At 44.5% G+C, this 1,153,433-nt stretch overlaps 3 protein-coding genes, 2 non-coding genes and 1 pseudogene across 6 annotated transcripts; 5 read left to right on the top strand and 1 right to left on the bottom strand.

The window, feature by feature from the left end:
* Positions 1 to 270,240: 270,240 nt before the first annotated feature.
* Positions 270,241 to 272,219, bottom strand: LOC133046463 (eukaryotic translation initiation factor 4B-like; annotated as a pseudogene).
* A 21,833-nt stretch (positions 272,220 to 294,052) lies between these two features.
* SLIT3 (slit guidance ligand 3) lies at positions 294,053 to 1,016,156 on the top strand. Of its 2 annotated transcripts, XM_061129412.1 has the most exons (36): positions 294,053 to 294,337; positions 347,770 to 347,841; positions 356,070 to 356,141; positions 419,339 to 419,410; positions 767,878 to 767,949; positions 813,606 to 813,677; positions 837,917 to 837,988; positions 846,643 to 846,806; positions 856,572 to 856,713; positions 869,961 to 870,032; positions 876,018 to 876,089; positions 879,717 to 879,788; positions 895,076 to 895,219; positions 896,633 to 896,796; positions 907,913 to 908,063; positions 909,259 to 909,333; positions 916,889 to 917,032; positions 917,443 to 917,586; positions 920,529 to 920,692; positions 921,854 to 921,986; positions 942,215 to 942,283; positions 944,162 to 944,233; positions 945,044 to 945,115; positions 955,016 to 955,087; positions 957,474 to 957,637; positions 959,647 to 959,771; positions 967,314 to 967,411; positions 973,996 to 974,135; positions 976,299 to 976,392; positions 983,494 to 983,631; positions 985,058 to 985,298; positions 987,290 to 987,420; positions 1,001,475 to 1,001,629; positions 1,002,262 to 1,002,547; positions 1,003,790 to 1,003,998; positions 1,015,558 to 1,016,156. In XM_061129412.1, the coding sequence occupies exons 1-36, from the start codon at positions 294,141 to 294,143 to the stop codon at positions 1,015,791 to 1,015,793; spliced, it is 4,572 nt and encodes a 1,523-aa protein (XP_060985395.1). In that variant the 5' UTR covers positions 294,053 to 294,140; the 3' UTR covers positions 1,015,794 to 1,016,156. The 2 variants fall into 2 exon arrangements, with proteins under 2 accessions (XP_060985395.1, XP_060985396.1); XM_061129413.1 differs by lacking the exons at positions 294,053 to 294,337; positions 347,770 to 347,841; positions 356,070 to 356,141; positions 419,339 to 419,410; positions 767,878 to 767,949 and adding an exon at positions 813,275 to 813,292.
* TRNAG-CCC (transfer RNA glycine (anticodon CCC)) lies at positions 352,822 to 352,894 on the top strand. The gene has a single exon. It is a non-coding gene; the product is annotated as a tRNA-Gly (tRNA).
* Positions 952,486 to 952,590, top strand: LOC133046895 (small nucleolar RNA U13). Its single transcript, XR_009690597.1, has one exon. It is a non-coding gene; the product is annotated as a small nucleolar RNA U13 (small nucleolar RNA).
* Positions 1,016,157 to 1,102,636: 86,480 nt separating the features above from the next.
* Positions 1,102,637 to 1,130,825, top strand: PANK3 (pantothenate kinase 3). Its single transcript, XM_061129335.1, has 7 exons — positions 1,102,637 to 1,102,792; positions 1,108,976 to 1,109,328; positions 1,113,416 to 1,113,669; positions 1,115,661 to 1,115,837; positions 1,116,792 to 1,116,915; positions 1,122,339 to 1,122,464; positions 1,123,798 to 1,130,825. The coding sequence occupies exons 1-7, from the start codon at positions 1,102,765 to 1,102,767 to the stop codon at positions 1,123,846 to 1,123,848; spliced, it is 1,113 nt and encodes a 370-aa protein (XP_060985318.1). The 5' UTR covers positions 1,102,637 to 1,102,764; the 3' UTR covers positions 1,123,849 to 1,130,825.
* An 18,854-nt stretch (positions 1,130,826 to 1,149,679) lies between these two features.
* Positions 1,149,680 to 1,150,801, top strand: SPZ1 (spermatogenic leucine zipper 1). The gene has a single exon (XM_061129481.1). The coding sequence runs from the start codon at positions 1,149,683 to 1,149,685 to the stop codon at positions 1,150,799 to 1,150,801; it is 1,119 nt and encodes a 372-aa protein (XP_060985464.1). The 5' UTR covers positions 1,149,680 to 1,149,682.
* The last annotated feature ends 2,632 nt before the right edge of the window (positions 1,150,802 to 1,153,433 follow it).

Below are 1,153,433 nucleotides of genomic sequence, written 5' to 3'. Positions count from 1 at the left end.
AGCATCAATTCTTCAGCGCTCAGCTTTCTTCACAGTCCAACTCTCACATCCATACATGACTACTGGGAAAACCATAGCTTTGACTAGATGGACCTTTGTTGGCAAAGTAAAGTTTCTGCTTTTTAATATGCTATCTAGGTTGATCATAACTTTCCTTCCAAGGAGTAAGTGTCTTTTAATTTCATGGCTGCAATCACAATCTGCAGTGATTTTGGAGCCCCAAAAAATAAAGTCTGACACTGTTTCCACTGTTTCCCCATCTATTTCCCATGAAGTGATGGGACCGGATGCCATGATCTTAGTTTTCTGAATGTTGAGCTTTAAGCCAACTTTTTCACTCTCCTCTTTCACTTTCATCAAGAGGCTTTTTAGTTCCTCCTCTTCACTTTCTTCCATAAGGGTGGTGTCATCTGCATATCTGAGGTTATTGGTATTTCTCCCGACAATCTTGATTCCAGCTTGTGCTTCTTCTAGCCCAGCATTTCTCATGATGTACTCTGCATATAAGTTAAATAAGCAGGGTGACAACATACGCCTTGACGTACTCCTTTTCCTGTTTGGAACCAGTCTGTTGTTCCATCCTAATAAATAGAGGTATTTAAGTTTCAAAGAGTGCCCCCCAAATTTTATTGTACATGTAAGCACCTGAGAAGCTTTTATAACACCTGGTGCCCAGTCTATACCCAGCACTAATTGAATTGGAATGCCTGGGGGTGTCTGTCAGGCATCAGTGATTTTTAAAGATCCCCAGGGAGAAGGCAATATATGGTAAAGTTTGGGACCCTGCGTTTAAACAGTCACACTCCCTACCTGCTCTTCAGCTTTTCTCCCTTGCTTCTTTATCTCAATAGTTCTCAGTCTGACTGCTCATTAGAATTAGGAGGCATCTTAAAATATTCCATCCTGATCCATTTGTTCTAGGGCTGGGTGTAAGCATCAGAAATGCTTTGCTGTTCCCCAGCTGACTCTAATGTACAGCCATGGTGAAAAAATCACTGGGCTAGCCATAAGGTGGGTCCTTTAGCTTTTTTCTTGCAGTAAGAACTTTATGCATATTAAAATTCCTATCCACTTGCTTTGTTGAATGAATTTTTTTCTTCAGTTCACCAGGCTCTAAAGTTCCAACCATTTTCCTAAAGCCATTGATAGTAGATTACCTGATGAAATACAGGACAGCCAGTTAAATTTTATTTCAGTTAAACAATAAATGCTGTCTTCTGAAATTTAAGTTTAACTAGTATCCTATATTGACTACATCTACCAGCGCTAACTGGTGGGAGAGCATGGCTCATTCTTAGAAAAATTAGCAGCTGAATTTGGGGAAAGTCCCGTCCTTTGAATCTTCAAGGTTTATGGCCTTTTAGTTCTTATCCTTTCTAGCTGCAGAAGTGGTAGATGAAAGACATGAGTGATTTGGGAATTAAAAACTACTTAAGATCTCCCAGTGAGCCAGGAAGACCCACATTTTCCTTTTACTTAGAGTGTCATTGGCTGACCAGCAGGTGAGGAGTATAGGAGAAGCTGGGTGTCATGTGCAAGAAGATAGAGCATAGAAAGAGGTGAAGATTTGAATATATGCTTTAGTTTCAGGAACCCTGCTTCTGTACTCTCAAAAGGATTGCCATTGTGAGCTTTTTCTATGACTTTCAAGTACTTCAGACTTGCTTTTTCTTTTCTTTTTTTCATGTTTTTCTTTTTAATCTATCTGAATATTAGATATTTGACTGGAGTTGAGATAGTTTCCAGGTGAAACTGTTCTCATAGCATACTGCGTCTGAGCTAATGGAAGGTTCAGGAGTCCCTGGAAATTTTGTAAGAACCCTCTAATTTCAAGAGGCTTCCAAAGCAGTCTGGATGCCTTTCAGCTTCATCCTCTGAGACTGTTCACCACTAGCTGATTCGTGAAATTTCCTTCCTCCTCACCATCCCCAAATAGGCCTTGAACTGTAAATAAAAGTCATAGGTGGGTCCATTTCTTGACCAGTAGAAGGCTCTATACAAAGAGAAAAGGAGTGAGATTTCACAAGAATTCCCAGAAAGCAGATATTATAATGACTTTACCAAATTTGAGTCTGACATTTTGATGAACAGCTCTTGAGCACCCTTCATGATATCCTCCATGGAAGAGATAGGCCGACAGGTAGTATGTCAAATCCCCCTTTGCTGGTCCAAGTTTACTAATGGAAGGAAGTGAAACAGGTGAAGCACATTAACTTTTAACCTGTTAACAATGATCTTTTTCACTAAGCATTAGATGTTTAAAAGGGAAATGCACACTGGCAGAAAGGAGACAAGACAAAGGGTGATAGGAAGGGGCTGAAAGCTGCATCATGGAACATATTTGCAAGCCAGCTGGGCGCACTTTGTGCAGATGTTTTTATAGGAGCAAGAGGGAGGGGCAAGTGTCCTGATGTTAAGCACATTAGCAAAGCAACAGACTATTTCTTTGCATAAGGCCCCTTTCTCCTGGCTCAAGAGAGGGGAGGGGGTGGGGCTCAGAGGCTTTGGAATAATTTTATTTTTCAAACTGAGTTCAAATAAATGACATACATTGATGGTAAGACTTTTTTCCAAGTTCATTTAAAAGAGATTAAAAATCATCTTAGGACTCTGAAAACCAAAGAACTGTATGTTTATCCACCTGTGAGTAAAGCAATCTAGTCATCATCAGCTATTTTATTCATAGGTGAGAAAACATGTAGCTGTTTGGAGAAAATACTTCCAAAATGAATCTCCTTGGTGGAGAGGAGAACTTCTTTAAGCTTTAAGGCAGTGTAAATAGATGAAACTCTCTTCCACAGATTGTTGGCTTGGCCTTCCACTTTTTGCCTGACTGCTTCTGTAGCATGTCTATGCAGCGTACATTCCAGAATATGCAGGGAATCAGGTTTTTTATACAGGTTGGAGGTTTGCAAATTGGTGGCCCACAGTTTTACTGTTTGACCCACGTAGTGCAGGGGAGAAAACAAAAAGCAAATTTGAGCCACAATTAGAAACTTGGAATTTTACACGCACACACGAATCTGGGTTGCCAGCTTCTCTTGAAAAATCAAAAGGTTTAACCATGTTATGCTCACATTCCTCCTGCCAGTAATCTGGTAGACCTTTGTCTTTTTCTGGACACACTTTTTCCAGTTTGCTACAGCCCCTGTCACTCTATCATTGGGTTTATTCATTCAGTGAAATGAGACAGATATAAGGAGACATTTATATTATCTGTTTATATGGTCCCTATATGCATTTGAGTTTGCAGTCCATGGTATAAGGCAAGACTAGATTATGTTGTTGCTCCAGTGTCTTCCAAGCTTCTTCTGTGGACTTTCTGTTTTGTACAAATGGAGTTCTTAATATTGTTATAGGTTATCTGATACTTTGCTTGAGGAAAGAACTTGACTATGGTACTGCAGTTCTAAAAGTTGTTTCTGCCTTATTTCAGTTTAGTCTTAGGGCACAAATGAATTTGAGACTAAAGAGTAACTCAAGTTGATTTTCTTTATTTGGCAGTGTTTTCATTGATGGAGAATTAAAGTGATCATCTGGATGAACTCATCTATAAGTAGAAAGCAGAAATTAGTAATCTGATTATCAGAGGTGGTTGCCTGTACAGGTCAAATCTAGCAAACAAATGCTCATCTGTTGATGTTAATCACCTATTAATATAAAAAAACCTTAACACAAGAAAGGACTTTAGGGATTAAAATTTGATCTCTTCATTTCACAGATGAAAAAACAGAATTTCAGAGAGGTTAAGCAATCTTTTCTTTTTTGCTGGGAGGAGGAGCCTCTGTTTATTGTCCAGAGTCTTGAATCACCCCTCCCCACTCCCCTCTATCTGGTGCATCTGAAACTAACATCTATCAACATGTGATCCTCAGAGTGTGGGTGGGAATGAAGAGGTACACTTCTTTGGGTCCTGTGCACCTCTTTCTTGCTTTTCCATTTAGCTAAGGCCTTGCTGGAGTTCTTGATGAGACGAATCTGCTGTGAGCCTTTTTCTCAAAGAGCGCCTTTGGTGCACTGGGTGCTCACCTTCCTATATGTAAGAAAGAAGAATAAGGTGATCTTTTACATCATCATTACAGAATCTCAGCTGGGCAATTAGAGGAAATTCAGTATTCCCAAGTAGAGTTATCACAGGTTTGGCTTAAAGCAACCTATTCTTAATTACACTACAGGTTAGTATCCAAGCTGAGACCTAAACCCATTTCTTTTGACTTTAACCAAGGCCTATGTTATTTATATTATCCTTGGTGGTGTTTTAGTCACTAAGTCATGTCCGACTCTTGTGACCCCATGGACTGAAGCCTGCCAGGCTCCCCCATCCATGGGATTCCCCAGACAAGAATACTGGAGTGGGTTGCCATTTCCTTCTCCAGGGGATCGTCCTGACCCAGGGATCAAACCCAAGTTTCCTGTATTGTGGGCAGCTTCTTTAACTACTGAGCCACCAGGGAATCCCTATATTATCCTTATTGCTTCTAAAATTATATAGATAGTTTCAGGTTTATTTCTTAGCTTTCATTGTTGCTTATTGTTTATTGCAATAGCATTATTTACAACAAAAATTGTATTAATGTTGCCATAACTATGTTTATAATTATCAGAATCATGTATAATGAAACTGTAACTCATTTCATAGATACGTTTTTTAAAAATGTGAAGATGACCCTTAGTAATGAAAAATTTATAATTCATATTTTAATTAAAAGGCTTCTGAACCACAGGAAATGTTACCAGTAGTTGTCTTGCATGACTTTAGATGGCTTCTCCCACTTCTTTCCTTTTCTTGTCTGTGTTCTGAATTTTCCATGAGTCTATATTACTTTTATAATTGCTAGAATTTTTAAACAGTTTTATATATATATAAATGTATGTATGTATAAAAAGGCAAATCCACTGTGATAAAGACATGAAGCATTTATGTGAAATTAGAATGTTCTCACACCTCATTCATTCCTAAGAATGGAATGTAAAGACCATTTCCTGTGACTTAAATATGCACACAAAGAAAAAGGATTTGACACTTTCCCACAGTGAAAGAAAAATGTCTGGTGGCTGTGATTGTACCCTTACATGCGCTGAGGGCTGAGACCTAGGATGCATTCCGGGCTGAATAACACCAATGTTAAAATTAAAAATCCATCAGTTCCAGCTTCCTCAGTGATGATCCCCTCACAGTATCTAACTAGTCGACTTAGGCCAATCTTCTGGGATGAACTTTTATTTTCTTAGAAATTCTGAAAGGTGAGAAGAATTCAAATTTTGATTTGCCTTTGTCTAGTGTTGGGGAGCTTAAAGAAAGGGAAGCACCCGACCACTCTCCCCAAGGCTGCTGCAGCAGCTGCGCAGGGGAAGAGTTTTCTTGGATGGAGAGAGAAAATACCTCTTTATAAATAATCTGCTTTTACTACTCCTGTTTCTGGGAAACTTGATCCACACAATGCACCTATGAGTGTTTGAGGTCAAGTTCCAATTGTTTTTATTAAATATTTGACTATTTTATGTGTTTGTAATTGAGTTTGAGGTACACGTAATTAAGGAGCCTGGTGTAAGGAGCTTGCCCCTCTGTCTTTCTTCTCTGTCCCACTCTCTATTTTGAAAACATTAAGTGTTTAAATATGGCTCACTCTGCTTTCTCGTATTCCTTAATCTCAGTATTTCAATTTCCTTAGAAGGTGAAGCATCAGAGAACATTGCATAGTGCAGTGCTGATCAGTCCTCAGTCCTTTGACATCCTCTCTGCAAAGCTGGGGTGCTTGAGGGAATACAGTGGACAAGCAGAGCCAATGTTTTGTGTCTGTGAGTCAGGCACTATTTTACTTACTTTCCCTTCATTCCGTTTTGGAAGGGACTCTACGCAGTGCAGTATTCTGTCCTGGAGAATTCCACAGACTGTATAGTCCATGGGGTCGCAAAGAGTCGCACATGACTGAGTGACCCTCACTCACTCACAAGCCTGTTTACAAAAGGATATTTTAGGATCTCAGAGAAACAAGTTAAATTGAAATCAGTAAAATACTGCATCAACTTTTTGTATCCGCAGTTAACTCTTAGAGGGACTGCTCCCTTTTAAAAAGTTTGCTATGTTTCTAGATAAGTCATGACCTCTTTTAACTTCTAATCAGCATGAACTAATGAGCATGAAATAAACACACACACACACCCTCCCTCTCCTTAATCTGCATCTATAAACGTTCCTGTTACAGTTGGGATGTGGCACTCCTGCTGCTGATGGAGCTGGAAGATCCCTTCAGACAATGCCTAGTGATACTTCAATACTTCACATGGCCTAGGTATGAAATCCCTCCTGCTGTTTGTCACTAAGTATTTTGGTAAATTATACTTTCTCACTTCCTCTGAGTCGGGAGTAATAAGCCATGCCTTCAGACTGAGTAGCTGAGGCTCTAACTCAAAAAAAGGGGAGTGCTTAGAAGTGGCAAAGAGCACCTCTGTTTAGAAGGGAGAATAATTGAAAACTCCCAACCAGCTCCCTGTGCTTCTTCTCAGGTCATTCCTGGAAACAAACGTTCATAGTCAACATCCCTCCTCACTCATGAGTCTTTTTGCTTCTCACCCTGAAATGGTACAGGTGTAAACTAAAGGACATTTCCAGTTGAGGAAGTTGGTGAGGAAAATTCCAAAGCGGAACTTTATTTTACCAGAAGTTGTGGCTTCTTTTGAAAATGACTTTACAAATGGTTGTCGGTTTAAAATGCTAGTTGGTGAATGAGTGAAATTGTCCTCTTTATAGTTTAAAGCACTCAGGGTACATTATATTTCTTAGTAGAAGAGTTGGAAAACCCAGTGGAAAATTGGTTGTGCAGTTTAGTCATATCCCTGGTAGAGTGTGGCATATTAATTGTCAATACAAGGTACATAAATTTGGGATAAAAAAAGTTGGACAGGCAATGGACTGAAAGATTATGACCAGGGAACCACCCAGCTCCCAAAGTCCCAGCCTGCCACTGTGGAATGGGTAAGTCCTGCCAATGGAGAAAGACAAACTTTGATTCTGATCTCAGCTTTACTTCTTTGTTAGGCAGTGGTCTAAGAGTGGAGTCTTTGGAACCACACTTTTTGAATCTATATTCTACTTTGTCTACTTATTATGTGACCCTGGGCAACCCTTTGGTGTTTCTCATCTCAGAATGGAGATTATAATACCACCTGGTGCATAGTGTTTGATGATTAAGGGGAAAAATGTTATGCAATGTAATTGCAAAGGTGCTGGCACATTGTATGTCTTTAGTAAATATTAGCCTTTATTTCTAAATGTGTCACCTTAGCAAAGGCCAGTGACTGGCCCCTCTCTCAGCGTCCCCATATATGAGTGGAAAAGCAAATTATATGGATTAATTTAGAGCATGGGTTTTGTTAATTTAATTTTAACCTTTTATTTGAAAAATTGCAAACACACACCAAAGTAGAGACTGCTGTGATTTCAATTTTCAATTGCAAATGTAAGGAGCTTAGAAGTTGTACTCTATCCTAACAGCAAGTAACAAGCCTAACAAACTGAAAAATTAACAGCTAATCTTGGATCTGTAAGAGAGGGAGGACACAGGACAAACTGTTGTCCCCAAGATTGGAGAGACAGAAGGTGAATACACAGAGGCATGGCTTCCTGGAGCAGAAACTTGCAGGTCTGTAACTGCTGAATTGCTGGAGGCTCAGTGGGGACAAGTCTCAGAGTTCAAAACTCCAGGGGGACCCTGGCTTGGGAGAGGGGACAGCATTGTGAGGTTTATCTCCAGGAACTCAAGCATGTTCCCATAGTAAATACCAAGGAAAATTCCCCTCATGCTTCCATCAGGGGAGCAGGAAAAAACATACTATGTAATGTGCCATAGCAGTTTTCTTCTTTAACAAGGCCTGTCCGCAGGAGAAACTAATTAACCAGAGCCTCACCTGTTGGGGTATTATCAGAGACTAACTCACCTGGGGCTGGGAAATACTCAACTCCAGCCTACTATGGCCACCTTGTCCCACCTAAGAGGGGAGGAAAACCTGCAGTCAGCTTTCCAGTCCAGAGACATAGGCTCACTAAAGACTGAGACCTGATCACAGGTCTGTCATGCACTTCCCCTCCTCCCACCACCATGTGACTGAAGGCCTGTTTACAGCGGTGTATTTTACCTGGTATATCGTGTTTGGCTATCCAGAAAATATACAAGGCGTACTAAAAGTAAAACAAAACAAAACACAAACCTCAGAATTTGAAGAGACAGAGCAAGCATCAGAACCAGACATGGTAGAGATGTTGAAATTATCAGACTGGGAATTTAAAACAACTGGTTAATATGCTAAGGGCGTTCATGGACAAAGTTAGATGGCATGTAAAAACAGATGGGCAATGTAAGCAGAGAGATGGAAATCCAAAGAAAGAACCAAAAAGAAATTTTAGAGAGACTAGTGTAAATACAGTGAGCCCTTGAACAACATGAGTCTGTAAGGGTTCACTTATACATGGAATTTTTAAAATAAATACATACTATAGTGTTATGTCTTCTGAGGTTAGTTGAATCCAAGGATGTGGAACCGTGGATACAGAAGGCTGGATACAGAAGGCTGACTGTAAAGTTTTACAGAGATTTTTAACTGCCCTTGGGGGTCAGTGCCTTAAGAACTGACTCTTTCAAGGGTAAACTCTAATCCCGGGTGCCCATCATCAAGTTTTAATGATGATCTTTTTTTTTTTTTTTTTTTTTGCCATTTTTGTTTCAACTATTGTCCCATCAGTTTTTTTTTTTTTCCTGAGACTTTTTGAGCAAATTACAAAAATGATATTACTTTAATCATAAATTCTTCAGCATGTAGGTGCAGTAGATTGTTTGCAAGATGACTGCAGTAATTCTGTGTGCAATTTCTTTGTAACATGACTTTCTGGCTCCTCCCATTAGGAGGTGATCTTGTGACATGCTGTGACTGATGAATGTGCAAAAGTGATGATGTGGGATTCTAAACCTACGTCTTATAATTCCTAGATAAAGGAATTGTTCAGCTGAGTCCAGTCCAAGTTGCTGACCTTAAAAAATTGTGAATAAACAACACTGTTAAGTTTGGGGCAGTTTATTATGCAGCAGTAGATAACCTAACACAATGACGTGGTTTTTAAAGTGCCTAATGCAGGTCTGCATACATAACAAACATGTTGCTTTTACCATCCTGACCAGGGGACTGAACTTACACGGCAGGAAGCATTTAAAACTCTGAAGGAGAGTGTCAGCATATTAAGGTCAGGGTGGAAATAGTATTTCAAGATATTCATTCAAACTGTGAGCCTTCTATGGCTGAATTGGCTATTCCAACTTAAGGCCCAAGGAATGTTGATACTTGAACAAGCTTTATTGGGCTGTGGTCTCTTTTGAGTAACTGATAGAACATTTTCATAGGAAAAAAATGCATAGGTATACAGCCCTCTTGTTTTACACACACGCACACACACACACAGACACACACACAAATAAGAGTTTGCTTACATCACGGGGCTCATGAACCAGTTAATGTGTGGATGCATGTGTAAGTTGCTCAGTTGTGTCTGACACCAGGCTTCTCTGTCCATGGAATTCTCCAGGCAAGAATAGTGGAGTGGGTAGCCATTCCCTTCTCCAGGGGATAATGTGTAGATACAGTTAATGAACTCTGACCTTGGGTGAGCAGACCCCTTACTTGAATCCCAGGGCTGATAATCAGCTCTAAATGCCAAAGAGTCTGTGTATGACTATTTGCCAAGTATCATTTCAATTTCTGTTATGTTGGAGCTACTGATGAATGAAGAGGAATTGTTGGTATGAGTTTCTGGCTTGATTTCAGGTTTAGAGTATGAAAGCTTCTCAACCAGTGCTTAGTTTAACCAGATTTGTTTCAAAGCCTTTCAAAGATTTAAGCACATTCTTCCCACTCCCAGTCCTGATCTTCCTTTAGCCTGAGTTCTGTGCAATAGAATGTTCCAGAACTTGGCAGCTCCTCAGCAGACCCTCAGCAGCTGCCCCTTAGCTTGCTGCTGGCACTGTCCAATGTGCTGGATGCTTCCACAGGCTTTGGCAGTGCTTTTCTTAAAGATTGTAGTTGGTAATTTTTTAGGCTTGTGCAGACTATAAATGTTTGCCTTGGTTCTTGTTTTACCACAGCCTGATTATTGTCTTTGCTATTTATCACACACTAGTTTGTTCATTATCTTATCATAGAAATGGCCAGTCCTTTGGGCTATTGAGTCTGTCCCTTACTGATACTCTATTAGGCCCAGCCTTCTCCAGGAATAGGCAAGGATAGAAGAAAGCAAGGAGATGTTGAAGGATAGAGAGTCAGCCCCAAACTCAGGAGAACTGAGAAATTGGAAGTCCTCTCAAACTGATATTAAAATAATTTTATTGATTATAAGAGAGAGAAAAGGGATTATTAATAAAAAGAAAGTAATACCCACTCTATATCACTCATCACCCTCTTTCTCCTTACTTTGCTTTATTTGTAATAGCACTTACCACCTTGCCTAATGATACATATTTGTTTATTATTTGCCTCCCTCTGTTTTAATGTAAACTCCATTAGAACATGTAATTTGCCATATCCCTAGGTCAGTGGCTGGTACATAGTAGGTGCTCAGTAGCTATTTTAATTACTTTTTAATGAATAGCTGAACAATTGAATGAAGTAATCTTAATAAACTGACATCTTCTGAAGTTTTTCCAACATTGATATTTTTAAGAATCCCCTCAGGAGAGCTTTTAAAAGAGTCAAGTATTCAGTCTATATCTTTAGAGACTCTCATCATTAGCATGGGAATTGAACTCCAGAATCAGGTATTTAAACTTTCCAAGTGATGCTGAGGCAAGTGGTCCTAGAAAAGGTCCTAAAAAAGCTGCCTTGTGTAACTTATATTCCCTCTAAAGATGTACAATAGGAAGACTTAGTAAAACAGTATAGTTCCATCCTTTGTCCCTGGCAATTTGGGACAAATCAAAATATAATCAAAATTTTTAAAATAATCAAATAGGTAATTCAGTAACTCATTCTCATTTAAAATAATTTCTTCCTGTTTTTTTCCTCATCTTTTCACTGTGTGCCTTCTTATAGGTTTTTCTGAGATATACATCTAAGTTGAAAATTTCTATTGAACAGATATTTCTTCCAAACTGAGAAAAATTTGGTAGCAGGCATTGACAATGTAAGAATAAATTTTTGGAGAATTGGGAGACTCATTTTTGCCCCTGGAGTCCTTAATTTAAAGAGCATATGGACAGTCAATACCTACAGCAAAAAATCAGTTAAGCCTTGAAGGATATAATCAAGTAAATTATTAAACAAACAAAAGGAACATAAATGGTTAAAAATATTTTTAAGTTTTAAACTTTTTTTTTAACTGATCAAATAAATGCAAATTTAAAGAGTAATAAAATTTTTCCCTGACCAGTTTTGCAAAAACTAACACCCAGTATTGGAGATCGTGTGGAGAAACGCTCACTTTTGTACCCAGAAATAAGCACTTCTGCATGGCCAGGAGCAAGTTTTCTGAAGGGCAGCTTGGAAATAAATGTAAAAATTTTGAATGTGGATATCATAAGGCCCAACAATTCTATTTGATAGAATGTATCCTTAGAAAATCACTGGACATGTGTCCGAAGATGTACCTCAAGGATATTCATGGATGGGCCATTTATAAAATAAAATATTTTAAAACAACTTCTTCACCAATTCAGAATGATAAAATTAGTTGACACATTTCCATACATTAAAAGTTACTGACATTTAACGAGCACTTACTATTACATATTATTATATATAATATAATTATAATATTTTTAACTTTTTAAAATAATTTGTAATATTGTAAATAATATGTAATAATTATCTATGCTTACTATTACAATTACTCTTACTATACTATTACTATATTGCATATAATAATATGTAATTATTATTATACTTACTATTACAATTATACTACACTTACTATTACATAGTAAGTGCATTATGCATAGCATTTGCTGTGTAATATCACATATTACATAGCCTGATGCTATGCTAAGTTTATTATAGGGGTTAACTCTTAATTTTCACAATGATCCTCTGTGTAGATAGTATTATTGTCTCATTTTAAAGTTGAGGAAAGTGAGACACAAAAAGGTTGAATTAGTTGCATGAGGCTGTGCAGCTGGTAAATAGTAGAGTTGGGAATGACACCCAGTCATTCTGGCCTGAGTCTGAACTCTTAACCCCTATGTGTGGAATGTAACTAAACAACTATGTGGAAAGGGGACAAGATATGTTCAGTAGAGGAAAGTAGATTTCAGAAGAAGCTGGCTTAGTTACAGGAAGAATAGAGTGAGGAAAGAAGAATATGTGTAGAATGCTTAGCAAAAACATTTGAAGGGGCGAATGCCAAATTTATTATATCGGGGTTACTTTCAGGTGACTTTCATTTTCTCCTTTACAATTCCTTACAACCTAAGATTCTTGTTCAATAAGCTTATATTTCTTTTACAGTCAGAAAAGATATTTTTAAAAAATTGGCCAACTTTAACCATAATTAGTTTTTATACATGTTGAGGCATTCCTATTTGACTCAAATGGTGTTGGTTTTCCCTGCTAATGTTTTCTACATGCCAGTTCCTTCCTAAATTTAATGTATTCAATAGTTTAATGTTTGTTTCATATCTTTATTTTAGTGGAACCATTGATATAACTATCCTGAGAGCTATGATTAAGGAGATACATAGGGAACTGAAGTTGTTAAATTGGAATGATTGTAATAGACGTGGGCACTTGGCTGGCCCGGGAGTCATTGAAGAGGTCTCCACCCTGCAGGCTGGAGATGCTGGAAACTCACTTTGCAGCCACTGTTGTACCTAGAGTTGGCCATGTGATCCATGAGACCAAAGGCACTGGCTGTGACGTGAGATTCTGTCAACTTCTTTGATTTCCTGGTAGAAAGATCCAGTCTAACTGGCAGTGCTCTCTTCTCACTTGAGCTGTTCCGCCAGCTGTGAGGATATGAGTTTTGCAGTTGGAGCAGCTGTTTTGCAAAGTTGAGGATACAAGTGAGGGGAAGATCGAGGAGAATCTGACCCTAACAGGTGGTGCTGCTGAACCAAATTCAGCTGAAGCCTACCTCCAGACTTCTTGTTTTGCTGGAAAGAGAATACCTTATTTGTTCAAGCCACTGTTGACTCTTGTTCTAGTTGCGCCAAGTGTATTTCCAAAGGACACAGTGCTCAAAATGCTCAGGTATTCTTTCTTGCATTTAAAAAGTGTTTTCTGTTTTGCCTTGCATAGAAATATTTGTGAGTCATTTTCATGGAATCCTAAAAGACACAAATTAGAACTAAAATTAGAATTTATTTAGAATTAGAGTTCATCTGGCTAAACTTTTTTCTTTTTACATACAAAAAGTTGATATTTATGGGAGGTAAATGATTAGCATAAGGTTATGTATGTGTGTGTGCTCAGTTGTGTCCAGCTCTTTGAGACCCCGTGGACTATAGCCTGCCAGGCTCCTCTGTCTGTGGGATTCTCCAGGCAAGAACACTGAAATGGGTTTCCATTTCCTCCTCCAGGGGATCTTCCTGATGCAGGGATCAAACCTGAGTCTCCTGTGTCTCCTGCATTAGCACATTAGCAGGTGGATTCTTTACTACTGAGCCACCTGGGAAGCCCCTTAAGGTTATGTGACTAGTGGTTAATTTTTTAGATCATTTTTAGAACTTTGCATGGTAGCACTTTCAGTTGGCTATTTCTGTTGCCCATATGTCATAAGTCATAAGGTATATGAAGTTCAAGAATAGACTATTAACACCCTACAGTATCTCAATAGATAAACTGCCTGACAAGAACTATGTCTGCTTTTTACCCTGAGCGTGAGAACTGCTGGCTGATGAATTTGCAGAAGATACGAATGGAAGAATGCTTGCCTGGGTGTGTTAGTAGCTGTTCTTCATCATAGACACTTAAAGAGTCATTTTGTTGGATGGTTTTGGTCACTGATACAGGCTGAGATGTGCAAGCCTATGGCAGCCAGCACAGCAGTGAACTCATTATTTTTGTCTGAAAGGCCAGCATAGCCTCTGCTGGAACATCTTTTGGGGATTTCTGCATCACTCACAGCTAATGGGTCTGGACTTGCCACTTATATTTCCAAAGTGGATTCCAGTGGTGTAATATCACTTTAGAATGAAGCTTAAAAAGGAAGAAGATGGACATCGAGGTCATAATATAGAACCCTAGCCATAAGATGTTTATTCTAATAACTGCATTTGAATGTGTACCAAGGATATCTTTTTCTCCTGGCCAAGTCATAAAATGACCCTGAAAACTGAAGACAGAGCCATATCCTAAACACTTGTGAACCAGCTCTCAGCTCAAAAGTTACCCCAAGGAAACATTCCCTGATCCCTCAACTGAGGCAGACCCACAGCCTCTCTAAGGTATCTCACTCCATTTTAACTTCTTCCAGGCACTTATCAACATCTGACGGTTATTTTATTAACTTTTCTCCTTCTTCGATTTCTCTCTCCCTTTTCTAACTAGGATGTTAGACTAGGGGCAGCGGGACCCGCTCTGTCTTGTTCACTGCAGCATACTCAGCCGAGATGCCAGGTCCCAGAGTAGGAGTTCAATAAATACTGGTTGAATGAGTGATGCTCTGACTATCAATACTTTGGCTACTTAGTCAATTCAGTAAATTGTCTTTTAAGGATGAGATGGAAGATGGATACTTTCTTTTCAATTTGGTGATGGTATTGATTTATGTGTTAGCCAAGCATGTGTGCACCTCAGCCCCAAGAGTTACAATGTAAATATGTGGAAAAAATATTGGAGCAGTTAGAGCTGGCACATGTGTCAGTCACAATAAAATGTGTATATGTGTGTGTGTGTGTGTGTGTGTGTGTGCACGTGTGTGCGCACATATAGGCCAGGCTTGTATAACTTGGCTTTGCCTAAGTAGCCAGTGATCTGGGTTAGCGAGGAAAAGCTGAATATTTTTTATGTTGTGCCAGGATTATACAGATGTTTTCACATTTCATGGCCTAGTGTGTTACACAGATATTTTCACGACCTTCCGTTGATCTGTGCTCTAGGCATACGTACACATTGTTCTGAGACCCCAGTATAAAAAGCACTGAAACCAGGCCAGCACTAGCCTTGCTCAGGAGACCTGCAGGGAGCTTGATTGAAAGGAAACCTAGGCATCTGCAAGCACTACATAACAAGAACAAGAGCTTGAGACTGTGTCTAAGAGAAAAGAGCCTGTAGAGAGCCCCGGAGCACCCCACCCACCCTCGGGATGGAAAGCGTGTGGGATGTGGTATATAGCAGGGGCATTATTCAGCTCCTAAGAGCAGCTGAGCTGCCAGCAAACTGAATTTTCAGAGTAAGATAAACGTTAATTACAGATGTCAAGATTAGAGTTTGCTTTTTCTGCAAATTCCATGGGGTCTCTAAGCAACTTGATCTTTGAATTCCCAAGGTACTAAAAATCTGCACAGAAGAGATTATTATCTTAATATTGCAAGAATCCTCACCTTGAGGGCTGCCAAGTAAAAATCTATCTTAATGACATAGACTACAGGGAATATTTCTGGGCATTTTTTAGAGGGCTGACATTTAAAACACAATTTAAGCTGATAATTATAACTATAAACTCTTCCAAAATTCTACAAGTATATAAGGTGCCATGCCTGAACTTAGAGAAACAACTGTGTGATCATTAAAATTGGAATTTGATTTTAGAAGCTTTCCCACATGCTCTGTTTAAAAGGTATTTGTCACTTTAAAAGTGTCATTTTAACAGAGAAGCACTTCCCAGATACATTGCTGACAAAGGTCTGCATAGTCAAAGCTATGTTTTTTCCAGTAGTCATATATGGATGTGAGAGTTGGACCATAAAGAAGGCTGAATACTGAAGAATTCATGCTTTAGAACTGTGGTGCTGGAGAAGACTCTTGAGAGTCCTTTGGACTGCAAGGAGATCAAACCAGTCAATCCTAAAGGAAATCAACCCTGACTGATTGGAAGGACTGATGCTGAAACTGAAGCTCCAGTACTTTGACTACCTGATGCCAACTCAATTAGCTGGCTTGTTGGAAGAGACTCTGATGCTGGGGAAGTTTGAGGGCAGGAGAAGGAATGAGATGGTTGGATGGCATCACCCGCTCAATGGACAAGAGTTTGAGCAAACTCTGGGAGATAGTGAAGAACAGGGAAGCCTGTCATGCTGCAGTCCATGGGGTCACAAAGAGTTGGACATGACTTAGCAACTGAACAGCAATGATGACTTCCCAGATAAGGAATTTGGCTAGTGGAAGGCAAAAAGCTGAGTCCTCATATATGATATTCATAAATGTGAAGTCACCTTCTCCTCCCTTCTTGCCCCAGTCCATTAATGCTGATGGCAAAGGATTCTTGGGAACAGGATCCAGATTAAATTACAAGTGTCCGTGGTTTGAAATATTATGAATATCCAGGCAATATCTGTTTGTTATGTTGCTGTTCTGGTATATAGAATCTCAGGCCACAGAAACACAGGTGTAGAAGAAATGTAACACTTTTTTTTTTTTAAAAAAAAACACTGATAATCATCTCAATGTTACCCTCACTCTATTTCTGTTGAGCAACATAAAATACAAAATTAGTCATTTGTGGGTAAACTCAGCTTTTCCAAGTTTAAAATCAGTAAGTTGAGTTTCTTTCTCCTTCCTTCTTCCTGGAGTAGCAGATCACATCGTGGCATCGGGGAGATGAGCCCACTGCTGGCTGTTTACAAATCCCCCTGAAGCACTGGCAATGAGGCGGACCTGGCTGCTTTGCTCTGCCATGGATAACGTGGTTAGCTCTGTCTTAGGTAACGTGATTAGCTGTGTCATATCCTCTTGGCCCTCAACACTCCACACAGCCCCATTTACCTTATTCCTCCAGGCAGAACTACTGCCTCCCAGGAATCCAGATGGAAAGAGGGGTACAGATCCCCTGTGCTACCACATCTGAGCATTATATCTTTTGTCCTTTTGCAATAAATACTCCTTTGCTGAAAACCTTTGATCAGCACCTCACTATTTTGCTCTCCTTTCTGATTCTTTCTCACAAAATTAACACAAAAGTGTGTTAATTTTGAAAACCTCAATCTTCAGGAAAGTTGTTAAGATTAATGTAATGAATATCTGTCCAAGTTTCTGTATAGACACATCAACGGTTACCTTTCTGTCTCACATTATCTGTCTACACTCACACTCACACACACACCCCCACATACGTTGTCTCTCTGCACACACACACACACACACACACACATATGTTGTCTCTCTGTCTACACACACACACACACACACACACACACACACACACACACACACACACACACACACGTACTCCCCCTACCTGAATCAGTGAAGAGTGAGTTGCCTACATCATGCCATTTAACCCTGAAATACCATGTATCTCTCAAGAACAAGGTGTTCAATCTTATCACATTTGGAAGTTTAATATTGTCGCATACCTTTACTAGTATTTCTACTTTCTGTGTCCAAAACTTTCCAGTCATCCCCTCAGTGTCCTTTACAAATGTTTTTCCCTCGCTAATCCAGGGTCCAATTCAGGATCACTAACTGCATTTAGTCATCAAGGATCTTTACTCGCCTTTGATTGAGATTATCAGCTCAGAGAATTGTTACCTTGTTCAAGTACATGAAAAGAGAGGAGGTTAAAGTGGGGAGGGAAAAATTCACTTTGCTCTTTAGCTTAGCCCTTGGTTTTTAAAGTTCAAAAGCCAAGAGATCAATTCTTTTGTCCCTCTTTTCATTTTTGCTTCTAGATGCCTATCCTGTGTGTTATGAGTGCCAGCAAAGGGAGGCTGAAGGAAGGATAAACCATACTTGTTAATATTACACTTCACATTATTATCTTACTTCAGTATTATTACAAAAATGAGTTTTTGTCTTCCGTTAAAGTGCATTTTCTCCTTGAGAATTTTTGATCATTCCTCCAGTGTCATCTTGTTCTTCCTTATGGAACTCAGTCGTAGAGAATGACATTCTTCCCTTTTGTCTCTCTCTTGCTGTCTCTTCTGATTCCTTTTTCAGTTCAGTTCAGTTGCTCAGTTGTGTCTGACTGTTTGCGACCCCATGGACTGCAGCATGCCAGGCCTCCCTGTCTATCACCAACTCCCAGAGTTTACTCAAACTCATGTCCATTGAGTCAATGATGCCATCCAATCATCTCATCCTCTGTCATCCCCTTCTCCTCCTGCCTCAATCTTTCCCAGCATTAGGGTCTTTTCAGATGAGTCAGTTCTTCACATCAGATGGCCAAAGTATTGGAGTTTCAGCTTCAGCATCAGTCCTTCCAATGAATATTCAGGACTGATTTCCTTTAGGATAGACTGGATCTCCTTGCAGTCCAAGGGACTCTTCAAGAGCCTTCTCCAACACCACAGTTCAAAAGCATCAATTCTTCGGTGCTCAGCTTTCTTTATAGTCCAACTCTCACATCCATACATGACTACTGGAAAAAGCATAGCCTTGACTAGATGGACCTTTGTTGACAAAGTAATGTCTCTGCTTTTTAATATGCCATCTAGGTTGGTTATAACTTTTCTTCCAAGGAGCAATCATCTTTTAATTTCATGGCAGAAATCACCATCTGCAGTGATTTTGGAGCCCAAAAAAATAAAGACTGTCACTGTTTCCTTTGTTTCCCCATCTTTTGCCATGAAGTGATGGGACCAGATGCCATGAATTAATTTTCTGAACGTTGAGTTTTAAGCCAATGTTTTCAGTCTCCTCTTTCACTTTCATCAAGAGGCTCTTCAGTTCCTCTTCACTTTCTGCCATAGGGTGGTGTTATCTGCATATCTGAGGTAATTGATATTTCTCCTGGCAATCTTGAGTCCAGCTTGTGCTTCATCCAGCCCAGCATTTCGCATGATGTACTCTGCATACAAGTTAAACAGGCAGGTTGACAACATACAGCCTTGACGTACTCCTTTCCCAATTTGGAACCAGTCTGTTGTTCCATGTCCAGTTCTAACCATTGCTTCCTGACCTGCGTACAGATTTCTCAGGAGGCAGGTCAGGTGGTCTGGTATTCCCATCTCTTTAAGAATTTTCCACAGTTTGTTGTGATCCACACAGTCAAAGGCTTTGTCATAGTCCGTAAAGCAGAAGTAGATGTTTTTCTGGAACTCTCTTGCTTTTTTGATGATCCAGTGGATGTTGGCAATTTGATCTCTGGTTTGTCCAGCTTGAACATCTGAAAGTTCACAGTTCATGTACTAGTGAAGCCTGGCTTGGAGAATTTTGAGCATTACTTTATACTGTTTTGCTATTGCAATTGATACCACAGAGAAAATATGTTCAGTTGGTGTCTTGAAGGTACATTTTGGACACTGACTAACTTTAGAAGGACAGTTGGTGGATCAGGTATGAAGTCACTGATGGAGATGAAAATCTACAGGACCCTGTACCAAAGGAAATTGCTAGCTAAAAGCATCAGTAGTAACCTCAAGTTTAGTGTAGCAAGTTAAGACAGCCTTTACATTCTGGTAGTCTCTGAGGCTGTCTTTTGGAGGATGAGCTCAGTTTATTCATTAGAGCTGATAACTTATGAACTTTAAATCAGTTGCAGATTTTCAACATGACAACCTTGCTTCTTTTGAGAGGCTGACATCATAAAGCCAAGAACTTTATGACAGTGAACTCAGGGCTTTTTGTGCTGTTCTAGGCAGTATTTTACTTGACATTAGGGAGATGTTGTGCAAATACTTCAGTGATAGAAATACAGAAGAGTAATTATTCTTGTTCAAATAATAGCATAAACAATTGAGCTCAGATTCTGGGATTTACTCAACTAACCCTCAGAACATGCTTGCTGCTGCTGGAAAGTGTGTGGAAGTTTCTCAGTCATGTCCAACTCTTTGCAGCCCCATAGATTGTAGCCTGCCAGGCTCCTTTGTCCATGGAATTCTCCAGATAATACTACTGGAGTGGGTAGCCATTCCCTTCTGTAGGGGATCTTCCCAACCGAGGGATTGAACCCAGGTCTCCCGCATTGCAGGCAAATTCTTCACCAGCTGAACTACCAGGGAAGCTGGGATATATAGAAAAAAGAAAAAAAGTCTTTTTTTTTTTGAAAGACAAGTCACAGACTGGGAAAAAAATATTCACTATGCATCTATATGATAAAGAAGTTGTATCAGAATATATAAAGAACTCTAACAGTTCAATAATAAGAAGGCAAGCAATCTGATTAAAAATGAGTAAAAGATACAAGCAGACACTTTGGTTAATGCAGACAAAAGGTGCTCAATAACACCAGTCATTAGTGAAATATAAACTATAATGAGGTACTACTACACAACCACTAGAATGAATAAAGTTTAAAAGACTGCTAACACCAAGTATGAGCAGCCCAAATGTCTATCAACATGCGAATACATTTGTATGTCTGTATAATGGGATACTACTCAGAAAAAAATAGAAAGTAATGAAGCAACAACATAGATAAATCTCAAAATAACTATACTGAGTGAAAAAGCCAGGCAAAGAAGAGTGTACGTATTGTATGATTCCTTTCATATAAAATTTTAGAAAATGCAAAGACAGAAAGCCATAATAGTAGGTGCCTGAAGATGGGACTGTGTTGCAGGAGAGTGGCATGAGGAACTTTGAGAGATGATGTATTTGTTCAGTATCTTGATTATGGTGATGGTTTCACAGGTGTATAGATATATCAGAACTCGTCAAATTGTACACATTCAGTATGTGCAGTTTATTGTATGTCAGTTATACCTCAATAAAGCTGTTTTATCAAAAAGAAATATAGATTGGGAGAAGATATTTGCAATATATTAAACTAAAAAAGGATTAATATCCACAGGGTTAAAATAAAAGTTTCCACAGATCAATAAGAACAAAAGCAACTCAACAGGCAAATGGGCAAATATTGCTAATGGGATACATATGTAAAACCACAGCAGCAGGAATGTAAGAAAGCAGGAAGAAAGTAAATGGTTTTACAATATTCTAACATCCTTGAGTTTCTTGGGAAGTGGAAAAGTTCTCATGATATTAGATTTAAACTCATTAAGAATGAATATTTGTAATTTCCAGGAAAATAACTATAATATTAAAATGTATGACTGACAAGAGAAAAGTGAAATGGAATAAATACCTTTTTTTTTTTAAAATGCTTCCCATCCCCAAAGCTCTGAGGTTAAATCTTTCCTATCTCTGTCTATCCCTGGTTCACTGTTCAAAACAAGACCAATTTGTGGACTGTTCAGGTCTCTTACTTTTTGTTTTTTTTCTTTTTTCTAGTTTGTGGTAAGAGGTGTGTGTATATGTAAACATAGCATTTTGTTTTTTATTTTTGCTGCTGATATTTATTACTACTGCTGTTCTTATTACTGTGACCAGTTATTTTCCCTATGTGAGAGAGAACATAGTGAAAGAAAATTTACTCTGCTGCTTACCCAAAACCAATGTAAAATGCTTAGCTGAGGAGTTTGAACTTGTAATTTAAAGGTACGGTACATTTCTCCTGTGCTTTATTTGTGCTGTCATGGTGTCCTTTACTAGTAGATAGCTGAGAGCTGGCTTTTAAATTTGTTACAGGCACAAAGATGGACTCCCATCCCACTTAGATGTCTTTGCTGCTTAATGCAGGCTCCTGCCCTTAGTGTACCTGGTCCTTTTCCTGCTCAGTCGAGCATCGGGACTGCCAGAGTCAGGTGAGAGACCTAGGTTTGCAGACCTAAATCTGCAGGATCTCCACAAAGTAAATGATTACTGTTCTATCAAGTTAATATTTATTCACATGTTTGCTTCTGCTATTTATTAATATTGCTTCTTGGCTCTCTGGTGCTTCAGTCTGGCATCACTCTCCTTCTACTTTTGAATAACTTTCTTTATTTTTTCTTTTATGATGAGTCTGCTGCTGACAAATTCTGTCAGTATTTATTTATATAAAATATCTTTATTTTGCCTTCATTTTTAAAGGATATTTTTGTTGGGAATTGAATTATTAATGATAAATGAACAGTTATTTCCCTTCAGTGTTTTCCAGAGATACTTTCATTGTCTTCTCACTTCCATCATTTATGTTGTCAGTATCATTTTTGTCTCTTTTGTTACTAATGCATCTTGTTTCTTTGTCTACTTTTCTTTTTATTTTGAAAAAATTCAAAACAATAGAAAACTTGAAAAAAATATAATGAAAATCTGTATTTTACCAATAGAGACCAATTTTTTTTTAACATAAATTTATTTATTTTAATTGGAGGCTAATTACTTTATAATATTGTATTGGCTTTGCCATACATTGACATGAATCTGCTACGGGTGTACATTGCCACATTTATCTTCTCTCTCTGTATATTTGTAGGGAGAAAGGGGGAAAAAAAAACACACATACACACTTACATGCATATGTGTGTGTGAGTTTGTATTAGATTTTTAGGAATATGTTGCAGATGACGTCATTGTTGAAGTTTGGTTTTGTAGGTTGGATTTCCTGGTAAACTGACTCTGAGGACTCTGAGACGGAATTTGTTATGCAGGATGTTTACTATAGGGTTCCTTTGTAATCAAGACCTGTGAAAGAGGAAAAAGAAGTAGGGGTAGGAAGAACAATGACCTGAAACACACTGTTTTGCCAGCACTGGAAAGTGCGAATCAAACACTTCGAGGCTGGGGATTCTGTCATAACTGTCAGCAAGGAGTCTTTATTTTCCAAGTGTCCCTTGCCTTACACAGTTGCTTGGGGAAGTAAAAATCATTGTAGAATTAAAGTCTTCAATTAGTATTCAGTAACGAGCAGACCATATTTATCATCACTCAAAAATCTGTTCTTCTTACAACTTCTTTAACAAGTGGTGCTGGGAAAACTGGTCAACCACTTGTAAAAGAATGAAACTAGAACACTTTCTAACACCATACACGAAAATAAACTCAAAATGGATTAAAGATCTAAATATAAGACCAGAAGCTATAAAACTCCTAGAGGAGAACATAGGCAAAACACTCTCCGACATAAATCACAGCAGGATCCTCTATGACCCACCTCCCAGAATATTGGAAATAAAAGCAAAAATAAACAAATGGGACCTAATGAAACTTAAAAGCTTTTGCACAACAAAGGAAACTATAAGCAAGGTGAAAAGACAGCCCTCAGACTGGGAGAAAATAATAGCAAACGAAGCAACAGACAAAGGATTAATCTCAAAAATATACGAGCAACTCCTGCTGCTCACCTCCAGAAAAATAAATGACCCAATCAAAAAATGGGCCAAAGAACTAAACAGACATTTCCCCAAAGAAGACATAGAGATGGCTAACAAACACATGAAAAGATGCTCAGCATCACTCATTATCAGAGAAATGCAAATCAAAACCACAATGAGGTACCATTACACGCCAGTCAGGATGGCTGCTATCCAAAAGTCTACAAGCAATAAATGCTGGAGAGGGTGTAGAGAAAAGGGAACCCTCTTACACTGTTGGTGGGAATGCAAACTAGTACAGCCACTATGGAAAACAGTGTGAAGATTCCTTAAAAAACTGGAAATAGAACTGCCATATGACCCAGCAATCCCACTTCTGGGCATACACACTGAGGAAACCAGATCTGAAAGAGACACGTGCACCCCAATGTTCATCGCAGCACTGTTTATAATAGCCAGGACATGGAAGCAACCTAGATGCCCATCAGCAGATGAATGGATAAGGAAGCTGTGGTACATATACACCATGGAATATTACTCAGCCATTAAAAAGAATTCATTTGAATCAGTTCTAATGAGATGGATGAAACTGGAGCCCATTATACAGAGTGAAGTAAGCCAGAAAGATAAAGACTGTTACAGTATACTAACACATATATATGGAATTTAGAAAGATGGTAACGATAACCCTATATGCAAAACAGAAAAAGAGACACAGATGTACGGAACAGACTTTGGGACTCTGTGGGAGAAGGCAAGGGTGGGATGTTTCGAGAAAACAGCATCGATACATGTATATTATCTATGGCGAAACAGATCACCAGCCCAGGTGGGATGCATGAGACAAGTGCTTGGGCCTGGTGCACCTGGAAGACCCAGAGGGATCGGGTAGAGAGGGAGGTGGGAGTGGGGATTGGGATGGGGAATACATGTAAATCCATGGCTGATTCAAGTCAATGTATGACAAAAACCACTACAATATTGTAAAGTAATTAGCCTCCAACTAATAAAAATAAATGGAAAAATAAATAAAAAGAATCTGTATGAATTTAAAAAAAGACATTCAAATTAAAAAAAAAAAGACATTCAAATAAAAAAAAAATAGAAAAATGGATTCATTTAAAAAATTTAATTTTGTAAAGTAAATCCCCCAGTCACATTTAGCCCTCGCCATTTACTGTGAAATTTTGGTCACAATTTTTAATTGATTTACTTTATGTGGGGTTTTTCTGAGCTCAATTTCCCTTGGGTAATGAAGGCCTGCACTTGAGAAAAGCATCAAGGCTGGGGAGATGATCAAATTTGGTGTGTGACACTCAGAGACTATTGCCATCTAATGGTTAGCTATCATTCAAAGATGCTGTGCAGTTATGGGACTACGCTATCATTTTAAATATCTACAGATATTAGCTCAGCTGGTTTGACTACTCATGAAAGTATTCATTGAGCCATAGTCTTAGTTTTTCCCAGGGATGATATTCAAAACTATTTATAATCAAGAAGGTATGGGCACTGACCAGTCAGAATGAATGTTTTCCGTAAACAAGTGGTAGGGCCATACTGGGGTATTTTATGCAGGTAAACAAATAGCACCGTGATTTGGATATTGCATTTCACCCTGGTTTAGTCGTTACTGCATTTCTAATCTCAGCTTACTTTATACGTGACTATGCTGATATCACACTAGCCAAAGGAAGAGGGTAAATTCCCATCAAACTGTATGAGGGTCTAAAGCTTAGTACTCAAGCATTTAAAAAGACTCATGAAAACTCTTTTCTTCCCCCTCACAAACAATCTCTCGTTTTTTGTTGTTTTTTGTTTTGTTTTGGTCAGGCCAACATTCCCAAATAGAAGAGTGATAGCTAGGAAAAGAGTGGGACTTTAGTTCGGTCTGCATTCTGGGAGACTGCACCTAGGATGCATTAGACTTAAATTCCAGGTGGTAAAAATCAGTGGTTTAAAATCAGTTAAGTTATCCATTCATCTGCTGATGGGCATCTAGGTTGCTTCCATGTCCTGGCTATTATAAACAGTGCTGCGATGAACATTGGGGTGCACGTGTCTCTTTCAGATCTGGTTTCCTCAGTGTGTATGCCCAGAAGTGGGATTGCTGGGTCATATGGCAGTTCTATGTCCAGTTTTTTAAGAAATCTCCACACTGTTTTCCATAGCGGCTGTACTAGTTTGCATTCCCACCAACAGTGTAAGAGGGTTCCCTTTTCTCCACACCCTCTCCAGCATTTATTGCTTGTAGACTTTTGGATAGCAGCCATCCTGGCTGGCGTGTAATGGTACCTCATTGTGGTTTTGATTTGCATTTCTCTAATAATGAGTGATTTTGAGCATCTTTTCATGTGTTTGTTAGCCATCTGTATGTCTTCTTTGGAGAAGTGTCTGTTTAGTTCTTTGGCCCATTTTTTGATTGGGTCATTTATTTTTCTGGAATTGAGCTGCAGGAGTTGCTTGTATATTTTTGAGATTAATCCTTTGTCTGTTTCTTCATTTGCTATTATTTTCTCCCAATCTGAGGGCTGTCTTTTCACCTTACTTATAGTTTCCTTTGTTGTGCAAAAGCTTTTAAGTTTCATTAGGTCCCATTTGTTTAGTTTTGCTTTTATTTCCAATATTCTGGGAGGTGGGTCATAGAGGATCTTGCTTTGATTTATGTCGGAGAGTGTTTTGCCTATGTTCTCCTCTAGGAGTTTTATAGTTTCTGGTCTTACATTTAGATCTTTAATCCATTTTGAGTTTATTTTTGTGTATGGTGTTAGAAAGTGTTCTAGTTTCATTCTTTTACAAGTGGTTGACCAGTTTTCCCAGCACCACTTGTTAAAGAGGTTGTCTTTTTTCCATTGTATATCCTTGCCTCCTTTGTCAAAGATAAGGTGTCCATAGGTTCGTGGATTTATCTCTGGGCTTTCTATTCTGTTCCATTGATCTATATTTCTGTCTTTGTGCCAGTACCATACTGTCTTGATGACTGTGGCTTTGTAGTAGAGTCTGAAGTCAGGCAGGTTGATTCCTCCAGTTCCATTCTTCTTTCTCAAGATTACTTTGGCTATTCGAGGTTTTTTGTATTTCCATACAAATTGTGAAATTCTTTGGTCTAGTTCTGTGAAAAATACCGTTGGTAGCTTGATAGGGATTGCATTGAATCTATAGACTGCTTTGGGTAGAATAGCCATTTTGACAATATTAATTCTTCCAATCCATGAACACGGTATGTTTCTCCATCTGTTTGTGTCCTCTTTGATTTCTTTCATCAGTGTTTTATAGTTTTCTATGTATAGGTCCTTTGTTTCTTTAGGTAGACATATACACCATGGAATATTACTCAGCCATTAAAAAGAATTCATTTGAACCAGTCCTAATGAGATGGATGAAGCTGGAGCCCATTATACAGAGTGAAGTAAGCCAGAAAGATAAAGAACATTACAGCATACTGACACATGTATATGGAATTTAGAAAGGTGATAACGATAACCCTATATGCAGAACAGAAAAAGAGACACAGAAATACAGAACAGACTTTTGAACTTTGTGGGAGAATGTGAGGGTAGGATATTTCAAAAGAACAGCATGTATACTATCTATGGTGAAACAGATCACCAGCCCAGGAGGGATGCACGAGACAAGTGCTCCGGCCTGGTGCACTGGGAAGACCCAGAGGAATCAGGTGGAGAGGGAGGTGGGAGGGGGGATCGGGATTGAGAATACATGTAAATCCATTGCTGATTCATATCAATGTATGACAAAACCCACTGGAAAAAAAATAATAATAATAATAATAAAAAAAATTAATAAAAAAAAAATAAAATAAAATCAGTTAAGTTATTACTATTTTTTTCCTTTAAAATGGAATGAAGAGAGAAAAAAGTCTATAGTATATAGTCCATGACACTGGCTTTGTGTAGTACTGGCTGCTAAGGAGCAGGCCCTGTGATGATGTTTTCAATGTAATGTTAGACCAAGGCCAGGCCTAAGGATTGTGCAAGTCGTGGCCTTAAAAGTGAACACCTCCTTCAGTTTTTGCACTAGCCACCTACTTATCTTAGTCTTGTCCTGTGCTAGGTCACTTCCCTTTTCCTTGGAAACTCGGATTTTTAAAACACTGCCAGCATTCACTTGTTCAAAGTCGTTTTCACTGTTCTTGTTGCTCCTTTACTTGCCTACTATATTTTCAGAAGTATATATTTTAAAAGTACATAAGAACACGTAATTTTGTGTTTGTAAAACAGCTTGTCAACTGCAGAATATAGAGGAAGAAAGTAAAGATCTCCTTTCAGGTCCTTCTTCCATTCAGTCCTATTCTTTCTCTAGAGATAGTTGTTGTTATTGTCTGGTCGTTTAATGCTTTCTTCTGTGCATTTATATGTACACAGATGTGTGTTTGCCTATATACACTAAAAATTAAGAATCACCCTTTACATATTGTTCTGCAGCCTTTTTTTTTAATCTCACAGTTTACTTTGCAGAGTTTTCTATGGCAGGAATTAAAGCTGTATTCTATTCTTTTTTTTTCTTTCTTTTTGTCTATTATTTTTTACATAAATTTCAAGTGTACACCATTATAGCTCAACATACAGAGTAATCAGCACCACAAGTCTAGTTACCACCCATCACCATACAGTTGGCCCCTTTCACGCATCTCACCCACCCCCACATCCCTCTTCCCCTCTGGTAACCACTAATCTGCTCTCTGTATCTGTGAGTTTGTTTTTATTTTATGAGTTTGTTGTTTGGTTTTGTGGTTGTTGTTGAGGCATTTTTTAGATTCCACATATGAATAAAATTATATAGTATTTGTATTTCTCCTTCTGATTTATTACACTTAGCATAATACCCTTCACAGATGGTAGGATTTTATTCATTTTATGACCGAGTAGTATTCCATTGTGTATGTATACTACATCTTTATCCATTCATGCATTGATGGACACTTAGGTTTTTTTTTCCATATCTTGGCTATTGTAAGTAATGCTTCAGTGAACACAGGGGTGCATATATTTTTTTGGCTTGGCATTTTTGTGTTCTTTGGGTAAATGCCCAGAAGTGGAATAGCTAGGCCATGTGGTAGTGCTAATCTTGAATTTTTGAGGAATCTCCATACTATTTTCCATAATATACACCAGTTTACAGACCTACTAATAGTGTTAGGAGGGTTCCCTTTTCTCCATATTCTTCTCAACATTTGTTATTCCTTATTTTTTCTATAATAGCCATTCTAACAGGTATAAGGTTATGGCTCATTGAAGTTTTGATTTGCTCCCTAATAGTGATGTTGGATATCTTTTCATATGCCTATTGGCCATCTGTATTTCTTCTTTGGAAAAATTTTTATTCAGATCATCTTCCTGTTTTCAATTTTTTTTACTTGTATGTATTTTTCTACATTTTGAGTATTAAAATACAGTGCCTTATTGGGTATGTGACGTGCAAATATCCCCTCCCAGTGTCTTTTCATTTTTGATTAGACTGTGATTGCTTCACAGTGTTAGTTCCCGCTGTGCAGCAACCTGAATCAGCCGCCCGGAGACACTTCCTGTCTCTCTTGAGCCTTCCTCCCCCCTCCCCAGCCCGCCCTTCTGGGTCTAACAGGGCACTGACCTGAGCTCCGAGTGGTATATACAGCAGGCTCCCACTGGCTATCCGCTTACTCATGAGAGTGTGTACATGTCAGTGCTACCGTCTCAGCTCATTCTACCCTCTCGTTCCCCTATTGTCTCCACAGGTCCGCTCTGTGCCTCTATTCCTGTCCTGCAGTTAGGTTCATCTGTACCACTTTTCTAGATTCCATATATATGGTATTTGTCTTTCTCTTTTAAAAAACCAGGGTATATGATACTGCCAGCCTTGTTCTTATGGATCACATTCTTTTTAAATGCTGCGTAATCATGTGTTCGAAATAAGAATCAGGATAACATGAATTGAATACCTGGTATGTGTCACACAATGTTCTGGCTTTTTGGAGTGGTATCACAGTTAATTCTAACAATAGCTCTACAAAAATGGAAATGTTCATCTTCTTTTTACCATTAGGGGAAACAATCACTGAGCAGCTAAGAAATTTGGCCAAGGTCACATAGCTGGAAAGCAACAGAGCTATGATCCCAAGTAGTCTGGGTTTGGAGACCATGTTCCAATCATTACACTTTGCTTTATTATGATTAGCATTGCCCTATTCGTGGACATTTAGGTTACTCCATTATTAGATTATTTTACGTGACACTGCATTCAAAACCCCCAGTTTAGGTGTCTTTGTGTGCCTGTGCAAATATGTCTGCAGATAGAGTCCTAAAAAGACATTTAAAAGTATGATAGTTCACATTTTTAAAGCACATTTTAAAGTGTAATAGTTCAAGTAAGAGGAGAGCAATGTATTTGGTTAATTATTGACCCTGATCATGATCAAATTCAGAGCAAGATATGACAGGTAAACCTTCAGGATTTGACAAACATCTGAACTCTCAAGCTATTTATCCTTTTATACCATGATCTCATCCTTTGCTTCAGAGCAAAGGATTCACAGACCCTCCAAAACTCCTCCCTGTATCTGTCTCACAGAGAAGCTGCCTCGTCCACATTATCACTCTGCCTCAAATTCCCGTTTACTTCATTTGCATTTGACTTGTCTCATAATAATGCAGTCAGCATGCAGAGGAAGTCCAGTTGCCTAGGGGACTGTAAGTAGGGAGCACACTTCCATGTCATTGGGATCTCCTTGGGTCATATTTGTTGTTTGGACGCTTAACAGAGCTCTTGATTATGCTTGTTGTTATGCTCACAAAAATATAAATATCTGCCTTTTAAAATTTAAAGGTCTCATCCGCCTATATTCCTTTTTTCCTAGTTCACTTTTTGCTTTTATTCACTCATCTTGTCACCTGTCTCTGCTGCACTATGACACATTCACTTTCTGAACAATATTGAACGCTCAACACAGATGTCGTTTGTTCAAGGTCCTATGTTTATGTTAAGTGTCTCATTTAGATGGGTGCCTTAACTGAGTCCAGAGAGGGGAATTTCTAAGTAGTCAGCTATCTTTGCCTTGATTTACAGACCTGCAAATGGAAGCAAGGGGTCACTTCTGAGTGCCTTGGACCCAGAGTAAGCAGAGGATATGATACAGAGAGGACAGGATCATATTTAACATGAAGCTTCTTTTTCTTGGGAACCACATGAGAGGTCCACACCCATATGAGCAGAGGACATTTTTACAAGGACTCTACTCTGATAATTTTCAGAGAAGACAGAATTTGTGCTTGTAGGTTGTGTTTGTTGGTAGAATTATATTCTGCTTTCTGGACAAATACTCTTTCTGTTTATACCTCAACACAGTCTATGCTCCATTAGGCTTTTAATAAATAGTAAATATTGCATTTTATTCCTTGTACCTCTGGTAAACTGATGGTGCATGCTTCAGTTGTGTCTGACTCTTTGCAACCCTATGGACTATAGCCCACCAGGCTCCTCTGTCTTTGAAATTCTCCAGGCAAGAATACTGGAGTGGGTTGCCATGCCCTCCTCCAGGGGAATCTTCCCAACCCAGGGATCAAACCTGTGTCTCTTATATCTCCTGCAGTGGATTCTTTACTGTCTGAACCACCTGGGAAGCCCAAACTGATGGTAGAAAATCTAAATCAAGTGTTTAAGAGAAATTCAGTTTACAAGCCTCCTTTTATTTTTATGTACACTATATAACTCCCTCAGTCAGATACACACATTTTTTTTTTCATTTTATCTCTCCATTAATGGCCTGTTTAAATCATGACCTTTCTCATTCTCCATGAAGACAGACATTGATAGAAAAGTCTTATCGCTGAGTTAAAGTCAATTCCTAAAAGATAACTCTGACCTCTTTCTAGATTCTTGTGAGACTCTCCCTTGAAATTCTCCCCCATGCATGTGAGCTGGGGGACCAGGAGGGCGAGTCTCCCCCACTGACGGGAGAATCTGCTGGTGAGCTGTGCAGTAAAGTACACTGCAGTCACACGTGAGCCTCCATGGTGATGGGGCTAATAGAATTGAAGGGTCTTCTGAAAACAGTGCCTTCTGTTATCACCAGTTCTGCCAAAGCAGAGTAAGCCACAAAAGCATTTAAGTTCTGGAGCATTTCCCAGATTTACTCCATCTCATGTGGTTTTTTTTCTTTTTTTCGATAAGCAAATGCCCAAGGTTAAATAAACAAAACGCAAAAGCAGACTTGCTATGGACAGTAAACTGGAGAGGGTAATCGACATTTTTCCATTTATTGATTATTAGATTTGAGACATGCAATCTGTTTCCTATTAAAAAAGCATTTTTTGAGAAAAAACTAGACAAAACACTAATATATATGTTTCCATCTTCATTGAAATATCTACCTTCTACTCTCTTGGCCATTGTTAGGCCAGATTAACTGAAAAAGGTGAAAGATGTACATCCCCTAGTTTCCTATTAAGTTTCAGACTTGGCCCTTTTCTCTGATAATTAAAACACTATCATTAAGAGGCTGGTCTTGAAATTATTTCCATTTGATTGCTGAGAGCTCCCATTTTTCAAAGGAATGAAAAAGAATCCTGATAAAAGGTAAGATCATCATTATCATCATCCTCTTTGTCATCATGACAGTGCATTTTCACTGAGAAAAAGACCCATTTTGAGGTTGCAAGCATCTGTGAATTTCTATAGTTCTGCCTTTCAGTTTCCATATATATATTTTTTAAATGCATAGAAGTCTCCATAGGAGAGGCTAACTCTGCTTATCTTTTTGATGTGAGAGGTGACCTGACTTTGTGGGAACAGATTTCTTTTATACTCCGTAATCATAAAAATATCATATCCCCATTTCCCTGTGGGATATGATTATATAGAAGGAAGCCACAGCAAATCTCTTACCATATGTTGATGTTATGAGCTATACTAATCATTTTCACGACTCGCTATTAGTATCCTGCTCCCAAGTCAGGCTGAATCAAAGAAGTGTCTGAATTAATTCTAACTACTGCCACCACTGAGATTTCCTTTGAACTCACTGCTATTTATTTATCAGTAAATACATTTTTTTGTTGCCTCTGGAAAATATTATTTAATAGGGAAGGAGCTTGTCTGAGCCAAGTTCCTTCAGGCCTGAGAACATAATCAATCACTGTGAATTCTGAATTGGTAGTATTTTTCAGGCTAAAATCCATCTAAACAGATGAAAAGATTTCTATTTCTGTTTTATTTGAGTGTGAGATTTTATGATGGAGTTATTGGTTTCTTTAACCATTCCATTGAAAGAAATAGGAGAATTTAAAGCATATGTGGAGTTACTGTTCTGTTTTTGTTTTTAAGATCATCTATCCTAGAATGAGGTTGACTTCCCAAGCCACAGATAGAAATCACCTTCAGCTTCCTGCAACATGTCACAGAGAATGCAGCTCCATTCTGATCTTGAGGAAGTTCAGTTGCTGCCCTGGCTTTTTGCTGATCCCAGGCTCCCTAAAGCAACTGTAAGCTGGGACTCCTCCTTAGGTAGCCTGATCCCCTTGGCCCCCAACTGAAGAGCCTGCCCAACTCTAAAATATTGCATCTGCCTGGAGCTCTGTGCAGACAGGCTCTACTACCCTCCTTGATACCTTTACATATTAACCTAGATCTAGGCTGAATTTTCCATACCCTTTGGAGCCCCAAATAATGAACTTCTGGCTTTGGGAGTCAGGTCTAGAACCGCTCAATATTTGATACACCCAGTCCCAGTCTTTTTGTTCCCAGTTTCCTTCCCGGCCCATCAGCTCATGCCATTAGCAGTTAGCACCAGCGTTGTGACAGGCAGTTCCTTTCCTCAGGAGAGAAAAATTGCAAACAACCTTAAATATGGAATCCCAACAACTAGATACACAAGTCTACATCTGTAATCTATCAAAGTATTAAGAAATGTAATGGTTCATTTTTTGTTTACAGTTTTATATATTTTATATATTATGCACCTTTCTGTCTATATTGATAATTGAGAACTGATTAGACTCCCAGATACATTATAATATGTGATTAAATTATAAGCCACTGGGTGTCACTCTTAAACTGTGCAAATGTGGCTTCAGTAGTGACTTTTCAATAGTGAATTGGAAATGGACAGTTAGAGATATAGCCAGGGATAGAAACCATTTGAACTGTTTGGGTAGGTACATTTGCAATGTCAGTGAACTGTGGCAGAGTTTGCCCTTAGGTTCCTATATATTTTCTCTGACTTATTTTTCATTGGCAGTTAAACAGGACTAATAATTGGAAAAAATCCTCTCAGCATTAAAAAGACAAAAAGACTTCCATTCAACATATGTATTAATCACACACTACAAGTAGGATATTGGACTAATGAACTCTGAGATTATAAGAAGAAGTGAATTTGCATCATGCATGAAAGTGAAAGTGGCTCAGTCATGTGCGACCCCGTGGACTGTACAGCCCATGGAATTCTCCAGGCCAGAACACTGGAGTGGGTAGCTGTTCCCTTCTCCAGGCGATCTTCCCAACCCAGGGATCGAACCCAGGTCTCCCACATTGCAGACAGATTCTTTACCAGCTGAGCCACCAGGAAAGCCCAAGAGTGCTGGAGTGGGTAGCCTATCCCTTCTCCAGTGGATCTTCTTGACCCAGGAATCTAACCGGGGTCTTCTGCAGTGCAGGCTGATTCTTAACTTATTGGAATGCTACTATGATAAAAGAAAATTCTTCCTGTTATTCCTCTCAATGAATTTGTGCCTCAAATTAATTTTCCTACTGCCCATCAACCTTAGGCCCAAGCTTTTACATTCTGCTCTGTGACACTGGAGCTGGGACTGTGCAAGCTACTATGCAAGCTGTTCCCCAGGCTTCTCTGATGGCTGGCTTCCGGTTAGGGTCTGCCCACTAGAGGTGTTGGCTGGAGGTTATAAGTTGATAAAAAAGCAGAAGGAATATTCTTCTTGTTTTCAGTTGTAATCAATTTCCCTTCATTTGTTGCATTCATAAAAGGTTCCAGCCTCCACCTAATCTCAGCATTTCTAGCATCAGTTCTACTGTCACTCCTTTAGTAGTGCCATACTTCCTCTTAGAACTCCTGTCAGAGGACGGGTAGCAGTCATGTGTTGTCTTCCTCAGATCAGCTGAGTAGTGGCACCTTGGGGGTCTGAGCATCTGCTCTGTGGAAACACTCCCCGCAAGCTCCCAGGTTTTGGTGGACCATTTCTGCTCTTTCACACTTCCAGCCCCAAGAGTGGTAGCGCTGCTTCCCAAGCTACTAATACCAGGGTTATCTTAGAAACCTTTCCCCCTCATTCAGCCTTCTAATCCTGTGCACCTGTTCCCCTGTTTTAAGTCATCTCTCTCTGAAACACCTAGCATGGCTCCTGACAGAGTTCAGACTACAGTGAGCATGAGATGAGACATACAAATGTTCTTTCTTCATTCACTGTCAGATTGTGTGTGCTTCTCATGGTTGAGAAATATCTTATAATACTGAGAGTCTAGTGTTCACTATTAATAATGTGTTTTTCAGTCAGTATGGGTCCTCATTACAAGCCAAATGGTCAACTGAAAAAAACTAGAAAAAAAGGCTTCACACAAATAAAAGATGTAGTGATACGCTGACTGTTCCAACACCAGGGGAAACCTGGCCATGTTGGACTTAATGAAAAATGATCTCCAAATTGCCCTTTTCTAGGAGATTTCCCAGGATGACTTGACCATATAATAGTTTTACCTTTCATGTTGACTTTATTTTTTATTTTTTTTATTTTTTTTTTTTTGTAGACTTGTCTGGACTTGGCGTAGCTCAGTCTTGAAATTTCAGATATTCACTGGAGAGAGCCACTGGATGGAAATTTTTTATGAGTGTTCATAGAGGAGGTTTGAAGTTGTTTATGCAAAGGCCTCTTTGCTATGGATTAAACATAGGGTGGTAATGCCACCTTCATTAGGGGCTGGTGTGGTATCTTAGAAAGGGCTTTGGAGCCGTCATGACCTGACTCCAGCAACTGATAGGTTTGTAAGCAGTTACTTAACCTCTGTGATCCTGTTTTCTTATTTGTGAGACTGGGATAATAACAATAAAACAATAATAACAATAAGCAGGGAACAGATACAGGTAAGAGAAATAAGACACCCAATGCAGAATGAAAGTGTGAAAGTGTTGGTCACTCAGTCATGTCCGACTCTTTGTGACCCCATGGACTGTAGCCCGTTAGGTTCCTCTATCCATGGGATTCTCCAGGCAAGAATACTGGAGTGGGTTGCCATTGCCTTCTCCATCATGTTGACTTTAAAACATGTCTCCATAGTATATAATCTTGCTAAGTTGAGTAGGACAATTGTTGTTGTCTTAAGGAAGTTACAAACTGGTAGAAGAAAGCATGTAAAAACAGAGAAAACCAAAATGTGCACTGTAGTGTTCACTGCAGCATTTACAATAGCCAGGACATGGAAGCACCCTAAATGTCCATCAACAGGAGAATGCATAAAGAAGTTGTGGTCCACATATACAATGCAATACTATTCAGCCATAAAAAAAGAATGAAATAATGCCATTTGCACCAACACGGGTGGATCTAGAGATTGTCATACTGAGTGAAGTAGACAGAGAAAGATAAATATCACATAATATCGCTTATATGTGTGGAGAAGGAAGTGGCAACCCATTCCAGTTTTCTTGGCTGAAAAATCCCATGGATGGAGGAGCCTGGTGGGCTACAGCCCATGGAGTTACAAAAGAGTTGGACAGAGCGACTAACACTTACATGCAGTATCTTTTTAAAAGGGTCCAAGTAAACTTATCTGTAAGATAGAAATTGAGTTACAGATGTAGCAAACAAACTTGTGAGGTTAAGAAGGGGGTGGATAAACTGGGAGATTGGGATTGATATATACGCACTACTATAACATAAAGTAGATAACTAATGAGGACCTACTGTAGCACACAGGGAACTCTGCTCAATACCCAGTAATGGCCTATATGGGAAGAGAGTCTATACAAGAGTGAATGTATGTATGTATAGAACTGATTCACCTGAAATTAGCAACATGGTAAATCAACTATAGTCCAATACAATTTTTTAAAAAACAGAGAGACAATACATGGCAGTGTTTGATAGGAGCAATATATAGAACAAACCCATTTGTCACCTGTTAGTAATGAGACTTCATGAAATAGGTTGAAAGATAGAGGGGAGAACAGAGAACATGATGCACAGATTCTGCTGGAAATTTCATTCACTCCCCTGCTTAGAGCAAGAAATTATTATGGTTATTGTTATTATGATTACTTCCAATAGCTTTAAAGACCTATTGGAAGAAGAGTCTTATCAGTCATGGAGTTTTGCTTAGTATATAATGTTTTCTTCTCTTGCTGTAATTTAGTGTTATTTTATTTTATTGTTCTCCGTGACAGTGGAGAACATCTGATTCCTTCTTTAAGCCCCCTCAGTAATACCCTCTTTAAAGGAGTAACAGACTAGTGTTAATTCTTTGTTTTATGCTGTCAGAGTTTCTTTTTTGGTTTGTTTGATTCCGCCCCCACCCCCCCCCCCCCCCCGCCCTAGAAAACACGTGATAATATTCCCTGGTTCCAATTTCTATTGGCCCCCATCCTTCATGCCTCAATTCTTGAGCTGATGAAATAATCATTGTCCTTTCAGCACAGAACACAGAGCTTAGTAAGACAGAAAAAGAAATCTCCCAGCTATAGTGCTGGGACCATCAATCCATGGGAGCTTTGAACCCCAATACATTTCATCCTCTTACCAGGTCATTTATCTTTGAAGGTGGTGACATACTAGGGTGAGAGATGACCTAATGATGAGGGACATCTTCACAAGTTATCATTTGAAGAAGTGGTTTTTGAAGAATAAGGAGGAAATGTGGGAGGGGGTCTAGCAGTGAACTCTTCAACTACTAAATCTTTTGGGATTCAGCACTGTTTCAAAATATATTTGCCTAAAATCCTTGAGGGATTCATTTGAAGGAGAGGAACAAGAGGAAAAGAGAGGGGTTTGAAGCTGAGGAGAGAATATTTGTTGCTTTTTTTCCTCATGATCTGAGTTTATTTGAACAGTTTTTGTCCTGCCAAGTGACTTAGTTTGAGGGATCTTCCCCTGGTTTTGAATAGTGATGGGAGTGTTGAAAAAATTTTTCCCTGAAAATGCCCCTGCTGTTATTTTGAGCTATATCAAAGCACACTCCATGCAGAATTCTTTGCATTTATTTCCTCTTTTTATGGCAGCTCATTCCAGATGAATGTGACAACCTGAGCTGTACTAAGACAATGGAAGTAATAAACTTATTTAAAATGGATTTTACTTTACCTTATAACAAAATATCTGCGTAACTATAGCTTGCTGAGTATAATATAAAGCTTTTTACAAATGAAGGCTCTAATGAGATACTGATATGTTTTGAAAATTGGCCCAGGAGATTGTTAGAAGAACTTGGCAGCCTTACAACCTTACAGTATAGACAAACTTCTGCATGGAATAACACAATTCATATACACCTTAATGGGAACCTCCTGGCTCTGACTCACAATAAGCCATGAAGCCAGACACTCTACTCTGTAGTGCTTGTTCAAGTTCCTGGACATTAATCTGGAGTCATATTTACTTTGTATTTATTTTCTGAAGTGAATGATGTCAGGGTGGCCAGGATTTCAGGTTAAGAAACACTAATGGATAGTTAGGAGATAGTTAACTTTCAAAAAAATCAATGTCAGAGATACTCAGAAGGTAAGCCGGAAGAGACTTTATTTTCAAACAAAAAATCAAATAGGTAAGAGGTCACAGAAAGAAAGCCAGTGGAGGAATTTAGCTTTATTTAGAAGTCAGCCAAACAGGTATGTGAAGAGAAATAAAGCTAGATTCTAGACAAGGAAAAAATAATTAAGGGAGCTAAATCTTAGCCTGTACCTGGATCATAAGAATATCTTAAAGAATTTCAAAATTGCAGTCAACTAATTAAGTAAAAATATCAAACCAACTGTTACTGTTATTATCATTTGTGTTAGACAGCTAATTGATTGACTAGTTATTTTGCTATCTTATGAAATTGAGAATCAGTATAATATTAGTCATATCTGTGTAACATGATTAAATTACTTCAGGACAATCAAATTAATATGTTTTACTATCCCCACAACTGATTGTGTTAAAGGTAATTTGATCCAGAGTGATGCAGCAAAATCTACTTTTGAGATGGGCTTCCAAGGCTGGTTCCACTGTGATTATTTTAGTTGTGAAAACAGTCTCAGTCTCCATGACCTAAGCAATACAGGTGGTTGGGGCAATTCTCCAAGTACTCTAATTCAGCGAAAACATTGGCTCTTCTGGAAATTACCTGGGTCATTTGACATGTGTTTTGCTTTAGCTAGTTCAATAATTTTCCCAATTGTCTACTTTGGTTTTGCCAGATAGAGACAGCCTTATGATGTCTGGACACAAATATAAGCTGGAGATGAAGAATTTTCTTTGCTATTGGACTTAAAGGATTTTTCTGAGTTGGCAAGTGCAGTCTCATCTAAAATTAGGGAAAATTTGTGGGTCTAGGTCTGTGCACTGGAAATGTGTGGAGTGAAATCACAGAAATCTATGGATGTTCCAGGTTAGGAGCCAGAATGCCACAACACTTAGCTTTACCATCAGACTTAGAGATACAGGATTTTCCATACCAGTGTTCCTCAAAATTTTTGTTAATCATTCTTTCCAGTAATCGGGATTCCACTAACCTAGAAAAAGTCAGTATTCTAAAGAAAGAAATTTGTAAGATTATAGTAGGAAATTACAAACTTAAAACGCTAGGACAAGATGTCATTTAAATGCCTGAGTGTGAGATGACATGGAGTGGTGGAGACTGGCAAGCTGGAACATTCATGCTCCTTCTAAAGGTGGCATCCATTACGCGACTTCATCCAGTGCATACAGTGTGCAAACATGGTCCCAGGCTTGCCAGATCTTCCATTTTTCAACAAAAGTCAGGAACCTAGATCTTTATATTAAACTCCCCAGTGTTCATATGTTAGCAACCTCTTGGACTTCGTTGGACCCAGTTAATAATACGTCCTCTCATCTCCTCTTGATTTCATTACCAATAGAGAAATGACACAGAAATAAGACAGCTGGAGATCAAGATGTCAACATTATTACTGACAAAGTTGATGGAAGAACATGGCTGAAATGTATTTTCTAATTACCACTCTTCTCAGAAGAAACCTTGGGTATGCAGAAGTGTTTTGTCAGGGAAGAAACGATGAAAAAAAGAGAAATGATAGTGCTCTCAGATTGTTAATAGAGTAACTCTATCCAATTAAGAAATAAGGACCAATGAATGTCAGGCCTAAGCTCCTACCCATCAGGATGAGAGATCAGAGAACTAGAATGGAAGTCCCCACTGCTGTCACTGCCACATGCACATTAAAATATAAAGTGGAAAGAAAGCCGGGGAAGGCAAGTCCTTCCCTGCGGTGCTGTGCTTAGCTCAGGTGTCCAACTCTTTGCAACCCCGAGAGCTGTAGCCCACCAGGCTGCTCTGTCCATGGGATTCTCCAGGCAAGAATACGGGAGTGGGTTGCCATGCCCTCCTCCAGGGGATCTTCCCAACCCAGGGAAGTCCACCATAGTAATGACTCATTCATTTTATAAAATATTGTGCAAGGCAAACACAACTTTACTCAGCCTGCAGACACCCAGTTTGCAACCTCTGGTTTGCACTTACTCTGTTTTTAAATTTGTCAGTTAATTGTACCTTTTAGGACTAAAAATTTGCAGTAATATTACTATAGGCATAAGTATTAAAAATAAAAATTTCTCTATTTTTATTGAAATTCAGCATATCAGTTAGAATACTTTTTGATGGTTTTATGCAATAATTTAATAGTTGTATCTTCTCCCATACATTTGATTTTCTTGAAAATGTGTGTTGGTAAATAAATTTCAGTTGATGTCTAGTCCTGTACTCTTTTCAGGCTTCCCAGGTGGTGCTAGTGGTAAAGAACAAGCCTGCCAATGCGGAAGGCATGAGATGTGGGTTTGATCCCTGGGTCTGGAAGATTCCCTGCAGGAGGGCTTGGCAGCCCACTGCAGTATTCTTGCCTGGAGAATCCCACGGACAGAGGAATCTAGCAGGCTACTGTCTATAGGGTCACAAAGAGTCAGACAAAGCTGAAGCGACCTGGCAGGCCTGCAGGCACGCCTGTACTCTTTTTATCTGTGTGACCCCACAAAGAAAGCCAGTATTTAAGGTTCACAGCCCCAGTTATGACTTCACATTTCTCTTTCACTTATGCTTTAGTTCCATATCTGCTAAAACTGTTACTTACTTTCAATTTCTGTCCTTGCCTCATCCTTCTGTTGATACTTTAACATCTGAGGTGGTTTTCCTGGTGACTGTTTTGACTTCTCTGTGATTCTGGTTCCTCCTCCTCTACCCATTTCCAGGCATGCTCCCTCGAGTTGCTTTGAGTAAACACTCCTCTAGTTCCAGCACCAGAGATCCCCCGCACTGTGTGGTTCTCCCATTAGGCTTGCTTCAGACCCTTCAACAGGAAATAGCATTCATAGTTTTTCCTTTCTTGGTGGTTCTGGAAATGTTTATTAAATACATTTTGCAATGAGTGGACCATTGGCTGGGGCAATGATATTTGTCATAACAGGATTGGTCTTGTTCTAATGGTTTGGCATTGTAAATGGGTTTCTAATTCAGCAGAGAAAGAAAACAAAGTCATCCTTGATGAAAATATCTTAAGAAAAAATATTTCCTCTCTGATGTGACTGAATCTCAAGAAGTATTTTTAAAATATAGCTTCATTTTTGTAAAATTCCCTTCTTAGAATCATAACTGACTAAAAATGTCTTTAATTTCATTGTAGCAATGGTCTGGGTGTTTTGGATATGTAGACCTAATTTACTGCTTACACTTTAGTGTGTTTTTGATTATTCAAAACCTTTGTTTTTTTTTTTAGGCAAATGACATCCACATATCAAAATGATGACCCTGTCCTTGCATAGTATCCTGGGAATTTCCTCCTCTGGAGCTTTGGGAGGTCTGGGGGGTCAGAGTGCTTTGAAGTGGGTGCTAAACAGGATACAGGAATCCATGCCTGGTATTGTCCTTTTTTTGTTCTAAGATGACCCTACTGGATAGATTTACTATCTATCTACGGGGGAATGGGGGAAAATCTTAGCTCTGGCTTCTCAACTTGTTCAGCTATGGGTCTTAAACCTCTGCTCCTGCAAGCACAATCCAGTAGTGAAGTTAGTCTGTATGAAGGCAGGCAAAAGTCCAGAAGACTTGGCCTTACCAGCCATGATCTATGCAGAGTCAGGCTGGAAGCCGCAGGTTCTAACTAGGGTGAAGCCTAGTCATGCAACATCCATAAAATCTTGACTACCCCATGACTTCCATTTATTGAGTGCTTGCAATGGCTTTGTAACTGTACTGTTTTTCATATTATTACTTCTTTTCATTTAATCCTTGACATATCCACAAGATAGGGATCCTCATGGATGAAGCAACTCAGGCTCAGAGTCCAACGAGGTCACATAGCTCGTTAGTAGCAGAGCTATGATTTTAAGCTGGGTATCTGATCCATTGCTCATCAAACATGGCCTGTTGGTCTGTCACTACTGTTTTGCTTTTACCTCGGCGTTCTGTTCAACATTCCAGTTCTCCATCTGGCTGGGAACTATGGCGTTTCCCCAGCTTTTAATAAACTCTACCCAGGTAGATATAAAGCTGCTATGCACAGGGTGTTCGAATGTATCTTTTACCCTGAACTCTCAGAGACTTAGTTTGCTAGAGTTCTCATAACGAAATACCATAGATTGGGCAACTTAAAAAAAAACAGAAATTTATTTTTCTCATGGTTCTGGAGACTAGAAGTCCAAGATCAAGGTGTTGCAGGTTTGGTTTCTTCTAAGGCTATGCAGAGTACATCATGAGAAATGCTGGGCTGGAAGAAGCACAAGCTGGAATCAAGATTGTCGGGAGAAATACCAATAACCTCAGCTATGCAGATGACACCACCCTTATGGAAGAAAGTGAAGAGGAACTAAAAAGCCTCTTGATGAAAGTGAAAGAGGAGAGTAAAAAAGTTGGCTTAAAGCTTAACATTCAGAAAACTAAGATCATGGCATCTGGTCTCATCACTTCATAGGAAATAGATGGGGAGACAGAGGAAACAGTGTAAGACTTTATTTTTTTTGGCTCCAAAATCACTGCAGATGGTGACTGCAGCCATGAAATTAAAAGACGCTTACTCTTTGGAAGGGAAGTTATGACCAACCTAGATAGCACATTAAAAAGCAGAGACATTACTTTGCCAACAACGGTCCATCTAGTCAAGGCTATGGTTTTTCCAGTGGTCATGTATGGATGTGAGAGTTGGACTGTGAAGAAAGCTAAGTGCCAAAGAATTGATGCTTTTGAACTATGGTGTTGGAGAAGACTCTTGAGAGTCCTTTGGACTGCAAGGAGATCCAACCAGTCCATCCTAAAGGAGATCAGTCCTGGGTGTTTATTGGAAGGACTGATGCTGAAGCTGAAACTCCAATACTTTGGCCACCTCATGCAAAGAGTTGACTCATTGGAAAAGACCCTGATGCTGGGAGGGATTGGGGACAGGAGGAGAAGGGGATGACAGAGGATGAGATGGCTGGATGGCGTCACCGACTCAATGGACATGAGTTTGAGTAAACTCCGGGAGTTGGTGATGGACAGGGAGGCCTGGCGTGCTGCGATTCATGGGGTCACAAAGAGTCAGACACGACTGAGCGACTGAACTGGACTGAAGGCCTCTCTCTTCACTTTGCAGATGCCTGTCTTCTTGCTGTGTCCTCTCACACAAGGTCCTCTTTCTCTGTGTGCGTATCCTTGGTGTCTGTTTGTCCTAATCTCTTCTAATTAGGACTCTAATCAGATTGGACTCAAGCCAACTCTAACAGCTTTATTTTAACTTAATAACCATTTTAAAGGTCCTGTCTCCAAATACAGTCATTTTCTGAAGTACTGGAGGTTAGGGCTTCAATACATAATTTTAGAGGGTGACACAATTTAGCCCATAATAGGGATCAAGAGCTATCACCCTTGCCCCTGCTAGGACACACTGCCATAGGAGGAGATCCCTGAGAATTGTCAAGCCAACTGGAGATTGAAACCATAGTTTTTGTACTCCATTGCCCCATACCCTGATTTCTGCCAGTTCCTCACTGGCCATTCCACAGAGAGAGAGAGAGAGAGAGAGAGACAGAGGGAGACTGACTTCAAAACGCCTGTTTCTGTGCCCATGACTGAAAAGACTGGTGTTTAAGGCTATGCTCTTAATATGGAAATTGCTCCTTGGGCTCCAATCTTATTGAAGATTCAGTTCAGTTCAGTTCAGTCACTCAGTCGTGTCCGACTCTTTGCGACCCCATGAATTGTAGCATGCCAGGCCTCCCTGTTTATCACCAACTCCCAGGGTTTATTCAAACTCATGTTCATTGAGTCGGTGATGCCATCCAGCCATCTCATCCTCTGTCATCCCCTTCTCCTCCTGCCCCCAATCCCTCCCAGCATCAGGGTCTTTTCCAATGAGTCAACTCTTCGCATGAGGTGGCCAAAGTGTTGGGAGCTTCAGCTTCAGCATCAGTCCTTCCAATGAACACCCAGGACTGATCTCTTTTAGGATGGACTGGTTGGATCTCCTTGCAGTCCAAGGGACTCTCAAGAGTCTTCTCCAACACCATAGTTCAAAAGCATCAATTCTTCAGTGCTCAGCTTTCTTCACAGTCCAACTCTCACATCCGTACATGACCACTGGAAAAACCATAGCCTTGACTAGACGGACCTTTGTTGGCAAAATAATGTCTCTGCTTTTTAATATGCTATGTAGGTTGGTCATAACTTTCCTTCCAAGGAGTAAGTGTCTTTTAATTTTATGGCTGCAATCACCATCTGCAGTGATTTTTGGAGCCAAAAAAAATAAAGTCTGACACTGCTTCCACTGTTTCCCCATCTATTTCCCATGAAATGATGAGACCAGATGCCATGATCTTAGTTTTCTGAATGTTGAGCTTTAAGCCAACTTTTTCACTCTCCTCTTTCACTTTCATCAAGAGGCTTTTTAGTTCCTCTTCACTTTCTTCCATAAGGGTGGTGTCATCTGCATAGCTGAGGTTATTGGTATTTCTCCCGACAATCTTGATTCCAGCTTGTGCTTCTTCCAGCCCAGCATTTCTCATGATGTACTCTGCATATAAGTTAAATAAGAAGGGTGACAATATACAGCCTTGAGGTACTCCTTTTCCTATTTGGAACCAGTCTGTTGTTCCATGTCCAGTTCTAACTGTTGCTTCCTGACCTGCATACAGGTTTCTCAAGAGGCAGGTCACGTGGTCTGGTATTCCCAATCTCTTTCAGAATTTTCCACAGTTTATTGTGATCCACACATTTGAAGGCTATTGAAGATTAAATACATGTATATCTTTATTTGAGGGTCTTCATATTCATCTTAAGGCTACTTTTTGATTGTTACATCATAAAATGACCCTCATCTCTCAAGTAGACACCTTTATAAGTGATGAGCATTGAAAGTATCTTTTTGGGAGGTCCTAGCAGTAGAATATGGAGAAGGCAATGGCACTCCACTCCAGTACTCTTGCCTGGAAAATCCCATGGATGGAGGAGCCTGGTGGGCTACAGTCCATGGGGTCTTGAGGAGTCGGACATGACTGAGCGACTTCACTTTCACTTTTCACTTTCATGCACTGGAGAAGGAAATGGCAACCCACTCCAGTATTCTTGCCTGGAGAATCCCAGGGACGGAGGAGCCTGGTGGGCTGCCGTCTATGGGGCCGCACAGAGTTGGACACGACTTAGCAGCAGCAGCAGTAGAATATAGTAGTTATGTATACAAGCTCTGGGTTTTGATTGCCTGGGTTAGTATTTGAGCTCCATCTTTCCTTAATTATGTCACATTTTCCATGTGTAAAGGGGAAAAATAACAGCATTCACTTAGTGGATTTTTTGTTAGAATTAAATGAGTTAAACATAGAATGAAGTTACAATAATGTCTGGCCTACATTAAGTACTCACACATTTTAGATCTAAATTTTATTATTAGTGTGTGAATTTATAGAAGTATCTTTATCCTCTAGTGTTATTTTATCTGGGGTAATGTTTATGAAATGCACATGTGTGTATCATTTATGGCTGTTTTTAAGTCCACAAAAGATAAAAATTCAACCCAAATTGTCTTACATATGGCAAATAATTTATTGGCTCTTGTAAATCAAGTATTTCGAAGACATACCAGCTTCAGATATGACTTGATCCAAGACTCAAAAGTTGTCTCCAGAATTTATTTTTTCTCTACACATTTCTCAGCTGTGTTGCTTTGGTGTTATCTCTATTCTTGTTGGCTCTCTTCTCCTGCTTGAAAGGTGACTGTTGTCAGCTCTTGGAGCTGCATGCTTCTGTGTTGAAATCGAGTGGGGAAAAAAGGGAGCATCTTTATCCTAGCATTTCCAGGGAATAGTCAGGGTCAACTCTGATTGGACTGGGTAAGTCCATGTGCTCATCTTTGATTGGATTACTGATGCCATCAGGATGCAGGACTTTGGCCAGGTCTGGGTCATTCATCCCATTCTTGAGTTAAAGTTAGAGTCAATTTCACTAGAAGCACATAGGTTGAAAGTGGAGGAAATTAGGATATAGCTACTAGAAAAAAGATACAAAAAGTATACACGGCACAATAATGAATGCTTTTAAATGTATTTGGAGGTCTTTGAGTATAACTATGAGTACTCTGAGGTTGTTGGTATTTCTCCCAGCAATCTTTATTCCAGTTTGTGATTCAACAAACCTCAGAAATATCATCAACCTCAGATAAGTGGATGATACCACTCTAATGAAAGAAAATGAAGAGGAACTAAAGAGCCTCTTGATTAGGGTGAAAGAGGAGAGTGAAAAAGCTGGCTTAAAACTCAGCATTCAAAAAACGAAGATCATGGCATATGGTCCCATCACTTCATGGCAAATAGAAGGGGAAAAAGTGGAAACAGTGACAGATTTTATTTTCTTGGACTCCAAAGTCACTGCAGATGGTGACTGCAGCCATGAAATTAAAAGACACTTACTCCTTGGAAGGAAAGTTATGACCAACCTAGACAGCATATTAAAAAGCAGAGACATCACTTTGCCGACAAACATCCAATTAGTCAAAGCTATGGTTTTTCCAGTAGTCATGTATGGATGTGAGAGTTGGACCTGAAAGAAGGCTAAGCACCGAAGGATTGATGCTTTCGAACTATGGAGTTGGAGAAGAGTCCCTTGGACAGCAAGGAAAGCAAACCAGTCAATCCTAAAAGAAATCAGTCCTGAATATTCATTGGAAGGACTCATGCTGAAGCTGAAGCTCCAGTACTTTGGCAACCTGATGAGAAGAGCCAACTCATTGGAAAAGACCCTGATTCTGGGAAAGATTGAGGGCAGGAGAACAGGGTTACAGAGGATGAGATGCACAGGAGGAGAATGGGGTGACAGAGGATGAGATAGTTGAATGGCATCATTGACTCAATGGACATGAGTTTGAGCAAACTCCAGGAGATAGTGAAGTACAAGAAGGCTGGTGTGCGGCAGTCCATGGGGTCACAAAGAGTTGGACATGACTTAGCGACTTGACAGCATTGAGAACTCTAGTACATACTGAAATTCAGATCAAGCTCGTTATGTTGGATGACTAATTATGTCTAGCATTATATAAAAGACAACACTAATGCTAATTAGAGAGAATTTCCTACATGAGTCAAGTCCGTATGTTAAAATATACAATGCTAAGGCATAAAAATTTTTCACTTTTTGTTTTCTAAAAATGGAGAAGGGGTTTTTGACTCCTCTTTTTCATTATAGCCACTTCCCTCCACCTGCAAAAAGGGACCATTTTGGGTGGATCACTACATGATTTAAGAATTCATCTTTTCTCCTTTGGGGTGATATTCTGGCCTGGTCCCACTACACTAGGGGAAAATATAGCTCTCTCTCTTTTGATGCTGCTTCATCGCCAGATCCTAAGAATTCCAGTTCAGGCTTTGGCACTGAAAACTTTGCAGAGATAAGCACTCAAATTTGCCAGGCTTTGTTAAGATAGAATAGCCTTTCTACTTGATTCTAGTCCATTCAAACCTACCTCACTTGGCTATAGGAGCTCTCTGTGGATTTCAGCCCAGCATGCTTAAATTCTGCTTTGGCATTTGGGGTCAAAGCCTCTGTGTTTTGCTTCCTTTGTTTAATATCTCCCTTGGAAGTGTTATAAAAGAAGTAGTAGTGTGCCCAAGGCAAGAATTCAGGGCCCCTGACTGAAATGCCGTCATAATATCTTTATACCAATACTTAACCGCACCTAATTGTACACTGCAAACAAAACTTTTGAGAACATTTAGATATATTATTGTCTCTGAATTCCAGAATTAAAGTTCCACAGAATGAATAAAAGAGAAATCAAAGACTCATTATATGGCTCACATGCTTGAAGAATATAGATCAGTAGTCTGAGCCGGGCTGTCAAAACCTCTCATTAAGAACAAAGGAATCTGGCTCAGAGAACCAAACTTGAGTAAAACATCTTAATGGAACCAACTGTTTACTAATATGATTTCCATGGGAGGAATCTGGCCCTAACTCAAAATTTTTTTAATACGAATTAATCTACTAAGGGGATTTGTTTTCTTAACCCAAAGCCTGAAAATCATTTTTGTGAAGTACACCACTGTATACAGGGTGACTGTTTGTGCATTCCTCCTTGTTAGGAAAAAGAATGGAAAACATCAAATCTTGTCAAATGAAGCAAAGGAAAAAAAATTAGTCTCTCATTTATAGGAGAGAAAATAACACTGTGGAGACTCAAATGCCTGCTTTGTATTACGAGGCAGTCTCTAACTTAGCCCTTCTTCAAAAATCCAACTTCACAACTTATTTCTTAGAAATTCCCTCTAATCTAAACTGCTCAACAGTTTAGCATCTGAGAATGTCCCCTTCTGAGCTGGAAGGACTAATGATCAAAAAGAAACATGTGAGATATAAAGATACTTAGCTTCTCTCAGGCAAGTTCAGTGATTTAGAAGAGATTGATATGCCAGTTTTTCCTTATTTTAATGACCTTTCCCGCATGTGGCCTCCCTGATTCCCGTAATAACACTTTGTTTATACAGATAATTTTCTCTACAGCAGGAGCTCTTACATGCTTTAATAACCTTTTCTCATAAATCAGCTCAGTACACTGTGAAGTTTGATGAGGTACAGGGGCCAGGAAGGGCTCCCTCAAGACTGCCCGCTGGGCCTCTGATGGCTCCACTGACTCTCCTGCCCTTCCAGGTGGGCTGATGTTGGTGTGGGGACATGGAGGTAGGATGTGACGAGGTGGGGAGGTCACCCATAGTAGCCCAGGAGTGAGTGCAAGCTCTGAAAAACAGCAGTGTTGGAGAAGTTCCCATGTGAAGGGTCACTAAGAGCTGGATATGATTTAGCAACTGAATAACAGCAGCATGTGAAGAAACAAAAATATGAATTTAAAAAAAGGAATTTATTTTTATTGATTGATTAATTTTGGAGAAGGAAATGGCAACCCACTCCAGTATTCTTGCCTGGGAAATGCCATGGATAGAGCAGCTGGCTGGCTACAGAACATGGGATCACAAAGAGTCTGACACAACACATACATACATTTGTTTATTTATTTGCTTGTTTAGTTATTATTTGTTTTGGCTGTGTTGGCCCTTCATTGTGGCACTTAGGCCCAGTAGTTGCAATGCTCGGGCCTAGGTGCAGCATGTAGGATCTTAATTCCCTGACTAGGGATCAAACCCAGGCCCCTGGCATTGTGAGTGTGGAGTCTTATCTATGGAACTGCCAGGGAAATCCCCCAAATCTGAATTTTTATCCAAATTGAGTGAGTCTTGGGTCAGAGATTCTAAGGTTGGACTTTCATTATCTCTGTGGAATTCCTTATGTTTTCCTGATCCAAGCCTCCATTTACTGGGTTGGCCAAAATGTTTGTTTGAGTTTTTCCATAGCATGTTACAGAAAAACCAGAATGAACTTTTTGGCCAACACAATAGAAATGAAAAAATATCTCCCCTGGATGATTTGGGTGAATTAGATGGTATCCATTTGGTAGCATTAGACAGAAATAGAACTCAAGTTGGCATTGACACAAAAGAAAAATTAATGGATGATATTGTTGAGATACCCAGCACCGAAATCAGATTGATTATATTCTTTGCAGCCAAAGATGGAGAAGCTCTATACAGTCAGCAAAAACAAGACCGGGAGCTGACTGTGGCTCAGATCATGAACTCCTTATTGCCAAATTCAGACTTAAATTGAAGAAAGGAGGGAAAACCACTAGACCATTCAGGTATGATGTAAATCAAATCCCTTATGACTATACAGTGGAAGTTAGGAATAGATTTAAGGGACTAGGTCTGATAGGCAGAGAGCCTGATGCACTGTGGATGGAGGTTCATGACATTGTACAGGAGACAGGGATCAAGACCATCCCCATGGAAAAGAAATGCAAAAAGGCAAAATGGCTGTCTGGGGAGGCCCTACAAATAGCTGTGAAAAGAAGAGAAGCAAAAAGCAAAGGAGAAAAGGAAAGATATTCCCATTTGAATGCAGAGTTCCAAAGAATAGCCGGGAGAGATAAGAAAGCCTTCCTCAGTGATCAATGCAAAGAAATAGAGGAAAACAACAGAATGGGAATGACTAGAGATCCCTTCAAGAAGATTAGAGATACCAAGGGAACATTTCATGCAAAGATGGGTTCGATAAAGGACAGAAATGGTATGGACCTAACAGATGGAGAAGATATTAAGAAGAGGTGGCAAGAATACACAGACAAACTGTACAAAAAAGATCTTCACGACCGAGATAATCACGATGGTGTGATCACTCACCTAGAGCCAGACATCCTGGAATGTGAAGTCAGGTGGGCCTTAGAAAGCATCACTGCAAACAAAGCTAGTGGAGATGATGGAATTCCAGTTGAGCTATTTCAAATCCTGAAAGATGATGCTGTGAAAGTGCTGCACTCAATATGCCAGCAAATTTGGAAAACTCAGCAATGGCCACAGGATTGGAAAAGGTCAGTTTTCATTCCAATCCCAAAGAAAGGCAATGCCAAAGAATGCTCAGACTACCGCACAATTGCACTCATCTCACACGCTAGTAAAGTAAAGCTAAAAATTCTCTAAGTCAGGCTTCCGCAATACGTGAACCGTGAACTTCCAAATGTTCAAGCTGGTTTTAGAAAAGGCAGAGGAAGCAGAGATCAAACTGCCAACATCTGCTGGATCATTGAAAAATCAGGAGAATTCCAGAAAAACATCTATTTCTGCTTTATTGACTATGCCAAAGCCTTTGACTGTGTGGATCACAATAAACTGTGGAAAATTCTGAAAGAGATGGGCATCCCAGACCATGTGACCCATCTCTTGAGAAACGTATATGCAGGTCAAGAAGCAATAGTTAGAACTGGACATGGACCAACAGACTGGTTCCAAATAGGAAAAGGAGTACCTCAAGGCTGTATATTGTCACCCTTCTTATTTAACTTATATGCAGAGTACATCATGAGAAACGCTGGGCTGGAAGAAGCACAAGCTGGAATCAAGATTGTCGGGAGAAATACCAATAACCTCAGATATGCAGATGACACCACCCTTATGGAAGAAAGTGAAGAGGAACTAAAAAGCCTCTTGATGAAAGTGAAAGAGGAGAGTGAAAAAGTTGGCTTAAAGCTCCACATTTAGAAAACTAAGATTATGGCATCTGGTCTCATCACTTCATGGGAAGTAGATGGGGAAACAGCAGAAGCAGTGTCAGACTTTATTTTTTGGGCTCCAAAATCACTGCAGATGGTGACTGCAGCCATGAAATTAAAAGACACTTACTCCTTGGAAGGAAAGTTATGACCAACCTAGATAGCATATTAAAAAGCAGAGACATTATTTTGCCAACAAAGGTCCATCTAGTCAAGGCTATGGTTTTTCCATTGGTCATGTATGGATGTGAGAGTTGGACTGTGAAGAAAGCTAAGTGCCAAAGAATTGATGCTTTTGAACTATGGTGTTGGAGAAGACTCTTGAGAGTCCTTTGGACTGCAAGGAGATCCAACCAGTCCATCCTGAAGGAGATCAGTCCTGGGTGTTCATTGGAAGGACTGATCCTGAAGCTGAAACTCCAGTACTTTGGCCACCTCATGCGAAGAGTTGACTCATTGGAAAAGACCCTGATGCTGGGAGGGATTGGGGGCAGGAGGAGAAGGGTACCCCACAGGATAAGATGGCTGGATGGCATCACTGACTCGATGGACATGAGTTTGAGTAAACTTCGGAAGTTGTTGATGGAAAGGGAGGCCTGGCATGGTGCAATTCATTGGGTCACAAAGAGTAGGACACGACTGAGTGACTGAACTGACTAACTGACTTATTTAGTGGCTCAGTGCAACAGTGTCTTGATTGACTCACAAGCATTTTCTGCCCACTTGGTGAATTGATAACGTGAGCCATCATGACCATGGAACAGCTATAATGACTCCAGAGGTCACGGGAAGCAATGAGGGAAAGTAGAACATATCTCCTGCATACCTTTTATTAGGGAATAAAATCTTCATGGAATCCCAGCAGATCCTGCTTAGGTCTTATGGACCAGAATTAGGACACACAAAAATGATCTAGCTAGGAGAGAGGTTGAAAGTCAGCACCTGTTATTTGTAACTTCTTACAGAAACAGCAGTCACTACCAGCTACCTTCACCCGACAGACCTTCTCAGTCTGAGCCTGTTTCCTCCTTGTTAAGTAGGGATAGTAACAAGTATTCTTGCAGAGGTTTTGCAACAGCTAAATGAGATAGGGGATAGAAGATGCCCAGCATGACGTGAGGCAGTTACTGCACATTCTCTAAAAGCAGGCTTGCCTTCCTGTTGTCTGGCTCGTTGTTTAAGGTGACTGCCTGCTTGACATAACAGGATGCTGCTCTTGGTTCATTGAGATGTATTTGGGACATCAGAACTCAGAACTCCTGCTCTAGCTCACAGATGATCCATTTACATGGCCCCTTTTATTTTGGAGCAGTGTCACTGATGGCATATTATTTAGTCACAAAAACTGTGAGGAAGTCATTTTCACCTTCTTCTGAATGTAGGAATTGAAGCACTGAGAATGAAAGGGTTGGGATCCCAGTCTTCAAGGCATTTATCAACATGGGTTGTAAGTCTAGAGCTGTGGGAGCTATCCCTTCTGAGAATGAACTTACACACCCAGAGCGATCTTGCCAGGACTAACACAGACACCCACTTCTGTGGCAGCAGAGCTTCCTTGCTCAAGTCTCAACCAGTGAGTTTTTCTTGACGGTTCCTGGAAGAAATGTTTCTGCAGATAGTTGCAAATGTGCTTCTCTATAGCCCAAGAACATCATTATTGCCATCTCTGCCTTTTGATATCCACTCCCAGCCTTTTCCCTCCACTCGAAGGACCAGCTTTGAATCCCTTTTGCTTCTTGTTAATTCACTAGCATGTTGGAAGCATTGAAGAGAAAAGGAGGCTGCTAGATCTGAGGCAACACGTAATGCAGGATATATGCTGAGATACAGCCCCGAGCAGCCCCCAGGACAGGTTTCTCAGCTTGTTTTGAGGGCCATCTGAGGGTGTGGTGCTACAGCCTGGTGGGGGTATTGAGAGAATTTCTCTTCTGAAGAACTAGGGTAGCAGCCTTCTCTTTCCTTGATTTTGCCCCATGTGTGATGCACACATCCCCCCTGGAATGGGTTGTTAAGTTCACAGGCTTCTTTACCCATAGTGTATCAGAATGCAACGAATATTCAAATTGGTTAAGTGAGAGGTAAATTACCAATTTGCCTTGACTTCAAAGCATCACTCTGAATTTTGCAGGAGTTCCCTAAGGTGCAGTTTCCTGTTCCTCCCTTTCCCACGATAGTGTAGCTTTGCCTTTTGGGAAATGTAGCTTTGCCTTTTGGGAAATGTTGTCTTTCTCTTTCAACCACAGAAACTGTTGGAATGCGGTATTTTCTCAAACCTGAGTAAAGGTATTAACATCTTGAAGAACTGTTTAGGTGCAGTCTGTGAGTGTGTGTGTGTGTGTGTGTGAGAGAGAGAGAGAGAGAGATGAGTTAGAGGAAAGGCAGTAAGTATCTTCTTCTCTAGGACAATGAGAGCTTCTCATTTATTTGCAAAAAGCTGAAGTCCTTCGACTGAGCAAAAGCATTCTCTTGCCATTTTTTATGAAGCCCCCCAGGTGCCTCTCCACAGTTGGTGCTTAAAGGACTGCTGCACGCCTCTGGCTGTGCTTGGATGGGGAAAAAGAGGGCAGGAGGCGGAGGGGCCCAAGTTAGTGAAAAGCTTCCCATATCCACTCTGTGGAACTTGGAACCCAGCCAGCTGCCTATAGAATCTTCAGGAAGTGTTATCAGGAAGGAAGTTATTGACAGGTGAATATGTAACTGGTATTAAGACTGGTAATTGGTATTCTCCTTGTACACGGCATGGTGGGATTATTGGGTGAGCTGTCCTGCTCCTCTTTTCACTTGATTAAAATGCAAACAGTATCACCCAAGAAGTCAAATCAAGAAGGGGTCTCAAAGCATTTTTATGAACAGTGGAGACAAAACAACAAATACAAACAAAGCATTTCCCATTCATAGAACTATATGTAAAAACTACTGGAAAAGCAGGAAACATTCTGACTAGGTGCAAAAATTTTCCTCAGAACTGGGTTCTTGTCCTTACCCTGATGCTCACCCAAAGATCATGGGCAGGTCACTTAACCTCTGACACTTAACAGGGTTAACTTTTCTGGTGGAATTACAGGATTGACTGCAGGGACTTCTTGTGCATGCTGGGGCAAGCTGGGGTTGAGGAAGGATGGGAGCTAGGTGTTCACTAATGACTTGAGCTTTTTATTTTGTTTTGCAAATTAGATCTTTTCTACTGTTAACACGTGATACATTTGTACATGTATTTTTCTCTGTGTTGCATTTTAACCACAGAGTAGTCACTCTGAAGAAGCAGCTGATTTTGGAATTCCGGGCTTATGTGGCTCATTTTAAAGAGTCTGAAAAGAAAACCTGTGGTGGGGAGGCAGGAAGAGTCTGTAAAAAATTATTCTTCTTTACAAAATAATCATTTTTGGAGGGAAAGGTGAAACCTCAAATATCTTTTAGTTCTTCTTCCAAGGAAGAAATCCTTCAAAGTTGAACATGAATTCAAAATTTCTATGCTTTTATATAGGTAATAAGTGCCAAAAATTTAATCTAATTGTTTCTCAGACTCAACAAACATGGGTCTCTGCACAGGAGATAAGCTTTGATGCTCAATAGATGGAAGCAGGTGGGGTTGGGTGTGGGCGATGATCAGGATTTTGAAACTCTGATAGAGGGGGAAAGCTGTGCATTTCCCCTCTATCTGTTTCTGACATCACTTCTCCCACCCCTTCCAACCTATTACAAAAGAATGCAGAGACCTTGCTATGAAATTATGATGACATCAACCCCATTGACTTCTAAGAGTTAGAAATTGGCTTTTTTAAAGTGTTTAGCCTAAGTATATGATACAATCACAAAAGCTATACTTTAGCCTAGAACAAATCCAAATTACTTTGCTATTAATGACAGATAAAAACCATTTTTTCATCTCTTTTCTACAACAAATAATATGTTGCCTAGTTCAGGACTACAGTGTATGAATAATCCCCAAGATCAAAATACTTCACCTTGAGTATTTGCTATTAAGAACAATGCTCTATAAACATTTTTGCATTTGCCTGTGTCTTCTGGTACAAATGTGTTGTACATTGGTTGGTGCATTGATGTAGAAGTAGTATGTGCATTTGTTCAAGATTACAAAATAGCATCCAGTTGTTTCCCAAAGTGTTTATAGTAATTTATACTACTACAAATAGTTCATGTTGCTCCAAATCCTCGTGGTTACTTGTGTTATCAGACCAGTCAGTCTCTGTCAAATAGCTGTTTACATACTGAAGCAATAATATGGTGAAAAAAGTCACAGAAGATGACATCAGGTATACATTTATATAAAGTTCATAAAAAAGACAAAATGAAACAACATATTGTTTAGGAACACATACATAAAACATTTTCTGTACAATGAATGATCAGTCTAAAACCCATAATGGATACTTTGGGGAGGCTTGTTCTTCCTACCATGTAGAGGCAACTAAAGTCACATTTGGGGGATCATCTTCCTCCTTTATGATTTGATACCTTTGCCACACTTGATATGCTGTAGACAATATACAGGTTGTATCCTTTGTTTTTAATCAACATAAATTGCATCATCTGTACATATTTTTCTGAAATTTCCTTGTCACAATTTTATTTTTGAAATCTATCTATGTTGATGCATGTAGGGATAGATAATGCATTACCACTGTAGCATAATAGGAATTCCACAATGTAAATATTCCATGCTACAACTATACAGTGTTTTATTTATCTGTTCTCCTACCAGTGGATATTTAGATATTTTTAATTTTTCACGGTTATAAACAAGGCTGTAACGAACATCCTTGTAAAGGGTATTCTTAGCATGTTCTATGTGCAGAGTACTTATATGCAGGATATATCAGGTGACATGCCAAGTTGAATGAAGTACAAGGTGGAATCAAGATTGCCGGGAGAAATATCAATAACCTCAGATATGCAGGTGACACCACCCTTATGGCAGAAAGCGAAGAAGAACTAAAGAGCCTCTTGATGAAAGAGAAAGAGGAGAGTGAAAAAGCTGGCTTAAAACTCAACATTCAAAAAACAAAGATCATGGCATCTGGTTCCATCACTTCATGGCAAATAAATGGGGAAACAATGGAAACAGTGATAGACTTTACTTTCTTGGGCTCCAGAATCACTGCAGATGGTGACTGCAGCCATGAAATTAAAAGACGCTTGCTCCTTGGAAGAAAAACGATGACCAACCTAGACAACATATTAAAAAGCAGAGACATCACTTTGCCAACAAAGGTCTGTATAGTCAAAGCTGTGGTTTCTCCAGTAGTCATGTATGAATGTGAGAGCTGGATCATAAAGAAAGCAGAGTGCCAAAGACTTGATGCTTTTGAACTGTGGTGTTGGAGAAGACTCTTGAGAGTCCCTTGGGCTGCAAGGAGATCCAACCAGACAATCTTAAAGGACATCAGTCCTGAATATTCATTGGAAGGACTGATCCTGAAGCTGAAACTCCAATACTTTGGCCACCTGATGCAAAGAACTGACTCATTGGAAAAGACCCTGATGTTAGGAAAGATTGAAGGTGGGAGGAGAAGGGGACAACAGAGGATGAGATGGTTGGATGACATCACTGACTCAATGGACATGAATTTGAGCAAGCTCTGGGAGTTGGTGATGGACAGGGAAGCCTGATGTGCTGCAGTCCATGGGGTCTCAAAGAGTCGGACACGACTGAGTGACTGAACTGAACTGAACTAGGATGTTCTGCTGGTTAGACCTGTTACTTTACAGGAGTATGTGGGTCACTGTGGCATCAACTTTAACATCATGGACAACCAGCTACTTCTGTGATCTCACTGTGGTTTGCTGGGGCCAGCTTGTTTTATTTTGCAAAAGGAATTTAAAGTTTCATGAATTTTGTGAGGCAGTTTTTAAAAAGCAATCATTATAAAAAGAAAAAAATTCTATAAATTTACAATGAAATAAAATTACCTTTTAATATGATAAATACTCAAAACTCATCCCTCCCTAATTATTTTACTGCACTTTCTGATTCTCAATGCTATTGAGATAATCTATGTTTATTATTGTTGTGTGGTGGAAATACTGTATGATGGTGCCTGACTGTACATCTCTCAACTTTGCCTTGTGTGTTAGCTTGAGATCAGTCACAGAGGGAATATTTGCACTAAAGAAATCAGCAATGTTACAAAATCAGGGCATGATTTATTGTTTTGTTGATTATATAGACCAAGAGTTGGCAAACTTTCTATAAAGACTCAGATAATAAATATTTTAGGCTTTGTTACTGTTGGCTTCTCTTCTTCCTTCTCCCTTTTCTCCGTCCTCCACTTCGTAACTTCCTCCTCCTCTTCTCCTTCCTCTTTCTTCTCTTTTCCCTCTTTCTTCCTTATAATCCTTTAAAAATGGAGCATGGGGGTGGGGGTGGGAAGCAATGAGCTAATGTACTTTACAAAAATGGACTGTAGTTTGCTAACCCCTGTTCTAGTTTTAAGAAAATGATAGAGAAAAGTCAGTAATTCAGGTTTAACTTGTGTGTTGTTTATGTGGTCTTTTTGCATTGTGAATAGCTGAATAAAATTGATGAAATGTTCTTCCAGTGTTTGAAAACTGTTATCTGATTTAACAAAGTTACTCATCCTTTACAGACAAATGAAGTTTTGACATATGTTCTTATTATTTATTTCAGTTTCATCTTACTCATTAATGTAAGTGAAAACATCAAACAACATTCATCAGAGACTACACTTGGAAATCTCATTGTTAAACATTCATCAACACCACTGTATCACACTCATTGAATTATGAAGAAAACAAATACACATGCATCTAATTCAGATGCCTTATTACACTTAATTTCATCTTCTCTCTTGCTTACACATATACACCCCACCCTATTCATATAGTTGACACACTTCTTTTTTCTTATGTATGGTCTTCCAATTTTCACTTAAAAGTATATTTAAGTTATGAGTATTATTAGTATTATGAATATTATCATCACCACCTTACATTCTGACTCCCCACCAGTCTGTGAACTACTTTAGGACAGGGACCCTGTTTCACTTATTCTCTCTGTGCTTCAGTGTTCTTGTCTGAGAAATAAGCTTAGTAATAACCACCTCCTAGTGATGCTGTGAGGATTAAATGAGATAATATAAAAATGCTTAAAGTGGTGCTTGACCTATTGTAATAAAAACTTAATAACTCTTAGCTATGATAACTATTGTTCATATTGGTGTTATTAGTTTTGTCCTCATTATCCACAACATCATGGCAGCTTCAAACCCCAGAATAGTTCCCAGCCTATGGCGGGAAAAGTGTAAATGTAAAATTCATGAATGTGACCTCTTTTTAGAAACCAAAAAATTCAAACTATTAAATTTGTTTCTAATGTATTTAGGACAAGATGCTAGATGCTTTGATAATATTAAGATGTGTAAGACATAAATGTAATTCCCTTCTTTAAAAAGTTGACAATCTAATTGGGGAGACTGACCACCCTAAACAGTACATGGAAAGTGCCAATAGAATGGAACAGATTGGGTCCCATGAGGGTAAGAGGTCAGGGAACCCACTACTTTCTGCAATAATCAGGCAAGGCTTAGGGGTGAAGTGGTTCATGGACTGAGCTGTTTCAGAGGGGTAGAATTTCCTTTTTTGTGGGCTCCCTAATACCACAAATTAATGTAGATCCTTTAAAAAAGAATATCCTTGCCTCTGTTTTAAAAATCACTTTCTTCTCTCTATGAAATATCCTCAGTCTCTCTCTTGTGTCTCTAAAGAAACATTTCACATCTGGAACAATAAAAGCAAACTCTTCTGTATGAACAGCTCTCTGCATCTTTGCAGACATGGATGGTATCCATACCTAAAAGCATTTGTAAATTCCTAACCACCAAAAACAGTATTCCCACATCCCATGAATTGCTGCAGCAAGCCACTGCAGGAACATTCCTCTTTTGTGTTAAAATTCTCAGAATCTGACAGGACATCTGCTGCGAGAGGGCCTGACCTCCATCTTAATGGGGGTCTCATCATATAAAGCCATCCTATGGAGAACCAGGCTCCCTCTGAAATGACCTCACCCAGCTCCATAGGCCTTTTCTCTCCATGTCTGTTATGTTTCTGATCTACTAGGTGTTGTAGGGCTCTTATTATAAGCTTAGAAAGAGTCTGAAGAGGAAGCATGATGCCAAGAGTGATCTTGGAACGTTTGTTAGCCTGCCAAAACAGGCTGCATGTTCTGCCAGCTAGGATTCTAATACTGCAAAGTCAAGCTGGTATCATGCGATATCTTTGTCTTTTCATATTAGGTTTTCTGAGGGGGTAATCGAATTCACTCTTCTCCCCTCTGAGTTATAAGTCTTTCAAGAAATAGATATCCAAGTTATACAGGGCTCAAAATATCCAAATCATACTTGGTAAAAATGTAGAATGATGTGACCTGACAGTGTCTAGTGAGTGTTCTATTTTTTTACCCCCAAGTTTAGACCTTGGGATGATCTTGGAGAAAGTGTATCTGCCCAGCAGACACTCCACCAGCCAGTCACATGAATGGACACAGCCATCCTTACATCCTGCTGAGGTCAGGGGGCCAAAAGAGAAGCATGGAGAATGAGCCCAAGCAAACAGAGACTTCGTATCATTACCCTGCACCATGGCAATTGGTAGACATTTGATGCTAGAGTCTGATCACCTCATCAGGCAGATAAATTACTTCTCCTCACAGGGGAGAACCAGAAAGAAGTAGAGAGGATGGCAGAAGTCTCCCACTCCTCCCCCACAGCCAGTACTTCTCAGAAGGGGATATTCCTATTTGAGAAGCAAGGTTTTGGGAAGAAGAAAAGGTAGCTTCACTGTATGACACACACAGAGGAATACCTCACTCACCAAATAAACTGGTGATCAATCATGTGCAACTACATATCACAGCAAATTGTCAGTGGCTTAGAACACTCTCTCTTCGCCCCTCCCCTCCTCTCCCACCTCCCCTTTTTTCTTTCTTTTCTCTTTCCTCCCTTTGCTTTACCATTTACCCTCTGTCACTTTTCCTTTCTATTTTTCTTTCAAGAAGTATTTACTGAGTGCTTAGTGTATGCTAGTGATAGAATGATGAATAAGACCAATATAACCCTTACTTTCAAGGAACTTACATTCCGGCAAGCAAGACTGTTAAAATAATAAGTGCTTAAACAAATAGTAATTATAAGTCATAGTAAATGATATAAAGGAATGAAATAAATATTTGATATAGAGAATGATGGGAGGCATTTAGGCGTTTATTTAGATCTCTTATTAGGTCTCTATGGAAAGGTGTTCTTGGAGACATGCATTTCAACTGAATCCTGAAGGGTAAGAAGAAAACATGGGAGAAAAGGTTGGTGAAGACCTTTTCCTATCACTTTATAGGACTGGCCCTTGTGGAGGCCAGAGAAAGCACCCTGAACCAAAAAGCTGGCCTGTGGTTTTCCTCTCTATAGTTGACAGTGGCTTCCTGGAGTGTTGTATTGGCAAGGATTTTAAAATTCTTAAGGGCTCAGTAGTAAGGAGACCCATGGAAAACTGGTTGTATCTATCATGGATGTGGGAGGGGCCCCTGGGCCACATTTATTCCTGTTCTAGAGTATTTTTCTTGTGATCTAATGTCTAGGACATGAGCTGGGAAGACTATGGGATGATGTACTTCCCCATTACTTCCCTTAAAATCAACTTACTCCACTCCAAGCCTTTCACAGCAGAAGTTTTGATAATTCATTCAGAAACCATGTAGCCAGTGAGCTGCAGGGTGGAAGGCACCTGACCCCACCTTAATTTATCTTTTCAAAATTATTCTGCAGCTCTCCTATGTGTCACTTGCAGCAGTCAAATTCCTAGAGAGAAGAAAGATGAGGAGTTGACCCCCCGATCCTGTTTTCCCATTTTAGAATTTTCTTGGAACTCTACCATACAGAAAATTAGATGGACTGTTTCTGTGAGGCTGGAAGATACCGAGAATTGATTTGGAGTTGCAGAACTACTGCCTCTTAAATGAAATTTGTCTTATTTAATAAATACCCACAAAACCTCAATTCACATGGAATATATGCAAACCCACTCACAAGCGATTTGGATTTGTGTTACTACAAGTATGATATGCCTACCAATGGTGGTATGTGAGAAAATGTTAAGTGCTATGCATGTGTGTGTGCTTAGTCACTGAGTCATGTCCAACTCTTGGTGACCCCATGGACTGAAGCCCACCAGGCAGGGTGGTATGAGGACTTTTTAATCATAATAATAGTTTTAATGTATAGTAGAGAAGCATTGGTTTGTTATTTATATAAGAGATCAAGTTACCTTTTACAGTAAATCTATTTTGCTAAGCTAGGTTGATTTTTAAATATTAAGGGGTTAATTGTATAGATGGTATATGAATATAGCAAAGGTACATGATGATACATACACAAATAATCAAAATTTGGGAAGCACTGATTTAGAGTTTGTTGTAGGTTCAGTTGTGTTCCCCCTTGAATTTACGCTGAAGTCTTAACCCCTAGTACCTCAGAATGGGACCCTATTTGGAGATAGGGTCTTTTACTAAGTGTGGCTCCTAATCCAGGATGACTGATGTCTTTATAAAATGGGACCATTTGGACACAGAGACATGCATGCATGGTGGGAAGATGATGTGAAGAGACATAGAAGAGAGCCATCTACTAAGAGAGGCCTGAAACAGATCCTTCCCTCACAGGCCCCAGAAAAAATCAGCCTTACCCAGATAATACCTTGAACTTCTAGCCTCCAGAACTATGAGATACTAAACTTGTGCTGTTTAAGCCATACAGGCTATGGTACTTTGCTACAGAAGCCCTCATTAACTAATAGAGTTTATTTTCATACTGTTGTTGTTCTGTCCCTAATTCGTGTTTGACTCTTTCTGACTCCATGGACTGCAGCATACCAGGCTCCTCTGTCCTCCACTATCTCTTAGAGTTGGCTCAAATTCATGTCCATTGAGCGAATGATGCTATCTAACCATCTTATCCTTTGTTGCCCCCTTCTCCTTTTGCCTTCAGTCTTTCCCAGCATTATTATTTTCCTATGCTTGAAGCTAATTGCCTCCTGAACAGTTGTTGACATTTTAAAAATATGTGCTTCTAAAGGGTAGAAACCTGTAAGTGCCTGTAATGCCCACTGGCAGATGCAGAAGTGAATTATTAAATTCTGTTTTCACAGACTTTGTTGAGTGTGAGAAAAAGGTAAGATATTTATCGATATTTATGTTATTTAGTGGGAACAGCACTGGTCTTAGTGGCCAAAGACTGAGGCTCAAGGTCTTATTCAGCCACAGACTGAGGGATTTGAAACAAGTTCCTTCACTAGTGGGATCCTGTGGTCCTCATTCAGTTTTCCCATTTCCTCACTTCAAGACTCCATGTTTAGAAAGTATATGTCTCTAAAAGTTCCAAAATGTCAATCATCTCCACAGCTGGAGCCAGAGAGAGTCAGGGCAGGGCTCTTGGGACCTGTGAAGAAGTTTGACTAGCTGTCTAGACAGACAACCTCAATGTTTAAACTTGAATGAACATCTGTTAATCATCTAAGATGCTCCTGATGATACGCCAGCCTGGAGGTGGTCACCTGGGTCCTGGCCACCAAAGTCTTTGTGTGATCATGGCAACTCAGGGGCTACAAGATAGTGAATTAGTGTGAACAGTAAAGAGTTTGTATGTCGCCTACCTGGAATCCAGGTCCTAAATGGTACTGGGAATTCAATCAGGGTACTAGCTCTGTTCTACTACAAATAATACTAAATTTTCCTTCTAATTGGCAGGAGTCCAGAACCAAAACCCCTCATCGCCAACTGTTTAGTCTGGATATAAGAAAGTGGATAAATTTTCTTCACAAGAAGTAAGTTATCTAAATTGAAAAAAAGCATTTCTTCTTTTAGTCTTTATTCCAGTAGAGTCGTCTTCTCCAGCCTCTTTCAACCAAGTAAATGCACTTACTCTAATATTAAAGTTTGTCTCCTAGTATGTGGTTGTTCTCTCTCCCGTGCATTTTGGTTAACTTGGAGTGAAACTAAGAAAGGAATTTGAAAATCAATCAAATTGAATAAAATTAATCAAATCAAATCATATCAGTCAAATAAAGGCAGTGTGTAGTATGCTGGCTTGTTGGCCCTATCTTGGGGAATGAGTCAGACCGAGACTTCAGCTAGGTTAGTTTAGGTTAGCTTCGATCTTCCTATACAGTGATGATTCCTGAAGTAGCAGGGGAAATTCATTGCTGTCCCTCCGCTATGTATTTAGCTTGCTTCAAATGAGGGGGAAAGTGATCTGGGGAGGATGAAGAGGGTACTAATGTTTCTTCCAGTCTCTTCTCCAATACCATAGTGTCAGCACCAGTAGTAAATATTCTCTGAGACACTGTGTTAGGCTTTGGGGATCCACCAATTAGCAAATGCAGTCATGGCCCCTGGCCTCTTGGAACCTACCATCTAGTGATAGGAGGGGACCATGATGTTTTCAGAGCACTAGGTGTGCTAGTAATTTACATGGATTATCTCATTAAGTGCTCCCAACAACCCTGTTGTTGCTACTGTATGTCTTCTGCTCTTTGAAAACCTGAGGGCATATATGGTTTAGCTTTGTCTGCAGTCTGGTGAGGGTGGCATTTGATTTCAGGCACTAGGGTCGATAGGCACCTGTCCATGCTGCTCTCCCACTTCCCAGAACAGCCCCATAAACAAAGTTATAGCTCTTACCCCAGTCTGCTTACTTGTGTATTGGTGCTCTGGGAACCAGAACACATCCCTGGCTGGACTTTGGTTTACTGACCCATATCTTGGTCTCTCCTGAGACCCCGGAGTTCAGTTTGGCATTTTTATTTTTAATTTAGCTCTCTTTCTCCCAAAGCTTAATTGCAGAATGTTGCTTCAGTTCTGCCATCCACTTTTCTCCCATCTCTTTTCTAATCCCTTCATTCTCTCATTTTCACACTAACAGTTTGATGAGGAGGTTACGCCTGGTCCTGGGCTGGTTTTTCTTCCAGATTTTGGTTCTGTATTTAAGGTTTTGGAATGCAGAATATCCTTTTTTTTTTTTAAAGCAGTGGCAATTAGACACAAGGAACTTGAGGAAGATCAAATTCCAGGATCAGCTTATGAACCCCCAGTTTGGCCCCACTGAAACTGCTGGAATATACAGACTGCTCTTGATGTTATAATGGGACATCATGCTCCTTCCTCTTCCCCACACCCCAGGTTTAAACTCTGGTGTCTGTTTAGCCAGCCGGTTACCTGGAGGGCTGTAGATGCTAACTGGCAGATGGAACATCTGTGTCTCTAGGTTTTCCCTTGGAGGCGGAGCTGCAGCCTGACCTGATATGCTTTCTGCCTGAGAGCAGGAGCACAAAGTGCAGCTCTGCCTCCTTGCTGGCAGGTGGGCTGCGGTGAGAGTTGGTGGTGCCTGCATACCACCTTTATAGCAGAGTATTTCCATGCACTAGACCCAGGATATGGCCTTTCTGGGAACTCGAGAGACAGGGAGGTGATGATTACAGGAGTTGGTGGAGAGAAGAACAGAATGGTTGGTGGAAGGTCCCCCTTTTTCTGAAAGAGTGAAGGTAAGAGGAATAAGCACTTCCTTCAGACATCTGACATACGATTTCTCCAGGTAGTAGACTGTGGAACTCTTCTTTCTGGGTAGAAAGAAAGAGTCAGAGAAACACTTAGTGCTGGAAGAGTCAAACTCTTTCATGTTGCATATGATAGAACTGGGCACCTGGGTGACTTGCCCAGGAGTACACATCTGCTCAGGAGCTGTATTAGGGAACCCAGGAGTCCTGACTCCCAGCCTAGCTTCCCTCTGTTCCTTGACTGAGGCTGGAATTTGAAAGCTTCTCCTTGAGAACACCCGCATGCCCGCAAGTTTTCAGCTTACTCTCAACAGCTTCATGTAATAGTTGAGGTCTCTTTGTTCAAGAGCTTTGATCAAGTGGCCTTAAGCAGTACATGGCTTATCCCATTCCCAATTCAATTGGCTTTGTCTGTTGATTGTCACCATCTTGCCAGCAGCGACTGTTCTATACCAGGAACCCTAAGGGCAAGCTTAGAAAATCAAAGAATGATTCTAGTAGGTGCCCCATCTCTCTAGATCAGTTTGGGACCAGGGAGAGATGTTTCCTAACCTGTCTTCCTTATCCTCACAACCTTTGGGAATTTTTAATTTGAATTTATACTTATTATTCAAATAATAATATGAGAACTATAAAGGAAGGATGTTCTTTCATCAAGAGAAGAAAATGGGTAGAGCACAGGCTTTGGAGTGAAAGAGGCCTGGATACAGATTCTAGCTCTGGTACTATCGACTTGACACTAAACTACTTAACTGAATAACTCTTAACCACCATTCCCCCATCTATATGCTGCGCTGTGCTTAGTCATTCATTTTTGTCCCACTCTTTGTGACCCCATGAACTGCAACCCATCAGGCTCTTCTGTCCCTGGGGATTCTCCAGGTAACAATACTGGAGTGGGTTGCCATGCCCTCCTCTAGGGGATCTTCCCAACACAGGGATCGAACGCAGGTCTCCCACATTGCAGGTGGATTCTTTACTGACTGAGCCACCAGGGAAGCCCAAAAATACTGGAGTGGGTAGCCTATCCTTTCTCCAGGGGAACTTTGTGACCCAGGAATTGAACTGAGGTGTTGTGATTACAGGAGGATTCTTTAGCAGGTGCGCTACCAGGGAAGCTCTTCCCCGTCTATAGATGGGAATAATAAAAGCTTCCTGTGTGTTTGTTAAAATAATATAGATAAGGTCCTACATATGTAAGTTTAATAAATTTTAGTTCTCTTCCACTCTGCTTCCTCAGTATAACCATTTTTAATTTGTTGTGCTTCTTTCAAGTTCTTATCCAAATGCAAGTATATTTTCACATACTATAGATGTAATTTTGCATGCGTGCTTAGTCACTCAGTCGTGTCTGACTCTTTGCAACCCTTTGGATTGTAGCCTACCAAGCTCCCCTGTCCATGGGATTTTCCAGGCAAGAATACTGGAGTGGGTTTCTGTTTCCTCCTCCAGGGGATCTTCCCTACCCAGGGATCGAATCTGCATCTCCTGTGTTTCCTGCATTGCAGTCAGATTCCATACCTACTGAGCCACCTGGGCTTTATTCATTTTTTAGCTGTTATACCATCATCTGTCTTTCTCTGTCAGTCTTAGTTTGGATCATGTGAAAGTACTGATATTCAACTACTTTGAGTTAGATAGAGCAATTTCACATATCCCATGTAATAAGGAGTTTTCAGAATCATCATTGTAAAAGAATGAATAATACTCTATTGAGTCAATATGCCGTGATTTATATAAGGATACCCATTGTTGACTATTTTGATTATTTTTCATATTTTCCTATTAAAACCGTTTTATAAGACTTCCCTGGTGGCACAGTGAATACAGTCTGCCTTCCAGTGCAGGGGACACGAGTTCAATTGCTAATCCAGGAAGATTCCACATGTTACCCATGGGGCAACAAAGCCCGTGCACCACAACTGCTGACCCAGTGTGCTGCAACTACCAAGCCCAGGTGCTGCAATTACTGAAGCCCACTCCACAGTAAGAGAAACCACCACAATTTGAAGCCCATGCACCCCAACAAGGAGTAGCCCCTACTTGCTGCAACTAGAGAAGGCCTGCGCAAAGCAACGAAGACCCAATACAACCAAAAATAAGTAAATAAATCTTAAAAACAGTTTTATAATGAAAATCTTCACGTGTATAGATGATTTTTCTTCTTTGAATTATTTTCTTGGTATAAATTTTCCAGAGGTAACTCCAATTTTATTTTGAGGCCCAGTGAACTGTATTAATTTTGTCCATAGTCATCACTTCTATAATCTGTTCCTTAGGTCTGGCTAGGACTGAAAACTGTTGGCAGAACCAACTCAGAAAACAATGAGAATTCTTGAAACCAGCACCTGGTATTTGTCAGGACTGAGAGAGAAGGGCAAAGAACAAAGATATAACAGGAATTCTTCTCTGGAGGCCTGGTCAATCTCAGCAAGAAATTTAAAAAAAAAAAAAAAGACCTTTCATTCATTTTGAGCTGTCAAGGAAGTCAGAAAAAAAATGCACAAAAAGGAGAACCTTGAAAACCACTTCAGTGTCCATCAGTAGAAGGACAAATAAATCAATTGTAACATGATTCTTTGATGAACTATCATAAGCAGTTAAAAATGAACTAAATCTGTATAAAGCGATATGAAAAAGTCTCAAAAAGAGTTAATGAAGAAGAGCAAAGTGTAGTGCAATACAGTATACCATTTATGTCAACTTGCAAATCATGCATGACAGTGTCTTGCACTCTCATGGATACTAACATATGCATTTAAAACTATTAAAAATGAGCTGGAAAGATACACATTAAAAAAATCATGATTTTGACTGTGTAAAGTAGCAAAAGAGATAATTTTGATTATACCTCTAACTTTTTTAATTAAAAAAAACACAGGAGAAAATATAACAAAAAGTTAACAGTAGTGAATTTTGGGATGTGGACACCTAAATGTTTATTTCATTATTCTTTTTTTTTTCCTGTATTTGTTAAATTTCTCATATCATCACCATCATTATCATCAATAACAAAAGATGTAAAAATGAGAAGTAGCAGTGTCAGAGGTGATGGATTGGAGGAAGGGCCACCCAAGTGAAAACCGTCAGCTCTTTGAGGTGGTCATGGATCAGCAAATTAGTGTAGACTGTCTCCTTGTTTCCCTGCCTTTGCTAAGCCAATTTTTCTCACACAAGTGCTTCCTTGTTGGCTTTGTGATATTTCCAAGTGTTTGGTCAGCTGCTGTTTCTGGGAAGGGCTAAAACTTCAGGCTCTCCTGTCAGTTTCAGCTAGAATAGATCCAGTGAAAGCTCAATCTCTAGAGAGGCCCTTCACTTTAGGTTCTAGAAAATGTCTGATGGAATAGTTACTTATTAACTCCAGAGCAAATGCTGATGATTTGGACACTGATTAGTTGCGGGGCCAGTAAATAAACAGTTTGGGATTGTTTCTTTCTGATAAGTGGAAGAAGAAACTGCCAGAAAGAGAGGACTTATTAAGGACTCGATTTTTGATCTGCAGATGAACATGGTTAATCAGGTCAGGCATGTAGGAAATAATAGCCAGAGAACAGAATAATCCCAGCCAGCGCTGAGTGTCAGGCACAGAGGTTGAAATGAGAAGGCCAACACCTCATGCTGTCATGTTACCCGACACAGCGGTGAATACTGTGGTAAACCACCACTCTGCCTTTAGAACCAAGCCAAGGAGTGTTGGCTCCTGAGACCTCACAACTGCATCCCTCCCTAGGAATTGCCAAGAACAGCCTTGCTCAAAGTTATGCTCTTCCCTCGGGTCCAGTACACATTCAAGAGTGGTCTAAGTGGATGTACCAAGACTTGGCCCTTTTGATTCAATGGCCATACCAGTCCAGAGCTCTCCATGAACTTGACTGCAGATCCACTTACCAGGTACAGCACAGTTCAGCCTCTCACTTTTTTCTCTGCCCAATCCTCATCCTTCACCCTTGTTCCTCATGTCCCAGAGGTGTTGATCCCAAGTGTAGTAACTTCATGAGTACAAGTCTCAGAACAAAAGCTACAACAACAAAAAAACAAAACACCAGCAGTAAAAACCTTGGCATCTCAAGGTATATTTCCCAGAGAACCTTATCTATAACCTACCAATCTTGAACTCTTATCTTTTTCCTTATGCTTTGCTTGTCCTCGTTTGGGTAGTTTAATAAATTAGTCTTATAAATTGACCTTCCAGGTTCTTGTCATCTCTAGTAGTTAATCAAAATTAACTATTGTGCTTGCAAGATGAGTCAGATACAAGTTGCAATTTGGAGGAACCTACTATGCAGATTACTTTACTAGCATGTGAGATGAATGCAATTGTGCGGTAGTTTGAGCATTCTTTGGATTTGCCTTTCTTTGGGATTGGATGGTCAATAAAGCAGAAGTAGATGTTTTTCTGGAACTCTCTTGCTTTTTCGATGATCCAGCAGTGTTGGCAATTTGATCTCTGGTTCCTCTGCCTTTTCTAAATCCAGCTAGAACATCTGGAAGTGCATGGTTCATGTACTGGTGAAGCCTGGCTTGGAGAATTTTGAGCTTTACTTTACTAGCACGTGAGATGAGTGCAACTGTGCTGTAGTCTGAGCATTCTTTGGCATTGCCTTTCTTTTGGATTGGAGTAAAAACTGACCTTTTCCAGTCCTGTGGCCACTGCTGAGATTTCCAAATTTGCTGGCATATTGAATGCAGCACTTTCAGAGCATCATCTTTTAGGATTTGAAATAGCTCAACTGGAATTCCATCACCTCCATTAACTTTGTTCGTCGTGATGCTTCCTAAGGCCCACTTGACTTCACATTCCAGGATGTCTGGCTCTAGGTGAATGATCACACTGTGATCATCTGGGTTGTGAAGATCTTTTTTGTAGAGTTCTTCTGTGTATTCTTGCCACCTCTTCTTAATATCTTCTCCATCTGTTAGGTCCATACCATTTCTGTCCTTTATCGAACTCATCTTTGCATGAAATGTTCCCTTGGTATCTCTAATCTTCTTGAAGGGATCTCTAGTCATTCCCATTCTGTTGTTTTCCTCTTTCTTTGCATTGATTGCTGAGGAAGGCTTTCTTATCTCTCCTGGTTTTTCTTTGGAACTCTGCATACAAATAGGAATATCTTTCCTTTTCTCCTTTCTTTTTTTCCTTCTCTTCTCTTCACAGCTATTTGTAGGGCCTCCTCAGACAACCATTTTGCCTTTTTGCATTTCTTTTCCATGGGGATGGTCTTGATCCCTGTCTCCTGTACAGTGTCACGAACCTCCATCCATAGTTCATCAGGAACTCTGTCTGTCAGATCTAGACAGGCTTCAGCAATACATGAACCTTGAACTTCCAGATGTTCAAGCTGGTTTTAGAAAAGGCAGAGGAACCAGAGATCAAACTGCCAACATCCGCTGGATCATCAAAAAAGCAAGAGCGTTCCAGAAAACCATCTATTTCTGCTTTATTGACTATGCCAAAGCCTTTGACTGTGTCGATCACAATAAACTGTGGAAAATTCCGAAAGAGATGGGCATACCAGACCACCTGACCCACCTCTTGAGAAACCGATATGCAGGAAACGAAGAGATGGTTAGAACTGGACATGGAACAACAGACTGGCTCCGAATAGGAGAAAGAGTATGTCAAGGCTGTATATAGTCACCTTGCTTATTTAACTTATATGCAGAGTACATCATGAGAAACGCTGGGCTGGAAGAAACACAAGCTGGAATCAAGATTGTGAGGAGAAATACCAATAACCTCAGATATGCAGGTGACACCATCCTTATGGAAGAAAGTGAAGAGGAACTAAAAAACCTCTTAATGAAAGTGAAAGATGAGAGTGAAAAAGTTGACTTAACGTTCAACATTCAGAAAACTAAGATCATGGCATCTGGCCCATCACTTCATGGCAAATAGATGGGGAAACAATGGAAACAGTGTCAGACTTTACTTTTTTGGGCTCCAAAATCACTGCAGATTGTGATTGCAGCCATGAAATTATAAGACGCTTACTCCTTGGAAGAAAAGTTATGACTAACCTAGACAGCATATTAAAAAGCAGAGACATTCCTTTGCCAACAAAGGTCCGTCTAGTCAAGGCTATGGTTTTCCCAGTAGTCATATATGGATGTGAGAGTTGGACTGTGAAGAAAGCTGAGCCCCAAAAAATTGATGCTTTTGAACTGTGGTATTGGAGATGACTCTTGAGAGTCCCTTGGACTGCAAGGAGATCCAACCAGTCCATCCTAAAGGAGATCAGTCCTGGGTGTTCATTGGAAGGACTGATGCTGAAGCTGAAACTTTGGCCACCTCATGCAAAGAGTTGACTCACTGGAAAAGACCCTGATGCTGGGAGGGATTGGGGGCAGGAGGAGAAGGGGACGACAGAGGATGAGATGGCTGGATGGCATCACCGACTCGATGGACATGAGTTTGAGTAAACTGTGGGAGTTGGTGAGGGACAGGGAGGCCTGGCAAGCTGCGATTCATGGGGTCGCAAAGAGTAGGACATGACTGAGTGACTGAACTGAACTGACTACCCAGATTGGAAGCTAAGACTTCAATTTAAAAATTAGCTCACCTCCCTCCGACTGAAATGTTGTTGCTCAGTAAAACTAAATGTTCTCCAACTCTTTGGAGCCCCATGGACTGCAGCAAACTGGTTCCAAATCGGGACAGAAGTACGTCAAAGCTGTATATTGTCACCCTGCTTATTTAACTTATATGCAGAGTTGCTGCTGCTGCTGCTAAGTCGCTTCAGTCGTGTCCGACTCTGTGCGATCCCATAGACGGCAGCCCACCAGGCTCCCCCATCCCTGGGATTCTCCAGGCCAGAACACTGGAGTGGGTTGCCATTTCCTTCTCCAATGCATGAAAGTCAAAAGTGAAAGTGAAGTCACTCAGTCATGTCCGACTCTTAGCAACCCCTTGGATCACAGCCTGCCAGGCTCCTCTGTCCATGGGATTTTCCAGGCAAGAGTATTGGAGTGGGGTGCAATTGCCTTCTCCGTATATGCAGAGTACATCATGCATAATGCCAGACTGGATGAAGCACAAGTGGGTATCAAGATTGCTGGGAGAAATATCAATAATCTCAGATATGCAGATGACACCACCAGAAAGTGAAGAAGATCTAAAGAGCCTCTTGATGAAAGTGAAAGAGGAGAGTGAAAAGATTGGCTTAAAACTCAGCATTCACAAAACTAAGATCATGGCATTTCGTCCCATCACTTCATGGCAGATAGATGGGAAAATAATGGAAACAGTGATAGACTTTATTTTTTTGGACTCCAAAATCACTGCAGATGGTGACTGTTGCCATGAAATTAAAAGATGCTTGCTCCTTGGAAGAAAATCTATGACCAACCTAGACAGTGTTTTAAAAAGCTGAGACATTACTTTGCCAACAAAAGTCCATCTATTCAAAGCTATGGTTTTTCCAGTAGTCATGTATGGATGTGAGAGTTGGACTATAAAGAAAGCTGAGCGCCTGAGAATTGATACTTTTGAACTGTGGTGTTGGAGATGACTCTTGAGAGTCCCTTGGACTGCAAGGGGATCCAACCAGTCCATCCTAAAGGAAATCAGTCCTGAATATTCATTGAAAGGACTGATCCTGAAGCTGAAACTCCAATACTTTGGCCACCTGATGGGAGGAACTGACTCATTGGAAAAGACCCTAATGCTGGGAAAGATTGAAGGCAGGAGGAGATTGGATGACAGAGGATGAGATGGTTGGATGGCATCACGGACCAAGTGGACATGAGTTTGAGTAAGCTTCAGGAGTTGGTGATGGACAGGGATGCCTGGTGTGCTGCAGTCCATGGGGTTGCAAAGAACCTGACACGACTGAGCGACTGAACTGAACTGAACTGCAGCATGCCAAGCTTCCCTGTCCTTCACTATCTCCTAGAGTTTGCTCAAACTCATGTCCATTGAGTCAGTGATTCTATCTCAGTTGGTAAAGAATCCACTTGAAATGTAGGAGACCATCTGCAATGCAGGAGACCCGGGTTTGACCCCTGGGTTGGGAAGATCCCTGTGTCAGGAAGATCCCCTAGAGAAGGAAATGGCAACCCACTCCAGTATTCTTGCCTGGGAAGTCTCATGGCCAGAGGAGCCTGGTGGGCTATAGTCCTCAGGGTCACAAGAGTTGGACACAACTTAGCGAGTAACCCACCAACACCAATTTAAATAATAATATAAAATTCTAGCTGAAAGAATACTGCAGATTTGCTTGCTTGGTAAATGGAACAGATGTGGTCTCTGAGCATGAGAAAGAGAAAATTTGGTGGTTAAGGAAGTTAGTGAAGAGATTAGAAAGTCAACAAAAAATGTAACTGAATTAGAAAATTGGCAAAGATCCAAAAAGTTCACAAATTATGCACAAATATAATAATTATAAGATGGTTAGGAAGAGAATGGAGGTAAATTCATATCAGAGTTTGACAGAAGCGTGAAAGAAAGACTAGATGGAAGAATTGTGAGAAAAAGAAGGGGGACGGTATACAGTTGGCCCTTGAAAAACTCTGGGCTTAGGGGCAAGCAGCCATCTCTGTGTAGTCAGAAATCTACATATAACTTATAGTTGGCCCTCTATATATGCACTTCCTCTGTATCCCTAGTTCCTCTGTATCCATAGTTCTGCATTCTCAGATTCAACCAACCCAAGGTTGTGTAGTACTATAGTATTTACTGTTGAAAAACCCCACACATTAAGTGGACCCACGGAGTTCACACTATACTGGGAGATGCAACCAAAGGCAATTTAGAGTCAGATTGTGAAGGGCATTGAGTATTGGACTAAGAAATTTGATTTTATCCTGAAAAGAATGGGGATATAGTTGAGATTGAGATGGACACTCAGTTGAGTGTCCATTGACATTGAGATGGTTAGGAAAAGGGTAGAGACAAGAAGGCAGTAGTATTGAAAGCAGGTTGAGTTGGGGTAGACTGTATAAGATCTACTGCAGAGGGAGAACTCAGAGGCAGCCTGGACCTTGTGCCCAGCTCTGCCTTTAAGCTGTAAGGCAGAGAGTAAGGGTGATGGCAGGCCTTCTTCCTAGACTGACTGATGAAAAAATAATACAGCGCACCTGTGTCACAGTGCTTCCCACTTCTCTCATTTTAATGCTGTTCCCTCAGTAAACTCCTCCATCTGCTCATCCATATCCTGCTTATTCAACATGGCCCAGGAAAAGTCATGCCTCCTCCATGAAATCTTGTCTGACCCCTTCAGTCCATAGTGACCTCTCTTTTCTTTGGACTACTACCATCCTTCAAACCAAATTATTTCATTATTTGTTCTATGTTTTACCTAAGTTAATATTGTGCAAGTTACTGTTGAAGCTTATTATAATTATATTAATACCTAGATAAGTCCTAGAAGTAAACTATGTACCACTGTGTTTTCTGATTTCTTAAATTATTAAGTGGTTGGTGAATTTCTCTTCTTTGCCATCATCCCTACAAAATTATTTTCATGTATCTTTTCCTCTTTTGATTAAAGAGTGCTATTTTGCACTTAAAATAGTGATAATTAAAATTCATTACTATATGCTGAATGCTATCCTAAGTGTTTTGCAACTATAACTCTCTAACCCTCACAGCCGGAGAAGGCAATGGCACCCCACTCCAGTACTCTTGCCTGGAAAATCCCATGGACAGAGGAGCCTGGTAGGCTGCAGTCCATGGAGTTGCTAAGAGTCGAACATAACTGAGCATCTTCACTTCCACTTTTCATTTTCATGCATTGGAGAAGGAAATGGCAACCCACTCCAGTGTTCTGGCCTGGAGAATCCCAGGGACGGGGGAGCCTGGTGGGCTGCCATCTATGGGATCGCATGGAGTCGGACACGACTGAAGCGACTTAGTCGCAGCAGCAGCAACCCTCACAGCAATCCTGAGAGATAAGACTTGTCAGTAGCCCTATTTTACATATAGGGAAATTGAGGCAGAAGAGGCTAAATAACTTGCTTAGAATCACATAGCCAGTGAATAGTAGAGTCACAGAGTTCTAAACTAGGGTGGGTAGTGGAGTCATTATTTGCTCTAAGTTTTATCTAAGTAAAAACTTCACTTAGTTTTTACTCCACTACCCACCCACTTAATGCCTACCTTATTCAGGAAGACACCCAAGGAAGCAGTTGATGAATGTATGATTGAATGAGGATTGGGTTGGACCATTATATGTTCATGTAGCACAGTCAAAGATTGGGTCCTTAGGGAAGGTATTCTCTGAATATTTCCAAGAGAAGAAACTTTTCTACTGATCTCAGATATTCTCACAGTGAATTTAATATATGTGTATAGTATGTTCCTGACTTCTTAGGTCATGCCCAGTTCTTAAAGATTAAGTGAAAGTGAAGTCGCTTAGTCGTGTCCGACTCTTCGTGAACCTGTGGACTGTAGCCTACCAGGCTTCTCCGTCCATGGGACTCTCCAGGCAAGAATACTGGAGTGGTTTACCATTTCCTTCTCCAGGGGATCTTCCCAACCCGGGTCTCCCACATTGGAGGCAGACGCTTTAACCTCTGAGCCACCAGGGAGACTGTAAAACCTTGTTTCACAATTCTGTGAAGCATGTTTCATTGACTTAGAGGTATATTTAAAATTAAGGTGCTAAACAAGTCATAAACCCTTTAAAGTATTGTTCATCTTAATCTGTAGCTTCAAATGCTCATAAACCTCTCCAGATACCAGATAGACCTGTAGGGTTTGGGATTCCTCTGAAGTTCTGTTAACTGTAAAATACCGAGGAAAATGCATGGCCAGGGGTGTTTATCATTAACGCTCATCATTGTTTCCCACTTTCCTCTTTCTTATCAGAAGTCAAAGGCAACAGGGAAGATAATGTGGCTATCAGGGTTATCACTTGTTGCCAAGTGAAAAAGCACAGCTGAGTTGGATTTAGCTTGATGGCCCTCTGTTGAAATTCAGGATTTCTTATCTTTGCTTCCACTTCTCCTGTCTAGACACTTAACAATGATTTGCAGGAAATTAAGGCACTTACCCCTGCAGAGAAGTCAGGGCTAAAACATTTCTAAATATAAAGTGTGTGTGTGTGTGCGTGCACGCGTGCAGTGTAAGTTAATGTTAATTCAAAAGGAAAACAGCAATGTTTTTTCTGTCTCTGGGCATGGGATTAGCTGACCCTTAGGCGCAGCTGTGTGATTTTGCTTATTTTCGTTTTCTAAGCTTGTCCTTGTTATTTAGCCCACAAAACACAAGCCTCTTTCTTCTCTGACACAAGGAAATTGGAGTATCTTGTATTCAGCTACATTTTCTTTCTTTTATTTGCTTTCTTTTTATTTTTTTATGAATAAAGATAGGAAAATAATTTTATTATCTCAACAGCTGGTATCAGAACTTCTTATAATGAAACATTGGCTTTTTTTGAGAAAATGCACTGGTAAATTCACTTCGGAGTCTCAGGGCCTTGGTATTATCATCCGGCATCCAGGTTTTCAGAGGAAGAGAGAAAAGTTTTGCTGCTAAGTAGGGAAGAGGGAATTGGGGATTTGGCTTTTCTGGGGGCATCCAGAGTAGGTGAACCTTCAGCATGAATGGTGTTAGGGAAGCAAAAGAAAGATGACTGCCAAATTTGTCAATCTTTAGAAAAGATGTGAGGAAGAATAGAAAGGCTAAAAGCAAGTTTTAATATATTCTCTGCAGAGAAATTAAATTAGTTCTCACCTCACCTCTCATCTCTCCAGTGAAATCTTCTAATTTCTTTGCGGGAGGAGGAGGTAAGTTTTAAGTCCTTTTTGGTGACCGAAATGTTTTCATAGATTCAAGAGTCAGAGCTTAGGAGGAAAGATATTGTCTGGGTCACAAATTAGGGCTGTTTAAAATATTAGTTTTTGCACAACACTCCCAGTTGGGTTCAGAGTTGATCTGATTCAGTTAAAATAGCTAAACCAGTCAAACGGCTATTACTTAACTACATTATCTTTCATTCTGCAATATATTTAGGAGGAAAGATTTAAGGAAGAAGCAGTCATTTGTAAAAAGCCAACTTTCCATATATGATGCATTTTGTATAAGCTTTTATCTTGTTCAAACTGGTAGGTGTCTTAGTTTGCTAGGGCTGCCCTCACAAATATCACAGACTAAATGGCTTAAGCAGTAGAAATTTATCTTCTCACAGTTCTGTAGGCTAGTCTAATATCAAGATGTTGGCAAGGGGGATTTCATTCTGAGGTTCCTCTCCTTGGCTTGTGGATGGGTGTCTACTCCCGCTTCTTCACAGCATCTTTTCTCAGTCACTGTTTCTGTGTTCCGTTCTCTTCCTCTTGTAAGAAGTCTGGCCTCCTTTTATCTTAATTACCTCTTTAGAGGCCTATCTCTAGATAGAATCGCATTCTGAGGTACTGGGTGTTAGTGTTTGAACATACAAACTTTGAGGGGATACGATTCAGTCAACAGTAAGGCGCCTGCAGTTTTGGGGAAGTTTCTACACACATTTACCCACATACCCACTATCTCTGAAGATGCACCTATTTTTAGCTGCCACACAAAAACACACATGCATCTTAGTGCAGATTGAGGGAGTTCTGCCGTTGCTGGAGACATAGTGGCAGGGATATGCAGTAAATCTACCTAATACAGCATGATGTCGCCCACCAGGAATGTTTCCTGCTCTGCAGTACTCTTTACGATCACAATGGGGCTTCTTCCCTCACCTCTGTAAACTCCAAATGGTATTACTTCAAGTCATGCTGTACTTGTGAAACTCAGACCTTGACTTTTGTCTCCTGAAAGAGCTCATACCTCTTTGTTAAAACTCAGATCCTGACTTTCTTTAGAACTTCAACAATTGCTCAAGCAGAATACTTCTAGTATTTACCAAGGAACAGGACCACTAAATATATCCAGTGTGCTCATCTTTTACGAGAAACCTGTCAGCTTTGAAGGTGTCTAAGGATATTCCCTACCCAGTGGGGATGGAGAAGTTAGTTGTAGCATCTGAGTCCAGCTTTTGTTTGGGTGTCACCTCCCTTGGTGGCGGTGTGCTTGAAAAAATGGGGTGGGGGGTGGCCTCCACTCCAGAGGAACTTATGTGAGTCATGATTTGTTCAAGATAATTGTGATAATTTCCATTCCTCTTGCTGGTGATTAGTTTGAGCATGGAACCTTGGAGAAAGTCTGTTCAGTGGCTTCTGGAAAAAAGAGCGTGTGGGAGACAACATCCTTCTTTATTCCTGGTTGTCATTTTGTCCACTATGATATTTGGCATTGTTGCAGCTATCTTATGTCCATAAAGGGCCTTTATCTATTTCAATACAGTGGTATCTTATAGGAGTGCTGAGAGAATCAACTGAGTTGAAATGTTTGTATAACATTTAGAACTGTCTAGATTATAAATGTGATAAGCATATTATCAACCATGCTGAAGATGTCAGAACCCCTGCCATGATGATATTGCTGAGATGCTGAATTAACTCTAACCCCAACTCTGTAGTTATCTACCATTGGGCATCTTCTTTTGTGAGATAGTCCATACCCTCCTTATTATTGAGGATACTTTTAGTTGGGACTTACATTACTTGCAACAAAAATCATCCTTACTGGTGCATATCAATAGGCTCTTCTAAGTGGGGACAGGGCACACATCACTAGAAATTTCATTGTTTTCCAGCACTACTAAATGTGCTTGGAAAGTTAGTCATTTGTTAAAGGGTTAACTATGCTTCAAAGTCAAAAGCAGTATTTTTCGTCTTCCAAGTTATTCATGCCAGGTACTCAGGGATTTCAAAATCAATAGACCTTGTATTTCTTAGAGGCATTAATTTTATAGCAAAAAAGGCTTAGCATTTGTATTTTCAAATAGTTGGACTTGAAAGTACTAATGTCACTTACTGGTTCTGTGACCCTGGGCAGTTTGCTTAGTATGCATGTGTCTGAGTTTATCTGTACGGTAGAAATAATCTTCATGTCCCATGGTTATAGAAAGGACTGAATAAAATTACACATGCAGTAATAATATTGAAGTTTTCCTCTGTGCTACACGTACTGTATTAAAACTAACATGTTTTCTACCATTCATGAATCTACCTAAAACTGCATTAAACAATTCATCAAAGCAGAGTTCCATTTTACTCACAGCTGCTTAAACTACCCTGAATGAAGATCTTGATAGTAGGGCCCTTGAGCACTGGAGTGATTCTAGTTATGGATGAGCCTATTCATAGTTACTGCCATTTGTGAAACATTTGAAAATGGACATTTGCTTTTCAATAATGTGCTGAGAGAAATGATGAAAATTTCCTCTGACTTGACACAAAAGCCTTAAAATGTTCTCTCTCATTTCACAGAAAAGCACTTAACTTGATTTCAGCATCCTTGAGACTATTCCCAACCAAAAGGCCATGGATCAAGGTGATTTGCATTGAACAGAGCCCTAAACAGGCTAAAGAAATGCTTGCCAAACACAACTCACCTGGGAAAAATGTGTGTCAAGTTGGGCTCTCTGTTGGATGCCCAAGTAACTGGTGTGCTCTGCATTCAGAGGAAGTGAGTGAAGATGTTTCCATTATGTTGGTTGTTATTCCTCAAGATACTTATAAAAAGAGTCCTGGTTTCATGCTCTTCTCTTTAGGCAGAGAACAGTATGCTTCTTTTATATGGTCGTGTTTACTTTTTATAACTTAATTGCCAGATATCCCAGAGTTAAAATTTTGTGTTTAATAGCAGTAAGTATCTTTAGGCACGTGTTCTGGTCAAATTATAGTCCCCTTCTCCACCATCACAAGGCTGTGGATCCAGTGTCGTCCTTAAAATGGTCAGCATATACGTTACAGTGAGCCAGCTCAGATCTTTTTCTGAAAGTAGGTGTATTCTGCTCACTGACTTATTCACTCAATGATGTAACAGACGTCTGTGGGTGTTCATTGTGTACGTGACCCTGTGCTGTTTGCAGGGAAACCAGAGGCTCATAAGGCCCTGTACCTCTGTTCTCATGGCTCGCATAACCCACTGAGAGTGATAGACATTAAATACCTTTACCAGTGAGTTTTTTAAATTACCAGAAAGGAGAAACAAATGGTCTTATGAGAACATGAAATAAAAAGTGCAGGAATAATGATCCTCACATGCATATTCTGTAGAAAGCCTTCCTAACACTCAATGAATCTAAATTGCAGATCTCACAGACTTTTTGGCTGATATGTATAGACAGACTGAAAGAGATGCTTTAGATGTAAATAATTGGGCCGTCATTATTGTTTGTCATTTTAAAAAATTTTATCCATATTTAGCTCATGATTATCATCAATAAATAATAATCTTCAAAATCCCCAAACCATAATATATGCTCTAAAAAATTTACTTGGCATACATTTTTTTCAACATCTGGGTTCTCTTGTCATTACTGCCCTTCCCTCTATCTCTGCTGATAACAGAGAGTGAATTGTAAGTTCCCAGAGGAAGGTTCTACATTTCTCTATATTGTTTTGCAACATATAATGCAGCCAATATGCACGCCTGTTTTAAATAGACATTTTGATTATTTTATTTTGAGATAACTTTGCTTGACCACTAAATCTTTGGAAACTTTGTGGGCAGAATTCACAGCCAAGTGTGTCTGTTGACAGATTCCTATGGGAAATGGTCCAAGAATTTAGAAATGTAAAATATCAGAACTGAAAGGACTGAAGACATTATCAAGGCCTACTCCTTCATTTGTAGATGGGGAAAATAGTGACCAGATAGCAAAAGGAATATATCTAAATGCCATATCTCTCAAGATACTCCTTATATATTTTACTCTTGGTAGGTTCATCATCACTTGTGATCATTTTTACTCTAATTGCTGAACTGACAAAAGGGCAGCTGGGAGTGGGGAAATGGAATGAAGGGCAAAGGCATTCAAATAATATTAGGCTATCTAAGAAAGCTGCATTTGACTGCAATATTTAACTTCTTTTCAGAGCAGTTTCTTCCTCTTTATCCATATAGAAGCCAGCATGCAATAGACTGAGTACAAATGTAAAAGACGGAGGCTTGTACCAAGAAATATATATCTAGGAAAAGTCCAGGAAATCACTTTATTCATGTTTTGGTTTCATCTGGATGCACATGGTTAGAGCACAATTTATGTGGAGAAAATAAAATGTGACACTGTTCATTTTGAGCAAGGATGTGCCCTCCAAATCCAAGGCAGTGAACTGATTATTCTTTTTCAAACAAAACCTATTTAGTCCAGCTGAGGAACCTGCTGTTTCTCCCTACCCTTTGTAAAATTGCTGTTTAAATGTAACCTAATGGAAAATTGTATTGTTTTGCATCAAGAACTTCTGCCGCCTTTTCACTAACAGGAAGTCAAGGTCATGAAATGTTTGTATCTTCCAGAAATACTGGAAGATTCTGAAATACTACTCTGAAATAACTTAAACTTTTGAAGCACAGTGGCTCTCAAGATGTCCATTTAGGTAGTTTTGTTATTTTCTTAGTTGCAAGGAAAAAAAAAAATTAAATTAGGCCACCATGATACGACATTTGCTCCAGGAAGTTTGTTTTGATAGATGCTTTAGAGCAATGGTTCTCAGTGCTGGCTGAATATTCGAATAACCAAGGGAGACTTTAAAATAATATAAGTCTACAGACATTCTGATTTTCTAAGTCATAAGTAGGGTTAGGAGGCTCAGATGGTTAAGAATCTGCCTGCAGTGCAAGAGACGTGAATTTGATTCCCTGGATGGACATAGCAACCCACTCCAATATTCTTGCCTGGAGAATTCCATGGACAGGGCAGCCTGGCGGGCTATAGTTCATAGGGTTGCTACAGTTCATAGCCCTATGTACATAGCGCTATGTAGTTCATAGGGCTGTAGTTCATAGGGTTGTAATTCACAGATTGTAATTCTATGTAGTTCATAGAATTACAGTGGACAGACGACCTAGAGCGCCAGGCTGCAACGGTGCAGGAGTGGTCGAGAGGAGCTACCGCAGGTCTGAGGTCAGGGGCGGTGGCCGAGAGGAGCTACCCCGCGGGCGCAGGAGGGCGGAGAGGAGCTACTCCACGTTCAAGGTCAGGAGGGGCAGCCGTGAGGAGATACTCCTCATCCAAGGTAAAGAGCAGTGGCTGCGCTTTGCTGGAGCAGCCGTGAAGAGATACCCCACGTCCAAGGTAAGAGAATCCCAAGTAAGATGGTAGGTGTTGCGAGAGGGCATCAGAGGGCAGACACACTAAAACCATAATCACAGAAAACTAGCCAATCTGATCAGAGGACCACAGTCGTGTCTAACTCAATGAAACTAAGCCATGCCGTGTGGGGCCACCCAAGATGGTCAGGTCATTGTGGAGAGGTCTGACAGAATGTGGTCCACTGGAGAAGGGAATGGCAAGCCACTTCAGTATTCTTGCCTTGAGAACCCCATAAACAGTATGAAAAGGCAAAATGATAGGATACTGAAAGAGGAACTCCCCAGATCGGTAGGTGCCCAATATGCTGCTGGAGTTCAGTGGAGAAATAACTCCAGAAAGAATGAAGGGATGGAGCCAAAGCAAAAACAATACCTGGTTGCAGATGTGACTGGTGATAGAAGCAAGGTCCGATGCTGTAAAGAGCAATATTGCATAGGAACCTGGAATGTTAGGTCCATGAATCAAGGCAAACTGAAAGTGGCCAAACAGGAGATGGCAAGAGTGAATGTCGACATTCTAGGAATCAGCGAACTAAAATGGACTGGACAATATTGATTCTTCCAATCCATGAACATGGTATGTTTCTCCATCTGTTTGTGTCCTCTTTGATTTCTTTCATCAGTGTTTTATAGTTTTCTATGTATAGGTCTTTTGTTTCTTTAGGTAGATATACTCCTAAGTATTTTATTCTTTTTGTTGCAATGGTGAATGGTATTGTTTCCTTAATTTCTCTTTCTGTTTTTTCATTGTTAGTATATAGGAATGCAAGGGATTTCTGTGTGTTAATTTTATATCCTGCAACTTTACTATATTCGTTGATTAGCTCTAGTAATTTTCTGGTAGAGTCTTTAGGGTTTTCTATGTAGAGGATCATGTCATCTGCAAACAGTGAGAGTTTCACTTCTTCTTTTCCTATCTGGATTCCTTTTACTTCTTTTTCTGCTCTGATTGCTGTGGCCAGAACTTCCAACACTATGTTGAATAGTAGTGGTGAGAGTGGGCACCCTTGTCTTGTTCCTGATTTCAGGGGAAATGCTTTCAATTTTTCACCATTGAGGGTGATGCTTGCTGTGGGTTTGTCATATATAGCTTTTATTATGTTGAGGTATGTTCCTTCTATTCCTGCTTTTTGGAGAGTTTTAATCATAAATGAGTGTTGAATTTTGTCAAAGGCTTTCTCTGCATCTATTGAGATAATCATATGGTTTTTATCTTTGAATTTGTTAATGTGGTGTATTACATTGATTGATTTGCGGATATTAAAGAATCCTTGCATTCCTGGGATAAAGCCCACTTGGTCATGGTGTATGATTTTTTTAATATGTTGTTGGATTCTGTTTGCTAGAATTTTGTTAAGGATTTTTGCATCTATGTTCATCAGTGATATTGGCCTGTAGTTTTATTTTTTTGTGGCATCTTTGTCTGGTTTTGGAATTAGGGTGGTGGTGGCCTCATAGAATGAGTTTGGAAGCTTACCTTCATCTGCAATTTTCTGGAAGAGTTTGAGTAAGATAGGTGTTAGCTCTTCTCTAAATTTTTGGTAGAATTCAGCTGTGAAGCCATCTGGTCCTGGGCTTTTGTTTGCTGGAAGATTTTTGATGACAGTTTTGATTTCCTTGCTTGTGATGGGTCTGTTAAGATCTTCTATTTCTTTCTGGTTCAGTTTTGGAAAGTTATACTTTTCTAAGAATTTGTCCATTTCATCCAAGTTGTCCATTTTATTGGCATAGAGCTGCTGGTAGTAGTCTCTTATGATCCTTTGTATTTCAGTGTTGTCTGTTGTGATCTCTCCATTTTCATTTCTAATTTTGTTAATTTGGTTTTTCTCTCTTTGTTTCTTAATGAGTCTTGCTAATGGTTTGTCAATTTTGTTTATTTTTTCAAAAAACCAGCTTTTAGCTTTGTTGATTTTTGCTATGGTCTCTTTAGTTTCTTTTGCATTTATTTCTGCCCTAATTTTTAAGATTTCTTTCCTTCTACTAACCCTGGGGTTCTTCATTTCTTCCTTCTCTAATTGCTTTAGGTGTAGAGTTAGGTTATTTAATTGGTTTTTTTCTTGTTTCTTGATGTAAGCCTGTAATGCTATGAACCTTCCCCTTAGCACTGCTTTTACAGTGTCCCATAGGTTTTGGGTTGTTGTGTTTTCATTTTCATTCATTTCTATGCATTTTTTGATTTCTTCTATGATTTGTTGGTTATTCAGAAGCGTGTTATTTAGCCTCCATATGTTTGAAGTTTTAACAATTTTTTTCCTGTAATTGAGATCTAATCTTACTGCACTGTGGTCAGAAAAGATGACTGGAATGATTTCAATTTTTTTGAATTTTCCAAGACCAGATTTATGGCCCAGGATGTGATCTATTCTGGAGAATGTTCCGTGTGCACTTGAGAAAAAGGTGAAGTTGAATGGGTGACTTTAACTCAGGTGACCATTATATCTACTACTGTGGGCAGGAATCCCTTAGAAGAAATGGAGTAGCCATCATGGTCAACAAAAGAGTCCAAAATGCAGCACTTGGATGCAGTCTCAAAAATGACAGAATGATTTCTGTTCATTCCCAAAGCAAACCATTCAATATCATGGTAATCCAAGCCTATGCCCCAACCAGTAACTCTGAAGAAGCTGAAGTTGAACGGTTCTATGAAAACCTACAAGACCTTTTGGAACTAACACCCAAAAAAGACGTCCTTTTCATTATAGGGGACTGGAATGCAAAAGTAGGAAGTCAAGAAACACCTGGAGTAACAGGCAAATTTGGCCTTGGAGTACGGAATGAAGCAGGGCAAAGGCTAACAGAGTTTTGCCAAGAGAATGCACTGGTCACAGCAAACACCCTCTTCCATCAACACAAGAGAACCTCTACACATGGACATCACCAGATGGTCAACAATGAAATCAGATTGATTATATTCTTTGCAGCCAAAGATGGAGAAGCTCTATACAGTAAGCAAAAACAAGACCGGGAGCTGACTGTGGCTCAGATCATGAACTCCTTATTGCCAAATTCAGACTTAAATTGAAGAAAGGAGGGAAAACCACTAGACCATTCAGGTATGATGTAAATCAAATCCCTTATGACTATACAGTGGAAGTTAGAAATAGATTTAAGGGACTAGATCTGATAGAGAGCCTGATGAACTATGGATGGAGGTTCGTGACATTGTACAGGAGACAGGGATAAAGACCATCCCCATGGAAAAGAAATGCAAAAAGGCAAAATGGCTGTCTGAGGAGGCCCTACAAATAGCTGTGAAAAGAAGAGAAGCAAAAAGCAAAGGAGAAAAGGAAAGATATTCCCATTTGAATGCAGAGTTCCAAAGAATAGCCGGGAGAGATAAGAAAGCCTTCCTCAGTGATCAATGCAAAGAAATAGAGGAAAACAACAGAATGGGAATGACTAGAGATCCCTTCAAGAAGATTAGAGATACCAAGGGAACATTTCATGCAAAGATGGGTTCGATAAAGGACAGAAATGGTATGGACCTAACAGATGGAGAAGATATTAAGAAGAGGTGGCAAGAATACACAGACAAACTGTACAAAAAAGATCTTCACGACCGAGATAATCACGATGGTGTGATCACTCACCTAGAGCCAGACATCCTGGAATGTGAAGTCAGGTGGGCCTTAGAAAGCATCACTGCAAACAAAGCTAGTGGAGATGATGGAATTCCAGTTGAGCTGTTTCAAATCCTGAAAGATGATGCTGTGAAAGTGCTGCACTCAATATGCCAGCAAATTTGGAAAACTCAGCAATGGCCACAGGATTGGAAAAGGTCAGTTTTCATTCCAATCCCAAAGAAAGGCAGTGCCAAAGAATGCTCAGACTACCGCACAATTGCACTCATCTCACACGCTAGTAAAATAATGCTCAAAATTCTCTAAGCCAGGCTTCAGCAATACGTGAACTGTGAACTTCCAGATATCCAAGCTGGTTTTAGAAAAGGCAGAGGAACCAGAGATCAAATTGCCAACATCCGCTGGATCATAGAAAAAGCAAGAGAGTTCCAGAAAAACATCTATTTCTGCTTTATTGACTATGCCAAAGCTTTTGACTGTGTGGATCACAATAAACTGTGGAAAATTCTGAAAGAGATGGGCATCCCAGACCATGTGACCCATCTCTTGAGAAACCGATATGCAGGAAAGGAAGCAACAGTTAGTACTGGACATGGACTAACAGACTGGTTCCAAATAGGAAAAGGAGTACGTCAGGCTGTAAATTGTCACCCTGCTTGTTTAATTTATATGCAGAGTACATCATGAGAAATGCTGGGCTGGAAGAAGCACAAGCTGGAATCAAGATTGTCGTGAGAAATACCAGTAACCTCAGATATGCAGGTGACACCCCCCTTATGGCAGAAAGTGAAGAGGAACTAAAAAGCCTCTTGATGAAAGTGAAAGAGGAGAGTGAAAAAGTTGGCTTAAAGCTCAACATTGGGAAAACTAAGATTATGGCATTTGGTCCTATCAATTCATGGGAAATAGATGGGGAAACAATAGAAACAGTGTCAGACTTTATTTTGGGGGGCTCCAAAATCACTGCAGATGGTGACTGCAGCCACAAAATGAAAAGATGATTACTACTTGGAAGGAAAGTTATGACCAAGCTAGATAGCATATTAAAAAGCAGAGACATTACTTTGCCAACAAAGGTCCGTCTAGTCAAGGCTATGGTTTTTCCAGTGGTTATGTATGGATGTGAGAGTTGGACTGTGAAAAAGGCTGACTGCCAAAGAATTGATGCTCTTGAACGGTGGTGTTGGAGAAGACTCTTGAGAGTCCCTTGGACTCCAAGGAGATCCAACCAGTCCATCCTAAAGGAGATCAGTCCTGGGTGTTCATTGGAAGGACTGATGCTGAAGCTGAAACTCCAATACTTTGGCCACCTCATACGAAGAGTTAACTCATTGGAAAAGACCTAATGCTGGGATGGATTGGGGGCAGGATGAGAAGTGTACGACGGAGGATGAGATGGCTGGATGGCATCACCAACTCGATGGACATGAGTTTGAGTAAACTCCGGGAGTTGGTAATGGACAGGGAGGCCTGGCATTCTGTGATTCATGCGATCGCAAAGAGTTGGACACAACTGAGCGACTGAACTGAACTGAAGCTTTATGTACCGTCTTAGTTTCTCTTAATCTCCTTCAACTTTCTGGAGTCTCTTGCCTCTCTGACCTAGTTCTACCACTTTTATCTTTACTAGGTCCTTTTTGAACACCCCACCCTTACCACCTCCATCTCTTCAACACCCGCCTCCCCTGCCCTGGCTGGCACTCAAGATAAAATCCCAAGAGGGAAGAATCTCATGACCCATATGCTGAGTTCCAGCTATTGCAAGTCTCTTCTCTTTATATGTAGATTTGGATAAAATGCCAAACCTCAGGGCACAGGATGTAACTTCTTGAAGTAGCCATGGACTGGATGGTTGTTGTTATTCAATCGCTCAGTCATGTCAACTCTGCAACCCCATGGACTGCAGCACGCCAGGCTTCCTTATTATTCATCATCTCCCAGAGCTTGCTCAAATTCATATCCATTGAATCAGTGAATCCATCCAACTATCTCATTGTCTGTCATCCCCTTCTCCTCCCGCCTTCAATCTTTCCCAGCTTTAGGGTCTTTTCTAATGAGTTGGCTCTTCACATCAGGTGGTCAAAGTATTGGAGCTTCAGCCTTGCCCGTCAGTCCTTCCAATGAATATTCAGGACTGATTTCTTTTAGGTTTGACTGGTTTGATCTCCTTGCAGTCGAAGGCACTCTCAAAAGTCTTCTCCAACACCGAATTTCAAGAGCATCAATTCTTCAGTGCTCAGCTTTCTTTGTGGTCCAACTCTCACATCCATACATGACTAGTGAAAAAACCATAGCTTTGACTAGACGGACCTTTGTTAGCAAAGTAATGTCTCTGTTTCTTAATATGCTGTCTAGGCTGGTCATAGCTTTTCTTGCAAGGAGTGAGCGTCTTTTAATTTTGTGGCTGCAGTCACCATCTGCAGTGATTTTGGAGCCCAAGAAAATAAAGTCTGTCACAGTTTCCATTGTTTCCCTATCTATTTGCCATGAAGTAATGGGACTGGATGCCATGATCTTCATTATTTGAATGTTGTTTTAAACCAGCTTTTTCTCTCTTGTCTTTCACCTTCATCAAGAAGCTCTTTAATTTTTCTTCGCTTTCTGCCATAAAGGTGGTATCATCTGCGTATCTCAGGTTATTGATATTTCTCCCAGAAATCTGGGGCTTGATGGTAAGGGGAGGCGCCTAACCATGAGGCAAATCTTGGCTAGTGGAGGGGTCTGGGTTCCCCCTCTTTCTCTCTTTTGTCAACTGTTCTGCAGTGTAGCTGCTCCTTACATATCTGGAGAAATCCTGTTGAGCAACTGCTCTGCATTGTCAGTAATTTATGTGAAGTGTGAGCATCAGAAAGAAATACTGTATAACAGTAATTTGTATCTCTTTGCCCACTTTTCTTATCGCTTCACCTTCACTGTCCTATGATTGTACCACCCAAATGAAGTCTCAGCATTCTACTTCCTACAGAGACTGAGTTGAGACAATTTTTTTTTTAATTCCTCAAGTAATTCTACCCCATAGACAGACTAGAAAAACACTTCCTCTGAGAAAGATCTGAACTCTCATCTCTTCTAGATTTGATGTATATAGACATGGAGTTTTCATTAATGTTCCTTTTTATTAAATTTTAAAGCAAGTATAGAATAAAATTTAAAATTCTGTCTTTGCCTTTTTTCTCACTGTTCCCTCTTCACTCACTTTCTTGGAGTCCCAGCATTAATATTGTGAATAGTTTGATGTGCTGCCTTGTGAAGTGTATTTTGTATATAGACATAGAGTTCCAAGGTTCTTTTACTTTTTGCATGAATGTAATCATCTATCCATATTATCTTGTAATAGTTTTTGTTATTTAACAGCATTTCTCAGAAAATGTCATAATACAGAGAGGCTCTTTTTAGTTGTGGTAAAGTATTTCTTAATGTAGATGTATGGCATAATTTTCCCTTACTCTTACTAATGAGGATTTAGATTATTTTTGAATATTAAAAAATTATGCTGAAGTTTTGTGTATGGAATTTAGAAAGATGGTAACGATGACACTATATGCAAGACAGCAAAAGAGACACAGATATAAAGAACAGACTTTCGGACTCTGTGGGAGAAGGTGAGGGTGGGATGATTTGAAAGAATAGCATTGATACATGTATATTACTATATGTGAAATAGATCAGCAGTCCAAGTTTGATGCATGAAACAGGGCACTCAGAGCCAGTGCACTGGGACAACCCTGAGGGATGGGATGGGGAGGGGGTGGGAGGGGGGATCAGGATGGGGTACATGTGTACACCCATGCCTGATTCATGTCAATGTATAGCAAAAACCACTACAATCTTGTAAAGTAATTAGCCTCCAATTAAAATAAATAATTTTTTTTAAAAGGAAAAAAAAATTATGTTGAATTGAGCATCCTTGAGTATGTATCTTTGTATACATGTGAATGTAATTCTCAAGAACAGATAATTGAAATTGGAGTTGCTGAGTTGAAAGGCATAGTTACAGTAAATTTTGATAGATACTTCCAAAATGCCCTTTAAAATTTTCTACCAAAAGTATAGGAGAATTACTGTTTTTTTGCATACTTTTGCCAATAACTGACTATTATCAGTTTAAAAAAATTGTTAATTTAGGCAAGTAATGATATCCTATGTTTGTTTTAGTTTACTAAACATCATTTTTTAATCTTTATTTTAAACCTCTTTTGGCCTTGTATCTTCAGTTTGGAAATTTTTATTAAACTTTATTAGAACAGAATGTGAGTTAAGTGTGGTTGCTGAGAAGTTGGACTGTTTTTATAACAATCATCTTCTAAGGCAGGTCTAATTACTTTACACTCTCTGTAACATTGGGTCTTGGAATTTGGAGGGCTGGGCTATCCCATCCTCCTTTCTGAGAGGAACCAGACATGGGCACCAGACAAAATGATTGAAAAGACTATTATTTGGATGGCTGGAAGAGGCCTTCACACCTGCCTGGCCTACTCTTCAAATCTCCTGTTAATTTTAACTCCAACCAGCCAGTTTGAACAGAGGCAGAACATGCTGAGAACTTTCCCGAAAGACAGAAAACCATGCCAGGAAGTCTGCATCCAGAAAAGCTGTGCCAGGATTTCCCTGGAAAACAAGCTTTAGGCAGAGCTGAAATTGGTTTGCCAATGTGAAATAGCCTAGCCTCTCAGCCATGGTATGACTGGACCATGGCTGTAGCATGGATAGGGAATGTGTGAAAATGAGGTTTACGACCAGATGTGGACTTCAGACCCCAAAGTAGTCTTGTATCTCTACTTTTTGTATAGATAAACAATATTTTTATGCATTATCTTTCTCCTGGGGGAAATGGAGTCATGGTCCTTATTATTGAGATGCATTTATTATGATAAATAGGCATGGTCCTTGTTCTTAAAGTCTCCCAAAGTTACTGGGGAAACAAGTGTTTTTTATGTCTAGTTGAAATTTATAATATGGTTGGTGAGAAGAAGCATCTTCACATAAAGTGACTCAAGAACACTTTAAAAAGCAATGTATAATGAATTTGGTATAAGTCCTTCAGCACAGAAGGGAGCAATATGAGTAGTTAACTTGGACACAGTTCCTAAGAGGCAGTGTTTAGCATTTAGGAGCCTAGGAAGTTGGCTTCCTTCCATTCTTTCCTCTTTATTTTCCATCCTTGCTTATCCCAGTTATCTCCTTCACAGTTACCAGAGATGGAAAGTCAGCCAGCACCCCAGACTGGCTCTGGTTCCCAATCCATTGTTTCAGAGAGAAGGACCAGACCCTGTTCCGTGTGATAGATTTTAGCTTAGACTATTTATCTTCACTGCCTCTGACAGATCCCCTTATCTGTGGGATTCAATTTAATTCAGCATATTTATTGAGAAGCTTTTTAGTGTCAAGGAGCTATATGATGAATGGTACAGAGAGATTTAAATAAGAATTCATAGGAGCATGTAGGAGGGGGCTGTTTATTTTGTATATGTTGAGCTCATGGAACTTATGGGACAGCTAGAAAAAGATAACCAGTAAGCCATTCGGTAGTTAGATCTAGAAATTAGGCGAATGGACTGAGATGATAACAGAAATTTGGGATTCATTAAAGTCTGTTTACTTGAAACTTTGGGATGAGATTCCCCTAGAGAAAGAAGGATGAGGGTGAAGAACAATTGTATGGAAAATATCCAGTTTTAAAGAGAGAAAAAGGGAAGCTAGTGAAAAATCACGGAAGTCTTATCAAAATGTTATAAATCGGGGTCTTCTATGTTTACTTAATGTAGAGTAAAAGGGACCAGATTCACTCTTCTACATTAAAAAAAAACCAACAACAAAATAAAAAATTGTTGTAAAACAACAATTTTCAAGATACTGGACATTGAGCAAAAAATAACAGTGATCCACATAGGATAGGAATAATTGAGGTAAGCCCTAAAATTGCCCCAGCTACTACCTTGAGGGAATTTCTAGGCTGTGGCACAGAGGCAGCACTGCCAGTGCCTGGTAGACTCCATGAGTTGAAGAGATGAAATGGAGAGTAGAGCCCAAGGTAGCTAGTGTTCATAGGACAGAATACAGGAGAAAGAAACTGCACAGAAAGAGAACTTAGAAATCTGAAGAGGACAATCTTCAATAACAACAGTAGACAGAGATATTAAAACATTATTATGACTGTATTCCATATACTCACAAATTTAGAGGAAAGATTGAACATATGATTAGAGTCATGAAAAAGAGCCAACTCAAATTTTTAGAGCTGAAAAGTGCGGTGTTTGAGATGAAACTACACTGGGTGGGATTAATGCCAGATAAGACATTGCAAAAGAAAATACTGGTTAAGTTGAATATGTAGGAATGCTCCAAAATGAAACACAGCAAAAAAAAAAAAAAAAAAAAGACTATCAGTGTGTTATAAGAAAAGTACATCTGTTTGTGTCCTCTTTGATTTCTTTCATCAGTGTTTTATAGTTTTCTATGTATAGGTCCTTTGTTTCTTTAGGTAGATATACTCCTAAGTATTTTATTCTTTTTGTTGCAATGGTGAATGGTATTGTTTCCTTAATTTCTCTGTCTGTTTTTTCATTGTTAGTATATAGGAATGCAAGGGATTTCTGTGTGTTAATTTTATATCCTGCAACTTTACTATATTCATTGATTAGCTCTAGTAATTTTCTGGTAGAGTCTTTAGGGTTTTCTATGTAGAGGATCATGTCATCTGCAAACAGTGAGAGTTTTACTTCTTCTTTTCCTATCTGGATTCCTTTTACTTCTTTTTCTGCTCTGATTGCTGTGGCCAGAACTTCCAACACTATGTTGAATAGTAGTGGTGAGAGTGGGCACCCTTGTCTTGTTCCTGTTTTCAGGGGAAATGCCTTCAATTTTTCACCATTGAGGGTGATGCTTGCTGTGGGTTTGTCATATATAGCTTTTATTATGTTGAGGTATGTTCCTTCTATTCCTGCTTTTTGGAGAGTTTATTGTCAAAATGGCTATTCTACCCAAAGCAGTCTATAGATTCAATGCAATCCCTATCAAGCTACCAACGGTATTTTTCACAGAACTAGACCAAAGAATTTCACAATTTGTATGGAAATACAAAAAACCTCGAATAGCCAAAGTAATCTTGAGAAAGAAGAATGGAGCTGGAGGAATCAACCTGCCTGACTTCAGACTCTACTACAAAGCCACAGTCATCAAGACAGTATGGTACTGGCACAAAGACAGAAATATAGATCAATGGAACAGAATAGAAAGCCCAGAGATAAATCCACGAACCTATGGACACCTTATCTTTGACAAAGGAGGCAAGGATATACAATGGAAAAAAGACAACCTCTTTAACAAGTGGTGCTGGGAAAACTGGTCAACCACTTGTAAAAGAATGAAACTAGAACACTTTCTAACACCATACACAAAAATAAACTCAAAATGGATTAAAGATCTAAATGTAAGACCAGAAACTATAAAACTCCTAGAGGAGAACATAGGCAAAACACTCTCCGACATAAATCAAAGCAAGATCCTCTATGACCCACCTCCCAGAATATTGGAAATGAAAGCAAAACTAAACAAATGGGACCTAATGAAACTTAAAAGCTTTTGCACTACAAAGGAAACTATAAGTAAGGTGAAAAGACAGCCCTCAGATTGGGAGAAAATAATAGCAAATGAAGAAACAGACAAAGGATTAATCTCAAAAATATACAAGCAACTCCTGCAGCTCACCTCCAGAAAAATAAATGACCCAATCAAAAAATGGGCCAAAGAACTAAACAGACATTTCTCCAAAGAAGACATACAGATGGCTAACAAACACATGAAAAGATGCTCAACATCACTCATTATTAGAGAAATGCAAATCAAAACCACAATGAGGTACCATTACACGCCAGTCAGGATGGCTGCTATCCAAAAGTCTACAAGCAATAAATGCTGGAGAGGGTGTGGAGAAAAGGGAACCCTCTTACACTGTTGGTGGGAATGCAAACTAGTACAGCCGCTATGGAAAACAGTGTGGAGATTTCTTAAAAAACTGGAAATAGAACTGCCATATGACCCAGCAATCCCACTTCTGGGCATACACACTGAGGAAACCAGATCTGAAAGAGACACGTGCACCCCAATGTTCATCGCAGCACTGTTTATAATAGCCAGGACATGGAAGCAACCTAGATGCCCATCAGCAGATGAATGGATAAGGAAGCTGTGGTACATATACACCATGGAATATTACTCAGCCATTAAAAAGAATTCATTTGAACCAGTCCTAATGAGATGGATGAAGCTGGAGCCCCTTATACAGAGTGAAGTAAGCCAGAAAGATAAAGAACATTACAGCATACTGACACATGTATATGGAATTTAGAAAGGTGATAACGATAACCCTATATGCAGAACAGAAAAAGAGACACAGAAATACAGAACAGACTTTTGAACTTTGTGGGAGAATGTGAGGTTGGGATATTTCAAAGGAACAGCATGTATACTATCTATGGTGAAACAGATCACCAGCCCAGGTGGGATGCACGAGACAAGTGCTCCGGCCTGGTGCACTGGGAAGACCCAGAGGAATCGGGTGGAGAGGGAGGTGGGAGGGGGGATCGGGATTGGGAATACATGTAAATCCATGGCTGATTCATATCAATGTATGACAAAACCCACTGGAAAAAAAAAATTAAAAAAAAAAAAAAAAAGATAAAAAAAAAAAAAGAAAAGTACAAGCAACCTAACATATAAGTACTTTTAAGTCCTCAAGAGTTTGAGGGAATAATTTTTAAAATATTTAATGGCTGAAAATGTTCCAATTTTGATAAAAACCCACGTATCACAAACTTTCATGAACCCCAAGCACAAAAAATATTCAGAAAACTACCTTATGGCACACCATAATGAAATTGCTCAAAACTAATGATGAAATATCAAAAGTAGGTAGAGAAAAGCACATTCCATACAAAGAAACAAAGATATGGATGACATCAGATTTCTCTAATGGAAATAATTTAATCATAAAGGCAATGGAACAATGTCTCTCACCACTAAAAGGGAAAAATAAATAACCTATAAAACCAGAACTGTATGTCCAATGAAAATATTTTTCAAACTAAAGATGAGATAAAGACAGTTTCACTTATGAAAGAAAAACAGCAAGAACTCATCACCAGAACACTTGTGCCACAAAAAAGTTAACTTAATACTAAAGGAAATTCTTTAGACATAATGAAAATGATTCTGAATGGAAATTTCTACACAAAGGCATGAAAAGCACTAGATATGGTACTATGTATAAATTTTTTCTTATAAAGTAATTGTTTCTAAAAGAAAAATTATTTAACAATGATAATATTAATGTGTCCTGGACTTTATTTCATAGGTGTAGGTAAAAATGTATGACAACAATGGCAAAAATCCTGAAAGGACAGAAATGAAGTATAGTATTTTAAGGTCTTATACATAAAGTGTTATAAAAATCACTTGAAGCTAGAGTTTAATAAGTTACAGCTGTATATTACAAACCTAAAGCAACCAATAAAATGAAAAGAGAGCTAATAAGCCAGTAAAAAGATGAAATAATAAAAGTTATTAATTCAAAATAACACAGAAAAAGAGGCAAAAGAGAGTGAAGAACAAAGGAGACTGATATGAAACAAGTAGCAAAATGATAGACTTAAGCCTAGCCATATCAATAATTACATTAGATGTAAATGGTCTAAAAACCCCATTTGAAAGTCAGAGATTTTCAGGTTCAATAAAAAAACAACCAGATGTTGTCTAAAAAAAACACAGTTTAAATGTATCGATGCATGAGACAGGGTGCTCAGGGCTGTTGCACTGGGATGACCCAGAGGGATGGGAGGGGGAGGGAGGCGGGAGGGGGGTTCAGGAAGGGGAACACATGTACACCCACGGCTGATTCATGTCAGTGTATGGCAAAAACCACCACAATATTGTAAAGTAGTTAGCCTACAGTTAAATAAATTTTTTAAAAAAACTAAAAAAATAAGTAAATATAAAGGCAAAAACAGGTTACAGGTAAAAGGCTGGGGAAAATATGCTGATTCTAATCAAAAGCTAATCACAGGACTTCTCTGGTGATTTAGTGGTGAAGAATTCACCTTGCAATGCAGGGGATGCAGGTTTGATCCCTGATCAGGGAACTAAGATCCCACATGTCGTGGAGCAACTAAGCCCACTTGCCACAGCTGAAAGCCTGCATGCTGCAATTATTGAGCCTGTGTGCTCTGGAGACTGTGCACCAAACCCAAAATCTGCATGCTACAACAAAAGTTCCCACATGACGCAATGAAGATCCCATGTTCTAACTAAGACCCGAGACAGTCAAATAAATAAATATTTTTTTAAAAAGCTAACTGAGTGACTATATTAACTTCAGGCAAAGAAGCATTCAGAGAAAATAGTTCTACCAGAGATAAAATGATCATTTCCTGGTGATAAAGGGTCCAATTTATTAAGAGGACATTACAACCCTAGATAAATAAAGCCTCTAATAAGAGGGCTTTATAATACATAAAGAAAAACTGATAGAACTAAGAAGAGAAATAGAAAGAAAAACAATTATACTGAGAGAAATGAGTCTATCTCAATGAGCAGACAGAAAGTCATCAACAATGTAGTAGACTTGGACAATCCTACTAACCAACTTGTCCTAACTGACATTTGTAAAATATTCCACCCACGCCACCACCCCTGCAACAGTAAAATGTACATGTTTTTCAAATGTATCCAGCACATTTATCAAGATATACCATATTCTAGGTCTTAAAACAAGTTTCAGTAAATTTAAAAGGATTAAAGTCATGCAAAGTATGTTCTCTAACTACAGTGAAATAAAATTATAAATCCATCCTGGAAAGACGTATAGAAAGTCTCCAAATATTTAGAAACTAAATAATACTCTTCTGAATAAAAAGAGAAATTAGAAAGTGTTTTGAACAGTGTGAAAATGAAAACACACCATATCAACATTTGTGGAATGATGCTGGAGAGGTACTTAGGAGAAATATTATAGCAAGAGATGACTTTTTAGAAAAGAAAAAGGTCTCAAATCAATTCTTTCACTTTTTCCATAAGTAATGTGAAAAAGAAGAGTAAATTAAAAGCAAACTCAGTATAGAAAGGAAATAATAAAGACTAAAGCAAAAATCAATGAGATATAAAACCAAAAAATGGAGAAAACCAATGAAATAAGAGCCAGTTCTTTTAGATAATTAAAATTGATCAAGTATATCCAAACCGCTGAGGACAAAAAGAAAGAACACACACATTACCAAAATCAGGAACCACTGGGATAATAGCATTACAGATACTACAGATATTAAAAGAATAATAAGGGGGAGATTATGAACAACTTTATGCCTATAAATTGAACAACCTATATACACTGGACAAATTTTCTTGAAAGATAGAAACTACCAAAGCTCATTCAAGAAGAAATAGATAAGCTGAATAGCTTACGTCCGTTTAAGAAATTGAATTTGTAATTAAAAGTCTATCCACAAAGAAGCTATCAAGACCCAGATGGTTTCACTGGTGAATTTCACCTAATATTTGAGGAAGAAATAATGCCAATTCTATATAAACTCTTCTAGAAAAATGAAGAAGAGGAAATACTTTCCTACTCATTCTTTGGTGCCAACATTACCCTAATTCCAAAGCATGACAAAGACACTATAAAAAAAGAAAGCTACTACTTGATAAATTTGACTTCATCAACATTAAAAAAAATCTTCTGTGTTTTGAAATATACTGCTAAGAGAATGAAAACAAGTCACAAACTTGTAGAAAATATTTGCAAAGCATATATTTGATAAGCTATAGGTATGCAGAGTATATAAAGAGTTCTTCTAGCTCAATTATAAGAAAAAAAATCACCCATTTAAAAAATACGTGAAGATTTGAAATATTTCATCAAAGAAAGCACTCAAATCCTAAGTATATGAAAATGTGTTCAATATTATTAGTAATTGAAGAAATGAAAATTAAATTAATAATTATTGCCTCAAAATACTTATTAGAATGACTGAAATTAGTAAGAGTAACTTTACCCTGTGCTGGTGAAGATGTGGAGGAATTAGAATTCTCACACACTCCTGTTGGGTGCATAAAATGGTACTGTCACTTTAGGAAAAAGATGTGGCACGTTGTTGGTATGTTAGGTGGTGCTTTAAATATACCCCTAACATGTTATCCAGTCATTCAATTCTTAGGTTTTTACCCAAGGGAAAAGAAAGTATATGCCCATATGAAGTTTTGTAAATGAATGTTCATAATTGCATTATTTGTAATAGTCCCAAACTGGAAGTAGCCCAAAAGTTCATTCATCAATAGATGACTGGATAAACAAATTGTGATATATACATATAGTGGAATACCACTTAGCAATAAATGGGAATAAACAACTGATGCCAGCAACAGTATGGATATAATTCAGAATAATTATGCCAAGTAAAAGAAGCCAAATCAAAACTGAAGTAGTTTGTATGTTTCCATTTATATAAAATTGCTGAAAATGCAAACCAATCTGTAGTGATAGAAAACAGGTCAGTGGTTGCTGGGGTGGGGGGGGGGGGAGTGGAAGCAGGAGGCAAGAAAGCAGGATGACAGTGGGGCATGAAGGAATATTTGGGGGTAATGGATGTGTGTGTGATAAGTCATTCAGTCATGTCCAGTTCTTTGCAGCCCTATGGACTGTAGCCCATCAGACTTCTCTGTCCATGGGATTATCCTGGCAAAAATACTGGAGTGGGTTGTCATTTCCTCTCCAGGGGATCTTCCCAAGTTAGGGATTGAACCCAAGTCTCCTGCATCTCCTGCGTCGGCAGGTAGATTCTTTATCACTGTGATAAGAGTTTCATGGGTGAAAACTTATCAAACTGTAAGTGTGTAGTTTATTAATTATGTTTAGTTTCTTGTATGTCAGTTAAACCTCAACAAAGCAGTTTTCAAATATCCGGTAATCATTTTCTGTATTACCATAGATGAAATTCTTGTCCCATGTGTAATGAAGAAACCATTAAGGGGCATTACAGTTCTACATGCCTGTTGTCTCACCACATTCACAAACCAAAATACCCAAGTCATATTGATTGTAATGTCTAAAGTATCTTTAAGAGGTAAAAAGCTATTACACCAACTTACATAAGGCTTACAGTATCCAGGGGTAATTTGTGATCTCCATCAGATCTGATTCATGAGGTGTGCCTCTTTTCTATGTGTGGTAGAGGTAACTTGAAGGTAAAATAGTGAGTAAGGTGGTACACTGCAAAGAGATTTCCATCTTTGCCATTAACTAGCTATGTGACTTAAGACAAATCACTTGCCCTTTCTGTTCCTTTATTCAGTTTCAAAATAAAGTTGTGCTTCCTAGATGGTCTCTCGGGCTCTCTCTGGCTCCCTGATTAGTTTTTTTACGTTGTCTATCATCATACAGAATTTTGTGTTTTTTTGGCTCCATTGAGTCTTGGTTGTGACACACAGAATCTCCATCAAGGCATGCAGGATCTTTCTCTGAGGGATGTGGGCTTCTCTCTAATTGTGGCACGGGGCCTTATGTGCTCCAAGGCATGTGGAATCTTATTTCCTTGATCAGGTATTGAACCCTTTTCTTCTCTTTGCAAGTGGATTTTTAACCACTGGGTCACCAGGGAAGTCCCATATGGAAATGTTTTGATGCTGTTTCCAACACATCAGTTGGATTTTATCCAACTAATTTTATCAGTTATCTTTCAGTAACATGATTCAACATTTAGACGGATTAACTGCTTACTATAGCCACCTCCTGGAGCATTGTGGTGTACATAATAGCACATTATGCTCATTATAGCATTAAGGGCTGTGGGGTGTCCTGCAGAGGAAAAAAAAAAAAAAAGAATTTTATTTTGTTTTTGCCCTGTTTTCCTGTGTTTTGACCACTGAGTGATATGTTTCACTGAACACCTGATAAATATCTCATCATATGGGGAGTGCTGATGTCACAGATTGTCTTCTGGAGAGCAAGAATTAATGGATAGAGGATGCTCTTAAAGAAGCAGTGTTCTAACCCTCTGAGACGAGGAAGTGGAGAAGTTGAAAGAGGTGTGTGTGAGAGTGACCCAGGATATGGAAAGAGACAGCTGGAGGGTGATGAAAATGAACAAACATTTTGCAGTGGGCTGAAGCAGAAGGAGGGGCAAGTGACTTCCTTTGAGATGTATATTCTAAGACCCCCAGAGTTGCCTTCATACTCCCCCTACCATCCCCTGCTCCTGTGGAGCCACTGAAAGTTGGTTTCTGCACATCCATCAGTCTGCATAGTCTGCTTGGCTTTGGATCACTCTGGTTGGATTATTACAATACCAGATGGGAGTCCTACTATTTCCTTGGCTCAGTATCTCCTATTGTGTACAGAAGAAGGAGGTTTGATAGGGGAGTTTCAATGGGTACAAAGTTCCTCTGAGGCTGGACCTCCCCATCCAGGGCCCAGCTCTATGGTATTTGAGGGAGTTCAGATCATTTTGATCATTTTCACCAATGAAACTAGCTTTTTTGCTTTTTTCTGTACATAAATTTATAAATATTTAAAAGATAAGACAGTTTAAAATTTGAGGAAAAAAAGAAAGAGAACTGACTTTTACTGCCTGATATAACCACTGTCATCTTGATGACCACCTACCATTTGTTGTTTTATATCTATCTATATTTGCATAAATGGGATCATAATTTGTGGTAGGTAGAGCCCTCAAAGATGTCCACATCTTAATCTCCAAAACCTGTGAAGATGTTAGATTACGTGACAAATGGAAATGAAAGAAGCAGATAGAACTAAGGTTATTAATCAGCTGACCTTAAAATAGGAAGATAATTTTAAATTATTCAAGTGGGCCCAGTGTAGTCACCAGCACCCTTCAATCACTGAAGGCAGAAGAGTCAGTGTCAAAGTGATATGATGTGAAAAAGACTCCACGGAGTCATGGCTGGCTTTGGAGATAGAGAAGGGGGCCACCAGCCAAGGAATGTGGGTAGCCCCTAAAAATGGAAAAGCATATAAGCAAAAGTTATTATGCAAAAACATTATTATACAAAAAGCAAAAGTTATTATGAAAGATACTTTCCTCCCTTCTTTGTCTCTATCTCCTCGCCCCACATAAACAATTTTAATGACCTGATATGTATTTTTTCATGCACTTTCATGCTTATTCAGTCACACACACACAAATGATTTTTAAGTTATTTTGTAAAAATGGAAGCACAATTCCCATTTAAGAGCATCACACTTAAACTTCTCAAATTTTTTTTACAATTAAATGTGGCTTCAGGTGACACAATTGGGACAGGAGTCTGCCTGCCTTACCAGGACTTTCTTGGTTGTCTGAATGAAGCCTGTGGATGAAACTGACACCATAGACAGTAGAAAGGAGAGAGACACCAGAGGCCTGAGCTATTGGGGCGAGTGTTTGAGCTCTTGCATTGAGAATGCTGTCTATACTTGAGAGTCACTTCTGGATTTTTTAGCTGCGTAGGGTCAGTACATTCCCTTTATATTTAAATCTTTTTTAACGGATTTTTTCAAAACTTAGCCACAGACTGTCCTAACTGAGATAATAAACTCTAAAAAGTCTGTTCATCTTTGGCTACCATATTATTACAAGGTTTGGAGGCTAAACGGCTTATCAACTCCTTCCTCCACCCTACCACCTTTCAGACCTGATTACTGTTTTAGTCAAAAGACAGAAACCTAGTGAAACAGCCTGGCACATACCAAAAACAAAACAAAAAGGTTTAGCAAATGAAACAGGAAGTAGAGAACCAGGAAATACCACAGACGTTGCCCTCTCATCTTAATTACCTTTGCATTTTCCCTGAGCAGTTCTCTTCAGTGGACTGAAACTGTTAATGCAGGCAGTGCTCAGCTCCTGTCCTCAGAGTGCTGCAACCAAACAAGAAGGAGCTCTTCTCAGTCCCAGCTTTGGTTTGGAAAATCTAGGGCAAGGATTCTGACTGGCTGGTTTGGGTCATGTGTCACCTCTTGGACTAACCTCTGTGCACAGGTGATGAGAAACTATGATTGGTCCAGCCTGGTCACTGATCCACCTCCATGGCTATAGTACACACATTCCCACAGGATTATCGTAAATACATTATAGACAGAATTGACGGTGAGAGAGGAATCTGAATCCAAGAAAAGTAAATCAGAGAGCTCTCAGATTTTCAGAGTCTTTCCCCCTTGAGTTTCTGAGGTTTCTTGCTAAAATAGGAGTGAAATTTAGGACAAAGTGAGGTACCTACGATGCACCATTAAGAGAGGAAAAACAGGATACAGACAAGTAACATGAATTGCTTGATTTGTCTCATACATTTAACTTTTAACATAGGTTGAGGCCAGAAGCTTATACTAAAGACTCTTTTGTCCCATGGCATACTCATTGATAGGCTAGTAATCTTCAGAGGTTGCAGGGCGACCTTTGGGCAGAAATGCCCTGCAGGTGCTCATGTTCTTACAGTTCTACTGGGACGGTGGTTCTGGCTGTTGTCTTTTCTGTCCCTTCCTGCTGGACAAGTCTTAGTCCTCCCCCTGGCATTAAGACTGGACGGCATTTTGAGTCAGGCTGTCTCTTGGAAGCTTAAGCTCTTATGAGAGACTAGGGGTAGGGGTGGGAGTGGGACAGCTGGCATTCACCTGAGTGGGAAAATGAGGAACAGCTTGCCAGCTGCAAGGAGAGTGTTTGCAAAGTATGTGAAAGATAAAAGAAACATTGTGAAAAGTGTGTGTGTTTGTATAACTATGTCTATATAGCCTTCAGTTTATTTATTTAAAATGTTTTGTTCTTTAACAATCAGACTCTTCTGTCTTCTAAATGTTTCTAAAACCCACGCTCCCTTCCTTGAGATCATCCTCCTACCCAAGCCCAGAGAAGAGACAAGGCCTGGGAGCCCCAAACCTTCCAGAGATGAGGTGGGACCCTGTGTGTGCTAGGAGGTGGAGTGGGTGACCTCTTTCTCTCTGAGGCCTCCGTCAAGTAATTTAAAACCTGTCAATGCTTACATTACCTCTGTGTCCGTGAAGGATTCCTTGACTCTTTCCCATTTATGCACCTTAGGTGGGTAATTTAAGCTATTGTGTAGGTTGGTCCCAGTGACTCGCTCATTTCACACTCACATCAACTATCAGTACTAATGATGAAACAGACACTGTTTATTGAGCTCTTATTATGTCTTAGACTGTGGAATCAGACTCCTTGACTTAAAATACTAGCCCTTCCACCTCCTAACTTGGAGGTATCCCTTAAATGATTTAGGCTTCAGATTTCTCACCTGGAGAACAGGGCTAAAAAGTAGTACACAATCCCATAGAGATGTTCAGAACAGTTGATGGAGATAATAAATGGAAAGAGCATAAAATAGCACCTAGCATGCAGCAAACACTCAACACATGTTAGCTATTGCTATTAATCCTCTTAACCTTCTTGAGAAGAGGGTATATTACCTGCAGTATTTAGAAATGAAGAAGCAATTTCAGGGAAAAAGGTAATAACTGGTTCTGGATCACACAGAGTCTGAGAAATGGAACCAGAATTCACACTTGCCGGGGTCAGCCTCAGCAGGATCCAGGGGTACCCTCAGGATGAATGGCGTCGGCGAGAGAGAGAGAGAGAGAGAGAGAGAGAGAGAGAGAGAGAGAGAGACGAGACTGGGGGTGTGCAGCAGAGTCTGGCAAATCTTTATTTTTTACCATAGCTTTTATATTCTAAGTTAGTACATTTTTTAAGGGGAAGATAGTTTAATATTACATCGGCTCATACTTCACAAAACCAGGGTGTTTTCTGCATACTTCTTTGTGAGAGTCTTGTACATTATCTTCTGGCCTTGGGGCCTATTGACATTTTATGACCTAGCTGAATGCAAAGCTGTTTTCTGTAATCTGTTCTTTAATGAACACAAAGGTCAGTCCTTTTGCAGAAGTTATCAGTTAAATTTATCTAAAAGGTTTACCACACAAAGACTCTGCAGCTCGGGTGAGGCAGCCCCTGTTTAGCATTCCTGGTTAAAATTAACAATTCTAAACTCTTATTTTTCTAAATCTTTAACTGTAACCACTTTTAGAATAATATTTTTGTGTTCTCTAATAGAGCTTCCTCACCCCCCGAAGGGCTCTGTGCCTATTAGGGCCTTTATGTGATAAATGCTGTTTTATGATTAGGGTATTATGAGCAGTCATGCATATTAGTACCGAGGGCATAAACGCATTTGCCAAACAAACTAAAATGCCAGCAAAGGAGTTTAAATTGAAATACTTCTTTCATCCTGGATAATCTTATAGGATACCACCGTCCGGGGGACATATTGATTAAAATTCTAAGTTGATTCTGTTTGGAAAGAGATCGGGGAAGGCCTTCTATCCATGTCACAGAAATTAGGGAGTAGTCTAATATAGCAAGCATCAGAAAGACAGATACCACCTTTAAGTTGAGCGCCGGGGCAGCTTTTCGAAATCCCTGAGGTCCTGATCTGCCTTGCTTGTCAGGTCTTCTCCTCTGGCTCCCAGCACACACTCTTCCTTTCTAATGGCAAAGCTGGATCTTGTTAAAGGGACACTTCCTTACAAAGTTCATGAGTGTTTGGGAAGGCAAATTCTCGCCTGTACGACTGAACAAATGCCTCAGAACCTGTTTCCTCATTCATGTGAAGTGGATAGAAGTGGATGATAGTATTCTTGCATAACAGTTGTTATGATAGTTAGATAAGATAATGTAGTGGAAGCAGTAAGCATTCATTTTTTTAGCCTCCTTTCTTAATTTTCATTGGAAGCAGAACACAGCATAATGGAAGAGGTAGATTTCCTACCTAAGAGCATGTTCTTAAGTGATAAATTCTTCTTGGTTATTTCATGTTGTAGATCATCTGTGTTCCCATGATGCTGGAGAATCAGTGGCTGATCATTTAGTATTTTCTTTATCCAAACTGTCTCCTCTTTTGTTTGGAAGGACATGAGATGTGTATACAGCAGTAGATGGTACAGGGTGATGATGAGCACTGGAGAAGGATTCAGAATGTTGACATCCTAGCCTGGCTGTGCTGTCACCCACCGTGTGTGTGACCTTGTCAATCACTGAATGTCATTGGGATCCCATTTCCTCATTTTAAAATGTAGGCAGCGTTGTGTTATCTGATGTCCTCACAGGGTTATCATTAAGGACACAGGAACAATGAGGGAAAAGTAGAATCAAGCTGAGTAAACGTGCTTATAAAAACCCAGAGATTTTTACTGATGTCAGACTCAACTTGATTGCTCTTTTTGGGTACTTCCCTGCTTGTCACTAAGAAGGCACCATGGAGGGCTGGACTTGGCATCTACACACTACAGTTCAAAACTTAGCTCTAGGACCTTCGCATGTCACATCAGGTCTCTGGATTTATATCTCCTTTTCTGTGAAACTGGAACCATTACTCCTGTCCCACGTACTGAAAGATTTGTCATGATGATCAGGTGAGATCATGGATGTGAAAGCATTTTACAAACTGTGGAATATCATGTGAACTGTCCAGCACCCCGAACAGGGAATCATTGTATGCATTTATGTTATTTGAACTAGAAAGCCTCTGGTTTTTCTTCTTAACCTGAGAACTTTACAGACCCATTTCCATTTCCTGCTCTCTGAGTTTCTAAATGACTTCCATCCCCAGCTTCAAGATGGCACACCATTTGTCTGGCTTTTTTGTCTTGAGCAGAGGGCCAAAAGCAAGTTGACTGGTGACATCCAGATTGACCAGGTTACTGGAGGTCTCAGACCGTTGGATGCTCAGCCAGGGACAGTCAAAGGTGAACAAAGCAAGGAAAACTTAAGATAATGATAGCCTGATTCCAAGGCTGCAGGATAGGTATTTCTGTCCAGAAATGATAGCTAAAATATTTAACAAACTGTAGGCAGGAAGAGGCTTCCCTGGTGACTTAGACGGTAAAGAATCTACCTGCAGTGGAGGAGACATGGGTTCTATCCCTGGGTTGGGAACATCCCCTGGAGAAGGGATTGCTACCCATTCTAGTATTCTTGCCTGGAGAATTTCATGGACAGAAGAGCTGGTGGGCTAAGTTCATGGGGTCACAAAGAGTCAGACACAACTCTGCAACTAACACTAATAGGCAGGAAGATCGGGCAGTGCCACCTCAGTAATGGAGCAGGTCGCAAGAGCCCTCTGCAGCATCAGGTTTGCTGGGTGGTGTGGAGGTCTTCATCATAGGAAGTGTGACGGTGGAGCACTCAGGAGGCTGGGAGCAATGGATATTAACGAACTAGTTTGCAAGTCTTTCAGTAACTTCAGTGTAATATGAATATTTCAGCGCTGCCTTAACTATCAGCTTCTTCCCCAAGTATAACAAACATGAACCGTATATTTAGAATCTCTAAAGAGTTGGGTGTTGTGTCTGGAACTGCTTCCTTCTTTTCCTCCTCCTTCACTTTTCTCCCTCTCCCTTCCTATTCATCTCCATCTCCTCCTCTACCTCTCTCCCTCCTCCCCTTCTTCATAGCTACTTTTAATACAGTATGAAAGAAAAACCAAAACATATGGAAAAAAGATGAACACATTCCTGCAGATTTGGAATCCCGGTCAGACTTTAGCTCTCTTCCTTCTAAGTCATTACATTGAACCAATTTAACTCTCCTTAGCCTTAAAAAAAAAAAAAATGTTTACAATTCAGCCACAGGGTTAAGTAAACAATTGATTCAAACAGGAACAAGACTCCTCCTTTTCTCCCCTGGCTTTCCTCTTAGGGCAGGACTTGAAGGTTTTCTGTCTAGAAAGGGATTGTAGCTGCCACAAAGAATAAGGGGACCCAAAGAGATGATTAATTAGGTCTAGTGTCTAGGCCAGGATGCAGTCAAGAACAGTCGTGGAGAAATTCAAACACATTTACATGAAAAAAGTTGCATTTAAAACTACTTTTGTTAACACAAGCTGTCTGTTGTTGTTTTTCCTAAGATGAAAGTATCTGAGATTTAAAAGGCCACCTAAAGAAATTCCAGAGAGTGTGGCACCTGAACTGATCTGTTTGAACCCCTGCTCTACTACTTAACTAGCTTTGTGAACTTGGCAAATAGCTTAACCCCTGTGTCTCAGTTTTCTCATGTGTAAAATGTGAAAGAGAAAATAATTTCTATCTCCAGTTGGGTGTGAGATTATTTCTGTTTTTTTTTTTGGTCGCACCTCACAGCATATGGAATCTTAGTTCTCCAACCAGGGATCGAACACATGTCCCTATGTTGAAAGTATGTAGTCTTCACCACTGGAAAGCCAGGGAAGTCCCTGGTATGAAGATTAAATGAGATCATTCATGCTTAGAGCATTGGATTTACATTTAGTAATTGCTCAATAAATACTTGTGTTAGTAAGATTCTCCAGGTAAATAGAACAAAAAGGATGTATGCATGTGCATGTGTGTGTATGTTTGTGTGTAGTGAGAGAGGGAAAGAGATGATGGAGACTGAGAAGTCCCATAAGCTTCCATCTCAGGCTGGAGACCCAGAAAACCAGTAGTGTAATTCCAGTCTGAGCCTGAAGCCCTAAGAACCAGGGGAGCTGATGGTGTAAATCCCAGTCCAAGGACAAGGCAAGACTAATGTCACAGCTCAGTCACATGGTGTCACTTCCACTGCATTATATTTATCAAATTATCCATAACATCTTGCCCAACTCAAGGGGAGGGAAAATAGATTCCACTTCTTGATGGGGAGTGGCAAGGTTCTGGGAGAACATGTGGGACCTTAGATTGCTGAAGCCATGTTTGGAACTCATGACCTTCCATGGTTTATAAGCTCTGAAGTTCCTGGGATGGGAGAGACCATCACATACTTAACAGCTTCTAGATAAGTTACTAATTGAAGTGGCTCTGGGGGCTGTTGGGTTGATGGTTCGAGTGTGGCCCTAGTCTTTGAATGTTTCTCCCAATTGTTTTTCTCTGGCAAGAAAGTGAAGACCTATAGCAGAGAATCTTTTCTTATGTTCCCTGTCTTGCTTCAGGCTACAAACTTTCCACAATAAATTCTGACCTTAAAAGTTAAAGGATTCAACTGAGCACATCTGCCTTTTTGATTAAAGTGCATTGATCCCCCTGACTCCCAACATTTAGATCCCAAGGGCCTGCCAAGTTGCTGACATGGAGCAACTTGTTTCCTGAGGATTTCTTACAGGGAAGGAGCTCAAACTTGGGACCTGAACTAATATCCCAAGTTCAAAAGCAGTTGACCTTCTTGCAAGAGAGTTGCATATAAGAAATATTCATCTCTACCCATTTAAGTGCTCAGGTCTCTATCCAGAGACATTCTATATAAATATTTTAACCTGTGACGATGAAGACATGTTCTATTTTTCTCTGCCACAATGATAAAAGATTCTGTCATAGAGGTCAGTTCATGGATGTATTTTACTATCTTTGGTAACTAGACAGATTAGATTGGAAACTAAAAATTATTTTAAGTATATTTGAATGAGATATTTCACTCTTTCTTTCTTGTTCTTTAATCGCTTTCCTCTGGGTTCACTCCATCTTTAGAGAAGTCAGGAAATATAATGTAGTCATGGCTGTGGTTGTGGTGGCAGATCATGTTGTGAGTAGGGGTGGAGAGGATGCTTTCCCCTTCTCAGGGTTGTACATCTTGTCTAGAATATTGGACTGTGGCTTCCTGTCTTCAGTCCATTATTTTTGCCATTTATGTGCTCACTGTCCATGCTGAAGGATCAACAGCTACCCAGGGGAAACTCTTCCCAAGGCAAGAGCCCCAGTGTAAGAGGTTGAGTGGAAACCTCAGAGCCCTCCTAGGGCCTTAGACCAGAGCTTTCACTGTCACTTTCACTGAATTCTTTTATTTAAGCACTTCTCAATGCCAAACTTAGATTCAAGGGCAGAGAGGTGCTCTCTTCCCACAGTAAGGCATGGCTTAGGTGTGAATGTAGAAAGGGATGAATAACAGGCCGAGATTTCAATCAGTCACAGTTTCCCTTCCCCCTTTTTTTCTCTCGCTATAATTTATTTGTTGAAGAAGCCAAATAATTTGTCCTGTGGAATTTCCCGCATTCTGGATTTTTCTGATTGCATACCCATAGTAGCATTTGACATGTTTCTCTGTTCTTTGCATTTCCTTAAATTGGTATTTAGCTCTAGAAGTTTGATCTAGTGTGACTTTTTACAAGGATCTTTTACAGGTAGTGATGTGTTCTTTTATCAGGAGGAATAAACATCCCTTTGTCTCTCTTTTTATGTTGTTGCATATGTGCATGCCCAGTTGTGTCTTGACTCTTTGCAACCCCATGAACTGTAGCCTGGCTTCTCCGTCCATGGAATTTTCCAGCCGAGAATCCTGGAGGGGATTGAACCCATGTCTCTTGTGTCTCCTGCATTGCCAGGCATGTTCTTTGCCACTGTGCCACTTGGGAAGCCATTTGTGTCACTAGTGACCACCATTGAGCATTGTCTGGATTCATTTAGTTAGGGATTTGCAAAAAGGTATCTATTACTGGGAATCTTTCCATAAAAAAAAAAAAAACTTTCCTTCATCAACTCTGCTATTTGAGGTACAGGTCCTATAGGAAATCCAGCCAACTGCTTGATTCTATTTATTTACTAGTTTCCAGAGTATATTGTATTTCTCTAGCAAGCTCCAAAGAAGACACTGGGTATTGTTTTTAGTATCTTACAAGCTCATGGAATTTAATATCTTTGAAGTGTTTAATTCCTTGGTATAATATTATTCATGTCAAGCCTCAACTTGCCTCATTTTAGCCAATAGTAGTAGCCTCTTTGAGCTGACTCTTGACCTCCTGACTTGACTCTCATAGTCTTTGACAGTGCCCTTGCTTTCAGGCATGCGAAGACATTCTAGGGTCATCTTGTATATTTTCTGCCTATATTTTGTAGTTGTTATTCTGTAGGTTCCCAAGTAACTCAACTGCATTTGGGTGCTAAATTGAAGATAGGTCTCAGACTGTTTGGAATAGTGCTTACACTAATCTACTGAGAGGTAGGCAGAGGGAAATGAGGAAATGGGCATTTGATGGATAAGATTGTGTTTGTTCACTGGGCTGTCATGAAGAAGGTTGGAGGTCCATATTGAGAATAGTCTCTGGATTTCAAGTATCTGACATTCCTGTTTTCCCCTTTACTGGTCGAATTCCCCACAGGTCTATGACCCAGTGTTCTCTGGGAGCCTTTGGTCAGGCCATTAAGTTTGCATTAACAGTAATTGATAAGCATAGTGGATTCATCTCAGGACAAGCTTTCTCTGGAGAACAAAACACAGCCTTTCAGACCTGGGGCACAGCTTCATTTTTTAGCTGTCTCCCTGCTTATTCAGATAACAATTTACAGATCAGTCCCTCAGTCTTGGGTTTTGAACAGCTGGTAGCAATTTTCCTGCACTAAATGACTGCTAATTATCCTATACACCACACTTAATTCATGCCTTGTTGGCTGAGTTGTGAGTTCACCTACTCATTGTAATTACTCTTTACCCTCATCCTTTTCTTTTTTTAATTTTTTTACCACTCCCTTCTCTCTTCCCTGCATTGCAGTTCCAGCACCACAGGACAGAGAGGTAGATCCAGTGGAACAGACGTTTCATAATACTACAAGTTTCAGTTGATCAGTAATGAACTCTGGTTCTCTGTAGTAGGCTACCCAATGTTGAGAAAATGAAAGCTCCCAGGAGGAATTGTCATCCTAGCATTATGCTGAGCTAAAAAGTATCACAACCAGGAGACTGACACCCTGACATCTAGTAGCAGATCTTTTGCTGTCAGACCGTGTGCCTTTGATTATATCATTTTATTTAATGTCTCAGTTTTTTCACCTCTAGAATGGGGATAGTAGTGGCCACTTCACAGTCTAAAGTGGAGTATGTGTGTTAGTGGTGGTGGTGGTTTAGTCACTAGGTCATGTCCAACTCTTGTGACCCCATGGACTGTGGCCTACCAGGATCCTCTGTCCATGGGATTTCCCAGGTAAGAATACTGGAGTGGATTGCCATTTCCTACTCTAGGGGATCTTCCTGACCCAGGGATCAAACTCATGTCTCCTGCATTGCAGGTGATCATACTGGTGATGACCTATGAAGTATTAAAGCTGACAATTTAAGTTTCATGTAATATTACTGCATCATCACAGTAAATAGTAAGGGGAAGAAACTCTTCCAGGTATGTGAATAATAATTTGTAATTTTAAAGACTTTTCCCATGCATTATCCTACTGAGTCTTCATAACAAATGCTGAGATGGATTAGACAACATGAATTATCCCTGTAATGAGTTGAATTGTGTCCCTGCAGAAGATATGGTGAAGTCCTAACCAGCAGCATCTCAGAGTGTGAACTTCTTTGGAAATAGGATTGTTGCAGATGTAATTAGTTAAGATGAGCTTATACGATAGTGAGAGGATCCTTAATCCATGACTGGTGTCCTTACAAAAAGAGGAAAAAGAAAACACAGAGAGAATGCCACATAACAATAGAGCCAGAGATTGGAGTGATGCAGCTATAAGCCAAGCCAAGAAATAGCCAGATCTGACAGCCACCACCAGAAGCTAGGAAGAGGCAAGGACGAATTCTGCCCTACAGACTTCAGTTGGAACATGGACCTACTGTTACCCTGGTATTGGACTTCTGTCTTCCAGAACTGAGAGAGAATACATTTCTGTCATTTTCAGCCACCTAGTTTGTCGTATTTTGTTATGGAAGCCTTGGAAAACTAGTGTAGCCCCATATTGCTGGTTAGTACTCTGAGATTAAAAAAAAAACAAAACATCTAAACAGCGTGTATCTGCCAAGTGCCTACTAAGTACCAGGTAATCTTTTAGGTCCTGGTTGTATAGTTATAAACAAACAAAGTTAAAATTATGCTCTGGGGTGCATAGCTTGTAAAAGGTAAATACTATGATGAGACTCAGGTTTCCAGGCTTCCAGATCAGTGTTCCTCTTCTGGTTTGTTTCAGTTACGTTCTCCAGAGTAACGAGTGACTCTAACACTGGCAATGCTTATACTGCCCGTGAATGTGCCTGGACAGTTTACTTATTCTCTAGGGAGCTTAAGGTTGCCTCTTTACTAGCAAACCTATACTTCCTAAGAATACATTGCATGTATTACTGCAATCCTTTGTAGCCCTGATGCTGGATACTTTTCTTTTTTACTTGGCTCTGAATTTGAAAATAATCTGATGAAAGAATAGCTGCTTATGATCGAGTATTTCTGAAGAGAGGAGGAAAGGGGGAATTCCAGATTACCACAACATTTCTAGTTGTAGAATTGGGTTTTTAAAACTCTATGAATGGTTAAGAGTCACTGGTTAAAGGACTTGTACAGAAAAGTTGCTCTGGGGCACCTGAGCTCCATATTCTGTGTATAGGGAGGAACAGAAGGAAACAGATTGGACCTGACTATAGCCCTGCTGCAAAGAGAACAAAAGTTTCAACTCCTCAGCTCCCTGGTGATAGGGCTAAGGGACTTGGTGCTTTCATCACTTAAGGGAAAGAAAAGGTAAAATAAGTGTGTAAGGGAACCTTACTCTTTAAATAAAATCAACCATGGCAAGAGCCTTGAAAGACTCTTTTTAAGACCTTGTTTCCCTCCCACCTTGACATTTTAATGGGGTCGGCAGCTTGAGCTTCATTGTAATGGAAACCAGAAGACAGTCTCCAAAAGTATGAAAGGCTACAATGGAGGCCCAGCAGCCTTTGTGTCTAAAAGTATCAGCTCTGTCCTCAGCAAATGGCAATGTTGCCTGACAGGCAATTACTGCTGTTCCTAATTGCTTCCATCAAACCCGGCTGTTCAAAATACCTAGAGCCCCATACCAAGCCATGCCTCAGCCAACACTGTTTTTTTGGCTTTGGTTAATGCTTTATTTTTGGCATGCTGGTTTCTGTCTGGCAATCAAGTTCATTCTGACTTGTTAAACTTTCCAAAGACCCTCTTTGATCAAAGCCAGGAGACAATTAGGTTCTGTCTTAAGTTGAAGGCTGGCAAAGCAAAGTGTCTCCTGTTCAACTTGTCAGTACAAGGGGGAGAAGATGAAAACTCAACTTAGGACTCTGCCCGCAGATATACAGGAAATGGTAGACCTGCCTGATGGTGGCATTGTGTTGAACATGTAGAAATCAACATTTGTGTGGGAAACTCTGAGCACCCATGAGAAAGGATGAATAAGTTTACATTTTGAAGTGTGTTAGTTCTGATAGTTTGCTATATAGGAAACACAATTCTCCTTAACCTAAAAGGTTTCCAACATGATGAAATTAGAATTCTTGATATTCCTCTCCACCTAAGTAAGCATAGTAACTTACTTGGTAAGTAAGTAACATCTCCAGCTAAGTAAAGGCCATAGCACACAGAGAACTAGGCATTCTCTTTTGGGGTTTCCATGTTCCTCATCCCTTTTTACTTTGAGTCTTCTCAGCATCCCATTCCTGAACATTTAGCAGGAGAGAACTCAAATTCAAAGAGATACAAGTACGTGTATATATGTGTGTGTGTGTGTGCACACGTGCGTTGCTTTAGTCATGTCTGACTCTTTGCAACCCTATGGACTGTAGCCCACCAGGCTCCTCTTTCCATGGGATTCTCCAGGCAAGAATACTGGAGTGGGTTACCAAGACCTCCTCCACAGGATACTCCTGACCCAGGGATTGAACCCTTGCCTCCTGCATCTCCTGCGTTGCATGCAGGTTCTTTACCACTGAGCCACCGGGGAAGCCCATGTACATACGTGTCTGTCTGAATCACTTTGCTGCACCCCTGAGACTAACACGACTTCGTGTGTCAGCTATTCTTCAACATGAAACAAAGGGAATGCATTTTACTGTATGTGACTGTATCACAGTAAGCCTGGATTGTTTTAAGCTGTCCAAAAATTACAAGAAATGCTCCAATCTTAGTGATGATATTTATCTGATGCAGAGCTCCGCTTTCTGTGAGCAACTCTGTCCCTAGGGAATTTGTCAGAAGCAGTCACTGGCACGTGTTTAAAACCACAGTTGCCTGTGGTGGCTCTATCAGCTGAAGCTAACAAGGGATTGGCAACCAAAAGTCTTTAAAGAAAAGCTGTGAAAGGAGACGTCAAAGGGGAATTTTAAAAGCTATGACATGTTCCTGGAAATCTGGAAGGCCGTGCATATATATAGCACAATGTACATGCCCAGGAGAGGCATGAGAAGATCCCAGTAGCACCTTTGTCTCACCTTGATGATCTGCACACAATCAGTAAGTGAAGGCTAAGGTAGAGTTGTCAGCTGCCTGTTGGAGTGTTAACAGAAAGCCCCAACAAACACACAGAAACTCTGATGAAGGCTGAGAGACATTATTGTTTTAAGGCATTTAAGGAACTCTCTGTCCATTCATTAGTTGAATACTAAGCTAATCAAGCAGAGACTTCAGCAGTCCTGCACAATAAAGAATACAGACCTCACACAATTAGTCCTGAAATGTTACTAAATGAAGAGCAACAGGGACAAACTCTGGGAGGAGAGTAGGATCTGATTTTCAATTGTAACATATATTATTTTAAATGTTCAGTTTTACACAAAGTCATAATATATGCAAAGAAATGGGAAAGTACAGCTCAAACAAGAAAAAAAAGAAGTCAATACAAACTATCCCCAAGGAATCTCAGACATTAGGCTTATTAAATCAGCTAATGTAAAAAGTTCAAATAAATAAACTCATGTAAAAAGTATGAAAATGATATTTCCAAAATTATTAGCAATATAGAGACAGAAATTATTATAAAAATAAAAATTCTGAAATTAAGAAAATACAATCACGTAATGAAAAATTCACTAAAGGAACTCAAGAGTAAATTTCAATTATCAAAAGAAAGAATCAGCAGACTTGAAGATACATCGATTAACTATTTTGAGAAAAAAGAAAGGAAAAAGAATTTAAAAAATGAGCAGAGCCTCAGAATCTTGTGGGAAACATCAAGTCTACCAATATACACATAATGGGAATCCTAGAAGGAAAGGAGAAAGAACTAACGATGTTAATTAAGAGGCACAGATTGACGAATGGATTTTAAAAAACATTATCCAATTGTATTCTGTGTAAAGAGACACATTTAGCTTCACATAAACAGATTGCAAAAATGATATAAAAAGAGATACCATGGAAAGAATAACCAAAGATAACTGGGTGTGGAGAGCTATACTAAAATCAGACAAAATAGACTTTAAGACAAAAAAATGTCACAGATACAAAGAGATTTTGTAATGACAAAAGTATCAATCCATTAGGAAGAAGACATAAAAATTATAAAGGGATCACCAAATAACAGAGCTGAAAACACATGAAGCAAAAACTGACAGAAGTGGAAGGAGATATACACAATTAAACAGTAATAATTGGATACTTCAATACCCTACATTCAATAATATAACTACTACATAAAAAATCCAACCAGTCCATCCTAAAGGAGATAGGTCCTGAGTGTTCATTGGAAGGACTGATGTTGAAGCTGAAACTCTGATACTTTGGCCACCTGATGCAAAGAGCTGACTCATTTGAAAAGACCCTGATGCTGGGAAAGATTGAGGGCAGGAGGAGAAGGGGACGACAGAGGATGAGGTGGTTGGATGGCATCACCAACATAATGGGTGTGAGTTTGAGTAAACTCTGGGAGTTGGTGATAGACAGGGAGGCCTGGCTTGCTGCGGTTCATGGCGTCACAAAGAGTCGGACACGACTGAGCTGAACTGAACTGAACTAAACATAGAAAATCAAAGGAAATAAAACATTTGAATAATACTGAAAACTAATGAGATGTAACAAATATCTCTAGAGCACTCAACAATTGTAAAATAGATATTCTTCTCAAGCACACATGAAGCATCTTCTAGGATAAACCATACTTTAAAGCCACAAAACAAGCCACAGAGGGTTAGAAGGATTCAACACATGCAAAATATGTTCTCAGACTATGGTGGAATAAAGTTAGAAATCATTAACAGAAATTTGGATAATTCACAAATATGTGGAAATAACAAACTGGTCAGAGAAGAAATCACAAGAGAAATAAGAAAAGGCTTTGAGGTTAATGAAAATGAAAACTAAGCATTCTAAAATTTATGGGATAAAGTGAAAGGGCTTAGATAGAAATTTACCTGTAATCTCTTATATTTAAAAAGATTTATTAAATCGATATACTAAACTGCCACTCAAAATTCTTCAAGCTAGGCTTCAACAGCACGTGAACCAAGAACTTCCAGATGTTCAAGCTGGATTTAGAAAAGATAGACGAGCCAGAGATCAAATTGCCAACATCCATTGAATCATACAAAAAGCAAGAGAGTTCCAGAAAAACATCTATTTCTGCTTTATTGACTATGCCAAAGCCTTTGACTGTGTGAATCACAACAAACTGTGGAAAATTCTTCAAGAGATGGGAATACCAGACCATCTTACCTGCCTCCTGAGAAATCTGCATGCAGGTCAAGAAGCAGCAATTAGACCTGGACGTGGAACAACAGACTGGTTCCAAATTGGGAAAGGAGTATGTCAAGGCTGTATATTATCACCCTGCTTATTTAACTTATATGCAGAGTACATCATGAGAAATGCAGGACTGGATGAAGCACATGCTGGAATCAAGATTGCTGGGAGAAATATCAATAACCTCAGATACACATATGACATTGCTTTCTGATAGCAGAAAGTGAAGAGGAACTAGAGAGCCTCTCAAAGTGAAAGAAGAGAATTTAAAAAGCTGGCTTGAAACTCAGTATTTAAAAAATGAAGATCATGGCATCCAGTCCCATCACTTCATGGCAAATAGATGGGGAAACAATGAAAACAGTGACAGTCCTTATTTTCCTGGGCTCCAAAATCACTGTGGATGGTGACTACAGTCAAGAAATTAAAAGATGCTTGCTCCTTGGAAGGAAAGCTGTGACAAACCTAGATAGTGTATTAAAAAGCAGAGAGATTACTTTGCTGACAAAGGGCTGTCTAGTCAAAGCTATGGTTTTTCCGGTAGTCATGTATGGATGTGAGAGTTGGTCCATAAAGAAGGCTGAGCGCCAAAGAAATTGATGCTTTTGAACTGTGGTGTTGGAGAAGACTCTTGAGAGTCCCTTGGACTGCAAGGAGATCCAACTAGTCCATCCAAGAGGAAATAAGTCCTGAATATTCATTGGAAGGACTGATGCTGAAGCTCCAATACTTTGGCCACCTGATGAGAAGAGCCGACTCACTGGAAAAGACCTTGTTGCTGGGAAAAGTTGAAGGCAGGAGGAGAAGGGAATGACAGAGGGTGAGATGGTTAGATGGCATCACCGACTCAATAGACATGAGTTTGAGCAAGCTTCAGGAGATGGTGAAGGACAGGGAAGCCTGGTGTGTTGCAGTCCACGAGGTTGCAAAGAGTTGGACACAACTAAGAGACTAAACAACAAAAACTGTCACTTCAAGCAACTACAAAAAGAAGACCAAACTAAATCTAAAGTTAGAAGAAGAAAGAAAATAATTCGGATGAATGTGGAAGATAATGAAAAAATTAAAAACAGAGAAAACTTTCTGAAACCAAAAGTTTATTCTCAAAGATCAATAAAATTGACAAACTTTTAGCCAGACGAAACAAGGAAAAAAAAAAGACTCAAATTACTCAATACAGGAGAGAAAGAAAGGCTATTACTACTGAACTTACAGAAATAAAAAAGCATTGTAAGCCAACAGTGTGAACTGCTGTATGCTTAGAAATTAAATAACATAAGAAAAATGGACAAATTCCTTAAAGACACAAGCTACCAAAACTGACTCAAGAAGAAATAGACAATCTGAACAGACCTATAATAAATAAATAGAATGAATTACTAATATAAAAACAATCTTGCCACAAAGAGAAGTTCAGGCTCAAATGACTTCACTGTTGAAACCTATCAGATGTCTAAGAAAAAACAGTAATCCTTTGCAAAAACTCTTCTAAGAAAACAGAAGAGGGAACACTGCCTGATATATTCTATGAAACCAGTATTACTCTGATACCAAAATCAAAGGCATCACAAGAAAACCATAGACCAATATCCCTTATGAATATAAATGCAAAGATCCTTAACAAAATGCTAGCACACTGACTGTAGCAACATATTTAAAGGATTATACACTGTGACCAAGTGGGACTTGTCCCAAGAATGCAAAAACAAAGTTGAATCAACATATTAAAATCAGTCAATGTGATACATCATATTAATGGGATAAATAACAAAAAAATATGGTAATACAATTGATTCCAAAAGGCCATGATAAAAATAACTGACAAAGTAGGAATCGAAGGTAACTCCTTCAGCCTGATAAAGGACATCTGTAAAATACACACCTCTAAATCACACCTAATAGTGAAAGACTTAAAACTTTACCCCTAAGGTCATGCACAAGAGAAATATGTCTGCTCTTTTCACTCCTGTTGAGCACTCTCTCCTGTTACAGAGACTCTAACCAAGGCAGTCAGAAGAAAAAAAAGGGGAGGGCACACACACATCTATCAGAACTAATAAATGCACTCAGCAAGGTTGTAGGTGTGAGATCATGTATGACAAGCCGTCGTATTTCTGTACACTACGAACAATCCAAAATGAAATGCTTAAAGTTCCACTTGCAACAGCATCAGAAAGAACAAAATACAGTACTTTAGAATAATCTTAACAAAAGAATTGCAAGATGTGCATACTGAAAAGCACAAAACATTGTTGAAAGAAATGAAAACATAAAGAAATGGGAACTCATCCTGTTTTCTTGGTTTAAAAGACTTATGATGAGACTATTCTACAAATTAATCTTCAGATTCAACACTATTTCTATTAAAATTCTGGTTGGCTTCTTTTCAGAAATTGAAAAGCTGATCCTAAAATTCTTGTGGAAATATAAGAGAACAAGGATAGCCAAAATTATCTTGAAAAGGAGGAACAAAAGTGGGGGACTCACATTTCTCAATTTCAAAACTTGACTACAAGTCTACAGTAATCTAGACCATGTGGTACTGGAATAAGATTGACATAGGGAAACAATTGAAAATCCATAAATAAACCCTCACATTTATTGTCAACTGATTCTTGACAATGGTGCCAAACCCATTCAATGGGAAAAGAATAATCCTTTCTACAAATGGTGTCGACCAGTAGATATCTATATGCAAAAGATGAAGTGGTACCCCCTTTCTCACATCACATACAGAAATTAATTTAAGTGGATCATAGGCCTAAATGTAAGAGCTAGAACAATGAAACTCTTGGAAGAAAATATAGGAGTAAATATTTATGATCTTGGGTTAGACAAAGCCTTATTAGATATAACAACAAAAGCACAAGGGACAAAAGAAAAATAGGTAAATAGATTTCATCAAAATTTAAAACTTTTGTGCTTCAAAGGATACCATCAAGAAAGTGAAAAGGCAGCTTCAATGATGAGGAGAAATACTTGCAAATTATATATCCAGTAAAGGATTTGTATTTAGAAAATATAAAGAACTCTTCTAACTCAAAAAAAAAAAAACAACCAACACCTAGAAAACCCAATTACAAATGGGCAAAGTATTTGAATGGACATTTTTCTCAAAGAGGATATAAAAATGGCCAATAAATACATGGAATGATGCTCAAATCATTAGTCATTATGAAATGCAAATCAAAATCACAATACAATACTCCGTTATCCCACTCAAATGGCTTAAAAAAAAACAATGACAGGTGTTGGCGAGGATGTGGAGGCAAACCATGTATTGCTGGTGGGATTGAAAAATTGTGTAGCCATTTGGAAAAATGCAATAGATGAAGTGGGATCATAGGCAATTTCTTAAAAAGTTAAACATAGAGTTACCAGAGGGCTCAATAATTCCATTCTTAGTTATATGTTCAAGAAAACAGACAGTTATATCCACACAAAAACTTTTGTATGAAGGTTTACAGTAGCATTTTTCATAATAACAAAAAGGTTTAAACAACCCAAATATCCATCAACAGATGAATGGATAAATAAAAGTAGTATATCCATAGAATGCATTATTATTCAGCCATACAAAAAAAATAATGAAGTCCTGGTACTTCCCTGAATGGTCCCGTGGTTTAAGAGTATGCCTTCCGATGCAGGGATGCACTTTTGATCTGTGGTCGGGGAACTAAGATCCCACATGCTGGGGGGCAGCTAAGCCACGACTACTGCTCTGCAACAAGAGAATCCCACACACTGCAACTAGAGAGAAGCCCCCGTGTACCACAACTAAGACCCAGCACAGCCAAATAAATAAAATAAGTCTTTAAAAAACTTTTTGAAAAGGAATGAAGTACTGATACATGCCATACATAACCTGAATGAACTCTGAAAACTGTATGCTAAGTGAAAGAAACCAACACAAAAGGCCACATATTGTGTTTTCATTTACATGAAATATACAGAATAAGCAAATACACAGAGAAGGTAGATCAGTAGTTGTCAGGATCTGGGGGTAGGAGAGAATGGGGAGTGGGGTTTCTTTTATGAAGTAATGAAAATGTTCTAAAATCAGACAGTGGTGATGATTGCACAGTGCTGTGAGCATACTGAAAACTGCTAAACTGTACACTTCAAAAAGGATGAATTTTACAGTATGTGGATTATATCTCAGTAAAGCTATTTTTAAAATGTAAATTATATAATTTCATGTCTATTTTTAAGCTATTTAGTACCTTCTTGTTTTAAGAATAAAGTCCGAAACTTGGCCATAGCCTTCACTCTGCCCATGCTTCTGAATTGCCTTGTTCCACATGTTCCTTTCAACATGCTCCAGTAACCCTGACCTGCAATCTATTATTTGAGCTCATCTAGCTCTTTTCTATTGCAGAGTCCTGGCATTTGCTCTTTTTTCTACCTGGAATGCCCTTCCTTGTTTTGCTCGTGACTTTCTCTATCTCATTGTTCTCTGTCTAAAAGTAGTTGCTCCCCCCCCCGTACTCTTTATCATATAATGTTGTTTATTTTCTTTATATATTTATAATTCCAAATTGAGATTATCATGTTTTTCTGTGTATTTATTTGTTGATAGTACACAACAAATGTGTTGTTGATTGCTGGGATCTTAGTTCCCCAACCAGGGATCAAATCCACAGCCCCTGCAGTGGAAACTCAGAGTCTTAACACTGGATTGCCAGAGAAGTCCCTATTTATGTATTTGTTTATTAAATCTCCAGGCACATACCTCTACCATTAGAGGGTAGAGAAGAACTTTTTTGGCTTGTTCTTCACATATCTCAAATTTTGAGAAAAAATGTCTGTTCAATGGTTGGTGCTCAGTATGTTTCTTGAACAAATGAGTAAATTCTCGATTATAATGGCAGGCCTGACTCCATGCTTCTTTTCACAAACAGTACATTTGACACAAGGGCCTTCTAATAGGCAAACTTCAGATCTGGTTCCTGAGCAATCAGACCAGCAGTCACACTTTTCTTTTTAATGGAATCAGGGAACTTGGAGGTTCGTGCCTCTTGCTTTTACTTGGTATTTTATCCATTGAGCCCCACATTCAGACATTTTTTGGATAGTCGGAACACAAAGGTTTGAAGATTGCCCTGAGGAGCTTACATTCTACAGAAAGAAAGAGACCCAAACAATTGTAAAATAATGCAGTAAATGCTTCCAGATAGCCACAGAGTGCTAGGGAAATACAGAGTTGAAGGTGTTGCTTTTGGGTTATAGGAAGATAGCGTTATGGGAAGGCTTCACTGAAAAAGTTGAATTTGTGTTTGGTCCAACTGAGATAAGGGCTCTAGACCAGAGATTTTAAATCAGAGGTGACGGTGGGATGGTAGGGCAGGTGATTTTGCCCCGTAGGGAACATTTGGCAGTGTCTTTGGCACCACTGGAGGCAGGAGAGATGCTAGTAGGCAGGGCCTGGGGATGCTGCTGTCCATCCTACGATGCACAGGACAGCCCCAACCAAGAATTATCCTGCCTGAAGTGCCACTAGTGCTGAGAGGAAAAACCTTGATTAAGACAATAGTTATCAATTGCTGCTAAAACTGTTAGGTGAGGGGCTGATAGGCAATTTTAGAATGGATGGGTCAGGCCAACTATACTGATCAATTTTACCACAAAAAATGAGGTAACCAGTCTTTCTGTGTACCTTGCTGTAGTGTACGGAATATTCTCACTGAAAGAGCAAATCTGAATTTGACCAAGTCTCTAGCACAACATTGACTATGTGAAATTTGTAAGCCACATATGTAATTAAATTTTCTCTCATTGACGCATTAATAAATAAAAAGGAACAGGTAGAAATTAATTTTAATAATATATTTTATTCAGCCCTAATATAAACAAATGCTGTTGTTTCAACATATAAACATTATTAATGAATTATTTTACCTTTTCTGTACTGTCTTGAAATCTGGTGCACATTTACACTTAGAGAACCTCTCCATTCAGACTACTACATTTCAGGTACTCAACAGGCACATGAAGGGTGGCTGCTGTTTTGGACAGAACAGCTGTGGAGTTAAACACCAATTTGTGGAACAGTCGGAGGACAGAAAAGTGTGTTACACACAGTCCAAGGATGCAATTATAAAAGATCCAGAATGCGAGAAATTCTTTAGGACGATGATCTGGTTTCTTTCACTGGAAAAAAGTTGCAAAAAAAAAAAGCTGGGGGAAGTAAGTTGGGGGGAAGTGTTACTGATTTTAAATGACTTATGAACTATACCGATCAGATGGATTGTGTAGATCTTGTTTGGATCCTAATTTGAACAAAACAACTATACAAAATTATGTTTTCAGCACTAGCCATTTTTTTGATATTGAGATAATTGCTAATTTTGCTGTATAATTACTAGTATTGTGATTATAGTCAAAATCAGATTCTTTTTAAAGGCACATACTGAAATATTTTCAGATAAAGTAAATTTTTTTCTTTTAGAAAAGGCAGAGGAACCAGAGATTAAATTGTCAACATATGCGGGATCATAGAAAAAGCAAGGGAATTCCGGAAAAATGTCTACTTCTGCTTCATTGACTATGCTAAAAGCCTTTGACTATGTGGATCACAACAAACTATGGAATATTCTTAAAAAGATGGGAATACCAGACCACCTTACTTGCCTCCTGAGAAACCTGTATGTAGGACAAGAAGCAACAGTTAGAAACAGACTTGGAACAAAGGACTGGTTCAAAATTGGGAAAGGAGTACGTCAAGGCTGTATACTGTCACCCTGCTTATTTAACCTATATGCAGAGTACATCATGTGAAACACCAGACTAGATGAATCACAAGCTGGAATCAAGATTGCAGGGAGGAATATCAGCAACCTCAGATATGCAGATGATACCACTTTAATGGCAGAAAGTGAAGAGAAAATAAAGACCCTCTTGATGAAGGTGAAAGAGGAGAGTGAAAAAGCTGGCTTAAAAAAAGTATTCAAAAAAACTAAGATTGTGGCATCTGGTCCTATCACTTCTGGCAAATAGAGAGGGAAAATGTGGGAACAGTGTCAAATTTTATTTTCTTAGGCTCCAAAATCAATGCAGATGGTGACTACAGCCATGAAATTAAAAGATGCTTGCTCCTTGGAAGAATAACTATGTCAAACCTAGACAGTAAAAGCAGAGACGTCACTTTGCTGACAAAGGTCCATCTAGTCAAAGCTATGGTTTTCCTGGTAGTCATGTATGGATGTGAGAGTTGTACCATGAAGAATGGTGAACATGGAAGAATTGATGCTTTTGAACTGTGGTGCTGGAGAAGACTCTTGAAGAGTCCCTTGGCCAGCAAGGAGTTCAAACCAGTCAATCCTAAAGAAAATCAATCCTGAATATTCATTGGAAGGACTGATGCTGAAGCTGAAGCTCCAATACTTTGGCCACCTGATGCGAACAGCTGACTGGGAATGGGAAATGGGAATGGGAAAAATTGAGGGCAAGAGGAGAAGGGGGTGACAGAAGATGAGATGGTTGGATGGTATCACTGACTCAATGGACATGAATTTGAGCAAACTCTGGGAGATAGTAATGGACAGAGAAGCCTGGTGCACTGCAGTCCGTAGGGTCTCAAAGAGTCGGACACAATTTAGCTGCTGAACAACAAAAACAAAAGTAAATCAGTGTCTGTGACTTGCCTCACCATAATTCACTGGACAGGAAACAATATGAGTATAGGGTGTGAGTAAAGAGTTTCCTCTTTACTCAGGGTTAGCCGTGAATTGATGATTTTTGAAAGTAGGTGATGGGTGCAGGAGTGATCACTATATTATTTTCTTTACTTATGTAAATATTTTTAAAGATTTTTAATAAGTAAAGATTTTAAAAATGTGCTTGGTTTTGGCAAATATTGCCTGTGGATATGTTTTGCTGTCTTGGGTCCATGGCATGCCTGTGCCTCTGCCACTTGAAAGGGGCTTCCCGGAGGGGGATTGCTGTCTTCCCCCCATCCTACTTTCCAAGAGAGTTGAAAAGAGCTGATTGTTGTATTCCTTATTGTCATTTAGAAATCCTAAGGTTTTCAGAAATAAGACATTCTGGAGATTTTGTGTATTCCACCGCTGAGAAAAGACCAGCAGCTGGAAGCTGGCATAAATGTTTATGTTAGGAACAAAAATAAAAGATAGAAACAGAAAGGGAATGCTTATATCACTAACCTTCTGAGACAGCATGCCCTTATTGTATACAGAAAATGGGTGTTTTTTACTAAAAATTTTACCCATAGGGGATGATTTTAGGTGGTACAAAAGTCAGAACTCTTAAACTTTAAAAATGAAATTATTTTATGTGTAATAAAATAAAAAAAACTAGCTAGCATATCAAACTTGTAATTTTATGGATGTTATCAATTGGAGCAGGAGGAGAAAGTATAGAATAGTAAGTCAGTTTAAACAAGATTATTAAATAGAAAATAGTAAAGATGGGACACAGATATGGCATGAGCTCCAAAGATGATTCACAAATTGGCGGATTTTGAGAAATGTGGAAATGGAGATTTTCTTCTCAAAAAAGCATGTGAAGAAACAAGCACATAAAACAACTCAGGCTGAGAAATCATTTTTATCAAGAGTGATTTTCATTATGAGAATGACATATTTATTCCTGGATTAATCTCTCTGTCTTGTGCCAAGACACATTTTCCCATATCTTGTGACTCCTAGAGCACATATCTTGTGGGAAAATATGAGAGAAAGGATGGTGGCTTTTGGTTTAGGGACATGTGTTGGGTAAAGAAGTTCTGAATGGCGTGGAGAGATCTGTACTCTGTGATGGACATGCAGCCAGTTCCTTTACTCCTCCTCCTCCTCCTCCTCATCTCCAGAGCCCCACACAGCCTGGTCCCTGCTCCTCTCTGACCTTACCTGCTAAGTTCCATAGCATGGCCAACTTTCTGTTCTCCAACACACAAAACCTGTTCTCTCCCAGAGACTCTGCTTTTACACTTTCCTCTGCCTTCCCAAAGATCTTTGCTTGACCAGTTTCTTCTCACTTAATCTCAGCTCCAATATTGTCTCCTCTCCAGCTCTGCCTATTGAAAGAACCACTTCTTCAATCACTCTTTATTACTTTATCCTATTTTTGTCTTCTGCACAGAAACTAAGACTCCCAGCAATTATGCTGTTTGTTTACTTGCTCCATGAAAGAGGAGCCTTGTCTGTTTTGTTCACAGTGCTTCCCCATCAAGTTGAATGGTGCCTGGCATGTGGAAGGAGCTTGGCAAATACTTGTTGAATGAATATGTGAATTAGATAAGCTGGGTTTTGGACTAGATCATCTCTGAGGGTCTCCTTCCAGCTATGAAGTACTATGATTTTCAAAATCCATCACAAAAAGCATTTATCTTTCCAATGGAGAGCTTTTCTCCACAAATCAGCCAAGATAGGATTTCCCAGGGCTTAACTGAAATGGTGGGTAAGCAAGCCGAGTGAAACAGATGCCTTCGGGTGCCGACATGTCTTCCTCTGAGTTTAGCAACAGAGCAAAGAGCAATCATCATAATCAGTGCAGAGGTGGATGAGAGAGTAACCCCGTCTTTTGCCAAATTGCCTTTGTGGATGTCAGAGCCAGCTTCTCTGAAAACAGCCCTTTATTTAGAACATTACTCCAAGCAGAGCTTGCCCCCCCCCGCCCACCACCCCTTTTCTCTTACTAGGCTCTCCAATTTGTCACATATGTGTTCAATTGCTCTCTTAATATCAGTTTGGGTAACCCTGATGCGAGGGAGATGTGAGAGTCAGCCATTAGGTGTGTGAAGGTCTGATGAAAGTAACTTTAACACATCACCATTTACTTTGGCAGGGGCTTGGGCCAAGAGCAAAAGTCCTCTTGATGTGTCAAATTATAGATAAACACAAGTTTCAGAAACATTTGTGATATAACTGCAAATAAATGCTGGTAACTGGCAGGGTGCTCCGTTTACAAATAGTTCCTGTCAAACAAACAGTAAGAGGATAAACTTGAACGCAACTGACTTCCCAAACATTTGAAAGCACTTTAATAGCAAGGCTCTGAGGCTGCAAGTATAAAACAGAATAATAATTAAGGTTTAAAATACCACCCAGCCAAGAGCAAAGCTGTGCAGGCTGTGCCTTGGGATCTGGGGTTTATCATGATGACTCAGCATCAGATTCCTTGGGCCCCAACCATCTTTTGAAGACTCTCTGAGTTTTCCACACCCCTGCTTTGGGTTTGGGTTGGTTGTCCTCTTCAGGTCCCCAACCTGAGAAGCATGACCCTGGCAACTGACTAGAACAGTTGATACTTAAGAAGAAGAGGTGGTGTATTTCTTCCATAAGTAGGGAGCTTCAGGCCTTGTAAAGTATTAATAGTTGCATCTGGCAGATCCTTTCTAAAGGGGCAAAGTCAACAGGGCCACTTGCCTGTGTATGAGGCTGTTTGGTGATGGCAGTAGTGATAGGAGGAGAAATAGGGTATACCTCCTCCTCGTTGGCCACTATGAGCTTTCATCCATCCATCTGTTCATGACTCAAGAAGTATGTGTTGAGTTCTTCTGATGTGCCAAACATCAGAACACATTGGAAAGAAAAGCTTTGTGCTGGACTCTGATCTCCATGATAGAGTGAAACCCTGGAAGGGGAAGTCGAGGTTTGAATCCAAGTCCGTGTTGAACCACATTCTGTTGTTTGTGTGCTCTTGGAGCTACAGACACAGCACTTCATCAGGTAGTAAATGGACGAAGCGGGCAGAAAGTTTCATGTCACTATGGAAATTTCTTGCCCCAAGCACAAGACTAGTGAGCCCCAGCTATGGTGAAGTGTTGTTCTGCTGAAAGACAGCACAGTTTTTTCAAGATTTTCAAGACAAGCAGGAAATCCTGACCTGCCTATAAGACGCAAAATTTCCTGCTTGTTTTGAAAATCTGGAAAGCTGTGCTGTCTTCCACCAGAACAAGACGAAATACTGACCTGTAAGATGCAAAATCACTGGAGAAGGGAACACCAAATCACTTCAGCATTCTTACCTTGAGAACCCCATGAACAGTGTGAAAAGGCAAAAAATATGACACTGAAGGATGAACTCACCAGGTCGGTAGGTACCCAATATGCCACTGGAGAAGAGCAGAGAAATATGTCCAAAAGGAATGAAGAGTCTGAGCCAAAGCAGAAACTCCCAGTTGTGGATATGTCTGGTGGTGAAAGTAAAGTCCAGTGCTGTAATGAACAATATTGCATAGAAATCTGGCATGTTAGGTCCGTGAATCAAGGTAAGCTGGAAGTAGTCAAACAGGAGATGGCAAGGGTGAACATCGACATTTTAGGAATCAGTGAACTAAAATGGATGGGAATGGGAGAATTTAATTCAGATGACCATTATATGTACTACTGTGTGCAAGAGTCCCTTAGAAGAAATGGAGTAGCCATCATAGTCAACAAAAGAGTCCGAAATTCAGTTCTTGGGTGCAGCCTCAAAAATGACAGAATGATCTCAGTTTGTTTACAAGGCAAACCATTTAGTGATCCAAGTCTATGCCCCAGCCAATAAGACTGAAGAAGCTGAAGTTGAACAGTTCTATGAAGACCTACAAGACCTTCTAGAAATAGCAACAAAAAAGATGTCCTTTTCATTATAGGGGACTGAAATGCAAAAGTAGGAAGTCAAGAGATACCTGGAGTACCAGCCAAGTATGGCCTTGGAGTACAAAATGAACCGGGGCAAAGGCTAACAGAGTTTTGCCAAGAGAACGCACTGATCGTAGCAAACACCCTCTTCCAACAACACAAGAGACGACACTACACATGGACATCACCAGATGGTCAACACCAAAATCAGACTGATTACATTCTTTGCAGCCAAAGATGGAGAAGCTCTATACAGTCAGCAAAGACAAGACCGGGAGCTGACTGTGGCTCAGATCATGAACTCCTTATTGCCAAATTCAAACTGTAATTGAATAATGTAGGGAAAACCACTAGTCATTCTCATATGACCTTAATAAAATCCCTTACAATTATACAGTGAAAATAACAAAATACATCCAAGGGATTAGATCTGATAGAGTGACTGAGGAACTATATCATCTGCATATCTGAATTTATTAATATTTCTCCCAGCAATCTTGATTCCAGCTGTGCTTCATCCAGTCTGGCATTTTGCATGATGTACTCTGCATATAAGTTAAATAAGCAGGGTGACAATATACAGCCTTGATGTATTCCTTTCCCAATTTGGAACCAGTCCATTGTTATGCAGATGACATAACATTGTACAGGAAGCAGTGATCAAAACCATCCCCAAGAAAAAGAAATGCAAAAGACAAAATGGTTGTCTGAGGAGGCCTTACAAATAGCTGAGAAAAGAGAAGCAAAAGGCAAAGGAGTAAAGGAAAGTTATTCCCATTTGAATGCAGAGTTCCAAAGAACAGCAAGGAGAGATGAGAAACCCTTCCTAAGTGAACAATGCAAAGAAATAGAGGAAAACAATAGAAAGGGAAAGACTAGAGATCTCGTCAAGAAAATTAGAGATACCAAGGGAATATTTCATGCAAAGATGAGCTCGATAAAGGACAGAAATGGTAGGGACTAACAGAAACAGAAGATATTAAGAAGAGGTGGCAAGAATACACAGAAGAACAGTACAAAAAGAGGTCTTAATGACCCAGATAACCACGATGGTGTGATCACTCACCTCGAGCCAGACATTCTGGAATGCGAAGTCAAGTGGGCCTTAGGAAGTATCATTACGAATAAAGCTAGTGAAGGTATCAATTCCAGCTGAGCTATTTCAGATCCTAAAAGAGGATGCAGTTAAAGTGTTGCACTCAATATGCCAGCAAATTTGGAAAACTCAGCAGTGGCCACAGGACTGGAAAAGGTCAATTTTCAATTCTAATCCCAAAGGAAGACAATGCTAAAGAATGCTCAGACTACCGCACAGTTATACTCATTTCACATGCTAGCAAGGTAATGCTCAAAATCCTTCAAGCTAGGCTTCAATAGTATGTGAACCAAGAGCTTTCAGATGTACAAGCTGGATTTAGAAAAGACAGATGAACCAGAGATCAAATTGCCAACATCCACTGGGTCATGGAAAAAGCAAGAGAATTCCAGAAAAACATTTACTTCTACTTCATTGACTACACTGATGCCTTTGACTGTGTGGATCACAAGAAACTGTGGAAAATTCTTCAAGAGATGGGAATACCAGACTACCTTACCTGCCTCCTGAGAAACCTGTATGCAGGTCAAGAAGCAACTGTTAGAAACAGACATCAAACAATGGACTGATTCTAAATTGGGAAAGGAATACATCAAGGCCATATTTTGTCACCCTGCTTATTTAACTTATATGCAGAGTATATCATGCAAAATGCCAGACTGGATGAAGCACAGCTGAAATCAAGATTGCTGGGAGAAATATCAATAAATTCAGATATGCAGATGACACCACCCATATGCCCCAAAGCAAAGAGGAACTAAAGAGTGTCTTGATGAAAGTGAAAGAGGAGAGTGAAAAAGCTGGCTTAAAACTCAACATTCAAAATACAATGATCATGGTATCTGGTCACATAACTTCATGGCAAATAGATGGGGAAACAATGGAAATAGCGACAGACTTTATTTTCTTGGACTCCAAAATCACTGCAGATGGTGACTACAGCCATGAAATTAAATGATGCTTGCTCCTTGGAAGAAAAACTATGACCAACCCAGACAACATATTAAAAAGCAGAGACATTACTTTGCTGACAAATGTCTGTATAGTCAAAGCTATGATATTTCTGGTAGTCATGTACAGATGTGAGAGTTGGACAATAAGGATGGCTAAGTGCCGAAGAATTGATGCTTTTGAACTGAGGTGTTGGAGAAGACTCTCAAGAGTCTCTTGGACCATAAGGAGTTCCAACCAGTCCATCCTAAAGGAAATCTGTCCTGAATATTTATTGGAAGGACTGATGCTGAAGCTGAAGCTCCATTACTTTGGCCACTTGTTGTGAAGAGCCGACTCATTGGAAAAGATCCTGATGCTGGGAAAGATTGAAGGCTGGAGGAGAAGGGGATGACAGAGGATGAGATGGCTGGATGGTATCACCAACTCAATGGACATGAGTTTGAGCAAGCTCTGGGAGATAGTGAAGGACAGGGAAGCCTGGTGTGCTGCAGTCCGTGGAGTCACAAGGAGTCAGACATGACTTAGAGACTGAACAACCACAAAATGCAGAATCCTCCCATTTTATTCATTATTAGTTTTTAAAATTTTGGCTGTGCTAGGTCTTCACTGTGCTGCACAGGCTTCTTTTGTTGTTGATTATGGGCTCTAGAGCATGAGGGCTCTGTAGTTGTGGTAATGCAGACTCTAGAACTGGCTCTCTAGTTGTGGTGCACAAGCTTAGTTGCCCTGTGGCATGTGGGATCTCAGTTCCCTTACCTGGAATTGAACCCATGTCCCTGGCATTGGAAGGCGGATTCTTAACCCCTGGAACACTAAGGAAGTTCCCATATCTCCCCAGTGACTTGATTTAAAAAAAAAAAACTGGTCAGGGCAGAATTAATCAGAATCCAGTCTCCAGTCTCGTAGGGTGCAGTGTCCTTCTCACTTTGTTCCTCAGTGAGAGAGAAGTTCTAAGTCTGTGGAGTCTGACGGTCTGTGTGATGACTTCCTGGCTGCTGAGGGAGCAAGAGGGAGGCCATCCTGGCAGGGCACTGGCTGCCCCCATACTCCAGTTTCAGCCAGTGGAGTGCTGTTTCTACTAATGTTCCCAGATGTCATTTGCATGTTCCTTGTCCTCTTAGATCAGGCTAGATTGCCTAAAATCCACCAATTCCAAAGTACAGAACCCTGCCCAAGCTTTGTTGAATTCCTGGAGGCGGGAATCTTCTCTGTCTCCCAGGTTGCTGCATCACCCCTTGAAATTACACTGTGCCCAATCATGGAACTTAATTGTTTATTTGAATTCCATCAGAAGCTAACTCAATCACCCAAAATATTTGTAGACTTTACAGTAGACACTTTTGGTAGGGTCTGGGGTGGGGTTCAGGAAACTGAAAAAGCTTTATTTTGCAGGAAGGAAAATTAACTTCGTGTGGAATAGCAGACATGTTTATTTTTAAGATGCCATTTCACCTGCTCCCTGCCTGCTCCATATTTAGTAGTTATAGCATCTGAGGAAGTTATGTACACTTTCTGTGCCTAGTTTCTCATATTTAAAATGAGGACTATAAGAATTTCTACTTACAAGATTGATTTGAGGACGAAATAAGTTAATATAATTAAGATGATTAGAATGTGGCCAGATACTATAGATAGATGAAGAAAGAAAGAAGGAAGAATGAAAAGAAAGAGAAAGAAAGAAAAGAAAATTAGACTATTATTATTTTAATTTCTGATTCCTCTCATTTCCTTCTCCATTCTTTTTGCTCCTCATAACCTGTCCTCCTCCCATTCAGGAAGAAAAAGAAAAATTTGCTCATGAGTCTCCTCTGTTCTCACTCAGAATAGTTTGTCTTCTTTTTCCTCTGAGGTCTTGGCTTCTGCTGATGTCATATCCCAAGTATGTCATATCCTGCTGCTGTCATATCCCAAGTCATTTACCAAGGTATTTTCCAAACAATGACAGTTTCCTCCCTAAGAGGTATTAAGATGTCAAATGTCAAGACAATATTTTTTCAACTTGTTATGTTTATATATATAACACAAAGGGTTTTGTAGCTTAAAAATAAATATTAAAAATACTGACTTGGTCTTCAGCCTCTTAAATTCTGTGATTCTGGGGAAATAAAGGTTCCTGGCAGTGTGAGATGTCTTAGTGCATGTCTTCTAGCGATAGATTAGGGGAGAGTACACATTGGAACACCCAGCCTCGCCAGGCCTCCTCCAGGCACATTCCCAGGAGCCTGGAGATACTGTTGGCCCTTTTCTAAGTAGTCAAGGGGGCTGCAGTGCCAGAAGGCTAGAACCTAGCACAATATTCAGATAACATGCTTCTCTCCTAAAAAAAAAAAAAAAAAATTATTCTATAGCTCTCAGAATATTTCTAGCCTCTTCACCCCACTCCACCTTGGGAAAATTCAGTCACACAGATGATGCAGAAGGAGGAAACCTTTCTTTCTCTCATTGAAGAGAAAGTATTATTATAGAGCTTCTTAATTTTACTTTAAGAAATACAAAATCCCCCAAATCCATTATCTTTCTCATCCTCCAATAAAGTCAGTAATCATATCTGTGTATGCATATATATATGTATATATGTGCTTTATACTTTCCATGAACCATATTTCTTTTACAGTGTTCATAAAAGATAGCAACACTAAAAATTAAAAACCTCCAAATTCTATCTTGATTTCAAATCTGCCCAATGAGTCCTTCCCTCCTTGTTACTCTGGCCTAGATAAGAGACTGGGAGTCTGATTTTTAAGCTGTTGGTTGCTGTCCTTCGCATTTGTCGGAGTGAGAGGTTGATTTTGGAAGCATTATAACAGAAACGGTCTATTGTAGGTTTGGAAAATAGATACTGACAAAATTAGAGGAACAGGAAAGGCATGTTCTGCAAACCATTTCACACAGGTGTGTCATGGAAAGAACACAGCAGATTTGGCTTTGAGTTTCAACTCTGATACTCACTAGCTTTGTGATCTTGGGCAAATAAAATTAACCTGTCTGAGCCTAGATTTTTCCTCTGTAATATAGAGTGATAATATGGGGACTCTGAGTTGCAGATGTGATTATGAATGGCAGCCTGGCCACATTTGTATCCACAGGCTAATGAGACTATCTGAAATACCAGTTATGGATGTAACTGCTTAACCTACAGTAGGTTCCCAGGACATTTGAAATCCCTTCATCTCTTTCCCGTTTGTTTTGGAGCCAGAGACCATATGTCTTACTTAGAGCTAATCATTTTTATTTTGATGATTGAATTTTATTGAAAGTTTCTTAGAATTTAATAGTTGAAAGAGACTTTAAATGATCAGGTGACCCAACTCTTCCAGTAGAATTAAAGAAGCTTACAGTTTCAATCAGTATAAAATAAAACATTTAAGGAAGCAAGAAAACTCGGATTATCTGAGGAACTCAAAAGGAGTTCATGTCTTTAGGCACCTGATCAGGGATAATTATAACAATTGGGTAATACATTTTTGGCAAGAGCTTCCTGGCAGTGAAGGCAAAGTGAAAACATGTTGGGTTGCTTAGTTTTGGTTTTCTGACAATGGAAAACATACACATTTTTCTGTAGAGACAAACTTTTCCTGGAACCAAACTTGAGCATTTATCACATGACTCGTTGTATAAAGGATACTGTGGGACAGAATGGACAATATATCCCTCCATGATGTCTTACAGAATGTGTAGTTTTTCATCTGGGTGTTCTCATCTTGAAGATGTGTGAAGTAAACATTCTATAGTAACTCAGAACCCTCTTTCCAATACACTGAGAGAATCTGAAATAAACCAAGAAAGGGAATCACTTATGCTGCCCTCCTCACCACTAATCTCTGGAGAAAAACTTTGGAGGCATTTATATTTAGATATCTTCTGAAGGCAGTCATCATCACCATCAACATCATTGTCATGATTATAACTACTTTTTGTCAAGCACAAGTGCATTTTATAAGTATAAGCAGATTAACTAAGGCTTAGTAAAAGTATTATTAAGATTAAATAACTCTTCCAAGAACAGAGAGATAATCCTGGTTTCTAACTACCTTTGATTGATCATGGTTCTTCAAAGCATTGAGTTGAGGAGGACCCTGAGGCCACACTGGATAACAGTAGGCACAAGTCCCATGATGAGCTCATGATATTTGTGTATGAGAGAGCAGTGAGACCCTATGGCCATGCCTTTGACATCGTCGTGTGTTTACATTTTCCTACTATGTGTAAGTATGTGTTAGTTGCTCAGTCATGTCTGACTTTGCAACCCTATGGACTATAGCCTGCCAGGCTCCTCTGTCCATAGAATTCTCCAGGCAAAAATATTGGAGTGGGTTGCCATTTCCTTCTCCAAGGGATCTTCCTGACCCGGGGATTGAATCCCAGTCTTCTGCATTGCAGGCAGATTCTTTGCCATGTCAGTCACCAGGGAAGCCCAAAGCAAACTTTATGATAATAATTAGCAGATAAAGATGTTGCCTATAATTCCTTACACTTCTTAGTGGAAATATTCCAGGATGTATGGTAGTTCACTATTTTTTATTACATACAAATTGGAGCGTCAGGATTCCCAGAAACCTGATATATGTACATATAAAATCCCAACCCACCCACTAAAGAAGCCAAAGACCTTAATGCAAATTAGTTATTAATGTGAATTGAATGTTTACATAAGTCAATTTACAAATATAATAACTGTTTTTTAATCTTCCTCATAGTTAATGACTAGGTTTTGCTGTTGTTGAAGAAAAGTTAAAGTCCCTCAGTCGTGTCCAACTCTTTGTGACCCCGTGGATTATATAGTCCATGGCATTTGCCAGGCCAGAATACTGGAATGGGTAGCCATCCCAGCGATTGAACCCAGGTCTCCTGCATTGCAGGTAGACTCTTTACTGTCTGAGCCACAAGGGAAGTTTTTGCATTCAATTAAATAATATAACCCATCAAGAGCTGCAGATCTTGAGGGTCTCTGTGTGACATTGCAAAGCAATTCAACAATTGTAGGTGGAATGCAACAGTTGTAATGTAGTGAGTCTGTATCCTGAAGGGCTGTGGTCCATCAAGATTGAAACCTTTATTCCAAGGATGTATGAGACAGTGAGCAGATCACCTCAGGGTGGGCTGCTGCTGCTTTTTCCTGTTCAGACTCTGCATCTGGTGAAAGAACCGGCTCTTCCTCCATTCTGAGAGCACAAGTTTCTGGTAGAGCTGACTCCACCTCCTGGGGTAGGCATGTGCCGACTCTGGCACCATATTCCCCCAACCAGTGATGGATGCAGAGTTAGATACATGTTACCAAGTCAGACCAATTAAGATCTCCTTAGGACTGGGCAGGACCTAGAAGGTAAAGGCACTCACTGTTGTTGAGTTGCTAGGTTAGTAGAATAAACACCAATTGCTGCTGGTAGACATACTCCCTCAGAATGAATCGACCTCCCAAGGAAGTAGTGGTGAATGGTGAAAGAGGGATTTGAAATTTTGAGTATGTACACAGAGTTGTGCGTCCATCACCATGGTCAATTTTAGAACATTTATATTACCTAAAAAAGACATTACTTTACCAGCAATGGTCCATCTAGTCAAAGCTGTGGTTTTTCCAGTAGTCATGTATGGATGTGAGAGTTGGACTATAAAGAAAGCTGAACACCAAAAAATTGATGCTTTTGAACTGTGGTGTTGGAGAAGACTCTTGAGAGTCCCTTGGACTGCAAGGAGATCCAACCAGGCCATCCTAAAGGAGATCAGTCCTGGGTGTTCATTGGAAGGACTGATGTTGAAGCTGAAACTCCAGTACTTTGGCCATCTGATGCAAAGAGCTGACTCATTGGAAAAAAAACCTGATCCTGGGAAAGATTGAGGGCAGGAGGAGAAGGGGATGACAGAGGATGAGATGATTGGATGGCATCACCGACTCAATGAACATGGGTTTGGGTGGACTCCCAGAGTTGGTGGTGGACAGGGAGGCCTGGCGTGCTGCGGCTCATGGGGTTGCAAAGAGTCAGACAAAACTGAGCGACTGAACTGAACTGAAATCCCTGGAGCCTCTTAATGTTACCTTATGTGGCAAACTTACCTGTGCAAAAAAATGTGATTAAGTTAAAGATCTCAAGAGGAGGAACTTTTCCTGGATATTCTGGATGGATTCTAAAAGCCATCATAAATATCCTCATGAGAGAGAGAAGACAGATACATAGAAGACAAGATGATGTGAAGACAAGATGAAGACAGAGATGGAAATGATGGAGCCACAAACCAAGGCAGGCAGGCAGCCACCAGAAGCTGGAGAGACAAGGAACAATTCTCTCCTGGAGCCTCCAGAGGGAGTGCAGTCCTACCAACACCCTGATTTCAGGCTTCTGGCCTCCAGAACTATGACAGAATGCACTTCTGCTATTTTAAGCTACACTGTATTTGCTAGAGCAGCTACAGGAAACTAATACAGTTCCCCTCAGTTGTGTTCCCACAACAACACCCCCTGTTTACCCCCAGAGCTCACTGTCCCTTTGCACTGAAAAAGACCATTTCATTGTTCCATCTGTCCAACTAGACTGACCTCTTTGAGGGAGGACTATGTCATGGGCAGTTATTTCTTCAGTTCCCTGCACGTGCTAAGTCACCTTAGTCGTGTCCAACTCTTTGCGTCCCTATGGACTACAGCCCGCAGGCTCCTCTATGGGATTCACCAGGCAAGAATACTGGAGCGGGTTGTCATGCCCTTCTCCAGGCGATCTTCCCCACCCAGGGATTCGGCCTGCGTCTCTTACATCTCCTGCACTGGCAGGCAGGTTTTTTTCCACTAGCCCCACCTGGGAAGCCCTGGTCTCTGCATAATGACTGGCATATGATGGATGCCAAGTACATATGGTGTTGGAGAAGACTCTTGAGAGCCCCCTGGACTGGAAGGAGATCCAGCCAGTCCTGGGTGTTCACTGGAAGGACTGATGGTGAAGCTGAAACTCCAATACTTTGGCCACCTCATGTGAAGAGTTGACTCATTCGAAAAGACCCTGATGCTGGGCAAGATTGAAGGCAGGGGGAGAAGGGGACGACAGAGGATGAGATGGTTGGATGGCATCACCGACTCGACTCAATGGACATGAGTTTGAGTAAGCTCCAGGAGTTGGTGATAGACAGGGAAGCCTGGTGTGCTGCATTCCACGGGGTCGCAGTGTTGGACACAACTGAGCAACTGAACTGAACTGACAAAAGACACCTCACTCTACGTAAGTGTCATGCTGCGCCCCTTCAGATGCCCTCTGCAGGCCTGGGCAGCCACTGGTGCGCTTTCCCCGCCTCTGTCCAGGTTTGCCTGCTTTGGACATTCCATGTGTGTGGTCCTCAGCTCTTCTTTAATTAACCTTAATCAGTCCCGTTACTCCTGGCAGCCCTTATTAGAATTAAAACTTTTCATATGTGTAATCATTTGTTCAATATCTGTCTCTCCATTAGACTATACATTTCACCAGGGCATGGAACTCATGTGTTTTATTCACCATTGTACCCCCAGTGCCTACCCCAGTGCCTCTGCACCACAGAATAAACTAATGATATTTACTCAATGAATAAAGGAATGAATGGATGGTTGAGTGAATAAATTAGATACCCACCCTGCTGTCACCACCGAAGTATATTCAGAAATACCAGTCTACTTAATATACTGAAAGAGGTCGATCTGGTTAACTTACTTTAATACTGGTTCCCCATGTTGGGCAGAAAGAGAAATAAATACCTATTTAGCGAGATAGAGTGTGGTTATATATGCAGATGTGTAATATTTGTAAATGAGAAGTAGATTGTTTGTGTATAGGAGTGGAAGAGGGAGAGACTGGGTAAGCTGGAGCTAAGTTAAAGTAAACTATTTATTGCACTAACTAAGCCACAATGTGGCCACTGCCAACTGGTCACAAGTGCTGTTTCTTTTTTTTTGTTTGTTTTGTTTTGTTTCCTTAAAGGCCTTCGTCTCTGCAAGATACACTCTGAGTAATAGGAAAGAAAGAATCCTAATGCTCAGAATTTGCTCTTGGCATCCTTGACTGTTTGGGACCTTATTCCATGAGTGTTTAGGTCTGGTTGTTTCCTGTCTGTGCCTGTAATGACACAGGGAAGAATGGAATGGGAGGGAAGTCAAATGCATGCCTTGTCACTTGAGCGCAAGCAGCTTATGGAGTGGGAAACACACGTCCCCACTTGGATGGCTTCTATATTCCGGGGCTTGGCAAAGCTGTTGCTGAAAACATTGAACAAAATAAACTACAGAAGATAGAAGGAATGCAGGAAAAGTCATGCAAAAGCAAATTGGTGATTCATAGAGATTACAGTCTAATGGCTACAAGATTTTCCTTGCTTTGATTTGGACTTTTTCAAGAAATCAGTTGCAGTAGAGGCTCCCTTGGTGGTTAAACATGAGAGGGGATTTTCTAGAAATAATGAGTTTCTGTTTAGAGTGTTTGTTTTATTTTTAATAAAGCAAATATTGTTTTTATTCCCTTACTTCTCCACTGAAGAAATAAAATCTTTAAGTAATCCCCATTTCTGGATGCAGGCGGTATAAAGAATACATACAAACAGAAAGATTATTTCAGAGATGGTTTTTTTTTTTTTTGTCATTCACAAACATTTCAAAAATTATGTAAGGGTTGGTAATGCTAAATATGGTATCAGCTAGTACAGAGATATGTGTGTGTGTGTGTGTGTGTGTGTGTGTGTGTGTGTGTGTTCTGACCCCTCTCTTGTGCCCAGAAAGAATGAATATTTATTATGATCTAAGATTATACTTGATTTTTTGAAAAAAAGACTCAAGATTCAAATAAAGCACTAATCAGAGCTGTGTGTGTGTGTGTGTGTGTTTAGTCGTTAAGTTTTGTCTGTCTCTCTTGTGACCCTATGAACTGTAGCCTGCCAGGCTCCTCTGTCCATGGGATTTCCCAGGCAAGAATACTGGAGTGGTTTACCATTTCCTTCTCCAGGGAATCTTCCCACCCCAGGGATCGAACCCACATCTCCATTTGCAGGTGGATTCTTTACTACTGAACCACTAGGAAAGCCCCTAAATTTTGACCAGTAGGATATTTAATAATATATTTTTTGGAGTGTGTTGCCCAGCAAAGGAACATACACACACCTACATAGTGTGATAAGTAGGAGGAGACTTGCAGTGATTCACTTCACTAGCTATCCCCCAACCAAATATCTCCCACTTATCCAACTTTCACTGTAAAATTCACCATTCATTCCTTGTTTCTTTAGACAATTCAGTACCTTCTAAATTCTTATGATGGTAAAAATAACCTAGGATGCTTGTTAAAATCATAGATTCTAGGTCCCGCCCAAAATGGAACCAGGCTCCTGAGATGAACCTCTCTTTTTAATAAATGTCCTAAGTGATGCCTATGGCCAGAGAAATTTAGGGAAAATTGAGCTAATGATTATTTTCTGGTTTCATATTTTGATAACATAACAATTTCATGAAACCCCTTTCATATGACCTTACCATGAGTCTGTGACAAAAATATTATTATTCCCATTTTACATAAAAGGAAACTGAGCCTCTGAAAGGTAAAGTAGACAGATTAAAGTCACTTGGGGGAAAGACCTTGACTCCACGCCACATAGCTTTTAATCCAGATCCTCACCACTAAGCCCTACTGCCTTCCAGGAGCTCGTGGTAATGATAATAACACTCTTAACCAAGACAGTCTTTTCTGCCTGCAATGCGGGAGACCTGGGTTCAATTCCTGGATTGGGAAGATCCCCTGGAGAAGGAAATGGCAACCCACTCCAGGATCCTTGCCTCGAAAATCCCATGGGTAGAGGAACCTGGTGGGCTACAGTCCATGGGATTGCAAAGAATCGGACGTGACTGAGTGACTATCACTTACGCACTCACTCATTCTGAAAGTACCCAAAGGGCCTTGAAGAAAGAGAAGTCCTTTAATACCTGAGGAGGAGAGAAGAGAGTAGGTGAATAAAGTCATGGAAATGTATCAGCTGAATAATAAGAAGCTATTGAAAAGTGGTTGGAGCCTAAGAGCTTGGTAGAGTCTCCACCATGGAGCCCTGGTTCTGTAAGATGTTCCATGAAAAGGGGGTTCTTGACTCAAACAAATTTGTAAAATGTGGCGAACTTTACTCCAGTGAACAGATTCCCAAAGTACATCTGCATATTAAAAGGCTCTGAGAAGTTCTGCTGCAAAGAAACTTAATTAGAACTTTAAACTTGCAATAGCCAAACTTATTTAACCATGGAATCCCGCCTCATTTTTCCATAAACATCTGTCTGAACACACTTTGGGAAATGCTGGCCTAGGACATAGATTTAAAGTTGAGAATGTATCCATGGGAGTTTTTAAAGATTCTGTTCTTTTTCTTTTCTTCCTATTGTTTCTTTGCCTATTCTGAGGAGAGAGAAACAGACAGATACTATCCATAAAATAAGCAACTGAGTATTCCTCTCACTGAAGTTTGTTGATTCTCTCTTGTTACTAACACAAAGCAAGTGTGTGGCAAGAGAACCAAGCCGGAGCTGAGCTAAGCCTTGGAATGTGGAAACCCAGTCTGTCTGGAGCCCCTGGCTCTTTCCAGGCATCTGGACCGGAGGCCCAGCTTGTCTTTTCTGCCCTTGCCTATCTGCTTTTCTGGGGATGAGACAGTGTAAGGATGTTGCCTCATTGGCATGCTTCTTGGTTTTTATGTATTTAACCAGGTTGATTCAGAGGGACTCTTCATTCCAGGGCTGTCTTGGGCCCCACGACTGTCCAAAACAAGGTCCAGGTGGCTTCCAGTCAGAGAGAATAGCAACAAAAACACAATTAAGCAGGCTTGCCAACTGCATCAGTCTTCACAAGATGAACACCACTCTGGCAAGAATGGGAATGCTATCTGCTTATGGTTATGAGTCCTGTTTGTGGGGCCTAATGGCACCCAGAGATGCCTCCTCAGCTTCAATGGGTAGTTGGGTGGAGATGGGCGTGGTGCACAGTAGTCCAGATGGTTGGATGAGGCTCAAAAAGAGGGTATGGGGTTAGGGAGGAATGATCTTCCTTCCTTGTTCTTTTTAACTTAGCCTTTAAGCAGCGAAATTAATTATTTCAGTTGTTTGTGTTTAGCTGTTTTGGAGAGGATTGTTTTCTCAATAGTGTAAACTTTGCTGTTATTGTTCAAATGGATCCTGACCTTGATGGGTCCTAGGTCTGATACAGCAAAATGGCAGCTGGAGGAGCGTAGGGTGAATATGTTTTGTTTGGAAAGACAGTGTTTTAAAAAGTGAATTTGCATGTATTCTCAAGGAATGGTTTATCCCCATCTCAGTGTCTCCAATGGTTTGCTGATGAATATTTAATGACCAGCTCTCCAAAAATTAATAAGGTGTGCATATATGTGTGTATGTACACACACATAAATTTATTCTAAATTGATATAAAGGATGTATAACATAAATTCATAAATAATAAAAAATATACAATATTCTTTCTTATCAATTTCACATAGCCAATTGATTCTCACAGGATTATTTCATCAAACTGTTTTATCCATAGCCAGCCTATGGGTTACAACTAACAAGTTTTGCTCCAACATCAATATCTGTTGATATTTTTGTCTATTTTAACATGTAAGATGAAAGTGAAACAATGAAGATATATGTTTAGAGTTGCCAGATTTAACAAATAGAAACACAGAAGGCTCAGTTAAATTTGAATTTTAGATAAACAAATACACTTCTAGTATAAGTATGTTCTGAACAATATTTAAGATTACTTAGGCTAAAAATAATCTTGTCGATTTGAAAATCAAGTTTAACTGGGCATCTTGGGATTTTTTGTCTAGCACTGAAAAACTCCACTTGTTCTTCAGTGACGAGTGACTTTTTGCTGAATCACATGCCAGGTTTTGAATAATAGAAGACTATTTTCTCATTTTTTGTGCTGTTTGATGTGTAACAGCTATAATCATATCACAGTTTTAAGTTTTATCATCATGAATGTCATTTTGGCCATCATTTTCTTCAGTCTAGAAAATCAACAAAACAATAAAACAAGCCCTGGACTTCCCTGGTGGTCCAGTGGTAAAGAATCTACCTACCAGTGCAAGAGACATGGGTTCAATCCCTGATCTGGGAAGATCCCACAGGCCGCAGAACAACCAATCCCATGCGCCCCAACTATTGAGCCTGTACTCTAGAGCCCAGGAGCCACAACTGCTGAGCCCACATGGTGCAGTTACTGAAGCCCATGCACCCTAGAGGCCATGCTCTTCAACAAGAAAAGCCACTGCAAGGAGAAAACCATGCACTGCGACTAAGGAGTAGCTCCTACTTGCTGCAACTGGATAAAGCCCAAGCTCAGCAATCAAGACCTAGTGCAGCCAAAAATAAATGATAAATAAAGTTATTATGAAAAAGAGAATCTGCCTGCCAATGCAGGAGACATGGTTTCAGTTCCTGGTCTGGGAAGATTCCACATGCTGTGGGGCAAGTAAGCCATGTGTCACAACTACTGAAGCCTGCCCGACTAGAACCTGTGCTCTGTAACAAGAAAGGCCACTGCAATGAGAAGCCCAAGCACCACAACAAAGAAGAGCCTCTGTTCCCCCCAACTAGAGAAAACCCTCATGCAGCAACAAAGTCCCAGCACAGCCAAAAATAATTAATTCTAAAAAGAATTAAAAAAAAAACAAACAGTAAACCAAGTCCTGATTTGTAGCATTTGGTAATTTCTATACTGTCTAAACTCCCCTCATAGCCAATTTCAACTTGATATCACTAAACAAGGAATTGGGAAGAGATATGCAGGGACACACAGTGTAACATTTCCACAAACTGTTACCAAGTTCAAGCTTTCTCTGCTTGCTGCAGGACAAGCCAGTGAATCTGAAAGATGAGGGGTTGAGGCCAGGAGGAGACTTTTTCTGGCAGCTGGCTGACTGAGAAGGTGGCAGTCTAGCGCCTCAAAATAACCCTCTTCTTGGGGTGTGGATACTGGGTTCTTTCATAGATCAGAGATAAGGGGATGTGAGGAAGCAGCCTGGCATGCTGCAGTCCCTGGGGTCGCAGAGTCCAACAGGACTGAGTGACTGAACTGAAGTGAACTGAAGAAGAAAAGTAAAAAGGTCATTAATCTTGCAAGCATCTCCTAGAATGACAAGCCTCAGGCAAGGGATGTGTTAATTTCTTCCTTCCTGCCATCTACAGGTAGACAGGGTTCTGAACAAAGGCACTTTAACAGAAAGGCAGAGGGGCAGATTCTCTGAGGCAGGCCATTCTGTATGATTATAATAACAAAATCTGTTAAAAGCAAGTCAAAGAAACAGTTCCAACATGGCTTTCTTCTCTGCAACAAAACCACCTCAAAAGCACAGGTAAAAGCACTTTTTAGTAAAATAATTAGCAAGTGGTGAATTCTGAGTGTGTATTCCCTTTGTTTCTAATGTAATTTATTGAGTGTTTAGTTGATGAGAGCTTTGTTTAACCAGTCTTGCAAAAGTCCTAACAATAAAACAATTGGCTCTAGCATGCTGGCAATACCACTCCAGCATGTTATAAAATTTGTCCATATCATCCTACACCCAGCTTATTTTATTCATTTACAAAATCTGCTTGACTTCTAGAAGTGCTTGAGTTTGTGACCTTTGTTAAATTGTTGGGAGAGGAAAAAAAAGGGAAAACAAGGGGAAAGTGATACAGTCCTCCTCTCGGGAATGTTAAGCTGCTCAAAGGGAGTACCTGCGTGCATGGTAAGTTGCTTCCGTCATGTTCGAGTGTGCGACCCTATGGACTGTAGCCCACCAGGCTGCTCTGTCCATGGGAGTCTCCAGGCAAGAATACCAGAGTGGGTTGCCATGCCCTGCTCAAAAGGAGTAATGAACATTTATTGAGCATCTTCTCTATTTTAGACACTGATGTCTATCACAGATTTTAAATTACAAACTTATAAGATCCTATACTATGTAAAAGCCAGAAAGGTAGAGGAGACACACACTCTAAACTTTCTGTAAGGCAGAAAGTTAAGAGATAAAATAAAAATTCCTACCACAGTTGCAATATTGTTGATTATCTTTACCCATAATTAAGGATTGGAAGGGATTGTGTATATATAATTGCTCCTTTAGGGCAGTGGTCTTAAGGGGTGATGCATTTTCTTCTATATTGTCTTTTGATGTTTTGGTGAAGATGTTTGGTGAAGATTTTCTGGAAGATAACCACTAAAGTCTGCAATTCAGACAGCAAATGCATTAAATTCATCAAAAGGGCATTCCTCTGTGCTTGGACAGCTTTTATGGAGCACATGGAGCATAAGCTGGGCCTTGAAGAATGGGAGGGATTTAGATAAATAGGAAAGCATTCCAGGCGGGGCATAAGTAAAGGGTTAGAGATAGGTATTTTGAAGGAACAATAAATAAGTCTGGCTGGAGAAGGTTCGGATTTATATGTGTATGTGAAAGCTGTATAAAACCAGGGTCCCACAAAGTCTGCTCTTGGCATGGAATCAAATTCAAAGAACTAACAGTTGGGAAAATTGAAACTAACTTAAATCTTTACTATAGCTCCTTAGGAAACACAAAAAAGCTAGAGGACTTCCACCCCTTGTCACCAATTTTCCCCTTCCCTTAGATTCTCATTTCTTGTGGTAAATTATTCTTTACTTTTTTCAGCATTTCTCTACTCCATTGATTACCTCAATCTTCCCATGAAGTCTCAGGACAGGGTTGAATGGCAACCAGAATTTTCCTTAGCAGGTGGGAAAGAGGAATAGGCTCTGCATTAATGCAAAGGTATTTTTGTCTGACGCATCTAACAGTAATATGGAAATAAACCTAAACATAATAATTGCATCTATAAGTAATTTACTTACACTTCCTCTTCTTTTCAACTGTATAATATTAAATTGTGTTCATTTCTTGATTTCTGTGTGTTCTCCCTTATATTAAACCTTTGTGCTTGATTGTTTATCTTCATGTAATATGTATTTCCTCTTTTACCTACCCAGTTTTTGTTAATCCTGAAGGATTCGGTTTAGAAGGGACTTTACTCAGAAGCCTTCCTCAACCACACAAACTGAACTAGTTGTATCTCCCCCCACCACCCCCCACCAAACCCATTGTCCTGGGCACTTCCTCCTGCTTTAGCACTTACTGCATTGTCTTAAAATGACCTATTTTGCCTGTCTTGTCTGAAAAATTTGTAGGGAAATTTTGTAGGGAAAAATTTGTAGGTCTTATGTAGTATGTGGTACATACGTTTATACATGTGTATTTGTATATACATAGTTACATGTTTATATATGTATTCAAGATGTTTTATATGATATTATATTTAATATCAATAAACATTTTTATGTGTGTCTATTCAAACATATTTTTTCTCTTTTTATATATTTTGGGTAAATTAATCCATTTACTGATGACTTCTATGTGACAAATACCGTTTTAAGCAGTTTGCAAACTTCTCTCTTTTTCTGCTCTGACCAACCATATAAAGTAGGAGTTACCTTTAATTTTTGAATAAGAAATCTAGGATTCTAAAAGGTGTAGTGGTTGCCCAAGGACATACCACCAGGAAATGGCAGCAACCAAATTTGGACCCAAGCCTTTGTATGATGTAGACCCATGTGTATGCCAAGCATTAAAACAAAAATCCATTAGGGAGTCTGCTTTCAGTGGAGTGAGGGGAGAAAACATGTCACCAGACAGGAAGGTGGATACCATTTGGGATTGTCAGCCAGGTCCTTGGTTGGCCATAGGGAGAGGAGTCTGTGCCAGCTAGCTGCTGCTGATGCAAATAAGTAGTGAGAAGAAGAGAGTGGAGAAGGGATACAGGCCTGTAGTTAAGAGACAGGCTTACTTTTAGTTGCTGCCTTTTTTTTTAAAGACATTCAAATATAAAAAGCATTTATTTTTAGTAAAGATCTCCTGCCCCGCTTTAAAGGACCATGAATGAACCTGTGTCGGTCCTCTTAGGTGACAAGCACATGTTGTCTTCTAAAACTTAGAACAATCATATAAACTTGTCTGAGTTTCCAATAGCTACTGTAGCAAAGTACCGTAAATGTAGTGGGTTACAAAAACACAAATTGATCTTTAAATTTTGTAGGTCAGAAGTCCAACGGGATCTCAAGAACTGAAATCACTGGGTCCACAGGGAAGCGCTCCTTTCTCGAGGCTCCAGGAGAGAATCTTGTTACATTGTCTTTTCCTTATCAGAGACAGCCTACATTCTTTGGTTTATAGCCCCTTACTCCACTTTCAAAGCCCCCAATAGTAGTTCAGGTCCTCATGCTGTTACCTCTGGAATGCTTCCATTGCTACACTCTGTCTCAGACAATAGCCAAAAAATTTTTCTGCTTTTAAGGATTCATATGATTAGACTGACCTTTCCTCTGGTGGCTCAGACAGTAAAAAGAGTCTGCCTGCAGTGCAGGAGACCTGGGTTCAATCCCTGTGTTGGGAAGATCTTTTGGAGAAGGAAATGGCAACCCACTCCAGTATTCTTGCCTGGAGAATCCCATGGACATGGGGTCACAAAGAGTCGGACACGACTGAGCGACTTCACTTTCCTTCCAATTATTACCCTATCCTCCATGATAATGCAGGCTAATCTCTTCCTCTCAAGATTCTTAACCTTAATCACATCTGCAAAGTCCCTTTTGTCATGTAAGGTGAATTATCACAGACACTGGGGTCATATTTGGGGATCATTAAAATGCTTACTACAAAGGTGTATGCAAGTTAGTCAGTTCAGTCCCTCAGTCAGGTCTGACTCTTTGTGACCCCATGGACTGCAGCACGCCAGGCCTCCCTGTCCAGCACCAACTCCCAGAGTTTTCAAACTCAAGTCCATCAAGTCGGTAATGCCATCCAGCCAGCTCATCCTCTGTTATCCCCTTCTCCTCCTGCCTCCAGTCTTTCCCAGCATCAGGGTCCTTTCAAATGAGTCAGCTCTTCACGTCAGGTGGCCAAGGTATCGGAGTTTCAGCTTCAACATCAGTCCTTTCAATGAACATTCTGAACGGATCTTCTTTAGGATGGACTGGTTGGATCTCCTTGCAGTCCAAGGGACTCTCAAGAGTCTTCTCCAACACCACAGGTCAAAAGCATCAATTTTTCGGCACTCAGCCTTCTTCATAGTCCAACTCTCACATCCATACATGACTACTGGAAAAACCATAGCTTTAACTAGATGGACCTTTGTTGGCAAAGTAATGTCTTCGCTTTTTAATATGCTGTCTAGGTTGGTCATGCTATTCTTCCAAGGAGCAAGCGGCTTTTAATTTCATGGCTGCAGTCACCATCTACAGTGATTTTGGAGCCCCAAAAAATAAAGTCTGACACTGTTTCCACTATTTCCGCATCTGTTTGCATGAAGTGATGGCACCAGATGCCATGATCTTAGTTTTCTGAATGTTGAACTTTAAGCCAACTTTTTCACTCTCCTCTTTCACTTTTATCAAGAGGCTTTTTTGTTCTTCATTTTCTGCCATAAGGGTGGTGTCATCTGCATATCTGAGGTTATTGATATTTCTCCCAGCAGTCTTGATTCCAGCTTGTGCTTCATCCAGCCCAGTGTTTCTCAGGATGTACTCTGCATATAAGTTAAATAAGCAGGGTGACAATATACAGCCTTGACATACTCCTTTTGCTATTTGGAACCAGTCTGTTGTTCCATGTCCAGTTCTAACTGTTGCTTCCTGACCTGCATAGAGATTTCTCAAGAGGCATATTGGGTGGTCTGGTATTGCCATCTCTTTCAGAATTTTCCACAGTGTGTTGTGATCCCCACAGTCAAAAGCTTTGGCATAGTCAATAAAGCAAAAGTAGATGTTTTTCTGGAATTCTCTTGCTTTTTTTGATGATCCAACAGTGTTGGCAATTTGATCTCTGGTTCCTCTGCCTTTTCTAAATCCAGCTTGAACATCTGGAAATGCATGGTTCACTTACTGTTGAAGCCTGTCTTGGAGAATTTTGAGCTTTACTTTACTAGCATGTGAGATGAGTGCAATTGTGTGGTAGTCTGAGCATTCTTTGGCATTGCTTTTCTTTGGGATTGGAATAAAAACTGACTTTTTCCAGTCCTGTGGCCACTGCTGAGTTTTCCAAAGTTGCTGGAATATTGAGTGCAGCACCTTCAGAGCATCATCTTTTAGGATTGAAATAGCTCAACTGGAATTCCATCACCTCCACTAGCTTTGTTTGTAGTGATGGTTCCTAAGGCCCACTTGACTTCATATTCCAGGATGTCTGGCTCTAGGTGAGTGATTATACCATCATGATTATCAGGATAGTGAATATCTTTTTTGTATAGTTCTGTGTATTCTTGCCACCTCTTAATATCTTCTGCCTCCGTTAAGTCCATACAAGCAACCACATTCTAGACATGAGGAAACTAAGATTAAGAGAAGTAAAGTGACTTTCCCAAGACCCAGATCTAATAAGTGACAGATCTGAGAGTTAGACTTGAGTCTGTCTGCCTCAGAAGTACTCACTCTTTCTCAGACAAGAAGCTTTCTTCTCACACATTTTTGTGCTGGTCACAGAACTGGGCCACAGTGTTCAAAAAAAGTGGCAATTTGTAGAACTAATGAATGGATAGATTTTCAACTTGGAGCTGGAAAGTATCCTTGAATTATGAGAAAATGGCGACCCCTTAATGATCAAAAGGACATTCTTGCATTTTATCCCAGGTGTGTTTTTATACTTTCCCAGCACAAGTTTCCCTGGGTGTAATCACTGCCACATGCATTAGTCTCCTCAGGCTGCTGTAACAAGATGTCACAGACTGAGGGCATAATCATGAGATTTATTTTCTCATATTTTTGGAGGCCTTGTGTTGGAGATCAAGGTGTTGCAAGGATTGTTTTCTGGTGAGGCCTCTCTCCTGGTGTGTGGCTGGCTTCCTTCTGGCTGTGTCCTCTTGTGGCTGTCCCTCTGTGTGTGCAGAGAGGGAGAGCCTGCTCTGGCGTCTCTTCCTCTTCTTAGAAGAATACCAGTCCTGTCAGGTTACGGCTCTACCTTATGACCTCATTTAACCTGATTGCCTCCTTAACGGCCCTGTTTTCAAATACAGTCACACTGAAGTTAGAGCATCAACTTGTAGGTTTGGGAGAGGACAACACAATTCAGTCCATAACAGCACGTGAGAGGCATTCAGTGAGTATTAGCTAAATGAATGATTGAACTAACGAATACATGAATCCTTTTTGTTGAACGCATATGATATACCAGATATTTACTAGGACTTAATGTATGCCATTCTTTAGTCCTTATAACAGTTCTGTGGTATAAGTATTATTGGTATGTTGATGGTAATCCAATATACTCTTAGTTTCCATTCAACTTTAAGAGCTTATGATCCTATTAATGGCCTGCTGAGGGCTGCTCAAGGCCCTTTTCCTCTGACACCACGGACCAGTGGTCATTATTGTCAAGGGTCTTGGCTTCTATTAAGCCTTGTAGGTTATTTCCCTTAATCCTGTGTGTAGATAAGCCTCCTGTGAGAGGTATAACAATAGTCCCCAAGTCAGCGTTTTCACTGGTTTAGAGGTCAGAAGAAGGGCTGGGAATATTCCTCAGGATCACATTACCCACAGAGGTCCTGATGGAAGAGGCCTGTGTGAGCAGAGAAGAGCCCGTGTGCGCCCCCACAGAGCCCCGGCCCACCCGGTGCTTGCTCTTCACTGACTCCATCAGTTTGTTCAGCATCGACTACGTGCTGGATGCCAGGACTATAGAGGTTGCCCCTAAGGTGTTTCTAGTCCAACCAGGTAGACATATGTGTACATCAGCAAGTGCAATCCAGTACGCCAAATCATATATGTATTTGAGCAAAGGGCAAGGGCTATAGGAGCAAAAAGGAGGGGGTCACATCTAAAGGGCGGGAGAGTAGGACGCTTCCCGGGGGGTGCTGCTTGGACTTTGGGCTGAGTACACAGAGATGAGAACTGTTCAGCCAAAGCAAGAAAGTGGTGGAGGGAAGCAAGGGCGCTTGGGTTACAGCGGTGCCGTTCCTCTGCGTGTGCTTTCACAGCAAGAAAGAAGGCGATGCGTATGAAGGTCTTTCAAAACAAGCATAACGCTCCGCCCAACAATTCCACTTCTAAGAATTCATCCTAAGGAAGTTACCAGACATGCACATAAAGATTTATGTGTACAGATGCTCACTGCTGCATGATTTATAATAATAAGGGAATTAGAAACAACCCAAATATTTATAGTGAATTGAATAAATGAATCCATATGATGGAATATGTAGCCATTAAAAGCCATATTTAATGAGGGGAAAGTACTCAACCTGTATTAAATGGGGAAAAAGAAGTCTAAAATATGATCCCATATTTTATTTATTTATTGTATATTTTATTGTTAAAATTGGTTATAGAGAGGATAGAATGCATATTAGGTATATAAGTTCTGCAAGAAGAAAAAGATTAGAATGAAATACATCAAAATGGTCAGTGGCTAGTACAAATATTGATTTAATTTTTTTTTGTTTGTATTCTTCCAAATTTTTTTATAGAAGCATTCATTATACTTACAATTTTAATGGAAATTTAACCCCTCAAGAGTGCCAAGTGTTGTTTTTGCCGCTCACATTCTTTAGCATTCTGTCAACGCCATATCATCCTTGTACTGGGGCCTGTGTTTCTGTCTCCACCTGACTCAGTGTACCCATCTTCAAGAGATGTTAGAAGTTCAGTTTCAAGATGACGTTTGGATTTTAGTTCCTTAAGTTTTCTTTTTTTGTGTCTTTTCCCACCCTCTTCTCTGTCACTTTTCCACAGCAGGGTCGCATTCTGCCCTCCTGATCAAACCTTACTCCTAGGGAGTATAATAAGTACATTTATTGAACACTATGTGGCAGGCACTGTTTTGAGCACTTTACAAGGATTGACCTGATTAAACCATACAATACTCTGTGAGGTAGATATTACTATGTAAGCTTCCATTTTACTTATGGGGACACTGAGGCTGTACAAGGGAAGTTCAAGAACAGGCCAAGTTCACATAATTAGTAAGTGCTAGAGCCTGGATTTGAGTGCAGGCAGTCTCTGTACACACCACAAACTTCCTGAGAAATGCTGATTCCTAACCAGGAGCAGAACCTTTGTGCCTTTAGTAGAAGATGTGCATTTTAGTAGAAAACCACCTTCTCAACTGACTTAAGCCAATGAAATGAAACTGGGATGGAGAGGTTAATGTTTAGGGGGTGTTGGGCCTCCTATTCCAATGAGATTCTCAGGATGTTCAGTAGACCTGTTGACAAGTAAATCTTTTATGTTCCTATTTTTTTGAAGTTTACTCTGGGCAAAAAGCCTAGAAAAGTGAAGAATTGGGCTCCTGCATGAAGTTGAGAAGGTGTGCCTATAGAAAGGGCAAAGAGAGCTGTGGTCCATGATTCTGCAATTTCATGAGCCTCCCTTTATTGTTTTTACTCATATCATGAGGGGAAAACAAAATCTGTAAATGGTTATATGCCCCCAAAAAAGTTAGCTTGCGAAAGGGCCTAGCCAGAACTTTTAGCAGATTGAGAACCCTGGATGAACAGGTTCCCATGTGAACAATTCTGATAGGATCTCTCAGTAAGGCAAACCCTTTCAACTCAAATCAGCATGGGCTGCAGAGGCTTGAGCCTGATGGTGAGGTTAACTTTCTGACATGCATAAGCTAAGGTTTCAGGGAGCTCCAGCTCATTGGCATTCACCATCTTGGCCCAGTCCAAGGTGACCTTTTTGCATTCGTGCTATTGTGTTCCATCTGGCCTGAAGTTCCTGGTGGTTTATGCAGCCCTCTAAGGGAATTCTTTGGCCTGCCTGAAAAGGAAATCAATTATTAGAGGGCCAGGCTTCTGGCCAGAGATTTCTTTTAAGTTTTAATATAGGTAGACTAAAGCTGAGATAATAGCTGCAGGAATATTAATAACACCCACTTCACTTTCACATGCATTCACTCATAGGCAAAAAGACACATTTTAAAGCCTGCATTGACCTGTTGTCTTTGTCTCAGGGACACACTGCTTTATCAGTCATCTTGGTGTCCTCTCCACATTTGCTCTGCCCCTGGAATCAATAGGATATGATGAACAAGACCCAGAAGCCCTGTCCCTCTCCACCCTATTCCTGACAGGTAGCATGAGTCATCCACTGCAGAACCAAGGAACAGAGGCCACAAACCCATTCCAATAGTTCTCAAAAGGGGAAACAGAAGGGCAATTGCAGTGAATACTTGTGGATTGTTTTCCCACCTATGACTAGATAAAAGGCAGTTAGGTTGAGTAAAAAGGAACGAGACCCAACCATGTGAGACTCATGAACACGGCAGCTGCATTCACCAGAAGATGCAAATGACATCTAAGAGCATCCACGTATCTTTGTCACTGCCAACCAGTGGGGAGGACCACCGATTAGCAGATGGGCCTAATAATCAAGTAACAGTTGTGTGGTCTTAAGACTTTGTTCAGCCCCCAGCCAATCACCCCATGCAGATAGCCCTCATTTAAATTCACATGCATCTCTGAGTGAACTCTGCATTCCCAGAGGCCACGGATTGGCATGAAAGGGAAGCCCCTGCATCTCAGCAAGGTGGAACCAGCTGGAACCAAACCTAGAACTCTTTTCTTTCTAGTTTTATTGAGAAATAATTGATTTGCATGACTGTGTAAGTTTAAGGTATACAGTATGATGGTTTGGTTACATATATTGTGAAATGATTAAAACAATAAGTTTAGTTACCATCCATCATCATATAGATACAATAAAAAGAAAAGGAAAACAATTTCTCCTTGTGATGAGAATTCTTAGAATCTACTTGCTTTGTTACTTTCCTGTATGTGTATATATAACATATAGCAATGTTAACTATAGACTTCATGTTATACATTGTATCCCTAGTACTTATTTATCCTAAAACTTGAATTTTGCAACTTTTGAACACCTTCCTCCAATTCCTCCTCCCCCACTACCCATGTTTGTTAACCACAAGTCTTATTTTTTTCTATAATTTTGGTGGGTTTTTTATTTCCACACGTGAGTGAGTTTATACAGTATTTGTCTTTATCCGTCTGACTTATTTCATCTAGTATAATGCCCTCAAGATCCATCCATGTTGTTGCAAATGTAGGTTTTCTTCATTTGTTTATGGGTGAATAATATTCTATTGCATATATATATATTATATTCAATATTCTCTATATATACAGTATTCTATTGTGTGTGTATATATATATGGCACCGCTTCTTTACCCACTTATCCACTGGTGTACACCTAGTCTGTCTCCATGTCTTGGCTGTTGTAAACAATGCTGCCATTAATGTGGAAGTGCAGGTATCTTTCTGAGTTGTGTTTTTGTTTCCTTGGGTTATTTTCCCAAAAGGAGAGTTGCTGGATATTATGGTAGTTCTATTGTTAATTTTTTGTGGAACTCCCATACCGTTTTCCACAGTAGCTGTACCAATTTACAGTTCCACCAACAGTGCACAAGTGTTCTCTTTTCTCCACATTTATGCCAAAATTTATCATCTCTCTTCTTTTCAAGCCTCTTCAAGGCTTCCCAGGTGGTGCTAATGTTAAAGAACCTGCTTGGCAGTGCAGTAGATTTTAGGCATGGGTTCAATCCCTGGGTTGGGAAGATACACTGGAGGAGGGCATGACAACCCACTCCAGTATTCTTGCCTGGAGAATCCCATGGACAGTCTGGCAGGCTACAGTCCATAGGGTCGCAAAACACTGGACAAAACTGAAGTGACTTACCATGCACTTTTGTCATCATCTTTTGGATGATGGACATTCTAATGGTCATGAAGTGATATCTTGTTGTGGTTTTTAACTTGCATTTCCTTAATGTCTAGGGATGTTGAGCATCTTTTCATGTACCTGTTGACTATTCATGTATCTTCTTTGGAAAAGTCTCTATTCCAAACTTGTAATTCTTATTGAATCTGGGGCAGAAAAGAAACTCACAATCAGGTGTGGGTGTGGGGGTGTGTGTGCGCATGCGCACATGTGCCTATGTGCACACGTGGACATGCACACACCCTCTGTTATCTTTCCTTTCTCAGTGACAAGGAGTTCCAAGCAGGGTACAGAGGCCTAGATTGGGTACTGACTTACCAGGAGCCAACCTGTGCCTTGGAGTGAGTTCTTCCAGTGCCCTTTCTGCGTGGTAGTTGCTTCAAGTAAAAATATCAGACCAAGTGGTCTGCAGTTGATTTAAATCACCTTTAAATCATATTTATATTATTTAAATCATATTCTAAATAAATATGATTTAAATCATATTCTACTTCCTAGCATATGGCCTTGGGCAAACTGACCTTTGTCTCTTTAAACGTCAGTTCTTCATCTATACAATGCAGATTGAGTTACTTACGAGGATAAAAGAAGACATACATGGAATAGTCATTTTTAAACCCTGGCTGCATATTGAAATTGGGGAGCTTTGCTGTTCAGTCACTCAGTCGTGTCAGACTCTATGCGACCCCGTGGACTGCAGCATGCCAGCCGTCCTTGTCCTTCACTGTCTCCCGGAGGTCACTCAGGCTCATGTCCTTTGAACTGGTGACGCCATCCAACCGTCTCATCCTCTCTCATCCCCTTCTCTTCCTGCTTTCAATCTTCCCCAGCATCAGGGTCTTTTCTAATGAAAAGACCAGCTGTTTTGCAGCTCTTCACATCAGGTGGCCAAAGTATTAGAACTTCAGCTTCTAATGACTATTCAGTGACTGAATATTCATAAAAGAATGAATAAAACCAGAGTGACTGGTTTTATCTCCTTGCTGTCTAAGGGACTCTCAAGAGTCTTCTCCAACACCACAGTTCAAAAACATCGATTCTTTGGTGTTTAGCCTTTTTTATGGTCCAACTCTCACATCTGTGCATGACTACTGGGAAAACCAAAGCTTTGACTATATAAACCTTTGTTGGCAAAGTGACGTCTCTGCTTTTTAACATGCTGTCTAAGTTTGTCATAGCTTTTCTTCCAAGGAGCAAGTGTCTTTTAATTTCATGGCTGCAGTCACCAACCACAGTGATTTTGGAGCCCAAGAAAATAAAGTCTGTCACCGTTTCCGTTGTTTCCCCATCTATTTGCCATGAAGTGATGGGACTGGATGCCATGATCTTAGTTTTCTAAATGTTGAGCTTCAAGCCAACTTTTTCACTCTCCTCTTTCAGCTTCATCAAGAGGCTCTGTAGTTCCTCTATGCTTTCTGCCATAACATGGAGTCATCTGCATATCTAAAGTTATTGATATTTCTCATGGCAATCTTGATTCCAACTTGTGCTTCATCCAGTCCAGCATTTCGCATGATATACTCTGCATATAAGTTAAATAAGCAGGGTAACAATATACAGCTTTGACATACTCCTTCCCAATTTGGAAAAGTCTGTTGTTCCGTGTCCAGTTCTAACTGTTGCTTCTTGAGCTGCATACAGATTTCTCAGGAGGCAGGTAAGGTAGTCTGGTATTCCCATCTCTTGAAGATTTTCCAAAGTTTGTTGTGATCCACACAGTCAAAGGGTTTGGCGTAATCAATAAAGCAGAAGTAGATGTTTTTCTGGAACTCTCTTGCTTTTTTGATGATCCAACGGATGTTGGCAATTTGATCTCTGGTTCATTTGCCTTGTCTAAATCCAGCTTGTACATCTGGAAGTTCTCAGTTCACATACTATTGAAGCCTTGCTTAAAGGATTTTGAGCATTACCTTGCTAGCATGTGAAATGAGTGCAATTGTGTGGTAGTTTGAACATTCTTTGGCATTGCCTTTCTTTGGGATTGGAAGGAAAACTGACCTTTTCCAGTCCTGTGGCCACTGCTGATTTTTCCAAATTTGCTGGCATACTGAGTGCAGCACTTTACCAGCATCACCTTTTAGGATTTGAAATAGCTCAACTGGAATTCCATCACCTTCAATAGCTTTGTTCATAGTGATGCTTCGTAAGGCCCGCTTGACTTTGCATTCCAGGATGTCTGGGGCTCTAGGTGAATGATCACACCATTGTGGTTATCCAGGTCATTAAGACTTTTTTTGTATAGCTCTTCTGTGTATTCCTGCCACCTCTTCTTAATATCTTCTGCTTCTGTTAGGTCCATACCATTTCTGTCCTTTATTGTGCCCATCTTTACATGAAATGTTCCCTTGGTATCTCTAATTTTCTTAAAGAGATCTCTAGTCTTTCCCATTCTATTGTTTTCTATTTCTTTGCATTGTTCACTAAAGGAGGTTTTCTTATCTCTCCTTGCTGTTCATTGGAACTCTGCATTCAGATGGGTATGTCTTTCCTTTTCTCCTTTGCCTTTAGCGTCTCTTGTTAACTGTTTATAAGGCATCCTCAGACAACCATTTTGCCTTTTTGCATTTCTTTTTCTTGGGGGTGGTTTTGATCACCACATCCTATACAGTGTTACAAACCTCCATTCGTAGTTCTTCTGGCACTCTATCAGATCTAATCCTTTGAATTTATTTGCCACTTCCACTGTATAGTTATAAAAGATTTGATTTAGGTCATATCTGAATGGCCTAGTGGTTTTCTCTAATCTCTTCAATTTAAGTCTGACTTTTGCAATAAAGAGTTCATGATCTGAGCCACAGTCAGCTCCTGGTCTTGCTTTTGCTGACTGTATAGAACTTCGCCATTTTCAGCTGCAAAGAATATAGTCAATCTGATTTCTGTATTGAACATCTGGCGATGTCCATATGTAGAATCGTCTCTTGTGTTGTTGGAAGAGGGTGTTTTCTACAATCAATGTGTTCTGTTGGCAAACCTCTGTCAGCCTTTGATCTGCTTTATTTTGTACTCTAAGACCAAACTCCCTGAGGAGCTTTAAAAAATACTCATACCTCAGACCCACCTCCAAAAATATAATTTATCTGGTCTGCAGGTTATGCTAACATGCAGCTAAAACTGAGAACATCTAATATAAAAGCATAGTACTTTTTCTGAACCTCAAATATGTATTCGATAAGTGGAAGTTCTTAGGTAATGCCTCCCCAAGATGGTTGCTGATGGTAGAAATTTCAGGCTGGGTCAAGAAATCCCTGGTTGTTTTTTTAGCAACTAAGTATATCAGGACAAATGTTGCCAAATTTGCCCCTGATGGAGGGGCTCAGGTATAATCTTATGTGCTTGAATCCTTAAAAAATAAGCAATAATTTTTTTCATTGTAGAAAAATTGGAAACCACAGAAAATTATCAAGAATTCCATCATGGAGGACCAATAGCTGTTGTTTTCCCATCATGCTTAAATTCAATGATTACTTTAATCAACAGGTATTTATTACTATTTATTATATATCCACTATATACCAAGCACTGTTTGGGGTGCTAAATTAGTTTATGACAGTGATCAAGACAAACTAGAATGTAATGTTGCATTCTTTACCCATAGGACATTTTATTTTGAGTGTGTTTCCTCATCTTATTAAATATTATCCATTTTCAGAAATGGATATTATCAGTTTTTAGAAACTGGATCATAATCCATGTAATGTTCATACCATGTTATATCTGCTGTTGGATATTTAGCTTATTTCTGTGATTATTATGTTATTATTATGACCGCTCAGATCTTGAATGTAAGTTTTGAGACTTTTAAGTGCAGAAATTTAAAACCATTATTCCTGCACCTCAGCTGGCTGTCTGCTTGTCCTCTGCTGCAGCAGAGGTAAGATTTAGCCACTTCCCATGGAGCATGTTCTCCCCAGTGTCCCCATGGCTCCCTCCCTGCTGCTTTCAGTCTTCACGCAAGCTCCTCCTTGGGAGTGAGGCCTCTCTCCTGCACTCCCCATTCATATCTCTGCTGTATTTAACTCTCTAGTGCTTGTGTCATACTGAACTTATTTTTTGAATTTTGATTATGTGCTTATGAATTTTGATAGGTGCTTGACCACTTGATTGTAAACTCCACAGGAGCAGAGATCATTCTTCAGTTCTGGTTACCTGGACTGGAGATTTGCTACCTAAGTAGCATTTATCAGAGAAATGGGGAGGAGGGAACATATGCTGCTGGAGGTACTGGGAGAAGAAGGTCTGTGTGACAGAGGCCTAGAGAACTGTAGTATCCAATTTCAGAATAAGGTTTAAGAGAAAACTCTTTTCTACATCTAACTGTCCTCTCACCACACTTGTCCTGGGACATAGAATTAGAAGAAGCCATTCTCTAATACCTTGTTCTGGTTAGCTGAAAACTAAATTCTTTGCATCAGCATTGGAGACTCTCTTCAGAACGTTTGACCCTGAGATTGTCCACAGTAATTATTGTCCACAGTATCCATGGTTATAAGTAACTCCCAAGAATTAAATAACCCTGGGCAGATACAAAGATCTGGGCTCAAGATGTCAGCTGTTTGCAGGAAATGTTCACTATCAGCCATGTAAAGGCCTTTGTGTTTCTAGTAGACGGGTCCCTGGGAAGAGTGCCAGATGTCTGTAGCCCACGTGAAAGGATCACGTGTTCCCTGTGCCTGAGTCAGCCCTCCTTGGGGAGCGCTCTGTTATTCATGCTCAGAATGGCAGAAAGATCAATGAAATCCATTCTCAATCCCTAACCCTTGTTAAGCTGTAGCTGTGGCCCAGCCTAGGACTGAGGCATTGAGGGAAATTGTCTAAGGACAGAAAAAGGGCAGGGAAGGTAACAGTAATTATGATGTGTCTGCAGGAGCCAGGATCTGATTTATTTGTTTATCGTTTGTTTGTAAAACAACTCAAGATAAATAATGGACTCACGTGTTTGTTTTTTTTCCCCCATTTATTTTTATTAGTTGGAGGCTAATTACTTTACAATATTGTAGTGGTTTTTGTGATACATTGACATGAATCAGCCATGGATTTACATGTGTTCCCCATCCCGATCCCCCCCTTCCACCTCCCTCTCTACCCGATCCCTCTGGGTCTTCCCAGTGCACCAGCCCTGAGCACTTGTCTCATGCATCCCACCTGGGCTGGTGATCTGTTTCGCCATAGATAATATACATGTTTCGATGCTGTTCTCTCTAAACATCCCACCCTCACCTTCTCCCACAGAGTCCAAAAGTCTGTTCTGTACATCTGTGTCTCTTTTTCTGTTTTGCATATAGGGTTATCGTTACCATCTTTCTAAATTCCATATATATGCGTTAGTATACTGTATTGGTCTTTATCTTTCTGGCTTCACTCTGTATAATGGGTTCCAGTTTCATCCATCTCATTAGAACTGATTCAAATGGATTCTTGTTTTTAACGGCTGAGTAATATTCCATGGTGTATATGTACCACAGCTTCCTTATCCATTCATCTGCTGATGGGCATCTAGGTTGCTTCCATGTCCTGGCTATTATAAACAGTGCTGCGATGAACATTGGGGTGCACGTGTCTCTTTCAGATCTGGTTTCCTCGGTGTGTATGCCCAGAAGTGGGATTGCTGGGTCATATGGCAGTTCTATTTCCAGTTTTTTAAGGAATCTCCACACTGTTTTCCATAGCGGCTTTACTAGTTTGCATTCCCACCAACAGTGTAAGAGGGTTCCCTTTTCTCCACACCCTCTCAAGCATTTATCACTTGTAGACTTTTGGATAGCAGCCATCCTGACTGGCATGTAATGGTACCTCACTGTGGTTTTGATTTGCATTTCTGTGATAATGAGTGATGTTGAGCATGTTTTCATGTGTTTGTTAGCCATCTGTATGTCTTCTTTGGAGAAATGTCTGTTTAGTTCTTTGGCCCATTTTTTGATTGGGTCATTTGGGCTCACGTGGTTTTAAAAAATCGAATAATGTAAAAGACTTAGAGTTGAAAGTTTCCCTTCCATGGTTATAAATCAGCATTCCAGTCTTCTAGTTTTCCCCACCCAAAGGCAACCACTCTTACCTGTTTTATTGTACATTCTTTTCAGAAATGTGTATGTGTGTGTGTGTGTGCATATTTATACAAACTGCAGTGTTTTATATCTAATATTCTGTACCTTGCTTCTTTTCTCAATGTATATTAGCAAATGTTCCATAACAGATCAAAAATATCTTAATTTTTAAGTGTTTCATCATTATCATCTATTATTTCACAGAACTGTAACTCATTTAACCAGCTCTCTATTGATGGAGTTTGGAAGTTTTCAATTTCTAGTATTGTAGAATCTTTTTTCCTGATTACTAAAAAATACTTGCTTATTTGTATAGAGAACTAAAGAAGTAGAGAAAAACAAAGAAGACAATAACATTCATTTAGAGGTAGACATCATTGATACTTCCCTGTGCTTCCTTTGTCTTTCTTCTCTGTGCTTTAATTTTATATTAATTTGTAAAGTACAATTTTTTATCATTCACTTGGTTTTACTTAATATGCTCCTATTCCTGTGTCATTAAACACTCCTCAAAAGCAACATTTTGAAACATTAGAGTATTAACCATCATATGGCTATGCTTTGATTTATTTAACTAATACCTGCTGATGGACAATCCAATTATTTGGTTTTTGTTTGTTTGTATGCACAGTAGGTGCTTTAACATACCCTTGTGTTCATAATCTTTGTTTACGTCTCTACTTCCCAAGAGAAGATTCCATGAAGAAGAGAATGAACTTCCCTTTAGAACTTTAAGACACATCTTCACAATTTGCTGTCCAGGAAATCCGTGCTGATCTGCACTGCTGCCAGGATGCCTGCGAGTGTCCGTCTCAGCTTACTCTTGCCAGTGTTGTGTGGTGGTTACTAGGCCTGCTCACAAATAGGTCCATTCTCCTCCTTCCAGGCATAATGTCAGATTTCACCTCCCTACTGCCTTAAAGTTAGAAGTGACTGTCTGACTTGTTTTGGTCACTGACATGCCAGTAGAATTGGCATGTGTCACTTCCAGAGGCACACTTACGAGACGGTGTGAAATCACTGTTTTTCCCCCTGCCACTGCAGTATTCCAGCTGGTGAAGGGTCAGCTATCTGTCTGGGTCTCTGGGACGGGAGATGTGGAGCAGTGGATAAATCACATGAGTGAGAAACAAGCCTTTGTTTTTACAAGGCTTGGTGATTGTTTTTATGGGCTCCATTGGGAGGACCACACCCTGTGGAGCCTAGTGTATGTGATGAGCGCCTGTCTCCCCGCATATCCACCTCTTGTCTCTTCAGAGCATCTGAGCAGCACAAGTACGAACCTTCCAAGAGAGAACGGAGAAAACTGTCACTCCATCAGAGGAACATCTACCCACCCTTGTTGCTATAGAAATTGTTTCTGGCGGTCTCTCTGTAAGCTAATCATCATGTGCTATTTTCATGGACGTAAGAATTGCTTTAAGAATGGGCAAATGATTTAGTTTGGGCTCTTGAAATGTGATGTTTGCCAGATCCGTCTGGAAAAGACCATTCTTTTCTGGCTGAGATACCAGAAGTCAGTCCTTCTTCCGCCTAAACACTGTCATGTCTGGATGTGAGTCCTGAGACTGCTATAGGCTTCCCTGACAGACCAGAAAGAAGGCAGGACGCAGAACCACAGATCTGCCCAAACCTCGCTTGATCACTGCCATACTTCTGGACTTGTTCGGTTTGACTAGTCAGCTTTCAGTTACTTGCAGTCTAACATGTGCTAAGTGTTATTTCTTAAAGCAACACTTCAGGTGTGGCTTCTCCCAATCATCCCTTTTCCTACTTAGCCACCCGCTTCCTGCCCCAGGTGGCGATAAGAGCAAGATAGCCTGCCTTTCCCCTACCTTCCTCTCCTCACTTACTCCATCCTCTGTTGGCACATCTCCTATCCCAGCGGCCTGTATAGAAAAGGAGACGTGATTAATGGTTTAGACAAACTATGAATTTAGCTCTACACACAGCCCACTGGGGAACCCAGTGTAGATGCACTAGCCTTTCAGAAAATTGCTTTTTGGGTATTTCTTCTTGGTTTACTTGACAAGTTCAGAGTTGTGAGCATTTTCAATTAGAGAGAAAAGAGCTCCACTAGACTATTTGCCACTAAACTGTAGAGATTGAAAAAAATGGGCCAGTACACCTCAGTGGGAAGTAAAGAACCACCATGTGTTCTCTCGGAGCCACTGATTCATGCTGTGCTATTTTCTACCCTTGCCTGTGCCTGGAAGACTGAGCTCTGCAGACTGCAGCCCATAGGCCATCTTACCTTCTGGCTTAAGGTTGTTTTGGTCAATGAGAGGCAAGGGAATTGAGGAGAGACTATGAGGTGGTTATTCTTCTCTCCTGCTTCCCTTCCTCACTGAAGTTCTGGCAAGGCTGATACTCATTTAGGGCCACAGCTCCTGCCAAGGGTCCTTCCCCAGGCCCATCGTTCAGTGGGATCTGGTAATTTTTATTTCTTTGTTCCTGCAGGCCAGAGGTGGTAATGGCTCCCTGAAATTGATACTTCTACTCTGGGTGCTTTATCAGACCTTATGCATTTTTCCCTAAACCATGTCTATGCCTCCATAAATGTAATAATTAAACGCCTTCAGTTAAAACATTTGAACATGCTTCTGTTTCCTGTCATGACCCTGACAGTTATAGTAATTAACATTTATTGTGCTCTTATATGTACCAGGCATGGGTGCTACACACCTATCATTTATTGCTTTCCATGGTTTTATTCATATTCTACATGTGGTGAAATTGAGACTCAAGGAGTTTAAGTAACCTGACTTTAAAAAGTAACCCTGCAACACTGGCAGTAAATGGTGAAGTTGGTTTGAGGCTGGGTTTTTCTGACCCCAAGTTTTAATTAATCTACTCCACTCCTCAATTTCCACTAATCCCACTAGATATCAAGCGCAGGTGTCTTTCACATAGAATCTGACAGATGACTTTAGTTTTACTTTTTCCAGGTTTTAAAAATTGGAGAATTTCACAGAAATCTAGACCTTTGGCTTCTGCTGACAAGGCAGATCTGGAAGCAGTGAGATTGCACTGTTGTGTGTAAACAATGGTCTGAAAACAAATGTCAGCTTCTTCTTTTAGATAGTGTATGAGACCCCTAGTGTCCAGAGTCCCCAGCACTCCCTGTTGTCTTGCAGCTAGATCATTCTGCTCATGTCTGTTACCCATCCAAGCTCTAGAGGAATTGGGTTTGTGAATCCTGATCTTGAATCTCAATATGGTATTATGCTTTAGCCAAACAAAGAATGCCTCACTAGAATGTAAACTCAAAGGCAGGAATTACTGTCCTTTTTCTTAACTGTATCTCTAGAATTTAGAACAGTGCCTAGAGATTTCTAGACTTGCAATAAATATTTGTGAATGAATGAGTGATGTCTTTGTGTGGCTCAGGTGTTTTGAGGCTGGTGGCTTGTTGAAAATATCAGGTGAACCTGCAATCCAGTAGGGGGGCTCTCAGGAGCAATTACAGCCAATAAAATTTCTCTGAGTGAGAAATATATGCAGAGTCATCTCATACTGAATCTCTTTCTTTGTCTAGCTTCAGAGAGGTTCCAGCTCTTCCCCTTGCTGAACTTGGGCTAAGGGACAGATGTCCTAAATGTTACTGACTCCTCTTGTCTTCCATTTCCTGCCCACTGGAACATCCTGCCTCATCACCCTGAGGCCCCTGTGAGTTGAAGCCCATAAGGGGTCTGGATCAGAAACAATTTTCAATGTCTCTTTAGAGCTCTTTCTTCTCATCGTCCAAAGTGAAATTCTACCACCCAAGATACCTGATTTACATTCCAAGCTCTGGATGCTTTATGGTGGGCTCTTGACAAAGTAAGGACATTTGGGCCTAGGTTAAGGGTGTTAGGAATAACTGGGCTTGAAAATCACTGGGCTGCTGCACTAGTGGGGATAGGATTTGTTGGATCCAGAGAAAGGGACAGAGGGCTTGGAGACTTTGTCCCCTCTACTTGGATCCACATGGAGCCCAAAAAAGGTGAATGTCATCCTCCTGGCTCTGCTGTGAGTCTGCCATGGGGAAGGGGGAGTCAGATGCATTGGAGCAGTGGATCCTCTATCTCAGTGTGACTTGCACAGAACATTTTCCTTGACTAGAAGTGCGGGTGCTCATTACTCAGCATCTGCTGGTGGAAGAAAGTTTTGCTGTAATATAAATGTAAACTTTCTGTCAATAACACAGAGCCTTGCCTGGAAGGAAGGAGTCCCAGTCACTGGAGATTCTCAGAGCTGCGTACTGATGAGTGGAGTCAGCACTTGCCAAGAGAACAGCAGCTCTGCACAAGAACATTCCACTTATCTGTTCTCTGTTTTCATCCTGATTCCATTTTATAAAGAAGCTGAGGCTCAGAGTTTCAATGATTTGCCCAAAGCCACATAGACTATAAGTAGAGAAGTCAGAATTTGAACCCAGAACTCCAAAATTCCTTGCTCTTGGTGACAGTATTTGCTGTAGGAAAGGTAGAAAGGTCCTCTGGGAACAGAAGCCGCATGCTCAAGGCAGTGCTCAGGACAAAGGTGTGGAAGGACAGAACAGAGACAAGTGGGGGATTCAGCTGGAGACTGTGCTGCAAATGGCACTGGTGTGCCTGTCATGGGGAGATGGGGCAGCTTTTAATTTTTAGGCAACTTTTACTATATTTTTAGAAATGTGAGGAAAAATACATAAGCTGTTCTTGGGTGTTGCAATAAAAAAAGCTGAAAGATGTTAAGATCTAGACAATGAATAAGGAGCTTGTGTTCACTTAACATTTTCACCACTTAATCCTTAAATCTTCCCTTGCCCGCCCACACTCTGCAGCCAGGGCCAAAGAGGCCTTGGCTCCTCTTACCCAGAAACTCGAGCCACTTCTGTGGTGAGCCACAGCTCCCCAGAGCCTGGCCCCTGATGAGGGTTAGTGACGTCATCTTGAGCAGGCATTTCAGATGGAGAATTCCCCAAAGACCTCACAATCAATATGTCTCTTGCCCCTGTCTCCTTCCCAGCCAGGAAATATATCCATAAGATGCTCTATTAGTTCAGCTTGCCACCAAGCTTGATATCCCTTCTTATTTTCATCTACTCCAACCCCCCACCCTGCCCATTTCATCAAAGCCCAGCTCAAGTATAGTGAACTTCAGATCATTTCAGCAGCAGAAATGCCCAGAATTGGAACATTTTCCACTTGTCCCCTGTGGAAAGATGTAGGCTCCAGAGTAAACCTCTCTCCCTACTTCTTTTTAAGAATGGCATATGCTCTTTTGTATGTTTTAGATTTTGAGCTTCTGCATGTAAATGTTTTTGAACTGGGACTGAAACAATTCAAAACCTACCTCCTTATAGATCTTCTCCACAGAGGTGGTAGTGGTGCTTGGGAAACTGTCTGATTGTACCACATTTTTCAGTCTTCATTTCCCTCCTGTTCTTCCTTTTCTGGGCAAAGCTATGTGAGACCCATCTGGCAGGGCAAATGGGACCATAATGTGAGCTCATGGCAGGAGCATGAGTGATTGTCACTTCTCAACCCCACTTTCATTACTGAAAAGGTGGATGTAGGAAAATTATCATGCATATCATTAAATCAATATTTTATTTCCTCCCTGCCCCCAGCTACCCTTCCAGCTTTGATCTCTTTGCCTCAGGCACAAAGCTGGACAGGTGACTTTCACGATGCAAATCAAGATCACCTGGCTGTCTGCCCAGGCTTTGATCTCCTACCTGAGGAGGGGGCTGGTAGGGAATGCCATGGCCCTGGTCCCTGCTCACCCACTGCTTCTCTGTTACCTTGGGAGAGGTGGAGTCTGTGGAAGGACTTCCCTTTTCTGTGTATAGAAAAGTAACATGACTACCTGAATTATAATTTACTCTATACACAACGTTAGAGGGCTAGGGAGGAAAGAGCATCTTATTGAAAAGATTTTGTCTTTTTTTTTTTTTTTTTTTTACTTAATATAGGTTTAGAAGCTGAGTTAAAGCAAGACCAAGGCATTGAGAAATAATAGATTGTCCCACCTATCTTATATTGAGGGCTTCTTTTACTGAATCTGACAGAAGCTATGCACCCTCCCGCATTCCCTAAATGTTTGTACTTCTGATGGCCCCTCTTATAGTTCCTGCTGTTGATCCTTAGTCCTGAGTCTGGGATAGGGAAGAAGGACATGACACAGAGGAGGTGAGAGGTCTAGAATCACCTTTCCCTGAGAGATCAAGAAGGGAAGGTGAAAGTAATTCCCAACCTTTTCAGTCCTGGGACTTGTGGGGAAAAACAGACCCTGGGAGGAGAGCAGATGCAAGATATGGATTTTGCTATCTCTTGATGATGAAGAATTTGATGATTAATGTTTGGGTGGTGAGGATTTGATTCTATCCTACTTCACATTTCAGATGCTATGAATAGATCTATTTCCCTTTATTAACTTGAATAAATTTAAGTTAACGAACAAAAACTACATTGTCTTTATCTTTCTCATTTTATTGCAGGTCTGTAAAAACCTTGTTAGCACAAGTATTTATCCATGAACTAGCTTCTGGAAACCTCTGTCCTAAACTATCACTAGGTATCTTTTTTAGTCTCTTTCCAGTTGGATTTTAGTTTTTTTGTTGGATTATATTATGAGGAAAACAGATTTCAAGTTGCTTCGGATCAAAGAATGTTATTTTGAAGATAAACGTGGCTCTGCTGAACATTTGAAGTCTTAGACACCAAGGCAGCTCTGGGAGCCAATACCTCTCTTGGAGACTGTACTTCCATTTGCCCATCTGTCTCTTCCCTGTGGGCCTGCTCTGGTTATCTATTGGTATACAACAAACCACTCTAAAACCTAGTGGCTCAAAATGACAGTTATCATCACGTGTCCTAGTTCTGTGAGTTGACCATACTCCACAGTTCTCACCAGCGATGTTCCGTGTAGTTTCAGTCAGATAACACCTGGAGCTGGAGTGACCTAAATGCTCAACTGTGGTGAATCTCCAAAGTGGCTCTCTCACAGGGATGGTGCTTGATGCTGGCCGCTGACACTAGCAGTTCAGCTGAGGCTGTTGACTAGAGTGAACTCTGTGCGGCCTCCCCATGTGCCTTGGATTTCTTTTTGCATGGCACCTGTGTTTTCTAATAGCACCTCAAGAGCCAGCATTCCAAGAGACCCTGGTGGAAGCTGGAAGACTTCAAATGGCCTATCCTTAGAAACCACACTCTGTCATTTCTACCATATTTAACTGGTTGCAGGGTCAGGCTATATTCAAGGTAAGAAGAGTATAAAAACATGAATACCAAGATGACTGGTTGACTGAGAGGGCCATATGTGGAGACCAGGTACTCGGGGACCATTCATTAGCTTACCCACAGTGTATGCTTCCTCATAACTTTAGTTTGCTTATGACCTATCCTGACTGCTGCTTCTGGCCTTTTGAGAGTTTTTTCCATGATGATCTTTTAAGTTTCTGTGAATTAACCCATTTTACACATTTCAGTTTCTTGATGGAGCACTCTGTTTGGTCTGTAGCTTGCCTGGACAGTGTGTGAATAAGGCCAGATTCCACTGGATCCCAATGGCACTGAGCATAGCAACCCAGGCTTGTCTTCTCTGTAGGGTTATGCCTGTGACAGTCACTTTAGACGACATAACTTCTGCTTTCCTTGTTTTTGCCTTGCCTGTCCCCATGGGACTTAATAATTAAGTAGCACCACTATAAAGAGACCAAAAGTCTGGAGAGGTCAGTTCCAGATCCTCTATCTTATGCTTCACATCCAGGTTGGAGCTCTTAAATTTGCCACATAATTCTATTAGCACAGCCTCTATGAACCTGAGGCATTTAATCTTGGCCTTTGTTGTCTGTGACTAATTGAATACACACCTGTGCCTTAGCACTTCAAAACAGCATGTGGCTCTCACTAATTCAACGGATTGGTCATCTAGACAAAAAATCCATAAAGAAAGACTGGTCTTAAATGACACATTACTCCAATGGACTTAATATATATGGAACATTCCATCCAAAAGCAGCAGAATACATATTCTTCTTAAGTGCATATGGAACATTACTAAGATAGATTATACACTAAGCCACAAGTCTCAATAAATTTAAGAAGATTGAAATCATATCAAGCAACTTTTCCAACCACAATGATACGAAGCTAGAAAGAAAACTGGACAATAACATACATATGGAGATTAAACAACATGCTACTGAACAACCAATGAGCCAATGAAGAAATCAAGAGAAATTTTAAAATAGGAAGTACAACATACCAAAATCGGTAGGATGCAACAGAAGCAGTTTTAAGAGGGAATTTTATAGAGATACAGGCCTACCACAATAAACCAGAGAAATCTCAAATAAACAATGTAACTTTACACCCAAAGGAACCAGAAAAAGGAGAACAAATGAGATCCAAAGCTAGTTGAAGGAAGGAAATTATAAAGATCAAAGTGAAAATAAATGAAAAAAAGACTAAAAAACAATAGAAAAGATCAATGAAAATACTAGCTGGTTCTTTGAAAAGTTAAAAAAAATGATAAACCTTTAGCTAGATTCACTAAGGAAAAAAAAACCATAAAGGGCTCAAATAAAATAAAAAATGAATGAGAAATTACAACTGGCAACAAATAAAAAGGATCATAAGAGATTGCTATGAATAATTATATACCAGCTAATCAGATAGCCTAGAAGAAATGGATAAATTTCTAGAAATGTACAATCTTATAAGATGAAATCAGTGAAGAAATAGAGATGAAATAGATTGATCATTAGTAAGGATACTAAATCCTTAATAAAATGATTATTAATAATAAAAAAGGAATAGTAAAAAATAACAACTCTCAACAAAGCAAAGTCCAGGACCAGATGACTTCACTACCAAACAGTCAATGTTTTAATATCTTTCCTTTTCAAAACCTTCCAAATAATTGAAGAGGAGGAAACATTTACAAACTCATTTTTGTGATCCCAGCATTACCCTCATGTCAAAACCAGACAAGGACACCACAAAAAAAGAAAATTATAGACCAATGTGTCTAGTAAACATAGATGCAGAAATTCCAACAAAATATTAACAGACTGAATTCAATAGTGCATTAAATGGATCATACACTGGGATCAAGTAGAATCTATTCCAGAGATGGAAGAATGGTTCAATATCTGCAAATTAATCAACATGATTTATCATATTAACAAAATGAAGAATATACATTATATGATCATTTCAATAAATGCGGGAAAAGTTTTTGACAAAATTTAATACCCATTTATAAGAATTCTTACTAAAATGGGAATAGATGGAAAGTACATCAATATAATAAAGGCCATGTATGACAAGTCTACAGCTAACATCATACTCTGGCAAAAAGCTTACAGCATTTCTCTTAAGATCAGGAACAAAAAAAGGATGCCCAATCTTGCCACTTATATCAACAAGTACTAGAAGTCCTAGTCAGAACAACTAGTCAGGAGAAGGGAATAAAAACATCTGAATTGTAAAGGAGTTAATCTGTCACAGTTTGCAGTTGACATGATTTTTGTATATAGAAAACTCTAAACACTCCACCAAAAAACCGACAGAACTAATAAAAAGAATTCAGTAAAGTTGAAAGGTAAAAAACATCAACATATAAAAATCTGTTGCATTTTTAAACACTAACAGTGAACTATCAGAAAGAAAAATTTAAAAGGCAATATTATTTATAATTTCATAAAACAGAATAAAATCCCTAGGTATAAATTTAATAAAGGAGATGATAAAGCTATATACCAAAAATGATAAGGCATTGATGAAAGACATTAAAGACACACATGAATGGAAAAAATTCAATGCTCATTAATTGGAAGAAATAATATTGCAAAAATATCTATACCCAAAGCAATCTAGAGATTCATTGCAATCTCTATCAAAATTCCAGTGGCATTTTTCACAGAGATAGAGCAAACAATTCTAGTTTGTATGGAACAACAAAGGATCTTGAATAGCAAAGTAGTTTTGAGAAAGAAGAACAAAGTTAGAAGTATCATGCACCCAGATTTAAAACTATATTACAAGCTAGAATAATCAAAATGGTATGGTATTGGCACAAAAACAGATACATAGATCAATAGAACAGAGTAGAGAGCCCAGAAAGAAGCCCACACATATATGGCTAATTAACTTACAACAAAAGAGGCAAGAATATACAATGGTAAAAAGACAGTCTCTTCAATAAATGGTATTTGGGAAACTAGTCAGCTATGTGCAAAAGAATGAAACTGGACTACTATCTTATACCATACACAAAAATTAGCTCAAAATGAATTAAAGGGTTGAATGTAAGATTAGGAACTTTAAAACTTCAAGAAGAAACCATGGGCAATAAGCTCTTTGATGTCTCATTTGACGGTATTTTTTGGATCTGATTCCAAAAGCAGTAATAAATAGCACTGTACTATGTTCAGTCACTTCAGTCGTGTCTGACTCTTTGTGACCCTGAGGACTGTAGCTCACCAGGCTTCTCTGTCCATAGGATTCTCCAGGCAAGAATACTGGAGTGGGTTGCCATGCCCTCCTTTAGGGGATCTTTCCCACCCAGGGATTGAACCAGCATCTCCTGTGGCTCTTGCATTGCACGCAGATTCTTTACCACTCAGTTGCTGCATCAAACTAAAGAGATTTTGCACAGCAAAGGAAACCACCAACAAAGTTTAAAAGGATTCTACAGAATGAGAGAAGATATTTCCAAATCATGTATCTGATAAGGGATTAATATTCAAAAAATATAAAGCACACACATAGCTCAATAACAACAACAACAACAAAAACAAATAATACATTTAAAAAATGGGCAGGGACCTGAACAGACATTTTTCCAAAGAAAACATACTGATGGCCAACAGGCACAGGCACGTGAAAAGATGCTCAAGCTCACTAATCATAAGAAGAGGCAAATCAAAACCATAGTGAGATATCACCTCACACCTGTCAGAGTGGCTGTTATCAAAAGGATTAGCAATAACAAGTGTTGGCAAGGATTTGGAGAAAAGGGAACCCTTGTGTACTATTGGTAGGACTGTGAATTGGTGCAAACACTATGAAAAACAGTATGGAGATACCTCAAAAAAATTTTTTTAAAGAATTACCATATGATTAAGCAATTCCACTTCTGAATTTATTTGAAGAAATTCTAAATATTTGAAAAAAATGAAAATGCTAATTTGAAAATAAATATGAACCCCTATGTTCACTGCAGCATTATTTACAATAGCCAAGACATGGAGACAACCTAAGTGTCCATAAATAGGTAAATGAGTAAAGAAAATGTTGTATATGTATATACAATGGAATACTATTCAGCCATAAAAAAAGAAATCTTGCCATTTGTGATAACAGGGATAGATTTTGAGTATATAAAGCAACGTGACATGAGTCAGAGAAAGACAGATACCATATGATTTCACTTATATGCAGAATCTAAAAAATAAAACAAACGAACAAGCCAAACCAAACTCATGGATATGGAGAACAGATTGGTGGTGCTAGAGGGAGAGGGTTTGAGGGGTAGGCAAGATGGGTGAAGGAATTCAAGAGGTACACACCTCCATTATAAAAGTAATAACTCATTGGGATATAATATGCAGCCTGGTAACTATAGTGATAGTGATAGTAGTGAAAGTCGCTCATTCGTGTCTGACGCTTTGCAGCCCCATAGACTATACAGTCCATGGAATTCTCCAGGCCAGAATACTCGAGTGGGTAGCCTTTCCCTTCTCCAGGGGATCTTCCCAACCCAGGGATCAAACCCAGGTCTCCCGCATTGCAGGTGGATTCTTTGCCAGCTGAGCCACAAGGGAAGCCCAAGAACACTGGAGTGGGTAGCCTATCCCTTCTCCACCGGATCTTCCCAACCCAGGAATCAAACTGGGGTCTCCTGCATCACAGGCAGATTCTTTAGCAACTGAGCTATCAGGGAAGCCAATAGCTCAACTATGAGCTATCATAGTAATACTATAGTGTGGAATTTGCAAGTTGCTCTCATCACATGAAAAAAATTATGTGACTTCATATGGTGACAGGTGGTAACTAGACTCCTTGTGATGATCACTTTGCATTGTATACAAATGGTGAATCATTATGTTGTGCACCTGAAACCAATGGGATGTTGTACGTCAATCATACTTCAATTAAAAAGAAAGAGAGCACGTGGTCATGAATTCAGAACCTCTCATTTTAGAGATAAAGAAATGAAGACTTCGAAATTTTGGAAGTTTTCTACTTGTTTTGATTAAAAACAAGTACATAAAAGCAGAGACAGATGAAACTCACTTCCCAGGATTCCAAATTCAGCATTCACCACTGCACCATGATGCTTCCCTGGGAGGAAAAGCCAACTCAGAGGCCAGAGAAAATGGACACACAGAACACAAAAGATACCAGAAGGGACCATTTTGACACCACCAAGGGGCTTCCCTGTTGGCTCAGCAGTAAAGAATCCACCTGCAATGCAGAAGATGTGGGTTCTATCCTTGGGTTGAGAAGATCCCCTGGAGAAGGAAATGGCAATCCACTCCAGTATTCTTGCCTGGAAAACCTCATGGACAGAGGAGTCTGGTGGGTTTCAGTGCATGGGGTTGCAAAGAGTTATATAGGACTTAGGAACTAAACAACAACTTGTGCTTTGTTGGTGGTATAGTGGTGAACATAGCTGCCTTCCAAGCAGTTGACCCGGGTTTTGTTTCTGGGCCAAAGCAGCAACCTGACCTTTGGGCTTCCCAGGTAGCTCTAGTGGTAAAGAATCTGACTGCCAGTGCAGGAGATGCAAGAGTTGAGGGTTTGATCCCTGGGTTCGGAAGATCCCCAGGAATAGGAAATGGCAACCCACTCCAGTATTCTTGCCCGAAAAAGTCCATGGACAGAGGAGCCTGGCAGGCTACAGTCCATGGGATCGCAGAGAGTCAGATACAACTGAATACTGAGCACACACACACAGGCAGCAGTGCCATTCAGACAGAAAACACTGCTCACCTTCACACAACTTAGCAGCTATGTTTCCGTTCCTTGGTTAGCTGCTGGCATTTGCAGGTTCAGCTAACCTTCACTCTAAATTGGTATGCTGGTTTTGTTCAGTCCAATTCTCTTCCCATCCCAGTGACCAGCTCAAAATCTCCCATTCCCACCCTTGTTTCTCAAAGGGAAGAGGTCAACATCTTGGCACATCTCTTTAAAGCCATTTTTACATGCTGCTCTGGGGTCTCTGGGGAGCTTGATGATATTCTGGGCTCAGTGACTTCAGCCCATATAAATTCATGAAGTATTTACTTATATGGGATTTTTCAACCCCATTTTCCATTCTAGGCTGATGAATTAGGCAAAATGCCTTGAATTTATCCTGGGAATCATAAAATGGATTCTGCGGAGTGGTATTGGTTAAAAACAGTTCTCTATATGGAAAGTAGAAAACTGTTGGAGAACCACCATCCTTGAAATTTTTTAAGATAAAACAATTCTTTTGGTTTAGGGATAAATTGGGTGACAGGAGGAACAAGATTTCTCAAGGTTCTTTCCAAGTCTAGCTCTTAGGATATAGGAAGATACTATATTTCCCAATTTGGGACTTTTTAATGTCCTTGAGGTAGATCATGGCATCCGGTCCCATCACTTCATGGCAAATAGATGGGGAAACAGTGGAAACAGTCACTGACTTTATTTTTCTGGTCTCTAAAATCACTGCGGATGGTGATTGCAGCCATGAAATTAAAAGACGCTTGCTCCTTGGAAGGAAAGTTATGACCAACCTAGACAGCATATTAAAAAGCAGAGACATTACTTTGCCAACAAAGGTCTGTCTAGTCAAGGCTATGGTTTTTCCAGTAGTCATGTATGGATGTGAGAGTTGGACTATAAAGTAAGCTGAGCCCCGAAAAATTGATGCTTTTGAACTGTGGTGTTGGAGAAGACTCTTGAGAGTCCCTTGGACTGCAAGGAGATCCAACCAGTCCATCCTAAAGGAGATCAGTCCTGAGTGTTCATTGGAAGGACTGATGTTGAAGCTGAAACTCCAATACTTTGGCCACCTGATGTGGAGAGCTGACTCATTTGAAAAGACCCTGATGCTGGGAAAGATTGAGGGCAGGGAGAGAAGGGGACGACAGAGGATGAGGTGGTTGGATGGCATCACCGACACAATGGACATGGGTTTGGGTGGACTCTGGGAGTTGGTGATGGACAGGGAGGCCTGGTGTACTGCGGTTCATGGGGTCGCAAAGAGTCGGACACGACTGAGCGACTGAACTGAACTGAACTGAGGTAGAGCTGCAGCATTAAAGTGGTCTGCTTCAGAGTCTACTTAGACAAAATTGTGAATTCAACTAATTCTAATCTACTCCATCATTCCTTTAAGCGCATTTTCATTCCCATTAAGGAAACCCTTTTCTCACCCTTTGAATGGAATACCATCCCTTCACTCTGTTATCAAAACCTACTAAATGTCAGGTATAACCTAATGTATATTGAGTGATGTTCATTGTCTAATACAGTAATTAACCTAAGGGAGGGACTTGTCTGGTATTTCTAAAATTATTATTACAGGCAGAAAGTCTCCCCCTCCACTTTATACATTGACCCTGGAATAGTGTTACGGAAATAGCACAGTCTTTGGGGTGAGAAAGATCCTGGGTGACCTTGAGCAGTTATTGCTTCTTGAGCCTCAATTTTATTTCATAAAACAGTCACTATTAAAACTCTGTGAAATTGTCATTTTAGTATATCTACCTAATAATAGCTTTCAGGGTAGTCATGAGTTTTAAATGAGATAATGTGAACAAAGTGTGTGGCACAATGGCTGGTCACGTATCAGATACTCCTCCAGTATTACTTTATTCCTCTTGATGATTTTGTCTATTTCAGTGCCACGACAATGGCATTACTCTTTCTAAAAATGAAAAACAGGTCCCACCCATTTACCATGGGAAATCCTTTTATCTTTCACCTCCGGTTGTGGTTATATGTTGAAACATCACCCAGCTAAGTAATAGAGAGCTACTGGGCTGGTAGGATTTCCTTGTACCCAGAACTTTCTTACAGAAACTCACGATGATTTCTTCTACTAGCACCCCCCCCCCCAAATGCATTTTTCCTCCAAAATATGCTCTGCCCCAGAAAAAGTCTATTTCCACTACGTATGTTCCAGAAATCGGTTGTAATGAACCATACAAATCTATTTGTCCTGCTGCTACTATAATTGCCTATATCTTATTATAACCTAATATGTAACAGATTTTTTTGGCAAGGCCAGAAGCAACTGAGCATTCACGAAAACGCAGATGCTGAAGGTTGTTGAGGAGCCAGTGAACCTACTAATTGGATAACGGAGTGGGGGTCGTGTGGGAATTTAATTAAACTGGCATTTGCTCTAGCTGCTGAAAATATTAATCAGAAAATGAGCTAGACACAAAAAGTAAATGGCTCGGGGAGAGGGGTGTTCTGAGAAATGTCATCGATGCCATTCTTTCTGGCGTTGGTGAGAAAGTGATTCTTTTTTTCCACAAGATGTGGGTCATTTGTCCAGTGAGTTCTGCCTATAGCTTATTTGGGCAGAGATCACAAAGAAAGGCGCTTGGAAAGCTGTCACTTGGGAAGGAGGAGTGTGAGATTCTTGATTTGGGGACCAGATGCATCTCTTGGCAGTTCTTGATACAAACATAAAGATAAAATATGTGTCTGAAAAAAACAGAAGAAAAAAAGCCAATTCTCCCCCTTCTTCTAAAGAAACACTCCCTGCAGTAAGAAAAGGGCTGAATATCTATATCCCTTCTATCAATAATGGTTAAAGTGTTGTCAAGTTTGAGAGAGGTGGGTGAGGGTTTTGAACCAGGCATTTAAATACATTCCATAACCCAGGAGCCATTGGGAAGGCCTTGCCCTCACCAGGCTCACAAACAGCAGTGCAGGGGGGCAAACGCAGATAGGGGCTCTTGTATTTGGTTTAAGAACCACTCTCATAGGTTTATTTAACTGCTTGCAGTGGCCTGGACAGTTGTTCCTCTAGAGACCATTGCCCCATCGCCAGTGGGGACAGCTGGGTCTTGCAGGAAACTCTGGTTTAATAGACTTAGCTAAAGAGCCTGGAAGGCAGAGGAATCTAATTCTTTACTTAGAAGGCCAAAGGCCTCGGAGTTTTCTCCTCAGTCTTGGCCATTTGGGTTTTGGCTTCCAGAAGAGCCTTCCTGGTCAATGGGATGCTTCAGTCCAAGGGTAACTTTGCATTAAAAAACCTATTACAGGATGATGAGAACACACGAATGGGCAACATTCTTGCTACTTTGTCATGGTTATTTTTTAGTTTTTTTAAATCAGTTGTGAAAACTCTGATGACCAGTGTTCATCTGTGACAAAATGTGCTGTCCCCACACAAGCGACTGCTGAATGGGGCATGCTTTGGTGTCTAGGTCTTTGGTATCCTACCTTGATCTTTCCTTACACATGTAGAGAGAGAGCAGAGCCTGAAACTGGAGGAGAGGAGCTGTAAAGTGGCAGCTTGAGATTTCAGCATATCTCTGGGGAACACAATTCAACCTTCCACAGTCTTTATTGAAAGAAATGGCATTATTAGGTATATTGTTTCCATTTGGGCCCATATACCTCTATCAGGGCTTCCCTGGTGGCTCAGATGGTAAAGAATCTGCCTGCAATGTAGGAGACACAGGTTCGATCCCTGGGTTGGGAAGACCCCCTGGAGAAGGAAAGGGCAACACACTCCAGTGTTCTTGCCTGGAGAATCCCATGGACAGAGGAGCCTGGTGCGCAGTAATCGATAGGATTGCAAAGAGCTGAACTCAACTGAGGGACTAACACTTTCTCACTTTATCTTTCTACCTTTATCAACCTGGATTTTAGACAACATCTATGATAAAAGCAAAAATTGAATGAGCTCTATTTTGTGTCCCACAGGTGAATATATCGCTAAGGTATATTTCTAACTTGACCACACCTGTACCAAAGTTAATTACATGCAAAATAACATCACAGATTAAAATATATCATACAATTTTTTAGCACTTAAAAGGGTTTAAAATCTATTTAAAAATCAGTGCATTACGGCCAACTGTTTCTTAAGAATTAATTCTTAATTCTTTCTTACATTTTGGTGTTCAAAATGTACGTCCTATTATGAAGTAATGATGATTCTATATGATATTTATTTAAAATTTTAAATAATATCTAACTTGGCACACTACAATGTTGATGATCCTATAAATACCTAAAATATTCTAGGCTATTCCAAAAGTATGGGAATCACTATAACAGGAGAGTCCTATTTTCACTCCTTATGCCTGAAACTTTCCTTTATGAAAATAATCTCTAAAAAAAAAAAAAAAGAAAAAAAAAAGAAAATAATCTCTTAAATGGAGGCCATCACTAGTTCCATGAAATTTGGGGATTTATTGTTATTGTCCATAAAATTTACTATTCATCTAGGGATGGGATGGGAATTTGGAGATAAACCCAAGACTGACCACAATAAATCAAAAACTGAGGATTTCTAAAATGTGGTTGACAATACATATGGAAAGTTAATTCTGGTTTATAAGAATTCTTATGTTCCTGGCTTTTCAGAGGCCCATCTCCTATATCAAACACACTATGTCATTTTCAAATAGTGATGCCGATGCCTGAAGGCATGGCAATGATTCAATATTTGTCTGCAAAAATCCAATGCTACAAGGTTCCATTGAAGTGATTGGAAGTAACATCTCTCCCTATTGGTCATGAGTTTGGAAAGCCCCACTTGGTGATAATCTGAGTGATTCAACAAGTTAGCAGGCCACACATAGGATAACAGAGTGAATGATTCATCTAAAAATATGGATTTCTAGATGTTTTTATGTGTGAGAAACTAGTTCAGACATACACATTTAAGCAGGGACAACAGCTTCTCTTAATGTGAAGTAGGCAAGCATTCAGTTCAGTTCAGTTGCTCAGTCGTGTCCCACTCTTTGTGACCCCATGAACTGCAGCATGCCAGGCACCCCTGTCCATCACCAACTCCCAGAGCTTGCTCAAACCCATGTCCATCAAGTCCGTGATGCCATCCAACCATCTCATCCTCTGTCGTCCCCTTCTCCTCCTGCCTTCAATCTTTCCAAGCATCAGGGTCTTTCCCACTGAGTCAGTTTTTCGCATCAGGTAGCCAAAGTATCGGAGTTTCAGCTTTAGCATGAGTCCTTCCAGTTAATATTCAGGACTGATTTCCTTTTGGATTGACTGGATGGATCTCCTTGTAGTCCAAGGGACTCTCAAGAGTCTTCTCCAACACCACAGGTCAAAAGCATCAATTCTTTGGCACTCAGCCTTCTTCATAGTCCAACTCTCACAACTATACATGACTACTGGAAAAACCATAGCTTTGACTAGACAGACCTTTGTTGGCAAAGTAATGTCTTTGCTTTTTAATATGCTATCAAGGTTGGCCATAACTTTTCTTCCAAGGAGCAAGCATCTTTTAATTTTATGGCTATAGTCACTGTCTGCAGTGATTTTGGAGCCCAAGAAAATAAAGACTGTCACGGTTTCCATTGTTTCCCCATCTATTTGCCATGAAGTGATGGGACTGGATGCCATGATCTTCGTTTTTTGAATACTGAGTTTTAAGCCAGCTTTTTTACTCTTCTTCACTTTCATCAAGAGGCTTTTCAGTTCCTCTTCACTTTCTGCCATAGGGTGGTGTTGTCTACGTTTCTGAGGTTATTGATATTTCTCCTGGCAATCTTGATTCCAGCTTGTGCTTCATCCAGCCCAGCATTTCTCATGATGTACTCTGCATATAAGTTAAATAAACAGGGTGACAGTATACAGCCTTGACGTACTCCTTTCCCTATTTGGAACCAGTCTGTTGTTACGTGTCTGGTTCTAACTGTTGTTTCTTGACCTGCATATAGGTTCCTCAGGAGGCAAGTAAGATAAGATGGTCTGGTGTTCCCATCTGTTTAAGAATTTTCCACAGTTTGTTGTGATCTACACAGTCAAAGGCTTTGGCATAATCAATAAAGCAGAAGTAGATGCTTTTTTGGAATTCTTTTGCTTTTTCTATGATCCAATGGATGTTGGTAATTTGATCTCTGGTTCCTCTGCCTTTTCTAAATCCAGCTTGAACATCTGGAAGTTCATGGTTCAGATACTGTTGAAGCCTGGCTTGGAGAATGTTGAACTTTACTTTACTAGCATGTGAGATGAGTGCAATTGTGTGATAGTTTGAACATTCTTTGGCATTGCCCTTCTTTGGGATTGGAATGAAAACTGACCTTTTCCAAAGTCCTGTGGCCACTGCTGATTTTTCCAAATTTGCTGGTATATTGAGTGCAGCACTTTCAGAGCATTGTCTTTTAGGATTTGAAATAGCTCAACTGGATTCTATCACCTCCACTAGCTTTGTTCATAGTGATGTTTCCTAAGGCCCACTTGACTTTGCATTCCAGGATATCTGGCTCTGGGAGTGATCACACCATCGTGGTTATCTGGGTCATGAAGATCTTTTTTGTATAGTTCTTCTGTGTATTCTTGTCACCTCTTTTTAATATCTTCTGCTTCAGTTAGGTCCATACCGTTTCTGTCCTTTTTTGTGCCCATCTTTGCATGAAATGTTCCCTTGGTATCTCTAATTTTCTTGAAGAGATCTCTAGTTTTTCCCATTCTATTTTTTCCCTCTATTTTTTTTGCAAGCATTAGACCTGAAATTAGACAAGATTGACTCTGGCTATCATCACTTAACCTTATCAAAGCTCTTCAGAGCTCTCAAGAGAAGTTGATTAATTATTCACAGTTATGATATAAGGAAATCCCACTGGATTATGGTTACTTAGTGACAGAACTCAAAGGTGAGGAATGACTTAATGAAGTTTGTCCCAGGGCCTGTAGAGAGGGAATGGGTTCCCATTGACACGGGGGAACAATTGGAAGAACTTCCTGTCCAGGAGCTTGGAGAAGAAGTTTTCAAGTGAAATTGTGATATCATTTCTCCAGAGATCTTTTACAAAAGTACAGATGAAGTGACACCTGTCTGAGAGGGATAGACAAGTTCTCTCCTGAAGTGACAGGGGAGGATATCCAGGCTGTATCCTGTTGTAATGGCAGGCTCAAAGTTCCTCTTTATTCCTTCTTCCCTCATCCCAGTAAGTGTTTCTGTGAGTACAAGGAATGAGGACTTGTCTTTCTCTAACTGAATTCTCTCTCTCAGGCTATGTTCATAGACAGAGTATGTAAACTTATGTAAATACATCCTTCCTCTCCTATACATAAACCAGTCACTTTTAACTTGGGTGAATGATTCTTTCTGGAATAGGTCATTCTCAAATAGAGTAGGATTGTTTGGGGCATCCTAAACTGAGGAAAGGCACTTATATGGGGAAGGAAATTTCAGTCCTCTCCTTTCACAATTCTACTTAAGTCCGGAGGGGAAGAAAGTGGATCTCTCTCCCAGTCTCCACATACACACTATATCCTTCCCAAAGCAGTGCTGTTAACTCAACTGGTTGAACAAAGAATATCCACTGGGCCACCTACTAATGGGTGAGTTATCTATCTCAGGCCCTATGTATGGTCTTCCTTCTCTTTCTGCCTCCTTATGCTACTCTCAGAGTACCTTGCTTTTTTCAGGCAAACTGGCCATCCCTGGTCACACAGATTGTGGAATTAATATGTTCAGGGTCTGCTCTGCAGATCTTGCCATATCTATTGAAGGAGGAAGTAGACTCAGCCACATTTTCTGGCATCATTTACCAGATTTGTCCCAAATTGAAGGAGAGAAAGGGAATGAAAGGTGAGGAGGAGGTAACTTGGGGATACTCCCCTATACACCACCCACAGCTTTGCCCTTAGTTCTTTCCTAAATAAATCCTCCTTAATGAGTGTGTCCCTGGGGCCCTGATTGATACAATAACCCTTGTATAAAACTCAGCATTAGAAGAGGATTAAATTTTGTACTTTATATTACTGATTACTTTTAGAAGGAGATCTACCTTGAACTTTGACTCTTCTTGCATTACTAGCTCCAGAATTCTTCACCTTTCTCCCCAGGTGTCTCCCCTGGATTTTGAATGGTGAACACATTAGTTCCCTGAGTGGGAATGTTGGTATTTTAGAGGAGCCATTCTTCAGTCTTCCCCCTTATCTTTGGAACCACTTGGGAAGTAGATACAGAGGGCAGAGAACAATCAAGAATCCAACTGTACGGCCTATTGAGAATGGGCTTCCTCCTTTCCACCTAAAACTGGACTTATGTGCCCACCCATATGCAAGGAGGTGAGCATGAACAAGTGAGTCTACCTTTCACAGGACCTCAGGTGGTGCAGAGAATACTTGTTCTCTGTGGGCAGGTCCCAGACAATCAACCCATCAGGGGCCTAGCCTTGCAAGTTCTATTCTGATTTCCAGTTCATGAGTCGAACCATTCCTTCCTCCTTGGCAAGTGATGGAGAGGGACCTAAAAGGGAGGGAAGCTGTTGTCTCAAATATTTTGGAAAGGGAGATGTTTCTATTTTACAGAAAAGGAAAAGATTTACAAAGAAGATTTCTTCTATATAGAAACAATCTTCTAGAATCAAAACCTTCATCTAGGTTGACTGTAGATTGGCAGTTGTAACTTTTCTGGTATTTCTGAAAGCTTTCTCCCCAGGCCAGTCACCACATGGTGGGGGAGAGAAGGAAGATGTATCCTGCCCTGGGTTGCTGTCACATTCCTATTTGCACGTTTCTTGAATACATTTAGTATTGTTATCTCTCACCAGGAATAAATGAAGGAACGGAGTCCTCTTTAATCCAACAAACTTTATTGAGGCATAGGATTGTTAAGCAGCTTAGCCAAGGCGACACAATAAATAACACAGCTAGGAGCTGAGCTCAGACAGTTTGACTAATGGCCTGAGCTGCTAACTGATACAAATTTGCTATGATAGAGGTAAGCAGAGGTGGCACTGATATGCAGAAGAAAAATTCCCAACCAAGGTCATGGGAGTGCAAGAGATTCTTTAAGGAGTTCAGAGGTCATAACATATTTCTACAATCTTTGGAGTCAGCAAGAGAACATTGCCACAGAGAGCAGAGCTTCCCATTCATCTCAATGCAGGGTTCTGGGGAGTTAGAATCTTTCTTCTCTGTGACCCACTTGGCCTTGTCTTCACTCCCTTCACTTCTGGAGATGGGCCCAGGGACAGAACCAGGGGAACCAAGCTCCTCTTCCTTCCAAACATTCCCAGAGGCTGTCTGTGTCCCTCAATTAGGAGTTTAGAAAGGGGTTCTCTCTCTCTCTCTCTCTCTCTTTTTTTTTTTTTTTTTTGTCAATCTTTGTCACAAAGAAAGGTTTCATAAGTAATTCCAGCTGCTCCCTGCCTAATGACAAACTTGTGAGCATCTTCCTGCTTCAGTCAAGTATGGGCTTTGTCTGATTAGGTCAGCTCATAGCCTTATAAGATTCCAGGCATGCAGAGCACTCTGAAGAGTCTCCCATTGTTCCAAGATGCTTTGGAAATGGGTTGGGAATCCTATGAGGAATTTCATTCAAATTCCTCCATGGCTTGTGGAGTAAATGCTCTCTGTACTGACACCCACAAAGCAACAGATGCGGGGCATCTGTATAAGGTCTCTGTTGGCTCCCAGCTCAACTTCCTGGAATCCCTGCAGGCCAAGGCTGTTGATTATCTCCAGGACACACTTTCTGTTCTCATGCTTTTCCTTAACACTGAGGTGAAAAGAGTAAGATTCAAAGTCTAGGACTGCAGAACTTGAGCTCTCTTGTCTCTACTTGCAGTGACTGTGAGACCTTGTAAAACAACCCATAGGATTGGTGGAAAGGTCAGTTCAGTTCAGTCGCTCAGTTGTGTTTGACTCTTTGTGACGCCCTGGACTGCAGCAAGCCAGGTGTCCCTATCCATCACCAACTCATAGAGCTTGCTCAAGCTCATGTCCATTGAGTCCATGATGCCATCTAACCATCTCATCCTCTGTCAGCCCTTTCTTCTCCTGCATTCAATCTTTCCCAGCATCAGGGTCTTTTCCAGTGAGTCAGTTCTTCACATCAGGTGGCTAAAGTATTGGAGCTTCAGCTTCAGCATCAGTCCTTCAAATGAATATTCAGAACTGATTTCCTTTAGGATTGACTGGTTTGATCTCCTCACAGTCCAAGGGACTCTCAAGAGTTTTCTCCAACACCGCAGTTCAGAAGCATCAATGAGTTACCTTTGGGCTCCTTGCTGTGGGCCATGGCAACATGCGGCAGTCTCTGGAGTCAGTGAACAGGGGCTGAGAAAGACCCAGCTGGTGGGTGTCTGGCACCCCAGCAGCATTGGAGCATGGAGTGGAGGGCCACAGACTACAGGTCATCCAGAGGACCCAAGACATGGTGGCTACTAATCAACTCTTTCCACAGTGTTTTTTCATAAACGTGTACTCGTGCTAGGGCAGTGAGCATTAACTTCCCTTAAACTTGATCTGGCAGTTGTCACCATTAGCCCCACCATAGAGCTGCAGAGCAGATGACCCCACAAACTGCAGAACAGTTATACCACAGAAATTCTCACACTGTTAAAAAGTTCTAGGACCCAACACAGATTACCCAACCTGGGGATCTGGCAAAGGGACTGACAACCCCTAGGGAATTTGACTTCGGAAGCTAGTGGGATTTGATTAAAGAACTTAAATAGGACTGCAGAAACAGACTCTTAGAGGGCACAAACAAAAGCTTGTGCACTCCAGGAGCCAGGAGAAAGGAACAGTGTTCCCACAAGAGACTGAGCCAGACTTACCTGTGAGTGTCCAGGAGTCTCTGGCGGAGGTGTGGGTCAACAGTGGCCTGCTGCAGGGTCAGGGGCACTGAATACAACAGTGCATGCCCAAATCCTTTTGAAGGATTATCTTCATTAACCCTATACAACAGGGAGGGAACATAGCCCCATCCATCAACAGAAAACTGGATTAAAGATTTACTGAACATGGCCCTGCCCATCAGAACAAGACCCAATTTCCCCCAAAGTCAGTCTCTCCCATCTGGAAGCTTCCATAAGCCTCTTATCCTTATCCATCTGAGGGCAGACAGAATGAAAACCATAATCACAGAAAACTAACCAAACCGATCACATAGACCACAGCCTGTCTCACTCAATGAAACTATGAGCCATGCCATGTAGGGCCACCCAAGGCAGACAGGTCATGGTGGACAGTTCTGATGAAATGTGGTCCACTGGAGAAGGGAATGGCAAACCACTTCAATATTTTTGCCTTGAGAACCCCATGAACAATATGAAAAGGCAAAAACATACGACACTGAGAGATGAACTCCCCAGGTCAGTAGGTGCCCAATATGCTACTGGAGAAGAGTGGAGAAATAGCTCCAGAAAGAAAGAGGACATGGAAAGGTCAGTCAGCGAGCTAAGGCAGGCCTTCCTCGGTATACTGTTGGCTCCCATAAGCAATGGCTACTACTATCATGCTTGCTGTTAATGGCTGTTAATAACAGAATGTGTATAAATATCCTGAATTGATGAGACAGCCTTATTTTATGGAATTCTCCGAAGTCTGCCTTTCCCACTCTCATTTCTTCATGGCTGTAGAACATGCTTGTATGTTTTATGGGTATTTTTGGAGTTAGCTCTATTAAGTCATTTGGTGTGGCTGCTATTTCTAGGTATATTCAGAAGCTAAAGAAGATTCCTGTCTGCTTTGTAAAGCAGTTCAGTTGTTGCTGATATGACCCCTTGAGGTCTAGTTTTCTAGAATTGCATAAACCTATCTCTGTTCATTTTATTCATGCCCAGCATGATTTTATACACCTATCTTTGGTTCATTTCTACAAGGAAGAATTGCTTAACAAGTACAGATTTCTATTTAAAGAGCCGTTCACACATTTCTATTGTCTCTGGTTTCCCATGAGAAACAGAAAGACTCTACAAGTTGGATTACTTCTATTCTCAGTTAGAATGCCTACTTCCCAAAGGGCAGTGTAACCTAGTAGCCAGATATGTGCTTCAGTATCCAGGTTTTCTCAAATACCAGCAGTATGAATTCTCCAACCACAGGCCATTATCTGTGAATAGGAATAATAATACTAGTTTATACTTTGTAGGGTTTTATAGGGTTTAAATGAAGCAATTACAATAAAGAGCTTGGTGCAACACCTAAGTCATATTAATCCTCAATAAATGGAATATTAGTTTTAGGCTTAACACTTGGAATTCAGGTTAGAATTCGGATGACTATTAATATTAGTACTCCATGTTTTTGCATGTTCTGTACCTCTGTCTGATTGGCCCTTCCCCTTTCTTCTTTGTAGATACCAAATCATTCTTCAAAATCCAGTTCAAATACTGTCTCTTCTAGGATACAGCCCCTGGCCTACCAAGTAGAATGTATCCATCCCCCCAGCATCTTTTAATCTCTCTCCATTGTCATCCTGATCCATCTAAGTGGCCTTCATATATTAAGGTCACCGTCTCTCCTGCTAGACTGCTTCCCAAGAAGTGGGCACTAGTTCCGGAGCATGTCTGCACCACCTGTCAGGTTTGCAGAACCCGACAGAACTTACCATTCTTAAATGCTCCATAATTTGAAAAGAGGTTCAGAGACTGTTTAAGAGACCAGCAGACCCAGAAGTGCCCAGGGATCTGATGACGAAAGAAATTGGAGATGTAGCCCTCCAATCCATCTGTGCTGTGTGACTTCTAGACAGTGTTTCCTTTTACAGGAGGCAGGCCCAGGTGTGCTCAGTTCAGGGCACATTGAGGAAGTTTCTGAAAACTGCACCATGTCTTTGCCTGCCCAGAAAGACAGGACCTAGTGAGTGACTCTGGCTTGTCATGCTGTCAGATGCAGTGAAGACACTGCCACGTGTGACAGGAAGTGTGGAAAGGAGGCATGACACTTTTAGTTTGTTGGCATTGCTTTATTTATTTACTTCTTAGATAGGAGAGTTGAGTGCTTCATGTCAGTCCTGCTTCTGTTCCTACCCGTTTATTCATAAAGGGCTTCTTTCTTCTTGGTATTTATTGCTATGAGTCACTTCTCTGTACACCAGATGGAAGTTGTTGCGGAAGCTTCTGGCTTCTGTGAAGAAACGTGGTTTAGGATGGAGGATCACACTGAGAATGGGGCAGGGGAAGGAAGCTGGGCTGGGGACATGTAGATTTGTTTTCGGATGGAATTAAGCTCCTAGACTCCTCCCTCTAGTCCCACAAGGTTTGATCAGTTCTCTAGAGATAGTTCTCATCTGTTTTCCCTCTCGCTCTTTGAGCCCATCTGCACGTTTGCAGGAGAAATTTAATCCGTATGGGCTCATTCATTAAACTCATTAAGCTGTTGTTTAATGAGAACAATTTTGTTAACTGTGAATCCTTTAAAGTTTACTCCTGGCAGCTATGATCTCCTGTTTGTGAACTTGGGCACTTGGGTCTGAGATGGTTGTTCTTCAGGCCTCTTGTTCTAAACTGTGATTTCACTTCATTTCAAAAAGGGTCAAAGAGCCTGTGTCTCATGATCACAATGCAGCATTGGCACCATATCTGTCCTTCTAGATCAGGATGACCACATCCATCTAGGCCCAGAAGCTTTTAGAACCCCCAAAGCCTTGGTCTTTTAGACTTAATACAGGTTATGTCACTTCCATGAAACTTGTCCTAATAGCTGGACTGGATATATCTTCCTCAATTTGATTCTCTTTCTCTCTTCTATCACTGTTTATTTCTTTTTTGTATTACAGATATACCTGATGTCCTTTACTTGATGATGACTAACTTGTAGATAGTGCTTAAGAGCCTAAGTTTTGGAATCAGGGACACCAGGGCTGTCTTGAGCTGATGGGTATCCCACCTTGGAAAACTCAAAATCTCTGTGCCTTGATTTTTTATCTTCATTTAAAACTTCTTTTAAAACTGAATGTTGTGAAACAGAACATATATAAATCATAAATATACAGTTTAATGAATTCCTATAAAGTGGATGCCCTTAGGTCATACCAGTCAGTGCACAATGTAGACTTTAGAAGCCCTCTTTGTGGCCTTTTTTCATCACACTTTGTTCCTGTCCACTAAATATAACTACATTCATAGGGTGATGTAGTGGTTAATCATATGATGAATTATATGATGATAACTTTTTTATATTTCTTTAGATTTACGGTGTGAATATTGTGGTTTGAATGTTAAAATGGAAATCTGTAGTATGTATTATTTTGTGCATGGTTTCTTTTCCTCAGTATGACACTTGTGTGACTCAGTCAGCTTATTTGTATGTAGCTGTAATTCACTCATGTTTTTTATTGCCTAGTATTCCAATATACTACAGTTTAAATAGCCATTCTACTTGTGATGGACATTTGGGATATTCCCAATTTAGGGCCATGGCTATACTGCTTCTACAAACCTTTTAATCCATGTCTTGTGGAACACATGTGTATGAGTCTCAGAATTGCTGGGTCACAGGCATGCATTATCTTTAAATTTGTAGATAATGCAGAAGTGTTCCCACAGTGTGTCACTTCATACTTTCGATCACTTTCCATCTTTACAAATACTTGATAGTGTCCATCTTTTTAGTTTTAGCTATTTGGATAGATAAGTTGTAATATTTCACCTTGGTTTTTATTTGCCTTTTCTTAATGATAGATAGGTTGTATATCTTTCCTTATGTTTATGGATTATTTGAATTTTCTCTTTTGCAAGGGACTTATTATAGTCTCCTCTGTTTTCCTTTTCTTTCTTTGCCTGTTTTTCTGCTGGATTGCCTGTCTTATTTTTATCCATTTGTAAGAGTTCTTTATATGCCCTAGATATGAGTCCTTTGTGAGTTATATGTTTTGCTAATATGTGTTCACACTCTGTGAAAATACTTTTTTACTTGCTTAATACATTTTGAGGAAATAAAGTCCTTACTATTAATGTGGTCAAAGTTATCATCCTAGTGTTTATTATGTCACATTTAAGAATTTCTGTCTCAAACCAGTTATAAAGATAATCTCCTCTATTATAATCTAAAATATTATTGTTCACTTTTCATATTTAGTCTATAATCTACCTAGAATTGATTTTTTTGTTAATTTTTTGATTGAGTCAAGTCTAGTTTTCCCATATGCATACTGAATTATCTCAGCAATATTTACTGAAAAAACCATCCTTCCCCTACTTCTCTGAAATTTTTAGCATAAATCAAATTCCCATTTATTGTGTAGATCTGCTTTTATCATGAGTCATCAGTCTATTTGTCTAACTTGATACTAACTAAACATTACCTTAATTATGGTAACTTTATAATAACTTAAGTATCCAATAGAGCAAGTCTTTCCACCTTGTTTTCCTGCTTTAAGTTGTCTTTGCTATTTTTTGTACATTTGTATTTCTATTTATAGTTTTAAATTATATCAAAAAATTCACCAGAAAAAGTTTTGGGATTTATTTTTAAGGCGAAAATCAAGCTGGAGAATTGAATACTTGTGTGACAATGAGTGTTCTAATTAACAATCAATGTATCTCCATTTATTTTGTACTTAAAACCTTTTTTTTCATTATATTTTGAGTATTCTATGAAAAGGTCTTACAGATTTTGTTAGATTCATTCTTAGGAATTTGATTTTTTGGATCTAATATGAAATAGATAAAATTTATTTTCCAACTGCCACTTGAATTTGGAAATGCAATTTATTTTATATATCAATCTTGTTAATTGATTAATTGTTAATTAATTGTTAATTGTTAACAATTAATTGTTAGTTGTTAATCTAGTTTGCTTAGTCATATCATTTAGATTATTTCCTATATTTACCATTTTAATCTTTCTTTGTTTCTTCCAAGGCCTCATTTTTCTTCTGTCTGAAGGACATCGTCTACTATTTTCTTTAGTGCAGGTACACTGGCAGCAAAGTCTATCATTTTTTCTTGGTCTGAAAATGACTGTATTTAATCTTATTTTATTTTTTTTTCAAGTTTGTTTGTTCGAATCAGGATCCCAAATAAGTCTACACATGGTAATTACTTAATAAGATTTTAAATTACTGTAACCTGTAATTACACTCAGTGGCCACAGGACTGGAAAAGGTCAGTTTTCATTCCAATCCCAAAGAAAAGCAATGCCAAAGAATGTTCAAACTACCACACAATTGCACTCATCTCACCTGCTAGCAAAGTAATGTTCGACATTCTCCAAGCCATGCTTCAACAGTACATGAACCATAAACTTCCAGATGTTCAAGCTGGATTTAGAAAAGGCAGAGGAACCAGAGATCAAGTTGCCAACATCCGTTGGATCATAGAAAAAACAAGAGAGTTCCAGAAAAACATCTACTTCTGCTTTATTGATTATGCCAAAGCCTTTGACTGTGTAGATCACAACAAACTGTGGAAACTTCTTCAAGAGATGGGAATGCCAGACCACCTTACCTGCTTTCTGACAAATCTGTATGCAGGTCAAGAAGCAACAATTAGAACTGAACATGGAACAATGGACCAGTTCCAAATAGGGAAAGGAGTACATCAAGGCTGTATACTGTCACCCTGCTTATTTAACTTATATATAACTTATCATGCAAAATGCCTGGCTGGATGAAGCACAAGCTGGAATCAAGATTGCTGGGAGAAATATCAATAACCTCAGATATGCTGATGATGCCACCCTTATGGCAGAAAGTGAAGCGGACCTGAAGAGCCTCTTGATGAAAGTGAAAGAGGAGAGTGAAAAAGCTGGCTTAAAACTCAATATTCAAAAAACTAAGATCATGGCATCGGTCCCATCACTTCATGGCAGATAGATGGGGAAACAATGGAAACAATGAAAGAATTTAAGGGCTCCAAAATTACTGCAGATGGTGTCTTCCACCATGAAATTAAGTGACTATGCTCCTTGGAAGAAAAGCTATGACCAAACTAGGCAGCATATTAAAAAGCAGAGACATTACTTTGTCGAAAAAGGTCTGTCTAGTCAAAGCTATGGTTTTTCCAGTAGTCGGGTATGGATGTGAGGGTTGGACCGTAAAGAAAGCTAAGTGCTGAAGAATTGATGGTTTTGAACTGTGGCGTTGGAGATGACTCTTAACAGTCCCTTAGACTGCAAGGAGATCCAGCCAGTCAATCCTAAAGGAAATCAGTCCTGAATATTCATTGGAAGGACTGATGCTGAAGCTGAAGCTCCAATACTTTGGCCATCTTATGTGAAGAACTGATTCATTGGAAAAGCTCCTGATGCTGGGAAGGATTGAGGACAGGAAGAGAAGGGGATGACACAGGATGAGATGGTTGGATGGGATCACCAACTCGATGGACATGAATTTGAGCAAGCTCCAGGAGTTAGCCTGGTGTACTGCAGCCCATGGGGTTGCAGAAAATCGGACAGGTCTGAGAGACTGAACTGACTGAACCGAACTTATAGTTACAGGTGCTATGGAGGACCTATAGTTCTGTCCATCTTGTCTATTTCTTACAACTTACAATTTGAAAGTGGCATCATTTTTCCGATAGTTTCCCCATAAATGTAGCTTTACTGATAGCATCTGTGACGTTTCACTTAACACATTCCTCCTTCCTTGTATTTTTCATGAATTGGTAGTTAAGGGACTTACTATTTATTGAATTGCAGATTCAGTTATTTGGTATTGAGCCCTTACTATTCAGACATGGTATTGAGCCCTTTCATCAAGAGGCACAGAGTAACTATTTGCTTCTTTTTTTTTCTGATGACAGAAGTTATTGATTGATTCTAATTGTATTGTCAATAACATATACTACCTCAGACAACTTATTTTGGTTGTCTTAAACCTCTCACCTAGTACTTTCTGTGAAAAGTACAAAAGAGGATAAAATTCTTACATGTTTATGGTTTGAGCTTTTATCTTTGAAGGATAGTTTGATTAGATAAATAATCAACTCACAGTATCCTCCATGGAAATTTTAAATATATTACAGAATTGTCTTCTGACATAAAGTATAACACTTGCAAAGTCAAATGATATATATATATATATATATATATATATATTTTTTTTTTGTAAATGATTTGGTGATTTTTTCTGGATAGCCAATGTAGAATTTTTCTACCTCTGTAAAGTTTTATTGTTTTTGTAGAGTATATTTGGTATTGGTTATTCTGGTTTAATTTATCAAGCTAAGCAGTATGTCCTTTCAATATGTACTTTAATGCTTATTTTTTTTTAATTTCCACAAAGTTTTCTTGAATTATTGTTAAACATTTTTTATTGCTTTGATTTACTTTTTTAAATAAGAAATTATAAGTATACATTCGTGGAAATTTGCCTGCATGTGTGCTCAATTGCTTCAGCCCTGTCCAACTTCATGCAACCCCTGGACCATGGCCTGCCAGTCTCCTCTGTTCATGGAATTTCCCAGGCAAGACTACTGGAGTGGGTTGCCTTTTCCTCCTCCAGGGGATCTTCCTGACCCAGGGATCAAACCCACAGCATCTACTGTATCTTCTGTACCACAGGCGGATTCTTTACTGCTGAGCCACCCAGGAAGCCTGGAATTTTCTCTCAAATGATCTTTGTCTTTCATTTCTCCTTTTTGTCTTCTAGTTTTCTGTTTTAATGCTTATCATTTATTTGGCTGTGTCGGGTCTTAGTTGCAGTACTCAGTCGGTATCCTCAGTGTGACTGGCAGGCTCTCTAGTTGTGGCATGTGGCCTGCAGAGTGCATAGGCTTAGTTGCCCTGTGGCCTGTAGAATCTTAGTTCCCTGACCAGGGATCAAACCTGCATCCCCTGCATTGCAAGACAGATTCTTAATTACTGAACCACCTTCTAGTTTTCTTAAGGCATTGCTTATTTTGTTTACTCCCAAGTTCTTCAGAGTTTAATCTTCATTTCTGAAATGCATTTGCTTTCTTTTCCTTTATCTTTCTCTGAATTCCATCACTTTTTTGAGTTTTAAAATTTCTGATGTGTGCTATTCTTTTATATCTTTGTTGATTTTCTTAAAATCTTTTAGTCTCGGTTGATGTATTACAATCTTTATCTGTGCACGTATCTTTCTAGGGTAGTTTCAGTGTCTAGAGGGATGTTATTCTGCTCTTTATTTTCTATTTTATCAGAATTTCAAATGAACAGTGATCAAAGTTCTTTTCATTTTCTTTTGTTTACGTGTGAAATTAGTGTTTTTGAACTTTTAGGGAAGGAAGATAAATAGTTTTTTCTAGCTTTGTTACTCAAGAGCTCCCCCTTCCTGGTTTTTGTAATGTGTCAAAAAGATATGGTCTTTTGATGATGGCTGTTCTGACTGGTATTGAGTGTGTGTGCTCATTCGCTTCAGTTGTGTCTGACTCTCTGCAACCCTGTGGACTGTAGCCCTTCAGGCTCCTCTCTCCATGGGATTCTCCAGACAAGAATACTGGAGTGGATTGCCATGCCCTCCTGCAGGAGATCTCTCAACTTGGGGATTGAACCCACATCTGCCTTCATCTCTTGCATTGTAGGTGGATTCTTTACCCAATGAGCCACTCAGGAAGCCTCTGACTGGTGGCCGTCAAAAAATCTACAAATAATAAATGCTGGAGAGGATGTAGGGAAAAGAGAATCCTTTTGCACTATTGGTGATAATGTAAGTTGGTACAGCCATTATGGAGATCCGTATCAAGATTCCTTTAAGAAAAAATGGGAATAAAGCTACCATATGATGCTGCAACCTCACTCCTTGGCATATACCCTGAGAAAACTGTAATTCAAAAAGTCTCATGTACCCCAGTGTTCTTTGCAGCACTATGTACAATAGCCAGGATATGCAATCAACCTTAAAGTCCATTGAAAGATGAATGGGTAAAGAAGTTGTGATCAGTCAGTCAATTCAGTCACTCAGTTGTGTCTGACTCTTTGTGACCCCACGGACTGCAGCAAGCCAGGCTTCCCTGTCCAACGGAAACTCCCAGAGTTTACTCAAACTCATGTCCATTGAGTTGGTGATGCCATCCAACCGTCTCATCCTCTGTCATCCCCTTCTCCTCCTGCCTTCAATTTTTCCCAGCATCAGGGTCTTTTCCAATGAGTCAGTCCTTTGCATCAGGTGGCCAAGGTATTGGAGCTTCAGCTTCAGCATCAGCCCTTCCAATGAATATCCAGTTAGGATTGACTGGTTGGATCTCCTTACAGTCTAAGGGACTGTCAAGAGTCATCTCCAACACCACAGTTCAAAACCATCAATTCTTTGATGCTCAACTTTCTTTATAGTTCAACTCTCACATCTATACATGACTACTGGAAAAACAGTAGCTTTGACTAGACAGACCTTTGTTGACAAAGTAATGTCTCTGTTTTTTAACATGCTGTCTAGGTTGGTCATAACTTTTCTTCCAAGGAGCAAGCGTCTTTTAATTTCATGGCAGAAGTCACCATCTGCAGTGATTTTTGGAGCCCAAGAAAATAAAGTCTTTCACTATTTCCATTGTTTCCCTCTCTATTTGCCTAAGTGATGGGATCAGGTGCCATGAATTAGTTTTCTGAATGTTGAGTTTTAAGCCAACTTTTTCACTCTCCTCTTTTACTTTCATCAAGAGGCTCTTTAGTTCTTTTCTTTCTGCCATAAGGGTGGTGTCATCTACATATCTGAGGTTATTGATATTTCTCCCAGCAATCTTGATTCCAGCTTGTGCTTCATCCAGCCAGGCATTTTGCATGATAAGTTATATATAAGTTAAATAAGCAGGGTGACAGTATACAGCCTTGATGTACTCCTTTCCCTATTTGGAACTGGTCCATTGTTCCATGTTCAGTTCTAATTGTTGCTTCTTGACCTGCATACAGATTTGTCAGAAAGCAGGTAAGGCGGTCTGGTATTCCCATCTCTTGAAGATTTTTCCAGTTTGTTGTGATCTACACAGTCAAAGACCTTGGCGTAGTCAATAAGGCAGAAGTAGATGTTTTTCTGGAACTCTCTTGTTTTTTCTATGATCCAACGGATGTTGGCAACTTGATCTCTGGTTCCTCTGCCTTTTCTAAATCCAGCTTGAACATCTGGAAGTTTATGGTTCATGTACTGTTGAAGCCTGGCTTGGAGAATTTTGAGCATTGCTTTGCTAGCAGGTGAGATGAGTGCAATTGTGTGGTAGTTTGAACATTCTTTGGCATTGCCTTTCTTTGGGATTGGAATGAACTGACCTTTTCCAGTCCTGTGGCCACTGCTGAGTTTTTCAAAGTTGCTGGCATGTTGAATGCACCACTTTACCATCATCATCTTTTAGGATTTGAAATAGCTTAAATGGGATTCCGTCACCTCCACTAGCTTTGTTCATAGTGATGCTTCCTAAGGCCCACTTGACTTTGCATTCTAGGGTGTCTGGCTTTAGGTGAGTGATCTGGGTGGTTATTTGGGTCATGAAGATCTTTTTTGTATAGCTCTTCTGTGTATTCTTGCCACCTCCTCTTAATATCTTCTGCTTCTATTAGGTCCATATCATTTCTGTCCTTTATTGTGCCCATCTTTGCATGAAATTTTCCCTTGGTATCTCTCATTTTCTTGGAGAAATCTCTAGTCTTTCTGGTTCTATTGTTTTCCTCTATTTGCACTGATCACTGAGGAATGCTATCTTATCTCTCCTTGCTATTCTTTGGAACTCTGCATTCAAATGGGTATATCTTTCCTTTTCTTCTTTGCCTTTAGCTTCTCTTCTTTTCTCAGCTATTTGTAAGGCCTCCTCAGACAACCGTTCTGCCTTTTTGCATTTCTTTTTCTTGGGGATGGTCTTGATCACAGTCTCCTGTACAATCTCATGAACCTCTGTCCATAGTTCTTCAAGCACTCTGTCTATCAGATCTAATCCCTTGAATCTATTTGTTACTTCTACTGTATAATTGTAAGGGATTTTAGTTAGGTCATACCTGAATGGTCTAGTGGTTTTCCTTGCTTTCTTCAATTTAAGTCTGAATTTGGCAATAAGGAGTTCATGATCTGAGCCACAGCCAGTCCCAGTCTTGTTTTTGCTGACTGTATAGAGCTTCTCCATCTTTGACTGCAAGAAACATAATCAGTCTGATTTCAGTATTGACCATCTGATGATGTCCAGGTATAGTCTTCTCTTGTGTTGTTGAAAGAGGGTGTTTGCTGTGACCATTGTGTTCTCTTGGGAAAACTCTGTTAGCCTTTGCCCTGCTTCATTCTGTCCTCCAAGGCCAAATTTGCCTGTTACTCCAGGTATCTCTTGACTTCCTACTTTTGCATTTCAGTCCCTTATAATGAAAAGGACATCTTTTTTGGGTGTTAATTCTAGAAGGTTTTGTAGGTCTTCATAGAACCATTCCATTTCAGCTTTTTCAGAATTACTGGTTGGGGCATAGACTTGGATTACTGTGAAGTTGTGATGCATATATATATAAAGGAATATTACTCAGCCATAAAAGGAACAAATTTGAGTCAGTTCTGGTGAGGTAGATGAACCTAGATCCTGTTAAACAGAGTGAAGTAAGTCAGAAAAGCAAATACCATATACTAACCCGTATATATGAAATCTAGGGACTCTGCTCACCTGGCAGCTCAGCTGTGAAGAAGAGCACAGGAGACGAGTGCAGTCCCCACATCGGGAGGTCCCCTGGAGGAGGAAGTAACAACCAGCTCTAGTGCTCTTGCCTGAAGAACTCCACGAACAGAGGAGCCTGGTAGGCTACAGTCGTTGGGATTGCAAAGAAGCAGACGCAACTGAGCATGCACGTGGAATTGAGAAAAATGGTACTGATGAACCTATTTGCAGGGCAGGAATAGAAAACAGAGCTGTGGGCCCAGCAGGGGAAGGAAAAGGTGGGACAGACTGAGAGAGTGGCATTGACACATATACAGGACTATGCGTAAAGTAGACAGCCAGTGAGACGTTGCTGCATGACACAGGAAGCTTAGCCTGTGCTCTAGAAGATGACCTAGAAGGGCGTAGGTGAGGTGGGGGACGAAAGGGAGGTCGAGAGGGAGAGGACGTGTGTATACTTATGGTGATTCGTGTTGATACATGGCAGAAACCAATACAGCATTGTAAAGCAATTATCCTCTAATTAAAAATTTTTAAAGTAAAAAGAAAAGATATGCCCCTATATTTTATGAGACCTTCTGACTTTTTCCCTTTCTCCATATTTATACAGCTCTTCTCTTTTTTTATTGCTCCTGCTGATTCTGTCCTACTCAATTTACATTTTGTTTCCAAGCATTACACTGCATTGTGGGGTTTCATCGTGGAAGGAGACTTGAGGTGATTAATTTTGAGAATTTGTGGGGCCCTAACTGCTCCATTCATTCAAGCTTTACCACAGATCCTCATTTATAAATTGTAATATGGAAAAATCCTCCTGGGATTTCCCTGGTGGTCCAGTGGTTAAGACTCTGCCTTGAAATGCAGGGGACACTGGTTTGATCCCTGGTCCTAAAAGATCAGACAAGCCACGGAGCAACTAAACCCATGCAGCACAACTACTGAGCCACACTCTGGAGCTCATGAGCCACAGCTACTGAAGCCCACATGCCTGGAGTCCATGCTCCACAACCAGAGAAGCACCACAGGGAGAAGCCCAGACTCAACACCTGGAGAGCTGCCCCCACTCATCACAGCTGGAGAAAGCCTGCGTACAGCACTGAAGACCAATACAGCAAAAGATAAACAATGAATAAATAAGAAATTTAAAAAGGAGTTTTAAAAATCCCTCCCAGTTTCAGCTCCCCAGACTCAACTTGGACTCATACTCCTTAGAGAATAGCCATTGAGTGTTTTGTCTTTCTCATTTTAGAACAATCCAATGCCCTGCTGCTTCCCTCCGCTCTTTCTCACATGCTTGTTGACATCATATGGGCCTAGTAGTTGTTCATCAGAATCATTTGTATTTCAGTAGATTAGGATACTTTAGTCTCTATTTCTTGTTGTAGATGTTGTTTTTGGCATCTTAGTTGTTCTGTGTGTTTTTTACGGGGTGATTTAGAGAGATTGAAGAACAACCATTGCCACAACAACAGCTGTCTTTCCAGAGTTCCTTGAAGAATTATTCTTGCTGGGTATAATTTCTATGATGGTGATTATTTTTATAAAGCAAATGAAAGGCTGCTATTCCGCTTTCTGCTGGCTTCTGTTGTTGATACTGAACATTATCTGTCACTCTTCTTTTTTCTTTGGCTGTGTTGGGTCTTCATTGCTTCTCAGTCTTTCGTCTAGTTGCAGAGAGTGGTGTCTACTCTCTAGCTGATTGCAGTGACTTCTCCTGTTGCAGAGCATGAGCTCTAAGGCACACAGACTTCAGTAGTGACAGCTTCTCGTCTCGAGAGGATAGGCTCAGTAGTTACGGCACATGAGCTTAGCTGCTTCGCAGCATGTGGGATCTTCCCAGATCAGAGACCAAACCCTTGTCTCCTGTATGGGCAGCTAAACTCTTCACTACTAAGCCGCCAGGGAGGCCACCATCTGTTGCACTTATTGTTACTCCTTTCAAGGTTATCTGTATTCTCCTTTGGATACTTTATGGAATGTTTCCTTCTTAAAAACTTCAGTATGATGTATTTAGGTATGGATTTACTTTTATATTATGCTTGGGATTTATTAGGTTATCTCAAATCTGTGTATCAATATTTTCATCAATTTTGGGCCACTCTCAATTATTATACCTTCTGTCCTATTTTTTCTTTTTTCCTTCTAGTCTCTGCCTCTTTAGTTACAAGTATATTAGACTTCCTTGTTGTGTCTTGCTATCCTACTTACTCTGCTTTGTATGCATTTTTCTCCCCATGAAGCTTCCCAGGTGCTGCTGGTGGTAAAGAATCCACCTGCCAATGCAGGACAGGCAATAGACGTGGGTTTGATCCCTGGTTTGGGAAGCTCCCCTGGAGAAGGAAATGGCAACCCACTCCAGTGTTCTTGCCTGGAAAATCCCATGGACAGAGGAGCCTGGTGGGCTACAGTCCATGGGATCACATAAAGTCAGACACAATTGAGCAACTAACACTTCTCCCCATGACATTTTCTGAATAGCTTCTTCTGACCTTTCTTTCAGTTTACCTATCCTCTCTTCAACTCTGTTAATAAACTGTTGAATCCAACCAGCTAGTACCTTTTTAAATTCTAGATTTTCTAGTTATTTTCTAAATCTTCAAAGTTAGCTTTAATAATTTCTGGTTCTTTGCTAAAAATATCAAGGTCAATTTTTATATTTATAAAAATAGTAAACTAATTGTTTTCACAATCTGTGCTCAGAATTTCCATTATTTAGAGCACTTGTGGTCTGTTTAAGTAATTCATGGGCTTCCCTGATAGCTCAGTTGGTAAAGAATCTGCCTGCAATGCAGGAGACCCTAGTTCGATTCCTGGGTTGGGAAGATCCACTGGAGAAGGGAAAGGCTACCCTCTCCAGTACTCTGGCCTAGAGAATTCCATGGACTGTATAGTCCATGGGATCACAAAAAGTTGGACATGACTGAGCAACTTTTACTTTAAGTTATTTATACTGATTTTCTTTTATGTTGTTGTATCTTCTCTTGTCCTAGTTATTGTTGACTATGTGCTGGCTATTGTATACAAAGATTAATTTCCAAAAATAATATGATGACTATTATACATGCATTCTCAGTTGCTCTGTCATCTCCAACTCTTTACAACCCAGTGGACTATAGTCTGCCAGGCTCCTCTGTCTGGAATTTTTCAGGCAAGATTACTGGAGTTGATTGTCATTTCCTCCTCTAGGGGAACTTCCTGATCCAGGGATCGAACTGCCATCTCCTGTGTCTCCTGCCTTGGCAAGTGAATTCTTTACCACTGTACCATCTGGGAAGTCCAGTGACTATCATACTGTTATCTTTATCCAGAGAGAATTCATATTTTCTTTTCCCAGATGTCTGGGAGTACTAGCAACATAGGATTATCTGAATCTAATTTTCGGGCTTGAAATTTTTCTGGGCCACACAGATGAATTGAAACTATTCCATGTGAATGTGATTTCATCATGGTTTCTGGGATCTAGTCCTCTCGGGTTACAATCCTTAGTGTAAGATGTTTTCTTAGAACCTCTAAGTTTGGCAAGCCTGAACTTTTGTCTCCCTAAACCTGTATCATGCTATAAAATGTGCTGCTTAGATTCTCTTCCACTTCTGTTGCATGAATAAGTGTCCTCTGGGGGAACCAAACACAGACTCACTTTTCTGAATACCTACATTCTCTCAGATTTTTACCTAGTAATTCCACTCTAACTTGATTTTGTGTGATGTTTTTAGGGGAAGATACTTTACATATTTCTTCTAACATTTTGCAGATTGTCCTCAGCAGGAAGATCAGCCTGAACTGCCTAATCTACCATTACCCAAGACTTTATTGCTTCACCTATAGAGTCCATAAACAGTGATCATGAGTTATTGTTTTGAGACCCAAAGTGAAAGTGGAAGTTGCTCAGGTGTGTCTGACTCTTTGAGACCCCATGGTCTATATAGTCCATGGAATTCTTTAGGCCAGAATACTGGAGTGGGTAGCTTTTCCCTTCTCCAGGGGATCTTCCCAACCCAGGGATCAAACCCGGGTCTCCTGCATTGCAGGTGGATTATTTACCAGCTGAGCCACAAGGGAAACCCAAGAATACTGGAGTGGGTAGCCTATCCCTTCTCCAGCGGATCTTCCCGACCCAGGAATCGAACTGGGGTCTCCTGCATTGCAGGCGGATTCTTTACCAGTTGAGTTGTCAGGGAAGCCCCTTTTGAGACCGAAATGATATATAAATAAACTATTTAGCAAAACATATGGCATATAATGAACTCTTAATTAAAATAGCTATTATTTGCATTATGTTATTGATAAGGACTATGTCCTATTAATTGTTACACCTGTGCAGCAGCTATTAAATGTCTCTGGCAGGAAGGAAAAGAATCATGTAATTAGCATGCTGTTGAGAACTTCAAAGTTTGTAGAGGAAAAGAAAATATTTTTACAGTCAAGGCTTACCTCTGTTGCTAATATAATCAGAAAGTGAATGACAGAAACCATTAAAAGAATAATTAAAACCCATTTCTGCTTCTTAAACAGTTCAAGCAATTATCCATTGGTTATAGAAGGAATATTGGTTAGTATTTTTTATCTTGTTTATGGTTCATCTTCCATATCTTACTGGAAAATGAGCCCCGTTGGTCTTTCTAGTCTTTATCTACTTAATGCTCTCTAAGATTATTTGGTCTGTGTGAGAGGTAAGCCAGTGTATCAATATCTTAAAATATGGAATGAACAAAAGTCCATGACATCTATGGGGTAATTTAATTTCCTCCTCTGATATCTTTTTGCTGAGAGTTCCCTATTGGCAGGGGTGACTGTCAAGTTTACTGACACTTGAAATGAGATGATACCAGTTTGGAGATTCAGTTACCTGTTCTCCCATAGCCTATGGCTCAAATGGCTTTTATTTTCCTGTTTAAGAGAAATAAAGGGCATCAAGCACCCTTCACTGCTCATCTTGCCCCATTCTATATGAGGCCAAGGCATTTTGAAAATAGCAGACCTGTGTTCCACTTTCAGATCCACTTCTGAAAGCCGTGCAATAATGACAGTAATAAAATTGTTATTATATTCACTGACTTGAATTACTAAGCACTTTGTGTGCTTTAACTCACTATGATCACCACAATAACTCTAAGCATTGAATGTTATTACTATGCTTATGATGAATGGATGCAAGAAGAGTTTAATTAATCATTTGTAGTCATATATTAAGTTCTTACTAACCTTTCTCACTTTATGTTTTAAACCTGCAAAATGGTAAATAGTAATTAGCCTTGATGGGATGATTTGATAAGGTAATTATGAAATATGCCTAGTATATGGATGGGACTCAATATTGTTAGTTGCTTATATAAGCAGACACATTTCCTAGAATTGTAGAATCCATTGAATTGTTTTTTTCCTTGAGTGGGTTATTTTGATCATAATTGTATTAAATACCTAACACAATGCCAGGTACAGTATTGGTGCCCAGTAAGTATTGTTAAAATGTAAGTATGTAAATCTTAGAGTAAAAAAAGGACTTTAGAAGTCACCTAATTCAGCTGGACTCATTAAAGGAATACTTTTGTTAGGGTACCTCCAAAGAGGGACGACAACTAATTCACCATTTTCACAAGATTATCTACTCTATTGTTGAAAAACTCTCATACTTAGGAATTTTTTCCTTTGTATTAAGGTAAATGATCCATAAATTTAGGGCATTAACTCTGATTCTACCTTCTGGAAGTGCATGCAGTATGTTTTTGCTTTTCATTTTGTCTTATTTTGCTTGAGCCTTCTTGCGGATGTTGCACTACAGCTCAGAGACCTGCTTGGTACCTCTCATTTCAAGCCAGATGTGCCCAGTAACTTCCAGTGTTCCTCATATAAACCAGATGTCAATTCAGGACAATCTGTCCTTTGAGATTTAAATAAAATTGGTTAGAGCCTCCCATCCCACATCCTGTGGGAAATCCAAGGCCCAACCCAAGGTTTCTGTAGAATTCCTGGGGATTTATGTTCTTAAGGTGACCTCTGGCTTTGAGCTCTTAATTCCACAGACCTCTGTCTCATTTATGTTCCTTTGCCTTGGATTTCCTCATTTTTCTACCCAACCATAATCTTGGCATGAACTCATCCTCTTGAATCCTTAACCTAACTCACATGTTGCATTTGGGTGCATGACATAGTTTGTCAATAGTGACAAGAGAGGCAATTTTCACTGCTGAACATAAACAATTTGAAAATAAATGTTTGACAATCTATTTCTTCAAATCTCTTATCCTTATGCCCCTGGGAATTTATTATTTGCTCCCCCTTTTCCTTGGACTCTGTTTTCTAGTATGTTGCCCCCTAACTCCCCTCTCTTCCTTACTCTACCCACTTCCTACTCTTTTTCTCTAACAATATTTAAATTCCTGCTCATTACTTACACAGAGCTCTCTCCATCCAAGTTATGCCCAAAGGGTCTTATCTTCCACACCAAAGCTATTTATCAAAAAATGTTTCTAAATAACACAATTATCTTCCTAAAAGGGCCCCTGCTACATACTTACAACACATTTTCAACTCTTCTTCTGTCATCTAGATATCCTCATTGAACAAGCTTTACTTGCTAATCTCTCTCCCAGAATAGAGCTCCCGGATGGAACGTGGTGAGGTCTGAGAAAATAACTTTAGTAATGTAAAAACTGTACCTGATAGAATTTCAGAATGGTGCCTAGATAGGGCCTGCATGTAGCATAAATGCCAGACGTGAATGACATGGTATCTGTTATTTCTTCTCCCTCAAGGTGTTTCAGCCAGCTAGAGATTTAATTTACATATGTATGCACCAGTGACTTCCCTGGTGGCTCAGACCGTAAAGCATCTGCCTGCACTGTGGGAGACCTGGCTTTGATCCCCGGGTTGGGAAGATCCTCTGGAGAAGGAAATGGCAACCCACTCCAGTACTCTTGCCTGGAAAATCCCATGGATGGAGGAGCCTGGTAGGCTACAGTCCGTGGGGTTACAAAGAGTTGGACACAACTGAGCGACTTCACTTTCACTTTCATGCACCAGTAGAATCTTTAGTTGTTACTCCAGCAGATATTCTGCACCAGGGATGGGATGCAGACACCCTGGTGTATGACTCTCATTTTGAATGATGAACGTGTTTTTTTAATCTGCACATACCTGGGGATAGTTCTATTAATGTCTCATGCATACTCTTTAATCTACATTTGATTGCTTATGGATATCAGGATGTGATTTGGACTTTTTAAAGCATAAGAAAGGAATCAGAATGATCCAGAGTGAGAATAACAACTTGGGAAAGCCCCAGGTTTGGTCCACCAGTCATCATTTCTGTAGACAATTTAGGAGTTCCCTAGAATGCTAAGTTGAAGTTGAATTTATAATCTGTGGCTTGAAGGATCGAGAAATCTGGGATTCTTTCAGTTATGCTAGTGTGTATTTCCTACGTACTCACTTTGGGCCAGGTACTGCGATTTGTATCTATTATCTTTTTTTTTTAATAGTCTTGTTGTTTCCTCTTTTTAAAATTTTGTTTATTTGTTTATTTTTGGCTACACATGGCTTCCTCTCGCTGTGACCAGCCAGGACTTCTCTTGGCAGTGTGTGGGCTTCTCACTGTGGCGGTGTCTCTTGTTGCAGAGCATGGGTTCTATGGCACACGGGCTCAGCAGTTGCAGGTTGTGGGCTCCAGAGCGTGGGCTCAGGAGTTGTGGTGCACTGGCTTAGTTGCCCCATGGCATGTAGGATCTTCCTGGACCAGGGACTGAACCTGTGTCCCCTGCATTTGCAGGCTTAACCACTAGACTACCACATATGCATTATCTCATTTCTAACTCTCTAAAATCCTAGACTACAGGTGACTTTATTCTCCCTCATTTTATTGATGAGGATACTAAGGTATAGAGAGCTGAAGCAGTGTGCTCAGGAAGACACAACTAAGGAGCGGGAGAGTGAGTTGCCAACTCAGGTTGGCTGGAAAACCAGTGTCCGTAACAATTGCGCTCTTCTCCCAGCCCTCTCACATGGAGAAGTAGGAGAAAAGAGACCAGCTGGAACATTTCTCTCTTTAGTTTTTGTTTTGTTTTTGCAGGGTGCCTCAATAGACTCCTTTTGGGTCTTTAACATGCTATTATAGGCAAATCTAAACCAGGTGCCTGGTCAGTTTTTTTCAAGGGAGTCTGAAAGAGAAACTGCTGCTTTTTCCTTTGTGGGAGCCAGAGATGCACAGGAAGTGATGGGAGCGTCCACTGAATTTTAAGGAAGAGAGAGGCAGTGGCTCAGAGGGGCACGGAGACGTCACCAGGGAGAGACAGGAGGTGACAGCTATCAGAGATGAGCTGGCCCCATCGTGGTCTCTGTGGAAATGTCAGTCCCTTTCAGAGAGGATTACTTTGCATCTTGATTAAAGTGTCTCAGGAGATGAACCTCATTAAATAGAACCAATTGGTTGAAAGCATGTAATTAACTAAACCATTTTTGTTCTTTTTAATGCCATAAATACCTGTTTATGTGGAGGCTTGAACATAAAATAACTTCCTCAGGGAAAAAACAGTGGGAGCCATGGACTTACAGTAGTAAGAATTCTCTGGATGATTAGGAGCCCTCACATTTCCTCAGGGGCTGAGCTTGCCTTTCAAAACTTTCTACTGCTACTTCATGGAAAACACACACAGATTCTAGAACCTCAGAACTGAGGCACTTTTTGGGACATCACCCCTTTCACTGATTTATTGAATGATCAATAGACTCATCCCGCATTCACTGAGTGCCTTGTGTGTGTCACACACCAGGAACCTTGGGATGAGTAAGGGATATTCCTGGCCTCAAGGAATCTACACTCCAGTAGGAAACACAGCAAGCTCCTCTTCTGCAAGAATCTACCTTGGGTCCCTTTTCTTTCCTTTTGTTTTCACTTTATATTCTCACCTATGTAAGCTTGGCCACTGATAAATTCGCACCATTTCTGTGAAGATGATTCTTAAATATACATCACCTGACCAGTTCTCTCTTTGGCGTTTCACACCCTTATACCTGTATCTTTTCACAACTTGAGTGATACATGAATCTCAAAGTTCACATGACTAAAACTCAACTTTCAGTGTCCTCTGAAATCCTTCTTCCAACTCTCCCATATTGGTAGGTAGACCCACATTTCACCCAGAAGTCCATATCAGAAGCCTGGAGTCATGCAGATCTCCCTGTTGCTCTTACTTCCCATGTCCAATAAATCTACAACCCTGCTGCTCTCAAAATTTATCTAATTATGAGCTTCATAATCTGGAGATTATGTCCTTACATCTCTCCTTCCACTTCCTGTGAACTTCCATCATCTTTTAACAAAACTGCAGCAGCCTCCTAACCAGTCCCCGTGCTTTCATTCTTATCATTCCCAACCTATTCTTTGCACAGCAGCCAGAGTGGCCTTCTCAAAGTATAAATAGGACTATCCCTATTCAGCATAAATTAGCTTAATGATCACAGTAATTAAAATGTTCTACATGGTTTCTCAGTTGTAGTAACTGCCTACCCCCAACCTCTTCTTAGAAATCTCATCTCCTACAGGCCTGGTTTGGCTTAATATTAGGTTGCCGTGGGGGTAAAATAAGCGTGAGATTCTAAGGTCTTCGTATGGCTTCCCTGGTGGTCCAGGGGCTAAGACTGCATTCCCAATGCAGGAAGCCTGGGTTGGATCCCTGGGCAGGGAACCAGATCCCACATGCCACAGTAGAGATTGAAGATCCCATCTGCTTCAAAAGTCCTTATAATAATACCTACCATGTGCCTAGTCCTATATTAAATGGTTAGAGAATTTATAGTCTCAAAAGCACTCCACTGCAAGAGAGGCATTAATATACTCATTTTACAGATGAAGAGATCTAGATGCAAGGTCACATAGCTAATGACTGGAAGAGCTTGGACTCAACCTCAGCTTCTTTGACTTCAAGTTAGATTCTGTGTCTAATCTATTTCTATTGTGTTCCTCGCACTTAACAAACATACTTCCTTAAATTATACAGTATCAGTAACTATTTGAATCAGAATTTGGACCCAGAACTCCAAAGCTTTGGTTGTTTTCATTGTACTGGGATGGCACTTCTAGCAGGAAGCCTTCTAATGAGACCAGGAAGCCTAGAGAATAGTCCTGGCTGTGTAGAAGAAAATTGTGAACCCCTATTTCAGCAACAGTCAACCTAGGCATCATTAAAAAAGCATATGGAGAGCTTTCATAAAAGAATGATGTGCAGACCTTCCTCTCTAGCAGTCCAATTGAGTTTGACTGTAGTATAATCTGGGCTCCAGGCATATTTTAAAAGATGCTTCAAGTGATTCTAACTTGCAGCCAGGACTGAGAAATTCATAGGTTGGTTGAAAGTAGGCTCCCTTGTCTAAGCTGAGATGATCTTCCTGGGCTGTTTCTCCCTTCGTAAGCCCACTGATCAGGCCAGGAAAGGCAACTTCAGGACTGTGTTGACTGGAACTTAACAGGGAGCCCATTGCACTCCCTGGGTGGTGTGTTTGGACAAGAGAATACTTTGAGAGACTTTCTGGTGGCTATTTGGTTACAGGGGATCATGTGAACAACACTGTCAGATCTCCTCCAAGAATTCGTTTCATGCTAAGCAGCCCCTAAGGAAACGTAATCCACATCTCTCTTCTGTAGTCCTGTGGAAGTTTCTTTTCAAGTAGGAGATGAGTGATTCCTGAAGCTTGAGGCTCCATCCATCTCTAGGTACTTCAGTGGCAGCAACTTTGCAAGCCTGCCTAAGTTCTGCAAGGAGTCTGGGGAGGGGTGAGGCATTAAAAATGGGGATTGGACAGGGGAAGGACATATTCATAAATTCTTTGACTTTTTTCTTACTTTCCTGTTCTACTGACCCTTGTGCAGACTTCAGACAATCTTTCAGGAGGTTAAACTGGAAGTTTAAAACATAATACTTTTCCTAAAAAAAAAAAATTATAGTCATTGTTTACAGTCTGCTAGTCTTAGCATGTACCCACTCCAGTGTTCTTGCCTGGAGAATCCCAGGGACGGGGGAGCCTGGTGGGCTGACGTCTATGGGGTCACACAGAGTCGGGCACGACTGAAGTGACTTAGCAGCAGCAGCAGTCTTAGCATGTAGTATTTTGACTACAAAGTCAAAGTATTACTTTGACAGTGGGCACCTTCCTCCTCCTTATCGTCATTACATCATCACTGAGTTATCAGCATCAAAATACTTGTATCCCACATTTACTCTCTTAGTAATGGCAGAGCTGTGTGATTAGGGGGCTGAACTCTGGAGTCTGATACTCTGACTCCCTCGAGTCTGCCCCTTGTTGATGAAATAGTTTAGGCAAAGTACTTTGCCTCAGTTTCTTTATCTATGAAATGGGCATAATTCATTTGATTCATCTCACTCTAATTTATTGGGATTACAAGAAAAATATGTGTGAATTGTATTAATTCCTGACACTTAGTAGATATTATTTATATGTTTTAAAATATAAAATATAGCCCCAAACCAAGGAGATTAACTGCCAGCCTGTCAAACTCCCAGGAGATGTACAGAATGTTCACCATGAATTTGGTGGTATTTCCTATCTTATACACATTCTGTTATGAAGCAGAGAGTAGAAAAGACCTCTCTGTGCTATTTTCTCCTTCTTTAGGTTCCCTGAGGCTTGGGGTGCTCGCTATAGGGTCCTGGGGTGCTCCATGTAGCATTCCCCAGTGTTAGCAGAGATACTTCACATCCCTTCTTGGAAGCTGATCTATCTCTCTGCCCTCAAACATTCTTAATCCTTTCAGATCCTTTGTTTTCTCCATACTCCACTCCTTACCCCCCACTAAGGCTCTGTCTAATCATTTGCTCAGACCAGCACAATTTATCATTTATACAACCCCTTTGCTTCCAATGCTGCTTAAAGGTAGGTTAGATTTCAAGTTGGTGCTAGGAAGGTAAGAAGATGTTCCATTGTGGTTTGGCCACAGAATGAGTCTCTAAATGAGAATCAGACCTTTCATTCTATCAATATTAAATCCCTGCTAGTAAATTTTAGTATTTGGCCTTATGCTAAAAGTCCTTATCATTTATTTTCTAGGCTTATTATGTGTCAGCTTCCACGGAGGTATCTCTGTCTCGCTACAAAATTATAAATAATAGCTGCTCTTTGTGGAGCAATAATGATACCGTGTGCCATATACTAGCTATATTGACACTGTGTATACTAAGACCCCTCAAAAGTAGACAGGTGTTTTTATTAAGTATAGAGTCAAAGATACTAGGGATGGAGGGACTCCTTTCTTCTTTCTCCAGTGCTTTTCAAAACATTAAAAGGTGAGTCACTTCAAAAACCACAGGCACCAAAATGATTACAGATTGCTTTAACCAAATGTTTACACTTATTCATTGTAACATCACAGTGAAGCATTGTTATCTTTCCTGTTTTGCAAATAGGGAAAACAAATTTCAGAGGATTTAAAGGGCATGCCCTCGGTGACACAGCTAGTACGAAACTAGGACCAAAAGCCAAGGTTCCTGACTTGAACACCACATCCTGCCCACTGTACCAGTTGTTGTCATAACTTGGCGGCTTTTCTTAGTACACAATTGGAGTCAGCCTGCAGTAGGTGATCATCATATACTTGAATGGACGAATGAAAAAGTGAAGACTGTCTTTAGTCCTTTCTGCATCTCATTTCTATGCACCCTCTAGATGTCCACTCTTGATTGATACTCAGAAATTTTCTACCCTGAAGCCCCCAGGTAGTTTTCTGTTACCCAAGTCCATAAAAACTTAGCCATCTTTTATTTCATTATTTCTAGGTTATTAAGAATACAGCTTATAAAATCAGTTAACTTTTATTTAGTATATACTGTTGTACTAACATTTACTAAGTATTCTTGGGGCTTCCCTGGTGGCTCAAGAATCTGCCTGCAATGCGGCAAACCCGGGTTTGACCCAGATCCCCTGGGTCGTGAAGATCCCCTGGACAAGGGAATGGCTACCCTCTCCAGTATTCTTGCCTGGAGAATTCCATGGACAGAGGATCCTGGTCGGCTTCCAGTCAATGGGGTCACAAAGAGTCAGACAGAACTGAGTGGTTAACACTTTCACTTTACTTCATGCATTAGGTACTTAATTGTCATATTAAACACTTGTAGCAAACTGAAGGTTTGGAATTATTATCTCCATTTACAGATGAAAAAACCAAGGCCTTTTATTGCATGATTTACAGAATTGCAAGGTGTGGGATCTGGTATTCTTTCCCAGATTTATCTGACTCCTAAAGTTGAAGGTCACACTTGCTGAACTCTGTCTACTGCGTCCACACAATGCTGGCAGTGACTGCCAAGAGTTTGTTTTCCTACTCACCCCTCCTAGGTGATGGTTGCATTTTAGTAAGGTCTTTCGATGCTTCCACCCAACAAAGTGAGGTACATGGGCCTTTGGGATCCCTAAGAACCTGTCAGAAGATCTGCAACGTCAAACTATGTTCATATGTAGTACTGAGATGTTATCTGCATTCTCACTAAGTTCGCATTCCCACTGATGGTACAGAATCGACTATGGGGTAACTGCTGGCCTTCAGAGCAAACTGAGGCAGTGATGTCCACCGGCATTGCCTTCTGTCACACCACACACTCACAGGAAAAAGGCAGTTTCTTAAGAACATTTATGATGAGGCAGTGAGTAGTGTTACTTTTATTAAAATCTCAATCCTTGAGTATACATATTCTTAATATTTCCTGTGACAAGATGAGAAGCACCCATAAAACACTTTTGCTGCATACCAAATTCTCAAGGCTAAGCATTTATGTGATTGTTTGAGCTGTGAACTGAACTAGCCACTTTTTCCATGGAAAACCATTTATTCCTGAAAAAGTGATTGACAGATGAACTGGTTATTCGGACTTGAGTATTTGGCAGGCATTTTCTCAAAAAATGAACAAAGTGAGTCTGTCACTTCAAGGGAAACAACTGACAATATCCAATGTCAATGATAACATTTGAACTTTCAAGTGAAAATTAGAATTTTGAAAAATTTTTATCTGCCACCATGAGCTTCACAAGTTCCCAATATTTCAAGGTTTTTCTGATAAGTGGAAATATTAATAGATGTGAGATTTTTAAAATACTGTTGAATGCAATGTATCAATATTTGGAAGATCTGCATAATTCAGTGAGTCAGTATTTTTCAAATGATTAATGTATGATATTTCAAAACCATGTATGGGTAAAAGATGTATTCAAAGTGCATGGATTTTAATGTAACAGAGTATGAAAAGTCCACTGATATGAAGTCAGGTTCTACTCTGCAAATGATCGGTTTTGGTGTGGTTAAAAAAAAAAAAAAGAATCACTACAGTTATCTAAAAGGGCTATTGAAATACTCCCCTCTTTCCCAAGTACAGACTGTGTGAGGTGGGATTCTCTTCATAACCTTCAACCCAAACAACATATCACAGCAGATTGGAAGCAGAAGCAGATCTTAAAGCACAGCTGCCTTCTATTATGCCAGACATTAAAGAGATTTTCAAAAATATAAAGCAGTGACATTCTTCTCACAAAGTATTTTCATTTTAGAAAAAATTTAAGGAAAAAAACTGTCTTGACCTGTAATGGTTTATTATTGTTTTGAAGGAATTAATAAATTATTATTTTAAACATTTCTCAGGCAATTTCAACTATGATAAGTATTGAGAGGTATAAATCACATAAACAAAAGCTCCTAAATTATTTTTAAGAATGTAAATGGGACTTGAGACCAAAATGTTTGAGAACCTCTGCTTTGGCCTAGGGAAGGGTTCTTTCTCTCTTTTTTTTTCCAAGTTAACTTTCTTTTTTTCTTTTTTTAAAATTTATTTATTTTAATTGGAGGCTAATTACTTTATAATACGTAGTGGTTTTTGCCATACATTGGTGTGAACCAGCCATGGGTTTACATATGTTCCCCATCCTGAATTCCCCTCCCACCTCCCTCCTCATCCCATTTCTCAGGGTCATTCCAGTGCACCAGCCCTGAGCATCCTGTCTCATGCATCAAACCTGGACTGGCGCTCTATTTCACATATGATAATATACATGTTTCAATGCTATTGTCTCAAATAATCCCACCCTCGCCTTCTCCCACAGAGTCCAACAGTCTGTTCTTTATATCTGTGTCTCTTTTGCTGTCTCGCATATAGGTTCATCATTACCATCTTTCTAAATTCCATATATATTTGTTAATGTACTGTATTGGTATTTTTCTTTCTTACTTACTTCAGTTTGTATAATAAGCTCTAGTTTCATCCACCTCATTAGAACTGATTCAAATGCATTCTTTTTAATAGATGAGTAATATTCCATAGTGTATATGTACAACAGCTTTCTCATCCATTCATCTGTCAATGGACATCTAGGTTGCTTCCATGCCCTAGCTATTGTAAACAGTGCTGTGATGAACATTGGGGTACATGTGTTTCTTTCAGTTCTGGTTTCCTTGGTGTGTATGCCCAGCAGTGGGATTGCTGGGTCATATGGCAGCTCTATTTCCAGTTTTTTAAGGAATCTCCACACTGTTCTCCATAGTGGCTGTACAAGTTTGCATCCCCACCAACATAAGAGGGTTCCCTTTACTCCACACCCTCTCCAGGATTTGCTGTTTGTAGACTTTTTGATAGCAGCCATTCTGACCGGCATGGTATGGTACCTCATTGTGGTTTTGATTTGCATTTCTCTGATAATGAGTGGTGTTGAGCATCTTTTCATGTGTTTGTTAGCCATCTGTATGTCTTCTTTGTAGAAATGTCTGTTTAGTTCTTTGGCCCATTTTTTGATTGGGTCATTTATTTTTTTCTGGAATTGAGCTGCAGGAGCTGTTGGTGTATTTTTTGAGATTAATTCTTTGTTAGTTGCTTCATTTGCTATTATTTTCTCCCATTCTGAAGGCTGTCTTTTCACTTTGCTTATAGTTTCTTCATTGTGCAAAAGCTTTTAAGTTTAATTAGGTCCCATTTGTTTATTTTTACTTTTATTTCCATTACTCTGGGAAGTGGGTCATAGAGGATCCTGCTGTGATTTATGTTGGAGAGTGTTTTGCCTCTGTTTTCCTCTAGGAGTTTTATAGTTTCTGGTTTTACATTTAGATATTTAATCCATTTTAAGTTTATTTTTGTGTATGGTGTTAGAGAGTGTTCTAGTTTCATTCTTTTACAAGTGGTTGACCAGTTTTCCCAGCACCACTTGTTAAAGAGATTGTCTTTTCTCCATTGTATATTCATGCCTCCTTTGTCGAAGATAAGGTGTCCATAGGTGTGTGGATTTATCTCTGGGCTTTCTATTTTGTTTCATTGATCTAGTTCTCTGTCTTTGTGCCAGTACCATACTGTCTTGATGACTGTGGCTTTGTAGTATAATCTGAAGTCAAGCAGGTTGATTCCTCCAATTCAATTTTTCTTTCTCAAGATTGCTTTGGCTATTAGAGGTTTTTTGTATTTCCATACAAACTGTGAAATTATTTGTTCTAGTTCTGTGAAAAATACCGTTGGTAGTTTGATATGGATTGCATTGAATCTGTAGATTGCTTTGGATAGTATACTCATTTTCTCTATATTGATTCTTCCGATCCATGAACATGGTATATTTCTCCATCTATTTGTGTCATCTTTGTTTTCTTTCATCAGTGTTTTATAGTTTTATATATGTATATGTGTGTGTGTGTGTGTGTGTGTGTGTGTCTTGTTTCTTTAGGTAGATTTATTCCTAAGTATTTTATTCTTTTCATTGCAATGGTGAATGGAATTGTTTCCTTAATTTCTCTTTCTGTTCTCTCATTGTTAGTGCATAGGAATGCAAGGGATTTCTCTGTGTTAATTTTATATCCTGCAACTTTACTATATTCATTGATTAGCACTAGTAATTTTCTGGTGGAGTCTTTAGGGTTTTCTGTGTAGAGGATCATGTCATCTGCAAACAGTAAGAGTTTTTTTCTTCTTTTCCAATCTAGATTCCTTTTATTTCTTTTTCTTCTCTGATTGCTGTGGCTAAAACTTTCAACGCTATGCTGAATAGTAGTGGTGAGAGTGGGCACCCTTGTCTTGTTCCTGACTTTAGGGGAAATGTTTTCAATTTTTCACCATTGAGGATAATGCTTGCTGTTGGTTTATCATATATGACTTTTATTATGCTGAGGTATGTTCCTTCTATGCCTGCTTTCTGGAGAGTTTTTATAATAAATGGATGTTGAATTATGTCAAAGGCCTTCTCTGGACCTATTGAGGTAATCATACGGTTTTTACTTTCAATTTGTTAATGTGGTGTATCACATTGATTGACTTGTGAATGTTGAAGAATCCTTGCATCCCTGGGATAAAGCCCATTTGGTCATGATGTATAATCTTTTAAATATGTTGTTGGATTCTGTTTGCTAGAATTTTGTTAAGGATTTTTGCATCTATGTTCATCAGTGATATTGGTCTATAGTTTTCTTTTTTTGTGGAATCTTTGTCTGGTTTTGCTATTAGGGTGATGGTGGCCTCATAGAATGAGTTTGGAAGTTTACCTTCCTCTGCAATTTTCTGGAAGCGTTTGAGTAGGATAGGTGTTAGCTCTTCTCTAAATTTTTGGTAGATTTCGGCTGTGAAGCTGTCTGGTCCTGGGCTTTTGTTTGTTGGAAGATTTCTGATTACAGTTTCGATTTCTATGCTTGTGATGGGTCTATTCAGATTTTCTATTTCTTCCTGATTCAATTTTGGAAAGTTATACTTTTCTAAGAATTTGTCCATTTCTTCGAAGTTGTCCACTTTATTGGCATATAGTTGCTGATACTAGTCTCTCATGATCCTTTGTATTTCTGTGTTGCCTGTTGTGATTTCTCCATTTTCATTACTAATTTTGTTGATTTGATTCTTCTCCCTTTTTTTCTTGATGAGTCTGGCTAATGGTTTGTCTATATTTATCTTCTCAAAGAACCAACTTTTAGCTTTGTTCATTTATTCTATGGTCCCCTTTGTTTCTTTTTCATTTATTTCTGCCCTAATTTTTATGATTTCTTTCCTTCTACTAACCCTGGGGTTCTTAATTTCTTCTTTGTGTAGTTGCTTTAGGTTTAGAGTTAGGTTATTTATTTGATTTTTCTGTTATTTCTTGAGTTAAGCTTGTATTGCTATGAACCTTCCCCTTAGCACTGCTTTTACTGAGTCCTGTAGGTTTCGGGTTGTTGTGCTTTCATTTTCATTCATTTATATGCATATTTTGATTTCTTTTTTTTATTTCTTCTGTGATTTGTTGGTTATTCAAACGCATGTTGTTTAGCCTCCATATGTTTGTATTTTTAATAGGTTTTTTTTTTCCTTGTAGTTGACATCTAATCTTACCGCATTGCAATCAGAAAAGATGCTTGGAATGATTTCAACTTTTTTGAATTTACCAAGGCTAGATTTATGGCCCAGGATGTGATCTTATCCTGGAGAAGGTTCCATGTGCACTTAAGAAAAAGGTGAAATTCATTGTTTTGTGGTGAAATGTCCTATAGATATCAATTAGATCTAACTGGTCCATTGTATCATTTAAAGTTTGTTTCCTTGCTAATTTTCTGCTGAGTTGATCTATCCATAGGTTTTGATGGGGTATTAAAGTCTCCTACTATTATTGTGTTACTCTTAATTTCCCCTTTCATACTTGTTAGCATTTGCCTTACATATTGTGGTGCTCCTCTGTTGGGTGCATATATATTTATAAATGTTATATCTGCTTCTTGGATTGATCCTTTGATCATTGTGTAGTGTCCTTCTTTTTCTCTTTTCACAGCCTTTATTTCAAAGTCTATTTTATCTGATATGAGTATTGCTACTCCTGCTTTCTTTTGGTCTCCATTTGTGTGGAATATCTTTTTCCAGCCCTTCACTTTCAGTCTGTATGTGTCCCTAGGTTTGAGGTGGGTCTCTTGTAGACAGCATGTATAGGGGTCTTGTTTTTGTATCCATTGAGTTAGTCTTTGTCTTTTGGTTGGAGCATCCAACCCATTTACATTTAGGGTAATTAATGATAAGAATGATCCCATTGCCATTTACTTTGTTGTTTTGGGTTTGAGTTAATACACCTTTTCTGTGTTTTCTGTCTAGAGAAGATCCTTTAGCATTTGTTGAAGAGCTGGTTTGGTGGTGCTGAATTCTCTCAGCTTTTGCTTGTCTGTAAAGCTTTTGATTTCTCTTTCATATTTGAATGAAATCCTTTCTGGGTACAGTAATCTGGGTTGTAGGTTTTTCTCTTTCATCACTTTAAGTATGTCCTGCCATTCCCTCTGGCCTGAAGAGTTTCTATTGAAAGATCAGCTGTTATCTTTATGGGAATCCCCTTGTGTGTTATTTATTGTTTTTCCCTTCCTGCTTTTAATATTTGCTCTTTGTGTTTGATCTTTGTTAATTTGATTAATATGTGTTTTGGGGTGTTTTGCCTTGGGTTTATTCTGTTTGGGACTCTCTGGGTTTCTTGGATTTGAATGGCTATTTCCTTCCCCATTTTAGGGAAGCTTTTAACTATTATCTCCTCAAGAATTTTCTCATGGCCTTCCTTTTTTGTCTTCTTCTTCTGGAACTCCTATGATTCGAATTTTGGGGGGTTTGACATTGTCCCAGAGGTCTCTGAGGTTGTCCTCATTTCTTTTAATTCTTTTTTTCTTTTTTCCTCTCTGCTTCATTTATTTCCACCATTCTATCTTTCACCTCACTTATCCTATCTTCTGCTTTAGTTATCCTACTGTTGGTTCCCTCCAGGGTGTTTTTGATCTCAGTTATTGCATTATTCATTATTGATTGGCTCTTTTTTGTTTCTTCTAGGTCCTTGTTAAACATTTGTTGCATCTTCTCAATTCTTGCTTCCAGCCTATTTATCTGTAACTCCATTTTTTTTTTCAAGATTTTGGATCATTTTTACTATCATTATTCTGAATTCTTTTTCAGGTCAACTCCCTATCTCCTCCTCCTTTGTTTTGTTTGGTGGGCATTTATCATGTTCCTTTACCTGCTGAATATTTCTGTGCCTTTTCATCTTGTTTAGATTGCTGTGTTCGGGATTGCCTTTCTGTATACTGGTAGTTTGTGGTTCCTCTTTGTTGTGGAGGTTCCTCCCTGTGGGTGGAGTTGGATGAGTGGCTTGTCAAGGTTTCCTGGTTAGGGAAGCTTGTGTTGGTGTTCTGGTGGGTGGAGCTGGATCTCTTCTCTCTGGAATGCAATGAAGTGTCCAGTAGTGAGTTTTGAGGCGTCTATAGGTTTGCTGTGACTTTTGGCCGCCTGTATTTTAATGCTCAGGGTTATGTTCCTGTGTTGTTGGAGAATTATCTTGGTATGTCTTGCTCTGAAACTTGTTGGCTCTTGGGTGGAGCTTGGTTTCAGTGTAGGTATGGAGGATTTTGGATGAGCTCTTGTTGATTAATGTTCCCTGGAGTCAGGAGTTTTCTGGAGTTCTCAAGTTTTGGATTTAAGCCTCCTGCCCCTAGCATTCAGTCTTGTTCTTACAGTAGTCTCAAGACTTCTCTATCCATACAGCACCAATGATAAAACATCTAGGTTGATGGTGAAAAGATTCTCCACAGTGAGGGACACCCAGAGAGGTTCACAGCGTTACATGGAGAAGAGAAGAGGAAGGAGGGAGATAGAGGTGACCAGGAGGACAAGAGGAGGAATCAAAAGGGGGGTGAGAGCAATTAGCCAGTAATCTCTTCCCTATGTGCTCACCACAGTCTGGAACACCCAGAGAGGTTCATGGAGTTACATAGAGAAGACAAGAGGGAGGAAAGCAATAGAGGTGACCAGGAGAAGAAGAGGGGGAGTCAAAAGGAGAGAGACAGATCTAGCCGTAGTCAGTTCCCTAAGTGTTCTCCACAGGCCGGAACACCCAAAAAGATTCACAGAGTTGGGAAGAGAAGGGGGAGGGAGGAGATAGAGGTGACCTGGGGGGAGAAAAAGGAGAGTCAAAAGGGGGAAAGAGCAATTAAGCCAGTAATCATACTCCTAAGGAAAAATGGGTACTGAGGATTGGATTCTTAAAGGTACAAAATTGATAACAAAAACCAAAAAGCAAAGATTAAATATCTAGAGTAGAGGTTAGATTCTTAAAAATACAATATTAAAAAAGCAAAACAAAATCACAAAAATTATTAAAAAAATATATGAAATTTGCTTTAAAAATAGGGTCCTTTTTTTGCAAGGTAATAGTAGGTTATAAAAATGAAAATTAAAGGAGTAATAAAGAACTTAAAAATTTAAAAAAAATCTTAAAAAATGATAATAGTAAAATATATCTAGGAATTTCTCTGGAGCTGTTGAGGACAGTGTGGGGTCAGTTCAGTTTCAGACAGTTCCCTGTTCCAGCTTATACTTCTCATGGTCTATAGGCCCCTTCCCATGTAGTCAGTGCTAACTGCAGGGTTTTTATCTGTTGCACCTGTCATTTCCAAAATGGTTCCCTCTTCTTTGTTTGTTTTGGCTTCCTCTGTTTGCAAGTCTTTTCAGTGTCTAATTTCTGCCCTGACACAAGGGGCGAAGGTGGTCACTTATTTAGGCTCACTTGTCCAGTTGTGCTGTGGGGAGGGAGGAACACTGCAAACAGATACCACTGGCGTACGTGGGGAGCGTTCGCAGTGCCTGGGCCACACTGGGTTTGCCCCGCTTACGGGAGTGTGTGCTTTCCCTGTCTACACTGCTCAGGCTCCAGGTTGCTCTGCAGGGGAACTGTCTAAAGCAGGTCCTGGGTTGCATGCACTTCCCAGGTCTAAGCCGCTCAGGTTCAGGTTCTCGGGTACTCCACAGGGGCATGGACTCAGTTGGGCCTGCGTTTTGTGCCCTCCCAGGTCCAAGCAGCTCAAGTGACCAGGTGCTTGGCGAGCTCACTCTACCAGCCAGGCGGTGCATCTTATCACCTCCCCCGTCCCAGCCCCTTGCTTTCCTGGGTGCACAGCAGGAGCGCCGTCTCAGGTATACCATGTGTCTCCTCTGGGGAGCTGATCTCTGTGACCCTCCTGGCGGATGTCAACCGCCCAGGATCCCAGGAAGACTTGGTTAGTAACTGGGAGCCTGCTCTCAGTTTGGTGGAGGATGCTGTCTCTGGGGCTGAGATTGCCCCTTGCCTTCTGGCTCTGCCTGTTGCCCGCCTGCTCTCTGTCTCCCGCCAGGGGAGGGGCCAGTCCACAGCCTGCTAACTCTCCTCTGGTATTCGCTCAAGCCTTTGTTCTGTGAGCGGACCAGACTGCCCCAGAGCTTTTCTTGGGAAAGTTCTCTCTCTCTCTTTGTTTTTTTTTTCTCTCTCTCTGGCTATCCCACAGTTTGGGTTGCTATCTCACACTAGCTCCCTCAGATTGTCCTCAGGGCATTCAGGCCCGGTACCCCCCGCCCGCCCCCCCCCCCCCAAGCAGGCAGCCCGCGCCTCCTTGTCCAGCCCCTGCTCACTGCTGGTGGACACAAGTGTCCAGGCTACCTCTCTGCTGGAAGTCGCAACTAGGTACGTTATCTGTGGGTTCTTGTTTTTTTTTTTTTTCTTTCCCTCCTGGTTATGTTGCCCTCCAAGATTCCAAAACTCCCTACAGACCCGCCGGTGAGAAGGTTTCCTGGTGTTTGGAAACTTCTCCTCCTTCACGACTCCCTTCCTGGAATGGGTCTTCGTCCCTAACTCTTTTGTCTCTCTTTTCATCTTTTATATTTTGCCCTACCTCCCTTTGAAGAGAATGGGCTGCCTTTCTGGGTGCCTGGTGTCCTCCGCCAGCTTTCAGAAGTTGTTTTGTGGAATTGCTCAGCATTCAAATGATATTTCAATGAATTTTTGGGGAGAAAGTGGTCTCCTCATCCTATTCCCCCGCCATCTTCAGGTTATTTCTAGTAAACTAGTGAGGTGGCCATTGAGCAAGAGGACTTTTATCTTCCATCAAAAGCCAAGCAGATAATCTATGTATGCTTTTCTGAGAACATTTGGTCCCAGGGAACCCCCATCTCCCCAGTCAAAACATGGGTTACATATTCTCCCTACAATACCATTTTACAGCTCCAGTTAATTTTGTGCTCAGACATATGCTTAGTGTGCATGCATTCAATTCATATTTTTTCATGGATCATGACCTTTAAACTATATAAGTGGCAAGAGAAGGGTTTCTATGAAGTACCACTGGGAGGGTATCTTTCACTCCCAAAGTGAATCTTAGTCCAAGAACACTTCTTGACTGGATCTGAGTCTGTCTCCAGTTAATCACCTCTTCAGACACTAGAGTGGACAGCCCTTGAGGCAGGAAGGGTGAGGCCTGGGAGGCAGAACAGAACAAGCATCTTAATCCAAATCAAGACTGAGGCCAGCTGTCCAGCCTGTTCTTGTGGCCACAGCTCCAGGGCTGGGGCCCATGGCTGCCCCCACATTATCCTGCTGTCCCCTTGAAGGTGCCTCCTTCCTTCTTCTTCCCATGCAAGCAGCCAGTCCAGTGCATGAATTTGTGGTTTGGACTGTAATTGCTAGCTATGCTTGGAAGCCTGCCTCCCTCTAATTCAGCCTTGACACAAATAGCTAGAGAGTTCACTTGCAAAGCCACAACTCCCACAGCAAGGCACTAAGGGGTCCCCTTCCTGCGAGTGGACTCTATTCCATGCAAGTCAACAACTTCTTAGCGAGCATCTACTCAGTGTTTGGCACACCCTGTGAAGAATTAATCAGAAAAGCAAATTTGATATAGTTATAAAACCTTGGATTACCCAGGCATCTCAGTCTATGGATCTGCCCTCACATAGGGACCATCAGCCTCTACTTGGACTACTTCACTGACTGTCTCTTGAAGAATTTTTGTTAGAAAATTCTTCCTGCTTCTCTGAGAGAGGTGACATAGTGTAGTGGTTAACTCCCATAGACCTGGGTTCTAATCTCATCTCTGTGGCTTATGATCTTGAGCAAGTCACTGTCTATGCCTCCATTTCCTTATCTAAGATGGGAATGATGATAACCATTGCAAAAACCATTATTGTAGAAAATTAATTGTGCTTATAAAATGTATTGCCCAGGGACTTCCCTGGTAGCTTATTGGTTAAGAATCCACCTTGCAATGCAGGGGATTGGGTTTGACCACTGGTCAGGAACTAGAATCCCACATACCAAGAAGCAACTAAGTCCACACATGGCAGCTAGAGAGTCTGTGTGTCACATTGCAAAGAAAGATCCTACATGATGCAGCAAATATCTTGCATGTCACAACCAAGACCCACTGCAGCAAAATTAAAAACAGAAACTGTGAAGGCAAACAACTGCTTTCTAAAAAGAAAAATAAATAAAAAATAAAAAATGTATTGCCCAGTTCCAGCACAAACTAGGTGCTTATTAAGCCAGTTCCAGTATGTAGTCACCTTTGGCCTTTAGTATATTTGGTAACTTCAGGTTCTCTTGTAACTGAAATAATACCTACAACAAAGGATTATGAAAATACAACCCTGAATAAGAACTTACTAATTTATTTTAGGACCTTGGATGAGTTATTTGAATTTTTCTATACTTGAATGTTTTTAATCCATACAATAGAAATAGTAGTGCTTGCTATTCAACGCTCAAAAGGGCTTTCATGAAAAATAAAGTATATAGGATACATATTAGCTCTATGCTTGGTAAATGGTACACTTCATTATCATTCACCTTCAGTCATTTGCCTTAAAAGATGTCTGCTTTTCAAGATCTTTGGTTCACTTTTTGGATCTACATAGACTAAGTCAAATCTTTCTTCTTGTATCTTTCTTTTATCCTTTATTATAGTGTCTCCCATAGGTTTTTTTTTTCCACCAGTGTAGATAAGAGTTTCTAGTGTCTCCACAGCATTTCTTGAAATAAGGTATTAAACAACTTTCAACATCCTTGGAATATTTTCCAGCTTGTCTTCAGTTGGTCGACGTTTTTTTTTTTTTCAAAATATGCTGTGAAAATTTAAATGTGCAACTCCTGGAACAAATTGACCATCCCCAAACACTGAGAACATCATCATCATTGTGTATGATAAGTTTCTTTGAATGCAACAAAAAGATTAAGTGGTAGACTTGCCATGTTGTTGATTCATATCAAGCTTAAATCATGAAGTTGTTTTTACATTTGCTGCTGTTAAGCCATGTCTCTCCAGTTCCAGACTGATGAAGTTTAATTTTTTGATCATGCATATAGGATTTTTCTCTTGGTCTCTGGTAAAATTAGTCTCATTATTTTGACCAGTTTTTTTTTTCTTTTTTTTTTTTTTTAAATTAATTATATTGTAGTGGTTTTTGCCATACACTGACATGAATCAGCCATGGGTGTACATGTGTTCCCCATCCTGAACCCCCTCTCACCTCCCTCCCCATCCCATCCCTCAGGGTCATCCCAGTGCACCAGCCCTGAGCACCCTGTCTGATGCATCGAACCTGGACTGGCGATCTATTTCATATATGATAATACGCATGTTTCAATGTATATCTCTCAAATCATCCCATCCTCACCTTCTCCCACAGAGTCCAAAAGTCTGTGACCAGTTTTTTATCTATTTCCTTTACAATAAATCTCAATTTACATATCTTGCATATTAACTACTTATTACAGTAATTACTGACTTGATCAGAATGCACTTTATTTGCTTACATTAAATTGTTAAAGTGGATAGGTCAAGCTAGAGCTCTGTGAGGTGAAAGACAGCCCACGTCCATCCAGGTAGATTTTGATCAACGTTATTCAGGGCTGATTTCCTTTCAGATTGACTTGTTTGATCTCCTTGCAGTCCAAGGGGCTCTCAAGAGTCTTCTCCAACACCACTATTCAAAAGCATCAATTCTTGTTGCTCAGCCTTCTTTATGGTCCAACTCTTACATCCATACATGACTATTGGAAAAACCATAGCCTTGACTATATAGACCTTCACTGACAAAGTAATGTCTCTGCTTTTTAATACAGTGTCTAGGTTGGTCATAGCTTTTCTTCCAAGGAGCAAGCGTCTTTTAATTTCATGGCTGCAGTCAACATCTGGAGTGATTTTGGAGTCCAAGAAAATAAAGTCTGTTACTGTTTCCATTGTTTCCTCATTTATGTGCCATGAAGTGATGGGACTGATGCCATGATCTTAGCTTTCTGAGTGTTGAATTTTAAGCCAGCTTTTTGACTCTCCTCTTTCACTTTCATCAAGAGGTTCTTTAATTCCCCTTCACTTTCTGCCATAAGGGTGGTGCCATCTACATATCTGAGGCCATTGAGATTTTTCCCAGCAATCTTGATTCCAGCTTGTGCTTCATCCAGCCTGGCGTTTTGCATGATGTACTCTGCATATAAGTTAAATAAGCAGAGTGACAACATATAGTCTTGACATACTCCTTTCTGAATTTGGGAATCTGTTGTTCCATGTCCCAAACTGTTGATTCTTGACCTGCATACAGATTTGTCAGGAGGCAGGTAAGGTGGTCAGTATTCCCATCTCTTGAAGAATTTTCCGCAGTCCGTTGTGATCCATACAGTCAAAGGCTTGGTGTAGTCAATAAAGCAGAAGTAGATTTTTTTCTGGAACTCTCTTGCTTTTTCTGCGATCCAATGGATATTGGCAATTTGACCTTTGGTTTGTCTGCCTTTTCTAGTCCAGCTTGAACATCTGGAAGTTCTCAGATCACATGCTACTGAAGCCTGGCTTGGAGAATTTTGAGCATTACTTTGTTAGCATGTGAGATGAGTGCAATTGTATGGTAGTTTGAATATTTTATGGCATTGCCTTTCTTTGGGATTGGAATGAAAACTGACTTTTTCCAGGCATGTAGCCACTGCTGACTTTTCCAAATTTGCTGGCATATTGAGTGCAGCACTTTAACTGCATCATCTTCTGAATTTGAAATAGCTCAGCTGGAATTCTATCAGCTTCACTAGCATTGTTTGTAGTGATGCTTCTTAAGGCTTAGTTGACTTCACACTCCAGGATGTCTAGCTCTAGGTGAGTGATCACACTATCGTGGTTATCTGGGTCATTAAGGTCTTTTTTGTATAGCTCTTCTGTGTATTCTTGCCACCTCTTCTTAATATCTTCTGCTTCTGTTACATCCATGCTATTTCTGTCTTTATTGTGCTCATCTTTGCATGTAATATTCCTTTCAAATCTCTAATTTTCTTGAGGAGATCTATAGTCTTTCCCATTCTATTGTTTTCCTCTCTTTCCTTGCACTGATCACTTAGGAGTGCTTTCTCATCTCTCCTTGCTATTCTTTGGAACTCTGCATTCAGAAGATATACCTTTCCTTCTCTCCTTTGCCTTTACATTGATATTGGCATCAAAAAGAATAAAAAATAAGATACTTAAGAATTAATTTAACCAAAAATACAAAACCTATAGTCTGAAAACTATGAAAGATTGATGGAAGAAATCAAAGAGTTAAATGGAAAGAGATACCATGTTCATGAATCAGAAGGTTTACTTAATAATTTTTACAATAGCAATATGCCCCAACTTGATTGATAGATTCAATGCAATCACTATTAAAATCCCAGTTTGCATCTTTTCAGAAATTGACATGCTGATTCTAAAATTCATTTGGAAATGCAAGAGAATAAAAATAGCCAGAACAATCTTGGAAAAGAGTCTTAGTGGATTCACATTTTCTAATTAAAAACTTAGTACAAAACTACAAGATATCTTGATCAACAAGATACGGAGGTACCACATAAGGAGAGACATATAACTGTGTGGAATGGAATTAAGAGTCACAAAATAAAACTGTCACATTTATAGTTAATTGATTTTCAACAAGGGCTTTGGAATTTCGATCTAAAGAAAAATCTTTACCTCCTGATTCCACTACACAAAACCGAAACCATGGAGCAGCTTCTGGTTTTGCTTTGCTTTTCTTGGTTATTTTAGGGAGGATGGTGAGAATGTGTAAGATGGAGCTGACGGGGCCACGTGGCCACATTTAATTTTCATGACTTTAATATAGCCTGTTCTAGAAAAGACTTAAAGTCTTGCCTACATGTAAAATAGCCTGTGAAAATTACAACATGTAGTAAGAAGGGAAAGAGGAAAGAAGACACTAATTACGACTACAATGATGATGGCAACAGCCAACTTTTATAAAATATTTACTAAATGCCAGGAGTATTTCTAAACTTTTTAAATTTATTAATTGATATAATACTCATAAAAATCATAGTACCATTATTACTCTTTAAATAGATGCAAAAACTGAAGTACCAAGAGTTTATATAAACCCACAATCAATGAGTATTAAGACAGAGGTTCTCAGTTCTGAGTGCACTTAAGAATTATCTCAGGGCTTATAAAATATTCAATGCACAGCCCATCCATAAGACCAATTAAATCAGACTCTGTGGTGGGTTTTTAAATCTCCCCAGGTGATTCCAATGTTCAGTCAAGGATAAGAACCATCATGGTGGTGGTGGTTTAGTCACTAACTCATGTCCAACTCTTTGTGACCACATGGATTGTATCCCACCAGGCTTCTCTGTCCATGGGATTTCCCAGGCAAAAATACTGTGGTGGGTTGCCATTTCCTTCTCCAGAGGATCTTCCTGCCCAGGGATTGAGCCTGCATCTTCTGCATTGCAGGCAGTCTCCTGCATTGAAGAGGGATTCTTTACTGCTGAGCCACCAGGGAAGTCCCAAGAACCATCATATTAGGGTGTAGTTCTTACTCAATGACCATGGTAAGACACCTGCTTACCTAATCAAGCAGCATCTTCTGAGTTTAAAGAAGTGATTTATCCCCAGAAACATCAAATGAGAACTTAAAAATGAAAATTCTCAGGCCCAGGTTCAAACCTTGGATCAAACAGAAACCCTTGGATGACACCCAGCCATCTGTGTTTTAACTACCCTACAAGATAATGCTGATGCGTGCGTGGGTTTGAAAACATTAATACAAGGATTAGCACATGTTTCTCTTCTTCCCTTGTGCCATGGCTTAAGAGTCTGGAGATCTGGATTTAGTGCAAAGCTTTGTAAATGTTTATCTGTTGGCAAGTATTTTTGCCCACGAAATCCTCAGATTCTTTATTTGTTAAGTGAGGGAAAGACAAGAAAATCTCTAAGGTGTCTTCAAATGTTAAAACTGCGTTTCATAATTCTATCCTAATTTTCAGAACTAATTCAAGTTCCATGATGTAAGGTTTTCCTAAACCATAAACAAAGGCATTTTAATTTTCAGATGTGAGAAGTAAATATAGCAAAGTAATTAAAAGCATGGACTCCTGGCTGTACCTAAGTTTGATTCCCACTTCTATCTCTTCCTATCTGATTTTAGAAAAGTTTTTTTTTAATCTATGTGGGCCTCAGTCTTCATTATAAAATTGGATTCATATTCATACCTACTTGATAGGCTTATGCGCATGCATACTAAGTCGTTTCAGTCATGTCCAACTCTGAGATCCCATGAACCATAGCTGGCCAGGCTCCTCTGTCCATGGGCTTCTCCAGGCAGGAATACTGGAGTGGGTTCCTATTTTCTTCTCCAGGGGATCTTCCCAACCCAGGGATAGGAAGGGTTTAAAAAAAAAAGTGCTTATGAAACAAATCATCAACTCAGGCACACAGTGAGCTCTCAAGAAGTGAAAACTCTGAATAATAATTATTAGTACCATTCTTTTACACTGGATATTGCAACAAACTTGAATTTCAATCTTGTTCCCATTTCTAGGCACAGTTTAAGGGCACGTATGAAAAGAGAAAGCTTGGGAAAGTTGAAGAGAAAATGGCTGTAAAGGACAAGGGGCTGTGAGCAAAGATTACGTAACAAGCATGAAGTTTTAGCATCACTACATCTTAGAGCTAGTAGGGACAAGGATCTTAACCATCTTCCAGGTCAATCTTCTATCCCTGTAGAGCTGGGGACAGGGGCCAGTTTGGGGCAGAGTCTTTGGGGGAACCATTTATTAAGCATGAATGGATAGGGTTCTGTAAATTGTTGGGACTGGGGTTGGGTCCCCTAGAAGGCTTCAGCTTACAAAAAGACTATTGATTCAGAGTATAGGAGGGTGGATTTTGGATGGAGGAAATCTGATCATCTCAACCATCAAAACCAAATGTTACATGTCCTCTCAGCTCACCAGAATGGCTCCTGAAAGTAATGTCTTACACACTGAGAGGTGTTTCACCCATTAGAAATTTATATGTTGACACCCACAAGATTCATCACCTCTGCTACAAAATCCCTCATACCTTCCTTGGGCCAAATGCTAAATTTTAAAACGTGTATGAGATGAAGGCAAATGAGAGAGGAGGATGCAGAATGGAATTCAAGTTGAGAGAGTAATATTCACAGGGCTTCAGAGGTATTCTTGGCTATGAGAAGGCAGAATGAGGTGTTGGTACCTGAGGCCGGAGGAGTTGTCTGGTGTGGAAGGCAGAGATGGGAGCGTGTTGAGAACAGTTTACTCTTTTAAGGATTTCACGTATTGCTGCCCCCTGGTCTGTGATCATCTACTACTCTCTCAGAAGCAGAGGAGGATAGGAAATGAAAGACCCTGCATCACTGCAGTAATACAATCCTATAGTAGTTTTCTGGGGCTGCTGAAACAAAATTTGGGGACCAGAAATAGAAAATCAAGGTGTCAGCATGGTTGGCACCTTTTGAGGGCTGTTTCATATCTCCCCTGGCTTCTGGCAGCCTTAGGTGTTCCTTGGCTTGGAAATGATGTTCCTCACCTGTCTTCATATCACTTCCCTTTGCATATGTCTGTCTCTATGTCCAAATATCTCTTTTTCATACGGACTCAGTCATATAGGATTAGGGGACCCAGCCTAATAATCTCATCTCAACTCAATCATCTGCAAAGACCTTATTTCCAAATAAGGTCCCATCAGCAGATACTGGAGATGAGGACTTCATGTTTGGGTGGGTTGGGGGGTAACGCAATTGAATCCATAACACAATCAATAATTTGCTCCCACCTCTGGTTAACATGGGACCTACAGAAAGTTTCCTTGATCACTAGGCAACCCACTCCAGTACTCTTGCCTGGAAAATCTCATGGACGGAGGAGCCTGGTGCAGGCTACTGTTCATGGGGTCGCAAAGAGTCGAACATGACTGAGTGACTTCAGGCATCTCCAGCCTTCAGTTTTCTGTTTCTAATCAGAGTTGTGTGGCTTCTAGGCACATTCCCTACCACCTTCCACATGGAGAGGTGTGGGGGATCCTGCAGCTCACTGCCGGGCCCTCTTTCAAGCAGAGGAAAGCCTCTAAGTCACCTTCCTAGGGCTGTGACAGGCATTTGTTGCACAGAGAAGATGTGGGTCTGGGAGGAACCCCAGGGATCACACAGTCATTTTATAGAGGAGTGGGCAAAAAATCCTTCTTATTCAGATACGTGGCAGGAACAGTTGCAAACTCAGATTCCTCATTTGAAGTCTAGCACTCTGCCCACTCCACTTATGACAGTCTTGTGCTAGGCACTGTGAGAGAGGAAAAGGAAGCACAATATTTCATCAAGTTAAAGATGCACATTGTTTTCGTATTTTCACATCTTTGGAATAGAGATGCTGTTTTTAATTACTGGCATGTTTAATTGGGCATGTTTTCTCTTTTTTAGTGGAGTGCACTGATAAACATACATCTTGAATGTCTTAAATCCATTAAATATGATTTAAGAAATAACCCCAACCTTCCAGGTATCTCCCTTCTAGCTGGGGAGATGATATTTTATTATTTGATGTTACAGAAAACAATATAAGGCAGAATATAATTGAGATGTTCACACTAACAGTTTTGGCTACAGAAGACAAAAGAAAAAAATGAATTGATTGAAAATTCAAAACTCAACATGTCCCTATTACTCCCTTTCTAAACTCTTCCAATGACTTTATCTTGTTTTTAGGATAAAGGTAAAGCTACTTTCACAGACCCTGAAGTTCAGCATGTACTGGATCTTCCTAAGTTTCCATCCTTATCTTGTACCACACTGCTTCACTGTCTCCGCAGTGGCCCTCTTTTAATTGATCATGTTGTCATGCCTCTTCCCAACACAGTGTTTTCCCCCGTACTGTTTCCTCTTCTTGGAGTGCCTTCCTTCCAGTCTTCAACCAGATAACTCTTAATTCCTCTTCTGATCTCCTTAAAGGATGACTTCTTTGGAGAAACCCTCCTAATTTCCTTATCAGGTCAAATTGTTTCCTTATATACTCTCAAAACAACAAGTATATTTCCCTATTGCCTTGTCATAGACACAAAACATCTCCATTCATTTCAATATTTGAATAATACCAGTTTTCCCCATTAAACTTGAGGCTCCTTAAAGATGGATTCTTGTCTGTTTTTCTCGTCATTGTATCCCAGGACCTAGCATAGATCCTGGTACAAAGATGATGCTAATAATCATTTGTTGATGAACAAATGAGTGAACAAATGATGAATTTGTACATGTTTATAGAAGATGTATTTAATAGTGGCTTTATGATTTAACCTTCATCTTGAAAAACGATGGGCAGTAAGCTTAGAAAATAGCAGTCTTTGGGTGACACAAACATAAAATCCCAGTTCTACCTTCAACAAAATTATTGAGATCTTTAAATTAAATAATATATAAAGCACTTGTACAGTGTCTGGAATGTAGATAACACTTAATAAATCATAGTCATTATTGTTAGTATTACATGCCCATCTCTAATGGAATGCTTGGGATAAGGGTCCTGTATGATTTGGTATTTTTGTACATTTTCAGTGCCTTCTCCCTGCCATGTGTCCATAAACTGTCCATTGACTGAATGCACAGCATTAAGGTTAAAGAAATGTTTCCAAGGGCAAGTATAGGGATCATTAAGTTTGATTTGCACCTAGATCTGCATCTAAATAGTAATTGTGAAAGTTGTCCTCTTGTCTTTTAAGAAATTGCTTGTGAATGGTATGGAACCATTCAGATGGTAGGGAATGCTAATCCTCCTCTCGGCGCAGATGCTCCTCCCACAGCATGTGTGGATCAGCACTGTTTCCAGGTTTGTCACCAGTCCCTGGCTTTCAGGTGAAGTGGAATCCCCAAAATAAGTCACTGGGACAGCGGCTCATCAACACACCTCTCCTGTGAGCTCTCTCTATTGTCCAAGGGCCGTTTACAAGCTCTTGATTCCTAGCCACTTGATCTGGCTTTCATTTTCAGCTGCAATTATAATGTGGGGAGTTTGACACGTGTTTAAGAATCAGTCTCCTTTCTTTCATTATGTCTAGATTTTGGTGAATCTTTTAAATCTGTGAAAATTGGCATTTTTTTCAGCATAAATCATTTAAATCTATTTTTACTTTGATCATTGCGCCTAGTTCTATTTTATAATAACACTATTTGTCTGTTTATCTATTCTCTTATCTCCAATTCTCCTTTTATGTCTTTATAGCTTTGATGTTTTCTTTGAATTAGCTTTTTATATTGAGATCATTGTAGGTTCACATGCAATTGTAAGAAATAATAAAGAGAGATCTCGTGTACTTTTTATTCAGTTTTCTCCCATATATCTTATAAAAATACAATATAACATTATAAACAGAATATTGACACTTATACAACTCGCCAATCTTATTCAGATATCCCCAATATTAGTTGTACTCATTTGTGGATGTCTTTGTGTACATGTGGGTGTGGGTGTACTTAATTTTATGAAATTTTATTAAGTGTGTTGGTCTATTTGCCACTATCACAGTCAAAACACAAAACTGGCTCATCACCACAAAGATCCCTCATGTTGCCCTTTCTGTCCCACTTCTTACTTTGGTTTTTTTCCTCAGCGTTAATTTTACGTTTGCCTATCACATTACTGATTTGACTTCCCATAATATTAATCCTGCTTTTTACTGCCTCTGGCATAATTGGTAATTCAACACTTATACTTTGTTTCCTCACAATCCACTTTTAAAAATCTTATTCGTATCTCTTGCTTTGCTATACTGTTTTCTCCTTGTAGGGCTTTCCATTTTCACATGAACATAAAATTGTGTAGGAGCCTAGAGAATCATCTAATCCAGGGAAGCAAATTCTTGGCCAATATACTGACACACACTTTTCTCCAAAGGCATACATGTGTGCATGACTGCTAAGTCACTTTAGTTGTTTCTGACTCTTTGCAACCCTATGGACTGTAGCCTGCCAGGCTTCTCTGTCGTCGTGATTCTCTAGGCAAGAATACTGGAATGGACTGCCATTTCCTTCTCCAGGAGATCTTCCTGACCCAGGGATTGAACCAGCATCTCTTACGTCTCCTGCATTGGCAGGCAGGTTCTTTACCACTAGTGCTGTTGCAGGAAGGGGACCCCTTTCAGGGCCTGAAACTGGGCTCTTGTCTAACATTTGGAAATGAATTGTCCGAGGAGACACATGTGCTGACCGAGCAAGAGATTTTATTGGGAAAGGGCACCCGGGTGGAGAGCAGGAGGGTAGGGGAACCCAGGAGAACTGCTCTGTCACATGGCTCTGTCTCGGGTTTTATGGTGATGGGATTAGTTTCTGGGTGGTCTTTAGCCAGTCATCTGACTCAGAGTCCTTCCTGGTGGTGCACGCCTTGTTCAGCCAACATGGATGCCAGAGAGAAGGATTCTGGGAGGTGGTTGGACATGCACTGTCTCCTTTTGACCTTTCCCGAACTCTTCCGGTTGGTGGAGGCTTGTTAGTTCCATGTTCCTTACCAAGACATCCTGTCATAAAACAACTCATGCAAATGGTTACTGTGGTGCCTGGCCAGGGTGGGCGGTTTCAATCAGTGTGCTTCCCCTAACAGTGCCACCTGGGAAGCCCCCAAAGGCAGACAGTGCTGGTCAAATACCGCTAGTGGCTTATACTACTCCAGGCAAGAACAACAAGTCAATTGGATATGGCCTACGAAAGCAAATCTGTTTGCCATTTTCCAACCCTTCATTTTACAGATGGAAAAACCAAATCTATCAAGTTGTACAAGTAAGATAGTGGTAGAATTGGGAATGGATCCATATCCAAAAACAGGAAAGGAAAACCAATGCCATTTGCATTCTGATAGTTTCAAGTTTTTTCTTAGTCTCAGGGACAATTTGCATCTATGCTGGCTGTTTGCTTCTTCTAGAAGGCAAAGAGCTTTTAGGGGGATCTACTGATGAGCTATTTTTCAAAAGATTTCTCTGCCTGAAGATTTTCCTGCCTAAAGAAAGAGGAGAAGGATCCCACCTCTCCAGTTTTGCTTATGTTATTTGAGACTCTTCCCTCCACATTTCTCTTCAGCTAGTCAAGTCATGATTTGAAAGCTGGTAGGATTCAATCTGGCTGCAAATGACTAAAAATACAAAATATCTCTGGTAAGAATATATAATGGAGGACAATTTACAGTCAAGGAACACAAAGGACTCTACTGTGTATCGTAGACCTCACTTCAGAAGAAAGGCAGTGTTACCTAGTGCTTAGGGCCGTAGATGCTGGGTTTAGGGCCATAGATTCTGAGGTTTGAAGCTTTATCTTCAGCACTTGTTAGCTGGGTGAACTTGAACAAGTTACTTAACCTATTTGTGCTTGAGCTTCTTAATCTGTAAAATGGGGTTTATATGAGTGCCTACTTTATATTAGTAGCAATGTAGTGATGATTAAATAAATCAACATATACAAAGCACTTGGAAGAGTTCCTGGCATATCGTTAGTGTTAGTTACTCAGGTCGTGTCCAACTCTTTGTGACCCAGTGGACTGTAGACCACCGGGCTCCTCTGTCCATGGAATTCTCTAGGCAAAGCTACAGGAGTGTGTAGCCATTCCCTTCTCCAGAGGATCTTCCTGACTCAGGGATCAAATCCTGGTTTCCTGCATTGCAGGGGAATTCTTTACTGTCTAAGCCACCAGGGAAATCCTTCTGGCATAGAGCAATTGATATATAAGTATGTTCAATTGTCGTTTTCACCCTGTCCAGACATAATGTACATAGTGATCTTAAGAAGATCACTTTTTTCCCATGAAGGAAACAAAATCTCAGTTACATAACACAAATAAGTACTGGGATTACCAGGTAGTGCAGGGGTAAAGAATTCCCCTGCAGGAGGTACAAGAGACATGGGTTTGATCCCTGGGTAGAAGGAAACAGCAACTCACTCCAGTATCCTTGCCTGGAAAATTCCATGGACAGAGGAGTCTGGCAGGCTACAGTCTTTGGGATCTCAGAGAGTCGGACACAACTGAGCATGCACACCAGAACTATTGAGCCTGTGCTCTAGAGCCTGTAAGTCACAACTACTGAAGCCTGAGTGCTGCAGCCCATGAAGCACACCTACCCTCGAGCCTGTGCTCCACAGCAAGAGAAGCCATCGCCGTGAGAAGCCCATGCACTGCAACTGCACAATAGCCCCTGCTCACTGGGACTAGAGACAGCCCGAGCAGCAACAAAGACCCAACACAGCCCCAATAAGTAAATAAATAAATAAGTACTAATTCTGAATAGAGAGTAGAAAACTAATGTTCCTTGGGTCATCATGGAATGCTTCTTGAAAGAGCAGGCAGATAAATATGGATGGAAGGAAGGAGAGCATTAAAACATAAATAGATGGGAGAAAGAGCAAAAGATGCCATATCCTGGGTGTCAGGTTTCCTGGGGGAGGATACCAGACACACAAGACCTAGAGCAATAATGCCGTTGCATTCCTTACTCAGCTATTGGGCACAAGTTAAATACAAACCATGATGTAATTATGTTGAGAAATGATAAGACAATAAAAATATATAACCCCAGTCTCAAATGTGAATACCATGAATCTGCTAGGAGAGAAGTGCAAGGCAGAGATTGGTCATCTTCATGCCCTGTTATTGTATTATTTTCTAAAAATTCCTGAGCCTTGAGCAGGTGAAATTTTCCAGTGTTAATATTTTGAGGTCCATTCCTCTGTTACCAAAAATGTCATGAGAGTTTGTCCTCTCGGTGATGGCTTCAGAAGAGGGGTTGCAAACTCAAATGTCCAGAGGGTCTAGAAAGCTTCAGTGAACCAGTTTACTGAAGCATTCTGGGTATGAGCCCAGGAGCACCAGAATGTAAACATGAGGGTGAGGACCTCCTGAAGCCCGAGGAGCACACAGTCCATATGAAGGGCGCCCACCCTTCATGTGCAGTGTGTTACTGCAGGTCTTTCAAACTATTGAGAGGATCCAGAAATCTAGAATTTAATGTGCAATCTCCTTATTTGTAAACATTGCATCAAGTATTGTAAACAAAATGCAGTATACCAAACAAAACATGTTTGAGTGTCATTTTTTGGCTCTTGGAAAACGGTTGGCTCTCGAGGAATGACATGCAGTGGGTGCTCTTGTCTTTGCAGCTCTCTGAGAACACCCAAAGTCCCTGCTTGTAACGCCCTCCCCCGACGTGCCCCTGCTCTAGCCCTTCTCTTCCCCTGGTTCCTCACACAAGCTGGACAATATGAACCAAGAGTCTTATTGCCAAGATATTGTTGCTGAGGTTTTCAAGTTTCAAGTCCTTGGTTTGAAGTGAGTCATCTCAAATTCAATTAGTGGAGAGTTCCTCTGGGCTCTGCCACGATTGGCAGAGGGGGAAATGACTCAGACAGCAGAGCATGCAGTGCCTAATGGGTCCAGCATGTGGGAGCTTTTGAGATTGCTGGGTATGGCACTCCTGGTGCCCAAGGGGAGGAGGGCTGGAGGTTGCAACACGTGCTCAGCTAAATTCACCACTGACTCTTTGGGACTAAAATCAATTTGAGATATTTGCGTCTGACCTCAAGTGTAAAGGAGAGCCAGCACCCTAAAGAGACGTATTATTACAGACTCCTGACTCCTTCCCCAGCCTCTTTCCTCTGCCTGTGCACCTGGAACTTCAGTATCACCAAACTATTTGCAGTCTCTCCAATTCCCTTTCTTGTTTCTTTACCTTTGTACATGCCATTTTGCCTCCCTGGAGTGCTTTTTGCCTTGATGTGCCTCAGGCAAAATCCTAGTTGTGCCTTAAAACCCAAATCAGACATCATTTATTTTAAATTCTTACTAATTCTCCTCATATGGAGTTAAACTCTCAGTTTCTCCTTGTATGTCTATAACCTGAACTTACAAGGGCTATGGCACTTTTCATATTGTATGAAAATTACTAGCTTACCTACTTGTCTGTCTGATTAAGGAGAGGCTTTTCAGGTCAGGAACTTATATTCCCTGTTATATTTCACAGTGTCTTGTAAATGGAAGGGCAGTTAATAAGGGTTTACAGAACTATATTGAATTGAAATACTATACATCTCTGAAGTGACCACAACATGACCTATCTTGATTCTGTGGCCCAGATCTAAAGCATCATTAACTCAGCCTCTGCCATTTGACCCCTTCTGAGTTATCTGTGGGCATGAATGGAGAGGTTAGGACAGAAAGAGGAGTAACACACAGGTAATTGAAAAGTCAGTGATTTCATGCTAGCACTATCATTCACTCAGATTCACTAAAAGTTCATTGAGTGAATACTCTGTCAAGCACTTGCGATGTAACAATCAGTAAGAAGAACTTGCTTCCTCCTCTTCTAAAGCTTGTATGTGGTGTGTGTGTTGTGTGTGAGTCGCTCAATCGTGTCCGACTCTTTACAACCCCACAGACTGTAGCCAAACAGGCTCCTCTGTCCATGGGATTCTTTAGGAAAGAATACTGAAGTGGCTTGCCATTCCCTTCTCCAGAGGATCTTCCCAACCCAGGGATCGAACCCTGGTCTCCTGCATTGCAGGCAGATTCTTTACTGTTTGAGCTATAGGGGTAGTAAATATAAACAAGAAAATACCAGGTAACGTGAAGTACAGTGAAGAAAATCACATAGGATAATGTGACAGAGATGAATGAAGGGGGTGAGATTTCAGATAGAGTGGCAGGATTGGTCCTTCTAGCAAAAGAGTATTCATGCTGAAACCTAAATGATGAGGAGTCAGCCACGATAAGATATAAGGAAGGCACAATTCTCAGAGAAGAAACAATGGCTAGCGATGCCTGGAGCTGGAAACGAGCTTGTTGTGCTTCAGAAAGAAAGGACACCAGATTGGCTTGAGCAGATATAGTCAGGTGCCAGGCCATGAGGGGCCTTGAAGACTGCAATAAGGAATCTGAATTTTTAAAATTTTGATAGGAAAGTGATAGTTTTATGTGACTTTTATGCTGGGGATGAATTGTCCTGTGAAAAGAGGGAGAGAAACAATAGAATGGAGTAACTGAGGCTGAGATTGAGCACTGGATGTTCCTTCATTTAAGGATGAAACTTCAGATGGAAAGCCCTTTTAGTAACATTGAGGTTAAGGCCTTGGTAGTACACAGGGTCACAGAGTTGGACACAACTGAAGCAATTTAGCACGCACGCAGTGCTATTAGGATCTTAGAGACTCGACAAAGTGCAGTGTTGTTGAAAATATTAAACAGCCTCAACGGGAAATGTCCTTTCTGATGAATAAAGGGATCTTTGTGGGACTACATACCTCTTTTGCCTATAAAATCTCATAGAACATTGCTTCTCAAATTTTAACATGCATTTGGAACACCTCTGAATCACATTAAAATGAGGATTCTGATTTGGCAGATTCAAAATTTCCCATATTTCCAATAATAATTCCAGTAATTTCCCAGGTAACACAGAAGCATCATGTAGTCAGATCCTGTAGCCTAAAGGCTACATTTTGAGAAGCCAGAACTAAAACCCTTTTGACCAGGATGCAGCTAAATTCCTTCAGCTGTCTTCAGCTCACCTGTTCAGATTCAATCCCCTTGATTCCAGGGCTGGCGTGACCTTGTATAAAGAGAGAGACAAGATGAAAAGGGACAAGAAACAATCTGACACCCTACCTAGGCTCGTGGAACCCTGAATTAAGCAGTGACACCAAATGGACCATGTCGATCAAAGTTCTATATATGTTAAGCAGTCACTCCAGATGCCTCCCTGAGGCCACTAGGGCTAATAGTTCCAGAATCTCCTGGAAGACAGAAGACATTTTGAAATAAAACCTGAGCCCTGAGTATTCAGGGCTGGCCAGTGGGGCCAGTTGACCCTGAGAGAATGGTACCCCATTTCTTCTCTTAGAACCACCAGCCTGCTCCTTTAAGAAAAGCTCTCTCTTTGCCTTGCTTCAAAGTCTTACACAGGATATTAGCCACTTCCTTCTCTATAATTCATCCTTCCACTTTGCCATCTGGAATATTTCTCTTTTATAAGTGCCTAAGTTGTTGCAGTTTGAGGCAGTTGAATCCTAAATTTGCCATTTGGAGTAATTTATTGTTTTTAATGCTTTCTTCCCAAAATTCAGATTCTGTGGTTTGAAATAGACTCTAACCAGGATTTCTGCTTCCTAGTTGGACATCTGGTAGCTTACCCTTTCCAGGTCTTCTCCGGGTTTATTTTTCAGTCTTCCGCAAGTGACTGTCAGAGAGCTTCTTCAGATCACTCTGTCCACCAGGTTCACTAGTTTTCCTCATCACATCACTGACCTGAATGCCTTGGTAGGACCTCTTATGACCGGACCAAGACAAGAGTAAGTGGAGACCAGTAGGCTGTAATCTCAATTGCAACACAAAGGTTTTGCTGTTCCTAAAACATCTTCCTACTGATACCTCAGATCCTACCTTTGGGTTACTGGTCACATCCACAGTAGAGGTAGAAGTAAGCAGGGGTCAACAGTGAAACGGAGGGAGAGGGACTTCACAATTGTCTGTGTGTGCCTGTGCTTCTGCGCAGTTGCTCAGGCCTGTCCGGCTCTTTATGACCCCATGGACTGCAGCCCATCAGGCTCCTCTGTCCAAGGGATTTCTCAAGTGAGAATACTGGAGTGGGTTGCCATTTCCTCCTCCAGGGGATCTTCCCGACCAGGGATCGAATCTGCGTCTCTTGCACTGGCAGGCGGATTCTTTACCACTGAACTATCAGGGAAGTACTATGTATCAAACCCTAACCTGAGAAAGTAGGTGATGTCCTCCCTGCTCTACAGATGAAGAGATGAAGAAATCAAGACTCAGAATATCTTTCTCAAGGTATCCTGAAAAACAGTGTGTTGGGGTCAAGACTTGAGTAAGATCTGACTCTAAGTCCATGGGCTTGTCACTATTTGATCCTGGTGGACGAGGAACAGGACACCAGATGGAGAATGAAACCCAGCTTCTGGGGGTTTTCATGGGTGGGATAATTGATCACAATGAAGCCAGGGGTCACAGAATTTCCAGAATAGGGCACCAGCTACCAGATAGAAGCTCCATATTAAAAAAACCTTGGCATTAATGTAAGATTTTATGAGCTTATTTATGGCAAAAGCCCACTTCCCATTTGGCTAGCTTGAAGTTTGCAGGTAAAAGTGAATGGCAGTGACCTACTTTATGAAATCTTTGAGTAGGAGTGAAGCAAGATTTGTTCATCCCTGGAACCTCTTCCATGATTCTCTTTGAAGAAGTGTTTCTAGGTAACAATACCCTGGTGGTTCTCAACCTGTGGGAGCTTTGGAGTAGTCAGTCTACCTGGGCCCCATCCAAGACCAACTCAGTTGGGTTTCTAGCTGTGGGGCCCTGGCATCTATGTTCCCCAAGCTATCCAGGGTTGATGAGCAGCCAGGGTTGAAACCACAGCCCCAGGATACATGAGCTTACTATTTTTCCATGCCCTGAGAAAGAGAACAGAGTTAAAACCCTGCACAGTTCTAGAGGGCAGAGGAAAGTGGGAAAAGGTTTCTGGTGCTAAGTTTGGAAAACCGAATTTTTCTCATTTGGAAGGAGAAAAACACAGCTTTTAATCACATCACAGTTTTGCCAGAGGGCCAATGACCCAGAGGTTCCCTTTAGCCCATGCTCTAGTGAATCTAACTTCCAGTGTCTAACTTTCATGGAGTCAAGGTCAGGATTAACTTTTGTAGTATCTGACACCCACTTTAAAAACTCAGTTTTAAAACTCACTGCATTGCAGGTTCTGCTATTTGTCTGAAGTACTGGCATTCAGGGAAAATGGTGCTTTGTTGATTTTAGACTAGAGAATCAAAGAGACAGGGTGGTTATTTGTCCTTCCCAAGGTTGCTTACTGAGTCATTAGGGAGTCAGAGCTGTCTCCTTTAACTGGAGCAGCATTTAGGGTGCTTCTGAAACGTTATGGAAAACATGGTCATCCATATGAAATTAACATCAGGGTTTGTTGAAGGGGGACAGTGTGCGCGCCGCTCAATCTAGTCTCATAATGGCTGCCAGAGGATCCATAGGGCATCATGCTTACCATTCTAACTTTTTAATAAGTATCTCTCTCTCTGGAATTGCTGCATGACATCCAAGCTCTTTGCCTAAGATAAGGTATAGCCATGAGAGAAAATATGAAAGCCCCCTAGAGTTGAGCCAGGCTTTAAGAAAGAGTTTGGGCAGGAAATGAAAATATCTTTCCCATCTAACCTGAGTATATCTGATTGGTAGGATGTAATCCTAAAGTAGAACCTGAGCTGCAAGGAAGTCTGGGAAGTGTAGTTTTTGTTCTCAGTCTTTCTTAAGAGAAAGATAGTAGAAAGAAGATTTAGAGAACCAAAGCATTGACCACAACCAGAATTTTTCAATGTGTATACCATAGAATAGCAAGTTGTAGCTAAACATTATTTTTTGAAAGATTTTATTCTCCAATGAATTTAAATTATGCTTGGTAAAACAAAGTTAAACAGGATTCTTTTAAGAAATATTTATTTATTTGGCTGCATGGGGTCTTAACTGTGGCACGAGGGATCTTTGGTTCCTCGTACAGGATCTTTCTTTGCAGAGTGCAGAATCTCTAGTTGTGATGTGCAGACTCCCAGTTGCAGTGTGTAGACTTAGTTGCTTCATGTCCCCTGCATTTCAAGGCAGATTCTTAACCACTGGACCATTGGAGAAGTCCCCTAAATATGATTCTTTGTTGCAATATATTTCAGGGTTGTTAACATCCAAACATGTACCCAGTTCTTCCTATTTTGAGAAACATGAACTGGGTAAACACTTATCTAAGCTCAATTTGCAGATGAAGAAACTGGGGTCCAGAGGGATAAAATAAGATGCCTGATGTTGAATAGCCAGTTATTAATAAAGTCTGAAACCAAAATCCATGCTTCTTGAGTAGTCAGGAGTATTCTTACACTTAGAGGGCATAAAAAGTGGATAGTGGAGGCAGGCAAGCAAGAAAGTGGAAAGATGAAACTGACAGGCAGGTGAGAAAGGTTAGAACTCTAGAGGAAGGCTAAGCATTAATGTCTCCCCGAGTTATTGAGAGTAGAACATTCAAAAACACTCTGTGCATGTCCTGACCCAGAGCCAGAATGAGTTCATTAAAGAGGTTGAAACCCTGAACCCATATCTCAATCCCTTTCCACATGTGTCTGGAATATGTTGGTTCTTTGGCCTGGATTAGTCACAGGGAAAACTGTTTCTGTGGAACATGTCATCTTTATAAATAGAACCAGAGTCCAGTGGTTTCTAAACAGTCAGGAGACAGTCTGTCTTCTGGTGTCAGCTATTTATTTGTGTTTCTGTTTCATAACACATCTTCTCCAGTTCTAGGCTTTGCCTCATTATGTGTCTGCCCCAGACATGTTGCACAGATTTCTTGACCTCTTGACTCAAACCCCAGGGAGTAAGGGCAGTGGGCACTTTCTCCTCTGGTTCCTGCCAAGGTTGGCGCCGTGGTGAGGGTGTTTGTGTTTGTTAAGGAGCTGGAAGGACTTTGCACTTTGATAATAATTCCTCTCTTAGATGGTGCATGTAGGGACAAGAGGAAAAAGAGAAATACCTTTCTCAGCTGCCATGTCTCAGTGGCCACATCACTTTCTCTGAACCCACCTGCACACTTGTTAATTCTTTTTAACGAAATTTTTGATGTGTCTCTTCTCTCTTGTTTAGGTCAATCTTGTCACTCACCAAAAATGGAGAAATAAATAGTCATAAAGTGATCCTTTCAGTTAAACATATCAAGGTTTATGAAAAGCCTGCTGAGCAATCTGATTGATGGTATGGTACGGATGCTTGGTGTCCACTCCTGCCTTTCTTTTGTGTGCATGCATGCATTCTCTGCTTCAGGTAACAGACACAAATTTCAGTCAGCAAGGCTAAATGTGGCTTTAGTTCAGTTCAGTTCAGTCACTCAGTTGTGTCCGACTCTTTGCGACCCCATGGATTGCAGCATGCCAGGCCTCCCTGCCCATCACCAACTCCTGGAGCTTACTCAAACTCATGTCCATCAAGTCGGTGATGCCATCCAGCCATCTCATCCTCTGTCGTCCCCTTCTCCTCCTGCCCCCAACCCCTCCTAGCATCAGGGTCTTTTCCAACGAGTCAATTCTTCGCATGAGGTGGCCAAAGTACTGGAGTTTCAGCTTCAGCATCCGTCCTTCCAATGAACACCCAGGACTGATCTCCTTTAGGATGGACTGGTTGGATCTCCTTGCAGTCCAAGGGACTCTCAAGAGTCTTCTCCAACACCATAGTTCAATGGCATCAATTTTTCGGCGCTCAGCTTTCTTCACAGTCCAACTCTCACATCCATACATGACCACTGGAAAAACCATAGCCTTGACTAGATGGACCGTTGTTGGCAAAGTAATGTCTCTGCTTTTTAATATGCTATCTAGGTTGGTCATAACTTTCCTTCCAAGGAGTAAGCGTCTTTTAATTTCATGGCTGCAATCACCATCTGCAGTGATTTTGGAGCCCTTCCCAAAATAAAGTCTGACACTGCTTCCACTGTTTCCCCATCTATTTGCCATGAAGTGATGGGACCAGATGCCATGATCTTAGTTTTCTGAATGTTGAGCTTTAAGCCAACTTTTTCACTCTCCTCTTTCACTTTCATCGAGAGGCTTTTTATTTCCTCTTCACTTTCTGCCATAAGGGTGGTGTCATCTCCATATCTGAGGTTTAGGGGTCCCTAATAATAAAGCATTTCCTGTTCTGATAGACTTACCTTGATTTTTTTCATGAACCATTTTGGAAATGGGGAACTCAACACTTTTTGAAGCAATTCATACTATGGATGTTGTTTGACTCTGTTAATCAAGGCACATTCGGTTGCAAGTAATAGAAAAGCCAACTCAAACTGGTTTAAACCGGCCTCGCCTCCTCTCAAAAACGTTAGTTTAGTGATTACCTAAAGAACAGAAGAGGATAGACCCACTTACTGTATTTCTGGACCCAGGAGGTAAAACAACGTCATCAGGATTCAATTTCTCAGTCCTTCTTCCTCTATGCAACTTTATTCTCCAGGATATTTGTCTCAACCAAGATGCCCCAGAATCCCCAGCCTGACATTCTTACAGCTCCAGGTCAGCAGAGATTCTGTCCTCCCACTGCTCAACCAAGTCCTAAGATAAGGTTGGCAGGATGAAGTTCAATTGTGTCCACACTCCTGAACCATTCACTGGCCAGAACCTATTCATTAATTGCCAAGGCCTGGGCCATGGATCCATTTCTGGAGTGAGGAGTGAGATGCTGTTATGAACATGAAGGGCAGTAGATGCTGATCAGGACAAAATATTCTCAGTTACATTCTGTTTATGCATCTTCATTCATTCATTCATTCATTTTGCATAGAGGAACTGTTGTGTGCTGGAAACAAGGGATAAAATCCTGGACAAGTTCTCCTTGTCATCCACTCTGTGATGAGTTCCTTCACCCCCATTGCCTCAGCAGAGTCGGGTATTCCCTCCTGATGCTTCTGCTCTTCTCAGTAAATATCTCAACAACAGCGTACACCATTCAAGGCTGTACTGATGTCTCCTCATCTTTCTCCCTAATTCTCTTTGGGCTCCTGGAGGACGGATACCATGTCTTACTTATCTTGGCCTCCCCAGATACCAGCAGCAGGTGCAGACAAGGTACTCAGAAAGCCTTTGTTGAATAAACATGCGAGTGATGAGTGATGAATAAACATATGAGTGATTAAAATTTTCTTAATTAGTGAATTAACACACACGTTCCCAGTCCTTCGAGATTTTGCAAACTACTGGGGGTAAATAAGTCCATAAATAACTCATTGGAATACAACATGATTCATGTGGCAACCACCATGTGAGCAAAGGATTGGGAAACACAGTGGAAGGTGTTAGGCAGCAGAATTATTGAAAATGTTTTAGATTTTTAGATATTTAAATATATTTAGATATTTCAAATATAAATCTATCTCCCTGTGGTTTATACGTGCATGTTTGTAGTTCTTCATTCTTGAACAGCTCCAAATATGTCTACTTATTGTTCTAACCTCTAGAACGATTTCTGACAACGCATACGGTACTGAATCAGTATTTCTTTCTTTTTATTTTTTAAACGTTTTCAGGGAGGAAACTGTACAGGGAGGAGACGTTCCTTTTTTTTGATATTTATTTCTTTGCTGTGTCACCGCTTAGTTGTGTCATGCACACAACAACATGGTCTTTGTTGTGGCATGTGATGTGCAGGTTCCAGGGAGTACAGTGGTGCCTGGGCTTAGCTGCCTCACGGCACATGGAATCTTAGCTCCTGGATCAGTAATCAAACCCACGGTTTTCTGCATTGGAAGATGGATTCTTAACTATTGGGCCACCAGGGAATTCCCTCAATCATTATTGCTGAAAAAAAAATTAATTGCACTGTCTCAGCTGTATCACAGTATTAGTCGTAGAAGGCTAGGTATCTTTCCCTGTTCCTAGATTTCCCTGTTGATGGTTACATCATCATCAGTTCAGTTCAGTTGAGTCGCTCAGTCGTGTCCGACTCTTTGCGACCCCATGGACTGCAGCACGCCAGGCCTCCCTGTCCATCACCAACTCCCGGGGTTTACCCAGACTCATGTCCATTGAGTCAGTGATGCCATCCAACCATCTCATCCTCTGTCGTCCCCTTCTCCTCCTGCCCCCAATCCCTCCCAGCATTAGGGTCTTTCCCAGTGAGTCAGCTCTTCGCATCAGGTGGCCAAAGTATTGGAGCTTCAGCTTCAGCATCAGTCCTTCCAGTGAATCTTCAGGACTGATCTCCTTTAGGATGGACTGGTTGGATCTCCTTCAAGTCCAAGGGACTCTCAAGAGTCTTCTCCAACACCATAGTTCAAAAGCATCAATTGTTCTGTGCTCAGCTTTCTTTATAGTCCAACCCTCACATCCATACATAACTACTGGAAAAACCATAGCCTTGACTAGATGGACCTTTGCAGGCAAAGTAATGTCTCTGCTTTTTAATATGCTGTCTAGGTTAGTCATAACTTTCCTTCCAATGAGTAAGCATCCTTTAATTTCATGGCTGCAGTCATCATCTGCAGTGATTTTAGAGCCGAAAAAAATAAAGTCTGCCACTGTTTCTACTGTTTCCCCATTTATTTGCCATGAAGTGATGGGACCGGATGTCATAATCTTAGTTTTATAAATGTTGAGCTTTAAGCCAACTTTTTCACTCTCCTCTTTCACTTTCATCAAGACACTCTTTAGTTCTTCGCTTTCTGCCATAAGGGTGGTGTCATCTGCATATCTGAGGTTATTGATATTTTTCCTGGCAATCTTGATTTCAGCTTGTGCTTCATCCAGCCCAGCGTTTCTCATGATGTACTCTGCATATAAGTTAAATGAGCAGGGTGACAATATACAGCCTTGACGTACTCCCTTTTGTATTTGGAACCGGTCTGTTGTTCCATGTCCAGTTCTAACTGTTGCTTCCTGACCTGCATACAGGTTTCTCAAGAGGCAGTTCAGGTGGTCTGGTATTCCCACATCTAAGAATTTTCCACAGTTTATTGTGACCCACACAGTCAAAGGCTTTGGCATAGTCAATAAAGCAGAAATAGATGGTTTTCTGGAACTCTCTTGCTTTTTTGATGATCCAGCAGATGTCGGCAATTTGATCTCTGGTTTGTCTGCCTTTTCTAAAGCCAGCTTGAACACCTGGAAGTTCATGGTTCACATATTTCTGAAGCCTGGCTTGGAGAATTTTGAGCATTACTTTACTAGCTTGTGGGATGAGTGCAATTGTGTGGTAGTTTGAGCATTCTTTGGCATTGCCTTTCTTTGGGATTGAAATGAAAACTGTCCTGTGGCCACTGCTGAGTTTTCCAAATTTGCTGGCATAGTGAGTGCAACACTTTCACAGCATCATCTTGTAGGATTTGAAATAGCTCAACTGGAATTCCATCACCTCCACCAACTTTGTTCGTAGTGATGCTTCCTAAGGCCCACTTGACTTCACATTCCAGGATGTCTGGCTCTAGGTGAGTGACCACACCATCGTGATTATCTGGGTTGTGAAGGTCTTTTTTGTACAGTTCTTCTGTGTATTCTTGCCACCTCTTCTTAATATCTTCTGCTTCTGTTAGGTCCATACCATTTCTGTCCTTTATTGAGCTCATCTTTGCATGAAATGTTTCCTTGGTATCTCTAATTTTCTTGAAGAGATCTCTAATCTTTCCCATTCTATTGTTTTCCTCTATTTCTTTGCACTGATCACTGAGGAAGGCTTTCTTATCTCTCCTTGCTATTCTTTGGAACTCTGCATTCAAATGGGAATAACTTTCCTTTTCTCCTTTGCCTTTTACTTCTCTTCTTTTCACAGCTGTTTGTAAGGCCTCCTCAGACAGCCATTTTGCTTTTTGCATTTCTTTTTCTTGGGGATGGTCTTGATCCCTGTCTCCTGTATAATGTCATGAACCTCTGTCCATAGTTTATCAGGCACTCTGTCTATCAGATCTAGTCCCTTAAATCTATTTCTCATTTCTACTGTATAATCATAAGGGATTTGATTTATGTCGTACCTGAATGGTCTAGTGGTTTTCCCTACTTTCTTCAATTTAAGTCTGAACTTGGCAATAAGGAGTTGCTGATCTGAGCCACAGTAAGCTCCCGGTCTTGTTTTTGCTGACTGTATAGAGCTTCTCCATCTTTGGCTGCAAAGAATATAATCAATCTGATTTTGGTGTTGGTCATCTGGTGATGTCCATGTCTAGAGTCTTCTGTTGTGTTGTTTGAAGAGGGTGTTTGCTATGACCAGTGCATTCTCTCGGCAAAACTCTATTAGCCTCTGCCCTGCTTCATTCTGTACTCCAAGGCCAAATTTGCCTGTTACTCCAGGTGTTTCTCGACTTGCTACTTTTGCATTTCAGTCCCCTATAATGAAAAGGACATCCTTTTTTGGTGTTACTTCTAAAAAGTCTTGTAGGTCTTCAGAGAACCGTTCAGCTTCAGCTTCTTCAGCATTACTGGTCGGGGCATAGACTTGGATTACCGTGATATTGAATGTTTTGCCCTAGAAATGAACAGAGATCATTCTGTCATTTCTGAGATTGCATACAAGTACTGCATTTCGGACTCTTTTGTTGACTATGATGGCTACTCCATTTCTTCTAAGGGATTCTTGCCCACAGTAGTAGATTTAAAGGTCATCTGAGTTAAATTCACCCATTTCAGTCCATTTTAGTTCACTGATTCCTAAAATATCGACGTTCACTCTTGTAATCTCCTTCTTGACCAGTTTCAATTTGCCTTGATTCATGGACCTAACATTCCAGGTTCCTATGCAATATTGCTCTTTACATCATCAGGCCTTGTGTCTATCACCAGTCACATCCACAAGTGGGTGTTTTGTTTTTGTTTTTTGCTTTGGCTCCGTCTCTTCACTCTTTCTGGAGTTATTTCTCCACTGATCTCCAGTAGCATATTGGGCACCCACTGACCTGGGGAGTTCATCTTTCAGCACTGGAGCAGCGAGCAGCCGAGAGGAGATACCCCATGTCCAAGGTCAGTAGTGGCGGCCGTGAGGTGATATACCACATCCAAGGTCAGAGAAGCCCCAGTAAGATGGTAGGCACTGAGACAGGGCAGACATCAGAGGGCAGACAGACTGAAACCACAATCACAGTAAACTAACCAGTCTGATCACATGAACCACAGCCTTGTCTAACTCAGTGAAACTAAGCTATGCCTTGTAGGGCCAACGAAGAAGGATGGGTCATGGTGGAGAGGTCTGACAAAACGTGGTCCACTGGAGAAGGGAATTGCAAGCCACTTCAGTATTCTTGCCTTGAGAACCCCATGAACAGTATGAAAAGGCAAAAGGATAGGACGCTGAAAGATGAACTCCTCAGGTCGGTAGGTGCCCAATATGCTACATCATCATAGGAGAGAAAATACTTTCTTGTTGACAGTCCTCTGTGTTGTCATGCCTGGATCTCCAAACTGTAATTGAAAAGTGGTTGTTAGGAACCTGAATTACGGTCAGTGGTGCTTACTTTCCAGGCTAGCATGGTCTAGCTGACCTGATGGGTATTGTGCTGGCCTGGGACTCAGAAGCTCAGAAGCTTGGAAATAGCCCCAGTGCTCATTTGAGGTTGAGTTGGGCCCTGGGTGGAACTGGGTCCCATTGGCCTTTGGTCTCTCTTCCTTGTTAGTATCCCTCTTCCTTCCTCTTCTCTCTTTTCCTCTCTGAGCTTCTACTTAAATGAGCTTCCATGGCTGCAGTGGCCTTGAAAATGCACCACTCAGATTCATGCTTTGCCACAGGGGCCATAAATGATAGACAGGCCCAGGTACTGTGTTCCAAATCCACCATGTCATCTACTGAGGCTTTGCTTCCCTTGAGCTGATCTCAGTCACTGATTGAACACAGGCGCAATGCTAAGGCAAGACTATTCCTGCAAGATACTGGATAAGTTGACTCTTGGACTCCCATCAGCCCGGCTGAAATTCTCCTAGCAGTGTGCTGCAGTCTGAGACTCTCCCCACCCAGCTCCCTCCCTTCCCTCTGTCCTTCCCTGGATCAGACCTGTGCTGGGGTCTGATGGCTCCCCTTGCCTGATAGGATTCCTCCTCTGTTCCTCCTGCAGACATTTCTCCAGCAGGTCTTTTACACGTCTAATCCCATCTTGGCCTCTACTTCTTACAGGACCAGGAGTAACACATGCGACTGCACACAGGCCACCAGCAGCAAGGAGTCTTCTCCAACCCAGCAGCTGGTGAGTACTTTCTTGCTTCAGGTGCAGAAGAGGGTAGTTGACCAGTGAGTCCAGGAAGAATCAGTTGGAGCAGGAGGAGCTGAACCTACCTGATGAAGCTAAAAAGATTAGCACTTAGTTGTTCTCAAAACCCCACAGTCAAATCGAAGGTGATCAGTTCCTCCTCATTTCCTGACTTATATTTCAGAGGGTTTCTTGTTTTGTTTTTACTTTATTTTCACATCAAAGTAATTTTGAGGATTTATATAGATCTGATTTTACATGGAAATAAATGGGAGTACCATTATTGTTAAAAATTTTCCAGCATAATTTTTCAGGGTTTCTGCCTCTTCACCTTCCATCCACACACTGGTTAGACAGAGACATGAACATTCCAGGTGAGTAATTTGGGAGCCTTTTAACACTACCTGTTTTTACATGTCTGTTCAACATTTAGTAGGAATGATAAAATAAAAATTAAATGCTTTTTTATGTTGAAAATAAAGATTTATATTCCATGTACATATTGCATGGGATTTTCTGAACTAGACAGTTTCTTGAGAGGCATATTGAACTTTTAAAATGAAGTCATTCTAATAAATCATCTCCAGGAAAGAGTACATGCAGCATCGTGAATTTTTCAGTTTCAGAATTTCAACAGGCTGGATTGTTAAAGGGAACTCTCAGGGGGCCAGTCTCAAAGTTAGTGGTGAGGCCTTGTATAACCATGTAAATTACATGTACTTGCCACAGAAATATCAGCAGAGATAGGCTAGAAACAGTACCAGTGTTTAATTTGCAACCAAACTAATTTAGGTCGCACCAGTTTTGTCAGCAGTCGTGTGTGGAGAGCTGAGTTAACCAGCCCCTGCTGTAGTTTTATTCCAGTGACATTTCAGTGTCCCCTGTTGACTGGTGCTCTGGACAGCTGCCTAGTGGCTTAGGGTTGTATCATCCTTAGCCTGGAGTGTGGGATGGACTCCGCCAGCAGTACCACAGCATGTCTCTAAGATGCCCTCCACAGAGCTTGAAGGCCATCTGGCCGGGATGGGGGGGAAGACCAGGGAGTGGGGAGCCTGGGGGAGATAGATGAGGGGAGTGCTGCAATGATCAGGCACCTGGCAGGGTGAAGGACATCTGTGGCAGAAAGTCATGGGGTTTTCTCAGATCCAAGACGAAAAAATCATCAGAGTAGAGAAGGAAGGGAGGAGCAATGGTTTTCAATCAGGGGCAGATTTGCCATTTCCCACCACTCCTGCCCCCAAGACATGCGGCAATGTCTAGAGACATTTGTGGGTGTCACAACCTTGGGGAGGGGACGAATACTACCAGCATCTGGTTGGTAGAGGCCAGTGTACATGCCTGCTAAGTTGTTTCAGTCATGTTTGACTCTTTGCAACCCTATGGACTGTAGCCCCCCACGCTCCTCTGTCCGTGGAATTCTCCAGGCAAGAATACTGGAGTGAGTTGCCATGTCCTCCTCCAGGGGATCTTCCCAAGCCAGGGATCGAACCTGCATCTCTATGTCTCCTGCATTGGTAGGCATGTTCTTTATCACCACCACCACCTGGGAAGCCCATGGAGGTCAGAGATGTTGTTAAACACCCTAGAATGCACATAACAGCCCCCACAACAAAGAATTATCTAGTTCAAAATGTCGGTGGTACTGAAACTGAGGAAACTTGCTAGAACCTGACTTAAATCTAGTCCTGGGTTAAAATAATTTATGGATTTTTTTTTTTTTTTCCTTTCTAGGATGAAGGCTTTCCTGCAAGGCCCCCATTGTCCTCCACTTCACCTGTGGTTTGCCTCCTTCTCCTCTGAGTCCTGCGGCTCCTAGCGTCTGTTCCACCTCCGCACTTCGTATTGGTGGAGAACCTCACGGCCATAAGCTGGGAGGGAGTGGAAGGCAGAGAACTGTGAGCCAAGACACACCCCATCTTGCCCTGCTGGGTCTCTCACTGTACACCGAGGCATTCTTAGGCAGGGAAACCCCTGCAGACTAAGAGGGAGGCTGGGCTCAAGAACCAGTGGGTCCAGATTTTGGCAGAGAAGGGAAAGCTTCCAGGAAAGAGGTGGGGGGGGGGTGCTTCTTATTAACAGATTCGTGGGAGAGGGAATGCGTGTGGTATGCTTATGTTCCGTTTGTCTAAATATTATTTTCATGTGGTCAGAGACCTTACCCTTTGTTCTAGCTATCCATGAATACATAATAAACCACCCCTAAATTAAGTGGCTTCATGCACTTTATTAATATAGTGCATGGATTGTATCTCATAGTTCTTGAGTGTACCTGGGCGGTGGTTTTTGCTTGGACTTGTCTGGGTAGTTACAGTCAGATGGTGTCTCGGACTACAGTCATCTGAAGACTCAACTCGTCTTGGTATCTAAACACACTCACCTGGATTGCATTTATTTTTAGCTTTCTGCTTAGAGCTCAGCTGAGGCTGCACCTGAAGTGTCTACACGTGGGCTCTCCATGTGGCTTGGATTCTTAAAGCATGGCAGCAGGCTCCTAAGAGGGAGCATCTGAAGAGAAAACTGCAAGACTTTTTGTGATATGGCCACAGAGGCTCCAGATTTCAACTGGTTGAAACAAATGTACGGAGCCCAGCCCAAATTCAAGGTGAGGGAAATTGGGTGACTCCTCTTGATGTGCAGAGTAGCATGTGTGCACAGAGAGAACAGGATCGAGGGTTGTCGTCTATGACTGTTTGCCAGTTCCTACTCTTTGATGCCTTGAAAGCTATCTGTCAACCCCAATACCCTAAACGAGAGAGCCTAGTAGAGTGGTGTGCCAGGTAGATGAGAGGTAAATGGTTAAGACCCTAGATGCCTAGAGGCAGGGAGACCTGGTTTTGAATCTGGGTTTTTCCAGTTAACTGCTGCGGATCTTGGGCAAGTTGTTTAATCTGTGTGAGCCTCAGTTGGCTCATTTGTAAAAGAATGTTAATATATACATCTCCATGTATGGTTGTGGGATTTAAATTTTGCCCAGCATAAAGTAAGCATTCAGTAATTGTTCACTGTTAGAAATAAAGGTGAAAAGAGGCCGCGCTTTGCTTCTCCAGCACCCCTTGTTTACTCTGATCCAGCATCAAGGTGAACTCAGCTCTACAGCACCACTAATGTTCAGGTCTCTCCAGCAAGAAGGACGTGGAGTCGAGAAACTACAGTCAGGAAGGTAAAGTCAAGGTTAGGAGAATGAATATTGCCACAGAGACCCTTAGGGGCCCTAGAGAAGGAAGGAATTTGTCCTGGAGATTAAAAGTGAAGGATCAGGGTCTGATCCAAGCAGAGCATGTTGATGGAGCAGTGTGGTGGGGAAAAACTCTGCCTCTGGCTCATGTTCCTTCTATTAGTATTTTTAGAGCCTCAGCGATCTCACTACAATGGACAGGTGTGATCTGAAGGCTGCAGAAGTTCCCTCTAGTCATGGCCAAGCTCTTCCATGTTAGGAATCTCCAAATGTGCCCACTCCTCCCCATCTATTTGGTCAGCACTCTGGCTTGGGCCACTGTGGTTGTTATTCTCTTAATTACTACTGATGTCTCTTTACGGGTCCTCTTGCTCTTAATCTGTGCCCACTGGTCCTTTGCAGGGCAATCAGAATAATCTATTTTGTAACACAAATCTGGTCGTGTACTCACAAGCTAAAAGCCTTCAGGGCTGGTTATTCTCCATTTTCCTCTCTTTCTGTCCTTTTTTTGTACCTGGTATCAGAGGGTTGGTATATCCAAGTGGATTCCTTTGACTTTCTGTATTCTATTGGGGTTCAGCCAATGAAGGATCCAGCAGGGAACTGGAGAGCAAGCGATGGGGGCATTGGAAGTATGTTTCCCCCCTAGAGTGCTGCTGTTTCCTGTGACTTTCCATATCATCCTGCATAGTGACTCTCCTTCCTGGCTTCGCCTCTCATGACTTCCCTCCCCCTACCTCCTCAGACCTGGAAGTGATCATGGCTTCTCCATGTTGCTTTGCTTGAGTACCTCAACACCCTTCCTTGGTTCCTTTAACTCCATCCACACCCATTAAAGTAGTTCTTCTGTAATTATATCATGCAAAATGCCAGGCTGGATGAGTCACAAGCTGGAATCAAGATTGCTGGGAAAAATATAAACAACCTCAGATATGCAAATGATACCACTCTAATGGAAGAAAATAAAGATGAAGCAAAGAGCCTCTTGATGAGAGTGAAAGAGGAGAATAAAAAGCTGGCTTAAAACTCAACATTCAAAAAACTATCAAGGCATCAAGTCCCATCACTTCATGGCAAATAGATGGGGGAAAAGTGGAAACAGTCACTGACTTTATTTTCTCGGTCTCCAAAATCACTGCAGCCACAAAATGAAAAGACTCTTGCTCCTTGGAAGAAAAACTATGACAAACCTAGACAGCATATTAAAATACAGAGACATTCCTTTGCCAACGAAGGTCCATCTAGTCAAGGCTATGGTTTTTACAGTAGTCATGTATGGATGTGAGAGTTGAACTATAAAGAAAGCTGAGCACAGAAGAATTGATGCTTTTGAACTGTGGTGTTGGAGAAGACTCTTGAGAGTCCCTTGGACTGCAAGGAGATCCAACCAGTCCATCCTAAAGGAGATCAGTCCTGGGTGTTCATTGGAAGGACTGATGTTGAAGCTGAAACTCCGATTCTTTGGCCACCTGATGCGAAGAGCTGACTCATTTGAAAAGACCCTGATGCTGGGAAAGATTGAAGGTGGGAGGAGAAGGGGATGACAGAGGATGAGATGGTTGGATGGCACTGCCAACTCAATGGACATGAATTTGGGTAAACCCCGGGAGTTGGTGATGGACAGGGAGGCCTGGCATGCTCCAGTCCGTGGGGTCACAAAGAGTCAGACACGACTGAGCGACTGAGCGGAGCTTCATACTTCAGATCACAGTTTATACAGTAATTTGATAGTGTGTCTCCCCTACTAGGCTATAAGCAGAAGGGGCTGACAAAGAAAGTTGAAAGTGGTTTTCAGAAGGTGGTGGAGGAAATTGAGTTGGTAAAAGGGTACAAGCTTTTAGCTATAAGATGAATAAAGTCTGAAGAGCTAATGTATCACATGGTGACTCTAGTTGATAACACCGTTTGGTATAGTTGAAATTTGCTAAGAGAAGTAGAACTGAATGTTCTCATCCCCTTCAAAAAGGTGGTGGATAAATATGTGAGGTGACAGATGTGTTAATTAGCGTGATGGGGGAAACCCTTTCACAAGGTATATGTATTGGGTTGGCCCAAAAATTCCTTCAGTTTTTAAGTAAAATTAAAAAGACCTGTTTTTCATTTTCACCAAAAACTTTATTGAATTCACCATTTTGTTCCATTACCTTCTGCCATCTTGTTCCACTGCCTTCTGCCATTTTTCAGGCAACTTCATAATTCCATTTTCCCAAAACTTTTTATCTTTTTGAGCAAAAACTGTTCCAGGTGCTTTCCAGGGAACTGGAATTTTTTCCATTAAGAGAATTTTGCTAAGACTGAAGTAAATAGACATCTGATTGTGCAATGTCTGGTGAAGATGGCGGTGAATCAGAACTTCCCAGCTAAGCTGTAATAGTTTTTGCCTGGTCATCAAAGAAACATGCAGCCCTGTCATCCTGATGGAAGATTAAGCATTTTCTGTTGACTAATTCTGGATGCTTTTCGTAGAGTACTGCTTTCAGTTGGTCTAACTGGGAGCAGTACTTGTTGGAATGAATTTTTTGGTTTTCTGGAAGGTTCATAATAGAGGACTCCCTTCCAATCCCACCATCTATACAGCATCACCCTCTTTGGATGAAGAGCCTTTGGTGTGGTTGGTGGTTGTTCATTTCATTTACTCCACTATCTCTTCCATTCCACATTATTGTACAGTAGCCCCTTTTCAATGCCCATCACAGTTTATTTTAAAAGTGGAACATTTTCGTTAAAGTAGAGAATCACATGCAGAAATATGGTCAAGAAGGTTTTTTTACTTAACTTATGTGGAACCTAAACATCAAAGTGATTAACATAACCAAGCCGGTACAAATGATTTTCAGCACTTCATTTGGATATTTTGAGTATGTCAGCTGTCTCCTGTGTGGTATGAATTGAGTGTTCTCAGTTAATGTCTTGATTTGATCACTCTCAACTTCAGCTGGTCTCCCTGACCATGGAGCGTCAGCCAGCATGAAAGTCTGCACCACTCTTGACATGTTCAATGTGTCACAGCACCTTCTCTATACATTGCACAGATTCTTTTTGCATTTCAGTTACGTTTTTACCTTTCTTGGAACATGAAGCATAATGTGCTGAAAATGCTTTTATTCTTCCATCTTTAATATTAAAACGGTTACACGAAAATTCACCAATTTTGATTTTTTTTTTAATGCACACGGGTATGACAGCTGTCACAGTACAATCTAACAAAATTATTTCAAATGGAGTTAAAGACAACTAAACACTACTAGAGCCATCTTACGGAAAAAGCAAGACAAAACTTTTGGCCAACCCAATATATCAAATCATCACGTTATAGACTTTAAATACCTTATTTTATTTGTTCACTATACCTCAGTAAAGCTGGGGGAAGGGGAAGAGGCAGGGGGTTGGGCACCCTGTCAATTTTGGTTCACATTTGTATCTTCAGTGTCTAGCATGATGCCCTGGTACATTGCAGACCCTCCATAAAGGATTTTTGATTCAATATGTATAATCCAAAACCCCAAATCTTATTGCTGGAGGTTAGGAAAAATGGGTTGGTGCTTCCAAGATCATTTTAAGAAATTAGAGGCTGTAATAAGGGTTTGAGTCACCAGATTTCGTACAACTTAAATTGCCCCTCTGCACCTTCAATTCCTTTTGGATATTTTTAAAAACTCTGTGCCCAAACAGCACTATGTAAGGAAAATTCATACCCACCCCCAATATTACCACATGTGTGGTATGCCGCAGAGCAGAAAAACAATCAGAAATGCACTTGATGAAGGAGAAAACAGCCGAACATGAGTCCCTGGGTAGAGCATCTTGGAGAGGCCAGCCCAACAGCTGTTTGCATTAAAAATGATTGCTTTATATTTATGGCAGAAGGGCAACAATAAGCAGTTTATAGCCTATAATCTAACACAAATGACTTGGGAAAATAATCTTAATAGATAGTTCATCTGAGTGTCCCAGGGTGTAAGGAAACCCAGCAGGGAACACTCAGAATTGGCCTTTGCTTATCTGACAAATCCTCGCTGACTGGTTGCATGTTAAAGCATTTCTTTGCACAATTTTATATTCTTCCACTTAAGGAGATACTGTGAAAGACTCACCAGACTCTAAGGGCACAAACCCCACCAGATACTCAGCCCCCAGAGTTCCCACTGGCTTCTTAGAAATGAAGCTGCACCAAGCCAGGGAAAATGAAGCGTGACCTTGTAAAATATCAGTTTCTGGCTTTTTTCCCCCCTAATTGTGGGGATGTTATCATGAAGGAAGAAAAATATCGCTTTCCACACTCTATTCTGGAAAATGATATCCATCTGTGGGAATGCTGAGCAGGCATGATTGCTGTGGCCAGGCGTGGTATCAGACTGACAGGCTGGGCGAGAGTTTGGTTTCTGTGAGGGGTCAACTAGAAGAAAGGTAATAGGTTCTCTGGGAATTTATGTTCTCAGTGCTGTTTCCTTTGCCCTCTTCCAATGCCTGGGGCCTTCTTGCCACTCAGCAATGCCCATTTGAGCCTGGAACATCATTCTATATTGTTAGTTTTATTTTTTTCTTCATGTGTGTCCCTAACTGGACTGCATGCTTCTCAAGATCAAGTCTGAGCCTCAGACCTCTCTGTCTCTCCTGGACCTCACTAGGACAATTCTAGCAGAAATCACCTACTTTCTGCTAGAAAGTACTAGGTTCTTCTACTAGAAAGAACACTGCCTCCCTGAACCCAGGTCATGTCTTGTATCGCTACTTTCACCAATCACCCCAACCCATGTTAAACCTGTCTGACCTTTGTTCCCATTCTCTTTCCCCTTAATAGTTAAGAACTTAAGGGCCACCATCAGGGAGTTTATAGGGATGCTTCCTAAAAGCACAAGCTGGAATCAAGATTTCTAGGAGAAATATCAATAACCTCAGATACGCAGATGACACCACCCTTGTGGCAGAAAGTGAAGAAGAACTGAAGAGCCTCTTGATGAAAGAGGAGAGTGAAAAAGTTGGCTTAAAACTCAACATTCAGAAAACTAAGTTCATGGCATCTGGTCCCATGACTTCTTGGCAAATAGATGGGGAAACAATGGAAACAGTGACAGACTTTAATTTGGGGTGCTCCAGAATCACTGCAGGTGGTGACTGCAGCCATGAAATTAAAAGATGTTTGCTCCTTGGAAGAAAAGCTATGATCAACGTAGACAGCATATTAAAAAGCAGAGACATTACTTTGCCAACAAAGATCCATCTAGTCAAAGCTATGGTTTCTCCAGTCATTTTGTATGGATGTGTGAGTTGGATTATAAAGAAAGCTGAATGCCAAAAAATTGATGCTTTTGAACTGTGGTGTTGGAGAAGACTCTTGAGAGTCCCTTGGACTGCAAGGAGATCAAACCAGTCAATCCTAAAGGAAATCAGTCCTGAATATTCATTGGAAGGACTGACGTTGAAGCTGAAACTCCAATACTTTGGCCACCTGATACGAAGAACTGGCACACTGGAAAAGATGCTGGGAAAGATTGAAGGCAGGAGAAGAAGGGGATGACAGAGGGTGAGATGGCTGAATGGCATCACCGACTCGACAGACATGAGTTTGTGCAAGCTTTGGGAGTTGGTGACGGACAGGGAGGCCTGGCATGCTGCAGTCCATGGGGTTGCAAACAGTAGGACACCACTGAGAGACTGAACTGAACTGAACTGATCAGGGAGTTAGGGACCAGAATTCTAGCCCTCTCATGGTGGTGTGAACTTTAGCGAGTTATTTAACCTCCAGGAACCTCAGTTTTCCTGTCTGCAGAGTGTGGTTGTCAGTGATACCTACCAGCGCATCACAGTAGCATGGTAAAGACCGAGCATGATGTGTGTTTGTGTTTGCACAGAGCCTGCACGTAGTCAGCCCTCAGTGTTAGCTTCTTGGAGTGTTGCCATCCCCTCAAGATTCTCCTGAAGTCCTAGTGCCCAATGTATAGTACTAGTAGGTGGGGCCTTTTGGAGGACCTTATCATGGCTGGGATTAATTCTGCTATCATGGGGTTTTCACAGAGTTCCCTTGCCCTGTTCATCGTGTGAGGACATGGCAAGAAAGTGACAGCTATCAGCCAGGAAGAGGGCCTTGACCAGAGCATAACCATGCTGGTGCCTTGAACTTGGACATCTGAGCCTCCAGAACTGTGAGAAAAACCTTCTGTGTGTGTGTCTGTGTGTGTGTGTGTGTGTGTTATGTTACCCAGTCTGTGGTCCTTTGTTCCAGCGGCAGAATGGACTAAGGCCTCTTCCTCCTTCCCCTGCATCCTTTTTCTTCTTTTTATGAGGATGATTTCATCTTTGTCTACAAACATTCACAGAATGTAAAATCTTAGATGCTTTCTACTAGAAAGTGTGGTCCTAATGAGGTCTAAGAGAGATGGAGAGTTCTGAGACATAGACCTGACCTTGGGGAAAATGCTATCCAGTTAGGGATAAATGTGTTCAATTGAGGGACCAACAATAAAAGACAGTAAGCTCTGAGGTCAAGCTCCATGGGCTTGAGAAATCTTATCCAATAACCAGAGCCTTCTAGTTCTCAGAAAAATTAGCAGAAGGAGAATAAAGTATGCTAAATTGGAAAGTGACTTGACAGAAGTAAAGATCTTTAGGTAAGAAATAGAATAGGAAGTTCGAAGGACAACAAAGAGGCCGTGTGACTGAGGTCTTCTGTTGTGTGTTTGAAGAGCAGTGGAACGCATGGCTGGAAGGAACCTCTGCTGCAGCACCCACAGCTGCGTGGGCGTCTTTACAAACGAACCGGGGGCTATTCAAAGCCACAGCATAGACATCTCTTCCTAGAGCTTCAACCTACCTGGAAATTAAATTTCAAATGCATCATTTTGTTCATTAAAATAAATTCGCATATAATGTGAAGTAGACTGAAAGAAATCACATGAAAACTTATGATAAGGAATGGTAATTTGCATTTTAGGTGGCTATTTAGAGCTGTGATGCAGACATTGTGGAAAACTTTCCATTATAGAACTGAGTGGCCAAAGTTTGAGATTCACAGCTAAGCCAGAGGAGTATTCCTGGTCATAGAAATTGCATGGGACCAAGCCAGTCAGAAGAAAATGATAAAATGTTAGATACCAAATCCCTTTTTCTAATTTTGTCTACAGAGGCAATGAGTTTTCGAGAGAAGATAACACTTGTCTGGGGGTGCACAGCTAAGCCTCTCCAGCATTCTTTTTTTCTTTCATTAAAAAAAAATGTGTTTGTTGATTATTTGTTTATTTTTGGCTGTGCTGGATCTTTGTTGCTGCAGCAGGCTTTCTCTAGTTCCGGCAAGTGGGGGCTACTCTTCTTTGTGGCGTGCAGTCTTCTCATCGCAGTGGCTTCACTGTTGCAGAGCTTGGGTTCTAGGCATGTGGGCTCAGTAGTGGCAGCTCACTGGCTCTAGAGCTCAGGCTCCGTAGTTGTGGTGCAGGGGCTTAGTTGTTCCTCAGCATGTGAGATCTTCCCAGACCAGAGATCAAACCCATGTCCCCTGCACTGGCAGGCGATTCTTAACCACTGGGCCACTGGGGAAGTCCCTCCAGTGTTCTTTAAATAACAAAAAAGAGATAGCTAGTCAGGAAGATCTCCTGGAGTAGGAAATGGCAACCTGCTCTGGTATTCTTGTCTGGAATATTCCATGGACAAGAGGAGCCTAGTGGGCTAGAGTCCATGGGGTCACAAGGAGTTGCACATGTCTGAGTGACTGAGCTTACACACACAAGAGATAGCTCATATGTATGGAGAAGGCAATGGCAACCCACTCCAGTACTCTTGACTGGAAAATCCCATGGGCAGAGGAGCTTGGTAGGCTGCAGTCCATGGGGTCACTAAGGGTTGGACACTACTGAGCGACTTCACTTTCACTTTTCACTTTCACGCATTGGAGAAGGCAATGGCAACCCATTCCAGTGTTCTTGCCTGGAGAAACCAAGGGACGGGGGAGCCTGGTGGGCTGCCATCTATGGGGTCGCACAGAGTCGGACACGACTGAAGCGCCTTAGCAGCAGCAGCAGCAGCAGCAGCAGCAGGGTAGCTGTAAAACAAATTGTTCCCCTGCTTCTGTGATGCTCTCTCTAAGTTAAATGTTACAAGTTGTAGCAGAAACCTTGTGCAATGATTCTGGTAGCTGATAAGATTTTCAGGTAAGATTAAAAGCTTCCTCTTCAGTGATCCTGACTGTCAGCACCACCTCTTGTCTGTTGAAGGCTTATGGCAAGTCCTTTCCTGACTGCTAGTAAATCATTGCCCAGATCATGATTTCCTCTAGGTTGCTAGTCTTTTAAGCTCTCACTCTGGTGGCAGCAGGTGAAATGGCTCCAGGAGTTTACAATGACCAGTCTAGGGTGACCTGGGTCCTGCTGGCAGCCAAGAGTCCCACAAACACAAGTCAATGAGAAAAATCAACTCAGCTTCAAGAGCAGTGTCTACACAGGTCCCAAGGAACATGGAAATGTCACCTACTCATATGGTGTCCATGACAGACCGCAGTAAGGTGAAAAAGCATGAACATACAGACTCCAGACATCTCAACCCAGTACAGTTTTCTTAGGACTCTGAGAAAGATGTCCAAGCCACAGACTGAAAGAAAACACTTAAAATTCACAGAGCTGACAAAGGATTGCATCCAGAAAATATAAAACTTCCTTATAAATCAACAGAGGACAGATTAAATCATAGTAGAAAATGGAATACTTCACAGAAGAAACCTGAAAAGCTGGTAATTGTGAAATAAAGGTCAACCTCATGAAAATCTAACAACAAATTAAGACTGCAATAAAATAACATTTTATATCTATCATATGGAAAAAAGTAAAAGATCAAAAGAAACCAAGTTTTGACTTAGATATTGAAAAGCCAACATCGTCTTTTCTATCAAAATACTTATGACTTTAAACTGGCATAACCATTTAGGAGAGCAATTTATTAGTATTTAATAAAGATAGCCAGGAGAGAGGAGCCAAGATGGCGGAGGAGTAGGACGGGGAGACCACTTTCTCTCCTACAAATTCATCAAAAGAATAACTGAACGCAGAGCAAACTTCACAAAACAACTTCTGATCGCTAGCTGAGGTCATCAGGCGCCCAGAAAAGCAGCCCATTGTCTTCGAAAGGAGGTAGGACAAAATATAAAAGATAAAAAGTGAGACAAAAGAGCTAAGGACGGAGATCCGTCCCGGGAGCTCTTAGGCGGCATTGCTTGGGGTAGGGTCCGGGCCTGAGTGCCCTGAGGACAATCGGAGGGAGCTTCTGTGAGTTGCCAACATGAACTGTGGGAGACCAAAAGAGAGAGAGTAAATTAACCGGCCGGAACACACTGCCGGCCGTTCGCAGAACAAAGAGACCGAGAGGGTCCAGAGAGGAGCTCGCAGGCTGCGGACCGGCCCAGCTCCGCCGGAGGCAGGAGGCAGGGGGGAGGGGAAGGTCGCGGCGAGACACAGGGCGCAGGCACCCGACCGGCGCGGGCGGGGACTGGGGCTGGGGACGCGGAGGGCAGAAGGCGCGCGCACCCGACTGGCGCCAGCGGAAACTGAGACTGGGTCCGCGGAAGGGAGTGGGCGCGCCACACCTGGGGAGAGTGCGCCCACCAAGCCCCTGGCTGCCTGGACCGCTCTGACGGGGAAGGCACAGAGAGCAGGCGCAGCTTTTCCTTCCGTGCTTTTGTGGCACACCCGAGGGCTGGAACCTCGCGCAGCGCGGGGCGCGCTCCATATAGAACAGCCGGAAGCCTGAGCGGCGCAGACGGAGAGGGCAGCGTCGGCCCCTCCCGGCAGCGCCAGCCTGTCCCAGCGGCGCAAGCCCGTCACCACAGCGACAACCCCTCCCGGCAGCGCAAGCCCCTCCCCGCAGAGCGACGGAACTAGCTACCTGAATAAGAGTCCACCTCCGCCCGCCTGTGTCAGGGCGGAAATGAGGCTCTGAAGAGACCGGCAAACAGAAGCCAAATAAACAAAGGGAACCGCTTCAGAAGGGACTGGTGCAACAGATTAAAATCCCTCTAGGAAACATTGACTACACCGGAGGAGCCTGTAGATATCGAGACGCGTAAGCTGGAACGAGGAGCTATCTGAAACTGAGCCGAACCCACACTGACCGCAACAGCTCCAGAGAAACTCCTAGATATAATTTTACTTTTTTCATTTTTTTTTTTATTTTTTAAAATTTTTTTCTTTTTTCTTTTTTAGTTTTTCTCTTTTATTTTCCTTTAAAATCCCCTATTACTCCCCCATTACTCCTTAACTTTCATTTCCATAGACTTTTACGATTTTTTAATTAGGGGGAAAAAAAATTTTTTTTTCTTTTTTTTCTTTTTCTTTTTCTCTTCTATTTTCTATTTTTCTTTTTCTCTTATTTCTTTTAAAGTCCTCTAGTACTCCTCTACTATTCCTTAATTTTCATTTTTAATACACTATAACCTTACAAAAAAAAAAGAAGAGAAGCCCTATTTTTAAACCGAAGATTATTCTCTCCCAATCTTGACTCTCTGTTTTCTACCTCAGAACACCTCTATTTCCTCCTTTCCCCTTCTCTTCCCAATCCAATTCTGTGAATCTTTGTAGGTGACTGGGCTACGGAGAACATTCTGGGAACAGACAGCTGCGTAGATCTGTCTCTCTCCTCTTGAGTCCCCCTTTTTTTCTCCTCCTGTTCATCTCTATCTCCCTCCTCCCTCTCCTCTTCTTCATGTGACTCTGTGAACCTCTCTGGGTGTCCCTAACGGGGGAGAATCTTTTAGCCATTAACCTAGAAGTTTTCTTATCAGGGCTGTATAGTTGGAGAAGTCCTGAGACTACAGGAAGAATAAAACTGAAATCCAGAGGCAGGAGACTTAAGCCCAAAACCTGAGAACACCAGAAAACTCCTGACTACAAGGAACTTTAAGTAATAAGTGACTGTCCAAAAGCCTCCATACCTACACTGAAACCAACCACCACACAAGAGCCAATAAGTTTTAGAGCAAGACATACCACGCAAATTCTCCAGCAACGCAGGAACATAGCCCTGAACATCAATATACAGGCTGCCCAAGGTCACACCTAACACATAGACCCATCTCAAAACTCATTACTGGGCACTCCATTGCTCTCCAAAGAGAAGAAATCAAGTTCCACGCACCAGAACACTGACGCAAGCTTCCCTAACCAGGAAATCTCGACAAGCCAATCGTCAAACCCCACCCACTGGGTTAATCCTTCACAACAAAAAGGAACCACAGACCTCCAGAATACAGAAAGCCCACTCCAGATACAGCAATCTAAACAAGATGAAAAGGCAAAGAAATACCCAACAGGTAAAGGAACATGAAAAATGCCCACCAAGTCAAACAAAAGAGGAGGAGATAGGGAATCTACCTGAAAAAGAATTTAGAATAATGATAATAAAAATGATCCAAAATCTTGAAAACAAAATGGAGTTACAGATAAATAGCCTGGAAACAAAGATTGAAAAGATTCAAGAACTGTTTAATAAAGACCTAGAAGAAATAAAAAAGAGTCAATTACAAATGAATAATGCAATGAATGAGATCAAAAACACTTTGGAGGGAACCAAGAGTAGAATAACGGAGGCAGAAGATAGGATAAGTGAGGTAGAAGATAAAATGGTGGAAATAAATGAAGCAGAGAGGAAAAAAGAAAAAAGGCTCAAAAGAAATGAGGACAACCTGAGGGACCTCTGGGACACTGTGAAACGCCCCAACATTCGAATCATAGGAGTTCCAGAAGAAGAAGACAAAAAGAAAGGCCATGAGAAAATACTCGAGGAGATAATAGCTGAAAACTTCCCTAAAATGGGGAAGGAAATAGCCACCCAAGTCCAAGAAAGCCAGAGAGTCCCAAACAGGATAAACCCAAGGCGAAACACCCCAAGACACATATTAATCCAATTAACAAAGCTCAAACACAAAGAACAAATATTAAAAGCAGCACGGGAAAAACAACAAATAACACACAAAGGGATTCCCATAAGGATAACAGCTGATCTATCAATAGAAACCCTCCAGGCCAGAAGGGAATGGCAGGACGTACTGAAAGTAATGAAAGAGAATAACCTACAACCTAGATTACTGTATCCAGCAAGGATCTCATTCAGATATGAAGGAGAATTCAAAAGCTTTACAGATAAGCAAAAGCTGAGAGAATTCAGCACCACCAAACCAGCTCTTCAACAAACGCTAAAGGATCTTCTCTAGACAGGAAATGCAGAAAGGTTGTACAAACGTGAACCCAAAACAACAAAGAAAATGGCAACGGGACCACACCTATCAATAATTACCCTAAATGTAAATGGGTTGAATGCCCCAACCAAAAGACAAAGATTGGCTGAATGGATACAAAAACAAGACCCCTATATATGCTGTCTACAAGAGACCCACCTCAAAACAAGAGACACATACAGCCTAAAAGTGAAGGGCTGGAAAAAAATATTTCATGCAAACGGAGACCAAAAGAAAGCAGGAGTCGCAATACTCATATCAGATAAAATAGACTTTCAAATAAAGGAAGTGAAAAGAGACAAAGAAGGACACTACATAATGATCAAAGGATCAATCAAAAAAGAAGATATAACAATTATAAATATATATGCACCCAACATAGGAGCACCGCAATATGTACGGCAAACGCGAACGAGTATGAAAGAGGAAATTAATAGTAACACAATAATAGTGGGAGACTTTAATACCCCACTCACAACTATGGATAGATCAACTAAACAGAAAATTAACAAGGAAACACAAACCTTAAATGACACAATGGACCAGCTAGACCTAATTGATATCTATAGGACATTTCACCCCAAAACAATCAACTTCACCTTTTTCTCAAGTGCACACGGAACATTCTCCAGAATAGATCACATCCTGGGCCATAAATCTGGTCTTGGAAAATTCAAAAAAATTGAAATCATTCCAGTCATCTTTTCTGACCACAGTGCAGTAAGATTAGATCTCAATTACAGGGAAAAAATTGTTAAAACTTCAAACATATGGAGGCTAAATAACACTCTTCTGAATAACCAACAAATCATAGAAGAAATCAAAAAAGAAATCAAAATATGTATAGAAATGAATGAAAATGAAAACACAACAAGACAAAACCTATGGGACACTGTAAAAGCAGTGCTAAGGGGAAGGTTCATAGCATTACAGGCTTACATCAAGAAACAGGAAAAAAACCAATTAAATAACCTAACTCTACACCTAAAGCAATTAGAGAAGGAAGAAATGAAGAACCCCAGAGTTAGCAGAAGGAAAGAAATCTTAAAAATCAGGGCAGAAATAAATGCAAAACAAACTAAAGAGACCATAGCAAAAATCAACAAAGCTAAAAGCTGGTTTTTTGAAAAAATAAACAAAATTGACAAACCATTAGCAAGACTCGTTAAGAAACAAAGAGAGAAAAACCAAATTAACAAAATTAGAAATGAAAATGGAGAGATCACAACAGACAACACTGAAATACAAAGGATCATAAGAGACTACTACCAGCAGCTCTATGCCAATAAAATGGACAACTTGGATGAAATGGACAAATTCTTAGAAAAGTATAACTTTCCAAAACTGAACCAGGAAGAAATAGAAGATCTTAACAGACCCATCACAAGCAAGGAAATCAAAACTGTCATCAAAAATCTTCCAGCAAACAAAAGCCTAGGACCAGATGGCTTCACAGCTGAATTCTACCAAAAATTTAGAGAAGAGCTAACACCTATCTTACTCAAACTCTTCCAGAAAATTGCAGAAGAAGGTAAGCTTCCAAACTCATTCTATGAGGCCACCACCACCCTAATTCCAAAACCAGACAAAGATGCCACAAAAAAATAAAACTACAGGCCAATATCACTGATGAACATAGATGCAAAAATCCTTAACAAAATTCTAGCAAACAGAATCCAACAACATATTAAAAAAATCATACACCATGACCAAGTGGGCTTTATCCCAGGAATGCAAGGATTCTTTAATATCCGCAAATCAATCAATGTCATACACCACATTAACAAATTGAAAGATAAAAACCATATGATTATCTCAATAGATGCAGAGAAAGCCTTTGACAAAATTCAACACTCATTTATGATTAAAACTCTCCAAAAAGCAGGAATAGAAGGAACATACCTCAACATAATAAAAGCTATATATGACAAACCCACAGCAAGCATCACCCTCAATGGTGAAAAATTGAAGGTATTTCCCCCGAAATCAGGAACAAGACAAGGGTGCCCACTCTCACCACTACTATTCAACATAGTGTTGGAAGTTCTGGCCACAGCAATCAGAGCAGAAAAAGAAGTAAAAGGAATCCAGATAGGAAAAGAAGAAGTAAAACTCTCACTGTTTGCAGATGACATGATCCTCTACATAGAAAACCCAAAGACTCTACCAGAAAATTACTAGAGCTAATGAATATAGTAAAGTTGCAGGATATAAAATTAACACACAGAAATCCCTTGCATTCCTATATACTAACAATGAAAAAACAGACAGAGAAATTAAGGAAACAATACCATTCACCATTGCAACAAAAAGAATAAAATACTTAGGAGTATATCTACCTAAAGAAACAAAGGACCTATACATAGAAAACTATAAAACACTGATGAAAGAAATCAAAGAGGACACAAACAGATGGAGAAACATACCGTGTTCATGGATTGGAAGAATTAATATTGTCAAAATGGCTATTCTACCCAAAGCAGTCTATAGATTCAATGCAATCCCTATCAAGCTACCAACGGTATTTTTCACAGAACTAGACCAAAGAATTTCACAATTTGTATGGAAATACAAAAAACCTCGAATAGCCAAAGTAATCTTGAGAAAGAAGAATGGAGCTGGAGGAATCAACCTGCCTGACTTCAGACTCTACTACAAAGCCACAGTCATCAAGACAGTATGGTACTGGCACAAAGACAGAAATATAGATCAATGGAACAGAATAGAAAGCCCAGAGATAAATCCACGAACCTATGGACACCTTATTTTTGACAAAGGAGGCAAGGATATACAATGGAAAAAAGACAACCTCTTTAACAAGTGGTGCTGGGAAAACTGGTCAACCACTTGTAAAAGAATGAAACTGGAACACTTTCTAACACCATACACAAAAATAAACTCAAAATGGATTAAAGATCTAAATGTAAGACCAGAAACTATAAAACTCCTAGAGGAGAACATAGGCAAAACACTCTCCGACATAAATCAAAGCAAGATCCTCTATGACCCACCTCCCAGAATATTGGAAATACAAGCAAAACTAAACAAATGGGACCTAATGAAACTTAAAAGCTTTTGCACTACAAAGGAAACTATAAGTAAGGTGAAAAGACAGCCCTCAGATTGGGAGAAAATAATAGCAAATGAAGAAACAGACAAAGGATTAATCTCAAAAATATACAAGCAACTCCTGAAGCTCAATTCCAGAAAAATAAACGACCCAATCAAAAAATGGGCCAAAGAACTAAACAGACATTTCTCCAAAGAAGACATACAGATGGCTAACAAACACATGAAAAGTTGCTCAACATCACTCATTATTAGAGAAATGCAAATCAAAACCACAATGAGGTACCATTACACGCCAGTCAGGATGGCTGCTATCCAAAAGTCTACAAGCAATAAATGCTGGAGAGGGTGTGGAGAAAAGGGAACCCTCTTACACTGTTGGTGGGAATGCAAACTAGTACAGCCGCTATGGAAAACAGTGTGGAGATTTCTTAAAAAACTGGAAATAGAACTGCCATATGACCCAGCAATCCCACTTCTGGGCATACACACTGAGGAAACCAGATCTGAAAGAGACACGTGCACCCCAGTGTTCATCGCAGCACTGTTTATAATAGCCAGGACATGGAAGCAACCTAGATGCCCACCAGCAGATGAATGGATAAGGAAGCTGTGGTACATATACACCATGGAATATTACTCAGCCATTAAAAAGAATTCATTTGAACCAGTCCTAATGAGATGGATGAAGCTGGAGCCCATTATACAGAGTGAAGTAAGCCAGAAAGATAAAGAACATTACAGCATACTGACACATGTATATGGAATTTAGAAAAGTGATAACGATAACCCTATATGCAAAACAGAAAAAGAGACACAGAAATACAGAACAGACTTTTGAACTTGGTGGGAGAATGTGAGGGTGGGATATTTCAAAAGAACAGCATGTATACTATCTATGGTGAAACAGATCACCAGCCCAGGTGGGATGCACGAGACAAGTGCTCCGGCCTGGCACACTGGGAAGACCCAGAGGAATCAGGTGGAGAGGGAGGTGGGAGGGGGGATCGGGATTGGGAATACATGTAAATCCATGGCTGATTCATATCAATATATGACAAAACCCACTGGAAAAAAAAATAAAAATAATTAAAAAAAAAAAAGAAACTGGAGCAGAGTCAACGAAAAAAATAAATAAATAAATAAATAAAGATAGCCAGATCCTATGACCCAATAATTTCACATCAAATATGTAGCCCAAGTACACTTCCATGAAAATGAACAAAGAATATTCATGCAACAATAATTGAATTGGAAACAACCTTAATTTTTTTCATTTATAGAAAAATGGAAAACTGTTGAGATTTTATTTAAAGTAGAATACTATACAGCAATTAAAACAAACAACTTGATCTTTATCAGCAACTTTTAAAATTTTCAATTTAATTTAAAATTTTATTTGTCTATTTATTTTCGGCTGTCTCAGGCTGTCACCGGCTCTAGGGCACATGGGCTTCAGTAGTTGAGGCTCTCAGACTCTGGATCATAGGCTGAGTAGTTTTGGTGCATGGGCTTAGTTGCTCCGCAGCATGTGGGATCCTCCTGGATCAGGGATCAGACCTGTCTTCTGCACTGGTGGAAGTCTTCACCACTGAGCCACCAGCGAAGCCCTTATCAGCACATTTAAATCTTGAAAATATGTTTGCTGAGAGAAAAACAAGTTGCAGTGAATAACCAGAATATGATGCCACTACTATAAATTTTAAACTACAGATCAATACTGTAGACTGTTTTTAGACACACGGTAAAAGTATGAATGGCTCCCCTGAGGTCTCAGTGGTAAAGTATCTGCCTGCCAATGCAGGAGACATAGGTTCTATCCCTGGGTCAGGAAGATCTGCTAAAGAAGGAAACGGCAACCAACTCCAGTATTCTTGGTTCAGAAATCTGATGAACAGAGGAGCCTGGTGGACTGCAGTCCACAGGGTCGTGAAAGAGTGGGACGTAACTTAGTGAGTAACCAACAAGAACAAAAGCATAGACATATGAGCGAGAAGGACACAGACCTTTTCAGAACACCAGTTACCTCCGAGGGAGAGAGCTGGGAAGTGCTCTTGGGAAGGCGGCAAGAAAGGCTTCAACTAAATGCTTTATGGTTCAGAGCAGTCAGAAACTTTTCATGAAAAAACCCACAGACCTGTGCTTGGGTGAGCATGAGTCTAAGTTTACAATAATTTCATGATAAAACTCCAACTGAGAAATTGAAGTTTTACAAAAGGCAGTCTTGGACTGAGTAATCCCCTGAGGCACTTGGCAGAAACACTTTCATAACTTGGGGTACACGTGACTGACTACCACACTCATAAATCCCTACTGCTGACCAGCTCACAAACAAAAATTACAAAACACAGTAGAAAGTAGTCCATCATGACAGTCAGCAGACACTGACAGACACAACTAGAAACTGAGGCTTCCAAGAACTGGATACTACAGAACATTCCTAAGGATACAAAATAATAAGTTCCCATTCTCACTGAAGTGGACCCTCACAACATTTACACAGTGCCATTTCAGACCACTGACTGCTGAGCCCCTCCCCACCCCTTCCTGAATGAAGGCATTCACTGAAGTTATCCTGCTGCTGTTCTACCATTGTGTTAGAAAAGGAGAGGATATTATCTCTTTGGTTCACAGACCTCAAGACAAAGAGGAACCATGTCTGGATCTGACGGGGTTTGAACTGGATAAAATGACTGAACAGGCCTTTTGAGTTGTTTCCCTTGGTTATTTAAAAGCAGAGGCATTTATTGCCCACCAGATATTCGTGTGCTCCCTTATAATTTCCAGGCCACTTGCAGTTAGTTAGGACCAATGGATTATTTCTAGGCAGTTCCACTAAGTAGAAGTGACACAGGTCACCTCTGAACTGAAGCATGGAAGAGAAGGCATGAGGTCTCCTGCTCTTCCTCTTTGTTTCTCTTTCTCGCTGACAGTGGCAGCTGCATCTTGAGATGGTTTTGCCACTAGATGGAAACAGCTGGATTGCTGGATCACACTGCTTGGAAGGCAGCTGCAGACTTTGCGTGAGAAGAAAAATAAGCTTTTATGTGTTAAGCCAAAACTCATGTTGTGTGTCTCTTATATACAAATACAGACATAGACAGCTCATTGAAAAGAAGTTCTCATAAAAAATTAAAACTACACAGTGAGGCAGCCCATTATGAGGGAAACAGCAGAAATAACTCAAGAATTAATGGTCCTAAAGTCACAAATAATGGAACTGTATGTTAGAGATACTCTTAAAAAGTGCATTTTGAATATTTGAAGTCTCATATATAGAAATAAAGGGTACCACTGGGAAATTTTTTTGAAAAACTTTTCAAAAAATAAATGAGCAAATCTTTCAAAAATGAGAATTGCATTTCAAATTGAAAAATCAGTAAAAGACACACACACCTCACATACGTTTACTCATTTTATGACAAAGGTGAAACTGAATTGCAGTAGGAAGTGAAATCTTTTTAATAGATTTTTTTATCAATTGGATATCCATATGAGAAAATTGAATTTTTATTTATACCTCACATTATAGAAAAATTCCAGATATATTATAAATAAGTGTGAAAATAAAGTTTATAAATGAAAACACTGAAGAATATTTTCAGGCAAAACTTCTTATATGGAATAACCATAAAATAATAACAATAGAAAATAGTTGGACTGTGTTAGAATTAGGAACTTTTGTTTGTCAAAAGATACCACTATGAAAGTGATAAGACAAGCCATAGAGCAGGAAAAGGTATTTATAGTATATATATCTGACAAAGGATTGCCAGTGTTCTTGCTGGGAAAATCACATGGACAGAGGAGCCTGGCAGTCTGCAATCTATGGGATTGCAAAGAGTCGGACACAACTGAGCATCTGAGCACATAGCACATCCATGATACCAAAACATCCATAATACTTAAGGAAATCTATTGCTAGAAATTTATTGATAGACAGATTAGCAATTAAGATGTAATCCCAATAAAAAGATGAGCAAAAGGCTCAAATAAGAACTTCAGAAAAGAAGCTTTCCAAAAGCCAGTTACCACTGAAAAAGATGCTCAACATCATTAGCCATTAGGGAAATACAAATTAAAACTTAAGTGTGATACCAGTACAATGCCACCAAAATGAATAAAATAAAAAATGTGTTTGCAAATATATCAAACAACTAGAACTTTGCTCCGCTGCTGTGGGAGTGTAAGTTAACAGCTTCTTTAAAAAACTTATGACATAGTAAAATAAAACTGGATGTATGCATACCCTATGTGGTAGTCAAAGTATGGCTCCCCAAAGATGTCCCTGTCTTACTCTCAAGGACCTGTGAGTATGTTAGGTTATATGGCAAAGAGGAATCAAGTTTGTAGACAGAATTAAGGTTACAAATCACCTAACCTTAAAATAGGGAGACTATCTGGGCGTTCCCAATGTAATCACAAGGGCCCTTAAAAGTGGAAGAGGAAATCATAAGAGAGAACCAAATGAAAGAGTGAGAAGGATTTGAATCAAAGTTACTGGTGGAGGCACATGAGCCAAAGAAAGCAGGTGGTCTCTAGAAGTTGGAAAAGACAAGGAAATGGATTATTTCCCAGAGCCTCCAGAAAGAAAGACAGTCCTGCCAACCCATTGCCTTCTAAAGTTAAACCTTCATCTTAGCTCAGTGAGATTCATGTGAGATTCTGATATACAGAACTGTAAGTTATTAAACTTGTTGTCTTAAGCCATTAAGTTTGTGGCAATTTGTCAGAGCATCAAGAGAAAACTTATCTATCCTATGATACAGTAACTCTACTCCTACATGTATACTCAACAGAAAGGCAGAAATATGTACAAGAATGTACATATAGTCTTATTCTAACTGTGTCAACTAGGAAACTACCCACATATACATAAATAGATCACATGTAATGTCTTAAGACAACTGATACTAAACCACAGTGAGAAATGAATGCTACACACACAGTATGATGACTCTCACAGACATAATGTTGAATAAAAGAAGCCAAGAGATTTCATATTGAAAATTCCATTTATAATTAAGTTCAAGATGAGTAAAACTAATCTATGGTGTTAGAATTGTGGTTGCCTTGGCTTGATCTGGTGGCTGAGAAGCAATGTGAAGGGGGTCTTTGGGGTGCTGGCAACACTTAATTTCTTGTTCTTGGAGGTGGTTTCACAGTGTGTTTGGTTTGTGAAAATTATTTGAGTTGACATTTATGATTTATGCATAATTGTGTATCTATGTTATGTTACAATAAACTGTTTAACTTTAGAAGGCAATGGATTGGTTTAAAAAAAATACAGATCGGACAAAACTGAGGTGAGACTTGAAAGTTGAGAAGTAAATCTGAAGAACTTCTCCAGAATGCCACTAGAGGATAATAAGATGATAAACATATTAATTAAAAGGAACGTAAGAAGGAAAAAGGGTCAAATTTATCTGTAATAGATACTACATAAAGAGAGAGTATAGAGCATAGAAGATACAACATTCAAAGAGATAATACTTAAAAATTTCCAGACTTAATAAAAGATATAACTTCTCAGATTTAGAAAGCAATGGGTAAACAGAAATGAAAATAAACACATCTCTTGATATATTGTAGTTAAGCCAAAAAATACTATTTATCATAATAACAACAAAGGGTGAAAGGCAGTGAAATCTTAATTTCAGAGTGCTGAAGAAGGAACAACAGTCAATCTAGATTTTTCCCTTTTTACTCAGGTGTATTAAGTATAGTTTACACTGGGCAAAATTATTTTACTGTATGGTTCCATGAGATTTGACAGATGTATACAGTCAAGCAATCTCTACTATAGTCAAAATATAGAATGATTCCCACACAAAAAATTCTCTCATTCCCCTTCGTGGTCAACCCTGCTTCCACCCAAGTCTATGGAAACCACTGATATGTCTTCCATCTCTGTATTTTTTATTTTCCAGAATATCATATAAATGGAATTATACAGAAATAGCCTTTCTAACTTTGCTCAATACAATGTATTTTGAGATTCATCTAAGCTGTTGTAAGTATAGTTCATTTATTATTGCTGAGTAGTATCCCATTGAATAAATGCAATACTACTTATCTTCCTAACCACCAGTTGAAAGGCATTTGGGTTGTTTTCAGTGTTTGGCATTTATGAACAAAACTGTTATAAACACCTGTGTACAAAGTTTTGTATAAATACATGCTTTCATTTCTTTAGGGTAATGGGACTGCTGGATCATATATGGTGAGTGTATATTTAACTATATGAGTTAACAGATGGTTTTCTAAAGTGGTTGTACAATTTTGCATTAATATTAGCGATGTGTGAGAGTTCTAGTTGCCCCACACCCTCACCAGCACTTTGCACTATCCCCCATTTCCCTTCTAATCTGTGTGTAATGATATTTTGTTATCATTTTAGTGTGTATCCTTTTTTTTTTTTTTCCAGGAGATGGTGAGTTTTATTTTGTCTTGTCTGGATAGAGGTTTGATTTGCTCTCGAATGTTCCAGGGTGGAGAGAGACTAGGAGAAAGCACAGAATGCAGAGGTGTATTCGGTGTAATCTCCCTCATTTCCATCTTCACCGTCAATGGCCAGAGCAGCATCTTTGCTTGCAGAACTGAACTTCGAGGCTGGATTTTCTTCAGCTTTCTTTGGCTCAGGTGCAGATCTGGAGTCGTGATCCTTTTTGCCATCTTTCCTGTCTGACTCCTTCCAGTGGTCTTTGTTCCCTCCATCTCCCGGACCACGGCTGGAGTTCCCACTTTGGCCTTTTGGGGCACTTACCCCATCTATTTTATTTTCATCTTTCCTTGCTGATCCCTCCTCAGATGGTTGGGCTGGAACTACTTTCCCTCCACCACTTGTAGGGGTCTGCTGCTCTGTGTCTGAGCTCTGAGATCGAGCTGGAGGGTTAGAACTTCGCGTCACCCAAGCATTCTCCTTTGGTGGAGGGGCTGGCATTACCTTTAGAGGCTGTTCAGGTTTGGGAGGCTTAGAAGTTGGAGACTGACAGTCTTCCTCTTTATTGGGGGTTTCATTTTCTAGAGACTTCTCACTCTCTCTTCTTCGTGCATTTCTGCCAGATGGGGCTGAGGTCCCAGTCTGTGATGACTCACTTCCTGTCCTCGATCGTTCCCGTTCCTGAGTTTCTTCACTTCGCAAGCTTGGGTGTCTCTCCCGAGGCCGTCGCTCTAGTTTTGGCTCATCCAGCTGACACTGCAGTTTCTCTTGTTCCTTCTGTAGCCGCTCTTCTACTCGTTCTCTAGCAGCCGTGTCTACAGGCTTTGCCCCTCCAAAGATAGAGGCTGCCCGACTGGACTGGGAGGTGCTAGCGGAGGAATCATCTTCCTTAGGAGTACTCCAAGGCTTTAGGTTCAGTTTGGGTCTTTGGGGGGGACCTCTATAATCATCCCGAGAGTAATCATCTCTGGAGCTCCAGGACCGGTCATCTCGTCTGTCGTATCTGTCTTCGTAGCGGTCCCCGCCTCCTCTGTAGTCATCATCCCTACGGTACCCACTACCGAACGCTCTTCTGCCACTGCCTATCCTGGAATCGTAGCTTCTGTCATAGTCTCTGCCACCTCGGTCATCATAGCGATCTCGGCCCCCGTATCGATCCATGTCCCGGCGTGGGCCATCACGGTAACTGTCCCGATACCCATCACGATATCGGTCTGAATCGTAACGATCTCGATACTTGTCTCCAAAGCTACCATCACCCCTTCTAGGCGGGTAGTCATCAAAGCTGTCTGCAGCAGGACGGGCCCTCCAGTCGGTATCTGTTTTGTCAGAATCACAATTTCTATCTCGGCCAAAAGAACGATCATCCCTGTCTTTATCCTGTGCTTGATCAGCAACGTCCACTCGAATTCTCCTATTACCTAGAGACTCTTCGTTGAGGCTCAGGGCACTGAGCAAGGAATCCAGGTCCTCAAACTCAGCATAACCAAAACCTTTTAACCTCTCAGGATTGCTGGGTTCACGCGGTAAACGCACCGCACTGATATTTAATCCTCTAAAGAATTCCTTAATGGAGTCTTCTGTCACATCATAGGGCAGGTTCCCTGGAAAAGCAGTGTAGGGTGGAGATTTGGGAAGACGGCTCCTGGTCGATATTGGGTTCCCGAGCAGCCCGTGGAGCAGTGGGCAGGATGGAACGGTCAGTTGGAGGTGCTCGATACACATCATCATCATTACTATGCCAGGTGGTTGAAACGTCCCCTTCCAGATCGTCTGTTTCATCAGCCCAGCTGACTGGTGTGGGGACACAGGTGCTGCCTCCTGCAGTCCCTCCATCCTCAGCCGGAAGGTCTGTTAGGGAGATGGTCTTCCCCTTCTTAGTCTTCTTTTTCGCTGAGGTAGGGAGATAGATAGTCTTCCCCTTCTTAGTCTTCTTTTTCGCTGAGGCCGCCATGTTGGGAGAGGGAGAGAGAACGCAAAGGCAGTGTGTATCCTTTTGTGTGCTTATTTTCCATTGGTATAGGTTCTGTTCTTAGCACTGGGACATATCACTAAGCAAAATAAAGAGACCATTCTTCAAGAAACTCACATTCTAGCACAGGAGATAGTCAATAAATAATAAACAAGAAAAGCAAATGACTTCTATGACACAAAAATAGATAAATGCTCAGCAAAAGAGGGGAAAAATAAGTCAGGGTAAGGAGGAGCTAGTGTTGGGATGGAGGCAGTGATCGCTATATTAAGTAACATGGTCCCTGATTAGTCATATATGAGCAAAGACCTGAAGGAGATGAGAATGTGACACAAGTAGATATCTAAGGGAAGTTTGCCCCAGGCTGAGGGAAAACCTGGAGAAGGCACTGCAGAAGGGAGCCTAGCATATTCAGTGAACAGAAAAGAAGTCAGCAGGGCTGGAGTGAAATAAATGAAGGGGACAGTAATAAGGAAGGAGGTCTGGATGGCATGGGGTGCCTGCAGACCATGTAGAGCCTAAGACATTGTAAGGACTTTGGCTTTGAGTGAAATAGGGCTTCACTCGTAGAAAGGAACGATAGAGACAGCCCAGTTAAGGAACGGTTGCAGGAGTCACAGACGAGTATCTTCATGGCTTGGAGAAAGGTTGTGGAGTGGTGAGAAGTGGCCAGAACCGGCAGGTATTTTGAAAACAGAACTGACAGGATTTCCTGATGTACTGAAAGTGGGGGGTAAAGAGGAAATGAGCCAGGGACGATTCCAAAGTTTGGGGGCTGAGAGACTGCAAGGATGCGGTTTCCATCTGCTGAGATGAGGAAAGCAGCAAACAGAAAGTTTTAGGGGAAAGACAAGGAATTCGGTTTTGAATGTGCTAAGTTTGAGATTTCCATTAAACAGCCAAGTGGAAATGTTGGATAGGCAATCATATGTATAAATCCGGAGTCTGGCATAAAGATGTAAATTTAAGAGCCATCAGTATACAGATAGTGTTTAAAGTCTTGAAACCAGATAAGATCACTGAAAAATTAGTAAAGATAAAGAAGGGAAGAGATCCAAATACGGAGTTCTGAAGCATTTAAACATGAAGAGATTGGGGAGAATAGGAATAAGCAAAGAACACTGAAGCAGTTTATTCATCTAGGAAGGAAGAAAAGCAACAGAGTGTAGTGGAAGAAAGTATTAAAAGAGAGTGAACAGCTGTGTGCAATAGGTCAAGGCAAGGACTTAGAATTAACCATTGATTCAGCAACACATGGATGTCATTGTTAACCTCGGTCAGGATTTTTTAGTGGAGTGGTAGATGGGGAGCACTGGTGACTGCCTACACAGAAAACTTCTGTTCAGAGTGGAGCAAGGTTGGTGATGGATGCGGAAGTGAGATCAAGAAGAATGTTCTCTCTTTAATGGGAGAGAATACAGCACATGTTTATGATGGAAAGAAAGCCCAGTAGAGAAACTTATTTACATAGAAGAGAGAGGAGAGATTGCTAGAATGACCGTGGAAGAGAGGGGAGTGGGATCTGGAGCACAGATAGAAGGGTTTCACTTTAGATGGGATGTGGGTGGTTCACACACAGGTGAGAAGGCAAAGAGAAGTCTATGGATAAAAATGGTCACTCATTATTAGAGAAATGCAAATCAAAACCACAATGAGGTACCATTACACGCCAGTCAGGATGGCTGCTATCCAAAAGTCTACAAGCAATAAATGCTGGAGAGGGTGTGGCGAAAAGGGAACCCTATTACACTGTTGGTGGGAATGCAAACTAGTAAAGCCGCTATGGAAAACAGTGTGGAGATTTCTTAAAAAACTGGAAATAGAACTGCCATATGACCCAGCAATCACACTTCTGGGCATACACACTGAGGAAACCAGATCTGAAAGAGACACGTGCACCCCAATGTTCATCGCAGCACTGTTTATAATAGCCAGGACATGGAAGCAACCTAGATGCCCATCAGCAGATGAATGGATAAGGAAGCTGTGGTACATATACACCATGGAATATTACTCAGCCATTAAAAAGAATTCATTTGAACCAGTCCTAATGAGATGGATGAAGCTGGAGCCCCTTATACAGAGTGAAGTAAGCCAGAAAGATAAAGAACATTATAGCATACTAACACATATATATGGAATTTAGAAAGATGGTAACGATAACCCTATATGCAGAACAGAAAAAGAGACACAGAAATACAGAACAGACTTTTGAACTCTGTGGGAGAATGTGAGGGTGGGATATTTCAAAAGAACAGCATGTATACTATCTATGGTGAAACGGATCACCAGCCCAGGTGGGATGCATGAGACAAGTGCTCCGACCTGGTGCACTGGGAGGACTCGGGGGAATCGGGTGGAGAGGGAGGTGGGAGCGGGGATCGGGATGGGGAATACGTGTAAATCCATGGCTGATTCATATCAATGTATGACAAAACCCACTGAAATGTTGTGAAGTAATTAGCCTCCAACTAATAAAAAAAAAAAAATTTCAATGAAAAAAAAAAAAATGGTAGCAGGTGGCTAGCTGTGGTGATAGCATCTAGGGAAGGAGAAGAGTTCTTGTGATTACTTCAGTTTTCTCAGTGATCTGGGAGCCCAGTTTAGAGACAGAGACTAGGGCAGCGGGGGAGGAGGAGGAGGAGCAGGAAGAAAGGGAGTGGGAGAGAGGATGTGAAAGTCACATGTATCTTTGAGCCTCAGTTATTTTGGGGACAAGAATTTATAAATTGCACAGATTTTAAAAGGGTTGGCTATATTGAATCAAAAGCCAATGTGCAAAAGCTCATAATTGCCATCATCAGATCTACACATCAGCGTGTGTATCTACTTCTCTCTAAGATTCTGACATTAGGAATCATGTGGTGCCTTTTTCTTTGGAATCTGCCTAAGAAAGTATGAACTCACCTTGATATATTAACTTTTTTAATCATAAGAAATTAGAAAAAAGTTGCAAATAGAGAAGGGAAGTAAATCACTCATCATTCTACCATGCTCCTTGTTGTTTTGCATTTTTTATGCTGACTTTTGCTCCAATCTCCTCATAATTAGATATCACATATATAACCAGTATTACATAATGTTTTTTTTTATTTAACATTATATATTAAGTATTTTCCTTAAGGTTAATCGTCAAAATCATCATTTCAGTGGGTGAATATTTTTTCATGTGTCCACTCATGTAAATTAAACTATGATATTTTACACAACAGTTTTAATTGGATATTTTAATTGCTTCAACTATATTATTAAAATTTATTATTTTGAATGTCTTTGAGTGTATTTGAGCATAATTGATAAGCTTATAAATCTATCATTTAATGTCTGGTTACTGAGTACCAGTTATAAAGCTCCATGCTAATGATTTTTCATGCATTTCATTGGATGACCTTAATGGCAGAAAAAATAATTTTATTATTTATTTTTAAAATTAATTTTATTGGAGTATAGTTAATTTACAATATTGTGTTAGTTTCTGCTGAACAGCAAAGTGAATCAGTCATACATACACATATATATTTTAGATTCCTTTCCCACATAGGTCCTGGCAGAGTATTGAACAGAGGGCCCTGTGCTACAGTAGGGTCTCATTAGTTACCTATGTTGTCCATAGCAGTGTGTATACATCAGTCTTAGTCTTCCCATTTGTCCCTCCTCCCTTGTCCCCTGGTAACCATACGTTTGCTTTCTGTATCTGTGACTGCATTTCTGTTGTGTAAGTAGGTGCATTTGCAGCATTTTTAAAGGTTCTACATGTAAACAATACCATGTGTTTGTCTTTCTCTGTCCGACTTCCTTGCTATGACAATCTCTAGGTCCATCCATGTCACTTCAAATGGCATTATTGTTCATTTATGGCTGAATAATATTTCATTTTATATATGTACCACATCTTTTTTTTTTTTTTTTTTTTGTACCACATCTTTTTTATTCCTTCCTCCATTGGTGGACATTTAGGTTGCTTCCGTGTCCTGTTTGTTGTAAATAGTGCTGCAATGAACATTGGAATACACGCATCTTTTCAAATTATGATTTTCTTTGAATATATGCCCAGGAGTGGGATTGTTGGATCATGTATGAATGCATACTCAGTTGCTTCAGTCATGTGTGACTCTGTGGGCTGTAAGCCTCCAGTCTCCTCTGTCTGTGAGATTCTCAAGGCAAGAATACTAGAGTGAGCTGCCGTGCTCTCCTTCAGGGGAGCTGTCCTGACCCAGGTACCAAACCCACATCTCTTATGTCTCTTGCATTGGCAGATAGGTTCTTTATCATTAGCACCACCTGGGAAGCCCTGCTGGGTCATATGGTAGCTCTAATTTTAGTTCTTTAAGGAACCTCTATACTGTTCTCCATAGTGACTCTACCAATTTACATTCCTACCAACAGTGTAGGAGGGTTCCCTTTTCTCCACTTCCTCTCCAGTATTTATTGCAGATTTTTTTGATGATGGCCATTCTGACTGGTGTGAGGTAATACCTCATTGTAGTTTTGATTGCATTTCTCTAATAATTAGTGATGTTGAGCATCTTTTCATGTGCCTCTTGGCCATCTGTATGTTTTCTTTGGAGAAATGTCTATTTAGATCTTAATTTTTATATCTATATACTTAAGCATATATAAAAGTTTAAAAATGATACAAAACATTTTAAGAATTAATTTTATTTGGAATGTAGTTGCTTTACAAAGTTGTTTACAAAGCACTCTTGAACTGACTCTTCACCCTTACTAGTTCTTAATATTTAGCCATATTTGTTTTAAAATTTTCTAAAGAAATAATATATTACAGATAGAGTTGAAGTGCCTTATCCCATTGCCCTCCCTTATTCTCCATAGGTGACTACTATCCAGAATTTAGTGTTTACGTAACTATTGATTTTCTAATTAATTTTTTCACATGAATATATCCATAAGAAACATATGACATCTGAGCTGCAGTATTGAAGTTGCTTCTTTCAAGTTTCATATAAATGACATAATATTTCATGTATTTTTGAACTTCATTTTCCACTTGTGTTTTAGTAGGGTATTTATGTTGATACATACACAATGCTTTCATTGACCTAGTTGCATCTTTTACACTGTATGTATAATCACAATTTATTATCCATTATTTTGGTGGGCCTTTAGTTTTGCCCAATAATTTGCACTTTTAAGCAATGGTCTAATTGGAGTCTTTTCCCATGTATGCTCTTAGATCTGGAATTGCTCAGTTCTTTAGCGTGTGTCTAGATGTGAAATTAATTAGTCTAGAATAGTGTTTGGGAATCTGTATCATTTAAAATCCAGTTCTAGGTAGGTTTAGAGAATATGTCTCCAGTTGAAATAATAGACTAGCGACTGATACATCAGGACAATTGGAGATGTCTGTGAAGGCAGTAGACACCAAGGGTAAGCAACAAGGGTCACTGTTAGAGTTGTAATAGGAGGTGAGCTGCAGGCGGAGTTCTGAGGCCAAGTGAAGGAGTAACCCCACGTCCACGGGAAACAAAAGGGAAGAAACACAAAATGGATCCAGTTATTCTGGGTGTAATTATGCCAGCTATGAAAATACAAGTCCCGCTGCTTTATGTCAGAACCCTGACACCTCCTGTGTGCATGCGTGTCCGACTCGCCGATCTCATGGACTGCTTCTGTCCACGGAATTTTCCATGCAAGAAATACTGGAGTGGGTTGCCATTTCCTGCTCCAGGAGATCTTCCCAACCCAGGGATTGAACTCACATCTCTTGCACTTCCTGCATTGTCAGACAGGTTCTTTACCACTGTGCTACCTGGGATGCCTCCTAGGCTCTGAGAAACAACTAGAAACATTTTTGAGAATTCTTTCTTCAACCCGTTGAACATTCCATTGCAAACTGAGAAAAGAGGACAGCATTTGTATTTGAAAAGCTAGTTGTTCTCACAGAGGTCTAGAGTCTCCAGTGTTTGCTTGGAATCTGCAAAAATGGATTCACCTTAAACATTGTACAAGTTAGCAGTATCTATGGAATGTAATAATAGACGTTTGTCATAAATGTATTTTGTCTTTATTAATCAGTGATATAAAGTGGCAAATGATAATCAAAGGAGTGACTTAGAAATCAGGGCTGGAATAGTATTTCCATGGAAAAAAGATCACTTTTAAGGAAAAAATAATAGTGGCCACAATTTTATACATGAAGAAACTGAGTCTTAGGTGAAATTGGGGGGGGCGGTCAGTTTACTGAGATCTTAATATTTATAGATGATAAAATTTTCCCTGAGTGTAGTATGATGAGTTTTGACAAATGTATTTAGTTTTAAAACCAAAACAATAATTAAGATTTAGACATTTCCATAACTGCAAAATGTTTCCGTGTATCTTTTTGTAGTTAATCAGCTCTTCCCACAGCCAGTTCCTAGCAACCAATGATTAATCTGTTTTTATATGTTTTTTGCCTTTTTATATAAAGTCATATAAATGTAATTATAGACTATGTTTTATACTTTCTTTCACTAATATAATGCTTCTAAAATTCATCTCTGTTGCTTATATCGATGCTTTATTTCTTTTTTCTTTTCATTTATTTTTATTAGTTGGAGGCTAATTACTTCACAATATTGTAGTGGTTTTTGCCATACATTGACATGAATCAGCCTTGGATTTACATGTGTTCCCCATCCCATCCCTCTGGGTCTACTAAGTTGTATTCCATTACATGTGTTGCTGTTCAGTCTCTCAGTTGTGTCTGACTCTCTGTGACCCCATGGACTGCAGCATATCAGGCTTCCCTGTCCTTCACCATCTCCCAGAGCTTGCTCAAACACATGTCTATTGATTCAGTGATGCCATCCAACCATCTTGTCCTCTGCCATCCACTTCTCCTCCTGCCTTCAATCTTTCCCAGCTTTGGTTATCCATTCAGCAGTTGATGAACATTTGGGTTGCTTCTATTAAACAAAACTTCTACAAACATCTGTAAACAGGTTTTTATGTGTACACAGATTATCAATTTTCTTGGTTAAAATACTAGAAGTGAGGGTTCTGTGTCACATAGTAAGTTAATTGATAACATTACTAGAAACTGCCAAAGACTTCACCCTTTCACATTCCCATCACTAATGTGTATGAGGCCTCCAGGTGCCCTACATTCTCAATGGCACTTTTTAATTTTAGTCAGTGAGTATGTAGTGGTTTCTCACTATGATTTTAATTGCAGTTTCTCTGATGACTAGTGATGTTTAGTTTCTTTTCATATGTTTATTTACCATTTCTGTGTCTTCTTTGGTAAAGGGTCTGTTCAAGCTTTTACCCATTTTTTATTAGTTTCCTTGTCTTACTGAATTTTGAGAGGTTTTTTTAATATTCTGAACACAAAGCCATTATCAGATATATGTCACTTATCTTTAATTTTCTTAACATCTTTCAAAGAAGAGATGACTTTTAATTTTGATTTCATTCAATTATCAGTTCTCTCCTGTTATAGTCTGTGCTCTCTGTGACATCTTCTAGAAGTTTTTATATGTGTAACACTGGCATTTAGATACAGACCATTTCAAGTTAATTTTATATATGGTGCAAAAAAAGGTCGAGGTTGTTTACTTATTTAGCATATAAATGGCCAATTTTTATAGCACCCATTGCTGAAAAGATTATCTTTTACATACTGACTTACTCTGGCACTTTGGTTGAAAATCAATAGCCATATATATGAGTGGTCTATTTCTGGACTCTTGATTGTATTCCCTTGATCTGTGTCTCTCTTTTAGTCAATACTACACCATCTTGATTACTGTATCTTTAATAGTAAGTCTTCAAGTGGGTAATGTGGCTATTCCAACTATATTCTTCTTATTCAGAATTACCTATTTCAATGATTTTAGTTCTTTTGCTTTTCAATATAAATTTTAGAATTTTCCTGTCAATTTCTACACAAAAAAATCATGCTAGGATATTGATTGGGATTGTATTGAATGTGTAAATCAATTTGAGGTAAATTGATATCTAAATTTTCCAATCCATGAGCACAGTTGTATCTATCCATTTATAAGATCGTCTTGGTTTCTTTCATCAACATTTTGTCATTGTGAGCATTTAAATCTTTTGCATCTAAATAGTTCATGTTTTTAATGCTATTATACAAAAGAGTCTGAAATGCAGCACTTGGGTGCAATCTCAAAAGTGACCGAATGATCTCAGTTCATTTCCAAGGCAAACCATTCAACATCACAGTAATACAAATCTATGCCCCAACCACTGATGGCAAAGAAGCTGAAGTTTACTGGTTCAATGAAGACCTACAACACCTTCTAGAACTAACATCAAAAAAAAGATGTCCTTTTCATCATAGGGGATTAGAATGCAAAAGTAGGAAGTCAAGAGATACCTGGAATAACAGGCAAGTTATTGGCCTTGGAGTACAAAATTAAGCAGGACAGAGGCTAACAGTTTTGTCAAGAGAACTCACTGGTCATGGCCAACACCCTTTTCCAACAACCCAAGAGATGACTTTACACATAGACATGACCGGATGATAAATATAGAAATCATATTGATTATATTCTTTGCAGTCAAAGATGGAGAAGTATGCAGTCAAAAAAAACAAGACCTGGAGCTGACTGTTGCTCAGATCATGAGTTCCTTATTGCAAAATTCAGGCTTAAGTTGAAGTAGGGAAAATCATTCAGCCGTTCAGGTATGACCTAAATCAAATCCCTTATGTGTTTTTGAGTTTTGTGTGTATGATTGCATATATCAGGAATTTGCTTTAATTTATTTTAATTGGTGAGTAGTATTCCATTGTATGAATATATTATTTTTAGTTTTTTATCTAGTCATCAACTGGTGGATATACACATAGTCTCAATTTTTGGCTGTTATGAATAATATCACTATACAGATTTTCTTATAGATATATCTTTTCCTTTTTCTTGGGCAAGCACTTAGAAGTAAAATTACTGAGTCCTTTATATGATAAGTATATGTTTAATTTTTAAGAAACTGTCAAACTGTTTTCCAAAGCAGATATACCATTTTTATCCCTACTAGCAATGAACATGGGTCCAGTTTCTCTATATCCTCATCAAATCTTTGTAATTTCATACTTTTTGGTTTGGGCCATTCTAGTGGCTATATAGTGGTAGCTTTTGATTTAAACTGGCATTTATTTATGACTAATGATTTTTTGCATCTTTCCATGTATCTGCTTATTATTTGTATCTCTTTCTATATTTTCTTTGATGAAGTATCTCTTAAGGTCTTTTGCTTATCTTTAATTTGGCTGTTTGTCTTTTAATTATGAAGTGGTACAATTGAAAAAAAAATCCTGGATGCAAGTTCTTTTTCTGGATTTTATCGGTTGTTAATCCCTCCAATGCCTTTCATTTTAGATACTGTATCTTATAGCCCTAGAAATTCCACTTGATTCTCTCTGTATCTTCATTTTTTTCTACCTCCTTTAAATTTCGAGTATGTTTATAATAGCTATTTTAACATCATTGTCTGTTAATTTTATCATCTCTACCATTTCTGGGTCTGTTTCTATTGATTTTACTTTTTTCTATTTTATAAATCATATTTTCAGGCTTTTTTGTGTTCCTGATGGCTTTTTATTAGATGACAGTCATTCTGAAGGGATTCCCAGGTGGCACAGTGGTAAAAAAATAAGTCTGCCTGCGATGCAGGAGACTCAAGTTCAGTTCCTGGGTAAGGAAGATCCCCAGGAAGAGAAAATGGCAGTCCACTCCAGTATTCTTCCCTGGACAATCCCACAGACAGAGGAGCCTGGTGGGCTAGGAGCCTGGAGTCACAAAGAGTCAGGCACAACAGAGCGCACACACGACGCCAGTCTTTGTGAAACTGACATTGTTGAGTGCTCACGTGGTGTATTTTTTTTTCAAGAGTGTGAAACATTGTCCTGTCTCACAGTTGAATTACATGAACTCAGTTGAATTCTCTTGAGATTTGTTTTAAGCTTTTCTTAGGTACATCCTCTTTGTAGTGTTGTTAGCTGTGTTATAAAAGCAACGCTCTTCTGAGGTTTTTACCCAGTGGCCTATGTATGATGAGGGACTTTCACTGTGGCCAGTGGAAACACGGAATTGCAGTGTGGACTCTAGGAATTAGGGTTATTCTACTGCTCTCTGGTGGTTCTTCCCTCAGCCTCATATAGTTCTCTCTTACAAACTCTCAGCCAGAAACTCAGAGGAGCCTCTCTGTAGATTCTTAGAATCTGAAACTCTCTTCTGTTCAGCACCTACTTGTCAAGTGTACAGTCTCACAACTCGAGACTCACTGGCCCCTGTAATCTTTGTCTCTTCAACTTAGAGAGAATGCTTAGTTCTCCTGCCTGTACTTCAGCTTGGAAAATGTCTCTAGGCAGTAAGAGCAAATTTCTACAACTCATCTCATTTGTTTCTCATTTCGGGGAGCACAGTCATGCACTTCTAATTTTCCAGTATTTAAAATCCATCTTTTTCATACATTGTGCCCAGTTTTCTATGTGTTTAAGAAGGGAGGATAAATCCAGTTCCTGTTACTGCATCATTGCTAGAAGCTTTGGATGAGAGGAAGGATATGATCTTACATGTTTTTTAACATTATGAGACTGATGGGTTAGAAGTTGATTACAGAAAGTAGAGAATGATGGAAGCTAGGATGTAGGAGGCTATTACTATAATCCAGGCCAGACGTGACAGTCACTTGTGGGAACAATAGACATGAAGCAAAATGGTAGAATTCTGGACTTGACGAAACAACAAACAGGATTTGCTGATTGTTTGGATGTTGAATATAAAAGGAAGAGAGCAGTGAAGGATGACTCAAAGAATGTTGGCTTAAGTAACTAGAAGAATGGGGAGGACAGTTTCAGTAGAATGTTGGGAAGAAATTCTGAAAGGGATGGATTGAAGAAAGAATGGTGAAGAGGATTCAGACACACCACTGAGGATACACAACTCTCTCAAGGAGTTTAGTCAATCACATTCTATCTCTCAAGGGACTCACAGTCTAACTGGGGATGAAGGCAGAATTGTAAAGAGAAAATTACATTAGAGTAAGGTGTACAGTAATAGAAACTTCTATAGCCAGAGATCAAATGAAGAAGTCTCTAATATTTGTTGTTGTTGTTCAGTAACTATATCATGTCCGACTCTTTGTGACTGCATGGACTGCAGCACACCAGGCTTCCCTGTCATTCACTATCTCCCAGAGTTTGTTCTAACTCATGTCCATTGAGCAGGTGATGCCATCCAACCATCTCATCGTCTGCCACCCCTTTCTCCTCCCTGCCAGTACAAAATATTTCACAGAGGTGGTGAGGCTTGAGTTGCATGAAGAAGGACCAGGAAAATTTCACCAGAGGGAAGAGGTGGGCAGGGCGTTGCAGAAAGAGGGAAGAACATGAGATAAATGACAAATGGCAGACACTTCAGTGCATTCAGGGGACATTAATTTTCTATGGCTCAGCCTAAGGTGGGAATGGGGATTTGTGAAGGAAGGCAATGCCAGAGAATGTTCAGACTACAGCACAATTGCACTCATCTCACATGCTAGCAAAGTAACGCTCAAAATTCTCCAAGCCAGCCTTCAACAGTACATGAATTGTGAACTCCCAGATGTTCAAGCTGGATTTGGAAAAGGCAGACAAACCAGAGATCAAATTGCCAACATCTGTTAGATCATAGAAAAAGCAAGAGAGTTTCAGAAAAAACATCTACTTCTGCTTTATTGACTCTGCTAAAGCCTTTGACTGTGTGGATCACAATAAACTGTGGAAAATTCTTCAAGAAATGGGAATACCAGACCACCTTACCTTCCTCCTGAGAAATCTGTATGCATGTCAAGAAGCAACAGTTAGAACTGGACATGGAACAACAGACTGCTTCCAAATAGGAAAAGGAGTACATCAAGGCTGTATATTGTCACCCTGCTTATTTAATTTATATGCAGAGTACATCATGTGAAATGCCAGGCTGTATGAAGCACAAGCTGGAATCAAGATTGCCAGGAGAAATATCAATAACCTCAGACATGCAGATGACATCAGCCTTATGGCAGAAAGTGAAGAAGAACTAAAGAGCCTCTGATGAAAGGGAAAGAGGAAAGTGAAAAACTTGGCTTAAAACTCAACATTCAGAATACTAAGTTCATGGCATCCGATCCCATCACTTCATGGCAAATAGATGGAGAAACAATGGAAACAGTGAGAGGCTTTATTTTCTTGGGCTCCCAAATCCCTGCAGATGGTGACTGCAGCCATGAAATTAAAAGATGCTTACTCCTTGGAAGAAAAGCTATGACCAAACTAGACAGCATATTAAAAAGCAGAGACATTTCATTGGCAGCAAAGGTCTGTCTAGTCAAAGCTGTGGTTTTTCCAGTAGTCACGTATAGATGTGAGAGTTGGACTATAAAGAAAGCTGAGCACCAAAGAATTGATGCTTTTGAACTGTGGTGTTGGAGAAGACTCTTGAGAGTCCCTTGGACTACAAGGAGATCCAACCAGTCCATCCTAAAGGAAATTAGTCCTGAATATTCATTGGAAGGACTGATGCAGAAACTTCAATACTTTGGCCACCTGATGTGAAGAGCTGATTCATTGGAAAAGACCCTGATGCTGGGAAAGATTGAAGGTGGGAGGAGAAGGGGACAACAGAGGATGAGATGGTTGGATGGCATCACCGACTCGATGGATGAGTTTGAGCAAGCTCTGGGAGTTGGTGATGGACAGGAAAGTCTGGTGTGCTGCTGTCCATGGGGTCACAAAGGGTCAGACATGACTGAGTAACTGAACTGAACAGATAAAAAGGCAGTGAAAAGGTTAGTTGATAAAGACTCTTCTTTACCATGTATATACCTTAGACTTTATTCTGTAAGTAATGGAAATGCCTCTAAGCTCTGGAATGTGACTGGAGGAATTGAATAGGAAGGCTGGTTAAAGGGCCTGAGTAAGAAGCCATTGAGGCTTGAATGAAGCCAAGGAGATAGTGTTGGGGGTAGGATCTCACCGAGACTTTAGTTGAGGAATCGAGAGGTTTTGGTGAGCTGATGGATGGAGTGAATTAAGAGGAAAAGAGGAAGGAGTTGAAGATAACATTTAGCTTTTTGGCCTGGCCACTTGAGGAAATGATGGTGCTACTAGCTAAACTTGGGGAAACAGATATTTGTACAATAAAATATTTTACATGCCTTCCCCAGGACTGAGAATTCAGTCAATGAGTGCTGACTCAAAGGGTAGGTTAGAAGGGCTTTTATCTCCTACCCTGGTGGTCTTCATCATGTCTCCTCCCTGCCTACCAGTGGCATCAAAAAACCTAAAGGCTGTGGGAAAATATGATGTTGCCTATACAGATAGCTTTAATGTAGTTCCCGTAACTAGTTTGCCTTTTATCAGCCCCTGGGGCTTCCCTGGTGGTTCAGACAGTAAAAAAAAATATGCCTGCAATGCAGGAGACCAAGGTTTAATCCCTGGATGAGGAAAATCCCCTGGAGAAGGAAATGGCAACCTACTCCAGTATTCTTGCCTGGAGAATTCCATGGACAGAGGAGCCTGGTGGGCTACAGTCTGTGGGGTCACAAAGAGTCGGACAGAACTGAGCGACTAACAGTTGTATATAAATACCCCTGGAACTGCAATAGATTCTGTATCAGATCAGATTAATCTAAGAGCTTACATTTCTCATTATACAGACAAGTGACAGAGGTAAGATCACTCATTGTTATACTTTGTATAGACTGGTGTCAATGGAACAGTAAGGGACAAATAACTCTGATCTTCCCAGAACAGGTCTCCCTCACGCTCTAGGATCTAACCATAGTGCCCTTCTTTATGTTCCTCCAACCAGTCATGCCACACTGCAGGGCCTTTACATGTTTTGTTTTGTCTCTTGGGATAGTGACCTGCCCTACTCTATAACTTATTATATCATAGCAAGACTCTTCTTGTCTTTTGAGTCTCTTTCCCCTAACCACTTCTTAGAACATCTGTTAACTTCATTTGGTCTTTATCATGTTACATTATTACCTCTCTTCCTAACATCTTGTAATTTGTACAAAGTACATCTTTGTACTTTCTTGTTTAATTGATTATTTTACATCTGTTGCCCATGCAAGACTTTATGAGTGGCAATCATGTTTACTTCGTCTTCACTATAAGATGATTAATATTACCTGTACCTTGAATGTACTCAGTAAAGATATGTTATATGAATAAGACATAAAATGCAGATAATGAGGGTTATTATTTAAAAGCATTTTATCTATGAGCTAATAGAAGAAAATATGATTACAGGATGGGAGGAATTCCCTGTTGTTTTTGAAACCGTAACACACACAGGTAGTAGCTTTCCCTAAGATTGATCCTGTGTGATTGTATAATTGCCAAGATTGCATTGGTGTTTTAGCCTGGGTAATTAATGCTAATGGATGTAATAAACAACCCCAAGATCTCAGGGAGAGTTTGGGTTTTTCTCAGGTTACAGTGTTTGATCACTGTTTTCTATGTGGTAATTTAGGGGCTCCAGCATCTTCTTTTTTGTGGCTCTACTGCTCTCTCAGTGATACTTTGGGATCCTTCATTGAATCCCTTCTATTATGTCTAGCTAACAGTCAGAATGGAGAAGTCAATGGCAACCCACTCCAGTACTGTTGCCTGGAAAATCCCATGGGCAGAGGAGCCTGGTGGGCTGCAGTCTATGGGGTCTTGAAGAGTCGGACATGACTGAAGTGACTTAGCAGTAGCAGCAACAGTCAGAAGGAAGTCTTACCTGGTTATATAAGAGATTCCGAAGACCAACTCTGCAAGTGGTATGCATCACTTTTGCACACATTCTGTTTGGTCAGAATGAGGCACATGGCCCCCATGTAACTGCAAAGGAAGCTGGGAAATGTAGTCTTCCTGTGTGTCCAGAAAAAAGAAACTGGATCTGTGAGCATGGAGCCAGCCTCTGCTGGGGACTTCAGTTGGTTACCGTGAGGATTATATAGTTAATATATGCAAAATACTCAGAATAGTACCCAGTGCATTAGGGACATCCATGATTCCAGGTAAGTTGCAAGAGGAGTTTCTCTGTTTGCACTAATTGCTGTTTGCTAAACAAAGCTAGTATTCTAAAAGTTTCTGTCAAGCCCAACAGCTGGCTGGAGAGTTTTGTGAACCCCAGTGCCCAAGGAGGCCAGCCAAAGACGCGGATGTTACCGCCAAATCTGTGCGACACATCCTCATGCTTTGTTTAATTTGGTTCCCTGGGTGGGATAAGTTTTATGAGCAGGTGTTCTGGTTAATTAGGTGATTAATACTCCTCAAATTGGAGAGTCATTTCCCCAGTGACAGTTCTTGCTTTGCTCAAATATGAGACAAATCTTCATTGATAGTTTGAAGAGGCAACTGACTGAACTCACCAACCTTCCAGGCCTCCCAGGTCATCACTCTGGCCAACCCCAACAGCTGGCTGAGTCACCATCTAAATGCACCAATTCAGGGAAACAAAAGCGCCCCCAGATCATCTGGCCTCCTCTCAGACCAGGGCAAAGTTGACCTGGAGTCACATTAACGGTTTCCTTCTGGGGATTCCAGTCTGTATCATTGCTCAAAGTCAGAGTCATTGTCTCTACACAGAGGCCTCCAACTTCTCTGGCAAGGTGACCAAGCCCCCTCCAAAGGCAAATCAGGTATCCAAGTTCTTTCTCTCAAATTTTGTCTCAGATCAATAGAATTATGTCCCCAAACCCTCATACACCATGTTTCCAGAGCCCTCTCACCAACCGCACACACCATTCTATTTCTGCCTTCTTGCCTTTGCTTCCCTCAATGCAAAGACTCTTTTCCCTCTCATTGATTTCATCAAATGTATGCATCCTTCAAAAGCCAAATGGTATTCCTCAGCCCTCCTGATTCAGCTTGAAGTGCTTTCTTCCTCTTTAGAATTTTCATAGCAATTACTATATGACCCATGTCAATTAGCATTTAATTATATGTCATATCTTTTCTTTTCTTTCACGTATCTTAATTTTGTCTTCCTAATTGGATTGTTGGCAGCTGTGGTCTATGTCTTCTCTTAGGCATGTATGAAGGTTCCAATAATCGGTTGTTTGATTGCTTAAATTAAGCTAGATGCCACTCGCCCTTCTAGAAAATGGTCCAGATCCATTCCATTGTACCAGCTTGAGCCACCAACTGAAAGCTATGACCACTTACTCATGTTCCTCACGTGTTCCAGCTTTGTAACCACAGAGGGACTAGGTCTCTTTCTCCAGTTCTACTTACAAAAATTCCAGGAAAGACTCTGACTTGCTCATTTCAGTCATTTGCTGAACCCCTAAAAAATCTGTCTTGAGGGGAAATAAGATTATGTAAGAATAAGAAAGTTCTGAGCCACAATCACAATAGCTGGAGTAAAGAGTAACAGTTGTCCACAATAGGTGTACCTGGATTTTGGAAGATTCTGTTTCTTTATCTTCTCCATTATTATATTATAATTATTATATTATTTATATATATATATTATATTATATTATATATTATAGATGATAATTATTATTATTTTAAAATTAGGTATTCATCATTAAGTATTTATCTTGTCAGACTGGATCCTGCTTCTTGGGGAGACAATAGATCAACTGTCAATAAGCCGTTACTGTTTGTGCTTTCTCAGAGAAGAGAGAAAGAAGACTTTGCTTTGAAAAAAGATATCTTTCCCTAACCCTGTTCTAAAATTTAAACTCATGCATTGTTACCTCTCCTAGGGGGATTTAATGGGGATAATAGTCTTAATGTCAAAGTGGAGGTTTCATCATCTCTCCCTCCCCTCCCTGTCCAACTACTCTTCAGACATCTGCTTCTGTGGCTCGGTGAACAGTGTGTTCTTTTCAGGGTCCCGGGTAGAAAATGGATGACACAGCTCAAAGGAGTAACTGAAGAAAGCTTAATAAGGGGATTATTTAGAAAAGCAGGTTTAGGATAATAGGAAGTGTTCTCACTCCCACCCCCAAAGAGGCAAGGGGATGGGACTAGAACTTAGAAGACAGGTCAGAAGACATGAATTGTGACCTCTGATGGAGGAAGGCAGCCACTGCCAGACTGAAGCCCTTGTGGAGAAAGTCCTGCCTGCGTTCCTCCAGTTCTCACATCCTGCCAGTTCCCCACATGACCAGACCCAAGAGTGTGCAAGCGATACAGCCCTTCAAGGTCAGCTTCCTTGGTAACAGAGTCGGGTGACAGTGGGCAGAGAATGATGTGGACAATCCATTAGACAATGACAAGCATAAATGTTAAGTTTTAATGGAGCAGGAAAAAATGTATCAGAACGAGAGAGAATATATATAGTTAGCAAAGAAACCTCCCAGGAATTCTAGAAGAATGTAACCTCCTCCTCCCCCAAAGATCAAGCAATGTTAATTAAAATAAGTAAAACTATGACAGGAGAATAGGAAGATTGGGAAGATCATTCATTCATGGATGCATTCATTTATTCATTCATCAGTCATCAAAGATTTATTTGTACCTCTGGTCATCAAGCATGCAAAAATGGATTAGCTGTCCCTGAATGTTTGAAAATTTTTATAATAAAATGTTGGGACAAATGGATTATATATGGTGACTGCCCTAGAGAATCTAATAGTCTGGCCTAACAAGATCTCCTAGAGAAATCAACAGTTAAACTGACTCTGGGAGACCCAGATAGGGAAGAGCAGGGTAGGATGTTCCAGGAGGGGTGTTTGGAGGGTGTGGGGGACTGGTGGAAGATGAGGTGGTAAACACAGAAGTCTATTTCAAAGTTCAAGATTGCACTGTCAGATTTGCTAGAAAGGTCCCTTGATCATCAGAGCAAAAGATGGATTGGGAGTGGGAGGAACAAACAAAATTAGAGACCTGATACTGGGGCCAGTGTGAACAAGGGCCACATTGAAAGCTGGTTTTCATAACCGGGAACAATGATAGGAAGACCAGAGATGAAGAGGGGACAGATTCAGAAAATAATCGTGGGGAGATTTAACAGGGCTCCGTACTGAATGGCTGTGGTGTGAGGCAGAGACAGGATGCTTTGGTTCTGTTTTGCCTTCCCTTACATTTTTACCTAACAGCCCCCTGAGTCTCCTTTGACTGCACCACTTCTACCTGCCTAGCTGAGTATAGTTTGCAAAGAACCCTCACCCATGGGTTCTTGTCTTCTTAGACCAAGAAGGTGATCACGTGATGTTAGCAGGCCAACCAGTCCTTTCCTCCTGGCTGTTTGGAAATCTTAGGTGCTTGGCACCAAGTCCTTGCCTTGGTTCTTGTCTTTTTTGGAACCCCCCTCTTTAATTTGTTCCTTACATTTTTATGTTACCCCAAAACCTTCTTAAAAATTCATTTCTTTACTTCAATTAGTTAGTTGTTGCTGCAACCAGAAAACTTGCTATAATTAAAATGGCCTTACATTGAGACAGAAAACAGGTTAGAAGAGAAAGTCTGAAGTGGCTTTTCCTGGGGGAATGGGTGGGTAGTTTGCTTTTGAGAAGGCTATGGAAAAGTAAAGGGAACATTTTTTTGATTTGAAGAAAGATCCAAAAATCCCCAGAGATTTGTGTAGCACTCTGAAAATCATTCCACAGAGTATAAAAGTCATCTCTGGAACTTAGACATAAAGTCCTACCCAATAGCCTGACCTCATAAGGACTTAGACTTCTCTACACAGAGTAATTCTTCCATGAGGAGGCTGACACATTCTGCAGATTCCTTGGAATCAGTGGAGCGGGGGAGTGGGTGGAGCCCCATACTAGGCATGCAGAGCCCTGGGATCTGGCTCTGGCTGGCTTATTGATGTACTGCGTGACCTTGTACTGGTGCCTTTCCCTCTCTGAGACTTAATTTCTGTGTTATTAGATATAAGCGTTGAACTTTATTGGGGGTTCTCCAAAAATTTTGAAAAAATATTAAGTTTACATGCAAAAGGGGCAGTGATACCAGGAAACGGCATCAAACCCCACTTAAACAATGTCTGTGTGTTTATATGTACACGGCCGTGCCGTGCCTCGGCTGCAGCCCGCGGGCTCTCTTTCACCGTGGCATGCAGGATCTGTTTCTCTGACCAGGGGTTGAACCTAAGCCCCTGTTTTCGGAGAACAGAGTCTTAGCCACTGAATCACTAGAGAAGTCCCTTGAATTGAATAAACTTTAAACCATTTTATTTTGGGACTCTTAAATACTCTTTAATACACTTATCTGTGATGCCATCACCAGGAGAGGTGAAAGGGAGCAGCATTCCTTACTTTATTTTTGCCCAAGGAAACTTCCGCCCATGGAAGCACATGTGGAAGCAGCAGTTGTCAGAGCGCACCGCAGAGATGGTGGGGCAGGCGGTGTCTGAGGTCGTTCCAGCCCACACACCCCATGGCTCTGGATAGCCGGTGTCCTCTGTGCCTCCTGTTTCTCCCACTTCCCCTTTCTTGGGGTTGACTGACTCTGGGCTCTGTTCTAAGGCGGCTCTCCCAGGGAAGAGCAAACTTGAACGCCTATAAAGTCACTTAAAGACCTAGTCAGGCTCATGAACTCCCCTCCCAGCAGCTTAAATGGAAAATATCCCACCTACCCCAACACACACACACACCCACTCATACACACATATACGGTGCTTAGAGCCCAGCCTGAAGGGATTGCAAAACATGCTCTAGTATGCATTTGGGAAAACAAAGAAAACCCTGCTCCTTTCTCTCCAGACAGTCTGAGACACTTGTGTGCCCTTGGGCCTTTGCCCAGTTCTCTCATCTGCCTCACTCCTGCTACTAAATTGGTTCAAGGTTTGGAGGAAAGCTTCAGAGGAAAGGATGTTTCAAGTTCTCAAATGCTGAAGTCACCCATCGACCCTCTCTGGCCACCAGAGGGCGATGACAACAGCATCTGCGCTGAAAGCTGCTCCCAAGAATAACAGTAAATTGCACCTAATGTGTTTATGAATGATGGAGGGGCTGAAGTGTGTCCGTGAGTGCATGTGTGTGTACATGTACATACAGTTCGGTGCCTGGGACTAAAACTTTGAAAATCTGCTAAATACAAGAAAATAAAATCTGCACCTCTACTATATATTCACAGGATGTAGTCCAAGCAGGAAAATGTAGTAGATGGAATCAGAGTGGCATTTGTGTGAAAGATAATGGAAGAACTGTCAGAAGCGTAGTTTTTGTTGGCACTGTGTATGTGGGAGCATGCACGCACACATGTGTTATATGACTGAGTGTGAATGTGTATGAGAGTATGTGGAAGCATGTTTGTATACAAGTGGGTGTGTGTGATGGTATGTGTGATGGTGTGTGTAGGCATTGATGTATTTGTAGGTACAAGTGTGTGTGTGTGTGTGTGTGTGTGTGTGTGTGTGAGTGAGTGAATGTGTATATATGCAAAGGCTCATTCAGATGTTTTCACTGTGAGCAGACCTCAAGGAAGTCTGGGCAATACTTCCTCCAGTTCCTGCCCTCTCTCTCCAAACAAACAAACAAAATCATTCCTACAAGTATTTATGGAGCCCCTAACACATGCCCCTCCCCAGGGCCTCTGGAAAAGCTCAGACCTGGCCAGTTTAGAGGGGGCACTGGGAGAGGAAGGCACTAGAGGCCAAAGGGATGCCTTGCATGCAATGAGTGTTTTGAAAAACACACTTTCTCTTCTTTGATGCTTCAGACAACCCAGAGAGGCGGGCCCAGACAGTGATGTGACCTCCTTGCTTTGAGGAAATCAAGGCTTAGGTGACACAGCTGACCCAGAGTCACCTGGTCAGGAAGCAGAAGCTCCAGGCCTAGGAACCCAGCACTGTCAATCCAGGGCTCCACAGCCCAGCCATCAGTACTCTCAGCAGCACAGCCAGTGTTGGGGCTGGGCAGAGAAGCAATGCTTCCAAGAAGGGTTTACCAACAATGACCTGAACAATTCAGGTGGCCATTTTCTGACACTTGTGACCGTGGAGGGCAGTCGTGTCAATGCAGCAGGTCCTTCAGGAAGAAGTGGATCTTGGCCAAGATCAGGCAGGATCTTTTAAGGATCTTGTCGATGAGGCATGGCCGCAGCTTTGGTGGATTGTGAAGTCAAACATGGTGAATGAGAGGGCCGCGGTCTGGGGTCCCCAGTGGTTGTGTGGCTTCAGGCAAGTCACTTCACTTCTCTGAGCTCTGAGCTTTTAACCTATAAAATAGGGGCACTCAAATGCCCCCTTGCGGGACGATGTTGGGACAGAAGGTAAAACTGTAAGCAGCATGCCTAGGTCAGTGCTAGAATAAAGAAAATGTATCATCAGCCTGTTCAGTCCTTGGCTCCCTAGAGTGAATAAGCCTCAATTCTGGGGCCCTGCTGGCCAACCGAGCCCCTCTTCCCGCCCGTTCCTTCTCCCTCCTCGGTGGCCTCCTCCCTTCGTGCTCCCCGGTCGCTCCAGCAAAGTTCCCAACTTAGTCGACATGACGCGCGGCGCAGCCAATCGGAGGCGGAGCTGGCGTTTTTGGGGGGCGGGAGGGGTGGGCCCCGCGTCTCCGGTGTCTGCCCTGCTCAGTGAATGGAGAGAGCGAGCGCCGGCCAGCTCACCCAGCCGCCCCGTGCGCCAGCCGCCGTCGCCGCCGCGCTCCAGAGCCCGGCCCCAAGCCGGACCGCCCCGGGCGCCGCGCCCCACTGCGCTCTCCCCAGGTTTCCGACCCGGCCCGCGCCCCGGGCTGCGGTCCGGTGGGGCCAGGGGGCGCTCGGCACCTGGGCACTCCGAGCGATGCACAGCGGGGCAGCGCCGGCCCCGCCGATGGAGCTGCTGCCGCCGCCGCCCGGCGCACCCCGCTCCGCCCGCGCCCCGTGCGCCTGAGCGCCGAGCTCGCTCCTCCTCCGCGCTAACTCCTCTGCCCGCTCCCAGGCCGTTCGTGCTCTTAGCTCATCTCCGCGGGCTCCACGCGTCTTGCCCTGCCGAGGCAGCCTCCTCCGGGCGCGGGCCCCTGCACACTATGGCCCCCAGGCGGACGGGGGCCGGCGCCGCCGTGCGCGCCGGCCTGATGCTGGCCTTGGCGTTGGCGAGTGTTCTGAGTGGGCCCCCAGCTGCCGCCTGCCCCACCAAGTGTACCTGCTCCGCCGCCAGCGTGGACTGCCACGGGCTGGGCCTCCGGGCGGTTCCCCGGGGCATCCCCCGCAACGCCGAGCGCCTGTAAGTACCCCCGCCCTGCCCTACCGTACCCGGGCCACCCACCTGGGTCCCACAGAAGGGCCCCCAGGCGCGCCAGACCCTTCCTTTCCCCTTGGTCGCGTTGGCTACAATCTCTGCCTCCCCTGTCTCCTGGATCGGATCCTCCACCCTCTGAGTTGGGGGTCTGTGGCTTTGGACAGGTCTAGGGAGCGAGGGCTTGAGGCCCCTGTGATGAGCGAAGAACAGTGTCTCTCCAGGGGTGAAGGGTTCCAGACGCAGGGCCAACTGACAGTTTCCAAAGAGAATGCTGGCAGAAGGCAAGGGAGGAGATGACACTGCAGCCAGGGAGGTCTTACGAAGAGGTCTTAGAGTGAGAGGAAGGGGTCCGCCCGTTTGAAGAGGGAGGGAAGCAGAAAGCCGAAGGGCGATGGGGCGACAAGGCACGGGGACTAGGAGAGCGGGCCCAAGGGACTGTGACCAGCTCGGAGATCAGCATGGGCCAGCCGCTCTCTGGCTGCCCTTGCGAGCAAAGTTGAGAGTGTGTCTGAAGGTCTAACTTCTGAGGAACCAAACCAGTTCAGAGTGGGTGCTTGCAAAACCCTCCCTGCCTGGAGCGCAGCCTCCAAGATGCCAAGTTGCAGCCCGGGTGAATTTTTTATGGCTCGGTTATAAATGCCTCTCCGAACGGGGCCAGAGAATGGAAATGCTGACAGCCCTTTAAATGAGAGCGAGCGCTATAATCTTACAAACCGCACTCAACCTCGGATCCTGGGCTTGGCAGCAAGAGGAGAGGCGCTTGGAGAGTGGGGTGGATTGACCCTCGTTTTAACCCCAATTGTGCAACCAAATATTTACTTTTCATATGTCAACGTTTTGGAAACATTTATCATTTTGATCCTCGGACCAATTTCAAAACTTGGACTGGGGGTGGGCTCTTTCTAGCCTGCAGTCCGAAGTGAAGAAGGAAGGAGAAATGGTGGAGGGGTGTTGGAAGGGACTGGGAACACAGCCCAGAGGTGGGTGAGGGTTTGCTGTAGCTGGTAGCTTCCTGCTGGTCTTGGTTCTCCCACTGCCCCTTCCCCGCATGTCTTAGAGGGTGCAGGGGTCTTTGAGATTCTGCCTTCCCGGCTTTAGTCTGGAGGAGAGTGGCAAAAGACTAAGATGGATTGTCTTAGAGTGTGTTATTCCTGTTAATCACCTCCTGTCACTTCATTCTCTGCTGCCTACTCTTTATGTGTCCCTGAGCGGAGACTCAGTAGAATTGCCTTCCTTTTTCCTGCTTTCCTTTGGTTTAAAACATTTTTTTTTCCCAAGGGCAGTGATTATTCTGTGGGGGTGAACCATACCGTTCTAGAGCAGGGTAGAGCTGAACCTTCATGCATACACATGGAAAATGTGGCTTGGAAATGTGAAATGACTCGCCTAAGGTCACACAGCAATTTGGTGGCAATAAAAGGGCCAGAATCCAGGCCTCCACAACTGAATTCAGACATTACATTCTACCGTGCCAGTGAAAAACTTGTTTTAGTGGTGGTTTTGGAAACCTATAACTGATAAACTAAATTCACCTACCTTCTCACACCAGGGCCAACCACATGAGTGAGTGAAATAATAACTATAGCTAATGTTTAACAAATGCTTTATGTGCCTCAGTTTGTTTACATGTATTATCTTACTGAATCTCTACAACTGTCTTATTAGTTACAAAGGGAATGCTTATTATTCCACTTAACTGTTAAGCCTTTTTGTCATTGGCTCAAGGTCATGTAGTATCTAGTTAAGCTTGAATTCGAGTATATCTGGCTCCCAAGTAGACACCCTTTACCCCTCTGCTGGACATCCTTGGAACAAGGGTCAGCTTGGACCAAGATCTGTAAACAGATGGTCCTGGGAGGGTTCTCCTTGGGCCAGGGTCTTAGAATAGGCACCTGTTACTGCTGCTTCAGGTGGACTCTGCAAACATTGACTTGCTTTGACATTAGCTCTCCTGTTTGGGGTCTCTTTGATATTTAAAATCATGTGGCATGTTTGAGACAGCAAGGAGAGAAGGCCCCTCTACTTCTGGCATGCAGGGAGTCCTCAAAAGCTGTGGGCACAGCTCTGCAGCCATCATGCCACTGCACTGCCTCCCCCAGGAGACCCAGGCAATTGGGGGCTGCCCATCTGCTCTGTAACTGAAGAAACTGGGCGGAGACTGGAGTCCTGGGCATTCCCATGGGCCTCTGCCATCATGGCCACCGGCAGGCACTGGCAGGGTAGGGGTACTTTGGAATGTGTGAATCTCATCTTCCTTGGTTCTGGTCACTGATGTCTCGTTTGGTGGGCTTGCATTAGGGTGAGGTGGTTGCCAAGGCTGGCTTTTCATCTAGTTTCTTTCCTCCTCTGGGTGTGGGGGTGGGGGCAGGTTTTACAGGCAGGCTGGGTCAGAGTTACTGCAGGGATTAGGCACAGCCTCCCAACAACAGTTCCAATAGTCCTTCATCATCCCACACCCTCTCTCAGTCAGCTCACATGTAACATTTCAATTCTGCACACTCTTGGGGGGAGGGGGTGGAATTTCTGAGTTATGCTAAGGATTTCTTTAGGGAGGAATTTTTCATTCATTCTTCCCTTCATTCATTCAACAAACATAACTTGAGCTGCATTCCAGTAAATGTATATAAAATCATGGCATATACAGAGGAAAACCAGTAATCCAACTTCAAGAATGTAATCAAAGGATGGAAGAAGGAACTTTCCTTTAGTAAGCCCTTTCAACTTCTCAAGGCTCATTTTTTCATGTGGCTAAGTTTTGTCAGCGGGGCTTCCTTGGTGGCTCAGTGGTAAAGAATCTGCTTGCAGTTCGGGAGCCACGGGAGACTGGGGTTTGATCCCTGGGTCTGGAAGATCCCCTGGAGAAGGAAATGGCAATCCACTCCAATATTTTTGCCTGGAAAATCCCACGGACAGAGGAGCCTGGTGGGCTATAGTTCACAGGATCACAAAGAGTCAAACACGACTGAACGACTAAACAACAACAACTTTTGTCAGCACTGCCTTTAGATGCTCAGGACCTTCCTAAAATCCACTTCTGATCTCAGATGTTTACGTTGCATTTTATAACAAAGAGGAAGCATTTTCTCCCTTCTGCGTTCTTGCTATTCTGTCTCCCAAAGAGCCTTTTATGAAGGGCTGTGTGTGTGTGTGTGTGTGTGTGTGTGTGTGTGTGTAGTTGTTGCTCTGGTGTTGTTGTGACCGTGTCCACCCATGGCACGCCTTTAAGGGAAACGTGCATGGGGGTGATGTAGTCACCATTTGGACTTTGCTTCAGGCCTGGAATGGGGCCTGTTAAATTGTTCATAAGTAAGCTGGTATCTGTGAGCTAGGGGTCTGTGTTCTAGCATATTCTACATAATGTCAGCACATCACATGGAGAAACTCTCTGCTGTTTATAAACTACTGACAAATTTTTTTTTCCCTTCAGTGGGGAGGTGACACCCACAAGAAAGCAAAATAAATGCAGAGGAGAATTCCGTGTAATTTATTATCCAGAGAGCAGAGATAGAGGACGAGGGGAGAGGAAGTGGATGGTGTGCCTGAAACAAAATGTTTAGCATGGAGCACAGAGTAAACAGATGTTGCGTTTGCCCTTCTGAGTACAAAAGGAGCCCACGGATGTAATTCTTCTCCAACCACAATCTCGGCCTAGAAGAGGAGGAGACATGAAAATGAGCTCTCATGCAGGACCCCTTCGCCCCATCCTGCCTAAAGGCAGGCGGAGGCCTGCTTCTCACCCACAGTGAGGTGGTGGCCTGAACAGTGGAGTGGGGCAAGAGTGGACATCTTTGGTTTTTCACTTGGCTCTGGAACATGCTGGAGACTGCTGTATTTAAATAAACATTTCCTGTTTGCAAAGGAATACGGGCTAAAGGCTGAAACGTGAGAATGTGGTAACTTAATTTTCTCCATCACTCCAGATGACGGCAAGCTTCGCCGGTGGTTGGGTCCAATAAAAACCGACACCGTGTCATAGGCTTTCCCTTACTTGACCACAGAGGTCCTGAGGTCAAGTGGGAGACTTTCCAAGATGCTCAACAGCCAGGCCCTGCATCCTGGTACTCCCAGCCCTCCAGGCTAGCTCAGAGGACCAGGAGGCAAACTGGTGGATCCTGAGGCCTCTCTGGACCAACCATAGGGATATGGCCTTTTCAGGGGAGTGGTGTTTTCCTGCTGAGTCTACTGGGTGGGACATAGCAGCTGAAAATATCCTGCAGGGTGCTGTGCAACTTAGAATGGAATGTTTTCCTTCTCTGGGCCTCGTTTTCCTAAAAGTAGGATTCTAGTCCAGCTCATGGTTTTTCGTGTATAGTCTGTAGTTCACTGGTGAACTGTCAAAAGCCTCTTTCCCACAGCATAGAACAGTGTCTGGCACTTAGTAGGTTTTCAGCAAGTATGTATTAAATAAATTAATGATGAATCTCAAAAGTACACATCTTTCTTTGGTTCATACAAGTGAAAGCTGAGTGGTTACAGATTTGCATTTTTATGTATGGCTGCAGGCTACTTACTAGTAACCTATTATATGAGTTATTAAGGGTTTCTAAAATTTAGCTTTCATGAACTAAAATTATTGCCTTACTAGAGTTACCAAGGAGTGATCCATTCTGGAGTCTGGTTGCCAGGTGTTGCTAAGCAACCTCGCAAAACTCCTACTGTGCACATGCCCGTGAAAAGCGCTAGAAATCCCGATCACTTAAACCGCAGGACTTTCTAATCAGAAGCTCATCAGCATTATCCTCCACTCTGTGGTTTTTGATTGCTGCTCTGCTGGTATTAATCCATGCATTTGTAGGTTGCTGTTGAGTTTTGCTTTTGTGCAGGAGCCGGGCCTTGTTTATTTCTGCGTATTTGCTACTTTGATTCTTTGTTTCTCTCCAGTCCCCTTTGTTGTCATTGAGTTGTTTCTCCCCTGGAAAGCCAGAACAACAGGTCTGAGAGCTGGGGAGTCTTTGGCACTAGGTGGGTGATGCAAGATGATTTCAGAGCCCCATGCCTCCTGGTTCAGGCCTGGTCTCTGGAGACAGACAGCTCTGTTCTGGCTCTGCTCCATCTTTGCTGTTGCACTTGGGACAGGTCACCCCACTCCTCTGGGCTGCCACCTGTTTCATCCCTCTGTACCATATTTCCACACCTGTATACAGGGGTGGCACTCACCCTGGCCCCTGTTGGAATGCTATGCACGTGGCCCAAGGCATCCGTGCGAAGCACTCAGCGCAGTGCCCAGCATGCTGCTTTTCCAACTACCATTCCTTATCTGTACAGGGTGCAGTCAGTGTTCCTCTGGGGGACAATTAAATGAAATGATGTACCGGAAGTGCTTAACACAGTACCTGGCACATAGGCCTCCACAAACTCTTAATGACTGTGACCACAGCGGTTATTTCCATTTCTTCATCTCGGGCCTCATCGGCTGGAAGTTTTGAGATGCCCACTCGAAGTGTGCCTGTCGGGGCAAGCTCCCTGCCTGCACGTAGGCCGTGCCCAACCCCTTCGTGCCTGGTTGCCTCCCTCTCCTCCCCAGCTAAGCCCAGGTTGGCCTCTGTTCCGTAAAAATGAGATTACGGTTGAAGTGGTTCATATCTTTTCCATGGGCATGCTGCTCTGTGGAATATTTAAATAAGGAATGCATTTTATTTATTTATTTTGAGGGGGCTGGACTTTCATGTGGAATTTTTGGCCCTGACTTTATTTTTTCAATGCTTATTCCTCCTGTCTTTGCCTAAGTACCTACTTTTACTGCCTTCCCTTGTCTGCCTCTGTTACTGCTTTCACTTGAAACAGCTGTATTTACTAGCGTGCTCCACCCCTGTTCTGTAAGGTGGTCTTAACCCTTTTTGTAACTGCTGGAAAAACAAAAAACAAACAAAAACAAGGCATATTTTTTTTCCCTGAGAGATTTTCTGAGGCACCACTAATTCTGGACAGAGTAGATCCGAGGGTGCCCTGCTGTGGTTTCTGCTGTTGAGTTTTTCGAGGCTCCCGATTATTCATTATTCTCCAGACTTAAATTTAAATCCATCTTACTCAGATGGGGAGAACTCTGCTGGGAGACCTAGGCTGTACTTGGAGACCGCTGCTAGCTCCGGTCTGCCAAAGGCTAAGCTCTCCTTCCCGCTCTCTGTGGTCTTCGTGGCTCTGTTAGTGGCACCGCGCTTGGTCCAGCCATTGCCCCAGAAACAGTGTCAAGTGTGTGTGATGAAAGATCCTCAATGCTGAGCAGATTGGGAAGTGGGGAAGGAATACTTCTGTGAGCAGAGCTGTGGATTTCAGAGCCAGCTGGGGCTCCAGTCCTGGTTCACTTTTTAACTAGCTGGGTCACCTCAGTGTCTTCGTTTATAAAATGGAAATGATAATCATCCCCTTAAATGGGACGCTGTATCAGATACATAGACTGCATGAATCCCAGTGCATCCTCCATAAATACACCTATTATCATGCTTATCACAATTCTTATTGACTATAGTCTTCGTTCCGGAGCACACTCAAGATAAAGCCTAAGTTGGAAAAATACAGATTGTCGAGGTTGAAAGGGGTCCTCTTGTCCAAGTTTCGACCATGTGCAGGTTGGTCTTCCACCAGCATAATTTGGGGGAAAGTGGTCATTCTCCTTTGTTTGATTACATTTGGTGGTGAGGCCCTCAGTTCTTCCTAAGGCAATTTATTCTATTTTTAAAAGAAGTTCTAAGAAAACTTTTTCTTTGTTTGGGGGTTGGACTTATCCGCCATTACTTGTTATTATACAGAGCAAGCAGAATCCTTTCCCAAACAATGGGGTTTCAGACGTCTTACTGCCGCTGTATTTCTAACCACCCACTTACCCAAGCCTTCTCTTTTCTTCCATAAACTTTTATAATCGCCTCAGCTATTCTGTGCGTGTTAGACTTTGAGACAAGCGCTCTTTCCTTTCATAGTTTTCTTCCTTTAAATAGATTCCAATCCCCTTCTCCTTTCATTAGTTTGAATGAGACCTTCCACTCCCTTACTGTCTCACCTCCTATCGGGACCTGCTGCAGGGACCTCTTCGCTTGGTTCAGCCCCTGCCCCTGGGTTGGCTCATTCTGATCCTGCTGTTCACTGTCTCCCCAGTCCTCCGTGCTGTTGACCTTATTTTCTCCCAGCCTCGATTTGCGCATTTGACTTTTGGCATCTAAATACAACACTTTGCATTTATCCTAATTAAATTTTGGAAAATAGTTTCATTTCATCAGCTTTTCAGGAACATTTCTCCATTGATTTTCCTTCCAGCATATTAACCACTCCTCTCCTCATTTCCTCTGCAGTTTTAATGAGCTTGCCCTATAGATCTTTATCCAGGTTGTCAATATAGTCAGCAACGTTCTCTCAGTTTTTTCGACATCTTTCTATGGTCTGGGGTGTAGATTACATAAGTACATTGTCCCGTTCTTCCTGGCTGGGGTAGATACAAATCTTGAGGTCTTACTGGCCTGTAGCATCTTCTTTCCCTGGAGTTCTATTGTTCGTATTTTCTCTGGGATGATATCCTATTAATGTTTAATTCCCCTGTATGTTGAGTTTTCTCGATACTCTTGGTTTCTTGTAGCCTTTTCCATCATGACTTTTGCTTCATCCTTTTTCTGTCAAGTTTGATGCCAGAAGCCCCATCAGCCTACGATGTGGGGGAGGTGTGTGTGGGTGTGGGTGTGTGTATGTGTGTTATTCTCTCCTGTGAAATATTCTAGCCTGAGAAATCAGGTCCTTCTTTTCAGCAGCAAGGCCCATCTGAGAACCTCCATTTCTCAAAGTGATTTCTTTGACTGTCTGGGGTGCCCACTGGTACAGAGCTCATTTGCTTGGAAAGTGGGTGAGTGAATGTGATGCAGGACGAGGCATAGAGGACTGAAGTCTCCAGGTGCTCCTGAAGCCTCTGTAAACACTGACGGCAGTGGCAGTGGGCCTCTCCATCACCAGCACAGCGCCCGTCTGTGGGGCCCTTGTTTGGGCCTGGTGCTGCTCCCACTCTGGACGTACATAGACTGTATCTTCAAACAGTCATGCCAAACAGGAACTCCTTGTGCCCCCATTTTACAGATAAGGAAACAGAGTCAGAGAGGTCCCTTCCCCAGGTGGGAGGTGTGGAGCCAGGGTTTGTCCAGGCAGGCTGGTCTCTGGTCTGTGCTCCCACTACTGGTCATGTTATCCCTCCCCAAGTTCAGTTAGCACACCTTGTCCAGCCTTCTAAACTTAGTTCTCAAAGAATGAACCAGAAGGGAAAAAAGCAAGATCCTATTGAATCAGTGAGAACCTATTGATGCAAGGTATCCTGAGAGGGGTTCCGATGCTATGTTCTGGCCACCTGGCAAAAGAGCTAGCCTGTCCGGCTTCGGGACATATTAATACGTGACGTTTGAATTGGAGAAGTGGGTTCCCATGGCGAGAAATAGGAATGTAGTTTAGACTCACAGAGTTCACAGTTATAAGAAACCTAAGGGGGCCTGAGCCCCATTTAAAATGATAGGAGCTGCTCTTAAGAAAGTTTTATCAACCAGGGGCATTTAGTGTGTTTAGGACTAAACCCAGTCTTAGGGAAAATATCACCATGGTTATGTGGCTAATTACTGTGATATTTTATTTTAGATTTGAGGGGAACAACCCTCCAAGAACATTCTAATGTGGCTTCATTTTTTTTTTTTTTAAATGTGGGCCTTTTTTTTTTTTTAAGTCTTTATTGAATTTGTTACAGTATTGCTTCTGCTTTGTTTATTTGTTTGTTTTGTTTTGGATTTTTGGCTGCAAGGCATGTGAGCTATTAGCTCTCTGACCAGGGTCTGAACCTGTACCCCTGCAGTGGAAGGCGAAGTCTTAACTGCTGGACCACCAGGGGAGTCCCCTGATGAGCCTTCTTGACGGGTGTTTTCCCCCACGAGTATCTGCCTAGCTTTTGCCAGGGATTGTCTTCCCTTCTAGCTGGTGGTACCACTCGCCTTCTTTCATTCGTGATCTCTGGACTCCTGCCACCCTGAGGTTGGGTCCTGCTGGTACAGGATGTGTATAAGATGCAGCCTTGCTGGAATGAACGCGACTTCACTTTTCATGGTTTTATCACTGCTTGTGTGGGCTCAGATTCCTATTCTCTTGTCCGAAATGCCAGTCTGAGTTCCTGACCCCTGATTCATTCTGCACTTTGGCAACAGCATGGAGTGTGGTTCCTGAAAGTCTGCCAGCACATTGAACCACCCACCTTGACTCCCTCTTGCGTTTCTCAGCCTCCCTAGTTTCCGTCTGCTCCCGGCGTATCCCCCTTTGCTCCCCTGCCCTCAGTTAGTAGATCCCCCAGCTCAGGTCCGTCTGCATAGTATGTCTGCGGTCTCTTCTGATCTGAGGCTTGTCGGCTTGACCATGGATGTGTGCATCTTGTGTATCTCTCCTGGCCCTCCCCTTGACCCTTCCAAGCTTGGCTTCTTACCCAGTCCTGCCCTGCAGGTAGCTCTCCATTGCCTAGTACTGAATTTGGACTTTGACCATCTAAACCTCAGTTCCTGAGATTGTATTTCAGGAGGATCTTTGCGGCCTGGACCTCAGTTGGAGACTGGAGACTGCCAATCCATGGCTGTGTCCTGAAGACAGCCTGAGACTTCATCTTCAGGGCCACCCGAAGTCTTTCATAATGCCCAGGGTAGTGGGGAGAAGTCATCTGGGGCTGGCCCCTGTGAATGATGACTACAACGTGCTCCTAAACTCCATGCAACCCAAGCAGAGAATAGAGTGGCTTCTTCTGTGATTGGCAAGCTCAGCAATGATGATTTCAGTGGCATGCTGTCTTGCTCAGAAATGTGTTATGAAAGTTTCTGGATCATCTAGTCCTTTCTGATATTCTGTTGCTCACCTGCACCTCTGCCAAGCTCTGTAATGTAGGTAGAAAGTGTTTTATGTATGAGGTTTCGAAGAGGTGTTAATGTGAAACCAGTGGAGAGTACAGTCTGATATAACCTTTAATGAGGAAAAAGACCTAGGGAGAAACCTGGTTTCTATCCATTTTTTTAACTGCAGGAACTTACAGGAGTATCTTTGGGAGTCTTAATTGTCTCATCTGTAACCTTTAGAATGGTGGGAATAACACTTCTCTCATGGCACTGATGCAGAGTTTAAATGAGATCAAATGCCTGCAAATGTCTCCTAAATCTAGTGCCGTGGCAATGACTTACTGATGCCACCCACAAGAGCTTTATCAGCTAAATCCTGCATCTAAAAGATGATCAGGGTTCATCTTAGCATCTTATATTTATAGGTGAGGAAACAGCGAATTCAAAGGACTTGCTCAGGATCACCCATGCTTTTGAATTTTGACTGGGCTTTTCCTTTTCATTTATCAACATGCATCTTTTACACATGCAAATAGAGCCTCATACCAACACCAGTAACCCAGCCAGGTGGAGAGAACGTTTCACCTGAGTAATTACTAACTGGTGGTCTCAATAAGGTAAAACCATGTAAGGGGCTCCTTGAAAGATGGAGTCATTTAAGGGAGCTATTTATTGAGTGCCTACAATGGTGATGCTGGGAAAGATTGAAGGCAGGAGGAGAAGGGGACAACAGAGGATGAGATGGTTGGATGGCATCACTGACTCAATGGACATGAGTTTGGGTAAACTCTGGGAGTTGGTGATGGACAGGGAGGCCTGGCATGCTGCAGTCCATGGGGTAGCAGAGAGTCAAACACCATCGAGTGACTGAACTGAACTGAACAAGGATGACTGGGGCTTCCCAGGTGGCAAGGTGATAAATAATCTGCCTGTGATGCTGGAGATGCAAGAGATGTGGGTTCGATCCTTGGGTTGGAAAGATCCTCTGGAGAAGGAAGTGGCAGCCCACTCCAGTACTCTTGCCTGGAGAATCCCGTGGAGCCTGGCAGGCTGCAGTCCAGCGGGTCACAGAGAGTTGGACATGACTGAGCACAACATAGCTCAGCAGCATAGAATGATGACTAAATCAAGTGAAATATCCTCATAACCGGAACAGCTCAAAATAATATGGAACTCAATCTGGGCTGAGCTTCCCACCAGGTGACTGACAAGGTGAAAGCCACCATGCTAGGTTCAGAGAGGAGGAGATTTATGGGGTGATGGGGAAAATGAAGGATGAGACATCAAGCCCTCAGGAACCACTGGTGAAAGCAAGCCCCACTCATCCCTGTTAGTGGGTACAATATGTAGGAAAACTCACACATCATAAAAAAAATAGTACAAGTAGAATTTGAAAAAAAAAAAACGCATGGGGAAAATATTAATATGAGAACAATTGTATCCGAGAAAGAATTCAAGTATGCCTCAGCAGCTAGCTGGCAAACAGCACAAGTTCTGCATTTTATTAGAGTCCTGACTCTGCGTGGAATACTGACCTTATTCGAGAAGCATTTCACAAACACCGACACACAGCGCAGCAGCATTTGAGGCCGTGAGGAGATACGAGGCCCGCTGTGGGAGGCCAGCGTCCTCTCCTGGGCTGCCCCAGCTGTGATGAGACTGCCGGCTGTGGTCTCGCTGGTGCTGATCCCCCAGTCTTCTCTCTGAGGCGGGAGTTTCCGCAGGCGAGAATGAGGAGGGGGGCTTTGGACCACAGGCTGCTCTTGGAACAGGTTTGCCTGAGAGTGGGGTAGGCGATGGGGAGGACAGCTTTGAGGGGAAGCGGCTGAGAACTTCCATTTGGGCCAGTTTCTTTTTTAGAGAACTCAGTTTGTACCTGTACATGTGGCTGACTGTGTGGTTCCTGGGCGCCATTCAGCTGATCCTTTGGAAGGGAAGACCTGGGGTGTGCAGTAGCCTTAAGAAATGTATGCAGTGCATCTCCTCCTGCTAGAAACTGGCACTTTCCTCTCCATCTGCTTCCAGCTTACAAGTCCTGAATTTCTGCCATGGAACTTGGTTTTGTCCCTCCCCCTCATTCCCTTCTCCAGCCAGGAGGCTTTCAAGCTTTGCAAGTAGCTCTGGAGATCATCTGGTCTACCCGCTTCCCACTGCTCTCAACCCACCCAGACAGATGCGTGTCTCAGAACTGTAATCGGAGGGGACCCCAGCTTTGTGGTGTTAGCTGCCCTCATGAGAAGTCTGTCCTGCTTTCATTTCAGCCTCAATCACAGCATTTGGTCTTCAATAATGATCACTCAAAGCTATAGGAAGCCTCTGCCAATCTGAGAAACCAGGGAGACAGAAGGGACCAAATCTAGTCAAAAATAAATAAATAAATAAGGAATACTGTGGAACCCAAGGGGAGAGGGACCAAAGGAGCTTGGTTAAGATATAGAAAGGGAAAAAACAAACAAAACAGCTGGGAACCAGGACTAGAGAAAAAATCCAAAATGGGAAGGCCAATTAGTTCATGGGAGGTTTTAATGTCTAATGCTCCCCCCCACCCCCCGCTTCTAATTACTTCATGCCACAAGATGGTTACCAATCTGCTTTGTTTACTCTGTTCAGGCGCACATTTTAATACTGAAACACTTCCCTTAAGCTTCTTCCTGCCATGTGCCTTCCTTATATGTTCTAGAAATTTTGCAGAGACCAAAATCTCCTCTAGGTTTTTTCCCGACTGGAGCTGCATGCTGATTCGAGCCATATCCAGCCAGGAAGCCCTCTTCCCCTCTTTAAAACAAGAGACATCTCCTTCTGAGAAGACTGCGCTACAGTTTCCTTTGTCTGTGTTGCTAACGAACAAGGAGGCCCCATTGCAAACCGGCGTTTCATGAGCAGAGTGGGGCTGATAGCACCTCTTGCCAAATGTGACTGTGTGTAGTTGTGTGGGGGTGTATGGGGGAAACAGCTTTGTCAAGTGGAGGGCTGAGGGAGGCAGCTCTGGGGAATTTTTAGCAACTGCAGCATGGTGTGGTGGAAAGAATGTTTGCCTGGGAATTCGGAGACCTGGCTGTACCTCTGACATACTGTGTGACCTTGGACAAGTCACTTGACCTCTCTGGGCCTCAGTTTCCTCGTCTTTTGAGGGGACAAAGGGAGGAGGCTGGCAGATCTCCAAGGATCATTTCAACCCTATACATCTTCACTTCTCAGGCTGAGATTTGGGGTTTAGACCTGAGCCAACAAGTAACCAACCCCAGGGACTTTCTAGAGGCAATCAAGAGGCCAGGACAGCTGCTTCAGGGAGTGGCTGGTCCTTGATTAAGGCTCAAATAATTAGCTCAGTTCCCCAGTAAGCCTTCTGAAATTAAGAAAGAAAAAGATGTTTAGTGTCAAAAATAGCAGTCGGTGTTTCTGAAAACTGATTGGCTCTGGGCTTTGTAGACTCCCTGCACAGGCAGAATGTCCCTCCCTCTGTAGCAGAGCAGTTCACGGTCCTGACGCTGGACTTAGTGTGGCCAGGGCTTGAACTAGCTAAGCAATCTTGGGCATGTTCTTTAATAGTCACCTGTGTCCTTGGGCTGTGGGAGGATCAAATGAGGTGTTGAGTGTCAAGCTTGGAGGACATGCCTGGTCTTAAATAACCACTTTAAAAGCCTTTATTCTGATTACTTATGGCTGATTTGAACTTCCTGATGGCTCAGAAGGTAAAGAATCTGCCTGCTATGTAGGAGACTCAGGTTTGATCACTGGGTCGGGAAGATCCCCTGGAAAAGTGAATGGCAACCCACTCCAGTATTCTTGCCTGGAGAATCTCATGGACAGAGGAGTCTGGTGGGCCTCAGTCCATGGGGTCCCAGAGTCGGACATGACTGAGCAACTAAGCATGCATGCATGGTTGATTTACAAACCACTGCCAAAACTTAGTGTTGTAAAACCATGGCCATTTTATTATGGTCCATGATTCTTTGGGTCAGGGTTTGGGACATGGTTCTTTAGGATGGCTCATCTCTGCTCCTGGATGTGTGACATGTCATAGAGAGAAGGGAATGACTAGGGGAGACTTGAATGGGTGGATACCAGAATCATCTTCAGGCTGTTCACCCATATGTCTGGCACCCAGGTGGTTTAACTTGAAGATGGCTCTGTGGGGCTCGTTGACCAAAGTGCCTGTGTGTAAACCCTTTGATGTGACGAGCTTCCCTGAAGCATGGGGGGCCTTAGAGTGATCTAATTTCTTATATGGAGGCTCAGAACTGTAGGAACCCTTGGGTCAGTAAATAGCCCAGGAGCTACATGACTTTCTATAAGCTAGCCTTGGAAGTAACACAGTATCTCTTTGGTGTGTTCTATTGCTATAAACTAGGCATATTAGCCCAGGTTAAAGGGAGGAGCCACTTCTGGAAGGAAGAAGTCCCAAAGAGCTTGTGGCCATGTTTATAAAACCTCATAGCCATATAGTTATCATGGTTGTTTTCCATACCATGTAACTAATATCCTAACAAGATTAAAAGTTTCTTGAGGGCAGGAGTTGTGTTTCTCTATGCATTAAGTACAATGCTCGTGGAAATAAAACCAAGTCAATGCATTTAAAAGAATCAAACTGAATTAGATAGGCAGGAGGTTTGGTGGAAACTCCCTGAGCTTTAAAGCCAAACAGATTTGGATTTAAAAAAATCTGGGCTAAAAATATGCCCTTTGTCAAATTATCAATAATGGTCTTTCTAGACTCAGTTTTCTTATCAAAAAAAAAAAAAAAAGAATAAGAAGACAATAATACCTATTTCAAGGACTGTTATAAGAATTAGCAAAATGCCCAACATGTAGTTGATGCCAATGGGCATTGTGAGGCATGCTGGCACTGTGGCAAGCACACGGATGCTCAAGCTGGCAGCTCTCATTTCAAGTCCACTGCTTATTGTCCTGTAACAATAGACAAGTCCTTCCATTATGTGGAGTCCTAGGAGCCTCATCTGTAAAATGGGTATGATGGTAAATACCTTTTAGGGTTATTGTGAGGATGAGAAATTCATCAGCTAAAGCTTTTAGCTCAGTCCCTGACACTTAGTAGAGACTTACCACTTAGTACCTATAAATTGGGTAGCTGCAGCTAACAATTGTAGTTCTCTTGTTTGTATATTGAATCATCCACAAATTTATGTGTTGAACAATTATATATTTAATTACACAATAGCCGCGTTTTCCAAGTCCCTGTATTCTAGGGTCTTTTGATGTCTAGATCTGGGAGGATACCCTCATGGGATAGAGAGCTGGTTCTCTTTTGGTAAGGAGCCAGCTAGGGACAGTGTCCCCTAGGAGGAGGAGAAGGGGACAACAGAGGATGAGATGGTTGGATGGCATCACTGACATGATGAACATGACTTTAAGTAGGCTCTGGGAGTTGATGATGGACAGGGAAGCCTGGCATACTGCAGTCCATGAGGTCGCAAAGAGTTGGACACGACTGGGCGACTGAACTGAGCTGTGAAGGACAGTGCTCTGTTTGAATACTTCGGCAACTGACCTTTTGCTTTTGACCCCAGAGCGCCCCCTGGCTTCCTCCAATGATAACCATTTTTCTGGAATAACCACATAGTTATTTTTCCTTTTGGATCTATACTCTTTCTTACTATTTATTGTGTAGTGTAGTAGTGTCAGTCATTCAGTCATGTCCGACTCATGAGACCCCATGGACTGCAGGACCAGGCTCCTCTGTCCATGGGGTTCTCCAGGCAAGAATACTGGAGTGGATGGCCATTCCCTTCTCCAGGGGATCTTCCCGACCCAGGGATCGAACCCAGGTCTCCTGCAGTGCAGGCAGACCCTTTACTGCCTGAGCCCCAGGGAGGCCCCTGCTGTGTAACTGTGCGCAAACGTGCTAGCTCCTGCCTGTATCTGTCTTTGTTGTTGCCTGTTTAAAAAGCATTGTTTTCCTGGCTCAGGACTGGTGGGTTCTGCCAGCCTTGTCTGTGTGGTGCCAGGCAAGGACATCAGGCTTAATTTTTCCAGGTACTTTCTGGGATCTGAGCTCAGTTAGGAGTTTCTCCTTTTCTTCCCTAAGATCTCCTAAAAGCCTTTTAAAAATAATTCTAGATAATCTGATCAAATAAATTGACCTTGTACTTAGAAAAATGCACAAACTCACAATATTTTGCAAATGATTTTGAAGCCATTCACAGTCATTTTCCTGGGTGGCAATTTTATTCTGAATGACCCTATCTGTTTTAGTGATTGCATGGACTTCTGGGCTTTTGCTGTGTTCTAGTTGAGGTTCATGGACTTCGCAGGTGGCTCAGTGGTAAAGAATCTGCCTGCCAATGCAGAAGACGTGGGTTGCACCCCTGGGTCAGGAAATGGCAAACCATTCCAATATTCTTGCCTGGAGAACCCCATGGACAGAGGAGCCTGGCAGGCTACAGTCCATGGGGTCACAGAGTCAGACACGACTGAGTGAGCACGCACACACGCATGCACTTAAGTTTCACAGTGCACCTGTGAGACGGTCTCATGTCTTCATGCTTTTGTAAGTCCCTCCATCCCCTCCATCAGAGGAGCCTTGTTGTGTTGTGACTGCTGCGGATTCAGCCTCACTTCCTAGAAGAATATTGTCTTTTGCCCCCATGGGGTACAGTCTGGTGGATTTGTAATCAGGGACTTTGCCTTCTCCAAGTCAAGGGATCGGCTCATAACCCAAGTCAGGTCTGTCTGGGACTTCCTCCTGGAACTGGAAACTGAAGCAGAGGGACAAAGAAGTCGGACATGATGTCTCGAGATATCATCTAAGTACTTGTGCAGAGACCAGACGTCCCTGCTTTCCCTTCCCGAGACCTGATTTTAAGATTCCCATTGGCTCCAGAAGACCCTTATCCCTTCGAGTGAATTCCCTTCTGCTGAAGATTACAAACTTACAACCAAAGAACTCTAACTGAGAAAGCCACAGACAGCAAACTTCGGGGAGAAAGTGGCATAATGAGAAAGATTATGCCTGGCATTTGGAGAAAGGCAGACCCCGGTTTGAATCACAGTATTACCATTCACCAGCTGGGTGCCCTTAGGCAAGCTCACTTTGCTCTTACGATGTCAGCATCATTGTAAAATAACGGTAATGAGTCCTGAAATTCAGATTCTCAAACTTGGTTGTGTGTTGGAATCACCTGGGGAGATTTAAAAATTACCGATCCTTGGATTCCATCTCTAGTGATTCTGTCTTAATGATTTTGAGGTGCTTCCTGGATGTTGTGATTTTTGTTAAGTTCCCAGGTATTTCTGATGTGCAGCAGTGTTTCGGAAAACTGACCTAAAGAAAAGTTCCCAATTATAGAGAATATTAAATGAGATAAGTTATGTAAAACACTTAGCATCATGTTGCTGTTATTCAGTCACTAACTTGTGTCTGACTCTTTGCAATCTCGTGGACTGTAGCGTGCAAGTCTTCCCTGTCCTTCACTATCTCCCCGAATTAGGTAGCTTTATATAGGGATTGATAAAAGTCACTCTCCTTTCCTTTTCCTTCTTAAGGTGAGCTCGAATCACTTGCTTTTGCTTCTAGCACAGTTTTCTTTGTTTGGAGTAGTCATAGCAATGCATGTCAACCACGGTGCAATATAACCCTGATTATTTATACCACTTGAAGTGAAGGCCAATCGCCAGTGTAGTCAGAATTATAGGATATACAAAAATGTGATTACTTTCACATCCACGGAATAACTAGGGCGAGTTCAACAATGCTTTGTGAGAACATTCTATGGACTAACTGCTTTAATAGATAGATTAAATTGATTTATAATTACTATGGCAACAGCAGAATGAAACGATGTCTTCCCAAGGGACGTGGATTAAGACCCAAAAGGATTCTTTCCCAGGTTACCCTGCAACCTGCAGCATGACCTTGCCTCCAGCAGTTTAGCTCTCAGGTTCTCAGTTTCCCCAGATGCTATTATCTAGCTGGTGCAGCTTCAACAGTATCTTTTAAGGAAACATGTCGATGTGACTGTTATTCAGACAAGGATGAAAATAATCTATAGGAAGCAGAGTGAAAGCAGGGCCTTGAAACTCTTAGAGGCGATACTGTCTATGTATCTGTACGCTGTTCCTCCCATCTGCCACCCGCTTAGCTCCTACCCCACAGCCTCTCCCGTGTCTTGCCTTGTAGAAACTTACCCAAACCTCTGTCTTTATAAGGGGCTTCCCTGGTGGCTCAGATGGTAGAAGAATCTGCTTGCAATGCAGGAGACCCAGGTTTGATCCCTGGGTCAGGAAGATCCCCTGGAGAAGGGAATGGCTACTCACTCCAGTATTCTTGCCTGGAGAATTCCATAGACAGAGAAGCCTGGTAGGCTACAACAGTCCACGGGGTCGCAAAGAGTCGGACATGACTGAGTGACTAACACTTTCACTATCTTTATAAAGTCTTTTCTGCAAAGAGGATGCAAAGGGAAAACGTCATCTACTCAGGGCTTTTCTACCTCAGTACTGTTGACATTTTGAGTGGGATATCTTCCTGTCATTGTGGGCTGTCCTGTTCATTTTATAGTATTTAGTATCATCCCTCTACCAGCTGGACTGCAGAAGCACCCCTCCCTAGTCTGACAACCAAAAAGTGTCTCCAGACATTGCCGGATGTCCCCTTGGGGACTGGATCCCCTCTGGTGGAGAACCACTGCCCTCCCCATCTCAGTGAAGTATGTTTCGGTTGATAAAGCATCAGTGTGTGTGCACAGAGGTCAGCCTCCGTAGTGTACTTGGGGATTTTCTCAGACGTCCACGAGCCTTGTGTTTCATTGTCACAAATGGGGGTTCTGAGTTACAGAGAAGTTAGTAGTCACAATAGTAATACCCACGCCCACTGTTTATTGAGAGTTTGTTATGTGTTACATGCATAGCTAAGTGCTTGATGTATTTCATTGGCTCCCTTAAGCTTGACACTGACAGAATTTGCAAGCCGACGGCCAGTGGACCAGAACAGTGCTCCAAAGTGTTGTGCTTGGTTGGCACGATATACGGGTGTTCTTCAGTGTCGGTTTCTCTGTCCTTTTAGATTTATGTGTTTACCGGGCCCCTCGCTGCAGCAGTCTCCCTTGTTGCAGAGCGTGGGGTCTAGGCTCTATGAGCCTAGACTCATAGTGTGGTGTGTGGGCTTAGTTGCTCTGTGACACGTGGGCCCTTCCTGGACCAGGGATTGAACCCATGTCCCCTGCATTGGCAGGCTAATTCTTTTCCCCTGAGCCCCACCAACGGACACTAGAGAAGCTCTAGTGTCAATTGCTTATCAACACTTCAAGATTGAGTGAATTCATATAAAAATCTATTTCTGCCTTCTTTCTTAAAAAAAAAAAAAATTGGAAATGTTGGTACCAAGGGGTCAGCTTGGCCCTAGGGCAGTGGTTGACTAGCCTTTAGATGAGGCGTGTCTGGGTTTCACCACAGTCTCCCCACTCCCTATTGTGACCCCGATGCTGAGACTGTGTCAGCTGTCATTTGGCATCATGTTACTTTTCTTTTGCTCAGCCCAACTTCCCTCATTGATGTCATCTGCCAGGCCCCTCTAGGCTGTCATGTCTGTGGCTCCCTCCTTACACTACACAGAGTTGGCATGTATTACTGTTTTCATTTTAAAGATGGGAAAGCTGAGGCTCACCCAAAGGAAAGCTCTTGTCCAAATTCATACAACAGACAAGCAGCAAAGCTGGGAGTGGAACCTAAGCCTTCCTGCCTCGCCAGCATCGCCCTGCCCGGCAGCACAGAGTGGCCGCCGGCGGTCTCCCTGCATCCTGGGGCGCTCCATCTGGATCTTCTGCCCCTCAGGGTTTCCTTGGAGGACCACATCTCAGTGTCATTTTGCTCACCAGGAAACCCACGTGTCCCTGAGATGGGAAGAGTGTCCTCTGAGTGTAGCTCCCGAGCTGCGTCTTTGCTGTGTCTGTGCCACGCTTTGGTCTGTGTCCAAACGCTGCTTGCACACTCCCCCGTAGCCGTGGGGCCAGCTGGTGTGTGTGCTTCTGCCTGAGACGAGGCCGCTTGCCTGTGGGGAGGATGTGATTGCTTTAGGAAATTAAGTGGGAGTGATTAATTAGGAAATGTACTGAGGACTAAGGAAAGAAATGGAAAAAAAGGGAAAAAAAATGGAACCCTAAATAGAGAAAGCTTCTGGCCACATGGCTGAGGATACTGAATTCAGCGGAATTGAAAGTACATGATCCTGTTTTTTTTTTTTTTTTCCCCCTGCTGTTACTTTGATACATAAGGATGCTGGAAAATATCATAAAATCAGCTGATCCACCCTCTCCGTTCACCAAATGAAGGCTCAGGGACACTACGGAGACGCTGGCAGCTTAAGAAGAGCAGCAGGGCTTGGGGCTCAGGAGGAGGACCTGAGCTTGAATAGTGGGTGTGTAATCCCAGCAAGTGTCTGAGTCTTGGTTTTCTCCTTGTGAAGTCAAGGTGCCATTGCCTATTGCCAAGGGCTGTAGAGAGGCATTAGCAAACAAAGCTAGTGAGTGCCAGGCACTGTTCTAATGCGTGACTCTTGTTTGCTTACTTTTCACAACAGTCCTATCATTGGCTCACTCTGTAGGTGAAGAACAAACGCACTGAGAGGATACATTCTTTACTCTATGTCCCAAAGCTCGTATGTGGCGGAGGCAGGCTTCCCATGCAGCCTGAGCCGAGAGTCCACGTACTGATCCACTAAGCACTCTGTCTTATGCATCTGATGTAACGTGCAGATAACATTATATAATCAGTAAATAAAACAGGACATTTATGTATGATATGATTAATATGCAAATTATATATATGATGTGTACATATATATATATAATGGAATGCAAGGGGCTCAAACCAGTCAGTTCTAAAGGAAATCAATCCTAAATATTCATTGGAAGGACTGATGTTGAAGCAAAAGCTCCAATATTTTGGATACCTGATCTGAAGAGCCACTGATTAGAAAAGACCCTGATGTTGGGAAAGATTGAAGGCAGGAGGAGAAGGGGGCAACAGAGGATGAGATGGTTGGATGGCATCACAGATTCAATGGACATGAGTTTGAGCGAGCTCTGGGTGATGGTGAAAGACAGGGAAGCCTGGTGTGCTGCAGTCCATGGGGTTGCAAAGAATTGGACACAACTGAGCTACTGAACAACAAGAGCATAAATATATTCTATTAGGTCAAACCCTATGGAGTTGGTATTTTTGTTCTAGGGAAGGTTGAATAGTAGTAATTTTATAGAATTCATCCTAATATATGCTACACCAGTCACAGAAATTCCCCTGTCTCACCTTCCTCAGGAAGTTCACATCTGTGCACCTCACTTTGCTCCTCCACAGAAGGGATGGCGGAGGAAAGGGTGCCTTTCGCTCCGCACAGCGGGTGCTGCTGTGGCCAGTATCAGTCACACGCGTGTATGGAGAGCATGCAGCACAGCGCTCGGGGAGTCACACCCATTGCTGTTACCTGGTGGTGGGCATGGCTCCCCACCCACCTGCCGAGACCTCCTGTTTCACTCCTTCCACCCCACCCCCAAGGGACTTGGGCTTTTGACTTGAGACTGTTCATATACAATAAAACTTAGGTACAGGATTGGACCCAGGAGCTATATTTTATTCCATGGGACTTTGATATTTTCAGTATGCTTCAGTGTAACACAAAGCCTCCTGTCAAGCCAGGCTGAGTGCTGTGGCCTTTCAGATGTGTGAGGGTTACGGGTTGCCAGCATGCATACCACCCTGCCCAGCCTCATAGCTCCTTTCTCTGTGTTTGCTGTCGGGTCCTCATGGAACAGCCCCCCTTGCTGTTCTTACTGAATTTCGGCTTGTCAGTCAGCCTTGTCTTTGGAATCTCTACCCAACTCCAGTCCTAACCATGGGTTTTAATACAAGGAGTGTTCTTTCTGACCTCTTGAGATGTGGGTTCTAGGTCTCTGCAGGAGAGCTGTGTTCATGGCCCTGCTCCGTCTCAAAACCCCTAGCCGAAGGAGCTCAGAGGAGCTAATGGCCCCCGCAGAGAAGACCCAGGTGGAACCCCTCGTCTCCAGTCCTGACAGTGCCTCTGGATGGGTACTGGCTGTCCTTCCAGGTTGGACCCCTGGGTCGGGAAGATGCCCTGGAAAAGGGAACGGCAACCCACTCTAGTATTCTTGCCAGGCGAATTCCATGGACAGAGGAGCCTGACTCTATAGAGTCGGACACGACTGAGTGACTAACACTTTCACTTTCCAGTCAGCCTGGAGAATCATTAGGAGACTAAGTTGGCCCTCATCCTGGGGGAAGCCCTTCTGTCTCCCCAGGGATCTTGGGGATCAGAGGAAGTACCTGAAGGGGGTGGGGTTTTGGGGGTCTGTGCACTGATACTGGAGCTTCATAGTAATGATGAAAGCTGATGTTTATTGAGACCTCACGTGTGTCAGGCACTGTGTGGAGTGTTTTCTTTTTTTAAAAATTAATTAATTTATTTTAATTGGAGGCTAATTACTTTACAATATTGTGGTGGTATTTGCCCTACATTGACATGAATCAGCCACGGGTGTACACGTGTCCCCCTGTCCTGATAACCCCTCCCACCTCCCTCCCCATCCCGTCCCTCTGGATTGTCCCATTGCACCGGCTCTGAGTTCCCTGTTTCATATATCGATTTCTTATTCACTTAATCCTCACAAGAATAGGGTTAGGTCCGAACTGAGGCACAGAGGATAAACAGTTTGCCATGTTAACATGTGTGTTGATGGTAGAGCCATGATTCAGGCAAGTCAGTTTGACTCAATAGTTTTGATTTCTTAGACACCCTTCTCTACAGCCTATGGACTTCTTACTTTTGAGTTTCCACTTAGTAGGCTTCCCCAGTTCTAAAGCAGCAGGTTTTACTGATTCCTAGATGTGAAAAAAAAATTGCAGAAAGATGGTTCAGGTGGTCCCTGAATTAAAGCCCTGAGATACTTGTGGTCTTGGTTGTTGCCTGGATCTCCTTTGTGAAGCTGTACTTCTTTGTGCCAGTTCCAAATTCCGTCAATGGGAGAGTTGTCCCGGACATCAGGTCCAAGGGAGTAAGACGGTGCTGTCACCTGGAGAGCCTTTCATTCATTCATTCAACACAACTGTACTAAGTGTACCCACGTGCTCCTGTGAAGCCCTGCTGAACAAACCATTACTTATCTCACCAGTTTTCTCTTACCAAAAAGTAACCTACTATAATGGCTATAGTCAAAACAATTAAACAAAAACCAAGAACTCAGAAAATAAAAGTACTGGCGAGGATGTGAGGAAATGAGAATACAATGCAAAATGATATACCTTCTGTGTAAAGCAATATGGCAGCTCCTCAGAAAGTGAAACACAGACTTTCCGTATGATCCAGCCTACTTTTGAGTAGTTTACATGAAAGAGGGCTTCCCTGGTGACTCGGCAGTAAAGAATCTGCTTGCAATGCAGGAGACCCCAATTCAATTCCTGGGTCAAGAAGACGCCCCTGGAGAAGGGATAGGCTGTCCACTCCAGTGGACACTCCTGGGCTTCCCTGGCGGCTCCGTGGTGAACAGTCCACCTGCAGTGCAGGAGCGGCGGGAGACGCGGGTTTGATCCCTGGGCCGGGAAGATCCCCTGGAGGAGGGCATGGCAGCCCACCCCAGTCTTCTTGCCTGCAGAATCCCATGGCCAGAGCAGCCTGGTAGGCTACAGGCCACGGGGTCGCCAAGAGTCAGACATGACTGGAGACTTAGCATGCATGCGTACTCGAAAGAAATGAAAGCCGGGACTGAAGCAGGTTCTTGTATGTCAGCATTGCAGCGTTATTCACAGCATCCGAAAGGCGGAAACAGCTTGCGTTCATCAACAGATGAGATACATACATACAATGAAAAGTGATTCAGCCTTAAAAAGGAATGGGGTTCTGATACATGCTATGACCAGGATGAACCCTGAAAACATGACGTTAAGCAAAATAAATCAGACACAAAAAGACAAATATCACATGATTTCACTTATATGAAATGTCCAGAACAGGCAAATTCATAGACAGCAAGTAGATTAGGGGTTATTAGAGGCTCATGGGAGTAGAGATTAGAAATTAGTGCATAATGTGTACAGAGTGTCTGTTTGGGTTGATGAAAAATTAGTGGTGATAAGACAGTTGTGCAGCATTGTAAATGTACTTAAGCTACTGAATGCTTAAAACGGGAAGTTTTATATATACTTTACTGCAGTGTGATGAAAACAGTCTCATCACAGGAGAAAGAGAAAGTCTGCTTTGTAAAGGAAGGGCATCTTACAGAAACCTCTTATTCCCCTCAGCACCCAGGCCTTACACCTAGCACAGGGCCTGGCACATAGTAGATGCATATTTCTTTCTTTCTTTTTTTTTTTTCTGAACCAAACCAGGAACAGACTAATTCCATTTGTAGTCGGAAATGGCAGTGAGGCTGTTGAGTGTATATTTTGCTGCCATGGCAACTGTGGAACACTGAGATGATACATATGAAAATGCAGTGATATTTTTGGCAGGTGAGGTCAGCTGAAGGTAACATGGCCTGTGGCAGGTAAACATAAGGTTTGAGGGAGCGTGAATTATTAGTAATTGTTATAAAAACTCAAAATCCTCACCAGCCTGTGCCCTATTTGTTCCGGTTGAGAGCATCCAGGCAGCTCTTAGGACCAGTTGAACCACAAGGGGTGAGAGGATGAAGTTGGTATTGAACTCGAGGAATCTCAGCTAGAAGCCCTCACGGGAAGACAAGAGGGCTTGTCTTCCATCCACCCTCCCCTCCATTCATTCATGATACAATTTGAATCCTCACAAAGGGTGTTTGTGAGTCTAAGGATCTCCTTGACCATTAGCAGAGTCACAGCTGATATCTGGGAGAAAGAAGAAAGAAGATCACAATTTGGCATTTAAGGAAATAGACCTGGGAGGAGATAAAAGAGATTCGTCTTGCTGTGGGCCAAAAAAGAAGCATTCATGGGCCAAAATGCTTCTTTTAAAAGAAAATGATTTCTAAAAGCTGACATGAAATATTGTGCGTTGCATTCAGTTGTTCTCCCTCTGTTTTCAGGCTTGGGTATCCCTTTTTTGATGGGGAAAGAAAGTCTCCTGCCTCCCCTCCCCTCTGACACCTCTCCCCCCACCATTACACAAGTAGACACACAGACATGCAATATACCCGCTGAATCATTAGTAAGTGAGGAGCGGTCTGGGAATCCAGGAGCCCGATCTCCTGCAGGGCCCACGGGACCCTGTGGCGAGTCTGTCTCCAGCCCACCTGTGACTCCCCTCTTCCAGACTCAGCCTTCTCGGCCCCATCCCCTCTGATGTGTAGTGTGACACAGTGGTGCCATGGAGGAGCCTGGCCCACTGCCTCTGCCACTGCCACTGGCAGAACCCCATGTGGAAGGGTCTTCCCCCACAGACAGCCTCTGGGGGAAACCTGGGGGTCATTTCTCGGTAACATGATGACCAGGGGGTTGGAATTAGGGCTAAATTTAAACCCAGGCTTTGACACTCGATAGTTGTTTCACTTTGGTGAGTCACTAAACATCAGTTCCCTATCTGCAGAATGGGCACAGTGGCTGACACGTCTGCCCCAGGGTTCACGCGCCGGGCACCTATACATGAGAAGCATTTGCACACAGCCTGCAGGTAGGCAGCTGCCCACTCCATGGCAGCTATTGCTTTGATGAAGAAACCAACAGCCACTTTGTGTCATTTGGATCTGGTGCTGGAGTGTACCGATGTTGGTCTGCTTGACAAACCCCTGACAGCCTTAGTTTATCAGGAGTCACGACAGCACCCAGCTCTGTGCCGTGATGCAGAGCTAATGTGTAGAGATCAGTTGCTGTATTTACGCACCAAGCTGCTTTACACACATGATCATGTTCAAGTCTCATCCCAACTCTGTGATGTTGACGTTACACCCATTTTTAGAGGAGAAAACTGAGACTTGTGTGCATGTGTGTGCTCAATCGTGTCCTTCAGACTCCTCTGTCCATGGGAATCTCCAGGCAAGAATATTCCAGTGGGTTGCCATTTCCTCCTCCAGGGAGCCTTCCTGACCCAGGAATCGAACCTGAGTCTCTTTTGCCCCCTTCATTAGCAGGTGGATTCTCTACCACTGTGCCACACACATTCTCTACCACTCTACCACACACACACGTGTGTGTGCCACACACATGAGGCTTGTGTGTGTGCTCAGTTGTGTCTGACTCTTTGCATTCCCCTTGGACTGTAGCCAGCCAGGATCCTCTGTCCACGGAGTTTTCCAGGCAAGAATACTAAAGTGGGTTGCCACTTCCTTCTCCAGGGGATCTTCCCCACCCAGGGATCAAACCCATGCCTCTTGCGTCTCCTTGGCAGGTGGATTCTTTACCACCACACCACCTGGGAAGCCCAAACTGAGGCTTATTGAGGTTAAGTGACACACCCAGGACCACTCACCTAGTAAGTACTGGAACCCAGACATCTGATGCCAGCGCTCACGTGCTGTTGTAACACACCCCTTCCTTGGGGTCACATTGGAGGCTGAGCCAGGAGATGCTGTCTCAAGATCCACCGTGTGTTCTGACCACTGAGTCTCAGAAGCCGTTGTCCTATCTTGGACATCCCCCCATTTGTCCAATGAACGGAGTCCCCATTCTTTGTTGCTTTTTAGGTTTGCCAAGCTCATTCCCCATCAGTCATTCTTTAATTAGTTCATCCTTTCATTTGTTCCATCAACATTCATTTTGCTGACCAGCTTCTTTGTATCATGACTACTACAGCTAGAGATAATTTATTGAGTATTTATTAGGCCCCATGTGCATCCTGGTGACATTTACACGTTGTCCAGTGTCCTCTTCATACAACTCTATGTGGTAGACCTCATTGCCACTTCCTTATTACTGCTTCACAGTTGATGAAACAAAGGTCCTAAGGAGTTTAAAACTGTTGCTTAAGGTGTCCAGATTATGCCAGACCCTGGATTCAAATCCTTTAAGCACTTCACCACTTCTAGACCCAAGAAGATGTCTTTCCTTTTCCAACTCATATAACATTAATTAGTCTTCTAGGTGAATATGCATCAGAATCACCTAGAAGCCTTGTTAAAACACAGATTGATTGGCCTCACCTCAGAGTTGCTGATTCAGTAGGTTGAGATGAAGCCCAAGAGCGTGCATTTCTAACAAATACCCAGGTGAGGCTGATGCTCCCAACTAGGGGACCCCACTTTGGGAACCACTGCTCTAGGCCAAGTCCTTTCGGGACAGGGATTCTGTCTTTGTTGACAGAACAAATTGTCCTAATTACACAGTGCCTGGCACAAAGTCATTGCTAGGTATGTATTTGTTATTTTAAATTGTTCAATCGCACATTCATTTTTCCTTTTTATACCTTGTTCTGTTTTTATTTCTAAATGTACAAATTATCAGGCTTTGACATTTAGGATTTAAATTCACAGGGGTCAGGAATTTCACCTTATACTTTTTAGCACCTTTTGCAGAACCTTGCATACATGGGGTGTTAGGTAAATATTAGCTGGTTGGTTAGTGATTCAGAGACCAACATTTGTAAGACTCAAACTCCAAGTCAGTTGATCTGGGAGTATAACTCTTGAAACAATCTCTAGATCCCGAGAGGAGGGATTGGTATATAGTTGATGCTGAGTAGTGTTTGTTGAATGAATATTGCCAGTCTCTGTGGCTTTATGGCCAGCAGCCTGAGGGTCTGCCTGATATCTTGGGCCCAGTTCCAGCATGGAAGCTCAGCCTCAAAGCACAGGTTGGTGGACAGAATTTTCCAGGGCTTTCAGTTCACCAGCAGCAATGATTCTCAATCCTGGCTGTACAGTGGAATCAGTGGGGGTGCTCTGAGATGGTGTGTGTGCCTGATACCTCTCCCTGGAGATTCTGATTTCATTGCTCTGAAGCGTGGCCTGGGTGGCAGGACTTGTAACGCTCCCCAGGTGGTTCTCATGTGCAGCCTGAGCCGCTGGCTGCGCGCTCCTCTCTGGGGCCATTCAAAGCGCGGTGCGCCGCCTCACCTGCGTGCTTCTGGGCTCACACCTGTGCGGTGACGGCCAGGGCTAGGCGGGCCTTAATGAGTGGCACGGGCTGTGCGTCTCTGACTCCAGGAGGAGGGTGCCAGGGTTGGAAATCAAGCCTTGGGTAAAAGCTTGGCCAAGCCAGGGGGCCTGTGAGAGCCCTGAGCAGCAGGCCTGCCTCCCTTTCCGGGGCACCTTCGGTCGACTGCTGGTCGCCATGTTCTGTGGCGGAAGGGCCTCTGCTTCAAGGCTGAGTGCAGGTGGTGTGGCTGTTGCAAGGCCCTTTTGTTCCCCTCGGTTCAGAAGGGGCCGTCCTCCCAGGGGCCTAGGGGTGAGGCTTAGCGTCTGGCATCGTGCGCCTCGGCGCTGAGTTTTTCCTGGGTTTCCTGACTGAGGTGCGCACAGCTACCTGAGCCCTAGGCAGTGGCTGAGAGCAATGGGAAAGACGGTGCCTGGGCCCCCACCGCGGAGGGTTGCTTGGCTGTCACAGCGCTGGTGTGAGCAGGCGTGACAGGGAGGGAGAGGGGAAGGCGCTGGGGCTTGGTGTGCACTCAGCCCGGGCCCTTGGGGACCAGGGATTCAGAAGTGCCAGCTGGTTTCAATTTTATTGGAGCCAAGGTTTGGCTCACCTGCAGTCATTTGCATCGATTTGTCCCTGTGCGCTTCAGCAGACCCGCAGGATCCTGTCTCCCGGAGAGATGATTGGGTGAGTAATTCTCATTCCCTTCGTTTTTGTCTTCTCATGTGGCCTCAGAAACTGCGTGTTGGAGACTCCATCACGTGACTACATTTGGTTCACCCACTGTTGTCTGAGAGGTAGCTCTGAGTAGCACTGTGCTGGACACCAGAGCGGGGCCAGGGATGTTGGACTTGGGGATTTTTACCTTAGGGAGAAAAGCATTTAGTCACTCTGGAATCTGGAATCAAATCCAGTGTACTGCTTGGGCCAGGGAGGTCACAGAAATGGGTGGGTTGTGCTGCCTGTAAAGCCATAGGGAGTGAACGGGGCTGATAGGGGCCATAAGTGAACTGGGGAACTCATACCTAGCCAAACGGCACTTTTTAAAAACTCTGCCGAGCAAACAGAACAGGGTCTGTGCGGTGGGACTCCGGTGGGCAGCCAATGTCACAGCCTCTTTCAGCCACTGCAGGTGGTGAGTGCTTAGCTGAGGGGCCACGGGCTGTGTGAGGGGTCTGGAAACCCGGGGCCCAGGACAGACTCATGGTTCTGGAGAGGTCCTCTTGTGGAGCCAGCTTCATCTGCAAACTCCGCACGAGGAGGCCACATGGACTGAGCGTCTGGGAAAACCTGCAGAGTGCCACTAGCCAAACTGGGACTTGACCTAGACCATGGGGTGGTTTGCAGGCGTCTGGCGAGGCTGTCAGTGGGGCCAGGGATGCAGCTCTGTGACTCTGCCCTCCCGGTGTGGCTGGAAGGCTCCTCTGTCCCTGTAGGAACAGGACGGGCAGGGAGCAGAGTCCGGGTCCTGAGCGCTCGTCTGTGCTTCCTCCGTCTTAGATGATGCTGACTCGGACACTTGGCTGGGCTTCTGTCCTGCCCCCACCCACTCTCCTTGGGTCTCCCTCTGTCCTCACCTGCCCACTTTCTCCAGCACTATGCTCCTTTGTACACACCACCTGACTGGGGTCCAGACCCACTGGGGCGGCTGGGGGTGGCCCTGAAGGCTTCACCTGTGCTCTCAGCTTCCCCAGCTGTGCCCCCTGTGCCACTGAATCTATGAAAGGTGTCTAGATTGAGAGGTTTGTATCCCACTCAGGGGTCTTTCCTACAAGAGATGAAAGAAGAAACGCACAGACTTGAGCTTGTGGTTTTAGAGTGGCAGATCCCTTTCTCTGGGATCCGAAGGCCTACCTAGCTTCCAAGGCTTCATTTCTTCATATGGAGTGCTGTTTTTAGCATCCTTATACAGTTTCATAGGACTCTTTAATTGTTGTTTTTCTTTGTCCATTTATGTGCCCGTGTTTTCCATGGAGAGTGCATTGCAGTGAGCGGTTCTTGCGAAGTCCCTTGCCTCCTTCCTAAAACAATTTACCCCCTTGCAGTGCCTCCATGGCCCCAAGCCACGTCAGGGAACAAACCACAGACTGAAATTGCAGCCGTTCAGGAGAGAGGAGTCTTTAATTTGGGCTTAAAATAGCCCACAGCCTGAGAGTTTGAGGGACTGGGAGCAAGGTGTAGTTGCAGGAATGGGTGTTGGGGACCCGCCCCAGGATGACCGAGCAGGGGCTGTGGGCTGGGAGAGAGATAGGCTAGAGATTGGGGGTCGGGCTGGAGGCCCCACCACCTATTTAACTTTACCTTCTTGGGTCTCTTTCGAAATGAAAGAGTGAATGATGTGCCCACTCCATCTGGAATGGAGTGTCTGCTCCCCTTCTTTCCTCAAAACTCTGTTCAGGCATTGTTGTAGTATTGGCTATAATCAGGGCAGTCCTGTTGCTGAACTCTTGGCTCATTATGTGTCTCAGGGGGTGCGTTTCTCACTGTATACTCCAGAACAGTGACCCCTGCTGTGTGAGTCACAGAACTGGTCATAGTAAGAGCAAACGATGTTGAGTACTTCTGGGCTAGACATTGTTCTGTCCTCTTGATGTGAATAAACTTGATTAATTCCCAACCCAGTCCAAGAAGGAGGACACAGATTAGCCCTATTTTAATGACAGGAAAGTGGAGGCACAGACAGCTGAAGTAAATTCTCCAGAGTTATATCACTAGTTCAGTGTACCAAGTACAGAGTAAGCGTCAATATGACCCCAGTGCCCACACTTAACCATTATGCATCACCTTCCATGTTAATATTGTGTGGCTTTCGTTCTTCTTCTTATTGTGATTACTGTCTGTCTTAGGTCAGGCTGCTGTAACAAAATACCAGACTGGGTGGTTTAAACAACATTTCTTTCTCATAGTTGTGGAGGCTAGAAATCCAAGCCTCTGGTGACGGTGTTGTTGAATTATGGTGAGAGCTCCCTTCCTGGCCTGCATCTGGCCACCTTCTCTCTGTGTCCTCCCGTGGTGGATAGTGAGCTCTGCTGTCTCTTCGTCTTCTAAGGGCACATGTCCTATCATGGGGGCTCCACCCACATGACCTCTTCTAAGCCAAGTTGCCCTCCAAATGCCCCACCTCCAAGCGCCATCACGTGGGGGTTGGGCTTCAGCATATGAATCTTTTTGAGTGGCAGAAACATTGCATCATAACTCCACTTTCTGTTTTCAACGCTTTCTTTGTTGTTGTTTAGTTGCTAAGTTGTGTCTGATTCTTCGGGACCCCATGGACTATGCCCCCCAGGCTCCTCCGTCTATGGGATTTCCCTGGCAAGAATACTGGAGTGAGTTGCCATTTCCTCCTCCAGGGGATCTTCCCGACCCAGGGACCGACCCTGCGTCTCCTGCTTTTTCTTTACCACTGTTCCATCAGGGAAGCCCTTTTCTGCAGAGGACCACCTAGTAAACATCTAGACTCTGGGGATGGTATAGTCCCGCTTGCCACTATTCAACTGCCCTTATGGCGTGGGAGCTGCCATGACCATCTATAAATAGATGAGCATGGCTGTGTTCCAAGAAAGCTGTATTTATGGGTTCTGAAATTTGAATTTCATATATATTTTTATGTGTCATGAAATATTACTCTTCTTTTGAATTTTTTCGACTATTTAAAAACGTAAAAGCCATTCTTAGCTCATGGGCCATAACAAAAATAAGTTGAGGGCTCACTTTGGCCTGTGGGATGTATGTCCTAGAGGGCAAGGCTGTAGGGAGTTACAGATTTACTTTTAACCTGTGCCTCCCCAGGGTCACTGTCAGTCCTAGCTCTTGTCTCCATCCATGGATGCTAATCAAGTGACGCCAAGGTAAGCTCTCCCAGGTACAATGGATGACTCAGGGATACTGCTGGTTTTCAGAGCATGAGTAAAAAGTTTCCCTTTCTGAAAGCATGGGATGGAAATGCAGTCATTGTCACAAGGGCTCCCTTCTGAATGTTTGTAGGACAGTGAAAAGAGAAGTTTTTTTTTTGACATAAAGTGGAGGGATTTGTTCTTCGCAAATAGACCTACAGAATGTGATTTGTAATAGGAAACAGATTTCCCCCGAAGATAAATGGAATGTCCCCACCTCCCTAACAGAGAAGAGAATTGTTTCCTCTTTACAAAGGAAACAAATTGGATTCTCAAAGGAATAATCAGAGAAGTTTTAAAAATTGTCATAATAAGCAAGATATGGTTTCATGAATGATGAAAGGGAGGTTTGCCTCCCTTGGGTCTGGATGTGCAGGGCCCTTCTCTCTCCCTCTTGGCACTTTATCAGCACCAGATGGGGGAGCGTGGCTCCTACCCGAACAAGATTGGGGGGCCCACCCTGGGCCTAGTGTCTCACTATAAAGACATCCTCTTCCTTCCATCTCCTCTTCCATGTGCATCTAAAGTAGGTCCCTGCTCCCAAGCCCAGCTTCCATCAACCGCAGTTCATTCTGGCCCGTGGGAGAGAGGATTATGGATGGGAGACTTCCCTGAGCAAAGACATGGTGCTCGGAATGTGCCTGGTGGGCACAGGGGGAGCACCATGGGTGGACTGGCTATTTGGGCTACAATTCCAGGCAGCCAGTGGTAAGGCTGAGGCCTCTCTTCTTGGTGGAGGTGGAGAACCTTGATGGATTGAGGGACGTGTGCCACATGTCTGGATGAAAAATCAGCTGTGTGTTTGGCCAAATACTGGTGGGTATGGGCATTAAGAGTTGGTATATACATAAAATTGGGCTTCCTAGGTGGTGTTGGCGATAAAGAACTTGCCTGCCAAAGCAGGCAGCAAAGATGTAAGAGATGCAGGTCCAAAACCTGCGTCACGAAGATCCCCTGGAGGAGGAAGATCCCCTGGAGGAAGAAATGGCAACCCATTCCAGTATTCTTGCCTGGAGAATCCCCTGGACAAAAGAGCCTGGTGGTCTACAGTCCATAGGGTCGCAAAGAGTCGGACATGACCAAAGTGACTTAGCGCAGGATTAGCTGGGAGAGGGAGAGATTGCAGTCGTTTGATTGAAAAGCCTTAACTCCCTAGTTCTTTGCTGGATTCTGGAGACGTGGATGGGACTACCACCCAGCCTTTGCCCTCTTGTTGCTTATAATAAAGTAGACAGATTCAGTTCCTCCAGTTTTTCACGAGATACAAAGAGCATGGAGCCCCAACAATCCAACTCCATCCTCCAGTTTTCTTGCCCTGTAGGTAATACTTGTGTTTGTGTGTGCTCAGTTGCTCAGTCATGTCCAACTCTTTGCAACTCCATGGACTGTAGACTGCCAGGCTCCTCTGTCCATGGGATTCTCAAGGCAAAAATACTAGAGCGGGTTGCATTTCCTTCTTTGGGGGATCTTCCCTACCCAGGGAAGACGTGGATTGAACCCATGTCTCCTGCATTGGTAGGCAGGTTCTTTACCACTGTGCCACCTGGAGATCCAGTAGCTAATATTTAGGAGATGTTAACAGCGGCAAGTTACTCAGCCTCTCAGGACCTCAGTTTCCTGTGAAATGCAGATAATGAAAGTATCTACCTCGTAGGACTGCTGTGAGGACTTGGAGGAGATGAAGGGTGCCTGATTCATCATGAGAACTCAATGAATGACAGAACTGCATTTATTATTATTGTTATTATTTCCCAGAGATAATAATTTCCTACATTAGTACAACTTTTTAATTTATAAAGCCCTTTTTCTTACAATGGGCTTCCCAAGTGGCTCAGTGGTAAAGAATCCGTCTGTCAATGCAGGAGATGTGGGTTTGATCCCTGGGTCAGGAAGATATCCTGGAGCTGGGAAATGGCAACCCACTCTAGTGTTCTTGCCTGGACAGAAGAGACTGGTGGGCTTCAGTCCATAGGGTTGCAAAAAGTCGGATGACTGAGGGACTAAAACAAAAATGTCTCTCTTACAATACATCATTTAATCATCTTGAAAGCCACTGAGGTTGAGCAAGTGCTATTAACCCATTTTGCAGATGAGAAGAGTGTCTTGCCCAAACTGTACAATTAGTCGTTAGGGAACTAGGTTATGAGCCCCAGTGCTGCAGCTCCGGGTCTGGTTGTTATCAGTGACTTTTCTGTCTTCACACAGGGGTGGTGTCAGCCCTGTGGATGGTGCCCAGATGTGGAACAAGTGTTCTGTGCTCTTAAGGAACTGAGAGTCTAGTTGAAATTTGAAGAGCCTTGTCTAGGAAATAGGGAGTCCACAGGCAAGTGGAAGTCACTTGTCTCCAGCAAGAGAGGGTGGGCCAGAAATCCACTAGCTAGGCATTTTATATGGTCTTATATGGCACCATCAGCTGACACCCAGAATTCTCTTGTGCTGACCCTGCAAAGGCCTGTCTCTGATTTCCTGTGTGCCACTCAGCAGATTCCCTCCATGTGTGAAGTGAGCAATGGGGCCAGCTCTCTGGTGGATGGCGTTAGCTCCAGGTTGCATCACAGTCCCTCCCACTCCTCCTTTGCAACAGACCTTAACATTATTCTATGATTACTTCGCATCATCCTTCCCAAATGTGCATCAAATTAAAGAGTTATTAGGGCATGGCAGGACATGTTTATGGGGAAGAATTTCCTTTAAAGTCACAGCTCAGCCTGAACTCACTTTATTAGTGTTTATACAAAGTATGTAGTCTGTTCCAGTGCAATCCATGTTTATATTCGTGGAGCAATCATTGCGTTCCTTGGGTTGCTCCTTCCTGTTTTCTTAAAGCGATTATTGCACCTCTTTTAAAAGTGAATCATGTGTGCATTCTGTGGCTGATCAGGCTTAGAGAGGTGGATTGTTCAGAGAATGACACTTAACTGCATCTTGCAAATAGCATAGATTCCCAAGTGTACAGTGGCCCAAGTGGACTGGAAGTGGGGCCCCTTCAGAACAGAAACACGTGGGCAGCCAGGCCCCTTATGAGCACTTCCTTTGTCTTTCACCTCTATCATGGGTAGTTTTTGGCTCTAGCAAGTATGAGTATTATGTTGATTTGCTCAGGATTGTCCCAACTTTTTTTCATGTTTTCTTGATATTATTAATGGCATCCCCATTGACTCACAAAAGCATTCAAGTTTGGGTGATAAACTATGTGGTCATTCTAACTCATGTCTACATTCACTGCGATAAATGAAATATGGACATCCACTTTCAATCTCACGCCATTGTCAACGAAGGGCAAATGCAGCTCAATTAAAACTGCCGATAAAGAACTTAAGTTCTGATCATTCAGTCATTCAGCAGATGTCTATCTGTGCCTTTTATCTGCCAGACATTGTGCTGAACCCTGGGGATTCAGACACAAATAAAATATGACCCTGATTCTCATGGAGTTGGAGTTTATTGGTTTAGCTAAAATGAAGGGATTCATTATGAAAATTCTCTGACAAGATCATTTTAATTTGTCTTCTGCTCTTCAGGACACACAGAATTTATTTATTGTAAATTGATTGCTGACTTCGAAGACACTGACACCTGACCGCCTGTATGTAAATATCCATTTTGTCTTTGGTATTTATCAGCTTGTGACCATAGATGAGGGTTTCAGTATTCCTGCCCCTCCGTTTGTTCATCCATAAAATGGGACTGATAATGACGTTGATTTTGTGGGCTGGTTATGAGGATTACAAAAGGCACTGAATATGAATGCTTGGCGTGTGCTGAACATCCAATACATGCTGGCTCTTGCATAATAATTACTCATGCTTCAGATATTTATTTAGACTCTAATAGGGACTGGCTGCAGCTTTTGTACTTCTGTTGCCTGGAACTTAGGCCACCTTCTTTAGAAAGAAAAAAAAAAAAAGCATAATTTAAGGTAATACGTGTTAATGAAGTTCAAAGCCTGTGAAAATTATCCTGGGGGCTAATTCAGGGTCTGTGAGTGTCTGACCTTGGGGAGATCAACCAGTTTATTTACCCCCCTTTTAAAACTTAAAACTCAAGATTCAAAAAACTAAGATCATGGCATCCATGGCTTCATGGCAGATAGATGGGGAAACAATGGAAACAGTGACAGGCTTTATTTTCTTGGATTCCAAAGTCACTGCAGACAATGACTGCAGTCATGAAATTAAAAGGCGTTTGCTCCTTGGAATAAAAGCTATGACAAACCTAGACAGCGTATTAAAAAGCAGAGACATTACTTTGTGGACAAAAGTCTATATAGTCAAAGCTGTGATTTTTCCAGTAGTCATGTATGGATGTGAGAGTTGGACCATAAAGAAGGCTGAGCACTGAAGAACTGATGCTTTTGAACTGTGGTGTTGCAGAAGACTTGAGAGTCCCTTAGACAACAAGCAGATCAAACCAGTCCATCCTAAAGGAAATCAATGAATATTCATTGGAAGGACTGATGCTGAAACTCTAATACTTTGGCCACCTGATGTGAAAAGCCAACTCATTAGAAAAGACTCTGATGCTGGGAAACATTGAGGGCAGAAGGAGACGGGGATGACAGAGGATGAGATGGTTAGATGGCGTCATCAACTCAATGGACATGAGTTGAACAAAATCCAGGAGATGTTGTAGGACAGGGAGGCCTGGTGTGCTGCAGTCCATGGGGTTGCGAAGAGTTGGACAGGGCTGAGTGACTGAACAAGAGGGACAAAACTGGAGCAAGTAACTTTTCCAAGGTCCTACTCAGTGTTAGGAACAGAGCATGGAGGTGGGTCGTGGACGCTTCGCTTCCAGACGTTCTCTCCCACTCTGCCGTATTACCATATCCACCCGCACAGACAAGGCTGTGCTGCAGGAACAAGAAGTCCAGATATATCAGTGGTAAAACAAAAGAAAATGCTCTCACTTCTTCATATCTGGCTAGTGGCTGGGTGGCCTGTATTCCAGTCACTTAGGAGCCTGGGCTCCTTCCGTCTTGGAACACCAGCGTTTTGACATGTGGCTTACACATGTCAGGAAGACATGAGAAGGGAAGTAAGTGTGATGTTGTGCAGAATGTTTTACAGACTTGCCCACAATTGGCATCTGTCACTTCCATCTACATTCCTTTAATCAGAAATCAGTCACATGGTCCCCACATAGTACAGAGGCTGCTGGGAAATTTCATCCTATGTTTCCCTAGGAAGAAAATGAAATTGTTTCATTAATGCATAATACTGTCCCTGACATCCTATGTACCCACCATTTTCTGCCACATTTTCCAAGGCTGACCTCAGTCTCTTCTGAGATGTCTATTTCTCCCAGGGAGTTGCAGAGTCATTTTTTTCATATGCTCTCCTATACAGTGTGGGGAAGGGTTTTGAGAACAGATCTTCTGGGAAGAGTTTCAGAATTCTGGGCATGATAAAGTGGGACATAAGTAACCCTTTGGGTTGATAGTCAACTCCTGGAGGTTACTGCTCAGACTGGATCAAGTTGCCTTAAGTCATCACAGGGATAATTCAGGAAGGATTTATTTTTTGAGAATGAGGTTTGGAGTGTCTGGGTGTGTGTTGTGGATGGAGAGATATGTCTGTGGCTGCTTTGTGGTAGGGTGATGTGTCTGGGTGGACTAGGAAAACCAGGGGAAGAGCTATGGATTAGATCAAGTGCCTCTTTGAGGTTAATTAGGCACCAGGTTCCCCCCCCCTTTCCCTTTCTGCATCTTATTGTGCTCACATTTTACATGAATAATAATCATCAAATTGATGGTAATGGTTACTTATTGAGTACTTACTATTTGACCAATGTACTTGGTCTTTTTGACTATTTGACTATCCTATGCTAGAATCACTTTATCATCTCATTAAATCCTCACAACATCCTTGGAGCTGCTAAGGATTATTATTATACCCATTTTACAGATGAGGCAGCAGCAGCTTAGGAGTGGGTTCAGTAGCTTGCCTGAAATCACACTGAAATCACATTGCTCTCTGCTAAGATCTGAGCCCAGAATGGTGCCAGGGCCTGCTTTCTTAAGCATTAGCCTGTGGAGCAGGGATCTCAAACTCACATGCCATTAAGGACCAGGCAGGTGACATAGATGAGGGAAGCAGATGAACAGGACTGAAGAATATCAGAGCACTTGTCCTAGTCCAAAATGGGCAGTTGTCTTTTAGCTCCAGTTTCCAGGGGCCATGAAAGCCCAGGGTTGTCACATCATCTGGGTTGGGGGAGACAAGCCAGAATTTCAGATCTGTATATGAGATGATCTCCAGTTGGCATTTGAGTGACAGATGTTAAGTCATACTGAGGACCAGATTAAACGTGTCTGTGGGCCAGTTAGGCCCGTGGGCTACCTGTTTGCAGCTTCTACTCGACTGCCTCCAACAAAGAGCTGGCAATGCCCAGGTACACCTCTTCCTGCTGGAGGTGAAGCTGAGCAGAGCACACAGGGGTCGCAGGGAGAGGACAGCGGAGCCCCATGCTCCCCCTCCTCCCCACAGCCCCTCCCCACCGCTGCATCTGCCACCACATCCTCCACCACATCTGAGCATCCAGGCTGCCCCTCTGTCTGGCCTGCCCTCCTCCCTGCAGGTAGCCGTCTGCACGGCGCTGGCTGCAAACTTCTGCAGGTGTAAAATTATATATGCAAGAGTATTGCCAAGCCAGACATTTAGCCCAGGGAGGCTTAGTTCCCAAACAACTGAGGTAGCGTGAAGCCAGTTTTCTAAATCATATTCAGCCATTTCTCTTCTGAATGCGTGTATGTGTTTTTAAACTTGTATGTGGTTATAACTGATCTGAATGTAGTGCAAAAAGTTGGAGAATAATTGAATGATGCCTCCTGTTGTGTGAGTCGGGAGCGGTAAGGCAGGAGGTAGGAACTCTGTGATGGGTGTTCTGTAGGGGAGCACGGCTGTCTGTGGCCTGGTGGGATGGTAATTTGACAGTTCTGGAACACATGCTGCTTTTTCTCTTCCACTGTTGAAGACGGATGGATGGCATTAGATCTTTTAGACTGGGAGAGAAAGCCAAGAAAGAGAGACACTCATTAAGGCAGGCCAGTCTGAGCAGCTCCCAAGAACTGCCCTTGGGGTCTTCAAGGAGCATCTTCCTTTGTCCAGTTTTCCAGAGTCTCGAACAGCTTTAGCTCTGCTGAGAGTCTGCCTGCAATGCAGGAGACCTAGGTTCAATTCCTGGTTCAGAAAATCCCCTAGAGAAGAGAATGGCTACCCACTCCAATATTCTTGCCTGGAGAATTCCATGGACAGAGGAGCCCGGCGGGCTATAATCCATGGGTTTGCAAAGAGTCAGACACAACTGAGCAACCAGCACCAACTGGTCCCTTTAGCTATGAGGAGAGTCTTATTTCAACTGGATCACTTTTTGCAATTTTTCCTTTTTTTTGAGGGAAGGGAGGGTATATTAGTAATACATATTTACTGTGGAAAACATTGACAATAGTAATGAGCAAAGTGTGAAATATTTAAAAAACAAAAAAAACCTCTTCACCCCAGGATCCAAGGAAAACTAGCATACATTTCTCTGAACACCTCCCAGAGGCGTGAAGAAGAGTGAACATCTTCACTCGAAGGGTCTGGGAAGAAGGGGGTGGGAGGATAGAGTCTGTGGTCTTGGCTCCCACAGAACTTCAGACTCCTTTGGGAGAAGAGGCAAACATACAGGAGTCAGCCAGCAACACCCAAGGTGGAAGGGAATGTGATGAAAGACCAAAATGAGTTGAGCAGAGGCTGAATGATGTAGAAGTCCAGAGCAAGGACAGGTCAGTATGGGATGGAGAGGCTGGGAGCCCTGCAGAGAGCAGGGATGGGAGGCTTCTCCAAGCCTGCAATGAGGGTGTTTTGGTGTCCTGGAATTCCTGTAACAAAATGCCACAGACTGGGTGGCTTCAAACAACAGAAACACATTCTGTCACGGTTGTGCAGGCGAAAGTCTGGAATCAAGGGCCCGGGAGGGCTGTGCTTGCTCCGCAGTCTGTAGGGAGAGTCGCTCGTCGCCCGCATGTCTGTGCAGGGTCCTTCTTGCCTCTCCCCAGCTCTCGTGGTGGCTGGCGCTCCTTGGTGGTCCTCGGCTTGCAGCTGCGTTACTCCAGCCTCTGCCTCTGTCATCACGCGTCCTCCCTGTGTGTCTCTGTCTCTTCATCTTATAAGGGCTCCAGTCATATTGGATGAAGTCCCACCCTCATGGCCTCTTTTAATCTCATTACATCAACCAAAACCCGATTTCCAAATAAAACCATGTTCATGAGTGCTGGGAGATAGGACTTCAACGTATCTCATGGGGACCACAGTTCAACCTGTAACGGAATATCAGGGTTTGGATACGGAGAGGGCTTTCGAGGCCAGCAAATAACAGGGACATAGGTGTCGATGGAGCACCTAGCATGGTTCCTGATTTGATGGGTGTGCAGTCAATGTCTATGGACTGAAAGAAGTAACAAACTTACAGTTACCAGGCGGATTTAGGAGGTAGGGGGAGGGATAAACTGGGGGACTGGGATTGACACACACACATCATTATACACATTAATAAAATGGAGACGGAAATGGCACGCTACTCCAGTGTTTCTTATCCGGTGAACAGAGGAGCCTGGTGGGCTACATTCCATGGGGTCACTATGGAGTCAGACAGGGCCTAGTGACTAAACCACCACCACATATATAAAATAGGTAACTAACAAGGACCTACTGTATAGCACAGGGAACACTTGTAAATACTCCTCATTACATATGGGGACTTCCCTGTGGTTCAGTGACTAAGACTCCACACTCCTAACACAGAGGGGCCTGGGTTTGATATCTTGTCAGGTAAGTAGGTCCCATATGCTGCAACTAAGAGTTTGAGTGCTGCAGCTAAGACCTCCACAGCCAAATAAATAAATTTAAAAAAAAATACTCTGTAATGGTTGATATGGGAAAAGAATCTAAAAGGATGAGGGTGCATGTGTAACTGATAACCAGTTCACTTCACTGTATAGCAGAAACCAACACAACGCTGTAGATCAACTATACTCCAGTAAAGATTTTTAAAAAAGAAAAAGAATTAAAGAGATAGGCTGAAAAAAACCCAATGAGACCTGCCTGGCTGCCATGCTCCTGCATCGGGAACGAAGCTGGAATTTGGGGGAGATGAATCTGGCTACAGGGAGCCGGTTTGATGTCAGGGAAAGGATGAGGGCTGTGACATCAGATCATTTCCCTGCCTGACCCCCCTGTGGTTCTGATTGCTGAGGGCCTGAAGTCCGCCCCGTGGATGTTGCGCTGTCTAGGTGACCCCTCCCTCGATAGCCCGCTTGGGGCGTTCTGGTCCAGTCACCTGGACCTCCTGTCTGTGGCCTAGACTCTTCAGATGCTTTCTGTAGTCACAGTGTGCTGTGCCCCTGTCCCTCCTCTTGGAGATCTTGCCTTCAGCCTGTGCTGTCATCTAGCTGCTGCTTTTTGTTTTTCTTGCACCAAATCCCTCCGTGTAAGAAAGGCCCCTCCTGGTCACCTTAGCTGGTGCTCCTGCTTCCTCCCGCCTCCCTTCTCTCCACCTTACCGTGGCATGATTTCCTGATTATTTCCCCATAGCCTATAGTTTTGTTGTTTATTTGTGGTTGCCTGTGTTGCACTGTGTTAGTTTTCTAATACTGCACAAATTTTCAGCTTTAACAGCTCCCATTTATTTATTTATTTTTTTTTTTATGCTTTAGCAGTGCATTTTATTTTTTATTTTTTTTTTTATTATTATTTTTTTTTCCCAGTGGGTTTTGTCATACATTGATATGAATCAGCCATGGATTTACATGTATTCCCAATCCCGATCCCCCCTCCCACCTCCCTCTCCACCCGATTCCTCTGGGTCTTCCCAGTGCACCAGGCCGGAGCACTTGTCTCGTGCATTTATTACCTTGCATTAACTGGGGATCTCTGCTTCAGGCTCTCACAAAGCTGCAATTCAGCTGTTGGTTGGGGTTGTTGTCTCATCTGAAGGCTCAGCTGGGGACAGACCCGCTTCCAAACTCTTGAGGTTGTTGGCAGAACTCAGTCCCTTGCATCCTGTTAGACAGGGGTCTCTGAGCTCTTGCTGGTTGTTCTCAGTTCCTCATTGGATTTTGCAGGGGCTGTCTTCTGTCCCTCACCTGATCGACCTCCATAACACGCTGCTTGCTTCATCACAGGTAGTGAGAGAATGGGTCCCCTAGCAACATAGGCACTACAGCATATGTAAGGTAATCACAGCTGTGACTTCCTGTCCCTTTTGCTGTATCATATTGGCGAGAAGCAAGTCATCAGGTCCTGTCCATGCTCACCAAGAGCGGATTACACAAAGTTGCTAACACCAAGGGACAGTGACTGTGGAGGCTGCCCTCGATGCCGTCTGCCACACTCTCCAAGAGAATAAAAGTGACAGTAGGGGTCATGGCAGGAATTGAAACAGGAAGGAGGGGAGCAGGGCACAAACTTTTAGAAGAATGATATAGCCCAAGGATATGACATAAACTGTTGTTGTCGTTGTTGTTTAGTCCCTAGATCATGCCTGACTCTTTGTGACTCCATACACCCTAGCCTGCCAGGCTCCTCTGTCCGTGGGATTTCTCAGGCAAGAATGTTGGAGTGGGTTGCCGTTTCCTTCTCCAGGGGGATCTTCCCAACCCAGGGATCAGACCCATATCTCCTGCCTTGGCAAGTGGATTCTTTACCACTGAGCCACCAGGGAAGCCCATGTGACATAAACTGATTAAAACCAAATAGGTCCAAGGTGGTAGACCAGATGGTCAAATCAACATCCACTAGACCTTGAGCCTTAGTATATGTTTGTTGTAACACATCAGCCAGCTAAATGACACACACACCAGCACCATGACAGTTCTAAGGCCAACCACTAAGGACCAAAAAGTGGACAATTCCTAGAAGTCCCCTCCCTGTTCCCCAGAGTGGTTGGAATAATCCTCCCACTCATTAGCCTACGAAATTACCTAGTCCAGAAAAGCTAACCATCCCCTATCTTAGCACTGCTGTCTCTGAAGGGGTTGGCAGAGAATGAGGTGGTTGGATGGCATCACTGAATCAATGGACATGAGCCTGAGCAAACTCTGAGAGACAGTGGACAGGGAAGCCCAGTGTGCTGCAGTCCATGGGGTCGCAGAGTCGGACACGATTTAGCGACTAAACAATAATAACAACAATACTCTGTCTGTGGATTGTGTTTATCTCTAAATAAATTCACTTCTTACCTATCACTTCGTCTCCCACTGAATTCTTTCTGGGATGAGACATCATTCTTTCTGGGATGAGCTCATCACCTGAGCGTCATTACATCCTGAGACCAGGTGTGTGGTCCCAGTCGGAAGACTGTGGGTTATGGCTGGGTTCTCGTCTTGGCTGTGTGGGTTCAAGTCCTAGTCTGAGGCACACAGTTTCCGGGTCACAGAGCTCCTGAAAGGAACTTCTTTGTTGTTGTTCAATACTCTATCCCTATCCACAACCGCAGAGCCAGGTTCAGAGTAGGTGTTTAGTAAAGGCATACTGGAGAAAGAAAGGAAGGAGAAGGAGAAAGACAGGGAGGAAGTAAGTAATGAAGAAATGAGGGAAAAGAAGGAATGTCCCTCTTTCCCCTGCAACATGCCAAAAGTAACAGCTAAACAAATCTGCTTGTGGTTATCCTGAGGCAATGCCTTGGGGTTTTTATATGCTGTTTCTTTTATTGGAATCCTCTTTTCTCCCTCTGACATATTCACATGCCAACAAAACTGGCCATGGCCAAGTCATTCTTGAGGTCTCAATTAAAATGTTACTTTTCCACGGAAACCTCTCTTGACCCTGAAAACCTGATTACTCAGTCCTCCTTCCTCTATTCTCTCCCATAAGCCTTTACTTACACCTCTGGCACCATCTGGAGCAGGAGTCTGTACACTGCAACCTCTAGGCCAAATCCAGCCTTCACCCTGTTTTGTAAATAAAGTTTTATTGGAGCACAGCCACACCCATTAGTTTGTGTATTTTATAGCGCTTTCATGCTAGGAAACAAAGTTGAATTGTTGCCATAGAAAATATGGCTGGCAGAATCAAATTGATTTATTATCTCACCTTTTAAAGAAAATGTTTGCAAACCCCTTGGGCTTTCCTGGTGGCTCAGATGGTAAAAAATCCTCCTGCAGTGCGGGAGACCTGGGTTTGATCCCTGGGTTGGGAAGATCCCCTGGAGAAGGGAATGGCTACCCTCGCCAGTGTTCTAGCCTGGAGAATTCCATGGACTGTGTAGTCCATGGGGTTGCAAAGAGTCGGACATGAATGAGTAACTTTCAGTTTCACTTTTCAGTGTAGAATGCTTACTACAGCCTGTGGTATTTGACCCTTTATTTGTCTCTTCCCCATTAACCCCGAACTGCTTAAGGATGGGGATCATGCCAGTTGAACCATTTCCCAGCATTTAGTCCAGGATCTGAAACTTAATGGTCGAGATATGTTTGTTGAATGAATGAATGAAGTATCTGTCAGAAACAGAAAACTGATGGAAAAAGTCAAATTAGGATTACCTGAGGAGGGTTGATTTTGTTGTAGTTTGCAGCTGCTTAGTCATTTCCAACTCTTTGCGACCCCTTGGACTGTATGTAGCACACCAGGCTCCTGTGTCCTCCACTATCTCCTGCAGTTTGCTCAGATTCATGTCCATTGAGTTGGTGATGCTGTCTAATCAACTCATTCTCTGCTGCCTCCTCTCCATTTGCCTTCAGTCTTTCCCAGCATCAGGGTCTTTTTCAGTGAGTCAGCTCTTTGCATCAGGAGGGCAAAGTATTGAGGCTTCAGCTTTAGCATCAGTCCTTCCAATGAATATTCAGGACTGATTTCCTTTAGGATTGACTGGTTTGATCTCCTTGTAGTCCAAAGGACTCTCAAGAGTCTTCTCCAGAGCCATAGTTCGAAAGCATCACAAGTGACTATTTCAGAGCTGTGGCTGTGGCTCAGGGAAGCAAAACCAGAGGTGATGGAGCCTCTCAGAGGAGAGGAGAGAAGGCGGCATGTTCTGGGGCAGGAAGTGGTCAGTTGTGAGGAGGAGCTGTGATCTTTGGTGGTGATGCTAGCTAACCTGGATGACCTCTCAGGGTGCCCACCAGGAGGATGAATGCCCTCTTCCCCTCTGCTCCCTTTCTCCCAGCTCCTGCTCAACTCAACTCAAAGAGAGGTAAGAGCCCAGGGGCCAGCCCTGCAGTGTGGCATTCAGGTCAGCCTCCCAGTGCAGAGAGAGGTGCATCACAAGCTGTGGCCAAAGCGCCCTTGCCAGCTCCTTCTGGCTTTGTTAGACCCTCTTCTTTGCTGGTTGTAAACAGTGGTTCAGGCTAGGTGAGGAACATCTTAATTCTAGCCCCTTCTACCCTGCCCTGAGCAGTAGTCCCCAGATCGGGCTATGGGATCTTTTTTTTTTTTTTTTTTTTTAATTTTTCGCTGCCCTGGGTCTTCACTGTTGCACACAGGCTTTCTCTAGTTGCAGTGTGTGGCCTTCTCAGTGTGGGGACTTCTCTTGTTGCAGAGCATGTGCTCTAGAGCGAGTGGGCCTCAGGAGTTGTGTGGCATAGCTGTGCCATGGCATGGGGAGTTTTCCTGGATCAGGGGTTGGAACCCGTGTCCCTAGCATCGGCAGGTGGATTTTCAGCCACTGGACCACCAGGGAAGTCTGGGCCATGGGGTCTTAATGTGAGCACATCGCCCCATCTGAAGGCTTGTGAGCCTGTGGGCCCTCTCTGGCCTCAGACCTTCCACTTCTCTGTGACCCCTGTCATGGCCCCTGCTGTCGCCTCCTGCCCCCACCCCCAACACACTTCTTCCCTGTCTGCTCCAGGTGTCTTCTCTCTGAGTTCCTGCTCTAACAGTTCCCTCAGATCTCTGATTGCCCACTCTCCACACAATCTATTAATAGATTACATCTCTTAGCATTTAATTTTTCATATTCTTATGTCATTCTCTATGTATCTCATAAGTCTTAGTCCATCTCCTAAGCTAGACTGCAAGCTCTCTAATGACAAGGACCAAGGCATAACTTTTAAGCCCTCTTGGTTCTGGACCTCCAAATAGAATTATAGGTCTCAAAATTGTCAGAACATTCTAGATCTTGAGTCTTGCTTCCTACCCATCACAGATACCCTCTAGGCATCATTTCCAGCATGAGTCAACAACTACTCTCCGCTTGTATGCCCCTGTAATAGGGAACCGCTACCTTGTAGGGTGGCACTTACGAGTTTGCCCTATGTTGAGACCTTATTTTCTTTCCTGAAACACAGAAGGCACTGCGTATATCCTGATCATACAGACAGCATGCTTGCCTGTGTGCATGCTCTGTCCCTCAGCTGTGTCCAGCTCTTTGTGACTCCATGAACTGTAGCCTGCCAAGCTTCTCTGTCCACAGGATTTCCCAGGCAAGAATCCTGGAGTGAGTTGCCATTTTTTCCTCCAGGGGATCTTCCCAACCCAGGGATTGAACCATATCTCCTGCATTGTCAGGCAAGTTTTTTTTTTTTTTTTTTTTTTACCACTGAGCCACCTGGGCTGATAGTCTTAAAGTCTGATCTGAACTGATGGTGTATTCTCTGACTCAGTATGTTTCATCATCACAGATGAACATCTTTTGTAAAGCCAGTCCTAACCTATACCTCTGTATCCTCTCCCTACCCATTGATGGCTGTGGATGAAGACTTAACCACTCCAAATGCTGTATAGAAAGCACTTCCTCACATACTTTATCTCTTGAATCTCATAGTAATCCTGTAGAGCTGGCACTTTTGGTCATACTTTATAAAAGTCTCAACAACAGTACCAACAACTGAGGCCCAGTAAAGTTAAGTGACTTTCTCAAAGTCACATAGCCCAGAAGTGAGAAAACAGGGACTCAAACACTCATCTCCTGAATTTACAGTTGAAGCCCTGCTTCTCCACCCCGGTACTGGGGCTTGGGTTTTGCTCCTTTCTTCATCCCCTGAATGACAAAAAGAAAATGTTGCAAGAATGCCACAGAGTTAATCAAAAGAAGGATGAATATACACATGCCAAGATAAGGACAGTGGTCTGCCCTAGAACATTTCTGTTTCATTTTTTCCAGTGTTGTTCTGAATTACACTTCCTCTCCACCCCACCCAAGGTGTCAAACAGATGTGAGAATACCACAGAGCTCCACATCACAGCACTGCTTTATGAGTCACTGATGGGGATGGGGAAAAACAATGCAAGGGTTTACCATGGTGATGCCTATTTATGAAAGCAACATGGTGGATGATGAGGAACATGGTAGAAACCAGACAAGGGCAAAAAACAGCAAAAAGCATTCCCCCTGTAGTTTGCAAGGGGGCTTAGCACTCCCATTGGCTCAGGTCTTATGGGAAAATGGGATAAAAATGTGTACCATCTTGGCAGGAGTGGGGAGCAGCAAAGCCACTAGGGGTATCCCTTCACTTTCCTTAAGACATATGATGATAAATTCTATTGTGTTTTGTTCTGTTTATTTATTCATTAGTTTTTCTTGGTGGTGCAGTTCATAAAGAATCCGCCTGCCAACGCAGGAGATGCAAGAGATGCAGGTTTGATCTCTGGGTCAGGAAGTTCCCCTGGAGAAGGAAATGGCAGCCCACTCCAGTATTATTGCCCGGATAGTCCCATGGACAGAGGAGCATGGCAGACTACACAGTCCCTAGGGTTTCAAAGAGTTGGATGCGACTGAGCATACACACACCCTGATGCAATAGGAAATGCTCAGATCCTAGTTGGAGTTGGGCAGCATGATATGATGGTTAAAAACATGACCTCTGCGTTCAAGGAGCCTGGGTTCAAATCCCAGCCTTGCCACTTACTGATTCTTTGACCTTGTGGCAAGTTGATTTATGGATAAAATCTTCTAACTAGGGTGCTTTATCATGTGAAAAGTGGGATAATAAAGGTACCTACTACGTATGATTGCTGACTGGATTAGAGAGACTAAACATAAAGTTTTGGGTACAGTACCTGGTGCATTGTTTGGTTCAACAAATATCAGCTCTTTTTAAAGCTAATCTTTAGTATTTTATCTACTGAAGGGAGGTAGTAGTTCTTACCTTCCAGAACTGTTGCAAAGGGAAGGAAAGATAAAGAATAAAAAGCTCCTGACTCTAAGATATTGCATTCTTCAGTGTCGAGTGCTGTAACAAATAGTCCCCAAGTTTCAGTCACTTAAGAGTTATTTCTTGAACATGTCTGAGTCTAATGTGGGTAAATGGAGGGACTGGAGAAAAGTCTATGTTCCACAGTTTTTCAGGGTCTTGGGCATTTTCTGTCTGCCACACTCGGAGTTCTCTACTGGATCGATTGAATCTTGTGCAAGATGAGGAAAAATAAAGAATATGGAGGCGGGAGGTTTTATGGATCAGACCTAAAAGTGGCACGTATTACTTCTGTTCATGTGGCACCCACTCCAGTATTATTGCCTGCAGAATTCCATGGACTGAGGAGCCTGGTGGGCTACAGTCCATGGGGTCACAAAGAGTCAGACACAACTGAGCAATTAACACTTTCACTCATGTAATAGTGATGGAATTGCAGTCACGTGGTTACACCTACCTGCACGGGAAGCTGGGAAATGTGGCCAGTCTCTATGCATCAGACGTAGGAAAATGGCTTGGTGAATGACTTCCCGGTCTGTGCCCCACTGTTCAATGAATGGCAATGACATTTTGTGATTGCTAATATAATACCATGATGATTCCCATGGCATCCTGAGCCCCACTTAGAGAGACGGGCAACCCTAACCATGCAGCCTTTACTTCTCAGAGCCTGAGGGAAGGGCCAGTTCTTACCTCACCCCTAGAACGCCATGTGCCTTTGGCCCTTCTAAGCCAACACTGGCCACAGTGACAGGACCAAGGGTCTCAAGAATGGCAGGCAAGTCTCCAAAAGGACATGCCATTGACAGTCATGTAAATGGAGTTTCATTTTTTATGGCCAATTAAATATTCATACATTAAATATCTCTCTTCCATCTCTCTATTGTTGCAAAATGAGTCACTCTAAAATTTAATGGCTTAAGATACACACTTGCTTTAGTATTGTCTCTCATGGTTTCTATGCCTAGGAGCTCAGGACTGGTTCAGCTGGGTGATCTGAGTTTCTCATAAGTTACAGTCAGGTGGTAGCTGGGCTGGAATCTCAGAGGTGTCTGCACTTACCATGTCTGACCTTTAAGCAGTAAAGGCTCAAACAGCCAGGGCTGGACCAGCCAGGGCTCCACAGAGGTCTCTCTATGTCTCTGGTCCCCTCACGTGATCTCGCCAGTGGGGACTCCAGGTCGTCTGATCTCACGTGGCATCTCAGGCCCTAACGCAGGCGCTCAAAGGAGGAGCCAGTCAGTCACTTACTGCCTCTTCTGATCTAGCTCAGAAGTTCTGCAGCATTGCTCCTGCCATAGTCCTGTTTGCCTACACAGTCACAAAGGCCTGCTCAGGCTCAAGGGAAAGGGGCATAGACTTCACCTCTTGAAGGCAAGTGTATCAAAGAAACTCTCTGTAGACGTGTTTTGAAGAAGCCCCAGTTCCCCATCTCCCATCTAGACACTGTAATGACGTCCCCATCTAGCGTCATCCCACATGGGATCATTCATCCTGCACATGGTCCAGAACTCATACTGGGCTGATTTCCTCAAAGAACAAAGCTGAAGGCTGAGACATGTGGCCAAAGGTCCAGAGGAGCCTGGCCTGGGATGGCCGGGCTGAGGAAGGGATGAGCATATGAGGTGGAGCAGCCTTTTCTCAGTGTCAGTTTCCTTTGTTCCCATTTTCAGCCAAGAAGCTGGTAGTCCAGGCTCTGTCCTCACAGTTTCGAGATCTTCAAGTAGGAGCATGCTTGTGTGCTGAGCTGCTTTAGTCGTGTCCAACTCTTTGAGACCCCATGGGCTGTAGCCCGCCCAGGCTCCACTGTCCATGGGATTCTCCAGGCAAGAATACTGGAGTGAGTTGCCATGCCCTCCTCCAAGGGATCTTCCCCACCCAGGGGTTGCAGCCGTGTCTCCTGAGGCTCCTGCATTGCAGGTGGATTCTTTACTACTGAGCCACTGGGGGAGTTGCCAGTAGGAGAGGGTTATACAAAGCGTGGAGGCTCAGAGAGTTTAAGGAAGGAACTCATGGCTCGGAGTGGGGACTGGGAGAGAGACTTGAACCTGGACCTGTGCTTCCTCAAGCCTGTGTGCTGTCTAACCTTTGGAAGTGTGTGATTAGGCAGAGTAGGGCGTTGGGGGTAGATGAACAACTCAGCTCTCTCCCTACCCTCTGTCTGCAGCCAGATACCAGTGAACTAGGTGTCATAGACAGGCTGCAAGGGAGGGGCAGCTGGAGGGGACCACTCTGGGTGTTGTCATTCTATTAATGTTTATTAGCCACAAAATGCTCCCCACTTTTCCCCTATAGGAAAAGAGCACACCAGCAGAGCCTCTTGGGCAATCCTGGGATCTGCCTCTAAGGCACATAATTTGGGGTGGGACGGTTCTTTGCTCTTGGTGTGCTGAAATTTCAGAGTGGAAGTTTGTCGGTGAAGGCTGAGAGGATGGGAGGGTTGGGGGATGTAATTGAACGAATTATAGTACGGATAGGTTTCATGATTGAGTATTTAACAAGTGCCTCATAATCACTGTGTATGCATCATCTCATTTAACCCTCGTGAAAACTCTTGAGGTCGAGACTGTCCCCCTCATTTTGTTGATGGAGAAGTTGAGCCTTGGAGATGACACGAACTGCCTATAAGTCCCTTGGTACATGGCAGGACAGGCATTCAAACTCATGGTTGCTTCCCTCTGAAGCTCAGCCTCCCAGACACTGACTCTGTGCCTGAGCCAACCCACGGTCCCCACCCAAACTCTTGTCCCCAAGTCCTCAGCATTTCAGCCACACACTGTGCCCTTTCATAAATAAATGTTAATTGAAAATATCAGCGCCACAGCCAGTAACGCAAGCTGCTGAGATGCCATGCTGTGTCCTGGTAATTAAACCCTTAGTTGCATTGTCATATTCACAGTGGTCACGGTCCCCAGGCACCCATTCCAGTTGAGATGGGAGGGAAGAAGGAACTCGGGGTGACGATGAGCACACACACATGCCTGTCTGTGTGCTACTGTCCCATCCTTGCACAAACAATTCTTCTTTATTTCCCTGTGTAACTCTTGCTCTTCCTTGAGGAGCCTCAGCTTAGTCTGAAAAGTCTAAATACAGCCTTTCTCCCTCACAAGCTATTTAAGAGCAAACTTTGTTACTTTACTTTTCTCAGAGGAGAGGCTGGAATTAACATATACACATTACTGTTTTAAATTACAAATTTAAAATTTGTTGTTGTTCAGTCGTGTCTGACTCTTTGCAACCCCATGAACTGCAGCATGCCAGGCTTGCCTGTCCTTCACTATCTCCCGGAGTTTGCTCAAACTCATGTCCATTGAGTCAGTGATGCCATCCAACCATCTCATCCTCTGTCATCCCCTTCTCCTCCAGCTTTCAATCTTTCCCAGCATCTGGGTCTTTTCCAATGAGTCAGCTCTTTGCATTAGGTGGCCAAAGTACTGGTGCTTCAGCTTTAGCTTCAGTCCTTCCAAGGAATATTCAGGATATTTAAACCAGTCAATCATAAAGGAAATCAATCCTGATTATTCCTTGGAAGGACTGATCCTGAAGCTGAAGCTCCAATACTTTGGCCACCTGATGCAAAGAGCTGACTCATGGAAAAGACCCTGATGCTGGAAAAGATTGAAAGCAGGAGAAGAAGGGGATGGCAGAGGATGAGATAATTGGATGGCATCACCGACTCAATGGATGTGGGTTTGAGCAGGCTCTGGGAGTTGGTGATGGACAGGGAGGCCTGGCATGCTGCAGTCCTTGGGGTTACAAAGAGTCGGACATGACTGAGTGACTGAACTGAACTAAAAATAGATAACCAGCAAAATCCTTCTGTATAGCACAGGGAACTCTGCTCAATACTCTATAATAACCTAAATGATTGTTACTTTAGATAGAGGAAAGCTGGATGAGGGAGGGAGGTGGTTCCCCAGGGAGATGGTTTAAGGACTCATTTCATTTTTATTTCAGTGGCTTCCCTGGTGGCTCAGATGGTAAAGAATCTGCAATGTGGGAGACCTGGGTTCGATCCTTGGGTTGGGAAGATCCCCTGGAGGAGGGCATGGCAACACACTCCAGCATTCTTGCCTGGAGAATCCCATGGACAGAGGAGCCTGGCAGGCTACAGTCACAAAGAATCGGACATGATTGAGCGACTAGGCATAGTACAGCACATGATTCTTTAAATTAGAAGAGTAATCCCTCCTCAAACTTGATTTTTCCTTATACAAAGTGCTAGAATATGAAAATTGTTTCCCTTGTCACCTTATGCAACTTGAGAACTCACTGGTCTTTCTGAGGCATAATAGCAAGATGTAGAACCTGACTAGGAGAACCAAAGAATTCTTGAGTGTATGGGTGGGATCTGTCACTCGGAAAATGGCTTCTCAGTACCTAAATGTTCTGGCAGGATGCAAAGCCAATTTATAGATACCTTGTTGAGATTCCAACTTGGCCGAAACCCTGAAAAGTTTCTCATCAGTAAGGCATGGTAAATAAGAATTAATTGCTCAGGCTTCATTATTCAGGACTGTAGCATATTATCCATGGTCTTTTAAAAAAAAATCCTGTCTTCTTAGATAATTTTAGTGGACATGATATTTATACAATTGTTAACAGGTTCATTCTTGACTTTGATTTTTCCCTAATCCTGGTTTTCTACCACCTAAGGGGCCTCCTTCTCCCTGACGCCAATACTACCATAATGGTTGGAGCTCTTCCATGGCACATTCTTCTCTTTGGGACTATTTTCAGGAGCTTCAGCCTACAAGCTGGGGCCAGAGTAGTCCATATAGCTGTCTTTACCTGTTGTATGAGATTACTTTTGCCAGGCGTATGTTCTGCTATGTTGGGTTATGGAGTTAAATGAGATATGGTCTTTGCCCTCGGAGAATCTGCATATTAGCTGGCAAATCGGCAAGCACCTGGATGGGTATCAAGGTAGTCAAGATTCTTTTGGTTTCAGGTGATAGAAAATTCAACTCAAACTGATTTAGGACAAAATATAAGGGAGAAAGGATAGATTGGCTCGCATAATCTCAAAATACAGAGGAATCTGGTTATCAGGCATGGATGGATCCAGCTACTCACAGGATAGGCGCCAGAAGCCAGGCTCTTTCCATCTGTATCTGGAAAGTTCTCACTTCATGGTATAGCTCGATGGCTTCTGGCAGCTACAGTGTAGAGAAAGCTGTTGGGAATTTGGGTCACGTGTGTACTCCTGAAACAGTTACTGTGGTCACAGGGAGTTAATTTGCTTATAAGCCTGGCCTGGATCAAGTGCCTTTCCTTAGAGCTGGGAAGAGGGATCAGCCCCACTTGTATTATATTGGGGGAGGGGGGCTTCCAAAGGAAAATTTGTTATCTGAAGAAGGGGCAACAGAAGCCAGGCGGCTAAACATACCAGGCTCTCCTATGTACATAATGGCTGACTTACTCCATACAGTGTCCTTCAGCCAGGTTGGGCATGCTCTAGGGAATATCATTAATCATTGAAATTACCTTCTCCTGTAACAAGCAACATCCCTTCAGCCTGAGCCAGTCTGGGTTAAATAGACCATAATTGTAACCTGCAAAAATCTGACCCAAATTTGTTCTCTATTGCAGTGACCTGGACAGAAATAATATCACTAGGATCACCAAGACGGATTTTGCTGGACTTAAGAACCTCCGTGTCTTGTAAGTAGCATGAGGCTCTCCAGTGCATTTTTCACCCTCGGCTCTTCAGCCTCATGAAAATGCCCCCCTGCCCTGACATCACACCTTCCAGCACTGGGCGACTAGAATTCACCCTTCTGCAGCAAAAAGCCCTTCGTTAGTATACCCGGGTTTCCTTCCTCAGCTGTCTCGTTCTGGGTCCCTATGCTGTGGGCTGGACTAGAATGATGGAAGAAGTCTGTTCTAGTGACAGGGGAAACAGAAGGTGATCCATGAATAAATCATTGTGCTCAGCTTTTAGGATGGCAGCAGGGTCATGTTGGCTCACCATGCTTCCCTTCCGTAGAGGTTATGATGTCTTCTCCAGCCTGTGCATTAAAAGAGCAAACCATTATCTATGTTCTGAAGTTGAGAGGAATAAGTGGAACAACACATACCTCTTTAGCACAACACCTGAAAAAAGCGAAGCACTAAAAAGGAACATAAGCTCTTTACAAAAAAAGGAAAAAAAAATGTAATGGGTGCATTGAGAATGGAAAAAGTAAGACATCATTGAATTTTAAGTAGATTTAAGGAAACTGTAGTAATCAACAGTAAGTCAACAACTGTTATTATTTTGATATTTTTAAAATAATTAATACGACCACAATGTTGTTGATCCTAAAATAGCTATAACATAGCCATAAAACTTCAACTTACTACATGAGTTTTAACAACTGAAAATATCTACACATAGAAGAATAGACTCTCAAAACTTATTCTAGGACTTCCGTTTCATTGAATACATTGTCAAGTGATAAACAGAAGAAAGCCAACCATATAAGTATATTAACCTCATCATGTCATGTCTTTTATCATCATCTTATTAAAGTGGACATTTTTTACTGTTCTGTTACTTGATATAAGACAATTGATTATTTATTTTATGTAAGAGTAATATACTAATTTTAAATTGGACATTTTGTTAGGATAATGCAACAAAGCTTCCTGTTTTATTAAATGCTTTCTGCGCTTTCCTGCAATAAATTTGTAAATTTTCCATGCTGAAAAAAAAAAAAAAAAGACCAGTCTGGACCAAAGTTATTTATCTTGTTGCTTAATGGAGAGAGGCAGAGGAAGGAGGGAGAGAGTCAGACAGGGTCAGGGCACTTACTAACACCTGCGGCTGCACAGACAGGTAGGAAAATTTGAGGTGGGCATTGGTGCAGCGGGGGAGCAAGAAATGTTAGGTTTCACTTTCACCTACCCCTAAATATGGGTGATAAGAAACTACCTAAATACTTGTCCACTGATGGATCTCATATATTGGGAAGTACCAGAGAAGAGCAATTGGACCTCTTTTGTTCCTCACTCAGAAGATGATTTTGACCTGTAAGTGTGGTTTCAGACCGAGAGTACAGCCTGGGGTTTGTTACGTCCTGGAATCTTCACTGGCAGATTTTTACTAGAAGTCGCAGCTAAAGTCTTCGTATCTAAAGCCACCTCCTTCTTTTTACTACCAGCCCTTCATAATACAATGCATTTTATTCTACAGGCCAGAATTGGTAGGTTCTGGTCCTGACTTGCAATTTACTACCCACGTGACCTTAAGCAGATCACTGTGTGCCTCTGGGCCTCAGTCTTCTTATCTGTAACCTAGGGAGTGAAGAGCGCATTAGTTTTTGAGGGCCGCTGTTACAGAGTCGCTTAGTCGTGTCCGACTGTTCGCGACCCTGTGGACTATAGCCCTCCAGTCTCCTCTGTCCGTGGGATTCTCCAGGCAAGAATACTGGAGTGGGTTGCCATTCCCCTCTCCAGGGGATCTTCCCAACCTGGGGATTGAATCCGTGTCTCCTGCATTGCAGGCAGATTCTTTACCGTCTGAGCCACCAGGGAAGCACCATATACTAGGTGACTTAAACAACAGACGTTTATGGTATCACATTTCTGGAGATGAGAAGTCCAGAATCAAGGTGCTGGCAGAGTTAGTTTCTGTCATGGACTGTGAGGGAAGGGTCTAGTGTGGCCTCTCTTCTAGCGTCTGGTGGCCTCAGGAGTTTTCTGGCTTTGAGACAAGTTGTCTCTGGGTCTCTCCACATTGTCTTCACTTTATGCATATCTATCTCTATGGTCAAATTTCTCCTTTGTATATGTATGCTAGTCAGATTGGATTAGGGTCCATCCTAGTGACCTAGCTTTTTGTTTTAATTTGGCCACACCATGCAGCATGTGGGATCTTAATTCTTTGAATAGGGATTGAACCCATGCCCCCTGCCTTGGAAGCACGGAGTCCTAACCACTGGATTGCCAGGGGAATCATGTAATGACCTCATTTTAACTTGACTACTCAGTAGAGAGCCTGTATCCAAATAAGGCCACATTCTGACTGGAAATTAAGTCTTCAGCATATGGATTTGGGGGACATACAATTTGACTCATAACAAGTAGTTAGAAGTCCTTCTAACCCTCATATTGCCTATGGTTTTGATGTATTCGTAAACAGTCTGTTTATTCTCACTGAAGCCTGTGGAACATCACTTGCATCGTGTTGTTTTCCTGATTGAGGAGTAAATATGATGATGATAATAACTGATGTTATCTATGATGCCTTCCATAGACTAAGCTCTGTTACATAGTTACTAATGTTTATCTGCCCAGAGGAAGCAGAGGCACAGAGAGCTTATGTGGTCCCAACTCTGCAGAGCAGGGAACAGAGGGAGGAGGACTCAGAAACCAGAGTGTGTGCTTTCTAACCTCCATGCAGTGCCTCTGTTCGTTTATGTTATAGGAAGTTCGGGAAACCAGGAAGGTAATAGTCTAGCCATTTATAAATGCAGCATTGACATGCAGGTGACTGACCCGAGCTCCCCCGAGCTCCAGGGGGTGGGGTGCTGGGACCCGAGCGCTGGGCCTCCAGCTAGCAGATGCTGTTCCCTCCACGTGGTCTTGGGCCAGTACACCCTCCTCCCACCATCCCCGGAGGGAAGACCATACCCTCCACCAAGTCTTTCTTTTGCCCCAAGCAGTCATGTGTCTGTCAAATGACTGGCAGCTCTGACAAGTGTGTGGATCAGAATTGAGATTGGGATAAAGGTGGGGGAGTTTCATGGCTCAGTGTTAAGGTGATTTTTTATTAAAGAGATATAGGCAGTAAACTCCTGATTCCAGATCATTTACCAGCTTAAAAGAAGAGACATTCCTCAATTTTTTCCATTTCTTTCTCTTGCATCTATGAGAGATTTCCTTTCATGCAAGTCAGAAATTGCACCTAATGCTTCATTTTTCTAGCAAAATAAGAAATAACGCTTTGATTTTCTTACCATTACATCAGAAAGATGTAGTAAAAATTAGATGCCTAATAAAAATTCCAATTTCTTTATCTGCTGTCTACAAATAGAAAGTTTAAAATAATCACAAAAGATCATATTACTATCCTCTGGATGGTCTACAACTTTCCTTTGACTACAGTTTATCTTTGCAGTTAATTGGTACATTCTTCTTATTTTGATAAGCTGTGCCAAAACCTCCCCCTCCCCGCACCTCCTAGACTCTGTTAATATACTGTGTTTCATTATCTTCCTTAGCAGCTCAAAGACAATCCATTCAAGTGGCCCTTTATTAGTATGAAAGAATCTGCTACGTGGAATAGCTGAAATGTTTTCTAACTCACACCACTAAAATATCCCTGTGTTTAAACCATATTTTCTCTCAATCTATTCTTTTTAGCTGAGTAACCTAGACAACTATCTTTTTTGAAAAACTTTCATCACACCTTGGCATATTCCCTGTATCTGTTTCTTATTTACAGTTTGTTGTGAAGCCAGAAAAGACTCAATCGTCTTGAATAATTTGAGCCTACCATCCATTTCCATGCAGAACTGTTAATACAGTGCAGGTGAATGGATGAAAGCAGATAAAATGGAGATTGGGGAACGTTGGCTTCATCCAGAGGCAATTTTCCCCAAATAAAGTACATTCAAGAAGAAGATACAAGAATTGCTTATAACAGTTCTTTCCTCCAAGGGGTGGGAATAGGCAAAGGTCTCTTCTGGTGTTATCAATTATATTTTCTTTCTTAGTAGTCTGTTGCAAGAGCTCTGCTATGCCCACAATGTGGGAACCAGCTTTATTCCAAATGGGGTTAATAAAAGAGTTAAACTCCACCCCAGCCATCATCACATGGGGACGATTTCTGACTCTGATCCAGTGTTAAAACTAAAAAAATAACAATGCCGGAAGAGCTGAAGATGAACACAGCCTGTGTCCCTCTTACTCAGAACAGATTGAAGCAGCAGTCAGCCCCTCTGGGTGTCCAGCCTTTCCTGGTTCTCCTGGCCTCCGGTCGCTGGCCAGTGGGATGACAGTGATAGCACTCTTCTCAACTGCCTGGAAGTCTAGACGGGAGGTTCACAGCACACTCCTTCAGTGATTCATTTATTCATCACACATTGGTTATTTATGGAGCCTTTAAAAACCAGGTACTAGACTGCATCCTGAAAGGTCTAGGAAGACAGTCCAGAAGAGGTCCAAACTACCTTACCACTCAGGATCCCAGGAGGACACATGAGGAGCGATAAATAAAGATTTGTTTGCGAAACTATGGGTGAGGTTAAGAGACACCAGGCTGAGTTGGTGCCGCTCCCGGGGCTAGCAGCAGTCACTAGCGTCCTTTGAGCCTCAGGAACAGTGGGAGGAAGTGGTTACCTGAGCCCCGCAAAGGAAGGACTGCCAGTGAGCACCTGGGGTCTCAGGTAGAGAAACACAGTCAACTTGGAGTGATCTGGCAGGGAGGCAGTTGGAATCAGTCTCCCCACCTCACTCACTCTTCTTCCAGCCACTCATCTCCTCCCTCTGGCTGAACGCCATAGGTGACCCAGAGTCAAGGACCCTTCTCGATGAAGACAGTATAGTAAGTTGTCTACTCCCCTACATAAGAACAAATTCTGTTCTGAGAGCATGTTTGTAAGCCCTGGTTGTGCTTCTCAGGTGGTGCTGGTGATAAAGAACCTGCTTGCTGGGCCTTCCCTGGTGGTCCAGGGGCTAAGACTCTGCACTCCCAATGCCGGGGGCCCGGGTTCAATCCCTGGTCAGGGAACTAGATCATACATGCCACATGCCGTAACTAAGACCCAGCACAGCCAAGTAAATGAAAAGAAAAAGAAGCTGGCTGCCAGTGCAGGAGATGTAGAGACTCAGGTTCAATCTGTGGATTGGGAAGATCCCCTGGAGGAGGGTGTGGTGACCCACTCCAGTGTTCTTGCCTGGAGAATCCCATGGACAGAGGGGCCTGGCGGGCTGCAGTCCATAGGGTGGCAGAGTCAGACACGACTGAAGTGATCTAGCATGCACCAACAAAGTTGGCCTAGGTACCCAACTAACAGAATCAGCTATATAGTACTGTACTGTAATAGGTTTATAATAGTTTTCACACAAATAATACATGACAGACAAACAGAAAAAATAAAGAAGCATGTTTAATCTTACAGTATACTCCTTGAAAAGTACAGCATACAGTGCAGCATCTGGCATCCAACATCAGGTGAACAAGCAAGACGAGTTACTGACGGGAGGAGGGAGAGGAGGGGGGAGGTGGCAGAGCTGGAGGACCATCAGCAGTAGGAGGTGGAGGGCAAGCGGCCATGTCACTCCCGCCTTATGTGATTGGACAGACAAACACATGTCCGCACATTTGAAAGTTCACAACTTGAAGGTTTGTGTGTAGGGAACTTACTATAAAACTTAGCCTGCTAGGGCTTGGCCAGAGAGGAGAAGGGGTAGGTATCCAGCCATCTCTTCTAGTTCCCTTTCTGAAATAAACTGATAGTGTTAGATTAATTAGGACAGAACTAAGAGATTCATCATGGGAGGTTAGAGTTAGCTTCCTTTAGGAACCCTGAGGGAATGCGACACTCAGCCACCTTCGTGTTGCTCCTTGTAACAACGAGAAGTAGTGACAACAGACTCTGTGATGGATTGATTGATAGTAAAAATCCAGCTGAACAAAGCTTAGGTCACTCATATTGCCCTGGTCCCCTGTTTAGCAAGAGGCGCTAGTGTGAGTCTGTTAGTATTCCAGGGCCCTCCTTGCCATATGGCAGGGTGGAAAAGAAAGAGAAGGGAAGGAAAAGAACATTTATTAAGTCTCCGATTGTACTCTAGATCCTGGGCAAGATCATTTATACACTTTATTCCACTTTTAGTCTCACAGGGACTTAGGTTTTGTGTGTGTGTGTCTGTGATTTTACGGATGAGGAGGCTGAGTCTCTGAGAGGCTGACTAGACAGTCCACTATCACACCATCAGTTAGTGAGAAAGCTGCAAAGGGATTCTCAACCAAATTTGGTAAGCACACACAGGACTGGGAGTGACAGCCTACCGTGTGGCATGATATGCATAACTGCTCCGTGGACAAGTCTAATCCTAGCCTTTCTACTCCTTGGAGCCCAGGCTCTTTACATGAGGAGCCTGTATGAGGCCAGCCTGCAGGGTCAGGAGTAACATCAGTGTGTGAATCCCAGTGGATGAGGATTCTGGCCCGCTGTTCATGTGCTGTGCTGTGCTTAGTCACTCGGTTGTGTCCGACTGTTTGTGGCCTCATGGACTACAGCCCGCCAGGCTCCTCTGTCCTTGGGGATTCTCCATGCAAGAATACTGGAGTGGGTTGCCATGCCCACTGCCAGGGAATCTTCCCAACCCAGGGATCGAACCCAGGTCTCCTGCATTGCAGGCAGCTTCTTTACAGTCTGAACCGCCAGGGAAGCCCAGGAATACTGGAGTGGGTAGCTGAGCCCTTCTCCAGGGGATCTTCCCCAACCCAGGAATCAAACTGGGGTCTCCTGCATTGCAGGCAGATTCTTTACCAGCTGAGCTACAAGGGAAGCCCCAGCTGTTCAAATTTGAAAACATAAGCTGATTTTCCTAAAGCGGTTTCTTTTGTAGGGGTGTATATGTGTGTATACTCTCCTGAATTTTAATCACTTGCAACAATTTCACAAACATGTAAAATATCATTGAACCCAAAGCAAACACCTCCATCACTCTGGTAGTTGGAAACTTCATGTGTCCTGGACGAGCCTTCTCTTTGATGTACAATCAGTGTGTGCCCAAGGTCCTCTTGAGTGTTTTATTCATACTGTAAGTCTGTGAGGTGGCTGCTCTGCTGGGAACCTGTGTTAGGGCTGGGACTGTGAAGATGAACAGCAGACCTTACCTTCTTTGTTCTTAGGCGTCGTGAGGAAGAGGGACTCGGAAATAAACACAAAGCCCTGAGTGTTAAGCCTGAGAAGTGCAGGGGGTTATGAAATATCTCAGAGGTGGAGGGCTGGCATGCATGGAGTCATTTTTGAAGTGAAAACTAAGCTTCTTCAAGGCTACTCTTCCTTCCTTCTGTTTTTCCTTCAGGTGCCTCAGGGCGCCTCTCCTGCCTCATCCAGAGGAATATACAGCCCTTTGAAAACTCCACCTTCCAAAGAAACATCTTCAGTCACAACTGCATCCTCGCTAAGTCCCATTCGACCATGAGGGGCAGCCCTGGATGGAAACTGTGCAGCCTCATCTCTTCTCTTTCCTACTGTTCAGCTAATTAATTTTAAAGTGCTTTTTTTTTTTTTTTTTTTTAAGTTTAGGGGAACAAATGTTTCATTGTACATTCAATTCTCAGGATATGCCACATGCATGAATCAAACTTTTAATCATCTGCTTGAAGGACTTTGGAGATGCATAGAGTTCATGACTGGGGAGGCCTAGCTTTTGTGACCATCACCTTCACGTTGGGAGCAGACAGGCCTAGGGCAGGCACACCCAACAGTAGCTTCAGCCTTTCTTCGAGGTGACCCAGAGACAGAGTGAGCAGAGAAAGCCCTTTATAATGAAGTATTTTTGAATCTTCGGAGGAGGGAGTTCCGAGGGAAGAGATGCTGAATATATGTGTGTGTTTTTTTATGAGAAGCAGCTTTTACCTCTTCTTTTTCTGTGCAACATCCTGCAGTGCTTAGAGGGGGGAGGACATTTGCTGAGAACATTCTTAAAATAGAGGCATGGAAACCAATCTGTCAGGTAGAAGTGTGCAGGCGGCGAAACCCTGGTTACCGTGGCACCAAGCTGGGATGTGAAGTATCTTGTCCCACCAGACTGATCCCGGCTGCGGGGGAGGGGTGGGCATCAGAGGGTCACGGGAGGGGCCGAGTGACCATGCCTGCATGGCCCTAAGCTTAGTACGAGAATCCGTGAGCCTCGTTCTTCTTTGACCATTGCTACCTCTTTGGTTCCAGGCATCTGGAAGACAACCAGGTCAGCATCATCGAGAGAGGTGCCTTCCAGGATCTGAAGCAGCTGGAGCGATTGTAAGTACACACAACCCCCTTTTTGAAAAGCCTTATTTGTTTGTAAATTGGCTTCATTGTGGCCTCTCTAAGGAAAAAAAAAAACAGAAGAAGCCCCAGTGTTTAATAAAATGTTTGCTATTATATTTAGAGCATATTGGATGCCTGCTAAAGAGACACTGAGATCCACTTAATTTTTTTTTTTTCTTCAAAAGATGCTAGGATTGGCATCTGGAGCTTGTTTTTCTGCCTCCTGGCCTTGAGCTCTCTCTGGGTAGCTGTGCATGGGGCTGGTTCCTGCCCAAGCCTCAGCCTTCGCTCTTGTGGGTGAAGAAGGACCACAGTTGGTTATCCCTGCTGTGGAAACCAGCATCAGATGCCCCCTGCTCCTGTGCAGGGGGAGCAGGCTCCCTCCTCAGGCCCTCTCCTTCAGGCCCCTCTGTCCCACTGTCGCGGGAGAAGACGGACGGGCAGGTGGTCCTGCATCTCCCCTGAGGGAGCATCAGCCCATGTCAGGAAGCCCCCATACTTCCAGGAGAGATTGTGTTGCCAGTGGCTTAAAAATAGCCCACTGTTCTGACTGTCAGAGGGAGAGAATGAAAGGGCATGGAGATGGAAGATGGATGGCACCTCCATTTGTTCTGTTGATTAATGCTTTTGCAGAAAATTCTTGGGTCACCATGGTAAGGGGGCTCCTCAGATAGTTGAGTGGGCAGATTCACCTTTCCTCGGTTAATCACATCTGGCAGCTCAGAGCGTCTGGATATTTGCTCTGCGCCATTGGAGAGGGGATTGTACCCAGGAGCACTCAGTCATGCTGGTGGGCGGCTTTTTCCGTGCTTCCTTCTGTATCCCGGTTGACCTGATATTTCAGCCGCCTCCTTCTTCATTCAGGGGGCGAGGATGTAGCAGCTCACTGCTCCTCCAACTTACCTAGGAGGATCTTCCCAGATTTGCCTGTCTTATCTGCAGTGGTGGGCCTGCAACAACTGGTTAGCTTTGTGATTTGCCTTCTTTTCCCTTGGAGTCATTCTATCTGGGGTGACCTGAGAAAGGGAAGGGATATTACCCAGCAAAATCCTTACACCCCACTCTGTGGGATGAACTGTCTCATTTATTGTTTTCTTTCCAGGTCAAAGGTTCCACTGTTGTTGGTTTGAAAATAGGACATTAATTTCTTACAAGGGAAAACAGATTTAAAAAACGATGAATGTTGCCACTGTTTATACCTTTGGCAGTGACAGTGTTAGTTGCTCAGTTGTGTCCAATTCTTTGTGACCCCGTGGATTGTAGCACACCACCTCCTCTGTCCATGGAATTTTCCCGGCAAGAATACTGGAGTGAGTTTCCATTCCCTTCTCCAGGGCATCTTCCCGACCCAGGGATCGAACTCAGGTCTCCTGCATTTCAGACAAATTCTCTACTGTCTGAGCCACCAGGGCTTCATTTCTTAAAATTTTAACTCTTTTCCTTATTTAGACCAAGGAAAAAAATAAAATGTTTGTTGAACTTGCTTCCTTTGTATGAAGCACTCAACATTCAGGTGGATGAATAAATACAAAATCCTTTGTCATGAGGCCACTTCTTGCTTATTCTTCTGATTAGAAGTGTAAATAAATTCCCAATTCATTAATTTCATGGTTGCTGGGAAGGAACTAATTGAGTACTTTGGACATGCTGGGAATTGTGCCAGTATATTACATACTATCTGTTGTTTTATCCCCACAAAATTCCTGTGAGGTGTGATTACGCTCATTTTGTAGATGAAGAAACAGAGGCTGAAGGAGATGAAGCCAAAGGATTGCGAGAGGGAGCCAAGATTCAAAGCCACATCTGTCTGACATCAAAGCCCACCTCCTTCCATATTTCTGTGCTGCAGACATGAGATGAAGTGTGATCTTTAGCAATGGCCCTGCAAACAGCCTCTCACATACCCACTGAACTCTGGGGAATATCAGTGGAATAGTCTAGAAAAAGGCACTTTTCCTTGGCTTGGTAAATATGGCTGAAATATCTTGCATGTCTAGGGGACTGAGAGGATTACAGTTGTAGGGTAAACCTGGCTATTTCTCTCCTCTGGTGTATTAGAAAGGTCACCTAGCTTTTTGTACTAGATAAACACTCAGATTTCATGGCTTTACAGGGTGGAAGTTTACTTCTTATTCATAGAAAACCTAGTGTGGGCATTCCTGGTTGCTGGGCTTTTCTTCTCTAAGGGGAGACTTCGTGACAAGGACTCCTGCTTCTCCACTCTGCCGTCTTTAAATCTTGGCTTCTGGGGTACCATTACTTGTCTTCATCAAGCCCCTGGACTGGGAAACAGTAGGGAGGACTGCGAGTGGGAGGTTTACATGGGAGAGAACTGGGAAGACTACATATCACTTCTGCTGTTAGGTGCCTTGGGGTGAAACTCAGTCACACGGCCACAGCGGAGGCTGAGAAAACTGGTGAGCTATGTGTGCTGTAAGTAGAGAAAACAGGCTTAGTGAATAGCCAGATCGTCTCTGACTTCTGTTGTGAGTGAAAAAACACTTGGTCAGGAAGAAGAGTGGAAGTGGAAGTATAGGCAGCTGGACTAGTACACACCGCTGGACAGCCTCCCTCATTGAAGGCCTTTCAGCATCAGGGTGTGTGTGTGAGTGAGAGAGAGAGAGAGAGAGAGAGAGAGAGAGATGACTAGTGTGTCTTGACTAGTGATTGTCTGGTTTGGGATGTCCAGTCTGCCCCCAGTGTATTTGCTGTTAGCAGCGGAAGAGGTAGATGGCTGCTTGTGCCGTTGCATCCCTAGCCACTGAAAGAAAGCGAAAGAAAGTGTTAGTTGTTCAATCACAGCCGACTCTTTGTGAGCCAATGGACTGTAGCCCACCAGGCTCCTCTGTCCGTGGGATTCTCCAGGCAAGATACTTGGAATCCACTGAAGTGGATTTCCATTCCCTTCTCCAGGGGATCTTCCCAACTGCTGGCTTAATTTACCTCTGTCTCTGTATTTCATAGTAGAATAATCTGTATTGATCATACTCTAAAAAGGAGGCTGAAAATTGTAACATTTTTGTAATGTTTATTTTCATTTGAGATGGTCATTATTGGTGTAATCTCTTTCAGGGATTACGGGGAAAAGGGAGAGAATTCTATCCTTCAGGTCTCTGCTGAGAGGAATTCTCTCTTTCTTCATGAAAGGACACTTGCCCCAGATTGAGTGAGGTGCTCCTTCTGTCATGACTACACGTGATGGTCCGTATCATAGCCTTTATGCCATATTTTAATTTCTTGTTTGCCTGATTGTCTGTCCCCAGAACTATGAGTATACTGAATGAGGCATTGCATTCCATCTAACTGCTACTCCCAAAGCCTTGTGCAAAGCATGATGCTAATAGTAGGCACTTGTAGAATATTTATCAAATATAGTGGTTTTGAACTGGGACCAGTTTTTCCCACCAGAGGACCCTTGGTGATATCTGGAGATGTCTTTCCTTATTACAACTGCAGGATGCTGAAGACATAATGAGTAGAAGTCAGAAGTTCTGCTGAACATTCTACAATGTATAGAACAGCTCCCAGAACAAAGAATTACCCAGCCCAAAATGTTGTTAGTGCTGAGGTTGAGAATCTCTCTTCTTTCCTTATTATGCATCAGATGCCATTTTAGTAATGATATAGGCCATCTCATTTAATCCATATAACATTATGAGGTTAGAATGATCACGTTCCTGATGTGACAAAATATAAAATTCAAAGCATTGACTAAATATACTTAGTCTAAATCTAACAGCTAGAGCTTGCTTCTGATTTTGAGGAAGTAAATAGGATAGGGGAGCAGGTTTTTAAATAAACCCATGAGAAAACAAGTAAATCCTGTGAACATTCTACAAGATAACTGCCCTGATCTGTTCAAAAAGTCAGTGTTAAGAAGGAGATGGGATTTGACTGTTCTACTTTAGAAGAAGCTTAGGGTAGGAAAAGTAGTACAAAATTGGGAAGGTCAATGGAGTTTAAGTGTTTGAACATCTTTGAATTATGCAGAAAGTGATAGTGGTGCTGATGCTTTTAGAGTTTATTGCTTTATTAAATCAAGGATGCATATTATAATCTGTAAGATAGCTATTAAAAAGGATAGTTAAAAAAATATAACTTAGTAGGGGGAGAAATGATACCAAAAAATGTTGCTAATTCAAATAAGGGATAAAGGGAAAGAAAAAGGAACACAGAATAAAATGAGACAAAGAAAACAAATATTAAGATGACATATTTAAATACAAATATATCATGATTATTTTGTATGATAATGATGAATACTTTAAAAGACACAGATTGTCAGGGTGGATTAAAAGAAAACAATAATTATGTGATTCTTACAAAAGAGGAACATTAGGCAAAAAGAGAACGAAAAGTTGAAAGTAAAAGGATAGACAATGACACTGTGAAGACACTAACCAGTAGGTTGATGTAGCTAAGTTAACACAGATAAAATGAACGTCAAAACAAGAAACATTAATGGAGATAAAGAGGGATGTTTCATAATGATAAAGGAGTAAATAAATCAGGAAGGTACAGCAAATCTGCATTTGACATACTGTTGTGCAGTATGCATATATGTATTAGTTGTTGTCAGTCTCTAAGTTGTGTTTGACTTCTTTGCGACTCCATGAACTATAGCAAGCCAGACTTCCCTGTCCTTTACTATCTCCTGGAGTTTGCTCAAACTCATGCCCACTGAGTCAGTGAGGCCATCCAACCACCTCATCCTCTGTCGCCTTGTTCTCCTCCTGCTCTCAATCTTTCCCAGCATCAGGGTCTTTTCTAATCAGTCGGCTCTTTGCATCAGGTGGCCAAAGTGTTGCAGCTCCAGCATCAGTCCTTCCAATGAATATTCAGGATTGATTTCCTTTAGGTTGGACTGGTTTGATCTCCTTGCTGTCCAAGAGACTCTTAAGAGTCTTCTCCAGCACCACAGTTCGAAAACATCCATTCTTTGGTGCTCATTCTTTGTGGTCCAACTCTCACATCCATACCTGACTATTAGAAAAGCCATAGCTTTGACTATATAGACCTTGATAGGCAAAGTGATGTCTCTGCTTTTTAATATGCTGTCTAGGTTAGTCATAACTTTTCTTCCAAGGAGCAAATGTCTTTTAATTCTGTGACTGCAGTCACCATCCACAGTGATTTTGGAGTCCAGGAAAATAACATCTGTCACTGTTTCCACTTTTTCCCTCATCTATTTGCCATGAAGTGATGGGACCAGATGCCATGATCTTAGTTTTATGAATGTTGAGTTTTAAGCCAGCTTTTTCATTCTCCTCTTTCACCTTCATCAAGAGGCTCTTTAGTTCCTCTTTGCTTTCTGCCTTGTCTGAAGTTGTTGATATTTCTCCTGGCAATCTTGACTCTAGCTGTGCTTCATCCAGCCCCGTATTTCGCATGATGTACTCTGCATGTACGTTAAATAAGCAGGTGACAATATACAGCCTTGATGTACTCCTCTCCCAATTTTGAACCAGTCTGTGGTTCCATGTATAGTGCATATTAAAACCATATTCTGAAAATACGGAAAACAAATATTGACAAAACTAAATGAATAAAGAGACAAGTTTCTAGTCATTTAAGATAAGATCCTTTAATTGATGAACAGGCAGAGAAAATTGTTAGTAACAGTATAGAATATTTTAATGACAAGGTTTATAAACCTGACCTAATTGAAACAAAGAGAACAATGCAGCCAGGAAGTATAGAATAGCCATTTTTTCAGGTTCGTGTAGAACTTTTATGAAATACTGGTCTGGAAAGCAGGTCTCAACAGTTATCAAAGTATTAAAATCATAAGGAGCATTTTCTCTGACCACAGTAGAAATACAGAAATCAACAACAACAACAACAACAAAACAGTAAGTAGAAATTTTCAAAATATTTAGAAACTGAATGACATTCCTATAAATAATCTATGAGTCAAAAAACATTTCATGATGGAAATTGGAAGATATATTTTTAGAATGTTAATAAACAAACAGTATATCACAAAGTATGGATTGCAGCCAAAGTCATGCCTAGAAGAAAATGTATAACCTTTAAGCATATTATTTGATTCATGTATAGTACCTATTTAAAATGAAGTAAGATCAAAATCTTTATTAAAATACCTGTAAGAAGCATCTTCCTTTCCCAGTGGTAAAGAATCTGCCTGCCAATGCAGGAAATACAGAGAGACACAGGTTTGATCCCTGGGTTGGGAAGATGCCCTGGAATAGGAAATGGCAAACCACTCCAGTATTCTTGCCTAGAAAATTCCATGGATGAAGCCTGGTGGGCTACAGTCCATGCGGTTGCAAAGAGTCGGACACGACTGAGTGACTGAACACACACAAGGAACTAGGGAAAGTAGAAGGTGGAAAACGAGTGATAGCAGAAGTATGTGAGGTGAAAACTCTGAAAAATCAGCCTTTCATTCTTGAAAAAATTATAAAAACCAACAAGACTTATAAGAAAGCAAAAAAGAAGGAAGACTAAATTAAAAACTGAAACAAGAAGTAGAAAATATATATAATCCTAAATCTAAGTAAACCTTTAATTTAAATTACATGAAATAAGCCTTTAATTTAATCTAAACATTTCCCTAAGAACTGTGTAAGCTCAGATGGCCTCATCAGTAAATTGTACCAAAGTTTTAAGAAATAAATAGTATCAATTTAACATAAACCCATTCTATAAAGAAAATCAACTTTAGTCATTTGGAGAGCATAACCTTTATATCCAAACCCAACAAAGCATTTCAAGAGAAAATATAAAAGTATGGATTGCATACATCATATTTCATGAATATTTATCTGAATTTCCTAACAAAATATTAGCAAAATGAATTTGGCAATACCCAAAAGGGATATATTATAGTCAAATTTGGCTTATTCAAGGAAGGCAAGGTGAGTTAAACATTTGAACATTCCTCCCGTCAAAACATGCTTAACAACTAGGGTAACAAAAGCAAAGACACACAGACAACATCTACAATAAAACTTGTTGACAAAATATCCCAGTAAACACCCACCTCCCTAGTGAAAGCTGGGGGATGGTGGCACAGCTGATGGTTATAATACTGTTGTGTTGTCTCATCTGTGTGGGAGAAAGTAGAAAGAAGAACTTGAGAACAGGAGATTGCTAAAATTACCAATATATACTCACTGGGAAACACAGTGATCAAACTAAGTTCAGTTCAGTTCAGTCGCTCAGTCATGTCTGACTCTTTGTGACCCCATGGACTGCAGCATGCCAGGCCTCCCTGTCCATCACCAACTCCTGCAGTTTACTCAGACTCATGTCCATTGAGTCAGTGATGCCTTCCAACCATCTCATCCTCTGTTGTCCCCTTCTCTTCTCACCTTCAGTCTTTCCCAGCATCAGCGTCTTTTCCAATGAGTCAGCTCTTTGCATCAGGTGGTCAAAGTGTTGGAGTTTCCAGCTTCAGCATCAGTCCTTCCAGTGAACACCCAGGACTGATCTCCTTTAGGATGGACTGGTTGGATCTCCTTATAGTCCAAGGGACTCTCAAGAGTCTTCTCCAACACCACAGTTCAAAAGCATCAATTCTTTGGCGCTCAGCTTTCTTTATAGTCCAACTCTCACATCCATACATGACCACTGGAAAAACCATAGCTTTGACTAGATGGACCTTTGTTGGCAAAGTAATGTCTCTGCTTTTTAATATGCCGTCTAGATTAGTCATAACTTTCCTTCCAAGGGGTAAGCGTCTTTTAATTTCATGGCTGCAGTCACCATCTAGTGATTTTAGAGCCCCCCAAAATAGAGTCTGCCACTGTTTCCCCATCTATTTGCCATGAAATGATGGGACCGGATGCCATGATCTTAGTTTTCTAAATGTTGAGCTTTAAGCCAACTTTTTCACTCTCCTCTTTCACTTTCTTCAAGAGGCTCTTTAGTAGTTCTTCGCTTTCTGCCATAAGGATGGTGTCATCTGCATATCTGAGGCCATTGAGATTTCTCCCAGCAGTCTTGATTCCAGCTTGTGCTTCATCCAGCCAGGCATTTCTCATGATGTACTCTGCACATAAGTTAAATAAGCAGGGTGGCAAGATACAGCCTTGACGTACTCCTTTTCCTATTTGGAACCGGTCTGTTGTTCCATGTCCAGTTCTAACTGTTGCTTCCTGACCTGCATACAGATTTCTCAAGAGGCAGGTTAGGTAGTCTTACCAGACCCATGTATTTAAGAATTTTCCACAGTGTGTTGTGATCCACACAGTCAAAGGCTTTGGCATAGTCAATAAAGCAGAAATAGATGTTTTTCTGGAACTCTCTTGCTTTTTTGATGATCCAGCAGATGTTGACAATTTGATCTCTGGTTCCTCTGCCTTTTCTAAAACCAATTTGAACATCTGGAAGTTCTCGGTTCACGTATTATTGAAGCCTGGCTTGGAGAATTTTTAGCATTACTTTACTAGCGTGTGAGATGAGTGCAATTGTGAGGCAATTTGAGCATTCTTTGGGATTGGAATGAAAACTGACCTTTTCCAGATCAAACTGAGATAAGTTACCAATTTAGAAGGAAGTTTGACCAAATCCAATTCATGATAAGTACAAAGGAATCATGATGATAATGACTGATAGTACTTGGAGTATTCTGGGTCCTAAAAACTCTTCAAACTAATAAAAACAAGGCTCTTTTCCAAAGAAGGGCCTAATGTTGATAAGAAACTTTTGGGAGTAGTCAATCAGAACAGGAGCAATAGCAGAAATGAAAAGAGACCTTTGTGATGAAAATGTTAGAAATCACCAGAAGAGGCAGATCTTAGAAAATACAAGGCCATGTTTTTCATTAGTTTAACGAAACAAAAACAAACAAACAAAAAAACAGCAACCACACAAAAACAAAAACACATGCACACAAAAACAAACAACAAAAAAAACAGCAACCAAAAATCCCGAAAATGAGCTCTCTAGACTCCTAGAGCTAAAAAGCTATCACTTTCCAACCCTCCCTCATAAAACTACAGGAAATTTCTTTCATGTAAGAAGCAAGCAACCAAGAGGATTATGATTGAAGCTCATACAAAAATTTTTATAAGAAAAATGAAGAATAAGAAACATAATAATCTCTTTAGAAACAGTGAAAACATGCAAGGAAGGGGTACCCACATAACAGATGAAACTATAATAGGAAATATTTCAAAACTAGCTACACAAATTTAAGATCTTATAAACTGTAAAAGAACAACATAAATCTGAATTTTTAAAACTTAGATGATTAGAGTGGGATTTGAAAGGAAGGGCAATGAACTCAAGAAACAATTTAGAAATAAAATAAGTCATTTCAAAGTAAATACTGCCAGTACTAAAGAAGAACAAACTCGGAAGAATTACACTATCCAATTTCAAGACTTACTATAAAGCTGCACTAATCAAGACAGCATGGTACTTGTGAAATATTAGATGTATAAATTAATGGAACAGAATACATAGCCCAGAAATAGACCCATTTATAAATAGATGATTTTTGACAAAGGTGCAAAGACAGAGGAGAAAAAAATAGTCTTTTCAACAAATGGTGCTGGGACAATTCGATGTTTATATGCAGAAAACTGAACATAGACACAAACCTTATATCTTATGCAACATTTAATTCAAAGTGGATCATAGACCTAAATGTAAAATCATATAACTTCTAGAAGAAGACATAAGAGAAAACATCTACATGACTTGGGTTTGAGGATGAATTTTTCAACATGATACATGTAAGAAAAATATTGATCAGTTGAACAATTTTAAAATTAAAAACTTCTGCTCTGAGAAAGGAATTATTACAAAAATGAAGAGACGAATCACAGACTGGGAGAAAATTTTTGCAAAGTATATATCTAATAAAGGACTTGTATACAGAATATAAAGAGCTTCCCTGGTGGCTCAGTGGTAGAGATTCTGCCTGCCAATGCAAGAGCCGCAGGAGATGCAGGTTTGATCCCTGGGTCAGAAAGATCCTCTGGAGGAGGACATGGCAACCCACTCCAATATTATTGCCTGGAGAATTCCATGGACAGAGGAGCCTGGTGGGCTACAGTCAACTGGGTCCCAAAAAGTTGGATATAACTTAGCAATTAAACAACAACAACAACAACATACAGAATATAGAAAGAACTTTCAAAACTCAGCAGTAAGAAAACACACTCCTACCCACCAAAAAGAAAGAAATGAGCAAAATATTTGAAGAGCCACTATACCAAAGATATGCGGATGGAAAATAAGCAGTAAAAACATTCTAAACATTCATTTTTCATTCAATTCAGTTTAGTTCAGTTGAGTCACTCAGTCATATCCAACTCTTTGGGACCCCATGAATCGAAGCACGCCAGGCCTCCCTGTCCATCACCAGCTCCCGGAGTTTGCTCAAACTCATGCCCGTCGAGTCGGTGATGCCATCCAGCCATCTCATCCTCTGTCGTCCCCTTCTCCTCCTGCCCCCAATCCCTCCCAGCATCAGGGTCTTTTCCAATGAGTCAGCTCTTCGCATGAGGTGACCAAGGTACTGGAGTTTCAGCTTCAGCATCAGTCCTTCCAATGAACACCCAGGACTGATCTCCTTTAGGATGGACTGGTTGGATCTCCTTCAAGTCCAAGGGACTCTCAAGAGTCTTCTCCAACCCCACAGTTCAAAAGCATCAATTCTTCGGTGCTCAGCCTTCTTTATAGTCCAACTCTCACATCCGTACATAACTACTGGAAAAACCATAGCCTTGACTAGATGGACCTTTGCTGGCAATGTAATGTCTCTGCTTTTTAATATGCAGTTGGTCAAAACTTCTCTTCCAAGGAGTAAGCGTCTTTTAATTTCATGGCTGCAATCACCATCTGCAGTGATTTTGGAGCCCCTCAAAATAAAAATAAAGTCTGCCACTGTTTCCACTGTTTTCCCATTTATTTCCCATGAAGTGATGGGACCAGATTCCATGATCTTAGTTTTCTGAATGTTGAACTTTAAGCCAACTTTTTCACTCTCCCCTTTCACTTTCTTCAAGAGGCTTTTTAGTTCCTCTTCACTTTCTTCCATAAGGGTGGTGTCATCTGCATATCTGAGATTATTGATATTTCTTCCGCCTATCTTGATTCCAGCTTGTGCTTCTTCCAGCCCAGTGTTTCTCATGATGTACTCTGCATATAAGTTAAACAAGCAGGGTGACAATATACAGCCTTGACGTACTCCTTTTCCTATTTGGAACCAGTCTGTTGTTCCGTGTCCAGTTCTAACTGTTGCTTCCTGACCTGCATATAGGGTAATGCAAATTAGACAATAAGGTACCACTGCACGTCTACTAGAATGGCCACAGTACTGAAAATTGACAGTACTGATGACTGCACAAGAGACAGAGTACTGGAACTCTTGTGTGTTACTGGTGGTAAAGCAAAATGATACAGTCACTTTGGAGGGCAGTTTAGCAGTTTCTTAAAAAGTTAAACATAACTGTATCTTGCAGTCTGTATCAGTGGTTGCTAGGGGCTTAAGGAGAGGGTGGAGGGTTGAATAGGTGAAGCAGGGGAGAGTGGGGACTGAGGGTGGGGAAACTACGCTGTGTGGTCCTGAGATGGTGGATGCACGACACAGGCATTGATCAAAACCCATAGAATTTGAGAGCACAAAGAGAGAACCATGGGACCTCCCTGGTGGTCCAGTGGCTAAGGCTTCTTTTCCCAGTGCAGGGGGCCTAGGTTCAATCCCTAGTCGGGGAACTAGACTCCACATGCTGCAACTAAGAGTTCACATGCTGTAATTAATGATGTTACATGCTGCAAGGAAGATCGAAGATCCCACATACCATGTCACAACTAAGACCCAGCAGAGCCAAATAAATCTGAACAAATGAGTGAACCTTAATGCATGCAAATTAAAAATATCATTTAGGAAACTGGAGAATCCCATGATAGAGCACACACTGCTGAATGTGTGAATCACCCTCACTGAATGTGTTGGGGGAAAGGTGCTGACACAAATAGATTTTCCTCAGTTTACTGTGATCTACACAAAGGCTTTAGCATAGTCAATGAAGCAGAAGTAGACCTTTTTTTTTTTTTAAATCCCTTCCTTTTTCTATGATCAGATGTTGGCAATTTGATCTGTGGTTCCTCTGACTTTTCTAAGTACCAGTCAATCCTAAAGGAAATAAATCCTGAATATTCACTGGAAGGACTATTGCTGAAGCTCCAATATTTTGGCCACCTGATGGGAAGAACTGACTCACTGGAAAATACTCTGATGCTGGGAAAGATTGAAGGCAGAAAAAGAGGGCAACAGAAGATGAGATGGTTGAATGGCCTCTCTGACTCAATGGACATGAGTTTGAACAAACTCTGGGAGACAGAGAAGGACGGGGAAGCCTGGTGTGCTGCAGTTTATGGGCTCACAAACAGCTCGACATGGCTTAGCACTGAACAACAGCAAGTAGATTTGAAATGAGTGGACTCTGTGAGACTACGGTTAAAAAAAAAAAAAAAAGCGCACAAGGACTGTATAATGCATAATGTGAGAGTCATGAGTAAAGTTTTATTTGGGGCATTATGAGGACTGCAGCTCGGGGGACAGCACCTCAGATGGCGCTGAGAAGTTACTCCAGAGAGATAGAGGGGGGAAAGGACAGTATATATGTGATTTTGGTAAAGGGGGAATAGATGCAATCAAGCACATTTATTTTTTAGAAAGTTTCTCCTGGTCTCATGAAGCTTCTGCTAGTCATGAGAAACAGTCATCACCATGAAGGATTTTAGTGCTTTTCTAGATATGAGGCGATACAAGAATTGGGCTCATATAATCAGCTCCTGAGAATACCTCACTATCTGAAGACCTGTTCTGCCAGTTTTTCCCTGAGTACAGAGTGCCTCATTTCTGCTCTCCACCCTGAACTCCTTCTTGGGGTGTTGAAGGTCAGCCGCTGAAGCAGCACATGATTTAATCCTTGTAGAGGTAGATGGCAAGCACCCAGGGCAAGTGCCAATTTGTGGTTGACACATGTATTTTGGAATTAAACAATGGATGATGGGGCAGGTTCTCCCTGTTGAAATGAGTGGTTATCGACAAGCAATGGGGAAAGCTGTAATGATCCAAGTAGTAATGGATTAGAATTGGAGACATCAGTGTGAATGAATGTTTAACCTAATATGTTGATAGATACTTTCAGTTAATACAGATGGACAGGAAGTATGGGTAATTTGACCAATAAAATAAATTAGCATTAGATTATAACCAAAGTATAAAATAAATACCCATGAGTTCATACTAATATAGATAAATGATTGGATAAATAAACATATGAGGAGAGATTGTCCACACAGAAGAATTCTAAGTAATTTATGTAGATTTTCTGCCCTGAAGGAGATGGAGTGTAACTCTTCACTTCTTAAGTGTGGGCTTTCCACAGTGACTTCCTTCAAAAGAGTGTGAGAAGAGAGGGGTGGGGAATAGTAACTTTACAGTGAGAAATATGACATACTCCCCTAGCAAGGTGATTGAGGGCCATATCAAAAGTGATGTCATGTTGAGAGTATGTGTCTTTGATATGATATCATAAAAATAGCAGTTTACATCTGTGATTTTCATCTCAGAAACCCATCACTCCAGTCTAATGAGAAAAACATCAGACAAATCTCACTTGAGGGCTATTCTAAAACACATGTGAATAGTCTGCAGTGCTGTCAAGGTCATCAAAAAGAAGTCAGAAACTTTCACAGCCAAAAGACACTTATGAGTACATGACAACTAAATGTAATAGGGACATCCTGGATGGTATCCTAAACAAGAAAAACAACAGAAGTAAAAACTAAGGGACTCTTAATAAAGTATTGGCTTTAGTTAATAATAATGTATCAGTATAAGTTTATTTTGTCAAATGTACTGTATGAATGTAAGATGTCAATAATAGAGGACACTAGAAATGAGGTATATGAAATTGCTCTGTGCTACCTTCTCAACTTCTGAAAACAGTGAAGATGTCAGTCACTGAGTCGGGTCTGACCCCATGGACTGTCGCCCGCCAGGCCCCTCTGTCCATGGGATTCTCTAGGCAAGAACACTGGAATGGGTAGCCATACCCTTCTCCAGGGGACCTTCCTGACCCAGGGATGGAACCCGGGTCTCTTGTACTAGAGGCAGGTTTTTTACAGTCTGAGCCACCAGGTAAACCTAAATCTGTTCTAATATAAAACATTTTTTTTAAGTTGACTATGCCAAACCCTGCTTGAATTACAGATTCATGAGCAAAATAAATCTTACTGTTTTACACCAAAAACACATTCATGCAGATGTTGAAGGACAGAGAAGCCTGGTATGCTGCAGTCCATGGGGTCACAAAGAGTCGGACACAACTGAGCGACTGAACAACAACAATACTCACCTACATGGAATTGAAGAGAAGATACATGTAATGGATAATACTTTAAGAGAAAAGGAAAATGTAAAGAAGTATTTTTTTAAATCAATAAGAAACAGGGAAGTAAAAAGGATTTAAGGAACAGTGATAGATACAGAAGTCAGTTAAAGAAGTTCTAATACACTTACAATATGAACCTCTGAGGAAGAAAACTACAGCAATGGAATAAAACAAAACTAAACTAATAGTAATGAACATTTTTTTGAAATAAAAGATGATTTGAAGGTACGTACTGAAAGGAAACCAAATGCTTGGAAAATAGTCCCTGCAGGTTTAAAACTAAATATACTTTAAATATAAACTAAATATAGTTTAAACTAATAAAACTATTTTGTATTTTCTGCATTCATTATGTTTTATTTTTAAAAAATATATTTTTTGTTGGAGGATAATTGCTTTGCAATGTTGTGTTGGTTTCTGCCGTACAACACCTTGAATCAACCATAAGTATACATATATCCCCTCCCTCCTGATACTCCCTCCTACCTCCACCCCCGGCCCAGCCCTCTAGGTGGTCACCGGGCTGAGCTTACTGTGTTATACAGTAGTCTGTCACTAGCTATCTCTTTCACACACGGTGCTGTATATATGTCAATACCACTCTCTCAATTCATCCCACCCTATCCTTCCACCACTGTACCTATGTCTGTTCTCTATGTCTGTGTCTCTATTCCTGCCCTATAAATAGATTTACCAGTACCATTTTTTTCTAGACTCCATATATATGTGTTAATATATGATATTTGTTTTTGTCTTTCTGACTTATTTCACTCTCTATAACAGTCTCTAGGTTCATCCACCTCACTTCAACTGATTCAAATTTGTTCCTTTTTATGGGTGAGTAATATTCCATTGTATATATGTGCCACATCTTTTTTTATCCATTCATCTCTCAATGGACATCTAGGTTGCTTCCATGTCCTAGCTATTGTAAATAGTGCTGCAATGAACATTGGGGTACATGTGTCTTTTTGAATCATGGTTATCTCAGGGTATGTAGGAAAAAAATCTTTAAGCATTCAATTGATTAGACACTTATAATGGAAACAAAAATCAGATTGCTAGTATATTTTTAACACCAAAGCCAGAATATAGTTGTATAATTTTTAAAGAAATAAACTGTGAAGCAGAAATTTTGTAAAATGTGAACCATAGCTCTACATATATTCAAAAGTAATGACTACAGGAAAACTGTTATGAGCATTTAGGAACTTAGGTATTGTGTTTTTCATGGAGCCCTTCTTTTTTTTTTTTTTGTTTTTTCTTTCTTCCACGGAGCCCTTCTTAAGAAATCTCTCAGAGAGCAGGGTTCATACAACCAAAAAACTAGAGAGGTGTTGGCATAGGACAGATACATCTAGACTTCCCAAACTCCTGGAAGTGAAGTGGAGACTTGTCCCTGAAGCTTGGAATCCCATGCCATCAGAGTGGGAGTGCTCTGCCCTCCATGATCCTCCATCCTGGCCCTCTTCCTCTATCTGGCTTAACTGACAGGATTCCAAGAACCTGGAGGATGTAGAGACACAAGTGAAAGAAGAAGGAAGGATGGAAGAAAAGAGAAAGAAAAGGTGTAAGGACTAGAATAGAAAAATGTCAGTGACATGTTAGATACATAGAAAATGCAAAATAATCTACAGATAACTGTCAGGATTCCTAAGTAAATTCCTCAGGTCACTAGACACAATATCAGTGTACCAAAAATCAGTGTAACTTCTATATACCAACAACAAATAATGAGGAAATTTTTAAAATAATGTGGATAGCAGCATCAAAAAATATCAACTGCCCAGGAATAAATCTAATGAAAGATGTGTGAGGTGTTAACACTGAAAATAGCAAACATTACTGGAAAAAATGAAAGATGACTCAAATTTATAGAGCAATACATTATGTTCATAGATTAGAAAACTCAATATCTGAAGGATGACAGTTCTCTCCCAATTGATATATAGATTTAGGGCAGTTCCAATGTTAACATGTTGTTGTGGAAATTGTGAAAATGATTCTAAAGTTTATATGAAAATGCAGTTGGCCAAGAAGAGCCAAGACAGATCAAAGACCCAGGTAACAGAAGGTACTTGATTTGTAACAAAGATGGAACTGTGAAGCAGCTTGGAATGGATGATCTAATAAATTGTGATAGAGTTAATTGGATATGGAAAACATATTATCTTGCCCTCTGGCTCATAACATTCACAAAAATCAGTTATACATGAAAGGTAAAATAATATAATAACACTTGTAGAATATAACGTAGGATGTCTTCATGGCTTTGGTACTTCTCAAGCAGGATACAGAAGGCACTAAATTTACAGAAAAAAGTAGGTAACTTGGACTACATTACAGTACATAACTTTTGTTCATCAAAACACCTCACTAATTGAGTGAAAAAGACATGTCAGAGTGTTTAAAGATATTGACAGTGCATGTAACTGACAAAACTTACATTGAGAATATATAAAGAATTTCTGCAAACTGGTAAGAAAAGAAAAAATGACTGTAGAAAAGTGGTTAAGAGTTTCAAACAGGTACTTCAAGAAAAGATGATGTCTGAATGGCCAATGGCCATATGAAAAAATGTTCAATGTGTCATCAATCTTCAGAGAAATGGAAGATAAAACCACACACTCATCAGAATGGTGTAGGAACACTTAGAATGATGTGAAACAAACTACATCCATCATATACTGTTGTGGGACTCGATACAATTACTCCAGAAAACTCTTTGGCAGCTCCAGCAGAAGATCCACATACCCCATGACACAGTAATCCCACTCCTGGATTTACATCCCACAAAAAGACGATACATAAGAATATCCATTGCAGCACTATTTGTAATAGCCCCAGACTGGAAACAAACCAAATGCTCACCCACATGAGAAAAAAAAATCAACTGAGTTACAGTCATACCATGGGATAGACTGATGGAGAATGGAAACAACACAGAAAAACTACTGCTGCATGGGACAACATGAACACTCTCAGAAACGGAATGAGTGACTAAAGCAGAACATAGTAGATATTACTTGATCCCATTTATGTAATCTTCAAGACAGGCAAAAGCAATCTATGGTATTCAAAGTTGGGGTAGTATTTATCCTTGAAGGGTTGTAAATGGAAGGAGACTTCAGGGGGTTTCTGAGGTATCTCATCCTCTGTTTCTAGGTCAGGGTAGAGGTTTTATGGATCTCTTCACATGGTGAAAATGCTTCAGGCCACACAGTTTTGATTTGTGCACTTCCCTATAAATATATTACACTTCAAAAATTATTTTAAAAAGAGAATTTGGAGACAGGTGTGTAAGATCAAACTTTAAATACATGGCTCTTAATTGAAATCTGGCTTGGAGAAAAGAATGTATAAAATAAAATTTGGGGACAAATGGAGAAATCTGAAAGTGTATTGGGTTATCAGTTAATGTTAGGGAATTATTAATCTTACTAAGCATGATAGTGGTAGTCTAGTTAAATAAGAGGATCTCCTTAATTTGGAGGGGCAGGATGCATGCTGAAATATATACGGATCCAGTGCCCTGATGTCGATAATTTAAAATGGTTTGGTAAAGAAGACAGGCAAAATCAAACATAGCAAATTGAAAACAACTGTTGAATTTAAGTGATAGGCGTACGAATGCTCAAAACACATTTCTCCTTTTCTGTATTTTTAACATTTTATTGACAAGGAAAAGTTTTAATTTTTTTTTTTTTTAATAATCATGCCCTTTCACAAAGGAAAGAAATCTGAAGCTTAGAAAGTTAAAGTAACTTGCCATACTTGAGATTTGAATCCAGGACTATTCTGAATTCAGGAGCTAGGGGAAAAAAAGAAAAAAAAAAAAGAAAACCACAGTCACAAACTGGAAGGAGATTGAGATATGATATTATTCAGTTTTCTCATTTTGCAGACAAGGAAACAGACCAGAGAGCAATTTGACTTCCATGATATTGTTAATCCAGCATGCAGTGTTTGAGGGCTTGAGTTCCCTTGGTATTAGTTCGGTTTTTCCAAAGAGCAAAACAGAAATGGTGCCCTTAGCTCTAACCTAGATTTCACATTTAATCAGATATGAATTAAATAATTAGATTATATTTTTAAATGCATAGGTGTAGAAAAAATATATATAGAAATTACTGCAAGAACTATTTTGTTCCTTGTAGATAGACCCCTGCTTTTCCCACCATCACTAATAACGTTATGTCCCATGAACTTATCATTTATAGGCCAGACCCTCAAACTGCCCATGAATATGGCTTTTTCTTCATTTGGCCTCATTTGTATCAACATCAAAGCCTGAGCATTGTTATTAACTCAGAATTATGGGCAGAGTTTTCTTTGTGAAATGTATCGCCTGCGGTGTCAACACTTAAATCACTCTAAGTCCTTAAAAAAAAACAAAAAATCCCCCCAGTGTCTGTGTGGGTATAAGCTGCCAACAACAGAAAGACCACTGCTGACAGATTTTTGATTGGTTTATGTTATTATTCCTTATTAAAAAAAAAAAAAAAAAACTTCCATCTCAGAATATTTTCTCCATTGTCTCCTTAAGAATTCCAAGACAGAGTGGGGGGAAGCTATAAGACTGAGGAAGTAGGGGGGAAGAAAAAACCTAGTGAAGATTTCCAGGGCTGACAGAAGGCCCAGGCAGGACTCTTGGCCTGCCTTTGTCACCCAGCCCAGCTTGACTCCCTCCACCAAGCTCCCTTTTCTCTAGTTGCATTGAAAGGTCTGGGGTTTCTCAGGTGGCTCTGTGTTAAAGAATCCACTTTCTGATGCAGGAATCATGGGTTCGATCCTTGGGTCAGGAAGATCCCCTGGAAGAGGAAATGGCAATCCACTCCAGTATTCTTGCCTGGGAAATCCTATGGACAGAGGAGCCTGGCAGGCTACAGTCCATGGGGTGGTAAAGAGTAGGACATGACCAAGTGACTGGGTCTAAGGCAGAAGAGGAGAAGGTTGTTGGAAGACCTAGACCTAAACCTTTCAGATTGTCATATAGTGAAAGATGGGGCTGGCTCCATGGAGAACAAGACTTAGGAATATAGAGCTAGTGATGGCAGGAGTTTCAGTAGCTACATAGGAAGAAAGTATAGCCAGGAAGGAAGGAAGCTGAGCCCTCGCCTGCTGGCTCACATGTACACAGTGTTTGACCTTGGACAAATTAATGAACCTCTTTGAGCCTCAGGTGCCTCATTTATAAAACATCTGTATATGTGCTTCGTAGGGCTTTGCATAAAACTAAATAGCATGCATGCAAAGAATTTAGGATAGTATCTGGCTTGTCATAAGTGCTCATAAGCATTCACTTCAGTCTCTAAACAGGACTGAAAAAAGAAAAAGACTACTTATATGGTCCTGGGGAATCTCTAAGACAAAGATTTTCATACTTCCTTTCAGTAACTGCCTCTACCACCTACCCCTCTGCAGCCCACACACTTCCAGAGGGAGCCTGCAGGTATATTTTTCATCTTGCTATTAGACAGTTTCATGTATCAAGCATTTCCTGAGCTTCTTTGATGTGCTAGTTTGTTAATATTAGAGTTTTTGAGAAGAATACAAGGGAATCTTTGTCCTCAAGGAGCTTGCAGTCTGCTAGGAAGGCAAATGTGTACACTTGTGTCTTTGAACATGGCAGATGTTGAAGGTTCAAGAGTATAAAGGAAGTGACTTATTATTGGAGAGGTCAGGGAAAGATTTACTAAGGAGGCATCACTTGAACCAAGACTTTAAAATCACATAGGAGTATACAACATGACTGACTTCCCTGGTGGCTTAGTGGTAAAGAATTTGCCTGCCAATGCAGGAGACACAGGTTTGATCCCTGGGTCAGGAAGATCTCCTGAAGAAGGAAATGGCAACCTACTCCAGCATTCTTGCCTGGGGTATCCCATGGGCAGAGGAGCCTGGCAGGCTACAGTCCACGGGGTCACAAGGAGTCAAACGCGACTTGGTAATTAAACAGCGACAATAATACATCATGACCACCACTTTGGCAAAGAGTGATGTATCTGGGATCAGTCAGGATGAATTATCTGGTCTCTGCAAGTTTGCACAGGCCCTTCATCTGCTAATTTAGTTAGAGTGAATGTGTGGTAGACACTTAGCCTAATGATTATGGGCTGAAGAGCATGGACTCTAGAGTTAGGATAGATCTGAATTTGAACCTGGGTCAGTCTTTTCATTTCACTTACCAGCTATGGGTCTTGAGAACATTTCTTAATAGCTCTAATACCATCTGTGAATTGGAGATCATCATTGTTGATTAGTTCAGTTCAGTTCAGTTGCTCAGTCATGTCTGACTCTTTGCGACCCCATGAACCACAGCACGCCAGGCCTCCCTGTCCATCACCAACTCCCAGAGTCCACCCAGACCCATGTCCATTGAGTCAGTGATGCCATCCAATCATCCCATCCTCTGTCATCCCCTTCTCCTCCTGCCCCCAATCCCTCCCAGCATCAGGGTCTTTTCAAATGAGTCAGCTCTTTGCATCAGGTGGCCAAAGTACTGGAGTTTCAGCTTCAACATCAGTCCTTCCAATGAACACCCAGGACTGATCTCCTTTAGGATGAACTGGTTGGATCTCCTTGCAGTCCAAGGGACTCTCAAGAGTCTTCTTCAACACCACAGTTCAAAAGCATCAATTCTTCAGTGCTCAGCTTTCTTTATAGTCCAACTCTCACATCCATACAGGACTAGTGGAAAAATCATAGCCTTGACTAGATGGACCTTTGTTGACAAAGTAATATCTCTGCTTTTCAATATATTATCTAGGTTGATCATAACTTTTCTTACAAGGAGTAAGCGTCTTTTCATTTCATGGCTGCAGTTACCATCTGCAGTGATTTTGGAGCCCAGAAAAATAAAGTCTGCCACTGTTTCCACTGTTTCCCCATCTGTTTGCCATGAAGTGTTGGGACCAGATGCCATGATCTTAGTTTTCTGAATGTTGAGCTTTAAGCCAACTTTTTCACTCTCCTCTTTCACTTTCATCAAGATGCTCTTTAGTTCTTCGCTTTCTGCCATAAGGGTGGTGTCATCTGCATATTTCAGGTTATTGATATTTCTCCCGGCAATCTTGATTCCAGCTTGTGCTTCCTCCAGCTCAGTGTGTCTTATGATGTACTTTGCATATAAGTTAAATAAGCAGGGTGACAATATACAGCCTTGACGTACTCCTTTTCCTAACCATGTCCAGTTCTAACTGTTGCTTCCTGACTTGCATACAGGTTTCTCAAGAGGCAGGTCAGGTGGTCTGATATTCCCATCTCTTTCAGAATTTTCCACAGTTTATTGTGATCCAAACAGTTAAATGATGCTTTTGAATTGTGGTATTGGAGAAGACTCTTGAGAGTCCCTTGGACTGCAAGGAGATCCAACCAGTCCATCCTAAAGGAGATCAGTCCTGGGTGTCCACTGGAAGGACTGATGTTGAAGCTGAAACTCCAGTACTTTGGCCACCTCATGCGAAGAGTTGACTCACTGGAAAAGACCCTGATGCTGGGAGGGATTGGGGGCAGGAGGAGAAGGGGACGACAGAGGATGAGATGGCTGGATGGCATCATCAACTCGATGGGCGTGAGTTTGTATAAACTCCAGGAGTTGGTGATGGACAGGGAGGCCTGGCATGCTGCGATTCATGGGGTCGCAAAGAGTCAGACACAACTGAGCGACTGAACTGAACTGAACACAGTTAAAGGCTTTGGTGTAGTCAATAAAACAGAAATAGATGTTTTTCTGGAACTCTCTTGCTTTTTCAATGATCCATCAGATGTTGGTAATTTGATCTCTGGTTCTTCTGCCTTTTCTAAAACCAGTTGAACATCTGGAAGTTCACTGTTTATGTATCATTGATTATCGTTGCCTTTTAAACAGAAGCTTAAGTTGGTGTGAAAGATCAAAATGGAAAATATTCAGAAGTATTGATGGTTCTCTCACTCAAAAGCAAGACACTTAGGGACCATTTTGTACTGAGAAGTATGATTGACTTCTGGAATCCTCATCAACAAAAATGGGCTGACTGTGAGCAAGCCATGAGGACTGAGGGGTTGTTCACATCTCTCATTCAGGGTCATTTGGTAGCACAGGTTCATTGAGAAGAATGGCTGGTAGGACCTTCTGCACCTTATATTTTTCACCTTCTTCTTTAATTTTTGCTGAGTGCCTGCAGTTTGGTTGGGCTTCCCTGGTGGCTCAGCTGGTAAAGAATCCACCTGCAATGCGCGAGACCTGGGTTCGATCCCTGGGTTGGGAAGATCCCCTGGAGAAGGGAATGGCTACTCACTCCAGTATTCTGGCCTGGAAAATTCCATGAACTGTATAGTCCATGGGGTTGCAAAGAGTCAGACACGACTGAGCGACTTTCACTTTACACTTTGGTTCACTCACAGGTTAAATGCATAAATGGCATGACTTCATTAACCCACTTCACCAGGGTCTTGTGACATTATCTAGGTGAAATGTTTCACATGGTGTTTGGCCATCTTCAGTCATCCTCCTGGACCTTCCTTCTTTCTTCTCTTCATCGTCCTCAGAGGCCAAGAGTCGTGAATTAAGAAAGACAACCATTTGACCAAGTGAACCAAATGACTGCAGTTTCACTCATTGGCTTTTTGACACCCTGAGGTCATATACCCCAAGCCAAAAACACTACATCTCCTTCCTGTCCTTGGTCTGTCCTCAAAAATTGTCAAGGCGTGTTTTTTTTTCATCTGAAAAGTGAGTTTAATAGTATTTTCGGTCTGATAGGAGTGAGGGCATTGTCAAGCACTCTAAAAAGGCAAACAGACAAAACAATGCCAATTACCATAGTTTTTTCCTATCACACCGTTCTTGTAGGGGCACAGCCACATCACCAGTTTAACATTTGAAACAACTCTTCCCAACTCTTCCCCTGAATGCTTTGAGAATCAAAAGAACCAATACTTCAGTTTCATATGTTGTATTTTCTTTCTTGACATCATACTGTTTGACTAGAATTTTTAAAACATATCTGAAGGATCAATTTTCTCATTTCAAAGTGTGTAGCAAGGAGAATTGCTCTAAGTCTGGAAATATGTTAAGCCAAGTTTTGAATCTCAAAACGCTTCTGTCTTCCTCTGTCTTTGTGTGTGTATGTGTCTTCTCCAAGATGTGGAGGTTCAGAATAAAAATGGTAATTGACCTTTAACGAGAAAGCTGAGAGAACGGCTCCCATCTATTATATGTCTGTGAGCTGGATTTCAAATGTTTGATTAAGTTATTAGAGTGTTTTTGCTTTGGCATAATGTGGTATAAATTTACGATTGCTGGCCAAAACAGTTAGTCAGATAAGAATAAATTGTTTTGAGAGGTGCTTCAAAACCTGGATTTTATTCTCTTGGAAAGACAGCGTTATATAAATCATGTGATACCAATGAAAATTTCTGTAGTTAAGGTTCTAACTGGGAAGATCCCTAGGAGCTTTTGAATGGTATAACGAAGAATGGCACTCCAGGACGCTTTCCTTTTTAACAGAAGTTATACTTCGAGTGTTCTAGTTTATTTTTCGTGGCCCGAAGACCAAACATCACAGAACAGGCACACATTAAATATCAGTAGTTAATTTATCTTTGAGATGTGAGTACTGGAAGGAGGTTGATAGGCTAAACAAATGTATTTTTTTAAAAAAAGGAATAGTCCCAGGATACCTTTGCTTTATGGTGTTTCAAATGGCTAGAGGTCTCTGCAGCTACAGCCGTGTCACTGCTTAGAGAATTTCTGGCCGTCGTTACTCCCTCTTACCGAGTAATTTCACCCCCTGACAGCTTCTGTGTTTTCAGAGCACGTTCTCCTGCTGCTGTCATTTAGGAAATCCCTCTCAAGTGGCCACTCCCCTGTCTTGGGGGCTCTCCCTGGCTCTTAACTTCAGACCTTCTCCCCAAGGTTCTCCCAGCTGTTTCCTCAAAGCACCTCAAATACTGCTGTATTTATTTGATCTATGTACACACTAGTGGACTTTCTAACATACAGTGTACAAATACACCATTTGTAATTGATTAAGTAGTGCAGTTGTGGTCATTTCTGGGAAAGTGTACCATCCGATTCCTCATTGGGAATCTGGGCATGTACCATGACATTGTTTCTATGGGATCAAATGAGATAAAGTTGAGACTGCAGCCCTCTGTAGAACTGCAGAGTGCTACCCAAGTTGGATTGCAAAAATGCCCTTTTTCATTGGAGATTGGTTTAGCAATTAGGAGCACAGGCTGTGTCCTTGGGCTACTCGCTGGCAATTTCAGGTTCTCCACTGGCCAGCTGTGTAGCCTGAGGCAAGTGCCTGAATCTCTCATCTGGAAAAGAGGGTAATAGAATTACCTGCCTGAGTTATTGAGAGGATTAAATGAAATAATGGCAGCGTTGTGTCTAACAAAGCATCTGACTCAAAACAAAGGAAGTGCTTACTCTACTGAACTGCTAATTACATCATCATCATTATGATCAGATTTAAGTGGCAAAATTTAGTTATAGAGTCTTTTAAGAATGAAAGCAAGTTGGATGGAAACTTGCTTGGATGTTCAGGATGGATGGTTCAGCTCGCCCCTCACTCACGTCTGGGTCCCATGCATGCTGGCACCCACCCCGCTCACCTGTGCGGATACTCCGTCTCCCCAGTGGTCTCCGTGTCTCTCATTTACCTGTGTTCCCATAGACTTGCTATTGCTTGCCCGGGCCCCACCCTTTCCCGAGCTGGTCCCTACTTTCTACAGGGTGGACGCTGTGGTGACAGGACTAACAGTGCAAAGCCTGGGGACGTGAGTTCAGATAAAGTCCCTGCCACTCCTCCAGTCCCAGTATCCATCTCATGTTCAAGTGCCCCTTCCAGCCTCCACTTTGTGTGGTACCAGAGAGAGTTTAGGCTTGGATCTTAGCAAAAAATGAAGATGAATCTTGCTTGAAGCTTTGAGTATCTCGAGATGCACCATTACCACCTCAATAGGTTGTGACAAAGTGAAAAAAGGGACTGAAGAGAATGACTGGCATTTTTGATTTTGGGCCTTAACCTCACCCTCAGAATAATGAATAGCAATAACATTTATTAAACACCTACTCAGCAGACCCAGCGCTTGGTGCTTTACAGATATTGTCTGGCTGCATACTCAGAGCTAGCCTGCAGGGCAAGGGTTATTATCAGTATTTTACAGATGAGAACAGGGAGCAGGAAGGTGAATCACTTGCTTTCTATCCCACAGAGCAGGGACTGGTGCCTGAACCAAAGCTCCAACCGAAACAAGTGTTCCAGGTCTCCGTGGGTTTTGGCTTTGGTACTGCCACCTGGTTAGGTGAGCAGTGGTGGTAAGGCCACTTCCTTTCCCATCCCATGGTGGGTGGGGAGGGGTGGGGAGAGGGCAGGAAGAAGACAGAGGCTGAAGAGGAGTCCATCCTGCCTCCCAAAGGCGTATCTGGTGGGAAACTGTCTCCCACAGAGCCCACCCTGTAGAAACTTGGGGGTGACCCAGCTCTGTACCTCTGGAGCACCCCCAGCCCAGCTGTGAGTGGTTCGCAGGTGAGTGTGGGGCTTCCACACACACACCTCTGTACCAGGGGTGACGGGCCTGGAGGGGGCACACAGAGCAGTGAGGGACACGGTGGGAGCTGCCTCTGCCTGAGGCCTCTTGTTCCCTGCCTTGTTCCATCCTCACTGTCCCAGAACTCACCTTGGCCATCAGCATCTTTTACTTGGAGGACCACAGCCCTCCAGTTTTACCTGTCTGTTTCCACTTAGGCCCCAGGGGAAGTATTCACACTAGGGCAAGCCAGAGTGAACTTCTGAAATGCAGACCATCCTGAAAATCCTTCCTCAGCTTCCTTTGGCTCTTAAAGTCAACTTCGGCTCCTCACCGTGGTCCTCAGGACCATAAGGTCTGGCCCTGCCCTACCACCCTGGCCGCTCCTCCTCTGCCCTCTTTATCAAGCGGCCCCTGTTCACTCTTCAGCTCCAGTGATAAGGTCACTTCCCCAGGGACACCTTCCATGTGCTCCCTTCTCCCCAGGCTGTTACATTTTTCTCCCACACGTTCTTCCAGGACTCTGACCCTTTGCTCCCCGTCTGTCTGCGTGTATGCTTTTGTTAGTGATGCTGTGTTGACGCTGTCCTCCTCACTAGACTCTACAGCCCTGAGATGGAAAGCTCAGGCTGCGCTCCACTCGGTATCAGTGGCACCTGCCTTTGTGTCCGGGCAGAGTCTGTGCTGGGAGCCTTGTTCATGTGAGGGATCACCTGTGAGTCACTGGTGATGTCTGTGCTTTGAAAACCCAGGTAGGATGCTGTAGAGGCGTGGCCAGACTGAGGCTGCTCAGGTGACCTCAGCCACTTCCGTTACCCCTCCCGCTGGATAGGTTCTGCTGGGCTCCCTTCTACCCCACCACCAGTGGGAGTGCCATACATCTAGAACTTCCTTGATTTACTTGTCATAGTCTTTGTGTTTGGAGGCCATATACTTGTCCCAGTGAGGAGCTTGTTTACGAAGCACCTGGAAGAGTCTGGAAGAGCCTTTGCCTCTCCCCTGGCAGGGATGGAAAACCCACCATGTAGTAGGTGTTCTGGGAACATGTGTTGGATACTCAGCAGCATGTTTCATTGAATATCCATTCTTCTTAGCAGCAAATTTTAAAATTGAGATTCAAGTTATATAAAATAAAACATACATTTTGAATGATGTAATACTTGTTAGAATGATGGTTCCTTCCATTAAAAAAAATTGAAGCCAGGTGAAGTAGTAATAATTATAATACATTGGTAAGCTGGGTAATTTTCAATCATAGTAATTTTTTTATATACTATCTAATTTCTGTAGTGATATCCTCTTATGTGTTGTCTTCTACCTCTTCTTCTTTTTTTTTTTTTTTTTTGGCCTCACTGTATGGCCTGCAGAATCTTAGTTCTCTGACCAGGGATTAAACCCATGCCTCTGCAGTGGAAGCAGGGAGTCCTGACCACTGGTCTGTCAGGGAATTTCCATACATTGCCTTATTTAATGTTTACAGTAACCCTACAAAGTAATACTGTCCTCCCATTTTACTAGCAAAGAAACAGGAGTCCAGAGAGGTTAAGTGATTTGACCAAATTCTCAATACAGGAGAAGTGGAGGCAGGATTAGAAAGCAGCTCTCATGGCCTCGAAAGCAAATATCACGTGATCTTGTGCATCTTCTTACAATCCTAAGTAGTAAAGATAAGATGTGGTTACAAAGTCCAAAGCCCGCTTGTTCTCTGAACCTGGTAAAGGGGCTCTTAATCTCTCAGCTTCCCCTGTTCTCTGCACCCGCCCCCTTTCCTCCTGGATCGCCCTGCCTGGGAGATGCGTACAGAGGCATTGCTACAGAAATGGATCTCTGAGTCAGCCCTGGAAAAAAAGAAGCCTCTCTGCTGGTTTTATTTTTCTTGGTTGATTTATTTGACAAGGACCCGCTCTGTACATCATTTTGGAATTTCAAAATCTTTTTTTTTTATCTCCAAAGGTCTCTCTTGAAAAGCCGAAGAAGAAATAAAAGAGAAACGGTGTATGCTACTCCCTGTGCAATGCTTTCTAAACGCTGAGCTCTGCCTTTTTACTTTATTTTCTGACCCTGAGATCACACAGGTTGTAGAATAGGGCTGAGCAGAGCTAAATCCCTGAGCCTCTTCTGCAGGTAGGAGTCCGATTTGCACTAATCCCCAAAGACACGTCTCTATCACTGTTGTTTGACTTGGCAGGACACCTACGTTGCTAAACCCCACAGAGGAAGAGCGCAGGAATTATTCACCCTCCAGTGGGGCTTCTCTGCTGAGATTAGGTGTGACGACCAGCCAGTGAAAGGAAATGTTCCCAGTTCCAGCTGGCTGCAGATTCAATTACTGTTGGGTTCTTTACCTGGCGGTCCAAGAGGCCCCACTCCACGGCTTTCAACAGGGATTCCAGTCCAGGGTTCCTGGGGTCACCATATCAGCAGCAAGACCATTTACAGAGGCATCCTTCATCCTGGCGCATCTCATGTCAGATAGAATCAGAGCAGGCACCAGGCCTCCCTGGGAACTTTCTCTACTTTAACATGTGTTTCAGCTGTGGGAAAAGCACAGGGGGTGGGATGGGGAACCTCAGGCTCAATTTACAGTTGCCTTTAATAACCCATGCAGCTAAATTTATTAGGTCACCATGCCCCTTTGAACTATGGTCTGGAATTTTCCATGCACAATTCTGCTTCTCTGGTGAGAAGCAGACCTTCCCATGTAGGTTTGTTGCGTGAACACCCATGCCTTGGCCATTTTGGTTAAGAACCAGCTTTGATCAAGTATGGGCTGGGGGCTTCCCTGTGGCCCCTGATGCTTACGGATGAGAATGACTGAAGCGCTGACGTCTACCCATGTGGATTGCCATGCATATACCAACTCTACATGTTGTTATCGTTGTTCAGTCGCTAAGTTATCTATGAACTGCAGCATGCCAGGCTTCTTTATCCTTCCCTTTGTCCTGGAGTTTGCTCAAATTTTCATGTCCATTAAGTGGGTGATGCCATCCAACTCTCTTATTCTCTGCCACCCCCTTCTCTTTGGGGGCCTGGATCTGCAGACATCCTTATTCTTTCTCCTAAAGACACTTAAAGCAAAGTTCTGCATTTTTTTTTTTTTTTTTGCAAGCTCCACTTCCCTGAGTGCTTTCTTGTTTTGCTAAGAATAAGTTATGGCCTAAATTTGTCAGTTTCCCCTAGACCCTTCTAATTGAACCAAGAAGTTCAGGGCTAAAGTGTTTTTTGCTTTTTTTTTTTTCCTTTTCTAGTTTCAAGGGCTAGAAATCAGGGAAATAATTTGCTGAGGTTCTAGAATGAATATATATATTATATATATATATAATATATAAATATATAAGATATATAATATATATATAATATATATAAATAAGATATATAATATATATTATATATAAAATATATGTGTATATATATATATTTTTTTTCACAATCCTGACAAGTCTGGTTAAGTGGCATCTGAGATCAGTTCCAATAAGTAGATCACTATTGAGCACTTACTGTGTGTTGGCATCTTTGCTACAATGGTGGGGAATAAAGTTCAAGACACAGTAGAGTCTTTTATTTTCTGAATGATTATTTTCCTTCCATGAGTGCCAGGGCATGACAGACATAACATTTTCATTTTCATGGATTTTCTTGTGATGTGTGTTAGATAAATACCTCTTCAAATCCATGGCCTTATGGGTAGTTTTGCTTAGAAGGATAAAGAAGCAGGCAGTTAAGTAAAATTGAAAAGGTAATTTAACTTATTGAAAAGGTAAGTTAATAATGATATATTAAATAATAATGGAGATGATACCTAGAAATGATAACTAGGTAATTAGTTATCTAATGAGTGATTAGAATCTCAAAAGCTGATGTCCTAGATGAACTTAAATATGCATCTCCAAGGAAGCAAGTCAGTTTACTATTCAAGGAGGTAAGCCAAGGGCTTTTGAGTGTTTGACAATACCTGGTCATTAGCTTGCATGGCTCATTGCGCAGCTGAGCCATGATGGCCTTTTAATGAAACTGCTCTCACACATGTCCTCATGCCCTGCCCACTGTCCAGGCAAGAGTCACACTGACACGGAGACCAGCTCCCCGAAACCTTGACAGTCAGGATGCAGAGGCCCTTCGGTGGGAAGAAACAAGCTCCCTGTTAGATTCTGCACATCCAGACCACTCTGCCTTGGTGTTGAGAGGGGCTGCTGGGGAGGTGGCAGAAGGCAGACGCAGCACCACGACCTGCTGGCTAGACGTCAGAGGAGGGAAGGACAGAGGGAGAAGGCTGTCTTGAGGCTCGGGTTCGCTGGTGTGTGGGCTAGTGACAGCCCATGCCCTGTCCCTGACGGAGCAAAGAACTGCCCCCGTCCCCGTCACATGCCCCTCTGAGGAGCTTTAAAAAACCCATTCAGATGTGTAAGGCTGTTGAGTACAGTGACTAGACTAACATTGTCTTGGCACCTCTGCGATGACTGATTTGTGGGCTCCTTGATCTTTTCCGAGCTAAGTGGTCTTCCTGGTGTAGCTCTGGCAGCACTGAGTGACATCCTGTGTCCGCGGTCCCTCCTGTTTATTGGTGTGCACATCGTGACGGCCTGGTGAATGGGGAGAGGTAGCGAGTCAACACAGCAGCCGAGCTGCAGGGAAAGTGACTGTGTTCTGAGCCACATGTGCTCTGAGTCAGTCATGCAATTCTCTTTGGTCTCTGAGAGCCGGGATGGTGAACCCTAATACTACACAGGTTCACTTCTGCACTTGCGGTTATAAAGCGTTCATGTTTGGTTTCACAAGGAAGTGTGGATCCAGCACTGAGGCATCTTTGTCTGATAGACAAAGTGAGTTCTCGTGTCCTGACCCCACTGGGGTGGACCCCCTTGGGTTTGGGATCTCAGGAGTCAGCACAAGGGCAAAGCCTGAGGAGGCATTGTGGGCAAAGTCCTTTGTCCCAGGAAACCAGTTGTTGTTCAGTTGCTCAGTCGTGTTCAACTCTTTGCGACCCCGTGGACTGCAGCACACCAGGCTTCTCTGTCCTTCACTGTCTCCTGGAGTTTGCTCAAGTTCACGTCTATTGAGTTGGAGGTGCTATCTAACCATCTTATCTTCTTCCTTCTCCTTTTCTGTTTGCCTTCAGTCTTTTCCAGCATCAGAGTCTTTTCAAATGAGTCAGATCTGTTGATCAATACACAGATTGGGAGCAGGAAGTGGAGGCCTGGTGCCAAAGAGGGCCGTTGTGGATGGCGGGTTGTGGGGCTGCGGTGGGTTTGGCTCGTGGGGCCCAGGCTGTTCCCCACTTGTTGACACCGCTGTGTGCACTGTGATTTGGAAGAAGGGTTTGGTCTGAAGAGGCAGTTTAGAGAGTGGGCACATGACATGACCATGTTTCTCTTACCAAACCCATGTGTTTTATTGTTGTTATTGACTGTTGTTGGAATTGAAAGTATCAGGTACTGGCATAATCGTGCTATAAGATTGTTAAGGATGGGAAGTCAGTAAAGCCCAAGTGTCACTGCTTTTCGTGGGCGCTGATTCCCCTTCCCAAATGTAGCATGGTCTTGTTTCTTTGTATGCTTCCAGACATTATTCTTATATAAACTTATAAAAGTGTGTGTGTGTATGTGTGTGTAAAAGAGAGAGAGAGAGAGAGAGAGAGAGAGAGAGAGATCCCCTGCACTGGTCAGAGCCTTATCTGTAGATGGAGAAGAAAATCATTTATTTGGTGTGGTTGAAGAAAGCCAGAAGGTCCCACAGCCAAAAAAATTATCATCCCCAGGCCTGCCACACATCGAAGATCTCTTCTTAACCATTTGAAAATCATTCTTTAGATTTAAAACAATAACTAAGACTATTTGTAGAGTAGTTCTAGAATCACAGCAAAATTGACGGGAGGGTCCAGAGATTTCCATCTGCTCTCTGCCCCGACTCGTGTCTAGCCTCCCCGGCTGTCAGCATCCCCGTGGAGTAGCATGGGGCTCCAAGGACAGGGCTGGAGCTGAAGGAGAGATTTTGTGGAACTGCAGACTCTGCAGTCTAAGGGGTGCCACTTCTGAGGAGAGGAGCTGGGAGATGGCAGGAGCCCGGGGGCTGGGACAGGAGCTCAGGCTCGTCCTGACTGGCCGTCCGCTGTGTGAGCTGTGAGCGAGCAGAGGCGGGCCAGCACAGACACCACAGCCTCCGTGTTTGCCTCGGCATTTGTCTGCACGCAGAGATAGCGAGTCTCCGCCGCTGGAGACATCTTGACAACTTGAGGTCTCAAAAGACTCCAAAGAGCAACAGAGGAAGAACCACTTAATGATTGCTCACCTGTAATCACATGGTTTTGTGACAGATGCCTGTCTTTGTGCTGCCTCTGTGTTAAACTGCTTCTGTGATTCCATATTTGAATCTCCATATTGCAGTAAAGGTGTCCCAGAAAGTGTCACTGCTTGCTTATAGCTGAGGCTAAGCTGAGAAGCCCTCCCCCAGGTGGGTCTAGAATCTATCCCACCCCAGTAGGGTAGCCCCTTGATGCATGTCTCAGCCAGCCTACCCTCCTCTGGGCAGTGCAGACCGCTCCTGGCCATACAGAATGAACAGACAGCAGGAGAACAAAGTGTGATCACAGTTGAGGTGAGAGGTGCATTCTGCACCCCAACCAGAATCCTGGTCCTGCCATATACTAGTGTTGTGTTAAGTTGTATAACAAGTAACTAAGTTCTCTGAGCCTCAGTTGTTTTTTAATATTTTAAAATTTTTAATTTTTATTGAAGTCCAGCTGATGTACAATGTTTTGCCAGTCTCTCTGTTATTCATTTGCTAAGTTGTATCCAACTCTTTTTGACCCCATGGACTGTAGGCTTCCTTGTCCTCCACCATCTCCGGGAGTTTGCTCAAACTCATGTCCATTGACTCAGTGATGCCATCCAACCATCTCATCCTCTGTCACCCCCTTCTCCTGCCCTCAATCTTTCCCAGCATATCAGGTCTTTTCCAGTGAGTCTGCTCTTCACATCAGGTGGCCAAAGTACTGGAGCTTCAGCTTTAGCATCAGTCCTTCTGATAAATATTCAGGGTTGATTTACTTGATTGACTGGCTTGATCTCCTTGCTGTCCAAGGGACTCTCAAGAGTCTTCTCCTGCATCGCAGCTGGAAAGCATCTATTTTTCGGACCTCAGCCTTCTTTATGATCCAACTCTCACATCTGTATATGACTACTGGAAAACACATAGCTTTGACTATACAGACCTTTGTTGGCAAATCTCTGCTATATAGCAAAGTGACTCAGCTATACACATATAGACATTTTTAAAAAATATTCTTTTCCATTATGGTTTATTCCAGGAGATTGGATATAGTTTGCTGTGCTATATAGTAGGACCTTATTGTTTATCCATTCTACATGTAATAATTTTTATCTACCAACCTGATCCTCAGTTTTGTCATCTGTAAAATGAGATTAATAATGGTCTGTATCTAACAGGGTTATCCAGAGGATTTGATTAGTTAAAACTTATAAAGCTTTTATTGCACTGCTGGTAAACACTTCAGAAAGGTCAGGTAGTGTTGCTGTGTTCTTCTGAAACCTTATTCTGCCTCTGTTGTCAGCCTGTGGTCTGGGCTGAAGTAGGTGAGGCCAACCCCTGTGGTCTTTCTGTTCCTCTGCCCATAAACCTCTGCAGGGCAGGGCCTGAGGTTGACCTGATTGCTATCTGCCTGTGTCCCTGGGGAATGTGTCCTCTAGCAGCCCTAGCGTGTTTGCTGATCTAATCAGGAGAGGGATTCAGGGCCCATTCCAATACTTATGTTGGCTTGGGGCCTAATCTTGTCTGTCTTGAACTGTAAGTTCAAGAAGATGGGCCTGATCTAGTTCAAGTACTCTGTAGGGCGAGTGATAAATAAATCCATCTGGGGAGGGTGGCTGGGTTGTGGGTAGGTTCATCTTAGCTTTCCCAATTCATTCTTCGGAGAACATCTTGTTACCTAAAGAGTGGCCAACTGGATCATCATTCTGCCTTCTGTCTTGGGCACTGGGTTTTTTAATAACCTGGTATTAATTGGGCACTAACGAGTTATAAGCTCTGTGCTAACGACTTCCATATGCGTATTCTTGGGTCAGTCTCAGAACCACTTGATGAGTCAGCTTGATTGTTTTCCCCTTTGCCTAGATGAGGACATGGAGGCCTGGGGATATTAAATCACTCTCCTTAAGATCTCAGATCTAGTGAGTGCCCAACCAGAACGCAGGCATCAGTCTGCAGAGCTCTCAGCCCTCAGACCTTAGTTTCTCACGAGGTACGGAGGTGTGGCCGGCGGGCGGGGTCTGCAGGTCGGGGGCCTGAGATGCTGTGCTCTTCACAAGTTCCTAGGTGATGCTGATGCTTGCTGGTGCTTTGAGTGCTGCGCTTAGTCACTCAGTCGTGTCCGACTCTTTGCATCCCCATGGACAGTAGCCTGCCAGGCTCCTCTGTTCGTGGGGATTCTCCAGGCAAGAATGCTGGAATGGGTTGCCCTACCCTCCTCCAGGGGATCTTCCTAACCCAGGGATCGAACCCAGGTCTCCTGCATGGCAGACGGATTCCTTACCATCTGAGCCACCAGGGAAACCCAAGAATACTGGAGTGGGTAACCTATCCCTTCTCCAGGGGAACTTTCTGACCCAGAAATTGAACCAAGGTCTCCTGCATTGCAGGCTGATTCTTTTCCAGCTGAGCCACCTTGGGAAACCATGCTTTGAGTGACAAGGCATCAAGCCAGGAAGCTGCACAGCCTCAGCTCGGTGTGTTGTCTGTCTCGTTTTGCTGGGACTAAGGGTTGACCTATTGCATGGTTGCCTGGCAGCCATCGGCTCACCACTCATGGCAAAGGTGGGGTTATGTGTGGGTCTCAGCAGGTGAGGCATTAAGTCCTGCGAGGCTTTAGGGCAGAGGTCTCCCACCTCCAGGATCTAATGCCTGATGATCTGAGGTGGAGCTGATGTAATAATAATAGAAATAAAGTGCACAGTAAATGTAGTGCACTTGACCCATCCTGAAACCATCCCTGCTGTTTTAAATCCATACTACTTGACTAAGAGAGAGGGCCCCTCTGCACCCTTGGAGGTGTCTGTCTTCCTAGTCTTTGCTGGTTTCCTGGGTTTCGGGTCAAAGGGATGCCGCCTGACCTTTATTTTGAACCTGAGCCTCTTTCTCTTCTCGTGCTTCCCATCTCTGATCGTGGTCTCATTGAGCCTTTCATTCTTCCTGGGATAAATCCTTTCAGGCATCTTTGACTTCTTCCTTAGCCCCAGCTTTCCTTTGGTTGTCAAGTCCAAACCTGATTCAACCTGTGTAATACTGCCCTCCAAATACTGACATCCGTGCCCTCCAAAACTGACAGAAAAGGACAAAGTCAACTCTTCGTAACATTGGCCATTATTTATTTGATAGCTGATATATGAAGGATCTACTTCATTAAGCTCTCACCACTGTCTGCTGAATGGGTTTTATTATTGCCTTTAGTCTGATGGTTGTCAGAAGGGTTCAGAGACTCGCTCCAGGTTGCCCAGAGGGCTTTTTTCCAGGACTGAACCCAGAGAACCTAGGCTAACAATCTCGCTCCTAACCCCTCTCTGATACTGCAGTATTGCAATGCTCTCCTTTCTCTCAGCCTCCACTACAGTTAGAGACGTTGCCATCACACTGGTTTGATCATTTATTGTTTCAAAAACTCCCTGTTCGGTCTCTGGTGCGGTGTGCTGCTGCGCTCAGTCATGTCTGACTCTTGCGACCCCGTGGGCAGGAGCCCACCAGGCTCCTCTGTCCATGGGGTTTCCCAGGCAAGAAGAGTGGAATTGGGTGCCATTTCCTGCTCCAGGGGATCCCTGATCGGACCTAGGGATCAAGCCCTCATCTCCCCTGTCTCCTGCATTACAGGCGGATTCTTTACCGGCTGAGCCATCCAGCACAATGCTAAGCGCTGGTAACACAGTGAGAGTGAGACAGCCATATTCCCTCCTTGTATGGGACATCATTTCAGTAGTCACACTACTGGCACTGGTTAGCCTCGTGACCTTTAGCAGGTTATTTAAACCGTATGACCCATATGACCCTTAGTTTTCTCATCTGTAAACAAGGATCATTAATTATTGTACCTACCCCACAAGGGTGCTGCAAATATCGGACAGGTCATGTATGTAGCACTAGGCCCTGGCACATAGTAGATGGAAAATCTTACCTGAAATTGCATGAGGATTAAATCCAGGTTCCTAAGCATCCAAAACCTTGAATGAAGGTTATCCAACACTTGCTTTCTAAACAGTCACGGATCACTGCTTTTCCCAGGCATGACATGCTTCTTCTGATTCCAGAATCCTATGTGAGTGCTGTTTTCTTGTGTTGTTTATAATAGCTTGCCTCTTCTCCAGTGTCAAACCCCTACCCACTCTTCAAAGCCCAACGCAAATGTTGCCTCTTCTGCTAAGTTTTTACCTGTAAGAACAGCTGGTCCACAATACCCTTGTCTTCTGGGCTCCCACGTAGCACTGAATCATGCTGCCCTCTGTTTTTGTTTATAAGTCTACCTCCTTTGCTCAATTGTCAGGTTCCTCACTCATTCGGCAAATCCTTCATGAGTGCTCATTATGTGGTAGGCACTGTGCTCCCTGGGGTGGTGTCTGAGGAGGTGATCACCGTCTTCACCCAGTGTATGGTCTACTGCGGCCATGCCCAGTACAGTACCCTGCGGCCATGGAGGTCTTCTCTCTATTGTCCAGTGTGATAGCCACTAGTCGCTATTATGTCAGTGCTGTTGAGCACTTAAAAGGCCACTAACGTACCTGGGTGACTGAATTTTTTTTTTTTGTTAAAATATAGTTTATTTACAGCATGTTGTATTAGTTTTAGGTGTACAGCACAGTGTTTTATATATATATATCTATATATGAATGTGTGTGTGTGTGTGTGTATATATATATATATATATTCTTTTTCAGGTTCTTTTCCCTTATAAGTTATTACAAAATATTGAGTATAGTTCCGTGTGCTAAACAGTAGGTCCTTGTTGGTTATTTGTTTTATATATAGTAGTGTATATATTGGAGAAGGCAATGGCACCCCACTCCAGCACTTTTGCCTGGACAATCCCATGGACGGAGGAGCCTGGTGGGCTGCGGTCCATTGGGTCACTAAGAGTCAGACACGACTGAATGACTTCACTTTCACTTTTCACTTTCACGCATTGGAGAAGGAGATGGCAACCCACTCCAGTGTTCTTGCCTGGAGAATCCCAGGGACGGGGGAGCCTGGTGGGCTGCCGTCTGTGGGGTCGCACAGAGTCAGACACGGCTGAAGTGACTTAGCAGCAGCAGCAGCAGTGTATATATGTTAATCCCAAACTCCTGATTTATCCCTCTACCCGTTTTCCTTTTGGTAACCATAAGTTTGTTTTCAAAGTCTGTGAGTCTATTTGTTTTTAAATAACTTCATTTGTATCATTTTTTTAGATTACACATATAAGTGATATCATGTGGTATTTATCTTTGTCTGACTTATTTCACTCTGTATGACAGGCTCTAGATTCATCCACATCACTGCAAATGACCCAGTTCCATTCCTTTTTATGGCTGAGTAATATTCCATTGTATATATGTACCACATCTTCTTTATCTTTTCACCTGTTGATGGACATTTAGGTTGTTCCCATGTCTTAACTTACTGTAAATAATGTTGCTATGAGCATAGCAGTTCATTCATCTTTTTGAATTATAGTTTTGTCTGGGTATACACTTGTTTTCTATGTCTGTGGGTCTACTTCTATTTTGTAAATAAGTTCATTTGTATCTTTTTTAGATTCCTGAATTTTTAATTTTGTTTCATTAATGTAAAAAGCCACAGGGGACTAGTGGCCCCTGTATTGGACAGTGCAGGTAGTAGGAGAGAGCTGTTAATGAAAATCACCAAAAAATCAGTGGGAAACTACAGTGATAGTAAGTACTAGGCATGGTTGCATAAAGGCATAGTAGGGGGATCTGACCTAGTCTTGTGGGTGTGGTGATCAAGGAGTGCTTTCCAGATGTAGTCACCATTGAGCAAAATCTGGAGCTACTTGAAAGAATATGGGAGGCATGAAGGGCATATTTGCAGATATATAAGCAGCATGTGCAAATGGTCTGTAGTAGAAAAGAGCACGGGCCTATGAGAAGATCTCTGAGAGTCCGAGGGCAAAGACTATCATTTCTTCTTCTTTGACGTCTCCAAAGCCCCTAGCACCATGTTCTGCACATGGTGGGTGCTACACTGGACTTCACGTTTGGACATGTCATGCCAGTGACTCACTTCCTATGCAGTCTCACCCATTTCTTCCTCAGAAACAACCCAGCTGGAGAGCCACAGAGCAGGAGCTACCGTTCCATCTCTGTTCTGGAGGTTATAGTCATTGAGGGCCTTGTCTTGTCTCGAGGAAGTTTCTTTACCATATGGCTGGCCACCTCCCATCTCTCAGGAGGAAACACTTGTAGTTTGAAAGAGATGTGGCATAGGTAGGAGCTGGAATCACAACGGGACCTGTGTATTATGTCATTTGTTCTTTCGTCCAACAAGCACTCGTAAGTACCTGCTCCAAGCAGATACTCCGCTAGGTGTCGAGGACGCAGTTGAGAACAGGAGGTCGTGTCCTGACCTCATGGAACTTGCGCTGTGGTGGGGACCCCCAGGTCCCACAGGCTGTGGCAGCCAGGGCCACCAGCTCTTCACAGAACCCACAGAGTGTTTGAGGCTGTGTGTCACAGTCTCCAGGGTCCCTGCACAACTCAAACATGCTCCCCAAGCCCAGTCATGCTCCACTGGGGTCCCAAATGCCTTGGCCCTGGAGTCAAGCCCTAAAGCTGTCAAGTACTTTCGCTGTGGGCTGGGACGTTAGCTGGGACTTTCATGTAATTGCTGTATCTTCTCCCCAGGAACTCTGCCCTGCACCCAAGTGGGCAGCATGTGAAATCCTCAGCGTCATCGTCTTTTTACAGGAAGAAACAAATAGCCCCTTGTTTATACCCAGCTCTTGCCCCCACACCGATTCTTTACTCACACCCTCGGCTCACGAGAGAGCTTAAACAAAGTTTAGCTCTTCAGGGCTGGGGGAGGGGTGGAAAGTCTAAATTTTTTTTTAACCTACTCAAGGTCTTGTCCAAATGAGTTGTCACCAAAAAATGAAAGCCAGATGTTATTTTAGTGAGAAATAAATATGTGGCCAAGCTGCGGATTGAACCTGAGGTCTCCCTGGATGGTTTCCACGTGTGTCGGTAGCTGGACTCCCAGGTATCCACAGCTCACAGTCTTTCTCTTGTCCCGTCCCAGGCGCAGCGCATATAGATGGCTAATGAGCAATTAACATCTGAGCTGCGCATACCGCCACGGCTCTACCCATCATCTATAATTCAGATTCAGACCAGCGCTGTGGGCTGCTGAGTGCAGGGTGAGAGGCAGAGGCCACGTCCAGAAAAGGGAAGAAAAGACAAATTCAGATGCAAAGGACTTCTTCCTTTTGCTTCTCAACCTGGGGTCTGCTTTTGTTGGGAGCCCTTAAATCCTCATGGGGAACATACTTCAGATAACCATTGAGGGATTACAGGGCCTTGGAGCGAAGAGCGGCCCTCGGGTTTAACAGTCTGATTCAGTGAGGAGCTTTTCAGCTGAGGGAAGCGTTTTCGGTAATTGGCCACATCTCGGCAGGAGGACCGCTGAGCTTGCTACTGCTTCTATCAGAGCATTTCTCATCGCTTGGGTTTTTCTCACACTTTTCAAGTTCTAGATACAATCAGTTGTGTGTTGGCCTTTGGAGCATGTTGTGCTAATGTTAGAACGTCCTTGGAGAGCAGAAAAAATGTGAGAGAGGGAACAAAATGATAGAATGGAGCTCAACGGGTCAGTGGGGCCCAGAGCAGAGATAAACCCTTGGGAAAGAGAGAAGAGGTGTCAGACTAGAGATCGTGGGCAAGGGAAGTAGAGGGTCAGGCAGGCAGGTTATCAGAATTAGGAGGAGAAGGGAATGGCAACCCACTCCAGTGTTCTTGCCTGGAGAATCCCATGGACAGAGGAGCCTGGTGGGCTACAGTCCGTGGGGTCGCAAGAGTTGGACACGACTGAGAGACTAAACCAGCACCAACCTCAGGCTGAGTGCATGACACAGCAAGAGAAAGAGAGATACGGATTCAGGCAGACCACAAAGACTTGGGGAAGAAGCCCGACCAAGGGCTAGATCACAGGCATCAGTGAGGGTCTTTAGGGAAGGAGGGGTCTGCCAAAGGCAGACAGGGCCCCGTCTTAGAGGGCGTCTCTGAGCTTTCCTCCTGTGTAAGTTGAAGATAATAGTTCACAGTTCCTAGAGTTATTTTGAGGATAAAATAAATAGACTAACTGTTAAGTGTTTGAATGAGTGGTACTCAATAAATTTGGTTATAATTTTCCAGGCAAAGGTTTAGATACGAAGGAACAAGAAAATTCAGTTCCTAACACATGAGTTGATTACAACAAAGAAGTTTTTTAAGTTCAATTAGTTTGTCCCTTGAAATGTACTATTTATTTATTTGCATTCCTTCAATCATTCCTATTTTAGTCAAGAAATTTCTCTTGAGCCCCTCTGATGTGTGGCTCAGATGGTATAAGAGTCTGCCTGCCATGTGGGAGACCAGGGTTTGATCTCTGGGTCATGAAGATCCCCTGGAGAAAGAAATGGCCACCCACTCCAGTATCCTTGTCTGGAGAATTCCATGGGAAGAGGAGCCTGGTGGGCTACAGTCCACGGGGTGGCAAAGAGCCAGACACGACTGAGTGACTGACACTTTCAGTTTCACTTCTCTGATGTGTGAGGCACTGTTCGAGGCCCAGAGATACAGTGAGGATCTAGAGTAGAAAATGGCAGACTGGGGCCCCCTGGGACAAATCTGGCTCAGTGCTTGTTTTTGTAAATAAAGTTTTATTGGAACACAGCCATGCTCCCTCATTTATGTATTGTGTATGGCGGATTCATGCTATACTGGTATAACTGTGGAGCTGTGACAGACAGCAGAGAGTCTGCAAAGCCCAAAGTGATTATCATCTCGCTCTTTATGGAAAACATTTGCTGAACCTAACTTGGAGAGACCTTTCAGTGTGGCTCTCACTTTCTATTGAAAATGTCAAGTCAGTAGAAAATTGTAATATAGTAAAATAATCAGAGGATTATATACATTAGAAAATAGGATTAGACAGGCTTCTTAGAAGAGATGCCCACTCCGCTGAGACCTGGAGGCTGAAGAGGAGTCAATGAAATAGAGGAGAAGGGAAAAGTGTTCCAGGTTGAGGGAACAACATTAGCAAAGGGTCAGAGGTAAAAGAGAGCAGGGTATGTTTAGGAATTGAATAAAATTCATCACAACTGGAGGGACAGAGGGCAGGTGACATGGAGCTGCGCAGATAGGAAGAAATTTTTATAGTTTTCTGAGGGCAGTTGGGGTTCCCAGGTGGCGATAGCAGTGAAGAACCTGCCTGCCAATGTAGAAGACATAAGAGACTCTGGTTCGATCCCTGGGCCAGGAAGATAACCTGGAGAAGTGCATGGTAACCTACTCCAGTATCCTTGCCTGGAGAATCCCATGGACAGAGGAGCCTGGCAGTACTTAGGGTCACAAAGAGTTGGACACAACTGAAGACTTAGCACAAACACAAAGAGCGTTATTAAATAATTTTCAATAGGGGAACAACATAATCTCTGGTTCATAAAGAGATCAGTCCACCTGGAATATGGAGGCTGAATGTAAGAGCTGAGTGGGAGTGGGGATCAAGGCTGGAGGCAAGAAGGCCAGTGGGGAGCCCATTTCAGTAATCCAGGGGCAAGCATGGGAGCCTGAGCTACAGGTAGTAGTGGAGTCAGGAGAAGAGAATGCTTTGGAGGTGTATTTAAGACAGTGCTCAAAGCACATAGCTATTGATTGCGCATGATGAGTGTCAGGTGAAAAGGAGGAAAGTGTGAAGAGGGTCACTACCTGAGATGGGGACCACGTGGGCAGGAGCAAGTTTGGGGTGCAGGAAGATGACTATACCCATGTTGGACATGCCCATGGGATGCCCATGGGGAGATAAGTTTCACAATCCAGTTTCCACTCTTCCCATTTTGGCCCCAGATTGATTTTATAGCAGACCCTATTCACCTCCAGCTGTACGTGCCTGATGGTCAGTGTGCCCTGGGGCTTTCCACCCATACCCCTGTGCCCACCTCTCCTTCTCTAAGGGACGTGTTTCTGATGCCCTGGTGCCAGGAAATTAACAGTCCCCAGCAACGACCCTCAACCACCAACTGAGCTGGTCTGTGGACGTCCGAGTCCCTCGCTCTCCTCCAGGGATGACTCTGAGGGTGTGTTTTGCGCTGACGTGCACAACCGCCCCCAACAGCCTGAGCTCCAGATAGCCCTGGACATAGGTTCCTAAATAAACCTTTCACAGTGGCACCCTTATTTCAGAGTCTACTTCCAGCAGAAGTCAATGACGACAACTATGATATGTTTATTTAACCAATCATTTTTGGATTCATGTTGTACGCCAGGCACTGTGGTGAACCAGAGGTCCTGGATCTTGCTTTCTCTATCTCTTCTCTTCCTCACCATGGAAACCTTTAGTGGTTTATCCTCCATTGTATCCTACTTATCAATTCTAGAGTCACTGTCAGAACACAATTCTCATTATAGCCCTTATCAGTTTAAAAGCCCACAGTGGCTTTTCTCATGACCAAAAAGCAAGCTTCATGCTTCCTAAATGGCCCTTGCAGAGCCCTTGACCAAGCCTGAGTGGTGTTCCCAGCATGTGGCTGGGTTCCTCCTCTTCCCTGTGTATCCTGGGACCTGGCCATCCCAGTGCACTGGGATGGGCACGCAGCCAAGGTGAAGAGCATGTGCTTTGGAGCCAGAAGTCTGGCTCTGCTACCTGGTGTCAGTAACAGCATGACCTTGTATGTGCTGAAGTCATTCAGTCACGTCCGACTCTGTGACCCTATGGACTATAGCCCACCAGGCTCCTTAGTCTATGGGTTACCCCAGGCAAGAATACTGGAGTGGGTATTCACCGTGTCCTTCTCCAGGGGATCTTCCCAACCCAAGGATCTAACCCGAATCTCCTGTGTCTCCTGCATTGCAGGCAGATTCTTTACCACTGAGCCACCGGGGAAGTCCAGTGTGACCTTGGCCAGGCTATTTTACCTCCCTGTGCGTTGGTTCCCACGTCTGTGGATGAAAGTGCTTTCTGTACAGAGGCACTGTGAGGATTAGGTGAGGCAATGCGTAGGAAGCACACGCAACACTGCTGGCGTGCCGTCAGTGCTGGAACCCTTGGTATTGTGGAGCGTACACAGCAGGTGCCTGCGTCCTGCTCTGCCTGCACGGCATCCCCGTTTGGTCCTTCAAACAAACCCCTTCATGACTCCACTCAAGAATTAACCCCTCAGTGCAGCCTTCCCTCACCAGCAACTCACACCCAACCAAAGAAATAATTGTTCTCAACTTTTCAGCTCCATGGTATTTTACATGTGTTTTTTGTGCTAATGCTGTATTACAGTTAATTGAGGGTGTGTGTGTGTGTGTGTGTGTGTGTGTGTGTGTGTGTGTGGAGTCTTTTCAGAGCGATTCATATCATTCATTCCACTGCTTTAAGACAAGAGGTGAAGACGTTAGCCTCTTGGATATCTGAAGGAAGTGTTTTTTAGGAAGAGGAAAGCAAGAAAAGCCTCCAGGGAAGGGTGTACCATGAGAAGTCCCAGGAGCAGCAAGGGAGGCCTTGTGGGTGGAGCAGAGGCAGCAAGTAAGAAATGGAAGGAGGTCAAGACTAAGGGGCGAAGGGAAAGAGGGGTGGACAGAACAGGTATGGGCAGTGACCCATCTCAAGGATATTGACCTTCACTCTGAGTGAGTTGGGAGCCATTGAAGGGCTTGAGCAAAGGATTGCCTTGATTAGTGAGGACTGTGAAAGGGCCACTGTGGCTGCCAGTGGAGAGCAGGCTGTCGGGGAACCAGGGTAGAACCAGGGGTCCAGGCGGGAGACTACTGCAAATCTGAATGCAACTCCTCCCCCTCTGTGTTTGTCAGTTTTCCCTTCTGTCCTAACCACCCCAGAATCTCAGTGGCTCACCAAAAATAAACATTTTCCTCCCTAACAGGTCATGGTTTGGCTGGGTTTGGCTGATTGCAGCTGATCTCAGCAGGGCTTGGATTCGGGCTGGAGATTGGCTTCAGAGTCTTTCCTGTGATTTCTCATTCTTCTTGGCTTTGTGGCTCCCAGAGACACATTTCTCGCATGGCAGAAGGAAGAAGAGGTGAGGTCCAGCCAAGTCACAGAAGCACATTTTAAGCCTATGCTCACACTACACTCAGCAACCTTCTATTGGCCAAATCAGGGTACCTGGCCAAGCCCGACATCAGGGGAGTGAGGAAATACACACTGCCCACTTGAATGGAAGATCCTGCAGAGTCACTCAGCCAAAGTCTGGGGTGGAAGATTCTAGAATGGAGGAGGGGCAATAGACAATAAACCAATTTACCACGTCGTCTCCATTCCAGTACCATCATCCAGTGTCATCAAGTTTTGCTTGTCATCGTTCTGTTTCTCTCATTGATTCCTAACTCAGGTCCCCTTCGACTCACATCCTGCCCCACACGATAGTCTCCTTCATGTTTTTCCTCAACCAGCTCTTATTCCTCCCCCACATCACATTCTGCATGCCTCTGCCTGAGCGTTCTTCCTGCAGGTCTCTTTACATGGATCCTGCTCAAATAACTTCAGTGTCCAGTCATTTAGCAACAGGATTCCTCACATGCCAGTAATTTCTGTACTTTCTTCATGGTTTTGGTCAATCTGTATAACACCTGTACTATTATTATTATTTAATATTTCTTTCACTTCATTTTAAGTCAACTTACTTTTTTTTCCCCTAGCCTCATCTTAAATTGTAGTGACCATGAGAAAATTGTACATTTTTCTGAAAACATAAAAATATATGCTGATTAATATAAACATGCTTGTGCGTTTACCCTCTAAAGTCACTGGAGATATGATGATTGCTCTCAGGGACACACCGGCCTCTCAAAGCCCCTTGCTGCTTCATCCCACCTGTCTAACCTTCACTCTCATCTCTACATACTTCCATTGCAGGGACCATGATGGTCTCCTCTCTGTGCATCTGTCATGGCAGAGCGTTTGCCCGTGGCCTTGCTTAGACTGCCCTCTGAGCCTAGGAGACTCTACCCCTTTCTCTCTTCCTGTCTGTCTTTCAAGATCCGTGCCTTCTCCATAAACCCCCTTTCTCCTAGTTAGCTGGCTCTCACTTGCTGCTTCACTTACAACCCATCGCCTAGAGTCCCATGCTTTTCTCGTCGTTTCACAGGTGCTGGTCTCACCAACTTGGCTCGCCAGTGCCCCCAAACCTCGCATGGCTTGTTCCTGCCCAGTCTTTCTCCATCATTCACCCTGTAGGGGTTCTTCATCCTTCACTCCACATGTTAAAACAAGTGCTGTTTCCATAATGTTCCACTGTAGTGTCTTTGGCTAGGTTTATTCTCTGCTCTTTCTCTGTCTTTCATCCCCTGGTCCATTTCTTCTCTCCTTTCAAGATGCTAATCAAATATTGCCTCCTCTATGAGGCTGTGAAGACTCCTCCCACAGTTTGCTGTGTGTCCTTCTTTCTCAGCACATGTCACATGCTTGTGGTCATCAATGTACTTATCTCCCTTGCCCACTGGACTGACTGTAAGCTCCTTAAGAAGTGGATCTTGCTGGATTTTGTTTCTCAGAGCATGACATAGAATAGGTACTTAGTAGACATTGAATTTTTCGATCAATTTTTGAATTAAAGTAACTTGGAACTTTGCTGTTTTAGCAGGACTATATGTTCTTTGAGGGCAGAGATCTTGACCTCTCTTTTTCCTTCCTCATAATTGCTTGCCTCAGGTAGATAAATAGTAGGTGCTTATTAAGTTTGAAGTTAGATGAGTTTCCTATGAAATACAGGAGATGGTTATGGTTGACAATGAAAATTGGTGACAAGATAGCTTAGCAATTCTAAGCTGTTTTAGGCCTGAGCTGATTTTGAACAGCAAATGCATCATGATTTTGATAAGTGAAGGCAACTGGGGCTATGTAGGAGACCTTAACCTTTGTTCATAAACGAAAGGAAAGATGCAGTGCGTGTTAGGTACCTAGTCCTGTCCACTCTATATCAGCTCTGCATCTGGTGATGGTGTCAAATTCTTTTCAGGATGGAACTGGTATCGTGTATGTGTGTTTGTAGAACAGAAAAAGAGAGATAGCAGTCCAGATGCCAACACACCTGGAGTCTATTTGTGAGGATCACTGGTTCAGTCCACAGCTTGGATCATTCATTTATTTTTTGCTAAGTGAACATCTGGGATTCAGTTTGAGACGCCAACAAGTTTGGATGGGATCTCAAAGCCGTGGTTGGGAAAGGGGACTGCTCGACCGAGGTGGGAGTGAGAGAGGTGATCAGGGGCTCTTAAACTATTCTGCAGACTTCAGTTCAAATGCAATAGCCAGAGGGTTGAGAAACTCTTCCCAGGCTGAAAAAGCATTTAAAGAAAGGGGGGAGGGGGATAATCAAAGGAGATTCAATCCGATCAAAGCAATAATGCAGTTTGCAAGGTACCCCCATTCCCCTTTCACCCTATTCGCTTTCTACCCCATAGTTTTTAAAATGTCCAGGTTTCTTCCTTTTCTAGGAAAAAAAAAAAGAAGAAGGGAAAAAAAAAAAAAAAAACACTTGGACTTTAACCAGAAAGGAAATGCTATGAGAAAGTAAAATTCTAATTAGTTATAGATGAGAATTGGTCACAGATAATTACTCAACATTCCTTGGCTCATGCCTGGGAGGGCTTAAAAGATCTTTTTTTGTTGCTAGATATGTAAACATATATCTAGATATGTAGATAAACACACAGAGAAACTCACCGTCATTAGCAGATCTTGCCAAGTGCAAGTGTTTAGAACAGAAATGAAAGGGAAATTTGTCATTCACAAGCTAGGAATGTTTGCATCGTTTGCTGTCAGGCCTCTTTTTTCTTTTTCTTTCCTTTTTTTTTTTTAACTTTGAACTTTTCCAAAACAAAAGAAAAGGTCAGCGGGTTCAAACAGGATCATTTTAAACAGTGCCCTTCTAGAAAATTTGTGCTGAGTTGTACCTGCCCTTGGTGACATCTGCTGGCTTGAGTATTTCTCCTTCAATTTGCATCTGTCATTTTCCTACCTGTGGGTTAAAGGGGTTGGAGACCCAGGTGAAGGGCCTAGAATAATCCAGAGAGAACATGGAAAATCTGTGGTGAGTGGTCCTCCAGCTATCCTATTTAGAACCAGCTTTGCTACATTGTTTTGGGGGATTTTTAGTGTGGGAGGGAATCCCATAGCTGCCTAAAGTATTTTCCTCTTAATTCCTAGTAGAAGAGGCTCAACATTAACTATCAGCTGCTCAAGACATGCCGAGTGTCTTTGTGGAGCATGTTTTTACAGAACAACACTCACTTCTAAGGAATTTTCAGTCTTCCTTGCCTACCCATCACAGCTCTCTCATATTCATTCCCAGGCAGCACAGACAAGACAGAGTTAGTCTCTGAGGCCCTTCTGCCCTCTTTGTTGCTGTTGTCTTCTAGCACCCTTGTTTTATTGCTGTAGAAACCTCTCTCCGGTACCCTGTGTGGTATGAGGACCCTCACCTTCACTTGGTTCTGAAACTGCCCTTGCAGGCCCCTCACCCCACTGTGCAGTTCAGAGGGACTGGGCCTCTGCTCCTTCCTCTCCGGACCCTCTCCCTCTCTCTTTCTTTCTTTAATGGTTATCTTAGTAATTTTTTGGCCGCCCCAGGTCTTAGCTGTGGCATGCAGGACCATCTTCAGTCTTCACTGAGGCACATGGGATGGTTAGTGTGGCATATGAACTCTTAGTTGTGGCATGCAGGATCTAGTTCCCTGACCAGGGATTGAACCCAGGCCCCCTGCATTGGGAGTACAGAGTCTTAGCCACTGGGCCACCAGGTTAAGTTTCAGGACCCTCTTTCAAGCACTGGGGCAAAAGTGTTTCATTTGTGCTATTGCAGTTCCAACCCTCCAGTTACCTGGTTTCAACAAAACAGACCAAGACCCTCTTCCTGAGGGCATTGCATCTTCAAATGGGTATTCTAATCAAGATTGTTATTCCCATTTTCACAGGAAGAAACCAAGAAAAAGAGAGAGGCTCAACGCTAAAGGATACACAGCATATTGAGAGCTGGATTTAGAATCCAAGTATCCTCAACCAGCTCTCAGAATAAGGAGAATAGAATGAGGATCTTAGGAGTCATCTCCTCCAACCACAATTGTGTTGATATAGAAAAGCAGCCTCCGAGCAGGGTTGTGGTTCACACAGTCACACAGCTCATGGGGGCAGAGCTCAGACTAGATCCCGGCTTCCCTAGGTCCCAGTTCCTGGGGCCCTGTCCATGAGTGCGTGGATACTGGTGGCCTAAAGCTCACTGGATCCCTCGTCTTCTCACTGTCCCACTGTCCTAGTCTGTTCAGACAGCTGTAATAAAATATCAGAGACTGGGTAGCTTATTAGCAACAGTTTTATTTCTCACAGTTCTGGAAGTCCGAGATCATGCATGTTCACTGCAATATGCAGCATCTTTACTTGTGGCATGAACTCTTTATTTGCAGCATGTGGGACCTAGTTCCCTGACCAGGGATCGAATCCAGGCCCCCTGTGGTGGGAGCGTGGACTCTCAGCCACTGGACACCAGGGAAGTCCCTGGGACCTCTTTTGTAAGTGCACTGATCCCCTTCATGACGCCCCTGCTCTCATGTCCCTGTCAGATTTCCAAGACCCCACCTCCTACCCCACCTCCTAATGCTGTCATCCTGGGGGTTAGGATCTCGGCATACAAATCTGGGCGAGGAGGGGACAGAAACATTCAGGCTGTAGTGACCTCCCTTACTTCCTTAACCACTAGAGATTTCATGGCCCATTTCCCTAAGTACTGTAAGCACGTCTCCTCAGCTGCCTTCCCAGTCTCACCTCCCACAGACTCTCAGCACCAGACCTTCCCTCCACGGTCCTCTAACCTCAGCCTTGTCTGTTCTTGCAACAGATGTCAGGCCTTTGCCTCTGCCATTGCCATCACGTGTGCACTGGAATCTTCTCTGTTGTTTATTCAGAGCCTCACACTAAAAATTTTCTCCTCATCCCCTGCATCTTTAAGTTATCAAATCATTCTCTTTAGCATAAGAGCATGTTGCAATTTGTCACATCTTAAAAAATAAAAAGAAAACCTTTCTTGACTTCTTTCCCCTCAACCCATTTTCTGTTTCCCTCTGTAGCAAATTATTGTTTTCCCTTGATTTTTTCTCCTCCCACTCTTTCTTGAACCACTCCAGTTTATAGTTCACGCCTAACTCTATACCAGACTGTCCTTTCCAAGTCACCTTCTTGCTGGGTCCATGTTGTCCTTCTCTGTCTCTGCCTCTTGGCTGCATTTGACGAATGCAGCCTCCCCACCCTCCTTGGAAGGCTTTTTCACATGGCTTCTGCAGTTCCACCTTCTCCTCCTACCACACTGCACTGCTCCCTCCTCCCTCTGGTCTCTAATGGATGGTGCGGCCCAGGACTCAGTCCTAGGTCCTCTTCCCTTCTTTTTTACATCTTTCATGGTGGCCTTGGTTCCTGTACTTAAATACAGTCTATTAATACATCTCCATTTTGGTATTATCCCTGAAGCCCAGATTTGCGTATCCAGTTGCCCACTGGGTTTCTCCACGTGGATATTTATAGGCATATTAAATTTAACATGTCCAAATCTGGTCCCTCACCACACCTGCCCTACCCACAGTCTTCCTCCCTCTCAGGTAACAACAGATCAAAGTTTCAGATGCACAGGCCCAAACCTTGGGATCATCCTTCATTCTCCTCTCCCAACCTTTACCTTCAATCCATCAGCAAAGCCTGTCAGTTCCACCTTCAAATATTTTCATCTTAACACCTCTGCAGCTGCCCCCTTGGTGGAAGAGTAAAGAGAGTTCCCAGAGAAGGGAGGAGCATGTGCAGAAACCCCGAGGCAGGGGAAGATGCAAGACTGGAGTTTCTCAGAAGAGATGAAGGAGCGATTCTAGTGTCTGGGGAGCTGCCTGCCCTGCGGGCCCCATTATAAAATGGGGTTGAAGAGATTGCTGAGGGGATCTGAGCTCTGGCCACTGCCCAGGGGTCTTGCTGTCTGGAATGGATCTGGCCAGTTCTGAGGGATGTGCATGACTCTGTTCATTGCATGTGCATTACGTCTGCAGTCTATGTTGTGTGTGTGTGTGTGTGTGTGTGTGTGTGTGCGCGTGTGAGTGCTCATATGCATGTGTAAGTATGCATTTTCTCTCACTCGTGACATCTTTTCCTAGTGTCTGAGCCCTCCGTTTTACTGACATAGTTCCACGGCTAGTCTGCTGCTGGCGGATCCCCAGAAACCTCTGCTCATGACTTTAATCCTAGATGAAGCAGCCTTTTTGTTCACAGACCCTTGGAGTTCCCTGCATTGTTCTAGGCAGATATGACTTAGGCCTTGTGGGCTGTCACCCTGGAATAAGACAACCCTCGGAGCCCTTGGCCGCTTCTCTGCAGAGCCAGGAGTATCCACTGCTGCAGATCCAGACTCCTTCCCTTCTTTCCCATTCCCACCTCCAGTCCCCACCCCCATCTCCCCCCGCTTCCCCATTTTCTCCTGAAATCAGGGTCTTCTGGAGACAGGGGTATTTGGGCACATGGCAGCAGCTGGGACAGGGGTCAAAGGCGAGTCAGACTCAGGCCACTGATGTGTTCTGCTTTGTCCTTAACAACCGTGTTATTGGAGGAAAATTGGTCCAATGTGAAGTGCCGGAAAGTTCAAAAAGGGTTGTTTTAGGGTCTTTGTGCCTGTTTTCTTTTCACACTGGAGTGTTGAATCCTGGGCAAGCCCCAGAGCAGTCTAGAGCTGGACAGATGTCTCAGGATGAGTCACCTACAAGGACAGGCAGGGGGCTGAGAATGCCCTTAGGGGATTTCTGAAGGGACAGACCATTTAGATCTGAAAGGGAAATAAGCGTAAATGCTCTTAAGGGACAGCTCAGGATTCTCTGTCCTCCCTGGCATAGGGGCAGTGATTTGCTGGGACCCTCAGAGCCTTCTTTGGAAACCAGAGGCCTTGGACAATAAGGTTAAGGACCACAGGGTTAGTTTCCTAGTCTGCTTTAACTCAGTTTCTCCTGCAAATGCAAAATGAGTGAATGTGTGTGTATTCAGTATAAGGACTGATGCTGAACTTGAAGCTCCAATATTTTGGCCACCTAATGTGAATAACCAACTCATTGGAAAAGACTCTGATACTGGGAAGGATTGAGGACAGGAGGAAAAGGGGACGACAGAGGATGAGATAGTTGGATGGCATCATCAGCTCAATGGTCATGGGTTTGAGCAAGCTCTAGGAGATAGTGGAAGACAGGGGAGCCTGCCAGGCTCCCCTTTGAGACCATGAAGTCTCAAAGAATTGGATGTGACTTAGTGACTGAGCAACAGCAACTCCTTGTTACTGGCTCCATCCTAGGATTGTTGGGAGGCCTTCTGGTCAACCAAGCACCAAAGGGTTAAGGAAGCAGAATGGTGAAGGGGTTCTGACACAGGTTTTGGTGTCAGAGAAACTTCTGTCCAAACCTTATCAGCTGTGTGACTTTAGATAAGTTCCATAACCTCTCTGCCCCTCAGTTTCCTTGTATAAGATACTGACAATAACAATGTCACTTTAAGGATGAAGTAAGATAATGCATTTAAGCACCTCCCGATTCCCAGGGACGGAGGAGCCTGGTGGGCTGCCGTCTGTGGAGTCGCACAGAGTCAGACACGGCTGAAGCGACTTAGCAGCAGCGGCAGCACTGTACTTAGCACACTGTAAGGGCCTGGCATTGACAGGAAACAAGGAAAGAAGGAAGAACAAGATCAAAGAGATCATTGTTGTTGCTTTGATTCCAAGATGAGTTGGTTATCATGATAGTTCTCACCAAATATCCAAGTGTCCCTGTAGATTTCCTATCTTCTTTTGCAGTTAGGTTTGGCCATGTGACTAGTTCTGGCCAACAGGCTGGCAGAAGTGTTATCAGTTACCATGAGATCAAGGAACTGAAGACCTGTTGTAGCTCTTCCCTCCCACTCTTCCCCAGCATACTATGTTCTCTACAAGATGAGATTTTGGAGTTCATTTGTTATTGTTAATAGCCTTGCTGACCAATACAGTCATCTGTGAAGGAGAAATAAATCTCCCCTATCTCTGACCTCCTGGGGTATCCAGGGATGATGATAATGAAAACAACAGTGGCCGTAACAGCTACCTTTCAGTGAGCCTTTGCGGTACACTGCAAAGCCCATCACAGATGTTAAACCATTCAGCCCTCTTGGGTATCTCACAAAGTTCAAGTTTTGCTATTACATAATAATTGGGTTCCTAAAATAAACTTTAAGCTATTTTGTTAAAAAGGATTCTCTTAAACAACTCAGTGGGGAAAAAACTGCTTAGGGCAAGAGTTTTAGACTAGGATGACAAAGTTGTTTCTCTTACAGAAATGTCAAAAGTAAAGGTTTTTAATTGCTATTAGGACATTTTGAAGTTACCAACTAAAAATAACAGATTTTCAAAACTGACAGAAGTCAACCTAAATGTCATTGAACAAATGCTGAATTCCATGGAAGACATGATTCAGGTCAACTTGCTTCTAAACCATAAAATTAAATTGTGGCTTGGTCCAGGAGTGCTATTAAAAAGGAAGCCCCGTTAGAGCTCAGTAAAGCTGCTACCCACCTGCGCCCCCCCCCCCCCAAAAAAAAACCTCTAAAAATACATTATTAGAAAAGGGGGCAATCCCAGTGGCAGAGAACAGCCAGTCACTAACCAAAGTGGCTCCTGGGTGTTGAAACTGGCGGCCAGCAGGCTTTCCTCCTACGCGTGCAGGGACCCTCTCTGATCCGGACAGTGCTGTAAGCCAGCAGTCAGCACAGATCAGGTTTCTTGCTGAACTGATCATGTTACATCCAATTTACATTATGAAATTTGCATAGCAAGAAAATAACCTGAATTTGATGTGGTGGGCAGGTGAGGAAACCAAGAAAATATGAGGCCATCAGTGGCTACAGTAAATATCTTGTGGATACAAGCCCTATTTAGGCTTCTCTGCTCTTGACTCTGCTCTGCTGAGGAGTTCCCCTGATAGAGAGTGACATCTGTACATCCTCATGGGTGAGAGTGCCACCTCCAAGTCGGGGTTTGAGGCCTCTGAATTTGGTTCTGCCCTTCTTGCAGGTTCTGCCAGGATGTTTCCCCCTCTACTGGGGGAGGCCTGGAGCTTCTGCTCCAAATAGCAAAGCCACTTTAGCCCTTGTTGGTGTTTCTGAAAACACCAGAAGACCTGGAAGCCATCCAGGCTGCCTAGGAAAGTGCCTGGAGAAGGGGATTCAATTGATTTCATTACTAAAGCCAACAGTCCGGTGACCTTTGGGAGTTAGCACACTGACTCCCTTCCTCCCTCGGGCCTTAGCTGAGCAGCTGAACATTCCACGCCTCCCGAAGAAAGGGGAGGCACCCTGTGGGTGCTGGGGCCTGCTGCTGCTGAGCGTGCTTCCTTCTGGCCTGGAGGCCTCTCACCTCTCCTGCACCCACTGAGAGGCTGCCCTGGCCCCATCCTCTCCTGCCTTTCTGCCCAGTAGGTCTGTAGTGAGGCCGGTGACTCTGGAAGCTGAGTCTCCAAGACTCTAGAATCAGACAGACTCAAGCAATTGGACCTTCTGGGAGTTTTGTTCACCTGCAAACAGGATGACTCCCTTCACCCAGCCCAGAAAAGCTATTGATTTCTCAGGTTCCCCGAATTGACTATTCCCAGTTCCCTGAATTGACTTGAAATTCAAGAGGCCCTTACTGAAAGCCCCCTTGTATCCCTGGGGTTGTGTTGGCTCACAGTGGGTCACTGAGCAGATATTAGACATATTTCCCACTTAAGGACCTGTAGAACTTAATGGGAGGATGAGACCCACACACAAGGTAATTAAGTCATGACAGGCTATAATGAGGGCTAAATTAAATACCATCATTGTCCATGGTAGTTAAGAGCACAGGTTTGGTATTAGGTAAATGTGGGTTTAATCCCTGGCTCAGGACGACCCCCTGGAGGAGGAAATGGCAAGCCATTCCAGTATTCTTGTCTGGAAAATCCCATGGACATAGGAGCCTAGTGGGCTACAGTCCAAAGGATCAAAAAGAGTCAGACACAACTAAGAGACCAAGTACACACATCTGTGTTGAAGTCCATCACCACCATTTTGGCTGAGTTTGACTCTGGGCAGGTGGCTTAACCTTCTTAGGGCTTTGTTTCATTGTTATAGGCTGCCTACTAGTACTACTCTTGAAGTTATTCTGTGGGGAGTTAAATGAACTGGACATGGGAAGCCCCTTGTACAGTGCCTGAATCATAGTCTTAGTGTTATTACCAGCTACTGCAACTAGCTGTCAAGATGTATTGGATCCCAGTAGTTTAGAAATCCTGAATCTGAACACAGTCCCTTCTGTGTGGTGGTCCTCTCATCTCTATTTTTTTCAGCACTAATTGGTCATATTGATTAATCAGTTACCCAAGTGGGAGCCCCTGGGGCCACTTTTAACCCCTTTACTCCTGTGCCCCTCATATGCATTCACTCACAAAACCCCATGGTTGAGACTTCAGGTCTCACTCCTCCACTCCAGTGTGACCCCTCCCCTTCCCCAGGGCCTCACACAGCCACAGCGATTACTCAGGAGCCCTCTTAATTGCTCGCCTTGCTTCTGATTCCACCCTCTTTCAAACCAGGCTTACTGCTACTCAAGAGAACTTGTTAAAATCCAAAACAGATGGTCATTCCCTTGCTCAGACTCCGTCTGTGGCTCCCCCTGACTCTCAGTACACAGCCAAGCCCAAGTCTTTTATCATGACCCACAAGGACCCTCATTAATATGACCTCTGCTTAGCCCTAGAGCTTCATCACTTGTGTTTCTCAAGCCATCTAGTCCCTGCAATGCAGCCCTGTTTCCCAAAAATTGCTCCTCAGTCTCATGGTGCTCCATGCACATACTGCTCTCAAGCCTAGAACCTGTTGTCCCTGTCTCCTGAAGAGTCAAAATTATGCTTCAAACAAGCAAACAAATAAACAAAAACTCAAACCAGTTTCTTCGGGAAGCCTTCCTGTCCCAGGTCTGGGTTAGCTGCTCCTCCCCTTGTGCCCCCACAATAGCTTTGCTCACAAGATCGTGCTACAGACTTTTGTTTCCATGCCAGTCTCCTTCACTAGCATCTGACATCCTTCTTCATCTACATCTTATTCATGCAGATACAAAAAGGGACTGTATCTTAATCATCTTTGTATGTTCATATTGAAAAATGACTGGGAAGATGGAAGGAAGGATAGATGGATGGATGGATGGACAGACAGACATAGGGGTAGAAGGTGGTTTTATGAATGGATAAATTAGTGGTTGCATGGGTTTAATGGACAAATGAAAGAATTCAATAAGGTGGAAAAAATCTCTAATTAGATCTTACACACAGGTTCCTCCAAGAAGGCCATCAGTGGTACCACAAAGCCAAGACTCTGTGTCTTGGGGCTTAACAGTTCAGGCTGAAAAACAGAATGACCTTGCAGCTGGCAACCCGTGGACTTCTTGACCCTGATGCTTCCATTGTTCCAGCAGGAAAGCTGAAAAGGAGTGTTGATCTTAGAGGAAGAGAATACATCCAGGTGGACTTAACCTATCACTGACCGGGCCCATATCTTGTTTACTGACCTCCTCAGGTCTGCCCTCATATGGGTCCCATTCAGTCCTTTTCTCCATCCAGGCATCACAGGTTTATTTCCAATTTGAACTGTGGCAGATTTCTACCTCTGGACCCAGGTGACAGAGCAGCAGATGGCATGAGTGATGGAGGGCACGGAGGCCAAAAAGCCGCTGTCTGCAGCCCAGCACTTATCTGTCCCTCTGGCAGGAGAACGACCTGTTTCCCTCTGTTCATTTTCCTGTTCAGGAGCTGCTCTTAGAGCAGCCACATGAGAAGTGCACCTTATGCAGCCTGGAGGCTTCATCAGCTCTTCAAGTAAGACCTTTCAGACCAACTCGGCTCACTAAATAAGAATGAATAAATCCCAGGATGGGATGAACTAGAAATGTATCGAGCTCCCCTCGATAACAGAGAGCCAGCGTGCAGCCCGCCCAAGCCGAAGCAGAAAGACCCTGAGGTTTTTAAAGGAAGGAGAGCCCAGCCCAGCTGCCATGGAATCCTCATTCAGGGTTTACGAAGCAGCAGGCAGCACACAATTGGCTAAATTTGGTTGTGTTTTTATTTTTGTCCAGCCACAAATACCGGCAAAGAACTGAAAACGATTCCTTCCCTTCCTGGAGCCTCAGAGCCAAGCTGGTTTTATTTTTAGCTTCAACTCTGGTTTTGAGCTTTGAGCACACTCAATACCCTCCCCACTGCAGGCCACGGTGGGCCAGATTTTAGGACTTTTGCCTGTATGGGATCACTGGCTGGCTGGGTGTAACTCTCACCAGGCTTTGTGCAGCTGTGGATGTAGAGGAGGGTTCCAGACAGACCTACCTGGAGGCCCGCTGCTGGTCTTGGGGACCCAAAAGCATCCTTTTCAGGGAGGGAAGTGTCCTCAGGGCAGATGGTGGTCTGGGCAGGGGCAGAGGAGGTGGCCACCCTGGATGAAAGGAAGCAGAGCCAAAAAGATGAGAAGGGGAGAAAAGGGTGGGGGTGTGGGGAAGGGAGCTGTCACTGATAGAGGGGCTTCCAGTAACCCCAGTGGTTTAGAACCAGGCTCTGGAGGCAGACCGCCAGGGTCAGCATCCTGCCTCCACCATTTCCTATCACAGTGGCCTTGCAGAATGGGCTTCACCTCTCCATGTGTTGACATCCTTTATCTGTCTATCTGGCTTCCCTGGTAGCTCAGCTGATAAAGAATCTGCCTGCAATGTGGGAGACCTGGGTTTGATCCCTGGATTGGGAAGATCCCCTGGAGAAGGCGAGGGCTACCCACTCCAGTATTCTGGCCTGGAGAATTCCACGGAATCTGTCTATTTATTTATTTATTGTTGACTGCATGCAGGCTTACTCTAGGTGCTTAAAGTGGGGGCTACTCTCAAGTTGCAGTGTGTGGGCTTTTCACTGCAGTGGCTTGTCTTTTTGCAGCTCATGGGCCTAGGTGCCTTGTAGCATGTGGAGTCTTCCTAGAGCAGGGATCAAACCTGTGTCCTGTGCATTGGCAGGTGGATTCTTAACCCCTGGGCCACCAGAGAAGTCCCATGATATCCTTTATCCATAAGATGCTAGTAATAATGACCCCAGTCTCTGAGATGCACTACCTGAGATCCCACCCTTCCAGCACGCAGCGCGGTGTCTGACGCAATTATAAAGCAGCTCATTTCGATTATGCCATGCGCTCACTGCAGTGCTGGGTGCTTTTACATACACTGTGTCAAGGTTTACTGTAACCCACCGAGTAGAGTTATTTTGCAGGTGGAAAACTGAGGCTTAAGTAGCTAGGTTACTTCCCCAAGGTCCTATGGCGAGAACACGATAGAGCCAGACCTGAACCTAGTCTGGCCGATCCCAGAGTCAAAGCACCACACCTTCTCTGGGACCAGTGCTTTTCCGTGTTCAGTTCATTTCAGTCGCTCAGTCGTGTCTGACTCTTTTCAACCCCATGGACTGTGGCACACCAGGCTTCCCTGTCCATCACCATCTCCTGGAGCTTGTTCAAACTCATGTCCGTTGAGTTGATGATGCCATCCAACCATCTCATCCTCTGTCATCCCCTTCTCCTCCAGCCTTCAACCTTTCCCAGCATCAGGGTCTTTTCCAATAAGTCAGTTCTTTGCATCAGGTCGCCAAAGTATTGGAGTTTCAGCTTCAACATCAGTCCTTCCAGTGGATATTCAGGACTGATTTCCTTTAGGATTGACTGGTGTTGAATCTCCTTGCAATTCAAGGGACTCTCAAGAGTCTTCTCCAACACCACAGTTCAAAAGCATCAATTTTTCTTCACTCAGCTTTCTTTATAGTCCAGATTTCACATCCATCCGTGACTACTGGACAAAACAGAGCTTTGATTAGATGGACCTTTGTTAGCAAAGTAGTGTCTCTGCTTTTTAATATGCTGTCTAGTTTGGTTATAGCTTTTCTCCCAAGGAGCAAGCGTCTTTTAATTTCATGGCTGCAGTCACCATCTGTAGTGATTTTGGAGCCCCCCAAAATAAAGTCTGTCACTGTTTCCATTATTTCCCATCTATTTGCCATGAAATGATGGGACCGGATACCATGAATGTTGAATTTAAGCCAACTTTTTCACTCTCCTCTTTCCCTTTCATCAAGAGGCTCTTTAGTTCTTCACTTTCTGCCATAAGGGTGGTGTCATCTGTATATCTGAGGTTATTGATATTTCTCCCAGCAATCTTGATTCCAGTTTGTGCTTCATCCAGTCCGTTGTTTCATATGATGTGCTCTGCATATAAGTTAAATAAACAGGGTGACAATATACAGCCTTGACAATATACTCCTTTTCCTATTTGGAACCAATCTGTTGTTCCATGTCCAGTTCTAACTGTTGCTTCTTGACCTGCATACAGATTTCTCAGGAGGAAGGTCAGGTGGTCTGGTATTCCCATCTCTTATAGAATTTTCCACAGTGTGTTGTGGTCCACACAGTCAAAGGCTTTGGTGTAGTCAATAAAGCAGAAGTAGATGCTTTTCTGGAGCTCTCTTGCTTTTTTCATGATCCAGTAGATGTTTGGCAATTTGATCTCTGGTTTCTCTACCTTGTCTAAATCCAGTTTGCACGTCTGGAAGTTCATGGTTCACGTACTGTTGAAGCCTGGCTTGGAGAATTTTGAGCATTAGTTTGCTAGCCTGTGAGATGAGTGCAATTCTGCAGTAGTTTGAGCATTCTTTGACATTGCCTTTCTTTGGGATTGGAATGAAAACAGACCTTTTTCAGTCCTGTGGCCACTGCTGAGTTTTCCAAATTTGCTGGCCTACTGAGTGTAGCACTTAGCATCATCTTTTAGGATTTGAAATAGCTCAACTGGAATTCCATCACCTCCGCTAGCTTTGTTCGTAGTGATGCTTCCTAAGGCTCACTTGACTTCACATTCCAGGATGTCCAGGCTCTAGGTGAGTGATCACACCATTGTGAATACCTGGGTCATGGAGATCTTTTTGTACAGTTCTTCTGTGTATTCTTGCCACCTGTTCTTAATATCTTCTGCTTCTGTTAGGTCCATACTATTTCTGTCCTTTATTGAGCCCATCTTTGCATGAAGTGTTCCTTTGGTATCTCTAATCTTCTTGAAGAGATCTCTAGTCTTTCCCATTCTGTTGTTTTCCTCTATTTCTTTGCATTGATCACTGATTAAGGCTTTCTTATCTCTCCTTGCTGTTCTTTGGAACTGTGTATTCAAATGGGTATAGCTTTCCTTTTCTCCTTTGCCTTTAGCTTCTCTTCTCTCAGCTATTTGTGAGGCCTCCTCAGACAACCATTTTGCCTTTTTGCATTTCTTTTTCTTAGGGATGATCTTGATTACTGCCTCCTGTTACAATGTCCATAGTTCTTCAGGCACTTTCTCTTATCAGATCTAATCCCTTGAATATGATTGTCACTTCCACTGTATAATCGTAAGGGATTTGATTTAGGTCACACCTGAATGGTCTAATGGTTTTCCCTACTTTCTTCAATTTAAGTCTGAATTTGCCAATAAGGAGTTGCTGATCTGAGCCACAGTCAGCTCCCGGTCTTATTTTTGCTGCCTGTATAGAGCTTCTCCATATTTGGCAGCAAAGAATGTAATCAGTCTGATTTCGGTGTTGGGCATGTGGTGATGTCCATGTGTAGAGTCTTCTCTTGTGTTGTTGGAAAAGGGTGTTTGCTATGACCAGTGCATTCTCTTGGCAAAACTCTGTTAGCCTTTGCACTGCTTCATTTTGTACTCCAAGGCCAAATTTGCCTTTACTCCAGGTATCTCCTGACTTCCTGCTTTTGCATTCCAGTCCCCTATAATGAAAAGGACATCTCTTTTGGGTGTTACTTCTAGAAGGTGTTGTAGGTTTTTATAGAACCGTTCAACTTCAGCTCCTTCAGCATTTTGGTTGGGACATAGACTTGAATTACTGTGATATTGAATAGTTTGTCTTAGAAACAAACAGAGATCATTCTGTCATTTTTGAGATTGCATCCAAGTACCACATTTTGGACTCTTTTGCTGACTGTGAGGGCTCCTCCGTTCCTTCTAAGGGATTCTTTCCCATGAGAATCCATATTAGAAAGTGGCTTATCACAGACAGAGTGCTCTGACAGGCTACAGTCCTTGGGGTCACACAGCATACACGCACACACGCTCATTTATCACTGGCTATATGGGAACTGCTGTAAACAAGGGGCTAGACTCCCTCTCGCCTTCCTGTCCTCTGGGCCACCCCCATTCTTCCCACTTTAGTGACAGGAACATGCAAAGAGCAGATACTGGGAGTGATGAGGAGAGCACTGGTCAAATCCATAGAGACAGCAAGTACGGCAGAATGGTGGCTGCCAGGGACAAGGCGAGGGGGCGATGTGGTGTTACTTCACAGGTTTCGATTTTGCATGATGGTAAAGCTCTGGAGATCTGCTGCACAAGGGTGTGAACACACTTCACTTAAAAATGGTTAAGATGGTCAATTCTATGTTAAGGCTTTTTTTTATAACCTCTCTTTTTAACAATGAAAAAGAATACAGGGAGTTAGGTGGGGGGGTGGGGTGGGGTGGGGAATTGAGCTCACTTGTCCCACTTGCCGGCCTTTCCTCTGGCTTCCTTCCAGTCAGGAGTGTCACCAGCAGATGTGGTTGGTCTACGCACTCGATGTGCACCCCTTCAGGGCTGAACCACACGCTTCTCAGCAGAACCTCATTCCCTGAGGTCATAAATGCTTCTCTCCCACATACTTAGCCCTTGTAAACTCCCTTCTGGTGTCCTGTCTCTCTCAAGTTTTTATCTGTTGGCCTGGAATAAAAAATGGCAAATAACAATATCCTACCCCCACCCCCACCGCACCCATTGGAATCATAGCTGCTTGGAGCACTATGAGAGTGTGGGCTTTGGGGCCAGAAGCTGGGAAGAAGTTCACCTTTTCTTCGCTTCAGTTCACTTAGATCTAAGATGGAATCACATGGCTGTTCCACATAGCCAAACATGCATAGTTTAAGCAGAGAAATTCAGCCATCTGTAAACTGGTCTTTGCACTGGGAGATTCTAGAGAGAAAGAATCTGAGGATTCTGAGGAGATTTGGGGACACTGGTTTTGGCTTCAGTGATTAGGCTGCATAATGACATTTGCTGACAAAGGTCCATCTAGTCAAAGCTATGGTTTTTCCAGTAGTGATGTATGGATGTGAAAGCTGGACCATAAAGAAAGTTGAGTGAAGAAGAATTGATGCTTTTGAACTGTGATGTTGGAGAAGACTCTTGAGAGTCCCTTGGACTGCAAGGAGATCAAACCAGTCAATCCTAAATGAAATCAGTCCTGAATATCTACTGGAAGGACTGATGCTGAAGCTGAAACTCCAATACTTTGGCCACCTGATGTGAAGAACTGACTCATTAGAAAAAACCCTGATGCTGGGAAAGGTTGAAGGCTGAAGGAGAAGGGGACGACAGAGGATGAGATGGTTGAATGGCTTCACCGACTTGATGGACATGAGTTTGAGCAAGCTCTGGGAGTTGGTGATGGACAGGGAAGCCTGGCGTGCTGCAGTCCATGGGGTTGAAAAGAGTCAGACACAAATGAGCGACTGAACTGAACTGAATGATATTTGGATAGAGAGACCTGGGGGTGAGCATGGAGCGTGCCTGCATGCCAAATCACTTCATTCGTGTCTAACTCTTTGTGACTCCGTGGACTATAAACTGCTTCTCTGTCCATGAGATTCCCCAGGCAAGAATATTGGAGTGGGTTGCCATGCCCTCCTCCAGAGGATATTCCCCACCCAGGGATCAAACCCGAGTCTCTTACGTCTCCTGCACTAGCACCATCTGGGAAGCCCCAAGCGTGGGGCAGGCTCTCCCTTTTGGCCTCACATTCCCAGGAAAGCAGCCTCCATGGGGGCAGCAGCAGTGATTCACCATCCCTTGGAAGCTCAGGTGGCCTTCTTTACCATGGGTGTCAGTGTGGACCACTCTCGGGGCAGAGTCTGGCTCTGCTGCTGCCATCCCACGTGGGCTGTCCCTCCTGGACTGGCTCCAGCCCCACTGCCCACCTAGACCGTGGCCGGCTGCCCTGTTAGACACAGTGGGGACAGCACCCAGGGCCAACAGCGCTTTTAAGGGACCCATGAAAATGGTTTAATTTCTTTGAAAATCAAAAGAAAAAAAGTGAGTGTTTAGGCCAAGTAAATGTTATATAATCTTAATGTATTTGGTTTTATACCAGGATAGTTATACAATGGGCTGCCCTGATAGCTCAGTTGGTAAAGAATCCGCCTGCAATGTAAGAGACCCTGGTTTGATTCCTGGGTTGGGAAGATCCCTTAGAGAGGGAACGGGTGTACATTCCAGTATTCTGGCCTGGAGAATTCCATGGGCTCTATAGTCCACGGGGAAGCAAAGAGTCAGACACAACTGAGTGACTTTCACTTTCATAGTTACACAATACAATATTTAATTTTTTAAATAGAGGAAGGTACCCACAAAGGCGAAAATACCAAGGGCCGATTTTGGCCCTTGAACCCACGATGATGTGCCCACTCTCCTCTCTGCTTCTGTAACAGCTGCTGTCTGTCCTCCCCGCCCCCACCGCCCACTTAGGATCTGGAATAGTCTCCCTGGCATTTTATTTATTTTTAGGGACCCATTTCACATGCCTGTCCCATCAGTTGGCAATAGCTAAGCAAGCAAGTGGTTAGACGAGTTTAAAAGCCTGTCTGAAGTTCCTGGGAAAGCATGTTGTCATCACTGAGTGACGTATCTCTGAGTGACGTCTCTCTGAGGCTTGTGACAGGAGAGAGGCAGCAGGCATGCTGTTTTCCTGCTTTCCACCTACCTTTGCCTTTTATCCCCCACCTGACTCCACATGTTACAAGATAGACTATGCCTTCCACGTGCTGAGCATCCCATGATGGAAGATCTAGAAGCCTTTAAGACCTGTTGATGGACTGATTGAGTGGGGTCTATGAATACCCTTGATCCAGTTTCATGTCCTCTTGACATCTCTTCATTTTCTTTTTCTCTTCCCCTTTCAGGCGCCTGAACAAGAATAAGCTCCAGGTCCTCCCAGAACTGCTTTTCCAGAGCAACCTGAAGCTCACCCGACTGTGAGTAGAGTGGACTTGCTTCTCTGCCTTGTGTCTTGTCTGCATTTGCTGATGCAGAGGATGTGGTTGCCTGAGCGTGGGGCGCCCTGACCACGTGGAGCTTGGCAGTGAGTCCACACGTGGGGGCATCTGGGGCCCGGCTTCAGTGTGTGGGTCCCTGTGCTCCCCTCCAGCCCACTTTTTCTGCTCCCTTCCTTCAGAGAGCCACTGAAGTGGCTGGTGAGAGCTGTGGACTTACGCTAGTGCATCTCTCTTTTACATGGAGGGAGGAAATCCATCCTTTTACCTGGGTCTGAATGTACCTCAGGGAAATGCCCCAAGGGGGGCTTGGAGGTGAGTCTCCGAGGGCAGTGGTTTGCGTTAAACCTTTCAGCTTCACCTCCTTGCTGGCTAGAAGGGCTCCTGCCCCGTGGCTGCCGCCTCCCTCTGCCAGTCCGGGAACTCTGGGTCTGGAGGTCTGTGATTTGTTTGGGAAAAGAGAGAAACACCTTGAACTTTGCTTTCTCTTTGGAATGGTCCAGGATATAATGAAGCGGGGAGACTTGGAGATGTCTTTGTGTATTTATTCAGCATGAGAGTTTGGATACTCAAGAGCTGGAGAAACACATCCGGATGGAGAGTGTGATTCATGGACTGGGGTGTTAGGGAAGTGCTAATTTTCGACAGTGAACAGCTTCATGACTGTATCTGGAAGTCCAACTGGTGGTGACTAGTGAATGTTATGGGGTGAATTGCTTGCCCAAGGCTTAACTTTCTGGTTGGAGCAACAAGTGTCTGGCTGCTTAGCAATCAGGCAGCAAGGTTTACAGCATGGCTGGGAGGACTGTGACGTTACTGGAGAGGTTTTTGCATGGTGGCCACCATTCCCGTTCCAGTGGCCATGTTTAATACCTACGTATGCGGTCCACTGATGCATGTAGGCTCCAGGATAGATTGGGAAATATGAAACACATGTTTGCATGTGCACTTAAGAATGAGTTCTGAATCAGGAAATTGTATCTCTGTACACACAGTGAGAGACTATACACACACACGTACTTTCAGGCTCTCTGTTGGAATGAGAGCAGGCTGGGGTTGGCCGGCGTTTCAGTGCCGTGGTGGCCTTGCTTGCCTTCTCTTGTGTGCACCTGGACTTCGTCACAGTCCTCTCTGGCTGGCATTCCCTTTCACCCGACTGACTGCACTAAATGTGGGAAAGAGTACACCTCCCTTTCCACTGTTCCACTCTTCATCCACCTTGATGGATGTGAGGGTGGATGAAGTGCAGTGTGTATCTGGCAGAGCTGAATAAGCAATACCAAATGGGCAGATGGGGAAACCACTCTGGTTTTTCCCTTCCTCTTCCCTGGAGAGTTCTTTCCTTAAACACTCACTTAATAGCTGTCTCTCCACCCAGCACTGCCTTGTGCCTTTCAGCCTGCTTTTAACTAAACCATACAGACTGTATGTCGTTCACCTGGGCTCTCAGCATCACTTTCCAGCAAACAGAAGGTGCCCGTGGGGCTGGGCTGTGGGGCAGCTTTGAGCGGGCAGGGTCTGAGAGTCCCGCCGCTGCAGGGGGTTGGGGGAGGTGTCTGGTTCCTGCTCCCTGCAGACATCAGCAGATGCCCATTTTAGGCGGAGCTGATCTTGATCTGGGCAGAGGAGGCGTTTCAGGTGTGATAACAGGTCTCTGAGATGCAGGGTGCCAGGCCCAGGCAGGCAGCACAAGGGCGTGGGGAGTCCAGTGTGGCGGCCTCATGGCCACTTTCTGACTGAGAGAGGCCAGGAGCGCCACTTTGTCTTCTGTGCCTAAGTGTCCTCATCAGTAAATGAGAGAGGCCCCCTCTTCCGTTCATGCACCTCACCAAGGAACTCTCTGAACCCAAAGAGATTATGCTGAGCCTGCATTTTCTAGGGTTTAAAGTGCTCTGCACACATAACCAGCATAGATAACTGTTGTTACTCCTGCAGTTCCCATCTTCACAGCCTGTTTCTAGTCTCCTTTCATGGGAGACTTGAAGAGACGAGGAGCTTTTGCTTCAGGCCAGAGAGCAGCGGTCGGAGCGGCCCACTCCTCCAGGCTCCTGGCCGGGCCCATGTGGCGCGCACCGGCGCTCACGAGTGGGTGCGTAGACGGTGCAGGCCTCCGTAGGAGCAGTGCGCTCAGGGAGCTCTGGCCCTTTTATCCATCGTTCAAGCAGGAAGCCTCTCCCAGGTGCCTGGCCTCTGTGCTGGGTGTTGAGCTGCAGACGTGAAGGATGCCCTGCACCCCGTCAGGACACACTCTGAATAGATGCCAAAGAGCTGAAAGCTAAATATATATATTTGTCATTGAAGCAGCTTTATTAACCTGGGTTTCAGCTATAATCAGCAATCCCTTTTTCTCTCTGGGCTTGGTCTTTGATTTTTCTTAATGACCCTCTTGTGTCTTTGTCTTATTTTGTCAGCCACTCCAGGGCCTTTTTGGAAGTAAGCAGGGGGCAAATTAGAAATCAATAAATGTGCAATCATGAGTGTGTATACATATGCCACCAGCTCTGTTTTAAAAGAGCACTGAATCTCAGTAGATGCAGTGAGCCATTTTCCAAGGAATGCTAAATGGGCTGCTGGGTGGCTGTCTCCTCCACAACCTATCATGAGGTTTCAGCAGCAATTCTGACACACCTTCTCTTGCTAGATCTGTAGACAAAAACTGCTTCATATTCAATGATTATCTGAAAAATACCTTTTGGGAAATTGGTATTTCCAATACCTTTTGGGTCATATTTTAAGACATGTTGTGATGGGAAAGGGAAATGATATTTATTGGGAACCGATGTTATTATAATATTGCTACTAACTAGTGACAGAAATGTGGCTAAAATTAGTTTAACCCAAAGGGGAAATATGTTAATTCATATGCATGAGAAGGCCAGTGGTGGTTATGGTTGGCTTTATTTATTATTTTTATTTTCTTGAATAATTCTATTTATTTTTGGTTGTGCTGGATCTTCACTGCTGAACAGGCTTTTCTTTGGTTGCGGCAAGTAGGGGCTACCCTCTTATTGCAGTGTGCAGGCTCCTCATCGCAGTGGACTTTTTTGTTGTGGAGCACAGGCTCTAGGGTGTGTGGGTTTCGGTCATTTTGGCTTGCGGCCTCTAGAGTACAGGCTCAATAGTTGTGGCGCACAGGCTGAGTTACTCTGGGTCATGTGGGATCTTCCCAGCAAAGGTTCAAACCCGTGTCTCCTGCATTGGCAGGCAGACTCTTTACCACCGAGCTGCCAGGGAAGCCCCTGTGATTGGGCTTAGAAACCGCTGAATCCAGGGGCATGGTGGTGTCATTAGGACTTCATCTCACTCCCTCCAGCCCTTGGAAGTGTGCACGGGATGGCAGACAACAGCAGAAGACTCAGAGGGAGATAACTTAGCGACCAGGGTGGAGAGGGTGTCACTGGTGACAGTCATGCAAAAAAGAACTGAGAGTCAGCTGCTCACCTTGGTCACACCTCCGACTCTGAGCAGGTGACTGTGGCCGGTGAGACGATGTCCTCTGATTAACCAGTTGTTTGGCGCTGATGGTGTGTGGGTCCTGGGAATGGATTTCCCAAAGAAAAGAATAATTCTGTTATCAGAAGACGGAGCAAGAGACCCCGAACTTAAACACATCTGATGTCTACACGTTTACTGAGCATCTAGTCTGTGCAGTCCCCTGTGCTTCCATCGAATGGCTTGGATCTTCACAATAACACTTCAAGGTAATGACAGTAGCAAACACAGTGCGTCCCAGATGCTCTTCTGAGCGCTTTACATGTACCTAGTTTGATGCACCTAATGACTGTGTGCGGGTAGGGACTATGACTACTTTCCCACAGGCGTGAAACAGGCTCACAGAGGTCCAAGAACTTGCCCAGCATCATATAGTTACTCAGTGACTGAGCCAGGAAACAAATGTGGGTAATCTGACTCTGAAGACAGTGCGTTCATTCTGCTACAATTAGCTCTTTGCCTTAATATGCCCATTTTATAGATAAGGAGACTAAGTCTTGGATATTAAACTACTTGGCTGTATATCTCATATTTCTAAGCAGCAGCAGCTCTTTGGATTCTGCCTCAGTGCTCAGATTTCAGCCTTCACAACAATTCTGCAAAGAGAATCATTATTAAATCTACTGCTAAAGCTCAGAAGAATTATCTGACTTACCTAAGTATTCTCTATTTAGTTGTACAACCAGGATACACTGGGATGGAGAACAGAGCTCATGTATGTTGCTGCGGAGTATTTCTGTCATGCTACATTGCTGTGCTAACTATTGTGGGGACCTGAAGTCCCCCATATGCTAAAAGGAGAGTTTTTATCAGACCTTGGCTGGTTACCCACACCCCTCAGATGCAGCACCGTCGGATTCCTTGGTGCATGTGTATAGTAGTGACGTATCTATGCTCTTACTCTGTCCTTCAGTACACAGAGCATGAGCCACAGCATCCTGGAGCGCAGAAGTGCCCTGAGGCTTAGGTGATACCATTGTGGTCTGTAGAACACCCAGCAAGGTCTCTGTCCTACCTTGGGCACTCAATAAATATTAGCTCACTCTAATCCTGAGGTTTTCAGGCTGTCTGCCCTCTGATGGAGGAGGCTTATGGAAGCTTCCTGATGGGAGAGACTGACTGAGGGGGAAACTGCGTCTTGAGAGTCCCTTGGACTGCAAGGAGATCCAACCAGTCCATCCTAAAGGAAATCAATCCTGAATATTCATTGGGAGGATTGATGTTGAAGCTGAAACTCCAATACTTTGGCCACCTGATGTGAAGAACTGACTCATTGGAAAAGATCCTGATGCTGGGAAAATTGAAGGTGGGAGGAGAAGGGGATGACAGAGGATGAGATGGTTGGATGGCATCACCGACTCAATGGGCATGAGTTTGAGTAAACTCTGGGAGTTGGTGATGGACAGGGAGGCCTGGCGTGTTGCAGTCCATGGGGTCGCAAAGAGTCGGACACGACTGAGCGACTGAACTGACTGAATCCTGAGGTAGATTATAAGATTTTCAGGTGTCAGAGCTGTATTTCTGCTCTTTCTAGGTTTTCTCTCACTCCTGACCCAGGGCTGATCTTAGGAGATGGCAGTGAAGTAACAGTGTTAAAGGGCTGCCAACTACTTGCTATGAGACCATGGGCAAATTATTAATACTTAACCTCTCTGGTCTCATGTTCTTGATCAGTAAAATAGACTATAATAGAACCTCCTTCTCCAGGTGTTTGTAATACACTTGGAAACAGCCCAGGGACAACCTTTAGCATTGAATATAGCACACAGAAAGTGCTCAGTGAAAATGGCTGTGGTTAGCTTTTGCTGGCCAACTGATAGGAGTGTGCATATGCTGGGGCTTTGGCATCTCTGATGTCAACATTTGAGAACCTGGCAAAGAGTTTAGGCTCTGAAATAGAGGAGGGTTGAGGGAGGTACCAGGAGTGGGACGATCCCAACCCTCGCACTGGCTCTGCCGCCCACAAGCTGTGTGACCTTAGGCATGTTACTTCACCTCTCTGGGCCTGATTCAGAGAGGTTGGGATGGAGCACGGCCTGTTACATGGTCTGTAGGTTACTGATTTCTCCTTTTGTGCCTCTCCTTCCAGCTTTCTCTTTTACCTATACACTGGGGAAAGGAGTGAAAAGTTTCTGGTTATTTGGAAGTTAAGTGGTTAATGTTGCCAGAAGTTCCTTCAAAGAAGCAAAAGACAAGATGAAAACAGTAATTAAAAGCTGTCTGCCTTTCCCCAGATTAGGGAGCTTTGAAGGGGATGAGAGAGGGACACGGAGTTTCGCAACTGCTCTTTAAGAGTTTGACTTTGCCAGCTGAGGCTGAGCAGACCTCTGGGGTCCTTCTGGTCCATGTCTCGTGGATTCATGGCAGAAGAGGCCGTCACACAGTTGATAGTGGTTTAAAGCCTGACTGAAGAAGCAGCTGTACTCGCAGCAGGACAGAGGCCCCCAGTTATTCTCCACACAGTCCTGTGAGGTATTTGGCGATTTAAAAAAAAATGCTGCTGGGGTTAGAGTGCTGTCTCTCACTTGGGTCAGCAGAGTTGCAAGAGACTTGGGAAGTTGATCGCCAGGCAGCTGAAAACAATGTGAAACGTGGCCAGCCAACTTAGCCCCAGGTCACTGGGGCTGCTGCCCTCCTCCCAGAGAGTTGTGAGACCTCAGTTTTCAAGGAACTTACTTGCAGTGAGCCAGCCGTCCCCTCAACTGTCATTTTCTGCTCGCTTGTACCTCTCCTTCATATGATCATTTTTTGCCCCAATCACACAGCCATGAGTACCATGCTGTGTGCATGTTCAGTCATGTCCAGCACTTCGTGACCCCATAGACTGCAGTCCACCAGGCTCCTCTGGCCATTCTCCAGGCAAGAATACTGGAATGGATTGCCAAGCTCTCCTCCAGAGGACCTTCCCTACCCAGGGATTGAACCTGCATCTCTTGCGTCTCCTGCATTGGCAGGTGGGTTCCACTGTACCGCCTGGGAAGCTCCATGCCCCACATCCCCAAACAAACCAGAAGCTGCATTTCTGCATCTGTGCTTTACTCAGTGATCTAATGTTTCATTTTTTTTTAATTTTCTTTAAATATTTATTTATTTGACTGCTTGGGGTCTTAGCTGTGGTGTGTGGGATTTCTTTGAAGCAGTCCAGTAGAGGAGGAAAAAGTCAGGGAACCGCCCAGACCTAGGCTGGGATCCCACCCTCTGCTGACTGACCGTGTGCAAGTGGCCTCAACTGTCTCAGCCTCTGGTTGATTATCTAGACAGCAGGAATACCAGTCAGAGCTCCTTAGTTTGCTGGGGCTGTGGCAATGAAGCACCTCAGACCAGATGGCTTAAATAACAGAAATTTGTGTCCTCACAGCTTACAGCCTGGAAGTTTCAGATGTGGGTGCTGGCAGGGCTGGTTCCTGAGGCCTCTCTCCTTGCCTTGCAGTTGACGGTCTTCTTGTTGTCCTTCTGTTACGGTGGTCCTGTTCACGCTCGCCCATGACGTCCCGTCCTTTTGTCATAAGGACACAGTCATGTTGTCTTAGGGCCCCACCCTGATGGCCACACTTAACTTAGTGAACTCATTAAAGACCCAATCTCCAAATAGAGTTGCATTTTGAAGTACTGGGGGCAGGAACTTGAACAAATGAATGAACACAAGTGTTTATTGCATATTTACTGTGAATCAGACGCTCCGCGATCTGCTTTCAGGTAGCTTCTCTTCCTTGGTGGCTCAGTCGGTAAAGAATCTGGTTGCAATGCAGGATTCAATCCTTCCATCTGGAAGATCCCCTGGAGAAGGCAATGGCAACCCTCCCCAGTACTCTTGCCTGGAGAATGGACAGAGGAGCCTGGCGGGGTACAGTTCTTGCGGTCTCAAGAGTCGGACACAACTTAGCGATTAAACCACCACCACCATTCTCAGGTTTAGGAGGTTAGATACTCCATTATCCCCAGTTTAGAGATAAACGCACAGAGTCCTAGAGATTTAGACAGCTTGCTCAAGGTCACTGGCAAAGCTAAAATTCAAACTCAGGCTTGCCTGAGTCCAGAGCCCACCTCCTCACCACAATTTCCATCCTAGAGTTATGAGAAGTTAGTTACTGAAGTGTCCGTGCCACCTTAGAGAAGCTCAGTTAGTGCTGCAGTTCTTTTATTTCTCTGAAGCCCTACGTGAGCCCAGATTTGTTGGATGACTGGAACCCTGTACCTCTACCTGCTGCTTCTCGGAGATCCTTTCACAGCCGCCTGAGTCTTCCAATCTGCACTAACCTTTAAAACTTAAGTACATGCAGTGTGTGTCTCCATAAAACTCTGCATTGATGTGAAACGGTGCCGTAAAAGTGAAAAAACAGTGGACAGAACAAAAACCATACTGCTCCGTTTTCCAGCAGAGCTGTTATCTGATGTGGTAAAATGGTAATAGGATGAGGGGAAAGCCAGTCCATCAGGGGGTGGGGGCTTCAGAGACTGCCTGCCTGGAGCTGGATCCGGGAGACCTGTCCCGCCTCTGGGCTGGCCCAGCCTTCAGAGACGGGGCAGACGGTGAGAGCAGCCTCACCACCGCTGGCATGGGGTCACGTTTTCCAGGGGCACGGCTGCCTCAGTCTCAGGGAGAGAATCCTTGCCCCCGGAACTCTGCTTCCTCCTCCAGCACCCCCCACCCCGAGCCCTGCGGCCAGGCCAGCCTTCCTTCACTTTATGACAGGCTTCATCACGTGCTTGACGACGTGGGGACAGATAATGGATTGCAGTGGGTACCCTGGCACTCTTTGGGTTTCTGTTTTCTGTGAGTCGCACTCACTGTAGTGCCTGAAGCTGGAGCGAGGGAAAGAAGTCAGGCAGAGTTTCTGTTCTTCCTTCACTGAGACTTTATCTAACTGAGCACAGAAGCCTGTGGCCTTATTCACACAGTTGATTGTAAGGGTAATACTTTGAATTGCCTTATAGACTCATCCTATTGAATAACAGTGCTAGAAGTAAAAGTTATCTGGACCAGCATTTTTCAACCTTGACTGCGCATCTGAATACCTGGAAATCTGGTTAAAATGTGGACTCTGGTTCTGGAGGTCTGGGGTGGGACCTAGGACTCTGCATTTCTACTTGACCACACTTTGCAGAGCAAGGATCCAGATTGCAGTGGTTCTTAGACTGGCCTATAGGAAAAAAAAATCCCTTGAGGTCCTACTTAAAATGTTGATTCCCAGGCCATGTCCCCAAGGACCCTAGTTCATTAGATCTGGAATGAACCTAAGGATTTAACTGTGTAAGTAGATGATTTCGGTGTAGGTCACCCACCTGTGGGGCATATTTTGGGAAACACTTATCTAGTACAACCCTGTTATTTTATAGATTGGGGAGTAGAGAAGGCACCAAACATTTCATAAGCACCTACTGTGCGCTACACACCATATGTATTTGCCATCTTCTTTGGTCTACCTTCAAGGTAGGTGTGTTTGTGCCCACTACACAGATGATGAAACTGAGGCATAGTTTAACTAACTCACTAGGAATAAACCCAGGTTGTTCTGACCCCCAGTTCTGTATATTTTTCTGTTTTTGTGCTGCTGGTGCTGAAATACATCTTGAAAAAGACAATAGGTGGGTGGTAGGGGGAGGGGAGAATAACAGAGGTCATGGAACTCTGAAGCTTTCAAGACTCAGGGTTTGTACTTTTATGCTTATATGAACATATATGAACCTATGCTCATATCTGAGATCTAGGATATTAAGACTTGAAACATTAAAAGAGAAGAATTTATAGACTTAAGCACATGTTTGCAAGTACCTTTCTAAGTTCCCTACAATTTATCAGAGATAGAGTGAGGTTTTACGTTTTCCAGTTCTTTAGCCCTTTGGGCCAGCAGGAGAATCTTCTAAAGTGATCAGGCAATACTTGTATTTGAGAACATTCTGCCAGCTTGGAAAGTTTTTACATTTCTTTTTTTAAGAAAGAAAACCAGGCTGTGACTTTACAATGCTTTGGAATTACAGAATATGCTTGTAATTTTTACAATTCTGCACAGACTTCTTTGCCACATCTGGTTGATATTACTGGCAGGGATATATGGGGGAATAAGCATGGGCTGGAATGTGAAACATCCCACAAAATGAGTTTCTTATAGGTTGCTGTATAAAACATTTTGAGTCTCTCCCTCTTTGGAAGCATGGCTTAAGTGACTTCATGGATTTAGTATTTTCTTTGGTTCGAAGGTAAAGGTTTTTGCTGCTCTACTTAGTGGGGGTTCCAAGATGCTTTTCCGAGGCTGTGTGGAAAGGGTTAACATTTGAGAGTGAGGCCATGGGGCAGGATGGGAGAGCCGCCCTTGGGGGAAGTCAGACCAACCTTTGATGAAAAGCACTGGACCCTGGTGATGGTTGGAAGCCTGGGGGCCAACTGAATTGCTACAGGAAGAGGAAGAATGAAGGGAGAGAGGGGTACATGGGTAAGGGCTTAGGAAACCTCATGAATCTCTCTCAGCTGGTGAATTGGGGAGTATGAAACAGCTGATGGCAAGAAGAGGGAGTTCTTGCAAAGCCAAAAGCCTTGGTCCATCTGTGGGAAAATAGAAAAATCAAGCACACTCCCAGGGTGATCCCTGGCACATGGTCAGTTCCCTACTGGGGACATTCTTGCCCAGTTCCCAGGTGGAGAAAGGACCATGTGACCAGGGACAGTCCAAGCATCCGCTGAACACCTGCTGTGTGTGTGTACCACCACATGCTGGTTGTTGGATGCTGAGTGCAGAATGCAGACAGGTGTCGTCTCAGCCCAGAGGGTGTGAGCACAGGCTCTTCGCCACCTGGCTCCTTCTCAGGCTTCCTGGGCCGGGACCCACCTGCACAGTTGGAAACTTTCTGCAGAAGAACGTGTGCTGTTCTCAGCACCCGGTGGCATGTGGTGGCGCTGGCCAGGCTTGGCCAGGCTGTGTGGACATCACCAACGGTGCTCAAGTAGAGACCATGATGTCTGCTGGCAATATAGCCCTTTGCTGAAGATGACAATCAGAGGCCAGCCTTCGCTCATACCTTTGGACCTCCTCCTCCTTATCTAGGGTTAGAAACTCTCAGGGTACTTGAACATGTAAGGGAAATGTCACACTGCATATAGAAATATATCCGCCTTGTTGACATGGGGAGACCCCAGGCACACATTCTTCAATTGCCTAAATGATGCTACTGTACCCGCATCTCATAGTCTTGACCTATTTGTTCTCGAATCTCGTTCAGTATCAACAGAAACCTTTCTAAAAGGCCTAATCATCTCTCATTTTCAGCCACCACTTGGGAATCCCTCCAGGGGACAAAGAGCATTTTAATTTGATGTCCCAAATTCTATCCTAATTTTGAATTATACACATACACAAAAGTCTGTAATGGTGACTTTCTTCTGGCTGTCCTAGGGATCCTGGATTTTGAGCATCAGTTTCCATTTGTAAAGTTTGCAGTCCATTTACAAATCCTGGAGCCTAAAGCTTGTAATGAAAGTGTTGACACAGTATTAACAACAGCAAAACTATGATAACACAGTACTGTCCAAACCAAACAGAAATGGAGAAGTTTAAGTAAATTTCACGCTCCTTGCCTGAATGTGGTGTGCTGGGCCTGAGTTTCTGATTCATGGTTTAGAATAATATTTTAATGTTTTATTCATGATGTTCCTTTCTTTCCATCATTCCTTCTCTAATTCTCCTCACCCTGCTTGTGGTGATGTAGCCTGCTTGAAAGTCTGGATTTGTCTTGATCGGCGCTGCCTGTTATGTAGCCCAAAGTCCTCCCCATGGTTGGCAAAGTGGAGGGTTCAGCTCGGGAGCGGATAGTTTGGTCTCTCATTGGCATGTCTAGGGCTCTGGACTCAAATTTCTCATCAATGAGTCAGCTTTTGATTAAAATATACATAGAATCATGCCAACATTTCTCTCAGCAGGGAGGAAGCATCTTGACTTTGAGAGGTCAGGATGCTCTGTCTAAGGGAGAAAACTGCATTTCTAAGAGGGTAAAAGGGTAGCCAAGGACTGATCCCCTCCGTCTCAATTTCATTGAATTTGGAATTTACGAAACTCTGAGCCATAGATCAAGATGTTCAGAAAGAAATGAAAATCAATGGTAACAATAGAGAAAGAAAGGCTGGGTCATCCATGTTATTAATATCACGGCCCTAATCATCTGCTTCCTGTGTCTTTATATCTCCCGCTCCACTCCCCCTTTTATTTCAGAAGCAAATCACACGCCCATGATACCACACACAGACACAGTAAGACCCTTCTGTAAGAATCTCAGACAGATAAATGAAGATCCCTCACAGACTGCAGAATCGGAACGCAGATACAATTCCACTCTAGTGCACGATACTCACTTTTAAATGAGCTCGCGTTATTGAGACGCTGTGAGGAGGCCCAGGGGTCAGGACCGCGGCCGCGGTGGTGGGACAGGAGACGCTCTGTCTCCTTGGCTCATATAATTGGTGTTTTTGGTGCACAGAGATGGTATGGCAGATCTGTGTCAGAGACAGTAAATTATTAGTGTAAATGTTTTCTGACCTCCAGAGAGAGCTCCTCTGCTCCCTGGAAGAGATGTGCCTGGGCCAGGCTTCTCCCCAAACCTGCAGGGATGGTCACTCCACGTTGCAGCACAAAGCAGAGCTTTGTCACCACTAGTTGCCACGGGCCCAGCCACTGGATGGACAGACTTACCTTAGGGAATAATGGCTATGGCTTCCACTGCTGACGGTGTTCTCTGTAGATCTCCTGCCCTGTGCACGGCTGTTCCTTTGTGTAAGTGAGAGTGAAGGCTGGGCGGTCATTAGGCCTCATGAGGTCGGAGAAGCAGCAGCAGTGACAGACTCGTTGCCCAGGAAGTGCCCTACTTGCCAGGCTCCCCCTGAGTGGGGAGTCACTGATAGGAGTGGTGAGACACCCGGTAGAGTCTGTCACTAGGCGTCATCCATTGTCATCACCCTAGTACCTGCCACCATCCTTTCTCCATGAGATGACTGCAAGGACCTCCCCACTAAATCTTCCTGCTTCTACTCGTGTTCCCTCATCATTCATCATCCATTCGACAGTTACCATGATTGTTTTCAGTCAAATCAGATTTCATTCCCCCAGTAAAACCTTCAGTGACTTCATATCATCCTAAGAATAACCGCAAGCTCCCACATTACACAGTTTGGCCCCGCCATCCTTAGTGCCATCCTAGGACACGCGTCCCACCTCCACCATGCTGCAGCCTCCGGGGCCTTCTTCCTAATGCTCCCACACCCCCGTCCCTTTCTCAGCTCATGGCCTTGGCCTGTTCACTCCCTTAGAGACCCTTTCCTCATCACCCTACCCACAGTAGCATCCCTTCCTTACTAGTCACTGTCTATAACATGACCTGGTTTTATTTTCTTCATAACACTTATCACTACCCAGAATTCTTTTGTCCATTTATTTGTTTGCTTTCTGCTTGCGCATCCCCCAGGAGACTGTAAGCTTCCTGAGAGCTGGGATTTTGACTTGTTGACTCTGTGATTGGCTACCACTGCACCTAACATGGAATGGGCACTGGGTAAGTATTCTATAAAGGAGTGAATGAGAGAAGGAACTTGGACTTTCCACAGTCTGCTTTTTGCTCGCAGTATATGATCAAAGGCACCTTCTGCTCCAGACCAACACTATCTGCTCATTGCTCTGAAAAAGTCCCCAATATTTAATAGCATATGTGTACATATATGGTTTCTCTGGTAGCTTTACAGTAAAGAATCCGCCTGCAAAGGAGGAGACCTGGGTTCGATCCCTGGGTCAGGAAGATCCCCTGGAGAAGGGCATGGCAACCCTCTCCAGTACTCTTGCCTGGAGAATCTCATGGACAAAAGAGCCTGGTGGGCTACAGTCCACAGGGTTGCAAAGAGTTGGGCACGACTGAGCTACATATATGCACTCATGGACATAGACGCACACTCGATAATATTGCACATACACAAGAGTGAGGATAAGACTAACACATTGGACTTCTTTCCCTAGTTTCTAGACTCTGTTTATTTTACTCTTTGCAAGACAAATTACTCAGGTTTAAAAACTAGAAGGACTCTATCGTGGGGTCTTGAGAGGGCCGTCCTGGGATGAGCCCATCCACACGCAGATACGCCTTGCAGCACAGGTGTGAGCTGACTTCAAGGGCCATGAGGGTGGGATTCAGACTCCCACCAAAGAGAGAGAAAGAGCTCATGCTGGGCTCCTCTGCTGGCAGATGTGAGCCAGTGTCTGGGACTGAGAGCTGGGGAGGGAATGTTATTTTTTGATGCTTATTTCAAAGACCTGGGAATAATATTCTGTGATACAATGAAATGAAAAGATAAATTGTGTTTGCTTCATCTTCAGGCCTCACTGATTTTTTTTTTTTTTTTTTTTTTACTTCTAATGGGCATTGAAAGGAATTGTCTAGCTATTGGAAGCCTCAGCTCAGTGAAGGCTTTCCAGAAAGCCTTTGAGACCTGTGCGGACTCAAAACAAACCCTAATATTAGTATGAAAAAAGAATAGATCTCACTCATTTACTGAGCATTGACCTAAACCTCCAATTATTATTTTTTTTTCTTGATTTGAGATCTAAACCAGAGGTTGTTTGAGAGACATCTGGTGAATTAGTCCAAACCTGAAGTCAACTGTGTCTTCTGAATTAATTGAACCAGAACCACACTGGAACACCAAAATATTAATGTTTTCCAAACGGAGTCTCTCTGGGTTTCTGACTGGCGTTGCTACAGCACCAACCTCCTGTGTGTTCCCCTTTCCCTTACCCAGGCCTCTGCCCCCACTGCCGCTTCTTTCTGCAAACCTGACATCAGTTCGCAGTGGGCATTCCCCAGTGCTGCCCTGGGAAGGCAAGCCTTCCAGACTCGCTGTACTGCTGCCTTGATGAGAAGAGAGACCCACTTACTACACTTAATTCCATGTCATGGGGAAAAGAGGAGGTGTCTTTCCCTTAGACGGATGTGGGGATGGAATCATAGGATGGAGAGGAAGGAAGAACCCCAAGAATGAGAAAGAGAGGGAGGGAGAAAAAAGAACAACAATCACCAAATAGTAAACATGGAACAGAGACGGTAAAGATAAAGACTCAGTGAGGGGGCAAGGAAAAGAAAGAGCAACAGCAGGAATCTTTGGGGCAAAATTGATCTCTGGTTTGTTTTTGTCTTTTTCTGGTTGCTCCCCAAGGCAGAGGGAAGAATTTCCGATCACACACACGCCCCTCCGTTCTGTACCAAGCTCTGTGTCAACCCCTGTCTCTACAGCAGCCCCTCAGGCGGCAAGAGCATCATCTTCACAGAGTCCCAGGGCTGGGTGGCTTTTCTAGAATTTCTAGAAATAGGCCTTTGTTTTTGCAGCTGGAGAAACTGCGGTACTGTGCAGTGGGGAACTCACAAACCCCAGCCCTGGCACTCCTAGTCCAGGGCTGTGGGCACGGCCCAAGCAAGATACATTCTTACCTTTGCCATAATTTGTCAGTAAGTGGCAGAGAAGAGAAATCATGGAAGAAGGATCATTGACTTACAAGGAATTAAGGATTGGGGGTTTCCAGGGGTCAGCCTGTCTGGGTAGCAGTTTCTCTTTTAAGAGCAAAGATATTCACTTGAAAGAGGTGATCTTGGTGATAGATTTGCTCATCCAACTAAGGATGAGCAGTTCTTACCTGTGAAAGGGTTGTCTCGAGTATGTGGTTATTGTCATGACCTACTTGAGGAAGGGAATCCAAAGAATCAACCTCACTTGAGAGTCCTTGCAAGAAATCAATCAACAAAATAGGCAACAAGAGGAGGATGCAGAGGCTGATCCCCTATGGTTTCAATCCTGGCGTTGGAAGGGTACCATCAAAAGGAAGTGAAGAGGAAGTCCTCTTAGAGGGTAGGGGTGATGGACGAGGGTTGCTTCTCAGACCTTGCAGCCCTCCCAGGGGAAACCAGCATGGTGCGTCTGAATCTCCATCTCCTTTTAAGAATTTCAGAAGTTAAAATCCCAGAGTCAGCTTGGTATCCACTTCAGCATCACTTTTTCCCCATTCCAGCTAGTTACCTCTGAGGACACATCTTTTATAAGGAGGCTGTTCATTTAAGAAAAAAGGCCCCAGCCTGTTATTTGTAAGCCAGCAGCTGCTGAGGAACTGACCAGCTTTTCCTGGTGGGCATGAACACTGCACCCTGCTTACCTGTCGTCTATAAGCATTTACCTGCAGTTAATTAGCCAGACTTCAGTGTGGAATCCCCAGTTGCTATGCTAATGATGGCAACCCTCCCCTCCCAAGAAGTGCTGATTTCCCATCTCAGCATGAGGGGCTTCAATAATATCTCTTTTCAGTGATATAATTTGATTCCTCTGTAGGAGGCTGCTCTGGTCCTAGCTCACTTAGCACTAAATCTCTTGCTAGATATTCTCCTTACTTAATCTTTTCAGGCCCCAGACCAGCCCGGGCCTCTTATTTATTTATCTGGGGCCCTGTTTACTTCCCTGTTGTAAATTATTTCTGGCTCCTGGCCGTATGATCACTGCAGTGATAGACTAATAGCTCAGAGCTGCTGCATTTGCCTTGTGTGATGAGGCAAATAATATGCTTCACTTATGGGAGAGCAGTGCACCCTCCATTTGTTTCAGTGGGGGAAATATTACTCAGGGGAAGGGCCAGATCATTTACCTAATGGCTGCTGCTGTAATTATGGGCAGAATCATGTGAAACAAATTGCCATGCTCATAAATCTAAACCTCCAGTGTCTCAGAGGCAGAGAGGGAATTCTGGTGGCTGGCATGGGCTCTGACTCTCTTAACGCATTCCGGTTTGCTTGGCAAGGCAGATGCTTTTCCCCAGCTCCCAATTCTAAACAGCTAAGGCCGAGGTGGACAAACTACAGCCTGCAGACCCCTCCAGCCTGCTGCCACCTGCTATTGTAAATAAAGCTTTATTGGCACACAGCCACAGCCACTCACTTTCATACTGTCTGTGGCCCTATTTGTGCTCCAGTGGCAGAGGGCCTGAGTTCTTGGCAGGAAACTGTATGGCCCTCAAAGCCAAAAATATTTATAAAGTGGCCCTTCACAGAAAAACATTGCTGATCCTTGCTTCACCAAAAGAAGAACCTTCTGACAAATATTTTATACGGAAATGGAGAGATTGATTTAGATCACTCCCCTTAGCTTTCTTTTTTCAGACAATTCGACTCCATGGTAAGAAGTGTGATGGCAACAGTGCGGTTCTCACTTGCTCTGTGGTGCTCCTGCATCTGTTCATGTGGCTTCTCTCAGCAGTCGTGTGGCTTAGTAGGGACTGTGAACCCATGTGGCTGGAGAAAACACCGAGGCTCTGAAAGGTGGACTGTTTTGCCCAAGGTCATTTGGTGAGGAAGTTACAGGACTAGGGTTCATACCTTGCCTGTCTGGCTCCAGGTTCTGTCTTCTTTCAGCTAAGCCTTGTTGCCTCTCAGCAAAAAAGAAGGATGTAGGCGTTGGCACTGGGAGAGGGTTTTTCTCGGCTTTGCCTCTCTCTGCAGAAGGGCTGTTGAAAGGGAGCATGTGAGCACCCAAGTCACAAGAAATGTGGATAGCTCAAGAAATGAGGGGGGCCTTGTTTTCTTGCATCTTCACTTGTTGTGGGGTGGCTGTTGGAGTGGACCCAGGACTGCTTTGTTGTGTTGGGAAAGCTAAGGCAGCAAGAGAAAGCCCAAGAGAAAAACTCCTGGGTGATAAAAAGCTTATTTCATGGTCTGCGTTGCCTGTGCAATGCTGATTGCCAGAGGGAAAACAGGGTCCATATGGCATCCTCATGGGGGAGGTGGACGCCACTAGCTCTGCGGCAGGCAGGGTGGAAGGGAAGCCTTAGCTCTTGCACTCTCTGGGAGCAGTTCTTTTGGCTTTGGGGCAGCCCCAAGCCAGATCCAGACTCCCTGAACGTCTACCGTGAATGTGGGCAAAGTGATGGGTCCACAGACATCACCAGTGTGACTGTAGAAATCTCAGGTTGAAAACAGAAGCAAAATTACCTCTTCTAAAATAGTGTTTACCCTCTGAACCTGAAAAGGCAAGAAGGTATAGTGGAACAATGGTAAATAACACAGCCATGTCACAGCAGCTGTTTAGAAAGTGTTTAGGTGTTTAGAAAGTAGCAGGCATTACCCTAAACCCTATCACCTTTATTGTTGTTTTTCTTCAGTCTCCAAGTTGTGTCTGACTCTTTTCAACCCTGTAGACTGCAGCACACCAGGCTTCCCTGTCCTTCCCTATCTCCCAGGGTTTGCTCAAACTCAAGTCCATTGAGTCGATGATGACATCGAACCATCTCATCCTCTGTTGCTCCCTTCTCCTCCTGACGTCAATCTTTCCCAGCATCAGGGTCTTTTCCAATGAGTTGGCTGTTCGCATCAGGTGACCAGAAAAGATCATCTTTATGATCTCATTTGCTCTTCAGCATTATCTTGTGAGGTGGGTATAACTATTCCATTTGTTGAAGAAGAAATGAACTCAGTGATGATAAATAATTTGCTCAAGCTAATGTGTCAGTGGTGGAGCGGAGAACCCCATCTGCCTGACCCCTTAATCAGTCCATGTGCTAGAGGTGGGAAGTGAGACAGCCACACACATGGTCAGAGTGTCATAGACCAACCGTGCCGTGTGCGTACATAATTTTTCCTTTCTGACCTTCAATGTCCAATAATTGAAAGGATATAACAGCCAGGGTTGTAGAGACAGTGGAGGGTGATGATATATTTTCAGCATGAACCTATTTTCTGTCTCATAGTAAGAGCTCAGCGTGTTCCTCTCCATTTTCTTAATTCTTCCCATAGCTGCTAAGACACAAACTCCAGCTTTACTATCACTACCATCATTGTCTCTGATGTCCTGCTGAGCTCTGCAGGGAGTGGAATACGCAGACCCAACCTCTCCCTTGGAGGCATTTTCCATCTAAGATGGATATACATTTATCCATGGATCAGTAATTGTACCATTATGAACCCAACCAGGGAGAAAAGACCATCAAAAGGTATAGAGAGAGCAAAAGGTATTAACATCACATGCATGACAGGGAAAGTTACCTTTTAGAGGAAGACTTTTGTTGTTGTTGTTGCAATCCACTTTTCTTTGCTGAGGCAATAGAAAGCAGAAAGAGATGTAGAAATAGCCAGGCAGGACCAGGAGGGCCAGCTGTCGCTTCTCTTTTGCTCAGGCTGTAACGGCTCTTGGTTCCGGCTCCTCCTCTCCTGGAGTTGGCATGCACTGTGACGTGCTGATGAGCTGGGCCTCCATAGCAGCATTAGAAACACAAGAGAATTAACAGGGACTTCCCTCGTGGTCCAGTGGTTAAGACTCTGCACTCTACTGCAGGGGACATAGTTTCCAGCCCTGGTTGGGAACTGAGATCCCACATGCTACGCGAGGCATAACCAAAGCAAAAAATAAACAAGCAGACTGCAAAATGGCCCAAATGGAGAAAGAGGCATTGACTGAACATAAGAGACAGGAAGGTGATTTTAAAAAAGAGAGTGGGAAAGAAAGAAAAGGAAAAGAAAATTCACATTGCTTGGTGTTGTACTCTGTGCTGGGCAAGGTCTTTCTCCAGCATCTTTATGTTTTCCTCCCAACCCTGTGAGGTGGGTGTTAGTCATCTGCATTTGTACTGAGGGAAAGGATTTAAAGAACTGAAGGTCTCAGAGTTAAGAAGAGATGGAAATGAGATCAGAACCCTCTTCTTTCCAATTCTGGAGCTTATTATACACTCCACCCCAGAGGATCTGTCATCACACTGTGAAGAAGAGATACTGTCTTCACTTCTTTGTGATGACATCCCAAGTGTCTCCAAAGAATTCTAGAAATCATGCCAGGGGCTGTGTGTGGCTTCTTGGGATCTGTCCACTTCCTCCCTCGAGGAACCTGGCTTTTGGGGACTCTCAAGGTTACCACAGACAGAAACTTGAAGCAAAGTGGAATAAGGAAAAACCAAGTAAGCATCAGTGATGAGAACACTCATCATGATATAGGGCTGGTGTTAAAGGTCACCAGGAGCAGAGCCCACTGGCTGGCTGTCACTCTCCAAATGTCATCTCGCGTCTCTCTGCCTGGTAGCTTCATCCCTCATGTCACCTTTTGATGGAGCTCTGGCAGACTGGCACAATGTCCTTACAGCTTTGCGGTCAGAGAACCAAGAGTCCTCCTTGTTGTTCTTTCCGGAAGGTTCTCAGGGCAGGACTCCTGTGGGTCTGGCTGGAACCGTGTGCCCTTCTCTGGACTGATTGCTGTGGCCAGATTCCAGGAGCTCTGATCAACCCAGGCTGGGTCACACACTGGAAACAAGCAGAGTGGATTCTAGGCATCCAGAGACTGGAGCCAGCAGGCCTCAGCTGGGAGGAGCTCTGATTAGGATGCATGCTGAAGATCAGCCAGCCTCCTGTTTCAGATACTTGCTAGGCTGCTTTAAGACAGCAGTCATGCCTAGAATGCCTTGCAATTTCATTCCTGGGTCCTCCCTAAAACAGGGAAAAGTCATCTGCAGCTATCTCCAGGAATGACCCAAGGGAGCTAAAAAAAAAAAGCCAGATTGAGGTGACATCAAGGCTGATGAAGGGTGAACATTAGAATTCATAGGCTGGGAAAATAATGGGGAGAAGGGATGCAAACTTAGGATGGCCATGCCTTTGTTTCCAGATCCTAGAAACTTGACAGGATATTAGGAGAACAGAGAGGACTTGATGGGATTCCTGACTGCACTTCTACCTCCCTCCCCAGCTCTGACTCCAGCCCACCTCTTTGCTCACTCTTGCCATAGCTAGCCATTGGCAGTTAAGAGATTCACCATGATTTGTTTTCTCTGCATCTTTGTGCCTTCTTAGTCATGCCTGGAAGGCTTTTCTCACATCCTGCTGTCTAAAAGTCAGCTCTTGTTTATCTTCCTCCAGGAAGCCCTCCCTCCTGATGCTAGTCTTATTTATTACAAAGACCGCCTCTGGGCCCCTGCCATTTGAGCACTAACCATGCCAGCTCCAGGGCTGATGTTTTGTCTGCCTTTCCACCAGAATGTGAGCTGCTTGTGAGTTGGGAATTGTGTTTTTATTTTTTATTAGCAGGGTTTAGTGCAGGGCTAAAATATTTTTTACTGGAAAACCTAAATAAATGGTGTCTTAGTGGAAGCTGCTGTAACAAAACCCTGTAGATTGGTGGCTTAACTAACAAATATTTATTTCTTACAGTTCTGGAGACTGGTAAGAATGAGATCAAGGTGCCAGCACAGTTGGGTTCTGGTGAGAACTCTTGCTGGCTTGCAAATGGCCATCTCCATGAGGTGTCCTTGCATGAGCATGAGAGATCAGAGAGAGATGGAGGAAGAATAGGAGAGAGGGAGGGAGGGAGAAAGAGTGAGAGAGGGAAATAGAGGGAGAATAGGAGAGAGAGAAGGAGGGAGGGAGAGAGAGAGAGAGAGATGGGGAGAATAGGGGAGAGAGGGAGAGAGAGGGAGAATAGGGGAGAGAGGGAGGGGGAGAGAGAGGGAGAATAGGGGAGAGAGGGAGAGAGAGGGAGAATAGGGGAGAGAGGGAGGGGGAGAGAGAGGGAGAATAGGGGAGAGAGGGAGGGGGAGAGAGAGGGAGAGAATAGGGGAGAGAGGGAGTGGGAGAGAGAGGGAGAATAGGGGAGAGAGGGAGGGGGAGAGAGGGAGAATAGGGGAGAGAGGGAGGGGGAGAGAGAGGGAGAATAGGGGAGAGAGGGAGAGAGAGGGAGAATAGGGGAGAGAGGGAGAATAGGGGAGAGAGGGAGGGGGAGAGAGAGGGAGAATAGGGGAGAGAGGGAGAGAGAGGGAGAGAATAGGGGAGAGAGGGAGAGAGAGGGAGAATAGGGGAGAGAGGGAGGGGGAGAGAGAATAGGGGAGAGAGGGAGGGGGAGAGAGAATAGGGGAGAGAGGGAGGGGGAGAGAGAGGGAGAATAGGGGAGAGAGGGAGGGGGAGAGAGAGGGAGAATAGGGGAGAGAGAGGGAGGGGGAGAGAGGGAGAATAGGGGAGAGAGGGAGGGGGAGAGAGAGGGAGAATAGGGGAGAGAGGGAGGGGGAGAGAGGGAGAATAGGGGAGAGAGGGAGGGGGAGAGAGAGGGAGAATAGGGGAGAGAGGGAGAGAGAGGGAGAATAGGGGAGAGAGGGAGGGGGAGAGAGAGGGAGAATAGGGGAGAGAGGGAGGGGGAGAGAGAGGGAGAGAATAGGGGAGAGAGGGAGGGGGAGAGAGAGGGAGAATAGGGGAGAGAGGGAGGGGGAGAGAGGGAGAATAGGGGAGAGAGGGAGGGGGAGAGAGAGGGAGAATAGGGGAGAGAGGGAGGGGGAGAGAGAGGGAGAATAGGGGAGAGAGGGAGGGGGAGAGAGAGGGAGAATAGGGGAGAGAGGGAGAGAGAGGGAGAGAGAGGGAGAATAGGGAGAGAGAGGGGAGAGAGAGGGAGAATAGGGGAGAGAGGGAGGGGGAGAGAGAGAGGGAGAATAGGGGAGAGAGGGAGGGGGAGAGAGAGAGGGAGAATAGGGGAGAGAGGGAGGGGGAGAGAGGGAGAATAGGGGAGAGAGGGAGGGGGAGAGAGGGAGAATAGGGGAGAGAGGGAGGGGGAGAGAGAGGGAGAATAGGGGAGAGAGGGAGGGGGAGAGAGAGGGAGAATAGGGGAGAGAGGGAGGGGGAGAGGGAGAATAGGGGAGAGAGGGAGGGGGAGAGAGAGGGAGAATAGGGGAGAGAGGGAGGGGGAGAGAGGGAGAATAGGGGAGAGAGGGAGGGGGAGAGAGGGAGAATAGGGGAGAGAGGGAGGGGGAGAGAGAGGGAGAATAGGGGAGAGAGGGAGGGGGAGAGAGAGGGAGAATAGGGGAGAGAGGGAGGGGAGAGAGGAGAATAGGGGAGAGAGGGAGGGGGAGAGAGAGGGAGAATAGGGGAGAGAGGGAGGGGGAGAGAGAGGGAGAGAATAGGGGAGAGAGGGAGGGGGAGAGAGAGGGAGAATAGGGGAGAGAGGGAGGGGGAGAGAGAGGGAGAATAGGGGAGAGAGGGAGAGAGAGGAAGAATAGGGGAGAGAGGGAGGGGGAGAGAGAGGGAGAATAGGGGAGAGAGGGAGGCGGAGAGAGAGGGAGAATAGGGGAGAGAGGGAGAGAGAGGGAGAATAGGGGAGAGAGGGAGGGGGAGAGAGAGGGAGAATAGGGGAGAGAGGGAGAGAGAGGGAGAATAGGGGAGAGAGGGAGGGGGAGAGAGAGGGAGAATAGGGGAGAGAGGGAGGGGGAGAGAGAGGGAGAATAGGGGAGAGAGAGGGAGGGGGAGAGAGAGGGAGAATAGGGGAGAGAGGGAGAGAGAGGGAGAATAGGGGAGAGAGGGAGGGGGAGAGAGAGGGAGAATAGGGGAGAGAGGGAGGGGGAGAGAGAGGGAGAATAGGGGGAGAGAGGGAGAGAGAGGGAGAATAGGGGAGAGAGGGAGGGGGAGAGAGAGGGAGAATAGGGGAGAGAGGGAGAGAGGGAGAGAGAGGGAGAATAGGGGAGAGAGGGAGGGGGAGAGAGAGGGAGAATAGGGGAGAGAGGGAGGGGGAGAGAGAGTGAGAATAGGGGAGAGAGGGAGAGAGAGGGAGAATAGGGGAGAGAGGGAGGGGGAGAGAGAGGGAGAATAGGGGAGAGAGGGAGGGGGAGAGAGAGGGAGAATAGGGGAGAGAGGGAGGGGGGAGAGAGAGGGAGAATAGGGGAGAGAGGGAGGGGAGAGAGGGAGAATAGGGGAGAGAGGGAGAGAGAGGGAGAATAGGGGAGAGAGGGAGGGGGAGAGAGAGGGAGAATAGGGGAGAGAGGGAGGGGGAGCGAGGGAGAATAGGGGAGAGAGGGGAGAGAGAGGGAGAATAGGGGAGAGAGGGAGGGGGAGAGAGGGAGAGAATAGGGGAGAGAGGGAGGGGAGAGAGGGAGAGAGAGAGGGAGAATAGGGGAGAGAGGGAGGGGGAGAGAGAGGGAGAATAGGGGAGAGAGGGAGAGAGAGGGAGAATAGGGGAGAGAGGGAGGGGGAGAGAGAATAGGGGAGAGAGGGAGGGGGAGAGAGAGGGAGAATAGGGGAGAGAGGGAGGGGGAGAGAGGGAGAATAGGGGAGAGAGGGAGGGGGAGAGAGAGTGAGAATAGGGGAGAGAGGGAGAGAGAGGGAGAATAGGGGAGAGAGGAGGGGGAGAGAGAGGGAGAATAGGGGAGAGAGGGAGGGGGAGAGAGAGGGAGAATAGGGGAGAGAGGGAGGGGGAGAGAGAGGGAGAATAGGGGAGAGAGGGAGAGAGAGGGAGAATAGGGGAGAGAGGGAGGGGGAGAGAGAGGGAGAATAGGGGAGAGAGGGAGAGAGAGGGAGAGAGAGGGAGAATAGGGGAGAGAGGGAGGGGGAGAGAGAGGGAGAATAGGGGAGAGAGGGAGGGGGAGAGAGAGGGAGAGAATAGGGGAGAGAGGGAGGGGGAGAGAGAGGGAGAATAGGGGAGAGAGGGAGAGAGAGGGAGAGAGAGGGAGAATAGGGGAGAGAGGGAGGGGGAGAGAGAGGGAGAATAGGGGAGAGAGGGAGAGAGAGGGAGAGAGAGGGAGAGAGAGGGAGAATAGGGGAGAGAGGGAGGGGGAGAGAGAATAGGGGAGAGAGGGAGGGGGAGAGAGAATAGGGGAGAGAGGGAGGGGGAGAGAGAGGGAGAATAGGGGAGAGAGGGAGGGGGAGAGAGAGGGAGAATAGGGGAGAGAGGGAGGGGGGAGAGAGGGAGAATAGGGGAGAGAGGGAGAGAGAGGGAGAGAGAGGGAGAATAGGGGAGAGAGGGAGGGGGGAGAGAGAGGGAGAATAGGGGAGAGAGGGAGGGGGAGAGAGAGGGAGAGAATAGGGGAGAGAGGGAGGGGGAGAGAGAGGGAGAATAGGGGAGAGAGGGAGAGAGAGGGAGAGAGAGGGAGAATAGGGGAGAGAGGGAGGGGGAGAGAGAGGGAGAATAGGGGAGAGAGGGAGAGAGAGGGAGAGAGAGGGAGAGAGAGGGAGAATAGGGGAGAGAGGGAGGGGGAGAGAGAATAGGGAGAGAGGGAGGGGGAGAGAGAATAGGGGAGAGAGGGAGGGGGAGAGAGAGGGAGAATAGGGGAGAGAGGGAGGGGGAGAGAGAGGGAGAATAGGGGAGAGAGGGAGGGGGAGAGAGAATAGGGGAGAGAGGGAGGGGGAGAGAGAGAGGGAGAATAGGGGAGAGAGGGAGGGGGAGAGAGGGAGAATAGGGGAGAGAGGGAGAGAGAGGGAGAATAGGGAGAGAGGGAGGGGGAGAGAGAGGGAGAATAGGGGAGAGAGGGAGGGGGAGCGAGGGAGAATAGGGGAGAGAGGGAGAGAGAGGGAGAATAGGGGAGAGAGGGAGGGGGAGAGAGGGAGAGAATAGGGGAGAGAGGGAGGGGGAGAGAGGGAGAGAGAGAGGGAGAATAGGGGAGAGAGGGAGGGGGAGAGAGAGGGAGAATAGGGGAGAGAGGGAGAGAGAGGGAGAATAGGGGAGAGAGGGAGGGGGAGAGAGAATAGGGGAGAGAGGGAGGGGGAGAGAGAGGGAGAATAGGGGAGAGAGGGAGGGGGAGAGAGGGAGAATAGGGGAGAGAGGGAGAGAGAGGGAGAATAGGGGAGAGAGGGAGAGAGAGGGAGAATAGGGGAGAGAGGGAGGGGGAGAGAGGGAGAATAGGGGAGAGAGGGAGGGGGAGAGAGAGGGAGAATAGGGGAGAGAGGGAGAGAGAGGGAGAATAGGGGAGAGAGGGAGGGGGGAGAGAGAATAGGGGAGAGAGGGAGGGGGAGAGAGAGGGAGAATAGGGGAGAGAGGGAGGGGGAGAGAGGGAGAATAGGGGAGAGAGGGAGGGGGAGAGAGGGAGAATAGGGGAGAGAGGGAGAGAGAGGGAGAATAGGGGAGAGAGGGAGGGGGAGAGAGGGAGAATAGGGGAGAGAGGGAGAGAGACGGAGAGAGAGAGGGAGAATAGGGGAGAGAGGGAGGGGGAGAGAGAGGGAGAATAGGGGAGAGAGAGGGAGAGAGAGGGAGAATAGGGGAGAGAGGGAGGGGGAGAGAGAGGGAGAATAGGGGAGAGAGGGAGGGGGAGAGAGAGGGAGAGAATAGGGGAGAGAGGGAGGGGGAGAGAGAGGGAGAATAGGGGAGAGAGGGAGGGGGAGAGAGGGAGAATAGGGGAGAGAGGGGGAGAGAGGGAGAATAGGGGAGAGAGGGAGGGGGAGAGAGAGGGAGAATAGGGGAGAGAGGGAGGGGGAGAGAGGGAGAATAGGGGAGAGAGGGAGAGAGAGGGAGAATAGGGGAGAGAGGGAGGGGGAGAGAGAATAGGGGAGAGAGGGAGGGGGAGAGAGAGGGAGAATAGGGGAGAGAGGGAGGGGGAGAGAGGGAGAATAGGGGAGAGAGGGAGAGAGAGGGAGAGAGAGAGGGAGAATAGGGGAGAGAGGGAGGGGGAGAGAGAGGGAGAATAGGGGAGAGAGGGAGGGGGAGAGAGAGGGAGAATAGGGGAGAGAGGGAGGGGGAGAGAGAGGGAGAGAATAGGGGAGAGAGGGAGGGGGAGAGAGAGGGAGAATAGGGGAGAGAGGGAGAGAGAGGGAGAGAGAGGGAGAATAGGGGAGAGAGGGAGGGGGAGAGAGAGGGAGAATAGGGGAGAGAGGGAGGGGGAGAGAGAGGGAGAATAGGGGAGAGAGGGAGGGGGAGAGAGAGGGAGAATAGGGGAGAGAGGGAGAGAGAGGGAGAATAGGGGAGAGAGGGAGGGGGAGAGAGGGAGAGAATAGGGGAGAGAGGGAGGGGGAGAGAGAGGGAGAATAGGGGAGAGAGGGAGGGGGAGAGAGAGGGAGAATAGGGAGAGAGGGGAGAGAGAGGGAGAATAGGGGAGAGAGGGAGGGGGAGAGAGGGAGAGAATAGGGGAGAGAGGGAGGGGGAGAGAGAGGGAGAATAGGGGAGAGAGGGAGAGAGAGGGAGAATAGGGGAGAGAGGGAGGGGGAGAGAGGGAGAGAATAGGGGAGAGAGGGAGGGGGAGCGAGGGAGAATAGGGGAGAGAGGGAGAGAGAGGGAGAATAGGGGAGAGAGGGAGGGGGAGAGAGGGAGAGAATAGGGGAGAGAGGGAGGGGGAGAGAGGGAGAGAGAGAGGGAGAATAGGGGAGAGAGGGAGGGGGAGAGAGAGGGAGAATAGGGGAGAGAGGGAGAGAGAGGGAGAATAGGGGAGAGAGGGAGAGGGAGAGAGAATAGGGGAGAGAGGGAGGGGGAGAGAGAGGGAGAATAGGGGAGAGAGGGAGGGGGAGAGAGGGAGAATAGGGGAGAGAGGGAGAGAGAGGGAGAATAGGGGAGAGAGGGAGGGGGAGAGAGGGAGAATAGGGGAGAGAGGGAGAGAGAGGGAGAGAGAGAGGGAGAATAGGGGAGAGAGGGAGGGGGAGAGAGAGGGAGAATAGGGGAGAGAGGGAGAGAGAGGGAGAATAGGGGAGAGAGGGAGGGGGAGAGAGAGGGAGAATAGGGGAGAGAGGGAGGGGGAGAGAGAGGGAGAATAGGGGAGAGAGGGAGGGGGGAGAGAGGGAGAATAGGGGAGAGAGGGGGAGAGAGGGAGAATAGGGGAGAGAGGGAGGGGGAGAGAGAGGGAGATTAGGGGAGAGAGGGAGGCGGAGAGAGGGAGAATAGGGGAGAGAGGGAGAGAGAGGGAGAATAGGGGAGAGAGGGAGGGGGAGAGAGAATAGGGGAGAGAGGGAGGGGGAGAGAGAGGGAGAATAGGGGAGAGAGGGAGGGGGAGAGAGGGAGAATAGGGGAGAGAGGGAGAGAGAGGGAGAGAGAGGGAGAATAGGGGAGAGAGGGAGGGGGAGAGAGAGGGAGAATAGGGGAGAGAGGGAGGGGGAGAGAAAGGGAGAATAGGGGAGAGAGGGAGAGAGAGGGAGAGAGAGGGAGAATAGGGGAGAGAGGGAGGGGGAGAGAGAGGGAGAATAGGGGAGAGAGGGAGAGAGAGGGAGAATAGGGGAGAGAGGGAGGGGGGAGAGAGGGAGAATAGGGGAGAGAGGGAGAATAGGGGAGAGAGGGAGGGGGAGAGAGAGGGAGAATAGGGGAGAGAGGGAGGGGGAGAGAGAGGGAGAATAGGGGAGAGAGGGAGGGGAGAGAGAGGGAGAATAGGGAGAGAGGGAGAGGGAGAGAGAGGGAGAGAATAGGGGAGAGAGGGGGAGAGAGAGGGAGAATAGGGGAGAGAGGGAGGGGGAGAGAGAATAGGGGAGAGAGGGAGGGGGAGAGAGAGGGAGAATAGGGGAGAGAGGGAGGGGGAGAGAGGGAGAATAGGGGAGAGAGGGAGAGAGAGGGAGAATAGGGGAGAGAGGGAGGGGGAGAGAGAGGGAGAATAGGGGAGAGAGGGAGCGGGAGAGAGAGGGAGAATAGGGGAGAGAGGGAGGGGGAGAGAGAGGGAGAATAGGGGAGAGAGGGAGGGGGAGAGAGAGGGAGAATAGGGGAGAGAGGGAGGGGAGAGAGAGGGAGAATAGGGGAGAGAGGGAGGGGGAGAGAGAGGGAGATAGGGGAGAGAGGGAGCGGGAGAGAGAGGGAGAATAGGGGAGAGAGGGAGGGGGAGAGAGAGGGAGAATAGGGGAGAGAGGGAGCGGGAGAGAGGGAGAATAGGGGAGAGAGAGGGAGAGAGAGAATAGGGGAGAGAGGGAGGGGGAGAGAGAAATGGAAGAATGGTAGGAGAGAAGGAGAGAGGTAGGGAGAGAGAGAGGGAGGGAGGGAGAGAGAGGAGGGGAAAGTGGGGAGAGAGAGAGAGCTCTGTTCTTTTCTAATAAGGGCACTAATCCCAACTTGAGGACCACCCACCATGACCTTATTTAAACCCTAATTACTTCCCAAAGGTCCCACCTCCACATACATTGAAGATTAGGACTTCAACACATGAATTTTGTGGGAAACACAGACATTAAACCCATAACAAATAGGAAGTAGTGCCAGACAGCAGCTGTTGATTTTATGGAACTCATTATCTTTGAAGTATCTGAGGTGGAAGATCTGAACATCCGCTTCAAATCTAGAGGTGCATTTCCCAAATATGCTCCATCTATTAAGAAAGAAGTACCCTGGTCAAACATGTCTGGGAAATATGGTGCTAAAGGCAGTATGGGAAGGTTTCGACTGTGGGACTTCTCAGAGCCTTTATCATGTTGATATCCATTGGAGATTTCCAGGAGGCGAAAATTTGTACACAGGTAGTGCCCCAGATATTTTTGACTGTGGAATCAGTTTTCATGGCACGTTAGGTGGGACTTGGGTTTTATAGAACTGGTGTTTAGAAAATGTGAGTTTAGTACTTTTTAAAAATTAGGTTAATGCGTGCATAAAAAGACCCTGCAAGAATTATATGAGGGCAATTTAGTATTTCCACTGGGAACCTTCCCATCAAAATGGACCAAATGTTGGTCAGTCCAGGTTGGTGATTATAATCTCAATTTGGCTCTTGAGAGCCTTCTTATCATTGGTTCTGATACGGTGGCAGGGTCCCTCTCTGGACACTTCCTCTTACTGAGGTCAAGAAGCAGTGCAGAGGCAGCTTTCTGAACATCGTAGCTGCTTCTCAAAGCTTTGCCTAAAGGAAAAGTAGCTTTTCATTTCCATCCTACCCTGCCTACACTCCCTGCTCCTCTCCCTCTCCTCACCCATCACCTTCAACACTCCACCTTTGACTCTGTCTTTGGGGGATTCCTTTGGCTTTAAGCTCAGAGAATAGCTGTAGGCCACTTAGGCATTCTGGGTGGGTTGTTGGAATCCAGATCTCTGCCTGAATCCAACATCCCCACCCTACCCCCACCACTTCCCTTCTGGGGGTGGGGTGAATTCTTCCCAGTGGAGTCCAAGTTGCTGAAAGCCTACAAATACTCAGCAGCTTCCCCAAAGTGATGAATATTCATGACTTCTCTTGGTGGGCTGCCTTCCAGCCTGGGGACAGGGACCTTTCTGCATTCTGCCCCTCTGTTCCTCAGGACTGTGGTCTGACCCTTGTCCCTCCTGTGTGGACTTCTTCCCTCGGCTAATCTCTCTTTCCTGAGGCTTCAGATCAAGGGAGTGCTGCACAAGCCTCAGGGCTGTGGCCACCTCTGGCATCTTGGCATCAGACACCTGCAAAGCACAGAGAAAACCTGCATGGCATACACAGGCTGTCCTCTCCCTTCTGGCTCGCAGGCTTATTTGACCCCTTACTACCTCCCTGCTGTTGCTCAGGCCCATTCTTCCTGCCTGGGATGCCCTGCCTTCTCTTCCAAGGCCTTTCCAAAGCTAAAGGCAGTGCCTTCACAGTGAGTGAGTTGTAAGTTGGAATTGTGAACATTAAATGAAGAAATCCTTTACAAAGCATTTTGCACGTGGCCTGATGCCCAGTAAATGTCTGTGGCTTTCTTTTATCTAGTCCTTAAGCCTCAAACCCTCCCCATTCAGTGAAGACTCTATGGCAGCTTCACCCCACATTGATCCCCCTAGTTCCTTAGCATGAGCATCAGGACTGCGTGGAGGGCACATTTAGTGGTATCGTTGGCATGGTTCCACGGGCAGCTCTTCATCTCTGCTGTTATTAAACAGGACACTCTCTCTGTTTCTGCTTTTTTCTCTCAACCACGTCGTTGAGGATCAGGTTGTTTGCTGGGGTCAGTGGCACAGAGTAGCTGGTTAATTTACTTGTCTGTTTAATTGAACCAGCTGATTGGCCAAAAGAAAAAGTCAAGGACCTGGAAATAACATCCTTACTCTTGTGCTGGCAACCGCCCTTTCATTTAAAGAGACTGAAACATGCGCTCGGGGAATCCTGCCTCCAGGTGTATGGTGTTAGGTCTGCATTGTTTGAAAACTATGAGTTGATTATATTTAAAAATTCAGATATTTCGTATAAGAATACAGATTAATCGGCCCCCCTCCCAAAGCAGCTGCAGCACTGCTCGTCCTTAGAGCTGAGTCTGGGTGCTCTTTTCAAGGAGTGCGTATGCCCCAATTTGCTAACATTCCCATCACCCGCACTGCCCTGCATAGACCCTGCTCATTTATTTTCATAAGATTCATAACCTTAAATTTGGGGGCCAGACCTTATTCATTCCCAGCAGCAGTGCACAGAAGAGGTGACTGAGGTCCCCAAGGCCAGGGGACCGTTTGGTTAGTGATGATGGGGTCCAGCTGGCAGACCCCTTCTTCTCAACCCTGGATGAAGAGTGGCCCCCCCAGCAGGGCTCCTTTGTCCTGTGTTGGGTTTGGAAATTGTCATAGACTCTACTGGACCTTTCTTTGGTGGTTTGCACAGTCCTTTCACCCCTGAGAAGTGGGCAGAACAGACGTCCTGATCTCTCTCCATAGAATGGGCTGCTTAGCAACCATCTGGAAGTCCTCAGATGCTCTTGTTGGGACCCTGAAGGCCAGGGTGGGGAGGCAGCAGGAGCCTTTCAGATGTGGGTGTTCGTGCAGTCTGTGGACTCTGTAGCACGTCTGCCACCTCTGGTCCCCAAGACCAGATCCTGTCGCCTGGGTGTAATTAGGGAGAGCATCCCTGCTGAGCTTCCTTCAGGAATGTGCATTCCCTCTCTGAGGAAGGGCCGGAGCCACCCTCCCCACATCACAGGCTTCCTTCCACCCAGGAGGAGAGCTAGACTCGGTCTCCGTGCCTAGTCCACACGGCCTCTGGCATCACATAGTCAAGATCAGGCCTTGAAGCTCCTCTGCCTCGTGGGGCTTTGCAAATAGGGGCTTTAGAGAAATGAGGTCTGTTTTTAACTGAAGCAGTCACTTCATTTCATCCCGGCGTCCCTCAGTCATGGCCCCGTTTTTGTGGTGACACGGCTTCTCTCTCAAGTTTAGGCACCTCTGTGTCCAGTCTTGGTGATGCTGTGCCGTCAAGTGATTTGGGGAGGGCTAATTACCTCCTGAACCAGGCAGCAGCTCTCTGATAGGGAACAATTTGTGGTCAGGAGGCTTCCCTTGCCAGGGATCCCCTCTGTAATTTTCTGCACCATGAAAATGTCTTCCATTCTCTATCATTTGACATCTCTAGGTTCCCCGGGCTCAGGACCTTCTCATGGAGAAGTCAGCTAATTTATTTTCACGAGTTACGTCATTGAAAACTGACTCCATTATTTTTTCCAGAAAAATGTGTGCTTTTGTGCACTTCATGTGTAGACATACCATAAAATGATATATTAATCTGGAAGGGCCCTTTGAGATCCCCTAGTTTAGGCATGGCAAATTGATTATATCTTGAATGCCAACCGTGATTGGATAAATGGTGCCCAGGGTAATATGTTGAAAAGGATTGAGGCCCATCCAAACTCAGAAAGACACCCTGGATATGCTGTGCTTGGAAGGCACGGACCCAGGATGGTGACCAGCAGGACATTCCCTACATACAGCTGTCCCGAGGGAGTTCATGTTCCCCGTGTTATAGATGAGGAAACAGCCCAGAAACCAGAGGCAACTCTAGGTTTCTCTTAGTCCTCATAATACCCCTGAGTTGAAGAAGGAGCCCTTCTGAGTTGACAGTGCTCCAGGGTCATGAGATTTGGGGTGAATCCCGAATGATTAGTGAGAGGGTCCCCCAGGGCTATGGTGGAGCAAGGGGAGGTGTAGAGCTGGCTGACTCTGTCCCAGCAAGGTCTCTGACCAGTGGCCATATCCCAGGCCCGAGGAACTTCTGTACAACTTGCCTTCCATTTCTATTTCCTGTTGTTCCTCTGAGGATGAAGGCAGGTCAGACATGGGCCATTGGCTGTTGGAAGCGTGCTTATAGGTGAGAGCTGGAAGGCAGGGGTTCCTGCATAACTTGACTGATTGGAGATTAAAAACCAGACAGACTTGTGTTTGAATCCTCACTTCGCCACTTTGAATTCCATGGCCAAATTCCTTCCTTTCCCAGAGGTTCAATTTTGTTTTCTTTTGTTTGAAAGTAGTGATATTAACACCTCCTTGGTAGAGTTGTGTAAAAATTAAATGAGATGATGTCTCTAAATCTTGTAGCACAGTGCACAGCATTTAATTAACACTGTCGCAGTAAATGTTTGCTATTTTTATCATCTGCCTCCGTGGAGCACACTTTCCTCCTGTCAAAGGCTCTAAGGCAGAGAATTTACCAGATTATTGAGCAGTCCCAGGGCTCTGAGACTCTGTAATCTTAGAACAATAGAAAACAAGATGGTTGCCTATTTATTCTTTTCTAAAAAGTTATTATTATTTTTGCCTCATTAAGAACAATTTGTGTGAGGAATTTTGGAAAAAAGTACTAAGTCATAGTTTTGAAGACACATAGCCTACTCTCTGGAAACTGTTTTCAGTACCGTGAGGTTGTAGGAGGGGGCTGACCTGCAGAATGAGTGTCCCAGGAGGATGTGAGGGATTTGGGTTCTGTTAACCTATGGGATAGGAGAGATGCTTAAAAAGATGAAAAGGGTCTCCCACGGGAAATTCCCTTGTTGCTGCCTATCTGCATTGCCAGAAACCTCAGCAGAACATTAAAGTTCAGATCCCCGCTGTGGAGGTTAGGAAATTCTCAGGTAGTGTTCCAAAGGAGCTGTGGGCTCCCCTCCCCCTAGGCCAGAGCACTTTCCAGAGTTCCACCAACCCCTGCCCCTCCTCCCCCGTCACTCTCTCGTTAGCATCACCCTGGGGTCAGCGAGGTCCAGGATGCTAGGGGCGGGGGTGGGGGGGTGCAGTGTAGGGGGACCAGTGACAGAAGCCAGCCTGCCTGGGTTTGAATCCTCTGCTACTTACCTCAGGCAGATTATTTAGCCTCTTAGGGTCTTTCAACTTTGTCACCTGTGAAATGGACATGGTGATGTTGCTGGGTTCACAGGATTGCTGTGGATGTGAAATGAGTTAATGCACATGAGCATATAGAACAGAACCTAGAACCAAGTAAGCATTCCAGCATCATTGCTCTTAACACAGGGGTTGGGGAAGGGAGATAGGAAAGTCACTTTGGAGAATATCCCTGATTCTCTAAGGCAGGGGTCCCCAACCCCTGGGCCATAAGCAGGTACTGGTCCAAGGCCTGTTAGGAAATGGGCCACACAGCAGGAGATGAGTGAGTGAGTGAGTCTTCATCTGTGTTTACAGCCGCTCCCCATCGCTCGAGTTACTACCTGAGCTCCACCTCCTGTCAGACCAGCAGCAGCATAAATGTGATGCACCTGAATCATCCCGAAATCATTCCTGCCCCCCAGTCCCCTGAAACATTGTCTCCCATGAAACTGGTTCCTGGTGCCAAAAAGGGTGGGGTGCCAAAAAGCTGCTCCAAGGGCTGTGGAGCCATACACAGACTTCTCTGGGTAGGAAGCATCATTTTTCTCGTTTCTGCCACTCCCAAGTTTCTCTCACATGTACTTTCAGTGCTGATCCTGACCAAAAGCAGACACTGGAAAAGATGGACAGGTAGCATTAGGGAAGGCGATGATGGAGTGGAGGTCAGAGGAAGGCATGGAAATGACATTTGTGATGAAGCACCTACCATGTTCCAGTGCTTGGTTAACTGTTCACTGCCAGGAGGAGTGAACTGGCTTGACCAAGATCCCACAGCTACATTGTAATAAGGTCTAGGGTTCAGACTGAGTGGTGTGTGGATTGGGATCCAGGCTAGATCCGCCACCTTATCTCCCAGCCCTGTTGCTCAAAAAGATCCCCATGGTCCTGCAGCAATAATGCCGCGATCATTTACCTCGATGTGTCCCCTGCTAGATGAAGCATCTGAGCATGAATACACCGAGTGAATCATTTACCAGGCAGCAGTTTTCTCATTAAGAACATGTGTCAACAAATGAGTCTGTATCTCAGCATGAAGCAGTCCTTTGGGGGAGTCATTGGTCTCCATGGAAAAGAAAGCTAAACACAAAAGCAGTGACCCTAGAAGAGGAGGAGAGGGAGGACGAAGAGGATGAAAAATAGTAGTGTTAGGGCAGGCGCAAACCTTAGATGGGAAGGTCAAAGAATATAGTGCATGCTTTCTGGCATTGAAACCTGGCTTTGATCTTTACTGTGTGAACTTGGGCAAATTGCTTAGCCTCCATGTGCCTCAGTTTCTTTATTTGTGAAAGAGCCTTGTGTGTGTGTGTTCAATCCTGCCGACTCTTCGCAACCCCATAGACTGAAGCCCGCCAGGCTCCTCTGTCCATGGAATTTTCCAGACAAGAATACTGGAATGGGATACAAATGTCTGTTGAGTGTACGCTCTGAGCTGGACACTCAGACTCTGCTCTGTTCCAGGTTACGGGGACATAGCTGGGGATGAAACAGAAAAGTATGAGACCTGAGGGAGCCCATATTAGTGGAGGATGCACGAGATAAACAAGCTGAACAAATAAAACAACTAATCTGTTGGACAGTGATACCGGCTAAAAAGAATAATTACACAACAAAGACGTTTCCCGGTGGCAAGGTGAATATTAGATATGGTCGCCAGAGGAACCCTGCTGGGTGCTCTGTGGTGACCTAAATGAGAAGGAAATCCAAAAGAGAGAGGAGATATATGTACATGAACTGATGCTTTACTTCGTTTGATAGCAGAAATTAACACAACACTGTAAAGCATCTGTACTCTAGTAAAAACTAATTTTAAAGATAGCCAGAGGAGCACTTGCTGAGAAAGTGACTTTTGAGTGACATCTGGAGGAAGGTGAGAGAGAGCTGTGTGATGTCTGGGAAGGGCACTTGTGACTGAGCGAATGAATGAGTGGGTGGATGGGGTTGTGTGGATGAAATGCGATCCTAATATGTGTAAAGCACTTAGAAGACTCCCTCACACATAGTACATGCTCAATGAATGTTAGCTGTTTTTATATTCAGCAGACAAAGCAACGAAGTTGCTACCACACCCTTATTTTTGACTTTTGGAAGTGTTTTCAAGATGTGCAGAAAGGGAGGCCCCGAAACTTTCTCTGATCTGTTGATAGACACTGTACAATAGGACCTCTCTGGGCTCAAGCTAAGACTCATCGCATATACGTGGATGATGATAATGTTTCCTTAGACCTGTAGCCTTTGGAGATTTTCCATATATTTACATATTTTGCATGACTCATTCCTTCCAGCAGGCCTGTGCTGTGGGGTAGGTAAGGCAGGTGCGCCCAGCTGCCCATCTAGTTTAGAAAGGGTAAAAAGATCTCCCGTTTCCCCAGAAGTTACTGCCAGGCATTCTGCAATTGCTTTGCATCTGTGTATTGCCTTCCTTAATCCTCCCCCAGGCCCAGGAGGACACCAGTTATCACTACTGTCACTGCTGGTTGAGATGTGGGAAATCAAGGTGCGGCTGGGGCTGTGACTGGCCCTGAGAGGCAGGACCATGAGTGCCCTGCAGGGGCTGGCACCTCAGTGTCCTGTGAGACAGCAGCCTCATGGTTTTCCTGACCCCCACCTTTGTCCATGAGTGAGGCCTTGGGAGTGCCAGGTTGGAGTGGCCAGCCGTGCATGGAAAACCAGAGGACGGGGCCTGGGGTCGGTCGGCTTGCAGTTAAGTGAAGTAGAAAGCAACCCAGTGAGACAGGCCCAGATCCGATAATCCTGATCGCAGGAATGCCAGGGATAAAAGCAGCCCTGGGCCCAGAGAACAATGGCTCTGCGCGGGCACGGTCATTGCCCCCAACCCAGACAGCTGCTCCTGATCCGGCAGAGCCAGGGCCCGGAGGGTTTGGCTCGTCCGGCTCCAGAGAAGGCTGACTCACAGACAGGAGAGCACAGCCCAGGAAGAAAGGGAAAATGCAGAAGCCAAATTTGCCCCCAGTGGCATATACTTTGGGGCTGAGTAATGCAGCAGACAGTCAGTCCTTTTAACATCCCACCCAGAGTAGAAGCACACCCTGAAGCCACAGAGATAATTTGTACTGAAACAGTCGAGCAGAAGGGAACCACAGACTTTGCTGCTTCTTCGGGAAAAGGTTTTGCGGTCGTGACTCCCCCACCCCCCACCTTCCAGAGTGGGACCTTGGGAAGTGAAGCAGTCTCCAAGGGAAATAAATTCGAGGAAACATTTCAGATCACATTTTCCCTCCCATTGACTCGTATTTACTGGTCTTGGTGGGGAGTCTGAGGGTGGTACTTAGAGGACCTTCAAGGGAAATTCTAAAACAATAGACTAGGCTTTCAAAAATGCGGTCATGTTGAGATGTCTTGGGTTGCTTTACCCTGGCTTTGAAAAGGAGCAGCCAAAACATCTTGATTTGCTAAAATCCTCCCAGAACATAAATCACTGGGGTGAGGGTTGGGGGGAGCTCAGTGCCCATCTCCCATGATCTTCTGGTTCACTCTGCTCTCTGCTTCTGTGCTGCTCTCAGCCAGGCCCACAAGCACGACTTCTGCCCAGGCCCCAAAGGAGCTAACAGGGCATAGGTCTGAGGAATTGGCCTCAGTGAATTTGAAAGGAAAACTAGCCTACAAGTCACAAGATTGGAAGAGGATGGGAGTTAGTGTGTCCCCCCTTCTTCTGTGGTCCAGAAAACAGTTCCTGAACATCTTTGGTATGTCCAGGTATGCCTGAGGCCAAGGTAAATTGAAGTTTCCAGACTGTTTTACCCTTTGGCACAAGTGGTAAAGAATCCTCCTGCCTATGGAGGAGATACAAGAGACGTGAGTTTGATCTCTGGGTCAGGAAGATCCTCTGCAGTAGGAAATGGCAACCTGCTCCAGTATTTCTTGCCTGGGAAATCCCATGGACAGAGGAGCCTGGTGGGTTACAGTCCATGGGGTCGCAAAGAGTCGGTCACGACTAAGCACGCATACGCCTCTGAGCTAATAGCCCATGCTGTCTGTTTAATCACTTTGATGAAGGTTTAGGCCTCCAGAATAGGGAGAAAATGTGGGAAATCAGAATTTCAGTTTTTTTCAGCTACTTTTCTCAGTATGTAAGTTAGTTCAGATGTTCCTACAGGAAATGTCCAGATTAAAAGGAACCGCCATAGAAACATCTACAACATCATTCCTAACTCCTGGTGATTAAACAGGGCCTGCTCAGAAAATTTGTATCTGAGGCCACGGTTCCCTGGGATTTTGAGTACAGCTTTGGTTTCCTGTGTTTGAGTCTGCACACTCAAGGTGAAAGTTGTGCAGATAAGAGTGATCTGGCCTCCTGACTGTTAGCCTGGGACGCCTTTCAGTTTCCCTTTTTAGTAATCAATGCACTGATTTCTTCTTTTCCCTTGTGTTCATCTATGAGACTTTCATCTTGCTTGAAATCAAGTTCTCAAGCCCCCATTCTCTATATGTCTTCCTCCCTCAAAGCTGTCTCCCCGCCCACACCTTACCTTTCTGTCATGATTCGGCAGCGAAACCCATATCATCTGGAGATGGATCTCAGCAATGACTCCAGCCGTTTAGTGACTGATCCCTGCACTATGTGCCAGGCACCATGTAAGATGGTTGCCTTAATTTCATTCTCAGAACAGCCGCATGAGGAGGGTCAAGAAGCCGGGCACAGCAAAGTCACAGGACTTCACTGAAGTTCCAGCGGATGAGAATGGGAGCCAGGATTTGCACTTAGCTCTGTTTGACCCCTGCAGCCTTGGAATGCTGATGGTTCTGACTCCTTTTACTGTCTGTGTTGTTGGCTAACTTTATGCACATCCTTATTTGAACTTGATAATTAATGAATTATCTGCAGGCAAATAAGTGTATTTTTTTTTCAGGCAAGGCATTCACATTTCTCTGTGTCCTCCTGGTGTCTAGCACAACACCTTACACACAGAAGACCTGTGATTCCATGTGTTGTTTGAGAGGCGTGTGTGCTGCTGGTGTTCACTTTGTACCAGTTACCAGGAGCTAGAGAAGATGGGAGACCCTGCTCATGCTCTGTGGGGAGGTGCTGACAGTTCACCTCAACCTTTCGGTATCACGTCCTCCCAGTTGTTGTTCAGTCGCTAAGTTGTGTCCAACTCTTTGCGACCCTGTGAACTGCAGCACGCTAGGCTTCCCTGTCCTTTGCTATCTCCTTGAGTTTGCTCAAACTCTCATGTCCATTGAGTCAGTGATGCCATCCAACCATCTCATCCTCTGTTGCCCCTGTTTCTCTTGTCCTCTGTCTTTCCCAGCATCAGGGTCTTTTCCAATGAGTCGGCTCTTCACATCAGATGGCCATAGTATTGGAGATTGAACTTGAGCTTCAGCATCAGTCCTTCCAAGGACTGGTTAAAACATCTTTGGACCCACCCCTAGAGGTCTTGAGTCAGGAGATCTGGGTGGGACTGGGTAATTTGCATTTCTGCTAAACTCCTAGGTGGTCTGGGACTCACTCTGAGAAACACTGTTGTAACAGGAAATACAACCCAAGTTCAAGTCTCAGCTCAACCACTTACTATCTGACCACAGGCAAGTTTCTACAACTCAGTCACATCTAATAGAGTTTTCTTTAAACAGAATGATAACCTCATCAAGCTCTTGTGAAAACCAACAGAATATCACAGAAACATTGAATTTCTTTACAAAAGCAGATATGACTCTTCCTGCCCTGTAAAACAAATATGAATTCATTTAGTACCCATGACAAGCCTGGGAGGTGGCCCTCTGGTTTTCTTCATTGTCCAGAGAGGTGACTGAGGCCCAGAGAGGTTCTGTGACTTGCCTACAAGCCCCGACCTAAGTCCGAGGAGCTGGGCTACACCCCGGGCAGCCTGGCTGGAGAATCCATGGCCCTCAGTGCTCCACAGTATACAGTACCTGTGCTGTGGTTGACAAACATTCCTTCTTGCTCTTAGGCTAAGAATGAGCCCTGCCAAAGGCCAGAGAGACTGGTTTTCTAGTTTGTAGGCATATTAACCAGAAATGACAAAGTAAAGACAACTGCTTTATGATCACAGCTTGACAATCACACACTTGACCTCTTTTCTTGATATCAGTTTGGCTGTATCTCTTTAAACTTCTCTGGCAGTGGGGTTTATCATTGCTCAAGAGGAGGGTGCTTGAAAGCCTTGTGGGCTGAAGGCGTGTAGGAGGTGGGTTGCGGGTCAGTAATAAAAGGGGAGAGAGGTTTGCAGCTTCCCCACTGAGAACCTCAGGAGTCTGAGCAGCGGGCGGGTGCAGAGGCACAGCCTAAGGAAGGGGCAGTGATGGACAGGGTGGGAGGGGAGCAAATAGTTTCAGCCCGGCTGGGTAGCTGAAGCCGAGGGGGCAGGCAGTGAGAGAATTCCAGCTATGTCATGGGAAATGGCCATGGCCGGGACTCTGATTAGCAGCCGACCACAAATCCCCTGGGACCCAGCCAGGGGTCAGGAGACTGGGGCGCCACTGGGATGCCAAATGGTTGCTGCATTTTATTGTCGAAGAAGAAGGAGGCGATTCTGACTGTTATCCCTGGATGTGAGTGCTGGCACTGCCAGGGGCCGAGAGCTGGGTGGAGACGTGGGAGTGAGAAGGAGCTAGAAGAATCCACCTTCCATTCCAGGGAACATAGAGGAAAGACCGAGCCATTCTGCTGGGGCTTGGCATGATCTCAAAGCTTTTTTGGCCATCCTTTCTGAAGCATTTCTGCCCTTTCTTCTCCTCTCTGCAAGGTGAGACATCAAAGTCTCCATTGCCATGAAAGGGAAAAATTGACCTGAATTCTCAAAAGTGTAGATGGAATGGAACAGCAGGATTTCTGGGAGAATTGACTTCACCCATGAGCCCCTATAGTCTGCTCCTTTGATATCTTAGGCTTGGAGCTAAGCAATGAGACGTGGAAACATCTAACTTTCAGAGTAAATGAATTCAGTGCCTTAATGGGACCCCTGGAGGAATAGGTTTGTGTCACTTGACTCATTCTCCTGGCTTATCTCAGGGCCTGGCACCATTAAGCCCTTATAAATGTTTGTTGAATGAAACGGGGGTTGATTGATTAATAGATTGATTATGTCCAAGGGGATAATGGATTCAAAGAGAATCTCAGCCAGCTTTTCTGAAATGCCTGATGAATAAAAGCTTTCTCTGAGTTTATCATGGTTTTGTGTGATTACGGAAGGAAATCTTTCCACCAAGCCTTTTTTTGGGAGGATTTCACTAGGTTTCACAGTACGCTTTTGAGATCAGCAGTCCAGGCCCTAGAGTTACACTAAATAGGTTTGCACTGGGCAGATGTAATGTGTTAACGTGACCTCCTTCCTTCTCAAATCATTAGAATAATCTTTGTGAAGGGCTTGGCACAATGATAGACCCATACTAGCTCTCAGTAAGTGCAGCTCTTTGGTGTCAGTGAGGATTATGTTCAACTGCAAGGAATATAAAACCACATGGTAACAGGGTTTGAACAAGTAGAGATTTATTTGTCTGTAAACTAAGAATTCATGAGGAGGAAGTCCAGTTGGTGTCACATCTCTGCTCAAGCAGGTACTCAGAGAGCCAGGTTGCTTTATCTTTTTCTTCCATTATTCCTGTGCTGTGACCTTACCCCAGTAGGCTAAGTTGGTGTGGCAGCTATCACATACATTTTCCAAGAGGCCAAATGGAAGAAAACCCAAGAAGGGAAAAGGACATGTACCAGCTGCCTTTTAAGGAAAGTAGTTACATAAAATTTTTGCTCACATCCTATTAGCTTATAGTGGATCGTGCTTTCAAAAAAAAAAAAAAATCCAGAGATCTCTGTCTTTTAATTAGTATATTTAGACCATTTACATTTAATGTAATTATTGGTATGTTGGGTCTGCTGTTTTATGTTCTGTTTTCCGTGTGATCTGGTTTTTGTTTCTCAGTTTTCTTTTTTCCTCCAGTCTTCTTGTAAGTTATATGATAATTTTTAAGGAATTCCATTTTGATTCATTTATAGTGTTTTTGAATGTCTCTTTTTGTATGGCTTTTTTAGTAGTTTCTCTAATGCTGCTGCTGCTAAGTCGCTTCAGTTGCATCCAACTCTGTGCAACCCCATAGACGGCAGCCGACCAGGCTCCCCCGTCCCTGGGATTCTCCAGGCAAGAACACTGGAATGGGTTGCCATTTCCTTCTCCAATGCGAGAAAGTGAAAAGTGAAAGTGAAGTCACTCAGTCGTGTCCAACTCTTAGCGACCCCATGGACTGCAGCCTACCAGGCTCCTCCATCATGGGATTTTCCAGGCAAGAGTACTGGAGTGGGTTGCCATTGCCTTCTCCAAGTGGTTTCTCTAGATATTATGTTATATATATTATACTTAACACATTATTATCACTGGTTTTGACAATTTACCAGTTTGAGTAAAGTGTAGAAAACTTACCGCCAGTTATGTCCCTTTACCATCCACAATTTAAAATCTGATTGTCTTAAATATTTCCTTTCTGTACAGTAAGAACCACAGCAGGTGGTGATATAATTTTTCTTCAGCTACAAACAAAATTTAGAAACCTTAAAAGGATATGGGAAATAAATTTACTTATATTTTTGCCCTCCCCATTGTTCTTTGTTTTTTCTGATGTTCATTTCTTTCTATTTACAGAATTTCTTTTAGTCATTTTTTAAGATAAATCTACTATGACAGATTCTCTTCATCTCTCATTTGAGAATGTCTTGATTTTCCTTTCATTCTGAAGGATGCTTTTGCTGTATAGAATTTAGGATCAACAGTTCTTTTTTTTTTTTTTCAGCTCTTGGAAAAATTTTTTGTCATTTCCTTCTGAACTTCATAGTTTCTGATGAGAAATCTGCTGTTATATGAATTGTTTTTCCCTATAGGTTAGGTGGTATATCTTGCTCACTGCTTTTTTTGTTTGTTTATTTTTACTTTTCAAAACTTTGGCTATAATGCACAGATTTATTTGGGTTTATCCTGTTTGAGTGCTCACCTCCTTTCATTTGCAGTCTTCTCTTCCAAATTTGGGACATTTTCAGCTGTTATTTCCTCAAGTACAACTCTATTGTCTTTTTTCTTCCGGGTCTCCCAGTGGCAACAAATGTTAGATCTCTGAGGCATTGTCCATTTCTTTTCAGTCTGTTTTCTCTTTCTTGTTCAGATTAGGTCATTTCTGTTGTCCTATCCTCAAACTTACTTAGTCTTTCTTCTTTTCATTCCATTCTGCTGTGGAGCCCACCCATTGAGGTTTTTTTATTTTGATTATTGTAGTTTTCATTTCTGAAACTTCAATTTAATTCTTCTTTCATCTTCAGTCTCTGTGCTGAGACTTTCTAGGTTTGTATCTGTGCCAAGCATATTTTCATTGCTCATGGAAGCATTTTTATGATGACTTCTTTAAAAATTCACATCAGCTTTGGCACCTTTTGATTGTCCTTTAAAATTTAAGTTGTGGCTTTCCTTGTTCATGGTACAATGGGTGGTTTTTCTATTGAAACTGAACATTTTAGGTATTATGTAATGGAACTCTGGATCCTATTTAACTCTTCTGTTTTATCTGGCTCCTGACACTCCTCTGACAGTGGAAGGGAGTGGCACTGGCTTGTTATTGCCAGAGGTGAAATTTCTAATTCCCCATTGATTCCTGGGAGAGAGAGCTCCTTGTTATGACTGGATGAAAGTGAGAATTCTACTCTCTCTAGCCCTCTGTTGATACCACCTGGCTGATGGGCAAGAGTGACTTGTTACTGCTCCCCATATGGCTTCCCCAACACCACAGAGGGGCAAAGATGCCCTTATTATCTCTGGGCAGTGGTGAAAATACTGAGCTTCCCCAAGACTCCCCTGATACCACTGTAGTGGTTAGATTGTTAGGAAGAGACACCCTGTTACCTGTCAACAGCTGAGTCTAGAAGACCAGGCCCTTCACATGATCTCCAGTGACATTGTGGTGAAGGATTTCATTACCACTCAGAGATAACTTGGCCTTTACAGATCCTTCCTCAGCAAGGGGTTGGGATGCTTTGTCTGGCTGATGAGGGCAGAAGCTTCCCCATTCAGCAGTGCTTGTAGAGATGAAGCCACAGATTTGGCTGGAGTAGAGCAGTTATGATCTCAAAGTTTTCTGCTTACCAGGCTGCCTCTTTTCTGCTCCTTTGACAAAGGCAGCAGCCTTTGTTGTTCTGTTTCCATTGATCTATTGGGGTGCTGGTCTGGGATAGGGGAGGCAAAAGGAAAACCCAAGGAACTCACCATCATGTCATTCTTTGTGTTCCAGATCCTGAGCCAGGCTGCCTTCATCTCCATATGCTTTAGAGTCTTCTGATACTTGTTTCATATCATGTTGAGGACTTTAAATGAAAGTCAGTGGAAGAAATAAGGAAAACTGTCTATTCCAGCTTTCTAGAAGCAGAAGTCCTCTATGATGGCTTTCTAAGCATCATCAGGGACCTTTATGTTTCTGACAAGGCAGACATGAGCTAGTTGACCTGAGCCATGGTTTATTCATTTATAAATCCCCGAGTGATTATTCTTAAAGATTTTGCCCGGTGCCCACTAGAAAAGAGATGGAAGATGGTCTCCACTGAACTCTTGATGAAAGCTGCCCTCAAGAGGAGGAACAGCCCGGGCTGGGCAGAGAAGGGGGTACAGCTGGGTCTTCCCATCTCCACAGCTTGGGAATGCCCTTCCTCCTGCTGATCCCAGGACCAGGCTGCTGGGGCAGGAAGACTGTTGATACACTGAGCAAGACGCTTGTCAGAGTAACCTTTGGGGATGGGAGTCAATCAGGATGTCCTCAGTTCGAGTCTTAAGGGTCCTTAAATGAGATGTAGTCTGGCCTTGTGTGTGTGTGTACACATGTGCTTTGTGGCTGTCTGCAGGATAGCTGTCTTAGAGGAAACCACGTTTTCAAAGTCTTTCCTTTACCAGCACATCTATTTCTCACTCTTTGTCAGGAGGGAATGAGCTGGAATGAGAGTCATTGCTTTTCTCTTTAGCAGTCAGAAGAGTGAACTGGGTGGCTTATAATAATAAGTCTGCCGTTTCTCAGACTATTTCCTGAAGCTTCTAGAGGCTAGTAAATTAAAAAGTGCTGTAGCCAAAAACATTTGAGAATTTCTAGGTTAAAATAAGTTAAATACGTTTCTGTACTGCGGGACTTCTGAGAAACTTTAATGTGCTGACGTGCATTGTAAAACCTGCGTTGTTTCCCACGCTCACCCAGTTATGGATCCATTTTATTTTTTATTTATTTATTTTTTCAGTAAATACCCATTTATTATTTCGTTTGTATAGCTCACAGAAACCAGCAAAACAAATCTTTACAGTTAGACACTGGAACAGTGTCTCCCCCTAGGTAGGTGCAGTAACTGGAAGGGACCACAAAGAGGGACTTGGGGGTACTGCTCATGTTTTATTTCTTGACTTCGGTGCTGGTTACGTGTATATGTTTAGTTTGTGAAAATTCGTTGAGCTCAAAGCATATTTTGCTTCAACAGAAAGTATATAAAATCCCATTATGACTGGCATTAATGAAGGTGACTTAGCTTAGGTCCTGGCACATAGTAACTATTTTAAAAAGGCTTCTATTTTTTTCTTCTCCCAATTTATTTTATATTTTTAACTTTTTATTTTATGCTGGAGTATAGCTGATTAACAATGTGATAGTTTCAGGTGGACAGCAAAGGGACTCAGCAAAGGGACATACATGTAATGGATCCATTTTATGATGGAACATGGCTGGAGACTAGTGTCCTGGGGACACATCTGTAGGAAGTACTGCTGAACAAGGTTCAGCATTTCACAACTTTGTAGAGAAAATGTTCCTTCTAACCAAGGTGCACAAGCAAACTCTCTCCCTGTCTGTGCCCCGTTCTGTGTTTTCAGAAAAGGCAGCCACAGCTTGCCTCTGTCACTTGAGAAGTTGGGGAGTGTTATCTTAGATCCATGTCCCCTGTAAGCCCTTAAAGGAAAAGGGAAATCCCAGAACTTTGCCTTAGGTTTCTTCCAAAGAGTCAAGGCCCCCACGTTACGTGGGGATGCAGGCTCATTCCACTGATGTGCCGACCAAGGTTTGCATCCTCTTCTCACCTTCTCTCAGTTGTAGCCCTGGATCCATATTAGAATTGAGATCCTTGCTCATTGAGGGGCCGTTTGCTCCAGTGACTTGATTTTTCCAAGGACAGAAGGTTTGTGCTTTTAGCAGCTTATGGGGCATTGGAGTTTTCAGTACATTAATTTCAGATCCAAATTGTTCGTGATGTTGCATCATGTAAATGTGACTTGAGCCAGGAGAAATGGCTCTGATGCTATCAGTTGCAGACACCGAGGTGTTGACAGTGCTTGGAACAGTCTCGCTTTGTCTGAGCAGGAATGTCGAAAGCTGACCGTGTTGATAGGGAAGATTTGAGTGCATTGTCCTTTTGTCGGGGCAAATATGTGGATATGCTCTGTAAACTGGTCGTTATCTGACTCACAGACACAGGGTTGGTCAGCTCAAACACCAGCCACGGACACTAGGCTACCAGAAACTGCAGCTGCTTGTTACAGTTGCTGTAACCAAGCCTTGCTGAAGCTGGTAGGTCAACTGTCTGTCTTTAGCTTTCTCTTCCTATTGGATTCTCAGAGCTGATTTTTAGACGACTTCCTCTGTTAATGTTCCTAAGTAAGTAAAGCGTTCTCTTTGCCAAAAGATATGGTCAAAAGATGGCTTGCTGTGGGCTTGTTTTGAAGGTTATTTGGAAAAGCCTTGGTGAGCTTCAGTTCAGTTCAGTTCAGTCGCTCAGTTGTGTCCAACTCTTGGCGACCCCATGAATCACAGCACGCCAGGCCTCCCTGTCCATCACCAACTCCCAGAGTTTACCCAAACTTATGCCCATCGAGTCGGTGACGCCATCCAGCCACCTCATCCTCTGTCGTCCCCTTCTCCTCCTGTCCCCAATCCCTCCCAGCATCAGGGTCTTTTCCAATGAGTCAACTCTTCGCATGAGGTGGCCAAAGTATTGGAGTTTCAGCTTCAGCATCAGTCCTTCCAATGAACACCCAGGACTGATCTCCTTTAGGATGGACTGGTTGGATCTCCTTGCAGTCCAAGGGTGCATACACATTCAAAAAGAACATTCCCACAAATCATGCTCATTTTCCTAATCCTCATTCTCAGTTTGCTCCAGATTTCAAGATAAATTTTAGAATACCTCAATGTCAACAGAACACTTGATTAATACAAAGCTGATATTTATTGTGTGCTTGAAAGTTACCAGGCACCTTGCTATTGTTTTTAATCAGATTATATCAGATTTAACTCCCTCAAAACTCCATTGGGGCTATCTTGACTTTATAATGAAGGAACTGAGGCACAGAGTGACTGAGGAACATGTTCAAGGTTGCTCAGCCAGTGATGCTCTGAGGCTGGGATTTGAAGCCAACAGTCTAACCCTGGAGCCTATGCGTCCTCTTTCACCTGGACATGCCCCATTCCCAGAAATCATATGAGATGGGCAGGCAGGGGCTGGGCCTAGAACCCTAGGACTAGCAGAAGGGGCAAAGTCAGGCTCATCTGGGTGTCTGGCAGGCGGCAGACCCCAGGACATGGAGACTGTGGCTGTGTGGGTAACATAGGCGACACCACAGAGCTGCCAGCATAGCATGGTGGGTTAGACGTGATGGGAGCAGGACTCAGTGATGGAGAATCAGCAGTCTCTGTTCCTCAGGGACTCGGAAAGGCTGGCAGCATCAAAGGGCCTTGTCAAGATTTCAGCTGGGCGGGTAGGGCTCAGAGGCAGCACCTGCAAGTGAAGGGACTCGGGTGTCATGTTGCTCACCTCCATAGGTTTAGGTCAAAGGAAAACACCTGAAACCAATAACCAGAACTGGAGGCCAAGGTGGAGACCAAAGGCAAAAGTTGAGCTAATATATCAGGTTTAAAGCGAGAGTCGATGCTGTGTTGATGATGGGGCTTCCCAACCTGTGAGGCAGAGATCCCAAGATCCTCTCTGCCCAAGTGATAATTAACTAGTATTGATTTGGGACAAGCCCCCAGGGAGAATGCAAGCAGGCTGTGCCTGACACACAGCCTGTCCTGGAGCCAAAGAGAAAACCCAGGCCTGGGCGTTTCAAAACGAACAAAAAAATGCCAACTATCTTGATGTTGTCTGACAGTCTGTTGGTGGAGACAGGGAGACTGCAGGGGTGCTGTGATGCCACCTAGCCACTCACTCAAATGAAACACTGTCTCTGCCACAGTTTACAGGGTATCATATCTGTTAAGAGGCTGGAGGTTCTACAAAGCGGCCTGTAAATTGCCCGATATAATTTCCATTGCTTTGTAAAGTTTGGAAGCTAGAAACAAAGTTTTTGGACTTTAGAGATTGTTCAGGGAGAGAAAAATCATTGTTTGTCCATTTGCCAAAGACTGGAAACTTGCGCTGGGGAGAAGGCAATGGCACCCCACTCCAGTGCTCTTGCCTGGAAAATCCCATGGACGGAGGAGCCTGGTAGGCTGCAGTCCATGGGGTCACGAAGAGTCGGACACGACTGAGCGACTTCACTTTCACTTTTCACTTTCTTGCATTGGAGAAGGAAATGGCAGCCCACTCCAGTGATCTTGCCTGGAGAATCCCAGGGACAGGAGCCTGGTGGGCTGCCGTCTATGGGGTCGCACAGAGTCGGACATGACTGATGTGACTTAGGAGGAGGAGAAACTTGCGCTGAGTCTAAGCGGGGTCGTGGGAGTCCTCCTGCCCTCTTCTGGGCCCAGGTGGAGTGAGAGTTGGGCCTTGTAACTTGAATTGAAGCAACTTATCAGTCTTCAGCTATGCGTTCAGAAACCTGGCCTATATGAGCCAAAGTGATGTCTTATCCACACACATGCCATAGGAGATGTGAACTGGATTAAAACCAGAGCAGGGAAGGCTGTGGGACCTCAGAGCCTTCTGAAGGTATTTTTAGAATGCTTTTAACCTGAAAAAGGGAAAGTGCCACCTTTCTGGAGACCAGGAGCTGCAAATGGCTTGTAGCTAAACCAGGCTAATAACTAATTTGGGGAGGCCCCCTCTCTGCTCCCTGGGGTTGGGGTGGGAGTTCTGTTGTTATGCAGTGAGAATATGACCTGCAGGGGATGGTGGAATCCGAGCCACCCAACCCCACCTCCACCACCCATTTAGCCTGGGACTGGGATGCTGAAAGGGACAGGGAAGAAAATAACTCTCCCCATGTTTGTGACAGAGTTTATGTCACTGTTGGCACTGGATCCCCTGGTCGGTCCCAGATTTGCCACCATGTCCTCTGATGCGGATCTTGAGGTGCTTGTCCTGTGTCCTTGCAGCTCAGCAGGAGACTGTCAGCTCATACACTCAGCAAGAAAACAGTCTCATAAAAATGACCCTGAAAAATAACACAAATCACTCCCAACCCTAAGAGCTGTGTCCACCCAGTTTGCCCTCCAAAGTTGGAAGTCATCAGTTTCTCCAGTGTAGTGCCAGCTGAAGTAGTTGGCTTTCATTTTGAGGGCATGTTTTATGGGAAAAAAAGGAGAGTTTCTCAGTTCCCGGCCTGCTGAGATGCACATGCATGAGGAGTGCGGGGGAGCTGAGACACCAGGAGAGCAACAGGTTTGCATCTCCCATTCCATACTCCTGCTCCCAGGGCGTCTGCCTTCTGACTGAGCAGCAGGGTAGGTAGCAATTTCAGCGGTTGACTTTCTCTTCTTCTTTGTAGCAAATGCACATGCTTGAATTTGCCCAATTTACATGAGCGTGCACTGGAAATATGCTGTAAGTTCCAGGGCAGGCATTCCAGCCAAGGCCTCTGACTCCAAACCTGGGCCTCTTTATACCCCCATCACATGGCCTCCCCCAGCCCGGTGTTGCCTGACCAAGGGGACCGTTGTCTGCTGACCTTTCAGTAACAATGATGATGGTGATGATGCTCATCATCATGGGAGTGACAGCTTTGAGATTTCATCTTGCACTGAGTGTCATACATGTTTTTATCTTCTTTGCTCTTCCAACAACAGACTGGGAGAGGCTCTGATTATGCCCATTTGATAGAGTGGAAAACCAAGGCACAGAAGGACAGAACAAGGCCACTAAGCTTGTAAGTGCCACAGACTGGATTTGAACCCAGATCTGGGCAGCTCCCAAGTCCATTCCGTACCCTAACCACCTTGCTCTTCTGCCTCTCTCTCATTTTTTTCCTTACCACGGAGCCACATGCTCACACATCCTGTGAGGACAGCCAGCCCTTTGAAGGGAGAAGGATGAGTATCTTATTCTGGGCTCTCTAGCTTGATCTCTATTTATTTTATTTATTTTTGGATGTGCTGGGTCTTTGTTGCTGCCTGTGAGCTTTCTGTAGTTGTGCTGAGTGGCTGCTACTCTCCAGGTGCAGGCCTCTCGTGTTGTGGAGCAAGGGCTTGAGGCACGTGGACTTCGGAAGTTGTGGTACGACATGGGCTTAGTTGCTCCACTGCACATGTTGTCCTCCAGGACCAGGGATAGGATCGATATCCCCTGCATTGGCAGTTGGATTCTTAACCACTGAACCCCCAGGGAAGTCCCTGGCTTGCTTTTAATGGGGACCCAGAAGAAATTAGTTCCGAATGACCTGGTCATCCAGCTAAATAGATTTCCCACGAAGTATGCCCCTGATGCCAAGTGAACTCCTGGCCAGTCCCACTTCTGCCTGTGCTGACAGAGTCCCTCAGACGCTGCATGCTCTGTGCCCTGCAGAGGAAGCTCAGGTGGGCCTTGACTGGAGAGTTGTCCCAGCACTGATTTTCCTCCCACCAAAGCTGTCACTCCAAGCTTTGGAGTGATTGTCACACCTTCAGTGCGATTGGGCCGTTAGAACCCAGGTGCAGTGTGGGCAGAGCTCAGGAAAGTCTCAGAAAGAAGGCAGGAGGTTTGATCCCAGTGAAAGGGGGAAGCAGCACCATGTACCTTGGAGGGAATGCACTCCTAGGCACGCCTGGGTGTAAATGGTGCATTTAATGAAATAGCCACCTGCTGTGCTAAGGGAGATGGTCCAGGTCAGGCCAGGAGCCACTGGCTCAATGGGAAGCAGGAGGGAATTGCTGCTTCCTTTGAAAATGCTGATCCCAGTGTCTTTTATACTTTGCTTTTCTCCTTCACTCCCTGCCCTAATTCCTGGCCTGCCAGCTTTCCAAGTCCCACAGTGTGGTCCACTGCCACGCCTCTCACATCTAGAAGTCCAGCTGCAAAATGCTTCAGGCTTGTCTCTCTTAGGGGAGATAAAGGTTTGAGTTTTGCTTCCTCTAAGCTGTGGGGGCCTCATTTCCAGCACCTCTGGAATGAGTTCAAATTGCCGATCCCCAAAACCACATGCCACGGGAGTCCTTTAAGAATGACAGGTTATTTACAGAGTGGTATCTGGAAGTTGCTCTACATCTCCAGGTCCTCTGGAGATGGGTAGATAGGATGTCTCTTGTTCAGGTGGAAACTCCTATTTGAGGTCAAAATGCTTTAGTGATGCCCAAGAATGGAAGTCAGATTACCTGGTTCCCAGATCAGTCCTCTCACCTTCTACCTCTGTGTTGTTGTTCATGTCTGACTCTTTATGACCCCATGGACTGCAGCATACCAGGTTTCCCTGTCCTTCACTATCTCCTGGAGTTTGCTCAAATTCATATTCGTAGAGTTGGTGATGCCATTCAGTCTTCTTATCCTCTGCCACCCCGTTCTCCTCCTGCTCTCAGTCTTTCCCAGCATCAGGGTCTTTTCCAATGAGTCGGCTCTTCACATCAGGTGGCCAAAGAATTGGAGCTTCAGCTTCAGCATCAGTCCTTCCAACAAATATTCAGGGTTGATATCCTTTAGGATCAAGAGGTTTGATCTCCTTGCAGTCCAGCAGACTCTCAGGAGTCTTCTCCAGCACCACAATTTGAAAGCATCAATTCTTCGGTGCTCAGCCTTCTTTATGGTCCAACTCTCACATCTATACATGAATACTGGAAAAACCATAGCTTTGACTTTACAGACCTTTGTCAGCAAAATGATGTCTCTGCTTTTTAATATTCTGTATCTTGTATCTATCTCTTGGTACTCCTGACAAAGAGGTGACAGTGACTACTCCACCCCAAATCCTTATATCCCTATGTGATGTGTGTGAGAAAAAAAGTGTGTGAGTGTGTGTGTGTGTGTGTGTGTGTGTGTGTATGTACATGTACGCACATTTGCGAAGTAGTATGGGAAATTGTTCCTTGATCTCAGTCTGGAACGGAGACCATTTCTCTTTCCTTATTTAGACTACTGTTTAGACCCAGGTGTCTTCTGCTTGTCCCTGAGAAACCTGCACAGTCTCACAGCTTTATCTTACTTTATACTTAACCTCATTAGCCATTTGCAGGCTTGCCTGGACCAGATCATAAGAGCAGACACACAAGGAAAGGGGCCCTAATGTTTATCTCTGCTGAGGAGTGTCTGGTGTAGTAATTAACTTCCAGATCCTCAATGCAACAGGATATGAGGAGAAAAATCAGAAAAGCCCTTGCTAATTTGCAGACAACTTTGTAAAACAAACCAATTATTTGTTTATTTGTTGCTTGCATAAGGAATATTTGCAATATCTAATTGCAAATCAAAATGTAATGGAGAAGAGCCTGGTTTGGTGTCTAATTTCCAGGGTTAGAATCCCACTCACTGGCTGCATGATTCTGGGTGAGTTACTTTCTCTCTCAGAGCCTCAATTTCATCATCTGTAAAACAGGAATGTAAAACAAGGATGAAATGAGATACTCAGTTAAAGTACTTGGCACTGTCCCTGGCGTACAGAGAGCTCGACTTAAGTAGGGAGTCCTGTCCGGCATCTGTGGCCGTCCAGTGCCGGGTCGTACTCATTGTACCTACAGCTCAGATTCCTGTTGAAGTGGGATCATCTGACATCGATCATTCCTGACTCAGGAGGGAAGAATCTGTTGGAATTTAATTGTTAGGGGAGTACCTTAAGACCTTCCTAGTTTGGGACATAATTGCATTACCAGATTTTTAAGATCATTTTACATTATTTATGCCCCTGATCTTTCAAGTTGTGCAACATCTCGCCCCACTTTGCTTTTATGGGCACAAGCAAAAGCAATGAAAATAGTGGCCCTTCTTGGGTCCTGGTTTCTTGGATTCCCTGAACTTGTGTTGACAGTCACTGTGGGGTACACCAGGGGTCTCAGGAGTCTGGGTCATCTACTGGTTGACTAACAAGCCAAAAGTCAATCATTGCAGAACTCTTTAAGAGGGAAAAGCCAGACTGCACTGCAGATGACAGGAACAGAATTTTGGAGCTGGAATTAATAAAGGAATCTTACCACATGATGAAAAAAAGCCCGTGTCATGTTCCTTTGTGGGGTTAAGCTATATCTTTTCCTAATGAGACCATTTACAATGATTTTATCCCCAAACCATCATTGAGTACAAAATGCCCTTCTTTGAGCAATCAAATAAAATCTGTTAGTGTCACTTCCTTTTAATTTGTCATGCAATTAGTGTGTGATTGGAATTTCCAAGGCTATGTTTCTTCTGTTTTAGGAATTAGATGGCTTGTGGTCATGAACAACAGAGTCAGAGAGATCTAGCTTCAAATCCCAGCATCTTCCACCTACTGACTGTTTAGCTTTTGACAGATCATGTAACCTTTCTGGCCTCAGTTTTCTCCTCTATAAAATGGGAATGCTGATATTCCTCTAAAGCTCCTCTGAGTAGTAGATTCACACTGACATCTGGCACTGTAGTAACTTTTCAATAAATGGCAGATATTATGAGTATTTCGACTTTTTTTAAAATGACACTGTTAGTCACAAACATCATTGATCTGCCTTGGAGAGCAACTTAAGACTTCCAGGATATAATTAAATGTGTCAGTTCCACTCCGTCACGGTTTAAGCTTGATCCATCCTGTTTCCTTGTTAAGCATTTATTAGACTATTTAAGAAATAAGTATTTTATATAGGGTGCCAATGCCAAATCATGATTAGTGACAATTTTTTAACAACGTATAACAGAGGTCGGGAACTATTTATGTACGACGACAACAGCCACTGAACAATGTGCAAAGAAAATATTATGCTGTCTTGGCCATTCCTAACATTTCAAATAAAGGTGTTGCATTTAATTAGTCTCTCGAAGGTTTAATCTCAGACTTATGAAGAGCATTATTTTGTGACGGCACACAAACAGCTCTGCTAGCGGCACCAAACATGTTTATTCCAAACAGTTAATTAAATTGTGTCAGTTCCTGCCCTGGAGCTTTCAAGCTATTCTGTTTTTCTACCCGTGTGGACATTTTGTCATCATTCATTTTTATTTCATCTCCGGCCTTTTAAAAAGAGAAGCCGAGCAGCAGCCCAAGCATTTGTGTGGCTGGAGCAGTTTGCAGAGTTAAATTGGTTAAACTCGGGCCCACCACTCACTGGCTGCTGGGGCTGCCTCCATTTTTCAAAACCCATTGGGGTTTTTCCACCACCATCAAAACTTACCTGAACAATCCTGACCCTGAACATGAGCAGGAATAGTGGACCAAGGCTTGGAAGGCTCTGGAAGTGCCTGGAGCTTGGAGCCACGTGGAAGGAGCAGCAGAGACAGGACTCTGGGTGCAAAGAGATCTGATGGCTGGCTCCCAAAGCTGCTGGCCCATATCTCTTCTTGTTTCACTCTGACCTGCAAAAATAGATAGGGATATATCAGCTTAGGATCTTTCTTCAGGAAGTACAGCAGCTTCCTTCTGGCTTTAGAAATGCAGGGCACTAGCTCTATTATGGGAGAAGGCAATGGCACCCCACTCCAGTCCTCTTGCCTGGAAAATCCCATGGACAGAGGAGCCTGGTAGGCTGCGGTCCATGTGGTCGCTAAGAGTCAGACACGACTGAGCGACTTCACTTTCACTTTTCACTTTCACGCATTGGAGAAGGAAATGGCAACCCACTCCAGTGTTCTTGCCTGGAGAATCCCAGGGACAGGGGAGCCTGGTGGGCTGCCGTCTATGGGGTCGCACAGAGTCGGACTCAGCAGCAGCAGCTGTATTATGGGGGAGGGGCAGGGAGGACATGGAGGAAGAGGGAAAGGCACCCGGCTCTCCCTACCCATGCTGCAAAAGGTGCTGAGTCAGCATCAGGGAGACGCCAGTGTTCAGATGTCCAAAGCCTGGGGATACTGGACGTGGGGCAGACTGGACCAGACATTATCCACAAAGAAGCAGGGGGTTCTGCGTCTCTCTACATGCCCACCCTGGCACCTCCGAAAGTACCAGGTTAGAAAGTGCAAATACTAGAAAGAAAGGTGAAGAGGGTAGGTTCTGTCAAACAGTCCACAGAGATACATGCTTGCAGGGCATACTTGTAAATGAGCATCAGACATGGTTCCATCCTCAAGGAGCTATAATGACAGAAGATGCACGTGGCCAAGTACCGAGCACTGACTCTGAGCAGACACTAGGCTGAGTGGTTCCCCTCTGTTGACTTCAAACAACTCTTTGAGGCAGGCACAGTCATTGGTTCCATTTTACAGGCCAGGAAACTAAGGCACGAAGAATTAAATAACTTCCCCAAGGTCACCTAGCTAGTAGGTGGTGGCCCAGGGATTGTACTGCACAAAAAAGATAATATGCTAGAGTCATGTGTTAAAGAAATACAAAAACAGGGACTTGCCTGGGGGCCCAGTAGTTAAGACTCTGCCTTCTAGTGCAAGGGGTGCAGGTTTGGTCTCTGGTCGGGGAGCTGAGATCACACAAACCTTGTGGCTGAAAACCCAAGACATAAAACAGAAGCAGTAGTGTAACAAATCAATGAAAACTTTAAAAAATGGTCCACATCAGAAAAAAGATCTTTAAAAAAGAGTAAAACATAAGTAAATACAATACATATACATACACACACGCACAAACACATGCGTGTGTGCTAAGTCACTTCAGTCATGTCCAACCCTTTGTGATCCCATGGACTGTAGCTCTCCAGGCTCCTCTGTCCATGGGATTCTTCAGATAAGAATTCTGGAATGGGTTGCTATTTCCTTTTACAACACACATTCATACATATAATGCATATCTGCATACCAGCTTGGCAAATTTATGTGAAATTTGAAAAAACTCAGGACTGTAGCTGTTTCAAGGAGGAAGAAGTCTCTGTGAGCTGGGTTTTTGGCAAAGGTGTCATGAGACCCGGGAGTGCACCACTTGGGTTTGGAAGAACTCACAGATGTGGGGACAGACAGGAAGAGCATCACGCAGGAGGGGTGGGGTGATCTGAGCCGAGTGGAAGAGGAGTTACATGAAGGGCAGGAGGATGGCAGGGGGATGGCTGGGGCCAGCTGGCTTGTGGGGGGCCTTGAGCGTCGAACCATTGTCACCACACCAGAGCCAGGGGAAGTGAGGTGATGGAAGCCTGATGGGCACCAGGCTCCCTCAGGCCCTAGATCCCCTTGTCCTAAAGATGGAAACTGCCGTTAGTTAGCAGGATCGTGGGCCACACCCTGCATTATTGTTAATTGTTAATTTTCAATGCCCCCACCAGCCTGTGCTCCAGAAGGAATAGGTTTTTTATGTTTTTATTTTTATTTTTTTATTTTATTTATTTTATTTTTTATTTATTATGTTTTATTTTTTTCTTACTAGCCATTTATTTTCCAAGAAGGAATGTGGCTGCAGTCCTAACTGGAAGTGTGTGTTCTGGTTCTGCCATCTCGCTGTGTGCCTTTGGAAGAGTGACTCAGTTTCTCTGTGCCTGAGCGTGTCCGCACTGTAAAGTTGAGGGACAGAGCATTACTGGCACAGGTGTCCTAAGAACCAAAGGGCCGGGCGTGCAGTAGGTGCTCAGTATGTGTTAGGTGAGTCGGTGGTTATCATTGTCATCTTCAACTTTGAGACATGAGTATTATTCCAGAGTCTAGAGAATGCCAGAGACGGACCATCTCAGAGTATGCAATCTCTCTCTCAGCTTCTCAGCTGTCTAATCTAAGGGCATTAGCTCTTCTAAAGGGTGACAGGGAGCGCAACCAACGTGGCCTGGCTGCTTGGCTGCAGAGTTTCTTTGTGGCTGCCTGAGTCACCAGGCTGAGAAGGCACGCGTGCTTCTTTTATGTGGAGAAACTCAGCCAGCATCTGCACGTCCCTGCCTTAGGAGCCGTGTGACCGGCCGGAGGGAAGGCCACTTATCCTCAGCGGACCTCAGGGGGCATCGAGAGGTAATAAATTGTATTTCCTCTCTGTACAGGAGACAGGAAGCTCCAAATTGGACTCTAATTAACTCTGAAGGAACAATGGGTTTCTCCAGAGCCTGGCAGTTCCAATCGGGTCTAAGGAGGTGTCACGCAGCCTTGGAAAATAATTACAACCGTAATGACGATGCCTCCGAAGTCGGGCTCCTGACGATACACCTCAAACAAATGTGTTTCTCCTTCCTCATAAGGTTCGCTGCCTTTAATTGCTACCCTGCTTCATTAAGGGGCAATTAATTTTGCCACTGGGCTTAAAAAGGCAGTAATTATAAGGCGAGGACAAAAGCCCGTGGTTAAACATGATCAGCTGGGTGTAGAAGGGGCTCCCTGGCCGATCCAGCAGGACGGAGGCGGAGGGCCTGCGCTCCAGGCAGGCGGCATTCTCCGTCTCGGGCGTCTCTTGCCCCGAGCACGACTGTGTCTGCTCTCAGGGCTGGGTGTGCACTGCGCTTCCTGAATCTGCCCAGGCTGCAAGGCTTGGCATCTCACAGGTCTTTGCTTTTGATATCTTAGCCAGTGGATTGTCTCCCGCCATAGAGGTCGACCAGAAGGCTTGGGCCAGCTTCAGTAGGTGACTTTCCAAAGAGACCAGACCACCCCCCTGCCGCTTTAGGATTCTACGTGTTAGGGGCACTTTTAAAAAATTATCTTTATTTACTTATTTTTGGTTGCACTGGGTCTTCATTGCTGCGCGTGAGCTTTTTTCTCGCTGCAGCAGCCGGGGCTCCTCCCGAGTGTGGTGCTCGGGTCTCTCCGTGGGGCGGCTCCTCCTCCTGCCCAGCACAGGCTCCAGGGCACCGCGGCTCAGCAGTTGTGACGCGTGGGTTTACTCGCTCCGCAGCATGTGGACTCTTCCTAGAGCAGGGCTGAAACTGGGTCCCCTGCATTGGCAGGCGTATTCTTGATCCTGGACCACCAGGGAAGTCCTAGGGGCACTTTTAATTCCCGTGTCATCCTGGACACACATTCATTCACTCATCTTCCATAAAATGTTTGTTAAGAACATTCTAGACACTGCACTAGACTCTTGGGATGAAATGGTGAGCACAGGGATGTTCCATATCTTCAGAGATTTATAGTCAGATGGGCCAGCTGGATGTTAGTGAAATAATAACCCAACTATAGAATGAGAATCGTTGAAACATGCCACGCACGAAAAGGGGATCATAAACCTGGGGTATCAATGTGGTCACGGAAGAGGACGCCAAGAAAGAAACTCTGAGCTGAGATCGGGAGAGGAACTCAGCTTAGCCCATGTGGGAGGGAGGGAATGTTCTGGGCCCAGGGCTGTGTGACAAGGGCAAGCGAGACACTTTCAAAGAGCAGAAAATAGGGTCTTCCCTGGTGGTCCAATGGTCAGGACTCTGTGCTTCCCCTGCCGAGGGCCTGGGTTCAATCCCTAGTTGGAGAACTAAGAACCAAGATTTTATGAACTGCATGGTGCAGCCAAAGAAATAAAAACAAAACAGAAAATACAGTCGGTGGACTGGGACACAGAGGTGAAGGAGGTGAGTGTTACACATCTCAGGCAGAGGCTGGGCAGCTAGATGGATCTCAGTTTTCCCATCCATGCAGTGGAGGTGGTGTTGCCTTCTCTTGTCTGTACCACACAGCGTTGTGAGCATGAAGTGAGAGAATAGCTTTGTGACTGTGCAGCCAAGTTTACTGAGATCCTGCCAGGTTCTCAGGGTTCTCCTTACACCGGAGAGTCAAGGCTGAGACCACAGTCCTCAACTTCATGACACTGTTTAATGCTGGAGTGTGAGAGGTCAGGCGTTCTGTTTCGATATTCCTATGCTTTCTCCCCATCTTTTCCATGTACCCTTGCGATCCTGCCTGTGGTCAGTTCTCTCTCTCTCTCTCTCATCCCCTCTCCGTTCCCCCTCCCCTCCCTGTCCCTTCACTGCTCATACCACCCCCATCACACACGGGAGTGCGTACATATATGTATTGTTCAAGCAAGCAAAACTGGAATCATACTGCAACACCATAGTGTGGGGGTTAAGGCATGGCTTTGGTGTCAGATGGAGTTTATATCTTGGCTGTATTAACCACTGGCCACACGACCTTGAGGAAGGTACTTAACCTCTCTAAGCTTCAGTTTCTACATCCGCAAAATGAAGGTGAGCACATCAGCCTCACTGGTAGTGTTTGGATTAGACAAGACAGTCCAAAAACCTGTGCTTAGCAAGCTGTGAACGCGCAGAAACAACGGCAGCAGTCTGAGTACTGAATGCTCAGTACAGCCTCAGGTGCTCAGTAGATGATGCAGTTGCTGAGAAGAGTATCAATAAGGACGCTTTAGGATAAAGTGGCAGAAACACAACTTATACAGAAATTGAGGGCTTACACGCCTTTAGGGCTTGTCCTCTTTTGCTCTCTTTCTTTCTGCATCTCAGCTACGTTCTCTCTGGGATGAACAGGCTCTCCTTTTATCTTTTTCTTTTCTTTCTTCCAAGACTTTATTGTCTTCAGAGCAGTTTTAGGTTTACAGCAGAGTTGAAAGGAATCCACAGAGCTTGCCCATGCGCTCTCCTTCTGCACGTGTGTGGCCCTGCCATGGCCAGCATCCCCCACCAGAGCAGGGCGTTTGTACCCTCGATGAAGCTGCACTGACTCATCGTAATTACTCAAAGCCTGCAGTTTAGATTAAGCCTCTCTCAGTGGTGCACATTCTATGGGTTTGGACAAACGTACAATGACATGCATCCGTCATTGTAGTATCATACAGGGTATTTTCACTGTGGGTGGGCTTTCTCTGTGGAGCAGAAAGATGGTCTCTAGAAACGCCAAAGACCTGTTCTTCCACCCTGTGACCAACCTGGAAAGGGATGTCCTCTTCGCGGGGTGGAAGCACAGTTCCCAGGTGGATGCTCATTGGCTCTGCGTGCACACGTGCCCATCACAGGGCCTAAGGGTAGAGCCTGGGATCTGATATGGGATGATGGACAGCTCCCACTGTGTGGTTGAGGGCTGGGAGTGCGGGTATGGGTTCTCCCCAAGAGGGAGGGTGTTGCAGCAGAGACGCCCCCCGATGAAGGCCCACGTCGAGTGTAGTACAGGCTCGACCCCTGGGTGCTCGTGATCAGACTCCTCAGTGGCTTCAAGGATTAGCCCTCTGTCATTTGACTCAGGACCTAGACGTTTTACGAGTCCCAGTTTACACTCAGTCTCGGAGCTAATGAACTGCTTTGCCATTTCTCTCTGTCGCTGGGCTGAATCCAGTGGGCAGTGACCCAATGCCCAAGTGATTTGTGGGCCTGAAGGAGGAGGGGAGAGACTGATTATGGAGTCAGCAATTACTCTGCCCAAGCCCATGCCTGGCAGGGCCTTATCTTTATTTATAGCTGGCTGAGCCTCCCAGAGCACAGTTTTTGCCCTTGAGTGACTAGTACACTGCAGTTTTAGTTCATAAAACACTGTTTGTTTATAATCCTTAAAGGATTCTGTTTTATTAAAAGAGAAGTCTCCATCCAGAGTATAAATAAAGTTAACTGGTTAAGTTTAGTTTACGTCCACAGTGCATATGCAATGGATGGGCACACACCACAGAATTATGCACACTCATGACCTGACTTTATTAAAAAGTGTTTAAAGGCCTCTGCGGTCTGGACAAAACCTTTTCAAGGGAAGGAAGGTGGAGTGGAGGAATTTAAGATTTTTAAATCAGCTTTGTGGCAGTGGATTTTTTTTTTTTTTTTTTTTTTTTTTTTTTTTTTTTAGTTTTTAAAATTTTTGTTTATTTGACAATATAGCAGGCATATCTTTGGGTACGGTTCTGTGATTGGGGAGATGGAATTAGGATAGACTTAAGCCTATTTCTATTGGATTGTGTGTGTGTGTGTGTGTGTGTGTGTGTGTGTGTGTGTGTGACTTAAAAAGAGAAAGAGACAGACAGCATGCAACTCAAGGGAATAGTGAAGACTTCTTGGAGTATGTGGCATTGAGGTGAGTCTTTAAGAATGGGTCCAATTCTGAGCATTTCAAGAGCAAACAGGAAGGAAAAAAAAAAAAAAAAACATGAGTCAGATTCATAGCAAAGGGAAAAAATTGAGATCGCATAGGATATTGTGAAAGGGCCAGTTTGCAGAGGGCGTTAAGATGACACAAAGAAGAGTCGGTAGATTCAAGGACAGGATGGTGCTGGAGGACGTCGTCTGATGCAGTGGGTTTCATACCTGACTTAGAAGGCAGTGGGGAACCACTGAGTTTTTGAGTTGAGCCTAGTTCAGCTTACTCTTTCTATGATTCTTCCAGTTGGCCCCATCCTCAGACGTGATCCCGCCGGTGGTAACCAGTACCTTCCTGGAACCCATCTCTCTCCCCATTGTCCTTACCCTCCTTCCTTCCTTCTGGTCTTTGTGGTTGCTGAAGCTCCAGGTGGAGGTGGCCTCTATGCAGGTTCACTCTTGGAAGGAAGGAAGGGGGAACTTCAAGGTCTCTGTGGTTGAACAGGCTCTAAATTTCTTACCAAAGACCTACTAGTGCTTCAGGAGTTTCTAAGTAAAGTTTGGTCCCTAGTGGATGGAACAGTTCTTTGGGGTCTCCCCATAGCAGCTTTGCCAAGAAGGAAGAGAAGTCCAGGAATGAAGGTGGAATACTTAAAGGCAGTAAAACTCTAGGAGATGCCAGAAATATTCTGTCTCCAGTCTTCCCTCCCTCCCTTTCTTCCAATGAATGTATTTATTAAGCCCCCCCTACACTTGGCATTTTCCATAGAGTGGCCCATTTTCTCCTTGGAGGGACCCAGAAGGGTTTCTTGGGAAAGAAAGACCACAGCCTCAAGTGTCATCACTGTGTGTGTGTGTTACTCACTCAGTCATAGCTGACTCTTTGCAAACCCATGGACCCTGGCCTGCCAGGCTTCTCTGTCCATGGAGTTCAACAGGCCAGAATACTAGAGTGGGTAGCTATTCCCTTCTCCAGGAAATCTTCCTACCCAGGGATCGAACCCAGGTCACCTGCATTGCAGACAGATTCTTTACTCTCTGAGCCACCAGGGAAACCCTGTCCTCACTGTGCTTATACATAAAGGAAGGGTTGGCAAATGACTAGTGTATTTTTGAGACTGTCCCCTCTGCCCATGGCCAACATCACAAACAGATCACAAAACATTTTCATAGAGCCTGGAAGATGTCTCAGGACGATTCTTGACACAGTGCTCCCGGCAGCAACTTCCAGCTAGTAAGTGTGGGCTCCTCGGATTGTTCCTGCCTGTCTGATACGCTTACTAAATCCCAGCTGGGCACGCCAGGCTTCCTTCACACACGGTTGTCTGGCACGCCTAGAGGGGGCTGCACACTCCACCCGCCGGCTCCCCCTCCGCCATCTCTCCACACCCCTCCCCAGCCCTGCTTGTGGTCACGCACAGCTGAGAAGACCACCGGCCACCACTGAAGACTGGCAGTGATATTTGAGGGTGGGGACGGTGGGGGAGAGGCCAGGGTTATATGTAGGCTTAATGTCGCATGGGTCAGAAGCCTGGGTCGCATTCTAGGCTGTCCTTTGCCAGCTGGGGCCTTGGGCAGATCCACCCTCATGGATTTTGGTCTTTTCATCATTGAAACAAGAGTTTCCGATCCAATTCATTAAATATTTCCCTTTTAAATCCAAGAAATGAAGTTTCAGTTTGACCTTTCAGTGGTGGAGGAAATAACAAGGGAAGGAGGTAGAACAGGTTTCTGGTCGCGTTACTGTGTGTGCATCAGTATAAGTGAGCGCTCTGTGATCCGTAACCGAGAAGAACTCAGTGCGGGCTCTCCACTTAGACCTTCGCCTCGTTATCACACCTCTCAAGCTCTTCGTTTCCTCATCCCTGCTCCCGACCTAATCTGCGCAACCCTGAAGGCTGCAGGAGGATCTGGTAGCAGTCCCCGGAGGGAGACCTTTATGAGCAGACCCTGGCTCCACCTCTGGACCGCCAGTGCCACCTTCCCGTCACCTGGGGGAAGTGAGGGTCTCTTGCCCCCCGACCAGCCCTGCTCACAGGCCCTGCGACTCCTCTGGAGCAGGCCGGGGCTGCGGGAGGCGGCAGGGGGCCAGCTGCCGCTCCCCTGCGGAGACGTGCTTGCTGTACTCACAGTGCTTGTGGCTCATGCTTCAGGATTTCCCTGGGAGGGTGCTTGGCGCAGAGCACGTCCCCAGGACGCCAGCAGATAGATGGCCTTCTCTCGCTTCATTCTTCCTTGTTTGGGCAGGGTTGACGGGGTGACTAGATGCTGACAAGAGGCAGGGAGAAGGAGCCCCGCTTTTCCCAGGAGCTTTCAGTCTCAGAACTTGGCCCTATATGACATTGTCAGGGCTTCACACTGTTCCCGTCACTCCCTGTTTCCTGGCATATTTCACAGCCCCTTCCCCCCAGCACCCAGCCCGGCCCTGCCAGGATTCTGGTCCCTGTATCCACAATTGTTTTTACCACTGGTTGGAAGCCCCTCAGGGTCGGGCTGCTCTGGGAGGAGTAGGGCTTCGAGGCTGCGAATGTGGGCCAGATTCAGGCTGCCTGGACGGCATCCTGTGCTCGCTGGGGAGACACACACCCTGGGTGAGCTCCGCACCTCTCACTCAGATGTCCTTCTGGGAAGCGAGGAGGAGGAGGACGGAAGAGCCGCGAGGGTTAGCAAAACAGGGAACAGAGCACCTTGTGCATAGTGAGTGCTCAAAAATGTCGAATCTTGTTCATTATTGTTTTTCTGTCTCAATCAATATCTGGTGATTCTTGGATCCTTCTGCCTGCCCTCAGTGTCTTGAGGATAAGGACTGAACCATCTACTTCTGTGGTTTTCTTCTGTCTCTCTTGTAACAGGCTGGTGCTGGATACACAAGAAACGTCCTACATCCAGCTTTGGGGTTTTAATCGAAGTGCCGTACATCAAAGGCAGGAGCACCAAGAAGAAGTCACCAGCGCCAGGGACAAAACTTGTACCTGGACAGGGCTGCCCAGTGAAAAACGAGAGGGGGCCCCTTCTGTCGGAGATCTGTCTGGGAGGCAGATTTAAACCTGATGCTGGGTTTCCCTGGTGACCTAGTCGGTAAATAATCTGCAAAGAGGAGATCGCTGGGTCAGGAAGATCTCCTGGGGAAGGAAATAACAACCCACTCCAGTATTCTTGCCTGGAGAATTCCATGGACAGAGGAGCCTGCCGAGCTGTAGTCCATGGGTTGCAAAGAGTCGGACGTGACCGAGCATCTAAACCAGCTCAAACCAATGGGCCTGCTACTGGGGCGGGGCTTCCCCCAGGAAGGGCTGGGACGGTGGGGGCCGAGATCGGACACAGCGGTTCTCAACCGTGTCAGTGGATCATTGAGAAACTACTTACTTGTCATACCACTGAGGCTTTCAAATGGTTACTTTGAAAATTAGAACAATTCCCCCCGACCCCCGCACTATGTTACTTTAGGCCATTTCCATTCGGAAACACTTTCTGGACTTGGAGTCAGGGACTGGGTAGCGGCTGGGGTCCCTGGCACTCGGCTTACCCCGGGTGTGTCCGAGCAGTGTATCACGCACAGGGACACGAGATAGCAACTGCGGTGCACAGTGAGAAGAGGCCAGACCTGCAGCTCCAGGGCGCAGGACTTAAGTTGCAGGGATCGGGGTCAGGACAGCGCAGCTGCAATGTGGGATCTTACTAGGTGCCTTGCTCTGACCTCAGCATTTTATGTGCACGGTCACATCTAATCGTTGCAGCGATTTAGTAAGGCAGGTGTCTTGGGTCATGCCCCAGAGACCTGAGCTCAGGATTCTTTTACAAGTGATTGGATGCGGATGTGCTTGAGGAGAGAAGGAAGCAGGCTGGAACAGGGGAGGAAGCCGAGGATAGCTGTGGCTGCAGGAAACAGCTCGCCTCGGCCTGGCCCCCTGGCGGTGCTGGCTTGCGAAGGACACCCCAGGTCTGCTCTCACGGAGGCAAGGGGGCTGTCCTCTCATGTCAGTCACAAGTTGGAGCTCACACCTCCTGCAGAGAGTGAGGCATACTTTCCCCTGCATTTCTGGGAGAGCCGCACCCGTATTCCCATATTAGCAGCCAAGTCTTACAGCCTCTAGGGGACAGAAAAGGGAAAGTGGGTGGGGCCCCAATAGCATTTGCTACTGTAGGTATAATTAATAGGTCCGTTTTCCAGGGGAGGAAGCTCAGGCCTAGAGTGTTTTGTGTAATTGGCCCCCAGCTGTGTGGAGGCAGGAGTCAAACCTAGGCATCTCGCTCCAGAACCTTTGGACTTGCTTGACTTACACTCCCTCCCTTGATAACTCACGTGTCCAAGGGCCGGGGAGGAAGCAGTATACTGGAGAAAGGTGAGAGATGAGCTCAGGAGACCTGGGAAGAAGGTGAGAGGAGCCCGAGGGGCAAGCCCAGAATTTACGCCTCTGCAGTGTGAGCAGCTCAACCTGCTTTTTCATCCTCTCCTCCATGTCTGGACACTGCAAGTCTCATACCCCGGGAGCCCCCTCAGTCCTGGGCAAATCAGGACAGCTGGTCTGCATGGGCTCCTGGGTGGGAGCAAGGCAGGGGTGTGAGCATACGGGGCGCTGCATGGCGCCCGTGAGGCAGTACAGGTGGTCAGAGCCGTCATCCCCAGGCTCCTGGAGCCAGGGCTGATTACAGTATGGGGGTGAGGGGGAGCGAGTCAGGAAAAGGAGGGTATCCTGGCCAGGAACTGAGCAGAGAGGGTGGTCTAGATCCAGGGTGGGCTCATGAGAGGAGAGTCTTGGATAGATTGGAGAAGGGGAGGGGGAGTAAGTTACCAGTCCCTGAGGCCTCCTCGGGGAGCTTGCCAGAAATAGATACCCTGCTTCTGCCTCCCACTTCCAAGCAGGCTGTTTTGCTGTGTGTGTGTGTGTGTGTGTGTGTGTGTGTGTGTGTGTGTGTGTGAGAGAGAGAGAGAGAGAGAGAGAGAGAGAGAGAGAGTGCAAGGAACAGAGAAGACAGGAGGACGCACATTGAAATCAGTCCTGTGAGTAGGTGTTGTCCTGTTAAGCCCCAGTCCATCTGTAGGGCTGGGCAAGGTGAAATTGGCGCCTGTGCTCTTGAAAGGCCCCATCACCTGAGGCCAGGTAACCTGCAGACCTGACGCGGAGAAGCACTCAGGAAGCCAGGAGCCACACGACATGAATAATCACAGCCTTGGGTGAAGAATTTGGATCTGAGGTGCAAAAGCCTAAAAGAAAAAGGGAGTCTTGGGGCCCCAGGTTTGAGTCTCAGGCTGTAATGGCCCAATTCTCATACATTATATATATAATCCTTGTAATGTGTTAGTCACTCAGTCGTGTCTGCCTCTTTGCGACTCCATGGACTGTAGCCCGCCAGGTTCCTCTGTCGTTGGGATTTTCTCAGCAAGAATATTGGAGTGGGTTGCCGTTTTCTCTTACAAAGGATCTTCCCAATCCAGGAATGATCGCAGGTGTCCTGCATTGCAGGGGGATTCTTCACCATCTGAGTCACCAGGGAAGCCCCGTGTAGTATATAAATACACATGTAGGTATGTATATATGCACGTATATATTCATGTGTATATAAAAATATAGATACATGTATGCATGGGTATACACACATACTCGCGCGCACACACACACACACACACACACACACACACACACACACACACCTCCTCCTTCTAACCAGAAAACTACCGTGGCCCATTCTCCAGATGGGGAACTTCAGCCAAGACCCAGACTCAGGGGTTAGGCAGATTTTTAGGACTTGAAGTGAGGAGCCAAGGATCACCAAGTTTGTCCTCCAAAATGGTCAGATTAGCCATCCTCCCCGCCCACCACAGCACTGTTGACACACGGTCCAGTTGGACCTGTGGTGACTGCCACTTCCTGCCACCTCAGGAGTAAAGGTGTTCACAGGATCATCTGGCGACATAGGACAGAGCAAAGTTCCAGCCAAGACCCCTCCACTCTGGCTGGAGCAGAGGGTAGACAGGGCTCGGTGCTGTGCATTCTTGAAGGGATGCTGGGAAGATTTGTTTAGAAGTGTTTCGGTTCGCCACTGCTATTTCCAGCTCCTATTTCATGCTGTTTTCTCTAATTATCCCTAATCAGTGTAAACTCCTGAGAAGTCTGCTTTGTTGGGGAAGTGCTCTGGGAAAAGGATCCTCTTCCCCAGGGACTGGGTTCTGACTGTGATGTCCAGGCAAGGATGTGAGCTCCTTGCCAAGGGGTAGGAAAGATGGAGAGTTAACTTGATTTCTGATTCTCCCTGTGTGGCATCCTGACCCATGTCCTTTTGATTAGGAGACTGTCCCCAGAGGAGCAGGGTTGAGAAGGACATTTGTCTTTCCCTATTGGGAACATGGAATATGGCACTGGTGATGTGGTAAAGACAGGGCTGACTGAGCCATGCTTTCCCAGGGACCATGGTCATTGCCTCAAGCCTCTTCTCAGTCACTGGGAGCAAAGAGATCTTCTGTCCCATTTAGAAAGACCCTCCCGGCCCAAGCGAAGTGGTCACGGGGGAGCGGGAAGAAGGATCCAAGAAGGCAAAGGATGAGAGGCAACTTGGGGAATCTCAGAGCTTGTTTAATCCAGCTCTTTTCCAGCCTCCAGGTTTTGAAGACATTTTGATGTTTCTTGCCTGTGCTCCACAGAAATGGCTATGTATACTATTTTTACACTTTATCCCATGGCCCAGTAAACAAATGCATATCAATACTGAAAGAGTGCCATGAAACAATACTTACCTTTCTGAAATCACTGGTGGTGAGGGCAAGTATTGTTTCTATGTTTCTAGTAGTTTCTATGCTATTTCCTGTTCTGTTAGTCTTAACAATCGACAAGGAATAGATAGGCACCCACAGGCTGAAGGAACACTGAGGCAGCCCACACCCTCATTTTGCAGAGGAGAAGACAGAGGCGCAGTGGAAGGAAAGTGACTTCCCCAGGATCACACTACATCTGGTTAGATTTATTGAACAGCTCTTACCTTCGAGGAACTGCCTTAGGCATTCGCAGCGTCCTGGAGAGCAGAACAGGTGTGGTCTCTCTGCCGTCCAGATGCTTAGAATGTTGTGGGAGAGGGGGACATTAAACAAAAACACAGACTGATATATCAGTATAAAATTATAGTATTAATTGGGCTTAATGCTATGGAGAAGGCCCACTGAGAGTTCTAGAGGAGGGTGGTGGGAGGGGCAGAGAGGGCCAGGACCTGCTTTTTGTAGGGTGGTCCGGAGCAGTCTCCCTGAAGATGCAAAATTTAAGAGAATTAGGCAACTCTGGAGGGACAGGAGATGGCAGAGTGCAGGCAGCATGTGTTTTGAGCAAAGGGAGTGGAAGTCACTTTCCTTCCACTCCGCCTCTGTCTTCTCCTCTGCAAAGTAGGTGTGGGCTGCCTCAGTGTTCCTTCAGCCTGTGAGTGCCTATCTATTCCTTGTCAATTGTTGTTAAGACTAACAGAACAGGAAATAGCATAGAAACCACTAGAAACATAGAAACAATACTTGCCCTTTGACCTTGGGCCAAAGAAGAATTGAAAGAAAGCAAGTGTGGCTGGAGCACAGTGACGGAAAGAGAGAGGCCTGTGATGGTCAGGAAGCTCCCTCCGAAAGGCCTCTGGCCTTTATTCTAAGTGGGAGCCACTGAAAGATCTTTAAGCAGGCATGTGACACGATCTGATTTATGGCTTTCAAATATCCTCTGGGCTACTATATGGAGAAAAGATTGGAGGGGGCAAGTGTGGAAGAGGAAGATGAGTGGATTTTTGTCTACAGGGTCTCCGCAGGGAGACCAAAGGCTCTGCACTTGCAGTAGCCCCAAGCCTTGCACACTTAGAAGGACTGCATCATTAATGAAACCTTTGCATCTGAGGAAATGATAAAACAGGCTGCTACATGTAAAAATTAAGTAACTCAATTTGTCTCTAACAGCTTGTGCTCTAGTAAGCAGTGCGTTTGGCATATACAAGGGACTCCATCTGAACGGTAATTATGCCACGCTAATTATTTTACTGCATTGTATACATCTGATATTTAATTACTAAGAGACTGTGTGAGGGTAGATTTTCTTCCTCCCTCTGCCTGTGTGACAGGTAGTTTTGTTTCCCCATACCTCTTTCCCACCTACATTGTCTTTATGCCAACTCGTCATCTGCAACGAAATTGTGTTTCCATGACAGCTTAGCTCAGCCATGTTGCCTGCAACTTGCAGACAGTCACCAAAATAAACAGTTGACACAGATGCCGTTCTCACCCTCCCATTCTGCCTCTCCCTCCCCTCCCATCTAGCTCCTACTGTAAAGATTGTATGGGTTGTTTTTTTTTTTTTTTTTCCGTCCCACTTTGAGAAAGGAAAGTGATCCCTGTCAACCTTGAGCATCTTTTGATGTGTTGGCACATCTCTCAGTGGCTTCTCTGGTGACCTCTGCCCCTCTCCATGGAGACGGCTGGCAAGCTGACTCCCGTGGCCCGTGTATATAGATGACACGGCTCAGCAGCTGTGGGTGGTAGACAAACAGGCTCCGACTTTACATTCACAGGAAGGTGGCAAAAGTGGGCTCCCCACTCAAGGTTCCAAGGCTGTGGGTGGACTGAGGCTGCAGTGTGCCCTTTGGTGGGTACTTGACAAGGTCATCAAACCCTGTCTGGCCAAGTGCCTGACCATAGCTGCAGATATGGTCTGAGGCTGGGGACTGGGGAAGGGCAGCAAAGCGCAACCTCTTCAGGGAATAAGGGGGTGGAAAGGAAGATGAGACACACACCAGCACCTCCTTCTGGCCTGTCATCTTAACTTGTGTGTCCGTAATGACCTCTCCCTGAACAGGAGAGCGCTGTGTGTATCTCTGCTGGAGGGAGGTAGTTGAAAAGAGAAGAGGCATTGTGAGACATTGCCCTAAGAAAGAAAGGAATGGTTTGAAAGCAACCAGAATACCAACAGGAATTTTTTAAAAATGTGCCTTGCTACAAGACTCTGTCTCTCAGCATACAGCAAAGATGCGTTGAAACACCACGTGCAGCCCTGCTCTGGGTGAAGCACGGATGTCCGGGGGGTGAGAGGTCAGGGGAGCCCTCCACGGCCAGAGTACCAGGCATTTCTCCCTCTGTGTTCATTCGGTTTTCCTGTGTTTCACCTGGGGTCAGCCAAGAAATGTGCACCTTAGGGAAGTAAAGATTAGAACTAAAGACCTTCAACTTGGTAAGAATGTGCTCTTTGAGTTGAACTGGTGCCTGCTCCGTTCAAGCAGTCTTTGATTTGAATCTTACCACCTTACCTTTTGAAGTTTCAGACCCAAGCTGCAAACCCTCTGGCCAGGAATTTGCATAAGTCAGAGCTCCCTGTGAGCACCAAGTGGGCCTCTCTTGGTTCATGAGATGATTTTCGGTGGCACATGGACCAATATATTTTTTTTTTACTTTAATAGTCATGTATTCATTTTAATGTGCATTAAAATATGTATAAGCAGCACATCAAACCCATGTTTTAATGGCTATAATAAAGTTTCTTGTATAAATACAGGTTTGGCATGCCTTCTTTTTTCCTCTCTTCCAGCCTTTTTACTCACTTTACACATATGCTTAAAACTTTCTCCTTTCAGGCACCCCATCCTCTTTATTTTTATTATCCTCAGTAAGCCCATCCTCTCTATTTTCTAAAATAATTAAGGTATTCTTTTTATTTGTTTGTTGGTTAAATGTAATACATATTTGTTAAATCTGTTTATTTTGGCCGCTCTGGGTCTTCACTGCTGCGCAGGGGCTTCCTCTAGTTGTGGCGATTCGGGCTCCTCTTCACTGTGTGCTTCTCGTTGTGGTGACTTTTCCTGTTGCAGACCACAGGCCCTAGGTGCGTGGGCTTCAGTGGTTGCGGTGTGTGGGCTCAGTAGTTGAGGTTTGGGCCTCTGGAGCGCCCTGGTTTAGTTGCTCTGCAGCATGTGGAATCTTCCCAGACCAGGGACGGAACCTGTGTCCACTGCATTGGCAGGCGAATTCTTATCCACTGGACCACCAGGGAAGTCCCCCATCCTCTCTTTAGCCCTCTCTTTTCTACTTCTTTATTTCTTCCTCTTCCCCTGGTCCTCTTCCTTCTCCCTGTTATCATCCGCAGGGACACCTAATATCGAAGGCGCTCCTTAGAGCCAGACACATGGGGGACATCAGTCAGAAACAAGTCACACACACACACTGATAGAAAAGTCCCACTGTGGTTTAAAGCAGTGGAGGCTTTTGAGTCCTGAAGGAGACAGCAGAGCTGATGCAGCTGTCCTGGGTGATATCAGAGTCCCGGGTTCCTTCTCTCATCCTGGGCCGCCTCCATCCTTCCATCTCCACAGAAGTGACACCCATAAAGGACCTTCTTCCCTCTGGACCATGTTCTGTATTTAGGGAGTGACACTCTTATATCACATTGGCCAGAACTGTTCCCTGTGAATGCACCTCGCTGTGAGGAAAGCGGAGAGAGTGTTTTATTTAGCTTTATAGTCTCAGTAGTAGAAGAAGACTGGGGGGGAGTGGAGTATGGATGGTTTGGGGGTAGCTAAGCCAGAACCAGCTGAGGGGGAGGACAGTAAGAAACGTAGACAGTAATTCTCTGTTACCACATTCTCCAAGGTAAGAAAGAAAGTAGTAATTTGTATGGAAATACAAAAAACCTCAAATAGTCAAAGCAATCTTGAGAAAGAAGAATGGAACTGGAGGAATCAACCTGCCTGACTTCAGGCTCTACTACAAAGCCACAGTCATCAAGACAGTATGGTACTGGCACAAAGACAGAAATATAGATCAATGGAACAGAATAGAAAGCCCAGAGGTAAATCCACGCACGTATGGACAGCTTATCTTTGACAAAGGAGGCAAGGATATACAATGGAAAAAAGACAGCCTCTTCAACAAGTGGTGCTGGGAAAACTGGTCAACCACTTGTAAAAGAATGAAACTAGAACACTCTCTAACACCATACACAAAAATAAACTCAAAATGGATTAAAGATCTAAATGTAAGACCAGAAACAATAAAACTCCTAGAGGAGAACATAGGCAAAACACTCTCCGACATAAATCACAGCAAGATCCTCTATGACCCACCTCCCAGAATATTGGAAATAAAAGCAAAAATAAACAAATGGGACCTAATTAAAATTAAAAGCTTTTGCACAACAAAGGAAACTATAAGCAAGGTGAAAAGACAGCCTTCAGACTGGGAGAAAATAATAGCAAATGAAGAAACAGACAAAGGATTAATCTCAAAAATATACAAGCAACTCCTGTAGGTCAATTCCAGAAAAATAAATGACCCAATCAAAAAATGGGCCAAAGATCTAAACAGACATTTCTCCAAAGAAGACATACAGATGGCTAACAAACACATGAAAAGATGCTCAACATCATTCATTATCAGAGAAATGCAAATCAAAACCATAATGAGGCACCATTACACGCCAGTCAGAATGGCTGCTATCCAAAAGTCTACAAGCAATAAATGCTGGAGAGGGTGTGGAGAAAAGGGAACCCTCTTACACTGTTGGTGGGAATGCAAACTAGTACAGGCGCTATGGAGAACAGTGTGGAGATTGCTTAAAAAACTGGAAATAGAACTGCCATATGACCCAGCAATCCCACTCCTGGGCATACACACCGTGGAAACCAGATCTGAAAGAGGCACATGCACCCCAGTGTTCATCGCAGCACTGTTTATAATAGCCAGGACATGGAAGCAACCTAGATGCCCATCAGCAGACGAATGGATAAGGAAGCTATGGTACATACACACAGTGGAATATTACTCAGCCATTAAGAAGAATTCATGAATCAGGTCTGATGAGATGGATGAAACTGGAGCCCATTTTACAGAGTGAAGTAAGCCAGAAAGATAAAGACCAATACAAGTATACTAACACATATATATGGAATTTTAAAAGATGGTAACAATAACCCTATATGCAGAACAGAAAAAGAGACACAGATGTACAGAACAGACTTTGGGACTCTGTGGGAGAAGTCGAGGGTGGGATGTTCTGAGAGAATAGCATTGAAATAAGTATACTATCAAGGGTGAAACAGATCACCAGCCCAGGTTGGATGCATGAGACAAGTGCTCAGGGCTGGTGCACTGGGAAGACCCAGAGGGATGGGATGGGAAGGGAGGTGGGAGGGGGGATCGGGATGGGGAACACATGTAAATCCATGGCTGATTCATGTCAATGTATGGCAAAAACCACTACAATATTGTGAAGTAATTAGCCTTCAACTAATAAAAATAAATGGAAAAAAAAAGAAAGAAAAAGTTAGCCTTATAATCTTATGTAAGTTGGTGCATTGTTGTAAGGGCCTCCCAGGTGGCACCAGTAGTGAAGAACCCACCTGTCCCCACAGGAGACATAAGAGACGCAGGTCTGATCCCTGGGTAGGGAAGATCCCCTGGAGAAGGGCAAGGCAACCCACTCCAGCATTCTTGACTGGAGAATCCCATGGACAGAGGAGCTTAGCAGGCTACAGTCCATAAGGTTGCAGAGAGTCAGACTTGACTAAATCGACTTAGCACACATGCATGTATAAACTTTTAGAATTGGGAAAGAATTTAGAGATCATTTGGATCTAGTCCATATTTTAAGAGATAAAGAAGCTAAGTCTGAGATGAAGGGACTTTTAATCAAGGCTAGGCCACACAAGAACCCTTCTTGGCAGACCCTACTAGTCCAGGGGTTCTCCCTTGGAGTGGGCATCAGAATCACCCATAGGGCTCACTGCTGCTGCTGCTAAGTCACTTCAGTCGTGTCCGACTCCGTGCGACCTCATAGATGGCACTCCACCAGGCTCCTCCGTCCCTGGGATTCTCCAGGAAAGAACACTGGAGTGGGTTGCCATCTCCTTCTCCAATGCATGCATGCATGCTAAGTCTCCTCAGTCATGTTCAACTCTGTGTGACCCTATGGACTACAGCCCACCAGGCTCCTCCATCTACAGGATTCTCCAGGCAAGAATACTGGAGTAGAATACCTGTTTCTGGGCCCCCACCCCCAGAAGTCAAAATTCAGTAGCTTTGAGAGGGAATCTGATAATGTACATTTTGTTCCCAGGCTGTGTGGATGCTGCTGGTGTAGGAAACACTTAGAGAAACACTCTGCCAACTGATTGCAAGCATGCAGTTTACAACCAGTCATCCTATGGCAGACTTTCCTAAATTATGCTATTTTAATCTGTCTGTTTATGTGTGTTATTTAGCAACTAAATAACACAGTAGCAGTCAGTGTGGCTGACAGGCCAGCTAACCTCAACCCTGGAATTGTCGGTAGTCACGTTGTTTGCGAGGCAGGTCTTCACTGCTGTGACCAGGCTGTGCCTCATTAAGGGATGAGTAGTGACCTGTCCTCAGCCGCTCTGCCCTTTCCCTGAGATGACCACTGCCACACACTTAGTAAACTTTTCTGGTCTGTGTTTCTCCACTTTTTTCACCATGTAAACCAGTGTCTATGAACTGAACATGACAACCCTTGGTATATCTTCAAATGTTTTACTTAAGTAGTATCATATCATGTATATTGTTCTGCAACTTACATTTTTTATTCAACAATATGTTGAACTCCAGTCCTGGTGATTCATCTCAATCTAGTTTATTTATTTATTTTAACTGCTTCATAGTGTTCTATTTTCATATAATGCATTTGTCTTTCCTATATTTTTCAAGTTATTTTCAAGAGGATGAGTAAGGTTTTGATCTTGCTGTGAATGCCAGTAGTGTATTGAAATGCAATGCCATTTTGAACTCTTTGCATGCATTCACTCATGTAACACGTGTTTCTCAGGTAGCTACTTTCTGCCACGAACTGTTTTAGGCACAAGGGACTTAGCAGGGGATGAGCCACCTCCCTCCCTCATGATGCTTACTTCCAATGGTACTTGCTACAAATCTATCAAACAGGTGCTGTTATTCACATTTTACAGATGAAATTGAAATTCTCTGAATTTAAGTGACTTATCTTGGCTCCCATTGAAAAGAACAGGAGGTTTTGAATCAAATTGCCTCATTCCAATTCCAAACTCTACTTTCACTGGATTTCTGATGAATTTAGCATCAGTGAGACAATAGTTACCATTTGTCTTCTTAATCTTCTTTGGAGGCCTTGATTCTTTTAAAAATAAATTTTTATTTTGGAATAATTTTAGCTTTACAAAAAAGTTTCTAAGATAGTACAGTGAATATCTATACACCCCCTATCCAGTTATTATGAACATATTACCATTACCCATTATTAACATATTACTATGGTATACTTGTCAAAACTAAGAAACTGACATCTGTCTGTTAACTGTTAATCAAACTCCGCACTATTTGGGTGTCACCAGTTTTCCCATTCATGTCCTTCCTGTTCCAAGAGCCTGTCCAGGGCACCACGTTGCAGCAAATCGTCATCTCAAATTCCTCTGATATGATGACTTCTCAGTCTTTCCTTGTTTTTCATGACCTCTACAGTCAGTGTACTGAGGCCTTGGTTTCATGTAGTTTATCACAAACGTCCAAATAAGGCAGTATCAAGAATTTAGAGAGCCACAACCAGCTCACCTGACAGCAGAGTTTGGTGCATCCTGGCAGTGAGAAAAGTTGCCAATTCAGCACATCAGAAGGGACATCTTTTTGACTCTGCTGCCTGATGCAGGGGCACAGGGAGACCATGGAGTGACACATTGTCTTGAGACTGGAAGGACCAGATGCTTGCCAAGTGTGGCAGCTGGTAGGTCTTGGAAACCAAGCAGCTTATGGAGGAATTATAACCTCTTGCCTACCAATAGTCAATTCCAATTCCAAGTGTCTAGCAAGTACACGGTGATGCTGTCCCATTTTCCTCAGTGCTGCCTTTTCCTATGAATACCTGTGTCTCTCAAACGTCAGTCCTTATTCTGATGACGTCAAAGAGAAACACTTCTTCAGTGACAGAGGGATAAGAGTGAGCTTCCTTTGCCTGGGTTCTGTGATACAGTCACAAAAGAGAATTTAGTCACTACATTTGCTAGACCCACTGTCCACGTTGGCTAGCAATGTGGAGGTATCAGGGAACTCTTTGAAGTGATGTCCAAATTACTAGTTTAAAGATTTGTTAAGCTATAGGATGGAAGAGCACAGACAGGGTCAAATCTTGGAGCCAGATACTTTCTTAGAAGTTCAATGTTTATGGCACTTTATGTTTTAAATTTATATTTTGTTTTATATTTACTTATTTATAGTTAAAATTTCTTTTATTTTTAAATATATTTAAAATTTATATACAAAAGATATGCTATCTTTCATCCCTCATTAAAATGATAAAACATTCACTGTAAAACTTTTGGAGTTTCTCAGAAAGCAGCACCGAAGGTAACTTATTCACCCTGCACGTCCCAGAGGATTGCTGTTTGTCTTTTGCTTATCCCCTCCTACACATTTATGCTTTCTTTCTCAGAATACAGTATATATGTTTTAATATTTTTATATAATACCATCCTAAACATTTTAGTGGTTCTTTTAAATAACTGACAAATACATAATAATTTCTTATTAATCTATTTCACTTAATCATTCTATGATATATTTGGTTACTTTTCATGCTGAGAAAAACCTTTTTTAAAGTAGAGCTCTCCTTCCCTTATACACTAGGTTATTTCTATAAAATAGGATCCTAGAAGTGGGGTAATTAAGTTATTATCAGCATTTCTAACATTTTCTTACATTTTGGGATGGGGAGCTCATCTTACTGGAGCTCAATAGAAGCCAGGTAATAATGCTATATTAGTTTCAGTTCAGTTCAGTTCAGTCACTCAGTCACGTCTGACTCTTTGCAACTCCATGGACTGCAGCACGCCAGGCCTCCCATTCTGTCACCAACTCCCAGAGTCCACCCAAACTCATTGAGTTGGTGATGCCATCCAACCATCTCATTCTCTGTTGTCCCCTTCTCTTCCCACCGTCAATCTTTCCCAGCATCAGGGTCTTTTCAAATGAGTAAGCTCTTTGCATGAGGTGGCCAAAGTACTGGAGTTACAGCTTCAGCATCAGTCCATCCAATGAATATTCAGGACTGATCTCCTTTAGGATGGACTGGTTGGATCTCCTTGCAGTCCAAGGGACTCTCAAGAGTCTTCTCCAACACCACGGTTCAAAAACATCAATTCTTTGGCGCTCAGCTTTCTTTATAGCCCAACTCTCACATCCATACATGACTACTGGATAAACCACAGCCTTGACTAGACAGACCTTTGTTGACAAAGTAATGTCTCTGCTTTTTAATATGCTGTCTAGATTGGTCATAAGATTCCTTCCAAGGAGTGTCTTTTTTTTTTTTCCATTTACTTCTATTAGTTGGAGGCTAATTACTTTACAATATTGTAGTGGTTTTTGTCATACATTGACATGAATCAGCCATGGATTTACGTGTATTCCCCATCCCGATCCCCCCTCCCACCTCCTTCCCCACCCCATCTAATTTCATGGCTACAGTCACCACCTGCAGTGATTTTGGAGCCACCCCCCCCAAATAGTCTGCTACTGTTTCCCTATCTATTTGCCATGAAATGATGGGACTGGATACCATGATCTTAGTTTTCTGAATGTTTGGCTTTAAGCCAACTTTTTCACTTTCCTCTTTGACTTTCATCGAGTCTCTTTAGTTCTTCTTCACTTTCTGCCATAAGGGTGATGTCATCTGCATATCTGAGATTATTGACATTTCTGCCAACAATCTTGATTCCAGCTTGATGAAGATCCAGCCTGGCATTTCACATGATGTACTTAGGATATAAGTTAGATAAGCAGGGTGACAATATACAGCCTTGATGTACTCCTTTTCCTACTTGGAACCAGTCTGTTGTTCCGTGTCTAGTTCTAACTGTTGCTTCCTGACTTGAATACAAATTTCTCAAGAGTCAGGTCAGGTGGTCTAGTATTCCCATCTCTTTCAGAATTTTACACAGTTTATTGTGGTCCACACAGTCAAAGGCTTTGGCAGTCAGCAAAGCAGAAATAGATGTTTTTCTGGAACTCTCTTGTTTCTTCGATGATCCAGCAGATGTTGACAATTTGATCTCTGGTTCCTCTGCCTTTTCTAAATCCGGCTTGAACATCTGGAAGTTCACGGTTCACATATTGTTGAAGCCTGGCTTGGAGAATTTTGAGCATTACTTTACTAGTGTGTGAGATGAGTGCAGTTGTGCAGTAAAAAGTTAGAGCATTCTTTGTCATTGCTTTACTTTGGGATTGGAGTGAAAACTGACCTTTTCCAGTCCTGTGGCCACTGCTGAGTTTTCCAAATTTGCTGGCATATTGGGTGCAGCACTTTCCACAGCATCATCTTTCCGGATTTGAAATAGCTCAACTGGAATTCTATCACCTCCACTAGCTTTGTTTGTAGCGATGCTTCCTAAGGCCCACTTGACTTCACATTCCAGGATGTCTGGCTCTAGGTGAGTGATCACACCATCGTGATTATCTGGGTTGTGAAGATCTTTTTTGTACAGTTCTTCTGTGTATTGTTGCCGCCTCTTCTTAATATCTTCTGCTTCTGTTAGGTCCATACCATTTCTGTCCTTTATTGTGCCCATCTTTGCATGAAATGTTCCCTTGATATCTCTAATTTTCTTGAAGAGATCTCTAGTCTTTCCCATTCTATTGTTTTCATCTATTCCTTTGCCATGATCACTGAGGAAGGCTTTCTTATCTCTGCTTGCTATTCTTTGGAACTCTGCATTCAAATGGGTATATCTTTCCTTTTCTCCTTTGCTTTTCACTTCTCTTCTTTTCGCAGCTGTTTGTAAGGCCTCCTCAGACAGCCATTTTGCTTTTTTGCATTTCTTTTCCATGGGGATGGTCTTGATCCCTGTCTCCTGTACGATGTCACGAACCTCCGTCCATAGTTCTTCAGGCACTCTGTCTATCAGATCTAGTCCCTTAAATGTATTTCTCACTTCTGCTGTATAATTGTAAGGGATTTGATTTAGGTCATACCTGAATGGTCTAGTGGTTTTCCCTACTTTCTTCAATTTAAGTCTGAATTTGCCAATAAGGAGTTCATGATCTGAGCCACAGTTGGCTCCTGGTCTTGTTTTTGCTGACTGTATAGAGCTTCTCCATCTTTGGCTGCAAAGAATATAATCGATCTGATTTCCGTATTGGGCATGTAGTGATGTCCATGTGTAGTCTTCTCTTGTGTTGTTGGAAGAGGGTGTTTGCTATGACCAGTGCATTCTCTTGGCAAAACTCTATTAGCCTTTCCCCTGCTTCATTTTGTACTCCAAGGCCAAATTTGCCTGTTACTCCAGGTGTTTCTTGACTTCCTACGTTTGCATTCCAGTCCCCTATAATTAAAAGGACATCTTTTTTGGGTGTTAATTCTAAAGGTCTTGTCGGTCTTCATAGAATCGTTCAACTTCAGCTTCTTCAGCATTATTGTTTGGAGCATAGACTTGGATTACCGTGATATTGAATGGTTTGCCTTGGAAATGAATAGAGATCATTCTGTCGTTTTTGATATTGCATCCAAGTACTGCATTTCGGACTCTTGTTGACCATGATGGCTACTCCATTTCTTCTAAGGGATTCTTGCCCACAGTAGTAGATACAATTGTCATCTGAGTAAATTCACCCATTCCAGCCCATTTTAGTTTGCTGATTCCTAAAATGTCAACATTCACTGTTGCCATCTCCTTTTGACCACTTCCAATTTGCCTTGATTCATGGACCTAATATTCCAGGTTCCTATGCAATATTGCTCTTTACAGTATCAGACCTTGCTTCCATCAACAGTCACATCCACAACTGGGTGTTGTTTTTGCTTTGACTGTCTCTTCATTCTTTCTGGAGTTATTTCTCCACTGATCTCCGGTAGCATATTGGGCCCCTACTGACCTGGGGATTTCGTCTTTCAGTGTCTTTTCTTTTTGCCTTTTCATACTATTCATGGGGTTCTCAAGGCAAGAATACTGAAATGGTTTGCCATTCCCTTCTCCAATGGACCACATTTTGTCAGAATTCTCCACCATGACTATATTAGTTTAATTTTGTCCTATATCACTGCTTGCTCTCTGGACTTAAACATACTGACTTAGGTAATTCCCTGGTTGTCCAGTGGTTAGGACCTTAGGCTTTCACTGCTGAGCGCCAAGGTTCAATCCCTGGTTGAGGAACTAAGATCCCACAAGCCACATGGGGCAACCAAAAAAAAAAAAAAAAAAAAAACCCAGAAAAAAAGAAAAAATCTATATTTGCCAGAATAGCTCAAGATCTTATTCATTCATTCATTCATTCATCATTCATGTATTTATTCACTCACTGACATAAGTCCAGATGTCAGATACTCTACCAGATGCTGAGCAAAACTCAAGGTCCTGCTCGCATGACCAGAACAGCATTTGATTCAGGAAGACCCTGATTTGATTGAGAAAGAGTTAGATAGACCCTTTTTGAAAGCATCTCTTTCAGCTTGATGGTTTATGACTCTTTACTTTCAGTTTTCTTTTTCTTACTAAGCTCTTCTGATTCTAGAGGAGGGTGGTCACTGTACATGAGATTTGAGAGACATTTGATTTGAGTCCAGAAGACAAACTGCAGCCTTTTCTCTGTGCATGAGCAAACCATTTTGGTTAGAAGGCTACTGTTCATAGGCCTTGCTGCTGCTGTCTCCTTTTAATAGCTAAAATGCACTTGGATTTCTGACCCCAGTGGAAAGTGCCATCTGGAGGACTTCAACGATTTAAAGGATGATGCCTGATGTATTATTTTCTGCATTGAAAAGTAAAGCCCTCAATTTTATGACTCCCCACTTCCGATATTCCTCATCGATCATCTTAACTTCATACACAGGGTTTTCACTTGGCCGTTTCCTTTTTTGTGATGCTGACTGGGTGTAAGAAGTACCATCTTAAAATGGCTTCCTGATATGATTGGAGGGACAAATGTCCATCTCTTAGCAGCCTGTGACTGAGGCCAACAGGAGTAACTCACAGCTAGCACTGATGATGACGCCACGGTCCACTGTTTGGGAAATGTTTTGTCCAAATTATTTGAATCATTGAAGCCAGTGCAGACTTTTCATTGTAATTATGTGTATCATGAAGTCCTGATGTCTCCCAGTGGATCTTGGTAAAGGGTGACTAATGGATCACAGGGTCATGTGGTTAAGTTGAGGAGAAAAATCTGGGCAACCAAGGGCAAGGCTTGAGGTAGTCCCCATTTGTGACCGACCTCTGGCAAATTGTGGCTCAGATGGTAAAGAATCTGCCTGCAATGTGGAAGACCGGGGTTTGATCCCTGGGTTGTAAGATCCCCTGAAGAAGTAAGTGAAAGTCTACCCACTCCAGTGTTCTGGCCTGGAGAATTCCATGGACTGTAGAGTCCACAGGGTCACAAAGAGTCGGACGCGACTGAGCGACTTTCACTTTCACTTCCATGTCATCTGAAGGCTCGACTCTGACTCCCCAGCCTCATCAGAGGAGAGCTCTAGACACACTGGCAGGTTTGGCCCGTGTCCCCTGGTGCCTGGAGTGCTTGATATTGCCATGTCAGGAGAGCAAAGCCTGTGTGTCTGAGCAGAGCTGCCCTGGAGAGACTGTGCTGCGTGTAAACCATGATGTCATCTCTGAGGGTCAGCCTGGCTCAGTCTCTGACCTTATGATGTCACCACTGAAGTCCCTGGGCTGTGAACCTCTGTCATTTCTTACGTTAACGTTTTTTGTTAATAGGTAATAAGAGAGGAAAGAGGCCCTGAAGATTATTGAGTATTTTATTTTTAATTAATATTTATCAGATTATATCTGCTTTACAATGTTGTGCTAGTTTCTGTTGTATAGCAAAGTGAATCCGCCGTACGTATACATACATCCCCTCTCTTTTGGATTTCCTTCCCATTTAGGTCACCACAGAATTAAGCAGAGTTCCCTGAGTTGTAGAGTTGGTTCTTATTAGTTACCTATTTTATACGTAGTATCAATAGTGTATATACATCAATCCCAATATCCTAATTCATCACCCCCCACTTTTGTCCCTTGGCATCCATATGTTTGTTCTCTATGTCTGTGTCTCTATTTCTGTTTTGAAAATAAGATCATCTGTACCATTTTCCACATGTCTAGATTCCACATATATGTTAATATGCAATGTTTTTCTCTTTTTTACTTTACTCTGTATGACCTTTAGCAATGTGATGGTGTTCCCTGGATGAGGTCTTGTATCTTGCAGTCTCTCTCCTTCTCTCTCCCTCTACCCTCACCTTCCTCTTCTTGTCTCCTTCCCCCACTATCCTCTCCCTCTTTGTTTTATGTATATACATTTGCTTTTAAATTTTTCCAAGCACCTGTCACTTCAGAACTTAAATAGAATGTCCAAAGTGGATGATTTTTAAAATAAAAGTTGATCACAGGGTGTTGCATGGGAAGATACTCCTATAAGATGTTTTGATGTCAAACAGTGTGCATTGGCAAGCTGGAATCTGGTGTGGCCTCTGGCATCAGTCTTCCCTGCTAAATGGAGCATTTTCCATTGAATTTCTCTCTGTGGGTCCCCATGCAAACCTGTGGTCATGAGTTGAGCTCAGAAGCAAGCTCACCAACATGAAGTCCCTGAGGAGTGTGAAATCTGGGCCCCCAGCTGATGTGTTCTTCCAGCAGACAGGCTAGAAGCCTATTTCATCTCTTAGCAAACTGGTTTCATCTCTACCTAAGGAAAGATAAAGAACTTTGCTCAGGAAATGTGAGCCTCTGTTCTCAGGCCTTGTTCCTTTCAAGCTGATGGACAGGTATGGGAGGAATGCATCTGTTGGCAGGAATTTGATGGTGCCTGGGAACAAATGGAAGTCACATTCTTATCCATCCTCTCTCTGCTTTGGGGGAAAAAACACAAGGTGGAAGGGGCTGTACTGCAGGAAGAGGGTGCAGAACAAGCTGAGTTCCAGCCAGCTGCTACTTGTCAATGAATTCTGACAATGGCATCATACTCAGGGAGCCTGGAAGCCGGGGATGTGCCCTTGGTGGAGGCGGAGTGACCGATGGGAGGTGAGGGAAACCTTCACTGCAAGTCAGAAGCAAGCTGTGAGGACCTAGCTTGCCCTGGGTATATTCTCCCAGAGAAGGGTGCTTCCCACCCCTTGCTGTCAGCCAGACATAGCTCTATCCTAACTGTGATGCTTGGCGGTTTCTTTGCTTCTGTTTCTAGCCAGAAGGCTTTTCATGGCAAGCAGGTGGCTAAGACAGGAATTAAGAGATAAACAAGGTCCTACCATATAGAATAGGGAATTATATCCAATATCCTGTGCTAAACCATAGTGGAAAATCATATTTTTTAAAAAAGAATGTGAAAAAGAGAGAAATAGTTAATCTGAAGTTCCAACCACAGGTCCAACAAACATATTACAGGTCAAGAGAAAGCTGCATTGCTATTACACATGATTTGTTGTTGTTCAGCCGCTCAGTCATGTCTGACTCTTTGCAACTGTGACCCCATGGACTGCAGCACGCCATGCTTCCCTGCCCTTCACCATCTCCCATTGCTTGCTCAGACTCATGTCCATTGAGTCGGTGATGCCATCCAACCATCTTGTCCTCTGTCGTCCCCTTCTCCTCCTGTCCTGAATCTTTCCCATCATCAGGGTCTTTTCGGCTCCTTGCATCAGGTGGCCAAAGTATTGGAGCTTTAGCATTAGTCCTTCCAATGAATGTTCAGAGTTCATTTCATTTAGGATTGATCTCCTTACAAGTGATACCAGGGTTATATCTTAGCTCACATGCAAAGATAGGCAGGATATAGTAGGCAAAAAACAAAGGCCTTAAACAGTATGTGCAGAACATTTCCTTGTTGATGTTCTTTAGATATATGCATTTGAAAAGGGAAAGTGGAAAGAAGTACATCAAAGATTTAAATAGTTATCATTTCTCAAGGTAATGGTTGTTACTAGTGATTATTTTTCTTTTGTGGTTTTTCTGTTTTCTAAACTTTTCCCTTTCCTCTAATGACTCACAATCACTCTAGTTCTAGCAATTTCTACCTCTGTTCATATTCCATATCCTTGACTATACTTTTCTCTAAGGTTGCTCTGTACAGTAGGGCAGATTGTGCTCTGCACCAGTGCTGGTTTAGAAAGGGTAAGTGGGGTTGGAAATCTCTCTTGATCTACTTGCAAAACCATCCCTGGGCTGTGCCTTCCCCAAGGAAAAGGAGCCTTTTTCTAATTTATCTGCCCAGAAGGGTGCCTTTTTTGAATTCATACAGTGACAATGGATTTTCTTGCAGCAGCTCTGCTCTGTGTGTGTGCCCACTGTTAATCATTCTAGCCATCTCATATAATTACCATGGGCTTCCCAGGTGGCGCTAATGGGAAAGAGCCTGCTTGCCAATGCAGGAGACTTATGAGATGCTGGTTCAAGCCTTGGGTTGGGAAGAGCCCCTGGAGGAGGGCATGGCAACCCACTCCAGTATTCTTGCCAGGAGAATCCCATGGACAGAGGAACCCAATGGGCTATGGTCCATAGGGTCGCAGAGTTGGACACAACTGAAGTGACTTAGCATGCATACATGCACATAATCACCATATTGTATGATAGAAGGGAATTATTTCCCAGTCAAAATGTAGCAGGATTCCTTATACTCAGGTTCAGAGTTTAGAAATGGCTTTCTGTAGGGGTAGGCAAATTTCAAAGATTCTTCTAAAGGACTGCTTTCTTTTGGCCTTGCAACTATCCTTTTATGTGCTTAAAATCTCATTTCTTAGGGATGAGAATGGATTGGGAGAGGTGAAAGAATATTTGACTTTGGAATGTCCGTAAGAGACACTGAACAATGAAAGACCCAAGTTAATTTCCAGATGCCAATAGGTTGCAGGCAACTTTCATTATCCCAGGAGGTGGTGATTATGTCACCAGTTGCCTAAACAAAGGGACACTGTGATCCTGTGGCTATGCTCTGGAGTGGAAGATGTTCAGATTCGTTCATCCTCCTTTCCATCCACATCTCTTTGTGAGGTCTCACCTTTATTATAGGTATTTGCTAAGATACTGAGGTATCTTACCAGAGAGAGCATGTAGTCACATGAGATACCCAATAGGCATGAAATATTGGAACTAAATAGCTCCCAGAGTTCTTTCCTCGAGTCAGAGAAAAGCTGGGATGAGCCAGGAGGAGGCTGGGTACTAGAGCTCAAGGCTTTGATGATGCACATGCAAAAGGCAGGCATGTTCCAGAAATAGCTTCCCGATCCCAGAGACTGGGGCAGCCTCGTTTTAATTTCAGGGTTGGAATAATGACAGTTTTACGAACTCAATAGTCATTCTGGGTTTCTCCTCTTGAAAGCGTGGTCTGAGACCTTGGCTTGTGTAGTTTATGTGTGTAATAATATCTAATTGCACTCCCACTGACCCTGTGACAGCCTTAACTTTGAGTTCTATTTCAGAGCACCCTCCTATCTGCAAGCACCTAAACATAGTCGCTAGTGAGGCAGAAATTAGAAGCAGCCTTATCTGCAAGGCAGTCTGGGGCCAAGCTGGTCAGCTCCCCACTCTCAGCTCAATAAAAAGCAATAAGAAGTCACCCGCGCATTTTGAGGGATGTTTAAAGGAGCTGGCATATAGTAAGCAGAGGGAGTGTCCCAGGCTGATGAGAAGCCCTTGAATTCTCTGAGAAGCCAGTAGGATTGGAGTATCAGGTGGTGACTGGGGGACAAGGGGAGAAGAAAAAGCACTGAACTAGGAGTCTGAGTGACTCATGGATAACCTAAGGCACAGCATTGTCCTTGGTGTTGCCAGTCTGTCACTAGGGAAACTTCCTGCTATAAAACCCATGGACTGTGAACAGAACCACTAGCTAGGGATGCCCGAAAGGAAAATCACTGATAAGGAAAAGCCTTCCAACCCAAAAGAAGTGTTGATTGTTTTTCCCTTTCTCTTTGCAGAATAAATGTCTCTAATATGTACAGACAGTTAGATTTTTAAAAAATGTTCATGATGAGACTGTGTTTACCTCATAGAATAAAAATGTTCATGACGAGATTGTGTTCACCTCATAGAATAGCCTCCAAATGTAAACACAGAGCATAAAGGAATATAGAGATGAATGACCCCCTGAACTGTGAAAGCCAAGCCCTTCCAGTTCTGACGGTTGAACAGGGACAGACTAGGACAGCCATCAGTTGGGGTAGCCACATCATCGAAGGCCATAGGAGAGTCTGTCTGTTGAGAGAGTTAGATGTCTGAGGCAGACAGTAGGCACAAGTCTGCAAGGAAGTGGATTGGAGGGGTTTTCTTTGCATCTCTGTGGTCGATGAGTCTAAAGCTATACAAAGTATGTCACTGTAGAACTTGGATTTAATCTTGCTGTCTCTTGAATGAAATCAAGTAGAGATCAAATCAGTTTCAACTGTTATCAGAAAGGTGTAGATTTTGGAATTCCTAAAGTTAATTCCGAGCCATTGGGGTTAGGAGATGTGACTCTGTGCCAAAGCTCCTGGGATGGCCCATAGGAGGGGTTCAGGAGCATGCCTACACTGAAGAGCCTTGGAGAGCACACCTCTGGATTTGGACAGGTCTGGATTACAGTCTGACTCTACCACTTAGTGGCTGTAGATTTGGGCAAGTTAGCACCTCTCTAACTTTAGCTTCCTTATTGCAGTATGGAGAGAAATACAGTATGTTTCATGTAGTGAGAAATTATAAGAAGTAAGAGATCTCATGTTAGACTCCCAGGAAATGAAAGCTAGAATTATGAGAGAAGATCCCGTATCAACCCTAAGATCAAAACATTAGGATCCAACGCAAACAACAACGCTAAAACAGGAAGAGGACAAGCTGGATGTTGGGTGGTAGGTCACTGCTAACTGCTAAGTCACTTCAGTCGTGGCCGACTCTGTGCGACCCCATTCCTGGGATTCTCCAGGCTAGAACACTGGAGTGGGTTGCCATTTCCTTCTCCAATGCATAAAAGTGAAAAGTGAAAGTGAAGTCGCTCAGTCACGTCTGACTCTTCGCGACCCCATGGACTGCAGCCCACCAGGCTCCTCAGTCCATGGGATTTACCAGGCAAGAGTACTGGAGTGGGGTGCCATTGCCTTCTCCGGGGTGGTAGGTTAGAGGCAGGTAAACCAAGATGATGGTAGAAAAAGACCAGTGGGAAGTTAAGCACAGAGAGATGCCACTATGGGGGTGGGCGCAGAGCATGTATGTGTGCAATGTAGGAAAAGTCTTGGATCACATGTATTAATTTCTTGCTGCTGCTTTAACAAATTACTATAAATGTAGCAGCATGAAGCAACACAAATTTATCATCCTACAGTTCTGGAGGTCAGTAGTCTGAAACGGATTTCACTGAGCTGAAATCAAGATGTTGTAGGACCACATTCCTTCTGGAGGCTCAAAGGAGAAAGCCACTTCCTAGAGAACCTAGGCCTCCTAGAGCCTCTAGAGCAGAGGCTGCCTGCATCCCTTGGCTCATGGCCCCTTTTCCCATCTTCAAAGCCCCCTTTTCCATCTTCAAAGCAGCACTATTGTGTGTAAATCTCACTCCTTGTTTCTATTGTCAGATCCCCTTCTCTCTGTTCCTGGGCAAGGGGTGGAACTCTGTTAGGTGGCACTAGATTGAAATCACTTCTCTCCCATAGGATTTCTTCAAAATGTGTGTTCCCAGACCAACTATATGAGGAAGATGGGCAAGGCTAGAAAAGTAGGTCCCTGTTGCTTCTCCATCTTATTTCTTACACCATTATCCCCAAGCTGAGCACTCTGACTTTATGTCTGTGATCAGTTATGTTTCTTAAAAGATCAAATTAAGGATCAAAATATCCTCTTTTAAAAGGGAGGAAAGGTGAGACTCTCTCTACATTTCTACTTCAGAAGATATCCTTCTTGGTTCTGTTCTGTTATGTTCCCCACATAGAGTAGGGTTTTCCAATCGGCAGATCCAACTCTGCATTTGGAACTGACAAGTGGTGCAAATATGAAGAGCTTTATGATGACAAAGGATTTTATTGCCCCCCTCCATCAGTTTACCTAATTTTTTTCTTTCTTTAAATAATGTGGCAAATAAATATTCTGATAAAGTTGTCTTTGGTGTGGTTTTGTGAATTGACATAATTAAGAGCTATTTTCACTTGGCAGTGATACAAGACAACCATCCAAGTCAGATGAATAAGGAAATTACTTAATGCTAATTGTTCAGTTAGCAACTCAGGTGAGCCACTCTTGAGAAAGTGGGTGTTAAGATTGGAAGGCAGAGAGGAGAGTCACAGAGGCAGCACACCGTGGCTGTCAGCCCGAGACAAATCCTTCCATCCCTCTCCTGCTTTGCCTGCATAAGTGTTAGCTGGCCATCCACCGGAAATACGATATGAGTGGACTCTGACTGCTTCTGCTGCCCACCTGTTGGAGGGAATGTCCGTGTCAAGGAAGAACGGTTATGCCTTTAGTTCCCTCCAATTTTCATGAAATAAACATCACTTGGCAATTCCTTCAAAATTGATGAGGCACTATTTCATTCCCCTGGCTCCTTCCTGCCCAGTTAATCATTGTTCTAAACAATGGCAGCATTAATCAGCATGATAACAGTGTCAAGTCATTAACAGCATAGCTGGGTTTTATGCCAGTTGCAGGTCCCTTTATTAAACCTTCATGAAGATTGGAAAATTGTTTTATGGTGGATGCAGTTTCCTAAGGGAATCATATGTGCTCATAGAGAAAATGTTCCTGGGTGAGATTTAGTTTGGGTAGTTTCTAAGGGTCATCTGCAAGACACCTAGGCAAGGGTGAAAGGAGACTGTCCTGGTGGAATTCAAGATCTTTGCTCTGAGTCCACCGGAGTCTTTGACATCCATGTGAATTGGCTTTGTTGCTTTTAACAACTGCACAGGCAATCCAAGTATCATGATTTGGGATCTGGACAGACTTGGGTTCAGATACAAGGTTCAATACTAACTGGTTGTGGGAGGTAGGGAAAATTTTAACACTGGGAAAAATATCATCTCTGTAGGATACTTTAGTATGGTACCTGGTACATAGTAAGTGCTCATAAATGATCATTTAAAAACCGAGACCACTGAAATTGTTTTTAAAGATTCATAAAGTCTCAGTCTGTTTCTGGGACTTTAGCACTGTGGAGTGTATTCTGAGAAACAGAAACAAACCAAAGAATGTCATAAATGCCGTTCAGGTTAAAAAAAAAAAAAAAAAAAGGTGGCTAGTGTTCCCTATTCTCAGAGTGGGTCACTATTAAAGTGGCAGGCTGGCACATAAAGAGGTTCCTTCAGGTGCCAAATAACACACCTACTCCTTGTAGCAACTGTTAAGTTTCATCTCCTAGTGATGGCCAAAGTCCTAAGCGCCCTGGACCTATATACCATCCACATCCCTGGGCCCCCTCTTCTTTAGAGATTCATAGCAGATCACTTGGGAGGCCATGTGTTACACCTTTAACTTAAAGCATAGATGGAGCCCCCCCATCTCCTGGGTTGACAGCCTGGTGTGGCCTGATCCTGCCTAGGAGTTCAAGAAGAACAGGAAAAAATTGCTAATTGCAAATTTTCTTTCCACTTTTTGATTTCACCGGTTTTTCAAAGGCTATTTCAAAGGTCCAGGGAATCCTCAAAGGCTGAAGGGAGCATTTAAGCCAGTGGCCACTTCAGGCATTGTCACAGGAGAGGCAAACTCAAAGTCTGATCCTTGGTCTTAGTGCTGTCTGCCAAATGCTCCTCCCCAGCACACAAATGTCTTTAAGACTTCATTAATCGTATCACACAACCTGTCTAATATGAACTATTGGGGAAAGGAAGGCTCTGTTATAGGTATATATTGGCAAGGAACACATTTTAAAAATATTGAAGTGGAAAGCACACACTGTAGAATCAAAGTCCTACAACTGTTCGGGCCCATATCAAAGCATCTTTTCCTTGTTATGTCAGCTTGTGCTTGGAAAACAACCTGGAAGGTTCTCAAATGTCATTTAAAAGCCCAAGAAAGAGAACCATGTTTCCAAACTCCAGAAACCTAGAGTTTCCAAATCTATTAGATCTATTTCTGAAGCCACTGGCAATGTTCAGAGATCACCTTGAATAGGAGAGCAAGAGAGTTCTCCTCTTGAGAACAGAGACCTTTGGGTGCCCTGGTATACCATTTGTCAGCCACCAGGGAATGGGAACCCTTACCTTGGCTGTGGGTTGGGTGACAGTTTTTCAATGAACAGAATTCTGGTGCACACCACCCATGAGGGCCTAGAAACCCTCTGGTCCTTCTTCCCACGTCAAATTTGAGGTGAAGTTCGGGTTGGCAGCAGCTTGGCTCTGCCATCATGTCTAAATTCGACATAGTTCTGGCCCAAATTTGCTTTTCCTTGCAGACTTGAGCCAAGTCCCCATGAAATGTATCTCTGACTTTAAAAATTATGGGCAGAGTAGGGCTGGCAAGAGTATGGGGACAGAGGAGGGTGGGGTGCAGGGAGCCAGAGAGGGTAATTGCTGTGAATGGCCCGGGGATCTATATCCAGGAAGTAATTTCGCGAGATCTCTGCTCTCCCACTTCCGGTTTGGCTCTCCCAGCATGCCGGGCGCAGAGGTGCATTTTTATAGACTGTAAGTCAGTTGTGAAGTTATGTATGCCAGCGGTTGGTGAAGTAGTGTTTTCTTTATCTTTACGGGTGCCCCAGGACCACGCAGGGACATACATGTATGTGCCTTTCCCTTCCACGCTGTTGCTGCTTCATCCAGCAAGGCGGTCCCTCCCAGCCTTTCACAGAAGACATTGCTGCCCCCGGCCCCAAGGCAGTTCCTGGTTGGCTGAGGGTCCGGCCCATCCTGCATGTTGTGGGCATGAAGGACACAGCCCTCCCTGAAGGGTTGTTATGTGCATTGAAAAGGCTGCATGGACTTTGAGGCCAGCCCAGGGAAACCTCAACAAATCAGCAACCCCTTGCTTTTTATTAGATTCCCTGTAAACAACTAGGCCATGATTGCCGTGGGAATTGGAGAGCAGGAGGCTGTTTCATGCTTGAGGACTTTTCTCTAGTGCTGGTGCCAAGCAGTTGGAGGCTCTTCTTATAATGTAGGCTTGATTAGCCTGGCTCTCGCTCCGACCTCAATCTTTTGTTAAAGGGGAAGAAATATTTGTGGCCAAAAGAAGTGTAATTAACAGAAAGACTGTGTACATGAGCTGTCCTCTTATCAATGATGATAATAGCCCCAGTTGCCTGTATTTTTCCAGTCAGCCACCATGTTCCCTCAGAATGGCCTTGATAATTCCCTCTCCATTCCATTATCATGTCTTCAGGCTTCTAGTCTTTCCCTCCTCAGATCCACTCTGAGCACCATAACAGCATTGTTCATCTTGAAGAGAAATCTTGGCTCCTCACCCCCAAACACTCAATAACTCCCTATTTCCCCAGAATAAGGTCCTAATTTTGTATCTGACTTCCAGATCCCTGCACAGCCTGGTCTCAAGTCTCAACTCATCTTTATGGCCTCATGTCCCACACTATTTCTGTGGAAACCAGACCAGAGAGCCTCTGGCCCCTCAGGTACCTGCCTCATCACATCCTTGTGCAGAAGACCTCCCTTGGCTTGCTGCCCTGCAGTGACGCTCCATTCACATCCTCGTCTGTCACAGAGCATCCCTGATAGCCCCAACACCACGTCTGTCTGTCTCTGTCTTTGCTCCTTTAGCACTTAAATGCTGGGAGTTTACAGGATACCTGTCCTAAAAGTAGAGACTACTCTCTGCCTCTCTGCAGGGCCCACTGTGCCTGCTGTGCTGGGAGGGCCTTTTCCAAAGTAGAGGTGGGCTGACACTGGAGGTCGGGGCACTGGACCGAGTCAGCAGGGTTAGAGCTTGATTCCCACCGACCGGAGTGTGCAACCCAGGGAAAGTTCCTTCTTCTCTCTGGTCTAGTTTCCTCATTTGCAAAGTGGGGAGTGATGACTTATGTCACAGAAATAGCTGTCATGATTAAATCTGATATTCTGGGTTGGGCACTTGGCATGATGCTGAATGCACTATTATCATCATTATCCTTATAATCATTAAATAGGCATGTATTGGTGAATAGATTTCTGGTGATGAAACCTAGAGCCTCTCTGTGGGGTTGAACATTTGGCTCAGTCTGTGTGTGGAACCCCAGGTCTGCTTCTGTAAGTCTGAGTAAATCTCCGTTTCCTCCAGTGTAGATAGGGGAGATCGGGAGCACCCACCTTCCAGGGTTGTAAGAATTAAAGTGTGATCATGGATGTAAAATGCCCGCACTTCAGGCAGGCTCAGTAAATGAGAGAACCTTGGGATTCAGAGGATCACAGTGGGGAAACGGTCAGGGGTTCTGCCCTTATCATGCTTCAGGCTTGCCTTGGTGGGCCTCAGTTTCCTCCATCCCTGCCTTGAGTCTAGTTGGGGTGTTGAAGAGAGGCCTCCCTCTGCTCTACCTTTATGTCAGTCCACTCTTCTGTGCTCTCTTTGCCTGCTCAGTCCAGATCAGAGCTGGGAGAGTGTTGGGATTTGGGGGACTGTTCTGTGCTCCTAACTCAAGAAAGTGGGGCCCTTCAAGTGGCCGAAGTGGAGAGATCACCCTTTTTGCCCAAGGCAGCTCATCAGACTGCAAATGCCTCCCCATGAACACCCCTGGAAATACATGCTCTGGGCTGTGCGATCCAACACACACAGATTAGCACCCTTCCTCCCAAGCCCTGCCTCCTCCATTTCATCAGCTTGATCCTACGGTGGATAATATTTCTCTAACTGCCTAATTGGTAGAGTTTAGCTGGAAAATTGCCATCATGTTCTCTTTTAAAGGGTGCCAGCAGCCAAAGGCTGCCAGCTCTAATGTCAGCGGGTAATCCCGACTTTGCTGCCGTGGATCTTGGGAGCACCCTTCTTTCTTCAGCCTGCTTACTGAGTGATTAGAGCGAACCTTGGGCTTCCAGAGAAAAGAACAGAGGTGCCAATGACACTGCAAGTGCTCTTGTGTTTCCCTTTGGCCCCGCATGCCCCACTGGAATGAACTACAATAAACTGGAATGTCCCACTGACCACCTCGGCCTTGTGGTGCAGTGGTTAGCTCCGTGGATTTCCACCTTGGCAAGCCTGAGTTTAGACTGGATCTGGGGTTGTCTGGGAAGAGGAAAATGCAACTGCCAAGCCTTATTCCTAACTTTGAAAAAGAGAGTGTGCAGAGGAGGCTTCAGGAGTGTGGACCCTGGGGCCAAGGTCCCACTCTAGGTTAGGTTCTGCTACTTGCTGGGAATGTTACCAAGTCTCCTGATTTTTCATCTGTAAATGATGGATGATAATATAATTCTAGCACCTGCCTTTGCTCCAGCCTTGGAGGGACCCGACTGGTGGCAGTGCTGTCACGTGGCATCCAGGATCTTCCTGCAGGGTGGGTGTCTGCCTCACAGAAAGGGGGGTGCATGAAGGGTTGGGTGGGGCAGGTTTTGATGGGCCAGGCTTAGAAGGGGGATGCCGCACTCCAGTCACAGTCCACGCTCTAGAATGCAGGTTCGTGGTCCCGGCCTAGGCAGGTGGGGGAAGGTAGTTTGCTGGCACTCAAAATGAAGAGGTGCTGCTGCCCAGCCTCTGCCACACAGAGAAACCTTCTTAGCAGTAGGTACTCACTGTGTACATGCCCGGTGTCAGGTGCTGGCCTAGTCACTTTGCATGTGTTATGTAATGACGCAAAATGACATGATGACCCTAAGTGTACATTATGTGTCACTGAGTGTCTTAGGAGGAATCCAGTGGAACCCTCAAAGGGACAGTTAAACGGGGTTTAAGGATATCTGCACCTCCATGTGCATAATAGCATTTTCCACAATAGCCAAAATGTAGAGGCCACCCACATGTTCATCAACAGATGAGCGGTTCAGGAAAATATTGTGTATACATACACTAGAGCAGCGTGTGCCCGCATGCTGAGTCACTTCAGTCCTGTCTGACTGTTTGCGGCCCCATGGACTGTAGCCCTCCAGGCTTCTCTGTCCACGGGATTCTCCAGGCAAGAAGACTGAAGTGGGTGTATAGCCATGCCCTCCTCCAGGCAAGAGTAGTATTCATCTTTAAAAAGGAAAGAGATGCTGACACACGCCACAACATAGATAACCGTAAGGATAGTTGTGCTAAGTGAAACAAGCCAGTCACAAAAAGACAAATAACTGCATGATTTCACTTACATGAGGTACCTTGAGTAGAAAACTCAGAGACAGAGAGTAGAAGGATGGCTGCCGAGGACTGGGGGGCTGGGGAAGTACTTGATGAATGGGTGTGCAGTTTCAGTTTTGCAAGGTGGAAGGAGTTCTAGGGACAGGTGGTGGTGATGGTTGTGCAACAGTGTGAGTGTATTTAATGCCACTAATTTGTACTCTTAAAAATGGTTCAAATGGTAAATTTTATGTCATGTGTATTTTTACTTATTTAAAAATAAGTTTAAAGGAGGGCTTAAGGAAGAGGATATTTACAAAGACACAGATGGGTTATAGGTGCCAAAGAGTGATGAGGTTCAGCACAGAGTTAGCAGCAACCACAGGAAGTTCATCCACTCGCAGACCTGAGGGCTGAGCAGGAGCAGTGGTCACCAGAACGAGGTGAGAACATATGGGAGAAGGGCCATCCAGAGGAGCTGTGGCTGTAGGTACCAGAACTTGGTGCTGCCAAGCCACAGCCCACACGCAGGAGCCAGGGGATAAGTGCCCTGACCTCGGTCCTGCTACCCGTGACACCCCTGGTCACACCAAGCTGGAACCAGAGGGCAAGGGAAGCTGATGATGCCTTCATGGAACCAGCCTCCCCAGATCTCGGAGAAGGGCGGAGGGTGGGGTGGGGCGACCAGAAAAGATTGGGCACAGCTGCCATCGTTCCCACTGTACAGATGAGAACACTGAGGTAAAGTCACTCACACAAGGAGCGAATGCAATGCAGGCTTTGAACCTCAGAGTTCTCCTAAGAGAGGAATAGATCCTGAAGTGTAATGAAGTTCTAGGATGTGCCCAGCACTGTGCTTTCTCTTCCCAAATGGATGGAAATAGAGAGACTCAGAGAGTTTAGTTCAGTAACTGGCCCAAGTTCAGGCAGCTAACAAGGATCAAAGCCAGGATTTCAGACTCCAAAGCTGAGCTGTTTCCACCAAATGCAAGGACCTTCATCCAGGCTGTCACTCACTGTCACCACCATTATTGCAGCGTCAGGACGCGGTCACTGAGCAAGGACCACATTGTGTCTTGTGTATGGACAAAAGGAGCTACTATGCACAGACCCCGTGCCTCTCCAACCCACACTGAGCCTTCGGGCAGGGAAACTTGCTTTGTAACAAGCCACACTAAGCATGGACAGAAAGCTCCATCCATCTACCCGCCCCTGGTACCAGACACCGGGATGCTGGATCCGAAATCATCTGTCGACCCCTCGTCCCCATTCCCCCCCCCCACCCCACTTGGACCAGAGTGACCCACTAGCACAGTGGGAGTTCAACTTAACAGTTCAGCATTCACCCAGCACCTCACTGGTGTCCACTCTGAACTAGACATGAGGGAGACTCTAGACATAGCCCTGCTATGTTACATGCTATCCTCTTCTTTCCACCTGTACCACCATCACCTAGACCCAGAGTCCAGAACTGTGATCCAGCCTGCTGCCTATTTTACAAAATCACAGGGTCATGCCCATGTGTTTACCTACTGCCTACAGGCTGCTTTCACATTATTTCAGCTCAGCTGAGTCATTTCTGCAGGGACAGTGTGACCCCTAAAGCCAAAAACATGTACTCCCTGGATCTTTACAGAAAAAACTTGCTGACTCCTCACCTAAACCAAGGATCTTAGTTTGCTGGAGCTGTCCTAAACAAAGTCCCACAAATTGGGTGACATAAAATAACAGAAATTTATTTTCTCGTAGCTGGAGGCTAGAAATCCGAGATGACGGTGTCCCGAGGCTGGTTCCCTCCCAGTGCTGGGAGGGAGAACCATGCCTGGCCTCTCCCCTGGCTTCTGTTAGCTTCAGGCATCCCTTGGCTTGTAGACAGTGCGTCTCTCTGTGTCTTCACGTCATTTTCTCTCTGTGCGTGTCTGTCTCTAGGTTCAGATTCTCTTTGTGGGGCAGTTGGGTTGGATTTGGGTCCATCCTCATGACCTCATCTTAACTTGATTATCTGCAAAGCTCCTGTTTCCAGATAAGGTCACATTCTCAGGTCCTGGGGAGTGAGGACCCTCAGTTGTGGGGTATATAGTTCAGCCCCTCAAACAGAATCCTGTGATCACTCACCTGAACTATTGCAACTGGTTTCCCCACAGTCATTCTTGCAAAGCACCCTGTCCCCATCTTCAAACCCTTATCCTGTGCTGACTGTCCACATCTCAGATGAGTTCTTGCAGTTTACATCAGCGCAAGGACTTCTCAGGTGGCGCGGTGGTAAAGAATCCACCCGCAATGCAGGAGACACAGGGTTTGATCCCTGGGTTGGGAAGATTCCCCTGAAGGAGAAAATGGCAACCCACTCCAGTATTCTTGCCTGAGAAATCCCATGGACAAAGGAGCCTGGTGGGCTGCGGTCCATGGGGTAGCGAAGAGTCAGATGTGACTGAGCGACCGAGCACACAGGTATTACATCAGATCATGTCACTCTCATATTTGAAATCCTCCAGTGCACACCCAGTGGGTCAAGGCTAAGCTCTAACATGGTCTGTGGTGTTCTGCGGGGTCTGCTCTGGGGACCAGTCCACTTCCTCGTACCCTACCTGCCTTCACCTTCTCTCTGCTGCAGCCTTCTGGTCTTCCTTGAGTTGTTCAAACTTGCTGAGCATCCTTCCTCTACAAGACCTTTATGTAAAGTGCCCCTCTGCCTAAGCCATTCCTTACCTCGCCTCTGCCTGTTCAACTCCTATTTGTCCTTCATACAGCCTGCTAAGCATCCCTTTCTCAGGAATCCTTCCCTGAACTTGCTCACTAGATCACATCAACCGTTATTGCCTTTTTAGCACCACCCTGGTGCTTAGCCACAACCTAAAGTGTGTGATTCTGGGATTGATGTGTCTCTTTGTTATTAGATCAGATACTCCATCAGACACGATCTCCAGGCTACCAATGTTTTTTGCCTCTGCATCCTGGCAGGTAGCTCACTGCCTGGCCCCCTGTGAGCTCTGCCAAAGGTAAGGAAAAGGGAGGAAAGGAAATGGAAAGACACCTCTCCCCTTGAGGAGCTCAGTGACTGCAAATATAAAAATCTGGAGTCAGAAGTGTTATTATAGATAGAGCAAATGTGTGTGATTTGTAGGAGCACAGATGAGACTCCCAAGGTGAGAGGAGAGTGAGAATCCTGGAGGAAGTGGTACCTAAACCTGGTCTCATAAGAGTCTCTTGGTCCCACCTTTCCAGATAGAGGAACAGAGTTATTCAAGTCCTGGTAGCTGTGTTACTTTTCTCTTTGTGTAGCAAATTGCTTTAGACTTGCTGATTCAAAACAGCACTTGCTGTCTCACGGTCTGGGGTTGCAGTCTGGGCACAGCTTGGCTGGGACCTCTGCTCAGGGTCTCACCGTGCTACAGTCAAGCTGTTGGCTGGGCTGCATTTTCATCTGGTGGCCTGACCAGGGAAAAATCCACCTCTCAGCTCCCGCAGGTTGTTGGCAGAATTCACTTCTCTGTGGTTGGAGGACTGAAGGTCCTGCTCTTTTCTGGCTGCTGGCCAGAGGCTGCCACCCTGCCCTCGGGGCTTCCCATGGTTTCTCCCACAGGGCCTCCTCAACATGCCCGGCCCCATCACACCAGCAAGGAGCACCTCTTTCCTGTCCACTGAGATGGAATCTTGCATAACTGAATGTAATCACAGGCAAGCAATTTGCCACTCTTGCTCTCCCTCAAAAGGCTACTGCATTCCTCCAGAGTGTTAGGCAGGGCCCTTGGTCAGCTGTGGGCTTAGCCAGCCCTCAGACTTCAGGGGTCACAATGCCCAGGCATCCCTAGCAGCTGAAGCCGCCATGTCTCATTCTTACAGTGACTGAGCCAGACCGCCCATGACCTGGTGCCCTTCTTCTGCCTCTGCCACTTCTGCACCCAGCTCCTTCCCTAGCCTTGAGGGACATCTCTCTGAAAAATCCCTCCTGACTCCAGACCAGTGGAGGGAGGCCTTTGTTTGGTCTTCCCCTCCAGGGAAGCATGATCCTGGGAAAGAGAGAGGGCAGGAGGAGAAGGGGCGACAGGGGGTGAGATGGTGGGACGGCCCACCGACTCAGTGGATGTGAGTTTGAGTAAACTTCAAGAGTTGGTGGTGGACAGGGAGGCCTGGCGTGCTGCAGTCCATGGGGTCTCAAAGAGTCAGACACGACTAAACAGCAACAAAAACAGACAACGCATGTAGCGATGCTCGTATCCAGGTGTCAGGGCAGGACTTGAATATGGGCCACCTGACCCTGCAGGCCCTTCTCTTCCAGAGCACCGCTGTCTGGATGGGGAGCCCCTGTCCCTGCCTTCCATCTGGAAAATTTTTTTTAATTAATTAGTTTTTTTTAAATTATTTTTTAAAGTTTATTTATTCTTAATGGAAGGATAATTGCTTCACAGTGCTATGTTTGTTTCTACCAAGCATCAGCTTGAACCAGCCTGGGTTTGCCCATGTCCCCTCCCACGTGAACATCCCTCTCGCTTCCCTCCCCACCCCAACCCTCTGGGTTGTTACTGAACCCTAGATTGAATTCCCTGAGTCACATAGCTAATTCCCATCTGGCAGCTTGTTTTACACGTGGTGATGTATGTTTCCATTCACTTATTCCACACATGTTCGTTGGGTGCCTACTGGGTGCCCTGGGGTGAAAACACCCTCGGCGAGCTTACAGTCTAGTGCAGGAGACAGGTGTGAACTCAACACACGTAAGTGGAGATGACGTGCAGCTCCATCTGTAGTCAGTGTTAAGAGCGCGCAGAGGTGGTGGTGACAGAGCCCTGGGGGGCAGCATCTGCGCAGGTGGGCCAGGTCAGAGAAGGTACCCCTGCTCCAGAGGTTCCGAAGCTGAAATTAGGAGGAAGGAAAGTGAGTCAAGCCCAGGACACGAGAAGAGGCAGTTAGAGCCGTAACCCAGGCAGAGGGCAGAGGCCCTGGAGTAGGGGAGAGTTGGGGAGCTCGCACGGCCAGTCAGCTTGGAGAGCAGAGCTCCAGGTGGTGGTTTGTGCTCAGTCTGAAGACAGGCAGCCAGACGCAAACAGAGAGGGTGCAGAGGCCCACGCGCTCTCCCTGTTCCCGGGCTCCTTATGACCCCACGTGCCAGGGCCTCACACAGCATTCTGAAGAGCCCCCGCCTTGCCTCCCCTCTGGGGCTCTCACCCATTGGGGGAGGTTAGTGCCATGCAGAAATCCAGCCGGTCACCTTACCACGTGCGAGGCAGACAGCTTCGAATCCTGAGTGTTTGGAAGTGTCAAAGTCCCGACTTCTTGGAACGAGAGGCCAGTGTTTGAGCTCTGAGAACCTGGGGAGCATGCAGGCCACAGCGCTTAGGAAAGTCAGTTAACTCAGCAAGCGCACTTGGGTTTCTAAAGGGGAAGAAGCAGGCTGATTTTCTCCTCAGCACATCCTCCTCACACCTCGGCTTCGGGAATAAAAGCTTGAGCTAGGGGAATGTAACTGTGGGGTCGAGCTATGAAAAAAGAGAAGCAGGGACAGGCTCTCTCACCTCCCCCACTAGCCACGAGGAGCATATGGGCCGCGGTGAGGAGGCAGAGGCCGTGAGCCCTGCTCAGTGCTGATGAGGAGCAAACGAAAGCCTGGCTGAAGTGGCTGTGAGTGCGCCCAGCAGGGACCACTTCCTGCACAGAGCAGGCAGCCCCGATTGAGGGGCGGACAGGTGCTGCCTCCTTGGATACTCTTGGCAGAGTCTCACCTGATCCTGTGGCTTATCTCGAGATGTGCTTGACCTTGGAAGGCCCAGGGAAGCCGGGTTTAGCTAAAGGTTCTGGAGACCGCTTTCTGCCCAGGACTGGCATCTCCCCAGCTGTGTCTTTGGAGGGTTTATCTGCAAAAGCTGAAGGACTTCTGCTTCTTTTGAAGTTCTGCACAGTGGTGGGGAATATTTTGGCCTGGTGCTTTTGACCTAGAGTCATTTTGACATGTCCTAGAAATCAGGCCAGTAAATTGTCTGCTTGTGTGATGATGCCTCAGCCGCTGCAGAAAAGTGGAGAGCAGGCATGGGCATGTGCAGGAGCATTGGAGTTGGGGCAAGCTCAGGACCGAGAGAATGGAGAGGTCAGAGATAGTCAAGGATCAGGGATAAGGTGATGGTTGCACTCAATCCTGGCCGTTTATTGGTAAAATAGTGTTATGCACATTGATGCAACAATTGTGGCATTGCAGTGACTGGGCCAAGGTGATCATATCAGAAGGACCCACTGCACTGCTGGTGCTGAGGAAGGGCCCCCTGGATGGATATCTTCATGGAGTTCCCCCGTCTCTCCTCCCCTTCCACACCCTTGGCCTAGACCCTCAGCATCTATCACTCATAATATCGCCACAGTCACAATACTGGTCATTCTGTGGTCTGCCCTCCCTGTTGCAGATGGAGGGAATTTGTTTTTTTTTTTTTTTTGAAACAATATGTTTTAAAGAGGATCCTTGGCTTTTGCGTCTTGTTACAAAGGGTGGCTTCCCTGGAGGCTCAAACAGTAAAGAATTTGCCTGCAATGCAGGAAACCCAGGTTTGATCCCTGGTTCAGGACGATCCCCTGAAAGAAATGGCAGCCCACTCCAGTATTCTTGCCTGGAGAATTCCATGGACAGAAGATCCTGGCAGGCTACAGTCCATGGGGTCACAGAGATTGGACACGACTAAGCAACTAACACTTTCACTTTCACAGCGGGCGGCAGAGGATGACATGGTTGGATGGCATTTCCGACTCAATGAACATGAATTTGAGCAAACTCCAGGAGATAGTGAAGGCCAGGGAAGCCTGGTGCGCTGCAGTCCATGGGGTCACAAAGAGTTGGACACGACTGAGCGACTGAACAACAACAGCAAACCCAAAGCCACTCATTTCTGAATCCTGTTCTTTCTCCTTCCCTCTGCTCTAGAGCGTGCTGGCTGATCTGAGGAATAGCCTTTGAGGGCATTATTTGATAGGTGAGCTTTATCTTCACAGGCCTCAGCCCCCCGAGGTTGCCTTCCCCCTCCGGAAGGCATTCCCTAAACCTCAGTAACATTCAGCGTGCCTTTGTAGGGGTCAGGGGAAGACTTTTGCAACACAGTTGAGTATAGCCCTCCTGCATTCCTTTGCCTGAAAATTGCTTTTCCATGAGGACCAAGGTGGGGCAAGAAGTTCTATGGATTTTCCTTGGTTTAAAAGGGAAAAGGAAAAGGAACGCCTTCTCAATCTGTGTGAGCATGTACATATATGTGCATTAGAATCGTTAATGTTTCTTTGGAGAGAGGTAAAATTTATGTGTGGTTTAACCAAATGATGTGCCTCCAGTGGGGAGAAAACAACCCCCACCCCCATTAAATAGTATTTGTGAAGCATGGAAAAAGAAAAGGAAAGAAAAGAGACCTTGAACTTCATGAGCGTGAAAAAACAAAGGGGAAATCGAAATTGCGGATCTGCCAGAAACCTGCCACTCACAGAGCCCACAAATCACAGGGAAACAAAGAGAAATGGAAAGATTTGGTATTAAAAACCCATTCTCCCCTGAACCTGTGCCAGCATCTATAAAACAATTACATGTGGTCGTACTTGAGGCTTTTCTGAGATACTAATTCTTCTCTTGACATTAAAGTCTTGTGCGTGTTGCTTTCAGAATGTTGTACCCAGTCAAGAGGCGCACATCAGAAGGCCAGACAGAGTGCTGGACTGTGAGTTCCTCCTTTTTTCTCCTGGGAGCGTTCCTTGGAGTGCTGATTTTTTATCACCACACGGAGGTGGGCCGCCCTTGTTTGGCTCCCAGATGCCTCTCTGGTTGCCGGGAGAACCGGGTGAAGAAGATGGATGGGTCCATGAAGTCCACCCGCCAGAACACGAGAAAAACTCACCGGAGCTCCTGACCAGGAGAAGGTGATAAGTGTCTGAGCATGGCCCCGGAGTGGGATGAATGTGCGCGCTCAGTGACGGCGGAGAAGGTGGCCCACAGGGCCACGTGTTCATGTGAAGTTCCTCGTTGCATTCAATGGGCCTTTGATTTAAGATTAAATAGGGCCCCTGTGTGAAATCGGCTGTTAGTTTTAAAAGCCTTTCCATTTGACAGGTGAAAACCTCATCAGAATTACCCTATGCAGAGATGTCAGGAAAAATATACAAGAGGAAATTGGACCACGTGATTCAGCTGAGCATATACCGCCTCTTCCCTGGCATTTCTGCGTGGGCTTATTTATTCTTCATGCATCTACTTTTTGGGCATTTCCCCTCTTTGAGGCTTAGATGTAAAATGCACAAGAGGCAGATGATTTCACGGTTTTTGGCTTCTTCTTGGCAAAGGGACCCACCTTGGGATCAAATGTGGGGGTATTTCCAAACGGAGCTTCGATGGTGGAGCCCAGAGGAGAGGCAAGAAGAAAAATAGGTGAATTAAGTGAAAAACATGTTGTGGGCCAATTTAATCAGGGCTAATATATCAGGCCCCATATTGTTTTTGGAACTGGATTCAGGAGAAATAAGATCCCTCACAAGTTGTAGCCAGCCCTGCTCACGAGTGACTGCGGGGTTCACAGGCCGGTCTGGAGGAACCCCCAACTCCGAGCACCAGGCGGCAGGTCCACCGTGGTGGCAGTGGCGGGATGCACGCCGGCCCACTCTCTCCTTGGTCTTGCTGCCCTGCCTGCTGTCAGAGACAGAGGGTGGGAGCTGAGGCTTCCGGGCAGCGTGGGCAGCCCCAGACCTGTGCAGGCCTGCCCTGTCCGGAGGGGCGGGGTGCCAGGCCGCGCTTGCAGAAGGCTCCTGTGGTGCAGGCTGCAAGCCCTTCTGTCCGGGCCTAGAAAAGGGGCTGACCCTCCCCCTCTGTCACAGCACAGGGGCCCTGGGACAGGGGCTTTGAGGTGTGCAATTTAATCCCTGCATTTTTCAAATGGAAGTGGAATGGCCCAGAGTGGGAAAGAGGGTCTCACCCTCCACATGCGTTTCTGGCCCTGGCCCAGGGGACAACTCAGGGTACTGGCAGCCACTTGCTTTCGGAGCTCACCAGGTGGAGCTGACCTTCCTTGTACTGGGGACCGCAGTGTCACATATGATTAGGCTGGCTCCATCTCAGTCTCTGCAGATCACCTGAGCCAGGGCTACAACTCCAGAGGCTACACCTCCACCTCCAATAGAACAGGCTGAGTTTGTTTTGCATAACATGCTGGGAAGAAATTCTACTCCTTAAGTTCAAATGCCACCTTCTCTACTTAGGAGTTATGTGACTTTAATTACAGTATCTAACCTTCTCTCTGCTCCTCAGGTCCCACCTCTGTGAAAGGGCGAGAAGAATGATAGTACCTGCCTCACACTGTTGCTGTGAGACTCAGTGAACAATGTGTACAAAGCACCACGGGCAGAGGTTCGGTGTTCAGTTCAGTTCAGTCCAGTTGCTCAGTCGTGTCTGATTCTTTGCGACCCCATGAATCGCAGCATGGCAGGCCTCCCTGTCCATCACCAACTCCCAGAGTCTACTCAGACTCATGTCCATCGAGTCGGTGGTGCCATCCAGCCATCTCTGTCGTCCCCTTCTCCTCCTGCCCCCCAGTCTTTCCCAGCATCAGGGTCTTTTCCAATGAGTCAGCTCTTCGCATCAGGTGGCCAAAGTATTGGAGTTTCAGCTTCAACATCAGTCCTTCCAATGAACACCCAGGACTGATCTTCTTTAGAATGGCCTGGTTGGATCTCCTTGCAGTCCAAGGAACTCTCAAGAGTCTTCTCCAACACCACAGTTCAAAAGCACCAATTCTTCTGCGCTCAGCTTTCTTTATAGTCCAACTCTCACATCCATACGTGACCACTGGAAAAATCATAGCCTTGACTAGATGGACCTTTGTTGGCAAAGTAATGTCTCTGCTTTTTAATATGCTGTCTAGGTTGGTCATAACTTTCTTTCCAAGGAGTAAGCATCTTTTAATTTCATGGCTGCAACACCATCTGTGTGTAATAATCACATAAAAATGCTACTGCTACTATTCATTAGTATTTACCGTGTTCACTATCATGTGAGAGTGGTGGGGAAGATTCAATTTGAAGAAGAAAATGATTTTTCTAAGGGATAAAGCATCTTTGGAATTTACCGATTTGCAGTAGAAGTGTCCTTTTATGGTTAGTTTTATTTATCAACTTGACCAGCCTATGAGGTGCTAAGATTTTGGTCAAACATTACTCTGGGTGTTTCTGTCAGGGTGTTTTAGGATGAGAATAACATTTAAATCAGTAGATTGAGTAAAGCAGATTGCCCTCAGTGTGGTGAGACTCATCCAATCAGTTGAAGGCTTGAATGGGACAAAAGGGCTGAACTTCTCCTGAGAATTCTCTTGCCCAGTGGCCTTCTAACTGGGACATTGGCTCTTCCTGGGTGTGCGGTGGCCTGCTGATCTTTACGTGAGACATCAGCTCTGTACATTTTGGACTTGCCAGACTACATGTTATAAAACTCTCTTTATATATATATATATATATATATATATATATATATATATACACACACACATTACATATGTATAATATATGTTATATATGTTTTATTTACACACTCACAATTGGTTCCATTTCTCTGGAGAACCTAATGCATGACATAAGAGCCAAATTTGGCTCTCAGTGGTGTCTTTGTGAAGGGGTGTGTGTATGTGTGTGTGTGTGTGTGTGTGTGTTTGTATGATTGTCTACACGTTTCCATGTTAAAAAAACAACCCAGCTATCCAGGTTCTTTAAAAAATAAGCAATAGTTAAAAATTGGTTGGAGGTGATTTCAACTGTCCCCATCAGATTGACAGGGCATGCGATCTCCTTTTCTCACTCCCATCCTGACACACATTCTCACTTTTATATGCAGCTCCACATAGTCCATGGAGAAATGTTTTGAGGCATACTGGGAAAGCTGGATACCTTTCAGAATATAGGATCCATCCATATGTCAATATTCACTGGTAGGAGGCAGGGTTAAGGTGAGTGAGACATGGGTTGCTTCACATAAAGAGCCCAAGACGTGTAAGCAGAAAACTGCCATGCTGCATGGTCAGTACCAGGATGAGGTGTGGTCAGGTTCTCTGGAGCTATCTGGTCTGTAGTAGAGAGGATGTTGAGGGAGGCCACTGAAAAGGGGGGAGTCTTGGAGTGAGTCTTGAAGGTTGAGTAGAAGGTGAGACAGCTGGGAAGAAGATGGAAGACACTCTCAACAGGGGTAGTGGCACGTGCAAAGGCCCTGCGGTGACAGAAGCAGAGTGGATTTGGAGAACGTCTGCCACAGCTGGAACACAGGGTAACACTCAGCTTGAGACCAGAGGGGTAAGGAGCGGCGAGGTCATCAGGATCATTCTTTCTGAAAATGATTCAAGACCATTGAGGGTTTTTAGAAAAGAGATGACAAAAGAATTTCCATTTTAGAAGAATCACTCAGCTGTATCATGGAGGCAAGGTGACCAGGTAGTCCCCATGGCAGGTGCCTGGGAGTCTAAGACTTCCATTCTAGTGGTTAAAGTTTAGATTCCTACCACAGTGGGTATGTATGGGATAAGAATTTAATCATGTGAATGAGTTCAGGAACCTTTCCCGAGAGCAAGTTTACTTGGTAAGAGGTGTAGAAGGTACTAGGACATTGGAAGCAAAGTTCACTTGCCTCCTGATTTTGCCCAAGCCCTGTCCTTTGAAGAGAGACCATCCAAGAGCTCAGTAATGATGTTGGGTGGGACATTTGTGGGCGCTTTTTCCTGGACTGAACCTTGCACAGCAGGTCAAAGGTCTCGTTGCTCCCTGATGTTCATGTTCATAGCTTTCCTCTTGGAAGGTGACAACCAGTTTTTCTTTGCTCCTGAAGCCATCAAAGTGAAAACAGTAATTTAAGTCATCCATGAGACTTGGGATGAGACTGAATGCTGGATACTCACTTCTCCTTTGTCAAAACGGACAGAAATCAAAACTGGTTAACTGATGAGACCCTGGGAGAAGGGCTTCCACTGTCAACTTTCACTCTGGCTCTCATGCTGGGCTGTTTGTTTTGAAAACAGGAGGACATTTGGAGAGGCAGCAGCAAACAGCGTTTTCTTGCCTGCAGGCTTCACTGATAAATGGGATTTCCGTGTATCAGCTAGTCATCTGTCAATAACCGTGGAGAGCGCTGATGAGTCGGCCTGCTTCTCAACCTGGAGGCACCCCTGGCTGTTGATGAGGACGGAGGCACGTGGAATTAGCCACAGGAGAACTGGGAGAAGGGGTGGCTCAGTGTCTCCTCAGTCTTTTCCCTCTGCCACGGGTTTAGGGGTGGAAGCTCTGAGTCACATGGTCATGATGCAGGTTATGGGATCACGATTTTGGTGTCTTTGTTTCCCTCTTCTCCCCACCCTCAGGGGAGAGGGACCAAGCCAAGATCAAAACAGACCTCACACATCACTTGTTGAGCTACTGTTACTCTCCTCTGCCTGCGAGAGAACACTTTCCTGACTCCCTTCCATCATTGTGTAGCATCTTACTTGCTTATCATGGTCTTGTTTTGGCTTTACTGTGTGGCATGTGGGATCTTAGTTCCCTGACCAGGGATCGAAGCCACACCCCCTTGCATTGGAAGCACAGAGTCTTAATCACTAGACTGCCAGGGAAGTCCTACAAAGCACTTTCTTGCTACACTTTCCTTTGTCCCTGAAACAGTCCTGTGAAGTGGAATCATCTCAAGCAGAGGCAGCGGCTTTTTGAAACCTTCGCCGGGCTGTGGAGAGCAGGCCCTGAGCTTTCCTGCTGCTTGGAGGGGCAGACACCTGAGCTGTGACCTCAGTCTCGGGCTCTGGCCTTCTCCTGCCTACCCAGGTGTGTGAAACTCCCACCCCCTGGAATGTGGCCATGGTGCAGATGTAATCAGCCGAATTCCTCTGACTTCTCAAGAAATGCCCCTTTGGGAGGGAAATATACAAACAAGTTGGGAAAATGTGACTCTCACTCCTTGGGCCTGAACAATTGCCCCACTGTAGTGACCTCGTGCAGCCAAGTAGAAGGCTAGGGTTTCCAATGGCATCTTTGTCAGAAGCAATCCACACATAACTCGCATATTGTAGGGTGCATTCATAGGTGATACGTCAGCTTCACCCACTTTCACTGCTGTGTTCATTTGCTGAGCTATTTCATGTCTTCATAATTGTATGTGACGTCTCCCTTTCTGGAATGATCAGAGCTGTAAATATGGAGAACTAGAGTCATGTGATATATGGAATAATAGGTGGTGAATCCACTGATGGACAGAATCCTCCCTTCCTACCAGCATTTATTCTGATTCTGATTTACTGTCATAAAGATAGTCTCTGCAGAGTCTCCAGGCTTCGAAGGAACAAAAGTTTCTGCCTCTGGTATGAATGGATTCACAGTGAAGCCAAAAATGTGCCTAAGATTGTGTGTGCTTATCGACTGCCTTTGTAGGGTGTATGTGCATGCCTATGGGTACATGGGCATGGTTTGGGCAGGGGCTGCCTGAGTTAAAATAAAAAGATGAGGTTCTTTTTGTAGAAGGAAAGATACTTGGTCACTTGGTTTCTTGGAAAGGGAAGTTCTCTCTGGAGTAACTTGTGACTGAATAATGAGCCCCATGCTGTGAAATACCCAGGGTGAGAAGAAAGCAGCTCTCCAAAAGAAATAACACCAAGCAGGGCTCAGTGATAACCATCGTGAAGGTATACGGACAGGTGGCCCAGACTCAAAGTTTTCCTTTGCTCTGGGCATCCCTTTGACAGGTTTCCCCCAAACTGAGACTAAGCACTTGTCAAGTATATTACCTTTTTTGAAAAGGAAGAAAACATTTTGAATGGCTCCTGGTTCAGGCCCCTTGGGAGCTCCCCACTTATATTTTTAACAGCTCAGTCCTTGGCAGGGCTCGACTTTCCCACTGACATAAACGGGAGTGGAAGACACACTTGATCCTCCCGGTTGTGCCTGGGGATCCGGGTTTGGAGCTAACAACAGTCAGATGAAATAAGGAGGAACAGCACTGGGGAAACTTTAGGGGCCCCAGAGCAAGCTGTAAAACCCCAAAGGCAACTGGCAGTGTGCCCACTACTGCCACTTCCCCCCAGAACCCCTGGTGGCCAGCCTGCCCCCGACTGCTAAGATCACATTCTCCCAAAGCTGCTCTTCTTGCAGAATAAGCATCTCCCTGGTCGTTTGCCTGGATAGTCTTAGTAGTCCCCTGAAGTATCCCTAAGAGATGAAAGTGTACTGGGTAAATACAATGTTAAGTGGACATGTGAACTGAACAAGGCAATTAATTTCCCCTTCTCTCATCCTTCCTCCTTTCTTTACTTCCTCCTTCCTTCCCTTCTGTTTTATCCCTTCTCCCTTCCCTTCATTCCCTCCCCTCCATCCTCCTACCCACCTATCTATTTGTCCATCCAACCTCCTTTCATCTTCAGTGAGGGAAACACAAATAGGCCTTATTGCCATTTCTCAAACTTACTGGACTAAGTAGGAAAGATAAGTGAGGACCTCCATTCAAAGAGCTTCCCTAGTGACTCAGATGGTTAAGAATCTGCCTGCAGTGCAGGAGACCCAGGTTCAATCCCACGGTTGGAAAGATCCCCTGGAGAAGGGAATGGCTACCCACTCCAGTATTCTTGCCTAGAGAAGTCCATGGACAGAGGAGCCTGGCGGGCTACAGTCCATGGAGTTGCAAAGAGTTGTTAGTTGCAGAGCAACTAACACTTTCACTTTCCACTCAAAGAAAAGAGTTAAGAGTTACAGTGCCTCAACCCTGTAGTCAGGGTGTGATGCCCACTGCCAGGAGAGCACGGAATGCATACCTGGCCACTCTGTTCTAGAACAAGGAATCTAAATCTGGGGCTCATGGGTGGCAGTCAGGAGCTCTCTGAAATGACCTGAGATTTTAGATAAAAGAATGCGCATATTCCTAGGGAAATGGTCACCCCAAACCATCAGATTCTTAAGTTGTCAGAGCCATCTGGAACTTAAATTACTGATTAGCTGTTTTGACCTGTTCCCCAGCTACATCTTCTCCCTCTAAGAGTAGGAAGATAAACACAAGCTGTGGAGTCATGCCACTTGAATAGGAAGCCCAGCTCTATCAGTTACCAGCTTTGTGACTTTATAAAGAGTTAGTAGTTAATATCACTGAGCTTGGATTAAATGAGATAATCTGGACGAAGCATGTATAATGGGCATCATGCATATGAAGGACTCCATAAATGTTAGTAATCATTGGTGCATTGGTGTGATAGCTTAAAAATAGCCTTAAAACCCCACTGATGTTATGTACTCTAAACCAAAGGACAGCCAACTATGCCTGTGAGCCAATCTGCCCACTGGCTGTTTTTGTAAGTAAAGTTTTATTAGGTCAGGGCCACAGCTATTCACTTATGTATTGTCTGTGGCTAGTTTCAAACCACAGGGCAGAGTTGAGTATTATGACAAGGACCTTATGGCTTGCAAAGCCTAAAATATTTACTTCCTGGCCCTTTATAAAACAGCATTTGCTGCCCACTGCTCTAAGCAATTGGAAAACAATAAATAATATATTAATCTACACTGGAGAAACACACAAGTACTTAAGGAGGCATAGTCAAAGATGTTTATAACATCATTATTTTGCTCTCAAATAGTTGGAAACACTCGAAATGTCAATCAGAAGAGCAATCCTGTACTTATACTATGGCAGATAAAAAGAATGCATTCTGTCACTATTGAGTCATGTGGAAAAATTTCCAGTAGGGACTGTCGAGTGAAAGAAAGCAGAGATGTTACCATTTGTATAAAACATGCAAAACATAATTGTATATTTTCTGCTGGTTCGTATGTAAGTATACAGATGCATAGAAATGACTCTGGAAAAATCAGCAACACAGAGATAATAGTTCTTGCTTTGTAGGAGGAAGAGAGCTTTCTGTCTTTTGTCAATAGATGTCAGGCCTATTTGTAATGCTTCTATGTTATGACCAGGAGAATTCATTCATGTATTTCTGGTGTAGTTAGACTGATTGGGAAAGCATTGTCTATAAAATGTAAGCACTTGGGCAGAACATTGAGGGATGGGTGTGGCTCCAATATGTGGAACGGTGGGGAGGAGCATGATGCCAGGCAGAGGGACCACAGGAGCAAAAGAGTGGGGGCTGGAAAGGCACCACTGTCCCTGGGCAGTGACGACAGTGACGGATGCGGCCCTGTGGAAGGCAGGAGAAGGAGAGAGCTGCGAAGGGAAATAGACAGCTAGCACCAGGGGACACCATTTATCACAGTAGAGGTCGCAAAGGGGAATTACAGTGTCACAGCAGGTGGGAAGGGGCCAGAGAGAGCCCTGGAGTCCCTCTGACCTGTCAGACTAGGGCATGGTGTTTGCTCTTATCAGTCCCTCCCCCACCACGTTTTAAAAAGTATTTATTGTTTATTCATTTATTTGGCTGCAACGGGTCTTAGCTGCAGCCCTCGGTATCTTCAAACGTCATTGCAACATGAGGAATCTTTAGTTGCGGCATGCGAACTCTTAATTGCAGCATGTGGGATCTAGTTCCCTGACTAGGGTTTGAGCCTGGAGCTCCTTGCATTGGGCGTGTGGAGTCTTAGCCATGAGACCACCAGGGAAGTGCCCCTTTCCCCCTTTTAATGTTTTAGTTTCTTCAGATTATGTTCTAGCAGGAGGGACCCAGAAAATGTATTCTGTTTCTCGGGGCTTCACATTAGGATTAAAAAAATAAATAAAAGCCCGTTTCTGAGATGGTTGCAAAAAAAATGTACAAGTGCCAGTCAGATGTGGTTTGGGGCCAGATGACTCCACATTCATAGTCTTAACATTAGGAAATCCACCCAGTTGGAGAAGAATTTCAATGAGCTTCTTGGGATGAGCAGTAGTTATACAGTAGACAAGAAGCTGAGTAGGTGGCCAGATCTGGGGCTCTGGTATAAGACAAGGGTGTGCCCTGGCCAGGAGCACAGGGCAGAAGCAGGAAGTGGGGCAGGAAAGCAAAGTTTCAGAGCTACAGAGAAGGTTCTCAGACTTCGTCTCGGGGTTAGGGAGGCTGTCATTCCTTGCTGGTGCCTCCACCCTGTGGGAGTCTGTGTGGTGTTTGATGGAACCAGAATGTCACAAGCCATCCTGGGTCTTCCTGGGGCAGCAAGATTACTTTTGTAAAGAGTCAGATAACAGATATTTTAGAATTTTAGGGTTTGTGGTCTCTGTCCCAGTTCTGCTGTGTGACTACAAAGCAGCCGTAGATGGTACCTAGATGAATGGGGATGGTTGTATTCCAATAAAGCTTTATTCATAAAGACAGTGTCAAGCTAGATTTGATCCATGAACCACGGTTTGTTAGCCTCTATGCTAAAACAATGATTCTATACTGTGGGGTGTGAGCACTCTTCTTTCCCCTGTTTTACGGTGTGCTGGGAGCTGGTTGAGGACAGTGGCTTTGAATTCTAGCCCTAAGCCAGGACTGGCTCTGTGAAGTGAAAGTGTTAGTCACTCAGTTGTGTCCAACTCTTTGTGACCCTGTGGACTGTAGCCTGCCCAACTCCTCTATCCATGGAGTTCTCCAGGCAAGAATACTGGAGTGGGTAGCCATTCCCTTCTCCAGGCGATCTTTCCAACCTGATGATCAAACCCAGGTCTCCTGCATCGCGGGCAGATTCTTTACCATCTGAGCCACCGGGGAGCCAGCTGGTGTTGCCTCCTGAGGCTTAGCGTCACCATTTGTGAGAATAGTAATAATGCCTACCTCATTGGGCTCTTTTGAATACTGTTAGATTAATGAATGGAGGCAGTTTAGCATAGTAGTAAGAATATAGAGGACTTCCCAGGTGGCACTAGTGGTGAAGAACCCGCCTGCCAATGCAGGAGACGTAAGAGACATGTGTTTGATCCCTGGGTCACGAAGATCCCCTAGAGGAGGGCATGGCAATCCTCTCCAGTATTCTTGCCTAGAGAATCCCATTAACAGAGGTGTCTCATAGGCTACAGTTCATAGGGTCGCAAAGAGTCAGACACGACGAAAGCAACTTAGCATGCGTACCTAAGCTTAGGTATGAATATATTTACATTTGGGTTTTCCTGGTAGCTCAGCTGGTAAAGAATCCACCTGCAATGCAGGAGACCCTGGTTCAGTTCCTGGGTCGAGAAGATCCACTGGAGAAGGGATAGGCTACCCACTCCAATCTTCTGGCCTGGAGAGTTCGATTGACTGTGTAGTCCATGGGGTCACAAAGGGTTGGACATGACTGAGTGACTTTCAAAAATATAGAATACAGATTTGCTGGACTGCAGTCGTGGCTCCAACATTTACTAGCTGGGTGATCTTGGGCCAGGTCCTTTATGTTTCTGCTCTTCAGTTTCATTCTCTGTAAAATAGGATTCATAAGGATACCTACTTCACAGTATATTAGGACTATGATGTGAGTTGACAGGAAGAGCTTAGAATTATTCTGGGGAAAGAGATGTTCATAAACATCCGCTACTGGTTGTAAGTGGTAGTTATTGCTTCTATTATTAGCACTTTGTTTTAAATAATTAAAATTACCTTCAAAATTAATAAATGAAAGCTAACTTAAGGCTATCCTTAGGATAAGGTCTGGAGTAGGAAATGGCAACCCACTCCAGTATTCTTGCCTGGAAAGTTCCCTGGACAGAGGAGCCTGGCAGGTACAGTCTATGGGGCTGCAGAGTCTGACACGACTTAGACTTAGACACGGCACACACTTAGAATAAGGTCACCCCTGCTCACTTGCACTGCAGCGTATATACATATATGAGGGTGTGTAGCACATGAACCCTGCTCGGTGCTGAGGGACACCCTGATGGGAAAGGAGTCTGAGGGAGAATGGATGTACACACACATATGTATGACGCAGTCCCTTCGCTGTTCTCCTGAAACTATCACATTGTTAATTGGCTATACTCCAATACAAAATAAAAAGTTTAAAATAAACAGCCTCTCTTCTGTCTGGCACAGCTTATAGGGAAGCAACTAAATTCTACTACTAACACATTAATTATAAATGGCTAAAATTTTAAAATGTGAGTTACTCTGTTGTAAGGCTTTAATTCTCATAGGCTGAGGAAGTGGAGAGGATGGGAGACTGGTATCTCCAGTGGGCCCCGTGGCACAGTCTAGCCCAGGCCAGTTTGTCTCTGCCCCCGACCATGCCCAACCTGAGCCACAGGTTCGAATGGATGGATGACCCAAGCTTTCCCAGGATTGTGCTGAACTTTTTGGGAAAATAGTCCTTATTTTGTTCTACTGACACTGTGAAGCCAGTAGGATGTAAGCCTGGAGGAGCCAGAAGTCCATTCCACAAGCAGAACCTGCCTGAGAATGAAGCCAGGAAAAGAGGAAATCAGGAGAGAGACATCCTTGATTCCGCTTCCCTCTGTGCCTGGGTCCTCTTCGCTCCCGTCCTTCACACATATCAGTACACCCCCATTATGCTTAAACCAGTTTCTGTCACTTGCACCTCAAAGAGGCCTGACGAATATATCCAACCCCTTATGCTGTGATAGGAAAAAAGAATGAAAATCAGAACTCTGGTCTGGAAAAAAGCAGGGCAAACTTTTCTCACTTTCTCCAACTACTTAGAAATAAAGCACTAGACACTCGGAGTGAGGCTGGGTGAATATTTCAAAGAAACAGAAGTCCACGCTGGCTAAACAGCAAATTGATTGAGAAAATAAACCGGGTGAGTCGCAGCAGAGCTTGAGACCTGAAGATATCTGGGGCTGAGGACAGATCTGGGAGCAAGGGCAGTGATGCCCAGCGCCGCAGAGGGCCGGATGCAGGGAGACGGGCGCAGCCCCGGGTGCTGTCCCGGACACAGTCTTGTCCCGGCACTGCTGGCCTGGAAGTGTCGTCTGCTGTGTCCCCTGCCAGAATTCCGTGTGCTGACTGACATTGCTCCTTCATTAAAACGTTCAGACTCAAGAACCCCAGGCAGGGGTGTCCAACTGGCTCAGCCTACTCCGTGTGTCTGGTGGGCGCCAGCGTCCTCCTCCCGATGGCTGTTCAGCAGCTAGCTGTGCTTCTGGTGCTCTTGCCGGCATCGCGTGTCTACACCCTGCTGCAGAGGAGGCTGGGAAGTGATCTGGCCATTTTGGCTTCTAGGTGAAAAGCAGACTAACCTCCCCCTGAGCCTTTGGGCGGCAAAAAAATAGTGGAGTGGAATTAAGTAGAATAAAATAGAGTGAAATGGAGTAGAAGAAAATAACTTAAAATGGCACATGTCCACTATGGTCCATCTTCCTCTTCCTTGGCCCTTCGCAACCGCCACACCTCACCTCCTCTCCCTTGTGGGTCAGCCAGAGCCCATGACCTGATCAACCCTGCCCACCTCTGAGTCACCCCCCTGCCCTTCCCCGGGTCATTCAGTGATTCCCCTGATTTCCCTGGAAATCACGTCACCTCCTGGGCTGTCAGCCTCAGGCAGTGTGATTTCCGGAAAGTCCCCCACCTGTCTCAGGCCGCCGTTGAGCAGACTCTAAAGCCGTCCACAGCCCTGAGTGACGACTAATTATCAGGCCTGTCCAGCCTCGGAGCAAGGCTCTGCACGGTCTGCTCTGCACTGTGGGCAGGAGCAGAGCAGGCAGGGAGCAGCGCCGAGGAAGCCAGGGCCCCATCCAGCCTCCCCCCTTGTCATTTCCCTGTTGTCTCCCTGGAAACTAATCCCGTCTCTCTTGACAAATGCACAGCGAGGCTGTTTGCTCCAGTGATTGTCAAGGTAGCTTATCCCCTCGTTAATTAACTACTCAGAAAAAAGCTATACCACACGCTGCTGTTTGGCTTCCAGCTTGTTAACACAGGGGATCGCCAAAGAAACTTTTGACCTGGCCCAAGGCTGTGAGTTGAATGACTCAAGAGAAAAGCTGGATAGAAGAGCATTTTTTTCCCCAGTGGCTCACCATCACTTCCATGGACCATGGGTTGGATGGGCTGGCAGAGTGGGACCATTGCTGCCACTGGGAGACTGTTTCCTGCCACCTGAAGTAGAGAGTATCCCTTGTGGGGCCTTGGGAGGTGGGGGCTGGATTCTGGGGCCTGAAGTTTAGAGTCTGACAGGTTTGCTGGAAATGTTAGAATGTGTTAACCTCTTCCTTTGGGCAATATTCTCCTAAATAAGAGATCAAAGATCAGATGTGGCTTAAGCCTGAATTTAATTCAATAATATGTACTTCAACTCAGTTCAGTTCAGTTCAGTAGCTCAGTCGTGTCCGACTCTTTGCGACCCATGAACCGCAGCACGCCAGGCCTCCCTGTCCATCGCCAACTCCCGGAGTTTACTCAAACCCATGTCCATGGAGTTGGTGATGCCATCCAACCATCTCATCCTCTGTCGTCCCCTTCTCCTCCTGCCCCCAATCCCTCCCAGCATCAGGGTTTTTTTTCCAATGAGTCAGCTCTTCGCATGAGGTGGCCAAAGTACTGGAGTTTCAGCTTCACCATAAGTCCTTCCAATGAACACCCAGGACTGGTTGGATCTCCTTCCAGTCCAGGGGGCTCTCAAGAGTCTTCTCCAACACCGTATGTACTTGGCATCCATCATATGCCAGTCATTATGCAGAGATCAGGGCTTCCCAGGTGGGGCTAGTGGAAAAGAACCTGCCTGCCAGTGCAGGAGATGTAAGAGACGCAGGCCGAATCCCTGGGTGGGGAAGATCGCCTGGGGAAGGGCATGACAACCCGCTCCAGTATTCTTGCCTGATGAATCCCATAGAGGAGCCTGCGGGCTGTAGTCCATAGGGACGCAAAGAGTTGGACATGACTAAGGTGACTTAGCATGTACAGGGAACTGAAGAAATAACTGCCCATGACATAGTCCTCCCTCAAAGAGGTCAGTCTAGTTGGACAGATGGAACAATGAAATGGTCTTTTTCAGTGCAAAGGGACAGTGAGCTCTGGGGGAAAACAGGGGGTGTTGTTGTGGGAACACAACTGAGGGGAACTGTATTAGTTTCCTGTAGCTGCTCTAGCAAATACAGTGTAGCTTAAAACAGCAGAAGTGCATTCTGTCATAGTTCTGGAGGCCAGAAGCCTGAAATCAGGGTGTTGGTAGGACTGCACTCCCTCTGGAAGCTCCAGGAGAGAATTTGTTCCTTGTCTCTCCAGCTTCTGGTGGCTGCCTGCCTGCCTTGGTTTGTGGCTCCATCATTTCCATCTCTGTCTTCATCTTGTCTTCACATCATCTTGTCTTCTATGTATCTGTCTTCTCTCTCTCATGAGGATATTTATGATGGCTTTTAGAATCCATCCAGAATATCCAGGAAAAGTTCCTTCTCTTGAGATCTTTAACTTAATCACATTTTTTTGCACAGGTAAGTTTGCCATATAAGGTAACATTAAGAGGCTCCAGGGATTTCAGTTCAGTTCAGTCGCTCAGTTTTGTCTGACTCTTTGCAACCCCATGAGCTGCAGCACGCCAGGCCTCCCTGTCCATCACCAACTCCGGGAGTCCACCCAAACCCATGTTCATTGAGTCAGTGATGCCATCCAACCATCTCATCCTCTGTCATCCCCTTCTCCTCCTGCCCTCAATCTTTCCCAGAATCAGGTTTTTTTCCAATGAGTCAGCTCTTTGCATCAGATGGCCAAAGTATTGGAGTTTCAGCTTCAACATCAGTCCTTCCAATGAACACCCAGGACTGATCTCCTTTAGGATGGCCTGGTTGGATCTCCTTGCAGTCCAAGGGACTCTCAAGAGTCTTCTCCAACACCACAGTTCAAGAGCATCAACTCTTCGGCGCTCAGCCTTCTTTATAGTCCAACTCTCACATCCATACATGACCACTGGAAAAATCATAGCCTTGACTAGATGGACCTTTTTTGCAAAGGAATGTCTGTGCTGTTTAATATGCTATCTAAGTTGGTCATAACTTTCCTTCCAAGGAGTAAGCGTCTTTTAATTTCTTGGCTGGATTCACCATCTGCAGTGATTTTGGAGCCCAGAAAAATAAAGTTAGCCATTGTTTCCACTGTTTCCCCATCTATTTGCCATGAAGTGATGGGACCAGATGCCATGATCTTAGTTTTCTGAATGTTGAGTTTTGAGCCAACTTTTCCACTTTCCTCTTTCACTTTCATCAAGAGTCTCTTTAGTTCCTCTTCACTTTCTGCCATAAGGGTGGTGTCATCTGCGTATCTGAGGTTATTGATATTTCTCCCGGCAATCTTGATTCCAGCTTGTGCTTCCTCCAGCCCAGTGTTTCTCATGATGTACTCTGCATTCAAGTTAAACAAGCAGGGTGACAATAAACAGCCTTGACGTACTCCTTTTTCTATTTGGAACCAGTCTGTTTTCCATGTCCAATTCTAACTGTTGCTTCCTGACCTGCATACAGGTTTCTCAAGAGGCAGGTCAGGTGGTCTGGTATTCCCATCTCCTTCAGAATTTTCCACAGTTTATTGTGATCCACACAGTCAAAGGCTTTGGCATAGTCAATAAAGCAGAAATAGATGTTTTTCTGGAACTCTCTTGCTTTTTCGATGGTCCAGTGGATGTTGGCAATTTATCTCTGGTTCATCTGCCTTTTCTAAAACCAGCTTGAACATCTGGAAGTTCACGGTTCACGTATTGCTGAAACCTGGCTTGGAGAATTTTAAGCATCACTTTACTAGCATGTGAGATGAGTGCAATTGTGTGGTAGTTTGAGCATTCTTTGGCATTGCCTTTCTTTGGGATTGGAATGGAAACTGACCTTTTCCAGTCCTGTGGCCAGGGATTAGGGATTAGGAAATAAATATATTTTCAGGGAGGGAACTTTTCGGCCTACAGAACTCCCTAGTCCAGCCTAGAATGGGGGGAAGAGAGGGTTCCTAGGAGAATTAGCGACCTCTGGTCTTGGGGCCCCTTCAGCCTCAGACCCAGATCCCTTCCTGCGCCACTGTGTGTCTCCGGGTAGGGGACAGCCCCTGAAGGCTGTGGTTCCTGTGTCAACTGGCTTCCATCTGCATTCTCTCCAGGAGTCATTCATGGAGATGTTGGGGGAGCAGAGTGGGAGGGAGGGAGAAGCCAGGGCGTTCCGCTGCTTTGCCTTCCTTTTTGCCTAACAGCCTCTTTGCTAGTGTCCGTGCATCCTTGGCCATGGCATTTCCTGCCAGATGGGTCCCTGGGCTCTGGTAACATAACCTGCTCCCTTTGGGCCTCCAGTCTAGACTTGGGAACAGCTTCCAGGTTGCTGTGAAATAGCTCAGCGTCATCTGTTGGGCTCTCAGCTCCTCTATCACCTGCACAGCCATCTCCCCTGCATGAAAGTCCCTCTGTAGGAAACACTTGAGGTGGTTTTAGTTTTCCTTGCAGCCCCCTGACCAATGCCAAGTCCAAGCTGGGACTTGAAGGATGGAATAGTCTAGGACTGTTGTGCCGAGCGCTACAGTAGTAAACCAGCCAGCCAGATCCTGCCTCTTTGGAACCCTTAGTTGAATGGAAAAGGTAGACCCTAATCAACTAACCATCCGGTTAAATGCATGATGACAAACAGTAGTCAGTGTATGAAAGGGAAGTAAGAGAGCTTTAGAAAAATACAATGATGGGATATCCAGCCCAGGATGGGGGGTTATGAGGGCTCCTTGTAGAGAGTGGAGTTAGGAAATGTCCCAACTGAGATATTCCAGAGGGAGAACAAGACATATGCACAAGCCCTGATGCAGGAGGGAGCTATCTGGAGTCTGAAAGAAGATGCATGTGGCTGGAGCACCAACATCCTAAGTAAAGGGCTTCCCCGGGAGGGCAGAGAGGAAAGACAGAAGTGGATCATGCAGGGTCTTGTGGCATTTGGGTGTGGAAAGAGGAGTCAATGATATTGTGTCCTTAGAAGGGAGAAGAATGTAGTCCAGGCTGGAAGCTTCCGAAGGCAGGGCTCAGCTGAGCCACAGAAGGTCAGGGACAGATACCACCTCACTCCCCCAACCAGCTGTAGGGTTTGAGGGATGAGTTTTCTTCTCAAGTAATGAGGTAGCACATACTGGACATAGAGGCCACGTGAGAGAACCTTGGGATCCAGACACCAGGAAGAAGTTTCTAGAAGTTTCCAGCTACAGAGAGGCCTGCCACCTCCCAAGAAGCCCTTGAACTCAATGATGGATAGCCAGAGTGAAGGATGGAGAAGGGATCCTAAGGTGCCTTAGCACTTGTGTTCAGGCCCGGAGATCGGGGCTGGCTGCCGGAGAATTCTAGACACCTTTGCTTTTTTTTTTTCATTTATTTTTATTTGTTGGAGGCTAATTACTTTACAATATTGTAGTGGTTTTTGCCATACATTGACATGAATCAGCCATGGATTTTCATGTGTTCCCCATCCCGATCCTCCCTCCCACCTCCCTCCCCATCCCATCCCTCTGGGTCTTCCCAGTGCACCAGCCCTGAGTATGTGTCTCATGCATCCAACGTGGGCTGGTGATCTGTTTCACCCTTGATAGTATACTTGTTTCAATGCTATTCTCTCAGATCATCCCACTCTTGCCTTCTCCCACAGAGTCCAAAAGTCTGTTCTGTATTTCTGTGTCTCTTTTTCTGTTTTGCATATAGGGTTATCGTTACCATCTTTTTAAATATGCGTTAGTATACTATATTGGTCTTTGTCTTTTTGGCTTACTTCACTCTGTATAATGGGCTCCAGTTTCATCCATCTCACACCTTTGCTTAAAAGCCAGTTTCTCTGGCCCCATCTCTGGGCACCCAGTTTCAGTATTTCTGAGAAGGGGCCTGGCATCTTTAGTCTCCACAGCTCCGTGGAGAGTTTTACACAAGCAGGTTTAGCAGCCAGTGCTCACCATCTGACCTTGGGGGCACCCGTGCCCCATGCCTTGTTTGTGGTGTGATTATCGCTTCCTCCATACTCCTCACTTCTGGTGGCTTGTAGATGCATACCTTCTTCAAAAATGCTAGGTTCGTGCTGTGATTATCTTCGGTCAGCTCTTCCAATCCCGGTTGTTGTTGTTGCAATTACTGCTGTGGTGGTGGAGGCAAAGAACAACTATTCTAAGGGAAAAAATTGAGGGGAAACCAGGTTGTGCAGTGGCAAAGAATCTGTCTGCAAATACAGGAGACACGGTTTCAGTCCTGGGTCAAGAAGTTCTCCTGGAGAAGGAAACGGCAACTCACTCCAGTATTCTTGCCTGGAGAATCCCATGGACAGAGGAGCCTGGTGGGCTCCAGCCTGTGGGGTCGCACAGAGTCGGACATGACAGAGTGACTGAGCACACATACACACACACAGAGGGCAATGTGGATCTCGGCATTTTGCAAACTCCTTACTGGACCCTTTGTAACATGCAGTGTCTTCCAAAGCTTCTGAAGCACCATATAGCTCCTGGCTGAGATGAGAACAACTTAGGAGGAAGGACAGACTTCTCTCACCAGTACCAGACACCCCCGACCCACCACACACACACAGACACAGTAAAGGAGAGATGGTTGCTCAGTTCCCATCTTATCTAAAACCATTGTCCTTTGTTGGAGAATCCAGGAGTGTCTGCCTTGAGAACAGCAGTGGGACCAACTAATGCAGAGAGGCATGGATGTTGGCATCTAGGGGCACTTCTGCCCCCTTGCCTTTGTTTCCCCACCTTCTTAGAAGCCAGGGATGCCCCACCCCCTGTAAGTGACCTGGAAAAACAAGATAGATGGTAGGAGAATAAAGAGAATGGGAAGGGACTGGGGAGATGCCAACCTAATTTTAGAACTTGAATAGTGACTCTGGATGCTTGGATTCTGATCCTAGCTGTATGCCCTCCTGCAAGCCATTTCTGTTCTGTTTTTGTGTAAAATGGGGCAGCTGGCCTATGTGACCTCTAAGCGCTTGGAAAAAAGGTGTTTGTGCTCCTTGGCCTTGGCCATTCTCTCAGGAGAATAAAAATCGATTATATAGGATGCTCATGCTTTTTGAAGGACACCCCGTGACTGAGAGTGAAAACACTGTTGGCTTTAGGGAGGGAGAGTTGGCATTTTTGCTGAGGATGCTAACTACTTCAAATCAAGGCCTCTGAGAAATGAGGAGCACCCATGGAGTTAAGTTTGGAGCTGATGCTGACTTCCTGGGCTGGGGGTTGTGGGCTGGCACTCTGTGGCTGAGTCAGATGAGGATCAAAGATACCAACACTGGACCAGCTTTGAAAGAAGAGGGGCAAGATGGTGCTGCTTGTCACTGCCCATGTCATTTCTGCTTGTGGCTTGAACACAGTCTGTCCAGCTGAGAACATTACAGAAGGAATTTTCATGAACTCGTTGACCTTTCATTATTCCAGAAACCAGGGAAAGGATGGATCAGCATTAGGACTGGGGTAGGTATTGCATCCCACTGGCTGGTCTCCTTAAGACTGTGATCCCTCTTGCTGAGCTGGGTAGGCGGTGTTTGGTTTGGGCGTTGACACCAGGCAGTGGTAATTCACAGCAGTAACCGCCTTCTTGTTTCCGTTTCATTAATTTTCATTAAGGCTTAAAGAGCCATGCATGTGGCCTGCATTTGGGGGATTCGGGTGGATCTGGACAATTAAAAGTCCTTTAAGTTTTGTAGGTTATATCTGAGTAGAAAAAGACGAGAGAGAAAAACTTCTCCCCTCCCCTTGCCCCCTACTCTTTTACTGCTCTCTTAGTTGAAGAGATTTCAGTGGGATTAATTGACTGTCAAAATGATTTGCATTTTACTGCCCAGGTCTGCTCACTGGGTCAGAAGATGTCATAAAAGCAGACGCCCAAGGTTGTTGACAACCTCAGAGACAGCAGGCTATTCCACAAAGAAATTGGACCAGCCAGTCTTACTCTTTATAACTTGGTGGTATAATAAGCCACATATGTTTCTAGCTGACCTGCTTTGGCTCCAAGAGTCAGGTTTTGTGTTTTTCCAGGACGCAGGGAAGCTGGAGCAGAAGGAGAGGTGCTGAATCAGAAAAAGCCAGAAACATGGGGTCTAGAAAGATTGGACTTGGATAGTAACCCAGAAAGAGTTTTCTCCTAAAGCCTGGATAGAACTCTAATGTATGGATTGGTGCTGTGAACTTGTATAAAGTTTAGAGCTGTAAGTCCTTGTGGTCTGTAGTGGGGATTAGACACTCCTGCTGGGAAAAGAAAGTAACCGGAGTGGGTGAAGTTGGTCAGGTGGCTAGTGGAGGGAACTGGGCTCATCTAGCCCATAGGAAACCTTTGAGTAAATCAGGAAAAGGGGCTCCTTCCTTCCCGTGGAAGCCAACTGGGCCAACTTTGATTCAGAGACACAACCCCCGCCCCCCAATCAAATGCAGAGGCCTGCCTGCTGCAAGGGACTCCCTCAAGACAGTGTTTGCCATGCAAAAAGTTGTGGGCCCAGCTTGCTATCACCTTCTGTTTTTTTGCTTTTAAAGGAAACTGGAAACTGAATTTTTGTGTGTGAAATATCATGATTTAAAAATGTGAGCCACCTTTTTTGTTTCCCCTTGGTAGTGTTAGAGCCCAAGAAAATAAAATCTGTCACAGCAAGGACATCAAACCAGTCCATCCTAAAGGTAATCAGCCCTGAGTAGTCACTGGAAGGGCTGATGCTGAAGCTGAAGCTCCAGTTCTTCGGGCACTTGGTGTGAAGAGTAGATTCATTGGAAGAGACCCTGATGCTGGGAAAGATTGAGGGCAGGAGGAGAAGGGGACGACAGAGGATGAGATGGTTGGATGGCGTCACTGACTCAATGGACATGAGTTTGAGTAAACTCCATGAGATAGTGAAGGACAGGGGGGCCTGCTGTGTTACAGACCATGGTGTCACAATGAGTCAGGCAGAACTTAGTGACTGAACACCAACAAAGTGTTAGAGTGAACCAGCAAGGTGTGGGTGAGGGGTAGATTGCACTGCAGTTTTGTAGACTCTGATATTAACATTGTGCAAGAGTTACTCATATACACCTCTGCTCCTACATACACACACACAGAGTTAAGTTCAGTTGCTCAGTCATGTCCTACTCTTTGCAACCCCATGGACTGCAGCATGCCAGGCTTCCCTGTCCATCATCAACTCCCAGAGCTTGCTCAGACTCATGTCCATTGAGTCAGTGATGCCATCCAATCATCTCATCCTCTGTCATCCTCTTCTCCTCCTGTCTTCAATCTTTCCCAGCATCAGGGTCTTTTCCAATGAGTCAGTTCTTTGCATCAGGTGGCCAAAGTATTGGAGTTTCAGCTTCAGCATCAGTCCTTCCAATGAATATTCAGGATTGATTTCCTTTAGGATGGACTGGTTGGAGCTCCTTGCAGTCCAAGGGACTCTCAAGAGTCTTCTCCAACACCACAGTTCAAAAGCATCAATTCTTTAGTGCTCAGCTTTCTTTATAGTTCAACTCTCACATCCATACATAACTACTGGAAAAACCATAGCTTTGACTAGGTAGACCTTTGTTGGCAAAATAATGTCTCTACTTTTTAATACGCTGTCTAGGTTTGTTGTAGCTTTTCTTCCAAGGAGCAAGCGTCTTTTACACACACACACACACACACACAATTGAAACAAAAGATTTGAGGATCTGGAATTCTTTTGATTCTTATATCAAAATGGATACACTTTTGAAAAGAATAAATGCCAGGTCTGAACATGTTAACACTGGTAAGGAGCTGACTGTTCTCCCAGAGAAGAGAGTAAAATCCCAAGGAGATGTAGAACCTTGAGAAGGCTGGGGGGATGGTTATTCAATGAGTCAAGCAGAGTTAACAGGATGGACAGTTCTGCTCCAGGTGGGTATTTTCTGTACCTCTAATGAGTTCCCTCTCTTTAATTGCCTGGCAGACTAGAAGAATTCCAGGTCTCCCCCTGGGCCCCTAAAAATTGGGAAGGGGAAGGAGGAATTACTGAAGGTGGCTGGCATGCCAGGTCCCTGGTGGACAGAGCTCTGAGAGTGCTCTGTGCTTCTGAGAGGCTGACTCCAGCCCTGAAGGTGTTTGGACCTCCCTGCTGAGCCCAGATTGAGTACATAGAGATGGCTAATTAAACTCTGAACTGGCAAACACACTGGAGAGGCTCTCCTTTGAAGAGCAGATCACAGGGACAGTTTCCTGTTTGCCAGTTTGCAGCCCCAGATCTCATCATGTGGGGTTGTGTTAAGTTTAACTAAGGCATGTTCATGGCACTCGACACTGCAGCTGGAGGGTGCTAACCATGGATTGGTAGATCTCTTTTCAGCCCAGTGTTTCATCTTCAGATGCCTGTGCTTTGGAGGGAGAGGGGGTGTTAGATCTGTCAAGCTTTCAGGGCCCAGTTAACCCATAGACTCTTGACATAAGAATCTGTTCTCTTAAAGGAATAGACATGTGTCCTTCTGCCCATCAATGGCTGTCCACATGTGTATCCAGATAACCATGTGTATTTGAAGCCAAATGCACATAATATATGTGGAAGTAGAATCAACAATGAAGTTAGTTTTGTTTGGGGCCTTTGTGTGTCCCATTCCCCCTCTGAGGTAACTCATTGGTTCCCAGATAAACATGCGTGCAACGGAATAAAATTCTGACTTTGGTAACATTATGGCACATATGGTAGTCATTCACAAAGATCAGATTATCTGATTCTGTGATCACTTCATTTTCTTTGGAGCTGGAAGAAAAAATGGATGAGTCAGTTGAACTGGTGGGAGCACATTTATCAATGACCTATGAATGATGTTATTGAAACAAGGAGGGAGCAGGGATAAACTTAGACAAAAGGAGTAGGAAGCTATGTACAGTTGCTGATGAAGGTACCAATCTGAGGTGAAAAAGAACCTGTGGTTCTTACAGGGGGAAAAAGTGTTAACTAACTTCATTTCTGTACTTTCTTCCAGGGTTTCCAGGATATTCTGAACTGATTAAATGGCAAATTGTGGTAACTCTTAGCCCTGGGACAGTCATTTCTCCCATTCTTCACATGATTTTGTCACACACGTGCACACACACACACATACACACACACACACTTTTTCAACGCCCTGGGCCTTGGGGTCAAAAGGGCAGACTACAGAGCATTAAGAGACAGACATCCAACCTTGAGCTCACAGTGAGGCAGAGGAAGCTTGTGTGTTATCTTTTAAAGTAGGTTTTCTCATTCTCTTTTGGAAATAGGTGAAGCATGCTGCTGCTTGCTGCTGCTAAGCCACTTCAGTCGTGTCTGACTCTGTGCGACCCCACAGATGGCAGCCCATGGCCCTGGGATTCTCCAGGCAAGAACACTGGAGTGGGTTGTTATTTCCTTCTCCAGTGCATGAAAGTGAAGTCGCTTAGTTGTGTCTGACTCTTCTTGACCCCATGGATTGTAGCCTACCAGGCTCCTCTATCCATGGGCTTTTCCAGGCAAGAGTACTGGAGTGGGGTGCCATTACCTTCTCCATAGGTGAAACATACTGTATCTAAAAAATCGATTTCATCATTATCTTAACTCAATATTTGGCCAAAACCTCAAACTGTAGGTTCTGTAGATTTAAAAACAAATCTGAGCGTAGTATACAAGCCCTGTACCTTCAGTGTCTGTGAGCTTCCTTGGGAGTGTAGGATAAAATAGAAAAAAGCTAGAAAAGATTGACTATTTTAAACTAAACCGTGGAAATCAGTAGTTTAGGGTTGGTTTGCATTCATGGACCGGTTTGCTGGGAAGGCCACAGGCTGCAGAGTTCTGGCTAAGGACACTTCCTTCATTAGTTTCTGCAAATCCTGATGCCTGTGTGAGCTCTGTCTTCCACATCTGCAAGATGTGTTCACTCTCAGGACCTTGCAGGGGGTCGTTTATATTAGAGGAGAAGTTGGATGTGTTTTACCTCATGCAGTACTCACTCAGCATTATGGTGTGGGGGCTGGAGTCAGACTGACGTGGGCTCTGCAACTCTCCAGCTGTGTGGCTTTGGGCAGATCACTCAGCCCCTCAGAGCTTCTGTTTCTTCAGCTGAAAACCTACGATGCGTATGTGTATCATTATGAGCGGTGACACTGTGTCTGTAAAAAGAGCACAGTGCAGCATGTGGTCTTGAATGAATTTCTGGTAAATCTGAGGTGTTCTAAGCTGCTGTAAGTATAAGTCCTTCTATCCAACCTGCTATACCCACCACTGCTACCTCCACTAGCTCTCGGCTGAGCGGGGCATGTGCTATTGAGTGGAGGAGCTTCTTGTGGCTTCTGGGACCTTCTCAGAGCAGGCCGCTCAGCTCTGCATCCCCCCACTCTTCAGAGGCACTGATGAAAGAAAGTTCTGAAGCCTCCAGTTGATCCAAAATATGCCATAAAAACCCAGGAGGAAAGAGCCCGTTAGCACCTGCACATTTGGGGACAAGTGTCAGCAAAATGGCTGGGAGCTTCCTGCCGAAACCCGAGGGCATGGCAGGTTTACTGAGGCCCTTCATTAAGATGAGTTATGAACCCGCGGGTCTCTCTGGCTCCATTTGGCCCAGGCTGGGAGGTGGAGGCCCAGCCAGCCCCCTGCCTGTACCAGCGTGAAACCCTCTTCCTCTCCTCCCCTCCCGGACTCCTTTCTACCCTGCGGTGCACCCCTTGCCCTTGTTTAATGAAAGAGAAAGGCATCCACCCATACAGGGGGTGCTCAGTGCTAGAGGTAGAGTTCAGCCTGAGAAAATTGTTTTCTTGTGAGTGGCAGGCACCTGGCCGACAAAGCTTGGCCCGGGCCCTCGGTGACTTGTGCACAGCCTTCATGTCTGTCCAGTCCTCCCCCACCTCCCCGGGCCATTTCCAAGTCCACACAGTCTGCAGGGGAGGGAGCAAGTGGGGTGCAGTGCAGCCATGGAGTTGGCTGTTCAGTGACTCCCATCCTAAGCCATAGGTCAGAGGTTATCCTGTCAGCTCCTGCAGGGTGCCTGGCTTTTTATGTTTTTGTTTTCTTTCTTTCTTTCAAGCCCTGAAATATGATAAATGGTTGTTCAGAGAAGCCAAGCACAAATGCTGTCTAGAGCAGTGGTTCTTAAACGTTCATGGGCTTGTGAATCACCCGGGAATCATAGCAGGGAAGGCCAGCGGCACCGAGGTGCCCTTTGGGGGCGGCCGGCCGGGGACCGAGGGCTCAGCAGCGGCACGAGGGGTGCGGGGCAGACCCTGCAGGGGTCTCCTTTCCTGGTCGCAGAGCTGGCCGTATGGTAGAGTGTAGAGTGGCTGATGGGTTGGGGGGGGCGAGGTTTATGAGAAACAGCCTCCCCAGAGGTGTTTTACCAGAATAAAGAGGAAACTAACATTGACTGAGTGTCTGCCATGGGCTTTGTAGCTTTCAGTGGAGAGTGATAGCAGATGTGCCTGTACAGGTCTGGGAACCAGAGAGCCTGGGATCAAATCCTGTTCCATCACCTACCCATGGGGTAATCTTAGGCATGTTATGTCTCCCAGAACAGGCCCCTTGCCTTTACTGTGGGCATGATGATAGTATCTACCTCCAGAAACATTTCATGTGAGTTAAATGAGATCCTATATGTAAAAGCTTCCTTGGTGGCTCAGGTGGTAAAGAATCTGCGCAGTGCAGGAGATCTGGGTTTAGTCTCTGAGTCAGGAAGATCCCCTGGAGGAGGAAATGGGAACCCAGTCCAGTATCCTTGCCTGGAAAATCCTGTGGACAGAGGAGCCTGATGAGCTTCAGTCCGTCGGATCGCAGAGTCAGACACGACTGAGCAACTAACTCACTATTTGTAAAAGGACCTAGCATAGTGTTTTGTACATAGATGCTCAACAGATGCTCAGCGCCCTCATCGTCTTTATCCTCGGCAGCAGCAGCCTCTTCTCATGGGGTCCCAAAGCTGGGGACCCCGTCCCTGAGCCTTCTCTCTATGCCCGGCCAGTGGGAGTCTTCCTTTCCACTGAAAGAACTGAAATTCTCTCTGCCAGAGACCCCAGATGAGAAGTAGGTAAAGTTTCTTTGTTTAGCAAGAGGCTGTGAAATCTGAAAACAAAACAACTGAATGGAGGCAGGTACACAATGCCAGCCTCACTCTTTCATTCTCTGGTTTACACAACCACCTGGGCAAACCCTGGCCTGAAGCCTTGGGCCCCTGGAAGTGTGTTTGCTCCCAGATGGAAAAGAAAGGAATTCATCAGTGAGTCATTGCCTGGGGATACAGCGGGCTGAGGGCCAAGCATCTGCTTGTCTGTCTTTCTTCCCACCTCTGTCCCTCTCACTCTCTGTTTTGTCTTTTGTTTTTTGTTTTTTTCTGTTTGAAGAGTTAAAGATGAAGGTTGATTCTGGGAGGCTATGACTTTTTTCACATGCCCCAGAATTCTGTGGGCACCCCAGAATTCTGTGGGCTTCCCAGATGGCGCTAGTGGTAAAGAACCTGCCTACCCGTGCAGGAGACATAAGAGACATGAGTTCGATCCCTGGGAAGGTCCCCTGGAGGAGGGCATGGCAACCCACTCCAGTGTTCTTGCCGGAGAATCCCATGGACAGAGGGGTCTTTCTGGTGCCAATAGCAAGCTTGAAATCTGGGGTCAAAAAGGAGGTTTCTGGGTTTGAACTAGGCCATTGAGAAGACTAATGAATTTTTCCAAGACTCAGTTTCTTTATTTTTTGAATACAAATGATAATGGGAGTATCTACTGAACCGTAAGTGATTTGAGGGTAGGGATTGTATTCTTTTTTAACTTATTTCACTCTGAGTATCATATCTGTGATATTTTCTACAGTGTTAGTATTCAGTAAGTATTTGATTGAATGCATACTGCTTCTCCTACTGAGTTATTCAAATTATATATTGAGATACCATGTGTGAAAGCCAAGCTTAGTTTATTTCCGTTGTATGTTTATTTTTTTCTTTTCTCACCTTAGATGTGCTCCTTAAAAAGAGGAGGGATAAAGAAAGGAAAGTGAAGGGAAGGGGAGGCTGGAGAAAAAATAGAGAAGGAAACGGAGAGGTGGGGAAAGGAGGATTCCTGGGTTTGGAGAAGGCCAACCTTTTCTTACCCCCTAGGTCTGTGATTTCCCCTCAGGCCGTATGTCCTGAGTCTAGATTCCTTGTCTGCAGGATGGGAGTGAAAATGTTCGTTTACTGGTGCTATGTCTCCAAAGAGACATATTGGGTTGGCCAAAAAGTTAGCTCGGATTTTTCTATACCCTCTTATGGAAAAACCCGAACCAACTTTTTGGTTAACCCAATACATTTGTAACTACAGCGCCCAGACTTCCTGGCATGCCTGGGGTACAAAATGCCTTGGGATCTGAAGGCAGAGAGGATAAGAGAAGCAGAGAAACCAGAAAGAAGCACAGCATGAAGCAGGGAAAGCAAAAGCAGACAAAAGGAGGAGATTGGAGTTTTTATTTCAAAATCCAGCCTGTTCTCACTGCTTTAGGCCAGTTAGAACTGGTTGGACTTGGGCCTGAGAAGTCTTTGCATTTGGACATCACCTTATCGCTCAGCCTTCTTTGTAACTTGATGTGACTCAGGTGAAGCAGTAAGTGGTTGGGGTCCAGAGAGGGTGATATATGTCTGGGATACATTCCCCAGGGGTCAGGGGGTGCACAGTGAACGTGGGGCTCCAGACCATGTCCCGCAAAGTTAAATGATGTTTCCCAGATTCTGTACTTTACAGACAGCTGGCTGTCTTGATCCTGTGTGGGTTGGAGTTGGAGGCTGCCTCTGTCAATTGGCCTAGGCGGCAAACTGGCTGTGTGTCCAAAGAGACACAGTGTGAAAAAAGTATACCTGGAAAGTGTTGCTATTTCAAAAAATAATATTTAATATTTTATAATGACATGTTCTTTTTTAACAATTAAGGAAGTTGTGGGCATTCATTTTGAAAATTTTGGAAAAGGTAGAAAAGAACACCTATAAGCCCATCGGGAGATAATCCACTCTTGACTTTTTGATATATTTGCCTGCACATGCCTTTCTCTTTGATGAGGGTCGTGTAAAATTGGGGTATATTTTTATTATTTTCTAAGTACTTAGTTTTCCCAAAATCCATCAGTTCAGTTTATTTCATTGACTGTCTGTCACGTCCTGTACTGAGTGAAGTGAACTAGATTCTATTTCTGATTAGCGTTTCTCAAGTCCCAGAAATTAAAAAGAATTTTCTTGGGAAATGTTAATTGCAATATTCTCCAACCTATTCTTGAATGCCCGAAGACTGGAATTTCCACGGATTGAGTTCTACTATGTCCCCTACTTCTCATGCGCTTGCAAGACGAATTTATTCTGCCCTTCTCGCCCCTCTTTGAGTAAGTATGAAAGCAGGAAAAAACTAACTTTTGACTGTTTCTTTCCTACGTATATTGTATGAAAAGAGGTTTTAGCAAGCTGGGGAGAGAAGTGGGGAGAGGGGTAAATGAGAAAGGAAGGGGAGGCAGGAAAGACAGAGAGAGAAGGTGATGACAGTGGAGGGGGAGGGCAGAGAGCGAGAGGGCATCTGGTGGTGCTTCCCCGCAGGGTGGGACCCGCAGTATTGTCCATCTAGCTAATATTCATTGAATGCCACCCAAAGGCCAGGGCTGGGTAACAATCATAGCCTCCTGAACAAACCCTGGCCCTAATATATGGTCTCTCTGATCTCCCTTAAGTCTAAAAAGGACCCTTGATTCCTTTGGCCTTTGAATAGCACTCTTCATAAACTATTGGAGAAACTCAATTTATCTTTTTTTTCTGTAATCCCTTTGCAACTCCCTGCAGCCAGGGTCAGACCCACTGAGCACCAAAGCCAGCACCGGGCCTGCTCTGTCCTGAATGAAACCTCCTCTGAGGGCCCCCCCCTTGTTGGTGGATCTCCGTAAGGACCTTTCTCCCAGGGTAAAATGGGGCTCAGCATTGGTAAGGAGCCTTCCTAGGGTACCTCTCTCCACACTGCAGGTACACAAAGAGGGGGTGGAGCTGTCACCTCACCCCAAGATCCTGATGCCCTTCCCTTCACTGCTCTGGTGAGATTTGTTGAATTAAGACCCCCAGAGACAGACTAGATAGATAGATCAATTGATCCATCCATAGAGAGGGAGGTTGGGAGGGTGCATCTTGTAGTCACAGTTAATTGATTGATTGACTTATCCATTCATTCTAGAATTATTTATTGAAAAATAGATAAATGTGTGAGTGATGGATGCATTAATTAACTAGATGAGGGAAACTTTTTACAGTATATAAGTGTATCAAATCATGATGATTGTACCTTATATCTGACTATTTTGTCTATACCTCTATAAAGTTGAAAAGAATTAAGTAATTCATTTAGGGAAAAAAGTAGTTATTGAATACCTACTCCAGTCATGCATCAGGCATTGATCTTGGCTCAGAGAATACTCAGATGAACCAAACAAACAATTTCTTGGTCCCACCAAGGCTTCAGAGACCACAACCATACACACAGACTGAAAGTAAAACGGAAATGTCAAGTTTTATTAAGTTCTATGCAGAGAGCAAACTTTGGAGGAGATGGTTAGGAGTGGGAGGAACCCTGCGTAGGAGGCTGTGATGGTCAGAGAAGGTGTCCAAGGTGACAGGAAGGTGGTGACCTTCAAGCTGAGTTCTCGTTCATTGCTCTCACACTTTGACCTGGAGGGAATCCCCTGGGGAGTCTTGTTAAAAATGCAGATTCTGATTCAAAGGGCCAGTGGGGCTAAGACTTTACATTTCTGACAACTTCCCAGGCATGCTGACATGCTTTGATGTGGGCTAGACCAAACTTTGAGGAGCAAGGTTCTAAATGCCAGTGAAGGAAGAGGCAGCCCCACCCGGGAGGGGAGGGTGATCACACCTTCCCCTGAGAGGAGAGCTCTCCAGGGAGGGTGGAAAAGCAAGGGAGCACTCACTTGGCCTGTTAGGAGCATGAGAAGCAAAGGAGCATGGCCGGAGAAAGTCCTGGCTGAGATCTAAGAGAGAAGCAGAAAAGAGCCAGGTCAGGTAGGGCTTTGCATGAAAGGCCGCGGGGATTCTGAAACGAACACCGCCATTAATCGTTTCCGCTTGACCATTCTGTCTGTACATAGGAGCCTGTCTCCTGTGCTTCTCTCTGGAATGTTACTGGGCACGAACCAAGCTCAGTCAACCTATCACAGATTTGTGTGGGAGAGTCGCAAAGAAAGCCTTTAAATAGCCCACTCTAGCATAGCTGCTGCTGCTGCTGCTGCTGGTAAGTCACTTCAGTCGTGTCTGACTCTATGTGACCCCATAGATGGCGTACCTAGAATTTAGGCAAACACTTACACTCTGGAGTTTTAGAAGGGAAAATCTCTTAACGAAATGCCTTCTATCCCACAGATTTGAGGAAATGGCTTTTATTATTTGCCAGGATTTAGACACGTGTAAACCAGCAGCACCAAAAACAGACCAACAGAGAAAGCTCCAGGCCCTCGCCAACCCCCCTGCCCCATGCAGAAGACTCTACTCCCCAAGTATGCTCTTATTTTAGTTGGTTCAAGAAAAATAAATATAAAAATCTGGCACCAACAGATCCCCTCCACCCTCCCTTTCCCACTGGACTCATGATTACTTTAGACTTCCTCATGAAAAGAGAGAAGACGACTGAAATGTCGAACCCAGCCATCATCCTCGAAGTGACTGGTCCAAAATTAGAACAAAGAGAAAACCATCAATCACTCCCAGGTGACGACTCGTGACCCGGCCCTTAGCAGAGCCTCACCATGATGTATTGTGTTTATATCTGACGCTGCCGCTTGACAGGTGGCCTTTAGTGGTGGGCTTCCTGCGTCATAAACCTCCTCCACATGTGAGAACAGCTCCGTGTGCAGAGCCCTTTGCCTCATTAATACAACCATGGGATGGTGACTGAGGTCAGCAGTGATGTGTCCAGAGCACACCCTCTGTCCTCCAGCAGCCAGCTCCTCCCAGGGCTCCAGACCCCTCAGGTGGTTCTGTATTCAAGCCACTCTGGGGGCTTGACCCACTTTGGACGCTGGCTCCATTGTTTGTAGCAAGACCGACCAAGGGAAAGGGCCACAGTTTGGTCTGTCTGGGAGAAATTTCAGCACTTGGAGCTGTAAAGGTGTGTATGTGTGCATGCTCAGTCGTGTCTGGCTCTTTGTGACCCCACGGACTGTAGCCCGCGAGGCTCCTCTGGCCATGGGATTCTCCAGGCAAGAATCCTGGAGTGGGTTGCCATTCCCTTCTTCAGGAGATCTTCCCGACCCAGGGATTGAACGCGCGTCTCCTGCGTTGGCAGGCAGATTCTTTACCACTAGCACACCTGGGAAGCCTAGGAAGGTGTAAACTCTTCCCCTTAAAGAAGGCTCCCTCACAGGTCCAAACACACAGGAGCCAGAGTTAGGACCTCCAAGCATGAGGACTTGAATTCTGGATTGCATCCTTAAGCCTGCTCCTTAGGAGATGGTCACAGGAAGGGGTGACGCTTGAGACCTATGTTACCTACCTCTCCAGCTGCTTCTTCCACCATAAGACAGGGCTGTCACAGCACTTCCTTCATAGACTATGTTTTAGGAGTAAATGAGCTATTATGTGAAAACCTTTGGGACGGTGTCTGGAATGTGAAAATACAAATTTTATGAGAATATTATTACTAGCATTATTTATGTCATTCCTGGCTTCAAACTACAAAATCAGATTTAGTTCATTTGAGCAGAAGAGAAATGCATTAAAAACGGTATTAGCTAGGAACTTGCCTGGTAGCCCAGTGGTTAGGGCTTTGCCCTCCAATGCAGGAGTGCAGGTTTGCTCCCTGGTCAGAGAGCTGAGATCCCACCTGCCTGTGGCCAGAAAACCAAAACATAAAAAGCAGAAGTAGTATTGCAACAAGTTCAATAAAGACAAAAAAAATGATACTGGAAGGCCTACAAACTTGCTCAGAGAGAGATGGAAAATGAGACCTGGAGACCTCCTGCTCAGGAATAGCACCCCAGGCTGCCCTGGGTACTTGCCCTTGAGGAGAACCCTGCTATCTGCACTACGCTCCGGAGATTAATGGTGCACACCACCGCCTGCTCCAGCTGCCACTGCCCCAGAACCCCCTCTTGCTCAACCTCTGAAAAGGATTCCTCCAAATTCCCTTTCTTTGAGGAACCCACTCCTTTGCCTGTGGATCTGCTCTGCTTGGTAGAGTCTCAATGGTCTGTCTCTGTTACTCTGCCAGGGCACCTAGGAAGCAAGGGTCTTGCACTGTCTGTTTCGCTGTAGAAACAGGCTTTGCATCCCAAGACTCAGAATTCAGAGAATTCCCCAAATATTGGAAGGAAGGGGTGTGTGTACGGTCAAGCTTCTGCATGGTGGTAACTGGTATATACAAGCCTCACCTTTTAGCGTGTTGGTGCTTCTGGAAGGACCAGGCAATTAAGGAATTGAGTTCTGCCCCCCGCCCCCCACCAAGCCCCAAGGAGAAACCAAGCGACGGGGAGTGGAGGGAGCAGTGTAAGAAAAGGAGCATGAAGATAAAAGCCTCGCCGGTGGGATGTGAGGTATCCAGTCTGAAGGGTAAATTTCCACTGCTCTCCCTGCTCCCGGCAAGGCGTGCCCAGTTACCAGTAAACGTTTAATGAATGTGCTGTAATTACTGGATGAGCCCTATGGCCACCTGAAGCCACAAGTGAGTTCCAGGTAGGCTGGGGTCTGCCGTGGAAGCTGCTGGCATTTCAGCGAGTGGCCGGTGCCCTTTACTGGACCATTTAGGGCTGCTGGGAACACAGGCCTGATAAGCAAGGGGGAGGGTGCTGGAGGCTGAACATGGCCAGAGGCAGCAGAAAGAACCTCCCAATGCTCAGACCAGGGCTGGGCGTGAGGTTCCTCGAGGGATTCTTCTGGCCACTGAGCCAGCTGTGTAGATGATCTGGTGTGAGTTCTGTCTTCCCCGGATAGTACCCCTTGGCTCTGGACTGACCCCTGAAGTCTAGAAACATCCCTAACTCTCTCCCTGGGTGGCTATGTCAGGATGATAAAGCCTCTCCAGACAAGCTAGACCCAGCACAGTGGCTCTGTTTGATCCACTGGAGACTCTTTAGCCTTCAATAAGTCACATCATCATTTGTACTCACCTTTCATCACAGCCCCTTTGGAGCTGGAGAGACCTGATATGAATAATGGAAGGGATGATTTTATACACAGACGTACCTGTCTTAAGTCATTTGCTCCTCTCAAGGGCCAGCAGATATTTACCAACCTTGTTTGCTAGATGAGGGAGACAAGTGGGGTTCAGAAAGCTTCTGTGACCTCTTCAAGGTCACACAGCAGCAGAAGAGGGCTGATCTCAGGCTTCCTGTCCCCTGATGCAGGGCCAGGGTGATCTCTCTCCTTGTCTGGACACACGTCTGTGTTGGAGGTAGCGCACAGTGCTTGACAGCCCTGGGGCTGGACGTAGCCTGCCCAGGATGCTGTCAGGGTGAAAGAGGATGATGCACGTGGAACACTTAGCGCAGGGTCAGATGGCAGCTCACGGTCATGTTCTCATTTTTCATGTTTCTCGTTATCCTCTGGCTCATGTCTGGACCTACCGCCACAATGCTAGCACCGGCAAACGTCCCCTCTGTCTGGGTTCACGAGGCGGCCGTCTTCTTCTCCCCTCACTGCTTTCTGGGGTCTGCGGGTAGCGATTCTCATACCTGTTAATAAAGAACTCTGGAAATCAAAACTGAGTTATTGTTCTAGTCCCAACTCAAGCCAACTTAGACCCAAGAAACATCAAAGGGAAAGCTTCTGTTCCCTTCTAGAGACATTCTGTTCCCTTCCCAAGTCATTCTGAGAGCCTTGCACCTGCACCCCACCTTCCTTTTCTAGCCATCACGCCCCAACGCCTCTCCTCCACCTGCCCCATCCCGCCTACCCTCCCGACAGCTCACACGAGGAACCAAGAAGGCAGGGTGGCTGTTCCCTGAACAAGAGACCGAGCCAGTCCTGGTGGTAACTCAAGAATACAAGGCCTTCAAGCTGGAAAGAGAGGAGGGGTGGGGGGGCAGTTTCCGTTGCAATCGTAATCCTGGATCAGCCCCAGCACTGACTCGCCATCAGAGGGCACAGAAGGTCCTAGAGGGATGCAGCTTCATGAGGGGATCTTGGGCGAGAGAAGAGAGTAGGCAAAGCCCCTTCACATGCCCTTCCCTGGCAAGTCCTGTTTTTCTGTGTGCCCCCCACAGCAACAATCAGTGTTTTATGAACTTCCTTTTCCTTGAAGTCTCTTTCTCCTCTCTTGTGTTACGCAAAATAAGAGAATTGAACTCTGAATTTCTTCTACTGCTACTTCTTTGATTGTGCAGAAATGATTTTACTTGTTGCTTCTGCTTATAAAAAAGAAGGAAGACAAGCACATTCCCTGGTTTTGTGTCAGCTACATGGGCCCCCATCAGGGACTGAACCTAACCCAGCACCTTCTATGTGATTCGGTAACAAAGACTTCTGGATCATAATGGCCACATGTATCAAGAACTCCCCACGTGCCACCACCAGTGATAAGTCTCAATACACATATCATATTAGCCTCCCTGTAAGCTGATGTCCCTTCCAAGCTGCATTTTACACATGGGGAAACTGAGGCTTAAGGCAGTGAAGTAACTTGCCCAAGAAATCCTGAAGGCAAGATTCAAACCCAGCAGGCTACCAAGTACCTAACTGCTCTGCATGCTTCTTTTTACGGTAGGGGCTGATGATTGCTGAAGGGGCCTCAGCAGTATGGGATTCTAGAAAGTTTGTAAGGTCAGTTCAAAAGCTGGGGCATTAAGCTTCTTTACGAAGAAAAAGTAGAAAGCGGGTCTGGATGCATGTTGGGAGACCTGGCATGATGGCATTCAGGCGATGGATGTGGGAACTCAAGTGATGAATCTGGCCTTTGCATCTTCAAACACCTTAGAAGGTCAGATTAGCACAGAATCCCCGATGCTGAACTGAACACTTGATCTTCCAGTTGGCAAACATTAGCTGGTTGAAATACTTCCGGATGGAAATACCGATAACATGCCGACAAAAATCCAGGCTTGATTCTAAAGGTCATCTCAACCAATGGAGCAATTAGTTCAAGTTTGCCTTTTGCTTTGCCCTGGTGAGAGTTATAGCCGAAACTGCAAATTTTTATGCTCTTTGCAACATATGGTCAGTGACAGGAGGCAACCTGTGATTAGACTTGATATAGAATGTGCGGTGATCAAAAATTTCTTTTCATGTGGGCCAGAGCAGGGTTTGAGAGTCATAAGGGTGTGGAGTAACAGGGAGCAGGCTCTCCAACTACAGCCTCTTCAGTCCATAACGTGGATTACTCCCCTGGGTACTTGCCTCCCAGATATGCCATCTGAATGAATATATCACAAGCCCCCAAATATTACCCTGTTAAAACTCCTAAAGCCCCCTCTCTCTTCCATGTTACCTTCAGCCAGCACCCTAGGAATCTGCTGCAGTCTTTCCTCTTACCCAGGATCTGGTAAGATTTGTCTGCCTCCCTACACTCTCTTTTCCTTTCCCTGCCTTTTCTGTCCCAACTGCTGCTGCCCTCATGAACATCCCATGCCCTTCCACCTGACCTGTCTACATCCCACCTTCCCATGCCTCCTATGTACCCAGGTGGAATGACCCTTCTAGAACCTGCATTTGACCTTGACTTCATTCAGTTCAGTTCAGTTCAGTTCAGTCACTCAGTTGTGTCCAACTCTTTGCGACCCCATGAATCGCAGCACGCCAGGCCTGCCTGTCCATCACCAACTCCCGGAGTTGACTCAAATTCATGTCCATTGAGTCGGTGATGCCATCCAAGCCATCTCATCCTCTGTCGTCCCCTTCTCCTCCTGCCCCCAATCCCTCCCAGCATCAGGGTCTTTTCCAATGAGTCAACTCTTCGCATGAGGTGGCCAAAGTATTGGAGTTTCAGCTTCAGCATCAGTCCTTCCAGTGAACACCCAGGACTGGTCTCCTTTAGGATGGACTGGTTGGATCTCCTTGCAGTCCAAGGGACTCTCAAGAGTCTTCTCCAACACCACAGTTCAAAAGCATCAATTTTTCGGCGCTCAGCTTTCTTCACAGTCCAACTCTCACATCCATACATGACCACTGGAAAAATCATAGCCTTGACTAGATGGACCTTTGTTGGCAAAGTAATGTCTCTGCTTTTTAATATGCTATCTAGGTTGGTCATAACTTTCCTTCCAAGGAGTAAGCGTCTTTTAATTTCATGACTGCAATCACCATCTGCAGTGATTTTAGAGCCCAAAAAAATAAAGTCTGACACTGTTTCCACTGTCTCCCCATCTATTTCCCATGAGATGATAGAACCAGATGCCATGATCTTAGTTTTCTGAATGTTAAGCTTTAAGCCAACTTTTTTGCTCTCCTCTTTCACTTTCATCAGACCTTGACTTAGTCTTTCTCAAAATCTCTCCAAATTCCCCACTGCTCTCGGAATATAGCCCAAACTCTTCCGTGGACTAGACTGGTCCCTGCTTGCTTCTCTGTCCTCATGTGTTACACACCCTCCATACTCCCCCCCGCCACTTTTTTTCTTTTTTTCATTTCACTCTGTCTCTCTGTGCGTCCGCCTCCTCACCCTTTCCCTGTTGCTCCCCCTCACCCCCTTCTCCTATTGCCAAACCCCAAAGAGGCCACACATTTTGCATGCTATATTGCCTCTATCTGTAATAATCTCGCCACATGTAGTGTATGCTCAGCCTCCAATAGTAGTTAGATATCTTCCTCCCAGGCTTCCCAGCCCTCTGGGGTCACTCCTGCAGTCTGTGTTCCTCAGGAACTGTGAGCACAGGCTCTGTTCCTCTGGTGAACTGCAGGGGGCCTGGTACATGGTAAGTGCTAAAAGGAGCCAGTGGCCGCTGTATGAGCCTTCACTCACTGCTCACGCTCTGACTGTGGTCCTGAGGTGACTGATCGCACCCCCTGCCTGTGCCCTCTGGGCCCCCATGGCAGTGCCTCTTCTCACCCGTCCCCTGTGGGCTGCTGGTCACTCCTCTGCCGCTCGTTCTTGTAGGGGCATCTGAAGATAGTCCCTGCCGTGATGGGTGGTCTCTGGAGCTGGGCTTGCATTCACCTTCCATCTCTGACTCCAAGGATCTCTAAGCCTCTTTTGGAAAAAAAAGAAAACCAGATTATTGGAGTATAGTTGTTTACAGTGTTGTGTTAGTTTCGGGTGTGCGGCAAGCTGAATCAGGTTCTTTTCCCACATAAGCCACTGCGGAGTGTTGAGTAGAGTTCCCTGTGCCCCACACTACGTCCCTCTTGTTCGCACCCCTGATATGTACCTCTTCTGTCCATGGGGGACAGAAATTGTCACTCCCTGTAAGCTGATAGTGAGGATTCATTGAGACAATTTTCATAAAGTGTATAGTCAATTTCTCACCCGTCAGCAAAGGGTAACTGCCGCTCCTGTTATTTCTTATCCATGCCTTCTACTCCATGGCAGTAGAATTTCTGAGTGCATGCATGCTAAGTCGCTTCAGTCTTGACTCTTTGCAAGTCAATGGACCGTAGCCTGCCAGGGCCCTCTGTCCATGGGATTCTCCAGGCAAGAATACTGGAGTGGGTTGCCATGCCCTCCTCCAGGGGATCTTCTTGACCCAGGGGTTGAACCCGCGTCTGCTGCACTACCAGGCAGGTTCTTTACCACTGGCACCACCTGAAAGAGTGTCTGCCTATCCGCTTATTTCTCCTGTTTGTTATGAAACAAACCCAACAAGCTTATTAATCAAAATTGAACTGTCCCTGAGCCATTGCTATTTCAGAAGGTAATCTTTTCCTTTGAGATCGTAAGAAAAGGATTCTGCTTTTCTCTTCTTCTGAGGCTTTTCTCTTCTTCTGAGGCTTTTCCAGTTTAGATGTTTGATAGAATCCCCATAATAAATAGAGTGAAGGCACTGGTGGCCATGCTTCTCCCGCCTGGCGGGCCGTGTGTGTGCTGTGCGCGAGTGCACATACCCAGGCGTGCTCTGCCATCCAGGCTTCTCACTGCCCGTCCCACTGAACATCTAAGTATCTGGACCTTGTTGCTTTAGGCATTTGAAGAGTGACTGCTGCTTAACAAGGGCCGTTGTAAGATACCAGGAGCTTCATGTGGGCACGACCTGTGAAACTTGCCAGGATATTGCCTCTCTGAGGGTGTTGTTGGGAGCATTGTGTTTTGGAAACTCACCAAAGAAATTCCACTCAGTCCTTGGTGGCCCAGAAGTACTCTATAGAATGATTGCTATCTTTTGACCTTTTGTACCTCTCTTTGCGTTGGCTGCTAGGAAGCTCAGAGTATAACTTACAGCTCACTTAAACAAGTCCCTTGGATGATCAATATCTGACTTTACCTCGGGTTTCATCTCAGTGGCCTACCTTATTTTCCTTCTACTTTAGTCTCTACCTCAGCACCGACTCAATGCCTGACCCATAGTAAAGAATTATTAACCCCAGTCTAATTTCCAAAGACCATTACCCCTTTTTGAGAAGATGGCAAAATATAAATGAAGAAACATTATTAACATTTCTTTCTGTTTCCCCCTCTTTTTTCCTCCTTTATTGTTTCTTGTCTTAAAGCATAGTGAGAGTTCCCTTAAAGCGGAATTTATTGTACTTTTATAGCCGAACAGGGAATAGTCCTTACCAGCTCTGCTGGTGGAAAATTTCCAAGCTGCACAGTCCACTAGTTTATATTACCTAATAGAGAGATAAATAAGCCATGATTCTTCTTAAGGACTGGCTTTTAATTAGATTTTTAATGGATCCTCTTTGACTTTCCCAGGCATAAGTACTGCTGTATTAGTCCATTATTGTGATTAAAAGCAGCTAATAATGATCATAACTAAATAATTTCCCTCAAGTGTTCCAGTCTAGTTCAATGCCCGTGTGTTAGCAGTGCTGTAGCTGGCCTCGGCCTCAGCCTTTTTCTCTGCAGCACACAGCAGACCTGCCGTTTTGTTTTGGAGGCTGGGGTGCCTGCAGACACAGGAAAGCACTGCAGACAGCGCACACTATCTCTCAGAGCTCATATCTTTGGGTTTTATGGAGTGCTGCCCACATCACCCTCCACGGCCTTCTTCTTGATGAAAGAGGCTTCTGGAAGCTAACCTAATTAACCCACCTGGAATATTTCCCTGAGCATATTTGGATCTCTAGCTGGGATGTAAGTTGGGAAGCCCAACTACCTGGAGCTATGTGAATTTGCAAATGGCGGACTGAGAGACTCGTCCGTGTGGGCCGCTGGGCTGAGCATTGAGACCTGCAGCACCCTCCCTCTGCGTGCGGGCTCTTTCTTCTGAGCTGGGGGGTGAGCTGTCCCTCTCTGTTATGTAGAACCTCATTGCCTATGTGGGGTAATTAGTCTTCATTCTTTGTTCTTATTGTTCAGTCTCTAAGCCATGTCCAACTCTTTGCGACCCCATGCACTGCAGCACACCAGGCTCCTCTGTCCTTCACTATCTCCTGGAGTTTGCTCAAACTCATATCCATTGAGTCAGTGATGCTATCTAACACAGCGTCTCCTTTTGCCTTCAGTCTTTTCCAGCATCAGGGTCTTTTCCACTGAGTCAGCTCTTCACATCAGGTGGCCAATTATTGGAGCTTCAGTAACAGTCCTTCCAATGAATATTCAGGGTTGGTTTCCTCTAGGATTGACTAGTTTGATCTCCTTGCAGTCCAAAGGACTCTCAAGAGTCTTCTCCAGTACCACAGTTTGTTTGAAAGCATCAATTCTTTGGCACTCAGCCTTCTTTATGTCCAGCTCTTGCATCCATACATGCCTACTGGGAAAACCATAGCTCTGACTAAACGGATCTTTGTTGGCAAAGTGATGTCTCTGATTTATAATATGTTATCTAGGTTTGTTATAGCTTTCCTTCCAAGGAGCGAGCGTATTTTCATTTCATGACTGCAGTCACTGTTTAGTCTTTACCTTTCTAAAAATATGTGTATTTTAAAAACAAAGGTGTGGTCACTGTGGAAGTTTTTGAAAATGCCTTGAAGGAGCAGAATAACAGCCATCATTTGTTTTACTATTAATATTGCATGTTTGTTCTTATATTTTTATAGGGATATATTTATCTCTGCTTTCTTTTTCTTCAGAAATGGCTTCATGTTGTTGCCTTAGCAATATATCATGAACATTTTCCCATGTCACTAAACCATCTTCTACCAAATCACTTTTTAAGGGCTGCAAAGTATGTCATTAAACAGATGTGCCATAAATTATTAATCTCTGTCACTTGTTGAATGTTTGAGTTACTTTTAAGCTTATATTATTATAAGTACACCGCAATTAATATCCTTTTTGAAGTATACTTGATTACTTCCTTGAACAAAAATTTTAGATGTCGGTCAAAGGGAATGGAGAATTTTAATATTTGTATTAATGTTCTCTACACTGAGAATTATGTTTATGTTTAATATTCTTTTCTAGGTTTCAAGGCCCAGAGAACAGTAGTTGATTTTTTTTTCTGCTTTCTTTTTTTTTCCATTTATTTTTACTAGTTGGTTTAATTTGAGCTTGTTTTCTTTCCATACAATTCAGGTTGAAAGTTTGAATGTTTTTTCATGCATGTTTTGGTCATTTGCATTTATTGTGTGAGTTGTCTCTTCTTGTCCTTTCTGCATTTTGTGTTGTGATGTTAACACTGATGTTATTATCTTTTGAGGGGCTCAGAGTATCCTAATTTACCAGAAATAAAAAGGAACTGCATGGCTATGTTGCTACATGCCAAAGGGGAGGATATCATGGCCTCTGGGTTTGCTGTTAGGGAAAGTATAATGGTACCACTGCATCCAAGTCTAGCAAAGTGTGCATAGCACCTTCCAGACTACCCAAAAATATTTAAAAATTTATTGCCAATTCTGGGGTCATTAAAGTTAGACCATGTTTCAGTCCTGACTCTGCCATTTACTAGCTTTGTGAACTTAGGCCACGTTGCCTCACCTCTCTGAGCTTTAGTTTTCTCATCTGTCAAGTGTGATAATGACCCCTGTCTCACAAAGTGTTGTCTAGTAGCCAGTGTGATAAAGCTTATAAGACATAGTGCTTGGCACAAAGATGGTGCCTTTGAGAGGTGCCATTATTATCATTATCATCACTTAAAGGACCGCAGTGTCAGGTTTTCTGCTGCAACATGTCATTTTCAAATAGCCTTGATGTAACCCTTGGGACCTCCCTCAGCCTCTCTTTGTCACTCTGCTGAGGGCATGAGTGGGGATGGGTACATGCTATGATAGAAGGTCTTCCAGTTCCCATGGGCTGGGCCTGCTTGGAAATTTGCAGATACCCCACCTCCCTCCTGACCCACAGTGCTGTGGGAATAGAAGTGCTCCCAGGACTCAAGGACACCTTGGGGAGGACGACTTGGCCTCCACATGCCCTAGCAATAAGTGGGATGTCTGATGTGGTCAGGTCAAAGGTCAAGACAAATGTCAAGTCAAAAAGAATCGCTGTGGTCAGGCTCCTCTAATTCATTCCCAAGGGACATGGGCTTAGCACTTCTGGGGACACCGGCACATTGGCTCAACTCTGCAAGCACTTCAGAGGGGCCACCCAAGTGGAGGGAGGGACTGAAGACCCCACTGTGACCCTTGGACCCTGCTCCATGTGTCAGCTTCTGCATCATCCATCTGGGACAGAGGAGGCAGCATTTCTTCTGTTGCTTTTGATTCCAGCATCCTGTATGCCACACTGTAAAGAGTAGCTGCTCTAAAGGCCGGTGCTGAACGTTGTCTGGTCATCCTAGAGATGGCGTGACTGCGTTTGGAGCTAGCTCAGAGAGACATTCATCTTCCTTCTCTTGGACACCTGCAACTCTCTAAGGATCCTCCTGGAGCACTTTGGGTACAATCTACAGGTGGGTCTCCCTGGTTGCTCAGCTGGTAAAGAATCCGCCTGCAATGCAGGAGACCCCAGTTTGATTCCTGGGTCGGGAAGACCCCCTGGGGAAGGGATAGGCTACCCACTCCAGGATTCTCGGGCTCTCCTGGTGGCTCAGCTGGTAAAGAATCCACCTGCAGTGTGGGAGACCTGGGTTCGATCCCTGGGTTGGGCAGATCCCCTGGAGAAGGGAAGGGGTACCCACTCCAGTATTCTGGCCTAGAGAATTCCATGGACTATATAGTCCATGGGGCCACAAGGAGTCAGACATGACTGAGCGACTTTCACTTTCACTCCAGGTCCAGCTCTGACCCTTTCTGTCAGTATTACATACAACAGTCTAACCATATGACCTTGGCTCTTCTGGGCGCCCCTTTCTTCAAGAACAATAGTAGTAATTTCCTCATCTGCCTCAAAGGGAAACTTTCAAGGATAAAACTAAATAGTAGAAGTGAAAGCTCAAAGCTCACATGGTCAAGGTGAGCCACGTAGGACAGGTTTTAGTTTCAAAACTGCCAGGGAAAAGCCCTCTGGAACCTTTTATTTCTCCATCTTTAAAATCAGGAGATTGAAATGAGCCCCTCAGAGCTCTAACACTCTGGGAGCGCATGTGCAGTGTCCAGAAGGATTCAGCAGCAGCGCATCCCTAGAATGTGCTGTTGAAAGAAACGCAGCTTCGCGACAGACGATGAGCAGCGAGGGCAGAGCCTGCCTTCCTCCTCGTTGCAGCCGGGCACAGTCCGCAGTGACGCTCGGCCAGCAGGCAGTACGGCGTTAAACGTTCGTGGCGTTTGGGGGCAGAGGACCCGCGTGCAGATCTTGGTCGGGTCCCTTTCTAGCTCTGCAACTGAAAACGAGCCATTTCACCTCTCTGGCCTCAGGTTCCATCTGTGTTTTCTTTTTTAAAAAAAGAAAGATAATGTCTTATGAGTGGCAAATCTGCTCCTGTGTCTAAAAATGCCTGCATATTAGAGGGCCTCACACATAGTGGGCAGTTACTAATGTGACCACCATTGCTATTATTGGACTAAAACAGAGAAGGCAAATTCCTGTTTCAGCCACCTGAAGCATCGAGGGGCAAGAGCCAAGAAATGCTGGAGCAGGCAAAGATTGTCTGTTCTGTGCCCCTGTCTCCCCTTCCCACTTCAGTTAGGGTCCTTCCGGGAAGTCACAGGTGAATCATAAAAGTTGTTTGATTTTTCATACCCAAGAATGTGCATCTATGTATCTGTTTAAAGAAGAACAACAGAATCCATTTTTCTGGCACCAAGCAGAATGGAAAGGTGTTCATTTGTAATGGACTGGTTTCATGCTTAAACCTTTCCCTTATGAAAATAATTTACCCTGCTAATTACATCACATTAAGCAACTACTCCCAGTATAGATTAAAGGACGGCTTTTTCAAATCATTCCATAAATTAAAAGCAGTCCTCCCTGATACATGATTTCATGGATAAATACTGCATTTGTGTTGTCAGAATTTATATCGAGAGGAAATGGAGGAAATGTATCCTTAAAGAAATATTTTGCAGTAGTTGTTAACACCTTTCTCTCTCTCTGCTTGCTACTTCTAGTACCATAATATAAATGTGCAAGCTGTTAGCGTGAGATGAACATTCTTCAGGCAAGGGCCACCTGCCTGTGTGGCTGGCTTGTTATTTAAATTGCCTTTGCATTTCACAGATTTAAATACTGCCAGGGCCCTGATTTATGGTGTCTACATCGCACACATAAAACTTCCACTTGGATCGCTCTCTCTCACGCATGGGAGGAAGTCACTTGTGGCCGCAGGTGGAGTGGACTGGGGAGCTTGTTGTCACCAGGAGGGTGTAAAAACCAGGAGAGCATCCAGAAGCCAGTGGCACATGGAGGTGTTTGGGAGCCTTGGTTCTGACAAGTCTGTCCCTACTCCTTCCGTCAGCCACTAAAGAATTAGGAGAATGTGGGAGGATGGAAGGAACAGAGATATTTAGGAGAAGAAATACTGAGGGGTATCATCTTTTCCTGGTAGGGAAGCAATCTGCACCCCCACTCCTTCCAGGGATGGAGCTAATCCAGAGGTGCAGTCCTCTAAGAGGAGATGAAATGAGATGACTTTGGAGGACGCAGAGCTGACTGGCAAGGGCCTGCGTCTGGCTCCATGGCAGGTCATGGTCCTCTGTATACAGCTGTGCTGGGGCACAGTTGGCGTTTAGGATTCCAAACTTCCCTCCTCTGGGTGTCTGCAGCTGCCAATGTGCTAATTTGTCCAAGCATCACATTTAAGCTTGGCAGACAGTCCAACAGGTGCATTTTAAACAGTTCAGACAAAGTTTCCATTTCAAAATGTAAGGAACATCTTAGCCAATGCTTAATTTTGAAGAGGTTCACACTCAGAGCCTCTCTCTTGCTCTCTCCTCTTAAAGACCTTCCTCCTCCCTGGCTATGTTGAGAACCTCTCCACATGGTTAAGGCAGGGAGGGAACATTACTGGGAAGGTGAGGGTAATAAGAACTCTGTTATGCCTGACTGTGTGCCCGGAGACTCACGGGTGACAAATACTCACTGTTATGGTCTCTGTTCTCGGGGAATTTACTTTGTCTCAGGGAGGGACAGACCATAAGAACCAAAGACAAGAGTAAATGAAATGTTTTCAAAACATACTAAATAATGATTAAAAGGCACAGTAGGATGACTGGTGACAGGGGCAAGAAGGGGCTTGGCACATTCAAGGGGCAGAGAGGAGGAAAGTGTGACCTGAGCACAGTGGGTGGGGAGGGGATGGAGACAGATGAAATCAGACACAGGTGCAGGTCAGATGGTTCAGGGCCGAGGTGGGGACGTGAAGGTGGTGAATTGTGGCCTACACTGTGAAAGGAAAAGGATTAAGCCAGATACCGAAGTCTGTTCCTAGGCATCTGTATAGACTCGATGAGTGATCATGGGTTCCTAAAACATTGCTGCAGTTGTTGTTTAGTCACTCAGTCATGTCCAACTCTTTGCAACCCTGAAACCCTATAGACTGTACCCTGCCAGGCTCCTCTGTCCATGGAATTTCTCAGTCAAGAATACTGGGGTAGCTTGCCATTTCCTTCTGAGGGTTTGATCCCGACTCAGGGATCAAACCTGGGTCTCCCGCAGGTGGATTCTTTATCACTGAGCCAGCAGGGAAGCCCTAAAGCATTACTGAGCACTGAGTGGAGGTGTGTGTGGTGGGGGGAGCACGGTTCTCCCAGCGATGAAGATCCTAACTAGAAGGATGACTGGTGAGGGTCTGTGAAGTGGACTGCCTGGAGTTCTTTCCAGAATAACCTGGGTTCTGACTTTCCCATCTTCCCCATTGTACAGGGATTGAGTCAGCCTAAGCAGGCACCTTTCTGGCCCCAGAGAGTGGAGGGATCGGAGTGAGGGACAGTTCATCATCCTGGCGCTGGTCTCCAGCTGGAGGAGAAGGGGACTGTTTCTTAGAGCCCAAATCATGACCTTAGATGAATGATGTTCCAGTATTTCCCCAGGAAGGGCTGGTAGCATCTTGTTGATGCTTTTTTAAAAGTCTTTCTATTCCAAGTGCTCAGGGTTTCTTGTATGCTGTTAAAGGCCTGTAGGACAGAAACATGGCCAGTCTTGTCCTTCCCAGCTCCTGGCTGAGGTTCAGGTGAGCTCTGTGATACATTCAAATGAAGATGGAACAGGGCATCTAATGCTACACAGGATCATCTGCCCATCACCCTCAGCTTGTGTGGTTCACAGGATGCTCTCTGCAGTCAGAACTGCGGGGCAGACAGTGGGGAGTCGAGTGCAGGGATGTAGGCTTCTAGGGGGAGTGGCATTTATAGTTAGGGGTGAGAATTATGCAGAACAAATACACAACTGAGGGTCAAGCAGACTCAGGTTCTAATCCAGTGCGTGTCATCCATCAACATCCAGTCCTGTACACAGCGGATGGGAGACAGCACTTCAGAGCTTTGCTCTCCCCACCCCCACGCTGCACCAGAATTCTGAGAGAGCTCCCCCAAGCACTGCTGAGGGCACGCACGGACGGCGTCCACACCCTTGTAAAGGGGCATTCTCCTCCCGGGGCTGAGCTGAAAATCCTTCTAAGGCGTCCAGGAAGGAAACACGAATGGGAAGATGGTAAAAGTGGCTTCTATTTATTTAATGTTTATTCCACATCCCATGGCAATGAATTAGTTCACTGGATACTCACAGCCTCCCAGCGAGGTGGCCTCTGTTACCACCCCCAGTTTTCAAGTAAGGAGATGGGGGTGTAGAGAGGTGAAGGGTTGCATAAGACACACCTGAGGAAGAAGTGATGGGCAGGACTTGAGCCCACAGTCTCTGACTGTGTCCCTGGGGGCACCCCTGCAGCTCCTCTTCAGGACGGACGGTATTTCCTCATAGTGGGCAGGGGAGGGGCTGTGATTTTCCCGGCAGCACTTAGACAGCCTGGGGCTGGCTTTCTTCCTTCCTTCCTTCCTCTCAGCCTTTCTTTCCTTCCTGTCTCTTTCTTTCTATTTTTTTTTTTTTTTTAATGTGGACCATTTTTTAGTCTTTACTGAATTTGTTACAGTTTTGTTTCTGTTTTTTTATGTTTTGGTTTTGGGAACAGGAGGCATGTGGGATCTTAGCCCCCTGACCAGGATTGAGCCCACACCCTGGACTGGAAGGTGAAGTCTTAACCACTAGACCTCCAGGGACGTCCCAGCCTTGGGTTTTCTAATCCAGGCCTCACGTGGGCCAGACCCAGGCTGGGGTCGGCGCCTCGCAAAGCCCGACGAGCGCTGTCTCATCCTGGGGTCCAGGTTTCTCGCTGCCTGCAGCTGTGCCTCTGGACAGCCTCAGGCTGGGGTCTGGCTGAGGAGCAGAAGAGGAGGCTGCAGGGGAGAGCAGGAGACCAGAACTCAGAGACTGCGGGGTCCCGATCCAGAGCCGGGCCGTGACGCTCACGCTGCAGTCGTACCCAGGGTGGTGGTGACATAAAACAGCGCACACGGGGCTAGAGAACCCACGCACCTGGGGGCCGCGCAAGGCACCCAGTGGCCAACAGTCTCCTGTGAGTCTGTCTTCTGTCACAGGGAAGTCAGCTGCTCCTCAATTCCTGCCTGCTTTCCCGTGGTCATGTGGGGCCTGTATACTCAGTATTTTAATTTTTGTAAGTCAAGACTAGAGATCTCTTCAAGAAAATTAGAGATACCAAGGGAACATTTCACGCAAAGATAAGCTCAATAAAGGACAGAAATGGTATGGACCTAACAGAAATAGAAGATATTAAGAAGAGGTGGCAACAATACACAGAAGAACTATACAAAAAAGATCTTCATGACCCAGATAACCACAATGATGTGATCACTCACCTAGAGCAAGACATCCTCGAATGTGAAGTAAAGTGGGCCTTAGGAAGCATCTCTACTAACAATGCTAGTGGAGGCGATGGAATTCCAGTTGAGCTATTTCAAATCCTAAAAGATGATGCTGGAAAAGAGGTGCACTCAGTATGCCAGCAAATTTGGAAAACTCAGCAATGGCCACAGGACTGGAAAAGATCAGCTTTCATTTCAATCCCAAAGAAAGACAATGCCAAAGAATGTTCAAACTACTGCACAATTGCACTCATCTCACACGCTAGCAAAGTAGTGCTCAAAATTCTCCAAGCCAGGCTTCAACAGTACGTGAACCATGAACTTCTAGATGTTCAAGCTGGATTTAGAAAAGGCAGAGGAACCAGAAATCAAATTGCCAACATCTGTTGGATCATTGAAAAAGCAAGAGAGTTCCAGAGAAACATCTATTTCTGCTTTATGGACTATGACAAAGCCTTTGACTGTGTGGATCACAACAAACTGTGGAAAATTATTAAAGAGATGGGACTACCAGACCACCTTACCTGCCTCCTGACAAATCTGTGTGCAGGTCAAGAAGCAATAGTTAGAACCGGGCATGGAACAACAGACTGGTTCCAAATCAGGAAAGGAGTACATCAAGGCTGTATATTGTCACCCTGCTTATTTAACTTATATGCAGAGTACATCATGAGAAACGCTGGGCTGGAAGAAGCACAAGCTGGAATCAAGATTACTGGGAGAAATATCAATAACTTCAGATATGCATACCACCCTTATGGCAAAAAGCGAAGAACTAAAGAGTCTCTTGATGAAAGTGAAAGAGAAGAGTAAAAAAATTGGCTTAAAACTCCACATTCAGAAAACTAAGATCATGGCATCCGGTCCCATTACTTCATGGCAAATAAATGGAAAACAATGAAAACAGTGAGAGACGTATTTTCTTGAGCTCAAAAATCACTGCAGATGGTGACTGCAGCCATGAAATTAAAAGACGCTTTCTCCTTGGAAGAAAAGCTATGACCAAGTTAGATAGCATATTAAAAAGCAGAGACATTACTTTGCCAACAAAGATACGTCTGGTCAAAGCTATGGTTTTTCCAGTGGTCATGTATGGATGTGAGAGTTGGACTATAAAGAAAGCTGAGCACTGAAGAATTGATGCTTTTGAACTGTAGTGTTGGGGAAGACTCTTGAGAGTCCGTTGGATTTCAAGGAGATCAAACCAGTCAATCCTAAAGGAAATCAGTCCTGAATATTCATTGGAAGGACTGATGCTGAAGCTGAAACTCCAAATCTTTGGCCACCTGAGAAGAACTGACTCACCAAAAAAGACTGATGCTGGGAAAGATTGAAGGTGGGAGGAGAAGGGGATGACAGAGGATGAGATGGTTGGGTGGCATCACCGACTCGATGGACATGAGTTTGGGCAAGCTTCGGGAGTTAGCGATGGACAGGGAGGCCTGGCATCATTACCCCTGCAGTCCATGGGGTCGCAAAGAGTTAGACACAGCTGAGCAACTGAACCGAACTGAACTGAAGGCAGAAATTTAAAGAAAAAAAAATGTGTTTGAGTAAGCTGATTTTCAATAAAATTTAAAAATATTAAATTTCAACCTACGAGTATTATTGGAATATAGTTTATTTTCAAGTACTTCCCATGTAGATCAGTCAGTAAAGCAATGTAGGAGACTTGGGTTAAATTCCTGGGTTGGGAAGTTCTCCTGGAGAAGGAAATAGCAACCCACTCCATTATTCTTGCCTGGAGAATGCCATGGATAGAGGAGCCTCGCAGGCTACAGTTCATGGGGTCACAAGAACCGGACATGACTTAGCGCTTTTCTTTCTCTCTTTTCAATGTTGTGTTCGTTTCTGCTGCACATATACATATATCCACTCTCTTTAGATTTACTTTCCCATATAGGTCATTACAGAGTACTGAGACGTTTCCTGTGCTTTATAGTAGATCCTTATAAATTACCTATTTTATATATAATAGTATGTATATGTGAATCCCAGTCTCTCAGTTTATCCCTCTCCACCCTGCTCTGCTTTCTCACCTGGTACCCACAGAAATATAGGTCTTTAAAGACAAAATCTCCTATCTTTACAGTGTTGGAGACTGACTTTTAAAAAGTGTGTGTGTGTGTGTTTTTTTTTAATTTAAATGTTTTACTGAGTACAATGCTTTTCAATGGAGGGTTAGTTTCTGCTCCACAGTGGATTGAATCAGCTGTATGTACACGTATATCCGCTCCCTCTTGATCCTCCCTCCTACGCAGCCCCCATCTCACCTTGTAGGTCATCACAGAGCGCCAAGCGGAGCCCCGTGCGTTGCACACAGCAGGCTCCCCCTAGCCGTTTCACACAGGAGAGTGTATTTGTGTCGGACCTAATAGCCCAGCCTCCCTGTCCCGCATGTCTGCTATCTATGGCTGAGTCTCCATTCCTGCCCTGCAACTAGGTTCATCTGTACCGTTTTTTCTAGATTCTTCATACGCATGTTAATATACAATATTTGTTTTCCTCTTTCTGACTTACTTCACTCTGTAAGACAGACTCTGTGTCCACCCACATCTGCAGTGACTCAAGTCCATTCCTTTCTATGGCTGAGTAATATTCCACTGTATATATGCACCACATCTTTACCCATTCCTCTGTCGACGGACACTTAGGTTGTCTCTGTTTCCTGTCTATTGTAAATAGTGCTGCAGTGTTTTTAATGATGTGTGGGGCATGTTATGTACATCTGTGGGCTAAAGAAAGCTTATGCGCCACCCGTTTTGAGACTCCTGCAGTACAGTAGAGGATTAGAGAAAGAGATTTGGGACAATCATCCCTGGGTTCAAATTCCTGCTTTTCTGTTTCCTGATGGTGCAGTTTGCTAAATGACCTGACATCCTGGTAAAATGAGGATCCTAATACCACCTTGCAGGCTTGCTGTAGTGTTCAATACACTATGTAATGCTTTTGAAATGCCTAGTACAGGGCCTGGCAGGTAGAAAGCACTTAAAAAATCTTGCTATTATTATCTTTGTATCATGTAGGTGTGAAGGGTGAGCTGCCTGACTTTGCTCCTGAGAAGAGAAGATTCTTTAGGTGTCCTTCATAGGATCTCTATGGAGATCCTATGAAGATCCTATGGAGATCCTTCATAGGATCTCTAGAGCTGAAGAACTTGTAGCTTTCTATCTGAAAAGAGGGTTCTGACAGTGACTTCCTTACCAGGAAGGTCAAAGGATGCCAGGAGTTGGAGATCTGCTCCTTCACCACCCCTCCAGGACAAAAGCAAGTGTTCTAGAGCTCATCCTTCAAAATAAACCCTCTTCTTCAGGGTTTATCCTTAGTTCTCTAGGCAAACTCTTCAGCTCATCTGTTCCACACTTTGGACATTGCAACATCCTCACCACATTTGATCTTGTGCAAAGGGGCCTGAGATAGTGGTGTCCTGGTATGGACTGTTCTAGAAGCTCTTCTTGGCCACCTTCTGGAGCAGCAGAGAATCATTTCCCTGAGGAGATGCACTTTCCAAACCTGAGGTGGTCTTACTCTCTCCTCTGGTCTCAGCCTACTGTCTGAATCTCAGAGAAGGAGAGAGAGTGGAGTGGTCCCCTTGCTCAGGGAAGATGAGTAAGTGTCGGTCACTCAATTGTGCCTGACTCTTTGTGACCCCATAGACTATAGCCTGCCAGCCTCCTCTGTCCATGGGGTTTTCCAGGCAAGAATACTGAAGTGGGTGCCATTCCCCCTCCAGGGGATCTTCTCAACCCAGGAATCGAACCTGGGTGTCCTGCATTGCAGGCGGATTCTTTACCATCTGAGCTGCCACTAAGGCAATCCAGAGAAAGCCAAATTGCCCCCCACAGTCTGTCCTGGCACCGTGAAGCATTCAGATAGAACCACAGACCGGCACCCAAAAAGAAGGCCCCATGATCTTAAAACAGTTTATTAAAAACTACAGTACAGAATTCCTTTCATAACATAACAAAAGTTTTCTGAATTCTCTCTGAACCTCGCACTGGTCTGGCAGCTGCCCCCACCCCACCTTCCCTCAGTTATCCCTCCACATGTAGCCTGAGCTGGCCCTGCCCGCTTGACCTGTGCCCTCTTGCCTCTCAGATCTAGCTTCTTCCTAACTCTGTCTTTCCCGTGCAAATCGGACTCACCTTCCCAGCTGCTCTGGTGTGTGCTTCTCCCCAGAAATGCAGGCAACAGAGACACTGTACTGGAATGCCAGTAGAGAGAAGGGCTATGAATACACAGTGTAAGAATAGCATGTGCAGATCGTTTACCACTTGTGCCACCTGGGAAGGTATGAATACATGAGCATCTGTATTTTGCCCCATCACGTGAATGTAGTGGATGTCACAGGGTCTGGAGAGCCCACGTGAGAGGGAAGGTCTTTTGACAGGCAGAATATTTGAGAAGCAGGCTAATGAGTAAACCTAACATGTGAGAAAAGGGCAGTGCTCCATCGGCTGCAGCGCTCATTTGACCCTAAAGGAAGTTCCACTCTTTGTACCTTATGGAATAGGGCTGATCTTAGGCTTCCCCAGTGGCTCAGACAGTAAAGAATACGCCTGCAATGCAGGAGACCCAGGTTCGATTCCTGGGTTGAGAGGATCCCCTGGAGAACGGAATGGCTACCCACTCCAGTATTCTTGCCTGGAGAATTACATGGACGGAGGAGCCTGGCGGGCTACAGTCCATGGGGTCCCAAAGAGTCAACTGAGTGATTTTCACTTTCATTCAGTACACAGTAGGGCAACAGACAAGGTGACATTATTTTCTATAGTCAATCTCATCTTGATTTCAAGCCCCCATTCTGCCAAAAGGGGATGATCCCTAACCTTTCTAATGGAAAGGAAAGCCATCCCTTGTGGGCATAGAGGGAAGCTTACATACCTCTCACAGCGGGGGTGGAGGTAAGACCCTTATATCCATGTGCTGGCACCATCTCCCCGGGTCTCCTGATGCCCATCACTGACACCCATGGCAGATGAAACCTGTGGCCTCTTCTCTCAGCACAGTGGGGCATCATGATGACTCCACCCCGCTCCCTGAACCTGGGGATCCACCCACCTTCTGTAGCTTCTCTGTGTCTCCAGCATGTTTCCCCTGCGGCCCCTGCCTTAGTCCTTGCTCTGCTTCTGCTAAGGGATCTTATCACCTCCATGTAATGCCCTCCCAATGGAACCACCAGCTTCCTACTCTTCGCCGCCTTTCTCAGCCCTCACCCCGGGGTCATGTGCACTTTTCAGACTCTGCTTTTCCTCTCTCGGGGCTCTATTTCTTGGTTCTCTTTGCCTAAGCCCACAATACCACCGGAGCTGCTCCATGCTGGTGCCAGAGCACTTGGCAAGGCAATCTCCTCCTGGAAAAGGGAAGAGAAAGGAAATGAACCCCTGTACTCAGCCACTTCACTGTCTGTCTGGGGTTATACTCCTTGACACATCCTTCTAGACCTCAGCTTAAGGTTACAGGGTAACAACATCTTCCCGCCAATCCCACCCTCAAGTCTTATCCTCTCTGAATTTCTTCTGTAGTGTCCAGAAGAGCATTCTTTTCATTTCTTGATAGATGAGAACTCACCACTTTGCCTTATTTTCCTTCTCACCTTCCCCAGGTTACAGGTGGTAGCTGCCCATTTTGTTTCTGGAATACCAAACATCAATATGGCCTTCATGGCATATTATCAATAGGATGCAGTGATAGAATCTTACCAAAAAGAGGAAAATGTATCAGGAAATATTTTTTAGATATTAATATCATTTCACTTGGCTTCCCAGATGGCTCAGTGGTAAAGAATGCACCTGTCACTGCAGGAGATGCAGGAAACACAGGTTAGATCCCTGGGTCAGGAAGATCCCCTGGAGGAGGAAATGGCAACCCACTCCAGTATTCTTGCCTGGAAAATTCCATGGACAGAGCAGCCTGGTGGGCTACAGTCCACTGGGATGCAAAGAGTCAGACAGAACTGAGCAGCTAAGCACGGGCATACCATTTCACTTACAACGTCCTTACCATTAAGGGGACAGGTAAGGTAGATAGCATTTTTCTGTTTTACTGCTGAGAAAACTGAGGCTCAGAGAGGTTAAGAGCCCCATCAAGGTCACACTGCTTGTGGGTGGCGCAATTGAGAAGAGCATGTGGGTGTTTTTACTCTCCGTTGAGCCCACCTTCTGTGGCACCGCCCCTCCTCCCCTACTAGGGTACCCTTCCCCTTGTCAGGGCTGTGAAGTCAGTCACAGGGTACCCTCAGCTCTGCCAATCTGCTCCCCTGTCCCTTAGAGTGATTGTAAAGTAGAAACCATGAAATCAGCAGCTGCAAGAACGGCAGGAGTTCTGCCTCAAATAGACACAGATCCTGGAAGCCAGGTTAACGGCTAATGCCAATGGTTAATGGCAGTTAATGCTGAAGTCACTGTGAGCTTCATTTAATTTTTTTTTTTTTTTTAAGACTGCCCGCCCTGACTATCTGGGAGGTGGCCAATGATCCATAGTAAGCAGTAAATAATTTGTAAGTCAGAACTTTCTATTGATGGCGATGTGATCACAAGCTCACTCAGCAGCCTACCTGAAAAGACAAGGCAGCCACCCCTCCCTGGGCCTCCCTGAAGGTGGTTTGGGAGGGCAACACATGCATAAGTAAGTGTGTATAAACATATGCATTTAATGGAGTGCAGAAGGAACAAAGACTGGCTTCATAATCAAGGAATCTTTTGACCTCTACCCCGTTCTCTCTTTGCTGGAAGGCCTGCTCAGCCCAGAATCCACACGGCCTGAGAATGCAGTAGGAGCCTTCTGTTTATCTACCGGGTCCAGGAGAAAGCAAGGCTCCTCCTGCCACAGCAAAGGCCCCACGACCTACTCACATCCCTTTCTGTGCAGTGCCCTTACCTGAGGATAGAAGCTGGGACACCCCCCTCCACGCCCCTTCAGCTCCCCCCTGGATGACCACGGAAACTGCCTAGCTAGCCTCTTCCACACCACTCTGCCCTCTACTGTCCATATCCAGGGAGAAGCCAGGGCAGTCTTCTGAGAACCTAGGTCAGATGGTACTTTGTCTCTGCTGAAGCCCGCCTCACTTGTGACCCACTGCATCTGCAGAGAATCCCAAGTCCCTGCCACTGTGGGTAAAGCGCCCCATTTCCGAGCACAGCCTCCGTCTCTGACTTCTTCCCACGCCTTTGCCCAGGGCACCTACGCTGCCGCCTCTTCTCGCCCTGTTGCTCTTACATGAACAGGTCAGGCTCTCGCTGCCTTTGGGCTTTGCCCAACCTCCGTCCAGCTTTCCACTGAGCACATTATTCACGTCTAATCCCAAACGTCACCTCCTTCTTAGCAGTTACCCCATTTTATTCCTCTTAGCATGTGTCTGTATCTGAAATATACTTATTTACTCAGCTGTTATCCATCTCCCTACAGAAAGGCTCTGGGAAGCAAGGGCTTTGTCTTATCATGGTGCATCCCCAGGGCTTCGTGCTACTTGGCGCATGGTTCGTCCCTTCATGAAATGTGAATGGCAGGACCAATTCCTCCTCCCCACCGCCAGCCCCACAGTTTCCTTTCCCAGTTGAGAAATAACCATATTGAAACTTATCAGTGATTCAGTCTTTCATTTTTTAAAATTTATTTGTTCAACAGACATGTAGTGATTCCCTACTACAGGGATCCCTAACCCCTAGGCCATGGGCTGGTAGCAGCCCATGACCTATTAGAAGTCAAACCACACGGCAGAAGGAGAGTGGTGGGCAAAACCAAAACCATCCCCTACCCCCATTCTGTGGAGGAATAGCCTTCCATGAAACCCGTCCCTGGTGCCAGAAAGGTTGGGGCCTGTTGCCCTACTATTTCTAGCCTGTATGCCAGGTACTGGGGCCACCAGGCAGGCGCTGACTTCAAAGAATTCATGATCTAGAGAACTCCATATTTGTTCAACATGATAAGAAATATAACAAAGGTATGTGTCATGAACACAGAAAAGGGACCTCTAGGTCAGGGGTTTCAAAGAAGGGATTTCAAAAGGAGATAAACCTTGAACTGTAACTGAGAGGACGTGTAGGAATTAGGCAAACAAGGGGTTCCAGTGTTCTTAGCAGAAAAAAAGCGAATAGCAAGAAGTCCAAGAGAAGGACTTCCCTGGTGGCCTAGTGGTGGAGTCTGCCTTGCAACTCAGGGGACGTGAGTTCTATCCCTGGTTGGGAAACTTAGATCCCACATGCCACGGGACGACTTAGTCTGCATGCTGAAACTACTGCAATTCAATGCAGCCAAATAAATAAGTATTTTTTAAAAAGAGGTCCATGAGAGCCTGGCAGACATCCTCCTTTATGGCTGGAGTAAAGGATTCCCATGAAAGAGAAGTAGGAGCTAGAATGGTGATAAGGGCTAGATTACGAAAGAAGGACCTGTATAATATAAAGCAGTTTGGACTTTATCTTGAAAAAAGTATGAACTTTTAACATAATAACTTTGGCCCCAGTGGAGAGGATTTGTCAGAGGAAGAAAATACTGGTCTTAAAAGATGCTTGGGCCTGGACTGGGTGAATGGCACAGTTTCTTAAGGCTGATGTAACAAATTATGACCAAATGGGTGGCTTAAAACAGAAATTGACCCTCTCATAGTTGTGGAGGACAGAATCCCAAAGCCAAGATGTGGCTAAGGCCGGGTTCCCTTGGAGGCTCTGGCAAAGCACCCTCCCTTGACTCTTCCAAGTGTGCTCCTTGGCTTGGGGAGCGTTACTTCCGTCTCTGCTTCCATCTTTACACTGCCATCATCTGTTTCTCCCTGTCTTATGTCATGTTGGACTAAGGCCCATGTTAATGACTTCGTGTTGATTTGATCTTCAAAGACCCCACTTTGAAATATGTACACATTCATAGGCCCTGGGTTATCTTAGTAACAAAATAGCATAAATTCTTAGTGGCTTATAAACAATAGAAATTTATTTCTCACAAGTCTGAAGGCTGGGAAGTCCAGATTTAGTGTCTGGTGAGAACCTTCTTCCAGGTTGCAGACTGCTGACCTTTGCTTGTATCCTCATGTGGCAGCAGGAGGACTGGAGAACTCTGTGGGCTCCCTGTATGACATGAACCCCCCTCAGGAGGGCTCTGTCCTGTTGGCTTACACACTTTCCAAAGGCCCCAACTCCTAATAGCGTTACACTGGGCATTACTGTTGTTCCGTCGCCAAGCTGTGTCTGACTTTGTGACCCCAGGCCCCTGCCCCCACCGTCTCTGGGAGTCACTCAGGGTCGTCAGCCGCCTCCTCTGCCGGCCCTCCTCCCTGTGCCCTCGGTCCCCCACCGTCAGGGCCTTCCCAGGGAGCTGGCTCTTCCCATCAGGTGGCCAAAATGCTGGAGCTCCAGATTCACCAGCAGTCCTTCCAGTGAATATTCAGGACTGATTTCCTGTAGGATGGACTGGTTGGATCTCCTTGCAGTCCAAGGGACTCTCAAGAGTCTTCTCCAACACCACAGTTCAAAAGCAAATCTTCTTCGTTCAGCTTTCTTTATGGCCCAACTCTCACATGCATACATGACTACTGGAAAAACCATAGCTTTGCCTAGATGGACCTTTGTCAGCAAAGTAAAGTCTCTGCTTTTTAATATGCTGGGAAGTCGGAAACCTGGAGAATCAGCTCCACGCTGCCAATATGGAGCATGAAAATCAAATCCAAGGGCTCAAGAAACGAGACTCACAGGTGCTTGCGGACATGGAGGCACAGGTGCACAGGCTGAGAGGGGAGCTGGTCAGCGTGAACTCGCAGTGGAAGCAGCAGCTGGTGGAGCTGGGGCTCCTCTGGGAGGAGGAGAAGCAGAGGGCCGCGCGAGACCATGAGGCCGCAGTGAGCAGGCTGAAGGCCGAGTCGGAGAAGATGAGGCTCGAGCTGAAGAAGACCCACGCCGCCAAGACAGAGCCGACGCTGGAGAAGGCCAACAGCAGGCTGAAGCAGATTGAAAAGGAATACACCCAGAAGCTGGCCAAGTCTTCTCAGGTGGATTCTTTACTGTCTGAGCCACCAGGGAAGCCCCTCAATGGACATGAATTTGGACAAACTCCAAGAGGGACCAGGAGGCCTCTTGTGCTGCAGTCCATGGGGTTGCGAAGAGTCAGACACAACTGGGTGGCTGGACAACAACAGCAAAAGGCTGCTTAACAACAAGATTCGAAATGGCCACCGAACAGTGGCGCTGCTGGCCACACCACAGCAAAGCGATAATAAAACTAAGAAATTTATGGGTCCCTGATCATATTGACTGGAGGAGGGAAAGGCAGCCCACTCCAGGATTCTTGTCTGGGAAATCCCACAGACAGAGGAGCCTGGCGGGCTGGAGTCCAGGGTGTCGCTAAGAGTCGGACACGGCTGAGCGACTCAACGAAACGACTAGGTGGGTCATGGCTTTTCTCCCAGACAGCAAGCGTCTTTTAATTTCATGGCTCAGTCACCATCTGCAGTGATTTTGGAGCCCCAAAAAATAAAGTCTGCCACTCTTTCCACTGTTTCCCCATCTATTTGCCATGAAGTGATGGGACCAGATGTAGTAGAGGGTAAAGCCATTCATTAAAATACAGAATATATTATACACAATTTATTTTCTTCATCTTCAAATACTTACCCTGTCATCCAAAGCCATCTCAGTAGCCTAAAGAACTCCCCTAGAAAGAAGGGAGTGACCAAGAAGCAGTTGCATGAGTAAAACAAGAGGTAACAATACCTTTTTCAAAATTTAGAAGCTGAAATGGAAATCAAATTACTGAATTCAAATGATTTCTTAAAAATTAGAGACACAGACACAACCTCAGTTTTCCTTGTGAAGGAAGAGGAAGGAAACTTGTTTTCTCAGCTGAATCTTTTGACCGAATCTATTCATTCAGGAGCCAGGTTGAAATCAATAGTGTCTTGTTTGTTTGCAAAAACCTTAGAAAAGGGAGGCCAACTCTAGGCACAGAGTTTATTTCAGAAGAGCACTCACATGCACAGGAAACAGCCTACAGACTCTACAGGTAGAGCACCCTCCATGTTGGCCCCAGAACCCAGGGCCTTGTTCTCACCTGGTCCATCCGGTGCCTGTTGCCAAGCCTCTCGGATGTGCAGGCCACATAAGACCCACTCTCCCATAGAGGTCAGTGCCTTTCAGCATGTTTACCTGGAGGCCATGGTTCTCTGCAACATCCACCTGTGCTTTGAAGCAGACAGAGGCGGGGGTGGGTGGGGGATCCCTATGAAAAGGCTGATTGAATTTGCAGTCACCAGACAGAGGCAATGATACAGTATTTCAGCAGTGGTCTGGGAGGAAGCTTGGGTTAGGTTGTGCAGAGTGAAATCTACCTTCCTTCTTCTTCGAACCCTGTTCAACCTTGGAAGACCTTAACCACGCGATGGCTTATTGGGGCTGAGACATTGCCAGGTCAAGGCCAAAAAGAGTGTGACCCACCCACATTTTTCAGATTGTTGACAGATGGACTTAATGGCCCTCACACTCTGTATTCTTTTGGATGTTTTCCCTCCCTTAGTTCTTCTGACAGTTGGAAAGTCTGATGCAGCTTTGCTGGCTTTGACATGCTTTCGCCTAAGGCGGGGAAGGCACCTCTGCTCTTAATCTGACCCAGCAAATTGGCCCTGAGGAAGTCAAGTGTGTAGCGGGAAGAGCCATCTTTGACTCGCCTCGTATAACTCCTAAGTATAGGAGACACAAAGGGTGACCACAGCCTTCTTATAAATCTGTTATGGCCTCTTGACCTCTGAGCAATAATAAATAGTACGCTCTCAGGCTGTCCTGAAGATATGAAGACGTTTTTGTGAGAACATCTGGCATTCATTGACTCAGGAAAAGGAAGGGAAAAAAAAAAACTCACAAGTCCTGGGACAGAATTTCATTTTCTTTTCATGTTGCCATGTGGGTGAAGGAGCCCTTCTTTGTCTTTAAGCAAATGTGTGGGGTGTGTGTGTGCGTGTGCGTACTGGGGGAGGGAGGGGGTGCTGGTGGTGGGTTGAATTCCCTTTCAAGTTTTAAAGGAGGCGTCCAAATGCACATGCATCTCTGTGAAGACATTCTCTGGCAGGGAGGCATTTTCTGGAGAGGGCTGAGGATGTCCGGTCAGCGTAAGGTGCTGTCACGGTGCCTTCTTTCCTCCTGCTCCTGTGAAGTTTGCCTTGCACCACCCTCTGGGAAGACCCGGCTCACAGATGGTGGATTCTGTAGGTTGCTTAGGGGACAACAGCTTGAAAAGGACAAGAGCCCAGAGGACTAGTGCCTAAGCTCACTCTCTCTTTCTCTCTCTCCCTCCCCACCCCACCTCCCCCCCACCCCCAGCTCTATAGAACAACCTGGCTCATAAGCTCAAAAGCCACACATGCAGATCTCCCCTTGGTGTGCTGTGGAAGTTCACTGCCAAACAGTGGATTTTCCTCCTTCCCACAGGATAAGCGTATGCCCTTCTTCCCTCTGCACAAAAGTTGGCCTCTCTTTGATCAGTAAGTTTAAATCAGAATAGGTCTAGGTAGCCAGAGTGGCTTAAAATGTTAGCAAACAGTGGGATCCCTTTTAATTTTTAGAGGGAACTCTAATTCTACCCTTTATGACTTGCTTAATTATCCTGGGCCCCCCCAACAGCTGTCTATTGATTCCAATTAACATGATTGACATCTCCTCTGGAAGGTAAAACCTAATCAGCTACAGGATCCCCCACTGAGATTTCATTTCCTTCTTGGAGTCACTCCTGGGCGGGAGAAAACTTAAATAGAGATTGAGACGTGGCACCCACAGCTCTGATTTACTCTTTTATATATATGACTTAGCACGGTGCACATACAGCCCCACAGTGTCTTGTAGAGGGGGGAAAATGGGCTAGAGATTTTTTTTTTAATGGTGATTTATTTTTGCATCAAACTAACGTTAATTCTGTTGGCTTTCATTTTTATTCCTTTCTATTTTTTCATGAATCTAAATTGACCCATTGAATGTTTGGTTTCCCTTTCCTTTCCTGTTCTAAAGGACCCAAAAAGTCTACTCTTGATTAGTTCTGACAAGTTCAAAAGTTGACGTAAACTTTCTGGTATAGCCAGATTTCAGTTTTCCATATTTTTTCCCAATGATTTGAATGCAGATCTTGATGGCTTTCTTGTGGTCTTTTCAGATTTTTTTTTAAAAAAGCAAGTAACAGAGAGGTTATGTCAGATAACAAACCAGGCTTCATAAAGATAGTAGAGGGCTAGAACGATGCTGACCCTAAAAGTGAAACACAAAAGAAATAAAACCAACAAATTTCATTCAACATGTATTTCTGTCTGTTATGTGTCAGGTACATGGAAACTTCTAGAAGCGGTGGGTGTGATCTGACTGATACCAGTGGCATCCCCTTTCACTCTGTGTGTTCCTCCCAGTGAGAGAAAATCTAAGCACTACAGTTGGCATCAAGCTCAGTATGAGCACTGTTATGTAGCTGGAAAAAAGTGCTATTAATATTATAGGCTGCCCAGTTTCCAGTTCAAAAAAGTCAGTGGTTAGGCAAATCCTAACGTTAATTGGCATTTTATTTGACTGTGAATTTTATTAAGACAGATACAGTGGCAGTCTGGCTGATCACCACATTCTGATAGCCTACCAGAGACCTTGGTATTTCACAGAGACTGAATGGATATCTGTTGAATGAATAAACTATCTTGGCACAGACCCAGTGATTTCAAAGAAACATGGGCCAACTTTGTGCTTGGAAAGCTGGTCACAAACAATAATTATTGGAAAGATGGGTGGATGGATAGATGAATGGATGAATGGATTGACGGATGGATGGGTGGATGGACGGACAGGATCAAAGGTGATAAGAGGAAATGCAATGAGATTTTTGTTTTGGAAAAACCCAGAATAAGTGGTAATGGGTAAATAAGGCTCTTTCAAGAAAGAGCTTTGGGTGAAGAGATATAACTAAGTGTTGAATAGCTCTCCTTTATTTAGGTTTGGACCGTAAGTGAGAAGAGTGGTGAAGGAGCCCTTGACATTAAGCACTGTGGTCTAGCAAATCTGGGGCCTGCTGATGTGTTTAGTCCACTGAAGGCAGCAAAGGGCTGCCTGGAGAAAATGCTTTTCTACTCACACACCTCTTTTTTTATCTTCCTGGAGCCGTGTCATTTACATAAGGGAAGAATGGGGAGAAAAGGAAACTGCCAAGAAGGAATACAGTGCTCAGCAATGCCAGGAAACCAGCGTCCACTCCTGACGTGGCAAGGCTGCCATCTCCCTGGTAAAGAACACATGCTCCTGGTAGCACTTCTCGACCACAGTGGAGCCAAAGACAGCAAATAAAAACACCAACACAAACCCACCCTGAGATCCACTGAAACACTTTATTTTGTTTCTGTTTCACCCACTTCTAAATTTAGGTTTTCATCTGACAGATGAAGTGCTGCCTGTCTGTCAACCCCAAGTGTCAGCTTCTGTTTCTTAATGTCACTTCTTACCACTGCAGTAAACCTCTGGACGGGGAGAAACTTCCCAGCTTTCCTGCAGAGAGTCTGGCACCCTAGACTGGACTTCCTGTGGGCTGACAAGTGCTTCTAATACATCCTTTCATGATCATTTGAAAGATTACAGTCTCTCTACTCTTGGGATTATCCTCTTCACTTCTCCATTTCTGTTGCTTCTTGGTTTTTCTTGCTTATATAGCTTTTTTGAGGGCCAGAGGAGGTGTTAATTACATAGGAAGCCAAAAGTCAAACAAAGCAATACCTTTGTAGACACAGTAATACAGTAAATATGTGTATTGATCCCTGCTGACCTGCTCTGGTCATCTTAGGGCCTGAGAAACCCTAAGTGCTCTTATTTTTGGAGGAGTCCCACACTCCCATCATAGCAAACACAGTAAATTATATCACACATTAAATAGCATAAATTTGCAGAACAATTAAAGCGCTTTTTTTTAGTACAGTATTCTTTATTATAAACAATGAGATAACAGTGTCTAAGTGTGCATTTGAAGGATAATTGAAAGCTAGTTATAATAAAAACATCACTTACCTATTTAGGAATAGCTTTTTTGTTGTTGTTGGTTTTACATTAATTTAAGATTAACATATGCCAGGATCATCTAATCTTGTCATACAGTTCAGGTATTAAATCCTTAACAGGAAAAGACTAAATTTGGAATGCATGTTATGCTTTTATAATTTTGCTTATATATTTGGGCTCATATATTTTCCAGCTCTGAACATTTTCATATATCCTGAGAAAGCTCATGTGACATAGGTACGGACTAACACAGGAATGTCTCCTCTTTCCATAGCAATTTCAGTGGCCCTCTTAGAGGTTGTTGGCTTTCCTAAGAATGTCATCTGACTGTCCTCTGGGTTTCATTATCCACTCATCTGTTGATGGACTCTTAGGTATATACACATGTTCAATGGAATACTATTCAAACATTAAAAAGTGAAATTTTGCTGTTTTCAGCAATATGGATGATTGTCAAGGTTATTATGCTAAGTGAAATAAGTCAGACAGAAAGACAAATCCCGAATGATATCAACTTATATGTGGAGTCTAAAAAATACAACAAACTAGAGAATATAACAAAAAAGAAGCAGACTTACAGATAAAGAGAACAAACTAGTGGTTATAGTGGTGAGGGGAGGAGCAACATAGGCGTGGGTTAGTAAGATGTACAAACTATTAGGTGTAAAATAAGCTTATAAGGAGTATTGTACAACAGGGAATATAGCCAGTATTTTATAGTGAGTGTAAATGGAGAAGAATCTTTAAAAATTGTAAATCACTATATTGTACACCTGTAACTTATAAAATATTGTACAGCAACTGTACTTCAATTTTAAAAAGCTGGATTTTCAGCCAGCCACTAAAGGTTCAACACTCTGCTGGTCAGGGCATTACTCAGCTTCCAAGGGCTCAAAACTCTGGCCTGCTCTTGGCTCAGTCAAATCTGATGCTCCAGATTTCAAAACTAGTATGACAAGTAGGTGGCATATTTTTCCAAGCAGCGAAAACACTGGGGCAAGGGGCCTGGGTTCCCTTTTCCAGACTGTGATTCCTTTCAGAAGAATTTCATGCCACCTGCAGAGACAGGATAGAAGTGATAACTATAACCACTTAGTATGATTGCTATCTGAGCAAAAATACTATGGATTTCATGTGTATTACTCTACTAGAACTCAGATCTGACCTCACTTTTCATATTCAAAGCTAAAAAATACAAATAGTGTTGAATCCTTGGCAGCAACACTAGGAGACGCCTGTAGGCAATCCAAATAAGTATTGCTGTGAATTGTCTTATCTCTGGTGATGCTGAAGTTACAAGAAATCTGGTTTAAGAAAACCTCTCATCTTTAACTTGCACTCCCCCCACCCCCGCCCCCCTCCACACACACGACCAGCTTCACCAGGGCAGAGACTGTCTTATAGATTGAGGAGCTGTATTGAGTAAAAATCCCTAAGGACAATATAAGAAATAATCATTAAAAGTCAATAATTGAATGCTTACCACATCCCTGGTTCTGTTATCAGAATGCTTTATACCTTATCCCACAGTCAAACATGCAGGCAAGTGTTTGTAGGGAGCTAATGATTCCCTGCTCAAGGAGGGACCTGAGGCTTTGCGAGGTTAAGTCCAAGGCCACTATGGACAGAGTGTGAATATCCACACCTTTGTCTGCTGTAAATTCTGTGCTTTGAGGGACATTCAAAGAAACTAAATGAGTTTGAGGGATAGTATGTGGATCTTGAAAGCAGCGTTAGAGCAGAAGGTGGCCTTTTCTTATATTTATTCATTCATTCATTCTTGGCTATGCTGGGTCTTCCCTGCTGAGTGCAGGCTTTCTCTAGCTGTGGCAAGCTGGGGCTGCTCTTCGTTGAGGTGCACGGGCCTGTCACTGTGGGGGCTTCTCTTGTTGCAGAGCACGGGCTCTAAGCATCCCCGGGCTTCGGTCATCATGACTTGTGGGCTCCGTAGTTGTGGCTGGTGGTCTCCAAGAGTTGCGGCACATGGGCTGAGCTGTGGTATGTGGCTGGAGCCCACGTCCCCTGCATCAACAGGCAGATTCTTAACCATTGGACCGTCGGGCCTCCCTCTTCTCTCTTTCTTTCCTTGCTTCCTGCCTGCTCCTTTCTTCCTCCACAAATGTTTACTAGATACTCTGCTAAGTTGCTGTAACCTGATCCTGTTCTCAAGTCAGTGACACCCCGGGAGAGGGTATGCCCACACAGTGCATCCTTGGGGCACCGTGGGACCTCCAAGGAGCTGTGTGCTGGGCGGCCAGAGCACAGAGGCCAGAGCAGCCAGGGGGTGAGCACAGCAAGACTCCCGACAGAAAGAAACCGTCTTGTGTGTGAAGATCCAAAAACAGGAACACACACATCATATGCAAGGGGTGACGGCATAATTCGGTCAGACCAGTTGGATTGACGGAATCATCATGGAAAATGGATATGAGGATAACTGGAAAGATGATTAGATTCATGCTGGGAAGACCTTTAGAGGCTGTTGAAGGCAAAGACCTCCTTATAGACAGGGCCTTATGTTAAGCCAGACGGTCACAGAGATGGAGGAAGGATTGGATTCAAGAAACATTTCAACCGAAAAATCCACAGGACTTGGAGACAGATTTAAAAAGGGAAAGAGCAGGAACGGGCGTATTGTTTACCAGCAAAAGGACAAAGAGGTGGCTTGAGGAGGTGGTCTGGAGTCAGTCTGGGATGTGTTGAGTCTGAGATGCCTACAGGACATCCAGGTGGAGAGGTATATTTTTTAAGTATGCATTGTTGTGGTTCCCTGCCTCCCACCCCAATCTACAAATAGGACTTGAATCCTCCTTAAAGAAGTGAAGCCGCCAGTAAAAATAATGTTGGAATTAGTGCGTCTTGACTCTGGCCAGAGTAGAATCCCTGTGGCAAAGCCCAGAATATCGAAAGCAAATGGTGTTTTTGGCAGTATGGGACAGGCACCCAGCTGCTAAATAGGGCTTTTGGCCTGGGGAGGGGGCAGGGAAAAAAGAAGGTAGGGGAGGGTGGAGAAATGGGGGGCAGGAGAATCATCTCCAAGAAGAAATCATTTTTGTTTTTAATTTTACACACATGGGGCTCATAATACCATAATACTTGCAAGAACAGGGTTTAGCGATGGAGAGAGATGGAGAGGAAGCATGAGCCTCCCTTCATGAGGGGGCACTGTTGCATGCTGCCAAGCAGATTCCGGTGCTCACAAGAATGTATTTGGCGTGAAGGGCAAGGAGAAAGTGATTCCCAAGCCTCCCGTGGCTTTCGTTATGCTTTCCTAAATGTGCCGTCCACCTCTCAACTCTGACCGGCCCAGAGTGTACCTGTGAGGTTGGGGATCGGCAGTAGTTTCAAATAGGCTATATGCTGTCGCTCCTGCTTGTGTCTTACTTTTACCCACTTACCTGCTTACTTCAAAAGCAGCATGGAAGCGAGCCAGTACCCTCTGTAGTCTATCTGATTCTGAGAGCCTCACCTCCCTCCTTGTATTAATTTAGGAATGTTTCATTTCTGCAGAAGTGATGCTGTGATCTTTGCTTTTCTATGCACGCCTTTCATCTGACACTCACAATGTGCTATACAGATGTTCCCCTGCCAAACCCTGGTGCCCCCTAATTTGCCTTGAGATCCCTGGCAAGTTACAGTCCCTTTCAGCAATACCACCACTTTACCTGCAGCGAAATACACAAACAAGATACCTTGGGGGCAGGGTGTCCCTCTCTACACCGCCTTCCACTTCTCCACCCATCAGAGCCTGCTCATATTCTGCCTTCTCTGTTCGATCTATATAAGTCCAACTCATCAATTCATTCCCACTTGTTAAGGCAATACGTCTATACTGAGTGATATATTGAGGGCTGTATCCCCAGGGATATAGCAATGAGCAAAGCGCATTTAGCCCCAGCCTCTCAGATCTCACAGTACAGTCAGAGATGACAGAAGAGAGCATGGCCTGCACTGTGCTGTGTGGACACCAAGCGGAGGTGAGCGCTGGGAGCTGCGGGCACGGAGAACGGGGCCGCTCGCTCGCTGGTGAGGCGGGGTGCTTCCTGTGTGCCTCCTGCGACTTGGATCCCGAATCAGCTGTTCACACGCTGTGTGACGGGGTGAGTTGCTTAATACCTCTTTGCCTTCACAACATGGTACTGAGTCAGAAACCTAGTGATGTAGCTAGCACATTTCTGTTGTTGTTTAGTCGCTGAGTCAGGTCTGACTCTGTCGTGACCCAGTGGATCGTAGTCCGCCAGGCTCCTCTGTGCATGGGATTTCCCACACAAGAATACTGAAGTGGGTTGCCGTTTAATCTTCTGACCCAGGGACCAAACCCGTGTCTCCTGAATTGCCAGATGGACTCTTCACCACTGAGCCACCCGGGAAGCCCAGCTAGCACACAGAAATGCTGAGAAAGCACCTATTCATGCGTTCATTCATTGGTTTATTCCCTCCGTCCTTCAGTGCGTTCTTACCGAGTTCCACCGTGTCAGGCAGTGTTCTCGGAGGTGTGTAGAGGAGTGCCCAGGTGTGCGCCCAGGTCTTAGAACATCAGCACTCCTACAAAGCGCATCACTTTATATCCGTCCTTTTCCTTCTGCCTGGACTGTGTTTGGGAAGATCTTAGAAGTGATAGTAATAATTCTCTTTTGCTCCTTGTTGAAGCAGCAACCACGTGAACTTTCCTGGAGGTGACGGAAAGTCCGGGCAGTGAGGAAGTGGTTAAGCTGCACCCAGCTTGCACTTTGGAGATGATCATCTCACCCACAGCTCCCAGGCTGCCACCCACTGGTCCAGGTCCCCAGGTCCACTCTCCCACCATCACCTCCCTTCCCACCCCCAAGTTGAATTTAGGTCTGCTCAGCATGGTGAGATACATAGGAATGCACTCTCATCCTCTGTTGCTGTCAGAAACAGTCTAAAAATCAAGTTGGGTGCCTTGAAGTTTTACAAGTGTCCACTGCTGCTGAAAGCTTGAAGTTCTTAGAAATAAAATGCACAGCTCCCAGAAGCTTTTCCTCAGGGAGAACTTGGCCTTCTCATGCACATGTCCAGCCACAGCTGTTTCACACAGAGTGAGGAGGAGACTCTATGAACTGCTGACCCAGGTGAAACCTTAGCGTTACCCAGTGACTCAACTCCACACTGTGGAGGAGTCCTTCCCTCGCTATGATGGACAGGGACTGCTTCTCCAGAGAAGATAAACTTGTGCAGTGGGGAGCCAAGGAAGCGATGCTCATTGCTGTGGTCGATGATCCCAAAATGCTGCAAAAAGTAGCCTCCTTCCAGAACACACAGCTGGACTCTTCAGTACATCGAACTGAAAAACTGTTACAGCATTAGTGTTTTGAACTATTCTCTTCCCAGTAGATGGCTTTCCCTTTCTTTCAGATTCAAATAACATAGTATTTTTTATTATAAAGTACAGAATTCAGCTTTAGGACTGTTCCCCTTGTTGTGCTGCCTTCACAAGGATCTAATTCCAGAGCACATCCATCACCTCGAAGAGAAACCCACCACCCATTAGCAGTCACTTCCCCTCTTCCTCTCTACAGAGCCCAGGTAACCACTCGTTTACTTTTTATCCCCATGGATTTTCCTTTGGAGGGCATTTTATATACATGGAATCATGTAGTAATTGACTACCTGGAATTGTGTGGTAATCTGACTTCTGTTACATAGCATGTTTCCTAGATTCATTTATGCTGTAGCATATGACTACTACATTCCTTTTTATGGCTAAATAATATTCCACTGCATGTCAATCATATTTTGTTCTTCCATTCGTCATTTAATGGGCATTTGGTTGTTTCTAGCTTTTGACTACTAATAGTGAACATTTTTGTTTAAGGTTTTGTGTGGATGGATGTTTTCCCTTGTCATTGGTTTATATCTGGGTGTGAGGTTACTAGGTCGTATGGTAATTCTGTATTTAATGTTCTGAGGAACTGCCAGAGTATTTTCCACAGTGGCTGTGCCACTTATACCCATACCAACAATGTATGAGGGTTCTAGTCTCTCCATACCCTTGCCAACATTTATTATGGAGATATATGTTTATATATGTATATGGGCTTCCCTGGTGGCTCAGATGGTAAAGAATTCGCCTGCAATGCAGGAGACCTGCGTTCAATCCCTGGGTTGGGAAGGTCCCCTGGAGGAGGGCATGGCAGCCCACTCCAGTATTCTGGCCTGGAGCATCCCATGGACAGAGGAGCCTGGTGGGCTACAAAGTGGGTTTGCAAAGTGTCAGACATGACGGGGAGCACAGCACAGCTTACAGATGCACCTATATCTCCATTATAGTGCCTACTCAATGTGAAATGGTCCTGTTTCTTATGTGTATTAATTTGGTCACTCTAGCTTTTCTACTTCTCTCTACCAGTCACTCCTATCACTGTAGTTTCCTCCCATGTAGGATCCAGAATTTTTCCTAAAATTCTGAAAGGTAATGGCCAATTTTTAGTATCTTGTATGTCTCATAGTTGTGTCATTCTTTCTGTTAACCTGGCCTGCGTCTGCCTTATCCCAATCTTGAACTGCCAGTTCACATGTCTTCCAAAGATCCAGAACTCTTTTACTCCCATTATTTGCTCAATTTGAGGCCTGAATTTCATAAGACAGAGATAGCTACTCCCTCTTAAACCAGCCACCCTTCCTGCCCAGGCAATGGAGAGAGGAGAGCGGGAGCTCATGGTTTTCATTTGCAATCTCTTGCTTCTCTTTATTTCTAAACCAAGAGACTAATGATTTATTCACAAACCTTGGTTTGGAAGAATTTAAACATAAAGCATGGTCACATTCGGACTTAGTATTCAAGAATTTGTGGTCCCTTGAAAATAGCTGGTGTAAAGTGTCTTCAAAAGAGATTAATATACATGTTATCAAGTTATACTAAACCAAATTAAGGCAACAAAGTATTTTCATCTATTTTAGTGATGTGTTGGAATTATGACTTATAAATAGTCCTTCTTAGAGTGAGTCCTGAAGGAGCTCCAGCAAAGATTGCAATCACCAGTTCCTGGGGTACACTTGTGGACTATGTGCATGTTTTGTAATTCAAACTTTCCCAGCAAATTTCAGCTGTCATGTGTCTCAGTCGGCCCCAATTAATGAGGCTTTGGAGTATGACCAATGCGCCTGACTCTGAAGAGGGTCAGAACAGTGGAGTGCAAAGCAAAACAGACTTTGGTTTGAATTTCAACGCGGCTCTGGCTGTATGACCTCTGCCAAGAATTCATTTTTCTCTAGAATAAAATGAGGTTCTTCTGCTACGTTGGTTACAGGGCTGTTTTGAGAAGTAGATGAGACTACTTACTTAAAGTGTCAAGGACAGTCACATAAATAGTAGACATTCAATAAAGGGAATCCATTGGTGGTAGTAGTATAATAGTTGCATCTATAGACACTCAGGATTCCCAGAAATGGTGCAAATAAACACCTTTTTAGGTTTGTTTTATGGACAATGAACCGTGATGTTTAAGGAACCCTGTGGTGAGTCCTCCTTTGTAAATGGGATGAATCACTTCTAGTTTTATCTGGCTTTGTATATATTTTATTTTTGGATAGCAGGATTTCTGAAAATGGGACACACTTGTCCAGAACCTTAAGCCTCCTTCTCCTGACTCTGTTTGAAAAATGTCACAATTTCTACGGTTGCCAAATGCTGGTGTGGCAACACCTTCCCTCGGTGGGGACTGGACTGGGTGTGCAATTTTAGGGTCTCTGGATTAAAGGAGATCCTGGTTCCTGGGAGAAAAAGACTAATCCCACTAATCTTATTCTCCATCGTGCTTTTAAAGGGAAATCTCACAAAAGCCTTTATGTTAAAATGAAAACAAAAGTGCTCCAATCATAACAAGGATCTCAATTCTAACCCTGGGAGAGCTGATGGGCACTGAACTTGATAGAGGGAAAGTTTTTAGCACATCTGTCTTTGATAAATTCTAATGCCGAGAGTGGGGCCTTTGAAATTAGTTGGTCACTCCAGTGTTTTTAATAATGCCGCTGAGAACCTTTTGTTATGTAGAGAAGTTCTTACTGGTGCTGACTTTGAGGACTGAATTAATTTTTCATGAGTTTATAGTGCTTCAGGCTACCACTCCAGCCTCTCCTAGTTTCTGAGAATTTTTTCATGAGTAGGGTGATTTGTTTTAACCGTCTCCGTATGAAAGTATTTGAGGAGCTCTATTTTCTCTTTGGTCATCGTGTGGGAGAGTGATTCTAGAGAGACGGAAAAATTCTCCAAGAGGCCCTATGAGCTAGCCTGTCCCACTTTGCTACTGATACTCTTCCTTCAGCTTCCTTTTTCCTTGTGTACCCCCTCACCCCGCTGTGTACCAGCAACATACACACAGACACTCAACCAAGAAGGCAAGTACAGGAAGCAAGCTTCCCTCTTGGGAGAGCAGTGCCTTCTTTGGCGCTGCAAGATTTGAATGAGGAATCAGATCTATACCTTATTGTTTTTCCTCTTCCTCCTGGACAGGGGTCTTGGAGTTCTCTGTGGGCCCAACTGGGTTCCTAAGAGGATCTACCTTCTATATTGCTTGCTGGAAATGCAGATTTTGCCTAATGGAAGGAGGAAGTACTGACTCCACTGTTAGCATGTCTTAGAAAGCAAGCTCAGCCCCATTTCTTTTTTTTTCTGTAATCTTGAATCCCTATGTTATATATCACATTTTTAATTTTTTTTTAAATTGGAGTGTAATTGCTTTACATTGTTGTGTTAATTCCTCATTTTCTTAAGCATCTCCTGAACACTCTAATCCACACAGATTACCCCATTTTCTGAACTGCTATGGAAACCATACAATTTGTGAGACATTGGGTATAGCATTTAATCATCTAAAGTCACTTATATACTTGGCAAGAAGAAAAAAAAGAAAACACCTTTTAACCTGCTCTTCTTTCCCATTTCGTTAGATTGTTAGATTGTAAGTGCAAGAATTGAAAAGTGTCTGACCTTTACTTTTATAGAAAGCAAGGGAAAGAGGGAGTGAGGGAGAAAGGAAAGAAAAAAGGGCAGGTGCTGTCCTCTGGTGTAGAAGCCTTTATCTAAGTGTTGAGGCCACTGCAGGTGGAGGGGAAAAGAAGGAAAGCTCTGAAAACCCTTCTCTGCTTGTCCTCCTGAGTCTAAGGTAGATGCCACCCCTGTGTGTCCCTACGGAATCTCGTCCTTGGCTTCCTCCAGCACTGTTTTCACCCAGCTGTGACTATCAGTGTGCATGCCTGTCACCCCCACGCCACTGTGTTCCCTGAGAATAGGGAACTTGCTCTGTATCTATGTCTTGCTTACAGACCTATGCCCAGTGATTTGCACAAAGCCTATACATAGCTCAGCAAATGTTGAATGAAGAAATGAGTGAAGGAGCCATGTAAATAAACTGGGGCTTCTTCTCAAAGGAAATGATACTGAAAAATAATATGTACATACCCAAGATATTCAAAACAGATTCAGAGAATAATACCATACTTCTGTAATTCAGTTTGGGCGTAATGCTACCAGGAATCATGCAAAGAGTGACGAATATGAAATATTGGTTCAAGAAAGAAATTCTGGGCAACTGAAGGTTTTGCAACCCTCTTTGTGTTGTATAGACAGTGACCTATTAATCACCACCACCATCAGTTTATCAGCCTCACATTAAGGCATCCATCATCATTTGCAAAGGTGGGGAGTCGGAGAAAAGAACTTGCCCACAAGACACATTCTCATTCTTTGAGGGTGGCTGGTCAGCAGGTGATGCCTATTGGTGGGGTTCTTCAGGTCACAGTGTCTGCACAAGACCTCCTTTTTCTCTTTATTAAGGGATAATTGATTGAGGTCAGAAGTTTTGGAGAGTCCTGGGAGATTTTTAATCCAGTGCCATCATGCAAAGCTTACTACATCAATAAGACAGTTCCATGGGGGATGGAGGAGTAATTGAGATGCCTCACCAGCTGGAATCCAGATGAAGATACATTTGGAAGCTTAATCACAATCATGTTCTACACTAAATATTCATCCGTCCATCTCCCAAAGAGGACAGGAAATTAAGTTGTCAAGGGCAGGGGGGATGAGGTTCAGCTGAAAGAAGAAAGCCTCACCTCAGCCTTAATCTCTAAATATGCAAGACTGTCTTAGGTAGTTGAAGCAAAGGCCTCTGCTTTCCAGTTTTATTTCCTGAGAAATATTTGAGCTGTTTATTCACAATGTATTAGCTCTGCAGTTACCAAAATGGACTGCTCAGAGAGCTCAGCCTCCTCACTGTGGGATAAATACAGATAAACAATGCCATCTCAATAGAACAATGCTTTATTGAGCTGATATAGAAAAGCATTAAAGTTGTGTAAACATGCAGGAAAGAGCAGGGGAATTCCTAAATGGAGCTGAAGGGCTGTGACTGTTTCCGCCTTGATGCACTGTGTCCTGAGAGTTAAATGAAACCCTGGATGTAGTCAGTAAGCATTATGTTACATGTTGTGGGTTTTCTTTCTTTTTTGTTTTTTTATTCCCAAGTTAAACTTTTTATGATGCCTTCAAGGCAACTACACTTCATTTCAAAGGGTGGTTTGAAAAATGTATGTTGCCGCCATAAATTAGATGATGGTTTCTTTTCAAATTCTGGTCCAACAGTCCAAAGCAAACATTGGCTTTTTTAAAAAAGGGACAGTGTGAAGTTCAGTGTCCTATTGTCATGTTAAGAGGCTGCATGAGACAGGAGGTCCTTGGCTGCAATAGAAAATCCCCACTGGAATTAGTTTTATAAGGGAACGTATTAATAAGTAGCTCACATATTGAGTCTTTGGTGGGAGACAACCCAGATGCAGAGGGCTTCCCCAGTGACTCAGCGGTAAAGAATCTACCTGCAACGCAGGAGCTGCAGGAGATGTGGATTTGATCTCTGGGTCAGGAAGATCCCCTGGAGGAGGACATGGCAACCCACTCCAGTATTCTTGGACAGAGGAGCCTGGCGGGCTCCAGTCCCTGGGCTCACAAAGTGTCGGACGAAGCGACTTAGCACACACGCACGCACCCCAGATGCAGGATGTTATCATGCCTCTCTGGTTCTCTTGCTGCTCTGCCCTACTCAGAGCATTGACCCTTTAATTGGGTCTTAGGTGGCTGTAACACATCTTAGTCATCGTATCTTTTTTTAACCATTTTAAAATTTTTATTTAATTTTTTCCAAACTTTGTATTTTTATATTGGAGTATAACTAATTAACAAAGCTGTGATCATTTCAGTGGATAGCAAAGGGACTGAGCCATACATACACATGTATGCATTCTCCCCAAATGCCCGCCCATCCAGGCTGCCAGACAGCATTGAGCAGGGTTCCCTGTGCTGTACAGAAGGACCCTGATGGTTGTCCATGTTAAACATGGCAGTGTGTGCATGTCGATCCCAAACTCTCTGTCTCTTCTCCCAGTTCTTCCTCCCTGGCAAGTATAAGTTCACTCTCTCTCTCTGTGAGTCTGTTTCTATCTTGTAAATAGGTTCATTTGCATCATTTCTTTTTAGATTCTACTTATAAGGGATGTCATATGATATTTCTTCTTCTCTGACTTATTTTACTCAGCATGACAATCTCTAGGTCTATCCATATTCAGCCATCATGTCTTGATGCTTCAATCTCTAGGAGAAGAACGGGTCTAGGTCTTTCTCTTGGGAAGAAGTAAATGTCCTAGAAGCCCAACAGTAGACTCACTCTCACTTGAAACCTGCCTAGGCCAGCCCATCAGTGGTTATTTTAAAGCCCCCTTCGCTTGGAGGTGGCCGTGGGAAAACATCCACCCTCTTGGTGCCCTCTGTGATGTAACCCGTGACATCACTACGGAAAGAACACAGACTGTGGAGACAGACAGGTGTGCATCTGAATCCAATTTCCATCCGTAAAGAGCTGACCTTGGTGAATCACTTGTCTTCAGTGAGCATCACTGCCCCTTGAGTGAGACGTGAATACACATCATCCATAGAGAACTTGGGAGAAGAGAGCATAGAGCACAGTGCAGGGCGAACACTGCTCGGCCATAATTCCCCTTTCAAACATGCCTTTCCGTCAAGTGGGTCTTCCACTTACGCTTCTTTTTCTGAGGTACGGCTCTCCATTTTGTAGTCCTATCTTTAGTAAGTATAGGGCGTAAAGGATAGTTTAATTGAATGTATTTGCATATGGCTGTATTAGAATGATTGTATATGTATATAGATAGTATATTTATATATGTGATATATATACATCTACATTCAATCAACAGTTGCATGTTGAGGAGATATATCGGATGTACCACCTTGTTCCAAGCATTCCAGTGTTTCCTGGTTTAGTGCTCCTTGAAGTCTGGTCCACAGATGTGTACCAGTCGGCAAACTGGGTTACTCGTCAGGAATAGGATGCGTACAGAAATGAAGCCTAAGCATTTAGACATGTTTACAATAATTTGACACTGCTGAGCCCTCCATACCTATGTTTATTTTTCTAATGCTTCATTTTTATTGTAGTGTGAAAAAGTCTGGTGTGTGATAGATTGCACAAACCAAACCAAACCAAAACAAATGGTTCCCCTTCACAGAAGCATTGGAGAAACTTGCTAGGACAGACACATATTGAGCTCCTTTTTGCCTTCCAGGTGCTAAGGTTTATTTGGAGTAAGCAGAGACGATTACACAAAGTTGTTTAACAAGAGTGCAAAAACAATAGTGAAAAACAGTGTCATAAGGCCGTCGTCATAAATGACCCAGTGCCATATCAGTGACTGGGAGAGCACTTGCCCCCAAAGCCCACAGGAGGATGAGGTCACGGTGCAGCAGTGGTCTGAAAACTCTTCTTGCCTGAGCAGGTGGATCTGTTGTGACTTCCTCTGCATCCCGGGCCTCCTGTCAGGGTCTGCTGTGTCCCTCTCACCCGGCGGCTTGATGGGTTAATTTCCTGGTGAACGAAGGCCTGTGAATGAAGCCAGACAGAGTTATGTGTCAGCCTGCAGCGCAAACACACACACTGTCCCGCTCCGTTATCCCTGATGGGGCTTTGATGTGCACGTAGAACATGTCGGATTACACGGGACCTCACGTCATGTGTCACATCAGTGCTGGGGCTCCATCCTGACACTTTAATTAGCACGGCAGAGGTAAAGGGTGTGTTATTTTTCTATTTCAAGGCCAAGACACTAACCACTGAGAACTGTTTGGTTATGTCCAAGCCTGAATGTGGTCTTCTCTCCTTCTACAAACACAGCCGGCACCCCCTGGGATGATGGCCGTGATGTCAGCTCGTGAAAAGAGCCGTGGCCAGGAGGTATAAACCTCACTAGATTCTCATTCACCGGGAACAACTTGTGTGAGTGACCTGCGCCCCCCAGGCGACCTCATTTTCAGCAACGTAAATGCTCATCACTTATTGACTTTGCAGGTTTCATATTCCTAAAATGTGACTGTGTGTGCATGCTCAGGCGTGTCCAACTCTTTGCGATGTCGTGGACTGTAACCCGCCTGGCTCCTCTGTCCATGGGATTTCCCAGGCAAGAATACTGGAGTGGGTTACCATTTCCTTCTCCACAGGATCTTCCTGACCCAGGGATCAAATCCACATCTCTTCCATCTCCTACATTACAGGCAGATTATTTACCGCTGAGGCATTGGGGAAGCCTACGGATGCTCTTATGCATCTCACAGGAGCATTTGTTGTTGAAATGAATTCATGCCCATGGCCCTGTTCAGATGCTATGGCTGATGTTAAAGGGGGAGGCAGGCTAAGAGGGGGAGGGAGCCGGAGGAGATGCCATTAGACACTCTGGCTGTTCAGAACCCGCGGCCAGTTAGCAGCATCTTAGAGCACAGCTGGAAACAACCGAGAATTCCTTGCTTTGCTTGTACCACCACAAGCAGGTGTGGCTATCGGGTGTAATTCCACCCAGAAAAGTACCTAGGCATGACCTCAGCCCTTCACCGTTTGTGAACGTGGCCCTGAGTAATGAGAAACCACATTTTTCTCTCTGCTCCTGGATGAAGGTCGCCCAGCTCAGTCCTGAGTGAAACCTCTGCATGTCAATAAGCCACATTCATTCTGACATCTCGACTCACGTGTAATTAAGACCTCAGGTCTGCGCCCGGTGTATCGGTGTGTGTCAGTTCTCATTTACATAAGACTTTGGTTTTTCCTACGTTTCTACACAAATGCCACCAAAAAAAAAAAAAAAAATGCTATTAACAATGAAAGGGCTGAGGATAGAGTTACATAGCCCAGTGTGTCTCTGATCCCCACTTAACATTTGCCTTAAAAAGAACATTGCCAAATTTGGAAATTAAATGCTGTGTGTTTCGATGTCCTTTATGGAGGGAGAGGGTTAAGTAGACTTTCCGCTGCTTTGTTTTGAGCCTCAAAAACATCCGATTTCACATCACTTTTTCATCTGTGAAGTGAACTCTGCTGCTTTACGGAAGGGAGGGGTCTTCATCTCTCTTTCAGAAAATAGCAGGCTCGTCTCACCTACCTGTGGCTGGACTTTCAAAACCAAGCTAGACTCACAGATCCTGTGGGTGTGCTGATATAGTCTAGTTCATTCAGACCTAAGGCTGTTGGGTGTAACTGGATCCTACAAAGGAGCAAAGTGACTTCTGGGGCTGCTAGAAGCCATCCTTCCTCTCCCACCCCTACTCCTGGGAGGAGCTCTCTCCAGGGCAAGGAGCCGTGGGGATCCGACACTTGGCATACCTCATTTTCTTCCAGCATTAATGGCTGCAAGGCAAAAGCATTTATTTCTGCAACTCTGATGAGGAAAGCCATGTGCAAGAGAAGTTAGGGGACTTTCACAAGACTACACACGTAGTTGGGGTTATATGACCCGAGAAATAATGCAGTCTCTACAGATCTTTATTTTCACATCGATAAATTGTGCTATTCTGTAAAATTAGGGTAAAGAAGTCTAATAAAATAGCACAGAGAAAGGAGATCCTGGCGTTTATATAATAGGATTCCAGGCGCTAAGGTACCTGTTTTAATAGGAAGTCAAAAAAGGATGGAAAATTGAGGAGTGCCTTCAAGGAACCTTCCATTGCAGCTCTACCACACACCTGCTGTGTGATCTTAGACAAGTTACTACACGTCTCTGGACCTTGGATGCCTCATCTTGGAAGTAGATCATTATGGTGCTGCCTTTGCAGTGCTGCTATGAGGATTAAAAGAACTAATTCTAATAAAGTACTTAGAAGAGTAACTGACACAGTTTTTTGTTGTTGTTGTTCAGTCCTAAGTCATGTCTGCCTGTTTGTGGCCCCGTGGACTGCAGCACGCCAGGCTCCTCTGTCCTCCGCTGTCCCCCGGAGTATCCTCAAATTCATGTCCACTGAGCCGTTGGTGCGGCATAACTGTCTCATCCTCTGCCGCCGCCTTCTCCTTTTGCCTTCAGTCTTTCCCAGCATTAGGGTCTTTCCCAATGAGCCTGCTCTTTCACATCAGGTAGTCAAAGTACTGGAGCTTCAGCCCTCAGCCAGTGCTGCCTCTGTATTGTTAGTAACTACACTGCTGCTATTGTTATTTATCCGGATGGCTTTCCCCTGTTATTGAGATTGATTCCACCGTTGCCAGGTTCTTCCTGTCTGTCCTCAGTGTCTGTCCAATCCTGGGAGTCCTAGGCAGTCCTGGAAGGTACCCAAGAATCTGGGTCAGTGGTTCTCAGCCTGGGTTCATGTAACGATCATCCTGGGGACCTTTGAACAATACCAAGGCTTTAATCCCATGCCTGGAGATGTTGATTTAATTGATCTGCAGCCCAGCTGGGTATCAAGAATTTTTAAAGTTCTCCAGGTGATGTTAATGTTAAGAACCACTAGGCCAGTGGAAGGCCTCATTAATTTTGACACTGAAAAAGGTTCTTTAGATATGAATGGTATAAGCTATTATTTCCTAAGAATAGCATTTACAGGGGGAGGGGGAAGCAGGGAGGGTGTTATGTGAGATCCTATTAGATAGTTTAGATTATTGGTATATTAACAGTTCTACAACTTTTTTTTTTTTTTAATTTTCACTTTTTGGCCACACCACATGACATAGTGGATCTTAGTTCCCCAACCAGGGATCGAACCTGCACCCCCTGCATTGGAATTGCTGAGTCTTAACCACTAGACACCAAGGGAAGTCACATCCTACAACTATTTTAGTGCAAATTAGGAAAAAAGTATAACTAGCATTATCAACACTGTGATTTCATAGGTAGTATTCTTTAGGCTAAAATTTCTTTTAAAAACAGAGAGGAATATATATCAATTCACATTCAATAATTACATCAAGTTAATATTTACACACTGATGGTAAAAAATGTGACTTTGATACGTAAATGACTAAAGCATGGGGAATGTATGAAACAAATGTGATTATAATTATAATTCTGAGTCAATTTGATATTTGAAAGAATAAAATTATTTTACTCAGTAATTGCACAAATTTCTTCCCTAGTGGCTCAAACACTAAAGTGTCTGCCTACAATGAGGAAGACCCAGGTTCAATTCCTGGGTCGGAAAGGTCCCCTGGAGAAGGAGATGGCAACCCGCTCCAGTATTCTTGCCTGGAACATCCTGTGGAGAGGGAGCCTGGTGGACTAAAATCCATGGGGTCGCCAAGAGTCAGACACGACTGAGCGACTTCACTTTCACTTTCAGCATTTGTAAAAATAAAGTAGATTAATGAAATACAGTGACACATAACTAATCTAAGAACACAAAGTTCTTAATTTCTAGTAATTTGCTTTCAGGGCACAATCCAGGATAAAAATGTTATTCCATATTTACTCAGAACTGTAATTATAATTACTTGTATATATTGACATGGTTAATGGTAATGGCATCCTGTGTTTGAATAATGCTTTGCTGTTTACAGAGCACTTGCACTTATATTATGGGTTTCCCAATAGTGTGCTGAGGTTGGGTTTTAGCCCCTTGTCGCAGATGGGAAAATGAGGTCTTGGGCGGGGTTGATGCAGTTAAATGGCCGGTCCCATGTTCCACAGCTAAGTCGTGGTGGGGAGCTGGAATCTTGTCGTCTCCGCCCAGGGTAGAACTCTTACTTTTTTCACCACTATCGCTCTTCTGTAGTTCCTGCTGACTGCTCTCTCTTCCACCTTAAATCATAAAGTCCCTCAAGGGTGCCCTTGGCACTGTAATGGTGAATTTCCTTTCTGATAGCGTGTGCTGAACTCAAGAGCATTATGTGTTACATAATCAGAAACTGGGCTGGTTAGGTCACAAATAAAGGAAAACCACCTTATAATAACCTCCTCCCAGATGTCTTCACTTCTACTCTTGACCAACCCCAGTTTTGGTTCTCTGGGCAGTAGCCAAAATGATCTTTGAAAACGTGTCCACTCATTGTGACACTCTATACATAAATCTCTGCAGTGGCTGCCACTTTGCATCACTTCCAAGCCCCACTCTTGCTGACCCAGTCTCCCCACTCCTGCCATTCTGGTCCTGCTCATGGGGTCAGCCAGCCTCATCTCTTTGCGAGTCCCCAAACAAGCCAGCACACTTGTCGCTTCGTATTGTCTAGACAACCCTGCTCATGCGACAGCAATGTCCTCCGTCTCCACGCTACTGAAAACCGAGCTTCAGTGCTACCTCCAAGGAGTGGAATTCCTTACCTCCTGGTGGGACGAGACCCTCCTTGTCCCTCTCTCCTGCAGCAGACAGATCTTTCCTGCGTGGCTCTTATTGTGACTCAGAATCGCTTATTGATACGTTGCTACATGAAGGCAGAGGTGGAATCATCCCGTGTTTTTCTTAGACTAGAATGTTTCAGCATAGAAGTAAGTGCATAGTGGCTGCTCAACAAATATCGCTGAGTTAACTAACCGAGTATGAAAAGACAAAGAGGTGGCTTATCCTCTCTGAGGACAGGGTGAGTTTTCACTGCCGACAGGGAGAGCAAGCCGGGACGAAGTGCCTGCAAGGATTTTGGGGTTGATCAAGGCCACCTGCCACTGCATTGTCCTGACGCTGCTGTCTGCACCTGACAGCTACTACATTGGATGCTGTAGGCAGGAAAGGAGAAACTGCCAGTGGTTTCCTAGCTGCTTTTTAAGGGAAGGAATATTCTAAGTTAACCCCCAGGTACAATGCCCAGTGGGAGTTGCCTGGCGGCTCAGATAATAAAGAATATGCCTGCAACATAGGATACCTGGGTTCGATCCCTGAGTTGGGAAGATCACCTGGGTAAGGGAATGGCTACCATCTCCCGTATTCTTGCCCAGAGAATGCCATGGACAGAGGAGCCTGGCGGGCTACAGTCCATTGGGTCGCAAAGAGTTGGACACAATTGAACAACTAACACTTTCATGGTTTTTACTTTGCACGATAGCCTTGCCTCTCTGTGACTTCCCCAGAAGTTCCTGAGGCAGCAGATAGGAACCCTAGAGCGCTCAAGAACACAAATTCAGAACCACACATCCAGTAGATAAATATAGCCCCAGAAATTGAAAATCGGCATTCTCTTCCCAACGATGCTACTTTCTACTTCTGAGTCAGTAAGTTGCTTTTATTGACCACACTTTGTTTTTCTTAGCATTAAAATAGGTGTGGTATTATTCATCCTACTTAATTCATTGGGTTATTTTGTAGACAGGATAAGATTAATGCAAACATTTTGAGTAGGTAGAAGCATTTTACATTATTATTTGAGCCCCAGTTACACATACATGACATCTTCTTCTCCTTAAGGGCTTTTAAATGAAGGAAGATGCCCTGATTTCATAGATACAAAGACATTCCAAAGACATAAACAGAGTGAAAGAACGACTGTATTATTCATCAGCTTTATGGATTTAGGTGGGTGGTCAGAAAGACACAGTGTTCTAGAGCAGGAAGACCTTCGTCTGCAGATCAGGAGACCTGGGTTTGAACCTACCTTGTCATCCACTTACTAACTGTGGGAGTGTGATGGGTCATGTAACCCTTGGAAACCTCAGTGGCCCCCATCTGTAAACTGCAGGGAGTGTGTGTGGGTGGGAAAGTGGAGAATGGTTATGACATTATGGTGGTTTGCAGGATCAAATGAAACAGCTACAGAGTAAGGCCTTTGGAAACAGCCAAATGCCTTAGTGAAGGCATTTATATGATCCAGGCACTTGCCTAATTTAGCCAAGGGGCAGTCAAGGAGTTCTCAGGGAGGGCTGCCCAAAACAGCGAGGCTGACTTGAATAAAGGCAGGAACAGGGCAGGTTTAGCCAGAGCATGTGTGCTCCTGGAGCAGGCTTCTTTCCAAGGGGCTGGCAGGACCCCACCACAACAGTGGTTGTTCCCTCCTTTCCAGGAGCTGAAGTGGCTTCAAAAAGCTCTGGATTATAAGGCTGAGGACACACACCATCCAGGTGTGCAGAAAGTGTTAAAAGGATCCCAAGTACACTTGAAGATGTTTGTTTTTGATTAGAAGATAAGGATTAACTGGATTAATGGAGGCTCATGGATGGAGAATGTGCAGACGCTAATTGCCCCTAAATTACAGTGGATTCCATTGAAATTGTGTATTTTCCTCCAAAAGCCTAACTGCTGCCCCTTCTCTCCTCCCTCCCTCCCTCCCCACCCAGGGCTAAAATGAACATGTCATTGTAACTGAGATGAAAGGCCTTGAAATTTATTTTCCACTTCCCTCCAAGATCTCTTGTTTGCAAAACACAAGAGAAGCTAGGTTACTAAGCTAGTTCCAATTTATTTCATACCAAGGGAAACGTATTCCAGGGACTCAGATTTCTGAAGGCTTTTGCAAGCCCTCTTTCCTTGCTAGGTTTCTCTGTCATACCAGCGACTAAAATCAGCAGTTCTCAAAGTTGGATGTGCCTAAGAGTCACCTGGAGACCCTGTGCAAACACAGCACCGGGTCCAACCCCGAGTCTCTGATTCACTGGGTCTAAGGAGACCCCCAAGCTTGCATTTCTGGCAAGTTTCCCAGTAACACTGATGGTGGGGCTTCTGAGACACGCACTGAGTGTCACAGAACTAGGGAAATATCAAAGTATTTTAAAGCAGTGGTCCCCAACCTTTTCAGTACTAGGGACCAGTTTCGTGGGAGACAGTTTTTACACTGAGTGGCAGGGGGATGGTTTCAGGATGATTCAAGCCTGTTACATTTATTGTGCTAATGATAATCTGTATTTTTAGTTGCTCCCCAGCACTAGCATTGCCTCAGCTCCACCTCAGACCATCAGGTATTAGATTCTCCCAAGGAGCTTGCCACCTAGGTCCTTTGCATGCGCAGTTCACAGTAGTGTTCACGCTCCTGTGAGAATCAGATGCTGCCGCTGACCTGGTGGAGGCTGAGCTCAGGTGGTAATGTGAGTGATGGGGAGAAGCTGTCAATACAGAGGAAGCTTCGCTTGCTTGCCCCCACACGGCTGTGCCCCCTGGTTCCTAACAGGCCATGAACCAGTACCAGTCTGTGGCCTGGGAGTTGGGGATCCCTGTTTTAATCTGGTCAAAGAAAAGAGAATGCACATCTCAAAGTGCTGGGGCTGGGTCTCCTTGGGAGTGGAGATGCAATCCCTCAGAAATGAAAAGTTATTCATTTCTGACATCAAATAGGCATGCATTGGATTTTGTAAAGCTTATGGATGGATGGATGCGTGCTTGGCTGTGGCGCAGGGCACTGGGGCGGCTCTTCCTGGTGGCTGCCACCCATCTTTTGTCTGCTTCGCACTCACTCTGCTTCTGGTGATTACTCGTGTGTTTCTTGGCAGCTCCACAGACATCACACTTTGAGATCCCTGACCATGCCCCTTCTGCCTCGAGGCCACCAGTATGTGTTCCAATCCTAATCCACATTTATCTACAGATTACATCTATGCAAGGCAGAGGAAGACCTGGACTACTTTGCTAATGTTTCCAGAACTTTGCCAAGCACTGGACAGTGAGTCCACAGTTTTGGGGTTTTGGCTGTGGCCTTGCATCTGGCTTACCACATGACCATGGAAAAATCACTTTAAACCCTGAGGCAGGATTTTACTCCTGCATTAAAAGAAGGGATTAGTCTAGTTAGATTAGTGGTTCTTCCTCTTTAGGGAAAAGAATGAAAGTGAAATGTATGGACCTCTTGCCAGGGAAATGCACATGTGCACACGGAAAATGCTGTTTACAATTGTAGTTTGCCTAAATAATGATAATGTAGAAATAACAAGTAATAATCATAGCTGGCATTTATAGGGTGCTAGCTATGTGCCAGGCTCTGTGTGAAGAAAGCACTTACTATATTTAATCTTTGCAACAGTCTGCGAGGTTACAATGTCCAGTTTCTAGAGGAGGGACTCATGGCAGAGACAGGATGGAATTCATCCTGGGTCATCCCAGTCGTAAGCCACAGCGAGGGGATTTGAGGGCCCCTCACTGGGCCTCCCTGGCGGCTCAGCTGGGAAAGAACCCACCTGCCAATACAGGAGATGCAAGAGGTGAGGGTTCAGTCACTGGCTGGGGAACCCTGGAGAAGGACATGGCAACCCACTCCAGTATTCTTGCCTAGAGGATTCCATGGACAGAGGAGCCTGACGGGCTACTCGGACAGAACTGAGAGTGCACTCAAGGACAGGACAATTTCCTCAAGCTGACAAATGGTCCTCTAGCTTATATGACCCCAAGTTAAGAATGGATCCTATTCTAGGTGATATTTCAAGTTCCATGAGCTCTGAAGTTCCAGGATTCTACAGTATTTTTTCCTAGGAACCAAATGTTGGGGAAATGACCCATGGTATTTTCAAGGCTTTTAGGCATCAGAGGTGGTTCCCAAACTAGAATTTAAAGGAGGTTTGGGGTCCAGGCTCAGGAGAGCAAGCCACTTCTGCCCTTTGTGTCTGTCTGGAAAATGAATACTTTCTTATCGGCGTTTCCAACCAGAGGCAGCCTCCGTTCAAGGCGAAGGGAAGTAGCCCATCTTGGCCTGGGCAGGTCAGTAATGTGACGAGATAGAGGGCAGTTTCTTAATGAGAACCACTCCGCCTCCTGCCAGCAAAGGAGTTTTCTTAGTGCATTTCAAGTCCGCTAACACCTTTTCCCAGATCAATGGCTTTTCATAAATGCACCAGGAGATCTTTGAACCACTAATGCTTCAGGGGCTGTTTAGGTTTGGAGTCAAACTGTTTAATATAACTCTCCTCCAAGTCTGCCTCTATTGAAAGGTCTCAGGAAACAAGGCAGAAGGATGTATAAAAAGCAGAACCACCATGGCCAACTGCCGTCCCCCGCCTCAGCCTCTTGTTTATACAAGCAAATTGGACCAGGCTGATCACTTTCAGGAGGGGAGAGGAGGAATGAAATGACATGTGGGTCATTGGGAGAGCTGAGAGAGAAGAAGTCAGATTAAGGGTGCCTTTTGATTCTAGGGGCGTAAATCATTTGCTTAGGAGGGGAGGACACCATTGATTGACTTCATCAACAGATTAAGGGGCCAGCAGATTAAGCACTACAAGAAAAACTGCATCCTGCTGGGAAGTGGGGGCCAGACTTCCCCCGTTCCTGGGAAAATGAGTGCCGTTTAATTGAAAAACTTATTTAAACACTTAAGCTAAAGGAAGGATGTTTTTCGGAAGGCAGATGTGTGAGCCATCCAAGAGATGGTATACGAAAGGGTGGTATTTCCTCTAGCCAAAGCTGCTCCCACACTCACTTTCCCATGGAGCCCTTGGTAAAATGATAGTCAATTCCTGGTGGTAGTCGGCAGTTCCTGAATGTCCCCGCTGTGGGTACCTCGTGTCTCTGCCTGATCTAAACCTCGCAGTTGCCCTCTAACATAGAGCCTCTTCTACTTCCTTAAAAACATAAAAATACATTTTCCTTTGTACTGGAATATAGCCAGTTAACAGTGTTGTGATAGTTTCAGGTGAAGAGCAAAGGGACTTAGCCATACACATACGTATATCCATTCTCCCCCAAACTTCGCCTATTCGGGCTACCACATAGCATTGACCTTGTTGGTTATCCATTTTAAATATAGCAGGATGTACAAGTCCGTCCCAAACTCCCTAACTATCCTTTCCCAATATTCTTTCCCCTAGCAACCATGAATGCGTTCTCTAAGTCTGAGTCTCTTTCTGTTTTGTAAGTTCATTCGTATCATTTCTCTTTAGATTCCACATATAAGGGACGGCATATGAGATTGCTCCTTCTCTGACTGGCTTCACTCAGTATGACACTGTCTAGGGCCATCCATGCTGCTGCCAATGGCGCCTCTCTGGTGTTAACCCCACTCTCACATGGGCTAACTGGACCTCAAGGCAGATCAGCGGCTCGATATGAGTCACACCCACTCAGATATGGACCTCAGTGGTTTCTTCCTTCCCACCACCAAACTATGTCTGTTCCCTTCCTGAATGTGACCCAACATCATCATCTTCGTATGATCCAAGCTCATCTCCTAAAGCTTTGTGCCTTCGTAGTTATTTCATGTTTCCCCCTCATTTAGACTGCAAGCCTCTTAAAGGCAAGGACCCCATGGTCCTTTAATTTTGCCTCCCACCACAGTGCCTGGTACAATAGATACCTGTTCCCTGCCCTTTATTCTGGAAAAGCTGATCTAAAAAGAGCTTGAGGATTCTGTGTTGTTGTTGTTTTTTTTTTTCCTGATTATAACATTAGTACAAGTTCACTGCATAAAGTATTGGTATAGACAGTAAAATTATATAAAGATTTTAAACAGAAACAGCCAGAGATTAACAGCCATTAACATTTTGTTATGCATAGCCTCTACTTGTGTACATATACACATAAACTATACTTTAAATGGAACGACACTTGTTGGGAACCTGGTGTTTGCTAACAGCATGGCATTGTCGTTTCCCACACCCATAGCCATGGACTGTTGGCAGTCTGTGTGTCATGGTCTTGCACAGTGTTCTGTTGCGTGGTTGTGTCAGGATTCCCTCATCCACAGAAGTGGACTCAGGCAGCTCCTGACGCTCACTTGTCTCTACAGAGATGCATCAAACATTCACGCACTTACAGCATGGTGCGTCTGTCTTTCAGTCCCCTTCTTGGCCTTGCTTCTTGAAAACTTCACACTTGCTTGGATTACAGTTATCCTAGAAATGGCAGAGCATATATGTTGTCTGTTTCAGGGTGCCTCTGAGACGTAGCACAACTCAGTTTTTAAGCTGACAATTAGGCTGCTCATTCCCCTTAGAACAGAAAGAAATCACGAGTGCCCATTCCTGGGTCAGTCCATCAGGATATTCTAGACTCCTCCCCTGTGAGCACTCTCTCCCTGGAGTCACCACAACAAAAGTCTTGGAGCCGTTCTGTCAGTGTCCTGTCTGTGAAGTTACTTTGGATAACCGGTAAAGCCAGAGTCAAAGGCTAATGAATGCTAGCAAGAGCACAGAGGAGCAGGCAGGCTGGGGACATGGGGACTCAGGGCACGAGCCACTCCCCTTGCAGTGAGTGGCTCAATGTATCCTGGGGAATCCCAGCTGGCAGTGGCTATGCTGGTACCCAGGCAGGTATGAAGGTGGAGCCAGGGGGGAGTAAGGGGCAATGCTGAATTCCTACAACGTGCAGGCCCCAGGAGCCCTATTTATTATTAAAGCGGCCAAATGAAGGCAGCTTTTAGATTTAGATTTTTTTTTTTTTTGGATGAGCTGTCACCATAGTGATGGTATTGGAAATTCTATTTCTGACAGCATTCCTATTAAACCATTTGTTGAATTATTTGCATCCCAAGACTCTGGGAGGCCCCAAGAGCTGTGTGCTCCCCTCACTGTGAAGAAGAGAGTTGATCTCACCATCTCCTGGATTCTTTACCACAGAGATGTAGGTCCAGGTTTCCTGCGCGCCTGGTCTTGACCCAATATGGGATGAGTCTCCTGGATTCCCCACACCCCCTCCTGCAAAAGGAACTTATGAGAAAAGAAAGACCAAAAAACAGAAGAGAAGAGAGAAGAATGTACTGTCTGTACCAAGGACATGGTTTTGAGTCTCTCTGCTTCCTGTTTTGACCACTTGGTTTGGTCTCCAGCCCATCAAATCTACAAAACCCACCCAGGACAGAGATGTTGGAGGACCTTCCATAATGAGCCAGGAGCTCAGGGGTCCAAGTTGCCACTTCCGTTACTAGGCTGGGACCATTTTTGAATTCACCCCTTCTTCTTCCTCGAGTGATCATTTGAGATTCCAGGTGGATTCAAGGAAATTCTTTTGTTTCAAACTTAAATTTTTTTAAAATTTTGTATTGGGGTATAACCTATTAGGGCTTCTCTGGTAGCTCAACTGGTAAAGAATCTGCCTGCAATGCAGAATCCCCACCACCACCACCACCACCACCTATTCGATTCCTGGGTCAAGAAGATCCTCTGGAGGAGGGCATGGCAACGCACTCCAGTATTCTTGCCTGGAGAATCGCCGCTGACAGAGGAGTCTGGCGGGCTACAGTCCATGGGGTTGCAGAGTCAGATACGACAAGCCACTGAGCACAGAGCCGATTAACAATGCCATGATAGTTTCAGGCGAACAGTGAAAGGACTCAGCCATGCATATGCACGCGTTCGTTTTCTCCGAACACCTCCCCGCCTCACCCCCAATCCAAGCTGCCACGTGACGTTGAATCAAGTTCCATGTGTTATATAGGAGGTCCTTGTTGGTCTTCCATTTTGAATACAGCAGTGTGTACATGACTTTCCCAAACTCCTTAAATATCCCTTTGCCCCAGCAACCATAAGTTTGTTTTCTAAGTCCGTGAGTCTGTTTTGTAAGTAAGTTTTTTTATACCATTTCTTTTTAGATTCCACATGTAAGGGATGTCATATGATATTTCTTCAAGGAAACTTTTTTAATTCCCTCTGTTAACTCTCCACCTGACTCCAGAACGGTATCCAAACCTCCTTCTCTGATCTTGGTCCAGCAGAAGACACTTCATTGCACTTTTTAGAAGATTGACTTGGCTGGGTCGGGTCTTATTTGCCCGACCCAGCCTTATGTGGGATCTTTTGTTGCAGCACACAGGCTTCTCTAGTTGGGCACATTCCCTTAGTTCCCTGACCAGGGATCGAACCCACGCCCCCTGCATTGGAAGGCTGATTCTTAGCCACTAGACCACCAGGGAAGTCCCAAGACTGGATTGCATTCTGAAACTTTCAATACTTTGCTCTGACTCACACTTCCCTTCACACCTGAACTTTAAAAAAAAAAAAGTGCCAGCCTCAATAATGAAGAACAGTATCCTGATGAGAAGTAATTAAAATTTCACAAATTGTCTTCTACTTTGGTGAGATTTGGCAGAGTCTGGAGACATCAGGAGTCCCTGTGTTGTCCTCTAGTCTTGTGGCCAGGGCTGAGGATGCTTAGACAGGAATTGTTGGAGGCTGAAACCTAGGCCTTGATGTCTTTTTTTTGTCTCTATGCTCTCTCTTCCCCCCCATTACTCTGCCCCTCTTGAAAGATGAGCAGGACTGGTTGACTCTGGGCTGTTAGCCGTTTGCTGCTGGAGGATGTGGTACATGTGACAGCTTGGGCAAGGCGCGGAGCCCAGGCTGTTCGTGTCACACTCCGATCCCTCCGACAAACACTGCTGCTCACCTCCCCGACCCGATCTGATAACTCGTATCCTCGCCCAAATCTGTGCTGTTGCTCTGGAAACAGAAGCGGCAACAGGACCTGGAGCAGGATGGCGGCCTTCCCAACCTGATGACTCTCACACTGTCTGGCAACTTCCGGCAGGAAAAGTACACCCACCTCCCCAGGGAGGGGTTTGGACTGATGGCTTTCGGTCCCTGGTAGAAGTTTGCCTATTGACATTACACCATGTGTGTCTGCTCATGTTGGGGGCAGTGCAGTTAATCAGAAAAGCACTCCAACTCAAAGTTCCACTGAATCTCAGCCCTGCTGACACTAGACAAGGCGCACAGACAGTGCTCAAGAAATGCACACTCTCATCACATCCCCCTTGAATGCTCTTCCACCTCCCCCAGGTGCCCCGGCCATCCCGGCATCTCCCAGGGACACAGTCACACCCAGCACCTAGCTTAGAGCTTACCAGCCAGGTGACTGCTCGTATACTTCCCCTTTCTGGTTCTCCTGTTGGTTATTTATAAAAAGAGAATTACTGTGCCTGCCTCAAAGTTGGGGGTTGAGGATAAATAAAATACTATGCATGAGGTCCACAGTTTGGGCTGTGACTGCTGGCAGAATCAAATTCTCCAACTTCAGGATATAAATGTATCCATGGGCAGAGAAACAGTTCCTTCCTCTTCCTTGGATGGAGTCCTTCACCCCTTACTGAATGTGCATCTGCCCTGTGAGACCCGCTCCCATCTATCTGGAGAAATGGGTAAAGCACAGTAAGAAACCCCAACTTCTGAGCCATCATTTCACATACTTGAACACCCACCCAAACCTTATTAGCTCTGCATGCATCTGGCAGGCAAGGCCTTCAGTGTGATGGGGAAGCCTAAGAGTTTAGGGCAGAGAAGAAGGGCAGGTGAGGATTATAGACAATAGTGGTCTTGGAGAAGACTCTTGAGAGTCCCCTGGACTGCAAGGAGATCAAAGGAAATCAACCCTGAATATTCAATGAAAGGACTGATGCTGAAGCTGAAGCTCCAATACTTGGGCCATCTGACGTGAAGAACCGACTCATTGGGAAAGAACCTGCTGCTGGCAAAGATTGAAAGCAAAAGGAGAAAGGGGCAGCAGAAGATGAGATGGTTAGACAACCTCACTGACTCAATGGACATGAGTTTGAGCAAACTCTGGGAGATAGTGAAGGGCCAGGAAGCTTGGCATGTAGCAGTCCATGGGGTCGAAAACAGTCGGACGTGACTTAGCAACTGAAGAACAGTGAGAGCAGGGGGTAGGGAAAGCAGGGAGAACAGAGGACTGGGGGTAAAAATAGGGAAGGAGTGAGAAGGGAGTGGGGAGCGCGCGGGGGCTGACGGTCTCCCTGTGAGCTGAGATTAGATGCACAGAAGCCTTTGGGGGGGTTTATCTGACCTCTGCTCAGTGCCAAGCGCCTGTAGCTCAGAGGTCTAGGACTGTCTCTAAAGCAGATGATAAGGGCCTTTGAGAATCTTTAGTCTTATAATCTTATTTAAGTGAAAATTCCATGAGCCCTATTTTTTAAATATGCTCCTAAAAGAACACAACTCGTTATTTTTAAATGAAGAACAAACCACTTTTCACAGTGGAGTAAACACCGCTCAGGCATGTCCGTGGGGGGTGCTCACTCCTGGGGCGCCAGCACAAGGACCTCACAGGAGAATCACACCCGCCCCGCTTGAGGCCTCCTTTGGCTTGTTCGCATGGTACATAGTTCTCTGCATCTGGACGTTCGTGCAACTCCTCACTAAAAGATGGGCCTCCAGCGTGGTGGAAATGTGGCAATAAATAACTTGATTAAGAAATTATTCAGGGGACTTCCTTGGTGATCCAGTGGCCAAGACTCCTCGCCCCCAATGCACGGTGCCCAGGGTCAGTCTCTGGTCAGGGAGCTTGATCCCACATGCTGCAACTGAAGATTCCCTGTGCCACAGCTAAAACCTGCAGCCAAATAAATACATTTCTGTAAAGAAATTATTCAGAAATACTCAGAGGGAGAGCATGCTTGGATACCAGAAGTTAGAGCTTCCATTTCCGTAGGCATCTTCTTACATGCAGAGAACGTCGTTACAGAATGGGCATCACTCAAAGTGTAGATGATACAGAGCTTTTACCAAGAAGGTGACGCTGCCTATTCACCGTTTGGTCGTTTTCTTGCAGAACGTAGCAGGACTTTAAGCTGGAATGTCTCTGCGTCTCTGTGTTTAAGCTTGGAGCATACCCGCTGTTGTTTACTTGGATCATTGCTCTCCCTCCCCTGAGGAGGGGTTGTCAAGACCCAAACTGGAGAATTCTGTCACCTCCACACACCCACAGTTTCATCTAAAACAGTGAGGGGCCTGAAGCCACTTTCTGCATCTGCCTGTTAGAATTCTGTCACCTCCACACACCCACCGTTTCATCTAAAACAGTGAGGGGCCTGAAGCCACTTTCTGCATCTGCCTGTTAGCTCAAACCCCACTGTATCCAGTAGGATGCTTTCAGGTACAAGAAATAGATCACTGACTTAACTCATTTCTCAACCTTTCATTGTTTTTTGGGGCACAAAACGCACACATGAGAAATGCATAGTAGATATAAACTCAGTCTGCAAACATCAGTATATATGGCAGTTTCTCACTCATGATTACTTCCTACTTTCCACAAAAATTAAATCTCAGGTGCTCTGGGTCCCCCCGCCCCACTGCCCAGGGCCGCATCCCAGTTCCAGGGTGTTCAAATGGTGCCCAGCACCAGGGAGGAAGTGACAGGCCTCGAATCTGTTTCTGCTGAAGTCCCTTCGCCTTGCATTCGATGAGACGACCCTTTCCCACACAACTTGCGTCTTCCCTGTAATTCTCCAGGACACAATAAGTTATTCTACATCTCTGCTCTTCAGAGGCTCTGGGAAACTCACAAAGGCTGTCTTTCAGGCAAGGCTGCTTATACTACCATAAATCCATTAGTCATCTAGTGCTCCTACACAAAATAGAGCCTAGGAAATTCTTTTCTTTTAAAACATCTGAAAATAAAACCTTTTATTTTGAGATAACTGTAGATTCTTATGCAGTTGTAAGAAGTAATACAGCGAGATCTCATTCACCTTTTACCCTCCTTGCAGAATGGTAACCTCTTGCAACACTGCCTTATAGCATCCCAGCCAGAATATTGACATTGATACAGTCAAGATACAGAATAGTTCCTTCACAAGAATCCCTCTTGTTGCCCTGTGAAAGTCACTCCTCCACACCCATCTCTTCTCTAACCTCAACTACTAATCTGTTCTTTATTTCTAGAATTTTATCGTTTCAGAACTTCTGTGTATCATATCGGGGCTTCCCTGTATGCTCAATGGTAAAGAATACACCTGCAATGCAGGATACCCAGGTCCGAGTCCCTGGAGAAGGACATGACCGCCCACTCCAGTGTTCTTCTCTGGGAAATCCCATGGACAGAGAAGCCTGGCAGGCTACAGTCCACGGGGTCGCAGAGAGTCAGACACAGCTTAGTGATTAAACAACACCAACGGTGTAACATGCCATGTAGGTTACCTGTCATACATATGTAACCTTTGAGCCAGGGAATTCTGAGAGGCCTTGCCTTGCACCCCACCCACCCCAGGTCCCCTCAGTGGAAGCTCAGGTGTATGCTCAGACCTCAGCTTCTGCCATCCCCTTCCTGGCTCCCGCTTGTAGTCCTGGCACTTAGCAGAGAGATGTTAAGAAAGGGTCTCTCCCCAGGTGCCCATCTGTGTCTTGACTCCCTTCACCATACCTTTACTATATTCCCCAGCTGGAGAAACCTTTGGAAAAGGGAGGTTACTAATTCTGAGTAATCAAGGATACCGTGAGTACATATAGGGTTTAGATCGGATCTGTTCAACAAAACTTTCTGTTATGGTGGAAATGTTCACTGGGGTGACCACAGCTCCATGTGACTGATGTATCCAATGAACTGAATATTTAATCTTCTAAGATTTCATTTGTTTATTTTGGGTGTGCTGAGTCTGTTGCTGCATGCGGGCTCTCTCTAGCTGCAGGGAGCAGAGGCCACTCTCCAGATGTGGTGCTCAGGCTTCTCGTTGCAGAGCACAGACTCTAGGGTGCATGGGCTCAGGAGTCGTGGTGCCTGGGCTTAGTCGCCCCGGGTCACGTGTAGTCTTCCCAGACCAGGGGTCAGACCTCATTCCCATGCACGACAAGGTGGATTCTTAACCACCAGGTCACCAGGGAAGTCCTTGAATATTTAACTGACTTAAATTTAAGTAGCCACCTATGGCTAGCAGTTTCTCTACTGGACAGCACAGGTCTAGATTTTGCTCACTTATCAGCCAAGAATTCATGTCTTTCTTCTCTATCTTGTCCTGGGGTCATTCATGCCTAAGGCAAGGGTGGAATATGTACTGTCTACTTTCATAGAAGAAGTTACTCACATGGAATACATCAGTTCTCACTTCAAAACACTATCCCATTATCAATAAATAAAAGGATGTGCTGTGTTAGTTACATCAGTGGGCAGTCCAGAATCTACCCATTGTGCATCCCTTCAACATTATTGAAGATAGGGAGGCCCCTCTGCAGGATAACAAGGGTTTTTGGGACTTGCCTTGGAAACCACTGAGCTGGTCCTATCTACAATCCAGTCTGGTTCGGACATTCTTTTCATTTTATTTTATTTATTTGGGTACAGCAGATCTTAGTTGCAGCATGTGGGATGTAGTTCCCTGACCAGGGTTGGAAACTGGCCTCCTGATTTGGGAGCATGGAGTCTCAGTCACTGGACCACAAGGGCAGTCCCTGATTCCGACATTCGAAGATACAGACATCTAAGTGAGGAAGTCATAGCTTGGAGGGGGTGGTAACTTGCCTGAAGCTACACAACTCATTTTTGCAGGAAAGATCTGAGAGCCAAGTTTTGAATAAGCCACACCTTATTTGAAACTCTTTCTTCTGTATCTTTCTATAGGATTCTGACCCCAAAGCCAGACTGTTCCAACTCCCCTGGAAATAATTATTTCCTGGAAAGAGGGGCATGTCTCCTCCATCACTGTCTATGGCAGGGTCTACTACCTGTCATCAGTAGGGAGGACCAGCTCATTATGCTGGTGGTGTTGGATGGGAGCAGACACTTTGGACAAAACTGATTTCCATAACCACTCCCTTCTCTGTCTCTCCATCCACCGTTCTCTCTTATACACAGAAGCAGTCCTCACACCCCATCCATGCTCCTGGAGAAGCTAAGGGCATTCTGGATAAGGAACACACCTCACTGTTTAACTCTCTCCAGCTGGTAGTCTAATGAAGCTGCCTCTGAGTTTAAGTTAAATTGGGCTGTTGCAACAAATAAATGTACTATAATGTATAATGACTCAAACTGAGGTTCATTTCTTTCTCATATACAATTCAAAGTGGCTTTTCCTAATGAGCAAGTGGCTGGCCTCCAAGTCTTGAGGAAAAGACCCAAACTCCATCATGAGGCTCTGCCACGTTTAGCAGGTAGTATAATGGCACCCCACTCCAGTACTCTTGCCTGGCAATTCCCATGGATGGAGGAGCCTGGTGGGCTGCAGTCCATGGGGTCGCTAAGAGTCGGACACGACTGAGCGACTTCACTTTCACTTTTCACCTTCATGCATTGGAGAAGGAAATGGCAACCCACTCCAGTGTTCTTGCCTGGAGAATCCCATGAACAGAGGAGCCTGGTGGGCTGCCGTCTATGGGGTCGCACAGAGTCGGACACGGCTGAAGCGACTTAGCAGCAGCAGCAGCAGCATCCTAGGTTCAAGGTCAGGCTTATCTGCCACCTGGAGGGTCAATTCTGGGAGATTTTTGAAGGCCAGGCCAGACTCAGAGTTTCCTCTCACATGGCCTTCCCAGAACTCAGTCACATGACCATGTCTAGCTGCAAAGGGGGCTGGGAAATGTAGTCCAGCTATGTCCCCAAGAAGACGGGGAAATGAGTTTGTTGAACAGCTGCGGCTCTTGTAAACTCGCATTTGGCAAACTATTTTTATGAAAGTAAATATTTTAGCCTTTATAGGCCATTTTGTCTCTGTTGCAGATATTCACCTCTGCCATTGCAGCATAAAAGTAGCTGTAAACACTATGTAAACAAAATAGTGTGACTGTGTTCCAGCAAAACTTGATTACAAAAGCAAGCAGTGGGCCAGCCAACCCCTGTTCTAGACCAGGGAAAACACTTGTTCCCAAGCAAAACTCAGAATGGAACATTTTAAGCTATCTGCAAAGAATACTTTTTTAGTATGTATGTTTTCTCAGAGTCTTGGAGATACCAAAAGAAAATGGATTAAGAAGATAGAAAAGGAGTTAATCTTTTTTATTTAATCTTTTCATAAAAGAGAAATGTTTTCAGCTATGCTTTGACAAAAAGGAGTGAGAGCTATGAAGAGAAACTTTCTTAAAAATGCACATTTCAGTATTCCACCCTTAGTATCTTCGGGGTGGATCCATGGAATCTGCATTTTCAACATGCTTCCCCAGCTGGTTTTAACCAAAAGGTTGGTGATCACAGTTTGCTGAATACCACTAAGCCATTTGTCTTTCTGACTCTTGTGGATATAACCAGCTACGAGCCTACAGAGTACATAGAAAATACAATGCAGGGTAGGCACAAACCCACTGATCTCGCTGAGTTTTCTTTTTCCATCAAGAAAGCTGTTAGGATGGATGGGGGTGATCTCATAGGTCTTTCTAATTTTTTTTTTTTTTTGCATGTGTTAACTTGGGACTCTTTTTAGTGACGAATTGGCGTGGGACTTTACTGTTGACCCAGTGGTATAGAATCCCCCTGCCCATACAGGAGACGTGGGTTCGATCCCTGGGTCGCGAAGATCCCCTGGAGGAACAAATGGCAACCTGCTCCAGTATTCTTGCCTGGCAAATACCATGGACAGAGGAGCCTGGTGGGCTGCAGTCCACGGGGAACACAAAAGAATCGGACGTGACTCGGTGGCTGAACAACAGCAGTGCTTGGCATGACCCACAACTGGATGAGGAACAAGGAGCTGAGAGTCAAGCCGTCCAAGCAGAGCATGACTGGCAGGCTGTCTGGCTTCTTCTGGCTTCCCATCACTTGCTTCCCTCCTCTCAAAAATGGCAGCCCCCAGGTCTGACAGGCAACCGTGTCTGTGTTGGTGAGGGGGATCTGTGGCTGTGGGGAATGAGGTGACGCAGCTGGACGTTGCTGCTTCCTGATGCCCTGTCACCTCTCTCCCCCTCCCCACAGTGCAGCTCAGAGCTGGGCACACCCATTGTCTCTGGCCACCAGCTTCCCTCCCATACCCCTGTCACCCAGCAGCTCAGAGTGTGCAGGGGCAGAGTAGCCTGGGAGAGGCAAGCATGGTGAAGTGTCATAACTGCATGGTACTGGGCACCCCAGAGAGGGAGAGGGAAAAATACACCTGTAGAAAGTCACCTTGGGAGTGCCCGGGGGAGGGAGTCCCATATGCCAGACCCCATGTTCATCTTCCAAAGTGGAAATAGAAGGGAAAAGAAAGCTGCCTTCCACCCCCTGCTCTCCCCTAGAATTAGCCTATTGCCTGATCGTCAGAATGGGTGGAGATGTTTCCGATTTCCTTAGCGAGAGGACTGCAAAGCATTCAAGAGTGAAGAGCAAATCAATATGTGTTTCGGCAGTTCACCACTCAACTCAGAGATAAGAGGGGGAAAAGATAAATGGCTCTAAGATTTCTTTCTCTCGGAGAGGGTGACAGTCCTATACTCATATCTGACATCAAGGAATTGTGATTTGCCCTGAAATTTCTTCTGATCCCTCATAGGTAAAGCCCGGCAGCCACCGTTCAGCTGTCTGTTTGCAGACACGGGTGGCCAAAGCCTGTGCTTCTGCTCAGCAGCTTGGGCTCAAGATGGTGTTCTAGCAAAAGAGCAACCCATTAGCCCAGAGAAGGCAACTTTAGTTTTATTTCAGTGCTCTTTCCAGTAACCCTCTGATGAGTTTGGTAAGATATATATATTCAGAAAATTCAAGGTCAAGGGCACCTTGCAGTGGCCCATGCCTCTAATGCAAGTAGGGGACTGTCAACAACAACATTGTATGTAGCAATCACCTTGAGAGCCTGTGGGTCATGGGGCATCCCATTCTGACTCAGGAGACTGGGATAAGGCCTGAGAATTTGCATTTATATAAGCTTTCCAGGTAATCTGATAGTTGGTATAAATGATGCAGGTACAGCTGGGACAAGTGGTATAATTAGGAAACATACAGGATTCAGGGGAGTCTGGGTTGTTTTTTGAGGGGGTGGTGGTTGGAAGATTTATGGGTAGAACCATAACCTCAGCAGTGAAATCTAGCCATCTTATCAGCCTTACTTTCAAAAAACACTTTGTTTTGCCTAACTCGAATTTTCCTCCGACTTAAGTCCATTTTCCCTTTCCTTTGATCCTCAGTGGCTCCTGATTGTTTCCTCTGGCTCCCCCTCACAGGAGCAAGGAAACCAAAATGAAACTTGGGAGCTGCCTGAAGTCACTAAGCCATTCCTCAGACTTTTCTTTCTTTTTTGTTATAGACGAAATTCCTTTAGGACTTCCTCACAGGTTTGATCCATACTGATATGCCACCCTTCCTAGAGCTCCCGCTGCAGCGGACACCTTTGAGGTCAACCACTTTTACAGGAATTTGGCCCTGTTGTTCGGCAGAGGCTCTTGGGAAGCCTTCAGCTGACTTGGAGGAGCTTGTTGCAGAAGGCGTGCAGGTTGGCCTGTCCTTTCCAGCCCTGCTGCAAACGTGGCTGGCGTGAGTGTTACATATATCCCGTCCCCCAACCTGTCAAGGTGGCTGTTTTGCTTTGCTTAAAAGCTTGCTTAGGCGAGAGCTTCCAGCATTCCCAGCTCTCTGCCTTTCCAGCCTGACTCCATGCCTCTGATCTTGGCTCTCCTGACTTTTCTGTGTTGGGGACTCCCACTGCCTGGATTGTTAAGAGAGAGCAAAAGAGAATGGTCCAGAAGAGTTCAGAATCGGGGCTGGGTGAGGAGGGATCACAGGTGATGCAGGAAAAAGCAGATGCACCTTAGAGACCAGAGGCATCTCTAACTCTTATTAAGGCCTGAGCATGTCCGCCACAAGTATGCACGACCTTCCCAAGGTATGTGTGAACATAGTGATGTTTAAAGGTAGATTGCAGGACAGATCACACAGGGTGTGCCAGGTTTACTGGAACATTGAAGCAGTTGCCATCGAGCAAACTTGAGTTTGGCAGTTGACATCCCAAGAGACAACAGAGTATGGTGACATACTCAGAGCTAGTTCAACCTCAGACACGTCACTTACCCTCTCAAGTTATATTCGGGAAAAGGATGTTAAGTGCTAGGCACTCATCGTGTCCGACTCTTTACAACCCTCTGGACTGTAGCCCACCAGGCTCCTCTGTCCATGGGATTCTCCAGGCAAGACTACTGGAGAGGGTTGCCATTCCCTTCCCCAGGGGATCTTCTCAACCCAGGGATCAGACTGGGGTCTCCTGCATTGCAGGCAGATTCTTTACCACCTGAAACATCAGGGTTATCAGTAAATACTGTTTATGGGACATTTGCCACATCCCTAACATTGCAGTAAGTGCTTTATGAAACTTTTAATTGAAATACCACACCAGCGCTCTGAGATGTATGCTGTTATTTGTCTCATTTCACAGATGAAAAAACTGAGGCATAGAAAGATAGAGTCTGACTATTAACTTGCTCTTAACACTGTGCTGACATCCATTTCCTGTTTCATGTGGGTTGAATGAGATGTGTATGAGGAGCTTATTAGCACAGTTCATAGCAGGCAGTGCTCAGTAAATGATAGTCATGTGTGTTATATATGTATTTAAATGGTGGGCTCATCCCGAATGAAGTAATTTTTCAATATATAGAAATAGATGCACTTAATGAAGAATAATATTAATTGTGGTTTGCTAAACTTCCACATTGGACTTCCCTGTTGGCTTAGTTGGTAAAGAGTCTGCCTGCTGTGCAGAACCCACTGAGACCTGGGTTCAGTCCCTGGATCAGGAAGGTCCCCTGGAGAATGAAATGGCAACCCACTCCAGTGTTCTTGCCTGGGAAATCCCATGGACAGAGGAGCCTGGTGAGCTATAGTCCACGGGGCTGTAAGAGTTGGACACAACTCAGTGACCATACCACCACCACAGACTCCCACATTACTGTACCTTCTCCTTGGAAAGCCCTCTGGATGCATAAAATTCACTCCTCCTATAATCAGTATGTTATCTTGTATGCTGAGTAGCTCAGTCATGTCCGACTCTTTGCCGCTCCATGGAGTGCAGCATGCCAGGCTTCCCGGTCCTTCACTATCTCCTAGAGCTTGCTCAAACTCATGTCCGTTGAGTCGGTGATGTCATCCAACCATCTCATCCTCTGTCATCCCCTTCTCCTCCTGCCTTCAATCTTTCCCAGCATCAGGGTCTTTTCTAATCAGTTGGCTCTTCACATCAGGTGGCCAAAGTATTAGAGCTTCAGCATCAGTCCTTCTAATGAATATGCAGAATTGACTTCCTTTAGGATTGACTGGTTTGATCTCCTTGCAGTCCAAGGGACTCTCAAGAGTCTTCTTCAAAACCACAACTCAAAAGCATCAATTCTTCAGTGTTCAGCCTTGTTTATGGTCCAACTCTCACATCTATACATGACTACTACCATCTCGATTCCTGCAGCAGAAATACTGCATTTCTGTGTGCACCTGTTTCTGTCTAAGACCAAACTTTCTGGTGCGGTAGCTGTATTTATTGTGTGCATCTCCAAGACTCAATCAGGAGACCTTTGCTTGCTGACTGGCTGGTTTTTTTTATTCATGCGCAACAGGAGATTTGGGGATTTTGTTTTAGAGCCTCAGAACTCAATAGATGAATCATAATCTTGGAATATCAGCTACTCCAAACCTTGTGAATACAACTGCTAATTTGCTGGCTGTTTTGGGGTCACTGGCCCTTGTGAGGCAGATGAAAGGGACTTGGCCAAGATGGAAGAAAGAAAAAATGCAGGAGGGACAGAAAAAGCAAGGGAGAGAGAAAGAAAAAGCATCAAGTAATATTTATTATGTAAGCATAGATTTTTAAAAAATTTTTATATTGGAGTATAGTTGATTAACAATGTCATGCTAGTTTCAGGTGGAAAGCAAAATGATTCAGTTATACATAGACATGTTTCTGTTCAAGTTCTTTTCCCATTTAGGTTATTACAGAATACTGAGCAGAGTTCCCTGTGCTATACAGTAGGTCCTTGTTGGTTATCTAGAAGTGTAAAATTTTTAAACTGGAAGATTCTTAGATCTATTCAGTGTCTTAATTTCATCAAAAACATTAGGAAGTTCCAGAGAGGTTTTTGTAACAAAGTTACACAGCTAGAGATTATGTACTATTTTTGGACAGTTGGCAGGGGTAACTTTGCTTCTGCCTGCCTGTGCATGGGGTATGCATGCATATTACCAAAATCTGGCTTTTGGAACCCCACTGCTAACTGGCTTCTAGAACTAAGAAATCCAGAGTTCCTTCACAGAGGTCCACAGAGGTCACACACACACACCTGCAGGAGCTCTTCAGCTGACTCAGGGTCACCAGAAACACACCCTGAACCTTCCCTGGAAGGAGGGTTCCGTCCTGAGTATAGAGCAGCTGCCATGGACGGGGCAGACAGCGACAGCTCTCGTGGCAGCGGGGTGGAGGTGGTGATGGGCAGAGCCGCTCCTTTTGTTCTGTTCTAACACTGAGAAGGTTCACACTGGGTCAAAGATAACTTGTCGAGGGTGCTGCTTTGTTTTTGTTCAGTTACGGGTTTTTTGCAGTTTATTTCTGAATGGATGTGCAGCCCTCATCACACATCCATTGCTTTTGGCCTTCCTGGAAGTTTTATTCTGGAGCCTGCAGCCCCCAAAGCCATCTGAAGTTGCTTCTTAATCCTCCTGCAGACATGGCTGCCTCTTCTCTGCCCAGCTTCTCTTCTTTCTCTGCATCCCTCTGTATGGAAATTACTGTGTACAGAGATCACTGTTGCCCAGCTCCGAGAAGTAGAGACCAGAAGGCATGTCTACGAGAGGGAAGCAAGCTAGAGGAAAGTCTCGGCCTGTCCTATTTCAGTTACTTGCCTTAGGCTTCAGCCAAAGGGCAGCCCTGACTATTCCTGTTCTTTTTCTTCTCCCCTATCTCACCATCCTCTCTCCTCCACCCACACTTAGGTTTCTTGGCTCACATCAAATTTGTATTGACTTTCCACTCCATGTACTTAGGTATCCACACTATCATCCACTTTGGTTCAGAAATTTTACTAGATATAGCAAGTGAGTAACTAAGTATGACGAATAGCGGCAGGCAATACTTCAGATCAGATGGTCTTGAATTGCTCGGCCCTTGTGTATGATGTTACAAAGAATGCGGTCGGTGCATGAGTGTGTCGTAAAGCTTGGGGATATCAGGAGGGAAAGAACGTGCCCGTCCTTGCTTCCTTCACAGGACATTCTCTGTACTGCAAGCCCCGTTACAGGCAGGCCTCTGGTTTTTTGTATGGCACACCAGATGTTTTTTAATTTTTTAAATTTACTTCTGGCTGCGCTGGGTCTGTGCTGCTGTGCGTGGGCTTTGCTCTGGTTGCGATGAGCGGGGGCTACTTGCCAGTTGCGGCACGTGGGCGTCTCGGCGATGGTTTCTGTTGTCGTGGTACACGGGCTTAATTACTTCACAGTATACGGGTTCTTCCCCAAACAGGGGTGGAATCCATGTTCCCTACATTGGCATGGAGATTCTTAACCACTGGACCAACACGGAAGTCCTTTGTGTAGCATTTGATAAATCTTTTACTCTTTTCCTTTATCTACTCAATGCAAAAGCACACACACACTGGGCTTATAGCATGAATAAGGCAAGCAGACTTTCTCTTCAGTTAGAGCTTATGGTCTAAGGGGAGCAAGCAAAGGCAAACAAGTAAATAAAAAAATGAGATGCTCTGAGGTAAGTGGAGTGAGAACATAGGAAAAGAAAATGTGCAGAAGAGATAAGAGGTATGTGACTCTGGCTGGAGCTTTGGAAGGACCTTCAGGCAGAGACCTAAATAAGCAGGAGCCAACCTTCCTCAGAAATTATTGGTCTACCAAAGCTGCCGAGGACTACCTGTGTAGCTTGGGCTTAATTTCAAGTGAGTCTTCACCTTGGCACCTTGGTGGTGGGGAGAGGTCAAGCAGCTGCTGAAAGTGAAGTAACCCAATCTTGGGGGCAAGTGGGCCCTTAATAAGCATCCAGGTAGTGCTTTGAAAGATGAAGCCTGTGGCCAGGTCTCCCCGAGCAGGGGGATTGAGTTTCAGTTTTAATCACGAAACCAAAGAGACGTACCTGCCTGTATTCCATCTTGCTCCATTTCAGCTGCTCCAGGAAGCGGTTTCCTGTCTCAGTTCCTGGGGCCCCGGCGTGCTTACCTCTTGCAGATACTGGTTGTCCATATGATGCTGAACAAGGACCTTTAGTCAGACGGGCTCATGAAACGGTGGGATGGAAGCAGAGGCCCCAGGTGTTATGTGCGAAAGGGCAATGAAAGTGTGTGGGTGGTGACGGCTGGTTGTGGGGCTTGTCAGAGTTCAGATTTGTGGGCTACAGCTCTGATTATGACATCACAGAAGGATGGGACAACTTTTGACTCCAGAAGTGTGAACACATTTTCCCTCTTCTTAGCTCCCCCGTGCACCTGGCAAAACTTCTATTAAACACAAGCTGCATCAATGTGGCAAGAAACGTAGGCGGTGCCCTTGGAAGACCCCTGTTCGTGGCTCCCATTTTCAGTACTTGCTGAGTGCTAGACGCTGGGTTAAATGGCTGACATGCATTGTTTGGTCTAACCTCTTAACGTGCTATACAACACATCATAGTACTCTTCCCACTTTATGGATGCAGAGAGTGAGGCTCAGAGAGGTTAAGAAGCAAGCCCAAGGTCATGCAGAAAGTAAGGCAATGGCCAGGATGTATCCTCGTCTGATTTGAGAGTCTATATTCTTCATGGTTTTGTTTCACTGCCTCTTTGTGTAGGTGCCCAGATCTGCCAGAGTAAGACAGATGGGAAGAGGTGACCTGCCTTCCTAAAGGAATTTTCTGAAGTGATTTCTAAAGACATTTGATATGGGCATCTTTCCAGAATTAGCTCAATTGCTAGCCATCTAATGGGTGAATAAGTGGGATTGAGGCTTGGGGTGGGAAGCGGGGAGAGGGAGAGACATGGCCGAAGAATGATTTCCAAGGCTGGGTCTTTTCTTTATTTGACTCTAGTAAATTTTAACGGGGCCCTTAATGAAATCCCAGTGCTTGGCAGATCCTCCACGTTTAAAAGTCACCAGCCCCTAGTGGAGGAAGGGAACTTGAGATCCTGGGCTGAGTGCAGTCCTGAGCCAGGCTGATAAGGAGCTCTGAGTAGGACTCCCCTGCCCAGACACGGCGCCCGAGTCCTGACACTGACGCGGCATGGGCTCGGGCCCCGGCTCCTTCAACGATGTGTCCCAGGCCACGGACTGCCATCAGGGAGACCTTTGAGAGAGACGCCCTGATGCAGTTACCAGGTGCAGAGCTCCACTTCATTTTGTGTTGGAAGCTTAGCAAAGCAGGTATGTGTAAGGAGTGTTTTGGTGATCATCAGAATCCTTTTCTCATGTCCCAATCTACAAGATACCCTTTTCTCACACTCCCAAAATGGCTTCCACCCATAGTGAAGAGTTACTGTTGTTTGTATTTAGTGGATAATAAATAGTATTTATAACATACCAAAGTACAGAGAATAATTTGCAGGACAGTAATAGAGATGCAGACATAGAGAACAGACTTGTGGACACAGGGGAGGAGACGATAGGATGAATTGAGAGGGTAGCATTGAATCATATACATCACCATATGTGAAACAGACAACTAGAAAGGGATTTGTTGTATAGCCCAGGGAGCTCAGCTGGGTCCTCTGTGGTGACCAGAGGGATGGGATGGGGAAGGAGGCTTAAAATGGGGGGGTATGTGTATACACGGGCTCCCCAGGTGGGCTAGTGGTAAAGAACCTGCCTGCCAATGCAAGAGACGAAAGAAGCGCGAATCCCTTGGACAGAGGAGCCTGACAAGCTACAGTCTGTAGGATCACAAAGAGTCAGATGCAATTAAAGTGATTGAGCGATGCACACGTATGTACACATATGGCCGATTTATGTTGTCATACAGCAGAAACGAACACAACAGTGTAAAGCGACTATACTCCAATTTAAAACATTTAAATATAAGTACAATGAATGAAAAATGAGAATAAAACTGGTTCCTATATTCCAACACTTCAAAAAAATAAAAAGAAAATTCCCTGCCCTTAAAGTCTCTTATGTAGAGTGAAAAATGAAATTTTCATTAAAGTGGGTGGTGGTAGGGGGCTTCCCCAGAATCCTATTATTTATTTCCTACAACATACTTTTAAAAAAGGCATGAGCACCAGCTTCTGAAATGGCAAAAACAGCTGCAGTCCATTTGCTGACAACAGCACCAAGTAACTTTTCAAGTCTGGTTGCATTTTTTCCCCTTCCCTCTGACCTGCTGTCCATAAGCAGAGCTTTTAGGATGTGTAAAAACCTGAGCTCTGACAGAGGCCTCCCCCCACCACTGGCAGTGGCTGTCTTACGTTTGGTGGCCCGTCGTGCCTCAACCTTGTCCCCTTGGGGTCTGCAGTGTGTATGCGTGGTGCTCAGTCATGTCCCACTCTTTGTGACCCCGTGGACTGTAGCCTGCCAGGCTTCCTTGTTCATGGGAGTCTCTAGGCAAGAAAACTGGAGTGGGTTGCCATTTCCTCCCCTGGGGATCCTCCCAACCTAGGGATCGAACCTGGGTCGCCTGCCTTGCAGGCAGATTCTTTACCACTGACACCACCTGGGAAGCCCCAAGTCTGGCCCCCTTCTTCCCAAAGCTCTTTTCTCCCTAAATCACCTTCCACAGAGTCGGTGCTGAACTTCAGCGGAGTCAGGCTATCTTTTTAGTGATTGCGTGTCCCCTGGTCTGACAGATAGTGACCCAGAGGGTTAGCAGCCAGGCCTATCGCAAGTCTCATCATCTTGGGACCCACAGGCAATGGAGACTCGACTGTGGTCACCTCACCAAGTCATATCATTTCCTAGTTCTGGCCCCTGTGCCAGAGAGAGGTCATCTGGAACTAGGCACCCCTAAAACTTCATATGTCACGGAAGTTTAAGAGAGCATTTGGAGACTGAATTCCCTGGCATCACCTCTGCGGTGCAGAGCCAGGGCCAGGCTGAGGCCCTGTGTGCAGTCCGGAGCGGAGCTGCCTGGGAGCGGAGGCAGGGTTTGCGTACAGCTTTGGCCCACGTGTACTTAGCATCCTCCGTGGACTCAGCTTCCATAAGCCCCATGTCTTTTCCTGGAAATAATTAGACTTCATTTCTCATCTCACTAGGTTATGGGGAATCAAATGATACAGTAAATGTGAAGGACCTTTATAAACTGTGTTCTGTGTGTCCTCGGTGGCTCAGTCGTGTGGTCTTTGTGGTCTCATGGACTGTAGCCCACAAGGCTCCTCTGTCCATGGAATTTTCCAGTCAAGAATATTGGAGTGGGGTGCCATTTCCTACTCCAGAGGATCTTCCTGACCAGGGATTGAACCTGAGTCTTTTGCATGGGCAGGCGGATTCTTTACCGCTAGAGTCGCCTGGGAATAAAACTTAAAGCTCTGTGAGGAAAAAAAGGCACTGTGTTCAAATAGGTGTGTCTCTCAATCCACATATTCAGTGCTGCAAACTCTGGTATAAATTTTCATCCACATTGTTTTTATCACCTCAATTTCAATGTCAATCCCAATCTAGGCTTTCCTCATTTAGTAAATAAAATATAGGACCCCCAATACAAGGCATCCTGTATAGTGTCTGGCAACCTTAGCACTATCCCTTTAGGCCACCAGGAAGCTATAGTAGGAGTTGCTTGGGATCCAGCCTCAATCTGGGCCACAGTTCTAGGGACTCATGCAGCATCAAAGCAAGGCAGAAGCCAAGCAAGTGACGTTTGGGATGTATCTTATTCTTTCTGTAGGGCTAGCAGCTCTCTGTAGTCACATGGGCAATGGAAGAATTGTTTTTACAGAATCACCTTTGGTCCTCTGTTAACCTAGAGATACAACACAGCCATTGCTTACTGGGGTCTTGCTAGGCAGGAGCAGAGAGGCCAAGTCCTCTTTGCCTGAGCACTCAGCAGTCCTAACTTCGGGTCAGTATCTCTCTTCTCTCCCTCTTCCTCTGTCTGCTTCTCTCACCCCTCTTCTGTCTCATGCTCGCCCTGCCTCCCCACCAGCCCAGGGACATTTCTTTGTATTCTGGGTAGAAGCTGCTCTCGACCTTGGCTTTCTCCAGTTCACTTTGCTTCTTCCTCCCAATCCTCTATTACCTCCTTCTCCATAAATCCTGCTAAATCAACTCTGAGCCTCAGATTTTGGAATATTGACGTGAGATAGTCTTGTAGGCGACTTCTTCCCTACTGTTTCTAAGGGAATGAAGACAAAGCTGATTGGCTACTTGCTTGAGAAAGGACCAGAGGAAAGGAGAAAATTGATGAGAAATAAATACAAATTAATCATTCAAAGTATGTTCCAGCCACAGTTAAAATGGTGCTCATTTAGTATGTATTTAATGACACCTTATAATATGGCACTTCTTTGCTCATCTTTTCCTGCCCTACATTTAACATTTGGCCTAGGAGAGATAGGCACCCTGCTTAATCATGTCTGCTCTCTGACCTGAAATAAGGGCTCAGTGAATGTTTGTTGAACGTGTTTGGTGGCTTCAAGCTTAGTGCGTGGTGGGATCTGGCAGGGCCGTCCCCATCTGGATCCTCAGGAAAGTGGGCTGCCCTTAACGACAGCAGCAGACTCTCAGTGTTGCTCTGTGGGTTTGTGCTGACTTGTTCTTGTGGCATGGGATGAGTGGGCTGGAGGAGCCAGGCCCAGAAAAGCAACATGGAAGGGAGCTGGTGGATACACAGAACACAACTCTTTGGCAAGGAGAGAGGAAAGTGTTTGCAAACAGGCTCCCTGTGTGACATTTGGCACCATTTCCAGCTAATGATATCTTTCCGAGAGCTTGCAGACTTTGTCAGCTGACTCACCCAAGTTATGATCACCCAGAGACACAGCTACACGGGGTCTGGAAAGTGAATTAACAGGCTGAGGGTCTCCGAAGGTAATGGGGAGCACATGATGTAGAATGCAGGTTTCAAGGGGAGGAGGACAGTGTTCTGTTTTGACGCCTTTGGAGGATCTTTCACACTTGCTTTGTGTTCCAAGGCAATCGCTCTCTCTCTCTCCTCATTTACCATTCCTGGTTTCTTCTAAAAAGAGCAGTAAAGTGTGTTCATATTGAAATGTTACCAGGGGTGCAGAAAGGCCCATCTGCCTTTGCTCACATCCTGACTCGACCACTTACCAATATTGTCACCTCAGACAAGTTAGCTCATCTCTGAATGTCAGCATCCTTGTTAGTGAAGTGCAGGTAGTTAGCTCACATATTAAGCTCACCATGACATGGTTCGAGAATCTCGTGAAATGTGCTTGCACAGCACCTGATGTATGCTGAGGGTGCGGTGAGAGTTTGCCATTAGTGCTTTTGGAGTAACCCGTCCGTGAGGCAAAGGAAGGGCAGGAAGGTTTCCAAATTTAAAAGGGGACATTGAGACTTAGGGTGCTTCCCAGGTGATGCGAGTGATAAAGAACCGGCCCGCCGATGCAGTGTAGGGGAGCCCGTGGGGTCGCAAAGAGTTAGACACGCCTGCACCTCTAACACATAGAGATAGAGCCCCCCCAGGTGGCGCCAGTGGTAAAGAGCCCAGCTGCTAATGCAAGAGGCAGAAGAGGTGTGGGTTCCATCCCTGAGTCGGGAAGATCCCCTGCAGAAGGGTATGGCAACACATCCAGCATTCTTGCGTGGAGAACTCCTTGGACAGAGGAGCCTGACGGGCTACAATGCGTGGGGTGGCCAAGAGTCGGACATGACTGAAGCGACTTAGCACGTGCAAGGGACCAGATAGCTGGTCTAGACTTACAGCAGATGTCAGTAGCTGAGCTGGGAGCGCTAATTCCTTGGTGAAGTGGTGGACCTGGCCAGGACCACTTGTTCAGTGAATTTCTCTGGTTCCTTCCAAACGCCAGCTCTGGCTGTTAGGACAGCCCCTTCCCAAGTCCTCGTGTTCCCCTGTGTGGCCAGAGAACCCAGCCCCCTTTACTGGGAGCGCCTGCTCTCCCTTCTCTCGGCTCCTTCCAGCCTCACAGCTCCACAGCACAGATTACACCCTGACCCTGAGATGAGTCACCCCATTTGCCTTGTTTTATTGGAGTCTCAAGATCCCTTTCTCCATGGGGCCCAGAGTTTTCTCTAACTCACATCCTGCCAGAGATGATTTCTTTCCATCACCAAGAATGGATGTTGTTTTTGCCTTTCAATCTCGATCTGTCCTTATATGGGCTTTAGCCAGGAGAAAGATAAAGGTTTCATCGCTTCACCACGAACCATCTAGAGCTGGGAGTGTACACCCAGCATCAGGACAGGATGACTGCTCACCACCCCAGGGAAAGTTCTCCCTGGCCAGTTCTCCCAGGATGGGACTCCAGGAACCCCAGCACCAGCAGTCAGGCCGACTGCTTGCAAGGAGGTCACTGTTTGGGACCCTCTAAGACAAGACAGGAAATGGGAGATGAGGGAAATTTTATGTCCAAATTAATACCTAAGGGTGACTTCCTGGCTCTGAGAATTCTGGAAAGAGATGCCACGGGGAACCTGAGAGCTCTGAAAGTAAAGCGTGTGTGCATGCTTGAGACCTTCTGTACCTGATCTTATGTTAAAAGGCCATTGCTTTGAGAGCAGGAGAACATGTGGAGTGAGGTTGGGGCCAGAAGCGTAACTTAATGCCCTTCCCCTTCCTCCTGGATGGTCAGAAAGGGTCCCCTGATACTGCCAGTGACGTGTGATGGTAGAATAGGAGGCAGGTAGGCATGCAGGCGGACGCTGGGGAGTTGGATGGGCAGAGCAGGGTGACAGCTGAGGCCTGGCCCTCCGAGCGCTCCGGCCACTTCTTGGACACCACAGGTGTCTGCTCACTCTTTGCCAGACAGCTGAGAGGGCCAGGGAGATGCTGTATCCTCCACCCACAGGCTGCTTTGCGGGGTGGACACTCAGGGTTCCTGGTAGAGCAATCTCATTCAGGAAAAGTTTGAGCAGGAAAAAGACAAGCGGAGGTGAAGAGCCAGGATTTCTCTCAGTGGGTTTTCAAATCCTGTTTCTAATAGTAAACACCAGGCTATCATCAGCTCTTTGTGTTCAGAGAAGTGGAAGTGTGTGTGTGTGTGTGTGTGTGTGTGTGTGTGTGTGTGTGTGTGTGTGTGTGAGAGAGAGAGAGAGAAAGAGAGAGAGGGAGGGAGGGAGAGAGAGGTTGGGGGGAGGAGAGAGAGTCTTTAAATTTTAATTGGTCTGCAATGAAAGATTTAACTGTTTAAAAAACAAAACCCTCTTAGTCCCAGACCACAGCTTATGTGCTAGTGTGGGAGGTTTGGGGCTGGTGAAGAAAGAGCAGGGGTGGATTCCTAATGGACCCGCGGGGGCTGTGCTGTGAGGAACAGGGGAGCAGCCAGATGGACAGCAGGGTCCAATGCAGATACACCAACACTCCAGCTCCTAGCCCACCTCTTCAGTGGGGAAAGTAACCTTTGATTTCTTTATTTTTTATTAGATTTTTTAAAACATTTTATACAATTTTAAAGGTTACTTTGCATTTACAATTACTGCAAAATATTGGCTGTGTTTTCTGTGTTGTGTGACGCATCCTTGAGCCGGTCATACACCAGGTAGTTTATACCTCTTACTCCCCTACTCCTCCCGCCACTGGTAACCACTAGTTTCTTGTCTGTATCTGTGAGTCTTTTGGTTTCTTTACTTGTGTGATTACCCTGTAAATGGAGTAGGTGGTCAGAGCATGCAGAGTTGGTTGATAAGTGTGTACCCCGCCTCAGAAGGTGGCTGCCCGGTGAGTGCTGTGTGTGCGGCTTTGAGGGGCGGTGACGCAGCGGCTGCCCTGGGGACCAGCGTTGCATGGGCGGCCCGACTGTTCCTTGGCTGCCTTCTCCCTCCGCTTAGACAGTGGCCCTCGCCGCGTGATCTGGGCCTGGGCCTGCTTTGTCCACGAAGGCGTTCCCAGGGCTCATGCAGTGCCTGGTATTGAGGAGGTGTCAGCAAAAATGTCTGTTGAATTTCCTATGGGCATTTTGGGTAGAATTGCTGTGTCCCTGGACACTTCTTTGCCCTGCCGTTTGGTGGTGAAAGTAACCTTGATTGGTACGCAGGCTGCCTTTGCAGCATCCTGCAATGTGTTTGCTGAGGCTGTGTTACAGCTGAGAGGCGGAGGGGACTATACTGTCCAGGACAAGGCTTATGTCTGTCCAGCTTATAGCACTATCTACCACCCTAGGAAAGTGTCTGGAACATAGTAGGTACAATATTGTTGAGCGAGTAAGTAAATGAATGAAAGAACTTGACAGCCATGTCTTCCCATATCCTGCTTGTCCAGCCCAAGAGTGAAACTGGGGATTGTACATAGTGGTACCATCACGAATGCCATCTGCACATCCACTGTAAATGACATCAAGTTGAATTGAACTCCACATCTGTGTTCTCTTTCAACCCCAACCCAGGTCATCAGGGAAGATATTGGTGATGTTGGTGGTGGTTGTGGTGGTGGTGATTCTTACTATTAATTGAGAGCTAGCATGTACCAAAAACTCGCCAATCTGTTTCATGTGCATCATCTCATGGAAGCCTTATAGCCGTTCCGTAATGCAGTTACTTGATTTCTTGAGCTCTCACAGAAACTGAAGCCCAGAGGGATCAATCCACATGCCCAAAGCCACACAGTTAGGAAGGCATGGAGGCATATTTTAATTCAGGCCCATTGTTGGATCCCAGAGCTCCTTCTCTTACCTCCGTGTCATGCTGAGTAGTATCAAACCCAGTGTTGGAGGAAGGTCCAGAGGGGTTAGTAAAAGCAGCCAAAGAAAAACAAATTGTTGGGAGTCTATTACAGTTGATCTTAAAAGCCTTGTGTGATCGTGTATGTTCTCCAGGGGACATTCAGAAAGCTAGCAATTTACCATGGTTCCCTGGCTAGGGAAGCTCTCCAGGCAGCCAGTTCCCCAGACCTGTGCCTCAGGGGTCCAAACCGAACCCAGCAGGGACCCCAAGGCAACCAGCCCCATCCACTTTGGCTTCTCTTAGACCCACAGAAGATCAGCCCCTACGATTTTATGTTTTTTGTTCCAGGAGGGTCATGGGCTTCTAGCCAAAAATCCTTTCAATTAATGAATTAGGAGCAGCACCCATGAAGAAAATTAGAACCAGATAAGAAGAGAAGGGCCCTGGTGCTCAGCACAGAGGAAGGGAATAATTCTTGGATTATGCTGATGATTTACCAATGTTTTCCTAATGTGAGAATCGGTCAGCAGGGGCCTGGGTTTTTTATGAGGAAGGAACCTCTTCCAGACAGCTCTCTCCCCAACAGTCCCGATAAATCCCCACACCCCCACTTCCAGGGAGAGTGTTGCCCTCTGCAAAGTCATAGTGTCAAAGCCTGTTTAGCTGTTCTTTACTTATCAGCCGCAACCCCAACATTAGTTCATGCTTGGAATATGAAGCCATTTCATATTTAGTCTTGTTTTATCTGGCAAAGAGCCTTCCAGGGGAAAAAAAAAAAAAAAATGGAGTCCCCTGCTGGTGCTGTTCAGCTCTTATATCTTTATAGTCTCTCGAATTGATTTGACGGAGCAATCACAGGCCATGGGTGAGACCGAATGCTTCTCTCAGCAACAGGCTAGGGGAACAGGATGGAACGGTTCAGCCCACCTCCCTGGGGCAAGCCCAGCCATGTCCAGGTGTACCCTGGGGTGGAGGGTGGTGCAGGCCCATGCAGATCAGAGTTTCCTTGTGGCATTTGTCTGCTTAGAGCCTCAGAGAGAGCAAGGGCATCTGAGGAGCCATTAGCAGTGGCTTTGGCCTCAGAACATTCTAGAAGCTGAGGGGGTCAGACACCCCCCAGAAGATATTGCAAGCTCTTGGAAGGACTCCAAAGCCATAGTAAGCTCTGAGAAGATTTGCCAAGTAACCTGGCCTGCTGGGAAGCTAAGGTTCACATTCTACTAGCCCCGGACAAGTCACAAGGGTTTTAACCAAAGGGACAATGACAGTCAGAAATGATATACAAAATCATGTGTGTGCAGGCAGACACTCGGTTTTCTGGGAAGGGGATCTGTGGATTTTAGTAGGTAACCAAAGAGGTCTGTGACTTCAGTAAGCTTAAGAACCCATGAACTAAGGCAACTTTCTTCAAGGTATATCTGCTCCATAGTGGTCTGAGTTGGTTTGAAGTACAGCACAGACTAACTTCTTACTTTACTAACCATGTACTTGTTTTCACGGGGGTTAGAAAAATGTATGCATACAACTCAATATGTTTATGATTTCGCAGATATCACAGATCAAGGTGAGGCTAAAACAGATTATGTAAGTAAACGTAGGCAATCAACTGGATAAGGATAAAAGGAATAAATCTATAGTGGTGTAAGTTGTATGCATCTATGGCAGAAGTCAGTAGTTCTGAACAGGGAAATACTTGAATCAAGGGGAAAAAGCCTGGGAGAACCCAGCCTTCTTTTAAAAAAATGTCTATTCATGTATTTACATTTGGCTGGGTTGAGCCTTTCTTTCTGCGCATGGTTCTCCTCTAGTGAGCGGGCTGCTCTCTGTTGCGGTGTGGGCTTCTCATCGTGGTGGTTCTTCTTGCTGCAGAGCTCGGCCTCTAGGGTGCAGGGGCTTCAGCAGTTGTGGCCCACAGGCTTAGTTGCCTTGTGGCATGTGGAATCTTCCCAGATCAGGGATCAAACCCATGTCCTCTGCATTGGCAGGCAGATTCTTAACCACTGGACCACAAAGAAAGTTTGAATCCAGCCCTCTTCACTTCCTGTCCCAATTATTGAAATGTTCCTAAATTAGATGCTCTGATCCTCATCTCTTCTGTCAGCTGCCCACACACCTGATGCCCACTCAGATCGTGAGACTCTCCTGCTCTAGAACACACGATGGCTCCCTGTGGCCACCACATTACCCCCAAACTCCTCTAACTGGATTTTCAAGCCCAGCCTTCTACCTGATGTTGTTTCTGCTGTTTCCCACTTTGGAAGCTCTTCTTTCCTGCCAGACCATTGTTTGTATGGTCCTCCCCAGCTCCCCACATTCCGTGTTCCTTTCTGCCTTGTTGCTTTTGCTGGTGCAATTGCCTCTGCATCCTGTCCTGCTCATTCCTCTCTGGAGCCCTCAACCTCTGCAAATCTGCTGTTGGCAGTTCCCACCGGGGTCTCCCTTCCCTGGACTGTTGTTGCCTTGCAAGTCTGCATGTCAGGAAAGGGGGACTTGAGGTTAATTACCACTTCATTTGGCACCAGTAAGCCTGGACACAGAGAGGAGCTGGAGCCAGGGGTCTAAAATTTCCCTTTGGGCTCGTTGAAGCTGTTGACGAAATGGGATAAGTTTGGGATTAATCATTGAAAAACAAGTGAGATAAACTCCTGGGTTCCAGAGATAGAAGCTCCTTGGTCCTCCTCCCAGCTTAGGTTATCAAAACCAAGAGTTGTTCATTTTTCACAGTTTATGAGGTTTATCTTTGGCCTGTCAGGAAATGCTGACAGAAAAATGAAATTGGTCTGTTTCTAGTCTATTTCACTTTCTCATTCCCACTCATAACAAGTTGAAATGCTCCATTGTAAACACTTGAAGAGAAAAAAAAAAGATATAAGCAGCAAATGTGCAGTACTTCTTATAGTTATTTTGTGTTTTTATCTTACTCTTTTATTATTAAGGCCAGATTTGAAAGAGTTGAGGGGAGACTATCCCTTTATTTCAAAGAGAAGGTGAATTTTTTAATGATTTAGTAGGGGTGGGTGGTTGAAAATTAGTCAAGAGGGCTAGTTTGAGAGCTTTTTATTTTCTCTGGATCAGATAAAGAAGATACAGGTTCAAAAAATTAGTGACAGAGTGGCACTAGTTGTAAGGAACTTGTAAAATGTTGGCTGAGACTTTTTCATTATATTCCCCTCAGACATTCATTAAAAACTAGCAAAGTATTTATAGTAAAATGAGTCAGAGAAAGACAAGTACTACATGATATCACTTATATGTGGAACCTAAAAATTAATATAAATGAATCTGATAACGAACAGACTCATAGAGAAGAAACTTATTGTTAGCAAAGGTGGGAGGGGGTATAAATTTGGAGTATGAGATTAACAGATACAGTCTACTGTACCTAAAATAGATAAGCAAAAAGGATTTACTGTGTAATATAGGAAAGTATGTTCAATATCTTGTCATAACCTATAATGGAACATAATCTTCAAAAAAACCTGAATCACTATGCTGTATGCATGAAAATAACACAATATTGTAAATCAACTACACGCCAATGAAAAAAACAGCAAAGCATTTAGAAAAAGGTGAGTGGCTTGAAATGTGAAAAATGCGATGTACTTGCAGAAAAGTGTTTTTTTTCAATTGAATGGTGTTATTCATATGCCTCTGACATACAGATTTCTTAGGGGGACCTTGTGTAGTCAGCGCAGAATCCACTAAAAAGGGTGAAACAAATGACAGATGAGTTGGGAAAGTTATTCGAGAGGCTTTAGAACTGGAACTGGAAGCAGTTTCTCGGGATTGTTATTGGGCAGCCAGTCGCCGAGTGTTTGTCAAAGGCTTACAGCACGCGCGAGGTTGTCAGAACTGGGAGGTGTCTCTTTCCTTCCGTGGCTGTGTTTGTGTTAGTATAATGCCTGGCCACTCTTTGGTGCGGCTGGCGCGTCCCAGGCCTTTGATGTTTGACTCTTGCATTATCTGAATCGTCTCACGCTCTGACTCCTAATACCGTCAAGTTCTGTTATTAGTTCTTACCTAAAGGCTTTTGTTGTTGTTCTTGTTTTTTGGTTGTTGAATATTGTCTGTGATCCCTTTATTGTTTTTCTCTTGATAAAATTCTGAATTGTAGTATAGAGTAAAAACATTAGTCACTCAGTCGTGTCCGACTCCTTGCGACCCCATGGACTATAGCCCGCCAGGCTCCTCTGTCCATGGGATGCTCCAGGCAAGAATCCTGAAGTGGGTTGCCATGCCCTCCTCCAGGGGATCTTCCCAACTGCACATAAAGGAGACTTCACTAATGTGCACTAGAGGATACTCCAGGTCACCCTCTCATAGAATACTGCCTCTTCAGTCTTTAAATTCTGCACCAGTTCTCTAGCCCCGGTTGCTGATCGCTGGTCTCTTTGTATTTTAAGGTGAGTGACCTGGGGCTCTTTGTCTCCATCGGCCTGACTGTGAATCGAAAGGCACAGCTGAAGTGTCTGGTTTTTTGCTGTCCTCAGAAGAGATTGCTGCAGATCTACTCTCCGATTCTCATTCTTTCCAGCCTACAATACAAACAGCTTATTATTGTTTTACTCTTGGTGTAATTCTGAACTGTAGACTTCAGTACTAATGCAATTGAAAGAACTTTCCAGTTCTGGAAAAGGTCTTATTAATAACTTCTATAGCTTTTGTGTTCTTAGCTAATCTTTTTAAAGCAAGTCATACACATGTTTCAGAGCACCCCCAGCCTTTCCCTAGCTGTTTACAGCACCGTAAGGAGAGGCAAGGGCCCTGAAGGCAGAGCCCCTGGGCATGACTTTGGGGTCCCCTGCTACAGTCCACAGGGTCGCCAAGAGCTGGACATGACTGAAGCAACTAACACAAACACAAACACGCTCATTCGTCACTTGTAGTAACTGCTTCAGCATCTTGTGTTTCAGTTACCTCCAGTGCAAAACTGATGTGAAAAATATTATATACACACTGTAGCGGAGTTGTACGAGTTAATGGATTAATACATTGATGGATGCAGTAACCAACTGTATTCATAATAATCAATGTGTTAATACGTGCCTGGCCCAAATGTTACCATTTTTTTTCCGTGTAGCAATATGGAACTATTGTGTCACTTCTTAATATTGGTCACGATTTACTGAGCACCGATTTTTGCAAACAAGGAGGAATGCTTTACCCTCCCCACCCTCAACTCCTATTTCCACAGAGGTTCCATAGAGGGGCAGGAGCATCCAGGCCTGGACAGGAGACGTCAGGAAGGGCTGCAGGCTGTCTGCACACCCCTGCACTCACTTCTCAGGCCCAGGCTACAAGGTCTCTGAGTGCAGAAGCAGCAGTGAGCCCTAGAAGTCCCCTTTTGTGTAAGTCTTCCAGCTCACAGGTGTGCATCGATGCTGTGCTTGCCCCTGGGGTTTGTGGAGACTGTCCTTTGTTGCATGCTCTGTCCATGCCTCTAGGTTTGACAGCGTGAGGCAATGGTTCAGGTTTCCCTACACCCGCCCACTCCCCACCCAGAGGCATCTTCCAGAAGGTCTGGGAAGCGACACTTAGGAAGTCTAGTGGTTGGGGGTGGCCATGCACCCGAGTCACGTCCTTTATTACAGGAGCTTTATCAGTCATAAAGCCAAGAGTCTGATCTCCACTTGCTTGATGACACTGGTCTGGAACATAGAAGGGATGGCGTTGTGATGAGTTTCCAGGAAGCACCCCTAAAATACCCACGCCGCGCTCTGGATAGCTGTGCTGTTTCCCTTGACTTGACAATCCTTGAGATGGGAATTATTATTCCTGCTTATTAGGTCAGAAAATCAGGCTAAGAGCGATGAAACCAGCGACGTGAGATAAACAGCCTGGTGACTAAAGATCTGGGATTCAAACCCAGGTCTGCTGGACTCCAGAACTGGGGGTCTTGAGTCCCTCACCAGAGGTTCTCAGACTTAAAAGTTTACCCAGCATCCCCCAGGTGACTCACAGAAACCCTTGTGGCTGGGCCACCGCCTCCCAGAGTTTCTGATTCCGTGGCTGTCAGCTGGGAGTCCAAGAATTTGCATTTCCACTAAGAACAAGTTCCCAGGGGACACTGACGCCCCGGTCCAGGGAGCGCGCGGTAAGAACGCTGCTCTGCGCTCAGCCTTACTGCCCACTAGCATTGCTCAGCTACAGGCTGCATCGTTCACTAGGACGTGAGGTGGTGTGAAGTTCTGCTACAACACATGAGAACTAGGAAAGAAAGCGGTTTAATTATTAACTAAGATATCTGAGGGTCTTGCATAGAAGGCAGAGCCTTATGAAAGCATTTTGGAGGTGGTTGTACTTTCTAAAGCTAAGGAAAGGATGAAGGGATGTGCCGCTTTAAAGCATGACAGAGCATTTTATTCGTAAAATGCACTTTCTGCTGACATTTTATTCCAGAGACAATCTAGATGACTTTCCTTCTTGGAACTCTGTGAAACTGGAACATCCTATGTCCCAAGTGATTCCAAGAATTTATTACTGACAGCTTCCACCTGGTTTTGAATACGAACAGGAGGTGGGGTGGGGGGAGGAAGAGAGAATGAATGAATATGAAGAATTTGGCCCCAAATTCAGGGAAAGGTGGCTAGTTGAAGGCGAGAGCCCCTGGTCTTTTATAGATACCAAAGATAAGGGGCCACAGGTGGGTGGGAAATGCCCTGGACATATTCAGGTGTAGAGGAAATACCATTCCCGTAAACCTGATTTTGACCATAAGTGCCCATCTTACCATGCTGATTGGAATTGCCACGTCAATCATTCTGTGGATCCTTTCTCCCAGCATCCCTCCCAGCAGAGTCAGGGGTGTGCAAGCTGCCCAGGGGCACTCGACGGCAGCACTGAGCCCGACCCCCACTGCCCTGACCCACCAACGGTCCCTTGGAATACAGCAGCTCGGCTTTCCCTGAGTTTTGCTGGGAAGGGGAATTTTCGGCAAGGCTTCTAGACAGGCCACACAGCTGTGCCTCCTGGGCCCCCCAACTCCCTGAGACATGGTGGGGAGCAAGGCCCCTCCCTGAGACACGGTGGGGGGCAAGGCCCCTCCCAGACCTTTGGACCCCAGGCACAGCTCCCCTCTTGAACCGTGTCTGTTCAAGAGGGGCCCAGCACAGCTTCCCCAGACTGTAACGTGCACTCTCAGGGGCCTGGCTCCCAGGCCTGTGTCCTAGCGAGGGAAGGAGCTGAGAGGTGTCAGATCCCTGGGGTATGGGGCAGAAGGTTGAGTTCCACTGGGACAGAAGCAGGCAGTGCCAGGAGATGGAGGGATCTTAGTCCCTTCCTCCCTCTCTAACCTTGCCTCCACCTGTGAGGATGACCGGCTTGTCCAGTCACCTGCTGGTCCTGGAATAGCCAGAAGGATCCTAAACATGACCTGCTGTGCTGTACTTAGTCACTCAATCATGTCTGACTCTGTGTGACCCCACGGACTGTAGCCCACCAGGCTCTTCTGTCCCTGGGGATTCTCCAGACAAGAATACTGGAGTGGGTTGCCATGGCTGCCTCCAGGGGATTTTCCCAACCCAGGGATCGAACCCAAGTCTCCCGCACTGCAGGCAGATTCGTTGCTGCCCGAGCCAGCAGGGAGCCCGCCCTGGGTCAGACCGCAGCCAAGCCGTGCTCTGCGCCCGTTCACCCGTCTCAGTGCCTCCCCTCAGGAGGCGGGTTCGAGTCCCCTTGGCTTCCGCTTCCCAGTAGAGGCCATAAAGACACTAAGTGCCTCTGTCTACAGTAATGATGTTGACAGCCACCAGTTGAGTGCGTGGGGGAGGCAGGGTAGTGAGGGGGCTTATGGTTGGTCAAGAGGAGCCTAGAAAGATATCCATTGCTGGAGGAATTGGGCTCAATAGCACTCTTTCTCCGAAAAATGAACCCTAGTTATCCAGCTTTGCATGAGAACAGAGGCCTGGATGTCCATTGTGTTCTGACCCTTATTATCTGGGAGCTGGTCTGTGTGCAGAGTTGGCAGGTGCCAGCTTGATCCTGGCTTGCCAGGTAAGCAATTATGCCGCCAAAAAGGGCAGGAAGTGGTGGGGTGCAAAGGAGGCCACCAGTAGAGACCACAGGTTCCCAATCCTGGGAACTGTTTCCATCTGACAAATGAGAATCATTTATTTTGCAAATGTGTCAAGTGGGTCCCCTCAGGGGAAGAGTCTTCTTGACATTGATGATTCTCAATTTTCTGACAGTAGATTAGCCAGGTTTTTCTCCCTCCTTATCCCCTTAATACAATTCAAATCGTTGATTTTTATCACTTAATCATTGAGTTCCCAGAGAAGACAAACTTAGTATTAGCTGTGCAAACCATGATGCGTGTCACAGTTAGGAACGGGAAACATAATCAATTTAATAGGAGAGCAAGTGACTTTCGGAGTCTCCACTCTGTTGGATGATCCAAGTGGTTAATTCTCCCTGTCCTGTCCACACCACCTCCCCCTCCTTTTAGCCCAGCCCTAAAGAGTTCCTCTGGGATCACTTTCCTGCTGTGTGTGCTGGAAAACTCTCTGTGCTTACCACGTTAGGTTGCTTGGTTGCACTATGAGAATCCTAAGATGCAGTGTGCATGCTGCAGTTGAGGGGTGTGCCTAAAAGTTGGGGCTCTTAGGAAAGATTCATTTGGATCTTGCCTCTATCTCTCCCCTACCAACTTTGTGATCTTGAGCAGAACAGCAGTTCCTCTGGGCCTCCGTTCCCTTGTGTAAAAATGGGGTGAATAATAACTCCTAACTTCCTAGGATTGTTATAAGCATTAAATAAGACATGTACAAAGTAGAAAGACTGACACATGATGAGGCTTAATAATGTTAAATGCTATTATATCTGTTCATCATCATTTGACCAGAGGATGGAGGGGCTGTTAATCTTAGAGGCAAGGAGGGGGTTGTGTGGGTGTGTAAATAAATAATCTTGTTGGGAGTGACAGGAGATGGAGATGGACAGATCCCTGAATCCTGGGGTGGTGCTTTTTGACCTTATAGGGTACAAGCAAATTCTAGGTACAGTAGTATGGAAAATGAAGGTGGAGGGTGACTTAAAGGTTAGGGCTCTTTTTCTGCAGAAATTTGGAAGATGCCTTTTGATTTGTTATATGTCCAAGAAAGTCCTGATGAGCAGTGGTCCCCAACCTTTTTGACAGCATGGACCATTTTTGTGGAAGATAATTTTTCCATGAACAGGGGAGGGAGGATGGTTTCAGGAAGATTCAAGTGCATCACATTTGTTGTGCACTTTATTTCTATTATGATGACAGCAGCTCCACCTCAGATCATCAGGCATTTGATCCCGGAGGTCAGGGACCCCTGCTGAAGAGGGTCTCCAGCGTCATCACACCCCTCCCAGCACTCAGGATCCCATTTGCCCCACGTGTTCCTCAGGGTCATAGAATTTCCAGTCCGTAGAGCTCTGGAGCCTTCCCACTCTGCGTCTCTGGGACCGGGTTGTCTGCAGACAGCCAGTCAGAGTGCTTCCCTTCTCCTTTGTCTCATCCCAAAGCTGCACAGGAGCCTGTGAGGGGTGGCGTGAGCACGAGAGACCCGCCTCTGCTTTCTCTTTCACATCCTCCAGTGCGATCCCAGGCTCCCTTCAGGTCAAGCTAACTCTAGAAACCCTGCATCAGTGGCCGCTAGAAATTTACATCCCATAGATTTGGTTTTGTTTTTGGCTTATCTATATTACACCATGACATCGAGAGGAACCCAAGGGCTTTGCCAGAACAGGAAGACCTAGGAGCACTTGATCCTGTTCTTACGTGGCTCTGGAATGGGTGTCCCATGGAAGACAGGCACGGCCAGGAGCAGGCGATGGCTTTCCATGTCACGCATCACTTTTTCTGGTTTAAATTTTTTGACTTTCATCATTTAGACAGGATTTCCTCCTCCTGGGTACTTAGAAAGTATGTTGGAAAACGAAAACCCTTTGCCATCCATCTGAGTGAGGAGGTGGAAAAGCATGTCGTCACCAGAAATGGAAGCACCAGTATTTCTATGATGACAGCATGTTCAGAGCAGGTCATAAGGGCGCTGTGAGCTGAAGGAGAGGGAGCACCCACCAGGGGATTTTGTTCCCTGACCTTTTACCTCAGGCTGCCTTCTTCACACCTGCGCGCTGGGTTCCTGTCTGTGCTGCCTGCTTCAGAAGGGTTGCAGGAAGGAGTCTCTGCTTTTCCAGCTTTTGCCAAGATGGGACCCTCACGGGTGGGCGCCCCGTGTGGGCCAGTGCATCTAGCTCTTTCTCGACCCCAAAAGCCTGGACCGGAGCATGGAGCCCAAGGACTAGGCCATTCTGCACTTGGCAGACATCTCAGGTTTCCTCCTTCCCGTAGGAGATGGAGAGGAAATGTGTATTTTCACTCGGAGGAGGAAGATAAATCTTGAAATGTCAGAGCTGAAGCTAAGTGAGCCCAGAAGGACTGTTCTCCTCTGGGGGCCTGGCAGACCCACGTGGGTTTCCCGGCGCCCACACACCCCCCTACTGAAGCCCCAGTGGCTGACCCTCCATGAGAGGCTCAGGGGCAAGTCCTGCATCCTCTCACCCTTGGCGATCCAGAGAACTCTCTGAGGCTCACGCTGCGCTTTGGTGGTCGTTGTTCTGCCGGTTGAGCGCCTTGGCTAATACCCACTGGGATGTGCTAGTACCAGGCAGACACTGTCTCAACCCCCGTGAGACGGAAATGCTAGTGACACGTGGTTCTGAAGCTGCAGTGCTCCTCCTGCGTTCAGTAATCCCGGGAGGCAGGCAGCCGCTACAAAATACACTCCGGGGAGTCTTTGTGCATGGAGAGCAGTGTTTCTCAAACTGCACCCCTAGGAACCCTGAGGTTCCATGGACTGCATCAGGGAGTGAGGCAGGGGTTAGTGGTCCAGAGGAAAAGGGCAGAGAAACGGGAAGCCCAGAGGCCAAGGCTGCAGGCCTTCCACCTCCACTCTGGAACTTTTGTTTTCATCTGTGTTCTTTATGTTGTGGTTCTGCATACCGCTTCATTGACAGAAGGTTCCGCTGCTTTTTAAAAAAAGAGTTTGAAGACCTCTGACTGATTTAGAGGTTCTATCCACAGGATTCAAGCTATAATTATATCCTCAGGAAAAAATAAATAAAACCCCATTTACAAATCCAGCTTAATTAGCCCTTGCAAAAAAGTGAAAGCAAACCTCAGCAGAATTCTTCAGGATTCCAAGTCATCATAATTCTTTCTTCCCTTTTGGATGTAGCTGGGGGTCCTTGCCTCTGCAGTGGAGCCCCCTGCTCCTAATTCATAAGGTCATCTCACACTGTGTGGGAGTACCTTCCATGGACTCTGGCCGGAAAGGGAGCAAATTCAAAAGATCTGTGGCAGTCCCTCTGAAGAAAATGCAGTGGGTCATTCTCTTTTCTGCAGGGGGCAACTTCTCAACCACTGAATGGTGGCCCCAAGAGGGGGTGGGGGAGGGGACAAGTCCAGAGGCAAAAGCCATGGCTTTGGGCCAAAAGGTAAAATGCACGTTTTCAGGAAAATTAGAGAAATTTGCCTGAGGCGGGTCCTGCTTGCACACTGAGTTCTTATATGGGCCCTTTTATATTGCTGTTTGCTTTGCTTTCAAATAAAAGATGAGTGTCTGCCAGCCAAGGGCCTCCCAGGCCCCGAAAGGGTCTGCAGAGCAGCGCCGCCCCACCCCCGCTCCCCTGGGGCAGAGCCGAGAAGGGCAAAGGCGCCTGGAGAGGGGACCTGCGGGGTGGGGGCCGCGGGAGCCCGCTGGGTTAGTCAGGGAGGGCTGGGCGGGACGGCCCCTCTGAGAAAGGGGCTTTCTCCTCTCGGGTTTCCAGGACAGGCAGGCGGTTATAAACATCTGCCTACTCCAAAGACTAAAGAGGATCTCCACAGAGTCCCAGGCAAAGTCAGAGAAGGAGGGGCAGGCTTTTTCCTGATTCTCCGGAGAGACCGCCGTGGCTCGGTGTTTCCCCCAACCCGGCTGCAGGTTTGCTGCTGGAACCAGAAGGCAAGGTGGCCAGGATGGTTCACAGTGCCGGGGACGCAGTGTCCACCCGGAGCCGGGGCTGTGGTCCTTGGCTCCCTTCCCTGACAGGCGGGTGGGGGGCCAGGCCGTGCATGTGCTGCTCAGAGCCGGATTCGTGCAGTTGTTCAAATCCTAGCCCCACCGCTTCTTCCTTTTGAGCCCTCTGAACCTCTTTTTTCAGCTCTGGAATGGAAATCTGAATGGCACCTGGTCTCTAAAGTCCTTTGGAAGGATGAGAGAAGGCTCAGCTCAGTCCTTGGCACATAGTAACCACTCTCATAAATACCCACCATCATTAGTTCACTCAGAGATTCTTTTGGAAAGCAAGCACTTGAATAGAGTGTTTAGTAATGACATGTACTTTGCTAGGAAAAAGATCTGGGTTCCAGTTTCAGCTGTTCCAATTCCTGGCTGTGTGATTTTTCATGAATTCCTTGACCTCTCTGAGCTTCACTGTCCCCATTTGCAGAATAAAGATGATAGTGCCCATCTCACAAGGTAGCAGTGGCAAATGAAAGAAGATCATGCAAATACGTGCTTAGCACAAGACATTTATTAGCAAATAGTCAGTAAATGCTAGATACCCTTATCAGTGCTGGTTCTCACATTAGCATTCTCCAAGCAGAACTGAAGGGTTTGTTTTCCTAAAGACTTCTCAGAGCATGTTAGCTGACAAAAGCACCGATCCACTGGAGAGGGAGCCTGTTCCCGGGTCCCCTGACTCTTTTGGAGCCATGCTGTTCAGGCTCTTGGCTGGGACAGGGACATCAACTTGTTGATTGTCATCAAATGTAATAAAGATAATGTTCTTGAGGCTGCCAGGCCATGGCGGAAGGGATGAGGAGAGATGAAGTCTAGCTAGAAAAGTGAAGGAGAAAAGACAGGATTCCGCAGGATTTGAATTAAGAGAAAACAAAACAAAACAAAAGCATCCAATATGAAAATGAAGGCTTTCCTTGACCATTTTGGAGCTGGGGCTGGAGTTTCTTGCCCTGTCGCATCCTTCCTGGTCCCCGATGGCCCCACGGAAGCACTTTTCTGTTTGCTGGGACTGTGGTCAGTTCTCTGGGCCAGCCCATCTCCTCCACATCTTTAGGGGAAGGTGCCTCGGACCCTCGGCTTGGTTGGCAAACTAACTCCGCACAGGGTTCTGAACCTGCATGCAGAGCGGGAGAGGCGGCCGTGGGATTCTTAGGATATGGGTCTGGTTTTTCTTTTCTCCTCAGTTTTACCTCTTGACTGTTGTGTGCCAGCTACATATTTATCCACTTAACTGTTAGAGATAAAAGGGATTTCAGAGGGCCTTGACACTGACCTCATCTCTTCCAGGAAATCAAAAATCAAGCAGGTGAGGGACTTCCCTGGTGGTCCAGTGGCTAAGACTCCACATTTCCAATGCAGAGGCCATGGGTTCAGGGAACCGAGATATCACATACTGTGCCTTGTGGCCAAAAAGAATATTAGACAGGCAAATAACTTACTCGTGGACCCTCTACTGGCCTGGGAAATCCCATAGACAGAGGAGCCTGGCAAGCTACAAGGGGGTCGCAAAAGTTGGTATGTGACTTAGTGACTAAACCACCACCACCAGGTCTGGCATCCCTGGGGTGAAACTACTGATCACCCAGCTGAAGACCTGCTCTTTCACCGGTTCTCTCCAGTCCTCTCATTTTAGCAGAGCCCTGCGGGCATCGAGGGTCCCTTCCTTTTCCAGGTCTTTTGCTTAATGGCTTTGCGTTAGTTTGTATCTGCTTCTTCCATTTTTGCTGGAGTTGGTTACAACTCAGACTTCCCTAGCGATTTTAGGGTTCAGCTAGCTCACCATAGAACTTTCCGAATTATACTCGATGCTGAGAGGTTAGCTGTGACTTGTCCCCACAGCCTTCCCCTGGTCGAGCACTCCTTTTCAACAACCCTGGGGAGAGAGAGAAGTGTGGCAAGTCACACAGGAGATTTGCTGAAAGTCTCTCTACTGTGTTCTTAGCAGATTCCTTTCAAGTAGGAACTAAACCTGAGTTTGCAGTTCCTCTTCTGTGTTGTAGAAGGGTTGCTTGGGTGTGTTCCTTTCTTGGGGCTTCCCAGGTGGCTCAGTGGGAGAGAATCTGCTTGCCAATGCAGGAGACACAGGCTCGATCCCTGAGTCGGGAAGATCCCCTAGGGAAGGAAATGACAACCCACTCTAGTACTCTTGCCTGGAGAATTCCATGCATAGAGACTGGTGAGATACAGCCCATGGGGTCACAGAGAGTCAGACACGACCGGGCGACTGAGCATGCACACACGCTGTTTCCTCGTGTAGATGCTTTCATTCCCCGCAAACTTTGTTTTGGAATACTAACTTCTGAAAGCTTTTGTCACTAATAAGAATTTTATTTCATGAGATTTTTTTTCACCAAAACAACCACGAAAGATCATGTCTTAAAGATGTATACTTACCATCTTCAATCATGAATGGATTTGCCTGATCTTCGTGGCTTTGCAAAAGACGCATTCTTTCTATCCTGTTTTGCAAAGCTTTCCTGCATTCAGCTTAGCTTTCTAATTAAAAAAAAAAAAAAAAAAAGTTGAATTCAGTGTGTGTCTCTGAGGCAAATCAATTTAGTGCCAGAGCTGAGACGCTGGAGATATAAACGTGCGATAACGTGGAGAGCAGGAGTTTGCTTCAGCGGGATTTGTTAATGAAAATAAATCCAGAAAATTTGGCTTTCTGAAGTGAACAAGAAGGGCAAATGGCTGGCACGGCTGTGATGGAGTGTGCCAAATAGATTCCAGGGGAAAGCTAGTGCATTCTTTTCTCTGGAGGCAAAATCCAGGAGGCTTTCAAGGCTTAATTCTTGCCCTGCTGGCCTCCGAGGGGAATCTCCTGGTTAATCCTTCTCCAGCCTACCAAAGCAGGGTCTGTGAGGGCTTCATACAAGTTACCTGGCAGCTCCTCCCCTCCCCGCGTATAGGACTTGTGACTGGTGAGGAATGTAATTATACCCTTAAGCCTCTGGGGTGAAGTTTGCTGTAAGTTACATCTTCCAGTCTCCCTGGGTGCGTCCCACCCTGGATTGCTATTTCCCAGAAGCTATTCTGAGAGAGTGGCCAGGAAGCTAGACACCCCTCTTTCTGTATCGTGTGGCTCCAAGCGGACGGGAAGCCCGTGGAAGGAGCTGTGGATGAGACCCGAGTTTCCGAGTCACTCCTTGCCAGCCCAGCCGGGGGCCTGGGCAGGCCCATGCCACCCTCCCCATCCTCCCCTTCCTCAGGAAACCAAGTGCTGTTGGTGATCCCTTCCAAGTGTACAATTATAGAATTCTAAGGCTTTGGCAAATTGTACGCCCAGGTCATTGAGGGAGAAAAAGGAAAACTGGGTCCTGGAGTTAGAGGGGCCCTGGAGGGACCCACTGTCCCAACTTGCTGGACGGGGCACCCCAAGGACACGGAACTCTTTGTTTAAAAACCAGGAAAGTTGTGGACCAAACTGTGACCCTAGGTGCACTTACTGTGCCTCTGTCACACTTTAAAGTAGATGTCGACGGGGAAGTCCAGCCTAGAGGGGGTTTCTGAGTCCATCAGGCTTTCTGAGGGAGCCTGTGGAGGGAATGATGGAGTAGTGCCAACCTCATTCCTCAAAAGATGACACCGTCAAGTTTGGTTGATACCTTTATTCACTGTTGCCACTTTGGGCTGTTGTGAATCATATAAGCTCACAGAGAATTTAAGCAGGAGCTTGTGAGGATTTTCATCCCGCCCCTGTCCCCTCCGTCACCAGAAAAACAAAACAAAACAAAAAGCCATCTCTGTGCTCCCAAATAGAGTTTCATACCTCCCTGCGCTGAGGATAGAAACTTCCTCTGTAAATGGATATGCTGCCACCTTGTGGCCATAAGGCAGAATGTGGGCAGGCGCAGGTAACCACAGAGAAGGAAATGCCTTTGGGTTAAAATGAGTTCAGCTCCTACCTGGTAAGAGGCAGCAAGCAAGTGCTGTGAGGCTAAGACTGCAATTAGATGAACACTAGGAGAACGTGCTGTGTGCATGTGACAAAGAAAGATGCTTAGCACTTTGCAGGCAGCATCTCCTAAACTATTCCCAGAAACCCTGAGAGGTAGGCATTGTTGTTATCATACCGTTTTTAACAAAAGCAGAAGATATTGCAATGAGGTGGCAACAATACACAGAAGAACTATACAAAAAAGATCTTCATGACCCAGATAACCACGATGGTGTGATCACTCAACTAGAGGCAGACATCTTGGAATGCAAAGTCAAGTGGGCCTTAGGAAGCATCACTATGAACAAAGCTAGTGGAGGTGATGGAATTACAGTTGAGTTATTTCAAATCCTACAAGATAATGCTGTGAAAGTTCTGCACCCAATATGCCAGCAAATTTGGAAAACTCAGCAGTGGCCACAGGACTTTAAAAGGTCAGTTTTCATTCCAATCCCAAAGAAAGGCAATCTCAAAGAATGCTCAAACTACCGCACAATCACACTCATCTCACACGCTAGCAAAGTAATGCTCAAAATTCTAACACCTAATATTCAAGCCAGGCTTCAACAGTAAGTGAACTGTGAACTTCCAGATGTTCAAGCTGGATGTAGAAAAGGCAGAGGAACCAGACATCAAATTGCCAACATCCACTGAAAGTGAAAGTGAAAATGAAAGTTGCTCTGTCTTGTCCAACTCTTTGAGACCCCATGGACTATACAGTCCATGGAATTCTCCAGGCAAGAATACTGGAGTAGGTAGCCTTTCCCTTCTCCAGGGGAATCTTCCCAACCCAGGGATTGAACCCAGGTCTCTGGCATTGCAGGTGGATTCTTTATCAACTGAGCCACAAGCAAAGCCCAAACATCCATTAGACCGTTGAAAAAAGCAGGAGAGTTCCAGAAAAACATCTACTTCTGCTTTATGGACTACACCAAAGCCTTTGACTGTGTGGATCACAACAAACTGTGGAAAATTCTTAAAGAGATGGGAATACCAGACTACCTGACCTGGGTCTTGAGAAACCTGTATGCAGGTCAGGAAGCAACAGTTAGAACTGGACATGGAACAATAGACTGGTTCCAAATAGGAAAAGGAGCATATTTTCAAGGCTGTATATTGTCACCCTGCTTATTTAACTTATATGCAGAGTACATCATGAGAAACGCTGGGCTGGAAGAAGCACAAGCTGGAATCAAGATTGCCGGGAGAAATATCAATAACCTCAGATATGCAGATGACACCACCCTTATGGCAGAAAGTGAATAAGAACTCAAGAGCCTCTTGATGAAAGTGAAAGGGAAGAGTGAAAAAGTTGGCTTAAAGCTAAACATTCAGAAAACTAAGATCATGGCATCCGGCCCCATCACTTCATGGCAAATAGATGGGGAAACAGAGGAAACAGTGGCTGCCTTTATTTTTTGGGGGATCCAAAATCACTGCAGATGGTGATTGCAGCCATGAAATTAAAAGACGCTTGCTCCTTGGAAGAAAAGCTATGACCAACCTAGACAACATATTAAAAAGCAGAGACATTACTTTGGTCCATCTAGTCAAAGCTATGGTTTTCCCAGTGGTCATGTATGGATGTGAGAGTTGGACTATAAAGAAAACTGAGCACCAAAGAATTGATACTTTTGAACTGTGGTGTTGGAGAAGACTCTTGAGAGTCCCTTGGACTGCAAGGAGATCCAACCAGTCCATCCTAAAAGAGATCAGTCCTGAATATTCATTGGAAGGACTGATGCTGAAGCTGAAGCTGAAACTCCAAATCTTTGGCCACCTGATGTGAAGAACTGACTCACTGTAAAAGACCGTGATGCTGGGAAAAGATTGAAGGCAGGAGGAGAAGGGAATGGCAGAGGACGAGATGGTTGGATGGCATCACCGACTCAAAATGGACATGAGTTTGAGCAAGCTCCAGGAGTTGGTGATGGACAGGGAGGCCTGGCGTTCTGCGATTCATGGGGTCGCGAAGAGTCGGAGATGACTGAGCAGCTGAGCTGACTGAACACTGGTTTACACTGTAAATCACCTCATTTACAGATGAGGACACAGATACTGAGAGGCTGTCACTTTTTAAGATGACAAAACCAAAAGCGGAAGTTTGAAGCCAGGATGGCTTGGCCCTAAGACTCATGGCCTTGGCCGCCTGGCTGTCCTAGAAGCGAGATGAGCATGAGAGGGTCATCCCGAGTGTGTGGGAGGCTCACGCACAGAATGAGGGGGAGTCATCGAGTGAGTCTGCTGTCAAATGCAGTGCAATCCAGGGTAGAAGGGGAGAGAGAGCTTGACTGTCAGGATGAAAGATGGAGGCGGAAGGCATGACAGGAGATAGGGGTCAGATCAACAAAACAGGCTACAGCATAGTGATCATGAAGTAACGTGCTGGCAGTGCCCGTGCTCAATGAATATTAGCCGCTAGTAACAACGTTTGGGCTTCCAGGTGGCACTAGTGGTAAAGAACCTCCCTGTGAGTGCAAGAGACATAAGAGACGCAAGTTCCATGCCTCGGTTGGGAAGATCCCCTGGAGGAGGGCATGTTTGCTATTGTTCATTAGACCTGTGTTGACGGACTTATATATATATATCTCACTATTCTGCAAACACCCTCTGAGATCTGCATTATTATGACTCCCACTTTTTCGGTGAGGAAAGGGAGTCTTAGAGAGGTTGTCACTTACCCGGGGTCGTATGGATAAGTGAGAGCCACAAGTGGAACCCGGGTCCTTCTGACTCAGAGCCTGTGCTAAACATCGACATATTTGCTGGTGGAGGAAAACAGAACTGGCGTGGATATGGAGGGTCATGCTCACATGTGCCTGAGTCATGGTCACAAAGGTGATCCAGGGGAGTTTGCAGGGGAAAGGCGGGCCAGGGCACTGGGCCCTGAGACGGAGACCTGAGAAGAAGCCAATTCTGACTCCATGTTGGAACTGTTTCTTTGACTTGCTTTTTGTTGCTTTTGTTATTACCATCATAAATACAGAATGGCATAATGCCCCTCTGCCTGACTGTTAAACCAAGTGCCTTTGTTCAGAACCCTGTCTACCTGTAGATGGCAGGAGTGAAAGTGAAGTTGCTCAGTTGTGTCTGACTCTTCTCGACCCCATGGACTGCATGGTCTACCAGGCTTCTCCATCCATGGGATTTTCCAAGCAAGAGTACCGGAGTGGGTTGCCATTTCCTTCTCCAGGGGATCTTCCTGACCCAGGGATCGAACCCGGGTCTCCCGTGTTGTAGACAGACACTTTACCATCTGAGCCACTGGATGGCAGGAGGGAAGAAATGAACACATCCCCTGCCTGAGGCTTGCCATTCTAAGAGATGTTTGCAAGATGAATGACCTTTTTACTTTGCTTCCTCATCTCCCCCCATCTCTGATCTGTAAAACAACCTGACATCCAGACCCCAAGAAGATGGTTATTTTGAGGCACTACTAGCCTGCCATCTTTTGGTCAGCTGGCTCCCGGAATGAAGTCTCTTCCTTGCCTCAGCCCCTTGTCTCCGATTCATTGGCTTTTCGCGCAGCAAACAGAACTTGGACTCGGTAACAGAATAAGAATGTTCCGGCTGATGAATCTGCTGAAAGCCTCTCCCTCCAACTACCAGTGCGGGCAGAGAGCAGCCTGTGTACTCCCAGGGGGAGAGGAGGACCATGCAGCCAGAGAGGAAAGGACCCCACCATCTGAGTGCCGACAGCCCCTTATCCACACCCCCAGGAAATGCTGTGGGTTGACCCCTTCACAGACCCACTGGCCTCAGGCAAGCTTGGTTTGTTCACCTCTCTTGACCTCAGCTGCCTCATCTGTTGTATGGGCATCACCACTGTTGCTGTAACCATGGAAACCTAAATAGTATCTAGCTTTGTAGGAAAGAAATGGTGAGGATAAAATGTAAGAGGAGATGTGAATGAACTGAGCTGGAGAGAGAAGTATTCTCATTTTCTAAATTGACTGTATTAATAGACGCTTTATAGGGAAGGCTTGGTGACAGCATCTTGTACAAAGAATGTGAAAAGAGTGTTTTCTTTGTGAGATTGGTCAGCTCATTTTAAAAAGCTTCATTATATTGGTTAGGTGTCTTGCCATTACAAAAGTTTAGGAGAAGTCAGCCGCAGTTTATTTAAAAAAGACGATTGCCTCATGGATCTGAAAAGTCCAGAAGTAGAACACTCTCCACAGGCTTCCCTGGTAGTTCAGATGGTAAAGAGTCCACCTGCAATGCAGGAGACTCAGGTTTGATTCCCGGGTCGGGAAGATCCCCTGGAGAAGGAAATGGCAACCCACTCCAGTATCCTTGCCTGGAGAATCCCATGGATGGAGGAGCCTGACGGGCTACAGTTTATGGGGTCTCAAAAAGTCAGACACCGATGAGCACACACAGGACACCCTCCAGGGCGATTTAATCAGGGGCTCAGACTTAACTACCACACTCGGGTTCTCGACCTGCTTTCCCTCTGCCCTGGTATTCTTGGCACTGACCCCATCTGTAGGCAGCCCCTTACTATGGAAGAATGGCCACCACAGCCCCAGAGCCCACATCCCTCAGGTTCCAGTTGAGCAGAAAAGAATATCAGCATGTGCCTTTGCCTTTTGTTCCAACATTCTGGCAAACACACCCCTCCCACGGGTCCAGCTGGGTCAGGGGTCTGGAGAAACAAGAAGCTCCAGGGCCTGGCTCTGCCCACCCACACACATGGACTGAAACGTGGGGGAGACCGACTCTGCCAACAAAAAGGGGGGCTATTGCAATAAAATAAAGAAAGAAACAGGGAAAGGGGTGTGGGGACGCTAAGGCATCCGTCAGCAGATCCTACCACCGTGGTCTTGCTCTTCAGTTTAGGAAGACTGCTGACCACAAAGGAGAGAATGGGTAAAGTTTAATCTCTTTCTCCTTCCTAAGACCTTGCGGAATCCAGGGGAAGAAATGGGCAGAGTAACCTTGGAGACCAGAGTGACCTCTCCCTGGCCCAACCCAGATGGCAGCTCTAGAGGGAATTGGGTCGTGACTCTTGATCTGGTGGCTGAGAGAGTGCAAGTGAATTCAGGCTGCAGTTCCCTGCCCAGGAATTGAACTCCTCCTGTGGGGTGTGGGGCCCCAGGGGCTGAAGACCCCTGGCCTTAAGGAAGTCGCAGCCGGTAGGGAAGGCACTGGAAGGGCGAGTCAATTCTGTGAAAAGATCTAAAAGTTTTAGATGCCTCCTTCAGGGTTTCTTGTTGCTTTCCTCTTGGCATTTCTCTCCTATGTGTGATGTTTCTGGATCATTATTTCTTAGTGTTTATTATTAAAATTATCAAGGCACTTGAAAGTGCAGAACTGGTCCTATTGTGACCTTGTGGTTCAGAACAGAGGGTGGGGTTGGGGGGTAGAGATAGCAAGCTACCTGCTTGACAAGCCCTTTCCCTAGGTTGCTAAGTCTACGGAGGTTTGAGATGTTCTTTTGTTCCATACTCAGGTGTCCCCAGTGCCCAAGATCCAATGCCTGATGATCTGAAGTGGAGCTGAGATAATAAAAAAGGAAGTAAAGTACATAATAAATTCAGTGCACTTGAAGCATCCTGAAACCCCACCCTAAACCCCAGCTCATGAAAAATTGTCTTCCACGAAACCAGCCCCTGGTGCCGAAAAGATTGGGGACCACCGCCATGTATCACATCTTACCAGCACATAACTGAGAATCAGCCTCATCTTCCAGTCACTGTCCTTGGGATTCTAGAAGTAATTGGTGAAGGAATCGAAAAACTTATCAATGGGACCCCTCCCCCTGGAAAAGCAAGGCAGGCAAGGTTTGCAGAATTAGCCTGATGTTTTCCCAGCAACAGGTCTCAAGGTCCCGTGCAGCCACACCTGGCTCTTTCCTGGGGCCTCTTAGAGCTCTCTCCCGTTGCTGGCCTTCTGCAGACTTCCGGGTCGCCCTCTCTCCATGATGAGCAGAGGTTGTCTTGTTTAAAAGACAAGCCAGTCGAGAGAGAGAACTGACAGGAAGCACACCAGGTGACTTAATTGAATTTGGGCAATTCAGATGGAGTAGCTGGTTCTCATTTAGGAAATTCAGATTGAATAACCAGTTTCCTTGTTAAAGAGGGTGATGCAATTTGAGGCGTTCTGCATGGGGCCCTGACAGCCCAGCCAGTCTCAACGCTGGGTTTTTGCCCTGCTTGTGTTCACCTGCATTTTCGAGTCACTTGTTATTTGTCTGTTTCCCTCCTCCCTTGAGATTGTTTCAAGTTCTACTATTATTATTGTTAATTTTTTTGGTGCATGTGTGCTAAGTCGCTTCAGTCATGTCCGACTCTTTTGCAACCCTATAGGCTGTAACCCACCAGGCTCCTCTGTCCATGGCGATTCTCCAGGCAAGAACACTAGAGTGCCTCCCATTTCCTCCTCTGGGGATCTTCCCTGCCCAGAGTTTGAACCCTCATCTCTTATGTCTCCTGAATTGGCCGGCAGGTTCTTTACCAGTAGTGCCACCTGGGTTTAAAGTCAAGAGATATACTGATTTGACCCAAGTATATTTTCTAATGTTTTGCTCTCCTTTTATCCATTGTTTTTCCTAGCAAATTCTCCATTTTTTTTCTTTCTTTCTCGATCTCCTTTTAATGTGGTAATAAGCTTTTAATGTAGTTTCTTTATTTCTTTATTCTCTAGTTTCAGCAAGTGGGGGCTACTCCCTGGTTGCAGTACACAGGCGTCTAATTGTGGTGGCTTGTCTTGGTGCAGGGCACGGGCTCTAGGGTGCTTAGGCTCAGTAGTTGCGGCTCACAAGTTTAGTTGCCCCAAGGCATGTGGAATGTTCCCAGACCAGGGATCGAACACATGTCCCCTACATTGGCAGGAGGACTCTTAACCACTGGACCACTAGGGAAGTCTGCTTCTAATGTAGTTTTGATCCAAGACTCAAATTTGGGGATTTGGGATCCTTTGCAAAAGGAAGAAAGAAAATTTGAGAAAGGGAAAATTTTCTTTCCTGTCCATATGATGCACGTTAAAATGCCTTTTGGAAGTAGCTTTGTGGTCATTCAGTTGCTAAGTCATGTCAGACTCTTTGTGACCCCATGGACTGCAGCACACCAGGCCCCTCTGTCCTCCACCATCTCCAGGAGTTTGCTCAAATTCATGTCCATTGAGTCAGTGATGCTATCTAGCCATCCTATCCTCTGCCACCCCCTTCTCCTCCTGCCTTCAATCTTTCCCAGCATCAAGGTCTTTTCCAATGACTCAGCTCTTCACATCAGGTGGCCCAAGTATTAGAGCTTCAGTTTCAGCAACAGTCCTTCCAATGGATGTTCCAGGTCGATTTCCTTTAGGGTTGACTGGTTTGATCTCCTCGCAGTCCAAGAGACTCCCAAGAGTCTTCTCCAGCACCACATTTCGTAAGCAGGAAGTAGCTTAGACCCTGTTAAGTAATTAAATGGTTATCACAGCTAATATGCACTATGTGCCAGGTACTGTGCTAAGTACTTTGTAAGTTTTTACAGTAACTTTAGGAGTCATGCTCCCCATTTCACAGATGGGGAGACTGAGGCATGGAGAAGTTATGGGGTTTCCCTGAGGGCCCACAGCTCAAAAGCAGTGGAGCTGGGAGAGGCTCTCAGGCCCCTGCCTCCCCACCGTCCTGGGCCACCTCCCCAAGGAGTGTTAGCCTTGCAGAACCAGGGCACCATCAAAGCCCCACTCAGCATCTTCAAAATTTCTGATGAAGAAGATATTTGCTCCCGTCCTAGGGAAAGGATTGCAGGGCTTAGACAGAGCAAACCTGAGCTCTAGCCTGCTATTGATTTATGTGAAAAGATAAATTGGCACCAGACAGGGAAATCCCTGGCTTTAGGTAATCTTGGGGAATTTACCTAGGGGATAAGGCTTGAGAGATCCCTACAAAGCAAGGGGCATTTTATTGTTCGATCGCTGAGTTTTCTGGGGCCAGTAGATATCAGGAAGTCTGACTTAGCCTTTTGACATTCAAATCCATCTCAAATGCAGATGGAAATGTCACATGAGACAGGATCATCAGTTCACCAGGTCTCCAGGACAACAGTATGTCCAGTTCTCGACTTGCACTGTGGCTTATTCCCTGGCTTTGATAGTATGGCTTAAAATACATGATTGTTCTTTCTCAAAAGAAGCTAAATATGGAATTTGAAGCTACGAACAATATTTTATCCTCCCCTCCCATTTTTATATCAATTTTCTTGTAGCAGAGGTTATTTTAAATAAAAACTTTAATGTTGCTGGGCACAATTATGCCAGCCAGAAAGTTTGAGTGAAATTGCAAGAAGGCAGGGTGCAGTGGGGATAACTACTCTGTTTGAAAAAAGGATATTAATAACCAGAAGTTCCTCAGCACAAAATAAGGAGATTACGCTCCAGAATTCTCTTGGTCCATTGACCTTCCCAACAGCTTTGTCCAAAGAGATTCTCAGAAGATGCTGATGATCCTTCAAATTGCCACCCAGCTGCAATTCTACTCAAAGATGAAGCTCTCCCCCAAATGCCAGCTCTGTTCAACTCTTGATTATGTCCATTAATCCAAAAAGTTAAGAGGACTGAACCCATACCTCCCTAGTGCTTCTCAAGCTATCCGTGGAGCTGGCCTTTTTCTTTTAAAAGGAAAACCTCCAACCTATCTACTAATGCGTTTGTAAAATATAATAAAAATGACTTACTGGAAAAATGAAAGAGACATAGAAAATAGAGGCCCAAATATGTAATTATGAAGCAGGGGTAGAATGACATTTGAAAAAATATATAATCCAAATACACATAATCAAAAAAGGGGGAAACAGTTGCAACACTGTGCATATTGGTTATGGAAAGGGTATATATGAAGGTGATTAATGTCATGTCCTAGAATGTGGCAATGTCAAATTGTTATAAAAGTTTCTAAGTCACTTATTCTCAGCATCTGTGTTCGTATCTTCAGAGTCCAGTAATCAGCTCTTCGTGGACTGGCTGTGATCACTTGAAGGTTAATGGGGTTCCAGTCTCCAGTAATCGGCTCTTCGTGGACTGGCTGTGGTCACTTGGAAGTTAACGGGGTTCCCCTGGCTCCGACCTTCAGTGCCCTTAAACATCCAGGGCCTTGGAGGTTCTTGGGAAACCAGATGCCTTTGATACAGTAATCCAGGGCTCTAGGAATAACGTGCCTGACATTGATTTAAACCATTTATCAGAGGAAAGTGAGAGCAGATGATATATCTTTAGAATTCAGGCATGGAGTTATTGATCAAAGAAGAAACTAAGACTTCTGGTTATTACAGTAGCGGGCGGGCGAGGGCGGGGCGGCAGTGCCCGGGTGCTGGGTGACCTGTCCATCTCAGTCTGCGATGGTTACAGTCAGGAGTGTGCTGGGGACTGGGCCAGCCGGTGAGGCCTGCTCTCTGCTTTTGGCCCTGCCACCTGAGGCTTTACTTATTCTGTTCTATTCTATTCTATTCTGTTCTGTTCTGATAGGCTTGAGGGAGGATCTGTGTATGGAATATCTGCCATAAGCATTAGCACTTCTGTTCTTGAGAACGGAATAAGCCCCCCCCCGCCTCCTCTGAAACTTCAAACCTTTTCACAGTTCTTTGCCTCCTCTACCCTGTCTCACTTCTGATTTGATCCCTACCTCCCTCATATCTTCCCACTTCCCAAGGTCTGACCTGTTGCAGAGTCAAATCTCTGTGATCAAGACCCCAGGACATTCCATAGAGAGCCCAGTACATTCCACAGTGAGCCCAGTACATTCCACAGAGAGCCCAGTACACACTGAGGAATGAACCCACATATGATTCAGACTGCAAGCATGTTGACAGACGAAAGTCACCTTGCTCATACATAGTATCATTGTCACACACTGAACAAAATCATCTATTGAGTCAGTTTCTAAAAAGAGTACCTTACACATGACTACTGAAAATGGTCTTTAATGGTTTATTCTTATTTAAAAAATAGTGTATTTGGAGGTAAAGTGCAAATTAGCAGAAAGAAGAGAATCTTCTAAGTTAGTGCGTGTCTGGAGCTCAGTCATTCTTTCCCAGAGCATTGGAGTACGCCATTGTATATGTGTGTGTTAGTTGCTCAGTTGTGTCTGACTTTTTGCAACCCCATGGACTACAGCCCACCAGGCTCCTCTGACCGTGGGAATCTCCAAGCAAGCATACTGGAGGGGGTTGCCATGCCCTTCTCCAGGGGATGTTTCTGACCCAGGGATCAAAACCAGGTCTTCAAATTGCAGGCAGATTCCTTACCATCTGAGCCACCAGGGAATCCCAGTATATGGTGATATAATTCCATTGTATGACTATATCAAAATGGATCTATCCATTACTTTATTGATGGACATGTGATTACACTGTTTTTTTCACTTGACATTATAATCATTCCCATGCCATTAAATGACCTAGCCTAATGATTTAATGACTATGCCATATTCTATTGTGTGGATAAATAAATAATAAATTATCTCATATGGATAAATAAAGTAATAAAGTATTGAGTTGGCCAAGATGTTTGGGTTTTCCATAAAATGGTACAGAAAACCCCAAATAAACTTTTTGGCCAACCTAATACTTTACTTAACCAACACCATATTTCCCCCTGGGCTTCCCTGGTCGCTCAGCTGGTAAAGAATCTGCCTGCAATTCGGGAGACCTGGGTTCAATCCCTGGGTCGGGAAGATCCCCTGGAGGAGGGCATGGCAACCCACTCCAGTATTCTTGCCTGGAGAATCCCATGGACAGAGGAGCCTGGTGGACCACAGTCCACGGGGTCGCAGAGTGAGACACAGCTGGGCGACCAAGCACAGCACACTGCATGTTTCCCCACACCCCGGTTTCTCCTGAAATAGTGTTACTGAGCATCCTTGCAAATACATCTTGTCTGCCTTCATGATTATTTTCTTAAGTGAAGTCTGTAGCCTTGTAAGCACTGGATCAAAGGGCATGGAAAATTCTGGGGCCTTCCTGAAGCCTTGTCATATTGGACAAGTCAATACGGAGAGATAAGACCTTGGACTATGGAGAAAGACTGGCCTTGGTCTTAACCCTCACTCTGCTGGGTGACCTTTGTTCAGGACTGACACTATCCGAGCTTCAGTTGCCTCCATATAACAAACAGAAAGAAAAACAAAGTGTTAGTTACTCAGTCATGTCCGACTTTTTGCGACCCCAGGGACTGTAGCCCACCAGGCTCCTCTGTCCATGGGATTTTCTAGGCAAGAATCCTGGAGTGGGTTTCCATTTCCTACTCCAGGAGATCTTCCCGACTCATGGATCAAACCCATGTCTCTTGCATCTCCTGCATTGGGAGGCGATTCTTTACTACTAGAGCTACCTGGGAAGCCAAATAACAGGGAGGAAAGTAAAAGTGTTAACTCCACAGGACTGTCTTGAAGCTCAGCTAAAATCACATGTTTCAAAGCCCTGAGCACAGTTATAGGAAGCAGCCCTGCCCTTGGACAGATGATGTCTGAGTGAGCACAGGTTCTTAGCTCTGTCTGCTGTCTCCATCAGCTGTCACATAGCCTCGTACCTGGGGCATCGCTCCACAGTACTACTTATGCCGGGGAGAGAGGCATACAGGACTGGTCTCAGCTCTTCTATAATGGGAATAGAATCTAATGTGAACAGACAGTTCCTAGACGGAACAAGCTTGGGTTCTCCTGAGGGTTGTGTCCCATTCTCTAGAAGTTCAGGGACTCGGAGTTGGGTGTTTCTGCCTCATTGACGGACAAGGTGACAGTGTCAGGCTCTGAGACCCGGGAACTGAGGGAAACCTTTCTGCCAGGTCTCTCCCGTCCAGGGTTCCGTGTGAGGTGTGCTGAGGGCTGAGGAGAGAGGGATGATGCTTGCTGATCCCTGGCTAAAGGACGGGTACCTTCCTTTGATCTGTTTTGGTTGAAACCTACAAACGTTAAAACCGACAAGGGTCCTGGGGGAGGTGAGCGGTATGCGGTTAACTTTGTTTGGGAGCCTGTGTCCCCCGTCTGCCCTTGCCTTGCAGCAGACACATTTGTATGTTTGGATTTTCCAGAAAGGATAAATCACACAAACAGAGCACCTCCTCGGGAGTCCTCCCAGGAGTCCAGCTCCACCCCTCCCCCCTCCTGTTAACACATGCCCCATTCTCTGCGGCACACACTGGCCTAGTCTGAAGAGCCTTCTCTGGAAAACTCATTCTTGGAGAGAACTTTCTTTGTGCGATAGTTCAACCTTTTAGACTAAACAGACGATGAGAAAATAGTGAAGCCCAGAGACAAAAAAAGAAAAAAGAAATGAGTTCCTTTTGGTAAACAGAAGAGGAAAGGCGTTGCATTGGGCCTGAGATCCCTCGCCTCTCTGAGCTGACCTTGGCAGCAAAGCCAAGAGAGATTTTAAGAAAGAGAACCTGGTTTTCACTGCGCCATGTTCTCTCTTTGTTTCCTCGCCACTCGGATGGTGCAGCGGGACCGTCTGGCCTCCAAGCGCACATCGTGTGCTCTCGGGCCCAGCACAGGCCTGCGGTATTTGGCCCACAAAGCAGCTTTCATTTAAAATCCAGGCTTTGAGGGTTGATCTGGTTTAGAACAGTTCCGGGAGCGTGGGATTCCTTGGCATGTGGGCCCCTCTGGGCTGTGTGGAAAGAGGGGAGTCTTGTTTTCCCGAGATGAGCCCAACAGTGATGTAGAAGAATAGTCTCCTGGTTGGTGAGCCTAGATGGCTCAGAAACCAAAGGCAGGACAGTGTCCCGGCCCTCCTTCCTCTGGCTGGGCTGGGCTGTGGAGCGCACATCCTGTTTTTATTAGGAGGTGCTCCGTTTTGCTTCTAACCCCTTCCTCCCCTCCCCACGGAGATGGGTCCCCATTCCTTTAACATGCTGATGAAGCTCAGGGCAGCTGACTGCACCGCCCAAGGTTGAGCTTCCAACCAGGAGGAGGGAGGGAGCCTTGGCCCAGCAATTTCGGGAGACAGTTAAAAGATTAGATAGTAAATTTACTTAACAGAGACTAATCGCCTGGGACTGGGTTTCATATCCTGTTTTGAAATAATGTATTTTCTCTTGTGCTCTGGTCTGAATCTGTCATCCCTCCTCTAATAATGAGAGGCAGCGGATTTTTAATCTTTGACCCTCTTCCATATAATCTAATCACGGTGGTTTTCTGATCCTCTTTTCCTTATTTGGTCAAGTTCGGGAAAGAGAAAGAACTCATATCTCTGGCCTTGCCAGCCGTGCTCTGGTTCTTGCAAGGGGCTGGGCTGACTGGCAGAACCAGCCCCTACCTGCTACATGTTCTGTGCGCATCACCTGGGAGATGGAAGCCAGGGGGAAGAAGAAGAGAGGAAGGCCAGAGGCTCTTGTGTCTTGAATCACGTGAATGAAGGGTGGCAACTGGGAACTACAATGAAACAGTCAGGACATCTGTTTCCATACCAAGGCTGCTTAGAGAGCTGTGAGTCACAGACTGGGAGCAGCCCTAGGTGAGGCCTCTTCCTACTGTCTCTGGGTGTCATCGAGTTAGGAATGGGACCCAGGTAATCCTCCGATTGTCTGCACATGGAAAACCTTTATGCATTCAGCCTCCTCCCCTTCCCTTTCAAGCTGGGAGGTCTCGGTGTGTCACTCCTTCCTCTCTGGGTTTGACCCCAGGCAGCCCACACTGAGGTCTTCCCTTTAGGTGGGGTGTCTCTCCAGCCCTGCTGACTTTGGGAGTCACTCCAGCAGGAGTCCTGGAGGCTGGAAGGTTGGGTTCAGCTTGAATGAGAAAGTGAACAGAGGGATGTTTTCACTTCCCACCTGCCTGTCCGTCCTTACAAAAGTGATGCTTGATCGTGTGAGAGGCAGACTTGTCTCCAGCATCTTCCTTTTCCCATCTCTCAGAGATCAGTGACTCTGCAGATAGAGGCAAGTCCTTTGACTGTTTAGCCAGCAATGAAACAAATCTAGTTAATCTAAAGAGGATGTTTGAAAAGCATATAGGGTGGACATCTCAAAGACATGGTTGAAAAACGGCGCTTACAAAGACTGACACTGATCAGCCTCAGAGGGTCTTGAGAGCAGCCGTCTTTCAGTGGTTGTACCTAGACATCAGTGCTAGTGGATTGATGTCAACTGCATTCAGCTCTTTGGCCCCTTTGCCGATATGGAATTTAAAGGCCACGGAGGGAGAAACTCAGTGGCCCAGCTTGGGCCATTCACTTGGCCAGGGATCGGTACAGCATCTTGATTCATTGACCTACCAGACTGTAGGCAGGGAAAAGCAATTCCTCAGCGTGTAATAGGTCAGTGTACTGTTATCCAAAAAAGAGGAAGGTGCTGGTAAGCAGCCGAAAATCACCAAAGTTCAGCCAAACATTCTCTCTCAGCAATGATTCTCTCTTGCACTGGGATCTAACCTTGCCCCGTAGGTCTTGCTATGACAGGGCACAGGCTTTGCGAGAGACGGGTGACGTTCTCTTCTGCCTCCTTCCCTTCAGGGTACCACCATCATCACACCCACACCCATCCTCCTGTCAGTATTGGGACAGATAGACTCCTAAACCTTGACCTTTGGAGCTGAAGTTATTTTGATTCCTTGGAGTCTCCAAGGTTCCATTCTTCACTTGTCTTCATTAACTTCCTTCCTGCGCCTCTTTGTGCCCCATTCAGACCCCTGCCACCACACAAAATCCCTGTTCTACAGTCTCCCCCACCCCCGAGTTCACAGCTGAGATAAATAATTCACAGGCCAAATAAATACCCAGTCCCACCCCCAGTTCTCTGTAATTACCTCCCTGTGTGCATTGGTTTCGCCCTTCTGGGAAATGTGAGAGAGGAAACAGGTCCTTTTAGCCTGTGAATGGTGCTTTATTATTTTGATGCATGAATGCAGAAGGAATAAGAGACAAAATAAAGTTAATAATACATTGTGGTGTAGATAATTCATCACTTAAATCAATAGGAACTGCAGGTCACTGAACTGGAACTGGTGTTACTGTGATCTAAACATGGAATTAATAATTGAAACTACCCTGATCTGTCTTCCTGGAATGGGAAGACAGACAACCCCAGGGATAGATACATACAGCACAGGAGGAACGAGGCGAAGGAGATAGACAGATGATTCATTTAACTCCTCCAGCTGTCACATACAGTAAATATGAAAATCTGCTTTCTATCTGGAATCAGCCTCATTTGGGCGTGAGGTTAGCTGAATTATATCCCCAGCTGTGTGTTTATTTTTTCATTTATTGCAGGAATTTCAGATGATTGGTTAGCATGGAATGCTGCATTTTCTGAGGTTGAAAAGGCTCTCTAGCAATGATGAGGCAGTGAAATGCACAGCCTATGGGGCCCCTTTCATTACTTTCTCTGCACTCCTGGGGGCTCAGTCCTCAGTTTCCTAGGAAGTTTGGTTCGGCAGTCATGAAGGGGACAGTAGAAGTGACCTGCATTAAAGAGCATCACGGAAGAGTCAAGAAGATGAGTCCTGAGGACTATCCTTAGCTCTGCCACCTTAAGCAAGACACGAATACTCTCTGATCCTGTTTTTCTCCCTGTAAAAGGAAGTAAGGGCTTCCCAGGTGACTCAGTGGTAAAGAACCTGCCTGCCAGGGCAGGAGATGTGGGTTCAATCCCTTGGTCGGAAAGATCCCCTGGAGAAAGAAATAGCAACCCACTACAGTGTTTCTTACCTGGGAAATTCCGTGAACAGAGGTCTCAGAAGAGTCAGCCCTGACTTAGAGAGTAAGCAACAAGAAAAGGAGATGACGATAGTACCTGCTTTGTAAGGCACTGAGGACTGAGTGAGATAATAAATGGAGGGCCCCTCGAATCATGGCTGGCACCTGGTGCCCACAATGGCTCATATTGCTCTGGGTCATGAGGTCACTGTTCTGGGTTATGAGGTCATGAAGTTACTAAGCCAGGGTAAGGCTGAAGTTGGTGCTTTACACAGAGATATTTATTGCTGTTAAAATGAAAATTAACCCTAGATGCTTTGCCTTTTAAAGAAGCAGAATCCATTGTAGAAGTTCATCTCTGTCCTGTTGCCTTCTGCTTGTGGAAGTGAGAATGAATGGGAGTCCTACCTATAGGTCTGGACATGTTGCAAAAGTAGGACTGTCCCTTGGAGGTGGAGATTTGGCCAAGTTAAATCGTCCTGACTAATGAAATGGGAGCAAGTAGGGAAGAACGGGCTTCTCAGGTGGCGCTAAGTGGTCAAGAACCTGCCTGCCAATGCAGGAGACGCAAGAGAGGAGGGTTCGACCCCTGGGTCGGGAAGATCCCCTGGAGAAGGGCATGGCAATCCACTCCAGTATTCTTGCCTGGAGCATCCCATGGACAGAGAAGCCTGGTGGGCTACACTCCATACGGTTGCAAAGAATGTGGCATGATTGAGCAGCTTAGCACAGCACAGCACAGGGGAAGAACAGCTTTCCAGAGAGGGAGACAAAGGGGAAAGTCCAGGGGAGAACAGGAAGTGGAGCCTTGCAGAAAACAGTGGCTGAATTTTTTTAAGAACAGAGATGCTTAAAATGCATTTTTTAAGCCTTCCTCCCTCTCCATAGCCTTCCCATCAGTCTGTATCGTATACAGATGCTGTGCATGTCTGTGTTTGTGTGTCTGTGTGTGTCTAGTATGTTTGTGTCCATCTGTGTCTGTGTACCTGGGTAAGTGGGTGTGATGTTCATAAATGCAGGAGAAGAGGCTGGGTTTCCTGGCTGGGGTGACGTGGTACATGCCAGGAGCAGCTCATGTCATGTCAGCCAGATGATCCATAAACTGGTCCATTTTACCAGAAGTAGGACTTCAGATGGTGTGATCACTCACCTAGAGCCAGACATCCTGGAATGTGAACTCAAGTGGGCCTTAGAAAGCATCACTACAAACAAAGCTAGTGGAGGTGATAGAATTCCGGTTGAGCTATTTCAAATCCTGAAAGATGATGCTGTCAAAGTGCTGCACTCAATATGCCAGCAAATTTGGAAAACTCAGCAGTGGCCACAGGACTGGAAAAGGTCCGTTTTCATTCCAATCCCAAAGAAAGGCAATGCCAAAGAATGCTCAGACTACCACACAATTGCACTCATCTCACACGCTAGTAAAGTAATGCTCAAAATTCTCCAAGTTCAGAATATGTGAACCGTGAACTTCTAGATGTTCAAGCTGGTTTTAGAAAAGGCAGAGGAACCAGAGATCAAATTGCCAATATCCGCTGGATCATCGAGAAAGAAAGAGCGTTCCAGAAAAACATCTATTTCTGCTTTATTGACTACGCCAATGCCTTTGACTGTGTGGATCACAATAAACTGTGGAAAATTCTGAAAGAGATGGGAATACCAGACCACCTGACTTGTCTCTTGAGAAATCTGTATGCAGGTCAGGAAGCAACAGTTAGAACTGGACATGGAACAAACTGGTTCCAAATAGGAAAAGGTGTACGTCAAGGCTGTATATTGTCACCCTGCTTATTTAACTTATATGCAGAGTACATCATGAGAAACTGGAAGAAGCACAAGCTGGAATCAAGATTGCCAGGAGAAATATCAATAACCTCAGATACACAGGTGACACCACCCTTATGGCAGAAAGTGAAGAGGAACTAAAAAGCCTCTTGATGAAAGTGAAAGAGGAGAGTGAAAAAGTTGGCTTAAAGCTCAACATTCAGAAAACTAAGCTCATGGCATCTGGTCCCATCACTTCATGGGAAATAGATGGAGAAACAGTGGAAACAGTGTCAGACTTCATTTTTTTGGGCTCCAAAATCACTGAAGATGGTGATTGCAGCCATGAAATTAAAAGATGATTACTCCTTGGAAGGAAAGTTATGACCAACCTAGACAGCATGTTTAAAAGCAGAGACGTTACTTTGCCAACAAAGATCCATCTAGTCAAGGCTATGGTATTTCCAGTGGTCATGTATGAATGTGAGAGTTGGACAGTGAAGAAAGCTGAGCACTGAAGAATTGCTGCTTTTGAACTGTGGTGTTGGAGAAGACTCTTGAGAGTCCCTTGGACTGCAAGGAGATCCAACCAGTCCATCCTAAAGGAGATCAGTCCTGGGTGTTCATTGGACGGACTGATGTAGAAGCTGAAATTCCATACTTTGGCCACCTGATGTGAAGAGTTGACTCATTGGAAAAGACCCTGATGGTGGGAGGGATTGGGGGCAGGAGGAGAAGGGAACGACAGAGGATGAGATGGTTGGATGGCATCACCGACTCGATGGACATGGGTTTGGGTAAACTCTGGGAGTTGGCGATGGGCAGGGAGGCCTGGTGTGCTGCCGTTCATGGGGTCGCAAAGAGTCAGACATGACTGAGCGACTGAACTGAGGACTTCAGAACCAGAGCTGACTGGGCAGAGCCTGGTCTTGGTCCCTACTCCAGGCAGTGGAGAGACTGGGCGTGCGCAGGGCTTCCCTGGCCAGCGAGGTGCGTCTTACACCCACTCCCTTTGCTCCTCATCTATCTGTGTAGGCTGAAGAGGAGTGGGCTGGACATCATCTACCAGGCACTCAGAAACCCTTTGCCCAGGAGCTCCCATCCTATATGTACCAGCATTTCTGCTTGATGTAGTCTGTTTGTCCCTTATAGTGACTTTGTACCTGACCGGAGCACCAGCCTAAGGACACCCTGGGGATGGGTGGCCAACCCTGGAAAGAGAATGGTCCTCCACCCTCAAGACCAGCCCCCTGAGGCCAAGAGGGAAGACTCAGAGCAGGATTTTTGCAAGGGACACTGCCACTTTCCCCTCATCCTCATAGGAAGAGGCTAAGGCATGTTAGCGGGTGGGGCACCAGAGCCCCCTCCTCTGGGGGTTTCTTGAAGCCCCTGCCGCAGCTGGGAGGGGACTCCTGGGAGCTGGGTGGCCAGGGGACCTTGGCAGAGGAGAGATTAGCTTGGCTGAGCCTTCGTCTGTCAGGCAGAGGGCCCAGGACGGAAATAAGTGGGTGACAGCCCCTCCCTACAGATAGAGGTGACCACATTCTCAACTGCTGTTTTTAAAGAGCCACCTCTCCTCTGTTCTCCAGTGATTCCAGAGCCCAACAGGATCTTTAAATGGAACTATTAATATTGGGGAGGGAAATACAATGCAGCCCATTGAATGTAAATTTTTAATTCTAAAATCAACAATATAATCATACGAACCCTTGAAAATTCCTTAAATCACTCATAAATCTCCAGAATGTGCTCCCTTCAAAACTCAAAAACCAAACAAGGGAACTTCCCTTTTTGTGTCTATTTTTTTAATTTTATTTATTTATTTATTTATTTTTCTATTCTGTGTAGCATGGAGGATCTTAGTTCCCCAAGCAGGGCTCAAACCCGTGCCCCCTGCACTGAGAGCACAGAGGCTTAACCACTCGACCACCAGGGAAGTCCCAGGAACTTACATTTTTAGATTCTATTTTCATTTGAGATCCAGCCTTCCCTGGAGGAGTCAAGGCCAAGATCTAGTCTGATCTAGAAAGATGATGGGATCAAGCCAGGATTTTTCTCTTTTTGCTGAGCAATGGAGTTCTGTTTTGTAAATCCAGTGTGCTTACAGATGTGACTTCAGTAAATAATGTCAAGAATCTAGAAGGCAGTGAACCAAAAAGCAGGAGACCTCAAATTGGGTCCAGCTCCACTACAAACTAGTCTTGTGACCTTGAACAAGACACTTGACCTCTCTGAATAGTAATGTTCCAAACTTTAGAACAAACTCAGTGAAAATATTTAGATGGGTAAGTAGGTGAATAAATAGCAAGATTCCATCTTTTTAAAAATGTATGATTTAAAGTATCCCAAAGTAGAGGAGAATACGATACTCTTATAGTTATGACTTTGTAATTATCTGTATTTTCCATGAAAGCCCTGTGAACTAGAAATACAACGTTTCCCCCTTGATATTGTTGAAATAGATTACAGATGGCCAGAATTTATTTGTACGTGTTGAATATTCCTATTTTAGGGTTGAAATCAGCTAATATTTTTGATGTCCTCCTTGTGACCCAAGAAAAATCCTTCCTTAGGATTTCTAGATGCCATGTGTGTTGGCAATACTGAAGGTGAATTAGAGGCAAGTCTTAGTTGACTCTCTGGTACCCAGAGAGACCAAAGATGGGGCAGGGTGGTACCATCTTACAAAACTTGAAGGCTTTACTATTTCAGACTTTGAAAATGTATACTTTTAGGGAATTACCTCTTGGAGACTGAATTTACTCAAATAGACCATGTGGCTATTGGGCTAAATTCATGATCTTCACACACTGATCAGGTTCTCTGCACATGCCCCTGGGACTCTTTCAGGAGCTGAAAAGGGAGAAAGTAGATGAGGGAATTCCTAGCTGTCAAGACTTCAGGTTTCCCTAGGTCCCTGCTTGCAAGGATATAGCTCTACTTTTATCTGATTTTTATATTATGTCAGATTGCATTTAAATAAAGGGTCCATGGTAAGACAAAAAAGAAAGAAAAGAGACAGGCGATCTTTAAAGTCTGAGGCTCCCATGTCTAAGTTTTTGTGATGTTTTATAGAAACAGACAAAGATCTGATGGGCAGATGCGTCCTAAGCAGAATATTCAGCTCTCTGCTAGTTTCCAAGATTGAGTGTAGATTCCTTTTCATGATCCAACTCACCCCAGGGCCATGAAACCAATATATACAGTCAATTCATATTATTCACAATAGTTATAAAGTCACCTTGAACATGAATTAGTGAATACTGCATCATTGCCCCTAGGGAAAAATACGTACACACACACACACACACACACACACACACAAACACACAGACAACTGACGTAAATCATCATCTTAATTCCTAGAAGCAGATCATCCTGGTAGATTTTATTTCCTCTATTTTATGACAGGAAAAACAAGGTTCAGAAGTAGTAAGTGGATTGCTTGAGGCCACTCTACTAAACCGACGCGAAAGTTGGGATTAAATTCCATCCAACTAGCCTGAGAGCCAATTTTGCACTGCCTAGCCCTGCCCCCAGACTCCCCACCTCCAGCCATCTCTGTGAGACCTGAGACAAGAAGGTGGATTATGGCCTTGTCTGACCTGACATGGGAACCTCTTCACTGGGCAACTCAGGATTTTTCCCTGTCTTCACATGTCCATAAATGAACTTGAAAGCATGGTGAGGATTGATTTTTGGGGTTACAGATAAATTTTCACAAGTAGGAGAATTTTACAAAGATGGAATCTGCAAATAATAAAAATCAGCTATCCATGTAATGTCAGTCATTTGCATTCTAGTCAAAACTAGGCAAATTATTCATTTTAATATTCTGCTGATCGTGTTCACAATTGCCTTTCATGATAATCTATTAGTCGTGTGATCTGGGTGGGACCCTTTAAGTAAGTTGGAATTTGCCCATTTTTACTAATGAAAAAATAAAGTGGAGAATGAATGCACTGCAAAAGAAATGTAATTATATGTACCCACTCCCTCCTTCTCTGCCCCCTTAGTTTTTTTCTGCGCCCCCCCCACCCCATTCCCTGCTGCCTCTTCTGAATACTGTTCTCCAAAGGAAAGTCCCATTTGGACCAACCTAGTTGCTATATTTCTTATGATGTAAGTCTGGAGAACAAGTAGAGAAACAGGATCTGAAAGACAGTAACATGGCAAGATTGACTGAGGGATGGGGTGTGTTGGCAAAGAGCGTGCAGGCTTCCATGAGGAATATACATGACACATAGAGATCATGAGAAAGAGTGTCTGAAAAGTCTTCCTTTTAAAGGTTCAAGTAAATATTAGAATTCTCTTTGAACCACCTGTGATTGTGCAACTACTTCTTTACATATAACTCTGTAGAAACTGGGCCACCAAGACCATAGTTTTATCAGGGTTATGGGCTAAACATAAAGTCTGTACGTATTGATGCATGTATTTGTTTTTGTAGTCTTTGTAGCAATATTTTCCTGTATATTAGAGTTATTAGAGAACAGGTAGGTGGCTTTGGATGCAAACTATAAAGGCAGATATATTTCTTTTTTGGAAGAATGAATATAAAATTGTGGGAGATGGTATCTTAGTGTCACAGATATCTTATGACCCTTTGGAAGAAAAAAAATTTCAGAATCACTCTGTCTTTCATGTTTGGTTCCTAAGAAGAGAAACATATCTCTTCTGGTTGATATCTAGGAGTTTCTCTTTCCTCTTACATTATTTGGATTGTATAAGCCTCAGGTTCCTCATCTGTAAACCAGGGATAAAAATGTACCTATTTCAAGCCAGTGGTATGAAGATTTGATGAGATATACTTAGCATAGTTCATAACACCAACTAACCCGATATATATCCTTTGTTATGATAATGGTAATTAACATCCTTACAGTGAGAAAATTTATTCAAAAATAAGTTTTTAAAAGTTATTTCTAAATAGAAATGAAATCACATGTCCACACAAAGTCTGGTACTCAGATACTTAATAGCAGCATTATTTGTAATGGCCAAAAAGTGAAAACACTCCAAGTACCCATAAAGGACAAATGGATAAGCAACATATGAGCCATTCGATGGAATATTATTCAGCCATAAAATGTAATGAAATACTGATACGTGCTACCGCATGGATGAGTCTTGAAAACATTATGCTAAATGAGAGAAGCCAGTCACTAAATGTATGTGTTTCATGATTCAGCTCACATGAAAATCCAGAATTGGGAAATCTAAAGAGAAAAAACAGTAGGTTATTGACTGTTTAGTGATGGAGATGGGGGGATGAGGTATTAGCTAAAGAATATGAGGTTTCTTTTTGAGGCAATGAAAACTATAAATTGATTATAGTGATAGTTCTACTTATTTGTGAATATATTAAAAACCTGTTGAATTGTATGCTTTAAATGGGTGAATTTTAAGGTATATGAATTATGTCTCAATAATACTGTTTAAAAATTTTCAATGAACAGAGGAAAAAAAGTTATTCTAGATACTTTTTCTTCTGAGAGTGAATCAGAAGCCAACAGTTAGAAAACTGTAGTCATGGTCTTGACAGGCACGGAAACAGGACAGAAGGAACTAGTTTGTGTCCCTTCATTCCTCTGGGTTCTGCAGGGACAGTACGCAAAATCTGTGTTCCGCTGGAGCTTAGCCTCCTTAAGTTGGAAAGAATTTCAGAGGTCATCTAAGGAAAATATGCCCATCACTGTCAGCATTTCAGCTCAGCCAAGCACTTCTTAATCTCTGCTTTTATCAGGAAATTACACCTAGAGAGGAGAAGGGAACTTAAAAATACATGTGGGGGATATTTGTGGCACGGCCTGGAGAGGAAGGAAGGACTTGGGAAAGAATGCATTTGACCCCGTAGATGGGAGGAGAGAACAGAGTGACAACGGCTGCCCTGAAGTGTGAGTGAGATGTTGCATGCTGCTCACACCCAGCACACAAGCAAACCTGCAGCCACGGCAGGCAGACACAGGTGTGAGTCTCCAGCAGACAGCAGAGGGAAGAGACAGGAACCGACATCAGGGAAAACCCTCATCGTAAGCACCCTGTGGCTCAGTCCCTACGACATCCCTAAAGGTGGGTGCTGTCACACCACTTTCCCAAGGAAGGAGACTGGCCGACAGAGGTGATGGCCCTTCTCAGAAGGGCACTCCGTTAACAAGCAGGGAGGCCTTGGGCATCGTCATCCATGCTCGTACTCAGTCGTATCTGACTCTTGGAGACCCCGTGAGCTGTAGCCCGCCAGGCTTCTCCGTCCATGGGGTTTCCCTGGCCAGAATACGGGAGTGGGTTGCCACTTCCTCCTCCAGGGGATCTTTCCGACCAGGGATTGAATTGCACCTCCTGCATTGGCAGGCGGGTTCTTTATCACTGAGCCCCCAGGGAAGCCCGGGGCATCTTCACCAACATTGCCCTAAAGCAGACCTAGGGAAAGGGTCTGCCATAATCTACCTAGCTGCTCCAGGCAAAAACCTAAGAGGCATTCTTCCAGAAATACTCCGATTTCTGCCTCCATCAGTCCATCCAGCAAGGCAGTTCGGATCCAAGTCCTCACCTGGTCCCTCAAGTCATGTGTGCCCTGGCTCCTCCTTCCCTGCACAGACTCAGCCTGGACCATTCTCAGCTTCTCGCTCACTCCTTTCCTGATCCACTGGGAGAACACCTGTGCTCTCCTCTGTCAGAAATGCCCTTTTAGGTCTTCTCACCACTGGATCCTTTTTCCTACTTCAGGTCTCAGCTCAAGGGTCACCACCTCTTCAGAGAAACTTCCCGGAAGCCCATCTGATAGGGCCATCTCTACATACTTTCTCCCCCATCACCAGCATTACTTCCTATATAACAGCTATCTTGGTGTGCATGCGAAAGTCGCCCAGTCATGTCCGACTCTTTGTGACCCCATGGGCTAAACAGTCCATGGAATTCTCCAGGCCAGAATACTGGAGTGGGTAGACTTTCCCTTCTCCAGGGGGTCTTCCCAACCCAGGGATCGACTCCAGGCCTCCTGCATTGCAGGCAGATTCTTTACCAGCTGAGCCACCTGGGAAGCCCAACACCTATCTTAATCTGCAGTTATTCTTTTCAGTCTATTTATCTGTAGTCCTATTTGTTCACTTTGTCCCTAACTATAAGTCCAGGAGATCAGGGATTCAATTCTCTTATTCCTTGAGATGTCCTGGAATCTTGGACACTGTGTTACCCTTGGAAGATTCTCAGGAGAGGCAACGTGGAAGGGAAGGTGGAAGGGGGCTCTCCAGAGGTACTCCACAGGGCATAGAAGAACTTCATAGCAGAGGTGTCTAGGGAGCAGAGGACTCTGGGATGCCCTGGTTTTCTGCTCTTTCTGTGAGCATTTGAACGCTTTTCTCATGCCTTCATTTCCATAGGTATTTATTGAACACTTTTCTTTTTATTAAAAATAAAATCCACTTCTCAGCGATTGCAAGCAGATATCCTGGGCAGCAGGAAAATGTATGTTGAAGTTGAAATTTGACCTTGAGATGCAGTTATAAAGTCTGTGGTCCTAGGTTAGGGATGGGGAGGGGTAGGATTGTCAAGGACAAGAGAAACTCCAGTATATTTTAACTTGCATTAGCTATCACCACATAGATGGGCATGGAAGAAGTGACTTTCTGGTCCCTGTAACTGCCTAACCAGTTCATGCTCACAGGCTGAACTTGCCCAGCCTCACAGGCGTCTAAGGCAGATGTAGAGCATGAGAGTCCTGTGTCCAAATAAACTGCTCTGTGATCAAAAGTGATTCACTTGTGGCAGTAGTGAAAATACCGGTGATCAGAACAAGGGTCACCATACAGTGTCACCAGAAAACTGAGGGTCACCATACAACTAAGATCATGGTATCCAGTCCCATCACTTCATTTTTGCCCTTCAGATAGAGGGAAAAGTGAAAGCAGTGACAGACTTTATTTTCTTGGGCTCAAAAGTCACTGTGGATGGTGATTCAGCCATGAAATTAAAAGACACTTGCTCCTTGGAAGGAAAGTTATGACTAACCTAGACAGCATATTAAAAAGCAGAGACATCACTTTCCTGACGAAGGTCCATATAGTCAAAGCTATGGTTTTTCCAGTAGTCATATATGGATGTGAGAATTGGACCATAAAGAAGGCTGAGCACCAAAGAATTGATGCTTTTGAAGTGTGGTTTTGGAGAAGACCCTTGAGAGTCCCTTGGATAGCACAGAGATCAAACCTGTCGATCCTAAAGGAAATCAGCCCTGAATATTCATTGGAAGGACTGATGCTGAAGCTCCAATACTTTGGCCTCCTGATGCAAAGAACGGACTCATTGGAAAGCACCCTGATGCTGGGAAAGATTGAAGGCAGAAGGAGAAGAGGGCAACAGAGGATGAGATGATTAGATAGCATCACTGACTCAATGGACGTGAATTTAAGCAAACTCCAGGAGATGGTGGAGGACAGAGGAGCCTGGCGTGCTGCAGTTCATGGGGTCACAAAGCGTCAGACATGACTTGGTGACTGAACAACAACAGTACCATGCAGTGCATATTTACAACAGGCCAGCACTGACTGAGCACCTCTCCTGCTTTATCCCAGTCAGTCCCCATAGGATTTCTATACATACATAAGCTTCATGAGAGCAGGAAACTTGCCTTTTTAATCGTTGACTCACCAACATCTGAGAGTAGTACCTGGCTTGTAGAAGAGGTTTAGTGGTTGTTGGCTGAATGAATAAAGGAGGTGGGTCCTGTAATTATCCACCAGCATAAAAGCTCTTTTAAGGTAAGGGGCTTGTTTGGCTGTGATTCATGATTCATGAGCACACATGTGATGCCTAAGAAATGCCTAACACAAAAGAATTATTCAATAGATAGTAGATGAGTAATCAACTCCCCATTTTGCAGATGAGGAAACTGAGGCCTGGAGAGGTTATGTAACCTTCCTAAAGTCACATAGCCAGGAAGTGGTTAAGTGGTGACAGTTGGCTTTTTAAAGAAAAAATAAAATATAAAATAAAATATTTTATTTTTTATTGGAATATAGCCAATTAACACTGTTGTAACAATTTCAGGTGAACACAACCTACATATACATTTATCCATTCTTCCCCAAACTCCCTTCCCATCTCAACTTTTAATTATTTTATTTATTTTAAAAAGAGTACTTCTGGTTTAGGAGTTGGAGTAAAAAAACTGCATAGAAAATAACAGATGAGGGTGCAACAGTGAGTTTGAGATAACCTGCAAAAAATGTTATAACTTGCTGGGACATCTGTAAGCAGTGTAATTTGTAACCAGAAGTCAACTTAGCACTGGACTCTGCAAAGATTCTGTTTCTGGGTTTTCTTACACAGTTCCATTCAGAAGAGTTTTGTTTTGTTTTGTTTTGGGGTGTTTTTTTGAGGAGGTCTTGTTTTTCAAGGGAAGGATGGTAAGGAAAAAAAAGAGTGTTAACTAATCTTCCATCACAATGAGAAATGTTGTTTCGAGGACCCCAAAGAGAACCTGAACTAAACACACCTTTCCTCATCCCCAGGAGCTAGGGCAGTTTTGGGGAAGAAAAGCAAGGTTCATGGAAACTACTCCTGTCACAGACACATTTAGGGAGACTTGTTTCCATTAATCAAGCTGTCAACACCTAACATGTCAGAAAACCATCTAGATATGTTTGAGTCTATCAGCTAAATGGAGCAGGGCAGCCCCATTGGCTGCTTTTCTTGAGGCTGGCTGGCTGGCTATGCTCATGGTGACCTGAGAGAAGGAGAGGCTGTCTTCCTGCCGGTGTTGCCCTGAACAGGAGGGAAACCAAACAGACCGACCGTGCTCCCTGCTGGGGGTGATGCAGAAGCCAACAGCACAGCCGCCTACTGCCACAGATTGCATGGGTGAGCTGTGTCTATTTTTGTCCAGTTAAACACTGGCGCCTGGGCGGTCAGTGGCTCAAGGTATAACACATCAACCGAGGATAAAATAAAAGCCAAAACCATCTGTATAATTTATTCATCACAACCCAAAACGGACTCCCTGCTTGTCTGTATTCAGGCTGAGCTCATTTAACTGCTTCCGCTGTGTCTGTTTAAAGAGAAAACAGAAGAGTCCGCTCAGGGGAGTAAGATAAACCAAAACACAAAACTGCAACAACAGCTCTTTCATGTATTCCTAGAATGGCTTTGTTTTCTCCACTGGCTGGGATGAAAATGACTGGATCCTAATGATTAATGGTGATTATTATTATTTCAAGTTTAATGTTTCCTGAAAAGAAAATATACTCTGGGTTATTTTCTCAAAGTTCTCTAGACCAGGAAGGCAAAGCCCCAGTTACAGATTCCAGCTAGGTTATCTTCGGCCTCTGAAAACATCTGAGCACAGTACACATTGTTATCATTTTATAGATGAAGATCAGAGAGGTAGAGTGATTTGCCCGAGGTCATACGGCTAGAAGGAATAAGAGCTGAGACAAATCTAAGGTTGGCTGAGTAGAAGCCTGTAAATTTCCTGAGTTTCATGTAGGAGATCACAGTCAATAGGGCAAAGATCTGCAGAGGTATATAGTTCAGACACTGCGAGAGCAGGGACAGATGTGGTAAGCATGGAAGTGACCCTAACTTTAGGAAAGAAGTTTGGGTTGACAGGTGAGGTGGGAGCTACAGATGAGCGAGTTCAGGTTTATGTCTTATCTCCCCAATGAGATTTTATGCTCCTTGAAGACAAGTACTTCAAAAGAGTCTACAATTAGGTCTGCAGAAAATTTTCCTTTGTAGTACACCCAGCAGAGGCAAGTACAAAGATACCTTCGGAAGTTTCCAGGAATGCTGTTGACAATGCTGGCAGTGAAGGCTGGTGTCTGCCAGGGTGACGACAGGAATGAGAGCCTGCTGCCGGCCAAATGCATAGACTGGAGCTCCCAGACCAGCCGTATTTGGAAAGAGACGAGTTTGAAATTCCAGGTTAACAGGGAGAGGCAAAGAAGAAGATTTACAGGTTGTGTTGGGAGACACAGGAAGAGTAACGGCAGAGCAAGGGCATGGGGGGGAAGCAGAGAGTGAGAAAGCTTGCTGATAACGATGGTGATGAGACACAGCCCCGGCTCCACTGACCTGGGCAAGGAGAGGAGGAGATAGGCTGTAAGAGAAAGAATGCCATATTTAGTGGGTGGGGAGAGATAAGTAATTCTTTATGTTTAGGGCGGAGGGTGGCGAGAAATCTTCCAAACCCACTCTCTTTTCCAAGGCTCAGGGAATGTGGTGAGGAAGGAATTTGAAAATCTGCCAGAGCAGGTGAGCAGAGTTTGGGAAGAGAATGCTGTGCCAGCGCAGAGATACCAGCAGGAGGTGTGAGAGAGTCTGAGAGTGCATACCTGATCTTTTCCATGGGAGGAAGCAAAGTGGGAAACGAATACATTATCCTTCCTGCAGAGGAAAGCTGACCACATCAAATATCTCAGCAGTAGAGCTATGAAAGAGAAGACAGGTGCAACTAAGGTCATGAAAAAAGCCTCAAAGATTTGAGATGGGGGTGCCAAAGGAATGAGAGGATTTTTTTGTTTAGTTACTACACAAGTGATATATATTCATTGCAGAGAAGCAAAAATATAAAAATAATTGACACATAATGCTATGACCATTTTGGTGCAATTTTCCTCCAGTCCTTCTTCTTCCTTACTCACATACCACACACACATTTATATTTTATATTTATAGCATTAAATTGCACTGTGCATACTCTTTGGAAACCCCCTTTTCACTTAAAAATATATACAGAACATTTGTCTGAGTACGTGCTAAGTCACTTCAGTTGCATCTGAGTCTTTTAGACCCTGTGGACAGTAGCCTGCCAAGCTTCTCTGTCCATGGGATTTTCCAGGCAGGAATACTGGAGTGGGTTGCCATACCTGCCTCCAGGGGATTGTTCCGACCCAGGGATTGAACCCGCATCTGTTATGTCTCCTTCATAGACAGGTGGGTTCTTTACCACTAGCGCCACCTGGGAAGTCCCAAGCCTTTGTCCACATTTCTGAATAACATCTTCCTTTTATATGATTGTTGGCCTTCCGCTGTAGTGGTGGGCCCTGACATCCAGCTCCTACAGTTGGAAGTTTAGGTGGTTTCCCGTTTTTTTCCATCATCAAATGAGCTCCAGTGAATAGCCTTTACATATAATTTTTTGTACCTTTCTCAGACGATTTCCTTACATGTAGACTTGCTAAATAAAAGGTTAGGCACACATGAAGAGCCTTGGAGATATATTGCCAAATTGCCCAACTGAAAGGCATTACCCGTTTATATTCCTTCCAGAAGTGAGTGCGAGCATCCGTCTCTCCCCATGCTCACTTTCACAGACTATCATTGTTAAAAAAAAAGTAGTTGATGTTGTTAAATTTGAGACTCTTGAAAGAATATCGTGACCTAACTCTTCCTAGAAACCTCCCCTCCCCAGCACTCTTCAGGCAGAACAGCTGTAGTCATTCGGGATATTTGGGTTCCCTGGAGGTGGATTTGGAGAAATCAGAAGACATGTAAACAAATGTATTTAACGTCTGGGCCGTGGTGGTGACTGGGAGGTTCTCTCCTTGTCAGGCTTCATATGTAGAATCAAAGAGCAGCTTCTTCCATCAGAACTGACACTTTAAAGAGGTGTGTGCACAGGCAGCAGGCACCTGGTGACTGGGGAAAGGAACCTCTGCCCCTGCCTTCCTTCTGCCCTCCTCAGGCCTCCTGCTTCCTGGTGATGCCAAGCAAGGTCCCCGAGTGTCATCTTCCTCTTTGAAAAATCACCCTGGCTTTAAAACAAAGAAATGTGCCCAACACCTCAGTCTCTTCCAGTAAGAGACTGAACTTCATCTGGGTCCCATTTGAGAAGAGCAGGCATGTAAAGTCTGACATCAACGGCGCAGAGAAAATGGAGAGCTCACCTGGGGAGACTTACAAGTGTTTCGCATTCAAAGCACATGTCTCTAATGCTAATCAGATAACCGTAGCATTTAGTTCTTACATCTGGCACAAACCTCTTGCTTTTATGTTTCCTTGCTTTTATTTGTTCCCAGAAGGTAATAAAATTCACAATTGTATCTCATAATCAATATAGCATAGGCTCAGGTCTGCCTCTGGCGCAGGAAACACATGCTCCTGCTTATTTGTCCTTGTTGAGATCCCCGTGCTGAGACCCCACCAGTGGGTGACTTAGACGGTGGATCTTGTTTCCCTCAGCTCAACAGTGAAAGGGGAGACCGAGTGAGGGAGTTGGTGAGCTCACCATGGGGAAGGTAGACACATCACGGGACATTCTCTTCTTTTAATAGCTTTTCAAAATACGTTTTTCCTATTTATTTATTTTTTTGGCTGCGCCAGGTCTTAGCTGCAGCATGGAGGATCCTTAGTTTCAGCATTGGAACCTTTAGTTGCAGCATGTGAGATCTGGTTCCCTGATCAGGGACTGAACCCAGTCCCCTGCGTTGGGAGAGTGGAGTCTTAGCCACTGGACCACTAGAGAAGTCCCCAGGACATTCTAGTTGGGATGGCTGAGCTGTTTACCTAGAAGCCAGAACCACCAAGTCAGAATCAAGTGGAAGTTTTGCCCTCACAAAGACAATGAAGTATTCGGTGGCCTGGCTGGTGAGTGACAGAGAAGCATCTGGCCCGTGCTCAGAGCTGCTGTGTCTTATCAGTTTGCAACACTGCTCTGCCAGAGTGCTCTTGGCACAGCGCTTGTTTGGGGTCACCAACAAGGGACCCACAGGGACCACGTTCCAACAGGCGGAACGCATCATCTCTTCCTGAACTAACTTAACATCAGTCAGGATGCAACGCACGTCCCAGCTAGATATGTGGGGACTGTCTAGAATGGACCAAGTATCAGTAATTTCAGTATGTCATAGCTATATCAAATTCATGTTCAAGAGTCAGAAGAGAAATACCCTATCAGTGCTGGCTGCTCAGCTATCGTGGCCTCAGGCTGCCTCTTCCTGCCTCAGGTTTACTTCCAGGGACATTCCTTGTCAGAGTGAGCGTGTTTTCACCCCTAATCAGTGTGTTGCTTATCTCTTAAATGTTGGGGCAATGAACTCATGTCTTCATTTTGTTCTTACCATTCTATCTTTAATAGATATTTAGCATTTTAAGATTCTTTTTCCCTTTCACAAAACTCTGAATGAAGGAAATCACCATTTCTCTTCCTGTGAGAGTGATCCATTTGGGCTCAGTTGTTGTGAAAACACAAGCTGAGGAGCCTGGGGTAGGGTGGGGTACGCGCGATGCCCACTGCACTGTCTCTAAGGAGACACCCGCTCTGGGGGATGAGTAAGCGTAGGCTCGGCACCTGGGAGGAGCCGCCTCCTTGAATAGTGTCCTGGTCCCTCCACCAGCCTCACCCTGGTCCTGGCTCTGGGCCCAGTTATCTCCAGGCTTCTTTGGGACTCGTCACTGATACCTAGCTTTTAGAGCCGTCTCCGCTAGAGATGTATTAAGGGACATGTGCTTTCTGGTGTGCGGCTGACGGAGAGCAGACGTGCCTTACGGTACAGAGGCCCCTCTTTGCTGATCTCCAGGTGGCTCAGCTCCTAACAACACAGATTGGATGCTGTTTCTTCCACGTCCATCCTAGTTTGTGTGACATCTCTGCCACCATTCCATTTGGACCAGAAGATTTGAAATGCGTACCAGAAGTGTCAAAAGGTTGACTGTGTTGAACTGAGTGATTTTACAGGTTTTCAGCACTTGCTTTACTTATAGATAATCAAGTTCACTCAGTTCACCTGACTTCTTACTTTTTGTTCAGCTTGAAAAATGAAGTGAGTGAGTTTGGAGTATTATGCATGCAGCAGGCTCCTAACATTCTCTCCTATGTCTTATTGGCCAGCTGATAGTACATGAAACCATGCCCCAGGCTTTTGGGAAGTGCATGTAAATATCTGTCTCTCTCCTATCTCTCACTGTAGTAATTTATCAAAGAAACTTATTTCCAACAGGCTAGGTATTAATTACTTCCTTACATAAACCCACATTGGATGCCTCTGATCAAATTATAGTTCTCAAAGTATTCCATCACTGAGTCTAGTGAAATTGTTCCTAATATTTTCCCATAACAGGGACTTTAAAAATATTGGTTGTGCTTACAAAGTGTTTTCCCAAATGCTTTATCAAATTAAGATTTGCACAAGCACTCTCTTTTTATCAGTAGGAAGTCTTTGCCCACTTGGAGAAAAACCAAGTTAATGAATTTCTACTCCCACCCCCACCTCCACTTTTTTTCAGCTGCCTGTATTTCTCTCCTTTCAAGCTGCGTTCCTCAAGTTTGCTATTGTAATGAGGGACAACCCTCGGTGGTCTCATAAATCAGAATAGTTAATATTTATGTCTCTCTTGGTCTTTTAAAATTGAGTTTGAGGGTTGTTTTTTTTTTTTTTTTCCTCCCTCTCTCTTAAAACTTTACCTTTTTTTCTTTTCTAAGGATACTATGTTATGAGACAAAAGTTATCTTCTCCAAGTTTTCAACTCCAAACTAAGTACAAGGCAAGCCTTATACTTTCTGCAGCAACAGCAACAAGATCCTGAGGTTTAAAGATGCAGGTCACCTCTTGTCACTCAGCCTAACATTTGCAGGGTCTTTCAACAAATTCTTTTCAAGTGCCAATTGTAGGCCAAACACTGATTTTTAAAATGACAAGCTTTTTTTAGTCTCTGCCTTCATGAAGTTTGCTTTCTTTAATACAAAGGTCACTAAACACTTGCTGTGATGGGCCAGAGAGTAAACATTTTAGGCTTAGAAAGCCGTGTGGTCTTCCTTTTTCTTCTGTTGTTTTACGATGTTGTGTTAATTTCAGGTGTGTGTACAGCAAGGTGAGTCAGTTATACATGTGCGTGCATCTATTCTCTTTCAGATTCTTCTCCCACACAGGTTGTTGCAGGTTACTGACCAGGGCTTCCTGTGCTGCAGAGCGGGCCCTTGTTGACCGCTTTGTGTATAGTGGTGTGTATGTGTTAACCCCAGTCTCCTCATTCACCCCCCACTTCTCTGTTTTGGTGGCTGGGAGCTTGTTTTCTCACCTGCGAGTCTGTGTCTGTTTTAGAGTCAGCTCCTTTGCTCTGCCGCATGGTTTTGGCACAGCCACTCCACTCTGCCCTCTGCCACGTGTGGTGAAAGCTGCCCTGGATGCCTGTGCAGTGAGCATAAGTGACTGTGTCCCAGTATAATTTTATTTACAAAAACGGGCAGTGGATTGGATACAACAGTTTGCCTGTCGCTGGCCAAATGAAAGAAAGATGTGAAAACAAGTAAGAACTAAACGTGATAGTTCCCATAGACGGTCACTGCCCGAGAAGAAACAGGGCCCTGATAGAAGTGATGGGGACCCCCTTTGGACACAGTAGTCTTCGAGGGAAGGCAGCTCGGTGTCGTCTAGGCCAAGTCCTTAGAGAGTTGAGCGGTCAGCGATGTGAACTGGGGGTGTCAGGCAGTGAGAACTGCGGTTCAGAGGAGGGGAGGTGCTTGACGAGCCTGAGGACGTGAAAGGCCACTGGGCACCTTTCATCCCTTGCAGCGCCCTTCATGCCCGAAGTGGGGTGTTCCTATGAAATGCAGAGGGCATCTGTTGGCATAGTCTAGCATCTGGCCTTGAAAGCAGCGGCTCAGGCTGCCCTGGGGGCTTCCCTGGGACTCCCAGTGTGTGGCTAACAGGCCTCTGCTCTGGCCACCCAGGGGAGATAGGGGCAGAGGGGCTCGCTTTTTCTTTTTTTTTTCCTTCTACTTCTTAAGAGAGAACCTTTCACCAGTACATGGAAAACAGAAGGTTTGCTTGGAATGTGTCAGGCTAAGCAAAAACACATGGTCTGGATTTATTCTCCTAAAATAGAGCAAGAGAAAGGCGGGAAATGGAGCAGCCTCCCATAAATCATCATTTGTCCAAGGAACAGGTTTCTGACAGATTTGCAGGGAACCGTTCTACGTGTGTGTGTGTGTGCCCGTGCGTGCATTGTTTGATTTCCAAGGCAGAATTTCATCATTTGGCCCTATCTGAAGAGCAGAATGCATGTACTTCCTGCATCTGGAAGCTGTCTCCAACATAACCAGCCCCTGAAGAGATGCCCTGAACCCTGAAGGGTACTGAAATTCCCCATGGGTACCAAAACTGTCCAGAGGTCCCTGGTCGGGGCAGAAGTTGAGCAGGTGAACAGCTAGAGATTCTAGAGCATCAGAATCCGTAGTTCTACCCAGTAAAAAAAAGCTGTGAGAACACACTCCTGGGTCCTGGAGGTCTCAGCAGACTCACTGGCTATTGCAGCCTTATCACACTTGCCTGACCCCATCCCCACCCTGTCCCTGCTCCATGCGGCACCCAGAGCCACCTTCTCCCCTCTCTCTGGCATATAAGCACGTATACAGATAAAACATTGTTGTTATTTGTTGATTTTGTTGCTAAGTCATGTCCGACTCTGTGACCCTGTGGACGGTAGCCCGCCAGGCTCCTCTGTCCATGGGATTCTCCAGGCAAGAATACTGGAGTAGGTTGCCAGTGTTCCCCCTCCAGAGGATCTTCCTGACCCAGGGATTGAACCCGCAGCTTCTGCATTGGCAGGCGGATTCTTTACCACTGAACCACCTGGGAAGCCTTGTATACACATACGAATGCCTACCTTAAATAGTACCTTATGGCTCTTAAGATAAAGGCAAACTCTCCCAACATAGTACAAAATACCCGTATAGTAAGGCCTTTGACATTTTTTCCCAAGAATCATCTTGCATTTTCCTCCAACGTTCCTGAACTTATTATCAGTTCTACTAGCCCATCCTGCCTCCGCTACTATAAACCTTTGTCCACACCGTTCTCTGCATGAAAACTCTGTTCCCTAATTACCGCGTCACTTTGTTTTCAGCTCACATACACAGCCTCCTAATTAAGTCCACTTTCTCTTCTCTAATTCCCTAAACACCCTTTGTTTCTCTTTTAAAGCACTTATTACTATTATAGTTAAATATGTCCTTGTATTACTTGATTAATCTTTGGTTGATCTTGGTTTTCATTCTCTACCCCCACCTTCATCTGTCCTGGGGCAAGAAACTGGGCTGGGTCTATGTTTTTGTATTGATTCTATTTTTGTTTTGTTCTTTTTGTTTATCTTTGCACAGCAGTGGTGTCTAGTACATGTTGAAACTAAATCCAGTACCTTTGTAATCAATGAGTGACTTTGGGGGTGGGGAGCTAATTCCTCTTGCAGTGGAAACCTGAGTAATTACAATAATTAGCCTGTTACCTGCAGGTTTCCCTTCTGCCAGGGCTTTTATCCAATCAAAGATGCATTGGTCCCTAACTGGGTATTTTAAACAGTGAAAGGGGGTGGGGCGGGGGGGTGATGACAATTCTTTTTGGGAATGAGGAGTTTTTGAAGGAAAGAAGATATGATAGATTACCCATTGACTCCTCATGGTACAGGTGAGAAACTAAAGGTTTTCAAGGTCAAAGGTTCATTAGATTACCATACATCTGTACAGCCCAAATTGTTCATTCTTAGGACAGATTCTTACCATAAGCTGTACTGCCTGCCCCCGTCTCAGTGCAACATCTTTCCTGAGTGCAGTGCCCTTTAAAAAAAAAAAAAAAAAAAGGCAAGGAAACTAAACTAACCTCAGAAAACTAACTGGGCTCCAGGACCTCATCCCCTTCCCTCTCGGGCTGCTCCTCTCCAATCTCATCGTTCACCCTGACCGGCTCCTGTGCCCCTCTCCACTCTAGGCGTGCCCGGCACCGTCTGGAGGGTGGGGTCCCTTTGCCCACCTTTCCTGACCTAATACCATCCTAGAAGCTTACCTGTCCTATGTCCATGATACATTGATTTGTAATTTTGCCGACTCCACCGCAAACCATGGAGTGGCGTTCATGGGTTTCTATGCAGTTCGGCTCGGTAAACACTCACATTCAAACCAAGACCTCCCAGGACTGCTTAGAGGTGGGGAACTGGGATGCTATTACAAACGAGTTTAGGAGCTTTTTACCCAACTTGTGTTAGTTTAGCCTTGTCCTTAGCAGAAGAAAAGTGCTAGATGTCACTTCAAAAACAGGAATTTCCCTCAGCCCTGTATATGTTAAAGGCTGCTTCTGCTCATCACAACTAAACTGCTTGATATCTCCATCACTTTCCATCTGTACATGGACTGAAAGTTAACTCTTGAGTGGGATTGATTCTGTCCTTCCACATCAAGCTCGCCACCATGCGGACAGCATGGAGTCCCCTGGGCTCCCCCTGGCTCAGCCGTGCCGTTTGGAGCCAACTCCCCAGGTGTCACGTGCAACTGTGGAGCGGGTCCCAGGTTCCTGAGCCTTGACTTCCCCTTCGTAAAGTGATGCCAGCTCAATGCTTACCTTGTGTGTGCTTCCGAGCATATGCATGTTCTCTCATTTACTTGAGGGGAGGAGGGCATGAATTAGACTCCTTGTCCAGTACCCGGAAAGCATGACTGAAATGAGGCAGGTGGCAAACACTGGAGAGTGGCGGGGAGCATGGTGAATTGGAGAGCAGGTGCCAGGAAGAGGGACAGCAGTATCTAGGAGCGACGAGGCTGTCTCTCCAACACCAATCCTGCCCTTCCCCCACTGGGTAACAGTTAGGCACCTAGGGTGGGACCCCCACCCCCACCCCAGCCACACACTGTGCCCTTGGCTGGTAGAAACTAACCAGAAGAATCCTGTACACCTTGCTGTTTCAGTATTTCAACCATTTCAGGTCATCCAGGTTTACGCCAACCCGCAGATGGTACTCCCAAAGCCACAGGAATTGGTTCAAAGCAGCCCAGTCAGTCGAAAGCTCAGGGGTCTTTGCTGGAAAATCTGAGACACATGAAGTCTGTTTCCCTCTCAGTTCTACAGAATGCAATAATGTCTAGAACCATAACCACCATTTTGCCCCCAGAAGGGAAGCCAGCCTTAAGAGGAAGCTAATATCTTAGAAAAAAGAACGGAGAAGCAGAAAGAGACAGGGTCATTGATGACTCTATTAGGCTCTAAATCTAACCAACCTTGCCTTCTGATCTCCCTCTGGCTTTTCAGGTATTTGGCTTGGGTTTTCCTTTACTTCTATTATAACAAGATTCTTACCCAATTCAGCTCTATCCAGTATTTACCAGGTGAGAATGCAGGCCCACACTTTTCAGATTTTCCTTTTTTTCCCTAAGAAAATCTGGATATTTGGTGTTTTATTATTTTATTATACTTTATTATACCATTTTATTATTAAAGTACTGTTTGGGCCAAATAAAACATCTCTTTGAGCTCCTCGTTCCTATCTCCTGGTGCCCTAAGGCTGTGACTTTATTAATATTTTCTGGTTCTATGACTACTACAAATCCTTGTGAGATGCTCGGGTATTTTCCTTGCAACAGTCATAACCTGGCTTTGTATCATCGACTCTCTCTTAAAATCTTAGCATTATCTGGGATGCTGAGGAAGCAGCCACCACTTCCTGACATTGAGCTAGTGACTGTCTCAAGGACTTTGAAGGCTTGCAAGGTTCAGGCAGGATGGCAAATTAGAAAAAAAAAAAAAAAGTAAGGGTAACATACCTACCTTCTCATTGCTGTCCTCTTCATCACCACCTCCAATGGACCAGAGAGAAATCACCTCCTCCCAAATACCCAAGGTTAGTGGTCTTTTGGCAGCAGGGACCAATTTCGTGGGAGACAATTTTTCCACCAACCAGGGTCAGGGGATGGTTTCAGGATGATTCGAGTGCATTGCATTTATTGTGCACTTTACTTCTATTATTATTATTACATCAGCTCCACCGCAGGTAATCAGGCATCAGATCCTGCAGGTTGGGGACCCCTTCCTAAAAGGGCTGCCACGACTCCTGGCTCTCTCCTGGGCTCTGCTTCTTCCACTGAGTCATAAACCATTACAATGGAGAGGTCCTCTGCTGATCCTTTGCTCAAGACTCCTCACTTTACAGATGGTCCCAGACAGGGGAGAGAGTTCCTAATTTAGTAAAGGTGCCAAGCTTAAAATCCGCAGCTTCTGATACTCACTCAGTTTTATGTTATTTACATTGCAATAGATGGTGATTCTTTATTTTCTCTCAAACCAAATCATCCAAGCCTAAGAAGATATCTTTAACCAGGACTGGTTTAAGTTTGGACTCATGTGACACACAGTCATGGATTGTTCTGGAGTCAAATAGTCCTGAGTTTGAATCCAAGATCTAGCATTTAAACCTACATCATTTGGGGCAATTTATTTAAGCTCCCTGGGCCTGAATTTCCCCCACATGTAAGGAAGAATGAAGTCGTACCTCCCTTGGTTGTTATGACATTTAAAGAAATCAATCATGTAAAGCATTCCACACAATATCTAGCAAATAAGTGGGCATTTAAAAAATATGTATTTGTTTGTCTATGTCAAGTCTTAGTTGTGCCATGCAGGGTCTTTGGGTGCAGCATGTGAGCTCCTAGTTGCAGCACATGGGGTCTAAATCTAGTTCCTTGACCAGGGATTGAACCCGGGGCCCCTGCACTGGGAGCATGGAGTCTTAGCTACTGTTCCACCAGGGACGTCCCAATAAGTGGACATTTAACAACTTCCCTGGTGTCTCAGGGACAGACAGTAAAGAATCTGCCTGTAATGCTGGAGACACAGGTTCGATCCCCGGAGGAGGGAATGGCTAACAACTCCAGTATTCTTCCCTGGAGGAGTCCATGAATAAAGGAGCCTGGTGGGCTACACTCCATGGAGTCGTAAAGAATCAGACACCACTGAGCGATTAACACTTTCCCTCCTTTTTGTTTTTGTAAAGCTTAAAATCCTAGAGAGGAAGCATGGCTCCTTATGTCTCACCTGCTGGATTTCATTTAGGCGTCTGCAAACCAGAGACTCCTTGAGCATTACTACGTGCCCCGGGCTCGCTGGGCACCGCAGGCACGGCGGTGAATAAGTCAGACATGGCCCCTGCTCTGCTAGAGTGTCTAATCCAGCAGGAAAGACACTTTCTTCTTACTGAAGTGTAGCTGATTTACTGTGTTGTGTTAGTTGCAGATGTACAGCACAGTGATTCAGTTGTGTGTGTATGTTTGTGTTTGTGTGTGTTTTCTTTTTCAGATTCTTTTCCCTTATAGGTTATTACAAAATACTGAATAGAGTTCCCTGTGCTATACCAACCTTATTGGTTATTTATTTTATCTATAGTAGTGTGTGTATGTTAACCCCAACCTCCTAGTTTATCCCTCACCCCTTCCCCCTTTTGGAGGAGGAAATGGCGACCCTCTCCAGTATTCTTGCCTGGAGAATTCCATGGACAGAGGAGCCTGGTGGGCCACAGTCCACGGGGTCACAAAGAGTTGGACACGACTGAGCACCACCACCACCCTTCCCTTTTGATAACTGTAAGTTTGTTTTCTATGACTGTGGGTCCATTTCTGTTTTGTGAAGAAGTTTATCTGCATCTTTTTTTTTTTCAGATCATACACATAAGCAATATCATAGGATATCTGTCTTTCTCTGGGAAGACACTCATTTAAAGAAGAGTGTAGAAAACATGCATCAGAGTTCCTGACTCTCTCTGGAGCTACAGTCCCTGTTAGGGAAACAGTATTCAGTGTGGCTAAAGTGAAGGGTTTGGGGATCTGACTGCCTGGGATTGAGTGCTGGCGCTCCTTCTGCCCAGGTATCGCCTTAGCCAAGTCCCATCACCTCTCTGTGCCTTGGCCCCCTTACTCCTAAAATGAGAGTGAGACTAGTTCCTACCTCGTAGGATTGCTGTGATGGTTCAAGCGTCTACCGCAGTGCCAGGCCCAGGCAGATCATTCGATAAATGTGCCCTGTTGTTAGTACCTGGAAGGATGGGCTTCTCACTAAGGCCAGACATCTTCATTTTTGCTGGGAGGCCACAGCTGGGGTCATTCACGTCTGAGCTGAACGGAGGAGAAGCAGCTCCAGGCCGACTCCCAGGCGCAGGGCCGCTGAGGCCTGGGGGCTGCAGGAGAGCTAAGCAGTCATGTCCTCTAGACTCCAGCTCTCTCTGCCCACATCATTAGGACAGGTTCCTGGTTCCCACACCTCAGGTTCATTCCAGAGGGATCACCTACTCTGCACAGCCAAGGGTGGAGCTTCTGGTTTGCATTGTTAAAGCAAACCTAATTGTTTACTTCCTTTCCCACTTACTGACACTTTATCCCACAAAGTTGCAAACAATGTAGAATAGTGACCTGCCCGGGTGGTTTTCACCTGTGAGGGTACTTTCTTAACTGGGTTTGGCCTCCAGTCATATGAACTAACTCAGAGTCTTTCAGTGTCAGAGCCGGGAAGCTATTCTTTTTTTTTTTTTTTTTAATTGGAGGCTAATTACTTTACAGTGCTATTCGTAAAAGAGACTGTAGCTTCTGCAAGATGTAGGTCAGTTCCTTCATTTATGGATGAGGTAAAGTGAGGTCTGGGCTTCCCAGGTGACTCAGTGGTCAAGGATCCACCCGCCAGTGCAGAAGATGCAGGAGATTCGGCTTCAGTCCCTGAGTTGAGAAGATCCGCTGGAGGAGGAAATGGCAACCCACTCCAGTATTCTTGCCTGGGAAATCCCATGAACGGAGGAACCTGGCGGGCTACAGTCCATGGGGTCGCAGAGTCGAACACAACTTAGCAGCTATGTACACACGCAGCCTGAAGTACAGGGTCAGACGTGACCTGCGTGAGGTCACAGGCTAGCTGGTGCAAGAGGCAGATTAGAACTCAGGCCTCCAGATCCCCAGACAAGTGCTATTTCGACTCTGCCATCTGGCTGGTGAGGCTTGGTGCCCATGTGCGTGGTGCGGCTTCCTCGAGTGTGTGTTGTCCCAGAGCACATCACCAGCCCTGCTGCTCTGCTGTGCGGAAATAAGCCAGATGTTCATGGGCTGGTTTCTGTTGCTTCTTGAGCAAATTGAGAGCAGATTCAGCAGGAGTCACATACCCAAACCTGACATCTCAGCCACACCTGGAGACATTCCCACAGGATTTATTGGAAGGGGTAAAAGGGCAGGAAAGAAGCTTCCATCACTTCACAGAACAAAACTTAAACAGACTCATCATTAGCGGTTTCTTCCTTGCTGGTGTCCTGCCTTGCTTCTCTTTGGTCTCATCTCCCTCCTTCACCTTGACATACAGCCTCTGTAACCCCGGCTCCTACCCTGTGCCCTTAAGCAGGGGCCCAAAGCTTAGTGTCCTTTCTGGGCCCCACAAAGGTGGGTCTAGTGGTGAGTTTTCCCAAGCTTGTCCCTTGCACACTCCAGCTCATCTGGCCCCATGGTCAGTCTACCAGTACAGTCTACAGGGTACAGTCAGGCCACAGGTTCTGAGCTCATGTTCAAATGCATCTCTCATCTCTCAGGGCCTAGAACAGCTTGACACCCAGAAGGGGCTGAATAAACTCCTTCAACCCGAAGTAGTAAACACGCTTGTGTGGAGGAAGCAGTTCAGTCCTGACCGTTAGTAGTCGTGACTTAGAGACAGCCACCACCCAGACTCCCTCTGGAGGAAGACTCCAGGGAGCAGTGCTGTCTAACCTGCAAAAACAGAAAAATAATTTTCTTTTCAGAAATGCCACACTGCTCAATTGATTTGCTAATGGGTTCTGGCAGCCTTTGTATTAGTCTGAGAAGCCGTTCAGACCACCACTGACAATGTCAAACTTATAAACTGCTCTTGTTAAAACCTGCACATCAAAAGTAAATAGGAAACACCTGGTGAGCTGGACCGCCCCCCCCCCCCCCCGCCCCCCGTGGGGGAGGCCAGGAGTGCCACTGATGTCTGGAGAAACGTGGCCGGGGAACAAGGTTTCCTCCAGAACCCCTAGAGACATTCTGAAGTCCCTGGAGACAGAGATGGGGGGTCGGGGCAGGGACCGGGAGGACCTCAGGGGATCTGACAAATGCTTGTGATTTTTTTTTTAAAGTTATTGTCATTAGAAATCCAGAGTATTTGATTCGCTTGGAAATCAGAAGACCTAGCCACAGTGGTACACATTCTTTTACGGCAATACTTAGAAGAGCTGTCCCTGTAAGCAAGCCCTGACTCTCCATTTTAGCAAATAATGGCTTTCTCTGTGACTACTTTGCTCTTCTGTCTGACCTACCTGGGCCCTGCTAGTGAGTGGGTTTTGAAATCCCTGAGTTCTTAGACTTAGGAGACAGAGGACCTTGGCTCCAAATGACCTTGGAAAGGTCATATCCTATCTGCAAACCTTGCTTTTTTCAATGCAGAATGGAGGTGACATACCCTTGTTGTTGTTGTTTAGTTGCTCAGCCGTGTCCAACCCTTTGTGACCCCATAGACTGGAGCCTGCCAGGCTCCTCTGTCCATGGGATTCTTCAGGCAAGAATACTAGAGTGGGTTGCCATTCCCTTCTCCAGGGGATCTTCTCAACCCAGGGATCGAACCCAAGTCTCTTACTTTGGCAGGAGGAACCACAGCACACCAGGCCTCCCTGTCCATCACCAACTCCCAGAGTCCACCCAAACCCATGCCTATTGAGACGGTGATGCCATCCAAACATCTCATCCTCTGTCATCCCCTTCTCCTCTTGCCCTCAATCTTTCCCAGCATCGGGGTCTTTTCAAATGAGTCAGCTCTTCGCATCAGGTGGCAAAAGTATTGGAGTTTCAGCTTCAACATCAGTCCTTCCAATGAACACCCAGGACTGATCTCCTTTAGGATGGACTGGTTGAATCTCCTTGCAGTCCAAGGGACTCTCAAGAGTCTTCTCCAATAGCCAACATTTATGGAGAGCCTTACGTGCCAGATTCGGGTCTCTTACTTCATGTCCATTATCTGTCCTGCTTTTAGTCCAGCGAAGTAATGGGGCTTTCCTGCCCAGTTTATGGATGAGCAGTTAGAGCCTAGGGGTCAAATATTGTGCCCGAGGTGAACTCCTTTGGAGAAGCAGTGGCCAAAGTCTTCTCCTACCCTCCCCAAATCCCTTCTTCCTTTGTTTGCTCATGGAGAATCAAACCATTTTCAGTGAATTGTTGGACTCTGGAATGACACCTGTTTCCCTGGAGCAGAAATGATACCTTTGATGTCAAATTTTCTCAGCTCCCAGCTCCACAGGAAAAACCTATTTGGGCCCCATTACGGCTGCATTGTAGAAGCCGTCAACACGGGTGCTTAAAGAGAGCATTTCTTTGGTTCTCAGCTGGCAACAGCAGGGAAAATATTTTTGAAGGGCAAATAAATATTTATGCAGGATGGCTCTTTGTGCACAGTGGATGTTTGATTCTGTTGCCCCAGTTCCCCAAGCTGAGAGCCAATTAGGGGGCTCAGAGGAGAGTGTGGGAGTTAACGAACTTGCAGTGCCTACATCCCTTGTGTGGGGTGATGCTGAGCATCTACTCTGGGCAGGCATTGGGCCCGAAGTCAGTGATAACAGGTTGTACTTGCGTGTACCTAGAGACCTGCTTAGAGGTTTGCACTAAGTATCTCATTTAACTACTGCAACACTTCATTTTACAGATGAAAACAGGCTGAGTTTGTGTCTGATTCTGACCAGGCGTGCATAGAAACGGGCCAAGAGAAAAGATAATATACTCACTTCTTTTTCCCCCTTTTCCACACTAAACTGTAGGCTCCTTGAGGAGTAGCTGGGAAAATAATAGTTGCTGAGATGCCACTGGGCCCTTCCTAAGGGGCAGCCCCTCTGCTAAGCACTTGCCGTTTCTTTGAATCCTCACCATGACCCTCATGACCTGGCTATAAATTGTCCCTCAGAAATGCAAGCTGCATGAATGAATGAAAGCTGTACCAGTCTGCTCATGGCCATGGCAGTGGCAGAAGAAGCATCCTTTTGGGTTCTGTCTAAATCTCCGTGCAGATGTCAGAGCAAAGAAATCCTCCAACTGAATCAGGTTCTGAGGAAAGAAATAGTGTTTTCTGTGGGATCTGCATCCCCATTCACTTTGCTCCATCTCACTTTTTTCTTTTAATTTTTAAAACGTGCTTATTTTGGGCTGGGCAGGGTCTTTGTTGCTGCTTGAGACTTTCTCTGGTTGTGGCGAGCGGGGCTACTCTCCAGCTGTGGGGCGTGGGCTGCTCATCACAGTGGTTTCTCTTGCTGCAGAGCCCCGGCCCTAGAGCACACAGGCTCAGTAGTTGGTGGTGGTGCATGGAAAAAATACTAATGATCGTGCGTGTGTGTGTTAGTCACTCAGTCGTGTCTGACTCTTGTGACCCCATGGACTGTAGCCTGCCAGGCTCCTCTGTCCATGGAATTCTCCAGGCAAGAATACTGGAGTGGGTTGCCATTTCCTTCTCCAGGGATATTCCTGAACCAGGGATCAAACCCAAATTTCCTGCTTGGCAGGCAGATTCTTTACCACTATGCCACATGGGAAGCCCTTACTCTAAGTTATCTATAGGATAAACCTCTAGGACTGGAATGGCTAGGCAAAGAGTGTGAGCATTTTCTCTTTGGGTAGGTATTCCCAGGGGGTCCTAGGGAGGATGTTTTGATTTCTGTTTTAAGAAGGGTGTTGATGTGTCTCCAGAATATTTATTTACTTATACTATGGCTACTCTGGGTCTTTGTTGCTGCTCGCAGGGCAGGCTTTCTCTAGCCACAGTGAATGGGGGCTGCTCCTCGTGGGTTTCCCGTGGCGGCAACTGCTCTTGCTGTGGAGCACGTGCTCTAGGACTCAGTAGTCGTGGCGCTGAGTAGCTCCCCCTCGCTGCCCTGCAGCACGTGGAATCTTCCCAGACCAGGGATCGAGCAAGCGGCCCCTGCATTGGCAGGCAGATTCTTAACCACGGGACCACCTGAGAAGTCCCACTTTATTTTTTCTCATTATTCTTCTTCTCGTCTTTCCTCTTTTCTTGTAGTATTTCCTTTGTCCTTTTGGTCTCATTTTTTCCTTCCTCCCTGTCCTCCCTCCCTTGCTTCTCTTTTTCCTCCCCTTTCTCTCTCTCTTCTTCCTCCTCGTCTCCCTCCTGCTCCCCACAGTGTTGGCCCTGAGGCCTTGGAGATTGTAGGAGAAACGTTTGTGGGAAGTTCTGAGGGTGACGGAGCCGGGGCGGGGGAGGAAGGCAGCCACGTGGGGGAGTAATGCCAGGTGTGACGCTGGTGTCCACAGTCAGCCTGAAATGTGCACTGAGCTCCAGTAATAAAGCTCACACCACTGGAGGGCTGGGGCAGCCAGACTAGCAGGAAGCGAGGCCTTGCCTCTTAACCAGAGGTGATCAGAATCTGCTCTTTGCATATATTATGCCTCCAACATCCCTTTTTTGCTTTTTCAGAAAGGTGATCCATCTTCCCCCAAGTTTATTAGAGGTGGTTTTCCAACACCACTGATAAAATATTACAGGCAGTCCCATGATTCATGGCCTCATTTATAACCCATAGCACTTGGGAACTTTGGGGGACTATTTCTCATTAAATCTATTTCCCAGCACTTTGGAGCTCCTTCCGACTACTCCGAGAAACACCAGGAAATTCAAGACAAGTTTGAGCAGTGGGGCAAGGTGGTCTCCTGCTGTTGAGCCGGGAACAGGGCAGTGGGGAGCAGTGACGGGGGACCCTGCGTCCAGGCGTGTCAGGGCTCTGCCGCGCTTTCCCTGTCTGGAAGAGCCCTGTACGCCTACGAACTTAAGTCAGGGGTCTCTTTGTTCTTGGCTCTGCATCTCTTTGGTAGAGGTCTCTCTTCATGAGATGGTTTTGTAGGGGCAGACAGAGTGACACATGAGGCCAGACTAGGGGTCAGACCGCTGGTCAGCAGGACCCGCTCATCACAGAACACTTCTCTCCGGAGTGAGCCAAGGGCTTATTGCTTGGACTTATCCATCTAAAGATGCAACTCCTCCCTAATACCTCAAATGACATTTTTCTTAATAAGCATTGTTCACAGCTGGGAATCACCTCTTCCTGTAACCAGTGTTGACGTTAAGTCACCGTGCCTTAAATATTAATACTATGCCAAGTATGTGTACACCTTTCACAAGATCTTTTGTACTTTGACCTTTACAGAGTGGAGCTATTCTCTTGCCAAAGCTTGGCTGTAAGAAGACCTTGGCTCCCCTCTCCCACACCAATAGCTGCCCTCCCCAGGGGCTGGTTTTCCTCCTGGTGACTTCCATCTTTCCAGACAAGAGGACAGAACCTGACTTCTCATAGTTCCCCTCGCTGCCACCCATGATTTAGATGTACCCTAGTCTAACCCTCTGGGATGCAATAGAGCTCATTGAAATTAGAAAAAATAATAAAAAGGCATGGTGTTTTTGCATTTGTATATTGAATTATGAGGAGTAAAAATCAACTTATGGAATCAACTCTGTGTGCTAAGCAGTGAGAGGCAAATACATCACTTTAATATGGGGTGATTTCACCTGTCACTCTGGTCAGTGTGTGCCCCAGTGAGCCTAATATGGAAAACACGAATCCACTCCTCTCCCCAACCCTACAACCTTGTACAGTAGTTTTGGGACAGGTAGTTTTTTTTTTATAAAATAGGTCCTTCTCTTTTTTTTATATTGCATACCAGAGGATGACAAACTCTGGCCTGGAGAATTGACCCAAGGGCCAAGTCTGGCCCACTGCCTGTTTTTGTTAATAAAGTTTTATCACAACACAGCCATGTTTATTTATTTGTGTGACTCTGGCTGCTTTCTTAACTACAACAGGAGAATCAGACAGTTGTGACAGAGTTTGTATGATCCACAAAGCCTGAAGTATTGACCACCTGGCCCTTTAAGAAAAAGTTTTCCTGCCCTGCTTTATATATTAACATGTACATATTCCTATACAGAGCTGTATACACAGAGCTATCCAATGCAGTGTTTTATGGGTGATTTAAGGAATTGTCAAGGGCAATTTTAAATAGCTGTGAATTTGCCTTACACACTGACTTATGTACCTAACTTTAACAAAGATTCTCCTCCACTTCAGCACTTTGCTTTTGAATTTTTTTTATCCAGTGTGGTCAGCTATATTTTGCCTCATGTATATACAGTCATGGCACATGATTTTGGAGGATTCTCAAAGGGAGAGTTCTCCAGATAATGTGCTGCTGTAATAAGTGATGTGTTCCAGGGACTGCAGTTTCACGGAGCTGCATGTGGGTGACACACGACAGATACGAGCCTTGTCCATCGACGCTGTTGCTTTGTATTTCCCACCGTGCGACTCCTCTTGCAGTGTCCGTGGAAGTGCCGAGCAGCTCCTGTGACGCCTGGACTGCCTGAGGCCTCTGCTCTGTGGAGGGAAGCATTGCTGACCCAAACCCAGTCAGGTTTGTTCCAGTTTAAAGACACGGACTGCAGAGCCTCAAGTCCGGGCAAGTAGGGAGAACCTCAGAGGTCAGCTTGTCTAGGGGCTTCCAGTCCAGATCATCAGAGTCCCCAGGCACATTAGAAATACACGTGCTCCTCTGCTGCCCCATGAAGTTCTGATCCCAGAGATATGGGATGTAAGTCATCTGAGGAACAGTCGGGGGCTGCGGGTCTGGTCCACACCCCTCCCTCGAGACTCAGGAAGATGGAAGTGACACTGGCCAGCGGACCACTGGTTAGGACCAGACTCCATGGGCCCTGATGATCCACCCTTGCCAAGTTTCCATACCTAGGTTAGCAGAGCCCTGAGATCCTCACACAATGCCTTTGAGGAGAGAAGGACAACCAGGGCGTGGTCCAAGTAGTCAAGCTCTGGCCCTGTCCGTGCTCAGCCAGACACGTTCCTTTTGTATGTCTTCTGTGTCAGGCTCAGGTTAGATTTTGTCTCTAGAACAAGAACAGACAAGAAAAACATATCTTCTAATGGAAAGAGGAAATTCTCATCACCGCGTCTTACAGCAAATCAATCCACTGAACCTTTTCTGCCAGAGTCTTCTTTTCTCAAAGCTCTCCAGAGAGGGGGAATCCACCACCTAAACCTGCAAAGGGTCACCCAGTCCTTACGATCAGGGCTCTCAGGAACTGAGAGAAAGCTGCTACCAGAGCCCCGCATCCTTCCACCGTCTGCACGGGTCTGGCTCGGAACTCTATTGCGTCTAAAGCCTGCCTGCTCCAGGATGTCCTGGCGGCTCCGTCAGTAAAGAGTCCACCTGCCAGTGCAGGGGACCTGGGTGGGGAAGATGCTCTGGTGGAGGAACTGGCTACACACTCCAGTACTCTTGCCTGGAGAGTCCCATGGACAGAGGAGCCTGGCGGGCTACAGTCCGTGGGGTTGCACAGAGTCGGGCACGACTGAGTGACTAAACCACAACCTGCTCCAAACTGAGCTCCTACCCTCTCTGATTCTCCCCTCAGCAGCCCCAGCGCCTCGTGTGGTCATAACTGTGAGTCTCGTGGTGGTCAAGCACTTGTGCCCGACACTGGGTGAGGCCCTGGACAAGGCAGGCGTGCTGCTCAGGTGGACCGTCTGGCTGGTGGAGAAGGGAAAGGGAGGCAGGCGGCTGAGCGGGCCCTCACCGCCCTCCCACGAGCAGCAGTTTCCAGTCTTCTTCCCCTCCTGCCTTCCTCCCAGGATGATGCAAGGCTACCTTCCAGGCTCCTTCTCTGTTGCCCAGACCTGAGGACTTCATCCTGCTCCTACCCCTGGGTACGGGGCAGATACTTTAAGAAGGATTTCACCAAACCTGACCAAGTACAAGAGGAACTTCTTCCCGGTGGTCACACTGATAGTGCTGCGGCTTCACTCAGCCTGGACGGGTGGGGACCCTCCTCCTTCCCAGGGCAGGGGTGCAGCGTACAAAGGACCAGAGCTGAGCGTCTCAGTCTGGGTTCCGTGTTTTGCTACTTCTTTGGGCCTCAGTCTTGGGCAGCATCTCTGCCCTGCCACCTCCTGGCCAAAGCAGGTAGCGAGCAGGAGCCTGGGAGAGAAGTCCCAAAGCCCAGCTGCAGGCGGCAGCTCTCCCTGTAGCGCCTGCGAGATCAGGGAGCGTCCTGAGTGCACTGCAGAGACGACACCCATGGGCCGTGGGCTGTGATGGACAGATACCAGCCCAAATGCTCCTCAGAAAGTGGCCCCAGTAGAGGAAAGGATCTGTGTTCTCTCGTTGCATTTCTCTTTCAACTCTTCTGTTTATATTGCCCCTGGTGTCTGTTTATATGGTTAAATGCTTGCGTGTTTATCTCTCCCTCTCCCCCTCTCTCTCTCTCTCGGGGTGTGTATATATGTGTGCTGTGTGTGTGTGTGTGTGTGTGTGCTGTGTATACAGGCACGCATGTGTCTTGTGTTTAGGGTCTGTCTCTATGTGTGCTGTTTCTTGCTTCCATAGACAACCTTTACTCTTTATAGTGCAGATCAAGCCATAGGGAGCAACACATTGAATATGAATGATACAATGATAGAGACATCATAGTCGTCATAAGACACCCAGCACATTTGCCTTTCACTTGTGAACGTGTTTCTCTTAGAGGAAAGGACTGAGCCCATTCTCTGTCATCAGATGGTGCCGATAAAAGACTTCATGAATGGAGGTGTGTTTGAGAGGTGGGGGGAGCTGCTACGTGTCCAACTAAGTCAAGTCAAAGACCCCTTCCCTGAACTCTGGAGCTACTTCACTGCTCAAAGGCTGGAGATGAGGTGGAGTGAGAGGGTGGGGGAGGCAGGTAGTCTGTGTAGAAGGACCCCGGGGCAAGCCTCAGGGGTGTGCTGACCCCCAGACCCCCAGACGCCCAGCCTCTGATGAATCGAGGTCTGTGTGCTTGTCAGTCAGCCCAAAACCTACAGGAAAAGCTGGGGCCAGGTGGTGCTTGCCATCACCCAGCCTCTCCCCTGGATGTCACTGTTGTGCTATGTGAACAACGCTGGGGAGCACTTCCAGGACCATGAGGAACACTCCTGGAAGCAGCCGCTCCTGGGGGAGAGGCCCAGTAGGAAAAGGGAGGAGCAGACCTATGAGCAGGCGTTTGGGAAGAGGGGCGCTCAGAGTCCCAGCTAGCCTCGCTGCCCCGCGATAGCGCCTGCAGTGACACCAAGGCCCTCTCGTCCTGCCAGGTCTGAGGCAGCCTCTCTAGTGCAGAGAGGCTGGGGCAGCTGAGAGAACTGAGCCCAGCCGAGCCCGCGCCCATCTTCCTCGAGGCTCTCAGGCCCCGGGGCAGAGCTCGCCAAGTCAGAAGCCAAGGGAGAGGCTTCCAGGCCAGTGTGTGCACTGGTCACACCCAAACTCCAGCCTCCCTTAGAGGGAGTGTTTGGCCCAACTGTCTCACGTCCCCAAGCCTCTGGTTCACCCCCTGCCTTGAATGGGACTCCTCCCAGCTCTCTAAGAATTAAATGGGCGTAGTGTACATAAAACTTAATACATATAGTGCAGCTGTTATTATAACAAGAAGTTTAGAATATGCAAAGAATCTCCCAAGGCCTTAGCCTGGGAGGAAAATCTTGTCTCCAATCCAATCGTGAAAATAAATACTAGTGCAGGGGTTAGAGGGGCTGCACCGGTGGATCAGCAAGTAGAGAGTCTGCCTGCCAAGCAGGAGACATGCATTCGATCCCTGGGTCAAGAGGATCCCCTGGAGAAGGGAATGGCAGCCCACTCCAGTGTTCTTGCCTGGAGAATCCCCATGGACAGAGGAGCCTGGCAGGCTACAGTCCATGGGGTCACAAGAGTCAGACACGACTGAGTGACTAACACACACACGCACGATCATTAGTATTTTTTCCATGCACCACCACCAACTACTGAGCCTGTGTGCTCTAGGGCCGGGGCTCTGCAGCAAGAGAAACCACTGTGATGAGCAGCCCACGCCCCATAGCTGGAGAGTAGCCCCGCTCGCCACAACCAGAGAAAGTCTCAAGCAGCAACAAAGACCCTGCCCAGCCCAAAATAAGCACGTTTTAAAAATTAAAAGAAAAAAGTGAGATGGAGCAAAGTGAATGGGGATGCAGATCCCACAGAAAACACCATTTCTTTCCTCAGAACCTGATTCAGTTGGAGGATTTCTTTGCTCTGACATCTGCACGAAGATTTAGACAGAACCCAATAGGATGCTTCTCCTGCCACTGCCATGGCCGTGAGCAGACTGGTACAGTTTTCATTCATTCATGCAGCTTGCATTTCTGAGGGACAATTTATAGCCAGGTCATGAGGGTCATGGTGAGGATTCAAAGAAACGGCAAGTGCTTAGTAGAGGGGCTGCCCCTTAGGAAGGGCCCAGTGGCATCTCAGCAGCTATTATTTTCCCAGCTACTCCTCAAGGAGCCTACAGTTTAGTGTGGAAAAGGGGGAGAAAGAAGTGAGAATGTTATCTTTTTTCTTGGATAATATTGTGCGCACAACACACACAGCAAAGATTAGAACAAATTCAAGAATGACCTGGCCCAGGCCTAACAGAACCAATGCCCTCTTTTTTTCTTACTTGGTTTGGTTTTTTAAGTCACTGGCTGCTTTTTTACCAAAACACATACCAAACATGTGTTTTGATACACATGTTGGGAGGAAGCACCCAAGTTAAGCTCTAAAGCAGTCAGGGGATTTTTTTCCTATCTCAGTGTTGATAGATTTGAAGTAACTGAAAGTAGACCCAGAACATGTGAAAAGGAAAGCATACGGACTGGACTCCACGGAGGGTCTCCAGCCCTAACAGAGAGGAGAGGCATGGACCCTCAGAGGATGGCCAGTGTCTAGCCTTTCTCCTGCCCTAATGGTGGCTGCCAGTCAGGAAGCCTTTGATCTCCTCTTGGTCTCCTTCCCTAGAATGAGATTGCATAATTGTGAATTATTAAGATGACTCCCAGATACGAGTCAATTTGGTGTGACTCTGGATTGTGTAGCTATCTTCACCACAGTCTCATTCCCTTTTCAGGAGTTGCCAGTTTTACCAGGTTCCCGTTCACTTTGCACAAATTAAACACCAGTGTTACAAATCTGCCGAGCTGGAAAGAAGTACCACGTGTGGGCAGCGGGGGGCGGGGGAGGTGGGGGTGGGTAGGGTTGGGGGCGTGTTGTGGGGAGCTCTTCTTCCCTCCAGCATCACAGATCTTTCCCAGTTAGGGGTCTGATGCTCATCTCTACTTCATCAGCATCCTTTAGATGACTTTAGTTAGAGACCCTTTGAAATATTGAAATGAGCTTATTACAGTTAAGCCGACACTCTCAGCTCAGGGGAAGTTAGGGATACACATAAGAGGCCCATTTGATGTTGAAGAATCATCAAGACCCCCTTCAAAATGGCTTGGGGAAGCCCAGAATTGCTCATGACTTTGACCCACAGACATTCAAGGAACAAAACTGGAACGTTACCCTTTTAGAGTGATTGTGCATCACTATGGCGTCATCATTCCATAATCACAACTCAGCCCGTACTTCCTCTTTCAGAGTGTTCTGGGACCGGTGCCCCAAAGAGGCTCTGTGTCTTTGTATCTCAGGGCACTGGGGAGAACAGAGGTGAGCGTGGTGCGCTTTGGCAGGGGAAAGGTAAATCAGGTAAATGGGAAAATGAGGAGGGACACAGTGCCCAAGCAGCTGCAAAATTGTTCAAAACCATTTTCTCAACTGGGTTAATTGTTCTTCCCCGTGGTGCAGAGACACCTACGCCTTTTGAAATCTTCGTTTCTTTATTGCAAGGAGCAGCCTATTAAGAGAGACAGATTGTCTACCCAGAGCAGCTGACTCTCCACTGCTTTCTCCCCATTTCCTCCTGCAAAAACCCTGGCCCTCCAGGACAGAGCTCATCTGACGGTCTCCCCCCTCAGCGTGAGCTTTATTGCTGGGAACGGTTGTCAGTGCTTGGAGGAGGGTTTGGGCAGACTCAAACCAGCTCTGCTTGAAGAGTAGGAATAATTACAAAATCTCAGGCCATTATCCAATTACGTTGACATGTGGCCATTCTAGGGAGTTCTAACTGGATTAGGTTCATTATAAAAAGATTAGTCCAAGGATGGGGACTGTGCATAACAAAGTGAACCTTCAGAATGTGCGCTGCTGGGCCACCAAGGACTTTGGGGGTAAAACTGAGTGAATGGCTTTGTTTATTGAATTACTGCTTAGGGATTCACCAAGGAGTTTTGTTCGGATAGAGTTGGTGGCTTAAAGCCACTGTTAACAATTTCCTGTTTGTTTTCCTTTTTTCAACACTGTTCTTCAGTGCCATTGTAGTCATTGTCAAAGCACTAATCCAAGATGTTTGTCACTAATGTTCTGCATGAGCATGGGGGTGAGATTATTGATCAGAGTGGATCTGAGACGCCCAGAGCTCATATATTATTCATCAGTTCTGCGTACATGTGTACATTTAAAGAGTGTGTGCCCATATAATACCTTGCATTTGCATAATGTTTCATAGCTTTACAAAACACTTCCACATTCCTCATTTAACCCACACGGCAGCACTTTGGGATAAATTGGTGTTATTATAATGATTTTTCAGGTAATGAAACTGAGACTCAGAGAGGTTAATCCATGGTCACTCAGTTAGATGGTCCCAGAACTGAGGTTACCACTCACAGTTGCTATTCCTAGTCTAGCATTCTACAAACACATGTGAACTCAGTTTATGTATGTATTTTAAACACAAAGTATGTATATGTTCGGCTCATGGCAGCTGAATATTTGAATTAACCCAGTTGGTTTTTCTTTTCTTCCTCTATGTGCCATGAGATGTAGATGTCAGTTTTGAACAACTGATTTAGTCGCTAAATACTTTCTTCTTCTTTCCAAGCTCAGAAAGATTTTGCACATGGAACACAAGATGGAACTATTCTTTGGGTGTTACCCCAAACCTTTCTTCTGGCATATTCACTAGAATCTGTCCTCCTTTAGGAATCACTTCATTTTCCTAGAGTAAATGCCCAAGTTCCTTCTGAAGATCCTGGGTCTAGAGACATGGATATTAGAATCAGTGAAAAGATGTAAATTACCAGTCTCTTATATTTTCACTTAATGACAGTTTTTTTGGGCCCCAAACTCCTCTGGTAAACTGGTAAGAATTAAAGCTCTATGTAGGTAAATCTGAGCTCCTGATGTCTGTCAGGGTCAGCAGTGGCTCCTCTTCCCCTTCTTAAGCCCATTGCACACATTGCTAACAGACCATCACCACTTCTCTACTTAGTCTGGGTTAGGACTTCCAACACATCTCAACACTGACCACCAGCCAGCCACCACTGAGAGTCAAGAATTGACTAGCATGATGACATCTCTCTAGCCTTCTGATCATAGACTCTGGTGACCCTACAAAACTCCAGAGGCCTTTCAGAGGCCCAGCAAGATCAACTAGTCTGATAACATCTTATGGCTTCAATTGGTGATCAAGAATTCAAGACACCCACAGAAGGTCAGGGAGAATGTGGAATAATCAAAAAACTTTAGATTTAGGAAATTAATATATTCAGAGGACAATTATAGTAAAGATTAAGGCAGAAGTCTACTTTCCAGGAAAGCAAGGTGTGTGCATAAGTAGAAATCTAGATTGCTGCAGACCAATGAGTCTATATACCCTTACTTCCACAAAAGAAATACACATAGATACAATATGCTCTACAGATGTTCACCCCCTATTTCACATCTAGTGTACAGACCATAGTTTTAAAACAATAAACAAATAAAACAAATATAGACTGTTGAAATATAGTCAGGATTCTCATTTGTAAGCAATCGAACCCATATTTAAAATGACTTTTGAAAGAAAGAAAAGGAAATTTCTTGGCTTATAAACTAAAAATTCAAGGGCTTTAGGCAAGACTGGATCTAGTAGTTCAGTAATGTCATTGTAACTTTTTCCTACAAGGTAGATCCCAGTAGTTCCACATTTATCACTTTAGCATGGAGTTTGGTAGAAAAAAAAAAAAAGAATTTTTTTTTCCCAAGAGTTCCTATAAAAGTTCAAAAACTTATTCCGATTGGGTCTATCTTGGTCATGTGCCCATCCTTGAACCAATAACTGCTGCTGGGGGATGAACTTATTTGGATTGGCCAGTCTGGTCATGTGGTCTCCCTAGAACCAGCCCTTCCCCCTCTCCCCCCTCTACACACCAACTGCTTACTCTGAAAAATGATACAGATATTCTGGATTGGAGGGAAAATTGACCACCTCTCAAATAACTGCTGGCTCTATATACCAGACCCAGTGCTAGATGCTGAAAGAAGACATTACAAACAGGTCAAAAACTTAACAACTTGCAGACTCTTTCTAAATAAATAACCCTATTAGACTCTGACAAACATCACAAGTTAAATATTTTTATTCCTTCCATTGTATAGATGAGGAAAGTTATGTTTCAGAGGAGCTCTGTAACCCACTTGAGTAGACCTGGCACTTGACCTTCAATTTAGCCAACTCCAAATTCTGTGCCCTTTTATGATCCCTGTGTTGGGACAGGAAAGAATATTCATGTGAAAAATTGAACCTCTTTACTCATTTACTTGAAAGAGGCAAGTCAGAGAGTGGATTTCCATTTCTCCCTTAGGAGTAAGCCTTCAAAGTTGCAGTAAGGAGCACTGTGTCCCCTGTTGGGCATCAGTACGTAGGTACAGTGTAGAAACAGTACCTGCTGTAGTTTACTGAGTACTTACTATGTGCCGAGCAACCGTGTGAACACTTTACAAAGAATACCCCATTGGGGGGAATGGATTCATGCTATGTATGGTTGGATCCCCTTGCTGTCACCTGAAACTGTCACAACATTGTTAACTGGGTATACGCCAATATAAAATAAAAAGGGTTTTAAAAATAAAGAAAAAGAGAGAATATCCCACTTGATGTTAGAAATAACCCTATGTAGCAGGACTTCTCGCTCCTGATAGACAGTTGAGGAATCAAGTCTCAGAAGGATGAAATCACCTAAGTAGGAGCCAGAGGTTGAACCCAGCTCTCCCCTTGCCTGCTATTCTTCCTACAGAGAGATGAGTGTGCCTGATGTCTTCAGTTTCAGTCACTGATTGGTTAGAATTCATTCGAAAACTGGATAGAGATGGGGAATGAGAAAAGCATCCATCTCTAACTTTGTGGGGGTCCTGAAAAAGTGGAAGAAAAGTTAGATTGTAGACAAATTCCTGGTGATTCAATAGGCTTCCAGTCAAAATAATGAGAAACAAACAAGCAGACAAAGTACAGGCTAAAACAATAATATCATCTTTCAAAGATTTCCAAAATTTAAAATTCACTAGCTTTTAGTTGTCCAAGCCCTGTAGGCTAGTTGCTCTCGTGGGCGAGTCTTGTGTTTCACACAAGTCCTTGGGGGGCCCCGAGTGGTTCCGTGTGGAGACACAGGCAGACCAGCCGGAGCATCGCTGAGACACAGCGCCCAGTCCTGCTCCCAGCCCTGTCTTTTGCCGAGTCTGCTGTAAACTCGCATTTTCACATCATTTATACTTTTCAAGGTACATGTCTCATGACAACACTTGGCAGCTTTCAATTTATTAGGCTTATTAGCAAATAAAACTGTCCTGAAAAGCCCAGATTTGATAGCTGGAAGATTCATTTCAGGATTGATTTAATGCAACCTGCCTAGTAGTTTCTTTCCCATCTCCAGGTTGGGACTAAATCACCCTTGTATTGTTCATACCCTTAATAGGATGGTTGGTGTTTGCAAAATAGGCCAGGCTGTAAAAGAATCTGAAGACTCTAGTTGCTTCCATTTTTTTTTTTTAAACAGAGATGATAAAAATAGTTTATAACTTTATATGTCTAGGAGATTCTGGGTTTTTTTCTTTTTTTCCCCTTCTTTGCTATCAGTTATGTCGTTTGAATTTAAATAGTGGTAAACACATCAAGGATGTGGTTCTTCTTAACCATTGATTTGTGGCAGTGGGAAGTCACCTACGTTCTCAGGAGTCACCGCTCTGCATGAAAGACTGGTGACATCTGGCATTCAATATGACAAACCTGTGGAAGCACCATCCAGAAGCATTCCATCATTTAAGTGTTCTTTTTCTTTTAAGCCCTGAGCAGCCATCATGCTTTTTCAAGATGAAGACTTGAACAGAACAAACCTGTTATTACCAAACCAGCCCGTGGCACTCACCGAGAGCTATTAGCCTTTGTTAGAATTTATTACCTGCATCTCACTTGACACTTGTCCTTTATTGCCTGACAGTCTAATTTAGCTTTTGTCTCATCCTCCCCCACTATACTTCCATCTCCTAAGAATACAGCTCCAGAGTTAATCCAATTCAGTTTTAAATCCCATCTCATGGTTACTACTTGGGTAGTAACCATGGCTATTTAACTTAACCCCTAATTTTGATTTTCTCTTTTGCAAAATAGGGATTAAAAATAGGATAATACAGTTAAATTAAGTAATATTTAAAGCATCTTTAATAGAGTGCCAAGCACAAGGAACATGTTTCATAAATGGCAGGTGATATTATTATGGCTAATAATAGTAATAGTGCTAATGGCAGAGAACATGGTCTTAAATGTTCCTCTTGATTTTGTACACCAAAGTGCCTGGCATAAGTGCAAATACCGGTCTGCCCCATTTTATTGCACCTCAAAGATACTGCATCTTTTACAAATTGGAGGTTTATGGTAACCCTGAATTGAGCAAGTCTGTTGGCACCACTTCCAACAGCATTTGCTCACTCCATGTCTCCTTGTCACATTTTGGTTAATTCTTGAGATGTTTCAAACCCTTCACCAGCAAAAAAGTTATGATAGCCTAAGGACTCAGATGAGGGTTATCGGTTTTCAGTAGTGAAGTATTTTTAATTAAGATATGTACATTGTTGTTTTAGACATAATGCTATTATGTACCTAGTAGATTGGAGTGTGGCCTTCCCCAGTGGCTCAGCTGTAAGGAATCCGCCTGCAGTGCAAGAACCGCAGGAGACGCGGGTTCGATCCCTGGGTCGGGAAGGTCCCCTGGGGGAGGGCATGGCAACCCACTCCAGGATTTTTGCCTGGAGAGTCCCATGGACAGAGGAGTCTGGCGGGCTACAGTCTATGGGGTCGCAAAGAGTTGGACACGACTGAAGTGACTTAAAATGTACGCACGCGTACAGCAGTATAGTTTAAACATAACTTTTATGTGCTCTGGGAAACCAAAAACTTTGTGTGACTTGTTTTATTGCAATATTCACTTGATTGCAGAGGTCTGGAACTGAATCCACAATTTCTCTGAGGTATGCCTGTAATGTGCATCCATGAAAACTCTTGATTATAGAACATTTATTTTAAAAGATCAATTTCACTGCATTTAGAAATTATATATCTCCTAGAGCAAAATAGTGACCAACAGAGATGCTTGAGACAACTTGCTTTACAGAAGAAAAGTGCTTAAATCTGTCCAATTGTGCTTTGTGTGTTTTTTTCTTTTTTTTAAATATTTACTTTATTTATTTGGCTGTCTCAGGTGTCAGTTTTGGCATGTGGGCTCTTTAGTTGCAGTGCGGAGGGTCTAGTTCCCTAACCAGGGATTGAAACCGGGCCCCCAGCACTGGACGCATAGAGTCTTAGCCACTAGGCCACAAGGGAAGTCCCTGTCTGATGTGCTTGAATGGCTTGGTTTTTCCATGACTTGGTCTCTATTAGTTCTGCAGCAGTAAATTGTTTCACCAAGGCTTTCTTCATAGAATAAACTCAGATCATCTTAAGCCCTAGTTAGAAAAAATTCCAAATTTCTGAAGTGCAAGAATCCACAGGTTTTCCTGTATTCCTGGGATGCTCACCAGGCAGCAGTTCTGACTGAAATTCCTAAACCAGATACACATCAGAGCTCTTCCCTGTTATCTGTTTCAATGAGCAATTTGGGGACCAGAAGATGGTAGCTTCCCATGGCGAAATGTCCCCAGGCCCAGCGTGACACTGACGACCCCTCTAGCCACCCCCACCTGCAACCAGCTGAGGCTTGTGGCCCAGGTGCCTCTACCCAGCCTGCTGCTGACTTATCTCCCTTGGGTCCCTTGCCTCCCTCCCCACCAGGTTCCCCCTTCCCGTGTATCTGCAGGGTTTTTTACACCCAGTGAAGAAGGACATTTTTTTTCATGCCATTGTCCCACAGTGGATCTGGAGGCATAGCACATCTTCCATTTTGAACAAGTCTCTTTGTCTTCCGCATTGGGGTAGATTGTTGTCTGCTCCAATTATTATATAGAGAAAGGAACAGAGCAGAATAAAGACAGGAGATTAAAAATCAAATCATAGCGTCCAAATGCCCTGAAAAAGGTTCTTGTGAATTACAGCACTCAGATATCGAGGTTTGTGGCAAAACACAAAAATCTTAGCTGAGCAGCCGTATAGGCCTGCCGCCGTGCCCTCGTCACTTAAGAGGGCCTGGGCACCGTGCTGAGCACTTCAGACGCATCTCTCACCATTGCCTGTTAAATGCCCCTTTCTCTCACACACACTAATGTCTTATATTAGAATCCAACGTTCTCTATAAAAGTTAGGTGCTACAATCCATCCTACTGACAGTTAAATGCCAACAAAAATTTCCGATGCTTTTCTGCCTAGTGTTAACCTCATGTGCTCTAATCGTGGACAGAACCACAGCAAATTGTGTGAATGAGAAAATTTATCCTTCCTCCAGGTAGTTTACTCCAGCACGTCAGAAAATTGCTGTAATATTTTGGTTTATTAGAACAAGGGCTTTATTGCCGTACTCTGAGGAGGAAAATGTGATAAATACACAGATCTACAGTGTCTCTGATGTGACTGGAATCCCCTAGGATTATGTCCACATGGTATACTTGCATTCTAGAAGTCAGAATTGCCATCTAAATTATTTCTGATCAGGCAGTTGATGGAAAACTGATGGTTTGCTTTTGGAAAAATACTCATGATCATAACTGCTATCATTTGTTAGAATCTTTTATGTATTTGCCGTTGTGTTGGACATCAAAGCTGATTATTTTTTAAAATGTATTATGTTGGAGTGTAGTTGATAACAGTGTCGTGTTAATTTCTGCTGTGCAGTTGTTCACATATGTGTGTTATTTTTCATATTCTTTTCCATTATGGTTTCTTACAGGATACTGAATACAGTTCCCTGTGCGATATAGTAGGACCTTGTTGTTCATCTGTTCTATATGTAATAGTTTGCATCTGTTAACCCCAGTCCTTCCCTCCCCCTCCCCCTTGACAACCACAGTTCTGTTCTCTGTGTCTGTCAATCAGATTCTGTTTTGTAGATGTGTTCCATCTGTGTCACATTTTAGATTCCACATATAAGCGGTATCATATGATATTTGATATCGTATGATATTTGTCTTTCTCTGACTTACTTGGCTTGTATGATAATCTCTAGGTCCATCTACGTTGCTGCAAATGACATCATCTCAGTCTTTTATGGCTGAGTAGTATCCGTGTGTGTGTGTGTGTGTGTGTGTGTGTGTGTGTCACATCTTTATCCATTCATCTGTGAATGGACACTTAGGTTGTTCCCATGTCCTGGTTATTGTGAATAGTGCTGCTATGAATATAGGGCTGCATGTATATTTTTGAATTATAGTTTTAACCAGATATATTCCCAGTGGACATCAATGTTTATTCTGATCCTTTTTTAAAAGAAGAGCTATTGGTATTTCTATTATTCAAAAAAGAAAACATGGGGTACCTGACTCACGCAAGGTTATATAGCTAGTGAGTTGTCTGTGATCCTCACCCTTGTTTAGGATATTCCTCCCCAATCCAGTCACCTCTGGTCCCAGGCTCGAGGAATGCCAGAGCCTACCACCCAACTGCACAACGTGATGGCATCCTGGATGCTGCCTCCCCTTGCCCCAACCCCATATCTCGTCGGTCTAGTTGCTTACATCTCTACAATGGATAATTGATCCCCTCCATCTTTTCCTACTGCCACTACCAAGGCCAAGCTGCCACATCCTTTTGCCTGGACTGCTGCCTCCTAAATATCTCCTCTTGCAGTCTTGTCCCTGTCTAGTTCATCCTCCATGGAATTGGCATCTCTCTTCCAAACTGTGCCTCTGATCCCCTCACTCTCGGGCTTTAAGCACTGTAATGGTTTCCTCCATTCTCTTAGGGTAAATGAAAGTCCTCCGACGTGGCCTCCAAGGCCCAGCATCATCACCACACTCACCACAGCCCCTGCCCTTCAGGCACACCAGCCTGCTTCCTGTCCCTCCAGTGTGTGGACTCCTTCCTATGCCGTAGCGCCATAGGATCTTCTTCCCTGACTGGTTGAGGGCCTTCTTCCCTCCACCTGGTTGAGTCCTGCTCATTCTTCAAACCCCAACTTGAATGTCCCTTCCTCCAGGAAGCCTTCTGTGACTCTGCCTTTGCTCCCATATACACCTCTGTGTGTAATAAACTCACTTCCGCAGCCCTAAGCTCAGTTATCATTAAAGAGCTACCTGTACAGGTGTTTCACCCCCAGGTACCTTCACCAAGCCGGAAGCTCCAAGAGAGCAGGACCACACTGAAATCTTCACCGCTGTAGCCCCAGTTCCTATGATGGGACAAGAACCTAGTTGGTGCTCAGTAAACGTGTGCTGATTGACCAAGTGACAACGATTTCAAAGCCTACTCCCATCACTAAGCACCACTCTGGATCCATTGAGGATCTGAGCCTTGGAGCCAGCCATTATAGGTAGTTGTGGGGCTAGGAAAGCTATTTCTTTGACATTTCAGTATAAACTAAACTACTCATAAAGTTAATTTCTTCTGTCCTGGGGAATATTGATTCTCTCTGGGTGGATGCTATGGCTTGGGAGGTCTTTGCAATGACCACTTGTTTTGAGTGGAAAGCTGTGGTCCAGAAGGGGCCTTTGAATAAGCTGCCCCATCTTTGGTGTTGGCCTGATGGCTGTTGATTTCCCATCTATAAGTAATGGAATCGAGTATCTTGGTGCCAGGGGATCACTTATATTAGACTCTCCTTTTTCCAGTTTACTAACTTCCCATCCATGTAGTCCTCCCTAGGCTAAGCATCCCTAATTGTGTAGGGGAAACTAATTGTAACTATGGGATTCCAGAGCCTTTATTTGCTAGGCCAGATTCATTTCATTTGTTTGAAATTTGCTTTCAGTCTGATGTGTTTTTTTAGCTGCCAGACAAATACAAACAGATTTGCTTTTTTAATGTTTGCCATCTTGGAAAGAATATTCTTTAAACAAAAATCAGACACAAATACAAAGGATGCTTCTCAAAGAAACCACACCACAGGGTCTATGAGGGCTGTGATGGGATTTCTCTGACTTTCTCCAGGGCCCCAGGAGCTCAGAACAGAATGTCATGATTTGTGCTGAAGCTCTCTTTCCTTACTCTTCATCATAACCCAATATCCCTGTGTACTTATGAAAACACCATGAAAGCTGAAACACATTCAGACTTCCTTTCAGCCAGGGGTTAGACGCATGGGTAGACCCTCCAGGTTTTTCCATTTTAAAAGATCATTTCATCAGTATGACCCTGAGACAAAAGAATGGTTAGTCAACAAATACATCTTCAGGTGCTGCGGGAGAATTAAAACCAAGAGTGAACAAAGGAGCCAAAGCAAGAGTGGAGACTGCAGTCCTGTCTTTGGGGAAGGGCTCTCTCATGGTGGGGATAAGAAAGGATACAGAGCTAAGCAGGATCAGTTGAGTTCAGTTCAGTCGCTCAGCCATGTCCAACTCTTTGCAACCCCATGAATCGCAGCACGCCAGGCCTCCTTGTCCATCACCAACTCCCACAGTTTACTCAAACTCATGTCCATCGAGTCAGTGATGCCATCCAACCATCTCATCCTCTGTCGTCCCCTTCTCCTCCTGCCCCCAATCCCCCAAGACCCAGCATCAGGGTCTTTTCCAATGAGTCAACTCTTCACATGAGGTGGCCAAAGTATGGAGTTTCAGCTTCAGCATTAGTCCTTCCAATGAACACCCAGGACTGATCTCCTTCAGGATGGACTGGTTGGATCTCCTTGCAGTCCAAGGGACTCTCAAGAGTCTTCTACAACACCACAGTTCAAAAGCATCAATTTTTCGGCACTCAGCTTTCTTCACAGTTCAACTCTCATATCCATACATGACCACTGGAAAAACCATAGCCTTGACTAGATGGACCTTTGTTGGCAAAGTAATGTCTCGGCTTTTTAGTATGCTATCTAGGTTGGTCATAACTTTCCTTCCAAGGGGTAAGCGTCTTTTAATTTCATGGCTGCAATCACAATCTGCAGTGATTTTAGAGCCCAAAAAATAAAAGTCTGACACTGTTTCCACTGTCTTCCCATGAGGTGATGGGACCAGATGCCATGATCTTAGTTTTCTGAATGTTGAGCTTTAAGCCAACTTTTTCACTCTCCTCTTTCACTTTCATCAAGACACTTTTTAGTTCCTCTTCACTTTCTGCCATAAGGGTGGTGTCATCTGCATATCTGAGGTTATTGATATTTCTCCCGGCAATCTTGATTCCAGCTTGTGCTTCTTCCAGCCCAGCATTTCTCATGATGTACTCTGCATTTAAGTTAAATAAGCAGGGTGACAATATACAGCCTTGACGTACACCTTTTCCTATTTGGACCCAGTCTGTTGTTCATGTCCAGTTCTAACTGTTGCTTCCTGACCTGCATACAGGTTTCTCAAGAGGCAGGTCAGGTGGTCTGGTATTCCCATCTCCTTCAGAATTTTCCACAGTTTGTTGTGATCCGCACAGTCAAAGGCTTTAGTGTAGTCAATAAAGCAGAAGTAGATGTTTTTCTGGAACTCTCTTGCTTTTTCAATGATCCAGCAGATATTGGCAATTTGACCTCTGGTTCCTCTGCCTCTTCGAAAACCAGCTTGAACATCTGGAAGTTCACGGTTCACGTATTGCGGAAGCCTGGCTTGGAGAATTTTGAGCATTATTTTACTACTGTGTGAGATGAGTGCAATTGTGTGGTAGTTTGAGCATTCTTTGGCATTGCCTTTCTTAGGGATTGGAATGAAAACGGACCTTTTCCAGTCCTGGGGCCACTGCTGAGTTCTCCAAATTTGCTGGCATATTGAGTGCAGCACTTTCACAGCATCATCTTTCAGGATTTGAAATAACTCAACTGGAATAGGGACTAGATCTGATAGACAGAGTGCCTGATGAACTATGGACGGAGGTTCGTGACACTGTACAGGAGACAGGGATCAAGACCATCCCCATGGAAAAGAAATGCAAAAAGGCAAAATGGTTGTCTGAGGAGGCCCTACAAATAGCTGTGAAAAGAAGAGAAGCAAAAAGCAAAGGAGAAAAGGAAAGATATTCCCATTTGAATGCAGAGTTCCAAAGAATAGCCAGGAGAGACAAGAAAGCCTTCCTCAGCGATCAATGCAAAGAAGTAGAGGAAAACAACAGAATGGGAAAGACTAGTGATCTCTTCAAGAAAATTAGAGATACCAAGGGAACATTTCATGCAAAAATGGGCTCAATAAAGGACAGAAATGGTATGGACCTAACAGAAGCAGAAGATATTAAGAAGAGGTGGCAAGAATACACAGAAGAACTATCCAAAAATGATCTTCATGACCCAGATAATCACAATGGTGTGATCACTGACCTAGAGCCAGACATCCTGGCATGTGAAGTCAAGTGGGCCTTCGGAAGCATCACTACGAACAAAGCTAGTGGATGTGATGGAATTCCAGTTGAGCTAATCAGGATAGGAGCAGATAATCCCTGCCGGCTGATGAAGTCAGGGAAGGCCTCCTGCTGGAGGTGTGAGCAGCGAGGTCCTGAAGGCACAGTGTGGTTCTTCCATTTCTGGGCCCAGAGGGAGATAACCTGCATCTGAATACCCACTTCACCACATTTAACATTTTTTATTTTATATTGAAGTATAGCCAATTAACAATGCTGTGACAGTTTCAGGTGGACAGAAAGGGGCTCAGCCATGCATATACATGTATCCACTCTCCCCCAAACACCCCTCCTGTCCAGGCTGCCACATGGCAGTGAGCAGAGTTCCCTGTGCGGTACAGTATTGGTTATCCATTTTAAATAAAGCAGTGTGTATGTGTCCATCTGAAACTCCCTAACTATCCTTCCCTGCATCCTTGCTGCCCTGGCAACCATAACCGACTTCACCATATTTTACCTGGTCACCTCGGGCAAGTTAGCTACCCTCTTTGAGTCTCAACTTCTCATCTGCAAAATGGGGGCAAGATTGATCTTCGGAAACTTATCACTCTTCTCTGTTGTCTGGCACTTAGAGATAGCTGAGACGGTTGTATAGTGTGTCTGGCGTAGCACGTGACCCGCATACAAGCTGAAGAACAATCTCCCGTGTGCGTGCTCAGTCTGTCAGTCATGTCCAACTCTCTGTGACCCCATGGACTGTAGCCGACCAGGCTCCTCTGTCCTTGGCATTTCCCAGGCCAGAATACTGGAGTGGGTTGCTGTTTCCTCCTCCAGGAGATCTTGCTGATGCAGGAATAAACCTGCATCTCCTGTATTGGCAGGTGGATTCTTTACCACTGATCCACCTGGGAAGCCTAAATAATCAGCCATTATTTATTGTTGTTTTAGTTCCTAAAATGGGCTCTCTTGCCTCCAGTTCTCTGCATGGGCTCTCTGCCCTCCTAAACTATGCTGGCCTGGTTTCAGAGGCTGACTTTGCTCTTCTCTCAAGACTGAACTTGAACGTCAGTGCTAGCAAGAAGCCTCCCCCTCATCCTGCAGCCTCCTGTTTTCCCATTACTGCAGTGTGGGATCAGCCCTTCTCTCCCACCAGCCTGACATCTCCTGAACGCAGACACTGTCGCACACCTCTGTTTCTTGGTTTCTCAGAGAACCTCTGTTTCTTCCTACAACAGGGTCGGTGATGATGAGCTGAATGAATGCGTGCACGAATGAACTGCTTCTCTCCCGTAGTTTCACTATGTGCAGAGCAAATGGGAACTGGGAGTAGATCTTTGAAAAGCAGGCAGTTTAAGCTGAATCCCAACCCTCAGGAAGTGGGGGTGCAGGCTTGAGGGGGCTGTCTGCTCTGTTCTCCTCTCTCCCCTCAAGTGGGCGGTTCCAATAGGTTAATTATTCCTCCTGGAAGCTTTCGAAGGTGATGAGTGCTACAGCTTCTGCCGGAAGGCCTTGCCCACATTGGCAAGTGGGTCACTTTAGAGGACAACAGAGCTGAAATCCTGGTGTGCTTCTGGGAGGCAAACTGAGCCCCTCGCTCGATCAGCAGTACTGCGATTCTGGACTGGCCAGTACTCCAGAGCCCCTGCTGCCTGGAAGAGTGGAATGCAAACTCCTAGTCAGAAAGGGAAGGAATCAAGCAAGCCTCAGAGCTCAGCACCATGCTCAATAAACATCGGTTGCAGTCGTGTCTGAATTTTTGTGACCCCATGGTCTGTAGCCTGCCAGGCTACAGAAGTCCATGGGATTCTCCTGGCAAAAATGCTGGAGTCGGTTGCTATGCCCTCCTCCAGGGGATCTTCCCAACCCAGGGATCGAACCTGAGTCTCCTGCATTGGCAGGCAGGTTCTTTACCACTAGCGCCACCTGGGAAGCCCGGAATAATAAATGAAGGACAAATTCCTCCTTGCCTTTCTCCCTACTGCACACACCATTCAGCCCATCCTGTCCCAGTGCATCCTCTAGAAACATCTCTCATATGTCATTCTTCTGTTGAAAACCCTTCCTCCCCTGTCTTTGCTTATTCAACATAATCCCAGCTGTCCCATTGGGCCTTTGCTGACCTTCAGGGCCTGGCCTAAGATTATCTTGTCATTTTCTCTCTGACACTTTACCCACATGGATGCGTTTGAGCCACAGGCCCTGGACCCAAGTCCTGGTTCCTGAACTCTCTAATTACGCTCTCTAGGGGAAGGGACACAGCTCTTCAAAGCCTCAATTTTATCATCCCTAAAAAGGCAATCATGCTTCTTGCCTCCTTTTATAACTGCAAGAATTAGCAGAGATGCTGGTCAGAAGCACTTAACCGACTGTGACGTCCTTTGTAATGTGCTAGCGATGATTAAATGCTCTCCACTCCAGCACAGTGGCTCTGTTTCACACTTGTGCCTATCTGTGCCTTGGATCTTTGCTGATGCTGCTTTTTCTCCTGTCTGTGAGGTTCTCTTTGTCCACGAACAGTGAATGTTGTCATCTCTGGAAGCTGGCAGTTCTCACACTTTGAAGGCTCAGTTGTAGTGTCAGCTTCTGAAGACAAGGATCAACTCTTATTATAGCAGCGCCTAGTGAGCGTGTTCTTGGTGAGGACCAGACTCCCATGTAAGGTTATGCCTGTTGCACTCTAGGGGGTGCTGCCCAGATTGTGGTCTATGCTGCTGAATGAAGCTTTTACACATGTGGGACTGGCTTAACCATTCAGAACCTCACTGAATTCTCACAGCATCCCTAGGAGACAGGCTTCCCCATCTTACAGATATGGTGAGAGGGTGAGAGCTGGTCCGAGTCACACAACTAGATATGTGTGAAGGAGCTGGGATCTGGCTCCAGTGCTGTCTCCCTCCAAGATCATGGATGATTCACCGTGCCGCCCCACAGAGTGTCCCTGGGCAGGTCCATACCCACGTCATGCTTTTTGACTGATTGACATATGAGTACATTAAGACTTTGCTATCTGCAAGGAATTTTGCCAACCAAAAAAAAAAAAAAAAGCAGGAACTACTATTCTTTCTGCCTCCTTGTGTGAGTGACCCAGGAAAAGAGATGTACAAAGAAGAACCCCATGCATATGTGTCTTTTTCTCCTCATCCCCTTTATCTCCTTCTTATCTGGTCCAGAAGAATAACTTGTAAATTGATGATGTGTGTGTGTGCATGCCAAGTTGTACAGTCATGTTCAACTCTTTGTGACCCTGTGGACTATAGCCCACCAGGCTCCTCTGTCCATAGAATTCTCCAGGCTGGAGTACTGGAGAGCCCCTTCTTCCAGGGGCTCTACCCAACCCAGGGATCAAACTCACATCTTTTGCACCTCTGCATTGGCAGGCAGGGGAGCCCAAATTGGTGATACCTTCTACCAAAAGGAAAAGTGTCAGGAATGGGGCAGAGAGATGTGATTGGGGGGTGAAATTGGGAGAAATGGTCCCAACAGGTCCTGCCCACCTGCCGGAAAATCCCTACCATATGGCAACCATGCTCCCCTGCAGCGGGCAGCCTCCCCTCTCTTCACCCGTCTGTGGCCCTCAGATAATGTCTGGTCCTGACTCTGCCATATTTGAAAGCAACCCCATCCCACCAAGATCACTTTGACGGCTACAGGCCTGGCAGATAGGAAGGGTTGCCTCCCCTGCAGGTCAGTGGCTCAGAGTAGAAGTGTCAAGGAACATTTTTAAGTCTGGCTCCAATGCTTGGGTACATAGTGAAAACCTCTCCAGGAAGCTATTAAAGCAGATGTTGGGAGGGGAGGCTTCAGGAGTCATCTCAGGCCAGAATGCCCTGGGAAATTCTCCCTGTACAGAGTGTGTGCTAACAGACTCCCGTGCCCTGAACTCGCCACCCACACGCCTTCATTCTGCTTTATTCAGGTACATTCACTCAATGCAGTGTCAGGACAGAGCTGCTAAACGCAGGAGGCTGGGGCTGCAGCCATGAGATCATGAGGTCCTAATTGTGAGATCCCTAACCATTCAGTGCCACCCTACCCAGCCCCTTGTTACATGCTCGCAGGCATGCCATGCCTTTCCTTCTCAGGGGGAACTTCTATCAGAATGCTGAACTGGTGACTTGAGATTTTTGTGGAGGATCAGATCAATCTTAGGCTTCAGTTGCATTTTCCACTTTAATCTTAAGCTCAGTCATGCCAGGGACCATGTATTTATTCTGCTCCTTCCTGTATCCTCAGATTCTAGCATAATGTCTGGCACATAATAGATGTACAATAATATTAGCAGGATGAATGCATGGATGAATGATGAGTAGATGAATCAGTTAGTCAATCAAGTAATCATTTGTTATTTCAAATCCTCCATCTATTTTTTTTCAGAAAAGGAAATTATCAAATAAGACAGTCTAAACTCCATACACAATATAAGCAAAGGCAAAATGAAATTAAGTGTGGTCTTTCTCTTTCAGGGAGCACCTTTTCAGCTGCTGCTCTGACTTGCTCTGGGGAATTTAATCGATGCCTGTGTTTCTTCCTGGCAAATCATGGGCAACACCAGTGACACAATTCGTGAGGGTTTTCCAGGCTGTCCCTACCATGGGCATGGAGGGCATCAGGCCCAGGCTGGCTGTCAGCAGTCCGGGCAGGAGATGGTATTTGCAGTGGGGGAGACAGAACCATGCTCAGCGTGAGAGATTCCAGGAGGCTTTGCAGGCTCCCTGTGGATTTCATCGTTTATCCTCTGACAGAAGATGTTGCATCTTTCCTGGGCCCAAAAGCCCTCAAGTTATTGACCAGGAGGCACATCGCTCATGGCATGTGGCACCAGGAAACGGGACCAGGGATTGTGCTGGGTGGGTCAGGCCTCCAGGGGACTCCTGGTTTGAGAATTTCCAGATCTGGAACTCGGCTTCTCGTGTGAACTGAGCTGCAGTTGTCAGCGGCTGATGCTTCCCAGGGCTCTGCTTCTAGGCCTGAGGAGAGGAGGGCAGTGCCGCGGACTTCCTCACCAATCACAGCAGCAGCAGTGGCAGCCTGAGGGCTGTGCCCCTTGAGTGAGCACTGGGCGCCAGGCGCTCAGCTCAGCTCTCAGCGCTCTGTCTCCTTATAGCCGCCCAGCAACTCTAAGCCAGCAGGGCCGGTTTACTCCACTGTGCCAAGCGGCACTAGTGTTAAAGAACCCGCCCTCCAGTGCAGGTAGACTTAGAGACACAGGGTCGATCCCTGGGTCGGGAAGATCCCCTGGGGGGGCGGCATGGCAATCCATTCCAGTATTCTAGCCTGGAGAATCCCATGGGCAGAGAAGCCTGGCAGGCTGCAGTCCATGGAGTCTCACAGAGTCAGACACAACTGAAGCGACTTAGCATGCATGCACACAGGCAGAAAAAGTCATATGGCTAGAAGTGACAAAGTCGCATGGCTAGAAGTGACAGAGGGCCCAGTGGAAACCAGCTTGCCTGACCTCAGAGCCCCAGTCAACAGTGCATTCGACCTCCAGAGGTGTTTGCCATTTTACTGTTTGCTGAAATGTATACCTATTTCCCTGGCTCAGTTGTGTCTGACTTTTTGTGACCCCATAAACTACCAGGCTCCTCTGTCCATTGAATTTTCCAAGCAAGAATACTGGAGCAGATTTGCCAGTCCCTTCTCCAAGAGATCTTCCCAGCCCAGGGATCAAAACCTGCATTTTCTGCATTTGCAGGTGAGCCATCTGGGAAGTCTGGCAGGACTGTATAGAAGAATTTTTTTTTTAAGAGGAAATTTTAGAGGTTTTCATCTCCTCCACACTGATAGACCTTCATGCAATGGATGGTTCTCACCACGTTTCAGCCACCTTTTCTTTAGGCAAAGATGCAGCCATGGGTTTTCAAAGCTGACAGTCCTTGCTCCTGCAGGTTCTGGTTCATCCAAGGGGTGCCCAGAAATTTGTATGTCACTTCTTTCTCCCAGTGATGCCAGGGGGCCGCTTGCCCCACCTGTGTGACCCTGACTAGGACCCCACTTCTGTGCTGTGGGTAACTGGTGCCGCCTGGGCTCAGCGTGTCTCCTCCACGCCCACTGCCTGCAGTGTAGACACCTAGCAAAGGTGGGTGTGTCTCCAGGGAGGAGTAAGCCCACAGCCGCTCCCCGTGGTCCATATTCTGTTCTGTCGGTCGGTGCCAGTGGTAGTTGCTCAGTCGTGTCCAACTCTCTACGACCCCACGGACTGTAGCCCGCCAGGCTCCTCTGTCCATGGAATTCTCCAGGCAAGAAAACTGGAGTGGATAGCCATCCCCTTCTCCAGGGGATCTTCCTGACCCTGATTGAACCTGGGTCTCCTGTATTGCAGGCAGATTCTTTACCATCTGAGCCACTAGGGAAGCCTCCATATTCTACCGAGTTGGCCTAAATGTCCATTTGGGTTTTCAGTCACATAGTGTGGAAAAACCCGAATGAAGTTTTTGGCCAACCCAATAGAGCAACTTCTTTCCATGACAGCCCAAGGGCTCTGTGAGCTATTGGACAGTCTGCCCAGCTCCCCACAGGAGCCAGGCTTCATCTGTTCATGCACAAATAGACTTCTTAGGTAGACTTCAGATAAATAAACTTCCAGGCAGTAGAGACAGCTCTCACTCCTGGGGGACTGGGGGAAGTTTTAATCCCAGGAAGCTTCATTTCCGGTCGTGCAGAATCTTCCCTCTCTGCTCCTCTCTGACCCTCATTCATCCAGAGCACGCCCGGCTCTGGCCTCGCCTCTGTTGCTGCTCAGCACAGCTTTGGATCGGTCAGTTAACCACTCTGAGGCTGTTTGCTCATGAGTAGGTCAGGGTAGCACCTACTCGTAGGATTATCATGATGATTAAATGATTTCAATCATGTCAAATGTTTAACACAGCATTTGGCTCAAGGTAAGCCCTCCATAAATGTGAGCTGTTGCCATGGTAACAGCAGTCACAATAGTAACAATTAATATTATTATTACAGGGCATTGGGTGGGGCGGGGAAGCACGTGCTATTGTAACCTTGAGTGGGTGACCTATTAGCCTTCATTTCCACATCTACAAAGTGGGGACAATAAGAGGACCTAGGAGAAGGATGAGGGGAAGGGACAGCTAGGGAATTTGGAATCAACATGCACACACTGTTGTATTTAAACTGGATAATCAACAAGGACCTAACGTACAGCGTAAGGAACTCTGCTCACTGTTATGTGCTAGCCTGGATTGGGGGGGTGGATTTGGGGGAGCACGGACACATGTGTAGCTGAGTCCTTTTGCTCTTCACCTGAAACTGCACAGCATGGCTAATTGGCTATAGCCCTGCATAAAATAAAAATTAAATAACAAGAGTACCTAACTCACAGGGGCTTTGTTAGCTTTGAATAAGTTGTTAGAACAGTGCCTTGTGATAATAAACACTCACCAAGCATTAGCTGTTATATTATCATTATTACTACTTAGTATTTTGGTGAATAATTTATTGTTATTTACTATTGGGTCCAGTCCACAGACCTCTAATGTACTGGGAACATTAGTCTTAGGCAGAGAGTCAAAGGTGTGTGCCGTTGACCAGCCCAGAGACTTTGGGCAGGGACACTCAGATGACCTCAGCCTGGACCCCTCTCTCTGTCCATGAAATACAGCCCATTTCCCAATCTCCTTCCTGAGAAGCTATGAAGAGAAAATGGGAAAGTAGGTGTGATAGTGCTTTGGCTCTTCAAGTTCTATTTTAAGTAAAGTAGTACCTAAAATCTTAATTAGATTCAGTCCTTACTGTTTAAATGTTAAAGAAAAAGAGGAAGAAATCCTCCAAAGGAGAATGTAGAATGTCAAATGCAAGAGATTTTTAAAGTATGTTTGGCATTTCCTCCTCCAGAATGACTTGAACATGCACTGGGGGCTAGAAGCGGCCCGTGGCCAGGTTTCTGAGCAGAGGAAAGAGAGGTGGACAGACGTGATGGACACGGCAGCCTCTGATGCCTGCGTTCCTGGGTTTGGCCCAAATTCAGTCTTCTCTGGAGACCCTAGAGGGACTGCAGAGTGGCACCGAATCAAAGTACTCATCGTTTAAGCCAGTGTTTTCCCCAGAATGATAGTCGACATTATTTAGGTGTACATTTAAAAAATTTATTATTATTAACTTAGTGTATAATAGAGAAAAATACATGAGCACAGAAAACCCTTGATTTTACTGGTATGACTGGTTTTCCTCTTTAAGTTTTTAAAATGTGAGCTAATTTAAAGGGTAAGTAAATATGACAGAAATCTTGAAGGTGAAAAAAAATGACGAAAGCTTGGAAAATGCCATATGAAATAAACCTTTTACTGAGCACCTGTTTGCCAACCACTCTGCTGGATTCTGAGAACATCACTGTTAAAATTTATGACCCCTGGCTTGCCGCTCTACATCTGGTGTGAGAAGTAGCCACATCCACGCTGACAGAAACACGATATGATAGCTGATGAGTTAGCTGCTGAGGAAAGTGCAAACCAAACCAGGTAAAGGAGAGAATCATTCTGGCAGGGTGACGGAAACAGGCGTCCAAGAGGAATGACATTGGACCCAGAACTGATGTGATATCTCCATCACCCAGTTAGCAGTAGACACTTAGTACTGGAGGGAACAGTGTCCCCAAGGTCAGGGAGCTTACATTTTTGTAGGCAAATTCCTAATGATCAAGGAAGCATGTGATGCCAGTGGAAGTTTTGACAAGAGCCGTGAAGGAAAAAAGCTACAGGATGGTGGGGGGGCGGGGGGGTGCCTCTGTGTGGACTCGTCAGAGAAGGTGTCTCTGGAGAGTGAAGCTGAAACATGCTGATGAGAAAACATTGACCAGAAGGAAGCGGGCGGGGCTAAGACTTTGAGGCGAGAAGGAACTTGAGTGTTTTAGGGACTGAAAGAAGGGCCTGTGTGAGCGCAGAACAGGGTGCAAGAGGGCATATGGCTCACGGGCACAACAGCACAGGGTCTGTGGGCCACAGTCAAGACTGACTGTGAGTCTAAACTCGGAGAAGTCAGGAGAGGAAGTAGGTGGCTGTCTGGCAAACATGTGGACACTCCAGGTCCAGCGGACAGTGTGAGCAAAGGCCCGGAGATGTGGAAGCACATGGTGAACCTCAGGAGTGGCCAGTAGAGTTCATTGCAAGAGGAAGCTGGGGGTGAAGCTACAACCACAGGTTGGAGCCCTTTGGTCTAAGGCATTGAATGCCCACCAAGTGACTTGTACTTCATATATTTTCTTAATTGTTTTACAAGACACATAACATAAAGCTGAACATCTTAACCATTTTTAAGTGTACCATTCAATGGGGTTGAGTATATCCTCAGAACTCTTTTCATTGTATAAACTTAAACTTTATACTCGTTAGGTAACCATTCTCCCAGTCCTGCCACGATCCCCAAACCCTGGCAGCCACCACTTTGCTTTATGTCTCTGTGAATTTGACTACCCAAGTGCCTCACATCTATGGAACCATATAGTGCTTGTCTTTCTGTGTCTGGCTCAGACAGTAAAGAACCCACCTGCAATGCAGGAGACCTGGGAGCCTAGTGGGCTACAGTCCATGGAGCTGCAAAGAGTCAGACACAACTGAGCGACTAACACATTCACTTTTTTTCATGTTCCCTCCTAGAGAAATGGATGTCCTCCCAGGATCCTTCTCTTCCAGTTTGGTGGATGGACTTAGACTTTCGGCTCTTTGGGAACTATGGCTTGTAGTTTTATGATCTTGAATTCTAAGTCATGCTACTGGAGAAAAATATTGTTGCCATTGAGCACACTGGGGGATGAACCACTTCCTGTGCAAATCATTTTCTGAATGGTTAATTGCTGGAAAAACTGGTAGAGATTCCAGATCCTACCCATCTGGGTTCACGGGCTGACCTTTGTCAGCTGCCTGTCTATCAGTTTCTTAGCAGCTAACTGAGCTCTGAAATGTAGCATTTTGGCCAGTAAGAAGCCTAAAACCTCATTTGGTTACTGCCTTTGAGTGTAACAAATGACATTTTCTTTTCCTGTATTATAAAAATAATGGCACTTAAGAGTTGGCACACCTGGACTTGGTTTTGAGACTGAGCGCATCACTCTTGGACCCTTGGTTTCTGCTTCTGCAGAATCAGGGAAACGGCCTCCACCTTTTCTTTTTCTTACTGTAGACAGAGACCATGGCCTGCCTCACTCAGCAGCCACCCAGAAGCTGCCTTGTGTACCTTCCTATCCTGCAGAGATGGAAAGAGCTAAAAATGCCCATCCCCTTACTCTCCTGCAGCTGGGGCTCTAGGGGTTATTTATTATCTGCTGTCTGATGTGTGTGTACAAAACTGGAATCTAGACCCAGTTAGATAGGGAGCAAAGAGGCCTGCCAAGGATCCACCTTGTCGGTGTGGGCCCATGCAGTCAGGGCATGGCTATGGAGCCAGTGGCTCTGTATGTAGTTTTCAGATCCCCACATGGCAGCCAGGAGGGTCTGATTCTGGAAGCAACAGTAGGGTCAGCGGTGTCCTGCTTCTGTTTAGAGGTAGCTCCCCTGGCTGATCAGTTCTGCAGTGTCACTCCTGCAGGTTACTCTCGAGGCATATCCTGGAGCCTTCTCCTTGAGCACACCCAACAAGTTTGTAAGCATCTAATCCCATTTGCTACAAAAGTGATAGATGCTTACAGAACTGTTGGTCTTCCTGCTTAAGCTCTCTAGAAGTGGCTCCTATTACCTGCAACCAGTCCCAGACTAGTTTACAGATTTAGGAGGACAACACAAAATAACAAGCAAATGTTCCTACCACCATTCCTGGCTCCTAGAAGATACTCAGTAAAATCTGGTTGATCCTGAACCTGGAATTGAGGCTGGTCTTCACCTTGGTGGAGGAGGCCACTGCTTTGCTCTATGATGGGGTCTTAGGGATGCAAGGAAGGGATTTTTCTACCTTTTCCCCTCCACTCTGCTGAGTCCTCCCGCATGCTCATTGATCTCTGGAAGGTTTTGAAAAAGGGAAAAGACTTTCTCATTTAGAAGTAAGGCTCAGAACGAAAATGTTCCTGCATTCATCAAAGCAGCTTGAGTTGAAATGAGGTGCTGTGGTTGATTTGGGCTCCTTTTCTTAAAAGGAGGGTTTGAAGAGGAGGCATTGGGGGAGACAAAGGGTAGTAGCCCCAAGTTCACAGGGAGAAGAGAAGCAGGACAGAGGACAAGGAAGCCAGTGAAGACTGGAGCTAGGAGTGCCCTTGGTCCGAAAGGCCTATTCCCCAGAAGCACATGGAGTTGGGATGCTCTGTGGGCCATGCCAGTGCATGACCATGTAGCCCCACTGCTGTGGCCTTGTTAGCTTTTGGAAGTTGGACAGAATGACTGAAGTACCAAGAGCAAGGGGATCACTGGTACAAAGAGAGAGTGGAGAAGTAGGAGATGAGGGTCAGATCATGCTGGGCCTGATGGACCATGTTAAGGACTCTAATCTAGTCCAGTGATTGGCAAACTTTTTCTGTAAAGGGCCAGACAGTCTCTGTTACAACTCCTCTGCTCTGATATACTGGCAAAAATGCAACCACAGACAGTGCATGAATGAACAAGCTAGATTCAGCCCACAGGCCATAGTTTGCTGATGCAGGACCTAACCTAAGGACAAGGAGAAGCCTTAAAAGATACATAGTAAGGGGGTTGCCTAATCATACTTGTTTCTAAACGAGCCCTTTGATTTCAGGGTCGAGAGTTGATTGGAGGGAGCAGAGGGATCTAAGCAGCCCAGGAAGAGGTGTGAGTGGCTTAGGTGAGGATGCTGCTGGGGGACACAGAGAGATGGATGGCACAGATATTTGGGAGTAAAGATAATAGAACTTGGTGATTAGATGGATATACATATGATCTTATTTACAAAACAGAAACAGACTCATAGACATAGAAAGCAAACTTACGGTTACCAAAGGGGAAAAATGAGGAGGAGGAGGGATAAACTAGGAGTTTGGGATTATCGGATACGCACTGCTGTAGAGCAAATGTGTAAACAACAAGGACCTACTGTATAGCACAGGAAACTGTATTCAGTGTCTTGTAATAACCCGTAATAGAAGAGAATCTGAAAAAGAATAGATGTGTGTGTCTGCACAGTCACTCAGTCATGTCTGACTCTTTGCAACCTCATGGACTATAGCCCACCAGGCTCCTCTGTCCATGGAATTTTTCAGGCAAGAACACTGAAGCAGGTTGCCATTTCCTCCTCCAGGGGGTCTTCCCAACCCGAGGATCAAACCAAGTCTCTTGCATTTCCTGCGTTGGCAGGTGCACTTACAGTGCGTTTACCACTGCACCACCTGGGAATAAATGTATCTGCATAACTGAATCATTTTGCTGTATTCCTGAAACTAACACATCATTATAATCAACTATACTTCATTAAAAAAAAAAAAAAAAAGAATTAAGGAGACGGAAACATCAAGACCGATGCCCAGGGCTCTGACTTATAGAATGCTCTGGGGGTCATTTTGCTCATCCTTCTTTTTCTCTTCCATTTAATGATGTGCTAAAGCAAACCATTTCTTCAAAACATTCTCAGTCCCGGCATCTTTCTTCCATTTGTGGATTCACTCTCACTGTCCCAGTTGTGAAGACTCCAGACTGGAATCATCCTTGATTCCTTTTTTCCTACAAGTCCTGCTCTTATCTCATTAAGTACCTGATCTGTCAATTCAGCAACTCAATGCTTCTTAAATGCAAATATCCTCGCTTTCCACATCTGCTGCATTCCTAGTTCAGATAACGAGACTTCTGATACAACATGTTCAGGTGGTAAGGGTATCACACAATATTTGTCTGAATCAGTTCAGTTCCTGAATTGGGACAGCAAAAACTCCCTTATCAAGGAGCGCCACAGTTTCTTATTAATTCTCAGTGGCCCCTCCAGTTGAGCCTAGACTCCTTACCAGCATCCACTGTAATCAGTTTATACATCACTTGCTGGTCAACTGCCATGAAGTGCTTTTTTCAGTGAGGCTGCCTGCAAACCTGTGATGGGTGCCCACTGCCTGCAGGCTGAAGCTCACAGCCTCGACCCAGTCTTCCGACATCTGCAGTTATAGCCCCACCCCTCTGTGACTGCGGTCTCTCTGTCTTCCCTTTCAGGACCAGTTGGCTTGGTTCATCCCCTCACCCTCTTCAAATGTACCATGCACACTCCTACATCTGCAGACTTTTAAAAGATTTTTATTGACATACATTTGATTTATAATATTGTGTTAATTTCTGCTGTGCAGCAAAGAGATTCAGTTATACATATACTTTTTCATATTTTTTCTTTATGGTTTATCACAGGATATTGAATGCAGTTCCCTGTGCTATACAGTAGGACCTTGTGATTTATCCATTCTGTATATAATAGTTTGCAACAGCTAATCCCACACTTCCAATCCTTTCCTCCGCATCCCTCCTCCCGCTTGGCAACCACAAGCCTGTTCTCTGTGTCTGTGAGTCTGTTTCTGTTTCGTAGGTAGGTTCATTTGTGTCATTTTTTCAGACACCACAGATAGGTGATAGTATATGGTATTTGTTTTTCTCTGTATGTCTTATGATAATCTCTAGGTCCATCCATGTTGCTTTAAATGGCATTATTTCCTTCTTTTGTATGGCTGAGTAGTATTCCACTGTATTTATGTACCACATCTTCTTTATCCATTTGTCTGTCTATGAGCATTTGGGTCTCCTTGTCTTGACTATTATGAATAGCGCTGCTAGGAACATTGGGGTGCATGTATCTTTTCAAATTATATTTTTGTCTAGGTATATCCCAAGAGTGGAATTGCTCAATCATATGGCAACTCTATTTTTAGGTTCTTGAGGAACTTCTATATTGTTCTCCATAGTGGCTGCACTATTTACATTCCTACCAAGACTGTAGGCAGGTTCCCTTTTCTTCACACCCTCTGCAGCATTTATTTGTGGACTTTTAAATGATGGCCATTTTAAGAGAGAACAGCATGTATATTATCTAAAGTGAAACAGATCACCAGCCCAGGTGGGATGCATGAGATAAGTGCTCGGGCCTGGTGCACTGGGAAGACCCAGAGGAATCGGGTAGAGAGGGAGGTGGGAGGGGGGATCGGGATGGGGAATACATGTAACTCCATGGCTGATTCATGTCAATGTATGACAAAACCCACTGCAATGTTGTGAAGTAATTAGCCTCCAACTAATAAAAATAAATGAAAAAAAATAATAAAAATAAATGATGGCTATTTCAACTACTTTGAGGTGATATGTCACTGTAGTTTTGATTTGCATTTCTCTAGCAATTGTCAATGATGAGTGTCTTTTCATGTGCCTATTGGCATCTGTATGTCTTCTTTGGAGAAATATTTATGTATATCTTCTCTGCAGATTTTTATTCATGTTGGTTCCCACCCTCCTTCTACTGTGTTCTGTATTGGGTTGATCTTGTTTGCAAAGAGGAAGGCCTCAGTTTGAAATCTTGCACTTGACTTAGTAACACTGCAGCATGGGGCAAGTTACTTAGCTTCTCAAAGTCTCAGTTTTCTCACCTGTGAAGTGGAGTTCATTTCATTAATTTTGTAGGGTCGGCATGAGCATATACAGAGAAAACTCACATCATGCATTTAGAAAGTGGCAGATATGCAGTAAGTATGGCCTTCTTTTCCCCAGTAGCCCCTAGTGTTAAAAGTGTTAGTTGCTTACTTGTGTCTGACTCTGCAACCGTGTGGACTGTGGCCCACCAGGCTTCTCTGTCCGTGGGATTGTCCAGGCGAGAATACTGGAGTGGGTTGCCATTCCCTTATCCAGGGGATCTTCCCGACCCAGAGATCAAACCCGGGTCTCCTGCATTGCAGGCAGACTCTTTACCATCTGAGCCACCAAGGAAGTCCCCCTACAGACCCTAAGAGTGGTTTAAATAATTAAGCAAGCATTTATGAATAAAGCTTGAAATAGGGTCTAGCACATAGTAGGTGCTCAGTAAAGACTAAGTTTTTTCTTATTTAATTTCAGGAAGTGTTAGGCAGAATTTATAAACAAACAGTTTTCCTTCTGCTTGTCATTCAGTTATGATAATCAGATTTGGGAGCTGAAGATCCAGAAAGCCACCGGAGTGGGGTGGGCTGGCGGCTTAGAGCTGGCCAGGACCAGAGGAGATGCAGCCAGAGGCAGGAGGGCACTAATGGGTGCATTTCCCAAAATCAGCTCCACGTAACTTTTAATTTTGCTAATGGCTAGTCTTTATTTGAGATGTCATGCTGAAATAACTCTTTTAATAAAGGAGAACTAATGTACTCATTTTTTTCCCTTCTCTTCCTCTACATCAGCAAGGACTTGGTGCAATGATGTATATCACCCTTTTATTTTAATTAAACATATAGCTGTGAGTGGCTTGTAAAAATGTTGCCAAGAGAGAAATGCTTTAATGATGTGAACTTGAGGTTGGCTCATCCCATTTATCTTTACTGCATAAAACCACCCTGTTCATCTCGCGCGTGAGCTGAATGGGTGAGCCTGCGTGCACGTCTCTGAGTGGAAGCATTGAGGGAAGTTTGGAACGTGAAGAGTGTGGGACTGTGAGAGCTTTCCAGAAGATTACAGAGCAAAGAACAAGAAAAAGAAAAGCTGTTTTTCTGAGCATGATCAGATTCAGGACAAAATATCCTCTTAGATTGAGGTTTCTTGTCATTTTTCCATCCAAGAGTCAGGTGATAGATGGTGTCAAAATACTCAGATTTTGAGGGGAAAAAAAACAATTAGGATTTTAGGTCAGAGACCTGGGATTCAGACTCTAGTGATCTGACCCCTCAACCTCTGCATTCAGCCCGTTCTGCTATATTACTCCCCATTGAAGGAGTGTAACATTGTATCATGATGGTGGGATTATAGTTATTTCAAGGCTATAAATGAATGAATGAATGATGTACATGGGTGTTTACTCTGATAGCTTTTATCTAATGTGTCAGTGAGTGCAGCATGTGATTCCTGTTCTTTTCCAATGGTCAGGGGAGACTCAATTTAAATAAGCCAAAAAAGGAGAGAGAGAGGGGCAGAAACAGAGAGATGGACTTAAACAAAAGAGGATTTTAAAAGAAGGGACTTCACCCACGCTCAGAGACATAAGCTTGAACTGGAAGATGGAGCAGGAAGGCAGCAGTTTTGGAATCAAGGCGGAAGCTCCCTGAATGCCAGTACATACACTCGGTTCACAAGGTTTGGAAATATGTATTCAAACTGATTAAGACATTGGTGAGATGTAGCCCCACAGCAGGCCTCTGTATTCCCTCCCTGCAGCCCTGATTGTCTCAAGGGTGAATAATTCATCCTGAGATTTTCCTCCCTGTCTCTAGTTAAGCTGTTGCTCTTGTTCTCCAAAGATTTGGCCCGGGCGTGTGAAGCTGTTGTGATTCTGTAAGACTGAGGAATCCTGGAGAGGGGAAGTTAGCAACCCGGTGAGGCTCATAGATACAGGATCTCGACAGACCCTGGGGGTGGAAGTTGGGGGTGGAGGACTTGCATAAAGGAGCCGGAGGCTCCAGCTGGCTGAAATGTTTGATTCCCAAATAAAAACCAAATTAATCAAATAAGTTCGTATATATTCCCTGCGGGGAAGGCTGACACCCTTACTTTGTAGGGTTTATTGTCCTCTTCTAGGACCTCTGCCTGAAAGGGACCAGATCACCAAAAGTCCTTTATCTTCCAGAATCAAGGTCAGTGTTACAGAGAGTGTGCTGTTTGGAGAACTCAAGGTGCGAGCGATTCCTCCTGGAAACAAACGTCCGTCATTTCCACGCAGCAGCAGCCAAACTGCTCTTGATGGTAACCGCTCGGAGCCCTGTCCTGTGTGCTGATCACTGACTGTCCGCAAAGCAAGGCCTTCAGTAGAAGAAGGCGTATTGCGTAGTATTGAATTGAGTGTAAGTCAGCCCTTGTGGCTCAGATTGTGAAGAGTCTGCTTGCAGTGCAGGAGACCTGGGTTCAATCCCTGGGTTGGAAAGATCCCCTGGAGTAGGAAAAGACAGCCCACTCCACTGTTCTTGCCTGGAGAATCCCATGGACAGAGGAGCCTGGTGGGCTACGTCTATAGGGTCACAAAGAGTCGGACACGACTGAGTGACCAACGCATACACACACACCAAACTGTGGCATGGAAGAAGGTTTCTGCTTGTACATTCCCACTTTTTATCAATGAGGAAGTAAGCTTAAATAATAAATATGCAGAATCTGACATATCTGTTATTATTATTATTATTACTGTTATTAGGGCTGACAAATTAAAGCACTTGGTTGTATTTAACCTGGAAAAGTCTAAAGTGTGATTCGATCTATCTTTATTAGATAAGGGGCTTTTTTGTTTGTTTTTAATTATAAAAACAATGTTCTTTTTTTTTTTTTAAATCATATATTTCTTTAAAGCAACGGGTCTTTTTTGTAAAATTGTAGTTTTATTTATTTTATTTATTTGACTACACAAATAGCATGTGGGATGTTAGTTCGGCAACCAGGGATAGAACCCACGCCCCCTGCAGTGGTAGCTCAGATTCCCAGCCACTGGGCCACCAAGGAAGTCCAAAATCACATACTACCTTATCTTACAATACAGAAGTCCCTATCCTCTCCTGACTTCCTCTCTACAGAGATAACCATTATTAGAAGCTTGTGTCTTGGTTTCCAGAATGTTTCTATGCAAGATCAAATGCAATCAGTCTGTATACTGTTTTGAAGTTTGCTGTTTCATCTAACAATATATCATAGCTATGTTTCCATGTCAGAACATAACTCATTTTTTATAAACTGCTTGGCATTCTGTTGTCTGGATGCACTAGAATTTAGTTTTAACAGTCACTAGGTAAGCACTGGTAGAGATGTAAATTATTTCTGTGTATTGATACAACAGTGCTGCAGTAAACATCTTTGCGCATATATCTTTGCACATTATTCTAAGTTGTTGTTTGTCGCTCAGTCATGTCCAACTCTTGCAACCCCATGGTCTGTAGTCCACCAGGCTCCTCTGTCCATGGGATTTCCCAGGCAAGAATACTGGAGTGGGTTGCCATTTCCTTCTCCAGGGGATCTTTCCAACCCAGGGGTTGAACTCGAGTCTCTTGCTTGGCAGGTGGATTTTTTACCACTGCATCACCTGGAAAGCCCTTACTCTAAGTTATCTATAGGATGAACCTCTAGGACTGGAATGGATGGGCCAAGAATATAAGCGTTTTCTATTTGGTTCGGTATTACCAAGTGGTTCTAGGAAGGGTGTTTTGCTTGCTGTTTTGAGAAGGGTGTTGATGTAGCTGCAGAATATTTATTTATTTACTCATGACTGCACTGGCTGTTTGTTGCTGCAAGCAAGCTATCTCCAGTTGCTGTGAAGGAGGCTACTCCCTGGTTGCCATGCACGGGCTCCTCATTGCGATGGCTTCTCTTGTTGAGGAGCACGGGCTCAAGAGCGCAGGCTCAGCAGTTGTGGTGTGTGGGCTTAGTTGCCCTGGGGCATCTTCCTGGACCAGGGATTGAAGCTGTGTCCCCTCTGTAGAACATGTTTAAGACAAAAAGTGAAACGGGCACAAATTAAAGCCAGAGTTCTTTGAGCTGGACAAAAAGTCGAGCTTGTCACCTGTGTGTAACCCTGAGTGCACCATGGAGGTAGTGACGTCTCCTAATCTACAGATTAGGAAGAACCACGCCTGGTTCAGGCCTGGATGTGTACGGCCATGCTGATGCTTTGGGAGGCTGTGGCCACACACCCGTCCCCAGATCTAAACCTTGAGAGCTGAATTCTTCCACCCGATCATAATTAATGACAAGTGCAAGTAAGTGGTTGGAAACACAAATCGAGTTTGCAAACCTTTTATAAAATAGCTTCTAAAAACCCTCACCTTAGTGCAGCCGTTGACAACATGGCTGAGGCCTTCAGTGACAACTAATGTACGAACTTCCTTTACCAAAGTAGTACTCTATCAAGGACCCTTTAAATTTCTTTTTCTTGTGCTCAAGTCAGGACATCGGAAAGAAATGCATATAAATGTAAGATGAATGCAATGCACAGGTGAGCTTTCTCCTGCTATGAGCCTTTCCACACCTTGAATTTTGGACTAAGTCTTTTTTAAATGCAGCTTCATTTTTCTCTCCTGTCATTACATGATTTCATCTGAAAATCTCAGCATGTGGTTCTCTTTTCCTTTAATTCATTAGATTTGGCATTGCTGTTTATTATATCAACATCTAATATAACATCTTTGTCTAATATAACATCTTTGAGGTACCAGGATATTTTTAAAAAGAGAGGATGGGAGGATTTAACTCTTCAGGACTAACTGGAGACTGTTTAAATTTATAGAGGTGTCTCTAGCCCTTTGTAGATCCTCCTCTAGATTGAAATACATTTGTAACCAAAACGATAATCCATATTCCCTCATTTCTCTGCTGAGATGAATGGAAAGAGACTTGGAGGAAAGCTCAGCTATTTATTCACAGATTGTTTAAAGTCAGACTTAGTCTGTCTTGGGAGACAAGATTGTATTAGCTTGATAAAGCTAACTCTTTCAGCCTGGGAAATAAAAGAATTACACAATAGTGCTGCAAAGGTTTCCTTGGCTTCTCCAAAGAGGAATTAGATTTGAATACCAAAACCTTCCATATCAGAGGGTGTGCTTTTAGAGACAAAGTGGACATAAAAGCAATGCCAAGTTTTTCTCTTTTGATGGGAAACAGGAGACCTTACAACAGACTTCAAGATGTGGAGAGAAGGCTGGCAGGGAGCCATGAGGGCACCGGGGCGGCGGGGGGGCGCTGGCCATCTTTCTTCAATAAAGACAGAATTTTGTATAAAAAAAAATCGTCATTCCTATTTGCAGCAAGATGTGCCTTGTTTGGAGTTCTGGTTGGGATTCTTCAACTGGTAATATCTATACAAAACAAACATAGGGCTTTGACTGACTTATGTCAGACCAGTTCTTTCCTCTCCTGTACTGCCACACACACGTGCAGAAGTAGGTGGGGAAACGAGCTGATGTATACAACCAAGACACAACATCCCACAGAGCCGAGCAGGAGGGCCCGGGAGCTGCTAAACCCTGGCTTGAAAGCCTCATGGTGTGATAACACTCGGACTTAGCTAGGAATTACCGTTGACTCTGGCCTTGGAACTTGATCTCACTGTACAACTGACCTTAGATAAGGTATTGATGTCAGATTCTTTGAGAGTCTCTCAAGCTCTCAACTTGATTATTATGCGATGACGTTCGCGGTTGTCTGCTGCTAGTTACTCATCCTCCCACCAGAGAGATAGAAAAGCTCTTCTTTAGTGATCCCTTCATCTATTTCCATCTCCTTTGTACCTCTGAAGCTGAACATATTAGTCACGTTGCATGATAAGGATTGCGGGGATATTCCCGGCTGTTCAGAAGGAGAAAGGGGAGAAATGACAGGCAGAGAAGCCGCCATCAATAATATAAAGCACCACTGGCGAGATGGGTGGCATTTCGATGGTGTCAGCCATCCAGCCAGCCCCCAAGTCCTCGCCTGCATGAGGCTTTCCGAGGGAGCTGAGGCAAAAGTTGCCTAGAAAAGGAGTTGGGGGAGCGGGGAGGCATGGGTGGGAGACAGAAAGGAAAAAAAGTTCCTAAGACTGAGAAATATGTTATTTCTAAAATTGGCAGTCCTTTTTTGATGAGTTAAGAGGAAGCGAGTTATGATCTGAATCAATAGAATTGATAATGTTTTCATCTTGAAAAGTTAACTGTATTTTTGACACTTCCCTATCTCCCAAGCAGCTTAGTTTTTAAGAAAAAAGAAAGAAAAAATCCTCTGGGCAAGGAGCCTCGGATACACTTAATTTAGGACTGGTATTTATGAGCGGTCATTGACCTTGAAGTTCCATTAGCGCTAACGAAGGGCAGTGTAGCTGCGTCCTGCCCGGAGCCCCGGTCAGTGAGCGCTGGGCACCTGGAGGGCCCCTCCTCTCCGGCCCCAGCTCAGCCGGACCTGACTTTCCAGGCCCTGCTCCCTCCGCTGAGCTCCGTGGAGCAGGCACGGCAGACAGCCTCCTCTGGCTGTTTGTAGGTTCTCCTAGGTTTTCCCTGAAGAGGACAGGAGAAGAACCCTGTTCAAGTGAGAGTTCCTTGCTTGCTGTATATAATTTTTGCCCAGCGCAATGAAATTCAAAGGCAGAGGTACAACTGGCATCCTAAATTTCCCATCTAGAAAAGATCGTAAAGATCACTTCAGTTGTTTTTGTTGTTTAGTGGCCCAGTCATGTCCGACTCGAGATTCCATGGACTGCATCTCACCAGGCTCTTCTGTCCTTGGGATTTCCCAGGCAAGAATGCTGGAGTGGGTTGTTATTTCCTCCTCCAGGGGGAAATAACCCTGACCCACTGAGATTCCCCCATATACCTATCACCTAGATTTAACATTTGTGAACATTTTGCTCTCTGTGGGTGGTTATTATTTTCTTGCCCATGTATTTTAAAGTAAATTATAGACACTATGACAGTTTCCTGAGATATTACAGTATACCTAAAGTAAAAATATATTCTTCTATAATTACAGCACTGTTATCATACCTAAGAAAGTGAATAATAATTCCTTAATATCATTTGATGTCTAGTCCATACTACAAGTCTTCCAATTATCCCCAAAATATTTTTCAACAATTGGTTTGGTCAAACTGCAGACCACACACAGCTCATGCATCACATTTACTTGTTATGCTTCTTTCAGTCTAGATAGAACTGTGCTGTTCCCTGCAGTAGCCTCTGGCCACACATGGCCAATGAGAATTTGAAATGTGGCTGATTCGAATTCAGATGTGCTGTAAGTGTGAAATATACATGGGATTTCGAAGATGGTACTGGAAAAACAATGTAAACATATCTCATGAACAATTTTATGTTGACTCTATGTTGAAGTTATAGTATTTTGGTTCAGTTCAGTTCAGTTGCTCGGTCATGTCCGACTCTGCATATTTTGATTATGTTTGGTATAATAAAATTTATTATTAAATATGCTTAAAATGTATTTATTTTTATTTTTTAATGCAACTACTAGAAAATGTAAAATTACATTTGTGGCTGGCATTAGGGCTCATATATTTACATCAGGTGGTGCTGGTTTAAAATATTACTCTCTGTTTTGTTTGTTTTTTTCTGTTTTTAATCTAGAAGAGTCTCCACTTTTTTCTTTTTTTTCTCTTGCCGGTAACTTGAAGAAGTCAAGTCCTGATGCATGCCCCACTTTCTGGATTTTTTTTTTTTTTTTTTTTTATAGCTTCTCCATGCTGTAGTTTAACCTGTTTCTCTACACCCCATGTTTCTAGCCACCAGTTAATTAGACTTGGTTAGATTCAGGTTTAAATTTTTGACGAGAATACCCTGAGTGACCCTGTATCTCAGCACACACCTAACGTGGTTTAACTGTTCTCGTGCCAAGGTCTGATCAGATAGTTACAATCTGATCTCTCATTTGTAAAGTTGTTTTTCTACCCTTGCTGCTGCTGCTAAGTCACTTCAGTCGTGTCCAACTCTGTGCGACCCCATCCCTGGGATTCTCCAGGCAAGAAGACTGGAGTGGGTTGCCATTTCCTTCTCCAATGCATAAAAGTGAAAAGTGAAAGTGAAGTCGCTCAGTCTTGTCCGACTCTTCCAGATCCCATGGACTTGCAGCCTATCAGACTCCTCCGTCCATGGGATTTCCCAGGCAAGAGTACTAGAGTGGGTGCCATAGTAATTTGGCACCCTGAGTCAAATTGTAACTTAATGATTTTAGCAGTCTTTGATGACTGTTGCCCAGATTAATTATTTAATTGGAGGTTGCAAAATGACTTTTTTCTACCATTCTGTTTACATCGATTGGTAAAACATATGTAAAGAAAAACTCAGAACCTGGGCCATTTGGTTACCCTGAAATGCAGTTCCTAGAGAAAAGACTAGATAAATGTTTCATTCTTTATCTTTAAATTCCAGTTTTCAGGATAGAGTTGTTTAGTGGTGACAACTTTCTTTTCTTTTTTTTCTTTCTTTTTTTTTTTTTTTTACTTATTGAGTATAATTGTGAACTCATGGATTTTTAATATTAAGCATCAAATAGAATTTTTAAGATTTTAAATCTGTTTCTAGCGTTTAAAAATCTAGAAAAAGAAATCTGGAAAAGTTGCATAATTTTTTTATTTTGGAATTCCCATGCGACACTGGGGGAGCTAGCAACCATGGGTCACAGGTTCATCGCCAGGGCTCTTTGGCATGGAATCTGGCTCAGTCCTTAGGCAGGCGTGTGCTCCTGGAGGAGTCACCATCCCACCAGCTACTGAGTTAGTTTCTATGCTTCATCCCTGTTGTTTGAGTTTGTGATCCTGAATATATCTTACCTTATAAGCAAGGAAATTAAAGTACAGAGAGGAGGAGGAACTGGCTGAGGGTGAAAAGGCAAAGTGAGGGGGGGAGTTGATACTTGAAGCCACCTCTTCTCCCCCGCAGGAGGACGACTGTGCTCACCCTCAGCTGCCAAGAGGCTGCTCCCAGCAAGTCTGAGGAACAGGACAGCAGCTAGTAGAAGCCACCCTTTCAGTCTGTGCTCTGCATTTCCTTCATGCTGATGACAATTTAGTACTGCTGCCGTTGGATCTCTGACCATGATTTAATTTTTCAAACCCTGGGCAGATTGTGATGCTCCTCAGGGCAAATAGGAAGGGCCTTCCTTGGGGACAGTGACCTAGAGAATCAATGTGAACTACTCAAAATAAATAGAATTAGTGCAGCCTCTTTGGAGAACCCCTTGGGCAATATTTATCAAAATTTTCAGTGCATTGACCCTTTTAGACCCAGCAATTGTGCTGCTAGGATTTTTTCTAACAGATACGTTCACAAAATATTCCAAGATATTTGTGTCTTAAAGTTCATTGCCCCACAGAACATTGGAACCAATCTTCAATAGAGGACCAGTTAATAGTTTATGGCACATCCATCTATAAAGGAATTAGTATGTGGTCATTTAAAAGAGTTTGCTAGAGCTGCATGTGCAGATATGGGAAAAGTACTGTTAAGTGTAAAAGGCACTGTTAAGTTAAAAAAGAAAAATGTAGAACAGTATGTATTTGTGCCTGTTTATTTGTTTGAAATTTCTGCCCATTTGTTTGCTTTAAATTTGTGCCTGTTTTAAATAATGCCAAGAAAAATACACAAGAGAATCTTAAGATTTCTAGAGGAAGAGACCAGAGGTCAGAGTGATGGGGGAAAGATACTGACTTTAATTTGTATTTTATAGCATTATTTTTTAACACCATGGACATATATTAACTTGTTAAATATTAAATTTAATATGGGGAAGACTAAGGATGCAATTTAAAAAGTCTGGCCTTTGGTTGCTGCATAGATGGACAGCAATGCTTCTCAGACCAGCAGCCACCAGTTGCATTACCGTGCGTGTGCACTGAGCTCTGACGTGCCTGCTAGGCAACGAGCAGGATGCAGTGTGGTGAAAGAGAAAGTGTGAGTCGCTCAGTCGTGTCTGACTCTTTGCGACCCCATGGACTGTAGCCCAGCAGGCTCCTCCGTCCATGGAATTCTCCAGGCAAAAATACGAGAGTGGGTGGCCATTCCCTTCTCCGGGGCATCTTCCCAACCCAGGGATCGAACCTGGGTTTCCTGCATTGCAGTCAGATTCTTTACTATCTGAGCTACCAGGGAAGCCCCTCCAGTGGGGGAGGAGCAGGCAGTGGTAAGGAGCTTGCTACCATTAGGGAGAAAAGACCAACAGACCTCAAATGACTCCAAAAATAGCAGCCAGTCTGGAATTAAATGCTGATCTTGGCTTCTAGACTCGGTGCTTCAGAACACAGAGGAGAATCTCCTATCCGGAGATGGGCAGGGAGGGCTGGAATCCCTAAGCCACATCGACGATAGTAGCTGCGTCCAGGCTGGATAGGCACAAGGAGCAGGGAGAGGGTGGGCAGGACCAGAGCATCGGGACTGAAAGTTAGTGAGTGCCGGGGGAGCCGTGCAGAAGTTTCAGAGGCTTTGTTTGGTGGACCGTGGGTTTACATCCAGCTTGGCTACTTGTTGAGGACACATAGGCAAATATATGCAACCTAGCGCCTTTATTTGTAAAATATGTAGACTAGATTGTAGAGACTTTATAAGAATTAAAAGTTATAATGTACATTCTGTGGCCAGTTTGTGCATAATACATGCCCAGACTTTCCTAGCTCTGGATATGTATGGAGAGATAGAGAAATCAAAGAGTTGAAGGGTAGGGATTTCCTGGTGATCCACCTTTCAGTCAGGTGCAACCCCTGGTCGGGGAACTAAGAGAGTGGAGAGGCAGAGGCAGCGTATAGTAAAGGGAGCTGACTTCAAAGTCAGATGACCTGGCTGCACTACTCGACTCTCCTGCTTATTGGCTGTGTGACACAAGGCCTCCTTGACCTCCTGGATCCTTGGTCTTCTTGTCAGTTAAGTGGGAAGAAGGTGAAGAAACGTGTGTACTAAGTGCTTGATAAATGGTAATGGTTGTTGTATGAATGAAGGTCGATTCAAAAAGCGGATCCACTACAGCCTACACTGTGCACTCCAGGTATCAGGTAGTTTTAAAACATTGTTATAATAGAATCCGCTCTGAGACAAGAGAGTTAAGACCCAGCAACAGAAAAGGTTTCTCTAAATAGAGATGGAGCTCAAACTTGAACCTGAATCTCAATGACTGTGCTGCGCTCTAAATGACTGGCTTTTCCCGCCATCATCCTGACGTTAAATATGCCACCTGATGTAAACCTCCTTCATTCTGAAATCAGGGCTGGAGTTATTTAGAATGGTAGCCAGAAGATGCTTGTATCATAGCCCCTACTTATTGCTAGGCACAATTCTAACAAACTTACATGTAGTGAGATTAAAAAAAAAAAATTCTAGACCATTCATTTAATTTAGATTTTGCCAAATCCTATTTTTATTCAGAGACTCTTCATTAAAAGCATACTTACTCATTGGGAGGTAATGAGAAGAGAGAGAAAATAAGTTTAAATCCACAATGCAGCTGTTCTCCCACGTGTGTGAATTATACCAGCAATCGGAGATTGTAAAGAAAAGGGTGAAACTTAATCGGAGAGCTACCACAGCTCAGATACCCAGTAAATTATTCAAACGTAGGCACTGCAGTCTAACATACAAATATCTGTTACATACACAATTAATTGTTCTTCACAAATGTTTGTAATAATCATTTGGTATTTAATTAACGTGTATTATCTGTCTTGCAAAATCAGGCTGATTTGAGAGACAGGACCAGAGAGAATAGGCAGGCTTTCATTAAACCAATAGAGAAGCTACTTGATTTTAAACACAAGCTTTTTCTGCTTTTGCTGGTTTCCCTGGTGCAGAAATATCTGGCTGCACTCTCCATTTCCCAGAGTCTAGGAGCTTTGTTAGTGTTTTCTTTCCAAAAGAGGGAAGAAGGCTGTGTCTTCTCCTGGTCTCATTGGTAGGGCTCCAGATGTGCTTCTGAAGAATACAAAACATAAGCTGTTTCAAAAGAGGTTCTATTCACAGAGGTCATTTTGATTAAGTATAAAGATCCACTTGTTATGACCGTCTAACTTTGCAAGGTTCGTGTGATGGTTTAATCCATCTGTGATGCGTGTTCGAATGTGTATGTATGTGTGTAAATGTGTCAACATGTGAATGTGCATAAGTGATTATATAAACGTGACTGTATGTGTGTCTGTGGATAAAATATTCCTTTAAACAACTGGAGTAAGCTAATGTGATGTGGAACTTCTGCTCATTTCGATGTTTTAGTGTGGAGGTTGATTTTTCTATGATGGTCGGGCGTAAGTGACAGCAAACCTTTAGTTTCATTACCGTATAAATAAACAGACTTCATCTGCATAGCTAGGCTGAAACAGCCAAAGAGCTAAGTACTCTAATGAGATCCACTATCTAGGGGAGAAAACAATTATTTTGAGAAACTTGTTTTCAGCCCAGATAGTTTGGTTCTGCACAAAATCATTTGATTATGTGCTTCTCTCAACTTTGAAATCATGCACCTATCTGTCCATGTTTATAACAAGAAAGGGAATGCCGCACATTTGTAACAAATTAAGTTAATGGATTTAGAGCAGATCCTGCAAAGGGGAAGGCTGGGCTTCTTTGGGGAAAGGCTGGAAAGCACAGCTGAGTCTAGGTAGACAGGTCCGGGGTCTGGCCTCATGAGCTTCAGTCCCTTAGAATGTGCCCAAAGCCAGACCATAAACCCGGTTTTAATGCCAGGAATTAGAAGAATTGAGGGCAGAGGGGGTGGCGAGGAGCAGAAGGCATGGTTTTATTCTGTTTCTTATTGTGTATAGCCCTGGATAAATCTTTAGGTCATATTCTCAAAACTCTAGACCAGGGGTTACAACACAAATACCTTCAAGTAAAGTATGGGATAATTGAGTGAAATGGGCAGGCATAATAAAATTATTTCTCCACAATCAGAGAAACAACAGTGTAAGCCCAATGACGAATGGCAGTGGACACAGGGGCCTGAAGGTTAGGAGGCAATGGGGACTTCCATGGATGATGCTGAACTTGAAATGAAAATGACCTGCCCCTTCCTCAGAGAGCAGCTGCTGCTGAGCTCTGCACATGGGACAGAGGGTCTAGATGATGACTTTGGAATTTTCAAGAGTAGCCCCAAATCCAGATATTTATTTATATAAATTTCCCAGTTTTAAAATACTGGCTGAGTTGTTTTTGTTTTTGTTTTTATGGATGCACAGGCCAAATGAAACATCAGTTTGCAACAGCTGCTGTAGGCAAAGGGAGAATTCCCAAGAAATAAAACTGTTCCCTAAGTATTGGTCTTCTGTGCAAGGACACTCTGGGAGGGACCCTTGCTGTCTTAGATGCTCTCTGTCCATGGACAGGGCTGCCTGGCGGGCTATAGCCCATGGGGTCACAAAGAATCAGATATGACTGAGCACACACTCACATATGCATGTGTGGCACACACTGGGACAGGTTCTCGTGTCTATGATACAAGTTTGTGTAGGAAAGCCCACGAGTATATTGGGAGAAAAGGCAAGGAGACAGGGTGAGTACCCTGATGTGGTTTCCACGTCACCATTGTATCTAATCTGTAAGGGAGGTTGAAAGTCAAGGTAGGGGATAGGTTTGTTGTTCAGTTGCTAAGTTGTGAATGACTCTTTGCAACCCCATGGACTGTAACCTGCTAGGCTTTCCTGTCCATGGGGTTTTCCCAGCAGAAATACTGGAGTAGATTGCCATTTCCTCCTCCAGAGGATCTTCCCAGCCCAGGGATCAAACCTGCATCTCTTCTGCATCTCTGCTTGTTAGAAAGATTCTTTACCACTGAGCCACCTGAGAAGCAGGGGATAGGTAGGTGTTACTTGTCTTCCTGGAGCGTTTCTTACACAGAAATGACTGTTCCTCCATAGGTCTTACATCGGAAGCATTTTTATTTGAAATAGAGCTTGAAAGCATTTATCATTCTTAATATGTGCTAGAGAGTAATCATGGTTAGAAAAATGGCAGTGAACTTTATCTGGCCTGCTTTTTTATACTATTTCAGGATAAGGATCTGTAAAAATAAGCCATGTTTGCCAGTCTTCAGAATTTCTCTTTTTTAGTGCATGTCCTTGCCATATTTCTTTGCATGGTTTGTCACCCTGATGGTAGGTGTTCTAAAATCCCTTGTCGTGAGAGGAAGCAGTCCCCTGGAACCACCTTAAGAGCATCCTCAGCACTCTGCCCCCTCCCGCTCCAGCGGTGCAGTCATGAGAAGTCTGGGAATTGGAGACACTGTTCACTCAGGCTCCTCGCTGTTTGTTTCCCGCACCACTCATCCTTCTTGACATCAGGCTTCGTTTCCGCAGACTGACATCAGCTCTGCTGGAAACCTGCCCCCCATCTCCGCAGACCGAGCCACGGGCCACATGCTTCTCGCGCAGGTTTGAGGAGCGCCCAGGCAAGGGTGTGAGACGGGCAGGAGGACCGAGGGGACAGGTCCTCCACGGACGGGGTGACTGCCGTGGTCACGGGCCCTTCCAGAATGTTTGCAAAGAGCCTAATGCAGTCACTTAGAAGGATGAGTTCACGAAGTGCAGCAGCGTGGGAAAATGCTTAATAAAATATGGAATTATAGTCTCTTTTAAGGTAGGCAGTACATTTTAATGGTTCAAAATTCAAATGATAAAAAAGGATATATGATGAAAAGTCTCTTTCTGTCTACCACTCTGTGCGTACATAGCCCTCTCAGGTTGCAATGTGATGTTAAGTGAAAAAAGAAGAGTATAAGCCTTTCTCTTTCTCTTCCATCTCTTTCTCTCGATATGCATATTTGTTTATATATTCACTTACACATATATGTATATAAACACAGGCAGAGGATCCATAGATGACAGACCAGAAAAAATAAGTGGAGTGTTTTCAGTGGCTATTTCAAGTAGAAGGATTATAGGTAATTGCTTCTACCTTCCTGTATTTTCTAAAATGTCTTTATTCTATATATTTCGCTCTTTAAAAATAATACATAAATTTCTTTAGTGTAAGTATAATACCTCATTAAAATTATGGAGCAAAAGTGGCCATGACCAATCCTCAAAGAGAAGAAAAGTCACTCATTTGCTCCCAGCCCCCAGCTCACCATTGTCGCTGCCTCATCTGCTCTCATGCTATCTTCCTGGCCTTGTCTTTGCAGCTACATGATCACACTTTGATATGGTTCAATAACTTGCCTTCTGATTAACGAAATATTCAAGATGTCTTTTCCTATTCCCTATATAACTGAAAAAGAACTTTCAAAAGAGGAATGTTTGCATCCTTGTGCATACAGGTGCTGAGGAAAATAAGAAAGAAAGGTTTCCAACTGGGAGGCTATAGATAAATTTACATCCTGATAAACCAGTCACACGAATGAGGAGAAAGGACAGAGGTGTTTATGTTCCCATAATCTGCCTTTTAGTGTGAAGTCCTAGGGCCGAGGTCATCTCACCGAGCTGACCCACAGTCTTCTGCGTGGACACAGCGCTTGGTGGAGCTGACATCAGCCGCTTGGAGCACAGAAGCTAAACTACTTGGTGAGAAAGTATGAAAAAAAGCACTTACCTTACTTCCAAAGGCAGTAAAAAGGAGCTCTCGAAAGTGAAATCACTCCCTTTAAATTGAACTTTCAAGTACACACAAACAACTTGTGAATACTTTGTTACAAAATCACTTAAATATGGAAACGTCATTTAAAATATAGAGATATCAAGTTATAAAGTGTATTTTTTTGCCACATTATTCCTCTGTTTTTATTGTTAAGAAATGTGAACAATTCCCTTTTACCCTCTTCCCAATTCCATTCCTCATCCTAGAGATAATCCCTGTTACAGTTTGAGATCCAGATGAAACTTTCCTGATAAACTTTTATCCGGATCCATCACCGTGTGCAAACACATAATGAATGTGTGTGTTTTTAAATATTAATTAAACTCTCAGGTTTTATTTATCCCCTGGGCTCTAAATCTCACTTATCCAAAGTTCTTTACCAGAATGATAATGTTTCCCACGTATGAATCACCAAATGCTAAATGTGCCCTTCTCGGCAAATGCAGTTCATTTGCGAATAACTCCCAATAAATCGCCTGTGATGTTTCTTTATTGCTGGAGACAATGGGCAGTGCCAAGGCAATGTGGGGTTTTACCAAACTGGTCATTTGTTTTAATGTACTCCGGCCGTTTTCATCCTTTCTGTACTTTTAAGTATATCAACGTGGTATGGTATGTTAAGAATTGTTTCTGATTCTTGTCTCCTTTCTTGAATATCAAAACATAGCGGTAAGGTAGAGAGGGGAATGTGATCCTTTCCTTATGAGAAAACACATGGCTAACCCAATTCCTACAGACTCTGAGGGAGGTGAGGCAGAAATTAGGACTTGCTGATAATTAGAGTTCTGGGCTTGTTGTTTCTAGCCCTCTAGCTGAGTTCTTATAAGGCCCTTGTATTTCTGTTTGTTTGTTTATTTGTTTTTTTGGCTGCACTGCTAGACTTATGGACTCTTATTTCCTGGACTAGGGATTGAACCCAGGCCACAGAAGTGAAAAAACCAAGTCCTAACCACTGGACCACCAGGGAATTTCCCGGGCCTCATGTTCCTTTAGCTCTCTCCCCATCTGAGTGCTTTCCTGTCTAATACTTAGTACCTCAACTGAGAACGTACCCAGAAACCAACCTCTAGGCCCAAATTTATGCCACATGACATGGATAGCTCCTTAGCCAAAATCTTCTCAAAAGAAACTGCTCTTTCAACTTCTTTCATCCCCAGAACCTCATTAGAGCCAAAGCTAAACGTCTAGACATGATCTCTGTGTTCATGGGTACCTGAGTGTGTCCTTCTTTCTAACTGGCTGATGTCGGGGGAGAGGTGGGGCTGGGCAGGATGGGTGGTGAGCCTAGCTCCTCCAGGAAGTGCTGTGGTCTAGTGAGCTCAGAACAAGGTTCTGAAGTCGGGATAGACGTGTGCAATTTCAGCTCCTCTTAGCTGTGTGCCCTTGAGCAAGCTGCCTAGTGTTTGAACTGTGATCTTGTGTGTAAATCCCCTGTGTCATCATCATTTTCAGAACTGAAGTGGGCACATAGTAGGTGTTCATCAAATGTTCATTTGTCTGAATGAGTGCAGATCTAAGCCATGACTCCTAGTATTTCATGATACCTGACAGATGCATTCCTGTCAATGGGCAGGGTCTGGAAATCCCTTTTTTTTTTTTTTTCAAAGAAGCTTATCAGAGTTTAACCCTGAGGAAATTCAAAATTATCTAGAACTTCTGTGCCAGCCCAGGGCAGCCTTGTGATGCTAAAATGGTGGCACAGAAGAACTGCCCTTTCCAGAGACCAGTGGCATGATCCCTTTTGTCATGGGTTCCTCTAATTATGCACACGTGTCTGTCACAATGTATTATCTCCATGGCAATTCACCCTCCTGCCATTATGCCTGCCCCCAAATCTAGAATTAGCATTTTGCAGTGATGTCTGGGAGTTATTTTCTGTGTTCTGATAAGAAAGAGAAATTGAAGCGGTATGCAAAAACACTAAGAATACTACAGTAACGTGACAAATGCTGGTTAAGTGTGCATGAGGTATTATTATCAGTTATTATTATTTTTAAAGTAAAGTTTTCCAGATTAACCCCCTCAGAGGAGATGAGAGTCAGAACATTTAAAATTCCATCACTTTCTCTCTGAGGGAGATTCTGATTCACAGCTATAAATGCACAGAGATTGATGATCAGGAATGGAGAATTAGGCTCTTTGGGGCTATTTTCTCTGTTCATCTTCTCACTAGTCTTCTACCCCATGCAAACTGAGCAGGAAAGGTCAGGAGAAAAATAAAATAGTAGTTTTTCTTTTTCAAGAATGTGTGGTTCTCACCTAGAACTAGTTAGTTACTAGTAAGCGAATACAGCAGCTTCCCAGGTGGTGCTAGTGGTAAAAAATCCACCTGCCTATGCAGGATACTCAAGAGACCCAAGTTCGATACCTGGATCAGGAAGATCCCCTGAAGAGGAAATGGCACCCACTCCAGTATTCTCGCCTGGGAAATCCCATGGACAGAGGAGCCTGGTGGGCTGCAGCCCAGGGAGTCACAGAAGACTCAGGCACGGCTGAGCAACTGAGCGCACCCACACGAGCACATGCGGGCGACACGAGTCTGCACTGAGAGTGGTTACCCGTGCTCCAGACACGTCTAAGTTTCTGAAAGTGGAGTGAGAGGCAGCAGAACACAAAGGGTAGGTGTTTTCAGGTTCTCTGCCGAGTGCCTCAGACAGACATTGACTCTTGGGATACTGCCTCTTCCAGAATAAACTGAAGGGGATGGTAATATTCAAAATGTGTCAAAGTGCCCTAAGTCTATGGGTGTTTGATCCCTCCAGGATCCCCTGTCACCCACCACTTCAGTCAGAGAAGCTCCAGTGAGACCTATTTGTACATCAGGGCACTCGGCAAACGTCTACTCAACAAAACGATCTGCATTTAAAGAATCACTTAAAACCCACTGAACTAGATGCTGGGAGAAGCACCATGACTGATGTCTGTGGAGAATAGGAAGGGCTCGCTAGTGTAGGGTTGGGATCAGGAGTGAGGACAGGGAAGTGAGGAGAGGTTGCGGGGGGAGCTTTGAAGGACCAGTAGGAAGGCAGCATGCTCCAGTCACGCATGCACAGCATGGGGCCAGGCCCAAAGACCCTTTAACCCTTAAGTCATTCATTCCATGTCCCCCTGCCCCCCAACACATGCACTCTTTTGTCCTGGGCAGCTAGAATAAAGAGCAAGGAATCTGGGGTCCTACCCTGATTTTCTGTGACACTGGATTATTGGGTAAAGCCTTTGCCCTCTGGTCTGGAAAATAGGACCCTGCTCCCTCCTCTAGTGAAATGCTAGTTCAGTTCAGTTCAGTCACTCAGTCACGTCGGACTCTTTGTGCCCCCTCGGGCTGCAGCATGCCCGGCTTCCCATCCATCATCAACTCCCAGAGCTTGCTCAAATTCACATCCATTGAGTCAGTCTCTTGTCCCCTTCTCCTCCTGCCTTCAATCTTTCCCAGCATCAGGGTCTTTTCTAAGGAGTCAGTTAGGTGCAGATAAGTCTGTAACTCTTCTGAAAATGCTGAAACAAGTAAAGCCCTGACTGGGAAAACATAATGAAGCAAACACTCGGGGTTTCCATAGGCTCGCAGCTCCCACTCCCAGAGAACCCGGCTGCTTCTGAGTTCTTTGTTCTTCTGTGCTCCACTTGGTGCATGTGGAGACTCGGGGCTTGTTCATCACTGTGGAGAAAGGAGTGGAGAAGAAGCATATGGTGAGAGAGTGACAGCCTGTGGCTTTTTAAATGAAAATTTACATGTAAATGTGAATTCGTTAAAATATCAGTTATTTTTTAATTGGCTTTCCAAATCAGCAGAAGGAAGGCCTATTCCTGTTGCTCTGCTGGTTTCATTTGAGAGTTCTCATCAACATTCAATGAACTTTTCTCTCCCCTGATTAAAACCCTTCAGTGGCTTTCCTTATCCTCGGATCATGTCCAATCCTGATCCCATCTGTCACCCCCTCCTATTTTCCCAACCAGTCCCCTCTCAGCCATTGCTCTCTAGCTGCCCCAATGTAGCCACACTCACCTTTCTCTGCTTCTCAAATCACACAGCCTCATGCTTATCCGTCTCAGCTTCCTTACCACACATTCTCTTTCCCAGCGTGCTCTTTATCAGTGGGTCTCAGATTCCCATGGGCATTAGCATCATCCAGAGGACTTGTTTAAAACACAGGTGGCCCGAGTGCAATGCCTGGGCTTTGTTTAAATGTTGACTGCAAGCAATTGTTGTTGTTCAGTTGCCCAGTCATGTTCGACTCTTTGTGACCACATGGGCTTCAGCATGCCAGGCAAACAATAAGGACTGTTAATTTTGTTAGGTGAAATAATTGCTAGATAGCTGAAGTAAAAGTCCTTACTGTCTAGAACTGTATACTGAAATATATTTATACATAAACAAAATGACATGATGTCTAAGATGCTTTTAAAATACTCCAGAGAGGGAATCCTCTGGTGGTATAGTGGTTAAGACTCAGTGCTTTCACTGCCATGGGTCTGTGGTCAGGGAACTATTGTCCAATTAGCAAAATATTGATCATTGGTAAAGTTGATGTTTATTATACTACTCACTCTACTTTCATGTATGTTTTTAAATATCCACTAAAATAAAAAATTATTTCCCTTGGTGGGGGGGGGTTTGCAGAGAAAAACCCACAGGTGGCTGTTCCCCTCCAAGATTCTAATTTAGAACATCTGGGATTACATCCAAGAATTTGCATTTCTAACAGGTTCCCAGATGATATTAGTGCTGCAGGTCCAGAGACCATACTCTGAGAACCATTGCACCAACCCACACCCATGAGCACTCTTCCCCTGCATTATTTCTCTGCATCCTTTGTGTCTCCATTCGAGCTACACTTCCTCTAGCTGTCTTCTCTGGGTTGAGCTCTGTTATTGTACATGTTCCTATTATACAAGCATCTTGTGTTTCTTTATAAGGTTTGAATTGTAAATGCTCCTCCGTACTATTATTTGCTCATGTTTGTCTTCCCTAAAGGTCTGTAAGCTACAGGAGCAGAGAACTAGTTCACCTTCTCTTCCCCTATGCCTGGCACCATGTCTAGAATACAGTAAATGCTCCATAAGTGTTGGTTGGATGGATGGATGGATCTGGAAAGACTACTCATTTTAAATGCAGGCAGAGCATTAGGAAAGTTGTTCATGTGTTGCAGAGAGAGCAGAGGGAGGGCCCCTGCCAGTTAGCTGGATTAGCCAGAATGCTCCCAGCAACCAGACAGATGACAACTGCTGGATCCAGCCCTCCCTTCTGTCCTGCCCTGTGGATAGTGAACAGAAACAACCCATGAGAAGGCCAGGGGCCCTGTCCTCAGAGTTGGGGTCCTGTTTACTTGCTCCAAACAGTGTGACTTTGGGCAAATCCTTTCTCTTTGGGGTTCTCAGTTTTGCCATCTGTAAACCAAGAAGATTGGATGTTTTGGCTCCAAAACTTTCATGGGTTCTGAGCAAAGATGCTTCATTCTGAGTAGTATTCAATAATGGTCGCTGTTTTTGGTCTTTTCTGCAAATCTCGACCAGATCTTGTCAGCGAAGGGAATCAGAAGGGAATCAGAACCTACCTGGTTCTTGCTTGCCTCTGGAGCCTCTGTTTGGTACCACTCTTCTCCAGGAATTGGGAGGGGGTTGACTGTGAAAGGCTGAGAGGCCACAGACACGGTCCTCAAAGGCCAGAACCAAGGGGGGATCATCCAGCACAAAGCCCAAGGGGCTCCTGCCTCCGGTCAGCCAGCTCTAGGGCAGTGTTCACCCCGTGGCCTGGCTGAGATCTCAGGACTGGAGGACTGAGCCACGAGTGAAGTGCACTTGTACATCTCAGACGTGCATGCCTGCTCAGTCATTCAGTCGTGTCCGACTCTCTGCGACCCCACGGACTGCAGCCCAGTCTGTCCATGGCATTTCAGACAAGTGCTCCCAAATCGTGTGTATTGTTTTTCTTTCGTTTTCTTGTTTGCAGTCATGGTTTTAGACAATGACCTTGAACCTGCATGGCCACACTCACAGCTTCTCGCACTCTGCCTATGACTTACTGGGAGGAATCCACAACGGGAGGCAGACCCCCAGTCGTCTCACCCGCCTTTAGTGTGTGTGTCCATGTCTAGGTCCTCCCCTGGTCTTCTGTCCTAAGGAAGGAGATCACGGTTATACACAAAGGTAAATGAAGAAATGATTTAGAAAAGCTCAGAGAGAAAAGGAGTCTAAGGAGAAAGGAGGGAGAACCTTGACTTTCTTTGCCTTGTAAGTTAAAGAAAATATGATTTTTCATAAGAGATTAAGAATACTTTTTATCCAGATGTTCTGATGTTTTGGTAATAGCCTTCTCACATCATAAGGCCTTTTAACCTTATGCCCTGCTTTGTTTGGGGTTTTGTTCATCGGGGCAGAGAGTGTGTTTTTCTTTCTGTGTGTATAGATGGGGAGCTTCAGTTATAGATTATTAAAAAGCAAGCTCCAGAGGGCCAGAAGAAACTGAGGGGCGCTCAGAGTTTCAGTGATCTGAGGCTTAGAAAAGTTGATAAGATGGATTAGAATTGAAGGATAAAAAAGACTTTTAAAAACCCAATCCATTATAAGGTCCATTACTTTATATATATTCTCCAAAATTACATGAATAAAGGGGAAAGAAGGGAGGGGGGAAAAAAAACTGGCTTCGGTTCAGAATGTCAATTATGTCTTTTTAAAAATCCCCTTTTCACAATTTATTTGACATTTTGAACAGTGGCCAAAAAAGCTATTATAACTATAAAACATACTCATTGGTATAAATCTCATTAAGCTGAGTGATTTAATTAAGGTATTGACATGCTTAATTGATATATGTAAGCCAAGACCATTTTCATATCTCATTTCCATATGCTTTCTACTTTAAGAGAAGTGAGGAGCTGGATCTTAAAAAAAAAAAAAAAAGTCTCCTTCCATAAAAATGCTGTAGATTCATCTGCGACTGATATCCCAGGGGACCACTTCCTGCCACTCTCCTTGAGTCAGAGCCAGCTAGTCCTCTAAGTGGCGTTGCTCGGAGGGGAGGTGATGTATACCCTGCTTGAGTGCCTGTCAAGCCCTCTTATGATCAATAGGAGAATATTTATATTAATAAAGTACCAAGTTAATTAAATAAAACGGTCCTCTGGGTAAACTTAAGATACTAGAGGATGGGCAGGGATCGATACATTCTGCCATTTGAACATTAAGTATGTGCCTTGAAATTTTATAGGGCTTTTAAAAACTCGCTTTGTCATGTAAAAAGTTTGAAACCCCATAAGTTTTCTCCACCAGAACCTCCAGTCTGGTTTCTGGACCTGAGGGAGACAGGAAGCCCTGGACCCACTAGAGTTGAGAAATTAAGAGAAAGCCAGCAGCCCCTCGCCCTGACCTGGGGCACACCTTTCCTGAGTGAAGAGGAGGGTTTGTCCTGGCGGATGGAGACCTGAACTCGGGGCAGGGTCAGACCAGGAGGTCAGACACTTCCTAGTCCTAGAGCAACCTCCCAGTCTGACGTGGAGTGCCCGCACACCTCTGCCCGTTTTTGGCCCCCAGGTTGTGGGAAAGCCCAAATCCTTGGTCTTTGGGAGAGGAGGCTCACTTTCAGCCTCACAAACCTTTGCTGGGCCCCACCTGGTCCTCTTCCTCTCGTTCTGTCGTCTCTTGCTCTCCCAGCCTGTCTTTCTGTGTCTCCCCTTTGTGAGTGTGTGGACCTGTCTGCATCCTGCATCCCTCTGTCTCACACGCATGCAGCTCTGTCTGTGCGTCTCTGCCTCTCAGAGGGTCTCTTCTGTGCAGTGACGGTCTCTGTGTTTCTCTCTGGCTTTCTTTTCCTTTTGTTTTCTCTAGTTTTATTCCGTCTCACTGTGTCACTCTCTTCCTCTGTCCCTCTTGGTTTTTGTCTCTCTGCCTGCCAGTCTTTCTCTCTTTCTCTCTATCCTGTGTCTCTGGCTCACACTTTGTCCATCCATCCTACGGCTATCTCTGCTTCTGTATGCTTGGGTTCTCCTGCCCAAGCATTGACTCTAAAGGTGGTCTTTCATTCACGGCGGTAGAGCATCCGACAGTCTCCACACCAGCATGACACAGGCTGCCTCTCTGGTTCCACCCCTCAGTCCTCAAGCAGCCTCCTTCACTTTGGGAGAGGAGAGCAGCCTTGCCTCGGGCAGCCGGCTCTGTCCCCTCAGCGGAATGTCCTTTCCTGAGAGGTGACATCATACTTTCTGTGCCATGCGTCCTCTCCCAGGGCCCGTGTCTCCTCGTTTACTTAGCTCTGACCTGCAGCCCCTGACTCCCTGGGAACATCGTGCTCACCCTGTTAATGGTGACCCTTCATTGAAATGTAAGCTCTGTTGTCCAGAGAGGAGTCTGTTGTCCAGAGACTAACCACAGCCAGAAATTTGCGTTAGTAGCAAAGTCAGCTGGACTGCTCACCTTGCCCCATCTCAGGCTCTCCTCTGAGGGCCATTTCCCACATGGCTCTGGACCCCTTAGAAGCTCACGCAAGCCCCCAGCTTCCTCGGGAAGACGGAGAACTACTTTGTTCTGAGTCCATGTACATGTGGCTGGATCAGCCCAGAACGGTGTCATGTTGAGGCTGCTTCCCAGTCTGAACGCCGCCAGGGCTGTGATCTCCCTGCTCCTCCCTGCTGGAGCACCAGCTGCCTTCTGGCTGCCCTTCTTCTCCTTCTTGATAGAAGTCTCCTGCCGCCTTCTCCCTGGCACAGTGACTGCAGACCATGTCCAGCCAGCTTCCGCGGGGGTTAGAGAGTTGTGCAGCTTTCACTTACCTGCCTCTCTCTATACCCCACCAACCCTCTCCATCCTCAGGGGAGCCTGGGAGATTCCACGAGGTCAAGTCACCCTGCAGGACCTGCGAAAGCTTTGAGACACAGCAGGCTGAGTGGAACCCAATTATTGCTTCCTTTGTTATTAAACGTGACCTTGAGTTGCTGTTTTACAATTTTAGACTTTCTATGTGATATTTTCTGGGACAAAGAGGCAGGGATTTTCTTGTCTTCTACTCAAGAGTGTTTGATTGAAGAGTTGAACAGATGTAGGCAGCCCTCATAACGATTAATATTTCTTAAGTGCTTATGATGAGCCACATAACATGAAAAATGCTCTGAACTCATTAACCATTTTATAATAATCCCCTGACGACACAAGTGTTTTCATCATCCCCATTTTATAGATGAGGAGACTGAGGCTCAGACAAGGTAATTACTCATACAAAGTCACACAGCTAGCCAGAGGCAAAGTTGGTATTCACTCCAAGGTCTTCCAGGCTCCTGAGCCATGCGTTTGATATAGTACCTCGCTGTTTCCTGGGGCCTTGACTGGATGCAGGACTTCTGGGCTCAGATATGCGGGGAACGGAGTTGATTGTGGTTCAGGCTGCAATCAGGGCACAGTCTCAAGAGGGGCCGGGGAGGTGTGTCCCCTCTTTCCCCTCTCCCTCCCCGCCCCAACTCTCACCATGGAGGTCCGGTCCTCCTTGTCTGGGACAGGGGAGGTTATTGCATCTGGCAGGAGACTAGTGGCAGCATTCTCACATTCGTCACTAATTAATTTCATCTTTGCGGTTCGCTGGGCTCTCCCCTCACTCGCATCCCTCGTCTGGTGCCTTTCAAGCTAAATAGCCAGAAGCAGGTCTGGGATTAAATATTAGCGTTAACTTCAAACTTGGTGTAAATCTATTGAGCTGCATCCATTTTTACATAAATAAGCCAGAGAACGGCATCTGTTCTGCTTTCATCAATACCGGGACACCCGCAGGTGTGAGTTAGTAGCAGTAAGTGTAATTGCTTTGAGTGGAACAGTAAATAGCACAGGGGTCATGATGAGAAATGTCCTTGCTTAGTGTTAGCGTGGGCGCATGCCTTGAACTGCTGTGGACTTCACCTGCACTGGTTCCCAGAAGCCAGCTTCACAGCCGAGTGCTGAGCCCTTACTGAATCGCTTTTCTTGCTTCTGCAGGAGATGGTTCTGAGCCTTTCTGAAACCACATTGATTTTATCGGCAGATGGCCCCCAGGATAGCTTCTCACCTTCACTGTTGAGATTTCACTTGTTTGATGGGGTTCGGAAAAGTTACAGGAAAGAACAGGCATATACAAGCCGTGTATCTTTGAGCTGCAGTGCTGAATTCCAAATTCCAGCCTCTGGGCAGCTGCAGCTTAAGGCAGAGCTGCCTGCAGCCCCTGCCACCTCCTAGGTCTTTAAGAAGACAGGATGGGGCTTCCCTGATGGTTCAGTGGTAAACAATCTGCCTGCTGATCCAGGAGACATGGGTTCAGTCCCTAATACAAGAAAATACGCGTGAGCCCATGCACCACAACTAGATCCCATGCTCTGCAACAAGAGAACCCACCACAATGAGAAGCCCATGCACCACAACTAGAGCGTGGCCCCCAATTGCCACAGCCAGAGAAAAAGTCTGTGCAGCAACGAAGACCCAGCACAGGCAAAAATAAATGAATATTTTAAAAAGAAAAAGAAGACAAGATGGGTCACAGGGGGGTAACCCCCGTGCTCTCTCCCCTTAAGGGGGAAGTTGTTCAGCCGCAAAATGTTAGTCTTACGATGCCGCACACACAGAGCCTGCACTGTGCTTGCTTAGTTGCTCATTCGTGTTGACTCTTTTCGACCCCGTAGATAGTATGTGGCCCGCCAGGCTCCTCTGTCCATGGGGATTCTCCAAGCAAGAAGACTGGAGTGGGTTGCTGTGCCCTCCTCCAGGGGATCTTCCCAACCCAGGGATCGAACCCAGGTCTCTCGCGTTGCAGATGGCTTGTTCACCATCTGAGTCGTCAGGGAAGCCTCAGAGATGCAGAGGAGAATGTGTTCAAAGAATCCTTCCTCATCACCAAGTTGAACATTTAAGGTTACAAGGGATAGACATGGCAAAGGGGCTTCAACTGCCCCCCAGACACAGTCATGTCACTCAGGCTGCCTCTCCCCTTCCCACCTCCGCGTCCTCTGCTCGTACCCCCGGCTTGGCTTCTGCTAATCCTCAGCCTCCGTGAGGATTTCCAGATCTTTCAGACAATTTGGTGGTGAGGAGATTGATCACAGAGCAGATTACCACAAAGATAATCAAAACTTCCTCACTGCCAGTCATCCCCTTCTGACATCTCCTGCCACTTGATGCTCAAAGTGTCTCCTTCTCTAGCTGGAGTTTCCTTATCTTATATCATCCTAGTCTCCATGAGTGCCAGAAATAAGAAATGGGGAGATGAAAGATTGTCAGGCGCACAGCCCCTTTCCAGATCAAATCCATTTTCCAAAACTGTTGTACCCTCTCGGGCCAGGTTTAAACTCTGTCCCCCAAAGGCTAATTATTCATCTGCGTAGCGTACCTTCCCGTACAACTGGTCATCCCCACTCTTCAGCGCAGCTCACTAAGCCTTTCTGAATTGGACACTTTATCTGTGGCTCCATAGGATGCACGCCTATTTTAACTGTATCAGTTCACACATGATACTCCATCAGGAAAGGAGAGGCAGAAGGGTCAAGGAAGAGGCCAGAGCTCTTTCTAATTTAAATGGACAACCTGGACTTGGAAAAAAAAAATTACTTATAACTGGAGGTTTATTCTCAATCATCCTTGGACCAGGTAGTGCCATGAAATCTTTTTAACTTTTTCTTTTATCTATTTGATAGGTATTTTTTAAGCTATGCATCAGGCCTCATGCTCAGCAAAAGTCCTGGACCACATGAAGCTGATAATTTAGTGAGGGGGTCAGTAGCAAAGACCATGTGACCTGGCCAGCTTCACCTCTCATCAACACATAGGTTAGCGGTCATAAGCAATCTTTCCAGATCCAAGCTCACTTATCTGTATGCAGGCTGCTCATTTGTCATTAGCTTTTTGGTATAGGCAGGTTAAACAATGCCCTACATGTGTGTCCGCGCTTAGTCGCTTCAGTTATGTCTGACTCTTCCAACCCTATGGACTGTAGCCCCAGGCTCCTCTGTCCATGGGATTCTCCAGGTAAGACTACTGGAGTGGGTAGCCATGCTCACCTCCAGGAGATCTTACTGACCCAGGGATCAAACCTGCATCTCTTGCACCTCATGCATTGGCAGGCCACCTAGGAAGCCCCAGACAGTGCTCTGGGACAGAGTTAAAAGGATCACATTGGAGGATTCAGGTAACATCTTGCTGGGGCTTTCTTTTTCCAGAAAAGTTTAGAAGATACGAAAGAGGGATTGGGTCAATCACAGATTCACTCCCTCCTTCCTGACACCAACAGAAATGGATCTGAGCAGTAACTGAACAGATATATTTGGAATCCACAACAAAAACACATGTAGAAGGCACACTGGCCACCCTCTTCATTTTTGTTAATTATTGCACAAGCGGATCTTCACCTGTGGGATGTTACGCCTCAGAACTTAGGCTGTCAGGCCTCCGTCTGGGAGGCAAACGACGGTACTCAGGTCAGCAATTAATCATGCAGCAGACCTAGTGCACACACTTCGTTTCAGAACAATTCCATAAACGTTCCCCCCACCCCTGCCACCTTCCCCTACCTCCCAAGGTTTCATCTCCTAATTGCAAAGACTTTTTGGCGTGGGAATGTCTTTGTGAAGAAGAGCAGACTCAATTTGTGCCATCGCTCTAAAGAAGACTCAGGAACAAGGACGCTTCTCCAATTAATCAGCAAATGCTTGGCTCCAGCATTCGGTCAAAGGATCGATTTACATAAAGCTACTTCGCAAGATGAATTTGCCTCCCCCTCGACTCCTCCTGCATTCCCCTTGTCCAGCCAGCATTAGACATGCTACTGGATTTCAGATTGACAGTGTCAGCTACAACAATCAAATTAGGGATGAAAGCCTCGGAGGGCTGCCAAGAGAGAGGGGCGGAGGGGAAGGAGGGGGTGGGAACAGTATGTCTGACGGAGAGAAGGATGGATTGCACAGAAATGGGCTCCCTTTCCCAAACTCCATTGGGCAGATGCACAGCTTCAAACAAAGGGAAATTAGAAAACACCAGTCTCCATCTTTTTGAACCGAGTGGCCTGCTCTTCCCACCCCAACCCGGGCTGACAAATCAAACCAAAACATTTCACTGAACGGAAAAAAGTTGGCAAGGGACTATCTCAGGTCCAGTGGCTCAGACGGTAAAGAATCTGCCTGCATACAGCAGACCCAGGTTCAGTCCCTGGTTGGGAAGATCCCCTGGAGAAGGGAATGGCTCCCCACTCCAGTATCCCTGCCTGGAGAATTCCATGGATGGAGGAGCCTAGTGGGCTACAGTCCATGGGGTTGCAAGGAGTCAGATACAACTGAACGACTAACATCATTAGATCCTTACAGTCAGATTATTTTCGGTATCAGGTTTCTGCACATGATAATGAATACCTGAATCGCAGTTTTACTCCCTGAAGGTCATTGGTGACAAATGCACAAACTCAAGTCAGATGCCAGTAACACATCTATTTCTGCTTTATTGACTACGCCAAAGCCTTCAACTGTGTGGATCACAATAAACTGTGGAAAATTCTGAAAGAGATGGAAATACCAGACCACCTGACCTGCCTCTTGAGAAACCTGTATGCAGGTCAGGAAGCAACAGTTAGAACTGGACATGGAACAACAGACTGGTTCCAAATAAGGAAAGGAGTACGTCAAGGCTGTATATTGTCACCCTGCTTATTTAACTTAAATGCAGAGTACATCATGAGAAATGCTGGGCTGGAAGAAGCACAAGCTGAAATCAAGATTGCTGGGAGAAATATCAGTAACCTCAGATATGCAGATGACATGACCCTTATGGCAGAAACTGAAGAGGACCTAAAGAGCCTCTTGATGAAAGTGAAAGAGGAGAGTGAAAAAGTTGGCTTAAAGCTCAACATTCAGAAAACTAAGATCATGGCATCTGGTCCCATCACCTCATGGGAAATAGATGGGGAGACAGTGGAAACAGTATCAGACTTTATTTTTGGGGGGATCCAAAATCACTGCAGATGGTGATTGCAGCCATGAAATGAAAAGACGCTTACTCATTGGAAGGAAAGTTATGACCAACCTAGATAGCATATTAAAAAGCAGAGACATTACTTTGCCAAAAAAGGTCCGTCTGGTCAAGGCTATGGTTTTTCCAGTGGTCATGTATGGATATGAGAGTTGGACTGTGAAGAAAGCTGAACACCGAAAAATTGATGCTTTTGAACTGTGGTGTTGTAGAAGACTCTTGAGAGTCCCTTGGACTGTCTCCATCCTAAAGGAGATCAGTCCTGGGTGTTCATTGGAAGTACTGATGCTGAAGCTGAAACTCCATACTTTGGCCACCTCATGTGAAGAGTTGACTCATTGGAAAAGACCCTGATGGTGGGAGGGATTGGGGGCAGGAGGAGAAGGGGATGACGGAGGTTGAGATGTCTGGATGGCATCACTGACTCGATGGACATGAGTTTGAGTAAACTCCGGGAGTTGGTGATAGACAGGGAGGCCTGGCATGCTGCAATTCATGGGGTCGCAAAGAGTCGGACACGACTGAGTGACTGAACTGAACTGAACTGAATGTTTCCTTGATCATTTAGTGACACAAGGAAGACCAGAACAGAAGGCTCAATTTGGCTGACAATAAGCTCCCTATACACAATGGCATATTACTCAGCCATTAAAAAGAATACATTTGAATCAGTTCTAATGAGGTGGATGAAACTGGAGCCTGTTATACAGAGTGAAGTAAGCCAGAAAGAAAAACACCAATACAGTATACTAACACATATATATGGAATTTAGAAAGATGGTAACGATAACCCTGTATGTGAGACAGCAAAAGAGACACAGATGTATTGAACAGTCTTTTGGACTCTGTGGGAGAGGGTGCGGGCGGGATGATATGGGAGAATGGCATTGAAATATGTAAATTATCATATGTGAAACGAATCACCAGTCCAGGTTCAATGCATGAGAAAGGGCTGGTGCACTGGGATGACCCAGAGGGATGGGATGGGGAGGGAGGTGGGAGGGGGATTCAGGATGGGGGAACACATGTACACCCTTGGAAGATTCATGTCACTGTATGGCATAACCAATAGAATGTTGTAAAGTAAAATAAATAAATAAATTTTTTAAAAAAGCTCCCCAATCACACCGAAGTAACTGTTTGTCAGTAAGTTGTGATAATCCCAGGGATTAGTAAACTGTTGAGAAGCTAAGCCTCTGCACCACTAGCTGGAGATGATCAATCAGTTATAATGCTATATCATGAACACAAAGAGCCTTCATTGGAGTTACATATGACAGCTCAATGAAGAAAGCTTCTGTTTGGACTGGAAGTGTTAGTCTTACCCTTTCAGCCCGAGAAGGGTGGTGGTTTGGAAAGGCAAATTAAACCCCACAACTGGAAGGAGGTCCTCTGCTCCTAGGAGGGATGACCGAATGACTGGAATATTTCAACTCATGACTTGCTTCACTGAATCCAGAGGTTTCTATCTTGACTGGCTCCTTTCCACATTTCCCACTGATAACTCAACCTCCCCTCACCACCCAGCAATCCTCCATTTGGCTCCTTTAGATTGACCCCAACACGGAAAGCTCTTTCTCTCTTGGCAATGAGTGGACACATCACTATAGCATCCAGCTCCTAGCTTTGCCCTAGAACTGGCTGATAGAGTAGACATCAGCCACACGTGGCCATCAAGCACTTACAGGATGGCTGGCTTGGACTGAGATGGATTTAAAACACACAGAGATTCCAAAGACTTGGTATGAAAAGTGAATGTAAAGTATCTCACTAATTTATTTCCATATTGAAATGATTATGTCTTGGATATGTCAGGTTAAGTGAAATAGTTTATTAATATTCATCTCAACTGATTGCTTTTGATGCAGCTAAGAGAAATATTTTTTAAGTTTTTTTTTTTAACATGAACCATTTTTAAAGTCTTTGTTGAGTTTGTTACAATGTTGTTTCTCTTTTATGTTTTGGTTTTTGTGGCCTTGAAGCGTATGGGATCTTAGTTCCCTAACCAGGGATCAAACCTGCACCCCTGCCCTGGAAGGCGATGTTTACCCACTGGATCGCCAGAAATGTCCCTGAGAAAATGTAATTGCACTAGTGGCTCATGTGATGCTTGGATAGGACAGAACTGAATTAGCAGGTCTTCTCTGAAGGGGCAGGCTTCCCTGGTGGCTCAGACAGTGAAAAATTTGCCTGCAATTCAGGAGACCTGAGTTTGATCCCTGGGTTGGGAAGATCCCCTGGAGAAGGGAATGACAACCACTCCAGAATTCTTGCCTGGAGAATTCTATAGACAGAGGACTACAGTCCATGGGGTCATGGACACAGCTGAGCTAATACTTTTAACTTCACTTTCTTTGGAAGGATACTGGCCTCTGCACCGTTCAGTCATTGGAGTGTTCTGTTGGCAAGCACAGAGAGTAATTTGGTTATGACTTGGGGGAAATTAATGTAAATGGGCCCTGCATTCCCCCAGCCTACCTCCTCACTGTTATGATTGTCTATACAATCTTTTGCTTTACTCATTTGCTTTAACCTGGGAAACCTGAATACATTAGTCTGTGGTCTCTAGAACATCAGCCCAGAAAGCGAAAGGGTGCCTCTATACTCAGAGCAAACCAAGAACCCCAATTCCATTTGCAGGCTTTTGTAGCAGCTTATAGCCCTCAGCCCCTCAGAGGGTCCTTGAGTTCCACTGTGCTCAAACACCAGGCCTGCATCCGCCATCGTGGCTCTAGCTCTGCCTCTCAGCCTGGCCGTGCCCTTCTGCTCACTCTCTGCCCTCCAGTGACCTCTCCCTTAGATTGCAGCTCTCCTAGAAATCTGTGGGGAATTCCTTGTCTGTGAGGCTCTACCAGGAATGTCCCCATCTCACTCAGGCAGAGCCTCACCTGAGGGTTCGGGAGGGACAAAGTACTTGGTTTGCCTCTGCCAGATCTCTGGGATCCCGGGGAGAGGTGGAGTCACCCAGGGACTCTTAGTTCTTTCTGGGTCAGTCTCCAAACTGGGCCCCTGAGTGGATTTCTAAAATATAGGTTAGATGTTGTCACTCTACCTGCCACAGCATCCTCCTATGAGGAGACCCTCTCCATCCCTCTATCCATCTGTCTGTCTATTACCTATCCATTTACCTACCCATCCATTCATCCCTCCTTTCATCTACTTACCTACCAATCTATCCATCTGTCTGTCTACCATCTATCTACCTATCTACCAATCTACCTACTTATTACCCATCCATCTATCCATCCATCCATCCATCTACCCACCTACCCATCCATCCACCTATCTGTTGATCAATCTAACTACCTACCTACCCATCTACCTACCTATCCCATGATCATTTTGCCCAACAGCAGCAAGCCTACACCTGAGACACCAAACTCGTTTGCATCTTGGACCCAAGATTTTCCCTAAGTAGACTAGATATGTAAAGAAATAGGATGCTGTATTTGTTAACTTCACACTGATAAAATAAAGATAGTGATTTGCATTTATATCCCGCATTAGAATATAGAAAGCACCTGCTTGTCCATTATCTAAGATGCTTATCCTAATTTCAAAGAAGTGCAAATTGAAGCTTAAAGGATTGAATTAATACTCTTAAAGACACACAGCTAGAATATGAACTTGGCACCTAATCAGATACACTAATTATCCTACCCATGTTCACAAACTTGTTCAAAGTGTCCAGAAATCATCCTCAAGGCTTCTGATTCAGTAGGTCTGGGATGGGTCCCAGGAATCAGTCTTAATTTTTTTTTTTATTATGGAAAGTTCCACCCTTGTGTAAAAGTCAAGCATGGATTAGAAACAAACCCCCTTAATACCCATCAGTTCAGTTCAGTTCAGTCACTCAGTTGTGTCCGACTCTTTGCGACCCCATGAATCACAGCACGCCAGGCCTCCCTGTACATCACCAATTCCCGGAGTTTACCCAAATTCATGTCCATTGAGTCGGTGATGCCATCCAGCCATCTCAACCTCTGTCATCCCCTTCTCCTCCTGCCCCCAATCCCTCCCAGCATCAGGGTCTTTTTCAATGAGTCAACTCTTTGCATGAGGTGGCCCAAGCATTGGAGTTTCAGCTTCAGCATCAGTCCTTCCAATGAACACCCAGGACTGATGTCCTTTAGGATGGACTGGTGGGATCTCCTTGCAGTCCATCACTGAGCGCTAATAAGTATTGACTCATGGCCAATCTTGTTTCATCAATATCTCTACCCAGTTCTTCCTCTCCTACATTGTTTTAAAGTAAAACTCAGACATTATCATTTCATTCTTAATTATTTCAGTATGTATCTCTCAAAGACAAAGACATAAATGAAAGAAAAAATAATAACACATACCAAAACATTGAAAACATAACACTGTTATCATATCTACATTATTTTAAAAAGCAGGGATCTATATGTTTCTCTCCAAACATCACCAGTGCATTCTAGTCAGGGAGGCCATGAGCCCCACTGTGGGGATAGCTGCCCTGCTAATAGCATTTTCTAACTGTCCTGATTTTTATCCAACTGTACCCTTTAAAAGACAAATCCAAAGTACTTAATTAAACAAATCTGCATCTCTGCAAGTCCCAGTAATTCAGATTGGCATCTTTCTCTCTGGCCCCCCCACCCCCGGCCCCCGCCCTGAAACCTAAAAAGATTTTGAACTTTGAGGAAAACAAAACTGAATTATTTTCCTTGGTGATTAAGAACAATCTTACAGTGTGAATTTAGATACAGGCTTTCTTCTTGTTGAAAAGGAAAAAAAGAAAACAGTGAAATTGCAGCTCTGATGTTTTGAAGTGTCTAGGTTTTTATATTCATATATATAAAGGAGTCTGTTTATTTTTATCTGTGATCAATAAGATGCACGTTCCAGGAGAACAGAAACTTGGTTCTGTTTACTTCTGTGTCTCAATAGTGTAGCACACAGTAGGTGCTCAATTCACATTTTGTTGAGTGGAGTAAAAATCTGAACAGTCATTTAATCTCCACCAATCTTAAGTATCTGAATGCTATGACTAGAACTTTTCTAATGAGCTTGTCCAGAGAAGGCAGGAAGGAAGGAACTCTTATTAAAGTGTTTCATTCTATAACTTTGTAACATCAAGGGAGCAGGCAATGTCAACCCTTGCTGCAGTGAGATATTAGAAACCCTGCTGGAGCCAGTGGGCAACCTTGTGAAGGTGGAGATTGTCCCCCATTGACACTTTGAGTCTCTGGATCTCTGACAGAGGTGGCTTTTCCTTCAGGAAATGAGTCAGGTAATCTCCCTCAGACAAAGAATGCTACTGACCAGACACTCAGCTGGATGTATCAGGGCTTCGTCAGTTCAGTTCCGTTCAGTGGCTCAGTCGTGTCTGACTCTTTGCGACCCCAGGGACTGCAGCACGCCAGGCCTCCCTGTCCAGCACCAACTCCCGGAGTTTAATCAAACTTATGTCCATTGAGTCAGTGATGCCATCCAACCATCTCGTCCTCTGTCGTCCTCTTCTCCTCCTGCCTTCAGTCTTTCCCAGCATCAGGGTCTTTTCAAATCAGTCAGTTCTTCGCATCAGGTGGCCAAAGTATTGGAGTTTCAGCATCAGTCCTTCTAGTGAATATTCAAGACTGACTGCCTTTAGGATGGACTAGTTGGATCTCCTTGCTGTCCAAGGGACTCTCAAGAGTCTTCTCCAACACCACAGTTCAAAAGCATCAATTCTTCAGGGCTCAGCTTTCTTTATAGTCCAACTCTCACATCCATACATGACTACTGGAAAAAGCATAGCTTTGACCAGACAGACCTTTGTTGGCAAAGTAATGTCTCTGCTTTTTAATATGCTCGCTAGGTTGGTCATAGCTTTTCTTCCAAGGGGCAAGTGTCTTTTAATTTCATGGCTGCAATCACCATCTGCAGTGATTTTGGAGCCCAAAAAAATAAAGTCTGTCACTGTTTCCCCTGTTTCTCCATCTTAGCTGGGACCTATGTTTGGGGCTTATTTGGTTTTGACAGTGACCCAACTGCAAACATATAATCTTGCTTATTAAGGTAAATTGCCTGCACAAGAGATTTACCTTTTAAGATTAATCCCCCCTGAAGCCCACATTGTAAAAATCCCCAGGGAGTAATTTCTCCTCCATATTTGTCCCTCCTGCTGTATACAATAAGGTAAGCAAAGCAGAATCTCTCTCTTTGGCTCCTGGAGCAGAGTGATGCTTCGCATTTACCGTGTTTTAGGAGTTGGGGGTAGGGGGGCAAGGTTCAGGTTTACACAGGATGGTAACATTGAGAGTCCAAGAAATTTTAGATTCATGGATTATCCATCAGAAATTCAATGAGTTTGGGTTGATCCCTACTACACCAATGGACTATTTCTTTCTGCTAGGCAGTGTGAGTGACTAGGAAAGTAATTTTAGTACAGTCTTGGGCCAAAGAAAATCAGAATGGCAATCCACTGTCCTGATCCCCAGTCCAATGAAGGTTCTAAATATAAATGCTTTTAGATCATGCCCTCTTTTAGTTTGGCTAATCACGAGTTGATGGATTTTTTTTTTTTCCTTAAGTTACTAAAAAGGCCCTTGATTGGTCTCAGTGCAAAGGGTTTGGGGAAATAGACAAAGAAGGTGCCAGTTTGGGTTGCTGCAGTTTTGATTTTTTTTTCCCCTCAATTAGCTTCCCCTCATGACCTCTTGACCCTTGACCCTGGATATGCCATCTTTCAGGGGTGATTTTTTAATCTTCTGAGAACTTCCTGATTTAGAAAAACTAACCTTGAAGCCTTCATATGAAGTGCTTTGGTTTGAATCCCTTGGGTTCCCTTTACCAACATCAGCTCCCATCTCCTGCTTCTTTGGATTTTGCTGCTAAACCTCATGTCTGGGAACTTATTCAGCAATCTGTCCTTGAGCTGCTAGAATCCCTTCATCCAGACTTACGGAGAGCAGGCAAACCAGGGAATTCACATTTCTCCTGGGTGGTCAAAGAAGGACTGTCTAATGCTGGCCTACGAAGACCCAGTGCCCTTGGTTAGAGACTGGAGCTCCCAGGGCATTGGGCCAAGGCCAGCACTTTGCCTGACTGTCCTTTATTTCCTTCTCCATCCAATTTTCTCCATCCCTTACTTGTCTCCCCCAGGAGCACTTGGTAAACCCATCACTTGAGCAAGCATCTGCTTCTGAAAGAGCCCCCCTAAGACACTCCTCTGCTCCTGAGTCAAGAGCTCCTGTTTTGTCCAAAAGAATCTAGAGTCAAATATGGATACTGCTGTCTAGATGATAGTGTTTTATCCAAAAGAATCTAGAGTCAAATATGGATACTGCTGTCTAGATGATAGTGTTTTATCCAAAAGAATCTAGAGTCAAATATGGATACTGCTGTCTAGATGATAGTGTTTTATCCAAAAGAATCTAGAGTCAAATATGGATACTGCTGTCTAGATGATAGTGTTTTATCCAAAAGAATCTAGAGTCAAATATGGATACTGCTGTCTAGATGATAGTGTTTTATCCAAAAGAATCTAGAGTCAAATATGGATACTGCTGTCTAGATGATAGCTGAGGGGAAGTTTTTAATTACTTATTTATTTATGTTTATCCTTGGCTGTACTGGGTTTTCCTTGCTACACGTGCACTTTCTCTCGTTGCAGTGATCCAGGGCCACCCTCTAGTTCAGTGCACAGGCTTCTCATTTCGGCGAGCCTGTTGTGGACCACAGGCTCGAGGCGCACAGGCTTCTGTAGTTGCAGTGCTCAGGGTTATTTGCCTTGCAGCATGTGGGATCTTCATGGACTGGGGATCGAACCTGTGTCCCCTGCATTGGCAGGCAGACTCTTAACCGCTGGATCACCAGGGAAGCTGGAGAGGAAGTTTGATCTCCCTCAGATTTTATGAAAAGAATAATAACAATGTTTACGTGTTCTATTCTTTGCAGTTGTAGGCCTATGTCCTGAGGTTGGTGAAAAGGCACATTTTCAGCACTGTAAATCCAGGACAAAATGGGGGAGAGTTCAAGATATAAATGCAACCTTTCATTGAATGCCTCTAGGGTTCCAGGCACTGTGCAAAGTATACACATACCAACTCATTTCAGACTCAGTGTCAATCTGCAGGAGATCAGTAAGGGGAATCTGAGGCATGGAGCATTTCAGTAGCTTTTGTGATCACACAGCTAATAAGTGGCTCTGTCACTTCAGACACAAGAATTTCCCAAGGTTAGGAAGCTTCCAAACCCTGTCCTGAAACTTGGGAGTAATTGGAGATGGACCTCCAAGAGCAAATTCCGCCCTCCCCTCCCCCCATAAACTGCCATTTAACACAGACAGGACTTTTCGTAGCTTGAAGGTGACCAGGACAAACACTTTGTCCCCACCCGAGCAGAGAGGAGAGCATTTCCTGTGCTTGCCTTGCCTGGTAAACATGGGGAGGCAGGGGTGGGCTGAAGGTGGGGACTGTCATTCACGGCTGCTCTGAGAACAAAGCATGCCTGACATTGCAGGGAGAGCCCTGGGAAGCATTTCAAAAGCTCCACCGAAACCAGACAACCTTTCAATCCATTTATCAAAGTGTCTGCATTTCCCGTTTCAGGGTAGATGAAACAATAATAAATTTGCGAAGAAAGTTAATCTGTGTCCAAAGCATTTTAGTAAATTAAAAAGGTGGGGGCGGGGTAGTGCTGGCTGGAAAGGGGTTCTATTGGTTCTTGCCAACTCCTGTTTGACTTACTGTCTCCTTAATAAGTCCTCTTTGGTTTGGTGTTTTGGGATGGAATAATCAGTTGGTTAATCATTTTCCGGAAGCAGGAAAATGCACTTTAGCTAATGCAGTTCTTCTTTCTGAGTCCTAATTATTTAAAAAGGCATTCCAATCTGTAGCCCCACTTTCCAACCAAGAAAGCCTTTCCTACCAGTCATCTTCTTTTATTTCCCCAGAAAATCCCAGCTCAATTCTCTCTCTCACCCTAGTCCAACCTCATTCCTTTCCTCTAAGGTTGTTTCCCTGGCCACTTTGGAGCATTTTCCCCCAGGAAGAGGGAAGTACTAAACCCGTTGACAAGCAATTGCCAGAACTAGGCTCTGGGCACTCTGGATAGACTTTGTTATTTTTATTTAAGTGTCAGGCGAAAATGGTGGCTCTTGTCTCTCTCAAAGATAGTACTTAACAATAGCTCCATGCTCTGGCATCATGCTGAGATAAACACACTATTAGGAACCCTCACAAAGGCCCCAAGATAATTGTGAAGGGACAGTTACCGAAAATGAAGCACCCAGCCCTGAAGCCTCCTCCACACCCCATCAGTAACACCATTAAAGCTGTCAGTTTATCAGCCCACTAGAGGTATTTATGAAATCAATATACAGTCCTGCAGATAAATGGCAGTGGTACTGTTAGCCAGAGAAAAGAGGCTCCATGGAAAATAAAATTAATAAAATTTACAAGCAGATTGTCATGGGGAACAGATAAATTCCCTACCATCTACTGTTTTGCTCAAACTGCAGCAAGAGGAAGGCATGGCAAGGAGGTGGCAAGAGCAGTGCTTTCAATGGGGCTTCTGAAAGTAGGAGCAAGACTGGGTGTGTTTACGGCAAGAGAATAGTGAATGGAAACCCACGTGGCCGTCCCATCCCAGTGCAGGATTTTGTCTGTGTGACCACTTTCGTGGGAGATTGCCTGGCACCTCCACCAGATTTTTCTGCTTAAATAAGACTGTTCTCTCTTCACCCCACTGTACTGCAAACCAGAATACTCATACAATTGCTCTTGGTTCAGTATACCGGGGTACCTTAAACTCAAAGGGTGAATGCATTATTGGACTATGTACCGCTTCATCTGGCTTTCAAGTGTGCTTAGAGCTGATCATCCTAAATCTCTCTCCTGTTTCCTCCACCTGTCCTGATTTCGATCATTAGCTGTTTGTCACAGGCCTGAGCGGTTTCCCAGAGTGGCCAGAGCCAGCAGCCATGCCTGGGAGAGAAGCGGGCAGGGGCTCACTGTCCTGGAGGCCAGCCTTCACTCGGCAGAAAAGACGGGGCCCATTGTGGCTGCCGAAGCCTCGGGGACAGCCCAGAGGCCTGGTGGAAGTTGCCTGAGTCGGATGACAGGACCTGGGCCCCCTTCTCTTGAAGGCTGATGGAAAGCAGGGGAGTGGCCTTGGTGACACTGCCTGACCTCTGCTGTTGTCGTGGGCTTTGTTCAGCGCCCAGACTGCAGGCTGGAGCCCTGCTCATTTAATCAGGCCCAGCCTGGGGAGCCTGCAGCGGGGCGCACTCTGCATCTGAATTTACTTACATCAGTTGCAGGCAGAGGAAACTGGATTCGAGATTGGGAGCACCCTGTTACTCAGCCCCGAGACTTCCCTCTGTGTTTGTCTCTGCACCTGATACCACACCAGGCCTGGCCTCGGGGCCCAATAGTGGCCCCGTCTCCATGGGGCCCAATAGTGGCCACTCTCCACCGCTCAGAGTAGGGCCACTCAGCTCAGCAGATGAGAGCAGAAAAATGGACACCTCTCTTCTGCTTCCTAGGTTTCCTCTTGCTCCCTGGCAAAATGGTTAATTTAGAGGGCCCAGGTTTTAGTGGAGGATGGTGGTCTGACTTCTCTTTCCAAATATATTTGGAATCATCTATAGCTTTGGATTAGGTGTCCATGGAAATTCAGCATGGGAATGTCCATCTGCCTCTAGGACAGCATGGCAATTTGAGACATTTTCCCTGTGACCCAGCACATCTCCTCATATGACTTTATACCAAGGAGGTAGCCAAACAAGCATCCTCAAAATGTGTGGGCACTGGGAAAATTCATCCCAGGGTTGCCTTAAATGGCAAATAAATAAATACCTGACAGTGTAGGATCATATAGCCATCTATAGAATTGGATGATGTACAGCCATTAAAAATGTTGGCATCAGCATACTGTTAATGACAGAAACAGATGTTCTCAATATAGTGGGGGAAAAAGGGTTATAGCAGACTATATACTATGAGATCATATTGGTGAAATTTATATATATATTACTCCTAATTGGTAACAGTGGTTGTGTCTGGGTAGGACATTTTTTACCTTAATATCTGAAAGTTATTGTGTTCTTTTCAAAGTAAGGAAGATATATATTTGTATATATAGACGTGATCGATACACAAATACATGCTTGATTACTCACTAAGACCCCAAGCAAGCTTGGGGTATGAATGAAAACAGGTGCATATAATTGGTCCAGCACAAAAGAAAGCTGGAAGGCCATGAGAACCGAAACAAACGCATGGGTCTCAAGAAAGGCTTTGGGGATTCTTAAAGAGGACGCTGCTGATACAGACTTGTTTCTGAGCAGCTTTGAGACCTGAACTTTGTCCCTTTCCCCTCCCTGCTCAAAACAGCATGTTACACTGCTAAATACTGAATCCATCATACCTATCCCTAAGACAATCCAGGAGGCTCCCCTACGCCGAGTCTCTCCGGGGCTCCAGAAAAGCAGAGATGGTACCTCCCCCCACATCAGAAAATCCGGATGGCCTGGCTCCATTCCCATCTCAGATGACAAAGGCAGAGTTCCTGAGAAGATGGGAGAGGGAGAGGTGTCGACCCTGCCCTGGGGGAGGGACGTCATGGGGGAGGGGAGGAAGGGGTCATCTCTTGGAGGTGGCAAAACAGAACTGGGTGCAGTGTGCAACAATTAACCCACCGCTTGGCTCGTGGCCTGGAGGTGCAAGACCACCCACAGAGCCCGCCCTGGAGGCAGCAGCCGCCTGCTAACCATTTCAGCAAGGCCATCTCCAGAGGAACAATGTGAGGGCTGCTGCCAGCCGGGGGCCTGAGACTAAACAGTCCCCCAAACACTGACCGCAGACTCAGCCACCAGAGGGGTTTTGTTATCATAATGAGATGCAGATAAAGCCTGGCTGGGTCCTTAATGCCTGTGCCTCTTCTCTTCTTGTTTAGAGATCTGAGCGAAAACCAGATCCTGGGAATCCCGAGGAAGGCGTTCCGCGGCATCGCCGACGTGAAGAACCTGTAAGTGATGTTTCTGTTGCTTTCCTGCAGACAGGCTCTCTGGGCAAAGGCAGGGTGAGCGACATGGGACGGGCAGGCAGCATCCCCACGCCTGGAGCTGCCTCGGGCCAGCTGCCTTTGGGACAGATTGAGGGGTGTGCTGAAGTGGTTTCCAGAATGCCGAGGCAGCTCCATGGCGTCTCTTTCTTTGATCATTCGTCCCCAGGCATCAATATAGAGTTCCAGACCCCAGTCACACTCCTGTTCCACAGTAGCCCTGTGGCCTGAGGCTCGATTCAGCTTCTCCCAAGCTCATTATCTTCTATAAAATTGGGAAGATAGCCTGGTGGGGTATTGATGCAAATGAGAAAATGTTTTTCATGCTGAGTGCCTCAACATAGTAAGTGTTCAGCAAATGGGAGCCTTGATGATGCTGAACATCTTGATGGTGAAGATCTCACTGTTATTAAATAGGATCTTATGAGGGAGCATCAGGCCTTGTGTGCCAGGATCCTGTGCCAGGATCCTGGGGCGACATAGCCAGACCTACTGCACTGGGTGCTTGAGGTTTTTCTTCATTTTTATCTTGAAATAAGTGTTGATTCATAGGAAGTTTCAAAAGCAGTAGACCAGTCTGTGTACCCTTTCTGCGTTCCTGTGTGTCTGTGTGCACGCATGTGCAGGTCTCACCTTATCACGTGTGGATTCCCTTGCCCGTTACTGCAGCTGACGCAGAAGTGTCCCGTCACCCTGCTTTTGAACTTGCCAAGTGACTTTTGTCGCTTCTTGCCTGGCCCCCACTGTTTGCCGCTAGTCAGGACTCCTGGTCCCTCCCTTCACGAGGAGCATGCCTTTGGGATTTTCCACCTACCCTGCTGAGCCCATGTGTTCGGAACCTGAGTGTGGAGAGAGGCACAGAGGAGGCCTTTCTGCCCACTGGCCTCCTGCACAGGCTTGTCTCCAACTCGAAAAGTCTTGAAGGAGGTTTTGTTTAAAAAAACTACTGTAGCTCTGACTTTTCCCTATAAGGACTGCAGGGACTTTGGTGTGCCAGAAAGCTGATGATGGCTTCCCAATAGAGGCTGTCTGCCTCCCCTTTGCTGAGAACTGAACAGAAAGCTTTAGGTGTTCACCATGCAACGCCCAGTGGAGGCACAGGCACCTGGGGTGAAGGGGGCAAGGGCCAGAGAGGACTTTGCAAGGGGCCCCAGACAGGAGGCTGCCCCCCGCTTCTGCTGCATCTGCCCAGCAGCAGAGGAGGGCTGGGAGGAGCAAACAAAGCCTGCAGAGACCGTGACTCAAGATGGAACACGTAAGACGTGATGTTGAACAGCGTCCCAGAAAAACAGGAAAGCGTCAGAGCCCTACATTCCCCAGGTCAGTGAGAAACTGAGGACCAGAAAAGAACAGTGACAAACTCAAAGTCAACCATCTTCCTGATAGTTGAGCCCTCAATTAACATCGTACATACAGAAAGGGGTATATCTATCCTGTTCCATGGCTGTAATTTTAAATGAGCCAGTTAATAAAAAGTAAATCATGGTGATGGATAAGCAGGACTGTGTAATTACTAACTACATTTTTGAATCTCAGGAAAGTGGTTCATTCTTAGAGTCATCCTCAATAGTTTGCTGGGGTTTGAGGGGTTGTTGTTGTTTTCCTGTACTGTCTCTAATTTCACAAAGGCCTCAGGAGCAGAAGGTGTTAAGAGTCTGCAAACTCACGAACTATGGACAGGGCCTCCTTCTCCACCTGGATGTGTGTCCTGAACAGCAAGGATCTAGGGGAACAGGGGAGCAAATAAACTCACTGCTTAAAGGATGAATTAACCAACAAAGCACAAGAGGTTGATTACCTAATGCTTCTGATCAGTTGGCATGCTTTTGGGGGCCAGGACCTCTAAGGCCCAGAAGTATGAGTCACGGCCTCAGGTGACTTATGCTGTAACTGGGGACAAGAAGCGTGCATCCGAGAGAAAATCCAGAGTTTTAGCAGCCCACAGGAAAATGAGCTGACCAGTGGCCATGCGTCATGAAGGACTGTCAGAGCTTGAAGAACACTAGCTTTAGGCAGTGTCACCTACAGGACAGAACCGTGACGCTGGTTACCTGCTGGACATGCGCCCGATACCCAGCTGTTCCCCGTGCTGACTCTGTGACCCAGGTACAGCACTTGACACTCTGAGCCTAGATTTCTGCCCTGTGAGAGGAGGGTAAGAATTGTACTTCACCTCCAGGGCTTTTGTGAAGGTGAATGGAATACCATGTTTGAATAATGCAGTACTATGCTTGGCACTTGGAAGGTGCTTAGAAAGTTGTAGCTAATGTTACTGCTGTCTTCCATTGTTGTCATTGTGAAGATTTTCGCTGAGCCCAGACAGAGTGACGATAGAATTCACAGAGCGAACAGGCAAATGGTGTGTGCAGGGTGGGGAGGCAAGTCTGTACAAGCTGGGTGTCAAGGGCCACAAGCTGAGCCATCTCGTGAGAGTGGGGGGATCATGAGCCAGAGTCATAGGTGATCAGGTCAGAAAGAGCGGTGTAGTGTGGTTATAATTATAAAGACTTGCTCTGAGCCTGGAATCATGAGTGGAATGCACAGAGTGAATAGGCAAATACTGTGTGCAGAGTAGGGAGATCATGCGCCGGAATAATAGATGAGCAGGTCAGAAAGAGAGGTGGGGGCCAGGTGGTGGTGAGCCTTGCCTGCAACAGCATGCTAGGTGCTGAGAAGGTGGAGAGCTTCAGAACTGAAAGAGGTCATGAGGGAAACATTCACCCTGGAAGAGGAACCTAGGACAGGAGAAGGTGGAAGGGAAGGGGATGTGGAGATGAGGCTGTGGTCCAACATGGGGGATGAGGGCTCACAGTCAGGAGTGAAAGGAGGAGCCCCACCGTAAAATGCCAGTGAGAACCAAGGCAGCAGAGCTGGCAATTGGTGAGTTATTAGAGATTGAGGAAAAGAAGAGGAAAAGGACAAGTTCCATATTTAGATGACACAGAGAATGATGGCAAGTTCTCAGTCATTCATCCATGAAGGCTCAGATGTTTTCTGAGCTCCTACTACATGCCAGTTCTAGGGGGAAATGCCTGTGAGCTCTGCCTTCTTGGAGCTCCCATTCCACAGAGAGTGAAAGATCAGGAGGAGGGTCAAGGCTGGAAGATGCTGAGTTGAGTGTAAAGTAGTGTCAGGTCTTCCACAGTGCGGGCGGAGCATCTTTTCTGCATTAGGGAATGGGTGAACTTGACCTCCCACCCTGTTCCTGCTGGGTCTCTGACTTTGGTTTGTGCTCATAGCGGCATCTCTGGTTTAACTCAGAGGGTGTAAAGCTCAATCATCTTCTCACCCTAAGAGAAAATGAAGTGTAGGTAATTAGAGGCATGGGGCTTCCCAGGTGGCACAGAGGTAAAGAATCTGCCTGCCAGTGCAAGAGACACAGCTTCGACCCCTGAGTCAGGAGGGTCCCCTGGAGAAAGAAATGGCAACCCACTTCAGGATTCTTGCCTAGGAAATCCTATGGACAGAGAAGCCTGGCAGGCTACAGTCCATGGGGTCGCAAAGAGTTGGACATGACTGAACACTCACACATCCAGGCACGCAATTGAAGGTATAGGACCCAAGCTATGGAGCAAGGTCAAGAAGGAAGCGTCTGAATAAAGGTTGATGGCTGTAGTTGTATATTTAAATATGCGTCACTACATGTGAAATAGGAGACAGTTTGTAAAAACTGTATGTATGTATAAAACCTGTTAAGAGAACACCCTACTCCAACCACACCTCAATCACCCAGTTGTGGACTGTCTGTCTTGTGACTGACAATGAATGAATTTTAAACCTCGGGAATGTATATCCCTGCCATCGATCTGAGAACCATGTGCCAGGGAACGTAACAGTCTTCTAGTATTGCTTAAGCAAAATAGGAGATGATAAATTATTGCAGTATTAGGCTGTCGATTCCTGATACTATTAAGAGGAGAAAATCAAGAATTGGCTATTTGTGGTTTATGATTTTGTAGTCTTGGTGTGGATTTTCTTCGCTTGTCCTGACATTCCCCTTCAAGAAGGAAGAGACTGTGTTACCCCCATTTTCCAGATGACAAAACTGAGTTTCAATTAGTGTGTTGCATGTAATTTAGTAAAAGTCAGCAGACCCCGTTGGGCCTAAGCCTCTGCACTTAGTACCCACCCACCCATCTTCTGGACTCGGTCCATGGACATTTCTTTCTAGCCAGCTTGCTCCCCACTCAGCCCCGCCAGCAGAAGGAAGAAGGAAAGTAACCCACGGGGCTGCTGGCAAGCAGAGGCCTGATTCATTGGCAGAGCTAAAAGGACCCTGGGGCTGTTTGAACCTGGTGGGGATGAGGAGACACTGGTGTCATGCTGGTCCTGGGGGGATTTAGTGCCCTGCCCCCACCCAGGCAGCAGAAGGAAGCCCCTGTTTGCTTCCTGCTTTTCTGGAGAAAAGAAAGAATGCGATTAGCTGGGGATATGGCTCTATGCAATTACTCAAAGCTGGTTTTATGGGCTGATCCTGCTATAGTGCCTGCCTGGGAGAGGAGAGATTCTCTATTTAAAGAGAGACAATGGTTCTCATTAGTTATCTATTTTATATATAGTATCAATAGTGTATATATGTCAGTCCCAACCTCCCAATTCCTCCCATCCTTCCCCCTTGGTAACCATAGGTTTGTTCTCTATATCTGTGTCTCTATTTCTGCTTTGTAAATAAGATCATCAGGGGCTTCCCTGGTGGTTTAGACAGTAAAGAATCCCCCTGCAATGTGGGAGACCTGGGTTTGATCCCTGGGGTGGAAAGATCCCCTGGAGAAGGGAACAGCTACCCACTCCAGTGTTCTGGCCTGGAGAATTCCATGGACAGAGGAGCCTGGCAGGCTCCAGTCCATGGAGTTGCAAACAGTCAGACGTGACAGAGCAACTGACACTTTCACTTTCATACCAAGATAACTAACGAGAACCTACTGTATAGCATGGGGAACGCTCCTCGGTGCTCTGATGACTTAAGTCTGGAGGAAGTTGAAATAAGAGGGGAAGTGTGTGTATGTGTAGCTGATTCACCCTGCTGTGCCGTAGAGACTAACACAATACCATTGCAAAGCAACTGTGTGCGTGTTGCTCAGTTGCTTCACAAACTCCAATAAAAATGTTTTTAAAATAATAATAAAATTTTAAAAGTAGAATCTTCATCTTTAACACACACACAAATAAATAAATAGAGACAATAAGATGGATAGATTGCTCTGGCAAAAGAGGCACTCAGGCATACTGACCTGTAGATAGACCAATATTTGACATGCCAATGTTCCCTGCCTTCAATATGCAAATACCATGCTAGGGATCAGTGAAGACCCAGAGAGGAAAAAGACAGAAGGCGAGAAAGAGACGAGAGAGAGAGAGAACTGTAAGACAAAGAAATGAGGGGGAAAATGAATTGGAACAAAAAGAGAGATGACCAGCCACAATCCAACAAAGCGTAATAAGAAAAAGACAAAACCAGTATAGATTGTTTTTTAAAAATGCCCCTTGCTCTCTCTTTCTCAGCAGTTATGTTTTCCTCTGTTTTTCAGTTTCTATTTGCGAGGACTCTGTAGGACATGCATTCCAGAACGGAAAATCAATAACCCCTGTCTCTGCCAGCTAGCAGAATTTGGAATTGACGCTTTCAAAACAAAGCTGGGCGGGCGGCCTTTGTGTTTCCTAGTTAGTCTGAGTTGCTGCACTGCCCGAGTCTGCCCTCCCGCTTCCTGAGATTAATGAGGGCTGTCTCAGCCCCGTGAGGAGGCAGTAATCTTATGTGAGGGTGAGGGAGGGGCAGGGGCCACCCACTGGTTGGTGGCATCTCTGTCTGCTAATCTTAGGCTCAGTTCACTCCATAGCTGCACCTGGTACAGAGTTCGTGCTGTTGGTCATGCCCTGTAAGACTGCATTGTCTGGGTCCCCTCTCACTCATCTGGTGCTTCTCACACACACCCTGAGCTTCTTTCTTACTGGACCTTTACACTTGCTGCTCCCTTTTTGTGGTAGGCTAAACCCTCAGAACTCCACACAGTCAGCTCCTTCAGATGCTTTAGTCTAAGCTCAGACATCACACCTCCTAGAGTGGCCTTACTTTACCGATCTGAGGCAGCTCTCCAGCCTCCACTGCCCTCCCTCTCTAGCCTACTACCCAGTTATATTTATTAAGAGCATGCATTGCCCTCTGAAATGATCCTGTTCATCTATTTGTCACCCTGTCTCTGATGTCAGACACAATGAACATAAGCACATAGGAACCTTGCCCATCTCAATCACTGTGGAATCCCCAGGGCCTAAACAGCTCATAGCAGGGGAAAAGATTGCCTAAAAATATATCAAATGAATGTATTTGTTCTTTCATTTTTCAAGTATTTGTGGTTGGCCTACTACATATAAGAGATCATGCACAATTGTTGAAATACTTAATATGAAAATAATACTGTAGAAGGAGACAGTGTGATGAGGAGGCAAACCAGTAAATCAGTGGGCCAGGACAGGGGCCAGGACTCTGCTGGAGGTAAGAACAAAGATGTGGGAAGCAAACCTGATTCTGGCTTCACTCGGGAAGTGACATGAGTTGGAGGATTGAGTAGGAGTTTACCCAGGGGAAGGGCATTCCAGGCAGAAGGAACAGTGTATGAAAAATCACCAACCTGTGCACAGGGGCAGAAGTGTGTGAAAGAGTTGAGTTTTGTCAGAGATTCATCGCTGACGCACAGTGAGCAGGAGGAGCAGGGAAGAGAGGTGAGGACAGCAGGGTGGGGAGGCGCAATCTGGGGGAGTGGGGGTCGCGGAGGACCTTGAATGCCGATCAGTACAGCAGCAGCAAGGGGGAGCCACTGAAAACGTTTTAGTAGATGAGCAGCATAATCAGATTTTCATTTCAAAAAGACAGCTCTGGTGTCAGCGGGGAGGGTGAATCACTGAGAAGCAGAGACTGAAGTCAGGCTGTCCAGTGAGAAGACTTGTTGAAAGCTTATGGTCCTGAATTCAAGCAGGCAGAGCGGACCTAAAGAGGCAACAGCAAACTGCAGAGAGCAGTGGGAGAAAGCTGGCAGGCCCACGGGGCTGACTGGACAGCGAACTAAGCGCCTGTCACCAGGGCTTAGTGGGTGGAGACAGAGGACAGGACTAGTACCTGCCTCTCCTGATGAAAGCCTGTTGCGTCTTGGAAGGGAGAATTGGGAAACTCTGCTCACAGGTGGCAAGCAGATGCCGATGCCTCACCTTCCCCAGGTGCAGCAAGTTTTCTAGCCTCTCCTTCTTTGCATTCCTGGCTGTGTGTGTCAGGTTCAGAGGTGCTGCTGGAGGAAATTGGACTGCACCCCAGGATGCTAAGTGCTACCCAAATAAGCTGTCTAAAGAAAAGAATCCCAGCAGCCCACCTGCCTGCCTCCTCCCTCCTCCCTCTCTTTCCTCCTCCCTCCCCTCGCCTCCCCTCCTTTCTTCCTCCTCCTTCCCCTCCCCTCCTCTCCCTTCCTCCTTCCTCCCCTCCTTCCTTCTTTCTTACAGCTCTTCCATTTTTCCCTTCCTCCTTCCACAAACTGTCATGGAGCCCTTACCCTCACCAGATCCAAAGCAAGTCCTGGAAAGAAAAAGATGAATAAGCGCAGCCCCTGGTTTTGAGACATACCCACAGAAGGAGACCTGCAGGTGCACAAAGAGTGTCTGCAATACGGTACATTCTTCCTGAGAGCACTCTGCTCGCTCTCTCCCAGGGCCAACAGTGTAAGTGCTCAATAAATACCAGCTGATGTATTAAAGTAAACCCTCTGAAAGGAGGCCAATAGTAAAATAAACTGGCAAATTAGACTCCTTTAGTCTGGAGAAGACATGATACAGTGTTATCCAAAGTGTATCATATCTCCTCCAGACAAGGAGTCTAATTTGCCAGTTTTTTTAAGATATGATACAGTGTTATCCAAAGGCAGGCTTCCCTGATAGCTCAGTTGGTAAAGAATCCACCTGCACTGCTGGAGACCCTGTTTCGATTCCTGGGTCATGAAGATCCGCTGGAGAAGGGATAGGCTACCCACTCCAGTGCTCTTGGGCTTCCCTTGTGGCTCAGCTGGTAAAGAATCCGCCTGCAATGCGGGAGACCTGGGTTCAATCCCTGGGTTGGGAAGATCCCCTGGAGAAGGGAAAGTCTGCCCACTCCAGTATTCTGGGCTGGAGAATTCCATGAACTATAGAGTCCATGGAGTCACAAAGAGCTGGACACGACTGAGCGACTTTCTCTTTCACGTTATACGAAAGCAAGGTGGTGGTGATTGCCCCTTCGCAGAAGTTGTGTCTAGAACTGGAAGTTTTACTGGCAACACATAGAATCCCTTCTAGGCCAAGATTACACCATTTTATAGATTGTGTTAGGGGTCCTCCATTGGGCATTGGATATTTCACATAACCCCCCGCCCTAAATTCTAACTGCATCTGAGGCATCTTTCTGCTCCAGAAGCCTGCAAGCCCTGCAGAGGTTGACGCAAAAGCTGTCTTACCCACTGTTTTATTAGAGTTAGTTTCATGCCTGGTTCATAGTAGATGCTCAATAAACAATGAATAAGTGGGTGATTTTCAGAGCAAAGAGACTCCAACACTTAGAGGACTGCTAAAACCCTAAGCGAAAGAGCATGATTATATCTTGGAACAAAGAAGGATAAAAGCAAAGTTGTAAGAATCAGCCCAGAGAAGCATTCTTTTTTTTTTTTTTTTTTTTTCAGGATAATAGAGACTATTATTCTGGATCCAGCACTAAAATTTCTCATCTGGGACATTTTTATTTGTAGGCAAAATTCTTTTTAAAAAAAATCATTATAGATATTTAACTTCTCTGAGTATCTGCTGGATCATCAAAAAAGCAAGAGAGTTTCAGAAAAACATCTATTTCTGCTTTATTGACTATGCCAAAGCCTTTGACTGTGTGAATCACAATAAACTGTGGAAAATTCTGAAAGAGATGGAAATACCAGACCACCTGACCTGCCTCTTGAGAAACCTGTATGCAGGTCAGGAAGCAACAGTTAAAACTGGACATGGAACGATAGACTGGTTCCAAATAGGAAAAGGAGTACGTCAAGCCTGTATATTGTCACCCTGCTTATTTAACTTCGATGCAGAGGACATCATGAGAAATGCTGGGCTGGAAGAAGCACAAGCTGGAATCAAGATTGCTGGGACAAATATAAATAACCTGAGATATGCAGATGACACCACCCTTATGGCAGAAAGTGAAGAGGAACTAAAAAGCCCCTTGATGAAAGTGAAAGAGAGTGAAAAAGTTGACTTAAAGCTCAACATTCAGAAAACTAAGATCATGGCATCTGGTCCCATCACCTCATGGGAAATAGATGGGGAAACATTGTCAGACTTTATTTTTTGGGCTCTAAAATCACTGCAGATTGTGATTGCAGCCATGAAATTAAAAGACGCTTACTCCTTGGAAGGAAAGCTATGACCAACCTAGATAGCATATTAAAAAGCAGAGACATTACTTTGCCAACAAAGGTCCGTCTAGTCAAGGCTATGGTTTTTCCAGTGGTCATGTATGGATGTGAGAGTTGAACTGTGAAGAAAGCTGAGTGTCGAAGAATTGCTGCTTTTGAACTGTGGTGTTGGAGAAGACTCTTGAGAGTCCCTTGGACTGCAAGGAGATCCAACCAGTCCATCCTAAAGGAGATCAGTCCTGGGTGTTCATTGGAAGGACTGATGCTGAAGCTGAAACTCCAGTACTTTGGCCACCTAATACAAAGAGTTGACTCATTGGAAAAGACCCTGATGCTGGGAGGGATTGGGGGCAGGAGGAGAAGGGGATGACAGAGGATGAGATGGCTGGATGGCATCACCGACTCGATGGACATGAGTTTGAGTAAGCTCCGGGAGTTGGTGATGGACAGGGAGGCCTGGCGTGCTGCAATTCATGGGGTCGCAAAGAGTCGGACACGGTTGAGCAACTGAACTGAACTGAACTGAGCACTATATGCACAGCCAACAAGGGGTTTACAACAAGCACGTAAAGTAGAGTCACATCTTTTCCTGTAGGCTGGCAAGAAGGTGCAGTGATTCTGGGCCCCTCTGAGCAGGACTGAGCAGTCCTATGAGACATTCACTGTTGGACTGAGCTTTTGCCTGGAGACTTGTAGATCCAAAGAGAAACGGAAGAGTCTTAAGAAGAGAGAAGATGATTATTACAGTGGTGATCGCACTTTGAGACTCTAGTACCTATTGCTGTTCTGATTCTTTATCTCATTTGGAGTCAGTGTAGTGGAGTGATTAAAAGTATGAGTTGTGTAGCACAGGGAACTCTATTAATGTTATGTGGCAGCCTGGATGGGAAGGGAGTTTGGGGGAGAATGGATACATGTATTGGTATGACCAATTCCCTTCGCCTGAAACTATCACAACATTGTTATCAGCTATATCCCAATACAAAATAAAAAGTCCAAAAAAAAAAAAAGTATGAGTTATGGAGTCAGACTTGATATTTGTGTTTAATTCTCGATTTGCTGCTATGACTTATGTGACTTTGAACAGATAACTTATGTTTCTCACTCTCACAACCTAAAATAGGGAAAATACCAGTGAGGCGTAAAGTAGGGAAACTCTGTGTCTTAAATATGTGAACACTACTACTTTGTGGTTTGCCCAAAGCCTTCATTGGTATTATCTTGTTTAATTAATGCAACAGCCCAACCAGATCATTAGGAAAAGTTTTATTAGCTTCTAGATATAGGTGGGTAAGTTGAAGTTCAAAGAACTTCAGAAACTCTCTCAAGGCAACCAGGCTAGTCAGTGGCAAATCTAGGACAAGTCTGAAGTGTTTTTGAGGAGTAATCCAGGAAAAGCTCTGAGATTTGACAAGCACTGGGTGATGGCTTATAGGAAACAGCAGGTACAGATCAGTGGGGAGCCCTGGAAGAGCATTTGTGGTCTCCAGCGCCAGCCAAGACTCCAGGCAGGAGCAAGCTGTGATGGTCACCATTGGGAAAATATTTCTGAGAAGACCATTGAGATTGTCTGGAAAGTATGAGATTTTTTTTTTTTTAATTAGTAGAAAAAAATTTTAATTTATTTTTGAAGAGCAGTTTTAGGTTCCTGGAAGAGGTGAGTGGGAAGTAGAGTTCCCATGCACCCCTGCTTGCCCCCTGACACAGTTTCTTTCCTTATTAACTCCTTGCATTGTGTGTGGTACATTTGCTACAGTTGCTGAACCAATGCTGAACATTTTAACTAAGAGCCATATTTCGCCTTAGGGCTCACTTGGTGGGTTTGGGCAAATGTGTAATGACTGGTATCCACCACGTAGTAACACAAAGAAGAGTTTCAGTGCACTGGAAATTCCCTGTGCTCCACCCATTCATTCCTCCTTTATTCTGCCAAGCAGAGAAGGGTGAGCTTTTAAATGTACAAGTAAATCCCTTCACCTTTTATAGCCCTTCACAATAGCTTATGTTTATTCAGTTTTTCAGAGTCAACAACATGAATCATCTTTTTTTCTTTTTGGACAGAAGGTAGGGACACTTTGCAAGTTTAAGTGCCATAGAGCAAACAAGTGAGAAAAGTCTCATAGCCTAAGGCAGGAAGGTAACAGCTTCCTCTCCTTCACAGAAGATCTGTGATTCAAAGAACCTGCCCATGCCTGGGTCTCAGTATAAACCGCATCAACTCTGAGAATGTTTAGATGGTCAAGTGTTCAGGTTCCTGAATTAGACTGCCTGGAATCAAACAAACTCTGACTTTTATCACCTATGTGATCTTAAGCAAATTATCTATTTCTTAGCCTCAGTTTCCCCATATGTTAAGTGGAAATAGTATTGCTCTCATCATGGTATTGCTGTGAAGATTAATAACACTTCTGCCCTTATTCCATCTCTGAGAGCTAATTTGGCTCAGATTATCACATCTAACAGACTAAATCTTCCCTTCCTAGATAATTACATGGGACTTCCCAATGCAGGAGACTCGGGTTCAATTCTTGGGTCTGGAAGATCTCCTGGAAAAGGGAATGGCAACCCACTGCAGTGTTCTTGCCTGAAGAATTCCATGGACAGAGGAGCCTATGTACCCAGAAACAAAGCTCATATTTATGATATTCTGCTCCCAAAGTAACCCTAACTCTGAACATTTTAACTTCATCACACCTTCTCTTCTTTCTTCCAGTGGGGCTGCCCTGTTCTGGCTTATGGCTTTATGGTCCTTTAATAGACCAGGAACAAGACAGTTCAGATAAAAGATGTATCTTCCTCACCCATTCCCTCCCCCAGTCCCCATCAGGAGCCCAGAGATTCTGGGGTTGGTCATAGCTCTGCTGTTAACTGCTGCCTGTTTGAGATAGGCTGAATAATGACCCCCCCCCCCCCAGAAAGGTGCACATCCTAATCCCTGAAACATGTGACCATGTACCCTATCAGCAAAAGGGGCTTTGCAGATGTGGTGAAATTAAGATGAGCTAGATAGACTATCCCGGGTTATTTCAATTTGCTATTTAGTTACTAGGTTGTGTCTAGCTCTTTGTGTCCCCATGGACTGCAGCACACCAGGCTTCTCTGTCCTCTACTGTCCCCTGGAGTTTGCTCAAATTCATGTCCATTGAGTTGGTCACCCCCATCTAACCTTCTCATCCTCAGCAGCCCCCTTCTCCTTCTGGCTTCAGTCTTTCCCAGCATCAGGGTCTTTTCCACTGAGTCAGCTCTTCAGTAGGCCTGGTGTAATCAGAAGGTTCTTTAAAAGAAGGAAGACATTAAAAAAAAGTAAATACATAAAAGAAGGAAGACATGAGTTGGAAGCAGAGGGAGAAGAGACCATGTCGGGAAAGGAATGTGAAGTGAAAATCGCTCAGTCATGTCTGACTCCTTGCGACCCCATGGGCTATACAGTCCATGGAATCCTCCAGGCCAGAATACTGGGGTGGGTAGCCTTTCCCTTCTCCAGGGGATTTTCCCAACCCAGGGATCGAACCCAGTTCTCCCGCATTGCAGGCGGATTCTTTACCAGCTGAGCTAGGAGGGAAGCCCACCTAATCCTGCAAGCTCCGCAAGGAATGTGGACCCACCTAATAGTCCTGGAGAGTGCAAGGAAACAGACTGCCCCCTAAAGCCTCCAGAGGGAATATAGCCTTGCTTACGGGAGCCTAGCGGGCTGCCGTCTATGGGGTCGCACTGAGTCAGACACGACTAAAGTGACTTAGCAGCAGTAGCAGCAGCATGCCTTGACATGTGCCCAGTGAAACTGATCTAGAACTTCTGACCTCCAGAATGCTAAGAAAATATGTTTGTTTTGTCTGTTGTAAACTGCTAAATTTGGGGTAATTTGTTCTGGCAGCAATAGGAAACCCATACTAACACTGCCCTCAGGCTGCCACTTAGCCTCTTGGTCTCAGTTTTTACATTTGTTAAAATAACTCATTGACACGTTATGATCAGTGGATTTCAGTGTGTGTACTGAGAAACTCTAGTGATCCTAGAGCCCACAAATAAAAAGTAGTTTTCCAATAATGATAATATTTTAAATTGTCTCTTTCAGACAGTAAGGTTCATAAAGCACTTTGGTGGAATGAAGAGTCCTGTTTTGTTGTTGTTGTTGTTGTTGTTGTTTTAATTAAAAAAGGCTTAAAAAATCACTGCAGCTAGACAGACAGTCTTTTTAGGTCAGATTGTTTAGTGTGATGATTCTTTAAGATTACCTTCTATCAGAGAGGAGCAAAGCTTTATTGTTATCAAGACAGAACTCAGGAGCAGAGTCAAGAAGCCAGGCTTTGGTGAGGGACAGCAGAAAAGAGGAGTCAGATTGACAGTGGGTCTTGATGCCCAGAATTTGGATATTAAGGTTGAGGTCTGGGCTGGACTCACTTTCAGAGAAAAGGAAAAGAGGAAGTTAGATGTTGCCTGAGAGATATATTCTGGAATGAGGCTGAGTGGTCTGGAATCTTTCCAACATCCTTAGGGCTGGCTAGCGATCTCTGCAGCAGGTCTGAGTTCAACCAACTTTCCTGTACCATCTGGCATTCTGCTCGCTGCACCAAGATGATGCTTTGTGTCTCAAGGAAATGGCTCGTTCAGGAAAGATAGTTCTTACCAACTCAGTGGGGAAGACTTGTCAGCCACAGTGCTCAAAAATTATCTGTTGGATAGATAAGGTTGTTTGTGCAGGGTGCGGGTCCGGTGGTATTCAGAGCCTGAGACAGCCTTGACACTGCTTGCAGTTCGAGTGCTTTTCTACAGGATCTGATGTTTCAGAGTGCCTTGTCCAGAAACTGACAAATCCATATACACAGTGCCTGCCATGCCTGAGTAAAGCGCTTGGTTGCCTGCCACTGGCATTCTGCTCTGTGAATGGACAGTGTGCTACAATGTGTCCACTTAAAACGACAGCTATTATTTCCCATTGTTAACACCCTCCTTTAAATCTCTCTATAACCAGTCTCCAGGCACAATGGGCAAACCTAAATTCTTCTAAATGCTGATGACTGGCTCTCAAGTAGTAAGTCTGCCAGGAAAACTACCTTAGCCAGACAAGGAAGTTCTGGTGAGTAAGTCTTGATTTACACAGTGCATGGTCCAGGAGCAGTTCTGGAATTTTATAGCTAATTAGCATTTTATTATGGAAGTTTGGACTTCTTTTTCTGCTCTTAGAGGCAATAGCATTTCTTGAGTATAGTCATGAAATCCCTCTAAAACCCAGACTACCCAAAATGCTCCTATGTACCCCCAAACCTCTGTCCCCACACCCAGAATAAACCGAGGCTTTCTCAAAAAGAAGGAATAACCCCACACAGATACACATTCTTCTTAGTAGGTAATAAGTTCTTATAGAGTCCTGACCATGTACTAGACACCATCAGAATAGAGAGTTCTGACAGAATGAGGTCCACTGGAGAAGGGAATGGCAAACCACTTCTGTATTCTTGCCTTGAGAACCCCATGAACAGTATGAAAAGGCAAAAAGATAGGATGCTGAAAGATGAATTCCCCAGGTCGGTAGGTGCCCAATATGCTACTGGAGATCAGTGGAGAAATAACTCCAGAAAGAATGAAGAGATGGAGCCAAAGCAAAAACAACATGCAGTTGTGGATGTGACTGGTGATAGAAGCAAGGTCCGATGCTGTAAAGAGCAATATTGCATAAGAACCTGGACTGTTAGGTCCATGAATCAAGGCAAATTGGAAGTGGTCAAAAGGAGATGGCAAGAGTGAATGTCGATATTTTAGGAATCAGCGAACTAAAATGGACTGGAATGGATGGATTTAACCCAGATGACCATTATATCTACTACTGTGGGAAAGAATCCCTTAGAAGAAATGGAGTAGCCATCATAATCAACAAAAGGGTCCTAAAGTGCAGTACTTGGCTGCGATCTCAAAAACGACAGACTAATCTCTATTCATTTCCAAGGCAAACCATTCAATATCACAGTAATCCAAATCTATGCCCCAACCTGTAATGCCGAAGAAGCTGAAGCTGACCAGTTCTATGAAGACCTACAAGACCTTCTAGAACTAACACCCAAAAAAGATGTCCTTTTCATTATGGGGGACTGGAACGCAAAAGTAGGAAGTCAAGAAACACCTGGAGTAACAGGCAAATTTGGCCTTGGAGTACAGAATGATGCAGGGCAAAGGCTAATAGAGTTTTGCCAAGAGAACGCACTGGTCATAGCAAACACCCTCTTCCAACAACACAAGAGAAGACTCTACACATGGACATCATCAGATGGTCAACACCGAAATCAGGTTGATTTTATTATTTGCAGCCAAAGATGAAGAAGCTCTACAGTCAGCAAAAACAAGACCGGGAGCTGACTGTGGCTCAGATCATGAACTCCTTATTGCCAAATTCAGACTAAAATTGAAGAAAGTAGGAAAACCACTAGACCATTCAGGTATGACCTAAATCAAATCCCTTATGATTATACAGTGAAAGTGAGAAATCGACTTAAGGGACTAAATCTGATAGTGCCTGATGAACTATGGGCGGAGGTTCATGACGTTGTACAGAAGATGGGGATCAAGACCATCCCCAAGAAGAAGAAAATGCAAAAAAGCAAAATGGCTGCCTGAGGAGGCCTTACAATAGCTGTGAAAAGAAGAGAAGCAAAAAGCAAAGGAGAAAATGAAAGATATACCAATTTGAATGCAGAGTTCCAAAGAATAGCCAGGAGAGATAAGAAAATCTCTCTCAGTGATCAGTGCAAAGAAATAGAGGAAAACAACAGAATGGGAAAGACTAGAGATCTCTTCAAGAAAATTAGAGATACCAAGGGAACATTTCATGCAAAGATGGACTCGATAAAGGACAGAAATGGTATGGATCTAACAGAAGCATAAGATATTAAGAAGAGGTGGCAAGAATACACAGAAGAACAGTACAAAAAGTTCTCCATGATCCAGATAATCACAATGGTTGATCACTCACCTAGAGCTAGACATCCTGGAATGCAAAGTCAAGTGGGCCTTAGGCAGCATCACTATGAACAAAGCTAGTGGAGGTGATGGAATTCCAGTTGAGCTATTTGAAATCCTAACAGATGATGATGTGAAAGTGCTGCACTCAATATGCCATCAAACTTGGAAAACTCAGCAGTGGCCACAGGACTGAAAACAGTCCGTTTTCATTCCAATCCCAAAGTAAAGCAATGCCAAAGAATGCTCAAACTACTGCACAATTGCACTCATCTCACACACTAGTAAAGTAATGCTCAAAATTCTCCAAGCCAGGCTTCAACAATACATGAACCATGAGCTTCCAAATATTCAAGCTGGTTTTAGAAAAGGCAGAGGAACCAGAGATCAATTTGCCTACATCTGCTGAGTCATCAGAAAAACAACTAAGTTCCAGAAAGACATCTATTTCTGCTTTATTGACTACACCAAAGCCTTTGACTGTGTGAATCACAGCAAACTGGAAAATTCTTCAAGAGATGGAATACCAGACCACCTCACCTGCCTCTTGAGAAATCTGTATGCAGTCCAAGAAGCAACAGTTAGAACTGGACATGAAAGAATCGACTGGTTCCAAACAGGAAAAGGAGTACGTCAAGGCTGTATATTGTCACTCTGCTTATTTAACTTATATGCAGAGTACATCATGAGAAATGCTGGGCTGGATGAAGCACAAGCTGAAATCAAGATTGCCAGGAGAAATATCAATAACCTCAGATATGCAGATGACACCACCCTTATGGCAGAAAGTGAGGAGGAACTGAAGAGCCTCTTGATGAAAGTGAAAGAGGAGAGTGAAAAAGTTGGTTTAAAGTTAAACATTCAGAAAACTAAGATCCTGGCATCTGGTCCCATCACTTCATGGCAACCAGATGGGGAAACAGTGGAAACAGTGACAGACTTTATTTTCTTGGGCTCCAAAATCACTGCAGATGGTGACTGCAGTCATGAAATTAAAAGACTCCTTGGAAGGAAAGTTATGACCAACCTAGACAACATACTAAGAAGCAGAGACATTACTTTGCCAGAAAGGTCCGTCTAGTCAAGGCTATGGTTTTTCCAGTGGTCATGTATGAATTGAGAGTTGGACTATAAAGAAAACTGAGCACCAAAGAATTGATGCTTTTGACCTGTGGTGTTGGAGAAGACTCTTGAGAGTCCCTTGGACTGCAGGGAGATCCAACCAGTCCATCCTAAAGGAGATCAGTCCTGGGTGTTCATTGGAAGGACTGATGTTGAAGCATAAACTCCAAAACTTTGGCCACCTGATACAAAGAGCTGACTCATTTGAAATGACCCTCATACTAGGAGAGATTGAATGCAGGAGGAGAAGGGGACGACAGAGGATGAGATGGTTGGATGGCATCATTGATACCAACTCATCTCTTGGAGATGAGTCTGAGTCAACTCTGGGAGTTGGTGATGGACAGGGAGGCCTGGCGTGCTACAGTCCCTGGGGTCACAAACAGTTGGACACGACTGAGCAACTGAACTGAACTGATCCCATTAAACCTTATGACAACCTTAGGATTACTGTCAGCAGTTCACAGATGATAAACCTAAAGTACAGGGAAGGGCTTTAGCCACAGTCACGTGCTGGCAGTAAGTGGCTGAGCTGGGATTTGAACCCAGAGAGTTTAAATCTAGATCCTGTAACCACTCTGCAATACTGACTAAAAGCTCAGAGGAGCATTTCATGAAAATCAAAAGCTGTGGCCCAAATCCCATTTCCAGATAGATTGCATTTCCTCTTTTTGTGCATTTTTTGGAAGAATCCGTGTTTCCAGCTTCTCTGGAAAAATCATGTAATACTCAGCCCTGTCTGACAACAATAGACTGGATCTGAATTGCAGCTTCCCTCTTCCGTGTGGCATGTGCCCTCCTGTCCCAGCAGGCTCGCTTCACTAGTCCTAATTACTAGCTTCCAGAGGATCCCACTGCTGTGTACAGCCATCTTAAAGTAAGAGTTGGCAGCCCGCCTCTTACCCTGGGAAGACCCCAGTCTCTGGTACAGTAGCTGGGGTTTCTTTTCTGTGCTTTGCTGGTTGGGTACTGCTGCTGCTCCCTCAGCCTCCATCCCCTTCTCAATCAAATGAAGATGATTAACCCTTAACCGAGCCATACACTTTTAAAGTATTTATTTATTTGGTTGTGTCAAATCTTAGTTGCGGCACACAGGATCTTCGATCTTTGTTGTAGTATCCACAATCTTTACTCGTAGCATGTGGAATCTAGTTTCCTGACTGAGGATCAAACCAGGGACCCCTGCCTTGGGAGCACAGTCTTAGCCACTATTCCACCACACACAGATTTTCATGTAAAAGTTGAATGACATTATAAGTGAAAAGGATTTAAGGTAGAGAGTGGCACAAAGCAGATGCTCAGTACATATTAATATTCTGAACCCTAACCCCCACACATCTTTCCACTTTCATGGATGCAAAGAGATTATTTCACTGTTGTGCTATTGGCCTGCAGGGGTGGAAGAGAAGGGAGGGTTTTGGGGGTGTGATTTGGTGGGCTTGGAGATTTTCTCTGATCCAGTATATTGAAGATAAAACCCTTCAATAAGGGATTATAAACTTAGATCCCATGAGCTGACAAAGGACAGTTGAACGCAGTCTGAGTTCTGTGTAAGGAGCAGCAGGAGGTGGTGGGAACCTGCTCCCTGGAGAATGTGGGCTTCATCTAAGCTGGTCCTCTCCAGCAGATGCACAGAGGCCCGGAATTAACAATTGTTTTTCATTTTTCTGAAAGGAGTTTCGATTTCTGTGTGAAATCATCTGATTCTGGAATGTGGGCATCTAAACACAAACTCTTTTCTAAACACTGAGTGTCCACCCTGAGCAGGGCAGAGCACAACACCATCTGTGGGTCAGATCCAACCACAGGCTAAGTTCCCCTCCCCGCCACCAGTGAACTGGCCACAGGACTGGAGGGAAGCAGCAGGTTCTGCTGGTTTGTCCTGCAGCCCCGTGTTTTAAGAGTCTAATCTTTGCTAATGTGCTCCAGGTCATGGTGCCGTAATTTCTCAAACCAGTTAAAACCCACCTGTCCTCAAGGGCCCTGAAAGGGGGGCTCTGGTGGTGACAATTAAGGTGACTAAAGAGGGACATATGTGGGAGCATAAACTCCTGACACCATATTGCATGGACTGTTGCTCATTGCGCTAAGCAGAGCCCTGACTCTGAACTTGAATTTCCCCTTCGGCCACCTCCCATCATGTTTTGAGGCCAAACCCTATAATCTACCAGGAAGTGGGTTGCTGCATCAGGGCATCTCCCTGGCCCGTTCCTGAAATGAATGTCTTCGCTCTGCTTCTTTCAAAGTCACACCCCAGTGGTCATCTTCACTGAAGCATCCCAAAGCCTCCAAATCTCCTGGGACCAGTGCATTCTTTAGCTTGAGTCACGGTTATTTATTTAGATAGACTGTTTACTCAATTCATGCACATCTATCTCTGTGCCCCTTCCATCTCCCCTGCCATCTTGACCCTGTCATTGATCGCGTGTTCTTTGAGAAATGACCAGAGCTCACAAATCCTATAGTCCCTTTCCTTCCCCTAGACCCACCCTGGAATGTCTCTCCTTTTGTTTTTAAGTAATCATTGTAAAGTAATAATTATGTTGTTTCAGTATAGCCATGTGCAACATTTCCAAGTATGGTTTGAAAACCACCTGCTTCTAAATCTCCTGACATTAAGAAAGCAGATTCCTGAGCCCTATTAATGACCGAGTGAATCAGTTTCCAGTCAAGGCCCAAGAATCTAAATTTTTAATTCACTCTTCAGCTAATTCAGTATGTTTGAGAGCCACTGACATGCTAAATATGGTTCTGCACTGAAGTAAAAGAAATCTGGGTTTGAGTCCCAGCTCTCCCTGCTGTCCTGAGCAAGTGGTTGACTTCTCAAGCTTGTTTCATTTTTCATGGAGACTACAGGTAGTATTTAAGTCAGGTAATGTTTGTAAACTAGTGGGGGCTTCCTTGATGGCTCAGATAGTAAAAAAATCCACCTGCAATGTGGGAGACCCAGGTTCGATCCCTGGGTCAGGAAGATCCCCTGGAGAAGGGAATGGCAATCCATTCCAGTATGCTTGCCTGGAAATTTCCATGGACAGAGGACCCTGGCAGCTACAGTCCATGGAGTTGCAAAGAATCAGATATGACTGAGTGAATGAACACTTTTGCACTTGTAAAGCGGTGAAGCACACAGAGCAAGCACTCTAAGTGTTAATTATTATTATCTCATTGAATTATTATAACAATCCAATGGGATTGGTTGGGGTATCTTTCTTTTAAAGATGAACAGATGTACACTCAGCAAGGTTGGGTAGGTAGTTTGCCAAGATCACACAGCATTGCTGAAATTTGAACCTATGTTAATGTGATTCAAACTGTTAACTATTCTTAAAACAACTGTGGGAAGTCCATCCAAATTAAAATGATGGTTAGAAGCCTATGGAGGATTAAAAGAAGGGGGACCTACCCACACATGATGCTAGGCACGTCTCTGTTGTGATGTTGAGGGTGAGAGAGGCCGGGATTGTGACTTGTATTGACTCCCTTTGTGTCCAGTGCCTCAGCCTTTGTTGTCCTTAATTTGCCAACCCGTTGGAAGGCTGTGGTTGGAGAGCCTCCTCTGGAGCAAAGCCAGAGAACAAAGCCTCCCTTTCAGTTCCTTTGAGGCTTTTGTTTCCCCAAATAGTGGAGGGTGGAGGATCTCTGGTTTTCTTTGGAACCTTTTTGAGTTTCTTGCTATGAACGTCTGACCAGCTGTGGAGAAGTCTGGCCCAGCTTTTGGTTTCTGCTGACGCGCTGCACCGGGAAACCTGACCCCGGCGGGCAGTGTGAGGGTTGCCATCTGCCTGAGGCCAGTTTAGTCCACACATCGTGTAGAGAAGGAGAAAGCCATCTCAAACAGGAGATGCTGAAATTTGTCGTGCTTGCTCAAGCTTGGTTACTCTGCCAGGATGATTTTTTACCTAATGCTAGGCTGGGTGGGAAGGTGAAATTGACTACTTATTTCTGTTTGAGATGAAGAATTAAACTAGTAAAGAATCCAACCAATATACCATAAAGGTTTTTTTAAAATCAGATTATCAAGACATATATGTCCCCATTTAATTAAAAAAATAAAATGGAAGGTACATTTTAAAAAGTGTGATTATAGTTTTATATGTGTATATATTTTCATGGGAAGTAAAGTCAGAAGGACATTAATTAAGAGGCTATTTTATCAAGGTATAATCTGCCTACCATAAAATGTACCCATTTTAGACTATCATCAAATAAAACACAAATAACAAATGTTGAGGATGTGGAGAAGAGGGAACCCTCGTAAACTGTTGGTGGGAATGTAAATTCATGCAACCAGCATGGAAAACAGTATGGAGGTTTCTCAAAAAGCTAAAAACGGAGCTACCGTATGACCCAGCAGATCCGCTCCTGGGTATATATCCCCAAAACAAAGACACTAGTTTGAAACAATACATGCACCCCCAATGTTCATAGCAGTACTGTTTACAATTGCCAGGATACGGAAGAAACCTAACATCAACAGATGAATGGATCAAGATGTGGACTCTGTGTGTGTGTGTGTGTGTGTGTGTGTGTGTGTATGTATAGGCTTCCCCAGTGGTGCTAGTGGTAAAGACCCCACCAGGTAGTGTGGGAGACGTAAGAGACGTGCGTTCAATTCCTGGGTTGGGAAGATCCCTGGAGGAGGGCGTGGCAGCCCACTCCAGTATTCTTGCCCTCCAGTATTTACAGTATACACAGTATAAAACTGTGTAGTTTTATCTCTACAATTAGTTCATATAAACGGACTTACAGTGTGTTGTGTATCCAGCTTCTTTCACTCAGCATAATACTTTGAAATTCATCTTGTGTTGTCTATCAGTTTTGATTACTAAGTAATACGCCACTGTATGGACATATGATGGTATGTTTATCAATTCTCCTGTTGATGGGCACTTGGACTGTTTCCAAGTTTTGGTTATTGTGAACCAAGATGCATGAACATTCACTTACATTTTCATTTCTCTTGAGTATATACCTGAATGGTTATATTTTTTTAGCTTTGTCTGGTTTTTAATATTTCTACAATGAACAACATTACTTAACAGTGACAGCAACAAAGATCAGAGCAGAGAAAACCTGCCCCGCTTGCATTGTTTTAGGAAGCTCACATAAGGTGGAAAAGAAAGCCTTAATCAATGTGTTTTAGCCATGACCACTTAATGCCAGGCCTGTGCATCCAACTTCTTCCCAGGAAATTTAGATATGATTAGAGAGATTCCTTGAGTACTTGGTAAGAGTTCATAGGACACTGAACTGGCAAAGATGTGGGGTAGTATTTTACACTTATGGTGAGAGTGTCACTTGGTATAATGCCCCCAACAAGCAATCTGACAGCAGCTATCAAAATCGAAAATACACATACTCCTCAATCCGTTTAAATTTTATGTATTTATTTTAAAGGTAAACTTATGCAAGTCCCCAAAAGATTTATAGGTCAATATCATTTGTATAAAAAATGTCTCGGAAGCCACCTAAAAACCTTTTAGTAGGACTCTAGTTAAATAAATCATGGTGTGTCATTCACTGGACTATTGAAGGGTAGTTAAGAGCAATGAGACTGATTTTTTAATTTATGTAATCATTCCTTATTAATTGACCAAAACTTTTAGTGCTTACCAAAGGGCCAGACATATGATAAACCACGATGAAAAGAATATTTTAAAAAAGAATTTATATATATATGTGTGTGTGTATGTGTATGTATAAAACTGAATCACTTTGCTATATAGCAGTAATTAACATAGCACTGTAAATCAACTATATTCTAATTTAAAAAAATTTTAAATAATAAAGAGCCGAACAGAATGATGGGAGCTGTCATGTGAGAGAGTCAGCGTTTTATTTGGTACACGAAATGTCTTAATTTTTAATGTTTAAACAGCTTAATTGTCTAGTCAGCTAGGATGCTTCCAGCTTAAAGGAACTGAAAACTAAGTTCAAGTCGGCTTAAACAATAATGGCATTTATTGGTTCACGTATCTGGAAGTCCAGAGGTATGGCAAGCTTCAGGGCTGATTTAATCTAATGTTCCTGGTGCTGTTTCTTGTGATTCTCTAGACCTACACTATCCAATGGAATGTTCTGTAATAACAGAAATGTTTTATATTAGCACAGAATGATGATAGCCGCTAGCCATGTATGGCTGTTAAACACATAAAAAGTGCTACTGTAATTTCAGAAATGAGTTTTTAATTTTTTGTCAAGTATAGTTGATTTATGGTGTTTCAGGTATACAACAAAGTGATGCAATTATGTGAATATATATATAAGAATATACATATTCTTTTTCAGATTCTTTTCCAAGTTGTTAATTTTTTGTCAAGTATAGTTGATTTACAGTGTTTCAGGTATACAACAAAGTGATTCAACTATATGAATATCTATATATAAGAATATACATATTCTTTTTCAGATTCTTTTCCATTATGGATTATAACAAGATACTGAATATAGTTCCCAATGCTACCCAGTAGGTCCATGTTATTTATCTACTTTATATAGTAGTGTGTATATGTTAATCCCAAGTTCCTAATTTCTCCCTCCCCACCCTCTTTCACCTTTGGTAACCATAAATTTGTTTTCTATGTCTGTAAGGAGTCTGGAGGGCTACATTCCATAGGGTCACAAAACAGTCAGACACAACTGAAGCAATTTAGCATGCACGCACGCAAGTCTGTTTCTATTTTGTAAATAAGTTCATTGTGTCGTTTGTCATTTGTGTTTTAGATTCCCCATGTAAGTGATATCATGATATTTGTCTTTGTCTGGCTTACTTCACTTAGTTTGACAATCTCTAGGTCTATCCATAGTGCTACAAATGGTATTATTTCATTCTTTTTTGTGATTGAGTAATATTCCATATATATGTATACATATACCACATCTTCTTTATTCATTCATCTGTTGGAGACTGATCTTTCTATATGATACAGGACAGCATCTAAAGCTGATTCATGAGAACACAAGATGCAGGAAGATTAGTGCATTTTTTTTTTTTTTTTTTTTGGCCATTTGTGCTTTTTAAGACAGCATGCTTCTATTTTGGAGAAGGAAATGGCAACCCACTCCAGTATTCTTGCCTGAGGAATCCCATGGACAGAGGAGCCTGGCAGACTACAGTCCATGAGGTCCTAAGGGTTGAACACGACTTAGCGACTACACCACCACAACCACCATGCTTCTATTTGTTCTCGCAAGCTTTTAGATATGTGAAATCTCTGTGGACAAATTTATAGAGAACTCTAAAAGTAATTGCTACAAAGTACAGAACTGGAGGGGAGGGGCAGGAGGGGGTGTTGCTTTTTTTCCTCTGGACTCTTTGAGGCTCTCTGAACTTTCCTTTATCTTGTGCATATATTTACATATCAAAAATAGTTCTGTGCCTTAACGAAATCCATCTGATCTCAGCCCAAAGAATGGCAGTACTTCCATTTTACTCAATTCTCTGGGACAAGATACTAGAGTATATTTTCCTGAACAAGAACTCACAAGAACTCTGAGCTGGTCATGGCCCCAGGCTGCCTGTCTCTGTCACCGCTGACCCTCCGTAACTGGAAACTGTGATCATTATTATTTGCATAAGTACAACCACATTGACCCATGGTCCTGGCTGCCAGTTTTGAATGAGAGGAATTATTTGTATTCCACAGGCATCTCTGACTGTGGCCTTGACCAGCCCTGAGATATCTTTCAACAACGAATCACCAGAAGCCAACCCCATGACCTTTGGAAAATGAATTTGCCTGCCATTGGGCCAGCCTCAGTTTTCTTGCCCAAGTAAAATGTCAATTAGATCACTGGCTGAATATCGTTTTTGTCTACTTAAGCACATTCAGCTCACAAACCTGCAGATGCTGTCTTGAGTCCTTCTCAAATAAGACTGCACACCCAAACTCAGAGTGTGCTCTGTATGGTCACTGAAAGCAACCAGTGCATTGATTCATTGGGAAGATACAGATATTGAGTTGTTATTCAGTTGTCAGGCAAAACAGACTTTGTGCTGCTGTGAAGAGCCTGCATTTAATTTGACTCTGTGAATGCTTTGGGACTCGTAACATGGGTGTTTCCTGTGTGGCATTTTTTCCCTTCATTCCCGGCACACACTGTTACCCAAGCCAGACAATGAAGAAGATAAAAGCCCGCTTTCTGTCAGATGATCTTTAGGAGTTATAGACAAGGGAGAAATGAATGGGAAGGAGGGCGTGGCTAGGTGCTGGTGATTCAGCCCAGCATAATAGAGTAAAACAACCCTGCCAGACAATGAAATCCCAATTAACTATCATCAATTTCTGGAGTTTTTTGCACTCAAAATTTAAGACATTTCACAGGGGTCCAAGCAAAAGGGGTTTTCCAAAAATTCCTTCAAGCAGACTCTTCCTGCCCCCATTTCCTTTAATCTGCCTTTACTGCCCATGCCTTACTTCAGATATCCCAAGAGATCCCTTTGGCTCTGAGTCAGCCTTACCCGGCTGCAAGAGTCCATGAAGAACACATAGAACACAAGGCCACGATTCTGAACTTTAACTCTACTTTAGAAATGGTCCTGCTTTATTCTCTCTCAAAAGAGAATGCCCGTCTCTCCTCGTTTTGTCTCCTGAAGCCCATTAAGTGATATTCTCACTATAGCTCCTGGTGCTACTATTGAAAAACAAAGGCCCATCTTTGCCCTAAACACAAAAGGCCCAAGGTTCCCAAGCAAGGAGTTACTGCTTTGAATTTTGAGGGATTTTCTTAGTGCGTGTCCCAGAGGTTGAATGGTTTGAATCAAACTTTCCTGGGACCTCGTTACATTTCGCGGGTCATTTAAAAGTGAAGGCTGGCATTCAGCTTTCTTTTGGGTCCATTGTTAAGCAGCTTCCCCAAACCCGCACCTTTCTGGCGGTTAAGATGGCTCTTGTGCAGTTTGGGGACCTGCTGTCAACCAGTATAATCTAGCTGTGGATGTGCGCCTCTCTGATGGATTATCCGTCACAGGGGATGAGGCACCAGAGTAGACTATCAATCCAAGACTATTTGCTAAAATCAGCTCCTTAATGCAATTAGCGTTCCTAAAATGAATTCCTTTCTTTGCCCATCCTCCTACTGAGACAAGCGTGAGCTGTGCTTCTATGCTAAGCAATTCGGCTAGCTTTGCCATTCGTCTGTGGCAGCCCGCCTTGCTGCCTGTTGAACAAACGACTTGGAGTTCAGGTAGCTCTACTTAGAGTCACAGACTTACGAAGCGAGAAAGGAAAGGACTTGAAGAAAACACAGTCCACACTTCTCCTTTTAAAAATACAGCGATTACACTTTGTATATAAGGTAGATAACCAACAAAGACCTGCTGTATAGCACAGGGAGGTCTACTCAGTCTACGCAGCATTCTGTGGTAACCTATAAGAGAAAAGAATCTAAAACAGGATGAATATATGTGTATGTGCATACACCTGAAACTATACAGCACTGTAAATCAACTATACGCCAATAAAACTAAAATATTTTTTTAATGTGATTAAACTTGTCTAGGATCATTCAGAGTGCACCTGAGTTGTGACCCAAACCTGGGTCCCTTGAACCTATGTCTGGGTCTTAATTTATAAAGGTGACCGAGGGATAACACAGGGAGGTCAATGCCATTGAAAGAAAAATTCATCATTCCTCAGAGTTCTTCTAGAAATTTGAGGCATGCCATGCCACACAGGGCCACACCAGGAGGCACCAGAGCGGGAGGCAGAAGTAAGAGGGAAGGACCACAGACTGTACTGAGGATTCCTGGGAGAGCCAAGTCCAGTTCAGTTCAGTTCAGTCACTCAGTCGTGTCCGACTCTTTGCGACCCCATGAATTGCAGCATGCCAGGCCTCCCTGTCCATCACCAACTCCCGGGGCTTACTCAAACTCATGCCCATCGAGTCGGTGATGCCATCCAGCCATCTCATCCTCTGTCGTCCCCTTCTCCTCCTGCCCCCAATCCCTCCCAACATCAGGGTCTTTTCCAATGAGTCAACTCTTCACATGAGGTGGCCAAAGTACTGGAGTTTCAGCTTCAGCATCAGTCCTTTCAATGAACACCCAGGACTGATCTCCTTTAGGATGGACTGGTTGGAACTCCTTGTAGTCCAAGGGACTCTCAAGAGTCTTCTCCAACACCACAGTTCAAAAGCATCAATTTTTCGGCGCTCAGCTTTCTTCACAGTCCAACTCTCACATCCATACATGACCACTGGAAAAACCATAGCTTTGACTAGATGGACGTTTGTTGGCAAAGTAATGTCTCTGCTTTTTAATATGCTATCTAGGTTGGTCATAACTTTCCTTCCAAGTAGTACGTGTCTTTTAATTTCATGGCTGCAATCATCATCTGCGGTGATTTTGGATCCCCCAAAAAATAAAGTCTGACACTGTTTCCACTGTTTCCCCATCTATTTCCCATGAGGTGATGGGACCAGATGCCATGATCTTAGTTTTCTGAATATTAAGCTTTAAGCCAACTTTTTCACTCTCCTCTTTCACTTTCATCAAGAGGCTTTTTAGTTCCTCTTCACTTTCTGCCATAAGGGTGGTGTCATCTGTGTATCTGAGGTTATTGATATTTCTCCTGGCAATCTTGATTCCAGCTTGTGCTTCTTCCAGCCTGGTGTTTCTCATGATGTCCTCTGCATATAAGTTAAATAAGCAGAGTGACAATATACAGCCTTGATGTACTCCTTTTCCTATTTGGAACCAGTCTGTTGTTCCATGTCCAGTTCTAACTGTTGCTTCCTGACCTGCATACAGGTTTCTCAAGAGGCAGGTCAGGTGGTCTGGTATTCCCATCTCTTTCAAAATTTTCCACAGTTTATTGTGATCCACACAGTCGAAGGCTTTGGTGTAGTCAATAAAGCAGAAATAGATGTTTTTCTGAAACTCTCTTGCTTTTTCGATGATCCAGCGGATATTGGCAATTTGATCTCTGGTTCCTCTGCCTTTTCTAAAACCAGCTTGAACATCTGGAAGTTCACGGTTCAAGTATTGCTGAAGCCTGGCTTGGAGAATTTTGAGCATTACTTTACTAGCGTGAGAGATGAGTGCAATTGTGTGGTAGTTTGAGCATTCTTTGGGATTGCCTTTCTTAGGGATTGGAATGAAAACTGACCTTTTCCAGTCCTGTGGCCACTGCTGAGTTCTCCAAATTTGCTGGCATATTGATTGCAGCACTTTCACAGCATCATCTTTCAGGATGTGAAATAGCTCAACTGCAATTCCATCACCTCCACTAGCTTTGTTCGTAGTGATGCTTTCTAAGGCCCACTTGACTTCACATTCCAGGATGTCTGGCTCTAGGTCAGTGATCACACCATTGTGATTATCTGGGTCGTGAAGATCTTTTTGTACCGTTCTTCTGTGTATTCTTGCCACCTCTTGTTGATATCTTCTGCTTCTGTTAGGTCCATACCATTTCTGTCCTTTATGAAGAGAGAGAAGGGAGAGCCAGGTAGGTCTCTGTAAACAGCCTGGGATCAGCCAGTCTGAATAACCTCAGGCCTGGGGCAAAGGGGCTATCCTGTTAGCCTGGCACTAGGGAGGGGAAATACTGTTTGATCCCTGGGTAGGGAAGATGCCCTGCAGAAGGGAGTGGCAAACCACTCCAGTACTCTTGCCTGGAGAATCCCATGGAAAGAGGAGCCTGGTTGGCTATGGTCCATGGGGTCACAAAGAGTCCAACATGACTGAGCAACTAACACACTAATACTGGCTCAGTGTGTGAGAATTAGGTAAAGAAGGTGCTTGGGGATATGGACTCAGGACCATTGGGTTTGTATGTGAAAGATGGGCTCACTGATCAATTGTTTATTATCTGAAGGAATTAACTAGCTCTGGGAGGGGCAGCCTCTGCCTAAAGTCATCATAAAATACAGAAAAAACAACATGAACACACCCCTCAATCACTAGGATTCCTCAGTTCCTACTTACTGTCTCCCCAAGCCACCTCCTTACCACACTTGAAGCCCCAAATAGATTGAAAGAATCAAGCATATCTGAATTCTAGTGGCACTTCAGACTTGACAATGCAATTTAATCATCATTTTCTGTCTTAGTTTTTCACTGGCTTAGCACATGTCACTCCTTCTGTTCCAAATAGTGTGACCTGAGGGGTTCTTAATCAGGTCCTGAGTACACTGCCTAATGCTATCCTACAATTTTAAGTAACTCTTTCTCTCTCTAATCCTCACTTTCATGTTCTGTTAAAAATGACAGACTTGGACCTGATGATCTCTGAGATTGCTCCCAACACTGATATTCAGTGACTCTACAGTTATAATCACCGAGAGGGCTAGAATCTCCTTCAGCAGGGCTGAAGGCCATAGTAGGGAATATTGTTCATGACCTAAAAGCAAACAGTGATGCTCTGAAGTTAGGTGAATGGATAGGTAGGTAGGTGGATGTTTCCCAAGAAATCTGAGTGTTACAGTTTATCATCAGGGCTCAAAAGAAACTCCAAGCAAGATAGCTCAAGGAAGATAGTACCAAAAGACTGGACATCCCATCCTGTGCCTCCCCGTCTTTATCCGACTCCCACTCCTGAATGAAACAAGAAAGTCATCTCCTCCTACACACACCCCCACACCTTAGATTCTCTTCTGAAATATGTGGGATGCATAAAATAGCAAATGCTGTCAGATCTCAAGTTGTACAAATACAGAGACAGCGTTTTCAGTCTCACTGAAAAGTAGTTATCAGAAATATGCCATTCATTCAGAGTCTCTAAGTGCTCTGTCAAGCTTTAACTTGATTAAAATTGAAAACCACATCACTTGAAAACCAAATGCAAAATCGAAATCTCTTTACTCAGTGCTCTTACAATCCGAAGCCTGGGCTTATGGATTATCCTCCGTTAATTTATGCCATCTTTGTGCCATACATTAATTTTGAATATATTTGTTGAAAATTTCCTGTATCTTGCATTTATGGTTGTCAAAGGGGCTTTTATCTTGAAAAAAAATGGTGCTGGTTTTAATTACAATTCTAAATAGCTTCATAACCATCGTGAACCCTGGATTTACATCATCTTTATGACAGCCACACAATTCCCGCTTTATTGATTTTGTCATTTGCTTCATTACAGTTAATGCAAACCTTTTGTACAGACACAATTCTAGTCCTGCACTCTTCTTGGAGGGGTCCGTAGAACATCATGACTGAAATAGACCCCATCCCTCCACCCCATTTCCCCCGCAGCGCTGACCGAAGGAAAACTCAGAACAGGAAATAGTTCTAAAGTGGCTATCCATCACAGACCAAGGAAATGTTAGCTCTGAGTAACCCTACCCAACCCTTTTCTCTGATCAGATGGGTTCCGACTTTTCTGTTTTCAAGTCCTGAGAGATGGCATCCTTCATTGTGGCAGGACCACTGGGCTCATCCCACCTCCAGTTTCACTTGCCCTCTGTTTAGAGGAGACTTGTTTGTGGCAGGGGTCACCCCCATTCTACAGCTCACACATGAATCTCGAACCCCTGCATCCAGTCTGGCCAGGGGTAAAGGAACCAGAGTACTGGGGTGAAAATGTGCTGTGTCCTCTGCTGAGGATGTGGGTGCCTAGGACAGGATGTTCAGAACCCAGGATGGGAAGTCGAAACCTGGGATGGTGAATTTGAAAACGAATTTCTTAAGGGGAAAACAAAAAGAATTGAAGAACTTAGGCGACATAGGAAGATGCAGGCTGCTGCGTTTGTGCCTGCCGGGCTCGGGCTCCGAGGCCAGCGACAGATGCGGGAGCTTGGTGCTCCGGGCACCCAGTGCGTGACGGGCTGCTTCTGGAGACGCGTGCACAGAGAGGAGTGTGCTCCGCAGGGAGAGTGAGAGGCTGGAAAAATAGCACTTGGACCTGGAGGTGAGCATTTTCCCCCTCAGGTCCAAATTTCAAGGGCTGTGCGGGAACTAACATTTAGCTGCAATATAAAAATAAACTGAACTTGCCAGAAAGAGCAGTGCCAGTCCCAAGTTTGTTTCTGGGGGTAAGGATTCCTATTGTTGATGTACTTTACTGACAAATCCTGGGAAAACCCTGGAAGGCGGGTTCTCTGCCCTGGCTCCTCCTAGCAGCTTCTGGATAAATCTGCTCAACTTGAGGGTGTCACCCGGGGTGGTTGTCTCCCTTCCACATTCAGAGGCTGTGTTCCACACTGTTGTCGGTCCCTGGTGAGATGTGGGTGACTAGCCCTTGTTTTCTGATGCCACTGAAAAATTATTCAGTACTTTTCAAAAGTCATTTCTGGGACTTCCCTGGTGATCCAGTAGTTAAGACTTCACTTCCAATGCAGGGGGTGCAGCGGGTTCAATCCTTGGTTGGGGACCTAAGATCCCCCCTGTCTCACAGCCAAAAAACCAAAACATAAAACAGAAGTAATATTGTAACAAATTGAATAAAGACCTTAAAAATGGTCTACATTAAAAAAAAAAGTTTTAAAAACAACAACAACAAAACCACCTCTGTGACTAATGGGAAGAAATACTGTTTCTAAAAGGGTACGCTTCAAGGAGATGAAGCAAAAGGAGCCTAACCCCTTATTGCTAACCCCAGAAGCATCCAGAAGCCTGAGAGAGCTGGACTTGTCTTATCTGCAACGTGCTCCACAAATCTCTACCCTGTAGGCACTGGTGAGGGCGTCTGAGCTTGGTGGGGTCCCATGAGCAGTTTGGAAGAAGTTGATACCACGTTTCATTCATATTTGTATATTTTTTTTTCCCAGCCTACTGTTCAGATCTCCAGTGCTTTGAAAGTTTCCTGTCTTAACTGTTCCAGACAAGAAAAAACTCATATTTGCATTCTCAACATACTGCATTAAAATCAAATCTCACTCCTTGGATAGTATAACAACAAAATAAGGAAGTCCTTATGTGAGGATCCAGAGGCTGGAATAATATTCTGCAGCCCTGAATGTCTCCTCACGAGGGACACATAGAAATCATCTATTTTATGTCTTTGACTGACAGGGAAACTTCAGCCTAGAGAAGTTGAACCACGACTCAGCAAGGTCAGAGATCCTTGTCATCTGCTTCCCAAGCGAATTGTTTTTATTTTCCCCACTAAACCACAGTGTCTTAGATAAAACTATACTACTGGCAAATGAGAAAAAGAGAATCTGTGTGCCCGCCCTCACCCCACCCAGTGCAGTGTTTCTTGTCCTTAGTTCCAAAGTGGGATCCATGTCCTTATTTCTTTTTCCTGGAATCAGGAGAGGAATTAGAAACCTCTTTGAGGCTGTGTGTGTGTGTGTGTTTAGTCACTCAGTCGTGTCCATCTTTGCGACCATGTGGACTGTAGCCCATCAGGCTCTTCCACCCATGGGATTCCCCAGGCAAGAGTACTGCAGTGGGTTGCCATTTCCTTCTCCAGGGGATCTTCCCGACCCAGGGATCAAACCTGCATTTCCTGTGTCTCCCGCATTGCAGGCGGATTCTTTACCTGCTGAGCCATCAGACTGGGCATGGCCAGCTAAACTGAAGTGGCCACAACACAAAGTCATAAGCAGTGGCTCCGGACATGGACGCTTGTTGGTTAACCTGGCTCTCACCTAAGTACCCAGGTGGGAACCATCTCACAAGGACCCCTCTGGCTTCTGGCCCTTTCTCTCTTTTATTTTTCTGGCCTCTTCTTTCTAATCCAAATTTTTTTGATTTATCCAGCTCAGTGAGACCAGTGTGTCTGACCAGAGTCCTGTGGGAATTTGGAGCCCAGCAGGCAGGAAGATGACTCACCTTTGTCACCTGGCCTCCATCCTTACTCTGCCCACGAGCCTCACCTGGGGGCTTCCACAACCCGCATAGACCAGACGCCCGGACAGGGAAGGGTTTCTAGTGAGAGATGCTACTCTCTCTGCCTCGAAGGAAAGCCAAGGCCTCCTTTCCAGCCTTCTCAGAGAGGGAACCCAGAGAACCAGTCCCAAGAAGGGTGAAAAGAAAGTGAGGAACTCGGCTTCTGAAATGCAAACACAATCTACTGAGTTATCTATGCTGGCTACCTACGGAGAGGAGAGAGCAGTGGTGTGGAAAATACAAAATACTGGCTAATCCCCCAACATTTTATATTTGCCTTGAGAATAGAGAAGGTGATTTTGGCCCTTTCCATCAAGTTTAGGATCCTCATTCTCTTGCTTAAACCAGTTTTATTTTTTCCTAAGTGTAGTGAGTGGTAGTGTGCCCAAATCTAGCCAGGAGAAAGAGTTTTAAAATTTACTGCCGATAATTCCCCACCCCCCCGCCCCGCCCCGCACCTTGTTTTTTTCCATCTTTCTCATTGCTCTACAAGTGCCAAGATACTTTTTTTCCACATCAGGCCAAATTGGGTTTCCTGCCTGATGGTGCCTAATGTAAGACCTGGTCCTAGGTTTCCCTGCCTTTCTCTGTGATGTTGTCACAGGGGAGTTGCTCTCACAGTGGGATGCCCTCATAAAGCTCCTCTTTTTAATTTTTTTAAATGTGAAATTCATATAACATAGAATTCACCATCTTAGAGTACGCAGTTCAGTGGCATTTACTACACACACAATGCTGCACAGCCATCGTTTTGATCTACAGCATTTTCATCCCCCCAAAAGGACACCTGTACCCATTAAGCAGCCACTCCCATTCCTCCGTCACCCCCAGTCTCCAGCAACTGTTAATCTGTTTGCTGTTTCTATAGATTACAGGTTCTGGATATTTCACATAAATGGAATCATACAACATGGGTCCTTTCTTGTCTGACCGTTTGTTTTCAAGGATCATCATGTGGTAGCGTGTATCAGGATTAATTCCTTTTTAATGACTGAATAATATTCCATTGTATGGATCTACCGCAGTTTGTTTCTTCATTCCTCCATTGGCTGTGTTTGAATTGTTTCTGCCTTTGGACTATTATGAATAGTCCTATGAATATTTGTGTACAAATTTTGTTTGAACGCTGTTTTCTGTTCTTTTAAGTATATCCCTCAGAGTAGAGTTGCTGAATCATTGGGTAATTCTATGTTCAGACTTTTGAGAAACCAACAAACTGTCTTTCAGAGTGGCTGTATCATTTTACATTCCCTCCAGCCATGTAGGAGGGTCCCCATTTCTCCACATCCTTGCCAGCACTTGCTTTCCATCTTTTTTGAGTCTAGTTATCCTAATGGGTGTAAAGCAGTAACTCATTGTGACCCCCTAGGGTTTTGCACCAAGCACTTACTATGTGCCAGGTGATGTGAAGAAGGTGCAATTGTGGGCAAGACAGATCCTGCCCCTGCTCTCCTGTTGCCAGTGAATCCAGGCTCCATTATTCATTACAAGTCCTAGTTTAGAAAAAGAAGCTGGCCTTTTCCTAGAGTTTCAGTTCTGTCCATTTGCTGAATTGAACGTAGTTATCAGCACTGCCCATGTTGCTGAGTTTTGATGCCCCTTTTTTCAGCAGTTAATTACACAGACCTTGATATCCCCTTACACTGAGCTTACAAGACACATTTTAATTGGCTTCTGCTGCCACAAAGATACCTTTGAGTGACGCCTTGCTAATGGCCACTGACCCCGTACATCTGAGTACACGGCCTGATGAGGGCTGCCTAGTCGTTTCAGGACCTGTGGCTTGTATACCTTTAGAAGACAAGCCTGCGTCACACTGGGAAAGGTCAGGCACCAGGAAAGACTGATTAAAATCTGTGTAACTGGCCACTTGCCTGGAGCAGGGAGAACCATTTCTCTGGATGTGCCTTGCCCCTGCTCGAGAAACTCTAAACTGTCCCAGCCTGGTCAGGAGGCTGCCCGTCCGTTTCAGTAGGTGACCTGCAATGGTGGCAGTCTCCTTAGGGTGGAGGTCCCTCCCCATTATTCCCGGAAACTGGAGCTAAAATCAGCGTGCTTTCCCCGATGCTGCTAAAAGTCAATTGGCCTGGGACTCCCAGGTAATCTAATTCAGACACACACAGGGGAGGTGAAGGGACTGTACTGCCCTTACCTACCGTCTTCTGGGTCAGAATGCTTGCAGGCCAGAGAAAGCAACTGGGACCCAGTGACATGCTGAGACCAACCTTGACGTTTCTCACCAGCCTCTTTCTATGCAAAGATGAGTGAGTTAAGTCATAACAGGCTCCCTGTGCCTCCACACCAAAAGTCAGAGAGAGATAGCATACCATGTAGGATGAAACCTAAGGCTCCCAGGCAGGAAGACAGGTATGAACCTGAATCTTTAATAAGTGGCCTTGAAAATGCCACATAACCTCTCTGAATCTTGGTTTCCTTCTGTGTTTACAGCTAGTCCTACTGATGTGAAATAAGTGATTTAATGGAGGTTTTGGAGATGCCTAATAAATGCCTAATCAATAAACTCATTTTGGCTGAGTTTGCACAGGAAGGTTTCATAGAGGATGTGAGCTTTGAGGAGGGCCTTGATGGAGGGGAAGGGATTTCCCAAACAGAGGAGAGGGAAAGGACCAGCATGAGTGAGTATGTGGTAGTCTTCTCTGGCACATAGATGAGGTGGGCAATGCCATGCTAAGGAGTTTGGGCCATGTGCAAAGAAGCAGCATCACCTGCAGTCATTGCGGGTTATAGACTGATCTGGATTCAAAGCCAAGCTGAGAGGTGGTACTCTGGAGGCCTTAGCTGCCTTTTCTGTAAAACTGGAATGCTAATGCTGTAATGGGGAATGTATTGAAGATGCTCAGCCCAATGCTTAAAGCCTAATAAATGTGAGTGTATACTCTGTGCAACAATTACTGTGGTTGGATTGTTGTTGTAACAGTTTACAGCATAGGCCACAGGGAGTTATTCAACATTTGTGTGCAGATTAAGGAATGTTAAGATGAAGAAATCATACCCCATAGATGATGGTATGGATTTCACTAGCTTAGGTGCTCCAGACAGTAGTTGATTGTTTATTAACTGCAAATGGCCACACACACACACACACACACACACACACACACACACAAAATAGAGTTAAATTTTGTAATTACCCTCCTTAGTGGTTCATGCCTATGGGAGTTGTACACATGGATATCACTGTCCTGGTGAGAGAAAATTTTGTGTTGTCTTCCATGCAGGGTTTTGATGGCTTCTTGTATTTCAATCTCATATCAGCTGAAGAAGTACAAAGAGCATGTGAGTCTGAACTGCTGCCCTCAGTTCAGAAAGAATATATTGAATATCTCAGTAATAGATTATTTGGTCTGGGATGGAAGAAGGGATAAAGAGATAAACTCAAATCACAGCAGGATCTGAGTAAGATGAGCAGGAACTTTTTCTTTAAAAATCTCATAAGAAATTGACCTCAGGCTGCACATCTTCAGAGCTGAAAGAGCCTTTAGAGATTATGTAAGTCAAATTCTTATATTTAATATTATTTATTTCAAAGCAAAGAAAATTAAGCAAGGCCACATTTTCAGAGTGCATACATTTCATCATTTTCATACTCGAAATTTCCTTTCAGATTAAACGTTATCTCCATTTTACAGAAGAAGAAGTTGAGACTTGGGTGCATGGACAGTGCATAGTCTGTTCAGGCTCCTATAACAAAAATGTCATAAACTGGGTGGCTTATAAATAGCAGAAGTGTGTTTCTCACAGTTCTGCAGACTGGTAAGTCCCAAATCAAGGTGCCAGCAGATTCTGTGTGTGCTGGGGGCCTGCTTCCTAAATAGCTGTCTTTTTTATGTAAAGTCACACAATGGGAGGGGCAAGAAAGCTTTCTAGGGCTTCTTTTATAAAGACATTTATCCCATCCATGAGGGTTCTGCCTTTATGTCCTAATCACCTCTCAAAGATCCCTCCTCCTAGTCTCTTTGGGGGATAAGCCTCAACATATGAATTTGGTGGGAGGACACATTCAGTCTATAGTATTCTGCCCCTGATTCCCCCAAATTCACATCCTTCTCACACGCTAAATACATTCATTCCGTCCCAGTAGATCCACACTCAGTCCAGCCTCAATTTGTAAGTCTGAAGTCCGGTGAAAGTGAAAGTCACTCAGTTGTGTCCAACTCTTTGTGACCCCATGGATGATACAGTCCATGGAATTCTCCAGGCCAGAATACTGGAGCGGGTAGCCATTCCCTTTTCCAGGCAATCTTCCCAACCCAGGGATCGAACCCGGGTTTCCCTCATTGCAGGTGGATTCTTTACCAGCTGAGCCACCAGAGGAGTCCAAGAATACTGGAGCGGGTAGCCTATCCCTTCTCTAGTGGATCTTCCCAACCCAGGAATCGAACTGGGGTCTAGAGTCTTCTCTAAATATGACCTAAATCAGATATGGGTGGGACTCGAGCTATTGGGTCATTCTGAGGCAAAAGCTGTGGACCTGTGAAATCACGTATATATCTGCTTCCAAAACACAATGGTGGGACAGGTAGAGGGCAGATAGTCCCATTCCAAGAGGGAGAAGCAGGACAGAAGAAAGGAGTCCCAAGCAAACCCAAAACCTTGAGACTCAAGGTCCCCTGGGGGCCAATGTGACTTTCCTTATTCACATGCCAGAAATTTACAGGAGCCCTAGTCTTACATTTTATGAAAAAGATACATAGCAAATATTGAGAGTTCCCAGAAGTTAGTAGTTAATATGGGTTGGAAAGGTGAATAAATTCAAGAAAGTTTTTTAAAATTTCTACATGAGAGATCCATGTGATTTTTTTTAAAGGGAAACTAAGATCTTTTTGAAGTCTTAGGAAGCCACCCCTGCCCTCCGATGATGGAGGCCAAGAGATTCTCAACTTCAGCCCAGAGGAGTGCTGCTTAGGACTCCCGTATTTGAACGAAAACCAGCATCCTGTCTGGGCTCCGACGCCTGCAGCTGCATAGGGCCAAGAAGAAATTCTCTGCTCTGGCTGCACTTACCGGTCGTGTTCTCATGACTGGAATAGTTTATCTCTAGAATCCAAAGGGAAAATTTCCAAAACCCCCACAAGGATGAAAAAAATTTAAAACCTTACTACAGTTGGTACTAGTTGATTTAAAAAAGAGGTCAAACATAGAGATGTGGGAGATAACTTTCAGGCCTGTTAACAAAAGCATATTTCATCTTTCCAGGTTCTAACTCCCTTTCCCCTCTGCCAGGGAGGAGCCCCAGATGGTTATCACTCAAGAGTGTAACTAGGGAAACCACAAACCTGCCCCCATCACTATGGAGACAGCCTTTTATTTGTGTGGCCTCTGAGTATTCATGACATCAGCAAGGATGCTTCTTAGAAAGAAATTTTATCAATAATTCCCGATGAGCAAAGTTAAGAATCACATTAGAATGTTTCAGCCACTTTGAGGGCTCCCATCAGCCTAGTTGCAGGAGTGTTTAAAGGAGCAGCCCGTTTTACAGTAGCTGTAGTGAGGAGCGTTTTAGAGTTGATGTGACTGAAAGCTGAGTTTGTGAAACAACAGACATTATAAGATTTAAGTAATCTGGTGCTGAGAATAAATGTTTCCAACAGAGTCAGCACCAGAGGTTTAATAAAGTGCCTGGGACAGAAGAGTTTCCTAGAACGGTCTCAGAAGTTTCCATACTTAAACAGGGGAGGTTCCGGGCAAACGTTGTTAAGTTGGACATCCTAGCTCTAAAGTTCTTTAGTCTTCATATCAGGTTGACATAAGAAAGGCTGGATTTGAAGCATGCCTCAAAACAAGAGAGCACATTTTACAAACAACAGCCAAACTTCCTCGGCCCCTTGGTCTAAAAGTTGCTTAGAAAGAAAAGAAATTCTCTCGTTGTGAATAGGGGGTATCTTCATTTGGTTTGCCCTTTGTCTGCGTGGTTTTTTTTATTGTTTTATTTATCTAGAAAAGCCAGAAATTTGTTCCTGAAACTTGTCCAAAATAAACGAGAGCTCAGCATCTTCCCGACGACCATCCTTGCTGCTAAATTAATTTGCGGGGATTTCTAACCACCCCCACCCCTGCATTTTTCTGCACAAATTCATTTGCCAAATCCCCAACAAACCGGAAACTGTGTAAACACAGAAGTGGAGTTATTGATATTTCCCAGCGATGTGTAAAACACGCCTTTATTCTCCAAGGTCTGGCGTGCTGCTTTGGTGCTAATCCATCATCTGTGTTTGCATTATTGCAGAGCTTGCGTTCGGGAGCATCTACTGGAGTGGATGCAGTTATTCTCCTGCTGAGAAGTTGCATATGTCAAACAGCAATATGATATATACTAAATAAAAGGTATTATGCTAGCCATGTGGCAAAGTATGCATAACGATACTTGGCAAAACAGATTCATGCTTCAGTTTTTAACTACATTCTAGGCAGAATGTTCTGATCAGAGAGCTTAATTAACCTAAGACTGTGTCCTTTGCAAAGTGGGTTTGGTTGATTGAGGTTTGGGAATGCTGACAATCACTTAATTATCTAAACTACTCTGTAAATATGACTGATGCAGGCACATTGAATTTCAGAGATCAATACCACTTACTTTACCTGTTTTATAATATACTTTTGCATTTATATGTATACAATAGGGAGACAGTACATTATTATGTATATTATGTAATTATTATGTAGGAAAAATAGGTATAAAGTTGTCAGTTCTATATATAGGAATCTCTGTGGATACATAAATAATTCATAGATCAGTAAATAAATCTATATGCATGTATTCCTGGGTCTGGTGGACAAGTGTACAAAATGTGCAAAATAATAGATAAACCTCTTTTTGCTCATTTGAGATGTTGTTTTAATGCAGAATTACAGTAGCTCCTTAATGATGAGAGGCAGTGACAATTCATTAGCAGACTGTGGCTTGGATTAAGTGTTCGATTTGCCTACAGAGTGTGACCAGTGTTCAGTTACATGAAGTGTCTGCATTTCTTGTGAACGCATTTTTGTTTCCTTTTGCCAGTTAAAATAACCTTGAGCTTTATTTTTTTTTTCTTTTGAAGACCCTAGCCAGCAGAAGACAAATACTTCTATAATCTGCTTTTCAATAATGATTTTTTTAGAATGTTAGACTGTCATATAAAACAACCTTCAGAAATGCTACTAGATTTCTTGTTTTCTTCTTAAAGGACAATTGGATGATGGGGAGACAAAGAATAGCCAGTCCAAGCTACTTCATGTTTTGTCTTCTGGATTGTTTTAAGAAAACAGGGGTTTCCCCAGGGTTTTTCTTTCTTTCTTTTTTTTCATAGTTGCAAAATTCTATTTCTCCTTGGTGTAGAAAAAGAAATATACTTTGAATATGTATATATTGGAGCATATCTATTTCATCAAAAAAATGTAAGTTAGTTTAGTTTTTATAATTCTTTTATACATTTTAAGATAGTTGAAATGTAAACACCACAGGTAACCTTCCAGATACTTTCAAAGGGTATCTCACCCTTCATTCTCTATCCCAGTCCCTAACACAGTTTGAACATCTAATAATACTCAGTTGGTCTAATAGGATCTTTAACTATAGGTTCATTAGCTGGATTCCAAGACCACAGACTTGCTTTGAATTTCTTGTTGGACTTCCCTTGTGAATTTCGTGCAGAAGTCCTTCCATTTCTTTATTTCACACATTTCATGTAGATAGTTTTGCTCGGAAATTACCAAACGGTTTAACTGCAGAGGGTGCTAAACTTCAGCTACTTTTCCCATTTAGCATCAGAAGGACTGCAGCAACTCTAGCTGCAGTCCTAGAGCAAGACACTGCAGCTGGATTTGAGGGCCAGACTGGCAGTGCCCTGAGGCTAAGTTTAACCGTGCCCGGGCTGAGATGCTGGGTCCCCAGAACATCTGGATGAGAAGTGAACATCTGGGCAGGTGTACTCTGGTGTATAGAGTGTAGACACTGCGTCTAGATAACTAGTTGGGAATTCTTTTCTTCCAGCTCTCCAAAAACCTGTTTCTGGAGATTTCTATTTTCAAGGTATTCCTCACAGAGTCTCAAATGTATCATTGAAATCATGAAATTTTCTTTCTTCTCTTGTTGTGTGATGGTTGTGGTTGATGGATAGGTAGATGGCTCAAAATTGTAATCATTTTTTTTTAAAAACCCTTTTAAAAGGATTTAGATATGCTTCTTTTCGTTTTTGAGCCACAAAAATATTTTCCATCCTGCTTCAATTATGAAACTTGAAATTGCAATAGAAAGAGATGAATTGTGATAATACTATGCTTACAAATGGGAATTCTTACAAAAGCCTACTCTCCCTGTCTGCTGTTTGTGGAGATTAAGTCCTCACTCACGCTGACTTTCCTTTCTTACTTGTTTATATTCTCAGAGTATAAAAATACAGTGGTCAGAAAGTTCCTCTTGGGGTGTCTTCATTTAGTTCTTGTCTGAGGATTCCTTTCTAAATGGACTTTGGTATCATGTTAGCAACTCACATTGTTTGCCGAAATCGGAGCTGCCCAGGGAAATTAGAGCAGTTAATTTAATATCATGAACGTTTGGGGGCTTCTTGCCTGATTCACAGGCGGGAGAGTGTAAATCACGTTGAGTATTCTGTATAAAGCAGAGGACAGTAAAAACCGCCTCCATCCGCTGCCTTCCTGCCCCTCATCCTCACTTTGCACCTGTGGAAATCTCCCTTCATTCCAAGCATACTCCCCAAATGCTTGCTAGTAGAGAAGTGTGAGGCAGAAAGGCCGCCTCTCACCATGTTCCCATGAAGGACCGCTCCGTCGTCATTGTTAGTGATGGGGCCACAGCAAGAACCGTGCGGCTTGTGGCTTAGAGCTTTCGTCCATGTATTTTTGAGCTCAGCCCTGCCACAGTGGCACAGGAAGGACTCATTCTACAACCATAGGTGACCAGCTGTGAAGTCCCTGGCACTAGGCTGGGCACTGGGGTCGGTTATATTGTGTGGCAAGAAATCAGGATTTGTAGCAGTGCAAGACACACTTCTTACTGCCAAGGAAAAATAAAAAGAGAGTTACCAGGTACTTTCAGACAGCCAAGTTCTTAGTGCTCCCATTTCCGAAGTTCCCTTTGCACCTGCCTCTTGAGTAAATGGTGTGTGGAGGGGATGGTTGGCTTTTTGATTTGTTCTTAAGAGGATCTCTGAATGAGTCTTCAAAGGTGCTATATGGACCTTTGACCAGAAAGCTTAGAACACATGTCGGCAGCCTCTGTCCACCCCTGGAAGCAAACCGCTAAGTCAGACGGTCTGTCCTTAGCTCTGGAAGGTCTCTGTGTGCCTAATTTCACTTCTCTCCCAATACCCGCAGAAAGATGCTACGTTTGCGTTTATTTCACCTCCCTTCTCCTGTGCTTCAGGACTAAGTTGTGTGTGTCTGAGATGTAATTTAGAAAGAAAATGAAACCTTGTCGGAACCTAGTGTGTATTTACTTTGTTTTAGGGATCTAGCTTATTTGCTGGAAATATAAGAATCGATTGCAGATAATTAATGAGCGTATCATGAATACTCTGAGGCTCAGTGCCATGCAGATGTGATTATTGGGAAGTGAATAACTTGGGTTTACATTTGCCTGACAAGACCCTCGCAGGCATTTACCCCGTAGACTTTCAAAATGAGCAATACATCTTGGGAAGAACTCTTTACTACCAAGGCAGGGATACTGTTTATCTGTGACTAGAATGAAAGGAGACAATCTAGATTATAATAAATGTCTTCTAGAAAAGCACATTTCAGCATAAATATTTTAAATTTTGATACCTTTCATGGATTCCAAAACACTCTATAAAATGCACCCACAGAGATGCTTATATTAAAGTTCAGTTTTCTCCATTACTAATACACAACAAGGTGTCAACTTGTGCCACCCACTGAAAACTATTGAAACAGCACGTGATTGATAGTGTACTGGACATCTCTGCTTTTAGCCTTAAAGTGAGCAGGGCCATCTCAGCAACTCTTGGTCGCCACTGCTCTATACCCTGAGTGGCAGAGCCCCGATGGGAGACTGAGCAGTGGATTTTCAAAATCTTTTGCACATATCCTTTCCCTCTACCCTTTCTCATTTCATTCAACCACTTCTCTTTTTTTCTCTTCTTTCTAGGAGTTTTTTCCTCCCCTGAATGTTACATTCTTTCCATGTAAAACTCTGTACATTTAGAGTATTATGGTTGGTTTCTGGAACTCTTGTAAAGAAAAGGAATAGAAAACACTTCCAAAATCCAGCAAATAAACGATATTCTAATAGCCAGGACCTCTCTAACATGTCTTCACAAAAGCCGGTATGCCACAAACTGCCATCTCTCTACACTACCCCAGACTTCCCAATTTGATGATTTAGAGACTTTTCTACTTAGGTAGATGGTCCCGTTTTTGCCGAATTCAGCACGTTCATTGAACAATTTCTTGGAGCCAGATGCCAACTCCACTGCATTTCTGCTTGGTAAGGTTTGGTGGCCTTGGCGCAGGGCAGGAGTTGTTGATTCATTGACCCTTAAACAGATGATAAATCTAGAAGTTGGACAGTAGTACTAGATTGCCTTAATAGAACTTCTGCGGGGAATCAGTGGCTCCAACACTTACGGGAAATCTACAAAAAGGCCACTGTCTAAACTCTCGTTAAGAAAGGCTCGGGAAGAACCTGGGGTAGCAGGAACTACTCAGAGATAACGTGTAGTCGGCGTCAGAAAGGACTTTGAATGCTAGATGTGGAATTCATCAACTTGCGGAGTGGTTCTGCTTCTTGAGACCCCCGTTTCTTGCTGCTGCTTTCACTCTAAATGACTGGTGTGTTGTATCGTGAGCATCTTTTGAGATGATTCAGTTCCCCATGGGACCGCAGCAGAGCCCATCTGCTCTGATGCACTCCATCACTCTGATTGTATATATTTCATTCATGTGCATTTATGCCATCCTACATCTATATATTTTTTTCAGTGATAACAGGATTTTAATTGCAATTCCACCTTCCTTCAGCAGAATATAAAATACTCCAAGAGGGCTACCAAAGGCAGCTCTGACGTATCTTCTGCAGAGAGTTGTCTTGGCGCAAGACAAGCTCAAGTTTCAGGTGAAAATTCCAGCAGCCGGAGAACCCTCCACCTGAGAGGACTGATTCTGTCTGAGACAAAGAAAAAGGAGTCTAGACAGGAGTTTGTCACTACAGCCATACTTCTTTCTACTGCTCTTCCTCCGAAGACCGTGGTGTGTTTCACACACAGAATTTAAGACAGTCTGGCGATAATCACTATTTTCTGTATAAAACAGTTTTTAATTAAATGAGTTTTTAAATATATATAATAGATGATATTTAAGTTGAGGTGTGGTCGTGATCAGTCTCCTGACTTACACATCAGGCATATTTTGATTTGAGATAGCGGTGTCTATTTGTTATTGCTCAACTAGAATAACCTCAGTCCCCAACTACAGTGTATATTAGTCAAGGCGTCTTTTTAAAAGACAGGATTTTCATGCTAAAAAGATGGAAAGGGAAATAAGAAAAAAAAGTTCCAAAATAGGTGCATTTAATTCTCCCCAATTTAAATTTACATGGTACATCTTTAAAGCGATAACGATAGTCCTTTCTTCCCCCCATCAGGAACGCTTCCATCAATGAGTTTCTTTAATGTCGATGATGCTTGGTGCAGTTTGAGGGAATCTGTATTTAGTCAGAGACTGCTTCAATAGAATGACCTACCAGATGGGCCCCATAACAAAGCACGGAGGCATCAAACCACCACAGACATTTGGTGCTTAGAATAATAAAAAGACTATAAAATTAGATTAGTTGAGTCTAATTTGGAATTGGTATATTCCCCATGCACCCTCATTGCTCTTGGGCAGATAAAGCCTAAAGATTTAGCACTGTGTCAGAGCGGAAGACTGCAACTTCCAGTAAAAGGGAGACAGGGAGAGGGAGCGAGGGGGAAGAAAGCATTCTGGGAGGTCACCGAGGGCAGAGCAGTGACCTCCAATGATTTACAGGCCTTTAACTTAATGAAATTGTTTCAGTGACATGACGGTAAGAGCTCGTAATGGATTGGATGCCCTAATGTAATGAAATTACTCCCTTCTGCCTAAAAAAAAAAAATGCGCAATTAATATTTGCTGAGCCCTGACAGCCTTTGGTGCGCTCGTCTGTGTAGTTCCTCAGACAGTCAGGAGGAGAGGCAGCAGCGTGGCAGACAGGCTGGTTCGGCGCGAGCTGCTGGCGGGGAGCAGAGCCGGCGAGGGTGGAGGGGCCGCGCTCCGCTCGGGGACGGGGCCGCCGGCCGCCCGCCGGCTCGCGGCTCGGCCCGCTCAGCCCTTCATGCTGTCCCCTTGCTTTCCCACAGGCAACTGGACAACAACCACATCAGCTGCATTGAAGATGGAGCCTTCCGAGCACTGCGTGACTTGGAGATCCTGTGAGTTGATTCTGCGATCGCTGCCTGCCGGGTGTGCGCGCGTGCGTGTGTGTGTGTGTGTGTGTGTGTGTGTGTGCGCGTGTGTGTGTGTGTGTGTTCGTCCGGGTGAGGAAGAGACCGGGGGAGTGTGTGTGCCCGGGGGTCCGTGCGGATGCATTTCTGTGTCTTCTGCTGCAGTGCTATTAAAATTGGGAACTGGGAGATCCCTCCAGCTCACCTTGGTTAAAGTGTTTGCGGGCAGCAAAGTGTGATTTCTCACCTCCCACAAACTGGGGTCCTGCTAATTAAGTCTCAATTGAGTCCTTTCTCCCCTGACGCTCCCACTATATTTGTTGCTGGGTGAAACAGATGGGCTGGAGTAGACCCCCAGTGCCTGCCGGAGCATTCAGGGAGCGCCTGAGTGTGGGCTTAGAGAGCAGGTTACAGGTCTGGGAGATGAGGAAGGGCTAGCGCTGCAGGGTCAAGGCTGGAATCACCCAGAATCAGAAAGGGACCTTGGCACAGAACCAGGCGGAATGCCAGACAGCTGGTAAAGTCCAGTCATGGCCGTGCCTCCTGGGATCTCATCTCGGGTTTAAATCCAAACTTTAAGCAGTAACCTTAAAGTGACAAGGTCTGGGAGGTGAGGGAGAAGATGAGAGGAGATGAACCCCTCCCCGGAAGACCACCTTGTATACCCTGTCTAGGAAAAACGTGTAACCGTCTTCACATGTTCTGGACTTTCAAATGGGTCTAGCTAAGGAAACCTGACTGCTAGGGGGAGAGTCAGCTAGGAGTCATCCCCGGGTCTTTCAGACTAAAATTGGATTGTGTAAGAAAACATTTTGATTGTTCTCCCCCACCCCAAACTACACTTCCAGCTGTCTCTGATTTGGGGAAACCTGAAGAGGAAGGTGACCAAGCCTAGCAGAACTTGCATTGGGAGACGTGTGATTCAGCCCCAATGTGGCCCTTCAATTAGCTGTGTGACCTTGGGCAAGTGCCGTCTGTGTTTAGAGCCTCAGTTTTCTCATTTGGAAAATGAAGGGGGTCATTGCTGTATTGTGGAAGGACTTCCCCTTTCCAATTTCTGTAATTGCTTGCTTCTAAAAATAATTTTGATGGTACAGTTCTAGCCAGAATGATAAGGGCAGGATACACTCCCCTGAAAATTTAAAAAAAAAAAAAAAAAATTACATAGTCACCAGGTTACATATCTCTGACTTCCAGAAGAATGAATAAATGCCAAACAAATGAATGAACTGAGTACATTAAAATGTCCGTTTGTCCGCAAGGGGAGGTCCACCTTCCTTTTCACCTGGCCCTGCAGGCAGCAACAGTGGGTTGGAGACATCCTCTCCACATTGTGTGAAAGAAAGGTGATTCCAAGAGGAATCACGGGAAATCAAGGGGATGCTGATGCTGCAAGCTGCTGGAAATCGGATGAAAGCCGAGAATTCCCGGTACAGAAACGGCAGGACCCACAGCCAGGAGGTCAGTCAGGTTGTCATTCCTAAGATGGATGGTCTCTCCTCACCCAAACTCTGACCTCAGAACCAGCACCAAATGCATGTCTGCTTGGGAAAGGATGCCAGCCCAAATTTAGTAACCCAGGACTCCTCTTATCAAGAGGCTGGAGCTGAGAAGGGTAGGTGTGATTTTCCCTGCCTGCAAAAAAGCCTCTGTAGAAAGGGCTGCTGGGAGCATATCACCTTCTTCTTGAGAAGGATGAGAAAATTCCCTGGGAAGGGACCAAGAAATGGAAGTCGCCAGCTGCCACAAAACAGCTGTGATGACCTGACAGTCCACATGTTAGTGCTCTCGACGGGGCGGGGTGTCATCTCGCCTCACCAGGAGTGCGGTCTGGGGGGAGTGGGAAGGGCTGTACACTCAGACACCCCTGGGTGTGGAGTCCTGGAGGTGGTGGCCCTTTGGCTAAGTTATTCCACCTCTCTGTTTCCTTAACTTTAAGAGATGCCCTCTATACCACATAGGATTCACTCAGTTGTGTCTGACTCTTTGCGACCCCATGGACTGTAGTCCACCAGGCTCCTCTGTCCATGGAATTCTCCAGGCAACAATACTGGAGTGGGTTGCCATTCCTTTCTCCAAGGGATTCTTCCCAACCCAAGGGTCAAACCCAGGTCTCCTGAATTGCAGGCAGATCCTTTACCATCTGAGTCACCTGGGGTCCCCTACACTTCCCTAACTTTCTCCCCACCATGCCCTCATCTCCATCAAACCCCTGTCCAGGACAGAATTGAACAGAATTCCTCTCTACTCTGATTATATATATAAAATATATATTCATGATGTATATAATGCATATATAATTTTTATCCAGATACACCACAACTTGAAGCTTAAAAACTCACTATTAAAAAAAAAAAGTTCTCTCTCCCCATCATTGTAAAGAGCTCACAGGATCTGATTAGTTTATCTTCTCAATTCTAAACAAAGCTAGATCAGTAGCTTTGTTTTAAAGACACTCTCATTTGGCTTCACATGGCTAAGTACTTAAAATTAATCATAATCAGGTATTCCATGGGTTTTTAATTTCCAGCAGAGGCACACAGCTTTGGAACCATCCATCTTCACGGTGAGCATACTGAAATTGGCTGGAGCTGACATCTCCATTTAAAGACCCTCCCTGCCCCACCCCCAGACCTTCCAAATCTCATCTTCACATTGACATTTTATAATATTTCTCTGTAATCACAATTGAGGCACCATAAAGAAACTTGACAATAAAGTATTAATAAAAAATAGGGAACTAAGTGAGGGCATCATGTATTAACTTAATAAATTCTTCAGAGAGAGACAGAGACATCAGGGGGAGGGAGAGGGAAATTCAAAACACACTATCCCCACAAAGGTCCTCTCTAAGTATCTAAAGCTTTTAAAGTCTGCAAATAAAGAAGACAAAATATAGAGACTTCCCTGGCAGTCTAGTGGTTAAGACTCTGCACTTCCACTGCATGGGGCATGGGTTCAATCCCTGGTTGGGGAAAGAAGTTTCCACATACCACGTGGTGTGGGGGGAAAAAAAGAAGACAAAATATAGTATTTCATGTATGTTTTCTCTCTGACATGAGGCAGAAAAAAGTATAAAATAAGGAAAGAGTCCCCATTACCTCAAAGAAATCTCTCTTAAGATTAAGTTTAGGGACAAAAACTAGTAGTGAAAATATTTCACACAGGATCACCCTGTTATTCCATCCTTTCTGTGGATGGAAATGCCATGAAACTTCTTTCCATCCAGGCTGAGGTTGGTGCCACTGAACTGGGTGAGTCTAGGCAGGAACCCCTAGCGGTGAGGAGTAAGGAGCTGTACTACCTGGGGGGAAAGACTGACATCTGTCCACCTCAGCCTCATTTTTGACTCAAGCGCAGTGGGGATGTCGAGCGCAGAGTATGGTAGACAAAGGAAGAGAGCCACCACCCTCTGCTTTTCAGGCAGCCAGAGAAGGGAGTGAGAAGGGACGCATGGTGTGGGCGAAACTCCAGAGGAGCCCTCAGGCAAGTGATGATAGCTGGCCTTCAGGGCGCGGTTACTGATCGTTGCGGTTTAGTCGCTCAGTCGCGTCCGACTCTGTGCGACCCGCGGACGGGAGCCCGCCAGGCTCCTCTGTCCGTGGCATTCTCCAGGCACGAATACCAGAGTGGGTCACCATTTCCTTCTCCAGGGGATCTTCCTGACCCAGAGATCGAGCCCACGTCTCCTGCATTGGCACTAAAAGTGGTGCTTTTATATCCGTTATCTCTCTGCATTCTCACCACCCCTCCATGAAACTTACTGTCGCCTTCTTTTTCACAGAGGACACCCATTTCAGAGAAGCCAAGTAACTGCCTAACTAGCAAGCAGCAGAATATGTGTTACTAAGGCTCGCGGGTGTTGGCTTCGCTGAGGCAGGGCCTCAGGGTGGTCTGAACTGGCCCCGAGAGCTGGTCTCGGCGAGCTCCCAGGGCCCCAGGGTCGTGCTGGGGAAAACTCCGGAGCCTCCCACAGCTTGTGAGATTGTCATTCCCTTTACCCAGGGATGGGTCCCCATAAAGCTGAAGGTAACTCAGCTTCGCAGGGGAAAAAAATCATCCTGCTTTTTCACTGACTTACATTTGAGTCCCAGAGGCAACTTCTCTTCACTTCTGGGCGTCACCGATTGATTTTGGTACTCGATGCGGCTCTGTTTCTTAGCTGAGGGACCTCACTTTCTGTTACCTTGCTTTCAGACGCCCTTCTGTTACCCAAATCATAGACCGTTCATTTCTGTGGGTTTGTACACTTGGCGGTTCACCTCCTCGGTTTTCTCTGGGTAAGGTGTGTGTAAACCATGGTCGAGTATGCCAAGACTGCATTTCCCTGGCTGGCCAGGAATCATTTCTGGGGGGACTCTGAGCCTGGGTTTCTAGACCCCGCCAGCTAGGTTGAGGGCAGCCAGGCATGTCACCAGTTTTACCAAGCCCCTCTCTGCCCTACATGCCATCTTATATATATTAAAAAAAAAAAAAAAATCTGAAAAAAATATTGAATGAAAAAAAAAATGAGTAGGGGCAAATGAAACAAAAAACAACCTAGCCTAATCAAATATTTAAATTTTTTTTCAGTAGTATTGTGGGAGAAAAGATTCTCAGACATTGTCTCTTAGCCAGAAGACAAACGTAGCAGATCAGAAGTTTGGTAGATATGCTGCCAAAATGCTAGGAACGCATCCCCAAGACACTTTCAGTGAGTGGTCTGCCCTTGATAAAGCACATGTACTGGCCAAATCTCACATCGATCCGACAGGTCTTTCGATAATCAGTGTGTGCTGTCTTGAAAGCCTCACGCGCCTTTCTGTCACTTACCATTTTGGAAGTTCAGTGATATCATCATAGGCTGGCTCTGGAAAGACCTTCGCTGTCTCCAGGATGACCTCTTACTGTTGAGATAAGGCATGGGGAGGCTGAGAGCAGGGTCAGGACTAGAGTGAGGCCCATGCCTTCTAACATTCTTACCCTGGGCGCCCCACTTCCCTCGCCCTAGTCCTAGCCCTCACCTTGACTTGTCTAGGGCAACAGCAAGTTAGCAGAAGCAAAGGACTAGAACCTGGGTCTCCGGACCCCTGATTCCATGTTCTTTGCCCACAGTGGGCACCCCCAGGCAATTCAGCTATACAGAAGAAATCCTCTGGTAAGTCTGGGGATCCTAAGCACAGTTGTCCTTTCAAAACCTATCATTAAATGTTTTATATTATGTAGCAGATTGAAGTGAAAAGTAAAAGTCTTAGTCACTCAGTCGTGTCTGACTCTTTGTGACCACATGGACTGTAGTCTCCTCTGTCCATGGAAATTTCCAGGCAAGAATGCTCAAGTGGGTTGCCATTTCCTTCTCCAGGGGATCTTCCTAACCCAGGGATCGAACCCCGGTCTCCTGCATTGCAGGCAGATTCTTTACCATCTGAGCCACCAGGGAAGCCCCATTTAGCAGAGCTGAAAGCAGAATCATTCTTTGATTCTATCATAGACTGAAGTTTGCCCACCCACAATCTGCTAATCAACTCTCTTGAAACCAAAGTTGCAAACTAGATGACAGACTACATTTTGGTCACAAATGAGGCTTTCTTTTTCATCCTAAGAGTGTTCGTTACCATTTTAAATTAGCATTTCACATTGAAAATTGATGCTATTTTTTTTTAAAGTCCAGAATTCCAGCTTTGGACTTTGGTGAAGCAGAAGCATTGGCAACTCTGGCCTGCACATCTGCATTGTGACGATCAGTTGAGACTGAAAAGCACTTACCCGCCTTAGATGGGGTGTTTGTAGCCTCCACCTTCCCGTTGACCTCCCCCCATTTCAGTTACCTACCAGCCCAGACAGCCCCTGCTTTAATCCATCCAAAAAGCAAGGATATGTGCCAGCATTGTGCCAGATGCCAGGGACAGTAAAGCTTTAAATGAGCAGCTGCTTTGGCGGATCAAACTCTAAAGGTGAGAGCTTATCAGAATTGTTGATCAGACAAGCACAGACAGCTAAGTGATGGGGAGTCCAGGACTCCCAGACTGGACAAGGGCACCTCGGAAGCCATCTGGGATGCCTCATGCCTCATCTGGGAAGTTCTTCTCAGGAGCTGAACTTGATTCCAGATTCCCTTTGATTGTAAAACAGTTGTAACTGGGTTTATGCAGGCTTCTCAGGTGGCACTAGTGGTAAAGTACCCGCCTGCCAGTGCAGGAGTCAAAAGAGATATGAGTTCAACCCCTGGGTCGGGAATATCCCCGGAGGAACACATAGCAACCCACTCCAGTATTCTTGCCTGGAGAATCCCATGGACAGAAGAGTCTGGTGGGCTACAGTCCATAGCGTCGCAAAGAGCTGGACACAGCTGAAGCAACCTAGCATGCACACGCGCACAAAGGATGAGAAGCAAGAGAGGAAAACCTCCCGCTATTTCTTGCTCCCTAGACCCCAGCGTCAGCCCAGGTAATGAGCTCCCTTTAGAGAAAAGCGTTAATGCAGTGGTGGGAATTTATTAGACTTTTAGTGTAGTTCTATTTCGGCCACCTCTGAGCCAATATGACACGGCCTGACCCTGGGCTCTACTTGTAGATACAGAAAGAAAGTCCTTTTTTGATATAAGAAGAAGACAGTAAAAGAAATGGACAGTAGTCCTGCTACCCAGATCAGGATCAGAGGGTGGCGGTCCTGGCTGAGGGGTGCTGGGCACTGGGTGTTGGGACATTTATGGACATGGTTGGTCCAATTCAGAAAACCCAGAGCTTAATGCAAGTGGTGGTGTGTCCTCCACTTCCAGTGAGCTTCCTCTGGGTGTGGAACCAGATGCTCTGATTAATGAATAATAATAATATGCTGATACATTGTATAATGAAAGGATATCATAGGAATTACTAGGCATTATAACTGTTATAATTACTATGATAGTCTCCATGTTCTAACATCTGCTACCTTCCAGGCACTGTGATAAAGCATTGTAATGCAGCATCTTACATAACCCCTCTCTACAGCCTTCCAAGGTAGATGTTGGTAATCTCATTTTACCAGTGAGGAAACTGAGGCTTAGAGAAGTTGAACAACTTGTCCAGGGTGATGTGAACAAGTATAAGAAGGGAATTATTCTTTCAGTGTCAAATCCCCTGCACTTAACTGTTCTGCTACACACAAAAAAATAGAATTAAAAAATACATCCCGGAGCACACATACTAGAGAAACAGTTATATGCGTTAGTGAGGTTATTCTCTGTAGCCCAGAATAATTCAGGAACTACAGACTTTCTTTTTGAAAAATTGACTCCTAGGGTGCTCAGATCTAAACCTATGACATCAGTTTATTCAGCACCACATCCCATTACATGAGACTGCCCAGACAAGGATGTGGGAGGAAAAGTCTGCTTTTCTGGGGTGGGGGGGGGGCATTACTGTCCTCCCACAGGACTGGTTGCCAAATCAGCTCCACCAAGTTGAGTGGTTTGGGGTTCATTTCCTTTCGAAAGAGAAACATTAATACCAATCCTTAGGCTAGGGATTAAAGAAGATAATCTCAGGTGTGTGTCTAACAGATACACCCCATCAGGACACTCATAAAAATCATAGCTGGAGAATATTCCTATACTGTTCACTGCCTTGAACAAGTCTGGCACATAGTAGGTGGTCAGTTAAAGTTCATGGAATCAAATAGAGTTGAAATTACAGTCGGCTGTCTGCATCCCCTGGTGCCTTCTCCTGCAGACCCCAGACCACTTTGGATCAGTTTGCTGTTGGTTAAACCTGCGGGTGCAGAGGGCCAGCGTGATGAACTGAATTTGAAGCTGACCCCACCCCAGGCTCTAGAGTCCCTGTTTTGCCTGTGTCCTGAGCAGAACTAAGACTGTGGTTGTCCCAGAATTATTTTAGATGTTGAACAGTGTATTCAATAGTATTTTTTCTGAAACAGCACACGTTTCTCACATTACCTTTGGTTTTCTATTCCTTTAGCTAAGTGGGGTTTTTCCCTTTTTTTCTTTTTACTAATGAACAAAATTAGAGCCACAGTGAAAATTGGTGCTTTCTAACAGAGACAAGATTCATTTTCATTTATTTGCAAACTATTTCACCTGGGTTTCTCTGGGAGATGCAAACATTTGTTTCAACAGCCTTAGGAACCAGGGTGTTTAGTCATGACATAGCTTTGAATATAGAACTGTCATCACTTAATGAAAGTCTTAAAATATCTCCAAAATATGATTTTTTGGTATTGTGCTGCAAGTTGTGATTTGTGGAGGCATTCAGGATTAAAATCGTACCTTGTTGAAAACATCGGTAACTTCCATTCAACCCCCAGGGTACTAGGAAGGGAACCGGGTTTCCCATAAATGCACTTCACCCAGCCTGGGACCTGGATCATAGTCAAGCTCTTAAAATGACAAGCTTGGTTTTGAGAACATAAGCCTAAGGAAAAAGTGACCCTTTCTTTGAAATGTAAAGATAATCTTTTCCATTTAAATAAACAGCACTTTAACAGTCCAAGTAACTGGAATCTAAGGAGTTCTTGTGGTTTCCACTTTACTTCATTTTCCTGTTCACTAAAGGCTAGTCTAGTGTCTGAATTTAAAATGTCATGGTGTTCGTTCCTGAGTTAAGAGTCTATAGTGAAGATCATTGAACTGTTCTTTACCCACGGAGGTTCTTGAGTCAGCAGGACTCCCATTGTCGGCATCTCCTGTGAGCAGCACTTCAGTGGAATCAGGTAATGGAAGCCTCACTGTCCTTGGGGAGTGAGGACAGCCTCAGTGTCCCTGTATAATTTCAGCCACTTGGAGCTGAAATTCTGCTCTGACAAATTAAGTTTGGGAGCAGCCTTTTGGTTTGCTTTGTCCCATCTAAAACAAAATGGGAAAATACCTTTGCATTTTTGAAAAAAGATGCCAGAGGGTTTTCTCTCAGTAGCAAGTGGCTAGTGGGGGAATGCCTCAGAGCTGCCAAACACACTTAGGAGTCAGTTCTCTCCCCAAATGGAGCTTTGCTGCTGTCTTGAAAAGGTGCTCCCATGCAGATGCTCAGACTCTGAGCTTCCTCCTTGCCCCAGCTGCCAACAGTGGCTTCGGTAGCCAGTGTTTGAGCATCTTTAGTACCTTTACCCTTGTCAGCTTTTGAGTCCCCTTGTAGAGTTGAACTTGCCTATGACTGATGCTGCCACTTCCACCCAGGGTGTGAAATATTGGCTGGCTTGGCTTCCCTATGGCTGAGGGTCTGTTACTCGACAGAACTGGGTTCTAAAAGCCAAGCAGGAAATTGATCCCTCCTGTCAGTTTATGGAGGGGAGGAGGGCATGGGGAAGACAAGGACACGGAGTAGTAGAGAATCAGAGCTCTCTCTCAGTTTTTACCTTTTCCTGAGCTTTTGTTTCCTAATTTTGAAGGCACTTAAGAGCAAGGGATGGTGAGGAATGGGGATAGAGGGAATAATGGTCCTGTTTCTCTGAGGCCAGATTTGGATTCACTGTAGAAAAGCTCTGGAGTACCCATTCTCTTTTAAGGATCCCACCTATCAGCTCTATTTTATTCATTGGTTGAATCAGATCTGCTAATGAGGTTTCTTGTTTTTTCATTTTTTTGGTCTTTCTGATGTTTAAAGAAAAATGGAATTAGTTCCCAACACTTAAATCTTAGGTAATTTTATTGAAATGATTTCAATTTCCTTGAATATGTAGAAGCTGTGGCCACCCTGGGTGGACATGTGGCTGTGATGGTCTGAAGCAGCATTGTCCCCTCAAGGACTCTCTGTGATGAAAGAACTGCTCTATATCTGAACTGTCCTGTAGGTAGCCACTAGCCACATGTGACTCTTGAGCACTTGCAGTGCGGCTAGTGCAACTGAGAAGCTCAGTGTTTAGCTTCACTTGATTTTAAATTGCCAAATTTAGCTTGTGGCTTCCTTATTGAAGAATGCAGGTTTGAAGCTGAGTGGCAAGGACTACATTTGGACAGGGCATGCCCTCTGCAGATCTCCACAGCTCCCACCATGCATGCTTTCCTGCCTGCCTGACTCCAAACCCCTGGAGCCATTTCACACCCATTAATAAGCAGAATGGTTAAACAGTATATTTTCTGAAGCTGCTGCTGCTGCTAAGTCACTTCAAAAGCTAGATACTTTGAAATATCTACCACTTCCCTTTTCCCCCACACCCCACCCCCCACTCTGCCCCTGCTGGTTCTTAATTTAAACATCTGGATCTCATACCCCCAAAAGACCCATTTTCACTGAAACCCAAGAGTATGGTTATGAAAACTGACTCCCACCAAAGCAAAACCCTCTCTGCGTGAATTAGTTCCTGGATCCCAATTATTCTCTTCTCTCCACTCTGCAAGTGACTTAAGTCAACTGGATAGGAAAATCACTCCCATGTCTAGACCCATCCCTGCTCCATACATAAGTGGAGCTGTGACTGGCAAGCCTGCAAAAGTTGAGCCTGGTGTCTGCATAGAGAGAGAAAGAAAAGGAACCGACACCTGGGCCCCAACCCATGCAACTATATGTTTTCAAATGCTGCACAGTGGCGGCTGGCTGTGACTTTCAGAGTTTGGCCAGATGTCCTGTCTTTAGACAGATCTGGACAGTTCTGGGCATCCACAGTCCTTCCCACTGCCTTCTAGAAATCTATTCCCATTGCAGAAATACCACTGTAGACCCAGAATCAGTCGAAGTAAATCGGAGAGTGGAACTGTAGGCTCCAAAGACCCTGGAGGTCAGCTGGTCCTACCACTTCATTTGAAGAGGGGGGGGGGGGAAAACACCCCCAGAATGGTTAAGTGACTTGCCCACAGCCATGAGAAAATTTCATAGAATACCCAGGCCAGAAAATGGGTCTGTTGACTCTTATCTCATGCAGTATGTTGCCGTCTATCCAAGAAGCCTTTTCTCTATCTTAGCAGGCAGGAAACAAAAATTAGTGGAGCCAGCCAATATGTCCTGTCCATCCCATCATCCTTTAATCTCCAGCATTTTGCCAGAGGGAGCATTTTACCTTCAACATGGGGACCGTACCCTCCCTTGCTAGAGCCTTCCAGTCCTACAGCCACTGCTTGGGAGATGACCACCCCAGTCAGAGGGCAGCCTGGGAAGACATCAAATTCTGCATCATTGATCCCAGCTGGCAGGGGTGCCCAGGGCCCTGTGAGTCAGCGTCAGTGACCCCTGCCCATCTTTGAGCCCAAAGAGCTCAAGGTGTAAATTATCCTCAGTGAGGATAGCGGTGGGTGGAGGGGGAGCATTGAATACTTTTCAACCATTTAAAGATAGTTGGTTTGATAGTAGGCTCCTGGAGTGTGTCTTAGCTAGTGACCGCCCTACCGGAAATGCAGTGTAGGAAGAAGGCTTTAACCACACAGTACCATGATGCTGTTAAAATACATTGATAGATTGGTTGATACATATAGCCCATATGTGATCTTTAGGTGTTAAATATATATGTTTGGTTCAAATTGTTGAAGTAATCTGTTTGGTTCAGAGACTGAAAACTGGCCCCTGCAAGCCAAACCCAGCCCCCAGGTATGTTTCATTTGTGACTTTTGTTCCTTGAGGAGATTTAGTCATCAACATGGACCAAGGAATAAGGAGATTTCATATAAAAATTCTAGATGTCTGACTTTCTCTTTAACAAAAGGAAAAAAACTGGCAGTGCTACACCCACTTTCCAGCATGGCAGCAGTCCTTGGAAATGAGAAGTGATGGCCCTGGGTAGAAAAGTTGTGCTTACCACGGTCGTGTACAGTCCCCTTCCTCCAATGGCAAGCCTTGCTTCTGTAGGCAATTAACTTTGTACTCTGGGATCAGCCCAGAAGGCTGTTTAGAGTGGAGATTTATTTTTTTATCAAAAGATGCCAAAAGCATGATCCTTCGCAGTTGGAAACTCATCCATTCCTTCAGTAAATACTTGAGCCCTTCTCTGCGCCAAACACAGAGCTAGGTCCTGCGTACACAGCGCCGGGGGTGGGGGTGGGGAGCAGGCGGGAGGGGTACACCAGATGCGTCCCTGCTTTCTCTGACTGTACATGTCTCTTAGTGTACACATTCACAGGTATTTAAGAACTTGCCCCTTCTTCCTCTTCCTGGCTCTAATGCAGCTGAGGTGGAATTATCTGTTGCTCTCCTTCTCAGCTACAAACTCACCTGTCCAGTGATGTAAGTTGGAGGTCATTTCTTCACCCCCACAGACATCTTGAACACTGGAAACTGTGGCGTTTCTAAATAATGTAGTAGACAAGATTAATGGTCCAGGTTCCCAGTTTATAGATGATGAAATAGAATTAGGGGACTAAGGCCATCTCATTCACATTGTCATTTAAGGTACATTTTACAATTCAGTAGGTCACTGGGAGGCAGTTGAATCATTCTGCATCACCACTAGGCAGGATCCGTGGTGATCTCAATAAATGAGTAAGGAGTTCTTCAGAATTCAGGGACCAAAAGCACCGGAGCATCCTGTTTACTTATACCACCAGCATCTGATTGAGCAGTGGTGGGATTCAAAGATTTATCTTTCTCTTTCGCTCTTCCACTTTTTCTATTTATTTTACTGGCATCTTTTTCTTCCTTTTAACACTGAGGCTCCGCTGGGTAGAAGGAGATGAGTTTCTGCTGTCATAACATGAATATATAATGAAGCCAGAACCAAAGACAAGCCCTTTTGTTAAGGAACCCCTATCATCAAAAGCCCTAATTGGAAGCTGATTGTTTTTATTTATTTTTGTAGGTTTTACATGACACCTGGAGACCATTTAAAATGTTACTTGGCGGTGAGAGCTCTGTGTTTAAAAATAATGCTCACCCGGTGCCAAATCACTTTAGAGTCGGGTACAAATATTGAGACAAAACCCCAGCTGTTATTGCTTTGGCTGCTAATTTGAGGTGTCAAATGAGAGCCCGACTGCTATACGTCAGTGAATAAGGCCCCTTGTGAGGTCATTATGTTTTCTAACAGTTGAGAGTAATGGGCTAATCAGTGCGGCATCAGTTGTTTTCATTATATGCCCACACAATGGTTATGAGCTTTAATTTAAACGGTCCGCAGGGAGATGAAGGAAGTCAGTGATAGGCAGCACCCAGGATAGTCCAGGAGAGCAGCTACCATAAGCAAGATAGCTTCTCACCCTCATCCCTCTTCTCTCTCCCTCCATCTCTCATTCCTCCTGCCCCACCTGCCCTCAGAGACTCATTGTCTGCTCCTAGCAGACCAAGGATGAACTTTGCTCAAGGAGCAGGACTGGACTCTTGTTTCTTCAGGGTGCTCTGAAAAATCTCTATCAGCCAATCCAACAGTCAGGGTGACTTTTGGCAACACTTAGACTTGTCAGCCAGGCCTGAGCCTTGGAAGGTGTTGAGCCATGATTCTCCTCTCTTCTCTGTAACCTCTGGGCTTCCCAAGTGGCGTTAGTGGTAAAGAACACACCTGCCAATGCAGGAGACACAGGTTTGATCCCTGGGTCGGAATGATCCCCTGGAGAAGAAAATGGCAACCCACTCCAGTATTCTTGCCTGGAGCATCCCACGGACAGAGGAGCCTGGCAAGGTATGGTCCATAGGATCGCAAAGAGTCAGACAACTGAAGCAACTTAGCATGCATGCACACACACACTCAAGCCCCTACTACTGTCTTCCTTGGACCAGAGGAGGGTTAGGCGATGCTGTTGCTATGAGCAGACTTGACAGCAAGTCAAACACCAGGGTCCCTGCCACGTTGAAGCCAGGAAGGACTGAGTTTACCACTAACACGTGTGATTCATCTCCTCCTCCGGACAGAAGGGGAAATTGGATGGCTGATGTCTGTCAAAGACAATCCTGTAAGAGGCAGTTTTGTGTAATGATGAAAAATACAGTCTGGTCTGGTGTGACACTTTCCTGGATTTGAATATTAGCTCCACAACTCCATACTTACATGATTGGGCAGAGTTCATTGATCTTTTTGGGATCCAAAATGGAAATGGCAAGAGTATCTCAGATTGTTGGGAGAATTAAATGAGATAATGTGTGCACATAGCAGAAACATGATCAGTAACATCAGTATTGTTGTTATTATGGACATCTTTATTGAAAGATCTTTGTAAGCTCACCTCAAAGCAATATCCCTTACTAGTCCAGCTCATTGGAGGAAAGCAGAACATTCATGGGAGAACCTGTAACATCAATTTAGATTTCTCAAATGATGTGTTATTTTACAATATTCTTCTTGATTTCTGGAATTTCCCAGAGCCTCCAGCCAAATCAGAGCAGTGGATAGCTGGGGGAGAAAGGCGAGTTCAGACTTGATAGGAGGAAAACAGTTAAGGAGCTTCATCCAAAAATGACTGAGCCTGGGACTTTCCTTGTGGCCTGGTGGTGAAGACTCTGCACTTCCAATACAGGGGACTTGGGTTCAATCCCTAGTCATGGAACAGAGATCACACATGCCATGTGACACAGCCCAAAAAACAAATAAAAAACAAACTGAAAACAAAGAAACAAACAAAATGGTTGAGTCAGTGCAGTTGGAGGGGGACCCTAGGCTGGGGGGAGAGGCTTGGGAATGCCTCTGTCAACCTCTGTAGGCCCAGTGTGTGCTCCCCCAGGGCCACGTTCACAGAGTGCCTCCTGCACGCATGCTAATGGGCTGAGCTAGCCAGCACTTCTCACACCCAGGACCCAGGAGCCTGCGGCAGGGCCTCGTCATCAGCAGTAGGCACTATGATTGATTCCTGGTGCCATAATGGCTCAGTCAACACCCACCAAGCCAGACCAGGACGAGGCAGTCCCGCTTTGACATATGAACCAAAGAGGAGAGCAGACACGTGGAGGATCTAAAGCGGCCTCAGTTTCACCCCTCTCTCCTTGCCTCTCCAGAAAGAGGAGAGAAAGATGTGAGCCCCCCAGACCCTCCTTTTGTGGCCCACGTGCTACTGGAGCCCCTCTGTGCTCTTGATGCCCCGTGCCAGCTGTTCAGATGTTTCTGCACGGGGTCCTGCCACGATGTTTGCGCTCAGCTGCTCTTTAGGAAATGACTGGGCCTGCTTGTGCCTGCCCCTGTGAGTTCAGTGTAGGCCCTGTGAGTAGTAGTCACATCTTCCGGGCTTAAGAGTGCTGGCTGCTGGGCTCCCACGTTGGTAAGTACAAGTCAGGAAATCTCAAGGGTCACTTAAAAAAGACGTCCTGTGGCCATAGTTACGGCTGCTGCTGGTCCACCAAAATTCTTCTTCCTAGGGATCCTTAAGGAGTACGTGCATAGATACTAAGTCACTTCAGTTGTCTGACTCTTTACTGTGGACTATAGCCCACCAGGCTCCTCTGTCCCTAGATTCTCCAGCAAGAATACTGGAGTTGGTTGCCATGCCCTCCTCCAGGGGATCTTCCAAACCCGAGTCTCCTGCGGCTCCTGCATTGCAGCTGAATTCTTTACTGCTGAGCCACCAGAGAAGTCCTTCCTTAAGGAGGGAGCCACCTTCTTTATCTAGACTTAAGAAGTCAACCTGCCCCCGAGACAGGAGATGAATGAACAAAGCTACCAAGAGGGTCTGTCGGATTCTAGGAGCCTGGATCACCTGTGCAGAGGGGAAGAGGAGGGGTTCCAGGAGCACCCCAGAAAGCTTGGTGCTTACGGTGGATGCCTGATCATGCAATTATGTGGTACATGCTTGCAGATAATCTTGCTGCATTAGAGCCAATTACATAGTATTATGGACACACAACACGCAGATTACACCCAGAGCCAGGAAAGCACAGCTTGATAAAGCAATGGCCTAATCGGAGGAGACAGAGGGAAATGTCAGCCGTATTAAGAAATTGCCAGGGTGGCATGGCTGCAGCTGGACTGAGCTCCTCCAGATCAAAGATCGCTATCTTACGTGATGCCGGAAGAGCCACACTTTAGCAACCAGCAGAGATCAGTGGGGAGTCAGGGGCAGAAATCAAGTAGGACCTCTCCAAGAGTGATCACAGCCACCTCCATTGAGGGCTGCATACTATTTCAGAACTTGGACTTCCTCCTAACCAGGAAGAGGCCCAGCGCCCTCATGCTGTCTACATGTGAGGCTTTGGGCCCAGGGTGGCCAGATGCTGCCCTCCACATTCAGGTCAAGGCCCTGTCCTTAGCCTTTCCCCTTGTTCACTGGTTCTACAACTGGAGCTTATATAAGAATACTCCTGGTCATTGAAACACACAAAGCTGGGCCTTCCCCAGAGTTTCTGATTCAGGAGGCTGGGGGCAGGGCCTGAAAATATGCATCTCTAACAAGTTCCCAGGTGATGCTGCAAGTCCAGGGGCCACACTGGGAGAACCACTGTCCAGGTTCATTGCACGCCCACCCAGAAGTGGATTTCCCCACCCTGTCTCTTGAAAAAGGTCTTCTCCTAGGCTCTGATTCCATCACAGCATTGCAGGTTCTGGGAGCATCGCGACCCAGCTTCCAGGTAGGATCATGGGGCAGGAGGGAGAAGCAAAGATTCTAGGTTGAGGCTGCCTGCTTTTGTTTGCTTTTGTTTTTGCTTGAAGAGATGCAGCACCAGAAACCAACTCTAGTGGCACCATTTTTTTTTTTTAACAGCTGCACTGGGTCTTAGTTGCAGCACTCAAGATCTTTGATCTTCATCGTGGGGTACAGGACCTTTAATTGCACATGCAACCTCTTAGTTGCACATGTGGTATCTAGTTCCCTGACCAGGGATTGAACTCACGCCCCCTGCATTGGGAGCAAGGGAGTCTTAGCCACTGAACCACCTAGACTCCCTGCTTTTGAATCCCAGCCCTACCATTTGCCACTGGACTTTTGCCACTACCATTTGCCATTTGGACTTTCCTACCTCTGTTTTATAGTTTTTGTTTTTAAGACCTGAAAAGCATTGACCTCACCCCCTCTTCCCACCAAGCAGTTATGTGACACCCTACATATCACAGCTAGTCTTTGGCGAAGGCAGGACCAGAACTGCCCAGTTCTCAAGCAGCCAGTGGGCAGCAAGCATGGTTTCTAAAAAGCCAATTAGTAAATATTTTAGGCTTTCAGGCCATATGGTCTCTGTCAAAACTAAGTTGCTGTAGAGTGAATAAACAAATGGGTAGAACTGTATTTACAAAGACAGGTTGCATTAGATGGGCCTGTAGGTAGTAATTCACCACCCCCTGGAACAGACCAGTGTGTGCACCCACCGCTTCATACACGCATCGCGACTCGGAACCCCTGTGCTGCTGCAGTGTCCGTGTCTAGCTGAGGAGCCCAGGGGATGCAAGCTCTGTGAGGGCGTGTTGTGCTGGTTGCTCAGTCATACCCTACGCTGTGCAGCCCACCAGGCTCCTCTGTCCGTGGGATTCTCTAGACAAGAACACTGGAGTGGATTGCCACTCCAGGGGATCTTCCCCTCCAGGGGATCGTCCCCACCCGGGGATCAAACCTGTGTCCCTGACGTCTCCTGCATTGTCAGGTGGGTTCTTTACCTCTAGCGCAACCTGTACTATAGGGCTTCCCTGGAGGCTCAGTGGTAAAGAAGCCACCTGCCAATGCAGGAGACCCAAGTTCGATCCCTGGGTCAGGAACTCCCCTGGAGAAGAGAATGGCACCCACTTGAGTATTCTTGCTTGGAAAATCCCACGGACAGAGGAGCCTGGCAGGGTACAATCCATGGGGTAGCATCGAGTCAGACACGACTTACTGGCTAACCAACAACAATAGAAGCAGTAGTTAAGTGTGCAAATCTCCTAATGACCTGGGGAAAAGGTTTGTTTTTTTTAAAATCTTTATTGAATTTGTTACCATACTGATAGTGTTTTATGTTTTGATTTTTTGCCCATGAGGCATGTGGGATGTTAGCTCCCCGAGCAGGGCTCAAACCCACACTCCCTGCCTTGGAAGGTGAAGTCTTAACTACTGGTCTGCCAGGGAAGTCCCTGGAAAAATGTTTAATGCTCCCTTTCTAGTTCTCACAAGCAAGAGAGATCCATTGGTAGAAGGAGCATTGTCCAAACAGGTGACTTTAGTGTGGCATAGGTGCTCCAACTGTGAGAAAACAGAAGAGAGGCTAGAGAGAACACAGTTAAATCTCAATAGAAATGCTGTGTATGTAGGGCTTGGCAAGTAAGGGCTTTATAAGAGAGAAATGGGAGTTGGGTGGACCAGCTGTCTTTTAAATCCAGTGGAGGGAAATTGCCTTATTTCTGGTTCACACTGTAATACCCACTCAGTTTGTCAGGATGTGAAAGGGGGAGACTGGGACAGTCCTGAAGTTTCATAGAATTGATGTGATCCTGCACTTGAGCTTGAAACCTGACACAAAATGAATTGACAGCATTTACCTGAAGATGGGAGTGGCTCCCCACTCCACTATTCTTACCTGGAGAATCCCATGGACAGAGGAGCCTGGCAGGCTATAGTCCATGGGGTCACAAGAGTCAGACACGACTGAACAACTAACACACACCTGGAGAAAAATTTCCAACTGGGGCAACTTAGGGTAAAGCATATTTTCTCAATAAGAACAGAGCAGCGAGGTTAAATTACATTCTAGAACTAGTAATACTCTTCCAGGAGATGGAAGTAAATAAGATGAGGTTGATGAGGTCACCACAGGTTAAGTTTGGGCAATCATATAATGGGGGTGCAGGTGGGTCCTTGTCAGATCAAACCATTTATTTTTTCTATGGTTAACTTTCACGAAGGTTTCTAGAATAGGAGGTGATAGTAGACTTGTGCAGTGAATTCTAGCTTTGGGTGCCTAAGGGGACATGGCAGAGACTGTCTTTGCTGGAGAAGCAAACTAGCTCTGAAAACAGAAGGCAGTGGGAAAGTTGGGAGAAATTGTGATGTAAAGAAGAAATAGTCCTGAATCCTCTTGGAGCTTGTTGCTGTGCTGGGCAAGTCTCTTATCTCGTGTAGCCTCAAATTGCTCATTGGTAAGATGGGAATAATAATTTCAACTGCAGAGTGCTTTAAGTACCAAATAAGATGAATGTGAAAATACATAGTAAACCATAAAAGACCAAACAAACAAAGGTTACCAAAAACGTGAAAGTCGCTTAGTTGTGTCTGACTCTTTGCGACCCCATGGTCCATGGAATTCTCCAGGCCAGAATACTGGAGTGGGTAGCTTTTCCCTTCTCCAGGGGATCTTCCCAACCCAGGGACTGAACCCAGGTCTCCCACATTGCAGGCAATTCTTTACTAATTGAGCCACAAGGGAAGCCCAAGAATACTAGAATGGGTAGCCTATCCCTTCTCCAACAGATCTTCCCAACCCAGGAGTCACACCAGGGTCTCCTGCACTGTAGGTGGATTCTTTACCAACTGAGCTATCAGGGAATCCCAGGCTACAAAAATAATAGCTAATAGTTACTGATTATTGCCTACGAGCCAGTGTGCTAACTAGTATGCTTTCCATGCCCAGTTTCAAGGTCGTGGTAGCTAGCTGGATAATGTCCCTTCAAAAGTGTCCTGTGTTCTCATCCCAGGAACTTATGTGCAAAAAGCAACTTGGAAAATATAGCCAAGAATCCTGAGATGGGGAGGTTATCTTGGATTATCCTGTCAGGCTCTAAATGTCATCAGACAGGTCTTCTTAAGAGGGAGGCAGCACATTGCAGTGAACAGTAGGAGGTATGACAACAGAAGCAAGAGGGTGGAGTGATACAAGGAAGGAACCATGAGCCAAGGAATAGAAATCTGCCTGCAATGCGGGAGATCCTGGTTTGATTCTTGGGTCAGGGAGATACCCTGGAGAAGGGATAAGCTACCCACTCCAGTATTCTGGCCTGGGGAATTCCATGGACTGTATAGTCTTTGGGGTCGCAAAGAGTCAGACACGACTGAGAAACTTTCACTTTCACAGGCTGCAAAAGACAAGGAAATGAATTCTCCTCAAAGCCCTCCAGAAGAAACACAGTCCCGTGAACCCATTTCAGACTTCTGATCTCTAGACTGTATGAGATAAGTCTCTGTTGCTTTAAACCATATATAGTGTGGTAATCTGTTACAGCAGCAATAGACAATGAAGACGGGCATCATTTCTGGAGTCAAATTCTGATACCACCACTTGCTTCATCCTTGACATGGAGATGATAGAAAGTGCCTGCCTCATCCGGTGGTTGTAGGAATTAAGTGAGATGGTGCAAGTAGAACCCACAACTCGATACCTGCCTGGCCTACAATAAGCTCTCGGTTAATGTTGGCAATTATTAGAACCATCTCCTTGAACCACCAACAGAGCTCTATGAGATCAATGCTGCTAGTTTCCACGTGTTAAACAGGAGGAAACCTAGTAAGATTAAGGAAATTTATTCATGGTTGCACAGCCTGTAAGTAGGAGAGTCAGAATCTTAACAAAGGCTTTGCCTTTGAGGCCATGCTCACTCACTCTTGGGCTCCCCAGGTGGCACAGTGGTAAAGAATCCATCTGCCAATGCAGGAGACACGAGTTCGGTCCCTGGGTCAGGAAGATCCCCTGGAGGAGGACATGGAAACCCATTACAGTATTCTTGTCTGAAAAATCCCAAGAGCAGAGGAGCCTGGTGGGCTACAGTCCATGGGGTCACAAAGAGTCGGACACAACTGAGCGACTGAGCACACACACACACCTACTCTGCTCCTCTGCATCAGAGTTATGATAACGCCTCCTTCATCAAATGCCAGCTGCTGAACCTGGAGCACAAGAACCAGATAGTGCTTTCTGCGTGGGCAAAACCCACCAAGATTGGAAATCAAATAAATCTGGGCTTATTAGGGAAAAAGAAACTGTAGCTTCCATGGAGAACAGTGTCCAAGAGGTTACCAACCCTCTGAGGCCCCTGGGCCAGCAAATCATGGAAGTCTGAATACTGTGTTTGGTCATTTTGGTTCTGGAATAATTGCTATTATCATAAATGTTTTATTGCCCTCATTACGGCTCACATTTAAATATCAGTGTAGTAATACATTAATAAGTCATCACTGCCGGACGCCTGCCGGATGCTGTTACAATCCAAGTCCTGTGTATAACTGCACTGTATATTCAGCTAAATTAGGGCTGGCTGTGAACTCAGTCTGATGTCGAGTGGCTGGGCATGTTTGGAAGGCAGCCTCTTTTCTGCAAAGGCTTCTTGAGCTCTTTGCTTTTGAGAGATAAGGGGGACACAGATTTTTGTCTGATTAGTGAGTCAACAATTCTAATTAGGTCTCCCCCAGGTGTGGAGCCTAGACCTCTGGGATGGATAGAAGAGAGATGAAGGCATTGCTTCCACCCTGGAGGCATTCCTAATCTCCTGGAGAGGGGGTGGGGTAGGGAGCATGAGCCTCACTCCTGGGAAGCTCTCTGTCAAGGCAGGACGGCCTGGTCTGATGGGAGTGATAAGTTCTTGCACCCTATCTGATGACGTATTCTGAACACTTCCTGGGTGGATGAAGACAGGATGGATTCACACACACACCCACCCCCACACACACACATCTATAGAAAAGATAAGCCACATACAACAGAATAGGTTCAAGTTCATAAAATGCCAAGTGTCAGAATTGATGCATTAATGAATTCCCTGAGTGGGTAGAAGCTGGCAATGTAAATTTGGTTGATTCCACTTTAACATACCATATGCCTAAAAGAATGCCAGACATGGAGCTGGTGCAGAAGAAATACTGGGGGAGAGAGGGAAAAGTATTAGGTTCTGTGCCTGTGTGTAAACAGATTTCCTTTCGGTCTTATTGGCCAAAGGCCTTGAGAAATAGCCTGGGTCGAAGGGGATGTGGTTCCTGGAGTCCTGCTGTGGACTAGGGTCCCCAGGGGAGAAGGCATCTGTGTAGACCCCTTCAGTGGGGTGGGTATAGGGGCCTCTGTGTGCAGTGCAGGATAAAGCTCTGTTTATATTCCCTTGGGCGCTGGGGTTGGGTGAGGGGAACGGGAATGACCAGCACAGGGCTAGGTTCTCTCCACCAAAGTCTGTTAAATGGTAGCCTCCACCTACCAAGCACATACTGTCTGCTAAGCCTTTTACCAGCCTGTGAGGTAGGCACCATTGCCTGCCCACTTCTGCCAGTGAAGAATCTATGGCTAAGTGATGGTGATAATCTGGCCAAGACCACACAACTAGGGTATATGTGACTCAATTTGAACCATGTATGGACAAGAGCTTGGACTGTGGTAATGCACAAGATGGAAAATGTTAGAGGGTATTCTAAGAGTAAGATAGCGTATTCATCAAGAGCCAAGGGCAAAAGAAGTCCGCTTAACCAGTGAAGGCTTTCCAGGGAATGCTCCTTCCTGGGCCAGTGGGGTCCTATGAGAGCAAAAGAGGAGTGGGACTGATGAGAGGGGGTATCTGATGTGACCTTGAAGAGTCCAGGAGCAAGTGGCCATCACCAAGGAGTGTACTGTGGGTTGGATCCAACTCCTGCTCTTGGGGATCCAGAGTGAGGTAGGTGTGGGTCAGAGAGCTGAGAACTAGGTCCAGTCTTGCCACAGATGGTGGCTTCTGTCTGCGTAGCCACTGAACTCACCGACCCAGGAAGGCCCTCCTTCTCCATCATGTTTCCACCTCCAGCCAAGTGGTGGCTTCCTTGGCTGCCATGCTTCCTTGTGATGGTGGTGGTTTAGTTAAGTTGTGTCTGACTCTTTGCAACCCCATGGACTGTAACTCACCAGACTCCTCTGTCCATGAGATTTCCAGGCAAGAATACTGGAATGGGTTGCCGTTTCCTTTGCCATGCTTCCCTGGGCTCCCGTAGTAGGACCTTCTAGAAAGGTAAGCCTTGGATTACAGTTATCTATATCCTGATTTCATTCTATTTCATTTTGGTCCATTGATGGAGCTCACATCCCTTTCTTCCCTTTTCCCCCATGCACCAAGATACCAGAGGAGTTCCCATCCATGGTCGTGGGGAGTCACAAGAGAGAGATTTAATCCCTGCCCCCACAGATCTCACAGACTCACTTAGGATGTGCTTGAAGAGTCAGAAGATACCTGGAAACTACTCATAAAATAACCTCTCCACATAGTATCCTGTGAGGCAGGGTGTGTAATGGGCAGAGCAAGGAGTTTGGAGCAAGGTAGTGCAGGGTTCACTCTTGCACTGTTGGTGGGAATGTAAAGTGATGCAGCCACTATGGAGAGCAGTGTGGAGATTCCTTTAAAAACTGGGACTAAAGTTACCATTAACCCAACAATCCCACTCTGAGCATATGCCCTGAGAAAACCATAATTGAAAAAAGCACATGCACCCGCAATGTTCATTGCAGCACCATTTACAATAGCTAGGGTGTGGAAGTAACCTAGATGGCCACTGACAGATGAGTGGATAAAGAAGCCATGGTACAGATATACAGTGGGGTGTTACTCAGCCATAAAAAGAAACATATTTAAGTCAGTTTTAATGAGGTGGATGAACCTAGAGCCTATTATACAGAGTGAAATAAGTCAGAAAGAAAAATAAACATCGTGTATTAACATATATATGGAATCTATAAAGACGGTATTGATGAGCCTATTTGCAGGGCAGCAGTGGAGACACAGACATAGAGAAGAGACTTGGACACCGTGGGGCAAGGAGAGGGTGGGACGAATTTAGAGAGTAACATATACGTTACCATATGTAAAATAGACAGCTAGTGGGAATTTGCTCTGTGAGGCAGGGAGCTCAAACCCAGTGCTCTGTGTCAACCGAGAGTGGTGGGATGGAGTAGGAGGTGGGAGGGAGGTTCAAGAGAGAGGAGACTATGTAAACCTATGGCTGATTCTCGATATATGGTAGAAGCCAACACAACATTGTAAAGCAATTATCCTCCAATTAAAAATAATTTTTTAAAAAAACAGTGCTGGGGTTCAAATCAGCTGTGTATCCTTGGAAGCATGATTTTACTTCTCTGAGGCTCAGCACCCCCATCTGTAATGCAAGGATAAAGGCTGCCCTGTGGGGTTATGTGTAACTGAGCAAGGTGTTGGGTATCTGTTTGCTTCTCTCTGAAATGAGGACAATATTTAATTGGTGTTGTGTTATAGTTGTGGGAATTAGTGACATTGTAATGAAACACTCACAATAGGATTTCATAAGGGCAGCCTTATTGCTCCAGGTAGTAAGTAGCAAGAGGGCAGCAGAGGGGAGGAGGGATCCACCTTGAAAAAGGAATCTCTTCTCATCTATGAGATTCTCTTCTAATCTGGAGACCCATCCACTGGTCTCCAGCTGCTTGACCCATGGCTGCTGAGGGGTGGTCCCTCTTGCAGTCATATCCATCCCTCCCCCACTGTCCATAAGCATCCTGGCACCCCCCACGATGCTCCTTTGCTGACGTGTTTCTCCTCTCTGTCTGCAGCACCCTCAACAACAACAACATCAGCCGCATCCTGGTCACCAGCTTCAACCACATGCCGAGGATTCGAACCTTGTGAGTAGAGGCCCCTGCTTCCTCCCCCAGCTGCTCCCACCCGAGGAGGCCCACGGGGCGCACTCCTGGCTGCTTGTAGAACCTCACCCTTGGTTCCTGCATCCAAATGCCTCCTCCCTCGGCTGTTGACTAGGTGGTGTGTTAGTGTTGGAGGGAGGGGCACAGAGCTGTGCATGGTTCTGCACCACCTTCTCGCTCTGGGCCGGCTCATTTCTCTTCATCCTGGGAATCTTCCTCGACTGGGGAAACCTTTGTGTTTTCTCACTGGTTGGAAAAGTTTGTTAGTGTTATGTTGTCATTAGAATAGGGATGTGATAGTCCATCATTTGTTTAGCTCCTGTCCTGTACTGTTGGCAGTTCTATTGTACTGTCAAGGGTTACAGTTGTTTTCCCCTCTGGGACCAGCGGGAGCTTCCCAGATGGCTCAGTGGCAAAAACCTGCCATCAATGTAGGAGACACAGGAGACATGGATTCCATTCCTAGGTCGGGAAGATCCCCTGGAGGAGGAAATGGCAAGCCACTACAGTATTCTTGCCTGGAGAATCCCATGGACAGAGAGCTACAGTTAGGAAGTCTTATCTCCTCCTTCACCCCATCCTCCTAGTCCCCAGCCACCATGCTTTCCTGCTCCATGGATGATATTCTGGCATCGGAATGCAGTTACTCAGTTCTTTATCTGTAATGAGTTGGGTGGACTCAAGCCCTCCAAAGTATGTACTCAAGAAGCAAATCTCCGCTTAAGAGCCCATACAGAGAACATGTCTAGTGCCTTTATTGCCTGCGAAGGTCCCCTCACTGAGCCAGAAACTGTTTTTTTAGTTTCTCTGCAAATGGACTCTGCTGATCTGTAAAAGAGATTGGTACTTGATGCTTTTCTTCCGTTGATGGACCCTCAGTGGAATTTACATCACAGTAGTATGGGAGAGTCAGCCCTGAGAGCAAAGTGCCTGGCACTTAGTGAACAACAGGTATTTATAGTTAAATTAGTATTATTATGATCATTGTCATACTATTTATCTAGAAATCTGGATTAAAAATACCAAGCATCCAGCTTATCTATGGCCCCTGAGCAGCACTGGATTCAGGGAAATATTAAACTCCTTAGAGCAGTGGTTTCCAAAGTGGGGGTCCCTAGACCAGTAATGTCAGCATCACCTGGAACTTGTTGAAAAGCAAGATCTCAGGTCCCACCTCAGACCCGTGGAGTCAGGATCTTTGGGGAGAGCAGTGTCTGTTTTTAACAAACTCTCCAGGAGATCTTGATACTGATAAGGTTGGAGAACCCCCGCGTTAGTGAGAAAGCGACCTTGTCTCAGGTAAGAATGAAGTAAAGATCAATGAAGCAGTTGATGAGGAGCTGATATAACACTCTCAGAAGGGCACAGAGTTGGGAGCCAGGCAGTGCACACATGCGTGCTGAGTCACTTCAGTCATGTCCAACTCTTTGCAGCCCTGCCGGGCTCCTCTTGTCCATGGCATTCTACAGGCAAGAATACTGGAGTGGGTTGCCATGCAGTCCTCCAGGGGATCTTCCCTACCAGGGATCGAATCAGTGTCTCTTGCATCTCCTGCATTCCTTGAAGCTAGTGCCACCTGGGAACCCGGGGAGTCAGGCAGACCTGAGGTCACTTCGAGCTCTGCACTGTCTCTGGGCAAGCGGCTTTGTCTCTGTGCTCCTCACAGACAGTGAATTGATCGGTGCTTGCTTCAAAGTTGATGTGAGAATGGAATGTACTGACAGGTGAGGTTGCCTGGTCATGGTGTCCAGGCAACAAATACTAGCTAGTACTCAGTTCATTTGCTCAGTCATGTCCGACTCTTTGTGACCCCGTGAACTACAGCACACCAGGCCTCCATGTCCATCACCAACTCCGGGAGTCCACCCAAACCCATGTCCATTGTGTCGGTGATGTCATCCAACCATCTCATCCTCCATGGTCCCCTTTTCCTCCTGCCCTCAATCTTTCCCAGCATCAGGGTCTTTTCCAGTGAGTCAGCTCTTTGCATCAGGTGGCCAAAGTATTGGAGTTTCAGCTTCAACATCAGTCCTTCCAATGAACACCCAGGACTGATCTCCTTTAGGATGGACTGGTTGGATCTCCTTGCAGTCCAAGGGACTCTCAAGAGTCTTCTCCAACACCACAGTTGTTCAAAAGCATCAATTCTTCTACGCTCAGCCCTCTTTATAGTTCAGTTCTCACATCCATACATGACTACTGGAAAAACCATAGCCTTGACTAGATGGACCTTTGTTGGCAAAGTAATGTCTCTGCTTTTTAATATGCTATCTAGGTTGGTCATAACTTTCCTTCCAAGAAGTAAGCATCTTTTAATTTCATGGCTGCACACTGTTTATAATAGCCAGGACATGGAAGCAACCTAGATGCCCGTCAGCAGACAAATGAATAAGAAAGCTGTGGTACATATACACAATGGAATATTACTCAGCCATTAAAAATAATACATTTGAATCAGTTCTAATGAGTTGGGTAAAACTGGAGCCCATTATACAGAGTGAAGTAAGCCAGAAGGATAAAAACCAATACAGTGTACTATCGCATATATATGGAATTTAGAAAGATGGTAACGATAACCCTATATGCAAGACAGAAAAAGAGACACAGATGTATAGAACAGACTTTTGGACTGTATGGGAGAAGGCGAGGGTGGGATGATCTGAGAGAACAGCATCGAAACATGTATATTATCAAGTGTGAAACAGATCACCAGCCCGGGTTGGATGCATGAGACAAGTGCTCAGGGCTGGTGCACTGGGAAGACCCAGAGGGATGGGAGGGGGAGGGAGGGAGTAAGGGGTTCAGGATGGGGACACATGTAACTCCATGGCTGATTCATGTCAATGTATAGCAAAAACCACTACAATAATGTAAAGTAATTAGCCTCCAACTAATAAAAACAATTGGGAAAAAAAAATTTCATGGCTGCAGTCACCATCTGCAGTGATTTTGGAGCCCAAAAAAATAAAGTCTGTCACTGTTTCCACTGTTTCCCCATCTATTTGCCATGAAGTGATGGGTCCGGATGCCATGATCTTGAATGTTGAGTTTTAAGCCAACTTTTCACTCTCCTCTTTCACTTTCAAGAGGTTCTTTAGTTCTTCACTTTCTGCCATAAGGGTGGTATCATCTGCATATCTGAGGTTATTGATATTTCTCCTGCCAGTCTTGATTACAGCTTGTGCTTCCTCCAGCCCAGCATTTCTCATGATGTGCTCTGCATGTAAGTTAAATAATCAGGTGGCAATATACAGCCTTGACGTACTCCTTTTCCTATTTGGAACCAGTCTGTTGTTCCATGTCCAGTTCTAACTGTTGCTTCCTGAGACAGCAGACAGGTTTCTCAAGAGGCAGGTAAAGTGGTCTGATAGTCCCATCTCTTTCAGAATTTTCCAGTTTATTGTGATCCACACAGTCAAAGGCTTTGGCATAGTCAATAAAGCAGAAATAGATGTTTTTCTGGAACTCTCTTGCTTTTTCAATGATCCAGTGGATGTTGGCAATTTGATCTTTGGTTCCCCTGCCTTTTCTAAAACCAGCTTGAATATCTGGAAGTTCACGGTTCGTGTATTGCTGAAGCCTGGCTTGGAGAATTTTGAGCATTACTTTACTAGCGTGTGAGATGAGTGTTAATTGTGTGGTAGTTTGAGCATTCTTTGGCATTGCCTTTCTTTGGGATTGGAATGAACACTGACCTTTTAGTATTGGGTTAGCCAAAAAGTTCATTCAAGTTTTTCCATACCATCTTACGGAAACTCCACATGAATTTTTGGCCACCCAATATGAAGGGGGCTCCGAGTTCAGGTTCCATCATGGTGCCCTGATTCTTCCTTTGATCCCTCTTGGAATGGCAGAATTCAGTCAAGAAAATCTATCCTCTTCCTTCCCTTTTAAAAGGGGATGATGCTGGAGAAACCACACGGTCTTCAAAGGCCTCTTCGGAGTCCACAGCAAACCATGAGTGGGCTGTGCATGGATCGTGGCCTGGGGCTCCCGGCCAGGAAGCCGGAAGTGAGCCTCGGAGTGCATCTTCCCAGACAGTGGGTTGAGTAGAAGAAATATGGCTTTCAGCTGCAGAAACCAGCAGCCCAGCTCCTGTGGGCTGCATCTCTGAGATTTCCGCTCCCACTCCTGTTACTTTCGGTGGGAAAGTATCAGTATCAGAGCTGGGAGGGGGTCCCTGGGAGGCAGGGCAGATGGCCAGGTCTGGATCTTGGGCGCTCTGTGTGGGTGCTGTAGCTGCTAGGGAGGAGGGCAGGAGAGTTTCTTCTGCTTGATTCATACTTCCCTGTGTTCCTGAACACTCATCTGATGAGCTCAGATCAATCAATCAATCTCATCTGTTCTCTTTGCTCCCTGCCTGCTGCCATCTTCTCTTTAGTTTAATTTCAGAGATGGCTCTGTAGAGAACTCCCCAGAGAACCAAACTGACTAATCCCCCTTCACTGTAATTAAAGCGTGGTGGGGATGGGGAGCGGGGTGTGCTGGTGGTGAAGAAGGAGGGAAGAGGGGAGAGGAAGGAAGTCATAAATGGGATTTCTAAAGGAAAGCTTTTATATTGAATTCAGAAAGCCACATTTTATAGAAAATGAACACTGACCCTCTCTAAAAGGATTTGCTGGAAATTTAATTTAGTGTCTGTGGCTAAAAGGCACCTTCTACAAATTGGCATTTGTATTCATTCACGTTATCTCCTGTAAAGGTGGTTTTGCCAACATGCAATATGGTGTTTCCATTAGCAAAAGACCACAGAGCAACTGGCAGGAACCATCTAGCTGCCTTGATGCTCTGGTGGATAAGAGGTGATAACCTTGTACAGGCAGGACCTTGGGTTGAGAAGAGCCTGAAGTCTGGGGCTAGTCTCCGTACAGTAAGAGTAATAACAGCAAATATGTCTTCAGTAGTTTATGGTATCCCAGATCGAGCACTAAGCACTTTTGTTTTTTAATCTTCTGGCCACACTGCGTGGCATGCAGGATCTTAGTTGCCTGACCAGGGATTAAACCCACACCTCCTGCATTAGCAGCATGGAGTCTTAACTACTGGACCACCAGGGAAGTCCTGTAAGCATTTTTCATGGATCATTTTGACCCTCACAGCAGCTCTAGGAAGAAGTCACCGTTAATATCCCCATTTTATAGTGATAACACTGAGCATGCATGCTTGCGTGCTCAGTCACTTTAGTCACGTCTGACTCTGTGCGACCCTTTGGACTGCAGCCACCAGGCTCCTCTGTCCATGGGACTCTCCAGGCAGAAATACTGGAGTGGACTGCCACGCCCTCCTCCAGGGGATCTTCCCAACTGAGGAATCAAACCTCTGTCTCTTATGTCTCCTGCATTGGCAGGCAGGTTCTTTCCCACTAGCATCACCCGGGAAGCCTGGTAACACTGAGAACCAGGGTTAAATCATGGCCCACGGTCAAAGTCAGAAAAGCACAGAGCCCATGTCAGATTCCGACACTTTGACCTCAGAAGCTGAGCTCTTCTCAGAAGCTGACCTCCTAGAGCTGATCTCTAGGAACAAAAGCAGAAGGGCATCAGGGGAGCTGAGACCTGAGCTTCCACATGGCTAAAGGGCCACAGGAGGCCATTCTCCCCTATATCATCCCTATCACAAAAGTTACTGAAAGTAATCAAAATCATTTCTTTTCTCACTCAAGAAAATTAAGAATACTCCCGGCCATGTCTGGGCTCAAGTTTCAAGATCATTATGATTATTTTTTCTTTTAATATTAGTTTTTGGGATGATATTGCTCAATTTGATCTCCCAAACATGAAATAAAAGGCAACTTAAAAGACTCAGCTCAGCATAGCTCTCTAGGCAGGTAAAATTCCAAGAGGGGAGGCCTGAGCCCATCCATGGCCCTGGGCTTTTGACAAGGGCCTTCATATGGCTTCAAAGACAGTCTGGGTCTCCTCTTTTCCATGTTCCTACTTGGGAGAGGAGAAATTCCTACAGAAACAGACAAAGGGCTAAGGGCCATCTATAGCTGGCTTAAGAAGACGAGTTGCTTGGGACTGGCCGGTGGGGATTCAGGAAGAAACAGCCTAATATAATCTTCCAAAAGGAAAACCTCTGACATTTTGATTATCCCAGAAATTTTTCAGCTCAGTAAGGATCTGACTTACCTAAATCTCATTTGTGTTGTTTCATTGATCTCTTCCTTCTCATTGGAACTGATGGGAATTTGTTTGCATTGATCCACCTTGTTTCCTTACCTTCCATACCTCAGCACCAATGAGGGCAACTGCCTTTCCCAGTAACAGCCAAACTCATTAAAAGGCACACACAAGAAAACCTCTGGTTCCTCAGCCTGTGTGTGCCAATGTAGCCCACCTCTGCTCCGCGTTGTCACCAAGAGCTGACCCACTGCTGCCGTTTACCTAGGCAGCCTTTAGAGCTGGTGGTGTATTCCTGGCCATTCCGTGCTCTCTCTCTCAACAGCTCACTGATGGGTCAGGAGACAGATCATTTTCCCTCATGCTGCAATTTCCCAACAGGTCCCAGTGCAGAAAAGGGATTCCCTTCTCCCCTTCGTGCTCTTTAGGAAAGAGTAACCAACTCCAGGTCCTCCGCCAGGCTCGCCCTGGCCTTGACACAAAGTGGCGTCTTTGTCGAATACATACATGTCTTGCCTGCTTCTTAGCACTGAGGTCCTTCCCCCCAGCTTAGGGCTTTTCCTCTCCGCCCCCTTCCCTCCTGTTGTCCCTCTCTCCTGGAGTGCCAGCTTGAGAGGAAGCCAGGCTCACTTCCACAGCGTCAGGACCTGAGCTTTGATGCTCAGAAGCGAGACTTGCTCTGGACCCATTATAAGCATAGTCTCTTTGCTCTCGCAACTGACTTTGACCTTAAAGTATTGGCTCTGAAATACAAAAAGAAAATTATAATATCACAATTCATCACTTTTAAACAAAATCGTAAAAAAAGAATATTTTCAAATATTTTTCAGCAGGAAAAAAATTATATTCTGGGTGGAATGTGGGTTCATTTAGTCAGTCGGATACAGTGGGATCTGGGGCCCCCACACCGATGTTGCCGAGTTCCCCAGTGGCCCTGGCTTATCCAAGGTTTGCACCCATGCAGTGGCAGGGAGTCTCTGCCTGCAGGCTGCACAGATGAGCTGACTCAGCTGATGTTCAGCAATGTTGACCTTGCACTAAGTGGAGTGTGGTCAAGAACCCTTCAGCTCTCTCCACATCAGGCACGGATGTAGCCTGAGCCCACTGCTGTGGGCTGCCTCGAAGTATTAACTGGCATGACCCAGAGCACTTGAAAGTCCCCAGATATGGCTGGCTGGTTAGCACGTGCAGGGTGGGGCACTGAAATTACATCAGAAAGCCAAGTGTATGGTGAGCTGTCATGACTAGAACTTACCCGCAGGCTACTTGTAATGACTGAGGTTGTTAGGGAGTGTGGACGCTGGAAACCCCTGATACAGAACCTTGGGGAAGAACCTTTAGAAGCCCTGGCTATCCTTAGGTTGCCCTCCAGACAGTGGAAATGAAATTTCACTTAACCAGTTGGGGTTCCCCTCAGATGTGGAATCTGCAGATCCCTCTCAGGAATCTTACTCAGTCCAGGATGAGAAATCGACCTGGAATTATAGCTGCTAGAGGGAGAAAGCCCAAGAGTCCTGAAAACAAATGGAAAGCCTTTTCAGAAGCCCTGAAATAGTTAGAAGAGCAAATATACTAGGTGGAATTGAACTTGGGAAGGCGATAAAAGGCACTCCAGAGAGATTGTTCTGGTTTGCAGGAGTCTGTATGGATAATACCTTATTTAAATAGGAGGATGGAGAGAAGATGCTTTCTTCAGAAAGCCCTCTTCTCTTTGTGACCTGCTTACCCTGGCTAGTGCACACAGCAGTATTAGTTTTAGGCTCACCAGTGTGACATGAAAAGTGAAAGTCACTCAGGTGTGTCCGACTCTTTTCGACCCCAAGGACTATACAGTCCATGGAATTCTCCAGGCCAGAATACTGGAGTGGGTAGCCTTTCCCTTCTCCAGGGGATCTTCCCAACCCAGGATTCAAAGCAGGGTCTCCTGTGTTGCAGGTGGATTCTTTACCAGCTGAGCTACCAGGGAAGCCCAGCATGACATGAAGGGGGTCCATTAAAGAGATTTAGAGTGAAAATGAAGGAGGGAGAGAAAAGATTGTGGCAAATCATGGCCACAATTCACTATAGACTGGGGCCTGGAGATGAGGAAGTTGTTGCAAGCCATCTGTAACTCAAGTTAGCTGAAGTAGTGACATTGGCACCTGAGTCACCCTTTTGGAATTTGGACCTGAATCAGGATTGTCAGTGTAGTAATGTCACCCTCCCTCTCCTACGTGCTGAGGCTTTCCCAGGTGGAAATGAAAAGGGTGGAATTACTATTAAGCAATGGGAATTGCTCAGAACCCTGAAGGCCACCATTGGATGTGGCTGGCACGAGAAGATGACTGTCATTTGTGGCTTAGCAATAGTAGGGTTGAGGCTCCTGTGGCAGTTTGCAGTGCAGAGGGCAGTTCTCCCCTGGGGTCCCGAGGATTGTCATGCTGGGCAAAGGAGCATGGAGGCTGGGCGCTCCGTTCTGCCGGTGGCAGCCTCCCCGCTTCCTGCAGTGACAGCCTCTCTCCTCTGTCCCCCCAGGCGCCTCCACTCCAACCAGCTGTACTGTGACTGCCACCTTGCCTGGCTCTCGGACTGGCTGCGACAGCGGCGGACCGTCGGCCAGTTCACCCTCTGCATGGCCCCCGTGCACCTGAGGGGCTTCAACGTGGCAGACGTGCAGAAGAAGGAGTACGTGTGCCCAGGTGAGATGGCGGGGCTGCCCGCCCCTCCCGTCCTGCCTCTCGCCCCCGGGAGCTCCCCTCAGCCGTGAACACATGCCCGGCCCAGAGCTTGGTGTGGGGCATCTAGTGTGCCTCCAGGCACACCAGGAAAGAGGCTCTTACTGAAGGAACTCATGGATCCCTTTCTGTTAAGCCTCAGAGTCCTTTAACATTCATTAGGTCCTTTAACATTGGCCAAACGCATTCCTAAGCCCAGTTGCTCCTAGAAATTGAGAGTCAGGCTAATAGAGGCTATTTCCAAATCTGCTTGCTTGGAAATCTTAGCTCTGTCTCTTAGTGGTGTGTGACTTTGGCAAGTTGCTGCACACCTGCCAACTGGAAATAATCATCGTCTATAACTCAGGGAAGGGGTGGGAGGATCCAATGAAATAATTCATATGAAGCACTTAGCATAATACACAGCACTTGGTGAGAGCTAATGAGTGGAGCTTAATTTTTAGAGTTTAGTGGGCCCACAGAATGTGCCGAGCAAACACGAGAGTTTGACCTGTGGGTAACTGAAGTGTAATAGGACAGAAAACAGAGCTGTGCTAGGGTGTAGGTGAAGGCAGCCTAGGTCCCCAGGATGCGAGGTGACTGAGTGACCTGAGAAACGCTTCTCAGAGGAGGTTACCTTTGCCTTGGGTCCAAAACATTATTTGCTCGTTTGTTTTTACTTTCATTGACATTCTCCAATCCCATCAAGCCTTCCCTTTTCTGGTGGCAAGGATGTAGAGCTAATCTCTTAATTGCCTCAAAAACAGAGAGTTATCAGTTGGAGAGTTCCCCAAAGAGGCACTCCTGAAATTCAGGAGCTCAGTCCTGCAACTGGGGTCCAGTGACTTCTAAAGACTGATCTTGGAGTGCTGATGTGTAGAAAAAGGAGCTTTTTTTAAATTTTATTTTTTTTTTTAGCACCAAAAACATTTTGCATTAGGGTATAGCCAACTAGCAATGTTGTGATAGTTCAGGCGAATAGTGGAGGGACTCAGTCATACATATACGTATTTCCATTCTCCCCTAATCCCCTGCTTCCATCCAGGCTGCTACGTAACATTGAGCAGAAATAAGGAAAAAGGAGCTTTCTCAGTACAGAAGCCGACTACATGTCAGGGGGCCACGTGTGGCCAGGAGTTCAGGCTGGTCCTCTCCGGCTCTTAGGCTGCATTTGCCACATGTAGGAATTTCCCCTGAATTCAACTTCACACTCTGCTGCTTTCCCCTGTCATGTTACAGCTTCATCAAATTCTTTATCATCCAAAAACATTTTAACATGTCTCCGAGCAGTACCTCAACAATTTCCTATAGACACCCACTTAGAAATCACTTTCCATCAAACACATAATAAAACCGTTTATCATACAGGCACCAAACTCAAATATAGTGACTGTAATTACAGTAATTATTAGGCAAAGGGTACAATATCGGCATAAGTGCCAGTGAAAGAAATAATTATAGAGTGCAGGAGTCATCCAAGAGCTAGTGAGAAAAACTAATTAGAGAAAATGGTAAAACACATCATTATAGGTGGGTGCCAAGTTTAAAGCTACACACCGACATGAATACACTTCGTCACAAAAGCACCTTCCTGTCAGAGAAGTGCCAAGACATTGCTTACCCAGCAACTGTCAGGACCCAAAACCCAGGGCGGGAAGGCCAATCCTTCTGGGTCTTGAGGGTGCTGCTGCCCCAAGTCTCCCTCCTCTGAAAAGGCTGGATCTCAGCTCAGTTCAGTCGCTCAGTCGTGTCCGACTCTTTGCGACCCCATGGACTGCAGCACGCCAGGCCTCCCTGTCCATCACCAACTCCCGGATTCACTCAAACTCATGTCCATCAAGTCGGTGATGCCATCCAACCATCTCAGCCTCTGTCGACCCCTTCTCCTCCTGCCCTCAATCTTTCCCAGCATCAGGATTTTTTCCAAGGAGTCAGTTTTTCGCATCAGGTGGCCAAGATATTGGGGCTTCAGCTTCAGCATCAGTCCTTCCAATGAATATTCAGGACTGATTTCCTTTAGGATTGACTCACAGGTGGGTTAATAGTTACATAGGTGACTGTTACCTTTGTCATATCGCCTGTTTATAGCAATCTTGTTTATTGCTGTGATGGTCCCTGAAGCCAGTTGTCTTTTAAGGACATGAAAATTTAATCCACAGACCCCAGACTTGAATATGCTATTGTACTCCACCGTCTCACTCATAGTGTAAATTTAGGGGAGCAGCACATTGGAGCCCCTGTGCATGGGGGATTTTTTAGATGTTTTTCCCAGGTTCTGAAGAATTAAAAACAGGATGCTCTGCCGGGTTACTTTCTGAAAAGTCAGTCGGATCCAATGGCAAGGGGAGCTGGGGAGTTGAACATCATAGTGAATGAAGCATCTCGTTAGTGGGGCTCAGGAGGAGCAGCCCCACTGAAAAGTGTTACATCTTTAATAATGATTCAAGGTGGTTGATGAGACTGTAAAAAAAAAGGGTGCCGGAGGAAGCAGTGTAGAGCAAGGCTCAGCCTATGTACATGCAGGAGGTCAAAGAGATGGGCTGTTCTCATGTACCTGCCACCATAACTCAAGCCCCGTGAAGTGAAGCCCGCCTCTGAGGGCGCAGGCCCCGCCCCACAGCAGAGCCCAGCAAGGCATCTGAAGGAGGCAGTCTGGGACAGACCTGACGGCAGTTGTTTAAAGCTGCAGAACCACCAGGGTTCTGCCTCATGCAAGCTGTTCCTCCCAATACCCACAGGAGACGGACTTCAGTCAAGAAAGAAGGGGCGTGAACATTTCTTTAAAAAAAGAAATCATCTGCTCAGGAGAGAGAAAGGCATAGGGCAGCAATTAAGCCGTCCCTTTGTATATTCATCAGCAATGGTCCCTCCCAGAGCAGCCTAAGAGAAACCTCCCTGCGCCCCTATGCAATATCAAAAAATTATGTTCAGATAGCTCCCTCTGAATTAAATCTGGCTGTCTGGGCCCAGCCTCTTCTCCCCAGAAGCCCTGGCTACAGGCTTCTTATCATGCCAGTTAACCCAGAAATTTGCTAGCAGCACACTTGGGTAAAATCCATCTCCTCTGTCAATGGTCCCCTTCAATCAAAGGCATTTATTTTCCTCCCCTGGGGAGACAACTGGAACTTCTTCACAAGGGTGGGAGACTATTTTATTCATTATTAATGATTTTCTATGATATACAATGGGACTGCTTGGTCTCCTTTCGTTCTTGCTGAAAGGATTTCTCTGTTAATTTTCCTTGTTTTAAGAGAAAGCTTAGGGCCATAGGACTAGAAGAGTTCCTGAATGGACTTTATGAGTTCATGTAACAGACTGGAGAAAAGGTTCTGCTTTGGCCATGTTTAGGCTCATGTGAGTTGCAAGTTACTGAATTTTGTTTCCCATCCTTATGTAAAGGGCTTGTTTTGGAGTTTAAACTCTAGGTTTTCTCTTCCTTGTGTCAATTTCCTGATGCCTTAATATGATCAAGGGTATTAGCTAAATATTTGACCTCTTGAGTTAATTATCTCTCTCCTCTGAACATCTTTTTTAAGCTTTTCATTTTATGTTAGAGTATGACCAATTGACAATGTGATAGCTTCAGGTGCACAGCCGAGCAAGTCAGCCGTGCATGTCCATGCGTCCACTCTCCCCCAAAGCCCCCTCCCATCCAGGCTTCCACTTAACACTGAGCTGTACGATAGGTCCTTGTTGGTTATCCATTTTAAATGTAGTAGTGTGTATATGTGGATCCAAAACTCCCTAGTTACCCCTTCCCACCATCCTCTGAGCATCTCTGAACCTGTTTATGTGTCTCTGAATGTGAGATATCTCTTCATGAAGATTGATCCTGTCTCTAGTAACAAGGGGCCACGTCTTACATTTTTCCAGGTGCCCCATCACCTAGAGCAGTGCTGGTTCCTAACAGCCTCTCAACAAACTCTTCCTCAGTTATTATTAAAATGAAATAGGTGTATCTCCTTGGAAACAAGAAACTTTCTCCTTCTGCTTTCTTTTTTTAAAATTTGAGACTAGTTACTAAGTATAAAGATAATTAAGGTAAGCCATGACAAGCTGCCCATCTCCTTAGGAGGTTTTAATTAAAACACCATAATTGGACATTGCAGGAATGAGATTATTAGGTTTATTTAGCCATTCCCCAAATGATCATGCCTCTGGTATTTAAATCACATTCATTTATATTCTCATCATAATTGCTTGAGTCCCATTGTCATTCAGTCAGTTGTTGGCTTTTGAAAGGCCAGAGGGCAACAGGGATGCTTAATTTGAATACTGGAATTAATTTATTTCTACACGGTCACCAGGCCATTGGATTTTCCAACTATGTTCATTCTACTGGGTGAAGTCCTTTTTAAAGACAGACAGAAAGAAACCCGACTGTAACACAAGCATGTCAAGCAGTCTCCAGTGTGGCTGACTCAGTCTGAGTCTTGCCCCTGAGCCTCCTCTTCCTGCTGCCCAAGATTTCAAGACTTTGACATTTTCTGTTTCAGGGCAATAGAAAGGCATGGTGGGTGTCTTATTGGCAGAGGAGATAGTAGAAGAGCCCTTCTATTATGGGAATAAACATAATGGATCTATGTCAGGGTATTTTTTGTTTTTAGTTTAATTTTTTTAAATCTTTTGGCCACACTGTGCAGCATGTGGGATCTTAGTTCCCTGACCAGGGATAGAACCCAAGTCCCCTGCGTTGGCAGCATGGAGTCTTAACCACTGGACCACCACTGAAGTCCCTACATCAGGGGTTTTATGAGGATCCAGTGAGATGACACACACAAAGCACTTAAGGCAGCACATAGGTAATACCCCATCAACGTTAGCTGCTCTTATGAGAATGACACAACTGTGTCCATGGGCAAGCACGCTCCTCTCTCAAGACTTCTATTTTCCCCCCATCTCCATGGCCCTCTCTGGATCTGAAGTTTAGTGACTTCGGCCTCACTCATCTGGGCAGACAAGCTAGGGCCTTTTGCTTTTAGGGTGATGATCACCTTCATTTGTCAACAAGAAGAACGAAGATGAGGTGAACGCTGAGCAGGAGTCGGCGCTGCTGCCTGCCCTGGTCACATCCGCGTTCTTCTGCTCTTGTAGGACTGGAGGGTGGCCTGCAGGCAGTAGGGGGAGGAGGATCCGTGCAGTGTCCACATGGGAGCCCCCGGCTCTCACCCTGTGAGCGTTCTGGCCGGGAACGCATTCCTGCCCTCTCCCTCGCTGAGGGCTTGCAGGGCTGGGAAGCAGCTCCCTTGATGACCACTAAGATCAGGAAGGGCCAGCATGTCTGTTCCCCCAGAGCTCTGCCCTGCCATCCTTGCAGACATCGGACCACAGTCTGGGAGTCTTAGGAGACCTCTGAAGGCTGGACATCTCAGCTCCCTCCTTGAGGTACCTCAGAAGTGGCTTTGACTCCTTACTGAAATTCTCGAGCTTTGGTAGTGATTGAGGAAAGGTGAGACGGTGCCCCAGAAGAGAGACAGGCACCTGGCCCGCACGCCCATCTCCCTGCTCTGATGAGGACATCCTTCCACCCCAGGGCAGTAGTGTGTTCGCTCTGGGCCTGAAAGAGGTCCAAGAGCAGAGGAGCCCAGGCACTCATTTTAAAATGAAGAAAGGAAGAGCAAGTGCATGTGCAGTCCTAAGCTTATGAGAGGATGTCTTAGACAGTAGGTGACAGAAGGTCTGTCTGCTGGTCCACCGGTGCGCTCTGATATAAGGCCTTGCTGTGCCAGGGAGGGAAGGAGGCGGTACCCATCAGTAGGCTCGCTTGAGGACCGTGAGGACTCATGGGTTCCCCAGAGAACACATCATGTAATGGGAACACATGTACATGGAGCAGGCACGTACCTAGACAGACCCTCCCATTGAAGATCCGTACACGCTCCTTCTATCCCATATTAAAACTCTGTTCCCATTCCTCTCTGCTTCCTAGCCTGTAGTCATAGAATTCGCTAGGTGGAAAAGTAGGTGCTTCCGTGCTTTGTCCCCGTTGGAAATCGACTGGCCCCTGCACCACCCTCTTTGGCCTCTGAGTGTGTGGACAGGAAAGGCTGGGAGGGGCGGCTTTGCAGACAGAGCTCGGTGCAGGGCCTGGACTTCCCTGCTGACCCACACAGGGGAGCCAGGCTCAGATGGGGCCACAGGAGACCGGACCAGTGGCCTTCACTGTGGCTAGAAAGACCTGCGCTTCAGCCTGAGAGTCCTGTTTCCCCAGAGCCACTCGTCTCCCCACTCTGGGACTGATCCTACGGACGAGAGCCCAGGGCACCCAGAACTCAGGGAGCCTGCCCCTAGGGTCCTTCCAGAGCTTGGTGACATTCAGGCCCCACCTCTCTAAGGCTTCTGGGCCAATTTCATTCATGGATTCATCCTCTCCCTCATCTAAGTTGTGTTTATTGACTTGTATTGCGCCCTATTTTAGGCCCTGAAGATGTAATAGTGAGGAAGGTGGAAAAGGTTGCTGCCCTTGTAGAACTGACATCCCAGCCTCAATCTGTCCAGAGACGTAAGGCCTAAGAGGGGGACTCCTGCCAGCACGGGATTCAGAGACCCGAAGGGAGACGGGCTTGGCCCCTAGAGCACTGACTCAGGGGAGTGTTTCCAGGGAAAGTGAACTCATCTTTCAAGCCTGGCTTAGACCCTGTTTTGTTACAAGAGTGTAGCTCCCTCACCACGTGTGAGCTGCCAGCCCAGGTTGCTGACAGAGGCTATAATTACCAATGTTTCCCTCTGTGTAATTAAAGGTGTTGTTAGTGACCTGGTTAAGGAATCTTTTCAAAGGCTTTTTGCCTTGACAACATCCCTTACAATGCTGCACAGCCTTTCTTCCGAATCAGAGCCACCCCATGAAACACCCAGCTTGTTTTCAGAGGGACTCAAAGCTGCAGTCTGGATCTGGTTTAAACAGAATTCATTTCAGCCTAAAAGTCAGAAGTGGTCTCTTTGAAGAAACTCCATTTCAGAACCTCCTGTTGCCCATAGGAGTACCAGAACATAATGTCTTTCTTCCATTCTTTTCTGACACACCCCGTCTACGTCACAGTTTGACAGGTCAAAAGCGGCACGGCCGTCGGAGACCCTGTGCCTCAGTGGATGGAAAGGCAAGTGCTCAGGACCAGGGCGCTCCGTGCAGCCCCTGACACTTGCCCTCCAGGAAGGGGCAGGGTGTGGCATGTCTCCCCGGCTGGCCAGGCACCCGAGCCCCTTGATGTGGAGGGCCAGGTGTGGCGGTTTCCTGCGGTGGGCACCACTGCACTTACAAAAGCCCTGACATCTGAAGCCTTCCTGCTCTGAGCCTCCCTGGGCGGATGTGGGTGAGGGGACGAGAGCCCTGCCCATGATAGATCTTCTTCGCGACCTGTGAAGAGAGGGAGCAGAGGAGGGGAGGCTGTCAGATGTCTCAGTTCTCCTGCTTCCATTTGTCTGAAGAGCAGTGGTTGACCTTTAGACTCAGAAAGGATGTCAGTGGTGCAGTCGAAACTTCTTGTTCACTGAGATGGCAGCAGAAAAGTTCAGGGTGGGTACTATGACTTGCCCAACATCCTGCAGACAATCTGTGGCCGAGCCAGACCCATTATTAATAACAACAACAATGACAAATAACACGACTGAGCTCTAACTGTGTGCCACAAACTCTTCTAAATACTTTACATGCATTAACTTCGCCTTCACAACAAAGCCATGCTGTGAAGTAAGTTTTGTTGTTTCCCCCCATTTTAAAGATGGGGAAAACTGAGACAGGAGGACTTAAGGATGATAGTATAGAATCAGGGTTCAAATTGAGCCAGTGGGACTCCAGAGCCCACACTTTTGGCCACAATAAACTCATTCCTGACCTGAGTTTCTTACAGGCCAGCCCTCTGGCTTTGTCATTTTCTCAGAAGTGTAAAGACTTTCCCAGTTTGGAACAAAGCCAGCATCACCTCGCTGTCTAAGAGAATGCTTCACTTGGGGATTTTAATGTAAATTGTCATCTCACTGGCATTTTTCATGGTCTCTGTTAGATCCACTAGTGTGATTCTGGAGAGTTTGAAGTCCTTGTACCCTATACAAGAATGTTTTCTTGAATGTTCCATCTAAGGGGATGTTTTGAAATTGCGTGCGTGCATGCGTGTGTGTGTGTGTGTGTGTGTGTGTGTGTGTGAAAGTGAAGCCAAGGGAAGTAAGAAGCTTTGGTCACTGAGTCAGCACTTTCTAGCAAAGCAAATATTCCTAAGTAAGCCATAGGCATCTGCTTGAGTCTTAAAGAAGGACCACCCCCAGGTATAGGGACTGTTGAATGCAGAGGAGGGCCTTCCACTTTAAGGCTCACTCAGCGTCTGAACAAGGACTGACCCCGGGCCGGGTCAGTCCTCTGATTCAACCTCTGTAGTTAGACTTGCTCTGGCTTCCCACCCTCAGCTTCTGCAGTGAACAGGGGCCAAACCAAAGTCATCTTTCTCTACAGACACTTTCCATGTTTCACGTTTTATCTTTGACCAAGAGCCCCCGACCAGATATTCCGTGTCTGAACAGTGAGGATATTTGCAGAGTTGGTCTGAATCTGCTCTCAGCCAATGGCCCTTTGCTCTGAGAGGGGGACCTAGAAAGACATTGAAATTGTCCCTGCTGGCTGGATCCCCGGGTGTGAGGTAAGGTCCTGAGGAGGCCATTGGGTTGAGTTTACCTTTTGGGCCATCCTGTCCACATTTGAAAAACTAACCACAGATTTGAGAGTCTTACTTCACTTTGAAGAAACAGTCATAATATGAAAACTTATACACCGTGTTTTAAATTGGAATTTACTTCAGTTAGTGATTTGATGTGACCACCAGAGAAACTGATTAAGATTCTTATGACTCTCTGAATCTTGAGTTAGTTTGCCAGTGTGTATGTTTATTTTCACTTGGCTTTCTTTCTTTTTTTTTTTTTTAATTTTTTGGCCATGCCTCACGGCATGTGGGATCTTAGTTCCCCGGTCTTGTGTTGGAAGCACAGAGTCTTAACCACTGTACCACCAGGGAACTCCCCATTGGCTTTTTATTAATAAATAAGCACCTTCCATACCATTTTCTTGTTTGTTTTTTTTTTTACCATTTTGCATTACATTCACATGGGTTCTCACCTCAAGCAAAATTAAGGCCCCAAAATGTGTAGTAACTTATTCACCTTTTTTTCTCATAAGTTTTATTTGCATGATCTCTGGACAGAAAAGCTCTTTGAACAGGCATTGAATGTTGCTGTTGATGGCTGTATTGACATTCGGTCAACATTAGTGCCCCCAAATGGGGAAATTCTGTCAACTTTTCTCCTCCCACTTGGGTTTGAGAGTGCCTTTCAACTACTTGAGAAAGGAAAGAAGGTGTATCCACACTCAGTATCCAAGCCCCAGATAAAAGATCAAAACCTTGGGGTGTCATTCAGACTTTGGACCCCTGAAAAAGTAGTCCCAGTGTATGTTCTTTGCAGTCCAGTGGTGTATTTCCATGTGCAGTTGACTCTGAGAGTAACTCTGTGACTGAAAAGCTGGCATGATCAGATGACAGAGCAGGTGGAAGAATCCAGAAATAGGTCAAGGTCAGGCTCTCTCCTCTTGGCTGATTATTTAGCCAGTTGCACCTGTGACTCCCAGATGAGGGGTGATATCAGCTGGCGATCATTTTTCAGGCAGTTGATGTGGAAATGCTGCCTTCTTGGGAAGCTGGTTAAGGATCACAGAAGCCCAAGGAGCTCCTCACACTGACATGAGTTGACCACTGTGTTCTGACCCCACAGGCCCCCACTCGGAGCCTCCAGCCTGCAACGCCAACTCCATCTCCTGCCCTTCAGCCTGCACTTGCAGTAATAACATCGTGGACTGTCGAGGGAAGGGCCTGACGGAGATTCCCGCCAACTTGCCAGAGGGCATCGTTGAAATGTAAGTGCCTGCCTGCCACCATCTGTCCCTGGTGAGTTCACCTCGTGGTCTCGGCCAATCCCCACAGGCTGGCGGCATGTTGGGCCGTTAGAGCTGACTGTTGAAAATGCTCAGCCATCTCTTTGCTCTCCTTCCACGCTTTCCCAGGTATGACAGCTCAGGGGTCAAGAGCGTAGATTCTCAAGCACAGTCAGCACATGACAACCCATAGACAAAATGTTTTGTCCACCACCTATTTTTGTAAATAAAGTTTTATTAGAACAGAGCCACCCCCATTCATTTACATATTACCTATGGCTGTTCTTGTTGGGCATTATTGAGTAGTAATGACAAAGGAACTTACACCCCACCAAGCCTAATGTATCTTCCATCTGGCCCTTTACAGTAAAGGTTTACCAGTCCCTACCCTAGAGTCACTCCATGATGATATCCTAATTCTACCATGTACTAGCTGTATAATTATGGGCAAGATAATTGCTCTCTTTCATCTTTAGTTTTCTTATAGTAATGTGATAATTATAGTAATACTCAACAGATCATGAAAACTAAATTAAATACCGCATGGAAAGCACTTAACGCAGCCCTTGACATACGGGCAAGTCTTCTATAAAATGGTGGTGGTACAAAGTATATAAATAACGGACTAATTTTATAGCTACTGTCACAGAGCAAGAGACTGAGCTCTTCATCATTCTGAATCAGGTTATTGTCATCCAGATTAGGCCTTTAAGTAACAGACAAGTTTGTGTGTGTTTGTGTGTGCACTGATGTTCAAAATTTCAAGAAAATTCATTTGTCCATGTAGCTCAATCTTGTCAACTCTTCTCTCACATGTTAAAAGATGGCCAGTGTCTCATTCTGGATTAGTGGGTCAATGAACACTGACCTCAAGATCACTCCTTACATGACAATAATTGTTAACATTTTCTACCTTTACTTTTAGGTGGCTTTATTAAACATTGGTTAGACGGAACCCCTCTCACTAAAAATATCATTAGATAAAATCCCTCCAAATAAAAGATATTGTATACATTTCCCTCACCTCTCTGCTACACCTCACCTCTCCCTACTCCCCCTCCTTCCCCCGCCTTCTCTTCCTTTTCCCCTCTTCCACCACCTGTTTGTCCTCTTATGTGTTCCCTTCTATTGCCAATGCATTCCAGTAGATAACTAAATTGACCCTTTCATTCATTCACGGATTCATTCAACAAACATCTTTTGTGAGCCCACTGTGGTCCAATGATAATTCTGTGATTATGGAGCAGCAGTGAACAAAATAGACCAAATTTCTGCCCTTGTGGTGCTTGCATTGCAGTGGAGAGAAGAGTGCAATGAACAGTAAACAAACCAAAGTAAGTTAGAGAATATGGTAGAAGATGGGAGGTTCTGTGGAGAAAAGCAAGGAAGTAAGAGAGAAAAAGCAAGTGGATAACTGGAGGAGAGTGTTGCACATAGAGAGGACAGTGTGTGCAAAGGCCCTGAGGTAGGGCTGAGCCTGGTATACCAGAAGGCCAATGTGGCTGGAGTGGAGTAAACACAAAGGAGAGCCTCAGTGGTTGAGGTCAGAGGGGTCATGAGGGGCCAGATCATGGGGGCATTTTAGGGACTTTGGTTTCACCCACTGAGACGAGAAGAAACATCCAGCTTGCAACACAGGGGCCTTAGTTTCGTCTTTCTTCATCTGCTTTGCTAACTTTTCTCTGATTCCGTTTGAAACATTCTCACCCAGCCCCAGTGGACACAATCTGTGCCTCCACACCCGTCCTGTAGGCAGGAACGAGTTAGCCAAGTGTGGTTTTGGTCTTCTTTCAGCAGGAACAGTGAATGCCCTTTGTGCTTCACTGGGACATGCCTTCATCCCTCATGGTCCATTGCCCCAGCCTTGGAGAATCCTTCCTTCCATGGACCTCACTTGGACCTCACCACCTGTCCCTTTTGGCCCCTCCCTGCCTGTCTGCCTCTCTTGATCCATTCCCCTGCCCCCTTCTTTCCTTTTCTGCACCCGTGATCTTTCCACTGCCTTCATCAGCCAGGTCTCCTTCTCCGCCCTGTTCACCCTGTGCTCCTCGTTACAGGAGCCTGCCCCTCATCTTCCATCCAGGCCAAAGTAGGACTCTGATCCTCCAAAGGTGGATGTCAAGGCAGAATTCCTGCCAACGCATGCCTCAGTTCAGATTCGCATTGAATATTCCTGTCTCTGCACCACCTCACTTCTTTCCCCTTCCATCTGCCAGGTTTTATTTTTTCTCTTTGGCAACCACAGAGCTTCCCTTGGCCAGGTCTCAAACCATAGCATGATGGAAAAGGCCAGTCTAATAATCACACTGTAACCATTGACCCCCACACCAGCCCTGGTTCAGGAGCTCAGGCCTGCTCACCCTTCTTTCCTACTCCATGTGCCTACACTTCCAGCTCGGCCCTGGCAGGCTCACAGATCAGGCATCTGAGGGAGAGAAATCACAGACCTCCACACTGGAGGCGAAGCCCATGGAGGCCAGACCGCACCTAGGCCACTGGGCTCACACCCGAACATTGAATTTTAAAAGGAACATGGACAGGCTAGACTAATTATTTCTGAAAGCCTGTCTGATTATTACTGAGTTTTTTCTTAAATGAGGTAAAGTAAAAATAACAAGAACAATGTGATATTTTTCCATTGAGCAAAAAGATTCCATTTAAAGAAGCATCTTTTATTTTAACATTCTAGACTTCCTTATTCCATTACCATTATTGTCAAAAATATTCTTCATTTTATAAAATGATGGGCACTGAAGGAAGAATATGTGTGTATAATAGAAATGTGTTTAATTATATGTGTGATTATTATATAAGTATAAATATATGTCTGTATATAAATAGTATGTATAACAGACACACATAAATTGCCTTAATTGATTAAATAAGAGGTCTAAACCACCTCAGTTCAGTTCAGTTCAGTCACTAAGTCATGTCCAACTCTTTGCAACCCCATGGACTGCAGCACGCCAGGCTTTCCTGTCCTTCACCAACTCCTGGATCTTGTTCAAACTTGTCCATTGATGGTGATGCCATCCAACCATCTCATTCTCTGTCACCTCCTTCTCCTCCTGCCTTCAATCTTACCCAGCATCACAATCTTTTCTAATGAGTCAGCTCTTTATATCACATGGCCAAAGTGTTGGGGCTTCAGCTTCAGCATCAGTCCTTGCAACGAATATTCAGAGTTGATATCATTTAGGATTGACTTGCTTGATCTCCTTGCTGTCCAAGAGACTCTCAATAATCTTCTCCAACACCACAGTTCAAAAGCGTCAGTTCTTTGGCACTCACTTTCTTTATGATCCAACTCTCACATCCATACAGGACTACTGGAAAAAAACATAGCTTTGACTAGATGGACTTGTAGGCAAAGTATTGGCTTTACTTTTTAATATGCTGTTTAGGTTTGTCATAGCTTTTTTTCCAAGGAGCAAGTGTCTTTCAATTTCATGGCTATAGTCACCATCTGCAGTGATTTCGGAGCCCAAGAAAATAAAAGTCTGTCACTGTTTCCATTGTTTCCCCATCTATTTGCCATGAAGTGATGGAACCAGATGCCATGATCTTCGTTTTTTGAATGTTGAGTTTTAAGCCAGCTTTTTCACTCTCCTCTTTTACTTTCATCAAGAGGCTCTTTAGTTCCTCTTTGCTTTCTGCCATTAGGGTGGTGTCATCTGCATATCGAGGTTATTGATATTTCTCTTGTAAGTCTTGATTCCAGCTTGGGCTTCATCCAACCCAGCATTTCTCATGATGTACTCTGCATATAAGTTAAATAAGCAGAGTGACAATATACAGCCTTGATGTACTCCTTTCCCAATTTGGAACCAGTCTGTTGTTCCATGTTCAGTTCTAACTGTTGCTTCTTGACCTCTGTACAGATTTCTCAAGGTGGTCTGGTTTTCCATATCTTTAAGAATTTTCCACAGTTTGTTGTGATCCACACAAACAAAGGCTTTAGTGTAATTAATGAAGCAGAAATAGATGTTTTTCTGGAACTCTCTTGCTTTTTCTATGAGCCAACGAATGTTGGAAATTTGATCTCTGGTTCCTCTGCCTTTTCTAAATCCACCTTAAACATCTGTAAATTCTCAGTTCATGTACTTTGAAGCCTAGGTTGGAGAATTTTGAGCATTACTTTGCTAGCGTGTGAGATGAGTGCAATTGTGAGATAGCTGGAACATTCTTTGTCATTGCCTTTCTTTGAGATTGGAATGAAAACTGACCTTTTCCAGTCCTGTGGCCACTGCTGAGTTTTCCAAGTTTGCTGGCATATTGAGTGCAGCACTTTCACAGCATCATCTTTCAGGATTTGAAATAGCTCAACTGGAATTCCGTCACCTCCACCAGCTTTGTTTGTAGTGATGCTTCCTAAGGCCCACTTGACTTCACATTCCAGGATGTCTAGCTTACGTGAGTGATCACGCCATCGTGATTATCTGGGTCATGAAGATCTTTTTTGTATAGCTCTTCTGTGTTCTTGCCACCTCTTCTTAATACCTTCTGCTTCTGTTAGGTCCATACCATTTCTGTCCTTTATTGTGCCCATCTTTGCATGAAATGTTCCCTTGGTATCTCTAATTTTCTTGAAGAGATCTCTAGTCCTTCCAGTTCTATTGTTTTCCTCTGTTTCTTTGCATTGATCACTTAGAAAGGTTTTCTTATCTCTCCTTGCTCTTCTTTGGAACTCTGCATCCAGATGGATATATTTTTCCTTTTCTTCTTTGCCTTTAGCTTCTCTTCTTAGCTGTTTGTAAGCCCTCCTCAGACAACTGTTTTGTTTTTTTGCATTTCTTTTTCTTGGGGATGGTTTTGATCACCACTTCCTGTACAATGTCACGAACCTCCATCCATAGTTCATCAGGCTCTCTGTCTATCAGATCTAATCCCTTGAATCTATTTCTTACTTCCACTGTATAATCATAAGGGATTTGATTTAGGTCAAACCTGAATGGGCTAGTGGTTCTCCCCACTTTCTTCAATTTTAGTCTGAATTTGGCAATAAGGAGTTCATGATCTGAGCCACAGTCAGCTCCCGGTCTTGTTTTTGCTGACTGTATAGAGCTTCTCCATCTTCGGCTGGCTGAAAAGAATATAATCCACCTGATTTCGGTGTTGACCATCTAGTGGACATCTGGTGATGTCCATGTGTAGAGTTTTCTCATGTGTGATTGGAAGATCATGTTTGCTATGACTGGTGTGTTCTTTTGGCAAAACTCTGTTAGCCTTTGCCTTGCTTGATTTTGTACTCCAAAGCCAAACTTGTCTGGTACTCCATGTATCTCTTGACTTCCTACTTTGCATTTCAGTCCCCTATGATGAAAAGGACATCTTATTTTCATGTTAGTTCTAGAAGGTCTTGTAGGTCGTCATAGAACTGTTCAACTTCAGCTTCTTCAGCATTAGTGGTTGGGGCATAGGCTTGTGATATTGAATGGTTTGCCTTGGAAACAAACAGAGATCATTTTGACATTTTTGAGATTGCACTCAAGTACTGCATATTGGGTTGTTGACTGTGAGGGCTACTCCATTTCTTCTAAGGGATTCTTGCCCATAGTAGTAGATATAATGGTCATCTGGATCAAATTCGCCTATTCGTAGGCTAAACCAGCTAGCCCATGAAATCTAGAAACTTGGGAATGGCCAACTTAGCCAGAGTAGCTCTAAAAATAAGCTGCCACAAACAACAAGCATGGTCTTGAGACTATAGACTGTGGATTCAGACAGACCCACATTTTAGCTCTTCCCTGCCTTTTAACCATTGACAAATAACATTTCAGCGCCTTGGTTTACTCAACTGAAAATGTAGAGGCTAGTGGTACCTTCTTAATGGTTCATGTGAAAGTTAGATGAATATATGCTATCAGATGCTTAGCATTGGTTCTGGCACATAAGATATACAGTGTTAGCAGTGACTGGTATGATTTTACTATGACTGCGGCTACTGCTCCCACCACTTTTATCTTAGGCATGGTAAGACAGGTTGGGAACCACATCACAGGAGCTGGAGTTACCTGCGTTAGATCCCTCCCTAAAGCTCATTCAGTTTTTTGAAGATTATGGTAGAGAGAATAGGTTCAAAAACTAGGCTAGCCACTTGCATTATGAATTGAGCCTGGCAGTAGCTCATTTTCATGCAAATATATACAGACATGGAAATAAGGCTGCCCCCGCTAACCGGGTGCCCATGGCCCACTAGACAGATTGCCTGGGATTCCTCTTGCTATGCTTCACTCATTCTCCTCATGATAAGATGAAGCTGTGACATCAAAGCCATTGAGGCAAGACTCTCTGGTTGGATACTGAGAGAACTTTGCAGAGGAAACCTGTTTGTTCCTTAAGGCAACAAAGCCTGTTGCTGGAGATCTGTGTGTTGGCCTGTCTTTAGAGCAGTTAAAATTCATATTCTTAATCAATGAGAGACCAGAAGATGGGAGAGGTCGAAAGGTGAGAAAGAAGGAGCAGAGAGTGGACATCATAACATGCACCCCAAGATGCACAGGAAGTGTCTGATTTTCATCCAAAGGCATCTGAATGTGACTTCTCTTCTTACCATCAAGAATTTCACTTCAGGACTGCCCTGAGGTGGTTCAGTGGCTAAGACTCTGTGCTCCCAAAGTAGGCAGCCTGGGTTCAATCCCTGGTCAAGGAACTAGATCCCACATGCTGCAACAGAGACCTTGGCGTAGCCAAAAAAAAAAAATCCATCTTATGTCCATGGCCACTTGTATAACCCAGATAGCTCCTTCTCCTTAGGGATAGTTTGCACTACATCCAGTTCTCTGTTCCCTATCTGCCCAGTCTTGAGCTGGTCATGATGCTCTTAAACCTTGGGAAGGATCTGCACTCCCCAACACTTGGGGGACGGAAGGGCTGTCTCTCATGCGGAGCAACCTGGCAGACTCTTTTCAGGTTGTTTTTCAAAGCCAGAGCAGTTCACAGTGTGCGCTGGTCTCCCCACATAGCAGAGCCAATTCCTCTAAAAATAGCTTTCTTCCAGAGAACCCACAGCGACAGTTCACTGCAGATTTTCCTCGAAACTGAGCTCCCACCATCAGCACAGTTCTTGCTGCTCCCTGTCGTTTCTCTGAACCCGCTCTCGCCTCCAGCAGGGGTAGATTCTGGGAAGAGCTGGAGGCCCACATGGTCTTCTGTTCTGTGGTCCTCATTCCACCCTCCTATGTCCTCAAGGCTTGAGAGGGACTGTCTGTACCTAGAGCTCCTTCTTCATCTCTGTCCCATCTCCTTCCATTTTTACTCTTTTACCCCACTTAGTGTCATCCCTGTCTCATGCCCTCAGCTCTAACAAATAAATTTAGCTTCTCGAGAAATGTTATCGTTGTTTAGTTGCTAAGTCATTTCCAATCCTTTGCAACCCCATGGACCGTAGCCTGCCAGGCTCCTCTGTCCATGGGATTTTTCAGGCAAGAATGCTAGAGTGGGTTGCTATTTCATTTCCAACCCAGGGATCAAACCCATGTCTCCTGCATTTGCAGGCAGATTGTTTTACCACCAAGCCCAGAGAAAGGTTGTGGATGGACTTAAATGCCAACTCATAAATCAGAGCATCTAGGGAGAAAGGTAGCCCCATTTTCCACCTGGCCTCACCTCAGCCCTATTGTTTATCTGCAGTGGAGAGATAAAAAATGGTTTATCTGCTTAACAAAGCAAATATGCACCTACAACACTGGTCACCAAGGAATTTTTTAGAGAGAGAAATTTTAAGAAAAAAGCAGCCAGCAGAACAAAAGGGTTGGAGGACTCTGGGCATCATCAACATCTGGGATTCTTAAAACATGCTGAGGACACTGGGTTTCTGGGGGACTACCATGTGGAAGGAGGGGGATGGGGTGGGTGGGGACAGGAGGAGTAAAGGGGAATCCGATCAGGCAGCAGAATAATTAAGAACAGAGCCTTAAGATAAATGGCCCCGGGGTGTTTTTTATTTATTTACTTATTTATTTATTTTTGGATGTGCTGGGTCTTTGTTGCTTTTCAAGGACTTTCTCTAGTTGCAGCAAGAAGGTGCTAACTCTAGTTGTGGTATGCAGGCTTTTCATTGTGGTGGCTTCTCTTGTTGCAGAGCATGGGCTTTAAGGAATGTGGGCTTCAGTAGTTGCAGCACATGGGCTTAGTAGTTGTGGCTAGAGGACTCTAGAGTGAGGGATCAATATTTTTAGCACACAGGCTTAGTTGTTCCTTGGCATGTGGAATCTCCCCAGACCGGGGATCGAACCTGGATTCCCTGCATCAGCAGGCAGATTCTCAACCACTGAGCCATGAGGGAAGTCCAGTCCTGGGGTTTGAATCTTGCTTCTGGCTCTTTGGGTACCTGTCTTAACAGCTTAGGGCTTCTCAGGTGGGTCAGTGGTGAAGAATCCACCTGCCAAAGCAAGAAGATGCAGGAGATGCGGGTTTACTTCCTGGGTTGGGAAGATCCCTGGGGGAGAAAATGGCAACCAGTATTCTTGCCTGGGAAATCCCATGGACAGAGGAGCCTGAAGGGCTACAGTCCGTGGGGTCACAGAAAGTCAGACACAACTGAGCAACTTAGCACACATGCGCACGTAACAGCTCATGTTTCACTCAGTTCCCATCTTTGCAAAGTGGGGCTCATCATCCCTACAAAGATTCTCCATGAAGGTTAAATAGCATACTTGTGTAGAAAATTAGCACAATGTTTGAAAACTATTAAATGGAATCTGAAAGGGAAAAGCTGATTCTCATGTCACATATGTGACATGATAGAATGCGTTAGTTTCAAGTTCTCATTTTTTTCAAAGTTGATGACAAAGATTTCTCTGTTAGAGGCATCTGAGAATATGCATATAATAATAAGAGAACCTGACCCTGTTTTCTATAGGCAATGCCAGGAACTCTGCAGAGTTGGTTAGGAATGACTCATGCCACATATGCCCACATGCTTCACCTTTGTTGTTATTTTTTAATATCTATTTAATTTGTTTGTTTATTTGGCTTCACTGGACCTTAGTTGTGGCATGCAAGATCTTTCCTTATGGTGCCTGGGCTCACTGGTTGGGCCATGCAGGCTTGGTTGCTCTGGGGCATGTGGAATCTTAGTTCCCCAACCGGGGGTAAAACCCACATCCCCTGGCATTACAAGGCAGATTCTTAACCCCTGGACCACCAGGGAAGTCCCATGTTGTTTCTACTTTAGTAATACTACTTTCTTTGTAGTACTGTTGAAGGAATAAAATGAGCCAGTGTGTGCAGAGGACAGTGTATGATGTAGAGCAGGCCCTCAGTAAATGGTAGATGTCCATCATCGTTGCAGCCGATATTCTAACCCAGTCCCAAAACCTTTTTATCAGGTGACGTGCTGCCGTGGCCCTGCTCTGGCTGTGTCCCTGCCAATCCCTCTGGCATCACGGTGACTTCTGTGTTGCTGGAAATGTATTGTGCTCAGCTGAGTGTTTGCAAATGGCAGATCGTTAAGGAAGCACCGAGGAGCTAGGGCAAATCAGTACAGCGCACAAATGGCTAAAATCCCCATCAGATGTTCCCATTGTTTCTGGTGCCGGAAGATGCTCAGATGTTTGATTTGTATGTTTGTTTTTATGCTAGTTCTATTAAATCAGTTTGCAGCCTGAAGAATGTTTGCCAAAGAAAGGCACACGTGCCAGTTAAGAGAGACTGAAGACAGCCGCTGGCTTCAGACACATCCCAAATGTGACAGTCTTTGCTGATGTTCATGCTTCTTTTTGTCCTTGGCACTGAATTTTTGTCATGGGGAGCATGGATCTTTGCATGCTTGTTCCAAGCTGTGTAAAACCCACCAGAGGCCACCTCCTGTGCGGAGCCTGTGGGAGCAGAGCACGCACCCCCCAGACTTCTGCCCTTGACCGAGGGGCCATTTTCCTGAGGATGAACAGGCAGTACCAAAGGAATAGCGATGCCTCGGCTGCAAATGGTATTCAGCAAAGCTCAGTGACTGAGAGTGTGAGCTTTCCAACTGGATGAACGTGAGTCTGAGTCCCAGCTGTAGCTTTTCCTGGCTTTGTGAATTTGAACGAGTGACTTAAACTCTCCGAGCCTCAATGTTCTCATGTTTAAAGTGGGAACAGTGATAAGGAATAGGACCTGACTCCAGGAGGTGTAAATATTTAGACGAACCTGTGCAAAGCTCTTAGCCTGATGCCTGACTTAACAAGTCCAGGCTGATGCATGTTAGCTCTTATTGTTGCTAGCATTCTCACCCTGGCTTTAACTTCACATTTGAAGTACACTGACCAAGTCTAGAGCCTCTGAGGCAAGGCTAACCCACATCATGTCCTGGCTTTGGCACTATATAAGGGGTTGGATGTCCAGCTGGCACCCACAGCAGCGTAAGTGGCAGAGAGACTGCAGAGATGAAGGCCCTCCCCAGAGTGTGCAGGGTACAGAGTGCAGGATACACAGCAGTGTCACAGCCAGGGTTAGCAGACTGAGATCGGAATTCTTTGCTCTTTGTCCAAAGTCACACCTTGGCACTGTGCATATGTTTTATAAATACACACACACACGTATATATATATATATATATCTTTCCCAACCCAAGGATCCAACCCAGGTCTCCTGCATTACAGGTGGATTCTTTACCATCTGAGCCACCAGGGAAATCCCAAATACACACACACACACACACACACACACACACACACACACACACACACACACATCTATATTCCACCTTCCCTCAACTTCTACAGACTTTTTTACGAAATACCTACTTCAGAGGGTACATGACATCTCCAGATGAGGACTGGGATCCTCACTCCTTAAACTTTTCTGGGACTTTGGGAAAGCTACCTTAGTCCCTGGGCCTCAGTTTCTCCGTGTTTTCAGAGAATGCAGATCATCCACTGGGTAGAAAAAGAAAGATGCCGTCTCTGCCACTTAAAGCTCTGTCGCTTTGGATAGGCTATTGGGTCCCTGTAGGTTTTATTTTCCTCATCCACAAGATAGGACCAACACAGTTTGCCTCCACAGTGTAAGGCCTCAGAGAGAGAAAGAGACGTAAATCAACTCGATTCCATAAAGGACAGCTCTTCTTGTTATATTGGCAATAAAATCTAGTTCTGTGATGGGCTGTCTTGGGCTCATCTCTGTCACCACATTATTAAACTCCTGGGGACAGACATCACCTTCTACTCCCTGACTCACGCCTCCCTTAGCTCTGGCACCCCTCACTAAGGTGGACGTTAATCCTGACGCTCTGCACGGGCAGCCGGCTGATCTGACTTGCACGTGCTCCTGGCCTCAGCTGGGAGCGGTGGGTCCTTTTGCAGGAATGGAAGGGGTTGCCATCGTTACAGAGAGTGGTCCTCTCCAGAGGCATCCTCCAGCCCCCAGCCTCCTGCCAGAGTGGCAGGTGAATCCCAGGATTCCTGGAGAGCATTTGCCACCCGACTGGCCACCCCAATAGTCCACAGAGCTGCTGCCTTGGCTGAGAAATTCCTGAACTCTGCTCAGCTGGAAAATGAGAATGTCCTTGGACCCTCTCAGTCAAGGCGGCCTGCCCAGATCTGCCGCCTCTGTGGGTGGCTGTATCCCATAGCTCGCAGCCTCTGCAACCTCATGGCATGCTTTTTGGCTCACTGTGACCCAGCCAGGCCCCTGTCCAGCCATCCTGTGCCCACGAGCCCAGCAGAGCACACCCCCGCCCGTTCCAGCCCCACAAAGACTCTCTTAATAGACTGTGGCGGTCTCATTTGTAGACTCAATTCATCCGGCAGCCAGGAATGATCTGTCCTGATGCTCCTCTCTCCTCTCACCCGCCCTTCCTCTTTCTCCTCCCCACCCCTCACCCCCTTCCTTCCGCCTAGAGAGTGATTTGTCTGTGTTATGGGTAGGCCTGACAAACCATTCCACATTAGCAGCTAAGATGTTGTTTGAAATGGGAAAATTGCTGGCAAACTGCTCCATTAGTGGTTCTAGTAACAAATACTCTCTTTCCCCCAATGAAGACGAGATTGCAGGGGCACAAATTAATATGACTGTCTCCCCTTTTCTGCAGTGGGGATTACTCTTCAAGATGAATGGGTTCATCCCAGCCAGAAATGTGCCTCCTCTAGACGTAGCCTCCAAGTGAGCCAGCTCCTCCCGTCTCTTCCTTCTGCTTCCCCCAGCCCTCCCCTCCACACATACACATCTTTTTGTATCCCAGCAAAGGGTTTGGGGCTCATCCATGCCAAATGAGGAGGTGATGAAAAGATCTGCACCTCGGAGAGACGGGAGATGGATGAGGAGGAGATGCTGAGTCTTCAGCCTGGGCCAGGCCCTCATTCATCACCTCTAATAGAGGGCCCTGCCTCCCACTCATGCCTGTTTCCCACCACACCTGTTCTGGGTGGCGGGAAGTCATTTGAGAGATGAAAGAATAAAGAACGGAGAAGCATGCTCACTCCCCACGCTCCTTCTCTTCTGAGGAAGCTGTGGGCCCTGAGCCTGCAGCATCTCTTGTTCTTTCTAGAGTAATAGAGGAGGAAGCATTTCAGCAAAGTCTATAAGACAGTAAAGCCACAGACTGCAGCAGCAGCCCCGGGGGAGTGGTCCATTCTGGGCCCCTGGGGCCCTCCAGATGTCAGGGAGCCAGTTTGATGAATGTTGGGCTCAGAGCTCAAAGACTTGTAGACTCCATGATATTAGAACAGCCAGTTCAAAACCCAGAAACAAATATTGAATCATTGGGTTGTACACCTGAAATTAACATTAAGTTCTATGTCAATTATACCTCCATTAAGGAAAGAAAAGCCCAGAAATGAATCAGCCTTGGTCATGTCTGCCTGTGCAGCATGCCAGCAGCAGGGCACTTGAGGTTTTAACTGAATGGTGACTTGCTTCCAGGATAGACAGGCAATGCTATCTGTTCATCTCTCTTTGCTCATCCTTCTCTTTATCCCTTTGGCTTTTTCAGCCCTCTGGTTGCTTCCTACAACATTTCCTGAAGATGACAACTGCTTCCCAAAGACAACTTGTCATCAGCAAGAACCAAACATCCTCAAGGAGAAGTCATCTTTTCTAGCTTTCTCCCAGGGGAGTTAGACCCTGGGCTGGGCACCCCCAGACACCAGAACATGAGTCTCTGGCTTTTGGACCGTGTTTATAAAGTCTCTCTTGTCCAAGAATGTGCACCATTGACGGGAGAAACCATCCTGTCCTCAAGGCCCCCAGCAACCAGTTGTTGATGGATAAATGGTTAATCGACTCTTCTCTGCTCTGTTTCTCAGACGCCTGGAACAGAACTCCATCAAATCCATCCCTGCTGGAGCCTTCACCCAGTACAAGAAACTGAAGCGCATGTGAGTCTCCCCAGCAAGAAAGACCTTTTCAGTTTGGGGGGGTCATAGGTGTAGTGGGCAGTCTCCCCAGATAAGGAGCTGCATGACCATGCTGGGGAGAGCTCAGTGTTAGACCTGGAATGTCTCCCAAGACTGGGAGGTGCGGCCTGAGTGTTGCCTTCAGATGGGGAGGTGTATGGGTTCAGGCATCTCAGAGCTTAGGGCGTCTCCAGCTACAATGCAGTAAAATTATCTGGGTAGGAGGTGGGACTGAGTTGGCCTAAAAAAAGGTCCCATCTCACTGTTTTCCTGCCCTCTGGCTTTGGGGATGTGGACCTCAAGTAGGCACTTCAGTAGAGATGTGACCGTGACTCTGTATCATCCTACAGCACCATAGCTACACCCCTACCAGCATGCACACATTCAGCTAACAAATACTCAGCAGGTGTCCACTGGTGTGAACTGTGCTGGCATCTATGGTAGAAGACAAACTGAAATGGTGTCTGCTCTGATGGCCCTTACATATTCGAGTGGGACGGCAAATATCAAATTGATCAGTACTAGAAAGTATTGGATTGGCCAAAAAGTTCGCTCGGGGTTTTCTGTACCATCTTATGAAATAAAACAAAAGAAGGAAAGAGAGTCACGGAGAGGCCGTCTCCAGGCGGGTTGGGCCATGAAACCCTCTGTGTGTGGGTGACCTGAATGAAGGAAGGGAGGGAGTCTAGATGAGCTCTCAGGATGGTTTGCAGGATAGTGAGGCAGAATGGAGTGAATGAAAAGGAAAGTGGCGGAGATTGTGCTGGAAAGGTAGGTAAGGGCCAGATCCTATGGACCCTTTGGACCCATGGTCAGGACTTTCTAATCTTTCTGAGTGAGGTAAGAAGATTAGATCATCACCCTCAGCCGTGATGATCCCCATCATTGCCATTACCACCATATCCAGTATTACGCCATCGCTACATCCTATCAGTACCGGTGACACCAACGTGACTGACAGCATCCTGAGCCTCATTGCCTTCATCCCCACCATCGTGGCAACATCATCAGCATCACCCCTCCCCTTCACACGACTGCTGTGAGCTCTTCTCTGTGAGCCAGTCGGAGTGGGGTGCTCTGAAGGGAGGCTAGTAGGATTCAGATACACCCCCACCATTGCCATCATAGATATGAAGAACCTGGGAGGGAGGCTCTCATTCCTTTCCCAACCTAAAAAACCATTTATGATAGCCCAGCAATCACGATGCCATCTTCAGTGCATTTGCTTCCTTTCTCTGGCTCCCGACAAACGAAGGAGGGAGAGGAGGTAGAAATAGGCACAGACTTGGTTTTGTTCCCTTCCACTGCAGGCTGATTCATCAGTCTCCCCTGAGTAGGAGGGCCTACATTAAAGAGGTTAAGTGTCTGCTGGCTCCTTTTATGTTAAAAATAAACATCCCTGAGAAACAGTGGCATTGGTAGGCTTTACCCTCAGATATCAGGAAACCAACTTCCCATCTCCCTGGAAATCCAAACCAAACAAGATTTTCTCCTGGTACAGTTCCAGAAGTAGAAACCAACATAATGTGCCAGCCCTGAGCACATACTCCTTCCCTCCACTAGGCAGCATTCCTGTTGCAGGAGCTGTATAAATATGGGCCTTAATATTTAAAACCTTGGGCCATTAATCTCCCGGTCTCCCTGCTTCCCCAGCTCACTCTCCATAACCCCCACACCCCCCAATTCATTTTTAAAGCCCAGCTTGATTATGCAGCCAGATAGTAATTTCAGTGAAAAATGACAAATTCAGTCACTGCCCCAACCTCTATCTCTTGCATGATTTAAGTGACTACTCTAATTTTTTGTGAAGTCCAGGTAATTTAGAACATGGCTATGTTTTACTGTCCTTTCTCCATCCGCTTAGAATTGCCACAATCTGTGCATTCAAAATTCATAAGACCTTCTCAGTATGACCTGGGGAGTGAATTTCATTTTTGATCATTTTTATGCTATCGATATTTACTATGATGCTCTTTTTTTCCTTCCCAAGAGGATGGTGGTAGGAAAGAGAGAGCACTTAAAATTTTTTCTGACTAATAGAACGTCAGAAATCTAGACTGAAGTGCAAGGGTTTGGGAGACATAAAGTCCCTGGTGAAAACAGATTTTAAAACACAAAGAGTGAATTCCTCCCAGGCGTATGTGACCAGTTTATCTCTACTATCTCACAGAAAGATGTTTTCCTTCAACAATGAATGAACCACGTCCTCTTCTTATCTCCATTCCAATGACAAAAAAAAAAAAAAAGTTTTCTTGATTGGATGGCTTTGTCCCTGAATAGAATGAATTTCAAGTGGTCAGCTTGGTGTAAAAAGAGTATTTCCAGGTAAAATCTAATATAAAGGTTGTGCTGTGGTTCAGTCACTCTGACTCTTTGCGACCCCATGGACTGCAGCATGCCAGGCTTCCCTGTCCTTCACTATCTCCCAGAGTTTGCTCACATTCACATCTATTGAGTCGGTGATGCCATCAACCATCTCATCCTCTGTTGCCCCCTTCTCCTGCCCTTGTCAGGAGGAAAAGACCCCAGCATCAGGGTTTTTTCCAATGAGTCAGCTCTCGCATCAGGTGGCCAAAGTATTGGAAGTTCAACTTCAGCATCAGTCCTTCCAATGAATATTCAGGGCTGAGTTCCTTTAGGATTGACTGGTTGGGTCTCCTTGCTGTCCAAGGGACTCTCGAGAGTCTTCTCCAGCATCACAGTTTGAAAGCATCAGTTCTCTGGTTCTCAGCCTTTTTTATGGTCCAACCCTCAATTCATACATGACTACTGGGAAAAACCATAGTTTTGACTATACGGACCTTTGTTGGAAAAATGATGCCTCTCTCTTTTAATATGCTGTCTGGGTTTGTCATAGCATTTCTTCCAAGGAGCAGGCGTCTTTTAATTTCATGGCTGTGTTCACCATCCACAGTGATTTTGGAGCTCAAGAAAATAAAGAGTAGGAGGGAGAGTAGGAGACATTAGGGAGGATGCCCCAGTCTTACAGGGCTGGTTAAGCGGGAGCACTGACACTTGAAGGTCACACCTTCAAGATGTTGAGCTCTTTCCCTCCCATGCTCTTAGGCAGAGCAATATTCCACAAGTTCCACCAACTTCTAGTGGTTTTAAGCTCATATCCCCCACTTGACCCTCATCAGGATTGGAAGTTACCACCTCTGTTCTGAACAACCTGCAAAGGCCACTTCTTCTCCATCATCCAGGGGACTGGGATAGGTTTGAGACTAACCATGTTTTGAAATACTGGTCTCAAGTATATCTCAGGGACCACCTGCCTTGGAATCACCTGGAGGTTTGTTATGTATGCAGATTTCTAACCCCAATTCCCCAGTTGGCCAAATCAGACTTTCTATGGGTGTGTTTAATTTTTTTTTTAAATCTTTTAGCCTCACTTCATGGCATGTGGGATCTTAGTGCCCCAACCAGGGATCAAACCTGTGCTCCCTGCATTGGAAGCATGGAGTCTTAACCACTGGACCTTCAGGGGAGCTCCTGTGGGTGCATTTTTAATAAACTTCTAGTGGTTTGAGAACCACTAGCCAAGGGTGGCCCAGACACCAGGACTCAGCTCGGGCCCACCTGATGTAGACTGAGGGAGGCCAAGCATGGACACAGGCAGGCAGTCAGCCTCACTAGGCTGCCTTCCTGTCCAGGCCACCGCCTTCTGCACCCAACTCGATGAAGTGGAAAGGAGACTGCACGTGCCAGTTCTGTGCCCAAGTCACTGTGTCCGATCACTTGTCGCTCCAGTCCTTTACCCCCACGGCTGCTATTCCCTTCCTACAGAGTTAAGAACCACCACAGTCAGTTCCCAGCTAAACTGTCACTTCTCCAATGTCTGCATGCATGCATGCCTGGGCACTCAGTCATGTCCAACTCTTAGCGACCCCACAGACTGTAGCCCACCAGGCTCCTCTGTCCATGGAATTTTCCAGGTAAGAATACTGGAATGGGTTGCCATGCCCTCCTCCAGGGGATCTTCCTGACCCAGGGATCGAACCAAAATCGCTTGTGTCTACCAGCTGAGCTACTGGTGGTGGGGGTGGGGGGCAATCCCAGGTCTACTCCCAGCATCTTCAAATCATGAGACATCTCACCTTGTCCTTAGAGAAAGATGCTTGCAGAAGAGTCTAGTTGTGAACTGAAAACTAGTTTGCACTGACAAGACTAAAGCAGAGGGCTTCCGCACTGGCCACAGAATTTTCTCTCACATGGTAGAGGGCTCAGGACCTTGAAGGGACCTCCCACTGGGGATGTCACACACACACACACAAATCACCAAACAAAACAGGCTTTCTCACTGGAATGATCTAAGTACAGACTGCGCACTTGCCTGAAGTGCCTTGCCAGGCAGCCACGCTGAGGCCCAGCAAGATTAGGGTAATCTGGGGCATTTGCTTGTTAAGGCCCTTATACGAAAAAAGAGCTCTGAAGAAAAGCCTGGTGTAAGCTGATGAGTTTGCGAGCACAATCTGTGGATTTGTTAGAGGCAATCTCGCCTGCTCAAGGGATAAGCCCACCAGCTGTGCCTAAGAAACCTTAACCTGAGAAGTAGCTTTCAATTCACAAGCCATGGAAACAGGGAGGAAAGGGAGCAGAGACCTAAGCACAAGTTGTCTGGCAGCCCTTCTGAAGGCTAGTTTCTCAGGGGGCGCTAGTGGTAAAGAATCTGCCTGCCAGTGCAGGAAGCATAAGAGACAGGGTTTCAATCCCTGGGTCAGGAGGATCCCCTGGAGGAGGTAATAGGCAACCCACTCCAGTATTCTTTTCCTGGAGAATCCCATGGACAGAGGAGCCTAGCAGGCTACAGCCCATAGGGTTGCAAAGAGTCGGACACAGCTGAAGTGTCTTAGCACACACATGCAGAAGGAGTAGAGAAACAGGCTCAAGGAATGCACTTAAGAGGCTAGGGGAGTTGGGCATCTGACCTCAACTGGAAGCAGTTGCTTAGATGTGCTTTCTTCTCAATATTCCCCCGTCTCCTCCTTGTTGACCCTCCAAGACCCCCAACTTCCCCTCTTCTTCACAAAAGCAAAGACCCGTTGATTTATTTTGTTAAAGAAAAGGCACCAGAGTTTATTGTAGCTGGAAATTGGAGCATCCTCACATCCAGGGACAGGAGCCCAGAGGCTGTCTCTGAGCTAATGACTCCTAAGAGATATCTCTGCACTCAGGGAGATGTTGTTAGTGAGAACTAGATGTGGGTGTTCAGAAGTGACCAACCTCCTGATCAGGGAGATTCTAATGCCCCAAGGCTGGGTTAGCTGCCTTCCAACACACAGCATCCTTCTCACTCACCTTGTTTCTGGCCTTCCCCACCCTGGGCTTGCTTCTGTCCAAGGAGTATTGCCAGTGACAATCCCATGTCTCAAAGTCACCGTGAGACTCTCATGATATCTTTACACCACACGGCCTGAAGATGCACTGAACCAGACAGAGACTTCACTCACTGCTCAAAACCTCCATTCAGGTCAGGGAGGAGAAGTCACTGGGGAAGCAAAATGACTCAGGACTTTGGGGGAGAAAAGTAAGCATTTGCCGAGACATTACGTAAGAAGGTGAGGCTTACAGGAACCCTGGGCTATGTTTAGGTGAAGCTGGCTTCTGCTTCATTTATGCTATAATTGCCTGGTTCTGCAACCTACAGTAAGGCCCCCATCTAACTGGGTGCCATTTCCCACCTGCAAAACGAAGGCTGCCATATGCATGGCCATATGTCAAAGTCAAGGTGCCATGAGTAAGCATTCTTTGAAAGCCAGAAGAGTGATACACATATATAGTGCATTTTATCATGAGGCATTTGAATTGAATGATCTTTAAGCCCCTGCTCTCGCACTATAAATAAATAAATTGACTGATGAATTCATCCTCATCATTTTGCATGTCTGCAGTGCTTGGTCTACCCCTCAGATGTGGCCACATCATACCTTTGAGCTGTGTTCTCAGACTTTCCTGTTAATTTTTCAGAGACATCAGCAAGAATCAGATTTCGGACATCGCTCCAGATGCCTTCCAGGGTCTGAAATCGCTCACGTCACTGTAAGTGGGGAGCAGAGGCATGTGGGGTGGGGGTGGGAGAGGGATGAATCCATATTTTCCAGGAGGTGTTTATCAAGGTTTTGTGTTTCCTTACACACTTGTGGCAACCTGGTAAAAGAAACAAATATTTCTTCAGGGGAAATTGATCTTGGGGAATATTTCTACAATCCTAATGCATTATTTTTATTGATTAAGTGCCCAGCAGCCTTCCCAGTTATTGGCTTCTAATTCGAATGCGTCTTCTCCTCCAACCTCATCCCCCTTTCTATCCCACGTGCCTCAGCAGCACTGTCCAGGGAGATGGAGAGAGAGGATTGTAATGTATGATTAGTACCATGTGCCCATTTTTTCCATGCATGTGACCTTGTCTAGGGAGGATCTCATTTTCTTCCTCTGATTTTAAAGCTTTTTCTCCAAACCAACCTCATGGCTATTGTTCGGAGAATGCATCAACCCCATCCTATAAGCCTTTCTTTGATTTTGAAACCTGAAAGCAGGCTATTAGATGGAACCAAAGCTGTGCCTACCAGGGGCTCAGAGGCCCTCTGGGGCAGGAAGGCATAGAGCTTTGTTCTCACCCTGCGGTGACTTGCCCTGTGGCACAAGGACCATCACTTGCATCTTGTATGCATGTTCCCTCACAGGCAGAATGGCACAGTGACACCTCTCCTGCCTGCAATGCATTCATGACTGCAGTCACAGCAATCTCTGGCAGTACTTACTGAGCACTTCCTGTGTGTACCTGGTACTCTTCTGGGAGGCTTGCAAGCTTCATCCTCACAAGGACCTAAAATATGAAACCTGTCCTCAGCTGTCTTTAATGGTTGAAGAAACTGGGTCATCTCAACTCCACACAAACAGACGTTTTTATCTCTTTTGATCCTGGCTGAATCTCTGGTACCTCAAACAGTACCTGGCACGTAGTGATTGTGCCAAAAAAAAAAAAAAAAAAAAAGACATGTTGAATAAACAAATGTAACTTTGGATATCCAGAGTCCACAGTAACAAGTGAGAAAGGCAGGATTTAGACCCAAGCAGTCTGACTCCAGAACCATGCTCTTGATCCCCATCTATACCACATCCTGAGATAACGTGAGAAGTATAAGATACAGCTAAGGTGTCATCAGTTGATATTTGTGTTATTTGGTGACCTGCCCAACCTGGCAAGGGTAAGGATGCTGAGAGGAGAGCTGTCCGTGCTTTGTCTCTCTGTGCAACCTATTTGTTTAATTGATAAGTGGGCAGGTAACAAGATACACATTTTCCCCCACCTGGCCCCATTCCACTGGGAAGGGGCTGGAGACAGGGAGGTCTCTTGATTCAGCTGTTGCCGGCTGCTGGCGGAGTAAATTAGTTTCATTTATCAGGTAGAACATCTGGTTGGGATATCAAAGACAGGATTGTATGTGAGATTAGTGTCTGCTTATTGTGCTGAAGATCACAGAGGAGGAGGGAGAGCAGCCGTCTGCCCCCTGGATCCTGTCCCTGCCCCCACCCTCCTGTCCCGTCTGCTTTCTCTTTGCTGGGATCTGGGAACCTGCTGAGGACAATGAGAGGCTTCCTGTCTTACAGGAAAAGAAATTCAAAATCTGGTTGCCAAATGGGAAATTGGCATGCCACTAGCTAATTCTGAACTCTATCAGGGCATTGTTTAAATGAAGTGCTTCTCATCCCCAATATATGCATTCATCCATTCAATAGATGCTTACTATGTACTGAGCAGCCTTACAAGCACTGAGAATGTGGCAGTGACCTGGACAGACAAGTCTTGGCCTCAAGGAGCTTTGAACAACAACACACCCTACCCAGAGTGAGAAATGGCCGAAGTAAAGGGCAAGAAAGCCTTTACCCCATACCTGTTCATTATTCTCTCCGATAGGCGTTTACCATGTTAGATCCTGTTCAGCTCTAGGGACCCAGCCTTGGACAATCCATATGATGTCATCACACACATGGGATCTATTAATCTATTAAAGGGGGCCGTAGAGGAGACACAGAAAATGTTTAAAATAAATAAATGTATAATAATATAACATGACATAATGAAAATGGATTAGGTAATAAAAAAATAGGTGATAGAAAATGACTAATTTAATGTATGTAAGTTGTCACTTAATTAAAAAAAAATCAAATGCAGAAAGAAAGAAAATGTTGACTGAGATATTCAAGAGAACCTTCCAAGTACAAGGTGTTTAAACCCAGATCGGAAAGGTGGGAAGGGAAGTCCAGGAAAGTGCTGAGGATACAGGCAGACAGGTCTGGCCCAGAAGCCCCCACATAGACTACAGCCCACATCAGCCTCCAGAGAGTGACTTCTACCCACTGAGGCTTAGGCACACCCCACGTGGACCTGTGATTCAAGGACCCCATTTCCCCACCCTGCCTGTCGTCCCACCAGCCTCTGCTGCACTGGAGGGTCTGACATCCGCCAAGCCAAGCAGACAGTCTGGCACAGTGAGGCAGTGAGACACTGATATGAATTACAAATGGGAGCCTGAGCCATCATGCTAACTTTTATTTAGTCATTAATTTGTTGAAACATTCATGAAACACACCTGTAGGCTGAGCGGGACACTTACTCCTAGTGGTATCTGGAAAATGGGGGCGTGGGTTTATCATTCCCATTTACCGTTTCCTCATCCTAATATTTTGCCTCCTCAAAGACATGTCACAGCCTGGATTTGCAATCTGAGCGGGAGTCAAATCTTGGGTTAATTCAGTGTGCTCCAAGCCTCAAGAGGGAAACATTTTAAAAAAAATCTTTCTAAGTTCCCTCCATCTCAGAGGAGGCTGGACTCAAGAGATCATCAAAGTCTGCGCCATGGATGAGATCAGAGAGAAGCCAGCAGTGTCTGTGGAGGAGCCAGACTCAGGAGGCTTCTTCCCCACACTTCCTCGGGTGTGTCAGGAGTCACCGGAGACCAGCACTTGAATAAGAGATCCATGGTGAGGTACTCCGTAGGCTGGAAGAGAGAAGAGTAAAAAGAATTCCTTGGTTCCTGGAGCTCAGAGAATAGGAAAAAAGAGGCTGGAATGTAGAAGCTGCTATTACTGCAATAACAGTTCCTTGCTCCCCAGTTTTTCCAAAGAGCTGGTCCTTGACTCAGCAGTCCTTGAGCCATTTGGGTAGGACCCCAGATATCCAAAGCCCTGTCTAGATGGATGATTAAAGGACTCAGCTCAGGAATTCCTTAGGATGCAACAGGATATTAAAAGGAAACATTCTGTAGGCTGGGCTCAGCCTGATCAATACCCATTGAAGACGAGAAAACACAGGCTGGCTGGCTTCCCACACGTCTTATTTATTGCCAGGGTGTGAGTCATATTAGCAGCTCCAGGAGACACCACAAAGGGACTGTGTCTTCCTATTATGGATTATTTATTGAGTGGGGCTGCCCAGGAGGAGATTAGGATGGAGTCCTTTCCTCCTTGCCTCTCAGACGGCCTGCCCCTCCAGCCTCAGAGGCGTGAGCCCACAGTCTCACTGGTGAGGAGGAGGGAAGAGGCGGGCTGGGGAAGGCAATGCTGAGATGCCACCGGAGTGGACCGAGGTGGTGACCTCCTGCGTGAAGGGGTGATAGTGGCCTCTCACGCACGGTGACCACTGTCCCCTCTGCTCTTCTCCAGGGTGCTCTACGGGAACAAGATCACGGAGATTGCCAAGGGACTGTTTGACGGGCTGGTGTCCCTACAGCTGCTGTGAGTAGGAACTTTGTCACTAATACTGTCTCTAGAACTGTTCACAGGCTCTTTTCTGCAAACCTTGAGCCATGCTCTGCAGAGTTCTTTTGACTTTGTGCTCATTAAAAGGAAAAAAGAAATTGTTTTGAGCTACCCACCCCTCACCTCCACCGCCTCATGTTGGTGGAAAGAGAGCCAGGGAGTTGGCAGAGGAAGGCTGAAGTCAGTGTAAACAAGCTAGGTGATGCAGCTTGGGAGCCTGACCCAAGCGAGAATCACTACCCTCAGGCTTGAGGGGGCTAGAAATTAAGCCAGAGTCGAATCCCACGTATGCTCAGAATCTAGGGAACTAGAATGTTTACACACAGTGTTCCAATGCTAAAGCTGAAACAGAGCTGACGGTAAACATGTGACCTTGAAGGAGGTAGGGGTGGGGCAGTGAAATAATTAGGAGCATAATCAGTCACTATTGTGACTGGGAAAGATATGGCTGAGGGGGGAAGTGTTTACTTAATTTAAAGAAGGATTTCTTGCCTCAAATTTTAAGCGCTGGGATTCCTTATTTGCATTTATTTCATTCTGGTCATTTGAGCTTAAATGTTTGAAGAACATTCACTTACTAGTGAACTTACATTCACTTACTAGTAAGTTCACTTACTAGTGAACTCTATATGGAGAGGCAAGGAAAGGAATTTAGCTCATCTTGTATTTTAAGATTTTATGATCAGGCTAGAATTATCTCTGACTTGTGATCAGGTAGCCATAGCATCTATACGCATGTGCTGTGGTGTGGGAAGTCTGTGTGTGTGTACATGTGTGTGTACACACGCACACATCCATGTCTGCACATCATAATTCCTGTTGGTATTAGGAAATGATCTTGAGTATTCTGTGAGCAATGGACAGTACCAAGTTTCAGACAGGTAAATGACTTGCCCTCAGTCACACAGAAAATGGGTGTGGAGGCTGGAGTAGAGCTTACGTGGCCCTCTGGCTCAGAAGGCCCCCACACCCCTGAAGAGCACCAGATGTGTGTTACCAGAGGCATGCATCTGAGTGCAGATGAGTGTGTGTGTGTGTGTGTATGTGTGTGCACACATACGTGTGCCCTTGTAAAATCACCTCCAAGTCGCAGGCCCCTTACAGAAGGGGCCTGGGCCCATCCTGCCTCCCATGTGCAGTTAAGTGAAGCTCCATCACAAGCTTGCTGACAAAGTAGTCAAGTTTTATCTCTAGATGGGTGGGCAGTCAGGAACAAGGGTGGATAGAAGAAGGTCCACAAGGCATCTCACATGGGGACACCTAAGATTCTTCAAGAAAAAGGCAGTGAGGCTTTTCCTTTAGCCTTTTCTTTCCATATCTCTGCTCTCTACCCTTTCTGTGCCCTGTAAGACTCAGCCCTGGACAGAATCTCCTCACTCAGTATTGGCACATGAACCACGCCTGGATGAGGTGGCCAGTGAGTTTTCAGGCAGTATATCCATCACAGCACTGGGCAGGCTTGTTTCAGCGAAGAGGAAAGCCAGAGAAAGAAAATTCTGTGTCTTTTTCTCTGCTTCCTCTTTGTCCAGCCCTGCACACCTCTGTCTCCCTCTGTGTGGCTCTGTGTACCTATCAGTGGTCAAGGGTCGCAGCCCTCGGTGGGCCTTTGTGGCTATTTGTTAGAATGATATGTCAGGGCTCTGCAGGGAGCTGGGGGGTTTCACAGATGGTATTCTTTGCTTGGAGCAAAGAAAATGTTAGTTATAACTGCCACCAGAAGGCCAGTTGGCTGTACCTATTAATCCCCTGCCAGAAGATAACAACAGGGTGGCCTAGAGGGAGATTCGGAGGTATTGTGTTTCGCTGGACTGGGGTAAATATCCTTTTACAGTCATGTTTTGATTGTTGAAAGCTATATGCCCTTGTAGGCATTAAGGAGAAACATAGCATGCGTCAAAGTGCCTGGCACGGTGCAGGGCATGCAGCAGAAGTGTCATAAAGTCACGTCCGGGGCCGCGTTTCTTGCCGCTCGCTCTGCTGATGTGCCTGCTGTCTCACCTGCCGGGTCAGGCCTCGGGCGCGGCACTAAGGAGTTGCATGTTTTTTTTAAAGGAAATAGATTCCAGCTCCCAGCCGAGAGCAGTCATAAGATGACCAGAGCTTTGCATGGGCCGGAAAAAAACTCTGGTTGCGTCTCGCTACTTTGAGCTGATGGAGTTGAATATCTGGGAGTGAAGACAAAGCTTTCCCCTTTTCTCAAGACCAAGAGTTGACACAACTCAAGTTCGTCACTTTCCAGAAAGAACCAGCAACTATAGCCATTATTGGGCTCTGACCTGGTGTTGAGCAATTAGAAAGCAGATTCTGATTAGATATAATGTAGCGTTCTGCCCTCAGTAGATAGGATTTCTTCTTGTTAGACTGCAGACATTCCGATAAGAAGGCTCTGATTAGAATACCCTGCTAGCCTGGGAAATTTCCTTTCCTTTTATTTGAAAGCTTTCTGCAAGGGTTTTGTGTTTTTTTCTTCTCTCTCCATTTCTCAAACTATGGTTGCATCACAGATTCATTGCAACTGTATTCATTGGAAGAACTGATGCTGAAGCTGAAGCTCCATTACTTTGGCTGTCTGATGTGAAGAGCCAACTCATTGGAAAAGACCCTGATGCTGGGAAAGGTTGAGGGCAGGAGGAGAAAGGGGCAACAGAGGATGAAATAGTTGGATAGCATCATCGACTCAACAGACATGAGTTTGAGCCAACTCCAGGAGATCGTGAAAGACAGGGAAGCCTGGCAGTTGCAGTCCATGGGGTCACAAAGAGTCAAACACAACTTAGTGACTGAAAAACAACAGCAAAAAGCCAAGCTGTCTCTGTCATCCAAAATGATCTTGGATGTTTCCTTTCTGACACTTAAAAAAAAAAAAAAGACTTTTTGTTTTATATTGGAGTGCAGCTGATTAACAATGTGATAGCTTCAGGTGGACACAAAGGAACTCAGCCATGCAAATAGATGTATCCATTCTACCCCAAACTCCCTTTCAAGCCAGGCTGCCACTTAACAGTGAGCAGAGTTCTCTGTGATATATATAGTAGGACCTTGTTGGTTAACCATTTTAAATATAGCTGGCACTTCTTTATGAATTCCCACGTGCCCGTACTTTTCATGTTGTATGCATCAAATTAGAGTAAAAAGATGACTGTCAACAAGAGACAGCCCCTCTGTTTCCATGACCAGCACACTGTATTACAATAAACAGAGTCCATGCTCAACCCGTAATAAAGCAGGTGTGTTGTAGTTAGTTGTCCTGCCCGCCCATCCCCTCTTTCCCTGTGTCTCTAAAGTTTTCAGCCATCCTACCACACTAGGCCAGCCTGTTAGGTACCCAGCCCTCCTGGGTCATCTTCTTGCCCTGCTTCTTTGGGCAGACGGCCAACACTAATGGGAGACTCACTCTTCAGAGTTTCTCAGTGGCTGCAGCAGACAGGTCTCCATGAACAAGCTTCAGCAGCCCTGGGAAGGGACCACACGTCCAATACCCTGTCTTCTGGGTGTCAGCCTCGCAAGAGTCACCTCCTTTAGCTGGAGTTCCAAAATCTTCAGAGCTTCCCAGACAGCTTCTCACCCGACTGGTATGGAATCCTGTCCCGCACACGCTGGCACAAACCCTGCTGCTCTTGTGCTGATGGGTTCTGTGGTGAGTTCTCCCAGCGTACTGGCAAGGTCAGGAAGCGCTTTCTCTTTCTTTAACTTTGCGTTTTGTATTGGAGTCTAACTGATTCACAGTGTTGTGATAGCTCCAGGCGGACACGAAGGGACTCCAGCTGTTTCTTATACTAAACCTCAGTCATGGCTCCCGCAAAACTCAGAAAAGGCTATTCTCATATTCTTCGCGTGTTTGAAAATATGTCTCCCTGTAATTAATCCTAAAAGATTTAGTTCCTGCAGACTTCCATCTGCATAAATACTGACTACAGACTTAAAAGTACAGACTTTCATCTGTATAAACACACGTTTGTTGTTTAGTTGGAGCAACCCTTATGATCTTTGAGGGTGTGAACGAATCTGCCGGCTTTCTTCCTTGAAACAGGCTGCTAGGACGCAAGTCAGGGGCCCAGTTGGGGAAGAAGTGTGTTGAGAGATTGCATTGTAAGCTGCGGAGAACTGAAACTGCCCGCATGGAGACATCTCAGAGTCATGGCTAGCCCAGGACATGGCACTGGATGTGTCTTCCCAACTCTGATCACCTGAGAAGTGACCTGTCCTCTTCTCCCAGGCTTCATCCACCCTCTTTATCACTGGAAACTTAGTGTGAAGGCTTAGATTTTCACCATTCCCTCTGCCCACCCTGGCTCCTGGGCTCATGGAGGTTGTGATCCTGAGTGTGTGTCCAGCCAAAATGTCCCCAGATTTGTGACTTTGCAGCTCAGGAGTTGGTCCTCCCTAATTACAATTTTTTGGGCTCTGAAATCACTGCAGATGGTGACCGCAGCCATGAAATTAAAAGACGCTTACTCCTTGGAAGGAAAGTGATGACCAACCTAGATAGCATATTAAAAAACAGAGACATTACTTTGCCAGCAAAGGTCTGTCTAGTCAAGGCTATGGTTTTTCCAGTGGTCATGTATGGATGTGAGAGTTGGACTGTGAAGAAACCTGAGTGCCAAAGAATTGATGCTTTTGAACTGTGGGGTTGGAGAAGACTCTTGAGAGTCCCTTGGACTGCAAGGAGATCCAACCAGTCCATCCTAAAGAAGATCAGTCCTGGGTGTTCATTGGAAGGACTGATGTTGAAGCTGAAACTGCAATACTTTGGCCACCTCATGCGAAGAGTTGACTCATTGGAAAAGACCCTGATGCTGGGAGGGATTGAGGGCAAGAGGAGAAAGGGATGACAGAGGATGAGATTGCTAGATGGCATCACTGACTCAATGGGCATGAGTTTGAGTAAACTCCAAGAGTTGGTGATGGACAGGGAGGCCTGGCGTGCTGTGATTCATGGGATCACAAAGAATTGGACATGACTGAGCGACTGAAAACTGAACTGAACGCAGGGGAAGCAAGCAGCAAGCATGTCTCCAGAGCTGTCACTTCTTCCTTGGATGGGCGGTATCAGGCTGCAGTGTTACAGCACCCCTGGGGGTCAGTGCATTCAGTTAGTGCTCACTGATTGCACAGCACACATGGCAGAGGCACTCAGCGGGGGTGGGCAGTCATTTGAGGTGGAAGCTTTCTCATAAATCCTGGCTCCAGTCGATGTTAAACCTGCTCCAGGAGGTCTTAACCCAAGCCAGGCTGTCTTGGGGCTGGGAGAAGTTAAGACAACCCAGGCACCTGTTGTTTGATTTTCTTGGAAGGCAGACAAGACCATTGAAGGGTCTTGGAGTTTTCCAAGCAACCTGCCAATTACAGGGCAGTGAGCAAAACTTAACTCCCTATAGCTCACTTTCCCTCACCAGCTATTTCACTAGTATAGCTACCGCTGCTAATAATAACAGCTAACATTTATTGAAGACTTAATATGCTCCAGAACCTGTGCTAAGCAGTTTCATGTACGTCACCTCCTCTAACGTTTACAACCATGCCAAGAGGAAGGTATTGTTGAGAGGCTCATTTTACGGATGTAGAAACTCAGCAACTGCTGACGTAGGTAACTTGGCCATTGTGTGTAAGTGACAGAGCAATGGAACCTGAGCACGCTGAACGTGGAGCCAGACGTCTGCATCTGAGCCAGTCACGGGCCAATCTGCAGAGCTAGTTTGGTGATGCACGAAACAAGAATTCCTCAAGCCAAGGAGAAAGCAGCGTGGGACTGCTAGTTACTCAGCTCCTCCTGTTAGCCTCGGTCTAAATCACGGGCCCCCCGTCTCCTGTGCACTTCCTCGAGGTCACTGTCCTCACCCCACCAAAGTTTGCCCTGAACTCAGTGAGAGGCCAGTCAAGAAGCTGCTTGTTTTTAAAGACTGGGCTGACGGGAGATGATGAGAACTCTCTCCAGAAGTAGAAGCAGCCTTACTTTGTAATGTGTTCCTCTTATTTTTGTTTTTTAATTTACTTGTCTGCGCCAGGTCTTAGTTGCAGCAAGATCTTTGTTGCCGAGTACAGAACCTCGCTGAGGTACGTGGGATCTTTAGTTGTGGCATTCAAACTCTTAGTATCCTAGTTCCCTGTTGTTGATCAGCTGCTAAGCCGTGTCCCACTCTTTGTGACCCCATGGACTGCAGCACACCAGGCTTCCCTGTCCTTCACCATCTCCCAGAGTGTGCTCAAACTCCTGTCCATTGAGTCGGTGATGCCATCAACCATCTCATTCTCTGTTGCCCCTTCCCCTCCTGCCCTCAATCTTTCTCAGCATCAGGGTCTTTTCCAATGGGTCTTGGGTCTTTTCCAACTCTTTGCATCAGGTGGCCAAAGTATTGGAGCTTCAGCTTCAGCATCAGTCCTTCCAGTGAATATTCAGGAGTGATTTCCTTTAGGAATGACCCATTTGATCTTCTTGCAGTCCAAGGGACTCTCAGGAGTCTTCTCCAGCATGACCAGGGATCAAACCCAGGCCTCCTTCATTGGGAGTGTGGAGTCTTAGCCAGGAACGTCCCTGTCGTGCATTGTTTTTTTTTCTTTTTGGCTGCTCTGGGTCTTCCTTGCTGCACGCAGGCTTTCTCTAGTTGCGGCGAGCAGGGACTGCCCTCTTAGAGTGTGGCACACAGGCTTCTCACTGCAGAGCTCCGGATCTGGGGCACACAGGCTTCAGTAGTTGCGGCCGCCACAGGGGTTTTAGTAGTTGTGTCCCATGAACTTGGTTGCTCTGAAGCATGTGGAATCTTCTTGGATCAGGGATTGAACCTGTAACTTCTGCATTGGCAGGCGGATTCTTTACCACTGAGTCACCAGGGAAGCCTTGTCATGCATTCTTGAGGGGGGAATTCTTCTCTCTCTTGTGTATCTGGAGCTTCCTAAGGGAAACTGAGTCTCTTAGGGAGACTTAAATTTTGGAATCATTCAATGCTTTGGTCATTGAGTGAATGGTTTATCCTTCTTAAAGGGTTTATCCCTCCTACAGGACTGATTCAGAGCTAGGTAGCAATCAGAGAGGCAAGCGTGACCCTAGTAGCTGTTAGGGAAGAGAGAAGCAAGCCGGACCACACGAGCCCCCCATCTCCTGAGACCAGGTGCTGGCCCCCTTGTATGGCTTGTCAGTATCTCAGCTTCCCTCTGGTTGCCTTGCGTGCATGCTCAGTTGTGTCTGACTCTTTGGGACCCCGTGGACTGTAATCCACCAGGCTTCTCTGTCCATGGGATTTCCCAGGAAAGAATCCTAGAGTGGTTTGCCATTTCCTCCTCCAGAGGATCTTCCCAACCTGGGGGTTGAACCTGCATCTCCAGTGTCTCCTGCATTGCAGGCAGGTTCTTTACCCACTGAACCACCTGGGAAGCCTCAGGAGGTTACCAAAGGTCAAAATAAATCCCTCATATTTCATATGGGAGGGATGAGAGCATGTTTATTCTAAGACAAGAGAGTAGCCCTTATTATACTTAGTAGATAAAGAGTTTCAGGATGGCAGAGGGTTAATTCTAAAGAAAAAATTTTAAAAGGGAAGATACAAAGGGGTCAACTCTAAATACTGCAGCTTAATCAGGGGTCCAGAATGACTCCCTAGTTGGCATCCTCACTAATAGTTTATGCCAGTGCTTAATGGTGGGAAACACTCACAGGGACACACTGACTTTTTGTTTTCATAACAGAGAGCTTTTGCAGCCCATCCCTTTTTACTGGAATATAATTGCTTTACGGTGCTGCGTTGGTCTCTGCTGGACGTGTGCGTGTATCCCCTCCCTTCCGAACCTCACTCCCACCCACCCCACCCCACAGGGGCTGAGCTCTCTGCGCCTTTAGCAGCATCCCACTAGCTGTCTATTGTCGCATTGCGGCATGTACACGTCTGGGGCTTCCCAGGTGGCTCAGTGGTAAAGAACCTGCCTGCCGATGCAGGAGACACGGGTTTGATCCCTGAGTTGCGAAGATCCCCTGGAGGAGGGTATGACAGCCCACTCCAGGATTCACGCCTGAAGAATCCCATGGACAGAGACGCCTGGCGGGCTGCAGCTCATGAGGTCGCACAGAGTCGGATGCGACTCAAGCTCAGACATGACTAAAGTGACTTCGCATGCGTGCACATAGACATGTCAGTTCTAATCTCCCAATTCTTCCCACCCTCTCCTACCCCCACTGTGTCCACATATCCATTCTCTATGTCTGCATCTCTTTACCTGCCCTGGAAATAGGTTCATGTGTACCATTTTTTCTAGATTCCATTTATATGCGTTAACACACAGTATTTGTTTTTTTCTTTCTGACTTACTTCATTCTATATGACAGACTCTAGGTCCATCCACATCTCTGTATGATCCAGCAATCCCACCACTGGACATCTAGCCTGTAACCTATTCTTGAAAAATGATTCCCCTACTGGAGGAGGCAGAGAAAGTGTTATGCCCTGAGGTTGTGGGTACCATCTTTCCCCTCCATAGCATGATAAACATCTGAGTGTTTATGAAACAGAAAGTGACCACGCCCGCCCCGCCCCCCCCCCCAGCCCCCGCCTCACTTTAAGAAAAGGAGGTTCCATGAAGCACCCAGGTTCCTGGCAGGAACCTGGGCTCATCCTCCTGTCCCGTGGTCTTTCCTGGGAGGGCTTCACTTATTCTCCAGGAAGTGGCCACTACCCTCTTTCTTGGCACCAGTTTCCTAAGAACTCCTTGTGCATCGGGGTTTGCTTTATGCTTTTGGCATTTGCAGACAAACACAGTATGAGTAGGAGGAATAGCCTTAAACTGCTGGCTTCCGCAAACCTGCGGGCAGATGTGGAGAGTATAAATATCACTCAAATGAGAGCTCAGGCCACTGAATCAGCGTGTGAACCACTGGCGTTGCCAAGGTGATTTTGATGCAATTTATCATTAAACCTGACTCCAGATGTTGGTGTTTTCTCCACCTCGTGGCAAAGGCTGTAAGCTCATGGGAATCTTAGTGGAGGAGGGGATGTGGGCAAGGGCAGAGCCAATCATGAGAAAGAACAGCTGCTGTCAAGTGAACCCCAAACATGTGGCCTCTTCAGGGGGACTGGGGGTCGGGGTCAGGGTGAACCTCACTTCCCTTCTATGGCCCATCTCCTCCTATTACCTGGACCCTGAGTGGAGGAGGCTACAAGCTGCTGTGAGTGATGGAAGCCCCTGGGATTCTTCCGGTCGAGCCAGGCCTGACCCCGCAGCAGGCGTGGAGGCAGGGGCCCTTCCTCAGCCCAGACCCAGGACTCTGGATATTTCATTCCCACCTCTCTCCACCCCAGGCTCCAGCTCTGACACTCTCCATGGCTTCTGTTGCCCACCTTGCTTTTTCTGCTGGAAAGGATACTCTCTCAGCAGCATTCTTAGGTTGGTCAGTCCATGGGCTGAGTGCTAATACCTCCTGACATGGAACATGTGTGGAAGCTGAAAGTGCTCCGTGAAGAGGGGGGTGGCAGAGTGCCTCAGAGCTGACGGTTAGACGCACATTAGAAGCGATGTGTCTGCGCCGCTCGCCTTGATCTCCTCTGAGGGGAGCAGCTCTGTGCTTTCCTTTCATTGTAGGATCATCACTAAGTTAATGGGAGTGGCTACAAAAAAACCTACTTCTGCCTCCTCCCATAAGCTTCAGGCACTTCCCACAGTCGGAGGAGGAGCAAAGTCTTTGAACGACAATAGCATGGATCCAAATCTCGACCTACCACTTACTAGTTGTGCCACTTCAGTCACAGGCACTTGGACTTCTTGTGTGCCAGAGGTGTCATCTGTCAGACGGAGGGGGCACTCACCTCCTGAGGCTGTCGGGAGATTCAGGAGGTGAATATTTGTAAAGGGCTGGGGGAGTGCCTGGCCACACATAGTGTTTATTACCTGTTAGGTCATGTGGCCCCAGGTTCACCTGACCGGATCGTCTCAACCCCTCCTCCCCACCAACCTCCATCTCTTTTCTGTTTAGATGACCTCTGAGTTTCCTTTGGGAGGTGGGTCTGGGAGCAGATGGCCCCGATAGATGGTTGGATCTGCTTCTGGGGAAATATTTATGAACAGAATATACCTCCAACCCCTTCCCCCTCACTGGATGCAACAGGCCATCAAGCTGAGACCTAGTTGGGGTATCGAAACTTGGCCCTTGAGTACCAGGTTGTCTCTTGGACGAGGTGAACTGGAGCATCCCGTCTTGCATAAGGGATGCTGTTGTCTCTGCTTTGTCGCTGTCCCCTGGTCTGCCTTGTGTGAGAAGTCAGGAGTACAGAGCCAAGTAGCAGCTCCCCAGTGGTCTCTGAAGGTTGAGACCCTGCTTTGTACAGGTGCAGGCCACTCAGGGAAGATCCTGCCTTTGTGCCCGTGGAAGTTTAGTGAGTGTTTCAGAGGGCATCCCATCCCACCCGCCTGGTGCCGGGGCCTCCCTAAGAGCCAGTGGGACCCCTGATGCCTCTTCACAGCCAAGAAGCAAGCAGTCTTCCAGACCCAGCCAGACCTCGATCAACCTGAAGTGTGCCCAGGTGCATTTCCAAGCTAGCAAAAATAGCTCCCCAGGGACAGGGAACACCTTCCACCAAGTACAGGGGGCAGAATACGGATTTTTCTCTCCATATGGTGGGTGAGAGATGAACTTTGCAACCAGGTAGGCTGGAGCCTCGCTGTCACCTTGGTTAAATCCACCACCATTCTGACCCTCAATTTCTTCATCCCCCAAAATGAGGACAGTCGTAATGCGGGTGAAAGGAAACACTACATGAAAAGTGCTTTGGAAAACCCTCATACAGGGCTGCTCACAAAGCTGCAGTCTCTCGAGACAATGCTACATTATTATCAATTCACACAGTGGTTATACCACTGCTCCTCAAAGGGGGATGAACGGGGACAGAGAGAGCGACCTTGATGGAGGAAGAGACAGAATCAATCCCTCCACTGAAAGAGGGAGAAGGCTTGTGTTCTGAACTTCTTACAGAATTTCTGAACCCCATTTCAAATGGTTAGTTACTGTCTCTTTGCTCCAACATAGGGTGGGTTTTTTTTATTTAGTGTTTTTAGGGTGTTTGTTGTTTTTTTTAATTCCCCTGCAGCTCTTGTCTTCATGCCAGATAGCTCAGAGATCCTTTTATGGAAGCCATACTGAGCTGAGTGGCTGCCAACCTTCCTCCCAGAGGAGACAGGACAGAAGGACAGGCTGTTAGATGCTGCCGGTGCTGGCGATCAGTGAGGCAGTCCTGGGCATCTAAATCTGGATAAGCAGCTTAATTTTATCTCTCCCTGCACCTATGCGTCTTGCCTTAGGGAGCCAAGCATTCCTGGGAGAGAATAAGTGACCCGGAGGCGCTGCCCCTTTGTGTTTCTTTCTGCTCCTCTGCACGCGCTATCTTTGCCTCATAATTGTGCCAGCACAATTATTGTTTTGATGTCTTCCATCTTTGTGATAGCACCCCATGCTGAGAGATCTAGGAGCGGTGGGGAACAAGTAAGCATCTGTGTCAAGACAAGAAACCTCGATAGTCCTGGTGGGTGAGGAGTGTTGCCAGAGTGGCCTGCAGTCTGGTTGCCCTTTCAAGGCGGATCGGAGCTCCACTCCACTCTCCCCATGGCCACCCTCCTTATCTGGTGTCTAGCATTCCCCAGAACCGAGTTCTGCAGTTTGGCTTTGTGAATCTGCCTTCGGGTCTCCAATTTCAGTTCCTACTCAGACAAGGTAGGGAGAATAAGCTTGAGTTGTTGTTGCAGTTGTTCAGCTGCTAAGTCATGTCCAACTCTTTGAGACCCCACGGACTGCAGCACGCCAGACTCCTCTGTCCTCCACTATCTCCCAGAGTTCGCTCAGATTCACGTCCATTGAGTCCATGATGCTATATAACCATCTCATCCTCTGCCTGCCTCTTCTCCTGCCTTCAGTCTTCCCCAGCATCAGGGTCTTTTCCAGTGAGTCGGCTCTTCACATCACGTGGCCAAAGTCTCAGAGCTTCAGCTTCAGCATCAGTCCACTTGAGAGGGGCCAGCACTAGGGAAGAGTGAGGGCGGTGGCACGCGGAGCACACGTCTTATCTAACGAGCGCAGCGCTCCGCGACTGCCTCCAGCAGACCCAGTGTGACCAGAACATCTGTTTGGGTTTTTTCCCAGGAGAAAATAAAGACCTTTTATATCTTTTATATTCTGTGTGTGTGTGTGTGTGTGTGTGTGTGTGTGACAGAGAGAGAGAGACAGAAATATCCAGATTTTTTAATTAAGATATAGTTAAGTTACAGTGTTGTATTTGTTTCTGTTATACAGCAAAGTGATTCAGTTATACGTGTATGTGTGTGTGTGCATATGGCCTTTATCATATTATTTTCCAGTATAAGTTGTTACAAGATATTGAATATAGTTCCCTGTGCTATGTAGTAGGACCTTGCTGTTTATCTGTTTTATAGACAGTAGTTGGTATCTGCTAATCCCAAACTCTTAATTTATCAGTCCGTACCCCGCTTTCCCTTTTTATAACTGTAAGTTTGCTCCCTCTGCCTGTGAGTCTGTTTCTGTCTTGTAAATAAGTTCATGTGTATATATTTTAGATTCCATATATAAATAATATCATATTTTTATCTTTTTCTGTCCAACTAACTTCACTTAGTATGATAATCTTTAGGTCCATCCATACTGCTACAGATGGCATTATTTCATTCTTTTTTGGACTGAGTAATAGTCCACTGTATGAATATATGTATACACCAGATCTTTATCCATTCATCCCCTGATGCACATTTAGGTTGCTTCCATGTGTTGGCTGTTGTAAATAATGCCTCATGAACATTAAGGGGCATGTATCTTTTCAAGTTTTGTCTGGATATGTGTCCAGGAGTGGGATTGTTGGATCATATGGTAGTTCTATTTTTAGATTTTTGAGGAACCTACATGCTGTTCTCCCTAGTTGCTGCACCAATTTACACTCCCACCAACACTGTAGGAAGATGCCCTCTTCTCCACACTCTCTCCAGCATTTGTTATTCATAGGCTTTTTAATGATGGCCATTCTGACTGGTGTGAGGTGATAACCTCATGGTAATTCTGTCCCCACCTTCAGCACACTGGGAGGGCTGGATGAAGAGAGTTGCACGTGGCATGTTACAGGATGCTGCAGAGAGGATTCTGTCCTTAGGTCATGGGATTAGCATCTCTGACCTGGTCTCTTTACCTCATTCAGTATTTCCCTCAAAAGGCCCTGAATATCGAGCTTTGGAACAAATCATTTACCACTTACTTTATTTTTCTTTTTAACAAGAAAACCAAAAAATAGTTACGTGAAGGATCTATTCCTGACTCATAGGGGTTTAGCCCTATTGGACTCTCTCTCTTTTCTCCCTGTTTCTCTGTTCCATAGCATCTTCCTTGGAATGCCACCCCCACCCCCGACAAATGAAGTGACTTTGAGTAAAATTTAATATACAAAGCATAGGAAATTCTTGGGGGGAACTTGCTACAAAGGGATAGGTAGATGGGCGGGGTAGATAAAGGACTCATAAAGAAGAGAGAAACCCTCCAGTGACCTCAGTTACCATAACTGCTTCCAGCATACTCCTTGGAAATGCATGACCTTGCACAACTCCCCTCTCTCTCCCCCAACTCTCAGCCTCAATTTCCTCACCTGTAACATGTGAGGCTGGCTTTGCCCCTCTGCCCAGGTGACTGTGAGAATAACAGGATGTCAGGAAAGCAGGTTGGAAATCATGAAAAGTCTCCTAGTAACATGAGCTTTTTTGTTCCACCGCGAGGCAGGAGGCCACCTGTGTGAACCCTTGGGAGCCCTGCCCGTTACTAGCCAGACTAAACAGGCGGTTCTCCCTCTGTCACCAGCGCAGCTGCCTGCCTCACACAGGATGCTCAGGGGCCCCTGGGAGGACGGAGCTGCAGCCATGAAGAGGTGGCATGGATGGCTGAGCTCCCATGGCAGCCCCTCCGTTACCAACTCCAGTCTTCTGGACCTTGGCACCAGGGACTCTGGAGGCAAGCCAGCCATGGTGTATCTCTCGGGTCATTCCCTGGCAGGGAAGCTCTGAGCCAGTGTTGAAAAGAGGAAATTTTACAATTCAAGATTTTTGCTGGTTAGTTTAGTAACCCTTCACTTTCATTCAAGAGCGAGTGAGAAATAGTTTCACATGAATTTGAAGGGCACAGCTCATCAGTTTAGGATCATAAAGGGTTTTTAGGACCCAAAGTGCTTGCCTTGGCAGCCATGTCCTGGAAAACACTCCTGTAACCCTCAAGGCTTCACTCACGCTGGGCCAACCTTTCACCAGAAAGCTTTCTTCTACGGCTTTGTTAAAGCCACAGCAGAAGAGAGGTCCCTCGTGGACAGGAAGGCTGACCCTGGGGGATGGGTGTCACCTTAGATGAGTTTGACCCCCTGGAGTTGCATTGGGAGCTGGGTGTATTTCTTAATAAATGCTTGGGCTAAGCACTAGGAATAAAGGGAAGAATAAAATAGATATCATTTGTGTACTGACTTGAGTAGGAGGCAAATGATAAACAACAAATATCTTCTGATCACAAGTTGAGAGAAGGGCTATGAGGGGAATAAACAGGGGGTTATGATGGACAATAGTGGGGCCGCACTGGAGATGAGGTGGTCAGGGTAGGCCTGTCTGAGGGGGTGGCATCTGAGCTGAGATGCAGAGGAGGAGAAGGAGTCTCCAGATGAAAGGGGTAGAGAGCATGTTCAGAAGGCCTGGACTAAAACACGTGGCATATTTGCAGAATCACAAGGGCTCCTTCCATGTTTGTGTGTGAGAGAGAGAGATTGAGACTGAGTATGTGCGTGCACTCATGCCTACCCATGGCTCAATTTTTTCTGGGAGGATGACCTATAGCTTTCAGCAGATTCCCAATGGGATCAGTGATCCAAAAGAATTCTGAGAAATTTTCTGAATCAAAATAACCTCTTAGTCAGCTAAAGCTTCCAAACAACTGTGCCAAAGATTTTTTTTTTAGACCTGAAGGCTCTGCCTTATGCAGTAGAGAGTGGAGCACACGGGGTGTGATTTCCAGTCTTCTTCCAAGGGCGTGGGTGCGGGGGGAGGCTCAAGGGATCGGTGTGCCATGCAACATCCATGGTGCACGGCTACCAGTGCCCGGGTGTGGTGGGAGATCCGGTGGCCAGAGGCCTTCAGGTCCCCTCTTTCTCTGGGGAGAGGGACCCTGGCCGTCAGGAGGGTGCTGGGAGGCCGGCAGCCCCACCCCTGCTCCGCAGGCCTCACCGCAATGAGGAAGTCAGCGGCCTCTCTTCTGTCTGCAGCCTCCTCAATGCCAACAAGATCAACTGCCTGCGGGTGAACACGTTCCAGGACTTGCAGAGCCTCAGCCTGCTCTCCCTGTATGACAACAAGCTGCAGACCATCAGCAAGGGGCTCTTTGCCCCTCTGCAGGCCATCCAGACCCTGTGAGTATGTCAGGAGGGCAGCGCGGGCCAGGCAGCCGACGGCCCGGACACCGGTCCCAGAGAGCACTCGCAACCCAGGCAGAGTGGGCGTGCCCCAGAGGAGCCCCGGAGCCTGCAGCCCGAGTGAAACACTAGTAACAGCGCTAGGGGGCCCCTCCTGAGCACCCGCGCCCTGCTCGCTGCCCCACCGGGCGGCTTCCCTGTATCCAAACCACTAAGCCTCACAACAACCCCAGGAAGCAGGTACTACTGCAATGCCCCACTTCTGTGTTAGAAAACCAAGACACAGAGAGGTGAGGTGACTTATTCAAGGTTGCGCAGATTCTAAGCAGTGGGATCTGAATCCAGGCCAAGTGGCTGGCTCACCTGCTGTCTTAACCACTCTGGGTGCTGTATTCTGAGCAGGCTCCGTCTCTGCTGAAAACTCGTTCCTGCCCTCCAATACCCGTCCCTCTCCACACCACAAAGCCAAGTCTCTGGTACAGGCACCTTGTACCAGAATGCAGGGATATTTCACTTCCCTCTTTTGAGAGGAGTTCCTCACTTCCAAGCATGGCATACATGCATGCTAGGTTGCTTTAGTCATGTCTGACTGTTTGTGACCCTATGAACCATAGCCCACCAGACTCCTCCACCCAGGGAATTCTCCAGGCCAGAGTGGCAGATGTTCATAAACAGTTCCATTAGACAGATGACGCCTCAGTACAGATCTCAGCCTGTGTTTCTGATGGCTCCACCCCTCAGCTTAGACCCTCACCCCAACGCCAGGCCTGGCTGTGATCCTGGGGGTTTCTGGAGGCCTTTTGAGTCACCTAGCAGTTACTGCCCCCGGAGCCAGAGACAGGAGCCATAAAGAGTAAGGACAGCTCCACGCACTGGCCCCGATCACATGCTGAGCACTGCGCGGCGCTGTGGGGAGTTTTCTCAGTCAGCCCACGGCGCTGATGCCCCCGTGATGCTGAGGGTAATAACAGCAAAACCTGCTACTATAAATGAAACACCCGCCCTGTGCCCAATGCCACACCAGCTGCTTTATGTACCACGTGTTCCTGAGCTTGGAAAATAAAATGCAGTCTGCTCTCTGCATAGACCCTAAGCCCGCAGCTTACTCTGCCTGTCGGCAGTGTCATGGGTGAGCTTTGAGACCTGCGTCCTGCCCCAGGTGGGGAGGGTTAGGAAGGCTGATGCCCCAGACCGGACGCCAGCTGTACCTTGGCTGTCTCTTGCCAACAGCAGGCCTCAGGCCCCATCCAGTGCTTGTCTGGAGGTCTTGTCTTAGGAGCCCCCGCACCCCCCGAGGCCTCCTGGGGCACTGAGAGAAGGAGCCTGGAGCTGTACTGTCAGCGCCCATGCCGGGGGCGGTGGTGGAACAGAGCCCGAGGGCCCCCTAACGAACTCCTGTCCTTCTCGCAGCCACTTGGCCCAAAACCCGTTCGTGTGCGACTGCCACTTGAGGTGGCTGGCTGACTACCTGCAGGACAACCCCATTGAGACTAGCGGGGCCCGCTGCAGCAGCCCGCGCCGGCTGGCCAACAAGCGCATCAGCCAGATCAAGAGCAAGAAGTTCCGCTGCTCAGGTAATCAGGTTACGGGGCTGGGCCCCGGCTTCCAGCTCAGTGCAGCAGCCCCGGAGAGGCCGATAATCCAATCTGCAGGGCATCGCATGCTGCGATGGCTCCTGGGGAGCATCTCTGCAAATTAAATTGGGGAAATTCAGTTAGCCCTGCAGAAAAACAATTAGCTTATGGATTTAAAATAAAACACACACACACAATACAAGCACTGCGGGGAGGAGGGGCGCGGCTTTGGAGAGACAGAACCCAGGCAGCCACAGATCTCCAGAGCCAGGTGGAAGCGAGGCCGTGAGGCAGCATGGACACATGTGCTCTTAGAGGCTATGATTGATTTCCTTAGTTTTTAGTTTCCGAACCATGCTACCCAAGTGGCAGATAGAGAAATAAATCTACCCCAGGCCAGGCTGCGGGAAGCATGCAGTCCTGGGGGCTTCCTCTTGCCCTTGAAAACCACCTTGGGAACAGCCCGTAACCGAGACCTGTCTGCTCTTCCCTCCACCCCAGACGGGTGCTTGCTGATCCCGGAGAGAACCGCAGGGAGTGTTGCTCAGGAAGAAAGCACAGCCTTGCTCTCTAGTTTTCAAGCTCTCTCTAGAAACCTTCCTCCCTGCTATACCCGGAAATGAAGCAGGGAGTGAGTGGCAGGCGAATTCTCAGCTCATCTTGGAGACAGAACTTGTTCTCCGTGACACACGAGCTGGATGAACAAGCAGTTAGAAATGCCTGTCATTTGTGTTGTTTGCTACTGGAGAAAAAAAATCACCAAACTGCACTGTGCTCCTAGTGGTGAGATGTTGATAGTGTGACGTGGTGAGGAGGGGCGAAGCCACCCCTCACCATCTCTGTGTCATCAGGAACCGGTCTTCTTCCCCTACCTGAGCGTCGTGCGTAGGTGGGTTTTCCTGGGGAGAAAGCCGGCATGAATCCCAGTTGCTGGGAGGAGAGCAGCAGGCCAACCTCCGCCTCTTCTTGTTGTTCTTATCCTCTAAGTCGGATTCTTCAGTCTGTGCCTCCAGAATGATAAACTTGGGCTGTCTTATTTTTTTCAGCAGAAGCCAGTGCCTCGAGAGGGCTTGGAGGGACCCCAAGGACTCCGTGGCAGTCTGAGACACTGGTCTCAGTCTGTCTTCCCCAGAATAACAGTGCTGATCACAGAGTAGTCTCTCCCCCGAGCAGCGCTGTGCTCAGGGCTTCTAGTTGGCCTTGCTTCTTCCAGGAGTCACGTGAGATTGTTCTCGGAGGGACAGTGGTCTTGAAGCAGGACTTTATTTCCCTGTCCAGGGATTGAACCTACCTGCCAGTCCACCAGGGGCTAGAGTCCAGAAGCCAAGTTCCCTGATTCTTACCCCAGTTTGAAAGCAAAACTGTTTCAAGGAGGTAAAAACTGCAAAACAGGTACAAAGTTTATTACTAGAGACAGCACAACATATGGGAGAACACACGGAGAAACAGTTTATTCATTTAAGTTGGAAGCAAGACAGAAATACGCAGCCGGAAAGGAGTGCGGCGTCCTGAGTGAGGAGCGGAGTAAAGACAGGATTGAAGTCACCCACATCAGACAGCCTTTCCAGGCCTTTGTTCACCTTTGGCCCATTATCTTGTTTCTTTCTCCACACGGGACTGGTACTTGGACCAAGGTGTGTGTGCAAATTTTTGCCTAGATGGGTCCCACCGCAGAGGCCTGTGGATGGGTATCCACACTAATTATGGGGTGGTGCCCCCTCGCTTCTGACCCCAGAGGAGCCTTCCTGTGCATGTGCAGACAGGGGAGTCTTCCTTGACCCCAGGACTGGGCACTTGATCTCTTTTCTTCAGCAGAGCTCAGCTTCTGCCACTAGCTCTGTCCTTGGTGTGTCTAGGTGAGAATAAAGCTTCGATTTTACTCCACTTGACAAACATCAGGTGTCCAGCCCAGGGGCCCATCCATCTCCTCCCTCAAAAGCAGCAGGAGAGGCCCCCTTGCCACAGCAGAAGGAGCTGAGTGCTCAGAGGTGAAGGGGCACTGTGGTCACAGCAGGCAAATGGTAGGGGCAGGCTCGAACGCAGGGCTGGCGCGCCCCTCCCCACCATGGAGCGCGTGGCAGTGCAGGGCCTTTGGGAAAGAGGCCCCGCTCTTGCGGTGACTGCCTCCCTAGCCTGTGGCCCCAGCCCCAGGCCCTGAGCTGCTTCCTTAGGCCCCTTCTTGGGACCCACAGCATGTCGGGGGCAGGGGGTGTGCTCTCCGTCTGTCTCTGCACCCTGAGGCACAGCCATCTTTTTTCCAGACCCCTTCCCCATGACTTACGCCCCTCATCCCTCCCGCCCGCTCTGTTCCTACCCGTGTCTGGCCAGGGCTGAGCTACTTAGCTCTGACAAGCAGTTGTGCCGAAGAAGAGGGGTGATAAGATGCCAAGGAAGCAGGGTGCTGTCTATCCACCCCAGTCCCTCAGTCTCACGGGGGTCCGGTCCTGATCTCAACATCCTGACTGACGCCAAGACCCTGGGGCATAGAGCAGGGTGGAACCAGCCCAGGAGTCAGCCATTGGCTCAGAATGACTAGGCTGGGACTAGGGATGAGGTACAGATAGGACTAATTAGGAGAAAGAGGAACCAGCCAGCAGACCTAGAAACAGTAGAGCTTAGTTCTAACTCTAGCTCTGCCGCCAGCTACCCGTGTGCACTGGACACAGAGGTCCCCAGCTTCCAGGTCGCAGACCTGTGCCCCCTGTCAGGTCAGCAGTAGCACAATACATGCGATGCCCTGGAATCATCCTGGAATTGTCCACCCTGTTCCGGTCCGTGGGAAAACTGTCTTCAATGAAACCAGTCCCTGGTGCCAAAAAGGTTGGGGACCGCTGTGAGGAGCCCTGTCTTCTTTTCCTATGTGGGGTAGGAATGAGTGGGAATTTTAAAAAGGAACAAATAGGGAGGGCTTCCCTGGTGGCTCAGTGGTAAGAATCTGCCTGCCAATGCAGGAGACATAGGTTCTATCCCTGATCCAGGAAGATCCCATGTGCCTCGGAGAAACTCAGCCTGGGAGCCACAACTCCTAAGCCTGCGCTCTAAAGCCCAGGAGCCACAACTACTGAAAAAAAATATTTTTAATTAAAAAAAAAAAGAAATAGGAGAAAGGGACAGGGTTTTTTGACTCACCTTGTCTAAAATATTTTTATTCATCAATACTAAGCAGAAAGATGATTCCTATAAAGGTAGAGAAAGATCAGTGGTAATCCTGACAGCTACAGACAAGAAAGGCTGAGAAGGCTAGGTCCTGGTGAACTCTGAAGGCCTTGGCTTTGAGAGACACTGGGACCCAGACCTGCTCAGCCTTGAGGGACGCAGAAGCCATGGCTCTGAAGCTCCGTGTTGCCAGGAAGCTCAAGAAGAAAGAAGGGAGGGGCAGGTGATATGTACTGGATTTGACAGATAACAAGTCTGCATTTTACTTTACCCTAAAAGCACCCCCATTGCAAAGACAGCTGATGTAATTAGGAGCCAATTTGAGGGCTGCTATTGCAATGCATAAAGCCCCTCCTTAGGCTGGGCCGTCTGGCTTCCCAGCTGCCCTGTGTCTGCCTCCATCAGCTGCATCCGATGCCCTAGGCAGCAAGATCAGGTTAGAGGTGAGTGTTGCTGGCTGGGGTAATCTGACCATCAAGTTAAGTCTTTAGAAGGCACCGTCTGGCTGCCTAAGACCCCACGTGAATCCTCAGGGGAGCACTTGGAGGTTGGAAAATATTGTCTGTCTTCTGACCTGCCTCCTCCACTTTGTGTGTGGAGATTCAGTGGGCAGGAAACTCATGCTGAAAAGTACAGGGTGGCATCCTCTCTGTCCTCGTCTGCACAGAAATGGCACAGAGCAGGACACTTCTCAGGGCATCACCGAGCTTTAGCGCCCCCGGGGGTCATTCAGTCCGTGCTAGACAGCTGAGGCCAACAGCAGGAAGTCTTATCTGAAACTATAGAGTCGGACTCTCAGGATGGCTCAGTGGTAGAGAATCTGCCTGCCAGTGTAGGAGACGGGGGTTCGATCCCTGGGTCAGGAAGATCCCCTGGAGGAGAAAATGGCAACCCATTCCAGTATTCTTGCCTCAGAAATCCCTTGGACAGAGGAACCTGGTGGGCTATCGTCCATCAGGTCGCAAAGAGACAGACACGACTGAGCAACTAAACAACAACAACAAACGACATTCTCAGGACAAGATCCGTGACCCAGGGCCTCTAATGGCAAGAAGATTCTTGATTACTTTTCTCCCAGGTCCCTCCATTTCCTTCTGTTGAGGGAAACCAAAGAGAATCAAACCAAACCAATCTGAGGGCTGCTGTTGCAAAGCATAGAGGCCCTCCTTAGGCTGGGTGTCTGGCTTCCCAGCTGTGTCCAGGAGGAGAAGGAGAAGGAGATTTTAAGGCTTGGGGGCAGAGGTGTGAACGGGATGGGTTTTCCCTTCTCTGGCACTGAGGGCCTGATCAAAGTTGAGTATGAAATCCTCAAACCAGAGTGTTTGCAGAGCTCTGCCTAACTGGCGGAGGGGAGAGAGAGGGACAAAAGCAAAGATGAGTCTAAAAGACAGTGGCCAACTCGAGCCAGTCAGAGGAGGGGCCTTAGCAAGAGGCGGGACCAGGTGCAGAGCTATAGAGTGACTTGGACTAACCAGTTGGTCAAGGCAGATGACCTCTACGGTGTCAAGATATTGCCACCATCTTTCCTACTGTGGAGGAACGGTGACCCTGTTCCTCCTGTCAGAGGGCAGGACACGGAGGGTCGCAGTCACCTATCCCTGACTCTGGTCTCTTCAGGATGCACGCCTCTCCTCCCCAAGGCTTGTGCTGGAGTTCATGAACACCACCCCTGATCTAGTGCAGATAAGGGTATAAACGCTGAGCACCCTCATCTGGGCCATGGCAAACAGAACTATTGGTTGTTGGTCTCTCCAACCCATTTCGTGATTCACAGTCAAGGAGGAATCAGGAAGGACCCTTGAGCCTGGTACCTTGCACTTCCTTTCCTTCTCTCGGTCTGAGAGAGGCACCCCACCATAATCGTTGGACTGTGGGTTTCTCAGCCCCAGACCCAAGGCGCTGGAGCGGCCTGACTCCGCCTGCTGGGAACATACAGGCGTCTCCGCGCCACGCCCGAGTGATCTGGGAGAAGGTCTGTACGCCAGACCTTCTGGGGCCTTGAAGAATACTGAGGAGGCGGCAGAGGGACTTTAAAGAAGAGCGTTGCAGCTCTGCTGCACCACTGGGAAGCCTGGCCTGTGTCTTCACTGAAGCCGCCAGGGGAACAGGGTTACAGAGAAGAGAGAAGATGGTTGAGTGGGGTGCAGAGTCTCAGTTCAGGCCTGTGACATGATCACAGATGTTTGCGGTCTTAGTTCCCTTGGGAAGGATGTGTCCTGCCGGGAAGCTCCAGAGTTAGGGGTGTCCAGCGGCCTCCCGTCAGTTCTCCTCCCTTCCTCCTGTGTCTCCCCCATGGGTGGGGCGAGAGGGCAGTGGGCTCCCCATCTCTGGACGTGTTCCTGTGGAATCCCGCCCCCAGTACTAATAACCCTCGGTGGGGGCCTGCCCTGGCTTCCGCTGCTCCACGCTGCTTCCTCTGAGCGCTCCTGTCCTCTCTCTGACGCTGCTTCCTGACCTTGACTCTGACCAGTCGCCGCGGGGCTTTCCTTTGTGCTTGATCTAACCATGTGGTGGAACGATGGAAACGGAACATGGTTCTGTCAAGCACCGCGGAAAGCACCGTGCTCTCCTGCAGCATGGCCCAACACGCCGGACACCTTCTCTGCCCTGGAGCACCGCACCCGCCTCCGCCAGACCCACCTCTCCCGGGCCAGCCTCGCCACGAGCAGGGGTCCAGGGCGGGGAGCAGTCGTGAAGGACCCACAGAGTGCCTCCCCCTCCAGCTAGCAGATCCGGGCTGAAAGGGGAGCTGCAGAAGCCCACGGGGGCAGGGCAGGCCCAGATCTGCCTCCACATCTCTGTCGGAAGGGAGTCGCCCTTCCCCAAGTCTAGTCCGAGTGCCAGCCAAGGGGAAGGTCTTTAGGTCTGAGACCACTGCTTTTCTTCTTCCATTTGAAGGGAACACGTATACCCCAGGCATATGCCATTTGCTTCATCGAAGAGTCCCAGCCCAGGGTCATCTTCCCAACTGGTAATTAACACGAACGTCATACTGGTGGTGACCCCTCCCCCCCTCACCCACCATCTTTACCAGGAGCATTAAGAGTTAATGTGAGCATGAGAGTGATGAACACCCGTGAGTCTGAGACACTGGGTGTAGCCTGAGGCTTCTCCTGGAACTGACCCCTCTCCTCATGAGGACTTTGACCCTGGTCCCCTCACAGCCTCACATCCAGGCTTTTTCCTCGAGCTGTCAAGCACAGTGAACATGAGACCAAAGTGCTGGGCTCCTCAGTGATTCTAGTTGACTACCATGTAGGGGGGTGCAGGCCCTCCTGCCTCTGATAATAAAGAGAGGGGTCTTGGGGCCTCCCATTCTGTTTATTTCATGATAAACCCTAGACCCCACGTAACCAGAAGATGGTGCTGTTGGCTGATACTCTGCAGTCTGTATCCTGGCCCACGTGAGAGACGGCTCTGGCTTGAGCCAGGAGCTGGGCTCTGGGCTCCCGTGGTGATGTGCGGCTCTTACTGTCTTCTCTCTCTCAAGTTACCCCCTGGAGCCAGGGTCCAGCGTTGCCGAGCCATGGAGAATCCTGTTTAGCTCTGGATTCTTGTACCATGGGTTGAGTGCTTACTCTAGACCCGGTGCCGAGCTATTTTACATCATCACCTTGTTCAATCTTCACAACAACCCTATCAATCCCATTTTGCAGATAAGTATCCCCTAGAGAAAGGAATGGCTACTCACTCCAGTATTCTTGCCTGGAGAGTCTCATGGACAGAGGAGCCTGGTGGGCTACAGGGGTTGCATGAGTTGGACACGACTGAGTGACTAACACCTTTTTTTATATTGAGGCACAGAGAGGTCAACTCACTTGCCCAGAGTCATCAGATTCCAACATGGATGCTGTTTACAGCTGTAATCCTCAGCCTTCCCAGCTATGGACAAGGCCCTTTGCCTTGAATTACAAAATCAAAAAGACATTGACTTGACTTGATAGGATATTGAAAAAATCTTTTAACACTCCCTTTCAAGCTTCCTTCTGTTAACTGAAAATGGCTTGAGCAAGAAAGAGAGCAAACACCCCTGTTTACACAGCTCCTCCCCTCCAGCATGAATACCATACCAAGACCCATTTGGAACAGAACAAGTCCTCAGGCCCAGAGAAACTCCGTTTCCCTCTGAACAGAGGGGGCATGCCAAGTTTTCCTGGCCCTCCTCAGCTGGCTGTGACCAGGAAGTACCCAGCTGCAGGCTGTGGCCATTTCCCTCTGCTGCCAGGCAGATGGCTGACTCATGTCCGACTCTGAGGGGCAGAGCTCACTAGAACAGCTGTCTGCCCAACCAGTCTCCAAGTTCCTGCGGAACAATTGCTGTTTTCCAGCCAACTGATATCTGGTCCCCCAACCTTTGCCCACGAGTGGATTACTGTGTGCCTAGCAGTGTTCTCTTGATTCCATTCATTACCTCTGACCTCTGCTTGTCCTTTCAAGCCAAAGAGCCCCAGCAAGCCTCCTACTCCTCCCCCAATTCCTCTTTCTGCTCCTTTCCTTCTTCTTTTATCCCACACACCTTAGGGAGCTAGAAGAGGATAGTTCTGTGCGTTGGCCTTTCCTTGGTCCTCTGATAATGGTGCATCCATGACTTCTGCTCAGCAAACTCATTGCCCAGAGGATGGTGCAGAATGCAGACTGCTGGAGACAGCAGCCATCCTGGGCCCAGCGCCAGCCTCAGAGCCGAGTCCGTCCAAAGAGTGGGAGCCTGGCTCCTCACCTGCCCCAGCCCTGAACCATGCCAGTGTAGCACACATTCTCTCCTGGGAAGTAGTGGCAGGGCAGGGGTTCATAATAAAGTCACATTGCTGTGCATTCCACTCCCCTGGTCTCTCAAAGTTTCTCTGTGCTCACGTTCCAAGTGTCGTCGTTCTGAACTGCCTGCCAAGGGGGAGGAGGGCTCCAGGGGCAGAAGCTGGTGAAATTCCAGGTGACATCAGTTCCCCCAAGAGCCTGTTTCAGCCAGGGTCTAGTTTTATGACCCTTTTTCAAATCCTCTGATATCTCTCCTCTCTGAACTCTCCCAAAGAGAAGAAATGACAGCCTATTTAAGTTACTCCTCTCCTACTAAGTATTTCTGTCAGTGACAAATATGCATGGAGATTGAAATTGACTTTTAAAGCTCTAGAAAAGTTAAAAATACTTTTGGGTAGTTATGAGCATTAGGCATAACAAATGGCTCTGAGAAACCCTGGGTAATTTGGGTAATGAAATATGAAGTGATGGAGGTGGTGTTTCAGGCTGGCCCTGGCTGTGGCATGCACCCTTTCAGTCTCGTGCATACGCCGTTATTAACATTTCTGGCTCCCACTCATAGAAAATATCATACTCTGACCCCCTCGTTATTACAAACCAGGGCAATAACAAAAACATCAGGGGAAAAAATGTTGGGAAGAACATATTAGTCTATCGAATCTAATTGCAAAATCATTTCATTAAAATGGGTCGGCGGCTCCATTGCAGAGGTCAGCCAGTTGTAGTCTAAGTATACTACAGAGAGCGATTCCCGCTAACCACACATGCTCTCACCTTGATTAAAACGAAAATGCATTTAATCAGTGACTGTCCCTGGCCGCGGCCCAGCCGGCGCGCATCTTCAGGCTCATTGTGTTGGTGAGCAAACTGTCCTCCCTCCTGTCTTTCTGGCTTTGATCACTCAGGGCTCCTCCATTTGCAAGGATCCCACTGTAGACACCTTCTCAAGGAAAAATACATGCATGCACAGAAAGCTTCTTTACGACCATGGGGAACCCCGGTCAGGGAATAAGAGAGCGTTGTCATTCGGCAGGGTCTGCACGCTGTGATTCACCCAGGATTCACTGATGTGTCTGGGAGAAAATGGCCCAGGTCAGACTTATTCAATGGGACGGCTGCTGGCAAGCCAAGGGCAAGAGATTTGCATAATACATTGGACCAGGAAGCCATCCAAATAACCAGGGATACCTGCATGGATTTTGCTTATACAGGCCTGGGATAAAATGGGGTGAAGAAGGTGGATGGGGAAGGGGCAGAGAGGGAAAGGGGACAGGTCCAAGCCTTGACCTTCTGTTTTAGGTAGATGATGTCCCTTCAGAATCAGAGACCCCCAAGTCTCTCCCCAATAAGGCATTACTGTGGGCAGAAAGTGTGAGGAGTGGAAAACAAAGCAGTCAGTGGAGACATTTCCTTCCTTCCTGTCTCCCCGAAGCCCGCTAGCAGAAAATACCATTCAGTTCACCTCGACTTGACCGTATTATCATTCGCAGGACTGAGGTTAAGGTTTTGTCCAAAAGCAGATCTGCAGTAAGCATGGTATTAGTCACATGGACCCTGGCGGCAGTCTGCCTGGGTCTGTTTCTCTGCCACGTCCTGAATGACCTGCAGGCCTCGGTGTCCTCATCTGTAACATGGAGTCGTAATAGTCCCAGAGTGTGGGAAGGATTTAATGGAGTCATCTGTTTGAAGTGCCAAGAATAGTGCCTGGCTCGTGATTCATGCTCCATACATGTCAGCTATTACCACTCGCTATGCTGATGCTAATGGCCTCTGGCGTGTCACATATTCCACTACGTCCTAGGGGAAAAAAGAAACAAAACGGAATCACAGACATCTGTAGAACTCTTGACCCTTCTGGCCCTTTCCCAGAAGCTCTCCACAATCTTGATCTTCCTTGAATCTTCATGACAAGCCCTGTGAGATAGGGACAGCTATGTAATTCCCATTTTACAGGCAGAGAGATTGAGGTTTAAGTAGTGAAGTCTGGGCAAACCTACGCCCTCTACTGCCCAAATCTCTGTACTGCAGGTGCCCCATTCTGCTTCTAACATACAAAAGATGGGCAAGGCCCACCTCAGCTAGCCAGGCAAACAGGTGATATTCACATTCCCTGAAGCACTGTGGACCTAAGCACGGGAGTTTCTGTGCCGACACCCGTTTATGCATTGTACAAACGTGAGCCAGGCTCTTGTGCCTGTCATTGTGTGGATGACACGTTGAAAGTGAAAATAAAAGAGACTCAACCCCAATCAGCTGGCTCATGTCTGATAGAAGAATCAGAGCTTCCCTTTTAGCTCAGGCAAGATTTCTGGTCTTACAGAGGTTTCCCCGGGTGCCAGGGGATCATTTCTGATCATTAAAGCAGCTCCTGAGGGCATCTCTCAAGACAGTGCATCACTGGCCCTGTTACCATCACTGTGCAACCTCAAGAAAAATTCAATTCCAAACATTAATCTTAGCTCCAGCTACTTTTAGCTCATTGGAAGTGGCTTTTCACTGTAGTTAAACAGAGCTTCCTTTCAAAGGCAGCAGGTATATCTAACCCTCGCAAGAGTTGTGCTTGTCTTCACAGTGTTTTAAGTATGAATTCACTACCAATATTTTTTTAAAGAATTCTCAGGCAACCCTGAGCCAAATTCCCAGGCATTAGGGCAGCAGGCATCAATTCCCCAGTACCCCAACTCTCATGATTACTTCCCAATAATAAAATCACGTGTCAGTGGTTTGATTGCCGTGTGCTGGGCCCCTTTATCGTTTCTGTCCCTGCTTTGTCCCTGAAGACAGCTGAGTCTGTCACCCCCTTCCCTGACCTCATTCCCACCCCAGTATAGCTTCCATCAAAACCCCTTCAAAATGTCTTCAAAATGTATTTAGAGGGCCCATAGATGGTGGGCATCACAGACTGAGACACGCCTAAATTTTACACCAAATCCCCGACGTGGAAAAAGGTCCCTGTGACCCACAGAAGCTTAAGAACTCATACAGCTTGTGCTGTTAGACCTGAAAGTGTTGAATGACAAAGACCAAAGGGAAGCAAGCAGCCTGGAGGCTGAGGGGCGGGAGGCACAGCAGGGCGGCCGCAACCTGCGGGCAGTGCTGCCTCTGGCTCTGGGCCGTGCCCCCACTCCATGCCCGCCCCGTCCCCACTGCCCACAGCCCTGCCCCGGCCCTGGCTGCCGATGCTGACACCCCCTCTTTGGCTCCCCAGGCTCGGAAGATTACCGCAGCAGGTTCAGCAGCGAGTGCTTCATGGACCTCGTGTGCCCGGACAGGTGCCGCTGTGAGGGCACCATCGTGGACTGCTCCAACCAGAAGCTGGCCCGCGTCCCCAGCCACCTCCCCGAATACGTCACCGACCTGTGAGTGCTACAGGGGCGGGGACCCCTGCACACCCCCACGCCCATCCCCCTGAGCCAGCCAGGGCAGGGGTGGTCTTCCAGAGGCAACCCCCCGCCCCACAGCTCAGTTACCCGGGTGCTCCTTGCTGTCTGCTACTTTCCAGCCGAGTGCAGACCCTCATGCCTCCACTCACTGTTTACTTGCAAATAAAGACAGTTCATTCATTCTACAAAGATTATCAGAACACTCACTGGGAGCCAGGCACTGCCAGGTCCACCCGTTTCTACGTGAATAAGGCAGACCACCCTTCCTGGCCCTTAGGAAGCTTACAACATAACCAGAAAGATGGATATGACCTGAAGTGAGAAAACAGCGAGAACCATCAGATATATCTGAGCCTCCGGCTACCTCTGCTGATAAAGAGGCATTTACCCAGAAGTGAGCGAGCTCAAAATTCCAGCGTGGGGTGATGAGGGTGCAGCAGGCGGGGGCTGACATACTGGGCCTGACTCCTGCCTTTTCTAGTTCTCCTGAGACTGGGCAAGTTGCTTCTTAGATCTGAGCGTCAGATCCTGAGCTGTAAAATGGAGGTGATGATACCTCCCTCCCACAGGGCTGAGGAAGATGAGGTAAGAGGAGGCGAGCACAGGCTCCATCTTACATCTGAGCGTGGAGTAAGCCCTGTGTAAATGGTTGTTGTTGTTATTATTCTCTTTGACTTTACAAATCACAGTAGGGCCTTTCTTTGTCTCCTGCTCTCCCTGGGTTTGTATGGACATTGAGCATAGAGTCCCTGAGCTGCCCTTAGCAGAGGGACGTGGTCAGGAAAGCGCTGAGTAGCTTGCAGAGTTGGAAGAATCTGGGGAGACCTCCCAAGAAGTTCAAGTGGTCATTGGTACCCCTACAAAATGAAGGCAAACCTCTGGCCCTTGATTGTTCAAGTGCTGAGTGTTCATCAGGTTGAATAGGCCCTTATCGTGGGGGCTCCTCCAGGCAGAGGAGCCTGGCCTCCCTTTCCGCCCTTCGTACACACCTCCTCACTGCTGGGCGCCCCGTGCTCAGGAGTCACACAGACGGTTTCTGCACTGCTCTGGACCTGGGCTGAGCGAGGTCTGGGCATCAGCTCAGCTGAAGGCCTGGGAGGATGGGGGGCTGGTGGGAGAGGTGTCCCTTCCAGAGCTCACCCACCCCCTCATCTGCTTGCTTCCCATGCAGGCGACTGAACGACAATGAGATATCTGTTCTTGAGGCCACTGGCATCTTCAAGAAGTTGCCCAACCTGCGGAAAATGTAAGCCAACCTCAGGACCTTGGTAGACTGGAGCAGAGCATCAGGGCAGCAGTGCCTTCGTGTCCCTCTGCTCTGGCCCATCTCAGTCTCCCCCCGTCACGTCCCAGGAAGCAGAACGCTGAGACAGGGCCATGCAGAGCCAGAGCATGCGTTCTGCACAACCCCTGAGCCTCAGCCCCTCTCCCCTCTGCTCACCCCTGCCCCCTACTCTGCACTCATCATCTACCCCCAAGGGGTGATGCAAGGGACTCTACTGAGGACCAGCAGTGAGATAAGGGGACCTAGGGTGCATGTGTTAGTCGCTGTCATGTCTGACTCTTTGCAACCCCATGGGCTATAGTAATTTTTATGAGATGACAGTTGGAAGGTCTGGTTTTAGATAGACTCTAAGGGCCTCCATGTGGGTCTGACCCATTGGAGCAGAAACACCAGCTGCCTCACCTCCTTCGTCCGTGATCACACTGGTACACAGCTGGACGCGCTCCCCACCTTCCCTTCCCCAGGTGCCCCCGTAGACGTGCCAGCACGGCCAGGGCCCCCTTCACCATCTCCTTCCCTTCTCCTCGACCCTGCTCCCACCTGCACCACGTCCTCCACACCTCCCAGCCTGAGTTTGGGTCTGCCTCTGGAACAGAGGAAATACGGTCGTAGTCTCATTATTCACAGACCCTGTGTTTGCTAACATTTATTTGTAATCTCAAAATCCATACTCATATGTTTTCATGGTCATTCCTAAACACAGAGCAGCAAAAAATTTGAGTCACCCTACATGCATGCCCTCAGCTGAAACAGAAAAAGGCCACGCTCTGAGTTCTTGTTTCAGCTCCCAGACTATAAACAAGTGTCCAATCCACAGTGTATTTAGTGCCACATTTTTTTGCATATTTGTGCTTTTGTAGGTGATTTCACTGTTTAAAATGGACCTAAAGCATAGTCCAGAAGGGCTGTGTGCTTTACAGGGAAAATACTTGTTACATCAGCTTTGTTCAGGCAAGACTTATAGTACTACTGGTTGTGAGTACAATGTAAACAAATCAACAATATATATCCAACAAGATGTCTTTAAACAGAAACATGTATCAAACAAGGTTATGTATTGATCGGGTAACAAAAACATTGTGACCAGGGGCTCACAGGGACCTACCCCTCAATTTCCCCTAGAAGCGATGGTTCAGCACTCACTAATTCATCTTGCCTAGTCACTTTGTAGAAATGAAGCATGATGAGTAATGAGAATTAATTGTAACCCTTATTTTATGTTGCTTTCCACCCATCACATCGGTCCCCTTCAGGCTCTTAAGAAGGAAAGAGACTTACCCTGCCCTGTGCAGCATCTGAACCCCATCAAAGCTAGTCAGGCCTTGTCCCTCCCTCCCTGCCTGCAGTTGCCATGTGGCCTGGTTTCAGGACCGCCCTCTGACTGGGAGCAGTGGAGAGGCAGGAACTGAAGGGGCAGAGGAGGGAGGGCTCATGCGGGTCCTGGGGAGGACCGCGGCCGTCCGGGTGGTCAAGCCCACCTCTAGCTTCAGGAACCCAGCACAGACATCACCCATCACTTGCCAGGACATGTCCTTTCAAATTCAACCCCAAACTTCCTGCTCGTCTTGTGGCTAAGACTGCGTGCTCCCAATGCTGGGGACCCAGGTTCAGTCCCTGCTCGGGGAACTAGATCCCACATGCTGCAACAAAGAGTTCACGTGCCACAGCTAAGACGGCACAGCCTCAGTGTCCACACAGCAAAGGGAGGAGCGGGGACTGTGGCTTCATGTGAGCTGAACTCTCACCAGAGGAGACAGGTGGCACGCAGCTCATCCTGGCGTTTACCATGCTGGGAGGAGGATCGGGGCTGCCAAATATTCCCTTCCTGAGAGCAGCCAGAAATCCAGGTGTAGGGGAAGAGCAGGCAGATCTGCATTTGTTCTGAGTTCAACTCTGCCCCTCCCCTGCTGTGTCACTCCAGGAATGCCCTTAGTCTTTCTGGACTTTAATGTATTTATTTGCATAGTAGAAATAAATCCACTTTCCTTGAAAGTTATGATGAAGATCAGAAGTGTAAGGCTACTGTGTATAAAATAGGTAACTAATGAGAACCTACTCTACAGCACAAGGAACTCTTCTGAGTATTCTGTGGTGACCTGATGGGGAAGGAAATTCAAACAAGAGGGGACATGTGTGTCTGTAGGCCTGACTCACTTTGCTGCACAGCGGAAATGAACATAATGTCGTAAAGCAACTATCCTCTAATTAAAACGAATTTTGAAAAAAGAAGTGTAAAAGATAAGGGGAAAGACATGTCCTCTGACCGTGGGACTATGGTGAGAAAGTGCTGGAAGACAGAAAGAGGACATCTGGGTTGAGTGACCTAGAGTAGATGGTTATACATTTAAAACAGGAGTTGCAAACTCAAATACTTACGACCCCATGTGAAAAGGCGGTGGGTGCAAGGCAACAATGATAATAATGGCCAATCACAGTTACTAATCACTGTACTCTGTGCCGAACTGTACTGATATTCATGCATTTACCCCTCACTAGGAAAAACACAACAGCTTTGACATTGCTTCATTTCCCAAATGAGGAAGCTGAAACACAGAAAGAAACTTGTCCAAGTTTAAAAGTCAAGCCGGGAGCCAAGAGTGGTGACAGTGTGGGTCAGCTGGGATTGCAAGCAGCGTCTCAAGGCAGTAAATGCTGTGAGTGCGTGTGTGCCTAAACCCACGTATGTGTTAGTGCCAGCCCACCAAGCAAGTGTCCCAGTAGGGCAGATCTGGTCCCAAAGACGACCAGCTGCAACCGCTTATTTAAAATAACTTGATGGTCACCCTTATTTTATTTTATTTATTTATTTATTGCACTCACAACCAATAGCATTAGAAGTCTTGCCTGAACAAAACTTATGTGATGGGTGTTTTATTTTCTTTGGATCTTAGTACATGGGACCTTTTAGTTGAGGCATGTAGGGTCTTTAGTTCAAGCCTGAGAACTCCTAGTTGCAGCATATAGGATCTAGTTCCCTGATGAGGAATCAAACCCAGGCCCCCTGCACTGAGAGTGTGGAGTCTTAGCCACTGAATCTCTAGGCAAGTCCTGATGTCAGCTGTTTTTAAGTAAACAGACCTCATCTGCTGGGACCCATCACCACCCCACACCCCGATGAGGTGCTGGAGTTCTGCCCCTCAGAGTGGCTGCAGCCAGCTGTGACTGTGACCGAGTCTGCGTGGCCTCCCCGGGGTCTGTGGGACCAGTGCGCTCAGGCTGTGGTCTGGACGGCGGCATCCTGACGGCAGGAGGGCAGAGGGGGGCCGACACCGGGCCAGGACTCTGGCCTCTGCTGTGCCTCTCCACACTCTCCTAGCCTCTGTGTCCTTTCCTGTCTGGTGGGGAAAATGAGATTGCATACAGATCGCTTGTGCTACAGGACGCACAGAAAAGCTGTGAGCTGTTCCCCACAAGGGTTATCAGGACTGTGGGAGCTCGGAGAAGCTTTTTAGGTGACCGCGCCTTCAGAGCGGGGTCATGACTTCTCTCAGGTGAATTTCAGGTCAGTTCTTACACTGAGAGGACATCTCAAGCAGAGACTGAAACCTAGCACCCCTCTAGCCAAAATCAGTTACCCATGGGTGGACTTGGTGGTGGGGACTGTGTTTTTAATAAGAACTAATTGCTTTAGAAAGATGGTAATGATAACCCTATATGCAAAACAGAAAAAGAGACACACACACACACACACACACAAAGAACTAATTGCTAGGCTTCCTAGGTGGTGCTAGTGGTAAAGATCATGCCTGACAGTGCAAGAGATGCTGGAGACGTGGGTTCAATCCCTGGATTGGGAAAATCCACTGGAGGAGGGCGTGGCTACCCACTCCAGCATTCTTGCCTGGAGAATCACATGCACAGAGGCGCCTGGGAGGCTACTGTCCATAGGGTCGCAAAGAGTTGGACACAACTGAAGCGACATAGCATACACGCACACCCTCTTTTAAAAATCAGGAGTTTCCACAGAAAAATAAATGTGGCTTCCTAGCATCCTTTGGGAAACCAGAAGATCTGGCACAACAGCCCATGTTCCCAAATGGCTCTAGTTGAGCTGAGTTGAGGAGCGGCTGCCCCCTTAGCTGGGACACACTTTCTTGATCACTGCTGTCCCCACGGGCCTTGTTTCTGACTTTTACCTGCCTGGACCCTGGGACATTTGAGCTTGTAACCCCAGCTTGAAGTAGAATTTCCACCTCAGGGGAAGGGAGAGGTCCCTCAGGAGGTGGACAGGACCTCACCAACCCACACTGTGCCAATGTACTGCTCAACCATGACCCGGCATACTCAGCTTCCACAAAAATCCACGTAGCTCTCTCCCCACTGCTTCTCCATGCAGGACGGGACTTTACATAGGATTACAGATGCTTTCTGGAAAAGGGAATGGCAACCCACTCCAGTATTCTTGCCTGGAGAATTCCACAGACAGAGGAGACTGGTGGGCTACAGTCCAAAGAGTCAGAAACGGCTGAGTGACTAACACACTGCATGTTGCCATGGTTTATGGGATGTCCTACAAAGCTGAAGAGATAGGGTCCTAGAAGAAGCCCGAGCTTTCCTTCCCAGACAGGGGCTTTCCAGAGTGAATCCCCCAGCCTAGAATGGCCTCAGTGTCTCTTGGGAAGAATGAGAACAGGGTTTAAAAGTACACCCAGCAGCTTGGAGAGGCAGTGCAGCCGAGCACTCACTGTGTCCTGAACCCACCCTGGCCTGGGGCAGGGATTTCTGGGGCTGGGTCCTTTCAGGTGTGAGACCCCCATCCTCGGTGCGGTCAAAGCCATGATGAAGCAGTCATCCTTCAGGTGGTCTGCAGAGATGAAATGGTGAGAGGCTCCCGCCGTGGCCCGAGTTTTGCATTTGCAGGTTTCCTGGGATCAGGGGTGTCTTCAGGAAGATACTCCTCTGAGAATAAGATGGTGTCTGTGTGTGTTAATTGCTCAGTCGTGTCCGACTCTATGACCCCATGGACTGTAACCCAACAGGCTCCTCTGTCCATGGCATTTCCCAGGCAAGAATGTTGTAGTGGGTAGCCATTTCCTTCTCCAGGGGACCTTCCTGACCCAGGGATCGATCCCGGTCTCCCACCTTGGGGGCAGACTCTTTCCTGTATGGGCCACCAGGGAAGACGGAGCTCTCACAAAGCCCCAAGGTGCTGGCTGACTGCGGCACTTGCCCTGAGTCGCTCTGTCTCTGTCCCTCAGCCGAAGCTGCCTGGACGGAGAGAGGGCAGCATCCAAGTCTTTTGGAAAATTCTGTCCCCCTTTTTTTCCCTCCTTATGTTTTCCATTCTCCCAGCCTGAGGAAATCCAATTAGCAAACCTTACAGCAGCGTGATGTTAATTCTGCTCATTTAAAGAAACAAATATCAGGAAGTGGGAACCTCCCGCTTGCTAGCTGCCGAAACTCATCTTCACTGCCCGCCCTGTCTACTTGAGTTCCCCAAGAAACTGAACTCTCTGGAGCTGGAGGAGAAGCTCCAGCATTTGGATGAGTTATAGCTGCTGGGAGAGCCTTTCTCTCCTCCCATGTCAAATTTGGGGGTAATTTGAAGTCTCCCCTGTGTGTGACTTTCACTTCTGGGTTCTCATGGACCAAACTACCAGGATTTATAAGGAAACCAGCTGAGTTTCAGAAGAGTCAGGCAGGGAGCAAAAATCTAGTCTGAGAATCTCCCAGCTCGCTCAGATCTTGGAGGAGCGGTTGGAGGAGCGGTTAGAGGAGCATTGGAACCTGTTTTCTCAGCAGGGTGGAAGAGGGGAAGTGAGAAAGGCCTTGACTGGGAGCACGGAGGAAGCAGACGCTGCGACCGTGGGAACTGTTTCCTTGATGCCTGTACACGGCTGTGGGCACGGCCACCCCAGCAGACCCAGTGCCTGCGTGTGAAGGGGGCAAGCAGCCTGCACTGAGCCGCGGGGTGCCCAGTTGAATTTCAGTTGCCCTGAACCGTCCCCATGGGGCTTCCCGGGTGGTGCCAGTGGTAAAGAGCCCGCCTGCCAATGCAGGAGACAAAAGAGATGGGAGTTCAATCCCTGGGTCGGGAGGATTCCCTGGAGGAGGCATGGCTACCCACTTCAGTATTCTTGTCTGGAGAATACCGTGGGCAGAGGAGCCTGGCGGGCCGTGGTCCATAGTGTCGCAGAGAGCTGGACACACAGAGTGACTTGGCTTGCACTCACACATCCCTACGGGGTGGGGGGCCATGGGTCAGCCCCAGGTTCCGCGAGGAGGACCCTTGGGAGAAGCACTAGAACCAGGGGCCCGTGGAGTGCTGTCCACCCTTTGGTGCTTGGGGCCCAGGAGCGGTGTCCTCCCTGCCCCGGGCCTCGGTGTGTCCAGCAAGGCAGTGGGCCAGCTGTCTCTCTCACCAGCCCTCGGTTCTAACAAGCTCAAGGCACTCGGCCAGTCAGCAACCCCGTGTCCACCTACGAGTCTCCCGGTCATAGAATAAGGTCCCCCAGGCTGTTTGCTGAGGAGGCTGGATTCTTCATTCAGCTCCTGTAAACCCACCCCTTTCCATTCCAGCCAGCCAGCCAGGGCTGCCGTTCAGGCCTGAGCATTTGAGTGGCCTAGGAGAACCCCTTCCCCTCACGGCGCCTACAGCTCGATAGCACCTGCCTGCCACTCAGCTCTCGCATACACCCTGCCTCGTGGTGTTGGCCGTAGCAGGGAAGAGCCTGCTGTCTGAGCTCCAGAGCGGAATCGGAAGTGGTTTAGTAGGACAGAGTCCGCTTAGGAAAACACGGTGTCCCAAACCCTGAATCCTGCAGAGCCCTGATAGAAGGGGTGGGCATCCACATCGCCAAAAGAATATCCAGTTAGGAAAAGCAGTTCGCTGGAGGCTTTTATACATGCTTAAATGCCTGAACTTCAATCCCGCTGCTCTCAGCTGTGTGACTGTGGGCAAGTTACCTAACCTCTCTGAATCTCAGTCACCTCATCCAGAAAATAAGACAATGATAAAAATAATATTCACCTGATGGCCATTATTTTGAGGATTTGATGTGATTCTGTTGGCCAAACCCCTCACATGGTGCCTAGTACATAATAAGCGCACAAGAGGTAATAAGTAGAAAGCGTCCGTTTGTATCGGGACTCTCACATGATGAAGAGCGGAAGGTTCTACAAATGCCTCACCCCCACAGAGAGTAGGCATGTTTGATATTTTTTGCCTGCTCTCCTCTTGAGCATCACTACTTAGTGAGAGTATCTTTTAAAGAGAGAAAATAAGTTTGAGAACCATTTTAAATCTGCCAGTCCCCCGGGGCACAGAAAAGAGAATTGTACTGAAAGACTTCAAACACTACACAGTCTATTTCACGAAGGTAACCTCCCCACCCACCCCATGTGGGTCTGGGCTCCCTGCTTCCTGCGGCACGGGTGCTGAAGACCGAAGGTCAGGAAGCTCAAGATGGAGCCTCCCCCAGGCAGCTCAGTCCTGGGGGCACCCCAGAGTCACCACGTGGCTGCAGAGCTGGCTGTTCCCGCCCTGAGTCCTGACCTGTTCTGTCCCTCCCTCCAGAAATTTGAGTAACAACAGGATCAAGGAGGTGAGGGAGGGCGCATTTGACGGTGCGGCCAGCGTGCAGGAGCTGATGCTGACGGGGAACCAGCTGGAAACGGTGCATGGGCGCGTGTTCCGCGGCCTCAGTGGCCTCAAGACCTTGTGAGTCCCTGGGACCTGGGCCGAGGCCGGAGGGAGGGGGCTGGAGAGGCCGGGGCCGGACCAGTGAGGGCTGGCGGGAGCCGGTGGGGCCGGGCGCTGGCTGGGGCGGTGCGGTGGAATCCTTTCCTTCCTTTCGCCAGAGAGATGTTAGGCATTTCCCAGCCCTGAATGGAAAAGAACTTAGCATGCACCCCCAACACACACACACACACACACACACTCACACAAACACACTCACAGACACACACACACTCACAGACACACTCATACACACTCACAGACACACATACACACACAGACACACACACTCACAGACACACACACACACACACACACACACACACACACACGGAGAGGGTGGGAGGGAAAGACGACACCTGTGCTTGTTCCCCACACCCCTCTCCCTGCAGGATGCTAAGAAGTAACCTGATCAGCTGTGTGAGCAATGACACCTTTGCTGGCCTGAGCTCAGTGAGGCTGCTCTCTCTCTACGACAATCGGATCACCACCATCACCCCCGGAGCCTTCACCACACTTGTCTCCCTATCCACCATGTAAGTCTCCCTGGACCCACCGCACACTCACTCTGGGTACCTCTCCTGCACCCCTCTCCCCTCTCAGCGCCTGACTGTCTTTGACCCAAAGTCATCTCTCCATCTGTCATCTTAAACATGTGTCAGGCTCCCTCCATGTGCCAGGCACCATTAAATGTTAAGGAGGCACAGATGTGGGCCCTGCTTCCTGGCGCTCAGAGCATAGTGAGCTGCCACAGATCAAAGGCCCACAGTGATATGAAAACCTAACATGGGCCTTGTCAAGGAACTCTGGAGCTATGTTCTGGAAGGTAAGTGCGAATTAGCTTGTTCAAGGAAGTGGAAAGTGCATGTCCTTCATTGGGAAGAGCATGTGCAAAGGCCCTGGGTTAAAGCAGAGCAGAGATGCAGGCCTGGGCAATGCCTGACATGGTCATATACAGAGCGGGCAAGGCTGGAGGGGAGGCCGGGGCCAGGCTGCAGGATAGCCGTGGGCCATTTGGTTTCTAACCAGAGCATGTTAGGAATCCAGCAAAGGTTTTAAGCAGGCCAGTGACATGATCTGACAGAGATTTTTTAAGTGATGTCACTGACTGCTTAAATGTGTATCAGAACAAGTTGGAATCTAGCTTTCTGGATGAGTGTTCCTGCCCACAAAATTCACTGCATTGCTAAGGGAGGCTGTCTAGAATAATGGTGAAAACTTCGGACTCTCGAGCCAAATTTTCTGGCTCCAAATCCTAGCTCTACCTCATGTCAGCCATGTGACCTTGGAAAAGTTGCTTCACCTCTCTGTGCTTCTGTTGTCACTTCTCATAATGCTCATGGGACTGTTTTGAGGACTGAGTCTGTTAATATTTGCAAAATGCACAGCAGGGCCCTGAGATAGGGAAAGTGTTCAGCGTGTGTCAGCTTTTATGGCTGTCCATCATATTTCCGTGTGGCTCTGTTACCCTTAGAGTTGCTCGCTCTTTTTTCCCTCTCTTCTTTTCTCCAAAGACCCTTTGGTAGACAGAAGAGAAAGCTATTCCTGCATCTCCTGTAGCTGCCCATGTTCACGATCCCAGACACTGACCTCGCTGGGAATAAAAGCCAAATTCCAGAATGTGCTAAAGGCCCTCTCCATCAAGTCCCTCAGTCCCATCGGCCCTCTCGTTGTTCTTCCCAGGCCCCAGGCCCACTCCCACCTGAGAACTTGGCACTGCTGCTCCCCCTGCCTGCGAAGCCCTTCTCCCTGCCCTCTCCCCTCCTCCCTGCCGCTGGCTCAGGTGTCAGTTGCCTGGGCCCTGGCCCCGTTCCCCCCCTCTGCCGTCACCCCTCCCCACCCCCCGGTTCCTCCAGCCCTGCTTTTCTAGTTGTTTTCCATAGCACTGACCGTTCCCTAACACACTACACTTTCTGTGGTTGGGCTTCCCGGCTGGCTCCGATGGTAATGAATCTACCTGCAGTGCAGGAGACACGGTTCAATCCCTGGGTCAGGAAGATCCCTTGGAAAAGGTAATGGCTCCCCACTCCAGTATTCTTAATCAGAAACTATCTGCCTCCCACCAGCTGGAATATAAGTTCCAGAAGGAAGAAGAACAGGGATATATGACGGTTTGGCTCACTGCTCTATCCTCACTGCGTACATCTGAGCCTGACACTCAGTAATACCCTTTCTATAATTGTTGAACAAGTGAATGAGTTGAATGAATGAGTGACATCAACATGGAGGACAATGGGTAAGGAACTAGCAGGGTGGGTGGGTCGGTTTATTTCAGCCCACTTCTCACCTCTCCTGAACGCCTCCACCCTGGGAATCCATAACCACAAAAGACACCCAGAGGGCTAGGGTCACAGAGCAAGGAGGGAACCGACTCCGTCAGGAGGAGGAGCTTACCCGCCTTCTCACAGTTGCTGACTCTCAGAGCCAGAGTCAACCCCAGGAAGGACCGACTCCCAAACCCTCAACTGCCATGTCAAACCGCAGCCCCTCGGGGGCTCTCGGGCCCTGTTCTTCAACCTCCCTACGTTCCGTGTCCCTCATTTGTGAAGTGAGAATCATGTCACGTCCTTCCTAGGGTTGCTATGACAAGTCTGAATAAGAGAATGGGTTTATAAAGCACTCAGCCCCATTCCAACCCTTGTCCGTCCATCATCGCGTCTGACAGATATGTGTCAAGTGCCCATGCTGATGTCCTGCTGGTTCCTGGAGGCACAGAGCAGGACGGACAGGCCTGGTCCCTCCTCTCAGCGAGTCCGAGGAGGGAGGCATTATCGGCTCTGACGTGTGCTGTGGAGGAAATGCAGGCGACTGAAGTGAGAACAGAACAGGGCAGAACTTCCCACTTCCCTTGAGATGAGGGGCTTCTTCGTGTCCTCAGTCGCTTCCGTCGTGTCTGACTCTGCTACCCCATGGACGGCAGCCCACCGGGCGCCTCTGTCCATGGGATTTCCCAGGCAAGAATGCTAGAGTGGGTTGCCATGCTCTCCTCCAGGGGATCCTCCAAACCCAGGGATCAAACCCACGTCTCCTGCATGGTAGACGGATTCTTTATCACTCCCACCAGCTGGGAAGCCCAGGGCTTCTTTGGGGAGGGGTCGTTTAAGCTGAGGGACCAGCCAGGCACGTGGTAGAGAACATTCCAGACTGGAGGAGCAGCTTCAACTGAAGGCTCTTGAGTGTGAGAAATTGAGTTGGTCCATACAGGTAAAGCCCATTAAACAAGGGAAGGCGTCGCGGGAGACGGAGTCCTGTCTGTCGGCAGAGGTCTAGCGTGAGATCCTTGCAAAGACCGCCCCTGGGATTTAGAAGAGTCTGGCTTCCTTTTCCAGACTTTCGTCTTCTTTCCTGATTCCCCTGCACTGGAAGCAGGCCTTCCTGAAGAGCCAGGTTCTAGGCTTGCAGACCTGGGTCCCAGGACCAACCCTCCTGGGACCAGGAGAGACACTGAGCACTCAGAGGAGGCCTTTTCTCCTCCCAGAAACCTGCTGTCCAACCCCTTCAACTGCAACTGCCACCTGGCCTGGCTCGGGAAGTGGCTGAGGAAGAGACGGATAGTCAGCGGGAACCCCCGGTGCCAGAAGCCCTTCTTCCTCAAAGAGATTCCCATCCAGGACGTGGCCATCCAGGACTTCACCTGTGACGGTGAGGAGGCTGGGGGCAGGGCCGGGCTCGGTAAGGAAGCAAGGAGAGAAGGGAGGTGCGAGCAAGGGTAACCGCAGGTCAGGACCCCTGAAATCTGAGTCTCCTCTGCCCGCGGCGGGCAGCAGGAGCTCCGAAGGCCTCTACAGGCCTGCTTCCTGGCCGACACAGCTCCATCATGCAAATTAAAAACTGTTGCCTCTTTCTAAAGACCTTAAGACTCCCATCAGTTAGAAATCTGTTGTAAGATACTGCTTTTGTTAAAGCAAGATACTTTGTGGCCATGTCTGAAGACACTCTTGAACCAGATATCCTAGTCTGCTGTATCCACAGTGAGTTTGGTACCCCTTAGATGATGGGGCACCCTTGAGCAGTACGCCACCTACACAACTGTACATGGGAGCCCTGGCCTGCAGTTTTCCTGCCTGCATCATCATGAGGCTCAGAGCCGGTGCTCATGAGAAACAGACTTCAAGATGAGCTTCTGGGAAATTCCTGTCCTGAGCTAGGCAGTACCACACCTGAAGATCCAAGGCTTTGAGCGTTAGGATTACAGAGACACATGTTTCTTTGCATAAGTTCAGGCCAGCACGGTTTTTATTGGGTCAATTTTAGGTACCTAGAGATGGACGACCTGGTTTGTAAATTAACTGAGGTTCAGGTATAATGGGGGCTGGGGACACAGTCACCACCCCAGAGGGATTGTGTAGTGGAAGATGTGGAGAACAGGAGGGGTGGGGGGAATGGACAGGCCTGCCCCACCAGGACCACCCCTTCGGTCAGCTTGGCTTACTCCTTTGGTCACCCTAGCAGGGGTCAGACCCGCACCCCTGTGGTAGAAGCACAGAGTCTTAACCACAGGCCTGCCAGGGAAGTCCCCGTTTGGCTTACTCCTGAGCTGGTTAACAGTGACTGATTTCCTTTCTAGTATCTGATTAATAAAGTTTTTAGCATCTTTGTTTTGTGATAAACGTGGGGGAAGACAGACAGCCCTATTTCCCAACCCAGGCGCCTCTCCTTTCCCTTCAACCCCAGAGGGGACCAGCAAGCTCCTTACCCCCAGTTCTGGCTCGAAGCTGAGGGCTCCCCCTCACTGTAGCAGCTGGGTCAGGGAGCAGGCCGAGCTCACCCTCTCCTGCATCGCTCACTGCCGGCTCTCCGCAGGCAACGACGAGAGCAGCTGCCAGCTGGGCCCACGCTGCCCCGAGCAGTGCACCTGTGTGGAGACGGTCGTGCGCTGCAGCAACCGGGGGCTGCGTGCCCTTCCCAAAGGCATCCCCAAGGACGTGACAGAGCTGTGAGTACCATGCCACCACCACATTTTTCACACTTCACCCCTGCAGCACGACGGCCAGCAGATGCCCTCCCTGAAGGTGTCCCCGCAAAGCGGGAGCCTTGGCCGGGGTCAGGCAGCATCCTGTACATGGCCAGGAAGCTCTCCCGCCCAAACCTCTGCCTGGCGGTGACGACCCTCTAGAATACAAGCGGGAGGGCTATTCTCGTGTTCTCTGTCACCCCCGGGCCTCCTGCTCTGCATTCTGTAGCTGTTGTTCAGTCACTAAGTCGTGTCTGACTCTTCTCAACCCCAGAGACTGCAGCACGCCAGGCCTCCATCTCTCAGAGTTTGCCCAAGTTCATGTCTGTTGAATCGGTGGTGGCTTCCAACCATCTCATCCTCTATCATCCCCTTCTCCTCCTGCCTTCTATCTTTCCTAGCATCAGGGTCTTTTCCAATGAGTCAACTCTTCACCTCAGGTGGCCAAAGTATTGGAGCTTTAGCTTCAGCATCGGTCCTTTCAGTGAATATTTAAGGTTGATTTCCTTTGGGATTGACTGGTTTGATCCCCTTGTTATCCAAGGGACTCTCACGAGCTTCTCTGGCACAACAGTTTGAAAGCATCAGTTCTTCACTGCTCATTCTTCCTTTTGGTCCAACTCTCCCAACTGTAGATTCCCCCACAATCCCTCAGTCTGACCCCAGAAATAGCACATAATGGTCAAAACACAGCCCAGCAGGTGCTATGGCTTAGCAAGCACATCTTTGAATATGGTTCTATTTTAACTTAAAACCACCCATTTTACAGAGATCTTAGTTCTGAGTTCCGCTCAGTCTCCACCCAGGAGCCTTCTTATTCTACACCCCACTGACACTAAGTCTCTGGGGGTTGCTCCTTCATCAGAAGCTCCCAGTTAAATGAAAGAGAGGCTGTTCCCCTCATGAAGGGTTTTACTATTGTGGGAAAAGCCTTATGTCTGCCCCCCGGGAAGCTGCGAGAGTCTCACAGGTGGGAAGGCCTCGCAGGCATGGCCACGTCACCGTGCAGGCCCGGCCGGGCATCCCCTGCTGGGATGGACACAGCAGCCTCGTGCCGTCTCCCATCCCTTCATCATTCCCTCCACGCGTGTTCGCAGGGTACCCCATGTGTCAGATACTCTGCTCACACCAAGGAGGTGATGCGAGACAGGTGTGACCCCTGCCCGCGTGGGTCCTGGTTTCATGGGGAAGGTTGACATTTGCTCAGTCGTCTCAGACACACATGTGACGTGACAACCGTGAAAAGTGCTACAAAGAAGAGGAACAAGATTTGCTATGACATCCAAAAGTAGGGAGATTTGCCTTGGATGTGAAGACCAGAGAAAGCTGCTCTGGGGGTGGGGTTGGGGAGGGGATGGAGCTGGAATCTAAAGGGCAAGGAGCCGGTAGAGAGAAGGGGGCTGCCCGAGCTGAGGCCGTCGTGGCAGGTAGGCAGAGCTGGGAGAGGGGCTGGCGGAAGCCCAGCGGGCCCACCGGGGCCACCACACCACCCGCAGGTCAGGCTGGCCCTCCCTGCCCGGGGCCCCAGGCACACCCGCTCCTGAGGTTGAGCTTAGCACATGCCCTTGGGGGGATGTTTCTCTGCTGGGTTCTGCCAGCGCCTCGTGGGGTGGAGCCTGAGTGTGCCCTGCTGTAGAGTAGCTGAGCGGTTCCTGTGTGTGTTGTGGCTCTCGGCATGTCCTGAGACTCAGTGACACTGTCCCTGTACTGCCAACCCAATGGGAGGAAGGCTGGGATAGTCACAAAAAGCCTGTGTCAGTCCTGGGTTTGGGCAAGAGATGTGTGCGTGCGCGTGTTCAGTCGCTCAGTTGTGTCCGACTCTTTGACTGTAGCCCGCCAGGCTCCTCTGTCCACAGGATTTCCCATGCCAGAGTACTGGAGTGGGTTGCCATTTTCTACCCCAGGGGATCTTCCCAACCCAGGGATCAAATCTGCATCTCTTGCATCTCCTGCACCAGCCAGCCGGCTCTTTACACTGAGCCAGCTGGGAAGCAGCCTTGGAGATTCACACAAGCAACAGAGAGAGCCCCGTGCTTTCTTGGCTGGGCTGCGTGCGGGGTGGGGGCTGCAGAAAGTGACCCAGGTATACGCCTCCTCCCTGAGCTAAGTAAGTGCCAAGTAGGACATGTCAAAGGGAAGAAAATGCCATGAAAACAGGCCCTCAAATGTTTTTACCCAAAAGCTCATGAAACAGAGATTGAAATAACAAAGATAGTTGCTTATAATTATAAACTTCAGAGCTTTGGGAGGAGACCTGATTTCCTGCTTTGGAAATGATGGCACTGCTCTCTGCCAGACGTGGGTTCCAAAACTTGCCAACGAGGGCAGCCCTCACCTCTGTCCCCAGCCGTCTCCTGGAGGGGAAAGAGAGTATCTGGGGAGGTGAGGGGAGGGAAGGCAGGGGAGCAGCCTCCAGAGAGAGGCAAAGCTGGCAGGCCCAGAACACCGGGGCTTGGAGGGCTCTTGTCGGGGACATTGGCTGAGTCCAGAGTCAGTGTTTCCAAGGTTGGCTTTTCAGCTCCCTCGGCATCTTCAGTTATACTGGGCAGAGCTGCCAACTTACAAAACGAAATTAAACTTAATTCACTGAGAAGGAGAAAAAAACAAGTTATACAGTGTTTCTCCAAAGGTCACAGGTCACAGATCTGCAACCAGCAGGAGAGAGCAAGGCAGGGCCATCCAAATGGGAAGCGATTCTTCCTCTGAGCAGCCCTTTGTGGGTACCCCATGGCCCTTCTCTCTGTGGGTCTCCTCTGTTCTCTCTTCTTGGGTGAGTCAGGCTAAGCAGAGACCTCTCTGCTCCACCTGCACCTGTTCATTCAGTCCCCCAGGTTGTCACTGAAATAGGCCGTTGGCAACACTGTGAATGGACATGAAGGGTATTATGCTTAGTGAAATGTCAGAGAAAAACAAATAGTGCATGAGCTCACTTGTATGTAGAATCTAAAAATCAAAACAAATGAATGTATATGCGTATAAGAAAACAGAAACAGACTCACACATGCAGAGAAGAAACTAGTGGTCACCACTGGGGAGGGAAAGCAGGGGAAGGGGCTTAAGCGGTGCGGACCACCGCGTGCAAAGTGAGTTACCAGCACGCACTGGGCCGCACAGGGGTGTTGCCAAGAGTTCACAATCGCTGTAATGAAGTGTAAGCTGTGGCATCACCGACTCAACGGACATGAGTCTGAGCAAACTCCAGGAGCTGGTGCTGGACAGGGAGGCCTGGCGTGCTGCAGTCCATGGGGTCGCAAAGAGTCGGACACGACTGAGCGACTGAACTGAACTGAAGCTAAAATGTTGAATCACTATGTTGTATACCTGAAACTAATACAGTATTGTACATCAACTATACTTTAATTAAAAGAAATAGGGGACACTGTGCCACTTGTCCCATTTGAGTGATGAGGAACTTTCAGAGAAGTAAAAACCACTTTCCAAGTCTAGTAAACAGCCTAGTTAGGATTAAAAAGCAGTTTAGCCTGACTCCAAATCCTCTGTTCTTGTCCATTATTCCAGAAATTCTTAAACTTTGGGGGTCTTAAGACCGCTTTTGTTGTTGCTATGGTTATTATTTCATCCCTAAGTCACGTCTGACTTTTTTGTGACCCCACAGACTATAGCCCGCCAGGCTCCTCTGTCCATGGGATTTCCCAAGCAAGAAACCTGGAGTGGGTTGCCTTTTCCTCCTCCAGGGGATCTTCCCAACCCAGGGATCAAATCCTCATCTCCTGCATTGGCAGGCAGATTCTTTATCACCACCAAGACCCCTTTCCATTTTTCAGAAACCTCCAGGACTCTAAGAACTTGTGTCTGTGTGGGTTTTATCTATTGATATGCACCATATTGGAGACTACAGCTGAGTAGTTGTAGTTTAAATTATATTTTAAAATATTTATTTTAATTTCATTTAAAAATGGCAACAATATACCATCACATGTTTCTATAAAAATCATACATTTCTGAAAACAAGCTAAAAGAAATTTCATTGTGAAGAATGACATTATGTTTTATAAATGTCATAGAAGAAACTGGACTATTATATCTGCTTCAGCATTCACTCTGTTGTGATATGTTCTGGGTGAACTATGAGAAGAAAATCTGACTTCACACAGATATGTAGTTGGAAAAAGAATTTTGGTAGCTTTTTCAAATAACTGTGAACATTCTTCTCTGATAATATACCAAAACAGCATAGTAGTCATTTCCTTTTTTTGAATTTCATTGAAGTATAGTTGATTTACAATGTTGTGTTAATTTCTACTATACATCAAAGTGATTCAGTTTTATATATATATATATATATTCTTTTTCATATTCTTTTCCATTATGGTTTATCACAAGGTATTGAATATAGTTTCCCATGCTACATAGTAGGACCTTGTTGCTTATCCAGTCCATATATACTAGTTTGCATTTTCTAATCCCATCCTCACATTCCTTCTCTTCCCCACCGCCCGCCTTGGCACCCACACATCTGTTCTCTGTGTCTGTGAGTCTGTTTCTGTTTCATAGATGTGTTCTTTCGTGTAATATTTTAGATTCCATGTATGAGTGATATCACATGGTATTTGTCTTTCTCTCTTGACTTAACTTCACTTAGTGTGGGAACCTCTAGGTTCATCCATGCTTCTGCGGGTGGCGTTATTCCATTCCTTTGCATGACTGAGTAGTAATTCATTGTATGTATGTGGCGCATCGTCTTTATCCATTCATCTGTCAGTGGACATTTAGGCTGTTTCCGTGCCTTGGCTATTGTAAATAGTGCTGCTATGAACATAGGTGCATGTATCTTTTTGAATTATAGTTTTGTCTGGGTATATGCGCAGGAGTGGGATTGCTGGTAATTCTATTTTTAGTTTTCTGAGGCAACTCCATACTGTTTTTCACAGTGGCTGCACCAATTTACATTCCCACAACAGTGTAGGAGTGTTCCCTTTTCTCCACACCCTCTCTAGCTTTCATTATTTATAGGCTTTTTACTGATGGCCATTCTGACTCGCGTGAGGTGGTAATTCATTGTAGTGTTGATTTGCATTTCTCTAATAATTAGAGATGATGGACATCTTTCCATGTGTCTCTTGGCCATCTGTGTGTCCTCTTTGGAGAAATGTCTATTGAGGTCTTCTGTCCGTATTTCGATTGGGTTGTTTGGGTTTTGGCTATTGAATTATAGGAACTGTTTGTATATTTTGGAAATTAAGTCCTTGTCAGTCACATCATTTGCAAATATCTTCTCCCCATTATTTTCTCCCAGTCCTTAGGTTGTCTTTTCATTTTGTTTATGGTTTCCTTTGCTGTGAAAAAGTTTATAAATTTGATTAGACCCCATTTGTTTCTTTTTGTTCTTATTTCTATTGCCTTGGGAGATTGACCTGAGAAAACATTGGTACAATTTATATCAGAGGATGTTTTGCCTATGATCTCTTTAGGAGTTTGATGGTGTCTTGTCTTATATTTAAGCCTTTAAGCCAGTTTGAGTTTATTTTTGTGTATGGTGTGAGGGTGTGTTCTGATCTTATTGGTTTACACGTGGCTGTCCAGCTTTCCCAATACACAGTGGTTATTTCTTAAAGGCTAGTTGTGGTGTGAAACTCCAAACCATCTCAATGGGCTCTTTACACTCTTACTTTAAAATCCACTGATCTGTCTTGCATTTTGAATATGACTCTCCCCCCGATTCATGTTCTTACAATGCACTGGTCATTTGGAAAATATTGCTTTGCTCAGTTTTGCAGATTTTTCTCAATGTTGACACATAGCATTATACAATATAAAAAAATGCATGTATCATAGCCCTTAATGGTTACCACTGACCTCATCAGGAAAGTCTTGAATTAAGGGGACCCTGTCAAGTCCCGGGTGGCAGTTATAAGTTTTCTAAATTTTTAATTTTCATGTGGAAGCTCAGGTTTTATTATCTTCCACAAAGTCTTTCAATTGTTTTACCTGAAGTGCCAGGCTCACTCTTTATTGTCAAGAAATTGTCTACTAAATACCCAACTCTGAATCATCTGTTTGCTAGTCATTATTTTAAGTTAAAATGGTGTTTTATGAAAGAAAAAAACAACAGTTCTGCTTGTAACTCAGTTGCCCAGGTGCTTTTCCTCCAGACAATTTAATGTCCTTCCTGTGTAGCATAGAAGGGTCTTAGGCACACTTCCCGTCTGGCCACAAAGAGCACTGAAAAGTCGTGTGCCCAAGAGTCAAGGTTTAATACAATTAAACTTTTTACTGCTTCGAAAAGGGCGTTTTTAAGGGAAACTGGCTTGTTTTTTAACCTTCAAATGTGTGGAGGTGTAGAATAGTGATCACTAATACCGTAATTCATCCTGAGGTGCCAACACATTTACTCACAGCATAAAAGGAAAACAAGGTTTTAATCGTATCGCAAAAGTTGTTTTAGCCTCATAGACCCCTGAAGCAGGATCCGCATAGGCCTCTAGGGACTACACTTTGAGAACCACTCAGCTTGTTACATACTATCAGGCAAAGAATACAGCCAGCCACCCATTAGAAGTCTGCATCGAGTTTCTGATTTAAAAGCAAGCCTGAGAAGCCTTATGAAAAGTAGAGCAGGGAAGTTTCCTGGCAGGCCAGTGGTTAGGACCTGGTGCTTTCACTGCCAGGGCCCAGGTTCAATCCCTGATTTGAGAACTAAAGCCCTACAAGCCACACGGTGCTGCCGAAAACAAAAAAGCAGAGCAGAAACAAGCGGGGGAGATCTGAGCTGCCAAGGTCACTCACACAAATACTCTCTGCAAAGGTAGAGCCTCACTGGCTTCAGAAATTTTCATTACTCCATCCATAAACTTTTTAGACTCAGACTTACCACTCTGAGAAAACTTATACCTAAAAGTGGCTTGCTTCCACTTAAGGGAATGTTACTGACATCAGGCCTTCTTGGCTCTGGAAACAAACTTTGCAAGCCTACATCTTCCTAAGGGCTAGAGAGGAGGACGGGAATCTCGTGCTGGTAGAGGGAGTTCATGCATGGTCCACTCCTGGTCAGTATCAAGGAAGTGTTGTTAATGATTTTGGTAGGAGGACCTGATCTTTTTCTTGGTGTCCTACCGCTGACATCCCACAGAGAGAGGAAGGGAGGGATGACATACCCCGCCCCCCCCTCTCAACTGTGGAAAGAAAGGATTTCTATAGGGAGATGGGATCTGAGGGCTCGTGGGAAGCAGGACAGCAGTGCAGAAGCACATACCTGCATACACACACAGACAGGAGACTTAAGAGGGTCGGGGCTTGACCCTGAGGGCACAGGGCTAAGACACAGCTCTTTGGGAGTGAATGCAGCAGGAAGTGATGACAGGCATGCACTGATTGAAGGACCTAGCCCAGCACTGGTCAGCTCCGAGGGGTTAGAGGATGCGGGTCTGGGGTATAGCAGGTAGCTCAGATGAAACTTTCTCCTCATCTCCAACCTAATTGGGTAATGGATGTGCCTGCAAAACCAGGAGAAAAGGGATTTCCGTGGCCTGCGGTCCAGTGGCTAAGAATCCACCTTCCAATGCAGGGGGCTCAGTTTCAATCCCGTCAGGGAACTAAGATCCCATGTGCTGCATGTTGTGGCCAAAATCAAAAAAAAGGAGGAGGAGGAGCCGAGTGAGGCAGTAAGTGATGAGCACGGATGAGTGGCCTGGACAGATGTGCTTTGGGCCAGGGAGGAAGCCAGGAAGTTTTGCCCACTGAAACCACTAGGAAAGCAAGGGAAAATGCCCAGACTGTGTAAAATTCACCAGGGCTATCATTTATAGAGCTTCACTGTGCCAGGTCTTTTCACATGTGATCTCATTTAATCCTCCCCATAGTCCTACAAGGCAGCATGTAGGACTTATTTCCATTTTGCAGATGAGATAACTGAGGCACAGAAGGCTGAATAATTTCTTGCTTTTTCTTTTTTTCTAATTTGGCTGTGCTGAATCTTAGTTGCAGGATGCAGGAACTTCGTTGCCACATGTGGACTCTTAGTGGCAGCATGTGGGATCTAGGTCCCCAACCAGGGATGGAACCCAGGCCTCCTGTATTAGGAGCACAGCATCTTAGCCACTAGACCACTAGGGAAGTCCCTGAATAATTTCTTAAAATGATGCTGCCAAGAAGCAGCAGAACATACAAGTCCAGGTCTCTCTGATCCACAGGCCCATCCTTGAGCCACTATACTCCTCCCTCTGTTTGGCAGAAGCACAGGTCCCTGTGTGCCCAGCCCAGTGGCCCAGCTCATTGGGCATTTGCAGAAGATAGCTACAGTCTCCTGGAGACCTGCCGCCTGCATTCAAGCAGGGACAAGGCGGGCACAGCACTCCTGCTGTGAGGCAGTAGGGACCTGTCAGCGATTCCAGCTGGGTCCCTCCTGACAGCTGGACCTGCGCTAGCAAAGCCAGCTGCTGCCCAAGAAGAGGCTGCTGCTTTCTGTGACCCCCTGTCCTGGGCAGGTTCATTCGAGCACTTTCTAAAGCAGCTGCTCAGCTCTGACTGCGTCCTTGCCTTTATTTGGCCCAGCAAGACGGGCAGAAATTGCCTACAGCCAGCTGGAGGGAGCATCTTTGGAGAGCAGGCTGGCTGTGGGCACAGCGGCACTCAGGAGTCCTGGCATAGACCCTGGCCAGGAGGAGACCTCAGCAGATGACTGCAGAGAAGACGCTTCTCAGCTGGCAGGCAGGCATGGCCATCTGAAAGGGGGACTGAGGGAGGCCTGACCAAGCCCCCTTTGCTCAGTCACGTGTTCGTGGAGTTTCTCATGCCAGATCCCAACATGGAAGCTGGGAACACAGCAGCTTCCATGACAGATAAGATCTCTGATGTCAGAAACTTAGCAGCGGGGAGAGAAACAATGCAAAAGCTCCCCAGTAAATTAGGCATTTCAGGTATGGGGAATAGTGTTTCCCAGAAAAACAAAGGACAGGAAGGAGTGGGAAGAAAGTGTTTTATGAAGACCCCCAAGGAGGAAAGATCTTTTTTTTTTTCCCACGGTTTATTTATTTTTCCTTTATTTTTATTAGTTGGAGGCTAATTACTCTACATATTGTAGTTGTTTTTGCTATACATTGACATGAATCAGCCATGGATTTACATGTGTCCCCATCCTGAACCCCCTACTCCCTCCCTCCCCATCCCATCCCTCTGGGTCTTCCCAGTGCACCAGACCTGAGCACTTGTCTCATGCATCCAACCTGGACTGGCGATCTGTTTCACACTTGATAATATACATGTTTTGATGCTGTCCTGTCATATCATCCCACCCTCGCCTTCTCCCATAGAGTCCAAAAGTCTGTTCTATACATCTGTGTCTCTTTTTCTGTCCTGCACATAGGGTTATCATTACCATCTTTCTAAATTCCATATATATGCGTTAGTATACTGTATTGAGGAAAGATCTTAAAGTCAGGAAACTGAGGAGACCAAGAGATGCAGCAGGCAGAACGGTTCAGGGTCGGTGTGTCCTGGAGACCGGTGGAGGGCCGTGTGCGTGCTTGTAGGCTGTGTGGAGGGCTGCCTGTTTATCCCAGGAGAAACGCGAGAGCCAAGGAGGAATTTTTAAACAGGAAAGTGACATGATATGATTCTCATTTTAGAAATATTACTCTGGAAGAAGACTCTGGAGAATAGGCAGCCAGGGGATCATTATCTATCTTTCAAGTAACCAAATGTATTGTCAGATGGGGAGGCAGATGTGTGTATGTACGTGTATGTATGAATGTATCTGCATGTGTAAACAGATGAAATACAAGCTCAGAGAGGTGAAGTATATACATATGTAATCAGATGATAAAGAATCTGCTTGCAATGCGGGAGACCTGGATTCAATCCCTGCATACACACACAGACAGGAGACTTAAGAGGGTCGGGATCAGGAGGATCCCCTGGAGAAGGAAATGGCTACCCACTCCCATATTCTAGCCTGGTGAATTCCATGGACAGAGGAGCCTGACAGGCTACAGTCCATGGGGTTGCAAAGAGTTGGACACAACTGAGCAACTAACACTTCTATCTTCTATCTATGTTCAAAATGTACTGAACAATTCAAAGGTATTGGAGCCAGGCACTGCTCCGAGGCTTTCCACAAAGACTCTCATCTAATCATCATAATCATTTCAAGGTGAAATAATTATCAACCCCATTTTACAGATGAGGCAACACAAACTCAGAGAGGGTAAGTAAATTGTCCAAAGTCACACAGCTGTTAGCTAGTGGAGCTAGGATATGAGCCTCAGCTTCCTGACTCCTGAGTTGCCCATGCTCACTCAAAGGCCCGCCCCCGTGGACTCGTGGGGTTCCTGGAAGGTGGCCACCCTCCTCACCTCCACCATTCCGTAGGTCCAAGAGTTCTCTGAGGGGCCCGTATGAGCAGCACAAAGCTCAGAATAGAAATGGGGAACCATCCATCTGACAGAGCTCCATGTGGATTTTCATGCGAGGCAGATGTGTGCTCTCGCTAGTGCTGGGGCTGAAACAGAGCATTTAAATGCAGATCAATGCAGAGGTTGACCCGCTGGAAATGCTATGGTAGTTCTAAGGCTGGCAGGGCAAGAGTGCAGTCTTCTAAAGGGTCCCTCTGGGGCCCGGGCTGCAGGCTACAGGCAGCTTTGGAGTTCAGAGTGTTCATGAAGGGCTTCCTACAAAGACTGCTTTCCCACACAACCACATCTGCATTTCTGAAGGGAAACCTTTTGATTCTGCATCTTCTGAGCCTCAATGCCAGACCGCCAGGGATATTTTGTACTTAAAACAGCCCCTCACAGCTCCCACTCAGCTCCACAATGCCAACTGCAGTGACGCCTTGGGAGTTCTGGGGTCTTCATCACACAGATGACGTTTCCTGAGCATCTACTGCTGCCTGCCGGCATGCGGGATACTGCAGTGAGCGAAAGAGACTGGGTTCTGCCCCCGTCATCACAGTCCCACAAAGGACAACACCAGTGAGCATGGGGGTGGTGTCAGGGAGGCAATGCTTGAGCCACAATCTTAGCATCAGTGTGAATTCACCAGATGGTGGGGGGAGAAGAGGGACCAGCAGGTGCAAAGACCCCCCCCCCCCCACCAAACAGAGCAGGGGGCATTCCAGCAGGGGTAAGGTCAGCGGAGGTAGAACCAGAGGTCAAGGGAGAGTTTGCTGTAAGGTGAACCAAAGCGGCAGGCAGGGGCTACAGGGGTGAATTTCATGTGTTAATTTGGCCAGGCTGTGGTGCCTAGTTGTTTGGGCAAACACGAGCTAGACGGTGCTATAAAGACAGTTTGTAGATACAATCAACATGTATAATCAGTGTACTTTGTAAGTAAAGGAGGTTATTTTTCTAATGTGGAGGTGGGCCTCACAAAATCAGTTGAAGGCCTTAAGAAAGAAAAACTGAGGTTTTCTGGAAAGGAGGGAATTCTGCCTCAAGATTATAGCATATAAATCCTGCTTTAAGTCTGCTTGCCTGACCTTCCTTAAAATAACTCCTCTCATCCCCCTCTCCCTCCACTATTTGTATGTGTGCACATAATGTGGTCATATTCCCTATTGGTCACATTCTCTGGAGAATCCTGACTGACCTAGGACAGACATAGAAGGCTTTGCAGGATTTGGGCAAAGTTGGGTAGCTCTTCTCCAGCAAGCTATGGGAGACAGAAGACTTTAAACAGGGAGAGAGGCTGAAACAATCAACACAGTCCTGCCCAGAGCCAGGCTGGACCAGGCGTGGTGGGCTCCAGGGGCCCCAGCATCATCTGTGTCATGTTGCCCATCCTGTAGGGTCCTGAACCTCTTTCGGACAGGTGAGGATACTGTCGGCACCCCTGAAGCCCAGTGGCCGTTTATGCATTTATTCAGGTGTTTGGCAGATGTGAGCATTTATGGAGCATAGCCTGCCCTACCCATAGAATTGGGCTGGACTCAGGGCATTCCTAGACCATCATCCTATCAACAGCCTTTCTCTAAATTCATTCATTCAACAAATATTTAAGGCTCTACCATGAGCTGAACACTACATTATGCTCTGGGATATAGCAGGAAACAAAACTGGCAAAACCCCCTGCTTCATGCAGCGTATGGATGTCACCCGTGCCGGTGACAGAGCTGATCAGTGTTCTCTAGCCAGGCATAGCCTGTTGGGCTGAGGTGGCCAAAACTGACAATAAGAGGACAGAGTGGAGAAGTCAAGTAGCATAGCGCAACTTCTCAGGCTCCAGAGTCCAGCAGATCCTGGTTTCTGCACTTCCTGCTCACCTCTCTGAGCCTCAGTGTTCTCACCAACAAAATGGACAAAAGTACCCAGCAAAACACACGCTCACACCCCCAGCTTCAGAGGATAAATGAGATAATAGACCAGAGTCTCTATCCCAAGCGCTGTTGTATACATCTCAGCAAATGTTGGTGAGATTTGTTTTCCTTTTGTTAGTCTTCTTGTCACTGTGTTACCTGTGACAAGATAACACAGGTTAAGTAATTTTCCCAGAGCCACACAGCAAACCCAAGCCATAGGCCCACCCTCTGATGTGCCAGCCCCAGGGCCTACTGTGAAGATCCCAGCAAGGAGGCTTGGAGTATTTGGGTGTCTTAGTCTGGGTTTCATCTTAAATGCCTCAAGTTTGCTAAGTAATTGTAGCAAAGCAACTGAAGAGAGTGAGAGAATGAGCTGAAGAAGAAGGTGAGCGATCACTGCCGAGCCGCGGCCAGACTCCCCCCAGCCTCACCCTCTCTGGGGGCTCATTAGTCTCCCTCCAGCAGAGCGACCTCTGGCCCAGCGGCTGCAGCAGCCTTGCTCGCTCACCCAGCTCCTGCTTCCCAGCTTCCCTCTGTGCCACACTGTCCACAAAACACTTCCTGCAGGTGAGCGACCGGCAGCCCAGTGCAGCCTATCACCCCTCCTTCAGCCTGAGCAGACCCTGGAATCCCACCACCCCACAGCCTCCCTGCCCCGCAGAGAAAGCTGGAAGCCTCATCTCACCTGCCAGCCTCTCCGCTGCCATCACCTGATGAGGGGCAGGGCCAGTGTCCACACAGTGTAAATGCCCTGCAGGTGATGCTGGGGAAGAGGCATTTGGGAAGTTTCCCCAAACACCAGCCCCCGCGCCTGTCTACAATCATGGTCTCTCCTTGCACTTTGAATTTTAACTGTTTTCAGTCAGTCAGTTCAGTCGCTCAGTCGTGTCCTACTCTTTGCAACCCCATGGACTGCAGCACGCCAGGCTTCCCTGTCCATCACCAACTCCTGGAGTTTACTCAAACTCGTGTCCATCGAGTCAGTGATGCCATCCAACCATCTCATCCTCTGTCGTCCCTTTTCCTCCTGCTTTCAACCTTTCCCAGCATCAGGGTCTTTTCAAATGAGTCAGCTCTTCGCATCAGGTGGCCAAAGTATTGGAGTTTCAGCTTCAGCATCAGTCCTTCCAATGAATATTCAGGACTGATTTCCTTAAGGGTGGACTGGTTGGATCTCCTTGCTGTCCAAGGGACTCTCAAGAGTCTCTCTTTAACCATCTTGAGAGCTTCTTTTTTTGGGAGGTGGAGGCTTGTTTTTGTTTTGTTTCTTGGCTGCGTTGGGTCTTCGTTGCAACACACAGTATCTTCATTGTGGCATGTGGGATCTAGATCACTGACCAGGGATCAAACCTGAGCCTTCTGTTTGATCTGAGTCTGGAGTTTCTTTTTATATAAACTTTTTATTTTGCGTTAGGGTGTAGCCGATTAACAATGTTGTGATAGTTTCAAGTGAACAGCAAAGGGACTCAGTCATACATGTACACGTATCCATTCTTCCCCAAAGGGAATGTGGAGTCTTAGCCACTGAACCATCAGGGAAGTTCCAGGTTTGTATTTTTTAATTGAGTGATAATTAACATACAATACTGTATTGGTTTCAGGTGTATACCATAGTGATTCAGTATTTTTATACATTATGAAATGATCACCCCAGTAAGGCCAGTTACCATCCTTCCTCATATACAATATTATTGACTGTGTTCTTTATGCTGTGCATCTCCTTCCCGTGACTTTTTTTTTTTATAGTCAGAAATCTGTGTCCCCTAGTCCCCTTCACTTACTTCATCTAGCCTCCCTCCCCTCTGGCAGCCACCAGTTCTCTGCATCTCTAAGTCTGTTTCTATTTTGTTTGTTTTGGTTTTTAAATTCCACATTTAAGTGAAATCATGCAGTTTTTGGCTTTCCCTGTCTGACTTCTTTTAATTACATAATATCTATTAGGTCCATCCATGCTGCTGCAAATGGCAGAATTTCATTCTTGTCATGGTTGAGTAGTATTCCCTTGTATATACGTACCCCATCTTCCTTATCCACTCACCAGGCAGTGGACACTTAGTTTGCTTCCATGTCTTCGCTGTGGTAAAGAAGGCAGCTATGCACATCGGGGTACCCATATCTTTTCAAATCAGTGTTTTTGTTTTCTTTAGATAACTACTCAGAAGTGGAACTGCTGGATGTAGGATAGTTCTATTTTTAGTTTGGCTCAGTGCTAAAGTATCTGCCTGATAATGCAGGAGATTCAGGTTTGATCCCTGGGTCGGGAAGATCCCTTACAGAAGGAAATGGCAACTCACTCTAGTATTCTTGAGTGGAAAAATCCCATGAACAGAGAAACCTGGCATCCTCCAGTCCATGGGATGGCAAAGAGCTGAATACAAGCAAGCAACTGACCACACACAACTGATCCCTTTTCTCCACTTCCTTTCTGACCCTTGTTGTTTCTTGCCTTTTTTTTTTTACAAGTTTTAATTAAGTAATTAATTTTTGACTGCTCCGGTCTTTGTTGCTGCATGTAGGTTTTCTCTAGTTACGGCAAGCAGGGGCTGTCCTCTAGCTGCGGCGCACAGACTTCCTGCCGTGGCTGCTCTTGTTGCAGAGCACAGGCAAAGAGCTTTCAGCCGTCGCAGTGCTTCAAATCATCAGTTGTGGCCCACGAGCTCGTGGCCCTGTGGAATGTGGAATCTTCCCGCACCAGAGGTTGAACCCATGTCCCCTGCATTGGCAGACGGGTTCTTAACCACTAAACCACCAGGGAAGTCCCTTGCCTTTTTGGTAGCGGCCGTTCTGACAGGTGGATGAACTGACTGCCTTGTGATCTGCCCCACCTGCAGACTGTCCTCCCCCACCCACCAGACTTGGCCTCCCCCACCTTCTTCCCTTCGGCTTCAGGGCCTGCCCCAGGCTTCACAGTCCTGTGGGCATCTCATCCTTGGCTGCATCTTTCTGCAGTAAGCCTGTGGCATTCTCCATCATAGCATCTTGTTCCTTTCCTCAAAGCACACATTGCAGTTTGTAATCTTCTTTACTTCCTGTGTGTGTGTATTTCTGTCTCTCCTTCTCCCCCTTCACCTCTTCCACGCCCCCCACACACACGTTAAATTTTTAAATGCCAGAAAATAGGCACCACCTCAGCCTTATTCACCAGTATATACAGTACCTGGCACATTTCAGTTTCCCAATAAATATTTCTGCCTGAATAAATGACGACATCAGTGAATACATTTGTCTTAGCTCCTCTGCCTGAGGGCATAATCTAAATGTGTGTGTGTGTGCATGTGCATGTGTGCATGTGTGTGTGTGTGTGTGTGTGTGTGTGTGTGCGCGCATGTGGGCTGAATTTTAAGCAGTTGGTCAAGCTCCCTGAAGGCAGAAATGGGGTATGGTTCATGTTAGTATTTCCCCCAGCATCTAGCATAGCTCTCAGCACAAAATAGATATACAGCAGAAACTGAGGATCAAAGGGACATTAACCCAACCTGCCGTGGCAGCCAGAGAACACGTGGGGCCCTCCCTAGTGTTCTGTGCCATGAGGATCCCTTGGGGCCAGTCACGAGGGATAAAGTCACTTGGCCTTAAATTATGGTACTACCCATTTCCACTTGTCCTTAAAGCTAAGCCCGGTTTGGCCATTGACAAACTGGCATGTGCTTGCTGCTTGCTCAGTCCTGTCCGACTCTTTGTGACCCCACAGACCATAGCCCACCAGGCTCCTCTGTCCATGGGATTCTCCAGGCAAGAATACTGGAGTCGGTTGCCATACCCTCCCTGCAGGGGACCTTCCTGACGCAGGGATTGAACCTGCATCTACAGCATTGCAGGTGGATTCTTTACCCACTGAGCCATCTGGGAAGCATTGACAAACTTACGTATCCTATTTTAACCTATTTTGTCCCATTCAGTCATTTTGTGGTGGGTCTACTGGAAGCCTGGCAGTGTGCTAGCACCTCATTACTCAAGATGTGGTCTGTAGACCAGGAGCTCCACCATCTCCCAGGAGCCTATCAGAAACGCAGACTCTCCAACCTGATGGCAGACTTACTAGATCTGAATCTGCCTTTTAGGAAGATGCCAGGTGATTTACGTGTATACTGCATGTTGAGAAGTCCTGGTCTAGAAAAAGACAGACACAGTGTTTGCCTTCATGGAGCCCAAGGCGGGCAGAGCATCAGTGAACAGCAGCAGCTGGAGGTTGACTATTAATGAGAGAAGAAAAAACTCTAAAAGCTTTATATCAAGGGAAACTCACTCAGGAGATCAGAGCAGGCATTAAAAACCACCTGAAAAGTTTTGCTATTTTGTCCTTAGAGCAGCAGGAATCTCAGGGAAAAGGGTTTATAGCAAGGGTGGGAATGAATGAATTGGCGCATGTCCCCTCTCAAGGGTAGTAATTACTTTTGTGATTCATCATCAAATAAGACTGCCTTCTCTGTCTTCAACCACTCTCATGTGTCTGATGAGCAGGGCAGTACAGGACCCCAAAGTCCAGGCAGGTCTAGGCTCAGGCTCTGTCTGTCCAGGAGGAGTCTCCTATTGATGCACCTTCATTCTGAACCCTGGCCCTTCCTGTATGGTCATCCTGCTGGGGACCATGCACAGGGTTTCAGGTACATGCCTGTTTCCTCAGTTTTGAGATGCACATCAGAGATGCTCTACACGAAATTAGGGTTCTGAAGATGAATCCTGACTCAGCTCTCCACACCCTCCAGTAGCTAAGTAGAGGCCATAGGGAAATGTGGTAAAGACTGGAGTCAGAGAGACCTGAGTTCAAGTCCTAGCTCAGCTATTTGCTCACTTTGTGACCTTTGGCAAATGTTTTAACCTCTTTGAACTTCTGTCAGAATCTGTGAATCCCTGCCACGTAAGGGTATTGTGAGGGCCAGGTGCCATGTGGGTGCTTTATTCAACAAATAATTTCTTGAACCTACTGTGTGCTACTCTGTATACTGTCCTGGGGCCTCCAGTTCAGTTCAGTTCAGTCGCTCAGTCGTGTCTGACTCTTTGCAACCCCATGAACTGCAGCATGCCAGGCCTCCCTGTCCATCGCCAACTCCCAGAGTTTACTCAAACTCATCCATTGAGTCAGTGATGCCATCCAACCATCTCATCCTCTGTTGTCCCTTTTCCTCCTGCTTTCAATCTTTCCCAGCATCAGGGTCTTTTCCAATGAGTCAACTCTTCACGTCAGGTGGCCAAAGTATTGGAGTTTCAGCTTCAGCATCAGTCCTTCCAATGAATATTCAGGACTGATTTCCTTTAGGGTGGACTGGTTGGATCTCCTTGCAGTCCAAGGGACTCTCAAGAGTCTTCTCCAACACCACAGTTCAAAACCATCAATTCTTCAGCACTCAGCTTTCTTTATAGTCCAGCTCTCCCATCCACACATGACTACTGGAAAAACCGTAGCTTTGACTAGACAGACCTTTGTTGGCAAAGTAATGTCTCTGCTTTTTATTTTATTCCATTTATTTTTATTAGTTGGAGGCTAATTACTTTACAATATTGTAGTGGTTTTTGCCATACATTGACATGAATCAGCCATGGGTGTACATGTGTTCCCCATCCTGATCCTCCCACCCACCTCCCTCCCCATCCCATCCCTCTGGGTCTTCCCAGTGCACCAGCCCTGAGCACTTGTCTCATGCATCCAACCCGGACTGGCGATCTGTTTCACACTTGATAATACACATGTTTCGATGCTGTTCTCTCAGATCATCCCACCTTCGCCTTCTCCCACAGAGTCCAAAAGTCTGTTCCGTACATCTGTGTCTCTTTTTCTGTCTTGCATATAGGGTTATCATTACCATCTTTCTAAATTCTATATATATGCGTTAGTATACTGTATTGGTCTTTATCTTTCTGGCTTACTTCACTCTGTATAATGGGCTCCAGTTTTATCCATCTCATTAGAACTGATTCAAATGAATTATTTTTAATGGCTGAGTAATATTCCATGGGTACATGTACCACAGCTTTCTTATCCACTCGTCTGCTGATGGGCATCTAGATTGCTTCCATGTCCTGGCTATTATAAACAGTGCTGCGATGAACATTGGGGTGCACGTGTCTCTTTCAGATCTGGTTTCCTCGGTGTGTATGCCCAGGAGTGGGATTGCTGGGTCATATGGCAGTTCTATTTCCAGTTTTTTCAGGAATCTCCACACTGTTCTCCATAGTGGCTGTACTAGTTTGCATTCCCACCAACAGTGTAAGAGGGTTCCCTTTTCTCCACACCCTCTCCAGCATTTATTGCTTGTAGACTTTTGGATAGCAGCCATGCTGACTGGCGTGTAATGGTACCTCATTGTGGTTTTGATTTGCATTTCTCTGATACTGAGTGATGTTGAGCATCTTTTCATGTGTTTGTTAGCCATCTGTATGTCTTCTTTGGAGAAATGTCTGTTTAGATGTCAGGCCCATTTTTTGATTGGGTCATTTATTTTTCTGGAATTGAGTTGCAGGAGTTGCTTGTATATTTCTGAGATTAACCCTTTGTCTGTTTCTTCATTTGCTATTATTTTCTCCCATTCTGAAGGCTTTTTAATATGCTGTCTAGGTTGGTCATAACTTTTCTTCCAAGGAGCAAGCATCTTTTAATTTCTTGGTGGCAGTCACCATCTGCAGTGATCTGAGATCCCAAGAAAATAAAGTCAGCCACTGTTTCCACTGTTGCCCCATCTATTTGCCATGAAGTGATGGGACCAGATGCCATGATCTTAGTTTTCTGAATGTTGAGCTTTAAGCCATCTTTTTTACTCTCCTCTTTCACTTTCATCAAGAGGCTCTTTAGTTCCTCACTTTCTGCCATAAGGGTGGTGTCATCTGCATATCTGAAGTTATTGATATTTCTCCCAGCAATCTTGATTCAACTGTGCTTCATCCAGCCCAGCATTTCTCATGATGTACTCTGCATATAAGTTAAATAAGCAGAGTGACAATATACAGCCTTGATGTACTCCTTTTCCTATTTGGAACCAGTCTGTTGTTCCATGTCCAGTTCTAACTGTTGCTTCCTGACCTGCATACAGATTTCTCAAGAGGCAGGTAAAGTGGTCTGTTATGCCCATCTCTTTAAGAATTTTCTACAGTTTATTGTGATCCACACAGTCAAAGGCTTTGGCATAGTCAATAAGCAGAAGTAGATGGTTTTCTGGAAATCTTTTGCTTTTTCGATGATCCAACAGGTGTTGGCAATTTGATCTCTGGTTCGTCTGCCTTTTCTAAAACCAGCTTGAACATCTGGAAGTTCACGGTTCATGTATTGCTGAAGCCTGGCTTGGAGAATTTTGAGTATTACTTTACTAGTCTGTGAAATGAGTGCAATTGTGTGGTAGTTTGAGCATTCTTTGGCATTGCCTTTCTTTGGGATTGGAATGAAAACTGACCTTTTCCAGTCCTGTGGCCACTGCTGAGGTTTCCAAATTTGCTGGCCAATTGAGTGCAGCACTTTCACAGCATCATCTTTTAGGATTTGAAATAGTTCAACTGGAATTCCATCACCTCCACTAGCTTTGTTTGTAGTGATGCTTCCTAAGGCCCACTTGACTTCACATTCCAGAATGTCTGGCTCTAGGTTGGTGTTCACACCATCGTGATTATCTGGGTCGTGAAGATCTTTTTTGTATAGTTCTTCCGTGTATTCTTGCCACCTCTTCTTAATATCTTCTGCTTCTATTAGATCTATACCATTTGTGTCCTTTATTGTGCCCATCTTTGCATGAAATGTTCCCTTGTTATCTGTAATTTTCTTGAAGAGACTTAGACAGGAGCCCTGCCATCATGGAGGTTAGCAGCCCAGTGGAAAAGCAGCCTTAGTGGAACAATCATGCAAATAAATATGAGATGACAAATGTAGTTTGTGCTTTGAAATGGGGGAGAGAGCAAAACAGAGACCCAGTGCAGCCTGGGAAATCCCAGGCAGTGTCTGTCTGCCCAGCGTGACCCTGCGCCTGTCTTTCAGGTACCTGGAAGGAAACCACTTGACAGCCGTGCCCGCGGAGCTGCCCAGCCTCCGACACCTGACCCTCGTGTAAGGAGCCCAGCGTCAACGGGGTGTCAGCGGGACGTTTAGCTTTCTCTCCTATGGGAGCTTAAGAAACGGATGCAGAGGAAGGGGAGGACGGCACTGCAGCCGTTGGGGCATTCCTGCACTTCTCCCCCCAGGTGGGGCCGCAAGAGGCAGCTAGGAAGAACAGGCCAACCAAATATGCCAGGTCTCACCCAGTGAGGATCTCACACAGAAGTACCCAGAGCCCAGCCTCGTTAGCCACCTGCGTCACCTCCCTCCTTACCTTTGGAGCCTCTGACCTTCTGGGCTCCCAGTTAAGTTCCTGAGATCCCTTAGTCTTCAGTTTCTTGCAAGCAGTGGCTGCACTCAGGATGGCCAAAAGCATAAATTTGGCATTTCTTCTTCCTACTTCTTTAGTTACTCAGTAAATGTTCTAAGTTGTTTGTTGTATAGTCGCTAAATCATGTCTATCTCTTTTGTAACTTCATGAACTGTAGCCCTTCATTCTCCTCTGTCCATGGGATTTTCCAGGCAAGAAAACTGGAGTGGGTTGCCATTTCCTTCTCCAGGGCATCTTCCCGACCCAGGGAGATAGTTCAAATTGAGATTCCTTCAGGTGGGAGCTGCCACTGTCTCCAAGTCTGCCAAAACCCAGGAAAACCCCTGAATGAGGAGCAGGGCTGCTAGGTGTGGGTGGGGCCCAGGAAGTGGCTGGTCCATGAGCTTTGTCTCTCAACAGCCTCACTGCCTTGCCAAGAGGGCAAGCGGGATCCTTGGGCAAGGGGTAGTTGAAAGATGCCCCATGTGCTAAGGGAGCAGGGAGCCCTGGAGCTGTGGCCCTGGACCTCAGCTGATTATAGGAATCATCACGGCACTTGAGGTTTTGTTTTAAATACTGATGCTCAAGCCCACCCTGGACTAATTAAATCAGAATATCTGGCCGTGAAACTCAGGCCTCGGAGACATAAAGCTCCCCAGGTGATGCTAATGTACAGCTGATGCTGAAAGCCACTGCTCTGGATATGTATCCCTGGTGAGAACCTGGAGCTTGCGGTTGGCAGAGGATCACACTCCCACCAACCTCATTCCCTCTAAGAAAGAATGTGATAAGATGGGAAAAAATGAATGCTGGGAGAGAGGGAAGCTGGAGGGACTGTGAAAGCAAGAACTGATCAAGGGGAATAAAAAGCTCTAGAACAAGAAGAAATTGTTATCTTGTGTATTATGTTTTGCTGGTAGAATAAATTTGATGAGTAGACAGCTGTATAAATGGATGAATGAATAAATGGCAGTTGCTTGAATGACTGATTGAATAAATCTTCAATTAAAAATGAACATTTGTACTAATGAGTGGATAGGTGAATAGATGGATAGGTGGATAGATGGATGGATGGGCAGATGGGCAGAGAAGTGGACAGGTAGATGGACAGATGAATGGGCTGATGGATGGACAGGCTGATGGACAGATGGGAGGATGCATGGATGGGTGGATGGATGGGTTGGGTAGATGGATGGATAGGCAGACAGAAGGTTGGACTGATGGACAGCTTGGTGAATGAGCAGATGGGTGGACAGACGGATGGGCAGATGGGTGGATGAATGGGCAGAGGGACACATGGATGGATGAGCTGATGGACAGATGGACTGATGGACATATAGGAAGATGGAGGAATGGATGGCTGGATACATGGATAGATTGGAAGATAAGTGGATAGACAGGTGGACAGGTAGACGAATGGATGGGTGGATAAACATGGGATGAGATGCGAAGATAGGTGGGTGGTTGAATGAATGAATGCATAGATGCTTGGGAGGCACATGTGTGTGTATGGAAGTTGGGAAGACCCCCTTCACATGAAACTAACAGAACAATGTGACCCTTCTGTTTTCTTTACCTAGTGACCTGAGCAACAACAGCATTGGCATGCTGACCAACTATACCTTCAGCAACATGTCTCACCTCTCCACCCTGTGAGTACAGAGAGCTACTGTGTTTAACCTGGGTTTGGCACAAAGTGTATCCTTCCCCTGTCCCTCAGGCTTACGTGCTCTGCTCCAATGATCCTCAGGACTGTGGCTGACCCAGCACAGGGCAGACCTTCATCATCAGAAGGGAATCAAAATAGGTTGTAACATCACTGTCTGGGCAGTTAGAAAGGGGTTGGCACCTAATTGCTTCTGAAGAAGTTCATGTCTGGAATACCTTCTGTGATTTGTGAATTTCCCCTACTCAATTATATTTTGCTCAGACCCATTTGGACTTCCCTCGTGGCTCAGACGGTAAAGCGTCTGCCTACGATGCGGGAGACCCGGGTTCAATCCCTGGGTCGGGAAGATCTCCTGAAGAAGGAAATAGCAACCCACTCCAGTATTCTTGCCTGGAAAATCCCATGGACAGAGGAACCTAGCAGGCTACAGTCCACGGGGTCGCAAAGAGTCAGACATGACTGAGCGACTTCACTTTCAGACCCATTTATTGCCCATTAGCTCTGTGCACTGTGAGCACTCACCATTTGACAATAGAGGGAGATGACAGCAAAGTTGGTCAGAGAGCCAGCCTGCTGAGGAGCCTATGAGGAAATGAGGAGATGAAACCGTGAGCTTCCTGGAGTGGCAGGGGATGTTTCTCTTCCCTTTATCCTTAGAGTGCCTTCTGCCAGCTTATTAAATTGGAGGAGGTAAAGAAACCATTTGTTTCGGCTGGTGCACAGGGTGGACTCAGGCGTGCATCAGTAGCTGAGACTAGTGGGGCCAACAGAGCCCGTGTGTCCTTTCCCACAGGATCCTGAGCTACAACCGGCTGCGGTGCATCCCCGTCCACTCCTTCAATGGGCTGCGGTCCCTCCGAGTGCTGTGAGTACCCCAGTGAGCTGCCTCTGACTTATACTTCGTTGGTAACGGCGGACAGGACTGACCACTCCTACTCCCTGCTTGCCTTTACTCAAAGCCCACGTCCCTCCCCACCCAACACTCGTAATTTGCTCCATGGGGCAGGGAGAGCTCATGCTTAGGAGTCAGTCATTCCTGGTTCCAGCCCACTTCCTCTTGAGCAACCTGGCACACATCACTAACCCCTCTTGAGTTCCTACTTCTTTATGTGTTAAACGGGATCCATAGCACCTCCCTTGCGAGGATTAGGATCTATAGTTACATGTGATTATACTCCACATCCCAGCAGAGCCCGGTAGGCAGCACTTAGCCTCTCTTCTGATGGTCATTATTTCACAGTCGGTCCCCTTGGCTTCAGAAGGGCCATGTTCACAATGCGAACCTCTGCAAGGGAACTGAGCTCCTGCCTCAGAGAGCCCAAGCTGGGAGCCAGCGGCCAGGGCCCGTGCACACACAGCTGTCTGTTCGGAATGGAGTCAACTCACAGAGTTCTTCAAAGTTTTAATAAGTTGTTAACATTGAAATATCAGGAGGTTTTCTCATGTCAACCCTGACTTCTATATACGTTCTTGGAAAATGGAGAGACCTGGCCCTCCCAGGTTCCCCTCTGCGTTCCTGCAGGGCTGGCCCTTTGAACAGAGTTTTGCAGTCAGCAGCCTCCACACCGACCCCGTCCCCACTTAGCTCCGTGGCCTGGCCGGGCTCCGCACGGGTGGGGACAGCCAGCTGAGGCAGGTGACCGCTGAGCACAGGCAAGATGGCCGTAGGGTGCCCTGCTTTCCAGGCATGGCCCTGCCCCTCCCCAGGCGTGTGTCTTCTCATCCATGAAATCAGATAATGAGGGTAATTGCCTCACAGGGTCTTTTGAGGACTAAATGAGATACTGTGTGTAAAGCACTCAGCACAGCTCTGTCCGCGAGAAACACTTTATGTGCATTTGTTATGACTGTTCTCACATCCACACTTGCATCAGCCAGAGTAGCACCTCCCTGTCACCCCTCACCCTGGGCCCTCTGCCACCTGATTTTTGTGCTTTGCCATATTGCACCTGTTTTCTTGGCAAGGGAGGATGCTTTGAATGATATTCCTGTGAGAAGAGAGATGCCAGAGACTCTGCTCCCAAACCTATTAACTTCTTACCCTTTTGGCCCATTATGACTATAATAGTCATAGCCATATTTTACAGGGCTTTTTGTGATCATTGCCTCATAGAATCTTTTGCAAACAATGTTGTGAGGGTGAGAGAATTATACCCATTTTAAAGATAGGAAAACTGAGGCCCAGATTGGTAATAGCACTCGACCAAAATTTAGCAGTCAAGAGGTTGCAGAATCAAGCCTTCTGACTCAGAGCCCCGGGATCCTTCCAGGACCCAGTGATGGTCAGCAGACAGCATCCAACAAGTGGTTCCATTCATGAGCCTCCAAGCTGATGTGATTTATTGAGGCCCACAAAACACCAGTGTCAGCGACAACTCCCACCACATGTCATCTGTGCTGTTATTAAAGATCAGTTCTCTAGGGGCAAAAAAGAGCCCGCGCTGACAATGTGCAATCTGTTATTGTCACTTATTTATTATCCAGCTTCTCAGGGGAGCTGGAGAATACAAACATCAGCAAAACCATTTCCCTGTTTCGACTTGAATACAACGGGGCTTGTCTCACTGGCTGGGGCTACGACTGGACCTGAGCCCTCACCACCCCTCAATCCTAGCTTATTGTGCCCCCCCACCAGTCTTCTAGTTGTGGGCATAGATGGGCTGCCAGGGGTGGGACCCACCATCTCAGGGGTCTGTGTACATGTGTTCATAATTAGAGTCATTCTGGTTGGGGCGGCTCAACGTGTGCAAGGGAGAAAGAGGTTTACCTGTCCATCTGTCTGCCGACCAGGGTGGTGGGGTGCACACCACCCCCTGCCCAGGATTTCCTACTTCCTCAGCACCCCATTGGTGTCCTTCCAGGACCAGAGCAGTCATTAGTTCACCAGGAGTCCACAGACACGTCCAATACACATGTTTGCCTCTTGACTTCAGAACGGGTAGGCTTTTTGCAGCATCATTTTAGAATGATGGGCTCTCATATGGAAAAGGGGATCTTAGAGGCCCTCATCCAAACTGTCTACCTCAGTGGGGAGCAACCATTCTTTGCATAAGGGCCAAGGCAGGAAAAATTAAAATGTTTGTGGGCTACATTTCTTTTACAATATTTGTATCCTTTCTTGCAGTAATGGCACACCTAGGAAGTTTTTATGAAAGAATAATCCAAAAAAAGAGAAAGGTTCTCTGCATTAAGATCTTGGTTGCACTGTTATTTTTAACCTAAATTTTAAATATTACTCAGAAGGACCATAGTGGGAATATTTAAGGAAAGCATGGTGCAACCGGTCAATGAAGTACAATTATTAAAAGAGGAAAACTAGGGAGCAGAGTGGGAGCCTGTTTACTGCATATCATTATGTGAAAAAATAAACCTAATTTGTGTATATGTTACAATTATAACTGGTAAATGTTGATAACCACGAAGGACTATAACGGAGTCCTACAACGGAGCATGGGCAAATCAAAAGAACCATTGAAGGCTAACTTGGTAACATCAAGTCATTTCTGTAATAAATGAAGACAGAGTTAAAGATGAATGAAAGTAGTAACATTTATAATTTAGAGGGGTGGGGAAAAAAATAGGCTCTTTTTTTTAAGGATTTTTGGGCACTGGGTCTTCAGAGCTGGACACCTTCTCTGTTGTGGTGAGCGGGGGCCACTCTTTATTGCAGTGTGGTGGCTTCTCCTTGCTCTAGGCGTGCAGACTTCAGTGGTTGCAGCCGCGGGCTCTGGGGCACACAGGCTCCGTAGTTGCGTCTCACAGACTCTAGAGTGCGGGCTCAGAAGTTGTGGTGCGCAGGCTTAGTTGCTCCGAGGCATGTGGAATCTTCCCAGACCAGGAATCAAATCTGTGTCCCCTGCATCGGCAGACAGATTCTTATCTACTGCGCCACCAGGGAAGTCCCAGATAGGGTTTTTAAAATAAGTAATTGTAGTATCAGTAGCTGCATGTGGACATTTGTATATTCCTTTCTCATATCTAAAGGATTTCATTAATTTGATTAAAATTACAGAAATGATCCAAGACCCAGGGATACTGGCAGTTGGGATGAAGAAGGAGGATGAGCAGCAAGGTCTAGCTATAGACAAAGGCCAAAAAGTGTTCTGGAAAGCAGGAAGAAAGACCTGACGTTATGAGAGAGGGGGAGAGAGAGAGAGAGAGAGAGTGAGGTGGGAGGAGAGAGACAGAGAGTGTGTGTGTGTGTGTGTGTGTGTGTGTGTGTCGGTAGGTGGGTATGAATATATTTCAGAGAGTACATTGGTCAAGGAGCTTTGAAGTACAAAATATTGTGTGAAAATATGCTTTTCCTACCTGATTCCTAATCTAAAAATAGCTGGAAGAGAACCTTCCCCCAGACATTCTAGACCTTGGGGGATCCGCCTGTTCCCTGATCTTTGCCCCACCCCGAGCCACATGCGTTGAGTGCGTGTGGTCCCAGCTGTCATCCCCCAGTCACAGGAGGGCCGCCTGGAATCAGTTAGCGCCGGGAGGCCTGTGTCAGTGTGGGCTTGTGAGGGAGCAAGTGGGCCATTGTCATTCATCATCCTCTGTATTTTTAGCTCCTAGTCCCTGAGGTAAGTCCCTATGCTTGCTGCTTCTGCACCCAGGGCTGTTCTTCACTGCTCGGCCGACGTATGGGCCCTCCCTGCAACATCTCTGTGAAGGGCTCCATTTGCCCTCTGCTTGGTTACCCTCAGAGACCAAGAGCTCACTCCTTCCCAGACAACCATATTCCTGGTTTTTGACCTTGTGACATGTGGGATCTTAGTTCCCTTTGCCCCCTGCAGTAGAAGTGTGTGGTCTTAACCACTGGACCACCAGGGAAGTGTCCACCTGGTGACCAGATATTGAACATCAGACAGTCCTGGTGAGCCAAAAGGTGACTCCTTGTGACCTTCAAACCATGGTCCTGGTTTGACCCTTTTTGGTGCCACAAAAAAAAATAAGTTTAATTATGAGCTTTAGAAATCAGGAGTGAGTCTCAGAAATTATCCTGTCCAGACCATTCATTTATAAGACAAGGAGAGAGATTCAGAAAGGTTGAATGCCTTGCTCAAGTTCGTTCATCTATTCATTCTTTCCTGTGTGCCCACTGTGAGTTAGTGCTATGATAAACACTGGGGGGAAGGGGTGGAAATAATAAAGGTAGCACAGTTTCTGCTTTCAGAGAGCACATGGTCTAAAGGGGAAACAGAGCAACTTCAGTACTGGGTGATGCCTGTAAAAGACCCATAGAATACAAGAGAGGCACATAAGCCAGTGCCGGTCATCAGCAAGCCTTTCTGATTTAAAAATAGTTCTCAATGCTGACATTTATTAAACCCTGACCATGCACTGCACACTGGGCTAGACGCTTCTGTTACATTGTCATATTTGCTCTTCCCATCAACGCTAGGAAGAATACACCACTATTATCCCCATTTTCAGATGAGGAAACACAGGCTTGGCAAGATTGAGTAGCTTTTCCAAAGTGACACAACCAGGAGAGAGTCAAGTTGGGGTTTGAACCCAAGACTGTTTGCTCTCTGAGTTACTGCTGTTAACTTCTGTTCTGAAGGCTTAGTCTGAAATGTCAGAGAGCGTTACCTAAATAGGGGTGGAGTAAAGAACATTCTAGGCAGGAGAAATATAAATTCTCTGGACAAGCCTGGAAGTCAGGAAGGGCATGTGTGTGAGGAGTGTACACAGGAAGCTCCGCGAGCGGCTGGAATGTGGCTTTTGGGGGCGGGGGCGGAGTGGAGACTGCTGACTAGTTACAAGGTGGGAGCAGGACCAAGGCCGGAAGCCGTGCCTCTTGGCTTCTAGCCTCGAGCTCTGTCTGCTGGCTTCCCTCCTGCTCCATTGTAGGTTACCATCTATTTATTTATTTGGCCACACGGCGTCTTAGTTGTGGAGTGTGGAATCTTTAGTCGCTGCATGTGGGATCTAGTTCCCTGACCGGGGATCCAGCCTGGGCCCCTACATTGGGAGCACAGCATCTTAGCCACTGGACCACCAGGGAAGTCGTGGTTATCATCGATTTTTATTGCCTCTCAATTCAGACTTTTCTTGAAGACTGGGGACGGGGGAGGGTACATGGCCTCTTTAAAAATAGACTTTTTTCCCTACCCAGAGAGGGCTGGGATGAGAACTAAAGAATGGGGTGGCATGAAAGATATGGGCAGAGAAGTAATGGACACAGGCCGGCTCTGCCAGAAGTCGTTGTGTCTGCTGGAACCCCACACGGGGCTCCTTGGGAACAATGGGCTGCATGGCTTCAGGCTTCCACCCTGGGTGAGTAACGCCTTGAGAGGAATGGCCTCATGGTGTCCTGGAACAGGGAAGGGAGGAGTTGGGAGAGTGTTTGCAGTAATCCTGGCTGACACAGTGGAGGGCTTGCCGCGGGCCCTGCTCTGCGTCCTGCATCAGCTGAACCATCTGTACATCCTAGCTTAGCATGCAGTATATGAGATGCCTTCCCGAATGAAGGCAAAGACAGTCAGTTCAAACCACCTTAGACAGAAATAGAGACTGTATCAATGCAGGGAACTGAAAAATGCAATAGTAGGTATTAGGTTCTAGGGCTGGACGCCAGTACCCCAGGGGTACTGTCAGAAATGCGCCTTTCTCTGCCTCACAGAGTGAAACTGCCTCTGTCCTCATAATTCCAAGGAAAACCCCAGAAATGTCTCTCATTGACTTGCTCAGGTCAACATGCTCAACCTCAGAGCAATCACCATGACTCCGATTGGGCAGACCTGGCCCATAGCTCTGCTCACAAGGCCAAACCACTTGGACTCAGAAGTGGGGAGGGGTGAGTCCCCATGGAAGAGGGAGGAACTGTTAACAGAAAAGAGGTGTTTGATGTTGATCAACCCATACCCCAAAAAAGTATCTACTACAAATTGTTTAGTAGCTAAGTTGTGTCCAACTCTTTTGTGATGCTGTGGAATGTAGCCTGCCAGGCTCCTCTGTCCATGAGGTTCTCCAGGCAAGAATACTGGAGTGGGTTGCGATTTCTTCCTCCAGGGGATCTTCCCAACCCAGGGATCAAACCTATGTCTCCTGTGTTGCAGGCAGATTCTTTATCACTGAGCCACCAGGGAAGTAGATATTAAGAACTCCTCCATTTTAGAGATGAGAAAACTGAGGCACAGAAAGAGTATGTCAGTTGTCTAAGTTACACAGGCATTGATTATCAGAATAAGGATTTGAACCCATGTTTTCTGATTCTAGACAGCCCCCAGGTCACCTGGGAGTTGCCTAGTTTGCTCAGAAGAGAATTCACCCACCCCATCCCACATTTAGGACAAGGGCAGTTCATGTCATCTATTGTACAAGCCTTGAGCATCACCTAGTTATTCAGATCCAGGTTCAGGCAACCAAGAACTGACAGGGAATGGTTACGCCCTCCTGTTGTTCTCATGATGTTCTCACATGCACCCTGGAGTTCCCCAGGCTGCTTGACCACCACCTGAGAGTCAGGTGGAAAAAGGGAGCACCGGGCACTTGAAGATGAGTCATGTCCAGTTCAGAGTTGCTTGCCAGCACCTGTCCCCCATCACTCTTCCCTGCCCTCCCCACCTCCGTGAGGTATAAGGGAGAACAAGAGAGAAAAGTGCTTCCCAGGAGGATGCATTGGTTCCACTCCCCTGGCATCCTTTAAGAGGGTGACTGGACATGCAAGAGTCCTTTGGGGGCCAAACCAGAAGCCAGAACCTGCAGCCTAGGCCGATTTCTGTAGCATTGTCCCAGTAAATTACAGCCCCATTACTTGCCAGTTTATAGAGATCTCAGCAGCTCAGCTCATAATAAATGGGAGTGTGACTTGCAGGAGTCAAGACCAAAGCTGCCTTAGGGTCATTTGGTGTTTTTAAATTAGAGCTTTGTGCCTCTCCAGGGGCCCGAGCCACATTGGAAATAATTAACAATGGAGTTGGGTGCATTTGCTTGCAAACAGCAAGCAGCCATGAAGTCATCCACGTTAATAGCAGGCGGGAGCCGCTCTGATTCATAAGTGACCACATGGATTAGAGACTGAATGATACTGATAAATGTGTGAGGGAGTGCTTCAGCCCCTTCTTATCCAGAAAGGTGAGAAGCTACCCCGAACACTCTTTAGAGGACTAGGTACTTTCATCCTGTTGTCCTGGCTGCCTAAGCATTGAGAACCGATTTATGGTAATGAGGATAGCAACGCGGGACAACCAGGTGTGGTCTGGAGGACCCGGGCAGCAGTAGAAATGCAGAATCCAGATCCTTTTGTACTTCATGAGCATGATGATTGGGTGTTCACGCTGCTGCGTGACATGTGCCTCCCTCCAAACCTTGTTACGACATCGGCACATTACCTGTCTGACGTTAAAAAAAAAAAAAAAAGAAATGCAGAATCCGCTGAATCAGAATTCCTGGGAATGGGGTTCAGAAACATGCAAGTGTATTAGCCTCAATGCTCAGTTAGCTCAAGAGGCTCTACTTGTTATTAAGTGTAATTAAGCTCACATCTATATTCCAGCTGAAGACCCAGGGCAGGCTAACATCAGCTAAGAGGAAAATAGAAGAGCAGGTTCTTAAGTTATTATCCTGTTTACACTTCCACAGTCAATGTTAATCACCCCTTCGTTTAACTAGGGCTCCCTTTGCAGCCCAGGGGATGGTGCCCAGCAGTCACTAAGGAAACCTTTGAGTTTCTGTGACTGTCCTCCACCTTGGCCAGACCTTCCCAGGCCAGACCCAAAGTGAGTCATCAGCATGGGGATTTTTTTTCTTTGCAGTGGATGACGCATCCTTTCATGGGGGGATAGCCCATGAGTTGGGGATTCACTCGTGTTGTTACTTCAGCAGCAAAACCATGTTCCTTCAGCTTTTTCTCAGAACTGTTCTCCAGGCATTTATTAAAAGCTCAGTGTGTGCCCCCACCCTTCAAGTGAGAATAGCTCCCAGTTACTGCACCACAGAGTAGAGAGAGGTATGATTAATGCCAAGGAGGTTGCCTGGCCCCTCAGACATACTGTCAGATAATGCACATAAGAGTGAGACCCACGTATGTGTGTGGTTGATGCCAAACCCTTTCCCATAAAGATGAATGTCCAGCTCCAGGGAATCTCTCCAGGGGCCGAGTGCCCCCTTCCCTCTGTCTCCTCAGCTGGGGTTGACAGCAGTTCTCAGTTCAGTTCATTCGCTCAGAGTGTCTGACTCTTTGTGACCCCATGTATGCAGTACACCAGGCTTCCCTGTCCATCACGAACTCCTGGAGCTTGCTCAAACTCATGTCCATCATGTTGGTGATGCCATCCAACCATCTCATCCTCTGTCTTCCCCTTCTCCTCCTGCCTTCAATCTTTCCCAGCATCAGGGTCTTTTCCAACAAACCAGTTCTTCGCATCAGGTGGCCAAAGATTTGGAGTTTCAACTTCAGCATCAGTCTTTCCAATGTATATTCAGGACTGATTTCCTTTGGGATTGACTGGTTTGATCTCCTTGCAGTCCAAGGGACTCTCAAGAGTCTTCTCCAACACCACAGTTCAATTCTTCAGCATTCAGCTTTCTTTATAGTCCAACTCTCACATCCATACATGACTAGTAGGAAAACCATAGCTTTGACTAGACAGACCTTTGTTGACAGAGTAATGTCTCTGCTGTTTAATATGCCATCTAGGTTGATCCTAGCTTTCCGTACAAGGAGCAAGCATCTTTTAATTTCATGGCTGCAGTCACCATCTGCAGTGATTTTGGAGCCCCAAAAACAAAGTCTGTCACTGTCTCCACTGTTTCCCCATCTATTTGTCATGAAGTGATGGTAAAGGATGCCATGATTTTGTTTTTTGAATGTTGAGTTTTAAGCCAACTTTTTCACTCTCCTCTTTCACTTTCATCAAGAGGGTCCTTAGTTCTTCTTCAGTTTCTGCCATAAGGGTGGTATCATCTGCGTATCTGAGGTTATTGATATTTCTCCTGGCAATCCTGATTCCAGCTTGTGCTTCATCCAGCCCAGCATTTCTCATGATGTACTCTGCATATAAGTTAAATAATCAGGGTGACAATATACAGCCCTCCCTTCCTTCTATCTCCTGAGCTGGGGTTGATAGCATTTCTCAATCCCCCTTAAATCTCTCTAGGTAAATATGAAGGGAACCAGACATTGATCTGTAGCAGACATTGTTCAAGACCCTTTTACAAATATTACTAATGGTTAACCATCTAGTACTTAGAAAATGCCAGGCTTCACGACTAATGCACCCACAGCCCCCTGCTGTGGCAAATCTCCTTACTTTCTTCCATTCCCGTTTTACAGTAGGAAACCAAGGCCCAGAGAGGGTGAGTAACTTTGCCCACAGTCATAGAGCTGGTAGGTGGCAGGGTCAGAGTTTGAATACAAACTGCTCAGCTCCAGAACATCCCATCTCAACCACAGTTCTTCCCATTATCTCTGAAACCCCAGTGTCTCCTTTAGATAGCTATCTCTCTCCATTTTTCAGCTGTAAAAATGGAGGCCCTGAAAAGGAAAGTAACTCACCCAGTGTTCCACAGCTGAAAGGGACTGATTTCTGATTCCATCCCATGTCTAATTCATCTTGGTCTTTCCCAAACCCTCTACCCACTGTGTTCCTGCTTCTGAGCTGGGTGCGGAAACATCCATGCCCGTGACTTAAAGGAGACATCCCCTGCTGCGGCCGGAGCAGGGCTGTGTGCTCGGAGGCCTGACCAGCCGGCCTGGGACACCGGGAGAGGGTACTGAGCTCAAAGCTCTCACTGAAGGTTGATCTGATCTGTGCTTCTGCTTCAGAACCCTCCACGGCAACGACATCTCCAGTGTTCCCGAAGGCTCCTTCAATGACCTGACGTCTCTTTCCCATCTGTAAGTAGCCCTGTTTCTCCCCCTCATGCATCTACTCAAAACAAAAAAGATTGTAATCCCAGGGATAGTAGTGTCACTGTTACCACCTTGGTGTGATTCTTTCCCTATGTATGGAACGTGTTTTATTTACAGAAACGTACCCACACTGTGTACACTGTGTGTTCCCTGCTTCAGATGCCTTCATGGACATCATCATCAATTATGTAAACAATATAAATGTTTAATAAGAGTGAGCATAAAACTCTTACTATGTGCTCAACACTTTAAATGAATTACCTCATGTATTTCTTATAGCAAATAAGGCATTTTCATCCCATTATGAGATATGGTGAAACTGAAGTTAAGAAAACTGAAGACTTGGTCCAGGGGTTGCACAGCTAGTGGGTGACAAAGACCTGGTTCAAATCCACGTTTGCCTTGATGCCAAAACACAGATGCTGTCTGAACTCAGCATCAGGTAGCCCCTCCCATTTCACACAGGCGATACTGAGGCCCCTAAATATTAGGTATTGCATATCTCTCCCAGTGAACATGTTTGAGTTTATATACAGACTCTCTGTATATTTAATTATTTTCATATTGTGCATATATACTACAATACTGATATACATGCATATTATAAAATATTCAAAAACTAGAAAATTAAAAGTGAAAGTCACTCAGTCATGTCTGACTCTTTGCGACCCAGTCCATGGAATTCTCCAGGCCCAAATACTGGAGTGGGTAGCTATTCCCTTCTCTAGGGGAACTTCCCAACCCAGGGCTCAAACCCAGGGCTCAAACCCAGGTCTCCCACACTGCAGGTGGATTCTTTACCAGCTGAGCCACAAGGGAAGCCTAAGAATCCTGGAGTGGTTAGCCTATCCCTTCTTCAGCAGATCTCCCCGCCCCAGGAATCAAACCAGGGTCCCTGCATTGCAGGCGGATTCTTTACCAACTGAGCTATCAGGGAATCCGAGAAAAGGCTATGGTTAAAACTCAGTGGAAGTTTTCATGTTTTCGTCCCAGACAGCACTTTGGAGGTATCTGCACTGAAGGTGTCTTTCTTTGGAGGCTTCCCTCCCCTACATTTTGAAGCTGAGTGCTATAGGGGAGGAAAAATTTCCTTATATCCTCTTTGGTTCTGTGGCCAGCCTGACATAAGACACATTAACAGGAGAAAAGCATACAAATCATTTAATATTATAAAAATATAAAGTGTACATGGGAGTCTTCAAAAGGAAATTGAAAATCCAAAGAAACCGTTGAGCCCCAAAGTTGATAGACGTTTTTCTGTTTTTGTTTTTGTTTTTTTTCTTGTCTGTGCTGTGTGGTTTGTGGGATTTTTAGTTTTATAGTTGCCCAGCTAGGGATTGAACCTGGGCCCACAGCAGTGAGAACGCAGAGCCCTAACCAGTGGACCACCAGGGAATTCCTGTATATGTTTTTATAGAAAGAATGATAAAGTGTGGGGCTATAACAAGACAAAGGGCTTCCCTGTTGGCTCAGTGGTAAAGAATCCACCTGCCAATGCAGGAGATGCAGGAGATGGGGATTTGATCCCTGGGTTGGGAAGATCCCCTGGAGGAGGGCCTGGCAACCCACCCAATATTCTTGCCTGGAAATCCCCAAGGACAGAGGATCCTGATGGGCTATAGTCCAAGGCATCGCAAAGAGTCAGACACAACTAAGTTACTATGCACCCACGTAACAAGACAAAGGGGCTTGGGTGAGAGGCAGTAAGTCATGGGACAGTGACTAGGAAATATTTTAGTAGGTTTGTTTGTACAGATCCATTCTGGTGTCAATTCCCAGTCTCTGGTGATAAGAATGTTCTTTTCTTTCTAGTGCAGGGAGGGTACCTTTCTCATAGGAAATATGACCTGCTTTTAGGCAGAAACAGCATCTCGTGTTTCCTAAGTGCCTTCAGCTCAAAACAGTCAATAGCCAACGCAGCATATTTGAAGCTGGCATGCTCTGAGCCCCCTTTGGTGGTCTGAAACTGCTTCCTAGGTTGCTGGGTATCAAAACCTACTCTCCGAGTATATCCTCCAGTGCACCCTTTAGTGGGACACGAGAGCCAGGTAATCAATGGCAGAAGGCCCAGGAAGCCTCCCGGAGGGGCTGGAATTGGGGGTGAGTTGAGGATGGGCTCTCACCAGGGTAGATGAGACCAAGCCTCAGAGAGGGGAGGGGCTTGTGTGGGGTTGAAACATCTTCAGGGATTGGAAATACAGTCTGAAGTCATTGACTTCACCCCAGTGGGAATAATGTCTTTGCTGGTCCTGCTGTTGGACACCCCCAGTCTAGGCAAAGTCTAAATATTCTACTTTTTCAAGGGGCCAAGACTTTGGAGCCTATGGGCCAGGTTGGGCAGGGGACCCTGATTTCCTGCTCTGCCTCCTAGGGCACTGGGAACCAACCCGCTCCACTGTGACTGCAGCCTCCGTTGGCTGTCAGAGTGGGTGAAAGCTGGGTACAAGGAGCCTGGCATCGCCCGCTGCAGTAGCCCTGAGCCCATGGCTGACCGGCTTCTGCTCACCACGCCCACCCACCGCTTTCAGTGCAAAGGTAGGTGCTGGCCCGCCCCTCCACCCCTCTCTGCACCCCCCCACCCCCCGCAGGGTCTGCCCTGCCTCCAACAGCCCGTCAGAGCTAGGCATCTCAACAAGTGTGACCTCTGAAGCCACTGTCCCCTTTCTTCCATGGGCCACACAAAGACTCAGATCTGAAACCAATGTAGACCTACATCTAAGTATCCATTTGTCATTTGTTCCCCTAAGTCCCTTGCTGCTATTTCTATGTATTCCTCATTGACTTCTTTCCTTACCTATTTTTGCATAGTTGGGAAAATCTTTAACCTGAATTTTTTTACCCAACATTCTTAGAGCATAAGCATTTTCCCATTTTACTATAGCATACTTTGATCTCATGAGATTTTGATTGACTGCAATTATCATGATAACAAACTACTACTAGGTTCTTATTCTATGGCAGGCATTCTGTTAAGCAGTTTTTCATGTATTGTTCATTTAATTCTCACTTTCCATGGAGTCATTTAATTTGCCAAAATGAGAAACCTGAGGCTTACTGAGGTTAGTTGACTTCTCAAGATTACACTGTTAAGAGAATTCCAGGTCTTACCAATTCCAGAGCATGGTCTTGATCACCAAGCTGTGACACTCCACCATAACTCCACAGGAATTTAACCAGTTCCTGAGTTTGAACTTTTAGAGTATTTCCAATTTTTTTTTCCTTACCTTGGCTGCATAAAAGTCTGTCTCTATTTAAAATTACATCCTTAGATAAGATTCAGAGAACAGAAATTACTGAGCCAAAGTATATGATCATTACAAAGGTCTTCACATTTATTGCCAAATTGATTTCCAGAAAGGTTTGTAACCAATTTTCACTCCTAGTAGCATCGTTTGAGTACAGTTTTCATCAGACCCTTGCATTATTTTTTCTCATTTTGTACTCATTGCTAATTCAATAGGCAAAATATTGTATACCTTTGTATTTTGCCTTTGGTTATTGGGGGAACTTTTTTTTTTTTTCCAAAAACTTACTTTCCATTTGTACTACACATTTGTCTGTTAATGTCCTTTACTTATCTCCTAAGGTCTCGATATTTATTTTGATTTACAGATATACTTTACCTCTAAAACTTCATTATGTCCCTGGAACACAGTTTCTCTAGAACAGACAATGCCCTTTTCTTCAGTGAAGCCAAGACTGAGCCAACTGGCGCTGGTTCTCAGTCAGGCCATTCTGTTCACCACCCCACAAATGGTCAGACTCACTCTGGGGTCAGTCTCAACCCAGTCTCCAAACTGATGACTGTCACCTCAGGTCCTGAAAGTCCTGCCACGAAACAGGGCGTGACCATCCAGGACTGTCCACGCTGGCAACAGTGGGGCACAGCCCTTGTGGAAAGCTCTGTGCAGGGACGTGACCCCTCTGCTCCCAGCCCTGATGGCCGAGGAGCACAGGGCGTGGCTGAAACTGTCACGGACGCAAAATACACTTGAGCCCAGCTGGCCACTGTGAGCACCGTTGCTGCGTCTCCCGGGCCGTGTCTTACCTCTTCCTGCCGACTCAAGGGCTCTGTAAGGAGGACTTCCTCTGTGTGCCTTTGACCCAGGTTCTGAGCCCTCTGTAGCCTGGCACAGACTACTCTGTGGGGAGAGGTGTTTGGGGAAGGAGGGATGGGAGGTCCCAGTGGAGCCTGGGCCTGGAGCTTCCTGAATATAAAAAGATACACAAGGGGTTTCTAATTATGGTGCATTGTTTGCAGATTAGCACCAAAATCGGATCAGGCTAATTAGAGTAATTGATTTGACTGAGAAGTGCTTCTGAATGATGTCCCGCTGTGATTTTTTTCCTCTCTGGATGATGACTGAATTAATGGGACTCTAGCTGGACTGGATGCACTGGCTGGAGAGGGCCAGCCGCCGTCTGGACAGAGATGAAGAGAGCCTGGTGGCTGACCAAGGAAGGAGCCAGGGCAGAGGAGAAGGGAGGGGTGGCAGCGAGCCTACTGGGGGACCGCCTGCCAACTCTCTGTGGTTTGCCGTCAGGGCCGGTGGACATCAACATTGTGGCCAAGTGCGACCCCTGCCTCTCCAGCCCGTGCAAGAACAACGGCACGTGCAGCCGGGACCCGGCGGAGCTGTACCGCTGCGCCTGCCCCTATGGCTACAAGGTACGCAGGCCACCCCCACCTTCCAGGCTGCTGGGGGGCGCTGCGCCCTGCTGACCATCCCTTCTCCAAGGACAGTGCATAAGTCCACTTTACAGCTGACCCCAAAGCAGTATTTGTCAGCAAACCCCCAGAACTGGTGGGGCCTTCCCCGTGGTATCACATCCACGCCAATCACAGAGGACCTCATGTAGTCTTTTTTTTTTCCTTCAGTTTTTTGGGGTTTTTCCCTCCAAAGTTTAAACTTTTTATTTTATATTGGGGTATAGCCAGTTAACAGCGTGATAATTTCAGGTGGACAGCAGAGGGACTCACCCATACATATACGCATATCCATTCTCCCCCAGTCCCCCGTCCCATCCAGGCTGGTACGTAACAGTGAGCAACGATCCCTCTGCCATACAGTAGAAGACCGCTATAGTCTTGACAGTGATGCAGTGAGATGGGGAAGAAATGTAATACTTGTATTTTCTTACTTGAACGTGGGCAGATTAAGTCTCAGGAGTTAATTTGCCTCCAATTAGAGACATCCCTCGAACCCACCAGCATCCTGACTTCCTTACAGTGGGATTCCTGAGTCTCCCCCACCCGCGGCCCCTCTCTGCTCTCAGAACAACCAGTCCTGAAAGCGCTGGTTCCAGCTTGAGGAGGTTCAAGGATGGGGATTAACAGGCCTACAGGCTGCCGAGTCAACCTTCCCTGTTGACAGGCTCAGCACAGCCAAGCTGGGATGGACATTTCAGCTCTCCTGTCCTCCCTGGACACCCAGGCTAATTCCAGAATAACCCTTGCCTCCTTCCTCCTCTCCCTGCCACATCTACAGCACATTAACCTCTGGAGAGAATGGAAGAGGTCCCATGCACTCTGCTGGGCACTTTATTCATCTTTTCCTCTGTGAGGAAGGATTTATGAATTTTCATTTTACAGACATGGAAACTGAGCCTCAGACCTGTTGAAAGAGCTTGACTCAATGTCCCAAGCTTGTAAGCAGTCGGGTTGGGTTAGGACCCAGGGCTATATGATTCCTGAGCCCGCCCCCTTCCCCTGGAGGGTTTCCTGGATAACTGAGCCCTTCAGCGTGCCTCACAGGGGCCAGCAAAGCCATGACTGGGTCCTCTTCCCCACAACCCTCCCAGCTTCCCAGATTCCAGCATCCCAGGGCCCCCATCGGAAGGCTGTAGGTGAACCGAGAGTCTGTAGCCAGTGCCCAGACCGTCTGAGGCACACACCTGGTCCAAGCTGAGTGGGAGGGAGCTGGCAGCCCTGGTCTTCTGTCCCCAGGGGGTCTGTGGGTATCGTGACAAGCTTGACAGGCAGACTGGCTCTGGGCAGCAGGCCTCCGAGGTGGCTTTCTCTGCTGCAGCCACGCCCCCAGTAGACAGTGTCAGAGTGCCATCTATAGGCCTGAGACAAGACAGCCAAGGGATTTCTTTGAAGCTGGGCAGACGGCTGTCCCTGCCCAGGCAGCCAACCCCAGACACACACACACACACACACACACACACACACACACACACACACACACACACACACACACACACACAAGCTGGTCCCAGCCCAGGCAGCCAACCCCAGACACACACACACACACACACACACACACACACACACAAAGCTGGTCCCAGCCCAGGCAGCCAACCCCAGACACACACACACACACACACACACACAAGCTGGTCCCAGCCCAGGCAGCCAACCCCAGACACACACACACACACACACACACACACACAAGCTGGTCCCAGACACACACACACACACTTACATACATGTGCTCAGTTGTGCAGCCAACTCCAGGACCTCAAACTCAGGGTCGTCCCAGACTCCTGCCCCCCCGCCCCCCACACACACATATACACCCTTACATACATGTGCTCAGTCGCTCAGTCATGTCCAGCTCTTTGTGACCCCGTAGACTGTAGCCTGCCAGGCTCCTCTATCTGTTGAATTTTCCAGGCAATAAGACTGGGATGGGTTACCATGCCCTCCTCCAGGGGATCTTCCCAACCCAGGGATCAAACCCATGTATCTATGTCTCCTTCGTTGGCAGGCAGGTTCTTTACCACTGCACCATATATGTATACATATTGTAGGGGAAGACGAGAAATTAAGCAGACACACTCCAGAGACCTGGATCCTCACATTCCTTTATATTCAATGGAGAAAACTCAGGTTATGGATTTATACTGATCAGCAGGTGTCGATCCCGGCTTTGTCATTTCCTAGTTGTGTGGTGATAACCAGAGGCTTCACCTTAGGCTTTCCATCTGCACACTAGGATAGGACCCATCCCAAAGTCTTACTGTGAGAAGCAGATGTACAATAACACATGCAGTGTACCTAGAACAGTACCTAGTATTCAGTAAGTACTCAATAGCTGATATATGGCTGCCTTTTACCTTCAGCCTACTGCTGGTCCCTAATGCCAGGGTGGTGGCTCTCGGGAACAGGTGGTTTCCCCGGGGATTATCAGTCTGTGACACTGAACTCCCAAGGAGTGTCTGCTGCTTTCCTAGAGCTGTGACATGTATTACATCCCCAATTCTGTACATGTGTAGTCATCTTTTTAAGCATCGACTATGCACCAGGCACCTGGACCTCATGCATTTATTCCTTCCTCTGCTGTTTATAATCACCTTGTGAGGTGGGTGGTGTCATCCCTATGATAAAGATAACTACTTCACACGCTTCAGTCTCATTTCCCTCACCTTAAAGTTGGCCTGAGTCTGATGGTACTGGAGCCAGGCTCAAAGACCCAGGCTCCTTGCCGTCACACTTGAGGACAGTGTGAAGCTTGCCTGGCCCTCGGTGTCAGAGCAGAGTGCACCCCTGGGGTTCCTGCAGGATACTGCTATGTGTTTGGGTTTTGCTTATAAGATCCTGAACATCTTGCCCATTTTGGAAGAATCTGAACAGAGATTTTGATGTTTAGGAAGTTGAAGGGCGCAGGCAGGTATAAAGTACATTGCTGCTGCTACTGCTCGTGGTGATAGGATGATGCTGGTGGTGGTGACTATGGTGATAGGATGATGCTGGTGGTGGTGACTATGGTGATAGGATGATGCTGGTGGTGGTGTTGACCATGGTAGCACTGTTAACATCTGGCTTTACTGAGTGCTTACTGCCTGCCGGCCGTGTACTAAACAAGCTACATGCATTATCCTGCATGGTCCTCATCAAAGCCTTAGCCAGGATTCAAAGCTCACAGTCAACTGGTTCCAAAATATATGCCCTCAGCCCGTGCATTCACTGTCCATTGGCAACACCATGACATGGCTGCAGAGGAGGGTCCTTGGCCATTTATAATCTGCCTGCATCTCCAGGACAGGGAAATACACAGGGTGCTGGTGAAAAGAATACCATCGGGACCCTCTGGAGCCTGTCTCTACCTGACATGACCTTGGACAGCTCTGGTTCTCCTCCCCACCCGTCTCAGGCTCCTCAACAGTAAAATGCAGCAGACTGAACCAGAGGGGCCCCTTAATCGCATATTGATCACACTCTTTTTGGTTACGCCTGCTTTCCTTTCTGCCAGCAGAGTGATTGGCGTAGTAGTTCTGGGTGAATTGCTAAGATGACAACAGTCACCAGACAGCTGCAAAACGCAGCTCAAAGTTCTAGCATTTATCTAGCTGTTCCTAGAGATCTGCATGTTTCCAGTGACTAGTGAGTGACCTTGAGAGGCCACAGTGTTATAGAAATAGCATGGCAACCACTGCTGAATGTTTAGTAGCAGCTACTGTACATCTGTTATAATGCCAGGTCCCTGAGAAGCAATTTAAGTGCATTGTCTCACTTAATACTCTTAACTGTCCTCTGAAAGAAGGACAATCTCTTTTGATAGATGAGGATACCGAGGGTTCAGAAAAATTGAAAAGTATACCCACGCTCACACACCCGGGGAACACATTCGCGAAATCCAGAGCCCAGCCCTCTCTTGATGCAGAGACTATGCTAAGCCCTCCACCAGTAACTGACTCTCTGTAGCCTCACTTTCATCACCTGTAAATGGGGATAACCATACTCACTGCAGAGCTGCTGTAAGGATTAAAAGGGGTCACGTGTGTCTTGGCCTCCTCAGTACCAGCATTCAGCAGACACTTAACAAGGCATAACTCTCACCATGATTCTAGGATTTGAGAACATAAAATGGAAATTTTGGCTGATTTTTTGCAGCCATTTAGCTTCATGCATATATGTTCAGTGTCTCAGAATAGTGCTTCTCACTCTTCGAGGTGTACAGAGACCTTGTTAAAGTGCAGGCTCTGATTCATTAGATCTGAGATCGGGTCTGAGATTGTGCATGTCTAACAAGCTTCCAGGGGACACCAGGCTGGTAGTCCAAGGACCACTCTTTGAGTAGCAAGGTCTTAGAGCCACCCTGCTGGCCCCATCTCAGAAACAGGACGCCAGTGGAGTTAGTTGTTTCCAAGATCCTGTAAAGGAACCTAGAAGTCCTGGCCAAGTCCCAGTCCCACCTCTACCACACACACACCATAGGGAGGGGGTCATGGGAGATAACCAAGGAACGTTACAGATCTAGTGGTTTGAGCAAAATGAGGCTCAAGAGAGTAGAACTAAGCTAACTGGCCAGGTGTTAACAATGGTGATTGTTTCTGAAGAGCCTGTAAATGATAGAAATCCCCACCTCTGGGCCCAGGCACCATATTGCCAAATGCAGGCTCTGCTTCCTGGATTCCAGTGCCCTGTGGCATCCGGGGCTAGAGGAGACACTACCTCCACCCCTGCCCCCCCCCCCCAGGGGAGGAATCCCCCGGGAGACCCTGGGACTTGCAAGTCCCCAGAGCAAAGACACTGGCCCAGGCAGGAATCAGGGAGGCCATGCCTTGACCTGCTCAGGCAGGCCCTGCAGTCCAGGCCCGTTTATCCACCAACACACAGACACACACAGACACACACACACACACAACACATCCTTCACCATTCAGTTGCTATTGCTGTTTAGTCACTAGGTGGTGTCCGACTCTTTGTGACCCCATGGACTGCAGCCCACCAGGCTCCTCTGTCCATGGGATTCTCCAGGCAAGAATCCTGGAGGGGGTAGCCATTTCCTTTTCCAGGGGATCTTCCCAGCCCAGGGATCGAACTCAGGTCTCCTGCATGGCAGGTGGATTCTTTACCATCTGAGTCACCAGGGAAACCCAAAAATCTATCTCAGACCCCTATCATCATCATGGTCTGTATCTGAATAGCTCTTATTTATGAGCTACCGTTATCTGCCAGGGTCAGGTGCCTTAGATGAGTATGATTTCTAATCATTTGTTAAATCCATACAATAGGTATTATTATTGCCATTTTACAGATAATGAAAACAAGTCTCAGAGAGAACTGGTAATTTCCTCAATTTAGCAGCAGCAGTCAGACCAGCATGTGCGCTCAGATCTGCCTACCTGCAGAGCCTGTGCTTTGAGAGAGGCAGAGTAAGCGCCCAGCGAGCAGTTCCCAGAATTGGCTTTGGACTGGATGTCTGGGTTCAGCTGTGCTGGTTCCACATACCGCTGTGCGATAGTGGACCTATTGCCTCACTTTCCAAGTCCATCTTCCCTCTCAGTAAGAGTGAGGGTAAAAACACCACACCCATATTGTAGGGGTGTTATGAACATCATACACCATTGTGAATGTGAAACTCAGCATGAGTCCTGGAACAGAAACTGTACTCGGAATATGGGAGTGAGAATGAGCACTGCAGTTTCCATCGACACACGGGCTTGCAGAAAGGGACCCCATGTTGCTCTGGCTTAGGATAAGCCCAGATCCCACCCCAGATCTCCCCTCCGAGAAACCTGTGACGGCACGAAAAGCAGCGGACAGATGCAACCCTGCCTTCCGGCTGCTGGAGGCCGGACCTGAGGCTGCAGAGCTGAAGCAGTGGGAGAAGGCAGAGCCCAGGAGGGTCCAGCCAGGGAGCCCAGTGCCTCTCGTTGCGGGCACGGGCAGCAGTGGCAGAGTGGGAAGGAGGGTTTTCTTGGGCAGATGGTGAGCAGGTGGTGTGGCAGTGGGAGGGCTCCCGTGATGGCCCCCGCCTGGCCCCACGCCCACACTGAGCCCACAGCCCAGAAGCAAACGCAGCAGACATCCCTCTCCTACCCCCAACCCCCGCCGCCAGATTGCACAGGTCATCCCGGAAACCGGCTGCCAAAACCTGGGTGCAGTGCTGGTCCGTCGGTGCCATGGGAGAAGCTGGTGGCAGAGGACCAAGCCTGGGGCAACTCCCTGGGACGGAGGCCCGTCTCTGCGGTGCCTGTGCCCTCACTGTTCCTCCTCCCTGGCATGCGCCTCCCCACCTGCACACAGTTGGCACCTTCTTGGCTCACACATCCCCTTCAGGGTGCCTGGTACAGAGAAATCCCACTCTGCCCAAAATTTCTCTCACAGGGGGTCTCGGGGTAGCCTACCATCAGGATCACCCAGAGAACTTAAGAGCAAATAGCAACACCCATGCCCACGTCTGGACCAATCAGAGACAACTCCCTGGGGGCTTGGCACTTTAGGCCAAGGTCTGTTGACCACACTTCAGCCATGGTCTACCCTCCAAGTTGTAGATGACAGTTACGCCTCAGTGAGGTTAGTGATAATATCATCTACTGGCATTTATAGAGTACCTACTATGTGCTAGATGTGTTATGTAATATTTTAAGCACTTCCTTATTGAAAGGTCTAGTTCAACTCTGGTAACAGCTCTTTGAGGTAGGCTTGTAGAAGTTAAAAAGCTAATACAAGGTAAAGGTCAGCCAACCAGGAAGAGGTGAAGCTGGGAGGTGAACCAGCGCTTCCAGGCTCCAGAGCCCCTGCTCTCGGCCTGTGGGTTGGGACGGTGAGGAGGGGGCGCAGTCTGGGCAGTAGTGAGGCTGGCGCCCCGGTCCTGAGCTCGGCGCTCGTCCCCCGCACCGTGCGCCGTGGAGAGACCCAAGGCGGGGGCTCCGTCGGGCTTTCCCCGGGTCACACAGCTCGCTTGTCCCAGAGCCCGGGCGACCGCCCCCTGCCCTCACCCCAGAGGGAGCTGGGAGCCCGTGGGGCCTCCTCGGCATGGCGGCCGCGGAGGGCCTCCCTCACGACGCGCTCCTCTCTCTCCTCAGGGCAGAGACCGCCCCCTGCCCTCACCCCAGAGGGAGCTGGGAGCCCGTGGGGCCTCCTCGGCATGGCGGCCGCGGAGGGCCTCCCTCACGACGCGCTCCTCTCTCTCCTCAGGGCAGAGACCGCCCCCTGCCCTCACCCCAGAGGGAGCTGGGAGCCCGTGGGGCCTCCTCGGCATGGCGGCCGCGGAGGGCCTCCCTCACGACGCGCTCCTCTCTCCCCTCAGGGCAGAGACCGCCCCCTGCCCTCACCCCAGAGGGAGCTGGGAGCCCGTGGGGCCTCCTCGGCATGGCGGCCGCGGAGGGCCTCCCTCACGACGCGCTCCTCTCTCTCCTCAGGGCAGAGACCGCCCCCTGCCCTCACCCCAGAGGGAGCTGGGAGCCCGCGGGGCCTCCTCGGCATGGCGGCCGCGGAGGGCCTCCCTCACGACGCGCTCCTCTCTCTCCTCAGGGCAGAGACTGCACCGTGCCCGTCAACACCTGCATTCAGAACCCCTGTCTGCATGGAGGCACCTGCCACTTGAGTGACACCCACAAGGGCGGGTTCAGGTAACAGCTCACCTGGGCCTTCCCTCCCGTCTGCCTGGCGACTCTGCGGCAGCGGAGGAAACCCAGCTGCGCGCCCGCCTCCTGCGGCCCGCGCCCCGCCCAGCCCTCGGTGTGAAGGACTTTAAGGCCTTGCCTTCCTTGTAAGGCAGCTACTGCTATCCCTGTTGTACAGACAAGGAAGTTAGGGCCTCAAAGGGATAAACTGTTCGTCTGCAGTTACACAGAAAGTGTTCAGACTGGCATCTGAATTCAGGGAGTCTATCTCCAGAGCCAGGAGGTCTCCAAGGGAAGCTACAGTTGCTGGCTGAAGTCACAGCAGGATAGGGTAATCAACAGCTCAAAAAACCCGCCGGCCTGGAAATTCCACTATTCTTTCCTGTGTTGATTACATGCTCATTATGTGCCAGGCACTTAACTCTAAATTTCATTTAAATCCTCCCAAGGGGGAAAAAAAAAATCCTCCCAAGGACCGAAACCGATACAGGTCGTTCCTGTCCCCATTTAACAGATGGGGAAACCGAGGCACGGAGATTGATTTACTCTGGGTCACATATCCTGACACTCATCCCTGAGTCTTCCAACCCTGCTGTTTCCTCCCTGGCCTAAGAGCTCAGGAAGGGAAGAGGTAGAAGACACTTAGACTTTTTTCTCATTGTCTTTGGAGCTGGCCCTCTGGGCCTCTGCCAAACCTCCTGCGCCTTCCTGCTTCCCACCCACCCCTTGCGGCCTGCTGATGCCCAGTTTCCCGGGCTCTACCCTGGCAAGAGCAGATCAGGGGGCGCGGGCCCATGGGGCACCCCCAAAGCGCCAGGGGGTCAGGCAGCAAAGGAAGGGGCACTGGGTGCCGTGCTGCGTGAGGAGGTCGGAGCACTCAGGTGACAAACAGTGAACAACCACAGGCCCTCTGGCCGGGTGACTATGTGGTCTGTGAAAGAAATTCAGCTTCTGGGTGCCAGGTTCTCCCTGGGGAAGACAGCTGCCCACATCTCCATCTGCCAAGTCAGCCCCATCAAACTCAACTCTGGAAAAGTGAAATTCAAGGCCGAGCTCATTTTCCTGCCTGTAGCGGGCCAAACCACCCACTCTCCCCCATTGAGAGTGGCCGTGAGGAGAAGCCACCCAGAGCGCACGCAGCAGTGGCCACGTGGCCTCAGCCAGGAAGCACTCCTCCAGGACCGGAGAGCCTGGCCCCGTCCCCACCCGCGTCGTCCCCAAGAGGCCGGGGCACCCCTGCAGGTGTCACTGCCCTCTCTGCGGGGACGCGAAAGGGTCTGTCTGCACCCTGCATCGCTGAGGAAATCCAGATGAATTGGACTTTTTAGGACTTAATTTTCAAGGAAAACGGCCCAGACCTACAGGGTTTGGAAAATGGGCTGCAGGGCTCAGGCAATGAGGCCCCCATCCTGGGATGCATAGCTTGTGTGGGGCCCCCCACCCCGCCCCACCACCCAGGGCAGCACCTGGCAGGCTGGCATAGGGAGGGCCCCTGTGCTCCCGGGTCCCTCCTCTGTCCAGTGACCTCAAGATGCCATAACAAAGGACCGCAGGCTCGAGGGCCTGGAACCAAAGAGCGGCTTCTCACACAGCTCAGGAGGCTGAGGCCCGGCATGGAGGCCTCAGTAGGGGCACACTCCCTCTGAAACCGGGAGGGGCTCCTTTCTCGCCTTCTAGCTGCTGAGGGTTGCTGGCAGCTTCAGGCATTTCTTGACCTGCAGCTGTGTCACTGTAGTCTCTGCCTTCAGCTGCACACACAGCCTTCTCCCTGGGTCTGTGTCCACATGACTGGCTTCTCTTAAGGACACCAGTCATGTGAGATTTGGGGCCCATGCCACCCCAACGTCACCTCATCTTCAGTTAGCTCATGACAGCTGCAATGACTCTGTTTCCCAATGAGGTCACGTTCTGAGGCTTGGGGGAGGGGGGTTAAGATGTCAACATATCTTTTTGAAGGGACACAATTCAATCTGTGACACCTCTGACTAGTCAGAATTCTGGAAGCATCACCTACCTCTTCATCCAAATGCTTCTCCGGTCTTGAAACATTGACTGTCTGCTCACACAACAGGCAAAGGCTGGCAGGGCTGGCTGGACAGGAGATGTGACTTGCTGTCTGTCCACACAGCTGACACAGTGCTCTTGAGATATCTTTGACATCCCCTCTTCCCTCCTCCCCCCACCTCCCACCAGGTTTCCAGTGAGGACAAAAGACTTTAACCTCTTTCCCACCCTTGGTCCAGTCCATGAGCAACCTCTGCTCCCTTGACCAGCCCCTGCTTACCCCACTTTCATGCAGTCCTAAGAGTCCTAAGTCCTCTCCGAGGAGAGTCAGAGGAAAATAACTCATATCAGGAAAATAGGCAATGCTATGTTAAACCAGTGCTATGTTAAACCTTCAGAAACCTGCCCCCGTGTGGCTCTGAAGAAATGACCTTCTTCATGAATGCCCAGGGTCCCTAAGAGAAAGAAGAAGAAGAAAAAAGAGAACAGAGTTAGAGTCAATTTATTTTGCTCCACGAAGAGTTGAAGAACTCAGACCCGAGAATCCTTCTGCCTGCCTTTTGTAGAAAATGTGACCCACTTTTCAGGTCATAGAAAAAAGGACATTAATTTGGATTCTAAGGGAATTCCCTGGTGGTCCAAGTGATTAAGACTTGGGCTTTCACTGCCATGGACCTGGGTTCAATCCCTGGTCAGGGAACTAAGAGCCCACAAACCACATGGGTGCAGAGAAAAAAAGAAATAGGGCCACAAAAATCCACTTTCTATTAGTTTAGTTTCAAATGGAGAGAGGCCTGGGATTCTTGGTCTGAGCTGGAACACAGGACCCTGGTCCCTGACAAGGGGGGTGGCCCACGGGAAGAGTGAGATTCCTGTATTGTTCATTTAATTTCATTTAATCAGACTCTCATTGTTCATTTAATCAGACTCTCATCTTCCACCTGCACCCTCTCAATGCCTCTCACCCCTTGTCATCTGCCCAACCTTTAGCAATACTGACTGATTTTTTTTCTGACTTATTATCGAACATGCAGCCTGACCCTGGGGCTGTGGCCAAGGCCAGGCAGAGGAGAGGGAATGAGGTTTGTATGCAAGAGGTTTAACACTGCAGGGACAAGTTAAGGAATTGCGTCATGCTGGTCTATAGTGTTTTTAACCAGACTCACCAGAAAGTGTTGGCAGGAAACGTGTCCTCCCACCCAACCCCCTCATCTTCCAGAAGCAGGAGTGGGCTCAGAAGTAGCAGGGATACATGATAGGGAGAAATGTCATCCCTGAGGGAAGGTTAAGGAGGTGTGTGGTTTTGTCTAGAACAAAATCTAGCTAACATGTTCTCTGTGCTGTGTACCCCTCTAAGCGTTCTCCTTGTATAATCTCATTTAATGCCTACAATCACCCTGGAGGTAGATGGTACCCCCAGTCAACAGATGATGAAACACATGTGGAATTTAACCCAGGAAACTTGGTTGCAAAGCCTGATCTTGGCCACTAAGTCCTGCTCCTCCTCTCGATTAAAAAGCTGCCCTTGAGTTCAGTTCAGTCGCTCAGCCGTGTCTGATTCTTTGAGACCCCATGAATCACAGCATGCCAGGCCTCCCTGTCCATCACCAACTCCTGGAGTTTACCCAAACCCATGTCCATTGAGTCGGTGATGCCATCCAGCCATCTCATCTTCTGTTGTCCCCTTCTCCTCCTGCCCCCAATCCCCCCCAGCATCAGGGTCTTTCCAATGAGTCAACTCTTTGCATGAGGTAGCCAAAGTATTGGAGTTTCAGCATCCATCCTTCCAATGAACACCCAGGACTTATCTCCTTTAGGATGGACTGGTTGGGTCTCCTTGCTGTCCAAGGGACTCTCAAGAGTCTTCTCCAACACCACAGTTCAAAAGCATCAATTCTTTGGTGCTCAGCTTTCTTCACAGTCCAACTCTCGCATCCATACATGACCATGGGAAAAATCATAGCCTTGACTAGATGGACCTTTTTTGGCAAAGTAATGTCTCTGCTTTTTAATATGCTGTCTAGGTTGGTCATAACTTTCCTTCCAAGGAGTATGCGTCCTTTAACTTCATGGCTGCAATCACCGTCTGCAGTGATTTTGGAGCCCAAAAAAAAGTCAGCCACTGTTTCCACTGTTTCTGCATCTATTTGCCATGAAGTGATGGGACCAGATGCCATGATCTTAATTTCCTGAATGTTGAGCTTTAAGCCAACTTTTCCACTCTCCTCTTTCACCTTCATCAAGAGGCTTTTTAGTTCTTCTTCACTTTCTGCCATAAGGGTGGTATCATCTTTATATCTGAGGTTATTCATATTTCTCCCGGCCATCTTGATTCCAGCTTGTGCTTCTTCCAGCCCAGTGTTTCTCATGATGTACTCTGCTGCTAAGTCACTTCAGTCGTGTCCAACTCTGTGCGACCCCATAGATGGCAGCCTACTAGGCTCCCCCGTCCCTGGGATTCACCAGGCAAGAACACTGGAGTGGGTTGCCATTTCCTTCTCCAATGCATGAAAGTGAAAAATGAAAGTGAAGTTGCTCAGTTAGGTCTGACTCTTAGCGACCCCATGGACTGCAGCCTACCAGACTCCCCCATCCATGGGATTTTCCAGGCAAGAGTACCAGAGTGGGGTGCCTTCTCCGATGATGTACTCTGCATATAAGTTAAATAAGCAGGGTGACAATATACAGCCTTGACGCACTTCTTTTCCTATTTGGAACCAGTCTGTTGGTCCATGTCCAGTTCTAACTGTTGCTTCTTGACCTGCATATAGGTTTCTCAAGAGGCAGGTCAGAAAAAAAAAAAAAAGAGGCAGGTCAGGTGGTCTGGTATTCCCATCTCTTTCAGAATTTTCCACAGTTTGTTGTGATCCACACAGTCAAAAGCTTTGGCATAGTCAATAAAGCAGAAATAGATGTTTTTCTGAAACTCTCTTGCTTTTTCGATGAACCATTGGATGTTGGCAATTTGATCTCTGCTTCCTCTGCCTTTTCTAAAACGAACTTGAACATCTGGAAGTTCACAGTTCACGTGTTGCTGAAGCCTGGCTTGGAGAATTTTGAGCATTACTTTACTAGCGTGTGAGATGAGTGCAACTGTGTGGTTGTTTGAGCATTCTTTGGCATTGCCTTTCTTTAGGATTGGAATGAAGACTGACCTTTTCCAGTCCTATGCCCACTGCTGAGTTTTCCAAATTTGCTGGCATATTGAGTGCAGCACTTTCACACCATCATCTTTCAGGATTTGAAATAGCTCAACTGGAATTCCATCACCTCCACTAGCTTTGTTCGTAGTGATGCTTTCTAAGGCCCACTTGACTTCACATTCCAGGATGTCTGGCTCTAGGTGAGTGATCATACCATCGTGATTATCTGGGTCGTGAAGATCTTTTTTGTACAGTTCTTCTGTGTATTCTTGCCACCTCTTCTTAATATCTTCTGCTTTTGTTAGGTCCGTACCATTTCTGTCCTTTATCAAGCCCATCTTTGCATGAAATGTTCCCTTGGTATCTCTAATTTTCTTGAAGAGATCTCTAGTCTTTCCCATTCTGTTGTTTTCCTCTATTTCTTTGCATTGATCGCTGAGGAAGGTTTTCTTATCTTTCCTTGCTATTCTTTGGAACTCTGCATTCAAATGGGAATATCTTTCCTTTTCTCCTTTGCTTTTCGCTTCCCTTATTTTCACAGCTATTTGTAAGGCCTCCTCAGACAGCCATTTTGCTTTTTTGCATTTCTTTTCCATGGAGATGGTCTTGATTCCCGTCTCCTGTACAATGTCACGAACCTCCATTCATAGTTCATCAGGCACTCTGTCTATCAGATGTCCCTTAAATCTATTTCTCACTTCCCGTGTATAATCCTAAGGGATTTGATTTAGCTCATACCTGAATGGTCTACTGGTTTTCCCTACTTTCTTCAATTTAATTCTGAATTTGGCAATAAGGAGTTCATGATCTGAGCCACAGTCAGCTCCCGGTCTTGTTTTTGCTGACTGTATAGAGCTTCTCCATCTTTGGCTGCAAAGAACATAATCAGCCTGATTTCGGTGTTGACCATCTGGTGATGTCCATGTGTAGAGTCTTCTCTTGTGTTGTTGGAAGAGGGTGTTTGCTATGACCAGTGCGTTCTCTTGGCAAAAGTCTATGTATGACCTGCCCTTGAGTAGAAGGTCACAAAAAAAAGTATAGAGTTTGTTTTGCTGTTTCTCCTTTTGTCTACAAAAGAGACTACCCATAGAACATAGCTGAAGGGTCGCTTAAGAGACAGGGAGGAATTAAAGCTCTACCACTTCCAGCTGAGGAGTGGTGAAGGCGGCATTGCCTGTAGGAACTGCCCCCAGGCAAGGCAGCCACCCAGGGCCAGGAGAGACGAAACACTGCCCGGAGGCAGGGGGCTAGAACAAATGCTCTCTTAGGCTCCTAAAGGTCTTCCCGCTCAGAACTCCAGGCCTTGTGTGCCCCAAGAATGGCCTCAGACTTCCATCCAGAGGAGAAGCATGACTGACTGTATTTTCCACCCCTACCTTCCCCTCTGCCCCTCCAACCTACCCCCACTCCCTGACCCTTGACCCCACCCACACATCCCCAAAGCTGCTCCTGCCCTCTGGGCTTCGAGGGGCAGCGGTGTGAGATCAACCCAGACGACTGTGAGGACAACGACTGCGAGAACAACGCCACCTGTGTGGACGGGGTCAACAACTACGTGTGTGTGTGCCCACCAAACTACACGGGTGAGTCCCCGGCGCCCAGGAGTGGGCTGTTGTGTGGGGCCCTGGGTGGGCTTGTCATGTGTTAGAAGAGACCATTGTGTGTGCTCAGACAAGTCCGACTCTGCAGGCCCCACGGACTGTAGCCTGCCAGCTTTTGTCCATGGGATTCTCCAGGCAAGAATAGTGGAGTGGGTGGCCATTTCCTTCTCCAGGGATCTTCCCCACCCAGGGATCAAACCAGTGTCTCTTGTGTCTCCTGTGTTGGCCAGCAGGTTCTTTACCACTGCTCCCCCTGGGAAGCCCACCACTTCCTAGGCTTCTTCCAAAAACTCCACCTCCTTTCCCCCTCTGGACAAAGACTTGAATCCAAAAAAAGAACAAAAAAACCCATAATATGCCCTGAGGGGCTTCTCAAAGACTTCCCAAAGACCCTCTCCCTTCGTTTGTCCACCCCTCCCCCTCCCACCCCCACAAATCATTCACTCCTCCCCACTTTGAGCAGGTCCCCAACTTTCAGCTCTCTGTTCATTTAGTTCATGTTCATCCCCTCCTTTGGGAGCCCTGGACTCCCCAGTGGTGTCTGAGGCCAACTGAGAGGCACTTGCCTTTGCTCATGCTTTATTCAGGTCTGAGCTGACAGTGGGAGAATGGATGGGGTGGGGGCTGCCAAGGGAACACTCACGAAGGCAGTTTCCTGCCTGTGTCTGCCATTGACTGGGATGAAGTTCTGACTCATTGTACTTTGTTCCTGAGAATGGGACATCTAGGTTTTTGTCTGTGCCAGAAAATGTCACAAGTGTCCCACAGAGAATATACCTCTCTCGGTGTTACTGGCGGAGAATAAGCAGAAGAGGCTTAGAAGTCACACAGGTACCCTCCCAGAGAGGGTCTTGAAGTCTTGAGAGGCTGGGGACACAGTGAAAGCAGGGTGGGGTCCGCTTGCCCCCACCGCAGCAGAGAGCCGACTCTGGGGCTCTGTCTGCCACGCTTTTCCCCCAGCCACCCTCAGACTGTCCTTCACCCTGCCCTGGGCACACCTGCCCCACAGCTCTCTGGCTGGAAGCTTGTTTCTCTCCGTCACTCTCCACTTGGCCTGACTGGGTGGAATGCGAGGAAGCTATCAGCGGTGTGTCTTCCAGGAACCTGACCCCTGCAGGCCTGTCTGACCTCCCACATTCCTGCTTTCTGGTGGTGTGAGTTTTCCAGGGCTTATCGGCAGGCCTTTTATCTTTGGGTATTTATGACCTGTTAGGCATTTTTCTGGCCCTGTGAATTTCAAAGGGGATGTAGCCAGAGACCAGAACTTCAAATTCTTTGCATATTTTCTTCTCTGAGAAAATCCACGGGGCTTACTTGTCTGTAACAGGTGAACTGCACTGCTCAGCTCTGGCTGCCCCTCCAAGAAACCCCTGAGTTTCCACCAGGTTTTCCCATCATCACGCTGAGACAGCTGTGTGTTATAATTGCCTGATTATGTGTAGATCCGCCCCCGCAACCACACACACACACACACACACACACACACACAGAGACACATACACACACAGACACAGACACACACACACACACACAGACACACACACACACCCTTGGGGGAGGTTGGGACTGGGTCACTGCAGTGTCCCTGGGCCCTGGCAGAGGGCTGCCACACAGCAGGTGCTCCATAAATGAGTGTGGAATGAAAAACAAATAAGCACAGCCCAAAGTCAGGGGTGGGCTTCCTGGGTGGCTCAGGCAGTAAGGAATCTGCCTGCAGTGCGGGAGACCTGGGTTCAACCCCTGGGTTGGGAAGATCCTCTGGAGAAGGGAACAGCTACCCACTCCAGTATTCTGGCCTGGAGAATTCCATGGACTGTATAGTCCATGGGGTTGCAAAGAATCAGACACAAGTGAGTGACTTTCACCCAGTCAGGGGTGGTTTTAGCTGCTGCAGCCCCTGGATAATCAAGTGAAACAGCCAAATGGTAAAGCTATAACAGTACCCAAGAGAGGTCCTGGGGTCTTCTTGTGGTCACTGCCAGGGAAATTGAGACAGAGGTACAGAAGAAAGGAGATGCCTAGAGGATAAATGGCAGGCTCCTGATACCATGGCCTCCTGACCAGGGACTGGATGAACCTGACCTCCTAGCTGGGGCATCCCCCTGTATCCTCCCTGACACCTGGGCTCTCTACCCGCCCCACCAGGTGAGCTGTGCGACGAGGTGATTGACCACTGTGTGCCAGGGATGAACCTCTGTCAGCATGAGGCCAAGTGCATCTCCCTGGACAGAGAATTCAGGTGAGGCTCATTCATGCCTGACACCAGGTCCCAAGGATTTGGCTCCAATAGCCTGGGTTTCAGGCAGAAGCTCTGGGGTTCCTTCCTTTTTTTTCCCCACTCTCTCTGGTTCTACTACCTGTTTGCTAGCATGTGCTTTTCTATACCTCTGACTAGTCACGGTCTAATTCACTGTCTGTCTCTTTGTCGGTGTCTTTCTTTATGCGTCTCTGTGTCTGTCCTCCCTGTTCTCTCCTCTCTTGAGAGAGAGGGAGCCCCTTTCCCTGACCCCTCCCTAGTCTTCCTTCTCTTCCCTCCCTCCCTCTCTCTCAGCACATGTTTTCGTTTTCTTTTTCCTGTTAGAACACTTGAGTTTTATGTATTTATTTATTTTAACACCAAAAGCAGCTAATTAACACTGTTGTGATAGTTTCTGGTGCAGTAAAGGGACTCAGTCATACATGCACATGTATCCGTTCTCCCCCAAACTCCCCTCCCATCCAGGCTGACACGTAACAGTGAGCAGAGTTCCACGCGCCCTACAGCAGGTCCTTGTTAGTTATCCTTTTTAAAAATAGCCTATATATTCCCAAAGTCCTTAACTGTCCCTTCCCTGTGACAACCACGAGTTTGTTTTCTAAGTCTGTGAGTCTCTGTCTGCTTCATGAGTTCATTTGTATCATTTCTTTTTAGATTCTACCTATGATGGATGGCATATGATATTTCTCCTTCTCTGTCTGACTGACTTCACTCAGTATGACAGTCTCTAGTTCCATCCATGTTGCTGCAAATGGCCTTATGTCACTCTTTTCAATGGCTGAATAATAGTCCATGGTAAATATGAAACACACCTTCTTTATCCAGTCCTCTGTCGGTGGGCTTGTAGGCTGTCTCCTTGTCTTGGCTGCTGTAAATGGCGCTGCAGTGAACGCTGGGCTGCATGGATCTTGTAGGGCCAGTTCTCTGGATGTATGCCCAGGAGTTGGATTTCAGGTTCATCTGGTAGCTCTATTTTTAATTTTTTAAGGAACCTTCATACTGTTCTCCATAGTGGCTGTACCAATCTACATTCCAACTAACATTGCAAGAGGGTTCCCTTCTCTCCACATCACTTTCAGCATTTATTCTTTGTGGATTTTTTGATGCTAGCCATCTGACTGATGTGAGGTAATATCTCATTATAGTTTTGATTTGCATTCCTCTAATAACTAGTGATGTTGAGCATCTTTTCATGTGCCTATGGACACATGTGCCTATGTGTCCTCTTTAGAGAAATGTCTGTTCAGGTCTTCTGCCCATTTTTTGAGTGGGTTGTTTTGTTTTGATACTATTAAGTTTCATAAGCTGTTTGTAAATTTTAGAGACCAGTCCCTTATCAGTCACATCATTTGCAAGTATTTTCTCCCAATCTGTGTGTTGTCTTTTCGTTTTGTTTATTGTTTCCTTTTCTGTACAAAAGCTTTTGAGGTTAAGTAGGCCCCATTTATTGTTTTTCTTTTATTTCTATTATTCTGGGAAATGAATTGAAAAGCACGTGGCTGTCACCACATCTTTTCTTTCCAGAGCTAGTATGGTGGAGCCACCCCACAGGGGGAGCAGAGTCCCTAGGGTATCAGGTGCCATTCCCCAGATGCAGCCCACCCTGCCCTCTGACTCCAGCAAGGCTGCTAGCCCGTGTGCCCGTGCGTGTTGGGCGGTGGTGGCGGGGAGGAGGCAGGGTGTGGGCTCCGACTGGTCCAGCGACATGGCCACTGGGGCAGTGTCTCTGGGGGAGCAGGGGCACACTCAAGCTGTTCTAAGGATACACAAAGAGGCCGCCTCAGGAGAAGACAGCAGTTCCAGAGCCTGAAGACCAAAGGGCGCCCCTGGGGAATCACTCCTGGGCACTGTCCCCACCTCCTCCCTCCACTCTCCTTCGTGAAAGTGTGCTATTGCCTCTTCTGGAGAAGATCCTGAGACCTTCAGGTCCTGGGATCGTCTGACATTGGGAGGGATCTCTCAGAACCCTTTGGTCAAGAACACTCCTCTCCCCAAAAGCTCCTTTCCACACACCTGCCTCCCCTCCTTCCCAGTAGGCTCTGCACTGAGTTGGGAAAGTGGGGTCCTCTGACACCAAAGAATCAGGATTGGGGGATCTGACAGAGACCAGAGCAGCTCTGGGGGGGGACCCCAGACAAGCTCTCAGCAAAGACACCCAAAGTGACCCTCACAGCCACCTGCAGGGATAACGGATGTGGGTGTGAAGCTCGGTGCCTCTGCTTACGAGCCTCAAAGGAGAATTCTGGTGGGCCTGTCAGCCAGCGGCATCTCCAGCCACTTCAGGACACAAGGTCAGACTCCAGTCTAGATGTCCCCAGGAGCTATCATCACTCAGAGTCTGTTCAGCTCTCAGCCACGTGGCAGAGAGTTCTCAGGCCTGGGAGTGCTGAGACTCTGATTCTGTACTGCAAGCTCAGGACTTCTTGCAAACCCATGGTCTTAGAAAGCCCCAGACATTATGAGATCACAGGGTCTTAGAACTGTGGACTCTTAGATTCATGGATTCTCCAAAACTTGAACTTGTAAACTCTTAGAATCCTAGAATGTAAGAACGATGGGTTCCAGTTGTTGACCCCCAGCCAACCCACTGCAGTCCCCAAATCCTCATTGTGGTGAGGATGGTGGGTAGTATAGGAGGTTTCTTATTTCCTCTATCCGAGGCTCTTGCCATGGACCTGGGGGAGGAAATTTGGCACCACACAAAGCTTTAGAAAAGAAGGAATTCCTGGGGCCCTAGATTCAGGTCCTGGGTGCTGCTGGCATTCTGAGGAGGGGGGAATAACCTTCTGGAGTAGAGAGGGAATCCCTCTACCCTAGGAGGTGAGACTTGAGGTGACCACCAAAGGATGGGTGGCATTGGGATGGGCTGAGAGAAGCAGGGGCCTGCAGGCAGAGCAGAGTCCATGGTAAGTTAGGGTGACAGGGCCATGAGCAGGTCTTCCTGTGTTTTCCTTTTCTATCTGGATATATGAAGCCTAGAGCCCAGGACCAGGGGAAATGTAAGAGGAGTGCAGGGCTCTGGCCTCAGAGGGAATAGAGGAAGCTGAAGTCCTTCAGGTCTGCGTTGCTGACCCCATCCCCTCGGAGATGTGCCAGCTAGGCTCTCGGGTAACCAGTTACCTCAGCGTGAGGAAGAGCGAGAGATGCCTCTGCCGCCTGCCCCTGCTTCTCCCACTCCAGGATCGGACTTCAGACCAGGGCTGCTCTTTAACTGAGGGGCGAGCAACCGGCTGGGAGGAGAGGCTTAAAGCACAGACTCGAACCCAAAGCTGCGGCCACTGGACTGACGGGCAGAATGGTTTGGGTATGCCTAGGAAGGGGTCATGGTGGTCACTGAGCTAGGAAGACTGGGTGGAATATCCGTGGATGGAAGGAGATCAGTGGTGTTCCCGGCCAATGGGAAGGAGGCTCAGAAGATGCTGGCTTGGATGAGCACAGTGAGCATGGAGACTGGCCAGAAGTGGTCCAGGGTGCTGGGCTGGGGTTGGGGTGCTAGGGAGTTAGGACCACAGATCTTGATTCTCTGCTCCTGTCCCTGGAAACTCTCTCTACTGTAACCAAGACCTCCTTGAGTTCAAGGACAAAACAGAAAGAAATCCGTCTAGCTTTCAAAATCTTGAGATAATGTATTTACGCACAGTGTCTCTTAGAATCTTGACGAAGTCTACAGGCCAACTCAATAATGTTGTTTGTTTTTTTTTTTTTTTTTAATTAAGATGCGTTTAAATCAAAAGCCCCTTCTCCCAGTGCAACATTTTTCACTTTATCCCACAACGCCCCCCCACCCCCGACCAGCACCATAATGACTCGCATCCCCAGGCGAGCCCCAGCGACATTAACAAAAGAGAGCGCAGTCACTGCAGCCTTTGCCCAGGTCTGAAGGTGTTTATCCTTGGGGAGTTCTTGTATGCTGTTCTAATGAGGCCTCAACTCAACAGAGCAGATAGGACTGTCTCAGTATCTGTGACGTGAGCATGGACGGCCTGAAAGTAACTGCCACCGCACACTGAACGTCACAGGGCCAGAGAGAGCTGGCGGGGCCGGCTCCTCTGTGTCAGGCTCTGCGTCGTCACGTGTGACACTCGGCACCCTGGACGTAGAAACTGTCACCACCTCCTGCGTGGGCTGAAGCACAGTGAGGCGGAGCAAGCAGCTGGCGCATGCTGCCGGAAGGGGTGAGGGCTGACACAGATCTGACTGATTCCTCGTCTCAGTCTGGACATTTCTGCTGTCCTGAAACCAAGGATGTCACTTGGTTACTCCTCTTTGTCCAGAACCAATAGGTTAAATGTGTATCAAAATGGCATAAACCTTATGCTTTAGAAAAAAAGATAAACACAAAACATTTGAAAACAACAGGGAATGCGGGGTATACCACCAGTTCCTTGTCTTTAGCCGATAAAGAAATTTTGTAGGGATTCTTCCCATTAGAGATAAGGTCCATGAACCAGCAGCGTCAGCATCCCATGGGAGCTTACTGGGAATGCTCATTCCCAGGCCCCACCCAGACTCCCTGAATCAGAAGCTGTACTTTTACAAGACTCCTGGGGGTTTTGTTTAGGAAGCACAGGTGTAGAGAGGGCTATAGCATTGAAAAGAAAAGAAGGCCGTAAACACATCTGCCTCCAGACCTCTACTACTTCATCTGCAAGGGAGCATGGCTTCCCTCATTCCTCTTGAAGACTTCAGCAGCCTTGAACTCCATGCCTACTGGGCTGGGTTTGCCCCTGTAAGTAGTGAGTAGCTATTGTTGCCTCGGAGAAGCTCATACAGCTTGAGTTGCTCTGCAGGTACTTAGAATTCAGGAGACACAGGCACATATTCCTACCGGGGCCAGGTTTAACCCTCGCAGAGGCCTGGCCTGCAGTGTATGCCCCATGCACTCCCACAAAGTCATCCCCAGGATGTCTCTTTCAAAGATTACGATGAGTGGGGGCAAAGCTGTGAAAGTTTGCACTTGCTGGTGCAGCAGTAGGTCATGTGTTTCAAATTTATCCATCACATAAGTAAAGGTGAATAGGTCAGATCTTAGAGATTTCACAGCTTCGGAATGCAGGCCCAATACATTCTCAAATTCTAGAACTTGCCCGCCTCCAGGGACACTCTGGGCCCCTGAGTATCATACCTTACCACGAATCCACAGCACCCAGCGTGTTCTGTCAACCCCGGCAGCACCAGGACCTACTTGCGATTCCAGCCCACTTCTCTTCATCCTAGAGGGGTGGAGCAAGGAGAGTGGGGAGGGAGGGCCATCCTTTGTCCTGCTGCTTCCCCAGTCGGGCTCCTTCATCACATAAGTGTTCCAAGGTCTCACTTCCTACCTCACCACCTGTTGCACACCTTCCCCTGCCTGTACCAGCTTCCTCCTCTGACTTGCACAGGCTGTGTTTATTTTTCATACTCTGCCCAGTAAAATCCAGCCAGGGACCCCAGAGAGGTGTGCGGGCTCAAGGCCCTGCAGGAAGGAGAGGAGCTAGGAAGGATCTGTGTTCATTTGTGCCTGTGTGTGTGCTTGAGCCCTTGTGAGTAAGGTGGTACCTGTGGTCTGTTTCTTGCTGGGACTTTGACACATTGTCACCTGAGACAGAGGAGCCCAGAGACGCATGTTTCTGGCCCACATTCAGGGAGGCTGCCCATAGCAGCCACCTCTGGCCAGGTTGAAACCTGGGCCTGCAGGGACACAATGGAGCTGCCAACATCGTGCTCCTCTGGGAGAGGCAGGCAGGCCTGCAAGGCCTGGGTTGAACCATAGCTCTATACTCTCCCCTGGAGACCAAGAGGCATCTATCGAAGGCAAAGGGATTAACCCTTGTCTCTTTTTTTTTCCCCAGCTTAATGTTTTTTCTTTCTTTCTTTTTTTTGAGTATAATTGCTTTACAATGTTGTGTTAGTTTCTGCTTTACAACAACTATAGGTATACATACGTCTCCTCCCTCTTGAGCCTTCCTCCCACTCCACCCAATCCCGCCCATCTGAGTCATCACAGAGTCGTCACAGAGTACCAAGCTGAGCGCCCTGTGCGGTACAGAAGCTTCCCACTAGCATCTGTTTTACACATGGTGATGTATGTATGTCAGTGCTACTCTCCAATTCATCCTGTTCCCCGCTGTATCCACATGTCTGTTCTCTACGTCTGAGTCTTTATTCTTGCCCTTTTTCTAGATTCAGATAAGTTCATCTTCACCCTTTTCCTAGATTCCACATATACACATTAATATATAATATTTGTTTTTCTCCTTCTACTTCACTCTTTATGACAGACTCTAGGTCCATTCACATCTCTCCAAATGACCCAATTTCATTCCTTTTTATGACTGAGTAACATTTCATATCAGCCTGAATTTATATCAGCCTGAATCTCTGGGGGAGAAAAATGAATAAACAATAGAGAAGAATCAAAGGAAGTGCCAATAGCATCATTTCTTCACCATCCTCATCAGCTCCTTCTACATTTCACCCTGTTTATTCAGTGTGGACCTGCACAGAGTGGATCGCTTAGTTTCTTAAACCACCCTTGAGAGGTGAAGGTATTGATCGTCAGCCACATTTAAGGATGGAGAAATTGAAACACAGAGAGGCAACGAGTAGCAGATCCACAGAGAGCAGCATCTGACACACACAAGCGTAAACGAAATATCGTTACACTGTGGGGGCCTCGGGGAAGTCAAGTCCGCTCTCCCGGAGCCCAGGTCTCCTCCTGATACTGGAGTGGGACAGACCCTCGCTCACTGGGTGCTGAGAGACCTCACTCAGCAAGGCGCTCTGTGAACGGTGCACGAGGAGGGCTAAGCTGAATATTAGTTCTATGTAGACAGTGGTAGACCCGAGCCAAAACCTGGCTCACTGCAACGTGAGCCCCTCAGCCAGCTCCTGACAAGGTTTTGACTGGGATCTACCACTGTCTTCATAGAACTAGTCTATAAGGTGCCGCGTGTAAACCAGGCAGACACTGACTTGCAGGCTGTGGGCTGGGCTTTGGGGAGCTCGCAGGAGCCGAGGGGCCTTGAGGACAAGGGGAGATACAGGAGAGGCTGCCTGGAAGCTGGCCGGGCCACGGAGCAGCCTTGCTCTGCTGTGTTGCAGGTGCGAATGTCTCCCTGGCTACAGCGGGAAGCTCTGCGAGGTGGACGATGATGACTGCGCCACCCACCGGTGCCGCCACGGGGCCCAGTGTGTGGACGCGGTCAACGGCTACACGTGCGTCTGCCCCCAGGGCTTCAGGTAGGGCTGAGGGGCTGCCGGGCAGGCGGCAGGGGGGGGGGGGGACCCAGGCAACCCTAACCCTGCATCTCCATGACGTCTTTATTTCCCAAACCTTCCTCATGCCCTCCAAGTCCCAGAGCAGACATTGTTAACCCCGTGCTGTGGATGGAAAAGGGAGGTACCCAGGGCAACCCCGTGACAGCTGGACTTAGGGTCAAACTTGGGCATGATCCCATGTAATGAAAGATGATACCATTTTGGAGCCCAGCTTGCAGGGTGGAGGTAGCCACATGGCCACGCTGGCAGGATCTTCTTTCTAGGCTGGAGAATAAACCATTATGGATTCCCTAGTGGCAGGAAAATGGAGGTGGGTGGGAGGATTTGGTGGAGTCACTGAAGCCTGGAGAGAAGAGACGGGAGGCACTGGCCAGGCGGTCAGATGTCGGGGGGTATGTGGAGGGAGTGTATGGGTGCCAGCCCCAGGTCCCTCGCTGACCGGAAGGGCAGGGCACAGGGGGTCCTGGGTGGGGGGCCAGGAACCGCAGTCACGGGGCTCAGCCTGGAGGACGTGTTCTGTACCCATGGCAGGTCTCTCGGAAGCGTAGATCCAAACGCGCAGACGAGCCCTGAGCCTGGAAGGAGCCAGGAGTTCTCAAGGCGGTTGCTTCCAAAGACTCACTGAGGCCCTTTGCGTGTGAGGCTTATGAGAATATAAGTCTCAGGGCTATGAAATTAGAATCGGGTGGGGAGAAGGAGCTGGAAACCCACACTTTAAAAAAAAAATGTTTCTAATTGTGGCAAAATGCACATAACACAAAATTTACCATCTTAAGCATTTTTAAATGTACAGTAAGTGCGTTCATACTGTTGTACGACTATCACCACCATCCGTCGCCAGAAATCTTTTTATTTCGCAAACTGAAACTGTACCTCCCAATTCCCCCTTCTCTAGCCCCGGCAGTCACCACTCTACTTTCTGTTTCCATGAGTCTAACCTCTCTGAGTGCCTCATAGGAATGGAATCAGACAGTGTCTGTCTTGTAACTGCTCCTTTGGCTAAGTGCCATCTCAAGGTCCATCCGTATTGTCACATATGTCGGGATGCCCTTCCTTTCCAAGGCTGAATAGTGTTCCATAGTGTGCACATCCCATGCTGCTTATGCGCTCACTCATGGCTAGAAGAGAATCTGCACCTGTAACAAATGTGTCACAGGTGATTCTGATGACACAGAAACTGAGGACCTGCACTCTAGTCCAACCACAAAAGTGGGAAATCTGTGGCTTAGAGAAGGAACCAGCCTTCCCCCAGTCACTGGCAGGGCTGGAAGCAGTCCCCGTTCCCTTTCATGCCACCCTCTCCCCAGGCAGCTCTTTGGCCTAAATGGGCTGTTGCCTCCTCTCACCGCCCCTGTCCTCTCTCTCCCGTCGTCCCCCGCCCGCCCAGTGGGCCCCTCTGTGAGCAGCCCCCGCCCATGGTCCTGCTGCAGACCAGCCCCTGTGACCACTACGACTGCCAGAACGGGGCCCAGTGCATTGTGGTGCGGCAGGAGCCCACCTGCCGCTGCCCCCCGGGCTTCGCCGGCCCACGGTGCGAGAAGCTCATCACCGTCAACTTCGTGGGCAAGGACTCCTACGTGGAGCTGGCCTCAGCCAAGGTCCGGCCCCAGGCCAACATCTCTCTGCAGGTGCGCCTCCCCCCGACCCAGCCCTTGGAAGGACCCCGACGTGCCCCCAAGCGCTGACTGTTCTGCAAACAGCTGGTGGGGGGGGGGCCTGGGCCAACTCCATGCAGAGGCTTCTACAGACAGCTCCTGACTCCTCTAGGGAACAGTCATTCAACTGCTACCTGCCAAGCAGGCAATGGGGATTCAGTGGGGGACAAGACAGCCAAGCCCCTTGCCCAGGACAGGAGAGCAACGAAATGGTCAATGACAACCCTTGGTGATGTGGGAGCATGCAGGTGGGGCTGTAATCCCAGCCTGCTTGGAAGAATCAGGGAAGGTTCCCCAGAGGCAGTGATAACTAAGCTGAGGTCTGAAGGATTAGTAGAAGTTTGCCTGGAGAAGGGTGAAAGGGCTGACAACGCAGAGTGAAGAGGGGGTGCATTCGAGCCTGGGAGATCAGCGTGTGCAAAGACCCAGAGGCAGGAGGAAGCAGGGCATCTTTCAGGGAGCAGGAAACTGTTTAGTGTGAACCAGATTCTTTTCCAACTAACTTCTGTCAGGCTGCTTACCTGTGGATCTGAGTAGTTCTTCCAAACCACATTTCCGGATGACCTCAGTGCTGTTGGGGGCAGAGGGGAAGGCAAGGGATATGATATAGAGAGACCCAGATGGCACTCATGCTAGAGAACTCACCTGCCAGTGCAGGAAATGTAAGAGACGTGGGTTTGATCCCTGGGTTGGGAAGATCCCCTGGAGAAGAGAGGGCATGGTAACCCACTCCAGTACTCTTGCCTGGGCAATCCAATGGACAGAGGAGCCTGGCGGGCTGCAGTCCACAGGGTCACAGCAAGTCGGACACTACTGAATGACTGAGCGTGCACACACTTGACATAGAGCAGGACCTGCCTGTAGAGCAGGCTTGGTGAGCATTGGGCGCGGCTAGAGAGTGCAGGCCAGGTGGCAGCCCTGCCATGTGGCATCCACTGAGGCCCCTTCTTCCTTCTGGCTATGGCTACACTAGCCTGGGTTTAAACTTATGGAGAAAATTATTCATTCAACAAAGATCCACTGGCCATCTATACCTGCTAGGTACCGTTCTAGAGACTGGGGCTGCAGAGATGCACAAATGTTCTCATGGCCTCACCTTGTGGAGCCCCCAGTCCATAAGCAGGCCTCTGAGATGGGGGTAGACTACTGGCACACACAAGAAAGAAGCTCTAGTTGCCATCACCCCTTGTCCCGGGTCATTTCATTGCCCTCCTGCCTTCCTCCCTTAGTCCTACTCACCCAGAGACGCAGTGTTACATCCCAACTAACCTGACCCCGGGTCCCAGACACCCCAGTGTTCTATCCGACTGCCTGCTCCACAATCCCTCTTTCCGCTGCTCCTGTGCCCGGCGGTGGGCACTGACAGGCTGGTCAGCGAGCCCAGCCTTGCAGCCCAGTGCCTGGCAAACATGTCTTCTGAGCAGCAGCTTCTGAAACCAGTGCTTCTCAGCCTTGGCAACACACTAGAATCTCTCGGGGCATCTTATCTTTGCCTGGGTCTCACCTCTAGCGATTTGTATGTAATTGGTTTGGGGTGAAGCCCAGACACTGGTGTTTTAAAAAATTTCTGAGTTCATAGTCAACACTGAATTACATAGTGGTGGTTAGTCTTTTGTTTCTAATTATTACTATATACAAAGAGATGAAGGCCCCAAGAGGCTAGATCAGAGCTTATGGTTCCTGGCATTTTTATATATGTGTTCACTTACACAAATACACACAACATAAAAACATAGCCACACATATTGAATACCCCATAAGTATTTGGAATTGCTCGATCAGCATTTGCTTGAGTATTAAGCACAGGCCTTCGTCATGGAAATATACGGACTAGATGGAAGAGGAAACAAGGACATGAATTCAGACCCAGGGTTCGTTCAGGAAATGCCACCTGGAAGAGGGCTCTGGGAGGTGGGGAGCGGGAGGGGGCCTCGGGGCGGCCCTGACTCTGTGCCTCCCTCCAGGTGGCCACGGACAAGGACAACGGCATCCTCCTCTACAAGGGGGACAACGACCCCCTGGCGCTGGAGCTGTACCAGGGCCACGTGAGGCTCGTCTACGACAGCCTGAGCTCCCCGCCGACCACGGTGTACAGGTGAGGACCACGGTCCCGGCCCCGCTGCAGAGCGCCCCCCACCCCAGCACCTTCCCGCCGGCACCCAGCACTGCGAGAAGCTGCCGGGCAGCTCTGGTTCTGCTTCTCCCCACTCCCCACCCCCAACACACACACGCACACACACACACACACACACATGCTTCACAGAGTGGCAGGTGGGGGCAAGAGAGGCGGTCTTGGAGGAAGGGAGGAGGGCAGACCCACCGGGAGATGACACCTCATTACCATAAGATGAATGGCCAGCTGGCTCCTGGGCAGGAGCCTCTGCTCCAATGGAGACGAGGCTGCTTAATGAGATGCCCTTTTAAAAATGTCATCCTAATCTTTGATTAGTTTAAGAAAGAAAACAGGGGGAGATGAGCTTGGAACTCAAGGGGAAGAAATTCCAGAGCAAGGAGAGAGTAGGACTTTTCCTTAAGTGACTTTCAGACTGTTCTAAAGGACAGTATTTCCTAACCTTCAGTCTTTGCAACCATCACCCTGATTTTTACATTATCTGTATGTTAGCTGGGCTATTACTTAATGCCCTCCCTTAATCAGCTTTAAATCTGCTCACTTTTTAAATTTAGCTTCATCCTGAGTAATATCATCTGTGAAATTACAGCTCTGCTAGTTCGCTACGCTTATATTTTTTTTTTCCTCAGTCAAATGAATTCTCAACTAGGAACATTTAAAAATTATTTTAGTTATAAATATTTTTATAATACGTATAAAGGGAATTACTCGCACGAGACGTGTTTGTCTGTGCGACACTTAAAATCACAGAAGACCTCTGCGTGGAGGGGGAGCCACTCCTCGGGGAAAGCGCGGGACGTGAGAGCAAAACCCCGTCCGGACGCCGGCCTGGCCTCCCGGAAGCAAGAGCGCGTCCGATCGCGCTGAGTGAAGGGCAGCGTTTTTCCCAGTAACTAAATCCTGCCTTCAATCAAAACTTTACGTGGAATTCAATCATGTTAAGCGCACAGGAGCACAGCCACCCTGCAGGGCTGGAGGGAGCCGTCTCCTCCTTCACACACGCCCTCGCAGAGGCCCCAGCACGCCTCCCACGAACCCCAGTTGGAAACCATTGGCACAAAGCAGTGGCTCTTTTTTAAAAACTTGGTTATTTACTTGGCTGTGTGGGTCTGGGTTGTGGCGTGCGGGGTCTTCTCTGTGTCAGGCGGGATGCTTCGTTCTGGCGCCTGTGCTCAGTACTTGCAGAGCTGGGGCTTCGTTGCCCCAGGACATAAGGGATCGTAGCCCCAAAACCAGGGATCGAACCTGTGTCCCTCGCATTGCAAGGTAGATTTTTTCTTTTAAGATTTGTTTGTTTGCTTTTATTTTTGGTTGTGCTGCATCTTTGTTGCTGCGCACAGCTTTCCCTGTGGCAGAGAGCGGGGACGTCTCTTGTTGCGGAGCACAGGCTGTAGGCCTGTGGGCTTCAGGAATCGGGGCCCGTGGGCTCTACCGTGCAGGCTTAGTGGTTGTGTGCGCTGGATTAGTTGTTCTGCGGCGTGTGGGATCTTCCTGGACCCAGGATTGAGCCCATGTCCCTGCATTGGTAGGCAGATTCTTAACCACCAGCTGGGAAGTCCCAAAGCAGTCGTTCTTGGGGTGAAGTCCCAGAGCAGCTGCAGAGCTGGAAGCTTGTTAGAAATGCACATTTTCAGACCCCACCCTGGACCTGCTGACCCAAGCCTGAAGCTCTCTGGGGTCCGACCCAGCCACCAGCTGTAAGGAATCTGGAGGAGATTCTGAGAAGTGCTTGCTTACCCACGAAGGCTTCCTGGGGGAGGAGCCATTTGTAGTGGGTCCCAAAGAATGTGTATGAGGAGGGAAAGCAGCGGGCCAGCAGGCTGGGAGAACAGCAGCCACCAGCCTGAGGGACCATGAAAAGGCACTGGCCATGAAGAGTCACAGCAGAGAGGGTGGCTGGAGAGAAGACTGGCCAGGTTTGGCCAGCAGGTTCAGTGAACGTCCCAGTGGCCTCAGAGTTCCCTGGAGCCAGGGACTGCTGCCATCTGTGTTGCTGGGACCGCTGGTCATGGGTGAAGTCCAGGGGACAGAGACCGGGTCCAGGGCTGCCTGGCCAAAGCCTGAAGCGTCAGACAAGTCTTGGTTTAGCTGAGGTCTCCCATGTCTCCCGCGGTATTCTCCCAGGTACTGTGGGTGAGAGCACTGTGTTCCTCCAGGTGTTTCTGGGAGCTGAGGGTTGAGAAAGTACTTGGCAAGTTGAGCCTGTACATGGACAGGTCAAGGACAGAAGGTGACAGCCAGACTGTGGAGCGGCGGGGCTCTGTCCAAGGCTTAGGGACCTTCCCTGCCCTTCCCATGCTGAGGTCAGCTGCTGGTTTGGTCAAAGGGTGCGCTGTTGATACAAAGGTTGGCATACTCTGCTGGTGTCTTACTCAGGGCGGCAGGAATGAATCAGAACCCGTAGAATGGCTACTCCCTTGTCAGGGAGTCAGGTGAGAGTTAGCAGGTGGCCCTTGGGAGACCCCAGGCCCCTTTTCTTACCTCTGGGAGGAACCAAGGAAAGGATGTCCCTGCCAGGATCCTCATGCCAAGTCTGGTGACATATTTTATGCCCTTCAACCCCAAATCCTAAAGGCCCAAGTCTCTAAGAATCTCGTATTAAAAATGGTTTTGTTGGAACTTCCCCGGCAGTCCAGTGGTTAAGACTCCATGCTTCCCATGCAAGGGACATAGGTTTGATCCCTGGTCGGGGATCTAAGATCCCATATGCCATGAGGTGTGGCCAAAACATAAGTGGTTTTGCTTCCAAATACTTTTTCTAGGTAGGCCTGGTTTTGCCCCAGTAGTGCATGCTTTCATTCACTCAGGAACATCTCTCAGGCACCGTTACTGAATCAGGTCTGACTGATTCAACTCAAGAGAAAGGCAAATGTTGATAGAAAGGGGAGTTGCTTTTAATCAGAATGCTGGCAATCTGGGGAGATGGTGAACTCAGTGTCCCCCAGAAACCACCTCCGAAGATTCTGTACTGCCATGAAAGCTTTTAAAGAGGAAAGAGAAGAAATCTGAGTTAATCACTGAGACAGGGAGTCAGAGTCGTCACCGTCTCCCCCCTGTGCAGACCTGTCGACTTCCTGTGAGTCTCCTTTAGATGCTGTCTTGCTCACAGAGTTTGTCTGTGAGATGACTGAAGGGGAAGCTGGGGAAGAGATATGGTCATCTGTTAATTACTTATTCGTTTGTTCTACTTTGATCTATAGAAAGAACTAACAGATTACGCAAAGTATTGTGCAATCCAAATATCTGAGTAGAGATGAGTAGAGCGTGGGGGTGCCTGAATTAAGGTTAGTGAAAAGACACAAGAGCCTTCTGCAGGGAGCTCTTTCCTGCCAAAAGCTGCTTACAGCACCTTGCCTTGGTCCTGTGCTAAGGGTTGGAGCCACAGTGTTCGGAAGAACACTATCCAGGGAGGAAGGCAGGTGTGTAAATAAGCAAGTGTTGCAGGAGCAGGATAAATGAAGTCTCTCAGGAGACGCCAGTGCCTGCTGTAGGGACAATGAAGAAGGAACAGACAGTTGATTCTGCTTAGAGAACCAGGGAAGGCTCCCTGGAGGAGGAGGTGATGTCTGAGCTGAGACATGAGCTATGGCTGATGAGTGTTTCCACAGGCTGAGAAATGAGGAGACTCTGGGGAAGGGGAGACCCCATCCATGTGCATGGAAGCCAGGCTGGGAGGAGCTGAACAGCAGCCGACATAACCAGGAAGCCATCCCAGCCTCAGAAAGAATCTCCTCCCCTGAGTCACAGCAGTAAGCTTGAGAACTTCAGAGCCAGGGCGCATTAAGTTGCTTCAGTCGCGTCCTGACTCTTTGCAACCCCATGGACTGCAGTCCACCAGGCTCCTCTGACCATGGGGATTCTCCAGGCAAGAATGCACGAGTAGGTTGCCATGGCTCCTCCAGCTTCCTCACAGAAAGGCAAACCACAGCTGATCTGATCAGGGAGGGGGCAGCCTGCAGACCCTATTAGGGAAGTACAGGCCCGGAGCAGCTGGGTTCCATGCAGGTTCCCAGCTGAAGTTGCAAGTAGTGAGATTCTGTTCCAGGCCCAGATACACAATACCCAATCCACAAAAACCCACCCAAGTCCTCTCTGCCCCAGAATGGAGCAGACTGCATTATTCCTCTGTCCTAAGACTTGTCTGAGGAGCAAACTCACCTGCATGCAAGGTCCAAGGGACCTAGTAAGGTGACAGACTTGAGGGAAGTGGGTCCCAGCAGGAAGTGTTGGAGACTCTGGTAGCCTGGAGGGTACAGGGCAAATAGATGCAGCTGTGTGGGGAGGCAGAGTCTCAAAAGAAGCTAGCAATTCAGGGTTTCCACGGGAATTCAAAGTTTATAGGGTGACCATTTTAAAACAGCCCCTGAGATCCCTCTTTGGTGACCAGTGCATGCTCCCTCTGGTCTTAATCACCACAAACCCATCCACTGCTAACTCTTTGTCTTATCCAGTCCTCACTGCAGGCCCCAGGCGAGCGTCATCACTCGTGTTTTAGAGGTGAGAACCTTGATGCTCAGATGAAGCCTTGGCCCAGAGGCCAGGAAATGGCTGAGATGGGACTCGAAGCCAGACCAGCCTCCTATCAGAACCCCGTCTCCAACATGCTAGGGAGAGAGGTGGGCCAAGAGACAGCGTGTGGCCCTGCTCTGATGGTCTGGGAGCCTAGTGTTGCTACCGCGCAGGCTCAGGTCTCAGGCTGCTGCCTAGCTGGAGTCCCAGGAGCTCTTTGTGAGGCTCTATCGCCACCTAGTGGTCATGCCTCAGCATCCAGGTGCACGCTTCCAGCACAGAAGAGGGATGACCATTCACCCGCTGTGGTGTATGGTCCTGTGCCTTGGGAACTTGGATTTGAGTCCTGCTTCCACCACAATTTAAGATTTCAATCCGGACGCTTTCGATCTCTGAGCCTTAGGTCTCACTTATAAAATGGGGAAAAATTGTACATCCCATGTACAACTGTTAGGGTTAAATGAAACAAGCACTTGCATAGTTAACGACTCAACATAAGCGCTCTCCTCTTCCACCCCCTCCCCTGCAACAACTGTTATTAAAAGGAGAGAACCCCACTCTGAGCTGTTTCGTTGGGCTTAGTGGATAATGAGGAAGACTGTCAGAGCCCCTTTCTCCTCTGAAATTCCTAAATATATTACCAGGAAACTACTTACTGCGCCTTGGAACCATAGTAGGATTATCTCTTTTAGAATTCACAACCGGTTGTTTGGGGTTTGGTTTTGTTTTTCCAATTTTTTTCTCTTCTTTTGTAGCAGCAGAGCCATTTTTCCCATCTGTGTTTTACTTCAAAGTCCACGATTTAAAAAAAAGAAGTAGAAATGGAACCATTGTGATTCACAAGGTGGTGCCAAAAAATCAGAACCTGCGGCACTGCCCATCCCAAACCTTCAGGGACCCTCTGTTTGAAAACCACCAGCTTCAGGCATTATTTCCAGGAGACTGTGGTTAGGATGTGCAGGGAAAAGGTTGCTTGTTAACTGATGAGCACCTACTGGCACAGACAAGGTTATGGGAGGTTTTGATTTGGAGTGAATCCTTACTTTAATTGAGATAGTAACATCACATATATGTTATATATAACATATAACATTATATTGTTTCAAGTGTACAACATAATGATTTGATATTCGTATATATTGCAAAATGATCACTACAATCTTAACTAGTTAAGATTCATCACCGTACCTAGTTATAATTCTTTTAACTTTATGATGAGATATTTTAAGACTTACTCTATTAGCAACTTTAAAAATAGAATATTATTAACCATAGTCACCATGCTGTACATAGCACCCCCAGGACTTACTTAGCTTGTAACTGGACGTTTGTATCTCCTGACCCACTTCTATAGGTCACCCACCCATTCCCTACCCCTGATAACAACCAGACTTCTCTCTAGATCTGCAAGCTCAAGTTTTTTTCATTTTGCTTTGTTTTAGATTCCGCATATAAGTTAGGTCGTATTGTATGACTTTCTTTTTTTTACTTTTTATTTTGTATTGGGAAGTGAAAGTGAAAGTCACTGAGTCATGTCCGACTCTTTGCGACCCCATGGACTATAAAGTCCATGGAATTCTCCAAGGCAGAATACTGGATTGGGTAGCCTTTCCCTTCTCCAGGAGATCTTCCCAACCCAGGGATCGAACCCAGGTCTCCCGCATTGCAGGCACATCCTTTACCAGCTGAGCCACATGGGAAATATTGGGGGTATAGACAATTAACAATGTTGTGATAGTTTCAGGTGAACAGCGAAGGAGCTGAGCCATACGTATATATGCATCTACTCTCCCCCAAACTCCCCTCCCATCCAGGCTGACATAACATAGGGCAGAGTTCCACGTGCTGTACAGTAATGCATGGCCTTCTTTCTCATGGCTGAATAATATTACACTGTACATATACACACCACATTTATCCATTCATCCATCGATAGGCATTTTAGGTTGCTTCCATGTCTTGGCTGCTGTAAATAATGTTGCAGTGGATGTGAGAGCATAGATAGTTCACAAGAATTTTTTTTCTTTCAGATAAATATCTCAAAGTAGACCTACTGGATCATATGTTAGTTGTAACTATTTAAGGAACCTTTATATTGTTTTCCATAGTGGCTGCACCAATTTATACTCTAATAATGCACAAGAGTTCCGCTTACTCCACATAAGCACGTGTTATCTGTCTTTTTTATACTAGCCATTCTGACATGTGTGAGACGACACGTTGTTGTGGTGGCTGTTTCCATCTCCCGAACAATTAGTGATGCTGAATGCCTGTTCATGTGCCTGCTGGACATCTGTATGAATTCTTTGGGAAACTGTTTATTCAAATTTCCTGCCCATTTTTAAATCGGATTGTTTGGGCTTTTGCTCTTGAGGTGTATGTGTTCTTTATATATTTTAGATATTAACCCCTTATCAGATACATGATTTACAAATATTTCCTCCCGTTTCAGTAGGTTGCCTTCTCATTTTGTTGATGATTTCCTTTGCTGCCCAGAAGCTTTTCAGCTTGATGTAGTCTCATTTATTTTTTGTTTCTTGTGCTCTTGGTGTCAAATCCAAAGAATCATCACCAAGATGACGTCAAGGAGATCACCGCCTTCGTGCTCTTCTAGGGGTTTTACGTTTCAGGTTTTATGTTCAAGTCTTTAATCCATTTTGAGCTAATTTTTGGGCATGGTATAAGATAGTGTCCGGTTTCATACCTTTGTATGTGACTGCCCGCTTTTCTTAGCACCATTTGTCAAAGAGACTGTCCTTTCCCCATTTTATATTCTTGGTTCCTCTTTCGGAAATTCACTGACCACATGTGCATGAGTTTATTTCTGGACTTTCCATTTAGTTCTGAAAGGTTGTTGCTGAACCACAAAAAGACACTGGGATTCTTGGCCTCCAGAGGGGAAGAATTCAATCTGGGGCCAGAGACGAGGTTTGATCGCTCAGAGCTTTTGTGTAATAGTTTTATTAAAGTATAAAGGAGATAGAGAAAGCTTCTGACCTAGACATCAGAAGGGGGCAGAAAGAGTACCCGCCTGCTAGTTTTTAGCTCGATGTTACATAGCCACTATAGGACTTGCCTGGTGGCTCAGAGAGTGAAGCATCTGCTTGTAATGTGGGAGACCCGGGTTCAATCCCCGGGTCAGGAAGATCTTCTGGAGAAGGAAATGGCAACCCACTGCAGTACTCCTGCCTGGAAAATCCCATGGACGGAGGAGCGTGGTAGGCTACAGTCCATGGGGTCGCAAAGAGTCAGACACGACTGAGCGACTTCACTTCATATAGCTACTAGCAGTCTGTTAATGAAAGAGAGGAATGTCTTAAAACTCAGAGAATGGCACCAGGCCCCTCATCCATAAGATGTATTTTGGGATAATCTTGGCACCAGAAGAGTCATCCTGGGCCATAAAATGATTGACTTGAATCTTGTAGAAAGGCAGATTACCATACAAATAGTTTCATTTACATAGATTAGGGGAACAATGTACTGAGTGTAACATACTGGTTTGTCAAGTGGTTCTGAGCCATTAGGTGGAACTGACTTCAAGACAGAGTCTGGGGTAAATGCGTAGTACATTAACATCAGTTCAGTTCAGTTCAGTTCAGTTCAGTCGCTCAGTTGTGTCCGACTCTTTGTGACCGCATGAATCGCAGTACGCCAGGCCTCCCTGTCCATCACAAACCCCCGGAGTCTACTCAAACTCATGCCCATCGAGTCGGTGATGCCATCCAGCCATCTCATCCTCTGTCGTCCCCTTCTCTTCCTGCCCCCAATCCCTCCCAGCATCAGGGTCTTTTCCAATGAGTAAACTCTTCGCATGAGGTGGCTTCAGACAAACATTTCCATAAGAAAAATGCGTTGGTTAACTCAAGATTTGAGAAAAGTTAAGTTAAGGTGGAATCAGGTGTCATTATGGCAACACAGTATTTTAAGAGAAACCTCTTTTTAAATTTGTATAGAGAAGGGGAAAAAAAATCACTAGTTTGTTTCCTCCTGCCGCTTAAGAGAGAACAAAACATCTGACACTTGCAGCCTATTTCCTCCGTTTGGAGACCCCTGGCCTTCCTGCCTGTTACCCTCTCAGTTCCATTTATTGATGTGTTTTTATGCCAGTATTGATCTGTTTTTATGCCAATATCTTACTATTTTGATTACTGTGGTTTTGTAACACAGTTTCAAATCAGGAAGAGTGATGGCTCCAGCTTTTTCTTTCTCAAGATTGCTTGGCTATTCACAGTCCTTTATGGTATCACATAAATTTGATGACTGTTCTATTTCTGTGAAAAATGCCATTGGAATTTTGGTAGAGATTGCATTGTATCTGTAGATTACTTTGGGTAGTATGGACATGTTAACAATATTAATCCTTCCAGTCCCTGAGCACTGCACATCTTTCTGTTTATTTTTGTCTTCTTCACCTTCTTTCATCAGTGTCACAGTTTTGAGTGTACAGGTGTTTTACCTCCTTAACTATTTTTTTCTAGGTGTTTTGTTCTTTTGATGCAGTGTAAATGGGATTGTTTTCTTTTTTCTCTTTCTTTTTTAGATTAATTTTTATTGGCATATAGTTGACTTACAATGTTATGTTAGTTTCTGCTGTGAACAGCGTGAGTCAGTTATAGACACGTCCACTCTTTCTTGGATTCTATTCCCATATAGGTCATTACAGAGTACTGTGTAGAATTCCCCACGCTGTACAGTGGATCCTTATTAGTTATCTATTTCATGTGTAGTAGTGTTTACATGTCAGTCCCAATCCTTATTCCTCCCCCTCTTAGTTTCTCTGATAGAAATTTAGTGTATAGAAATGAAACTAGAAATTTAGTGTATAGAAATGAAACTGATTTTTTTTTTGCTTTTTTATTGAAGTATAGTTGAATATAGTTTACAGTGTTATGTTTCTGGTGTACAGCAAAATATTTACATATATATTCTTTTTCAGATTCTTGTCCCATGTAGGTTATTACAAAAGGCTGAGTATAACTCCCTATGCTATCCAGTAGGTCCTTGTTGTTTATCTATTTTATATATAGTAATGTGTTTATGTTAATCTCAAACTCCTAATTTATCCCTCCCTCCACCTTTCGCCTTTGGTAACCGTAAGTTTGTTTTCCATGTCTGTGACTCTATTTCTGTTTTGTAAATAAGTTCATTTGTATTATTTTGTAGCTCCTACATATGAATGGTATCATATGATATTTGGCTTTCTCTGATTTACTTCACTTTGTGTGATAATCTCTAGGTCCATAAATGTTGCTGCAAATGGCATTACTTCATTTTCTTATGGCTGAGTAGTATTGTATTGTAGTATATATGTACCCCATCCTCTTTCTCTACTCATCTATTGATGGACATTTAGGTTGTTTCATGTCTTGGCTGTTGTGAATAGTGCTGCAGTGAACATTGGGGTGCAAATCTTTTTGAAGTATGATTTTCTCTGGATATGTGCCCAGGAGTGGGATTGCAATATCACATGGTAACCCTATTTCTAGTTTTTTATGGAACTACCATAGTGTTCTCCATAATAGCTATATCAATTTACATTCCCACTGGCAGTGTATGAGGGTTCCCTTTTCTCCAAACCCTCTCCAGCATTTATTATTTGTAGACTTTTTGATGATGGCCATTCTGACCAGTGTGACATGATACCTCCCTGTAGTTTTGATTTGCACTTCTCTAATAATTAGTGATGTTGGGCATCTTTTCACGTGCCAGTTGGCCATCTGTATATCTTTTGTTCAGATCTTTTTTTGGGGTGTAATTGCTCTACAGTGCTGTGTTAGTTTCTGCTGTACAGTGAGGTGAACCATCCCCTCCCTCGTGAGCCTCTCTCCCGCCCGCCCCCAGCCCGCCCCGCTGAGGAATCACGGAGCCCCAGGCTGAGCTCCCTGTGCTATGCGGAGGCTTCCCACCAGCTGCCCATTTTACACGGTGTAGTGTGTGTGTGTCAGTACTGCTCGCCCAGTTCGTCCCACCCTCCTCTAATCCCCATGTCCACCTATCCGTTTTCTACATCTGCATCTCTGTTCCTGCCCTGCATATAGGTTCATCTGTACCATTTTGCAAGATTCTATATATATACATTAATATATGATATTTTTCTCTTTCTGACTTATTCACTCTGTATGACAGACTCTGGGTCCATCCACATCACTACAAATGACCCAATTTTGCCCCTCTGTATGGCTGAGTAATAGTTCATTGTATATATGTACCACATATTCTTTACCCGTTCATCTGTCAGTGGACATCTAGGTTGCTAATCCTTGCATCCCTGGAATAAATCACACTTGATCATAGTATATGATCCTTTTAAGGTATTATTGGATTTGGTTTGCTACTATTTTGTTGAAAATTTTTTGTGTCTATGCTCATCAGTGATCTGGTCTGCGATTTTATTTTTTGTGATATCTTTGTCTGGTTTTGGTATTGGGGTGATAGTGGCTTCACAAAATGAGTTTGCAAGTGCTCCTTCCTCTGCAAGTTTTTAGAATAGTTTCGGAAGGATAGGTGTTAGCTCTTCTCTAAATGTTTGATGGAATTCTATGAAGCCATCTGGTCCTGGAGTTTTGTATGTTGGGAGTTTTTTAAAAAAACTTGTTTTTGGCTGCATGGGTTTTCTCTGGTTGTAGAGAGTGGGGCCTACTCTTCATTGCAATGTGCAAGCTTCTCATTGCAGTGGCTTCTCTTATTGCAGAACACAGGTTCTAGGCATGTGGACTTCAGTAGTTGTGGTGCATGGGTTTAGTTAGCAGAATATGGGATCTTAGTTCCCTGATCAGGGATCAAACCCATGTTGCCTGCATTGGGAGGCAGATTTTTAACTGCTGGACCACCAGGCAAGTCCCTATTGGGAGTCTTTTAATCACAGATACAAGTTAAGTATTTATAACTGGTATGTTCACATCTTCTATTTCTTCCTTGTTCAATCTTGGAAGATTGTCGTTTCTAAGCTTTTGTCCATTTCTTCTAGGTTGTCCATTTATTGGCATACAGTTGCCTGTAGTAGTCTTTTATGGTGTTTTGTATTTCTGCAGTGTTGATTTTAAGTTCTTCTTTTACATTTCTGATTTTATCGATTTAGGCCCTATCCCTCTTTTTCTTGATGAGTTTTCCTCAAGGTTTATCAATTTTGTTTATCTTTTCAAAGACCAGCTTTTAGTTTCATTGATCTTTTGTATTTTCTTTTCTTTCTTTCTTTCTTTTTTTTTTTTGTTCTGCTCTTTGATTTTTTTTCCTTCTATTAAGCTTGGATTTTGTTTGTTCTTCTTTCTCTAGTTGCTTTAGGTATAAGGTTAGGTTGTTTGAGATTTTTCTTGTTTCCTGAGGTAGGCTTGTATTGCTATAAATGTCCCTATAAAAGCAAAATTGCTTTTGCTGCATCTCAGAGGTTTTGGATAGTCATGCTTTCATTTTCATTTGTCTTTAAGCATTTTTTATTTCCTCTTTGATTTCTTCAGTGATCCATTGGTTGTTTAGTAGCATATTATTTAGCCTTGATGTATTTGTGGGGTTTTTTGCAGTTTTTCCTTACAATTGATTTCTAATCTCACTGTGTTGTGATCAGAAAAGACGCTTGATATGATTTCAGTTTTCTTAAACTTACCAAAGCTTGCTTTGTGACCCAGCATGTGATCTATCCTGGAGAATCTTCCATGTGCACTTGAGAAGAATGTGTGTTGTTCTGCTTTTTGATGGAACTCTCTATAGGTATGAATTAAGTCTATCTAGTCTAAATGTGTCATTTAAGGCCTGTGTTTCCCTATTTTCTGTCTGGGTGATCTGTCCATTGATGTAAGTGGAGTAATGTGACTGATGTTTATAATTTTATGTCTAGCAACTTCACAGAATTTCCTAGTTCTGACAGTTTTCCAGTGGAAACTTTATATTTTTCTGTATATATCATGTCATCTGCAAGTAGTGACAGTTCTACTTCTTACTTTGTGATATGTATACCTTTTGGGTCTTCCCTAGTGGCTCAGTTGGTAAAGAATCTCCTGCAATGCAGGAGACCTGGGTTCGATCCCTGGGTCAGGAAGATCCCCTGGAGAAGGAAATGGCAACTCACTCCAGGACTCCTGCCTGGAGAATTTCATGGACAGAGAAGCTGAGCAGGCTACAGTCCATGGGATTGCCAAGAGTTGGACAGACTATGTGACTTTCACTTTCACATTTTTTCATATCTTTTTTATTTCTTTCTTAGTTGCTCAGGCTGGGACTTCCAATACTGTGTTGACTCTAAGTGGCGAGAGTGGACATCCTTGTTTTGTTTCCAATTTTAAAGGAAAAACTTTCCACTTTTCACTACTGAGTATGTTAGTCGTGGGTTTGCCATATGTGGCCTTTGTTATGTTGAGGAATGTTCCCTCTACACCCACTTTGTTGAGGGTTTTTATCATAAATAGATGGTTGAATTTTGTCAGATTCTTTTTCTGCATTTATTGAGATGATTATATGATTTTGATCCTTTGTTAATGTGGTATATCACACTGATTAATCCACTTGATCATGGTGTCTGATCCTTTTAATGTACTGTTGAATTAGGTTTGATAATATTTTATTAAGAATGTTTGCATCTGTTTTCATCAGGGATATTGGCCTGTAATTTTCATTTTTTATGGTATTCCTGTTTTTCAGTATCAGGGTGATGAGGACCTTGTAAAAAGAGCTTGGAAGTTTGTTCCTATTCTGTTTTTGGAAGAGTTTGAGAAGGATTGCTATTAAGTCTTCTTTAAATGTTTGGTAGAAAAAAAGTAAAATTAATTTGTTTGGTAGAATTCATTCATGAAGCCATCTAGTCCTAGACTTCTGTTCGTTGGGAAGTTTTTGATAACTGATTGAATACCCTTAAAGGCATCCCTCATTTTGTTGCACTTTGCTCTATTGTGCTTCACAAATATTATATTGTTTACAAATTGAAAGTTTGTGGCAGCCCTGTGTTGAGTGAGTCTATTGGTGCCATTTTTCCAGCAGTTGCTCACTTCATGCCTGTGTGTCATATTTTGGTGATTCTAACAATATTCAAACTTTTTGACTTTTGTATTTGTTATGGTGACCAGTGATGTTTGATGTTGTTACTGCAAAAATTGACTCCCTGAAGGTTCGAGTGACAGCAGTTTTTTGGCATTAAAGTATTTCTAGGGTATGTACATTGCATTTTCGACAAAATGCTATTGGCACTTAATAGAGTATTTAATAAACATAACTTTTATATGCACTGGGAAACTAGAAAAGTGACTCACTTTACTGAGGTGATCTGGAACGGAACCTGCATTATCTCTGAGGTATATCTATGTAGAGAGATAAGACAGATGAAATGAATAGCTGGAGAAGCTATAGGTGTAACAGGTAATAAGAATTCTATGTAGTCTTTTTATTTTTGTGATTTATGTTGTTTGGAATTACTCCCAGATAAAAACGCAAGGAATCCCAGTCAAGTTCATACATGGTACAGGCTGTGGAAGGCATTCAGTAAACCTTCTGTCTCTCCCCCTTCCTTCTCTCCTGCCCAGCGTGGAGACTGTGAATGATGGGCAGTTTCACAGCGTGGAGCTAGTGATGCTAAACCAGAGCCTGAACCTGGTGGTGGACAAAGGAGCCCCCAAAAGCCTGGGAAAGCTCCAGAAGCAGCCAGCAGTGAGCATCAACAGTCCCCTCTACCTTGGAGGTAAACCCCATCTCCTTCCACCTGTTCCTTGTACTCTCATACCCACACCCAGGCCCCGTGGTGGGGCTCACAGCTCTCATCTCAACACCCACTGCCAAAGCCAACCAAGGGAGGCTTCCTGGAGGCAGTGATGGCCAAGATGCTTCCTAAAGGGTGAACAGTTAGCCAGGTCATGGGGAAGAGAAGAGAAAAGGAGAGAAGGCAGGGCTCCTTCTGAGAAACTACAAGTTGTTCAGGGGGCTGGGGGAAGGTGAGGATGAAATGGGGAGGGAGGAGATGCAGACAGGGTGCAGGCCTTCCAACATGCAGGCTTGCCTCGGCTCTGCCACCTCCTCTGATGCTTTGAGGCTCAGCTGATTTGTATGGAGGAGCATGTTGAAGATTAAGGGCATTCAAAGGCCAAAGAGAGAAGGAGCGACCAGCCTGACAGAGCCTGGGCCTGAAGCACAGCCTTGCGCTGGTAGTTCTCAAAGGGTTATGTAGAATAAAAACCAAAAAGGACCAGAGCAAGCTGTTCAGCACTGAGATTCCCAAGACTTCTCCCCAGGAGTCCACCTCCGAGGGCTGGGATGTGGGCGAGCAGGGGGGGCAGGGGCGGGTCTTCAGGCTGCGGTCTGGTGCCCCTCCCGCAGGCATCCCCACCTCCACCGGCCTCTCAGCCTTGCGCCAGGGCACGGACCGGCCACTGGGCGGTTTCCACGGCTGCATCCATGAGGTGCGCATCAACAATGAGCTCCAGGACTTCAAGGCCCTCCCCCCACAGGCCCTGGGTGTCTCACCGGGCTGCAAATCCTGCAGCGTGTGCAGGCACGGCCTGTGCCGAGCCGTGGAGAAGGACAGCGTGGTGTGTGAGTGCCACCCGGGCTGGACTGGCCCGCTGTGTGACCAGGAGGCCCGCGACCCCTGCCTCGGCCACAGGTCTGTGTTCTGCGCCCTCCCCACCCCCCGGCACCCCCGCCCTGGCATGACGTGTGCACAGATGGAAGCTGGAAGGACTGCAGTCACACTGTAGGCAGGACCTGTGGGGAGGCTGCTTAGAAGGTCAGGAACTTGCACAAACAGCAGGTCTTGCTCAGAAGGGACATCAGTGTGCAAGGGCCTGGCTGAAAAGTACTGGTCAAATGACTGTCAGAGCCTGCCTAGAGTTGCAGTAGCCCCCACATGCCTCCAAGACAAGTGGAATGGGGCACCAGCGCACATGTGCCATGGCAGATGGGTGCATTTTAACCCCAACTCGGCTCCCCACTCAGCAGTGCCCCCCCCATGCAGGCACCAGGGGTGTATAGCCACATACAGATGAATCATGGCATAGCTCTGGCATTCACTATGCATTCAAATACTGAGGGCCTACAATGTGTCGGACCTTGTACTGAACATAAGACGCCCAGCCTCCTGTGTTCAGAGATCTGAATCAACTGAAAACAACACTGGAGCCATGCCTGGTAACTGGCATGGCTGAGCAAGCTGGGACATGATATTGTGAATCGGAAGTGAAGGACAGCTGGAAAGGGGCAGAGTCTCCTGGGTCGCTCTGAAGTGTGTGTGCCTGTTTGACTCTACAGTGAATATGTCCACAGTGAACCCTGGCTCTGAATGTCATCCCAGTAGGGAGAACGCTGCAGCATGATTAAGAATCCAGGCTGTGGCATCACTTTGTCCTCTGTGAGATGTAGATAAGACTGTCTACTGTGCAGGTCTGCAGAGGAGAGGCGATGGTAGAAAATAAGACTGATGTTGGGCATAAAGTATGTACTCTAATGCCTGACATAGAGCAGGTGGTAGCTGGTAGTAGTGGTAGTAATAATAGTCATGTTAATAATTAAGATGGCAGAACAGTTAAACTGGTTGGAGACTGCTTAGGTTTCTCTGAGCAATGACTTGCCACTAAGATTGGTGGGCTCTGATGTCTGGGTATAAAACAGTAAATAAGCCAGCCTTGTTGCACTCACAGCTGACAGTGGTCTTTGGGTGATACGAGCCTCCAGCTAATTGATACTGGGCCACTGGGCTGGCAGAGGGCAGACCATATGATGGAGCAGGCCTAGGACCCCACAGCTCCAAGTCCCCTGGTCCGAGCCTGGGAGTGGCTGGGGTGGACAGAGGAAGCCTGCAGCTGCTCTGCCTGCCTGGTTCCCCTCTCATCCTTACCTCTGCCCCCAGCTGCATCCAGGGGAAGTGTGTGGCATCTGGAACCTCCTACGTGTGCAGGTGCACCGAAGGCTATGGAGGGGCCTTGTGTGACCAAAAGAATGACTCCAACAGCGCCTGCTCAACCTTCAAATGTCACCAGGGACAGTGCCACATCTCAGATCGAGGGGAGCCCTACTGCCTGTGCCAGCCCGGCTTCAGTGGGGAGCACTGTGAACAAGGTGGGTCCACTGTGCGCATGGGAGGGGGGCCCTCAAAAGGATGCAGGGGTCAGAGTCAGACTCCACATTCATCCCATGGCTTGAGTTCCAGGTCCAGCTGTGCCACTTAGAGGCTGTGCGACCTTCATTGAGTCACCTACTGAGCCTCAGAGTCCTTCGCCTTGAATATGGGAGCAACACTATACCTTCCTGTATGAGCTATCCATTGCTGCATAACAAATTAGCACCAAAACATAGCAGGTCGGAACTGCACTAAACATGCTCTGTCCCACATGCTTCCTGTAGGTCAAAGATTCAGAAATAGCTTTGCAACCTTGAGAGACCCAAACTGAAACTATGTAGCAAACAGCCAGGACTAGGTGAGCTCTCCCCTCCCTTTATGCTGTTCTAGTTGCCAGCCCTTGAGCTGCCAGTGTGGCCCTCTAAGCAGCACCACTGGCTCACCTGGGAACTTATTAGCAATGCAGATGCCCAGGTCCTGCCCAGACCTTCCAAAGCAGAACTGCATTTTAATAAGAGCCCCCAGGGATTCTTGTGCACACTAACATTGCAGCAGTTGCTCTGCAGTCTCCTTCCAATCCTCCTGCCATTATTGGGTCCACAGAAGACAGCTCCTTGGCCTGATCCCATTTTGAAAACATCAAATTACTTACCTCCCTTAGTGGCCCCTTTAGTGCATTAATCAAAAAAGGAAAGTTGAAATTATGTTACAGTTGAAATGGTTCTGTCTCATCTTGGAGGTTTATCTCTGGCATAGAACCTGAGTCTTTGTTTCCCTGCCTGTCACCAGAATCCCAGAACCAGAATTCACATTTTATACCTTGTTAAAATACCATTCTTAACCAACTTTGTTAAATAATGTATTTTGAAATAATTTCAGATCTACCAGAAAAGTTGCCAGAACAATACAAACAGCACTCCAGTTCCCTTCAACTGGACGGCCCAGTGTTTTGTATTCCACCCCTCCCCACATCACACACACCCGTGATCATGAGTCTCTTTTCTATCCTTTTAACAACCTCATAATTTTGAAAAACTACATCAAGCTTAACAAAATTCACATTACATCACATTAACCACCTAAAGCTTTAAAATGCATTCACAATCCCTCTGATGCTCATAAGAGCCCATGAAGAAGCGGGAAGGACCAGGAAATGTGTCACCATTTTCCAGACAAGGAAACTGAGGGTCAGGGATGACAAGGGACTGGTCCAAGGCTGAGAGACCAAAGATCCCATGTGGCCAAGGTCCATTACTCTCTTTTTCACTGCCTTGCTCCACATGTTCTCCCAGTGGACTGAGGACACTAGCAGGGTCAAGGTGGGAAGCTGGGTCAGGAACCAGAGGATTAAGCAGATCCAAGGGGTTCCCTCCTCTCATTTCTACAATTTGTACAAATGCTCACACACATACCCTTTGGCTCAGTGACTCCTATTCCTCTTTGACACCTCAACTCCAGCATCACTTCCCAGAGAGACAATATCTGGCCCCTAGGCTAGTCAGGCCCCTTTACTATGTATTTTGTGTAAACCTGTCCTGTTTCTTCACCTCAGTTTATCATTACAAATATATGTATTTAAATGACTATATAATTAGTGTCTAGACTCTACAGCAATGGAGACAGGCTACTGTGAATAGTGAGGACTGGGGCAAACTAGATATCTTCTATCCTGTCTAAAACTCTCAGCTTCAGCCCATCACTGCCATGCAGGGATGCAGGCTTGGCTTCCCAGACCCCCTGGTTTTCAAAGAAACCAGATATCCCAATGTTTAGATGAAATATTGAGGGCTTTTTAAAAAAATTTTTTTTAAATTTTTACTTTATTGGTTTTGCTATACATTGACATGAATCCACCATGGGTGTTCCCCATGTGTTCCCCATCCTGAACCCCCCTCCCACCACCCTCCCCATCCCATCCCTCAGGGCCATCCCAGTGCACCAGCCCTGAGCACTTGTCTCATGCATCCAACCTGGACTAGCGATTCGTTTCACATGATAATATACATGTTTCAATGCTATTCTCCCATATCATCCCACCCTCGCCTTCTCCCACAGAGTCCAAAAGACTGTTCTATACATCTGTTTCTCATTTACTGTCCCACATAAAGGGTTATTGTTACCATCTTTCTAAATTCCATATATATGTGTTAGTATACTGTATTGGACTTTTTCTTTCTGGCTTACTTCACTCTGTATGATAGGCTCCAGTTTCATCCACCTCATTAGAACTGATTCAAATATATTCTTTTTAATGGCTGAGTAATATTCCATTGTGTATATGTACCACAGCTTCCTTATCCATTCGTCTGCTGATGGACATCTAGGTTGCTTCCATGTCCTGGCTATTATAAACAGTGCTGCGATGAACATTGGGGTGCACGTGTCTCTTTCAGATCTGGTTTCCTCGGTGTGTATGCCCAGGAGTGGGATTGCTGGGTCATATGGCAGTTCTATTTCCAGTTTTTTCAGGAATCTCCACACTGTTCTCCATAGTGGCTGTACTAGTTTGCATTCCCACCAGCAGTGTAAGAGGGTTCCCTTTTCTCCACACCCTCTCCAGCATTTATTGCTTGTAGACTTTTGGATAGCAGCCATGCTGACTGGCGTGTAATGGTACCTCATTGTGGTTTTGATTTGCATTTCTCTGATAATGAGTGATGTTGAGCATCTTTTCATGTGTTTGTTAGCCATCTGTATATCTTCTTTGGAGAAATGTCTGTTTAGATGTCAGGCCCACTTTTTGATTGGGTCATTTATTTTTCTGGAATGAGTTGTAGGAGTTGCTTGTATATTTTTGAGGTTAATTCTTTGTCCGTTGCTTCATTTGCTATTATTTTCTCCCATTCTGAAGGCTGTCTTTTCACCTTGCTTATAGTTTCCTTTGTTGTGCAGAAGCTTTTAATTTTAATTAGGTCCCATTTCTTTATTTTTGCTTTTATTTCCAACATTCTGGGAGGTGGGTCATAGAGGATCCTGCTGTGATTTATGTCGGATTTGCCTATGTTTTCCTCTAGGAGTTTTATAGTTTTGGGTCTTATGTTTAGATCTTTAACCCATTTTGAGTTTATTTTTGTGTAGGGTGTTAGAAAGTGTTCTAGTTTCATTCTTTTACAAATGGGTGACCAGTTTTCCCAGCACCACTTATTAAAGATATTGTCTTCTCTCCATTGTATATTCTTGCCTCCTTTGTCAAAGATAAGCTGTCCATACGTGTGTGGATTTATCTCTGGGCCTTCTATTTTGTTCCATTGATCTATATTTCTGTCTCTGTGCCAGTACCATACTGTCTTGATGACTGTGGCTTTGTAGTAGAGCCTGAAGTCAGGCAGGTTAATTACTCCAGTTCCATTCTTCTTTCTCAAGATTGCTTTGGCTGTTTGAGGTTTTTTGTATTTTGTTTTTTGTATTTCCATACAAATTGTGAAATTATTTGTTCTAGTTCTATGAACAATACCTTTGGTAGCTTGATAGGGATTGCATTGATTCTATAGATTGCTTTGGGTCATATATTCATTTTCACAATATTGATTCTTCCAGTCCATGAACACGGTATACTTCTCCATCTATTTGTGTCCTCTTTGATTTCTTTCATCCCTGTTTTATAGTTTTCTATGTATAGGTCTTTTGTTTCTTTAGGTAGATATACTCCTAAGTATTTTATTCTTTTTGTTGCAATGGTGAATGGTATTGTTTCCTTAATTTCTCTTTCTGTTTTCTCATTGTTAGTGTACAGGAATGCAAGGGATTTCTGTGTGTTAATTTTATATCCTGCAACTTTACTATATTCATTGATTAGCTCTAGTAATTTTCTGATAGAGTCTTTAGGGTTTTCTATGTAGAGGATCATGTCATTTGCAAACAATGAGAGTTTCCCTTCTTCTTTTCCTATCTGGATTCCTTTTATTTCTTTTTCTGCTCTGATTGCTGTGGCCAAAACTTCCAAAACTATGTTGAATAGTAGTGGTGAGAGTGGGCACCCTTGTCTTGTTCCTGACTTTAGGGGAAATGCTTTCAATTTTTCACCATTGAGGATAATGTTTGGCTGTGGGTTTGTCGTATATAGCTTTTATTATGTTGAGGTATGTTCCTTCTATTCCTGCTTTCTGGAGAGTTTTTCTCATAAATGGATGTTGAATTTTGTCACAGGCTTTTTCTGCATCTATTGAGATAATCATATGATTTTTATCTTTCAATTTGTTAATGTGGTATATTACATTGATTGATTTGCAGATACTAAAGAATCCTTGCATTCCTGGGATAAAGCCCACTTGATCTGTGAACCTCTCTGGGTGTCCCTCACTGTGGAGAATCTTTTCACCATTAGCCTAGAAGTTTTATTATCAGTGCTGTATAGTTGGAGAAGCCTTGAGGCTACTGGAAGAATAAAACTGAAAGCCAGAGGCAGGAGACTTAAGCCCAAAACGTGAGAACACCAGAGAACTCCTGACTACAGGGAACATTAAGTAGTAAGAGATCATTCAAAAGCCTCCATACCTACACTGGAACCAACCACCACCCAAGAGCCAATAAGTTCCAGAGCAAGTCATACCACACAAATTCTTCAGCAACGCAGGAACATAGCCCTTAGTGTCAACATACAGGCTGCCCAAAGTCACACCAGCACATAGGCCCATCTCAAAACTCACTACTGGACACTCCATTGCACTTCAGAGAGAAGAAATCCAGTTCCATGCACCAGAACACCGACACAATCTTCCCTAACCAGGAAACCTTGACAAACCAATCGTCCAACCCCACCCACTGGGAGAAACCTCCACAATAAAAAGGAACCACAGACCACCAGAATACAGAAAGGCCACTCCAAACACAGCAATGTAAACAAGATGAAAAGGCAGAGAAATACCCAACAGGGAAAGGAACATGAAAGATGCCCACCAAACCAAACAAAAGAGGAGAAGATAGGGAATCTACCTGATAAAGAATTCCCAATAATGATAATGAAAATGATCCAAAACGTTGAAAGCAAATTGGAGTTACAGATAAATAGCCTGGAGACAAGGATCGAGAAGATGCAAGAAAGGTTTAACAAAGACCTAGAAGAAATAAAAAAGAGTCAATATATAATGAATAATGCAATAAATGAGATCAAAAACACTCTGAAGGGAACCAACAGTAGAATAACAGAGGCAGAAGATAGGATAAGTGAGGTAGAAGATAAAATGGTAAATTTGTTAATGTGGTGTATTACATTGATTGATTTGCAGATATTGAAGAATCCTTGCATCCCTGGGATAAAACCCACTTGGTCATGATGTATGATCTTTTTAATATGTTGTTGGATTCTGTTTGCTAGAATTTTGTTAAGGATTTTTTGCATTTATGTTCATCAGTGATATTGGCCTGTAGTTTTCTTTTTTTGTGGCATCTTGTCAGGTTTTGGTATTAGGGTGATGGTGGCCTCATAGAATGAGTTTGGAAGTTTACCTTCCTCTGCAATTTTCTGGAAGAGTTTGAGTAGGATAGGTGTTAGCTCTTCTCTAACTTTTTGGTAGAATTCCGCTGTGACGCCATCTGGTCCTGGGCTTTTGTTTGTTGGAAGATTTCTGATTACAGTTTCAATTTCCATGCTTGTGATGGGTCTGTTAAGATTTTCTATTTCTTCCTGGTTCAGTTTTGGAAAGTTGTACTTTTCTAAAAATTTGTCCATTTCTTCCAAGTTGTCCATTTTATTTGCATATAGTTGCTGATAATAGTCTCTTATGATCCTTTGTATTTCTATGTTGTCTGTTGTGATCTCTCCATTTTCATTTCTAATTTTGTTGATTTGATTTTTCTCCCTTTGTTTCTTGATGAGTCTGGCTAATGTTTGTCAATTTTATTTAACTTCTCAAAGAGTCAGCTTTTGGCTTTGTTGATTTTTGCTATGGTCTCTTTTGTTTCTTTTGCATTTATTTCTGCCCTAATTTTTTTAAGATTTCTTTCCTTCTACTAACCCTGGGGTTCTTCATTTCTTCCTTCTCTAGTTGCTTTAGGTGTAGAATTAGGTTACTTATTTGACTTTTTTCTTGTTTCTTGAGGTAAGCCTGTATTGCTATGAACCTTCCCCTTAGCACTGCTTTTACAGTGTCCCATAGGTTTTGGATTGTTGTGTTTTCATTTTCATTCGTTTCTATGCATATTTTGATTTCATTTTTTATTTTTTCTGTGATTTGTTGGTTATTCAGCAGTGTATTGTTCAGCCTCCATATGTTGGAATTTTCAATAATTTTTCTCCTGTAATTGACATCTAATCTTACTGCATTGTGGTCAGAAAAGATGCTTGGAATGATTTCAATTTTTTTGAATTTACCAAGGCTAGATTTATGGCCCAGGATGTGATCTATCCTTGAGAAGGCTCTGTGTGCGCTTGAGAAAAAGGTGAAATTCATTGTTCTGGGGTGAAATGTCCTATAGATATCAATTAGGTCTAACTGGTCTATTGTATCATGTAAAGTTTGTGTTTCCTTGTTAATTTTCTGTTTAGTTGATCTATCCATAGGTATAAGTGGGGTATTAAAGTCTCCCACTATTATTGTGTTATTGTTAATTTCCCCTTTCATACTTATTAGCATTTGTCTTACATATTGTGGTGCTCCTATGTTGGGTGCATATATCTTTATAATTGTTATATCTTCTTGGATTGATCCTTTGATCATTATGTAGTGTCCATCTTTGTCTCTTTTCACAGCCTTTTTATCAGCCTATTTTATCTGATATGAGTATTGCTACTCCTGCTTTCTTTTGGTCTCTGTTTGCATGGAATATCTTTTTCCAGCCATTCACTTTTAGTCTGTATGTGTCCCTTGTTTTGAGGTGGGTCTCTTGTAGACAGCATATACAGGGGTCTTGTTTTTGTATCCATTCAGCCAGTCTTTGTCTTTTGGTTGGGGCATTCAACCCATTTACATTTAAGGTAATTATTGATAAGTATAATCCTGTTGCCATTTACTTTATTGTTTTGGGTTCGAGTTTATACACCCTTAATGTGTTTCCTGTCTAGAGAAGATCCTTTAGCATTTGTTGAAGAGCTGGTTTGGTGGTGCTGAATTCTCTCAGCTTTTGCTTGTCTGTAAAGCTTTTGATTTCTCCTTCATATCTGAATGAGATCCTTGCTGGGTACAGTAATCTGGGCTGTAGGTTATTTTCTTTCATCACTTTAAGTATGTCCTGCCATTCCCTTCTGGCCTGAAGAGTTTCTATTGAAAGATCAGCTGTTATCCTTATGGGAATCCCCTTGTGTGTTATTTGTTGTTTTTCCCTTGCTGCTTTTAATATTTGTTCTTTGTGTTTGATCTTTGTTAATTTGATTAATATGTGTCTTGGGGTGTTTTGCCTTGGGTTTATCCTGTTTGGGGCTCTCTGGGTTTCTTGGACTTGGGTGATTATTTCCTTCCCCATTTTAGGGAAGTTTTCAACTATTATCTCCTCAAGTATTTTCTCATGGTCTTTCTTTTTGTCTTCTTCTTCTGGGACTCCTATGATTCAAATATTGGGGTGTTTAACATTGTCCCAGAGGTCTCTGAGGTTGTCCTCATTTCTTTTCATTCCTTTTTCTTTTTTCCTCTCTGTTTCCTTTATTTCTACCATTCTATCTTCTACCTCACTTATCCTATCTTCTGCATCTGTTATTCTACTGTTGGTTCCCTCCAGAGTGTTTGTGATCTCATTTATTGCATTATTCATTATATATTGACTCTTTTTTATTTCTTCTAGGTCTTTGTTAAACCTTTCTTGCATCTTCTCGATCCTTGTCTTCAGGCTATTTATCTGTAACTCCAATTTGCTTTCAACGTTTTGGATCATTTTCATTATCATTATTGGGAATTCTTTATCAGGTAGATTCCCTATCTCCTCCTCTTTTGTTTGGTTTGGTGGGCATTTATCCTGTTCCTTTCCCTGTTGGGTATTTCTCTGCCTTTTCAGTGTTTATATTGCTGTGTTTGGAGTGGCCTTTCTGTATTCTGGCAGTTTGTGGTTCCTCTTTATTGTGGAGGTTCCTCGCTGTGGGTGGGTTGGACGGGTGGCTTGTCAAGGTTTCCTGGTTCGGGAAGCTTGTGTTGGTGTTCTGGTGGGTGGAGCTGGATTTCTTCTCTCTGGAGTGCAATGAAGTGTCCAGTAATGAGTTTTGAGATGTCAGTGGGTTTGGGGTGACTTTGGGCAGCCTGTATATTGAGGCTCAGGGCTATGTTCCTGCGTTTCTGGAGAATTTGCATGGTATGTCTTGCTCTGGAGCTTGTTGGCCCTTGGGTGATGCTTGGTTTCAGTGTAGATATGAAGGATTTGATGAGCTCCTATTGATTAATGTTCCCTGAAGTCAGGAGTTCTCTGGTGTTCTTAGGATTTGGACTTAAGCCTCCTGCCTCTGGTTTTCAGTCTTATTCTTACAGTAGCCTCAAGACTTCTCCATCTATACAGCACTGATGATAAAACATCTAGGTTAATGATGAAAAGTTTTCTCCACAGTGAGTGACACCCAGAAAGGTACAGAGAGTTACATGGAGAAGAGAAGAGGGAAGAGGGAGTTAGGTGACCAGGGGGAGCAGGGGGGTATCAAAAGGGGAGAGAGCAAGCTAGGCAGTAATCACTTCCCTATGTGCTCGCCACAGTCTGGACCCCTCAGAGATCTTCACGGTTACCTCCTTTGGGTAAGGACTGGGCCTGAATGCCCTGAGGGCAGTCTGAGGGAACTAGCTCAGGTTACACAGAGAGGAAAAGAGGGAGGAAGGAGACAGAGGTGGCCAGGAGGATAAAAGGGGGAATCAAAAGGAGAGAGACAGGTCCAGGCAGTAATCAGTTCCCTAAGTGTTCTCCACAGCCCGGAACACAGAAAGAGATACAACGAGTTGGGTAGAGAAGAAAAGGGGGAGGGAGGAGATAGAGGCGACCTGGTGAAGGAAAAGGAGAGTCAAAATGGGGAGAGAGCAATCAGGCCATTGATCCTGCTCCCAAATAAAAATGGGTACTGAAGATTGGGTTCTTAAAGGTACAAAGTTGATAACGAATACCAAAAAGCAAAGATTAAAAATCTAGAGTAGAGGTTAGATTCTCAAAAATACAATATTAAACAACAACAACAACAACAACAACAAAAAGTCACAAAAATTATAGAATATATATATGTATATGAAGTTTGCTTTAAAAATAGGGTCTTTTTTTTTTGCAAGGTAGTAGTAGGTTATAAAAATGAAAATTAATGGAGTAATATGGGACTTAAAAATAAAAAGTTTTTTTTAAATTTTAATTTAAGAAATGATAATAGTAAAAATATATCTAGGACTTTGTCTGGATCTGTTGCGGACCTTGTGGGATCAGTTCATTTTCAGATAGTTCCTTGGTCCGGCTTGTACTTCTCAAGGTCTGTAGGCCCCTTCCTATGTAGTCGGTGCTAACCACAGGGTTTTAATCTGTCGCACTTGCCACTTCCAAAGCGGGTCCCTCTGTTTATTTTAGCTTCTTCTGTTTGCTGGTCTCTTCAGTGTCTAATTTCTGACCTGACACAATGGGGGCGGTGGTGGTCACTTTTTTAGGCTCGCTTGTTCAGTCGTGCTGTGGGGAGGGAGGAACACTGCAAGCAGATATCACTGGCGTGTGCTCACGGTGATTCAACCACACTGGGTTTGCCCCCACTCACGGCGTGTGTGCTTTCCCAGGCTACACTGTTCAGGCTTCAGCTTGCTCTGCCGGGAACTGTCTGAGGCGGGCTCTAGTTTGCATGCACTCTCCAGGTCTAAGCCACTCAGGTTCAGGTTCTTGGGTACTCCACAAAGGCGCAGACTTGGTTGGGCCTGCGTTTTGTGCCCTTCCCAGGTCCGAGCAGCTCAGGCAACCAGGTGCTTGGCCAGTGCAGTCGCCCCCAGTTGGGGCTGCAGCTTATCCCCTCCCTCATCCCAGTCTCTGGGTTTTCTGGGTGTACAACGGGCGTGCCTTCTCAGGTGTGCCGTGTGTCTATTCTGGGGAGCTGATCTCTGGCTGCGACCCTCCCGGTGGATGTCGATCATCCAGGGTCCCAAGAAGTCTTGCTTAGCAGAGAAGTCTGCTTGCAGTTTGACAGAGGATGCCTCTCTGGAGCCGACTGCCCTCTTCCGGCTCTGGCTGCCCTCGCCTGCCTGTCTCGGGTGGGAGATGGGCCGGTCCGCAGCTGGCTAGCTCTGCTCAGTCCTTTGTTCTGTGAGCGTGCCTGGCGGTGTGTTAGGTTAGGGCTTTTCGGGTGATCGTGGGATAGCTATCCCACAGTCTGGGTTGCTCTCTCAAGCTAGTTCCCTCAGACTGCCCTCAGGGCATTCAGGCCCAGTCCTTACCCAAAGCACTGCAGCCCGGGCCTCCCTGTCCAGTCCCCGCTTGCTAGTGGGGGATGCGAGCACCTGGGCTGCTGCTCCACTGGGAGTTGCTGTTAGGCACGTAATCTATGGGTTTTAATTATTTATTTATCTTTCCTCCTGGTTATTTCGCCCTCTGAGATTCCAACGCTCACCACAGACCCGCCGGAGAGAGTGTTCCCTGGTGTTTGGAAACTTCTCTCTTTTTTAAGTCTCCCTTCCCCAGACGGATCTCCGTCCCTACCTCTTTTGTCTCTCTTTTTATATTTTGTCCTACTTCCTTTCAAAGACAATGGGCTGCCTTTCTGGGTGCCTGATATCCTCTGCCAGCATTCAGAAGTTGTTTTGTGGAATTTGCTCGGTGTTCAAATGCTCTTTCGATGAATTTGTGGGGGAGAAAGTGGTCTCCCCATCCTATTCCTCCTCCATCTTAGGACAGCCACCTCAGGGCTTTTTTATGTTGGCATTTAATTTGGTTGTTAAGCACCTGTGGTGCAATCAACATATATGTGAGATGGGGTGTGGGATGGGGTTTAGCCCTCGGTCCACCAACTTGCCATATCTACTTTGGTCTTTAAGTTCCCTGAAGGAAGGGACCAAGCCTGATCTTGTCACTTTTACATCTTCAGGGCTTAGTTTTACATTGGGCTCTAGTGGTAAAGAATCTGCCTGTCACTGCAGGAAGCATTTGATCCCTGGGTCAGAAAGATCTCCTGGAGGAGGGTACGGCAACCCACTCCATATTCCTGCCTGGAGAATCCTATAGACAGAGGAGCCTAGAAGGCTACAGTCCATGGGGTCACAAAGAGTTGGACATGACTGAAGCAACTGAGCATGCCCGTTAAATAAATAGAGCCCGGTACAGAAAAGGCACTAAGCTTTCATGAAATAAATGGGTTAATGGAGAGGTTCCTAACCCCTGGGCCATGGACAGGATGGTTTGTGGCGTTAGGAGCCAGGCACAGCAGGAGGTGAGCAGCGGGCAAAACCAAAGCCATCTCCCCACCTACCCCCATCCATAGAAGAACTGTCCTCCGTGGAACTGGTCCCTAGTACCAAAAAGGTTGGGGACCTCTGGGATAATGGGTGGACAAATGGATGGATGGGTGGGCAGGGAGATGGAAGGATGAGAGAATGTGTAAGTACATATGGTCCTCAGACCACAAGTGTTTTGGAGCAGCCTGCCCTGGACCACCACCTTCACCACCAATGCCATGTCCTTACCTCTTCTGCCCTCTGCAGAAACGCCTTGCCTGGGAGAGGTGGTCCGAGAGGTGATCCGCCGCCAGAAGGGTTACGCATCATGTGCCACGGCCTCCAAGATACCTGTCATGGAGTGTCGTGGGGGCTGCGGGCCCCAGTGCTGCCAGCCCACCCGCAGCAAGCGGCGGAAGTACGTCTTTCAGTGCACAGATGGCTCCTCGTTCGTGGAAGAGCTGGAGAGACACTTGGAGTGCGGCTGCCGCCCGTGTTCCTAAGGCCCCTGCACCCGCTCTGCCTCCTGGACTCCGGCCGGGTCGGGTGGGGATGGCCACCAGGGGATCCACCTGTGAGACCTGAAGGGAAGGAATGGGAGCTGGAGAAGAAGCAAAAGAAGAAAAGAATATTAAGTATATTGTAAAATAAACAAAAAATAGAACTTATTTTTATTATGGAAAGTGACTATTTTCATCTTTTATTATATAAATATATCATACCGTCTGAGTATATGTACCATATAGTGAGTAATTTTTACCAGATTTTTTGTTCCATGTTGTGTAATGGATTGTCATGTTTTTATAAACAGCTGTTAAAAGTTTTAAGGGAAAAAAAGAATGAATAAAAGTTTTAAAACAAAAGGATGAACATAAAGAATTGACAGCCTGACTGAGGCAGAAGGAGGAGGCTTATATGTTTAGGTAACACTATTGTGTTGGCAGAAAGGAAGACCTGCTTACGGAGCTCAGGAAACAGAATGAGAAGAGGAAGAAAGTAAAGGAAAAGATCTTTCTTTCTTTCCTCTGATCTTTACTGACTTTTCTTCCTTCCTTGAAAGCACCCAGCTTTTCCACCCTGGTGGTTGAGGCCCAGGGTGTCCACTTCTTCCAGGAAAAGCCACTGAGCCCTGGGCTCTGACTCTCCCTGGGACCCAAAGCACTGGCCACCCCGGAGTGCTTTGCGTCCTGCAGGGTCAGAGCCCACAGCCCCCACCCCTTCCTGGCTGCCCTTGACTCCATTCTGGGACTGTCTGAATCTGCCACAGGCTTGGTCTGAGCCTGTTTGGCCAAATCTGAAAATAGTGCCCCTTATCCTGCCTGTCCCCAGGGAAAGCAGTCCCCCTGCAGCTCCTCTGGGAGCACGGTGCTCACCCGTCTCCTTGGACCCTAGCCCCAGCCCTTCTTCTGGAAGTTCTGAGCCATTCTCCTCCCTCGGTCCACCTCGTATTGGAAGGCAAAATCAAGAGAACAGACAGCTAGGGCTCCTGGGAATAAGGAGGGTCAGGGGCCAAGCCTGCCCACAGCTCTGGAAAGTTCTGGAAGGCTCCTGCCATGGGACAGATAAGGCCTCTGAGACCTCATCCTCCAGATCGTCATCTTTATGACAAAGATGCCGTGCCCATCTGCAACACTTTTCCACGCATAACCATAATGCACCCTACTCTGTCCACATATCCCCTGCCCCTGAGAACGTAATCCTGTTTCATAGATGAGGAAACTGTGGCCTCTTTTAACCCAATAACTCATCTTATGCCTCATCTCTGATAAGTGGAAGACCAAAGCCTGTAGCCCAAACTCTAAACTCTGGGTTCCGTCTCCAGAGTAGCATAAATGCAAGAGGTTCAGGCAGCTAAAGTCCGTCAAAGAAGCCCTGCCAGGAAGGGAAAGTCAGTTTTTTTCTGGTTTTTTTCCTGTTCTCATTTTGCTTCCTTAATATCCAGAAAGACTCTAGACTGAGAGACTTAGGGAACGTGAGCAAGGCCAGCCCACTCAGCCCAGACTCCTGAAGGAGACTTGCCCCTGCCCCTGCCCATCTCTGTCCGCCCCCTCCATCGCCATCAGGCCAGGTTAGACGGCCCAGGGGCCACCCGCTCACACCAACCTCTGGGCCCACAACCATCGCTCCCTCCCCCAGAAGCCTCCCCCTGCAGAAGCATCAGGGAAGAGAGAGCGGGATGCAGTGGACCATCCAGCACTAAGCATCCCCAGAAGAGCCTTGAGGTTCTTGCAAGCCAAAGGCTCAAAGAGTCAAGATGGGAGAAAGAAAAGAAAGGAAGATGGAAGGAAAAAGTAAGGAGGGAGGAGGAGTAGGAGGAAAGGAAAAAAGGGAAGGAACGGGGACTGAGGGAGAAAGAGAACAAAGAAAGGATGATGAAGAGGAGAGAGGGATGAGACGCGGGCATTTTCTTTAAAATATGTATATATAATATATATCATGTTCCAGGTACTTACTGTACCTTATGATGACTGTTTTACATATTAATGGCTAGGTTGGCTTAGTGCTTACTACATTATACATCAGGTACCACTCTAATTTATATATACTAATATATAATATACAGTCATTTAAGTCTCTAAACAACTCTGTAGTAGAGACTCTGCTAACCCATTTTACAGTTCAGTAAATTGAAGCATGGAAAAGTTAAAGAAATTGCACAAGAACAGATGCCTAATAAAGTACAGAGCCAGGATTTAGGCCCAGCCTGACTCCAGGACTTTCTCTTCATGGGAAGGAGACAGGTCCTGCTTCTAAGGATTTGAAGGCAGAAACAATCATGGAAATAGATAATTGCTTTATTATATGGAAGTAGCTGTCCAGAGTAAGGAATTTCCAAATCTTGAGTCTTCAAGAATGAATAGGAGTTTGCCAGGACACAGGGAAGGGAATTGAAATTTCCATGATTCTCTATTAAAAAGCAGGGAAGTATGAAAAGACCTGGCATGTTTGGGGAGCAGTCAGAGGTCTGGACTGGCAAGAGTGTGGCTGCATGCTGGGGAGCAGGGATAAATGGGGAAGACGTAAAGGCAGGGGTTTGACCACAAAAAGCCATGTGTAGCAGGCTAGACCACAGGGCTCCAGCAGGTTTTTGAGCAGGGGAAGTAGAACAAGCTCTGATTTAGGAAAAGAGCGGGTGGCAAAGTAGAGAAAGGTCTGGGAGAAGAAGACAGGGCTTTGCCACCCAAAGTGGCCTGGGGTTCCCCCTAGTTGTTGACTTTGGTTTATTTAGGCTAGACAACACTCATTTCCAAATGGGTCACAAAGTCCTTGCGGTGGTTCAGAAGCTCTGCCCTGGAAGGGGTCTCCCCAGTACCCCTCCTGCTCCCCACACACTCCCAGCCCTCCTCATGCAGGCAGGTGGTCCTGGGCCTTATCTACCACCAACATTCCCACCTAGCTCTCCCACCCAGCACAAAGCCCACTCAGCCTGCCATCTTGAGAGCCCCACCCAGGGTCCCTGACTTTCTCAGAGGACTTGCCAAGCTCACAGCTTTTCCTCCATCTGCCCCAAGCATTCTGAGGCCTTTCTCTGCCAGCCACCCCCTGGGACCAACCCCTAATCCAGTCACAGTCAGCCAAGACAGCCAAAAGGATAAGATTCTTTCAGTGTGACTGGTGGGGTGGGGGGTGATTTTGAGCCTTCCCCCTCAATTTTGGAAGCCCTGACTTTATGAAATGCCAAACTCAGTACCATTAAAAAAATTCTCCCCAAATGAAGTTTCTCTAACAAATGGAGACTAAAACTTTCTCCAGACAAATTCTAGAAAGTCCCATGGGGCAGAAACGGTTCAGTCAGTTAACTTGCACACTCAATGGTTCAATGCTTGTGTGTCAGGATGTACACATGTGCAGAAGCAGCAGCTCAGGCTGTTTCCCCCCTGGGCAGGGCTCAGGGTGAGTGGAAGGAAATGTCCCTTTTTAACTCAGCCAAGGGACCCTAAAATGGTAATGAGAGAATGTACTTAAAAGTTCTTTGTAAAGTGTAAACTAAAAACCTTAAACGTAAGATGCTACTCTTATTACTGTTGTTGTTGCTATTGATGACATGCCAAAAGGCCTTTTATACAAGATGGCTTTGCCTTTTCAATTTCACTGAAAAGAAACTGAGTCTGAAACTTCAGAAAGATGACAGAGAGGAGGAAAAACGGGAAAGAGGCAAGGAAAGGGAGGGAGATCCCCGAGGGCCAGGGAAAGAGGCGAAAATCCCCAGGACAACTCTCAGGAACATAGAGGTGGCCAGGATGGGAACTGAACCAACCTTGCCCTTCACCAGATACAAAGCTATCAACAGACTGAACCCTTTGCTAGGAGAAGAAGCCCCCAGCATAAATGGACCTGCTCCCAAAGACGAAGGATCCCAGATATCAAAGTGGGAGGAACCCACAGGGGCCCTTGGTGGCTAGAACACTGATAAACAGAGAAACAGCACTTCTAGACCAGAGACCAAGGTCATCCAGGAAATCAACACCAGGCGCAGGTACAAACTACCCAGGCTAAACTTCTTCCTGTGACTCCCCAGGGGCATCCAGGCAGCGCAAAGCCTGAAACAGACTCTCCAATACCATCTTAGTGGCCAGGAAAGTATCTTCACTTTCCCTCACAGCCCTCAGGTGTCCTCAGGTGGTCCGCAAGCTGGGGCGTGGTCTGGTTTGGTAATGCTTAACCACATTTCCCAGTCTGGGTTAGACAGTGCCATAGGAAACACTTGGGGAAAGTTGACGAGAGATACCAGCTAGCAGGGCCAGCAAAGACAGAATGGGGCATTTGGCAAAGCTTATTTCTCTAACTCAATAAGTTTCTAAAAAGAAAAATTTTAAGATTTTTCTTTTAAAACAATGTAATACTGCCATTTCACCAGTATGAGATAAATAATGTGCTTTTTTTTTTTTTCAAAAGACTGTCATATGCTGATACTATTAAAATAAATGGATAAGAGAGCCATTAGATGCTCTTGTGAATACCAGAAGCTTAGCCCTCCTCTGTGATATATGTTTTATTTTTTACTCCTGACCTTCACACTCCCTGGGGCAAAGATTACTGCATTCATGGTTGGGGCAAGTCTGGTGTGGAATAAGTGAAAAAAATTGGCTTCTTGCACCATGACGTGGAAAAAATGAATCCAGAGTTCCCCAGAGATATGGAAGAGAAGACTGACACATGGCATAGGGTCTGCAGGGCATGTGGTTTATATGGTCACATTCTGGGAGCCAAGGGTCACAGAAGAGGAAGCCACTCCAGCACAGAGAATACGATATGGAGGAAGATTTCCTCCTGGGCACTCCAATGCTCAATTAAATCCCCTCCTTTCATCATTTCTTCCATAAGCATTTACTGGAGATCTGCTTTGTGCCAGGTTCTGATCTAGGCAGTAAGGACTACAAAGATGACTGAGACAAATTCCTTGCTCTCCTTGAGCTTAACTTTTAACTGAGTCAATCAACAATCAAAAAGGGACTTCCCTGGTGGTCCAGTGGCTGAGATGCTGAGCTCACAATTCATGGGGCCCAGGTTCAATCTCTGGTCAGGGAACTAGATCCCACACGCCATAACTACAAGTTTGCATGCCACAACTAAAGATCAAAGATCCCACATGCTACAACTAAGACTCAGTGCAAACAAACAAGTAAATAAATAAATATATAAAACAAACAATCAACCAAAGAAAACATCAGATAATATTTAAAAAGTAGAGATGACCTGGCACATTAGCTGGTGGGTACTTTACACAGTGAATTTCAGGAATGCCTCTTTGAAGAATGTGAACCCAGGGTGGGGTGAAGAAAAAACGGAAGAAGCCTGGCCCTGCAGCCCTCCCTACCTATCTGCCCTCACACAGGTCGCATTTGAGGGAGGTGGGTAGCCCAATATTCTTAGGAGACCAGAGCTGATGCCATGAGCAAGAGAGCACTCGGAGAGGACTAGTGAGTGAGGGGAGGGGGCAGACCCCACCCTCAGCTTCCAGCTAAGAGGCATCCTTGGGGGCCCAGGGCCTCTCTGAATGAGAAATGCCAAGGGTCTGGAGGCCACCACTGGCTGGATGCAGGTCACCTTCACTTCACTAGAAGATGGCTTTTATCTCCCCTGTGAAGAACCCCACTGGGAAAAAGACTCTGGTGGGCAGCAGATTCACCAAGTGTCAGCAAAGAACCCAGGCGCTCCTTTGCCTGTTATTTCCTGAGCAAGAGAGAGCTGCACAGGCCAGGTGCCCTGAGCCCCCATCAGCACGCCTTTGACACGAGCATCCCACCTTTCAGCACAAAAGAATGAAATTGGGGGTGGGGGTAGGGGAGTGGGGGAGGAGGTAGGTTTTGGGTGGCACACACTGTCACACAGCCCAAAACACACAAATCATGTCACACAGCCTGGCACACACATACTGTGTCACACATCCTCTCTCACACACATACACACACACAGTGTTAGCCTCACACACACACACAGTGTCACACAGCCTGACACACACAGACAGGCTGTGTCACACAGCCTGACACACACAGACAGGCTGTGTCACACAGCCTGACACACACACACACACACACACCATGTCACACAGCCTGGCACACACATACTGTGTCACACATCCTCTCACACACACATACACACACAGTGTTAGCCTCACACACACACACAGTGTCACACAGCCTGACACACACAGACAGGCTGTGTCACACAGCCTCACACACACACACACACACACACACACACACCATGTCACACAGCCTGGCACACACAGACTGTGTCACACATCCTCTCAAACACACACACACACACAGTGTTAGCCTCACACACACACACACAGTGCCACACAGCCTGACACACACAGACAGGCTGTGTCACACAGCCTCACACACACACACACACACACACACACACCATGTCACACAGCCTGACACACACAGACAGACTGTGTCACACAGCCTCACACACACACACACACACACACACCATGTCACACAGCCTGGCACACACATACTGTGTCATACATCCTCTCTCACACACACATACACACACAGTGTTAGCCTCACACACACACACACACAGTGTCACACAGCCTGACACACACAGACAGACTGTGTCACACATCCTGAGCATCCCCATCAGGATGCCCACAGCCTCCATTTTCCATATTTAAAACAAAAAGCCCCTCCTTCCAGGTTTGTAACTGATAGATCTATTTCCCTCTCAAGTTCCCTTTTGTATCCGTCCATCAGATCTTCTCAACTGGGAGAAACTGTGCCCCCCCACCCCAGGAGACATGTGGAGACGTCTACACACATTTAGATTGTGTGACCAGGGTGGGGGTGCTACTGGCACAGAGTGGGTGGAAGTCAGAAATGCTGTTCAATGTCCTATAATGCCCAGCACAACCTCCACAACCTAGAATTATCCTGCCCAACATATCAGTAGTCCTAAGACTGAGAAACCCTGGCTTGGACTAATTGGATCCTTCACTGAACAGTGGCTAGAATCATAGAGAAAGGAAGAAGGATGTAGGAGTGTTAAATAGATACAAATAGTGGCCTCTTCAGGAGAGGATGGTCCCTCTGTCAGAACACATAGCAGGCTGATGGTCATACTTGCATTTAGAACACCATTATTGATGGGGAATGGGGAATTCCAGCTGAGCTATTTCAAATCCTAAAAGATGATGCTGTGAAAGTGCTGCACTCAATATGCCAGCAAATCTGGAAAACTCGGCAGTGGCCAAAGGACTAGAAAAGTTGTTTCATTCCAATCCCAAAGAAGGGCAATGCCAAAGAATGCTCAATCTACCACACAATTGCACTCATCTCACATGCTAGCAAAGTAATGCTCAAAATTCTACAAGCTAGGGTTCAACGGCGCGTGAACCAAGAACTTCCAGATGTTCAAGCCGGATTCAGAAAAGGTGGATTCTTTACCAACTGAGCTATGAGGGAAGCCCTTTGATTGTGTGGATCACAACAAACTGTGGAAAATGGAAATTCTTAAAGAGATGGGAGTACCAGACCACCTTACCTGCCTCCTGTGAAACCTGTATGCAGATCAAGAAGCAACAGTTAAAACTGGACATGGAACAAGAAACTGGGTAAAAATTGGGAAAGGAGTACATCAAGGTTGTATATTATCACCCTGCTTATTTAACTTATATGTAGAATACAGCATGCAAAACGCTGAGCTGGATGAAGTACAAGCTAGAATTAAGATTGCAGGAAGAAATATCAACAAACTCAGACATGCAGGCGACACTACCTTAATGACAAAAAGCGAAAAGGAACTAGAGAGCCTCTAGATGAAAATGAAAAAGGAGGGGTGAAAAAGCTGGCTTAAAATTCAACATTGGAAGATGGAAGAAGATGGTGGAGGAATAAGACAGGGAGATCATCAGCCTCCCCCCAAATACATCAAAAACTCTTCAAGATATGAAACAACTCCTTCAAAGCAACCTCTAGGTGACAGCAGAAGACCCTAGGTGTTCAGGAGGGCAGGCTAAGCTCCCTGGAATGAGGTTGGAGAGAGGATGGAGACACAAAAAGGGAAGAGACGAAGAACTTCAGGACGGAGCCTGTGCCCCCAGGTGGGTGGGGGAGCTGTGCAGAAGGAAGAAGCCCCATGCACTGGGATGCTCCCTCACAGGTGGGACTAAGTGGGGAGCTGCAGAATCTTAGCTGTTGTGGCAAAGCAGGGACCTAGAAGGCAGAAAACAGAGAAAGTTGCACTTCTCAGCCCATAAGCAGCTCACAGACCATGGCCCCAACCAGATGGCAGGCCTGGAGAACCCAGAGAAGCACACAGAAGCCCCAGGTGCTGAGAGAAGCATGCACAAAGCCCACAGCACAGAGGGCGAGCTCAGGGCGCTGAGGCAGGCCCACCAGTCTCCAGGATGCAGAGGTCAGGGCTGGGGAGCAGAGGGAAGATCCACACACAGCCCCTGCCTAGCAAGCTTCGGCCTGCAGTGCAGGGAGGAGCCAGGGGACAGAAGCACCAGCAGAGATCCCAGGGACAAGGGGGCTGGCAGCAGTGAGGGTATGCTGAGAGGGCCTCCCGGTGTGGCTACAGAATAGACGTGTCTGATACTGCCGTAGCCAGAAGGACTGCCCACAGACGTGCTGAACCCATAGACAGCCCCAAACCTACTACTGGACGCTGTGCTGCCCTTCAGACAGATGAGATCCAGCTCCACCAACCAGAACACAGGCACAAGCTCCGCCAACCAGAAAACATCACAGGACACTAATCCAACCCCATCCCCAGGGCAGACTCCACAACCAAGAACTACAATCTTGAGAACTTTCTTTTTTTTTTTTTTTTCCTCTTTTAAATCACACTGTTTATACCCCCTACATATTTCTACCTTTGCATGAGCCTTTTGCAGTGCTGTGGCATTTTTCTTTTTTTAAGAATTTTTTTTCCCTTTGTGATTTCTTTTATTTTGTTTTTGTTAAGTTTGACTGCTTTTATAGTTCTTTACTGGCTGTAGCTATTCTTAAATATATATAAATCTTTTTTACATGCATCTATTTATCTTTGCTTTTCTATTTTTCTTTTCTCTCTCTTTTTTTTTTTACCTTCTCTTCCACCCCTTCCTTTTCTCTCCCTTCTCTTTTTTTTTTTCTTTTTTTCCTTCACTCTTTTGTCACCATGTAAGTTAAATTGTGGTGCTCTCTTTGCTGTATTCTCCAGTTGGCACTCTGCTCAATCTCTGTTTTCCATATTGAGCATTAGTTAGCTCTGCTTTTAAATGGTTGACATCACTTTTGGTTTCCTTTGCTCACCAAGTCAATCTCCTGTACTCTGTTCTTTAGAATACTTTGGTTATATCTGTGTGTGTGGAAGTGTGTGTATATGCCCCATTATTTCTATAATTACCTGTCTGATCTTGTATTTACCATCTATCTGGGTTCATCTTTTATTTCATGTCATGTTTTGCTTTTTGTCTTGGTGTGTTTGCTTTAACCCACTTTAATGCCAAAATAAGTGACTTACGTAGCCCTGATCTCCTGACCATGGATCACACCTGAACCCATTGAGATGGGAACATTGAGTCCAAGATCCCAGACTGCCAAATAACTCCTAACCCCAGGGATATTGATTACTGAGAACTTCAACACTTGTACACAAAGCCTAGTATCACCCAGCTGTTGACAGCATCCACTCCAGGACACTTTACCCAAACAACAAGCTAGACAAAAACACAAAAACAATCACCAACAGATGGGAGTCCCACAGACTCCAAATATACAACCTCACACAGCCCTGTCCATCAGATGAAAAAGAAAAAAATTAATAATAACCTCATCTCCTCCTACTAGAATGCAGGCACAGCTCACCCCTAACAAGAAGTCAACACAAACCAATGAACCAACCTTTTTCTCCAAGGGCAAAAAACCAAAAGGAAGAAGGAATACAACCCTAAAGCCTGGGAAAAGGAGACCTCAAATGGAGTAAGTTTGGGGGAAAAAAAAGAAAAAGAAAAGACAGAGAAATACAGCACAAATGAAAGAACAAGGTAGAAACCAAGACCAAAAATATGAAGAGGAAATAAGCAATCTACCTGAAAAAGAATTCAGAATAATGATAGTAAAGATGTTCAGAAGCCTTGAAAATAGAATGGAGAAAATGCAAGAAACACAGTTAACACACTTACCAAGGACATAGAAGAAATAAAGACAAAGCAAACAGAGATGAGAGATGAATAACACAAATACTGAAATTAAAAATACTCTGTGCTGTTCAACCATGTCTGACTCTTTGCGACCCCATGGATGGTAGCCCGCCAGGCTCCTCTGTCTATGGGGATTCTCCAGGCAAGAATATTGGGGTGGGTTGCCACGCCCTCCTCCAGGGGATCTTCCCAACCCAGGGATCGAACCCAAGTCTTCCACATTGCAGGCAGATTCTTTACCATCTGAGCCACCAGGGAAGCTTTTTCTAGGTAGGCCTTTTTAACAAGTTAGGTGTTTTTAATTGCTTATGCAAAAAGAGTCAGTTTTGCAGTTTCAAAGGGAAAAAAATTTCATTTAACCAGCTTTCTGTGGAGTCTAAAGAATATCATAGCCATCCTATGTCAAAAAAGTCATCTTATGTCAAATCTTGCCATAAACCCCACACGCCATGTGGTGATCCACAATCACAAGGAAACTTACAACCCTGAGCTTCTCGTCAAAAGCAAAGGACTTGAAGCCTGCATCTGGCACTCCAGCTTTTAAGATCTACACCTGACATACAAGACCCCAAAATATCTAGCTTTGAAAAGCCAATGAGGTTTGTGTCCTCAAGACCAGTGAGGCTGTGGCAAAATGAGAAAATCAGTGGTACAAAGGCCGCAGGGTACAAAGTGCTATCTTTCTGTGAAAGAGGCCTATTTGTTTATTTTTAAAAGTTGGGGATTTCCCTGGTGGTGTAGTGAATAATGGTCCACCTGCCAGTGAGGGGGACATGTGTTTGATCCCTGGTCTGGGAAGATTCCACATGCCCTGGGCAGTGAAAGTCCAAGTGCCACAACCACTGAGCCCACATGCTGTAGCCTCTGAAGCCCATGCTCCTAGAGCCTGCGCTCTGAAACAGGAGAAGCCAGCACAGTGAGAAGCCCATGCCCCACAGCAGACAGCACCACCCCACTCACCCTCATCAGAGAAAGCCCACACACAGCAACGAAGACCCAGCACAGCCACAAAGAAAAATTTAATTTAAAAACTAATTTTAATTAAAAAAATAATATAGAAAAGCTGCAGCCTGCGGGGCAGGCATCGAATTTAACACACATCTAGGGACCTACTAGAATACTCTCCAAAAACAAAGCCATATTTGGGGTTTCTCTCTGCCTCACTCCAGGTTGCTGGCATCTCCTGGAAAGGAGCTTGTGCACTCAGCTAGCAGCCCGATTTTTGCTGCTGCCACCCAGGGAACACCCCTTGATGAACTGGCTCTGGAGGCCAGCAGGGCTTGTGTTTGCGAGTCCCACAGGACTGAAATAAACAGAGTTCTTAACCAGCTACACCCAAGACCAAAGCACAAGGCAACAGACTGAGGTGCCCAGTCATTCTGGGAAAAGTTCCTATGAGTTTATCTTTATAGCTGCAGACTGAGCAGCAGGCTTCTGATTGAACACACGTCTAAGGACCAACCTTAGAAGCCTCAGAGGAACAGGTGCTATCTTTGTGCTCTTCCTTTGTCATCCTCCCAGCATCTTCCAGACAGGAGTTTGTGCATAGTTTGTGCCCCAGTTTTAGGAGCTGCTGCCCAGGGGACAGCAGCTTAGTTTCTAGATTAGAGTAAGTCCCCTACTTATGAACCAGTTCCATTCCAAGACTGTATTCCTAAGTTCAATTTGTTCATAAGTCCAACAAAGTTAGTCTAGGTACCCAACTAACACAATCAGCTATATAGCACTGTACTGTAACAGGTATATAGTGCTTTTCACACAGATAATACATGACAAACAAACACAAAACCTTAACCTTATAGTACAGTACTTTGAAAAGTACAGTAGTGCAGTATAACACCGGCATACGGGGGCTGGCATTGAGTGAACAGGCAAGAAGAGTTACTGACTGGAAGAGGGAGAGGAGGTAGGAGATGGTAGAGCTGAAGGACCATCAGAAATAGGAGATGGAGAGAAAAACGAAATTTCACTCACACCTGACGAAAGAATGCATGTTTGCCTCTTTGAAGGTTGACAACTTGAAGGTTTGTACACAGGAGGCTTACTCTACCTAGGTCTGGTGACCAGCAGGGCTAACATTCATGGGCCCTATGGGATGATCACAAAAATAAAAACAGTTCTTTTCTGGCTACCCTGCCCCTAGGACACTGTGCAGAGACAGCAGACTGAAACATAACTCCAGCATTTCTTTGAAAGAGGCTAATTAGCTTACATTCATAGTCATAAACTGAGGGGCAGGCTTGTCTTTAAACAGGCATCAAGGACCTGACTACAACCCTCTCCAAAAACCCAGGAGACCTGGCAGGTACCATCTTCATATTCTCCTTATGCTCTGCCCCAGATCATTGGTGACTCCAAGAAAGAAATTAGCATATGCCCAGTACCCCCTCCTTTGTGGCTGCCACCAAGAGAAAATACCCCTTAACAGCCCAGCTCTGCTGGCAAGTGGTGCTTGTGTGCATGGGTTAAACATAACGGTAGCAAAGCAAGAAGCAGCTCTCAACTGGCCATCACTGCAGGGCTCAGTGCACAGGGGTTGGACAGAAATGTCACTCTTCCAGTCTTCCCTGAAAAACGTATATGAGCATACTTTAAAAGCTGCTGCCTGAAGATATGGCTTCTACTCAGCCTGAATCCAGGTGCTAAGTACAATCCTCCCCTTTGTGACACTGACGCCCTGAACTACTGGAAGCCACAAAAATATATGGTCCTGTCTTGCATGGTTGTTGTAGGGAATAGATGAGATAATATAAGCAAAGCACCTTTCATAAACTAGCATTAAATCATGGTAGTCTATTGTATGTTAGGTGTATAGCTAACACCACCTTCAGTTTTATTTATGGTTTAACTGATCCTCAATGTGAAAAAGAATCACCACATATCTTATCAGCAGCTTATACACTGTGAATCGACCGGGTCAATCAGATCTTCACAGCAATGAATCTTAGAACTGGAAAATCAGGAATCCACAGACTGAAAATGGTCTATACACATGATTTGTTTAGTTTGTCTAATTTTTTTTTCTTAATTGAAGCAACATTTAAAATTAGGAGAAACCAGACTTCCCTGGTGGTGCAGTAGATAAGAATCTGCCTGCCGATGCAAGGGACACAAGTTCAATTCCACATGCTGCGGAGCAACTAAGCCCATGGGCCACAACTGTTGAAGCTGTTCACTTAGAGCTTGTGCTCCACAAGAGAAGCCACTGCAATGGGAAGTCCATGGACCACAACAAAGATAACCCTCACTCACTGAAACTAGAGAAAGCCCACCTACAGCAAAGAAAACTCAGAACAACCAAAAATAAATAAGATAAATTACTTTAAAAAAAAGAATGCCTAAAGGGTGTCCACTCTTGACACTATAATTCACATAGTTTTGGAAGTCCTAGCTATAGCAATCAGAGAAGAAAAAGAAATAAAAGAAATGCAGATTGGAAAAGAAGTAAAACTCTTACTGTTTGCAGATGACATGATGCTATATATAGAAAACCCTAAAGATACTATCAGAAAACAACTAGAGCTCATCAGTAAATTTAGTAAAGTCACAGAATACAAAATCCATACACAGAAGTCCTATACATGATCCTTGCATCCTTGCATTCCTATACATGAACAACAAGAAATTAGAAAGAGACATTAAGGAAACAATCCATTTACCATTGCAACAAAAAGAATAAAATACTTAGGAATGAACAGGCCTAAGGAAACAACAGAGGTATATGCAGAAAGCTATAAGACACTGATAAATGAAATCAAAGACAACAAAAGAGATAGAGTGATATTTCATGTTCTTGGGTTGGACTATACTGCCAAATGCAATCTACAGATTCAGGGCTATCCCTATCAAATTGCCAATGGCACTTTTCAGAGAACTAGAGCAAAAAAAACTTAACAATTAGTATGAAAACACAAAAGACCCCAAAGAGCCAATGCAATCTTGAGAAAGAAGAATGGAGCTGAAGGAATCAACCTTCCTGACTTCAGACTATACTACAAAGCTCCAGTCATCAAGATAGTATCAGTTCAGTTCAGTTCAGTTGTTCAGTCATGTCCGACTCTTTGCGACCCCATGAATGGCAGCACACCAGGCCTCCCTGTCCATTGCCAACTCTTGGAGTTTACCCAAACTCATGTCCATCGAGTCGGTGATGCCATCCAGCCATCTCATCCTCTGTCGTCCCCTTCTCCTCCTGCCCCCCAATCCCTCCCAGCATCAGGGTCTTTTCCAATGAGTCAACTCTTCGCATGAGGTGGCCAAAGTATTGGAGTTTCTGCTTCAGCATCAGTCCTTTCAATGAACACCCAGGACTTATCTCCTTTAGGATGGACTTGTTGGATCTCCTTGCAGTCCAAGGGAATCTCAAGAGTCTTCTCCAACACCACAGTTCAAAAGCATCAATTCTTTGGCACTCAGCTCTCTTCACAGTCCAACTCTGACATCTACATGTGACCACTGGAAAAACCATAGCCTTGACTAGACGGACATTTGTTGGCAAAGTAATGTCTCTGATTTTTAATATGCTATCTAGGTTGGTCATAACTTTCCATCCAAGGAGTAACCGTCTTTTAATTTCATGACTGCAATCACCATCTGCAGTGATTTTGGAGCCCCCCAAAATAAAGTCTGACACTCTTTCCACTGTTTCCCATCTATTTCCATTAAGTGGTGGGACCAGATGCCATGATCTTAGTTTCCTAAATGTTGAGTTTAAGCCAACTTTTTCACTCTCCTCTTTCACTTTCACAAGAGCCTTTTTAGTTCCTCTTCACTCTCTGCCTTAAGGGTGGTGTCATCTGCATATCTGAGGTTATTGATATTTCTCCCAAAAATCTTGATTCCAGCTTGTGCTTCCTCCAGCCCAGCATTTCTCATGATGTACTCTGCATATAAGTTAAATAAGCAGGGTGACAATATACAGCCTTGACGCACTCCTTTTCCTATTTGGAACCAGTCTGTTGTTCCATGTCCAGTTCGAACTGTTGCTTCCTGACCTGCATACAGGTTTCTCAAGAGGCAGGTCAGGTGGTCTGGTATTCCTATCTCTTTCAGAATTTTCCGCAGCTTATTGTGATCCACACAGTCAAAGGCTTTGGCGTAGTCAATAAAGCAGAAATAAATATTTTTCTGGAACTCTCTTGCTTTTTCAATGATCCATCGGATGTTGGCAATTTGATCTTTGGTTCCTCTGCTTTTTCTAAAACCAGCTTGAATATCTGGAAGTTCATGGTTCACATATTGTTGAAGCCTGGCTTGGAGAATTTTGAGCATTACTTTACTGGTGTGTGAGATGAGTGCAATTGTGCGGTTGTTTGAGCATTCTTTGGCATTGCCTTTCTTTGGGATTGGAATGAAGACTGACCTTTTCCAGTCCTATGCCCACTGCTGAGTTTTCCAAATTTGCTGGCATATTGAGTGCAGCACTTTCACAGCATCATCTTTCAGGATTTGAAATAGCTCAACTGGAATTCCATCACCTCCACTAGCTTTGTTCATAGTGATGCTTTCTAAGGCCCATTTGACTTCACATTCCAGGATGTCTGGCTCTAGGTAAGTGATCACACCATCATGATTATCTGGGTCATGAAGATTTTTTTTTTTTGTACAGTTCTTCTGTGTATTCTTGCCACCTCTTCTTAATATCTTCTGCTTCTGTTAGGTCCATACCATTTCTGTCCTTTATCAAGCCCATCTTTGCATGAAATGTTCTCTTGACATCTCTAATTTTCTTGAAGAGATCTCTAGTCTTTCCCATTCTGTTGTTTCCCTCTATTTCTTTGCATTGATCGCTGAGGAAGGCTTTCTAATCTCTCCTTGCTATTCTTTGGAACTCTGCATTCAAATGGGAATATCTTTCCTTTTCTCCTTTGCTTTTTGCTTCCTTTATTTTCACAGCTATTTGTAGGACCTCCTCAGACAGCCATTTTGCCTTTTTGCATTTCTTTTCCATGGGGATAGTCTTGATCCTTGTCTCCTGTAAAATGTCACGAACCTCCGTCCATAGTTCATCAGGCACTCTGTTTATCAGATCTAGTCCGTTAAATCTATTTCTCACTTCCACTGTATAATCAAAAGGGATTTGATTTAGGTCATACCTGAATGGTCTACTGGTTTTCCCTACTTTCTTCAATTTAAGTCTGAATTTGGCAATAAGGAGTTCATGATCTGAGCCACAGTCAGCTCCCAGTCTTGTTTTTTGCTGACTGTATAGAGCTTCTCCATCTTGGCTGCAAAGAATATAATCAATCTGATTTTGGTGTCAACCATCTGGTGACGTCCATGTGTAGAGTCTTCTCTTCTGTTGTTGGAAGAGGGTGTTTGCTATGACCAATGCGTTCTCTTGGCAGAACTTTATTAGCCTTTGCTCTGCTTCATTCCATACTCCAAGGCCAAATTTGCCTGTTACTCCAGGTGTTTCTTGACTTCTGACTTTTGCATTCCAGTCCCCTATAATGAAAAGGACATCTTTTTTGGGTGTTAGTTCTAGAAGGTCTTGTAGGTCTTCAGAGAACTATTAAGCTTCAGTTTCTTCAGCATTACTGGTTGGGGCATAGGCTTGGATTACCGTGATATTGAATGGTTTGCCTTGGAAATGAACAGAGATCATTCTGTCGTTTTTGAGATTGCATCCAAGTACTGCATTTTAGACTCTTTTGTTGACCATGATGGCTACTCCATTTCTTCTAAGGGATTCCCGCCCACAATAGTAGATATAATGGTCATCTGAGTTAAATTCACCCTTTCCAGTCTATCTTAGTTAGCTGATTCCTAGAATGTTGATATTTACTCTTGCCATCTTCTGTTTGACCACTTCCAATTTGCCTTGTCATGGACCTAACATTCCAGGTTCTTATGCAATATTGTTCTTTACAGCATTGGACCTTACTTCTATCACCGGTCACATCCACAATTGGGTATTGTTTTTGCTTTGGCTCCATCCCTGGAGTTATTTCTCCACTGATCTCCAGTAGCATATTGGGCACCTACCGACCTGAGGAGTTTCTCTTTCAGTATCCTATCATTTTGCCTTTTCATACTGTTCATGGGGTTCTCAAGGCAAGAATACTGAAGTGGTTTGCCATTCCCTTCTCCAGTGGACCACATTCTGTCAGACTTCTCCACCATGACCCATCCGTCCTGGGTGGCCCCACACATCATGGCTTAGGTTCATTGAGTTAGACAAGGCTGTGGTCCTGTGATCAGATTGGATAGTTTTCTGTGATTATGGTTTCAATGTGTCTGCCCTCTGATGCCCTCTGGCGACACCTACCATCTTACTTGGGTTTCTCTTACCTTGGACGTGGGGTATCTCTTCACGGCTGCTCCAGCAAAGCCCAGCAGCTGCTCCTTACCTTGGATGAGGAGTGTCTCCTCATGGCTGCCCCTCCTGACTTTGAGTGCCCACGCAGGCGCCGCTCCTCGGACGTGGGGTAGCTCCTCTTGGCCGCTCTTCTGCGTGGTCCGTCATAGCTGCCGCTTCTGCGTGGTCTGTTGCAGCTATACTATTGGCACAAAAACAGAAATAAAGCCAATGAAGCAAGATAGAAGGCCCAGGGATTAATCCACAAACCTATGGGTACCTTATCTTTGACAAAGGAGGCAAGTATATACATGGGACAAAGACAGTCTCTTCAGTAAGTGATGCTGGGAAAACTGGGCAGCTACATATAAAAGAATGAAATTAGAATACTTCCTAAAACCATACACAAAGATAAACTCAAAATGGATTAAAGATCTAAATGTAACATCAGAAACCATCAACTCTTAGAGGAAAACATAGCCAGAACACTCTCTGACATAAATCACAGCAAGATGTATGATCCACCTCCAAGAGTAATGGAAATAAAACCAAAAATAAACAAGTTGGACCTAATTAAACTTAAAGGCATTTGCACAGCAAAGGAAACTATAAACAAGGTAAAAAGACAACTCTCAGAATGGAAGACAATAATAGCAAATCAAACAACTGACAAAGGATTAATTTCCAAAATATACAAGCAGCTTTTGCAACTCAAAGCCAGAAAAACAAACAACCTAATCAAAAAGTGGGTAAAGGACTTAAACAAACATTTCTCCAAAGAAGATATACATACAGATGGCTAATAAACAAATGAAAAAATGCTCAACATCACTCATTATTAGAGAAATGCAAATCAATGAGATTATCACCTCATGCTGGTCAGCACAGCCATCATCAAAAAAAATCTATAAACAATAAATGCTGGAGAGGATGTGGAGAAACAGGAGCTCTTTTACACAGTTGGTGGGAATGTAAACTGATACAGCCACTAGAGAAGACAGTATGCAGAGTCCTTAAAAAAACTAGGAATAAAACTACCATATGGCCCAACAATCCCACCACTGGGCATATATCCTGAGGAAACCAGAACTGAAAAAGTCACATGCACTCCAATGTTCACTGCAGCACTATTTACAATAGCTAGGACATGGAAGCAACCTAGATGTCCATTGACAGATGAATGGATAAAGAAGCTGTAGTGTATATATATATACACACACACACACACAATGAAATATTACTCAGCCATAGAAAGGAACACATTTGAGTCAGTGCTAATGAGATAGATGAACCACATATATATGGAATCTAGAAAGGTGGAATATATATGGAATCTAGAAATGAGCTAATTTGCAGGTCAGCAATGCAGATGCAGACATAGAGAACAGACTTATGGATACAGGGAGGGCGGTAGGAAGGAGAGGGTGGGACTAATGGAGAGAGTAGCTTGGAAACATATACACTAATACGAATAAAATAGAGAGCCAGTGGGACTGAATGACCCAGAGCTCTGTGACAACCTGGAGGGACGCGATGGGGTGGGAGGTGGGAGGGAAGAACTAGAGGGAGGGGATATATGTATACCTATGACTAATCCCTGTTAATGTATGGCAGAGACCAACACAATATTCTAATTATCCTTCAAATAAAAATAAAGAAAAAAATTTTAAAGAATGTCTAATTATGAGCTTATTAAAATAACATGGCTATAAAAAATTACACACACAAAAAAGAATGTCTGTTTAAAAAGAAAATTGGAGAAACCACTTTTTAAAAAAGTAGTCAGAGATCAGCTAAGATGGCAGAGCATGAAGACCCTGACTGAGCTTGCTTCCTCCCATGAGCACACCAAAATCACAAGTATTTGCAGAACCTACCAAAAAAGAACTTCTCCAACTAAAGACAGGAACCACAACAAGACAGGTAGGAGGGAGGGGCTCACAATGTCATCAAGTCCCATACCCCCTGGTGGGTGACCCAAAAACTGGAGAATAATTATATTAGACAGGGTCCCTCACAGCAGTGAATTCTGAGACTCATGTCAGGCTCCCGAGCCTGGGGATCCTGTGCCAGGAAGACAAGCCAACAGAGCAATTGACTTTGACAGAAAGCAAAGCTTTGGGAGTCCCAAAAGGACAAAAGGGGAATAGACTTTACTTGCACAAAAATCTCACACACACAAAACCTAAGACAAAAGCAATAATTTGATAGGAGACAGCTAGACCTATCTGCTGGTCTTGGAGAGTCCCCCAGAGAGGCAGCAAGTGGCTTTGGCTCGCCCTGGGGACAGACTGGTGGCAGCCATACTTTGGAGCTCCTTCTTTCTCATAGACACTGGTATATGTGGGCAACATTGTAAAATCCTCCCTCTAGCTCTTTAGTGCCAAGACCTAGCCCCACACAACAGTGTGTAGGTGCCAGTGCTAGGATATCTCAGGCCAAGTAACTAATTATTTATATCCCCACCCATCAGCAACAGGATGCCTAAAGACTTCCTGAACCCACAGCCTTATTCATTAGAGGGCCAAGACCCAACTCAACTCGCCAATGGGCAGGCTTCAGCCTGCATTAGCCTCTGGACCAGCCTTACCCACCGGGGAGACAACAGGTGCAAGGAAGGCACAACCCTGCAGCCTATAGACCAGGTTACCTTAGCAGGCCAGACCCTTCCCTGGGACCAGCTGGGCCTCACCCCTGCCCACTGGCAGGTCAACATATGCTTGGGAACATTCTAGACACCCCAAAACCACCTATATCAGAAAAGCCACACCAGCAATCTGACACTGGGCCCTGGGATTCCTGGGCCCTAAAGTCAGACTCCAGGACACAGCTCTGCCTGTCAACAGTCTAGCACTAACCCTAGGACTGGGTGGGCAACAGCCCTTGAGTCTTCTGGACATTGACTCCACCCACCAGGGAGCCAGCACTAGCCCCTGGGCCCTAGGTTTCTGCAATCAACTGCCAGGTGATCAGGTACCACTAATCAGCAGCCTCTGCAGAAGGCAGGGCCCAGCATCCAAGCAGGCTAGGGGACAGCCAAGCCTATCACGTCACCCACATAGTCAGCTTGACCATAGAGAAAGACCCATGCAGACCTTATGGGGGAACATCTATAGCATATAGCTTTGGTGATAAGGGGGTAGTGCAATGCTGGGATGCATAGACTGTCTCCTACAGAAGGCCATGTTTACAAGGTTGGAAAATGTAACTAACCTACTAGATACATAAAAATACAGATAACAAGTTAGACAAAACTTGAGGTGGCAGAGGTTCCAGATGAAGGAACAATGTAAAATCTCAGAAGAGGAACAAAGTGAAATAATCTAATCCAAGTAATCTTATCTTAGATAAGTAACAAAGGTAAGTAATCTACCCTAGAAAGAGTTCAGCTAATCATTGTAAAATGATCAAAGAACTTAGTAGATGGGTGCACATAACAAGAAGCTATAAGTTTTTTTAACAAAGGTTTAGAAAATATAAAGAACAACCAAACACAGACGAAGACTACAATAACTGAAATGGAAGATTAATAAAAGGAATCAACAGTAGACTAAATGATACAGAGCAACAGATCAGTGAGATGGAAGACAAAGTAGTGGAAATCATTGATGGTGAATAGAAAAGAAAAGAAAAAGGATGAAAAGAAAAGAAAAAGGATGAAAAGAAACAAGGACAATTCAAGAGACCTCTGGGACAACAGCAAGCACACTAACTAATATGTACATTAGAGGGGTCCCAGAAGGAAAAGGAAACAGGCAGGAAACATACTTGTGACATAATGGCTGAAAAATTCCCTAACCTGGGAAAGGAAATAGTCACCTAAGACCAAGAAGCTTAGATTTCCATACAGAATTAACAAAGAGAAACATAAAGACACATTGTAATTAAAATGACAAAAATTAAAACTAAAGAGAGAATATTAAAGCAGTAAGGGGGAAAAACATACACAAGAGAACTCCCATAAGGGCATCAGCTGATTTTCTTCTGTGCAAGCCAAAAGGGAATGGCACAATATATTTAAAGTGATGAAAGAAAAAACCTACAATCAAGAATACTCTACCCAGCAAGACTCTCATTCAGATTTGATAGAGAGCTCAACAGCTTTACAGACAAGCAAAACCTAAAAGAGTCAGCACCATCAATACAGTTTTACAGCAAATGCCTTGTCTGTTTTTGGCTGTACCTCTTGGTTTGTGGGATCTTAGTTCCTTGACCAGGAATTGAACTGCAGCCCTTGGCAGTGAGAGTGAAGAGCCCTATCCATTAGAATGCCAAGGAATTCCTTACAAAAAATGTTACAGAAACTTCCCTAGATGAAAAGGAAGAAGCCAAACAAAAAACAATAAAATTATGAAATGAAAAAACTCACCAGTAAAGGCAAACATATGGTAAAGTTTAGAAATCATCCACATACAAAGTTAGCAGAAAACTTAAAAGACAAAAGTAGCAAAATCATCTATATCTACAAGAAACAGTTAAGGGATACACAGAAATGCAAAATATGATACCTAAAACAAATATCAAAATTGCAAAAGAGAGAAGAGCAGAAATACAGAATTTTTAAAATGCATTTAAGATTAAGAGATGAGCAACTTAAAATAATTACATATATGTACAGACTGCTATATAAAAACTTCATGGTAAGCACAAACCTAAAAACTGTAATAGACACATATACACAAAGGAATCCAAACACTAAAGATAGTCATCAGATCACAAGACAGCAAAAAGAATGGAAAAACATACCTACAAAAACCACCCTCAAACAATTCACAAAATGAAAGTAAGAACATACATATCAATAATTACCTTAAATATAAATGGATTAAATGCTCCAATCAAAAGATACACTGGCCTAATGGATATAAAAACAAGATCTATATATATGCTTCCTGCAAGAGACTCACCTAAGATCTAAAGACACACCAGACTGAAAGTGAAGGGGGTGGAAAAAGGTGTCCCACGCAAATGGAAATCAAAAGAAAGTCAGAGCAGCCACACTCATATCACACAAAGTAGGTTTTACAATAAAGACAAAGAGACAAACACACTTCATAAAGATCAAGGGTTTAGTCCAAGATATAACTGTAAATATATATGCACCTAACACAGCAGCATCTAAATACAGAAGGCAAATACTAACAGACATAAAAGGAGAAACTGACAGTAATAAAAAAAGTATTAGGGGACTTCAACACCACATGTACATCAATAGACAGATGACCCAGACAAAAAACCAATAAGAAAACACTGAACTTGAAAGATACATTAGACCCAGACAAAATTAGCTGATCTATAGAGAGCATTTCATCTGGAAGCAGAATACAGTCTTTTCAAGTGCACATAGAGCATTCCTCAGGATACACAACATGCGAGGCCACAAAAGAAGCCTCAGTAAATTTAAGACAACTGAAATCATATCAAGCACCTTTTCTGACCACAATACTATGGAGCAGAAATCAACTATAAGAAGAAAACTGAAAAATATAAACACATGGAGGTTAGACAGTATGCTACTACATAACCAAGGAATCACTGAAGAAATTAAAGAGGAAAATTTTAAAACGTAGAAACAAATGAAAATAAAAAACAGGATGGTCCAAAACCTAGGTAATGCAACAAAAGCAGTTCTAAACAGGAAGTTTATAGCGATAGAAGCTTACCGCAGAAAACGAGAAAAATCTCAAACAAAAACCCTCAACTTACACTTAAGGTAAGTAGAAAAAGAAAACACTAAAAGCCAAAGAAAGAAATCATAAATATCAGAACAGAAACAAATGAAGAGAGACTAAAAAGCGATAGAAAATATCAATGAAACTAAAAGATGCTTCTTTGAAAAGATAAAGTTGTTAAATCTTTAGCCAGGCTCATCAAGAAAAAATGGGAAAGAGCCCAAATCGATAAAATCTGAAATGAAAAAAGAGAAGTTACAACCAACACCACAGGAATACAGAGGATCATTTGACTACTATGAAATTACATGACTATTACATACCAATAAAATGGCCAACCTTGAAGAAATAGAGAAATTCTAAGAGAAGCTCTTAGAAAAGTACAATCTCCCAAAACTGAACCAGGAAGAAATAGAAAATATGATCAGGCCAATTATCAGCAATAAAACTGAATCAGTAATTTTAAAACTTCAGACAAAGTCCAGGGCCAGATGGCTTCACATGAAAATTGTACCAAATACTTATAAAAGAATTAACAGCTATAGTTTTCAAACTATTTCAAAAAATTGCAGAGGAAGAAATACATCCAAACTCATTCCATGAGGCCAGCATCATTCTGATACCAAAACCAGGCAAAGATATCACAAAAAAAGGAAATTACAGACCAATATCACTTATAAACATAGATGCAAAAATCCTCAACAAAATACCAACACATGAAATCACAATACAGTAAAAGGATCATACACCATGATCAAGTGGGATTCATTTCAGGGATGTAAAGATTTTTCAGTATCTACAAAATCAATCAATGTGATACACCACATTACCAAATTGAAAGATTTAAAAATGATTGGGACTTCCATGGTGGTACAATGGATAGGAATAAGCCCGCCAATGCAGGAGACACGAGTTAAATCCCTGGTTCAGGAAGATTCCACAAGCTGCAGAACAACAAAGCTCATGTGCCAAAACTTATTGAGCCCATGAGCCCCAACTACTGAGCTTGCATGTTGCAACTACTGTAGCCCTTGCACCACAGAGTCCATGCATCACAACTAGAGAAAGTCCATGCACAGCAACAAAGACCAGTGCTAACAAAAATAATAAAAAACAGATTAAAAAATATATATGATCATTCCAGTAGATGCAGAAAAACCTTTTGACAAAATTCAACATCCATTTATGGTTAAAAAAAAAAAAAGAAAAGAAAAAAACTCCAGAAAGTGGGTAGAGAGGGAACCTAGGTCAGCATAATAATGGTCATATGTGACAAAACCACAGCTAACATAAGACTCAATGGTGAATACCTCAGCACTTTCTTGGTGGTCCAGTGGTTAAGAATCTACCTTCCAATGCAAGGAAAGTGAGTTCAGCCCCTGGTCAGGAAAGTAAGATCCCACATGCCATAGGGCAACTAAGCCTGCATGCCACAACTAAGACCCAACACAGCCAAATAAATTTTTAAAAAATGATAAATAAAAGTAGCAGCACTGTTTGTAGATCAGTGAGAGTTAACTTAAGCAGGTTGATAGAGTCCAAGCCTAAGGCCCCTTTAAGGAGGAGGGGAACGTTCTTTCTTTTGCCTTAGACAGGTAGGCCTCATGGCAGCAGTATCTCTTGGTCAAGGACATGCTTCCATGAGCTCAGAATGTATGTTATGGGAGAAGATCTGGATAAAACTTCCACAGCTCTGAGTTCTGGGTTAGCTCGTTCCTTCTGGCTAATCTCATGCTGATGTCACCCCAGGATGTATGTTACAGGAAAGGGTCTGGGCAAAATTTTCACAGCCTTGAAGCATTCTATTCTCAGTAGCAAGCAGAAAAGTATAGAATGCCCTATTTAAACTAGCAAGATGGGTAATCTTTCTACCCCCTTCTGATGTCTATGTCAGAAGCTTTTTCTCAGTTATTATCACTTTATTAAAATTTCTTCTACAGAAAGCTCTGAATGACTGAGTCTGTCTTTGGTCCTGGAGTTAAATCTTCTCCTTCGGAGACCACATATCTGGCGAAACACTGAAAGCTTTCATTTATCCTCTTGGGGGCTTGTCTGGGATCCCAAGATAAGGTATAAAGCTTTCATCTTGGGGGCTGGTCTGGGATCCAAGAAAAGATATCAATTTCATCATGAAAAATTAAACATTTCTTTTTAAATGGTGAAAAACTCAAATTATTTTCTTTAAGATCAGGAACAAGCCAAGGGTGTCCATTCTCAACACTTTCATTTAACACAGTATTCAAAGTCTGAGCCACAGCAGTCAGACAAATAGAAATAAAAAGGAATCCAAATTGGAAAGAAGTAAAATGGCCACTGTCTGCAAATTACATACTATACATCGAAAATCCTAAAGACACCACCAGAAAAATACTAGAGCTCATCAATGAAGTCAGTAAGCTGCAGAATACAAAATTAATAAATAAATCAATTGCATTTCTATATACTAACAATGAACTATCAGAAGGAGAATTTAAGGATACAATCCCATTTACCGTTGCATCAAAAAAGGGAAAAATTACCTGGGAATAAACCTACCTAAGGAGGTAAAACATCTGTACTCAGAAAACTATAAAGACAATGATGAAAGTAATTGAAGACAACACAAACAGATAGAAAGATACACCACATTCTTGGAATGGAAGAATATTGTTAAAACGAGCATACTACCCAAGGGAATCTACAGAGTCAGTGTAATCCCTGTCAAAATACTATGACATTTTCACAGAACTATAACCAAAAATCTTAAAATTTTTATGAAAGCACAAATGACCTCAAATAGCCACCACAATCTTAAGAAAAAAAGAACAGACCTGGAATAACGACGGTCCCTGACTTCAGACTATACTACAAAGCTACAGTCAACAAAAGAGTAATGGTAAGGGTACAAAAACAAACACACAGATCAATGCAATAGAATCGGGCACCCAGAAATAAATCTATGCACTTATAGTCAATTAATCTCTAACAAAGGAGACAAGAATATACAATGGAGAAAAGACAGTCTCTTTAGTAAATAGTGCGGGGGAAACTGGGCAGCAACTGTAAAAGAATAAAATTAAAACATTCTTTAATGCCATATACAAAAGTAAACTCAAAATGAATTAAAGACCTAATGTAAGACTGGATACTATAAAAATCCTGGAGGAAAACACAGGCAGAACACCAGTTGACATAAATCACAGCAATATATTTTTGGATTTGTCTCCTAAAGCAAAGGAAATAAAAGCAAAAACAAATGGGATCTAATTAAACTTAAAACCTTTGCATAGCAAAGGAAACCATCATCAAAATGAAAAGAAAACCTACTGAATGGGAGAAAATATTTACAAATAAATATGAACAATAAATATATGACATATGTAAACAGCTCATATAATTCAACAATAAAAAAAACAAACACTGATTAAAAAATGGGCAGAAGAACTAAATAGACACAGAAATGCAGATGGCCAACAGGCATAAGAAAAGATGCTTAACATCACTAATCATCAGGAAAATGCAAATCAAAACCACAATGAGATATCACCTCACACCTGTCAGAATGGCTATCAACAACAGTGTAGTCCCACACACACTGCTGGTGGGACTGCAAATTGGTATAGGCACTATGGAGGTTTCTGAAGAAAACTAAAAATAGAATTACCATATGATCCAGCAATTCCACTCCTGGGTATATATCTAAAACAAAACCATACACACACACTAATTCAAAAAGTTATACATACCCACCTATGTTCAGAACAGCATTATGTACAATTGCCAAGGTGCAGAAACAACCTAAGTGTCCATCAACAGATGAGTGGATAAAGATGTGTTATATACACAGCCATACACACACAGACACACTCACCGACACACACAGAATAGAATGCTATTCAGCCATAAAAATAAGGAAATGTTGCCATTTGCAATAACACAGATAAATTTGGAAGGTGTTATGATAAGTGAAATACATCAGAGAAAGACAAGTACTGTATGCTATTACTTATGTGGACTTAAAAAAATACAACTAATTAATATTACAAAAAAACCCAGACTCACAGATATAGAAAACAAAGCAGTGGTTACCAGTGGTGAGAGGGAAGTGGGGAGAGTCAATTCAAGAGTAGGGAATTAAGGGGTACAAACTTAAGTGTAAAATAGACTGCCAGGATATATTGTACAGCATGGGGAACATCAGTGAACTCAAACAGAAAGCAGTGAAGCTAAACAATCAGAGCAGCAAAAAGAAACTAGAAGAAAAAAAAGAGTGAAGACAGCTAAAAGGAATCGTGGGACAATATCAAGTGGACCAACATTCACTTTATAGGGGTTCCAGAAAGAGAAAGGAGCAGAAAACTTACCTGAAGAAATAATGGCTGAAAACTTCTCTAACCTGGAGATGGAAAGAGAAATTCAGATCCAGGAAGCCCACAGAATTCCAAGAAAAGAACACAAAGACATCTACACCAAGACACAGTATAGTTAAAGTTCAAAAAGCTAAAGAAAGGAGAAAGTCTTCAAAGAAGCAATAGAAAAACAACTTGTTACATACAAGGGTACCCCTTGAAGACTATCAGATTTTTCATTAGAAATCTTGCATGCCAGAAGAAAGTGGCACAATATATTCAAAGTGCTGAAAGAAGTAAACTGAATTTTACTAGCAAAGTAATTGCTAGTAAAAGAATACTCCACCGAGCAAAGTTGTCCTTTAGAACTGAAGGAGACACAAAGTCTTCCAGACAAGCAAAAGTTAAAGGAGTCAACCACTAGATCAGCTTCACAAGAAATGTTAAAGGAACTTCTTTAAGTGGAAACTTATAGATGCTAATTAGTAACAGGAAAACATGTGAAGGTCTAAACCTCACTGGTAAATATGTAGTAAAATTCAGAATAACCAAGTGATGTAAAGGTTTAACTAATGTGAAGGTTAAAAACAAAATAATAAAAATGCCGTGGAAAGTGAATGTATTAGTTGCTCGGTCATGTCCAACTCTTTGTGACCCCATGGACTACAACCCGCCAGGCTTCTCTATCCATGGAATTCTCCAGGCAAGAACACTGGGTAGCCATTCCCTTCTCCAGGGGATCTTCTGGACCCAAGGATCAAACCATGTCTCTCGCACTGCAAACAGATTCTTGACTGTCTGAGCCACCAGGAAAGTCCAAGATAACTACAGTGACTTGTTAATGAATATGCCAAGATAGAAAGATACAAACTGTGACATCAAAAATAAAATGTTAGGGGAGAGTCAAAATATATAGCTTTAGAATATATTTGAATTTATACAAGTGCGTGCTCAGTCGTGTCTGACCCTGTGACCTTCTGGACTGCACCCCACCAGGCTCCTCTGTTCATCGAATGTTCCAGGCAAGAATATTGGAGTAGGTTGCCATTTCTTTCACCAGGGGATCTTCCCAACCCAAGGATTGAACCTATATCTCCTATGTCTCCTGCATTAGCAGATGGATTCTTTACCACTGTGCCACTTGGACTTAAGTTGTTACCAACTTTAAGAGGTTTGTTATAAGTTGTTTTATGTAAGCCTCAAGGTAATTACAAAGCAAGAACCTATGAAAGGCACACAAAGCATAAAAATTAGGCATAACACTACAGAAAATCTTCAGTTTACAAAGGAAGAAAGCAAGAAGAATGGAACAAATGAAATACAAAAGAACCAGAAAACAATGAGCAAAATAGGAATGTCAACATATATATCAGTAATTACTTTAAATGTAAATGGATTCAATTTTCTGATCAAATAGAGTGGGTGAATGGATTTTAAAAAATTAAATAAATAAAGACAAACATATATGTTGCCTACAGGAAACTCACTTCAGATGTGAGGACACACAAAACCTAAGAATGCAGGAGTGAAACAATATATTCCAAGCAAATGAAAACCAAAAGAAACCTAGGGATGCTGCACTTACGTCATACAAACTAGGCTTTTAGACAAAGACAGTATTAAGATACAAAGAAGGTCATTATATAATGATAAGGGGGTAAATCCAACCAAAAGATAACATTTGTAAATATTTTTGCACCCAACATAGGAGAATCTAAATTTATAAAGTCAGTATTAACAGACCTAAAGGGAGAAGTATTATAGATAGCAATACAATAACAGTAGGAAACCTTATTACCCTCCTTTTTTTCACTGGATAGATCATCCAAAGAGAAAATCAGTTAAGAAAATATTGGCCTTAAATGTCATGTTAACCAGATAAACTTAAGACATATATGGGACATTTCATCCAAAAGCAACAAAATGACATTCTACTGAAGTGCACATGAAAGATTCTCCAGGATAGATGATGGATTAGGCCAGAAAACAAGTTTTAATAAATTTAAGAAGACTAAAATCCTATCAAACAATATTTCCAACAACAATGGTATGAAACTTGAAATCAATTAAAAGAAGAAAACTGGAAAATTCACAAATATGTGGAGATTAACCAACATGCTACTGAACAACCAAGGAGTGAAATAAAAAATCAAAAGAGAAAGCAAAAAATATCTTGAGGACTTCCCTGGTGGTACAGTAGTTAATAATCCACCTGCCAATTCAGGAGACATGGGTTCAATTCCTGGCCCAGAAAGATTGCACATGCCATGGTACAACTAAGCCCAAGCCCCACAGCTACCGAAGCCTGCCTGCCCTAGAGTCTGCTCCGTAACAAGAGAAGCCCCTGAGATGAGATGCCTGTGCGTGGCAACTACACGGCTTGCTGCAAGTAGAGAAAGCCTGTGCACAACAATGGAGACCTAGTGTAGCCAAAAAATAAATAAACAAATAAAACCCTAAAGAATAAATTAAAAAATTTAAAAATACCTTGAAACAAATGAAATAGAAAATACAACATAGGAAAACTTAGGGGAGCAGCAAAAGCAGTTCTAAGAGAGCCATTCAGAGTTATAAATGCCTACATTAAAAAACAAGAAACATCTCAAATAACCTAACTTTACACCTCAAGTACCTAGGAAAATAATAAATTAAGCCCGAAGTTATTGGAAGGAAGGAAATAAAAATTAGAGTGGAAGTAAATTAAATAGAGGCTAAAAAGACAATAGAAAAGATGAAACCAAGAGCTGGTTTAAAAAAAAAAACAAAACTAAAGACAGACAAACCTTTAGTTAGATTAAGCAAGAAAAGAAAACTCAAATAAAATCAGAAATGAACGAGGATATGTTACAACTGATATCACAGAAATACAAAGGATAATAAGAAATGTCTATGAACAATAACTGGAGCAGGAAATGGCAACCCACTCTAGTATTCTTGCCTGGGAAATCCCATGGACAGAGGAGCCTGGCAGGCTACAGCCCATGGGGTCACAAAGAGTCGGACACGACTGAGCACACACACAATACACACAGGAACAGCTGTACACTAACAAATGGGACAACCTAGAAGAAATGGATAAATTCCTAGACACACACAACCTACGAAGACTACATCATGAGGAAACAGAAAATCTGAACAGACCAACTAAGAGAAAGGAGACTGAATCAGTAATCAATAACCTTTCAGCCTCCACCAGGTGGTCTCACTGGTGAATTCTACTAAACAGTTAAAGAATCAATACCAACCCTTCTCAAACTCTTTCAAAAAACAGAAGAGAATGGGACACTTCCAAACTCATTTTATGAGGCCAGTATTACCCTGATGCCAAAAACAGTCAAGAACACTACAATAACAGGCCAATATGTCTGATGAACATGGATGCAAAAAGCGTCAACAAAATATTAGCAAAACAAACTCAACAGTACATTAGAAGGATCATATAGAAGAATGTCACCACCAAGATGATGACCTAAGTTGTATCTCTGACTTTGTTCCCCATCGCATGAAGAACAACTAACAACTATTCATAGACAAGACACCACTGAGAAAATCCTAAAACTTGGGGGTGAGGCTGAAGCATTCCCTTACACCACAGACACCAGGACAGACTTCTTCAGAAGAGTAACGGAAGCAGGACTTCCCTGGTGGCCCAGTGGTAAAGACTCCGCTGCCAACACAGGGAACATGAGTTAGATCCCTGCTCCCGGAAGATCCCACATGCTACAGAACAATTATCCCTGTGGGCCACAACTGCTGAGCCCAGGCTCTAAAGCCCATGCACCACAAGAGAAGCCACCACAATGAGAAGCCCTCACATCGAACTGGAGAAAGTCTGAATACAGCAACACACACCCAGTACATCCAAAAATAAATAAATCTTAAAAAAAAAAAGTAACAGAAGCAATACTGACCACATTGCCTGCCCCTCACAACCCCTACCCCGGGGGTACCAATGATCCACAATGAGAGATCTCCCCTGAGCCTACAGTGGGAAAAGGGAACCCAAGGTGGAAATTCAGCTTTCCTAGCAGCGCAGGCCACTTCTTGGAAGCCTCACTCGGATCTCACACCATGGAAACAGCAGGGAGGTTTGCAGAGCTTGACCACTGGGAATCTGCATGTGATGGAGAGGATGGAGTTTCAACAACTAATACTCAGATCTTGCCAGACCCAGTTCCTACCTACAATGCCCAAACAGTCCTAACCAGCACCTTTGCTACCTGCAGAACCAAGACAGTGGTACAGAGGGACTGGGGAATTGATCAGGGCATAGAGTCCTGCCTGATTTGGGACCTCAAATGAAGAACCTTGCCTGCACTGAAACTTTGTACACCAATGCCCCAGGTCCAACAGGCAGAGGAGCTGAGTCATAGCCCGATTCACTACTGAGTATAGCTCCCAACATTTCCAACCAAAAAGCTTTGCCAGAATACCTGGACGCTGTGTAGCCCAGAAAGGCTCAAGGCAGAAGTGACTGTCCACAGAGCAAAGCCAGTAGCATTGTTAAGCTAGGGTGTATGTCAGCCTGAATCAAGAAACAAACTCTTGCTGGGCTTGGAACCAGCTGCCCTGACGGGACCAGGTAAGGAGGTAATTCATAGCCCCATTCGCTGCTTAGTACAGCTCCCAGCCCCTCCCAAGCACAAAGCCTGATAATGGACCCATAAGCTGAATTGTTGTTTAGTCGATAAGTCGTTGTTGTTTAGTTACTAAGTCATGTTTGATTCTTTGCAACCCTATGGACTGCAGCATGCCAGGCTTCTCTGTCCTTCACTGTCTCCCAGAGTTTGCTCAAACTCATGTCCTTCAGCCCTGTTAGAGTACAGCGATTAGAGCTGATCTCCAGCTGAGCCAATGACAAAGTAAAGGGTTCTCTGCTCCACCCAGGTAGGAGAGCTAATTAACAGCCCCACACATTGATCAGTGTAGTTCTGACCCCTCCTGTCCACAAAGCCTGATCTGGAAACCCTGGGAGGCTGCTTGGTGATGGCTCTCCAGTCCTACCCACATGGGAGAACCAACTAATAGCTGTCTCCACAGCTGAATGAAGCTTCCAGTCCAACCTGACACAGAAAGCCCGGTCAGAACACCTGGAAAGCTGTGCAGTCCATCAACACTCAAGAATAGAGTCTTAGAGGCAGAACGAATAGTCTTCAGAGAAAAGACACGGTCCTGTTAGTCCAGAGAACAGGGGAGGGGGGGGCGCGAGGGGGCACTGATCAACATGAGTCAAGATCACAAACAGCCTTCAAGCCTTGGAGTTGATTCTCCTGTAGCACCTGGGCAGGAAAACTAATTTTAACCCCTCTTTTGCTTACTCAGGCTTCAGCCCACCCAAACAGGGAAACTAACAAAAGCATACAGGAAAGCTGCATAGCACATCCTTTAAACAGAGAACCTGTGCTTTTCCCCATCTAGAGAGGAAAAGGAGTAACCTTGTCCAAAGAATTCAATGCACAGTCTTGCCTGGTTCAGGTCCCCAAACAATAAGCTATGCACCCCATCCTACTTTCCTGTAAGGGAAAAGAAGCTAATTCATAGTATTACCTTGTTGTTGTTCAGTCGCCCAGTCGTGTCCAACTCTCTGCAACCCCGTGGACTGTAGCCCGCCAGGCTCCTCTGTCCATTGGATTTCTCAGGCAAGAATGCTGGAGTGGCTTGCCATTTCCTTCTCCAGGGGATCTTCCCAATCCAGGGATCGAAGCTACATCTCCTGCATTGACAGACAATGAAATTGGCAGGCACAGGAAGTGAAAGATCTATACACTGAAAACTATAAGACATTGATGAAAGAAACTGAAAACACAAATGACTGGAAAGATATTCAGTTCTCATGGATTGTAAAAGTTAATAATGTTAAAATATCCATAGTATCGAAAGCAATGTACTGATTCAAAGGAATCTCTATCAAAATTCTAATGGCATTTTTCACAGAAATAGAAGAATAAACAATCCTAAAATTTGTATGGAATCACAAAAATAAATCCAAATAGCTAAAGCAATCTTGTGTGTATGTGTCTGTGTGTGCGCGCATGTGTACACATGCATGCTCAGTCACTAAATTGTGTCCAATTATTTGCGACCCTGTGGACTGTAGCCAGTCAGGCCCTTCAGGCCATGGGATTCTCCAGGCAAGAATAATGGAGTGTGTTGCCATTTCCTCCTCCAGGGGATCTTCCCAAACCAGGTATCAAACCCTGAATCTCCTGCATTGGCAGGTGAATTACCAGTGAGCCACCAGGGAAGCCCAAAGAAATCTTAAAAAAGAACAGAGCTGGATGCATCATGTTTTCTGATTTCAAATTGCATTACAAATCTATAGAAATCAAAACTACAGTATTGGCATAAAAATAGATGCACACATCAATGGGACAGAAGTGAGAGCCCAGAGATATCAGATAGTCAAGTAATTGGCAAAGGAGTCAGGGACACGCAACAGGGAGGCAGGTTCTTCAGTAAGACGGCCACATGCAGAATACAATAGGGTCACTGTCTTACATCACACACAAAAATTAACTCAAAGGGAACTGAAGGCTTGAACATTAAGACCTGAAATCAGAGGCTTCCCTGGTTCAGGGGTAAAGAATCTGCCTGCGGAGGCAGGAGACACAGCTTCAACCCCTGTCCAGGAAGATTCCACATGCCACGGAGCAGTTAAGTCTATCGGCCACAGCTATTGGGCCTGTGCTCCAGAGCCCGGGGACCACAACTCCTGAGCCCAGGCGGCGTGACTCCTGAAGTCCGCGCCCCTAAAGCCGGCGTTCCGCAGACAGAGGGGCCACCGCAGTGAGAGGCCCGCGCGCTACAGTGCAGAGTAGACCTCGCTCACTGCAACTAGTGCAAACCCCTGCAGCAACAGAGATTCAGCACAGTAAAAAAATAAGTAAGTATACTGTGCTGGTGTTTTTCTTTCTGGCTTACTTCACTCTGTTTAATAGGCTGCAGTTTCATCCACCTCATTAGAACTGATTCAAATGTATTCTCTTTAATGGCTGAGTAATATTCCATTGTGTATATGTACCACAGCTTTCTTATCCATTCGTCTGCTGATGGACTTCTAGGTTACTTCCATGTCCTGGCTATTATGAACACTCCCGTGATGAACATTGGGGTATACGTGTCTCTTTCAGATCTGGTTTCCTCGGTGTGTATGTCCAGGAGCGGGGTTGCTGGGTCATATGGCAGTTCTATTTCCAGTTTTTAAAGGGATCTCCACACTGTTCTCCATAGCGGCTGTACTGGTTAGAAAGATGGTAATGATAACCCTGTATGTGAGACAGCAGAAGAGACACAGATATATTGAACAGTCTTTTGGACTCTGTGGCAGAGGGCAAGGGCAGAATGATATGGGAGAATGGCATTGAAACAGGTAAATTATCATATGTGAGACGAATCGCCAGTCCAGGTTTGATGCATGAGACAGGGTGCTCAGGGCTGGTGCACTGGGATGACCCAGAGGGATGGGACGGGGAGGGAGGGGGGAGGGGGGTTCAGGGTGGGGAACACATGTACACCCCTGGAGGATTCAAGTCAATGTATGGCAAAACCAATACAATATTGTAAAGTAAAATAAATAAATTAATTAAAAAAAAAATAAGTACAATTATATTTTTAAAAAGACCTGAAACCATAAAACTCCTAGAAGATAACACAGGGGGTAAGCTCCTTGATGTCAATCTTGGTGATGATTTTTTTTGGATATGACACCAAAAGCAAAGGGAACAAAAGCAAAAATAAACAAGTGAGATTACATCAAATTAAAAAGCTTCTTCACAGTAAAGGAAACCATCAGCAAAATGAAAAGGCAATCTACCAAATGTGAAAACATATTTCCAAATAATTTATCTAATATGGGATTAATATCCAAAATATATAAAGAACTCAAGAAATTCAATAGCAAAAAAATAAATAAAACATTGATTTAAAAAAAGAGGCAGAACTCTATAGAGAATGGCATGAAGATTCAGTCATATCCAATTCTTTGTGACCCCACGGACTATAGCCTGCCAGGCTCCTCTGTCCATGGGATTCTCCAGACAAGAATACTGGAGTGGGTAGCCATTTCCTTCTCCAAGGGATCTTCCAAACCCGGGGATTGAACTCAGGGCTCCGACATTCCAGGCAGATTCTTTACCAGCTGAGCCACTGGGGAAGCCCAGAGAATGGTATAGAGGTTCCTTAAAAGCCTAAAAATAGAGTTACCATATGATCCAGCAATCCCACTTCTGCGTATATATCCAGAAAAGACAAAAACTTCAATTCGACAAAGATACATGTACCCCCAATGTTCACTGCACCACTATTTACAACAGCCAAGACATGGAAGCAACCTAAGTGTCTATCAGTAGATGTATGAATAAAGATGTGGTGTATATACATAATGGAATACTACTCATCCATAAAAAAGAATGAAATAATGCCATTTGTAGCAACACAGATGGGTCTAGATATCATACTAAGTGAAGCAAATCAGATAAAGACAAACATCATATGGTATCACTTACCTGTAGAATTTAACAAAATGAAATAAATGAACTTATTTACAAAAAAGAAATTGACTCTTGACATAGAAAACAATCTTACAGTTACCAAAGGGGAAAGGGGCAAAGGGATAAATTAAGAGTTTGGGATTAACATAAACACACTATATGAAATAGGTCAACATGGACCTGCTGTATAGCAAGGGGCTTCCCTGATGACTCAGCAGCAAAGAATCAGCCTGCCAATGCAAGAGATGCAGGTTCGATCCCTGGGTCGAAAAGATCCCCTGGAGAAGGAAATAGCAACCCACTCCAGTATTCTTGCCTGGGAAATCCCATGGCAGAGGAACCTGGTGGGCTACAGTCCATGGGGTCACAAAAGAGCTGGACAGGACTTAGGGACTAAACAACAACAGCAATGAGGAGGGACTGCAACAGGTGTTGTAAAGATAGGATGAGGGGTGACTCATGGAAGCCGATGCCTGAGTCTCATGGGCAGACCTTAGGAAGGATAGCACAGGCATAACTGAAGAGGCTGGCCCTTCCCCAAGTGGCTTTCAACCCATGCCTGTGAGGGTCATTTTCCATCATACATATCCTTGTGGATTCAGAACTTTTTAGCTGATGGGGGCCATTGCAATGTTGTCACCAGCATCTTCTATCCACTCCTGCACTAGAGAGGAAAGCACATGAACTAGGGCCCTGGGGTTGCCCCTGATCTGCTAGGTCACATGGGTAAATATGCATCTCTCTGTGCATCTGCACACACACACACACAAGAAAAGGAATGGGGTACCTGCCTAGTGGTCCACATGTTAAGACTTGGGCTTTCACTGATGTGGGCCCGGGTTCAGTCCCTGTTGAAGTTAGGGGAAACACGATGACCAAAACTGCCCACACTGGCCAAGCACTGTAGTAACAATTTGCATGAATTATTCTACAACAGGAGGTCCTAGAAAGGAACACGTAACTAAAAAGCCGCCACCAGCCACAAGAGTTTGGGAAAGGTCAAAAGGAGACGCTACGTGTTCTACCACCTCCCAGAATCCTTCTCGCTGGCATTCATCTTGACTGAGCAATGCATGCACCACCAGGAAGGACCATGAGTCAGAATGATTGGCCAGAGACAACCTGGAAACTAATCCCATCACTATATAACCTAGACTACGAGCCATATGGCAGAGCAGTCCACCTGGGTTCCCTCACCCTCCTGCTCTCTGCCCAGGTGCCTCTTCCCAATAAAGTCTCTTGCTCTTTCAGCACATGTGTCTCCTTGACAATTCATTTCTGAGTGTCAGACAAGAGCCCCCTTCCTGCAACATGAAGGAACTAATTTTCCAGAAGCTGCACAGTGCCACCAAGAGAAAAAAAAAACTTCAAGGGACTTCCTTGGTAGTTAAGAATCTGCCTGCCAATGCAGTGGTCATGGGTTCGATCTCTGGTTTGCAACAAAGCCTGTGTGCCACAACTACTGAAGCCCATGTACCCTAGATCTTGTGCTCCACAACAAGAAAATTCATGGCAATGAGAAGCCCATGCACCACAATATAGCCTGTATGCAGCAACAAAGACTCAGCACAGACAAAAATAAATAAAATTTTTAAAAAAAGAGAAAGAAATAGGATGATAAAATTCACTTACAGCCCAGAAAAGTTACCTGGTTAAAAGATCCTGCATTAACCTAATTTTCAATACAGGGGATGGGGGGGTGGTGTGTGCTTCTCCATATACTATGAAGCAAGTCTCAGACACCAGCTGGGTGACCTAGAATTTAACTCAGTTCTGACACTATCCAGAGATAGCATCAAATTTCACAGGATAAAGGTTCAGTCCTTCAGGAAGGCTCCCCCACCAACTTAAGAAGCCAACTGTAAGCCCAAGTTGTTGTGCGTACTTCTGATTGACAAGTTGTAGATTGTAGGTTCTGATGACCCCTCCTCCTTGGATTCAAATGATTTGCTAGAGTGGCTTACAAAATTCAGAGATACATTTTACTTGCTAGAGTATCAGTTTATTACAAAAAGATAAAACCCAGAAATAACCAGAAGGAAAAGATGGGTAGGGCAAGTTATGGGAACAGGAGGTGGAGCTTCCAAGGTCTTGAAGCTCAACAACCAGGAAGCTCTCTGAATCCAGTCTTATTGGTAAGTGAGCTCAATCTCCAGCCCCTCTCCCCTCCCCATGCCAGCGGGTAGGACTGAAAGTTCCCACCTTCTTTCTAATCACGAGTTTGGCTCCACGAGCAACCAGCCCCCATCCTTAGGTGCTTTCCAGAAGTCACCTCACTGACACAATAAACTACATCTTTATGGCACTTATCACAGGAAACTTCAAGGTTTTTAGGAGCCCTGTGCCAGGAAAAGGAAGGAAGACCAAATATACATTTTATTGCAAATCACAGTATTACATTTGGCAAGAATTTACCATGAGAAATAAACTATGCGAGTAAACTTAGTTTACTCAAAGTACCATAAACTGGTTTAAAATAAGAGAAATCTATTCTCTCACAGTTCAGGAGGCCAGAAGTACAAAATCAATGTGTCAGCAAAACTGATTCTTACTGGAGGCTGTGAGAGAAAAGCTTCCTCCCCTCTGGCTTCTGGTATTTGCCATCAATCCTTGGTATTCCCTGGCTCATAGATTCATCGCTTCAATTTCTGCCTACCTCATCCTCACATGACCTTCCCTGTGTGTCTATTCGTCCTGAATTTTTGTTTAGCCCCCATCCTGCTGTGGAGCAGAAACTTCATTTTACTCAGTTCGGCCTCTGCCACTTCCTTTCCCCAGGACTGTAACATAAATTCTATGTCAATGTGAGCTCTGTGTGGGGATGTCTGCCCCTTGCTGTCCTTGTGTATTCCTGCAAGCTGCCGAATGTCCTGACGCTTGCCTGGACCCCTGGACATCTGCCTTGGCTACTTGTGCCTCATCTATCCAGCAGGTCTTCTCAAGGTCCGCAGGTTCTCTATTACACTTCTCTGTTCTCCCAGATGTTTGGGAGCCCTTAGTGGCCCCTAGGCCATACTGGGACCAGTGGAAATGGGGTGGCGGTGGGGGGCGTAGAAAAGCTTTTGTATACATATATATATATTATATAAATTTTAGAAAACTTCTGAATTTTTGCCTAACTAAAAAATTGACATTTTGATTCCACTTGTTTTTGACCTGGTTTGAATAGAATGCTAGACTTGTTTTATTTTGTTTTTTATTTTATTTTTCTTTTTTAGTTTTTGGAATGCTACATTTTTAATTAAAAAACAGATATGCAACAAGCAGCAAAGCTTTACTGTATAGCACAGGGAGCTATCGGCTTCCCTGGTGGCTCAGCTGGTAAAGAATCTGCCTGTAATGCAGGAGACCTGGGTTCAATCCCTGGGTTGGGAAGATCCCTCGGAGAAGGAAAAGGCTACCCACTCCAGTATTCTGGCCTGGAGAATTCCGTGGACTATATAGTCCATGGGGTGGAAAGAGTCAGACACGACTGAGTGACTTTCACTTTCACAGGGAACTATAGTCAATATCTTGTAATAGCGTGTAATGGAAAATAATTTCAAAAATAATATATGTGTATGTGTATAACTGAGTCACCTTGCTGTGCCCCTGAAACACTGTGAGTCAACCATACCTCAGTAAAATATAGTAAGCGAAAAAATTAAAAACAAAAATTGAGGGGGAGGACTACCCTGGCAGTCCAGTGGTTAAGAACACCACGCTTCTAGTGCAGGGGGTGCAGGTTCAATCCCCAGGAGGGAGCTAAAATCCCACATGCCCACCAGCAAAAGCAGAAATGAGGGGAGCTAAGGCTGTCCCCCCACTTGCCTCCCACTCTTAGACCACAGAAAAGTCATTCTACACTACAGCCACACAGAACTGAGGTAGGCCCGGTATGAAGCAGTTGTTTCAACTGTGCTCCTTTCATGCCACGTTATGGCTCAGGTTATCTCTGAGCATGTGCCCTTTCCCCGGTTCTGCTGACAAAATGGACACAGGTTTCTTCTACCCTGGTATTCCGCGAGTCTATATGTAGTCTTTAAAGTGGAATTCAAAGCCACATCTGATGTTAAAACACAAGAACTTTTTCCTAAACAGCATTACTTCATCGCATTTAAATGGGCACCTTAGAAAGACGTCGGCCTTTTGACTGTGGTTCCGGATGAGGGGATTTTCAGCTAGAAAAACAGAGATGGTCCTATAGGAAAGCATTGTTAACGGGGTGCAGAAACAGAGAGCTACAGACAGAAGGGTGTAGCACGCCCCACACACTCTGCACCCCACCCCTCATTCCTTACTTCTTCAACATTCCCTGTTCCCCATAGGAAACCCCTGAGATGAAATTAACTTGGAAAAGTCCAAAAGACACAGAAATTTACACAAAAATGAGTATCTAAACATTCCAGGCAATGGACAAACCTCGAAAACATATGCTAAGTGAAAAGAATCCCAACACCAAAAGCCATCTATTGTATGATTCTGTTGAAATAAATTGTACAGAATAGGTGAATCTAAAAAGTAGATGGTAGTTGGCATGGGCTAGGAGCAACTATTTAAAGGGTATGGAGTTTCCACTGGGGGTGATGAAAGTGTTCTAGAATTAGATACTGATGATGGTTGTACAACATCATGAATGTACTAGAATTCACTTAATTATACACTTTAAAATGACTAAAATGGGAATTTTCTATTATATGAACTTTATCTTCCCCCCAAAATTTCCAAAGATGCTTGAGTTTGTTAAGAAAGACCACTTTATGTCTAGTTGGAGAGCTCAGGGAAGGGATCTGCATTGGAGCAGGGGTTGGGGGAAGATGTAATTTCCTAGCCTTTGCCCTTGATATCCACTTCCGGACAGCTTCTTGCTGAACTCCATCACCTTTGTCCTTTTATGCTAAAATTCCTGATGGATCTGGTCCTCCAGCTCTTGACAAACCTTTCCTGAAACAATAAGAAAACCCTGAAGTTTGGGATTTTGCTTATTTCCAAACAACTGTGAATGTCACTGTTGTATACAGAGCCACAGTGAAAGAATACATCATTCTCAAATTAATGGTAGTAACTGCCTTTGCTTATAGTCTTATTGTGTGGCATCCCTGATGCTAAACATTTCATTTAACCCTTACCACCTCCCCCAACAAAAAAGTATGAAAATGTATTACCAGGGACTTCCCTGGTGGTCCAATGGTTAAGAATTCTACTTTCAGGGACTTCCCTCGGTGGTCCAGTGGCTGAGACTGCATACTTCCAATGCTGGGGCCCAGGTTCAACCCCTGGTCAGGGAACTAGATCCCACATGCCACAACTAAGTCCCAGTACAGCCAAAATATTAAAAAAAAGAAGAAGAAGAATCTGACTTCCAATGCAGGGGACACAGGTTCAATCCCTGATCAGGGAACTAAAAGCCCACATGCCATTGGGCAACTAAGCCCACATACCACAACTACTGAGTCTTCAAGCTCTAGAGCCTGCGCTCCTCAGGAAGAGAAGCCAGCATGCCCCAACTAGAGAAAGCCCAAGCATCACAATGAAGATCCAGAGCAGTAAAAAAAAAAAGTATTTCCAAACCCATTTTGTAGACAGGAATACAGGATCCCAGCTGGTTGAGCATGTTGCATAAGCTCATAAACTGCATAAGCTCATGTACTTACTCATCTGGTAAGTGGCAGAGTTGAGATTCAAACCCAACCCAAGACTGCCTCCCCAGTGTATAGAGTTAACCATTCCATATACTGTCTCTTTCTTATTAGCCCTTGTAAATCTCTCTCGGAGCCTTTTGTCACTGCTTCCTTGATATCTTAGTTCTCTCACAGTCATGCTGTTGAGATGACAGGGGGGAAAAAGCGAGAAAAATGTTCTGGTTCTGGTAGTAGCAGAATGCATGCATGCTGTACTAAATCATTTGTTGTGTCCAACTCTTTGCAACACTGTGGACTGTAGCCTGCCAGGCTCCTCTGTCCGTGGGATTCTCCAGGCAAGAATACTGGATGGGTTACCGTGCCCTCCTGCAGGGGACCTCCCCGACCCGGGGGTCATACCTGTGTCCCTTACGTCTCCTGCATTGGCAGGCGGGTCCTTTACCACCAGTGCCACTTGGGATGCCCAAGAGCAGAATAGGTCATATCAAACTAACCCTCCCACACGTAACAACTCTATATTCTGAAAAAACAACTGCCTTAAGGCACAGCTCAGCAACCAAAGCAGGGAAGGATGGAGAGGTTTTGCCTCTTGAGAGAAAGGAAGCATGTTGGGTGAGAGATCTTCCACTAAAGGCACATCTCTCTTTACACTATGCACAAGTGATGGAGTAACTGGAAACTGAAGGGAGAAATCCTGTAAATGAAGGAAGCACAGAAAGGCAACTTGAAATTCATGTACAACACTCCTCACCCTAGGCTGACTGCTAAACAGTTCACACACAGGGTGCCACTCTACGTTTCTTGGAAAGCAACTTCAGGGAGACTAAAGAGCTGAGCAGAGTTTGAAGTTCAAGTTCTGCCATGTCAGAGAGGTTTAGTAAATACTATGGCCTTTGCACTGACACTCTTCCAGGAATACACACTAGGAGTAAAGATCACATTCCAGACCTATCCCCTAGTTCCAGACAGAACTGAAAGAAACCAACTCCCCAAAAAGCTAAAATTAAGCTTCTACAGATTACAGTGATCTGTCAGTAACTGTACCATCTGCTACGACAAAGTACTTTCCAAAGAAAGATAACAGAATCAAGACACTCTAGAGTAAATTACATATAACAAACATATGATAATAAATTACTTGGCACACAAAGAACCCTAAAAATGTGACAATCAGGAGAACAAATAGTCAATAGTAACAGATCTAAAGATGAAATCCATATTAGATTAGCAGGTAAGAATCCTGAAATAATAAACACATTTAAAATATTTTATATAAAAAAATTAGTGTAGCATTGAGGACCTGGTGAAATTCAAGATAAAGAAGAAAAGTCTAAAAATTAAGCTAAATATAAACCCTAAAACTGAAAAATACAATATTTGAAATTAAAAATTCACTAGATAAGACAACAGCATACTTGATATTCTGAAAGTGAGGGCAGATCAAACTGAACCACAGAGGAAAAAATTTTTTTTTACATGAACAGAATATCGATGGAAAACATTAAGTAGTCTGACATTTGTGTTATTGGAGTCTAAGAAGAAGGGAGAGAAAAGTGGACAGAAAGCAAATATCTGCAGAAATAATAGCTGAAATTTTTGCAAATTCAATAAGAAAAAATTTCAATCTGCTAGGTAGTTAGAATAGGAAAAAGGAGTAGAATAAAATAGTGGTGGCTAAAAGACAAGGAAGGGAAAGGCCTGCAAAAATGGAACCAAGGAAGGTTTGAGGACTGGAATGAGGACCTAGGGTAGAACAAACAGCACTCCCGGCTAGCCCAGTTTACATAGGGCAGGCCCAGGGGGAGAAAAAAACATACAAAAAGAGGAGCCAAAGGGTCGGGTAGTCTCTTCCACGCACATGTGCGCGCGCGCTCTCTATCTCTCCTCTTCACGTCTTTTGGGTCGGCATGCCCTCACACCTCAAGGATGTATTTTCCTTTATTTTCTAAATAAAATTGAGCTGTAACACGGAGCTGTAACACTGTCCAAGAGCTGTGAGGCACTGAAGGCTTTAATGTATATCACTTCAAATTTTTGTTGTGATGAGACAGAACCGAGGAAATTATACACTCCCCTGACAAATACACAATTCAAGAAGTTCAAAAAACTCCAAATATGATAAATACAAAGAAAACCATGGCTAGGCACATTATAATAAAATTACTGATGAGTAAGGATAAGGAGAAAATCTGTAAAATACCCAGAAAATAAAAGACACAACACATACTGTTGTTTGTTGTTGTTGTTGTTGTTGAGTCAGTCACTAAATCACATGTGACTCTTTGTGACCCCATGGACTGTAGCCTGCCAGGCACCTCTGTCCCTGGGATTATCTAGGCAAGAATACTAGAGCAGATTGCCATTTCCTCCTCCAGGGGATCGTCCTGGCCTAGGGATCGAACCCATGTCTCCTGTATTGGCAGGTGGATTCTTTACCACTGAGCCACCAGGGAAGCCCAACACATCCTGTACAGAAGAACAAATATAATCACAGCTCACTATGCATCAAAAACAATGGAGACCAGAAGACAACAGAATAACATCTTTAAAATGCTTCAAGAAAAGTAAAGGAGCCACTCATGCAACACCTGTGAAAAGCCTACTCATACATTTCTTTAAGCATCTAATCTCAACAGAGGAAAAGTTCAATGTTTTATCATTGATACAAAGGCAGCCCTGAGCTGTGAGTCTAAGTTTCAGCTCTCGAAGCACATTTGCTGTGTGCTGTTTAATTTCTTTGAACCCAAGTTCTCATCTCTAAAACAAGGATGGTAATAGTACCTTCACCTCATAGTGTAACAGGGAAGAGCCAATTCTGACTCCATGATGGATCTGTGTCTATGACTTTAGCCTTTGCTTTTTGTTGCTTTTGTTATTATAATCATATATACTGGCCTGCCTCAGGGAATCCTGCCCCTCTGCCTGAATGTTAAACTAAAGTGGCTTTGTTCAGCAGGGAGACAATCTGATCCTGCCTACCTGTGAATGACTGCAGAAAAGAAGAAATTAACACATCCCCTCCTATTTTGCAAGATAAATGGCCTTTTTATTTACTTATTCACCCCTTCTCCCTCTCTGCTCTATTAAAAAAAAAAAAAAAAACAAACAGCATCTAGACCCTATAAGAAGGTTATTTTGAGACATTAGTCTGCCATTTTCTTGGTCTGCCAGCTTTCTGAAAAAATAAAGCAGTTCATAATTTGCTCTATTCCTTGCCTCAACCACTTGTCTGTGGATGTACTGGTTTGTTATGCAGTGAGCAGAGTGAGCTTGGACTTGGTAACAATAGGGCTGCTAGGATAACTAAATGAAGCTGTAAATGTAAAGCACTTGGCACAGTTCAGTTCAGTCGCTCAGTCGTCTTCGACTCTTTGCCACCCCATGAACTGTAGCATGCCAGGCCTCCCTGCCCATCACAAACTCCTGGAGTTTACTCAGACTCATGCCCATCGAGTCAGTGATGCCATCCAGCCATCTCATCCTCTGTTTTCCCCTTCTCCTCCTGCCCCCAATCCCTCCCAGCATCAGGGTCTTTTCCAATGAGTCAACTCTTCACATGAGGTGGCCAAAGTATTGGTTTCAGCTTCAGCATCAGTCCTTCCAATGAACACCCAGGACTGATCTCCTTCAGGATGGACTGGTTGGATCTCCTTGCAGTCCGGACTCTCAAGAGTCTTCTCCAACACCACAGTTCAAAAGCATCAATTTTTCGGCACTCAGCTTTCTTCACAGTCCAATTCTCACATCCATACATGACCACTGGAAAAACCATAGCCTTGATCAGACGGACCTTTGTTGACAAAGTAATGTCTCTGCTTTTTAATATGCTATCTAGGTTGGTCATAACTTTCCTTCCAAGGAGTAAGCATCTTTTAATTTTATGGCTGCAGTCACCATCTGCTGTGATTTTGGAGCCCCAAAAAATAAAGTCTGACACTGTTTCCACAGTCTCCCCATCTATTTCCCGTGAGGTGATGGGACCAGATGCCATGATCTTAGTTTTCTGAATGTTGAGTTTTAAGCCAACTTTTTCACTCTCCTCTTTCATTTTTATCAAGAGGTCAGGAGGGGCGGCTGTAAGAAGATACCCCTCGTCCAAGGTAAGGAGCAGCAGCTGCACTTTGCTGGAGCAGCCGTGAAGAGGTACCCCATGTCCAAGGTAAGAGAAACCCAAGTAAGATGGTAGGTGTTGCAAGAGGGCATCAGAGGGCAGACACAGTAAAACCATAATCACAGAAAACTAGCCAATCTGATCACAGGACCACAGCCTAGTCTAACTCAATGAACCTAAGCCATGCCGTGTGGGGCCACCCAAGACGGTCGGGTCATGGAGGAGAGGTCTGACAGAATGTGGTCCACTGGAGAAGGGAATGGCAAACCACTTCAGTATTCTTGCCTTGAGAACCCCATGAACAGTATGAAAAGGCAAAATGATAGGATACTGAAAGAGAAACTCCCCAGGTCGATAGGTGCCCAATATGCTACTGGAGATCAGTGGAGAAATAACTCCAGAAAGAATGAAAGGATGGAGCCAAAGCAAAAACAATGCCCAGTTGTGGATGGGACTGGTGATAGAAGCAAGGTCCGATTCTGTAAAGAGCAATATTGCATAGGAACCTGGAATGTGAGGTCCATGAATCAACGCAAATTGGAAGTGGTCAAACAGGAGATGGCAAGAGTGAATGTCGACATTCTAGGAATCAGCTAACTAAAATGGACTGGAATGGGTGAATTTAACTCAGATGATCATTATATCTACTACTGTGGGCAGGAATCCCTTAGAAGAAATGGAGTAGCCATCATAGTCAACAAAAGAGTCCAAAATGCAGTACTTGGATGCAGTCTCAAAAACGACAGAATGATCTCTGTTTGTTTCCAAGGCAAACCATTCAATGTCACGGTAATCCAAGCCTATGCCCCAACCCGTAATGCTGAAGAAGCCGAAGTTAAACAGTTCTATGAAGGCCTACAAGACCTTTTAGAACTAACACCCAAAAAAGATGTCCTTTTCATTATAGGGGACTAGAATGCAAAAGTAGGAAGTCAAGAAACACTTGGAGTAACTGGCAAAATTGGCCTTGGGGTATGGAATGAAGTAGGGCAAAGGCTAATAAAGTTCTGCCAAGAGATGCACTGGTCATAGCAAACACCCTCTTCCAACTTGGCACAGTGCCAGTAAATAATGGGCTAATGGCTACAGGGTGTGCAGGGAATAAAGAAGGCATAGACAGCATGGTCTATGATCCCCTAGAGCTGTTTCCAACCAGCTAGGCAACCAAGTTCTATGGCAAAGACACAGGATGTGCAGAGGGACCAAGACCAGGATTCCAAACATATCTTTGATACCAGGGGAATGGGACCACATCTGACCTACCTGAACAGAGAGTGCAGAAAAGGTCTCTCCCTGGATTAAAATTAGAGGCTGTTAGTAATGGAAGGGGTAGTGGAGGAAGGGTGGGGAAAGAACAATGTTCACCATGGATTCTAAGGGTGGATCACAGTTTCTCCCTCAAGGATCTCATGTATAATGAAATAGTTTGGTAGGAGATAAAATACAAGGCAGTAAGCACTATGATAGGAGAATGGACAGGTTCTAAAGGGGCAAAAAGGGAGAGAAGAAAGGGGTGAACAGAGGAGATTTCCTAGAAGAAAGTTAATTTGAAGTGAATATTCAGGGACAAGTAGGGGTCTACAAACAAAAAAAGAGGGAAAAGATCTTTCAGGCAAGTGAAGAGCTGTAAGAGTGGGTGGGAGACAAGGCAGGAGACATTTTTAAAAAGGAGATGTAAGCGTGCTAAGGAATATGACTTTTTCCTCTAATGAGTTTCAATGAGTTTTTCTTACTAAGAACAACGATAATAAAATCATTTCACATAGAAACCTGGACCGTACGTACATACATATATATGCCATATACATAGATGTAGACATGTAGATATGAATCTCAAACATAATTACTTTAGAAAACCATTTGGCCATTAAGTAGTCATCATACATCTACCCTGTGATCCAAAAATTGTACTTCTGGTAATACGCCCACAAAAAGACATGCACAAAAGCTTTGTTCCTAATAGCCAGAAACTGGAAACACCCTAAAAGTCCATCAATAGGAGAACCAGATAATTAAACTGCAGTATATTCATACAATGGAATACGATAATGAATACAGTGCAGCTACATGTGACTTTATGAATGTATCTCAGACATAATATTGAGCTAATGAAGCCAAACCCCAAAACAGCATATATTCTTTGATTACATTTAGTTCAAGAACAGGCAGAAATAAATTGAAGATTATAGCAGTAAGAATGGCGATTACCTTGCAGGAAAGAAGGGTACAGGAAGGAGAATAGTTTTGACAGAGAATGGGCATGAGGGAGCTTTCTGAGGGGCTAGGTATGCTCTATCTCTTGATCTGAGTGGTGACTAAATGAGAGTATGCATATATAAAAATCCATCAAGATGCACACTTAAGACCCTGCATTTTACTCAAGTAAATGTTATACCTCAGTGGATAGTTGTTAAAAATTATTCCACACTATCCTAAATACATGTAAAATATGTGGGACTCAAATTCCCATTACAATACATGCTCACACTTATAACAGCCTGACATAATACTGAAATAGGAGGGTGGGAATGACCTGGGACATTGGGACTGACATATTTACACTATTATGTATAAAACAGATAACTAACGAGAACATATTGTTATAGCACAGGGAACTCTGCTCAGTGCTCTGTGATGCCCTAAATGGGAGGGAAATTAAAAAAGGGGATATACTTATATATATGGCTGATACTCTGCTGTGCGGCGGAGCCTGACACAGCAGTGTAAGGCAACCGTACTCCAATTTTCTTAAAAAGTGGAAAAAAAAAAAAAACAACAGACTGTGAAAAAAAGAGTACTTCCTTCTGAAGAATAACTATCCAAAGAATGTTAGTTCATTTTGTAATATACAGAAAGTGTGTTTCAAGCTAATTAAATCCAATGCATTTTTATAGCAATTAACAATATGTGGTTAATTATTATGGAGCATTTGCTATACAGCATCAGTTTTGATGGACTCAGTTGGCTTTTAAAAAAATAGAAAATGTGCTGTTTTGGGAAATAAAATTCTTTCAATGTTTTATTAAGTTAAACTTTAATAAACTTTAGAATTGGAAAGATATGGTAAAATACACAATCGTTTCAGAAAACAATACATGCAATTGAGGCTGACATTTAGTCTATTTAATTTTTTTCAATGCTGGTTTTAACTCACTACATTGATTTCGTGACCCACTAAAGGTTATAATCCATTATTTGAAAATCATAGTTCTAAACAATAGGGATCCACTGAGGGTTTGAAGAGGAGTGACATGAACAGACTAGGGTTTCAGAAAGCTTCCTCTGGGGCAGCATGGAAGATGGATTCAAGGTGTCAGACTGGAACTAGAAGATCAGGTGGAAAGGCCATTACGGTTGGGGACAGGCCCTGGAGGAGGGCCATGAGTCAGGTGTTTATTTTTGATTGTGCATTTCTGTCTGCACTCTGCATTGACCCCACCCTGCATCATGGCTGGTTGCTGGTGCCCCATGTGGATCCATCACATGCATGCTACAGGTGGATGGCATTCCCCATCGGGAGTGGCTGGCTGAGAGAAAGCATGCCCATCCTTCCCACCAGCACAGCAGCATTACAAGGACAGGGGCAGAAACCTTCTCTCCCTCTGTCTTCCCAATAAGCAGTGGCTGCCCCGTCAATATGATTAGACACAGGGGTCGAGGTCAAAACTGACAAGGAAAGAAAGCAATTTGTGTGTCCCTGATCTTTCACAGGTGTTATCTCAGTTCATTCATACAACAACACTTTAGAATAGGCATGATCATCTCCAAGCATGAAGAAAAGTGAGGAGGCTCAGCGTAGGGAAGAGACACAGCCATCCAAAGTCCTGAAGCTGGTAAAGCGATAAAACCAGGCCTAGAATCCAAATCTGCTGATAGAAGGTCCAAGCTCTTTCTGAACGAAAGGCCTAATAATGTGAGTGCATCCCACCTTGACTTGAGATGCTGGTTAGAGAAGGGGGGCGAGGGACTTTCTTGGTGGCCCAGTAGTTAAGAATCTGCCTTCTAATGCAGAGGACACGGGTTTGATTCTGGAACGGGGAAACTAAGATCCCACCTGCTGCATCGCAACTAGAGAATCCTCACACTCTAGAGTCTGGGCTCCACAGAAAGAGAAGTCTGTGCACTACAGCAGAGATGCGGAGCAACAAGAAGAGACAGAGAAGAGAGGCCGTGCTGTGAGTGGGCACACGTGGGCTCTGGGACAGCGGAGAAGTCTTCAATGAGTGGCCTGCTCTCTGGGCGGCACTGGGATTTCATGCTCTCTGTTTCAACTGTGGTAACTTATGACTTTTCTTGCCTCTTTAACTCTGGCTGCAGCTCAGCCAGGGGTTCTGACTGTAACAGACTTCACAGCTCCAGGACCCAGCACTGGGCAACTTTGGCAATTGCTCCATCTCTCTGGCCAAGGGTAACAGGCTATGAAACTGGTGGTGGACTGCAAGAATTATGGAGATTCCAGGAGAGTGCAGGTCGGGAAGGACCAGGTCCCTGAATGCTAGGCTCAGGCTGACCCAAAAACCACCCCCATCATTCTACATGAGTGTTGCAACATGAGGAAAAACTGCTGAAATATCCTGGCTCTGAGACACCATGTTTCCTTTAAGTCACTGGGGCCTCCCTGGTGTCTCAGTCAGTAAAGAATCTGCTTACAGTGAGGGAGATCTGGGTTTGATTCCTGGGTCGGAAAGATGACTTGGAGAAGGGAATGGCTACCCACCAGTATTCCTGCCTGGAGAATTCCATGAACAGAGGAGCGTGGCAGGCTACAGTCCATGGGTCAAAAAGAGTCAGGCATGACTGAGCAACTACCACTTACTTACTTAGAGGCCTCTAGGAGCAGAAGAGAATTCTAGCGGGAAGTCTGAAGGTGATTCCAAGCTGAAGCTCTTCAAAGGAGAAGCTGATACAGATGAGTATCTCCCAACAGATCTCACTGTGGTGCCTGCTCAGGATGAATTTCCAGATCACACACAAGAAAGCAAGTGAATTGGGGTACACACACACGCACATGTCCGCCAACCCAATCCCTGCTGTCTGCATTCTGTGCCCAGCGAGGCCAATCTGGTGTGGCCAGCTAGTATGGGTTCCCTGGCCAGCTGGTGTGGTAAGCTCCCATGGTAGCCTTGCCTCCTCAGGTGGGTTCTAGCCAATCTCTTGCCTCTAATTTTAGGAAGGAAGAGGCATCTGCTCCAGACTGACCCCTGAACTCTGGGAGACACTTGTGACACAGTGGTGCTCAAGGAGCCCCTTTGCTTCACTCAACGTGAGGGTGGGCAGGGAGAGAAAATATACAGCATCTCTCAAAGAAAGTCCAAGTCTTGATTACTATTCCTTCACCATGTATTGCCCCTTTGGTTCATTTTATTTTTGTATTTGCTTCTTGTTTATCTTTTGGCCACACCCTGCGGCACGTGGCATCTTAGTTGCCCAATCAGGGATTGAACCCACATCCCCTGCATTCACAGCAGGGGTCTTAACCACTGGACCACCAAGGAAGTCTCCATTTGCCTCTTTTATACTCTCAAGGAAGCAAAGGGGCCATGTTTTCTGATCCCCATTTATATGTTCTGCATAGTTGGTCTAGCACCTCCCTCAGATGTTGAGGGCTCTGTTGGGCTGCACCCCACAGGCCTGCAAGCCCTACACTTGCTCAGCTTCAAGACCAAAGAAACAACCTGGAGTCAACAACAGAGACATCAGTGATTTCATGGATGGGGGAGTTTACACATCTGAAGCAAGGTCCATGGGCAGCATATGGCAGGTGGGATGTGGCAGCATCTTCACTCCTAGGAGGAAGAAAGGGAGATTACCAGTTATTGGGGAACTGATCTCAGGTGGGCTCTTTAGTTTCCAGAGAAACCAGCAGAGGGGAACTCCACTTACCCCTTAGATGAGAACAATCACCAGCTGTGACCTGGGGCATGCACACAGAAATGTCAGTCAGGTGTGTATGATATAGGTGAAGCAAGCACTGGCCAGGGAGGGGATGGGCAAAGAATAAGAGAGCAACCAGCTTGAGGGGCCTGAACATATAGGCTCTTAACCTTTTGTTGTCAGCTCTATGGGCATTTCTGAGCAAGATAACCAGAATATTAGAAAATCAAGGGTGCCTGGGGGTGGGTCAGGGGCAAAATAGGGGTAAGAGTTTAAGAGATACAAGCTACTGTGATGAAAATAAATAAGCTACAAGAATATATTGTATAGCACAGTGAATACAACCAACATTTTATAACAACTTTAAAAAGAATATAATCTATAACAATTTTGAGTCACTATGTCGTACACCTGAAATTAATATTAGTATTGTAAATAACTATACCTCAATAAAAGCAAAGAATACATATAAAAACAAATTAATTTTTTAAAATGCTATATACTGCCTTCCTTCCTTCTTTCCTTCCTTCCTCTTTTTTGCACACCTGCATATAGTGAGTAAATTCTAACCCTACTTGTATGTGTACATGCATGCACACACACACACACCCCTCCGATACACACACAAATACAAGTAGCTGAAAACAGAGTCTCAACAGTCAAAAAACTAAGATCATGGCATCCAGTCCCATCACTTCATAGCAAATAGAGGGAGAAACAATGGAAACAGTGACAGACTTTATTTTCTTGGGCTCCAAAGTCACTGCAGATGGTGACTGCAGCCATGAAATTGGAAGAAAAGCTATGACAAACCTAGACAGCATATTAAAAAGCAGAGGCACTACTTTGCTGACAAAGGTCCATATAGTCAAATCTATGGTTTCCCTGATAGCTCAGTTGGTAAAGAATCTGCTTACAATGCAGGAGACCCTGGTTCGATTCCTTGGTCAGGAAGATCCACTGGAGAAGGGAAAAGCTACACACTCCAGTATTCTGGCCTGGAAAATTCCATGGACTGTATAGTCCATGGGGTCGAAAAGAATCGGACACAACTGAGCGACCTTCACATTGTTTTTCCAGTAGTCATGTATGGATGTGAGAGTTGGACTATAAAGAAAGCTGAGCGCCAAAGAATTGATACTTTTGAAATGTAGTGTTGAAGACTCTTGAGAGTCCCTTGGGCTTCAAGGAGATCCAACCAGTCAATCCAAAAGGAAATCAGTCCTGAATATTCATTGGAAAGACTGATGCTGAAGCTGAAGCTCCAATACTTTGGCCACCTGATATGAAGAACTGATTCACTGGAAAAGACCCTGATGCTGGGAAAGACTGAAGGCAGGAGGAGAAGGGGACGACAGAGGATAAGATGGTTGGATGGCATCACCGACTCAACAGACATGAGTTTGAGCAAGCTCTGGGAGTTGGTGATGGACAGGGAAGCCTGGCATGCTGCAGTCCATGGGGTTGCAAAGAGTTGGACACAACTGAGTGACTGAACCGAACTGAACTGAAAACAGGGTCTGAGAGCTAGGTGATAGAGGTTAATACCTCTATCCCCACAAGCATCTAGGCCCCAAACACCTAGTTACACATCACTCTGTTAAGTCACTGGGTTCACCTATGGAGAAATTTTGCAGACCTAGGGTCCATTCAGTGCCCTACAGTTGCATTTCAATGTGTTCATTTTGAAATAGGAGGGAAAGGGACAGGGCACAAACTTTAAAAGGATGACATAGCCCCAAGGACATGACAGAAACAGATTAGAGTCCCTTAAGTAAAAGATGGTAGACCAGTCAACTTCCACTAGACCTTGAGCCTCAGTATATGCTGACTGTAACACATCAGCAGGACTTCCCAGGTGGCTCAGACCTTAAAGAATCTGCCTGCAGTGCAGGAGACCCAGGTTCAATCCCCGGTTGGGTAGATCCCGGAGAGAATGGAATGGCAACCTACTCTAGTAGCCCTGTGGGCTATAGTCCATGGGGTTGCAAAGAGTCAGATATGACTGAGAGACTAACAGTTTCACTTTCAGCACATCAGAAGGCTCCACGACACTTCTGAGACCAACCTAAAATGTGGGCAGTGGCCCAGTCTCTGCTCCTTCCCCAAACATAATAATCTTCCCTGTCACTAACCTATGAAATTACCCAGCCCATAAAAACTAACCACGCCATATTTCAAGGCCACTCTCACCTTCTGAGATAGCCCATGCTCTGTCTGTGGAGTGTTTTTCTCTAAATAAATCCATTTCTTCTCTATTACTTTGCTGTGCTGAGACATAAAGAACCTGAGCTTCTTTACATCCTGAGGCCAGGTGTGGGTGCAAGTTTCAATCTGAGTTGTAAGGTTTCATCTCTAAATAAACCAAAGTAAATTCAGTAGAAGAAATCCTGATTATTTTCCTTCTTCCTCCCCATCTTCTGCCATTGCAAACTTAACTACACTGATACCTCTCCTCCCCACCTGGGGGCTCTGGATCCCATCCTACTGCCTTCTCAGGAGGAATCCCATGGACATTTACTCCATCCCTCCTCAAGTAACTGCAATCTCTCTCTCTCTCTCTCTCTCTCTCTCTCTCTCTCTCTCTTTCTCTCTCTTTTGGACCTTCCAGTCTAAGATACATTTCTAGCATGATAGAAATTTAGGCTTATAGAAGAAAATTAGAAAGAGGGAAGAGGGAAAAGATCAAGAAGAGAAGAGGAAGGAAGGGGAGAAAGACATGAGCAAGGAAACTGGCTATTTGCCATCAAGAAACAAACACACTTGCAAGTCTTCTTATTTGACACTTCCACCCACTGTTGCCTTATTGCGCTCCTCTTCACAGCCAAACATTTCAGGGGAAAATTTCTATATTTGTCTCTACTTCATCACTTCCTATTTATTTCTCAACTGGTTGCAATGTGGCTCCCCTATGCTCCACTAAAACTGATTTAAATTCACCAGGGAGAATCTAAGTGCAAAATCCAACAGACTTAAAAAAAAAAAAGTTTCTCCTGAACATGCGGTCTTGAGGATGACACTTCCCCACAAACCATGCACCTCAGGGACTTGAACCCATGAGGCAGGACTCAATCCCAACCAGAAACCACAGTCTTTTAACTGAGATCAAATACCTAGTCACAGGATTTAATGAAGCTCAGTTTCTTTATGTCTCATCACAGAAAGAATTCAATGAGAACAAAGTGATATGTAAGAAGTGGATTTATTTAGAGAGATACAGATTCCAGAGAAAGAATGAGGTGCTAGAATGGCCTTGGAAGAAACACACTCCACAGACAGAGTGTGGGCCATCTCAGAAGGCAAAAGGCACTGAAATATTGGGGGGTTAGTTTTTGTGGGCTGGGTAATTTCTAGGCTAATGAGTGGGAGAATTATTCCAATGGTTTTGAGAAAGGAGCAGGGATTTCCAGGAATTGGGTCACTGCCCCCTTTTTGGGCTTCCCTGGGGCTCAGACAGTAAAGAATCCACCTGCAATATGGTAGACCTGGGTTTGATTCCTGGGTTGGGAAGATCCCTTGGAGGGGGACATGGCAACCTGTAGGGAATATGCTATGCACCGACCAGTATTAACAGGGCTTTTTTTTGAAAAATAAGAGTGACTTTCTCATCACCTCCAGGCGAAGGGATTTGAGCAGTAAAAAGTACATTGTGGAAAGACATCTTGAAAACAAGATGTTGAAGTACTGATGTGACTGATGGAAAACCATTAGTGACTGTTCCCATAACCAGAGCCTTAAAGGAGTCATTGAGAAAGGGCGTCATGAACCCAAGGGCTAAACAGAGTCACAAAAGTCCTGAAGGTTTGACAGTGAAGACTGTGCATTGTATATCTTTATCCCCAATCCGATATCGTAAAGAACAGATATCGCCAGAACACGAACAAGGAAGTAGATGTTAACAATAAAAGGCAAGCAAGGATTAGAATCTGGGCTTTTATCTTCTAATGGCATCAGCCCCCTGACCCCCACCTTATTTCTAGTCTTATTTTTCTTTATTCTTCTGCAGCACCTCTCCCTCTGTTCATTTCCAAGGCAAATCATTCAATATCATGGTAATCCAAATCTATACCCTGAGCAGTAGTGCTGAAGAAGCTGAAGCTTAATAGTTCTATGAAGACCTACAAGATCTTCTAGAATTAATACCCCCAAAAGATGTCCTTTTCATTATAGGGGACTGGAATGCAAAAGTAGGAAGTCAAGAAACACCTGGAGTAACAGGTAAATTTGGCCTTGGAGTACAGAATGAAGCAGGGCAAAGGCTAATAGAGTTCTGCCAAGAGAACGCACTGGTCATAGCAAACACCCTCTTCCAACAACACAAGAGAAGACTCTACACATGGACATCACCAGATGGTCGACACCAAAATCACATTGATTATATTATTTGCAGCCAAAGATGGAGAAGCTCTATACAGTTAGCAAAAACAAGACCGGGAGCTGACTGTGGCTCAGATCATGACCTCCTTATTGCCAAATTCAGACTGAAATTGAAGAAAGTGGAGAAAACCATTAGCCCATTCAGGTATGACCTAAATCAAATCCCTTATGACTAAACAGTAGAAGTGAGAAATAGATTTAAGGGACTAGACCTGATAGACAGAGTCTCTGATGAACTATGGATGGAGGTTCATGACATTGTACAGGAGACAGGAATCAAGACCACCCCCAAGAAAAAGAAATGCAAAAAAGCAAAATGGCTGTCTGAGGAGACCTTACAAATAGCTGTGAAAATAAGGGAAGTGAAAAGCAAAGGAGAAAAGGAAAGATATACCCATTTGAATGCAGAGTTCCAAAGAATAGCAAGGAGAGATAAGAAAGCCTTCCTCAGTGATCAGTGCAAAGAAATAGAGGAAAACAATAGAATGGGAAAGACTAGAGATCTCTTCAAGAAAATTAGAGATACCAAGGGAACATTTCATTCAAAGTGAAGTGAAGTTGCTCAGTTGTGTCCAACTCTTTGCAACCCCATAGACTGTAGCCTACCAGGCTCCTCCATCCATGGGATTCTCCAGGCAAGAATACTGGAGTGGGTTGCAATTTCCTTCTCCAGGGGATCTTCCCGACCCAGGGATTGAACCTGGGTCTCCAGCATTGCAGGCAGATGCTTTAACCTCTGAGCAAAGATGGGCTCAATAAAGGACAGAAATGGTAGGGACCTAACAGAAGCAGAAGATATTAAGAAGAGGTGGCAAGAATACACAGAAGAACTGTACAAAAAAGATCTTCATGACCCAGATAATCACGATGGTGTGATTACTCACCTAGAGCCAGACATCCTAGAATGTGAAGTCAAATGGGCCTTAGGAAGAATCACTACAAACAAAGCTAGTGGAGGTGATGGAATTCCAGTTGAGCTATTTCAAATCCTGAAAGATGATGCTGTGAAAGTGCTGCACTCATTATGCCAGCAAATTTGGAAAACTCAGCAGTGCCCACAGGACTGGAAAATGTCAGTTTTCATTCCAATCCCAAAGAAAGACAATGCCAAAGAATGTTCAAACTACCGCACAATTACACTCATCTCACACGCTAGTAAAATAATGCTTAAAATTCTCCAAGGCAGGCTTCAGCAATACGTGAACCGTGAAATTCCAGATGTTCAAGCTGGTTTTAGGAAAGTCAGAGGAAGCAGAGATCAAATTGCCAACATCCAATGGTTAATCAAAAAAGCAAGAGAGTTCCAGAAAGACATCTATTTCTGCTTTATTGACTATGCCAAAGCCTTTGACTGTGTGGATCACAATAAACTGTGGAAAATTCTGAAAGAGATGGGAATACCAGACCACCTGACCTGCCTCTTGAGCCTGTATGCAGGTCAGGAAGCAACAGTTCGAACTGGACATGGAACAACAGACTGGTTCCAAATAGGAAAAGGAGTACGTCAAGGCTGTATATTGTCACCCTGCTTATTTAACTTACATGCAGAGTACATCATGAGAAACGCTGGGCTGGAGAAAGCACAAGCTGGAATCAAGATTGCTGGGAGAAATATCAATAACCTCAGATATGCAGATGACACCACCCTATGGCGGAAAGTGAAGAAGAACTAAAGAGCCTCTTGATGAAAGTGAAAGAGGAGAGTGAAAAAGTTGGCTTAAAGTTCAACATCCAGAAAACCAAGACCATGACATCCGGTCCCATCACTTCATGGCAAATAGATGGGAAACAGTGGAAACAGTGGCTGACTATTTTTCTGGGCTCCAGACGATGATTGCAGCCATGAAATTAAAAGACGCTTACTCCTTGGAAGGAAAGTTATGACCAACCTAGACAGCATATTGAAAAGCAGAGACATTACTTTGTCAACAAAAGTCCATCTAGTCAAGGCTATGTTTTTTCCAGTGGGCATGTATGGATGTGAGATTGGATTATAAAGAAAGCTGAGCACCAAAGAACTGATGCTTTTGAACTTGAGAAGACTCTTGAGAGTCCCTTGGACTGCAAGGAGATCAAACCAGTCCATCCTAAAGGAAATCAGTACTGAATATTCATTGGAAAGACTGATGTTGAAGCTGAAACTCCAATACTTTGGCCACCTGATTCGAAGAGCTGACTCATTGGAAAAGACCCTGATGCTGGGACAGATTGAGGGCAGGAGGAGAAGGGGATGACAGAGGATGAGAGGGTTGGATGGCATCACCGACTCAATGGACATGGGTTTGGTTGGACTTTGGGAGTTGGTGATGGACAGGGAGGCCTGGCAATGGTGTGCTACTGTTCATGGGGTTGCAAAGAGTTGGACATGGCTGAGCAACTGAACTGAACTGAACTGAACTGAACCCTCCCTCACGTTGGGTTGTTGTTGGGCTGGTCCCGACAGCAGCCCACTCTAATATTCTTGCTTGGAGAATCCCATGGACAGAGAAGTCTGGAGGGCTGCAGTCCATTGGGCTGCAAAAGGTCAGACACAACTGAGTGACTAAGCACACAAGCATGCCCACTTTTTGGGCCTTAATCATCAGCCTCAGAACTATCACGGTGCCTCTGGCGTGTCATTTAGCTTATGCTAATGTATTACAATGAGCATATAATGAGGCTCAAGGTCTACTAAAAATTTAATCTTCCACCTTCTTGGAACTAGTTGGTTCTAACCAGTTTATTTTGTGTCCTCAAGGGCTATGTCACTATGTCACCCTTTTAAATGCAGTGCCTTGCCCTCTTCCTTCCTGTTTCACCCCCATGTCTCTTGAGGCTCTGCTTTCTCCTAGCCTCTGAGACCCTACTTTTTCCTGAATGCACCCTCCATCTCCATCTGCTTTTCTTTTTTTCCCCCATTCACCCTTAAATGTTAGGGCTACTTCTGAGGCCTCCCTCGTCCCTTTTTTACTCTATTCACTCCCACAGGGACATGCCATTCAAATCCTCAAGTCCAACCGCCAGTATCAGCTCCCATGGTTGACTACCCGAACCATGTCATAATAACAATAATAAATGTTTACTAACAGATAGCATGTGCCAGTGCTGTGCCAACCCACAAACCTGAGCCAGCAGGTATCCTTATCAGTCAGAGTTCACCGATAAGCAAATTGAAGTGACTAGGCTGAGGTCACATGGTTATTAAGAGGCTGCTTTTCAAGTCCACTCATTGCTATTTCTGGTTTCTGGCAAGATGAGAAACCAGCAGAGGTTACTGGCTCCCTCTCCTCAATTCGACCATGGGGAAAGCATGAAGGTGAAAGGAAGGTTGGTTGATGAATCTGACAGTAACCTAGGAAATAAGAGGACAGCCGAGTTCTGAAGGGAATCTTAGAGCCACTTTATTCTTTTCCTTATGTTTCCCTGGGGACTGGAGTGGAACTGCCTGCCAGCCAGTGCTTTGGGGCAGAACAGCAGCAGCAGGGCTCTGGCTGGGCTGGGAACAGAGAACAGCAGGTGAACACAGAGGCCGGGCCCCAGGCACTCCTCCTTGCCCCACAGCCCGAGGACAAGGCAAGTACAGCCAAAGAAAATAACTCTTGGAGAGAACAGTGCCCAAGGGTGAGGAACAGCCAGGTGCCTCCAGGACAGGGCAAGGAAAGCAGTGTATGTAACTGAGTAGGGCCCTGGGGGCACTAATGGGCAGACCCTTCCCCCATATCCCTTGCTTTAGCTCCCATCTCAGAATCTAGATAATAGTATCTGATGCATACTCCTTGAATTGGTTTACAGATGTGAAAACCCCTCCAAGGTTGTCAAGGGAAAGAAAGAGTGAGAGAGAGTTGGACTGGGAATCTGGGATTAGCAGATGCAAACTGGTATTTACAGAATGGATACACAAGGTCCTGCTGTACAGCCCAGAGAACTATATTCAATAGCCTGTGATAAGCCATAATTGGAAAAGAATATGAAAAATAATGTGTGTGTGTGTGTGTGTGTGTGTATAAAATCGAGTCACTTTGCTGTACAGCAGTAATTAACACAACGTTGTAACTCAACAATACTCCAGTATAAAAAATAAATTAAGGGACTTCCCTACTGACTAAGACTCTGAGTTCCCAAGGCAGGGGCCTGGGTTCAATCACTAGTCAAGGCACCAGATCCCACAGACCATGACTAAATTTCATAGGCCACAACTAAAGATCTTGCACGCTACAACTAAGGCCTGGTACAGTCAGATACATAAATAAATAACTTTTAAAATAATAAATTTTTTAAAAAACCAATTGATGACCATGAACACATAGTCCCCAGGCCTCCTGGAGCCTAAGGATTGATAATTAAACTCATGACACTGCCCCGTTACCTTAACATCAACCCATGAGTGAATTGTACACCAGTTGATCACATCTAAAACCCCCTTCCCTCATCCAGACTTTAAAAATGCTTTGCTGAAACCCTTCATGGAGTTCAGCGCCTTTTGGGCACGAGCCACTGTCTCCTTGACTGGCCCTGTAATAAACTTTTCTCTGCTCCAAAGTCCAACGTTTTCGTACTGTTTGGCCTCACTGTGCGTTAGGCACATGACTTGTATTTGATAACAATTTGTTCCAGGTGTCATTCCAGAGTACCCATCCTGAAGTGTACACCTCCACACACATACTTACATTCCTAACACTTGGCAGAACACAAGCTATCACCAGGCCTTTCAGCCCTCCCTCTGGACATACATTACCTACCAAGTCAAAGAGCCCCCCAGGGGGTTAGTGTGTGTGTGAACTCACACACTAAAAACTAGTGGGGCAACACCATAAAAGAAAGTTAAAAGGGTATTCAATGAATATCAGACAAAGAACAACAAATAATATAGACAATTCAAAAATGTACAACAATACCTTCAAAAGCACAGAAGAGGATCAGAGTTCGTAAAACCATTCAAAAACAAACACTTGTATTGAAACACCATGAAAACAAGGACTCCTGGCAGTTCGCCGGCTGAGACTCCATATTCTCAATGCAGGGGCTCAGGTCAGATCCCTGGTCAGGGAACTAGACCCCATATGTTGCAACTAACAGTTCACAAGCCACAACTAAAAGTGCCACAACAAAGACTTGACACAGCCAAATAGAAAAATAAATATTTCTAAAAAGGAATAAAAACCATAAAACAATAAGCAACACTGAGTTTTTAAATATTATAAAAAAACATTATGGTAAAAAAATGAACTTTAATAGACTAGTTGAAGAGCATAATGAATAGAGCTGAAGAATGAATTAGTAAGATTGGAAATTCTAGTCCAGATAATTACCCACAGAATAACTGGGAAGAGATTGAAAGGTTGTTGCTGAATCATGCAAATACGCCGGGGTTCTTGGCCTCTGGAGGAGAAGAATTCAATCTGGGGCCAGAGACGAGGCTGGATCGCTCAGAGCTTTTGTGTAATAAAGTTTTATTAAAGTGTAAAGGAGATAGAGAAAGCTTCTGACATAGACATCAGAAGCGGGTAGAAAGAGTACCCCCTTGCTAGTCTTGGCACTGTAATTATATACTCTCAAATTAGTTATTACAGTGAATCAAAAGAATGTCTAAAGGTTGTAAAGACCTCACCAGACCTACTCCCATGATTTACATTTTGAGATAACAGAATTAGCCAGAAGGTTTTTTCAGAGACTGTCCTCAAGCAGGATACATTATTGTTATATAATCCTAAGGAATGTAGAGGGGAAAAAAAAAAGTTTGTCCTTTCTTCCTCCTTGAGAATTCCAGACCCCTCTTTCCAAGGGGACCCCTAGACTTCTTATCAACCTGCCTAGAAATTGACTCTCTCAAGATCAAAGAAGTATGAAATTTTAAAAATTAAAAAAAAAGAAGTTAGGGCATATGCATGAAAGAAGTAGAACTGTCAGCAAATCCCAGTAGAGGAAAAAAATAAACAAGTAAGAAAATATCTGAAGAAGCTATAACCAATTTTTTTTTCCTAAGATTAGCAAGAAATGAAACACTTTAGATTAAAAGATCTAATAGAGTGACAAACAGATAGGTATGAGTAAACCCACTTATGGGGGCTTTAAAATGATAGCTCAGAACATCAAAAGCAAAGAGAAAATGTAAATGCTCCCAAGGAGAAAGAACAGATCATATCTTAAAATGAGACAATGAAACTTTGAAAAATATTTACTCAAGTAATATATATATAAATAAAATATATGTAAAATAGAGAGCAGAACAAGAAACTGAAAATTTAGCTAAATGCTCCTCAAAATTTAAATCAATAAATAAAATGCAGTATGTCATATCATGAAATACTATTCAAGATACTACATGGTAATGAACAAATTACAACAACACACAACCACACAAATGAATTTTGCCTCCAAAAGCTTGAGCATAAGAAGATACAGACAACAACAAAACTACATACTCTATGACTGTTTGCATATAAAATACAAAAACTGACAAGATATATTCATTCTTTTAGCAGTCAGAATTGTGGTTTCTGTTAGTGAGGGTATAGATAGTGACTAGAAACAGGAATAAAAGAATTTTCTTTTTTAAATTATGTATTAAAAAATAAATAAATTATGTATTTATTTTTGGCTATACTGGGTCTTCATTGCTGAGAGGGGAGTGTGTTCTCTTCAATAGTTGGAGCTCACAGACTAACTGCCCTAAGGCAGGTGGAACCTTCCTGGACCAGGGATCGAACCCATGTCCCCTGCACTAAGAGGCTGATTCTTTCTGTTTTTCTTTCTCTCTCTCTTATTTTTAAATATTTATTTATTTGACTGCATTGGGTGTTAGTGGCGGGTTGGATCTTAGTTGCGGTATGTGTGCATGCCCTGTGGCATGTGGGATCTTAGTTCGCTGATCAGAGATCAAACACACTTCCCCTGCATTGCAAGATGGATTCTTAACCACTGGACCATCAGGGAAGTCTGGGAAGTTTCTTGAGTGTTAATAATGTTCTGATTTTATTGTGCTAGTTACACTAGTATATCTGATTTCTGAAAATCCATTGAGCTATATCCTTATTATATGTTTGTATTTCTATATGCATATAATACAATCAACTAAAGTTTTCAAAAGATTGTGCAGGAAGTGAAAGGATTCATATCCAGCTGGTCAGACTGAAGAGACTGAATCCTAAGTCTTAAATTTAGAGTTGGGTTACACCATTCTGTAGGATAGTTGAGGGGGAATAAATTAAGTATATCCCTATACTAGTCAGGGTTCTCCAGAGAAACAGAACATTAGGATGGACATGGACCAACAGACTGGTTCCAAATAGGAAAAGGAGTACGTCAAGGCTGTATATTGTCACCCTGCTTATTTAACTTATATGCAGAGTACATCATGAGAAACACTGGGCTAGAAGGAGCACAAGCTGGAATCAAGATTGCCGGGAGAAATATCGATCACCTCAGATATCCAGATGACACCCCCCTTATGGCAGAAAGTGAAGAAGAACTAAAGAGCCTCTTGATGAAAGTGAATGAGGAAAGTGAAAAAGTTGGCTTAAATGCAACATTCATAAAACTAAGATCATGGCATCTGGTCCTATCACTTCATGGCAAACAGATGGGGAAACAGTGGAAACAGTGGCTGACTTTATTTTTCTGGGCAGCAAAATCACTGCAGATAGTGATTGCAGCAATGAAATTAAAAGACACTTACTCCTTAGAAGGAAAGTTATGACCAACCTAGATAGCATATTAAAAAGCAGAGACATTACTTTGTTAACAAAGGTCCATCTAGTCAAAGCTACGGTTTTTCCAGTAGTCATGTATGGATGTGAGAGTTGGACTATAAAGAAAGCTGAGCACAGAAGAATTGATGCTTTTGAACTGTGGTGTTGGAGAAGACTCTTGAGAGTCCCTTGGACTGCAAGGAGATCCAACCAGTCCATCCTAAAGGAGATCAGTCCTGGGTGTTCATTGGAAGGACTGATGCTGAAGCTGAAACTCCAATACTTTGGCCACCTGATGAGAAGAGCTGACTCATTGGAAAAGACCCTGATGCTGGGAAAGATTGAGGGCAGGAGAAGGGGACGACAGAGGATGAGATGTTGGATGGCATCACTCACGTGATGGACATGAGTTTGAGTAAGCTCTGGAAGTTGGGATGGACAGGGAGGCCTGGCATGCTGACGTTCATGGGGTCAGAAAGAGCAGACACGACTGAGCGACTGAAATGAACTGAACTGAACTGAACCAATGAGAAGCCTGAGCACAGCAACTAGTGAGTAGGCAGTGCTCGCTGCAGGTAGAGAAAGTCCATGTTCAGCAATGAAGACCCAACAGAGATAAAAACAGATATATATTATTTTTAAAAATTAAGTGGTGATTTGCAAGTGGGAGCAATTTTTCCCAACCCAATCTCTCTGGGCACAGGGCACAACTTTTGAAAGAATGACATAGCCCAAGGACACAACATAAACCAATTAGAATCAAATGGGACCAAGATGGCAGACAAGCCTAGACATTGATCCTCAATCAGCAAGTGAAGTGACATACCCAGAGGTGCCATGACAGTTCCAAGGTGTTGTTACAAGACTAAGGAGTGGGCAGTGGCCCAAATCCTGGAAATCTCTGCCCCTTCCCCAAAATAGTTGGAATAATCTTCCCATTCATTAGCATACGAAATTACCCAGCCTATAAAAACTAACCATGTGAAATTTCAGGGCCTCAACCACCCTCTGTGATGTCCCACACTCTGTCTGTGGAGTGTGCTTCTCTCTGAATCTGAATAAATCTACTTCTTACCTATCACTGTCTCTCACTGAATTCTTTCTGCAATGAGACATCAAGAACCTGAGCTTCATTAGGTCCTGAAACCAGGTACCACGGATTTTGGCAGAGTTTGAGTCCCAGCTATGTAGGTTCAAGTCCCAAGCAGGGCTTTTGCTAGGTTGAAGTTCCAATCTGTGGTAAACGGTTTCACTATGACCATATTTTAAGTAGAAATCATGGATACTGCTAGGTAGAAATCAGGAAGACATCCTACAATGCCTTAATCACCCAGCCCAAAATGTCAACTCTGAGTTCATTGGAAGGACTGATGTTGAAGCTGAAACTCCAATACTTTGGCCACCTGATGTGAAGAGCTGACTCATTGGAAAAGACCCTGATGCTGGGAAAGATTGAGAGTAGGAGAAGAAGGGGACGACAGAGGATGAGATGGTTGGATGGCACTGAAGAAGGAATTCATAGGGCCAGGACTCCATCTCAGGCCTGTCCGTGCTGATCGTGCTCGGCTGCCTCTCCAGTGGACTCTGAACTCTCTGCTTAGTGCCTGTGGGAACGACAGTGGAAGGGTAAGACCCCCTCCAGACAGGGGAATCTTGAAGATCACATCCAGGTTACTCATTGCCTAAGAGGAAACATACCGTAATCACCCCTGTCTCCGGATAGGTCATAAACTTTTTCTGTATCTATCAGGATGTAATCATAGGCTTATCGATTATTAACTGGTTGGAATGTAACTGCGGGCTTATTGATTATTGACTGTTTGAACACATAACACGTGAATGATGGGGTTATTGTAGTTGCATTTACCCTATCTTTGTTTATGTAAGTCTCAAGGGAATTGGGGTGGTGGGTTTGGACACGTACACATGGGGTAGGTGGTGGGTTTGGACATGTACACATGGGGTATAAAAGATTTTCACAAATGCTGGACAGGGTCCTTGGCTAAGAGGAGACTCTGCCTTGGGCCCGCCGGTGTAATAAACTGCACTCCACTATCTGCATTGTCCCTCTGAGTGAGTTTGTTTCCCGGAAAGCGTGGCTATAACAGCACCACCGACTTAATGGACATGGGTTTGGGTGGACTCTGGGAGTTGGTGATGGACAGGGAGGCCTGGCCTGCTGCGGTTCATGGGGTCAGACAAAGAGTCAGACATGACTGAGCTACTGAACTGAACTGAACTGAAAGTATTTCTTTACCTTCTGAGCCACCAGTGAAATCCCATGGACAGAAGAACCAAGTCCAGGGGGTCGCAAAGGGTTGTACATGACTGAGCAGAAATGAACCTTGGAGTTAAGGGCCCTGAAGCACACACTGGATTCTTCCCACTGCTTCCAGAGTGACAATAAAGAACCTCACCATATCCCTCCAGGCTACCTGTCAGAGCAGTAAGTCACCTGTTGAAAACAGGAATCTCCCAAGGCCAAATCAAGTCAAAATGGAATTTTATGGTGAGAATGCAAAGGTATTATGGAAAGTGCAATGGGGAAGAGCAAAACCTGACTCCACTTTGGATCTACCTCTTACACTTTAACCTTTGTCTTTCCTTGCTTTTGTTATTATAATCACTAAACAGATACTATCCATAGCTGGAAGCATACATAATGGCCTGCCTCAGGGAACCTGCCTTGCTGCCTGAATGTTAAAGTGCCTTTGTTCAACTCACAGGGAGACTTTATGACCTTGCCCACCTGTGAATAGCTGCAGAAAAGAAGAAATTAACACACCCTCTCCTCAATGCTGGCCAAGCCAAGAGATATTTTGCAAGACTTACGGCCACCTGATACAAAGAGACAACTTACTGAAAAAGACCCTGATGCTGGGAAAGATTGAGGGCAGGAGGAGGAGGCGTGACAGAGGATGAGATAGTTGGATGGCATCATCAACTCAATGGACATGAGTTTTAGTGAAGGACAGGGAAGCCTGGCATAGTGCAGTCCATGGGGGAGCAAAGAGTCAGACACAACTGACCAACTGAACAACAATGGCCTTTTTACTTTACTTCCTCACCTCCTTCCCTACTCAATAAATGAAACGAGCATCCAGACCCTGATAGGATGCTACTTGGTACCCTAGGGTACTAGCCCTCCATCTTCTCCAAGCCCCAGCTTTTCAGATGAAGTTGCTATTCCTTGCTTCAACATCTCTTCTCCTGATTATTAGCCTGTTGTGAGGCAAGCAGGAGAAAGGCATGGCAATCCACTCCAATATTCGTGCCTAAAGAATCCCATGGTCAGAGGAGCCTGGTGGGCTGCTGTCCATAGGGTCACACAGAGTTGCACACAACTGAAGTGACTGAACATGCATGCATGCATTGGAGATGGAATGGCAATCCACTCCAGTATTCTTGCCTGGAGAATCCCAGAGACAGAGGAGCCTGGTGAGCTGCCGTCTATGGGGTCGCACAGAGTTGGACACAACTGAAGCGACTTAGCAGCAGCAGCAGTGAGGCAAACGGACTGAACTTGGATTCTCTAACAGAAACACAGAATATATAGGTTTAGAAAGTCACCAGGGGGACTTCCCTGGTGGTTCAGTGGTTAAGACTCTGCACTCCCAATGTGGGGCTTCCCTGGTGGCTTAGTGGTAAAGACTCCAACTGCAAGCAGGGGCCCTGGGTTTGATCCCTGGGTCATGAAGATCCCCTGGAGAAGGAAATGAGTACCCACTTCAATATTCTTGCCTGGAGAATCCAAGGGGCAGAGAAGCCTGGTGGGCTATAGTCCATGGGGTTGCAAAAGAGTCAGACACAATTGAGCAACTAAGCACACACTTCCAGGGCAGGGGCCCAGGTTTGACCCCTGGTCAAGGAACTAGATCCCACATGCCACAACTGAGAGTTCACATGTTGCAACTAAAACCTGATGCAGCCACATTAAAAAAAAAAAAAAAGCAAAAAAACTACCTTTAATTAAAAAAATAAAGAAAGCCACCAGGAATCAGTGTGCCCAGTGCTCTCTGTCATCTCTACATCCCAGTTTTCTTTCCCAACAAATGCCTTTCTTTATGACTATCTTGCATATGGTCCAATATACTGGTCTCAGCTCCACTTTGACTCTAAAACTCCCCATGGCCTCTCAGTTTGACTGCCCTTAGTTAATTGGCTTCATCTGACAACAACCCAGTGATTCCCAGAGGGATTAGATGCATCTAGCCTGGGCCAGTCTTCAAGCTGACTTTGGCTACAGCCAGACAACTGCAATTGCCTGAGAGACCCTGATTGCGAACTGGCTAAATGAACCTTGTCAAGCCTGAGATTCATGAGCAGTAAAAAAATAATTGTTGCTATTTTAAGCTATTATGTTTGGGTGACTTATTACACAGCAATAATTGGAACATATTTTGGTATCAGAAGAAAGTTGCCGCTATAACAAAAACCTAAACATCATTGCAATTCTGCTCCCAACATCTAAAGACCAAACACAGATTTCTTATTATAAATCACAGTATCACAATCATCCTTGGGTTTGATCAGCAGGCAGAAGCTGGAGGGGCCACAGACAGAAAGTCAGTCATCATCTAAAGTGGCTTTAGAGAGGAAAATGCTAGTGGGAGCTGGAGAAAAGGGGACCCTTACAGGTGGTGAAAAGTTTGAGACACTACTGTCTGTTGTAATGTAGAAAAGTAGGAAACATATTTCATAAACATGATTGTCACCAAGTTCAAGTTTGCTCTGCTTGCCGCAAGACAGGTCAATAAACTGAGAGGCGAGGAGGTGAGGCAAGGAACATGACTATTCAGAAAGCCCAGCAGACTGAGAAAATGACAGACTAGTGTCTCCAAAAAACCCAAAAATATCTTATTGGGTCTGGATGCTGGTTTATTTTATACAATCTGAGGGGGAGAGGTGATGAGAAAATAAGGTAAAAAGGTCATTGATCTTGCAAAGTATCTCCTTGATTGGCCAGCATCAGGGAAGGGATGTGTTCATTTCTTTTCTGCAGCCATTCATAGGCGCGAAGGTTCCCTGTGGCAGGCTATTATGTATGCTCACAGCTATAGACAGAGATTATAATAATAAAAGCAAAGAAAAGCAAAGGTTAAAGTAAAAAGAAAAAGATCCAACATGGAGTCAGAATTTGCTATTCCCTGTTACATGATGATCTGACCAACCTGCCTCTTGTTATTGTTCAGTTGCTAAGTCGTGTCTGACTCTTTGCGACCCCAATGCAAAGAAGAGAGAGCAGCTAAAAAAGGAACTTTTTTTGGCTTTCAGTTAAAGCTAGAGGGTATGTAAAAGAGCCAGAGTTTTCTGGGCTTGAAAATAAAAGTACTTCTCACTCCTAGCTTCTCCATAGGGCAAAATATTCTCAAATTAAAATGGCTTTCCAGCAAACGATGAGCATAGTATCTTTCACTAAGAGCTCAGAAATGTCTAAGAAGGCACCTAGTTAACCATTCCAAACAGATAAAATGCTTCTAAAGAGCATTATGCTGTATCTCCCTATCTCTCTTCATAAACAGTAAGAAAAAAAAAGATTGCTTTTTGTTTTTTTGCTATTATTTACAAAATCTCTCATAAAAAAGATGTCTAAGATTCTTAAGGGCAGCCTGAAAAGGCATTCACGGTAGAAAAGGACTTACAGGGGCCAAAGAGTTCTGTGGTCATGGCTGTTTTCCCCGTGTAAGGAACTCTAGGAAATCATTTAAAATTCCTGTTTTTTAGAATCAGTTTGAAGGGGGGAAAAGGAGATACATAACAATATACATAACAATCTGATATATATCTTTGAGTTCTGTAGGAATGAAGGCAGCCACTCAGGTGAAGGATGGTAACCGGATGCTAAGACCCCAGACTGGTCAGAACCTAAGGAATATTGACTTTCTCTGACTCTTGTGACTTCAGTCAACCAAAACTTGAGCTCTGTCAACCTCTGCCCTAATTCTCTGCTTAAGCCCCTTCATGAATATGTATGTACACTAAGCTTAAAACTTGCCCAGTTTTGCTTATTACTTGCTGCTGCAAGTAATAAATCTTTCCTTCTCCCACTCTTTGATTTGGGTGTGTCATTTGGCTTCCACACTCCTGTGAAGTAAACCCCTGTTTCAGATAACAGGCAGAGCTGCAAAGAAACATTGAATAGAACTAGACCCTGATCAAGGAACCCACAATACATTTACTGCAGTGTTCAGATGCCTAGCCCACAGTTGGATATTGGATGTGAAAGGCAGGTGGATTGTCTTTTTAATCCACAGATACTCAGATTGAGACGACTCATTCTTTAAGAAGACTCATTCTTGAATAGCTGTAACTAAGAAAGCACAGTCAATGCATCTCAGTCATACCTGGAACTAAGGCCAAAGACAAAATCCTGGACTTCAAGGCTGAACCTGATGGCATGAGATGTTTGTGAGAATCTCGAGATGGAATGACCACATTTTGAAGAATGAGAAATAGAAATAATTTGTGGTCAGAAGCAGATTGTGGCAGTTTTAAATATGACTTTCAAAATCTTTGACATTCCTGGAATGCCCTCCTTCTCCTCAGTTTTGGCTTGATCAATTGAAAATAGCAGAAGTGGCCCTGGGTCAGTTTTCAGCCCAGATCTTAAGAAATGAACAGCTTCTACTTGTTTCTGTTTCCTTTTAGACCCCACACATTGGATTTTGAGGAAGCCCCAGGCCACAGGGAGAAGTCAAGTGTATCTTCCAGCATATAACCCAAGTAAGATCTCAGTCAGCGTCAGGGGCTAGACATGAGAGTAAGAAGGCTTTAAGATGATTCCAGCCAGTTGATATCCAACCATAACCAGATGACAGAAAATGAGAGAGACACAACTAGCTAAGCCCAGTTAGGACCCCAAAACATGTGAGGTACAAACTAAGTGAGTGTCTTTAAGCCACTAAGCTTGGAGTGATTTGTTACAGAGCAAGGATATCAAACCAGTCAATCCTACAGGAAATCAACCCTAAATACCTACTGGAAGGACTGATGCTGAAGCTGAAGCTCTAATACTTTGGTCACCTGATGCAAAGAGGTGATTCATTGGAAGAGACCCTGATGCTGGGAAAGATTGAGGGTAGGAGGAGAAGGAGGCAGCCGAGGATGAGATGGTTGGATGGCATCACTGCCTCAATGGACATGAGTTTGAGCACACTCCAGGAGATAGTGAAGGACAGGGGAGTCTGGCATGCTGCAGTTCACGAAGTCACAAAGAGTCAGACACAACTTAGCAAGTGAACAACAATAACAATCTATAACCAGAACAAATAATTTCAGTAGTTTATATAATATCAAATTGTTTGAATGTGTGACAATGAGCATAAATCACTTTAAAAATTATAAGATGTCACTAAAAACTAAATTAAAATTTACTAAAGTGATACAATGCTTTGGAATCAGAAAGAATTAGGTTCAAATCTTGGTTGGCAGGCTTCCCTGGTGGCTCAGTGGTAAAGAATTTGCCAGCCAATGCAGGAGACACAGGCTTGATCCCCGATCCAAGATCCCACATGCTGTGGAGCAACTAAGCCCATGCTTAGTAGTCCTCAACTACTGAGCCTATGCTCCAGAGCCCAGGAGCTGCGACTGATGAGCCCACATGCTTCAACTACTGCAGCCTCTGTGCCCTACAGCCCATGTGCCACAGAGCCCATGCTCCACAACAAGAGAAACTAAGGCAGGAGGTAGATGGACCCTCCCAGAGTAAGGTGATTAGAGATTCATTCCCTGTGGACTGAAACTCCAAGGGGAGAACAGCAGGACAATTAAGGAGAGGAGGCTGGGCCCTGCCAGGACCACATATTTCTCATTCTTGAAGTCAGAAAGACCTCGGTGACCACACATGTGCAGAAAAGCACCTTGGATGCCAAAGGGGAGTTATTTATGTTCTACCCAGACTCCTTTTCAGTAAAATCCATCTTGGCTAAGAGATGCATGCACACACATAGGAGGATCCTGAGGTACACCAAATATGTGAACTAGGCAAATCAAAATGATTGGCCAAAGGAAAACCAGAAGAAATACCCCATAAAAGTAATTGAAACTGCCATAAGGGTGTGACTCAGTGACTCTCTTTCTCTCCCTGAGTCTGCCCATGTGCCTATCTACACTTACTGTACCTTTTTTCTCTTAATAAATACTTATTTCACTACTTTTCGTCTTTGTGGAAATTCTTTTCTGCAAAGCCGAGGGCCAGGACCCTTCTCACTGACCACTGGTGTAGTGGCTAGGATCTGGTGCTTTCATCACCATGACCCAGCCCAATCTCTGGCTGAGAAGACAAGCCCCCCTCCCAGCTGTTGCAGGCTGGAGCCACCTGAGATCAAAACCACCACAATGAGAAGCACCCACAAGACTGCAACTAGAGAAAAGTTCACACAGCAACAAAGACTCAGCACAGCCAAAAATAAACAAGTAAATAAAATTACTTAAAAAAAAATCTTAGTTGGCATCCTGTTAGACGTATAACATTAGATAAGTTACTTAGCCTCTCTGATTTTCAGTTTCTTTCTCATTAAAATAGTTTAAAACAAGAGCGCCTATTGTCTAAGGTTGTTGTGAGGTTTAAAGTCAGAGAATAAAGGTAAATGTCTTAGCCCAGTGTCTGGTACATAGTTGCTCAATACACAGCTATTTACAGTAGGTGGGTAGCTAGGTATGAACAGAAAAATGGGGGCAGGGGCCAGGTTGCAGGAAAGCACACATCTTGTAAGTGGGAGGGGTGGTCCTTAGGCAAACAAAGGAAAGCAGAAACTTTTAAACTGACAGGAAACCATACATTTTGTGTGATAAGGCAAGAGGAGAAGGGGATGACAGAGGATGAGATGGTTGGATGGCATCACTGACTCAAAGGACATGAGTTTGAGCCAGCTCTGGGAGATAGCAAACGACAGGGAAGCCTGGAGTGCCACAGTCCAGGGGGCTGCAAAGAGATGATGGACAGGACTGAGGGACTGAACAACAACAACAACAAAGGGTGATAAGAGTCGCAGACAAAGAAAGGTAGGGGAAGGTGGGAATTTCCTGCATTCAAATACAACCTTTTGCTCACTCTGCTCTTATTACCATAAGATTAGCCTACAGGCTAACAATGAAAACAGTGACAGACTTTATTTTCTTGGGCTCCAAAATCACTGCAGATGGTGACTGCAGCCATGAATTTAAAAGACACTTGCTCCTTGGAAGAAAAGCTATGACAAACCTAGATAGCATATTAATAAGCAGAGGCATTACTTTGCCAGCAAAAGTCCATCTAGTCAAAGCTATGGTGTTTCCAGTAGTCATGTATGAATGTGAGAGTTGGACTATAAAGAAGGCTGAGCACCAAAGAATTGATGCTTTTGAACTGTGGTGTTGGAGAAGACTCTTAAGAGTCCCTTGGACTGCAAGGCGATCCAACCAGTCAATCCTAAAGGAAATTAGTCCTGAATATTCATTGGAAGGACTGATGCTGAAGCTGAAACTCCAATACTTTGGCCACCTGATGCAAAGAACTGACTCATTAGAAAAGACCCAGATGCTGGGAAAGATTGAAGGCAGGAGGAGAAGGGGACAACAGAGGATGAGATAGTTGGATGGCATCACTGACTTGATTGACATGAGTTTGTGCAAGCTCTGGGAGATGGTGAAGGACAGAGAAGGCTGGACTGCTGCAGTCCATGGGGTCGCAAAGAGTCGAACATGACTGAGTGACTAAACAACAACAACAAGCCTTACAGGTAAGAAGTACCCATCATGCACCAAGGCCATGCCACTTCTGATTTAAGTTAAATAAGGACAAAAATCCCTCTTCCCCTTGGAAAAATGCAGCTGGGATGAGAATCAAGGAAGATGACCCCCAAACTCCTCCTTCCCCAGGAATATTTTGCCCCTTCATTTGTATGCCCCTCATTACCAGTTTGCAAAAGAAACAGGATGGCAGCTCCTCAAGTATCTGCCCACTCTACCTCTGAGATTGTTATCTTTGCTTAAATAAGCTCTCACTTTACTTTCTCTTTTTTTCCCACTTTACTTTCTTAACCTCTCTGCACTTTCTCTGAATTCCTTTCCACAAAGAAAGAACCTTAAATTCACTGGGAATATCACCGTTGTTACCAACATGATTGCTAGATAGGCCTTTGGTAATTGTCAACTACAAACTGGCACTTGCCAAGAGCATTGCCAGTGAAGGAACAACAAGGGATTTGCCATCTGCCTCTGTGGAGACTGAACCCTTTGCTTCTGTAGCTGTTGACCTTCAGCACTCCTGAGGGAGTTTAGGGTGGAATGAGGCACTCTGACCCAGGGAATCTGGTGGGACAGGTCTTAGATAGTTGGATATTTTTAAGAAAAGGTTTTATGATCCCAATCCCTGCATCTCCTCATATCTAGAAAAGCACTAAGGGATGAAGGGATTCTCCCTGGTGACATCAGATCCTCGTGACTAGGAGAAAGCCTCTTGTAACATAAATGCTTGATTGCATTGACACTCCCTGTCACCAAAACCTTATATATTGACTTCCCCCCACTACCTTTTCAGTCTCAGAACTCTCTCAGGTGCTGCCTCCTGGGCTGCAGTTCTCATTTTGCCCCAAATAAAACTTAACTTACAATTCTCAAGTTGTGCATCTTTTTTAGTCGACATAATGAACAGGCCTTCTCTCATATAAGAGCTCTAAGAATTCTTTTAAGTGAGCTGGCCAAGTGCCAATTTGCCATCTGCAACACTGGTTGGAAGACTCTGGAAATACACATTCCAAACAGGGCTTAGGCATTTGTTTTGGTCCAGATGGAAATCATTCCTGAACAATTACTACTGGAAATAGACACACTTTCTGTACTTGAGCATCGGTGGGTATGAAAGTAAACAGGTGAGAAGCGAGCAAGGTAAAGGAGACAGACTTCTATACCACGGACAAGGTCAACACTGTACAAACGGACTCAGTTTCTGAAGAGCAGGTGGAGGATCTAGCGTGATTTTACACTAGCTACTCAATTCAGCTGTTACTGAGCCCAAGCTCACTCTGTTTGCTGCACAACAGGCCAATAAGTCAGAAACGAGGTGCTGAGGAGATGAATCCAATTGACCAATAAAATTGGTAGATTAATGTCTCAAAATAACTGTCTTATGGGGTCTAGATGCTAGATTCTTTTACTGATCAGAGAGGCAGGGAGGTAAGGAAATAAAGCAAAAAGCCATTAATCTTGCAAATATCTCAGAACGGCAGGCCTCAGGCAGTGTATAGTGTTAGTCACCCAGTTGTACTAGACTCTTTGAGACCCCATGGACTGCAGCATGCCAGGCTCCTCTGTCCATGCAATTTTCCAGGCAAGAATACCGGAGTGCATTGCCATTTCCTTCTCCAGGAGATCTTCCTGACCCAGGGATCAAACCCAGGTCTCCCACATTGCAGGCAGATTCTTTCCTATCAAAGCCACCAGGGGAGCTTCAGGCAGGGGATGTGTTAATTTCTCCTTTCCTGCTGTTTACAGTGGACAGGGTTCTGAACAAAGGCACTTTAGCTTAACAGTCAGGCAAAGGGGCAGGATTCTCTGAGGTGTACCATTATGTATGATTAAATCAGAAAAGTAAGTCAAAGAAACAGTTCCAACAGGGAGTCATAATTGGCTCTTCCCTGAAACAAGCTAGTAGAACTAAATAAAAATTTTCACAAAGTCCTAAAGTTTATGTCACAGAACATCCAAAGAAAGAGGCAGTGGGGCTTATGACATAAGGAAGCTTACGATGCAGTTAAGGATGTTAATTTAGTCATTCTTAACATTTCTTCACTCATTCCACTTCCAGAATGTGTTCCCTTGCTGGTTTCTTTGTCTCAAGTCCCACCTGAGCTGTTACCTTTACCTCTGCTCAAGTAGAGTTTAGAAAATGTGATTCTAATCCTGACACTCCCAAGCTTTTAAATCTCTGGCGGGTCCCTGTTTTTTGAACAAAGTCCAAACTCTTTAACATGGTTCAGAAAAAAACTTTACAGTCTGGGCTTCAAACCCTCCAATGGTATTCCATTGCTTTGAGTATGTTTGTGTGTTCAGTTGCTAAGTGGAGTCAGACTCTTTTTGGCCCCAAGGACTGTAGCCTGCCAGGCTCCTCTGTCCATGGGATTTCCAAGGCAAGAATACTGGAATGAGTTGTCATGCCCCTCTTCAGGTGATCTTTCCAACCCAGAGGTCAAACCCACATCTCCTATGTCTCCTGTAATGCGGGTGGATTCTTTACTGCTGAGCCACTGGGGAAGCCCTTGCTTCTAGAATGGAATCCAAATTCTTCCCTGCATCCTACCAGGTCCCAAATGAACTGGATTCTCTCTGACCTTACCTCTCCCCACATTCTTTCTCCCCTCCCTCATTCAATTCCAGACACACTGGCCATCTTCTTTCCCTAACATGCATCAGAGCCTTTGCACTGGCTTTCATCTCTGCTTAGAGAACTTTTTCTTGAGTTCTTTGCATAGGTGATTCCTTCTTAAACCTTCCTAACCATGCAATCTGTAACACACACGTCAAAGAGTCAGCTGACTTTCTTTTTCTTTTTTTTTTTTTCCAGCTGACTTTCTTAACTCTGTTGCACAGGAGCCAGTTCTGACTCTGCTCCAGAGAAGACAATTCTGACTCCATGTTGGAAACTGTTTCTTGAACTTGCTTTTCATCGCTTTTGTTACTATAATCCCACATAATGGCTTGCCTCAAAGGACCCTGCCCCTTTGTCTGACTGTAAATTGAAGTGCTTTGTTCACGTCATAGAGAGATAATCTGACCCACGTTCAAGCTGGTTTTAGAAAAGGCAGAGGAACCAGAGATCAAATTGCCAATATCTGCTGGATCATTGAAAAAGCAAGAGAGTTATAGAAAAACATCTATTTCTGCTTTACTGATTACGCCAAAGCCTTCCACTGTGTGGATCACAATAAACTGTGGAAAATTCTGAAGGAGATGGGAATACCAGACCACCTGACCTGCCTCTTGAGAAACCTGTATGCAGGTCAGGAAGCAACAGTTCGAACTGGACATGGAAAAACAGACTGGTTCCAAATAGGAAAAGGAGTGCGTCAAGGCTGTATATTGTCACCCTGCTTATTTAACTTATATGCAGAGTACATCACGAGAAACGCTGGGCTGGAAGGAGCACAAGCCGGAATCAAGATTGCCAGGAGAAATATCAATAATCTCTGATATGCAGATGACACCACCCTTATGGCAGAGAGTGAAGAGGAACTAAAGAGCCTCTTGATGAAAGTGAAAGAGGAGAGTGAAAAAGTTGGCTTAAAACTCAACATTCAGAAAACTAAGATCATGGCATCTGGTTCCATCACCTCATGGGAAATAGATGGGGAAACAGTGGAAGCAGTGTCAGACTTAATTTTTTTTTTTGGCTCCAAAATCACTGCAGATGGTGACTGCAGCCATGAAATTAAAAGACGCTTACTCCTTGGAAGGAAAGTTATGACCAATCTAGATAGCATATTTAAAAGCAGAGACATTACTTTGTCAACAAAGGTCCATCTGGTCAAGGTTATGGTTTTTCCAGTGGTCATGTATGGATGTGAGAGTTGGACTGTGAAGAAAGCTGAGTGCCGAAAAATTGATGCTTTTGAACTGTGGTGTTGGAGAAGACTCTTGAGAGTCCCTTGGACTGTAAGGAGATCCAACAAGTCCATCCTGAAAGAGATCAGTCCTGGGTGTTTATTGGAAGTACTGATGCTGAAGCTGAAACTCCAATACTTTGGCCACCTCATGTGAAGAGTTGACTCATTGGAAAAGACCCTGATGCTGGGAGGGATTGAGGGCAGGAGGAGAAGGGGATGACAGAGGATGAGATGGCTGGATGGCATCACTGACACGATGGGCATGAGTTTGAGTAAACTCTGGGAGTTTGTGATGGGCAGGGAGGCCTGGCGTGCTGCGATTCATGGGGTCGCAAAGAGTCGGACACGACTGAGCGACTGAACTGACTGACTGACCCACCTGTGTATAGCTACAACAAAAAGAAGAGATTAACACAACCCTTGGAGAGGGAAATAGCAACCCACTCCAGTACCCTTGCCTGAAAAATCCCATGGACGGAAAAGCCTGGTAGGCTACAGTTCATGGGGTCGCAAAGAGTCAGACAGAACTGAGCAACTTCACTTTCTTTCTTTCTTTCTTTTTTTTTTTTTGCGACTTCACTTTCTTTCTTTTCACTTTTCAACGGCTAACCCTTCTTAGAGATGTTTTGCAAGACTAAAGACCCTTTTTACTTTACTTCTTTACTGCCTCTCCCTCTCTCTTCTGCCTTTTCACTTTGGTTCCTCATTGCTTTTCTCTCTCAGACTCTATAACAGAAACTAGCATCCAGACCCCAACAAGATGGTTACTCTGAGACATTAGTCTGCCATCTTCTTGGTCAGCAGGCTTTCTGAATGAAGTCATATTCTTTGTCTCAACAGCTCACCTCTCAGATTCACTGGCTTGTGGTGCAGAGAGCAGATTGAAATTAGACTCAGTAACAACAGCATTTATTATAAGCTGTAGTTATCTCACTTCTTTATCTTCAGGACCCATGAATGCAGGGATCCTATCAGCCAGGGTCACTGCATTATCCTCAACTCAGGGAACAGTGCTTAGCATAGAGTATGTGCTCAAAATTTTTGTTGGGCATGAATGAATTTCCATTTTCCAGACTGGGAATTTAGACAGCTTAGGAGACTCACTTAAGAAGCAGTGAACCAAGTCTGATTTTGAAATCCAGGATCTAGACCAGTGCTGCTCAAAGCAGCAGGTCAACAAACAACTTGTTACTGTTATAAGCCTAAGGCAGTGACAGATTGTGCCCAAATGGGGAACAATACAATGCTACCTTCATCAAGCATGTGCGTGATTGTTCAGTCGCTCAGTCATGTCTGACTCTTTGCAACTCTATGCACTGTAGCCTGCCAGGCTCCTCTGTCCATGGGATTCTCCAGACAAGAATATCAGAGTGGTTTGCAAGTTCCTCCTCCAGGGGATCTTCTCGACCTAGGGATGGGACCCACATCTCCTGTATCTCCTGCATTGCAGGCAGATTCTTTACCATGGAGCCATCAGGGAAGCATGTCGAGTATGTCTTGCTATGAAAAAAATATCCACTGAACCAGAAACAGTGTGCCTAGCAGTGTAGTTGATGTACATTCTGTAGCAAGCTCCTGTCACGTTGGGAGTTCATCACAGACAGGTGGGACTGGCACCCACTTTCGCCCTACACTTAGATTAGCATTAGTCTGGCGACCACACTGAACTCCTTACTCTTCATGTCTTAGCCAATAACTTCCTATGAAGCACCTGGTTTATTCCTGGCTCTTGCTTCCCCTCATCTGTGGGCTTATGCACATAAGTGTCTGATCATTTGTATTGCAGATGAAGAGAATATTGAGAAGATTTTTTCTTTCTTTTTTTAATCCTGCTTTTCAAAGCTAGCAAATAAACCTATCTTTTTTTTTTTTTTGATAATTCCCCAGTTTCAGAATTTTCACGAGGCTCCAATCTTCAGAAAGCTATTCTTGCTGGCTAGCTGGCTAAGCTCTCAGTCAGAGCTCTGATTTCCAAAGCAGAAATGTGCAAACTATTCTTATTATACACAGTGGCCTCACAGCCTAAGGCAGTGACAGCTTTAAAAATCTTGTGATGCTGGGGCCTGTCCTCATGTGCTCTTAATCTCTCAGTATACTGGTGCAGAGCTCCCTAACCAGAGCCTGCCCCTCCTCTCGATCACCATGGGCTCTCTACCCATGCTTTCTCTTCTAAAACACACACACACACACACACACACACACACACACACACACACACACACTCCATGCCAAGGTAGTGTGCCAGTAAGAAAGATTTGCTCATTCAAATATTCAGTGAGAGCTTTCTCTGGTGTGAGGAACCGTCTTGAGTTAAGGATTAAAAGATATAGTCCTTGCCCTCTGGGATCTTTCTGAGCTGAATGAGGAAGTTAGACAAAATATGATGCAAATGGTATCATGATGAATGCTATGAACAAAAGTCCTAAAGTTTTCTAAGATAGCCAAACAGGCACCGTAGTCTATTCTGCTTGTGTTTGCTAGTAAGAGCAATGTGATTGCTAAGTCACTTCAGTCGTTTCCAACTCTTGGCAACCCTACAGACTATAGCTTATCAGGCTCCCCTATCCATGGGATTCTCCAGGCAAGAATACCAGAGTGAGTTGCCATGTCCTCCTCCAGGGGATCTTCCTGACCCAGGGACCGAACCCTAGTCTCTGATGTCTTCTGCTTTAGTGGGCAGATTCTTTACCACTAGACCACCTGGGAAGCCAGAAGAGACATTAAGACAAAGACTTAACTATCACCATGAATGTTCTGTCCTTCTAATAGTTACCAACAAAGCTCTCATGTGTCAAGCACTTTAGATGTAGGAAGTCACTTCATTTTCACAAAGGCTGAAGAACCAGTTATTTCTGGGCTTGCCTCCCAGCTTGCGGGATCTTAGTTCCCCGACCAGGGGTTGAACCTGCACCTTTGACAGGAGAAGGACAGCGGAGTCCTAACCCAGAGATTTGAGAGTCATTTTTATCCTCGTTTTACAGATGAGGAAGCCAAGACAGAGAGAGGAAAAATTGCCACTCCAAAGTTTCACAACAAATTAGAGGTCAGACCTAGCCCTGCTGGATTGTGATATCTAGATTTTAACCATTGCACTCTACTCTAATTTTGAAAAAGCTTTGATGAATACCCCTACATAGGTGTCCCAGGCCTGGAAGAGACCTATCTGTAATTAGAGTTGGCCCTGATTAAACGTGGTGTTAGGAAATACATGATGGCTCCCAGGCCACATGCTCTTCTCCCTCATAAAGTACAAAGATTCACTCCTACTAAATTGCCTTTGTTGCCAATAATTCTTGGTTGCTGGAAGTTTCTAGAAGAATGAGAGTTCCCAGGTTGCATCTGAAGGACTTAAACCCAAACTCATCCAGTCTAATTATTTGTGAGCCAACTTTCTGGATCAGACTCCATGCTAGGCTTGTGGATACTAAGCAGAATAAGCCACAACATAAGCCCTTGAAGAGTTCATCAGGTATTAAAAAGACAGGAGAGTGAATGGATCACTATGTTATTATGCAATGAGTGGTGAAGACTGAAGCCTGTGCAGGGACCAGAAGTAGCAGAGAGGAAGTCTTTCCAAAGGAGAGGATTTCTGGGTTGGGTTTCAAAGTATAAATAGATGGTCAATAGGAATTCAAGAAGAGAGGCTATACGTGCAGAGCATCGGGCCGCAGCAGGTACTCGGTTTGCTACAAGCAGTTTTGTCTCATCAGAGTACATAGTGAGGATGCAAGAGATGCAGCTAAAGAGGCTCCCAGCATCATGAGGTGTCTCATGTCCTAGGATGGGGTTTTATCCAGAGGAATGCACCACGGGACAGGCATGGTTCTAAGCCTTGAAAGTAAAACTGGTGAGCTTTGGAGAAAACTCATTCTGGCATCTCTAAGGAGGGCAGATGGGATAAAGCCACCCAAGAGGGGGAGGACCTGTAAGAGCATAAATGTGAGATGCAGAGGCTGGTGCTCAGGCAAGAGCAGTGAGGTTAGACAGGAAGGAATAGATACGAGGAAAACAGCAAAAGGATGGGGTGACTGGCTGATGTGGACTGTGAGGGGGAGAGAGGAGTCCAGGATGACTCCCAGCTTTTGGTGTTGGGCGAGTGAAAGCTGGTACCACCAACTGAGGCAGGGCCTTTAGGTAAGTGAACAGGCAAGAAAAGAGGTGGTAGAAGGATGACGAGTTCCTATCTGAACTTGTTGAGGTTAACGAGCCAAGGGGTGGGGATCAGCAGGCAAAGCAGAGCTCCAGAGAAAGGCACTTCCCTGTTCCCACAAGGAAATGGCCAGGAGGACCTGTCCCTGGGCAGGGCAGGAGTATGTGACACCCTAGTTGGGGAAGCCTCTAAAATGTAAACCGTCAACTACTGAAACAAGTTGACACCTATTGAAAGGTCACGCTGACCGCAGGCGGGAAAGCGCCAGCCAGAAAATGCTGCCAGAAAAGCCCCCGCCGAAAAGTCCCAGATAAGTCCCAGGGACAGACATCCACCAATCAACAGCTCGTTGCCAGGCAGACTGATGGATGCAAAGGCGCCAAGACTCCGGCCAATCAAAAACCGACACGGGACCAAGAAGTCCAATCAGCACCCTGGTCCCGCCACTTCCGTATCCACCAGGGTATATAGATGTCGCCCCCCACTTCCCGCAGGTTGCAGACTCCCGCTTCCCGCCCCCTGGTCGTCCCTGGGAGCTCTGCCTGGGAGCGATTGCCCAGTAAAGCCTCTTAACATTCCGGCGCTCTCTTCATCTTGCCGCGGCGTTCTTACGTCTATGACAAAGCCTGCATTACATCTCCCATCTGAGGAGAGGATGATCCTGAAGGATCAATAAGGCCAAGGCACAAGTCCTAGTTTTTCATCCATTTACTCCTCATGACCCCTTTCTTTGCAAGTGACACTACCATACACCCCAGAGCTCAAGCCCAAACCCTAAAACTTACCTTTCAAGCCTCCCTTTTCCTTCCCCGCATCCACTTCATCTAATTTATCCTCAACTACCACTCTGTCTCAGACAGCCCATCATTCTCGTTCCCTCATACTGCGTTAGTATCTTCATAGCATTTATACTATCTAAAGTGAAAGTCACTCAGTCATGTCCAACTCTACACAGTCCATGGATTTCTCCAGGCCAGAATACTGGAGTGGGTAGCCATTTCCTTCTCCAAGGTATCTTCCCAACCCAGGGGTCGAATCCAGGTCTCCCGCATTCCAGGTGGATTCTTTACCATCTCAGCCACCAGAAAAGCCCAAGAGTACTGGAGTGGGTTGACCTATCCCTTCTTCAGCAGATTTTCCTGACCTAGGGATCGAACCAGAGTCTCCTGCTTTGCAAGTGGATTCTTTACAAGCTGAATTATCAGGGAAGATCCGTACTATTTAAATATACTTTCAAAGTTATATTCTCGAACATAACACTATATAGCAGTCTCCTTGTTTACTGTCTATGTCCCCCAGTAGAATATAAGCTCCAGGACAGTGGGGGCTCTGACCTGATCTTCACTGTATCCCTCACCCCAGAACTGTGCCTGGCACACTGTAGGAGCTCCATAAGCATTGGTTAAATGAAGTTCTTGATTGGAGCACTTCCCTCCCTCTCTGCTGCCACCACACTGACTCAAGCTCATCCTCCCCCACAGTTCCCAGAGTGCTCTGGGAGCTCCCCACTCCACTACAGACTTGGTAACTGATTCCACATAGGGCCAGGGGGATGCAGTGGAGAAGCTTGAGGTGACCAGTCTTTACAAGTCATGGCATGTCTCCAATCCACCCATTTTTCACAAAGCAGCCAGAGTAGCCTTCTAGAATCATAGGTCATGTCACTCCCCTGCTTAAAGTCCTCAAGGCCCAGCAGGCCCACGTTTCCAACTCCACTTCTGATCACTTCGCTTCTTGCTCTCTACTCCCTACATTCTGCTTCTGTCTCTACAACCAAAACTACCCTCAGCAGCATCCACAACTCTGTCCTCCCGAGCAATTTACAGGAACCTCAGCTCATATGCCATCTCCTCAGAGAAGCCTTCTCTGACCCTCCTCTTCTCCTGCAACCCCAGGCACTCTCCAGCACATCATCCTGGTTATTTCCTTCACATCACTTATCACAGCATATTCCTGTTTACTGATTTAACTTATTGTTTCTCTCTTTCTTACCTCCCCCTCAGCCAGCATGTACTGCAGTATTCAGAACACAGTCAAAACTCAATTAATATTTGTTGGACAGAATTGTGTTTCCACTATCATGATGGTGATTATGGTGATGCCGCTGACGCTCATACAAATGATGCTCCACATGGTGAGACGCCGGTCTGATTTTGTAGATTCAAGGACTGACTGAAGCTTGTTCTTAACCATCTAATTAGAGACAGAATCCACTGTTACAAGCTTGGTCTGGGCTTTGAAGCTAGAATGTGTGTGTATTTGTGTGTGTGTGTGTGTTTTCTTCATACCAGGAGACCCCATAATCATCACTGGGTACCATCTACCACCTGTCTCCATGGAGACACTCATTAAAACAGGAAGAGGGTGTGTCAGGTCTCCTCTATCACGCTGAATGATGGGGTGGATTGTTTTTGGGAGACAACACATATTGAGACAGGAAGTTCTCAGGTCAAGAACTTCTCTTGGGGGCTTCCCTGGTGGTCCAGTGGTTAAGAATCCACCTTGTAATGTAGCAGACACCAGTTCAATCCCTGGTCTGGGAATATCCCACATGCTGCAGGGCAACTGAGCCCTTGTCCCACAACTACTGAGCTCAGGCTCTGGAGCCCGGGAGCTACAATGACTGAAACCCATGAGAGCTACAGCCTGTGCTCTGCAACCAGAGAAGCCACCACAATGAGAAGCCTGTGCAACGTAAGTAGAGAGCCACCCCGGCTCGCCACAACTACAGAAAGACTGTGCACAGCAATAAAGACCCAGCACAGCCAAATTAAATGAACAAATATTAAAAAAAAAAAAAAAAAAAACAACAAAGAACTTCTCTTAGACCCTTTAGATTTTCCTCGCAGCTCCTGCACTTACTCTGCCAGGATGGGTTCTGAGGACACGCTAGGGAAAAGAGAAAATGCAGCGAACCCGACAGCTGGAGGGAGGGACTGGGGCTGACAGCTGAAGGGGCTGCAAAAGATTCTGGCCAGAAACTGAAGTAACATGACCTGTCAGTTTCAGTAACATTGGAGAAAACTTAAAAGAAAAACATAGTGGAACTCATCTCCTATTACTCCTAAAGAAGGGACATATGTTAATAAACTTTAATTCAGAGATGGAAGAAATCTCAAACAATTGTTTTATTTTACAGATGAGTAACTTGAACCCAGAGAGGAGAAAAGACTTTCCCAGGGTCATACAGAAATTCCAAGGCTGATCTAAGACTAGAATTCTCACTACTGTATTTGAAAGTTAGTGTTTTTCTCACATGTGACATCACAAATGTAAGCCTAACGTTAAAGCTAAATTAAACTAAGCCATCCTTGTATGGCCACAGAAACTAGCAAAAGCCTGTATCCAAATTCCTATGACTCATTTCCAGCTCGCTTTCCATTTGGTCCATGGGCAGCATATCACAAGGCAAAGGTAACACTTCCCCTTTGACTTCCAAGTTGATGCCACCAAATAAGGCACGAACCAAGGAAAGGTATCTGTTGGTAGACAACAGAGTATGCACACCAGACTTAAGCAGAGAGTGAATCATTAGATAGCGAACACTCCTTGGAACCATGTCAAACCAGAAGTCACAGCTCTCACTCAAAAAAAAAAAAAGTGGGAAAACAGGACCATTCAAGCATAGGAGAATCCTCTATAGAATGGGGTAACCTCAGGGGTGTGTGTGTGTGATGGGGGGTGGGGGGAGATTAAGTCTACTACTCAAGGTTCTAAGTTACCAGTTATCTGGGAGCTCAGAAACATGTATCTACTAAAAATACACATAAAAATAATTTAATTTATAAATAATAAACGTGGAAACGGGGATCAAAATAACAAAAGATAAGGAACTGCAAAGCACCAATCAGACCTGGAATCCAATTCTAAGTAATTACCTTGGACAGAGTCTAGATATTTAACCTTTCTCCCTTATCTTTACAATAAGCATAATGATGGCAATAAAAACACAGTCATCCTTTTCTGATCACTTCCTATTGGACAGATAATGAGGTAAGCATTTTACATGCTTTCTTCCATCTCAGTCCTCATCCCTATACTATTTTGTACGCATCATTATTCCCAAGGAGAATCAAAGAGATGAAGTAATTTGCCCAAATTTATAATCAATTTGTAGAACCAAGAAGTGAACAAGTTTGAGTTTTTAATCATTATATTTCAAAGGGTGATTGTGAGGATTAAACTTAAGTTAAAATTTAAGTAAGAAAACAACTTGTAAAGAGCTAACTCTTCGTATGCGCTCCCTAAATGATGGTTTGTGTCCCTTCCAGGTTTTATTCACAATCATTGTCATAATCTCCACAAAGAAGGTGCAGTAAGGCTCAATCCTCCATTGCCAACTCTCAAACCATTTACTGCCACAGTCACTAAATTCCTGATCAGCTAATTGGGGGAGGAGAGGCCAGGAGAAGACCCTCCCCCCAAAGCTGTCCCTCCCTATTCCAGCTAGAAGACTCAGAACCTAGGAGGCACAGGGGAAGGAGTGCAAACAAGGGCACTTTTTTCTCTGGGGGTTAGTTTCCGTTTGGAAGAAGGGAGCTGAGGGGACATGAAACCACAGCAAAGGGCGCTCTGTGCAAGTGACAACTTCTCAGATCCTGTCTCTTCTTCAAAATGAGTGATAAGTAACTGCACACACTTCACAAAGATACTGAATTAAACAATTCCCCAAAAGTGCTTAGCAGAGTGCGCATGACTGTTGGTAGAATGGTTACTGAACTGTAACCATTTAGTAAATGGTACCTATTATTGTTAATTGCCATTACTATGACTATCATCATCATCCCAACTCCAGCATTCGAAGTGTTTATTAAGCCGGCGGATTTCTTCGTGAATGACTTTACAAATTCATTTGTAAATTCGTGAATTTACAAATGTATTCACCGGCACTTTTAAAGAGCGACCCTAGAGCCCTGTACTTATAGCGCTTTCTCTGCCACACTGACCACATTTTCTCCCTCCAGGGGAAGTCTGCAACTTGCAGGACAGCCATGACAGGACCAGCAAAGACTTCCTTCCCCTTCTCTCTCCACTGCCCGGCGAGGCTAGAGTTGGACTTCCGAAGCCCGCCCACATCAGTGTCCATTGGTCGCCTCGTCGCTGGCGTGATTAAAGCCCCGCCCCCATTTCTCTGGGACCACTCTGAGGCCACCTCCGGAAGCGCAGGGGCCTCGGAGGAGGTCCCGCGATGCATCCTGGGTTTTGTAGTACATCTGCAGGACTGTAGCCTGAGAGTGGGTCTTCGCCACTCGGGAAACTACAATCCCCAGCAGCCGGGCGGAGAGCGGGGGTTGTGGGGGGCTCGCATCACGTGGGAGCTGGACCTGGGCGGGCGGGCTGGTTCTCTGTGCGGCGGCGGCGGCGGCGGCTCAGGGCACCGGGGCCTTTTGTTTGGAGCGGCGGCGGGGGCCCCGGAGCGGCGAGGCCGGCGGCCTGCCCCTGCTTGCTCGGTCCCTGCCGCCCCTCGCGGGGGTAGGGGGCCGCCCCCTGGGCCGGGCCTAGCCTCAGGCGCCGCCGCCCCGCCCTTAGCCCGCCCAGCCCGGCCCGAGGGGAGGAACCGGCCCGGCCTCCCCGCTCGCCCCGGAGCCACCTCTGGAGTCGCAGCTACTGCCCTCCGCGCGCCGGACCAGAGGCTACCCCTCGCCCCTCAGGCAGACGCCATGAAGATCAAGGATGCCAAGAAACCCTGTAAGATGGGGGTTTGGGTGCGTCGGGTTGGGAGAGCACGTCAGGCCGCGTCTGGAAAGCCCTTGGCTGAGCGGCCTGCTTCGAAACTGGTTGCTCCCGCCGGCACCGCGCGCGGGATGGGGGCGGAGGGACGTTTTCAGCACCCGGTTCCAGGCTTTCTTCCCATCCCCCTAAGCTCTGCTGGCGAGCGCTTGCTGCCCCCCTGGCCATTTCTCGCACTTCCTCCTGAGGTCTGGGAGGTGCAAGCGGGAATTTTTGTTTCGGGGTTTGGCAGGCAAGATTAGAGCTACCAGTCGGCGCTCCCAGCTTCCTCTGAAGTAAAGCTGCAAGCTGTTGGTCACGGCTGTCAAATTGCGCGGGGACATTTATAACTTTTTTTTTTTAATCTCTGAGCTTTTTGCTTGTGTCCTTGAAATCCACGGTTCCCGGGAGTTGTCACTGTTGTTATAATTAGAGCTTTTAAACACACGTGCGTGTAACCTACCGGTGGGTGATTACCATGGTTTGCTTTTATTTAGAATGACAAATAGTTCCTGGTTGTTAAAAGAGCAAAACTACTGGTATTCCCGCCACTCAGAGCAGACCTCTAAGGATGTTTTGGTGACTACTCATATAGAGATTTTTTAAGACTATATAGAGCATGTACTTAAAATTTTTTTCCCCCATATTTGAAGAGAGTATAGGTCGCTTTTATTTGCTTCCTTTTATTTTTAGACTATTTAAAACTTTTAGTCCTATAAATGGCTTATTTAATCACTCAGCCATTGTCAGCCATTGTCATACTTGAAATCCACTCTTCAGGGCCACTAGGAATACGGGATGCATGCGTCTGTCTTAGAATTGGTATTTTGCCATTTTACAGTGTCGTGTGATTCTCCCAGCAGTTCTAGGAAATCTTGCTGTAAAAACGGAGCAAGATCTTGCCTTTTACCGCCCCTCCGGTTTTTTGAAAACCTCCGTGGAGAGTCAACATACCAAAGCACTCTGAAATCTGCTAATTGTCATTTAAATGTGAGATAATTTAGTTTTAATTTAATGCTGAGGAAATTGAACTTACCGGGCACCAGAGTAACTTTTCTGAGGCTGCACCAACCTACTCTTTGCTAAATGAGTAGTCGGGCTCCTGACTCAATAGTGCTGCGTCCTTTTTTTTTTTGCACCTGTAGGGCATAGTCTGAGTACTTAGGGAAGCACAAACCTTTCTGATCTGGTAGTTTTATCTGTCAACTAAAACACTTTTTTAAAAAATGTTTATTTGGCCGAGCTGGGTCTTTAATTGCAGCTGGGTCTCAAGTTTCCCAACCAGGAGTTGAACTCTGGCCTGCTGCATTGGGAGTGCAGTCTTAGCCACTGAGCCACCAGGGAAGTCCCCTAAAACATTTTTTAAACAATGATTTTTTTAAAAGAATGGTAGATAAAGAGTTCTCCTTCATCAGTGTATAAAATAGTGATGAAGGCTTTAATGACAGTAATATAGAAACACTTCTAATTTACTTTAACATTTGCTAAATTAAATGAATCTTAAACAGATGCTGTAAAGTAGAACAGTTGGACATCTTCCTTCAAAACATATGTTTTCTCAGCTTGTTTTAGAATTTCCATTTAAGAAAGTGAGTTTAACCATGACAAGCTTATATTCTGACCCTGTGGTATTTTATTTTTGCCACGACAACAGTTTGATTACTTAGATTGGGCAAACTTGTATTCAAGTGTGGATACAATTTCTGTCAAAGGTGTTTCATATTTAGCAAAGATGATAATTAAGAGTTTATAAAATAAATAGGTTGAGGACTAATACCTATTTTTATGTGTTTATTTTTTTATTTTATCTTTTAACTTTTTGTAGTGGGGTATAACCCACTGACAAAGTTGTGGTAGTTGCTGGCGCGCAGCAGAGCAGCTCGGCCATAGGTATACATGTATCCATTCTCCCCCACACCCGCCTCCCATCCAGGCTGCCGCATAACATTGAGCAGAATTCCGTGCCCTATACAGTAGATCCTTGTTGGTTATCCATTTTCTTTTTTCTTTTTTTCATTTATCTCTACTAGTTGGAGGCTAACCACTTCACAACATCGCAGTGGTTATCCATTTTAAATGTAGCAGTGTGTATGTGTCCATCCCAAACTCCCTAGGAATCCCTCTCCCCCTCCCCTGGCAACCATAAGATCACCTAGTTTTTTAGAAGTAATTTACTTATTACTACATTGTGGTACATTGTGAGACCATTAATTATGCTGAAAAAGTCAGTTAATATGATTTATAAGCCTTAATAACATTTCCAGTTTCTAATATGCAGAAGATGACTTTACTGTCTACTCAGTTCTTTACAATAAAAATAAAGAATATCTTGTTTCTGTGCGGTGGTAAAGAAAGTATTTCAACTATGAACTGTTGTGGATAAATGCATACGTGTGTGTATATATATATATGTGTGTGTGTGTGTGTGTGTGTGTGTGTGTGTATCTGGAAAGTATTTTTTCTTTTTTTGGCCCAAGCTGCGCGACATGTGGGATCTTAGTTCCCAGACCAGGGATGGAACCCTTGCCCCCTGCATTGGGAGCTCCGAGTCTTAAGCACTGCACTGCCAGGGAAATCCCTGGACAGTATTTATGATGTTTCAAACCGCTCAGGTTAGCTAAAGAAATATTTTGTTTGTTTTGTCTTTGAGTTCTTGTATAGGGTTTCTTTTTTTAATTATAAATTTAGTGAGCACTTTGTGTGTAAGGCACTGTGTACATGCCCTGCATCGTTTACTCCTCAGAGGAGCACTCATAACTCATACTAATAACTCGTAGTATGTATCTCATACTAGTTAAACAAGTGACTTTGATGTAGCACACTTTCTTAACAGTTACATAAGTGTCAGAAAACATTGCTTTTTTGATTCATCACTAATAATACACCAGCTTATAAACCACATGCATGTATTTAACCAGAAAAGAAGAAAAGGAATTCATCTTCTAGATTGTATAAGTAAAAGATGAACATTTGAAATTGTGTATTAATTTAACTCCAGAGGAAGAATGAAGTGAAACATTAACGAAAATGTTTTGCTAAAACCAAAATGATGGCAGTATTTGCTTTACCTTTACTTGTGCTCTTCACTCTACTTAAATGATAGATAATAAAAATCTCAACAGTGATGCTTCTCTGTATCTCAGCTTGCATAACTTTTTAAGTTAGGGGTAAGCCTTTGTTTTGGTTACCTGTATGACATGCAACATGATTAACAAGGTGATAATAAAAGTTTTATATATAAAGGAATTCCCTGGCTGTCCAGTGGTTAAAGATTCTGGGCTTTCACTGCTTTGGGCCCAGGTTCTGTCCCTGGTTGGGGAACTTAAGAGCCCACCTGCTGCAGGACAACTAAGCCCACACACCGCAGTGAAGACCCAGTACAGTATATCTTCCCCCCATTTATATATATATATATACATATATATATATATATTATAATTTGGTGCAGTATAGGTTTGTATGCCTGCTTTGCTGATCCAAGCAGTCAGATACCTGAAGGTTCTGTCAAGACCAGAGAGAAGTATGCAGCATATATGTGCTGTTTGCTTCTGTGTAATTTGGCCTGTTTGTAAACTGAATCACTACTTAGGAAGGATCACTTCAAACAGATGGTAAGGTGCAGTTGAAAGTGATAGTTTCTAATATCCCCTGAGATGTAACTAATTTATCAAAACGGGGGATATCTTCTGAAGCTTGTCTGAGGAATTATAATACTGAAGGTGTGAAAATGGTTTATTTTCTTAGTCTGTTTTAAAACAGGACTTTTATTTGGGATGATTCTTGAGAAGAGTGAAATGCCGTTTATTCGAGAACTTGAGCCATATCTGGAATTTACTAGTGCACGTGTCCAGTTTAGAATTTTGTTCCTTAAAATAATCCACTAATGTTTTGAACATTTTCAGCTTTTGCCTTCTCTTTCTGCTAAAGAACAATTAAATCTAGTTTGGCATAGTATCCCTTTGGGCTAAAATCTGCATGGGGCCAGTCGCAATTAGATAGCTCTTTAATGCTTCTCCCCTACCCTTACCAACGCTTAATGAAAGACCAAACTTTTATTTAGTTAGTTTTGGCCACACCAAGCAGCTTTTTGCTTTGCTCGGTTCCCCAACTAGGAATTGAACCCTGACCATGGCAGTGAAAGCTGGGAATCCTAACCAGTAGGCCACGAGGAAACTCCTGCACAGTTTGTTGGAAATGAACAGCCTGCCCTTGTGTCTAGAATATCTTCTGTTTAATTATCTGAAAAGACATTCAGTTTTCTTCTTTTGCATACATCATCTGCCTGGTAGGTAGCACTCTGCTTAAGCTGGTTCTGGATATTTTTGTATGGGGGACTAAGACAGCAGTTCTCTTGGGCTTAGGTCAGAAGTAGAGTAGAAGCTCCTGTTTTGGAGGGTCACATAAACAGATCTTGAGAGATCTAGGAAATGCTCAAAGACTGGAGAAGGTAATGTTTATTTGCCATTATCAGAGGAGTTATTTATATTTATAGATTGTGTATTTTGTTCATTAGATGTGTATTTAGGTTCTTTTTTTCCCCCCATCTTGACAGTGGAGAGTTTTATTCCCAAAAGAATGAGAAATGCTTAGGCTATATGTAGGAAGTAGAATGCTTTTGCCCTGTAACCTACTTTTAACCTGTCCCTAGGCTAGAAGCAACAAAGCTAGTGACAGAGAGATTTGCCGTATTTCTTTAGAAAGTGATATTTTTCTTACCTCTTGAAACTATCAGTAGGCCTGTGGTTGTACTTAACTTTGTAGTTTTATTGCAAATAAATAAAGTTCAATTTCGTGGTCATTCTCCCTCTCACTTTGGTTAGTGACAAAGTAACCAGTTTGAATATTTGCTTTAATGGAACTGGCAGTTAGATCACTTACTAATGAAAGGAGTGGGTCATAATTAAGAGTATATATTTTCTGTGTTCTGATTGCCTCCTCCATACTTTTTGAATGGTGATTGCTTCTCTGGCATAAGGAAATAAATTCTAGAACTCTGCTGAACTGAAAGGATCCCAGTGCAGGAAAGAAGGGAGCTATCATGTTCTAGTTTGTATGTTATGGTTACTAAAACGTCATGATCTGCAATATAGCGTCTCCAGTTACCCCTCCTTTAAGAGCTGACACTAATGTTTTACTTATTTAAGATGGCCTCCTTTGCTAGCCACCTGACAAAACTGAGAAAATTTAGCTTCTTCAGCATCTTAGTTGTTTATACAAATCTAGGTGACAAAAGCATAGTGCCTGTATAGAGAAATGTGTAGAATCCTTTCTCATTGAATTGATGTTCCTGGTTTCTAATGGTAACTCATATCAAGTAAATATGAATGTTTAAGAAACAAAGTAGAATTTTAGAGGGAATTACTTATCCTTGACAACTTATACATAATGAACTGTAAAATACCTGCTGTTAGGCATTTTATAATCTATGTATCTTAACTATGAAATTAGTTTTCATTCACTGTCATGATTAAGATCCCAGAGAAGAGAAACAGACCTTAGGGAAACAAAGGTTTTGACAGGTTAATGGTTTTTCCAGTGTCATACAGCCCAGTTAGTAAGAGTACCAAGTCCCAAATCCAGATGATGCTACCTACCCAAGTGTGCCTGTCTCCAGGTAGGTTAAAACTTCAACGTTTATCAACAGCTAATTTTTATTAACCAGAGGCCCTTAGAGAAGCCTAGTAAGTTTAATGGGCAAAGAAAAAAGGTTCTTACTAGGAGGTTCTTTTCTCTTGGGTTACTTAACATGATTCTAGACCAATTTTATTACATTAAAATCTTTTTAGAAACTTTTTTTTCTTTTTTTTTTTTAAAGAAACATTTTCAAAAGGTGATGACATATTACTATTAAGACAAAATTGGTCCTATTTTTTGTCTTAATCTCCTGGAGCACATGATAAATATAATAAATGAAAAAGAAATGCCTACCAGAGCAAGAATTAAAACGTCCTTGGGATCCAGGAATCCTAGGTTTCAGGGTTTTTAGAAAATTCACAGAGTAACACTTTGAAGGGAAAAGGGTGAGTTGCACATAGAAGATGTGTCTTACCTCAGAAGTTGACTGAGTGCATGGTTCACAGTAAATAAAGTTTGTGGCTAATTAACTAGTTCCTAATTTGTATTTCCAAAATCAAGATATATATTTTTATTTTTTATCCACAGCTTTCCCATGGTTTGGCATGGACATCGGTGGAACTCTGGTAAAGCTATCATATTTTGAACCTATTGATATCACAGCAGAGGAAGAACAAGAAGAAGTTGAGAGCTTAAAAAGTATCCGGAAATATTTGACTTCTAATGTAGCATATGGATCCACTGGTATTCGGGATGTACACCTTGAACTGAAAGATTTAACACTTTTTGGCCGGAGAGGGAACTTGCACTTTATCAGATTTCCAACCCAGGACCTGCCTACTTTTATACAAATGGGAAGAGATAAAAACTTCTCAACATTACACACGGTGCTATGTGCTACGGGAGGTGGTGCTTACAAGTTTGAAAAAGATTTTCGCACAGTAGGTATTTCACTCAGAGGCAAAGACTGATATCCGTTCTCTTCAATTTTTAAAATATGAGGCTTGGTTTCTGTCTGGTGTATGTTCCTTAGGCTGGTTCTCTGTGCTGATACAGAGGAAGTATATATTCTTGACTTGCCCTTTTTACAAGAACAATGTCATTAGGATATCTGCTTTACGGTGTGTGTTGGTCTCTGCCATGCGTGGGCCTGGAGTAGCCCAGGTACACGCGCCCACTCCCCCTGAGCCCCCTCCCAGCCCGCCAGGTGTCGCAGTTCACATTGGCATGGCAAAGAGTCCGCCTTCCAGCGGAGGTGAGGCAAGAGGTATGGGCTCAATCCTGGGTTGGGAAGATCCCGTGGGGTAGGAAATGGCAACCCACCCCAGTATTCTTGCCTGGAAAAGCTCAGGGACAGGAACCTGGCAGGCTGTGGTCCGTAGAGCTGCAAAAAGTCAGAGGTGACAGCACACACGCAGCACATGTTCCAGTGGGGCACTCTCAGTTCGTCCCACCCTCTCCTTCCCCAGCTGTGGACACAAGTGTGTTCTCTATATCTGTGTCTGTGTTGCTACCCTGCAAATAGAGACATCAGTACCATTTTTCTCAATTCCATATATATGCGTTAATATATGATATTTGTCTTTTTGACTTAGTTCACTCTGTAAAACAGGCCCTAGGTCCATCTACCTCACTCAGTTCAGTTCAGTCGCTTAGTTGTGTCTGACTCTGCGACCCCATGAAGCACAGCACGTCAAGCCTCCCTCTCCATCACCAACTCCCGGAGGCCACCCAAACACATGTCCATTGAGTCGGTGGTGCCATCCAACCATCTCATCCTCTGTCATCCCCTTCTTCTCCTGCCCTCAATCTTTCCCAGCATCAGGTCTTTTCAAATGAGTCAGCTCTTCACATCAGGTGGCCAAAGTATTAGAGTTTCAGCTTCAACATCAGTCCTTCCAATGAACACCCAGGACTGATCTCCTTTAGGATGGACTGGTTGGATGTCCTTGCAGTCCAAGGGACTCTCAGGAGTCTTCTGTAACACCACAGTTCAAAAGCATCAATTCTTTGGCGCTCAGCTTTCTTTACAATCCAACTCTCACATTTATACATGACCACTGGAAAAACCATACCCTTGACCAGACGGACCTTTGTTGGCAAAGTAACGTCTCTGCTTTTTAGTATGCTGTTTATGTTGGTCATAACTTTCCTTCCAAGGAGTTAGTGTCTTTTAACTTCATGGCTGCAGTCACCATCTGCAGTGATTTTGGAGCCCAGGAAAATAAAGTCAGCCACTATTTCCACTGTTTTGCCATGAAGTGATGGGACCAGATGCCATGATCTTAGTTTTCTGAATGTTGAGTTTTAAGCCAGCTTTTTCACTCTCCTCTTTCACTTTCATCAAGAGGCTCTTTAGTTCTTCTTCACTTTCTGCCATAAGGGTGATGTCATCTGCATATCTGAGGTTATTGATATTTCTCCCGGCAATCTTGATTCCAGCTTGTGCTTCCTCCACTGTTCAAATTCATTCTTTCTTGTGGCTGAGTAGTATTCCATTGTAAATATGTACAACTTATTTATCCATTCATCTATATGACTTAGTTTTGATTGGAGCATTTAAAAACCTTTATACCGTGAGTAAAAATTGGCCAGAGTTGGGCCTATTATACATAATATTTGGTAAACCATGCTAAACTTAGGAACTGCTACAAAGTTACAGTAAAGGTAGACTCCAGTGAATTTGGTAGTGTGCAAAGCCAGATATAAATGGGGCTTGAAATATTTTCATATTATTATCCTGTGTTTGCTTGGTGTTTTGAGTATTAATCTAATCATCTCTCCTAAGGACACTCATCTTCCCAGACTCCAACTGAAGTTTGTATGTTTTGATTAATAGACACCTGAATGAAGTTCCTATTACCCCTTTTTTTCTTGTGTTTTATATCATCAATCCCACCACATTCCAGTCTTGAAGTGAGGGGGGTCATTTGGATGTGGCAAGAGGATTGTGCAAACAGTGATTTTTGTGCTAGTGGGGGTTTGCCAAGCTTCCACTCCTTCCCATTAGAGCAAAGATTAAAAAGTTGATACTTGGATTTACTGAAATTTGTTTTTCTTGAAAATATGCATGCTGCTGCTGCTTCAGTCGCTTCAGTGTCTGACTGTGTGCGACCCCATAGACGGCAGCCTACCAGGTTCCCCCGTCCCTGGGATTCTCCAGGCAAGAACACTGGAGTGGGTTGCCATTTCCTTCTCCAATGCATGAAAGTGAAAAGTGAAAGAGGACCATTTAAATATGCATGTGAATTTCTCAAATTCATGTAAGAAAAATTATTAATAGAGTATAAGTGATCACTTATATGGCTCACAGAAGTGAATACCTTGTAATTTGGGGTAGCTTAAAAGTCTATAAATTTTTACTAAAAATTTTTATGATGAGTAGTACTGACTTGTATTCAGTTTATTGAGTAATCTGACCATAAATTTCATGAATTTGAAACCAGTTTGTTTGGATGTGTGATACTTAATGGTTGCCAGTGTTCTTGCCAAAAGGAGTGTCCTTGAAGCCACCTCTTGTCAAGCCATTGGAAATGCTGGTATTCAAATTACAGAGTTCTAATTTTTCTTAAAAGAAATACTAGTATTTTCTAGTGATGAGGTTTTATAATATTTGTTTTTGTTGGTGTTCAGTCATTTACTAAGCTAATATTTGAGCATCTAGTATTTGTTAGGTTATTGTGCTAGACACTGAGAACTCAGCTAGGAATAAGACACGGACTAGGCTGTCAGAGTACAGTTTCCTAGACCACATGGTTAAGTGAATTACAAATAGAAGTATAGTGCATTATAATTAATACTATTGCTATGAAAAGAGATGCTGTGGAAACTCAAGGAGGATACCTGATTAAGTATCCTTAGGAGTGATACCTGATAAGTCCTTAGAGAATGGGAAAGCATTATCAAAGCTGAGATCTTTTATAGCAAATATAATCTACTCTTTACTAACCAAAAGTGAATTTAATAATTTCACATTAGTATTGAAAGTATAATATAAAGATAGGAAATTAAGGTATAACTGATTAATTTTGTTTATCAGTAAGTAGAAGTAGGTAGATTCTCTGGTAGGGTCACACAGGAGGGCATAATGAAGTAGTTAGATTTAGATGCTTGTATGGACATAGATTAGGGCTTTCCAGGTGGCTCAGTGGTAAAGTATCCTGCCAGTGCAGGAGACGCAGAAGACACAGGTTTGATCCCTGGTTTGGGAGGGTCCCTTGGAGAAGGTGATGGCAACCCACTCCAGTATTCTTACCTGGAAAATTCCCTGGATAGAGGAGCCTGGTGGGCTGTAGTCCATGCCATCGCAAAGAGTTGGAGAGGACTGAGCAACTGAGCGCTCACTTATGCATGTACATAGATTGATCTTAATTTCTAAAGCCACACATGTGTTTTATTGGAGAATCAAATATGTAAGTGGTGTTGGTATTGTGATATAACTCTCCAGGATGCTAAACAACACAAGGTAAAGTTCCAAACAAAAGTGCAACACTTCTTTGGTTTATATGATGGTTTCAGTCCTTGCAAATTTAGGATGTGTTTAAAACCGTGTAAAAAATACCTTGTATTTATACACATAGATAGATAAAACACTTGTTTACATAGGTTCAGGCTATTAAAAGCATTTTCCTACTACTGTCTAAACAAAAATATTTGCCAGAATGTTCAAAGATAATGCAGGAAAAGGGTTAATTCTTTGTTTTGCACAAGTGCCCACCCACTCCAGATATCTGGTACCACACCCAAGTAGCTGCCCACTCCTCCCCATCTTGGTGAAAACTAAAATGTCCCCACAGATTTCCAGAATGTCTCTAGAAGAAATACGACCACTCCTGAGAACCACTGGATTAAATGAAGCCCCTGAGAGATTTTGGGGCTTCAAAATCTCTTACAAAAGAAAACAAGTAAAAACACAGGGGTTGTAGCTGGTTTTGAAGTTTTGTGAAGTACATGAAAATTATATAGTTAAGTATTTTGAATGCTATTCTTTGTTCACTTTATAAAGCTTCTTTTGGGGTTTGTTCACAGATTGGAAACCTCCACCTGCACAAGCTGGATGAACTTGACTGCCTTGTGAAGGGCTTGCTGTATATAGATTCTGTCAGTTTCAATGGACAAGCCGAGTGCTATTATTTTGCCAATGCCTCAGAACCTGAGAGGTGCCAAAAGATGCCTTTTAACCTGGATGATCCCTATCCGCTCCTGGTAGTGAACATTGGTTCGGGAGTCAGTATTTTAGCAGTCCATTCCAAAGACAGCTATAAACGAGTAACCGGAACAAGGTGGTAGCATTTTTATTCTTAGAGCAGCATTAATATTGTTTTATTCTTACAAATTGTGAAGTCTTTATATACATATGGTAGCTTAATCAGAAAAAATGTATTGTGCAATAGCTAAAAATGTAGATATGTAAGTAAAAGTTAGAGTGTTGCAGATAGTACTGTTTTATAAGGCATGTGTGTAGACTCAAACTAAAATCATGAGATGTTTGTATTTGGTTAGTGTCAGTTGTCATTAAAATTTCCTTAATGAAGTGTGACTTTTTATCTGGAATGAGTCCAATAATATTTTTATTTTCCAAAACATTTTTCTCATTTTTATATAGATATATTTAAGCCTAAAGCTTACCACATGCTTATTTGATTCATATTTAAAGTACAGAGTATTTGGGGTTTCCCTGGTGGCTCAGTGGTAAAGAATCCATCTGCCAATGCAGGAAACATGGGTTTGATCCCTGATCTGGGAAAATCCCACATGCTGCTGAGCAACTAAGCTCAGCACCATGCACCAAGCTCAGCCCATGCATCACATAATTGAACCTGTGCTTTAGAGCTTGGGAGCCGCAATTACTGATGCCTGCACACTAGAGCCTGTGCTCCGCATCAGGAGAACCCACCACAGTGAAAAGCCGGTGTACCACAACTAGAGAGTAGACCCTGCTGTGGTGTTGCCCATGCAGCAGCAAAGACCCAGGGTAGCCAAAAATAAATTGTTTTTTAAGTTGAAGTATTTAGCAACTTTGTAATTAATTCAGCAGGATGAATTTAACATAAGCTCTTACTTGGTGGCTCAGATAGTAAAGAATATGCCTGCAATGCAATTTAGGAGAACCAGTTCAATCCCTGGGTTGGGAAAATCCGCTGGAGAAGGGAACGGCTACCCACTCCAGTATTCTTTCCTGGAGAATTCCATGGACAGAGGAGCCTGACAGGCTACAGTTCACGGGATCACAGAGTTGGACATGACTGAGCAACTTTCACTTTCTTTTCTATAATACCTGAAATACAGATGTGAAATGAGATTTTTAAATTTTCCTTATGATTCTCATATGTACTTTATCAACTTTTAAGGAAACTTGAGGAAGATAGATTTTAGGATTCTTAAATTAGGTTGTTTTGTGGCAGCGAGGGTGTGGGAGGGGAGAACACTTTATTTTTTGGCCGCTTGGTATATAACATGTGAAATCTTAGCTCCTATACCAGGGAACAAACCACGGCCCCTGCTTTGGCAGTACAGAGTCTTAACCACTGGACTGCCAGCGAAACCCCAGAAAAACTCCTTTTAATGTCGATATATTACAAGCCTATTTCAATGGTACTTTAATTAGTATTTTATTTCTATGGGGACTGAAAATCTACCTCCGTTGTAACTCTATGCCAAAGATTTACAAGGAAGTATTACCTACTTAAGTCAATTCAAAAAGATAGAAATTCAGTCTGTTAACTAAATTCCAACAGTGATTCAGGAGTAGAACCTGTTAGAAATTCAGATGAGACTAAAGGAGCAAAGGTTTTGATTTTAAGGATTAGAGAAACATGATTTCATTTTATGAGCATATTCAAAGAGTATTAGAACCAGGTTAATTTCTGTCTTTAAATGATCTCACTGTATTCATTTCAGAGTCATGTACATGTTTATGTATTGACTTAGAATTACACTTTTCTTCCTTTTAACTTGTGTGGTGCTAACTTTTTTTTTTTAACACTCCTTTTTCATGCACACAAAGATGTGTAGTTTTAGCAGTTACAAAGTGTGAGGTATCAGGTGACAATATTAGGAGATACAAAAGGTCTCCTGTGTCGTTTCTACAACAAGATTTTTTTCCTTTGGTTTATTTGATCTGACAAGTTTGGTTTGCTATGCATTTTTCTTAGGTTTAGTAAATGTTTTCTGTTCATGTGTTTAATTGAATAAGTGAGTGCTCCATCCTTTTACATTGGAGAAAGAATACATTGTGTAACTGCAACTTACGCATTTTGTTTGTTTTCTTTAGCCTTGGAGGGGGTACCTTTCTGGGTTTATGTAGCTTGTTGACTGGCTGTGAAAGTTTTGAAGAGGCTCTTGAAATGGCGTCGAAAGGTGACAGCACACAAGCTGACAAACTCGTCCGTGATATTTACGGCGGAGATTATGAAAGATTTGGTCTGCCTGGGTGGGCTGTAGCATCTAGGTAAGTTTAACATTTACACTCTTATTAAGCTTGCTTACTTAGTTTTTAGAAAGCAGTGTATCAGGAAGTTGTAAGGGGGCTTCCTTTTACCCAGTTCAGTTACAAGTTTTGAACATCTGTGTGATTTCAAAATTAAATTTACGTTAAGAAGTCTCCTCTCAGTGCACTATAGGAAAATGTTTTTATTCATTCTTGAGTATCCTTCCAGTGTTTCTCTTTGCAAATACAAATATATATCCTTATCTTCCTCTTATAAAAGGTAACTTTTAGAAGATAATGTTAAAATACTATTATATAGCATTTTATAGCATACTGTATACAGTTCGCTCTCCTTACCATGGTTCTGCACCTACATAATCAACCATCCTCAGATTGAAAATATGTCCCGAAAGTTGCAAAAGCAGAATTTGAATCTGCTGCACCTAGGCAGCTATTTACATAGTGCTTATATTGTGTTAAGGAATATGGAGACGATTTAAAGTATATATATAGGTTATATGGAAATACTACATCATTTTGTACAAGGGACCTGAGCGCCTGCTGATGTTGGTGTCCAAGGAGGGTCCTGGAGCCAGTCCTTCATGGATGAGAGGGATGGCTGTGTCGCCTGTAATAGCAGTATTTCCTAGTCTGTTTGCCTGTTCCCTTACCTCTCTCTCTTTTTTCCCTCTTTTTCTGCCTCCATCTTCCTCTGTCCTCCCTTTTCTCCCTCCCCTCCTTCCTTCTCTCTCTCTCTTATGAATAGCTTCATGGTATTTCATTGTGTGACTATCAGTTTGATGTATGTTTGGGTTGTTCCCAGTGTTTGCTATGTGCAGTTCATTGGGTCATTAACTTTGTACATGTATACCTTATTTTGCATATGTATAGATTTATCTGTAGGCTGTAGTTCCAAAATGTGTGAGATGTTGCTTGTTATCAGCAGATTTGATTTTGTTTTTCATTTCTCTACAGTTTTGGGAATATGATTTATAAGGAGAAGCGAGAATCTGTTAGTAAAGAAGATCTAGCAAGAGCTACTTTAGTTACTATCACCAATAACATTGGTTCTATAGCACGAATGTGTGCTGTTAATGAGGTAAATTTTTTTAATTACATGAAAAATTTGAGTTGGAGTTTTCTGTACATGTAGCAGGTTTCTTTAGGATTCTTAAGGAGGCCTCTAGGATTGAGATCTCTTAATCCATTAAATCCCAAGGTACACTAATATATATATTACCTACCCAACTGTGATACTTCATTTAAAGAAAGTAGCAGATCATTCATATCGGAAATTAGGACAAAGATACTTACATTTATCCAGGAACCTTTTCAGAAATATATGGCCTAAATATCTTGAAATTGTAAAATAGAGATTCCCTCTAAACAGTAAAACATTTTGAGGCAATATTGAAAATGTGGGTGTTTTGTTTTTTTTTTTTTTCCTTCCTGTTAATGTTGCATTTGATGAGTGAAGTACTTGGAAGTTTCCTTACTGCCCTCGGCTTCTTTACAGTGCTGCCTTGTTGCATATGGATCAAGCAGCATTGTACAGGGCTATGAGGGCACTGAGACTTGCTCTTCACGTGGCATTTGAATGGCGTACTCTTACACAGAGCATGGGCTGCTAGATTTACCTCATAATTGGGTTATTTTTATTTGAAGAAGATTGTTCAATTCTGCCTCCATGTAGTAGGTGTGTATGCCCATTTAGTTTTTGTAAATATCAAATATGTTGTAAATGAGTTGGAAATTGTACTTTATGAAGGAATTCTTCATTTGTTCACTCTTTTGTTTATTCATTGAATAGATTTTTGCAGAGTATCATTTGCCAGGTATTGTTTTGGGCACTTGAGGTAAATTAGTGAAGAAAACAAAAATCCCTGACTTTGTGAAGCTTACAGCTGTTCTAGTGATAAGTAAATAAGTAAATTGTTTAGTATTAGGTAAGAAATGCTATTTTTTAAAAAGGGAAAATTAGGGACTTTCCCGGCGGGTCAGGTAGTTAAGACTCTGAGCTTCTCTTTGCAGGGGTTGTGGGTTCAATCCCTGGTCAGGGAACTAAGATCCTACATGCCAGGTGCAGCCAAAAAAAAAAGAGAAAATTAAACAAAGAGAATTATGAGTAGAACACAGACTGGCAGAGGACAAATTGCTAAGTAATTAGATAGTTAAAGGAAGGCTTTGTTGAAAATGTAACTCTTAGGCAAATAATTTGAAGAAGGTGAGAGATTCACGGGTGCAGATATTTGCGGAAAGGGAGGCTCCAGCAGAGAGGACAACTGTGCAAAGGCCTGAATTAATCCTCTGATTAGTCTAAATTTAAAGTCAGAATTCTGTCTTTTAAGTTTCTTTATAACAGTGTAGTAAGTTGGTTGAGGGAACTACTAGCAGGTGTTTTAACCTAGATTTGGGAAATAGTTCACTTCGGGGGGCTGACAGTAGTCTGGGACCTTTTTTATTAGCTATTACAGGTCCATTTTCACTGACCAGTTAACAGTAATTAAGGCCATACACCACAAGACACCAAGTCACAGGTTCATGAAATACTGTGTTTGGTTGCTCTGTTACATCCAATTCTTGTGACCCCGTGGCCTATAGCCCACCAGGCTCCTCTGTCCGTGGGATTTTCAGGCAAGAATATTGCAGTGGGTTGCCATTTCTGACCCAGGGATTAAACCCTAGTCTCCTGCATTACAGGCAGATTCTTTACCACTGAGCCATTCAGTTCAGTTAAGTTGCTCAGTTGTGTCCGACTCTTTGCGACCCCATGGACCATGGCATGCCAGGCCTCTCTGTCCATCACCAACTCCCGGAGTCCACCCAAACCTGTATCCTTTGAGTTGGTGATGCCATCCAACCATCTCATCCTCTGTCGTCCCCTTCTCCTCCTGCCCGCAATCCGTCCCAGCATCAGGGTCTTTTCCAGTGAGTCAGCTCTTCGTATCAGGTGGCCAGTTATTGGAGTTTCAGCTTCAACATCAGTCCTTCCGCTGAACACCCAGGACTGATCTCTTTCAGGATGGACTGGTTGGATCTCCTTGCAGTCCAAGGGACTCTTCAAGAATCTTCTCCAACACCACAGTTGTTCAAAAGCATCAATTCTTCTGTGCTCAGCCCTCTTTATAGTCCAACTCTCACATCCATGCATGACTACTGGATAAACCATAGCCTTGACTAGACAGACCTTTGTTGGCAAAGTAATGTCTCTGCTTTTTAATATGCTATCTAGGTTGGTCATAATTTACCTTCCAGGGAATAAGCGTCTTTTAATTTCATTGCTGCAGTCACCATCTGCAGTGATTTTACAGCCCCCCCAAATAATGTCAGCCACTGTTTCCACTGTTTTACCATGAAGTGATGGGACTGGATGCCATGATCTTAGATTTCTGAATATTAAGCTTTAAGCCACTTCATCAAGAGGCTCTTTAGTTCTTTACTTTCTGCAATAAGGGTGGTGTCATCTGCATATCTGAGGTTATTGATATTTCTCCCGGCCATCTTGGTTCCAGCTTGTGCTTCTTCAGCCGAGCTTTTGTCATGAAGTACTCTGCGTATAAGTTAAATAAGTAGGGTGACAATATACAGCCTTGACATACTCCTTTTCCTATTTGGAACCAGTCTGTTGTTCCATGTCCAGTTGTAACTGTTGCTTCTTGACCTGCATACAGATTTCTCAAGAGGCAGGTCAGGTGGTCTCGTATTCCAATCTCTTTCAAAATTTTCCACAGTTTATTGTGATCCACACAAAGGCTTTGGCATAGTCAGTAAAGCAAAAATAGATGTTTTTCTGGAACTCTCTTGCTTTTTTGATGATCCAGTGGATGTTGGCAATTTGATCTCTGATTCCTCTGCCTTTTCTAAAACCAGCTTGAACATCTGGAAGTTCACGGTTCATGTATTGCTGAAGCCTGGCTTGGAGAATTTTGAGCATTACTTTACTAGCGTGTGAGATGAGTGCAATTGTGTGGTAGTTTGAGCATTCTCTGGCATTGCCTTTCTCTGGGACTGGAATGGAAACTGACCTTTCCCAGTCCTGAGGCCACTGCTGAGGTTTCCAGATTTGCTGGCATGTGGAGTGCAGCACTTTCACAGCATCACCTTTTAGGATTTGAAACAGCTCAACTGGAATTCCATCACCTCCCCTAGCTTTGTTTGTAGTGATGCTTCTTAAGGCCCACTTGACTTCACATTCCAGGATGTGTGACTCTAGGTGAGTGATCACACCATTGTGATTATCTGGGTCATGAAGATCTTTTTTGTACGGTTCGTCTGTGTATTCTTGCCACCTCTTCTCAATATCTTCTGCTTCTATTAGGTCCATATCATTTCTTTCCTTTATTGAGCCCATCTTTGCATGAAATGTTCCCTTGGTATCTCTAATTTGAAGAGCTCTCTAATCTTTCCCATTCTATTGTTTTCCTGTTTCTTTGCACTGACCACGGAGGAAGGCTTTCTTATCTCCTGGCTATTCTTTGGAACTCTGCATTCAAATGGGAATATCTTTCATTTTCTCTTTTGCTTTTCGCTTCGCTTCTTTTCATAGCGATTTGTAAGGCCTGCTCAGACACCATTTTGCTTTTTTCAGTTCAGTTCAGTCACTCAGTCATGTCCGACTCTTTGCAGCCTCATGAATCACAGCATGCCAGCCCTCTTGTCCATCACCAACTCCTGGAGTTTACTCAAACTCATGTCCATCGAGTTGGTGATGCCATCCAGCCATTTCATCCTCTGTCGTCCCCTTCTCCTCCTGCCCCCTATCACTCCCAGCATCAGAGTCTTTTCCAATGAGGCAACTCTTTGCATGAGGTGGCCAAAGTATTGGAGTTTCAGCTTCAGCATCAATCCTTCGAATGAACACCCAGGACTGCTCTCCTTCAGGATGGACTGGTTGGATCTCCTTGCAGTCCATGGGACTCTCAAGATTCTTCTCCAACACCACAGTTCAGAAGCATCAATTCTTTGGCTCTCAACTTTCTTCACAGTCCCAACTCTCATAGCCATACGTGACCACTGGAAAAACCATAGCCGTGACTAGATGGACCTTTGGTGGCAAAGTAATGTCTCTGCTTTTTAATATGCTATCTAGGTTGGTCATAACTTTCCTTCCAAGGAGTGTCTTTTAATTTCATGGCTACAGTCACCATCTGCAGTGATTTTGGAGCCCCAGAAAATAAAGTCTGGCACTGTTTCCACTGTTTCCCCATCTATTTCCCTTGAAGTGATGGGACCAGATGCCATGATCTTAGTTTGCTTTTTTGCATTAAACTTCTTTTCCTTGGGGATGGTCTTGAGCCCTGTCTCCTACAATGTTACGAACCTCCGTCCATAGTTCAGGTATTCTGTGTGTCAGATATAGTCCTTTACATCTATTTCTCACTGCCACGGTATAATCGTAAGGGATTTGATTTAGGTCCTACCTGAATGGTCTAGTGGTTTTCCCTACTTTCTTCAATTTAAGTCTGAATTGGGCAATAAGGAGTTCATGATCTGAGCCACAGTCAGCTCCCGGTCTTCTTTTTGCTGACTATGTAGAGGTTGTACTGAACCATTGGGGAACCCAATTAAAGGCATTGTTTACACTATTCAAAAATTCAGTATGCAAAAATGTATACTCTAAATATATTATTGTGAGAGTAGATACAGATTTTCTGGAAGTTCAGACATTGCTTTCTCCATCAGTGATTTTTCTAATTTTAAAGGTACATAAGGACGAAATTAATGAGTAGAATTTTAGCAAAGAGAGTGACTTGATAGGTTAGGCTGGGTACAGAGAATGCTGGAACCCTGGGGACTGGATGACCATGGCAGTATTCCAGTTAGTGTTATCTCCAGTGCTGTAGGTAAAGTTCTCATATCATTGCTGAGCATAAACTGCAACATGCTGACCAAGTTTACATCTTTTTAAAAAAACCCTAAACACATCTGAAATACTTTCCTTTGGTTTGTCTCCTTTTTTTTTTTTTTTTTGGTTTGTCTCCTTTTATCTCATCAGTAATGTTTTTGCAAATTACTTTCTTTGCTAAGTGTATTACTTATAGCCATTTTCAAAAACAAGTCTGTCTCTATATCATTTAGCTAGAGACTTTCCAAAACATTTCTTTTTTAATTAGGCTTTATTTTTTAGAGCAGGTTTAGGTTCACAGAAAAACTGAGTGGGAAGGACAGAGTTCGCATTCAGCCTTGACCCCACAGACGCACAGCCTCCCCTGCATCAGTGTCCAGCACCAGTTTGGATGTTTGTTGCAGCTGGTGAACCTACACTGACACCTCGTTCAGAGTCCATAGTTCACTTTTGAGGTTACTCTTCGTGTACATTTTATGAATTTTGACAAGTGTAGTGACTTGTCCTGACGTAATTTTTTAAGCATTCAGGATTATGAAGGTACATACCAGGAATGTAGAAGGCACTAATAAAAGATAGTAATTGTTCATATCTATAAATAGAGCTCTCATTTGTATTGTATTGTAAAATCTACCTGATAATTCTTTTTTCAAGTTATTTTCTTTCTTTTCTTTTAGAAAATAAACAGAGTTGTCTTTGTTGGAAACTTTTTGCGTGTCAATACTCTCTCAATGAAACTTTTGGCATATGCACTGGATTATTGGTCCAAAGGTCAGCTGAAAGCATTATTTCTGGAGCATGAGGTATGATATGAAAAATCAAGTTTTGTGAATTTTAATAGCATGTTTTTGTATACAGGTTTCGTATATTGTTCCTTGCCTGGTACTTTTAAAGTAAAGTATAAAAATGTGATTTACCTGGATGGTGTATGGTTCTTGCGCTTCAGTTTGCGTTAGGGGGTGGGGGGTCACTGGAACCTGGCAGGCATCCCTTTAGGATGAGAATCTCACAGTTGTTCTGTATCAGGGCTGTGAGCTCGTTAAATTCTGGGGTTGCTTGTGTACTTAGTGGATTTGTTAAATTGTTTTGCTTTTTCTCCCTGAGAGAACATATGTTAAATATGAACAGTAAAAAATATATATAATTTAGTAATGAAAATCTCCTTAATTCTCCCACCACAACCTCACCCCCACCTCCAGAGGTAACCTCAACCACTGTTAACATTTTTGGAGTTCATTTTTCAAGATTGTTTCTTTTCTTTCACTATATGCAGTTAATTTCTGACCTGACCAAATACCAGTTCACAAAATGTTTTGAATTATGTAAACTTACCTTGAATTAGTTTCTGTTCAGTTAGATACTTTATTAATCATCTTCATAATACGGATTCTGAGTATCTGTTCTGCTCTCACGAGCTTCCACGCGTCATTGCCCCAGCTCTTGCTATGCAGGGGAGAACGGGCCGTCTTGCGCAGGCGCAGCGGGCCTGCCCTGTGCGGTGGGCGTGGCAAGCGGAGCCCAAGGAACTTTCTTCAGGAAGAGCAAGGAGAGCACAGAATTGCAGTAATAGTCCTGGAAGCTTCAGTATCTAGAAGTCACTGTTGATGTGTTTCAAAGGTCTATATCTTGAGAGTACAGGCTTTAAGAAAAAATCTTTTTCAATAGCTGATAACAGATTGGTAGCTTTCTTCTTCTTCTTTTTTTTTAAGTGTATAAACATTTATTAGAAAGTTAGGGAATTCCCTGGTGGTTCAGTGGTTAGGCTTCTGAGCTTCCATTGCATCAGGCACGGGTTTGATCCTGATCAAGGAACTGGGATCCCACAAGCTGTGTGGAGCAGCAGCCAAGTTGTCTGCTCTTTTATCCCATAAGCATCCATCCAGCTGCCTGTCAGCTCTTAAGATGTTTGATTACTGTCAAAAATGCCCTTGAAATCTTCAGGATAACAGAACATACACTTTTGCTTAAACCGCTTGTTCTTGCATTGTAGCCACTACCTTCACACCCCAAGGTAGCCATCCTTTCTCAATTGATGTTCTTAAATAGATTATACCAAATATGTGTTTTTAATAATGGGTAATAATACATGCTAATTTAAAGCTGCACTGCATGAATAATTGTTTTTAAATTATGCAGGGATATTTTGGAGCGGTCGGTGCACTTCTTGGTCTGCCAAATTTCAGCTAAAGTATCAGGTTTATCTCTGCTAACGTCATTCAAGAGGAACTGAAAACCGGAGGCATTATTACTGAGTTATTTTTCACTGGGAACCAAAGGATAAAAGAGTAGCACTCTTCCTGTTGATTTTTAAATGTCAGAATGGTAAGCTGCTAAATGTTGCCATGTTATAAAGCAAGCTCCAGTAACATGAAATATTTCTAATTGGATTGCTTTTCTTTCTGTATATAGCCAGTGTTAAATCCTTAGATGCAATACAGCCTCTGATGATTGAGCTTCCTCTCAAAAAGACTTTATTTTATGTAGCCAGCATTGCAGTCCTGTATGTTCAAAGATGAATCTTAAAGTCTCAGAAATGTTTCGCTCATGAAAATAATTGATTCTGAATGTTTGTTACAAGTCTGTTCTGTGTGTGTTTTGGTTGCTAATACATGGATAGTAACATACCCTGTGTGGAAACTTATTGAAATGGCAATTAAAGATGATCATTTTTATGTGATTTTAGAAATGTTAAGGAAATATTAATTATTCATTATTGTTTTCCAGACATATCTTCTCCCAAAAAGTGTGTTTATGTGATCTACCCCCAGAAGTATAACCTCTTTCAAATGCCATAATTTAATTGAAATACTGTTGTTAAACATTACCTGGAATTTCAGAGTGAACCCTAGGAAATGCACATAATTGGCGATACTGCATTTTTTGTATTTTGAGTTTTATCAGTACATTTTAAAATGTTTTTTAATTGGAGGCTTAATTACTTACTTGAAAATCTGTTTGTTGAGGTTCCAGGATGATTCAAATGGGGTGTAGTTTATGTGTATTGGTAGGGTTTTGTTCTCTTTCTACACCACATCTATCTTAGGCCCAGAGTTAGTTAGCCATTTCTATTTAATTAGTTCTGAAGCATCAAAGCTAAAGACTTTCTTTTATGAACAGCAACAAAACATTTATTCTAAACGGATGTTATGGAAATCTAAAGGACAAATGGTTTTGAAACTGGGAATCTGAGGCATTATTGCAGAATTATGAAAGGATCATTGTATATTCTGGTAATAAAAACATTATAGTTCCAAAATTTGTATATCCTTTTGCCTTGGAATTCTCTATTTTGAAGTCATTTTTAAATAATGTTATAAATTTTTTCAGATGTTTACTTTTGCAGTAACATTTTGGAGGTCCAATAATAGTTCAGCGAAGTTTTCTGAGACTGTTAGTGATGATTTAGGTAGTTGAAATACTTGGGAAAATTGGGAAAAAATAATTCACTTCCTTAAATTACATCTGGATGTAATCTGGATGTATTTTGAAAATCTGGATGTACTTGGAAGAGCTTAAAACTTGTTTACAGAAAGAAAGAAGTATTGCGATGTGTTTTTACAGTACAGTTTTGCTCTGTAAAGAACAATTTTCAGTTGACTCTCAAGAGCTGCTTGATAAAGATATTTCTCAAGTTTTGCGCTCAAATACTTAAACTTCAGTTTTCCTTTATCTGTAGACATGAACATGTGAATAATAGGAGTAATGTTCAGAGGGGAAAGCGTGTGAAGGTAATTTTTTAGAATTTAGAATATTTGGAACTTTGAATTCATTTCAGTCAGTGGTCATTTTGAAAATCTACAATTAAACATTTTCTACTTCAATGTTTCCATTTTGTGACTAGATATTTCAGCCCAAAGCTATCTATTTATTTTAGAATTTTGTGATTTGGGCATCTGTACAAAAAGACTTTGCTTTTAAATAATAGCTTTAAGTTTTACACTTGTGACAAACTGTATGTTAGCAGTTACAGGTTTGGGGCTGTCTTTAAAAAGGAAATAGAATGGTAAAATTATATAAAGTTTAATTTGATCAATACTTTGGTTAATTTGGGACTATGATTCATACTTTCTGTGTTTTGAACCTGAAGCTCTGCCTGCTAAAATGCATATAAAGTGAATGACTTGGCTTTTCTCTTGTACAGTCTAGAATGACTGGAATAACTAATAAGTATTTCTTATAAGAACATAGAGTTGTGATGAAGGCTGCCAAGATTCTAGTTTTTTATTATGATCCCAGGAAAATGCTTGTAAGCATATAGTGGTAAATAGGTTTGGTTCTAATCCCAGTCAGCTTAATGCCTCAAAGCTCTAAGTACTTGAACAGTGCTGTCTAATAGAAATCAATATGAGAAATCAATGTCATTTTGTGTTTTCTAGTAGGCATATTTGAAAAATAAAAAGAAACAGATGAAATTCTTTTAAATTACATATTTTTATTTAATGCAGTGTATGTTACCATTTCAACATGTAATACATTTAAAAAGTTATGTAGGAGTTTTTTAAAGGATTGTTGCTACTTAGTGTTCAAAGTCAGCATATACTTCACACTTACAACTCAGTTTAGACTAACCCATTTCAAGTTTTCAGTAACCACATTTGAGTAGTGGTTACTGTACTAGTGTAGTTTCTGGAACTAGCTCTTAAGACTATGAATATGGGAACCTAATTTTTTAAAAACAAAAAGAGGGAAAAGAAGTACCTTGTTTGGCCTAGTTTATTTTACTCAGGCTGTATTTCTGACCATTCCAAAAATTATCTTACATTGTATCCTGCCATCTCGTTATAGTATGTATCATTCTTCTAATGATACTAATAAAATTGTCCAAAACACATGCTGACCATCCTCATCAGTCTATCAAAATGTGTATTTCCTTCACTGAAGTAAATGTTTAAGACATTCCAGTGTCTTAAACTCCCCCCACCCCCACCCCGGGCATCTTGTCTAACTGAACTCTCAGAATTCTAAAGGACTAAAAAGAGACCCTTTTAATTCTTCATTGAGTTCCGTACACACAAAGAGAATCATGTTTATAACTTTTGTATTTGATTTTCAGTTTTAAACCCCAGCAATAACATTTTCAAATGCAGGGAGCACTGTCTGTCTGTTTTGGGGCTGGGTAAAGAGCACAAGGTCTTGAACCTTCCACCACCACTACCACCATCCCTTCCCACAGAAGATTACCTTTTAACTAGACTTGGAGAATTAATGGCCTTCTGTTCTACACCCTAACTTCTCCCAAGACAGCGTACTTGTAGACCTCTTTGTTTCTTGAAATGGGTGTCCCCTAGTCAGCTACTATAGTTTAAATAGGTGGACTCTTAGTTTAGATAAAGTTAGTGCCATCGCCAGTGATATATGTTGTGTCTTGATAGTCCTTCTAGAAGTTCAGATTGTTTGCCAGATGTTAGACTTTATAAAGATACCTGAGTTTTTTACCTTGGTGTGCAAATGTGTTTGTTGTATTTTAAGCACCAGTTCCTAAAAGACCATTTCTGTAAGAAAAATGATGTAGCTTTAAGGGAAGAGATTTCTTCTGTGTCCAGTGGTACTCTTGCCTTCTAAGATCAGTCCACCACATCTTGCCTTGATTTCTAAGATTACATTCTTGGGTGGAAAGCTTAGCGAGGCAGTAGTTTCCAAATGTCCTTTATAACCACTCTGCTGATTATATGCAAAGTTTTTTATATCTTGTTTATTTTTTTTCTTTTGAGCACTTTATGCTTTTTAGTCTGTTGCATTTGAGAGTGGTTTAGAAATTTTTTCTCTTCTAAAAGCCATGTAAAAACTGATAAAAGATAATCACTAGAAAAATGAGTATGTGTTATTTTGTATTTAACTTATTTGTTTTGTGGTATGTATAAGCAAGATATTAGAAATGTACTGCATTTTTGTAATAATACTTTTTGACCTTAATTTAACATGATTTGTCATGAAATGTCTCTGATGTTCTGTTTTCCCAATAAGGTTGATTAGGGTGTTTTATTCTAATATGGAAGGAATTCAGCCAACTTTGTTTCTGTCATGAGATAATAATCTCAGAAAGTCATGTGCTTTATCTATATTACTGCCTGTTTTCAGTATTTGAGACAGTAGCTTTATATTTCTACTGAGCTTAGTAAAAGATTAGCAAAGGCCTCAAAAAATGAGTACTTTTTTAAAGATATTTTAATAGCCTATTGAGAATAATGGTTCTGTGAAAAGTAAACAACCTCATCTTTTCAGACACATATAAATTTCTTAAAAATTTATTTTAATTGGAGGCTAATTACTTTACAGTATTGTAGTGGTTTTTGCCATACATTCACATGAATCAGCCGTGGGTGTACATGTGTTCCCCACCCTGAACCCCCCTCCCACCTCCCTCCCCATCCCATCCCTCAGGGTCATCCCAGTGCACCAGCCCTGAGCACCCTGTCTCATGCATCCAACCCGGACTGGTGATCTGTTTCACATTTGGTAATAGACATGTTCAATGCTATTCTCTCAAATCATCCCACCCTCGCCTTCTCCCACAGAGTCCAAAAGTCTGTTCTTTACATCTGTGTCTCTTTTGCTGTCTCGCATATAGGGTCATTGTTACCATATTTCTAAATTCCATATATATGCGTTAATATACTGTATTGGTGTTTTTCTTACTTACTTTGCTCTGTATATTAGGCTCCAGTTTCATCCAACTCATTAGAACTGATTCAAATGTATTCTTTTTAATAGCTGAGTAACATTCCATGGTGTATATGCACCACAGCTTTCTTATCCATTCGTCTGCTGATGGGCATCTAGGTTGCTTCTGTGCCCTGGCTGTTGTAAACAGTGCTGCGATGAACACTGGGGTACACGTCAGACACACATAAATTTTCAGTGATTCCCACTTCCAAAAAGTTTAAATGCATTCTCTGTCTTGTGTCTTGTGTCTTCTGTGGGTGTGGGCTCATAACTTGGCATTGTATCAGAAGTAGCACCAGGCACTGATCTAACTTCTTTGAATGTTATTTTGTGAAATGAGGGTTTGATTTATTAACACTGGGGAATGACTGGATGATCATCAGGATCCTGAGAAAGATAGTTAGTTGCTCCATTCATGGAAGCATTTGAGATGACAGCATTTGAGATTGTTTAGCTATGTGGTGTCATGTTTTATAAAGTTCATTTTATTTGTATATGTTCAGAGATACTAGCTTTTGGATTCTCACCAATAGAATGGTATTAGTTATTCTCTTATAATATGTTTTGTTATTGCCTGTAATGGCCAAGTAATAGATATACCTTAATGTACTATCAAGGGTTTATATATATATATATATATATAAACGTGTGTGTATGTGTATGTGCTTTAATCTGTAAAGCTATCTGGGATTTTATTGTGCTATAACTTCAAAATTATATGGGCATTATTAGAACTTTTATATTGTAGAAAAAGAAACATACCACTAAATTTATGGATGTTTGAATGTTAGATACATTTGGGATTTTCTTTAGTAATCCTTTTCTTTAGTGTCAACCCCATGAACTATAGTCCACTAGTCCATCTCTTTGTCCATGGGATTCATACTGGAGTGGGTTGTTATTCCCTTTCCCAGAGGATCTTCCCAACCCAGGGATCAAACCCGTCTCCTGCATTGTAGGCAGATTCTTTACCATCTGAGCCACCAGATTTTTCATCATTGTGAGTAGATACAGATGTGGGATAAACCCCTCCTAGAATTATTTATTGCTTTTATCAAACACAGTTCATAGTGGGATTTATAAAACACAATGTTAATTACCTGTGAGTTGAAATATCATGGATTATAGTTATCTACATCAACTATGATAAAGACCTAAAATACCTTTATCTTTTGGATTACCTGAGAATAATCTGACTGGACATGTATCTGACGTTTCCAGCTTAATAAATGTAGCAGTGAGTAGATTTTGGGACTTTAGGTACTACAGTTGGTACTAAATGATGTGTTTGAGAGGAAGTCAATTTTTTTTCCCTTAAGAAAACCCCGTAAGTCTTAACATTCTGGCTCTTTCTGTAGTCAAGAGGTTATCTCTCTTTTTAGATTGTCAGTCTTTTTTTGCTGTAGCTGCCAGTAATTCTGTGTTTAAAGAACTAATGAGGAATATATTTTTGAAAGGAGTGAATAAAGTTAAAATTCAAGATTTTGAATTGTATAAATATGCAACTGAGTTTCAAGATACTGCTTTTTTTTTCTATTTCTTAACATCTTTTGTACATCGCAGTGCTTGCAGTTTTCTATAGCTTTCAAAAGAAAACATTTCAGTTTTGTATAATTTGTGGAGTGTACGTCAGTAATAAAGATCATCTGAGATTATTTTAGCTATCTCAATCATGGATCTCATACCTAGCAAAGTAGGTAGTCAGCACAGGTATTAAGCCATTTTGAAATCTGCCACTTTTTTCTGAGGTGCCCTTTTTAGTTTACATTTAGAAGCAAAAGATAACTATATAGACCTAACATCAATATTCTGGTCTCCTTGTCCCAAATATAATTAATGGAATATGGATGTAAGTCAGGTTAAGATGTTCTGTCAGTTTTCAAAAATACATTGTGTGCTCTGACTTTTTATTTGAACTAAAGTGAAGTGATAAGTGATTTGACTTTTTAACTGAAGTTGAATGGCATTTGTCTTAATTCTGTCCACTTATAGAGTCAAATCATACCTAGAATATGTTTAATTTTACTTATACAAGCCATTTCCATTTCAGTTGCCTTATTCTGTCTATTGCATTGTTCTTGCCAAGTCTAACCTCTGTTATGTTGAAATTACTCTAACACTGAACCTGTGATGTAAAAATGTATGATGTGCTACAAATTTTATTCATAATAAACTAAGTTATAGCCTATTGTAACCTATAAAACATTTCTTGTAAATCATCTAATTTATTTTTTCATTTATGTACAGTTTCTTATGTAAGTTTTTAAAATATTTGTTGTGATCTGTTCTATAAACATTCCCTTTTTCTTTTCCTTAAGTGTTATTTGCATGAAGGAAACTTGGGTTTTGCTTGTTGTATTAATTGGACATTAAGCTAACTTAAGTACTGTCTACCTTCTTTTCTGTAGTTTAACTTTTTCTAGTTTTGTTCATATTCTAAATAAATGTTCAAATCATGCTTTTTATTTCCAACTTTGCAAATAAATTCTCTAAGTTATTTACCATGTTATCTTTTTGTTTCTTTATTTTAGGTATTTTACTCCCACATTTCCACTTCCGTTAAATACAAGGTTTTAACTGAAATCAACTACAAAGGTCATCTGTAGTTGAAGGCTACATACATAGTTTTAAGTGTTTCATTCAAAATAAATTTTTTCCGAGAGGGAAGAAAGGCCTTGTGTTGGCTTCTGTATGTATAGCTGTATACATTTTGAAAGGAAGACATCTCTTTTCTGTTGACATGTTCTTTAATGGCTTGTATTATGTATTGAATATGGTTAATTTTTCTGCACCTGAAAGTCTTGATAATCTCCTATGCAAAATGCTTTATAAACTTTTAAAATATTGCTATGCTTCTGGTTATGGGAGTTTTTAAGTTTTATTTTCTAAAATAAGCTTAGAAAACCTGACTCCTGTATTTTATCAATTTTAATAAAGAGTCCTGATCCCCTGTGTTTTCAGATTTCCTAGACACCTCTTCAGGTTTTCAGGACAACTGTTTATTACCTCAAAAAATTGATTTCAGTGAATTTGTAACTACTTCTACTGATTTTTGTTTAGTTTTTGACCTCTTTTTTGTAATCAAGTTTATTGAGGTATGGTTTTAAGTACAATAATATATATATGTGTGTGTGTGTATATATATATATATATATAGATAGATAGATAGATAGATAGATATTTACTTGGCTGTACCAACATGTGGGATCTTTAGTTGCAGCATGTGGGATCTGGTTCCCTGACCAGGGATTGCAACCAGGCCTCCCACATTTAGAACGCGGAGTCTTAGCCACTGGCCCACCAGGGAAGTTCCTGAAGTACAATAATACTTGATTGTACACTTAAATGAACATGATAAGTTTATATACTCATGTAAGCACCCCTCCAAGATATTTCCATCGCTCCGAAAAGTTCTCTTGTCCTCTGTCCTAGGCAGTCCCTTTCCCACCCCATCACCTGGCAACCACTGATCTGCTTTGTTACTAGATTCAGTTTATTTTCTCTACAGTTGTCATGTAAGTGGGCTTGTACACTCTGTACCCTTTTTTTCATTTCCCAGTCCTCCATCCCTCCTACCTCCAAGGCTTTCTAGAGCTACTACAGACAGACCTCAGAGATATTTCAGGTTCTTTCCAGGCACCTGCAACGCAGCGAGTTACACGAGTTTTGCTTCCCCAGTGCAGTGTGCAGTAATAGCATTACGTCAAAAAAATGTGCAGACCTTAATTTTAGAATACTTTATTGCTGAAAAATGCTAACCATCATCATCTGTGTCTTTACTGAGTCATAATCTGCTGGTGGAGGGTCTTGCTATGATGTTGATGGCTGCTGACTGATCAGTGTGGTGGTTGCTGAAGGTTGGGCTGTCTGTGGCAGTTTCTTAAAATAAGACAACAGTGAAGTTTGGTAGCACTTTGAAAAGTGAAAGTTGCTTAGTCAAATCTGACTCTGCAATTCCATGCACATGGAATTCTCCAGGCCAGAATACTGGAGTATTCGGAAGGAAGGTAGCCTTTCCCTTCTCCAGGGGATCTTCCCGACCCAGTGACTGAATCCAGGTCTCCTACATTGCAGGTGGATTCTTTACCAGCTGAGCCACAAGGGAAGCCCAAGAATACTGGAGTGGGTAGCCTATCCCTTCTCCAGCGGATCTTCCCGACATAGGAATCAAATGGGGATCTCCTGCTTTGCAGGTGGATTCTTTAACCAACTGAGGTATCAGGGAAGCCCACAGTGAAACTTCTTTTAAAGTTGGAATCTATCTTCTCAAGCCCTGCCACTGCTTTATCAACTGAGTTTAGGTAATAATTCTGAATGCTTTGTTGTGGTTTGAATAATCTTCACTAGGAATAGATTCCATCTCAGGAAACCACTTTTTCCTCATCCATAAGAAGCAACTCTGCATCAACATTTTATCATGAGAGTTCAGTGATTTAGTCCCGTCTTCAGGCTCCACTTTTGTTTCTCTTGTTCCCGCACATCGGCAGTTACTACCCCCTCCTGGAGTTTTGAGCCACTCAAAGCCATCCATGATGATTGGAATCAATTTCCAAGCTCCTGTTAGTGTAGATATTTTGAGCCTTTGCCGTGAATCACATGTTCTTAGTGGATTTTAGGATAAAATAACACTGATAACCACTCACACTTGTGTCAACATGTCCTATTCCCTCCCCTGACTCTTAATGGAATTTATAGTTCAGCCAATTCTGGACTCAAGAAAACTCATTACTGTGTTTTCATGGGTTTCTTCCATAATGCTACTTTAATCTGAAATCTCCCCAGTACTGTGAAGAAAGGAAGGCTATCTTGCATCTTAGATATAACTCAATAAAGCTGGAAATTTAAAAAAAAAAAAGCAGTCTAAGATCAAAATTCAAATTAGAGATGTCCTAGTATCTTTCACACACCAAGAGCCAAGTTTGGGCATAGAGAATCCAAGAGTTAGGAGGACTCTCAGACTGTTGGTTTAAGCTCACGATTTTATAGGGAGGAATAAAGCTCAGAGAAGTCAGATTGTCCTATGTCACATACAGGTAACGGCAGAACCAAAACTTAACTGTATCTCTCATCCCATTACAGGGCTTTAAAAAAAAAAAAAATCCTGATGGGCAAAAAGCAGAATTTTATACAAATAAAAATGTTAAATAATTAGGTTATAATATCCAAACAAGAAAGAAACCAAAATAGAAAAGCTATAAGTACACTAGAAAAATCACAGATAAAATACAGATATCTCCATAAACAAATATAAGCAGACTAAGTTTGCCAATTAAAGGAAATTGTCTGATTGGGTTTGAGAGGAAAACAACAGAGAGCATTCCCTGCAGACCCAGTGGTTAGGGCTCTGCACTCCCACTGCAGGGTGTGTGGTCTGACCGTTGGTCAGGGAGCTAAGATCCTAGAAGCTATGGGGTGCGGCAGAAAAAAAGTAAACAAAACGAGTACGCTTTTTGTAAAAGATGTTAGTAAAAGGATCTGGACAGTTTGAAATCAAAAGGGTTAAAAAAAAAAAATGCAAACACTAACCAAAAGAAAGCTTCAGTCATTTCAGTTCAGTCGCTCAGTCATATCTGACTTGTGACCGCATAGACTGCAGCATTCTAGGCTTCCCTGTCCTTCACCAACTCCCAGAGCTTCCGGAAACTTATGTCCATCAAGTTGGTGATGCCATCCAACCATCTCATCCCCTGTTATCCCCCTCTCCTGCCTTCAATCTTTCCCAGCATCAGGGTCTTTTCCAATGAGTCAGTTCTTCACATCAGGCGACCGAAGTATTGGAGCTTCAGCTCCAGTAGAAGCTCATTGGAAGGTCATCAGACCTTCCAATGAATATTCAGAATTTATTTCCTTTACAATTAACTGGTTTGATCTCCTTGCATTCCAAGACATTCCATGTCCAGTTCTAACTGTCGCTTCTTGACCTGAATACAGATTTCTTAGGAGGCAGGTAGGTAGTCTGGATTTTCTGCAGTTTGTTGTGATCCATACAGTCAAAGGCTTTAGTGTAGTCAGTGAAGCAGAAGTAGATATTTTTCTGGAAGTCTCTTGCTTTTTCCATGATCCAATAGATGTGTGCAGTTTGATCTCTGGTTCCTCTGCATTTTCTAAATCCAGCTTGAATATCTGGAAGTTTTTGGTTCAGCTTATGTATTTATAAAATCCATCATAGGGAATGAGTTCATTATGTAATCATAAAGTGAACCAAGAGGACAATCATAGTTTAAAATATATATGCAAATAATTAATTGGCTAAATAAATAGAAGATAAATGTAAAAGTGATGAAACTTTCAGGCATGAGACTGTCATCATGGTGAGAGATTTCAACACCTCTTTAAAGTACTGCTAGTTTAAGAAGACAGAAAATCAGTGAAATATAGGCATGAACACCATGGTTAAGCTGAATTCTGCACCCAGTAATGAGAGTGCACATTATTCTCAAGCACACACGGAACATGTACAAAAGTTGATCATGTATCAGTTCACTTCAGTTCAGTCGCTCAGTCGTGTCTGACTCTTTGTAACCCCATGAACCGCAGCACGCCAGGCCTCCCTGTCCATCACCAACTCCCGGAGTTCACCCCAACCCATGTTCATCAACTCGATGATGCCATCCAAACATCTCATCCTCTGTCATCCCTTTCTCCTCCTCCCCTCAATCTTTCCCAGCATCAGGGTCTTTTCCAATGAGTCAGCTCTTCATATCAGGTGGCCAAAGTATTGAAGTTTCAGCTTCAACATCAGTCCTTCCAATGAACACCCAGGACTGATCTCCTTTAGGATGGACTGGTTGGATCTCCTTGCAGTCCAAGGGACTCTCAAGAGTCTTCTCTAATACCACAGTTCAAAAGCATCAATTCTTCAGTGTTCTGCTCTCTTTATAGTCCAGCTCTCACATGCATACATGACCACTGGAAAAACCATAGCCTTGACTAGACAGATCTTTGTTGGCAAAGTAATGTCTCTGCTTTTTAATATGCTGTCTAGGTTGGTCATAACCTTCCTTCCAAGGAGTTAGCGTCACCATCTGCAGTGATTTTGGATCCCAGAAAAATAAAGTCAGCCACTGTTTCCACTGTTTCCCCATCTATCTGCCATGAAGTGATGGGACTGGATGTCATGATCTTAGTTTTATGAATGTTGAGCTTTAAGCCAACTTTTTCACTTTCCTCTTTCACTTTCATCAAGAGGCTCTTTAGTTCTTTTTCAGTTTCTGCCATAGGGTGGTGTCATCTGCATATCTGAGGTTATTGATATTTCTCCCGGCAATCTTGATTCCAGCTTGTGCTTCCTCCAGCCCAGTGTTTCTCATGATGTACTCTGCATGTAAGTTAAATAAGCAGGGTGACAATATACAGCCTTGATGTATTCCTTTTCCTATTTAGGCCATAGAATTAGTCAATAAATTTCACCAGATGGTCAATACCAAAATAAGATTGATTATATTCTTTGCAGCCAAAGATGGAGAAGCTTTATACAACCAGCAAGAACAAGACTGGGAGCTGACTGTGACTCAGATCATGAACTCCTTATTGAAAATTCAGAGTTCAATTGAAGAAAGTAGGGAAAACCATTAGACAATTAAGGTATGACCTAAATAAAATTCTTTATGATTATACAGTGGAAGTGACAAATAGATTCAAGGGATTAGATCTGATAGAGTGCCAGAAGAACTATGGATGGAGATTCATAACATTGTATAGGAGGTGGTGATCAAAACCATCCCAAGGAAAAGAAACACAAAAAGACAGATGGTTGTCTAGGAAGACTTACAAATAGCTGAGAAAAGAGAAGTGAAAGGCAAGGGAGAAAAGGAAAGATATACCATCCGAATGCACAGTTCCAAAGAATAGCAAGAAAGGCTCCTTAAGTGAACAGTGCAAAGACACAGAGGAAAACAATAGAATAAGAAAGACTGGAGAACTGCTCAAGAAAATCAGAGATACCAAGGAACATTTCATGCAAAGATGGGCATAATAAAGAACAGAAGTGGTATGGAGCTAATAGAAACAGAAGGTATTAAGAAGTGGCAAGAACGCACAGAGTAACTATACAAGAAAAGTCTTAATGACCCAGATAATCACTAACCTAGAGCCAGACATCCTGGAGTGTGAAGTCAAATGGGCCTTAGGAAGCGTTACTATGAAGAAAACTAGTGGAAGTGATGGAATTCCACCTGAGCTATTTCAAATCCTAAAAGATGATGCTGTTTAACTGCTGCACTCAATATGTCAACAAATTTAGAAAACTCAGCAGTGGCCATAGGACTGGGAAAAGTCAGTTTTCATTCCAATCCCAAAGAAGGGCAATGCCAAAGAATGATCTTCCCAGAGCAGGGATCAAACTCTAGTCCCCTGCATTGGCAGGTGGATTCTTATCCACTGCACCACCAGGGAAGTTTGTTGTTTAGTCACCCAGTTGTATCCAACTCTTTTGCAACCCCATGGATTGGGATTTTCCAGGCAAGAATACTGGAGTGAGTTGCCGTTTCTCTTTTCCAGGGGATCTTCCCGACCCAAGGATCAAAACCGAGTCTCCTGCACTGCAGGTGGATTCTTTACCCTTGAGCCACCGGGGAAGCCCCACCAGGGAATGTTTATTCCCTCATTGAAACATTGAAAGCCTCTCAATGTTTATTGTTTCTTAATTGGTCTTACTATAATAAACATTTTAAAATGAGGAACTTGATGCCATGAAAAAATAAAATGTGATCTATAATTTTTGGATTTGCACTTGGTCACTGGATTCAATAATATTTTTGTAAGCAGCCTGTGTTTTTTTTTTTTAAAAACAACTATTTCAATAAAAATAGCTAAAGTCATTTTCTGAGAGGAAAGCACCTTAGATGCAAATAATTTTCTAGTGCTGAGGTAGCTCCTATTTTCTTCAATTGAACTCTGAATTTTCAGTAAGGAGTTCATGATCTGAGTCACAGTCAGCTCCCAGTCTTGTTCTTGCTGGTTGTATAAAGCTTCTCCATCTTTGGTTAAAATAGCTCCATTTTTGGTTAAAATAGTGATATTTAGGATCAATAGCCATGGTTTTTATGACCACAAGAACTTTTAAATTACAGTTACTCAGCCCCAAAGACACAGACTGTTAATTCTGTATTTCCTGATAAAGCATCTTACAAAGTAAGACAAGATAAGTGAGCAAACTACTGCCTCTATCATGTGTCTATCTACCTGTTAACCAAAGTCTATACTTTATTTAGATTTTCTTAGTTTTTAACCTAATATCTTTTTTCTGTTCCAGGATCTCACATTACATTTAGTTGCCATGTCTCCTTAGGCTTATCTTGCTGTGACAGTTTCTGATTTTCCCATGTTTTTTGATGACCTTGACAGTTTTAATGAGTACTCAGCTATACCACAGAATACCCCACTACTAACTTCACCTGCTATTTTTCTCAAGATTAGACTGGGTTAGGGGTTTATGAAAGGAAGATCACACAGGTTAAGTGCCATTTTCATCACATCATATCAAGGATACATAGAATCAGCATATTTTATGGCTGTTGATATTAGCCTTGATCACCTGACCAAAGTAGCATTTCTCAGGTTTCTCCACTGCAAAGTGACTCTCCTCTGATCCTTTTCATTCTTTGGAAGGAAGTCACCATGCACAACTCACTTTTTCACCATTTACTTTTGGAAAACAGTTTAATGTGCATGCCTTTCTGACTATAGATTAGTAGGAGACTTCTGTTTCAGTTCCAATAAATTAAGGAAAACTAAGAGTTTGGGTAGAACATTATAACTGAATACTAGAGTGGACTTAGAGAAAGCTTCCATGGGTAGAGTCGTCTCTTGTGTTGTTGGAAGAGGATGTTTGCTATGACCAGCGCATTCTCTTGGCAAAACTCTGTTAGCATTTGCCCTGCTTCATTTTGTACTCTTAAGGGCCAAACTTGCCTGTTATTCACCAGGTATCTGTTGACTTCCTACTTTTGTATTCCAGTCCCTTATGAAAAGGACATCTTTTTTTGGTGTTCGTTCTAAAAGGTCTTGTAGATCTTCATGGAACCATTCTACTTCAGCTTCTTTGGCATTATTGGTTGGGGCATAGACTAGGATTACTGTGACACTCAATGGTTTGCCTTGGAAACAAACCAAGATCATTCAGTCGTTTTTGACATTGCACCCAAGTACTGCATTTCAGACTCTTGCTGACAGTGGTGGCTACTCTGTTTCTTCTAAGGTCAGTTTTCACTCCAATCCCAAAGAAGGGCAATGCCAAAGAATGTTCAAACTACCGCACAATTGCAATCATTTTACGTGCTAGCAAGAGAATTCTCAAAATCCTTCAAGCTAGGCTTCAACAATATGTGAATTGAGAACTTCCAGATGTACAAATTGGATCTTGAAAAGGCAAAAGAGCCACAGATCAAATTGCCAACATCAATTGGATCATAGAAAAAGCAAGAGAATTCCAGAAAAACATCTACTTCATTGACTATGCTAAAGCTTTTGACTGTGTGGATCACAACAAACTGTGGAAAATTCTTAAAGAGATGGAACTACCAGACTACCTTAGCTGCCTCCTGAGAAACATGTATGCAAATCAAGAGGCAGCAGTTAGAACCAGACAAGGAACAACGGACTGTTTTAAAATTGGGAAAGGAGTACATCAAGGTTGTATATTGTCACCCTGCTTCTTTAACTTATATGCAGAGTACATTATGAGAAATGCCAGGCTGGATGAAGCACAAGCTGTAATCAAGATTGCTGGGAAAACATCAACAACCTCAGATATGCAGATGACACCACCCTTATGACAGAAAGCAAAGAGGAACTAAAGAGCCTCTTGATAAAAGTGAAAGAGGAGAGTGAAAAAGCTGGCTTAAAACTCAACATTCAAAAAACTAAGATCATGGCATCTGGTTCCATTCCCCCCATGGCAAATAGAGGGAAAAAATGGAAACAGTGGCAGAGTTTATTTTCTTGGGCTCCAAAATCACTGCAGATGATGACTGCAGATATGAAATTAAGAGACGCTTGCTCCTTGGAAGAAAAGCTATGACAAACCTATACAGCATATTAGAAAGCAGAGGCATTACTTTGTAGAGCTTCCATGGTGGCTCAGACGGTGCAATGCAGGAGACCTGGGTTAGATCCCTGTGTCGGGAAGGTCCCCTGGAGAAGGTATTGGCAACCCACTCCAATGTTCTTGCCATGGATGCAGGATCCCAGCAGGCTACACTGCAGTGGTCACAAAGAGTCAGACATGACTGAGCAACTAACACTTACTTTGCAGACAAAGGTCCATATAATCAGAGTTATAGTTTTTCCAGTAGTCACGTACAGATGTGAGAGTTGGACCATAAAGAAGGATGAGCACTGAAGAAGTGATGTTTTCTAACTGTGGTGCTGGAGAAGGCTGTTGAGAGTCCCTCAGATACCAAGGGAGTCCTGAGTATTCATTGGAAGGTCTGATGCTGAAGCTGAAGTTCCAATACTTTGGCTACCTGATGTGAAGAAATGACTCATTGGAAAAGACCCTGATGCTGGGAAAGATTGAAGGCAGGAGGAGAAGGGGATGACAGAAGATGAGATGGTTGGATGGAATCACTGACTTGATGGACATGAGTTTGAGCCAGCTCTGGGAGTCGGTGATGGATAGGGAAGCCTGGTGTGCTGCAGTCCATGGGGTCACAAAATTGGACACGACTGAGTGACTGAACAAAAACAGCAACTGGGAGGATTGCACATGATGCAAACCAGCTCAGCCCCTGTGCCACAACTACTGAGCCTGTGTCCTGCAACTGCTGAAGCCCCCGTGCCTAGACACTGTACTCTGCAACAAGAAAGAGAAGCCACAGCAATGAGAAGCCCATGCACCACAATGAAGAGAAGCACCCACCACAGCTAGAGAAAGCCCACGCACAGCAATGAAGACCCAGCACAGCCAAAAATAAACAAACAAAACAAAACAACACAAAAGTAGGCAGTCCGCTTCCGGTTCAAGATGGTGGAGCAGGAGGACATGCTCATCACCTCCTTCAAGAACACCAAAATCTCAACTAGCTTTTGAACAGCCATCGAAAGGAGAATGCTGGAACCCACCAAAAAAAGATACCCCACATCCAAAGACAAAGAAGAAGCCACAGCAAGATGGTAGGTAATTTATAAGTAAATTAAAATTATTTATAGTTTTTGATAAGTAACAGCTAAGAGCTTAGCTTGTTATGTAAGAAAACATGAGCTGTGATCATTTTTTTCTGTATATAATACAGAAAAAAATATATATATCATACACAGGTAACCAAAAGTTGAATATATGGTATTATGCTATTTAAATAAAATCAATAGACAAAAAGATTGGGATGAAATATATTACATCATTAATTGTGGCTGTCTTTGAAAGATGGATATGTTGTTGGGCTTATGTTCTTAGCATCTAGGATGAAGACAGCAATATTTTTAGCATTAAATAGGTTTTTACTTCATACTACTTCAACACGGTTATACAAGATCTTTAAGTCACCCAAAATATATTTCAAGTGACGTGATACAATAGCATTTTCCCCTCATTTTTTTTCTCTAAACCTTTTTTCCTTCAGAAGCATATTGTGCTTGTGCTTGTGTTTAGCCGCTCAGCTGTGTCCAACTCTTTGCCACCCCGTGGACAGTAGCCCACCAGGCTCCTCTGCCCATGGGGATTTTCAGGCAAGAATACCGGAGGGGTTGCCATGCCCTCCTCCAGGGAGTCTTCTGGACCCAGGAATCGAACCAGGGTCTCCTGCATTGCAGGTGGATTCTTTACCAGCTGAGCTACCAGGGAAGACCCTGTAAGCAAATTGCTCTATTTTTATTCCTGTTTTAGTTTTCCAAGTAAGTATATTTTACATAAATTTCACCTCTCTAGTACTATTTTTTAGGGTCACATTGAATTCTAATTCAGTTCCCCAGGTTATCAGTCTAATTTTGTTTTCACAATTTTTCATCCAAATACCTAATACCTAATAATCACAGGTAGTATCCATTGTAATAATCCCAATTCAAAATCATAATTACCATAAATAAGCAATACAGTCAGTAAAATTCAAATCTGAATAGGGTCTCCTTATGAATCTGTTGTTCAATTGCCCAGTCATGCCCAACTTTTTGTGACCCCGTGAACTGCAGCACTCCAGGCTTCCTTGTCCTTCACTATCTCCCAGAGTTTGCTCAAGCTCATGTCCATTGGTGATGCCATCCAATCATCTCATCCTCTGTTGCCCCCTTCTCCTGCCTGCAAATCTTTTCCAGCCTCAGGGTCTTTTCCAATGAGTAGGCTCTTTGCATCTGTTATCAAAGTATTGGAGCTTCAGCATTAGTCCTTCTAATGAATACTGAGGGTTGATTTCCTTTAGGATTGACTGGTTTGATCTTGCAGTCCAAGGGACTCTCAAGAGTCTTCTCCAGCACCACAGTTTGAAAGCATCAATTCTTTGGTGCTCAGCTTTCTTTATGGTCCAACTCTCACATCCATATATGACTACTGGAAAAACCATATCTTTGACTATACAGACCTTTGGTGACAAAGTATTGTGTTGCTTTTTAATACGCTGTCTATGTTTGTCATAGCTTTTATTCCAAAGAGCAAGTGTCTTTTAATTACATGGCTGCAGTCACCATCTGCAGTGATTTTGGAGCCCAAGAAAATAAAGTCTGTCACCATTTCCATTTTTTCTCCATCTATTTGCCATGGAGTGATGGGAATGGATGCCATGACCTCAGTTTTTTGAATGTTGAGTTTTAAGCCAGCTTTTTCACTCTCCTCTTTCACCTTCATCAAGAGGCTCTTCAGTTCCTCTTCGTTTTCTGCCGTTAGGGTGGTGTCATCTGCGGATCTGAGGTTGTTGATAGTCTCCCACCAATCTTGATTCCCACTTGTGAATTAATCTTGATTCATCCAGTGGGGCATTTTGCATGATGTACTAAATTACCTCTAAATAGCTAATGAACCAAAGGGTCAAGTCCTTAAAGCCTAGGAATTTAAGAAAGAAAAAAAAAGCCTAGAAATAATTTTCTCTCTTTATAATTAATACAGGCTTCATCTTTTGAAAACAGAAAATTCAAATAACCCAATTCTTTTTTTTTTCTGCGAGGCATGCAGGATTTTAATTTCCCAACCAAGGATTGAAAATGTGCCTCTTGTAGTGGTACTGTGAAGTCTAAACCACTGGACCACCAGGGAAGTCCCTATTCTTTTCTTAAAATTTGTTTATTTGGCTGTACTGGATCTTTGTTGGGGCACACAGGAGCTTTGATCTTTATTGCAGCGTGTGGGATCCAAAAAATGCCATTATAGATATAATGCTTCCCTTGAATATAACCATATCCTAATTTTAAAAGGCTATAGGCACATTTGGGTATATTTACTAGAGGTGGTAATGTCCTCTTTTTAAATATGGTGTATTCAAAAGACACTATTGGAAAAGCTAAATTTAGTCACAAGTGACATCAATATATGTGGAATATAATAACTGGTTAAAATTGCCATTCTCTTTTCTTCCTCAGAGAATTGTCTCTTTTAAAAAACTGACTTTAAATATGTTAGAATATTAGATAGCATTTTACTGTAAACAGAAATATATGATAATAAAATCAATGAAAAATGATAGTGCTATAAAAATAATTGTGTAAATATTATATTCATTTGATATATAAAACTTTAGGTGATTAGTTTTATTAAAGTTTGTAATTTAAAATTCTTAGATTAATAAGAAAATATGCTTCTTTTGATTAGATATCATAATTGATACCAGCCCAGAGTTCTGACCAAAGATGTCCAAAAAAATCTCTGCATCTGGATACATGTAACTTCACTTCATTTTAATTTATATATTATTACTTTTCATAAATATAGCCCAACTTAGCTATTCTTCACTGATAGATTAGGTTTTATTTCCCAAAATACTGCAAAGTTGAAAGAATATTATATATCATACAGTTTACTTTTGCTTGTGTGCAAGAATTTCCATAGTGTCTATAAGTAAATTTGCTGGTCTAGAAGCATATTTTCTTTCTTTTCTTATAAGTTTTTTCCTATGAAATATGTCAAACATACTAACAAACATCATATGATATCTATGCATCATTTAAAAAACAATACTTAGTGTCATACCAGTATATCTACTGACTTGCTTAAAATAATGTTTGAGTTATAAAAGAAGCAATTTAAAAATAATTTTTAAAGTTAAAATTAATAATAATGAAAGCATTTCCTATGAATATCTATGATCTCCATGCATAGTATGTAAAGGGAAATTTATAGCTTTTAGTATGTTTTTTGAGGAAACAAGAAGATTTAAAAATAAACACAGTAAGGATTCAACTCAAGAAATTGAAAAAGCAAAACAAATCACTAAAAAGTGAGGGATGGGCTCAAAATGAGGACATGGAGATGAAATAATAAGGACATCCCATAAGGAAATGGAATAAGGACAAGGACATGAGATGGAATAAAGAAAATAGTGAAGATTAACAAACCCAAATCCAGTTTTTGGAAAAGACTAATATGGCAGATCAAGAAAAAAGATAAAGATATAAGTAAGCAAAATAGGATATTTCCTCAGAAAAGTCTGAGAATCACAAAATGGTACATTTCTCTTAAATAAAGATTCTTTAAAATAGAATGCAAACATTAGCACCTACTTCCTCAAAATGAAGCTGCATAACGGACCTGTGCCAACCAAAATACTGCACAGTATGCCTTCCTGTTCAGAGGAGACAATTAAATATGATTAGTGGTTGACGGTTTCCCCAAGAAAACTGTAACTGTTAGAAAAGAACACTCATCTTTCTGTGACATTTCTACGATAAATCTCTTTGTGAGGCCTTTACTTGTTAAGATATATTTTAAAAATTATTTTCTGCATTGATCAGGCTTATGAAAGGATATTTTAAAAATAATAATGATGATTGTGTGATGACAATAAATTCACTTCTCTACTTCACTTTGATCTGGTACACTTTTCTCCTTTATATACAATTATCTTTGTTTTTAACTTTCAAAATATCCATGATCCCAACTTCCAGACATCTTCTGATTTAGATTATTTGCTATTGTCCTCTTCCTTTTTGGCCATGCTCGCTTCTGGTTTGTTTCTAATGCTCTCATCTAATCTGTCCCTACTTCTCAGAGAGCAGTAAGACCTTAGCAGAGACAGCCAGAGAATCTTTGACCATTGGTCCTTGGTCCAAAAGAAAATTACTATCTCCACCTTGTAAAGGAGCAATTAGGAACTAGATGAGTTAGGATACAGAATCACTTCCTTCTTTGTGCAATACTTGTTTCATTCTATCATCTATATTTTTTTATATAAAAATTCTAATAGTTTTCTTATTAGAAAGATTAAAAGTACCCCCAAAGCATAGACATGGGAAAAGGACATGAACATATCCATAATTACAGAATCCTTGCACAGCCAACCTAAATACTATGATGAATCTGTCTAGATCCAATTCAGAGAGATTAGAGAAATAAAGGTAAAAAAGCAAGAAATTAAAGCACTTTAGAATAATTTTATCCGTGATATAGGTAAGGGTTTCTTAAACAAAACATAACCACAATTAAAAGGGAAAGGGTGAATAAATTGGACTACATTGAAATTAAGAATTTCAGTTCAGCAAAAGAAATGCAGAAAAGTAAAAAAGCCAAACCACAGATGGAATGGGAGAGAATATTTGCAACTCATAATCATCACAGTGCTCAGAATACACGAAGAACTCCTACAAATCATAATTTGAAGCAAAAGATAGGCACTTTATGAAAACAAAATGCAAATGGTTAACAAACATAAAAAGTTAACTAAACTCAGTAATCAGGAAATACAAATTGAAACCACTGTGAGGTATTATTACGTGACCATCGAATTAAAAAGTCTGACAATACTAAATTTAAGTGAGACTATAGGGCAATAGAAATGTTCTTAGAGTGATGAATGGCACATAAACTGGTACAGCCACACTTTGGAAAACAGTGTGATATGACCAAATGGGTGATTTTAATCATTTGTTTAATTGTCTCTATGAGTTTTATGTGCTTTGCTATATTTGTCATATTTCATAATTTTTTAAACAGTTAAAAAGTAGTAAATAAGCTCTTACTTTGATCTGAATGGAAACTAAATTTTAAAAAATAATGTTTGGCTCATGGAGTATATTTTAAAGGGGAAACAAGGTGCTTGTTTTTACTAAAATATTACTGTTACTATTGTCAAGAACTTTAAAAGATTGTGGAACTGCTATGGCTTGATGGGGAAGACTTTATTCCATGGACTTCACCAGGCCAGAATACTGGAGTGGGTAGCCTTTCCTTTCTCCAGGGGATCTTCCTGACCTAGGAATCAAACCAGGGTCTCCTGCATTGCAGGTGAATTCGTTACCAACTGAGCTATCAAGGAAGCCCATAAGTTGCAAGAACTTTAAATGATCTGTGAAACTGCTATGGCTTGATGGGAAAAACCTTATAGGGATCCAAGCACTATGAAATCAAGAATCTAGTTCATTACTATGAAGAGTTTATTAAGAAAAATTTATTTGACTAGGAAGTTTGTATGGATTTTCTCTTTTTCCTAAGAGGATTACCCAAAAATGTATTTCCTAAAAGTTACTATCACGGTTGGACAGAAGTATACTGATGATAAGACTGGACCTCTGCAAGTTTCAAAAATAGTTCAATTTTTAATTGGAATTTGACAGGTATGAGAAAATATTGTGTTAAAGAACTCAATAAGGTCAATACTAATTATTGTTCCAGATTTTCACTGTCAACAAATGATGGCCTAAAGAAGCTTCCACATAGAAAATGCCATGATACTTCTCCAAATAAGTCTTACATTAATCTAAAGAATATAATGGATTATTACCCACTGGCACTCACATGAAACACCTTTAAAAATGACTTGTTTTCAGAAATTTCATTTACATGTTTAGGATTGGATAAAATCTTATCCAAATCTTAAAGTCAGAGGATGAGATGGTTGGATGGCATCACTGACTCAATGGACATGAGTTTGAGTAAGTTCCAGGAGTTGGTTATGGACAGGGAGGCCTGGCATGCTGCAGTCCATGGGGTCGCAAAGAGTTGGAGATGCCTGAGTGACTGAACTGAACTGAATCACTGCAAGCTAAATGGTGGCTCAGTGGTAAAGAATCTGTCTGCAGTGCAAGAAACATGGGTTTGATCTCTGGTCCAGGTAGATGCCCTGGAGAAGAAAATGGTAACCTACTACAGCATTCTTACCTGGGAAATCCCACGGACAGAAGAGCCTGGCAGGCTGTAGTCCATTGGTTTGCAAAAGATTCAGACATGACATAGCAACTAAACAACAAGCAAGATTCACTTCTGGATACTAAAATTAGTATACGCAGTAGTTTGAGAAGAAACAGAATGATTTCCTAGTCTCAAAACATCCTCCCCAGGACTTTTATTAGTTATAAAGGGAAAGATAGTAACTTCATAGTAGTTTAATTCAGCAGTTATCACTTGATGAAGTGACCAAGGTTAACATCACCAGAAATAAGACATGTTTATGTAATGTATCCTTTGATATGGTTTCTATTTCTGTTAAGACAAAGTGGTTTTAAAAAGAAAGAAAATTTTAAGCAAGCTTTCTAATAGTTTTCTTCTCTTTCACATTTCGTGTTTTTTTTTTTTTTTTAAGTCATTAAGCTAAGGATATTTAGTAGATAGCAATTGCAAGAAAATCCAAAGGTATTTAACTTTCATAGTTATCCACTGGGATTATGGGTCAATAGAGAAAAGAAGACTATTCTGGTGGTTTTTTTAGCATCCAAATATCAGTAAAATTAACAGAAATATAACAGTAATACAATTTGAAAATCATTGTATTTGTAAGAAGGAAGGAAATATTTACATTTCCTTTTGATAAAAAGAGAATTCTCATGGTATTGCCAACTACAAATTGGCACTTGCCATCTACCTCTACAAGCATTAAATCATGTGCTACTGCTGACTTTCAACATCCCCTGAAAGGAAATCAAGGTGGAGAGCAGAAATGAGGCACTCTGTGCTCTGGGAAAACAGGCAGAACAGGTCTTCAGAAAGATATTCTCAGGAACCAATTTTTTTATCCCAATTCTTATATCTCTTCATATCTAGAAAAGCATTGAAATGCTTTTAGTGGTGACAACCGCTCCTCTTGACTAGTAACTTAGATTAGCAGAAACCTGCAAAAAATATGTGCTTGATTGCATGGATTCCTCTTTCACCAAAATCACCTATATACTGAACCCCCACCCCAGCAGTTTCTCAAAGCTATCTTAAATGCTGTTTCTTGGACTATAGTCCTCATTTTGCCCCAAATAAAACTTAACTTGCCACTCTTATGTTGTGCGTTTTTTAAAAGTCAGTCATATCTTGACCAAGCTACCTTCAAACCCATTTCCAGAAACTCAGGTAATGTCAGATTTATGTCCAAAAGCATAAAAAAGTTGCAAGCATAAGAAGAAAACAGAGAATTCAGTTTCTTTCAAGTATCCATAAAATATACATGAACATTGATAATCTATCAAGCCAGTGAGAAAATGTCACTTTCAAAAGTAGAAGTGTTGTATGTTCTGATTACAACACAATAAAGCTAGAAATTAATTACCAGATCAGGAAAAAAGTTTCTTTGCCCTGGAGGTTTATTACAATGTATTTTAAATAATGACTTGAATCAAAGGGAAAACATCAAAACATCAACCAAAGTTGGACCTTTGAGATGAATTTTAAAATAGGGGCAGTCTCCAGCCTCTGTGGTATCATTGTGTGGGTTAGAAAAGTGTTTCCTTCTTCAAGTGAAAAAAAAAACAGACAAACCCAGCTGCATCTGTGGATAGTTATAAGGTGATGGCCCTGAGCCCAGCAAGCTGGAGGATGAGCTTGACACTCAGGAAAACTAAGCCAAAGTGAGTTGGGAGCTGTGAAAGAAAGGGGGGAAAAAAACTGCTAAATAATGAGTTTTCCCTTAAGAATGGAGGCAAACTTCTAGTTAGTAAAGTGCCTAATAGCAAGATATTGAAGGCCGAGAAAAAAGTCTCACTTGGGGAACATTTTCTTTGACTGAACTTAATATGTTCAAGGCCCTGACTCCTAAGGACAGAGACAAGAGTGCACTTGGTTTGAAAGTGAAAGTCAATCAGTGGTGTGTCTGACTCTGCTCTTTGTGACCCCATGCAGTGTAGCCTGCCAGGCTCCTCTGTCCATGGAATTCTCCAGGCCAGAATACTGGAGTGGGTAACTGTTCCCTTCTCCAAGGGGTCTTCCCAACCCAGGGATAGAACCCAGGTCTCCCACATTGCAGGAGGATTCTTTTCCAGCTGAGCTACCAGGGAAGCCTGCACTTGGTTTAATACTCAATTGCTTTTCTATAAGCCACTACAGGATTTAACTGTTTCAATACTTTAGGTAAATTATGTTATTTTTTAAAAGTTCTTGTAGAAAGTAATTAAAGTTCTATAACACCTGCTGTAAATGATTCAGAAGCAAACTTACTAAGCTTGTCTTGAAGGATGCCTGCATTCAAAGCCAAGAAATTCTCAATTTGTAATTGTGTTGTTAAAAACCATTCAGATATTCTCTGATTAGAGTAGAATATTTTTTAATTGAGCTATTCCTAACATTATTTCCCTAAAATCACAGAAAGACTGAAGGATTTTTTGTGTTCTATTTTGTAAGAATTACTTCCTTTTGCAGAAGCGCCTCTCCTAGAGCAGAGCAATAAGGGCTCCAGGTGCTATGAAAGAATAGGGACCCTCACCAGGGACAAATTCTCTCAGCCATACACTTAATTGGTACAAAAACATACCACAGTTGAAAACAGGTGGGGATAAGGGGAAAGTCAATGAATATGATGAATACGAAAGTCACTGAATGAGATGAATAAAATACTCCCCCCCCCCCCCGCCAAAAAAAAAAGTAAGGAAGGGAAAGACTGGTGTAGAGATCTTTCTGGAGTGGGGAGTAGCTCTAGGTTGGTCTTGAGTCACAAGGTGGGAGTTTAAGAAGCTTCTATTGTGACCCAAAGTAGACAGAATCTAGAGACAGGCCACAATGGTGCAGTGACAGAATAAAGACCTGGTTGCTAGGGTCAGAGAATAAACACCAGAAGTCTGGAAGAGGAGAAATTGAGCCCTAGCTGCTAGTCCCCTTCCCCACCCTCCTTCCTCTTAGGTTGTGTGAGATGTTACCTTTCACCTAAACATCATCTTCCTGACTTCAGACCTTAACTCTGGGCTCTGAGTTCTGCTTAGTTCCACATTTTCAACCTGTTTGCACAGAGGACCACCACCTCTCCTTCCTGGAATTGCTAAGGTTTTCTACTTCACTTATGACCTGGTCATCAGCCCTACTAATTCAGCTGAGATGGAAGTGCCCACCCCCTCCAAAGCACTTAAGCCTCCTGATCTCAATGAAGAGTCTTTGGACCCTAGGATTATGATTTCCTTATTTGAAATTGGATCACTTCCCCCAGTTTCTTGCAGTTCTCTCCCTTCCCTAAAAAGTAGTGACCATGAAGCAATTGAACAGCGGATTGCAAAGAAGTTTGAAAGCCTCTTAAAAGAAATTAAAGATATTGTTAAACATATGACAATGTATGAACAGAAGGTCACAGAAACAAAAGAATCTTTTAAGGAAACCAATATGTCTGAGGTGTCAGAACTTAGAGAAAAAATCATAGAACTTGATGAAATAAATAAAGAACTAGTAAAAAAACTGCTTGCTACTTTGGACCTAGGGAAAAAAGAGAATGCAAAGAAACAGGAGATGAGGTTGGACAACCAGAACTCTGAGGACACAGTGCAAGACTGTTCAAGGGATTGGGTAAATTGTTCAAAAGGACCAAAAGCCCTTCCTGAAACTCAGCTAAGTAAGGAAAAAGCAAAGCATGGATTCCCTCACATTCAAGAAGAAAATAGACTGAGGAACAACATGGAGCAGTTACTACAGGAAGCAGAACACTGGAGTGTGGAACATACTGAGCTTAGCAAACTAATGCAATCCTATCAGAAATCTCAGAATGACATCAAAACTCTTAAAAATAATGGCACCCATTCCCCAAGTCAAACAAATAATGAGTCAGCTCAGCAAGAGCTGGAGGAACAAGTGAGGAGACTGAAACAAGACACATATTCATTGCATTTGATTGCAACCTTGCTGGAGAATGAATGCCAAATCTTAGAGCAGAGAGTAGAACTGCTTGATGAACTCCATTATCAGAAGGAGGAACCTCTACAAGGAGAGCCAATGCAAATGCAAATAAACCATGAGCAAAACAACAAGGAAGAGAAGCTACCAGAGGCAGAGAAGGTCAAAATACATGAGCAAAACATGCCAGAAGTGGAAGGTACATTTCACAAAAGAGATCAGTTCTTTAGAAGCCTGGATATTTGCCATAATAAGAAAGCTCATAATAACCAGTTGAATACCCGTATTGCAAAAAGAGCTCTTGTGGTAAAGAGGCCAGCTAGCAGCTTAAGTTAAAAAATAACAAAAGTAGAAGAAAAGGCAGATCATCAAAAAACTATATAGTACATCCAGCTCCAGGCATATCAATCATCAAACCTAAGAGAGACCTGTTTATTCAACCAAGAAATAGTCATAGTACAAGAAGATTAACATTTAACATTATTCATTACCTTTATGGTTACGTAAGTTTGGTCTTTAATGACCATCAATGTCAACTTTTGCTCACATTAGTCATCTTTACAAACTGGTTTTGTAGTTATTACATAGAGATCTATGACACTTTAACCAAAAGTGAGAATTTACAGGTCCAAATAAGTAAAGATCTAAATAAAAACCACAACAAACAAAGGATGGGATTCTTTTTTCTTTATTTAATCATTGCCGTGGGGAGGGAAGTTCTGGGGGAAAAAGTATATAACACTTTAATTGTGACCCTTTCAAACTTCCTTTCAAAAGCATATTCCTTTTCCTATTTATTATCCACTGAAGTGTGGGCTGTAGTGGAGTTAAAAAAAAGCTGATCAATCACTCCTAAATAGCTTTTCTCTTCTCATAAATCTCCCTATTCCTTGGATCTACTGTTACTAATATTCCCTTCTTGCTCCTCAACTAGTAAATGGTGGGCATATCAGGCAGCAGAGACCCTTGGGGAAGAACACGTTGGGTTCTTTAGAAGAATAGATGTGTCTTAAGATTTTGTTCTGTGCTGGAAAAATTCCTTCTGTTATTCCAGGTGAGGATAATTATTCAGAATTACTCAGGGAAAAAAACATTATCATCTGTTAAGATGGCTGAACTTCTGGTTCCAGGAAAGATGGAGCAGAATCACTTCTCCCTGTTCCTCCCATTAAGCAAGCTAAAAACCCTGAACATTAAGCATTAATATAAAATGAATGCAAGAAGACTCTGAAAGGTGGAAAAAAGGAGGTGTGATGGTCAGGGTCCCCGAGACTTAATGTTTTGTTTCCTGAGTTTTCTTTCGTCTCTTATACATGCTGGGAGATGATAACCCAGAAATGCCAACACATTTACACAAAAAAAGCAGGCACCATCCCCTCACCCCCCAACCCAGGCCTGCTTTCTCTTGACAGAGGATGAGAAAACAGTCTGGCAAGAAAGAAACTTTTTTAAAAATTGCCCTACTCTGGCCAAACTGCATAAAGTTGTCATGCTTCCACTCTCATCCTCATCAGCAAATACTGAGCAAAAACCACTAGGCTTTCACTCTTGCCTGGCAGTAATAAAGCACTCTTCCTTCTTTCTTCTGGGGTGGTACATACAGAGGTGGCAGAGAAGAAACCTTGGAGTTTCTCTCCCACCTGATGGTAACAACTTGCTCTTCCCTCAGCCCTTTTCCCAGCAAAATAAAATGTCAGGGAAGGCCATATGGATAGCCTAGATTTCTATACTCTGCCCCTGTTTTAAACATAAAACAGGAGGTTTAAGTAGGATCCATGGTCTCAGAATACAATGCCCCAAATGTCCAGAAAAGATAGAAAAATAACTCACTCATTATACAAAGAGAAAATCACAGCTTGAATGAGAGAAGACGATTAACAAGTGCCAACGATGGTATGACACGGATGCTGGAATCATCTAACAAGAAGTGTAAAGCAGTCACAAAAATGCTTCACTGAGCAATTGCAAGTGCTCTTAAAAAAACAAAAATAATAGAAAGTCTCAGCAAGGAAACAGAAAATATAAAGAAGAAACAAATGGAAATTATAGAAATAAAAAATATAATATGTAAAATAAACTCAATGAATGTGCTCAATAGTAGAATGTTGATGTCAGAGGAAAGATTCCATGAACATGAAGACAGAAAAATAGAAAGGACCCATTCTGACCAGCAGGAAAAATAGGCTGAAAAAACTCCCATAGTCTCAAGAAGCTTGAAATAAAAACTGTCTAACATTGGTGTTATCAGAGTACCCCAGAAAAGGTAGAATGTGGGCTGAAAAGTATTCACTGAAAAAAAAATGGCTGAAAATTCTACAAATTTAGTGAAAGGCATAAACCTATAGATTCAAGAAACTGAGTGAACTCTAAACAGTATAAATTCAAACACATTTAAGGCACTCATAATCAAATTTCTGAAGCCTAAAGACAAAGTAAAAAAGCAGGTACAAAGAACAATCGTGGAACAATGATCCAAATGACAGTGACTTTCTAATCAGAAACCTCCAAGGCTAGAAAGAAACAAATATTTTTCAAGAACTGAAAGAAACATCAACCCAGAATTGTTTACCCAGTGAAAACAGCCTTTAGGAATGAAAGTGAAATCAATATATTCTCAGAGGAAAACTGAGAGGATTTGTCACTATTTGTTGAGAAAGTACATTTGGTTATACATCTAATTCTCATTTTTTACATTCAAGAAAATGAGTGTTCTCTTTAGCCTCAGGCTTTGTCTTATTCTATTCCCAAAGAGTAATTTCACATCAGTTCAGTTCAGTCACTCAGTCGTGTCTGACTTTTTGCGACCCCATGGACTGCAGCAGTCCAGGCTTCCCTGTCCATCACCAATTCCCAGAGCTTATTCAAACTCACACCCATGGAGTTGGTGATGCCATCCAACCATCTCATCCTCTGTTGTCCCCTTCTCCTCCTGCCCTCAATCTTTCCAAGCATCAGGGTCTTTTCCAAT

Source organism: Dama dama, chromosome 25 (assembly GCF_033118175.1).
Source record: "Dama dama isolate Ldn47 chromosome 25, ASM3311817v1, whole genome shotgun sequence".
NCBI lineage: Eukaryota > Metazoa > Chordata > Mammalia > Artiodactyla > Cervidae > Dama > Dama dama.
This window is presented reverse-complemented; position numbering and strand designations above follow the sequence as displayed.

Bases quoted from the DNA above. Each gene is read 5' to 3' on its own strand.
- SPZ1 (XM_061129481.1), top strand. From the start codon at position 1,149,683: ATGGAAGTGCCCACCCCCTCCAAAGCACTTAAGCCTCCTGATCTCAAT.
- SLIT3 (XM_061129412.1), top strand. From the start codon at position 294,141: ATGGCCCCCAGGCGGACGGGGGCCGGCGCCGCCGTGCGCGCCGGCCTG. The intron at 846,807-856,571 runs GTGAGATGGCGG...CTGACCCCACAG, and splicing joins GAAGGAGTACGTGTGCCCAG to GCCCCCACTCGGAGCCTCCA. The intron at 985,299-987,289 runs GTGCGCCTCCCC...GCCTCCCTCCAG, and splicing joins AGGCCAACATCTCTCTGCAG to GTGGCCACGGACAAGGACAA.
- PANK3 (XM_061129335.1), top strand. From the start codon at position 1,102,765: ATGAAGATCAAGGATGCCAAGAAACCCT. The intron at 1,109,329-1,113,415 runs GTAGGTATTTCA...GTTTGTTCACAG, and splicing joins TTGAAAAAGATTTTCGCACA to ATTGGAAACCTCCACCTGCA. The intron at 1,115,838-1,116,791 runs GTAAGTTTAACA...ATTTCTCTACAG, and splicing joins GGGTGGGCTGTAGCATCTAG to TTTTGGGAATATGATTTATA.